Below are 873,608 nucleotides of genomic sequence, written 5' to 3' on the forward strand. Positions count from 1 at the left end.
CTCCACCTCCTCCTCCTTTTTTTTTTTCTATAGTATGTATATATATATATATTGTCGGAATTTTCGGTTTTATTTTATAGCGGTCGTTTTGGCGGAATTAAACTTCACGGTATACCGTTGGAATTTAAAACATTTTTTCGTTTTTTTTTCTTTCTTTTTTTTTTTTTTTTTCCCCCTTCCCGAGCGAATGTAACTTCGCTCTTCGGAAGTGCGTGTAAAATGATGAGAGTGGGATGGGATTTTTTTTTTTTTTTTTTAAATTATTTCTTTTTTCGGTGTATTTTTAGATAGACCGCTTTTCAGAGGAGGGATATATATTGTTTGCGCATAATTGCATTACGCGTACGCATATCGCGTGCCGCGAATTTGTACCTTTATTTCGAAACTTGGCAGGAATTCACGTGTCCCGTTGATTTCTCGAATGCAAATTGGTGGATATAATCGGGGTATATAACGAGCGACGAATAAGCGTGCAACTTTAAAACTTTATTCTGCCGTTTTAAATTCTTTTGTTAAAAAGTTTTCTAACATTCTCAATAGAATGAATTGGATTTATTGTCATCTAATGCGAGTAACGAGAGAGAGAGAGTACGAAAATGGACAAAAGTTTGTGAAAAAATTAAAATTTTCTTCTAAAAAGAGGTAACACATTGTGTTAATTATTATTATTATTATTAAATAACTGTTAAAAAGTATATTTCTCATGTATTTTAATATATCGATCGAGAGAATTGTTGCAAAAAGAAAAATTAAAGATCATTACAAAAATTTCTTTTCTCGGTAAAATTAATCAGTGATGTTATTTCTATCAAACATTGTGAAAATATACGAATACTATAACTCTTTTTCTACTTTCTCGAATATTTTACACGTCAAAAAAATCAAAATTGCGATACTCGAACCTTATAGATATTTAATCCTTATTAAAGCTATGAACGGACATGAAACTGGCAACAAGAAGAAATGTCAAAAAGAAAGGAAAGGAAAAAGAAAAAAAAAAGATGGAAATTGTTCGCGATAAAAAACGATTTTTCGAATATTTCGAAACCGTGCGCCATGTGATTTCATCACGTAGATCGCGCCTCCTCGATTCTCCTAGCCCTCCCTCCCTCTATCTGTCTTTCTCATTCAACCCTTCGACCTTTCCCTCCCCCCCTCCCTCCCTTCCTCATATACACGTCTCTTTCACTCTCTGCCACTCTATGTGCACGAGCAGCGCGAGTATTGAGTTTTCGCGGTAACTCGTTTAACTAAGCAGTACGCCGATATCGGTAATCTGCCAATGGCCATTTAAATACCCGTGGACTGGCCACCCCTTTTTTTCGCGCGCATTTTCACCGGCAAATGTCATTGTTGACTCAGCCCGGGCCCGGGTTTAAAAACCGGTTCACCATCCGGTATTAAAAGCTTCCCCTAAAAATAGAAATGAAATTATTCGATCCTCTTCCTTTCTTTTTCTTTCTCTCCTCCCCCCCCCCTCCCCCCTTTTTTCAACGCGAATTAAACAAATTATCGCCCTTACGTAATATCCTTCTTTTTCCTCCATCGAGTTGGAATTTTTCGATTTTTTCCCGAAGGAGAGACGAAAGATTTGGAGGAACGATTTTTTTATTCGCGCAAGGAGCGATTAATTGATCGTAATTTTTAGAATTTTTAGGTGGAGGGAGGAGAATACACTTTTCTTTCAACTCTTTTCCGTTTTTGTTCGGTCCTTTCCACGGAGGAGACGGGGGATGAAACACGCGCGGGGATGAAATTGGCCGGTTAAAAGGTCGTTTTATTTATGTATTCAAAAACAGCATTAACTTAATTTGTTAAACGCGACCGTCTCGCGTCGCGCACCGCCGCCGCCAATTTCCGTGCTCGTTAAAAACCAGTTAATGCGACGCGCGGCAAATTAATATTCCCCCGCTCGCGCTTGCAAACTGTGCCCGGCGCAACGCGGCCCGAACGACAATTTTTCGCGAAAAATTCTTCCACGAATACGCACGCATATAATATTCCGCGGGGAGGAACCGATGATCGAGAGATTCGCACATTTCGAAAATTGGATACGGAGACTTTTTAATAAGCGGATTTTGATGCGATGGTGATTTTATTTTTGGAAGGTTTTTAACGATTTTGATTTGCGGTGATTCGAATATTATTCGAAATTAACATCGAAAAGTCTTACGGGACTCGATACCATCCAATATATGTTGCTTAATTTGTTTTGCGTGTTTCGCGCATTATGCTTGCGCGGATTTAATAACATACCCGAGGAGCTTTTACTCGTGGAGATTTTATGGTCGAGGACTTTTTTTTTTTTTCTAAGAGAATGAAGAAGATCTTTTGCGTATAAGTATTCCGTATTTTCATTGGCTACGTAATTTCTTTCTTCCTTTTTCCCTTTCGAATGTATTTATCGAAATTAAGAAGATTGGAAACGAAAACATTTGTATCGAAATCAAGAAGGTGAATTACAAATTACATTTGATGCATCTCCATGGCAAAAAAAAAATTCTTTCCCCAAAATTTACCAATTGGTGGAAGGCGAGGAAGGGAGGTGCGCGAGAAAATTCATTCAAAAAGGAAATGAAACGTTCCTTCTTTCAAAATAAAGATAGATATATATACAGAGGGGGAGGAGGGGAAGAAGGGTGGTTTTAGTTCGAGGGCCTGGGGACCGTGGGGGATGGAGTTAGGTCGGCGGCGGAGGGTCGAGGAGGGTGGCTGTCGGCAGGATCAAAGGGCGGTGCTCGTTCGAGCTTTCGAGGCACGGGGCGGGAGGGTGGCGGCGAGGGTGGACCGGTAACGGGGCCAGAGGGGCGAACGATAGGGTGGTAGGTGGGGGAGGGGGTGGCTCGAATGGAGCCGGCAGACCGGAGGTAGGTGGGTGGCGATGCTCGTGGGTGGAGGCGACAACGAGCAAATCTGATTTTCGCTCCACTTGCTATGCCTCTGGGTCCCTGGCTCTACACCCACTCATATAAATATATATATATATATATAAATGTACAAATGTATAAATATAATTGTATCCGTATATAGAAATCCACCTTTCGCTTTTCCCCGCCGTTTTCTCGCCTCGACTTTGGCACACTTTGACCGGGCGCATCGTCCCTCGAAAACTCGTGCCAACTTTCGTTAATATCGCGACCGGATGAATGCAGTTGCATCAAGGTCGCCCGATTTCCCCGATAGGGATGACGGTTCAAGTTGGGAATCTTGAGATCTTTGGGTCGTCAAAGGGGACGAAAGTTTCGAGTTTCGGTTAATGGATTTTTATGCAGGGAATTCTGTCGAGGGAAACTCGAGAGAAACGAGTTGACATTATTGGCGAAATTTTAGTTACCGTTGCGTGCTTTTATAGGAATTGTAAAAACGGCCAATCTTACTGTTCCGTGCATTCAATAAAAAAAAAAAAGGAAATGCATTATTCGATACGATGTTTATTTGGGTAAGAAGGAAGAGTAAAAAAAAGAAAAGGAAATGCATTATTCGATACGATGTTTATTTGGGTAAGAAGGAAGAGTCTCGAATGGAAATGTAAATGGAGAATTGATCCTGGTCTCGGGAGATCGAGAATTGATATGGGAGGTTTGTTTAAAATCAAGAATAAAAAAAAAAAAAGAAATCGAGAATGGTATATATATTGGTTAACGAATTCCACTGTAGTGGAAAAGAAGTCGGTCTGAAGTTTATTTATCGCAAAACTCTCTGCACTCCGTCGCTTTTATATATGGCGGCGGTGTTTGCGTGGGAACGAATATATCGGCGGTATTGTTTTTTTCGAAAGCACGACTGGCGGTCGTTAAAAAATCGCGCTGTGGTTCGCGCAAGAGGAAACGATTTCACCGGAATCACGGTGTGCAGTTTTAATACTGGTTCGCCGTAAAAAGAAGAGGAAAAAAAAAAAAAAAAAAAAAAAAAAAGAAAAATCGATCGATTTCGATCCTCCCCTCTATTTTCCTTGGAAAAATTGAATTTTTCTCCGATCTCGCCCATCTCGTAATAAGAAAATTCACTAATTCGTAAAATTTGATTTTTTTTCAATTAAATATTTCTCTCGACGGAATGATAGATTATTAGAAGTAGTCTCAACATGCTTAAAATTTCCCTTCCTTCGTTACATTACACTATATTATATATTTGAAGGAGAGAAAATTTTAGCAACCCCCATCAACGTGATATTTTTATCAGAAAGAAAAAATATCTCCAAAAAATTTACACAAATGTAATATCGAAACACTGTCTATTAATAATGATTGTAAGTAACCATGATTAATATTAACGCAATTATAATATTAATTTCTTCGATGATTATACATCTGTTCGGAGAAACGATCAAGTTGAATAGCGCAGAAAACTAGAAGTACACACACACGCATACAAGCGCGCAAGCGCGCGCGCACACACATGCGCATACCGATTAATTATCGGAAATCGAAATTGGACCGATAGGCGTACAAATTATACGCCTCTTAATGGAAAATCAATTTTCCAGTGGGCCAGCGGCGGTGCTCGACACGCGATGCTACTTCCGGCGAACCGTCGAAAACGAAATTAAAAAGGTCCATCCAATCATGACGAAAAAACGCTTGCCCGAACGATCTAGGATATAGAGGCGTGTTAATAAAAATTGGCAACTTTTCTGCCAGGCTCGATTACGGATCGTGTGAAAAAAAATAAAAATTGATCGAAGTATTATCAGTTCAGGATTATTATTTTAATTATACGAGACGATAATCTCAAGTTGAATTGAAAATTTCTTTTGAATTTGTATAAAAGGATATATATATTTTTTTTTATTGTCTTACTTGTGAAATATTGTTTTTTTCAAAGTTATATATCAGATAATTTCAAAGGATCAAGAAATTTTTTTCTAGTGTAATTCTTTGTAAATCAATAAAAGAGAAATTTCAGTAATTTTATTGAAAAAAATTGAAATTATTATTATTTTAGACTCGTAAATTAATATCATATGAAATCTTATTATTATTTATAAATTCCATTTATTTTTTAGATTTTTCGAAAATAAAAAAGAGAAGAAAAATATCTAGTATTCTTTTATTTTAATTCTTACGATTTTACCTTTTTCGTTAATTGGCATTCATTACAATATTTATATATTTTTGTAATAATAAATATCGTAATATTATAATATTGTAATATTTTTGTAATAATAAATAAATATTTTTAGACAAATGCCCGGTGTAAATCTCAAATAGAAAAAAAAAAAAACGTATTTGATTTCCTCGAATATCCTTTGACAAATAAATAATATTATTTATGTTTTCATTTTTATATATAAATTCATATAAATCTTTTCATTTGTTTTAAAATTGTACGTATACAGAAAGCCATAGATCAAAATACAAAAATGAACAGAAAATTTTCGAGAGATGCATATGTATCATATCAGCAATGATAACAAATACCGGACAAATATCGAATAGAATTTCCTATCATTTTTCACATTCGATTTTGCGTTGGAAATTTTTCAACGTTGCATTGCAAAGGGATCGAATAAATATTGTTTTTTTATTATTCAATTATACTATTACTAAAATTTTCGTTATAGATATAAATAAAAATGCGATAGAATAATAAAAGCTTCGTTCGAGCCGCTTACAAAAAAAAAAAATAAAAATAAAATGATTACGGAACACAAGTTATCATTTTATTATATTGAATCCTACAACGTTCCTAAATTAAACTTACTTATTACTTATCGTACAAAACAATTTATCCTTTTTAAAAAATATTAAAAAAAAAGAAAAATATTAAAAATCGCTCCGACAATCCACAAAAATCGTGATTGATTTTCCAAGAACGATTCGAAGAATATTTGAACACTCGACACTGTTTCATTACTTGTTCGCGTATTTTTATCACAAATGATTCTCTACTATACACTTTACTAATAATAATGAACCCCAAAATAAAGAAAATAAATTATACAGAAAGCGATGTGTTACAAGGTTAGTATTAAACATGAAAGGAACGAAATATTAAAAAAGCATAAAAACGAAATAAATAAAGCAATATTTGATTCGTGGAAAATTTTATTGTTTATAATGTTGTTTGTTTCTTTTTTTTTTTTTTTTAGAATTGCACACGAACAATACATTTAAAAGAATGAAACTACATTTACAAGAGTGATGATTGTTCAATTAAGAAAATTCCTAAATTGCTCTCGAATGGATAACCTAATCTGCACTTACATTAATAAAAAGAAAAAACTAACTGTGAATGATAAATAATAAAGAATAAGAAATCCTGAACTGAAATTTATCATTATTATTGCTCGATTAACTTTCGAGAAAGGTAAAATAAAATTTTCCCATCCCCGCCCCGTTAAGAATAATTATCGAAAGAAATACGTGTACACTTAGGTACATTAAAGCACAGAAAGTGGAAGCCGACAACAAGTCGAACGAAATCACCGTTGCGAGGAGGAAATCGTTTGTGCATACAACGTTCGAACGCAGCTGGTCGAATAATTGATTTCCACGGAGCGTCGTCGCTCGTTAATCATAAATCCAAGCTCACGCCTATCCGAGTAAATTATACGCCGGTACGACGAGCCGGAACGGACGAGCAAGCAAGCGAGCGAGCGAGCGAGCGATGCGGTGGAGAGTGAGAGAGAGAGAGAGGGAGAGGCGGGCGGCGGCAGCCTTCGGTATCATCGATTCCTCGGACGCGGCTGAACGGCGTGGCGAACCGACGACATTGAAAAGTTTCGCGGGGGGTTATATATCCTACGAGCTGTCGGCGGCTGCCAACGGGACGAGGTACCGCCGCGGCTACCTGCTAATATACCTGTTCAACGAGTACAAGTGATTCCGTCGATGAATGGACAAGTTACTCAGCAATCTCTCCGTTCGCTATGTGTAAACGCTACCTGTTAGTTGTCGAGTGTCGTCTCGTCTTGACGGAGAAGAAAGCGAAGGAGGGGGATCGATTTGGCAGCATGAAGTTTTTCTTTCTCTTTCTTTTTTCTTTTGGGGACATTTTTGGAATTATTTTCCTGCAAACGATTCTGTCGATGATGAACGGACGAGTTATTCAGCGATCTTTATCTTTTGAATCGTTGTTAGTTGTCGATCGAAATTAAGGAATAAATCTTGCATTTAAAAGATAATTAAATTTTTGAAGATTTAGATTTGAATTGATATTTCCAGTTATTTCGAAAGGAGAATTTTCTTATAATTTTTATAACGAATTTTCTCGTATTAACGAGAAATTATTAACGATATTTCGTATATCGAAGAAATAATTATTCGCGTTGAGTATTTTATATTATAATTATATTATAAACGGATGATTGACGATGATATGATCGTGAAAAAAACAGAAGAAATCGGCACAATATTTTTCTTCTTCCTCGATTTAAAGAACGAATAAATAATGCTCGAGGAAAGATTAACGGAAAATGTACGAAGGGGTTGAAAAATACGGGCGCAGAAAGAAGTGGAGCACGGCGATCCAAAAACGGATGTCTGATGGGCGTCAAGAAGGGGGAGGGGGAGGAAGGAGGGCGGAACGGAGTAGAGAGGGAGGGGGGAAGGGGGAGGGGAGAGGCTTTCAAACACATCGACCGATAAATTAAACGGTCGGCTGGTGACGTTCACGGCTTGACATCAAAGTACTAGAGAAGAGGGTGGTATCCATCGTGGAAGACGGGGGGTGGTACGAGACGAGGAAAGAGAGAGAGAGAGAGAGAGAAAGAGGACGAGGGAAGAAGATCGAGAAACACGCGGAAAGTGTGTAACACGGAGAAAGAGAGAGAGAGAGAGAGAGAGAGATTCGCAAATTTCCTCGACGAGGAAAAACTTGATTACGAAATTTAGAAGCGAGCGTTAAAAGGATCGACCCCGGGACGTGGGGAGGAGTGACGGCAGATTGTTATACGGCACGGTTGGAAATGAGGCGCGAACGAAACGTGACATCATCAAGAGAAGTTAATTGCAAACGACGAGATAGTAGATTATAGCGCAAACTAGCTCGGCACTTTGTGCTCGGCCCCCGATACGCCGGTGCCCCCCTTTTCTTCCTCCCGCCTCCGCGGTCTTTACCGAGCAGGGGGAAAGTGAGAAAGAGAGGCCCTCTGTCCTCTCCCTTCATTTTCTTCACGAAAACGACGACGAAATGTATAACAAATAATTTTACGGTCAAAGTACAGATAGAATTTCGAATTTTTCTATTCTAAACGTAAAAGTAGAAAAGGATTCGTCCTTTTACTAGGGAGAAATTTTACAACGATTTCTGAAACTTTTGTTCTTTACCTCTTTAAAACTACGTAATACATTAATTTCATCATTTAATCTTATTTAACAGGAATGTAAATCGTTAAATTTTTAATTTCTCTTATTACCTTTTCTCTTGACTCTTAATATAAACAAAATAATACAACATTAAAATGCGTGCAATATTTCGATTCGAGGAAAGAAACAACTGAGTCACTTTCCCAAACCCCTTCCCCCCCCGCTCTCACGCCTCGAGAGAATAAATCTCGCCCGAATCTCGGACGTCGAATCAACGACAGCATCCCGGCTCACGATCGGAACGATGAATCGCCGGCGCGTAACAGCCCATGGACTTTTTTATCGCGATCTCCATCAGAGCGGCGCTGTTTCTGGGCCACCTGGCGCACCGTGCATCGGCCCGTTATTACCCGTTTAATAACATGTCATAATAATATGTAATTTCCTACGGATTACCGGAGCCGACCCAACCCCTACCGACGGCCAAAGCAACCACCTTTGCACGGCCTATATATACATATATATACGAGCGCATATCAACCGGCCTTCGTATAAACACGTATAAACGAGTATACATAGTTGGTAGTAGGTTGGCCGGGTCTGTGCAAAGCGACAGGGGAACCGAAACACGGATGAATGGACGAAGAAACGGAACGCAGAAGCAGGGGTTGCGCAGGAGGGGTTGGATCGACAGCAGGCCCGATGCTATCGCCACTCTTTGTGATGAGATCCGGCACAATGATACAGAACCGTGTCTCTCTTTCTCTCTCGGTTGTATATATATATTTATATGTATATGTATATAAATATATATATATATATGCGCAATACCCCAGAAGAGAGATCTATCCCTCTTTTTTTTCTTTTTTTCCATTCCAAGGACCCTGGATGAAGAGAGAGAGAGAGAGAGCCACCCCATTTCGCTAATAAGGCGTTTCCCGATCTACGCGCGTTATGAATCGACACGGGGTCAAGCGGAAGAATCGGTGGGATTATGATCGAAACTGTGGCAGTGATTCGCTTCCGGATCTACGGGTGATTAACAGATTGCCGCGGCTCTACCAGCTTTTGCGTTATGAGTTTTTCATTCCTTCCTCTACCCGCCCCTTCATTTACCATCGCCCCTCTTCATTTTCCTCCCGATGCGTTTTTTCGCGATTGCGATTGGTTTGACCTTTGATCGGTGAAATGGGGCGGTAGCAGTGCTTTCCATTCATTATTGGCGTAAAAAAAGGATGTTGCGTAGAAGAAAGTTCACTGACTTTCGATCATCGATTGGATTCGCATAGACGTGTTCATCTATCGGGCGAAGCAGATTCGAACTCGCGTGGAATTAAGCTTCGAGGTTTTACACTCTCGATTTTACTTACTTCCTTCGAAATATTTCTCATCGATCATTTGCCAGGAGAAGAATAAGAAATTTCTCTCCCACACTTTAACTAACTTCAATCTAATCAGAATGAAGACAACAAGAGAAGAAAATTAGATTCTTCAAGAGATTGTACATCAGCCAACATTTTCAACTTTGATCCACACCTACCCATATATCCCTTTACCCAGAGAGCAAAGAGGCAAAGTACAGACAAAAAAAAATATTATTCCACATTTTCGATCTATTTTTCGACGTAGAATCAAGTTCCACCGTTAATATTACCATCATACATATATATATACATTAGTCCAGTGGGCCAGGTTGCGCGTTTGGCCGGGCCAGGGATAGGTCTTGGGTATAGAGAGGCGACCCGGCTCTAAACCCGGCGTAGCATTCGTTCTTTAGTCAAACCTCCGCCCCTTTTCAATCGAGACTTCAAACGGTGGAGCGTGGAATCATGATTGGAAGCGGCCGGCTGCTAAGCAAGGGGCTGCCGCCGCTGGCCCCGTTAGTTCGGTGTCCGCTGGCCTCGGCTATAGTAACCCTGGGGGCGGTTCTCCGCCGACGTATCTCTCCCCCCCCCCCTCCGCGATTCCTCTCTGGTCGCCGCTTCGCCTCGCTCCGCCGACGTCGTGCCCCGCGCCGCCGTCTCCACGACTCAACTCATGATGAAATTCCTAGCATTCAATCGCAGCACCGGCCGCAACTACCCACATAAAGCAGCGCCAGAGAGAGAGAGAGAGATATGTGTATATATATGTATATATATATATATATTATGTATATATATATATATATATATATATATATATATATATATATATATATATATACAAAATATATATATATGTACAAGTAGGGGGTGCACAAGCTATCGCAGGATGCTGCCAGGTCTAACACGGCTACCGATATATTCTCTCCTCTCGGCCACCCCTAGGATGAACGCCGGTATACACAGAGGGAAAGAGAGAGAGGGAGAGAGGGAGAGAGAGAGAGGTAACCAGCTGCTTGCTTCTACTATGCTCTATGCGCGGCGCGCGTCCGAGCTACGCGCTGGAATTCAAATACAGTCGTTGGGGGGTGTGCAGCGGGGGTGTGCGCTCTGCTTGCCCCCTCCCCCCTGTTGCCAGGCTTTCCGGGCTAGATAGATTTCCGCCGAGATTGGAAAATACGATCGATCCACCATCACCGTGTTCGCCCACCCTCCTTCTCTTCACCCACCCCCAACTTCCCTTTTCTTTTCGCTCTTATACCCCTCCCCCCCTCAGTCCTCCCTCACGGTTACCTTCTATCGCGTTCCGCCGGATTGATAGAGGAGTTCTTCGTCGAAGGAGATTCTCCTTCCCCTCCTCCCTTCTTGATGCTTTACGTAACTCGGCCCAATCCTGGTGGACACGAGAGAGAGAGAGAGGGAGAGGGAGAGGGAGAAAGGGCACGGGAGAGATATCCGTGGCGTGGTGATTCTCCCGTTGATTCGGTGAACGGTGATTGGATTTTTTCCGAAGATGAATCGCGGCGGCTTGGACGATTTTATCGTTGATATCGAGGAAAAGAAGGGAAGGGAAGGGAAGTCGGGATGTATTCATAGGCCGTTTCCTTTTATACGATGTTCTTGCGAGGATGATGTTATGCTTGATCGATTGGGGAGGATATTTTTGTAGAAGAGTGTGTCTATGTTTAGTCGTTTTTTTTCTTTTTTCTTGATTAATCACCTCTCGCAACAAAGCCTTCGATTATTGGACATTTGACTGTTACGATGCCGTCATGCTGTTATTGCCCTATCATTCAAAAGATAAATAACAGAGCTACTTTATTTCTATAATCCTACGAGACTGTTTAAAATGACTGCGCCAAAACATAGTGTGCAAATAAATCAGAAGAGAGGAGGGTAAACTATTTCAGCAAGGGATATAATATATAACACGGGTTCGAAGCACATCCTTAAAATCCCACCCGAACCGTCCAGGCCGCCTTCAAGACGTGCGTGTCCCCGAGCCAAGAACACACAGATCCGGGTCGTTAGGCGACAAACCTTAAACATTTGCCATGCAGATTGTCGCGACACGTCTGCCTACCACGGCCGTGATTCGTGTGCGTAGTAGTACTACATACCAGCGGCCTGCAGGTATTAACACACTAAGCGAGTAAAGGTAACGCCAGGCCTGTATATAGTTCGAATACACACTCACACACACACACATGTGCCGGATACACAGGTGCAAAGGAGAAAAGAGGGATGGACACGCGAGATAAAATCGAATCGAAACCTCCCTCCCCCTTCCTCATCCCGCGTTCCATCAGTATTTCGCCCCGTCTCAGTTCCGCGCGCACCTCCTGATATGTACAATACCCTTCCTTCCTCTGTCCAGGATACGTGTAAATACCTTGCTATCACCGATATGACAACGCGTCAGTCTGATGTGGCCAGCGACTTCCTATATATCGCGCCACCGCCGATATATGGTTTTGTCATTGAAAAGGAATTTCCTGCTACTCTTTTTTCTTCTTTTTTTCCTTCCTCCCCCTCTGACAGCCGGCGACTCTATCTCCCTTTGCCAGGTGGATCCATTTGCGGTGATTTCAATCCGTGGCAAACAGCGTTCCGGTTTAAGGACGGGCATCCAACGAGCATCCCTTCTTCTTCTTCCCTTCTCTTCTCTTCGCGGATACTCGTTCGAGGAGTCGGTGATGTGATTACACGACGTGTACGATCTTCTGTTCGCGCGCGCGTGATGAACGTGGTGCGTGTATATCTGTAGGAAGAAGGGAGAAGGAAGGCTCGGTGTAAGAGCCTTAGGAGAGTTCCGGATTTTAACGGATGAAAGCTTTCGCGAATTACCGTTCGCACGCGAGCGGTCTCTCCTCTCCTCCCCTCGCGTGTCCCAGTAGTAATTCGACAGAGTGGAACAGGAGAAAGAGAGAGAGAGAGTGTCGCGTGATTTCGATTCGACAGAAGGACGACTCCTTCAAGAAGATTCTCGAGGAAATCGGGAAGAATTGTTTTTCTTCATGGTTTAGTTTCTTCTTGGAGAAGAAATGTACTTTGTACAGTGTTTTAAATGAAATGTCGTGTTAAAATTATATATATATAACTAAATTTTAATTTCTATTTCTTAATTACAACGTGTATACTATTGGAAATGTGTATGTATATAATTGATGCAACGAACCATGCACTTGCTATGCGATTATTTATTCAATCTTCTATGTTGGCGATCTATATGTTATCTTTAACATTTCTGTGTACCTGAGTATACATTATACACAGATGATTCGTAATTGCACGAACTTGATGCAAGAAATCATTTTGAAAAGTTTCAAAATTATAAAACTGTACAATAATAACCTATTGACTATCGTCTAAAAGTTCTATCTTCTAATATGTACAAATATACGTACGTATTATACACTACGTAATAAAATAAATTCAAAAAATTGTTCGATTCAAATAAAATAATAACAATAATAAATTAAAATAATAATTAAAATAAATATCTCATCACTAATCGCATATTATCCTATTCAAGCGCACACAAATATATATATATATATATTTGCAAAAGCTAAACCCCCTACGGTAAGAATCGGCCAATCCACGCGTGAACTCCTCCTCTGTCCTCTCCCTCTCCCTCTCCCCCTTCCACGGTTTCGGTCATCGAGGGATTCGGCCGTGTATTTCGAGGTCGCAAGGGTGGTTTACGGCTAAAATGTATTCATACAACGCGGCGAAGTTGTATTACGGCTGGCACCAGAGAGTCGACTCGAGCGTCGGTTGGAAGTTGAGAAGTCTTTGGTGTCAGCAGCAGAGCAGCAGCGCACCACCCGCCCCATACTGCCCTCTCCCCCTCGCCCCCTTTCTCCTCTCTCTCTCTCTCTCTCTCCCTCCCCCCTCTTTCGTCCCTTTCCTCGCCAATGAACTCGCTCGGTTGTTCGCGTTGTAGGATCAGGTAATTAGTTACGTAGCCGTGAGCCTTGTACCGCGGTACCGAGCCCAGGGCAGCCTGGAACCTCTCCGTCTAGCGGCCAACAACCAACAACAACAACAACAACAACAGCAGGCAGGCAGGCAGGCAACGGCAGCATCAACGGTAACTACAACCAGCGGCGTCATTCTCGGACCAGGCAGAGCGACGAACGAGCTGCCAACAGCCACCGGTTTCCATTTGTCACGTCCGCGGACTCGGCCGCCACAAAGCGTTGCCCGTCCACGAAATTTCCACTGGTCCTCCTCCTCCTCCTCCTCCTCCTCCTCCTCCCCCAACCGCCCCCTTCCACCTGCCGTGGAATGGTCCTCCAACCCCGATTTCCTCCCTCTCTCTCTCTCTTTCTCTCTTTCTCTGTCTTTGGCTGGCTCGAAGATCGCGACAATTGGCCGTGAGTTACGTATCCTTGTTCTATGGAAAGAGGATGAGGGAGAGCGATGAGATCTCTAAGGGATGATGATGGTCTTTGCTGCGATTGATTCGAAATTTCGTTGAAAACTCGAAGGGGAGGAGGAGGAGGAGAGGGAAATTTATATTCGATTAATTGAGAATTCAAGTCAATTTTTTTCATTTTTCCTGTGGAAATTTTGATCTTGCTTCTGTTCGATTCGAAATTCGATATAATAGTCTATTTTTCCAAGAAAATGTACGATGATATTTTCGTACGAAGCTAGTTCTATCTTTAATCGCATGCTATTTCCCTCGATATTAATAGAGATCACTCGACTGTCGATGCGCTTCTTATCACTTTTGGATTGCACGATGCAATAAACTCTCCGTTACGTATCTTTCGTTGCCCTCTCTTTGCGCATAACACGTTTTTAACAGTGTTAAAAATGAATATATATTTTTGCTCTTTTTATTTTGCTTTATAAAAAGCAATTGATTTTAAATTATAAAGATAATAACTATTAAGATTGATTCAATAGAATTCTGTTTATAAGAATTCATTGGGGGGAATTTCATTAAATATTTTCTCTCAAAAATTAGATAATAATCAAAGATGTACGAAATATAGAACGTCTCATATTTTCCAGTTCAATATTACAAAAAATATTTATTAAAATCATTCAACTAATTCAAACTGCGTTTAATATATATATATTTATAACAATATTTTATTTCCACTCCGATGAATTATTCCCAATTTGGTTTATGTGTTCATGAAATCGTTCATACAAAAGCAATAATGGTAATTCGAACGAAATTCGTATATAAACGATTTATATTACATTATACATACTTGATGACAAGAATCGGCGACAGATAGATCGGGGATGAGTGTTCGTGTCAAGTTTTTACAGCTAATAACCCGTCGGCGATCTCTCGTGACCCGAGCCAAGCCCCCGTTAATTATTCAATCTGATTCCCCATAAATTTAACGACTCGATTGTCAAAGTGGCACTACTCGCATCTCGATACGACGAGAATCATCGTCGGCGGCTTGGTCGGCGCTTGTCGCGCCGCTGCGACGCTCGTTAATTAATCTCCTCCTCGTGCATCATCCCCCTCCTCAGAATCAAAAACCACCCCTAGTCCCTCCTCGCGACAAACGTCCGTGAACGAAGCTGGATGTCTGGATGGCTCGAAGAAACGAAGATCATCCCATATTTTCGCCCTCCGCCTCTAAATCCCGGATTTGCGTATTTTCAGGGATGCTCGAGGGTTCCAATCGTCTCCCCCTCCCACCCTTCGAAAGTGAAACAGGAGGAAACTCGCTTCCCCCGACGGGGCAAGATGAAAACCTTACAAATATTAAGAATAACCCTCGACCGTCCACCCTTCTCTACGAGGCCTCGGAAACCCGGGCAAAGCCGATTTGTTTTGATCTCTTTTCCATGAGCTTTAAGACTGCTTCTCGCGGGAGCAGCAGTTTCTCTCTCAAAAGAGAAACGCCACCCGATCGTCGTCGAACCGGCGAGGATTCAATTAAACGTCCCGGCGAATTCATCGTTTCGGCTTGAATTCGTTTAATTTTTATTAAAAAGAGGGCTGAAATTGAGACTTCAAATTTTAAGCAAAAAAAAAAAAATGATTCATTCGTTACTCATCCTATATCGATTAATATCTTCGAATAAATCATTGCCAACCAAAATAAAACAATTCATGAAAGATTTTTTAACAAAAATATAACTGAAAATATCTACTCCACTTAAAAATTGTAGTACAAATTCATTCAAAAGAAGAATCAAGATTAGAGAGTAAAGTTGGAAGAATGAAAAATTCAAAATCAGCGCCTCCATAATGGCCGCCGCTATTTGTTATTTCGGCGCGTTGTACAAATTAATGGGCAACGTCAATGCAATAACAACAACAACAACAACAACGTGTCGCGAGTCGGTTGTGCGGCTTTAATTGCTGCTACAATGCCTGGTGTGTTTTATGCCCGCTATACTCTCCTCCCCCTCCACCCCATCCACCCTATTCACAAATCTTTTAATATAACGAGTGAACGTCGGCCTGCGACGTTTCCATTGAAATCGGTCCTCGAGCAAGCGACCGACCGCCTTTATGTTGAAAGTTACAGGCGTGCCGGTAGCCGCGTCGTTTGTGACGTTGGCACGTTTGATATGCCCTGGCAATTAAGTTGCCGCCGCTTTCTGCCTCCCACCCCCTCCAACCATCAACCATCGCCACTTTCCACCATAGCTGGAACGTGGAGGAGGGAAGAAAGGAGGAGAGACGGAAGGAAGGGGATAAGGAGAGGAGAAGATTAAGAGTTGAGTTAAGTTTTTTTTCAGCGAGGGCGGGTGAGAAACGCTCGAACACAGTGGAGAGAAGAATCGTTTTCCAACGGTTTTCCGTTCGGGACGATCGATAATCATCGGGGGGGAGGGGGGAGGGGGGCGGCCAAGGGCTCGTTCAATTAGTCCCGTAATTATCGATTCCGGCCGGTAATTGACTTACTTAATGCAGAATTCGTCCCCCCGTCAAACGGGACGACGAATCGGCCACCAGCCGCGATATATTTCGTGGCGCTTTTCGCTCCTCCTTTCCTCCCGCTCCCCTTCTTTTCCCCCCATCCGCGAAGTAGCAGCGGTTCGCGATTCTTCAAAGGAAGGCCGGCGGCGTTTGCCCCGGACGCATCATCGATGCCATATTTAAATACCGAGACCGGCCACCTTTCCTCTCATCTCCTCTCATCCCCCGACACGGTCGTTAACCCTATCCTATCCGTGCGTTTTTTTAATATTCGATCTCTCGATTTATCCTCGATGAATTCTTTGAACAGAGAGACGGAGATCTTTCGAATCTTTCGAGAGAGACTATTTATATCTTCTTATATTAATATAATCTTCTATTTATATAATCGGGGGAGGATTGGCAAATTGATTAAAAAATTGAAGAAATATTAAGGAAATATGTATATGAAGATATTATTCTAAACTTTTATCCTCTGAATCTTTCACATCCCCTTTTAAGAACGAGACTCCTCTGGAAAAGAAATTCTTGAGACTGAAATTAATTGAGATCGATTAATCCATCCCTGTATCGGCCCCAATTTTCCATTTCACCCCTTATTCGGTTCACGAATTCTGGGGAATAGGAAGAAGGAATTTCGCCATAGTTCGTAGGCAAAAGGAATATATATTCGAGATAAGCGTGGCCAGAGAATCGCTGGCAATGTTGCCGGTCGAAGGGGGGTAGGAAGGGGCGCGGTTCGCTGTGTCGCCGCTAATGAGCGAGACCTCCAGACACTCCCTCGCATTCAACCACCGCCTCCCACCCCTCTCTCCCTCTCTCTCTCTCTCTCTGATACCCCAAGCGCAACCCTTGAAATATGAAACCAGCCAGTCGACCATTTGCATCCGCCAGAAGATTCGTGTTCCGCTAATTCGGCAAACGCCTGCTTTCCGCCTCGGCTTAGACCCGGCGTTGATTGGGGATTAAGGTGGTCAGAGAGGAACAACTAGGTCTACGTTTGTTTCCTGAGAGAGAGAGAAAAGAAATCGATCGAAACGCGAGATCTCTTCCTTTTCCTTCTTCAGCTCGCAATTGCACGTAATGCGTTTTCGGGTGTAAGAGGCAAGGTTTGGCCGGTGATACGATTTGCATGAATGCATGCACGATGGATTTGGATACCGCGCCTCTCGTTAAGTCCTCGCAAATCCTCTACGCTACGCCCTTTTCCCCGCGGATTTTTCTGAATAATTCACGTGATTTCAACGGATGTTTGCATACTGCACGAGCGCCGTTTTCGAGCGGACGTTGTAATCGAGACGCGGCGCACATTTTCCGGAACATTTTCTCTCCAGCGCTTTATCAGCTTATGGAAGATCATTTGGAGCTGCGCGATTGGGTGTAAGGGAGGAAACGTTGTAACTTTGTTTTCCACCGTTCGATATTTTTCCTCGCGAATTTTTGCAAAATATAAACTCTTTCGCTTCCTTTGAAATCCGGTTGAGGGAGGGGGGAATGGATTTTGATCTGAAAATGTTACGTTTTATCGAAACGAAATATCTCGCAATCGTTGTTTAATCGTGTTTTTTAACGTATAAATTGATGAAAAGGAAAATTTGTAAACGTTGAATGGAAAATTTTCATATATTCGATCCACTTTTGTTTCCTTCGTTAAACGAGGTTGTCTGGATTAATTGTAGAAAATTAATTTCTGAGAGATTCTGAGAGGTAATCTTGACGCGAATTCGAGTCGATAGAGCAATCACGAGGAGGAGGCGTGTGTGGGTCTGCGCGAGCAAGCGTCAACCCCCGATGCGCGTTTCGGAAGAGGGTGGAAAAAGAAAAGCAAAGTATGAAAGCAGGAAAAATAAAATGGCGGCATTCCTAATTCCATTCCATCCGACTAAATCTTTTTCCTATATTTTTTTGCAATAATTAAAACGTTCTCGTCATAATATAATACATTCGTTGAAGCTAAATTCATTTTCACAAAAGCCAAATAAATGAATAGAAAAATTGTATCGTATAAAAATACCAATACAAGTAAGAAATATTTACTTCCATCATAGATTCTATCTCTTGCCTCGTTTAAAAATTAGAATCGATCCTCCAATCATATTAATTTTACAATCAATCTTCATTTCATGCTTTTAACAAAGTATTCTTCCGTTGCTTAAAGATCTGTCTCACTGTCCATCAACAATAACAATATTAATAACGATATCTCTTTGAAATCCAATCTTCGATCGAATCTTAACCTTATTTACGGTCCACTTTGAAAAATAATCAAATATATTTGTACAAGCATTGGCCGTTAATTCGTCACACGATAAATCTCTTCACTCATGTAATAAATTATATATATATATACACGAATCACAAGAGGACATGTTCAAACTCCGTGGAAGAAAACTGGTCTAGGAAACGAGGCGCTCGATTCGCCGATAACGAGTAGAAACCGCAGCCAGAAATTAGTCTATCCCGAGGATGTTCGTTACAGAAGCGGTCCGGACGAGAATCAAAGCGGTTAAGCCGTCTAACGATTTCCCTGCTAGCCTCCCCCTCCCCTCCCATTGTGCTATCCCGGCTCCTTATTTCGCTCTTCCTCATTTTCCAGCCGCGCGTGCATTAAAAAGAGGCCTTAATACGCCCGCCGCGCATCATTGTTAAACGGTGGACGATGCGATCGTCGTCGTCGTCCTCGTCGTCATCCTCGAAAGAGCGTAAGCGGCGCACACAAGCGGTGCGCACTTAAACTGTCGCGGATTTTAGATCCATAAGACGCTCTTTCCCGCGACGGTCCTCGCTTATGAAAGCCATAAACCGCTGGATTTCCGCTAAGTCGGCTGGTTTGTCCATTGGGGAGGGGAGGGTTTGACAATCCTCCCTTCGATTTTGCTCCCACCTCCTCCCCTTTCGTCGAGCATATAATCGATCTCCTTCGTGCTCCTCCTCCTTCTTCTTCTTCTTCTTTTCTCTTCCTCTCTTCAAGGGGACTTTGGACGATGGTGATTTTTAGTTGGAATAAGTGCTCTCCTCTCGAGGTGAAAACCTTGATCGAAGAGGGATGTCTTTTCGATCCGAGGTCGTATGGAAATTATTGGAACGATATGAAGTTTGCTTCTCGAGGAATCGAAAAAGAATTTTGGTTTGCAGAAAGTTTGTCTCGATCGACAACCCTATGAATTATCGAATCGTATCGTTAAACAGGAGAGGACAGGAGGGGGAGGGGAAATTTTCTAACCCATTTATCAGAGAATCCCTCCACGAAATTCCAACCATCCGTCCAATCGAACCAATCCTGAAAACGGATTAATCCATTCGATCGACACCCTGGACAACCGGCAATAACTCCAATCCGTGAACCATGCGTGCACAAACAACGCGGCCTGTACACGGTGGTACACTTTTTTGTAACCTATCCACCAGCGCCATTACACCCCGGGTACATTGAGAGGGAAGGGGGAGACGTACACGTCACAGGGTGTGCAGAAAACGGTCGTGCCACGTTACAAGCGCGTTTAAAAAAAAAAATATATACATATATCGTCCGCAGTTACGGATATTTCGCGATAACCGTTGCCGTGTCCGTCCACCGTTACCATCAACATTTCAACGTTTCCCTTGGAAAAAAAAAATTAAAAAAAAAAACGAGAGAAAGAGAGAGAGAGAGAGAGAAGCGTAGGAAGCTCCGACAGGAAAATTGCAATGCGTAAAGCAAAAGCCTTTGCCAGGGCCACTCGTTTGGGGGGATGACCGAGGAGGGGGTGGCGCTCTTTCTCCCCTCTCTCTCTCTTCCCTCTATTTCGTTTGTTTCTCTCCTTCAGGCGTGCATATATATATATATATATATATATACATACACATATATACCGAAGTGTCCTTCCTTCTCTCGTCTCGTCTCTTTTCACTCTTGCCGCTTTACTAAGTGTTCGCATTTCAAACAATACCCAGGCTACTCTTGCACCCTTGTTCGCCGCCGCCGCACACGAATACGCGAGAGAGAACATCGACCAACCGTACCCCCTCCTTTCCAAGCAACCCCCTTGGCCCCATCCCCCTCCGTTCATCCGCCTATGCCCACCTTCTCGTATCAACCGCCCATCCCTTCACGGAGGTTTTTCATTAGTGAATCTCCAGCCGTTGCCGTTTCTTCCATCCCGGCAGGGGTGGAAGAACAGTTTTCTTTTCGACACGCCGCGGAATATTGGCTCGAACGAGCGCTAACCCCTTCCTCCCCCGCTTCTTGCGTTTCCCTTCGTCCTTGGCAAGGATAGGAATCTATTCCCTATTCGTCTAGGATCACTCTTCGAATCTGTTCCGTGTAAATTTTGTTTTGGATAAATTTAAAGAATGATGAAGATTCGTGAGTCATTGTATCAACCTTGGATCAACGTGTTGAAATAGAAATTTGTGTTACGAACTCTTGGAAAGGATGAAGGGATGGAACAGAGAGGAGTATTTTATAGATGGTTTAATTTGCACGAAGGAATAGAATCGAGGAATACACTTTGTTACGTTTAACGAACGTCAAGTGGCGAGGAATAGTCGGAATACGATCGAAAATGGCGAATCGACGGATGACGGACGGGCACACGCCACTTTGCGGAGATTACTTTGGGGATTTACAGCTTGCTGCGGTTTCGTTATCGTACGCAGGACTCTTTTTTTCACGGAGGGGGTTTGTAATGCATATACCCTGGGCAGGCGCTCGTTCCTCGGCCATTTAAGTGGCTCGCAAACGGAAAGACTCCCCCTCTGGATGAAAAAGCCCTCGTGTGCCGGCTTTTGTGATATTTCACTTCACCGGTTCGTTCGTTACGTACACGTGTAATGCCTTCAATGCGTATCCCCGGCTAAATGATTCTTTTCTCCTTGCCTCTCGCGTGGATAGGAGTTTAAGGAAATTCATGAAAGCCCGAGAGAACGAATATATATATATATATCTTTAGAATCCCTGAGATGTTTAAAAAAAGAAAAAGTTCTTCTAAAGATTCTTATCTTACTTTTACTCCTCGATTCGTTTATGCAACGAGAGAAAGAGAAAGAGAGATTTGAAAATAAAATATATAATTTATTATTATAAACTATTTAATCCCAAAATTCTAAAACGAATTTCGTAATTTCGATATTTCACCGAATATCGCTTGTTATCCAAGATCTTATTTCCGATCGAATCTATTTTTACTTTACGCTTGAAACTATCGTTTCTAACCGAGTCGAGGAACTGAGTCACGAACGCACAAGTCTCGAAAACCTTTGGACACCGGTGGCCGGATGTCAAGGTCGTGCGACTTTTGGTAAACAAACGTGGCCGGGCGGGCGGGCGGCGACTCTGCGCGTACGATGACAAATAAACTGCGAGCCGTGCGCCGACGGTTTAATCCATTTATCCTCCCGTTATAAACGATTGAGCAGGAGTAATTTCATTCTGCGGTTTTGGCTTTCGCACCCGGACAGCTTCCAGCTTCTCCTCCCCCCTCCGCTATGCACCCATCCTTCTCCGACTATGGAATCCATATCGGTCCGCCGTCTCTTTCTCTCTCTCTCTTCAACGCTAGCACGTTTTTCGTTGTCGCGTTCGCGCCTACGTCCCCTCCCCTCCCCTCTCCTTTCTCGCTGAAAATTGCACGGCCAAACTTCCGAAAACCGCATATCGAATTTTACGCAGCGTTGTTTTTTTTTGTCGAACGGTCGTGGAGAAAGGTATTTGGGAAAGGAGATGGCGGGAGAGGTGTATAGTTGTTCACGCACACAGTTTCGAATTTTTTCGGTCTCAACGTTTCTTGAAATTCTAATTTAATTTCATTGAATTTACAAGAATTTGATTCTTGATCGAAATCATTGAAAACAAAGAGAGAGAGAGAGAAAAAAAGAATGTATTGAATTTAGAAATCATTATTTCTGTATACAATATCAATTTTAATTTTCTAATAACGATTCTACGTTCATCGTCCTCGAATTTTCTAAATAAATTTACCGAGATTCCGATATCGAAGACTTTACAAAATATAAATTTAATTAATCTTGATTAAATGAGAGCGAAACGAAAGTATATATACGCAAATGTGTGTACCGCAAAATATCTTGTGTCCGCCAAAGATATTCGCTTCGCCTTTTCTCGGCCGATATTTCAAAGATAACCTTTTGACAAAAAATTCCTCACGAGATCTTCCTCATCTTCGGCCGATTGGGTGAGCGGGGGTGCGTATTGGCGGATCACGGTGAAAGAAAGAGTAATTTACTTGGGCAACTTCTCGCAGACGATCTTCGGTCGCTGCAGCGCGGGGGAGGACGCCGCCGCCTATATATATATATATATAGCTCTTCTTCTCATCCACTTTGCAGGGCTTCCCATTCTATCCAATCTCGTTGCTCTATCAGTTTCCCACACCCGATTCCATCTCACGGGGCTATCCTCTAATCGATTTAAGTCCGCCTTTGCCTCTGTTATTCCGTATCGCCCCCCCCTCTCTTCCCTCTCTCCCAGAGTAGAGAAAGACTTTTGAACGTGAGGGAGGTCCGAGGAAAATTCTGCGACTCGTCGAAGAATTAAATTTAATCGCGTGCTTCTTAGGAGGATAGGTAGAAAGGTATTCGGTTCAATCTGGCTCGTTTTATGCTTTATGATAGTTGGGATATTCTTTGTATCGAGTAATAAGTCCCTCTCTCTCCCCCCTCCCCCTTCAAAGTAACAATGGTTGTTGCCTCTTATAGGAAATCTATTCGAATTACAGATATATATATAATAAAGATAAAAACTGTGAAGTATTATTTTATTAATTACATCGAGGCGAATTTTTTTTTACTCGTGGATACGATGTACGTTTATCTTTTCTTTACGTTTCTCGAAACGATCCCCTTTTAATTAATCCCCTTTGTAATTACTTGCGAAATATTGCATTTTTTTTAATAGAATAAAGTAAGATAAAGATAAACTTGTGACATTTCTGGATGGGGGAATCAAGAGGAGATTGGTTTCTTTTTTTTCGCCTCGAAATAAATCACGAGAATCGATCGGTTAAGATTTTCAACGCGGTGTCTCTAACGTGGGGTTAAGGAAGCTATCTCATCGGATTAAAAAGTTTCGGAAACGTGAATAAACTCTGGGTTCCTGGCGTGCACAATGAGCGGGCATTCTTCGTGCGAAGGAAGGAAAAACGAAAGGAAGGAAGAAAGGAAGAAAGGAAGGAAGGAAGGAAGGAAGGAAGGAAGAGAAACGGGCAAGAGAGTAGCAAGGCAGCAACAACAATGGTGGTGGAGGCAGGAACGGCGATAGGCGGCAAGCAACAGCCAGCGTTGAACAGCGTTGACTGGCTGTTGACTGTGGGTTTGTGGATACGCTCTTAGTATATTGGAACCAGCCTCTTCTCTTCTTCGCTATCCCTCTCTCTCTCTCTCTCTCTCTCTCTCTTCATAGTGTAGTAGAACCCTCTCCTCTATCCTCCTAACATCTCGATTTCCCACTTCTTGTTAATCTCGAAGGGGAGACCTCCCTTTCCCCGAATTGTGAAGGACCAAAACTCGTGCCTACGATTCGATCTCTCAGGGGGGTACGTATATCAAGTCTCCTCTTTCTAAAATCTTCTTTCGATTTTGCTTCAAATTTCTGCGTAGCGAATTTTTATTTACAAAAAATTATCGGATAAATTAATTTTGTATTATTTTTATCGATCTTTTAATGCGGAATATACAATCGTTATTCGATGAATCGAAATAAAAAAATCAATCATTGATCCCATTTAAAATTATACATAAAATGTAATTATTCAAAAAAGAATCAATTTAATTTCTTCTTTGTATCGATTAAGATATTTAAACATTCTCCACTGTAAAAAGTTCATCCATTTTTTCACAATCTTCCAAATTTTCAAATTTCTCAAATTTCAATCTCGATAACATAAGATTAAAAAAAAGCATGCAAATCTCTAATCTTTCTCTTGCAAAATTCGAATTTTTATTCCAATCCCTGTCAAATCACATACCTGTGCAATTTGCAAAAAAAAAAAAAAAAAAAAATTAAAATAATTTCAATATCTTGAAAGCAGAAAATTAAAAGTAGCGTTCCCTAAAAAACCCTTCTCCCTGATCTCAAAGGCTAATATAATGTATTGCACTGTGCGCGAGAGGAAATGATCCCCATCGCGGCGCGTCCCATAGAATTGGACGGGCATCGGGGTGATATTGTCGAGGATACCTAATCCGCCGTGATCCAAGATTCGCAAAGTTTGCCAATAGAGGTTTGCACACGTTGGCGCGGCGCGAGTTTCTCTGTCGCGCATAGAGGCGGCCAACAGAGGGGGATGGAGGAGGAGGAGGAGGAGGAGGAGGATGGTCGGGGCTATCTCGTATCTCGTATAATAAAAGCAGGAGACCCGTTGGGCTTTGTGTACGTGGTCGAGGGTCCTGGCGAGCGGGGAGGGGTGTGGAGAAAGGAGAGGAGAGGAGGAAAGAGAGAAGAAAAAGGGGCGGAGAGAGGGGAAGAGGCCGTGGAAACGGAGGTAGAGAGGAGAACAGAGAAATTAAAGTGGGCGAGGAAGGAGAGAGAGAGAGAGAGAGAGAGAGAGAAAAGGGAAAAAAAAATAATGAAAAATAGCGAAACAGGAATGGAGGGGGAGGGGGATACGATGGAGAATAGATTGGAATGGAGAGGAAGAAGGAGAGGCGGGTAGATTAAGGAGAGTAGAGAGACACTGCGTTTGATAATTTGTTTCTGGTAGTTGTTCTCTCGAGTGTTTCGTTTCACGTTTGAAATTTTTCATTTAAAACGGGGGGGAGGGAGTTTGGGATTATTGGGATGATGGGCGGGACACCGGGTTTTTTTGCGACCACGTCGGTGTTTCCACCTCGAAATATACGCACAACCACGGGGGTTTATTTTTATCCTTTGCTATTATTATTATTATTATTATTATTATTATTATTATCCGGCTACGAATTTTATTTCACGTCGTGGGATGATTCATTCATTTGTTTAAAAGCAGCGAGATATTTATTTATCGCGAATTTGTATTTATAATCCGATTTATTTCATTTTCGGTTCAATAAGCGAGCGAAAAATTTTGAGAGTAAAATTGGACGGTGAAAAATTACGGTGTTTTGATTATAATTTCTGTCACAGGGATGTTTATTTTTCTTCTTTCTCTCTCGCAAATTTTCAAATTCTCTCCTTCCAAAGGATTCAGAAGCCACTTCTTCTTGTCTCCATCCTTCTCCTTCGACGATTCGTATTTTCGCTATAATCCACTAAGAATCCAATCGTGCATTCTCTCGATGAACGAAAAATTGTACGAAAAAAGTATAAGATAATTATAACTGTCAAAAATTTTACGTATTATAAAAGATCGGATAGGCGAGTTATTCCCGAGCGAAGCGACCTTTTTATTCGTCTTATCCATCTCCTTATTCGTCTCGACCGAGGTATCTCTTATTTCCACGGTCACAGTCGAGCGATTTTATTCGCGCGTTCGTTTGTTCCCCTCACAGCACGACGATCTCGCGAAGCTCCTCCTCCTCCTCCTCCTCCGACTTTTCTCGCGCCCTTGTTCCCTTTCGTTCCGTGTTTCCACTATAAGACTGTTTTATTCGTTTGCAGTCAGCAGGCATCGCTGGAACGGCGCCAACAATCGCGAATCGATTCGATTGGCACGAAACGGCCCGGTCAGCTGTCCCTACGGACAGTCCGGTCTTTCGTCCACGTTTCAGAGGCGCCTTTTTCGATGGTCGCCTCCCCCGACAAACGATTACATACGATCGATACTATTCAAGTGTGACTTTTGATTCTTTGATGCTTGATAAATAGCCTCTATCTATATCCTCACTTTGCTCTTCCCTTTTTTTTCCCCCCCTCTTTTTATATTTAGACAGAGATAACGCAGTTGTGCGAAACGCGGTTGCGGGAAACGTGGGTTTTGCAGAAGTTGATGGACCGTTTGAGAGAGGAGGGGGAGGAGAAGGGGAGGGATTTCGCGTTTGAAACGATTCTCCATGGGATTTTTGTAATTCTGTGCTTAGCTGCGCTATTATCGCGAGGCTGGCCGGGAGGTTTGGCCTGCGTTTAGTTCGTTATCCCAGAATGCTTTGTAATTCTTTGTACACGACGGTGTGCACGAGGGGGTTGTTTTTTCGTTCGATATTTTGCGCATAAGCGGAAAATATAAATAAAGTCAAAGGGAAATGTAAACAAGCGGGAACGAAAATGTAAACGGGCGAAGCGGAATGTAAATAAATAAATGAAAAGCGTAAATAAATAAACAAGAGTGAAGATGTAAATAAATGTTGCGTAAATGTAAACAAGCAATTTGAAAATGTAAATAAACAAATTAAAAGTATATCCGCATTTATTATCGGTATATTTCGCAAAATAATTTTATCTCCAACGTGGGATAATTCTTTTTCCCCTCCCTCTCCCCCCTTGTACGTCTGTCAATAACACGTATGCACGTACGATTCGGAGCATGCATAACCGAGTAAGAACATAACCCCGATCACGATGATGTCTTAAAAATTACAAGATTAATATTTATTCGCTTTATTGATCTAAAATATTCTCCAAATTTTACGACAATTAATACTTTTAATTTATCTAAATACGATATGATACATAGTGAAACAAATAAACATTTCTCGAATACTTTCCTCGAATCGTCACATTCTTTCCATCTAAAATATTCTCCAAATTTTACGACAATTAATATTTTTAATTTATCACGATGATATCTTAAAAATTACAAGATTAATATTTATTCGCTTCATTGATCTAAAATATTCTTCAAATTTTACGACAATTAATACTTTTAATTTACCTAAATGCTCGATACTAATGATACATAGTGAAACAAATAAACATTTCTCGAAACACTTTCAATCGTAATATCTCACATTCTCTCCATCTAAAATATTCTCCAAATTTTATGACAATTAATATTTTTAATTTACATATCACGATAATATCTTAAAAATTACAAGATTATTCACTTTATTAATCTAAAATATTCTCCAAATTTTACGACAATTAATATTTTTAATTTACATTAATTTACATTTGTTCACTTTATACCTAATCATAATTTCCTAAATGCTCGACTAATGATATATAGTGGAACAAATAAACATTTCTCGAAACACTTTCATCGCAATCGTCTATCTCACTTGCTCGTGATTCTTTAAGATAAGATATCCTTTATTATCCTTTCTTTAAGAAAGATTTATCCTTTATAAATATTTCGAATTCGAACCGATGATCCTTGGATATCTCTCCTTTTTCCCCGAGGAGAGAGCCGCGTCTCGATCGATCCGCTCGCCAGTCTCGAACGCGTCGCGGATTCGAGGATGGTGAATCGTGGATGGAGAACCGTGGAGGAGGCGAAGTTGTGCAGGAGGAGGAACGTCGTAACAATGCCGGGCCAATGTCGGTCGGTCGGTATGATGTGGGAAATTCCGTGGAAGTTGCAGCGGCCCCCTTTCCCTCCTCCTCTCCTCCTCCCTCCTCTCCTCCTCCCACCCCCGAAACTCAAACTAGCGGGCGAAGTTATGAACTATTTCAATGAGTTTACCGGAGTTACTCGTTGGCGGTTAGTTGATTACCCTGGCCCTCTCCAATTTGCGAATTTACATTAAACACGAGTGGTCCCCCCCCCCCTCCCCTCTCCCCGACCAGCCGACTATCGCGTGAAAACTCCCACGAACCGTTAAAATCGCGTTCACGATGATGAAAACGCGGCGATACCTCTTTCTTACCTCTCGATCGTTTCCAACGAAATTTCACGATTTCAATCATCGCTCCCCCTTCGATTCCTCTTCGATTTTAGAGAGAAGGCAATATAAAATATTTTATGTATATATAAAAGAATAATAATTATCTCGATTGATCCTCCAATCCAATCCAACTCTCGAGAAAAACGAGAAGAATCGATCGATCGATCGATTTCTTTTACACGAGCCGATGATTCTTTTCATTTTCTTCCCCAAATCCGTCGATCGAAAAATCCCTCCAAAGGAGAGTCGAAAGGAAATCGCAACTGAGAAGTTGCAATGACAATGATCGTCATTCAACGCGACTTTTCACCTAAAAAAAATCTCGCCAAGTTTCCTTCGCTCCTCGATTCCTCGTCCACGAAGGATCGACACAATCCAACTTCCTGCTCGCGAGAAGAAAGGTATTCAGGAGAAGCAGAGATTCGTCCAACCGACGGTCGTCTCTCCTTCTTCTTCCTTCGTTGAACGAACGAGGAACGAACGAGGGAGGGGGGGAGAGATGGATGCTGGCCCCCGAAGGCTTGCTTTAATTCGCTGATTAGGCGGGAACGACAAGGAGCGGAAAATAATCGGGCTTTCAGTCGCGGCACTTTTCAATCCTCTTCCTCCGCGCGGCGAGTTGTTCCTTTCAGCATTGGGGGAAAGAGAGAGAGAGAAAGGAGGGAGGGTTGGTCGGTTCGAAGGAAGAAGGATCCTGAAGAAGTCGTCTCGTTTCGTCGCTTTTCCTTCTCCCATCGATGTCGTCGTCGGCGTAGCCCTTCGTTGTCCCTTTCTTTCTTTTCTCTTTTCTTTCTCCCGAGACCCTTGCATACGCGCTCCTCTCCCTCCCTTATATAACTCCATGTTGCTCCTTCTGTTGATACTTCTTCTCTCTCTGTCTTTTTCTCCTTCTGTCGCCCGTTCCTGACTCCTTGGGCGAGTGAGCAACCTCGTTATCGTACGCTCTGTCCCTTCGCTCTCATAATGCCATTCAGCCTGAAATATGAATGTGCTTTTCTAACTAAAGTTTCCGAGCATTCGACGTGCTAATAATGCGAGCACCCGTCCATGCCGCTCCTCCTCCTCCTCCCTTTTTCCTTCACTCTTCTCCCCTCTTCCTTTCATCCTCCTCATCTACTTTTTGTCAGTTTCCTGCAACCACATCTCCTTGCCCTCCAACTCTTCCTTCTTCGCTGCGCATTCATTCTTTCTTTCTTCCCGACGCGTTTTCTTTCGCTTCTTCTTTCCTTTTTTTTCCCTTACGACTCGCGCCACATCGTGAAGAGAAAGAAACATTCGCGTGGATGTTGGTTTAGATACGAGCGATGGGTCAACTTTCGGCGAGTTCTCTCGATGGAAAAATGGAGAGAAAATTTGGGGATTAATTAATCTTCATCTTCGATTTTTGAGATATTCAACTTTTCAACTTTTCGTAGTAGTAAATTCTTTACGAATTATTTATCGCGTACCGTTGTTTCTTTTCCACGTTATCGTACATCGACCCGACTAATTAAGCGCGCAACAACGAATAAATTTGTGTACTATGCGAAATAATTTAATAATTACCATGAGAGCCAGCATGATCTCGAGCATGTGGCGCCTTCTCACACTAGGAAAAGAATCGATGTAAAATAAAATACACGAAATTCCAAAGGATTAATCTTCTCTTAAAAGAAAAAAAAAAGTAAATAAAATAGAAAGAAACGTGGAGGCCGAAAATTGTTTTCGGCCGATTTATAAATCCATCGAGGCCAAGGAAGAAGAAGAAGAGAGACTTGTAGGGTTGTAACAAGGAAAGGCCCCGTGGTGGTGTCTGGGTAATTGGCGTCGCTGGGAGGAGGCGCGTCACGCGTGTGCTCGCGCCGCGCTTAATTCGAGCTGGTCTGGTTCCGGAGGGGGAAGAAATTATGAACGTGGTTGCACGCACGTACCCTCCCTCCTCGCGCGTTCTCTCGCGTTCGCACACTCCACACCTGCGCCTGTGTACGTGTGCACGCGTACATATAATGGCCGCGAAAGCCGTAATTTTTTCATTATAACCGGCGGCGGAACAAATACCCGCGCGCCGGTAGCGGTTTGAAGCGCTCTCTCTCTCTCTCTCTCCTCGTCCCAGCAGCGGAATTTACGCGTATAAACTCGATACGCAGATGTGTGTGCGTGCGTACACGTTTTCCTGTCCTTTCCACCTTTCTTTCTTTCTTTTTTTATCTTTCTCTCCGCGTGCAACTCTCCCCTTTCGCTTTTACCTTTCAATTGTAACCCCTTTCCTCCTTTCTCCTTCCATTCTATCTCTCTCTCTCTCCGCTTGTTTCTCCAACCGAGTTCCTCTTCCCGTGTATCCAGAACCATTTATCCCCCTATAGCCCTCCCTCCCCCCTTTTTCACTCGTCTTTCCTTGGGCGCAGAACTCGCGCAGAGCGCGCGCGAGAGGCCGAGCACAATGCAAGGGAGAGGCCAGAGGCCTCGGCACGGCCCATTAAAAACTTGCAATTAGCATTTAAAATATAAACCTTCGGGAAGAGCCGGGGAGAAAGAGACAAAGTGAGATGTCTAATGAAAGGGGGAGGCCTTTTGGATTGGCTAAATGCCTTTCAGCCGCGGCTGAGCACCCTGAGCGCAGTTTAAATGGAACTCACCCCTGATTGGCCGCCGCCATCACCACCATCCGGCTCTTCCCGAGCGGCGCAGCACAACAGCAACACAACTACAACGGGGGCCGCCGCCACACCACCACCGCCGTCGAGAAAACCAGCGTCGAAACGGCGCCTAGCCGTTCTTTCCCACCCTCCCCTCCCTTCGGCTAGTTTTCCTCCTTCGCATTCCTTCACCTTCCACTCACTTCCATTCACTTCTCTTCTTCCCCCGCGGAGGAAGAGGCGGGACGAGCGCGGGAGGGGAGGCGGTTGGAGGGAGAGAACGAAGGGGTCAGAAGGATATATTCTCTGCCCGCTTGGATTCGTGCCGCGAGAAGAGAACCACCATCCCTCGATACTCCTCTCTTTATGCTCCTACTCCTTTCTCTTTTATCATCGTGCCTATTTCGTTCTCTCTATTACCGGAACTTGGATGGATAAACAAAGAAACGCCGACCAATTCGAGTATCGAGAACTCGGCTATCCTCTTTTCGAGATTTTCGCCAAAGCTCTATCTCTTTCTCCTTCCCTCCTTCTCGTTTCTATATATATCTCTCTTTCTCTCTCCGATCCTGCCAGGTTTGACCAGGAGGCTCTCCTCTTTTCAACGTATTCGTGAACACCGGTATTCGAGATCAACCCCGATTTCCGGCGGAATTGCTGCCGATGGAAAGCAACCGAATTTTTCGTGGTCTTCCGAGTCTCTGGTATTGATAGGGTTGCCCCTCGAAAGGTCTTTCGTCTTCTGGATCATCTCGTTTTTTTCCACTCCTGTTTCGAGGGGGAGGAAATTCATCCTTTTTTTTTTAGGATCAATGAAAAGATAAATAGCGCGGCAGAGTTGAATCGAACACTTTGTTCGCATTGTAACCATTTTCGAGTAATTGCAACGAGGAATTTCGAGGAGGAGTAGAAATTAGAAAATGCATGTTTGAATGTACGAGGTTTTAAGAATCTCGACGATAAAGCGAGTGTATATATAATTGTTTTTAATTATAACGTTAAAATGGAAATTTTTGATGGAACAAACGAGAAAGGATAATAGGAGGAATTGGAATTTAATTTAGAACCGCGTCTGACCAGGGACGATCCCTATTCCACTGAAACGCGAGACGTATTCTCGTCGGAGGATGTTTCGAGAATGCTTTCTGTCTTTCTTCCTCGTAATTGCTTATCTGCAATAATTTTTAAACGAGAATAATAACGCTTCTATACACCCGATTTTCATTTTTCCTTGTATAACTTTAATCAGATTTTAATCTCTTTGGAGAAGGGAATCATCGTTAAAATTTCACAATTCTACGATTTTCTTTCTCCAGAATAGAAAAAGATTAAATTGGATTCAGATTCTTCTTCAAAAATTTCAAAACAAATTCATCCTCGAACCGTGAATCGAATCTAAAATCCCTCTTAAAAGAGGGAGAGTAGTCTTAGCTCAAATTCAATATTTCAAAAATTCCAGGAACAATTAAAAAAAAAAAAAAAAAAGAGGAGGAAGAAGAGAACCTTACCCGCTCCAAGGAAAAACCCGACCCCAGGAGACCTCCCTTTTCACCATTCAAAACCTTCGAATTCGTCTCCATTTTCCAGCGGCCGAGCAGGTGGGCCAACGAACGAGATTTTCTCCTCTCCTCGAAGCCAGCTCCCGCGCAGGAAGTGGCGGAGGAGGAAGGTCGAAGGAATCAGGGATCGTCGGTGCAAAGGCGAAACGAGAGGAGAACGAGATAGAGAGAGAGAGGGGGGGGGGCCGCGTTAATAATTTGCACTCGGACGAGTCCATTGTCCTGCGGCAGGCGCACGCGACCGTTCCAATTATGGCACTCCAGCCTGTCGACGCTCCAACAACTCTCTCTCTCTCTCTCTCAATCCCTTATGAAGACTACGAAACTCGACTTCGTCTCTCTTATATATATATATATATATATATATATATATATATAGTATATAATATATATATGTATTATATATTATATACGTATCTATATATACACATTCTCAACCCCACGATTGCTCTTCCTTGCTCATTTCAACCGCGGCTCCTTTTCACCCCGTAGAATTTTAATTACAATCGCAATTATCCCCCCAAGAAAGTTTTGCCTGAATGCCAGCGGACTAACAATCCGACGACACGTAGCCTCGCTGATCATCCTTCCAGCGGCGACAAATGGGGAGGGTAGAGAAAGAGAGAGAAAGAGAAAGAGAGAGAGATCGTGAACCCGTCTAATCCGACCGCGAGATTTGTCCCCCGCGATTTTTTCTTTTTCTTTTTTTTTAAGAAGAAGAAGAAGAAAAAAAAACCTCATTACAGGTCATCGTGGAAATCTTCGAAGAAGGACCTCGAGGAGGAGGAAGAGGGGGATATAATGGGAGAAGGAAGCTCTATGTATGTACGCAAGGACCGGATCGCTTCTATTTCGCGTCTGTCGAAGACTTCTGGCGAAGCCTGAAAAGAGTCGTCGGCTCTTGGCTCCGCCTTTACGCTCGATGGAGATCAAGTGCCGCTGGTTTCTTCTCGTTTATGAACGACGAGCATCCCTCCTTCTCTGTTTGGGTTTCTTCGGATAAAAGGGGAGAGTGTGGGGAGTTTGGACGAGTTTCTGGTTAATCGACTTTCCGGATTTTCTTTCTTCTTATCTATTGTTCGTCGAATCGTTCTGTTCTATCAATCTTGGTGTAAGGAAATTTTTTGATATGAATATATGTTATGTATTCATAAACTGAAACACTCTTCCTTATTTTATAATTAGCGGAGCATTGGGATATTACTATAAATATTGTTTCTTATCAATATAAATGATATTGATATTTAAAATTGTGACAGCCTGACCAATTACAACGAATTTATTTTTCCTTAATTTTGTCATTTAATATATTTCACGAAATTTATTTTAAAAATTGTTTTCAATCGTTAGAAAGAATTGCCTGTAATAAAAATTGAACCATTTTATGGCCAATTACGTACACATTGCACGTATATATAAAATTGTCATCATCGGAATACGGAATATTTGGAAAGTTGGGAACGGCATACTTTCTGGCGAGACGAAGACGAAAGCTCGGGCTCGGATTTTATGAATGAATCGCGTGCGTGCCAACTGGCCTATTAGCAAGGCCCCGGCGAGAACGGTAGCCAAGACGTGGTCGAACACGAGAACGTTTCTCAATTACTCCGCGAACGCTCGCGATACACGGCCACAGCCGTGATTATTACCGAACCGTGACGTGCCTGCTCGTCGAGCCTTCACGAGAAGAAGGTCTCGGCCAAGCCATCACCGCTCAACGCCTCCGGCCAGGATTCCATCCTTCCATTTCCTTCGTTCCGTTTTTCCCCTACTTGCATTATACTCCTCGATTTCGAAACGATTCGCGTGGAAATTCTTTCTTCCAAGGCACGATTTTTTTTGCGAAGGATTCTGATATTCTGGATTGCTTTTTGAAAAGAGAGACTCTAATTCCCTCGATTATCTGAAAATTTCGACGAACGAAATTTAAATTAATTCTATCAAGTATAAAAAAAAAATTATTAATATATGGAATCTTTAAATTGGTTAGAATTGAAAGATCGATGTAACGTTCATTCGAATTTACTTACTTTCAACCCGAATAGCATCCACATTTACGGAGCACAGGTTAAAGTGACGCATCGTGGACCGTTCCGCAAAGCGACGAGGTAATTGAATCCCTTACGGGACACCCGAGACATTCCATTCTATTCAAATCAGCTTTCTAAAAACGTCATTTGATCGCATTCCGTGGCGATCGAGCCGTGCCTTCGATAACCAGGAAGCTTTCTGCGATCGGGCTTGGTCAACCGGCACACTTGTGCGCCCTGTCGCGATTAGATTCGTGGAACAATCGGCGGTCAGACACGTTCGTATATATATATATATCTACGCAGGTAGAGAATGGAAGATGTGAAAATGAAGAATTGGAACAAATGAAGAAACAAAAGTAGAGTAATGATTCTTATTCTTATTCTTATTATTGAATTGATATTAACTATTATTCTGTTTTATTATTCTAATCTCTGTATTGGAACATATAATTGACGTACAAGATTTTTATCAAACAATTCTTAGTTATTAGAAACACAGTTTCCAAACACAATCTTTTTCATTTCTCCAATGAAAATATATATATATATATATATATTTGATCAAAGCTTTATATCCAATTTTAAATTTACCAAAAAAGAAAGAAAGAGATTTCTGAATCTAAACTTTCATTCGTGATCCAATTCCACATTCTCAACATTTCAGATCCACTAAAAGAAAAAAAAAAAAGGAAAAAGACAGATTTGACCTTCCCCTGAAAATTAGATCCCCTTCCTGCCCGACAATGACAAAATTCAACGCATTCAATCTCCCCCCAATCCCATATATATATATATCTACGCAGGTAGAGAATGAAAGATGTGAAAATGAAGAATTGGAGCAAATGAAGAAACAAAAGTGTAACAAGAGTAGTGATTCTTGTTCTTATTATTGAATTGATATTAAGTATTACTCTGTTCTATTATTCTAATCCCTGTGTTGGAACATATAATTGACGTACAAGTTTTTTATCAAACAATTCTTAGTTATTAGAAACAGTTTCCAAACACAATCTTTTTCATTTCTCCAATGAAAATATATACATATATTTGATCAAAGCTTTATATCCAATTTCAAATTTACCAAAAAAGAAAGAAAGAGATTTCTGAATCTAAACTTTCATTCCAATTCCACATTCTCAACATTTCAGATCCACTAAAAGAAAAAAAAAAAAAAAGGAAAAAGACAGATTTGACCTTCCCCTGAAAATTAGATCCCCTTCCTCCCCGACAATGACAAAATTCAACGCATTCAATCTCCCCCCTATCCCATGGAAAGAGTGACGTCGGCGATCTTAGTAAGTAGTACACGACCACTTTATAAGTGATGTGCTAACGAAGTGTGTAACAGGCGGTAAATAAGGAACCTATAATTACGGCGGCGTGCCGCGGACGCGAGGCCACCCACGAGAGGCGGCCGCCTCTCTCTCTCGTCACGTGAGGCCGAGAGGTGAAAACCAGCCGCAACTGGACGCTGATTCTTCCGCCCGTGGATGGGAACATCTGGGTCAGAGAGAGACGGCCGACAGGAAGACCGGTCTCTCCTCGTCGCAAAAACCACGTCGTCGTCGAGTGACGCATATGGCGAATTTGGTTTTCTTGCGGGCTTCCCTTCTCCTTGATTCGACGCATTGCATTTGGAATGTATCGGTAACGCGTTAGACTACCATTCGAAACGGCTATTACTTAGCGAGCAACGATGGGTTATACACGGGTTTGTTTGTTATTTTTCTTTTATTGAAATAGTGATTTTGAATTTAATCGAAGGTTGTAAAATTTTCTTCGATAAATTTGATAAACTTGGTTAATTGAGGAAAAATTGTCCTTCGTTACAATGCTCGACTATTCAACGAAAGAGAGTAAATAATTCAATTGTTGTTGATATACTCTTTCAAATCGATGAATTAAAATGTCTTTTTCAAAAATTGAAAACATGTAACAGTATTTTTAATTGGAAGGGACAATATATTTTTGAAAAAAATTAAAATTCTGTCGTTTGTAAATTAAAAGTAAATTTTTTTAAAATTATCGTAGAAAAGATATTAATACATCCCCACAAACGATCTTTGATCGCCATTGAAACAAATATAAAACTATATATATATACAACGTTGATTGAAGACAATTTAATTTCGCACTAGGCGAAGCAAGATGAAGCAAAATAACCACCACTTTCGTATTTCGATTCCAATACTTTGTCAAACCCGGACAATTATCTTCTAAAAATAACACGAGACGAGGAAAAAAAAGAAGGAAGGAAGAGGATGGTTGCGCGATAGGGATTAGGATCGCGTGATGACCTGTCACTAACCGTGTCCCGTTAGAGCGTTCAACGAGAAGAGAAAAGTGTCCCGGATGTTCGATACATGGGAAAAAAAAGAGAGAGAGAGAGAGGGGTATGTTAATGATGATCAGAGAAAAACGCGGATTATGTCAGGTGATAGCACAGTGCGCACCTAAAAACCGTGATGAGCTGCTTTGCCCAGATTACACGCATGCTTCCGGCAATTATATCCTCCAGGTTTTGCAAGGTCGCGGGTTACGCTTTGCGATCGTTTAACCGAGTATAAAGAATTCGTTAATTCGAGGTATCGTCGATTTCTGGAATTACCGGTAATCACTGCTTTCCGATCCTTCGAAATATTCTCTTTGGAAAGTTAAACGGTCGGAGGATTAATTGGGAAATTCTTTAAGGGGAGGAAAAGGAATATTTTTTTAACAGCGGTGAAATAAAATTTGAGATCCGATAAATAAATTACAAATTCACGTTTTTAATAAGAGATCGCGATAGATTTGCTCCTTACTTTAAATATCCTGTTTCCTCTGTTACATTTTAATCTTCCACGATATTAATTTAAATATTCAACTTGAATATATAAATAAATATTTCAAAGACACGTGCAGATAATTTTCTAATTCACTATATATATATTTCAGAATATGCATAAAAATTCTTAATAATAATAATAAAAATTTCGAACGGATATCTAACTTTATTATATCATAATATCATTGAGAGTTAATCTCAAGTTAATCCGGATATATCTTACTATTCGTACTTTTCAAATATGGTCACTCACAGTCGGAATAACTTTATTCATTCCAAGTTTCTGGAATCTAAAAAGTTCGAATCTAAAAAGTAACGCCTCGACACGCTAGTGCGTGTCTAATATCGTACAGAAGATTAATTTTGAATAACTCTATAAATTTCTAGAATCGAGGATAGAAAGAATTATATACTTATATACGACGTCTACCAGTTCCAGTTGAGCCCAGTTGAGAGCGAAATATAATGGAATAATTTTCATATACGTATCGTTACAGAAGATTAATTTTGAAAACTCCATAAATTTCACGCTTCTTGAAATTGAACGTAGAAAAAAAAAAGAAAGAAAATTTATTCCACGACACGTCCACCACGGTTCGAAATGAGAATAATTTTATAATATTGTTTATGCATAAGTACACTCTCTACAAACGAATTTTAAAGAATATTTGTTCCACGCCCAATTCTATGCAACGTAGAAATATATGAAATATCAAGCAACTTTAAATATTACTACAAATTCCATCCAAGTATCTCCGATACCTTTTCGAATCCTTTCGAAAAGAAAAGGATTTATTCTACGACTCTCCATCCATCTACGACGTCTATCGTCTCTCCAGGCATTTAATGCGTGACGTATCCTAGCAGAAGTATACTCGTTTTATCGGGTAAAAAAGCGTCGTTCAGCAGCCACGAAGGTTTCCACTCTTCGTGATCACCAGGAGGCAAGAAGCTCGCGCTCGAGTTGCGTGAGAACGAGGCAAGGCTGGCCGATGGAAAGAAATTTTATGCTTCTCTCGAGTTCTACCGATTGCGATCGCTAGAAAAACCCATCCCTTCTCCCCCCCTCCCCGATTAACTTGGCCATTCTCAGCTCTAAAACGCGAGACTAGGCTATAATAATTCAGGCTTGATTTGCGCTTCGAGATCTCACGATCTTCCCACTTGGAGTGGAAATTGGCCGAAAGTGGATTAATCCCTTCCTACTCGATGGAATGGATACTTTGATTCGCAATTTTCTTCCCGTTTCCTTATATATCGTTGATTTAAACCCTTCTCAAATCGAAAAGATTTCTTCTAATCGATTGCTAAAAAATAGGAGAAATATTTTCACGCAAAAATCTAATCCAATCTAATTTTTTAACATATTAGAAGATTAGAACAATTAATTAAAGCGTGTCGATTCGTTGCTTGAGAAAATCGAATTGAAACGACGCACAAAACGAACGCAATTAAACGGTTAACAACAGGCCTCGTTTCCCTCGTTATCGTCCCACAATCTTTTACTTCACTTTTGATCCAACCAATAAGATAGAGAGAGAGAGAGAGAGAAACGTACGCAGCTCGAAAACAAACCGAACGAAACATAATTAACCAGGCGCGAAATGGAAGGAGACGAGCGAGTATACGAATAATGATAAGAGGAAAAAAACAAAAACAAAAAAAAAAAAAAAAAGAAAGAAAAGACTTCGTGACGTTAACTTGGAAGCCGCGTCGTCCTTGCACGCTGAAAATTACGGCGCCGCGGAGCGCCAGACACCGCTCATTAGCTCATTATCGTGCTGCCAGCAGCTACTAGTCCCACATCCACTCGCATGCACTCTGTCCCTCTCCCACTCGCCTGCCTGCCTCTCTCTCTCTCTCTCTCTCTTCTTCCACGGCGTACGTCCTGCCTCCCTCCTGCTCCGCCCCCGTAGTTTCACGCAGGCGTCACATAGGTGTATCGGTTACTGCGTGCCGGCGTACGTGAACGAAATAACGCCACGTGGACTGGCCAATGTCCACCGTGGACGTGGACGTGCCGTGCGACCATGACGAAACCGTGCCATCACCGTTGCGAAATCGGGACGGTTACGTGAAGGTTGCGCGAAGGACGGCGATGGACTTTGTTTCGGGGGGATGGATGGATGGAAGATTAATCTTCTCTAAATTGTATCTGTAATTTTAACGAATCCTTCTAAAAGGAGAGGGGAAATTGGCGTTGATATTTATTCGATCGATAATAGAAGATGGAGACTGACATACTTTCTTGTTGTATGACGAGTGTTTTTTTAAAAGAGATAGAAATTGTATCCTAGATTTTTTCGTAGAATATAAAATGGAATATATAACAATTTTTTCGAAATTAAAAAATAGTTTTTATATTTTAAGTATAAGTTAAATTTAAATATTGTTTTAAAAAGAAATTTTTTTGTTGTTATTAGAACAGTTTGTTGATGCTAATAATAATGGATATTGTTTTTCGTGTTTCTTTAAGAGAATTAAAGATATATTTCTTTTTTTTGGATTATATAAGGATTAGAATTTTCGCTCCTTTACTAGAAGAGCGATAATCGTTTGTTTGAGAAATCCCAGGATTTTTTTTTTTTTCCAAGAAATAGTATACCTGCGAACTAGGAACTTGGACCCTATTCCTTCCCATTCCCACGGACATAATTCAGACTACTTTTGAATGAAATCAAGATTGTTAGGGGGCTCGAGAAAGTTGAGAAGCTGATGATTTCTAGTTTCGATGGATATAATTTTCTCTCGTTCGCTTCTTCTTTTTTTTTTTAGGGGAAACACGAAAGTTACAATCATCCTTCTGGGACCTGTTTTAGTGAAACAACTTATGAATGAAGCTTGAATTATCAGGTCCTCCGTCAGTGTGTTAGAAACTGGTATTTCTTCTTTTTCTTGCTCCTCCTCCTCTTCTTCTTCTTCTTTCTTTCGTTTAATGGGGTACAAATTACCAGAGTGCCGAAAAGGTTACGGAACCCTTCACGCGTTTACCATCATAATAATCTTTCTTCTCTGGGAAATCACTTTCAAATAACTCGACGAACGTTGTACACGTTCTCTTAATACTTTTTAAATTTCTTAAATTTCTTCCAAATTTATCAATTTATTCCCGAGTCAAAAATCATCCCCTCCTCCTTGTAATAAAAATTCCAAATATCACTCGAATAAAATTAGAAAGCGACAAACAATAATTTTTATCTTTAAAAGATAAAAAGAAACGACTCCAATGTCGCGGAATTCCAATTTATATAATTTATAATAATTTCCCAAGAAAATTCGATCGAATCAGGGCAACACCGCGGATGGAGAAAAGCCTGTGAGCGCGAAAAGTCGACGTGTTAATCCGGTTGCTTTGAGTCTCTCTCTCTGAGCCGCATAGTTTCTGGATCTAGATATGGAGAGGCCTCGTCGACGTTGATCGCGATTTCGCCATTCAACGAGGCGCAGCCCGCCACGCCGGGCGGTTTGAAAATCGCAGAGGCGGGATTTATGGGCGCCACAAGCCGCGCGGCGCGAGTCAATCCGCGGAAGAGCTGATAGAGCCGCGTTCTACCGGCTTCCTGTCCCTGGCTAATAGAACTAGTTGGCCCGACCGAGGTGAATAGCTCTTGCGCTTTCGAATAATTACTTACGGGGTACCGTATGGGCTGTACACGGCATCGGCTTCGTTAAGATAACGCGAGTTGACTCACCTGAAAGCAGACGTGAACAGATATTAAAATTCGCGGTTAATATTAATGTCGTGTATGGAGTGTATGGGCTTGTACGATAAGGTGTGCAGAACTGGTAAAACCTGGTTCGGTATGTCGTTTCTTCTCTTTTTTTTCCTTCCCCTCTCTTTTCTCTCTCCCTCTCCCCCTCTCTCTCTCTGTCGGATCGTTTCACGCTTGGGATGATGAATAATTTAATGGGAATGTAATGGATCGATTAAAAGGCGAGGAGATAATGGAGAGTATGGTCGGAGAATTTTGAAACGAATTGGTTAAAGGAAGTTGTAAGGAAGGATTTTGTTTTTCGTAAATAAGATTCTTTTTTTTAATTTTGTTCAATCGAATTCAGGCTAATAATATAAAATTTTTAGAGTGTCGTTCGAAAGGAATAGCGAAAATACAACTTCTTACTAGAAGAAATGAAAACTACTTTCCAACTTTTCTTTCTACAACCACAACTTTCCTTCCTCTATTCGAAACGTAAAAATTCAAAGAGGAAACGATTTGTCGTTAAAAAAATGTCTCTCCATTTAACCTCTTTCCCTCGTCTTACATTAACATTAACATACTCTTCTCGATTCATACTGTCAATAAAATATACGATTTCGAAGTCCAATTAATCGATTCATTGTCACGAGGATATAAAAGAGAATTCCTTCGACTTGCACACGATTCAGAATCGCGGGGACCAGCAAACAAGAGGACGAAGAGAGGGGTAACCGTCTCTTGTCCCTCTTAACCCGGATACTCAAAGGGTGGAGGCATCCTGCTACACGGTCTTACATAATGCACGCGCTCCACGCAAGGGGAGGTTCGTGAAGAGGGATGGTCGCAATTATTTGCCCGGCTGCAATACTATCTATATCCGTCCCGATCCGTGTTTGCCGTTCCCATGTTGACAAGCGTTCCACGCTCGGACTAAGCACGATGAACCGTTTATATTTGCCCATCGTGGGCCGGTTTACACTCTGCCACGGGGGCGAGGCGCAGCCCCGTGTATCCATAAAGCTGTCGCACGCCCCCGTGTTACGCGTGGAAAACGAAATCGCCGAGTAAAATTTACGTTTAATTGGCCGGCTTATTGCCCGGATCGAATCCGCCCGTTTAGGCAACATTTTTTTGTTTCGAAGAAGAGGTTGAGCAGTTTTCTTTCTTCAATTTGTATCTTTGGATATATATTTTGAAATTTATCTCGTGAAATTAAAAAGTGGACGTAATTGGGATTTTATGACACGAGTCGAAGGAGATTCTTTTCTTTCGTATTAATTCGTATCTTTGGATACGAATATTTTTGAAGTTTATTTAATATATAAAATTAAAAAGTGGATGTAATTGGGATTTTTATGACACGAGTGAAGGAAATTGATGTTAATTTTGTTGGATTAAAAAGTGGATGTAATTGGGATTTTATGACACGAGTAAAGGAAATTGATGTTAGGCAAGATTTGTCAAGAAGAAGTTAAATAGATTGAGCGGACAAGATTCTTTTCTTTTCTTAATTCGTGACGTGTCTTTGGATATATATCGAATAACTTATTTTCGATTAAAATCGGATGTGATTTTATGATACGAGTGAAGGAAATATTAGGGAGGATTTGTCGAGAGGAAGTTGAGCGGATTAATAAGTGAACAAGTTTCTTTTCTTTTCTTAATTCGTGACATATTCTTTGAACACGAATATTTTGAAATTTATTCCGTAAAATTAAAAAGTGGACGTAATTGGGATTTTATGACGCGAGCGAAGGAAATTAATGTTATTTTTGTTGGATTAAAAAGTGGATGTAATTGGGATTTTATGATACGAGTGAAGGAAATTCTTTTCTTTTCTTAATTCGTATCTTTGAATGCGTATATTTTGAAATTTATTTCGCGATATTAAAAAGTGGACGTAATTGGGATTTTATGACACGAGTGAAGGAAATTGACGTTAGGAAAGATTTGTCAAGAAGAAGTTAAACAGATTGGTGAGCGAACAAGTTTCTTTTCTTTTTTTAATTCGTGACATATCTTTGGATACGAATAACTTATCTCGAATTTCGATTAAAATTGAATGTAATTTTATGATACGAATAAAAGAAATTAATGTTACTTTTTTTTTTTTTTGGACGGTGTCTTTGTCAATGTTGTGATTATTACGTTTTCACAATGGAGTTCAAGTACTGACGGGATCATTTCAAGTGTCATGGTGCATCATATTTGGGGTTGTGTGTCTGTCAATGGCACCGCGTCTATTGTGTGTATCTACCCTACGATAGGACCACGAGGGTTTAGCAAAATAAACCGTGTAATTAAACTTCACTTTCATCCATTCAACCCGCCTTACCTATCTATAGTCGATAGTTTCGCCACCTGTCTTCACAGGACTGAACAACTCCTCCAACAGGATTAAAACCACTTTTCATATATTCTAAAGATTACTTCGCGTAATCTTGAATTGATTAACACGATCTTAATCTAAATTATCCATTTCAAATAACAATTCCATTATTAAAATTATCGTAAATAATCTGCATCTCCATTTTCGATAAAAATCACTGTGTATATATATTCTCAATTTCCATCTTCTTTAAATTGCCCAAGAATCGACTATCGTTTTAATCCGATTCGTAATCGATACGATCACAGAGCGCGAACGATAATTTTCACAATGAGCCGAAACACCTCGAAATATCGATCGGATCTCGGGCCTCGAAAGGACAAACAAGCGATGTAACGCGACGCAATATTTGCGCCGGCATAGTTAAACGGAAGCGCACGGTTCCGCATAGAGGCGCGCGCGACTAACTAATCGGAAGGCATCTCGATGGTCCAGCGGCCGATCGACCGGCGCGATCGACGTTTCCCCGCCGTGGCCCTCGATAGCCACCGCAGTCTAACGACGATATATCGGAGGCACGCACGCGTCTCGGCCCTATTACACGCCGCATTACCACTGTCAACATACGCGCGCACGCACAATAACCGTTATTAGATATGGCCGGCCCAAGTTTGCCCTGCGCATTATCGTCGCAACACGTGGAATCGGGCGTCGTCCTCCCTCGTTTTTCCGTTGTTTTCCGTCGAGTGGAGTTGAACACAGGATGTTTCAGATTTTGTTCAGATGGTTCCTTTTATAGATTTTAGACGATTTTTCTCGATTAATTTTAGACGATCGATCTTAAGATTTGGAAAAAGTCTGGATGTCTGTGACAAAGTGTGGATTATTTTAATTGTTTAGATATTGAATATAGTAGAAGAGATATAAAATGATGATTAGGAGATAGATTATAGAATAATATTTCAAGCATCAAGTTGAATGACGAATATTAAAAATATTAAATATTTTTGGATTCAGTCAAATGATGTATGATTGAAATTTCAAACTTATCACAATTGATGAGGAAATAGCTTTTTGATGGAACTTCATTTGTATTAATCGCTGATTATATTATATTATATTATATTGTCAAAAGATAAAATAAAAGATAAAATTTAAAAAAGTATTTATTATTTATAAATGTTTTAAAAATTTTAATCTATCAATCTATCGCTGGAAATATTTCTTTAATATTCACAATTATTCTTATTCTATATCTTGGTAAATGCGGATATAATCGCATTATTATTTTATCTGCTAACCAGCGAGTTCCAATTATTGATCCTCTGAATCAAATTCGATTAATTAAGTGAATGGACAATAACGAAATAATAAAAATAACGTTTATTTTCTAACATTCGATATTAATTATATTATAATATTCGCAATGCGTTAATTGACTAGTGGATATTAAAATTGATTTAACGCTTGATTGTTGAGAAGATCGCGTCAGATGAAACCCCCGTGTTCAAAGGGATTTTTAAAAGCATCATCGCGGCGGCTGCTGTGCGGGTATGGGGATTGCTCGAGTTTCGAGTGGCTTTGAGAGGAACAACGGAGAAAGTTTGGGCCACTGTGTATATGGGTCGGAGAAGCAACTGGTGATTTTCAGAAGGAATTGAAAATACATTTATGCTTTATCTAAAAAAAAAAAAAAAAAAAAAAATCGAATCACGCTCGCAAACTTTAAATCTCTCTTCCACCAAAGTTTTTAATAAGCTAAAATCGTTCTCTCTCTTTTTTTTTTTTTTTTTTGCGATAAAAAGATAAAATTTTCATATGTATCAATACTCTATATATTATAAATATCATCGTGTAAAAAAAAGAAAAAAAAGGAAAAAAAAAAAAGATACAAAGGCAAAGTTCGAAACTGTTATATCGAGCTGTTAATTTCAAGCTCGATGATAGTTGTTTCACCTTTTTGGAACACTTCCGGATACGGAACAGAGGGAAAACTCGGTAGCAAAGAGATACGGAGAAAGTTGGCGGCTGACGTTGTTATCAAACTATTCGGGCGAACTGAAATTTTATTTAGAACTTCGAACAAAGTAACTGCCTCGCCCCTCCCTCCCCCCGAATTCCTTCGCTACTCAATTATGCACACTTTTAGAGGCATCCTCCTTTCGCACGACGCCTCTGTTGTGCCTCGGCGACGCTAATCCTTTCCCTTTCGTGCATCCTATAAATAAAACGAGCCATTTCTTCATAACGATCAAATCTCGTTGCAAGGAAAATAAACGTGAACGCTTCCTTTAGAAATTCTGCTGAATAAAATAGATAAAAAATGGATAGAAAATTTCAATATTTCTTAGTTTTTATGTTTTTCAAGATACATACATATGATTGAAATATGAAAAAAATTGATGGTAATTCTTCTTCTTTAACATGTTATTGTTTTTATATATCACGGTAGAAAACAATTATTCCGTTTAATTGTCTTTCTAAATAACAAATTCTTTACCAAAACTATCAATGTATCATTCATTTAACTATCAATCAAACACGTAGAGTGCTAAAATAAAGCTAAATTTTGACTTTTAAACTCACAAACGTTCGCTTAATGATTCTTAACCCCTTAACCTACAATTACGGGCATAGCTCGTGTACGATGATCTGACCAAATGTAAATATTACGGGCATAACCTGTAATACGATGATTGGGTCAAATATAAATATTAACGGCGGCGCCCTCTTAAAATTATAAATATTTGTGGAATATTTGATATGTAATTACAGCCTGATATAATTTTGTATAGGTGCAAGTACTAGGAAAAGTATTTATTTATACAAAAATCAGTAATACTAAAATTATATAAAATTAATAATCTGCAATGGTGTGATATAATTCGAAGCATTCTGTATAGATGTAAAGGAACTTTGCACTTCTTACATTCCCACGTTGTTTCTCTACGTTTTTTATTTTCTTTGACAAACTCTACAAGGTTATGACGGTCTTAATTTTGATGCTGTTGGATCAAAATGTGCTTTGGAAAATGAGTCCAATGCTTCTCATAATATTTACAATTGACTCGAAGACTGCACGAACTTATTTCCGGTCCAAAATTCTCGAACGTAAATCGTAGGTTAAGGGGTTGATAAATTCTTGCGACAATTCGTGAGAAACAAAATAATTATCGCGATATAAGATAAAGAAATCAAGAACCACCGTCGAAGGATCATCTTCATCCAGATCGTTTCAACCCCGTCCCTCCCTCGCCCCGAGCGCCGTTTAAGCACATTTCGTCAAGCTAATGGGGGGAAGGAGGAGCGAGAGACAGAGAGAGAATCCTCGGTCACCCTATCTGCGACGCAGTATGTCGCAGTGACCGTGGCAAACAAAGCTGAGAACATCATATGCAGGTAGGATTATAGCCGGCGATCCCTTTTTTCGGTTTAGCAGGACGATGATGAGCAGCCACCCCAACCGCTTCGAAATCTCTCTCTGCCAGCCTCGTCCCCCTCTCCCTCGCGGAGATCCATCGAGCACGCGTCCGATCAAGGGGGTGTGTGCGCGCGTGTGTGGACTGCTCGGCCGTGGACAGACAAGAGGACGCGCGTTCAGGGAGGGGGAGGGTTGTATGTGGGACAGTGCACGGATGATGTTAAATGCACAAAAGTGTAACTGCATTGTCGAACGGAAAAATCCCCCCCGGGACGTCGATGGCACAATAATGGGACCGATTATAATCTTGTCTACCCCCCAGGGGTAGGCCTTTCTATCCCCGTATTCTCCGTGTCATCCTACGTGTCTCTCTGGCTCACCTTGCTTCCTCTCTCTCTCTCGCACGCACACATATCGAATTGCGCGCGCGTGTATGCACGCAATACGTACGTACGTATCTCGTACGATTTCCACCGTCTAGTTTCCTCTTTTTCTCTCGATGTCTCCGGCCCGGTTCGAGGTTGTTGTTGCCCCCACACACCCCCTGTTAATACCCGGGTACGGGTTCTGGCCTAATTAAGTGCGCATAATGGACATACGACAGTTGGGCGCGCGTCGATTGGGGACGGGTCTCCCCTGGATAAGTTTTGGAACTGTCGAGAGAGAGAGAGAGAGAGAGGGAGAGGGAGGGAGGGGGAGAAGGGGAGACTCGCTTTGGAGAGGTGACTTTGGAGAGGTGGAAGAAGGATTTAAATTTGGAAGGATTTTGAAAGCGATGGATACCAATTTTTGTTTTACGTTCGATGGAAATATCGAATGGAAGAATTTTTATATTCAAAGTTAAAGAGAGTCTCGAGAATTGTTATCTTCTTTTACTCATTTCTCATTCTCATTTTATATAGAGATTTAAATATCACTTTGCCTTCTTCCAATTACCTCTCTTCTCTCACAAAGTCAAAATTAAAATCAAAATTTTTACATCCTTTCCAACTTCAATATCCATTAATTAAGAGTATCAAGAATAAGTTTTCATTTTCCAAAATGAACAATTGTTTTGTACAGTAATTCTGAATTCCATTCGTTTCAATTCTACGTTTCTATTTTAACTTACAAAAAAAAAAAAAATAATTCATCTTTAACACTCTATTTCCATAATCTTCTCCTCTTTCGAAATCAAATCATTATCCGTCGAGATTTTGCCCAAACACAGTTCCATTTATCCAAATCTTTTCTTCTTTTCACAAAATCGAAAATTAAAATCAAACTTTCCCAATATTAAATTCCAAATAACAAATACATAACTCTGGAATGGAATTCTAAATAAATAATATATAAAATTCAATATATAAAAAAAAATAAGTAAACCAAATTTAATTTTCTTATCTCTCCATGCTCAATTGCATTAACAATAAATATTAAATCCGATGGATAGAGCATCATTATTATTATTATTTTTTTCTAATAAAATAAGCCATATTTTATTAATATTTTTAAAATCATCCTCTTCTCCACGCTGCTATCCCACGCTCTGTCTCCTTCTCCATCGAAACGTCCATATACGTCCACATTCGAGGCGTTATCGCGTGACGAGTTTTCCCGCGCGTTACTACAACTCGCTATCTCTGCAAGCAACAACTTGTCCGCTCCAAGGCGACGTCAGCCGGTTGTCAAGTTTACCTCTTCGACTTTCCTTCGAGGCGTTATCTTGCCGCGGGATCGGCGATCGATCTCTATTCGCGTCCGGTCGCGGCGGGGAATGCGACACCGATACGCTCGTTCCGGAACGGAAACCGGCAAGCGGTCGTGATGTATGCGCGATTACCCGGTCTTAAACCAGTTTAACACCGTGGCTGGCTCATTAAACGAGCCTCTCCACCTCGCGAGGATGATCGCTTCATCCTCGCGCGGCTTGTAATATCGAATATCGAATCGACGGACGTGTTGTCCCTCTTCGACATTCTGCATTGTAGATTGGTCGGACGGAAGTTGGATGTCGTAATGGTTTTGATTCGATAAGGGAAAGGAATTTTTTAGGAATTTGAAGCTTGGTTTACTTTGAAGGAATTGTTTGGAATTGGTAAAGATCTTATCTTCTTAAACGAAGCTTATTATTAAGCTCGTTTAAGAAATATAACAATGCTATAATACTCTCTTCTAATCCTTTCTAATATTTCATCTACAATAATGAACAAGATTTTCTCGAGTTTCCTCTTATATTCTTATATTTCTCTTCTATTGTAAATCTAAGAAAGAAAATCTAAGCTTGAATTTGAATCAAAGCGATCGACAACCATAGTCACAACATCCCAGACCAGGGATCCGCCAAAATTTCCAACCTGCGACAATTAAAGCCCCATCTCTCTCTCTCTCTCTCTCTTACGTGCAAAAGAAAAGCCATCGACGGTCGGGCAAAACTCGATGCGGAAAGGGGGAGGGGTGGCGGCTCGAGGGGAAGGAAGCGTGGATATAGGAGGACGGGAGGGAGGGGGAGGAGGAGGCGGAGGCGGCAGGGTTTCCAGCTCGACGGAGCCAATTCAGACCCGGAATTTATCCTATCAATTTCTGCTCGGTGGAGTGGCAAAGAGCTCGCCAGTTCGGCTCGGCGTCCGCTATATTAACGCTGTACAGAAATTCTGCCGGCCACGAAGAGGCCGCGCGCGCGTTTCCACCGCTTCTCGCGGATCCCACCGCCATCATCGTCGACCGACCACCACCACCTCCTCCCACAATCATCTCTCTCTCTCCCTCGACAGAGATTTTCGTCGTCTTCTTGTTCGAGTGTACCCGGATTACGTGGCCGAATACACTTCCGGCAGAGTTTTTGCGTCCTTCCTTTCATCGCGTCGAGTATCTTTTCGGCCGGTTAATTGCGCTTGTCCCTCCCCGCTCTCCCCCCTTGCGCGCGCGCGCGGCGTTATTAGTCCGCGAGGACGGTGCGTCGAGGAGGATCGATCGATGATGGATCGGTTGATTCGATTCGTGTTTTTCTCGAGATTTTCGAAGATTCACTGTTTCAGCTTTCGTTTTAGCGAATTCTGTTATATTCTGCGAACGATGAAATACAACATGAGATGTTATTTGTAGAATTATCCGGAAGAAAATTCTTTTAAATAACAGGATCAATAAGATTCAAACATCTTTTTAAAAAGATGTCGTTACACAAGACTTTCATATTATATAAGATTATTTCTACTAAAATAAAAAAAATATATAAAAAAAGTAGCCTTCTTTGAACTAGAATACTCGCCAATACTACAACCAATCGTCAAATTCCAAGTCGACTCTCAAAGCGATTTCATCTCTCCCTCTTCCACCTTCCCCTTATTCAAATTACCAAAATCAAACGGAAACTGAGCAACGCAAACCATCCACGAACCAAGGGATTACCTCTAATTGCCTCCCCCCCCCAAAAAAAAAAAGAAATCCTAGAACAACTCTCCTAAAAAGGAAGAGGGATATCTATTACCATTTCTCTTGGCCGGATCGTGCTAATCGGCGAGACGAGACGAGTAACGGTGGCGTGAGTAAAAAAAAAAAAAGAAAGAGAAGAAAAGAAAAAGAGAGAAGCTGCGCTCGAAACGGGCAAAGAACGCAGAGATGGAAACACGGGCCGAGAGACACGGAACGAGACAAGGAAGTAATGCTGAGAGGAGAGGAGCTGAAGACCTGGGATAGAGGATGGACCTCTTTAGGTTTAGCGAAGCAAATAATGCAGCTGGGAGAGAGGAGAGAGCCTAGCCCGGGCTTTCCATGCGGAAGACCAGCGAACCGATCACACTGATCTTTGCCAAAAACAATAGCCAGCCCGCCTTTGAATTCCGCTGGCAAAATACGGGCGCTAGCTGAGTCACTGCTCGCAACCGCGCGCATACATGCAAGTGAGGAGAGTAAAACGTGGAAAGAAGGAAGAGAGAAAGAGAAAGAGAGAGAGAGAGAGAGAAGGAGAGGGAGGGGCGTGTTCTCTCTCGAGCGACGACGAGCCCTTACACGCACCCTTGCCGTTATCTAAATACGCGACCACGCAGCTGTGGCTGCTGATCCTCGCGTTCTCTTCCGCAACCGGTTCTTTGGAGACGAAATTCTTTGAACTTGTGCCCCTTTGATTGGGAGAAATATTTGGACGTGGTGTTTGCAATTTCGAAATGGAGGATGGAATGGAATCCAGGACTTGGAAAGTATTTTAGAGTTGTTCAGATGAATTTTTTTTAGAGATGATAGATATTTTGAAATTTCAATGTTGAGAATTATCAATGTAAAACGAGGTAAAAAAAAAGGGGAGGAGGGGATAGAAAAGATCTTTCTAAATGTTATGATATCATCATTGGAAAAAAAAACCGGACATCAATTTAATGAACTAAGCCCTCCGGCTTTTTCATCTGATCTTATCAACGGGACACGTGTGAAGCGTGACGAGATTGCAATCTCGAGGGAATTCCTATTTGTCTGATGCGTTTATCCGGCCAAATTTATCGGCGAATAGTGAAAAATAGCGGGAAATCGATAGCACTCGTCGAACGATTCGAAAACTGATCTCGTTCGGTGATCAATTGCCACGTTTTGTTCAATGGTTGTTGATGGAGTTGAAAAAAAAAAGGAATCACACTTATAGAGTCAAAGTTTATACATATATATATATATACATTTAACCGTTGAACAAAAAAAAAATACATTACAATTGTAACAAAATCTTTATCGAAATTATCCAAACGAGGGTTGAAAATTTTATACTCGATGTGATATTTAATGTATCGATTGACAGTTTGAAAATTTGAAAATAAAATATTCCAATATATTATAGAAATCTTCAAATCTCCTTCGTCCTGGAAAAAAATTATAAAAATTCTTTCCAAAGAAGAAAGAAATATTCGTTCTTTATACGTCGAACAATTACTTGTAAATGTAAATTAAATAACCAAAAAAAGAGACGCTTGTTACGCATCCATCTTACGTATCCTCTAACATATAATCAACCTATAAATTATTTATAACCGTATTTAAAAAAAAAAAGAAATAAATAAACCTGTTCGATCACGAAGACGCCTCGATTAAAAATCATTGCGGCGGGGGGGGGGGAGGGGGGCGAGAAGGGGTGAGAGTCATTTTTCAATCTTCGTTCCACCGGCCATCGACGAAGTCACCTGAACCCCCTTTGACACGCACACGGAACACGCATAATAAACGGACACGTACGCGCGTATAAATCTCCGCGACACGGACGCGGCTCGCATAAAAAGCCAGTTGGCGATTTCACGGCCGGCCAGCCTCGAAGGGAAAAAAACAAGTTGTGATTCCTCGACAAAACAAATTTGACAACGGCGGCACCTCGTTCAATTTCCGCGCCCTTCTCCAATCATTATTTTATTCCATTTTTTGTATTCTCTCTTCTCTTTCTCTCTCTGTCAAAGAATCGAAAAAAGCGAGATCGCAGAGAGGCAGGGAATAAAGAGGAAGAGCGTTGGTTGCGGGGGGGAGGGGGCGAAAAAAAGATTGATAATGGATTAATAACTGGAGCCCAGGTCGATGACGTTAATTATTTTCAACCGGAAAAATGCCACGGAAGATTGACCGACAGTCGAGATGGACAAGGGACGCACGCGTATACACGCGTGTAATAGGAGGGATAGTACGGGATAGGGGGAAAAAAAAGAGGGAGAAAAAAAAAAGGAAAAAGGAAAAAAAAAAAAAGGGAAAAAAGAGCGGTCAATTTTGGAAAAACGAGTTTTCGAGCGCGTGCTTTCGCGCTGTTCTACCCGCGATCCGGACCGCGTGCTTTTTTACCCCCTGCCGAAAAGTCGAATTAATCGAGTTAACTCGTTTGCTCCGACGAGTATGCGCTTTCGGGACGGCTAACATTTTTTTGATTAATGCGGTTTGCTACGTGTATTATATAGACGTCGAAATATTATTACATATCGTAATAGCGGAACGTTTGGTTCCCTCTTTCTTACCGGATAGAAAAAGGAAAAATATATATATATATATTTCTATATAAAATTCGTCCAATTTTGTTCATCAATCTGCAATTGATTGATGAAATTTAAAATACGAATTATATCTGAGCGTACGTAAAGAACAGTTATGTTAATATCTGAAGACAATTACGGAATAAAAAATAATAATAATTCTCTTAAAAATACTTCTTTCTCCTCAATACAATTTAGCTAAACTATTCACCAGAAACGAACTACAATCAGACCCTCGATTAAAATCACTAAACACCTTTCTCTCTCTCTCTCTACAAAACAAAGCAAAAAAAAAGAGATAAGAAGCAAAAATTCCTATAATAACAATAATAATAATTCATCGCCGTGACGAAGAGAAGGAGGGAGAAGAGAGGGGTGACGAAAACACGCGAACGAAGAGACAGGAGGAGAAACGGAGGAAAAGGGGAGGGGAGTGGACGCACGAAAAACTCGGTTGCTCCGACGATGGAGCTCCCTTTCCTCTCTCTCCCTCCCTCTCTCTCTCCTTTTTTTCTTTTTTCTTTCTTTCCTTTTCCTTTTCTTTTCTTTTTTTTTTTTATGAATATTCGAACACGCGCCAATAAATTTGAATGTGCACGACGGAAGGGTCGCCAGACGTGAAGTGGTAGCCCGTTTGCCGTCGATAGGCCTCGCCGGTTGGCCTCGCCTCGCCAAAGGGTGATGTGCACGCGTTACCCCCGTGGCCGCCGGTTGCGCGTGTGCGTGTTCGAAGGTGGAGAGGGGCAGGTACGGCTGCGGCTGCCGTTCGTCGAGAAACCATCGAAAAACTGGTTGCTCAGCCCCCACGGATCCCACCACCACCACCGCCGCCACCACCCCTGTGTCGTCGACTCGGTGGGCTCCTTGCTCGGACGAGAGAGAGAGAGAGAGAGAGAGAGAAAGGAGGGAGAGGCCGATTCTTCAACCCCCTTTCATATATTGGAATTTTCGCCCTGGTCGACTGTACGGGTTGTTCGGTCTCGATGCTCGAATCGAGCCACTTGGGGGTAGGAAATACGGAGGGGTTGGGGGATTATCGAGAACGGGGATTTCGGGTTGTTTGTGAAACGAATATAGTCGGTGGTGAAGTGTTAATTAACGAACCTTGTGTACCGCGTCATTTGTGATTGATGTCGGGCGTGCGCCCTTTCTTTGGATGATGATGATGATGGCTTTTCGACTTTCGTAAGTTGCACGGTATTTAACACTTCGAGACACACTTGTTTTTAGGGAAAATCGATGAAGAATAGACTTTTGCACGAATTTCAAGATTAATTTAAAAAATTTTATCGTACAATTTATCTATTAACCTCGATCTTATAATCTTATAATTTAAAATTTTCCGTCTTATAAACTAGATTTCTATTTCAATTATTTTAAGTATGAAACAAGATGAAAACACAATCCTTATATCTTAAAATCAAAAAAATTTTCGATTCTTTCAACTTCGAAACACACGCAGAGATTAATTGCTAAAATTTACAAAGAAACACAAACTCTTTTCACTATTCACCCCCCTCGAAGATCGCACTCCGTCTAATCTAAGCGAGAGATCAAACGAAACGTTCGTCCAAAAAAAAAAAAAAAAAGGAAAAGAAGAAGAAAAAAAAAGTTAAAACGAATACAGTATCGAGAACAAAAAAACGCCTCTTTAACCACCGAGTTCCCCCATCCCCTTCAGAGTGGAAACCAACACCGTCAAGAATCCATCGTCGTTCAAGTCGGTTATTCGCGTCTTGAGCGGACCGCTCGCGCGTTGCACACGCGGGAATCCTACTACTCTCGGCAAGAATACGAGGGGGGTTTGGGCGAGGGAAAGGGGGGCGGGGGAGGAAGAGGAGAGGCAGGGTGTATGGAAAGTGAAAGAGACACACACAAGCGCCTCTCGCTGGCTAATGCAGCGCGGTGAAATATTCATCAGTCTGCCTGCCTGGCTCGGTGGCGCGGGCCAGCCCACCCTTTATATTTCGTAATTACCCTCCCAGCCCCGTTCTTCCACCTCGAGCCAGCCTCCCTTGCCGCATCCACCGCGTCCTCCATCTCTTCCAGCTTCCACCACCTTCAACCCTCTTCGTCGTCGTCGTAGTCGTAGTCGTCGTAGTCGTAGTCGTCGTCGTCATCGTCATCGTCGTCGAACTCCTCGTCTCTGGACCCCTCCCCTCTCTCTCTCTTTCTCTTCACCCCTTCACTCCTCCTCAACTCACCCTCAAATCTCCACGTTCGTTCGTTCGTTCGTTCTATGCCAGCGTGGTGGTGGAACCGGCATTTCCAATCCTCGCTGCTTTTCTCTCACCTCCCCCTCCCCGATGAACGACGCGAGAAAGTGGAGCGCCGAGCACCCAAGCTTATTTCTAGAACGAGCCGGATTTTTCGAACGTGTCTGTTCCCGTTTTATCTCGGATGTATCCAGTAATTGTACGAAATCTCTTGTAAGAAATTTTATACGCACAACGTGTAAAAATTAAACATACACGATGTATCGAATAAAATGTAATATATAATTGCAAAAAGAAAGGGAAAAAAAGGAGAATCTAATTTTGTAAATCTTTGCCTGGCTGAATTAAAATATATAAATTAAGGAAGGAAGTCGATCATCGGCGAGAGATCATAAATCAATATTTCAAACTATTTCCAAACCGCAGAAAATCAGAGCAGAGAGGCGGCGGCGGCGGCGGCCGCCGTAGAGGCGTCAAACGGGTTGAGCCGGGGCGCGAGCAGGGCTGCCGCAACCTGGAAGAAAGTCAAACGTCGGTCGGCCCTCGGAAACGGCGATCGGGCAAAAGGCGTTCGACAAAGGCGCGCGATAACGGTGCGCGCCGGTGAAAGTCGATCGAGAGACGCGGGCCTGGGCGCGGCAACGAGCAAGGAGGTCTAAATATTTATACGGTAATGCCTATGCGTCGGTTCGAACATCAAAGACGAGCCAACGTTGCCTCGTCACGATCCCTCGCTGCATACTTCGTAAAAATAAATTCCCGCGTGCTCGCTACCCCAACGACGTTATTCGACGACGTTATTTCCTTCTCTCTCTCTCTCTCTCTCTCTCTCTTTTGATTTTTTTTCTCCTTCTCTTTTTCCCGTCGTCGTTGGCAGTCAGGAGGGGTGAATTCGAAAACCGATGGGGTGCGTACGGGGCTGAAAAACTGGAGGTTCCGCAACGCGGCGGGAACACGAGTTGTGTGTCCCGGGCAAACACTAGACAATGCGTGGCGGGAGGAAGAGAGAGAGAGAGAGAGAAGTCGAGGAGGAAACGAAGGAAGCGGCGCAGACGCTTAAAGCAAACATGGAGTCACACGTTTTTCATTCCGGCGGAATCCCAAAGTTGGAGGCTTTTCGCCGTGCGTGGATCTCGTCTAACGTTGTTAGACAAGGGGGGTGACCCGTATCTCTGGAGCAAAGAAAATATTTTTTCGCGGGCGCGTGGAACGCACAAGTCGAGAAGCGATTCTTGAAATAGGTTATCTAAGAAGATATATAAATGGATATTCTATGAAAAATTGTTCACTACTTTCTCAAATTGTTTCATATCCATCACTATTTTATCTATTTTCGAGAGTGAAAGAATACTGTGCAAATAAATTATTCAATATTAATCACCTAAACTTCCAGTTTGAAATTACAATCACTTACACAAATTATAAGGATAACTGAATTTTCTCCCTGCCCTCACGTTTTTTTCCACGCAATACACCACAAAAGAGCCCAAGTCGACCGAGGAGCACAGGTGGCGCTCGTCATTTCCCCGCAAGAAAACCTGTCAAAGCATCTCCTCCTCCTCTCTGCCTCGAGATCCCACACACACGCACGCACACACACACAGCAGAAAGAAGGCACGGCTGATTAGTCCCGGGAGAGGATCGAAACGCGCCAGGACCATGGCGCCATTCAATCGGGAAATCTCTCATCCGACCACGCATCGTTGCATCCTCATGGCGGCCGCACAATACCCTCTTCGTTCGTTCTTTCCATAGAGAACGAGGGAACAGAGGTCGAGGAGAACGAGGACGACGACGACGACGACGACGACGACTCGTCTTTTTCGCACGGTTGTGCGGTTTATAAATTGCGGGAACGGTGGCGCACAATGGGAGACCTGGCTAACTCTGTTATCGCGGTCCGCTAAGCGACTGGACAATGTCGTTTATTCCTTCTTCTTCGAGCCTTTTCCTTCCTCGGGGAGACGTGGGCTCGTGGACACGTCCAAATATTTGCCCGAAATCCATATCCCGCGGTCGGGACCCCTCCACTTGTCAAAAGATCCTTACGGGTAGCCTTTATTATTCCGGAATAATCGTGGCTCGCTTCGTCAGCTATCAGGGTGGAGGGTTTGTTTTGTCATTCGAGTGGTTATCCTGTGTGTGTATCGCGTATATATTATATACACGATTTCGTGTAAATTATATATTTTTGGATAGAGAGATTTCGTGTGGGAAATTCTTCGTTGTTTGCGATTTTGACTTGGATTCGATTCGAAATTATCTGCTTGATAGAAATTTCTTAACGATTTTCTTGACAACGGTGGATAATATTAACAGTCGATGATAATTTTTATATTGAATTGAATTGGTTAATTGATAAATTCGGAAATTAACTTTCAAGTCGAAATAATTGAGGATGATTTCTTCCTTTTTTTTCCTTTTTCTTTTTTAGTAAGAATCGAATACGAGGGTTGAATGATATCCACATTTCCAGTATGACCGTTAGAATTTTAATGAGGCTTAACTCCCCCATAATTCACCAAGGGCTTGCTATACTATAAAATTTGTTGGAACATATTCTCGAGGCAATGATGTCACGCAAGTACAAGGGAGGAGAACGCTGTTATAAAGCATTACATTTTAATCGGGTTCAACCCTCGCCTAAAGGTGGTACGTGCTTCTTACGACACTTTTCAACCCTCCTTGATTATAATATTCAACTGATACCGCGAAGACTAATCACTTTGAACCCGGTTAATAATGAATTGGTAGATTAGTGTAAAAATAACTAGCATTTCGTCAAATCTCGTGTGTACACTTCCTCGGGTGTATACTTGTCACGTTACTTTATTTATTTTCCTCGCCAAATCTTTATCTAAAATAACCAAAGTTGCGAAAAATCTTCGTGTGAATAATTCGTTCAAAGAAAAATTCCAAAAATGGTCCAACTATTATATCTATTCCAAACTTCCATTCAAAATTTCAAAAGAATTATACTTTCACCTAATCAACACTTAATAAATACTTTAATTAAATCTAAATAAACTTTTAAACACTCGATGAATAATCGAATCTCTAAGAAAAGAAGAAGCCAAACCAATTTTATCATTTTATTCAATTAAATATCCCACTTTCGTATTAATAACACAAACAGAAAATAATCGAAAAATCGAAAATGCAAGCCTCTATCTTTCCTTATCGAGACGATCCAAAGTATAAGAAATATAATCGGCGATTTTAAATCAAATCAATCTCCACGCACCGCTTTTCAAAAATTGGGCGCAAAGCGCGGAAAGAAAGGGGGAGGGAGGGGGGCGCGTGCGCGCGTATCGCATCCGTCGAAACGTGCGAATACCGGTCATTCGCCCTTGATACGTGGCATTTCGCAAATTGCAGCCTCGTCACGCATGGAACGGGCGCCGTTGCCGCATAATCTTGTAGGTGGTGCGCGGCACGCTGACACGGCTTTATCAAGTATTCATCGATCGGGGAGGGGAGGAGGAGGCGGAGGGAGGGGGGAGACGGGGATTCCTCGCGGTGACACGCAACACGCGAAAGCGGCGCACGAGGGCCCGCTCGCGGGGGGGATAAGAAAACGATGGCCGATAAGGCCGGGCGCCGATTCCTAATAGGAGAGCTGGGACGGGACCCGGAATCGCTCGATCTCTCGTACCTGACCGATCCGAGCTGCGTGATGGAATTCCACGGGTTTTCTTCGCCTTTCTTCGCAACCGTGCCAGGTGATAAATGTATTTTTAAAACGGATTTTTAAAGGGATTTGGAAAATGGTATCAAGTTTTTCGAGGATACTGTCAAATTGTGCAGCGTTAAAATTTTTTTAAGTGGAATGGGTTCTAATATATAATTCTATTCCAATTTTGGATCGATAGAAAATATCTTTGTATGGAATATAAATTATATTGTACTCACGAAAGTGGATTAAGTATTCTTACAACAGTGTCGGCCACACTTACCTGAAACAAATAAGAAAGAAGCAATTAACGAAATCGATCTTTGAAAATTTAAGAATCGAAAAAAAATTTGATTTTAGCAAAGCAACTCGAAAATTCCTCGGATATCATCTTCATCCGTATTTTATCCCTTACGAGCGACGACGCATCTTCAGAAATATTGACGTCCAACAATGGGAGCCGCGTATGGGCCGTCGTTCGTCCCCTTCACCGTCGGCAGCGCGACAAACTCACCGATATTGCGAGTATTTACGAAAAAAGCGAAAGCCCTTTGTAAAGGCAGATTAATAAAGCCAGCTCATCCTCGGAGCAAAGCTCGGTGAATTCCGCCGTTTCCGCTGATCTCTGCGGAAAGAAGATCTCGTATTGCCGGTTCCCCGCCAAGGAAAGCCTCATTGTAATTCTCAATGGATCACGCCATTGATCATCGACGATTATACACTCTTCGATGCGTGCCGTTCGCCGTGCGTCCTTCGAGTGACGCGAAATTGACGAATCTCTCCTTTATTAAGGAGGAAATATTGGCGGAAATATTGTGTACGTAAACGGACGGACGAAATTCTACGTATTTTGATTGTTATTGGATATAGCGTCCTTTGTATGAATTATAAGTTGAATAATAATATGTATTTATAGTAAGATTGTTGTTATATGTATTTTGAAGAAAATGTTTCGTGAATTTCTAGGTTGAATATTTTAATCATTTATAATATTTGAATTCATATTTTATTTTTTTATTTAATGTTAAGCATTTATGGAATATTTAATATTGATGTTTTAATTATTGGGATATTTGATAAAAAATGAATAAAGTATGAAATTTTATGGAATATTAATTTAATATTGGTATTTTAATTATTGAGACATTTAAATTTAATAAAAATACGAAATGTTATGTAAGAATCCAAATATAAATAAAATAAATTTCTATTAATTACAATTTATTCCTTGCCTAAAAAATTTTTTTATAATAATAACAAACTCATTCAACATTATATCTATCCTTTGACATAGCATTATTCTTTCAAATTCTACTTCTTAAATTTATTATTCCAGGAAATTTTCCTTTTCAAATATAGATTGTACGAATAAATATACACAAAACATCCAAAAGTACATTTTTCATTATGATACTCAAAAAAGAGATCTCCATTTAAACTGCATGCCCCAATTACATTAAAATATCAATTTATACAAACATTAAACAACTAACTAACCAGACTGAATTTAATGCAACTTAAACCTTTTCATCAAAATATCTTCTACGTTACGATCTATACATATCCGTCCCTTATTTACAGAACTTTAGATATATAATAAAAAATTTTGCAAATTTCCACACTTTCCTGGATCTCATCTCAATTCGAAAGAATATTTGTTTCGTCCTCCTCCCTCCTCTTTGCAAGTGAAAGAAAACTAAATTCCAGCCGATATCTGGCTCCCCTCCTCCTCCTCCCTTCCACCTTCCTCTCCCTTGGTGGAGAACGATCGAAGGAAATTAAAAGACGTTTACCGGAAGACGCCCTCCTAATGTCTTCGGAGTAAATCGATTGGTTATTCGCTCAAGCGAAATCGCATCACGACTCGTCATTCAATAAAAACAAGACGGGGCCGGGGAGCGATAAACCACTTAAGGCCACTCGATATCCCCGGCCCCCGGGAGCGTCGCTTCGAAAGAAAGGGAAAAGAAGAAGGTTGTGGGAAAAAGAAGCGTGACGATGCACACCTATTTCGCTTGCTCTCTTTCCTTTTTCTTTCTTTTTCTTCAGAGACGAGCGAAAGAAAAGGAGAGAGAGAGAGAATTGTTTGTGAGAAGGGAGAAAATGGAGGGGAATTTGTATCTGGTTGGAAAGGATCTATAATTTTGCAGAGATCGAAGAAAAAGCTCATTTTGAAAAGAGAGTATCTCTAGGGCCATTTGGATTAGTATCCTAGAGTTTGGATCACGATATTTTTTTTATCGATAAAGTAGTGAAGAAATCCTTTAACGAATGTAATAGTTTGGGGATATTTTCGTTGAGTGAATTTTGAATTATTCTGGAATATTGGAAAAGGAAGAATATTATGAAAATTTATCGTATACACGTTTGAAATTTTAAAAAAATTTTCGAAATGATAAAAATTGTCATGAGAGCCGGAAATGTAGAGATTAGATTAAGTGTATTAGGAACGATTAAGTCGAAAGTTTCTTATATTTGTGACGGATCTCTAAAATTTTATCGGTCAGATAAAGAACCGTTCCGTTCTTCCGTGAATGATACGTGAACGTATAATCGCTGGCAATTAACAACGATATCATTTCTTATCGTCTAATCTTTCTATCTTCCAACGCTTAATGGAATAACCGTTCACAAACTCCTTCCAAAAATTACGAAACCTCGATAATAACACAAATTACTATTACTATTTCGACGAATTTCGTGAACGATACGATCGACGGAATCGAGTGAGATTAAAAAAAAAAAAAAAAGAAAATTTTACCTTTAGCATAATTAATCGATAAATCAAAGAAACTTTCCAATCTGTGCGTGTAATAAAGATAAAGAAAATATTTGAAAATTTTATTTCGCTTATCCAACCTCTGGACACTGTATTTTATTATTTATTATACCATTAACAATCGGACCCAATTTTAATGAATCCAATTAGACTTCGTTCAGATCAACGATTTATGGTAAAATTGTGCAAACGTGTGACTTTACGTGTAATTTTACGAATAATATTTAATTACGTGAACAGGAAATGAAAAATTAAAATTCATTCTCCGAAAACAGTATCGATTCAATCGATATCGACCAACAATTTTACCAAACAAACTAACATAATTTTCACGCGTGAAATAAATAAATCCTACTCTATCCTTGATGACAGGATTTCGAATGTAGCCAATTAAATAATCGTAATCAAATCAAACCACGTAAGTAATGGATACAGTGTAATAATAATCTCGACAAGATATTTCAAGATGATGGAACCGAGTATTCGCAAGATATCGAGATAAAAAGCATTCGAAAAAAATGAATAATCGACAAGACGCTCGTCAACGGATTAACATCAAACGGTCGCATCGAAAAAAAAAAAAAAAGAAAACCCAATAACCAGCAGAGAGTTTCTAACTTTAACAAAACCCACTCTCTCGGCAAGAACATTCATCCCCCTATTATTTTCCCTATTTTCAATCGAGGCGAGGTTCTACCGTTACGAGTCGAGGAGGAGGAGGAGAGCATCCGCGGGAGACGGCGTCATTGGCCGCTTTATTTCCTCTCTTTTGGATCGCGGATCCGCGTCTCTTCAGCCACGGATCGGGCTGAAGAACAATTTTCCTTTTTTTTCCTTCGCCTTCTTCGCTCTTCCTCCCCCGAGTTTCGTCAGCTCCTCTCGAACGGGCCCCTCCCCCTCCCGCACACGTTCAAGCGCCACGCGCACGAACACGTAGTAATAAGACGGTGGAGTAGGTAGGTGAGCCATTAAATATGCATCTCGCGTCATTTGGGGGACGCGGGTCATTATTCCATCCGCTGTCGCGCTTGCCAAGCTTAAGCCCATCCGCAACGCTGCTCGTCGTTCGATCGAACGCTCTTTCTCTCTTTTTCTCTCTCTTTCTCTTTGTCTTTCCTGCGAATCGAATGATGGAACGGAACGAGAACACGAACAGAGGAGATTGCGTTTCAATCGGCGGAGGAAAGTCGTTCGATTCTTTCTCAATTTCGTTGCTTCATTATTATTCTGCAAAAGGATCGATATTATTAAGCAGGGAATAATTTATCTTATTATCAATTCTATATACTACAAGATACAACAAGAACTAGCATCGAGAATAAAATGGTGATCGTATGTTAAGAGATGATTTCACGAACATTGATCAGAAACATTGATTCTTGATAAGAAGCGCGTTTATCGCACTTGACCGATCAAGCCGACTGAAAAAAAGAAAAAAGAAAGGCCAATCCTCGCCCATTACGAGCCTCGCTTCATCATCATCGATTACCCCCCCCTCAAACGGCTCCATTCTTCCTTACCTTCCATTACCTTCCGAATCCCGCTCAAACCAAAAACCCTCACGACCGCGAAAAGAAAAGGAAAAGAAAAATAGGGAACCTCTCTCGAGCGCGAGCAAGTCCCCCGAAAAATCCCAGTTTCCCCCGATAATAGCGGTGATTTATCCCCCTCCCCGGATCGGGGAAAAAACGTCGAGTCCCTCGTTCCGCTCCACTCTTCCATTCGGACGAAATGATGCGCAGGTAAGAGGGTATCCCTCCTCCTCCTCCTCTTTCCTCTCACAGGTGCTCATGCTCGATCGCGTGATCCCCGCGAGAAAAGAGGCTAGCATCCACCTCTCTTCTTATTCTTATATACGGGAAGAGAAAGGAAGGAAGGTCGGGAAGGTGAAGGAGGCGGAAGTGGAAGCGGAGTTGTCGCGGGTCGTAATAATCCCCCCCCCTCGGTCGAGGCGAAACGGGAGGAGAGCCGATCATTAAATTGTTCCGGCCCCGGTTAACACTAGGAAGAGGCGGATAGAAGAGAGAGAGGGTGGGTGTGGGTGGCGAGGTCGCCGCGATTGGTCAATTAACAAGTGCATTAGAAAATAATGAGGCTTCTCGTGTCACCTCTAACCTCGTGTATTATAGCGAGATATATATATATATATATATATATTATAGAAATATATATGTATATGTATATGTATGTGGTTGTTGGTGGGCGTGGGAGGCTGTTTCGTAGCGCTAATTGAAGAGGATTCGTCGCGAAAGTAATTCGGAGCGTTCCATGGAAGAGAGAATTTTTCCATTGTCCGTGAAAAGAGTACGATCTTTATTTGGACATTTAACGTTTCTAAAAGAGAGAGAGTGATTTTTGTTGCTTGATATAAACTCTTTGAAATATATTAACGATGAAGGATTAATTTTATTGCATCGTTTAACAGTGTAATAAATCGCACTGATGACTCTTTGAAATTGCGAATAAGGTTTTTTTTTTCTTCAAAGGAATGAGGAGTATTTTATATTTAGGTTATTTCGATATTATGCGGTGATCAGCTCGACTGAATTAATTAGTAAGCGTTAAGTATGCGTGTTTCGAATAGGTAATGTAAAGGAATGTAAACATCGTAATGTGATTCTTCTAGAAAATCATCAAATCTAGGGAAAATGGGATCGGGATTAATCGAGTTGCAAATATTGTTTTCATAGTAATTGCTAAACACATGTAAAAGCACGTTAGATAAGGAAATAACATTACGTTACGTATTTATTATAAATTTAAAAAAGATTACACAGATTTAAAATGTTCGTACACCGATTATGCGCGAGTAAAGTTTCCCTATCTTTGATCTTCGCACAGAGGAAACATTTGATGTTATATTACCCCGATTCTGTTATTTAATTCAAAACAACTGAATTTCTTTACATCCCGAATCAAGTCAACAAATATAACGCGATAAATAATAAAAAAAAAATGTGATATTAAAGCAAGTATTTTCCACCCAAAGTATTCTCCTTTATTTAATTAATTGAACTTCCTCGACTCGAGGCCTCAACAAGTTCATTGAAAAGATATAACGTGGCGTGTATAAAAAAAAAAAGAAAGAAATAATCGTAGCGTTTCAAACGTAAAAACGATTTCATCTTTAACATCTCTCGTCCATTCTCGAAATGATCGCGAAATGAAAAGAAGAGGAAACGAAGGGCGGAGAGGAGGAAGAAACATATTCGCGCGTTTCCACCTGCTTACACCGGCTTATTACTCGCCACGATGTCTACCTGCAGAACTAGTTGTCTAATTGCAAAACTGCCCGAGGCAATGGTCATCCGTTTTTCTCCTCCCTCCTGCCTCATGCTTCGCTGACGACTGCTCGAGACCTTGTGCTCAGCCCGACACGCGAGCTGATATGCTGCGAAAACGCTGGCCCCCGTTCGGCGAATTTTCTGCTCGAAAAATTGCCCGATCTTCAGATAGCAACGTTGAAGGACGGGATATGCAAAATTTTGCATATATACGATGGAAATTTTTAATTACGAATTTTATTACGTGCGACGATGGACAAATTTGAATGAAGAGAAATTTTTTTCGTATAACTATGGTAAGATTTCTAGAAAATAATTGCACTATTATCGTTTTGATCAACACTCGAGTTGATCAATACGTTACGTTACGTGCAAGCTCTCTCTAAGTTTTTGAATATATGAAATATCGATTATTTTTTTTTGTTAAACTTGGGAGAATATTTTCTCTTACATTTGATTGGAATACAGGATTCTACAGGAATCGTCGTTCGTCTTCGCAATCACAATTTATTAGGCGATTAACGGACAAGAAAATGAAATATTTCTATTCCATACTGTCATTTCATACCCTCGTAGTAAATTACAAGTTCTTTGTGTAAGCGAGAATTCTAATTAAACTTCCTCCTTTCCCGGCCGTGCTTCACGCAAAATAACTTATGCAAATTTGCCGCCGCAACGAGAATCTATCGAATTTTTGTGAAAGAGAAAATTTTTTTACGCGTAACACAGTTTTCGGAATTGAAAACTTGAACGATCGAAAGATCGATTTCATTATCCTCACTCCTCAACAATCCTGACACCAGCGATATTTTATTCCTGATCCGGACGGAAATCAAGAAACATCGGCGACGATCTCCTTTCTGCCGGCCATTAAAACCGGTACGCACGCTCCCCCGTGCAATAATACAATCACCCTCCTCGTTCCTTTCTGCCCGCGCTTCCTGCGCGCGAGTCGTGAGAATCTCAAGACTCCGGTTGCACACCTTCGGGAGAAGCTCGACTTTTTCCCGGGACTCGGGTTTCTTGGATCGCGCGCGATCCGCTCGAGAGCCGCATGCTAATGCGATCGATGATCGCGCGTCCCGGCGAGCATTCCGCGCGATGCATTAACGATGCCCGGCGATAAATAAACCGAGGATACGGGGGGAGGGGAGCCGTAATCGGCCACCGACTATTTTTAAACGTTCGCTGAGATGAGGGGATGATCCTTTTCCTTTTAAGAAAACAATAATATCGAATATTTTGTATAAAATTATCGTTCATATGAGATCACAGTGTGATCAGAGTGAAAAATTGGATCGAATAAGAAGAAATTTTTAAACGTACAGATGAGGGGATGATTCCTTTCTCCCTGATCCTTTTCCATTTAAGAAAACAATAATATCGAATATTTTGTATAAAATTATCGTTCATATGAGATCACAGTGTGATCAGAGTGAAAAATTGGATCGAATAAGAAGAAATTTTTAAACGTTCAGATGATTCCTTTCTCCCTGATCCTTTTCCTTTTAAGAAAACAATAATATCGAATATTCTGTACGAGATCACAGTGAGTAAAAAATTGGATCGAATAAGAAGAAATTTTTAAACGTTCAGATGATTCCTTTCTCCCTGATCCTTTTAAGAAAACAATAATATCGAATATTCTGTACGAGATCACGCACAGTGAGTGAAAAATTGGATCGAATAAGAAGAAAAAAAAACGAGATCCGGGATCAACGAATCATAGTATCGATATATACTCTTTCATAGAGTGAGAGTGAGAGAGGTGGAATTAAAATGAATTTATACGGACGGTGGTGCGTAATTGCATTATGGAGCGCCGTGGCGAATTATCGCCGGGATTAATCCGGCATAAAATAAATCCGATAGCAGGGCGAAAAACTCGAAAAGCCGCGGATATAAATATCGCTGGGAGCACTGACCAAGCGCAACTCGTCATCTCCCTTTCCATCCTCCCCCCCCCCTCCGTCCGTCTCTCGGAGGGGTTGCGCGAAACTTTTCGCAAACACGCGTCACCCCCTCGTTTCCGCCTCGTTTTCCACCCGGCCCCCTCTCCCCTGGTCCGCGTGAAAAAAAAAAAAAAAGGAAAAAAAGAAAGGAAAAATAGCGGCACCCGTGCGAATAATTATGCGGCAACGCATCGCGATATCCCCGGACCCGGATGGAGAACGATCCCCTACTACACGCGCGCGCTGCTACGCGCGGACACGCGGGGCCGATTCGTTATTAATATTCCAGGAACGCCGCTCCTAGCCATTCCTCCGCGTCTACCGCGGAGGGGTCTCTCTCCGCGTTTCCCTGACTCTGCTTCTTTCACGACCTTATACGAATTCCACGTAGAACGCGACGACGATCCTCCTGAAGAAAAGTTGCGCGGCGCCGCGGCCTCGACGAGAGTCCTTCTCCTCCTCCTTTCTCGCGTGTACGTTTCTCCTTCGATCGAGGTGGTTCGATCGAGGAAGTCGATAAACCGTGCCGTAAATCTTCATCGTGGATCTTTTCTTCTTTTCTTCTTTTCTCTCTCTCTCTTTTTGGTTTAGAAGAGGTAGAGGGATACGGAGGGGGATGATGTCGTTTGCATGCCGTCGGGGAAACGTCGAACGGTCTGATAATGCGTGGCGTAAAATATTGATTACGTGAGTGTCTTCAACGGTGGATTTGTGCTGCGGCTCGAGATGATGGTGTAAGGGCGGGGAGTTGGGGGTTGGAAAGTTTAGAGTGGATGGATGGATGGATGGATGGATGGATCTGGGGTGATGTTGTCGGTTTTATGGGATTTTTAATCTATTAGGTCACGGTGTATATAAATAAGAGCGGCTTTTCTGAGAGGTGTGAATAATAGAAGTTTCGTGGAAGGGAGAGGAAGATAAGGTAAACAGTGATGGAAAACGAGAGGGGATTATTTATTTCAACGATGAAAGTGTCGATAAAAGTGCCACTTCGCGTTTAATTAAACGATACTCTTAAATTATATTTTCTTTATAAAAACGAAAAAATCATAAATGCAACTGTATCTATTTAATCTGGAATTGACAGAATCCCAAACGTTGAAACAGAATATCCTTTCTTAAAAATTTCCTTATCCAAGAATATAACGAGAGGGAGAATAAATTCTAAATCTCTCCAAATCCAGAGTTACAATTTCAAAACAGAATCCCGGCCTCATCTTCTATTTAATCTGGAATTGACATTGGATATGCAATCATTGAATCATCCATCTCACACGTTAAAACAGATTAAAAGGAATATTACATATCCTTTCTTAAAAATTTTCTTATCCAAGAATATAACGAGAGAAATAATAAATTCTAAATGATTGATCTTTTGACTATCCAAATCCAAAGTTACAATTTCAAAATAGAATTCGGTCACACCTTCTATTTAATCTGGAATTGGATATGCAATCCGTCAACCATTGAACCATCCACCCCAAAGAATATTATAGAATATCCTTTCTTAAAAATTTCCTTATCCAAGAACATAACGAGAGAGTAAATTCTAAATTCTAAATCTCTCCACTCTCCAAATCCAGCGTTACAATTCAAAACAGAATCCCGGCCACACCTTCTATTTAATCTGGAATTGACATTGGATATGCAATCATTGAACCATCCCACACGTTAAAACAGATTAAAAGGAATATTACATATCCTTTCTTAAAAATTTCCTTACCCAAGAACATAACGAGAGAAATAATAAATTCTAAATGATTGATCTTTTGACTATCCAAATCCAAAGTTACAATTTCAAAACAGAATCCGGTCACATCTTCTATTTAATAGAATTGATATTGGATATGCAATCCGTCAACCATTGAACCATCCACCCCAAAGGATATTATAGAATATCCTTTCTTAAAAATTTCCTTATCCAAGAACATAACGAGAGAATAAATTCTAAATGACCGATTTCTCCATTCAAATCCAAAGTTACAATTTCAAAACAGAATCCCGGCCACACCTTCTATTTAATCTGGAATTGGATATGCAATCCGTCAACCATTGAACCATCCATCCCAAACGTTGAAACAAATTAAAAAAAAATGGAGGATATTACAGAGTATCCTTTCCTTATCCAAGAATATAACGAGAGAAATAATAAATTCTAAATGATCTTTCCACTATTCAAATCCAGAGTTACAATTTCAAAACAGAATCCCGGCCAAATCCGGCGATCGGCCGTGGATGACATCAAGTTGGGGGGGGCCATCCTCTGACAAACCTGACGCCTCGTTGTCTGCCCCTCTGACAGACTAAACTGTTGGAAAGATCGAGTTCCAACGTTGACGGAAAAGAATGAATACACACGGTATAACACGGGCGTAACGAGCCGGGCGCAAAAGGGGCACAAAGCGGGCGCGAAACATTCGAGGGCCGAATTCCTAAACGAGCCCGCTCTGTTCGATATCTCGCGCTATTATCAACCCTCCTCGGCCTCCTCCGCCCATTTCTCTCCTTCCTTCTTCCTTTTCTCTTTTTTCGTTTATCTCTCTCTCTCGATTTCGCGTTCACCGGAGGCAGCGCAGCATCGATCAACCCTCGGAGGACAGTTTGCCTCGACGGGTAAGAGAGTAACCCCGGCCGATCGTATACAATGGCCTCGGAGAGATCCGTGAATAACGGATCGTCCCCCATCAAAAATTCCGTTTGTGCTCTGACGCGCTGCCACGACGCACGCTCCTCTGCCCCGCCTTGCAGCAACCCTCCTCCACACACACACACCCCCTGGCCTCCCTTTCTTCGTTCGTTCGCTCTACGCCTCTCTCGAACGCGTGTCCCCCGCACTTCTCCTCTCCGCTATCGAATCGTGCACCCCGTTCGAGCACGTTCGAGTCGATTTTCTTCCGAGGGGAGTGCAATTTTCCTTTCGTACGGTGGAGAGCGTTTAGCGATTTTCCTCGCGGAGGTATGCCTGTTTTTCTTCTTCTTCTTTTTTTTTTCTTCCCTCTACTTTCTTTTTTCTGATATTGAAGTTCCTCGTGAAGGGAGGAGTGGAGTGGAGAAACCGGAGTGGATGAAGTTAATTTGGATTGAGCGCAGATCGAGCATGCTATCGGAGCTCTATTCGAGTTCGCCTGCAATTATTCATGCATTGTACGCATACGTACGAGTTATACGTATTAAAATTTAAAAGCGATCGTGTTCTTTTAGATATAAATTCCTTACATTTATGCCTGTAATGTCAATCTTTTCAAAATTGAATCGGAAAATCATGTCTTGAAGATATATTTTTATTAACCCAATATAAAATATTCTAATCTCGAAAATAATCTATCCTTCCTTATCTACCGTTCATCCCTCTACTAAAATCCACACAGAAAATGGATCAAAAGAACACGATAGAAAAGGAACAGAAAAAGATGATCAAGGTCATTTGATCATCCCGCGCATCAAAAATAAAAAAAAAAAGAAAAAGAGGGTGGATCCCAAGATTACACGGCACGCGAACGCGTCGAAGGTGGAAAAAAAAAAAAAAAAAAGAAAAGGAAACCGCGGAGCACGCCGTGGAAAGGGGGGGGTGGGAAGAAATTACTCGTCGCGGATGGCAGGGCCGAGCAAAAGACATAGGCCGGGCGTGGAATTAAAGGTGAACGTTGGAGGTGTGCCTATGTATGTTTAATCGCGATCGAGTATTCCGTTTGGAGGGCACACGCCAGGTCCACCATCACCCTAGCGTGGTGGACATGGAACGCGTGGCAAGGGGTGGAAAAGGCAGGTCGAGAGCGGAGAACGCAGACGGGGCCGATATGTAATTTTCCCTCTTATCTCGCCTCTCTCGCGGAGTCTTCCTCCTGCAAAACGTCCTCCACACCCGTGATATTGGGATACGCGTTTATGGGGTTGTTCAGAAATAACGACGTGGATTAACACGTTGCCATATATTTTATTGTTTCTTCTATTCTATTCTTTTTTTTTTTTTTGAATAAAAGAAACCAGAATTTTTATATATAAATAAATAATTTTAGACGGAGAATAAGTAAAAGGGAAGTGTATGTTTTCCTTTTTCTTTTTTTTCTTATAGTATATCTTTTAGTTATTTTGTTTAGAAATTTCGAGACGATTCTTCTTTCTAGTTAAAAATTCCATTTAAAATTCGAATGAACCTCGTTGGATAAATTAAATTATTTAAATCTCGACAAATGCATATGTGCATTATGAAATATATATACAATTAACATTAAAAAAACGAAACATTTTAATTAAACAAAATAACAAAGTATATGATAATAGATATTTTTTTTTTATGATGAAATTAAATCTACACACGTAGATTATATTCTCGTTTATACACGTTCAACTACCCTATCATTGCAATATCCTCTCGCTCTAATGATACCAAAGAAAGAAACACCTGTTCCTTTCCTATCGCCTAATTCATTTACAACCAACAAACATATTAAAACACTTATTCGAAATCGCAATAAATTTCGCTTGAATCCGATACGATGCTTTCTCTCCACTTTTTATGGACAATGATAAAGAAACCGTTAAAATACGAGAAAGAAACAAATTTTTTTCCACCGTGCACTTTTCTTCTTGAAATTTAAATTTAATTTCGGCTAAAATCATTACGCGTTCACGATCGCGCGTAAAATCGGCGCAGCGATGAAAAATCATCGTTTTCGACGATTAATTTCGCGGTCGAATTTCAAACAGGAGGGGGAGGGAGAGAGGGAGGAGCGAAGGGGGCGGCAGGCGTCCCGGAATAATTTTACGGCCGGTTACTTTGTAACGCGGCATTAACAAAACTCGCGGCCACAGGCTCGCGGTCGCATTCAATTTCCAAGTTACATAATTAATGTCAAACGCGCGCGCGCGCGTCATTTAATTATCAATGAGCCGCGTTAGATCGCGATTAATCCTAGAAAAGATAGAAGAGATGGGGAGGAAAAAAGAAAAAATTGCCAACAACAACGGTATTTGATAATTTTTGCTATATTTCTGTACTTTATTCTTCGTTCTTTTTTGGATTATTTTGCCAGAAATATTGAAAATATCCCTTTGAAATTTTCTCAAACTTTCTTTCATTAAAATGGACTAATGCTTATTTTTTTTCCAAGAAAAAGAGAGGAAGAAAGGAAAAAAGAGAGCGAAATGGTGATAATTGAGTCGGAGAGGATTCGATTAATTAGCGATTCTCATGAGCGGCAATTTAGTGATCTTTCATGTTAAACTGTTCAAGGCCCGCCGGCTCCGGCAAAACTGGTAATTGCTCGTCGCGTCAGAGGCGTGTAATTGAAGAAGCTGCTACCTGATCGTTGCTCGGTTGCTCTCGGTTAGGCTTGATAGAAAAAAGAAATGGAAGAGGAAAAAAGTAAAAAGTACTCTCATTTTATCGTGTGCAGTGTAATTTTCGCCTCGAAATTTTTAGGCGTGGATGTAAACTTCGTTAAGAATCGTTGTTAACGATAATGTGTTATCTTGGGATTACGATCTGCCTCTCCAACTTTCTTATTATCATTTCCTCGAGAATATAAGATTGACATTCCTTCTTGTTACCAAAAAAAAAAAAAAAAAAAAAAAAAGGAAACCAACCGATTAAAAATTCTCGACACCGTTCCATTCCTCCTCCCCTTGGAAAAGAAAGAGAAAAATCCCGAGGAACCTGTTACGCGGAACGAGAAGATGTCCGGCAGGGAGGAAATCAAAGAAATCACGCGCGCGAGGCATCGTGGACCACCGAGGGGTGGCGTGGTCAGGTTTTAGGGAGGCGCGCAGATTCGACGAGGGGAGAGATTGGGCCAAGGATAATGGCTGTTTAGCCGTCGCGTTGTCCACGGCACAAAGTCGTTCCCTGCGCTCGATGCAACATTAATGTTCCTGGCCCGGATTACACCGGCCGCATCGAGGATGTGTTGCACGTACCAACCTCGACGAAACAACACGAGTCGTCGTATACACACACATATAGATAGAGGCAAACGTGATTCCACACTCGTCGTACACACGTACGCGCGTATAAACACGCGCGTATGGAATAAAAGGCGATGGAAGCTATTCTCCACCTGCGGCGTGGAATCCCTCCGGGTAATCCACCACCCACAATCAATCACCGTTGCTTCGCCGGGATTTGAGCGCGTGTGAAGGAGGGACAGTGGGTTGAGAAATATCGAGAGTGAGTTAGCCTCGTTTTGGGATCACTCTTGGACGGATTTCTTAGGATTCGTTTTCTTTTTTTTTTTTAGATTTTTAATGAAAATACAATCGAAGGGATTTGCTTAAAATTTCTTTTCGTTGATCGTTTCATTTGTCACGATTTGTATAATGTTACAGAAAAAATGAGAATATTCGAATTATTCCTTCTGACGCTTGTTTGACGATAAAAAGGTGGATTTATTAAATCGTGGAAACACGTACTACTTTATGAAACGAATTTTCCCACGTGCTATTTATTATTACAACGCGTATTTGTTTAACACGTTTCAAAAAAATATTCCACCGTCCAATGTATACTTTTCTAAAATTACGTTAAGCGATACACGTTATTATACGACAAAGCTGCCGTTTAAAAAAAATATTTTCCCGACATTCGCCGTTTACATTTCTCTTGCGTTCCTTTCGTAATTTTGATAAACGCGCAAAAGATTTCTTTCAATCGCTGATTACACAACTCTTTAATCAATCAATTAACCATCTCCTGACTGAAAAATCAATTCGAATCGTATACGAAATATAATAATATCAACTGTGTATATCAACATTATCGCGTATCACAAACAACAATGGTAACTCGATCCCATTGCGAATTCGAACGATTGTTCGAAAATCGGAGCATATCCTCTCCCAATTATTACATTCCAGAAAAGGAAGAAACACACAAGAAACGTGGCGTGGCAAGAAAAAAAAAAATCCTTTTCAAAACATTTTCCACCAAGGACAGAAATCCTAAATAATTAAAACGTTACTCCATGACCCGTTTGCTATTTTCGCCGTACCACACTTTTGCACGACGACGAGCGGGTGAAAAAAAAAAAAAAAAAAGAAGAAAAAAGAAGACATACCCCGAATACCGAACCAACCGTTCGCCACCAACCCACTTCTCTCCCTCCCTCTCCCTTCTCTCGCCCGCCCACGTGCGCAAACAAATTTCCCCGACGCGGTCCATACACGCACGATAACCGAGCCCCGGGTTTAAACCGGCCTTCCTCTATGCGCCAATTGTCATCTTTATTTACAGCAGGCCCCCTCCCCCCGGAAGCGGCGGGGGGACCGGCGATGAAAACTCGCAAGAACCGAGAGAGGAGAGGGTGGACGGTGTCGCCACATACAGAGGGGCTTGGCTTCTCTCCTTCACCGAGCCAAATTGCCCGCTGAATAATTCACGGGGGCGAAGGTTGTGCGCCCGTGGTCCGCGAGAAATCCTAAGTCTAAAAGCGAGCGCTTCCAGCGATTTGCGAGGCCTAGAAAACCGGGGGCGGGGGGAGAGGGTGGGCGCCTCCTCTCGATTTAAAAAAAATCTCCGCGATACATCCTCGGATGTAACAATGGAGGATAAAGAGAGAGAGAGAGATAAGGAGTTCGAGGGTTGAATGTTTAAAGGAAGAGAATGCACGGTTTCGCTTCGATCGGCATCCATTATTCAGGGCGACCGATCAAGGGGAATTTTCCTCGGCGCTGAAAAGTCGTGTGCTCCTCTCCATTCCCGGGCAACGATCGTTCCATAATAAATGGGGAGAGGGAGAGGACTTGTCCTCTTTCTTTCGACCTCCCCGAACGGGCAAATTGTCCGAGCCTAGGAGGATCGTTCGAGAATCGAGGAATATTCTCTCTCTCTTTTTCTATGTCCGTCTGTCTCTTACTTACGGAAGACTCTCTCGCAGGGATGGGGACAATGGGGGGCGCGATAAGAAATTCACGAAGCACACAAGCCGCGCAACCGGCTCGAGGGCAAGGGCAGGTCAGGGAACAATGCTTTCCCTCGAAGTGTGCCGCGCAGCTACGGGACTACCTCAATGGGGGTTGGAATCAGCAGTTGGAAACCGTCATCGAGATAAATAAGATCGATCGATTTTTGTTCGTAAGAATTTGTGATTTCTGGAAAGAAATATATATATATATATATATATATATATATATATATATATATGGAGAAACATATATTAAGAGGCGCGATGTTGAACGATTATGTTATCCTAAGATTTTGTTTATCGTGGGTGGAAAAACAAAGCGGAGCATCGTCCATCGTCCGTTTATAACAGTTTATCGGAGGTCAAGATACGAAGACGACGAGGATAAAGAGAAGGCGAGAAGGGCGTGCTAAAACTGGCGGTTCAAGGCTGTCGGAACTTCGCCCGGAAGTTAAGGATCGGTGTTTAAGCGTGCAAGTTCAAGGCTAAGGGAAACTTTCGTCAAAGAAGGCCAACTTTGAACCTGGATGCTCCATCAAGCAAACAGGCTTCTGTAAAAAGCTCCGTTATACACTCTTCGAATTATTAAACTCTAAACCGAGTCCCAAGAATCCAAAACCATCGTAATCACGAAGTATTCACGTGAAATATTCCGTCTAGAAATCGTTTCATTTTTATATATACGGATATATAAATATACGTGGAATCTCGTAGAAATTCTTCTATAGGGAATTCGTAGGGAATTTTGAAGCGAGAAGATTTATCGATAGTTTCTCAAACGATCTTCTTCTCTCCTTTTCCAAATCAATTCGTCTCTCGAAATTATCTCGCGCCACGATCTCCACGATCTAATCCAGCCAATTTTGGATTTCGCAATTTGTTCCTATCATCCGCGACGCCCCCAAGCGCCATCTTTTTTTCTTTCTCTCTCTCTCTCTCTTTCTCTCCACGCCATGCGGCGGCTATCAGCGAAAACGAGGCAAGAAGACGAGGCATTAATAATACGATCTCGTCGGTCGTTTCACCGAGACGGACGGACGGACGGGTCGAGAGACGGTGTTAGGAACCACATTTTTCAAGTCATGCCTGTTAATGCGGCGAACAAGGGGTCAGGAGGAGGGGAGGAGAGCGTATATACCGGGGCCCCCATCAATGGCGTACACGTCGAGGGACCTTGACAGGCGGCCGACAGGAGGTGGAAATAAAAAAAGAAAAAAAGAAAGAGATAAAATATTAATTACGAGCATCCTTCTCAGACACTGTAATTCCTGATAATCGATGATTGGCACCTCGATGGAGAATATTTTAACCGTGTTGCTGACTCGCCCGTATCGTGGGTTGTTAACTCGTTGTATCGTAGATATCCGATGATATTGAAAATGTAAATATCGAGGCATCTTTCTTTATCGAAGATACGTAAAAAAATTTGTATATTTATTTATATCGATGATTTTTTTTAAGAAATTTATTTTTTCTCTCTCTTTCTTATTATTGGAGAATATTTATTTAATATTTATTTATAGTATCGATGATTTTTTGTCGATTGACTTGTTTTATAATTTTCTATGGTAGCTTTCATTCGTTCCGACTTCTCTGCCAAGTTTCGGGGAAAAAACAATGGATGGCGGTCTCTCCGAGTTAATACCATAGAGAAATCTATGGATTCACAAAGCGGGGAACAAAGCCGGATCGATCCATCGAGAAGCGGACGAGAAAACGAGCGTTCGGTTTCTAGCCGGTGCATGGATCCCATTACCTTACCCCCCTTGCAATCTTTTTCGAGCAACATCTGTCGCGGTTTGCGAACCATCGATACGTAAGGTGAAGCACGAGATCGGTTTAAAACTTATCCCGACGAATTTTCGAATATTACTTCTTCTAAATATTTTTCATTAAACTCCGTGTCGATCATTTTATAATATTCCCCTTGTCTTTTCCATCGCAAAGAAGTCTTTGCCCTACGAAATATCACGAATTAGATTGATCCAATTGATACCAATAGTGCATACCTCGCACTCGACGCTCTTCAACGAGCGCGCCATCGATCCTTAATAACGAAGGGTGAGGGTCAAAGCGCGCAACGAAGCGAAGAAGAGAAGACGAACGAGAAGTATTTAAGAGTGGCACGCCGCGATGATGTACGAGATCCCACGCGATCGTGGACGCGACGATGATCCTCTTGGAGAGAGAGAGAAAGAGAGAGAAAGAGAGAGAAAGGACGTGGGCCACGCTCCTTGAAAATCTTCGAAACGCGGATCAAGAGGAGGATCGTTGCTCGGTGTTATTGTCCCTGGACAAGGCCTGCCTCCTCGTGCATCCTCCTCGTAATCGATCGTGGATCACGGGGGAAACAATGCCGGCGAGATCACGAGAGACTGTTTCAAACCGCTTCCTCGTTGCCGCGCGATATGCATCGTAAATCATCGGTGTGCTGATGGCCAAGATACCGGCGGATGATGGCGGCGGTGGTGGTTCGTTTGGCGAAGAATTATGGGGAGGAGGAATCGCCGTGATGCGGCGTGGAAGGTGAAGGATGGAGAGTTCAGAGTTGCTCTTCGATCAATTTGAATTTTAATTTTTGGGGATCTGATTATATATTATTTTTATTTCGATTCCATTCTTAAAGTTGACTCGATGGAAGAGTAATTGTTATATGATGAATATTAATTCGGATTATTTTAATTTTTTCTAAAATGTAACTTCAATAACTCGTCCATATTGGATATTGGTTGTAAAGATGACAGAAATAAAGATGATCAATTTGAATTTTAATTTTTGGGGATTATTTTTATTTCGATTCCATTCTTAAAGTTCACTCGATGGAAGAGTAATTGTTATATGATGAATATTAATTCGGATTATTTTAATTTTTTCTAAAATGTAACTTCAATAACTCGTTCATATTGGATATTGGTTGCGGAGTAAAGATGACAGAAATAAAGATGATCAATTTGAATTTTAATTTTTGGGAATCTGATTATATTCGATTCCATTCTTAAATTTGACTGGATATTCGATAAAAAGTATGGAAGAGTAATTGTTATATGATGAATATTAATTTGGAATATTTTCATTTTTTCTAAAATATAACTTCAATAACTCCATATTGGATATTGATTGCGGAATAAAGATGACAGTAATTATCTACTGCTATTTATAAAAATATAACGGTATAAAAAAATAGATAAAAATAGTAGAATTTCTAGCAAAAAAGAATCACAAGTCTTCTCTATAAATAAAAGTGAGCAGAAACTTAATATAACTTAATCCATCAACTTTTAATACATCATTACGTAATAAGAATAATATGTACTTCATAATAAAACGAAATATTAGAATAATTATTATACAAACTTAAAAAAAAAAAAGATCAATTTGACACGAAATGAAACGAAACACGCTGCATATACGAGCCACGAGCTTGTCCCATCATCACGTAGAAGTTGCGGAATCGCGTCGAGGAACGAGGACCTTTACAACGATTACGATGACGCGGTTCCCCGCGGAATCTTCTCTTAACCCACGACACACGTTAATCCACGTTAATGACGTCGACGACGAAATTCATGATTACGATAGAGAAAGAAAGAAAAAAAGAAAGAAAGAAAGAAAGATGGACGAGAGAGGAGAAGAAAGAGGAAGGGTGGAAGGTATCGCGAATAAAGTGGCAAACCGCTCGAATCTCTTTTTTTCCAACGCCCCCCCTCCAACTCCACCGACGAGTTGGTTTCTTTTGCCCTCCCGCAGCGAGGCGCGCGCCCCCCTCTCGCGCCGATCCTTTGAAAACTTTGAAATATTCCCTCGTTAATTTCCTGGGATTTCGCGAGAAAAGCGTCGCGAGAGAAAAACGCGCGTAAAACACAAGGACAGAGAGGGAAGGAAGGAGGACCTGCGTGTCCTTCTGCGCCTCGTCAAACGCAGGAGGAAATCCGTTTCTGCTTTCACCCGGTAATTTTTTCACGCGCGAGCACGCCCCCAAGATTCATCTTCGTTAACGACGCGACTCCTTCAAGGGAACCGCGCACACTTTGGCGAATGGACGATCGCATAGGAATACGCAGTAGAATTAAAATTCTTTGCTATCTAATCGGTAAAAATTTATAGAACGAAATCCCTTCGTTTCGTGTTTCTTTAATAATATTAAAAGGGAGGGAAGGAGGAAAGAGTCGTTCTTAACAACCACCTATTTCGGCAGCATAGCTGAGATATAGTACACGATACACGTGTAATACACACCGATGTAATACTCTCTTCTGTATTCATTCTTCGCTGGCGTTGTAACCAAACCGTAATATCGTGTTTTACTATCGACAAATACGTGTCCGCGCATAATCCCCTCTTCTTCTTCCCTCACCGGTCAGAAAAGAATCCTGAAAAATTTCACTCTTCCGTCTTCAAGCGACTCGAACGATCGGGAATTCAACTCTCGTTGCCATCTCGTCGTCGCCGTATAACAACCCGGGGTCCGAAAAAAAGGACCTTTCACCCACGCCAGCGAGAAAAAGGGAGGAGGAGCGCAGGCGCAGGCGCGACAGATCCGTGGAGGAGGAGAAGAAGGAGAAGGAGAGACGATATAACTCTTGCACGAGGCGTCGGTCACGAAACACGATCCACGTGGCGCCGACGTATCCCCTCGGTCCCGATCGAAATTTGCATTTGAATCACGCGCGCCTCGCGCGCGCGCGCGTGTGTGTGTGTGTGTGTGCGCGTATACGTAGTATCTCCACGAAAAGCCACGGGCCCCGGCTCGTAAATCGTTCCCCCGTACGTGGCCGAGCAATTTTTCGGGTGACACACGGGTGACGGACCGAGCTGGCCTACGCCACTGCGCGCGCAGCCCCGCCACGGTGAGGTAGTAGTCCGTTCGGGTGATTACGCTGTCGCTCGAGGGGCCTATTCCTCCCCCCACCCCTCGCTCTTCCCCCACCACCACCGAGTTACCCGCTCGTACAAACGATATATGCACTATAGATAGATGGACTGGAACCGACTTGACCACCACCTTCTTCTTCTTCTCTTATGTCCTCTCCCGAGGAGGAAGAGGAAGGGAGGGGCAGGGTGCTCATCTCGAAGCAATCGCTTTGGTCACGCCAACGCTGCTACTACTACTACTACCACCATCATCCCTTCCTCTCTTCTTTCGACTTTAATCAGGTGTTAAATACGAGCATCGTTGCACCACCGGAGAGGTTCCTTCTCTTCTTTCTTCCTCTTTCGAACCGTATCGAACTACGGAATGCTTTGGGCCTTGCGCGACTCTGTTCCCCGCCGATTGGTCGAATTCACTCCGTTCTGGGGAGGAGATTTCGGGCGCCCACAGCCGAGGGGCGACAGGTGCGGATCGTTAAGGGGTTATGAATTCGAGGAAGGGCCGGGGGGGATCGGTGTTACAGGTTATTGGAGCGCGAGGAAGGAAGGACAGTGATGAATTCGATGTAAAGAAATTTATCAAAATTATCGTCCCAAGAAGATTGTACTTATAAGCTTTGAGTGCGCATAAAGCAGAGGACAATTAATCCAAAAAAAGAGAAGAGCTTCTCTTTCTTTTCCCTCTTCTTCTTTCGAGCACGCTCGTTCCGAAAGAAGTCTTCGATGAAAAGACACACACAGCTATATAATGAGAATGTGCATGCGCGTGTATGTGTGTGGCAACACCCGTAATTATCGTGCGGCCCGTTCGATCGGAAAGCCGACTGATTAGCCCTGCGAGAGTAGCTTAAGCGACACGCGAGCACGCTTGTGGAAAAGGTGGTGAGTAGCGAAGGCGAAGGCGAACACGCCTTCACGACGCTTCGAGAAACGCGTGTGTACTTACTTCTCTCTTCTCTAGCGAAGAGGGAGAAGAGGGAGAAAACGAGAAGAGGGAGAAGACGAGAAAAGAGAGGAGGCAACGGACGACGAATAAGGGAAGAGAAGCTGAGAGAAGAAGAAGAAGAAGTAGAAGAAGAAGAAGGAATCAGTCAGGCAGCCAGTCAACCAGCCAGTCCGTCAGTCAACCCGTCGCGGCTTCTCTTCGTCACTCGTTCGCTCACTTACTCGCTCGCTACTCGGTGTGTTAATTAGTTAAGGTTGTTGGTCGGGGACTAAATTACACCTCCGGAGCTACTCAAAGGAAGCAATTACTGGTGGCGCAACCCGGAGGGGGACTCGTGAGTCTCGAAAGAGCGAGAGAGAGAGGGAGAGAGAGATGCGGCTACGCATCTACCATCGAAGGGAGGAAGAGGAGGATGCATATGGAGAGGAGAAGGAAAGAAGAGAAGAGAAGAGAAGGTGAAAAGAGAGAGAGAGATACATATACACACACACAGAAGAAAGAGAGGAGTGTAGTTAACCGGCAAGCAAGTAAGCAAGCAAGCAAGCAAGCAAGCAAGAAAGCAAGCAAGGCAGTCAGTCAACCAACCAGTCAGTCAGCTTAGCCTAGACTTGGCGCATCTCCTCGTGCCGTTGGAGGTTGGCTGCCGCCACTTCTGTTGGCGCGAGCAACAGCAGCCAATTCTGTTTCTGTTATATAGCTGCCGGGCTAACACGGTTTTCCCGTCGATCCGTCTCAATGCGCTCGCTCCGCTTCTACACGTGACTCGGGTCCGTGCCCACTTTTATGTTCAACGACCTACCACCTACCCTCGCCCCCTCCCCTCCTCTCTTCTCCTTCCTTCCTTCCTTCCTTCCTTCGCCTCTCCTGACCCAGCCTCCCAACCTCCATTCTCGGCGCACGTTCTCGTTCGAGTGCCGATACGCAAGTGTAGTATACGCGTCGCGTATACCTGTATACTTGACGCGCACACACCATCACTCCGCCCCTCCCCTCCCCTCTTTCACCCTTTCTCCTTCACCCGCTCGCTCTCCACCTCCCCCTGCTGTGCCGCCTGCCACAGCACGCTTTCTTTTCCTACGCTATTCCATTCCACGGGATCGCCTCCTCCGTGTGTACGCTCGTTACACCATATCGCCGGTCTCGAGGCATTGGAGGAGGGTGGCATTGATTTTCAAACTGGGAGCGCTGTCGGCGGTAGTTTGCCAAAATACCGGGGCTGCATACCGCCTCTATTCCTGCCCCTTCTCTCTCTCTCTTTTCTCCCTTCCGTTTATTCTTTCGATATATTCTCGCGTGTATGTGTATATGTATATATATTCTTTCGATAGTCGTTCGATCTCGCTCCCGTTGAGCTTGCCGATCAAAGGTAAATGAGGTGGAAAAGCGACACGTGGGGATGGGAAACGCGAAGGAAGGATTTGAAGGTTTTTCGAAAAAGAATATATTGAATATATTCGGATGTGTTATGTTACGGGAGGATCGATGGTGTGAAAAAAAGTTGACATCCCTTACAGTTTTCTGTACACGGGGAGGGGGGGGGGAAGTTTTTAAAAAAAAGAAATAACTTTTCCCCTACTAGAATAATTGCTCTCACCTCGCGGTGGTAGGTATCATTCCATCCCTCAAAGTGTTCAACGTAATCTCTCTATCTCTCCTCCCACGTTATGGTTATTATCCCATTAAAAGAAGCCCGGGAAAAATATGCGATGCAGATTAGAAAGATTTATTTAAAATTCATCCTCATCCTCCCTGGCCTGGCAATTTTTTCTTTTTTTCGTTTCCCTTTCACGTGGCGGATAATAGCCAGCCGGTGTCACGAGAGCAGAGAGAAAGAGCCGGTCTACGGAGCAAAGAGATGAGAAATTTCCGGAGATTTATTATAGGGAGCAGAGCGGAGGGAAAGAGAGAGAGAGAAGGAGATAGCGGATTGAAGCCACGCAAGGTGATGCCCAATCAGTCTCCTCTGCTGCCGCTCCATCACGATCGAGGGTGCACGTTCACCCATACACGTATAACCGAACAATAAAAAAGTCCTCCTACACACGCGTGTAATAACGCTTCGTACAAACGCGATATTCGCCGTGACGCGAAGGAGAGGGGGAGAGAAAATAAAGAACCCCCTTGCAGGAATAGGAATCCTCCTCGAGCCCCGCCCCGGCCGCCTCCCCCACTTTTCTCTGTTTGTCGCGATTCATCCTTAATTCATAATTGCACGGTCTACCTACTCGTTGATTGAAGATTACAGCTGTCTCTCCTCCTTCGAGCCTTATGTCGGCCCTCTTATTAATCACGAGGAGCCTACCTTCCTCGCCGAGGGTGGAAAAGAACGAGGTCAGAGGAACGTGTAAGAAAGATGGTGGAAAAAAATAAATAAATAAATAACGGTCGAAGATGGATGGGATTCAAAGTATATATATATATATTTTTCCCGAATATACGAGGATCGAAGATGGCGAGCGACTTCCTTGGCGTGGTTTCTTCGAGTCTGAATGTAACCACGCAGTTCCTAGAACCTCGAACCTTCTTAGGTTTCTCTCGTTCCTCCTTGGACACACAATGCATACCGGTACCCTCCATCCCCCCTCCCCCTCGTGGCCCCCCGCCAACGAGCACGGTGGCCACTCCCCCACCGTTCGCCAAAGTCCTTCGTCCTACGCATTTTTTATGGGACAGTTAGGCAAAGTTGGCTTTCTACCAGTCGAAATATCCGACCGGTGCTGGCTGGTTTTTTTCCATTTTTCGGGCTCCCTCTCCCTCTCTCTGCTCCGTGATACGATCCATAAAATCGTTTTGGGTTTCCTTTAGCAGCCATTGAGGGAGAATTTTTTTAGGCTTTTTTAGATGGAAGGAAATGTCGACGATCTCACGATTCGTCTGCGAATGCATTTTCCGTATTATAATAAACGCAATGATCAAAATCTATCAGAAATTTCTTTATACTTGAAAAATCTCGAAAAATTATTATTTAAATAATTTCTATTCAATTTCATCAATCGTGAGATTTTTCAATGAAATACGAATTTTTAAATTTTCCACGAAACTTTCCTTTGTAGTATTCTTTACGATAGAAATCTAATTATTTCAAAGTTTAAAATAAAAAGTTATAACGTTCCACGTATCAAATATATTTGACAAAACAGAATCATCATTGCTTTCGACAAAACAACAATTTATTAAAATAATATAAAAATAAAGCGAAAAACTTATTTCACTCGAATATCTCGTAAGGAAGTGACGCAGTCAATGAACATTCTAACGCGTGCACGGGGCGTACGCGTTTGCTCAAAACCCCGAAATAGGCGTCACATGTTAGATTGCAGGCGTGGCATTATCGGAGAAATACTCGCGTTTCACCGTCCATTTGCTTGCATTAGAGGGAATGTTGTTGAACGGCGGCCTTATACGGGCCGCTCTTCCGCCACGGGAAGGGAAATCTTCAGAGAGTTGTCGTGTCGGATTCTAGACAGAATGGCAATTAGCTGCCGTGGAAAGGACAAGCATTACGAGTTCCGCTCGATTCTGTCGCTTTGCCCCGTCAACCTCGACTAGCGGGGCAACGGCGAGAGCGGACTGACAGGTCGACGATTGACGCTGACGAACAGTCCCTGATGAGCCTGATGCTTGTCCAGCCTACCAGTCCTCCAGAAACAACAACCGGAGCACACGACTTGTAAAAGGATCGGTGCCTGATAGTGTCGTATAGACGGGCGATAATTTATCCCACGATATTTTTATCAGACTACCAATTTATTTAACCCTCTAATTCGATACAATATGAAAGGAATAGAGAGAAAATGAAAGTTCTTTTTATTACTAATTCTAATAAAATAAACACAGGATTTCGAAATACGAATGGAGAGATAAACTAAAACGTAAAATTTCTCTAATCGATCCTCCAGACTCTACGAAACGTTTTCCGAGGATCGTATCATCCCATAACTTTTTATCCACTCGACAATACTAATAATAATAATAACGCAACCTGGATGACCAAACCAATTCAACCTGAACCGACCCAAGACGGGCGCGAAATTCCTCGTCTCCTCTCTCTCACGGTCGCGCCGATCGTCGTGGAACAGCGAGAACGAGGAGTGGCAAAAAAAAAAAAAAGAAAGGGAGAGCGTAAAAAAAAAAGAAAAGAAAAGAAAGAAAGGGGAGGGGGGGGGAAAAAAAGGAAAGCTAGCTCGGAGGCTGGGAACAATGAAGCGGCTTGATTTGTTCTAGCGCCTCGCCGCGCGACGCTCCGGATTATGCCCGGAAGTCTTCTCTTTATCTGCTCGGCCTGTATTCGTGTGTCCTCCGTGTGCCTGATTCTCCTCGACGCACATACATACACACACACATATATACCGGAAGAGAGGAAGATACATCGCGGATCGGTATCCGTGAAACCGGTGGAGTTGGACGAGAAACGAGAGTGAGAAAAAAGAAAGAGAGAGGAAACGCTACTCGTGTGTAAGGAGGACGACACGCGCGCGTGTTGCGCCGGTGGTTATCACGCAGCCTGGAGCGAGGAACCGGGACACACCGAGATCCTCTCACGCACATCAGCCGGCATTCGACGTCACTGGAGGGCCGGCGTCAGCATCAGCAACAACCTAACCATCGTCAGCGCCCGCCTCGTCACGGACCGATGCGCATTGTGCACCGAGGACGTGTCTCTTTCCTCGTGGCTCGCGCCTATCCCTCCCCCTTTTCCCACCTTGCCGTGTCCTCCATCTGTACACTTGCTAGCTCTCTCTCTCTCTCTCTCTTTATATATATACGCGTGTAGGTGTGCGAGATCGGTGTGGTTCCGGCGGGGGAATCCTTGTGAATGACAGCGGCGCAAACACCGCCCGGGGGAATATTAAAAACGTTCCGTGGGACAGCGTCGGCCTGGAAGAAGTATGGAGGCAGAAGAGATGCTGGCATCCGCCGCCACCGACTATGCCATGTAACACGTAAGCATGACGAATAACAAGCCCCGCGGTTCTGTGTCATCGTCATCGCGGCCGACGGTGGTGGTCCCCTCGGCCGTTCCAGAGACGAACGAGCCCCGGGACTCGGCCGCTTCTCTCCTCTTGGCCGAGGATTTCGCGTTTAGGATGATGTGCGTTTCGGCAGCCAACCAACAGTTCTTCGCTTGATTCAGGAGGGAATCGATTTCGAATTAATTATTAGGCAAATAAGTTCCTTTTCTTTTTCCATTCCATGCTTAGGTGTTGAAGCTAATCTGTTTGTATTTTAAGGAACGTACAAAGATTTAAAATCGGGAATTTTTGACAAATTGAATCAATAAAACAACTACATGACGAGACTATCAAAATTATCTTTCTTATTGCACCATCGATCCACGATCGAAATTCCAATTCCCCGAATATTTCCATTTCCGGCGGAATATAGAGGGGAGGGAGGGGGGCGATAAAACCGGTGGCACGCACCGGAGCGGAGTCCAGGATCGGGCGGAAAGCATCGGGAAAGGGATGCCATCGAGGCTCGGGGGCTTCTAATATTCAGCTTCGGTACAGAGAATTCCTCCGCGTCTCCGGTTCAAAGGGCTGCTGGCTCGCCCCCGAAAACGCTTCGATAGACGGTGCGCGGGGATCCTGTGGAATCCCGGTATGTCCTTGAGGGCCGCCGATCAGCCACCGAATCGGCCGGTGATGCGCTTATACGCGGGAGATCGGCGGCTGGAAGAAGGATCGGCTGAACCTGCGGCTGGCTGTTCTCGGGCCACGCGAGGGAAGAGGAGAGAGGGGCAGGAGCGGAGGAGGAGGAGCGAAACGTAGGCAAAGCAGCCGTAATAATGGACGAGAAAACGAGACGTGGACGAGTCGAGTCGAGTCGAGGCGAGTCGAAGCGAGTCGAGTCGAGGCAAGGCAAGAGCAACACGAGGAGAATAAGAAGAGGGAGGAAAGAAGAGAAAGAGAATCGAATCGTGGCTGGAAGGAAGTTGGACGGTGACGTCCAAGGGGAGAGGAGCGCGAAGAAGAGAGAGAGAGAGAGAGGAGCTGGTCGAGCGTAGCCGTTGCGGAGGCGACTCTCGGTCGTGTTTTATTTACTTAAGACCAGTAGCGAGCTCGGCGCAGGTAGAATTCCACAGCTGGAATCTTAATAAGGGTGGCCAGGGGTTCTCCCCCTCAACCTCTCTCTCTCTCTCTCGTGTCTCGACTACCTCGTGTGTCGACCAACCTCCCCCAAAACCCGATCCTCCTCTCCTTCCACTCCCTTTTTCCCTGTTCGAACGAACACCGTCCAAATACCAGATGAAGATTATCAAGCGGAAGTTTCGACTCGAAGTATATGATGACCAAATGTCCACAGCTGTCGCGCTTTATTTTCGGCCCGCCTCCTCTATCGCTCTATCTCCATCGCCAGCCGAATCCTTTCTCGACGAGAAAGCTACAAAAAAAAAAAAAAGAGAAGGAGGGAAGCGTGAAACGGTGTGCAATAACGACAGAGATGAGTTTTCACCGACGTTTATACTCGTCGAGATTACAGGACGCGTACAGCTAACCCCGGAATAAAAAGAGAGAGAGAGAGAGAGTATCCGGAAACGAATACGAGGAATAAAGGGATTCGCGGAGAACACCCTTGGCTCTCGCCGTGCAACGGACGAGGACAGAGAATGGAAGAGAAAGAGAGAGAGAGGGAAGATGAACAGCGGGTGCCGCGGCAAAATTATTGTGTCCGCCTAACTAATCCATACCGCAACGTATGCAACCCTCCCGACCCCTGCGTGCGTGGAGTGCGTGCTACAGTCAAGTGCGCCACCGCCGCGCGGAGCTCGGTGTACCGGGTGGCTCTAAAGGATCGTTAAAACAACGGGCGTTAGACGGGCGCGGATGGATCATCGAGATTGTTCGCTTGTGCGCGCCACTAGCCGTGCCCCGCTTCACGTTGCGCTTCGACCACGGCACACAGCGGTCGATGATGCTTCTGCTCGTGCCGCTCCACCGCCGATTTGTGACACGCACCGCGTGAAAGAGATCTAGCTTTCGCCCAGAGAGAGGAGAGGAGGGGGAGGGGTGTGCAGGTTTAATTTGCCATTGGTAAATGGAGGCTGCGTGCGTGAACCCCGCAGCACGGGCATGGAGGAACATTTTTTTTCTCTCCCCCAGCGTTGATTCGGCGATCGCCAGTGCGCTGTGTTCAATTAGCGTAGTGTCGGATTGTAGAGTTTTCGAAAGAGGGGCGGCTCTCTTTCGAAAGAGTAAGCGGTTTTCGGGTTGGAGGGGGAGGGGGGAGGGGGACAATGGAGATTTCAGAGTGGGCTTTTCGAGTGGCTTAGTATTTGCGTTTCGCGAAACGTCGAGGGCGGTTTTGGGCGGTTTGTATAATGTAATGCTAGTTTCGAAGAGAATTTCTTCTTCGGAAGGGAAATACGTACGTATGTACATTTTTCTCCACTTGGAAAGTTTTGTAGAAATTTCTGTAAAAGATTGTTTCCAACGACCGATATTATTTTATTGTTATTAAAATAACTTTCCTTATTTAATTTTAATAAAGGATTTCAATTATCGTTAAAAATCTCGTTACTGTGTGTATAAATTAAAACCTCCATATATATATACGAGAGAGTATGAGAGAAAATAAAATTAATTTCCAAAAATAAAAATATAAAAGTTCGAAAGTTCGAACAAGTGACAAGTATCGGTGTTAACAAGTGTCAATTCTTTGATACCCGTGTAACATAGTGTGGTACAAGTTGTAATATCTCGAGCCAAAGAATATGATCGAGGCATTGCAGGCTAAAGTTAACAAACACGAATCGAACTCGCCATTCCCCCGTACATTCACCGCCAATGATTGTTTGTCTTAGCGCGCGAGAAACTTTGTTGCCTACACGGTTACAAATTGCAACATTTCGCCAACGATAAATTCGTAGAAATGATTCGAATGCTACACCACGCTATGCCTAATACGTTATATCATTCGTATACGAAAATAAATTCCTACGATACAACATCGAGCAACATAAAACAGAAAAAAAAAAAAAAAACGAAATACGAAATAATCGTTGTTCCTCCTACTTGCATCGGTTTCGATCGAGCGAAATCGATGCGGGGGCAGAGATCCAAAATGGCAGCCGACGATCGCGCCAATTAAAACTGGTCGCGACTTCGCACGTGTGCGGGGCAGAGATGCACGCGCGTGCGTGCACGTGTGCGCCACGATACGCACGTGCTAAATCGTGGGGTCGACTTTTCTTCGAGGAAACCGGAAACGTGGCCTCTCGTAATAATGATCGCGTCGAGAACACGTCGCCGCTGGAAACCTTCCGGGTGGCGCCCGCCGCACAATTTACTACAATTAAGGCGGAAGCCCTTGCACTCGCCCCATGCACTTCCTACGCGTTAATCTTTGCAATCTTTTTTGAAAATTTCAATTTCAACTTTTAGAAATTTATATTTATCAAGTTCAAATTTCGTACACGCAATTATTGAAAATTTATATTTCTTTATTAATCTTTAAAATATCTTATTCCAACGAGATATAATTTTATAATTGAGGAGAAAAGATTCGATTCGTTTGAAAAGAGACTCTAAAGTTTCTTCCAAGCGGAGATTTTTGTCACGATTTGTCTCACGGTTGTCTCCGATAGTTTTTTTTTTTCTTTCTTTCCGGTTAATCCTGCTATGTTCATCAACTTGCGGTCGTGAGACTTTTACCTGACCAACTGGTAAGTTTCCATAGCCGGTCGCTTCAACCGTGGAAAATATGCGACTGATGTCCACAACTTTTCTCTCCGTCCACCCGTATTTCCAACCGTAGAATTACTCGACGAACGAGCCTGAATCGCCGATAAAATCAATTCCAATCTGTTCCAACTTATTCCCAAGTGAAATAATCTTGAAATCTTAATCGTCAATTTTATTTATCCTTAACTTGATCTATCTTTAATCTTTCGTTAAAAAAAAACAATATTGGACAATACACAGAATCTTAACGCAAATTTCCCAAATCTTCTAAACGCACGAGAGGAGCGAGCGAAAAATTGGTGTCCCGGAAGCGGGAAGCCACGTTTCTCGAGGGTTAACGATCACCCCGATATAGTTGTAAACCCTCGACGGTTCATCGATATATAAAACGGCGTGCATTAGGCCAGAGAGGGGTTCGCAGGATCGAGGCAGCAAGGGGTAGGTAGCAGGGTGTCGGTTGGCCAGGACCTGGCATAATGTGCGTGTAACACACCCTGCTCATCACGCGCCACTTGCTCCCCTCTCTCTCTCTTTCTATCTCCCCCTCGATGGCCGGGATCGACCCCAGAAAATCAGACCCCGGTTCTCGTCTCCCTATATATATATATATATATAGGGAGATATATATATATATACGGTTGTAACGGTCGCGCAACGTTGCCTCGCACATGCGAGTTATGTTTATATTATGATATTAATAGAGGATAATACGAGGCTGGCTCGGTGTCGGTAGCGGCAGGTTGTTTGTCGGCTTCGAGAGGCGGGGCAGGGACGTCGCCCCGCTCCGACTAATCGTGGAAATCGTGTGACCGCGCTTTGTTACAAATTTACGGAAATTTAGATTAATATCTCGTCAAAGAAGATTGGATTTATTTTATCGATCTCATCCGAGAGAGATCTGCATCGCATTTTCCTCCTCGCGCGATTAGAATCGTCGTGGATGGAAGGAGTCGTGGTTGGAAGGAATTAATCGCAGAGAGCTACCGGAAGCTAGCTTTCCCTGACCGGAATACCAAAAGGATCCATCGAGACTGTGCGTACACGTTCTGTTCACAGTCAGAGAGAAGAGGGGAGATACGTCGTCCATCTTCGGGGGACGGGTGACAAAATGATCGTTGGCAACGACGATCGGGATGTCTGGCGCAGGTTAAAGGGAAGGGAAAGGAAGGAGAGGAAGAAGTCTGAGGAGAGGATTCTCGTGGCGGGTCCCGAAACCGGTCGTGACAGGGAGCATTAATTGCGCGTTTTAGACACCAGAGTTAAGAGGAAGGAAAGAAGGAAGGAAGGAAAGGAAGGCTCCCTCTTCCGCTATAAATTACACGGCTCTACGAGGATCTGATTTGACCTGACCCACGTCCCCCAACCCCTTCCAACCTCGTTTGCCGCAGCCTGTGATTTCATCGGACCCAAATGGACCGAATTTTTGGCGCGGTGAAATGAAGGCCGGCAAAAAACACACCACCAAGATCGAGAGCCAAGGAGGAAGATGGCTGGTTGGTTGGTTGGCTGCCTGTCCTTCTATTTCTGGCGCGGTAAAATTGGGAGGGGAGAGGAAGGATAGCAGGAACTCTGGTTAGGGCTGGCCTTCCTTCTTCCGCCTCCCTCCGACTCCGGCTGCCATCTAATTCGAAAGGGGCAACCCCCTCGGGACCCGCATCTCGTTACGCGGAACATCGTGTAATTAGCACGTCGTTGCGATCCTCGGTCTCCAGACGAGGCGCTGTCTATACGTGATACTGCATCGAATGAACCTATAAAAGATCTCTCGTTGAACGTACGGGTATCCTAAACGAGTATTTACTCGTCAGAGAAATTTTCTTCCCTTTTCTAGAAGAATTATTGGAAATTAACGACCGTCGTGAGAAATCGTTCCGAGTATACTTTATCCTTTTAAATTCAAATAAATTAATTAAACGCCTCGATGTTTGTCGCGCAAAATGGAGGGGAAAAATTTAATAAGCAATCAGACACAATACTCTGATACGTGTAATAAAATTTAAATGAAATTGGTGGAGAAGGAGAATCTCGCGCACAATGAGGAGGGAATTACGAATCGCTTCGCGACTAATTCTCGACGCCACGCGCGCCTATCTTGCATTTCCCTTCCTCTTCCTCCCTCGCTCCAAACAACTTGGGAAAAAGGTTAGTGCGTATCGGATGAAAAAGAGGAACGAATCCATCCGTCCATCCACCGCCAGTATTCCTCCTTCCCCGAGATTTTTACTTTCCCTCCCTCCCTCCCCGCTTTTTCCATCCATTCACCGCGCGATATCCGCGCGGCCCCGTTTACAGCCCCATTCTCGTACTCATTAGTCAAGAATTATTAACGTACGACGGGATCGAACAATTGGCAGGGCTCCGCGGGTTCTTTAAATGAATACCGTTCCCGCTGAAACACGGTATTTTTTTAACGACACGCTGCTGCTGCTGCTTCTGCGAGGAACCGAAATAGAAGGGTGAGAGAGAGAGAGAGAGAGAGGAAGAGGCAAGACCGGGTCGGAGAGAGCGAGAGAACGAACGAACGAACGGTTGCACGGTCATAGATGCGTGCGAAAAAAAAACGTATAAACCTTGCAACCATCCTCCTCCCTCCTCCTCCTCCTCCTCCTCCAACTCGTTGCCGCGCGCGAGCGCCCGCTTCTCGCTCGCCTGAAAGCGAGAAAACTTTCAGCGCGGTAAAAGGGCCGATTCATGCGGCAGAATGTGTACGCCCATTCATTCCGGCGGCGGAACGCGGTGAATACATCGACTAGAATCGGGCGGGATAGGATCCAGGGGTGGGAGGGGATGAATAAATACAAACGCGTAACTATTTTATTCTCCATTTTGTAGGAAAACGTTTTCTATGCCCCGGCAAGCGAGCAACCTTCCTTCCTCTAAATCCTCGTGGATGGATATCCCTTGGTAATCATTTAGCTTTAAAATTCAGCCTCTTCAACTCTACCCTCCTCCCTCCCTGCCTCCCTGTCCGCACAGGCAACGCTTCATTTTCGCCTCCCTCCTTCGTTCCAACTGCTAGAGAATTCTGCCTATTTCGATTTTCTCGAAATTAATTAATCCACCAGCAGGCCATCGTCATCATCGTGTCGAGTAATGGATTTTATCATCGAATTCCTTTTTCTTCGCGGAAGAGGAAGGAGGCGTGTTAAAAGAGTTTTCTCGAGGAATGAGAATTGAGTCGAATGAGCGAGAGAGAAAGAGAGAGAGAAAAAAAAAGGAAAGAAAAAAAACAACGATCCACGTAGAGGTGTTTAAACTGTTTCACCATCGTCGTTGTTTAAACGATATCGAATTACCACGCGTGCAACGCGATCAAACTTTTCGCGTCTCGTGGCCGAACCACGCTCCACCCCCCACCACCCCTTCTTTCGATGGGCGCGACCAGCGCGCTAAAGCTCGGTCCTTTTCGCCGCTCGCCCTTTCCCTTTGTGTTCCATCAAATTCGATATCGAGTTGTTTTTCACCGTGATTACATTAACTAACGGCCGGCGCAGGCGCGATCGCGGGCGATGGCGGCCCGCCATCGGGTGTTTGTATTACATTTTTTTGAACATTTTAACGAGGTTATCGCCCATGTGTCTCCCACTTTTTAGCCCGACTTTTCTTCGCCGATACATCTTAAATCGTTTCGATCAACAATTTGTATTGTACAATTTTCTTCCGGTTATTGTTAATTTTCTTAAATTTTAATTTAAATGATAGAAATTACATCTGGAAGATCAATGAAAGTTTTTTTTTTCTTTCAGAACCAACAAACGTAAATTTTGAGTTGCATATATGTACGTATATAAGGAAACAGCGTCTTCTTCATCCCTTAGCGGAATAATCCACTGGAGACTGGATCCGATCGGACCATAAATCAACTCTCAAACGGCTCAAAGAAAAAAAAAAAAAAAAAACTAATTACCACCGTGTAAAAGATCGATGATCCAGATAAAAAAAAAAAACACTTCACCCCAAATGTGGATGGCATCGAAGAGGCAAACACGGCGTCAACGGGCGCGCAAAGATTAACAGACAAAAAGCGGAGCGGGCCGGCGGGCGGAGAGTGATTTAAAACGTTGATTTTCAATTTCATGGCCGGTCGAACGTTTTTGTAGTTTTTGTTTCCCCGACCGCGCACGCGGCCGGTTTAATCATTTTTGTGGCGCAGGTGTAAATGAATTTTTCTCCGGGATTGACGAATTGAATTACCGATTTGTCCGCGGAACAGGTTGAAAAAGCCTGGCCCCAGCCTCGTCCTACCTAACCCCCCCTCCCTCCTCCCTAACCCAAGAGCCGTGTTTGTGCGTTTGCATACGGTTTGCCGTGCGCGTTTCAAATGACTCGTGGAAGCATCATCGAAAAGCGACTTTTCTCCTTCACCTCCTATTGTTAACCAGGCGTTAATTTCCAACTTGGGCAACCGATGGCGCACAGCACCGTTTTCGAAAGTAGTTTCTTCCTCTCTTTTGTAGATACACTTAAAAAAAATTAAAAATCGAATAATCGAACAGTGGAAATCTTTGAGGAGAATTTATTTAATTAATAATATTAAGCGAGTAATTTAAATAAGAATCGGAAATGTAAAAGCAAGATGATAAAGATTGATTGAAAGATTCGTTTATATTATGATTATTCGTAAGGATACTTTTGCGTAGAATCTGCGTAAACAGTGGCAGTGCACGCGTTACAACCGCTATTATCCGCTAATCCAACTGCGATGCCAAGCTAATTCCCCCTGAAATTCACGCACGGTTTAATCGCATCGACGATATAATAATCGCGACAGATGCATATATATATATATATATATATATATATATATATGAAAAAGAGGGCGTGTTTGAGAGTGTTTGAACAGCGGTTTAGGCTGCGATCGATACTTGGAGACGAAGCATCATCATTGGAGTCTATATCCTGAATCGAATTTCGTAAAAATCGTCGAATCTCTTTTACCAAACTCATTGATTCTCACCTTAAGAAAAACCTTAAACAAAATCTTCGAATCCCAATAATAAATGAAACCAGTACTACTCTTATTTATTCCGAAGAAAAAAAAAGAATCCAATGAAATTTCGAAGAGAAACTGACCGACAGATCCTACCACCATTCTCTGATCCATCTCGAAGCAAGTATATAAGTATATAAGCAAGTACACGCGGGACTCGTTAGATCAATGGCATCGCCGTTCATTTACCCGCCCCTCCTCCCTCTCTCTCTCTCTCTCCAAACGACACGTAACATTTATATCGGTAACGCAGCGCCCTACCCAAGCCATCCAGCGCCTCCCCCCTCCTGAGAAGGCGGCAGAGAGCAATGCAACAGCCACCGTCGTCGTCGTCGTCGTCGTCGTGGTCGCAGCTACCACCCATCGTCATCATCCACTGCGCCCAAGCTATCTCGGTGACGATGGGCCGGTTCCCCAAGCGAAGCGGCGTTGATGCTAAGCTAAGCGAAGGTTCGCTCTTTGATCTTCTGCTTCCTATATATAAACACACGAGTGCAGCTGCGGGAGAGAGAGAGAGAGAGAGAGAGAGAGAGAGAGAGAGAGAGAGAGAGAGGTTGGATGGAGCGCGTCGGTAGCAGCGTCGAGAGAGAGAGAGAGATGTAGGGGGGTGAAGAGATGGCCTCCATTCCGTCGTATCTCCTGCGTGGGGTCTTTATACGTCCGACTGTATTCCCCCACATCCATTATCTGCATACATACCGGGGATACATCATGCGAGCGTAACGTGCTCGCGACTTTGCCCGCTTCCTCCTCGCCTCTAACAGCCTTCTCTCCTCCTCTTCTACATGTATACAGGGTGGTTCGCCAGTTATTACCGCCTCCTCCTTCCTCCTTTCACCGTTGATTATACATATTCGATGGCAAACAATATATTTAAACAGAGAGAATAATTTGAAATATTAATTTTGTTTTTTTCTTTTTATTTAGGAGAATAATTAATTATATACTTTTATACTAAATGTACGAATATTTATTATATATATTTATATCGAATTTAGAAACGAGGAAGGAAAAGAGAGAAAACGTTTGAAGCATTTTCCTTGGACGAATGAAAATTTAACCAGCCACCCTGTACACCTCTCCTCTTTGTCTCCGGCGACGACGTCCAAGTTTCTAGGGATCGAGGGGGCCGCCCGAGTGGTCATCGTAAACGTCGGGCCAAGATATGAAACGTCGGTGCTGGTTTCCCGCGCGGAAATAATAAATTACACCACGAACGGACACCGGGCCGCGATTACGCGTCGCGAGGACGCAACGTCGTCTGCCTCGCCTCCGATTCCGTCCAGAGTATCGGAATATATCGATGCACGAGGCATAGCAATACGAGTGCTGGAGAGACGAGTAATGCACGGGGGATATGGGCGTGTCGAGGAGAATGATGAGCTCGACACGCTTAGTTAACAGAAGTTGAAGGTACAGGGCCAGGCACAGGTGATTCATGACGATTTTCGAGGTTACGAGAGGTTTTTTGGAGGTTTGGAAATGGGATGGAATTTCGAGGAGATTATTCAAATTCATATCATTCATTTTTCAATGGAGAAAACAATTAATGGAACGTATTTCTCTTTTGAAAGATTCTTTTTCTTTTTTTCTTTTCAAAAATCGGAAGAATCGTTTCCATTGGTAGCCTGGTTACTTTTCAGACGGATGATCGGGTTGGGTGAAGCTGGGTGGAGCGGATAAGACGCCCCTGGGCCGCGAGTAAAAATAGCAGAACGAGGCACCGCGACGCGGATATATATTTCGTAATTGGACGGGGGCCGCGGTCGAAGATGAAAGAAGGAATAATCGGGAGGATGTAAATTGGTTCCAGTTTAGAGGCGTGCTCGTTTCAGAAGGTCGGCGCGGACCGATTCGAGGGGGCCTGGCTTCGTTTCTTCTCTCCAACGGAATGATTTAAAACAGAGTCGTGCTCGTTGGAATGATAATCGGTCGTCTAGCCATCGATAATGCATAAAAAAACTTTTGGAAATAACGTTCGTGTCGAGGAGAGAAGAAAAAAAAAGAAATTCCATCTGTGTAAACGTTTATTATTCGCTCGTAAATGACACGATCTCTCGTGAAAAATATCCGCTTTTTTTTCTTCTTCTTTCTTTCTTTTTTAAATTTTTCGAGAGAAGAGGCGATAATAAATTTCGAAAACTCGGCTCAGACGTGTACGATAATGGATTTGATTCGAAATCTCCTCGAGATATATAACACCTCGATGGATAAATAAATTCGGGAATACATGGGATCGAAAATTCCTAACTCCTCTCGATTGGATACTCGTAGCCAATTTATACACGTTTAGTTTTTCATAATTCAACAGATAGAAACGAATATTATTCGCGAATAAATAATTCCGTTCGTTAATCTTAATAATTTTACTGGCCAAGATTCGAAAATTTTGACGAATAATAATTTTTCCCAAAATTAACATTGAACATCTTATTGAATATCGAGAACCAAAATTTTGAAACGCACATTAAATGACAATCCGATTATGGAAACGATATTTTCCAAAAAAAAAAAAAAAAAGAAATTATCCTTCCCTGATTTCACAAATTCACATCCCTCGGGATATTACAAACAATCCGAGCCTGAAAAAAGGCTTTATTATATAGCCTTTACCATGATATCTCTCCTGCTACTTGATTTTTAATTCCATACGGGAGGGAGGGCGGAGGAAAAAAAAAAAAGGAAAATAAAAAACAACGGGAAAGGAAAAAAAAAAAAAAAAAAAACGAACATTTACACGATCCACGTCGAAACGTGTCATCAACGAGCACGAGTGTGTCCCGGATCGTTAGGAACGGTTGACGCGAGCTTTACTTTGTAGATTAACGTTAAATTGATTATTTATTGGACACCGTTGACAATAGCCACAATGATTACATGCTCCCAGCCCGCTCATTTGTCCGTACGCATATCTCTGTCGTTGCATCCTATTATCCTCTTTTTCCCATCGACTCCCTTCCTCTCTCTCTCTCTCATTCCCTCATTTTTCTTTCTCTCTCTCTCTCTCTATCCGGGGTACACACACACACACACGGGTTACGCCACTCTGTTTTTATTTGTTCGTTCTTTGTGCAAGAGAGGCGGGCGGTGCGACGGACGCAACGCGAGAAAAAAAGAAGGAGAAATAAAATAAAATGAAAAAGGACAGAGAGAAGGGAGAGGGGGAGGGAAAAAAAGAAAAAAGGGGAAAAAAAAATCAGTGGAAAACGAAACGCACCGGTGATTACCGGACGATAATTAACTTAATGACGTTGCTTTGGCGCAGCACGCCCGAAATTTTCTGGGCTGAATTATTCAAGTGTTTACAACATAAACGCGTCGGCGGATATACGCGTCTACCGCCCCCTTCCCCCCCCCCCCGCCACTCCTCCACGCCCGCTCCATCCCCACACGCGTGCATGCCGCCTGTATGAATTTTACAGGGATTTATCGAGCGTGAAGTATGCCGTACCAATAAGCTTTGTCTTTGCTAATGAGCTTTCCGATCGAAGGATAGCAAACGCGAGAAAATTGGCGGGGAAATTCGACTCTCTCGACTCTCTCCCTCTCCCTCTCTCATTGACTCGCGCGTTGGATATTTAAAACCAAGAGAGGGAGGGGGAAAAATGAATCCCTCGTTTAACTTTAGACGAAACGAATTTTCCTTTGAAATTATCCCAGTTTGGTCATTTCTTTCTTTTTTTTAGTGGCTTTAGTTACAATTTTCGCTCGGCTATTCGATTAAAATTTTCAAAAAGATTCCGATTTTTATCATTCCTTGTTCCGAAACTTTTTCCTCCTCTGTTTCCTCATCGTGTTGGATTGATTCAAGTTAAACTATCTCGACAATTGGATTTATATAATAGTTTATTGGCAAGGTGAACTGTTCTACTTTTTCAAAAATCGCATTTCCTATTACGATTCATTAATATCTTAATTAACTTGTAGAAGAGAATCTTTTCTATCCTATTCTAAAAAAAAGAAAAATAAATCAGCAACATAACGAGATAAAAATCATTGAATTATAATATACCTTCAAATATTTGCAAATATTTTTAACAATATCGTTATTAATATTCGAATACAATTATCGCGTGACAAAATAAAATATAATCGACACGAAAACAGGAAAACTCTTGCGTTCGCTCCTCCTCTTCAAGAACTGTCGGGGACCAAGCTTCTCGACGTGAAAAAAAAAAAGAGTAAGAAACAACAGGAGGGGTAAAAAAAAGTAGGGAGGATATTATTGCCTGGCCAGATATCTATCCGGCGGCGGGTGAAACCGAGAAAAATCTCGAGTTATGATTGTCGGCCGGCAAAAAAAGGTTCGCCACGATGGCAAGACTGAAATTGCGGTAAGTGGTCTTCTGAGGCGGAAGGAAAGAAGGAATAAACTACTAAGGAAACGAAACACGAAATAAAGAGAGAGACAGAGAGAGAGAGAGAGGAGCGGGAAAAAGGGTGCTGTGAAAAGATTCTTTAGCCGCAACGCTGATTCCTCGCGAGCAGAGAGGCGACCGCAAACTCGTGCCCGAGCGCTCCTCTGCTGACTGATCGCCGACTGCTGCGTTCCATTCGTTATCGTTTCGCCAATCTGAAAATCGTTTCTCTCGGCGAAAATCTTGATTTGACGGAGGGAATCGATGGATCGTGACAACGTGATGAGGGAAGAAGCAAGAAAAAAGCGGTCTCTCTATGGGGATTGAGAAGATGGTATTAGGTATTTGGTTCTAATTGTGTTATTTTGTCGATGGAAAGAGCGTTTCGAAGGTTGTTGCACAGTTGACCAATTGAGAAACCGTGGAGTGGCCAAGAAAAATGGAGTTTAGGTTTGATTCCATGGATTATTGGAAAAAATCGATCCGCCTGTTGTATAGTTAAGTTATGCAAAATAGTGACAAGATCCAAGAAATTGTGGATTGATTCGAGGAAATTGGCATCAGGTTAAGTTTTAACTTTAAATGTTATTTGTAAAATGGGAAAAGATTGATTTGAGCGATTTGAGATGATAGAAACTATAATTTTTTGGAAAAAAAAATATATAGTTGAGCATGGGATGAAAAAGAATAATATGATCCAAGAAATTATATAGAGTGACCAGTCGAGAAAATGATTCACTAGATTCGATTCCAACTGTGTTATTTTGAAAATGGGAAAAGTTCATGTGATGAATAGTTGAATAAGTACAGGATGAACAAGACAATTTGGTTATATTGCTTTAATAATAATCTCTATCTTCAAAGAAATTATTAACATTAAGCTCTTCTTCTTCTTACTTACATCATTCAATTTTCATTTAAAATATTCCTTTTTATCACCAAAATGATGAATTATTCAAATTATTTTGTTCACCTTATATAATAATATTTATTTTTAGTGATTTTGTTGTCATAAGAATTTGTCAAATTTTTTCACAAATTCTTTTCTTAGAAATTGAAAAATGATTAAAAATTATTATATAAATTCCATCATTTACGATAATCAACAATAAGAAGACAATAAATGTCGCGTCATTTCTCTTAAGGAAGGAAAAAAAAAAAAAAAAGGAAAATGATCGAAAAAAATATTAAAAAGAAACCAACAGAGAAAGAGAGAGAATAAAAAGGAATAAGCCGATCAAGGTTTAGCCCCTGGCGCCGATTAGGCCGCAATTAGGTCGACCATTGTTATGTTAATGGTAGACAGCCAGGGGGATAATATTAGGGTGAGCCGTGGGGGGGAATGATGTTATAATATTTCAACACCAGAGTACCCCGGGGTTGCCGGTGCTCAATTGATAAATCATTTCGTAAGTGGCGGGGTGCGATATCATATTCATATTCGGCAACAGAGAAGGGTACAGAGGGGGAGAGGGGAGAGGAGAGGCCGCGAGAGCCGGTGGATCACCCCGATCCATGCGCATCGTATTTACCAGAGACTCCCATTCACGGATCGTGGACGGATCAACGGGAATAATCGTCACGCCCGTCGAATGGGCCAGCTACGACACACAACGACGATTTCCGCCCTGATGATTTGGGTGTTCCGCTCGGATGGGGCGGAGAGCCTCGTCCTCGAGGAATGGAGGGGAAAATTATAAGTGTCTTATTTTCTGGCTTGTTTGACCTGGCTTGTTCCTCTACCGTAATTGACAGTGTCAACGAAGATGAGCTATTGTCTTTTTTTCCTTTTCCCCAATCTCTAATCAATTGAAACGTGTGATTGTTTTTCTAGAAATTTGATCTATATTCTTTTTTTGTAATTGCTCTTCGAGTAGATAAAATTATCCTCATAACAGAGATTAAAAAACGCAAAGTATATCTTCATTATTCTAAACAAATTTTGGAATTTTTCTTAAAATTGGTAAAAAGTATAAATATAAAAGAATTTTTATCAATGACAGAAAATATTCCATGATTTTGAACGAATATACAACTTGTTGCTTAGAAATCACAAATCTAACTAACTTAGTATTGACAAAATATATTACCAATTTAAAATATTCCATACCATCTTTACAACAATATTTTCTTTTATCAGAATATCAATACAATTTGAAAATTGCTTTCAAAAATTCCATGAATTACAAACAATATTCGCACAAGCATCTTCATCTTTCCCAAGATATAATTATCCACTTACTATATATCCATTTCCACGTTAAACGAAATGCGTTTAATCAAGTGATCATCCAATAAATATACATATATATATAAATCGAAGAGAAAGCATCTTCATCTTTTCCAAAACATAATTAAATATCCACTTCCACGTTAAACGAAATACGTTAGTCAAATGGCTATCCATCCCAATAAATATATATATATAAATCGAAGAGAAAGAGGGAGAGAGCTTCGTGCGGATAGTGGTTTATATTGCGGCGAGAGCATAAAGGAGGGGGGGATGATAGACAACCGCGTGCAATTGATGGGGTGCAAACGGGGTCGACCGCGCCCGTCAGCCTCTCTCCTAACTGCCATATTACGCGGGTGTTATATTTATTTAATACGCGGCCGGGCCGAGGTGGGGTCCCGGCGACTATTACACGAGTTATTATTTCTGCTGGCGGATCAGATGGGGTACCCTCTTCTTTCCCCCATCGGGGAACGATACGGCCCCATTGTGGCCGAGCGAAAGTGGGCCGTTTTCACGCCCGTTGGGGTGAACACGATACATACTTCTCACAGTTCGTTCCAGCGATCCGGAATAAAGGGGAGGGGGGACCATCCTCATCCGAGGATGATTCGTACGGATTATTAGTACAAACTGGGCGGACGACGTTCGTGGAAACGGAATCAATTGACGGAATTATTTTCCGGGACCCTCGACGGATTTCCTCGGATTCAACGAACCCTTCTCTCTTGCTTATTATATAATACAGGCGTTCTTTCTTTAGAATATTTCTTGCGCGAATTTTTTCTTTTATTTTGGAAAAACAGAAGAAGTTAATAATGTAATGGAGTGTTTTAAAGATTTTATTATTTTTATACCTTATTAAAAAAAAATACTACTTCTTTCTTCAAATTGTGATACAACAATTTCTCGATAGTTTAGATCAACAAGTGTATAAATTATTACATTAAAGAAAAATATCTTTGAAAAAAATTCCTGTCACAATCCGCAAGAAGAATTACAATCCTCGTTTCCACAAATCAACCCTTTTTTCCCCGATCACCGCGTAAAAAAAGAAACGACACTTCCTTGCCACGTATATAATCCTTTGCCCAACGGTACAAATTACAGGTTTCGAGGCAGCAAAGCAAACCACCATTCCCATTCCCTCGAAGAAGAGAGCCAAGAAGAAGATGAAGAAGAAGAACAAGAAGAAGTAGAAGAAGAGGAAGACAAGAGCAAGACAAGACGCCAAAAAGCCTGCACGCTTTCCTTAAATCCCCGTTAATGGCCGATTAACGCCGAGGCCGCGTGCCGGAAGTGAATTCCTCCCGGTTCTCCGAGGAAGGGGCATACCTCGAGTTTTTATGCAAATGCTCGAGAGATAGAGAGAGAGAGAGAGAGAAACATAACGTGTAACCACGGTTACGCTTAACGGCCGTTAACAACCACGCCACAGAAAACTACCGACCACCCACGAAGGTAGACGTTACGGATAGATGCTGATTGATTCGGTGGGGTGAATACGATACTCTTCTCACAGCCGACGAGGATCGTCGGATTAGGCTAATGCACCCTTCCCAATTCTCCCTCTCTCTTCCATTCACGCGCCGACGAGCTTATATCGACGGGACTAAGTAAGAGTCCATCGACTCTTCGACAAAATCCTCGACGGCCTACTGTTCCGGTTATAGTTTTAATATTATCCCCTTCGCGTGGGACCATTTCTCTCATTCGTTATTTGATCAGAAATAATATATATATATGTATGTAGTTTCTTATCTATCTTTTTCGTTTCACGATGATTGATAATTGATAATTGATTTTCAAGAACGATTTAAACTCGTGTAACGGCTTTTTATCTTACACTTGCGGTATATCTTTTTTTTATTGCGCGTAAGATAATGCATTGAACGTGTTAAAAGGATCAGATAAAGAGCGTTTGCTTTTACGAGTTTGTAAGCGAGATTTCATCGTATTGCTCAATTTCTATTTGTACCCAAAACCTTTGATCGTTAGATATTAGAATTAAAGGGAAAAGAAAAAAGGAACGATCGTCGAGATAAAACTCAGTTTGATTTGCCAAGTAAACGATCTACGAATTCGAAGAAATTCAACGATTTAATCGTAGCCAATATTCGTAATTCTTTTTTAAATACAAACTTTACTTTATTTCTTTATCGCGCTTTATTCATCAAATCTCCAAAGTGACAAGGTATAATAATTTCCCACTTACAAATAATAGGTTATCAACCGAATATCAACGTCCATTCCTTTCTTCTGTCCTTCATCTTCGATTACACGTCTCCCTTCGCATTCGCGAGAAACCACCGATTCATCGAATCCCGCCCCCTTCTTTCAACAAAACCTTCCCTTCTACGTCACACCTTCCTCCTTACATAACTTCCTCCTTACATACGTACCACGTCTCCCCATCATCCTCATTATCATCCAGAATCTTAAACTCGTCTCACTCGTCTCAGAGCGAGCGAATAGAAACTCGACGATAAACTCGGCAATCGTCGCGCGAAGAAAGAAGAGGGAACACTTACCTGGAACAGAAAAATAAAGAAAAAAAGCTTAGTTAAGGTTAAACAGCAGCAGCAGAAGAGGAGAGGACGAAAATTCGTGCGAAACAATGGGAACAATAGGGGGAAGGGGGGCTGAACGCGAGGAGGGGACACATGGACCCTCCTTCCCTCTTTTCGCCTCTTTCGCTACTTTGGCTCGAGGGAGCACCGCGGCTGTCAGGTGAGGCTAGGGCAGGGCAGAGAAACTGTGCGAGGCACGTCATATTTTATCGCCGTCATTACCCCGGGCCCCCTCCCCCCTCCCTCTTTTCAAGCCTGAATAGGGGCGTCCCTTTGAGATGCAGGGCACCAACGTGACGAGGCGCAGGGACTCATTACACGATATAATAAAATGCGCCAAAAAGCCAGTTAGTCGACGGGTAGCTCTCGATAAAAGCCGGTGACGTGGAGAGTGAGCGAGAGAGAAGGTGATACCGTGAATCGGAACGAGCGTGTGCGCATAGAGGCGAGGGAGGGAGATATCTCTACTCGCGCGTATAGAGGAGGAGGAGGAGGAGAAGGGAGAGGGAGAGGACAGCGGGGCACGATGCTTTTTAACCGGGGAACGAGCGTAGCGTGGAATTCGTTTATTCACGTTTGAAAAATTATGCAAACAGAATTTTAAAATAATGCAGTGTCGCGCGAGCGTGAGCCCGCGCGTGGTGCCTTTGGCCCGCGCGAACCCGGCTCCCTCTCTCCCTCCCCCCCTCCCCTCGATGGAAATGACGACGATACGAGGTTAATTAATTATCCGCGGCGCGGATTTAAATGGCGGCCGCCCCCAAAAGGGGACGGGGGACCCTTTTGAGCGCGAAAAAACTTTTTTCCTTCCAATTAATCCCAATTATCGCCTATCGAGGAGCTCGCCAAGAGAGAGAATTTCCAGAGCTTTCCCCTCGTACGGGAAAATCGGGGTGGGGGGGACGTGATTTTCCGAATTAACCGAATTATAGAAACAAAGGAGTGAGGGAAGGGGAGGTAAGGGGATTGTAAAGGGAACGTTTTCTGTTCTATTAAAAAAGATTTTTTTTTCTCCAAGCTCTTTTTTTAATAGAGACACGGATAAGGGTGTAATAATTCGTGGCAATATTGTAGCAAATCGGAAAAATTACTCCTTCAATAAAATTGATAATTTTGAATATAACAACAACAACAACAACAAACAGTGGCAAACAAATTTCTCCCTCTGCCGCTCTTATTATTATTGTTATTATTATTATTATTATTATATAATTCCTTGCTCGATCGGTGCCGATAATGTGCCCCCCCCCTCCTCCCATCATCCATCGAAGCTCTCCACGGTAACGCAATAACGACGCGCGGTAAAAGCGACTAAAGAGCGTCGAAGCGGCGTGACACGCGGATCGAAACGGCCACGCTCGGGCGGCGTACACAATACAAATGCGACAGTCGTTGTAACCGCGTCGAACTCTCTGGTGTGCGCTAATGATAAAAAGGGAGGTTAAAGGGAATTCTTTATCGATGGGGGAGGGGGTAGAGGGTTCTTTCAATCCCGGAGACTTTCAAGCACGGCTATCCTGCGTTTGCCGCAACAACAGGAGAGGAGAGCGAGAGAGAAATGGAGGGAAAAAAACCTCCAGAGAGGGAAAGCGAGCAGAGTGGAGAGAAGGTGGCAGAATCGAGGTGGGTCGACATCGGTTGTATATTGTTCATAAATTAAGTATATAAAACCGTCGCGGCGTCGGCCCCTTTGATGCCAGATAGGCGGCAAACGCGTTTCCTCTATTTACAAGTCTCTGCCTCGCCGAGCTATAGACAGACTCGAGGAGAAATAGAGAAAGAGATAGGAGGGGAGGGGGCGAGAGAGGCCGCGTTCGAAGCGATAAGGTGCACTGATTAGAGCATTAAGAATTAAGCAGGGCTGCGCCAACCATAGATTTTCCTCTTGTCGGTGGCTTGGCTTCTCTGGCGAGAGAGAGAGAGAGAGAGAGAGAGAGAGATTGCCTCGACTACCACCAAGGCGCACCATACGTCGCCTCGGTATTACCTCGTTGCAAGATTTATGCGTCTCGCATATGTAATATTCGCGACCTCCTCTCGCTCGCTCTCCCCTCCGAGTTCAGTTCGGTCGGAGACGTGTTATCGGCATCGTTGACGCTCGCTAAATGGGAAACGCAGCGACTATCGGCCGCTGAGAAACGCGGAGGAGGAGGAGGAGGTTCATCATGGCGGCCGACGCGGAGATACGCATCTTCGATTCAGGCGGGAATTTTGAATGCGGAGGGATACGTTTCCCTCCGGTTTTTCTTGGGGAGATTTATTTGAAGAAGGAGAAGCCGAGCTGGAATACTCAATGAAATGTACGGAACGACCAGCGTATGGCGGAAACAATACTTTGAAAATGTGGAGAAGAGGATTTTATTTCGAATGACGGTTGGGCGATTGGAAAATATCCACGTGGAATACTAACATTAGAATAATCGTATTTATTCCGGATGAAATTTCATCGTTGCACGATGGCGGGAAATTTGAAAGTAAATTTTAATCGAAGGAATAAGTATTCTTTGAACTCGAGATTTTCTTGTATCGTTTGATGGTAGAAATTATAGGATAAAAACGATGGAATTGGGTTTATAAGCGTTATATGATTTTGGCGGGAATTTTGAATCTGGAATTTATTTACATCCGGCTCAATGTCGTGGAGGTTTGTTTTAAAAACGATAAAATTTTTCAAGGATAAGATTAATAGATCTTGGAATTTAATCTCTCTAATAATCATTTTCCCCGTACTGATAATATTCCTTCTTAGATACACACGACGTATCTTCATTTAGTCTTTTCCATTCGACAAATAAAACGCGCATCGAACTAACTTCGAGCTATTAACTCTACGATTAAAAAAATTTCCACCTCGTTTCTTTCCTCGACTCGTTTTGGAACGAGTCCTCGAATCCTGGGAATCCTCTGGGGCCAAAAATAACAACGACACACTCGCGTTTATATCAAACTTCCATTTTAACCCTGCCCTTAATTCCAAATTACAAGACCGTGAATTACAGCGAGTACAAATTGCACGCGATATTTCAACGTCCGAGTTCGGGCAGCGCGTTAATGCGGCAAAATATATAACGCTGACGTTCCATATATCCATGGAAAATCTCATAAGGCCGGGTGGGGCGGGCGGGTATTAACACGCTTGTGTGTCCACGGCCACACTTTCGACATCCGTGAAAAAAAATCTCTCCGGCCGATTCATTCCACCGTCGTGTCATCGTCATCGCAACCTCACCTCTCGATGACGATGAGCCGCCGCTGTTGCTCTCCATCCGTCCAGCTGCGGTCACCGCCGCCTCGCCACGATACCGTCTCGTGTCGCGAGAGGCGGGTTGCGCGCTCGCGCCCATATAATATGTCGAAAAAGCGGCAATTTGCCCGGGCCCGCCGCCAATTATCGACGAGACCACGCCGGCCACGTGGAATCCTGATCGTTAGGGTAGTTAACGAGTTCGCCGGCACGTGACACCGTGGCGGCGGCCTCCTCCTCCTCCTCCTCCTCCTCTCCGTCCACGAGACGCCGATTACCGCGCATATACAGTACGTAAACGCGGTGGGCGCGCAAGGAGAGAAGAGTTGGAGGAGCGCTGATGATTGAGAACCACTGGATGGCACGTCCGGTGGGGACTCGACTCGGCGAAGCAGGGACGAAGGAGAGACGCTCGCGGAGGCGAAGAGAGAGGGATTGAACGGCGGGAAAAAGGGAGGAGGGCGCGAGGGGCGAAGGACGAGGAGGCTGAGTAGGAAGGGCAACGCGGGAGGAAGAGCGCAGGGACGTGTACGGATTCCTGCGCGCCCTCCTCTTACGAGATTAGTTACCGGGAACACACGATCGTTGGCCTTCTGATCGGGAAAGGGAACGAGGTGATTCCGTTTAATTCGTCGCGGATGACGCCATTTTCAAGGTTCCGCTTGATTAAACACGCGCGGACGAGGTGAATTATGGTCGCCGTTCGTTTTGTATTTCGTTTGATAATTATGTCGTGCCGGGGAACATTTTAACATTGAGGAGCTTAACGTCGGAGTTATGGATGGATGCTCGAAGAAGAAAATTTTGCTTAATATTTCACCCACCTGATCTCGTCGTTGAAAGATTTCCAGAAGTTTCAGATAAATTTGATGTGGAGTACAGTGAAATTTATGTATAGATTAAATTTAGAGAGAATAATTTCTGAAATTTTCTCAGCTTGTAACTACATACAAGTTTTTTTCTTTAAAAATTATAAATTTACTTTTGCAATCTCTATACCTACAGCAAATTCAATAATACCGATTCATTAGAAAAATATCTACTTTAGTAGAAATATTTTTTACACAAAGATGTGATAAAATCCTCTTTCTCATAAAAAAATCCATTCTTAAAAAAAAAAAAGCGAAAAACGCTTTGCCCTATTAACACTTCCCTCTAACACTTTTGAAGAATTTTTTCCAACGCGAAATTGAAAAGCAGAATAGAAATAAATTGAATTCCACGTTTATCATGCATCATATGGACGATGCTGCGTTCGTGAAATCGTTTCAGAGAGATGAGACAGTTTTTATTTCGGTACGCGAGCCCGCCTTTTTCGCGCTGCTCGCAATTGACCCAGTGCACTGAATCCATCGCGGCCGAGGAGGGTAACCGATACCAGGAAGGCTGATGACATTGGGTCTTAGAACCTATCCACGCGTGATACCCCTCCTCCTCCCAATCACCGACGCGAAAACGCGCACGTAACGTAACGTCGAACGTAAACGAGGAACGCTCCTCGATCCTTCCGCAACGAAACGCGTAATCAAGGCCAAGTCTCCTTAGTAACCCCGAAGAATGGCACTCGTCGAGTCCAATTACCACTTTTCAGGACGAGAGGGCCGTGGTTAGCCGGGAACCGAAAAAATCTCGAAGAGAAGGGAGCTTATCAACCTCTCTCTCTCTCTCTCTCTCTCTTTCTTTCTTTCTCTCCGTTCCCCTATTCTCGAGCCAAGAAGAGGCGTGTGTGAAGATCGTGGCAAGTGTGCACGCGTGCGTGTATGTGTAGTAGACGCGCGCGCGGTGCGGCCTCAGGAGAGTGCAGAAAAGAGGATGGCGAGAAGCAGCACGATGCCGGCACCACCGCCACCGCCGCCGCCGCTGCCGGGAGCGGCGCACGAATGCGGGAGAAAGAGGACAAAGAGCGTGCAGGAGGGAGAGGCGAGTAGTCGTAGAAAAGGCTGATAGATCATGTCGCGAGGGCTGGCGGAGGGCGTCCAGCAACTGCGTCGGTAACGAGGAACGGCAGCGACGTCGGCGGCAGCAGAGGCGACACCCGCTACATGTGTGCGCGCACATCCGTACACACTCGATTCCGTCCTCGTGTGCTCCGCTCTGCATTCTCTTTTTCGTCTCTCCCTTCTCCCCGTTCGTTCCTCCCCCCTTTCTCTCTTCTCCCCAGGGCTCCCCCTTCGATCGACTTGGCCCATCGAGAGCTCTCTCCTCCTATACCATACTAGCTCCATATTTCTTCGTACGTTACCATTTATCTCGTGCTCGTCTCTTCCGCTCGCGAAATCCTCTCTGTTTTTCGACCATCTATATACCGCGACCACGGTCCAACCTCCTCCGGAAGCCTGTCTCTTTTCTCTCTCTTCCCCCCTCCTCCCGTTTTACCGGTCTCTCCCGCACGCTCTCGCTACGCTGCTGTCGTCTCCCTATCTTTCGCGCGCGAGAGACCGGCCGATACTCTCCTCTCTGCGCGCGCTCGTTTACAATGTTGCCGCGTCTGGAGCCGCGGCACCGTCGCGGCCGGCTCAGGGGCGTACACAGCCCGTTAGAGCCACTTCACGGATTCGTCGCGTGCTTCGCGATTTGCAACGCCTGCGCTCGCGCGGCTAATTGAATCGCTCGCCTGTCCCGAGGCAGCTTCGAGTGTACGAGATTCGGGCAACGTGTAATTCATTGAATCGAAACGCGGTGGCGTATATATCCTTTGGAGAAAGTCTATTATTCATTATGCGCGTCGAATGTAGCCGCGAGAAGGGAAGACTTATCTGGGAAAGATTTTGGGAGGTCCTTGTGTAAGTATCGAGTGACAGGCTACTATCGTTCGAGCTACCAGTTTGTGATTTTAAAAATCGTTAGAGGGGGTCGAGTTACTCGAGTATCTCGATTCGATTTTCGTATCGGTCACGGCTACTTTGATAGTAAATAGGTCTAACGAGCGTGATCGTAAATCAAAGGCAACCTTCAACTTGGCATGATTCGAGCTATCGCGTATACACATTCTATTCAACTTCAAGAGGTGATAAAAAATGTGGAATAAAATAAATTTTCAATCTCGTCTCGTGTTTCAACTCCGAAGGATTAGCTGAAACTTATGGGTCGACAACCAATTCGAACCGGGTATATCTAATAGGATAATATTTTCCTCGGCGTGTAATCTGCTTTTACGAGGTGGAAATAACCTTTCAGAATTTCTCTTTCTCGTAATATTTACGTAATAAAAGGAAAAAAAAATCCATTTTTTTAAAACAATAAAATAAAACGAACGATCGAAAAGAAATACACACACACACACACACATATACATATCCGTTCTTCGTCAGAAAATTACTTCTATTATAGAATCGACGTAATAAAATCTAATGCAGCGAATACCACGAGAGGCAAGAAAACAGAGCGCCGCGTTGACCCTCGATCCTCGCGCCGTTTGATCGGTTTCCGAGGCGGAACTCGGCTGACTCGTGGGCGAGCGGATAACGGTTAAAGTTCATTTACATTTTCCAACGACAATGTGGCCGGTGTTCTTGACACACACCGCGCGCCAGCGAATAAGATTAAGCAAGAAGAAGAGGAACGGTAGTAGTAGTAGTAGGTTGCCAGTAACACCAAACAGTAAGAAACGTGGATGATCTTCTTTGTATAGGTTCCTCTCTCTCTCTCAGTGCGCAACGAGGGGGGCTGGCGAGGATGGGCTGGCTTGCTATATAACGTGTGGGCGTCGCCACTTCGTAACAGTTTATCGGAACACGAAACCACGTTACTCGGCTCGATAAATAAATCCAAGGTTTATTCGAGGGCTTGTCGATAAAGCGGCCGAAACGCGGGCGCACGTGCACCTTGCATCGTTACCGAACACGCCGATATATACCTTGGGGAAACAATGGGCCACGCCTGCCACGAATCCAGGTCCGCGCGAGCAGCAGAAACCGATATATATATATATATATACGCGAAACTCCATAATTCATCGGCGGTGAACCGATTCGATCACGAGCCTTCTTCTCGTTAAACTCCTTTTTGGAGAGGAAGAGGAGGAAAAGAGAGAGAGGAGAGGGGGCATTGTCCATTTGAATCGAACAGGGTTCCTCGAAGAAAGGGGGGACGCTTGTGACGCTTCTATTTATGGAGTTTCCTTGATTCCAATTATTTCGAATTTATATTTAACAGGAAGCAATTAATTGTACCCGTATACTTTTCAGAATTGAACAATTAGATATATTCAAAAATGACAATGTCAATTTACAATAAGAATCCGATTTAACATCACTGTACGTACATAAAATTGATCATAGGAACCGTCATGCGTCTATATATATATATATATATATAAACAAGCAACTGCACCAGTAACCCCCCTTGGTTACTAACAAGTGACTCGAGATTCGCAAAAACAAGCCGCTATCCACTCCACCGTCCTCGATTCCTCGTCGCAATCGCTAGATACGCGTACGTGGGCGCTTCGTCTCCCTCGCGGAACCTCTCTCTCTCTCTCGCTCGCTCTCTCACTCTCTCTCTCGTTCCACTCGCGCTGAATGCAACCGCGATCTCTTCGCCTCCTCGTGGCGGATATCCCTCGCGGGACTTGGCCGAGGTACACTGAAAGCGGAGCAGCGGCTAAATGAGTGCTTTCCACGCTACTGGATGATGGATGAATGCCTACACGTACGCCGCCGTCGCTAGATAAGGAGACGAATGATCGCTATACGCGGTTGGTTTGCTCTAAACGCGCGCCTGGGGAATTGCTGCCGCTCTCGTGGCAGCTCGCGGACGCGACGCTCGTTGTTGCAGCTGCGGAGCTAGCCTTAGCAACGAGCCGCATCGGCCAGATATCCAGTGGGACGGAGAAAGAGAGAGAGAGGGAGAGAGAGAGTGTATTATTCCTCGGCTGCATGCGACCGATGTCTCGCAGCGGTGGTAGCCGGTGTCGTTGTTACCACTTATCGCAAAAACTGATCCGACGCGATGCCGAGCCACGCGAGTTGGCCCGTGGAATATGTTAGCACGCCCGTTTAAGGGAGCCACGGGGATACCCCTCTTCTTTTCTGCACGCGTACTGCGTTCTCCAGGGGCGAGCGCAGCGCCTCCTGGCGTCACTTTGTCGGAAGTACAGTACCAAAGGCGGAGAAACGTTCTATATACGGGATATATAGAGCTAGTTCGATACGTTGAACGCTTATTGCTTGAATTTTTAATCAATACGGGGAAAGGTAATTGTTCGTAGTCCCAAATCTTTTCCAAAAATCATTATATTATCGATTTGAGATATTAAAAATATACTAATAATATCGAGCTCGAAAAAAATCTCTCTTAAAGGATCTCGAGAACGAGTGTATGTCTGAGCATCGAAAAAGATCTTTCAATGAAACGAAGACCAAGAAGATCTGGAACGGAAGTAGTTAAGAAGAAACCGTGGCCCGGTTTCGTACATAGATAAAAGAGGATGGCCGGGGCATCGAGAAGAGAAATACAATATTTATGTTGATGTTGCTCGCCAGTCGGGCCTCGGTATTTAAGTTGTGTAAATCCAATATAAACGCCAAACCTGTAATAAATAACCTCCCTGGCTAGTCGAGGGGGAAGGAGAGCGGGACGCCACCGAAAGGGAGGAGGGGTCGGTAAGGCCCGAGAAAGAAAGGGCAGAAAACGCGCGAGGGAACGATCGACGGAGGAGGGACAAGGATGGACGAGCATGGAAGAGGTTATATTATACCTGCGCCTTCGGGGCCTTCGAGAACGAGATGAGAAAGCATCTCTCTCTTTCTCTCTCCTCGTAGAACGAGAAAGGGAACGAGATCGAGAAGTAGGAGGAACGAAAGGTATCCAGGAAAAAAAGAGGGCGGAGGAGTTTTGACCCTTTGCTAACGGGACCCTTCCTCGCTTCTTTCTCGCTTATAACGCGAATCCCTCGACCCTCGGCCCAAATAATAGCGTTGAACCGGTGAGGCCCACATGGAAACGAGACACCTACGCCACTCTCTCTCTCTCTCTCTCCCTCGTCTCCCTTTTCGCAACCCCCGTTCGCAGCCCTCCCGCTTTTTCCCGCCTCTGCTCGTTCGTCGTGTCCACTCCAGTTTCTCCGTTACGCAATACGAAATCTGCAGGTGCTTGGACAAGGTCGAAGAGGTCTATTGGGTGGGAATGGCAAAGGGGGCCATTACGTAATTCCGGAGAAATATCCTGAGGGATATATCGGATCGATGTAATCGTTTCTCATTCTCATCGTTTGCCGTTGAAAGTTGGATATCGATAAGTGTTGGCCCACGTGTCCACACTTGTATCGAGTTGCGTATTAAAATCTGACACGAAAATGCGTATCGTAGAAACGAAATCGTTTTATTATTTTTTTCTCTAACGTATCACTTTGCTCTTTCTTTTGTAATTTCTTCTTTTAAATTCAATAAAATACGTCACTCATTCGATTCCAATTTCAAGGAATGGTCCTTAAAAGCTTTATCTAAAGCTAAATCGTGCTACTCTCGATAAAAACCTGACCAATTGGCGAACTCGTCATTAGATCGTTGTTAAATCTGACGAGATTTCGATCGCGAGCATCGATCTCTGCGGCAACCTTGACTCCTTGGAAGCCGCCTTCGTTAAGCCTTGGTTTCGGCGGGCTCCGATTTCGCAATTCACGAGCGATAGACGAGAGGCCGAGCCTTACCATTATTACCATTAGTCGAGGAGGGGCGGAGTGTGGCCGGTGAAATGTAATTACGCGAAAGCGTACCCCGTATGATGACGTCCGACGACGTGGTGCGGAGACACAAGCTCCTTTGGAGCTATCAACGATGGACGATGGAATGACAATGCTTTCGTTAAATTAATTTCGGGGGGCAAATTCGACGGGGAGGATCGTCACAAGGAGCTTCGCCGATATTTTAATAAAAAATTGTAAATAATCGATGAAAAGATCGAATCTCGCTTGATCGATTTGATAAACATCGTAGAATTATGTGTATCGTGGGATATTATTTACGAGAAATGGAAACGTGGATTTTATGGATGGAAAAGCTTGGCATTATCTATTTCTCAAATCGACGTACGGTTCCATAATATGAAAGTTGAATTCCTGTTGTCTCGCAGTAATTGCACATGTGTCACGATCTTTTGATAAATAACTAGACGGCATTGTTTTCCTTCTTTGAGTTATTGCAACCGTTTTCAATGGCCAAAGGCAAAAATGACGCTTATGAGACTTTTCTTTCTTTACAATTGTAGAAAAAATGTTTACAACGTACAATATTTTTCTACACGTTCATCGTTCCATATTCGTGCGCGTGGAAATTTCCTTTACTCGAAATAGAGGGATATTTTACGAATAATCGATAAAGAAAAAAGAAAAAGAATTAACTCGAATCCGAAAGGATTAAGATGCGACGAAAAATTCGACGAATAACGAATTACATAGTATATTATCATTTTTTCTCTTGATCATATTTATCATATATTAAAATCAAAACGATTCATGGAATAAAAAGAAAGAAAAAAATTAAATTTATCACGAAGGATATAATTTTAAATTCACTCCGTTTGGACCGATACACGATTTACAGAGAGAAAAATCGGTTAATGAAAAATTGTCTCTCTCTCAAGGAGAGGGCGTAGAAACGTAGAGAAGTAGAAATATCGGGGGAGAGAGGGGAGGGGGGGTTTAGAAGAAGTGGACCACTCGAAACATAACGATCCGCCGATTTACCAGAGAGAACCAGGAAGTTGGAACAACGCTCGAGTAGAACGCGATATAATGAATCCCGATCGTAAAGAGTGTCTCTTTGTTACCGTGGGGGATAGATCCGACCGCTTTTTCTTGCCTCCATTATCGATACGTACCCTAGGCCGGTTGCAGCTCGTTTTTATTCCATGTTTAGAGATAGCCGCGCGTGCTTTTTCATCCGGCGCGATCTGCATCGAAAGGCGGCACTCGATCAAAGATAATGAGGAAACCTAGCGAGAGAAAGGAAGGAGGAAAGAGAGAGAGAGAGAAATATAGAGTCCACTTCGTTAAAACGAGATTTATCGCAAATCGAGAATCTCCTCTCCGTTTTTTCCCCTCCTCCTCCTCCTCCTCCGCTTTCAATCGTTCGATTTAACGAAACTGAATAGAAGACTCTCCCTCTTATGCATATACACCATGATCGATTCAAACCGTGCAAACCAAACAAACGGGCGGGCAAACCGTCCATTTACAAGTAAATTACAAGTTCTTTATGACGCAGCATAACGGTTTAAGTTTAATTCCATTCCGGTAGAAGAGATGAAGGCTAGATTTTTTTCCTTTTTCTTCAACCCCCCCATATCCATAATGAATATTTGCGAATATTGCTTTGAACTATAAATAACTACGGGAGAAGTGGTTATCCGCTTCAAGATTTATTTGACGACGAGGGGTCTAATTTCTCTCATCCCTGTTAAAATCCTTCCAATTCGACAATTATCTTCTAACGCGTAAGATAATCTAACTCTCCGTATCAATCAACACGACGATTTAAACAATTTTTCGTTCTTAAACTTGTGTATATATATATATATACATATATTTCATCCTCCTCAGATATAATCGGATATCAGATATAATCAAAGCCGGTAGGCTCGCCTTATAATACCCCCTGACGACGAAATGACTGTTAGTCAAGGCTAACGACGAAGGGAGAGAGAGGGGGGAGAGAGAGTATATATCGTTTCTGCCAAACGAGCAGCGAACAGCAACAATGGCCGTTGCACGACTATCGAGGCGTCCCCCGAGCGCCTTTGCACCACTGATATACAAGCTAGGCACTGGCATAGGGACTACTGCCTGTTGGTAATTACCCATCGTAAATCGTGCCGTTCACCGAGGTCGCTCCCTCGAGTAACAAGGCGGCCAACTTTGAAGACGAGAACTCGCCGCGGCGGCAGCAGCAGCAGCCGCGTTGAAAATAAGAAGCGCGGGCACCACGAGTAGGATAACACACGGGAAGAGAATAAATTTTCGATACACTTATTACGTACAGGCTGGTTCAGAAATAAAACGTGACGATAATTCGAAGAAGAAAAAGAAACTTTCAGTTAAAAATAATAATAATTTTTCCATACGAATGAATATAAAATAAGCTACATTTTCTACCTTCGTTTAAATCGTCCCATCTTTTGAATCGATCTGTATATACACGTTCGAGTAGTTTCAGGAGGACGGTTGTTTTCAAAGGGTTTTCAAACCGGTGGAAGCGTCTTTAATCGCGATCACGGATGCTGGGATGCTGCGACAAGTTGCCGATGGGGGATAAATCACGGGCGGTAATTCGATTCGCGGGGGATAAACGGCGTTTCGACGCCGTGGAACGGCGTGAAATTGATTTTTAATTGGTCGAGTCGCAGATCGGGCTCGAGGAGACAGAGGAGACAGAGGAGAGGAAGAGGCGTCTCCCTTCCCTCTCGAAGGGAATTATTTATGGGAGAGGGAGATTAAGTGATTTGTGCGATTTTAATGTTGCCCCTCCTCCGATTTCTTCGTGAACAACGGCGGCGGCCACTTTGCGTCATTCGAGTATCGGAGGCATTGCCGTTGCCTTCATAAATTGCGTCCAATTAGAAGACTCGGAAGATCTGCATTAGGAGCAAGAAACATTGTACAGGGAGTATAAAATTCGTAATAATAAAATTCACTTTACTCGAGCAAAGATCTCCAATCGTAATCGTACGACTTAGAAAAATGATTTTATATAAAATGATTATTAGAAAAATTTCATCGAATCATTCGAATCGTTGCTTCACCACGAATCATGATCATTGGACCGAAAATTCCTTCGACAGAGGCGCCACTCTCGCCGCGGGAAAGCGCGTATCGCGACGACATCTTTGCAACAGCACAGCTGCTGCTGCTGCTGCATTTCGTTTCGATGTTTCGGCGCGATTACGCCTGTTAATGGCGCGGCGTTATGGCGTCACGCGTCCCCCTTCCGCCCACTGCCCTCGCGAGGAGAAGAGAGGAGAGGAGAGGAGAGGAGGGGGGGCTGGCGCGCAACGAAAAGTGCGAAGGCACCAAAGTTACAAGAGGATAAAAGGATGCACGCCTCGAGCTTTTATGGACGGCCGATGCTCGAGCCGCGGTGGAGAGAAGGGGGAGGGAGAAGAACGAATGGAGCGAACGAGCGAGCGAGAGAGAGAGAGAGAGAAAGAGGGGACACACGCATTATCTAAATGCGCGACACTCTGAGCGCCGCTTGGTACGCTCGCGCGCTCTTCTCTCGTGGTACCAACCCTCCCCTCCTCCTCCTCCTTCTGTCCGCGCGCCGCAGTCAGAAGCTACCAGATTTTCTCCTTTTTTTTCCCTCTCTTTTTTTTTTCTCTCCCCCCATCGCCTCTTACGCCGCCACGACTCTCTCTCTCCCTAAGTACCGGCGTGTCCCGAGTGCTGGTGTCCGACCATCGTCAAGTGGACAATCTCTTCGGGGCGGAGGGGGAGGAGGGAGGGAAGCGAGAGAGCGTTGTTCCTCTTTCGAGCGTTCCTTCGGTGAATGGAACGAGCCAATGGGGATTCTGATGTGGGTTTTGTGCGGGATAATTTTTTAATTTTCGTGTTAGGAAACGTGGGAGGGAGGAGGGAAGAGGGGAAAAAAATAAGAAGGCAGGGATGAAAGAGGATGAGGGGTTGTTAGGGGACGAGAAGCGAAATTTAACGATAAGATCGTATTTTGTTTCGTTTCAACAATGATCAGAGATTGTAAAAATCTGAGATTGAATGAAAAAAAGGATTGGATCGCAAATCTTCAAGTTCGCGAGCGTTAGTGAATAGAGATAGAAATGCCAACTAACGAGATTAATTAAGATTCTTTTGATTACATTGATTATCGGCGCTAAACAAGTGTGATCCCGACCAGCTAGGTGCAGAGAGACTTCAAAGAGGAGAAGAGGACCGATTGGTCTCGAGCTTCGTGTACGAATTAACGACCATTCCAAGTATTTTCACGATGTTTCGCAATTTTTCTTTTCATATCCTTCTCTCATCCAGATAACACTCGAGCAACGTTAAACTAACACAATCTTCCCTCTTTAACTTTAATCTTAAAATATAATTTCAAATATATCATAATTTACGTATTGTATCTGTATCAGTTACGTATATAATTTACGTATTGTTAAATACGAATGAGCGAAAGAATAGTTTTCAACGAAATATAAGTAATAATATAAATTTTTACGATGCGCTCAAGCACTTTGAAAACTCCCATTAAATATACAATTTATAACAGAAGATAGAAAATCGAGAAAGAGACGATCCCAGTCCCTCATCGCTCTAATTAACTCGTCAATTTCCTCTCACGAAACTCCTTAAGCGTTCGTGTTCGATCGATTGTCTCGAAATATCGGTGTTCCCCAGCTGTCGGAGGATCAACAGCACCTGTCTCTCCCCGTTTCTCGCCCCGAAGAAATCGGTGAATCCGACTCGGATCTATATCGGGAGCAGAGCAATCGGGACGAGATAAGGACGGAAAGAGAGCTGTCCTCCCTTCCGAGGGATTCGTAATTAGGCACGCCGGTGAACGGACAAATTAGCCCGACCGACATCTGCTCCCGCGAACGAGGTGTGCCTTAAAGCCTTAATCATCCTCGATCGGTCAGGAATTTTATGCCACGTTGTATCCCTCTCCCGTCGTAAAGTTTCGATCCGAACGACACCAACTCCCTCCTCTTCCCCCCCTATTTCTCTTATTCGAAACGATGCAACGCGTTTTCGAAAGGTGTCGAAATCGGTGAACGCGCGATATACGGCGGCGCGTTGCAGCTGCAGTTGGAGGAGCCCCGGGGCCTGAGCGGGGCAAAATATCATCCGGGAATTCGACGAACGATCGCTCGTAAATTACTGTACCCGAGCCTGCAGTACGTGCGCCGAAATACGCGAGAGAATTCTTCCACTCGCGTGGAAACGTTTTTTCCAATGATCTTTGTCGTTGTTGTTGTTAATTTGGAACGACTTGGGGGAGTTAATAAATCAGCACTTTTTATATATTTTATTTTATATTGTCTTTTTGCTTTGGAGAATGATAATTTCAAAGTCAGTTTCTTTTGGATGTTCTAATTACGTTAGAGATATATATAAATCAAAAATTATATTTTAATATTTTCGAGACTTATTGTCTTTCTTTGAAGAATGATAATTTCAAAGTCAATTTCTTTTCGACGTTCTAATTACGTCAGAGATATATACAATTATTATACAATTCAAAAATTATATTTTCGAGACTTATTGTCTTTTTGCTTTGGAGAATGAAAATTTCAAAATCAGTTTCTTTTCGATGTTCTAATTCAGAGATATATACAATTATTATACAATTATTTCAAAAATTATATTTTAATATTTTCGAGACTTATTGTCTTCTTCCTTTGGAGAATTTTAAAGTCAGTTTCTTTTGGATGTTCTAATTACGTCAGAGATATACACAATAATTGTGCAATTCAAAAATTATATTTTAATATTTTCGAGATTTATTGTCTTTCTTTGGAGAATAATAATTTCAAAATCAGTTTCTTTTAGATGTTACAATTATCATGCAATTCAAAAATTATATTTTAATATTTTCGAGACTTATTGTCTTTGGAGAATGAAAATTTCAAAGTCAGTTTCTTTTAGATGTTACAATTATCATGCAATTCAAAAATTATATTTTAATATTTTCGAGACTTATTGTCTTCCTCCTTTGGAGAATGAAAATTTCAAAGTCAGTTTCTTTTCGACGTTCTAATTACATCAGAGTTATACACAATAATTGTGCAATTCAAAAATTATATTGATTATATTTTAATATTTTCGAGACTTATTGTCTTTCTCCTTTGGAGAATGAAAATTTCAAAGTCAGTTTCTTTTAGATGTTACAATTATCATGCAATTCAAAAATTATATTTTAATATTTTCGAGACTTATTGTCTTTGGAGAATGAAAATTTCAAAGTCAGTTTCTTTTAGATGTTACAATTATCATGCAATTCAAAAATTACATTTTAATATTTTCGAGACTTTCGGATTTTCGGAAGACGTACATAGATTTTTATTTTACAAATTTGCGATATCTCGCGAGTAATACGATATAAACGTTAGAAAAAAAAGAGGGAAAAATCAGAATTAAAAAGCAAGCGACGAAACGATTCGAATATCAAAAAAATAAAATCCCTCGGAAAAGCCGCAAACGCGCGCGCGCGCGCGTTTATTATCCGTCTCCTTTTATCACAAAGTATATTCCTCTCGTAAAAACAGATCCCTCCTTTCTTATTTCGTTCCGAAAGTTAACCACAACGGTACACGGGTGGCAACAGTAATTTTTCACCGCGTTATACCGAGGATACAGCAATTTCTTCGCCGCGTTTCGCGCGAGTCCCTCATCCCCCTGAGGGGTCCCGCAGTACACTTTGTCAGCGGCCAGAAAAAAAAAGAAAGAAAGAAAGGAAGAGAGAAAGAAGGGAAGAAAGAGGGGGCTGCGAAACACCGGGCGAACAGTCGTAAATGACTACTCGACGTTTTCGCGATAATGACGTAACAACGTTTCATCGACGACTAATTGGGATGTTTCAGCGCGTTCGACGAACACAGGAAGCGCGATTGGCGCGAGGCGATACCGCCGCCCCGCGGCGCGGACAAAGACAGACAGAGCGAGGGCGGAGAGAGGGAGAAGAGAGCGAGAGAGAGAGAGAGAGAGAGAGAGAGAGAGAGAGGAGGAGGATCGATTCGCTTATCCGGCCGCGAATATCCACGCGAATATACTTAATTGAGGCAGCACTCGATTCAAGGACCCGATAACACGGGTCGAAATCAAACGGGCGAATGCAATCGAACGGAAATCAAAAACCTGGATCGGCCGCGCGCTCTCTTTGCTGGGCCGACAGGGAAAACGCGGCTGAAGATTATTGATTCACCACCTACTCCATTATACCGCCGCCCCTCCTCCCCTCCGCCCGAACCCCCTCCGCCGCCCCTCTGTCCCTATCTCTCGGTACTTTATATCGCTGATTAGACCGCGGCCCCGGGAATCAGAGACGCCACCGTGGTGCTCGTCTTCGACGTCGATACCACTCACTCGTCCGGAGATCATCTTTTAAAACGTATTCGATCTTCCCTCTCTCTCTCTCTCTCTCTCTCTTTCCTGGAACGATTCTACTGGACGTTTCCTCGTCGGCTCGTTAAAGGATATTGCCTCTATTTTGTTATATCCGATTCGAAACGATAACAGGATTCCTCTGGATGTAAACGAGGAGGCGAAATTTGTCCCGTTTCGTTCGAATAAAAGTTGAGACTACTCGATGCAATCCTTTGCCTTCCTCCTTCCATACATTCTTTATTATTGTCTCGATAGATAATCTATTAATCGAACATTTTCAAATTTCACGGAGATTCCTGGAAATTCTCTCTTTAAATATCCAATCAAATTTAATTAGACTCCTTCCAATCCCCCTTTCTCGAACCCTTCGAAAACGGAAGCCTCGTTCCAGGAAGCGCATAGCCCGTCCCGAATCGCGCGATCATCGTGCTCCAAAGACCGAGAGAAGAAGACGCTCGAAACGGGGAGGAGGACGGCTAAGGACGGAGAGAGAGAGAAAGGAGAGGCACAGAGGAGAAGAGGGAGGGAGCCGAGAGACAATGACACGCATACCGCGCGCGGTGGCCGGCTCTATAGGGGAATGCAAATAACAGGAGGCGGCGATGTTTTCGAGCCGGCTAGTAAGCCGGGTGTAGAGGGAGCAGCGTGTTTCACCGATGGTTAGCGTCAAATATTTGGTACGTGCGCGAGGTATGGCAACGCCGCGCGCACTCCCGAGGTCCTCCTCCTCCTCCTCCTCCTCCTCCTCCTCCTGGTCCCGCTGCCAGCTTCTCCGCCGCCTCCTCCGCCTCCGACATCGTCGCCGCCGCGGTACACGCCGCGCGCGATAGCGTCACGCCACGCAAACTAATTAATTAGTTGCTTTTCTAACGCCGTGGCTAACCGGACAGAGATCGGACCTCCCCGTCGGAATCCTCACCGATTCATCGATGATCAGAGGCGAATTATCGAGCTTTCCTTTTCCAGTCCAGTTTAAGAGAAACTCGAAAAAAGCTAGATGATCATTTATAATTTAGTGTAAATTGTTGTTATTGATCTTTAAACTAATCGATCTGCAAACTGATGAGAGAGAGAGAGAGAGAGGAGCAGTTTGAATAGGATGATTCGATTCAGATCGTTTCAGAATGTTACTCGTTGGGAATACACGCTTTCAAATATTACGAAAGGTATATTCTTCTTTTTGCAGGAGGACTCTCGGGAAAATTGTTTAAAAATAGAACGATAGGGGTGGATGAAGCTTTATTTTAAAAGCACTGCGAATGTAAAAAAATTCATTTTTACATCTAATACATATGTAAAACGTTTTATATATATATCAATAATAGAATTCAACGAATGAATTGTTTTTCATTACATTTTCACGGCATCACAAATTTTTCACGTAATAACGTGAAAGTGTCGTCGCCGAGCGACGGAAAATTTAATGCATTCGAATCAAATTAATTAGCATATAAATACGACGATAAATAATAATAGTCGCGCAAAAATAGCCGCTCTAAATAAAAATTCTAAAAAAAAAAAAAAAAACGAAACATAACCACCCAAAATAAAAATCCTAAAAAAAGCGCGTACACTTCAAATCCAAAATTCGACGAAAAGAATTAACCTGCGATTCCTATTCAACTCACGTCGAACAAGGATCAAGATCAAGCCTAATAAAAAAAGAGAAAAAAAATGTGAAGCGGAAACGCGGAATAAAACGCCGATATTTCTCCCAACAACCATTTGATACGATCTGACGTAATAAAAGTTTAAACGAACAACAGAGAGAGATGAAATGTTGCGCATGCATATCATCAGCGAGGAAACCAAGAGGACGAAGATTCCGTGGATAGATTTCAAGTAGATCCCCTGCTCGAGGTCCTGCATTTGTATGCGTTACGCTTGATAAAGAAGAAGAAGAAGAAAAAAAAGAACTCTGCTGGAAGTGGCGAGCTCCTTTGTAAACCGGTGGACTCTTTAAGGATTCCTGACCCCTCCTTGGACAATTTGCCGGCCGCCTCCATAAACGGACGCCGTGCCTCGAGTCCCCGTCCCTCGTGTTTCCTGTCATTAGAAACTTCACCCAATCTCTTCACCTACCCTAATTCCTATCCGATCGAGGAATCCGTCTCTATATATCCCGTGTTCGTTGCGTTTTTCGGCCGACGAAATTAATGGCCTGGATATCTCGCGATCTAACGATCGTGCGTAAGATCGAGGCGTAATGCGGTTGTAATCGGACCGCGATGTAGCTTGATCTCGTCGATACTGGGGAGAGGAAGGTTTTAGAATCGTTTCTGATTATCGAGATACGCGAATTGCAAAAGTGAAGACACGTAGCATACATTTTCTTAATTCATTACACAATTTCAAAATGTTCTAACTAATTCTAACCGATCATATATCTATTTTAGTTAACAGGAGCGTCAAAATTCTCATCGTTTGACAAAATTGACTAAATTTTAATTTAGAAGACGATCTCCCCGAGGAGATAAAAATTTCCGTTCCGATCGAAAGAAACGCACGGGGCGCGCTAATTAGCATTTAACGTCCAACTCCATCGCGTTGCGAAGCGAAAGTTTTTCTGGGCCGGCAGCTAGCCACCGTGTGACGCGGCTGTTTCGCCCGGCGCGCAACCACGTGCCGGAGGAACGGGCAAAAACGGGGCAAGGAAATGCGCGCACCGGGAGGAGGAGGTGGAAGAATACCTTTGAATCAACGACACTGAACAAATTGCGAGGAACAAACCGATTCCATTAAAGGAGCGAAAGCGGCAAAAATCCGCGGGATCTCCTTCTCCCTCCCCGCGTGGCCAACCCTCCTTTCACAATTCGTTTCCGCCCCGGCAAGAACCACCAGGAATCCACCTGGTAACGTAATCTTGCATCTTGCAGCGTAGCAGTTTAGGAGCAGAGAGGGATGAAGAAGTAGTGGTGATCGTTATCTGGATTGCGTTCACTCGCTCGTTTATCTATGTGTGTGTGTGTGAACAGGGGAGAAATGTTTTTAATTTTGGTTGGTTTTCGAACTTGGAGGGCGGTTGTACGAGAATGGAAAACGATTCGAGGAAATCTTTCATCTTCGGATACGTTTTCGAGTAGTTGCGAGCGTACCAGCCAACCAAAGATTATCATATCATTGTGCGCGTTCCCACTTTTATGGAAATCGCGCAATTTGTGTCGAAGCTTTTAAATCCATTCTAATTATGAGTGTATATATGTATCATTTCGAAATTATCCCGTTGCACTCATTATTGTCAAAAAATATTCTATACTTTATTCTAATTACGAATGATAATCCCGAAATTATCATATCGTATTATTCGTCAGAATAACGTTTGATTTATTGTTAAAAAAGTATTGGAATCTATTCTCACCATCTTTTATTCCTCTGTCTTTAAATTTCAATCCGTTGGAGTAAAGAAATATTTTATTTCCAACTTGTTCTCATTTCAAAAATAAATAAAGTGTCTTAAAAAATACATTCGAATGCTTCTGCAACGACACACGTCTCTCCAAGCAACTATTAACCATAAAAAAAAGCATAAAATCGAGTAACAAATCGACGAGAAATACAGTACAGTGGTTCACGAAAGTATTCCAACACTTTTTTTCCATATTTTGAAATTAAAATTTAATACTCTGACCACCTTGTCGAGAAAAATTTTCCATTCATTCATCCCATGAAAAACTTTCGAACTGGTTATCGAGATATATTCAGAGAAGGTTCGTCCTCCTTGAACGATTCGGCCGGTAGTTTCCACGGACGAGGGTCCGGATCACGGAAGCTTGGCGCCGACGCACGAAGGGCGGGACAAGGGCGCGGCCACCGGTCGTTCTCCCAATTTCGCGGGGTGCGCCTGAAACGAGGCGCCGTTGCAGCGCAAGGACCCCCTCAATTATCGGACGTCGGTGATTTAAGGCGAAGCGTGGGAGGGAGGAGGGTTTTTTCGCGAGGCAGCCAGCCTAACGGCGGTAATCAACGCGTCCAAGATTAACGAGATGCTAAAACGAACCGTGTGTGTGTATATGTATCTGTGCGTACAGTCGGGCGCAAAAACTCTTAATCGAGTTGTACGAAAATTTTGAAAAGTTTATTTTTCGAAACACCGATATTTCATCCTTCTTGATCATTTCTTAAAACACGTAAAATTTAACGTTTCTATTTTTCTCTTTGCGAAACATTCTTTCGACCGATTCTCCTAGAAAGATTACAAATGAATACGTCAACTCGATCGAATATTTTAATTTTCGTGAAAATTTTCAAATCTGATCGAATCGAGTTTTGCGATCGAGTGTACGAGTATGCATGTACTACGGCTTTGGTTATGAATAAATCAATATCGATAAACCGCGTAAGCCGCGTTACGTATTTGTAATAAGCTGCGAGGATTTATGTGGCGATGGTTCACGGCTGCCTTTCTTTACTCTTATTTTTCTCCTCCCCCTCCTCTGACTTCTTCGTGATCTCGTGGACCCCTCCGCTTTCCTCCACTTCCTGCTGGCAATGTGTAGACCGATCAATTTATTTCCACCACACAGTGTACGTGTATATATATATATATACATCTATTCGAGGCTGGTTTACGCACGGTGGAAATTAATGCGTCCAGGTGACCAGAGCATTTCGTAATTATAATTACTCGTGGCTACGAGTCGAGCCTAATTACGACTCGTCGTTTAACAGGCCTCTCGCGGCCGCATTAAAGTCTCGTATTTCAATTCGTTACAGATATGGTCTAGAGCTGGTGTTCTTTTTTTTTTTTTTTTTTTCTTTCTTTTTCCGGAGGAAACAGAAGGAAAACAATCTACTATCGTAGATCATCTTTTCTTTTTTTCACCAACTGGAATATATATATATATATATATAATGTATTTATAAGTAAGTAGTAATAATACGTTTAATGGAATGGGTGTATTAAAGTGCAAATAGCGATATCAATTCGCGAGATCAGGGGAAAAAAAAGAATGTGTGAATTCGAGATCGAGTCTCTGCCGGAAAATTACAGGATGCGTCGGATTAAGGGAAGGGTTTCTTGGTGAAACGGTACAGAAATTTAATAAAATGTTGTTTCAGGTGTGAGAACGCTGATTTTTGTGTTGTTTCGTTCGAAGGAATGAGTTATGAGGCACGACTTTTTATATTATTGGGGTGATAAATCCGGGGGGAAGATATTTTATTCCTGTTTACGTGTTTGATTAAATTTGTAGAGGGTATTAAGGGCGAGGATTACTTGATCGTATGATGGCTACGAATAATTACGATCTTGAACGAGTACGATCATTTTTCATTTGTGCAACAACCGATTTAATCGATTCCGCACAATTTAATCGGAAATCCATTACATAATATTTATACAATATTTAAATGCTGCAAGAAGAGGGGACAAGAGTTAAGAATATAAATAATCGATTAATTAAATTTAAAAATTCGAAAAAAACGATATTTAAAAATTCCACTTCTAAATTTGTAAGAAGAAGAGGGAGAAACTTTGCTTTCCTCCCCCATAATTCTCAATTCCTTAATTCAAATTAAGAAACAAACGATTCGAAATCATACTCATACGCCATAAAACCGCAATCACGCGTTCGTATCTGCTAACCATAACAACCAACCGACTAACCAGCTAACTAACCAACTTCCCTTATCTCTCTCGCTCAATAAAACGCGCGTGGAAAATAATTGAGGAAAAATTTACGGGACGCACACAGCCTCGAATTGATTCACCGCCCATTCCACGCAATCAATTCCGATCCGAATCTCGTCCCTTCTCGTACAACACGCTCCTCTCCTTCAACCTGGCTAACATTACAATAATAACACTTAATAACCTTGTCGAGAGAACGAGTACAACAAATATATATATATATATATATATATATACACGAGAAGGGAAAGGATCGCCGAAAGTATTTCAACTCCTTATCTTCGAACCTTCCCCCACTCTTACGCCCATTTTCTCTCTCTTTCTCGTTGGTCGGTGCAGACGCGACGCGCGTGCGCAACGTGTAAACGATTATCTCCGCGGAGGCGAGGCAAACAAGGCGTACGTACGCGCGATGCCGCGGAAATTGAACGCGGCGTCGCAGCGTCGTTCGTAACCGTGGAAAAAAAGAAGTCGTTCGAGCCGACTTTATCCAGCGGTGGCGCGCATTGGGACGTGAATGGGCAATAAATCGACGTGGTACCGTCGCGAATTCAATGACTGCAGAACTAACCGACGAGCAAACGGTTCCCGCTACAACGTTTGCTCGCCGGAGAATATTATTATTAGGCGATGGAGAGAGAGAGAAAGAGAAAAATTGCAAGCACGTGGTTCTGGCTTCTGGATTGGATTAGAATTCTCTTCGGAGAATTCTGTTGGAAGGGGATAAGATAAGACTGATCTAAAATTGAAATATTATTTTTTTACAGTATCCCAAAGAAATATGAAAGATTCGTTACACGAAATTTTATTCAATGAGATTGTAATTATAAAAAAACTTATAACGATAGAAATAAGAATCTGGATAATTACGAGTAAATAATTAAAATATTGGATGATCTACGCGAATCTTTCTCTCCAAGATTTAACTGGACCGTAAAGGATCACTGCTTATCTCCTCCCTTTCGTTCCTTTAATCGTACGCGATGCCAATCGATAATTAACAAATATCCTCCTCCCCACCTTTGATTATCTTGGTCTAATTACCGGCATTATTATTAATATCGTTTATTCCACGCAGAACCGTAAAAAATTACGCGGACGGATAATGAAGGATGGCAAAGGGCGAGACACGCGCACACACACACACACACACACACACGGCGTTCCGGCTGTTATTAAGCGAGATTAACCCGTGTTAGCAGTCACGGTAGCGTGAGGATTCTTCACGCTACCTCGGCTCGTTCCATCGTCTACCGGGTGTCCGTGAACAAACACTTTGGATCTTTGGCCCTTAACCTTCTTCCATCGAACGATACAATAAAAAGGAGAAACGACGAGGGAGGAAGAGAGAGAGAGAGAGAGAGGGGTTACGTATGTACGCACGCTTCGAAGAAGCTTTCCTGTATACAGAGAGATAAGACAGCGGCAGCAGCAGTTTCGTACCCCGAGACGATAACACGGAAGATATGCGTAAACAGTAGCGCTAGTATTCGATAACGACGAGACGTCGACGACGACCAAGGTACAGACCAAGGTCTGTATCCAGGGGATTGGAGAGGAAATTGGTGTGTAAAAAAATTCTCTCGTCTATATAATTGTGATAATTGGAATGATCTATCGTATATTTGAATAAGAAGTCTTTATCAATTTCGCAGGCGATATTTTCACTTCTCAATAATCCAAGAGTTTTTTTTCAATTCAAATTATTAGTAACGAAATTAATTTACACTTACACAATTTATATGCAGATATTTCCTTCTATAGTTTCTTCTCGCGTGTGCAAACACAGGAGGAGGACACGGGACGGACTGGCGAGCCAGACGAATCACCAGGTGTTTCGTCGACATTCAATTACGATATTGAAAGCGGTGGCTCGGTAGGCCTGGTATTATGATATCAACAGGCTGACAGTAATTCCTGTCTTTCGACGCGTTTAGCGTCGGTTAAATTAGGAACGAATTAGGCTCTTTCATTTTTCTCGCTTCCTACTTTTTTTCGCGCGTGATCTATCTTGTCACGAGAGGCGGTAATCGAATGCGATAGAAACGATAACATCTGGAGAAAGAGTTAGAGACACGTTAGACACCGTGCTTCAAGAGAGGGGAAATAGAGATAGATAATTATAAAACCAATAATGAGCATAATTGCACCTCTGTCATAGCGATCTCGTTAGATTTATCGCAACAAATTAAACTCCCCCCTCCTCTTTCTCCAACGACTCGCGGTTTTACTTCACTTACTTCGCATAGTGCAACGATATCGAATCTTAATGACGTTCGAAAAAGGCGTGTGAAATAGAGAGATGTCTCTAAAATATCTCAAATACTTGGAGATTAGGGTTAAAAAGAGGAAGGAAATCACACGTACGATATACATGCGGGGTCAAGGTATATCGAGCTTGTAAATTACAGGCGTCCGTTATATCATGTTCAATTAGCCACGGACACGTGTCTGCGAATAATTCGCGTGCAACAGGCTTTTCAATAGATTCTAAATTCCCTCCTTTCCTTTCGGAATCTCGTACGAATGAGAACAGAGAAGAGGGAAACAAATAAAATTTTTCAATTATCGCAATTATACGCGAGCAAAAAAAAAATGTTAAAAATTTCTCAGAGGGGGAGAGAGGAGAGCCCTTTCCCTTTCTCTACTGCGCTGCTTACACGCCCATATTTCTGTTTATTCCTTTGTCCCGACACCCGAAACATGATTACTTCGACTACTGACGGATTTTACGACCTCGTGGGGACCCCGTGGCACCGTGGAGTCACCGATTCGTGGCTAATAAAACAATGGGGCCCATCTTTGGGGCGGTGGATTTCGTCGAAAACCAACAAGGACCCCCCGAGCCCGCGATCCACGCACAACCTAGCCTGGGACACGTTCCTCCTTTTTCTTCTCTCTCTCCCTGCAACCCGAGAAACAATAACCGAAACCTGCCGACCGCTCCTCGGTTCACTGAATGAATAAACCAACGTGTCCACAGATCTGTGAAGAAACGGGGCAGAGAACGTGAGAGAGAGAGAGAGAGAGGGAGGAAGGCGCGTTGGGGCCTGGAGGCCATGTGGACTCGGTCGAAAGGGCGTTTCGTTCCGATGGGACGCGGTTGAGGATGGAAGGGCGACGGGCTGGCTCGGTTGCCAAGGGCTATAATAATAACTAACCTGAGAGGTTGCGTTAAACGCCACATTAGTCACATCCGATAATGATAAAGCCGTGGCGGCCAGTTCGCCGGCCGCCGATATAAACAGACCACCGCGCGCACACGCGTGCGTGCCTCCCTTGACAAATTTTCTACGGTTGTTACCTGGCCCGGGTGGCGCGTTCGAAAGTCGGGCATTTCGACGGGGATGATGGCCATCGACGAGAGATCCTTTCGTCAAATCCGCACGCTGTCCCATTCTGTCGCGTTGTTTCCTCGCGAATGGGGACAAACTCGAGAGAAAGTATTTAAGTGTATCATTGTTAAAATTCTAAAAATATATATCCTCATTTTTTAAAAAGAATTTAAATAGAAAAGTAACGAATCGAAATATTTTGTATTTGGTCGATAATTCCTCCCTTAAGCCACGAACGAACACTTAGAATCTCGTTAAAGAATCTCGTGGAAATCTCCGGCCACGTATTCAGGTATATCCATTCCGAGTGTAACGAGGCCCGACACATCCACGGAAATCACTCGCGTACACGCGTAAGAATGCCGTTAATTGCACAGCCTCACGGGCGATTTTAATCCCCCCCTGTAATTTACAAGTTAAAAAAAAGAAGAAAAAAAAAAGGGGAGAGAAAGGGAGAAGAGGAATATCCCACGAGGAGAGCCCGTTAACTTTCCGTTCCGGCATCGTGGCTCGTTATATCGCGGTATTCCAGTTTCGAGGGTCGTTTCCTCTGTCGTTTCGCTGCAATTTCCATCTAAATCCGCTGATAAACGTCCACGGTGCAGGCTTTCTCTTGGCCAAGACAACGCTATCGTTGTTATCGGGCACGTAGGACGCGTGCCCTCTGGCCGTCGCACACCGGGCAACGTTGAAAACGCCCACAGCCTCGAATCGCTTCTCGGCCACGAGAGAGAGAAGGAAAGAGGAAGAGAGAAGGTAAGAGAGGAGAGACTTTGGAGCCCTTCATGGTTAACCGTGGCTGGTGCTGCACAGTCGCTTCTTTGTCGATTATCCGTGTTGGCGAACTCTCGAATCGAGACCGGATTTTTACTCCTTTCTTTTCTCTCTCGCGAGAAAGAGTTCTTGAAATATATTTCTAAACATGAATGTCTCAAGTTTTGGACAATAATTTTTTCGAGAATCGAAGAATTGGATAAAAAAAAAAAAATCTCGTTTTCATTCTTTCCATATTAATACCTGTAAAGGGAAAAAAGAAACTGCAAATTTTTAGTTACGTCAAATAATGATACGAAAAAAAAAATATTAATACGCCCATGCCTATTTTCCACCCGGCCTTTCAATTACACGCGCGTTAACTATACGAGCCAGCAACATCCTCGATCCTCGATTCCTCTACCTTCCTCCCCTCCCCTCGACCCGAGGCGAGGAACCAAGCAAATAGAAAAAATGCGAGGAATCTCGACGAAAGTAGCGAAAGAGAGGTGCGATCGAGCGGGATGGCGCGTGTAATCCCGTTTCGGGTAGGCGATTCTTAATTAGAGCCATCAGAGTTGACCGTTCCCGGTAATCGGAAAACGGGATCGGCATCGGGAAGGTGGGAGGACGTGGAAGGCGGGCAAAAACTGCGAGCCGACTGCGCCTGTGTATCAACCGTGGCTGTTGGCCACTGAGCGACGTGGTAATTACGTAATTACGTAATTCGCCACGGTAATTACCAAAGTTTTAATTGCCGTAAGCCGTAAGCGGCTCGGCGCAATAATATCATTATTCTCGGCCGAGCGAAGAAAGAGAGAGAGAGAGAGAGAGAATATATATATATATATACACACATAAGAAACCGTCATCGTTCGAGAAACGTCAGGGCGCGAATTTTTACATTTAATTTCGTAATCGTAACTCGAGCTCCGGTTTTAAAACCGGAAAATGCGTCGATATATACGTTCCCTCGTTGTATCAAAAGGGAGGAGAGAAAGAGAGAGAGGAAAAAGAGGAAAGGAACGGCTTTTTAAACGCTCTCCCCCCAACCCCTGTTCGCGCGCCGTCCATTTATGAATATGTATCCGTGGAAGCGTGGAAAGGCAGGTGCGAAGTTTCGCGAGAGGTGCCTTCTTCCCAATTCGCCCCTTAATGGCCACTCTCTCACTATTATCTACGCCCCAAAAAGCCCCAACTCTCCTCCGGCCAACTGGTGCGCCCCCCCTCCTCCCCCGTTCGTCCTCTCCTCGTGGACTTGGCCATGGAGACGGGCCGTGTACGTGTACAGCGCTTCTGAGACTAATAGGGCGACCATATCGGTCGCCCATCGGAACACGCGCTTAGAGACAGAGAGAGATGGATAGAAAGGCAATGCAGAAAGGTCCCTCGCTTATATATATGCGCCATCTATGCGCAATATCGCTAAATTTCGCCAGACTTGTCGATCATGACTCTGGGAGGAACAAGGGTGGAGGTTCAAACAATCTTTCGAATTTTTCCGTGAAAGAAAGAGGCAGTTTGAAAACTGGCTATTTCGATTCGATTTCAATATTTCGCGAGAGAGGGAGAAAGGGAGAGGGGAGGGATATTAAGACGCCACACGCTCGTATTGTCACTCCCTTTTAATTAAGCCCCGCGAACGATGGGAATGTAATCACATGGACGGCGGCGCGTAATGACTCCACGACGTGCAAACGAATATTACCGCGGCGATAATTACAACCGTCGGGAATAATAACGATCGGGCCGGGTATTAATACCGAAAACCCGATTAAACGTGAATTTATAATGGGACCGCGTGCCACGGCTCGTCTCTCTCTCTCTCTCTCTCCCTCTTTCTATCTCTCTCGTAACTGTTTCAACCTGGATACCACACTCTTGTACGCGAATCGAGGATTAACGGATGCCCGATTCCTCGCCAGGTGATGACGAGGATAAAGAGAGAGCGTGTAATAACGGATCATTAAAGGAATGGAAAATGAAAAAGAGACGAGTCTTACGAGCGGAAGTTTCGATAAACAAAGTTCATAATACACAGCGCATTCTGGAAAGAATTGGGCGCTGGAAAGGTTGTTGAATTTCGTTGTGCGAATTCCACGAAGGGGTGGTGGGAGCAAGCGCGTCACGTGACGCGGGAGAAAAGGCAGAAGGGTAGAAGAACAGGCGCGGGGTCGAGTGTGTACGAGGCGCAAAATAGAGGTTCGAGTCACGCGAACCCACAAAACCAACCCCTTCTCTCTTGTAGTGGCCGTGTGCTTCGTCGACTTAAGGCGGTCATTAATTAAAGACGGCCGAGTTGTCATCTTCGCGTCACGTCGCGGACAACTATATATATGTATATGTATCACAGGTTTACTGTTTCGGGTTTTAGTTGCCACTCGGGCAAGTTGCTCGATGTCGGGGAGGAATTTCCTCCTCCGAAAGTTTGGAGAGGGAGGAAGGATTATTGGAGGGGAGGAGAACTTGCTACGGAGGTTGATTTATTTCTGAACTTGATCTTGGAAAAGGGGTTCAATTTGATCCCAGCGTTGGAGGAATTTAATTTAATTTAACGAGTCCACTTTGACCTTGGATGGAATAATCCTAATCTCGTTCTCGATCGCTTGGAGATTAATCTTGATAAAGAAGGTAAAAATTCGTGGAATAAAATATATTATTCGGGAGAATATGTATTATTCTTTCGCGAATATTTGAAATATCTCGACTCTTGTCATCGTGTATTGCTATTATTGGAAAATTATTGGAATGCCGGGATGCACGTTCTAATTAATTCAACAAGTCGAAAACGGTAATCCGACTTTAATGAGGACAGGATCCACTTCAAGTTTCGCTTCGAAATTCTAGATCCTGGTTCATATCCGGATCGAGCCCAACTTATCCCTAATTCTAAAACTTAATTCTAACTCCATTCCCAATTAACCATTAATTTTTCCTTCAATTTTTAAACGCACCGTCTAAGTTAACGAATAGCACGGTTTCCCAGTCGATTCGAACAACCTTTCTACCTTTCTTATTTTTCTTAATAACGAGATCTCCCTTCAATCTGCTTTTTCCTTCTTGAGGAACGTATCTTGTGATTTCTTTCAATACCTTCTCCCTTCGTGCTCTTTATCCCTCTCTTTCTCTTCTTGCAAACCGAATAATCAATTCCTCTTCATTTTCTTCTCCTCCACTCACCCCATTCTTAAATCATTTACAACCTCTCCACTCTTTCCCCACGCGCAACACCGCCACTCGCGCATAACCGTGCAAGAAAATCTCTCTCCCGCTCGTTTCATTTGTCAGCGACGCGCTATAATGGTCGATGCCACGATGCGCGGCACGAACGGCGGTAAGAAAGGCTTAAACTGGATTCGAGCATCTTCTCGAAAAGAAGTTAAAATTCCAACGTGCGCGAAGCCAGTCGAGCGACACATTGTTGGACGCATCGTTCACTGCCAGATCAATAATACAAACGTATCCCGCACATACAAATACTTTAAGATAATTGAATATCCAAATATTCAACATCGGTGTTAAAAGTGAATAGAAATGAAAGATTCGTAATATAGATCAATATACATTCTTATTTTTATTTCAATAAAATAGACTCGACAACATTCTCAGAAAATTTATACAGACAACAAATTTCACTTTCTTCTTCTTCTTCTTCTTCTTCTTGGATATCGAAATCACCGAAACAAGAAGCGACCATCGATCTATAAATATCCCCAAGGAAACGTGTTTTCAGATCGACGGGATTCTATACGCGACACAGAATTCCTTCGACCAAGAAGAAATTTTCATCGTCACAATAACGAAACGGAATTATCATCGGCCGCCGTTCCAACTTGCCGGCCGCTTTTCCACGAAGCGTAAAAATACTCCTCGTTCATCTCCTCCCCCCCTAAAGATTCACGTCGCATCGCGGCTTATTTGCTTCTTCTTTTCCACTCCACTAAAGCGCGCTCGCACATATACAAGCGCGGTTACGTGCAACACCGGCCGATCGATTTTTCGCACATTCAGTTTTAATGGATCCCGGCCGTTCCGCTGTTTCTTACCAGCGGCTGTGTGTAAAGAATCACACACACACACACACACACAGAAGAGGAGGAGGAGGAGGAGGATTTGTATTCCTGAAGCGTGGCACAGATTGTCGCGAGGTTTCTCGAAAGAAAGAAAGAAAGAAAGGAGTGGAAGAGATCGGGCGCAGAATCGCGGTGACGAGGTGCTCTATAAATATTAATTCCTCGCCTCGCCTCCTCGTCATCATTTTCTTCAACCAAGAAACCGGCTAATTTCTCCCTTCTTCCCTCTTCGGGTCCACGTTTAGCCGTTTTAGAAAGAATCACGTGGGCGAGGCGACCGTGTTGGGAATCGGGCGTAAATTAAAAGGATGGCCCAGGCGTGGTTCCCTGCCCGTCCGTTTCTCTCCTGCCGTGGAGGAGAAGAAACTTCTTCTCTTTATCCCTTTTCTTCTCCACACTCGTGGAATTTTCGAGTTTTTCTTCTTTTTAAATTATTATTACAAGTTGGAAAGATTGATCGAGCTGCATTAACGAAAGATTTCAAATGTTAAAATTGTAATATTTAAAAGCGTGTATTGCGATACAACAAGTCATTATGCCTCACAAAACGCACAAAGCTTCCGTTATAAGAAACGGAACACAATTTGTCGGGAAGAAAGTGCTCGAGTAAATCGATTTTTGTAGAGATAAAACGTGGCCTACATATACATATGCCGAAGAATGAAACTCGATTTTTATGAATTCACATCCATTTTCAATCAAGAGTCGAGCGAATTAATCTTTGACAATTGGCAAGGAAATTTTCGAGGAATCGGGCGATTAAACGTACGCGACAAGCAAGCGTGGCACGATGCTCGCGACATCGTATATATACACAGGCTGTGACGATGGTCGGCCGCCGCATGAAATTGATCGCTCGCGTGCACCGTTAAGGGATAAATATTAAAACAGCGTGGCAAAAGCTCGCGATCGCGTACGTGCAAAGCGTAGTATATAATGAAAGCGCGAGCCTGTTAAAACAATAACAAGGTTAGATCGGTTAGGTTAGGTTAGGTTAGGATTGGAGACAATCTCGAAATTGTGAACGAAATAAGAAAGAGGAAATTCTAATGCGATTCTTTTCCTCTCCTTTTTGTCTTTCTTTCTTTCTTTTTCCCCCCTTTTGGTCAACCACAGGAGTGGCCTAGCGTGACGTCACTTTTTTGCTCATAATAGCACAGCTTACCAGCTATTACCGCGGCTGGCACGCCCCTCTCATCGTTCACCACCACGCTAATACATTTCTCTCTTCTGCTCCCCCTCTCGCCGATCCTCTCTCTCTCTCTCTTTCTTTCCTTCAACTCTAACACACGCGCCTAGACCGGCTCGAGGTGACACGACCTTCGCGCACGATTATAGCTTTTCCCGCTCGCGGATTACGCGAGCGCCAAAGTCGCGCTTTCCCTTAACATATGAACAAATGCGTATATATTTATTCGGTTTGAAAAAGGTTTCTTATTTTCCAATATGATTTTTCGTATTAATGATAAAGGGAGGATTTTTAAAATTTACGTGTTATTAATTACGCAAAGTGTGTGAACAATATTCACCTTTCTCCGTGAATCGCGTAGATTATTTTTAACGCTTACTTTTAAACAAAGGGAATGGGAAAAAAAAAAAAAAGGAAAAAGTTGACATGCAATGTTGAAGAATACCCCTTGGCATCTGCATTAGTGGTAAATATAAATAATAAACTTCTAATGGATATAGTCATAGATGTCTCTTACTATCGAATATCGATAACCGTTATACCCCATTACTCTTAACCCTGTTACGTCCATCCAATTTATTTTCTGCTCTATCTACAATCTATTTCATACATATATATATCCTCGCCTAAATTTCTTTCTCTAACGCCGAGAAAAATGTATATAATAAATGTGCATCCATCCTTTCGTTTCGCAAAATTAATCGCATCGGAAATTTTTAATCAATCGTAAAAATACCTTTTTCCGATAAATATTTCAAACGTATTCCTGGATCGTACGTGATAATTAAATCGATCGCGCACCGCAGCCAGCGACACAATGTCCACGCATTGGAAATCCGCGCGTTCATCAACCGCAAGAATTAAACGCCGAATCATCGAAGCGCGATTGGTGGGCGCGCAGTCGCGGACGTCGCGCGCGTCGGAATAGTTTCGTTCGTAATTTAATTTTCCACGAGCGCATACACACACACACACATATATATATATATAAAATAGAATCGACGCGTGTCGAGGACCGTTTAAACCGATACCGGCTCGATTGGCCGAATATAATTTCGCTGCTATCGTTATATTTTTACAAATATATATATACACATCGCAATTTTCAATGGAGAGAGAAAGAAAACGGAACGCGAGCGCAATTTCACAGTTATTAACCAACCAGTTACGTGACTAATGACTTAAACTTTAAACGACCGCTGCGGATAATCCGTCCGCTAGTTAGGGAAATTTCTTTCCACCCGTGTTTTCGCTTCTTCCTCCCCTCCGATCTTGAAACACACCCCCTCGAACCAGAGAGGAGAGAAGGAGAGGGAAAACTTGGTAGTTGGAGATTCTTTTTTTTCACTTTAGTTCGCTCTCTCTCGCGGCAACAAAAAGAATCTTGCATTACGGCAAGAGGCGCAACACGCGGTGGTGATACGCGTTTTCACCGGCGCGCAACAACCCCTTCCAGAAAACTGTTTAAACCCACCAGGCAGAATATTTTAATTGGAAGATCGCCCCGATTGCGTTGCCGGCCCGCGTATCCGCGATCCCCGCGAACAAAGTGGACAACGCGCGCTCCTCTCCTTCCCCCCGTCGCCAAAAGCGGCGAGGCCATCGTCGACGACTCCTTCCCTCCCTCCCTCTGGGATAAACAGCGAAACGCTGTTATTCGCCGGCCAACAATAATCTCGTATGCAGGGAGGAAAGGGGGGAGCAGGTGTGAGAAAGTGAGTTTTTCATGCGAGGCGACGAAATTACTCGAGCGAGTATCAAACGTCGCGCCTTTATACCCGGGCTTACAAAGAGGAGGCTCGAACGAGCACGAGCGCATTTCTTTAGAAAAAAATTAATCGCCGCAAAGCGACCACCTTTCGACGAATCGGGATCGGGATTATTATTCATGGTGGGGTTGGTTTCCACGTTCGTGGAATATTTTTTTTAATAACGATGATCGAAACGATTATTATAAATTTTGAGGGTGAAATGAAGTTTTCTTTAAACGTGGAAAAATGGAGAGTAAAGTAAGATACGAAGTAAATATTTCGATCGAGTTAACGCGCAGTTAACGCGCGATGATAAGGTTAACGCGTGGAAGAAAATGTAATAGCAGGATTGGAGATATAAACGAGGCGGCGAATAGCACGGGGTATGCTATTTCTATTCGCGGAGCGAATTGCTCGCAGAAAAGGCTGTGACCCGAAGACAAAGTGCGCGATACGCGGACTTTTTCATTGTTCATATAGGTATCCTGAATACGATTCCTGTCCTGTCTCGCGTAGGATACCTTTCACAGGCAGGGAACAACTCGGGTTGAGAAACACACACCTCCCGGCGTGCAACGTTATATCGTTGTTACCAACATTACGGTTCCCGAAACGTTATACACGCTACTTAACGGCGTGATCGATAGATCATTCTCCGCCGCGCGGATTTACATCTGCAGGAGAAAATTTCCAAACGATGGAGTCATCGATATAAATGCGTTTCCTCCGAGAGGGAAAGAAATCCGAGAAATTTTTCATTTTTATCGAGATAATTTACAATTTACAAGAAAGAAGAAAAGAGGAAGAAAATGAAAGTGAGAACCGCTGGTATGAAATTTTTATTACAAATTTCATCCGGGGGTCATCGACACGATCCACGATCGTAACGCATCCGCCATCTCCGCGTTGATCTTGAATTATCCCTCTTAATCGAGGGTTATATTCCATAAGCGTGGATAGAGGAGACAGGCGAAACGACGAGTAAGTAACGTCTTGGCGGCTGCGTTACCAACCGCACAATAAATTCCTTCAAACGTAATCCGCGGTGCGCGACACACAAGGCTCTCCACCGTACTATATTCACTTCTCAAGGTGAATGATGCAAATGCCAATGCGGTCGACGGTCTCTTTCAGCGGCGTGTGCAGCTCGTTGCATCCGTTCACTTCTCTCTCCGCTCCGTCAACCCAATAAACAAACGACAAACACTATTTTTATCTAATCCACTCTCCCAAATCATCTCGTCCATCCTACAGTCCTAGCCTATATATTTTATACATATATTTACATGTACGTATAATTCGGTATAATAAATTTCTTTCCCTACTCATCCTTTCTTATTAATTTCTCTGCCAAACACTGGGCATGGAACACATCATATCCGGAACGATATCTGCCACGAAACTGTCGAGGTCGCGACAGCGGCCTTAAGTCAAGTCTTCGCTTCTGTAGTTCGCGCGCGGTCGAAAGCTGTAATAACCGAGCCTCGTCGAGCCGTTTCCATTGCAAAACGTCGGGAAAAAGAAGGAGAAAACTGGCGGCCCACCCTTGCCGCCTCCTTCTCCTTCTCCGTTCCACGCGTTCCCTCTGTACGCGTATGTACACGTAAGTAAGTGTGTGTACACGAGCAGCATTTCCACCGAGCGATCTCGTTCCCTCCGAGTCTTTTTCGTTGGAGGATGAAAGTCGTTTTTTGCGGCCGGGAAAAGGTATCGGACAATTTAAGAAGGGCAGCGTGCCAAAATCTCCATCCTTCCTCGATTGGTCGCAACGGGGGGATGGTTCTTCGATGCAGCCCATCGAGAGGCCATCGCTCGCGTTTCACCTGCCCTCCTCGTAAAAACCGCGCTTTACGATTTCTCGAAACTGGCCGATCTTTTTTTCTTCCCCGTCCTCCGTCCATTCAATGTGGAGTGGCGAGGCGAAGCCAAGGACACCGACGAGCCATGACCACGCGATCGGGGGATGCAGCCGACAATGAGACGGACAGGTAACGATCCTCGCAGGTATAGCGATCTGTGGCTAACAATTTCAAGTTGTTGCTGCTTTCACGGCTCTAGAATTCTTGTAAAAGAAGTTTGCGCGATGAAGAAAGGGTATTTTTCTCGAAACTTTTGAAGGGAGGGGGAAGATTCGTACAATTTTATAGAAAGAAAAAATATCGAAGTCGAAGGAAATTGGAGGTCGATTTCGACACGATCGAACAAGACGCGTTTTCTATTTGAAGAACTGTGTCCGTCGTCTCCTCTCGTCGTCTTTTCGAAGGGAGAGAAGTGGGAACCGCCTCTCTCCGTGCCCAAAACCGTGCGCCGCGCTATAAACTTCCTGCGGTAAGGAGCTTAAAATAACCACGTGGAGAAAATAAGTGGCGGAAAGGGCGAGCCGGATCCGTTCTTGTACTTCGATTAAAGGATTCCCTTTTTTCGCTCCCGTGGAAACGAAGAGAGAGTGAAATTCGTTGCCACGATCTTTTTCCACCTCCTTGGGAGGTTTCTCGTTTTTATTTTTCGAAAACGATTCATTTTTCTGTCCACCTTCCCTTCTTCTTTTTCCTTTCCAAACTCGTTCCACGATCGATCGTTAACAAAGACACTACACCGAGAATTCCGTGATTCAGGTTCGTTCAACTTTGCCCACGGACACCGTATCTCTCTCCCTCTCTCTCTTTCTCTTTACACACGCGTTTCTCCGTCCCTCCTCCCTCGATGGACCGTGGAGAGGAGAGACCCACGAAAGCCGAAAAAATTCCACAGAGACGCCTGCAGTTCAATTTGTTCGCGGTTCACGCTTCGTTATTGGCTTTAAATCACGAACGGCAGTTTCGATCTGCGGGTGGTACCAACTTCTGTAAACAGGTTTGCCTCCCCGATCCGCGTGCTCCGTCCCGGGCCCGGCGCGACGCGCCAAGGCAAATTGAATTTTCTGCTAAAACAAAAGTCGACGCCAAGGTGTAAATTTTCTTCCCTTCCATCTTCTGACTCTTTCTCGAAACGTTGAATCCTCTCGGTGGAGGGGAAGGGTGGTAGAGATTGCGCACCATTCGATTCCCTCTTCAAAAGGAATACTCTTCGTTTATATAATATTTCGATGCATATCTTCATTCCTCTCTTCAGTTCTAGCGAAAATATCGATCGATAATTCTCCGTTTACAATTGATTTTTACCCTCCCTTTATCGAAACCCGCGATATATTATAAATTGACCGAGCTAGGGAAACGCATTTACAACGATCCATTTGTTTCCGTACGGATAAACACGCGCATTTTTTCCCTTCACACCCCCCCAATATATTAGAATCTCCAAGAGATAGCGATTACCGAACGCTTCCATACAATACCGTTCAAAATTATTGGAAATATCAATCTAAAAAATACCTAAAATTGAACAGAAATTAATCTTTAATATATTTTCTAAACTCTTTCTTTCACATCGTGAAGTGATGACTCTGTTCCTTTTGTTCCATTTGTTTCCGTACGGATAAACACGCGCATTTTTTCCCTTCACACCCCCTCAATATATTAGAATCTCCAAGAGATAGCGTTTTCCGAACGCTTCCATACAATACCGTTCAAAAGTATTGGAAATATCAATCTAAAAAATAAAATTAAACAGAAATTAATCTTTATTATATTTTCTAAACTCTTTCTTTCACATCGTGAATTGATGACTCTGTTCCTTATACGACGATATATATTTATCTAGTTAGAAAGAGAAGGGAGATTAGAAAATTCGCGGGGAAACGAGGGATACTCTTGAGGGGCAGTGTACGCGGGCACACGTACACGACAATCTCGTACATTTACTATTGCTATTATTACGAGATATCAACGAGCGTGCACAGCTGTCAAGCACGGATTATCTCCCATCCGAGCACCCGTGTCACGTGGCCGGAGAGTCCCATACCCGGCGTGTCCCACACCACGGACGTGACCCACTTGATCCCGTCCACAGTGTCCACACATAGTAGCCGTCGATCTGTTCGTCGATCGATCGATCGATCGATTAATAAATATACACGTATATATACATTATATACAACGAGGAGTATTATCACGAGTGGCACGAAGGCACGAGAAGTGTGCATTCCCAGCGTTCGAGCTGCCGCTAGAATTACGGCCGACATTGTCCCAGATTCTCGAACGGTGGCATACGGCCACGGATTCCCTTCTCCCATACAACCGACCGGGTTCAGTAACAATACGATTTACCGTCCGTACGCGCTCAGCTGGGGTACGCGTTACACGGGGAGAGAGGGGGAGGGAGAGGGAGAGAGGTGGTTTTTCGCGTGCCACGCGGTAAGTCACCGTTAACGAGGCGTGAACGCGCCGCTGAATTACGATTGTTTTCCATTTAGAAACGCGAAACACCGCCGCCGGTGACAACGTTGCGTATAATACGCGTGGTATCGGCTCGCGAGCAATAATGGCTGCAGCTCTGAGGAGCACATATATATATATATATATATATATATAATGGGTTATAGAGCGGTGCACGATGCTTTACACCGATCGACTAATATGCATGCCGTTCCATCCGTCGATGACGAACCCGTACCAAGGAGGGGGAGAATAATGTTTCACGTATGTGAGCGTTTCACATAGATATATGGAGGAGTGTTACGTGTACGATGCTAATTTTTCATCGTACGTTGAATTATTAATCGGGATACGGGCGAAAGGGCGCGAAACCGAGCGTCCATACACACATTCCCCCCCCCCCCTCCCCTCGGCGCGAGATTAAAGAAGTCGGGAAAGATCGGGCGAAGAAGGGAAGAATCGAGAGCGCGCGAAATTGAAACCCGTATTAACCCAGGCGCCACTCCCTTATAAATATTCCGTGTAACGATGCCTCGCGCTAGATTGATTTCCCAATTAAATGTAAATGAACGAGTAGTAGCCGAGGCTGTGGGTGGAGGAAAGGGAGGAGGGAGTGGAACGAGTTTTATAATGTCCAGTTGCGGGAAGAGAAGGGAAGGGAAGGGTTGAAAATCGTAGAGCGATCGGCGCATCGTGGCCGGTCAATAAATTAATTATTCCGTCCGGGGAGGGAGGAGGAATATAGAGAGGGAAGAAACGTGTACAACAACCGTTCTCTCTTATATATATACGTTTCTATCCTCCTCGACGAGGATTTATAATGATTCTCCTTTATCCTGGCTCATTTGTCCCAACGAAAATTTGCCCCGTCATCGACTTTCGACCTTCTCTTCGAGAACATCTTCTAAACACCTCTCGAAACCAACGATCTCGTTTCTTATTCTCATTATTATTCCTTCGAACGAAATGAAATCGAGAATAAATCTTTTTTACGGAGGAGGAATTGTCCCTCTACGATTAATCACGCGTGATCTCCCTCTTCCCCCCTCCGCAATTGTCGCGAGAGGAGGGACGGGTAATCTGAGGATGGAATCTTGGAAGCGTCGAGGCGTTGGGAACGCGAAAGAATCTGTTTGCCCGAGATAGGAGGCGAGATTGTTATTTACAAAGAAGAAGTCACCGGGATGATCGTGTTTTGTGGAGGATGGCCATCGCAAACATTTCGGCTTCCGTTTTCAGGGTGGTTAGCTCTCTGGCCATTCTCCCGATATTCACCGGGGCCTCCCACCCCCTCCCGGGTATTTATTCTGGCTCATTTGTCCCTCGGGAACCACCGCGTCATTCCAGGCGGGGAGAACCTTTTTTTCCCCTTTCTTTCTTTCTTTTCTTTTCTTTCCACTCTGGTATTTCGAAGGTCTCAGGTGTTAACTAAAAATCTAGCGTGGACTCGAACGAGACGAGTTTCGAATCCGTTCAACCACGAAATTCCACAGAGGAGGAGGGGAGAATAAAAGGTTTTCCCTCCCTCGAACGGAGCCGAGTCAGTCAGGGAAAATTCCTCGAAGAAGAAGAATTGGATTATCATTCGCTCCGTCATCCTTTAACTTAGCCCATTAATACATTAGTCTCCTATTTTCAAAATATTCACATATCATTTCTAGATATTTCTTTAGAGAGAATTTATTTAAAATTTCGAATTTTTTCATTCCAATTTCAATTTAGAATATCAAAAGAACGCTTTTTATCTACTGAAAATTTCGAAAATTGTACTTTCATTTCTAAAATCATCCTTTAAATTTCCTACCTACCTACATTTCAACATCCTATATATATACACAGGTATACTTTCTCTGCTCGTGATCATAAATGGAACGTAGAAAGGATATTTCGCGTCGAGACGTCGCGTCGTTCTCCACTTCATCTTCTCCCCATTCCCCTTTTTCCCTCTCTTCCAAATCGTACATCCTCTTCGTTCTAACGGCCGACTGCCACCGGTCAAAGAACATCACACGCGCGCGCGATAAATCGCGAGCACAGAGAAACAGAGATCGAGAAACTCGTTCGAAAGTAATAGCCGGGCCGTTTCAGCTAGATGAACGAGGATCGCTCGTTTCGAGGGTATATACGCGTGCCGTAAGGGGTTGCGTAATATCATTTCGGGATTTCCTGAAAATCCAGAACGCTTCTCGCGCTCCCCATTATTGCCGGGACGCGATCCTCTCCCCGTCCCGTGGCGGGATGCGAGGCCGTCCAATGCGAGCGCGGGAATGAAATAAATTTCTGGCGGCCGGGTATTCTCGGTGACGCATGCCCGTCGAATTGCCGCCGCTCCTCCCGTAATGAACGGGAGAGGATTCGTGTCGAGAGCGGTGCGCGCGATTCGAACAACCGTCCCGCCTGGCAAAAATAACCCGTGGCTGGCCGAAAACGTCGTCGACCAGGGAGGGGAAAGGGGGGAGGAGAGAGCATTTAGAAAAATGCTTTGGAATGACTTTCTTTCTTCAATATTCCAACACGCTGTATAATTTGAAAGAATTAGTCTCTCGTTCAAGTTTGAATGAAAATTCCTTCAATACGATACAAATTGTTGAGAACGATCGTTGATCTTTGATCAAAGGAGAGAGAGAGAGAGTATTTTCAATTTTATTTGAAAAATGGGTATACGAATATATTTAAATAAAAGTGAGATGGGAAAAAATAATATTCGGATGAATAAGTTTGGACGATTCGAAAAGCCCGCGGCCAATTTTCGGCGGGAGATTCGTATCTGCGCATCTTGCAAATGTTCCCACGTTAAACCAACAGACAGGACAACAATTAGCAGGGTTGTTCTAGGGACAAGGGGCTAGAGAGAAAGAAAGAGAGAGAGAGAGGCAAGAGCGTGCGTAATGGAGTCGCGTATCGCACGGCCATCTTGGCATTAACAGCCCACGTGGTATTATCCCTTGAAAAAAGGACAATCCCCGTGGTTTCTCTTCGTGTATATACCCCTCGTATATATATATAGAGAGAGTGAGAGAGGAGAGAAGGTTTGGTCAGGTACTTAAACACAAAAGTACTTAACCAAGAACATCGAAACTAATGGCGCCTTCGCACCAGGTAAAATTTTGCGGTCGTAGGAGGAGGGCGAAGGAGGTTGCCCGTTTTCTATCTCGTGTTCCATCATCCGTGGATGGAACCACAATTCAAAAGATTACGACCTTCGGAACGGAATTCTTTCTATAATTTTTTCCCTTTTCTTTTACTCCTTCTTTTTCCTTCTTCTTCTTCTCCTTCTTCTCGCGTATAACGAGGCCCAGGGATGGGACACGAAATTCCTGGGCCCAACGAAATATATATATATATAAATGACTCCTCTCGAGAATCCAATCGAGCAGCATGACGAGATGATACGCGTGAGATCAAACACGAATGTTTCCTTCTGTTTCTCCGATCCGCGCGAGCTTCGTCATCCTCCATCCCTATTCAACCTGTCCAATCAGAATTGCCTCGTTTCTGGACTAAGACAGACACGAGGCTTCTGAAAACTGCCTTAACAATTAATAATCGAATAATTACTCCATTCTCTCCTTCTTTTTCAAATCTGACAAAGATGGAAGAAGAAGAAGAAGAAAAAATATCCGCAATGGAGGAACAAAAAAGAAAGAAAGAAAGAGGAGAGAGAAAAAAAAACTGTTCCCACGAATTGAATGCCGCTAGGAAAAAGTACCATTCCAGACAACAACCCTATTACCCATCGAATGGAGGCAGAACGGATCCAAGAACGGGGGGGGGGGAGAAGAAAAACGGGGGGAAGAAAAGCCGGACAAAGGGGAAAACGTAATTTGACAGATCAAGATATAGACCATAGTGCACCATTCGGATCTAAATCGCGGGACCGTTCTCCGGATTCGGGCAAAATCTCTCGGAGAGATTCCTGCCTCTTTGAGGAGACACATTTCTCCCGAGGAGGCCGGTTACTATCGGCTCGAGGCTTGCTTCGCCTAATACGGCCTAAGAAAAGCCCCCTTCCCATGAAAAGGAAGGGAGGACTAGACTCTGCCAGAGTGGACTGATTGGCAAACAATTAGCAGGGAGGACGACGGCGCGAGAGAAGGGCACGATGAAGCGGTGAAACGCTTCGTGTATCACACGCCGGGCATCTTTGCGTCCGTGAACGTCCTCTCTGTACGCGTGTGTGGAACCACTCTCACACCCCCTCTCCCCCCCTTTTCTGCCGCTCGTGTCTCGAAACAATGAGAACAATGCCGGTTGGTCTTCCGCCGGAGCGGACAGACAAAGCCCGGCTCCACGACAAAACCATCGTCACCATCGTCACCATCTCCCCTCCCCTCCCCGCGTCTCGATTCATCCGTAGGCCTGGAAGGTTAAGGAATGAGTCGGGGGGGCCCGGTCCAGACCGAACGTTTTCATCCACTTTTCTATTTCATTTTTATATCCTAGAATTTATATGTAAGAATAAATTTAGATTGGAATAATAATAATGATATATTGTTTATAATATCAGGATAAGAAAATTAAAGAGGAAATCGAATTTTTCAATTCGGGGGTGAAGGCTAGAAATAGTTGTTGAGGATAGGAAAGAGAAGGAAGTTGCCGCGCTCATTATATTGTTTTGAATCGAGCGCGCCGTTGGCCGTGCGTTTTAATATAAGGGTTTTGGATTTCACGTGCATCCATCCACCGACCCCAAACCCCCAGAGAAACCTGCCCCCAACGGGCGACAGCTCTCCAGGGCGCAGAACGTGGAACCCTTCCCCCTCCATCTTTCTCCCGCGAAACTGCACTCCGATACGCCCGTTTTTATTTTCAGCAACCCCGTCGAATCGAGTCCTTTTTAATTGGTGGAACGTTTCCGTGCGCAACGCACACACGCACAATTTTTCCCTCTCATCTCGGCTCCATTTCTCGACCGTTGTTTCCTCGAATTTCGAAGGCATCGTTCCTTCCTTTGTCTACGAGACTATCGTAGAGGCATTGATCGATGTCGATTCGTACGAAATCGAGGACGGTTTCGGAATGTTGGGAACCGCGTTAAATGGCGAAAAGGCGAAATCCCCGCCCTACTACGACGTATCGATCGTTTTCTCTTTTCTTTCTTTCTTTCTTTCTTTCGTTTCATCTTCGCGCGTCGAAGAACAACGATTCCTTTGTCATCGGGAATCGTAACCGAATGAATTTCTCGCGATAATTGTTAAAAATCGTTGAGAATTTTTCCTCTCTCTCTGTTCTTCGATCCGTGAGAACGGATCGAATTTTTATCTTTACCGGTATTTTTACGAGGAAGATGGAATACAATTTGGAATTCAAGGCAAGTTTTATTTGTTGAAAATCGTTGGCAAGATTGACCGCACGTTCCACCACGATCGATATACACATATCGATACTTGTAACGGGTCTCGATCTTTCGTGTATTCACAGTGTGTTGCAGCTTCGTACCTCCTTCTTTTTCTCCAATTCCAAATAAAGATACGTTGATAATAATTTATTTAGAAATCTGTTCTAGCTGTGATAAAATAGTTGTAAAAGAAAAAGGTTAAAATTTTACGAATCCTTCCTCGAGATGAACTCGACACGAAATCGGCCAAGCTATAACCGACAAGGAGAGTATATACTGTAAAAAGAGAGAGAAAAAATGCTCTCTGTTAAAGAATGCAGTCCAATTTGCACGCGACTTCCTAAGAATCTGCGAGCAGATTCCTGGCCACCTAATTGCCATTTTACGCGCGGCCTTTTATCGTGAAAGCCCCGGCCACGAAACAGCCCCGGTTGGTGCAAGCCTCTTCAAAGGCGTTGCCAGCCCACTTTGTATTCCGCGAGGAACGCCGCCACGAGGTACACGCGTTGTGTTTAGCAAATTGTCGCCACCAGCGGCCGCTTAATCAGCAGAAAATCGCACCTGCAATCCCTCTCGATAGTCAGTCTCTCTCCTCCTCCTCCTTCCCTTCTCCGCTCGAAGAACTACTAGAAGTTTGATCCCGTGGCGCACGTGGTTTCGTGTGGTGGATAGGCGCATGTTCCAACATTCCTTCGGAAACGCGCTCGAAATCGTTGGCATCGTGTCGTTAACGCGTTTCTAATCGGCTCACGGACACCTTGGGAAACCGAAAACGATTTTTACGAGACGGGAATCAGAATTCTCTCTTTTTCTCTATGTTCCTCTTGCCTCTTTCCTCGGCAGAGTTTAAAACTGTCGCATCCGAGGGGGACGAAAATAGAATGGCGGGTTGGATGGAAACACCGGAGTCCACTGTTCGGATTCTACGGATAGAGATAAAAGTGCGTGGAAAAGAGGGGAGGAGCGTGGAAACTGCAATTGCGTTTATGGAGGATTTTGCACGTTTCGGTCAAATTGTGTCACATTATTAATTTTACACTTTGTGAGGGAAAGTAGGGCTCCGTCCACGCCGTTCTTTTGTTCCGGGATTCGAGCGTTTTTCAATTTTTCTCCCTTTTTTTTTTCTTCTTCTTCTTTCATCCGTTTTTTGACGACTGTTATTCGAACGTTTTAAATTAGGAGAATTGGAATAGATAAAATGTAAAGATCTGGCTAAAAATAAATAATAAATAGATAGGGAAGCTTAATTAAATTTATCTCAGAATCAAATCTATACAAAGAGTGATTTGTTCCATTCGATTTAATTCAGAAAAAAACATCATTGATAGAATCTTGAGCATTATTATAAAACGAATATTTTTATAACTCGAGTTTTACGAATTTTATGAAAAATTTTCGACACACTTAAATGACAAAATACGCCATCGAATTTCCAATCAATTAATATCGATACAATTTTCTTCACTTCCATAGTATAAAATTTTCGAATACAAAATCGATTTACACAATCCCTCGAATCTCTTTATTCCAATCAAACTAATTTCACAAAATTTTCCAAGCTTAATTATTCAAAAAAAAAAAGAATAATCATCCATTCAACAACACGTATCATTACACACGTGTCATTATCCTCGAAAAAAAAAAAGAAAAGAAAAGAAAAGGGAGGCCGATAATCAAGACTGGGAGCGTCCATTGACGGATTGTCCACGGTCCCGTTCCTCGAAGATCGAGCGCGACAGCGGCTCATTCACGGCTGCCCGCCGTGTTTGCAGTGCGGAGGATTTCGGGGCGAAACTGCTTTCGCGCCCATTTTTGTCGGAGGCAAGCGTGCAAGCTTGGGCTTCGTCGCCGAGACACGCTCGTTGTCGGAAATAACGACATAATGACATGGTGGAAGATGAGTGCCCGAGGTAGGTAAATCCGAGGCGAGGGTGCGAGCAGGGAGGGAGGAGAGGAGCAGAGAGCAGAGGTGTGGCGTCCGTGAGGAAGGTAAGAAAGGTAAGGGAGAGAGCGTGTGTGCGTGCGTGCGTGCGTGCGTGCGGAGTCGGAAGCGTCGCTGGCCATCGCTGGGTAGGCCGGTGGTGGTTCATCAAGCAGTTGAGGAGAGCTCAATAGCCGCTCTCCAAACTTCCTCTGCACGCGAACCCTTTATTTAAGGTCTAATTTTATTTTATTTATTTCTAATTGGAATTGGAAAATAATTTTTTGATTTGTGGATTTTCCGATTTTTTTTTCCAAGTCATCTTCGACCTGTACTTTTAGAATTTTTAGAGAAAATTATTATTCGTTGAATAAGCTTTTCTTAGCGCGTCACGAAACGCTTTATCGGTCTAATTTTACTTATGGCTCATTGGCAACGTGATTTTTCCATTAGAAAATTCACGGAACGTTGGATCGGCTGATATCTGCACGTTTCACAGAATCGATGCACGAACGAGTTTCTGGGTAATTATCCGAGGCAAGTAGAATGTTCGAAATGGAGGAGAGTAATATTTAGTATCGGGTTAAATGCATCACGGGTGGTATCGTTGAGAAAATCTGAATCGAAAAGTGGAATTTAATAGAGCTGTCTCGCGATAATGATAATAATTAACCGAGTTATTAAAAGAAAAATATATATATATAATTCAAGTACTCCGAGAGTATTTCTAATTTTTCATCCATGCATTGAAATATTTGTTCCTCGACTTTCGAATTTGAGATAAGAGCCAATTTTATCCTGATCGAAATTTTCAAGAATTGATCCGATTCTTCAGTCTCTAGATGTAAAAATAAATTTTAACCCGCGAAAAGAATCTATGTACACACTCTAATCTCATTAAGCCAGTGTGCTTAATAAACCACTACGCGTATCGTATCGATCCAGAAAGCCAATGATCCGGAGAGAAGGATTTTTCGCTTTTCACGCGTCGCTGTTTAATATAATTTTATATACAATCAAAATCAGGCAGGGAAATATTATATCGCGAATATCGCGAAATTTTCGAACGAGAGCCTAGGTGCGAACGTGTTAACCGTCAATTGCATCGCCGGGTATTTTATTTTATTTTATAAAACGCGACGGGGATGAATGAAACTCGCACGCTCTTCGAGGCGCTTGCAAACTCGAGCCAACTCAACTGTTTTTAAGTGTACGCGCGATGGGCAGCCAGTTTTACTACCTGACTCGATCCGACACTTGTCGCGGTTCGCTAATTTCCACCCAGCCTTATCTTTATTTAATATATATTAAAGAAACGTTGGTAATACGGCAAGCAAGATTCATATACGTATTTAAAAAGAGAAGGAAGAGGAATATAAGAGAAAAAGTCTACTCCGTGTCTAAAGGAGGAAGAATCATTACTGCCATTACTTCGTCACCCTTTCCAGACGATCGTCGACGTTAAGCATGATCAATACGAGGCGAATCGCGGAAAATTAATGCCCGTCTCGTGGCTGCGGCAGCGGTTCATCGAGCGTGAAGAATCGACGAGGAGGAAGAACGGGTTCGCGGACCATCCATCCCTCTCTCTACCCACCACTCGCCTCTTCTCACTCGCGCGAGACAGAGACGGAGGGATTAAGGGCGAATTTCAATCATCTCATATCTTGAGAGGAGATTTACAAAAATATTCTCAACAGTGGAAACTCGGAAAGGTACGTTATCTCGTAGATTATTATTTTCATTCGAACGTGTATTTACTCATTTCTGATTTGAAAGTTTGTATTTACGCGCGAGAGATATATAAAAATATATAGAACCTCAATCACTTTTACTTCCTCCTTTGTTACATATTTATATTGAAGAAGATTTTTTTTTAAACTATCATTTAAAGATTGACGAACGAACGAGTTGCAAAAAAAGAAAAAATTTCACCATGATGATCCAAGTTTCGAGTTTTTCAAGCATAATACAAATATACGCGCGAGACAGAGACGGAGAGATTAAAGGCAAATTTCAATCATCTCATATCTTGAGAGGAGATTTACAAAAATATTCTCAACAGTGGAAACTCGGAAAGGTTATCTCGTAGATTATTATTTTCATTCGAACGTGTATTTATCGAGAGATAAAAAGTATTCGAATAGTTATCTCATTTCTGATTTTTGACAGAGATATATATATAAAAATATATAGTGCCTCTGCAAAAATATGTACAAAGAGAATTCCAATACCTCAATTATTTTATTTTACTTTCTTTATTATATATAACGAAGAAGATTTTTTTAACTATCATTCAAAAATTGACGAACGAACGAGTTGCAAAAAAAGAAAAAATTTCACGATCCAAGTTTCGATTTTTCCAAGCATCATAATACAGATATACGAAGAAGATTTTTTTAAATTATCATTCAAAAATTAACAAACGAACGAGTTGCAAAAAAAGAAAAAAATTCACGATGATCCAAGTTTCGATTTTTCCAAGCATCGTAATACAAATATACGCACGATACAGAGAGATTAAGGGCAAATTTCAATCATATCTTGACATCGAGGAGAGATTTATAAAAATATACGAAGAAGATATTTTTTAAACTATCATTCAAAATTTGATGAACGAACGAGTTGCAAAAAAAGAAAAAAATTTCGCGATGATCCAAGTTTCGATTTTTCCAAGCATCGTATGCAGTGCGTATAAAATATGCAGAGAAAGAGAGATCAACGATGGCACGCTCGACACAGCGAATCGGCCCAATTTTGCCCACTATTTAGCGACGCCATGCCTCACCGCAGTCAAATTAGCCGTCTGTAGCGAGCACGCGTGGATACACGGATACACCCCATCCGCGGCGCAGCAACAATGCCTCGCTCGTTGCGTGCGATACACGTGAATCTGCAAATTTCATTCATCTGGACGGAAGGGGAGGAGAGGTATGGCTCTCTCGATTTTAGCCGGCTTTTTTAACCCGTCGAAACAACCCGTCGACACCTATGGCGTGTGTCTCGTTCTCCCCTCCCCTCCCTCCTCCCTCCTTTCCCCGATTTCACGCCGATCCTCGTTAAACCCGCCATTGTCACGTACTTTCGATGTAAATCATTCGCGAAACAAGTTCTCTCGAGCACGGCCGATTTCCCGTGTCCGATAAACGAGCCGTGCTACGAAAAATGTTTGCACAGTGGCGCGCGCAAAAAAATTCTTCCGCTTCTTTTTTTTCTGCTTTGTTATATAGAAGAGATAGAGAGAGAGAGAGAGTAATTTTTCCGTAACTCTTCTTTATTTAATCGATTCGATAAATTTGCTTGCGTTCGTTAGTTAGATTCGTGGAATATTTGTCGTCGTTTGCGGTTTTCGATCGATCGGCGGAGATTTCGAAAACTATTTAAACTAACACGCGGTGTGAAATAGCCGCTCGTTCATTTCTCGAAAGATCTGAAAGATCACTCTCTTCGTCGAGTTTCTCGTGCTCATTAGTCAAGTATCCTCGATTGTGCGTTGCTCGAATTCGAGAAATTCGAAATGTTTTATTCATACATATATCTTTTCCAAGAATACAGAATCGTATTACTCTTATTATATATATATATCGATGTTTTATTTCACAGTAAAAAAAAAAAAAAGGAAAACACGTACACAATAATTTATGATTTATAATCGTCGTCATGGAAAAAAATTGCAAGTGAAACGGCGCGAAGCGTTACGCAACTTTTCAGCCGAGGTTCGAGGTTTATTCCCGCCGAGGAAATTCGCGCCGCGGCTCCGCCATTAATATTCGTTAAAATTCCGGCGATCCTCGTTCACGGAAGAAAAACCTTTCCGCCCGACCAGTCCCCACGCATAAAACCGACTTGTTTCACGCACACAGTTTTAAACCGCGGAACGAATTCCATTCGCGTAATCGCCAACGCGGCTAATTGCTCGCAATATTTCCAATTCGCGCCGAATGTATATATATATATATATATATATATATATATATATATATAAAGAGGGAGACAAAAGAGTCGACGAGTTTCTTCCTTCTTCGAAGGGAGGGGAAAAATTGAGAGAGAGGGAAGATGGCGGATTAATAATTTAGAGGAAAGAGAAACAATTCTAAGCGCCGTTTCCATCGCCGCCACTTTATCATCGGGGGGGCCAAACGCGCGAACGTTCGCTCGTAAATAAATCGTGAATCCAATTTGTGGCCGCCATAAATCAATACGGGAATCACGATCCTCAAAGGGCGAGGAGAGAGAGGGAGAGAGAGAGAGAGAACTCTGACAGACCGGAACCGGCGACACGATCGCGTTCCTCCTTGCACGATTCAACGTTTAATAGGGATCCGAAATAGAATCTCGGCCGATCTTTATATTCGATCGGTTTCCTTTTGCGGGGGAAAAAAGTGTTTCGTTTTGTTGGATTTTTTAAACTTGTAAGAATATCACCTCTGATGATATTATTTATACTATCAGACGTATGTTCCTTGATTTTTTAAATTTGTAAGAATATCACTTCTATTAGATAGATTGATATTATTTTGTTCCTTGATTCTTCCTTTTTTATAAAAGAAGAATTAAAGAGAAACACTATAAACTTCATTTATAAAATACTTATAGAATATGGAACACGTGAGAGACGTGTTTTTAAACTTGTAAGAATATCACCTCTGATGATATTATTTATACTATCAGACGTATGTTCCTTGATTTTTCTTTTTTTGGATTTTTTAAATTTGTAAGAATATCATAATATTCTGATAGATTGATATTATTTGTTCCCTTGATTCTTTCTTTTTTATAAAAGAAGGGTTAAAGAGAAACGAATTTCATTTATAAAGAATACTTATAGAATATGGAACACTTGGGAGACGTGTTTTTAAACTTGTAAGAATATCATCTCTGATATTATTTGTTCCCTTGATTCTTTCTTTTTTATAAAAGAAGGGTTAAAGAGAAATGAATTTCATTTATAAAGAATACTTATAGAATATGGAACACGTGGGAGACGTGTTTTTAAACTTGTAAGAATATCATAATATTCTGATAGATTGATATTATTTGTTCCCTTGATTCTTTCTTTTTTATAAAAGAAGGGTTAAAGAGAAACGAATTTCATTTATAAGAATACTTATAGAATATGGAACACGGGAGACGTGTTTTTAAACTTGTAAGAATATCATAATATTCTGATAGATTGATATTATTTGTTCCCTTGATTTTTTCTTTTTTATAAAAGAAGGGTTAAAGAGAAACGCTATAAACTTCATTTATAAAATATAGAATATGGAACACGTGGGAGACAAAAAAAAGTGAAATTGGCAAAATCGCGTCGATCTCGCGTTATAAAATAAAATAAAATTAATCTGAAAATTTTCGAGAAAGATGTTAATTCAGTTGGTTGGGTAGATAAAAATGGTGGAAACAAGGGGGAAAGTTTCGAAACGAATCTTCGTCGACACGTCCTTGAGCTGTTTTCTTCGGACAGGTAAAACGATACGGGAAACAATAAAATGATAAACACTCACCATAGACACGGGAATGGGTCCTCCGGCGCCATTGGGGTAAGGATACGGCGAGACGAGGTAGCCCATGTTGAACGATGAGGTATGTGGCGTCGGGTCCACCTTACCTGTTCGAAAAAGGGAAAAAGAAAAAGAGAACAGGTGAGCACGTCAGGCTGGTATTGGAAATTATCGAGAAAACGGATCTCGATCGTGGGCCCCGTTAGGCGGGGCCCATTCTTAACACTTAACACTCCGAGAACCTATCGTTGTCACGGTTCCTTAATAATCTATCTTTAATTAAAAGATATACGCGTTTCTTTCTTTCTTTTCGTTTGTTTTTTTAAGATCTAACCTCGTCCAGAGTAATTTTCATTTAATCGGAACTTTTAATCCCGCGCTATGGTTCCTTGAACCATTTTTTTCTTTTTCTCTCGATCCAATCTTGCTTCCTTCCCGAATTAAAAATGTTACTCACTTTTGCAGAAAAGTTAATTAAATAATGTAGCAAGGAATTAGAGATATGCAAATGTAGCACAAATTTCGCTTTGAATCACTTTCGATCCAATCTTGCTTCCTTCTTTATTTATTAAAAATGTTATTCGGCAAAAAAATTAATTATATATATATATATAATAATCGTGTATTATTTATACGATTATTCAAATCTGTAAACCATTTTTAATTATTATTTCTTTTTGAAAAAAAAGAAAGGAACAAAAATTAACATAATTTCCTCCCTTTTGTCAAACGACTCTATTCGTTCAAATTAAAAACGAAGAATCCAACCCCCATTTTCTTTTTTTTTTCGTTAAATATGACACGCATGCATTATTTTCCCATCATTTTCACGATAACGATATGTATATATCATCGTGCAGTTCCGCAGGATTAATTTGTAAAAAAGAAAAAAAAAAAAAAATATGAAGTGCAAAAAAACACGAAGGCTCTGCGCCGGCAAGCGTGAAAAATCCAACGAGCCTTTTCACCCATCGAAGTTTATCTTTTCACGCTTATCCGGCGTAAACGGTCTTCGAATAATTATATCCGACGATTTCCCTCCTGGCAATTAAACGCGGCTAACCCGTGCACGCAACGAGCGTACACGGATACACGAGCTGTAGTTTCGAGCGAGCGTCCAATCTTCCACGCTGCTACGTTTACATTAAACCAGTCTCGTTTTAATGCATTTAATTCGCGCTTAGTATAAAACCCACCACCCGGGAGAAACATCGTTCCATCGATAGAAAATCGTGGATCCCTCTTTGACTCCAATCTCGAGGATCTAGGAAAGATCCTAGAAAATTGGCAAGTTCGTTTTGTTCTTGCCAATTTATTTTTACAAGCCTGAATTCACGCGCAATGTTAATTCAAATGCGATTAATCTTCTCGACGTGTAGTCGACAATCATGTGAGAAATAAAAGACTATATATATAAGTAATTTGTCCAACATACTACTCGAATTTGAATTAAATATCCGGATAAATTTAAATTACATTAAATCAAATGCAATACTTGATCTTTCGAAGTCTGTCAAAAAGAGTGAGAAAGGGTAAATTAAATTTAACCAAAAAAGATCATTTGCCTAATTGCCCAAGAAATAACCCTCAGCTCTTAGACCGAGAAACGGTCTCGATACAGGAGAAACCTTTCGAGTTTATCCGTTCCGCGAAACTGGATCGCGTGGAACAACAAGAATCCGCCACGAAGGACTCCCGCCAAGTGATACCGATCATCTTTCTGGGCCCGAGAGCGGGGCCTCGGTCCCGATCCGCTCAAGGCGGATCCCCGAGCGAGCGAACGAGCGCGAGAGAGAGAGAGAGAGAGAGACTCGGTCCCCGTTCCGCGAAACTCGATCGTTTCGAGAGGTAGAAACCTGCTTTCAGGATTCGAACTGATAACTATCGTCTCTCTCTCGTCTCCCTTCGAGGAGTTAGGGATCGGCCCCTTCCTTCCCCCTCCTTTCAGGGGGCCTAAGATGTTATCAGGGGGAGCGACGAGTATCTTTAGGTGATCGGCAACGCCATTATTTTATGGAGAGGAAAAGAGAGAAAGAGAGAGAATGATCCGGTCAAGGTAGCGGCGGTAGCGGCCGCTATTAAGTCGGCCACGATAGATCGCGAGGCTTTTTTACCGACCGATCTATGAAAAAGGGGTGGGCTTGGACACCTGATCCAAGATGATAAATATTGGTCTGAAAGTTTGAATCGTTCGATTTAGAACGGTTTTTTCCTTTCTCGTCACTTATTATTATAAGCTCGGTTATCGTACATTATATAATATTATTACGCTTCTTTCACAGTTTTAATTTTTTTCGAAAATTGGGGACAGAAATCCATCCATCGAAACCGGTGAAAATGGATCGTAAACGATGCGATATAATATTATTACGCGTTTTATTCTTTCACAATTTTAATCGGACTTTCTTTCCACCTTTCGAAAGAAAATCGGGGAGGGGGGATGGAAAATTCATCCATCGACACCGATGAAATCGTAAACGATGCGATATAATATTAATACACGTTTTATTCTTTCACAATTTTAATCGGACTTTCTTTCCACCTTTCGAAGGAAAATCGGAGGGAGAGATAGAAAATCCATCCATCGACACCGGTGAAAATGGATATAATATTAATATATAAACGATGCGATATAATATTATTAGGCTTCTTTCACAATTTTAATCGGACTTTCTTTCCACCTTTCGAAGAAAAATCGGAGGGGAGAGATGGAAAATCCATCCATCGACACCGCTGAAAATGGATATAATATTAATATATAAACGATGCGATATAATATTATTACGCGTTTTTTTCACAATTTTAATCGGACTTTCTTTCCACCTTTCGAAGGAAAATCGGAGGGAGAGATAGAAAATCCATCCATCGACACCGGTGAAAATGGATATAATATTAATATATAAACGATGCGATATAATATTATTAGGCTTCTTTCACAATTTTAATCGGACTTTCTTTCCACCTTTCGAAGAAAAATCGGAGGGGAGAGATGGAAAATCCATCCATCGACACCGCTGAAAATGGATATAATATTAATATATAAACGATGCGATATAATATTATTACGCGTTTTTTTCACAATTTTAATCGGACTTTCTTTTCACCTTTCGAAGGAAAATCGGGGAGGATCGATACAATATTATTACGCGTTTTATTCTTTCACAATTTTAATCCGACTTTCTTTCCACTTTTCGAAGAAAAATCGGAGGGAGAGATGGAAAATCCATCCATCGACACCGGTGAAATCGTAAACGATGCGATATAATATTACGCGTTTTATTCTTTCACAGTTTTAATCGGACTTTCTTTCGAAGGAAAATCGGGGAGGGGAGAGATGGAAAATCCATCGACACCGGTGAAAATGGATCGTAAACGATGCGTCGCGACGGAGATCCGCAACGAGAGCAACGCGACGACAGCGGTGGACGGTAGTGATAAATCAGTCGAGCGGCCGAGAGCCGCGCGGTTAATTAATACTTCGGCAAAGAGCGGTCTGAACAGGCCGCGCGAACCTCGCGTCGACCATGAAAGAGTTAATTCTTCGACTCGCGGGCAAGAGATGATCTCGATCGTCCCCCGTCCGTTGCCGAGGGACCGTTGACCTTTTCTGCGGGTTCCTCGACTTTATTAAATCCGCAGCGAGGCGAGCAGTGCGTGGATCAAAATTCTCGATCGAGCGAAGGAACAGGGTTCGATAGTTTTCTCGGCGTGGAAACCGTTTCCGTTCATACATCATCTTTAATTCCATTCTGTATATATATATATATCCTTTTGCTTGATGATTTTATCGAGCATTTTTTTTTTAGCTCAAGTTTCTTTGAGTTGAGATATCCTCAATTGGGAGAATTAAACGTGTACGCGTGAAGCGATAATTCCGAGTTTAGATACAAGTTTCCAGATATACGTAAAAAAAAAAAGAATTTCATTCATGAAATTCATTGTTGAAACGCGTCGACGTTTCTTTTGAATAAATAACGCTCCCTCACGCAAGATGTATACATTGATAACTTCACGCAGAAACATCATGTGATGGATTACGTATCGTAATTGTGCTTAACTTTGAATAATATTATCTTGCACAGCGATAATATATAAATCCATCCGTAAAAGAAACGAAGAATCGTATCTGGAATATATGCAATTAAATCATCCTCCTCCAACGCTGCATACGATTTCTCCAAGAAAGAAAAAACTTCCAAAAGGAACCTCATAAACTCGTCTAAATCTCGAAAAAAAAGATTCGACTCGAGAGCCATACGGCCAGCCCTGTGCACGCTTGTTTACGGATCGATTAATTAATTTCATCCGATTACGCCCCCTATATATATATATATATTCACGTATGTATATATATATATCCACGGAGGATTAAACGGCGATCGTCCACGTCGAACGCAAAAAAAAAAAAAGGAGGAAAACGAGCGAAACGTAACTTATTAAGACGCGGACAGGCGCGAAGACCGTGCCGCATCGGCGCAATTCACACGGACTGCGGACGATTAAATTGTCAGCTACGCGCCTCTATAAATAACGCGACACGCAGCCACTCGAGTTGCTCACGCACGCGACATACCGGGCGCAGGAATCCTCGTTCCACCGCGATGAAAACCGTATTTCGCCCCGCGGTGATATCGCCACGGTGGAGCAAATAGGCTCCGCTTTTAAACGGCAAGTTTTATCCGCGCGGCCCGCGCGGATAAAATCGCCCGTTTAAATCTCCCGCGAATTTGTCCCGGTTTAAAACGTGCCTCGTAAAGCTCGCGTTTTATTGGTCGGCGGGTTACGATCGAGGCACGGGGCCGCCATTTTGACTCGTGATAAATCGGAACAGCTGAGGACAACTGTTGAACAGTTTTCGCGGATTTCGGTCGATTTCGATGCCGCTCGGATTTCTCGGAAAAATTCTTGGAATAAAAACGATTATCGCACGCCTTAAGTAATTCTTGTCTTGTTGAATCCTGAGAAAACGAGATGATAAGATTGTTAGAAGAACATGTTTTTGGCAATTCTGGATATTTTGGAGGTTAAAAATACGTTTAATTTTTTTAACGATATCCTAATTCGAATGAAAAATCATAGCTGGTGGAAAGGGTACAGGGTTCTTTTGTTTTACATATATAAATAATTGTTAATAAATTAATCATCATTAATGTAAATCACGATTAAAATTTGTATCGATAATCGTTAATTTTGTTCTTAATTATATTTAAAATAAAAATCAAAACGCGAACGGTTAATATATTCCCCAAATATTTTTCGCCTAATATTTACACAATAATAAAAAGCATTATAACAAAAGAGATTAAACAGCGGCCGGAAAAACGATATAAAAATTGTCAAACATCCAAGCATCAACACGGGGATTCCACGAATTTATGAAATATTCTATGCCAGATTTACTAGCGAAAATATATATTTATATATATATGTATACATACACACACATTTATATATATACATACAGTAGCGTGTCCGCGTATTAATATTAAATTCATTTTATTTTATGGACATTTTACAACAAAAATTAATCGGGTATCCATCGCGCGTTAACTACACGAAAATAATTGAAAATTGTAAAACACGTCAACGAGATTATTTTAAAACGAGAACGTTTTACACGTATACATATATATATTTTCTTTTTTGACAAATTTTCACGCGTAAAGCGGAGGAAAGGAACAATTTTTCTCGCCCTATCCACGGCTCGATGTGTTCCTCGCTCTTTCCAAACGCATATCCTGTGCACATGTGCGCCACACTCCTCGCGCCAAAGTTTATTGCCAACCCGTCCCCTCCTTCCCACTCCCCTCTCCCCGGTTCCCGCCATATCCTTTCCATCACGATCACCGATGCCTCCACCTCCACCACCGCTCGTCCTACACCGCGCGTTCCATCGGCCTTCCACACGATCCGTCGCACACCGCCGTCTCTCCAACACTTCGTGCCCGTGTTTCTCTCGCTCCTTTTAACCACGCCACTCCTCCTTCCTCTCCTTCCGCGGCTTTGTTTACCTCGCAGTCTTGTTGGAATAATACTTGCGCTCGGTAATTATAGATAGACCGGCGCTACGTGGCCCCTCTCTCTCTCTCTCTCTCCCGCCTAAGGAAGCCGGCCGGCCTCCGTACGGATGGATACACACGGATTGTAATCGGAGACGTGAGCATCCATTTTCGACGGATCGACTTTCTTTTTAATTCTCTTCTCAGTTCGAACGACTGCCATTTTTATCCTATCGCGCGAGAACAAAAGGACGGATCTTGTGCTTGATCGTGAACGAAGACAAATTTTTATCAATATCGACGATGGATGATAGAAGATACGATAAATATATATAATATATATATTTTAGATGAGAAAGATTCATGGATAGTGGAGAATTTTCGAACGATAATCACGAGAGAGAGAGAGAGAGTGGACGCGCGAGGATAAAAATTTTCAAAGGATGCGTTGCGATACCGGTTGAACCGGAAGTGATTGCGGCAGGCGTGCACAAGGGCGGGGTGAAACACACGGGTTCTTAAACATATATCCACGGATAACCCGCGAGTTCTGCATCAACGAACCCCGGCGAAGGGATGGGCGCGATTCGAGCGCAGAGAGTAGGCAAAAAGCGGAAGCCGCGAAGAGATTATTATGGATTCGCATGTTCTGAGTGCCCTCGATTTCGAGCCGAGTGTTCTCGCGAGCATTGTCTGCGCGCCGGGGGATCATTTTCGTTTGATGGAAAAAACGGGAAAAACGTATGGGTCGACGAGCCTCGACTCTCTCTCTATTACAAACGATAAATCTATCCGTTCCCTCGCTTTCTCCTCCTCCCTTCCCCTCTTTTTTTTTTCGCTTTTTTTCCTTTTTTTTTTTTTCCTCCCCTATGTACCTCTGCAATTTCGTGACGAGAGGGGCTGCAATGATCATCGCCGACCGGTGTTCGGTAACGAGGCGCGGTGGGTGGATGATGTAGACCTCGTTTGTATCCAACGATGACTCGAAGGGTAAAGAGGACGAATGTGCCTCGAAAAAGGGGGGGCCAAGTTTCCAAAGTTTTTTTAGAGAATAAAAATTTCGATCGATACTTAATCTTCCTTTTAAATGTAAAATTTTAATACACGTTTGTCCAAACTTCGTATCGTAAAATCTCTGATACAATTACAGTCAGTAATAAATAAATACAGAGTATTTTATTAGATCTCGAATCATTTACGTTCACAAATTCATTCGAATATTCAAAAATTGATTTTTCATCCTTCTTAGTATACTAAACACAATATTTATTTAATCGTTTCTTATTATCTCTACTTTTCCACGAAACTTATAAACTCTATTTCAAAATTTTATTCATTATTCGAATTCCTATTGAAAAAAATTGAAGATGAAGGCACAGGAAGGGATAGAAAAATTCGAGGACAGGTGGATATATATATATATATATATATATATATACATATAATATGGAGAGGGAAATATGGCTCGATGGTAAAGTGTCCGGTCGAGTTTTGGGCACCGAATCGGGGCCGGATTCCATGGTTAAAAAGGACACGGGAGCGAAAGAGCGTGCCGTTAATGCCATTATAGGGCACAAGCTTGTGTGTACAGCTTGTTGTCGGCTGGTAAATTACTATAATTGTGAAGTTCCGGCGATTTTTAGATTAGCTCTGGTCCATCAACGGTATATGCCTACCTACCGACCTGCCGACACTGTGCGCCACCATGGACCGTTCTCAAATTCACGAGCAAAGGAGACGAAATATATATATATTTTTTTTTTTAGACTCCCGCAATACCGAGAATTCCTGTACTCTACAACTCTTTGGAAGGAAAAAGAAAGAAATATTTATAAACCGTTTCTTTTTTTTTTTTGAAAATATTTTATTCACCATTCGTGAATAATTAAGATCGCAAAATGATCGATAATTTCGCAAGTTTTACGATATATTTTCCTTCCTCTATACAAACTTAACTTTAAATTATTTGCCAACAGATATATCTGTTTGAAAATTTTTTCTAGCATTTGTGAGGATAAATATTTTATTTAAAGAAAAATTAAATAAAAAGTAACTTCGAATTTAAAAGAAAATAAAGATTCAACGTTAAATTCAAAATTTCCATTCTCTCCGAGCGACAATCGATCGGGGCAGGAAGAGATTGAAAGGAAAAAGAACTTTCGCCCAAATTAATAAAAGGTTTACCAAGAAAAATATCCAACCGCGTTTATGACGCGAGCAAACAAACAAACGTGGACAATGCGATCCTCGTATTCCCGGGGAATGCGAGGAACGAAAAAGGAGGAAACTTTCCTCGGGGAGAAATTAATTCCACGAGCGAATGCGTGCCAAGAATACGATTTCCATTCGAACAGAATTCTCCTCAAGATTTATCAAGTGCTTCCGTCTTTCGGGAAACGAAATCTACACGCGATAGAGAGAGAGAGAGAGAGAGGGAAGAGGAGGAGGAAAAAAAAGAAAGAAAAAAAGAGATCCAAGGATTACAGCACCCCCTTTCTCCAGCCTCTAAACGACGCCAAAAAGGACGCCGTGCAGGATTCCTGCGGAGACCGGAGGCCAGGCCCTATTTGGCCTGTGTCAATAGAAATCCGTACTTGTGCCTCTCGTCCACGTCGACGTCTGTGACCCCTCGACACGGGGGGCCCCGTCGTGGAAATCGAACGAAGGGAAAAAGGGAGGGTTGGGGGGGGGGGGGTTAGGGGCAAGAATTTTCGTCCACCGACACCCTTTGTGCAACAAGTGCTTGGGTCCTGGCCGCAGATGCTGCTGCCTGTTTGCATCCACCAATTTTCTTCGAGGATTGTACGGTGAAAACCTATGACATCGCTTTTTAGTCACGGATGAAGGCTTCGTTTACGGGAGAGAAACGCGTGTTGAATGTTTATGCGCAAGTAGGTGCCGTTTAGTCGAGGGCCAAAAGTTTCGTTTCTATTTACGAATTTTCTTTTTCTTTTTTTTCTTTTTTTGGTCTCGAGAGATTGAATCTATTTTAAGAGACAAATAATTCTTTCTCCTTTATTTATTGAAATTTTCAGAACAGTAATTTTGTTTATCTATTTTATCGTTAAATAATTCAAATTAATTGTAAAGAAATGTTATATTCTAATCTTAGAAATGAATCGAAGATCGAATTAATAATAAATAGATATAATAATAGCAAAATTCTGATATTTGCCGAACACTTGTTAATTATTTTTACATTTCACAATTTTTTTTACCAAAAGATTAATATATCCTGCCAACACCTGTCAGTGATTTACGGCGATCAATTTTAATCATGCCTCGAATAACACGGCACTGTGCTCGAAATTTCAGAATCTGGAATAATTCTTTCCAACTTTCCAACAGAATACAACGATCGAAAAACAAAAAAAAAGAAAATTTACACGAAATTCTTCAAGTCACGAATTTCATGTAATAATTATTCAAGCTGCATATAAAATGTTTGGCAAATCCAAAAAAGACCAAAAAAAAAAAAGAAAAAACGGTAAAAGTTCCAGTGAAAGTTCCAGAAGCACAATCTCTCACGCGTACACGTACACAATTGCGTATCACGCAAAAGGCCAAGAGTTTCGTGTGTATATATATATATATATATATATATAAGAATTTTTGCCAGGATATCTGGAGGATCAGGAGATGGAAGATGGCTCCGAGAAATTTAAGAGTCAGGTTTCTAGCCGAGTCTGGAAAGGACCAAGGTTTCGGGTAAAACGCCGAAATGGCAAATGCGTGGCGGCCTGGTTGGTGTAACCTGGTGGTGACCCTCGACGCGGGAGGTCTGTGTACAAAGAATTAGACCTTTAAGAGGCGAAAAGACTCTGAAAGGAAAGGGGAGTGGAGTGGTTGAAACAGGCACCGGGGCAAATTTCGTCTCGAAACATTCCACTTCTGCGCAACAAGTGTATCACGGCCACAGGCCACACTCTTGTTCTTTCCCGAATTATGAATTTTTACCCCCCCTCCTCGACAACATTTGAACGACACTTCTCTTCTCCCTTTCTCTTTCTCTCTCACATAGCCAGAGCCAGAACACTTCTCTCTTTCTCTCTCGCATAGAGAAGATAGCCAGAGCCAGGGATGAGGCGATGGCAACCGACGATTACGAATATCGAGGAACAGCTCGTGACCGTTGTAGAATTTCCGCGGGGATAGGCCGTGATTTTCATTAGAGAAAGCTGATTATTTATCACCGAGGCGAGGACGGAATCTCATTATCGTGCACCGCGTATATTTGCATAATATAAAGGCGGGCGATAGAGAGAAACTAGTTCTTCCCGGTCGCGATGGCGTCTCGGGATGAGAGACGGCGATTTCCCCCCCCCCCCCCTTCTCTCTCTCTCTCTCTCTCTGTCCCTCTCTCGGAAAAGCGCACGTGCGCCGAGATACGTTGGATCATCCAGAGAGACAACGAAACGGGTTTTCGCCGTGTAAAAGATCAAGCAAGTAGGCGCACCCTCGTAATGGGACCCGGAGATTCCTGACAGGCCTCGAGGCAAGACCCACTGTCACGTATACGGGGCCTGCGACGTGCCAGGCTGGTTAGAATCCGAGAGCGAGCGCGAGGCCACCGAGGAAACGGACCGATCGAGCCGATCGGAAACCTGCTCTACGCCGATTATTTTGTTTAGATCGGAATTTCTTTTTTTCTTTCTTTTTCTTTTTTTCGAGGCCAAACCCTCGATACGTTTTTCACGTGGGCCGGTTTGATAGCCCGCGGAAGATAACCGCGAGAGAAATGTAGATTTTTGTGTAAAATGTTCTTCGTTTTACGTGGGTCGTTTTTGATAAGTCTTGAGAAGATATAACTGGAATCTAGGAAATTTTTTTACATCGATAATAATCCACGATGGATAAAAGATAGCTAGGATCTGCAACAAATAATTTTCCTTTCTTTTCTTCTTTTCGACGGATAATTATACGGTTAATTCGTGATTAAACCGACCGATTCTTTATTTTACACGAGCCATTAGAAGTGGAAGTAGAATTAGGGTGCAATTATTCTCGTTCCAAACGAAACGAACTACCTCCGTCGAGGTAGTAGATACCTGAAAAAGATAGTTTCGAACCTCGATCCTTCTTTTTACCATTCCTTCCTATTTTCCTCGAGACAAACAAATAATCCTGTGTACGTAAGCATCTCCACCAACTACGAGCGAAAATTTTCAAAAACCGTCCTGTCATCGGTTCCTACGAGAGGGAGCCGCGTACGAAAACTCGGCGGCCTGGCTTGACCGGAGGTCAATGTGGAGGCCCAGGCAGAAGAAGAAGAAGAAGAAGAAGAAGAAGAAAAGGAGGAGAAGGAGGGCCTTGTTGCAATCTACCAAGACGAAGAAGAGGCTACACTTTGAAGGAAAAGAAGACTTCGCAGAGTAAGAGAGAGAGAAAAAGAGAGAGAGGAGGAACGAGCAGGAACAAGAGAGACGAAAATAACGTCTCGTTGAAGAGAAGAGAAGAGGGCAGAGGCCTCGAGGCAACAGACCTACTGCCGGGGGCCTTGCCAGCCTCGCATAGGTGGTTTTGACTCGGCACGGTCCCCGGCATGGCAAGACCCGTGTGCAAAGGAAAGCAACAAAAGAAAGAGAAGACGAGCACACCGCGGGACGAACGGAGAGAAGCAGAAGGAAAAGAACGAGGAGGAAGGAGCCTGGGTCTGCCTGTTTGACCGCCGTCTGCCTGCCTTTCCCTCTCTCTCCCTCTCCCTCTCTTCTTTCTCCTGCCGTTTCTTCCTCCCTCTCGGTCCAACACACGGACACCTCTCTGTCCCTCTGACCGGCTCGTCTCGTCTCGTAACAAGAGACGGCGCGGACAATGGGTGCCGTGCCAGCGCCTTCGGCCAAGGCTGCTTTGCCCGCGCGCGCTCCTTCGAAACACCATTTACGATTGCCGAATTCTCGCCGGCCGAGAGCCTCCTATTCTGCATATACGATTTTGTTTTTTTTTCTTTTCTCTTTTTTTTTTTTTTCCACCGTCGTTTCGCGTAGACCCGGTCGATGGGGGAAGGGAGGGAGACGGCCGATTCTTCTTCCCGTGGCGGCGCGGGAAATTGGGAAGGAAAGGGGAGGGGACGTGGAGGAGGAGGAGGAGGAGGAGTCTGGTGACAGTTTTTTTTTTCTTTTACGTAGAAATTTATGTATCCCATGTTGTGCAGATATTAAAAAGAGCGTTTAGGATTTGTGTACGTACAGGTATATCTGGAAGGATATACAAAGTGATAATTTTTTTTTTTTTTGATTCGAAACGAGTGTGGTACGAATTTATTTTCGACGTAAGTTTCGGGATTCTAAAGTAATCTTTATTTATAATTGAACGAATATTGTCTGAAAGAGAATGAAAAGAAATATGCTCGAATATTCGTATAAACAATCTTCAACATATCCTCTAATGAGATACTCGCCCATAAAAATTGAGCGGCGCGAATCCAAGGTACGTTTTTTAAGCATCTTTCACACAGCATCCCAAGCGTCCATAACAACTGATACATCGATCGTACAAAGAATATTAAAACTTAGGAGAATCTTAGAAAGACAGATGGGCAACAATTTAATCATATTTTGCTACAACCAATCTTCTAATCAACTATCTTTGTATCTTGGATCAAGCCAAACGATTCCACCTAAAATTCAATCGACATCCATCATATATATATAAGACGATATTGGATCGTCGTGTGTGAAGTAGGCTTTACTACCTACTCTCGTTTCGACGAGTTTACGATTTCTCTCGCGTATACCGACGAGCAGAGATCAAGATAGAAGGAGAATACGAGAGGAGCGCGGTAATAACACGAGAAAGCGTGCTCCCTCTAGCGTCTACGGTGGAGGGTTTTACGATGGTAATGGGGCGAGATAAAGCCGAGATAACCGGGGGAGGAACGTTTCTTGAGAGGAAAGCGTGAGGGAGGAGCGTGTCTATGATAACGGTTCAAAAGAAAAAAAAAAAAAGGAAAGTTGGTCGGTTATTAACACCGAGTCGACGAGTTTTTTAATCCCGATCGATGACCACCATCTACAAGATGGATTAATTATCATTTTCTACAATATTCATTATTTTAACGGATATATATAATTTTCTTTCCTTCTCGTCTCATCGAGTGCAATCGCGATTTCCTTCGTTCGAATTCACGAATTCGGTAATTCGATTCCTCTTCTCGTGTAAGAATAAGAAGAAGGGGAGAACACAAGGGAACAGGGTCGATCGAAATAGAAAAGGTTTCGAGTGTCGATACGCCGATTAAGCGACACTCGCGACCCCATTGTTCGAGATCCGTCACCCATTGAGACCGAATGACGACGCCCGACAATCCTGAAAATCTTCGGTTCAAAACGCCTCTCTTGTCGCTCGCTCGCCCCCCTCTCCGTGCGATGGAAGGGGGAGGAAAGAGAAGGGAGGGGGTCCATTGCGATTCGTGCCACAATAAGCGCTTTCTTCACGAGCTATCGCGGCGGGTAGTCGGGTTCCCGAACGAAAATCCGAACGTGGAGTTTTGACAGGGAAGGGGAGGGAAGCGAGGAGGGGGATTTGGACGGAAAGAAACGATCGAGGCGAGCGAAGATTTGTTTCCACGAGGGGGTTTTCGATCGGCCTGTTTGTCGCCAAACCGAATCGAGCGACCTTCTCTCCGTGGGCGTACCTCCGTGGCGGAGCAAAGGAAAGAAAGAAGAAGAAGAAGAAGAGGAGGAGGAGGAAGAAAAAGAAAACAACGGCAGGAGAGAAGAAAAATAAGAGGACGAGGGAAGTGGTGGTCCGACCGACGACCACGTCTTCTGTTTAGTCGAACGATTTTTAGTCGACGCGGAGACGGAGACGGTAATTTCCAGAAAAAAAAGAAAGAAAGAAAGAAAGAAATAAGGCAACGAGAAGGAATTCAACGACGAGGAGGAGTCGCGATATTTTCGGTCCGACGACCTTCCATCCGGGAAGGAGCGCGCCGCGATCCTGCCAACATCCGCTGCTCCGCAGAATCGAATTCTCGAACGCGTGCCCGTTCCACACGAATTTACGAGCCGGCCCCCCATAACCTCGTAAGGTGACCATAAGGCGAGAAATTCAAATAAGAAAACGGGGCGCGGCAAGGTTGGCTCGTCGATTACCAAGCTTGGAACCTACGCAAACTCTTAGCTAGACTTATCTAACGTAACGAAACACGGATTTTGAAAGGATTCGGAAGTGGAACTGCTACGAAGAAGAAGAGGAGGAGCAACGCAAATACACCTGCTGGAGATCGTCGCCCTCCATAAATATCCCTAAACTAGGGAGAAACTAGGAGGAGAAGAAAGGGCGCGTCACCTTCGAAACGCAACCACCGCGGGCGGAGAGAAGCCAGAACCGCTGTAATAGCCACTGTAATCGTGTGCGCCAACGATCCTTCTCTCTCTCACTCTCTCGTACACGCACGCACACACTCCAATTTCCTCCCTCTGCCCGGCTTCTTTAAAATCAATTCTCCCGCGCTCGAAACGGGCCGTGCGCATGTGTGTATATAATACGTGACACGTCGAAAAGGCTCTCTCTGGTACCGGGCACGCAGAGCGGTAATTTATGCGAAACCGGGGCCCCCTCTCTCTCTCCTTCCCTCCCTCTTACTCTCTCTCTCTCTCTCTCTCTCGTCGAAACGAGAGTGCGAGGAGAGGAGCGCGAGCTCTCGAAGGAGAGGAGGACTCGGCAACGCCGCAAAAGCGTACGAGTAGCCGACGGTGCCGAGGTTGGGGCCTACGGCCCTGCCTGTTCTTGGCCTCGGGCTGCCTGAGAAGGAGGGGGCCCCACTGGGTCCGAGTGTCCACGGAGAGAAGGAGGAGGAGGAGGAGGAGGAGGAGGAGGAGGAGGAGGAGGAGGAGGAGGAGGAGAAGAAGGCAAGGAGACACACGAGCACCCACTCCTACTACCATCCTACGCTATATGTATATATGTATCCTTGCCCTCGTCTCTCCACTCCTTCCTTCCTTCCTTCCATCCTCTTCTCGTTCCTCTCCTCCCCCGTTTTCCGCGATTTCTTTCCCTTCCCTCCGCTCGAGTCGTGTGCGATGCCATATATCGATGCGTTCGGAAGGGAGGAGGAGGGGAGGACACGACGAGGAGACACGACCATCGACGAAAAGGTGGCGGCGGAGAACAGTGACACCGGGACACCTCGGCGGAGCATCTCGGTCGTCAGCATCGTAAGGTGCAAGGATAACAAGACGATAAAGTCCCAAATTAGGGGCCTGCTGCTGGGGCTCGCTCTCTTCTATACGGCCGCCGCGGAGCCACCTCCTCACCCTCCCCCCGCCAACTAAACGCGGGCCCACGTCGTCCCCTCCCCTGGAGAGGGAACGGGGCGTATTAGAATTTAACCAGTTTCCAGAGAGGAGCAGGATGTTCCGTTAACCGATGCACGCGAATATAAACCGATCCCTCGAGCGGAATTTTCGCTTGGAATCCCGATCACTCGCCACTATCGAGATGGTGGCGAGTTTCGTAAGCCGAGGGTGTTGGGAAGATAATTGTAATCGGGCCTCGCTCTTCTTCGCGAAGAGATTTTCGTCCCCGTCGAATTTATCGAATGTTTCGTTCGTCGTTGAAATTTCTCCCCCGATTAATTTAACTTGGATGATTAATTGGACATAAAAAAAATATTTTGCGAAAATGCGGACGGATAATGCGGGACGGTGTGGATTTATTATTGGATTTATTTATTTTCGGACGAAATATCGTAACGAATGCTACGTCGATACGAAGTTATATCGTAAATAAAATATCGCGCAGAAATGGTACCTAATTTTAAATTGGGCGCGAAGTGTGTATTTTAACAGAGTTTTGACAGCTTTTGGATTGAAAAAATTAGGGATGATAGGCAAAAAAAAAAAGAATTCTATCGATGGAACAGTACAAACGCAACAATTTTTTCAATACAAAAAAATATGTTTCTAACAAAGAAACATATCAAAGTGGGATTTTGATGAAATTTATAGTAAAAAAAGAATATTTGACACGTATTTTTTTTTTTTTACCGGCTGACATCCACTTTGAAATCAGCTCTCAAAATTGACAACATATTTTTCCGAATATTTTGGAAAACTGCTAACGATATAGAAAAAAAAATTGTTTCCTAAATTCCATCGCTCCGTTAACGAGTCGCTTAATCGAGTCGTAAAGAAATCGAGGAAAAATTTATTCATAATTTGTTACCAATTTAAAAAATTTTCTCACCATTATCATTTATCATTTGCAACGATAATTGAAATTTTCCTTTCCAAGATATTTCACGATCCAACGTATCCCTCTATCGAAAAATTTCGCGATGTATAGATTCATAGAGGAACACGTTAGAAGAAGCAAGCCAAGAAAGTCTCGATCGAGAGTCGTAGAAGAAGCTAGAAAAGAGGATGGTCACGCGTGCACGTGCCCCGTGCCACGCGTGACTTCCGCCCGCCTCATCTACTCGGAAAAGGGTTTCCATTGAATAAATTAACCGCTCGTGGAAATGCCCTCTCCCTCCCTCTCCCTCCCCCAGAAGAAAACGTTTTTTCACGTTTTCACCGCGCCGTCGTCTCGAGACACGAGATCGCCAAAAGCCACGATTTTATCGGTTATCGCGAACGGTTTATCTCGGCGGCAGATAAGATTAAGCGTGAGCTCATCGAAAAACGAGGGAAAGAGAGCGAAGGACCTTCGAGGCGGCGTGAACTCGGCGGACAAGCCGTGACTAATAATCTCCGGGAGAGGCCCCTCCTCCCTGCGCACGATAATTAATTTCCCAGATCGTTGATCAACGATCGAGACTTTTCTTTTTCCCGCGTGAACTATTTCTCCGCCAATCATCCCCTCGCCCCCTCCCCTCTGTGGGAGTTGAACGATCCGTGGAAACTTTTTAATTCCATTAAAAAACACATTGGAGAGGAATTCCGCGATAGTAAGATGGAAAATAAAACTATCCCTCTCGACATTCTATTGGAAATTCTACTGCAAGTGGATATATAAAATTTACGGGAATGGAAAATCCGATCGATCGGATTTGGTTTGAAAATTTTTTTTTGCGAATACGTGTAAAGAATGTTTGAATTTTTTTTCGTAGATAATTTCGAATATCTCGAAGAAATCGTAATTTTTTCGAAATAGAAGCTTACTTTTGTAATTTCTTATCATCGATCGTTCTAGAAATCCAGATGTGTCACAACTTATCAATAATTCGATTCTTGTTTCTTAACCAATCCTTTTTATTCAAAACTTAGGTAAAATCTCCATAACTTGAAAATTCTGATTCCGATTTCGCCACGTGGAAGGATATTTTAGATCTCTACATCATCATCCATTAATATTTACATATCTGCTATACTTTCCAGGAAAAGATAAAGTAAAAGAAAAGAAAAAAAATTAAATCCACCCAACGATATGGAACGATTAAAGAAATATCTACAATAATCGAGCACATATCAGGGAAAAAACAAACAACGGTAAAAATACGATCAAAATGAAACCCTATATCCCCCCTCCCCCGATAAAATCACGGCGAATACATAATTATTAATTTGCACGATCGAAGTTGAACTGTTTGATACAAGGGGGATAGATAGATCGCCATCCCCTTTCGAGCAAACCACCTCCACGCGCTCGAAGGAAAAGGACACGAAGAGGAGGAGGGGGCGGTGGTTGGCAAAGGAGGAGAGGAACGAGAGGGAAAGAGGGTCGGTGCGCGCCGTCGTGTATCGAAGTGGCAAGTGTCGGCCCCGTCGGCTACGCCCATATAAATCCTCGGTTACCTAGTCGCTTTACGAGATACAATTATTTACCGTGCCGGCTACCTTATTTAGCCCTAGTTAACTCGCGGCGGAGGATCCGATTGATCGCCCCCTTTATCATCGGTGATCATTTCGTCGTGCTATTTCGTTTCGAGCATTGATTTTTTGGAAAAGATTGGGAATCTCTCACCGAGGTTCTCGATAACCGTTTCGAAAGCGTTTCAAAAATGAACAAGTTTTGTCGACGGTTATCTCTCTATCTTTTTGTTTTAATGGCCGTTTTATGTAGTAGAAAATTTGCGCGCTTTATTGAAGGTGAAATTTTTACAAGTTTCAAGGAAACGGAACGATAAGTCGCGAAACTATGACAATCGTGAGTTTTTATATTTTTTTCTTTTCCGCGTGTGTCAATTATCTTCTGTTCTCGGAAATAATAAGTTTGAAAAACGGTAGGAAATTGAGAGAATTAAAAGACGATCAAAATGAGTATCCTCGACTGGGTGTATCAATCGCGTTGGAATAGTCTGGCCAATTAATCCGCGAAATTTTTTCCCTTCCCGATAAAACTATCATCTATGATAAAATCGATAGAATTCTCAAGGGGAAATGAAACGTGCGAATTTTTCCAAATTGAATTGCATCGCGAGAAAGAGGAATAAACGCGTTTCGATTTGCCTTTCAAAGTGTCGGCGGAATAAAGAAAAAAAGAAATTAACAAACTCTCGACGACAAACGTAGATCTAAATCTACGTACACCTATGTTAAACTTGAAAGGCAATAAAGAAGTTTCACGAATCACGATATCACGCTTATCTCAAACGAATATTGTTGTTACTCTTATCAGCGCGCGCGAAAAAAAAAGAAAATGATCGTCTAAAATCATCGTTAAAATCGAAATACCATATGAAAAAAAATTTTTCGAACTTCAACTTCACTTCAATTCGTTCTACAATAACTTGGCGAAATTAATCATCCTCCGGTCAAAAGGGAAATTTGCATATTCATATCTCCCCCCCGGCGTTACGTTACTTATCCACGATGAAAATTATCGGGACGCCCCTTAATCCCCTAACAGCGTAAAATACCGTCGTGGAAACGCGAATCTCGTGGAAATCGGGCGAATTAACCAACCATCGACAAATGGCCCAAGGAATCGAGCGGACTTGCCGTTTCGAGCGTAACGAATACATCCGGAAGCCGCGTGTAGGGAAGGCATAAATTATTTTAACGCGTCGAGGTGGAAGAGCGAGCGAGCGTGCGAACCGGGAGACGGACAAAGAGAGAGGGAGAGAGAGAGAGTCCACGCGACGTGTCTCGCGCGTTTAACCTATCGACGCTGCGTATCTAGCGGACGTTAATTGCGCCCGTGCAATAACGTTGTTGTAACGAGTATTATACACGGGGAGGGGGGGGGTACACGGTGGGCAGAGGGCGAGACGCTCGATGTGTGTAACGTTGCCGGTTCGCTCCGACTCGCCGCTTGTAAATCATTCTCGCCGCTTAACCTGACATTAGCGTGACAGGGTGTTATCCGGGCTCAGTCATTTTAGCATATGGTTAGCAGATGCCACTGGACGGAGCGGTTTCTTTTCCTCCTTTTTAATGGACCGCCGCGCGCGGAGTCGTCGATAATTTTCACGTGTAAACGCGCCCTCCCCCCCTCCTCCTTGGAAACCATCATCGGTTGCACAAGCATCACGAAACATTCCTCAAAACGTTGGTCGCGAAAGTTTGAAAGGTTTTCTTCTTTCCTCTCTCGAAATATTTCGCTCGTTATTAATTATATCTCGTATATATCTCGTTTCGCGTTGTATATATTTATTTTACGAGAACGATGGTTGGAGGAATAGTCGGATAGGCTGCTCGTGGAGGTAGCGTATAATAGTAGGTACGAATTCGAGGCGAAAGAATCGGTTACACGGCGGAGGCACGGCCTAAATGGCCGCGCAGCCAGAGCAGAAGGGCAGAGGAGTTTCGAGAGCCGGAGACTAGCTGCTCTAAACAAAGAGCTTTACAGCCATATTTATAGTTGTCGTAAAACACTACGCAGATTGCTAACCTTCGTTCAACGGACGGTTTGCGCTCTCTCTCTCTCTCTCCCTTCTCTCGCTCTGCGCCTCGTTCCCAATCCTCCTTTCTTTATTCCTTTCTCGTTACTCCCCGCCTCCCCTTCCCTCCCCGCTCCCCAAGACCCGACGATGTATCTTCACCTCTTCCCTTTCCTTCCTTCCTTCCTTTCAGCTTTCTCTTCCACGCCAAACTCTTCTCTCTCTCTCTCACTCTCTTTTGTTTTCGACCCCCGTTTTATTCAATCTCGTTGCTCCCCACCCCCGTTCGCCATTTTGGTACCAATCTCCTCTTACCGAGTTTAGAGGACTGTTTCTCGATTTTCTCGATCGAATTCCAAGCGGCGGTTTGGAATTACATTACGCTCGATGTCATTAAAAAAATTTCTTCTGTTTCCCGGCAGAGGCTGCCCCCTTCTCTCTCTCTCTGTGTTCGCCAGTGTCGAGACAAGAGGAGTGGACGACGATCTTCTGGCGTTAATTGACTGGAGAGCCGTGTACGGTCGAGCGACTTTGTTTGACGAAAATCGTTTCGACAGAGTCTCGGAAACAGGCAGGACAAACCTGAATCGTAACCAAGAGAGGGCCCGAGAGGGAAACCGGTATTTTTGGTGGGCATGCCTTATTATCATACGCGCCTTTTGCTTTTTCATTCTTTCGCGGTGGCGCGATTTCTTCCCTTTTTCTTCTTCTTTTTTCCTCCTTCCTCTTCTTCTTCTTCTTCCCCTTCTCTCGCTCTTTTCTTCTTTGTACTTTTTCCATCTCTCTCTCTCTCTCTCTCTCAAAAGTATAATAAAGGGATAAAAAAAATAACACGTGTCCACGCGTATTATGCGTTTATTAGGGGTGGCAATTAGAGGATCCGCGATGTTGTAAGAAAACGGTAAAAAGTGTCGTCGCCCGCTTTTGCCAAACGGACTTTTTACGACTGCGCACCGTTTATAGCCCGGGAGGGAGGGGGAGGGACGGTGGTCTCTTCCTCACGCTTATAACGATCTCGATTTATCGCTGCATCGAGGCGAATCCTAATGATATTGCGATTAAGCGGAGTTATTAATAATTCTGCCCGGTTTTATGGGACGATCCTTTCGTCTTAAGGGGAAAAGTAGAGGTAGTGGCGATAATCTGAATTAATACTCGCGAAAAATTGAATAAAAAAATTATATATATATATATACATATTCTCAAAATAAAATTGATCCAAAAATTAAATCATCGGAAATGGAATAATTGCACGAAGAATCTTTGAAGAAGCGGTGTGAATAAACTATCTATCTAAAAAGAAAAAAAAAAAAAAATCAAAATCTTTTCCAAAAATCGAGATCGAAACGAATGCACGAAGACCCAACTATCCCTAGTCGAATAGTTTTCGTTTGTAACCGGTTGTAACGCAGTTGGACACGTGGTCGGCCGGACCAGGAAACGCGGTCGCAGCCACGGTGTGTACACAATGAATGAATCTCTTCCTTTAAATAGCGTTAATGTTTACCCGTGATGCAACTAGGCAGCCACGTATTCTCGCGCTCGTAATAAGTTATTCAATTCCGACTATTATTAATCTTGTCAAGGAACACCACCGTTTCTTGTGTAAACAACGCGCGTGCTGCGCGTCGCCGCGCGATAATACTCGCGATTCTAACGTTGTTAAACAATCATCTTCGGTTTCTCTCGCCTCGCCACTCATTTCTCTTACGCGATATTTTCATTCCCCGTCATCCACTCTTCCTTCTCGATTGCGAAATTTGGAAAAATTGGAGAGATCGTTTGTACGAATCAAAAGAAATATAAAATATTCATTCGACAAGCCATTTCTATTTACCTCAATCTCAGATAGTTTCGAAATAATCAAAATCAATAATTTTTGAAAATTGCGATTTTGTAATGTTAAATCATACCGATTAAATAACACCTGTTGTCATCATTACGCTTTGACTGGCAGCGTAAAAAATTCCAAGGAATTCTTTAAATCTCTCGAGATCGGGGATTATCCTCGTACGTGACCCGTGGCGAGGAAAGATAGCGATCCGCAGAGGCGAAGATCGAGCCGCGATACCGAGAAACCGCTTATCACCGCTTATCATCGCCGTCGATTGGATCGCGATTACTCGCGCGGATCAGAGTTATCCGCGTTCGAATCTTCGCTTCGATGGATTCCACGCGTCGCGTGGACAGTGTGCGTGAACGATCAAACGGCGGAGGAAATGTTTGTCCATTGCGATATCGCGTGGCCCTTATCGCGGTACGCGAATGTTCAACATGTTTGTCGACGCACTCCGGCCCCGTAGATAAGTCTGTTGACCGACTGCCCCTCCCCCTCCTCTCTCTCTCTCCCTCCCTCGACGTAGGTGAGAACGATACGTGGATTCGTTTCTCGGCGAGATAATTATGCGAGTGAAAATTGAAAAACTCATAAAGAACGTTCCAGATGGAAGATGGAAGATGGAATTTTCTGTCGTGTTGGTTGAAATAAGTTTGGAAGGGAAGAAGGAGTTAATAAGAATCAGCGAAATGAAATGGTGAAACGAACGAGGTTATTAAGAGGATACGACAAATTGCTCGCTGGTAATTGATCAAATATACTGTTTCTTTTTCTCTTTGCGTGACACGTTGCGTGACAACGCGAATCCAAAGGATCCCCACGTGGCCAGCACGTGTCGCAGGTCAGGGACCGGATCTTTCAACCGCCGAATCGAAAAGAAGCGGAAAGGGGGAGCTTATCGATCCCAGGGAGAAGTCAACCGCGACGATTCCAGAAAATCACTTTTGTTTTTTCCAAAAGTAAAAAAAAAGAAGAAATTATGCTGCGATATTCGCGAGGGATGAGAAAACAAATTGAATTTATGCTACGAATATTTTTTAAAAAAGAATCTCACGCGAAGAATCCCACGAACACCGGGTAAAAGGTAAGAGCAAACGTTATTTTCCGTGGGCCTTGTCCCCTTGTCCCCCCTCCCTAAATACGTTTTCTCTTTTTCCCTCTCTCGCCCCTTTTTCTAGGAAATACGTTTTTGAGGGAAATTTGTTTAACCGTTTATAAAGGAAGGTGCAAGCAGCCACCACCGCGGGGTGTGCAGTTCCCGAATCCATGGGGATGGGCCGGGTCTCCGGAACAGGGGATGGGGGCCCCTCTTCTTCTTAGGCAACCTCTTCGAATGCAAGAAGTCCGGCAGGTAGGCTCGTTAGCGAGCAGGTAGGTAGGTAGAGGCGAGTCAGGGTAGGTGTATAATGCTGACTGTAGTCGGTGTGTCTGTATCCACGTACCGGGTGTCCGGCCGGTCACACAAAAGGAAATCTCGCCTCGATCTTCGAGGAGGATGAATGCGGGCCTCGAATCCACGGGGTTCTCGCTGTTTGACTTGGGAAATAGCGTGTGTTTCGTGTGTGTGTGGATAGGTTTCGTTTTCCATTATTTATTTGTTTTATTGTACTTTCTCCACCAAGTCGTTTTACTTCAGGTGCGCAACAATGTTTTCTTTATCGATGATTATTAAGTTCGAATGGACGTGTATAATAATTTTGTTAGAATGTAAAAAATTTTTCCAGTATAAAAAGAAAAGGGAAAGAAGATTTATTTGTCTGAAACAGGAATTTCTGGCAACGAGAATATCTCGAGGAATTCTCTCCGAATTCCTTCTCCGCCATCCCGATAAAAGGGGGAACCGTCAATAACTCGGCGCCTTCTCCTGTAACATTTCCACCGGAAGTTGCGCTCGTCCCGTCGCCCTGCCGGAGCTATCTATATCCTCGAATATTACCCCGACACCCGGTATACCGGTGCAGAGCGTAAGAAATGGGTGGGTTAACTTCGAAGAGGAGGCGAAGTAAGAAGAGAAAAGGAAGCGGGCTGAAAGGGCGAGCGAGATTCGAGCGGGAGAGAGAGAGAGAGGGAGAGGCGAACAGGGATAAAAGACAGGCGTGAAGAGGAGGAGAGAGAGAGAGGAGAGAGAACTCGCTTGGGTGCCATGTGCATTGGTGAGCGGATACACATCGTCGCAAGGTTCGGAGGGAAGGTATTCGGGCAAGTTCAGGGTGATGCAGCATCGCTCCTCTCTCTCTCTCTCTCTCTCTCTCTCGCCTCCTTTTTCTTTTTCTCCCGTTCGTTCACTCACTAATTCTCCTATCGTGCGCATATTCGCCTCTCACAATCCTCTTCTTTCTCCGTCCCTCTTCCCCGACTAACCGACTCTTCTGTCAATTTCTGGCTCCCTTCCTCTCTCTCTTTCTCTCTCTTTCCTCTACACTCGAGCGTGCCGTGTATAAAACACACGAGGTGTACGTGTACGTGTGTCGAATCCACTCCTCCTCCTCCTCCACGACTCCTTGCCGGCCTGCTGGCATATCAGGGCTGCTCGTTTCGTCTCGTTTCGTTTCGTTTCGTTTTTCGTCTCCGAGGATAAGCCTACGGTACGCTCGAGGCGATCTAGGCGCCCAACCGCCTACACGCGAACTCGTCAATTACTTCGCACAACGAGACACATCGTTTATGCTTCTCGATCCCTTTCTCTCTCTCTCTCTCTCTTCTTGCGCGCGGTTCACACGTTCGCGCTCCGTCTCCCTCTCGTCGTCCCTCGCGCTTTCACTCCTTCTCGCGCGCGCGCGCGGTCGGCTTGCATACGATATTTGCGGCGAGGTGCAATCCGGAGGCAGTTTCCAAGTAGCGACAAAGTGTGTATCGCGGCGGCCGAGCGCGCTTTTGCGCGTTAAAAAAATTCGGTTTGAATTTTATTTCCCCTTTCTTTCTTTTTCTTTTTTCTTCGAAACGGATCGTTATTTCGAGTCGATCGAGTTAAGAAATAATCGTGTAAATTATATAAATATAAAAAAAAAGAAAAGTGGTATCAGTTTAAAATAGAAGAATTTATTATGAGCGGGGGAATGTATATATAAAGAGATGAGGTGAATTTTTGATGCGGTGATAAAATTTTTAAACGTTTGCAGGAAACGTTTTCTTCATTCCTATACATAATATGTGTATATATATATATATATATATATATATTTCAGTGACACCCGAACGCTATTGTATCGCGTCGCGTTGTCGAAATATATACGGGTTCCTGGAAGTAAAGTACGGGTCTACGGATATAATATAGTATAGAGATCGTAAAATCAGTGAAATGTAATGTTGTATCGGATTCCAGAACTAGTGTTTCGACAGATTTATGATCAGATAAGGAGCTGAAACACTTGGGAAAATTTGGAAAAGAAGAAGAAGAAGAAGAAGAAAGCACGATGCAGTCGATCCTAAATAAATTTATAACGTTGGAATCCTGAGAATTTTGTCGTGCATGGGATATCGACCTTTGTCGAGTTTCGTGAATCGAGATGGACTATAATAAATCAACAGTATTATACACACGCATGTTACACGGATTATAGAGAAGCAAAGAATAAATCTAAATAAAAAAAATTTCTCCGCAAAGTATTTTCAATTATTTCTTTTTTTTTTTCAACGAGAAAAAAAAAAAAGAAATAGCGTAAGACTCATAAAGCCATTGTTACTTATCTCCGCAGTGTAGTATAGCGCGAGAACAATCAACTATGCTCTCTATCTGGCATCCAACAAACGGGGCGACAAAGAACGAGAGATGTTGATAATGTTTATGCACGTGTCGTTATACGCCTACGGTAAACATTATTCTCTTATTTGAAAACAATAAATTCTGTATAACTATGCAACAAGAATTTCCAATTTCGAATTCAAAAAGAAGAAATTAACTACCTGATCAAATTAACTAATTAATTAATTCTCTACTTATAAAAAAAAAAAAAGAAAAATTCGTCGAAAAATTTCAATCCCCGATGACGATGATTCTCCTTCTTTTCCACGATCACACACACTCTCTCTCTCTCTCGTAATCTCCCCGTGATGATTTTCTCCCACGATACCGCACGATTTCGACCGACGAGACAGCCCGCGCGGCGCGTCACGTCTCGCGATAATACACCGTATAAATATACGTACTTAGTCATTGTTATGTCCAACGAGGCATGGCTGATAATTAGCATTAGGCTGTTGCACCGTGCACGAGCTAAGAGAGAGAGAAAGAGAGAGAGAGAGGAGGAGGAACGAGAGATCCGGCGAATCCGCGTAATCGCGGGGCCAAGATAACGGCGGAAGGTTTGTCAAGTCAATGTCCTGCGCTTGATAAAGACTCGCGACGAGTCTGTGAAAATTGTTTCCCTATAAATAACGCGAGCGCGCGATTAAATTTTTCACGGGGAAAAATTCCAAGTATTTATCATCGGGGCGAATCGTTAAATCACATGGAAGGGATAAAAAAATAAAAAAAAAAGAAGGAAGGAAGGGGAGTAAATGTATTTAAAAATTCCGCTCTGTATTTAAAAATGCAACGTTTCGATCGCGTTTATTGTGCAAACCTGTCGCGTTTTTAATTGTGATTAAAAATTTTATGGAAATTTTTCACGACGTTTCTATATCTTTCCTCCCTCCCTTTTATTAAAATTTCCTTATATAATTAAAGGAAGCGCATCTTATTTTTGAGATAGTGATAGTAATAGTCGAAAAATCTTCTACACGCAAGTATTATATTTTTTTCACCACGATATGATTATCTTTTCGAAGGGCTGTTTAAAATGGAGGAGGATTAAACAAGTAAGATTTTTCGATGCAATTTACTACTACAACTTACCGTTTTATCTTGTAAATCCATTTTCAGAAAACTTCTCAATGGTAATTAATTCGAGAAGAGAAGAAGAAGCGGAAGAGAACAGGAAGAAAATTAATTACAAGAACTTTTAAAAGAATCTTGAATGGCTGAAAGTATTCGGCATACCGATATTGAGACGTTTGTCGTTAAAATTCCGAGTAACGCGTGTACAAACGTTCTCATCGTCGAATTTTTATTTGTGTGCAATAATTTTCAAGCCATGGTTACGGCGTACATATATACATATATATTGCCGAAAGTCGCAATTTTAAACACGTTCGTGCATTTCGAAATTACCATCGGAGGATCGGTGGCACGCACACTTGGGCAAGGTGAATAAGTTGAAAAAGAAGGAAAAAGTAAGGGGAGGAAGATTCCCCTTTACATATTCTCCCATTATATCGATACACATAGTTAGTGCATCTCGAGCACGCAACCCTGCCAAATTATAACCAAAAATTTTCGACGACCTTCCAATTGTTCTTTCGAGAAAAAAAAAAAGAATAATTCGATTCTGGTATCTCGAAAATATTCTTCTTCGATCGATATAAGAGAGAGGTTCAACGTCCTATCTTTTATAACGCCTTTAACGAGCATACGAAAATACGCTCGGATCTTACAGTCGGAGGAAGAATATTCAAGTATAAGGCATATAACGACGTTTAATGAATGGAAGAAAAATGTGTGACGCGTCACTTGCCCGAACGCCTCTTCAAAAATATTAAGTTAAGTTAACCCGAAAAATTCTTTCCCAGTTTGATGACCAATATTTGACAAGTGCCGTTTATCTCTTATCTGATAGTACATCTTTGAAACAAAGAGAAACCGGAGAAATTTACTCTTACCTATTACTTATATCCCCATTTTTAAAATTTAATTCTGCTCAAATCATTTCTCCAAACCCAATTGCTCGAATCTTTTAAATCCTTCCAATTATTAAATTCTTCCTTCGTCGTAATTAAAATAGAGCTCAAAAAAAAAAAATAGAATTAAAGTTTGCAATGACACAATGAAAAAAAAAAAGATACAACAAATATCAACGGAGAAGGAAAGAGAAACTTGCCGATAAAAACAATTTCGCGGCAAGCTTGGGAAGAAAAAAAGGAAAATGAGGAGGGAGGAGAGAGGTCCAGAGCGAAGTGTAATTGATGCCAAGATTAATCCCACCTCGGCCTCCCCTAGCCTTCCTCGAAGCACCATAATTAACCACTTAAGCGATTACGACGGATCCCGACGTAATATTTTGCACCCCACCTTCCTCCCCCTCTCCTCGTATATCGCAACGAATTTCTGATCCAAGCAAGCGTTATTTGCACGTAATTGTACGTCACAGAAAGTGATTTTCGTGTCGTGGCGCAAGGCTCGCCGCGCGCGTCGCTACCGTTCAGACAAGATAAATTACAATAATTTAACACTCCACGGATTCGTTTACACTCATGCGCGACCGACACTCTCCGTACTGGGTGGATCTTCTCTCCGACTTCGGTTTCGAGAGTGGTGGTGGAACGTGGGCGTGAAATTTTTCTCTCTCTTCCTTCTTCTCCTTTTTTTAAAAAGAAATACACGTACGAAATTTTTGAACAACGTTAAAGCTTGGAGACTTGGTGGTAAGTCGAGTTTCGAATTGAAAAAACGACCCGATTGACCAACATTTTTATCTATTATTCAGCGTGTCAGCGGAAAAAATTAATTCTGTATTTTTAAATTTCGGATTGGATACGGGATGGAAAATTGTGAAAGTAGAAAAGACGAGAAGTGGAGGAAAAAATTTTTGAGAAAATCAATCGTTATTTTCCTAAAAATTAGTTTTTAAATTAAAACAATTTTATCCTATCTTTTTCGTTTACTTTCACGCGTTAGAATCATTACTAAATAATTTTACTTGTACTTGAAAGTATTTCAAATAACCTAAATTTACTTTCATTCGTGAAAAAAGAAATTCTATTCACTCGGAATTGCTTCTATCACAATATCTGCCATAATTCTCTACTTCGTTAAACTTTATTCTTATCGTCCGAAGAACGTGACGATGATGAATCCGTTTAAGGAAGAAACGGTGTGAAATTCGTTCGCAACATTCGGAAGGATGTATTAAGCATTCGATTATTTATGTATAAAGTATTTCATCGAGCGATAAATTGGATCGCGCTTTTATTGCAACGATTTATACCAAACGTTCCAAGTAATTAGACTTTATTACTTGGTAGGGGAACCGCGGCGTGTAAATCAAGCCGCGATTAAAATATTATTATACGTATAGCGGCCGGAGGAGCGGCACACATATTTGACAGCGAATAATTCTCGGTGAAAACTATCGATACATCGAGCCATGGTTAATACATCGGCCATAATACACAATAAATTATCTACCTGTGCAAGTGCATCCAGGCCTGGCGTGGAGAAAGAAAAAACAAACGATTACCCAAGATGTGCGATAACTCGTCTTAAAGTGACAACTGGCCATCGATAAACCATTGGATCAATATAATCTCTACGGCTCGATTATCTGTTATCGTGTCAAGATTATCTGGACACGGTTGGGCAATCGCTGTAAGGCAAACTTTGAAGTTTGAAAAACCAATTTTTTCCTTTTCTTCTTTTCTTCTAATCATTTCTGCCCCTTCGAATTTGAGGTGAAATTTAATTTGCCCCAAGTGAGGCAAACTTATGAGAAGAAATTGAACGTAATATCGCACGCATAATTCGTACTGCTTGTTTTACTTTCACCTTTATATTCAAATATTTCGAATGGAAAAAAGATACTCGACACCTTTGATACGAAGGTGTTGGTAATAAAATTTTTGTACGAGGGAGAAAGAACAACTATCTGTAATCGAATATATTTTAATAAAGGAAATAAAACGTAATGTTTATTATGACGAGTTATTTTGCAATGAAATACAACAATTCCGATATTGTCGTTAATTTTATATCGTTACAAATTTTCTTATTTTTAATATATATATAAAACATTTAAACGTGAAAAATATAATTCCCGTATAATATACTTGCAACATTTTCACATTAATTCAACTCGAAAATTACGGTTAAATTAATTAATATAATTAAGAGACCAACGTATTTATATCACTCCAAAGTTATCTGCGAGATAATTAATGACCTGCAAAAGTTAAATACTTCAAAGGCAGTTAGCAAATAAATAAATTGCCGTCAACGTATACGAAACCACTTTTAATAATAATTCGAAACAGACGTTTATGACACATACGCCACGACTGATAAAATAGATATATTTTTTTCCCTTCTTCCGAAGAACTCTTCTTTCAAAAGGAAAAAGGAAAAAAGAAAAACGAAAGAACGAAAGAAAGAAGAATTCGAAAAGATTGAAAGCAACGCTTCCTCCATATAATCCTTTGATCACGAGCATCATGTCTAGCATGGAAATGTCAGGTAAAGTTGGCCGTTGGAAATCACACGCGTAACTCGTTTAAAGTGTTTTGGCAACACGGTGACAGCTCGTACGGTGTCACACGACATCGATTTGTCAGTGACAAAGTCCGGCCAAGTAGGGACGAACGAATCGGTAAAGAGGAAAAGGGAGGGAGAGAGAGAGAGAGAGAGAGCAGCGTTTCATTGTATATACCCGTTGCGCTAACGAGTTACAATTTGTTTCAAACCTGTCGCGAGAATAATAGCGTTCCGTAAACTTCGGTCAATTTCCCCCGGCAAATTGGGATTAACTTTGCCCGCGGTTTCTCGCCGAAAACCCTTTTCGCTTTTAACCAACGCCAATTCGATTTCGTTCACCCTCCAGCCCTCATCCCCCTCCCCTCTTCCTCCTCCTCCTCCGCCCCTCCTCCACCCCTCCTCCCCTCCCCTCGTTCGCCTGCCGATTACTTTCGGTTCTTGCGATTACTCTTTGCTGCACCGTGTGATGTAGCGTGAAATATGAACAACAAAGCGTGCCACGAAGGGAAAAGAATATATACACAGGTACAGCGGGAAATAAAAAGCAAACGTGAAAGTATGAAAGTAGAATAGTAGAAGAGAGAGAGAGAGAGAGAGAGGGGTAATAAGATTCTGAGAGATAAAAATGAATTTAAATCCTGGAACGGTTAAGAAAATGTTTTCGATATTGCGATATTCGAACAAGTCTGTTGAAACAAGGAATTTTTGGATATTTTGTAACGTTACAATACGAGTACGATATTATGATTCTAATAGTTTGCGTCTTTTTCTATATTATATTACATACACACTTTATATGTATATCGTATGTTAGGTGTGTGAGATTAATTGAAGAATAAACCCCATTTTTTTAATTCCATTCAATACTCGCGATGTAATTATAACATATATCAGATAGTTTCATCGAATTCTAAAATAATACTACCATTTCTTTCCTTCACTTGAATTAAAAGCGAGTATGAAATTTAAAACGATACTTTTCTTATTACCAATTTCAACGGAGAATCGAAATCGAGTCACGATTATAACGAGAGAGTTTCAATGATTATTTCTCGACGAGTGAAACGTTTGAAACAAAAAGTTCGGGACGACGACAAAGTTTCGAGGGCCAGCGCGGACGTTTTAAAAGCGCGGAGGGGAAACAAAAGAGGGCGTTGTGTTTCTTGAACGTCGATAAACGGCTTCGAAATTTTCGGCCAGCGATACGAGGCGAGAGCACCGTGTTTATTGCCGTTTCCGTGAACCCGAACGTCGCCTTACTTGGAAGCGGCGGAAAGAAAACGGTACCGTATGTCTCTGTAAAAACAGCAACCACGGAGCCCGAGCTACTTTTTCTCGGAACGATCGACATTCGGCGAAAAAACCGAAACGCTTATTGCACAAAACCCACGTTTCGATAATTCACGAGATACCGTGCCATGTACATATATGTATGGCTCTCTCCTTCTCTCTCTCCCTCTCGCGAAAAACTATGAATGAAAAGGCGATAGTAATCGAGGATGAGAATATGTCGACGGGGGAACGAAACTTGAGAAACTGAATTGTGAATGGAATCGCGTGTTTCGATGCACGTGTATTCCCCATTGACGTCGATTCTCCAAAAAATTTTCTTCGTCGTGTTTCAACAAGCAGAGTTAAGTGAACTACTTTTTCAAACGGGATAGTAAGTTTTTTTTCAAATATTATAATTTTTATTTGGGATTTAAATTCAATGTACATATTAATGGTGTTAAAATTTTTTTTAGAACGGAAAGAAGATGATTCATTGTATAACATTTTGTACGTTAAATAACGTGACACGTGTCGTTTCAGCTTAAATTTTTGAGCTTAAACTTTAATATGAAGGTTTCTTTTTTTTGAAAACTGTGGAAAGATCGGAAGATATTTCGTTAAGTAATAAGAAAAAAATACCTTCGGAGGGATCGATAAAATTATTAATTTCTAAACGAGAAAATATTTATATCAATTCCTTTGTTATTTAATAGTAAGAGAATTACGTTTGTAATTCTCTTAAAAATAACAACGATTATAAATAAAATTTCTTCGAATCCTAATTTAACCAATGAAAAGTATTAAAAACTTTTTACTTATATACGTATATTTTGATAAATTCTAAATTATAGATTTCTCACCAGATAAATTTTCTGGATTTTTAAAAAAAAACCTCGTCGAAATTTATAATTTTCATTAAAACTATTCCTATATATAGTAATAATAACGAATAAATAAACCGATACCGGCGTTTCCGGTGGAAGCGCGGCAAAACGGAAATCAGAAATGTGCGCGCGGCTTTTCGTTTTTAGCGAACGGGTGCAATAAACGATAATACGTGGTCTCGGTCGATAATCTCGTTCACCGATCACCACGGCCAGATTGTTAATCATCGGCGGGAGTAACACGCGCCACGAATGCTCCACGACGATTCAACCATCGCGGCGGCCAGACCAGAAGCGTCTAAATTATCATTAGGACATAAAAGCGATTCGCCACGAGTAGATTACGTTACCAGATCGTAAGATAACCACCTACAATGACGTTAATTTATATGAATCAGGCCCTGCCCCCGCGACACGCATAAAATATCATAACACGTTATCAGATTTCATAGGCCAGAGAGAACGGTCACGATAAACGTCCGACGGGACGAATAAACGCTGGATGATTTTCGATCATCCACGAACGCGTCCCTCCATCGATTTTACTCTATTTCGAATTCGTTTCTTTTGCTGCATTTGCAACGAGTTTTCGAATAAATTTTCCAATAAATTTTTCAGCGATTATAATTTTTTTCTCAACGAAATATAAAAGAACTATCGTGTTGTTGTTAAAATGACACAATTAGAAAATCATATTAAAAATAATATTTGATCTTATTTTATGAGGATTAGGCTTGTTGAGAAATTTGATTGATAAAACTAGATATTATTATTATATTATTATGATTAAAGACAATTTACATTTTCTAAATTATGTCATTTTCGGAGTATTATATGTGTTAAAAAATTCATTTTAAAGTATTATATGTGTATTATATATATATTGTAACCTAGTAGTTACGTTTGGCGTGAATTTCATTCGTTAAATTTTGATATGATTCTTTGTATCAAAGGGTTTTTCGCGTACTCCGAAATTAATTTGGCAAAATTATAAACGAGGAGAAACAAAATCGTCGTTTTATAGATCTATTCTCGATATTAAAAAAAAAAGAAAAAAAAAAAAAAAGTAAAGAAATAATTAACACTCACCGAAGACGGGGCTGAGATCAGATCTCGCTGATGTCTTGCCTGTCGTCGAGTAACTTCCACCAGCAAGCGAGCCCTTTTCCTGCAAACACACGCATGCACTTAATGGCGACGTCCTTAAGCTGTCACGATCGAGTGGGTGGATCAAACCAGAGACGCGTTACGTTGCACACGACGATCAAACGAGGAGAAATAAGAAAGAACACATGCACACGTTTAGTTCTATTAATAAATAATGTAGCAGAGATAAAAGATTCGTTGATAATATCTATACATATATATATATATATATATATATATATATATATATATATATATATATATTTTTTTTTTTCAATCCACGCACCTCAGATTCTGTGAGATCGATGAGGGAACTTTTCTCCTCCGTGAGGTTCTCGGAGGACCTCTTCTCGTCCTCGCCCTCATCCTTGAAGACCTTGACCTCGTCTTCACTGCCGAGATCGTCGCCGCCGCCGCTGCTGCTCACGTGCGGCATTATTGCTGGCCGAGCGACGGCCACCGTCTTTCCTGTCTTTGTCGTTCGGCGACTTAACACGAGAGGTGTGTCCGCCTCGAATCACGGAAGAAAAAGAGGTTATGCAGCCGATACGGCTGACGCGGGAATTTTGAAATTTGGTCCTCGATGCAGCATGAATTCCAGAATGACGCGGGATACGACACAAGCAAGCGACTAACCGAAAACGACAAAACACGCGTTCGAACAGAAGACGCGACACTGCTCCGTATTTCTCTTCTTCTCTTATCTTCTCTTCTCTTCTTTATAACCGAGTCGACGATGATCCGTCGGAACAGCGTTGCACGCTATCTTTCTCTCGCTTGCACAATTATGTGCTCCTTTGTCACGCGCACACGAGACTAACGCGATGAAAGAACGCCACCGACGCGACAGACAGACACACTTCTTCCCTCGGTCTTCTCTGTCACTAGTATCGCACAAGAACGTAGAATACGAAAAAATTGAAATGGATAACACAGAGCACAGAGAAACGGTTCACCGTCACCGTCACCTTCGCCTCCACCACCGTCGCCACCGTCGTCGACGGAGGAGGTTAGGCTTCTATTCGATACACACTTTTTCTTTCTTCCCTTTTCTCGTGAAGGGCACAGAATGAGAACGTTGCACCGCAAGTATACAAATAAACGCTGTGATAAGATGAAATTTCTTAGAACACGAAATAGAACGCACCACCAGTCAAAACACAAAAATGGTTATTACGCTTGAAGGACAATCACATTGATCACAAACGAGACACGCGAGAAAGATATAGACGACAAACAGGCCGGCAACGAGCCTGAAAATTTAACGGCCGACGCGTGTTTCTTTGCGTATTAACCGAAACGTAATCTCGGCGAAGATACGAGGACCGCGTGGGAAGGCCGGCACACACTAGAGAGGAGTGAAGGAGGTGCGATATACACACAACCGATGGAAAACGAGGGGATAAGGAAAAGGTAACGGTAGAACGTGTGCGATGTAGGTTGAGTTGTGTTTTAGAATGGCCCCTGGACCCCGTGGTGTGTGTCGTTATTTAACGCGCGCGCTGCCAGCAACTTTCCGTACGTCGTCGTCGTGTATGTGTGTATTGTGTGTTTTTTTCTCTTTTTCTTTCGTTTCTTATTGCGTGCATCAGGCGCATAGTCCGCGCGCCACGTATCCGCACGATGGTGGCCACGATGCCTTAGCGAGCGCGCGATCCTGCTGCAGATGTTGTTTCGATTCCGTATGCAGGTAAATATGAAGAACACGCGCGACAAATACGGCACCACGACGACGGTGACGACGTTGCTGTTGTTCTTGCTGTTGTTGTTGACGGTGCACGCGCCGGACGGCCATCGTGCCCGTGGTTACGTTCCGAGGTGCGTGTTGCGTATCTCGCCCCGACTCCGATGGCTCGATGTGCTCTGCCTGGATGCTCGGTGCCGACTGCCGGTCACGGTGAGCTCGGGCGGGCGGCTCTCCCACGCGACGACCAATCACGACGCCGGATTCACCGCCGCGGCTTCCCTCGCCGACGCGCCACCTCACCCCCACCCTCACCCCCCGCGAGGCCACGGCCGGCCAGTCATGGCAGGCAAGGCGGCGAACCGACCCCACCCGAACCTTTACGAATTCACCCGAACTCCTAGCACCGTCTTCGTCGTCGTCGCCGCCACCATCGGCCGCCGCCACCGCCACCACCGCCGCCGTCGCTGCCACCGCCACCACCGCCACTGCTGCTCCCACCGCCAGTGCCACCACCGCCACCGCCACCACTGCTACCGTGACTCCTGCATGCCGTTTTCGTCGTACGAGAGGACCAGAGAGGATCTACGATCCTCCTGTCTCAATTCCTCACTCCCTATACTCAATCACTTATATTCTAATAAACAATAAGCAAAAACGTTTATCTTCTATCAAGTTCCATTTGCCATTGTCGGATTTATCGTCCCTTTTTTTTTTTTGTTGAATTCGAATTATACCACGAAGATCTCAACACCGCACTCACTGTACACGTTACACTCAGTGCACTCAATATACTCGTTGATTTTTTATTGTCATTATTTAGTAGATTGACAATTTCAATCATATATAGATAAATATCTTATTGGCTAATTAATCTAGAAACAGAAAACACAATGAATTTATATATGTATGTGCTATATATATGTAAAGTAAAATTTTTAACCTCAAAAACCATAATTTATTATAATTGAAGACGAGAATCGGCAAGTTTGCATCAATCGATGGTAAATGATTTTATGCAAAGTGCAAATTTTTCTACGATATTCGTCTTACCTCGAAATCTTTCTCGAACGAAGGAAACTCGTTTGTGAATTTTTCTCCGATGCCGGTTGCACGTTTCAAAGTCGACCTTATAAATTATGTGTCCTGTTAAAGTAACCTTTTTATCCTGCTCGGTGACGCCTCTGTCTTTTTCTTTCGACGCAAGCGTAGAATATAACGAAATGATTCTACGTTTAATACCGCTTTTCATGAAAATAAAAGTGGCGCTGGCAATCGCAAAATAACGCTTCTCATCCAAGTCTGTTACAACCGTTAAGGCAGGTGCTCACGTGATTTCTTTATAGCCGCGGGTGAACGATAATTTATGATAATATATGCGCTGGCCACTGTCCTATCCGATTTCCGTATTTAATTAAAATCTGAACAAAAACACGAGTCCCCTTATTAGCCGGTAACAAAGCTGACTTTCGTGCCATCTTTGAAACCACACGGCAAAGAGAAACGAGTCGCGTGCATATGTGTGATCGTATGATCGTGTGATCCGGCACCTTATATCGAAGTAAACATAATGAATTTTAAATAGATCAAATAACGTGTCTACAGTCCAATCATGGACATTCGTTCGAATAGTAAAACATCATATCTCGTTGAAATATGTGCGACTGATCGTGCTCGATTATTTACACGCAAGCATAATACTCGTATTAATAACCTCAAATATCAGAATCATTGCGCGTAGTACCTTTGTTAACCTTCGCGTTAATTATTCGTGGGACAACGAACACGACTCATGCTCATGTGTTTCTGGATTAATAACGTGCTTGTAAATTTTCTACTGGCTGTATAAATCTTATCAACAAATTGCAATTATGAAGCCTGCACGAAATTATCCGGTAAGTACTTTTACTTACTTTTAGTTACTTCGCATGAATCATTTTCGTACTATTATATTCTTGAAAAGTTACAAACTAATTGTGATAAAAAGTAAAAATATAAGTGAAAAATCAATATCAAATTTCGAAACTTAGATTAACTTTTTGATGAATATCTCGAAACAACGAAGACAATTGTCCAATGCTTTCGATATCTTGATGACGTCATAAAAAAAATATTTCATATTAAATATATATTTGTAAAAACAATATATTAGAAAATTTGCTATGAATTTAATTATTATTTTTAAGAAAAAATAAATAAATAAAATATTTTTATTTCTAATAAAAATTGTGTAAAAAATTAATTATAGTTCATAAAGATATTGTTGTCGCATTTCACGTACAATGTCTATACATATTTTTTTCCCGCCTTTTTTCTATTCTTCCCGCCTTTTTTGACAGCACAGTAATTTTGTGAATACTTGACGTTGATCGTTGAAAAATTATATTTGTTATTACGATTAATTACATTTCACGATATCACTTATCAAGATCTTGACAAAAATAATGAATTATGTTAAAAAATATATCTATGTACTTCGTATACATTGGATTACTGATGAGAATAAAGGTACGTTATCAAACGAACTTTCATTAAAATTTTATTTAATTAATCGTTTTAATCGAAATATGGTATGAAATCTGCATATTATCCTAAATGTAATTAAATGTAAAATATAATTGTATAAATTGCTTTTATTGTTCGTTCATTCGTGACTGTAATCACACTAGAGAATCATTGAAGATTACACGAAAATTTCAAGCAACGAGTATCGAATAGACAAGAGATTTTAAATAAATCAATACAAAGTACAATTATTCATAATAAATTACATACTACAAAATATATTTTTAATTATAAACGTATCTATCTACAGTACACACTTCAATTTTCAACACGATCAAAATGTCGCAACACAATTGAATATTATAACGGAAAATCTAAAATGGTATCGCAGAGACATCTATGCCAAGATCGATATTTAATGAAATCTTGGTTATTTCACGTTGATAATGTAACCTCTCTACTATATCGACATTTACCAATACGTTATACAAGGTGTTTATATATTCGTAGAAAATCTTTGGAGACTCGATTTTAAAAGCTAAAACAAAAATTAAACTCGATTCTAAAAATTATACAAAAATGTTGCTTAAGATTTATTTATTAAATTACAAACGATTGAAATTTACGTTAAAACAAAGGGAAACAAATAGAATAACCTCTATTTTTTTCTCTATCTTACACGAATTATTTCAATTACTTATAATTTAATAAATAATCCTTAATCTATATTTTTTTTATATCATGTCTAGAATCATTTTTTTTAAAGAATCGACGAATATATTAATATACACATGTATAATACCTAAATAAATTTATTCACGTAAATTTTTTTATTATATAAATTCATTTATAATATCTTTATGTTATGTTCGTCAAATATGCATATTTCATACGATTAATTATATTTCATGCGTTAAACTCAATAATAATATAACAAATACTTAATACAATCAGTTATACAAATATTTCATTTTTCACAAATTATATAGCACTTTTCCTTCTGTCTATTTGACTTTTCATGCCAATGTGTTTTGGAAACTTATATCCAATACCGTACGTATGACTCATCCTTAATTGCAGCAACACTTGTTCCAACAGCGTTCTTAACTCCACTTTATCGTTGTTATTTTCACGCCCGCTGAAAAAGATCGGGTTTTCTAAGCCGCTCTAATTTTCCTATCGTTATTTAATTAAAGCGGTAAAGTGGTCGGCGGTTGACCGCTGCGCGACCAAACTTTACCCATTTGTCGCACGGCAAGTTATTATCCACCTTTCGAAGCGGCGCGAGTTCTCCGTGGCTAGCAGGAACAGCGCTTCTCTCAGCCTGGACGGGATGCCGGGGAATGATTCATGCAAATAACATTTGTGATAGCCGAACGTAATTTTTGTGGGAATGCCGCGCCTCGAGTCCAGCAGTCTGGCCAACCGAGGATGTAGCCAATTGCCGCGAAAGATTCTATGTGATGTCAGCCTTTCTAAATGGCCCACGAACTCGGCCTGCTTCAGCAACTGGCGAATGTGACCCTGGATTACATATATCTCGTACATTCAATCTTTTCTAATATAATTATATTATAACGAAAATTCGTTCTATACATATATCAACAATTCTTAAATTGTTATTTGCAGATCTTCCAAGAGGAAAGAAATGAAAGGAACTAATTATTAATCTCTCGTTATCGATTATAATAAATATATATTTCTTCGTTAATCGAGGAAAGGGAATTAAGAATGAGTGAGTGTATCGATTACGATCTGGTCGTAAGGAAACGAGAATATCGAGGAGACGTAGTAGTAAAAAGTAAAAGGATCCCTCGTACCTCCTTCTCGAGACCTTGGATGTCATTGACCGCGAGGCCGATCATCAAGTTCATCAGGACTATACTAGCGAGCATGACGAAAGCAAGGAACACGACCCTGCTCGTGGCTGTTAGGAAGGAACTCCCATTCTTCTCGTCCGAGAACAGATCCCCGTACTCGTACTCACCCATCATCATTACCACGGTCTTCACGACGGCCCTCCAGGAATTGCGAAACTGGTCGTTCCCGTGGAACAAAACGGCGAAGCTGAACGCGAATCCGACAATCAGGCAGACGAACGCTAGGAGAACCTGAAAGGAAATAAAAAGCCCCAGATGCACGTTGTTATAATCGCGGGAGAGGGTGGTAGGGCTGCGCGAGAAGTGGTAGGAGGCAAGTGGGTCCTGATGGGAGCCGTATCACCGACCAGACATTTAGAGAACCTTGCTTCTTCCCTCCCCTCCTTTAGCTTTTCATTTCTAACGATATTCGCCGAAGGGAAGAGCTCGTCGCTCTCTTACACTCTCTTTCGTTTCGGCTAAATGCGGATCTTTTTCCGTCATACAGACGGAATTAAAAAAAAAGAAAGAGAGAGGAGAAGAAGAAGAAAAAAGCCTCCCTCGACATTAAATCAGGGTTAACGTTACCTCTCCCTTTCCCTCCTCCCCTGTTGAAACTTCTCCCGGTGGAAAAAAGAAAGAAACGGTGTTCTTACGGTGTCGAATGTGGCTGCTTTTTATTCGCGCCCGTTTAACCGCGCCCGACTCGACGCGCTTTAACGAGGGAAATTGGGAGGTTCTTCCAAACTTGGGGGATTCCTCGTTACTTTTTTTTTTCCTTCGTCGTCCCTCCATTCGATCCACGGAGGAAGAGGGATTATTATTATTATTATTACTCGCATCGCGAGCGGCAAATCATCGCGGTTGATTACTCACTGACCTTCAGAATATTCTTCAGCACGGTGGAGAACATGAGCGCATAATTTCCGCACATTGGGAGGCGACCGATTAACAACATCATTTGCATCCAGGCAACAAGGATCGCCAGGCTGATGGTGTGCAAGACCCACTGCGGGGGGTGACGGGCGTTCAATCCTTCTCCCCCCGGCGAGGTCGTGATCTCGGTTCCACGATCTTCGTTCATCGAGATCGTGAACGATATGACGGAGCATGCGAACGACAACCACGTCTCTAATTGTCTCAAATAATATCTATAACGTGTATATTTCATTTCTCAAAATATTAAGGTGACCATTAAGATTCGTATCTCCTATATGCTTATATATTACTTATCTATTTTTTTTTTTTTTTTTTTTTTTTCAATTGCAAACTAACTTAGGCACCATCAACACCTGAATTGTGTAATGAAGGAGGATGATCGTCGAACAGGAAGCGAGGATCCTTCGCAACGGGGTGCAATCAGTCTGGTGGTACTGTATCGTTATGGAGTAACCAGACAGGGAAAGGACCAGCAGGGCGTGGATAAAGACGAGAGTGAAGAAGAAGATTCTCAGCTTGGACCACTTGAGCCAGAGGAACGTTTCAACCAGCGGATGTTGCAGTATCGTCAATTGTTCCACGCTCGAGGCTGCTGCAATAAGGGACGTAACTACTCCCATTTGCAGCTCCCCTTTCGGCGCCAGCACGTTGAAGTCAACGATGATCTTTGAACAGATTGCAGTGAAAGAGTGCGTTTGTTCGCACAGGTTGGATAGCTTACCTGAGAATTTCCGTTGCAATTCATTTTAACGCAAGAGTCGAGAATGTCGTTCAGGAGCAGGACAGGTGTCGGTATGTGGGCGAATATCGCGTCGATGACGGTAACTCCTGTCCCGGTTTTCGCGGCTAAATTTCCACCATGATCGATCAATATCTCAACGCATTTCGAATTTCCTTGGTAAGATGCTCTGTGCAATGGCGTTCGATCAATCTGTATGGAAATGCAAGAAGAAAAACGATTATATATATTGTTATGAGAGACTGAAAGGGAGAGAAAAATATATATATATGTATTACGTTATCTCGAATATCGATTTGATGAGAAGATATGCTTTCTAGAAGGATCGAAAGTATCTCCGGGTTGCCCGCGTTGGCAGCTAGATGAAGAGGAGTGCTTCCTGTGCTTTTGCATTGATAAAGAGGACATGCACCACCGTTCAGTAACCTTCTCGTTGCCAAGAGACTTCCTAGCAGGACTGCAGAATGTAATGCAGTGGTACCTTCAGGAAAAAAAAAAAAGGAAAAGAAAAAGAAAGTTTTCATGAATCCTGGATGGAATTAATGATCCTCGTTGAATTTGACATTACTTCAATGCTTCATATATAATGTCACCTGTGTCAGGATGAACGACGTTAATGCAAACTTTTGCCGATACAAGGATCTCGATGATGCAGTTATATTTGGAAATCTCGTTCGAATCCTCCCTCTCGACTTTGGACCCTGCTAAGAGCAACGGCGTGATCCCACGATCGTCTCTAACGTTCGCGTCGGCCCCAGCGTTTACCAACATCCTCACCACCTCGGGGTGATTGTTCTTCACCGCTTGGTGCATCGCCGTTCTTCCCCAACATTCTGGCGTAGGCAGCTAAAAAAAAAACAGCAATTCGATTGTGGAAGTGGAAATAAATTCTAAACATCGAGTTCGCGTTAACCAACGTTTCGACCAATGTTGAGCGAACTGGAGCCAGGGATTTTCTTGTAACAAGCCTCTATCCCGACCCTGTTTTCCGTGTAAGCCCCGTGCTCCAACAGCCAATTCACCACCTCGTAATTTCCACGATGGGCCGCGTGGAACAGCGCGCATCTTCCAATCTTGTCCGTGGCGTTGATATCGGCCCCGCTTCTGTAGAACAAATCCAACAGCTCGATCTCGCCCTGCCAAGCCGCCAATTGAACGGCGGTCACGTAAAGCACGCCCACCGGTTTCAACAATTTCTTATCGAATCTCTCCGTGAAGATACGTATTGCCGTTTCCACGTCCCCGTTCTCGATCGACGCGATCAACCTCGACCGATCGTCCTCGCCCGCACTCATCTTATTATTATTATTATTATTATTGTATTCCAGATGCACGCACTCTTTCCAATGCGCGGCTTAACGAGCTCCTTTTGTACCGACGCGGTTATCGACAACGGTTAGATATTGCACAATCACAGGATGTGGTCAATCACTGTATACAATTCTCCTAATGAAATATCATATATATACCTCGTTAAAAAAATCGGACGAGATAACGCGAAAGATAATTTTAATTTCTCCCACTTTCCTGTACAAGCAACGGTATAATAATAAATTGATAAATTACTTCACAAAAAAAATAAAGAATCGTCTCTCAAAATATCCTATCCATCTTCCTCCAATCTTGTCTCTCGAGTTCTCCCCTACGCGTATACAACCGGTACATCTCCAATGCCCGTTCGGTTGCATTCCAAGCGCGGCGGCCACATCCGTTAGTTCGCGTTATAGGCGCTAGTATAATCGTCCCTGCCCGCGTTGAATACTCATGAACAGCCCCGCGTCACTTGGGTATGCGCTTTCGATAACGAATCTGTCAACAATGGATAACGGGATCGTTGGTTCGATTCATTGGTCGGGCCTCCTCCGCGGGACCGTTACGGATATAATATAACCCGGCGCACACGATCATCGTGGAGACACTTTCGAATCTCTCGCCGCAAGTTCAGGTGCACACCGGCACACGTCCACGCGCGTATATGCACGGAGGACGCGCGCACACATACCAGTGTTCGAGATACCAGTTTTCGAAGCCGGGGCGACCTTAACGCGGGTTTGCTCGCGCGCGCGCGCGCACACACGCGAGGCAGGCACGTTTCACAACACACGTTCGCGCGCTCAATCAACTAGAGAGAATCGCGTTACCTTGCAGAACGCGGGCCCAGTACGCGCTTGACCACGCTGTCGAGAGGAGGCTGTTCGACGCACCAGTTCCACGGAGAAGATCTCGATATGCCCAACTGTCCGAAGTGCGACAAACCGGTCTATTTCGGTGAGTGGAGAGAGAGAAGAGTTGAACCTGTTGGAAAAGTAATATTAAAAAGAGTTTCGAATGAAGTTACTTACGTATCAAAATGCTTGCTAATAGTTTGGCACAGTTATATACGTTGATTGTACCGATTGTTTATTATTGTTATTATTGTATTATCGAAGTAACTTTATTCGTAGAGTTCAATTATTAAATTTTAAACGGTGGAGAGAGATCGTATTGCGAAGAGAATAGAAAGAATGGAAAATATAAAATTGAGATGACAATGATAAATAAGTTAGTTTAATTAGAGTGAGTATCTAGAAAAATTTTAATTTTATTATAATTATTAATTTTATTGTTGGAGTATAGGTATATATTTGGTCTTCTTACGTTCAAGTATCTTATCTAGGATGTTTTTTTATTTTTTTTCTTTATCTCTAAAGCAAAGTTACGAGGTTTCATATATATATTATTATCCGGCAAAAATGGATAAAGAAAATGATAAAACTGATTTCAGATTTTAAAAGATATTGGACGTCTGGAAATGCTAGATTATTACATTTTAATTAAGAAGATTAATGGAATCCTGTTAAAGTATCACAAAGTGAAAAATTCGTTTGTTGGAACATTTCTTCCCCCCTTCTTTTCTTTTTTTTTTTTGTTTTCATTCCGATATTGACAACAATTGCAGCAATTTTTTCCTATCGGATCTAGTAACGTTCTCTGTGTTATTAATTCAAATTTTATGATCATATACGCGACAATTGGATCTCTCGTTCTTAGATATATACATATTTACGTTACGAGTGAAATGAAAGAAGTAACGAATTAACGCGAAATTAAAAAAAAAAAAAAAAGAAGGATTTAAATGTATTATCGAGATGCTAAAAATATATAATTTACATAACGTGCTATCATTTCAAAATTACATTTTTACGTTTTCAAACGTCCACGTAAAATTATCGCTATATATGAATCATAAGTAATATGATCATAAAGTTTGAACTAATACTTTAAATAAAACTACGGAGAGCGTTATTAGTTACATAGTCGAATTGAAAAAAAAAAAAAAATTGTTACGATCGAGAGAGAAAAATTTTTATGCAATCACTTCGCTGTCACTTTGAAAAATTAGACTCGGCCATTTATTATTCCACGTTACATTATTCATTACTGAAAAAAAAAAATTTATTTCGAAAAATTATCATTTGTTTCCATTTGTTAATTTTTACCTTTGATCGCATTTAATTACCCACTCATAAATCCCAGATATTTTTCGATCGAGAATTACATTATTTATACTTTTATCACGATTCCAAGTTGGAATATCCATCGGTTGGATATAATATTCCGCTATTTTGCATACTTTTTTTTCCGTGGGATGACTACTAGGAAACGTATTATCGACTAATCGATAATAATAAACATCGGCCTGAAATCTCTCCGCTTCTTCCTCTCTCCTTCGTGAGAGTGTATCGCCTCGATATTCGCGCATCCTGCTGCGAGAAATTCGCGTCACGACTCGTTTGATGATGATTCGCGTGAAAATGACGACACCACATGATGTCATTTCGTTGCGTGGTCCACCTTGACAAACGTTACGTCAACGTCGTCCTCGTAGTACGAATACAGAGAGATCGTAACACGAGAACAGTAAGGAAGGAAATTTTATACAACGTATCGAGTTGTATATTAACATGTCGATGTATCGAGACAGTTTCGAAATTACGTTTCTTCCTGTGGATATAGAATTGATTTTTAATTTTCGCAGAAGATCGTTGGAACGTTGTTGTGTTTAGGGTTCAAGAATTATGTACAATGTCGATTTCGATATTGTATTGTACTTTTGAATAATGCGACAATGTTGACGATCATAGAGAAAAGGTATTTTATTGACGTTGGAACGAAAATTGTGGAACGTGTTCGAAAGTTACGATAATACGGTTTATTATACGGTATCTCTAAAATTAGCATGGAACGAATTATGCAGTTATTATTGTCAAGGCGATTTTGGGTCGTGAATATCGTGTTAAGCGTTTTCTTATCAACCAAACTCGCTAAACGATCCTCATTTTTACGATAGAATTATTCAACGATTTTACGACGATCCTCCTCTTTACTTTTGCCTTTTAATTTTTTTTCTCGAGTACCGATGTATCGACGTTGAAATTACAGATATACTTTTTCACGAATAGTATTTAAATTGTTCTTTGAAAAACTTCAAATCAATTTCTAAATAATCAGGATTTGATTGATTTGTAGCAAGACAGATCTATCTTATACACGTAATATATTTATAATACGATGTGCAGACTGTAGATAAAAAAGAATAATAAATTGTGTGCTTTTGCAAATCAGGGACAGCTTCAAATTTGAAAATTATTAAAATTTAACAACTAAGATACCATTCTAAACGAATGTATAAAATATTTCAATATGGAAAATGTTTGCAGGATCAGATAGAAGCCAAATCAAACACAAATGTTGATAAATATTCCGAGTCCCCTACAATCCCATATATATATATCGTCATTTCACTCTCTTCGTCTACCCAAATTTAAAATTGCAAAACATTCTTGATGAACGCTAAACTTTCCCTCAAAATAGGCAACCTCCTCTCAAGAATATTCTCCAATTCTCCTTTCCCCCAAAAAAAGAAAGAAAGAAAGGAATACAAGCAACCTCCTCTTATCGCGGCCGTTTTTTTCGCGAGGGTAAGGATCCTGGTTAGCCGTGGCGATAACCTTATCATCGGCCAATCACCGGCTCGCGCTTCCCCTCGGCCGGCCAGATAAACGTGCGCGCCGAGAACTATCCCAGCTCGTTTCCCTTCGGAGCCGGCCGATGCTCCATGCTCGCCCAGAGCCATCGCATTCAGCCAGGTTCGCTTTTAATTGCGCGCTTCCTCTTTCGAGCGGACCTTTTAGACGGCCCGTTAAAGCACTATTAGCGCTGAAAGAGGATTTTTCTGAATACGCGAGACCCGGTCGACGGCGATGCCACGTATATGACGAAAAGGGGAGGAGGCTTTTTCAGAGATCGGGCCAAGTAGGTGCGCGAGAAATGGATGCGAATTAGAGGGACGACACGTGTATCGCGAGGAAGAGCGCATTGTGAAAGGGAGGGGAGAGAGTGGGTCATTGACCTCTGACCGGGCCCCGTTTAGGAGGACCCCCTTCGAAGAATCGTGTTTTCCACGTGATTTTCGATTTTTCAGAACTTCAGGGAACTTGAATTCGTTTATTGAGATTTGTATTTCTTGTAGCTTAGAAAATGTATATTGCTCTCAACTTTTCTCAAAGTAAATGATACACGATTTATTTGTCACACGGTTTGTAGATTATTAAAAAAATGTGATGTGCACTCGTGTCATCGAGGAATAAATCGAAGATTAAATTGGCGACCTCGATCTTGCGTAACCGGACCGTGAAACGGTATTCATAGAGCATTGCATTACGTTTTTCATTTCGTTGGGAAAAAATTCCAATCTTTGAAATAGTCGATCTTTGAATCCAATTATACATAATCGTCGAGATGTAAGCCTGGCAAAGTAACTTTTGAAGAGGGCCCCCGATCTCCTCTTCTTGCTCGAGGTCCGCGTGGGTGGCTAAGGCGAATTCGTACTGCACAGCTTTTCGTACTCCTGTTTTCTTTGTTTCCGTTTGCGGGCATTCTACGCCACCGCAAAAGATAGAAAGTCTTTTTTCCAAGACTGCCCTTTGAGAGACTGAGGAGGGGAGGAGGATACGCTTTCAAATAAATTAGGTTCAAACGATCTCGTGGCGAAAATTCGATGAATTTTTTCTTTTTTTTTACGAATATTTAAAACAAAAGTTGAGAAAGGAGGGGGAGGAGAGCGGACCCTTTCCACGCGACTGATTTCGATTCAATTGAACGAGAACTGGTCGAGACAAAGACAAAGAAAGATTTCTCGAATTCCTGTCACGATCTCACGACTCGTTAGTTGGTAGAGGAAACGAGCAAAGAAGTATTCCACGAAATATCAAGATTCTACGAAATGTGATACGTAGAGCGAGTATTCTTTCTGCAATTGGGGAATGAATGCCGCTCACTGTCGCTGTTTTCGAGTTTCAAAGCCCTCTTCTGTTCCGACACGGCTACCCTACCCTGTTTAGATCTTTAACTTCTCCAATATGATATAATATAATACAATGCAAAGAAGAAGAAGAAGAGAAAAGTTCTCTCATCTAAACAAGTTCCAAAAATTCATTTCTCGATCATTTCTTTAAAAAAAATACACGAAATAACTATTTCCTCTTTCGGGTGGATAGCGAACGCCTCTCGCATAAAGATCCCTCGTTAATCCATCGCGTGCGAGAGAAGGCGGCGTAAAGAGGGTTCGTAGACAGGCCTCCTCTGTAACGAGCCGGGCAAAAAGTTTCTTGGCTGGCGTGTATACATACACACACACACACATATATCTCGGATCCGCGACGGACGAGAAGAGAGGGAGGGGAGAAGCTGAAACCGAGTCACGTCGTTGCATCGAGAGCAACAACAATAAAGTGTCCAGCGGCGAGGAGAGCGACGACAAGACAACGCGAGAGTGTAAGGGGTGGGGGGAATGTATCGGGTAATAATAAGAAGAACAGAGAGGAAACAGGTTTGGAGAAGAATAGGCAGGTCGTTGCGACGAAACGAAACGAAGGGAGAGGACGGGTTAACAGGCGGGAGGAGGGAGGAAAAGAAGGGAATAGCCATGCCCTCCCTTCAACCCCCTCCTCCCCTCGTTTACGACGTCGCACTCGATGGGGGAGGCAGAAGGAAATACGAGGAGAACTTTTTTTTTTCCTGGCCTCCGTCGAATGCGAGAGAGAGAGAGAGAGAGGGGGGGGAGGTTGGAAGGAGGGGGTGATACGTCAGATCGGCGGTTTGAAAGAGTCGGCAAGAAAAGTGAGTAGCAGGGAAGGGGGAGGAGGGCCGCGGTGGAGAATGGTCTAGCGAGGAAATAAAGAGAAAGAAGAAAGGAGGGAGGGAAAGCAGGGAAAGACAGCGGGGGGATGATGTTCCAAGCCTATGCAATCAGCAGCCGCCGATTGTTTGGCGCCCGGGCGCAACGATCCGTGCGCACCACTGTCTGCCTTTTCGCGCTGCCACTGCACACCACCAATGCTTGACGATTATGCACTCTGCTTCTCCGCCGCCAGATAATTAGGAGTTAATTAACTAATGGCCCTTTATGCGTACCCTTCTTCTCGCTCCACGGCTCCTCCTCTCTTTCCTTCATCCTTGCCTTCCAACCATTCTGCCACCGCTGCCCATCTCTCTCTCCCCTTTCTTCTCCACCTTCTTCCAGCGAGTTCCCTTCTCGCTCGCTCCTCGAGCAAGCAACCACTCCACTTCTTTCACTCTATCGCGGTCTTTTCGAACATCCCCCTTGCCTCCACCGCTTGGTTCCCGACGTCGACCCCTTTAGACTCGTCCCCGTGTCTCTCTCTCTCTCTCCTCGTCATTTTCCAATTCCCCTCGCTGGCACCAGCGTCCTTTGTGCTCCTCCTTAGACACGGAGCAACGTTTGAATGCCAACCACCGGGCCGCCACCGGTCCGTGGCTTTTTTCTTCTTTTCGTCTTCCCCGCGAGGTTTGATATGTCGTAATGGCATGACGCATCGCGACGCATCCAAGGAGGAGAAGGAGAAGAAGAAGAAGAAGAAAAGGGCCACACTCGCTCCTCTGATTTCCGCGGCCTTTTGTCGAAAACGAGATCGAAAACTCTCGAAAAAAATCCTCGTTCCCGTTTTGTATATTTGTATTTGGGATCGCGATTGAACGGGCCGAAAGCGATTGAAAGGAGAATCGCGCCGCTCGAAACCGCTTCTCCTCCCTCCCCTGGTCGAGCAACAAAAGTAACAGCTTCCCATCCACTTTCGATCCTCCTCGATTAATCAACCTTGTGCGTATCATCACCCGTGCGACGATGACAAAAGAGGACGCTTGTCTGCGCCACCTTCTTTCTCTCCCTGGAATCCCATCATGGATCATCATCGTGGTGCCTGGAAATCGCTCGCACCGGGGAATACGTCGAGCGCGACAATGCGTTCGAGCGATATTTCGTAGGAAAAAAAAAAAAGGAGAGAGAGAAAAAGGCGGGACGACGTTGGCGCGCTTTGCAAGGGGAAAAGATGGCCCACAGGGGCGCCTCGGGTTCGCGCCTTCCGTGAATGAGCCTCGCGTTCGATCGCGTCCGCCGGGAATCCGCCATTCAATTTTATAATTACGAAATTGCTAATGGAGCGGCGACACTCCCCGTCCCGCTTGGGGACGCTTCTGCATTTTCCTTCGGCGAGAGAGAACGCGGATTTTCGCGAACCTCGAGCGTGTGTTTCTTGTTATTGTTCTTCGAGGTGACAGTTGGATTTCGATTTATAATAATTTCCAACATCTTCTGTTTCTTCTTCTCTTTTTTATTAATCCTTTAATAATTACCTTTTTCTTCTATCAAGTTTACCTCGATATTTATTAAACAATAACAAGTATATATATCGTTGTAAATTAATATTCGATAGATTATATCGAATTCGTCGAACAATTTCAAGTGTTATTATTTTACGATTCGTTATCCCCTTGTTATCAAATTCCGATCTTGGAAATACTGTGAAAAGAAAAAAAAAAAATTTAATTATAAATTTAATTAAAGAAGAAACGTTGAAGTATAGAGCGACAGAATTTCTTGGTTACCTAATAAAGAATTAACCTTTGCGGTTTCGAATTGCGCAGTAAAAAGAGCAAAGTATAGGTGCATCGCGATAAGCGATAATTCCGCGACACGTATATACTCAGTGCGATAATCGTTATCCGATCGCGAAACTTATTATTATTACGTAATCCCTTCGTTTCGTTTGCCGCCACCGCCGGTTTATACCGCCAAGTCAAGAGGGTTGATTGAACTTGTTTCAGGCTTCTTTATCGGGAACGCAGCCGTATATGGCTTTAAGTGGATTGAGGCCGCTCGAATAAGCCTGATCGAACGTAATAATTTCCCCGTTTCCATTTCACCCACTCCGCTCGGGTGAATCACTCGGTTCGTAGACACGGTGACATCGAAACCGGGCAAATCGACTTGCATCGATATATACACGGAATACGTGATTGTAATGTCTCCCCAACCAATGTTCCGAATCCGTTTAATGATTTTTACCTTTGTTTACGTTTGTTCACAGCCGAGAGGAAAACATCGTTGGGCAAGGATTGGCATGGATCGTGTTTACGTTGCGAGAAATGTAACAAAACGTTGACACCGGGCAGCCATTCGGAACACGAAGGAAAACCTTATTGCAATCATCCGTGTTACGCCGCTCTGTTCGGGCCGGGAGGTGAGTCGTAAATGAATATTTCGAGAGAGTTTAAGAATCGATAACCTTATGCTCTTGTGTTTTGTTTATTTCCAAGCCTTTGAATTTCCTCGAATTCTCTCTAATGTTTTGTTTTGAACGATTCTATTTGGACTCGTGGACTCGTATCGTTACGCGTAATGAATATTTTCGTTTCGAATATTTCTTTTTGTACTTTATACTTGTCTATTCTTTAAATTATTTCGACGATGATTCGTCAGATTGCGTACGAAAATTCGTACGATATTTTAATAATTTATTATTCGATTGATATTTAAAACGTGTGAAATAAAAGTGATTAAAAATTTAAAGGTTAACGTATAATGTGATGATACGAAATGGAATTTTTTAATCATGAAAGTTTTATATTACCGTAATTAAAAATGAATTTAATGATCATTGATGAAGAATTTTTTAAATTTCTCAAATTCCTTTCTTCCTTCTCGCAATCTCGACAGAGTTGTAGGTAAAACTGAAACATTTATTTTTACGCATTGCAGGTTTCGGCAGAGGCGGTGCGGAGAGTTACGTTTACAAGAAGTGAAAAATCTAAGGAATTTTACGGCAATATAATACTTATTTCTAATCAAATCGCGTTACCTGTACCGTAGCAATTAAATTTAATTAATAACATTAGATAACTAGATTGTCTGAGCGTGAAGTACAACATATTTTTGTTAGAATTAAATGTGTTAATGGTTGCAAATATGAATATGAAATACTTAAGATAATTTTTTATAAAATCACGCATAATGTATCTCTATATTAGATATAAATTTGAATAAAAATTTAATGCCAGTTTGAAAATAAGTTGTTTTTTGCAACGACGGATAATGGAGAAATCTATATCGACTTGTGTTACCTTGTGCAACATGGATGAAATATTGAATGGATGCGACATCTTATGGAACTTTGCGCAAGTTCTGTAATAACGAGTTTGAAAAAAATCAGGCTGTTTTGTACGCCCTCTACGATTTCTTAATTTTTCATACAATTTACTTTTTGCGTAAACTTTTTATATTTTTCAATATTATTAACAATAATTTTACTCTTTTTCGATAAATGAAACGATTTGCTTGCTATTTTAATTTTTTTTAATATTTTTGTATTACTTTTTAATTGATATTATAAAGCTTCGCTTCCAATCATTATATTATGTTGATATATTTATGAAATATCTTTGGAAAACCAATTCAAACTTCAATTATTTATAATTCAATAATGAATCTTATTCAATTATTTTTATATATCAACTTTTATATTTATTCAATCTGTGGAATCGATTATATATTAACATTCTATATATATAAATATATTTAATTAATCAAATTATAATTATTTTATTTTACGAATTGTAAAATAACAAAAATAACAAATATCTTTCGCAAGGTAGTGATAGTGAAAAGATGAAACGAACGTCATATAAACCTCATATTTATTTAAAAAGGATGTACAGAGTTTTGTTTGCAAGTATCAACAGCGAGACTCGGCAAGAGCGGCGCACGAAACAAGAATCATAATATCACACGGGACGAAATGACAGCGAAATGAAGGAGGGGAGAAAAAAAAAAATAAAATAAAATAGAACGATAAAAGAAAAGAGAACTGTTCGTTAACTCGAAATATAAAAAAAATTCACGGAGGGCGCAGCATTCAAACTCGAAGTCTCGATTTTTATCTCGCACAAATTATATTTTTCCTATCAAGGATACGTATATCCACTCCGTTTGAATATTGCGCGGGAAAATGATCCCTCTCGTGATGCATCGTTTTTTTTTTCCCTTTTTTAATTTCTCCTCTAGTTTCGACGATTCGACGTTAACATATCGTGTGCTTTCCTCTCTTTAAAACTTTTTTTTTCTTCTTTTCTTTTCATTTCTTTTCTTTCTTTATTTCGTTTCCTAAAACACTTCCATTTTATGGAAGTTCGAAACGTTAACCGCGGATATTGCTCTCTTCTATTTCTCTCTCTCTCTCTCTCATTCAACGGAATTTCTTTGGCAAAACTTATTACACATAGGTCGTCGGTTATTATTTAATAAATAATAAAGGCATTAAATAAATCGTGTAATAATAATAATAATAATAATGATGATAATGGTATAATAATAATTAGAATAATAATAATAATAATAATAATATTAATAATAATAAATCATGAGAATAATGGGAGAAAAATAAGATAGCGATAATAATAGAATAGAATAAAAAAAAATAATAATAATAAAATGAAGAGTTCATAATCATCATCGTTACAATAATAATAATAATAATAATAGAAATAACAATGTGAAGTACGCAACATTAGTCAATTACAATCCCGACAAATTATAAAAATCGCAATGAAAGTCAGATCGATGTGTATGCGTGTGTGTGTGTGTACCCCTTTATAAAAAAAATAAAAAATAAAAAAAAAACAGAAAAATAAACGTGAAACAGAAGAAGATTGATTTTCATCGATTGGCAGGTATATCGCGAGTGTAAAACATTGTTAATACTCGAATTTGTTGCAGCCTCGAAATACTAAGCATGATCGCAATATCTCTCTCTCTCTCTCTCTTTCTTTCTGTGTCTTCCTTTTCCATACCGTTTTCCATGCCCCAGATTCTTTCTGCACACAATTTTATTACGACACGTAACGCTACGATACGACAATTTATAAATAGCAATTATTCAGCAATGAGAGATCGCGGCTACGGATCCTTCGTCCCTGCGGACAAACACGGCGGAAACGTAATCGCGTTGGCGGGCTGAACACGTAAAGAACGCAACTAACAGGAAGGGGTATAGTATCGGTTTTGAAATCATGGTGACATATCGTCGAACGATCGGTGGAATAGAGAGACCGAGCCGTACGAAGAGATAATTGTACGAATAAATTGTTCGTTTGACGCTCGGATCGATGAACGATCTGACAATCACGGTTGCAAGCACGCTTAGGATCGACGATGTCGACGATGTCTTTTTCGCTACGATTCCGTGAACCGTGTCTACAACGATAATACACGCGTAATGCAATTAATAAAGGTAATGATGGAAAGGTGAAAGATCGTACGAGTCGTTTGCTAAACGTTCGAATAAATATATTACGATAAAATGTATTTTTTTAAAAATATATTCTTTTCTTTTAATCTTATTGTGATATACGGATATATATTGTATTGCGTAATATAGAGATATATCACAATAAAGTTAAAAAGATAATGTTTTAAAAAATGAATAATAAATATATAACAAGATATTTCAAAATTATCGAACTGTTATCGTTCGCGCGAGACACGCTTGAGAAAATATAATTTGTTAATTATGAGATAACTGTGATGCGAGCGAAATTGTGCTTGGAAATCCATTTCATGGTAGATTTCTCAAGCGAGACGCGATGATACGTTGATATAAACGTCTCTACACGAGACTGATAACTTATAAAAATAATTAAAATTATTTTGTTATGTTCATTGCACTATTTGCATTTCTATTAAATAGAAAGGACAACGTATAATTACCTTCGTGGCGAGATAAAATTAACTCGTATAATTGAGAAATTAAAAGAAGAAAATATAGAGTAACAAATAAATACGTTCGAATTATACCGCGCATGTGCGCGCATGTACGTACGTTTCTAGACGCAACGCGCATGCCCGGCGCATATCGTATGCGCGATCGAAAGGCGCTGGACACGCGCGCGTAAATTTCCTTATTAAGGTTACAAATTAACATTTTTGCCCGTTAATCATAAAGAAATTGCAAGCAACGTAACTTCTCATTAAAGTTGCCGTGGCCAGACGTTAATTACGGTTCCGCGATAGTTTTTTCTCTTCTCTTTTCGAAACGTTACGCTCGACGCGGTGCCGGAAGCTAGTTGATTTCCGTGGTTGTGTGATGTGCGCGAGTGTAGTGAAGGCGTTGGACGGAACGCGGGAATAATCACCATCAACCGGCCATCAAGGAAGTGTCCGTTGTTTTGTTTAGAAAAAAAAAAGAAAAAAATCAAACCATGGAATGAAATTACGAATCGTTACATGCCAGCTATAATATCCACGGACGATTTGTGATCGACGAAGGATGGCAGTTTCGATCGAAGGTAACGTATCTTTTTCATTGCATACACGATGGCGTTACCTTCGGCGAAAGAATCGACCGCGATGACGTAGAGCCCGCGTTTCACGACTTCGTTTCGCCTTTCACGCTTTCCCGATTTCTCGATTTGCATTCTCCCTCATTGTTTTGTACATTTACGTCGATCCTCGTAACGTCGCTCGCAAACACGCGCATCCGTTTACATCTAAAAATCGCTTTCGAACCGCCATAAAACTCTGCCTTAGCCGTACGCCTACGCGACGCCACGCAATTCTCATTTCGGCAATCCGTCTGTGGTCTTTGGTTTCTACAAAAAATATATATAATATCCTTAACAGTAATGATCGTTACGTCGATTCCTGATTTAAAAATCTCAATAAACTTATCCATTATATCTACTATATTACTTATATCGTTTCGTGGAAAGGGAGGGGAGAAGAGGGGCGGAGGGGAGAGGGGAGGGAGGGAGGGAGAGAGGTGAAGATAGGTCGTCGTGCTTATTAGAAGAAAGAACGTGCCGTGTTGGGCAGTTTTGACTCTGTTTTACACGGATAATATTATGTATATTTATATATATATAATTTTTTTTTTTTTTCCTTCACTTTATATAATATGTACACGTTCTAACGCCGTCGGTAACAAATGTGCCCAACTACATTCGCGTTACAAAGATCGATTACAACAATGGGGTATCGAGAGGAAAATTGTCGGGAATGCACGGGCACATTTGGAGGGACGACCGATCGCGGGAATTGTGTAGAAATTATACTAACTGAGGATCGTTAAATTAAACTACCTATGATTATGCGCACTCTACGTGAGTAGGTAGCGACACTGTCGGTAACGCATACGGGCCAACCTGTAATCCCGACGCAACCACGCAATCAGACAGAATTGTGTCCTTAGTGTCGCTCGGACCAGACACTCGTTTTGCCGTCCCATTCGTAATAATATTATTCGTAAATAAGATCGTTGACGGGCATCGGTCAAGCTGCTTTTCTATTTTTCCCCGTGACACGGGTTATCTGTCGTCTTCTAACAACGACTTTTAACCACAATTATCACGGGCAATCATGCGTCAATTCGCAACAGCGTTCGATGTTCGATGTTCATGCCTCGTTCCATTGAGCGCTGCTGTCGTGTGTATCGTGTGAACGGCTATGGACGACTTCGATCATCGTCATTAACGTTGTTAAGAAAATTTCTCAAGGAAAAAAGAAAAAAAGTCTCTATCTCTCTCGCGATTCACGCGCTGATCGACACGAAATCCCCAAACGCGATTCAATCGTGAACAATGTCGCGTTGCATCGACTTGAACGTGTATCTGGTCATGATCCGCCATAATTCTTTCTCTCTCTCTCTCTCTCTCACACACACACTCTCCGTTCTTCTTCCTGTTTTCTTAACGGGAATTCGTCGTGGTTATCCGTGTTGCGATCTTTCATTCGATGATAACGGTTCGTTCGAACCGTTTAATAAAAGAGATCATTGCTTAATTTCAGCATGGTTCCTCGTGATATGGCGTCCGAACTCGTTGGTCGCTGTTCCCACTCCAGAAAGAGAACCCTCTGCCCGGAATTGGTCTCCTGTTCCATCGATTAATCAGGCCAGATAAAGGTCCGTTGGCGTGGAAGTATGATCCGGCTTGGTGCATGCACTTCCGGTTGGCGAAGCGGCACTCGCACCGCTGCTCGCTCTGGTAGCAGCCAAAGGCGAGCGACTGGCCACGTCCGTGCTGTTCTCTGGTCCTGTGTTATTACATCCGCCGCCCTGCTGCGAATTGGTGTGGGAAGACGCCAGCGTGTCCCCGTTGCAGTAGTAATACGTGGAGTCTGCAAAGTAAGCAATAGCATTTATTTTACAATATATCATATCGTATGCCACGGTGGATTTTTAATTTTCCACGCTATATTCTTTCTTCGACCAAAATTAATTCCCTCGATGCCACTTTTTATGATTAGCATAATATCTGTCAGAGATATCATATATATATAAAATATACGTAAGGATACGTATTGTTATTCAATGACCTCGAGTTAATTTATTTTGGATAAAGAATTGGGAGCCTAAAATATGGTGTAGTATCGAAGCGCGATTCTTTTTCTCGATAATTGGGATTAGTTATGACGAGGTTGCAAAATGTAACGTTTCTAAAAAAGGAGAAAAGTCGAACTGCGAAATTTCGAATTCAGAATGTCGAGTGTAAATCGAGTCGTATTACGTCACTCGTGCAAAAAGAACGAGCAAGGAATCGTATCGCATGTTCGATAAAAAATTCTATTCTTATACACCGAATATGCATAACCAATTTGCGAGCATTTCACTTTACAGATGTACCAGCGATCGTCCATTATTATGAAAGGCACTGCTTTGATTCCGCGAGCTTTTTTCCAGCCTGATGTTATCTTGGAACGTAATAAAGTAACGGGTGGGTTTCTTCAGTTTTTAGAAAGTCGGGTGCCAGAAACGTGTTCCTTCCATATATGAACGCAAAGTATGTAGGCAGGGACGGTGAGCACATAGTTACCCGAGTTTCATTTCAGATCGGATTCAGCCTATCAATGAATTAATACTTGACATTTCGTTGACCCCTAATCTAATCGGTACTCATACTCACTGTTTACTTACTGAGCAACCCGCTTGTCGCTGCTCCATAACCGTAGCCGCTGTACGGCGCGCTCGAGTATTGAGAGTATGCCGCGCTGTATGCGTAATCACCACCACCTAAACAAAATACAACGAATACGTTAGCCATTAACTTTGTGAAAAGTTGATATCGATAGGGGAACGGAAATTCATTATTCCCGGCTCTAATCGTACGATAAGTAGATCTACATTCCCGGCCAATTCCCATTTGCATTTCCTCCTTATGTAAACTTTAAAAAAACTTAACCCAAGGAGCAGCAAGTTAGCGCGCGTTGGCAACCACCTATTTATCCGCACGGTAGTCGTCGTTCCTAGCCGCGGGGTTGGTAAGTCAGGGCTCTGTAAGGGCGAGCCCTAACTTACCTTCCTTCGTTATTATTTCTTCTCTTTTTTTTCTTTTTCCTATCGTCGGTAATAACGAGATGAAGAGGGCGGGACTGAGGCTTGTCTGTGTTCGGTACTCACCGGTGGCGTAATGTCCGAAACTTGGAAGCATCGTGGAGTACGGTGGTATCGCAGATGCTACCTGGGGTTGAGAAACTGGCGGCTGCAAGACCGTCAGTCCGGGGTCCCCTCCGGGGGTGTTGGGGGCCGTGGGGGTGGCGTTTGTCTCGTTCTGCAACGAAATCGGGGGACTCTGCTCCCCCCCACCGGCCCCCACCCCCACATACGACACTGCGACGGTACTGCTCTCTGCTATGGCCATGCACAACACAACACGACATTCGAGTCAAGCACTAGCTAACGATCAGCGCCTTAACGTCTAAAGCTTAATTAAATTGTCTCTGAATGAAGTAATAGGAGGGAGAGGGGGGGGGGGGCGAGGGTATTAGGACGACGTGAGATCGTGAGTCGTAATATGGAAATTTTTTTATTCGATAAAAAAAAAAAAGAAAGAAAACACGAAACAGACTTTCTTGTAGAGAGTCCCCGCGTAATTCGTCTACACGCGATTTCTTGACAAGGGAAAATGGGTACAATTACATTCTGCAGTGGATCTTCCTTCGACTTTCTCGTCGAGGAAACATTTACGTGAAAAATATTATTTATTTATTTTGAACGACGTGTGGATAGATGGGATAATTAGGAACGAATCGATATCTTTCTTATCGTGTCGATGAATGAATTCGTCAGAAAAAAAATGAAATAAAAAAAGATATATATTTTAATCGACAAAAGTAATATTTTACGCGACGATTCGAATCGCACGTACATGTGGATGGCGAGGCACGAGGTGTGACCGTAGGGCTAGAGAACCGTAAGAGAACTAAAGAGAGGTGGCGAACTCACCGGTGGTGTGGTAAGGAGACATGTTAGCCCCGTCCAATGTTTGGCTCAATTTTAGTTCTTGCATCGTCAGTGGCGCGAGCGGCGTCAAAGTACCACCTGCTATTAAGGGATCCCCATTTTTCCGTTATTTGCGTCATTTTCGTATCGTTGGCTGGCGATCAAGGCGGAACGTCTCGAATCGTGATTTCGCTCGCCCGAGATTTTACTTACGGCCGGTGTTATGTTATTCCGGTGTGTAAACTTGAACGGAATTATCGAAACGAGACATCGGGACGATTTAAAAACGGTCGTTGTCACGCCCTCCAAACACGCTTTCGAACAGTTGGTTGGAAGGAGTGAGACAGAAATAGAGATAGAGACAGAGAGAAAGAGAGAGAGAGAGAGAATCCTTGATCTCGGCGCACCATCGATATACCACGGCACGGCTCGTACATATTAACGGGCGAGAGAGTCAGCAAGCCGTGGAATCGACTTGGCCCGGCCGCGTCGTCCTTCAAAAATTCTTCGATCTCGCCACCGAAGATCCTCGATTGAATTTCATGAGATGAACCGGCCGTTACACGGCTCGCTTCGTCCATTCCGAAAAGCACCGATCGAAAGAGTTCCGCGGCATGACCGAGTTGCTTTGCAACACGTGCTCAGAGAAAGTTCGTTTCGTCCGTGTATGTATACACATGTGTATACACTTGTCCGTGTAACTCCGTTCTACACACATACACATGTGGTTGCTTTTCAATAGCGCGTTTCGAAAGCTCCGTAACGCTCCGCCGTTGATCGACCGCCGTTAAACGGCGCAAGGAGGGCACAGAGACGAGAGAAAAAGGGATAGCAGAGAGCATGAGAGAGAAAGAGAGAGAAAGAGAGTAGACGAACGAACGAACAGAGCGTCCGAGAACGTCGACGTGTTTGCAAACCTGGACTTTGAAACTAAAACTAGCGGCGCCTAGTTCAGAAAAGATACAAAGTGAGAAAGGAGAACGAACAGGATTACCTGTCACCAGCCTACGGCGGTGTAGTGGTTGCAGGTGTCGCAAGCGAAAGTGATTCGGAAAGAGATTCGAAATAGACGAATAGAGATTAGGCGGATTAGGTGAACGTAGATACATATACATACACCCCCCTAAATCGAGAGAGAGAGAGAGAAAGTAAGCGAGAGAAAGAGACCACCGAATGGAACGTTCCGCCACCTCTTCTAGCACCGCCGTAGCCGCTGCTCAGCACAGCTCATGCATTATTAAAGCCATGTATTTAGCCGATATGGGTATGCAAAGCAAGACGTAAGCCGCAATAATAAGCGTAAAGGGAAAGAGGGACGACGACGAGGAAGGTATGGAAGAGGTTGGGCAAATGGAGAGAAGGAATATCGTGGGAGCGAGAAAGAGCACGACGAAAAGGGAGGGATACGATGGTGGTTTGCTAGCAGGTCGACTGCTAGGAAAAGGGGCTTGGTACGTTGTATCATATATATATATATATAGATACAAGGGGTTGTGGTGCACACACTGTCCAGGATTTTGTGCGAGATTGTGGGGAGAGAAGAGAAAGGAGGGTGATGAGAAACAGAGAAAGAGAGAGTGAGAGAGAGAGTGAGAGAGAGAGAGAGAGAACGAGTCGCTCACCTATGGTGCCCCCTATGGGCGGGGTGTAGAGATGGGGCGTTTGCGCTTGCGTCATCGTGCTGATGGTGCCCAGGGAGTCGTACAGCTCGGCGGAGGTGGCAATCGCGTTCCCGGGGAATCCTCCGTGTTCGTAGTAACCTCCGCCACCGCCACCTCCGCCTCCACCGCCGCTACCTCCGCCGCCACCACCGCCACCGCCACCTCCGCCTGCCCCAGCCCCGTTCGTACCACCGCCACCGCTCGCGCCTCCGCCCCCGCCGCCTCCTCCCAGCTCGCTCAGGAGCTTGTGCTCGTCCTTGATGCTCCATTTACTCGACCACAGCTGCAACAGAAGCCGGATGCTCGGAGGCAAAGTTCGAGTGTCGGGGGGAGAACGGGGGAGGAGACTTGCTCCATCTCCTCCCTCCTCTCCTCTCCTCAAGAAACGCTCGGGATCGACTTAGGTGTTAAACCACTTTCCTGATTCTTTCCTGCTTCTCCAAATAGTTTGCCAAAGTTTATATATATATAATAGTTAAATGTAAGGAATACAAAAATTTATGATGTACCAAATACTTGTATTTATATATATATATACGTACGTTCGAGTACAATTGATCGCCGTTGTAGTTGCTTCTCTGCCTCTTCAGATCGTCCTCGGGATGATCGTTCAGGTCTCGGTTGTCGTCTGCAATCAAAACCAACAGACATCTGCATTGCGGTCTCTCCGTTGTTCAACGTCACACCAGCGAAAACAGCCTCTGTACAACGAGATCATAGGCTAACCCGTGTATATAACGCGTTATAGCCTGTACAGAGGGGGGGAGGGCACGCGATGGCCTGTAATCGGGGACGCAGGCGGTCGCCGACGACCGCCCCTATCTCTCAACGTCCTCCGAGGACTATATCTATACGTCAGGGAGGTCATACGTGGTGTGTATTACCCCCTCCCCCCGAATCAAGACACAAATTAAACGTGGCCACGCGAAACTAAATTGAATCTGTCGGGCGAGGAGGGTGGTGATCCTCCCCCTCCCCTTCCCCAGCGCAAAGAGACGGTGTATGGCATTGATAGATAGAGAAACAATTTCGATTCCATTATACGTCTTTATTATCTCCCGTCCATCCCGCCGCCGGTTTAATATAGAGACAAGCACGTGGATGGATTGGCGAGGAGGGGGTTGGCGGACGCATATATATATATATATATATATATATACCCTTTTAACGAGGGTGATGGTGGTGGTGGTGGAAGGAGGAGGACGAAGCTGGCCAACGATTCCAGCCGCGGTGGTGGTGGGAGGAGGAGAACGGACGAGGTCCAGTGACGGGTGTGGTGGGGGTAGATGGTAGGTCCAGCGTTCGGGTATCTCGAATAATTAAATGACCATCCGAGGGTGGGATGGGTGGAGGTACGTAGCATAGGGCTCGTTAAACCTCCCTGTCAAGTTGTGATTGTCCGGCCGGCCGACGGTCCCGACCATTCGACCGGCGGCAGCAGGGTTTGCTCCTGGACCGCTATAAAACCCACCCGTTTCAAACACAGGCGGCACAGGCAGCGAGCGAGCTTCCATGAACTTGCTTGAATTTTACGATTCGATCGGCCGAGTTAATCGTGTGCTTTATCCCCATCCTCTGTTCCTCTCTTCTCTTCCTCCATTCCAGGCTGCTCTCGTGTAACCGTTGCCGTGCCGGATTTCATTAGAGTTTGGAAGGGGACGACCGTTTGTGTTCGGGAATCCGTTTAAAATAGATCTCGATTTCATTCGCTTGGAAACGTAAGAAGAAGAACGAAACCGGTGGAATATATATATATTATACGAATTAGAAAGATCGTAATCCAGGATATTTGCGAGGAGGATCAGGCGTTATAAATCGTTGCAATCGGGCTGTCTAATGCAAATTCTTGTAACTTGTGCGAAATTATGGTCACTGGTCCTCGACAGATTTGACAGTTTGGTTGAGTTATGGCGGAAGGAAGGTCAGCGTTTCTCTCTCTCTCTCTTTCTCCCTCGTCGAAAAGAGCAGTAAATCGAATAATTCGATTGATGGCCGTGAGGGCAAAAGCAAACGAAAGAGAGAGAGAGAGAGAGAGGGAAGGCAGTCCGCGTTATTCGAAAGCAATTGAGTCAATGTTAAGCAATACAATACACGGGTAATAATGGACTCTGGGGTGAATCTGGTCCCCTACGCCGCGTCCACGAATATAGGGTGGGACAAACGGCGGCCTTTTGGATTTCTGTATGGGGCAAAAGCGCGCAGATGTAACGCGACAACAAACAGCCCCGATAGATTGCAATGCTTCCCTCGAGAGGTTGTCCGTAAATTCGTAATAAGCCCCGGGGATTTCCACGATTCGAGTACGCGTCTTAGCGCTGCCGCTCCATCGAACGCATAAATAACGATGCCCTTACGCCGATCACCGATTCGACTTTGATTCGGGGATCGATACCCTTATATAATACAATATCTCTCCGAAATGAAACATTTTCGATCGAGTCATTGAATCGATCATTCATTCGAATTGATTGATTCAAGGTTTAAAAATATAACGAGGATCGAGTTTTGATAAAGATAATATAAAAGTCTTCCAAAGCTTCGTCTATAATCTTTAAATTATTAATTACGAGTTATATTTCCGCTATATTTAAAAAAAGGACGAAACGACAATTTATTCCACGTGTATCGCTTCTTACACGCGACACAATGCGCGCGTTGTACGCGATGTTCACCGCAGATCGAGAGCTCGAGGCGGGATTCTCTCTCTCGTTGAAATTCCAGCCGGTTAAGAGGCGCGGGCTCGCGAGAACAGCGGCGATGATCTCCCCGGAGGACAGGGAGAGACTAATGTGTCGTTGGCGAGGGATAGAAGCGGCTGCGGTCTGTGAAGTTTATAATCTAATACGCGTACCCCACGGCAGGCCGCAAAACACTGAGTGCTCTAGCCGCGGACGCGACCGACCACTTTTGCGGCCGCATATCGCCGCTCTCATAATCCGATTATATCGAATTACTCTCGCGTACCATCGGCGCGAGTACGAGACCCGCCGTGTACGAATCGATACGTTCTCTCTCTCTCTGCCAAAACCGACGCACAGAGGATTTTTTTGATCCAGGGCTTTCATCCTAGATCTCTTTTGATTCGATTCCTCGTTCCTCTTTTTTTCGCTAGAAAAACTCGTGCAGATACCTTTTCGAACGAGGAAAAAGATTTTTCGGACAGATTTCGGTTTGATTCTGAGGAAGAAATGTACGGAGAATCAAAGAAATATTTCTTTTAATTAAAATAATTTATATCCCCCTTCTAAGAAAAATCTGCACATCCCAATACTTTCCCAAAGGATTTGATAATTAACGTATGATTAGTCAAGGATTAGTCAAGGAAACGATTTTTAAGGGGATTCGAGTCGATTCGATCCGGAGGCGGGAAGAAGAAGAGGACGTGGACGTGGTTTCTGTTCACACCTCTCGAGGAACGAGATCGAAAATTCGCCTCCTGAGCCTCTCTCGTCGGGGTTGAAGGCAAAGTTCGGGCCACGTGTCGTGCGGCACGTGTCGGGAATATTTCGGGACGCGTTATTCACGCAATGACAGCGGAATGAATCGCAGCACGTGCTGGCCGACGTTTGACTGATATTCCCTGTGTGCGTGTAGCTAATCTTGGTCGCGGTACAACGTATTCGAGATCGCGTTCGATCACGGTCACACGAGATCACTGACCGGATTTAGAGATCGACTCGGGATACGTACGTGTTTGGATACACTCGTAATTGGATACATTTCGAGATTGAATCGGAACAAGGAGTTTGCAAGCAACTTTTACAAAGGTAGATAGGTATTTAAACGATTGGATAACGGATAACTTTTCCAGATACTTCTCCATCATGGATTCTTTTATATATCGTTTCGAATTCATGGGAATCGAGAGTGATAAAAGAAGAAGGAATAAAAGAAATCGATCCAAATCTGATAATTGCGAAACGATTCCCCGGCATTATATTTCCTCTCGATAAAGTATTTTTTTTCTTCTATCGTGTAATATTGTTCCATTGTTTATACTTGTTTTTATTCGGATACATAAGGAAGTGGCACATCGACAGGTTGATAACAGGTTTATAGTAGACCGAGCTATCAGTGACCAAAAGTAATGATACATGTAGCTACAAGGCAAGAGATTGCAGCATTCGAGATAGTGGCTCGTGTTTTACCTTTCCCCCGAACTTTTAAAATTTAAAATAAAGAACGAAGATGCTTTTAAAGATTACCTACAAAAGTTTTTACAATAAAATATAAATTAGAACTATCTATAATAATTCTAAAAAAACTTGTTTCTTATCTTCTTGATTCTTCGATTAGATAGATTCTTTTTTAAGTCTCTCGACGTCTGTTTAATTTGAAAACGGAATAAAACTTGAGGTCAAGAAGGAGAGAGAAGGAAATTCATTTTCTTCCCCCCCCCCCCCCGCCCCGATTATGACGATTCAACGAAACTTCAACAACAGTCTCGATACCAAATAAAGCATCGAAAATTCGAGGGGAGCTGGAAACAATGGGAGCTTACAAATTGAGTGGGACGACCGATGTAACGTCACTGCGGTATCATCGTCTCTCGCGAGGTACCACCGACTCCTCCATTGTTCCCTCTTCCCGAGGAGGAGCACGGCGGAACTCGTGCCGATTTACTCGGGTGTAACGTCGATCTAAGCGATATCTCCTTTCTTGCCCCGGCCTTATATAACCCTCCCAGCCAACAGACGCGAGTGAAATGTAGCCACGACGCCTTCTGCGATCCGATCTGACGTTTACATAAGCTCGTCCTCGTCTCGTTTCTCCTTTTTTCCTTTTCGTTACTCCGCTTTGTATAAACATTCTCTTTCTCTCTCTCTCTTTTTTTCATATACGAAAGAGAGATAGATTAATGATTTGTATCAAGTAATCAATAAGTTTTCTTATAGAGATCCCATTACGAATCCACTTTTCTTCGCTAATCTATTCAATCAATGATCTCTGTCCAATTTTGTTAATTCAAGAAAGGAAAACCTGTTTTGCCGATTTTTAAAATTTCCATTTACACGATTCAAAAAAAGAAAAAAAGAGAACAAGTTTGAGAATCCACGTTGAAGATCGTGGACACGGAAGAATTCAATGACTCACCGTCGTCGGTGCGTTTTCTCTTGATGCTGTTGCCGTTCGGGTCCTGGTGGTGGGCCGGGATTCCCAGGATGCCGCTGATGCTGTAAGCGTTGGGAGCGGTCGCCGCCGGGTGACCCGCTGCCGTTGCAGGTGCATGGGCTATCACCGACACGGAACCACCTGATCCCGGCTGACCTTGCTGCTGACCTTGCTGCTGCTGCGCCTGCTGTTGTTGATGCGCGTGCTTCGCCTTCTCCGCCGCTTTGTTCCTCACGATTCTACGGACAATGCAAGCAAGCGTGCAGCCACCTGTGTGTGTATTGAGTTACTAGCCACAGTCATTAAAGGGTTCTCTGCGGTTTCGATCGAAAGTTTATCGGGATTAAACGGCGAGGGAATTCTTGGAAGGAAAAAATGGGAGAATAATCTTGATTGAGAGAGATTGTAATAAATCTTTAAACAATCCTCGATAAATATTACTTCAGAATCCCTTTACTATCAATTTCCATTGATATGAACGTTCATAATATATAATCAAACAATTTAAAGAGATTGTGTCGAAAATTTATTTATTTATTTCTCTAAAGAAATCGATTATTTGTTACTATTGTAACATCGGTGCATGAAACAACGGTGGTAGTAACGTGTCGTACGCCATTGTTCCGGACAGGGATGCCTCCACCTTCGATACAGAACGTGACTCTGCGGAACGGTCGCGTATCATAATCGCATCAAGGAGTCGGGCGGACATCAGCAGCCAGATACAAACGAAGCGCCTCCTCCCCGTATCCTCCCGAGCCGCCCTTCCGAGTCGGCCATCCGGCATCGTGCGCCGACTGCTTATTATCCGTGATATATTGTGCGTGCGGTTTCAATGGTCAGCCAGTCCTCCAACGGCCAGCCGGTTGATCAATTATCCCGGCGAATATTCACGGCACGGCTGGCTCGAGGAAGAAACTGGCGCGAAACTGGCCACCTCTGATCTCGACTACCTCTCTCCTTTCGGGATTTGGAGATTAGATAAATATAATTTCGATGTTTATAGTATATACTCAAAGTTTATACAAGTGTCTTAATTAATTTCAAGTACGCTTTTCTTTCTCCAATGTTTTGAATACTTTATGAAAAGTGTATAAGGAATTTCATGGATGGAGAATGAAATGGTTGGGCATTTCCCATTTGGTGATGGACGAACGCGTAATGGATCGACATTAAGTCGTTTCGTTTCTGGCGTGGATGTGTTTGTGGGCTAGGTAATCGTGGGGGTGCGAGCTACGGCGATCAATCAGATGACACCTGTTGCCCGATCTCCCTGGCTCGTTCGCCACCTTCGCCAATTCGCAACAATTAGCAACGATCCTTATCAGGGTTAGACTCTGGGGTGACGCCTCGTGGTGTCCTGACGCCAATACCCTGTGTAATTCGTATCAACCGTCGCACAATTCGACGATATATAAAAACTTGAGATTCTATCCTCATTAATTCGTTAGAATTAAAATTTTCAATATTTTCCAATATTAAATCGTTTCGTTAATCATCGGCCCAACCAAAATTCTCAACTGTTCTTTCCTTTCCCCTCTCCTGCCCAGCTCCTTTCCTTCCTCCACACCGTGAAGCATCGTGAAAGGAGGAATGGCCGCCGTTGCGCCACACCCGCCACTCGCTTTAATTACCGAAACGCGGGGAGGACTTTGATCGGCCGACCAAGTCGGCAAGATCGCCGGCAACGCCGCGAAACGCGCGTTAAAACGCGTGGCGAGACGGTATTATATCGGGTACGTGTAATGAGCGCGATCGACGATCTAATAAGCATCGGCAAAACAGGTGCAGATTTTATCGCGCGTGCACAGATGGTGCGAACACACGTTGCCCACACGCCGCGTTTCGAGTAAAACGCCGGGCTGTTTTTCGCACACGCTTTCGTATGCGTCTTTCTAATTAGCATCGCGTTCAGCCACGCTTTTCCCTCGGTTTATCGATGCATTTGTAAGTATCAACGACCGTTAACGTTTCTCGCGCACGATTTACGTAACATCTCGGGGAATTTATTTCGCAAAGCGTATGGATTCGTGCTCTAGAGATAGAAGATCGAGGAGGATCTCACTCGTTCATCGATTGGACGATAATAAATCGTATCTTTGATAGTTTTCTTCTAGAATGTCATCTCTCAATTCGTTTTTCCCTGTATTTTAATTATTAAGACCCGTGAGAATCGATCTCACAGGACACAGTTTCCCCGTAAAATTTTGAATAATCTTTCCTTCCAGAGTGGCTTTTCTGCGGCCCTATTTTCCGGAGGAGAAAGAGGGTGAAACTCTCTCTCGCCGCTGGAAAATCACATGGCGGTTTCCATTCACGAGGGGGATGGAAGTGTACCAGGCCAATCGTTCGCGATGCCTGGCAAGGAGGGATCTCCCTCCCTGTCCGCGGTGTTTCTCCCCTTCCCTCTCTCACGACGACGTCTTGGAGAGAGAGAGAGAGAGCGGAGGTGGCGCCTGGAGGAGGAAGGCCGAGCAGAGTTATGAGGGTAGATCGTGTCGAGGGTGCCACGTGGGAAGAAGCTATGCCTCCCCTGGCGCCATCAGATCGTTCCCCAACGGCCACTCCTCGACTAAACTGCTCCTCGGCTATCCGCCTCTCCAAGTGCCACCGCGAGCTCAACTTTTCTCTCCTCCCCCGAACAACGTTTAAATCACGTTTCGACAAACAAATTAAATGGCTCGTTCCGTGGACGACCATCATCATCTCGCTCTCTGACGATGATGAAATATTTCTCTAATATTTATATTCCCACATAGAAAAAAATGAACAGTCGTATTAAACCAGGTCACAATTTGGAACCAACTAATTCATCGCATTGCAATTGTTCACATTGTTTACATTCGAACCCCATAAAATGGATCGTCATGGATCGTACGAAGCATATAATACTTTAAGAAGCTTCCTTCGATCGCCCACCTTCTCGGCGAGTAAAATTCGCGGAGGGTAGGGAGGAGAGAATAGTCGGGTAGGAGGAAGAAGAGGAGGAGGAGGAGGAGGTTCAGCCGTTGCCACGGCTCTGGAACCACAAACTTTAATGTTGGCATTACTTTTATGCGCGACTTTATGCCAAGTATCCCATCAAATATATGACCCAAGCTCCTGCACGCTTCCCGGGGGAGGGAGCGAGTACTACCTTCGCTGAAACCTTCGCATCCCCCTCCCTCGCCCTATATTCGCCCCCTCCCCCCGTTTCCACGCGCGGCTAAATTATTGCGAATAAAACTTTATACTCAAATTACCTCTACGCCAACTTTATCGCATTTCACCCGGTAAACCCGCCACCCCTCTGACAGTTCTCCTCCCTCTCTCGAATCACCTCGCCCTCCATGGACTTAAATTTTCCACCGAAGGTTAATTTCTACGGATTAAATATCTATCGTCCTGTCGAAACTTTTTTCTTTCCTTTCTTTTTTTTCTTTTTTTTTATGTCCTCGAGATTAACCCTCGATAAGATCGATAAGCGAAGTTGGAGTTTTCGAAGAGTTGCGAAAAAAAAGAGAAATATATTGCTATCAAATGTAATAGATTGATAAGAAAAAACGATATATTATTCGTCGAGATCAAGCGAGTAAATTCGCGTTAACACGACTGAAAACGTCCCATTATATTCGTGTATTCTCCTCGAGAGATTTCGAGGATTTACCAGTCTCTTTCGGGGGCAGATGCTTCGAGGACGGATCCTCCCCTTTCTCTTTAACCCGAAGTCAAGAAAAGAGAACGTTGGAACCTTTGGAGTGAATATATATATATATAGAGAAAGAGAGAGGGAGAGCTATTTCGTCGAGCTGTAGACACAATACGGGACTCGCTCCACGGCCATTGTACGCCCTTCAGAGGCGCACAATGGCTGGAAAAGGTGTATCCTGATATTCCACCACCTCTCTCGAGGCTGGTAATGTAGCCCGGGAGCGTGCTGTACTTGCCTCTTCCCTGGTGTGATTCTTGAACAAAAGCCACGGTGGAGGAAGCAACGGAGAGAGGAGGAGGAGGTTCTCCCTCCGCCAGTGTTATCTTTCGCGGCCGGGTTAATTATTTTTCCCTCCCTTGCCGCGATCACGACATACGTTTCACAATTTATCTCTTAATTCTCCCTTGATTTTTTTAAACATCAAAATCTCGTCCAACACCGAACGAAAGCCAAAGATCGATGTTCTAAATTCAATATAATAAAATCCAGGTAAAAATCTTCGACGACAAGAATCTAACCAACGAAGAAATAACAATCTCGTCGATACGTGTATATATACTCACACTAATCGAAGAAGGATCGTATGAATGGCGCATTCCCGACGCCCAAGGGTGTGTCGCGTCCACGCGGTAGGAAGTCAGGTATAGGTTGGATTAAAGCACTGGTGGTAGTAGTCAGTTTGATGAAGTGTTCCCTTTGCACGGGGACGAGTATATTATTATATCCGGGGACGTGGCTCGCATTGTCAAACGGCAGCTGCCCGTACACACAACTATATTAACCGTGACATCCCACGGCCGCTACACGAATACATCTATTTCTATCTCTACGCTCGCGTATCGGTTAGAAGAGTGCGGATAAAAGCGTGTTTGCGTGTTTGTTTGCGATGGCTGGCGTACGAGCAACAAAAGGTTTCGCGTCTCTCCTCCTCTCCACGACAATGATACGAGGCGAGTCAACAGTCAACCGAGAGGATCCTCCAATGGATCGCACAATGTTGCACGCGATTTATAATATATCGCCTCGGTACGACACCTCTCCCCCCCTTCTAGCGAACACACTAGCGAAGAGGGTCTATCTAGAAGCCATTATGCGATCTCGAGGGCGAGAGATTTATGCGAGAGAGAAACGATCCCGGCCGAGAGGATCTCGTTACGGAGTTGTCGATCCTTCAAATTCTTCCGGCCATTTGCATCTTGATGCAAATTTTAAGCTTCGCGTTATTCTCCACCGTATCGAAAACGTAAAAGGAACCCTTAAGATTTCTGTCTCTTTCGTCACGCTTTAACGTCTGTTTTTCCTTCTTTATTAGAATCCATTCCTTGTTACAATATATAAAATTCTATTATTCGATTGAAAATTCACTTATTGAAATACACGATGCGATATCTTTGAAATATTTAATCGATGTAATATTTCTTTCAGAATCAGAATTATTCAGATTGATTAAATGGAATAATTTCGGAGAGCATATCGCGTAGAACGATCAGATGAATCTCGTAGATTTGAGGGTGGCAGAGTGACGTCGCCATTTTGTGCCACGCTCGATTACTGGGCATATCATGGCGGGCAATAATATTCGATTAAACTTCTCCGTGATTACTTCATTGGAGATAGCCGATTAATCTTCGAATATTCGATGGTTCATTAGCTGTCAATCATCGGGCGTCATCAGTTTATTAAACGGCTGTATCCGCGAGTCATCGCACAAATTCCGTCCCTTCCCTCGTTTCGCGATCGAATCTACCCGTTTCCATTAAATCATCTTCGAAATCTGTCCGATTTCCTGAATTTCATTTCCTCGTCATTCAAATTTTCTTTCAAAGAACGGCCACAAATCATTTCCTTTCAAATGTATCTCGATGAAATTGTACGAAAGAAGACACGAGGAATTTTCATCTTTGAACAAATTCTAATCATTCAGAATAAATAAGAAATATCGGATGGGTAATGTGCTTCTCATGGACAAAGCGTTTTGACTGGTGCACCGGCCGAATAACTCCGGTATCCCAGCACTCGGCAAAGAACAAAAGCATTATGGGACGGCAGAGTAGGCGGCCATCCGGTTTCATTGCGGTTCCGTCTGTCCTCTGACGTTTCCACGGCAACCTGGATTGCGTATCTCGGCCTGGGTCCTCTCCTTGTTGTTGTGGTCGTGGCCGTCGTCATCGACGTTCAACCCCTGAATTCCTCCCTCCCTCTCTTTTCCTCCCTCCCTCCCTGCACAGCATCGTTTCGACGCCGGGGAGTATATACCGTAATTGTAACTTCATTTGAGGCTAATTTCGACCGAGGGGGTATGATGAAACGCGGTAATAATTGCGTTATCCAGACAAAGGACGGTTATGGATACGCGCCGCCGCAGCTCTCGACGTGTACCATCATCCCCTAGGTAGGATCCTCGAGGTCCAACCCCGAGGGTGCTCCCTCGCTTTACGTAGGAGGGGTCTCTCTATCTATCCGCGCTCTGCAAATATGGCTGCTTTAACGAAACTTCACCCGTTGCACCCATATTGTCTCTCCTTCCGGCCTGCATCCGCCTCTCACCTTTAATTCCATCCCTCGAAAGAAATCAAATCTTTTTCTTCTAATCTCTTCAGGAAGAGAAGAAGAAAAAATTATAATCCTTTTCCACAAAATAGACGATTTCACGAAGAAGGGGTTGTCCTTTCCGCGAAGTCGATGGAATGGTAAATAAGGGAGCCGAGGTGGGCAGGCAGTTTATTTATGGGGATGTAATTTAATAAGCGAAAGATGAACAGGGAGATACCGGTGACGCGGAGCGGAAAGTCGAAAGTGGCATGAAAGTAGCAGCCATTCCCATTGGCCGCCCCTCTCGTCTCTCTCTCTCTGTCTCTCTGATGGTATTCGGCCATATGGCTCTCCTTTTGGAGTTTTTCGGGGTGCGAAATGATATGGAAGTAATGGAGAGAAGCGTGAAAGCAGCGAGGTCCTCCACGGGAGATTGACCCGGCGCGATAGCGGAAAAAGGAGAGCGCGCCGTTTCGCGATGACAGATTGATACAATTCCATCGAGAGATTCCGGCCGACAGATTTCCTACCAACTGTTGTTGCCTTCCATGCTCATTACGTCGAATTAATGGTGCGCGGGGGGTGGGGGCGATGATGAATCGGACGCGATTTGAAAGATTCACTTTTCAACCTGTTGGGAATCCCTCCTGTTAAACAGAAAAATATATACTTTCCTTCAATTCGATCAGCAAAAAGTATTTCCTTATATATTATCGATTATAAGAAAATCGAGAAAAAGAAAATATTCTTTTCGATCGAAATATAAAGAAGAAGAAGAAGAAGAAACACGAGTTTTAAAAATTCGCTCGACGATTATAAATTCATTCGAGAAAAAAAAAAATATTATTTTTGATCGAAATATAAAGAAGAAGAAGAAGAAACACGAGTTTTAAAAATTTGCTCGATTGGCGATTATAAATTCATTCGAGAGAAAGAAAAAATTCTTTTCGATCGAAATATAAAGAAGAAGAAGAAGAAGAAGAAACACAAGTTTTAAAAATTCGCTCAAACGAGAACTGATCGATTATAAATTCATTCGAGAGAAAGAAAAAATTCTTTTCGATCGAAATATAAATATGAAGAAGAAATACGAGGATCCAGGTTTAAAAATTCGCTCGAACGAAGAGAACTGATCGATTATAATGATTATAAATTCATTTTAGAGAGAAAAAAAAAATTCTTTTCGATCGAAAGAAGCACATCCATTTAAAAATTCGCTCGAACGAAGAGAACTGATCGATTATAAATTCATTTTAGAGAGGAAGAAAAAATTCTTTTCGATCGAAATACGAAGAAGGTACATCCAGTTTTAAAAATTCGCTCGAACGAAGAGAACTGATCGATTATAAATTCATTTTAGAGAGGAAGAAAAAATTCTTTTCGATCGAAAGAAGCACATCCAGCTTTAAAAATTCGAACCGATCGGTTGGCAGTTAGCAGGTTAAGAGGAGTACAGGAGGAGAAAGAAAAGGACCCGCGGTTGGAAGAAAACAGGAAGTCGAGGGAGGCATCCTATCGACTAAGGTCGAGGAAGCCGCAGAAGAAAGGGCGAGAGCGCGAGGCACACGCGAGGCCGTGACGTCTACGGGGGTTGCGTCGGAGGAAACGGAGGAAGAAGGAGGCTGTGGAAGCCGGCGTAAAGCCCTCGGGCGAACCTCGCTCCTTATCGATCTGCCCCTGAGACTTCCTCCCTGAAAGGAGGAAGGCGTTCTTCGGGGGGGAGGAGGAAAAGTGAACGAAGGAGGGAGAGAGAGAGAGAGAGGCTATGTGTGCGCAATGATAGAGCCTCGACCGAGAGCCGGCTACTCGAGCGTGACTCCGCAGCCCGTACCCCGAAGCCTATCAATATTTCCTCCCGAAAATCCGCCGTGGTACCATCGCAGCCATTTCTCTCTTCTCCCTTCTTTCCTTCTCCTCTTCTGACCGTGCATCAAAAACAACGGAGGCCAAGTTTTCTCAAATCTTCTTCTCAAACGAAGAGAAGAATCCTTTTCGATTCTTTTTCGATTCTTCCGGATAAAAATAGGCGAATTTTTTTTAATAAAATAGAGAAGAGAGAAGAAAATGGAGAAGATTTTTAAACGGATAAAAATAGGCGAATTTTTTTTAAATAAAATAGAGAAAAGAGAATGGAGAAGATTTTTAAAGTTACGTTATAATTGGCTCGGTTAAAGAAGATGTTGAAGAGAGGAAGGAGAGAAAAATTGGCGGGATTAAAGAGCAACAAACGAGAAAAGAAAAGGAAAGAAGCGAAATATGGTCGATTCAGCAAAGTGGGGGAGAACTCGCTCGAACAGTCACTGTCCCAATCTTGGCCGCGTTTTTCGCTTGTTTTCCCTCGATACTACTCACGGGATATATATATATATATCTGTTATTTTTCGCGAAAGCCACTCCATTATTTCGCTCTCCTCGGTTTTTTACCGTCTGGCCACCAACCTTTCCCTCCTCCCTCCGTGTCTCCGGCTCGCGGCGGCCGGTCTCATTTCGAAGTGCCCCGGCAAAAGCAGGACAATACATTATATTAGCCGTATCATTATTTCTCCGTACGAAAGCTAGCTCGAAGCTAGAAAAACCGAGACACGCTCGTAATGGGAGAAATCCCGGCCCGGAGTGCCGCCTCCGTCCGAGAGAAATCTCGATTGCGTGCGTTCCTTTTTTCACCAACTGCGAATCGAATCTTTGATTTTTCGCGAGCTTTCATCGATCAACTCCTCTCGAAATAATCTAAAATATATCCATTTAGATATCTAAATATCTATTAATATCAATTTTTTCAACCGGATATCGGAATATCTCCATTACGTAGGATAAGGTAACTTTGTCTTTCCTCAAAAGTGTTATCGATTTTTTGCCTAGGATCGATTTTCACGAGGCGGCCAGCATCCATTGCTCGGCAACCGGAAATACATTTACCCACACGTAAATGGGGGCGGAAGGTTGCGGGCTCGTGGTGAGCGTACGTGAGTGGGTGGAGGGGGAGGGCAGGTCGAGATAGGATAGGACGCATGTAGGATATCGTGGCGAGGTAAAGGTATCCGCGGGCTAAGTTTTTCCACCCGATCTGCTCTCCGGATTCAGATCAATACCCACCCGCCATCTGGGCCTTGGTGGTGCGGGGACACGGAGGATAAGGAGGGAAAGAGGTTGGAGATGGAGAGAAGTTGAGGGAGAGGAAGGTGGAGGAGACGGTCGAGCAACAAGCCACCGCCGCACCCTCCTCCCCGCAATCCTGGAACACGTCGAAAACCTCGGCCAGAAAGCGATTCCTGTACCTACATACGCCCACGTTTCACGCTGCCGTGGCCAGATCGTGAAACTATCGACGTCGATCCGCAACGAGGGAAATGGGAAATATTGCGCGCGAACCAAGAAGTCACCGGCCCGCTTTCCTTTTCATCCTTTCGAATTGTTGCGAAAACTATGCGGCAGAATAACTATGTTTTAACGAAATTCATTTTCGAGACCTCTCAGAATCTATCACGTATTATGATTATTTGCGATCGAGAGTGTACGAAATAGCAATCGAAGAAAATAATGGAAAATATTCCACTGGGTATCTCGAACACAGTCTCGAATCGAATCACGATTTAAAAATACACGATTTTGTTCAGATCGACGCGTTAAAAATAGAAAAAAGTAATCCTCTTTAATCCTAGAAAATTCTTCAACGATTTAAACTCTCTCTCTTCAGGTTGCGGAGGAGCGGAGGTTAATTTGCGTGCGTTTCCATCAACGGCCGTGGCCGCCGGAAATCGCGTTAGTGGATTTCACTTGCGCCAACCAATTCGATCCGCATTACGCTCGATTACATTATCACAGCCCTCGCGGCGTGGATCGAAAGTAAAGGGGAGACAGAGAGTGAGGAAAGGGATGAAACAGGGAGCGAGATAAGGTCTTAAGTAGCGACTGATTAAATCTCGGGACATATGTGTGCCGATCAATGGTACCCCAGTGGTCTCCTTTCCCATTTTCCATTCCCTATCTCCATCCATCTCCCTTCCTCCTCCTCCTCCTCCTTCTTCTCCTCCTCCTCCAACCAGGTTTTTCGTTGCGCGAGAAAAAGGGGATCCCTCCACTCGGTTCAGTTCAGCGCGGTGCTGATACGCTGTAATACCGTCCCACGGGGGCCCGGCTCCCCCTTTTCACCCACTGGATACTCTCGTGTTTCCTGGCCACGCCACCACCCCGTTCCATCGAAAGCTCGGGCTACGTAAAAACACTTGAATTAATCGGCCCCCTCCCCCTCCATTCCCGGAGGAACCTGCGAAAGGTCAATAGGATCGGGGTGCGCTTATCTCGATTCCGAGGGAGGGGATGATTGTTGCTCGTCTCGTCGGATAACTAATCGGTCCCATTGGCGATCGGGCATATGCTGTTCGCGCCCCCTTTCTTCTTCGCGATAAAATTTCTTCGATTGCTGTGAACGGGGTGAGGGGATTGTACTTGGTTAAACGATTGATGAAACGTTTGGATATCGTATCTTTTAAAATATAATCAATTATAATATTTTATATCGTATCTATTAAAATTTATAGCATAATATATTGAAATTGTAATATGTGGAATAGGAAGTATAATTTTTAAAGATATACAAAGACGATTATTTTGATATTATAATTGAAGTGATAATTTGGAAATTATATACCTACATATATACCCCTTCTCTCTTTTTTTTTGTATAAATTTTATTTAACACTATCTTGTTACTTGTTAATTTTCAACAATCAAAGCGAGAAATCGACTACAATTTTTATTATAATACATAAAATTTGCATTGAATAACTTGTTGCTTGTTTTTATTTTTTTTTAATAGTGATTTCTTTTAGTCGTTTTAATAGGATTGATTTGAGAACGCTCTGATGCAATTGAATAATTGCCAACAGATTTAATAACATCCTTTCAAAAGAGCACATTTATATTTTTTTCATAAACAGCGTTATAAATATTAAATATTGTTCAGAATTTTTAACGAGATAAAAATACAATTTTTTATTTTATTAAAACGCGATTAATTAATATGATTAGTACTCACCGGTTGATCGAGGAGACGGATGGCACGTTGTCCTGCGAGCAAATGCCTTCCGCGAGCAATCGGTCCCTGATCTCCCACGCAAACATAGTCGGATTGTCCCTCTTGTAATTAGCGATCGCTTCCACGACCGGTGGCGTCGCTACCTTCGGCTTCGAGCCGCCTATAACCCCGGCCTTGAAGCTACCAGTTTCGTAATACCTGCGAATAAAAAAGAAAAAAAGAAACCGATAAATCGATATCAACTACACAAACTGTATCGCTTCCAGATATGATATGCCAAATAATATAATAAGGTTCGACACTTTGTTCAAAGATACATCTACGAGTTTAAAAGCATCGTTGCTTATAATAATCGATGTATATCTCTCCAGTATAAATTTCAATTAATAAAAACTTCTATAACATTGTGTATTCCTCTAAAATTTCAAACATCTTAAAAGATCTTTTACAATTTTAATTATTTGTTTTAATCATTGTCTTGGAAACGACTGGTCCACTCTTTTCCCTCTTCTCCCTCCTCCTCGAACGGGATGAAAAGGGATGAAAAGAGAGAGAGGGAGGAACACAGGGAACGATCGTTTTTCCCGCGACGTGCGGCCAACGTCGGAATAACGAATCGCCGTCCAGCGACGCGTCAACGACCGGCTGTTTTAAAACAAACGGCTTCTACCTCCACCCCCTTCCCTCTCCTTTCCCTCCCTCTCTCCACTCCCTCCCTCCCTCCCTCCCTGCGCCTCTTCCATCCCCCTCTCCCCGTCGCGTGTATGCGCGCGCGATGGCCAATCGCGATTGGCGGGCCGCCGTGAACGCGCCCTTTGTGCCTAATTAGTTAAATAATATCTTCGCTGGTGCTTAAATTCAATTACGGCAGAAAGCCCGCAATAATGGTCCGCTTGTGGGCCGCCTTGATGGATGTGGGTCCGCCGCCGGCGTCGACTCATGCCCGCTTCGACTACGCGGCCAATTTTCCCTCCCCTCTCCTCTCTATCTATCCTATCTCTTCTATCCCATATACACGTAGGTGTATATACGCGTTGATCCTTCTCTTCGGGGGGAAAAATTGTCGAGGGGGATTTTCTTTTCGGATCGTAGTTTCGCCGGGAATCTTGAACACGACGAATACACTCGGCGCCATTCGAAGAAGACGGGTTGATCGTGAGAAGCCGATTCAAACCGGTTCGAATTGTCGTTGCCAATTGTCGAAGGAAATTAAGGGAAGAAATTTGGAGAAATCGAGGAATCCGATTATTTTGGAAAGAATTTATTTATTTAGAAAGAAATTGTAAAGAAATTGCTGAGAATTTATTGAAAAATGAGTTACTATCATCTTCCTTATGACAGATTTGAGTCTGATTATGAGTCAGTCTTTCTTTCGATGCCGAGGATAATGGAGACTCGTTAAAATTGGATATCGATCAATTTATCTATAAATTGTAATTCGCTGGGTGCAATATTGGGGAAGGAAAAAAAGAAAAGAGAAAACGAGTTCACTGGTGAACCTGTTACAGTGGAAAGATCCGTGGGAGGGTTCCTTTAAACGATTCGAGGGGGGGTCGAAATTATTACGATTATATCTGGCGTAAAACCCCATTCCCTCCGCTCCACATGGCGGTGTTTCACCCGTTCGCTTCGCTTTGTTCCCCGCCCCTACGTCCCACCGTGAAATGCCCATTACGTCGTGCGATTTTTTTTCTTCCTTTCCTTTTTAAATCGACCCTTTCACCCCTCCTGTATTAATTTCGATTTTGGACCCGTGCCTCGATAGACCGTGAATTTTACGAATTTTTATGGAATGGTTAGCTTAGAAAAATTTAACGAGTTTTCGAGAAGCTTTCGAGGAAGCTATAATTGAGAAAGGGAATAATTGTTTGATCCAACGCTTCTAATTTCAATTCCTTGATAATTATTATTCGAGTTTCTACCACGCTTTTATATTAATTGTTGTATAATGTATCTGAGTAATGATATAATGAAAGAGTAATGTGTCAGAAATTGTTTCAATTCCATCGGATTGTCTGCTGTCAGCAATTGAAATGATAAATGATAAATGATATGATAAATATTTAAACGTTTCAAAATTCTTATAGATATACTCTTCGAATTATCGAAGATATAGAATTAGAAAGAATCTTCTCGTGAGATTCCAAACAAAATTCTAATAAAATAATTAATTTAATCCACCGAAACGTGTTAAAATTACGGTGATTTCTATAATTTCTATAAATGTACGTAAAAGTTGTAGAACAACTGAATCGGGATCTGAAAACGTGTTAAAATTACGGCGATTTCTATAATTTCTATAAATGAATACATAAAAGTTGCAGAACAACTGAACCGGGATCTGAAAAGGTGGTTTCGCGCATCCGCCGCGTTAGACAACGTTTCCTCGCGAAACGAGGTGTGTCGCAAACTTTTCAACGCCGTCTCCGTGAACCTTCGCCCGCCACTTCCGTTTCGTTTGTACGTGTACGCGGAAATCGTCACGATTCCTCGAAGAACAGGCGTCGCGACGTATCAGTGGCGCGTGACTGCGTAAAGCCTGGCCGTTAACAGCGTCTCAGTCGCCGTTTTCACCCCGCAGTTTTCGCTGGAAGAAGTGACTGTAAAATCTGCACCTTGTAAAATTGTGCGCAACTGTGTCTTCGAACCGGTGGGAAGTTAAACTTAAACCGTGGAACGAAACGTTCCTTGTTTAGGGACGAGTAATATTTCGACGATTTCCAACGATCCGTTGTTGTACGAAGTAATTTCGAGCGTTATTTAGACATTAATTTTATTTAGAATTTTATTTTACTGTTATTTAGAAATTAATAATACGAGAGTAAGAAAGATACGATTTCTAATGATTGATTGTACGAAGTAATTTTGAATATTATTTAGAAATTAAAAAAGAGAGTAAGAAATGTAAATTTAAAGCGTGGAATAAAACGATTATTGTTTAAGGATGAGTCAAGTAATATTTTGACGATTTCCAACGATCCTTGTACGAAGTAATTTCGAGTGTTATTTAAAAATTACTTTTATTTAGAATTTTATTTAATTATTATTTAGAATTTTATTTTAGAAATTAAGAGTATTCGAGTGTTATTTAGAAATTAAAAACAAGAGTAAGAAAGGTACGATTTCTAACGATTGATTGTAATTTTGAGTATTATTTAGAAATTAAAAAGAGAGTAAGAAAGCTAAAATTAAACCGTGGAATAAAATTCTTCTTATTCTTGTTTAGGGACGAGTCGAGTAATATTTCGACGATTTCTAACGATGAAGCGAATCGTATAGAATAATTTCGAGTATTATTTAGAAATTAAAAACGACAGTAAGAAAAGTATGATTTCTAATTATGCGTTGATTGTTATTTAAAAATTAAAAACGAGAGTAAGAAAGATACGATTTCTAACGATGCGTTGATCTTTATTTAAAAATTAAAAAAGAGAGTAAGAAGGATACGATTTCTAACGATTGATTGTACAAAGTAATTTCGAGTATTATTTAAAAAAAAAAATTACTTTTATTTAGAATTTTATTTTAGAAATTAAGAGTGTTCGAGTGTTATTTAGAAATTAAAAAGAGAGTAAGAAAGCTAAAATTAAACCGTGGAATAAAATTCTTCTTATTCTTGTTTAAGGACAAGTCGAGTAATATTTCGATGATTTTTAACGATGCAGCGAATCTATGATTTAGAAATTAAAAAGAGAGTAAGAAAAGTAAATTTAAACCGTGGAATAAAACGATTCTTGTTTAGGGACACGACGAGTCGAATATTTCGACGATTTCTAACGATAAATCGTATAAAATAATTTCGAGTGTTATTTAGAAATTAAAAACGATAGTAAGAAAGGTTTTTTTTAGAAAAGTTTCTCAGAGAGAGTGATTTAACTTGCACGCTTCGAATAATTTTTAAATTATAATGAAAAATTGCATCAAGGATTGTTATCAAGGATCATTTCAAAATTTTGTTCCTTTAAAATAATCGGCTAATAATTTCGAATAATCATAAAACGGATTTTTATCCTCGAACTTTTAATTAGAAAATTACGTAACTTCTTTTATCCATCGCGAAATAATACATTCCATCAGAAAAATGCAAATTTCGTTCGATGCTTTCTAAATTTTAAATCAAAGCAAAAAGCGAGAGGTAAAGGGAAAGGTAGGCAATAATGGTTGCTCCATCTTTCGATTTAATTTATTTCCCTACCCGATTTTGAATAAATTGATTTGGAAACCGGTTGCAAAACAATCGTTGAGCCGACATTTTCTTTTCCTGGTTTGATTAACGCGTTAACCGACTTTATTCGATCGCCCGATAAATCCACTGAAAAATAAGTCGATATACCATCGTTAATACACCTGTTAATCTATGCTCACAACACTATTAATATCGTTATACGCGATAAATCGGGCATTTGATTTGAAAATCGTCCAAAATCGGATTTACCGCGGCCAATTTTCTCCGAATGAATTTCGTTAATTAATTTTCCACGCGAGCATCTACGCTATAACGATCCGTTCGAAAAACGATCGTTTCCTCAAATCCTCTTTCCGATTCTTCCAATACGGTTCTTCCAACGTTAAAGTACCTCTCCAGAGAAAGAGGTTACATCTTTGAATTGCAAATCGAAAGCGAATCTATCTTCGAAACGAAAGATCCAACTTTTGAGCTCTCATTTTACCAAGAAATTTATCATACATTCGAGAAGAATATATATATACCTTCTTAATTACCCTCTTGAAAAATATTTACCAAAATCCAAAAGGTTAGATAACGAGATGCACCCGCTGTAATAAACTTAAATTCGATTCGCATCGCGTAAGAAGAAAAAATATAAGGGAAAATCCAAGGGACGGTAACTCGAGAAGCAGTAAAGTAGTAAATAATCCAGCCTATTGTGCGTACACATATATGATATATAACACACACACATATATTTATATACATATATATATATATATATATATATGTACACATGAAAGAGGTATATGCGAGAATGATATTCCAGCTGTGGGGACGTATGACATTCGGGCCATCAAAACGGCACGAGGCCACCCGTTATGTAACGCGGGGCGGAGGGTGGAAAAAACATGGAAACCGCATATCGTCGCACCCGCTGGCAACCCCCACCGCGGCCGGAAGAGGGGTGGTTCCTTCCTTCCGGCGTCGCAATTTCGTCCCCGGCTTCGTCCGCCTCGTGGTCCTAACACCGTCTTTAATTAAATCACTCTACTTTTTTCCTCCCCCCCCTTCACTTCTCTTTTCCTTGGCCACTTGGAACTTGGAAGCGCGGAAATTACGGCGTTATCGACGAGTTATACACTCCCTTCTCCACATATATATACTTTGATTGATAAAGGATTTTGTTTGAAAATAAAAGTGTCTCTTTCTTTTCAAATATGGATTCTTAAGTATTTACCGATTCTTCGTTACACTCTTGATTCTTTCTAAACCTGAATAATAATAATAATAATCCAAAAAAAAAAACAAATCTTCGAGCTACAGAAAGAAACTCTTAAACTCAATTAAAAGGATCGAGCGATCCTTGGACCGTTTCCAATTAAACCCAATTAATTTGCAACCGGATGAAACCGGATCACGGAGGATCGAGGAATCGTATCGCGCGCGGTAATAACAAATCGAGTCGATCGAAATCGAGGCGGAAGGGAAAGGAAAAGAGGAGGGCAAAAAGCAAAAGTGTGGTGCGGTTGTAACGGATACGGGCGGGATTGTGCCGGGCGGTACTCACCTCGACAGTATCTTGGATACACAGCCGTGAGATACCCTGAGTTGTCTGGAAATGTCGCACGGTCGGACGCCGCTGTGCGCCAGCTCGACGATCCTCTGCCTCACTACATCCGGTAGGGGCCTTCCGTTCACGAAGACGCCGCCGAGCTGGTTAACTCCGCCGTGGCCTGGAAAATGGAAATCGATAATGCATTAGCCGAGAAAGGGGGGGGACACGACGACCAACGCGGGGCCGTCTTCTTTCCACCAGAAGAACCATCGTTCCCCGATCGTTTCGATTTATAATACCTTCCTCGTCAGAGATACACCAATTCTCGATCTTGCATCGAGAGATGGAGAGAAGGAGAGGAGAGGTTTCTCGGGATGCAAGGTTTGGAAAGAGAGTAGAGATCGGAGGACGTGCAAATTTTCTTCTCTTAAGAGTTTTTTTTTTCTATATAATAAGATATTTAAAGAATTTTCGTTTCGATTCAAAAATCTCTTATCGAATGATCGATTTTTCGAATTTTAACTTGGAACGCGACGATCGAGAAGGAATGAAGTTTCGTAGAAGATTAAATTGAGATTGGCAAGGCTTCAGAAATTCGGTATAAATAAAAAATAGATGAAATATATATAAATAAGAATCTACTTTAAACTTATCTTCAATCTACTACGTACTTCTACATTCTTCGTATAGTAAACGAGATTATAAATCCCGTAAAAGAAAATGGTTACAAAAACAATTACAATCTTACAATGGATACATCATATCTTTCAGAAAATCAAGCAAATCGTGAATAACAATATAATGGAATTATTCCAAGACAAGACTCTCCCTTTTTAATTCATCTTTTATTCTCGAAAATGTATTTCTTTCCCCTCCTCTTTGGACGAGGCGCATTCGCCAATAATGAAAGCAACGTGTTCCAGATCATTCGATTTTCCATCCCGCGCCTCAACTCCACTACGACTTTATTTTCGCGCGCATTACGACCACCTAACGCGCCAACTTCCATCTAATATCGTAAATGGAGAAGAGAGGGGTCGAGTTTCCTCTGCTGGACCGCGACATATGTCCCCGTGTACGTGCCAGTGCACCGATGATTCGATCATCATTCGTTTCAACCCCTCCTCCGCCAACCAACTTGAGGAACACTCTCATCCCTTCGCTTTCCCTCCTTATTTTTACCCGGTTAATCGACTTCTTCTCCATCTTTTTTCTCCTCCTCTTCTTCTTCTTCTTTCAACTCTCAGAGAGGAGAGATTTTAACGCGCTCCAGTAACGCAGCCGGGTATAATAAGATCTGATACGAATCTTCTTGTTGCCCGTTCAGCCGGGATTATTCTACTAGAAAATTAATTCTAGATTTGTCCCACGGTCGTTCAGCTTTCGCACACGCGCAAACTATCCGAGTTTCTTTCGCCACGGAAATTGTTGTTTTGCGCCGTTGGCCGCAAAAGTATCCTAGCCATATCGAACCTTTTATATATATACATAAATATATTTATATTAAGTGATTGATGATCTTTAAAATTTAAAATTGTATTCTATCTCGATGACGTTCTAGTAGATTTTAGTAGATTTACTGTCAATGGTTGATCAAAGAAAAGTGTAATTATTCTTGGATTCTGAAAGAATGTATTTAATTGTACATTTTTTAAAACTATCTTCAATTAAAGTGATTACTTTAACTTACTTTTAAATCCTCTTTCATATTTACATTAAAATAAACAATTCTAAAATTAAATTCATCTTGTATCTTGAATATACTACATTTTCATTTGAAAATTATTATTCTCTAAAATAAAACAAATATATAAATTAAAACTCCTATTAAATTAATCCACAAGCATCTCTAATTAGACATAAAAAGCCGCCATATCATTTAATTTTAATCCTACATTTTATCTTTTTACAATATCTAATCCTAATTATCATTAAATTTCTTAACGAAAAAATTTATTAATAATTGTCATTGATCAATCAAAGACACACTTATTATAATATCCCTTGCATTCGAACAATCTACCAATTATCCACCACAATTTACACATCACCGAGGCATCATTGTTATCGAAATCGAGGCGGTCTCCACGAATCCACCGCCGACTTTTTCCCTCCCTCCCTCCCCCCGCTTTATCGCGCCGGCAATCTCCACTGTACGAAGACAATGAAGGGATCCAACGATCATTACCAGAAACGATACGCGTTTTCCGGTCGCAAATCAATTCGCTCTCGCGTTTATGGTCGCATCCCCGTGGCGCGGCCGGTAGTCACGGGGGTGGATGATAGTCATCCCCTGGATCATGCCGGTGGGGCAAAAGCAACCATGATCACGCACACACAGCCGCGCCTCGTCACGCCCGGTGACCGCAACTATACTACAGGAATACCCTGGACGAGGACACCGTGGTGGCCCATCCAACCCCCCGAATCCAGGGATAACAGTGCCACTACGAATTGTCGTGCCGTCCAAACCAACGCTTATTATCCGCGTTTCGGAGAGCAATTCTGAATTCTCTGTGGTGCCTCGTTTCGTTGACCCCTTGTCTTAACCCTTTTTCTTCAATCAAGTTTGTTTCTTTGGGATCGAACGAGATTGAATTTGTTAAAAGAAGAAATTTTCCAAGGGTTGTTTGTAAGCTTCGATCTGGAATTTAACAAATTTTGAAGTATTTATGGACGAGGTACATGAAGATACAAAAATAGGGGGAATTTGATCATTGGAGGATCTTCGAAGAGAAGTCTTTGAAATTAGAATACTTTTAAGACGAGTCAAAATCAAACTTTCTCACGCTCGACTGGCTTTCGTTAATCGAAGAAAAAGCCGGTTCCTTTCCCAATTCCAATGGATCCTCGCAAGAACAACGATGCAAAACGTGTTGACCCGGCTGCCTGTTCGAACCACTTCCGCCACGTTTCTCATTCGAAGCCTTCCGTCATTCCAAGGGAGAAGCGTGAAGTGGACGTATCGTTACTTATCTTCACGGTTCTTTCTATTCCAGCCGGGTAAGTAAGTGGCTCCATTTGAATCGGATCCGCGACGTGGACGTGGAACGCGACCATTGGCGATTGGACACTCTTGATGATCGGTTAATCACGTCGTTCGAGCGGAACGCGCGAGACGAATTAATTCGACGATAGTCGGCTATGGTCCGCGAGAAAAAGATTGGATTGGAAGAAGAAAAAAGAATTGGAAAACTAAACTGCTTCGTTATTACGAGCAATCTGGATTAGGGATAGGTTATCGACATAGATAAAATATTCGTGTGATCCAAGTGTTGATCGAAATATTATTGAAATATTCAAAGGATTAAACAGAGCTTGGTACTATTTGTAATTCAGAATAAAAGTAAATGAAGTTGAATCATCATTTGTTCTAGTCATTCAAACACGATTTATAATTTCATCGATCAATATTATTTCACAAAGTGACAATTATAATTTGGTAGAAATAGAACGATGTGCAAAATATTCGAAATACATACTGTGATGTTTGAAACGTAAGACGAGTCTCTGTTTCTTCAACCGCGTTCATATTCAAATTTCTTTTATTCAATAGTTAATACTTTGATGAGGAAGAACCAATAAAAGATTGATTTCATCGCGCGTAATATCTATCTTTGAATCATATTTTAATAACCATATCACGATTTCATCCTCACTCAATGGCGATGCAATACAAGGACGTAGGAATACAGATGTTGAGGAAAAAAAAGCAAGCAACGAATGACGAAACGTTATCCATTTCCTTCTATTATGAATCATAATAATAATAACCTAATTTTTAAAAACAATGAAACTTTATTTATTGCTACTTTGCATCGATTGTTAAATAAGATGGACGCTCGAAATGTTTTCGTATTTTTTTTAAATATGCTCTCGAGGAAGGGAAAAAAAGATGAAGCTGAAGTCGAAATCTCGTCGACATCGAATCTACCGAGCAATAAAAAAGGGGAGGGGGAAAAAATATTTTAAAACTTTCGCGAACGGGTGTGTAGATTCCACGGCATCGGTCACACGATATTTCTCCACCAGCTTTGTTCCTGTATTACATTACGATCTGGCGTTACGTATTGCCGGCGTACGCTGGAAATACGCTAGACTTTATTATTCGGTCGTTTGAAAAATAGAAATGGAAAAGTGGGGTGCCCCCTCCTCCTCTTATTTTTCTGAAATTTGCCACTGTCGCCCATCTAATTTAATAACAGTAAAAAGTTAGAGGGAATCAATTTTAAAAAAGATAAAATACAACCCTTTCGTTTTATTCCGTTATCGTTTTCGTCGTTAACCTCGAATTCCAGGGGAAACGAGCTCTTAACTCCTCATTTGGATGAATTGAAAATTGTAAAAAGAAAAAAAAGAAGATTCTGGTTATATTTTTCGAAAATTCTACTATTCCTAATTTTTCTAATTCAATCTGAATTTTCTGGATAAATAAATAAGTATTATAATAATTATAAGAAAAAATTTAATTCAGATTCCTCTCTTGGATAATTCAAAAATCGTCATCCCTTTCTAATTTTAATAAGAAATGTTCCTCGCGGAAAATTTAAAGAGAAAATTTAAAACGACAGAAAGGGTAAAATTTTCGTAAATTTAGGGATAAAAGTAACGGTGAACAGATATCGAGGATTTTTCCTCTGTTCGAAAACGTGGGGCAAATTCCCCCGCAATTACACGGATAATTTTCCCCGTTCAATGAAAGGGATTGGTCGCGGAACGATTCAGCGCTGCGATGCGCGCCCGTTGACCGCGCCGTTCTTGTTAATGTTTCATAATTATTATCATGCCATTAATTCGAACGGAACTGGCGGACAACCGCTTCGAAAACGACACTCCTATGCCCTATGCGTAATTAATACACGCGTATTTCTGAAAACTCTCTCTATCGTTCGCAATCGTCCTCCTCCTTTCTCCCTCTCTCTCTGTTTTTTTTCTTTCTACAAGAATAGAAAAAGGTTTCCTCGATCTCTCGCCAACTGTCCACTTTTTTCCCCTCCCTCCTCCCCCGTTTCGGACACACTTTTCCCTCTTCACGCGCGATTACGCCGGATTCTCGCTTTCGTTCGCTCCGCCGGAAGTTGTGCTCGACAACCCACCCTTTTTCTCCTCCACGGATTTGAATTTTTCCGATCGAGGATTTCTCTTCTCGATTCTCGCCTGATTGTGGACGAGGTAAAGTGAAGAGAGGAGAAGATTCGTTCAAACGTTTGCCTAGCAAATTTTTTTTTTCGAAAAAAGGAATTTCATTTCGAAGATTTCGCGCGAGGATTTGTTCAACGTTTCACACGCGAATTTGGAAAACGTATAAACACGAGAGGATCGAACGCGCATTCGCTTTTTTTATCGACGGAACCGAACGAGGATCGCGAGATTTCTCGAACGACGATGCAGATTTGTCGCCAACCGATGGACCGTCCATCGACTTTCCTTGCCTCTATTATTCCACGGACCGATTGATCCGCAACAGAGATATCCGAGAGAAATTGATTTTTACGCTAACGAGTTCGCTCTCACGATCGACTCGAGAAGAGAGTTGATTGTTTCTGCTTTTTTTTTCCGCCCCTAACCGCTTCTTGCTCGACTGTCCATTTCTATTCTTCATTAAAAATAGGAAGCCTCTCTTCTAACCTAGTTCGCGCGAAACCACTTGGTCGTTTTTCTTTTATAGCATTATAGCGTTTCAATTACCTATAATAATATATATACATCTACCTTAAAATTAAGCAAAATGTAGCAAACGAAACGAAAAGAGAAAAGAGGCAATATTCCATACAAGTGCACGTGTGGTCAGCTTACAGGTGTAGTATTCCATCATGTTCTGATTGTAGCGATAGGCGGTGCTGAGGTCCATCTCGGCCCCTCAGTAGCCGACGGCCGTCGGCTGTGGGAATCCAGCTGGAGCTTCCTCTCCACGATTTCGCTCGCGCCGCGTGCAAACTCTCTCAAACTCCCCCGGCGAAGAACACGGCGCTCAGTCCTTCTTCCACTATCTCCTCTCTCTTTCTTTTCTTTCTTTCTTTCCAAGTCTTGTGCCGGCTATCTGGTTTACGGAGCGGCGGTACAATGACCGTCATCAGGAGCGTCTTTGTGCCGGACGACGGGTGGCTTCGACCAGCACCCGGTCGGCCGTCGAAGGCTCATCTTCGACACCCGAATCTCGAAATATCTACGATCTATCCCGTCCGACTTGTTCCCTCACACCACTGAACCACCAGGCATCACTGAACTCCACTCGACCCGCACCGTGTCCACAATCGCGGCGAATCCTCGACGCGGTTTTCGCCTCTCTTCCGCGTCATCGTTCTTCCGTCATTCGCGTAACAACAATAATATTCTCTTCTTCTTCTCCTGTTCGAATATCTCTGGAGGATTACTTATATACTTTTATATTATACTCAAGGGGGTGGAACAAGTTAATCACTTTTCTCACTATCCTATCCAGCACTTGAGTATTCTCACTTCACCGTATCCGAGGGAGGACGATCACTTCTTCCCGTATTCCTTTCTCCATCCCCCTTTTTCTCAACAATCAACCGGGTCACAACAATCCATCCCGAAGAGACGAGAGAAAGTGATGGACAGATAGATAAAAGGAGAGATAGACCGGTTGTTTATCTCTTGGAGGAAGGAACTTTCGACCGAGAAATTGATAACAACAAAAGATACTAATCGCCGATACCGAGGAAAGGAAGGAAGGGAAGAAGAAAGGAAGGACGATCCTTTCGGGGAAGGAGGGAGGGAGGGGGGAGAGCGATCCGTTGAACGCTCGCCAACGAAGCAAGCCCGTGAAAGGGAGGCTTGGCTCGTCGTCGCGTGGTTTTCGAGAGAAGAAGAAGAAAAAAAAGTAGAAGAAGAAGGAGAAGAAGAAGAAAAAGAGGTCTCTTCTCCCGGTCACGTCCGACTCTCTCTCGTTATCGTTATCAGCCGCGGTGACACGGTGGCTGGACCCCAAAAAGCGGCACGGCCGTGCTGGCGACAACGACGTGAAAGCACGGGACGAGGGCTTCTGGCTCACGGGCACACGTGACTCGGCCAAGCTTTTCGACCCCCGCCTCTCCCGTCGAGCTTTCATCCCCACGCGCCTCGCAACCCCGCCTTTCGCATCCCTCGGCCAGCATCCAGCCGGGAGGATCCCGGCCACGGATTGGCCCGTGCCTGGATCACGTGGGGAGGGGGGCCGAGGTGGGGCGGCTACGCGGGGTTTCTACGGAAACGGCTTGAGCGTCGCGCGGGATAACGTCGTTATTGGCATCCACCGCCGCCGCCGTGGGACGGGGAGGGGTGGGGAGGGGAGGGAAGAAGGGAAGAAGAATCGCGAAAATCCGTGGGATGGTGGATGGTGGCAAAGGTTGCGAAATAAACCGTTCGCCGGCTGGTCTACCGCCAACAGTCCCACGCGAAATCACGCGGCGCGCACCCCCGGCGAGCGCCGCTTATTCATGAGCTGCTGCGTCCCTCTCCGAGGGAGAGAGGAATCTTCGAAACCTCTTTTGCTCTCCTTGGACACCGTGTCTCGCCTTATCGATTTTATTTATTTAAGAGTTTCCCTTTGTCGCTCCACTTCTTCCCAAAACACCACCTTCGTTTCTTTTTTTTCTTTCACTCTCTCTTTTCCGGAGAAAATCTCTCTTCTTTTCTTTTCTTCCTTTCGAAAACTCACTCGCACGACTATTGTTATGTTATACAAACAATAATTTCGAAACAACGTTGTAACGAACAGTTTTGGAGGAGGTGCACTCGGAGGCGGTTAATCACGGGACTGATTACGTGCAACGCTGCTGTCCACGGCTCTTCTCGTGAGGAGAGGAGAGCGGGAAGGGAGGAAAGGGCTAGGAATCCGCAAGTAAACGCGTGTCATAGTGGGGGGAGGAGAGGAGTGGGTGGGGCGGGATACTGGTTTTACAAAAGTATACGAGCTGGGGATACTTTTCCTTGGGAACACGACTCGTCTATATACATATATATATATAATCTGGTGTGGTGTAACATTTATCTATAATCCATAGATGCTTATTCGCCGGAAGAAACTTATCACTTTTATGCAGGCCATAACTCGAAAGTTGGGCAATGCGCGCGAATGCATTCCCAATTACCCTTCGAGCGATTCGCCCGAATCGCTCATCCCTTGCCCCTCCCCTCCATCACCACGATTTTTACCCATCTCATCCCCCTCCCTCCGAGTTATTTGCCCGGCCAAACTTTCGCGTATATCGCGTGTATCGAGGATTTATGGATAAAAAACGCTTTGACCGCGATCCAGAAGGGAAAAAATATCTATTACGCGTTCTTAATACACGTAGAAATAGAAGTAAAGTTTATTAAACTTGTTTGTTACTTTCCTTTTTTCACGATCACTCATCTAACAGCTTCTTCCAACCCTAAAATCCCTCCTTTCACTAGAACAAATTATTACAGTGATGAGACAATAATCGATCTCGAGAAGCGAAAGAATATCTGAGACGAGGCATAGATTCGCAACGATATCACGATTCGAAGACTCTATCGTAAATGGTGCATGAAACGGAGAGAGAGAGAGAGGCAAAAAAAAGAAAAAGGAAGAAAGGAGATCTTCTTCTGGAGGAGAAAAGGCGGCGACCCCCCACCTGTCTAAAAATGTGTATCGCTCTGGGAAGGTCTGGGACCCGGGAATCAGCCGGAAGGTGCGGTCAGCCATGGTGCGGCGTCGGTGGGACCGCCGTTGGGCCGCGAATCTCACAAGGGTCCGGTTTACATTCGAGTTCGCTCTTTCACGACTCCATTCCTCCACCTTTCCAACTTCGTAAAGGTGGTTGTTCCACCTCCGCCGCCTCTGCTGTTTCGTTCACAGGGAGCCCCCTCTTCCTTCTCCTCTTCCTCGACACTAGATACGTGAGATCGGGAAACGCGTCCATGTCATGTTTGCGTAACCGGCGTAGCCTGACACTCGAGGTAGCCGCCGGGGATCCCGTCGTAATTTCCTAGCAGCCCGATTCTGCGTTTTCGATTGTCCCTCCCCGCTCGCTTGGATCGATTACCGCATCCTGTTACATCCACGGCTACTTCTTTTTTTTTTTTTTACAACCTTTCCAAGGATGAAAGCTCCACCACGATGATTCAATCTTTCTCCAATTTTTCAAAGGATCTCAATTCTGGATTTCGAGTTGTTTGTTTATTAACCAGATTTAAGAAGAGTCTTAACAATAATAGATATTTATTTATATATTCATGTGTGTTTCTCACGTTATTGTAAAATATAGAAAATTCTTCTCCTTTTCTACAAAGATCTCTAATTTGTTATGTATATATGTAATTCGGTGTCAAATCTCTTTAAATCCTCCTCCCTCCAAATGTCAGAAGTGGAGCAAGCCGATTTCCCATGTCAGAAGAATCACCCTCGGAGGAGGAAGAATTCCTGGAGTTCACCTGCCCCAAATGGAACAAAGGGTGGTGCCGCCGTTGGCAACAGGGATCCATTCGTCATTATCGCGGTCGGCCGACCTAATCTCTCGAGGATCTCACGAGAGATTACAGTTTGGCATATCATTTTGGCTGGGACGAACGAGCGGCTTGGCCCGCGTTGACGGGCAATATGTCCTCTACATGAGTGCGCCGGCACTCGACGTGAGACGGCACATCTCGAATTTGGGGAGGCCCGCCACGGTATTCAAAGTGTGCAAGGGGCGATGGTGGTTTCGGTAGAGCGGGAGGAGGGAGGGCAGATGCAGATGAGCTAGTTGCTCCGGGTGCATCGATCATTGGGGTGGGTTGCTCTTGCTCTCTTGGATGGGCCAGATCTGTGGCTGGCTGGCTCCTTCCTAATCCGTCGGGCAAACGGATATCAAGCATGTATTAATCCGATTTATCATTGGAGATTGGGAAATTTTCGCGAGTTTGCGCTTTTTTTCGAGATATTTATTCGTCAATCGAATTGAATTAATTAAAATATTTAAAAGGCGTGTTTATTAGACGAAATTTATCGATTATATATCGTTTTATTTTAAAACTCGAATATTTCTCGAAAGAATTTTAGATATTTTAAATAAAAAGGGGTATTATGATAAAATATATTGTTTATTATATTCATTATTTAATTCTAACATTTAACGGCCCAATACTTAATCTTTTTTAAAGACGCGATAAAATTCCAAAGAATTCGAAACAGGTATATATATATATATAGACTATAAAATACTTTCTAGTAGCCAGTAAAATTTTTTTATACCTTCTTCAATTCTCTGTCCAGAGATAAATTATTAAAAAGAAAAAAGGAAAGCCAAATACAACTCGAGACAATATTTCTTTTTCCTTTTTTCAATCAAAATTCATATAAAAAATCTATCGAATCTATTTTATATATATACTCTCCACTTTGATTTAAATATACGAGAGATATTTTTCGCGAAAAGAAACACGCCACGAATCTTAAAATCGAGAAATTCACCCGGAATTTCATTAGCCCAGTCCCCAATTAGAGAAACTTCTGCGGTGATTCCGCGAGAATTATTTTTCTGTTTGCCGTCGCGCGGCCAGAGATAATGGGTCTCCGATGAGAATCTCGTCCGCGGCAAAAACGATCTGTCCGAACGACGAGAGAGAGAAGAGAGAATAAAAAAGGAAAATAGAGGAAAAAGCAACGGGCGAATTTATCCCCCTGTTGGCTCGCCGCTCTCGAAACCGCAAAAACCCCGAGTGCTCTTCGCGGAATTCGGCGACTATTCCGCAAAAGATTAACCCCTAACCGTGTCAAAGAGAGAGAAAGAGAGAAGGAGTGGAGCGATAACTTACGAGATTTGATGTAAATAGCGCGCTCGCTTATTTCGCGAGTTAAAAAAAATACGAGGGAGGGGGAATAAGGAAGGAGAGATGGAGAGTTTTTTCTTTTCCTTTTTTTCTTTCTTTTGCGTAATGAAAGCAATCAATTCAAGCTCCCTGGCTGCAACAACCGTACACTCCCCGTGGAAGGGAGGATCCAACCAGCCCCTCTCTCTCTCCTTCCTTCCTTCTCCCTCTTAGATGCTCGACAGAGAGGGAGGGAGAGAAAAAAAGGTAGGGGTAGTAACTCAGTCTCGCCTTGCCACCCTCTTTCTCGCCGCCCTAACGGTGGCCGGACCACTTTTGTAGTCATCATAAAATGCCCTGCTTTCAAGTTCCGACGATTGCTACTCTCTCTCTCTCCTCCTCCCTTCTGCCCCAACCCCGAATCGAGGTGGTAGGAAGTAACGAAGTGGTGAGTTCGGTGCGAGGGTTCAGTGAGAGGAGGGGAAGGGCGGAAGCGAGAGGTGGAACAGGTTAATCCTGAGCATTTTCCAACTGGGATGGATGGAGGGAGGGAGAGGTGGATCGGTGGATGGTATCTCTTTAAAACAGCGGTAAAGTATCGTTAATCTTGGAAGGAGGGTCTCTTACTTTCGCCGGGACAAACTAGTTGGACACATCCGCTTGATACAAAAATAAATTGCGATCCGCCGCGATACGTCTTGCCTCTCCCCTTGCCGATCCCTTTATCGCGCGATCATCTTTCTTCGAGGCGGCTCCATTTTCCTTCGTTTTTGAAGACGGTATGCGGAATTGTGGAGATCGCGATTACGATTTTCGGATCGTGTCTTTTTTTACAAATCTTAGATATTTAAAGAAACGGGGATGAAAATGAAAGTAACAATGGAATTTTTAAATTTAAGTTAAGAGAGATCGTGTCTCTTTTTGTTATATTCATAAATACTTTTCGGATCGTTTCTTTTTTTACAAATTTTAGATATTTAAAGAAACGGGGATGAAAATGAAAGTAACAATGGAATTTTTAAATTTAAGTTAAGAGAGATCGTGTCTCTTTTTGTTAGATTCATAAATACTTTTCAGATCGTTTCTTTTTTTACAAATTTTAGATATTTAAAGAAACGGGGATGAAAATGAAAGTAACGATGGAATTAAAATTTAAGTTAAGAGAGATCGCGTCTCTTTTTGTTAGATTCATAAGTACTTTAAATTCCTCAACTATATATTCGAATCTTGATTTCTTCTCGCTATAAGAGAACAATAATGGAAGGAAGAAATTAAGTCGTATCTTTTCATCGTGTTAAGGAAATTTTTACAAATCGGGGAGGGAGGAGGGGGATTTCGAGCGATGACGAAGGAAATATTTGGTAAATGTTACGAGAATGGAATGATGAAACGTAGTCCCCGCGGGAAATGCTAAATGTCAAACACGCCCCCGTCCCCAGGAGAGCTAAAGGCCACAGGAATCATAATACGATTACGCGTTGTCCGTCATCCCCTTGTTTAGAGGCGATTATTACCCTGTGCGTGTCTACTGCCAATTTTTCGACAAATTATTGTTCTCTTACAGCGAGAAGAAATTAAGATTCAAATATATGAGGAATTTTACTTTATAGAAATTAATTAAAGTATTTATGAATCTAACAAAAACATTTTCTTTCCTCTATTCTTTCAAGTTTCGAATACAATTTTATTAATTGATTTTTACAATGGTAAAATTTTGCTTTATCTCGTTTACTATTACAAAATTGAGAATTTGAGAAAAAGGAAAGAAACGTTGTGGAAATAATATCTTACCGAAATATTAATTATGATAATCATCTCCAAAATTTAAATCTTAATATCTTTTTTACAATATTCAATTTTACAATTATTAATTAATAACAACAACAATAGATCGTGAACAATTTGTGTACGACTGTCAGCGACTTGAGATGATAGAATAAAATAAAGAGAAATAACTCACTGTAGAATAAAACCGGCCATTGAAGAAGGTCCGTTTGCTTGTTGCTTTGTCCGCTTGTATCCCACACTTGTATCACGTCTATCACCACGCACATCTTCTTTATCTCCTTACTCGGCCATTTTACAATAAAAGGAATAATAATTCAACTACTACGATCCACGCGCGACGATCTAATATAAACGATACGCACGATTACAGAGCGTTCCGTCCGTCGCTCGATCAGCGATACTACTACACCGGGTTATTCAATGGATTGTCAAGTTTCTGGATTCGAATAATATTTACTATTTACGCGCGTGTCTTTCGCTCGAGCGAAATTCGTTGCACCGAATCATACGTATAATAATAATACGTGTAATCGAGTCGCGTGCCAGTTTGATCGATAAAACGATGATCCTTCCTATCCGTAAAAATATACCGATATCTCTGGTAAAAAAATTGTACGATTCGAAGAGAAATATTTCGAGGATATCTCGAAGGAACTGAAACATTTTTCTTTTTATATATAATCGATTATTTCATTTTCATTTTTCAAAACGATATAGATAGATCATCGATTATATAATTATCATTTCCAACAACGAACGAATCTATTCCTCCGAAATCAAATCGCGTATTCATCCATAAAAATATCCTCGAAGGGTTGGTTATGAGCGAGTCCCCGGATCGATAGCTTTTAAAATGTTTTGGCAAATCGAGGTGGCCACCCCTTTTCCCCCCTGGAATAGAGTATCGCGATGGAACATTAGGAGGGATATATTTGGCCGATGTAGCAATAATTTCCATGCATATATACACGTAGGTGGTGCAGTGACGGCACATAGATCACAAGGGCTCGCCGACACGCGACAGCACGTGCTTCCCTGCGACCGCTTTTCTCTCTCTCTCTCTTCCCTCCCCCGCGTGCCTGTGCACTTAGGGCGAACTTCATGAGCTTTCCACCCACCGCAAACGACAAACCACTCGAGTGGATCCCCCTTGGACGTGGCATAACCCTTCTTCCACCCATTACTGCGATGCTATTCATGCTTAATACAACGGATCTCCGGGATTTATCCTCGAAACTCCTGGAAACTCTATGGATAGATGTTCCTTTTTTTTGAAGAGAAAAGTGTATTGTTCTCTTTTTTCCCTTTTAACTCGATTGCTCCAACAAGAGCCATTGATGAAATTTAGATTCGTGTAAGATTCGAAAAGTTTCTTTAATCCCAACGTCTGAAAGATAAGGGATGTTCCTATTATTATTATTATATTTTTTTTTTGAAGAGAAAGGTGTATTCTTTTCTTTTTTCCCTTTTAATTCGATTGCTCCAACAAAAATTGATGAAATTTAGATTCGTGTAAGAAAAAGTTTCTTTAATCCCAATGTCTGAAAGATAAGGGATGTTCCTATTATTATTATTATTATTTTTTTTGCGATTCAATCAATACCTTATCTTTCAGAGGTTGGAGATTATTAAAGAAACTTTTCCTTACTAATCGAATCATCAAATTTCATCGATGGCTTTTGTTGATGAGCAATTGAAAAAAAAAAGTTAGTGTCAAGGATTGCTCGCAAATCGCAACCAAACGCATTAATTACGATCGGGACACCCTCCCCCAAGATTGATATTCGAATCGAGGGGGATCGTCGGCCCCGGATCTCTTCTTTCTGGCTGGAAAGGTGGTGATGCGGCGGCGGTGAATAAGGGTGGGTGGCGTGCCTCCAGAGGGTTTAACCGGGGGGTTGGTGCATATTTCACGGTCGGTGGTCCCATCTCGCGGAGACAATCTGAACCAGCGCGGATACATCATCGCGTGACGCCACGTAATAACCTCTTGGGCGACCGCCTTTCAAAACCCTCTTATTTATTCATCTCACCTCGTGCTCGCTCTGTCACGCTCATCCCTTCTTACTTCTTCTCTTCATCCTCACGATTATACGAACCCTCCTGGAGGAAAATTCGAAGGGATTCCATCGAATTCTGATCGACCATTCTATCTTTTTCCTTTTTCCTTTCGATATTTTCGAAAATTTATTTTATATATCTTGCATAATTTTGGAATCGATAAAATATTGTGACTGATTTTTTTGAATATCTCTTATCGAACATACAAACGAAACATTTTATGTTACGTGTGCATTATATATTTGCACGTTATATTACCAAATTTAATTGTTCCAATTAAATCCAACCACCATTAACCGCAATGATGTAACTGCAAATCCACCAACTTGTGAACGACGTAATAAAACTTTCGTTAATTTTAAAATATCCAAAATATCCCCCTTTTCTCGCTGCAAGAAACGATTTTATATACCATTCATGGAATTCTGGGTAACACGTTTCGTAAATTGCGCTCGTTACTTCGCGGGAATCCGAGCAACGACGATTCTCGAATAATTAGCAGACGAGGGAAGCCTGGCCGAACGAAGTAGCATCGATCAGCCTAGGGAGGCTGCCTAGGCATTCCTCGAATAGCGTCTAATCCATCAGCGAATTCACGTATCGCTTACCACGTGCTCGCCCTCGTCTTTTTCCTTTTCCTCCTCCCTGTTGGACATCCTAGGGCCGCCTTCGTCGCCAGATGTTGCCGCGTTAGTACGTCGACGAAGGATCCCCGCTCGCGAAAACGAAACGCGAAACAGCCTACTTTTCACCCCAACGTTTCCCAGAACGCTCCTCCTCTCGCCAATTACTTTTTATTCTCATCCGTACTCCTCGTCTCTGTATTAACCTGAGAATAAGAATTAATCGGATGGATCTCGATTGTGGATTGATTTGTTTCGGAGTATTCGATTTAAAAAATATTTTTCGACTCGTTTCTTAAACTCGATTGAAATTAAAAATCGAGTTAATCTGAATCGTATGAATCTTCGTCAAAGATCCATTTCCAGCCCCTTTCCCCCTCCTATCTTGATTTTTCGAAGAAAATTGCATGTGAGAGAGGATTGTCGATAACTTAAACGTCAAGATCACGAGTGGGTATTGAATGTGGAATCAGAGTATATTCTTTCGCAATTTTTTTTTTTTCACGATCCGATAAATGTGCGACCTGAAATTGGTCTCGACGATTCGATCGTGGAAAGTGGTGGCAGAATTAATGGGTAGGAAAGAAAGGTAGGGTATTTCTGTTCTTCGACGCGAGAAATATCGCCGCAACGGCCCTCCTCCCCGTTAAGATAATAATAATCTTATACTCGCGCGAATCCTCCTCCTCCTCCTCGCGAGACGCGTGCGCGTGCGAGACCCGTTGTGTCGACACACGTACTTGACTCTTCTCGTGTAACACGGCCGCGGCAGAAAGGCTATTTGTCGGATGACAAACGAGCGTCGGGCTACGTGGGTGGCTTCGCCTCGCGCGGCAAATGGTGAGCACCGCTCCGTGTCGCCGCTCTCTCTCTTCCTCTTTCTCTCTTCGTGAAAATCGGTCTTGGTATCCAACGATTTGGAATTTCGAGATTTATTTCCACCTAATCCGGGATGCAAGAAGGAGGAGGAGGAGGAGGATTTGGATGGAGTTTCACAAACAAGACGATCGATTCTGACGAACGGATCTTTTTCTCGGAGAGGAGAGCAGTTTAATCTGTAACGATCTTCCCCTCTCGAGGAGAGGATGAATAGATAGGTAGATTGGGATCGTCTTGGCCCAGGTATTTCTGCCCATTAAATGCAAGTAGCGAGCGAAGATTTGGAACGCTTTCGCGGCTATTTCGAGCTCTGCCGATTTTTCCTTTTTCTTCAATTAACGCAGTCAAGAGTTCGCTTTATTTATACAAGCTCTACAATGTGTATGTTCAATCCTTTCGAATTAATCGAAATTGATTGTAATCATAATTCCTTTCCCTGAAACACGATAATACTCTAAAATCCTATTCTCTCTACCAAAGAAAAAGAATTCCTTTTCTTCCTTCTATCTTCATCCTATCAAAAAATATCAAAGAATCACCACCAAACAGAAGAGGGTGGTTAAAAACGGAAAGAAGGGAAGGCAAATTATATTCGTTGGATACAGGTTTTCCTTTTTTCTCAATTAACGCAGTCAAGAGTTCGCTTTATTTATACAAACTCTACAATGTGTATGCTCAATCCTTTCGAAATTGATTGTAATCATAATTCCTTTCTCTTGAGATAATACTCTAAAATTCACATTCTCTCTACCAAAGAAAAAGAATTCCTTTTCTTCTATCCTCATCCTATGAAAAAATATTGGATTGGCAATTAAGTAATTGCAGATTTCACTCATAGATGGCTTCAGTTGAATTTTTAGGTTTGCTGGCGTAGTCCAAATGTAAAACACATTTTGTTATTTGATAGTTGGCAATTCAGCTGTCAATCAGTTTTTTCAAAAAAGTTTTTCGATCGTTTGCGTAGTTTTCGTTTGGCGTTCGTTGAAAAATGGAAAATCAAAAGGAACATTATCATCATATTTTGTTTTTTTATTTTCGCAAAGGGAAAAACGCATCGCAAGCTCACAAAAAATTATGCGCTGTTTATGGCGACGAAGCCTTAAAAGAATGGCAGTGTCAAAATTGGTTTGACAAATTTCGTTCTGATGATTTTTCACTCAAAGACTGATTCAGTTTTTTGTTAATAAAAACCAAAAGTTTTATGAACGTGGGATTATGATGCTGCCTGAAAGATGGCAAAAGGTCATTGATCAAAATGGGCAACACATTACAGAATAAAGTTATTTAGTTCCATGAAAAAATTGTCTTTGATTTTCTAAAAAAAATCCGCAATTACTTAGTTGCCAACCCAATATCAAAGAATCACCACCAAGGGGTGGTTAAAAAGAAGGGAAGGCAAATTATATTCGTTGGATACAGGTTTTCCTTTTTTCTTAATTAACGCAGTTAAGAGTTCGCTTTATTTATACAAGCTCTACAATGTATATATTCAATCCTTTCGAATTAATCGAAATCGATTGTAATCATAATTCCTTTCCTTCATTCTATCCTCATTCTGTCGAAAAATATCAAAGAACCACCACCAAACAGAAGAGGGTGGTTAAAAACAGAAAGAAGGGAAGGCAAATTATATTCGTTGGATACAGGTTTTCCTTTTTTCTCAATTAACGCAGTTAAGAATTCGCTTTATTTATACAAATTCTACAATGTATATATTCAATCCTTTCGAAATTGATTGTAATCATAATTACTTTCTCTTGAGATAATACTCTAAAATTCACAATCCCATTCTCTCTACCAAAGAAAAAGAATTCCTTTCCTTCCTTCTATCCTCATTCTGTCGAAAAATATCAAAGAACCACCACCAAACAGAAGAGGGTGGTTAAAAACGGAGAGAAGGGAAGGCAAATTATATTCGTTGGATACAGGTTTTCCTTTTTTCTCAATTAACGCAGTCAAGAGTTCAATCAAGTTCCTATCAAAGAATCACCACCAAGGGGTGGTTAAAAACGGAAAGAAGGGAAGGCAAATTATATTCGTTGGATACAGGTTTGTCCGCCGGTAGATCAGCGCCTGTATCATAGCTCAGGTAGTCGCACGTACATCGAGACTGGATGCATTTCGGTAACGCACACCCACGTTAAGCGCGTATATATGTGTGGCCGGGAGGCACATAATGTCTAATGGGGGTGATTGTGCTCGCGCTCCGTGACGGATCAATCTGCCACCCCCTTCGACCCCTCTGCTCCGAGGAGAGGAGGCTCCGAGGGAGAAGAGGGACGCGGCGGGAGCGACAGAGACAGGGGTCCAGAACCCTTAGCCCGGAACCCAGCCACGGACTCGCGTGGATAACGTGCCCTATTCGTCATATACGTGGTTGGGATTAGAGAAACGTTATTAATCGACCTGCGTCCACGCTCGAATCGCGCTTCGCGAATTCCCCTCCCCTCCTCTCTGTACGGTTAACCGACAGGGGTGTGGAGAAGACCGTGGAAATCTGTTTGAAGGGCGATCCTGCGGTGATTAACCAACCTCGTCACGCTGTTTCTTGTTAATCGACAGCCAACTTCGATTCCTTCTTGAAACGATTTTAATTAATAATATTCGCATTCACAGTCAAGGCGATCACCAATGATGGAATGCTTCGATCTTTGAAAGCTACAGGTCGACGTGTGTAAAATACGATTTAAATCCTGGCCTCCTCCAGGAAAAGGAGGCAATTTTAATTACGACGACTTTCCTGCGACCCGATATCTCTGAACACCCAACTAGTTGACCAGGAAACGCAATATTTTAGAACGCGCGTAGATATATATATATTCTCGCGTATAACCTGTTCCATACCGTGCACACGCGGTTTTACGCGGGCTCTGGAAGCGGGTTGTAACGAGGCGATCTCTCATATCGAGCCGCCCACGTGCACAGCGACGTTGACACGAACACGCGTGTTCGAAGGAAACGCGACGATCGAGGGCAAGAATATGCGAGCGATCTATGGATCGTGAGACACACTTTGGCGGGCCTTTTAGTCGCCAGCCTCTCCGTTAGACTTGTTTCATACATTATCGTTGGAATTATTAAGGAAAATGGAAGAATTGATTCCAAATTTTCACGAATTTCCCATTTTGATGTAATCATTTGAAAATTAAAAGCTTGTTTAATGGTTAATTATTCTAACGATTTGCGCGCAAGTAGGTGGGAATAATTAAGATATTGAGAAATGATTTGAGAGGGGATAATGTTAAATATTCAAATTGAAATGAAATATGGCGGTGTTCGGTGTAACAAATGGAAAGATAACCCGGTCGCAGGCTCTCGATTTTTCCTGTCCTTTGAGACACGTGTAGTAGATCGTGGACTGACGCAAACCGATTCACGCAGCTTTACAACAAGTATCTAATTATGCCATGTGTTGTGCGATTTAACACTACGATAACTTTATAACAATCCTCTATCTAGATATCTGGTCTATCTCCAGCTTGTCGTATATCAACATTAATATCGTACGATAAATAACCGAAATATGAGTAACAGACTAGTATTCTAAATCATCGACACCGCGTATCTAAATCTGCCTCACCTTTTAGCTGTGCGACCATTGCCCACAACCCAGATACTTGTTGCCTACTATCCATTCTGATTGGCAATATTTATCCAACATCCAACGCGCACCCGCGTATTGCATATCTATACATCTAATACCACATTCTTTCCCAGTTTACGCATAACTTTCTAAGCGATCAATGAAAGGACAGGATCGTTTACCATTGAAACACCATGCAACGTGGAAGGTTAAACAACGAGCGATCGCGATTCCAACATTCGTTATTTCGCCCGAAACAACGATTTCGATTTAAAATCCTTCTTAAAAATTTACTCCTAGTATTATTTTATCCTCGCTATTATTTTTCTTTTCATCTCGTGGGAATTTATTCGATGTGTTTATATTGAAAAGATATATATAATTGATTTGATCTCGAAGATAAACTTCCGGTACAATGTTCGATTTCGTTCTTACCAACCGAGGCTCACCGCGACAAAAGACACCCATGTTTCGAGACATAGATGGCAGCAGAAGGTTCTCGCTCCATTTCTGACCCGACGATTATTTTTACATTTTTTTTTATTCTTGGAAAGAAATTAATTCCACAATTTTCGAGATAAAATATTTTATATCTGAATTTCGTTTAATGCAATCTTTTAGATATTATAGAAAGAACGAATAGAATTTTTTGCTTTGGAAAAAGAGACAAGCTCGCGGGACAAAAAGTTAAACGAGCCCACTCATTTGTATTTTATCGTTATTGATACTTCAATAACAATAAGCATGGAACAAGGCTGTCCAAGATTCCCGGTAAATTTATAGCCTAAGAAAATTGCTCGAACGTTTGTCCTCGTTTCTTTTTTAACCCATCTAAAACGGCATCGAAGCCAGATGAACTAATGGCAAGGATTGGATATCGTGATCTTAATATCGTTTCAGGATGTAAGCAGTCGAATCTGGGACGTGTATTATTTATTCCTCGATTTGTAATCGCAATCTCAATAAGTCGTATAAATACGTCTAACGATTGTTTTCCATATTCCCGATCATTGATCGTGACGCGTATTTTCGACGCGTGTGATTGACAACCGTTGATTGAGCTCGAATAAGAAGCAAAGTAATTAGAAATCTTGTTATTATAGTTTTCTCTCCATTCCATCAAGGATCAAGCGCGGCGGAGGACAGAAAAATCCAGGCCGAGTTTCGACTCGGATTACCAAGGTCGGATTGCACTTTAAATATCCAATTTGTTAGAAATGATTCTTGGAAAAATGCTTTGTAATCTCGCACCGGCCAACAGATTGCCCGACTTTTTACCGCTCTTCGAACAGATAATCGAAGAACTTGTTATTATCGAGTATCACAATTAATCCACGTACCTTTTCTTTAGATGTCAATTTAAAATCGTTATTGATTTATTGATTTGAAATTCTCTAAATGAAAACTTGATCAAATTAACAGTTTCTTCATTCACCCGAATACAATCCTTCGAAACAACGCCTAACTCAATTTTCCAAAAATCATACTTTTCCACAATTTAGCTTGGCAAATTCTCGAAAGTAAAAATTCGCTTTCCGCGAATCGGACGGGTTTTCGAAAAATCGTTGGAGAAAATCGGATCGATATCCGCGATGCGATCTCTGCGGTCTCGCGTCCACGACGATAATTGACTCCGCCTGTTCGTCCACGCCGCATTACATTATAAATGCGCGCTACCTACCCGTCGCTGCTGTCCGTGTTGGTAGTTAAGAAGTGGCTGGATCCTCGACGTGACGTGTTACAGTTGCTTTAACCGCAACAACAACGCGCCTCCGACCGCAGGAACCCTTTATTTCGCTCTTTACTCCTTCTGGCCCTCGCGCCGCTCTGCTCGAGTTCAAACCTCGCCCATAATTACTCTCTCCCTCTCTCTCTCTCTCTCTCTCTCTCGGCGATGATACCAATGGTATCGATCATCATCCACCCTTTCGATTCCTCCACGAGCGGCCATAATCCCCATTAGCCGGCGTAATTACCCTCGTATTACGTTCTACGAAACGTCTCCTCTCGAGCTACTTCTTTTTCTTTCGTTTCTTCTTCTTTATCGTTTTTTATTTTCCTTCTTTCGAATCGTTGTTTCGAAAAAGAGGGGGTGGACACGCGTCTTGGAAACGTTTTTGGGAGCAAGGTTAAAATTGTAGGAAGAATTGTAAGGATAATTGTACGGTTATATTCAGAAGCGTCGATTAATCACACTATGAAAAATGTATTATTCACAAGACGAGTTAATAAAGTGTAATTATCACTTTCAATTCTTCCACAGCTATTCAATCCGCTAGTTTTTATCGGATCAACAATACAATAAATCCATCGAGAACTTCCTTATTATTACAACAATCTCTCGTATCTCCTTTGCAATCTCGTTTCAATCTCTTTAATAAAAATTGCGTCTTCATTTCATTTTCCCGAAATACGATTAAAAATTTGTGCGAAACATGATCTTCGAAGCTTCTTGTCAAAATCGCTTCTTCTAACGCCTGCCCTCGTTGTAAATCACGCGAGCACCGGAGGCGTGGATTTATTTTAGAGTCGATTTCGTGGCATCGGCTCACAGAGGATGAGTCATGGCTGTATTGTTCGGCCGGACGAGAAGATACAACACAAATCATTTCCTGCCGTATCCCTATCTGTCTGCCTTCGCGCTTACGCGCCAACCGTGCGTGCGTGCGTGCGTGCGTTGCACGCGTGTGGTTCCGCAACAACATCTCACGCTCGAGCGGGCGCGTCGCCCAGCTAGTCGAATAGATAGTCTTCTCTCGAGAGGAGGAGGAGAGCCACGTGCCTTTTGCCACCTGCGATTTACTTCGATTTCCACGGATCTGTCACGAGAAACGAACGAGATCCTCGACTTCTTTCTCCATTCGTATTAACTTGACATTCTTATAATTCTTAAAAAATAATTTCAATAATTCCTGCATTCCTCTTTAATATAAAAGTACACGTACTTTTATAAAGGGTGTCCCAAAATTAATGGAAGATTTGAATTAAATATAAAAGAGAGTTTTTAGTATGACTTGATGCAAAAATGGCGGCAAATTCAAATGTAAGAAGCAATAAATTTAACAACAACTAGAAGATTAGCCCTGTCGGTGAGTTGAGACGCGGCAACGATTCGTTTAACAGATGCCAGCCATCTCTGGAACAGGGCCCAACGGCTGGCCATAATATTTCCCCCCTTGTCGGAGGGCGAATGTTGCCGCTTCTTCATCCGCGTATCGGAAGCTTGTTCTGCCTTTACACCGGTTAATTTGTCGTCTCCGCAACGCTGAATTTCCACCTTCGTGTGTCTCGATTCTATTAATTCAATTATATGGAGGAAGTTGAGGCCGACCGATAACGAATCGTTTCCTCCTCTGATCACCCCTTGCCATTAATTATTAGTAGTGGCTCGGGGAAAAACTTGGGTTTTTCGAACGAATAAAAGCAGGCTCCAATTTATGAAGTTGTAAAATTTGTTTTCGAGGTCTTTTCGAGGTCTTTTTGGTTTCGAATGGAATTTATGAAAATTCTTTCGGCTCGTAAATAAGCGAAGCTTGTCTTAATTGGTTCGATATTCTCGAGATCCTCGAGGTGGAAATGATTACTCAATGATAAGCTAAGATTGAGAATATCTGTTGGTTCGTAAAAAATTGTTATTAATTTTTCTTTTTCGTTTCAGGGAAACGTTTCTCAGAGGAGGGACAAAAGTAATTTACGAGCATCGAGGAAAAATCCTAGCGAACATCCACGAGTTTTGTTTCGTATAAATAAATAGGAAAGGTTGTTCGCAATCCGTTCCAGAAAACAGAACCTGTTGCGACATGCAAAATGAGATAACGATCGAAACTTCTCAAAGTTCGTCATGGTCTTGCGATTTTGTAGGAGGAATCGATTAATAACGGATCGCGATGTGCTATGGTGTATCCATCCTCCTGAATAAAAAAAAAAATATCCTTATCCTAAGAGTGCGAAGTTTTCGCATTCTTCTTCACAGATTACAACAAATAAACCTGTTCCTAGATCTGGTTACTACAACAAATAAATAAATCAAACCTGTTTCCAGTTCTAGTTTCTAATCTCCAAAAAAAAAAAAAGATTTTAAAATCTACCACAGAATTTAAACTATTTCGAAAATAAAAAAGGAGGAAGAAGATACCACATATTTTAATCTGCCCTCTTTTAATCTCTTTCTCCACAATTGTGCACAATTACATCCTTCAAAACTCCTCTATCACCAATCGATAAAGATGATGAGAAAAAGAAGAGGGAACAAGCTTAATCCCAATAACCGAGATCGATCCTCGTTAAACCAGGATGCCTGCTCCCGGCGAGCATAAAGAACCAACCCTATCCAGGAGACGACATCGTCCAAGAGTCGTCGCTGTCCCATATAAATAACTAACCTACGTACGTATCTAGCACAGCAGGGAGAGTTCCTCTTCCCCTCATCAACCGGTCCCCCCGGTAATGACATGATTGCATACCATCGTTCCTTTCGTACCCCCTCCCTCCCTCTCCTCGTACGCAAGGGGAAGCCCTTTCCTTTTTAACAAGATACCGAGGAGTTCGGTTTTACAGCGCAGCGCAGCGAGTTCGAAGAGGGCGGTTAGGAAAAAGCCTATATAGGAATACCTACGGAACTTTGTATATAAACCGCGAATAAATCGTCTAATCTAATTGATACGGAGGCCGCGGTATGCGGGCTCAGCTTCAGCTACACGCTTAAAACGGTCGTTGTTAAGTAGCCTGGGCTGGGAGTCAGATAGCCGTTGCCTCGGTTGAAGGAAAAACGATGCCGAGGTGGGCAGCATTAGGAAGAAGAGGAGGAGGAAAAAGGAAGGAGAAAAAGGAAAGGTGCAGCAGCATCTCGTGCAGCCACTGGTGCTGGGATGAGAAATGTTTTCCTCGCGGCTCGAACTCGCTCGAGGGTAGGGTAAAGCTCTCCTCTGGCGGACCACTCTCTGGTTTTTGAAACGCTTCCGCAGGGAGTGGTATCTCTGATCGTTGATAGGACTGTCTTAAACGTCTTCATCTTGGAAGATTTTTCTTCTTCTTTTTTTTCCTCCATCGATTTGGGGGAAAAGGAAAGAAGGAATGGGAAATTTGTCTTTTATTATTATTACTTGCGTTACTTTCCATCCAGTGGAGGATGGTTTGTTAATTTATCGGGGAGGAGGGGGGTTATTGGAATATCGAATAGCTCGGGAAGAAACCGGTTCGTTTAACGATTTCTGATACCGATATCGAGCGTGACCACCGCCAGATATCTGCAACTGTTGCGTAACTGTTGCGTTGCGTATGCACGAATCGCAGGTTATCTTTTCTACTAGGTGAGGGGAGGGGTATTCCTCTACGCTTTTCCACGGCCAATTTAGCGTATCTTCGACGATTTTTGAATCGTGGAAAATCGAATTGATCCGTTGCGGAATAGATTTTATTGCCAGTTTGGAATTTATTATTATAAGAGGTGTAATCCAAGAGGTGAGAAACCGTAGGTGTACCAGTTGCATTAACTGGGGAAGAAGTGCTCTTGAACATTCGTTTCCCGTTTTAAAATGGATCAACACGATCGTACGATACGATTTTACGAAGAATTTGCATTCCGAAGAAGAGTTGAACTCGTGTTGCATTTTATTATCCTCCCTTTTTTTTTTACTTGGAACGGTTGATACGGTTGAAGTGGAAGTTTGCCAAGTTTGAATATTTTTTTTTGAGACGATAAACACGTCGATTTCTTCTAAATCGATTTGATAATTGTGTCTATAGAGTCGAATTAATTTACATTACTTAAGAAATTAATAATAATTATAATTGAAGAAACTGACATCAATGTTATTATATCATATTCTTTAAAGTCATTATGATAAATTCGTGTCTAAAAACAGTTTCTCTCATTACTGTCTCATTATCATACTTCGAGCTACGTTTATCTACATTAGAATACTGTTTCGAATTGCAAAATACACAGCTATCCAATAATTATATTACAATCTATCGATTCGAAAGGTAATTTAAAAAAAATTCTCGAACAATTTATTCACTTGATCGATAATAATCGCTGATAATTTTCTTTCCGATCGATCTCTTTCGCCTATTTAAGATCGAATTTCTCCAACCCTCCTCCTCCGTTCTCCTTCCAGGCGAGATTATTCACACAGGAAGTAGAAGGTTTCATTAACAACAAGCGGATTAAGGCACGAATATCTCGCAACAAATTTTCGAGGCAACGTTTATATACCCGCCACGATCGAGTAATTATCCCTACTACCATCCCCTCGATACCTTGGAGAGGAATCTGGAGTGGCCTTCTTCGTCGATTCGCCTTCTTCAATCCGTATATAAATTTATTCAAAATTACTTCAAACGACGATCTTTGTAACTTGAAACGAATTAAATCAGAGAAAGGAACGAAAGATTACTTAATTATTTTCTACTTTAGAGATATTCCAGTAAATCTTGCATTCAGATTTTACGTTTTAAATCAGACAATAATAAAATATTGTTATTTAATCCTGTTAATCACATTTTCGAATAAAAGAACACGGAGGATGCTGGGAAGAAGACGCTTTTCCTTTCCACTCGTTACCTGAGGAAATTTCCGTCCCAGGCCAAAGGAGAAGAAAGGAAGAAAAAAAGGGGGGTAAGAAAGAGAGTAGAAGTGAAGCAAGAGAGGAAAGTGGAAGGAAGGGCCCCCCACGAGCCACGAGCAGGCCCGGCTCTCCGTGTGGTCCCTGCTACGCCTCGCGGCGACCTCATCCCTTCCGCTCCCTCTCGTACCCTTCCCTCTCTCTCTCTCTCTCTCTCCAACGGTGAACATAAATCTCGGTAGGTTGCATTTATACTTAATGTTGCCAATATCCAGCTTGATCCTCCTCCCCCCTCTCACCCCTCCCAGAGTATTCCAGTATTCCGTCCTCCTCTCCCACCTTCGGGGATTGCACTTGGCATTCTTTATTAGCCGAGAGACCCACCACCCGGCCGAGTCGAGGAGAGGTACGACACGGAGAGGTGCTCCCCAGGCTCAACCCCGCCGAGGGGTTGGATTTATCGTCCCCCTGGTAATGGATAGCCACGACGCCGTACGTCATCGACGTCCCGTGTAAGATGGTCCGAGATTCCTCAAGGAATCTGCCTGCCTGCTTACGCCGACAGGTAACCATCTCCGCAATCTCGCCGTAGATATAACTCTGTGGATATCTTTCCTCTCTGGATATTTCGAGGAGGATTAACCGTAGCGTGGAATTAGAGAGATTCGAGGTCGAAGAGATCGATTTCTATCCTTTCGTGTTACAAGTATATTCGTTTCTTTTTTCGTCGTAAGAGTGAAGTTTATTAGATTTAGATTTTTTTTTTATTTAGATTTTGGAAGGGATAATGGAACATCCGAGTGCAATTAGCGACAAAAGTATCACTTTTGAGGGGGAAAAAATTCAGTAGCCAGTTGAAGTTTCTAGAAAAGAATTGCAGCCCCATCTAAAACTCGTTTTGAACGTGATAATTCCAATATTCCGAGAACCGAGAGCTCCATTAGCTCGATCGAAAATCACCGCGACGTTTCCCACGGATAACTGTCTCTAGAAAAGAAAGAAAAAAACGGAGAAAAAAAGAATCAATTATCTCGACCGCCACGTTTCCTCTCGTCCGATCAACGCGTGACGCGTTTGTTGAGTCATCAGCGACGATTTAGATTTGGCGCAAAGCGAGAAAAGGAAGAAGAACGCTTTTCGGTCTCGCGAGGAGGCGCGAGGTGCACGGTCGATAATGTCGGATATTATATCGGTATAAGGATAGGAGGACGGGATCTCGGTTAAAGGATGAGGATCGTGGACGAAAGTGGACGAGCACGAGGCACGGTGAAGGATGAAACTACATCACTGCCAGGCCTCGGCACGAATTCCCGACACGGCACGCCGGCAGTCGGCATGTTCGGATTGCCTGTGACCTTGAACGACCCTACCTCCACGAGAAGGAGGATTTACTTATCGAACTTCCTCCCGCTTTACCTGCGCACGGTTCCTGGTCTAGAAATAGCCCGAGCACCTGTTCAACGATCGCTCCACGATACTGACGGATTCTTCCCTTTTAACCATCCCCTTTCTTCAAATAATTCTTCGTTATTCAATAAAATTGTACGACGATTCAAACGCAAGGGAATTCGTTGCAACGAGTATGTATATATAAAAAAAAACAATGGCTTGAAAACGTACAAATTGCTGGATCAATCATCGCCACACCATCGCAATTAACGAAACATTTCTCACGCCATTAGCGGGAGAACAACGAGCGTTCTTCAAAGAAACACGATCTACAAGTGTCGTCCCTTGGCACCTCCTCTCGTAGCCAATTTGCTTAAGAAAATAATTCCTTGGAAAAATTTGAATAAAATTGTTGATTAAATCTCGTTGTTTTCTGAATCTTCAGAAGGGGATGATTCTTGGAAACTAGGAACCAGAGGGGAGGGTTCTGGTATCTACGAGCAGTCCAGGGCCGTTTTTCTGTCAATCTCCGCATGATCCCTGTAATTTCCTGTCTAGAAAACCGCGCCGTGGCTTTAATGCTCCATTGTCTCAGCCGGCCGTTCCCTCTCCCTCTCCTCCTCCTCCTCCTCCTCCTTACGCTCCGCGCTACTCCCAGGTTCACTCCCACTATTTTAACTATGAGCGGCCTCTCCCAGTGGCTCTCATCCTCGGCCTCGGATCTCTTCGAGAGGCGAGAACGGAAAGAAAAAACGAGCGAGCCTCTCCCTCTCCCTCTCCCTCTCCTCCCCATTTGCACTCTAATTACGCGAATATCGGGCAAATTGCACGGCGCGTTAACCGGCTGGACGATCGTTTCGAGAGCTCGGCCTGTTGATGTTGCTCGCTCGCTCGTATTATGCGCTGCGTATTTTTCTTTCTTTTCTTTCTTTTTGCACGCGTCGACCTCGTTTCTCTGATGATCCTATCTTCATTTACCACGCACTACGTTCCAGGAAACGCTTTACGACGCGGCTGCAAACGCGGCTACCTAGATAATGCCCCCGGTGTTAATTGGTTAAGAGACACAAGTTAATCCAGCTCGCGGATACTCGTCGATGGATTATTCCAATCGTGGAGAAGTTTATCTTTTGATTATTATTAAGTCGAAGTCCGGTTCTCGAGGTATCCCTGAAGTATCTTCTGGATTGTAGGACGTGAATTGAACGAAAGGAAATTTAAATTTTTATTTCATTCGACTAGTTGGAGGTTCTACGATTCGTTATCTAGTTATCGATATACTTAGATACGTAAGCCTTGTTGGATCACTTTTCACTCGAATCAATTTGAAACTAATTATACCTGTCTAATGGAATTTCGAAATAAAACTACTTTTACTTTCCTCGACTGTTGAATTGAATCTTCTCTTTTTCCAACGTGAAGAAAAATCACAATAACGAATCATTCGAATAAAATAACTCAAAGAAACAAATAATATATCCACCGTGTCGAAGAACAAAATCTACGAAAATTCTTCTCTACTTTCCTTCGTTTCGAGAAAGAAAAAAACCAATAAGATATTAAATACAGACGAAAATGCTTTTACAAACTTTTTTTCTTCAAACACACGTTGGTGGGCGACCTGGTGGAGGGTCGAGGAGGACGCTATCCGGGGAAAGGAGCAGGAGGAAGGGGAGCATTGTGATGTACAGAGATCGGTCACACGATAGACCCGGTCAAGGACGTGCTCCGCGTCAGGTTCCCAAGCGAGTATACACGCGTATGTCCCCACGCGCCCCCCCTCCCTCGCTTTTCTCCCCTATTATTCGCGGAATCCGTGGAAGGAGGGGAAAGGTTCGTAAATTAGTTCGTTAGGGTAATGGAAAGCGAGGTGGGAGCGCGTAATCAGGGGGATTAATAATAATCACGAGGTCTGGAACGCGGTCTGTAGTAGCGTAAGCACGCCTCCCTTCTTTAGGACAGTGGAACTGGAGGAAAGTTTGCTCTAAATCTAATCTGATCCGAGCACGAGCATGAGAACCGCGGTTCTCGTCAACGGAAATCGTTGTATCTTCGTAATTCGTACGAGAATAAGATTTAAGAATCTCTCTCTTCCTTTCCAATTCTAATCTAAACGATATTTTCAGCAAGATGTTTCGAATTAGACGAGGAGTGACTCATCATGGCTCCACCCTGCGTCAATCAACAAGGGTTCAGCCCATTCGTCATCCATCGAGTGCCCTCTCCTCCCTCCTCTTCTCTCTCATTGTTCTTTATTAAGCCGGCCATCGAAAATCGCGATTGGACGGACGATTCTGAGAATGGGTCTCGGATCGGAAGTCGTGCGGTTTGCGAAACCGACGAGATCCTATCGTCGTCCAAGTCTGGTAAATCGGTGTCGCTATAATGCCGTGGCTGCCATTCGCGCTTGCTAATGCAATTAGATAGCTGCTGGTGGTGGTGGTAGCACGCGCTCCACGGCGCGGTTAGGGGGAGGCCGTACACTTTCGCTACACAGATCGGCGGGCAACCTCATCTGACCTCCCACTCGCTCTTCCCCGCCACGGACGGCCGATCGTGCTCTCGATTTGCCTTTGTATCGATTCTGATCCATTGCCTCCGTCTCCCTTCGTTTGTTCAACCCGCTCCTTTTCTTCTCAATCCTTGCAATTTAAATATTCGTCAACTTTTTTATTCCTCGAAATAAGTTTTCCAAAATGAAAATATAACAAATCTGGAGACAATTTTACTTGAAAGACTCTCTTCCTTCGTTTTTGAATATATTTTCGAATGTGTGATGTATTTTATCTTTGGAACGATATTAATAAATAACGCGTTCCAATTCTCCACATTCGAAGTTTGAAAGCATTCTCGAACGGAGGTGGAAATAATCTCTCCTCGCGGGCGCGTGCACCGTTGTAGCTCGTTAAGTCGGTCGGACGATGTCGTTTGTCACAATTTCACGTCGGATCGAATAAAGGGCGCAGCAGCTCGGCCCACCACAAAAATCCTCCTCCTCGCTCACGAGCCTCTTGCTCCCGGAAGTCTCGCGCCCCTCCCCCTCTTCTGAGGTCAGCCCTCAGAGGTTGCAGGTGCACAGGTGCATACTCGCGAGACCCTGCTTCCCCACGGCGCCCGTACAACCGATCTGACCCCTCGTCGCTTCCTGCAATTTGGCTTTCTTGAAAATCAATGCGCGGACGGCTATCCGTTCCCAGAGTGAGTCCTCCCCCTCTTCTTCGAGGAGTCGCGGCATTGAACTTTCGAAATAATCTTTTCCCTTCTCTTCGGTTCCTTTTTTCTTTTTTTTTGGAATTATTAAATTTTCTGTGAATCAGCGTTCGAAGTTTAATTAAAAAATCCTCATTTACTCGAGGAATTTTTCCTTTGAGATTATTCAATCTAAGAAAGTTTCTCTCATTATTATGCAATATATTATTATTATTGGAATAATAATAAAGTGTAGAAAGAACGACAACAAATTACGTTATCCATAAAATGTTAAATTTTCCTGACACGTTTCACCCGCTTTCGATTTCATACGGCTGGAGCGTTTATTTCTCTAGGATTAAAAACTTTTGTTAACCTTTCCTCTTATTTCTCTCTCTCTCTCTCTCTCTCTCTCTCTCTCTCTCTCTCTCTCTCTCTCTGTCTTTTCCTCGAGTTTCGCCGGCCGTTGTTGAATCATCACTTCCTTTTTCGAGCGATCCAACTCGAAACAATTGCGAAAACTAGGCGCGCGATTGCGCCTCTCCTTGGGAACGGGTTGCGAAATCGATGTCGCCCGCGATATACACCTGCATATGATGATTATAACGGCGATTACTCCGTGACCGGGTTTTCGTCTCAGCCGCGGCTCAGAGAAAATCCGCCATGAGAATCCGCCACGTGAATTCGTTAAACTTGCTCGTGCTTCCACCAACACGATATGGAATCGATGGATTTGATCGTGGAGGATAGAAAAGAGTCCAGATGAATAAAGAAACAGTCAATGAGGCGTTTGCGCATTCAATTAAAAGATATTATGGAAAATTAATCTTAACACAATATAATACAATGTGTAATAGATTGACATAATGGCGATTAAAATTCTTGCTTATTGAATTGTATTATATCGATGGAATTCAATAATACGAAAATAAAAAGGAAGGATTTTCATTATTATACGAATCCGTTTATGTAAATCCGTTTATAAATTTAAAAAGCCAGTCGAATGAATTAATTTATAATTAATCATTCGATCGAGATAACGGATAGACGATATTGATACGCAGATATCAAGTTATTCCGTAGATTTTTTTAATAGGATGCGCATAACTATATCGTGACTGAACATTATTGTCTGTTTAATTATTACGTTATTTCTTGAGATATATTTATTGATATAAATGTTGATAACCTTGCCAACTTATTATTATCATCCACTTAGCGATTAAAACAGTCGCGACAAGTTTATCGATCAATGATAATTAATATTGCATTATCATAATTATTAACATTTGGAATTTGAGACAAACGAAAATCATTTTACGGCGTAAGAGAATTAATCATCGAACAATTTAACATTTGCAATAGGAAATGAAATGAAGTAAATGACGAGAGAGTGAAGGTTCTGTTCTAAAAATTTGATAAACAATAACTAGCAATTTTAACCAACTCGTTCGTCGCCAATTGTTAAAACGGACATTGATTTCCAAGGGCCATTGTCTCCGGGTTGAGCAACCCGCAGAAGATAAATCGAACTGGACGTTGCGTCTGCCCTGACCAATAAATCCATCTGGCTTACGCAACAGGTGGATATCCTCTTTGCCTCGGAGTTTCCATTTCTTTCAACAGACCTCCGGTCTCCGCGTTACACAATCCCCCAACAACTAATTAAATTCGCCCAACTATTATTCCTAGATGTTTCGTGTGCCCGCAATGTTGAATTAAAATTCAAATCCTCTTCCCAATATTTATACATATCGAATAACCGTTATTGTATATTTAAAAAAAAATTATATACAAAGTTTAAAATTAAACCTTCCTAAATTTAAATGAAATATCTCGATGATTAAACGAGAAAAAATTACACAGAGAGTAAAGTATCGTTGGAATTGAGATTACTTTGGAACAAGAAAGATTAATGATATTCCAAACGGGGGAAAATTACTCGATCGAACTCGAGATATAATAGAATCGTGGGTAATCCCCGTGCAGACATCGTGCAACGATTAAACTGTTCCGAAGGAAAAATGAGGCACTTTCGATGATCGCACGACCCACTGCGAGCAAAACGAGGCGGCGTTCAAAGGGGAACAATGGGGGGCCGCGGGAGCGAGCGCAAGGACGATCCCACGTCGTCGTCATCCAGTGTTTTCCCGACCTCACGGTACAACTAACGTGTGTTACGATCTCGTTATGCCATTTCTCCGCTCGAATCCGCTCGGCCCCCTAATCTTTCGATCGCGAAAAAAGGGATCGGAACAATTCTCTGAAAGAGGAATTTATATATCGAATACTTGTAATATCGTGGAACGGAAAGTATAGAAGAATGCCCAAATTAATAATAATAATTAAGAAAATATATAATTTCGAATTTTGAGGAAAAGTCAAAAGAACTCGAATGGAAATCGTAACTTAATAAATTTCTTTCGTGCATAAAAGAAGACTAAATGGAAGAGGAACGCGTGAAATAAAAAGACTACGTTTCTTACGCGAGGAAATAACGTTGAAAACTGGTCTTAATTGTGCAACATGCAAGATGCAAAGCAACACGTAGTAATACGATTCGATTCGACTTGAATGAACTGGGCCAATTCTCTGGGCCTGCCCTTTCTCCGCCTTTGCCCGCACTTTGATCCCATAAACTATTTATGCTAATGACAATGCTAATCGTGTGAAGCCTTTGGACACCATCTCGTTGTCTCTCGGAGCCGGTGCACGGAGGCGTAGGTAGTAGAAGAGGAGGAGGAGGAGGAGGAAAAAAGGAAAAGGGTAAAAAAAGAAAAAAAGAAACTCAACTGGTTGCCGCTATGCTAATGCGCTCGTGGCATTAAATGGCGTGAAATTCGAGTCGAAAAATGCATCGTGCATTATCGCATCGGCCTGTCTGTCTGTCTGCAGTGCAACCCGGTTTATAGCACGGGAATTGGTATTCCACCAGTTTTCGTTTACATATGTTGTTTCAATATCGACACGGTTACATTGCTCTTTCTCTCGCTGTGAACTTACTTCTCATTAGCTGGGAAATGTTGACAGGTTGTTGTGACATTTTCTGCTACGTAATATTCCAACGCTTATCTCATACGCAATAAATATATAAATACGGAAAATGTAATTATTGTTTTTCCATTATAGCATCGAGGCAACTGATTGTAATAAATTTGGAAACATATACAAGGGCAGTTTTTTATTTACTCTTGATGTATTCTCTTCTTATTTTTACTCGAAGGAGTTTTTTTCTCTGTGATTTGATTAATGTCATTAATGTAATTAGAAAGTACAGGATAATTAATTGTTGCGATGAAGCGATATTAATTATCTGTTACTGAAAGTATATTATTTCTAGAAGGAAATGTAAAAATATGAAATAGAAGAAATATCGTGAAATTAAAGAGTATTAAAATATTAAATGTAGGAAATAAGTTATAATTTAGAAAAAATGATTCGATTTATTTAAATATCTTTTTAAAGCAATGATTCTTTGCTACAAATAGCTTAGTACTTTTTTTATAGAGAATATTGAATTGCATCTATTATAGTACACTAAAAATTATATAGTTTCATTCAGAAGAGCAAACATCTTAACATCTTGAGTAAGTCTTCTATTTTAAAAAAAATTAATAACGTAGGAATATTCCTTTTATAAAACCATACAACTTTTGTTTGAAACATTTTTTAATATTACAAGAAATTAACGAGATATAACTGATTACACAATGTATGATATATTGGGTGTCCCAATAATATTATCTGATATATCAAAATATTAAAAAATGCTTCAAACAAAAATTAAATAGCTTACAAATGGATATAGTGTAATTACTTTTCTTCTGAGATGACACAGACAAACGTTACATGGGAGTGAATTTGCTGTGTTTTTACATAGAATCATAAATTCTTTAATGCATACATAAAAACAACAAATCAACGAAATTTGTCCGATTTTTCTTTATATCAGGAGAATATAATTTGAAAAGAGCTTTTACATTTTTATCATATATTTCCTATACCTACATTTTTGTTGCTGTTATCATTTTTTTCATAGATTTGAAATGTTTTTTTTCCAATTTATATAAATTTAAATTTTCACTTGTACACTGCCATATTTGGTTTGTTTTTAATGATTTTTTTAATATTTCCAAAATTGAACTCTGCATCTTTATTATTTGAAATAAGGAAGTTGCTCGAAAAATTTTTCCAATAATTTTAGCCATTCTATAGAATGATATCAAGTTTTTGAAATTTCTAAAATTCTGTCTATAGTCAATCTAGGAATAATCATAAAAAAAAAATAAAAATAAAAATAGAGAAAAATATTTAAAATAAGAAGCTCACTCTCCAAAGTATTCATATATCTTACTATAAAATTCACATATCATACTACATTCCATCTCTTGGATAATTTATATTTCAATAAAACTTACAAGAATTAACTATCAAAATTTTTCCATCTTTTCTAAACACACAAACATTTCAATATACAACTCATCTATTATCTCCCTTAATTATCCTACGTAACAAACAATTTGAACAATTAATATCTTCCCTCTACCTGCAACACTTTTGCAATCGAGATTTTGCAAGATTAAAAAACCAAGAAAACTCTACTATAAACCTTCACTCAACAAAATCTTATTCCACTCCACACTGATTCACGATTAAAATTACATTGACGCGTATTTATTATCCAGAATTGCAACCAGAATCTAGAGAAGCAACAGAACTCAATTTGCCGCTCGTAAATCTCTCTCTCTCTCTCTCTTTCTCTCTCTGAGGGGAGCTGCCAATTTCAGATAGAGACGTTTCCACGAACCGTGAGTATCTTCCTCCCTCATTGAGAAGCGTTGAATCGTACGTACGTACGTACGTGTACACGCACGAACACCTCCTCGCCTCGCCTCTTACAGCGGCGGTGATCCGAGAAACGATCTCTCGGCTCGGGAAAAGTCAGGCACTGCACGACTTTGCGCCGCTCGCCTTGCATCCCATTCCGAATAAATTATCGACACACGTACACGGTATCGGTACGTGCACAACGTCGTCCCCTGTGTGCGAGCGCGCACTCGCTCCCAAGCTCCGAGGGAACTTGTCGTCGTCGTCGCCGCCGTCGTCGTCGTCGTCGGCCAAGTGCAACAAGCCGAGCCCGCCCAACGAGACGGAAGCTTGCTTCCGTGACGAACGTGACCCGAACTCGGATGGAAAAACTTCGAATAGTTTATCCACTATTCGTCGACAAGTTTTATAACGCGAAAAACTTAATGAACGATGGAGATTGGACAGGAAAATATTCTTAATAATTTGATTATTCTTACTATATTTCTTTTTCTTCTTTCTTCTTCAAAAGAAGGCAGCAGAAAATTAAAAAATTAGACTTTTAGGATTTCTGTTCGATGAATATCGTATTTGTTCCAAAATTGTGTACGAATCCTTCACATTCGAATCACGAGTTAAAAAGGTTAAGGCGCCTACTCAAGGTAGCAAGTCGACGACCGTTATCCCACGGTGTATCCTCGAATGATTTTCGATCGACAAGGGATCCTCTTTTCTACTAGAATCAACCGTTCCCGCCGAGAGGATGGAAAGAAGAAACTTATTAGAACACCGCTTCCCGAACCGTCAACCTTCTTCTTGCGCCTTCTTTCTCCTCTCTTTTTCTTCTCCCTGTCCACGGGTCTTCTATCCGCTTCGTCTTCACTGTGTGTATTTACGGAAATTGGCGAGGCCGCGGGCTGCTACTTTCCTGTGCCGACAGTGTGGGCCGGTGTGCAACGATTACAGATCCTCCTCTCCGCTTCTTGGAAACCGTTGTCCCCGGCAAAACACAGTTCGCCCAGTTTCCTCTCCTCTCCTCTTATCGAAGAGGGGAGCGGCGGGGTACAACAATGAGGAATCGAGGGACACTCGAAAAAAGGTGGCGTCGCCCGAGGCTCGATGATGATTTTCCGTCCGAACAGATTACTTCCTCCCGCAAATTCGTAAATCTACTTTATCGATCGATTCGTGGAGGATTCAACGTGGAGGAACGAATTGTAAAATGTTACGCTCGGAAGATAAGAATACGTAACATTTTCATTTGATATGAAATTACAAATCTGGTTTCATTAAATATCGATAATAATATCTTAACTCTAAATTTGATAAATTTATAAACTTTCGATACTTGTGTGCAGGAAGGGAAGAGGAAGGGAGAGGAGGAAGAAGAGGAACGAATCGAGGAATGAATTCTAAAATGTTTATGTTCGGAAGATAAGAATACGTAACACTTTCATTTAAATTTCATTAAGTATCGACAACATCTTGACTCTAAATTTGATAAATTTATAAATTTTCGATATTTATGTGCACGAAGGAAAGAAGAAGGGAGAGGAAGAGGAAGAGGGAATCGAGAAACGAATTCTAAAATGTTCGGAAGATAAGAATACGTAACACTTTCATTTAAATTTCATTAAATATCGACAATAACATCTTGACTCTAAATTTGATAAATTTACAGACTCTCTGTTTCGATATTTATGTGGGAAGAGGAAGGGAGAGGAGGAGGAAGAGAGGATCGAGGAACGAATTCTAAAATGTTTACGTTCGGAAGATAAGAATACGTAACACTTTCATTTGATATGAAATTACAAATCTGGTTTCATTAAATATCGATAATAATATTTTGATTCTAAATTTGATAAATTTACAAACTCCTCACCGTTTCGATATTTATGTGCACGAAGAGAAGAGGAAGAGAGAAGAGATCGAGGAACGAATTCTAAAATGTTTACGTTCGGAAGATAAGAATACGTAACACTTTCATTTAAATTTCATTAAATATCGACAATAACATCTTGACTCTAAATTTGATAAATTTACAGACTCTCTGTTTCGATATTTATGTGGGAAGAGGAAGGGAGAGGAGGAGGAAGAGAGGATCGAGGAACGAATTCTAAAATGTTTACGTTCGGAAGATAAGAATACGTAACACTTTCATTTGATATGAAATTACAAATCTGGTTTCATTAAATATCGATAATAATATTTTGATTCTAAATTTGATAAATTTACAAACTCCTCACCGTTTCGATATTTATGTGCACGAAGAGAAGAGGAAGAGAGAAGAGATCGAGGAACGAATTCTAAAATGTTTACGTTCGGAAGATAAGAATACGTAACACTTTCATTTAAATTTCATTAAGTATCGACAATAACATCTTGACTCTAAATTTGATAAACTTACAGACTCTCTGTTTCGATATTTATGTGGGAAGAGGAAGGGAGAGGAGGAGGAAGAGAGGATCGAGGAACGAATTCTAAAATGTTTACGTTCGGAAGATAAGAATACGTAACACTTTCATTTGATATGAAATTACAAATTTGGTTTCATTAAATATCGATAATAATATCTTAACTCTAAATTTGATAAATTTATAAACTTTCGATACTTGTGTGCAGGAAGGGAAGAGGAAGGGAGAGGAGGAAGAAGAGGAACGAATCGAGGAATGAATTCTAAAATGTTTATGTTCGGAAGATAAGAATACGTAACACTTTCATTTAAATTTCATTAAGTATCGACAACATCTTGACTCTAAATTTGATAAATTTATAAATTTTCGATATTTATGTGCACGAAGGAAAGAAGAAGGGAGAGGAAGAGGAAGAGGGAATCGAGAAACGAATTCTAAAATGTTCGGAAGATAAGAATACGTAACACTTTCATTTAAATTTCATTAAATATCGACAATAACATCTTGACTCTAAATTTGATAAATTTACAGACTCTCTGTTTCGATATTTATGTGGGAAGAGGAAGGGAGAGGAGGAGGAAGAGAGGATCGAGGAACGAATTCTAAAATGTTTACGTTCGGAAGATAAGAATACGTAACACTTTCATTTGATATGAAATTACAAATCTGGTTTCATTAAATATCGATAATAATATTTTGATTCTAAATTTGATAAATTTACAAACTCCTCACCGTTTCGATATTTATGTGCACGAAGAGAAGAGGAAGAGAGAAGAGATCGAGGAACGAATTCTAAAATGTTTACGTTCGGAAGATAAGAATACGTAACACTTTCATTTAAATTTCATTAAGTATCGACAATAACATCTTGACTCTAAATTTGATAAACTTACAGACTCTCTGTTTCGATATTTATGTGGGAAGAGGAAGGGAGAGGAGGAGGAAGAGAGGATCGAGGAACGAATTCTAAAATGTTTACGTTCGGAAGATAAGAATACGTAACACTTTCATTTGATATGAAATTACAAATTTGGTTTCATTAAATATCGATAATAATATTTTGATTCTAAATTTGATAAATTTACAAACTCCTCTCCGTTTCGATATTTATGTGCACGAAGAGGAGAGGAGAAGGAAGAGGAGATCGAGGAACGAATAACACTTTCATTTAAATTTCATTAAGTATCGACAATAACATCTTGACTCTAAATTTGATAAATTTACAAACTTTTGTGTGCACAAAGGAAAGAAGAAGGGAGAGGAATAATATAGCTCTCGATTTCTAAAAATAATACTAAACTTTCCCACAGAAACTATGTAACATACATATATATACGTCATTAGATTGAGTTGCAAAGTTAACTACACAGGCGGACAGGTTGGTATCCAGCAAGCCCAAAAACGCGATTCAGGCGATTCCCTTAACCGCGGCAGCAGTAACGGTGGAATTAAAATGGCGCGGAACACCCCGTAAACGGGGCACAGGCCTTAAATGGCGTCCGCGTTATTGGCGGCGCGAGAAAATTGTGAATTGTGTCAGCTCGTTAGGCGAATCTTGCCCGTTCTTTCCCTCCACCATTTTCACACTGCCGGCATTTCATTACCGGATTTTTCGCGCAGCGGCCGCCGCACGGAACGCCGCTAATAACCGCCCGAACGGCTTATTTACATGATATATCGGGCCGAGCTCGAAAGCCTCTGCTTTCTTCGCAATAGTTTCTACCTTTGGATAGATTCCGTTCCAACGGATTTTCTTGCTAATTAAGAAAAACTGTATCCGACTTTACGAGATGGATTCTCTTTTAAAGGGGAGAGGCAATTATCCTTCGCTCGAGAATTCACGGCGAAAGTGAAGGATTATTTCGAGGATACAATTTACCACACTTTTGAAATTTCAACTTCTCCTAAAAGGGACTCTCTTTCTTTATTTTTCACCATTATATAGTTCGTTCGATTTTCAAAAATTTGTACAATCATGTATATATTTTCCAAGAAAAAGAATCACGTATCCATTCTTAAAATTTTCTTCTGGAGATAGAGACAATCGACAAACATGGACGAATCACAGCACTGTTTGACAAAGGTCTCATCATCGTGGAGAGAGAGTCACCGGTTAACAGAACACCCTTTTCACCGGTGATATCGCCGACAGATAGTAATTAACAGTCCCGTTATACACCTCGTCTCTTATCAGGCGTTAGGCGAGATCGCGAGATAACGAGCGTGCGTGTGGCGAAGGGCAGGATTCGATCGATTCTTCTGGCGGCTCGATCCAGGGATCAGTCGGTGGAATTTCAGGTCGGCCGAGCGATAAGGGGCAGAGATTGCATATCTGCTCGCGCGCGCACCAACACGGTGAACGGAGCAACTGGACTCATTCTCTCTCTCTCTCTTTCTTTCTCCGGCAGAGAGAAACGGGAACGAGCCGCATCCGCTACATAAAGGCGCGGCAACGGAGGCCTCAAAGCCCGGAAGAAGGTTCGTCGGGGCTGTATATACAGGGTGGTTCTGTTACCATCTTTAAAATAAAATTTAAATAAAACTTTCCAGGAATACTAAGAGGCTCTGGAAGATTTCTCTTAATTCCTCCTTAATTCATTGACAGATTCTTTAACCTGGATTTTGGAGAATTTTTAAAAATTTTCTTCTCTAAAACGCGACTGAAAGAAATCTCATGGAGGAAGAATCTCTTCTTCTTCTTCTTCTTTCACTTTAAAAATTTTAAAATTAAAATATCTCAAAAATAATAAGCAACGGCTATGGGTGGAAATCGAGCCACCCTGTAGACGATCGAGAAGAGGCGGTATTCAATAGCGTCGATAATAAAATCATGGAAGTCGGCGTGTGTTCGCGCGTGTGTTTGCACGGCCGAGCATGCGCCCCGCGATCCTGAGGAGAACAGCTGCGCGCATCATCGTCATTAGGCCGTTCGCCTCGGGCTAATGACTGTATTGGACCCACCGGACTCCGTCGTTAGATCGATGGCGAATCTTTGTCTCCCTTCTCTCCTTTCTCCACTAGATAATGCGGAATGCAAAAGAAGAAATGGAGAACGTGGTCGACGCAAGCGATTAGAGAGCAGAGATTCCACTATCAGAATTTTGACAATTTATTAGTTTAAAGGATTCTCTGACTGTTTTGTGAAAAGGTAGATGAAAGGTAAAATGAAAGAGTTTAAGATTTCTTACTCTACTTTTCTTCTTCTTCTCCTTTCTTCTCCAGAAAATTCGAAAGCTTCCTGGATCGCGGAAGGAAGCCGCTTCCGAGGACTCGATCCATCCAAGGAAGAGGAGAGGCCAACAGCCGGCTATTAACTCGCTCCTCCGCGCATTGTTATGCGCTCTCTTGGCCACGGGGCATTATTAGTCGTGCGCACGTGTAATTTCCAACAAATCCCCCGTAGCAGGGGGATCGAAATTGTATCGTCAAGCCTCCAATGCTAATTAGATTATCCGATCCTTCCAATTATCCGCTTTCTTCGTGCTCCTCTAATCTTTCAAGAGTGTTCCCTCCTTTCTTTTTAATATTTGAAAAGTCGATAGTTATTCCGAGTCTCGTAGATTGAACGAAATAATTAACGAATAAATTGAAATTGAATCGGGAGCGACGATTAAAATGGAAAAGAAAAATCCTTGCGAAGGAGCCGCATCATCGGGCGGATAAATTCCGTAGGAAATTACAGCCGGCTCGAGGAGAGGGCCAGAACCGCTAGAACGCCCAATTGTAGCTCCCGGGCCAACCATGACCTGCCCTCATCAGCAGCACTCTCCCTTTCGATCGAAGGTCGATGCACCTGCACACCCGTCCGACCCGTTCTTCTCAGGATCGATTTCCATAAACGCGATCCGTTTCGAACGTTTCAATTTTGGAAAAATATGTTCTCAAGACAGATATTTTAACTCTTAATCGAATCAACGCCATTCATCGAGGCGAGCATAAAAAAAAAAAAATAAAATCTCCTCGAAGAAGAAAAGGAGGCGGCGTCTAAGAGCTGGAGGGTCTGCGCGTCTCCGTCCCCTTAGGCAAGGACGCCCACAGTTCCCTCACCTTCTCCAGCTGAAACAACACCGGCAGCCTGTTGCTTTTGCCCAAAGAATTCGAGCTGGATGCAACGAGAGAGCGACTCGATCGAAACTAATGCTACCTACGCGATCCCCTCTGCAACTATCTGCGGCTGCAACCATTCTCGACGACGGAATTACGAGTAACGCGATACGACCCCTAGTTGCTGTACAACCGTTGCTCGAGAAAGAGAGAGAGAAAGGAAGTAGAAGCGGCCCTGCAGGGGTCAGACGCGGCTCGCGTGATGGAAAGTCGTCCCGAGACTTTGTCTTGGAGCGTGAGCTCGTATATCGGGTGAGTTGGGTGTGGATTGCCTCTTAGAAACGATTATTCCCCTCGGTGTAATCTTCGATTCGAGGCGGGGTTCGAGTTTATATTCCCTTCTTCTCGTAGAAGAAAATTTTCGATGCTAGGAGAGAATAGAATTTATTATAATAAAGTCTATTTAAGTTCTGAATAATTAGTCGAGTTGGAGGTGAGTTTCATGTAACAATTATTTTTATTACGTTCATTTCGATTCTAAGAACGATTCAATCCAATGTTAAAAGGCGAATTATGCACGAGACAATCGCAAGTATTCTCCGCACATTCGAGAAATCATAATAATTTATCGTTTAACAATAATTATTCTTTTCTTTTTTTTTAATGGAGATTATCAAGAATACCAAGTTGAACTGGTATTACTTAACCAGAGAAAATTGGCAGACAATAGGAAATACGAGAGATACACAATAGAGATGAAAGTCGCAATCCCCATTGTACCAAATTGGATCACACCACGCGGTTACGTCGAAAGCTTTTGCCACATTCAGCGTTAATCTGTTGGCTCGCGTGTAAAGTAAATCGGCAACGTTTCACCTGGGGCAACGTTAGAAGGTCACCAGAGCGGTATACGCCAAGCTTCCTCCCGCGGTAATCCTATTATACCCGACAATGGATTGCGCAATGCGAATTGAAACGTCGAGCCATTTCCATAACTCGCCTTTCTCCGCAAGGACAAGTCTCGAAAGATAACTACGTTCCTCGAAGAAATCAATTTAAAAAGTATACAGAAAAAATCTTTCACAATTAACAAATAAATTTCTGGATAGAAAACGTATGAAAGAATCGCTGTAGCATTGCGCGAACAAGTTTTATTAAATCGATCAACAAAAGAGATCAGAGCTAGAAGTTGAAGAGGAAGAATCACGTTCGAATAAATCGATCTTTGTTCAACGAGGCGCGCGTAGATCTGGGGAACGTTTTATACGATGTCGTGACACGGGAGAGATTCAACTTCAGTGAGCGACTTGACGGAGGCGTTGAACGAGGGGTGTTGATTGAGCGGTAAGATCAGTGGAGCGCGAATTCGTCTTTCTCTCTTTCGAGAGAGGGAGAAACAGCTACCTAAAATAAACCGTTTATGCTAATACACGGCGCGGCCTCGTCGAGTTGGCTGAAATTGCAGATAATTTCGACGCGGCTACCGGCTGCCATGATCGAGTGATCGAGCGCAACGATGCGTGAGCAAACCGTGAGCCGATATTCGCCCCCTCGTTTCGTTAATTGACGTTCACGGAGCCTCGGTTAGAGAGCAAGATCGGTTTCACCTTTTACGAATAAACGAGAGTCCCATTCGTTCCTTCTTATTTCCCCTTTTTGCCCCTTTTGGGTTGTACAGGTTTCGTTTATTCCGTTTAAATCGATTATATATTATTTTTTGAAACTATATTTTATCGTAACAATTTACTCTATTTTGAATACTCGTCTCGTTTTTGCAATGTGTTGTTTTTGCCAACTCTTCAGATTATTTTTTTGTGCTCCTCTTTTTACTTTCTTCTTCTCCGTTATTAATTTATTATTTCTCATTTCCAGTAGAGGAGAGATTTATTCCAAGTGCATCTAAAATACACATAGCATATTCGTTTCAAATAATATTTCATTTAAATATTCCCTCACTCGATACTCGCTGCTCCTTTTCTTTTTCCAAAAACATGTGTCAACGTGTAAAACACAATGTATAACCTAAAACTCGCGGTGGTATCGCGCCATTTCTTCCTCGAAATCGAACCTTTGATTCTCCTCCTCGTAATTAATGAATCCACGCGACACCGTTTCTCTCTCGTATCCACCTGCTCGCATCGGCCGTTTAGCATAAAAGTCTTCATTTGCCGTGTCGTGATCGCGGTGTCGAGACAACACACGACACCGAGCCGTGGCTGGCAATAAATTAACCGTGAGAAGGGGAGAGGGGGAGGAGGAGGACTCCCTCCTTTAACTGTACAGGCCAATTAATCGAGGTACCAGGAACCTGGTAATAGCATATCTCGCGCTAGTCCACACCGGCGCCCCCCTTTTTCTCGCCTCGGACAAATTCCCATGTCGGCGTGGATCGACAGGTTTCGAGGAAGTTCTTGTCAACTATCTATTATATTCTTCGTTTCTAAATTTTACCTCTCCTTCACCTCGTTCCATTTTTTTTTAACCGATTTTAAAATTCTTCAATCTATTTTGTATATTCACAGTTTATAAGAAAGTGAACGATGATTTTTTGAAAGAGTTGTGAAATAAACTTATAAGATTACATTGATACGTATATAGTATGACGGATTTTAGAAATAGGTTTTATTAGGTAAGGAAGCAGAGATAATTGGAAACCTTTTTAAGAATTCCGTGAAAGCGGCGACAACTTAAAACCCACCACTGCCGGTTACGTAAACGCTTACGACAATTCCGCAGGAATCGTTTCTCCCAACAATTAATTTGATTGATCTCTTCTCTTCTGAGATTTAAAAAAAGAAATTCGAATTCTGTTTAAATTTGTTTAGGAGAGAATCGTCACTTTTACCAAATTCGAACCGCGATTTCACGGTCGCGTTCGTTCCGATCCGAGGAGGGGGTCGGAATAAACGCGAGTTCCTCGACTCCGGGCGAATAGGATTTGTAAGCCGTAACCGTATCGTGGCGCGGTGAGCGAGGATACGGCGTTGTTAAACACGAGATCGCATTGGATCTCGCATGTAGTGCACGGTGCGCATCGCATTAAAACGGGTCCCGGGGCCTCCTGGTGGCCGCCGCCGCCGCCGCCTCCTCCGCACAATATACTCTCCTCTCCAGCGTCTCCTCTTCCGCATATCATTTTCACGCGCGCGGCTATTCGTCCCTTCTTGCCTCGCGTAAGTAGAGGAATAAACAAATACTGATATTGATATTAATTGCGTTACGTGAGAAACGTATATATATATATATACGTGTTAATTAATTTATATTATCATAAGTATTAATTGGAAAGAAACGTAATATAAATTTTAATAATATCGTTTTATAATATATATGTGGAAGAGAAAAATATTAATCATCGATAGGTCGATTAATTAGGTTTAAAATTATAGCAAGTATTTTATATGTACACTGTGGGCCTACTTTTAACAAGATAATTAAAAAAGATACTTCCTTCCTCGGATTCTTGGTAATTTAATGGTTGGAGAGATATCTAATTGGGGCAGGTTTTAGCACGAGGATTTTTTTATATTAAGGAATTGAAAATTGGTTTAGGATAAAGAGAAAGAGATTGAACTTCTCAGGTTGGGAATAGTCACGCGAAAAATATGGTAATAATAAATCCACGATATGGAAATTTCAACGCTCCTGATCTGACGTTACGATATTATGAAAATTACTTTATGAAAGTTTAGAAACTTTCTTAGAAACAAATTAGAGCTCGGTGTAAATCGTATTATTCATGGACTGGTTAATTACAATTATTATTATTAGTTTTTCGTAATTATTTCAGGAACAAACCACCTTGGATCACTTGAAACCAACTCTATCCTTGCTGGAATCAAAAAACCTCCCTCTTTCCCCGTTGGCGCGAAATTCGAAATCGGAGCAACAGATTTATCGGAAATCTTACGATCTGGGTGGATCACGAATCGTTCGAGTGGCGCGTAATCCAGGAGGGCAGCCCTCGGGGGCGCATGTCGTATTTTCGATCTGCCCCTCCACTCCCCCGGTGTTCGTTTCCGGCGCGCGGCTCGCCGTCGGTGATGGCCGATAAACACGGACAGGTCCCTTACGTGTACCTACGTGTCGGTTGCTCGAGTCGAGTCACGCGAGGAGCAGCACCGTTTCTTCTCCTTTATTTTTCCCCCCTTTTTCCCTCCTTTTTTTCCTTCTCCTCCTTCTTCTTCTTCTTCTTCTTCTTCTTGGAGCGGTCCGGTCGTTGGTCTCTTCCGCGTGCCGATTTAGACGTCTCCGCTATCCGATTCCGATCTAAACGAGATCGGCCGACAGGGAATCTCTCGGGATGGCCGATGATCGGTCGATAGGGCTACGGAGTGGACTAAATTTGATAGGTCAATCGTACGCGTTGCTGGAGGAGTATATAATTTTGTGAAGTGGATGAAGATGTTATTTTATATTTTAACCACCACGATTCCATTCGCTCTGTGAAAGATAATTCTGATGAGTTCAGATTTTACGTATTTCTTTCTCTTTAGTTAAATTTTTACGAATCGATGGAGCATACATCAAGTGTGTGTGTGTATTTCTTCTATAATATCACAGTTGATTGAATATGCAGATACTATGGTTTATAAGAAAAATGTGTAACGAGATGATAACTAATTTAGAAGAAATATATTCTAATATATGAATATTTAGCGTATTTAATATCATATGAATGTTAATGTCTTGCAACTGTATCTGCATAATTTGTAATAGACATGTATGTATATATTTTAGCATAATCGTGATGATAAATATAAATCTTAATGATCTTTCATTAAAATTCATTCTCTTTCCAATTGTCCACTGAATGATCAAATATCGTCTCAGAAAGAAAGAGAGAGAATCATCCTAGATGAGAAACGATCGATTTGTTGATAATTTGTCATTGATCCTTCCTACTTTTCCTGAGGGAGGATGAGAAAAGGAGATCAGAAACCGGCGGTGCCTAATAAACGCGGAAATGATTGGAGCGGTTCCCATGAGGAAAGAAGAAGTTACGAGCAATAACCAATAACCGTGGACTGTGACCGCAGGAAATGTCCATCTTGAGATCGAGGAGGAAGAAAAGGGCCTGTAGGGCAAAATCCTCCTCTCCTCCTTCGACCCCCTCCCTTTTTCCTGATTCCTCGATTTCCTAGGATCGATTCTCGCAGCGTGGGACCAACGCGCTGATGATAATCGCGAAGATGATTGCCGTACCCAATTTTATTCGAAATCGATCGATCGATAAGGAATATTGGTAAATTCTCATTAAACCATAATATTTTTATTTGTCCAAAATAGTGATTTGTCGACAAGAAACGAGGATTATTGATTATTCATACGATTGACAGATTCGTATTCTCGTTATACAAAGAGAGAAAGGAACTGAAATTAATATAGTATAATAAAAGGCAAATTGATTAAGGAAAGGCAAACAAGAATTGGAATTCTATTCTCTATTCACAAGAAGATAAGTAAATAGAACGTCGACGAATTCAATTTCTCCCGTGACACGCGATTATATCATTAATCTCCCGTGCACGCTATAAAAATATATATTCATTAGCTCTCTAAACCGTTTAGTGGTAGTTTCTCCGGCAAAAGTAAATATCGACAACCTCGCTCCTCCTCCTCACCTGTTGTGCAGAGCATGTGGAGGATAAGATCGGAAAATTAAGCATTTACTTCGTATTCCCAACTAAGGAAGGGTATATTTCCTTAGATGCAGATGGCCTAGCTTAGCACGCCTTGTTTATAGTTGTTATTACGCAGCGCACGAATTTATGCCAACGAAGGGGCTAATTATCCGCGGAACGAACAAGTTAAAGAACGATTCAGGGATCTTTTTCCTCCTCGATTTAAATTTTTCACACTCCGTGGAAAAGAGGAAAATTCTTTACTTTATCGTTTTATTGAATTTTGTTACGTTTATCAAGAACGATAAAAGTTTCGTATATAAAAGGATTCTGTATTAATTTTAATAACAACTTACTTGAGATACAAGATTCTCACAAGATCGATTGTATTATTATTCTTTTTCTTTTTTTTAATAAATGGATGGCTATTAACTCGACCGATAACCGATTGAAAAGAATTTCCGTTCAATCAACGTTCCGAAAGAATCCACGCATATCCCACATTCCTCGCTGCCTCTGTGTTACACCTCTCCTCTTGCACGGATGAAATATCACGCAGGAGATAGTGGAATAATCATCGAGGAACGTAGATCGGCAGCGGATCCACGGTTAAATTCAACGGTTGTCTTTATCCGCCCACGATCTAGCACACTTAGAGGAGACGATAGGAAGGAGTTTGACGCGGCGGGAATCCGTTTTCCACGATCCGATCGAAGTGATCGATGAAGTGAGACGTCGACACCCGGCTGGCACGCCTCTCAATCCGTCCAGATTTTTGTCGGGAACGGGTTTCCAATACAATTCTAATCTCTTTCGATATTAATTCAAGACATTCGATATTTTCATGAGGATTATAAAAAAAAAAAGTCGATCAAAGTTGTTGTTAACGATCGACGAGGGAAAAAGATCGTCGACGAATTTTTATTACTATAATCGAAGGAACGAATAAAGAGAATAGAAAAAAAAAAAAGAAATAAAAGAAGACGACAACTACCCTTTCCCTCCGAGAAAGAAAATTCCACGGTGGAATATAATAGGACTCGACCTTGATCCCTGATCGATTATTCGGTGAATGGAACGATGGAGCTTGTACGGCGGATTGCATAAAAACGGGGCGGAACAAAGGGAATCGATCACGACGGGGACGATCTTCTTACCTTACCTCGAGAACAGTACTACTACTACTACTACTACGAGCAGTACGAGAATCCCTCAGGGCCGTCCCGAACACGAACGTCGATAATAACGAGCGCAATAAAACCCGGCCAGTTTTTGAAACGTTCGCGGCGACGACAAAGCTTCTCCCGATCTATCCTTTTTTTTTTCAAAACAATCGAATCGAATCCCCAATTTTCGCGCGATCTCGTAAATCATCCGCTTATTACTGCATCAATCCTCTCGTTCCAATTTCTTTTTTTTTTTTTTATTATTCGATTTTCACTCGGAATCACGGGAGATGGAAAGATGGGAGATGCATCCATCGGCTGCGCCCTCTTTCCCGCGGTTATTGTCGCAGCCGCTCGGCTCGTAAACATAATTACGAGCTGGTTTTTATTCTTTTTCTTTTTCTTTCTTTTTTTTTTTTCCCGTCTTTTACGACCCTGGCCTTTTCTCTCTGCCAAGGTGTGTGACGTTATTGGATCGAGCTCGCTCTCTCTCTCTCTCTTTTTCTTCTCTTTTCATCCCCGAGGATGCGACATTTACGACATTTGCGGATGACGTAATATAACTTCGTCCTCTTCTTCTTCTCATTCTCCTATTTCTGTAAATCTTTTCGTAATTATTCATTCAATCTATTTATTTATGGCCACTAACTCTTTGCTATTCAATGTGACAAATATTATTAATGTACAATTATTATTATTTTTTTTTTAAATAGATGTGAGTATGTGAAATGTAAATTCTTTATTATATATCCAAAATAAAAATCACATAAATATACATTGCATATTAATAATATTTATTTATATATGTACATAGCTTAATCTTCATGCTCAAATCATAGAACATATTCCAAAAATAAAAAAGACATTCTTTGAGAATGAAAAGCTCGAACAAATGATATTGTTAATTCCGTAAAATCGAAAGCCTGAACTGATAATCGAGAAAGAAGAAGAGAAAGAAGAAAATCGATATATTCTATCGCGGTTTTCCACTTGGCGCCAATTCCCACCAGGCATAAAGTTATTACAGGTATAATATATGTTCACCTCGAAACGCACGCCCCATAGAATGAATCGAAGAAGAGAATCGTTTACCCTGTAATGAGCCATAAAACGTACGCGGCCGCAGCTGTTTTACGCCACGAGTTCGGCAATCACGATTTTTCCACAACACGGGGATCTTAATGAACGGTTTTTAATCTACGATCGGATATTGCAATATTTAGCGATATCCCCTTGGATTCTAGCAGTAATTTCCCCCGCTTTATTGTCGCGCACAAGCGAAATACGACGTGATAATTTATAAAATATACATTTAGGGTCCAAGCGTATTGTCAATCTTTTCTAAATATAACGCGAAATACGTTTGTTACAAAGTTTCATTTATTTGGCAAAAATCTTCGAATCTCTTCAACTTTTTAACGAACTCGAACACGATTATAATTTTCTCTTTTCGAACGATTTGAAACAGCTATACGATGCCTCCATTTTATACGGATTCCTGTCCTCGTTACTAGATACCACCCACGGGCGCAGGTGTCACCAGACGCGCCATAAAACGGCGGATAATAACGCGCGGCATAATGACGATCGGTGGACCATTGTTGGCGGCTGTTAAGGAGCCGTGAATGCGGCGTGCTCGCGTGGACTCAACGAGCCATGGCGAGAAGCGGATGCTCCGCGGCTGCTTCTGACTCTTGCCTTAACAATCGAGATTGTCGTATCCTCGAAACGCCGTTCGTCGTCCAATGACAAAATTCATCACGATCGGGATTATTAGAAGGAGATAATTGTAAATTTGTGAATCGAATCCCAACGCGATTCTCTTTTTTTAAAAATTTTACAGTCTTAAGGATAAAAGACAACATTTTTAACAAGCGATCATATTTCTGGTTCAATCTTCTTTATAGCAACAGGATTCCATGGTTTACACGTATTAATTGGATCAATTTTTTTTTATTTATTTCTTACTATCGAATATTAAATATTCATTTTTCTAATATAAATTTTGAATTAGCTATTTGATATTGACATTTCTACTCTGACTGTTCTTCTTCGTGTTTCGTTAAAAAACATAATTCGGCATCAATTTTATTCCGTGTTATTTTTGAAAAAGAAAAAAAGAAATGAATATGCAACATCGTTAATTTCTTCATTTCGAGAGGATATTTATTATTCACTCGGTGAGAAATTAAATTTCATCGTGGTTAATTGCGGATAAAGAGAGTTTTCGAAAGCGGGCGAATTTCGTTCCGCCGGTCAAATCGTCGCCACGACCGCGAATCGAGTCGTTCCGGAAGGGATCGACTATGTTTATAAACGGGGAGGGCGAACCAGAGCGCGTCGAAATTGTCGCAAATCGTTCGGGAACGCGAGAATATCCAATTCCTCGGGAATAGAAAGCATCGTGTGGAAGCATTCCCTCCTCCTCTTCGTATCGCAAGGCCGATCTGAGGAGATGGAAAAAAAAGAAGGGAAAAATCGATCGATCGATCGATCGAATTGGCGATTTTCTCGCCTAAGCAAGCAAGATTCGAAAACCGCAACGGAACAGAAGAAATGTATACCGTGAAAGTTTCATACACGGCCGGTGAACACCGCCACCGAACGGTGTATATTGTTCTTTCCTAGTGGACAGATTGCGCAAAAGAATTGCCTCGTTAGTCTCTTCTTATTTGGATTCTTATTTTTCTACAATAGAACGTGACGAAATAATGGAAGAATATTATTTATCCAGTTTTTGCCCAGAATTTTTCATTCCATCTTGTTACGCGCAATTTTGGGACTTATTACTTAATCCTCCATTTCTATGGGAGATTATTCTTGCGTAATAAAGAATTGTTTTTCCATCGTAAATTACATATCGATTTAAGATATTACAAATTCCATTTCTGGCGTGTATTTATTAATCTTCGCGTGTAGAGAATCATTTGATTGGAAATTTAAGACTTTTAAATGATCATTTGTGCAAATTTAAATTTTTACGAAGACAACTTACAAGAAAAATAAAACTATAGAAATAAAGATCCCAACCCTTTAAACGTCATAATAATAATAGTTTGCTCCAAATATTTCTTATCTTTTGCATAAATTCCTGTGTAATATGAATTGCAATGCTTTCAAACGGAAATTTTTGTTCCAAGAAAGATATTTTACACATTTTGACAACTTTTCATTCAATCAAGAAGAATTGTTACGACTATATAACATGATATATAAATTGAAAATATATAAAATAAGATATCAAATCATCCTATATATAAAGAAATAACATGCAAGATTCAGTAATGTTAGAAGAAGAGGAGAAATCAATGGATAATAAAGAATTCGAAGGACAACTTTTTATTCAATCCAGAAGAATTGTTGAAAATATATAAAATAAGATATCAAATCATCCTATATATAAAGAAATAACGTGCAAGATTCAGTAATGTTAAAAGAAGAATTATTACGACTATATAACACTATATAAATTGAAAATTTATAAAATAAGATACCAAATCATCCTACATATAAAGAAATAACATGCAAGATTCAGTAATGTTAGAAGAAGAGAAGAAATCAATGGATAATAAAGAATTCGAAGAATAACCTTTCATTCAATCCAGAATAATTGTTGAAAATATATAAAATAAGATACTAAATCATCCCATATATAAAAAAATAACGTGCAAGATTCAGTAATTAATTAGAAGAAAAATTATTATATATACGACTATATAACACTATATAAATTGAAAATTTATAAAATAAGATACCAAATCATCCTACATATAAAGAAATAACGTGCAAGATTCAATAATGTTAGAAGAAGAGGAGAAATCAATGAATAATAAAGAATTCGAAGGACAACTTTTCATTCAATCCAGAAGAATTGTTGAAAATATATAAAATATATATAAGATATCAAATCATCCTATATATAAAGAAATAATGTGCAAGATTCATTAACGTTAGAAGAAGAGGAGAAATCGATGGAAGAATTGTTAAACGACTGTATAACACTACATAAATTGAAAATATATAAAATAAGATATGAAATGATCCTAAATATAAAGAAAAAACGCGCAAGATTCATTAACGTTAGAAGAAGAGGAGAAATCGATGGAAGAATTGTTAAACGACTGTATAACACTACATAAATTGAAAATATATAAAATAAGATGTGAAATGATCCTAAATATAAAGAGAAAACGCGCAAGAATCAGTAATGTTAGAAGAAGAGGAGGAGAAATCGATGGATAATAAAGACAGGAGGCTTCGAATTCGGTGGACGAAGAGGAGGAACAGGTTCCTCGGGTTCCACCGAAAATCATTTGCAACGCGGCGTGACAGCCTATCATCCTGAAACCGCAATCCCGGTTATTGTACACCCGCGTACCAGTACGGATGGGTCGGTGGACTCGGGTCTGTGGCCACGCCAACCATTATCCACGTCCGGTCAAGTGTTTCTAAACTACGATCACTAACCCCGTGTCCAATTGGCGCGGAACACCGTGAACATTTAAATTCGACGCCTTCGTAATTGCTTCTCGATCGATCCAACCCGATTGAACATGCCGCGGTTTATATTCTTCTACTATGCTGCTTGTAAATCAAACTCCAACGTGTATATGCGTGTAAAAGAAAATTTTTTCTCCTGTATTTATATTTACAAAAGAAATACGAATCTCTATATTCTTCTATAGTCTAAATATTTTCACATTTATTTAATGGAGAGACGTATTATCGATCATTGATAAAGAATATATCGCGAAGACGTTTTATACGTTCCACTGTACTTGAAATAGAATGGACGAGTATATCTCTATCGACGAACCGTGTAATGTGAACTATGAAAAAAATTGTATAAAAGTTTGTAAGAGAGATTAACGAGCGAGATAAATCTGGGAGGAAGATACGATTGAAACGTCGACAAGTTCGTTTTCGTAACGAGATCTCAAAGGAGGAGAAAAAGGAAAGGAAAGAAAGAAGAAGAAGAGGAATCAATGATACACAGTGTTATTCCGTAATATCTATTACGCTTCATTGCGCGTTGCGTAACATTGCGTGTGCGTGAACAACGTGAAAAAAAGAGCTTCGAGAGCCTCGTTCGTTACACTTTACGCACGGATAATTGCGCTTATTATTTAACGTCGTGGAACGCGCCGAGGGAGGGAAAAATCTTCTCTGCCCCCCTCCTGGCTGTCGTCGATCGATCGATTTCCGGCACGCAGCGCTGCGATCGCCTAATTATTAATCCCCTCGCGGAGACGCGATCGAATTTATGGGGACAATCAATGCGCCTTTTAGTTTCATCGTGCAACAACGCTGGAGGTGTTTCGAAATTGCATCGAAACTGAGAGAGATTATTGGCTTGATTTTCTATTTAAAAAATGTTCGATGTGATTTTTGTGACAAATGAATTTTTTTTCATCGGATGAAGAAGTTTTGAAAGTCAGTGAATTATGTATTAAAAAAATAATGATTAAATTTTTGTAAAATAGTTAATTATAGAATTAGATTTATCATTAAATGATAATTTAATAGAGTCACAGAATAATTTTTTTTTAATGATATATAAATTTAAAAGAAAATATTAATTTTCATGTTAAAATGTTTCAATTTCAATATAAATGATTAACTTAAAATTTGAATCGATTCATAAAATGAAATTTGAAAAAGTTAACTTTTGAACTATTTTTATTGAGAAATTATTTGCATATCGTCGAATGCGGAAGAATGAAAGGAAAGGACGGGTTTCTTGAGAGAAATGAAATAATAGCGGAAGAATATTTGAATTGAAAATACTCTGCTCCCAAGTTTTTTGTCTCCCGATGAAAGGAATGCTTTTTAGTTTTTAGAATGGATTGCCCAACGATCCATGATTATTCATGTGTCGTAAGTAAAGTATGTCGAAGTTTGTTCTTTGATTCCTCGTTTATCGGTCTTGTGAATAATTGAAGCGACAAGAACTTGTTCTCGCTCGGCCTGCGATTAAAAACTCCGATTTAAAAATGGACGATTGTTTTTACCGAGTTTATACCTGTGATATATTTTCGCGCGTAAGAACGATCCGATGATTTTCTTTCGTTTCATTCGTTAAAGTAGATTTTTCTTCTCTTCGTTCGAATTCTTTGAAGGATTTTACCTTTAATGCAACTTTTATTTTGCTTTGGAATTTATTCCTACAATTTATTTTCATTTATTACTAGTAAATTATTCTATTTGAGATCAAAATTTAAAAATAGGGATCAGTTTGATCGGTCCATCTTCCAATCATTGAATCAAAAATTTATTTTTTTCTTAACATTCTTCTGTGTAAATCTTGAAATATTAATTACAAGAAAAAAAAAATTCAAAAGAAACGATGGCCAACTCGCAGTAACTCGAGGCAGTAACAATTACAATTGCTATTCGCATCGCTCACAATTTATTCCGATTAATACCAATCTATATGGAAATTCACGATGATAAATAGAATCCGTTATCTGTTTCGATACATTATATTATGATAGATCAATTCTACCTTGATTAATTAATTCATAAATCATAAGGAACGCAAAAAATTTTGATAATTTAAACCTTATAAAAATTACTATAAAAATCATATTATCTCAAGATCTACAATTATTAATTAATTGATCTTTACTAATATTCCCTTGCAATCGACAATAATTTTTCTCCCTAAAGATAAAAGAGAAAAAGAAAAACGATGAATATTATTCGATATATAGGAAATCTAACATCCGGATCGTCTTTCCGATCAAAGAGGGAACCGACTCTCCTCGAGTTTCTTCGTTCGTGTGGAATAGAGCAGGTTATCGGGAAAGGGAAGGGTTAAGAAGCTCGTGTGGTATTCCGGATCAATTAACCGAACAGCGGCGAGGTTAACACGCGTGTATGAAAAGGGATGCTGAACCAAGCCTTCGGTATGCGTGCTGTATGCGTGGCCAGATCGTTGCCAACTTGTACGAATAGGTTGTTGCGTATAAATGGAACGTGAGCGGAGGATGATCGTATCCTGGTTCGATTAATTATTTTTCTAATCTCGATCATTTGTCCCATCTTGTTGTTATTATATATTCCTTTCCAAAAATCTAACACGACACAAACGTGAAAATTCTTTCTTCGAATATAAAATGAAAAACGATTTTTAATTATTTAATAAACGTAAAAAGAAAAATATATGAAATATATGTGTAATGATAAGATGTACAAATAATAATCCAATTTCTTATGATTCTCGATATTTGTTGAAGGAAAGTGTAAGAATTTATCAATGTTTAATATCGATCCGGTGATACAAAGATCCTGGTATTGGAATCCTGGTTCAACACCTTGATCGATCGCTGCTTTTTCCCCTGACATCATCCATCAATAAGTTCCTTTTATCGGAACGATCTATCTATCTATCGCTTTCGAATAAAATCTCGAGACTTTTTAAAAATCCAAAAGAATCTCATGGAATAATCATTTTCGTTAAGTTCGATGAAAATGATTCCTCTCCTCTTTTAATTACATCGTCTGAGGATCAATCGAATTCAAAAACTTCGTTGGCGCGAGAGAGAAGGATCGAGCACAAAGAAAAAGGCGCGAAATCTCAAGCATGCGAATAACAATTGTCGGTGAACGGTCGTAAGATACGTCATATGTCCGTAACACAAGCGAGGCGGCGTTTATCATGTGAACACAAACGAGATTGTCACCTGCACCACGCGTGAGCACGCGCCCTCGTGTAGTACTCCCTACACGGTTTCGTTCTTACACCAGGTGTCCACGGTGTTCATTTTAATCCGTCGAGATTCAAACGATTCAACAGATATTTCTTTCGTGTAGAAAAATAAATTTAATATTCGTATTATCTTTCGTCAAAATTATCACGAGGAATGAAAGATTTGTTACAAAATTTTCTTGAGGTAGCATTTGATTAATCTTCCACAATTTTATTTATTTACGAATATTTAGATCATATGTAAAATCACGCTCAAAAAAAATATATATTTATTTCATTAACCTTGACACGTCCAAATTTAAATTTTTATGTAAATTTTCATTCAGTCTTTCCAAAAGAATCATCCTCGTTTCGTTACACTGAGATAAATGATCATTTCCTTATTATAGAGACGGAGTGCACGCAATTCCGCGCCACCCGGTACATATGTAACAGGCCAGGTCTCGCGGATGCATTTGCTAAGCGGATGCATTCTCGGCTGTGCGTTCTCCGTATACTTGCTGCCACTTGCCTCTTAGTCCACCTATCACCTAGCCAGGCGAAACACAGTGGTCATTGTTTACGAGATTGTTTGTTAATACGACACAGGGGAGCCGGCGTCCCCCACTTTTGAAACGCGGTGTTAGCACCAGGGCGGTGTTCGCCTTTTCAAAGGAAAATCGATAAACTTTCTTCCCGATCCGAAATTGACTTTTTTCAATTTTTTTTTACGAGTAGATTTAATGGAGATTGCGACAAAATTCTTTCAAAATGTTCAAAAGTTACGTTTCTTTTATTAATTAGTTTGTGTCTTCTTTCTTTTTACTGTTAACAAATTAAACGAGGATTAAACAGATGAAATAGAGATGTGTAACAAGTTATGTACGTAATACAATATAAAACGATATATTACGTGATTAACAACAAAATTTAAATTTGCAACGCCAAATATTAGATGATTAAAACGAACAATTTATTTCCAAACGATCTAATTAATCTGCCTATGCAATTTCATAAATATAAATCTACATAAATCTACGATATCGTCCGCACAAATCATCTACATACGCGTGGCTGGTAATTTAATTGGAAATATTCGAATGCATAAAAGTTTCGAAGAAACATATCACGATACTCCTCTTCAGCAATTTTTCGAAAAATCCGAAAACAGAGAGAGCTTTCGTAGAATCGCGAAAAGTGTAACAATTTGGAGCACGTGATTGAAGGAGTCACGATCTGAAACAATTTGAAAAGCCAATCCAAAAATGGGCGAAACCCGCTCTCTTTAAACGGTTAATCGAAATAAATCCGAGAACAGCAACAGTGGGGATTGTGATATATTCCACGTACACGGTGGAGCGAGCGCGGAAGCCTAGGATTACAAGTGGTCGTCTTTATCGGGCCAACTTATCATAGACTTTTGTGAGTCGGGGCGGTTATGCAAATAGACCTCTATCTCTCTCTCTCTCACTCTCTCGCTCCCGTGCCCTCCACGGATCTCTCTAACCGCGTTCATTCTCTTTCTCCATCTCCCACCTGTATTCTTTTTATAGAGAGAACATTCATGGCGTGGCCGGACCTTACCGTAAGGCCCTTCTGGCGAACGCCTCTGCCAACCAGTCCCAGCTTGAAACATATGGCCGTGGTGCTCGTTCTTCGACGAATTAGACGATTGCACGTATAATTCTCATCGAGAGGAAATATTAATTCTCGTTTTCGAAATAGAGAATATTTATACGAGGAAATTTGAAATGAGTCTTGCGGATCTTTCGTCAATTTAATCTTTTGTCAATTTTGTCGATTAGAAATTTGTAATAATAGATTGTAATAATAATTTTATTCGCTGTGTTTGTAGGAGTCTTACAGATAATATCTCTTGTCAATTTTGTCAATTAGAAATTTTGTAATAATAGATTGTAATAATAAGATTTGTAATAATAAATATAAATTTTATAATAATAATTTTATTCTGTGTTTGTAGGAGTCTTGCAGATAATATTTTTTGTCAATTTTGTGAATTAGAAATTTTGTAATAATAGATTGTAATAATAAGATTTGTAATAATAAATATAAATTTTGTAATAATAATTTTATTCTGTGTTTGTAATGGAATTGTGGAATTTTTGATCAAGTTCTCGAAAAAGTGATTAAAAATTTCGATCAAAGTTAATAGCTTATAAAATTATTTATTAAAATGTTTGAATAATTCACATCATTCGGCGATCAAATTTTGCTTTTTGCGAGAAATAATTGGATCAATCAATATTGATCCAATTGGATCATGGTTAACCAATTTCGAAGAAAACGATCATAAAAGAATTAGATGTGCTCTTACGCAAAGAAAGATAAAATTAGAAAAATTATTGTCGAATATCTAAAGAATCTAAGATAAAAATTAAATATAATTTCGATTGGAAAACACGTCGAAAGAAATTTTTCCGAGCTTCCCACCGGTAGGGGGCTTCGACAGAAACGAGTCAATCGATTTTTTCCAAGATGCACGCCTACAGAGCACGGGATCGGTCGATTGCTCCCGGTTTCTAGGAAAATCAGCTCGCATTATCCGCGAGCACGACGAGATTATGATAATTCGCGGTGTCCATGCGCGGGGACGAGCGATTTTTATTCTTATTTTTTATTCTAGATCCTTTTTTTTTCTAATCCACGAGTTTTATACCAACGCATCTACACTCGATGGACATCGTGAATAAGAGGATCTGCGCCAGCTTCTTAATAGACGGCTCCAAGTCTTGTTAACGCTAAAATTATCGACGTTGAAGGTAAAAATTGATGATATCTTAGTTGTTTTATTAAGTGAAATATTTAAAAATAAAAATCAAGTAGAATATCTAATGGATATCTCAGTTTATTTATTATGTAAAGAATATATCAATTTCTATATATCTCATTCATTTATATTATCGTTGCTTTTATGAAAAATTTTAATCCATGATGGTAGAAGAATATATTCTCTTTCTCGTTTCCACTCAAGTTACGTGTACTTGAAATGTAAAAACCTGCCATTAACACGCGAAGAGTGATTTTCTCGTTAAGGAGCTTGTTAAAAAGCAATTTTTTAATTAAAAAATGGATAACTTTTCAGATTAAATCGATTCGCGTTGTTAAAAGGATTCCTTACGAGCAAAGAAGTTCCTTCGACTCATTTTCCTCCAAACTTATGAAAATTTGTTGATAACGATTATTACATATGAGAATATTCTTATCACATCTGTCTATCTCCATCAACCACTTTTTTAGACAACAACAAAAAAAAAAATTTAGAAAAAGCCCTCGTTTCGAAAAATAACAGTTCTCCAAATACTTCTTCCAGGTCGAATTATATTTTTCTGGAAGCATAGCTGGTGGGGTTGAAGATTTTTAATTTGAAATACGATCGAGGAGAAACGGCACGGAACGATAAGGAATAAAACGATCGTTTTGTTTAATTGCCCCACAGTCGAGAATCTAGGAGATAAATTCCCGTTAAAGTACGACCGATTACCGCGAAATTCCACGAAACGGACAGTGTAATGCCACGGTATCCTGCTCGAATTTTATATTCAGATTATATAGTTTCTCTCTCTCCGTGTTTTCCCTTGGTCGCCGGTTACGACTGTCGGAATCGTCCTGTTTTATCGTTCTATCGATTCTATGGATAATGTTTATGGGACGAAACATAGCCAGCCATGACGAAAAATATATACATAATCCTCGACTATGAGGAATCTACGAATCGCCTTTTAAACGAATCTACAGTTATCGAGTGTCTTCAATCAATGAAACGTCGATCAATCAGATTAACCTTAACATTCGTAACATTTCTATTCTAAACTTGTAAGTTTAGATACGAAAACCTATACTCTCAATGATCCAACACACGTTTCATTATCCTCGCCACGTACAATCAGAATTCTATTGTTCCAACAAATATGATACGATCCGTCCATCGTATTATCCCGCATCTAACGCTAGATAACGGGCGCAGGAAACGAGACACCCCCAAGTGAGACGGTTAGTAAGCGAAGTAAAAGCGAGCAAAAGAACCGAGGAAGGAGGAAAGAAATCGCGATACGATCTTTAATTGTTCGCGGTGGCCGTGCAAAAGCGGGCTAAATCGAGGAGGAGGAGGAGGAGGGAGGGGTCCGGACACGCTTTTACCAGTCGACAGCCGGCCGAATGCCGTGCCGGCGAAAGGTCATCGTAAGAGAGCCGCTACCACGAGTTGCCAGAGAGCCGAATACTCTTTCGCAATCGATCGACTCGTATGCTAAAAAGTCGCGTATGCGCGTTGCGAGAGCGCATACAAGTGTGCTGGCCGCTCGATTGTGCACGCACGCGGCCTGTCGAGCGCCACGAACGATCGATCGATCGATCGATCGATCGCTTTGTCGATCGGTGGATGTCGATTGAAACGTTCTTTCTTGACGCTGGTAAAAGTGGCCTGGCCTGGTAACGCCTGTCCACTTTTGATTCGAGTACGCTCCTAGCTTCGATACATATATATGCGTGTGTTTTGATGGAATTTTGCTTGGGCGGATTTTTTGGAATAATTTTAAGAGTTGAGTTCTTGTCATCGATGATAGAAATACATTTTTTTTTTTTGGAATATATAATTAAAATATACAACGCAATGCATTCTGAATGTAGATACGAAGATTATTCTTAAGAAATTAATATTTGTATTTTTAATTTCACGAAAAGCAACAACATCTTTCGAATTTGCATTTTAAATTTAAACGAGCATTATCGGCGCCACGCGTCTTAACTCGTCCATCGATCCGTGGCATAGAACGAGGAAATGCAAATCCGCATTGTCCTTTACATACACGCACACATATATACAAAACCAGGATAAAAGACGTAAATGGCGTTCCTGCGCGCGATTAAACTCCATAAAACCGCGTGTATCAGCTGTAGTCCGCCAAAAAAGCCCGATATATCGAGCGATCTTTTTAACCATCATTAGATCCATTAGAGCGGTCGATAAAACGCTCACAACACGAGATAAGTGTGTATACAGTTAGTCGAATGGGGGGAAAGAAAGAAAAAAAAGAAAAAAAGGTCCGAGAAGAGACCCAATAAGGATTTTCATCCCGGCCATGTCACAGATTGACGTTATTACAAACCGTATCATCGCGTTAATATTCCCCGCTGACGAACCGAATCCACTCTCCTTCTCCGACCCATCGATCTCCGACCATTCCCCATCCTCGTCCCGCCAGGTCGGAAAGAACTCGCCTCGTAAACTTGTCCACGAGTTTTTCGTCCCCTTATCTCGGCTCTCGGCCGAGTGGAATCGAGTGGAAGCCGAGATCAGGTGCAAAGTATCGTAATTGGGTTTCACCGGAAATTACAAGGATCGCGGCGGCCAGAGGTGGAAGCGGCGGCCTACTTGGTGCTGCCTCTGGCGGCCAAAAAAAGAGGTAAGAAGGAAGGAGGCAGCGCCGGCTAGAAATTGCGTGGGCTAGCTGAACTGTTATCGCGTCCCTCATCGACCGAGAGCTTGGAGAGAAGGTGGAAAGAAAAGAAAGAAAGAAAGAGAGAAAAGTCCGTTCTGAACTTTCTCCTCGAGCGAGCTTAACGCCCCCACCCCCGATCGAGGAACGATCTACGCTGTAAATCTTTTTCCTTCGTCGATCGTCCTCGTCGCGACCTCGTCCCTCGTGGGCGTGTTCCGCACCTGCCGTGCGCACGATCTCCAACGCCACAGTTTCCGACATTGTGTGTCGGCGATTCGGAGGAACGGCGGCGTATCGATTCCGTAACAACGACGCGCCGCCTTCCGTGATCTCGAGCAGTTTTCTGATGTTCCCTGTACACCGTTAGAGCCGGCAGAGGATCGGAAATTTCGAGCTTGCTCGCTCGGTTTTCCGGTTTGTAGGCTGGTTGATGATAGGGGAATCGTGTACGTGATTGTAGACGGGTTGTTTTTGCGTGCGGAGATATGACCGTCTTTTCAGAAACTGACACGGTTAAAGTTATTTCGAGGAATCGAGACGTCGATTCGAATCGTCGATTTTTGATATATTCGATCGAATATTAATTAGGAGAGTTCGATGTTTTTTTGAATAAGAGAGAATTGTTGGAATTTAATAAATTTAAAATTTAATGTAAATTGTATTATTTGTAATTGGTGGAGAATTGTGTAAAGAAAAGTAGTGGAGAGAATTTTAAGACGACCGACTATGAATGACATTATTCTACTTTCACCGACCGTGCAAGAACGAGATTCATTTATCGTCAGATTATTGTGCACGGTGAAAAAGTGATTTCAAATTTCACTGGTTGGTTAATAAAAATAATGAAAAGTGGATCGTATGGATTTATTAAAATATATATATATAGCTTGTAAAAAATATTTTACAAGTTTAGTTTATTAGATTGGAAGTTTCGTTCCCTCGAGTTTTTATTGCCCCTTTCATTTTTTTATATTTATTATTAATTTTTATTTACTCGCGTCAAGAAATAGATTGAAGAACGAATCAATTTCACCTAGTTGAATGTGAAAGCGATACGATTTAGTTTTAAAACGTTTTTAAATAGAAACTATTGCCCTCGTTAAAATAAACCAACTTAATTATACCCATAATTAATATCGAAACAATTCAACAAACTCAAGATATAACTCTGAATAATTTTATTTCCCTTTATATATGACGAGTTAAATTCAAAATTACACTCTTCATAGAAACTTCTTCAATAAGATTTCCAAAAATAACCCATTAACGAATAAGAAAAATAAAAAATTAATTTATTACATAAAATTTCCAACATCTTCTTCTCAATACCTCAATCAACAAACACCCCTTCATCCCTTGATCCAGGAAGAGGGAGCACGTGCTCTTTTGCTTTGACGTTGGACGAGGGAAGCGGTGGTTTCGCGTCTCTCGACAATACTCGACTTTCGTATTCGTTGAACTATGCAACGCGGAGGAACAAAGATTAATAATTTGCAGTTCCCACCCCGCCATTATCGGGGCACGAGGCAGGCGGATTGCGAGCATGATGCGGTGTGCTCAGCAGCCGCGGCTGCAGGGTCGACCGGTCACGATGGCTCGGGTAATGATAGCCTGCCCTCGCCTCATAATCAGTCCCCCCCATCTTAATTTATGTTTCGCCCCTCCCGCGGCCAACCTCCGCCACGGACACGCCGTCTTCGATGTAGGTACCTGCCGCTTGCTCACCGCCGCCTCGCCTCTTTACTCCCGCTAATTTACCGTAATTCGACCGCGGGACAGCCGGGACGTACTTTTGATTCTGTCGCTGATTTGTTACGAGCACGTCGATCCGACGACCCTCGACGCCGCGCTCTATTCCCCCGCTTCCGGCCGGATGCCGGACGACTCCATCGGAATCGGTGTTTTCGCGTACTCGATCGTGAGAGGTGCACGATCTTGATAATTGTGGGTGACGGTGGGAAGCGTGATTTTCTTTTCTTCTCGTTCCTCTCTTCTTCTTTTTCTTTTTTTTTAGGAGAAGGTGTACGTACATTAAATTTGAAATAATATTTATATAATAAATATGTTTAAGATGAAGAAGAGAGGAATAGGAGATAAAATGGTGTGAATGGTAGCAATTTTTGAAAAGTAAGTAAGGAACTATTAATTGAAATAATTAGTGATCTTAATAAAGTAAGAGATATATTTTTGCAATGCTATCTACTCTTAGAGATTTCGTTTTTTATTTTTCAATGCCTTTTATCGCATAACAAGGAAAAAAAGAAAAGTGGAAAATCTTCTTCCTATCAAGAAGAGCCAGTTTTCCACTTTTTCCAATTTCGTTCAGAATCTTTCGATAAGGGGACGGAGTTTATCTCCTAAACCAATCAAACGAACGATAATTTTTTTCGTTCCAACGAAGAATCCGTGAAATCGATCGAAATTAATTGAATCGAATTGCGCGGTTAACGATGCTCCGAGGCTGGAATTAAGAATCCTAAGGTATCGGCCATTGCGTGCGGATGATAGCTGACAAGTACACGCAGTTTGTTGACCCGAGCCCCGGCTCGCCTCGCCGGGACTATTTGCTAGCTTAACTCGACAATTCCTCGCTCTGAACAAGTTGCAAAGGTCTCGTCGTAAAACCTTAAAGGCCACTCTCGACTCTTTTAACCTTGGGATCGCTTCTGGGATACTCCGGATGACCCCGAAGCGTTATTTCTCCGTTGCTCAACCAAACATATCCCGTTTTTCTCTTCGATCCTGCCTTGCTTTGCTCGATTCCCGTAAAGTAAATCGTTGAATAGAAATTTTTCAACTTAATCCGTTCTTTTTTCCTCTTTCTTCTTTTTCTTTTTATTTCGCGGACGGATATGACCTCGAATTTTCTCGAAAAATTTCAATAAATCCTTGCAGAATGTAATATACTTGGAGTTGTTAAAAGAGAGAAGGATATCTGATAATGATTATCCAATAAGATTTCTAAATACGTAAAACTGAATATAAATAAATAAGACGAAACGAATTTAAATTTCGAAATCGTGTTTAGAAATTTTAGAAATTAGAGCGTGCGGAAAAATAATCGAGAACATAAACATTTCATTTTATCCCAGGACAAATTTGGCGAGGAGAATTAGGGAAGAACGTCGAGATTGCGAGGGACAAATTTGAAATGGAGGGAGGGGAGACGAGAGACGGGGGTAAAAGGATCGAGAGCGATCGTTTCACGGCATGGCATCGTAAATCGAGCACGCGCCCGATCCATTCTTATTTTCGCCATGCACGAGAGCACGCTTCACGTGCCGATCCATCGATTTGCATACGATCGATCGATCGATGGTTAAGCGGCGATGGTCGCGTGGCGAATCGCAATGCGATCCGCACACCTTGCCAATTATGATGTTCCTTCCACGACTGTTATCAGATTATCCGCCCGTCATTTATCCGCATCCCCGCGCTAATGATTTCCACCGTACGTGGAAGCGTAATTTACGCCGCCGATACGTACTCGGTGTGTGCAAACGCACATCGTCTTCCGGACGATGTCGCTCGAAAATTGCAACCGCTTCTCGATCGTTAATGGCCGAGCGGCGGCTATCTAAGGTCTTTTTTTTTTATCTACCTTGGTTAAATCGTTTTTTTAAGGATATTGAATATTCATATCAAGTCGATGGTTTTCCGTATGGGAGAATCTTAATTTATACGAATTGTTTTTCAGCCTCGTGTTTTATTCATGCGAAACTTTTCTACAAAAAAAACTTATTATCCGTTAAATTTATCCGGGAGATACCAATGAATATTTCTTTTTTTTTTTAAATAGTTGTCCAATTTAAATTACTCGTTTTAAATTATTATATTTTAATTAACACAAGTTTAATCGGATGTAATGTTTCTAAGACGCGTTGTTTGTATCGCAATTTCCTTCTTATTCTTGCAAAGTCGAACGAGATGTAGGTATGCATTCGATTCAAAGTAGATCGATGTCGTTCGTGATCAGACCTAACCCGGATGCTTCGTTCTATGTATGAATATTTTTGATGAAATATATTTACACCAGTATCGAAAAAACTGTTTATTTCGACTACTTTTAGATAAATTTTAATCATGCACACTCTTCCTTTCCATTCGTCCGAGTTTAAAATCTTAGAATCCTTCATTGCACTGCAATACACCATCTTTTTTTATTCCCATTACCCTATTATTATAATCCATAACAACGAGCACTGCATTTTCATATGATTAGAAAGGGATTAATATCCTAGACAGGCTGCTAAGAGTATATACATATACATATATATAAATATACTTCTTGAAAGAAGATTGAAGACCGTATTCCACTTATCGAGGTCAGGCACTCATAGGTTATCTACGTATCGTAAATCGACTCGAAACTTCATTACACTTGGAATTTCCTTTCTTGCACTACATTACATCCCTAGTCTTCTATTTCTACAATATCCCATTCACGACGTTTAATCTTCATCATCTCTCGTAAAACATTATCTCGTAATCCCATCCCGTACCACTCTCGAATCTTTCTTTTTTTTTTTTTCCCTTCCTCTCCATCTCGTTCACTCGATACTCCACCCTTGCTCCATCGTATAACTAACCGTATTTTCCCAATTTTCAAAATCGAAAGGGAGAATACTCGAACCCGTAAATGGCAGGACGCGTGACGCGGATCGCCAACACGACCGTCCGTGTCGATCGAGTGCGTTAATCTGAGAGCGGGCGAAACAACCGAACTGCGGAAGAAACGCGGCGGCCATTAATCGAACGGTTCGATGGTCAAGAACCAGTTCGCAATCAGTTCAACCGGAAAACTGGGGCGGGGAGGGGGGGAGAGGGCCTCCGTTTCACGTGGTGCGTGCACGTGGTGCGTGCACACGAACGTAAACATGCCGCGCGGAAAAAAAATCCGTGGAGAAACGTTTCCGCCAATTTTATCGCATTCCCACCCTCCACCAATCTTTTTTCTCCGCGCGAAATATTCAAATATCTTTTTATTAATTTTATTATTCCTCTCCAATTTTTTCTCCGCGCGAATTTTCAAATATCTTTTTATACCCAGAGAGATTCAATAATTAAATTTTCTTTCTTGGAAAATTTGTCAAACTAACTGGATTAAAAATGAGATCGAACGAATCTATTCTTGTTGAAGCTTAGCTTCACAACCCCCAGCAATAAGTATCACCCTAGGCAGGCGGAAACATAAAGTTGGAAGCGTGCGGTGTGCCCTTGGAGTGGGGGGGGGGGAGGTAGAATTGCGAGATAGAATCGAGAGAGGTAGGTCTAGGTCTAGGAGTCTAGCATTCGAGGGGGGCTGATATAGCTCGAGTGCTTGCGAGGGTGCAACGTGTGGCCTCGTTACGTTAATGGCGTCATGCTCTGACGCCCAACAGTCTGGTCAGCCTCGCGAGGAATGGAATCAATGGAGACCCGTTCGAACAAAGGCGTCCCTCGAGGGATGCCTGTCTTTAAGATGGAAAACTTTGGGAGGACGCGCTCCTCTCCTCGTTTCGAATTTATATAATTAAATTGAAAAATGATGATATGAATTTATAAGGAAGAACTCATCAAAATTCCGTTTCCATTATTTCTTTCAGAACAAGACGATTGACCCCGCGCTCACTTTCACGGAGAGGAAACCGGTAAGGTTTCCATATCTAATCGAACCTCTTCTTGCGTATATCTTGTACAATCATAAAGTCAATATTTTCCATTCCCCCCCGATGAGGGGAGATCGCGATCTCTAACCAGATAATGCAACTTAGCATAGGCGAGCACTTCTTCTCATTCTACTTTCTCTGCTTGGAGAGATGGATCCGTGTTTATTAAGTTCGGTTTCCATTCCATCGATCTCTCCGTTACTTGTGTATCGTTATTGAAATTCTTCCGCGGAAGATGTATCTCGCCTCGCGACAGAATGGTCGCCGCCAGTTCCAGTTTCGCGGAGATAAACGCCGATTAATCTGCTTCGATTCCACTCCGAGCCTATAAATAACGCTCGAGGATCGGGAAAACAGGAGGAGATAAAAGGGAAGGGAGGAGGAACGCTTTTGATTGTTTTTTGCGAAACAATTAGAACCGGCTCGACGTCTTAATCTCGGCCCGGTGATCGAGCGAATTCTTCTTTTACGCGCCATCCCCGGGATTATACACGCTCTCGATTGTTATTTATGGTACTGGGAGAGGTGATACGATATTTCTTCCTTTTTTTTTTACTTCGAACCGGTTCCTCACTTTTGCTCAGCTTCGTGCAAAAATATTCCAGAGAGGGAGTTGAGAAGCTTGTTAAAATGTTTACAAGTCGAAAAGTGGAGAATATTAATGTTACGATAGTTTAAATAGTGTTATATTAATAAATACGGATAGAAAATGGATCTTGGACGCGGAATAAATCTTATACTGTTATCTCGATGTTCGTAAATATATTTAAAGTATCTTTTATAATTTTCCAGGCTTCTGTTCAACGGAAGAAAACACACGCAAGAAGAAGCGTAAGCGTTAATAACATTAAATTTTCGTCTCGATTTATCGATAATAAAACGCATCGAGGAAAGAAACGCGAATAGAGTATCGTGTAATTAGTTACGATAAGAAGAAGAAGAAGTAACGATTATACGAGTACGCCAATCTGTCTGGCCAACGCCGCGTGTCAATTATTTCCATCGAGTTTCTTGTATCACTCGCATCATTTACTCGATTCCCTTGCGTCAACGACATTGTATTTGGTTGTATTGAAGACAAAACTTCCAACAATCTTTATATTTTAACCATTGAAATTAATCCTTCAGAAAGATGTTTCATTAAATGAATATGGCTGTTCGCTTTGAATAAGATTAATCGATTTGCAAAAATATTCAGAATATAGTATAATATTTCATATTAAGAAGGAAAAAAATTAACTTCGCGTTAACCGGTCATTTTTTTTTCTTTCAAAGAACAGGACTATCTTAGGAAAAGTGGAACAAATGGAAATATGAACGTATAACTGCAGTCTAACGGATCGCGGTATAATCAAGACGAGCCAGATCCATCGGAATGATGTTTCCTTAATTAAAAATTCGCCCGCAGGTTTTCCTTAATTAAACCGTGATAACAGGTCGTGTCCAAGCTTTCTCTGATAAACCTAATCTTCTCTCGATCAGTCCTTTCCTAACAGTGATGTTAAGAAATTGATCGTTTTTTTTTTTTTTTTACCTAAGATGAAGATGAAGCGCAAGGGGAGGAAAAAAGGCGACAAGAAAGAAGACGAAAAAAGGAGAAGTTGACGAAGGAATGGAGGAGGAGAAAAGGAGAAGTTTTCATTAAATCCTACTCGAAGCTGTATCGCACGCACAATTGCAAGAGAGCATCGTGCTCTCGGCTATCTCGTTGCAGCAACTGCAACTTCCTTCGGCCGTTGCTTGCGCAAATATCCTCGAATAGTGATCGTGAATTGCTTACATCTGCGGAAAAATAAGTACCCTCTCGAATATAAAGTATCCCACAGACACGATAATTTAGCTTATCCCCACGAAAAGTTATATTAATTGTAAATTGAGGTAATGGAAGCTGTTGCTACTTTTTTTAAAGATTAGAATACTTTTTTTTCTAAGTAACTATGATTCCTATAATTATGATATCACAGTATCCAATCTTTTAACAATGAATAATGATAATATTATATAATATAGAGTATAATAAGTTTTAGAAATTAATAGACTGAATCTATTTTTTAAAATAGGATATGTGATCCTTGTGAAAGCTTGAAATGCTTTGAGTTGTTATTATCAACAAAAATATTTCAGAAAATATTGTGCAAAGTTCTAATGTATTTGAATTGCATATCAGATTATTATTAAATAATAATCTAATTATTTATTGTAAGAAGACTACAATATTTGCATCAAAAATAGATTGAATGAAAAGTATCCCATTTACATTAGAATAATCTAAATTACATCAATTATAATTGATATATTTAATACTTGAAGATATTAAATATTTGATATATAATGAAAATTTAATTTTTCATTGCATTTATATCAAAAACACGTACACATTGTTAATAATAATATACGTGTATATATAGCATTACAAGTTTCTTTATATATATATGGAGCAACAGTATAAACCAGAGTCACTATATCAAAAATTCACTACACGCATGTTGCTACACGTAGCATAGCAAGTTTCATCGTGTAACACACAGGGTAACCGTATGCTCGCTCTAAGCTTCGAATTAAATTTCTGCGTGTGGGTGGCGATCGTGTTTTTCGTGAGGATGGCCGCGGGTATTTATGCAACTTTGTCGAGGGAAATGCGGCCGATATTAATGGCACGGTAATTAGCGTGGCGGTGGTTTGTTGCCTGATTGCTTTCCTTCGCCGTTTTGTTTTGAGAAATGAGTAGCGAGTCGGGTCGAAGGAATCTTTTTGTCGTTAATTAAACGGCCTGCCTCTTGAATGGATCGTAACGGCACGATGTAACGTGATGATGTAATCGAGGAGTTGTTGAATCAAACTGACAAATCGATCTCCGTTCTCGCGAAATTTCTTCTCAAGATTCGATAAGTCATAAATCGACCGATTTAAATCTTCTTTACCGATATTATTCTCTACGTTGTCAGGGTTCGTTTGTTGCATAAATTGGAGATCGGCCAGGTTTCGTGGAAGAGAAATTCTTTGATGTAATGACAAGATTCTAGGTAGTTTCGTTGGATACAGGAAATCAGTCGTTTAATATTATTTTGCTTACTCCTTTTTTTTTTTTTTAAAGCGTAGATATACTTTTGTAGTTCAACCTCTCTCTCATTAATTTCTCCTTTCTGATCTTTACCGATTTCTTGATTGATAATGATTTTGGTAACGAACAACATTCTAAAGAATTCGAACAAGTTTCGCAATGATACCATCTTCTTTAAATTACCGCTTAATCATTTTAATTGACTAACTGTTTATGTCTTAATTAAGCAGAATTTTTAAAATTAATAACAATAAGAAAAATAAGTTTCGTAAAATTAATAAATCTATAAATAACGTATGAAAATATTCAACAGAGGAAAGGTTGCGATTCTACACGAGTTATCCTAAATCGCTTGAAAGTTCGTTTTCGATGACCGGTATGCACCAACGATGATACCGTTGCGAGGCAAAGAGCCACACCCTTGCCGTTGCACACATGCATTGGTGCACACGCGATGGATGCAGCGGCAGATACACGTGACTATGTATACACAACCGTTCCGCGGTCGTACCGATTGTATCTAGGCGTCGGGACGCGGCAGAGCCATGATGGAATTCGAAATCATCGATTTCCAACATCGATCTGCTTAGATCAGATGCACGAATTCCATTCCATCTCTTAAAGAGATCTGGCTTGGGATCGTAGATAGATCCAAAGGGAAATCGAAGCACTCTACATTACTCTATATAGGATGTACGGAAAATCGGGAATTATTCGAAGCTATTCGAAGGCGAATAGAGCTCGGCTGTTGGTAGCGAGAGATTCCGCGGAGCTCGATCGTTTCTCCGCTGTCCGCGTGGAATAATTTACAGGCTCGTGACGCCGAGAGAAAATCGAACGGCGGAACAGAAATTACGCGGTTATCCCGTCGAAATTGGCACGACTACTCGGTCTCGCGCCGTATACACGGTACCAGCGTGTCGTCGAACAGCTCCCTCCACGGCGCGTGTCATTAAACCAGTATCCTAGACAACTGGCGCTGATTATTTAGCAATACAAATCATTCCGCGTGCGAGCTCTATCTCTGGATCGGTCTGTCCTTGTCCGTACACCGTGCACGATGCTGGCTCCATCCTCGTCACGCTCGCGATCAAGCGGGTTTTCGCGTGCGCGGGCGTGGTACGTACCACTTACGCGCGAACGGGGAACGAGAGACACACGCACGAACTGGTGGTGTACACCGGTGAATGTTACGTGCACCGGTGTGTAAGTGTGCATCAGATAGCCGCGTGGAGAAACAGTTTCGTTGATTAGCGAGCTCGTTGAACCGGCCGTATTACTTTGTCGAATCGCAGAAACGCTTCGTCGAGAGACTTATGGCGGTCACCGGGCTTAAATATTGTCGCCCGTGTCCACAGAGAGCTTTATCGACCGACTCTGACCGTTGCTCCTGGACGGAAGACGGGAAACGAGATGGAGAAGTATGGTAGTTGGGAATTTGTTTGCGACTCGAAGTGATCGTGTAGCTTGATTGTTTGAATAGATGCTGGTTTCTCGGGATTTCATGATGGCCGGTAATGAGGTTTTGTATCGAGATTTCTCGTTCAATCGAGCTACGTTTGGCCGAGTATAGAATGCAGATGTAAAGGGAAATTTAACTGATATAAACATAATATAACTCTATTTTCTCGATAAATATTTGTACTGTTTATTAAATGGAATCTTTGCTGATCTACTTTAGGTACTATGTTTCTATTTGTAAGTGAATAAGATAATAATATGGATTCTAATATCTAATATATAAAGAAGAAGATATTGAGAATCTTTCAAACATTGAAATAGTCATAAATGCTCATGGAATGCAAATATATGTAATAAAAGTATTTCAATGAAAATTAACTGAAGATAATATAATTTTGCTTAATCTAACCTTAATACTATATTATTTATTGAAAAAATCTTACCTGATCTCTTTAAGTAGAATAATTTTAATCTTTATAACTAACTTAACTGCTAATAAAATGAAGTCTTTGAGAATTCCAAAAGTTTCAAACATTTCATAATTTTGCTCTTAATTATATATAATATCTTATTGATATATTACATTCTATCAATTTCTCATTCATCTTTAATTAGATTTAAATTTGCACTTGTAATTTTTATTTCTATAATTCTACAATTTCATTTATTATAACCATTCTACAAAATTTTAATCAGATTTGCACTTATAACTTTTCTACAATTTCATTTATTATAGCTATTCTATAAAATTTTAGTCAGAGAATTAATGTACTTGTATATTTTAATTTCACTAATTTTAATTTTAATTAAGAATTAAATAATAATGAGAATTAAATATTAATTTTACTAGAACTATGTAAAATGTTTTTAAAATTTTTAAATCTTAAAGAAAAATCTAATATTTACATAATTTCTTAATTATTTATGTCCATTTAATATTATATTTATCTAAAATACTGTTCATTGAACAAATATTTCTTGATTCGTTTAATAATTTCATTTATAATTTAAGTAATATAACCTATTAATAGAAACTGTAGAAAATTTTTAAAATCATTAAATTCCATATGTTTAGAAAATATCTATATTTTCAAAACATATTTAATCATTTATTTGATCTAATTCTGATCTATCTAATCTAACACTATTCATTGAACAAATCTTTCTTGATTCAAAATATAATTACTTAATTTATAATTAACTAAGCATTAATATGATTCATTCAATCATCAATCATTAATCTAATATGACATTATTATTTATCTAACTTAATTCATTGTTTAGTGAATTTTTAAAAAGAAAGTTATTTTTTTATAATTAAACATGATGCATGTAAAAAGAAAAAAGATTAAAAATTTCTAAATCCTATTAGAAAAACTATATTATCCATATTATTTCCTAAAGATGTCCAATCATCTATCTGATACATCTATCTAACCTAACATTATTTTCTGTCCAAATTTTTCATTTAATCATCAAACAATTAATCATTTAATCATTTATTTGATCTAATTCTGATCTATTTAATCTAACACTATTCATTGAACAAATCTTTCTTGATTCAAAATATAGTTACTTAATTTATAATTAACTAAGCATTAATATGATTCATTCAATCATCAATCATTAATCTAATATGACATTATTATTTATCTAACTTAATTCATTATTTAGTGAATTTTTAAAAAGAAAGTTATCTTTTTACAATTAAACATGATGCATATAAAAAGAAAAAAGATTAAAAATTTCTAAATCCTATTAGAAAAACTATATTATCCATATTATTTCCTAAAGATGTCCAATCATCTATCTGATACATCTATCTAACCTAACATTATTTTCTGTACAAATTTTTCATTTAATCATCAAACATTTAATCATTTAATCATTTATTTGATCTAATTCTGATCTATCTAATCTAATACTATTCACTGAACAAATCTTTCTTGATTCAAAATATAGTTACTTAATTTACAATTAACTAAGCATTAATATGATGTATTTAAAAAAAGTTATTCAAACTTGTAAATCTCAATGAAAAAACTAACAAACAATATTCAATCATCAATCATTAATCTAATATGACATATTATTATTTATCTAACTTAATTCATTGTTTAATGAATTTTTAAAAATAAAGTTATCTTTTTACAATTAAACATGATTCATATAAAAAGAAAAAAGATTAAAAGTTTCTAAATCCTATTAGAAAAACTATATTATCCATATTATTTCTTAAAGGTATCCAATCATCCATTTGATACATCTATCTAACCTAACATTATTTTCTGTACAAATTTTTCATTTAATCATCAAACATTTAATCATTTAATCATTTATTTGATCTAATTCTGATCTAATTCTAATCTAACACTATTCATTGAACAAATCTTTCTTGATTCAAAATATAGTTACTTAATTTACAATTAACTAAGCATTAATATGATTCATTCAATCATCAATCATTAATCTAATATGACATTATTATTTATCTAACTTAATTCATTGTTTAGTGAATTTTTAAAAAGAAAGTTATCTTTTTACAATTAAACATGATGCATGTAAAAAGAAAAAAGATTTAAAATTTCTAAATCCTATTAGAAAAACTATATTATCCATATTATTTCCTAAAGATGTTCAATCATCCATTTGATACATCTATCTAACCTAACATTATTTTCTGTACAAATTTTTCATTTAATCATCAAACATTTAATCATTTAATCATTTATTTGATCTAATTCTGATCTATCTAATCTAATACTATTCATTGAATAAATCTTTTTTGATTCAAAATATAGTTAATTTACTTAATTTACAATTAATTAAACATTAATATGATGTATTTAAAAAAAGTTATTCAAACTTGTAAATCTCAATGGAAAAACTAACAAACAAAATTCAATCATCAATCATTAATCTATATGACATATTATTACTTATCTAACTTAATTCATTGTTTAATGAATTTTTAAAAAGAAAGTTATCTTTTTACAATTAAACATGATTCATGTAAAAAGAAAAAAGATTAAAATAATTTCTAAATCCTATTAGAAAAACTATATTATCCATATTATTTCGTAAAGATGTCCAATCATCTATCTGATACATCTATCTAATCTAATATTATTTTCTGTACAAATTTTTCTTTATCAATTCAAAATACAGTTATTCTACTACTCTACTACAATTAAATATTAAAATTAAATGTAAAAACTTAAAATTTTTTAAAAACCTCTAAATCCCAGAAGAAAAGCACGCATCTACGTCGTTTCTTGAAAGTATCCAGTCGTCCATCTTGCGTACCGTTGAAGTTTAAAATTTTCACATCCACCATAACGATCGTTTCCAATAGAGACGCTCCTTCGGTATCAAGTTGCTCACGATGCTGGTTCGATGAGTCATCTCGCAGGCAGAAAGATCACAGGATAACGCGTTATCGCAAAGGTCGTCGGCCAGATCGATGTTATCATCGAACTAATCAGCGCACAAACAACCGTTCAACGAAACGAATAAACTGGCAGAAGTCATGGCGCAATAGTTGCTTCCTGAATCGTGCAAGGCGTCATCTGACGAACAGTAGGCGAGCATTCTCGATACCAGCGCCATGAAATAGTTAATCTCAAAGTGAAATCAAACATGGTGAAACAAAGTAGTGTCCAATCGAAGTAGCACCATGGCCGGTTGACCCGAAATACGCGCTCGAAATAATCGCCGCCATTAGTTTCTTCGCGCGATCATCATTTACTCGAGACCGCTATCAGTGTACGGTGGAATCGATCTTTCATACTGAACATCTTTCTTGCACCGAATGATATTTCCTTATCCTTCGGCCATTTGTATTTATTAGCTGAGACGCGTAGTTATGTATGGATGTGTGAATGTGTGTGTGTGTGTGTTCTGTAGAAAATGGAATGTTGAATATAATGAGCATCATCCTGTGACATTTCTTGGAAATTGGAAGGATTGGATGGAAGTTCATCTCGAGAATTGGAAATTGAACATAAACTTCATCAAATTATTGAAATTGAACAAGGTAAAACATAGTTATAGATTAGATTTGATTGTCATTGCTAAACCGACCATAACCTCTTCGATTTAATATCAATCCCAATCGTTATTAGCAAACCTATTCATCATTATTTTATTAAAAACTTTTATTTAAAAACTATCGAAACATTTTCTTTATGTCTTTTATCAAAGTAAATTAAAATCTTATTCCAACTTTTATAAAAAATAACATATTTAAAAAGATCAATGGAAAACAGACATGTTGTATATCTTTATCTCAATTTTAAAAAGAAGCAAATCGATTATTATCATTCGAAATATTATTTCCATACAAAATGTAATACAAAATACATATATAAATAATAAATGACAAGCGTTCAAATATCTAGCTACAAAATTCACCTCTCTAAATTGAATAACATCAAAAAGAAAACCAAAATTGATACATATTGCGCATATTGCTATTTTCCATTGGATCCTTCAACAATTCATACCTCTCGTACCTTTCTTCAACGACTCTTTCTACGAGATCGCAATGTCTATCGACAGAAACATCCACTTATCGCTCTCCCTTTATCGTTCGTTCCTCGAGAGGCCCCGACACCGCGATTCGCCTTAATCGGAAGCGGGATCTCGCGGTATCGACTCTCGGATTTTTTTCCCTCCCGGTTGAACCGAACGACTCGTCGTGGCCGATGTCATTATCCTAGGAGTAGTAGATAATGGCGGCTGGTCCGCGCGAATGCATGGATCGGCAGGCGAGGCATGCAGGGGCCTGGAGCCGCATTATCGCGGGATTACGTAAGCGCGGCATACGGTACGCTTGTGTGTTACGCTATAATTAGGACCGGGCTGGCATAACCGCGAGCCGCCGCCGCCAAGCGCAAATACGCCTGTGTAATCCGCGTCCGTATTAATGACCGACGATAAACCTTAACGGGGGATGGATCCTCGGAGGTACGAACAAAAACAACCGAGGCACGTTCGATATATAGCGATGGAAAGAGAAAAAGAGAGAGAGAGAGAGAGAAAGAGTGGCGGCGACGGTGAAAGGATATACTTCTGATGGGATACACGTCATAGTGGGTATATAAATGTAGCGATATAAGCTTTTTATTTTATTTTATTTTATTTTTTTTTTTTGTTTAATTGGCAAAAATGATAAGAAGTTTTAGTTTCGACTGGTGAGAAATATAATGTTATAAGAATGAATAACATGAAAGATATTTTGGTGGAAGGTGATGTGAAAAATGATCTCATATTAGAATTGTGGATCTTTGGAATATTTGAAAATGTGAATAAAGTGAAAGTATAAATGAATGAAGAGTGGAGAATATAAGTAAACAGAAAGTAGGAGTCTTTTGCTTCTTTTATGATTGTAGGTTTTAAGAAGATATCTTTAAGAATAATCTGATATAATAATATCCCAATTTTATTCAATCTGTATATGAACAAAGTGATAAAGAATAGAATTAGACATGATCTATTATTAATTGGATATAATCCTCAAATAGATTCTTTCTTTGTTATAACTTCTATAAATTTTTTTCACTAGCCATATATTAAACTCAGAAAAAAGATCTATATACATATAGATGATAGAGAAATGAATAATTCCAAAAATAATATCCTAAAAGCTTAAAATCTAAATCCATCTAGTAAAAAGAAAGTAGGAAAGTAAATCTATAGAAGTATACAGAACAATCTATCACATTTATTAAACTATGTAATACCTTAATTGTTCTTTCTAATCTGATATAATAACATCCCAATTTTATTGAATCTATAATATATGAACAAAGAGGTAAAGAATTAAACATGATTTACATTATTAATTGGATGTAATTCTCAAGTAGATTCTTTCATTTTGTTATAACTTCTATAAATTTCTTTCACTAGCCATATATTAAACTCAAAAAAAGATCTATATGCATATAGATGATAGAGAAATAAATCAGTCCAAAAATAATATCCTAAAAGCTTAAAATCCAAATCCATCTATGGAAAGTAAATCTATAGAAGTATATACAACAATCTATATAATACATAGCCACATTTATTAAGCCTAACTATGTAATATTTTAATTGTTCTTTCTAATCTGATATAATAATATCCCAATTTTATTCAATCTGTATATGAACAAAGAGATAAAGAATAGAATTAGACATAATCTAGATTATTAATTGGATTATAATTCTCAAACAGATTCTTTCATTTTGTTATAACTTCTATAAATTTCTTTCACTACATATTAAAAAAGCCATATATTAAACTCAAAAAAAGATCTATGTATAAGTATAACAACAATCTACATAATACATAGCCACATTTATTAAGCCCAACTATGTAATACCTCAATTGTTCTCTCATCTCCAAATTTCCAACGATTACCCGCTAATATTAATTAAATCCAACGATAACACCTTAACTGTTCAATCTCTCGCTTAAATCAAGCCGAGAAATCCGCGTGAAAAAGATTTACAAATACAAATCGACGTGTACAAGCGCCGGCGCAACACAATCGTAACGCCATAAATCAAATCGAGGCAAGGCTCTCTAACCAGGCATCTCCAATAAATTAATAACCGCGCTCGGGGTTACGGTGGTTATGGCCGCGAGTTCCTCCGCGTGGGCAAGTGGCGAAAATCAAGATCTCGCGGTTCCCGTTCACGACGTACGCTTGATTAATACCCAGATGTAATTACCGGGGCGGTTGGAAGGGTGCACGCGAGAAAAGGGGAGACGAACGAGGTCCGAAACGAGCGGGAGAAACGTTGAAGTAGGAGGAGGACGAGAGGAGGATAACCTGAGCAAAGGTGACCAAGGAGAGTAGGAAGATGATGATGATGAGGAGGAGGAGGAGGAGGAGGCTGTTAAGCTGCCGAGGGAACGAAATCCTGACAGATTTCATCGTGGGCTGACGTAAACAATTTGCGAATGTAAATACCTGTTGAATATTGAGCGCGGCTCGGGAGAGAGAGCTCGAGGGGCCTCACACCTTACGGCCCGTTTACCCTTTAAACTTGTGATTACCTCCACCTACCGCGGAGAGCACACTATAAGCGCCACACGTGTATCACGAGTATACAGGGTGATTTATAAATTTACCTTCATATTTCAAGGGGTAAAATATTGCCCTTATTCCTTTTCGACGACTATTAGCGCTCTTTTAGAAGGAAATTTTAGTATTGGTGTCTACATTATTAAATATGGCGATTATTCCGTGACTATATATATCCTTGTCCAAATCAATCCTCGTTGAAGTAATATTAAGAGATAGAAAAATATTTTTCGATCAAGGTACTTTTACCTTCGAGATATGTTATCATTTCAAGTTCCATATATCCTTTTTTTTTTTATACAAAATAACAGAAACTGATATTGTTATATTACTTAGAAGAATCTTCTAAATTTGATAAACTCGCTCGCAGAATGAGTCCATCTTCTTTCTCCCTTATTTTCACGTGTAAAATTCATCGTCTCGTCGAATTTGCGAATCACCCTGTATATGCATACACACAACGAATCGTTTCCACGTCATCGGCATAAATTATGCTCGAACATTGTGCTGCCACGCCGGATCCGCGGCCCTCGACGTGGATCGCGGATCTATCCGTCCGGATCGCGCGATTCGCAGGCGCGATCGAGAGCCTCGATAGACGCGCGAGAAAACCCTTCTTTGAAAGGACGGTGGGACCGGGGGGCGTTGGGTTCCTTTCGGTTTCCTTCGTGAAATTATAAGCTGTGCGATGACTCGCAGGGAACCGTAGCCTGATTTTTTTTTTCTCGAGGGGTTGATTTCGGTAATATAGGATTTTATTTATAAAATTCTAGTTGTAAAGGGTGATTATCCTTCTTCTTCTAAAGAATCGTCCGTCTTTATAGAGAATAGTAGTAAGTGGGATCATGTATAAAAGTAGAAGAAATTATAATTGGAAAGATTGAATTATTTATATTTGTATTGAAAAGTATAATAAAAATATCAAATCTGAATTTGCAACGTTCACAATTGCAAATAGATTGTGTTTTGAAATAGAGATGTATCTGCGACATACGATACTTGTTTCTATAGAGAGATATTTAGAAGGTATTTAGAATTAAGGTATGTTTATGTTTTGACTCACCGTCCTGGTTCATTCCATGGCCACCGTCATCTGTTCAAAACAAAGAAAACAAAGAAGTTATACATCATTAAAGTCGAAAATATACCATTGATGGAACTTTGTTCCTTTTCAATGGTTTTTAGTTAAATTAAAAAGAGACAAAATTATGAACATACCCCTTCATTTTTATTTTACATCTTACATAAGATACAAAACTATAAAAATATCATCTCAAAAGTTTCAATTTCACAGAAAAATTTCATCTCTCAAATTGATAATTCTTAAAAGACTGAATCTACTAAACCAAAATGATTCTGTTCAATATATTACAAGTATTCAATTATCATCCAAATTTCAATTACCAAGTTGATATATTTTTTTCTTTAATTAAAAGAATCTACTAGTTCTATTTAAAAATCCGCTCGAAGTTCGATGCGAATTCTTGGCAGAAAAAAAAAGAAGGATACACTTCTTAGGTTGCAAGTTGCAGATCATGAGGGCTTGCAACGATAACTGCACAGTCGAGCTGCAACCTATTTGTACTGGCGGCCGGTATCGCGGCATCGCGCTGTGTTCCTTTATTTAACCCCATAAATAACCGGCCACTATCTCACAACCCCGAACGTTTCCTCCGTTAAATACGAACACAGACGCGGCCGGCGAAATATTACGTGCTGCCAGTCACTCTGCTGCTATGGGGTTGCCACGATGGGAATCCCCGCGAGGGGATCCGACCAAGAACCAAAGAATCCTTTCTTTCTTTTATCATTTATCGCGTTTGCAATAGGATCGATCCCTTTTCAAAAATCCTTTCAATGCAAAAAAGTAGAGCTTAAATTATCATACTCTTTTCTTTTTTTTTTAATGCCTTCTGTAGATTTTTATACGTTCAAATACTTTACATCTGTTAATCTGTGGGTATATTGGTTATTATAATTTATGGCATATGATGTGCGAGAATTAACGATAGGATTATGACTCTCCTTCGAAATGGATTTTCTTTTTAACAATTCAACGTAATAACGGTATGGAATTATAATAAATTAAAGGAAAGATGGGCTTCGATTATCTCTTGCCAATGACAAAAAAGGAAAATTACAACACTCTTGTAAATGTTAGTTAAGGATTTATTATCCTATTAATATGGAAAGAGTTAAATTCATAAATCATTTATTATCAATCGTCTCTCACACATCTCAACATTTATTTTCTTTATTTCAATTACATTTTTTTGATGAAACTATAATATTTTTTTCTTTCTTTCAAATCGAACTCTGAAGCAACCAATGGAATCTCTTTTAAAAATCTTTCTAACATTTTATATTTATTATTTTATACTTCAAAGTATATAAATATTTCCACAAGTATCTTTGTCACTTGAGAGAAACAGTATCCATAAACCCTTTTTCAATCCAAAGTTTTATTATCATTTCAACGAGCTTTCATCCCTCTTTATCGTTCACTTTTCCCACGAAAAATAAATAAAAGGAAGAAATTGATTTTCCACGCTATTATTAAACTCTCCGTTATAAATGGATATCATCGATCGATCATAGATCGGTAAAAAATCGTCGTACGTCTTTCACGGCTCGTCGATGGCTTCCTAGTCGAAACAAAACAACGTCACGAGTTGTGTACGCTTCCTTAACCGCGGGTTGCGAAATGAACTTGTTAATTTCAGGGGACGGCGTGTTCGGAACCAGGGGCAGGTTTCTACAACGTTGCATTCATCGTCGTGCACCTTCAGAGAGGCGGACAGTTTCGATGCATATGAAATTAATGTTCGTACGCGAGATTTAATATATCATAGCGGTATCCCTATAACAGGCGACGCACAACATCGTATCCAGAATGCAGTCTCCAACAAATCAGACGGATAATGTAGGAGTAGAGTAGATTTTTCTCTAAGGACAAGTGTGAATTTTATCCTCGGAAAATTAACATTTCTTTTTTCAATTTCGTATCCATTAATCGAATGTGCGTATACGTATGTGTGTACGTGTACAAAGGTGAATATTGATAATAAAGTGTTAGGCAAGATATTTTAGAGAGCGGAGAGAGACTCGTTTCCAACTCGAGTCCATAAAGAACTAGTTATGGATGGAGAAAGAAATCGATTTTTTTTTCTAATTGCACGTGCAATTAAGCACACACTTATGCAAATATATACCTTTTCCAGTATATCTTCTGATCATCGCTGCTCCCTTCTCTCTTAATAACCATTTAATCATTTTCTTTCAGTGTACGATTCTTAACATTAGAAATTATTCCTAATTTTTTCCAATACAACCAAATTCTTATTTTCTCAGCCTCTTTATTTTCGAGATAAATGCAAACAATTTTTAAACAATATACGATAATTTAATTATTTCGAATGTTAAACAATGAATGATAGTGGAAACACGATGATACCATTTATAAATTTTCTTCTTAGACGCATAACCTCAGACCATTTTCCAACGTACGTCAGATCGATCGATCGAGATTACAAAGTTGCGGCGAAGATCGCGCGATAGGATAGCGCAGAACATATAATTCCAATGCGGTGGTTGCCGCGTATATACACGCCCTGGTATTAATTACAAATTAACGCAACTAGATAACGCAGCGCGCCATTAGAGATAATGGTGACCGGTTAAAAACGAAAGAGAAGAGGAAACGTGGAAAAATCTTGGAGGGGTGCCTATGTAAATTTATTCCCCCTCTTTGTTGCTAATTAAACGCCATCCCCTGATCATTGATGCAATCGAGATTATCGAATTATAATCGAAGTGTAATTATAAGTACAGTTTAAACCGATAGATTTTTTTAACCAAATCATTTTGCTGTTGTATTTTAAACCTTTCCTTTGTTTCTTTTTCCTGCAACGTTTCTTATTGATGATTCTTTTTATTCTTATTTCTGGTTATTTTCTATATTTTTCTTCGATATAGAATAAATTTCTGAATTCTGTGGTATATAGAAAATAAGGAAATCGGTGGATTCTCGATCGAGGCATTGAATTATAGCCTTTGTCCATCGGTATCGAGGGGATCTTCGATAGCGCGGCGCTCGTCATTGGCCGCAAAGTCGAAGTCGAACTCGATATCGATCTCTGGACGATCGAGATACAGGGCACAATGGCCCGAGGTGGTCCCGCGTGATCAATTTAATCCGAATAGCTGGGACGTCGCGCAGCGTGAGACGACAAATATTTAGAATCGCATCAACAATCGCTCTCGACGCTTTGATTAACGTTAACGTCGTACAATGCAATTAGCCGCGATACAATTGCCCGATATAATAATAGATGGACCCGTTGACGAGAATGGACTCTCGTTCTCGTACGATCAAGATCGACGAAACGAATATATTCAAAGCGTCGTGGAATAATTTATATTTCGATAATGCAAGAAGAAGCTTTGAACAAATTCTTCGAATCCAACAAATGAGATACATACTCCTGTTACGATATCTTCAAGAGATTATATTCGAATATAATCGCTTTAATCAGATATAACGGGTCCGAAAAGAAGACAAAGGGGAGTCCGTTGAAACATTGTTGAGGAGCGCGTGTGGTCTTCCGAACTGATCGCGACCCTCTCTGTCAAATACTTGATATCATTAGATTTAACGACCCTCCTCCTCCGGATGCCTCTGTACCCCCGGTTCCCTCCCCCGTGTACCAGGCCGTTCACCACGGGCCATGCCGCGTTAGCAGCGGCTGCTGCCACGGCGGCAGCCTTTCATCTTCCTTAACCAGCGCCACTCTCTTCAGCGTCCGGAACGACTATATATATACATACATACATATATACCACGACGACGACGACGAGAGAGAGTCCATCGTGCGACGGCTGGTTCCGGGGAACTACCGCTTCACCGGGCCCTTTGTGAGCCCGTTCGCGCGTCTATACAGGGTGGTTTCGCAGAATCGACCAGTCTTCGACGAGATATTCACGTGTCGGTATCTCGAGAGCGATTGTCCCTTCTGGAGATATTTTCGACGAGGAGGGGAAGTAAAATTGGATACGTATATATATATATATTTTTTTTAAGCTAATCGAAAGTGGAATTAATAAAATGTCGAGGAGGTGGAAGAGAGTTGATTCTTTTTTCAAATTTAAAATCTCGTAAAACTCGGGATTCTTTTTTTATATTTAAAGTGGGCGAGCTGGAACACGTTGGAGGCACACCGTGTATACGCGTGCTCGAAAAGATGGTCGCCGTGGAACTCGGGGCAAGTTGAGGTAACTCGATTGTTCCGTACGGAACAAGGAGGCCTTTCACGCGGCTCTTGTTCTGGCGGTCTTTGATGAAGGATCGGCACGTATCGCCCCGGCACGATGTCCCGCGAGGATAAGATTCAATTAAGCCGATATCGATGTGGGGATAAGCAACCCTGGATAACAGGGTTCCTATATATATACACTGGTGTGTCATTACGGTTTAATGAAGAGATTTTAAGGGAACCGGTATTTTCTTGGAAGTATCTCCTTCCCCAATTTGTTAAAGCAAAAGTAGAGAATAAAACGATTTGATCGATCGAGATTCAACGAGAGCGAGTAGAATTAAATCGAATAAATCCATAAACTCGAAGCTCGCTAATTTTGTTTCCCGGGACGGGACGTGGACAATTGCTCCGTAAATCATCTCCGGGTATCGGGCTAATTGACAAATAAATCGCGTCCGAAAGTGGAACCATTCGTCTTCCCCGAAGACTTATAAATGTCGATCGTAAAATCCTCCTCCTCCTCCTCCTCCTCTCGCTCTTTCCCTTCCCCACGATGGACGGCCGTAAACTGGAAACAAGGTCGATTTTCTGCGGAAAGAGTTATTCCACCGATCGAACGTATTCCCCCGGATTCCAAGTTGACTCAGCGGCAACACACTAAGTGTTGCACCGTCATCGCGCGCAGAGATCTGGCTGGCTGTTGCCTCTCTGTTGCGCAGAGCAGAAGGTGCAGCCTTCGGTGCAGAAGATTTATCGCGAAGGCTTTCCGCGAAGCACGTGCCCCGCGCTTTTTGCCGGGATACAACATTCCTATTGGCTCGGGATCAAGCGAAAAATATGACCGCGTTTATTAGCTGTCGCTACGTCCGCTTCCAGGGGGGAGAAAAAGTCTGATAAAAGTCTCCGTTCTCGATCGAGGACACCTTGGCAAGGTGTTGTCGTTTCCCTTGGGATAGATTTCTCTTTGCTCTCTTTAAATTAGAAGGATGAGAAGGGGATGGATATTAAGGATATTATTATTAACCGTCGAGATTTCAAAATTGATGGGAACGAAGGGATGTTTGAATTTTTCTGGAAAAAAAAAAAATAATGGAATTCTTCTGGATAAATGAGTCATCGTGAGTGAATGGAATAGAATAGGCGAAAGAAATTTACATTGCTCCGTATAATGGAAGAAAGAAGAGATGAGAATGGGGAGGGAAGAATCCGAGGAATGTCCAGAAGCGTGCTGATACACTTGGAGGAAGGCGAAGAAGCAGTATACAAGTGTCGGCATCACCCGTGCCACCCGTTTTTGTTGGGTGGACGTCGGCTCGACAACGCGGGCAAGAAGAAGACCAATTACCGCGATGAAACATTAACCTCGCCGAAACTCGTTTGTCCCGGACGAGTCGATCAATGAAATTGTCGTCAATTCTATCCTTCTTCGATCAACTGATTAGATTAAATTTCCATCTCAAAAAAGGAAAGAAGAAATATTCCAATTCTCCAAGATCAAAGTTAAAAAATTAAAGATTGATCAAAGTAGGAAAGTGTCTTCGTCTAATAATAATAATAATTTTTGAAAATTCGAAAACAAGTTGAATTAAATTTTCGACTACTTTCCTACGTTCGTTCCTTGAATCGTATAGAAAAAAAAAAAAGAAATATGAGGAAATGGATTCGTAAGAAGAAACATACGTTTTTTCTTGGAGTCCTCGTGCATACCTCCGGGTGTTGCAGCTCCGTGATTATGGTGGTGGAGGGCCAGGGCGTCCTGAGGATGCGGATGAATGGCGGTCAGGGCACTTCCGGCTGGGTCACCTGGGTTGACCCCGACCCCGACCCCCAGGTGAAGAGCACCATGCTGCGTCGTGTGCGCCGGAAGCTCCATGCTGATCATAGCACGCCACCCTTCCTCCGATCCTCGCCTTCCTCCGCCACCCTCCTCCGCCTCGGACAACACCCCGCCGATTTGGACGAGGCGTCTGCTCAACCCCTCGCCTCTCTCTGCAACATTTTTATTAATTATGAAATTACGAAGGAAAAGTGGTGATGATAATAATAATAATTAATAGCAAAATGCAAAATAAAAAATTCTTCGATTCGATAATTATTTTCAAGGATTAATGCGGTATTAATAATTGTATTTGTTATTTATGTTAACAAAGATAAAATAATAATTTATTTTTATTTGAATAATTTTTGTAATTAGAATGTTCGTATATATATTTATAAATAATTTTTTTCTTTTTTTATATTGATATATCATAATATATAATATTTAAACTGTTTAGAAATCACATTGTTTAAAATAATCATTAATTAAAATATTAAAACAATTGAATTATTAGTTATTTATTAAATAATTGAAGAATATTAAATACTTTTATTATCAATAATTGATAAAAAAGAATTTATCTCATTCCAGTAATATATGTATGTAAATATAAAAGAATTGATTTATAATAATTATTAACAATATAATAATATATTGATTTTATAAACAATTTAAACGTTGAATTACAAAATTTATTTATCGAATCAATATTTTGTTTTACAATTTTTCATCAATTCTTTAATTCGTAAAAGATATTAAAAGTTGAATATTAAATGTTATTAATATTCCATCGAACGATTCCCATTCTATTTTATATATAAACACGAGACACGAGTTATTATACGTTCAAAATGTTTATAATATATATCCCACCACACCGTCTTTGTGTATATGCCCTTCCTCGAAAATTTTCGAAGGGGAGACGAGGCAGTCGCGTTCGTGCTCGCGTGTGTGAAACTTGGTCGTGAAACTTTGTCGTGCGAATTTAATAAATTTTCGAGCGTGCATCGTTTTTCTCTTCCTTCTTAGTGATTCCATCGAAGATGATGAATGGAGATGCAACGATAGAACGGCCTTGGGAAGGAACGTTCAACGTCACGGTGATGAAGAGTTTTCTACCATCGGTGAGTGTTTTTCATTTTTAACGTATTTATTTGTATTTTTGCCATCTCTTTTTATTACACCGTGACTTGTGGCACGGCCACTTTATTCTTTCGTAACAATGTGTTTAAATGATCGATTTCGCATTCGATTCGAATTTTATTAAACATAGATACGTATATTTATTTTTCGATCCCGAGTATTTTAGTATTTTCGAATAATTTTTTTTTTCAATTCTTTCGTTGTTATATTAAATTTCAATCGACAAATCATCGATATTTTTTTTTTCTATGATTATTATTCGATACTATTTTTTATATTATATTATATTTCCATAAAGGAAATATTATTATTATAGTTATATAATAAATTAAACAATATTATATATATATATATATATTTTTATTTTAACTTCCAATAATATTTCCTTGCATTCTCCTCATGTTCCAAAATTCGAGCAGACATTAAGACATCGATTTTATAACGATATCGTTATAATATATAATAAAATAATATATATAATTTTATATATATATATTACAACGATATCATTACGTTCTCACGCGCGATCATTTCTCTTCGCATCCGTGCCATATCCTCGACGTAAACATTCCCGACGTAAATACCTTACTCATGCCTCGCAAAAAGCATCACTCTTCTTCCTCTCAAAAACTATCAACATACAGCTCTGCCGAACCCGCTTCCAAGAAAAATATCTCCACGTGCAAACAAACGACCGTGGCCCGACCATTCAAATGACGAGCAACAAGAACAACAAAACCTTGGCGAACGAAGAGGAAGAAAGAAACACCTCCCCCACGCGAAAAATCCCTCCGTTTTTTTCCTCCTCCTTCCCTCCTCCGTCCTCTCGGTGCAGGTGCGCGACGTCGAGAAAACCTTCGTCGACCCTCGTCGTCGTCGAGGGGAGGAAGATAGTGCGCGCAGTTTCGAGTTCCCTCTTCCTCCGCCGCGTTTCCCTCCGCGCAAGAATTACCGTAGACAATGGGCCTAAAGGGAGCCGTGGCCGTGTGTCGGAGGAAGAGCGTGGCGTGGTAAAAATCGAAACCTTGGAACCGCGCTCGGCTCTCGAATCGTGTTCGCCACGCTTTTTTACGCCCGCGGTCGACGATTTCCTCGCTCTTCCTCCGCGTAATGGGCCGCCTGGCCTCCGCTTTTTTGCTTATTACCGGCGAGAAGGCCGCCGCCTTCGTGGCCTGGGCCTCCCCCTCCTTACCGGATGAATGAAAGGATGAATGAAGGAAGGCGAGAAGCGTTTCGGCCGATACCCCGCGCGCGCGGATCGCCGACCTAGATGGCCGCTTAGCCCCCTCCCTCCCCGCGCCGATTTCGGTTCCACCGGTGGAATTGGTTTTCTTGCGACCTCCGTGGTGGAAGGAAGTCGAGATGATTCGATTGTTTCAGGGTGTAAATTGAATTTTTCTGTTTCGTTGGTGGTCGGTCCCTCCCTCCCGATCTCGAGAGTTTTAGAGTTAACCCTTTTCTTCTTCTCCTTTCACTTTTCCAACGCTTGAAATCCATTCTTCCATCGATAAAAGTTTAGTTAGTACGTTTCGCGAGATATGGAAAAAAGTATTTATATTTATAATATACGCAGTGTTTAGAATTATATTTATAAATATAACATCCTCGAAAGAGAGCTAAACAATGCCTCTTAGAAGATAAAATAGTGGAGGATAAATCCCGGTGTATTCGAAAAAATTGCTTTCGTTCGAGGAATTCTCGTGTACTACCCCCACGTAGCAGTATTAATACAAAACGCACGGAAGAAGAGATCTAGGAGGCTAAAGATTATCTCTCGTTCCCAAGCTCGGGAAGAGTAAAAGCGTAAAATCTTCCCTCGCCTCGGCCAATTGTCATTCGTTCGTTCGTTGGCCGGTCATCCGTGAAATTCGTAGCGGCACCCGTGTTACCTTCGGAATAAGAGATCCTCCGTGCCCCTTTACTTCGAAAACGATGTAAAATTTAAATCAACGATATTATCACTCGAAACTTTCTTGCCTACGATTATTATTATTATTATTAAGCAATTTTAATTGCTAAATAAAAATGGAGAAAAGAACGAAGAAGGGGAAGAAATACTGTGGTCGCAGACTGGGAGGTAGAGGGAGAGGATGCAAGAAACTGCATCTCCCGGGGTTTAAGCAAAAAGGGAAGGAACTTATCGGAAATGAGGACGAGCGGAGAGTGGAAGGATGATTGTTTAGCTGGTAGAGGCAATCGGGCGCGTAACCTTCCGCGGCGCGTTTCGAAACAGGGGGCAAGGGGGCTCGTGCTGGTCGCCTAATGGACGCTGGAATGTAGCTAGAACGGCGAGTAAACGTCGGGTAAAAGCCAGACGATCGTTGGATATATATATATAGAGAGAGAGGGGGGGCGAAGTTTCTCCGGTAAGAAAACGCGAGGAAACAAGGCTTAACTAAAGCAAAGTGGGTGAACGGGCAAAGTGCGCGTAAAGACCAGCCTCGTAGGGACGTTCCCCGTGCACGCGAAACCGTGGGAGTCCGAGCTGTTGTGTGTACGCACTCGCTAAAACCATTGTTTATGGCAGCAGCACGGGAACAGAGCGCTTCGCTAACTAGCCCCTCTCCTCGGACAGACGAGCCTCTCCAACTGTCTGGAGGAGAAGAACTCCTCCAAGCTTTTCGAGAAACTTTTTTTTTTGTTAAGTCGAATATAATATTCGATCGAAAAGCAAGGATTTTCATCGTGGAATTATTATAACAAGATTGAAACTAGCGCTTGGAAATAGTTGAATAGTATTACGAGGATTATTTAACGATCATCGTCCCTTCTCTCCGTCATAAACCGAAAGAATTTCCCCTTTACACGGGTTATTACAAAGATATTCTATCCTCGACTTAATAAACCCTCGAATTCCAACGAGAAGAGCGTCCATGCCGAGGGACAGAAACGGAGAGAGAGAGAGAGAATCCGATTGCATTCCCACACAATCGTAAACAATATTGAAAAAAAAAACAGATCGACCGATAGGGGTGTTCGCGGTGAGGATGGCCGCATTAACGGATACCTGATTTCCGGCTTTACGATCCGAGCCGATCCGACGTGAGAAAGAATGCCAACACGGAAGCTCGGAGATTCCTCTCCTGGAGGCCGTCATATGGATCATCGTTGGAATGCGTTCGCGCCGATTCGAATAAATTAATAAACATGACCGATACGTATAGCACAGGGGGAAAGGGTTGGCTGGAATTGGATTCCACGTCGAGATCCCACGGGACTACCCTTTCCAGGATCCCATCTTCCGATATCGAGAGAACGGGTTTATGGAGGGTTATTGCTGGTTGCATAATGTATAGGCGTCTCTCTCTCTCTGTCTCTCTTTCGGGTGTAATATTCCGTCCGAAGAGAGAAGAGTTTTTCGAGAAGGAGGAGGATCCATTGGATCCATGGAAACACGGTGCACGGGCAATTTCTCCACGCGTATTGTCACGCGTTGTTAAGCGCCGAGAGCACCGCCATTACCGAGGAGGAGAAAGATGAGCAGGGAAGAAAGGCGGCTACCGGTGGATACAACCGACTAGTTAACCTGCCAGCCTTCCACTGTTTACTGTTTACGTAAGCGGCCGATGATCGCCGTGGAAATTTCGAGGGATTGCCTCCTTCACGCTCGCTGATTCTCCTGATGCGGCCGTTCTAAGCTTTGGAAAGGAATTTCGAAGGTTTCTCGAACGTGAAGGGGAAAAATTGTGCGCTTTGAAATGGAATAAACTTTTGTTCCGTTCGCGATGGGAAGGAAAGAGATAATAGACGTCGAAACGAACATATATCGCTTTTTCTCGTATATCGAGATTTGATATATGTATAGACGCTCGATCGAGCTTTCATCCAAACGAAAAGATCGCAGTGACTGCTCATTAACCCCATTACCCATACTTGGCCACCACGCACTACTCGATCTACTCGAGCGATTCACGAACGCGCATATCGATATATATATATATATATATATATATATATATATATATATATATACGCAGCGTAAAGCGAACCGGTGCAATGCGACGTAGAAATCGAAAGTCGACGGGCTTCGACTATATTTGAATTGTATTTCGAATGAATATTATATTAATATTTAATAAATTTATATAATATAATCCATTCTAAATACATACAATACGATGGAATATATTATTAGAGAAATATTTAAAGGAATTTGATATATACGATTTCAAAAGAATATTAAAACTCGTTATATTTATTACAATTTCCGCTCGAGATGTTACTTGGATTGAAAACTCGGATCAGATCGATTAATCTTCCCACCAATAAAATCATCCTCTCTAACAAGGTATAATTAGTCTCTCGTACAAGATGTCCCAACGGAAAAACCGGAACGGTTTCTTCGAGCATCAAAATATCATAAATCATTAAATCGGTTATAAAAGCAACGCGTCGCCTGGGATGGAATCTAACAGTTTCACGGTTTATCACGGATCGGCTCGTAAATTCCCCCCCTGCGATTCGTTATCAACCTCGTCGTCTACACGGCTATCACGGCGGTCGACGATCCATAGTGGTGGCCTGTTAATGAACAAAAATCCTCGAGCCTATTGGAGCATGGCGAGAGAGGCAACCACACGGCCCACGTCGAGGTGATACAGTAAGCGCGTAAGTGCGTTCTGTCGTAAAGTGGTACAGAATCGGGGGCCCGATTCCGGTTCCCCTGTCTTCTTCCTGTCCGACCGGCTAAAAGGGAAAAGACGCGATCACCGGATGAAACACCTGTACCACGTGCCGTTCGTGGTCGAGGGGGAGAGACCCTCAAGAGTTCCATCGCTCGAGAATCTCGAGTGACTCGTGAGGAGAGAATCTCGTCGATGAGATAGAGTCGGAGATAGATATTACAGTTTAGGGACAGAAATATGGAATTTATAATATAGTTAGCTCGATAGAGTTGAACAGGTGTGTTTGAAGCGTTGCTCGTTTTAAAAATTTGGAGAAAAGTAATATAATAGTTAAATTTTATCCTTTGAAAAATTGTCTCGAAGTTAAAAATTGATTTTTCGAGATGTAGATGTAACACTTTCGATTGCACAACGAACGGGTTTAAAATAAGCTTGAAATAACAGTTTCTCGAGAATTTCTCGAGCGCCACGGTTTAAATCGGTCTTCTTCCAGAAGACGACAGCTTCCAGTTTCGCTTCGCGTGCCACAAACCAGTTGCTCGGAAACATATATACAAGGTTTTCATCGGGGTGTAATAAAAGCTACGTTTCGAATTTTATTATACCATCATCTCGTTACGAATATATCTCGGTATATTCCGAAAGTTGAAAAGCGCGCGGTGCTGCGCGCGCAGCATCGTGATTCGTCGGTCCGCAAACCCGCGATTGCATTCCTCTTAATTAGGTTTCCCGTCGATTTTTCGATTACGTAAAAGCTCACGGTTTCTCGGGGAACCTGTTTAAGCCGATTTCGCGGTGTTTTTCTAAGGATCCTAATGGCTCGAAGTCGGGAGCAATGGACTTTCTGTGGGTAAACAGTAAATTGGATCTTTTTTCTCTTTAACGCGAATCGATTTAGAAGATTTTTTAACTCGCGATTTAGCGTATCGATATCCTTCTTTTTGCGCGAACGAGCGTACGTGTATGAGTCAGCAACGAGTCGGTTGAAACGGATTGCGCTCGATCGATTTCAAAATTTAATAAATTCCGTTGTACGTCAATTGGGAAGTTTGAGGTTAGGTTTCGAATCGTGTCGGGGAAACGGGACAATTGCGATAAACATTTCAACCTTAATTATATCCCTTTCGCTAAATAAATATCCCCTTATTGATTTCTTTATTAAAATAATTTCTTCATTGGATAATGAAAATAGACGTTCGGCAAATCGAAAACAAACTTGTCCAATCTCTTTTCCTCTATCCAGTATAATTTTATTAAATTATTTAACATTTATTTAGACTCGCAAAAAAGATATATCATAATACACGTATTAATTTACGAAATTATGCACGTAGAACTTGTTCGATCGCAATTTTGATAATAAAAATACTTTCGTGTTTTCTTAATAATATTATTTATCATATAACATTTCAAAACTGGATACCAATATTAATATCTAATATAGAGAAAAAGTGAATTTTTCAAAATTCTTTTCTCCTCTTCTTTTTCCAACATCCACAATATTACCCAATATCTCGATAAACGTTGAAAAAAAAAAATTCATCAAATTGGATCAAACATCTTCGAACCGGTTCCCTCTCTCTCTCTCTTTCTCTCATTTTCCTTCCGAACGAAACTCCTCGTGAGGGACGCGTGCGAGGGAGTGACGAAGGAGGAGAAGGAGGAGGAGGAGGAGGAGGATAAGTGAGTTTTAAAGAGCCACCTGTGGAAGCCGCGTGGCACGTGGCACACTAATCCCGAGAATCTCTACCCTCGGTCCCCATCGGTGCAACTCTAGGTAGCAGGTAACAGGTAACCCAAGGTGCATCCCACCGAGGTTGAAAGGATCAAACGGACGGCATCTCGTCCTCTCGGTCGAGCAGGGAGAAGAAAGAAGAGGGAGAGACCCTCTCTCTCTCTCCTCTTTCCTCTGATTACATCTACATTCTGTACACACAAACCCCGGCTCTATCTGCTGGTTCATCTTTGCCGATTCTTCCTCTTGACCCCGAACAATTTTCTATCTTCATCGAGAAACTTTCTTCTCGTGTTGAACGAGAGGAGGAGCGAACGAAAGGGGATGGCTTCGAAATCTCTCGAGTATATAATGGATTTCTATAAGTGGCTAAGGGTGAAGAACTTGTTGAGATTTCTTCTACGAATTTTTTTTTTACGTATACGCTGATTTGAAATAGTTAATAAGTAGAGGATTTTAGAGAGAGAAGAAATTGGAAAGGAATATTGATAATGTGGATTTAATTTTTTCGTGAACGGTTTGTTATTCGTAGAAAGTATTTATGATAGAATTCAATATTTATAGGTTTTCGTGGAATCATTCAGTTTTTCAACCGAGGGAAGGATGGATTAGTAAATAAATTGCAAAAGTCGAATTAGGATGTTATTTCTAATGTATCACGATGTTAATATTTGTAAGGTTAAATTGTTCACTTGGAAACGAGTCGAATAGAACAATGACTAATAGATACATCTCGATACGCTCGATTAATCTTTCGACATCGATCCTCCTCCCCTTTTCAATTATTTTTCAAATCTCCATTTCGGACTCTCGTAACAACTTCGATAGATATTATCTTCGATAAAATATTATTCAAAATTTGCGAAATTATTAGAGAAGAAAAAATTTAGTTGCTCGAAATTTATTCTATACGGGATATACAACTTTTAACCATTCGTCTTCTTATGAATAATAATGAAAACGAAAACGTATTTTCTATAAGCAAATTACGACACGATCAAAATCGAAAATCTCTCGAGAGAATTAAAAAAATTATACGTTGATTTTCGAAACGATAATAATACAATGCATTCCATCAAAGAATTATAATTATTGGCTAAATTGCCGAGTTTTACGTAAACTGTGAAATCAGCGCGTGTTTCCAATAATCGTATCGAGAAGGAACGTGATCGATAAAGTTTTACAAAAATAATAATAACATCGTTATAACGAGATTATCGATAAATTAGCGATCAAAATTACTCCAATTACAATTATTGTCAACATATTGTTCCATATTAAAATTATTTCAAACATCGGGTTGCATAAAACGATAACAAAAGATATGAAACGATCGATCTCGTTCGATAATGGCCGGTCCAGTTACCCATTTACAGGAGAGAGACGAGGGAGGAGGAGGAGGAGGAACTATGACAAATCCATATCGAGAGCTACCGGAAATTAATATCGACTTTTTACGCAAAGAGGTCTCTCGAAACCGCGAGAAGCGTCGTGAGACGAATCTCCTCCATTTCAAGGAGGAACGTAGAAGTATAATGATCGATAAGATTGAAGAAACGAGATGATAAAATTTACACGTTCTCCCTGATATCGTTGAGATTTCATTTAGATTCTTGATAAAATGAAGCAACTATTTTTTGTTCCAAGAGAACGAATTTAACTTGGTGAACGAAACGAATGCATGTAAAGATTAATGCTGAATTGGCGTAATTTATCACAGAATGGAACATAGTTGAAACGAGTACGTTACATACCGTGCTCGCCTTGAACGACCTTTCATTGCGGCTTGTTAAAATCAATGATTTAAACAATATCATCGATGATGAAGAAAAAAAAGACACTACACCGTTCCATTAAAAAATTAATGACAGTGATCTTGAGATCTGGTGTACGCGAGCATTTATGCAAATCGATGTATTGTTCGTAATAAGTTCCTGTTATTTATATATATATATATATATACATATATATGAAACTAGCACGTTGAAAATTTTTTTTATACCACCTCGTTGAATGAGAGAGTCCTTGTTAGAAATAAGAAAGTAAAAGATATTGACAGCGAATTGTATATATATTTTGACAAGGAATAAATTTCACAGAATATTTGAAAAGGAAATAAAAAGAAGAAAAGATATTCTCAATATTCCACCAAAAATTCAAAGTCAAGTATCATTCAACGAAAGATAAAAAAGAAAATGATAAAACGAATCGAAGGGAAATTGTTTTATTACAAATCGACGGATGATGATCTATAAAAACTCGAGTCATAAGCGGTTTTAATTGAAGAATTGCGAATCGAGGTAACAACACGACTCGAGCAAAGAGAATCAAAAGCGGAACAACTCTTGTATTGTAAGCATGCGACAGGTATCGAAACGAATCGCGCCGCCCCGACTCTTTCATTTATCCACCAGATACGTGGCCACGTCAGCCGCGTAGATGCGACGATCGTGCGTGAAGATAGAAAAGTTGTAAAGCTGGTCTTGAGAGAGCCCCGTGGAACGTTGCGTGCAATAACGACAACAGTCGTCGTCTCGCGCGTATTGGAATATTTCCTCAATCTGTATCGGGCGTTAACTCATAAGTTGGACGCCGTTGGACGACGCGTGGGCTCCTCCTGGTAATTTTCATAACGGATATATATATTCTAGAAGGGGAGTAAAAGTGTGGATCTGTACAATTTGAGACGATGATCCTCCGTTACAAATATCGTTGCATTGGATTGGAAACGATGGATAAATATGGAATTTCGTGTTAATTTGAAGATAGCTTGAGAAGAGAGACAAGGATTGTTAAAGAGGGAAATATTTTTACCAGCAACCAAATGTTTAAAAATATCTTCAACGGGTATCGTGACACGGATTTTTCTTCCGCTTGGAGTTTTCTTCGAGCACGTTAACGGTAAGGTTTTACGATTTCGAAATTCATTGTAGTCAAGGGGATTTCGAAGGGAAGGAATACAATAGGCCGGATCGTTCGGGATCAGGTGGATAATCGGTAGATTATACACGTGGTTAACTGTAACACAGGTGGACTTCCTCCTATAACTGGAGTTTCTTTTTTTTTTCTCTTTCCTTTCCGAGAGAAAAAGGACCAGTCCCGTCCCCGTTTCTTACGCCTCTATTTTCCTATCCCGTCCACTTTGAATACCAGTTTCTTGCCTCCTCTCCGTTAAAAGGACCTCGATACACGCAACATCCCCGATTAGATAGGGATTTAAACGGTGTTAACGGTGTTATCCTTTGCCCAATTAAGCCAATTTGAATTTGATTCACTTTCACGTTATAATCGTGTGAATCTTTTCGATCTAATTTAATTTGTCCCTTCCCTTCCTCTTCCTCGATCAAACTTTAGAATAGCGTAAATTTAAATATCCTACTTCGAATTTCTTTTCAACGTTGCATTATGAAGGATAGAATACACGTAAATGTCGAGATCGAAGTAGGAAAAAGAATCGGTCTGCATTATCGGCCGAGGCGATGCTCGTCCGCCCAATCGGCGATTCACGCCGCGATCCAGGAAGAGCGATAAGCGATGCTCGAAACTGTTTCTCGTATGCCGCTCGCGAAAGATCGTGAAAGTGTAAGAAACTGCGCTGCAGATCCACCGCGCGCCGTTTTATCGGGCGGGATAATCGATAAAAATGCAAGGTGGCACGCGGCCTGGACCTTCACTGACTGTGCAAGCGGCGCGCGGTGGGCGGACTGGGAACGGGGGCCGAGGGGAGTGGAATAGAACAGGGTTCAACAGGCGCCACGCAACGCAAACCTATGTTCTCTCTCCGTACCCTTCCTTTTTTTAATTCTCTCACACGTGGATCACGCGTTGCATTTCTTGGAATCTTCTATAATCTTATCGATTATGAGAAAGTGTTCCTCGATTGTTTCTTATTTCTAATAATAATAAGATGTATTTTTAATAATAGAAAAGAATTCATTGAATTCTAATATATCATCCGATTTATCTTAATTGTACTTTATCCTAGGACAAAATTAACGTTGATATATATAATACTCGTGATATGTATATATCTCTGTGCAAGGTCACGTTTTGAAAGCGTTTAAAACACACCTGTGCATAAAGATCACTTTCGTTTCCTCTCGTTTCATCCACCCACGCCTAGCAATATTATTGCAAGCAAATGGAATTTATCGCTAGAAACCTTTCTCTCCTCTTTCCTCCTCCTCGAATTTCTCTTTCCAAAAATTTCCTCTTCTAGCCGAAAAGCGAGACAAAATAAATTGGATGAAGAAAGGAAGAAAAGAGGGGAAGGAATAGGAAATGGAGAGGAGACCGGCGTGTACAATTGATTGGTCCTGGCACATCCTCCCCCCCCGTCCTCCACCCTGGATTCATGGGAAAGTCGTCCACCGCAGGCCTCCTCCTCTTTTTGCGCCGCTTCTTCTTCTTCATTCGGAAACGTTTTCTCGCCATTCCATTCCTCGACCTTACTTACCTTTTTCGATCGATCGATTTAGAGTGGCGTTCCCGTTTTACGCGGAGAGATTACGCGGAGATCGAGATAGAAGTGGACGAGAGAAAGTTGACTTTGAATTTTGTTTCCTTGGAGGTGAATTAACCAAGTTTAGTGAAGAGAAAGAATAGGAATTTGTGCTCACACCTGCGTTCTTTATTTTCCCAATCATTTAAAAATAGGTCTTTATTTATTATCTGATTACTTATCCGATATAGTTTGATAAGAAATTATTATTATCTTGATAATTATCCAAGATACTTCATCAGAGAAGAAAATACTATGAAATTTCCGTTTCGAATAAATCGTGTTATACCGTATATAATAAGATAGACGATTGCAGAGATCAAGTAACAGTATCTCTGCCGTGTATTAAAATTCCTCCAACAAATTCGTTTCGATTTTTCTTAAATCCCTTATAGAAATATTTGAACAAAATTTAACATCATCATTTATTATTATAATAATTACAAAAATCTCCGTAAATAAATCGATCATTCACGATATAAAATAACCAAGATACTTGAAGAAATCAGAAACGATAACAATAGCAGATCGAGCAGATCGAACCGTGCAGAATCGGGTGCACGCATGTGAGACCAGTGTCCCTGCAAGGATGGATACGTCTGAGGATGCGTATCGGGCGTGCACGACGGAGACGAATCGATCGAATTGCCCCGCCTCGAAGTAACTGGATTCACCCGGCGATGATGACCGACTTCGTGGGCCGCGATCGTTTCCTGCGTTTCCACGGGATAGGAAGGATATCGGAGCCCCGCTCTATCGACCGTTTCTATTATTCCGGGGATTTATTGGATGTCGCCGTGTCGCTCATGGGAACGAGAACACCGCGCCTCTCCGTTACAGTTAATCGAATCGCGCTGGAATCCCACTTTTTGCCCGTGAAATAATTCGAATATCGTTTGTGCGAGATATAAATTTCGAAATTGTTTCGATTGTTCGAAAAGTAAAAGAAGAATAATTTATAGTATTCAATTATTTATTAACACTGGAAGATTTTCGCATCCAAAATTCGTCCTGTCAGACACGTCAACCCTTTATTGTCGTTGTATCGAAATAATACCAGTGATCCGGATCATTGGTGGCGGACAGTGTGCGGGGACTTGTCCGCAAACAATGTCGTCGGTGTAAACTGGTCTCTCGAAGAGGCTTTATAAAGTCAACGAGGAGGGGAGGGGATCTGACAAAGGTGTCGAGTTTCCAGCCGAGCTCGAAGCTTTGACGAGGAGCAGAGATACATGCAGTTAAGCGGCCATTGCGTCGCGTTATACGTCCCTCGTAAATTTATCACGCTGAGAAGAAAGCTGTACCTATATTTTTTCCCCTCCCTCCCTTCGATTGTTCCGCATAAGTGTTGCGTAGATCGTGGCTCTATCTGTCTCTGATCGACGTTTTTTCATTCGACACGAATTCCTTCCCTTCCTCTGGAACGAAGAAAGAAATTCTGTGAATGAAAGTTTAGGATTATTTAATCGAGAATTCAAACTTTATTCGTTCGATTAAGAATTTTAATTATTTAAAATGTATATATGTATACTCGTTCGTCGAATTCTCTGAGATAAAATAAAATATTTCGTACCCCCTCCATCCCTCTCTAATCGACTAAAACGGAGCATGCACACACACACACGCAAGACGAGTAGTGGCCGTAACTTTTCCACGCGTAATGAACACGTGCGCCTCGGCAAAAAGACGTACAGGGACGATTTTATACGACGATAATATAGCTCCTTGAGCAGGTTGCTCAAGCCGATTCCCCAATCCGGAGCCTCGATTCCCGAGCTAGATCGATATCTTAATTCGACGACACGACGACGCGGTCGTTTGTGCGCCTCGTTCGAGATTCATCGATCCCGCCCCATTACAAGAATCAATTCGTTCGTTCCTAGCCAGGTTAATAAACGAAGCTACGTATCCTGATTATTACACAAATATACAAATAATTGGACAATGTGTTTTTTTCTTTCTCTATAATTATTCTTTTCTCCAATTTTTTTTTTGTGTATCACGAATGAAGGCTTTAACATCGGTTAAACAGAGTATATCCAGTGTGTATATAAAGTACGTCGACTTGGATGATTAAGCAGAAACTGGTGTGTATATTGGTGAATATATGTTTGTGTGGGATTGTGGGGTCGGATAATGATTTATCGCATGGCAAACAAAATTTCATTTCATGGAAAACGGCGAGGAAAATAATTTAACCGTGATCGATCATAACCTGGAATCATAACCTACCACCGGAGTAGGAAAACGATAAAATTTTATTTCTTATTATTTACCCGTTTTAAATCCATCAATCGATGATGCTATTAACAACTCGATACGCTCTTTTCGCTCGTGATTACTCCTCTGTAATTATAAGAGGGTAATCGGTTCTCGAATATTGGATGCGGATGAATTATAGCGAAAAGGGAGGGATGTAATTCGAAAAGAAATTCATTACGAAATTTTTATCCTCTCTCTCTCTCGATTGTCTTAAAATTTCCCTTCTATAAAAGTAATTTTAAAAAAAAAACAAGAGCTTTAAAAATTTCCCTTAAAAACTATTACATATTACAATTCAAAAAGAAATTCATTAAAAGGAATACAAAATTTTTATTCCCTTCTCTCTTTCGATAGTCTTAATATTTCTCTTTTATAAAATTATTTTTAAAAAAGAAACAAGAGTTTTAAAAATTTTCTTTTCGTTGAATTTCCTCTTGGAAAGAAAAACTGTTACAATTCGAAAAGAAATTCATTACAAAATTTTTATCCCCCTTTCTCGATTGTCTTAAAATTTTCTTTTTGTGGTATTTCTTTCGTTGAATTTCTTCTTGGAAAGAAAAATATATTATATATTACAATTCGAAAAGAAATTCATTATAAAAGGAATACAAAATTTTTATTCTCTCTTTCGATTGTCTTAAAATTTCCTTTCTATAAAACTAGTTTTAAAAAAGAAACAAGAGCTCTAAAAATTTTCTTTTCGTGATATTTCTTTCGTTGAATTTCCCTTTGGAAAGACAAACCATTACATATTACAATTCGAAAAGAAATTCATTACAAAATTTCCCTTCTAAAACTATTTTCAAAAAAGAAAGAAGAGCTTTAAAAATTTTCTTTTTGTGATATTTCTTTCTTCTAAATTTCCCCTTGGAAAGAAAAACCATTATATATAACAATTCGAAAAGAAATTCATTACAAAAGGAATACAAAATTTTTATTCCCCTCTCTCTCGATTGTCTTAAAATTTCCTTTCTATAAAACTATTTTCAAAAAAGAAAGAAGAGCTTTAAAAATTTTCTTTTCGTGATATTTCTTTCGTTGAATTTCCCCTTGGAAAGAAAAACCATTATATATTACAATTCGAAAAGAAATTCATTACAAAATTTCCTTTCTATAAAACTAGTTTTAAAAAAGAAACAAGAGCTTTAAAAATTTCTCTTCCATAAAACTAATTTTAAAAAAGCAACAAGAGCTTCAAAAATTTCCCCTCCATAAAACTAATTTTAAAAAAGAAAATAAGAGCTTTAAAAATTTCCCTTCCGCGATATTTCCTTCATCTGAATTTCCCGTTGGAAAGAAGAAGCATTACATATTAAATTACCCAATAATCGAAAATCTTCCATTCCATTTATCAAGCCTAACGAACACCCTCCATTCTTCTCCATTTATCTTGCATACATACATACGTACATACATATACATACGTACATACATATTTGAGTACACGTGTACCGAAGAACATTCCGCTCGTACGTTAACACACACGTGTGCAGAGCGTAACGTTGATGCGCGCGTGTGAAATGGTTGCACACACACACGCGCGCACACGTGCGCGCGAATGATCGGCCACGCCGCTCGATCCGCTCCGCGTACGTACGTAAGCGTTAAACGTATCGGCTCGCCCGCGGCGGTCCCCGATACCAGGAAGAGTTGCGGCGGCCATCGATACAGGGGATCTCGTCTCGTCTCTTCCTGACAATACGGCCGGCTGTTGCTCCCCGCGATTACCGTTCGTCCCGCGGCCAATTACTATTCCATTACGCTCGCGCGGTCGCGTGCACTCGTCGCGCGTTTCCAACGGGATCCAAGATGGCCTCCCCCTCCCCCCGTCATCCTCCGCGAGATTAGACTTGGTTCCAGGGATGAAAAAAATCTTGCGAATTAAAAGGGGGAGGAGAAACTTTCGTGATCGAGTTAATCGAAGAGAAAAGAAATTCCTGTTCGTGAGAGTCGTTATCACCGCGTAACACGATTTACGATCAATTATTAGCAATGGGTAATGGGTAAGGATCGTTGTAATTAGTGGAGGCAAAGCGACTGTTAACCGTACGACTGTACGACAAGAGCAGGTTATTATGGTTATTAACGATCTTCTCTTTTTTATTTGATATTATTCGAAATTTTTTTCTTAGTTAGTTTATTATTATTAGGGAAGAGGAACGTTTCGAGGTTGGCCTTGGCGGGTCGATTAGTCGGTGAGATACGAGTATCTGACACGTAATAAGACGAGACCTTGCTCGAAGGCGGGTGGCACAGGAAGTCGACAAGGTTTTTATCGTTTTTTCGCCGCTCTTTTTCGAAGCTTCAGAACTCGGCTCGAGTCGATAAACGAATTCCCTTCCGAAATAGATTCCTTCGAGAAATTTTTCCAAAAATTATACTTTAATATTCGTCGAACATTCTTCTCTTCTTTTCTACTGAAAATTTAACAACTTTCCACGATTTTTTTTATATATTAAACACTGATTAAATTTTTCCAAGGGGAGGAGTCAAATTCAATCGTGAATCGTTCGCCTTTCCCTTTCGCTCTCGATTGCATCACGGGTCCCCCGCGCCGGATGCGCCGAACGGACGTCGAAAACCTTCCTTCTCTCCTTTCCTTTCCTTTCCTTTCCTCTTCTCTCCCACTCCGACATCCGGTCTTCGTCACGACGTAATTGGGGAGAAAATCGGTCAACGATCGTCCGGCCAATGGAACGACGATAACGGGCGAAGGTCGGGCGGATAAACGGCGAGACCTTCCCGAACGCGTTTTCACGGAAACGCGCGACGCGGATAATTCTTCCAACGTTATTACGCGAAATTGTACGAGGAAAGTAATGGCGATAATTAGGAGTATTCCTTCGACCAAAAAGAGAAAACGCACGCTCCTTTGAGAATCGCTCGTTCGAAATTACCCTTTATCCTTTATAGAAAGATACCGAAGAGAGAGAGCCCTGTTGCATTATACCTTGCTCCGAAAGTGAAAGAGGGGGTGCAAAGAAGGTTTTCTTTTCGACGTGTGTGAACACAATACGGGTCGAGTCGGGCCGCAAAGAGATTGGATCTGATCTGTCGCCGATACCCGGGTGTGCCGGTGTGTATCTCGCAAATAATGATTGTTAAACAAGCGTCGGGTTATATAGGGGGCCGTTTGAGGCAATGGTGCGTGCCACGGGCGCTAAACTCGCGGCACCTCGTTAACAGCGCTACAGAATCTCGGAGAGGAGATATACAACCCCAATGCCGGTTTTAACTTCCCTCTCACTGCGGCATACTTGGTTAGAGAAATCTAACTAGAGGGAAATATCTTCCTTTCCCCATAACTTGTCTTGCCCAGCTTCCTTCCCTTTATCTCGCCTTTTTCACTCGAACGACAATTCTGTGTATATATACAAGTCTTTAGGGAAAGAAGAATTGTTCGAGAATCCTTTTTATGAAATGTGAAAATTAGTTTTAATTGCAATAGAATAACGTTATTTTAAGAAAAGATGTAAAGTTTGCCGATCGAAAAGAAAGACGATCCAAAGACACTTGGGAAACACTTGAGGGAAGGAGGGAGGAGGGAGGTAAAAAATAAGCGCGACGAGTTGCAAAACGAGTTGCCTTCTAATGATGGTAACCGTGGCCGAGGCTCGCCAACACATAGTTTGCATGCACGGCCGTGTTGCGAGCACTAAATTTCCTCTCAACCTTGTTAAGACTCGGTGGCTCGTTACGCCCGTCTCGAGAAAATGCTGCATTCTCCGAGGTGGGGGGGGGAAAAAGGATCGCCCGTGCGCGAAACGAATCATAGAAATCTTAATAATCGTTTGATTCGCAATGATAACGATTTGCAAGGAAGATTTTTAAAGCGCGTTAATTAAGCGAGAATCCACCTCTCGGGAAATAAAGTTAATTGGAGTTTTAATTGTGATTTCGAGGAAATTGGAGAGATGATTCTCTCTCTTTTAAGGGAATCGAGTCTATCTTTACAACAGTTTATAAGAGTTCCAATCCAGATTTTAATTACAGTTTGAAGATTAAAATTCCTCTCGTCGTCGATTATAATCGAATGTAAAAGAAAATCAAACGGACAAAGGATCTTAATTAATATAACACCGTTTACTCTCCCTTGTCAAACCTCTCTCTCTCTCTCTCTCTCGAGACGATCGAGAATCGAGATCGAATAATCGAGGAGTCATTCCCTTTCATTCGAGCGCCTTTTTATCGCTCCTCCAATTAATCCGTCAACCTTTCGTCCGTGAGAATTTTTTCAACGACAGTGTTTCACACCAACCCTTACGACAAACATTTTCACAACTTATTTCCATTTACATTATATTAAATATTAATGCATCGAAAATCAACCATCTGTGTGCTTTAGTTTGTGAATATTCATGGAAAAAATTTGTGAAAAGGGGTTGAAAAAGATTGTTACCGTTTCCAATTGAATGGTAATTAAAAAAGAAAGAAAGAAGACAACAAGCTGTCGCCCCCCCTCCATTTCAGTTCCCACGCGCATATAAATATAGCAGCACGCGCAACGGAGGGATTCTTCTTCTGGGATTCGTTTAATTGCGCGGCTCTTACTTGCACTTTCGTTCGGTTGGAACGTTAGAAAACGTGTTGAAGCGGACGCGAGTTATTGCTCGAGTTATTGCCCGTTCTAGAAAATCGCGGGAAACCGAGTCAGGTTTTACAATCCTGCAGTAAATAGGTAATCCGCTTTTATCGATTGTTTGCTCTTCTTGCGTGCCGTGAAATAGTTACACGTTCCATATATATATGACATAATCGAAACGGTATTCGATATTAATACAAGCTCGAACGAGGGACGATAGAATTTCGAAAGGACGAAAGGAAAAAGTTTGAAATTTCTACTCGATCTAGGAGGGGAAGGAAGGGAACGTGGAGAAACTTTTGCCGCGCACGGTACGTGCGAGCAACAGGAGGTTATTTGCTAGATAAATCTTGACCCGCCTCCTTGCATGCCGCGCGATACCCGATCGACGTTCGACCGATCGTTGTACACGTTTCCAGAGTGCAGGCCTCATTCACGTGTGCGGAACGTTCACCTATCCTACGCCCCGCACCTGATACACGCTCGCTTTCCTTTCCTCCCGCGCCTCTTTTTTTTCCTCTTCCGAAGGAGGAGGATTGCGAGAACTCGTGAATATTATACGTGTTTATTATTTGGGGGGAGAAAATTCTCTCTCTTTCTTCGAGGAATCCGCCCTATTTCGTTTCATTTGCATAAGAAGCAGAAGAACGGTGAGAGAGAGGGAACGATGACGTGGTCACGGTCGATCCTCTAACGGCCGCGTTCAACGTACTTATTCCTCCAATGGCGCATGCATGCACCTGATACCCCGAGTCGAGTAGTTGCACTTGTCGTTGTTGCACGAGCTGTGCCATTACACACCGCACTAATTCGTGACCGTTTCCTATGGCGACGCACGTACCGACACGGAAAATATCCGGTCATTTATGGGGGTGAAACGATACACCTGCCACGCCAGCCTACAAATAGGGGTTTCGGGGCGCGCGACCAGGAATGTAAATTGTCACTTCCTCTCGCACAGTAATTACTTTGCCCTTCCTTTACTCCCTTTCTTTCTCTCTTCGTAGGTCGGTTGAAATCTGAGGGTGATTTGAACCAGCTCCCTTTCTGTTTCGTGCGAAAAAAATTTATTTCGAAGTGAGTTTGATTTTGAGAAGAGTAATATTTGGGACGAAAATTCAAAGTTTGATTTAGTTTTAAGGAGAGGATTTTCGAGGGGAATGGATTATGAGAGAAAAGAGCGAAGAAGAAAAACGTTGGCTAAGTGCGGGGCCATGTCGGAGGATACGCCTAGTCTGCATGCGCTCGTTACACCGGCTCGTCGCCACTCTCAGCCACGGAATACGCAGTTTCCCACGGAAATTTCCGGCAATTTGCGAAACGTTCCGACGCGCGTCTCCGCGCCGTGCCAAGGTCGTGCAAACCGCGCCGTAACACTTTCTCGAAACGCGCCGCCTCGCCAAGCTCCCTCCACTGTGCGAGGGAATATTTTAAATAAAAATGGTGAAAAATGGCGTTGTTTTCCAAATATAAATCTCGGAGAATTTGCTGTTTGAAGATGGATGGAAGAGATAAAATATATTATTTATTATCGTGATCGTAATTCCGTGGATTTATTCGTTTCATAGAAAAATTTATCATCGATAAAGTGCTACTTGGGACTCGTGAAATTTTATAAAAAATGAATCGAAGATACTTCTCAACTTTTAACCCGATTAAATTCACGATGGAAAGAACGTCTAATAAATGGAATGTAAAGTCGCAATGAACATGGACGCAGCCTCGTTCTCGGTGACTTGAACGCGTGGATAGGAGACGTGTTCATTATCGAGTGGCGCGCGATTCAAACGGGATAACTGGACACCCTTTTGCGATCTTTAAGGAATACGTTGTAAACTGGCCTCAAATCGAATACTCGGATATGTGCGCCTTTTTGAAAGAGGTCATACGAGAATTTTGTGATACAGAATCATTGAATTATCTCAACTGAGTCTCCAGTGTTTTATAGAGTTTGAAACTGGAGAGTAAAATGTGCTATGTATTTCTTGTAAAAGTATAAATTTGGAAAATTGTTTTCAACGTTGAAAAGGAAATATTTCGAAAAGAAGGAATTTTCAATTAATTTCTAATCGATACTTTGTATTACTTTTAAAAAGAAGAGAGGTATTTTCGTTTGATTAAACACTCGTTTCTCGATTTCTTTTTTATTAATTATGTAAATTTATTAACATAACGAGATGTACGTGAATATAAAGCGAGCTCGTTTTCTATTTTTACCGATGATTTTAATATTCAATGCTTACTTATCAACTTTGTGAAAAAAAAAACCCCTGTTGTATCGGGAAACGAGCGTGAAATATAATAATTCGAATAAAACAAATATTAAATCATATAAAAAGAAAAGGGAACAATATCCATCGATTACGTAAAAGATGGTCAAAAATCTCTGATCGCCTCTCCCCCAAAAGACAGTAGACAAAAGAGGCGCTATCGTCGAAGAGCTAGCTGGTTAGCGGCACGAGAACACCGTCTCTCTCGCCTCTCATTACCGTAACAGCGCATTAAGTCATCCTCGCTTTCATAACGTCTGCCCGAGAGTGATTTACGAGATTCAATTGGCCGTGGTGCTCGCAACGTACAACAGTGCTTGCAAATAATATCCGCCGATATTTTACCCTTTACACGCCGAAGAAACTGAAACTTTCGCGAGAGAGAACACCGCCACCTGTATCCACAACGTGTATCGACAACAAGAATCCCCCCTCAAGTAGACCACTCAATGAGCCGTGTCTAATTAAATCCGCGAGAAATTGGTGGCAGATTTATAATCGCCGTTTCGTTGCGCGATCGTATCGTTACCCTCCCCTCTCCCGATTAACTGTTGTTTCATTACCCGATCGATAAGTCAATTAAATAGATTCGAATGCAGTTTCCGGATGAAATAATAATAATACTTTTCAATTCTCTCTGCTCGAGAATTATCGAAAATTTGAAAATTATCATCGATCGTCAGAAGAATACTTTGCAGAGATCAGTTTTCCATAAATCGATACGATATATTAACTTTCCAACGAAATGGATCGTCGCCTCCTTCGATTTATTTATCGTCGCGGGGGAAGAGGAGGGAAGAAATCCGGGGTTGGTTTATTTACGAAGGCTCGTGCACGCTTATGCGTTGCCAATAATTCAATAACACAGGACGCCGGGCAATAATTATTCCACTTGTCCGATGCAATCGAGCCTGATTGGAGGTAAGTGGGATTCGAGGTGTGCGTGCGTGAAGAGCGAAAGAAAGTGTGCGTATAAGTCTCTCTCTCTGATTGATACAGATGACTACATCCGACTGATGTGTGGGCCTCCCCGAGAACAGGTTCGAGGCATCCAACGCTGGCTCACCGCGGAAGGAAAAAGGTACTCCTTGGTGGTTGTCACGAGCCAGCAAAATGGGGTGTTCAGTTGTCGAGCAGAGGGCAGATCTTGGAATTAATTTTCTATTGGGATGTAGAGGAAACGTAAGATTATTCGTCGAATATAATAAATCGCGTTACTTTTCGCGTTGAATTTTTCCCGCGATTGAAATTGAACGAGATAACAAATCATTCGTATATCGAATGAACACACGTTGGGATAAAACAACTTTCAAATCTTCCAAAGTCGTAAATCCAGGCCGCGTTATCACGGGCACTAAATCCTCGCAGTTTTTTCCAATCGGCCGATCACAACACAATTTGTTCGTTTATTCAAAAAAAATTCTCGAATCGTTCCGATTTTTCCCGCGCACGAAAGGAGGGAGAGCGCGACAGGTGGTTCGCTTGGACGATCCTTTTCGCCAATCCGCCGAAGTTATAGATCATGAATCTTTATTGCACCGGTTTCGAATAGAGCAAAGCGGGGCGTTTTTTCCGCGGCGGAAACTCGTTTCACCCTGAAAACAGTTGACCGGTCTTGCTTGGAGCGGCCACCTGCGCGGTATGCAAATGCGCGACAGCTAATTTCTAATTCGCGACCGAACGGATTGCGAGCACGTATATGTTCCCTCGTCCCTTTACAAAGTTATCCTACAACCTCTCCCCGAATAACAATTTACAAATCGGCTCTCTTTTCCATCTATTTTCTAATTCGATGAATTTGATGGTCGATTCTCGTCGAAAATTCGATGCAAACGAATGAAGTTCCCGAGCAATAACCAGGCGGCGATCCGAATGACCGGCGGGGTGCCATTAAAACCTCATGATTCGTCCATCAAGCGGCATTTATCTCGCTGTTGGGACGGCAAGAACGGTAATTCCGGTGGAAACGCGTGTTCCCCGGCCAGAAAAAGCCGTCTGGGCAAACAGCTAGAGATGCGTAAGAAACGGCCCAACGTCTAATTAGACGTTGAGCAAAACGAGCGGAACGCCGACTGTGAAAACGATCTTTCCGATCTTCGAAACGGAAGACGGAAGTTTTGGAAACTTTTAAATAGTGTACTCAAACTACCAAGCTTCTCTAAAATCTTTCCACACCTTTGACGATAAACATTGTCGCCTGGAGAACGGCGAAACATCGGGAGGGATCCGTTCGTGGAAGATATAACTCTGGAGACTATCTTGGAAGGTTAACGAGAGGAGGAGTAATTTAAAGGCGCGTAGAAGCGATTGCGGGCCGCGGTAAATCCATCTGGCGCGATGGGATTAGCTATCGGGAGTAGCTGGCTGGCTGGCGAGCAGATAGAGGAGGACTGGCGAGACTTGGGTGAATAGTCGAGGAGTAGTTGCAAGTGGAATAGATATATATATATATATATATATAGGATCGGGGGCCAGGTGTGGCTCGGCCGCCGCTTACGCCGGAGAGCAGAGATAAAGCCGGACCGTTTGCTGGAAGGAATGGTTATTCACTTTCCACCGATTTTTTCTCCCCCCCTCGATGCGATCACGATAACACCGCGAGTTGGCGTTCTATCGGCCGATTAATTAATTGGGAATCCGCCTCGAAGGAATTCTCGTGACACGATATCTGGGTGGCGTTTCTTCAATTCGTAATGAATAATATTATTATCGAAAGATAGCACGTGAGAAGACGATAGACTGGAAAATTTAGTCAAGGAAGAACCGAAGGAAGAGAGAGCTTGGGAGGAGACCGTGATCCAGAAGGAAACATTGGATCGTTGCAGCGGCGACTATAAATAGATTCGAGCTACCTGTGGGGACGCTCTCGGCCCGGTAGAGTCCGGGTGTGCGCCACATGGGGGGGAAAGCGCGCGCGGTTAACTGTATAAACCGCGCGCGCAATTAACCAGGCGGATAACTGGCCTAGCCTGGCCTGGCCTGGCCGGCTAATAAACGGAAATAAGATGAGAGAGGAGGGGCACCCGCGCAGCATCCTTGACACGGCCGCCACCATTCCTTCCTTATCGTGACTGATTGATGATTAAGAGCGATGAATATATATATATATTGTTCGTATCCTCTGCAGAAGATTTCCAAATGGATGGAAACAATTTAAACGCGGATAAAGGAAGGATCCATAAACTCGAGCGATCTCTCTGTGCAATCTTGGATCTCGGCCCTTTAGATATAAAGGGAACGAGAGGGAAATCGAGGAGAGCGATGGCGGCCGTCGCACGATATCGCGTGGTATAATATCAATCCTTGCGACCAATCAATGAGTCTTGGAGGCTCGGATTAGAGAGATCGGTCCAAGCTTTCCTTGCAACGCGGTTGGAAGGCATCGTCGCATTCCTCGTTCGGCCTGCATGACACGTAATAGCTGCGTAATACCACGTTCCAACGTAATTTCTCGTCTGCGAGCATTTCAGGAAGAGATTCTCTCTCTCTCTCTTTTCTCGCGAGGAGGGATCGTTAAGCGGGCGAGACGCGCGTAAATTTTCTAATAACGATCGAGAGACGGGGGAAACGAGAACCGTGCCATTAAAACTTTCAACGACGATATCTCGAGTGTCCATCGAACAACTAGCCATCGATTATCCCCTGATTCCAATTTTATTTGTTAAACTTCTTTTCTTTTTCTCGTTCTGGGGAAACGATTAATGGTTTCTTTGTTAATAAATTAGAAAGCACCGTTTTCCTCTCTGTTCCCATGATCAGTATTTATTACAGCAATCCTATTAATTATGTCATTATTAGCTGTTACAATACTTATTTAACTTTAACTTTAATACATCATTTCTTGGCTCAATAGAAGGAGACCCAATTTTATATCAACACTTACTGGATTTGGTTTAATCTCACATATTGTAATAAATGAAAGAGGAAAAGAAGAAATTTTTGGAATATTGGGAATTTTTAGGATTTATTGTTTCAGCTCATCATACATTTACTGTTCTAATCTATCCATTCTTATATGTATTACGACAAAGAGAATACATCAAGCACGTGTATCGCATTAATAAGAGAGCAATCTTTCGAGAGAATCTCCGTTCACAAATCGTTCCTTCTTATCAACCAACTACATTTCGAACAGATGGAAAGTTGGAGATCTCACTTTTTCTAATCCTCTTCTGTGATCTGTATTTGTGGATGGACGAGAGAAAAGAGATCATTGCGAAATCTAATTACACGATCGGGAGGGATAAACAGGTGCGACCCGTGGATCGATCGATCGATTACGAGGGCAGTTTGACGGATTGCGAGGTGTCGCGGCCGTGGAACGAGAGGAATTGTATAGTTGGATGCGAAATGACAGTACAAAAATTATACTCGGATGTCCAGCTGGGATAATGGTCTTCGAGCCGAGGCGAACGTTTGCCTGTTTGTGATTGGTTCGAGTTTCCATCGGGCATTTGCCGCGCATCGCCGTGCTGACGGCCATTATTTATTACACGTTTGAGTCCGGCCGAGGCAAACGGAATAATCCGAAAATTTCCAAGCTTCGATTTTTCACTTATTGGATGGGAAACGGATGGAAAGTGTGGCGTAAAAAGCTGTGGTGTTCTTTTTTTGAAGCTTCTCTCTCTCTTTCAGTCTCGATTCGTTATTGAAAATGTTGACGATTTGATATTCTGTGACATATCAATTTTTCCTCTCGTAAAAGGTGAAAGCAAAAAGCTGTGAGATTTTGTATATACTTGGGATCTTTTCTTCCTTAAGTTTCTAGAGTTTCCATTGAGCGAATGGTTTAATTAATGGTTGAATTTGAATTTCTCATTTTCTTTGATACATATATTTCAAAGTAAATATATCGCAAAAATAAAACAAGTATAAAATTAAATTATAATTAAGAAGAATAAAATACAGCCACGATTCTTTCACTCGAAATTCACGATACGAACAAATCTTCTTAGATTAAAAAAAAACATCACGCAAGTTTCAAAGAAAGAAAATGGACAACGAGACGAATCATTTTATAGAAACGAAAAATTCTAAAATAATGAGAAATTCGTTCGATAAGATCGTTACAACAGTTTCGAAGAGAGAAGCTGGATAGATTTCATAAAGAGCTCGTGAATAATCGAGCAATTCAATCTGCAAACTACTTTGTACATCCTCAAACATTATATCCTTGATGAAGATGTTTAAATAAAATCTTTTTGGTCGAGCTTATCTCAAGATCGTGAATCTGCTGCAAACTTTGTAAACAGAGATTCAAGAAGATGTTTCGATTATAATTAAATCATTATTGCTTGTTATATATAACTTTATTTATCGACAAATTCAATCTATAAACTTTGTACTCAGATTGAAACGTTATCCTTTGACGAAGAGATCAATGAGAGATATTCTTTTCGATATATAAAATTTTCTTCGTGCATCCTGCTGTTAATTTCATAGAAAAATTTACATAAAGAAGAAAAAAATTGTGATGTAGTCAGACAGTTTCGACGCAACAGCGAGGAAGGCAGCATCGATCATCCCCCGTAGCGAACTTTAATCACTTTAATCGTTTCCCATAATGGCTGTTATCAATTTTAACGGAAGCACCTAGGAAGGAACCCTATCGTCTGTCAACCCTTGTTCCCTCGACTTCTTTAACGACCGCCACCTGACGCAACAACTGCCTCGTCGACCCCAAGATGGCAGTTGTCTTGGAAAGCGCAAGGGTGGAAAAAGGGGCAGATGCCCCTCGCCCGCGATTAGAAACGAATTTCTTCGAGGATAATTGGGATATCGGTTGGAGGAAACCGAAAGATCGTTATCTACATATCGTTATCTATACACATGGCAGACAATTTCGATAATAATCTCAAGAGGATTGTGGAGAATATATTGAGACATTGATTCGATCTACTTTTGATCGATTTAATAATCGTTTGAATCTTATTGAATCGAGCACTAAGGATGAATTAAAGATGAAGGAACGATATTTATGATATTCTTGAACAGTTAATAGATGAGAATAATTGGAAATAATTGTTGATTTTGTATCATTGATAGACTGAATTCTATTAGAGTCGAAGAATAAATTAATAAAATGGGGAGCAATTTGAAGTATACGAAACAGTTTGAAAATTAATTTTATAACAGTGTGTTCGTCTGATGCAGAGATGTATTAATTATTGCATTATCCTTTTAGAATCACACGAATATCGATCCTGATATATCGTCAAAGGGAAAAATCATATTTACAATCCGATTACAATTTTTGTTTCATAATTAGAGAGAAAATTTTGACGCTATATCAATTAAAATTATAAAAATATCCACTAGAAATCTAAATTTTAACTCGTTGATGGATTAATTAATTAGAAATTGCAGTATAAAGTGAAGTCGATAATACGAATTGGAAGAAATTGATCAAAAAAATACGAGCGTATGTTTCACTTATTCCAACTCTTATAATAAAACTCTTTGTGTAATCTCGGAGCTTTTATTACGATCCTCGATCTCAAAATTTCTACCATAATGAAAAAAAAAAAAAAAAAAAAAGGAACGTGGCCAACGAAGCAGTTCTCGAAACTTATTTCCTCACTGAATATTCCACTGTTGAGAGATAAGCTCGCTCCGGGTGATTCAGTGGTGACGCGTGAAAATTTATACACCCATTCCACGTTTCAAGATTAAGCGAAAAAAAGGAAAAAAAGATTCTTAACCTCGAGTTTTTGAACCAAGGATTCTCGTATCCTCGAATTAATTATTGCCTCGAACGGAACAGTTGCGTAATTATTATTACGGAGGATGGTGAACGTTGGAAAATTAATTTTTATAACCACTTTCTTTCCTTCTTCTCTAACTTTCGTCATAAAATTTTCGTCGATCGCGAAACGTCCCCCCATCTTTCGAAAATCATTTCCTACTCGTCCTGTTCGTCAGTCGTTAACCGCGACGAGGAGATCTATCATTATTACGTAGGCGAACAGTTGCCTATAATTGGCGAATGTAAACACATAGCTGGCTGCGTGCGCGGATTTACGCGTGTCAATTATTGCGTGCATGCGATACTATCATTGCCCCATTCCGTCTTACGCAAATATATCTCGATCTTAGAATCTTTTTTAGCGTTATGATGATCATTTATTTCTCTCCAATTCATTGTAAACACTCGTCGAATCGAATCACGATCCCCCCTTTGTAATAGATCAACGCACTTTCTAAAGATCTTGTATATCAATTTTGTTCTCTTGTACGAGATCGAAGATTTTATTGGCAAAAAACAAATTTTTAATGATTCTTTTAACAAGCCTCTGCTGTTTCTCTCAGAAAAAGGAAGTTAAATGAATAAAGAAAGGGAGAAACTCACCCGAATTCGAATCCCTTCGTCGTCGTGATCTCGCGTTCCGCCCGTTTATCCCTCGGCCACCTTCCTCGCCGCGCGTTGATGTCTCTGGATATTTCACTGAACACAGGCGTTCAAAACACTTTTCACCGTTCGCGGGGCCCGTCGCACCGTTCACAATCGGAGTCCGTCATACCCGTCGCACAGAAATTTCTCTTTCACAGCAACAAAATCTGATCGCAAGATTTCTTACTTCTCTCCACTTCTCTTTCCCTTCTCTTCGATAAAATCGTTGGTGAAAAACCTCGCTGTTTCCTCCGAAAAATCCTCACCGAGCTCGATCCGTGCCCTCGAATCGAGCAACGAAATCGTCGAACGAGAAGATTCCACGCATCACGACGATACTCACCGATACTCACGATAATATCATTCACGAAAGGGCGAAAGAAAGAAGAGATTGGAGGCTTGGTGGCGTGGAAGAGTTGTGTTCAATCACCGTGGATCAGGTGTTCGTTAAGAGTGGCCGGCTCGTTGGCCACCGTCGTCGCGCGAAACCTTCCGGATCGCTGGTCCGGGCGGCCGGGTGGTGATCGCGTGGCTCTCGACGCGTGTGATGGCGAGGCGGGGGAGGGTGGAGGGTGGAGGGGCGGTGGCTCGAAGCGGCCGCCGTTTCTCGTCGTTGAAAATCCACGGGGATTCGATTCCCTTTATCTTTTACGATCCTCGATCGATCAGATCAAACTGGATCCGGGAAAATTCTCTTCTCTTCGTCGGGGGGAGAGAAAACGTTGGTCTCGCGACGCATTGTCGCGCCGGAACGAAATCCCCTTTCCTTCTCTGATCCTGGGATGATTTTGACCGGGTGGGGAGGGGAGTGAAATCGACCAAGGCCAAGGATCGATCCCAGGAGAGGGCGTCTCTCTCTCTCTCTCTCTCCACGGGAAGGGCGACGTCCCTGTGTTATCGGTGTATCCTCTTGGAAGGATCAGCCAGCCAGGTTGTTGTTGTTGTTGTATCGCAGGATCGTCCCGCGCTTAATACGTCCTACGTGCTCGTGTCTAAGTTCGCCGTTCTACCTCGTGGAGCGTGCAGCAGGAGGCGTGCTGTCCCGGACTGGACTAGCCTGGGCCCCTGGAGTAGAGAGGGCCGGTCGCGCTTCACCTCCGCTTCGCGTCGGCCTCCCTCCACCTGGACGCTGCCTGCTCTCCTGCCTCTCTATCTCTCCCTCTCCCTCTCCCTCTTCTTTCTAGCGCTCTCTCTCTCTCTCTCTCTCCTCGACCGGCTGGCTTCGTCCGCGTAAAGCCTCGAACGTGTAGCACCGAGGCTTTACCTGTCTCTCCTGCCTCCCCCTTCTACCCGCGACCTCACCGCGGTATCAGTGGGCCGACGGCGGAGTGAGAGCCCGCGGGGGGAAGGGAGTGGAGATCGGAGAAGAGGAAAAGAGAGAGAGATACGTGTATATATATATATATATATATATAATCGTTGGAGGAGGGTGGAGGAGAGGGAGGTAATGATGAAAACGGAGGCCCCTCTCTTGCAACTTTCTTGAAGTCCTCCTTTGGTGGACTCGCTCGTAACCACGACGCCCCCACACAACACCGTTTTGTGGAGAGACGCGTGCTCTCTCTCTCTCGACGAGTGATACGATCGAAGAATGGCTCTTGACGAGATGGGATTCGATAGGGTTGCGAGTTCGATGATTTGGAATATTTATTGGTGATGAAGGTTGTTGCGGAAGATCGATGGAAACAGAGTCGATACTGTTTGAATCTTGTTGGAAAAATCCTGATTCTTTGACTGTTTTGGTAAAACTCTTGGTAAAATTTGTATAAGAGAAGAGAAAGAGGAGTACATCCCAAAAATTTCTCCTCGCCCGGAGTTCGCACCGTTATGGGCGGAACCAAGCGGAACCACGCTCGGTGCACAGAACGAAACTTCCCTCCCTTCTCTCGGTTAAATTGGAGTTTGGGCAAAGTCGCCGTGTTCCTCGTTATTTATATATTCGCCGCTTATAAATCAACAAGCGCTCGCCCATTGCTGCTTAAGCGTGGGCGTGTGAAACGTGGATCGAACGGAAGGCCATTGAATTTTTGTATAAATTTCTACGCCATCGAGAGGATATGGTGGCCGGCAGCAGTTTCGATTGCGGAAACGCGATATCCCCACGATATCCTTCCGCCTATTCCTCCGCTCCATCGGTTGAAGTATATACGATTTTTCAATTTCTCGTCGATAAATGATGCAGCGGATGAAGGGAAAAATAATAAAATCCTGTGCTATATATATATAGTTGTATATAAAAGTAATTGGAATAATTGACGAGTCCATATGCAATTAATCTACAACGAGGATCGCAAAGTAAACGTCTATTATCGACGCGTTACCTCGGGTGCAATTAACTCGAAATTCAAGGAAACATTGGCCTCGTTTTACCCCCGAAACTCGATGGCAACCAGGCTATCGTGGAATATTAAATGCATGTACCAGATGAAATGTCGAGCTGCACGCATCCTGTCCGGCTGGTTCAACGGTCGCCCGTTGTAAAAAAAGATATATATGTATACATGTATGTGTAAGAGCGCAACACCTCGGATAGTTATGCACCCCTTTCGGCCAGGCTGCAACAGTTTCTAATAGCGGCACGGTTTCTATCACTCGGTTGCACTTGCTGAAACACAGCTGTGGCACCTGTTCCTGCTGGTGGCGGTGTAAGGTGCAACGCTCCTCTTTCCTCGAGCTCGAGCTCGAGAGGAATAAATATCCGGGACGATCGATCTGTTAATCCTCCTCGATATCCCTTTTATTCTACGATTGAGGAATAATGCGTGAGGAGTTGGAGCATTATGATTTATAATATGGGAATGATTAGTTACGGGATGAAATTGCTTTATTTTTATATAATTAATAACGCGTTATAATTAAAACCAATTTCAAAATTGCAATTCGTTCCATTAGAAAGATTTGAATACTTGCCGACTAAAAGATATAAAAATGTGTAACATCGATCCAAGAGAAACAGAATTAATTGCCCAATGCAATAAAAATCTCTATACTCTAAATGATACAATAGGATAAGTTCGAGAAAGAAAAAGAGAGGAAAGAGTGTGATTAATAACGCTTTATAATTAAAACCAATTTCACAATTCGTTCGTCGATTAGAAAGATTTGAATTCTTGTCGACTAAAAGATATAAAAATAAGTAACAATCTGTAACATCCAATAAGAGAAACAGAATTAACGGACCTGCCCAATGCAATAAAAATCTCTACACAAAATATACTGACTCTAAATGATACAAGGATGAGTTCAACACCTCGAGAAAGAAAAAGAGAGGGAAGATTGCGATTAATAACGCGTTATAATTAAAACCAATTTCAAAATTGCAATTCGTTCCATTAGAAAGATTTGAATACTTGCCGATTAAAAGATATAAAAATAACAATCTGTAACATCGATCCAAGAGAAACAGAATTAACTGTCCAATACAATAAAAATCTCTATACAAAATATACTTACTATACTCTAAATGATACAATAGGATGAGTTCAACACCTTCAGAAAGAAAAAGAAAGGGAAGATTGCGATTAATAACGCGTTATAATTAAAACCAATTTCAAAATTGCAATTCGTTCCATTAGAAAGATTTGAATACTTGCCGACTAAAAGATATAAAAATAAGTAACAATCTGCGACATCGATTCAATAAGAGAAACGGAATCAACTGATCTACCCAATGCAATAAAAATCTCTATACAAAATATACTTACTATACTCTAAATGATACAATAGGATGAGTTCAACACCTCGAGAAAGAAAAAGAGAGGGAAGATTAAGAGGCGAGTATAGTTCCGGGGGTGTATAGGAAGCGCGGGAAACACATGGGGCGAAAAATATGATGGGGGAAGGAAACACGTGGATCAGCTGGTGTGCGATATATCGAGGCAGAGTTCGACCGTTAAACGCCCTTCACCGTTCGCGAACGTGAGGCACATGGCCCGGTACGCGAAGACGAAGGGCTCCTCCGAGGACACGCACCTTCCTCCTCCTCCTCCTTCCTTCTCGTCCGCTCTTATTAACGGCATGCGTTATTACGGGGGTAGGTAACGGCCGCGTCAACGGTCCCCGACACCTGACGCCTTGTAACGAGTTGGGCCCGGCCGAGGGGCGGGGCCCTCTTCGTCCCTTTTCGTCGCGATCATCGTCTTGTTCTCAACTCCGGTAGCCACGGCCTTCCTTGTCTCCTTTTTTCTTTTTTCTTTCTTTTTTTTTTTTTCTTTGGATACGATCAGTAGTCGCACGAGGTGAGCGAGAATGATGAATATTGAGTTTAAACAGGTATTTAAAGGTGTAATTGGAGAATCTTTCGGGATTTAGAATTGTGATTTAGAAGAGTTTACATTTATAGAATTGTAATTTGGCCTTTTTTTATTTTTCACAATCTTTAATCTTTATTCATTTATACGTTATTCCAAAAATGTCTAAAATACGTTTAATTAAAGAGACACCGTTTCTTTTCTTTTTTCTAAAATATAAGATGTATGTACGCATCCAAATACATATATTTTTGGATACGATCTACGAGGTGAGGATGATGAATATTGAGTGATTAAAAGTGTAATTCGAGAATCTTTCGGGATTTAAAGTTTAGAAAATATATTCGTGGAATTCTAATCTTTCATTTTTCAAAATCTTTAATCTTTAGTTTAAAAAATAATTTGTTATTTGCGAGGAAAAAGGAAATATTTATTTCAAGAGATGGAAAGGTTTAAATTATTTAAATTATTATTCCAATTAATCTTTGCTTTGCTCCTCTCTTTTCTTTTTCCTAAAATATAAGACGTATGTACGCAAAATCCAAATTTGGATACGATCTACGTGAAGATGATGAATATTGAATTTCAACAAGTATTTAAGAGATGGAACAATTAATTCCAAGGATAAAGCGATATCTGATCGATACCATACCTGGTATCCGATTCCCGGCAAAGCGTAAATCTGGTCGAACGGCCGGTAATGGATCGAATCCACATCGTCGAGCAAATTAGGCAGTCGGACGCGGCTATTAAGCATCGGAACAACGGGGATAATTCGCGGCCGGGGGATAATTCCATCGGTCGGATGGAAGTAGCGGGGATACGGACAGGAGGATCGAAATAAACGCCCGGGGCGAGGCGCGTTGAACGCGTGAATCGCCACCTGAGGAGAGGAATGAGGGGTCCTGCGACCGAGATAAAACCTGCACGGTAGATTAGACGGGGGAGCTGATGTGTCGGTGATGCGACGTGTTGTTTCGCCCCTTGAACGTGCCAATTCACGTGCCTCTCCGCGTGAATGAAGCGCTCACGGAATAGAGATAAAAGTCGTCGATACTTGTTGCTGCCACCGCAGATAAGGGGACGTGATCCACGAAATAAGAAGTAGAGGAGGAAAGAAAAACTTCCTTTGAACCAATTGGAAACGAAGATCACGATCGTTTATCATTCGTTTATCCTCGAAAATCTCTCCAACCTTAACTTAAACTTAATCGAATCCTCCCCATTCAAGTCTTTCAAAATTATTTCTTATAAAAATTAATCGAATAAACTAATAAATTAAATTTTATCGCAGCATTTCCACGCGGATATCTTATAATCCAAGCTCACGACTTGTGGAACGGTGTTGAATGTCTCTCGATTCGCAGATTAGCAGAAAATGGATCGTGGTCAAGAGTGATCCGGTTAGATCGATATCTGGCCGGGAAAACGATTCCCCGAGCAAATGTCGATGGTAATCGTAGGTCAGCAAATGTGGCGCCGCCAGCAGGTGTGCCTTTCTTTCTTTCTTTCTTTCTTTCTTTTTCTTTTTTTCGTTCTTTCTTTCAGCCGGACGTAAGGGTAGGTAATGTCTTTCTGGCTTTATTCTATCTATCTTTTCTTCCTCCCCTTTTTTTTTCTTGCCTGTAATGAATTCGTGCTCTTTATTCATGGATCTGCGAGTCCTGTTTGTTAATTATACACATGTTTCAGGGCGACGATAGTTCAGAGTTGATAATCAGACAGATAGAGAATTTAATTGAATATTATTAGGAAATTCGATATTAATAGAGTTGTGGCTTTCGAAATGTAAGTCGTTTAGTTTGAAAGCAAAAATTCAGATAAAAGAGAATTTTTATTTAACGAAGGATAATAATTTAGAGTTATCGTAGAAAATCGACTGATCTTCTCTCCTTTCTGTTTTTCGATAATCAGAGATGCGTTTATATTACGTATTTTCGAAAGATATTTTCCAATATTGCGAATATAAAACACAAGTAGAAAGCGTCCAAAAAGAAAATATCTTGCGAGATCATTGAGCCAAGCAGATGATTAGAGCAACGAGACGAAACAATTTTCTGCGAATTAGGATTGAATCGATCGCACTCCATTATCTTCTTTTTGTGACGTGTTCGAGCCTGGAGAAAGTAGCAAAAAAAAAAGAAGAAAATGTGTCAAGTACAAGAGTAGAATCTGATTGAACTATCCAGATAACTATCACGGCGTGTCCAGAAAATCTGGTAAAGGAAATTTAATCAAATTTTTATTAAGCCTGATTCTCACCATTTACCACTTTCACTTATTTTATTCTTTTAATCATTTTTATTCTTCCTTTCAGTTAAATAGGATATTGAATTAATCTTTAAACTAAGCCGCAACAAGTTTATAATATAAGATTGTTCTTTTCAACAAGTATGTAATATCGCCACACCCGTTTTTAATACTATAAAGTATAGATACTCTAAATTCATTTTACAATAGAATATTGCATTGCATTATATTATTTGCATACCGGTATACTTTTAATTGTTTCTACTCTTGCGTTATATAAGTTGTGGTAAAGAGAACTATTTCGCCGATGAATAAAATGAATATGAGGTAACCACTGTGATTACCGACGGATCACACGGCACAATGGTGTGACACGTTGCAAAACATGCAACGCGTTAACCCTTAAACCCATTAGATACGACAAAGTTAAGGCGCATCGAAAAATCCTCGAGAAATACAAAGAAATATTGCTATAGAAAAATACAATTTTTATAATCGAAACGTCTGCTCAAAGAATTATTTTTTCGAGAAAAAATAAATAGAAAAATTGTTCGTATTGGAAAATCGAGGAGAATGAAATCCACGATCCAACTATGAACTTTCGAACTTAGGAACGAAAGAAAACTTGAAGACTTTTTTCAAATATTCAATCGACGAAAGAAGAAACGACAAGGTTTTCACAATAGGTATAAATAAGAGAAACGGGCTCGTTTCGCTCCGACGGTGCGCCGGTTAAAACGGTTTCATTTCGGCACCGGATTACGCAGCCGCCGGCAATAATATCCTATCTTATCCTCGGTGCTGTTGAGCGTAATGAGAAAATAACGCGAAATTACACACCCCGATCGAGCGTGCCCCATCAAAGCGGATTCAAAGCGCGGTTCCAAAGAGGAAGAAGGAAGTTGAGGAAGGTCCCTGATGGCTCGTTGCCAGCTGCTGTGAAATTTATTCGAAATTCCAGAATTTTTAATCGATTCGGTTACACGAGGAAATATTCTTTCTTTTTACGAGCGGTCGTTACATTGTACGAAATTACAAGTTAACGAGATTAACGAGTATTTTTAGGATTTTTGAATTGTAGAGAAAAATACGAAAAAGAGGAGGAATGAGAAATTCTAGAGATTATCAAATAGGTTAATCGTATTAAGCGATCTCGAAAAGGGTTAAAAAAAAAAGAAAAAAAAGAAGGAAACGTTTCGCTAATGGATAAATCCTGAGTAACGATCCACTTGCGCATATTTCTCCCGGTTAAAGTGTCAAACGTTAAAGACGTTGTTAGCCTCTTAACCGGCCTCTCGAGCAAGAGCCTGCCTTTCCCTCCGAATCGTCCAAACACTCGAGAGTTTCTTGCTCGAGGCTGCGTTTATACTGGACACTGATCCCAGGTGTTGCACGGGATGACAAGACGTAAACGTGCAACGCGTGTCTTCGTGCAACACCTCCAAACAAACTGTTCTACCATATCTCGGATCCTGCCGACAAGAAAACAAGAGCCACAAGATGTCTCAAGTAGAAAATCATGTCCAATATTTTTCTTCGTGTGCATAAAATAAAATAACATTGTTCAAATTAATTGTAAACGAATTCAAAGTGATACGTAGTTAAAGAATTTATTAAAGTATCCTTACACTAATAGTATCTCGTTCAAAGTCACTGTATTTCTACTATAATAATCTCTCGTGAACATTCTACAAACCTTTAAGCCACTCGCGAAAATATCCCTGGAATACAAACGAAAAGATGGAATTTCTTCGTACACTTTTGTGGTAAGAGAGAAGAGAGAAAAGAATTCCACCAGAAAATCCCCAAATTCACCACCCACCATCGTTCAAACGATCCCTCGAAATAAGAAGAAAGCGAGGGAAGAGCAAAGTTCGCGACCCAAGCCGTGTGGTGACGGTCGTGAAGGCTTCTCGTGTGGCCGTGGTGGGGTCACTCCCGTGTCGCGGGCGTGTGGAGGGAGCTGGAGGGGCCCGAGGGAGAGGGAAGAGGGCCCGGAGGGGCCAGAGAGCAACGGCGAACACGGCCCCGGGTGATTACGTCGCCTGTCGGCGCGGAACTGTCTCCTCCTACCCGCGGCGCCCACCGTGCTCCTATTGGCCAACCTCCCTGCCGAGGATACACCGCGCACCTTCTCTCTTCCTCTTTCTCTCTCTCTCTCCTCTCCTCTCCTCTCCTCTCATCCGGGCCCTGCTTCTCCCTCTCGCTTTTTCGAACCGCCGCGGTTCCCCCGTTTTTTTCCTTCTTCTTCTTCTTCCTCTTCTCTGCCCTCCTCTCCCTCCCTCGCCCCGAAGCTTTTTCTTTCTGCTTTCTTTCCCTTGTTTCGCTCGCCTTGGCTCCGTTTCGTCGCCGCAGGGCTTCCTTCGCCGCCACCGCCGCCGCTATGGCCGCTTCCGCTTTCGGAGGCGGGATGAGGAGGTTTAAGGAGAGGATGGAATATTGGTTGGATGTTGGGGACGTTTGGAAACGGGGGGAGGGGAGGATGGTTAAAGAGACGATGAAAGATGAAGCGGTCGAAATCCGCTTTTGTTGTCTGGAGATTGCGACTTATTGGGTTTCTTTTGATTCGATCTGTTGGTTGGTATATACACGAGAATGAATATCAATAATTGTTAAAAATTTATCGAGAATGTTGAATGTATTACAGGTATACAGAGATGTAGTCGTGAAAGTAGATATTTGCATTTTTTGCATTCTTGCACATGGAGCACCATCTAACGGGATGTAGATTGTACTTGGTAAGTTAAATTACAAATTTAAATTTATTAAATATTTCTTGGAGCGTGTGTTGGTATTTTATGATTTTTTTCTTTCTAGCTGGAGAAAAAATTTAGACTCTATTTTGTTCCATTCTATAATCCATGATTCAAAGTATAAGTCAAAAGAATCAATTCTTTAATTAATAGCTTCATCGAATTTTCTCTACTCTAGTGAATTTCGTATACAATATCCTTTGATCCCTGAGCCACGATACCAACATTCGAGCGAAAAAAACCCTAGCTCCAAATTTCATACGAAAGAGATGCACAACAAGGAAGATTTTCAGTTAATTTTATCGCTTGAACGCGTATTTTCTACATTATCGATACAATCTTTTTTCCAATTCAGCCAATCCTTGATCCATGAATACACCAATATTCGAGGATCAAAATTTTATCTTCTAAATCAATAATTGGATTGGCGGGATACGATTTATTCGAAAGAGATGAGGAATGGAAGACGTGAAATTACGTCCGGTCGGCACACTCGCGTGCCGTGTGCGGCGCACACGCGCGTCGTCCCAAGCGAATATTTATCGGGTCGCATCGCGACCGTTTGCACGCGATTCCGGCGCATGCAAAAAGGAATTTCACTCCCGTAACGAAGTGAAAATTGTGCGCCTCCGTTTTCTGTATATAAATGATAGCCCGCCGTTAGACTGGCATATCATCCTACTTTCGTTTCAACCGGAAACGAGCGATGAATTTTTTCTTTTTCTCCTCGTTTCTTTTTTTTTTCTCAAAGAACGAATGGATCGAGAAATATTCGAAAATTTGAGGAATTGTTTTCAAATATAAGGGAAACGTATGAAAAGTTATTCGGCGGATGATGAAATATTTGATACGTTGGAACATTGTTGAATCGAGTTTCGATGTTGAAACTTTTTTTTTACAAGTTAATGATTTTTGATACGCGAAAAAATGGATTTCGAACGGATTTCTCTTTTTTTTTCCTTCCAAGAAATATAGAAGTGGAATTATGTGAATTTTATTCGGTGTTTCAGTTTTTCTTCGTCGAAATGTTGCAATTGATTAATATTGGAACATTCTAGACTGTCTTAAAAAATATATATATACACGTAAGTGTAAATGGAAACGATATAAGCCTTCTAAAAATGCTTTCATCACAGAACGGGAACATTTTTCGATAACCTTAATAGATATCTGTATTACGATACTTGATACGATGAAGAAGAATGCTTGGAAAATAAGATTACAATTACAATTTAGATTATTATTATTATTTACAGTATATTAAATTAGTGAAATTTTTCTTTTATTCTTATTTATTTCACGCGTACAAATATAATTTTACAAATCTACCGTTGTCTTGCAATTTCTCCCAAGATACGAACAACCTTGCTCCAGTAAAGTTTCACCATTCAACAATTTTCTTTTTATCGATCTCCAAAAACCCACTCTCTGAAACTCTTTCCCAAGCAATTAATTAAAGAAGAATAGAATAGACGGATGATCGATCCTCCCCATTAAATTCCAAATAATCACGCGCAAAACTTGGTTTGGCAGCCACTTGGAGCGTTAGTGAGTAATTTCCTTTCTTTCCACCGCGGTAATAATAACGCAGATGACAGACTTCCCGGTACGGATCATGATTTCTCCGCTCGGTTTTGCATCGTTGTTTGCCCGTTTGTCGTGGTCACCGCCCGTTAGAAAAGAATCACAATTCGCCAAGTTACCGCCGTGGGAGAGTCGTTCGATCTGGATCACCACGAGAGGAATCGCTCACGGGTAAACCGATCCCGTGCCGCGCACCATCGGGATCCGGCCGAGGTGTGTCACGGTCGCTTGGCCGGGAAAACGTTTATTAACGCTCCACGAAATCGATAAAAAGAAAGAAAATGGAACGATCTTCTTCTTTTCTTAATTTTTAATAACCAATTCGAATTTTATTTCTAAACAATTCTATACATATATTTTGCATAAATATTCGATTTCATTTTTATAATATTGTATATCTTCTCAATTATGAGCAAGTTCTTAATTCTTCCTTAAATAAAAATTCTGATGATTATTATTATTCGCATTGAAATAAAATTATAATAACGATTGTAATTCGATTTCCAAGAGGATAAGAAACGATCGATCACCGATCGATGCAATCTCCACACAATGGCGGCCCGCGTGTCTAACCTCGGCTTCTTCCGGCCGAGATCCAGATCGAATTCGGCCGCTCTATATCGTCCATCTCGTTAAACAAATACAGTCGGCGTCCGGTAAAAATTGCTTTCTCCTCGCAGCATCGCCGACACGCGTCGCCGACGATCCTATCGACAGGACAGGTGCGTCCAGGTGCGTCCGCGTTTCAAGAAGCCGGCTCCGTCTCTAAACTTTGTCAGCCTCTCCTCCCTTCTCCCCCCTGATCGCTATCTGTGAATTTTGTTGCAATAACTCGCCGCCCGTATCTCGATCCATCCTCCACGTACAGTTGCAATCTCTCTTTTCGTCCCTCCATCTCGTCAATTAATCCAATTTCGTTCGTGGAAACGGAGATTCGAGGATTAGAAACGGATTAACAATATTTATTTGTTCCCTTTATTGAAGTTTTATATATTTTCAAGAAGGAAAGAGACGTTTAATTCTCGATACGAAGAATGAACGAAAGGATTATTGGAAAGGGAGTATAAGAATTATCGAAGCCGCAAACTACAAACACATTTTTGCTCTCTTTCTCTCTCCTCGGCTCGCAACAAAGCTGCGATTCAGCCGACGCGCGAGCAAAAAAGTAGCGCTTTCACGAAAGGGGAGCCTCTGTGAACAGGTTCCGCGCGGCGTTGCGCGCACAGACAGGCAGGCAAGCGTGGTGATGATCCATAGGAAATCGACGGAGAAGAAAGCTCGATTGTCCGCGGGTGGCAACGGTGTATCGTTTCCAGTGGCACGAGGAGCGGCGATAAAGTAAAGAGGGTGTTCGGATCAGCACCTGTCTTCTCGACGCGTCCACGTCTCGCGTTTCAGGCGCCGGCCGGGGGTTGCTGTGATCCGTGGACCGTGACGAAACGCTTCTAGGTAAGAATTCTACCCTGAAGATCGATCTCTAGGATCACTTTCGCTTCGAACCTAGCTGTCGATCCTCGACAGTTTGCGGTGTTATTCGAAAGATTCTTCGAGGGGAATTGATCGATGATTGGGGAAGAGAATTGTATTTTCTTATCTCTTAATTTCTTTACGATTTAAAAATCGGCAGGTTTATTCGATTTATCAGGCGACGCTTTGTTCGAGATTTCTCCTTCAGAGTTTCCTGAACCCGTTCTGTGTTAATTTTTGCTCCGCTCGATCTCTGGATGGATCCGGTCGAAAGGGAATGCTGTTAACTTTCGACGATCTTATACGCGCCGCTTCATTCTCGGTGATTACTCATTAAGGTCTCTATGTTACCGTGAAATTATCTCAAAATCCCACGGCCCATGCCTATTCAGCCAGAAAACGATTTTAAGCCTACTTGGAGGGGGAGGGATAATTAAAGAATCTTACGATTAACGCTCGATTTATTATTTTTCCACCTGTAATACGCCTTCCACCTTCCGAGAGAACGAATAAATCTTTAGAATCCGGAGTATGTATTCCTCGAAGGAGAAGAAAACCCATTGTGTGGCTTGTTATTCGCCAGGTATCACGTTTCACGCATCAATCTGTGAACCCTGATCTTTGATCTTTTTATCTTTCTATAATTTATCGAACGAGTGACACGAAGTAAACGCTTGGAAATTTTCTTAATTATCATCTATTTGATTCTAAATGATTCGTTCTAACAATGCATGGAGAAGAGACTGAAACACCATACATCACATATTCTTATTATTTCCAGTTGCTGAGTTAATTTTACAATCAATTACACTAATTACCTTCTGCTCACCTTCGAATCTTCTCGAATTCCAAACCAATTTCGCGTCCAGTGTTCGAACGGCGAGATGGAAAATAAGAGATTGAACGGATTTCTTCCTTCCAATGATCCCAGCGCCATTAGCATAGTGACGATCTACGGCGACATCTCCTTCACGTACCCCGTTATATCTTGGTTGCCTTGCCACCGGCTAAATGGTTTCCCGATGTAAATTGCGTCTTTAACAGAATCGATCGTTGGAAGAAGACAGCCTCCTTAACTCCTTCCTTTTGCAAAGTTAAAAAGGATCCCTCACTTCCGTGGAAAGAGATACGCAATCTTTCGAATCATTCTTGAAAAATATTCGATCGATGATTTATGAAAGAAACTATTTACAATCAAGTATAACATTATAGAAGCAACGAAAATAGATAATTTATACAATCCTTTATTTTTGATTCACCATTCTTCTTTAATCCGAATTCTGACGAAGGAATCTCGAATTTCACTATTCCAATTCCTTATTCTTCATTCGTTGATTAATAAAGAGAGGATGGTTCAGAAGAATGTTTTTGAAAGATTCTTATTGATTCTAGAATCATTTAGATTCGGATTAATCCTCGGAGCACGCAGTTTCGAAGAAGTGGCAAAAACCCTGGTGAAAGAAAAATGGCGGGCGGCGAGGATAATATATACGCGAGAAACGGATGCTGAAACGATGGAATGGAAGGAAGCGAAATCAGGTGCGAGATCTCGATCGATAATTCGGGCGCTATCCACACACACACACACACACACACTTTTGTATAATATCGATATTAGCATTCGCGCCTGGTGTGTTATTTACACGTGTGGACGAGGCGAGAGAGTTGCGGTCGAGAGGGTTGCCACCGGTGGTAATCGCCACCACCGGTCAGGATCCGGGATAGATTAAATTGGGACAGGTAGCAGCCGCGGTGAAGCGAAGAGTATCGGAGTCACGTGCGGCCTCGGCCACCGGAAACATGGTATAAAAGATCGTAAGAGGCCGTCCGCAACGGTAGCAGGCCTTTTCTATTATTCATCCCGTCTTTGATTTCCCCCGCGCGTTGCTTTTCGTTTACGCTCCCCGTAACCATGATGCGTCGTATATCGAAGAATAAAGAATTATACTCGAGTCATCGAGTTGCGTTAAAAATTAAAAACCGCGAAATTGTTGTATATTCTCGATGGAGGAGAATTCGATAATATTTGCACTTACTCGTTGCTTGAGTTTTATCGAGTAAGAATAACAAATTCGATATAGAATTCAGGAAATATAATTTATAAGAATAAGAATATCGAATGAAAATTTAATAATCGAATATTTTAAACTACTTTATATAAAGATAAATGGAGAAATGTTTGTAAACATAAAGAAAAAATAATACCATTCGCGAATATTTGAAATAATGAAATAACAAATTCGATATATAATAGATTTCACAGGAAATATAATTATAAGAATAAGAATAGCGGGTGAAAATTTAATAATCGAATTTGAACCATCTATAATGAAATAACATTCGATATAGAATTCGCAGAAAATATAATTTATAAAAATAAGAATACCAGGTGAAAATTTCATCTATAATGAAGTAACATTCGATATAATTTGCAGGGAATATAATTTATAAGAATAAGAATACCGGATGAAAATTTAATAATCGAATTTGAACCACCTTATACAAAGATAAATGGAGAAATATTTGTAAACAGAAATAATTTATAAGAATAAGAATACCGGGTGAAAATTTAATAATCGAATTTGAACCATCTGTAATGAAATAACATTCGATATAGAATTCGCAGGGAATATAGTTTGAATATAAAAGAATAAGAATACCGGGTGAAAATTTAATAATCGAGTAAACTATCTATAATGAAATAACATTCGATATAATTTGCAGGGAATACAATTTGTAAGAATAAGAATACCGGGTGAAAATTTAATAATCGAATTTGAACCATCTTATATAAAGATAAATGGAGAAATATTCGTAAACATAAAGAAAAAATACCATTCGCGAATATATGTAATGAAATAACATTCGATATAGAATTCACAAGAAATATAATTTGTAAGAATAAGAAAATTTGATAATCGAGTTTAAACCATCTAGAATGAAATAACATTCGATATAGAATTCGTAGAGAATATAATTTATAAAAATAAAAATACAGGTATTCGATATAAATTCAAAATTGTAAGAATAAGAATACCGGATGAAAATCGAGTTTAAATCTCGTGCAAAGATAAAATGGAGAACTGCGAGAAGAAAAATTCGTTCGAAATTGATTCACGAATGAGAATACTTCAAAACTTACGTAAATATAAACACGTATTCGTATCGTAAGTAACTCTTGTTACCATAAAAGCGTAGATAAACTCGATGGACAGGTTCTGAAAGCTCGGTTTCACCGCGTCGAGCGGAATGCGTGCAAGAAAGTGGCGGGATGAAAAGAGGCGAGGACGATGGGCGCAGGAAGAAGCACGGCCACGGGATTACGTGGACATTGGTATTGGCCACAATGTTTCTTCATCGTTGGAAAAATTAACCGGATTCCGAGGAAATTATCGGGGATAACTTCTTGCGGAAGTTTCGAGGGCGTCGCGAGCAAACAACGGGATTGAAAAAAAAAAAAGGTAGTCAGCTTTTTTTTCTCTTTAACTTCGCTTCCTTCGCGCGGACGATCGATAATTCAAACACAACTTTGGAATTTTAAACAAACATTCTTTCCCGAATAAAGTTAGATTAATTTTTCTTTTGGACTCGAGTAGTTGAAATTTTTTTAACGATCGAAGAACAAAAGAATAAATTAAGAAAAATTAGATTAAGAAACGATCTACGAAATCAAGAAACAGTTATATCGGTAGAGTTTTATACATGTGTTTCTACGTGCATCAACTAGTTTATTACTAAGTTGCTCTTCCAACGCAACTTTCCACTTGTCGTTCATAAATTCGCTTTGCCTCTTGATACAACATTTATTTCAACTTTATCGATGACACGTACGTTATTAGTAATAGTAATCATCTTATATAATCAAAGCGTAGCAAGTTATAGATATTTTCTGACCCCGTTAATAATCGACATTTGTCGCATTAATCTTCGTTATCTTCGTTAGAGCTTCCTGTTAAAAGCTTGATTTTGCAATTAAAACTTGGTATTTATGATATTATTTAGAGATTTAATATCAATGAAAATTATAGGCTTTTCGTATCCCTTATGACGTTGTAAATGTTCCATGCAACCAAGTTTAATCTTTTTGCGTCTAGACATCAATCTTCAAACTATATTGACAGGCAACAAGGGAAATAATTTAGTATCTAAACGGAATAAAATCGAGTTAATTGATTTCAGAACATTTTATTTTGCAAAAAGATTCATTCTATATGGATTTACATCGATGAAAGATGTATATTAAATTTTTTCAGAAATATTTTTAGACTATCTTGCGTAGGATATTCGTTTATTGAGGCAGCATTAATTTCAAAATTTTTCTTAAAAAAAAACACGTGATCCAATATCTTCGAATAAAGATCGATCAACGGCCGATCGACTCTTACTTTCAACAACGTTTCACGTGTCGCTGACTGGATTCTATCCCTTATCATGCACGACTTTGAATTAAGAGAAAGTATAGCAGCCTCCTGCTGGCCCACTGCACCGACGAATCAGAGCTGAACTATCAGCCTGTATCAATGCTCGAGCTGACACGGATTACTGGCCCTGGGACGAGGTTTCGTGTCACACGGTCAATTTGTACGCTTTTATAGGGTTCTTGCTCGAAAATATTCGGACAAAAGACAACGATAGAAACGGAATTATCGAATTATCGAAATCGAGGAGGAAAATATAGAAACTTTAGGAAGCAAGATTTAAATGGAGAAATAATAATTTTGAAATAAATTTGAATGGTGCATTTTAAACCAAGTCTCTTGATCCATTCGATATATATTTAAATCTGAAAATCCTACTAATTATAACGTGTTCGTGAAACAATAAATCTCGTTAAAATTCTCGAAATAACAATGTAACGAGTGAAACTATAAATTGAGAAACTATAAGGTATTACAATTGCTCAATTCTTGGTATCGTTACATAAATGCAGAGTTTAATCCACAAGAGAGCAATTTTAATTCGCGTTCAAATTTATCTCAAACAAATTATTAAACGTCGTTTTCAATATTAAACTTGCGAATTTATTTATTTGATCTTTTTAGAAATTAATCTTCCAACTTCGAGTCCAAACAGGGTACAAATTAATCAAAGGGAGATCAAAATGAAGTTGAGAGAAAAGGGGATCGAAAATAAACGATTAACACTGTGGCATTCCTTCGTGTATCCACGCCATAATGACAGGAACGTGTCCGCTGCGTAACGAGAGGGAAACGGCAGCCGTAAAGTATCAGGGACAAGCGTTAAGGTGTCGTAAAGGCGATAATTCAACGGGTTTATCAAGCACGGCCGAACACGGTCAAACCGCTGTCTTTACGACTGATCGATATTAATGCCCATTGTTAAAAACGAATAGCGGCGGTGTACCGATCGAGCAGCTTGGACGCAAATTGCCGAGGCACGCCGGACCCCTCCCCCCTCGTTTCAATTTTAATATTGGGAGGGGGAGAGGTTATTATTGGTCGATCGTTGGTTCACAATGGTTCGTTTCGATTCCCTTTTCATCTTTAGGTTTCTACTTTCTTCTTTACCTTCGCGCGTCTACGACGATCTACGAATCTGAATTATCGACCGATAAATTCATTCTGCATACGAAATTTCTAGAATATAGCGTTTCGATAAGAAGAATTTCTTTTTAATTCGAATGAAAAGAGTTTTATTGTTGTATACTTGTCCATTTATAATGCAGATTTTCAATATTATATCATTAACTTCAACTTGTTTCGTATTATTTAACATTTAGACATGATGTATAATATTCCAATAAATAAATAAATAAATAAATGAAATTATTTTTCCCTGAGTGAACATATTATTTATAAAAAAAAAACTATTTTTGTGTATACAAAAAGAATGGAACGATGAAGTTAAATACCAACTTTAAAAAAAAAACATTGATCAATAATTACGTTTAAATTACAAACTTTCACAAGTTATCAAAGTTACATACTTCTTGCGTAAAAGATGTATCTGTATATGATATATACCTGCACTTTATATTCCTGGAAACGAGAAAGAGAGAGAGAGAGCATACAGAGTATCACAGGACACAAATCCATCCCCCAGTTTTCCAGCTAGGAGGATAATAACTCGATGTCCGCCCCCTCTGATCCCCGGCGCAGTGAAAGCTAGGTGTGGAACAAGAGGCGTGACAAATCGTAGAATCGGGTCGATCAATGTACGAGCTGCGTAAGTGCGTGGTGGCTCGAAATTGCACGCTCGTGTCCTACCTACCTACCCGGTACCTTGGTCCGTGTCCACGCGTGTAAATCGCGCGTGTAGGTGCAGGGGACCGTGTCTGTGTCGCGTGCACGACGGTGTCCAGTGATTAATCCCCGCACACACGCCCATAATTCGCCCCTGAATCGGCTCGTAAACGACGTTCGCCCGCTTCGGCCCGGACCGGATTAAATAAGAGCTTTTCAATACGGCTCCCGGTCTTATCTATCCCGTGTTATTAGCCCCCTCGACGTAAATTGATGTTACACGCGTACTCGACCGGTGGACGTATTTTTCGCGTATTTTCCTCCTCTTTCTCCTTTCTTCTTCTTCCTCTTGTGGTTTCATCTCCGCTGGAAGCCAATCGATTCCTTTCAACTTAACTTTTGACGATGAGAATGAATCTTACGTTTTATTTTATATGTTAAAGTTAAATAGAAAAATTGTATATTGTAGGAAAGAAGAAAAGGAAAAGAAATTGTATCGACGGTGTAAGAGCATAATTTATAAAAAGAGGGAGAGAAGAACAAACGATGAAGTTACGTAAATTTGCTTTTAACGCGACAGTTTCATCGTCGTGCACGGCCATTCTTCATCTCGCGTACGGGCCGCTCTTCCAGAAGTCCAGTCAAACCAGTGTAACACGAAGAACGAAGGCAAAAAGTAAGAACCATTGTTACTAGTTCCTGTTACCGTGTCCCGCGCACAATACACATTGCACGCTTCCTTTGCAACCGTGAAAAATAATCCGGCTTTGTCTATGATGTGTGCGCAACAATGCGCCACTGGTGCAAGCCATCGTACGGTCGCGGTTGAAATGTCTTTTCAGGATAAACTCCGCGTTCCAGCGAACGTTGCGGCCCGACAAATGACACGTACACTATCGATGATCTTTAATAATTCGTTCTTTAATACTGCGATAATTAATTTATTATTTAAAATTGTTGTAGAGAGATTGGAAGAAAATTCTAGCCAAAAAATTTCGAAAAATTTGTCCTCGAGATATTGAGACTTTTCCAACATGCTTTTAAGTCAATTTTATAAATTCGTAAGCCGTGAATATATCCATTTATCTTTTGCTCTTCTTCGACAGCTTTTCAACGAGAATGGAGAAGATGAGATCACAGTGCTGGTTGATTTCATTAATTCGCGATGAATGAAGATACAAAACAGAGTAATCCGCCCCAACGCCATTGAACCACGCTAACGAGTCCCCTGGGCGACGTCGATGAAGTCGAGCGCTTAATTTTCTTTCATAATGGAACCCTTTAACTGAATTTAGCCTTTCAATTTTCGAAAGAACGAAATAGCAAAATTAATTTCTCTCTCTCTCTTCTCTCCAACGAATATTGAAACTCTTTCCTTTCCTCTTCGAAATCTCCTATCTCCTTTGATAGACTGATAAATTGGATTGTCAAAACTGGAAATAAATAATTAGTTAAATTAGTTGAAGAAAGAAGTTTTGCAAGTTATGTCAAAGAAACGAAAATATTCCACGAGGAGGAGGGCAATGTTTTAAACGGACGAGTTGCAATTTGCCCGCTCGAGTTGCACCGAGTAATTATAGGATGAGCATTTTGGCGGGCAATTTAATTTCGCAAATGATCCGTCCACGATTAATATTCATAATTTGCACAAGTTGGATAACCGGTTGTACAATGTGCGTTACATAACGCTGTAACCATGCAAGAAAGAGAGAGAGAGATGTCCAGAAGTGAAAGGGAGGCATATTAGAAACGGCACATGAGCTGTAGGGCTTAGCCAGAAACAGGGATTTTGCTGAGTTAATTCGAAATAGTGGTGGAAGACAGGAAGGCGAGATTCGGCATGGAGTTCTCAACGGTTCTCTGCTTAATCGACACACACACACGCACTCATAAAAAAAAAAACAACCTGATCCTAGAAAAAGAAACCGTGAAATTTATAAAATTATTTCGCCCACCTACGTCGCCTAGGGAATTTTATTATATACAGAGACTTTCGCGAAAGTCGTGGAAGATTCGATTCATCCAGTGGTGGATCTTTTTTTTTCAATTCTCTCGGTTAAACAAATTCAACAATGGAATACTTGTTATTGAAAATGTTTAATAAATAAAGTGAGTAGACGCGCGGAATAGAAATTACAAAAGTAGATGGAGAATTAAGTCCGCTCGATTTGTCGCCCGATTTCTCTTTGCACAGCTGAGTCACTGCTTTTTTTTGCTCGCTTCACGGTGAATCGAAAGCAGCCTCGAGATTACCTAGATATAGAAATCTTTGTTCTCTCACGAAAAACGAGGAATCGAGCTCCCGCCGGCTCGATCTTTGCGTATAAAATCGAAAATCGAGGCTCGTATAATTAAGAACGAATTACAGAGCTAAAATTAGAATTATCGAGATCTCCAAAGAAAATAATCCAAAAATAAAGACACGATCTTTTAGAGGAATCCACTTCCGGAATCCTCTCGAGGAGGAACTCGAATGATGTCTCGAAAAAAGAAGAAGGAAAACAACGGCGAAAAAAATGAATAATGAAGAGAGCAGAAAAGAACGAGAGAAGAAAAGAAAAATCGGGATAGACGGGGTCAAGCCGCGGAGGGAAAGAATGGCAGCGTTTAAAATGGGCTTAAAGTCATCGAGGACGTAATCGGTCCTGTCGATCTTCTGGTGGCCCGTTCTCCCATAATCCCGCAAGGATTGAGCCAACCCTTCTCCCCATTCAACGCCTCTCTTTCTCTCTCTCAACCTGGCATTGATCATTGTGCCTCACACGATCGCCTCATAATAGGCTCACGTCGTTTCCATCGTCCCCTCCTCCCCCTCCCCTGCCTCGATAATAAAGAAGTCTTGATCTCTCTGCCCTTCTCTGTCCCTCCCTCCTCTTTCTTGATTCCGGACTGTGCGACGTGTTGTCCGGACACGCATTTGGATCTTCTCCAAAGTGCCTCTTGCGCGTATTCGTACGATGAAAGATGGTATCATCGTAATCGCGAGATCGATATTCCGTTTGTTCCTGGTGACGGGTGTGAGTAATCAGGCGGATGCTTGAATTTTTCTCACGTAATTTTTTTATAGTAATAAGATAATGGAGTGCAATTTTATCATACAAATTTTCGATATTGTAAAGTAACGAAGGATGATCCAGGTAGAAATTTTAAAGACATCTTGGTATCTAATCGTTGATTAAAAACTTTATGACAAACTTTTTATTCGAAAACTTGGCTCATCTCTCGCGAAGCGTTCCTTCGAAACGAGAAAATCATACGAGCAATATTGAAACGAAAACTCATTGGAGATTTCAGAGAGAGAGAGTCGGTTTGTTTGTCCCCCGATGGCGATCCAGACCTCAAGTGGAGGAGAGTGTTGTGTGCACGCGAATGTGGGATGAATGGAAATACGGGTACTTGAGTAAGCTTAAATTACATTTCATTCATGCAGGAAAAGCAGACACGCGGGAGTCGGCCTTCCGGCTCGCCGTTGTGGAAACGGGCAGAGAGCGCTGCTTCTGCGTAATAATGGCCGGCCTATAATGTGTATTATCCCGACATCCTGCGGCGTCTCCTTTCGTGTGCGGCTTTTCCTAGGCCGGCGTTGCGACAACGACGATAATCGGGCGGTGCTCTCGCGTTTTTTCCCAGCCTCTGCGGAAGAGGCTCTCCTCTCCGAGGTTGCGAGAACCGAGGCCAAATATTCGAAAATCATCGTCTTAATTTTCATTTCAATTTACGACACAATTATTTATTCTTTTCCTGAATCATAGAAACTAGAGTCTTATTCTTGGAACGAGTGGAGAAATTTAAATATGTGGAAGTTCGTTTTACTCGAATGTTACTCGTGATAATTCAAAAGTATTTTTTTTACAACGAAATTGGCGAATTTAATCGGTGAAAATACAAGTCTTTTGCGAAACACGAATTCTGTAAACCGGTGCGCAGAGTTTTAATCGCGAGCCATCGAGCCGCCGCCGCTTCAATGGGGGAGTATATAGGGGACAGGAAGGGGGTAAAAATCGGTGAGGAGGAATCATGGCTGGATGCACTCCCTCCCTATGTTCACGCACTTTTACCGCCGGCTAGCATCGGCACTGGTTCTGCGTTTTTCGAGGGGGAATCGACGACCTGTTGAGCCCGTTGTCCTGCCGAGGAAAGTCGTCCGAATCGTTGTAGAATCCTCGACGATATTTATTCCGGGTATAAAAATAAGAAAAGATGGAAGAAATTCGAAATCTTATATATCTGAAATAAGGTTTCTTTTGAAATGAAAGAAATTTTAAATTTGAACGTATTTTAACTCCCCTTAAAAATGCTGCTTAAAGTATTAAAAATATCTTTCACTTTATTCGACGAAGAATAAGTTGTAGAAAGTTTCGGTTAACCACAAATCTTCCACCACTACTTACAACCACAGATTTTCTAATTCAAATTCTCATTTCCACGCGGGAAGAAAAGATATATATCCACGTGATAGGACGATAAATTTTATTTTCGCAAAGAATTTTACAAAAGTTTACACGGTGCTTCCCCGAACAGCAGTTCGCGCTTTCACGTGATTATAATTTTCCATCAGGCAGGCCATTCTTTTTCTCCTTCCAACTCGGTACAACGTGAAAATCAAAACAATATATACTTTTACTGCGTCACGTTGCTCCACTTTCCCTTCTGTCTTTTTCTTTTAATGACACTCATCGCAATCATTCGTAATGACCGGTCCCCGACGACGAACGAGAAATTACAATTTACATCATGGACACGTTGCAAGAGGCACGATATAAAAAGAGAAAATGGAATGTCGCGCGAATGGCAGTTTCGACCGATGGAAGAAGGATGGCAAGCCTCGTATCGATCGCGATCGTTATTGCAGTATGGAGCGTGCCACGATCCGGCGGGATCGATCCACGTGGATCGATCGAGAGGAGGGCGACAGCGGCAGGTGAACGATATACAATTCTCTCCTCGATGAGATTCTTTTGTGAGGATAGTGACAAGGGAAGTCTTGATCTGTGATCTGAACGGTTTTCCTTTGTTCTTTTTTCTTTTATCGCTGCTTGTAAAATTCATAGATGGATTAAATGTAATTGGGATGTTTCTTTTCCAGCTATTTTTGTTACGAGATTGGAATTTATTTACTTACTTTTCTTTTTTTTTTTTTTTTGTATTGAGAAAATGTAAAAGTTAAATCGTGATGGAATTTAATAAATAAATTTCGAATGGTTAAATTAAAGAGAGGAAAGAATTTTAAATTAATCACTCTTTTCAGAAGTAGAAGTGAAATTTGGAAAGTTATGGAAAATTATTATAAATTTTAATAAACGAGTTTGAATAAATGACCACGATTCCTTTTGTTAGAATTCTTCCTTCAGAATAAATTTTATATTATACATTTTCTAAGAATCATGAATGTTTTGTTCTATATTAATGATCAATAGGATTTTTTTTTCATACTTTCTTCATTTTCTCAAAAGTAAATCAAAAAAACTTATTTGAAGGAATAAAGAAAAATATCAATACATTCTAAAAATGATTGAAAAGAGAGAAGAATAAAATTGTTGGCTATTTCAAGAAACTTCTTATTGGTCTTATTTCAGGTATAGCAGACGAAGCTATCAGAAAGATCTTTCGCGTGATCTCCACGGAAAATTCGAACGAGAAAGACGACGAATTGCTGGTGAAACTTGTCAAAGAGGAAATCGTAAGAACGGCACAAAGCATCAAAACGCCATCAGGTTCGATCGCGGCTGCAGCCAGAAGAGCGCAAAGATTGGTCACCGAATTGACAGCTACATACATTACTGCTATTTACAAATCAAAATCAGTGGAAGAAGCCAAAGTGAATTTTTCTCGATTTCAGAATACGGTTCAGAAGATTGTAGATTTTATCAAAAATGGCCAATTTTGATCTTCTTCAGGAAGGAAAGATATAAAAATTTCAAAACCCTGTTATGAACAAGTTATAAAATAAAGTTGACTTAGAGTTATTAAATTAAAAGTTAATCTTAAAAATTTTCAAAATGTACAGACTTTATCCTTTAAACTATATTTAACAATCTTAAATTCATCATATATTCTTTATGCCATACCTTGGTGTTTATTTGCAGATATTTATACTAGATAAACTTAACGAGATTATTATTATTAAAAAATAATACTTAATCATCTTATTACTATGCCACGTATCATAGAAATAAATTTTTACACGAGATCTATCGATTTTATTTTAAACGTGCTATATTTACAAAAAAAAAAAAAGAATAAAATTGAATACTTATCAATCACGAAAAAGTCAAAAATTGAGACAAAAATTATATCCATGATTCCACGCAACAAAGAATCCATGGAAAATCTCTCGGCATCGATCGTCGAGGTCGTGGCTCGAGGAATCTATCGAGTACATCGAACACGTGCCAGGAACTTTTACCCTGTCAGAGATCATACGATATTTCTTTTTTTTTTTTTTTTCTTTTCCTTTCAGCCCCATCTACGAGGACGTGTATTGCTTTTACGTGTATAGATCCGTACACACGCGTATGCCAACGAAAATTATTCCCGCTGACGTATGAGTCAGGGCAGACGATCCATTGTAAAAGCGGCATGGGCTCATAATCTGGCGATGTAGGATCTCCAGGCCGAGCTGACCGGAACTGCGCCTATGCTCTCTCGCCGGAAGTGGCGCTGCCACATGTAGTAATATAAATTATAATGCCCTTACGGTTTTTCCTTTCGCGGATTTGCATTTAAAACACCGGAATGGCATTGTCGTCGGGATCGGAGCGGGCGATTTTCATGGAAATAAGAAAACCGCGGGGGCCATCGCGCTATTACTTGCGCTAGTCTTTTGCCCCACACCGTCCTCGATCGTGATTTTGCTAGATGTTTTTCGCGGTGGCGAGATAAAAACGGGGGAAAAGAGAGAACGCACACGCTCGTTCTCCGTTGATTTCCATCGAATCGTGCCAAGGCTAATCGGAGATCAAATCTGGAAACGAAACGGCTCGCTTTCACCGGCTCGGACAATGGGCGCTAAAGCTTTTCTAATTCTTTTTTTTTTCTTCTTTTCTTTTCTTTTCTTCTTTGTTTGTCTTCTTTTTCCACGTATTCTTGTCCCTGTCTCCTTTTGTTTTTCCTTCCTTCCAAGCTTGATTTTTCCTTCTTTTCTCATCGACTTTGGTCAACGGAGGCCTCGCACGATGCAGTTAGAATGCGTGAGATATAGTGGAGTTTCCTCAATTAATTAGTCAGTATGCTAACAGCGAAAACACCGCAACTAATTAGAAATTATTTATTAACTGTTTATCATTGATGATAGTTGTATTTATTATAGTATACGGATTTATGTGTTAGATTTTTTTTTTCAAGGACCACCTATGAAAGATGAAAGATGAAACTTGTGCAGAAAGGATATTGTTCCTTTGTTATTGTTAATTTGTAAATTTTTCAAGGTTTCTTAGTTTGAAAGTAATCTTTGAAATCTCTTGCGTTAAGGATTGTGAAAAGTTGTATGTAAGATTTTCTTTCAGAAGGTGAAACAAAGTTTCTCAAATACTATAAATCATCAGTTGTGGAAAATTAAATTCTCTTATATAAATTATATAAATTTAATTCTCTTATCACGAAGATAGTTTAATTGTTCACTGAAAAAAGAAAGATAAAAGAAAAATAGATAAATATCAATAATATCTATATATATAATTCAGTGTTAAAGTCAATGATATATCATTTCAACATTAGAACACATTTTTTAAATAAGTATATTTTGAATTTTGCAATCAAATCCAAATAACAATTAACATTTATCCTTAATTTTGAAATTAATTAAAATATTTATATACTTATTTATAAAAATAATTCAATTTTCAAAAAACAGACCTTTCATCCTCACAAAACTTCTTCATCCATCAATACAAATAGGATCTTCAAATAATATTTTCTTGTGGAAATGTTTAATCTCTCTAACGTGTTACTTTATTTTATATTTTCCAGTTCTGCAATGGGCCATCTATCCACAGGATTACATCCGGATTTTCCAAGGAATCCTACAAATGCTCGATGGCACCAAGGACACCCCGATGGCGCGAAACAACCTCTCCAACGTCGTGGCCGGATCGAAGTTACGATGGAGTCCGCGGCGTTTTACGTGGATTTTATATGGGAAACTGATTCGACCACGAACCAGAGGATAATATAACACCGGGGGCATTTTGTTTTGTTGCGCAAGAGGATAATAAACATCGTTCGGGACCGCTACCGTGCCGACTAGATAGCTACGACGATGAAACAATGCGGCATTGTCCCGAGTAGGCCTGAACCGCCAAAGCACAGCCGAACCCAAGCACCGTGTTAAGTCATGAACGGCGTTGCACACGGCCTTAGAAAACGTTCAACCGGAGCCTTCGATAGAACCTGACCCCGGCCAACCATACTCTCCGAGGGAAAAATCATGGCAACGGCCTCCGTGTCTTCGCCGGAAACGGAAGATCGACTTTATGCCCGCGCCCGATCTCCTGAAACATTCGAGAGAAGGAAGATATTAGAAGTGGCGATAATGATTTCAGTATACTCTTAATGGAGTAGATATTGTTAGTTTATGATGATAAATAATGGTGTTTTTTTTTTAACAAAATGAATATTTTCTTTAGAATGAAGATTGATGAGTTTGATGTCATCAAATATAGAAATTAAAAAATATAAATAAACTATTGTAAATGAAATGATATTATAAATGAAATGATTGATGAACAAGAAGAAATGAACATTTCTTTGAGAAATATTTATAGAAATATAACGTTGAATATATTGCAAATAAGAGATTAAATAATTCTTTATAAAAATTATCCAAAAAAGATTGTTTGGAATATATAGGATAATTTGATTGAGGTAATTTAGAACAAAATAAATTGGGATTGTTTTTATAAAGAATATTAATAATTTAGATGCAAATATTTATATATTCCATTATATGATAGGTCCTTATATTCTGAAATATATAGAATATAATTGAATAAAGACATCTAATTATTTCTATTTTGAATATCTTAAAATTGTAAATAAAAACCATTTTCTAAAAATTAATATAAATTATATCCTTGTAAAAAAATACATATATATATTCCAACGTTTTATAATTTCTATGTATAAATCCCAATTCTCTAATTGTTTATCGATTCATCAACAATTTACTACAAAAACAAAATGTTCTTGAATATTTCATATCATCCTATCCATAATAGTAACTTTCTATATCACTTTCATGGCATAATTTTCTTATTCATTTAATTAGTAATAAACTTTCAAAATTCGAACAAGAGAGATATATTTTACCACATTATTCATCCCGCAGTACTCTATTTTCCAAGATAGCAAGAGCGCTCTCTGCGAGCATCGTTTTACAAATAATTCGAAACGGGCATGCTCGAAGGACGATTCCTTCGGGAAGAAGATTTTTCCGGTAGAGCAAGGCGGCTCTCCTCGATTGTTCACGTTGTTCACGGTGCAATGAAAGCTCGAAGGTACGAACAAAAAGCCGTGAGGTAGACATAAATAAATAGGTGGTGGGTGTGGTTGGTAGGCCGCACACATGGCGTCGTGACCCGTCTCTTCCCTTCGTGAGCTCAGGGCTCGCTTAAGTTATGCCCTGCGGAATGCTGCTGCTCCCGCTTCTTTCGATGTCGTGGCTAAACGCAGTTTCATCGTATCCTCGGCTTAGTTTCGCCTCTTTTTTGCTTCTTGATCTCGATTCGCTTGTATCTAATGTTTATTTAGTTGAGTATTAACCTTTCTGGCCGAGTTCAATTAGCCGATTAAATGGAAAATGGATCTTCTTCTTTTCAAGTGTCTATTTAGTGAATATTCAGAAAGTATGTACATTTTTCATTAAAAATACTTATATTTTTTTATGTTGACTTTAATCCTTTTGATATTTTATAATGTAACGTGTAAAAATAAATTCTGTGAAAAAGAAACATAATTTTTAGTGCAATATACATATCAATATTAATCGAAAGATCATTACATTATTCATTGCTTTTTTTGTCTTTCTAGATTATTATTCAAAAATTTCTAAATTTTAATATACAATTAATCTTTCATTAAGGAAATTAAAAATATTAACATTGAAAAAGTAAATGATTATAAAGTCTCTTACACATTCTCGAAAGAAAATTTTGGCAATTAATATTCCTTTTTTTTTTCAATTAATCGCTATTTTGATCGTTTTTATAATGGGAACATCTTTCCGGAATCTTAAAAATGCATCGCACGCGCTGCGTCCGTCGGAATCGTGAGGACGATTCAACCAGATAAAACCTTCCTTCCATAAACAGAAACGCGGAAATCGTAAAGACACAAATATATCTCTTGATAATGCGATGGTCCAGAATATCCGTTTATCTTTATTTTCGTGAGAACTCTTTCCGCAGGATGATCTTAATTAAGAATAATATTTCAAATACATTAAATATGATTCCAAATTATCATCATTCGTACCATAACCTATCACTATCGACTGATTCAATAGAAAATTACATTATCACTTGGCATTAATCCAGAGAAAATAGTAATATTTTACTCACTTTTAAACAGCCGTTTCTTTTGACTAATATTCGATGAAGCAACGGTACAACAATCAGCCGTTATATTATAAATTAAAGTCGAATAAAAGATTCGCTTCACAAACTGTATGAATAATTTATTACGTCGACGCGAGCGCCAATATGTATTCGCGGATAAGCATGTGATTTACTCCGCGAAGATTCAATGGCATATCGAGTATCGTTGAAAATATCGATTACTCGAAATTCTCGAGAAAACTTTTCGACTTGTCAAGTATCGATATCTCGTTATACACACTCGTTTTAAATCGCAATAATTAATCGATAGAATTAAGATGGTAGATATTCTAAAAACAAATTCATTAGAAATCTTACATGGAAATTGGCACAGAATATAATTCGATTAGACTAGGTATGAATTTCAAAGATGGCCGAAGGCGATAGAGGATGTCGCAACGGATCTTAGTTATTAGTTGATAATCCAACGTGCACAGGGTGGAGGAAAACGCGGTTGACCCGACAATATATAGCTACAGTGTTTAATTATCGCCCACCCTAGAATTTGCTCGGCCGTTTTACCGTTAGAGGCGGTGCTCGATGTATACACAAATATAGCACGGTTCGTGATTCGCGGCAAACCGTTAATAACGCGCAAAGTGTCTAAAAGCTGCAACATTCGCAAAGTTGTGGCATCGTCGGACCATAAAATCAAGACCATCCAATTCGCAGAAGAGAATTTTATACATTTTGTAACAACACTAAAGATGAACTTGTTCTCGAAATTACATTGAAATTACATTGAACTTAAAATAGAAATTAATCATTTCATCCCTCTATTATTCTATTTATTTTTATGTAATTTACAAATAAGTGAAAAAGAAAAGGATCCATTTTCAAACTATTAAACTTCTGTTCTAAAATGAAATAATAGAAACGATTTATAAAGAGATATTTTCTTTTTTACTAGTGTATAATTTTTCATAAAGCATATCTAATTAATCAAATACTTTTACGACCGATTATCAATTAACTATCAAGATTATTAATAATAAGTAGAAATTTAAAAAAGGGGGACATTCATAAAGAGAGATACAAATTTAAAAAGAAAAGAGCATTTACAAAATTACGATATTCTTCTTAATAAAAACAAAGAAACTAAAATTTCGAAGAGTTTGGAAACGAGAAATAATGAAAAATTCCAAAAGATAAAAAATTAACAAATTATGTATTGTAGCACAATGGCATGATAAATACCACAATGTTGAAAAACAAATTGACGATCACGATGGAAAGATTCGTGCGATTTAACGAGTGCACTGGCTCCACGGCGAAAAGACCCCCAACCCCCGGCACAATCTCCGTCAATTTATCTACCGCGGTGCATTTAATTCCCCAATTACGGGAAACTTTCATTGCACATGATAATTGCGATCCCGCTTCCTAATTAAACCCCATTAATCTCTTATTACGGAGTTGCCGTTGATTCATCCCCGTTTTATATCGCGTAATAGAAGAAGAGGAAACGTAATGAAAGAAAGAGGAGCGGGCGGAAAAAAAAAAGAGGCACAAATTAATAAAAGAAGCACGTTTTTATCTGGTTCTCTTAAGCTGGCCGACAGCCGAGAGCCGACTGTATTCGTTTTAAAATCTCCAAACCGGAACAATGGCCTGGCTGGATGGATAATGAAAAAAACAACGGCAAAAGAGGGAGGATAGGAGGATGGACAGAAAGAAGATGGCGGAGAAAAAGAAAAAGAAAAGGTTGGAAAAAAAACTGCCTATGGTAACGTGACAGAGTTACGATTAATACAGTGAAGGCACACGACCATACTTGGTCAATTTTCTTCCTTTTCTTTTTTTCTTCATTCCCTTTCTTCCCTTTTCTTCTCTTCTTTTCTTTCTTATTATCCCCTTCTAGCCTCGATTAACTCGCGCGAACGAGTAGTCGTGTCCTTATATCGCGGCTCAATCGCCGCGGAGGAGGCGGCAGCGCTTTTTAAATAACTATAATGAGGGCAATTATCGTGTGCGCCGACAAGCAGAGTGTGACGAGTCGTTGTTACACATTACAGCATGGAGAATCGCTCGAGCTAGATGAAGGAATGGTATGAAGGGCTGAAAGGTGACAGAGGATTGTAACGCAATACGCATTAAAGTGAGAGATTTGAAGAAAAGAGAGAAAAAGAAAAGCTGAGATATCTGAGAGATTAGAAACAGTGAAAACTAGAATATTTATTTAATAAAATAGAAAGTAATTGTTGAATAGATTATTGAATAATATCGAATACGGATAAAGATGATGCAAGAACAAGAGTGTCGAAAGAAGAAAAATATTAAGTAAGATGGCGTTGCCAAGTAGTGCCAACACACGGACAGAAAGAAAAATGGAAGGCTAACATTCTATCAACGACGAAGAAGAGTATAAAAAAAAAAAAAAAGGAAAAAAGAAAAGAATTAGAAAGAATAGAATAGACGGTTGAATCGAAGAGGGAAGAGGAAGTGACAGTGGAGGAGAAGCGAAGAGGCGCATCAGAAGAGAGAGGAGAGACAGGCAGCGCGTGGCAGCAGGCCTCTCCTCCTCCTCCAGTAACTAATGCCCCGATACGTGCAACCACCTCCGCCAGTCGAGGCCTTAACTACTTTCTTATTCGCTCGTTTCAGGCCAGCCTTACGGGCCCATGCATAATGCCACACAGCGCTCCTTACGCATGCTGAACGCTGAACACGCTCCTTCCACCGCTTCTCCTCTCGCGCCATCTTCCTCCACCTCCGCCTCCTCGTGCTGTTCGTCCACCTCCGCCTCCCCGGAACATTGTACCCCGAGAGGAACTGCGGGTCAGAGACTGCGAGGCATATTCGACGCAGACTCGTGGCTCGTGCCTAGATCCATTGGCGTCTGACTCGGCTGAATTCTGCTGGTTGAAATATTCTGTTGTTGTAGGACAATGTACCTATAAAGAATCATATATCATATAAATATAATTATATTTTTATTCAATTCTTTATATTCAAAGAAGTAGATTTTTATTTGGAAAATAAAATTCTCTTACAAATATATCTGTTTACTCCTGATTGTTATTTATATTATATTCAAAACTGCACATAGTACACAAATATAATCTGTAATAATAATACTATTAGTATTGAACTATTACTATCAACATATACAAAATTAAAAGAAGTTTTTAATCTTTCCTTTTTCATCATTTTCAAAATCAAAATTTCTTCTCTAACAAAGATTTCTTCCAACAGAGAACTGGAAAGAAACATAAGAATGAAGGAGTTCATGCGAAGAAGATTCGCGTAGAAGGCAATTCTCCGGCTTTAGTCGGGCGACGCCGATGCGCTAATATAACAAGAAACGTGGCGGCTGTTGCGCCGAGCGTACGGGAGCGAAGTAGCCTCGCTTATGGTCCGGTGGTGCCCGAGGAGCATAACAGCTCGCAGAGCATAACGCCACGAGCCATCATATCCTCCTTCCAGAAACCCTCTCCGAAGGTGTTCCACCTTCACCTCCTCGCCTACCCCTCGCCCACGTTCAAATCGGTGCTCCCCCCGACGCCGCGAGAGAGCACGAGTCATCCTGGCGAGTGTACGCGTCACGCGTGTCTGTCGCTGCGTGGGGATACACGCTCTAGGAAGTGGATGAGACGCATGCAAGTCTGGCCACCTGGGACGAGGCTCTGATCAAACGAGACAGGTGATTTTTGGAACAGGTTTGACAGCTTTTCAAATCATCATTTGTGGATGATTAGAAAGAAATAAATAAAAGTTTCTTTCTTCTTAATTCTTAAAGTTGATTCTTCTTTTTTTCAGATGAAGATTGACGAACTTTTATGAAAGCTCTTGTAGACCAACAGGTAATTTTTGGAGCAGATTTTTAAAGAATCTGAAATTTGTTTTAAAAAATTAATAAAAGAGCCACTTTTTTAATAGAATTAATTTAAAAAAAAGAAAACGAACTCTGTATGGAAAAAAATCAAATTTCCCGTTCGCGAAATAAATTCGAACGAGGAAAGCGACATATCCCCGAACTGCACGCGAATCGAAGGAAACAGGAAGAAGAGGAGAGAAAGAAGTGCATGCACACACGTATGCGATGCTTATGGTCGCGTGGTTGCATGTGTACAGGGGGAATGTTCGAGCGCGTGCACGTACATACATTACGTTTATACACAGGTATTGTCGGCTTCCGCGAACTAGATCGGCCGAGCAGATATTAGAAGCGCGTCTGCCCCGTTGCCATTGCGGCAAGTGCTGGTCATTGTCCACCCGGCGGGCACAGGAAGTCGACGCCGACCAGCGATGGTGCAGAGAGAAGAGGAAGAGATTTTTCGGTAGGATAATCGCTGGAGAAACTACGACAAGGTGCAAGATTATTGCCCTCCTTTTACGAAAATACCAAGCGTCGAATAATCAGAGTGTTTTTTTTTTTTCAGTTTCAAGATTCTTGGGGATTGTTGGAACGTTAATGTGCAAAGTTTTATGGTTATTCCGAGAATTCGACTAAGATATTTAGGTAGACAAAGTTTCTCTGAGAATTGTAATGTAGGTTAATTTTAGACTGCTGGGATAAGTTTGGATTGAGCAGAAAAATAAGTGGAATAATGACTGTTTTAAATATATTTAACTTTTATAGATTATGAGATTGATGTAACAAAGAAAGATAATTATATATTTATGATAATTTTTGTTACAGATATCTGGAAAATTATGAAAAAAGTAATATTTAAAGAAATTGTACATATTTTATTTGTTATTGTGGCATAATATAAAATATATGTAAAATTCCTGAATGAGAATTACTTTAAAAAGAAATATGATAAAAAAATTACATACCAATGTAATTATTAATTTTATATTATCCAGAAAAAGATGAATTCTTCATTCATTCCTCTAAGTAAGAATCATATAAAATTCATAATTGTAATTTAAAAATTTACAAATAGTGACAATCACCAGAATAGAAAGCTATCATTCCTTGGAATAATTTTCCATTTTCTTTCCTGTATAACAGAATTTACGGTGTAGTTGCGACAAATAATCATTGTCCGTCGCAGGCAGGAAGCTGGCGAGAAGTTGGTTGGGCAGCAAGAGATTTTCGGTACGATAATCGTAGGGAAACTCCGGACGTCCATTGTGACAATGGCCTCCCGAGGCATCGTGATAATTACGACGGTAATAACCTAGCAAATAGAAAGAAACGCTCATTATATTCTTTTTAACACGAACTAACTATTACTGACCAGAGAAATTCATTTGTTTCCTATTTCTCTTTATCTTTTTCAATTCAAAAAAAATCTAAAAATCAGATAATAAAATATTATAATTTAATTCAAAAAAAGATATATATATATATTTTTCTTTGAAAGATTTTAAATAATCAAAAATATTACAATTTATCATTAAATAAACTTCGAATTGATTATTCCATTTCTTCTTTTCTTCAAATCTCATGATCTTGACTTAAAAAGGAATATAATTTTCTTCTGTGTGCATTCTATTTTCTTTTCTTTTTTTTTCTTCATCGAGTAGGATGTTGTAGAAGGAAGAAATGAAGGAGGGTAAAAGTAAGTGAATGAGTGGATCCAAGTGGAAGTTGGTAGGAGAAGGATCGTCAGGGCGGCACCTGACCGGAAAGCGTCACAGTCACCGCATTCAGCCTCGTTCTTTCCTTTCCCTTCCCCTCCTAGCTTCACCTCTTTCTTCTTTCTTCCTTCGCCACCTCCTTCGATGAAGGGTTGCTACTCGTCCCTTCTACCTTGACAATCTACAAGCCAGAGAAGTCTCGTCCTTGGCGACATTATGAATGAACGAATGAACAAACTGAAAAAGAAAAATTGTCTTCTCAATATTTTTAAAAATTTGATCAATCACTGTGCAACATATCTCCTTGCCACAATTTATCTTCCATATTTCTTTTTGCAAAAACTTCCCAAATTTTTTTTTCCATGTTTCATTTTTAAAAATCATCTCAAAATCTTTGTCAAACTAAAGTTTTTCTAATCTACGACCACGGAAATTTATATAGATAAATTTTCTATCGATTAATATCCACTAGTAATTCAGACAATCCGATGAAAAATAATTTACGTTATATATAATAAATTATATAGCTAATTTATCATTATTTTTCATCGAAGATCGCGGCTCCTGCAAGAAAGGATCAAGCGAATTTCATCAATAATGCGCATAAATTCGACCAACGAGGGAACATCAATCTATAAAAGCGTATGACGGTAGCGAAAGATGGCACGACGAAGGGAGGAGACGAGGAAGACGATAGTCGTAGTCCACGAGGAAGGCGTGGTGGAGGGGACGAGTAGGTAAGGACATATAATAGCAGGATGTTACAACGCCCGTGTCCGGTACATAAGTATCTGGTTTCATAAATGAAAGTGTCTTCATTCATAGATACATATTTCCATACAATTGCCGCTATTGGTTCGTATCTTATGATATCGCCATTATGTGTGGGCCGGTGCATTACATATGTACATAACACCATTATATACAAATTCCTAGTAATGCGCTGCTACTGCTGCATTAATGATAAAGTTGTTTAGATATCGCGATATTGCGTGCAAGTTTGCGAGAAAAAATAAAAAATTAAAAAAAATGCGTAGAAGATCGTCAAAAGTGTATTCGATCAAACACACATGATGTCGCAAAGTATTCAAGCTCTAAGATGATGAAACATTATACAAGAGTTTCATTTAAAATTTGATCAACAGAACATTAAAAAGATTTAAAAATAATAGTCACTATGCAACCAAAAAAATATTAATCAAAGTCATAGATACAATAGAGTTAACTTGTAACTCTAATAAATAACACAAAACAGAAAATTTTGTGTTAAAATATAAAAGACATTATTAATAAAGTTTATAAATACGAAATAATTATTTATAATATTATATACTGTATAATACTATAAATGAAATGAGTATTACACATTTCAAAATAAGAAGTATCTCTTTCCTTTATTAAATTATTCATGAAATTGATTCTCCAAGAAACTCACTATAGATGCAATATATTACGTACTTCATCTTATCTTTAAAGAAATAAAATCCAATCAAAGAGAACTTCAAATCCGATTGAAATAGAAAAAATAGCAAGAAACGATCGCGTGCGTTTTACAGAAGGGGCCGCGCAAGGATTCCTGTTACGCGTTCCCTCCTTATATCGAATAAATCTATCTTGATGACGCCAGCGCGCACGATGGACGCGCCCTGTGAGCTAGGTAGGAAGTCATCCTTCCTAGCATCCAGAGTCCACACAGGAAATCTCGGACGCACCCACCGAAACAGCCCGCCCCCTCCGTCGGAGTCGATTTAATGTTTCGTTTCCTCTGTGACGACAAGAAGCTACAATTTTATAGAACCAGCCGCCCTACGGGCACAAACCCTTCACGAGGGGAAGACGCTATGTATACCAACCGATTCACAATTAGATCTTTGTCAAACTTTTTACTTTTTTGCGGCTGGACGTGAAGGAGGAAACGTTTAAACGCTCACGATGAATCACGATGACGCCAAAAGTGAGTATTTGTGAATATTTGAAAAAGAATAATTGTTTTAAAGAATAATTTTATTAATAAAAATTGAATTCTTTAAAGTAGAAGTTGTAGTAACACATTTAAGTAACTTCGTTGATGAAATTAAAATGATTGTATGAATATATAATTCTTACAATTCTAAATTCTTCCAGAAATTAGCCTTTTAATAAATTGATCTTTATATCTGGCTCTTTTCAATATTAATATATGTACAAAGTATAAAAAAAATATCATTTATGTTATAAATTCATTTAATAAAAATATCAATGTAGATATATATGTTATTAATTATTATAATATAAAAATATTCATAAATTGTAAATAATGTTTGAAAATAATAATACTAAAAAAATTATATAAAATATAATCCTATTTTTTAATTAATGATATAGAAGATAGTTTACAAATCTTTATCAATCAAATTTATTTATAATCATTTTATGTCAATTTTTATATTGAAAAAGTCGTAAGAACACACCTGTCGAGCTTTGTATAGCTCATTAACGTGTACTCAGTACATACAGAATGAACGATGGAAAAATATATATCTTGCCAAGATAAATTTTATAAAATAATACCTTTTATGGGGCTGCATATTCATTTTTCCGGAGGGTCCTCCCCATGGTTCCTGATGTCCGAGTCGTCTACATATGTATGAGCTTTTGCAGTACTCTGTTGGTCATGCCTCGGCGAATCGAGCTTTCTACCCTTCATTTTTGTTGCAGTGTTATATGTACTGCCAGTGGCCCAGAGCTGAATAAACAACTGAAACTGACCTGAGAAAAAAACCGGGTAAACCGAATGATTAGAACTCTTTTTGCCTTCTTTTCTTCCTTCCATGTGTAAATTGCATAATGATACTCAATTTTTAATAGTTAATGCACATTACTTTAATATTTGTTTTGTTTTTTTTAAAGCCATCTTGTTTTCTTTATTAACTTTATAAATGACAAAAGAAACAATGAAGAAACATCATTTCAACGAACCATCAAGTTTCTAAAACAAAAGAAATCAAAATTGTAAACTTGTATCGCCACTGAAAGAAATATGGAAAATTTACGAATATTTGAAATAGAATATAGTATACAATACTTAGAAAAAAATTTAATGTTATCGAGTTATTTAACATCGTGATCACTTTAAACAGGAAAGTTTCTATTTTCTAATCTACGCACATACCCTAATTATTAAACGACTATGTGGTCTATCCAGTTCTAGATCAATATCAAAGGCACAGTTACCCGTTGCAATTAAAAAGAAGGAAGAAGCCCCAAGAGTTTTCTCAAAACTAAAACCGTATCCTAAACAAAGCGTGACGAAAAGTCCGGGGGCCGACATAAATCTCGTGTATTCTCTTTTTTACGGAGTACAGGACGACGACGGTCAGTTTCCCTCGGCATCTAAGAAAAGCAACGCGCTCGTTCGCTCGCTTGCATTAAAGAGCAATTAGCTGCGGCTCGCGAGCACGCTGATGCCCGGAAGCGATAGAAGCGGGCCGCGCGTGCCACCCTTACCTTTTCTTCGTCTATGAACGTATTACTTGTTCACGTTCACATACATCCACATGATCTCGTCCAGCCGTTTTGCCTGCAGGCTCGCTCGCCTCACCAAGCGTTCCTTTCTTACTAACTTTGCTACCAGAATTATTCATCTTACGATGTTTCAGAAACATACAAATAAAAAATAGACGAGTAATCTAAAAAGTTAAATCATTATGTTAGAAGTATATTATAAAAAATATATTTAAAAAAAGATAATGAAGTTAGAATACTTATTTTTTCTTATTTTTCAGACAAAATTTTTCTATTTTATATATTATTTTATATTATTTTATTAATTTTACAGAAATATATAAAAAAAACAATTATATATATTCTTTTATAAAGATAGAAGTTAATGTGTATATAAAAAAATGTTAAAAAATAAATTCAATAATTAAAGTTGAAGAAAACTTAGAATGTAAGGTATAAATGTTTTTTTTATCATTATAATATAATAATGTAACAAAGCAAATAAAAAATAATAGTTATTGTTTTTCCTCTATTAAATTTTTATAAATATTAATTGACCATTTTTGTTCCATTATTCTCCTAAATAATATTCTATATTTATTGTGTCAAATAAACTTGTATATTACAAAATAGATGACATTAATAAAAAAATAGAAACATCTATTTAGATGTATATTAAAAATGTATATTAAAAATTAAATATAATATAATTTCAATAAAAAAAACATTTTATAAATTATATTTCTATTATAATATTACATGTTTTAATATTTCCATATTATTTATTTATTTCATATTATTAATAATTTGAGTTCACGATAAAAACTAAATAGAAGAATAATCTATCAATTGAAATTTATATAAATTTATTCCATAGAATTTCGTTCCTAACCTAAGAATAGTATTCACTTCCCATAATACTTACCATAAATAAAATATCAAAAATTTCTTGATTCTTTTTTATTCTAGGTTCTTTGATGTCTCGATTTGCTCGACGGCGTAACAACCTATTCAATTACTATCGCAGATAATTATTATCACGGAAACTGCATTGCTGGGCCTCATTGCCCCAATCCTTAATTAACCGTCGGGCAGACGGTAATTGCTACAAGTTGATATACAACACCCAATCCATCGGTAAGAACAAAGTTGACACATGGTAAATAACGTTCACTTATATACATGGATTACAATATTAAATTCACATCCTTTTTATTCTTCTGAATAATCATAGCGAAACATAAGCTAACTTGATAAGAAATAGCAAATAAGAAATTGATAATCTTCTTTCACATGCAAATATATATTATAATAAGCTGTAACAGATTTTAAAAATGTGTTATAAATTATAAAAAATATTGATATTTTAGAGTTTTTTTTAGATTTTTTTAAATCTTTAGATTTTTTTATTTGAAAATCTATAATCAAGTTTTGTGTTCATTTTTTTTACATTTTACCTATTTATATTTTCAATTTAAAAAAATTTAAATTATCATATAATATTATTTAAAATTTTTAAAAAATATAATTTGAATTTTAAGAAATATATATATATTTTTATTATTATATACTATAAGAATATTTATTATATATAGAAATAAGAAATAATATATAAGGAATAAAAAATTATACATACTTGATAAATTTAATGTTTCGAAAATAAATTTTAAACAGTTATATAATTGTATATAATCTATATATCAATAATTCTTTTATTTAACTATGAAATATTTTTTATAGAAATAAGAACAATATGTTTTTTTATTAATTTAGCAGTAAAAAAAAATAAACAAATGGAATCCATTTGTAATCATCACATATATTCTATGAAATAATGTGAATAATTTTCAAAAACAAAAATAAAATCATTGTTCCATCGAAATCAATATCATAAATCGGCCATTTGTAAATTTTCTTTTGTAAAAATTAAATATTATCTGAAGGCTATTACATAATATGCAAATTATATTGTAATAATTGTTAGAATTTAATTATTTGCCTACAAATATTTTCGATTGGATTTGATAAAAAAAATGACACAAAGATTTGTATAATATAATCACCTGCATTCCTGTTCTAACGCATTACTCTTCACGTTTCGATAAAATACAGAAATGAATTTAATACCGTAAGTTGCACGTGCGTGCGCTCATGCGATGCGCACGCATGCTACGGTTAATTGTAATTTATGCTCAGACGATTTAAGTTCGAATGGTTATTTCATTTATATTATCGTTTTTTGTCTCTGTATTATTTGAATAATTTTATATTTAATTAATCTGAATAAATAACTAATTCATAAAATATATTTCTGAGACATTATATAATGCAAATGATTCCCTTTGCAATATTTATAAAATAGAGAATAGTTCTAGTTAAGACTTATTATGAAAAATCTATCATTGAATTAAATTAATGATTGAATAATGATTTAACAACTTTTATTATATATAAAAATAATGTTCTTGTATAAAAGTAATTTTTTACAATTAAATTATTGTAAATATAAATATTTTGAATTTACTTACTTCATAAAAATTTATTTCATAATATAAGGTTAAGTTTATTATTCCGAAATACATATAGTTGTTTCAGATTTCTGTAATATAAAAAATGATTGTAATATCTTTATTCCCGCGTTTTGTTTTCAGTAGAATAGGTTGCAAATTTTCTGCGGATTTTATTTTGTTTCGATTGATGTTTAAAGAAAAAAAAAGAACGTGCCAATCGAACATCGACAAAATAGGCTCAGTAAGGCTACAAACAAGAGCCGACGATTATTGAGCGGGCAAAGATAAAAGGTCGGTTTGACTGCCATAAAGCAAAGTGCATGCAACTCCATTTTATGCTGATCGATTTGTGGTGATTTTATAACTTCGCCTGTCCATAGTAGTCTCGTATAGATGCCGCCGTTCAAACGAGCCGCGATATTTTATATCTGTGGCATGAACACAAAATAGAGCTTTATATATTCCAGTAGAAGGAACCGAACTTCTTTTTTTTTAAATTTCTTTGTGCTACGTTCAGCGATCGAAATAAAACCTGTTACTAACTTTGAGTAAGAATTTTATTGCTTTATTTATATTTTATTTATTATATATATTTATGAAATTTTATTGAATCATTTTAATTAAAATCATAAAATATTATTTTTATTTATATACATTTATTGTCTTCTTATTTTTAAACATTTAATATATAAAAATTATTACACAATTAGTGATTATAACCATTGAAATTATAACTTTATTATATTTTTGAATATGTTTGAAATTCGAGGAAATATTTAATAAAGTTTCATATTTCTGTAACATTTCTTTTATGATTATTTCTTCTCAGAAGAAACTATGTCTTTGAAAGGCACATTTTCAAAATTAATATGCATGTATCAAAATATAAATAGTTTGCTGATACATACAAGAATTAATATATTTTATATTTGTCTTTATGATCTTTAATATTTATTTCATATAACTACTGGAGATCAGAATATAATCAAATAGTCTTATTGACTTCTTGTAATGTATAAATTTAAATATATATTTATATCAATAAGAATATGAGTGTCAAAAAAAACTTCAAATAGGACATTTCGATTCTGTTGAACCTTCTGATTCCGCGGAAAAATCTTCAGCTGCCAGAGCAAGAACTTCTTCACACACTCTTTTATAAACCCATGCATTACCCTTTAATCGTTTTCTTCGAATACCAACTAATTTGTCATTTGAGATACCCTCTAATAAACAAACTTCTAATTCAAAAGAACAAGCATTTCTAGATGAAAATGGTCGCATTGCGTCTTTATCATCCTCTGTACAATCTTCCGTCTCTCCTTGTAAGATAAATCTAGAAATATTTTTATAGTAAATATAAAAAATACTAACATTATAAAAAATGTTCGACATTACCCTTTTTGATGACACATAATTCCTTTACGACGAAGTGCACGACGTAATTGTGAAAGAACATATTTTGGATCATCACTGGACGTTGATGATACATTACAAAGACCCTTTAAAAAATTTCATTATGATAAATTCGAATTCAAATATATAATCATATATATATTATCAATCATATATAAATAAATAAATATATATATATATATATATATATATATATATATATATATATATATATATATATATACCTTCCCAGAAAGTACGTTAGGTTGATCAGGATCGATATTTTCATTTTTTACACGTCTCTTTGGCGTAAGGACGTAACGTACACGATTCAATCCACGTTCTAAACCCATTATTACTTTCCTTGCACTTCCCGGTGTACACGATTGTGATTCTCTATATTATTATTATTTTTTTCTTCAATATTTTCTTTAAATATTACTTCATTGTTATTTAAATTATTATTAAACAAATACCTCGAATCCGATATTGTAGTACTAGTTGGAGTAGAAACAAACTTATCTTTTTCTGCAGTTCTCTTTATAGGAACTGTAATCAATTTTTTATTAATTATTACATAAATTGCACTTGATATTTAAATAAAAAGCATGGACAAATAGAAATTAAAAGGAATTAAGAAAAAAAGATAAGGAATAATAAGAGATATTATATCTCTTAAAAGGGAATGGGATAAAGAATTCTTACATATATTTGTAACTCCAAATTGTGTTTGTTCACAAGTCGTTGCTCTTCTCTAATTATCTGCTTTTCACACAACTACAGCAATTTATGGCACTTCGAAACTTTCATTAAAGTTTCTAATTAGATGGCTAGCATCACCTAATTAGAAGTAAACTTTAGAAAATATATTACAAAATATATATACTATATATATATCTATATATACTATGTATGTACATATATATTACTATAAAAGCCTGAATATCAGAAAATATATTATATGGTTTAAAATTTGGTATAATGGTTTAAAATTTACCAATCAATATATAAATTAGTATAAAATAATATCAATATAAATATTATAAAATCAATATTTTATCGAAATTAATTGATATTGACATTTATTACTAAGTTACGATTTCAAATAAAGTCATGTAATTATCTATCCAAAGAGAATTTGAGCGAAAATGAGAATAAGAAGATGAAGAAAATATGCGAAAATAAAACAATTTTTAGCAATCAAAATTATAATGAATTATGATAATGGTACATCAGTCTATTATTAGTGTTTATTGTTGTTATCGTATATTATTGTAATTTCGATCGTCCGAGATTTGTTTTTTGAAATCTGCCCAAATACCTTTCTATAGGTAAAAACGATGCTGTTATTTTATTATTAAAGACAATTCTTATCAGATATTAATAGTAAATCTTATTTATATCAAATAGAATCTGTAAAAGAAATATAAATTGTTATGTTCATCAATCTAATTTTGATTTCTATCGCAAATTATTGATAAATCTTAACATTTTTCCGGAAAGACTTAACATTTTCAGTATTCAAGTTATACATACATATATACATATAAACAACTTATAAAACAACATAACACAAATTCGAAGTTCATTAAAAAAATAAGCATTATTAAATATTTATATAATTTTTTATAATAAAATATAACTAAAGATCAAAAAAGGATAATAAAAGAACAATAAAATAAAACATACATGAAATAAAATATAAAGCTATAATATATATAAATGGAAAAATAAATTTAATTTTTTAAAACATACCAGGAGAATATGCATCATCTTCTTCTTTACTTCGGAGTCGTTTTCTACCAGGTAAATGTGGTTCCATGAAATTATTAGCTGTATATAAAATAATAATATATATGTAATTTGTATTGATTTAAATATAATTAATATTGATCTAAAAATAAAAATATGAAAATTAAAATGAAACTTACTAGTTTCAGGTGTTTTTGGCAAAATCTTGAAAGTAGTATCTATTATTGGAGACCTAACAGATTTACTTCTTGGAGAATAATCAAGTTTAGTTATAATATCATTATCATTTCCTTCATACTATAAGTAATAAAATAATAAATAAATTTAAATTTAAATTTCCTAAAATATATTTAATATTTAACTTCAAATTAAATAAAATGAAATAACTTGTTACCTCAGATTTAAAATGTGATTTTGCAGAAGATGATATTCGAAGTGAAAGTCCACGTAGTTTTCTATCTAAAAGTAAAAGATATGTGGCAGTTTTATAATCTGTTCGGTCACTTTTTACAAGTTTTTTCCATATGTTTGAAGTATTTTCACCACATATTGCAGACATTGTACTTAATACATCATCATCTTTTTGAAACTATATATATATATATACATATATATTAAAAAAATGTTAATATATTTTAAATATTAAAAATTTATAAAAAGTATATATAAAATACAAAAAAATACAAAAGAAATATTTACATTTGTTTTATGAACAAATGAAACAGGATTAAGAAATCCTGCTGTAATCCATGGATGATTGCATAGTTCTTGAATCGTAATTCTTTTTTTTGGATCTATTTGTAGCATTGCTTGTATTAATTTTTTACTACTACTTGATAACCAGCTTGGTTCATCATATTTACCACTCTAAAATTGTTATTATCAATCATTGTCTTTGCAAATTCAAATAAAATTGAAAATCTTACAAGGATCTTTCTATATAAATTTTCTATATTGTTATCATCAAAGGGAAGAAAGCCACAAAGTAATGCATAAAGAAGAACTCCCATACTCCAAATATCTACTTCTGAACCTATAAAAAATATATATATCTCTATAATATATATATATATTTTTTAATATAATATTATTCATATCACATTTAATAATATAATAAATACCTAAGTATTTTTTGCCCAATATAAGCTCTGGTGCTGCATATGTTGGAGAACCACAGGATGTTTGTAAATGTGAATCTATTCCATTTTTTGGTTTTGCACATAATCCAAAATCTATAAGCTTTAAATTCTCTTCTTTATCTAACAAAACATTCTCCTGAATATAAAATAATATTAATTATTTGATATTATTTGTTTTAATCAATATTAAAATATTAATCATTAAAAAAGATTTTAACTTACAGGTTTTAAATCACGATGAGCATATCCTAAGCTATGTAAATATGCTACTGCAGAAACAATTTGACGAAAAAATTTGCGCGATTCTGTTTCAGAAAGTTTATTTTTTTCAACTACAAAACAAAGATAAATCTATAATTTTTTAAATTTTAAATGAAATAAAATAATATAGATTAAATTGACATTATAATCTATAATGTATTAATATTACCAATATGATCGAATAATTCTCCTCCTGAACAATATTCTATTACCATAAAATAATGACTTTCTGTTTCTATTACTTGATACAGTCGACAAATATGTTGATGCAATAAAGTTTTTAATGCTTGAACTTCTAATTTAACTCTAGGCAAGTCATCCTAGAATTCAGAAATTTATTGCAGCGATTATCGATTTGAATTTTAAAAATTACTTACACCCAGTGATGTTTTGTCCATTATTTTGATAGCAACTTTTTCGCCGGTTGCAATATGCGTGGCAAGTTTAACTTTAGCGAAACCTCCGCTTCCGATAGTCTTTTCCAAATCATATAAACCTTTAAGCGCACCATATCGTACCATTGTAATAAATTTATAAAAATTTCACGAATATGTATGTATTTATCATACACTGTCAATCACATTACTTTTGAACTCACAAATTTTAACGTAAACAAGTTTTGAAAACCAATCATGAAGCGAACCATCATATACAGCTAACTTCAGAGTATTAATAGTACCAATATAAAAATATAATTGGAAATTCTGATGAAAAATTTAGGAATTTCACATATAAGATTATAGGATTTTATTTTATATATAATTTTACAGTAAATTAAAAATAATTTTAAAAACATAAAATATATTACCTCTTATTTATTTTGAATAATGATCATACAACATGTTAATATAAATATCTTTTTAAATTATATGAAAATTTTTTATTCTCCATGTAATTTAAATTTGTTAAATTTCTAAGAATAATTTTACAGAAAATATAACTTAATTCCATTTGTAAATTTAAATCTTTTCAATACATTTACAATTTTTTATTCAATACAAAGAAACGTTGAAAATATATAGAATTATATCTAAAAATATCTTCAAATGTAACTTATATATTAATTTTTTTCTATATAAAAGTATTTTTAATTTACAATAATGCTATATAGATAGAATATACGTTTAGTATTAAATATTTTAGCTTGTTTTTTTCAAAATTATATATAATTAAACAATTAAACAGTTATAATTTTTAACACATTATATTCATTCTGTAGAAATACAAAAATTATCGACATATAAGAGAATTCTAATTGCTGAAAAATTGAAATTTACATTTAAAATATATTAAAACCTAATATTATTTGAAATATTATTAATTTAAGACAAAATTTCTTATATATAAATTCATATATGTTATAAAGAAACAAATTCTAATAAGATTTGAAAATATAATAAATGTAATTTACTGCATAAATTATATTTCTTCTTCATAATGCAGAAAAATAAAAATAAAAATAATTGCATTTAATCTTTGGAGTGTTGACTACTAGAACTAGTCGAACGTGAGCGACGTTTGAATTTTGGTTGATTGTTAGAGTCTGAGGTATTATCACTTTTTCTTCGATTTTTATCATAACGAGATGAATTGATATCCGTATCATGATTAGAATTAGAGTTATTTGTCTTTCTATAATCATTGCGTCTATCATAATATCTGTAATTATCTCTACCAGGTCTATTAATTCTATAAAAATCTCGTCTTCGAGGATAATAATTTCTTCTATTTCTTCTATCGCGACTATTTCTACGATCATAATCTCTATCTCGAGATCTACGTCGATCTCGCGATCTAGATCGACCAGATCCCCGCCTTTTACTTCTATCTCGAGATTCTCGTCGTGAAGACCTATTACCATACGATCGATGTAAATCACGTTTCAATAACTTCTCATTTTTATGTTTTCCATCTAATTTGTCTTTTGTCATTGTATCATTAATATCTGAACTAGTATTTAAATTATCTTGTTCTTGATCTATATTTTTACTGCCACTTTTTTTTTCATCAGATTGATCGTTTTCTTTATTTTCCAATTCCTCAGATATATGCGCTTCGACATCAAATTTATCCACTATTTGATTATCTTCATCAGGATTTTCAGTAAACTTTTTAATTCTATCAGCTTCGCGTTTTTTCAATTCTTCTTCTTTTTTTAGGCGTTCTTTTTCTAACTTCTGTAATAAAATTAAAATATATAAAAATATAATTATGAATTAATTGTATTAAATTTTCTTAAATATACCTGAAATTCATGCAATTTAATAGTACGATTTTGAGCTTGTTTCCAATGAGGTGGTGTAACACTTCTCGAACGACTACGTGATGGTGTATGATATCGCTGAAAATTTATTTATTATTTATATTATTATCTGATATCATATATAAAAAAGAAGTTAAATTTTAAAAACAAAAAATGTTTCATTATAAAATTTAATGTTTATTACATTAATGTTTCATTAAAAATTTATTTAAAAATTCATACATACCATATGTTGTATATTGCACACAAATACTTACAAAAATTCCTCTTCCTTTAAATATGCGACCAGTTTTTCTATGTGATCGTACCCGATCTCTTCCATAATGTTGTCTAAATTCTTTTTGATTTGCATTATTAGTAGGTCCTGCTCTATACAAAAATTTATTCGCTGGTACTTCTGGAATTTCATCAGGATCGATTTTTGTAACCGAAACAAGAGGATGAGGTTTTCCAAGTTCATCTTCATTAGAATCATGAATTTCACCATCCTCCGATTTTGCTCTTTTTTTACTGCAATATATATAAATAAATAATATATACTTTTGAATTAATTTATATATTATAAATCTCAAATTTATTATACTTTTTTTTGGCCTTTTTTTTCTTTTTAGGTTTTTCAGCATATGAATCAGAATCAGATTCGGACGAAGTGCTTTCCTTTGTCTCATGTTTCTTTACTGTAAAAATAATTAATTAATATAACTAATGCAATTGATCAATTAGAATAACAAAACTAACTTTAACTATTTTAATAAATTTTTTATAATAATAATAATAAATAATATATAAAATATACCTTTACTTTTGACTTTTAGTACAAGTTCTCCACAATTTACAACCTTCGCATCTTGTAACGGGCGAGACATACGATCTACTGGAAGTCCCTCAATATGTGTAACAATTTCCTGGCCAGACACTACTTCTCCAAAAACCACATGGACACTAGAAATTATATATAAATATGAAAAATAGTACTCAAAAATAGTTTAAATTAATAATAGTTTAAGTTAATAATTAAAATATTACTTATAATTACTTACTTGTCGAGGTGAGGCGCTGGTTGTGTTGTACTACAACAACAAAATATGATTAAGGGGATGAGAGATGAACAGAAAGAGCCAGCTTTCATTGGTCATTGTGTTGTAGTAGTGGTGTGCAGACCCTTCCCTCACGACTACACAGAAATATAGCTAAGTTATTCATTCCTTCAAAGATATTCTTATTTCTATACTTTTCAATATTCACTGGAAGTTTATGTGCTTCATATAAATTATTATTATGTAATATTGAACTATGATTACATCAAGAACTGATAATTAAATTTATTACTAAAATTAACAAACCCAAATACCCTTTATTTATTATACCACCTGCTATTTATTTGAAACATATTTGAAAATATATTAGCATGAAGAAATGTTAAAATGTGAAAATAAATATATATTAAATTCCTATTACCTTTACCTTTGAGGTTGTCAAAGTATACATCTGTCAGCAGAGAAAAATAATTTTGAGCCAGTAGAAATATTAAAAAATAAAATTTATACACAAAATGTTTTTAGAAGTATAAGTGTTAACCTTAGTAAGCTGATCATTTTTGTTAATAATGACATGCAAAATAAATATTTATTATAAAATAATATAATGCATTAATATTTTATAATTTTAAGATTCTACATATATCATTTTTATATATATACATATATACATATACACACACACATACATACATATATATATAGTATGTATATATGTGTATATATTTATATATATGTATTATGTATATATATATTTATATATATATATATATATATATATATATATATATATATTATTCTATTTTTTTTCTATTATGGATTTTTATTTTATTTATTTTATGCTATTTTAAAATATATTTTTATATTATTTCATTAAAGTTTATATATTTATATTTTTTATGAATACTTACATAAAAAATTGTGAACCATTTGTGTCTCTACCACGATTTGCCATTGATAATAAAAATGATTTATTATGTTTTAAAATAAAATTTTCATCTGAAAAATATTATTGCAAAAGTCACATTTATTTATGTATAATAATAGCAAATATATTTAAAATATATATTTATAATAAATATATATAAAAATACCTGCAAATGTTCCACCATAAATTGATTCTCCTCCTGTCCCATTACCTACTGAAAAATCACCACCCTGAATCATAAAATCTTTAACTACTCTATGAAAAACAATTCCTTTATAATGCAATTGTTTGCCAGTTGTTTTTCCAAGTCCTTTTTCTCCTGTGCATAGGACACGAAAATTTTCACATGTTATTGGACAAATATCTGCAAAGAGTTCAAACACTATGCGGCCCATTGGGAGACCACCAACTTCTATATCAAAAAATACTCTGGGATTAACAGAAACCATGGTGTCTTCTTTTATATTTTCCTGAAAATATTTTAAAAAAATTAAATTTATATTTTTTATAAAACAATACTTGTTTTTAAAAAAAACTAAATTATAATTTTTAATATATATATATAATTAAATATTTCATAATTAAATTCAAAAGAAGGTTAAAAATACTTTTGAAAATATTTATTAAATTTAAAAATAATATATATTAGTATGATTAAATATATTTATGAAAGAATATTGTTTTACCGTTATATTAAAAAATAAAAATATTGATGAAATTCAAAAACCGAAAATTCCACAATAAGGTTAGATTTTTTGCAAATTACTTCTTTTATGTAATATACTACCTATTTTTTAAAATGTACGTGGTATTTTAATCATCTTCATACACATTAGATTAACGTTGTTACATCAATATTATTATATCAATAAAATTTCGCTAACGTAAGTATATAATTACTCATAAGCCTAACTACCCGGTGCCATATTGTCGAATTCATACAAGTATTATTAATATTATACGTATGGCTGCCAACAAAATATATATATATTTTTTCCCTATATTAGTATATGATTGATTTATCCCCGAATATATTTATGTAATATTTTTTAACTAAATTTTATTCAATTGAAATTTATTTCTTTCTATCTTCAGATTGAATTTCTTATTGCACGTAAAGCGAAAACTAGGTCATAGTAGGTCGTATAATATTAATATTATGATTAGATAAATCAGGTAAATTATATATGATCTTGTAAATATTTCTAACCAATTCACATATTGAAATATTTAAATATTAAATTTTCCTATCATTGAACACATTGATTGAATTATATAAAAATAATATATGAATGATAAGGCAATTTTTGATACCATTTAAATCCTTTAATAGGAAGGATGAAATAATCAGCTGATTTTGTAATAAGTTAGAAAAAAGGTGAGAAAATCACAACCAACTTGTTCGTTCACACGCACAATAGTAAATGTTGGTATATGAAAAGTGATGTATGGTGAATACCATGAACAATTGTTTCACTAGGAAGATCGACAGTGCAGTATTCAATCAAATGGACCTATGATGCTAATAAGTTTGTAAATATTCAACTTTACACAAATTGTTATACTACTAATTTTTAATTAATCGTAATTGATTAAGTTATTTAAATTATTTCATAAGATAATTGGATATTTTTTAAACAGATTTATAAAATTAGATTAATTTGCAGCTTTTGAAACTTTATATGTAAATGCTTTAATATTCATTTTAATATTTTCATTTATTTTTAGCAATTATTTTAGTATTTAAAATTTATTAATATATAATTTCTAGCCTAATTTTTATAATCTATAAAATATGTAGTTTTTTTAGGTTTTTTAAGTTAAACATCTAACCATGGCTATCTGCTATAAATGTTGCAATATTGAAATATAAAGAATTAAATACAAATTAAACTTTTGTATTAAACCAATTGGAAATATATAAAGTAAATACTGAAATATTTTAAAATATAAAGTTTATATATATCATATTATCAAAAATCAAAATAATTCAAATATATATGACATAAATATAACTTGCAGGTGCATGGACCACATAAAATTAAACAAATATAATGCAGTCTCAATTAGCAGCAACACCACGAAAATTACCAGTTTTTGTATTTCCACAAAATATTACTTTCTTTTTAGACGATCAATCTACTCATAAACAAGTTTTAACTTTATATAACCCATATGATTTTCCAATAAGATTTAAAGGTATGTATTATGAAAAAATTAATAACTAAATAAAAATTTTAATATAATTTATTTGTAATTGTAGTATTATGCACTGCACCAAATAAATATAAAGTTGTTGAACCAGAAGGAACAATAAATCCAAGATGTTGTATTGATATTGTTGTAAGACATACATCTCTTATATCTAGTAATTGTAATGTTGTTGATAAATTTAGAATACAAATGCAAGAACATCCATCAAAATTGGTAATTAAACATAATTTTAGTATAAATAAAATTCATCAAAAAAATATAATTTAATACTTTTGGAAAATTAACAGGCTATAGGAAAAAGAGATGTTGAAGCTAAATTACTTCCGGGAACAACAGAAACAACTGGAAGATCTACACCAGATCCTGAAATGTTTCAACAACTTCCAATAAATGAAAATAGACAGCAACAATCTTATGCTCTTATAGCTCAAAATAAAGCAATTGATAGTAAGTTTTAAACAACATTTATAATTATTAGTAAAAAAAATATTGTATTTTATGAGATATCATAATAATATGATAGATTTATCTGAATGGCAAAATCATTATTTATAATTACAGAATACACATCAAAATCAATAAAGTTACAATATGATTTATTTCATGGAAATATTCAAAATAAGAATACAAAAATGTACCTGTCATCAGATATGAAGTATGCTATGGATAAAGGTTAATAAGTTAGTATTTAAAATTAGTTTTTGGATTTAAATACTATATAATATTTAATGTCACTTAATTTGAAATCATATAGTACTTCATATTTTTAATGCCATTCAATTTCATTTATATTTTTATATATTTTTATATCATATGATAAAAATATTTAAATATATAATAAATATATTTTTATCATATTTTAATAATTAAAATTTGCATAAGCAAAATATAAAATATCATTTTTATTAAGAAGCAAATAGTAAACAGTAACAAATCATAAAAAAAGTAAAATATTTCAAATAAATAATTATTTTATGTAAAATTTAAGATAATACATAACATAAATTTAATTTTTAGGAGGAACAAATTATGTAGCACTAATTGCTGGAATCATTTGTATAGCTGGACTACTTTTACCTACAGAAGGAGAACAGAATAATAGAGTGCCTGATTATCTTCATCTCTCCATAAACTTTAAATTAATATTTTCATTTGTATTAGGTAAGTATATTATTTATATTTTATTTAAAAAAAAAACATATGAACAGAATCTTTTCATTTATTACAGGTATGGTCACAATTATTATTTTAAGGTTGTAATTTTTTGTCTTTATACATATAAAAAAACTTTATACAATGATTAGAATCATGAAATAAAAGCACAATTAATGATAGGTTTTTTTTTGGCATTGAGCCTTTTTTTTTTACTGAATATATTCTGATTCTAGTCTTAAATAATAAGCTGTCATTATATTGTGACTAAAAATATTTATTAAATCTTTTATTCTTTTAATGATGCTAAATATTCTTGTTCAAGTTTGTGCTTCATTGCCTTATGTATGCATAAAACAAATTTGTACATATATTCAAATTTTAACGAAAAATTATAGCCTTTTTACATATTTCAAATTAAAATATAAAAATATATTAATATTTATATCAAAATCTACATTTCGATTAAAATGCTTTGTTTATAAAAGCATTATGTACAAAAATATCACTAATAATTAATAATTATGCACATATTCTTAAAAAATATGATTTCGTATAAAAATGTATAAATATCCTATGATGTATATCCTATGAATATCCCTAAAATGAGCTCCAAATCTAAAGTATTCTTAAATAAAAATATTTAACATATAAAATGATTGTTTATGGTGTTATAATATAATTATATAATCCAATTATCCAATTATATAGTAAAAAATCTAATTATGAATGTTTATCACATTTTGGAAATAAGATTATTTTTTTATTATTAACATATATTTATTATTTACATAAGTTACAATGGGATACTTGTGAATTAAATGTGTTATCCAATAAGATGACCATTTAAATTCTGTAGTTGTAAAATATTTTTCTCCTAAGTATCTTCTCACAAGTATCAATTGGCTAGATATAGAAGTACACAATATTTTTATAAATATAAATCTTTTCTTTTATAATAATTTAATATAATTTACCTGAAAATCCATAAAGAATTCAAATCTTTGAGTTGACATCACAAGATTTTAGAGCCGATGAACATTCTTTAAACTTTCATTATGAGTTTTGTATTCCATTGAGGCACTTGCTGGAAGATGTAAAACTCTCCTTAATGTATCTCTAATACGTGCTGTTGTTGCATAATCAGATGCAGTCTTATTCCATACACATATTATATCCTCCTATTAAGATAATAAATATTTAAAAACTCTCTCTCTCTCTCTCTATATATATATATATATATATATATATATATATATATATATATACACACACTTTAGAGAAATAAAAATTATCTTACTTGAAACCTTATAGATACAACAGCTCCACATATCTCTTCTCCAACCATAAATTGTTCTCCTAACATAGCTAATATAAGATTTTCCCAACATCTAGAAACTAAACCTTTTCTTAATCGTACTATCCATTTACCACCTTTTTGATTTGCCTCATCCTAAAAAAAAATAATTTACTATAGTAGAACTACTTAAAAAAAATATATTTAATCCAAAGGATATTAAAACATACTTCCCACATTGGTTTTATGCCAACTTTGAAAAGATGAAAATCTGTAGATGTTGTTAATTCTGATGGCCGGACTAAATGACTGTAAAGACTCCAAAACTGCTCCACACTTGCAAACCTACCAACCAATTTTAAATTTTGGTCGTAACTTTGTATACTTGGTTGTTTACCAGGACTGCGTCGACTATACCATAATGCATATGCATATTGTAATTTGTGCTCATTTGGATTAATTTCTATAGGAGGCTATAATAAATATGTGCTATTTAATTGAAAATATTGATAAAATAATAAGAAAGCAATACTTTCTACATACTAGTGAATCTTTCTCAGTTTTTTGATTATCTTTTGACTGTGTTTCATCATCTCCATTGTCTTCATTAGCCTTTAACCTGCAAGTACTACTACAATTTACAACAAGATGAAAGTGTAAATTATTAAATTATTTTTAATTTTTCATGTAATTTTTATTTAAAAATATTTTTATTTATTATTAATTTTTATTTAAAAATTGTTACAAATTTTATTTATTTCATATTTTTAAATAGTAACATATGAGCATTGATTTTACACAGTCACATGCAAAAGAATAAATTTGATTATTATTTAGTAATTATTTGAAATGTCAAAAATAAAAAATAAAAATAACAATCGAAAATTTAATATACAAAGATGTATATGATATGTATTTAAATTCTGACAAATGTCAAGACGTACATATCACGTGTTTTGTTATTTGGAACTAGTAAGATAATACTTTGCATAAGCTAATAATTAACATATTAAATATATATAAAAAAGAAAGCACGTGTTGAATATTAAACAAGAGAGTATATCAGTGAATTTTGATTTCTATTCAAAACAAATCTAACCTCCATCTAGCCCATTCAAAAGGCACGATGAAATAAAATAAAACGCTAGTTTCACTTACGCTTCAAATTTATTCGACATGTTTCACGCTGCAATATGAATCTATTGATTAATTACTATGAATTATATGTTTTAATAAATATAAATAAAAATAGAAAGACTTTTTAATTTCTGTTTCCTTTTCACACGTTCTCATGTGTATGTTTTTGATAAATTGTTGATCTCCTTCTCTATATTCTTTTTTACCATTTTATCAGAAATTTTATATTTTGATGTTGGTCATACTAAAGATAGATAAATAAATTAATAGCGGGATATATAAAATATTATACAAAAATGTTTCTAAAATATACAATTATATTTAATACAAAATGTTTTTTACAAAAATGATATCGTTTTAAAAAAAAAATCGTCATATATCATGAATTTAAGAATAAAAACATGAATAATAATTTTTCATTTTTTTTAAACCAAAAAAAATTTAGATTATTAATATTAATTATTAATTTTATTCTCTGAAAATCTTAATTTTAATCTTTTCATAATTTCTTCTCGTTGGTACATAATTTCTTTATAGCATAATGGTGAAAATAGAATTGGACATTCATATTGTATAGTTTCGATACACTTTGTATCTGCAATTCCATCTCGGTCGAATCTAAATTGTGAAATAGATTCCACTGAAATGAAAATCAAAATTTAAAATAAAAATCATTTAAAATTATGCATTTTATAATTTTGTAAAAAATTTGTTTTCTCCCAACAAAAATATCCACTCACAGCATCCAAATTTAGAAAAAAAACATGTTTGATGTTTCGAAGTAATCAAATAACCATTATTATCCTCACGTATAGCGTAATGTCCATATGCTGTATTTCGAATAATTGGTATATAACTTAAATGTTCAGTATATTCAACTGAATATTTCCAATGATCATAATTACCACTTTCCGCGATAATATTAAAATCTTCTCTGTAAATATTAATAAAAATAAAAAATAAAAAAAAGAACAAAATAGAAATATATATAAAAGCATTTGTAATTTTACATACATTGTTGGATTTAATTTTTTCATGTTACTAAAATCTGCTACAAATTCCCATATATGTATAGGATTTGAATTTTTTATTATTCCTTCAAACAGTATATGATGCTTTTTTTTATATACAAAAAATATATAAAAAATCAAAAATATTAAACTAATATACAATACGTTTCTGGTTTTCCATTTCATTGGATTGATACCCATTTCTAAATAAAATTTTGCTACATAATATTTATTTTATAAAATATTTTTTATATAAATAGAAATAAAAATATGATGGCATATTTATTATACGTTAATCTCAACGTGAAGTGAATAAAAAGTTTCATGCTGCATATTTTTTTAAAAACCACAAAATAAAATATTCACTTACTTGTATCAAATATTTGAATTGAAAGAAAAGTAATTTTTTTTATTCTATATTATTTATATATAATTGTAGTAGACTTGCTATAATTTCAACAAATTATATATGTATATTTAATTATATTTTTTAATATAATACGAAATAATTTATATGTGATAATATAAACTTCCGCTGATTAGATAAAAAAGTAATACTCTTCGTTTCAAATATCAAAAAAAGAATGAACTATATATATACTACTTTATATTTCGCTACGAAACGTTCCATTTCCCTCCGTTCTTTTAGCTTGAACTACGATACTATCCATCATTTAAGTTTATACATATACAATCCCCACTACATTCTGTCGTGGTTCTTTAGCTCCACTTCTTCCTAAATTATGTACATATGTAAGTATAGATTTCACAAGTAACTAACTATACAAAAATCACGTGACTAATGGCGCCAAATGAAGCATAACATTTTAAAATATACATAAAGAAAAATTATATCAATTATATTAAAAATTATATTAATATATACAATGATTTGTTTTATTTAAAACAAAATCTTTATAAATATAATAGAATTTGATATTTTTCTATATTATTTTAAAAAGCTTAATTTTTTTTAGACAAAACAGAATATAAAGTTAAAAATTTGAAAAAAGATTTAAAGATAATTAAATATTATAATATTATTTAATGTATAATAATTCAAACTATTTATTTTTATTAATTTTCATATTTTAATATTTCTATTGAAAATATATAAACATATAGAATATATGAATATATTAGAAAAATAATATAAAAAATTATTGCAAAATAAAATATATTTATTTTAATTAAATTATTTATAACTTGAAAAATAAATTTTGATAATTTTATTTACTAATTTTATAATGTACATTCTGTATACATGATATATAAAAATAAAAAATATACATATATAATATAGAAACATTACACATAGAAACAGACTACATATATGTAAGAAATATAAGACTATTATATCTAATCTGTGTTATAAATACAAATTATAAATGATCAGTGTTTGTTAATAACAAAGTCAAAACAAAAATTTTTATAAAGAAAAATTGAAATTACCTCACGAATCTATCATATATTTATAATTATATATTTTATAAAAAATAGTAAAAACTAATTGGTTGCGAATGCAATTATATTTTTTGTAAGTAAAAATTTAATCAAGATGACAAGTGACATTCTCATTTCTAAATTTATGAATTTATACATATTATAATTTACACATATATCATAAAGTACACATTTTAATTTTATATTTTTTAATAGATGATGATATAAAAAATATTCTGATTTTTTTTTAAGATTGGTTTTTTAAAGAGATTAATATTTGTTATATCAAAGTCTTATAAGATCATATTATAAAGTCAAATTAATTCTAATTCTCGTTTGTATTAAATCATAAATTAAATATAAGATAACTCTTTATTCTTAAATTTATTAAGTCTGTAATTAATTATTTTATTTTTTGTTGATAATTGAATATAAAAAATTTTAATATTTTTCAAAGAGATGGTATTACTAATCAAAAACTATTAACAAATTCATTTTGCAGTCGGTAACAATATGTGACAAGTTTCAGCACTTTTCAGAGATGACACTAGTAAATGTTAAAAAAAAAGGTAATAGTGTTTTTATATATATATATATATATATATATATATATATTTCATATATTCTTGTATTGTATTTTATATATTTTTATAATCATAGAAATAAAATTTAATTATTATTTAAAAATTAATCGAAAAAACCAGAAATTATTTTTTGAATATATTATTATTATATATTATTATAAATGATAATCACTGATCAGATAAATTTTGGGAGATAGTTATGTGCATACGTCAGAAAATCACACAATTGTGCAAAAATAGATAAAAGTGTTGAAAGTAGAAAATTATGGCATTTTTAAACAGTATCAGTTTATCAATAAGTTTATGCACTCTGTTATTTTATACAACTATAGCTTTTAATAAATATTCCATAGAGGCAAATAAACCAAAATATGAAGATCCTTTACAATTCCCAACCTCTCTTCGTGAGTTAGATAAACCATTTCGCATGGCAAAGTTGAATATATTATGGATAAAAGCAAAAAATGTAAATATTAATATATTATAAAAATATATGAAATTATATATAAAATAAAAAATATATAGAAATTAAAGATTATTATAAAAATTAATTTTTTTTTTATAGCGTTTGACAGATACAAAATTGCAATCAATATTTAGTGATCTGAAAATCCATGATAAAGAAGAAATTGCATATAAACATTTTAAGTCTGATGGCAAAGATCCAAATGGTGAAGAAGAAGCGCGATTAAGAAAAAAGCTAATTGGTAATTTGAAATATGAAAAACAATTTTAAAATATACAAAATATATATTTTTTTTAATATTTTTTTTATATTATTGAAGGAATTATGAGTACTTATGGATTATTAGAACACTTTGATGATACAGAAAATCCAGAATTATTGAAAAAACATAAAGCTTTAAATGATGGTACCAATTATATTGCCAGAAATATCTTCAAAGACAAAAGATTAGATAAATTATGGGTTAAAGCTGAAATGGCAGGTTTTACTCGTAAGTATTTTGTAAAATAACTTAATTTTTAATTTATATTTTTAATTGTTCTTAGTAAATATAATCAATAGATGAAGAGCTACAAACTTTAAAAGAAGAATTTCAACATCATCAGGATAAAGTGGATGAATACATGAATCTTTTAAAAGATGTTGAAAATGGTGATTCAGAAATACACAAAAGTTAGTTATTTTATTATTAAATTATACAATAAAATTATATAATAAATAATTTGGAATAAAATATAATAAATTTTGTTTTACAGACAGTTTATATCATAAACCAGAATCTTGGAATGAAATAGAACAGAAAGAGGAAATATCCAATAATGTTCCTGGAAAAAAGCTAGATTACTTAGAAAAAGCAACATTGCTTAGGTACATATACATTTACATAATTGAAATTGATTTGTGTTTTAAAAACTTTTACTTATATAAAATTTCAGAGAAAAACATTTGGAACTTAGAAATGGATATGATCGATTGGATAGATTAACTGCAAAAGGACCAAATCATAAAGAATTCATAGAACCTAAAGTGCAAGGTTTATGGCGTGTTGTATTAGAATCTCAATTTTCTCCAGAAGAACGAGCTTCATTAAAAGTTAATATACATATAAATACATATTATATTATATTTAATATATATAATTATATATAATTATTATTATAATTATTATATTATATATATTTAATATATATAATTATATATTAAATATATATAATATAATAATTATATTTTTGTTTAAAATATTATATATATTGTATTTTATTATTAATTAGGAAGAATTATTACATTATGAAGGAAGATTGCTCAAACTGCGTCATTTACACACAGAAGCTGCTTTAGAAGCTGCACGACAAGGAAAACAGTATGATTTAGAGAACTCTACTATGGAACAACATATCAAAAAACATGCAAGAACTATTCAAAAACTTCATACAGATCTTGAAGCAAAAATTATGCAAAGACATTCTGAACTTTAATATAATTAATACTTAATAAATTTGCACAAATGTTATTTTTATAATAATTTTAAAATTAAAAATATTTTTATTAAAAACATAATGAATATAAATATATGAGATTTATAAAGATCTAATTTAAAAATTATATTATTTTATATTACATTTATATGATATATTTTTAAGAAATATATATAATAAAAGAATAATATATAAATAATTTTAGATTCATATAATTTTACCACGTTTATAATATAATAAAAATTATATATTATCTAATTCATATTGAACTTTTTCTTAATTTTTTGTTCTATTATCTATTAATTAAATTTTAATTAATAATATGATAATATATCAATGTTCATAATGTATCAATGTTGCTATGGTAATTGTTTAGAATCAAATTTATTTTGTACTAAAAGAACAGTTCCATATGATATATCTAAGTTATAGATAAGATAACTTTTTTAAATAATATATTGATTATTATTTAATGAAGTTTGAATAAATTAAATAATACAATGGCAACACCAATAAAAGATCGTGTTATTCCTGTTATGGATACTTTGGTTAAATATGACAATCCAGTCTTACTTACCACTTATCCAGAAAAGGTTTGATCTTTATTAATAAAATAATTGTATACATAATTAAAATTTTAACTTCTTATTAGTCATTAAAATACTTTTATTAAATAGGTAATAAAAGAAGTACCAAAAATTGGAGAAATAGTTTGTAAAGTTGAAACCACTGTTCCTACACTTGATACAAGACATGAAACTTCTGAAATTTTAAATAAAATTTTGCCACCTAAGCAATGGGAAGAAGATGGTCAAATTTGGACTCAACAAGTAAGATATTTTTGCGTTTTATTAAATAATTTATTATGATTTTAATAAATGCATTATTTTATATAAGGTGTCAAGTACACCAGCAACAAGATTAGATGTTATTAATTTACAAGAACATCTAGATATGAAATTGCAACAAAGACAAGCAAGAGAAACTGGTATTTGTCCAATACGTAGAGAGCTTTATACACAATGTTTTGGTAAAAGTTTTTTCTATCAATAATTATTAATTTTAAATATCATTAAAATTAAAATTATGTAATAATATTATTTCACAGATGAAGTAATACGCCAAGTTACGATAAATTGTGCAGAACGTGGATTGCTTTTACTTAGAATTCGAGATGAACTTAAAATGACATTAGCTGCATTTCAAACTTTATACCAAAGTAGTATTGCTTTCGGTATGCGTAAAGCTCTTCAAGTATGTTATTTTTTTAGTATATAAAATAATATACATCAAAAGATATTAAAATTTCAATAAAATTTTTGCAGGCTGAACAAGGAAAGGAAGATTTAATTGCTGCTGCAGATGAATTACAGTTACAGAAAATTGAATTGGAAAAAACAGTTGTTGAATTAAAACAGAAATTTGAACAAGCAGAAAGAAGAGCAGCTGAACTACGAGAAGCTGAAGAGAAAAAACATATGGAAGAAATACAATTTTTGAGAAAAACAAATCAGCAACTGAAGGTAAATATTTATATATAATTTTCATATTCATTTCAAATAAACATAAAAACTTCATTAATCGCATTATTTTTATTTCAGACACAATTAGAGGGAATTATTGCACCAAAAAGATAAATATAAATGATAAAATATATAATAATAAAAGGTATTTATCTTTATATATATTTTAATTTATTTTAATTCAATATAATAAAATCAATATAAAAAGATTAAGATATGTTATTTTTTTTCTGTTTTATAATTATCTTTCATTTACATATATTATATATTTATAAATTTATTGAACATTATAAAAATTGTATAAATATTGTATTAATAGAAAACAATAGATATAGTTTAGATAAATAAATATTTATGTTTTGATATGTTAACTTTATATAGTCTTACAAATATTAATTACATGAAATATTTTTTATTTTATTTTTATGTTAAATACATTTTAATTTACTTACATAAATTAGATTTATTATTTAATATAATCAAATATATTATCCTTATCAAAATATAAAATATACGTAATAGAACATAATATTTTCTTTTTATAATTATTTAAAATTATTATAAGACTGAATATAAAGTTTAAAAAAATACATACACATTATTTCTATTATTTGATTTAACACCGATGTAAAGTACTTCTAAACATAAGAGTTTCCAATTGTAAATTCACTTCACATAAAAAATTATGTAACTTGATAATTTGTTGTAAGTAATATATATTAAAGAATGATAGTATACATTTTTTAAAAATTCATAAAGAATTTTATAAAATATTATAAAATAATATTATAAAATAGTTTCAATTTTTATGTTATAAATTTAAAAAATATTTATATTTAAAAATTATGTCTATAAATATATGATAAATATTGGCACTTTATAATTATATATAATTTTGAAAATGCCACATTAATTATATTACTTCATAATAAATATCAAATTTTTTTTATAATTTTTTGACAAAAATGTTACATTTTCTTTTTTAGATCAATTTTTTTAATAATTTAATAAATTGGTCCCGCACTCCTTTAATCGCACTTTACACCGCAGTTAATAGTAATGCTCAATTAATGCTTATATTACATATTTTAATTTTACATATATTTTAATATTAATATGGTCTGTTCATTAAATATTTTATATGATCTATATAAAATGATATTATTATATTTAAAATGATTTATCTTATTATTGTAAATATATCAAGAATAAAAAAAATCTTAGATCTGAAATGAAACTAATTAAATTATTGTCATTTTTTATTTTTCAAATTTATATGTTGCAATTTCAACTTAGACATTTTGAAATAAATGAGATTACAAATGACGAAATTATAATTACTTTGTATTGTATCAAATAATGTAACTATTCATTCCTTTATTTTATTATATAAATAAATTGTAAAAATTTGTAAATGCAAATTATATTGTTACAATTTCGTAATATATTAAAAAATATTATTTACTAATTATTAAAGAAATAATATATATTTCATATATTATGTTTTTTATCATATATTTTATTTATTATTTTTATCTATATTTGTTATACATTGCCTTTTTTATAAATATTTGAATATTTAATTGTCTGCTTACGAAATTATATAACTCGTATGTATTGTAAATTAAAATATATTAATAAAAAATATAATTAAAATAAATACATTAAATGAAAACAAGCTTATAAATATATATAGAAAAAAATTTTAAACAAAAAATTTAATACTTAGTATTCTTTCTCTTATTATATTAGTGGCAACTTTGATATTAAAATGAATAAAAGAACTTTAAATAAATTTCTTTCTAAAGATAAAAATTAAAAAAAAATTGATATTTAACAATTAATTTAAATATATATGTATACTTTTAGTTTAGAATGAATCTTAAAATAAAACAGTTTTACATTACATATATATTAATTTACTTCTTTCTAAAAAAAAAAAAAAAAGCTTTATGAAGCACAATAATTAATTGTAATTCATGTCATATTTTGTTTTTAAACTTAATTAATAATTTATTTTTAAATATATTATTTAAAACTAAGAATTATAATAACTAAGAATATACATATAATATGATCGAATTAAATATTTATAAATATTTTTAAATATTTATATTATTTGTTTCTATGATCAAAATACCGTTTTTGTATTTTTATTTAAATTGAAAAATTGCTTATATTATATTATATTATGTTATATTATATTATGTTATATTATATTATATTATATTATGTTATATTATATTATATTATATTATATTATATTATATTATATTATATTATATTATATTAATTAAAATGTAATATTTTTTAAATTAAAAACAAAACAAAAATTGCAAAAAAGGAATGTGTATCATTTTATATAGAACAATGTAATATCAAATCACATCAACTTTTCATGCGAATGGATTTTAATAAATATATTTTATAAGATAGTTATGACCATATATATGACCATATATTGATTGTAAAAATACTATTTTAATTTTATATCCTAATATTTTCAGCACTCAAATACCTTTTAACAATATTATAAAGAGTTAAATCTTATGAAATAACGTATAAAAAATAAAGAAATAGATTATTATTCGTTATTATGTTGCACCAGTCCAAGAAAATTATAATACACTAATGCATTAATGCATTATTTTAAAATCAGTATGTTAATATCAGAAATATAGCACGACCTATAAAAAAAAAATAATAATAATAATAAACGTAATTTTAATAATCTAATCAGTTATCATCAATTAAATGAATATAAAATTATATATATGTGCATGCTTCAAAAATGCAGAGCACAATGAAGAACTTATTTATATTATATGCACCGCTATAATAAAAATTCTGTAAATGAAATGTAAAAAGTAGAACAATATTAGAACACACTTTCACAATTATGTAACAAAAAAAATTTCACAAATTTTTTTAAATATGTCTTTTTTCTTGCACCAAAATTTTTATTTAAGATCAATGACGACCTTTCTTCGAACGTTTTCGTTTCTTTTTTTTTGAAACAAGAACAGTATTTGCACTTATTTTAGGTGCGGCACCTTCAGTGGCACTTGTAGATATAATTGTTTCATTTCTTTCTTGTAAAGTAATCATAGTAGGAGGTTGTACTGTAATTTCTTCGCTTTCGCTTTCAGCATCGCTTGCTCCTGTACCGGTAATACTTTCTATTTCATCTTCTGCATTACTTAATTCCAATGATATAATCTTTTCTCGTAGAGTTTCAACCTAATTACATAAATATATACATTTCACAAATGTTATAATAGAATAAATAAATTTTTACATTGATGTTATTTATTAATTATTAATCAAATTATGAAAAATATACAATGCATAAATAAATATGTTATATGATAGAAATGAATTAAATATTATATTTTTACATTAGTAATAATTGATATATAATAATACCACCAAAAAGGAAAGTACCTTTATACATGCCTAAATAAGTAATGGATAAGAAAAATCAATAGTAGCATTACCAATAATATGAGAAGAGTTTGTTAGTGATCAGTGGAAATAAAATCGATTGCTCAAGGTGGTGCAGGTTGTACTTCCATGGTCAGTGTTGGATTCTTGGAACAACAAACACAACCATTCAACTAGTGTTTCCACTAGATTTTGTGCATTAAAGCAAAATAATTTTAATACATGCATGCATACATAGATAGATACACGCGCATTCATATAGAATTATTTTAAATTTATAATAAATATAACAAATTATAAATATATACATATCATATAAATAAATAAAATATAATATCAACCACATAATATGTATAGCTTAAGTATTATAAAAAATAAAACTTTATTTTTTAATCTTTATTTTATTTAAACTTTAAATTAATTAATCTTTTTCTAATTGTAATTCTAATTAATTAAACTATTAAAATATTATAAAAGATTATGAGATTGTTTTAAATTCAATTAAAGAAAGAATTTTGAATTTTTCTTTAAATATAATCTTATTAGTTCTATTATACCATTGTTTGTAAATATAAATAATTTAAAAATTAAACTCCATTCAAAACACATCTTTAATTCATGATGTGAATAGATAATATATTTGGTGCTTAAATTTTGTGCAAACTCTAGAATTTATAATACCTGTCGTTCAATGAGTTTCTCGACGTATTCGACTGTTCGCACACGTCGTTCACCCGTCACCTCATCCACATATTCCTCAGTACGTCGAGTGACCTTCTCGTCCACTACTTTCTCGGATTCGCGTATCTCTTTAGGGGGACCCACTTTGCTACGTACAGCAAGTTTGGGAAAATCTGCACTAGACGGCCGTAACGTAGTGAACTATGATAGTAAGACAGACAAAGAAGGTACCACTGTAGTTAATATAACATTGTAAATATACGAACACTAAGTTAGAACTACAGGTAAGCAAAGAAGTAATTAGTATATAATAACAAAATGCTGGTTAATTTGTTTTAAACACATTGTTAGATTTTTTTATTATTTTAGTTTGCTGATAGTATGATTAGATTAAAGGAACAATACAAACTGCTTACATCAGTTGATTTTTCTGATTCAGAAACAGGAATAATAGGAATATCTGTAGAATCCTGCATTGAACTCGTTTTATTCGTGTCCATCATTTCACTCATTTTTTTAATTACTATCTGTGCTTGAAGAGCATCCTGAATATAAACGTTTAATGTTAATAAATATAAACACTATTTCGTATTTGAATTTTTAAATGTAAAAAAAGCATTAAAATAATTACTTGTTCCAGAGATTTCAAACGTGCTTGTCTCCACGCCGCACGTTTTTCTGCTCTTAACGCTCTCTGTTCGGCAGGACTTAAATGACTTTCTTCATCTTCATCCGAAATTATACCCTACGCAATAAAAAATTATATAAATATATATTATTAAAAAATATAAATATTATATTCATATTCTGATGAACCATTTTAAATCATGATGTCATTTAAAAAGATTATTAAAATTTCAAAAAAATTATTTCATCTAGAACAATGTAAAACGTATAATATATTAAAACATTTAAGTGAAAAATATTTAATAAAAATAATACCTCCTGTATTAGTCTTTCTTTCAAGCGGCGTTCTGCTTTTGCTGTCCTTACACTGCTTGGAAGATTTTGCAGAAGAGGGATCGAAGTTCGCGAACTCAGTCGGCTACTGCAAGGTAACGAGCATGCACACTGACAAATCATATACATGTGCTACAATTTTAATATTTATTCATTGAAAGAAGAAATGTACAAAAGCAACGTTCAGTACAAAGACAAAAAAAATATTATATGACTTATATACAAACGATAACAATACAAAAAAAATTACTACACCACACAACAACTGTAAACTTATGTATAATATAATTAGGATATCGGTGCTACAAGATTCCAAAAATAATTATTTTTATATCATTATTTGAGCGATAATAATAATTTCAGAAGAATACAAATAAAAACGAAAATCTTAGCATTAAATAAATACATAATAATTATTCTTTAGAATCCTTGAAATATATTTGCAATGCATGTAAAGAAAATATATTAAAGCATGAAGTTTTTGTTTGTAAAAGCTATATATATATATATATATATATATATATATATATATATATATATAATATATATGTATATATACATATAATATTATATTATATTTTTTCCGATATACATAATCTTTATAAACTTATGATTTTGTTTTATTAAAGAATAGAACATGTAATTTTATTGTGCAATAAATGCCTGTGCAAGCACAACCACAACCTCAATTGCAAAGTACAATGTGAATGTGGATTCGTAAGCCTATATACAAATTTACGTTATTTTATAAAAAAAAAAGCAATCGCTAATAAAATTATTTATACGATAATTATAGTAAGCATGCACACTTTATAATAATATCATAAAACTACGATAAAAAGCTTTTAATATAAATTATATATACATGTAAAATTTATCGCAAATGTAAAAATAATAATATTCACAATATTCATTTATTTTATATAAAATTTCCGAAACATCCGAAAATTTTTTAATCATAACATTATTTTTAACTACTATAAAAATATAACACATAAAAAATATTTTGTGTTATTTTTTAAGTTATCAATTAATACTTGTGAAAAATTTGTTAATTATATAAACAACAATTATTTTTCATTTGAAAAACAATTATCTTATATAATACGCGTATAGTAGACAAACATGTTTATTGTTTACAACTAAAAAATGATTATATATTTTTATATACAAAACATGTATGTACCACAGTGAGAAATATAATACTCATTCATTTTGCAATAGATAATCTATTAATTTAATATATTACTACAATGTTTTTTGTGGGCAGTGTTTAAAAAATTACGTTTATTGAAATGAAATTATATATTATTAATATAAAATCAAAAAAAAAAAATTAAAAGAATATTATATTACAATTATTATATTCTCATTAATGCATTTTGTATGCAATTTTTTAATAGGTAATATTTCTTTTTCATTTTTCTTATTGCAATATACAAACATGAAAAAGTGAAAACAAAGGAAAAAATAATAAAATAAAAAAGTTTGAATAATCACACGTTCAAATGCATAGAATGAGTACGAGAAGCTTACTTAGGTCGCCGATTATCCTGATCTTCTAATGTTTCTTCTAAATCTTCTAAACCTTCATTTTCATCAAGTTGTGCCCACGATTTTAATTCATCTCGCGTTAGAGTAGCAATCTTCTTTTCTAATAATATAATGATAATATATATAATGATATATAATGATAATTGGTAATTAAACAAATTAAAAATTTAATAGCATAATTGACAAGTACTATACCTTCTTCCTGTTTCATTTTTTCAACTTCATCCTGACTTAGAAAACTGAATACTTTTTCTAGAAAAATGTATAAAAGTAATATATTTCATCATTTAAAATATTATTGTTTATATAAATATTTTAAATATTATTTACCTGGTTTAGGGGAAGGTTTTAAATGTTCCTCCATGGCACTTTCAAACAATTTTTTTTTATCACTAACTGACATCTTTACCAGAGGTGGTGTTGGTGATGTTGTTGGAGAAAGCTATATTGTAAAACATTATATTAATCTTTTATAAAAATAATTTATATATATATAAATATGAATTATAATATATATTTTTTAATAATTTAATTTCTATTATATACATTTTTGAATGTATAGAATGCATATTAATTTTAAATAATACAAAATAATTTTTATTACTGTATATGTATGTTACTATGTATTATTATAATTATGAAATAAAATTTTGTGAATTAAACGCACCAACATTCTTAATAAAGAATAAGAAGGGAAAATAGTGCATTAGTACTATTTAAACATGCTTTTCAAAACCCACCTCAACCTGACTATTCCCATCAACAGAGCGTGCGTTCTGTCGTTTACCAAAAGAAACTGAAGTACCATAATCTTCTATAGATTTAGGAGCAGTTAAAGGTGTAGGAGGAAGTTTGAAACGAGAATGAGTAGCTTGGGTAGGATTTTTATAGACTTTCTTATAAGAAATAGTTTGAGGATCGAAAGTAAATTTACTATCATGCAAAGGTGATGGATCTTCTTTCGCCGAAATGGAATAATTAATTGGTTGTTCTTTAGAAATGGGAGGAAGATCAGCAAATGTAATACTACGTTTTGGTATGGAACTTTTTTTCTTTGGAGAGGGCAAGCTTTGGACAGCAGTAGTATGATCGAAATTCATCGATGGAGTTAAAGTAGAGACCGGAGACTTGGGCGATGGATTGTCCACTGATGTTCCAGTTTTCTCTTTCCTCAGTGACTGAGTAAATAACATGAAGAATTATATATTAGTAAAATTAATGCAATTTTCTATTGAAACATAGATTGGAGTAAAAATATCAATAGATATTATATAAATCTAACAAACTACAACTAACAAGCTAATTTTTTAAAAATTATTCAAATAATAAAATATATATAATTTTTATAATATCAAACGAAAAACATTCTCCTTCTTTTATTTTAAATTTATTTTTTATAAAACTTGTAATTATATTTCAAAAACAGATTTATTTTCAATACTACATCTCATACAAAATCTATATTAGAATTAAAAAGGAATCAGTTTTGAACTTATTCATTCAATATTCTTCTTTTTTTACCACCTATACATTCAATATTATATCAATTGTACTATTATTGCAACAATTAATGCAGCTTCGCGCATAATTTTATTTATATACCCTTCCAATGATTTTAAATATATTAAAGTCGATTTTATAAAGTTACTTCACATTTGTACCTTCTTCACCACCTTTTCATATATATCAATGCATCACAAGCTATTCTGAAATAATATAATTAAGTAACTTTTATCTCAAATTATAATTCAATAACAGGAACTGTAATCTTTGCATTACTAAATATTTAAACGTGAGAAATATATTTTTTCGTAGTTTGTACTACTAACGAGATAACTATAATTATTTTCAGAAGAACCTGTCGCATTGATACATTTGAATAAAGCATTGTATTTATTTCTCTTTTATGTCGGTCAACTGGAACTTTAACATTAACATAATTTTTTTTATAATTAGATAAATATTATTTTATCTTTATATTTTGTAATAATATATAAACATCTGGTCCATTAGATTTATATCAACATATAACATTCATAGAACATTCGTAGAATACAGTACATTGATTTATATTTTAATAATGATATGAGTTTACTGTAGAAGTAAACATTTAAAAGTGTTAGCATTTAAAACATATAAAAAATGCTAAATGCACAAATATCTTATCAAATAATATTTTATGTCTCAATAGACATTTCATTTTTCTTTTTTTTCTTTTATTTTATCTGTACATTATATAATAATGTAAATAAATAAAATAATATTTTTATATTTCTCTATTTAGTGATACACAGATTGATTATCTTATCTTTTTAATAATATAATTTCCTTTAAATGATATTATAATTTCCCTAATAAATGAAACATAATTATGAATTATAAGATCTAAATTGCTCATCCTTTATTCATTATAATAATTTATTTTTAAAAATAGTAAAATTTTTTTTTATATAAATTATTTCATTAATATAAAAAAAATTTGTCACATTTTCTATCAAAATATTTGTTAAATATATTAATAAAATAAATTTTTATTATTTTTTTATTATTACATAAATAAATAAATAAGGGAATAAAATTATTAAAATCTATTTGAAATTAAAATATATTTGAAAAGTATTTATATTTGAAAAATATATTTGAAAATTATTAATAGATAATAACTTATTCTTTCTTTTTTTCAGTTATCAAATTGTGTATCACAAAAAGAAGATAATAATATCTATGTTTTGAGATTAAAGTTTCAAGTATATTATTATAAAAATTTATAAACGTAATATACTTGTTACTTGCTATTCATATTAGAATAAGAATTGTTCTTGTTCTATTAGAATAAGTATTGTTATTATATCTTCTTTTATTTTCAGTACTTCTTAACCCAGCATTCAAAATTTTTCTAATTTCTTTAAGCTTAATCAATTGTAATAGTTATATAATATAATGTATATTTCCAATTTTTCAAAATATAAATTGTGAAATAAGTTTAAGAATCAATGTACAAATATCGCTAAAAAATATTCATTAAGTGGGAAGTTCTTGTCATCTATGACATCTGTCTACCTATCACAGAAGTATCTCTTCATGCTTATCTTTTAACCGATATTCATGAACGAAGGAGTGATGAATATGTACATAAGAGTCTGTAGTTAAGGATATCACATTTTCGTGATGATTAAAATTTTCATCTTATTTTTGAACCAAAACAAAAAACCAATCACAGAGAATCAACCTAGCCAGTCAGGATATTCGCAATAATTATACTTAATATTATAATGGCAGTATCAGTAACAAATGGAGTAACAATAGTTAAATTGTACAATAGTGAAACGCAATAAACACCATGATTATACGAGTTAACGACATGAATTCCTTAGAATAATTTTATTATGGCACAGTCCCGCGGATTCAGAGGTATGGACGTAGACACAGGGAAAATGAGGGTCGAACGACTCACTCCTGTTAGAGGGCAGCCAAAGTAGCGTTATCACCTTCCACTGTCTGCAAACATGTGAAACATCTCTTGTTTTGCCGCTCAGGAGAGCATGCGACGCTAATAACACTGACAAATGTACATTTCATGCGTCACATATTAAAAATAAATAATAAGACTTATGATAAATGGATAATGATAAATAGTAAAATTATTTTAATAATGGTATTAAATTGAAAACTTTTATGCAAAATGATAATTATTTCAAAAGACAAAAGAATTAAAAAATTAATATTATCTTATAAATAGTTAAGAATTAGTAATTTATCATTATGATTTTTTATATTTTTCATAATATTATGCATAAACATTTAAATATTATTATAAATTCTTTAATAATCTTGAATAAATAGAAATAAAATATATTTATATAAAAACTAACGTCCATGCTTATACTATTATATACGAATGTACACAATGGGAAGAGCAACGTTTTTTATTAATACCACATTGTACCATAATAATTTTTCTGTTTTGAAAATAAACCAATAAATTATTCTTTTTTTTTTAACTGCGTTCTATATTTATATTATTTATAATTTGATATTTTTAAACGTGTCCCTCCTTTTGTTCCAGTGCCATTAATAGAATATAAAATATTTTTGTTAAAAATTTATATGTATAAGTTTCATGAACATATGTACTTACATACACGCATACACACACATATATAAGCAAAAAGATAAGAAAAAGAAACTAAAAAATATACAATTTTCAATATGTTAAAATCATGCATTATTTGTGAAATGAAACTTAAAATCAAAAACAAGTTTTAAATAATTTATTTATAAAAAAAAAAATATAGATGAATAAGAAAAAAAAGATTATATAAAGCATCCATCTATGCAAAATTCATTATTTACAAAAATATATTACATTCAAAATGATTGAAGATGAAAAAAAAAATTAAAAATCAAATACAATAGTTATTGTTAAAGAAACATTACTACTATTTTATTATAACTGATAAAAATAAATTATTGCTTGTAAATTAGTTTAAACATGCAAATATAATAATATATTCCAATTATATATTTATAATATTATAGAAAGTACTTACATTTGTATTTTGAGGTGCTAAAGTATGTTTGCTCATCACAATAGTGGTTGTTTTGAGATCTTTCGTACCACCTGGTGACTTTGGCGGTACGACCATATCAACCGGACTATTTGATTTGCTTACTAATGATTCAGCTGCTCTTACTACATCTAATACCTGTTTGATTTAAAAATATTTAAAATATTGATAAATAACAATTAGATATATTGTTTGATATTCTATTTCTTTAATATTAATCTTACTTTTTCAGGAGTAGATTTTTCTCTATGCTCAAGCAAAGCACGTTCTCTTTCTTCTTGTTCCCATGCTACAAGTTCAGCTTTCATTTCTTGTTCTTGTCTAAGAGTTGCTGCTTCTTCATCATCGCGATCCAGACTGGATATACTTTGTGATAACGATTTAGTACCTTCTGTTGTAGCATCCTTTAATTCTTTGGATGTTCTAGATTCCTTAGAATCTCTTCCATCGGATATTGGTAATACTGGTTCAATTTCACTCTTATCATATCCTTTACAAACCACCAATGTAATTGTATTTCCTGAACACCGCAATATATTTACTGCTTCTTGGTGAGTTGCGCCTAATAATGACGTACCATTAACTTCTAATAGTCTCATTCCAACCTAAAATTAAAAAGATAATAAAATGATTGAAAAGTATAATTGTTTTTTTATAGTAAACATTAAAAATAATTACTTTCAGTCTTCCATCTCTTTTAGCTGCACCACCTGAGTTGATTTTGGATATAAAAACCCCTTCATCTGTATGATCAAGTGGATTACCTTTTTGTCCTCGAAGTCCACCTTTAATGTGCATACCCAGTTTTTCACCTGGTTCTTTTGTAATAACTAATTCCTAAAATATAAAATTATTTTTTAATAATATAATAATATAACTTTTTATAATTATTTTGTTATATAAAAAATTTTTATATTTTTTAATTATTAATATTGAATTAGTATTAAAAAAATATGAATTTTTTTTGCAATAATTTATATAAATATATGATAAATAATATAAATTATATAAATAATTTATATAAATATTTAATAGTTATATCATTAAGATCTTGTAATTTAGCATAAAGCATATAAAGCAAACAAGAATGAATTTTAAATTCTATATCTAAATAATCTCAGCCTAAGCAAAAAAGCAAATGCTCGTGATTCAGTGCTGGGCTTACAGCCTTAACAAAAGAATAAGCATAGTATTACAAAATAAAAAATAACAGGTCAAATAAATTGAGTACTTACTGTCACAGGGATGTACTCTATTTCGACCAGCTTGTAGGACAAATTATAAATAACAGCATTAAAAAATGGCATAACGAAATGATTATAATTGAAGCACTAAATGCCATGTTTTGCAGATGAGAAGCATTTCATTGATAAACAGTGCATTTAATACTAATAAATGAATTAATTCTATTCTAAAGTTTGTGGAATTATAAATAATAAATATTTTATATACATATAACTAAATATGTTTATTAATCTTGATTATTCAATGCATTAGAATGTTATAAAGTTTTGATTTTTGATCTTAAAATTTATATTTTAAAATATTACGAGTTCGAGAATTAAGCGTGATAATAAACATTTAATGTAAATTTATGAAATTAGATTTTTGTAAGCATTTTACTTTGAAAGCTATTTTGTAATTAAAAAGCAATAATTTTTTTTGCTAAATATTTGTGCAATAACTAGCAAGCGCAAACAATAATTAAATTATAAGTAATTTACCTGATAATTTTCGGGTAGTGGATCGTGTTGGACAGTAAGCACTATTTGATCTCCTGGTCGCAAAAGTTCCATCACAGCCTCTTGATGAGTAGCTTTTGTTACATCAGTACCATTTACCTTTAGTATTCTATCACCCATTCTTAATTTACCAGATTTTGCAGCTATACCTCCAGGTACGACCTAATATATACATAATATAACAAGATTTATATATTGTACAAATTTTCAATATTAAAAAAAAAATATTAAAAAACTTACATGAGATATAAATATTCCAGGCTCCTTTGCACCAAATGGAGTGCATGAATGATCCGTACCACCAATAATACTAAATCCTAGAGATCCTTCTTTTATAAGAATCACATCCTAAAAATCAATGTTTTAATTATTAAAAATACATAAAATCATTGTTTAAATTATTTTTAAAATTATTTTATTATAAAATTAAAAAAATGACATCACGGATGATTTTGAAAACAAAAAGGAATTTCGTGAAAAAATGAATTTCGAAAAAGTGAAGGATATGATTAGCATATGATTTAATTTTTAATAAAAGCATAATTTTATACTACTTACCTATTTCCATGCCAGAGAATAAGCACCCAAGGTATAAAGTAATATAACATTTCATACAAACAATTGCTAGCAAGTATTTCTCAAATAGTTTGATAATGCACATACAAAAATATTTATTGAATTATTGAATAATAATCAATGATAATTAATTTCAAATATATAGACATGCGATAAATAAGAATATAATTAATATCATTAAAATGAAAAATATAAACATAAATATTTGTAATAGTGTTTTTTTTTAAATATAATAAATATAATATAATATAATAAATGTTAACATTTATACAAATATTATTTTCTTAATTAAACATGCACAAGGAGAAAACTATTCAATCACTATGTTTCAAATTATAATTATTTTAAAGATAATTGATTGTATTGAATAAAAAGTTATAACACATTAAAACATAGATATAAAAAATTATATAAAATAACATTTAATAAGATTGTGATTATCGTTCAAGCATGGAAATAAGTTAATATATTACAAATAATAAATACTTAATTTTTATCTAAAATATTAAAAAACTATAAACTATTCTCATATCAAAGAAAAAATAAAAATATAATTTTAATATTTAAAAATAAGAAAATAAATATTATTCAATCTTCCTTTTCACTTCTTCTTCATTCTTGTTAATTAAAGATAAATAATACTTTTTCAAGAAGAATTTAAGAATTTAAGAACTTAATAACTCTTTTTAAACTGTATGTGCAAAATAATCAATCATTTCATCTAGCTACCAAGCACATACCTCAATAATTACTGGTGGTACCAATTGATTTTCAGTCACCCTAGTTACGACGGTCTCGGTGAGAGTACTCTTTGTGATGGTCTCAGTAACTTTACCAAGTGTTGTAGGAGCCGGAGGAAAATTAACATCTCCAGGTAGATTATCAGGCTGTTTTATTGTCACTGTCACGATAGGGCCTTGATGGGAATCTGGCGATGGTGAGGAAGTAGGAGGACGAAGGAAATGAGCAGGAATCATAGCCTGAAATTCTTCGTTGGTGATAGGCTTGGGTACCTGTATATCTTCCTGGGGTGAGGTTGACCTAGGTTCTGTAGAAGATGTGGGCGTTGAACTCGTAGTAGTTGTAGGTGTAATTGTTGGTTGCGAAATGCTGTGCCTAGGAGCAGGTTGTGGATGTAGTTGGCTATTTGTTGGACTTGGTGATATCGAAGAAACGTTTTTAATATTTCCTGATTCTGTAACACCGTTCATTTTCGGTAACTCAGTAGTTTCAATTTTCATAGGTGGAGGCGTTTTCGAAGTAGGGCTTGGAGATAATGTTCTATCAGCATCTATAGAACGTCTGTATCCGGTATATCCCGGTTTATTTGCTATATAACTATTGGCATTATATAGTCCTGTATATGGTTTAGGTGCACCGATCACTCGTGGTGATTTTTCTGAAGGTGTTACGACCGTGGCTGCATTTGCTTGCGAAAATGGTATTTCGCGTTCGACAACTAATCGAACAAATCTTTCTAAACCTGTTAATAAAGCAACTGCTTGCTCATGCTTAGCTCCTCTCATCTCAACTCCATTAATCTATAAAGTAATTTTAAAATATATCAAACAAAAATCATAATTATATAAGTCAAACTCTAATATTAAAATTACACTTACAGATATTACTTTGTCTCCAACTAATAATTTACCATCTTTTTGTGCTACACCGCCATCTGTTATTCTTGAAATATATATCGCCTAAACATTTAGAAAAAAGCACAATTAATGAATAAAATAATGATAAAATAATTATCATTATAAAAAATAATTTTATAAATCTTACATCACTATTGTCTTTGAATGGTGGAGAACCTTCTCCACCAGCAATACTAAATCCAAGCCCATTTTGGTCCCGTATTAATGTTGTGTGAACAAGAACTGATACCATTGGTTCATTGCCTATCTTTGTTGAAGATATAGGTTCAGGAATTTTCTTACACTTATAAAAATAAAAATATTTATTTTTAAATTTTATATTTTAATTTTATATATTATATTAGTATTATTTAATATAAAAAATATATATATACCTTAATAGCATCATGAGATAAAGCATCACCATTTTCTAAATTATGTGAAAAACCTATAGATGAAACATGAGACGTTGCACTTGGAGCTCTGCTAGTACTTAAACTAGAGCACACTGAGTTTTTTCTTGATGATACCTGCTAAATATAGTAATATTAAAAATATAAAAAATTATTTAAATTTTACAAAATAATACCTGTTCAAATGGAGGCACTATCCTTGTAACTTCTCTTTGAACTACTAATACAAGAACTCGTCCACAAGCTTTCAAAACTTCTACAGCATCATAATGACCTACATTTACTACTGATACACCATTAACAGATAATACTTTATCTTCCACTTTTAAACCTGCTAAATCTGCAGGTCCACCTAAAAAAAAAATCAAAATTATAATATAAATGAATATAAAAATAAATATAATATAAATGAATATAAAAATAAATATAATATAAATGAAATAAAATATAAATAAATATTATAACAATTATAAAATTTTTATAATTTATATATTTTTTTAATTTAAAGTTTCTTTGTAATTATAAAATTATAATATTTGTACCTTCAGTGACTCTGGAAATAAAAATGCCTTCATCATCGCCTTTAAAAGGGGTTGAACCAATACCACCAGCTATTGATAAGCCGAGACCACCTGTCGTTCTTTCGATATGAATTTCGTATTGTTCTTCTCGTACTTCTATTGTCGGCTCAGCATCTGAAATCGCATCTATATAATTAAAGATTGGTATGTTATACATGATTAGATATTTGAATTTTACCGACTTTTATTCCCCTTTTTTTTTTTCTTACAAAACATTTATATCTTTTGGACATATTTAATATTTTTTATATTTTTAATTAATTTTAATTGATTTACAATTTTATTATTTACAATTTTTTCTACGCATGTACATGTCTCGTTATATCAAGATAGATAACTGAATAAATGATAAGATAGTTAATGGAAAAAAAAATATCTTATCATGGATTGTTTGCTGTTAGTGATTACGATGATGCCAAAGAGTTTAAAACGATTCATCATACAATTTACAACGGAAAAATAATTATTAAAATATTTTATTTTATATGCAATGTATAAATGTTAAAAAAAAATGTATAAATGTTATAAAAAATATTACATATTTTAAAGAAAAGATTTAAAAGTGATATAAAAGAAGGTGATGTGATATTGAAATATAAATGTCTTACCTTGACTTTGAGCATCAAAATTTTCTGTAGTTTCTGCAGGTGCTGACGTGGATGTGGAAATTTCATCATTTTTTTTCATGAGTGCCTAACACATAATGAAAACTGTATAAAATTTGTCTTTAATTAATTATAATTGGTAATACACACATCATTTATATATATGAATATATATGAATATATTTTATGTATGAATATCAATTATATAAATATTAATATATTTCTTAAATATTTTTAGATAATAATTACTTGTGCAATAATGGATGCTACTTTTTCTTTATCCACTGCTGGATGAATTCGCTTGTTTTTCAAATGATGTGGAGTATCTCTACGATGAAGTCTATTTGGTCTATTTGAATCACCACTACCATCATAATCTGTACCTTCAGCTATAGAAAATTCTACATGTCTTTGTGTTTCTTCATTTTCAGATTCATCCTCCTCCTTATCATTTCTATCCTTTGATTCAGATATTGAACCTTCAGTTCTTACGTCCTAAAAAATAATTTTTATGATAAAAAACAAAGATAAATATAAATAAATAAAGTAATTTGTAATTAAATATAATAATCTATTATAAATACATACAGTGTTAGATTCTATTATATATTGATTAGAAACTATTTCTGGTTCATTACTAGGTTGGACATCTGTATTATCAGTTACTACTCCAGGTACAATTTCTTTTTGTTCATTTTCTACAGATTCATGTTTTAATGATTCTTGTTCTACCAAATCAGCTGTCAAATCGTTAGGTTTTGTTGAATCAGTTTCAGTTTTGTCCAAACCAAATGTTTGAGAAACATCCTTAAAAATATTATTAATTTCTCCTTAAATTAAAAGAAATCTATAGTATATAATATTTTTGAAAAATTAAATTAATTACTTGCTCATCTGTAGATGCTGAACGACTGTCATTTTTTCCTTTACTAAATAATTTATGAGCTTTTGCTTTCAATTCTTTGGGATGAGGTGTATTTTGTCGTACAAAAGGTGTCTGAAATAAGTACAATTATCTTGTATTATATATAATTACAAGAAAAAAATGGTTAGGAAAAAAAAATACACTCTTAATTCACTTTTTATTATAATTTTAATATAATGAGTCATAAGAATAATAACGTTTCCAACACATTAAATATCCTGATAATAATCTGAATTTAGATATAGTAAATCTAAGAAATTTAAGAGGTTCTGTTATATATAATTTGCTCACCTCCTTATCAGTTTCTGGAGGTTCATCTGTAAACTTGACAGAATGCGTTCTTGATGCTTCTTTTTCTTGCCATCCTTCATCATCACTACTACCAAGTTCACGTATTTCACCATCTTGAACAGCATTTCTCATTCCAGCAAGCATACCAAGTCTTCCTGAATCTAAATATATTACAATTTTATTATATATATATATATATATATACACATCATCAATTTGATAAAATTAATTTACTAACCATCTGGATGAATTTCTAATTGTGGTAGAAGGAAACAGGTTAATACTTCCTGTCCAGTTTCTTCATCAACATCTGTCTGAAAAGTAAGCATTGGTTGTGCTTGATTTTTACTTAACCATACTGCCTTCAAGTTTAAATTGATTAAGGAATATGGCAAGTATTGTAATCTGAAAAATTAATTTCTTTATTAAATGTTTTTAAATATTGAAACAAAGATATTTAAGATTTAAAATAGAAAAATTATATACCTATTGCCAGACACATCCAATACATGGAGAGCAGTACATTGTCCAACTTCGATTGGAAGATATTGTAATTTATTATCTCTTAAGGACAGTACACCCAATTGTTTTAAATTTCCTGTAAAAAAAAAGTAAATGTTTTTAACTCAAAAAAATATTTTTGATATTTAAAATAAAATATTTCTTACCCGTTTCCGTAGGAAGTGATTGCAAACTATTCCTATCTACATTCAAATTATTTAGATTAAGAAGTTTTCCTATAGATACAGGCAGTTCTAAGAGAAAATTTTCCGTAAGAATTAATTCTTGTAAATTTTCACACCTATAATGAGTGAATACATTAATTTTATTTCTTTCTAAAATATTTAAATTTTTATAGAGAAAAAAATTAATCTCACCTGCCTATATTTGGATTTAGAGTAGAAAGCCTATTTTGATCGACCTTAAGAATAGTAAGTTTCTTTAATTCTCCAAGCCCATCAGGTAATTTTTCAATAACATTTTGCGATAAATGAAGATCCGTCAAAGACTCTAAACCTCCTATTTCTTCTGGAAGATCTTCCAAGCGATTTTCAGATACATCCAGACATACTAACGTTTTCAATTCTCCTATTTCTGGTGGTAAATGTTGTAACTGATTATGATCCAGCCATAATTCTTGTAATGCTGGTAATTCCCCTATATGTGCTGGCTAAAAAATAAAAATATCAAGTTGGTATACTCATAATTTTTCAAAATGATTTAATTTAATATCTATCTTACTAAGACTTCAATATCATTGTCACCAAGATCCAGCCGCTCCAATTTATAAAGTTGGGATAGCGATTCTGGCAAGGACTTGAGCAAATTTTCCCTTAACTCCAATGATTGTAACGCCTCTAAACTAAGAACAATCGATGCACAAACTTCAGTACTAGGCATAATATAATTTACGATTCTAAGTTCGAAAGCAATTAAAGTGAGTTGTTGTTTTACCATTACCTTCCGAAATCAGGCGGTAGATTCGTAAGAGACATATCATTAAGTCCCAAAACAGTTAAATTTCTTAATTGCACAAACCCTGCTGGAAGCCTGTTAAGAATAACTTGTCTTTTTTTTAAATCTTCAATTAATATTTTTAATAAGAATAATATTTTAAAAGAAAATTTAAACATTTTTCGTAAAGAAAATAAAATAAAGAATAATTTATTGACCTTGGAATAGGATTACTACTGAAATCCGCCACCTGAAGTGCCCGTAAATTCTTGATGTTCTCAGGAATGTCTGGTATATCTAGAATGAGAAAGAGCAACAAATAATACTTATACTGTATTTTGAAATTAAATAGTTGAAAATCTGTAGACATACATTTAAAGTATATTTTCATAAAATTTTCCTTTATTAGAAAAAAAATAAAAGAGAATATCAAGATTTAACCGGTAATAAACATAAAAGGTAATAAATAAAAAAGAAATAAATAAAAAATTAATGAAATTAATTCTTAATAGATTTAATCGTTTTTCGTTTGCTCTAACTTTGAATAATTCATCCCAATCAGTCATCCCATTCATCAATCACTTATAATTGTAAGTATACTTAATTTTTCAGCTATTGTTTTCAATCACACGAATAAAATTGCAAAAAATTGAAAGGTAAATTAATCGTTAGAAATTCTTAATAAAAAAAATTCTTATTATCTTGAGAACACATGGTTAAAATTTAATTTTCTTAAATTATTTTTAATTTAATATATTTAAATTTCATAAGATATAAAATTCTAAATTATTTAATATTCTAATTTTTATAAAATGCATGTAGACAGTATTTAATAGTATTGAAAAGTTATACTTCTTCAATACTTGAACCTTTAAAAATTCGTAAAAAACTTTGAATCGTTGAGATTATTTAATAAATAAAAAGTTAATCAACATTGCAATTGTATAATTATATCATTTAATGATATCATCTAATTAATTCACAGAAAACCGATTAATAGTATAATAATAAATTCTTTTATGAAAAATAAGCACGATTCACTGATGAACTAGCTATTGCATAAGAATGCAGGATGCTGCGTTGTAGCTGAAATAATATATTGCACATGCATTCCTCCTGTTATTCTCTATAATACTTTAGAATTTCATGAATTAAAGTGAATGTAAAAATTCTTCGTTATTTATAATATCATAAATAAAATAATTCTTAATTTCAATACATATTATTTTTTTTTAAATAACATACAACTATACGCATAAATATATGATATGAAAAATAATTGTACAAAAAAAGTTATTGAACATTAAGAACAAGGTTATATATCTAGATATATTTAGATATTTTGATTGAACAAACAACTTTTCTTTTAAAATGTGTAGATTTTTATTAAAGTATATATATATATATATATATATATATATATATATATATATATACTTGATTTCATTCCTTCTTGTTATAACTGTTAATACAATAAAATTAAATTATGATTGCATGTACGTTTTTAAATGTATTATGAATCATAGCGCGATTATGCATTCTCGAGTCAAAAGATGAAACACAGAGGAAAAGGGGAAGAGGAATAGAGAATCGTGTATCGCATAGCAAACGAACCGATAGGCTTTACGAGCAAATCGAACCTTGAAAAACCGCTAGTTACTTTTAACACAGTGGTTCGCAATCTCAAATCGTTACCATAACTGTTTTATGCTATCAAACATTCAATATCCGAGTTAATTTTTTTTTGTTTTACTTTATTCCTTTTATAGTAGTATTAATAACTCGTCGAGTATCAACAAATATTACGTAACTGTATACGAAGAACTTTTTCGGTCGATAAAGTCGAAAAAGTAATACGCACGTGTTTCGTGACGGATGCATGATACGTACACTGTGTCACAAATGCATGTACGTGCGCGTGGGTGAACGTAACGACAGCGACGTGGAACAATTACAAACTAACCGTGATTCCGCCAGACGGAAGAGACCAGACCCCTTCTCGTTCATCGGATCTCTTTGTTCCCAAAAGGATGTTAATGATCGGTGAACAAAGGTATATGTCTGAGGACTTTTATAGCGAGGAATGGATGCACAAAAGAGACAAGCTCGTAATATGCTTGGCTGGAATTTGAACGGTATCGAATATGTGGTGGCCCGCCACATAGTGATCGATCGATAACTTTCTGTCTGGCTACACACTATGCAACGAAGAAACGATACGCTATCTTATGGTTTTGTGGTTAAAATATCTTTCTGATCGAGTGATACGATTACCGCTATACCATATATATATATATAGTATTATTACTTGTACACGCGTATGTTGTGCGTGAATGCTTTTTTTTTTTTTTTTTATGCATCATATACCAGTCCGTGAGAAATTTCGATTTCCACGACGACTAACGACGATTATCACGCGCAATATCGTACGTTCAATGACGAGCTATGGCAGTTTTTTAAAGTTACATTTACATGCGCGTGATAGATTGATTTGAAATATGTCGAGGTCGAGATTAGAAATTCTCGATGACAAAAATATATATATATATTACGCAAAATTAAATGAATCGAGCAATTGTAATTTTCTGTTTTCAGGAATTTCCAATGCTCTTTTTTTTTTTTTTAAACGTCGAAAAATTACGACTACGACGACGAAATGCGTTGCAACACGATTAACGATCCGATACCGACAATGAATACACCGCTTCCTCTCGTCGAAACAATGAGAATGTTTGCGGAAAAATTACGCGCATTTATTACAAAATCGTTTCCTACCGCGCCCTTGCAATAATTCCCTATCCTGGATGGTTACACCCTGTTCTTTTTTTCCATCGAATCGGTCGATTTTTAGTAGTTCACCACGATTCAGTCGATTACCACCACGCCTATGGGCGATTGCCGGTAACCTGTAATTAAGCAACCGGTAAATAACACAAAATAGCCTCCTCTCTCTTCTGAACGAGTCGGCCACTGTAAACATTATAAATAGCATGAAACATCCACCCTCGGCCTTTGCAATTTACCTTGAAAGAAGAGGAGGTGGCGTAAGGCCGTGTAAAATACACTGGAGTAGGGGGGAGGGGGGGAGGGACTAGCCGCCACCTGACATGTGAACACGCATTAAGTTTGAATAAATAGAATTCACTGTTCGCAGACGCGAGAATTTACAAATTCACGTTTCTTCGCCCAACATCGTATCAATATCGTTTCTCGCTACTCTTTTCACCGCCCTTTTTTTTTTTTTTTTTTTGATACAAAGTAATGTAACGTAATCAAGGAAAAAGAATGATGCAAAAATAAATCCCTCCTCCGTGAAAGTTAATTATAATTTATCCAATAATACATTTTTCATATTTTTAGAATCAGTTGGTTTTCATCGTTATCAAAATTTTTATCTATAATAAAAAAAAAAACGTCTATGCGTCCAACACGGCGGCAACACGCTTATTTACGCTTGTCAAGAGTCTACGAGTTCAGTCTCGGCTAAAGGAAAAAAGAAAATGCAATCGGGTAAATAGCCTTTAAAGCCGAAGCTTTCGTGACGTGTAATTTTATGCCGCATAAATCGCAAGAGATATTCACTTCTGTGGTTTCACTGCTGTGGATATGCAACAGGAGACAGGGGGTAATATCGCGGTAAGGGTAAAAGATTACACAGTGCATGTAGACTTTTTTTTTTTTGTCCTTACGTAATATCACGTAATACACGTGAAGGAATTGATCGTCGAGAGGCAAAAAAGAAAAAAAAAATCTTATTCTCCTTCCACTCTATCGATCGATCGAATATGAATCTCGTATTCAGCATTTATTAATATTAAATTTCGCGTAATGTTTATCTTGTTTTTTGTCCTCCTTTTTTTTTTTCCTATCTTCGATAAGTTTCCACTTTATATCGTTTAATAGCGAACGATCGAAAGCCTTTATAAATTGTCTCTTGAAGGGGAGAGGGGAGGGGAGAAAAGGAAAGCTGTGAAAAAAAAAGAAGAAAGAAAGAAAGGGTAACAAGGATAACAGATTGCTTTGCGTTGCATACATACGTGGTCTACATTCTTATGTAATAATATGCAACACGTGAACGCGCGATGAACTCGATGAAAAGTTCGTGAGCTAGAATTTTTCCTTTACCAAGGGGTGATTCATCTCCCATTTTTCTCTTTCGAAGGTTAAAGACATTTTCTCGTAGATGGAGAATGATAAAAGATATCCTTTTTTTTTCTTTTTAATTAAATCTCATAAATGATATAATTTTTCCGAGGAGCGAATGAAACTCATCGCGATGGATCTTTTCTTAGAAAAAGATGAAGATCTTATTTTATCGGTTAACTTATTAAAGTAATAAAAAATAAAAAAAAGAAGAGGAAGGAAAGATTGAACTCTTCTGAAAGAAAATGATAACCCCAACGTATATAATGATCCAAAGTACAGTTTTATCGTAAAATATTACATTCTAATCACGATCAATTGATCCGATAAGTTCATTATACACGTTTCGTAACACGAAGTCCACGAGTTTTGCCTCGTTGGAAAATCTACAAATATGGAAATGAAACGAACGAATGCGTTTCGTAAAGGTGCAATGCCTAAAAATATTATCGTATCAAAAGGTAATATCAATTACATATTGAAATTATCGATCGTGCATCATGAAGAACATTATTTTCTCTTGCGTTTTGCGCGTATTTCCTTTACTCGCTCGTTTACATTTCATTTTATCGTAAAAATAAAGTTGTCTCGTGGAAGGAAAAATCGCATCCGATGCTCGTGGAGAGAAAAAAAAAAAGAGAGAAAGAAAGAAAGGGAAAAATTCTTCGACTGGTTGGATTCCAATCAGTCGTATCTTCTTCGTGCGTTGCACCTACACGCGAGTGCAACGCCTTTCATTAATGGGGTGGGTTTCCTGAACCCGAACCTGTTGCTATAAACTTATATTTCTTGCACGCAACGAGTTTTCACTGTCAACCAGTACTAACTATTCCAGATCCATTATCGGAATCTGGAAACGTGTTTTAATATATATATATATATAGCGTATCCTGCCTGCAAAGATTAATACGAGGAAAATATACGGTTACGCATCGTGTTTTTTCCAATAATTTGTTAAAAAACATTTTTCTTATCTTATTACTTAGGATTCCACTATTCCGTATTATTAAAAAGATGATCACTCGGCGGAAATTTTAATATTCATCTAATCAAGATTCTTTCCTTCAGGAATTTTTGTATTCCATATCTTTGAAATATTTATTCAAAATATTTCAACAATATGTAAAGCAATTTTTATTTATCGTTTTAAAAATAAAATCTTTTAATAAAGTCTTTAAACGTTTTTAAAATTTACATTTTCATCTTTTCCTCGGAATAATACGAAATCGTTGTAAAAAAAGATTTGGAATCCAATTTTCCAATAAAAAGCATCCGTTTTATCTGAAAAATCGAAGAATTAAAATCGTGTTCGACGAAATGATTCGCCAGAGATAAAAGGAATGTAATGTTCAGAGCCTCGACTTTCTCGTTACGAAATGAATAATACAGAGAGAGTTTGCAATGGCGATTATTTCTAAGAAAACAAATAAAAATTGCGTGTAAATGAAAATCAACGGCGTAGAAAAATATACGTAATTTTGCAATAGCGTTATAACACTTTAATCGCTAATAATTAAGAATAATTAATATTGCTCATTATGCTAAAAATCAACGATATTTTACGCGAACTCTACCTTTTATCACGAATTAAAAATTTTAAATACTCGACTCTTTTTTTTATATTATTTTTTTTTCAATAATCAATATTATTTTTGATAGATCTTTCTTAATAATTTTTCTTATTTCTAGTCCCTATATATTACAATGTATAAAATATTTAATTAAATATTTTTCTTCAATACTTTATATTATAAGTGTAGACGTCTATGAGAATAATGTCCAGAAATAGATCATGAGTGCATGCACATGCGTAGAAATAACAGATAAAAGGGATTATTCTATCATATCTTACGCATGTACATATACATGTAATCCATTTAATCATATTTTCATACTTCATACTATATCCTTTAATATAGATTATTAAAGGAAATTGCTACGAACAAAAACGAAGTACATTAAAAACAAATTATATTCGTAGAAGATGTAACAATAAGCAATTAGTCGAAAGTTTCACGCAATCATATATAATATAACGATTGAAAAGTTGGACAAAATTATCCTAAAATATTTTTTTTCCATTTTTAGGTTAGCCATTGATGTTTAATTCCATAATCGGAGAGGGGATTAACTAGAGAAGAAGAAAAGGAAAATCGATCGTTCGAAGGATGGCAGGCAGAAATTAGACCATGCGACGACAACCTGTACACAAGCACTCGTGTTGTTCACACGCACGTGCGTGGGTGGCTTAATCAAGGGGCAAGTTTTCTGAATTCGAACCTGTTGCGGTCGCGGTTTATCTTTTCCATGATCACGCAATAAGTTTTCACGATATCTGGTCGGTGTTCCAAGGTACGTTTGTGTACCAAGTTGTGTCTCTTTTTATATGTCTTCCGTAGAAGAAATATAAAAGAGGATCCAATGGTTAAAAAATGAGAAAAGAAAAATGCTATAACGTCATACTCTGGAACACTGGTTGAATTTTGCACGAGTTGGGAAGAAGAGATGAATAATAAAAGGAAATGTTACGTTCAAACGAAATATAAACGGAATTTCCCCGGGGCTGAAGAACAGTTTTCATTAAAATGAAATGTTTCAATTAATGCTGAAAACTTAATGGAAGTTGTTAATAATAATAAAAAAAAAAAATGTTACTTTAGTTGTATTACATGTTGCTTTTATAATCTCTTCTTAAAAGATATTTTTAAGGACTTGATATTTTTAATTCCATGAATTAATCGCATCCTAAGGCAATATAGTGGAATAAATTTAATTATACTTTGAAATATTTGTTGAAGATTGGTTATTTTTCATTATTTTAAACGAGTTATCATTATATTTCCTTATTTATTCAAAGTAAGTATAATAACATTTTTATCATAATATATTCCAACAATGTAATTCTTCTTTTCATGATTTCATAATGGATCTTTCATTCCCTGATTTTTTATTATTTTGAAAAAGATCTGAAAAAGTTCTGCTTTTCTAAAAAGTTAAACTTTTTTGCAATAAAGATGAAAAGTCAAAGATATCAACAAAAAGTTAATCCAGTTTTTTTTTTAATTTTGAAACGAACATCAACTAACATTTACTTTTGTCACTGATATATATTTTCTACATCTCTGTGAAACAAAATTAACTTTGATAATAGTTTTTAAAATTAAAATAAAAATTAAATTATCAAAGTTGAATATTATATATCAGATGAAATATTATTTTATTTTCGTATGTAAAAACCGAATCGATTTTTTAACACTTAATTAGAATTATGAATGAAATTAATTGGAACGGGATTAATTCAATTTCTCGTATAATTTAATTATTACTTTCTCTTGCCTTTTTTTTCCCCCCGCGATGAATCGTCTTACTAGAGCGTATCGCATTAATTGAAACAAGTGAAAACCGCGAAACTCATCTCGCATTACCATTGAATAAATACGCGCGATAACATCAAAAGCACAATGATGCAATATAATTAATCAATGACAGCGCCGCTTTCACGGGAAGAGTAATTTTCACATCAATCCCGGCGCACGAAAACTAATCACTGCAACTATCAAACTTGTCCGACATTCTTGTCCAACTTTCGTTGAATTATGCGCGGATATAACGCAAAATTTATCCTCCCACGTTCAAGTTTGAGGGAAGCAGAAGAAGAATGAATAGAGCGATTCACGAGCAGCGCGGATTCGTCTTGCGGATTCGTACACAACCCGATTGAAACGCTGATGTTTGGCAAAATTCCGAATTTAAATAAAATCGTTTGTTTTTAGAAAACGGGGGGAAGAACAATCTTACGATTCATCCACGATACTCTTGGTTTTGAAACTTGGTTCAACTCTAATCCAACAATTATATAAGATATCATAACGTGCAATATCATACGAACTTTGTGTAAGCCGGTTTTATCGTATCAACCTTTCCACCATTTCTCACTATTCCACGAGCTACGTTACTACTTCCATTGCTTTTCTACCATGAGTTTCGTATAATTTTACGATAATTCCAAATATCCGTGAAGTCGCGATAAAAACTTATGTGCGTTATATCTCTATGAAATGGAAAACATGAAATTCAACGTGGGATAACTTGGGACGAACGATGGACAAACTTTTTTAATTTCGTTATTCGGAATTATTTTTATAAATTTCGAAAGAAATTTCTTCTCGTAAAGGAAATTATTAAAAAAAAAAAAAAATGTACACGTGATATAGACAGATTTCGTAACATTATTATTATCAATCAAGCGAGCAACAATTGCTTATAAATATTCAATGAGTATTCACGAGAATTAACCGTTATCTCGTTCTTGAATATTTTAAAAATCGATATTTGCTCAATGAATGGAACCGAACCCTTGAAAATTAAATTTTTTCCCTTCCCTCTTTGTCTATTTATTTCTTTCTTTCTTCTTTTTTTTTTCTTTCTTCTTTCCATCCACGAAACGTGTGAAAATTGCGCGACTACCATTTTAATTAAATCGCACGGTTTCACGAACACCTAAATTTAGAGCGATGATATTCTGCGAATACCCTCGACACGGGACACGCGTATCCAGTTGTCAGTTTCCACTCGATTGTTCCTCAAACTCGTCCTCGCGAATAACTTGTTAGCCATTAATGAGGTCGACCGCGAAGTGTACGCTAAGTGCGAGCGAGAAAGTTGCGCGTACAATTTATAACAAGTTCGTAAATGTTCTAAAACAGGCACGGAAACTTCACTTGTTCCCTTAATCGTCCGGTCGTCTCGTAAACGCGCTAACGTTAATTAATTTATTGAATTTTATATATATAACACGTGCAGGGTTTTAAATTCTAGAGAAAAGAAAGATGAATGATACAATTTCGTATATTATTTCTACGGAACGTTCAATAATAAAATTTCGCGATATATTTCTTTATATATTTAGCGAGCGTGAAATTAACTACGACTAACTTAAACTTCCATTATACGGAGAATGAATAATGAAAGAACAATAGAATCTTATCGATCTCGACAAATACGAATCGTCATTTGAAACTTTCAAAACGATTAAAAAACACATAGATTATATATCTATATTGCATTTTAAAATTCTCTGGAAAAACGTATTTACGAATTTTTATTGCCCATTTTTAACTCATTTTTTTCTGCGTAGAATTACTTCACTCTCAATTATACTACTCATTACGTGAATAACGACAATGTTAATAGTACCAATTACGTTAACTCCCCTTGTATTGCGTATAACGACTCACGATTAATCGTTATTTATGTATATATACATATATATGTATATCTTAATTCTACGCATTTTTCACATCCCTTGGATTACCACTCGGTCATCAATTAAACAGGATGGAAAATCTCAAATTTCATAATCTTGTATGGATATCCACGAGATGCAATCGCTCTTTATTTTCTCGTTTATTTTCGCTTATTTTTCCACGTTAGTGGATAGATACGTGACTCTTTGGATATCTTAAAGTTGAACAAAGCGGTTCGATCGAAAGTACGAACACTCTAGGGTGCCACGAAAAGTGGGACACTTTTGTTCCTTCTCCTCCCTCTCCTCCTCCGCCTCCTCCTCCTTCCTTCTCTCTTCCTCTCGCTCCTCGTTCCCGTACACCACCGTCTCAAAAGCGACGTAGAAATATCAATCATTGGCCCAGATATTGCGAATCGTTTTTATTCAATGCACAGAAATGCTGCCCGCGCATATGCACACGCGTGCAAATATCATTGACCATTCTTTCGCCATCCCCTTGTGCTTGTATCACGGTTGAAACAAAACGCACGAACTGGGGCGAGATTTCGATAAAATATGTGCCCCTATGCCATGAGAGAGAGGAAAAAAAAAAAAGAAAGAAAGAAAGGGAGAAAAGGTTTCGACTCTTGCATCGAAAAATTTTCACGCGCTCTGGCTTAAAAAAAAAAAAAAGAATAGCGATCCTCTCAAATGGCTTTTCGTATTCACTTCTTGATATGGATTTCAAAAAAAAAAAAAATGTATCTTTGCCACTGAATCCGAATGGAATGGTATTACTACAAGGATTGCAGGAAAAAAAAAATATCACGCGATTCCCTATTGTGCAGTGACTTTTGAAAGTTTCATTTCAAAGAAAGATATCAATTTAATCCTTTTAACGCAGATTAATTTTTACAAATGTGAAATTTGTTTACGATAAAAAAGAAGAGGTAAAAATAATCTTCAAAACCAGATTTTTAAAGAAAAAAATAAAAAAGATACTACAAAATTTTTAAACGTGTAAAATCATAAATTCGAAAATATATTATACGTTTATTATATAAAACTTACAAAGAAGTAATTAATTACTCATTATCATATCATTCTTACCAATTTCATAAATCGAGTGAGGATGATTAAATCTTAAATTTAGAACACTGATATTAAGAATAATAATAATAATAGCCAAGCATCAATCTCATTTGCAAATTGTTGATCGACGCATGCGACAGAAGACGCGATATTGCAAATTTTTTGGAAACATGTTTTTTCCAATAAAAAAAAAAAAAAAAAATGTCACATTTTTATAGTACTTAGAAAGACGAAACGGAACGAGGTTGCATGACGTAGCCGTAAGTCCCGACACGTTTCTATAACTGAAAACGTCCGGGAAGCCAATGTATGTACGCGTTTCGCGTAACCTGATTGTGGCGCCTTATTGAGTTTCCATCAACGACTTGGTATGCACACCGATAGGTGCACACTTGGCGTTGATACGTTGACCATCGTGAGACAAGCCCGCTTGCACGCTCATTTTCCAAGCCGAAAGCACCACCACGCTTCTTTCATTCTTTTCTTCTCCTCTCTTATAATATATAACTGTTTCTTGAAAACCACACGAGGGAGAGGGACGGAGAAAATGGAGGATGTATATATAGAGGTTTGAGCACAGACCACAGGTATAATCTGGTGGGGGGGTTCTCCCTTTTCTGGCGAAGAGATTTCCCGTGGGAATAATCGTATAAATTGTCCCGGATAATATGGAGGAATTTAATGGTGAAGTTTAATACTTTTACGTAAGAAAATACTTTTTATATAGAGGGCGAAGATTGCTTTTTAATCACGTAAGCACGTATACATATATATATACATATATATGTGGTGTGCACGAGGTATATCCTCTTTTTGCTCTTCTTCTTTTTTTTTTCTTTCTGCATAACGAGTGAATTTTACGATGAACGTTCAAAGGAATTTTTTTGTGGTATTAAATTTTTCCTTCGAGCATACGAAATCGTTCGTGTGTTGCAACACACGTTTATCAATGCATTTTGCGATTAATAGGAAGAACGGATAAATGTTCTTCGATAATATATATATATTTTAAAAATACGTATACGATTTTGATACGATATTATTTCACTTTTTAATTTATGGATCTGTTGATTTGTATTTAAAGGATACATTTTAGATGAAAATGTTTTAATGTTCTTTTACAAAATTCAACGTATATAAATGATTATATTCAAGAATTGAAAGGGAGTTCTCCAATTATCGATTGAATTAGACCTCAACCTGATTTAGGAAATGATTAGCAACTTGTCTGAGATTCCCTGACTCGATTCTAATAGGATCCGATGACGTTATGTAACTGGAATTTTTGAATATTTGGACTTTAAGCTTCGATTAGGAAATAAGTAATAAACGATTGAACTCACAAATTCCAATTTTTAGATTATAAAATCAGAAATACTTTAAATATGCAAGCTTCGAATAATCTTAATGGATTTAAATTATAGAAATACTTTGGATAATATCATAAAATTTCTAGATATAATTTTATTTAAAATAAAATTTTGTTGCAATCAAAATATTTGTATTCTTTCGATGCATTTTTCTTTTTTTTTTTTTTTTTGCGTGTATTCTCCAAGGTAAAAAAATTCTCAAAGTATACGTATATCTGTACAATCGAAATATACCTGTAAACAAAAATTCCAGGAACTCGAACCTGTGCCCCGGATCGAAATCGATGATAGCCCGGCGCGAAATGTAAACGTATTAACATTCCTCGTGTGACTCATTTGGCTGACTAACACTTTCCTCGTTTCTTTCTCTCTACTCTTGCGTATTTTTCCTCCGTCTTGTCACGCCGTTGATAAAATAACGCGTCTCGATGATACGTGCGTAGAATCTTCAAGTAGTCGAACCGTAATCTCGACGTAACCGAGCTGTGTAATAATTATATTGCGAGTAATATGTAATGTGTAATAATTTCTATCTGATTAATTATTCGTGCTACAATGTTATATTAATATAAATATAAATATATATATATATATATTGTAATCTCATAATTTACACATATATGAATATATAATTGGTCATAAAAATATCTTTCATTACACGTTTCAGTATGGTTTATTTTTAAACTAGCATAAGCATAAATATGAAATGGGTAAAGTGTTAAATACACGTTAAAAATAGATTTTGTTATATCTAAGCGTATTTATTAATACACTTATCATGACTGTATCGTAAAACGATAAATATTATCCTTAAAAATAGATTTCGAATCATTATCTCTTCACTGGCATACAATTTTTTATTATATAAATTGCATCGAATATATTCTTGATATTTTCATGACCAATATTTTCATTATTCAAAAATTTCTTAAATAAATCGAGAAGATGTTAATGAGCCTTATTACTTTAAGTTTCGATTATTCTTAAAAAGAGAATCATGGTAAAAAGAGAACCGATTAAATAGAAACTTACTTTATAATTGAACGAATAAAAAAAGTGTCTTTTATTCTCATTTCTATATCGAGATGCATTGGATCAATTATAAATCAGGTAAAATCTGGTGGTAGAAAGTAATCTTAAAATTAGCCACCATTTTATTAAATCTATATAAGTTTTAAAAAGATAGTTTTAAAAAAAAAATTTTATCTTAAGCTATATCATGGACAATACTCATGGAACATCAGTTATCATTGTATCGAGGGATCATTATCTTTTTAAATAAGTGTCACGTAACGGTCTTATATCGATCATATGGATCGAAACGAAAATGATTTCGGTGCAGGTGCATCGTACAAAACCGATAGAATAGGAATTAATACGGTGCCACGTGCACCGGAAGAACGCGTCTAGGGAAAGGAGAATTTATGATATCGATTATCATAGGAATGCAATTTATTACACAAATTGAATTCGAATGTATAACCATGAGAAGGAAGTCAGTGGACGAATAGAATACGGTTTACATCGTTTTGTCGTTATGTACAGTTAATTCTGAAGAGGTAAGTAGAAAATAAAATTTCTCGTAATCGTTTTTAAGGGAAAGCTTTAAATTTGAAAAATTATGATAGATTAGATATAAAATCGTTCAAAAAATATTTCACATTGTTAGAAACATGCTTTTTTTTAATTTCTTCAGAATCTTAGAAAATATCGAATAAAGTTTTGTATTAAATATTTTAATACAAGTGTACGAATACTCTAAGATATACTTCTCGAATTCATTGTGAATTGAGAAGTAGAATAAATACGCGCAGAAATTTATAATTCTAAGTATAATCCATCCAATTTTAACTCTAACAATCATTTGCAATCTTTGCCAGGTTGGCAAGTTTTATAAACGATTTATTTATTTCATCGTATACTTCTCCATCCATAAAAGAAACGATCGAAACGACTTTTTTTGGTTACCCAATTCTTTCCAAGCGAGTAAAATACACACGATGAATATTCAACATTGATGCGTTCAAAACGAAGTTTCGTCCGACGAAATATTGCATTAATTTCTCGCGATCTCATGTCTATTTTTAGCAGACACCCGATATATTTCATAAATCCTTACGAAACGCGACACACCGCCGCTCGCGCGCAAAAAGGAAATAATTCGATCGGTGATTCGCGGCCTCTGCATTAATCTTCCACCGCATCGCCGCTCCCTCTTCCCCCGTCTTCATTATCTTTCATCCCTTTACCTTGAATTTTACTTGAAAAATTGTCGTCGTGTGTACACGATGAAGAAAAAAAGAAAGATAAAGAGAAAAGGAAGAAAAGTGATCGATAAAAGAGATGGGAGGGGCAAAAAAAAAAAAAAAAAAGAATCGAATCGAAAATAATGTTGATCAAATATGAGAAATCTCAAATAATTGTAAAATAAAGTGTGATTGAAATTTCTAATTTCTTTGATGTATATTTATAATAATTTATGGAATGCGGTAATTATTTTAAAAAATTCTTGAGAGCAGAGATAAAATGATAAAATGATAGATGATAATAGTTTGTTTCTTGTTATTTCTATCTCGTCATTGTTATTTCTATTTTACTTTGATTTCTTGATAACAAATTGGAGTAAATTCTACTAGCCCTTTATTACATTATTTATCACATTATATAACAACATCGATATTATTATCGATATATAATATTTAAATTGAAATTTCTTCTTCAGATTTTATATTAAATTTTATTTTTTTTTTAATACTACAATAAAAAAAAAGTTGCAAGATTTGAGTTTTATAGAATAATTTTATAGAATTTCAAAGAAATTGAATATATATATCTTGAAGAAAGTTATTCGAATTGTTAGCTTTTTTTTGTCGAAATTATCGCATTTTTATAATCTATAAATCATATTATATACATGTCTCTAAATTGTTAATATTCTTCATTATAATACCGCACACACGATACCTATGAATAATTAAATGATAATGGCAACTGATTATCACATAGAGTGTAATTTACTACGCGAAAATAAAGAATTTAAAAAAGAAGAAGAAGAAGAAGAAGAAAACAAAAAAAAAGTCTAATTTATTTCTGTGTACACATAAAATGGATTATTACTTTTTAGAGAAAAACTAACTTTCATCGGCTAATTTTCTCACATTATTATCATACAAGTAAAATTACATCAGAAACAATATAGCCGCTAATAAAATAAACCTATTCAATTATAAATATACATTTAATTTTCTACTTAACAAAGAAAGAAAATTTCAATTCTTCAGAATCGACAACTGCTTCGAAACTATGACACACATTCGGTCAAAGAAAATATTTATAGAACTGTAAGCGATAGAATTTCTAATTATTAGTGTATGTATTGTAGATCGTGAAAAATTTGAATTTTCTTTAACGAGTGTAAACTCGTTCATACGGAACGGAAAGAATTAATCTCGAATTTTATTATATACGAGCTTGTAAAAAAAACTACACGACACTTCGAACTATATATATATATATTTTTTTTTCCCCCCCATTAATTTATCATATCCTGCGCGAGAGAGAGAGAAAACGTAGGATTACTCAACATACTTAAACCGTGACACACGCTTATACGTTATACAGAGGCGTATGTGCGCGTGCATACGTGTGAATTAACGTCGCATTTCACGTGTACGCCTGTAAAATTATTTACTACTTGCTTATAACGCTGTCACATAGTCTTAAGAAGATGTCTAGATGTGACACGAAATAGCACACTAATTGTATACGTCTTCCACGTACAATTTAGCACAATATTTTTAAAATTTTTTTTAAGATCTCCCTTTTTTTAATATTCAAATAATATCTTTCTGCCTGAAGAGATAAAAAAAAAGCTTTTTCAAATTAAAGAACATTGTTTTCTTGCCACGGAATAACTAATAAACAGTGTGATTAATACATGAAAAGTAAATAAAATAAAATATTATTGTAAATCGCGATTCACGAATTGGAAATCAATAATCTAATCCAAAACTTAAGGAACTTCTTATTGAAAATATCTTTTTGAAACTTGTCAACGTTATTATATTTTTTAACAATATCGTTGTTGATATTATTAATCGTGCGTGGACCCTTTTAACTTGGAATCTCGTGAGATGTACACATGTCGCATATATCAACGATACACGGAATCCCTCCCCCCTCATTTATAAAGTCGCCGAGTAGAAATTATTAATGTGATTCATCGCTCGCACGGTTACGTGAATGAATTTCACGATCGTTCCATCCTTGATTTTTTATTACGATTCGAAATAGATTTCGTGGAAGATAAAAATTATAGGGAGAAAATGGTGTGTACGTGTACGATTTTAGAACCCTTTCGAACCACGGAGGCGTTCGAGATAACGCCTTTTACTGAGCACTGACCTTCCGCAAAGGTGACGATAAATTTCAATAAAATCGCACCCCCGCTATTAATACCAATTGAAAGGGAATAAAAGTCTCGTTCGGGATGTTGTTGCCCGTACCTTTTCATCTTAGTTTTCTTCCATTGAACACGTTACAGGAGAGAGAGAGAGCTTTCAGTGAAAAATCTATTTAAATCTCGGTAAAGGTACGTAACCTATAATTTCGTTAATATAATAAAAGGAATATAATGCGAAGAAAAGAAAGAAAAAAATGATATTTCGTGAAAAGATCTTAATATACTTTTTTAAATGGAAAACTTAAGTAAAGGATGAAATTATAATTACTTTACTACTGAAATTAAAGGGATTAATAATGCTTGGAAGAAGTGAAAAAAATATAAGTAACTTTTAGCCTGAAAATTTATTTGAAAATATTCTATCTTGGACCGCTATGATTTTTAATCCATCATTTTTTATAATAGAATCTTTGGACGTAATTTTTTAGTGAAAAAAGTTTGAAAAATTGCAGGAGAAGATGCTCGGCTGATAACGAGCAAAATTCAGTTTCACTAGAAATTCCATTTTCCCTCAGTGTGGTGAGGTTCATCACTAGGACTGAATACAACGCAACAACGAAGGTTATTTTGCTCAAGGATGAAATTCAACGTGCCCTTTTTGATCCTGATTCTACAAACGAGTTAAACTGAATTTGAAACACGGCGTACGGAAAAATTGTAAGAATGTAAAAAAAAAAAAAAGAAAGAAAAGAAAAAACAAAAAGGAAAAAAAAAGAACAATGAAAAAAACTGTTATTAGCGCAATTATTTCGATGACTCGCTGAACACAGTATCGACTTTTCAGCTCGTCAATGCCTGAGGCGGAGTTTTTCCGCGGATAAAACGCGACAAATATTTCTGTACACTCGTGAATGCATCTCTTTATTGCACGTCTCGAGGATAATAGGCGACTGAAAAATAGTTTCATACAGCGAGCCAGACATTAACGATAAAGACACTCTATTAACGTTTCTGGAATATTTATCGTCATGACAATCGACGATATTTTCAATTTTTCTTTCTTTCTTTTTTTTTACGGTATAACACAAAGTGTTTCAAAATATTAAACAATGTAAAATTATTTCTGGAATTTATTATGAAAACTTAACATTTTTAATTTCTTTCTACGTCCAATACTACACACATACAAAATACAACAAATAAAATTCTTAATAAAAATTAATGTTTTTCAATTCTTTCACATATTACGTATCATTAATTTTAGCTTGATAGAACGATTATATATCCAATTTGTAGATTGTAACGCACCTGGCTAATAATACAAATACATATGGCCCTACACTATTATGGTTGCATTAGAGGTGTAATATAACCAATTGAACCTACGTTCTCTAAGTGAAATGCACACAATGTAGCTATAGCATATCCGGGCACAAATTACAAGCTAAAGTAATTTTAGCGCTAAGACCTTAGAAACATCTTAAGAACACTCGTTAAAAATCGGCGAGAAACATCTTTAATCAAGTTTGGCTTGATTAATTTTCAATTAATTCCCACTACTTTTTACAACCAAATAGAATAATCTCCTCGTTTCGTTTCAGAAGAATCTTTACGATGACAGTCCGATGTCTAAGGTTAACAAATCAAGTCTCAAACGATGAAAGGATGCCACATATCAAATTTTGACAGTGATCGCATCATATAAATTGCTCGTGACATAAGCTGTCGTAACGCAAGAACCCAACGTATCTCAATTTCTTCTCGAGCCGACACCGATCGATACCTCCCCTCCTCCTCCTTCTCTTCATTGATGTTAAACACGGTAGTAAAAGCGCAAACGGGGATCAAGATCGATTAAAATCCGGGGAAACATTACGATTTGACGGAGAGCACGCGACTAACCAACAACGCGTGCTTCACGAGATGTGACCTTCGTTTAATAAAGGTCAGTGGTTAATTAGCAGAGGTCAGTACCGAGCCGCGTTACGAGGGCTCCAATGAAAGAAGCTTATGCTTCTTCCTTGTTAGGAAAAAGTCAGGCGATAAGCATGACCTCTCGTGGATAAAGTAGATAATAGACTTTGCATACGGGGGATATTTCATAATACTCGAGATACTTTTACGATAATAAATATTGGGGATATTATTATTTATGATGAACGATTAATAGTCGAAACTAATTTATACTTCATATTTTACGTTACAAACGTCACGTCATTGTAAAATGAAATTATTCGTATCACGATAAAGATTCACAGAGATTGTGTTACTTTAAAAAAAATAATAAAGAAGAAATTTAATGAAAATGATGAACAAATTTGAAATTCTTCTTTTTTAAGATTCGTACAAAGTATCACAATAAAAATTATTTCACAGAAATGTTGTATCACCACAATTTATATCAATACTCCTATTTGCAATATAAATAAAAATAGAGAAGTTGAACAATTTCACACACTTCTTTATTATTATCAAAATTCCACGACAAAAGGTAAAATCTGATAGATACGAAAAATCCAACCTCCAACTATCCTCCACACAGTTTCGATGGCCCGAGAGTTTCATCAGCAACTTCCGGGGCGGCAAACTTTCCCGCGCCGTTAAATTTCCTGCGCGTTCAACGCTCCTCTTTTAAAACCGGCCGAAAAACCGGCCCGATTATGAAATCGTTCGACGTTGATCTATCTGACGGTATTGTTAGACGAGAGGTGTACGCGTGCGAGGAGTGGAAGAATGGCCGAGCTATTCCGCCTTGGCATGCGCAACATTTCAAATTGGCACGATGTTTAGGCGTATCCCGCGCGTAATTACCGGCCAACGTATACTTTCGCGATGAGATATTTGTCAGTGGGATCGCACAAAGAGTTCCGATCTTGACATTTCAATGGCGTGTATTCCGTATTTTCTTCATCTTCTTGCACGCGCGAAAAGAGGGGAAAGCGGATTGAGGATTTATTTATTTATCGAGCAGCCGGTGTAACAGTTATACTATCGAATATATACGCGTGTCGATTTCGATTCTGTGTAGAAAGAACGGTATCTCATGCTTTGAGGAAAGTAACAGAAGGATATTTGGCCGAATATTTGATCCGTGTTAGAAAAATATCCTATCCGGAGGTCTTCAACCTTCTGGATGCCAATTTGACTCGAAAAAATTATTTTCCACGAATCAAATTTTATCTCTTCGCGTTAATAGATTGCGTTTAAAAAAATAAACTTACAGATTCTTGTTTAAGATAATTTAGTTATCAATATATAAATTTAAGAAATAATAAGCCTTTATCTAGTGATAGTCTTGAAAAGAGAGTATTACTTTTCAAAGAATTTCCATAAATCAAAATGACGTCGCTCATAATTAATATATATTGAACAGGAAGACAAATGTACGTAAGTTTAAGTTACACAATGAGTAGTGTTATGAATGTGTCTCATAAAATAATAAATTTATATCAAAAAATGTTAAAATAATCCTAAACAATAAAAGTAAAATGTTCTTTCAAAATTTAGGGATCCCTAAAATTTCTCTAGTGATATCTTCCTATTTCAATGATAATTAAAAATATTTTTTTTCAATTTCAACGGAATAATAATTTAAAATAATTTGTTATTTTCCACAAACTGATTAAAATAGAAAATCTTTCTCCTCGCTTTTTGATCATATAAATATTGGCTCGACGAATGACTAAAATTCAAACGCAAAACGCTCGAATCGAACACACGTTTCACACAAGTGATGTTATTTTTACTTTGTTATAATAGGTAACATATTCGTAACAATTCGTCCGAATAACTAACAATTACGCGATTATTTGATAAAAAAATTTTCTCAATTTTCTATCCCTCTTCTTTTTTCAAAGTTCAAAACGATCGATGCTCGATATATAGACCATTACACAGTGAATCCTTGCGCAAAACGATTTTCACGTTATACGTATACGTTTAATTGTAGAAATCTGGGGCTATTTTGTTACTGTGCCAGTTTCAAACCACTCGATTACTTCCACGTTTGCGCGCTCATAAAGAAACAGAGGGAGAGAAAAATAGAGATACAAGGAGAAAGAGAGAGAGAGAAAGGGAAGCACAGATCCAGCAAGAATGCTAAGAGCATTCGAGGGTTCGTGACATTTCAATCCCCCGATTCTTTTCAAAGCTTCCAACGGAATCGTTCATCCGCTCGTCTCTTCCGGGTGCTTAATTCCACAGTATAGAACGACTATAACGGCAACCCACGCGATTTTCGCGATTAAATAACGAATGAAGATCGGGTAACAGAATTGCTGGATCACGATCCTTCGTTTAAGATGATACACCTTGGCATCAAAAATGAAGAATCAACGTTGTTAATGTAAATTAATTTTTATACAATTGATATACAATTGATATACAGAATTGATATACAATTTGAAGTTTCTGGATTACACGATTTTTGAATTGTACGATTTTTGATCAGCGTTACGTGGTAAGAGAAGATTATGATGAAAGAAAATGGCATAGATGCTGTTCGGTCGTAAGAGCGATAAAAATATATATTTTATCTCGGTACGAAAGTAAAAAAAGATATTTGATAATATAAAGTTCATTGGCAACACATTACATTTAAAAATGGCTTTTCTATAAATAGCTTTATAATCTCATATCGTATAATTTTAAACTTGGGTCGTTTACCCTAAACGAATTACCCAACTAATTTTATAATAAGTATAAGATTACTTAACCTGTTTGAACGATATTTTAAATAAGCTTATATTTTGAAACAAAAAAAAAAATATACACGAATTAAATATAAATTTCTTTTTCGATACAGCTCGATATCAAAAGATACCAATCTTGATTATCTCGAAGATTCTTTGACCGAGACAAAAATTCCTAGACTCCAGCGAACCGTTGAACGTTCCTTTAAAGAGAAACCATATCGTTGCAGCAATTAATAGAAATCGATCTTAAAGTTTGAGCCCAAGCTTCGAAAACATCCTGTATTATTATGTAAGCGCATTGAAAGGCACGAACTATCAAGAAGAAATAATCAAAGAATTCCCCTAGAAAAAGAGGGCCGGATTAGGGGAGAATATTTTCTTTAACGATGAATGAAAAAAGTTACCGATATTTACATGGTAATTAATAGTTTTATTTCCCCATATAAGCCTAAGACGTGACGGTATCCATTCATCAATGTCGCGTGCGAAGAAAATTTATTGTTCATTCGTGTCGTCACGTTGTGAACGTGCTTCTGCTTCGGCAACAAAGAATTTTTAATTGACCAGTTCTACTTAAAATTACCAGATCCGCTTCACTCGCGTAAAATTCGTGGAAATTTATTAAATTTATTGATTATTCTCAACAAATTTTCTATTCTATAAACACGTGTATTCCATGAATACATTTTCGTTCATAAATAATTTGATAATTTCTAAATTTAAACAAAATTTTTAACAAAGATTAAGATCGATAGAATTTTCGAAAGATACGAGCTATTAATAAATATCGATATTAATCTGCAATTATAATTTATTCTTAGTTTCGAAAAAAAAAAAAAAAAGAATCACTTAACCTTTTGGTAATTTATAAGCAAAAATAAATATAGATCTATAGAAATAAATTTATTCGCGCGCGTGCATGGGTTCGTTAAAGTTATATAAAAATCTGCCCTTGCTCGATTTTACGTTAATAAAAGCATCAACAATGTTGCGGTTACAAACTATTGTAAATGACTCAAACCTGAGATTCCATTTTGAGATAATTGCATTAACGAGGAACAATCGATCCGTTTAAGTATGGTTTTTAGTCAAATTTACCTAATTTTATGCTTTCGTGTAATAAATCGAATTTTTCACATTTAATGCAAAATGTAGAATTGAAATAGAAGAAGTGTTCTTAAATAACACATTATGAACGTATATACGTATTTTATTTTCTCTACGATAAATGTATTTTTTTCTTTATCTATATAAATATTCTAAAAAAACAATTTAATTTTTAACTAATTTTTAATAAAATTTTAATTACGATTTTTTGAACGATAAATTTTATATGTTGAATACATTATCGTAAGTAGAAAATTTCTTACAAAAAATAATTTTTTTTTAAACAATAAAAAAATAGTGCAAATTGTTTTAAGTCAATATATTTTACTAAAATATAGTGTATTTCTAAAGAGATTTTAATTTACTTTCTGACAAATCTCTGACTAAATAATGAGTATCGGAATTATTTAATAATGGACGACGCTTTGTTTTAAACGGATGCTTTTAATAAGCATATTGCGGTACACTGTCATCGTGAGCATTATTAGAGGCACAGTACCGGTACAATAAACTAACTGGAACCAGGAAATAGCCGATGCCATGATGAGTCGTCGCACGTCCATGATTCTCTCGTGGCTACATCCCTTCGAGAGAATCTACGGAACAGGAAATAATTTTTCGAAGAATACAGCGTGTTTTGCCATGACAAAAACTAGTCTGACCAGAGTTTCGACATGAAAATATTCGGATAAAATCGGATGATTCGCATATTATAATTGTCGCGAAAGAAAGAACGAAAGATTCGATTAAAAAATTATTATAATTTTTAATTCGTATATTCTATTAATTTCTTCCTTTCTAACTCTATCGTTATCTCTTGAAAATAAAAATAAAATAAAAGATATTCTTTAAACGTGAAAGATTCTAATTTTTTACGATTCGACTGTTTTTTTGAATGGACGGAGAGTAAAATAACTTTTACTCTCATTTTAATTACGAGAAGAACGAACAAGGAAATGTGCATACGCTATATATTCAAGAAAGAATTTCGCTTAAGTTCGACAATCGAAGCAAGCAAAGAAATTTGTTAAAGGATTAAAATATAATACACGGTCACAGAAGTATCCACCAATTTCCATACGGCGCATAGATGATGATTTAATCAATACATTCATATTTCTATGATCGATACATGTCATCCATGTGTATTTTCGTATTATTTAGTTATTTGTTGAAAATATAGAATCATATTGCTCGGCACGCGATATTGAAATAAAATAAAGGGGGCCGAACCCGAGGCTACAACAAATCGTGTACAATCGATAGCTCTATACGTAGCTCAAAATAACTGGAGGATCAGCTTCTCAAACAGCTTTATCGCTCATTCAGGTGTCCAATATTTCAGAAGCCCCTAATATCAAACTCATTGTATGAAACAGACGACATAAATCGAGACAATGACTTTCTTTAAATTTTCATATATTTTAAGAGAGCACGTGAAAAAATATTAAAGAAATAATATTAAAAAAAAAAAAAATAACTCCAACATGAGGATCATTAAGCTTTATATCAAATCTTAAGGCAGAAGATATTATCAGTTTAAAAGACAGCCGGATCTCATCATCTACCCCTATTCTTTCAGATGCTATTCAGCAGCCCCGTCTATTCAGGAAGAATGTGATCGACAAAATAGAACATGGTGAAGTGATTTTAAAAGAAGCGTACTTAAGTTCCTGTACGTTTAACATACTTAACTATTGACGTAAAATTGCTCAGAAGTTATTTGTATATTGCAAGATATTTTTAAAATTAAATTTACGATTGGATCTATTAAATACATCTTTGAAAATTTTATAAAATTCTTTTATCCAGAGGCAAGCAGAATCTTCGAGAATTAATTTTAAAATTTCTTTTTCTTCATCGGTGTTAACCTCTTCGAGGATAAATTTACCAAGATCACGAAAAGATAATTAAATTTTCCAAGTTCCTTTATAAAAATACTGAATGAGAAATAATATTGAGAACATTTTACTTCCAATTTTTCCCTAATATTTTACGTAACTAAATTTTACATGTATCTCTTATCTTATAAATAGAAATATTTTTTGAAATATTGAAATATATTACTTTTGACAATAAAGAAGAACTAATGATTGTAAAAAAACGAGCGTTATTAGAAAATGACCATCGTTTAAAATCGTCTTAAAAAAAAAAAAATAAACAATAAAATCAAATTTCTAACGATATTCACGGCGCATAAACCTTTCAACTCAACACCTGGCTCTTTCCCCGGCGTTAAAATCATGCCACGTAAAGCCTCTTTTCTTTCCCAGGAAACAGAGCCAGTGTTCGTGTTAATTCTCACGCGGTGCAATCCTGGAACCGCCTAATCCCACAAAAGATCGACCCACTTAGCACACCGAACGACGCATGAATCGTTTCTCATGGTGGAGACCCAGTTTATACACATTTCGTGAAAATTAGCGTGTGACCCGATATCGAATTAACTATACTTCATCGAAGGCACAATAACTTGGGATGGCCTATATTCGGTGAACGCCAGTTCCGGTCTCGTATGGAAAGCAATAGTACATGTCGTTGACCGACACAGATCTTTCATCTATACTCGTCATAGGCTGACGATAAAAGAGCATCCTTTAAAAGACAGGCATATAATATTCGTTCGATAAAGAACATGGATAGGAACATATAGGGGGGAATAAAGGGGATAGAAAAATGTCCTATTGGCTCTCGTATGGCTCGATTCTTTTATTGTTCCTCGAGTCGATAATTTCCTCGATCCTCCTGAACCTCCTGAAGAGGAACAACCATCGATCGACAACTAAGGAGGGACCGATCGAGAACGATGAACAAATCCTTCTAATAATGGAAAATGTCAATTCCGATCAATAGGTCTCTCAACTATTTTAACAGCGATTAAATTCTTTGTTGAATAAATTACTGGGAAAAAAGATAAAAAGTCAATCGTTGGATTTTGAAAGAATTCTCAACAACATATTGCGTTTGCAAATGCTTTGATTAAAATTAAAATATTTTAATATCATAATTAAAGGAAGTTCCAAGAATTTGTCTACTCCCTTGTTTTCGTTTAATATAATAGCAATCATTCATAAACAATCGATCGATATGATATCTATCGAAAATTTGGATAAATATCTTTTATTTAGTTGTCTATCTATGTTCCGTATATTCGAGAAATCTTTTTCTTTCTTTTTTTTCAAATGTTTTAGGAATTGAAAATACTTTGTATTGATAATAATACAATTTGATTAATTTATTATCAATAATATAAGAATTTTAAGAATTCCAAAATCGAAAAAAAAAAGACAATTATATTCTGTCCTTTTACAAAGAAACAATTTTAAGGTTCAATTGAATAATATTCAATTGGTTGTCAATCAAAAAGAAGTTAACGAAGAATTAATGGATTAATGAAGAAAGCCTAAAATAGAAAAGTGAGCAACAAAGTTGCTTTGAATTTCATTTTTGAGAATCATGAAGATCGAATATGGCGCAAAACTGGCAGAAACGTTTTATTTGGCTGAAAGTCCAACTCTCGACTTTCATTGCGAACAAAAGAATTCATTTTACAGCGTGTACAATGCCGTCGCTTATTATACACTTCAGTATTGTTCGAAAAAAATTTTTTCTGCTTTTTTCCTTTTTTTTTTTTTTCTATTCATTATTCAACCGTTTCGGTTAAAAATGCTGTTGACTTGATTTATACCGTTAAATGTTCCTATCATTTCCTATTAATACTTGTACATTATTTGAATTGATTAATGAATTAAACAAATTAATGAAATAAATCGAATATTTTGATTAATATTGAAACTATGAAGGACATACATTTGAAATTAAAAATTGAAATTAAATATATAGAATTTTATATATTCTATATATTATCTTTTATATGTTAAATGTAATAATAAATCGATTAAAAAAAATTGAAGATGAAATCAAGATGAAATAAGATTAATCAAATAATTTGAAAAAAAAAAAAAAGACAAAACGTCTAATGAATTTAATCAATTATGTAAACTATTTTAACAATAGACTTCATTAGTTTATAATAGAAATCGTTTAATGTATCTTTCAAAAGAATTCGTTCGTATTATAATCATTTTATTATAACAAATTAATCTTTCAATCATTAATTTATTCCAAAACATATATTTTCATAAAACATATATACGTGTAATTGATAATAAATGAGTAAACATTCGCAAAAATTTGAATCTAATTATTCGGATATGTATCACGCATATATACATATACAAAAAAATGTAAAAGTGACGTTTATTGATAATGAAAGCGCATCAGGAACTAATAACTAGGCAAAAAAATTATCTCTGATTTAATTTTCATTACATCTTTTGAAGTATTATCGCGAAAAAAAGAAAATACCGCCTAATTACTTATTTATTTATCTTAAATTTACAATATAACGATAAATTAACATGATACCATGGAATAAATTGCATTATATAGATATTGTTTAAAAAATTTCTAAGAATTACAAATAAATTTTATGGTATTATAAAAAAAACAAATTAATTTATTATGAATAATATAATTTGGAATGTATGACAATATGATAAGCATATTTCTATACTATGTAAAATATGATAAGAAAAGGTAAAAAGAAATGATATAAAAAATTTAATTTCAGATGTAATAAATATGAAGAAATGAATTATTGAAAATTAATGGCTTATATCAGATGATATATATATATCAAATATAATTTAAAATATAAAATATTTTGTATCAAATCAAAAATTATTTTTCATATATTCTTTCAATATTATTTTCTTACATTTGAATTCTTACAGAAAGAAGAAAATAATTGTTAAGAAGAATCATTCAGATCCGAAAAAAAAATATTCAATGAAGCACGACTAACATTAAATTACAAGTTGCCGGTATTTAATGGCAAGAAGAAAAGAAGAATAGAAGAAGAAAAGGCAAAACGAAGCATCCGCGACTTTACGGATTACATTCCTTCTACTTAGCTGTTATGTTGCGTGTAAAGTAATGAAGTTCCTTGTATATATATATATATATATATATATATATATATGCGGGTGGTGAGAGACAAGCATAAGGTAAACATAAAAATGCCGAAGTGGAACGGTAAGTAAATCTAGCGAACAGCGAGAAAGGAAAGGCTTCCCTCTTGGGAAACAACTTCGAGACAAGAGTAAAAAAAACGCATTTCAACGCGCCTTTCGAGCTACGAATCTCTGCATCGTCGTTAGAAAGTAAACGAAACGCTATTTTCTATCTTCATGAATCAATTATTGAATTCGAAAAAACATTAAATTGATAATAAAATGAAAAGGAAAAAAAATTGATTAGAATCAAAACTGATATTACATCAATTGCAGAATCCTATATCGACATTTTACTTTTTTCATTAAAATTGCATCTTGTTGTGAAGAATATATTATGTTATAAGATAATATAAATTTTTTTGTATATAATTATAATAATGATATTTGAAATTTTAAAAAGAAAAATTTATAATAATGATATAAAGCAACTATGATTATCATTATTATGATACACGTTATTATAGTTGATTATAAGTAAAAAAAAAAAGTACTATCTTAACAGTAATTTGCCTATAAGCTATATTATTATTATAATACTCGATGGCTATTTCATAATTTATTTAACTCAAATATGCAACAAACATCCAAATTGAAGTTCTGTTAATAGTTCATTTCGTTTAACTCTACTTCTCTTTATTCAATCTCTTTGTACACGCATTATTACACTTTCGATTCAACTCTCTTATTGACAATTGTCCACATATACACGTGTTTCATTCGAAGCTGTGGATAGAAACTGCTTGTTGATCAACCATATGAAAAAAAAAATAATCGAAAAAACGAAGAAAAAAAGCATCTAAAAAAATGTTCACGTCTATCGAAACAATGAAAATCAAATTTTCTATCATAATCCCCAACCACAAAACCGCAAAATGATTAAAAACAGAATAATAATAAAAAAAATCACTCACCATTCCTGGATACATCCAATTCCACGAGATTTTCGAAGTTCTGAATATCTGGAGGCAAACGGTGAATTTCATTGTCACTCAAGCCGAGCTTTCGTAACTTCTGTAGTCGAAAAAAATTCTGAAATGAAAAAAAAATGACAATAAGTATTTGTAAAAGAAAAAAGCAATAATTAGAATATTATCAGCTATGTCGTTCTTAGTTACATTATAAGTGATGGAATGATACGTCATGAACACAATAGCAATAGGAAAAGAGAGATACAGAGAAATAGAGAGAGAGAGAGGGAAGGTAGACAGAAGGTGGAGAGAGAGAGAATGAGAGAGAGAGAGAGAAATGATATAGGGGAGGGGCAGAGAAAGAAAAAGATATATGGTTATAAGACAGAAAGTTGGCATGTAGCAGTATTTGTTTACCTTCGGTAGATCACGAATATGATTCGCGTCCAGTAGGAGCTCCTCCAAACTTCTCGAGTATCGTAAAATATCATCGGGGACGCACGGCAGAGAGCAATGACGCTTGTCAATGTATTCCACCTGCCTGTTACATCCTTTAAAAATTGGAATGCAGCGGAACATGGTATTATGGCGGCTTGCGCGTGTTCGTAAATAGCGCTCTTTTCTAGTGTCTTTGTACTCTCAAAATAATATGATTAGCCGCCCATAAGCAGAGGTTAATAATATATATACACTATCACATGACAAAAAAAAGATAATAAAAATTTATTAAAAATAACGTTAATAATTATAACAATGATATTGCAACACCCGATTTCAAACGTGACTACTCTTTTCTAGGACTCTCTAAAATCTGAGCGTCTCCTCTAGCACACAGGATATATCTCTTTTCTAAGATTGGCAAACTCGTTAACGTACAGTTTCTTCTCACATGAGCGCTATCTAGCGGAAGTTACTAGCTAGTAATTTCTGTATGGAAACACTGCCAGAGTACCCCCCTCCACTCAAATATTTTAAGTTATTAAACCGCGAAATTAATTCTTTTTTTAACTACGTATATATTTATTATTGGATATTAGATATTTGTTATTGTTTTGGACAGATTCTTTATTTTATTTTAATTTTTGCGATTGCAACTGTTAGAATTCATTCTAACAGTAAATTCTGAATGTTATTTAAAGAGATATTTCATATACATATTTCATATATTTCCTTTTGATTTAATTTTTTTATAAATTTCGTTTATTTTTTCAATTATTGATCGTATAACTGCACTAAATTCTACACTCATCACTGCAATGGACCACTATACCAATTGTTTAAATATTTCATAACACATACACAGTCGCATTTCTACATGACCAGCCTAGAACAATAGACTACACAACTACTTCAATACAGTACAAACACGCTTGCAAATTGGTTTAAGTTTACACATTCATCGTATTTCAAAAAAATAATAGAACACTGATTTTTTTTTTTACATTTTACTGTCAATTTTATGTTATATTAACATTTCTAAGAAAAGAATTAAACCCGATAACTGAAATATCGTTAACTATGATTAAGAATATACTGTGGCGGCCCTTCTACACTCGCCACCAGAGGGATTTACACTGAAACACAATTCTCGCACACATGCCTAACTATCTTTTTTTACAAATATATCCCTTAATCTGGCTTCTACATCCCAAAGTTTAAGACACGGGCCTGCTAGATAGCCTTATTGATGATGAGTCCACTAGCAGGCCCAAAACGAAATGCACTTTCTCCTTTTCTTTTTCCTCCTACTATCTTTTTTTTTCCTTCCATTACACCACAATATCTTTTTCACTAAATCACATTAAAACATTATACCGAATTGATCGAATATAAATTATCGCATTGCTTTTTACGACATTACACGCTATTATTTACACATATTGATAAATGAAATAACTTAAAAAAATTTACAAGAAACAAAAATAATAATAAATGAAATACATGTCAGATACACTTTCAGATTCGACTTTAGACACTCTTACTGATCGTAGCTCGAAATCAACAGCGAATCAGTGAACGAACACACGACGCTTTGAAAAGACAATTCCCCCTCTATATTTCTCGACATAGACTTACTGCATATATAGAAGAGAAACTCTAAATGTAATAATAAACATCTGAAAAATAAATAATAAGTAATCTATGAAATGAAAAAGATATTTTTAATAAAAAAATAATTCAATAAAATATTTTATATATTAAAATTTATAAAATTCTAATATAATAAAATTTTTTATTCTATTTTTATATTATTATATATTTATTTTTATACTATTTATAAAAGTTAATTATTATAAAATTGTTTTTTATAATTTCTTAGCAAATATTTTTTAAACTCATGTAATATAATATAATATATATACTACTAATATTATATATTCTATTATTCACTATTATGTTACTAGTATTTATATTTTATTTTTTTATTGTGTTACTACCAATATAATTATTTGTTTAATATAAAATATTAAAAATTATATTTGAATATTTAGAAAAAGTGTATATTAATTTTTATTAAAATTCAATTAAAAATTTAGTTTTAATATTTTTTTTAATATAAAGTTTTATTTTTATATAAAATTAATTTCCTATGAAAATAAAGAAAAAAGAAAGAGAATCAAAATATTTTTAAAATAATTAAAATAAAAATATAATATATATATAATTCTAAATATTAATTTTTCAAAATAAAATATTTGGTAATTTTATAAAAAAAAAACGAGTTCTTCTTTATCGACTGCTTATGTTTTAATATTTACAATACAACTATAAGAAACATAAGAACATTCTTAAAGGAAAATAAAAACTCATTTTGTTTTACTTTGACATTATATCATATATAAATTTAAAAAATTAAAACATTTTTATAAGAAAAAAAAAAGATCATATCAAATGATTTAGTGAAAATTATTTTCACAATATAATTTGGTATATTCAATCGTAAGACAACTTATAATTTATTTCAATATTTTAATATTTTAATAAATTAATATATATATATGAATATATTTATATAAGAAAACTTACTTGTAGTATTTGTTAAATTTTTATTTTTTTATAATTAATATTATAACTTGAATATATTTAAAATTATATAAATAAATTATATAATCGATTTCATAAAAAATTATTATAAACTTATCTTTAAATTAATATTTATTCGATTACTTAAATTAATATAATTTAATAAACATTTGATTCAATCTATTTTTATTTTTTTTATTGTAGTTTATTGTATTTTTAAATATATTTATATAAAAATGAATATTGCATTAATATCAGAATATTTGGAAACTTATCAAGGAAGAGACAAATTTTTAAAAACATTATCTTATATGGCAAAATTTGCCACATTGGGTGTATCTTCAAATGAAACAAATAAAAAATTAAAAATATTTAGTAATCAAATGAATGAATGTAGAATGATTTTAAGATTATTAAATGATATACCAATGATTCATTATGCTATGAAATATAAATGGAAAAAAGAGGTATATATATATTAATAAAATAAATAATATATATAATTTATAATATAAGAAATCGTATTTGATAAATTCATGGTTCAATATCTATTTATATATTTATGTAATATACAGATTTCTACTATTTTTCAACAGGTATATATAAATTTTATATCATCTAATAGGAATCAGATTGGTTGATAAGATATGCAGAGCTAATACAGATTTTAGTAGACATCATATTTTGTCCAATAGAACATATTTTTTGGGCAGGTAAACATAAATTAATTAAAATCAATAACGAAATATGGAATAATGCTTCAACATGGCTTTGGATAATTTCTCTGCAATTGTCATTATTAAAGTATGGCTAAAAAAAAATATTAAATATTTTATTCTTCTTTAAACATTTTTATTGCATGTATGTTTTTTAGGTCTTTGCGAAAAATTAAATTCAATAATTATAAAATTCACCTTAGTGAAACTAACTATAATACAAGGTAAATTTAAATATAAATACAAAAACATTTATAGTTTGATTAATAACATGTTATATTTTTTTTTCTCTCTTTTAAATAGATTAACTTTAAAAGCAATAAACAAACAAAAATGGAATGAATTATTGACTTGTATAAGATTAATATTAGATATAAGTTATGCAATTAATTATTTGCCATCTGGTATATTATGGGCTGGGCAGTTAAAAACTTGGCATATTGGAATACTTGGATCCTTATCATCTTTAATTGGTTTATATCAAACTTTCAAGAAACAAGAAGAACATAAAAATTTTTAATAATAACTAAAAAATGAATAAAAAATGATAGAAATTACAAAATATTATATATTAAATAGAATATTATATTATTAAATATAACTTTAAATATATTTCTTATTTATTTATCAATTTATATAAGAAATATTATGTAACAAACATAAAATAAATTAGAATTAGAAAAAAATCTTAATTATTTAATTTTTTTCATATCACTTAAAGTATAATTTTTCATATTACAAAGTACAATAATGTTAACATAATAAAGAACTATTTATTGTTTGTAATATATCAATTTTGTGTTACAAGGTATGTTTTAACAAAGATATATGTAATACGTAAAAAGCTAAAGCAATATAAATTATTGATTTTCTTTGATTTTTCTGTAAGAAAAAGCTTATTTGATTTTAAGCTAATTAGTGTACTTATATAAGTTTACTATTGATTGAATTGTTTTTACAAATTACTCGAGTTTTAATATTCATAAATTATAGATGTACATACGTTATATTATTAATAAAAGTGAAAGAATAGGAGGCACTTTTATGAACATAAAAAAAATATTTTGCTACCTAGGATACGATGTAATCATTGCCTCGCGAGTGATTAAATCTCTTAAAAGTGATAAGAAAGCTTGACATTATGCGTACCAATAGCAGTCTTGTTTTTTTTAATAATAGATCACCCTGTATCGCGTGGTTATCAATGATTTAAAAATAATTTGTGTTTTCCACGTTAGAATAAAATCTATGGAGATTATATTAAAAGGCACGACTTATTAAAAGTTTGTAAATAAGATAATATTTCCGATAAAAGAGCATCTTTAAAATTTCTGACGGCTTATTTTTTAGCCGTTAATTCGATAGTTTTTAGTCTAAGAGTTTTTGTCGTTCATTTATTCAGAACCATTCTTAGGCATTAGCAAAAACTGATCGTTTGTTTACTAAAAACTTTATGATTATATTCGAAGCTTTTGTAGAATATAATATATATATTATATACTATCTTGTATGTTGTATTAAAGCACTTCATAGGAGTATTTTCTTATATATATAATAACCATGTTGTTTGATAATTGCATTTGATGTAACGCGATATTTTTTTTGTATTTGTTCCACTTTCTTAAACCAAGCGAAATTTTAATGACTTAGAAATATGAGAAATATGATAAATTCATTCTTGCCTTCAATATGTAAGTAATTCAAAGAGTATAGTAGTATAACTTGCAGTTGATTATATGAATTTTAAATTATAAATCTTAATTAAGTTTATATTTCTACCTTGGAACATTTACCATTAACAACGTATGATCTACAATTACTTTTAATATAATATGAAATGAATCATAATTTCTATAGACAACAAAGACTAATTGTGAAATATACAATGTATTTCAATGTCTTTTTATACTATGTTTGTTTTGAATTTTCTAAAAATTAGAAATTGCAACAGTTTATACTTTTAATATAACTTCAAATTTTTAGTTTCAAATTTCACAAATTTCAAATATTAAAATTTAATTTTATTTCTATTGATATTGATTATTATGATTTATGATTTATAATTATTTTAACTTTTTATAATTTTTTTTCTCTCAATAATGAGAATATTCATAATTATTTAGCAGAATATGAATAATCAACTATTAACCAGAACAATAATGCATAATTAGTAATATGCTATAATTTAAATTAATTTATAAATAAATAACAAAGTTAAACAAATTAAATATAAAATAATATTATAATGTAATATCATTTCTGCTATCAATTGATCTTTATCTTTATGATTTTGTTTATATTATTTATCAAATTTTCATGATATAATAACATTTAATATCTAGCAGTTTGCATAAGCACACATTCTTAAGGCCAGGAGTTTGAAAAGGGCAGAAGGGTTATTTGGAGGAATTATTTTCTCAAACGATAAAGAAAAGGAACAAAATAATGAAACAAGAAAGGAGGAACGACAATGGAAGTCTATCTGCAAAAATATGATTTTTAATTCACTCAACAAAATGATATCAAAACATCAGAAACGCGATTAGAAGTAATATTACGAAATCTTGTTGAAAGAAAATACATAACATAATATCGTAACAAAAAATAAAAACAGAATCAATTTACTACAATCCGCTCCAGAATCGTAGACCATGTACTTCTCCATTTCGTCAACAGTTAAACAGTCCCTCTAAACGAAAGCTCACAAAGGCTTATCGCTTTGACTAAGAATATAAATTATGATTATAGTGGCCATTGGCAATACCCCTTACACTGTACAATCTAACATAAAACTACAACGACGGGCAATATCATCGACAAATGTCGATATATAGCCTGGGTTCTAATTAGTACTCAAATTAAATGCGTTTTTCGCAAAAAAAATAATAATTAAATTATTAATTCCTCCTGCCGCTAGAATACCACAATAATCTAATCTCATCGAATAGTTTACGATTAAGCGTAATATTTCGCCGATAGATTACTTTAGCGGCGTATTGTATTTTTGTGGTTTTTTTTTTTTAATATTATAAGCTTAGTCCTCCTCTCTTTCTTTTCTATTTTTTTAAACAATCGAGTGGCTTCTCATTTTATCGTATAAAAATTATTGTCACTATAAAAGCCACAATTGGACCCACACGAATTCAATGTAAATGCACACTCGTAACGCATAATTATCATATAATGTGATGTGTTACTCAATGACACAATTATATTCTTCGGAATAAAACGATTAACAAGAGAACCAGTCCCTAAATAAACATACTAAATAAAAATACTGTTTGTTGAGAACGTGGTGGTGGCCGCGTTCGAAATAGGAACTTTATATGAAACACGATTTTTATCTATTAATTAGTCTCTATACCGCGGACGTACGTGATAGTAACGATAATAAACAAATCGTTGCATTTGCCGATCAGCTGGTATATCCGGTATTTCAAAGTATATCGTCAAACCAGCTGCCCGCAGCTCTGCGATAAAAACTAAGTTTGCACCCTGTCAGTAAGTCAGCTAGCACAACGTCCGTGCAAAAACAAATAGTCAAAAAAAATTGAATGTGTGACCATGAAAGAGAAGCTCAATTGTATATTAATAATAATTGTACTTAAATTGTGGGATTATTCATTCCACGGGTCCAAGAATTTATATTTGGTGATAATCCGACAACTTGATTTGTCTTGGAATTACGCATTAAAGGCTTATGGTGCCACATTGATTCCATCGAATGTTGCCATTGCCAGCAACTGCGACAGAAATACCGGAAGCACACCTAGGAACAAAATAAAAATAATAAGATATCTTTTGTTTAAAAACTATGATATATTTTTCATACCACTTCACGACAAAAATAGGGTCCTTGTTGTACGGAGCATCCGGAACACATAGAATCTTCTAAATACGGATCAACTTGCACCTATAAAAGCAATAGAGATTTTATTTTTTTTTTCTTCCAGAATTTTTTCATATATTATATTTATTTTATAAAATTGTACAAACCTTTTTTGTAAATTTGGCAGTTTTTATCTCTATAAAAGCAGCTGAAATTGCTTTCATATATGAATGTTTTGTACTAAATGTAACACGACCAGATCCAATTGGATATTTATGTTTGTCAGTATCAATACCTATAATTAATTTTAGTAGTATGTATTTAACAATTGAAATATACTATAACTCTTTACCTGCATAAATAACGCCTCGAAATAGATCATCCATAATTTTTGCTAAACCAGCAGCAGTTAGCATACCATGAAGTGCACCCACAAATACTGTTTTGTGAGGATCAAGTTTTTGTGATGATGATTTTACATAGTTACTGTCTTCAAGAATCCAAGGTATTACTTGTACCTATATAATACAAAAATATTATAATTATAATAGTGTAAATTAAATTACATTTAAATTTAATAAAGTAAATTTCATAAAGTAATTTAATTAATTAAAAAATGGCACATACCTCTTTTGCTTTCATACGTTTAGATGATATTTTGTAATACCAACTTCCACCATTGGTAAAATCATGTGTACAACATGCTAACAAAGTTCTTACCTTAAACAATATATATTCTTTTTTGTTATAAAAGAATAAATTTAAAAAAAATAAAAAATATTTAACTACCTGTTTTTCAGATTCAAATATAATATATACATATCCCTTTGGCTGTGTAGCGGATTGATCCTTTCCCGGCCATTCTACTCTTATTTGACCAAACTGCTTAAAAGTGGCAATTAAAAGAGATTCTGTAATATCCCAAGGTACACCACCAAGAAATACTTTAGATGAATAACCTGATGGTCTTTGAGTACGTTGTGGTAATATACCGCTCCAAGTACATGTTGGATCACAAAGTGCTGGAATAATAATTCTTTAAATATTGCTAGCATATTCTTTAATTCATATCATATTTTAATAAATGAATTATACCAGCAGCACTTCGATGAAAACGTGCTACACGTTCAAGTGACATTTGTGGGTCTAAAATATTTATAGGAGGTGAATTTAAAGCCATATGATTTCCAGTAGTACAACAATTTTTCTCGTGTGATAGAAAGGAATTCAGGAAATTGCCATTTTGATTCGATCCGTAGTGATGACTGCGATTATGTCCATGTGAGTGATGATGATGCGTCGACGATGAATTTTGATGGGATGAAGATAAATACTTTTTCACTGCCATTCGTTGGAACGCGGCTGCTCTATTGTTCGTACATAAATCCACTTCCGGTGACATCAACGAACCCAGAGACTGAGGGTAACATTCGTGTGATGATGAGTTTAACGATAAACAGTTCTAAAATGAAATAATTTTTTTTTTCTCTATTTTCTAATTTTGATGAACTTATATAATTAATATTTATAAATTAAAAAAAATACCATTATATCGGATAGAGACCCATCCACACTACTTATACCACTCGTGTCTGAGTCCGCTGGTGAATTTGATCTTGATCCACTGCATCCCATCACATGAGAATACTCGAAAGTTGGACTACTACAATCGCTAATATTGAAAAGAAAAAACAAATTATGCATTAGTATAATCATCTTGTTATATTATACACAATGTTTTAAAAGATACCTGTAAGGTGGTGACCCACGAATAGGTCTCCCATAATAAGGAGAATGAATGGGCGATGAAGGTGAACCCACATGCTGCAAAGATCCTCGACTTTTTAACGATGATGCTGTTTGATTACTACTATTCGTAGATGAATATGAATAAGGATTCGAATAAAGACTTCCAGGAGTGCTAGGGCTGCCGGGTGTGGTAATAGAACTTGGAGAACTTGGAACATCTAACATTGATGAATTCGAGCATATTCCGTTCCTATCATCACCCTATATTAAATAACATAAAACATTTAATTAATTATCAATTTCTCAAACATATTTAAATAATTTTTTTATAATTATAAACCAAAAGAATTTAAATATTTTAAAAGAAAAGCTATAATATTATGTTACAATATAAAAAATAGGAACAACAAAATATATGATTAAAAGTTCATAAAAAAGTTGAGACCAAAGAAAAGTAAAAATAGAAAGAATAGATTATGATAGACCCGTTTGGCTCAAGCTTGTAAATTCTTGGCTACCCTGGAATCCGGGTCGTACTAACGCGCGCGGCAATGCGTAATTTATTTTGCCCAACGCATTATATGTCGACTCTAATACGCGCATTTCGATGTCCTGCTGGTCCTTTATGTACAGATTGCATCCAGCAAATGGTGAAGGTAATAACGTTAAAGGCGTCGAGAAGAGCCTGATAAAATGTCCATTAAAGTGACTAGTCGATAAGACATGACTTTCATAGTTTCTTGTTTTTACTCCTTTTGACCACGAATGATTTAATTATTAGTAAAATAAATTATAATTATTTAATTATTAGTAAAATAAATTATAATAATATATATAATATAATTTATGTTATACTATAAAAAATATAATTTATATTATAATTTATATTATAATTATTTCGTTTCAACAAATAATAAAGTTTTTAAATATTTTTCGTACATTTGTTGTTATATAAAAAATTTTGAAAAAATGATATATTTTCAAATATTTATCTTTAGGTTTTATAATTATTATTCAAAAAAAATTATAGAAATTTCATAGTTGCAATAATTTTACAATATAATAATGAAAATGAATATATAAGATTAATAAATAACTCCAGTATATTATTGCAAAATTAATTTTAATTAAAAATTATGTTTTATTATCCTATATCCTATGTAACATATTAGCCAAATATAGTATTTTATAATTTGATTCTTTCTGATTGGATCAAAAATTTCATAAGCAAAACAAAACTTTATTTCTATCGCCACATGGCTGCCACTATCTCTATCCGTTATCGTTATTTGCATTATCCTAAATTATGTTATCTTAAATTAATGTTAGGGATTCATTGTAACAAAATTTATTGAAAATCAATATATCAGGTAACCAGAAAGTCTCTATTGTACAAAAAATTAGCAACGCGATCGACGGAAAAGGAAGTTTGAGGAGTAGTTGGAATCATTCCAATGAGGATAATCATTGTTCCGGTTATTGCATTGGCAGCAGGCAGACGTTTTAGAATACTGCCTACTTCTATTTGAAATTTTATCATATCCAACATGTGAGATTCACAAATTAAAAGAAAATATTTTAACAGTTTTTACATTTCTATAGATTGGAGTAATTAAAATATATATAATAATGGAAGCTATTAAATTAATGCTAATATAATCATTTTAAAATTTTTAAAGTCAAAGTAAATTTTAATAATAATATTCAAATCTTTCAATTATAAAATGAAAAATTAATTAGCTTTTGACAAATTTAATAAAAGTAATAATAATTTAACAATTCCTTTCTTATATACCATTAAATTTTTGTTTTAAAAAGATCAAAAATAACAAGTACACATATATTTATGAAGAATAAATTATTGAAAATAACTTTTAATATAAATAACAAAACTATCTAATCTAAATGAGATTAAAATTATTTATGTCAAGCAAAATTTATACATAATATATAAAATAAAAGAAAATATTACCTGATAATGTTGAGAGGATCCCTGATTGCGACCCTGATACTGATAATTACGACAACTAGGAGACGCAGCTGTTGATTGACTGCTTATCAAGGATCCCCGAGGTAAGCCAAGTCCAAATAAATCCGAAATTGACATGTCTCCTGATATGAAGGAAAAATATAAAATATGTTACCGTTTTAAACAAAATCACAGAAAAAATACGACACAGCGCCGCAAGGACTATCGATTGACAAACGACGAACGGGCACGCTCGTTAGTTTTGAAACGACCTAGCAGGCAATTAGAACAAATTTTTTCATTTCTCGAGTGTTATGAAAAAAAAAAAAAGAAAAAGAAAAAACAATGTAATTCGTAAAATATATATATAAATCCTATTAATAATTAAATCTATATGGAAACAAATAAAATATGCAAATATATAACAATTATAAAACAAATATAAATTAACCCTTTGATCAATAATCAATATAAAACAAATTATTAGTTATAAGAAATTATTGATTTTATATTTATATAATAAATTTAAATAAATAAAAATATTTATATGATAAATTTAAATAAATGTAAATAAATTTATGAATCAAAAAATATTAAAATATTTTTATATTTATATTAGTCTAATCATATTTAATTATCAATTTATCTTAACAAAAGATGTAATTATTCTACAAATTCATTTAAAAATTAAAAGTAAAACATTAATCAAACAAATTAGTAAAGAAAAGAATCTTTTACCATCTATATTGTTATTCTTGTTGGATTGTGTACAAGACACGTCATGTGAATATCCCTGAAGGTTGCCCGACGGCGGAGGATCCAACAGCAAGTTTCCAATATATTGCAATTGATGCAGATGCTCTCGTTCACTGTCGCGATCGCGTTGTTGTTGTAATTTGTCACGATGCAATTGTTCTCTATCACGTTGTTGCAGTTGCAAACTATGTGATTTCTCATTGTTCCAATCAGGTACTTCTGATATTTTCACTCCATCGACATCGCATGACAAATCTAACTGTAGAAGATAAAAGAATAAATCGTTAGAATATTTCAAATCAAAAACTTTAAACAGTTTGTTTCTGATTATGCGATCACATTTAGTAAATTCATATCACGTAACAAGATATAATATTACAAAGATAATAGAGGAATATTGTCACCATTTTTTCTTCACAGAAATACGTTTGAATTATTTTAGTTTATTTTTTCTTTTGAGATAAGAAAATAATTATAAGAAAATAATATAACGCGATTAATTTTTACGATAGCAATTAAGTAGCGCGTGTGTAAGTAGACATTATAAGAACGCTGTATGGATGCTACATGGAATATTTAATTTGGTCTATGTAAATTATATTATGTTTGAATATATCAAAGAATTATAAAAATTTATTTTAATTTCTCTATTTTTTATAAATCTTTTAATTTTTGTAGACTTTTTAATTTGCATAATTATGATCAACGAGTATTCATGTTCGTTGCTTCGTTTGTTATGCTAACCGATTTTCTTGCGCAATTTCCGGTAAAAGTGATGAAATTTCAGAACTTGTACAATTCCTAAGAAAATAGAATTACGAACAATTTAAATAATTTCGAACAGTAAAACATTTCTTTTAAATTGTGAAATCTAATATATCACCTACCACTGAATTCCTCGATGTCATCGCTACGAATGATATCAGCAAACTGTGTTTCGAGCTTTCGGTACAGAATAACGAAAACAGGAGCCTGAAGGACGCCACTCCCAGTTTGCGTTCGTGGAATTCGGAAAAAAAGTTTTGCAGGGTCGGGGAAGATATTGAGGCATTCTAAAGGTTCAACAAGAGAATTCCAAACTTCGTAGAATTCAATGCTATCAAGTTCAAAGTCGCACAAAACCTAAGGACGCTTATAATCCATGCAAATGATCATTATTTCGAGTTACATCAGACAAAATAATAACACCTTCAAAATTCTTAAGGTTTTATAACCCGTTGACTTATTGAATTATTCGAGGGTTGCATTGATATCGATAGTTCGGAAACATCGAAATATGCTAGAAATATAATACTATATATATATATATAGCAAAAATAAGTGAATCTAATCTTTATGAAATTTCAATCTTGAAATTATATCATGAATCAAAAGATGAAATAGAAATATTAGAAAAAATAAAATTTTTATATAAAAATAAAAAAAAATTTATGGAGTAATAAATGCCATTATTTATTCATACTATTGTACAAAAATGATGGCCTATTAATAATAATAATATTAATTTATTACATTTTTAATTCACTAATGAATTTTCTCAGACGTACATTTTGTTTTATAATCATAATAATTTGTATATTATGTTTGCAAATAGTATCATATACATTTCTATAAAATTTAGAGATGATATCAAATAAAAATATTAGACAATTTTTGTAACAAATTAAATTATAAAAAATTCTTTTTTGTTTTCATTTAATATTTTTAAATTGATTAACGAAGGGTTAAAGGCAGCGCAATATAGATAAAAGGCATGGCTATCAGCTTATGAAACGCAACGTGTTTTGCACGTGGACGGCTCAGACGCGTTGCGGCTCAACGTACGATTCGTATGTTTGTTTACAAGTGAGGACGCAGGACATTCTTTCGATTTCGATTTTACATTGTAGTTTCTACGTTATAATTATTGCTGTATACCGACATGATTTACATAGTAAATTTTCTATTTGAAGCGACATCATAGCACTAGCGAAATTGTAAAGTAGGTTACCAATCGACCAATGAAAAGTCAAAAAATAAGATTTATAGAAAAATAAAGATAATATTTATATCGAAATATTGAGAAAAAAATATTAAACAATAGGAAAGAAGAATATAGAATTTTTATGGAGGGATAACGACTTACCAATTGCATTAATGTAAGCATGTCGATCTTTGATTAAGCCTTGACGAATTTTTCAATTGTTCCGATTGCTGTTCTCCACCAATTCAACGTGATGACTCGTAATGTGATTTAATCAATTATAAACTTAATTAATATATATATATATATGTATATACATATACATATATATATATGTTCAATCAGATTTTTTCAATTTATAATAAATACGAAAAAAGTTAAATATGCGAATTTAATAAATTAGTTAATTGACAATTATCTTATTACATTAAAAAATTTAAATATTTGATCTCGCCGGGTTTTTAATTATTCGCCGGGGGATAATATTTTAATTATTTTAACTCTTAGAATTGCCTATTTTTAATTAATTTGTTAATTTTTTGAAAATAAAATTTATTTCTCCTTATGTTCAATTTAATGTCGATACAGAAACGATGGAGACGGAACGCCCATTCTTCTCCACATTGCTCCACTCTGCGAACTGAATTGAAGATCTGTTCCTCCCTTTCCCCTTTTCACTAGCAGGTTCCATCTTTGGAAACCACCGGCGCAGTTCGCGAACGCGCCCTTGTGGAATTTCATATATGCGATAAAATGCAAAATTGAATCATTAATTTTTTAAATTGGTATTTTTAAATTAAATTTATATACTGATAAAAAATAGATTAAATAAGTAAAATTTGAAATAAATTTTATTTGAAGATGCCAAATATTTTTTACAAATCAAATTTTTTTTTGGATCATTGTTACTTTTAATATAATTTTGTCTATAAATTATTACAATAAATTATGGATATAAATATTCATATTTAAATATATGTCTATTAAATTTTTATATATTGTATACAAATAGAAAATAGAAAAAATAATAAAAAAAGATTCTTTGAACAAAAAAGAAATCTTTAAGGCAAAACAATTGTTTTATTGAATAGACAAATCTATTTATCATATAAAAAAATTTGCATATTTTATTCTATATGAGCAGTTGATGAATCTAACATTTCAACTTCAGAACTAATATCACTGGAATAATTCACAATCACATCTCGGGGATTGCGTTCCACTTTATCAGCAGTATCGTCATCAGCTTTGTTAGAACTTTCTCCCCACCCAGAAAATAAATTTACTCTTAATTTATCAATATCTTGATTTGCTGATTCAGCTATATTATTTGTATTTTCTAAAGATTCTACATTGTCTGTTTCTTGATGTTTATTTGCAGGATATTTATATTTTGGAATATCAATTGGTGCATCTAAAAAATATTATTGAAAATTATTGAAAATATGTTTGATAAAATAATAAAAATAATAATAAAAAATAATAATAAATAATAATAAAAATAATAAAAATTAATTATATATATATATATATACCACGATAGGGAGGTGATTCTTCTATAAGTTGTTCCATAACATAAGTTAACATAGTTGTTGTAAAAGTATCATCTCTTCTAAGTCCAAGAGCTCGATGAAAAGCATCAACAGCTTCTTGTGTATTTCCTATTAATGCATGAATAAAACCTACTGCTGAATAAGTAGATGCATTTAATGGATTTAACATTAATGCCTACAATTATACAGTAATTATAATCAATCATAATTTAAAATAATAATTTTAATAAAAAAATCTTTATTTCAATATTTTTTAACCTGTTGATGATATTCTAAAGCCTCTCCATATTTCTTCATTTTTCTACAAGTATGACCTAAGTTATTTAGGAGTGCCTCCCATTTACTAGGTAGAATAACATCCTTTAGTCCACCTTGAATTCTTTTCATGGCTTCCTTAAATTGCCGTTCAGCAGTTTTGTAACTGTATTCGATGAAATGACAACTCTTGATAAATTAGACAGATTTCCAAAAACCGTGGAAGGGTGGAAGTACACTAATCAGGTTGCAGAGTGAATTTTGAACCTCTCTTTTGCACATTACAATAACTCAATCTCAGGGATAATATTAGAATACTTATATATCAAAATACTTACTCTAAATTATAAAAAGATATAACTCCCATCTCATGTATAACAAATGGATCATTTGGGGCTATATTCTGGGCTTGTTGGAAAAACTTATCAGCCAATTTAAGATTATTTGTTAAACCACATTCAAGTCCAATATATAAAAGAGGCAAGTGACATCCTTTCATTAATTGAGAAGCTTTAAAATAAGCAGCCATTGCTTGATCATGTTCATTTTCTACTGCAAAAGAATGACCATAAGCTAACCAAGCAGGACCAAATAATCTGTCTAATGCTGTAGCTTTTGCTAAATATCTTCGTGCTGGATCACTTTTTCCTATTATTAAAACAATACAATGTTTCAGAAAAAAAATTCTTTAAATTTTGGTTATATAATAAAATTATAATTACCTATACTATAATAATAACATCCAACTGCAAACCATGCTAAGGCCATATCTGGATATAAGTCAACTAATTTATGTGCTAAATAAAATAAAGCTGAAAAATAATTCTATAATATACAAAACTCTAATTTATTAATAATTACATGTTTTGATTTTTATAATATTTACCATTAGTTTTTTTTAATTCTACTAAGCAAGCAATGTGTACTGGTAAACACGAATTATGATATGGATCTTTTTTTAGTATCCTAAAATTAAAAAAAGATAACATAAAAAAGTATTATAAATTAAAATATATAAATATATGTAAAATATATTATATATGAAATATATATTTAATTATATATAAATTTTTTTGAATTGAAAAATTACCTTTCTGTAAGTGAGAAACACTTTTGATAATCACAATTATAATATAGTCTTTCTGCTTCTGTAACTTCCATATCCAAATTACCTAATAACTTGTCTGTGACAAGAACTCCCATTACACTACAAGTTGCTAGCACTTGTTTTTTGTATGGTTCTTGATATTTCTTCAATTTACTTTCATATAATAGCCGTAAGAATTCTGCTTCAGCTTCTGTGCATTGTTCACCAAAAGGTAGGGATTCCAAAAGTTCTTTTTCTATTAAAATTAGATCATAAGATTACTTGTGTTCATTTTTTATATATTTTTTATATAATGTTTATGAATTATACCTTCAGCAGCTGAGAGCATTTGATTTTGAACTAATGCTTCAAATGCTTGATATGAATATACATCACAATGTAGAGCTTGTTTATAACAATCAGTTGCTACTGCTCTGTTATCCATAGCTTCGTGTACTCTTCCTTTCACATATAATATTGAACTTTGTACCTATAATATATAAATTACTTTATATACTTATTATTTTATTATTTTGTATTTACAATGTAATTAGTTTATAAATTAAATTTAAATTAAATAATTTGTGATTAAAAATAATGTATAAAATAAATAATATTGTGTATACTCAATTACATTTTTAGGTGCATCTTCTAATATATCTGCTCGATCTCCAAAAGCTGATTGTGTTATATTTGTACATATTTCTGATTCATTAATAACTTGTAAAGCTTCATTATATTCTTTTGCTTCTAAAAGACTTCTTACTGTTAAATAGTGACACATTACATCTGTCTATAAAATAACAGTATTCCAATTTAGTAAACTATGATATTGTTAAAATATTTTATAATTAAATTTTACCTTTTCTAACCCACGACGTCTGATAAGATGAGCAGCTCTATGATACTGTTTCATTAGATACATACAATGTGCTAATGTACATACATCTTTAGGATCTTCATTACTTAATGAAACAACTTTATCTGCCCAAAATAAAGCGGCACTATATAGATGCTGCAAATAAAATAGTAATAAAATAGTAATCAATTTTCTTTAATAGTTTGAAATAATTAAATATGTTTTACAAAGGCTAATGAACATTGAAACTTTACCAAATCAATGTACGATTTTATTAATTTTCTACAATTATCTAAGTCAATATTTTTATTGTCTGATAAATTATGCATTTTCTCGCAATCTAAAATACCACTTTGACGCGCCATATTTAATTTAAATTTTAGAGGTTAGGTATGTCCTTCTTATGAGGAAATATTTATATGCTAAAATACTTATTAGTGATATAGTATCGCTTCTTATATATAAAATTTTTATTATGTTATTCTAATTAAATTTTATTTTAAAATTATAAAAATAATTATATAAAGCTGTCATAACTTTTTTAATGATGTTATTGGTTAAAATATAGAGAAAATACACATAGCGCTATATAAGAAAACATCATTTTGTTTCAAAAATTTACCGCATGTAGCACTGCAGCATATAGTCAAGAATTTTGAATCTTCTTTCCTTACTCCAAAAATTATATAAACAAGGTTAGTAGAGTTAGAAGATGGCAAGAAACGAATAAATCGCGTGCTAATGCAAACGAAGTTAATCAAGCATTATTCGCGACGACCGTGTAACTCTCGGTATTGTCGACGTCCTCGAGATTTCGGTGACGATATATTATTTCGCTTAATGATAATGTGAAAAAGCAGAATAAAACTTAAAAAAGGGTAAGAGTTCGGCAAACGGAACAGCCAAAAACTCTTGCAGGCGATGTCAAACATGCGGCGACGAATATTACAAGGAAGTCTACCAAATCGACGGTATATTTCGGCTAAGATTTATCAGTGAAACTAGTGCCAATGAGTGTGAATATATGGCGGCGCGAGTATTTTTACTGAGCATCTTGTTTACAGAAGTGCTAAAGCCCGTTTATGCCGCAGGTGCATCTCCCTCTTTTCTTCCTATCTAATCTGTTTATATTCTTTAAACTGATATATACTGAACCATGCGTTAACGTTTTTTCTTTTGTATTCTTATCAATGATTAGAATTTCGATATTTATTTTTTTATGAAACGTACATTATTTGTTAAAATAAGAATATTTGAATGTTTAAATATTTAGTTAAAAAACAATTGTGTATTTTGTTTATAATATTTTATTATTATAATATTCATGAAAATAATTTTTAACATACATAATTTTTTAAATGATTAAATATTAATTGGTAAAATGATAATTTAATTATGACATAAAAAATTTATTTTATCTTAACATATAAATTAATATAATTTTGTAGAAATACAGTTTGATTATGCATAATGATTATAATTATGATATGAACATAATGAATATATCTCTTAATTATATATTATTTAAAAAATTATGAAAATTTAACATATTTTCAATATATAATTTTAAATATATTTTATATTTAGGTGTTAAAGAAATTGGAATTGGTTTGCATAATAAAAACGTATCAAAATCAGAAGGCTTCAATATTAATCCAACCAAAGCTTCTGGTATAACATTGGAAGTTCAACCTAGTGGTCATGTGATATTAGGAAAAAAAGGAATTACACTCACTTGTATAACTGGATCAAATCAAAATATTTCTTGGTTACACAATGGTATATCAGCACCACCATGTGGTATTACACGTTGTACTCTTCTCAAAAATGGTTCTCTTCATTTACATAAGGTATAAAAATATTGAAAAATATTATTATATTATTATTATATTATTTAATATTACTTTAAAATTAAATCAATTATTACCTATTCTATTATTGTGATAGATGGTGCAGAAATTTAGAGAAAAAAATATTACTACAATTAATTTTAGAGATTATTATAAAGATGAATATCGTTGTGTAGCACATACTAATTTTGGACTTTTAAGATCATCACCTACATTTATTCAAATAGCAGGTAAGTTTCCTATTTAATATATTGCTATTAAATTTTAAAATAATATATAATTTAATAATATATAATAATATATAATTTATAATATTGTAGTATATAATTATATAATTTGTTTAGAATTTGCTTATATATTTAAAGAGTCTCCAGAAAATATAACTGTACAAGAAGGTGAAATTACAAGATTATCTTGTTTAATAGATAGTGTTCCTTTTCCTAATATCACATGGCAGCATAATGAAAAAATATTATTGCCCAATCAGAATAATTTAAAGTAAGTAATTCTTTGATAGAAATTAATAATTCAATATTTTGTTATAATTAAAATTTTTATATTTTAGTAATAAGTATATAATGGTACCACCAGGTGTTCTGTATATAAAAGCAACGAAGTTATCAGATGCTGGTACATATAGGTATGTACATATATTAGTAAATAATAATAATAAAATACATTTATTTATATAAGTTATAAAGTATTTCATACAATAAAATTATAAAAAAAAAAATATGATGAATCATTTATATTTTTAGATGCATAGTAAATAATGAATTCCTAAAAAAAACTAAAAAAAGTAAAGAAGCAAAATTAACTGTTATTTCACAACCTGAGGGTAATGGATCGTATATACCACCATTGTTATTCCCACAAATTTCATACAATCATTGGTTATTAAATGGATCAAATCTTAGTTTAGCATGTGCTGCATCTGGATATCCACCACCAATTATAATGTGGTCATTTATTCCTCGCTATATTGGTATTTTAAATATGTATATTAATAATATTAGTAATATTATAGTAATATTTATAATACAAATACAATAAATAGAGATTTATTTATATATTATATAAATTTAAGTTTTTTTTTTTTTTTTAATTTTAGCCAATCATAATGTTGCACAACCTCGCATTTTGCTTAATTCTAGTATTGGTATTAGTATATTATCACTAGTAAATGTGAGTGCATCTGATGCAGGAGTTTATATATGTTCTGTAAAAAACTTTATTACAAATAATGTGGAGATTCAAGTAAGTAATATTCCAAATTATTATTATATATAATCATTTTAAAAATACATTACAAAATATATAAAATGTAATATATATATATACATATACATATATATATACACACATATATACAAAATATTTCAGAATATAACAGTGAATATATTAATACCACCATCATTTGTGAAAATACCTACAAATCAAATATGTCCAAATGGAAGAACTGCAAGATTTGAATGTCAAGCACAAGGCTTACCTGTGCCTAAAATATATTGGTTAAAAGATTCATTAAATATCACAATCAATGGTATACAATCAATTATTTATTATAATATTTATTTACATTTATACATAAAACATATAGTAAATATTTTTACAGGACGTAGAACTGTATATATAAAAGAATCTAATAAAATGGAACTAGCAATATCAGCAACAGTTCCATCTGATGCTGGTATTTATCAATGTGTTGCTGTAAATTCAGCAGGAGAAATTTGGGCCGCAGGTCGGCTTCAAGTAAATACATCTCGTAATAGTCCTGCTGCACCTACCTCTTTAAAATGTCGTGCTCTATCACCAGTTAAAATTTTTATTTCCTGGGTACCACCAAAGTCTTTATCACATAGCAGTATTAAAGCTTATACCGTCCATTATAGTCCCGTAGGTAAGTTTCTTAATTGAAATACATAAAAATATTATATATATAATGAATAATTAAAAATATTATATAACATTTTTTAACATTTTATATATTATCATAAAGAAGGAGGTAAAGAAGAAGTTTCTCCGCCTGAACCGGGTAATTCTACATCAGTAGAAGTGACAAAACTTCTTGAACCATATACTAATTATTCCTTCTATATACGAGTGTGGAACAATTATGGTCCTAGTGATCAATCAGCCACCATTTTGTGTTCTACAGCCCCAAGTGGTACATTATTTTTTATTATCATAAATAATTATAAAAAAGAATTAAAAAATATAAGTTTTGTTTTCCATTCAGTTCCTAAAGGTGCACCAAAAGTAAACGTGAATATACTTAGTAGTACAAAGTTAAATATATCATGGGAGCCATTAACTAAAAAGGAGTCTCGTGGTATTGTGGTAGAATATAAATTACAGTTTAGATTGCATGAACATCCATCATCTCGGGTTTATTATTTATCCGCTAACAATAAATCCTATATACTTTCTGGTATGCATAAATATATATAAATTATTCTCTTTTATATAATTATTAAATTTTTCTTTTCTGTTTTATTTTGAAATTAATTCATATTTTTAAAGATTTAAAACCTGGAGCACAATATGATTTAAGAGTATTAGCCAGAACAAAACAAGGTTGGCCTAATGTGACTGAATCACAATTAAAGTGGACTACTGTTACTATGCCACCTGCTGAATCTAATCAATTTGTTATCAAAAATATTGTGGATGTACAAGTATTAATAGTAAATACTTCAATTGTAAAGGTTAATATAAATTTTTTTTTATCATATCTTATGTTAAAAAAGTATTTAAATTTTTATATTTCTAATGTTAAAATCATATCAGGTAAAATGGAAAATAAATGTTAATGAAAATGATAAAATCGAATCGAAATTTGATCTTTGGCAAATTTATTGTGAAAATCAAAGTGGACATAAATTAGAAAATATTTTTTTACCACAAAATGTTACCGAATATGTATTTACTAATCTTAGTAAGTACTAAACATAATACATCTTTTATTTTTAAAAAATTGTATATTTATTATATATATTGTATTGTGAAATTTTTAAAAATTTTTTGAATCTTTTTGTTTAGATGTAAATGTTTCTTTTACAATGGGTTTATGTATGATAAGTTCTGGTAAAGCAACAGGCTGTTTAACAAAACAAATAGAAACTAGTACAAGTAAGAATATTATATTAATAATTTTGCTTATCATTATAATAAATATTAATTTTATATATTATTTTTATTTATTAATTAGATAATGTACCAATGGCCTTGGAAGCAATTCCTGTTTCATCTACTTCTATAAATGTGACATGGTCTCTAAATGGTGTGCATGAAATAAATTCTTTTGAATTATGTTATCATGCAATTCATGCAGCAAATTCAGATAATCCTAAGTGTTCTATATTGTATGTAATAAGTTGATTTTTTTCTCATTATAATTTAAATTAATCTTTTAAAACTAAATTATTTTTAATATATTTTTTATAGGAATGATACAAAAGCAAATGTGGATAAACTAAAACCATTTACATTATATCAATTTAAAGTAAGGGCCATTCAAAATAATACAAACCAAAGCAATTTTTATAGTGAGTCTGTAGAATGCTATACAAATGAAGATAGTAAGTAAAATATATATCATATTTATTTATAAAATTATTAAACAAGTAACATTATTTAAGTAACAAACAAGTAACAAGTAATTTTTAACTAATAATTCATTTCAGTCCCTGGAAAAGTAGAAGAAGTACAATGGTTTTTAATAAATAATACAAAAATACGAATTGCATGGAAGGAACCAAGTAATATAAATGGTATTATACAAAATTATTTCATTATATATACCATGGACTTAATGGATTCAGTTAAATCATGGAGAAATGTGACAGTACCTGGTAATAAAACTTCGACAACTTTACCTGGACTAATTCCGGGGAAACGATATTTTGTGATGGTACAGGCTATGACAAAAGCTGGTTATGGTAAACTATCAGATCCTATAATAATTCTTACTGGTGGTTCATCAAATCCACCAAATCCACAAAAACCATCACAAAATATAAGATCTGATCAAAGTCTTGGTGAGTAAATTTATTTATTTATTTAGACAAAAAACATTTTTAAACATCAGAAAACTAACAATCTGCTAAATCGGAAGAATATGAGAGATGTGAGAAATGTTTATTCTTTTTTATTATTCTTTAATTTTTTCATCATACTGTTAATTACAAAAGTTATAAAAATTAATGTTGTAAAATTAATTAATGTAGAAAATAATTAATTTACTGGATTAATTTCTATTGAATAATAGAACATTAATCTCAAAATTGAATTTAGATATAAAAATTTTTATGCAACTTGAATTATTTGATTAAAAAATATAAATATATACAAATGAAAAAATATATAAATGTATGTTTTAAAATTTGTCATCATTATTCTATTATATATATATCAATTAGAAGTTTCAAAAAATTAACAAAATAAAAAAGAGAAGAATTTTTCTTTATCAATATTTCATTCTTATCTAATATTTCATATTTATTTATTTTTAGGTGTAATTCTTGGTGTAAGCATAAGTATTGGATTTATTAAAATTTGTCTATGCAGTATATATTGTCGAAAAAAATGTGAAAATGCTCGTATTTTAAGAGAAACAGCACAATCTACAAAAAATCGAACTTCAGTACGAAATAGATGTTGTACAGATCAAATGTCTACATCAGTAAGTCAACAAATAAATAGTAGAGTGGTACCTAATGAAATTGAACTTGCTGTTCTTTGTCCCACGTCTCCAATTACTAATCCTCATTTAGACACTAAAGTATGTAAAAATATATTTGTAATACATATAACATAATATTAAATTTAAATAAAAAATGTAAAAAAAAAATATAAATTATTATAGGGTGGAAAATCTAATGGTATTCTTGAGTCTTGTGTAAAAGAACCTTTATTACCATCATGGGAAATAAATGGTGAACAAAAAGATATTCATACAACAAAAAATTCTCAGGTATTTTAGTGAAGTATTTTAAATAATAAAATTATTATAATATATAAAATTAATATATTTTTTAAAATATAGTACAAAATAATGGACAATGTTGTCTTGAATGAACAAAAGCAGGATCAAGAACAAGATTTAGATGGCACGCAACTCACAATAGTCAATTGTACTTTAAAAAGTAGTAATAGCAGCTTAAATAATAATTCTGGTTGTCCAGATGGAGATACATCTTTATCAAAATCTATGTGTATATCTGTTCCGACGCTTGGACCAAATGGATGAAAAAAAATATTAGGCAATATAATTGCGTGTTCATGTTTTCCACCTATGCTCCAGTGCTACAGGTAGGATGTAAAAATTTTCATGCAACTTGAATTATTTGATTAAAAAATATGAATATATACAAATGAAAAAATATACATACAAATGTATGTATGAATTACAAGAACAAAATTCTTAATAAAGCAATGCAAGTTACTATATTTTACAAGTTTAATACGGCATAACTTGTAAATAAAAATACTAATGCATCTAGATTATTGTAAATAATAATAGTTTAAAAGTACATTGAATCTTTTGACTATTATCTTGTATATAATGTTTCAAAGCAAGTTAGTAATATTGACAACACAGTATTTCTATGTTAACAGTTTGACAAGAAAAAATCTAATAATTTTTAGATTTGATTTTGTATAAAATCATACCATGGCACAGATATGCTAATGATACTTAATAATATTCATTATATAACTTGCTCATATATCTATTGAGATGATATTTATTAAAAAAAAAAAAAAAAAAAGAATGTAAAATTGGAAATCAAGCAAATGGAATAATATCAAAATTCCTGATATATTAATACATGGGATATCTATTAATTATAAATATGTTCATAAAATATCATGTTTTGAATTAATGAAAGACATAAACAATACATTCCTTACACAGAAAACAAAATTATTGAATATCTAAATACGGGTATGGCCTAATCTATTTCACGATATATATTGCTTTTTAAAAAAGCAATATAGTACTGATCATTCCAAAATCTTAAATTTTCTATTAACTATATCTAAATTAACAAAAAATTCTTAGGTTTTAAGAAATTAAAAAAAATACTAATCAGATTTTATGTATAAAAAGTATAGTCTTAAGTTTTTTCTTTTATTATAAATAATATAATTACATATGTAGCATTACAAATCTTGGTAAATATTTATTCTATTAAAAAAAATAAGATATCAAACATTTTTAAAAAAAAATTAAAATGTCCATATTAATTTAATAAGATCTTTTTTATACTAAATATTGATAATTGTAGTATATGCTATTGAAAATTATAAGAACAGGAAAAAATAAATTTTTTTTTTAATAATATATATAAAAAAATATCTAAAAAATAAAATAAATAAAATAATTCAAATCATTCAAATATTAATGTAATAATTGAAAATATATAATATTATATTTTTTCCTGTTCACATAATAAAGATAAGTCTTTTATGTTGTACAAGACATTTAAAGTTAACTACATCATACAAAGCAAAAAGTAAAAATGAAAGAAAACTATAAATACATATTCCAGACTGGTGCATGTTACCATGACAGAAAAACCCACAACACAGTACCTGATAGTATAAGCTATATCTTTTAGAGTGAGACGTAGATATGTCATGTTATTATTATTGTGTACCTCCATTAATTGTTATTTATTACATTTTACATTCAGTACTATTTTAAATGATCATATTACACTGAATTTATGCAATAATATAGTCATTACAAGCACAGTATGAAATCATGTAAAAATAGAATTAATTCAAGCTGCACATGCTAGAGATTTTATATATTTATTATGCAGAGTTTTACATTTTTGTACAAAATAATTTGTTAAACATATAATTTAAAATCATTTTCAATTCTGCTTTGTGTTGAAATGATGTATAAATAGAGATTTTTTATATTATATATCTAAACTTTTTTAAATTTAATTCATGATTTATTTTTATGAAAACTCAGTACTAAAATTGTTAAAAAATTTTACAAGATCTGATTATAGTTATATGAAAGATAATTTCATTTGAACATCATTTATGAATTTTTTACATATTCTATGATCACAATTATTAGAATCTCAATTTTATTAACATAAATTATTTTAGCTATTTATTCTTGACAAATTATGTTGTTATGAAACATAGATACATTTCACTGATAGAATGCTTGTTTTGTGATTTTTATTTAAATGATTTGTTTTCCATTTGTTATCATATTTAACATAACTTGTTACATTTTATGTTATTCACATATAGTAGTATACTTTTATATTTGTTGAAGGTATTCATATGTTACTCTTCTTAGAGTTAAATAAAAAACGAGAATTGATATATAATTATAGGCAACTAGTAACTGATCGCTCATGAATTCGTTTTTTTTTTTGCATTAATTTTTAAAATATTTTTTGCACTGTATGTATATGTTAATTATTAAGCTTGTACAATTTTCTAATATTAATGAAATTTAAATTACGAATATTGTAAAGAAAATGGTATTATTTTTAAAGAAAAAAAAATAACAGATCAAAAAAATTAATAAAGAAAAAAAAATATAATAATTAATATGGCGACAAAATATTCGATGGTAAATGTTACATCTGTGTCACTTTAAAAAAAATATTTTAGTTTTATTGTACACAAATCTTAATCAATGTATTATAAAGTATTTTTATTTTTTAGCAGCATAATGTACTGTATTTGTTAAGCGCGATATTGTTTTATTTGCTATGAACATAATTTTCTTTATGCAAATTTTATTTATATTAATTCGTACCTTATAAAAAATTTCCAGTTTATAAGACAACATTCACTAAATTTAAAATGAATTGAAACATATTGGTGTTAAATTGGTATGATAATATTTATAACTAATTGTATAAAGAGAGAAAAGAAAGATGTGATAAGTTTTAAAGTTTATAAAAAAAAATAGAGTCGCCGTGCTGTTATCTAAGCATTTTATTATCAAAAGATGAATTACAGTATTGAAGTACAAAGCAATAAACATTGTTATTTTTAGACTACAGATAGTGAAAGACAAGTATTGTAAATGTTACATTTAGAGTATAACGATTTATATTTGAAAAAATATTTTGAAATTGAGGCTATTTTGACAAATTTTTAAAAACTATTTGTTTGTCTTATAAATTATTGTATACGTTGATTTAGAAATATTATAATTTATTTCTTTACTATATTATTCTAGTGGTATTTTGGTTAAGTACATAACATATTGTTATTCATATGTACTATGTTTATCATTTATACATAAAATTTCTTCATTCAAACTTGTACCTTTACTAAATGATAAGAAAAATAGTATTATTTCATTTCATTTGCAATAATTTTTTATTAAATATCAATTTGATAGTATTGGCTATACATAGATAAAGTATTAATTATATTGTACGGCGACTCTAGTCAAGTAAATATACCTCTATAACTGCCACCCTATACAGGGTAGATATTTTACATTACTTAATTTTAACTTAACCTCAGTACCTATTACACAGCACTATAATTTTAGTTTACACAATTTACCTCAAAAAATTTATTGTCTCATTCAATGAGTAGATATAGCCAAGACATTATACTTTATTTTATATAAGACATATATGAAAAGATAAACTTGGTAAAAAAATGAAATATGTATTAATATCGTTAATTATAGTAATTATTGTATATTAAGAAAACTTTAATTTATTTTTTCACAAAACCTTTATCATTTTTTTTTTATTAAAACCTATATAATTATTCTATTACTGTAATTATATTGGTTTTTTAGGGTGCAGTTACTTTGTATATATTTTTATTATGATTATGTGTATGTATATATATATATATTATCTTCAGAAAATATTAAAATTATATATTTTAATATATTATGTATAATAAATTATAAATTATAATCTATTGTTTAAAGTATTAAAACGATACACAAAATATTTAATGATATTGTTGACTTTCAATATCTTGTTGTAATTAATGATTGAAATAAAAATAAGGTAGTGTATCATTATTAATTGTATTAAAACATGTAAAAAACAATATCCTTCTGAAAAATATTCATTTGTAAACAATTGCAAAGGTATAAAAAAAAAATAAGCGAATAAATGCATAAATGAATAACTTTATTATTAAAGAATTAATAACAATACTTTAGAAGAGTATTACTATTAATTTTATTTTGGCAATTATCGCCATTTTATTATAATATTTTATGCAAAAATTAAGTTTACTTTCATATAATTTTCTTCATTTTCTTATTTTTATTAATTTTTTTGTTTGGCATTTTTGAAATATTTTCTAACTTATTAATTAATATTATTAATTAATATTATTTGTACTTGATTTAATACATTATATAATTTTTTTTTTTAATAATATTTTAAATTTATATAACCACAAAAGCAGTCAACTTATTTGGAATAAAAAGATTTCTAAGTTATTCTGAATCAATAGCTTTTGGAAGATATATGTTAAATGGAATGCAATGGATATAAAAACACAATTCGCATTTCTACAGATTTCATTAATTGTTTAACAGTTTTATTTATCCTTCCAGTCTTAAAAATTTAGTATAAAAAGCATTTTGGCGATATACATGATTCTCTAAAATATTTATCCAAATAATGTTATGTGCTATAATATATTATATTTAGGCATGTAAATATCTAGTTTTACGTTCAATCTTCATTATTCTTTAACTTCAAGTTTTATTTGTATAATGTCGAAATTTGACTAGCAACTCTAAGATGCAAAAATTTCATACCTCAAACTATAATAAAATTAAGTACATTAAATCCTAGTTTATCACATTCGCAATAGGCTTATACATGAAATCTTCATATTCCATTTTTTTTAAACATGACTAACAATATTTGTTAGCTGGTAAAATACGAGTAATGTATAACATACAATATGCAAATACAAAGTATGCAATTTGCATAGATTACTAGGCACAAGGTGAAACGCTCCAAAAATTATTTCATAAAAATTATTGTAAGCTTTCTTCAGTATTTGATCTTGGCAGTCTGTAATGTTAAAATTTATAGAACCAAAGAATGTGGAAATATTTTCATGTTTACATAATCATCAAGAACCTATAAATAATTAATAAATAATTAAAATATTTAATAAAAACATAGTAAAGAAATTATATTGTTTTAATTACATAAATAATTATTAACCTCTTTCAAAGCATCTTTTGTGAGTTTTGGATAAAGATAAGTAAATCCAATGCTCAATAATTTTCCTGTTTGCAGATATAGATGTTTATTATAAAGAAGCTCTTGATCTATATATGGAGACAAAGGACTATTTTCCACTCCATCTTTATTGCAAGCTTCTGCCCAAGGTCCCATATGTTTGTCATTTACTTCTTCAACAACAGAACTCATATCTGTCTAAAATATATATAAACAAAAATAATTTTAAATTTCATAGATCTAAAATAAAAAATTAAAAATATATAAAATATTTCCATTATTTTATATATTAAATTTCCATTATATATATATATATATATATTAAAATAATGGAAATATTTTAAGTTTTATATATATATATAATTTAATTATTATCTTATTTTAAATTAAGAAAAAAATATGCATATGTACATATATATATATGATACATATAGAATATAAATCTGCATAATAAAATATATACATAAAGAATAATACAAATAAATATATATAAAAAAAAAAGAAAAAAATAATAAAAATTTTCTTCCATACTTTAGCTAGGGTGGATAATGCAGTACCCCAATAATCATGATTGATGTTAAATAATTCTGAAACTATAGCACTGATTGATCCTTGAGTTGAATCATCTTCATCAACAACATTGTATGTTTTGCCTATAGTATTTGGACTATTTACTACATGCCAAATAGCTCTAGCTACATCTCTCACATGAACTGTATTCATATGAAGATCTGGTCCCCAAAGTAACTTCATCATTTCTCCTAAATGTTTATAAACAGCTCCTACTACTAAACGTGGTGCTATAAAAAAAGTTTTTTATCTTTATATGGAATATTTTTAAAAAATTATATTTATTTTTAATTTTTTAATAAAAAATACATTATTATTACCTAATCCATTTCTATCACCACAACCATATACAATAGCTGGTCTAAGTATTGTATAGTTTAAATTTGGTATATTTTTTAAATCATTCTCTACTTGTAATTTATATTTTGCAACAAATGTCCATGGTTCTCCAGATTCTTCTTCTTTAAGAGGATGCTAAAAAATATTAAAACTTGATATTTGTAATAAATTATTTGACACAATAATAATAAAGTTCACATACTTTTTCAGAAGTATTAAAATTACCAGAAGATATTTCTACATAATGATTAACTTGTAATTTCGCAGCTTGTTGAGCACAATTTATACTCAACTTATAAATTCCTTCTTTATATACAGGATCTGTTTGACCACTTTTTGTTTCTCCAGCACAATTGATTACAAAATCAATTGGATTATCAGATAAAAATGCATTTTGACAAGATACTATAAACAAAAAATTCAAAGATTAATTAGTTAATATTATATATAAAATATATAATTAATAATTATTACAATTGTTTCGTCGAAATTATATAAAACTTTTACCGATATTCACATTACCTGCATTGATTAAATTAGCGCTTTTAAATTCAAGCAAAGGATGCTCAAATAATTGTTGATGTTTAGCATTTAGCCAAGCGGTTTGCGGTGGTACTTTATCTACGACACGTATAAAAGACACAAGATCGTTATCAAGTAAATATTCTACAAGATTACGACCTATGAAACCACATCCTGTTTCAACGATAAAATTTCTTTTCAGTTATGTTATTTATCACTTCCGCTATATACTATCATATAAATTAAAATATTTTTACCTCCTAAAATGATTATTCTTGGCTTTTTATCAGAACCAGATGTTGCCATAATTATTTGTCATTTAAATTTACACCGTTATTTCTTTATAAGTTTTGGTATACTTATGTCAAAATGAAGAAAACGTTAAGCGTTATGATACTTCATAAAAAAAAACTTCAATTGCGATATAGTTATCAAATCACTGTGCCACCCTTCATCTAACCTTAAAAATTTACTGCAATTAAATATGCTATCACTGTATTACACCAATATTTCTTATCAAGATCATCAATATTAAATGTAATTTTTGGCTGTCTTAAGTTAGAGGAAGACAGAATCATGAGGTACCGTTCACTGACAATTCTCGAATGCAATTTAAATACATTCCAAATCGTATATCAGTCACTAATAAACAAAATATGAAGAACAACTACTAAAAAACGAGATTACGAATGATCGATATATTTGGTCAAGTTCTAAAATTGATATAAATGTAGTCGATAGAAATGTTCTTCTTCTTTATTGACAGAGATTTGATTTAACAATAATTATAAATAGTTATTATAGATTTCATTATAAATATTCTATATATTATGAGTTTAGCAATTAAAAATTAAAAAAATTATTATATATTATAATATCATCCAATCCATATGTATATATTAAAACTATTATTTTCATATAATAATAACATGTAAAAATTTTTTATTTATGTTTTAATATTTTTTCTGATGTTTTTCTTAATCTATAATAAATATAAATATATTAAATGAATATTAAAATATGCAAGTATTTTATAATTCAACCAAGTTTTGTAATTAAAAAAATAAAATGTAAAATGTAACTCAAGTTTCTATCAACGTCGATGTTCTATTGCCATCTATTAGTTTATGATCTATTTGCTGTGCGTCTGGCATGTAGGATTATAAAATCAGAAGTTCAGTTGATTTTTTTGAAATATTATATTTAAAGTGTACTTGCATCTATTAAATTTTATCATTTGTTCATTAAAATAATTGTAATAGTTCAAAAGTGATCAAAATCGCACTGGTTAATGATAAAAAAATGATATAAATTCATGGTGTCTGTGTTCCGACATAAATGTGAGAGAGGAAAGGAAGAGAGATGTGTTGGTGGATGAATTACTACAATTTGCTTAATAGCTAATAGACTCAATTCCTTTTCTTTTTTAATTTATTGCCTTCAATCTTCTTGGCAAACATGGTGCCATAGTATTTGAAAAACCGATACAAATGGATTATGAAGAAAGAACCCAGATGTGACAGCTAAGCGCGAATTCCGGACCTTGCGCATCAAAGTTCGGCGCTTTAATCACATCGTAAACCCGCATCTAGACTTTAAAAATATTTCTGGTATGCTTTTACGATCTGTTCACGATGTCCGCATATGCGACGATACTGCCATATTTCATCTTAGGATTGTTAGGTAATTGCACATTCTATTATCTTTTATTTGACAGTTGTATTCGCAAGTTAAAATATATAATAATGCGAAATCTTTCAGAAATTATATAATTTTTTTATCAAATGTATTTTGAATTTTTAATAAAATTGTATAATTATTTTATAAATCGATATTATATTATGATATTAATTAAAAGAAAGAAAGAAAAAAAAGAAAGTTTAACAAAAAAAAAATACGCGTTTTCTTCTAGATTTGCTAATAAAGAATTCGTCTGTAAGGCTATTTAATATGTTTGCTTATGTTTGAAATATTATATATTTGAAATAATGAAAGCCAAAAAAAAGATTTAAAAAAATGTATGTATTTGTAGAAAAGAATAAACTTTCAATAAATGTATTTTCGATTATTGTTCCTCTGGTGACAAGTATAAAAAGATCGCCATAATATATCACTATTTAACAATAATGTAAATATAAAATTCAATTCTTCTCTCAAATGTTAATCCATTGTCATGAAATATAGATTTAAAGATAAATATAACAGAAAAAAAAAAAAACAATGTATTATAAATATATTTTTCGAAATATCTAAGCTGGAGCCAATTTACGATAAATATAACATCGAAACAATCGACAAAGACTTCTCTATACTTGATCATATTAGAGACGATGTATGTATCTCAAAACATCGACTTAGTCGATATTAATGCAATCGATGTGAAATAAGCATTTTACTTTTATAATTATTTTAAAAAAAAAATTAATTCTGAAAATAAAATTTTGGAAATGATGAAGCTATCTAAGTCTGATGTTTATTGTCTTAATTTTTAATGATACTTTTGGTTTGTTGATTTTGTTTGTTTTTCTGTTTTTATTGCGTATTTAATCAAATGTTTTACATTTATATATGTGATTTATTATTCTATGTTTATTGAATTGAAGCACAAATATGTGATTCAAATATTTTATTTGTTTTTCTATTATGTAAAAGATATGAAAGATTAGAATTTCATTTCATGAAAATTTCTTATAAATTTCTATACATTTAATAAAACAAGAATATATCTAAAAATTGAAAGAATTAAAAAGATTATAAAAAAATTTTTATTAATAACAAAATATTATATTTAAGTCTTAAATTAAGAATTATTAAATATTATTTTATAATTAGTATTATTTTCAGTTTTTTATATTGATAAAAAAATATAAGAAAAAAAATATTAAAATTAAAGAAAAATAATTTTAGAGTAAAATAATGATAAATAAATTAGATTAGATAAATTAAATATATTAAAAAAATAAATTATATGACAATGAATTTAGAAGATTCAATATATAATTAAAAAAATATATTTTTTTTTAATTAAATATAATAAATGTATATCCACACATTTTATGAAATTTATTATATAATATTATTAAAATTACTTTCTGTAATTGTTTTCTTTCTATAAATATTTTATTATAAATTTAAAATCTACAATTTTAAATCTTTTTTTTTTAATTTTATTGAAAATATAAAAAACTTTAATTTTTAGGATTTTCATTAGGACACGATGTCAAAGGTTCTTCAGTTTGTGAATTTTATAATGAAACAATGTGTGCAGAATCCCAGCAAGAATGTTCAGGAAGAGAAGAATGTGGACCACATGATCCAGGCAAAAGAAATCATTGTTATGTATTGTGGCAAATTGATAATGTGACTAAAAAGTCTATAATTAAATTAAAGGTGCAAAAAAAAGAATTATAGATTTAATAATATTTATTTTTAAGAAGTTCTATTTTTATGATTAAATTATAAATTTCAGGGATGTTTTTTAGATAGTAATGATTGCTATGACAGACCACATTGTATTGAAAACAGTGCAGAAAGAAAAAAAGAATTATTTTTTTGTTGTTGTGATGGTAATATGTGCAATCAGAATTTCACATGGGATCCTCATCCAACTTCTTCTTCTAAACCTATTCAGCCTGATATTCATGGTAAGTATTCATTTTAAGGATTGAATATTTATTCTATTAATTGAAATGTTAAAATTATTTCAGATTTAGAACCTGTTCCAAATACAGAACAACAAATAATAACACTTGTTTTGTCAATATCAATACCCATGCTCTTGCTTGCTATTATTTTGCCATTTTTATACTGGTGTTACCGACGTCGAAAGTCGGGATATTTCAACGAGGTTTGGAAGGCATATGTACAGATCTCTTAATTATTAAATGTTATAAGTCTTTAGTTACATATTGTATCATAAATTATTCTTATTACATAAATGTCACACAAAATAATTTTTGTAGGTACCAACATTAGAACCTCTTCCATTACCTCAACCATCTCCTAATTTGGGGTTGCGTCCAATACAACTTCTTGAAATAAAAGCTCGAGGTCGTTTTGGAGCTGTTTGGAAAGCACAATTAAAAAACGAAATTGTTGCTGTTAAAGTGTTTCCAATACAGGATAAACAATCCTGGCAAACTGAACAAGAAATTTTCAAACTTGCCCATATGGATCATGAAGATATATTACGTTTTATAGGTGTTGAAAAGAGAGGAGATAACTTACAAGCAGAATTTTGGTTAATTACTTCATATCATGAAAAAGGTTCATTATGTGATTATTTGAAGGCAAATGTTGTTACATGGCCTGAGATGTGTAAAATAGCAGAATCCATGGCAAGGTAATATTTCAATAGAAGTTTAAAAAACATCTTATATACTTCTATTGTGATAAAATTTTTAATTTATTAGAGGCTTGATGCATTTGCATGAAGAAATTCCAGCCAATAAAGCAGATGGATACAAACCTGCTGTGGCTCATAGAGATTTCAAGTCAAAAAATGTTTTACTTAAAGCTGATATGAGTGCTTGTATAGCAGATTTTGGTTTAGCATTAATATTTCATCCTGGCAAACCTTGTGGAGATACCCATGGGCAGGTATATATTAATATTTTAATATATATACATATATTAAGATATATAAGATTTACTATTTATAGGTTGGAACAAGAAGATATATGGCTCCAGAAGTTTTAGAAGGAGCAATTAATTTCACAAGGGATTCGTTTTTACGAATTGATATGTATGCCTGTGGACTGGTACTTTGGGAGTTAGCTTCACGATGCACTGTGCAAGATGTAAATTCCTATTTATATATATTTTAGTCCATTAAATATTGCATTATTAATTAAATTGAATTGCATTTATTCATTTTAGGGACCAATAGGTGAATATAGATTACCATTTGAAGATGAAGTAGGTCTTCATCCTACTTTGGAAGATATGCAAGAAAGTGTTGTTCATAAAAAAGAAAGGCCAATCATTTTAGAAACATGGCGTAAACATCCTGTAAGTAAATTTCGCTTTATAAAATTATGAAACATATATATATGATTTATTTTAAAAGAAATTAATTTTCATAATTTTATGCTATTTTTAAGGGACTTCAATCAATTTGTGATACAATGGAAGAATGTTGGGATCATGATGCTGAAGCACGTCTTTCAGCTTCTTGTGTAATGGAAAGAGTTGCTACATTGAGTAGGACGCTTGTTTTAAATTCGTCGACATTAATACGAGTTGATAATACCAACGAGACTATTACTACTAAGGAATCTAGTATGTAGTTGATTTATGTGTATTATAGTTTTAGTTAAATTGCACAACCATTTTCTGTATCATAATTTTTGCGCATACATTAATGAGGAATGTTTAAATATCATATGATATTTTAATAATTATTTTTTATTTTTATTGTTTTTTTCTTTGTTATTTATGAGGATCTCTTATTATGTTTTAAAATAATTTAAACGTAATTAATCAAATTATTTCCATGATTAGCTAATAAAATTTTGAATAGAAATATTTTTATTAATTTAAAAATAATTTTTTTAAATTATTGTTATTTATTAAATATAATTATAGTCTCAATATAATATTCATCTTTGGGTTATTTATATACAGAATGTTAATATATTTATAGAACATCTTAAAAAATTTATTCTTGTTCTAGAACAAACAAAAGTATTCTTAAAATAAACAAAAGTTAATATATAAAAATATTTGAAGCTTATTTAAAAATTATAAAAAATTTAAGTTCGTATTAAATGAGATGGAGATAGAACTATCTTGTTATTTAAAGAATGAAAAAGTTGTCTCACTTCATTTAATGAATATAAATTATTTATAATTTAATAAATAAGCTTTAATTGACTATATCAACTTTTATGTTTTTAGTCTTTAGAATCAATCTTCCAAAGATATTCCACAAATATATTAATACTATGCATAAATCATTCATATCATTTAAATTATACAGTTAATATAATTGTTAACTGTATTATTAATTATATTAAATATCATTATTTTTTTTTAAATTCAAAACATTAATGAATCAATTATTCATTAAATTAATTTTTTTATTGTATGTTTAAAATTAAGGATTTATAATGAAAAATAGCTTAATTAAACGTTCCTAGATTTTTTATTCTTAAAAATATTTACATTTCATTCATAAATCTCAGTTTATTGAAAAATACAATGCAATTAGAAATATTTCTTTATATATACAGTGTTAATAATCAACATAAATATTGAGATTCTTATTTTTTATTTTTTGTTGAAATAATTATAATCTGTCAAATGATATTATGATGATATTACTATTTTCTTTTTTTAATTTTTAAAGCAATCTCATTCCTCATTGATGTTAGCAATCGTGCAATGATTGATCAGAAATAACAAAATGAATTACTAGCCAAGTGAACATTCAATGGATAATTTTTATCCATAAGTCTTATCATATGTGAATTGTTACAAAGATAACTCAACAATTTTATACAAAGTACCTGGTAGAAACAGTCAAGTTAACTAATTGGAAGCCATGAGGAATTTATTAGGACTTTTTTATACAAAATGAGCTATTTTGATTTTTTGCATTTTAAAGCATAAAATATTTAAGATGACTAATTTATTTCGCGAAATAAGATTTTTTCCATGACTTTTTTTTTTTATTTTATTCAAAAAAAATGTGAAAAATAAAAATTAATTTATTGAGAATATATTGATATCTATAGATTTTAATTGACAAATATAGACTTTCTAAATTTAATAACTTTCATATTAATTAAATTAAAAATGTATAAAATGTATATTATTAAAATGTACTTTGAATAATCAAAATTGATGTTATATATTGTTCATGGATTAAATTTTATTAAGCCAAGTAAAAGTCTTCCTTATATATTTTATTTTTAACTTTCATTATAGCACAGAATTTTATCAAGAAAAGTGATTTTTTAATTATTATACATGACCTAACTTTGAACTAAGTCTTGCATCCAGTGTGTATGCATAGATATATGAGGTCTTGAATATATAATTATTATATATTATTTATATAATTGAAAATATTGAATAAAACAACGCATCTTGTATAAATCAGTTTTCTACAATGTAATTATATTTGTACAAATTTTTAGAATTTATATTGTGTAAAAAAATTTTCACTAGATTCAATCTTTAATGTTTTAGATAAAATTGTTTTTATATTATAAATTTTGTTTTAATATCTTATAATTTGATAAATTTTAAAAAATTTATGATATTTTAATTATTCATTAATACTTTTAATAATAAATTGCAATTGGATTATTTTTAATAGAATGGTTATTCAAGGTGCACATTTTAAATATTTTATTTAAATAATATATCAATTCTAACAAATGATTTCTTTTACTTGCTCTGAATTATTTTAATTAGATAAAATAAAGATAATTGAAATAATGAGAAAGATTTATAAATCAAATTTATATTAGTATTTTTTTTATTTCATGAATAGTTAAATTCTTGATCTTAAAATTAAGTTAATTATATATGAAAATCGCATATTGCATTACACAAACTGTGATAATAAGTACCAGAGTTAAGTAAACGATAATAATATTATCGTAACGATAAATAAGGCCTAATTATATTTCAAAAATATTTATCATAATTCATAATTATAATTTCTCAGAGCAGGTAAAAGATAGAGAGGTTATTTTATTTCTTTATATTGGATTTTAGCAGTGCCAAAACGGTAATATATGCACACTTTATAGCTTTGTATATTAATTTGTAGTTAAATAAGATACTGAAATCGATAATATCTATAAATTTTTAACATACAATGTTATAAAATGAAAATTAACCTATAATTGATAATATTTCCTTTATATAATATAAAAAAATTTATATATAATATTCATTTTTGTAATACAATATAATTATAACAAGTGAGTAAATAAATTATAGATTATAAAATTTATTAGTTATACTATTTATCTAAAATCTATATTAAAATCAATTATGGGTTAATTATAATACTAGAATTTAATCAATTTTTGGACTTTTACATATCGAGAAGCAGATAACTGCATTCGTAGAGATTTCTTATTTCATATGCTGTATATGTCGCAAATTTTGTTTGTAAAAATTATCTAAAAAATTGTCATAAGAATATTTTAATCTCATCATTGCTAATTGTTACGTAATTTCGTAATTTAATACGTTTTTTGCATAAAACGTTAGAAAGCAATGCATTTGGTAGATAAATCAGTCATTAACATAAGACTGAAATATAAATAAAAAATTATGTACAATAATAAAAAAAAATGTTTGCAATTTTATGCTGTGTTGAGCACATAGTGATTTCAAGAAAGTGCAATGGTGAGGTAATATTTTGAAACATCGTGTACATTAATAATTAATAGATATAAATCATAGGTATACAATGTATGGCGTTACATTGCTTATCTTTATTAAATCATATCCTATAAATAAATACAGAAATTAGATTTTAATATTGACAGTACTGCAATGGCATTCCAGTCACATATAACATATATTGTATATTAATGTAAGCCAATATTATAATTTTTAATTTTCGAATTATAAAAATTTTTATTAGTTTCGTCCAATATAAATCGAAACATTTCATTGATACGTGATATTTATCATCATTTGTCATTTAAATTGCAGTATTTTGTTATTTAATTAATATTTTTGAATTTTACTATCTAATTTTATATAATTATTGAAAACTATTATATAATTTAAAATATACTATAATATTAGCAAAAATTTAAATTCATAATCTCATAAAATAACTGTTAAAAAATCATATTTGTAAATATAATGAATGTTTTTTGTTATTAGTATTAAAGTATCAAAATACTTCCAATATTGTAATTTGTTTCACATTATATATTATACATATGTGTGTGTGTGTGTGTATATATATATATATATATATATATATATATACACATATGTATATGTATATATATATGTATCATTTAATCATATTGTTTGCTTTTGGTACTGTTAACATAAAATTTGAAACAATTCATTATTCAAAATTTTAAAAATTCGATTGTAAAATTATTTTTATTTTAACTGTATTATATTATAAATAAATCAATCAGATATAATTCATATATTCAAAGATCTGTAAATAGAATTTAGTAAAATGTAAATTTAGAAATAAGACTGTTAAAGAAAAAAATAATTTCTTACTTATAATTTAAATACTTATAATGTGACTCATAGCAATAGAATGTTCCTATGCACATTGGATGTAACTGTTTTCAAAATCATATTATATAATAACAAATTTTTGTATCGTTGGCTTGACAATTTTTATACCATAAGAATATACGAAAATGTTGCGTTAATGAAATAACAAATGAAATGTATCAATTCTAATAGAAATCATCATTTTCATAAAATTGTATATAAGGAGTGTTAGTTGCAGAAAAAGTTCCTCCAATATGAAACGATCATGGTATCGATCGTAAACATTATAAAAGAGGGAATAAAAAAGCGGTGCTTGAAAAAATAATATAATGTAACATTTTTAGCATCTAATTATGTAGATAACTTTGCCTTTGTTTTGTAATAAAATAGCATTATTTATATATTAGGAATAAAATGAATTACCATTTGTCATACCATTATAACTGTTTTATAACAGTTTATTTTGTTAATAATGTATGATATATAACGTAAATTGCACTGCATACAAAGAAAGCATATAAAATAATAAACATTTTAATAAGCAAGATAATTAAAATTGGATCATTAAAGTTTGCAGAAAACAGGAACAAATTTAAAAAACATATTTAATAAACATGAAAATTTTATTTTTATAAAACATATCTAGTAACACCTTTTTTTATTTGCCGCTTATTAAATTATAAGTTTTTTTTTTTTTACATATATCTAATTCTATAAAAATGGTTTAATTTGCATAATATAATTTAAAATTATTTAAAAAATATTTCAGATTTTAAAAGATTAATATTTTTTCAAACTAGAATTATTTTCTTCTAATTTATACACTTTATGTTTATTATTTATATTCGTTTATTTACACTGCATTCATATTCTAAATAAATAAGATGCCTTAAGGAATATACTGTTGTACGGAAGAAATATACAGGAATACAATTACGATCTTAGATTTTATTTGATTATATTGTATGCTTCAGCATACTAAAGAATACATGAAGCAAGTAAAAAAATGTGATTGTTGCGAATCACAAGCACACGATGTAATGATTTATACATCAGATAAAACTAAATGAGATATTTATTAATCGTGCGATGTACGGAATAGATAATAATAAAATATAAGTTAGAGGGTTAAAAATGAAATTCAATGTTCGTACAATCGCATTAATAAACTTACCTATACTATGATCACAGTTACATTCATAATTATTGTAAGTTATTATACGTCATTATCGTCTTTATCATCATTATTATCATATTTTACTGTATATATGTACATTCTGATTATAAATAGATGTATGTTCAATTAATTAAATATAATCTGGTTTGAAAGCCTATGACTAGTGATATCTACTTTCTTGTCAATGACAATACAGTTATATAATACTATCGCAATTCGATATAAATGAAGCTTCAAACAATTATAGATAATAACACGTCATATTTTAAAAACAATTCTATGCCTTTTCTTTAATACACTGTACATATTTTTCTTCGTAACATTAAATTTCGTAACATTTAAGTCTTATATCTTTGTTCCACTTAAATTATTTTTTAGTTTTCTTATATTTAATCTAAGGCTAAGTCTGAATATTATGCACACACATCCGCGGAACCAGACCTTTCCGATCACCTCTCGCACATAATAACCATTTACTATCTACTTCTAAAATTACTTTCAGCTTCTCACCCTCTCCAAATGCAAGATGCCCATTATCTGATGGCATTCTATGTGTAACTGTGCGAACCTCTCTGGAACCGAGATGCGCGATCTATTATTTAACTAATCTATAAAAAGGAAACAAAAAAGATAACAAAAAATTAAATTCTAAAATTATAAATAAAAAATATATATTTAATAAATATATAATTTAATAAAAATTATAAATATAAATAAGATTAAATTTCAGAACAACTGATAAAATATAAAATAATAAAAATATAAAATTCTACTAAATTTATTAGATAATATTCAATAAACTATTAAATAAAATTATATTATATGTATTCATTTTTTCGTTACTTACTTAAGTGGCTTTTTTGCAGGAGGATTTCTTGTAGTACTAGTAGTAGTTGGTCGTGGTAAAGATGTAGACGCCGCTCGTCTTTGAGGAGATATTAAATTTTTATCTTTAGACATTACGCCATAAGATTTGTATGGTAGAGAACTAGGTCTTGTTAAATGAGTTCTTGTTGTTCCTATTATTTCTTGATCTACTCTACTAGTACGTTTTGTTGTATCTTTGCTTCTTGTTTCTAAAGATTTCTTTGGAATAATTTTTGTTGTTGATAACATAATAGGTTTTTTTAATGATGGAATTCCCGAAATAGGACATTTTGTATTTTTAGCAGGTCCTGATATTGTATTAGATTGTTTTACTGGTGAAGTAAGAAGCCTAGGTATTTTAGATTTTCCTACATTAGTAGGTGTTTTCGTAGGTGATAAAGGTGTTGATATTGATGGTTGAATTTTGGTATCTTCTTTTCCAACCATTAATTCCCATTTTTCTTGAAGTTTTCTAAATTTCTCTTCTCCAGACATATTGTCTTCGTCATCTATTTTATTATCTGGACTATGAGATTTTCTTGACATAGGTTGTTTATTCGAGGCTCTATTTAATGGTGAATGCTCTAAACTATCAGTATAATCTTCAGAATCTTCAGAAGCCAATTTATCGAGAGTACGAAATATTTTTGATCCTATAGGATTACTTAACCGTTTTTTAACTGTTTCCATATCTGACTTATGTATACCAGATTTATCATCATAGTTACTATAAGCAACGCACGATCGTGGACGTATTTTTCTGGGACTAGAAACCATTGCACATGTATCTGTTTTATTAAAATGATTTTCTTTTGCAGTAAGATCAATATTTCTAAAGTTTACAGCCTGTGAAATATTTTAATAATATAAATTTATATATAAATTTATAATATTAAATATATTAAAAATTAATTATTTAATAATACTAACATTTATGGTATGATTATTTAAACTGCCAAAACTATTATGAAGTTGACGATATTGATATAGAAGATCAAGCTGAAATGGACAAAATGCAAGAGGATTTAAAATATGTAAGAGAGCATCGACAACTTCTCGTGCATTTGCATTGGCTAAAGCTGCCACAAATAAACTGTTGCTATTATAATGTTTCCTTAAGATGGATTCTCTTGTACATAAATATGCAAACCATGCATCCAAAGCTCTTAAACTGAAAAATGATAATTTTTATAATAATAGTAATATGTATATATAAATATGCACATATAAAATAACATGATTTGTTTTAGTATTGTATTATTAACTTACTTTAATAAACCAAATACAAATGCATGAAACTTTAGCATTCCTTCTGTAATAACATCTTCACCATTAATTTTTTGTACTAATTCATTTAATGTTTTAGTAACTGGACCTTGTTGAGAAGAAGCTTCAACAACTTGCCAAACACTATTCGTTATTGGTCCAAATGTAGAATTTAAATGTGATTTTAATCCATCTGACATAATAGCATACAAAGCTGGACACAAATTGCTAACACAGATTTGAGCACATTCATTTTTATCATTATAATTTTGTCTACTATGAATTGATTCACTATTCCAATATTTCAATAATAAATCTACTGCTTTATTTGCAGATAGTATCATTTCTGAAAATTTGTATGTATATTCATAATTTATTATTTAAAAATTAAAAATAAAATTATATTAAAATCATAAATAATATATTTACTTCTTTTTTCATCTAAATCTAATTTATTATCTGGACTCATTGCTTTTTTTTCTTCAATAAAGCCAGCATCTTTATTTTGTTCATTTGCAACATTTAAATTATTAATCTGAAATATATTTTTTTCAAAAAAAGTGTATAAAAAACTTAATTAAATAACTTAAATAAATAATAATACGAAAATTAAATGTAATTACCTTATTATCTAAATATTTTTTCCTTTGGTTTATGGCAAAACTGACAGTCTTTTTCTGTGATTCTATCATATCAGTAGCTTTGGTAACATCTTTATTCATCCTGAGAGCTAAAAATTTTCTTACATACGATCTTAATTTAACATCGGGATCTTCAATATCTCCATCACTACTCTGTGATGAAAAACCGCTACGCTTCAAAAATTCTTCCAATTGTTTTATATCATCTTCGCTATTTTCAGAATTTTCAGTCTCTAAGTCTCCAATATTAACTATTTCATTTGCTCTTTCTAAAATAATATTAAAGAATTAAGTAATTATATTTTATAAAGTATAATAATAATAAAATAATTCAAAATATTTACCTATATATCTTTCTTCCGTTTCATCAACATCTTTCTCTAAATCAGCGATTCGACCGCGACATGGTAATTGTAAATCATTATTCATATAATATGGTTCTTGTAAAGACATTCTTTTATTTGTTTCAGAAGATTGATCTTCTATTTCTTCTACATCTCCCATTTCAAACATACTATATCTTTTATTTGCAGGAACCTTGCTTTTCCTTAAAATACTTCTGGGTAAAGGTGGTCTTGGTGGCACTTTTCCATGAGGAAATTCAGTTTCACGATCTCCATAAGGTAACGAAAGAGATCGTTTTGGAAGAGACGGACAGGTTTTTTTTGTTTTACTAACTTGTCTATGCACTTTTTTTTCATTACTTACTAAACTGGCCTCAGAACTAATACTATCATAACGGTAAAGATATAATGGATTGGTTGTATTATTTAACGTTTGTTGATTTGTTGAAGAATCTGTTAATATTGTAGAAGATCCTCGATATCCAGAGGATGGTTGTGTCGCGGTACTACTAGTGGAGGATGAATTATTTGGTATGATTTCACTTATGGTACGAGTTTTATGACGCATTGGAGGAGATAGGCAAAATAAAGGCTTTCTCGTTTCTTCATGAATATTAATATGCCTTGAAACTTCTGGTACATCATGCAAAATTTTCTTATACTCAGTAGGCAAAAGGAATGTCAATGACTCCCAGTCTTTAACATGTGAAAATCCTCGTTGACGCAATGCATCTATATCATTACACGAGAATGGTCTACTGGATTTACCAGTATGTTTCCAACTAACTCTGTTTTTTCCAAAGCATTGTGGTTTTAAAGCTATATTATCCAATTTTGTATCTTTAATATTGAAAAACGATAAATCAGGTAAAGCATAATTCGGATATACAACATAAACTGGCTTTTTGTTAACAATTGTTTCTCTTAAAGAAGGATTTTCTTTTTCTTTAACAGATGTTGTAAATATTAACGATGTTTGAACCGAATTATCTTCTGTCTCAGCTATTGCTTGAATGCCCATTGTTTTGCAAATTGGATATTTTTTTTCTAAAGATTTGACCCATGCTGTTTTTCGTTGATGTTCGAAAACAGGAATGACATCAAAATCATTTTGATTAATATCATTATCATGAGTTAAATCTGATTTAGACATATTTTCTGATAATTCTTCTACAGATGCAGACGACATCATTTCATCTTTTTGTTCACTTATTGTTGAAGTATATTTTGGAATGTCATTAAAACTGTCTTTCTCATTTTCTGTTTCTTGATTATTATGAAGATCACTTTTAACCCAATTAATAGAAAAATCACCTTCTGGAACTTGATGTTTAGAAATATTATTTATATTTTGCCGTTGTATTTGCGTATTTGTATTAGTACCACTGTCACTAGCACTATTATTTGTAGGCCATCCATTATCACTAGTAGAATCTGATTGATCCAAAGTAAGACTCATTCCTTCAGCACTCATACTTTTTTGTTTCATAAATAATTTTACAAGACTTAAATTTTGTAATCTTTTTTCTGTTAAATTATGTTCTCCATTATCAGAACTTTCTTCATTTATAGATCGACTCATTATGGATCCTGAACTATGTAATTGTTGTGCATGATTATTTGATTCTGCAGAATCAACCTGCTCAAATATTTTTATCACATTAATTCATAAAAATATTTTTTGAAAATATAAAAAATATATAAATTTTGAGAAAACTCACGGAAAAATTAAGAGGTATATTGAGATGTAATTGAGTAGCTTGAGTAAGATCTGGTAAACTTTGACTTCTTTTATTTGTTACAGATATAATATTTTCTATACCATGTGAAAATTCTGGTATTGTATTGTTATTGCCTGATGGATGTCGAGTTATAATTTTATTCATAGAAGAATGTTTCAAATTGCTCCATGTAGTATATATTTTAGAATCAGAACATGCCATTGATAAATCCAATACATTTTTCAAATCTGTATTTCTTTTATAATATGGTTCTACTGTTTCATAAGTTTTTTGTTTTTCTGTAAAAAAGATAATAAAATTATATTTATATAATTATTATATAAATATTATATAAATATTATATTTCTCTGTTATTTATACTGGAAAATTATTTATACCTTGATTTTCAAAATCTTGAGAACCATCTGAATACATTGTAATACTACCTTCAAAAGCAATAGTATAGTTGTCTTTATTATTTGTCTGGCATGTTAAAAGCATATCTTCACAGTCCAGAGAGTCAACACTATAACTACCTCCTGGTGGTAATATAGGTGTCTCTTTCAAAGGTGAAAAGAGTAATGATGATTTGCATATTGAAATTGTATCTGTTGTTGAACAAGCTGAATCTTCTCCCTTTAATATAAAATATGGTTTTATTATAAGTTCTAAATATTTTTAGATAATTTACCATGCAATTCACAAAATTAATATTGTTTATTTTCATGCATTTTTTAAATATCATTTTGTTATATTATTTTCATATTTTCAATTGTTACATAATCAAATCAGCAATTATTTATTTTTTATATTAATCATGCAGAGGAATTGCAAGCAAATCAAGTTTTATTTTCAGTTAAATAAAATTCATATCAATGTTTTATTTTATCTTTAGTATTGAAGGAACATCAATACAAGAAATTCAACATTTTCAGCCATTATCATACCTGGCTGCTGGTATGAGGGCTGATTGATGAACCGATGTCAAGTTTTTCCATAACAGATCCAGATATACTAGCATATCGTTCCCTTTGATAGTTAAACTGCCATATAATGAAGATATATAATGCTTTTAAAATATTATTTATAACAAAAATGGAAAAACATTAAATATTTTAAAATGTTATAACTTATGTTAAAATGTTAAAAATTATATGTAATGATTATATATGATTATAAAAAAAAGGATAATATTTACAAAAATTTGTCTCAATTCATCAATATTATATATTGATATTGATATATATTATATATTAATAAGAATATAAAGTATTACTTTTTGATTGTTCAAGAAATTTATAAAATATATTTGCTTGCAAACTATCCACAATAAAAATAATTGTTTCTGATAATCAGATTATATAACTATATTATAATATAAATAAAAGATTATATAATACATAAAAATATATAGAAATCAATATTATTACCTCTGAATGTTGAACTGGATCTGTACACATGACAGGTAATGCTGTAAGCAGAGTATGAATGTCTGCTGTACGAAAACTTTCCATATCAATTTCTGCCAAATTAGCATCCAAATTTCGGGCAAGATCATCATAATAGCCCAAATCTTCTCGAGAATATGAAGCAGAGAGTGAAGATAATACGCTTGGATGAACATGAAGTCCTCCATCTCCTCTGTAACTAACATTATGTAAATATAAATATATATATTTATAAGAAAATAATTAAAATATAAAAATTATAATTTAATAAAATTTTACCCATAATCAATGAACCATTGATATTCCACATTATCTTGCACAAACTCAGAACTAATTAAATCATGTTGGATAGAATCTGTTGCAGGATTGGAGTTGCAATCAGATCCTGGTGTTTGTGGATCTTCCATCACTGCAGCCCCTTTGCCTGCACCTAAAATATATTAAATAATATTAATAAGTAATTACCAAATCATATCATTTATTTGCTATAACATTGACATAACTCAGATTGCATTTTTTTGAGTTATTGGTATAAAATTTTAATTCTATAAATAAAAAAATCATTGTAATATTTTTTTATTTATAGAATTGTATATTTTTAAATTATATTTTTTTAATTTTAATGAGAAATTTTTATATAGTTTTATAATAATTTATAACATTTAATATTATTTTCTTTAAAGTCATAATTTTTTAATTACGTGATATAATAAATGAATAATATATAATTAAAAAAAAATTCAAGAACAAACCATATTTAGAATAGATAAAATATTTCTGATTTATTAATTATATTTTTGTTATCAATATAAAATTGCAAATCATGTATAATATAATATTTTTTGTTTATTAAAAATCATGTAAAATCAATAATTTGATCATAATTGGGCATATTTACATTGTTTATACTCTGATTACACCTCATATTAAATATTTATCATGTCATATTTCATATATAAATCACGTTAAAAATCATGAAAAATTATATATCAATTTAGATATTTTATAACATTACACATTATTAAAAAAATATATATAATGATTATTTTTTAATAATATAACACTATAATAATATATCAATAATGAACATATTTTTCTGGACTAGAAAATAATTACTGATTCACTTTCAATAAAATAATCAATAATATATTGATAACACTAATCATATTAGATGTTTCTCTTCCTTCATAAAGTGTGGAATGTTCAAGATAAAGAAATGTCAATCAATGACGTCAGACTAAGGTTATGGCGGACTTATTTGAGTAAGTGCTCGTGTCCCGTATCGGGGATGATCAAGGCTGCGCGTCATCACGACAGTTAAGAGAGCGTGTTTTAAGGTTAGTTATCATGTAATAAATAATTAATCGATTAACATATTAATCGAAAACATTAATTTCAATATAAAAAATCGATGTTGTAAAAAATATATATATAACATGATGATATAATAAATAATTTGTTCTCAAATTATTGAAGTAAAAACAAAAAAAACAATTTAATAATCTTTTAGAGAAAATATTTAGTTTAACGTAATGAAAGAAAGATTACAAAAGAATTATAAATATAAATTAATTGACAATACAATATATATAATATTATTATTATATTTAAAAACATTAAGTAAATAGGAATATGATATACGATTTAATTTATTGTACATATTAATTTTAGTTTTAAATTTATATAAATTTAATAAATATACAGAATAGATAACATATACAAGAGTAGATAACAATATACAAGTTATGAATATCATAAACTAGATATGTAGTAATATGATTTATAATTCATTGTTATTTTCGATTAATAATATATAAAAAATTGAATGAATGATTGTTATATATATTTTTGACAATCTTTGACACATTTTTTCACAAAGAATAAAATGTATTGATATATGATAATAAGAAAATTGTTTTAAATACGAATTATAAATCGTACCTCGAATAATTTTTTTCCATCGCATCGCCAGAATCGATGGGTTTTTTTGTTTTGCAGAAAATATTTACATTTAATAAATGTTATCCGAAAACACTCATGTTCACGACCATATGGCGACAACCCGTCCGTCACTCATAGGAATTCATTTTAACTGCGCCTATGGAGTACAATTGCTCATGCAGCGCATGAGCATTATCAATCCAGTGTAAAGGGTGGGCAAAAATCAGGTACAAGTCTGACTAATACAATATATTACAATATTTCTTTTATCTGTTTATTAAAAAATTTAGATTTGAATAAAACATTTTATTCTTTGTATTCCCGTAGATTTTTTATCATAGTCCACTAAAATTATCACTAAAACTATATAAATTATAGGAAGTTCATTTTCAATCTGCTTATTTTCTTAATGTTACATCTTTGATTAATTATTCTTATTTTATTTTATTTATCAGTGCAATATGTTTTAAAAAAACAATAATACTTCAAAAATCATGATGAAATGAGAAATCAGATTAATTATAAATACTTATCTCTAATAATAATCGAGATCCAATTCTTATTATTTTTACTATTTTAATAATAAGAATAGATTAATTAAGATGATAAATATTGTCTAAATTGTGAAAAAGATTATAATAAAATTATTTTAATAAATATTATAGAATAAGAATCTGATAAGAATATTATAAATAAAGAATCAGTTGAATTAAGTTGATCCTAATATATTTCTCGTACATTATATTTTATATGAAGTTATTATTTTATAGAATATTTTACATAGAAATTAATTTTATTTTAGAATGCCTTTAATATCATTAAATTCAAAAAAATTAAACGTAATTAAAATTATATAAATTTTATTTTTATTATTTAATTAATTATCGAAATAATTTTTTATGGAATAAATTTTTTTTTATATATTTGATGGTTTGAATATTAATGTTAGTCGTAGTTTTACATATCTGAGGAAAAATCTTTCACAGTACTTTGTTCAAGTCGAGAGTAAAAGATAATTTTAGCAAACTGCAGTGAGGGAAGTGCCAGAAGAAATTCAAGAGCTAAATTTTGCGACACGACGAAAATTTTATGCATGAACTGATGAAATATATTTCCATTTTATTTTTGTCAAAAAAAAATCGATTCATTTAACTTAGTTTTTTATTTACAATTTTTCAATAATTAAATAATAAGTCTATTTATAAAATATATAAAAAATTATTTTTCTATATTATATTATATTAAAATATACAGCATTATTTTAAAGTTTAGAAATCTTTCAAGCATTTTTAATTTCATTTTTTAAAGAAAATATTTATTTTGTATCTTTCTAAAAACTTTTTATTTAATAATATTATAATAATTCAAAATTAATTATTCTACAATATCATCATATAAGCATGTTTTCGTGTGCTCGAATATTTCATATTTTTAGTAAGTATATTATATACTTCTACACAGAATATTATTCGAAATAGTAAGACATACTATTCTTGTATGAGTATGTATATATATATAATTATATTTATAGTATAATTGTGAAAGAGTTTTAAATTAGTAAACATTTTAATTCTTTAAATGGACTTATAACAACAAAATTTGTTAAAATATAAAAATATAATTTTTTGAGATTTCATTATCTAAATTGATATTATATTTATTAAATACGCACAGCCTTGAGTAAAATAATATATACAATTTTTTAATAATAATTAATTTATCTAGATAACTAAATATATATTATATTTGAAAATTGATTTTATATATATATAAATTTTTTCTTTGAAAAGAATTAAATTATTAAACACATCAATAATTTCAATCCATGAATTTTTTAATTATTAAACTATTATCTTATTAAATGAACTATTTCAATTATCGATAAACATTCTATCAAATCCTAACATATTTAAATTTAAGTACTTAAATATAAATTAAAAATATATAATAAAAAGCATATATAAAGCATATTCATTTTTTTATTTTCTTACGATTATATAGTAGACAATTGCACTTTTCATGAAGTCGATGGTAATATTTTCGTTCTTGTCTCTTGCGTTTGCCATAATGAAGATGTGGCGGTTGTGCAGGCGTTTGAAATGGTGGGCTCATACGACCCACAGAAAACTCTGCTATTTTCATGATGACGCACAACAAAAGCACTATCATCATTTGTCAATATTCAGCGTTTTTATTATTCTATCACGTTACAACATAGTAGTAACGTTTTTTCACTGGATAACCAGTCAAAATATTTAATAAAAATTCTTGAAGAAAATTTCACAATCAATCAAATCACATATGTATATGTAATTTAAAATAAAAGAAATAAATAAATAGTTCAAAGTTTATTAATAGTTCAAATATGAAAATATCATAGCTCTTTTGTTCATTGTTTTAAAATATTCACTTTTCATCATACATATGTGTATATATATTTATCACATTAAAGTTACATCACAAATAGGAACAATTCACAACACTTCACAGTTTTCTAACAGTTTCTGTACGAAAGATGTATGCACTTTGACATGTGAAATACGTGTAAAACAAAGTTGATTATTCGTCTGTAGTCAAACCGATGACATCTTTCAAAGATGCCTTTGTTTAGCACATCATTTCGCTTACCGTTTACATCGCGAAAAGTGATCACACGTATTGTGCTTGAATGTTTTTGCTCTACACTATGTCTGCACAAGTTTTTAAGAATCCAAAAATGTTACACTGGTTTTACAATAAAATAAAAAGAAAGCTATTATAACTAAAAAAATTGAATTTGAATTTTGAAATGTTTTTTTTTTGAAAAGTTATTTTTTTTTTAATTTTTTCAAATAAAATATTTTTCTAGTATTCGTTAATTCTTAAATCTTTATCTAAAATATATATATATAAATTAAAATTAAGTTTTTAAATAGTATAGGTTAAATTCTTTTATGTAAAACATCACAAATCAATAATTATTATAAAATTATTGATCTAGAAATATTTGAAAATTATTATAAATATTAAAAAATTCTAAAATTTTAAAATAAAAATAAAATGTCAATGGAATATGATAATTAAAATGATTTAATGTAAACTATCGAAACATCAAAATAGAAGATATATACATATGGTTTTATCAAAAATATGAAAAACTAATTGTAATTATAATATGCATTTTGGTATTAGTTTAAAATTCTAATCAATAATAGTAATAATAGTCATTACGTCAGTATACATGTTTAACTGCTTAAATTGCAACAAGTGGTGAATCAATTGTTTTAAGTTTGAACATTAAGATAATAAGAATTCATCGAACTGATTAACATTTCGAAATTCAGAATGAAAATAAAACTTGCTAAAACGTTGAATCATATTAATCAATGAATATGTTAAAATTGTTCATACATGAAAGTAATCGATTCAGAATATATTTTATTATTATAAGTTAAAAATTGTTAAAAAAATTTAAAATATATATATGTAATATAAATTATAATAAAATTATATATATAGTTATATATATATATATATATATATATATATATATATATATATATAAACGATATTTATTAATAATTTATTAAACAATTCAAAATATTATATAATACAAGTAAAAAAAATTTTTAATGCAATTTTAATTAAAAGTACATTAAATTATTAATTTCTTATTTATATTTTGATAATTTATCACGTATTAATATCAAAAGGATTGTAATTTTATTGATTTCATAATAAATAAATGTATGTAAACATGTACTAAAAGCATATTTGATGAACTTTTAATATACTATAAGTTTCAACAATAAGTATGTAAAAAAATAATTAAATGAATTTCAAAACCGTAATGAATATTTTTTACAAGTTGTATATTCTATATAATAATAATTGAATAAAAGGAAACGGACGTGTAATGTTTTAAAAAAAAAGACAAAAGTCTTTTTTATAAATACATTACATAAGAAATATTCAAGTACAAAATTGTTATCCTTATACTGGATATTCATGTGATGAACTTAATAATTTTTAAAATCATTTACATGTAAATCACTAGATAACTGATCACACACAATTTATTCTGATATGAATGCTTGTAAAGCAACACTGAATATAACACTTGTTTTCCGAATCATGAAAATAGATAGCTTTAATCCAATAGAAATCATGCATATAATTTAATTGATATGTAACACAATTTTTCCACGTTTATTTTGGCAGAATTAGTTTCTGGACCGCTGTCTGAGTCAGACTGCTTTAACAGCATGCGTCTTGCGCGGGAGAGCGTTTGCACACGGCACGACACGACGCGGAGTTTAATCTCTATTAATAAATACCCGCTTTGCCTCGGCCAGAATAGAGAGCAGCTCTCCACTACTGGCTTATTGAATGCATACGCAGTGTTTCATATTGGAGATCGTAACAAACGCAAATCGATTTTATCTTTGATAGATTTTTATCGATGGATTTACGAGGAAAGGTTAGATCATAGTGATACAAAAATAATATATGATCGAATTAATTTGTTATGATTTAATTCAATATAATTTATAGTTTTTTCATATTATGAATTTTAATAATAGATATCAAAAATATTATTAAAAATATATATTTTTTTATTTGCAAATTGAAAAAGAATTGAATGTATACTACTTAATCATCTAATTTGTAAATTTAAATTATTATATGGAAATATTTACTATGAAAAATTAATTCTTAGTTTAAATATTAAAAATATTTAAAACTTTTATATTTGTAGAATAAAATACAAAAGTAGGAAATTAATCAAGTTCAGAGAAATAAAAATCATGACGAGATCAAATCACGTTTATGTCATTATGTCGCATTATTTACATCTTTTTGCTTAGGAAATATTTTAAATGATTCTAGTCAAAAGATTTGTTAGAAACTATAATATACCTATTATAATATAATATACCTACTATAATATAATATATCACTTTTAAATATTTATAAAGATACAATAAGATATTTAAATTTCTTTTTAATTTTCTATATTAACAAAGAATTAAAGTTTTTTTAAAAATTAAAAAAATATTCACATTACTATTTTTTATATGAATAAATATATAATGAATATGAACAATTAACATTTAATAACATGAAAGAATGAAACTTATTAAGTTATTACAAAAGATATAAAAAGAAACAATTAAATACAACATAATCAATTTTTAAAAATCGATCTACATATATATATATATAATAGTAAATAAAAAGAAGTATAAATTAAATGCATAATTAAACTTACCAACACGTTCTCCGTTGCTACAAACAATACCTGTCGCCAAGGTCTGAAAAATATGATTACAATCATATTATTATTAATTCTATTAGAGTTTTGGTAATATTTGTAATATTAAGAAAAATGAAAGAAAATGCGACTATATTTTTTTTACTATATCATGTTACTATATTGAAAACTTTTCCATATTGAAATATAATGACATTTAGGGTTCACCGAGTATTTATGAAATTCAATATTACTCTCGATATTTAACACATAGTGACGCATTAATCTCAGAAATTACGTAGTAATTTTTTTATTTTAAATAAATTTTTAAAATATTAATTTTACAATAATATATTGGAATTTTTCATTATTTCAATAGAATATTCATTTTTATTATAAATTATTAGAAATACAATTTTCTTTGATATCTACATAATTACATAATCTAATGAATTTTTCTAGAAATTTTTTGTATAATTTAAATGTATGAAATATCTGAAAAAATATATTTATTTCTTTTATAACAGTTTAGTTTAAACTGAAAGTTTAACTAATAATTGTTAACTAATAAGAATTTTTAAGTTATTTGATAAAAAAGTAATAGTAAATTATTAAATTAAGTAGTAAATTATAAAATATTATGTTATTTTTGAATCTTTACAAATATAATAAAATATGTTAAAAAATTGCATACATCCTTCTTTTTTAATTTAAAATAATAAATATTCTTTTTTTAAGAATATTTCTCGTTTTTGTGTTTTATAATAAGTATTACAATGATTATTATTTAATTAATAATTAATTACTTAATAACAATTATTAACTTAATTGTTAATAAATTACAAAAGTATGATAATATAATCAACTTATTTTATAAGATAAGATAAGAGTTATATAATTAAAGATATATGGAATTATTTTTCATATTATAATAATTATTAAAAGTTATTTTAAAAAATTATTTTTATATTGTGCAGAATGATTAAATAATTAACAAAAAGATTATTTTAATATTAGAATATTATTTATTATATGATTATGGCATTTATGATACATTGAAGATTTATGAGAAAAGATAAATTAATAATTCAGTTAATTTATTTTATATATGGATAAATTATATATTTGTATAAATCTTAACAAATAAATAAAAATATTAAAACATATTGTAATTAGTCAGAAATTAAATGATTGGCAATGATTCTTAAGTTTTTTTCAACACAAAAATTGAATGTTCCGTAAAACAAGGTCACTGGATTCTAATAAGAGTTCATGTCTAAATGAAAGAAGAACGAATCATTATTGGTATAATTGTATTGAGTTATTTGAATTTTGTAAATTGTTCATTATTGTTTTTTTTTTAATTTCGTAGTTAAAAGATATACAAAGAATTGATAAAAATGAAAGCGATTTATTTATTTGTTATATAGATTAGCAATTTAATTTTTTAGAAAAATATTATTTAATGAATAACTAAAATATCAAGACATAAGAGAATTTAATGAAACTTTTTTTGTCAATAATTCCTTATATTTTAGGGATAAAATGTATTGATCGGTATATTTGCACAAAACGCAGTACAAAACGGAAAGCTTCTCGATTAGACGTAACCTTCGCATCGATTTTATGTGTAACAGAGGTCAATGACGTATTAGGTTCAACTATAACTTGAAAATACACTAAAAAAAAAGACAAATAAAAAGGAATCTTTGATCGTATTTCCTTTATAAGACAACGACATTGCATTTTTATTTCTAATTATGTTAATATACACGAGGAATAAAGAAACATACGCCCACATTCTTTGGTGCTAGAAAACGAGTTGATATTAGAGGTGGTCGCAGTACTCACATTCATAGTGAAGGGACAGCTGACAGTCGATCCACGTAACACTTAACACTGCCACGAATTATGACATCGTGTAGAATTCCAAGAGAATATCACTGTATGATTACGAAGTGGCCGTATACGCATGTCACTTCTTAAAAATCACGAAGATGTAGTACTTTCCGGAATGCATATTCTGAGTCACTCTGTCGATGAGAGCCCCTCCCTGACTGCAACAACCCCTGTCTGATCTCAAACGCGCATGCTCCTAAATTTATGGTCTTTTACAAAGAAAGGGGATGATTCTGTTTTGTAGTCAGGTTCTTTTCGCATATATACATTTTTAACTACTACTTCAAGCATTGTTTTTCGACTTCATGCTAAGGGTACAATAATAATAAATGATCATGGTACAATCATCCCTTAATGTTTTGAGGTTATCGTGCGCATGTCTTGAATATCTTCTCCAGATGTCAATGATCGAACAATTGATCAACAAATTTTTGTTTTGGTTTATTAAATATTTTTTTTAATACTTTTATAAAGATTAATTTATGTATAATTATCGGGGAGATTAATTATTTATGTATAACTCATAGCGAATGTTAGTAACTTGAAATTATGGTATTCTTTTCTGACTGAAAATATACATGATCATATCATGATTCCGAACTGACTTCGCTTTATATTGATTTTCTGCGCTTTAATATCCTTATCTGCAAAAGTTGTTAATTTTTCGAATGACCTATGCCTTATTGAATTTAATTATATAATACGCATATAATTGAGAACAGTAATAATGAACGAGCTATTAAAAAAATTTGTTTATATGATGTATATAAAAAAAAATTTATTTAAAAATAAAATAAATATGCTCGAATATTTTATGTGAATATTAAAAAATTTCTTTAATATTCAATAATTCTTATATTATTTTTATATGCAAAATTTAATATTTATATATATTAATATTTTATTCATTAAATCATTAAATCTTGAAAAAATCTGTAAAAAAAATATATAATCATTAAAAAATAAAAAAAACGAAATACTTTACTATATTTCCAATTTAAAAAAAGAAAAAATTATTATTTTTATAAATTCTATGAATCTTTGACCTTTAAATTTATAGATAAAAAATCTTTATTATTTTATCTCTCATTTCTTTAATATTTTCGAAATTTTTTTTATTAGAGAAACAGTAACTATGATTATTATAAAAAATCATTTATATATATGCATATATTGAAAATATAAATTTGGAAAAAATTTGTTATTATAATTGTATTCAAAATTTACATTTATATTTTTAATTTATATTTTTATATTTATATATTTATTTTAACATTATATATAAAATTTTATCTTTTAAAAAAATTAGAAAAATTTGTTTATAAGTTTTTTAAATTAATTAAAAAATATAATATATAATATAATATATAATATATAAATATATAATATAATTTATAGATTCTTTGGCTTTATGTAGTCTACTTACTTAAGCAAGTGTCTTGACTCAGTCAAGTTGACTGTATATTCTTTCATCCATAAATATGTGTTACTTGACAGAACGGATAGAGTGGTTCTCAATGTTGCGGAAAACAGATAATGATTATAAACAGTGATTTAAAAATTAACATTTTAATTTTGTACCAGAACAATACTTTATTATCTTATCTTTTGTGGTACAAAATAAATACTTTTATAAAAAATATAAATCTTCAATATAGTACGTATGCGATGTATAAATTAAATATAGCTATGTATCATATATAGAATACATATTATATTAAAAAAATATTTTACATATTCTATTGATTTTATAACGAAGTTTCAGATAACATTAATTTTACTAAAAAATACATTTGTAAATCCATTCTTATATATATAATTATATACAAATTTTAATCGCTATAATGATATACATACTACAACTAATAAAAATACTATACTAGAATAGATATTTTATATTTTATTGAAAAATATCAGGAAATATTTTTTTTTATTTTTTGTATTGCGCATTTTTTAAAATTTAGTTTTTATAATTTGGTATTGCAGTAAAGGAATTATTATATTTGATATGTATATCATATGATATTCTTTTCATTTTTTTTTAAATTAAAATTTGTGCTTTCTAAAAAAAATGATAAATTTAATATATATATTTACATGATGAAAATGAAATCATTTTAAATTAGAGAATATAATTGAATATAATAAAATTTACGCATTAATACTTGTCATTTTTCAAGTTTTAATTTCTTTCTTAATACATTCTCTCTTATTTAGATTGCTCAGCATCAAGAAACTAATATTCACATTTATATTTTTGAATGTAGCCTCTATTTTTTTTTTTTTTTTTTGCAATGAGCAATAAGGAATGTATTATGTTCGGCGAAGTAATAAATGTATTCTTATATGAAATATTTTATAGCAAAACTTTATCTAGGTAGATATTACAAACTAAATGCGAGAATAAATATGTAATGTATACAATTTTTTTAAAATGGACAAATATCGTTAAACATATCGTCTATTTTTTGGTGTTTTGCGACATCTTTGTCTTCCGAAAATTGCAATTATACAAATTACTATTGTTGCTATTAACACTGCACCCACAGCCCACACTGCTTTATTAATCTTTGGTTTCTTATCTTCTTTGTTTGGGTAATCAAGAAATGACTCATTAAAAGGAACTTCAGTTGTGATTATTGATTGGAATACACTATGATTTTCTGGTGGTTTTTGTTGTGGTGAATATAAAGATGATTTAAATTGTAAATTTTTGTTGGAATCAATCATAGTATTTATATCATTTTTTTTGTCATTTTGTTTGCTCCAAGATTTTGTATTTGATATTTTTGATTTCACATTTTTAGATGTAATGTTGATGGTAGTAGATGTTGGTGGAGCATTTATTTCCGCAATTATTTTCTTCATTAGTTCTTCTAATTCTGATTCTTTGGCAGTAATTGCTGTGTATTGAAAATCTCCATCCATATCATCAATGAAATCTTCTAGTGGCGAAAAAAATGAAAGTAATGATTCTGGTGAAATTTCGTCTATTTCTAAATATTGGTTGATTACTTTCATCCAATCATCGCCACTTCCTTGTTGAATCATTTTTCTATTAAAGAAATAATATTTTTAATTTTATTGTTAAAAAATTATTACGAAATTTTTATTCATAAATAGTGTACTCACAAAAAATTAAAATTCTGTTTTCTTATGATTGAATCATATCTAACTTCCGTCGATTCCATTAGATATTCGTATAACTGAAACGCTAATATTGTACCAACTAGTTTTCTGTAGAAATATGTATAAATAAAAAATAAATATTTCTGTAGAAATATGTATAGTAACAAATATTATATTTATCAATTTACTTATTAACTACTAACTACTTATTATTTTGATATCTTTATTAGTACTTACGGTAAATATGGTTTATTATTAGTAATATATTCGTCATTTAAAAATGTAGGCATTTTATCTTCATTAGAGTTGATTCCTTCATATTCTTCTCTAAAATAAAAGTTTTAATATTTTATGTTAAAAATATAATATATAAATATAATATATAAAAAAATATAATATATAAATATTAAATATAATATTAAATATATTTAAAATTTCTAAAATATATTTAATATAAAATATTTTTAAAATCGTAATATCTTAATAATTACCTATATTCCCACCAAGATGTTATTAAATCTTTGGGATTTGTTATATTTTTTTCAATAGCATTAATTCTCCACATGTCTACAGACATGTAATAAACAATCTGTGGTAATATATTAAGTGCAGTAATCATAAGAGATATAATTAAATGTTGTTCATTATCGGTAGAGTTATCTATAAGATGAGTATAATTTAACCAAGCAGGACTTGCAGCTAAAATACCAAATAATTCCGAAACACTTTCTTCTAAAGCTATAAATAAAATTGCAATATTATTTTTAATAAGTTATATATATGTATATATATTTAATATTTTTTTTACCTGAATATCGATTAGCTATATTAAGTACTGGAGTGTCCTCAACAGATAATTGATTGAAAACAATTTTTCCAATGTTTTTATGTGCAGAAAGAAAGTTGCTTATAGTTGGTTCAAAACATGTAGATACTCTATAAGATGTATACAGATTTAAATTGAATTATATGATTATAAATAAAAATAAAAATATAAAATATTTGTTAAATATTACCGTAAAACAGCATCTTGACAAAAATTAATTAATTTTGATGGACACTGTTTATTAAAATAACTTTTATCCCAAAACTTTGCTTGTGGCATTTGGCTCAGTATTTGTGCACTCATGATGGAAGCACTTTTGTATAGTGATTTTCCAAGAAGTTTCTAAAATAGAATTTAAGTTAATATAATATTATTGATATTTAGTTATATAATTTATTAATATTTAATTATAAATTCATTCAAAGATAACAAATTCAAAGATAACAAATGAAATCATTCTTTACCTTTTTCCAAAGATTTTTTTTAATATTGTACATAAGATCTGGATATGGTGTTATATCAACTGATATAGGAATCCAATCATTTCCTTGCAAAGTTCCTTTTATAAAAATTTTAAATTTTAAATAATAAATTCAATTTATTTAATATTATATTATTCACGTGAATATAATTTAATACTATTATGTCTTACCAAGTAAGAATGATGGTAATGTATCATTGATTGTAATTTTGTTCTTTTGAGACAAATTAGCTATTGCGAATTTTAATATTTTTTTATGAAGATCAGCAATTCTATTCCATTTGTATTTAATTTCATTATAACCATTACTATATCCAGCTAAGAGTTCCCAATATTCTGTAACATCTTTGGCACCTGAAATCATAATTTTAAAAAATTTTCAAATTTTTAAAAATTAAATTATATAATTTGAAGTATACTAAATAATATAATATTTTTAATATAATATATATTTTTAAAAATTAATATATTTTTTAAAAAAATATATATATATAACCATTTGCTTTGGCAGCTTTATTAGCAAGTGGTAAGATAACTGAGAAATTTTCAACTAATGGGATTAATTCTTGATGCCATGTTGTCCAAATAGTTTTTTTCGTTGTAATATTATTACTATGAGACAATATATATTCCACATCTGAAATTCACAATATTTTTATTTAATTGTTATTTAATTTTTAATTATTTTATATTAGACTGAAATGCTTTACCTTTTCTTGTATGATTATTTAAGACTCCATTATGAATGGTAGATAATTTTAATAATTCTACTGTCCCAGAAAAGTGAACAAGCTATAAGTAGGATTCTTTTAAATTTATTCAAATAAATAGATTTTTTTAATTAAAAAAAAAAATAATTTATCTTACTATTTTAAAATCTTCACTATCTAATAAAGCATCACCTATTTTTTCAGTAATATCATATTTATATTGTAAAGATTTATCCTTAATATCAGTTTTTGAAATATTAGCTATTTGATCTTTTTGAAAATTCTTGAAAATAGCATAAGAAATTAAATTTTCTTCCTAAAAAATAAACATAATTTTTAATCATAAATTTTTATGTTTTTCTAACTTATTTTTCTAAGTTATTATCACATTTATAATATGAAAATTTATATATTATACCCATAATGATAATGTTTCATTTGAAGGTGCATTAATGAATGCCCATTCCGCCTCAGATGTACTTAAACAAATATCCTCGTATTCTAATTCAGTTATTTTTATGAAAGCTCTAATATTTTCATCTTTCATCGCCGCGATCACAGAAACTATTAGATTAAAAATTATGCAAACCCATTTTGATAGCATCCCTTTGCACTAAAAAAATATTATTTTTCATATAAATAACTTAAATATTCATTAAATATTCATTAAATAAAAGATATATGAAAATATTAGAATATAAAATTGTTAAAATTTATTTAATATTTCGACGAGAAGTTATAGAATGTTCGTATGTCACCCATACGATTTTTAAAGTATTAATACATGTCAATTAAATAGTTTATTATTCTAGTATAAAAATATATTGAAATATATTAGAAAATAATCGCTTTTAAAAAATTTGTTCATATATATATATATATATATATATATATATGTATTATGTATGTATTTATTAATTCTAACATATATTAACATTTACATTTAAATATAATAGGAGATATGTATACATATATAATATATATCGTAAACTCGTTCACGAATTATAAATTAAAGTTATCATTCAATAAAATTTTAAATTAAAAATATATAAAATATATATAAATAAAACAAAGCAAAAACATTTGTAAAACATTACGTGTATGCGATTGTTGCATTATTTTCCCAAATTATATTTATTTTCATTTCATTTCACTGATTAATATTTATATATTAGTATACTATTGTAAATATATTATTGAATAATATTACTAAACTTGGTATATTTAAAAACAGTTAGTCATTCCTAAAATGAATCATTAGTCAGTAAAATACGTCATTCTTTTGTAAAACTTCATATATTTACATTATATATTTATACATATACATATATTTAACTTTCGTATGTCAAATTTATTAATTATATTTGGTAAAATTTCGTGGAAAAATAATCAGATGATAAGTTATAAATCAATATAATTTAACGATCATGAATCGGTCAATCACTGATTGTCTATAGTCACACCACATTCGTATATTTAATTGCTTTCAATTCAATGCTTTGTCTGAATAAATGATCGTGATCATAAAGATAGTTATGATGATTTATTGGTACATTAATCCAAACGATCATCGATTATTCTTTTATATTTTGACAACATTATTTTTTCATTATTAATAGAAAAATCAAGTGAATATAATCTATCTGAGCTACTTTCAATTAATTAAAAAATGAAAATGAATCTATTTACTTATTTACTTATAATTACTTATATTTAATCATTGATTTATTTTTTTTTATTTTTTTTTCATTATTTTTATTTTTTAACATGTTATCAATGCAATAATATTCATATGAAAATTATTCATTATTATCTTATTTATTTCGAATTAATATCATTATTCCATATTTATTTTTTATTTTCTACCACAAGATTATAATAAAAATTTAAAATTAACTTTAAAGGATAAATTAATTTATTAAATTTACTTATATAAAAATATATTTTTTTTAATGTACTGTATGTTTAAATCGTGTGAAAAATATTGACCAAAAGACAATGAAAAGTATCTATCGATAAATAATACATTTTGTTCCCGTGTATAAAGGTCATCATATGTTATAAATTCATCTATTTATTATTTTTTAAATCACAATTGTAATTTTATATCGAAATTTAATTTTAAAAGTTATTTTTAAGTTTAATATTAATTTTATTTTTTGTGCACTAATGTCATAAATTAATAAATTTATTATCATTATTAATAAATAATGCATTATTTTTAATGTATTATTTAAATTAATGTATTGTTATAACTTGTGATAAAATTGCAATTCTAAATAAATTTTTAAGTATATGTTCAAAAATAATTTTAAATTTAAATTTTGCACAACAACAATAAATTTAACCATTGTTGATCACATATATATCGTGAATTTAGAGCGCGAATTTATATATTAACGTTAATATATATATATATATATATATATATATATATATATATATATATATATACGATATTATATTATAATTTCCATATGAATTTCAGTATTAATATCTAAATACAATGTTCATTTATTTCGATAAATATATATATAGATATCGTAATAATGACCGCGAAAATTCGAATTATGAAATTGTTTTTAAAATTGCCCAATAATTATATATTAGAGATTATAGTCATTAGAGATTGCTTTGAAGAGATAATACTTCTATTTTTCTAATATCGTCATTGTTGATTCAATTGCAATAATTTTTTTTTTCAATTTTTTCAAAATCAAATATGTTCAATATAATTTTTATAAATCTTTTTTTTTATAAAATTTTATTATAAATAAACATAAAAACAATTTGAAAATTAGATTACGAATTCAAATTTAAGATTTTTTTAAAATTATTCACATTGTTTTTAAATTAAGTGTCCAAAGTAAATGACTAGTTTAAGAGTATAAATATAAAGAATCAATTTACACTTGGATTAATGTCAAAAGAACATATTTAGTTTAACTTTTAATTTTGCTTACCTTTCCTAGCCGAGCGTCGTTTCGCTCGACGTACACGTTTCGATTTTGTTTCCGATAAGATTTAATACGTGCAACGAACAAAGATCAACTGCACTTTAGAATGAATCCGACAAGTAGGGAGAATAAGTGAAGACACGCACACAAACAGATGTCCTTCTCGTTTAGTACACTTCTATTTTAAAAGAAACCAAAACTTCAATTATAGGGGTTAAAGTTTATTATAAAAAAATATAGGACGAATTAAATCGAATGCAATTGTGTATGCATAATAATAAATTGACTTTTATCTCACTATAAATGATTCATAAAATATTGTTCATACACTATTATTCATACAAAGTTCACACGATCTAAATTCTTTCACACCATTCCACTTGCCTCTATTTGCGTACTATAACGTGTGACGTGACATACAGTCATCGAAAATATATATTAAAGATCGTACATCTTCTAACGATTTTGTGATCTTTGCTAAGTAGAAATAACATGTGCAGATAAAAAAGTAATGTAGAAATCTATATTTCATAATTTTATTCACTTTTCTAACATAATAATGTTTTGAATATATATATATATATGTATTATAGATATAAAATAGAAGAATTATTTCATCATAGATAATTACATAAGAAAAATTATTTAATATATTTTCTTTAATTGAAAATTTCGAAAAATTTAAAATATCTTTATCATTTTAATGTCATTTTTGATATTACCGATAGAAGATAGAATAAGATGAGAATATTGATAATGGTTGAAAATTAAATTACTGTAAAAGTATAATTAAAATATATGATATAATATCTTATAATCCAATAAATTATACAATTATGTAACAAAGTTAATCAGAAATCAACATTTTTGAACGCATGAATTTTATCATTAAAATGACATTCTATAAAGAATTTTCTATTTCTTTTCTAGAGAATTAAAATAAGGAAAATAAATCATAAAAAAAAAGATCAAAAATAAGTTAAAAATAATGGAACCAGCGCCATCTCTGGAATGCCTTAAATGAAATAAATATAAACAAGAAAAGAACAGATATAAAGAATTAATTATTAGTGCCATCTTTTAAGTACTAAAGAAATTTTTTTAAAAGAAGGTAAAGTTGGATAAGAATTGATCATAAGCGCCATCTTCTGAAAATTTTTAAAAATATATATTTATATTCAAGAGATGTCGCTAATCTTTAATTCTTGTCATATTTTATCTTTCTTTAGAGAGATATCTTTAACGAGATATCAATCAATAGATGGTGCTAATCAAATTTTTATTCTACACAATTTTTTATTCTATCCTTCTCTCTTTAACAAGAAATTCTATGGAACTTTATAACACATTTAGAAATATCAGTCTTAAAAAAGATCAAAGTTTCTTATGCCATTTAATATAATGTAATCTAATATGTAAAATATATGCACAAAATTATACCACTTAAAAATAAATTTATATATATATATATATTCCATAAATTTAGAAACTGAAATGAGAATGTCATCTTAATAAAATGTCATCAATAATAAAATTTCTACTTATAAAAAATATAATCATCCTTGCATATGATTAGTTTATATTATTTCTTATAAGATATATAATTGTACCATTAGTTTATTAAACAATGATATACAATATTGTTATATATTAAATAATAATGATTTCTATCACTTGCGGAATTAGAGATTTATTCTAATCACAACGTTCCATTCTATTATAATATATATTTGCAAAACATTCAATTTTTTTTATCGTTGTTGCATAAACAGCAAAAAAAGCTTTGTAATAAGATGAATTAACATTTATTATCACTATGCGAACATTAGACCATGCTGATCGCCAATCCATTAAAATGAATCTTTAGAATTCTTATTATCCTTATTAATAATAATTGAAAGAACTTGTATCGATGAATATCGTTTGTCTTTTTGTAAATTTTATTTATTTACTAAATACAAAACTATTTTCATTTATATCACATAATAAACTATAGTACATATACGAGAATGATGCAAGATCTTATCATAAATATTATTTAAAAACGTATATATCAGATCGTTCATGTAACGATTTTTCTCGTAAAATGTATAATCTACAGACAAAAAAAAAAAAAAAAAAAAAAAAAAAAAAAAAAAAAAAAAAAAAAAAAAAAAAAAATAAAAAAAAAAAAAATAAAACAATACGTATATAATAATGTGGTATTTTGTTATTTTTTTTCTCTTCTCCTGTTAATATGAGACTTACATCAATTTAAGAATGTCGAACACAAGATGAAATTCACGTCTCGGTCATTCAGAAATGATATATATTATATCTTATAAGCATATAATTTCTTACTTTTGAATTTCTCTCATCACGTATTCTCATTTTTTTCATCGCATTAATATCAATAGTTTGGAAATAATATACGCAAGTAGCATTTGTAATACTGATACGCTTGAACAGATATAAAACCTGTTCCACATTGTCTATTGTTACCATTTATTTATTAAGTACCGGAGACTGTTTGTACTAGGACTTGAAATAAAGGATAGCTATTTTCGAGTAAATGAATAATCGAGTAAAATTAATTTAAAAGATATTACATAATCATTACCTATTTGTTTTTATTATTATTCAAATAGAGTGAATAAAGTTATCCTTTATTTAAAGTATATTTTCCAAGCTGAGTAAGTGGGTGACGTTATTTATTATTAAGATTTCAATTTATCTCTTTCCTTCTTTGGTCTTTTCCAGACAGAGATATCTTTAAAATGTCTGTATATATTGTCCTAAAAATTGTTTTAAAAATTTTTTTTCAAAAAAAAACAAATTTCCAACTATAAAATCATCAAAATCAATTAATTATAATTTACAAAAATAATTATTTAAAAGAAAAAAAAAAATCTTTAACCTTTCAAGATTCATAATGCTTTCATAACATTTTATATCAGACATTTTTAAGACGTTTAGATTAGATCATTTTTAAGATATTTCAAATATAAAATGATTGTAAAATGGACATCTTTAAGTGTACCATGTAAACACGTATACAGTGCACGATTATATTTCTAATTATTTTTTTTCTTCATACTTATATTTTGTACGTTAAATGAAAAATTTATTAAGAAGCTAATTCCTCTCGATATAATTTACTTTTTATGAGATGCGACTCTTCCATTTCTTTGCTCATTCTTTCAATTCTTTTTTCTATATGATTATGACGCGATCGAATATTATTACGTATTTTGTAATAATAAATTATTCGTTATAAATGATCTGATTCGAAAGCCGCGTTCGCAATGCCGTTCATCGTAGGAACTTCCGGTTTTTTCTCGCTAACAACTTGCCATTTTGCAATCTTCGAATCGTTCTCTTCTTCTTTGCTCTTCGCTTTCTTCTCTTGCTCCAGTAATTGACGATCTTTTCTATGCTCGGTGTACAGCCAACTATTCATAAAAAAAAAAAAATATATAGATAATTAGTTAAACAGCATTAAATTAATAAAAAAGAAAATTATTGAAAAATTATTTATTTAATTATCTTTTATTAATTTCGTTGGTTGATAGATATTAACAGATAATTAAATCTGAGTATATAATTTAATTTATAAATTTTAATATTCTGTAGATATTTATTCATTATTATATTCTTTATTATATCCTGTATTTATTTTTCTAGATTAATATATTTTATATACTTACATATATTCTTATCACATAAAATATAGAATAAAAATTGAAATGTAAATATTCTAAAACTGTCAAATAATTTAACTCAAACTCTTGTAAATCACTTACCATCCAATATAAATTGAAGATCAAACATAAAATAGTAGCCATAGAATTTACATGCTAATTAATTGATATTGGTTCAAACATTTTGCAAATATTATACTCATTATTATTTAGTAATAGTTTTATATGAAAATTTTAATATTACGAAAATAATATTAGAATAATAATACTAAAATTGATAAAAAAAAGTTTTAATCGAAAATAAGAAATACTTTTTGTAATTTTTATATCTTTCTGTTTCAAAAAATTTTTTTTATACTCTATAAAATTACTTTAATATTAATTATTGCAATGAATAAAAAAAAAAAACTCACCAGTCAATATTCGATAGAAATAAAAAATATTGAAACGATGGCCTCGAGAGGCGCATCGCAACCGGAAAGACTTACAAGAACGCGGCGACTGCTGGCATGGTCATACAGGCGCCAACAATAAAGAACGTTCCTGGAAATGTTTTCATGGTTGCAGCATAAATGGAACTGTACATTGGCCCGTAGATGAGTGGCATCAGAGATTCGCAGACGCCAAGCAACGAATTCACTTTTCCTGTGTAAATCAATGGAAAAATAATAAAATTTCATTGTTGTTCCTAATTTATATGTTATATTATTTTCCATCATGTTGAATATCATCCTTTATGTTATGTAAAATCAAGTAATCAGAGAACATATCAAGAGAAGTATCAAGAGAAATAAAATCATGAGAAGAAAAATGAAAAAAAATGATCGTAAGAATGTTCTTAAACAAACAATAGCAAAATTTATTTTTTTTAAACAAGCAATAGGAAAATATTGCAAAGCAAAAGAGAACTCTGTGGAAAATTGGATGGGAAATAATTGTTGTCAATTTGAACAATGCAAACAATGAAAGGATTATCTTATCTGCACGTTTCTGAAAAAAAAAATATATAAAAATAAACGATTAGAGCGAAGATTGTGTATCACAGTTGACCAATTTAATTTTTAATTTCTGTTACTCAATCATAATTATATGCAAGATATATCTATCGTAGAATGTAGAATGATAACATTTTATAAGAAGCTTCGTTTTATAAAATTCTATCAAGTACACACGTACTCGCGCATGTTGTATAGGATACTTTAAAACAGTGGTTCTCAACCTATGGTTCACAAAACATTAATTTTTTTATTATGGAATCGTTGCCATCATCTTTTTCTTACCATTTATTTAGTTTACATATATATATATTTTATAAAAATATTAGGATAATCCTTTCATTATTTAATTCAAACCTAGTATCATTATTTATTTCATGGTGATAAAATCGTATTAATTTAATTATCTTTTTTTTATTTTATTTAAAAAAGAACAGAATTACTAGTTATGTAAATACTACAATTCATAGAGAATTGAAAAATGAACGTCGAATTGTGTCATTTTTAACACATATTTAGAAATTACGATTTTTATTAAAAACAAAATTATGAATGATTTACTACGTAATATCATTTATAATTTTGTTTTTTTCATTCAAATCAGTGGAATTTATTTACATCTCATTACATAATTTTATTATAATTCCTAAATTTATATAATTCTTTGCATCGTTTTGCAATTTATATCGAACATATGAAATTTATAATGTTTTTAATCGCATCTATAATAGTATCATTATTCCGTTATATGTATAATTTAATGCTAAATATACGCGCAATTACGTTATGTAAATCGAGCTTAAAAATATTTTACCAATTACAATTTATACATAGTATGTGTGTATCCTTATATTGCAATCAGGTTCACGTAACGGTATTTGTTATAATGTTCTTCGAATAAAAAAAAAAAGAAAAAAAAAAAGGATAGGATAAATTTACATTCACTTACCGAGTTCTCCAGTCGATACAAGTTTTGATGCTATCGATCGCATTGCTATAAAAGATGTACCGTTTACTATCTCGACGATAGCCGCTGAAACGAGGCAAAAAAACGAATGAATTTTTTTTTCTTTTCAAACAGTTTTTCAATTTTGCTTTTGCTTTACGTTGTCGTACATCGTATATTTATAAAAATGAAAATATTTCTAGAAATATTTTTAAGATAATCCATGCCAATAAATATCTATACAGATAGATATTTATCAATCGTTAATTCAATTTTTATGAATATTTACCTAAATAGATCATCCAGTCTGTTATGGCAAACGCGTAAACGAAGCCAGCTAAAATTTTACTCATGGAACTCATTATTCCAACAATGGCATCATCGATCTTTAAAATGTGACTAAACACACCGACGGATATCGCAGTTCCTATAAATATAAACAATTACATTTTTGAATTGTGTAATTACAATTAAATAATTAAAATATATTGAAGAGGAATCAAAGTTCAAGGATTAGAAATTATTATTTAAATATTATTTAAGTAGTATTTTGAACGTAAATTATTTTGATATCTGTTATTTTATTCCATACTTAATTTGTGTATTTATACATCTTATGTAAATTTTATTATTTGTTAATTTTCATGATGATAAAATTTTTTCTTATTATTATTAGAAATAATTAAATATTTAATAAATAAATAATAAGATTTTAGTATTTATTTATTTAAATATTCTTACATTGAATAAAAAAAATGCCCAAACTCATCTCTATTAAAATTTCTCCTGGGACGATTAGTAACAATTTTGCTTGAATAAATTCGAATACTTTCTTAACAATTTTTGTATCTTTTTTTTGTTTCTTTCAAGGTTACGATTACGAGATCGATGGCTTTGTTCAATAAACGCGGCCTTGTAATTATGGGTTTTCTCTATCATTTGCTCGAAAACGATTGCCGACAATTCCGCTTGGCAACAACAACTTCGTTATATAATTTATTCTACAATTCACTGTTGCTTTTGTGAATGAAAAAAGAAAAAAAAAAAAATGAGCAGCAAAATTTTTTGAAAAGGAAAAAAATTTATTAGAAATAACAATAGACAAACTTATTGCATGTCTATTTTAATTCTATTTTAAGATCTTCTTTACTCTCAACAGAGATGAGAAACGAAAGAATTTAATGAGAAAATTTTATTTGAAAATTGTTACTCAACAGAAAATATTTTTATATTTCTAAAAAAAAATATATCTTTTTAGAAATGAAAAAGATGGGCATTTAATTTAATTGAAATTTTTATCAGGAAAAGTTTCGTCTTCATAAAAAACAAGTTCACGGTTATGCACTTTGTACATGAGATTGCATTCAAGATGTGTAATTATAGATAACAATAAAATACAATCTCTATGTAAGATTTTATGCTCTCGTACTTCTCTATTTTTTCACGTTTTTTTTTTTTTTTTCTTCTTCTTATTCTAAAACATGTTCCTGCATCTTTCTATATAAACAATCAAGAGTTTAATTCTGATACAAAAAGGAACTGCTATATTACTAAAAATTGTTCATGGACAATAAGGATTTCTTTAATCTTCTCGACCTATTATTTATTCGTGTAAACAATGGTAATGATGATGTCAAAATAATTGCCGATCATACAAGATTTGAAGATTTATCCAAAGACTTACCGATTAAATTTGTCACCATGGCAAACGTGGTAAACATACTGAACATAACTTCGTTCCAATGATATCTGTATCTCATGTAAAGATACATCACTGCCATTTCACCTGTAACAACAATAAATATTTATCATAGATCTTTCAATCTTATTTTATCATATCATATTGAAACACCTCCTTCCCTCTCCCTTCTAAAAAAAATAAAAATAGAAAAAAAAAGACACGAACTTTAATCCTCTTCCGAATAAATGAAATAAACAATAAGTGTGCATTGACAATTTGAATTCCAAATAACAAGGACAACAATTTAATTTAATTTACTCTAAGCTACGGCCATCGCGCGTATTGTAACTTCGTGATCTACAATGTTCTAAATTCAATGTGGGTGGAACGATTCCGCTTGCACAGCATGAAAGATCATGGTCAAAACGTTTTTCAGAATTGGCAGCTCGTACCGCTACCTCTGGCAATGTTGCTTCATCCGTTCGCCGTATGTAATGGGCTTCGAAGTTGAAAATAACACGCGGAAGAACGCTTAACCCTTTCGAGAGAGGTTTCTTTCTACGATGAATATATCGAGATTCGAGGAATGTACAGGAAAATTCAGTTCAACTTCAGGAAAAAGAAGAAAAGCTCAAAAAAATTTTCGAATTTCGAAACTTTTCGCTATTTTTCAATTTTTGAAAGTTTTTTTCTTTTTTTTTACCATCGAATTGGTAATAATTCAATCGTTTGTTTAAAGTTTAGATTTCGTTTTAATTGATACGATTTCTTCTTCGAAGAGGTCTTCGAGAAGAATTGAAAGTTTTTTATTTTTATGATAAATTGTATTGGAGAAATTTTCAGCCTTTGTTTTTTTTTTTCAATGTAATTATAATATCACAATATTCTATTATTGTGGATAGTAAAATTTAATAAAAGGGAAGGAGTTGATTTAATATCTTTTTTTTTTTTTATTTCGTGAGAGTACAATAATGATTTGAAGAAATCTATAATATTACATGTGGAAAATTCAGTCACATCATGTCAACAACAATGACAAAATCTTTACTCACTTTGTCATGTTATTTCGAAAATTACTTATTTTCAGAAGAAACATTTAAAAATGCTGACTTTATCTTATCATTACAATTGACTATTCTGCAAAACGATTGGGTAGTCATTATACACATATACTCTTTTTTCCTTGTATGTATTTTTCACCTTGTGCATACTCCATTTTTCATAATTTTTTTCACAATCATTCAAGTTTAAAATTTTTAAATAATTAAATTTTGATAATTCTTCTATTTAAAAAAGAAAAAAAAAAGTCTTTCATTTCTGATATTTCATTCTATTAATTCCTCTTTCAAGAATAATTCGAATAATGTTATTTACAGATTGTTGTTGAAAAAAACATAAACATATAAGAAATTATTTCAAGATTTATTAAGCTGCATTACACTAGGAATATGTGAGCGTTACACAACAAGCATTGCCTCTACTAATTGTTTCCGTCGAGTTTAGGTTATTATCACATCATTGCCTTGCTTTTCTCACGAGCATTTTTTTTCATTAAAGACAATTCCTGGATTCCTTTTTTATCGATCGATTCATCTTTCAATTTTTTTTTTTTATATAATTGGATGAAGTTACGAACTTGGATCAAGCTTGGATTTATCGTTGGGAAATTTTCTTCACACGATATGATTAAAGTATAACTATAATAATGAATTTATATGTAAATTGATTATTATTCTTTTATTCAAAAAATTATAATGGGATAAAGAAGAAAGGAATAAAAAAATATATATGTATAAAAAAATTGTTCTTACAACTATTATTTATCTTATGTATTTCTTGTTTTTCTTAATATTTTTTTGAATTGTTTTTATTCAGATTCAGATTCACTTAATTTAAAAAATTGAAAAATTAATTTTCATTTAAATATGAAAAAAAAATCATGATGTAGTAAAAAAAGGAAGGAAAAAATTTACAAGAATGGCCAAAAAATTGTCGGATAGAATCGGTCACGTTACTTTCCGTGAAACTTGCCAATTATCTTATTGTTACCAATCTGATTTGCATAATGTCTGCAATTTTGTAACATTGTTTAGCAAGTGGATTGTATTAGAAGAATGCTGAAAATAGTCTGGAAATGTGTTCATTTTCAAGTGATGAAAAAAAATAAATAAAAATTAAAAGGCACACTCGTTGAAACAGTGAAAAAAAGAAATTATCGTATAATTATCGATTATCAGTCAAGAAATGACCGATTCGAATTTAATTTTCTTAATTTTCTTATCGCTCAATTATCCCTCTATATTGAATATAATTACGAAATTAACAATTTTAATAACCGTGAAATCATACCGTGAAGTTTTTTAATTGAGCTCTATATTTCACCATTCCGTTTGAATAATCTTCAATTTTGTTGACGTGTTGTTATATGTGATTAATTTCAAAATATAAAATTTTAAGATACAAATCAGAGATGATGATTGATGTAATATCTAAAAAAAATGCTTACATCATTCAATTTGATTCTTGAAACTTGTATTGTTATTATTAATATTTGTACATAAAAAGTTGTACAACTATTACCATTTATTTACTTCCCCATAGAATTTTCATTAACTGTACAATGATTTTGTGAAAAGAAAATCTTTTTTGAATTAATATTATACTCCAACCATGTGCAAATAATGAAATTAATACTAAATAATTTTCTTCCTTCCTTTTAATAGATCTTAGAAAAAAATTCTAATCTGATTTTTTTCCTCTCTTAAAATTGCCAATTTCTTGGATTCCAAACTTTGATGCACAGAGTATGTAAATTTTGACCGATTTTACAACCTCGTTATATCGTAAAAGTCACTATAACCGTTCAAACTGTCAGGATTATACCGATTTCCGACGGTCAAAGATCTGAAATTACATCAAGCTACTTAGGCCATCAGACCGCATTAGCATACGTGCGCACAGAATCTAGTTCTAATAGGTGTGTTGACTTCACACACCCACTACCGGTCATAAATCTTAGACCGGTATCTTTGTTGCCGCTACATTTATGATCCCATTTCAAGATTAATAGGCGTTTCGATAATTGACCCCTTGAGAACCTCGTCAATTTGAAGGAATATATATATATATATATATATATATATATATATGGATTAAAAGATAAAATTATTACGTTAAATTTAAGAATTATATTTTCTAGAAATTGCATGATTATTCTAGAAGATATTTCAATAATATCTATCTTTGAATATATTCAAATTATATTCTTTATTTGTAAAATCGTGAGTTATAAAGAAAAAGTTATTATAAAATATATATAATAATTAAGCATCTATTATTAATTTATATTACAGATAATCAAATTTATTGGATATAATTTTTTTATAGAAAATAGATGGAATTCGAAATTTGAATTTCTATTATTATTAAGAATGAAGAAATATTATATAAACATTATAAAAATTCTTCCCTCTCGAGATATTATTTTCCAATTATAATGGAATTTAGCAGGAATGTTTGAAAGCTTTTTACAGAAATTGTTGAAAATAATTTATTTCCTTCTGGAACAATGCATACTTCGCATTGATGTTTTAAACGATGATGATAATGATAATAATGATGATATTGTAAAAATTCCTAATCTAAATTTTTTTCCACATTAAACAATAATAATCCTGTTTTTCAATTGCTTTGATTTGATCGAATTTTTTCTTATCTTATATGAAACATTTAAATAATTTGCCGAAAATTTCACAAGCAAAAGGAAACATTAGACGCGACAGAGAAATATTATACAGAACGTAATGCAACTCTGGACAAGATTCTTTTTTCTTTTTTTTCTTCTTAACAGAGAGATTCGTGTTACAGTCGAATCGAGCAATGCTATCGATTGTCGTTTCAGAATACTTGAGCATATTGGTTCACGTACTTTCGATCGTTGCTCTTGTTCACTTGATAATATCTTGAGAAAAAGAAAGAAAAAAAAAAAAAATGCTTCACAATGGCTTTCATTAATAATAACACGTGTGAATCAATGTCGAAGGGGAGTAGTTGAATTCGATGGAATTAACAGTGACGATTGATTTAATTAGCGTTCGACAATTGCACGATCCAATTACACAATTTCATGGATGATTGGAAATAATATGTCCCCTGTAGCTGACGTATCGATAGATCAATTATCTCATCGATTCTAATTCTTTGATGTCACATTCTTCCTATTGTTTCTATTTTTGTGCTTCCTTTATCGAAATTTAATAATTATTTTACACGAGATTACGTCAATCGTTACTTTAAATTTAAAAAATTACAATAAAATAAAATTAAAATCACTTTTTATACATCAATTGTATCTTTAAGAACACATTCATTCCTTTCAATCATTAAAATGGCTTCCAATTACAATTTTTCCCCTCTCATTGTTAAAATATTTTACCTATTCGTATCTTTACAAAATTTCTACGAGCTTTCTTAAATAAAAGATGTGTGTGAATCACTGATATATCCCTTAGAATAAAAGATAGATCTGTTGGGAAGAATGAAATTATTATTTATATTATATCTGATATAAAAAAAATGATAATAAAATTAGCAATAAAATCTTGATATAAGATGGAAGAGAAAATTCTAAACTTTTAAACAAGATATCTTGAAAAACAAAAAGAATTAATTTCAACTTGAAGAAGAGTAGAATTTTTCGCCATATTCGGGATATACGACGTATACTTTTTCTAATATTCTCTATTAAATCCGATATAAAAAAAAAAAAAAAAAAAAAAATAAATAGAAATCGTACGAATGCGCACGGACGTATAATTGTTGGCCTTTCAAAATCAGGAAGAAGATCATTACACGAAATTGTTATAAGCAGCATGATTACCCATGCCTTTGCAAGACGGATAAAGACGCAACGAAACATTATAATGTCCGGCGCATTAGCGGTCTAATTAAATTATGACAAGGACGCTCGCCTTGAATTCCCTGTTGCAATACGAATTCGTGATGCGTTAATAATCCGTAATTGACGGATGGAAACGTATTGTCGTTCGAGATTAGCATCGTGATCATTCGAAGAAAACGGGGACACTGGGTCCATTCATTCGTTCGTTCGTTTGTTCGTTCGTTCGTACGAATGGAAACAAAATAATCGATGAAAGGGGGGAAAAAAAAAAAATAAATAAAATTTAACAAAAGGAAAAAATTATAGCATACCGAGGAGGAAACTGAGAGATAAGCTAATTTGAATACGAATGAATCGATTTTCCAACAATGATGTTATTATTTGATACGCGTAAACAAATATTATACGTGACTCGTTCGAGATATTTTTGATATCTTTGTGATGGAGGAAAATGTAAAGTTTATTATTTTTTTACAAGAAGCTTTTTTGAAAAGAATTTCTACGTCGAAAGATTTATATTGGTAAAAGAAAATTCACGTACGTTTACGAATGGTCTGAAAAAAAAATATATATGTATACAAGGAACAAAGATAATTATTGTTATATAATAAAGAAAAATTTCCTGGTTGGAAGATACATTGAAAAATTAAAATGAAATCAAAATGATCGCCTAAAGGAACACGATGATTATGACATTTACAAGGCTAAAACAACGAAGAAAAACAGAATCATTAATCATACTTTCACTTACGCCTCTGTACGAGCTATTCCATATTTCCATATTTCGTGCGTATCTTCTTTCATCGTAGAAACGTGGGCTAAACTTATTTATCTATTAATTAATTATCTACCGATTTTCTTTTTTCTTTCTTTCTTTCTTTCTTTTTGATTAAATCATCCGACTCTCTCAGCCAGAAACTCTACCGATTATTATATACTGTACAACAAGATTGGCAATAAAATTTCTCATACTTTCATTTGTCCGTCGACATAGAGGCATTACTGGTTTACTACCTATCTATCAGCTAGGCATGTCAATCGTCGATGTGGAAATTGTGAAAGTTGATAGAAATAGAGGTTTACTGTAGGAGAAGCCTTCATTCGAATGAACAAAATTTTCGTTTCATTATGAATTTAAAAGAAGAACGCAGCAACTTCATAAAACGATAACATTTTTATATAGGAAAGAATATGAAAGAAGAATCAATGGAGTAACTAAACTCAATTTATCTTAATTACATCATTCTCATGACATAGCCGAAAGATTTAACCATTTCTCGCGAGATTTTGATATAGGAATTAGATTGGATAGAAATGAAAAAGATAAACTCACCGTAAAGCGGACCGATCACAACCATAACGATAACCATGAGCACCAGCACCCTCTTCTGCCTGTTATTCCTCCCCTGTTTGAACGCGACGCGGAAGGTCTCCTCGATATGTTTGAACGCGAAAAAGTCCAAGATCGAGGCGCACACAGACATCCTCTCGTTATCCGCCTTCTCCATTTTCCTCAGATGCGGCTTAGGCGGTTCCTTGATCACCACTAAACCGTAAATGAAACTCAACACGTAGCACACGGTCGAGATGCTGAATACACCGTAGAAGCCAAGCTTCAGATACAATATCCCGGACAATGCCATCCCGATCGGGACACCGAGGGACAGGAAAACGTTAGCGGCGCCGATCCTAAGCGTCCTCGACTCGACGGACGTGATATCCGCGATGTAACTGAAAACACCCATGAACATTGTGAACCAACCCCCTGTCAACGCTGGCCAAAGTGCCTCGAGCACGCCCGTCGCTTCCATGGGCACCTCGTGGAAGAAGTAAGTGCACAGCAACATGCTGACGCTGCTGAGAAACTCGCCAACGATGGGCAACAGCATGCACGGTTTCCTCAATCCCGTGCGATCGCTCCACGAGCCCATGAACAGGATCAAGATGGTCGGCAATCCGCTGGACAGGGCTGTTTTCCACGTCTGCATACCGGCGACCAATTGTTGAACGGCGATTTCCTCCTTCTCGTAACCGGTCGTGTTCCTCCTTGCCAACGCCGTGCAAACGTCGTCGGGATAGGCCAAGTTCACCCTGCACGCTTTTTCCAAGCTGAGATTCTGCGTAGCGAGGGAGGCGAGCATGCAAGGGATCACGTAGCAGGCTATCATAGGCTCCACGGTGATGTTTCTTGTGAAGTAGGACCATTTCTGGCGCAACGTCATGGATTTCCAGACGACCGCCTTCTCGGATATCACCTGGTTACCGGTCGTCTCTCCCCGTCTCTTTTCCGTCGTCGACGAATTGGTAGTATTGTCGGCCATCTCTTCTTCGACAAAACGCCGATTTTATTCGAGAAGAAGTTGGCGTTTCAATCGATGAAATAAAAATCGTTCCCTCTATTTTTTTTCCTCTTCTTTTTCTTTCTTTTCCTCTCGCACCAGTTCTGTATCATGTACAATATACTCGAGCTTCCTCCGGATCAACTTAACTCCTTCAATCGTTGTCCTTCGATGTCAAGTGAGAAAAACTTGCAAGCGTTTATGAGAATCATGCGGATACCTGACTCCTCCTGGCTTCGATACCGGGTGTTCAATTGTTCTCGAAAGACCGAAGGACGGATCCTTTGGAAATTGATCGAATCATACGCGCGTGTGACATGAATCCCTCCTTCGTTGGCCCGCCTCCCTCTGGACCGATTTTTCCCACACCGGGTTTTCGAAATTTTTCTTCCGGAAAATGTATGTTTCTCTCCGCTCCTCGATAGACCGAATTTCGGAATCGGTCCGCGGGAGAGACCGTCTGACCGTCTACTCCTGGCTAATGCACCATTGTGCATTACGATACGCGTTTACCTCTTTCCCTTCTTCTTCCTCTCGGCCACCTCCTGGCTCTGCCTGTTCCTCCACCACCTCTGTGTTCCCTCCATCTGTCGGAGAGTACAAGTTGTTCGAGGGTACATCCACCTAGCCACGACGTGACACGACGTGAAACGTTGCCGGTGCGAATCGACGTTTCTACGACGATCGACAACCACGCGCAACGTCCGCGCTTCCGGTTCCGCTCCTCGACACTTTTTCGGGTCAAGGTTAGCCTTTTAGCGCGTTCTTAGATCCACGAAAGGATTCTTCGAGATTCTTGGAGAAAATGCATCGATGCATTTTGTTGTTGTCATTTAATTTGGGTAATTTCTTTTTCTTAATTTTTAATATCGTGTTATATTTTTTGACATTTTTCACTGATTTTAAGATTTTTCGTTCAAATCTCGATCGATCATACGAATTATTCGAGCGTTTGTTATTATTCGAGTGTGATTTTTGATTTGAAAAAAAAAGGATCGAGGAATTATGAAGTGTTCTTCATATTCATTTTATTCGTACAAATGAAAAAAAAGTATCTTGAAATTCACAATATTGGTTGAGAATTTATTTCCTTCTAATGGATATTAGGTTTTTAAATTATTGATTAGTTTTTTGTCTTTCTCAAACGTTTCACTTTACAAATTTAAAGGAATATGGGTCAAGCGCAAACACTTATTTGTCCCTGCTCGACGTTCTTTTTCCTCTATTTGGACTTTTATTAGATACATCACGAGAATGTACGTGTATGTAACCTTAACGTTCTCTAAAAAAAAAAAAAAAATATTCCATGAAAATCTGGTTTTACTTCCTTGAAGTAAAGTGACTCTTTACAAATAAAATATTGTAAAATTCGTGATAAGATATCGATCCAACTTATTACATTCAATAACGTGTCGAATGAAATAAATTTAACGGTTAACGATTTAAAGAAAAACCATTTTTAAAATTTCGATCAAATCCTCTTTCATCCCTCTTCGTCAATTTGTACATCATCAGAAAAAGAAAAAGAGCGCCCTTCTCGTTCTCCCTCGAAAATACGCGTAAACATTAGGAGCAAACGTTGAAAACTATTTGTTCTCTGGTAGGGCAGAGATGAGGTGCCGTTTAAATGTGGCAATTTGTTGATAAAATAATCACAACTGTCTTGTCTTCAACAGCTGGAGCCTATTTCAGGCAGGGCCGTGTTCCCTCCCTCGTGAGGCCACCTAGAACGATAAATTAAAGATCAACGTTAAATACATATATATATGCATATCCTCGACAACTAACGGACCTTTCCTATCCTCTGATCACGATTTTGCCACGACTGGCCGGTCAATTGGGACGAATTGGCAATTACACTTTTTTCGCCGCACTACGGCCTCAAGATTTTTTCTTTAAGGATCCTCGATTTTCCATCGAAATTTCATCAATGCCGCGAACGAACGTTTCGATATAAAGGAAATATAAATGATCAATTTTTCACTCGACGAATTCAATATAAAGCGACTTCCATGATATGGATGATGAGAGAGGGATACTTGCTTGCAAAGGGAGGGCTGAAAGAAAAAAAAAAAATCGCAAGAATCGTGGAAGGAACTCGTGACAAGATCACAGAGGTGGGTGAGTTACGGCCCTGGCTCTTAAGTTGATCGTATGACGTCGTCAAGTGAGTAATGCTCGTAATTCGAGCAATGCTATAAAATATTCGATTCAGAGCCGTAACAGACCCCGTTGTTTTCGTGTTTCCCCGGCACGTCCGCTGCCACCGCGTGCATGAACTCGGAACAGACCGGCTCGACGATGAGAGGGACTGGTAATCCATGCTTCGCTCGTCCTTCCCTTTTCATCATCGAAATCGTTCGTTTTAATTGATATAAATTGATATAAGATTACGAGGGGGAAGGAAGAAATTCGATTTCTCAAATGATTTTTCAATAAGTATGAGTATAAAAATCTGAAACTGAACACAGATCCAATGATAGAATCGTTTGGAAATATTTTATTATTATATTTATATGATGATATATTATATTAATTTAAATTATATCCATCTAATGCGTTCAATTTTTAAAAATTTTTATCCCCTACAGCTATTCGATTATTTTAGGATACAATATTTCTAGTGATTACACAATTTGTTATTTGTTTAATGAGTATTTATGAGTTTTATGAGTCATAATGGTGAGATATGATTAATAAGAAATATAAATATTCTTAATTTTATCTTATCGATTTATTCCGATTTCAAATGAATCGTGGATATTTTAACTGTTCGTTGTTGCATTTAAGAGACACATGTATCAAAATGCAAGTGTTTTATTGCAAGTCAAAACAATAAGAAATGATAAACAACGTTTTATATTCTTCTTTCTCTTTTAAAAACGAACACTACAGTTTTTTAATAAAAATCTTAGTCGAATGCGATTCTTCGTTAATTTTAATTTTACTTAATGAATTACAAGAACTTCGTAATCTTTGAAAGATAATTCCTCGCCGTCGAAAGGTATGTACAAGCATTCGTGACTGGCTTGAACCTGAAAAAAAAAAATATATATATATATATATATTCAATGATCGTTCTTCTGTTTTTTTAATCTCATTGTTAAACATTGTTAAGATAATATGTTATTTATTCAGGTGCAGTATCATTTATTCTAATTTACATAATACGTGTCAAACTCGATTAAAATCAATGTTAAATTAAGTATACAGATTTCCTGTACGACAAAAGAAATAGTAAACTCCGACCTTGCCAACTGTTTGGGATCCATTATGGAGAACACGGCCAACATACAGAGGTTCTCCACTAGAGGTCTGTCCTGCGACTACCGCATCACTTGGGACAGCTCCATTGCTGCAGAACTCCCATGCGAATTCTCCTTGACACAAAACCTACAGAAAAAATAAGATAGAGTCTCAATAACAAGAGAGAGTTTTCAGTTCAATAAAATTTCACCTTAACATCATGAAACATTCAAAAAAATACGATGATCATTTTAATATTTTGATGATATTTCATGTTTCACCATCTAAATGAAATATTAAATATTAATTTTTCAATAATTATAATTTCTTATCTCGAGTGTTTGATGAAATGTTCCAATATAAAAAATTTAACATGATTCAAAAGATATTCGTGTACTTCATAATGATGGCGGCATAATTAAAAATTAAAATTAAATCGTTTGAATGAATTAGAAATCGGGACGTATCTGAATCATCTAGCCTAGTTAGCTTGAATTTGTTTTGAAATCAAGGAAAAAACTAATTCCAAATTGTGTTGAAGAGAGCTAAAGATTGATGCAAATCGTATAAATCGTGTTTCAATTTTATAGTATGTTTGCCTTGACATGAAATCACGATTCCGTGTTTAAAAAGTGCATAAAAAGACTGTTTATAATTAGAATGAAAATTAGTCATTGTCAGAAAAATTTAATATTTACTGAAATTATTGAAATTCTCATTTCAAACTTTGCAATTTCATTTACAATTTAATTTTAACTTATAATTTGTCTTTTTCTTTCATAGGATAAAAAAGCAAGATAATGAACGATGGAGTGGAATATTTTTTATTGGTATTGAGATTAGATTGCAGAAAAAATTTAATTTGATCCAACGAGATATGATATATTAAATTTTTAATTCGATTTTTCTTAAACTAAATTTTATAATTTAATAATAAAATTATATATCCTTTGATTAATTTTCAAGTTTGAATTAGAATTGAACATTATTTCATTTATTGAAAAATTAGTTATTAAAATTGAAAAATAAGATTATAGTTATAGATTATATTAAAGATAATTAAATTTTTTAAAATCCAAGAGCTATTATTAAAATTATTGAAATTATGGACTTCAGATTTCTTGCTTTTACTGTTTTAATATATATTATTTTTATTATAAAGATAATTTTAGCAAAAGCAATATTGATTTATTGAGACAGAAACATGATTATATCGTATATATCTATTTACTTTCATCTTATTTTAATCATATAGCTTATCATATAGCTTAAGAATAAATTTCTTCAAATAAATTTGTTATCGAAACAATGTTTCATCATAAACTATAAAACTTAATTTTATAATTTCGTAATTTTGTAATTTCAAAAAAATTAATTTATTTTACATGTTTTATGAATTATCATTATTTGTTAATTTATATATTATTAATAACAATTATTATATTACTATTATATATATTATATTTGTAAGATATTAGAAGAAGTTTCAAATGTTACTGAAAATATGTACATATATATGTAACTTTTATTGTTTATTCGAGTAGTGAATAATTTTAATGAAAAAAACAATTTTTTACATTTTACTTACTTCGAAATTGTCTTTACAATGTTCTTCACCATTATAACATATGTAGGCGGCATTTTTATCAGGGATTATTTTTGCTGGAAGCATGTCACCCTCGTGAAAGGCTCTGCCAACGTAAATCGTACTACCGTCTATATCACGACCTCCGACGATCGCAGTTTTCGGCAAATCTTGCCCTGCGCTTCGGTTCAACCACCTATAAACTTTAATTAAAATAATTTTTTAATTTGCAAATTATTTACATTGTTATATAATAAATTATTTAATAAAAAAGAATATTGATGCAATGATATTTATACTATAATAAAATTATTTCAATACATAAATATTTTTTATAATAGATAAATTCAATGTAATTTAACGTGAAAAAAATTTTATTATGATATAGATAATAATATGTAAATAATAAAAATGTAAATATAACAAATTTTATGATTTAATTTTTTAGATAATTGTTTCTTGATAAGGTTTTTTTACAAATCAATTTCTCGGCTGAAAAAAGAAACAAATAGAGATGTACAATATATATTTTCTTAATTTTATTAATCTACGATAAATCTAATTTGTGATATTTTATTTTACGTTTAATTTTCTTTAAAAATTTTTTAATCAATATTTATGTTATCAATGAAATATTTTAATATATATACAAACAATAATTTTAATTAAATAATTTTATAATGTAACTTACCTGACATCTTTAGACTTGATTTAAGTGTAATTTCAAAAAAGAGTGATGCTTATCTTTCACCTACGCCTGATTAAAAGCAGTTGTAATCTTATCATACATATGTTGTAATATTTGTATTCTTTATAAACTGTGACTGATTTTTCCTTTGAAATATGAATTGATCATCAATAATGATATGATTCTTGAAAATATTTTCTTATCAAATAAAAATAATTTTTTTCATGATGAAATATTAGAAAATATTTTTAAAAATAATAATAATAATAATGCTTAATTGAAACACATTATAGATAGCTTAATATATTATAATCAATTTTTTAAATATATTTTTTTAATATTTTTCATATTGAAAAAACATACTGAAAAATGACATAATAAATTTTTTTCGCTAATTTTATTATGTACAGATATTATTTTATTTATTTAAATACAAATACAAATTTTGTTTATAAATAATATAATAGATTAAAATATATTTCTACAAATTGGACACGTGGATTTTTGACTTGTACTAAACCATTTATACTGAAAAATAAAAATAAAAAAAATAAATATTTTTGTATTAATAATACAAAATTTCAATAAAAATAAAGATGAGAAACTTACCAAGCATGCAGTATGAAATTTCTTACGACATGTGTGACAAGATAATTTTGGTATTTGATACGTATTTATGTGAAAAATACTGAAACATATGTAACATTCTTCAACGCCGGCGAATTTCTTATCTAAATTTCTTTTCCATAATGCAAGTCCATCCCAAACAGATCCATTCTATAAAAAAAATTGACAAAATAAATATTTAAATAATTGTTTCAATTAAGCTTAATTATTTAATTCTGATTCATTATTACTTGATGTGTAAGAAATATGGATAATTGCATGTGACAATTCCGCCAATTCGCAGTACCACCTGCGTGTTGTCCAGGTTCAACGCTAACTGGTCCCAAAGGATGATTAGATGGCAATGTAATATTAAGTTCTAATTTTGTATCATCCATTTGATATAAAGCTATCACTTCACGGAATGTTGGATGTACTTTTACTTGCATGTTTTCAATATTTTGTAATTTATTATTGAGAAGTTCCTCTTGACAAAGCATAGGGCTAACATAATGTGTTGTGATCTTATCCACGGCAGCGCTGACTCTACTATCAGCAGTACTCCACCATTGCCTTACCAATACTGGTAGATATCTTAAACTATTCGTATATAACCAACATACGATATGGTCTAGTCTCCATTCCGTCCAATTTTCTATAAAATATTATGAATAAACATTAAAAGAAAATTATAAACATGTAATAAAAAAGAAAATGCTTTAAATATTAGTACCACCAAAGTCTAAACATGGTTCGGTAGAAAATATTTCCATTAATTTTGTACCCTTGTTTTTATTATCTTGAAGTACTTCTACGGGCATTAGTCGAAAAATATTATTTAATAAATTGGGAAAAAAGTTATCTCTGAAATAAAGATATGTTTTTTTATTATTTAATATCATTAATATCAATAAGCTTAATATTAATAAGCTTAAATAACGCTTAATAACAATATAGATAATATAGATAAATATAGATAAGCTTAGATAATAATAATCATAATATTTATAATATATTACTTTTCTATTATAAAAAATAAGTAATTATAGATAGTTACTTAAGTATTTCAGCATATTGATACAACAAATCTCCATGAGCATTTGCACACATATCTAGAATGATAGCCCATGATAATAAATATCCAATAGTGTAAGTATAAGAATCTGTATATGGTTGAATAGTACAACTCACAGTATCGCATAATCTACAAATTATATATTAAAAATGTATTTTTTGTGTAAAAAAAAAACATTCACTTAATATGTAATATTTACTTAAAATCCATTAGAATTGTATTTACGATATTTTGCGTATTCTGAAGTACATCTTCCATTTTTTTAATATTTAAAGTATTTACATCAAAGTTTTCTAATTCAACAGTCGTTTTATCCTGTTGTACAAGCACTGGAACTGTATGTTTTAATATATGATATGCACCTAATTGGATACTGGGTACAGGAGATTGCAATAATTTTGATGTTAATTTAACAATTGATGTAAGAGACACATTTGATTCATTTTTCAAGATTACATTTCCATTCAATATTTTTATTGCTTTTCCTAAATAATCCAATAATACAACAGGTTTCAAAACTGTTGTTTTTTGATTGTATGATTCTGTAACAAAGTTTAATTATAAATTACAGAGAGAGAGAGAGAGAGAGAGAGAGAGAGAGAGAGAGAGAGAGAGAGAGAATGGATGATTTTTAAATATACCTGCATAAAACATCCAACATTGAATAATTCCACTTTGTACATCAGTGGCAAAAACATTTTTCCATTCATCTAATAATGTTGGTGACATATCTGATATTTGTTCCTGTTCATGTTTGTTAATTAAAATTTGAAGAGCATGATAAAGTTGACAAACAGCTACTGTTAATGCAGAAACCTATAAAAAAAGAATTTTTGTTAAAAAATTAACAATACATGATTTTAAACAATATAAATGGTACATACCTTAAAATCATAAACATTTTGTTTTGATTTAATAATAGAAAGTTGCCATAACACTAATGATATAAGAATAAAATTCCAATGTTCATATGTTAACTTAGAAGGTATTTTCTTTATGAGTTCTGTTAATAATCTAATAAGTTCTAGAGGTAAATTTAATTTTTCCCATGAAATTTGAGAGATTTCACTAAAAAAAACGAAAATATGTTATATATAAGTGCTATATATTCAGATTATATATATATATATATATCTTAAAAATTTACCAATCAAGAACTAATAATGAAGGATTTTCTTTTTCATAAGATATTATTTTTTCTAAAATATTAGAATAAGTTGAACTATCTTGCTTATTCATCAATAAACTCCTTGTTATTATTAATTCAAAAATATCATTATCTGTTGGTATTGAAATATTTTCAAAATCTTGAAATTTGGATAAAATCTGAAATCAAATCTTCTATTATTGTATAGAATTATAAATATATTGTATATATTGTGTAGAATTAAAAATTAATTATTTTTGAAAATAGTACAATACCTGCAAACTTTGAAACGTTATTTCTTCATTTATAGTAAATATATCATTACTTCTATAATTTTCAAATAATTGTTTAGGTTCTTTGTTAGAATATAATTCAGTACAACAGAAATATATTATATATGATAACATACTTCCATATTTTGAAAAATTACTGCAAATATAATAAATAATGATTATAAAATAATTCAATTATTAAAACTATATTTAAATTATTCTTACATCTTCATATAATCACAAATGTCATTAAATATATTTTCATTTATATATATTTGTAATTGTTTAAAGCTATCTTGTACAATGATTAAAGTTTTATTCACATTGTAATAGTATTTAGTCTGAAAATAAATATTCAATAGAATATTTCTTTATTATTGAAATTAAATATTTTTATATAAATTATAATGAGTTACTTACAGATTTATAATATTTGGAATAAATTTTGCCTAAAATAATCGAATATATAATATTAATTAATATATTTATAATTCCTGGTAAATTCAAATCATGTATTGAAAATTTTTCAATACTGCATTTTTCTGTTTTATATTCATTGATGAATCTCAAACATAAATTATTCAATAAATTTATATTGAACAATGCCCATTTCAAGCAGTTTTCAACATGATCCGTTATTGTATTACAAGTTATATCAATAGATATACATTTCTGATGAATTTGTATTTTTTGTTCAAGAGATGATACATATAATTCACCAGTTATTACTTCACCATACATAATTATTCCAGTTATTTCAGCCATCCACATTTTTATATCAGAATCTGTTAAAAATGTTAAAATAATTTCTTCTGCATAGTCTTCCTTTATATAAATTTTGTTATCAAGTATAATTTCAACAAAATCAACTGCTATGTCTATCAATATTTCTTTGTTATATTCTTCATTTCTAAATATAAATAAAACATAATGAAAATTATGAAAAATACATTGAATTGTTTTATTAAATAATGAACACACAATCTTACTGATTATATATTTTCTTCCACATAGAAGAGGCAAATTTTTTGGTTAAATCAATAAATCTTGATTGTGAAAGTTTTTGAATAGCTTCTAGAAGACTTTTTTTCCATACATCTTGCATTGTATTAACAAAAATAGAATTATTATTAAAATAATCATGTGAATGCAATTCAAAAAGTGTATTTAATATTTCTATTGCTCCAATAGATATTTCTTTGTGAGTCCACATTAATGGAACAATACAAGAAATTAATTTTGCAAAATCTAACAAATATATTTCATCTATTTCATAGAATGAATTGCAAAGTATAGATATAATTTCATTGATTCCTTCTTCTTCTACTAATAAATCTAAAAAATATATATGATTAATAATTTATTAATAGAAACTAATTAAAATAAATAATTAATTAAAATAAATAAGAACTTACTGCCATCATCTAGAGGTTCAAAAGCTAATAAAATAAGATTCTGATTTTTTTCAAGATCAGAATAATTGCCTAAAGCAATTTCTTTAGCTATATCTATCAATAAACTAGTTATTTTAGATTGTGAACACCATTTTTTTATTATAATATCATTTCTATGTTTTTTAGATAAAGCACATTGAATAATATTTCTTGTAATTATAATATCATCAAACTAAAAATAAAAATAAAAATATATAATAAAAAATATATTTTTAATATAAATCTTTAAGTATAAAAAATTCATATTTACCTCTGTCAATGATTTCAAAATTTCGTTTCTTTCAGAATGATTCATATATTTCATAAGATTAAAAATTAATTCTATTATATGTTCAGTTTCTTTTGATTGCTCCAGTAACCAATCTCGTAAAATTTCATTACAGAAATTAAGGAAATTAATATGTATTTTAAGAAATTCGGATAAATTTTTAAACAATTCATCGCTTTCGAAACATATTATAAGTTTATTTAAATATGCGATATATTTTTTTTCTCGTTTTTCAGTGATTTGGTTAAAATATTTTATACAAAGATAATTAACAAAGTTATTAAGTTCAGAAAGAAATTCAGTATCAGCATCATTTTCAATATTTTGTATTTGGGATTGACTCATTATATTTTCTTCTGCATTACAGAATTTTACTTTTAAATTTTTACGACTATGCATAGGAGCTGTCTTTAATGTAATTAAAAATTCTATTTGAGAATTATTTGTATCTGAAATATCAAATATTTCGGAATTTTCGCTAGCATCTACAAGCGAAGTAAATAATATATTAAGATTCTTCCAAAACTCTTGTATCAAATAAGAATAAGATTTATAATCATGATTATATCGATTTTTACTCCAATATCGTATTAAATGAGTAATTTCAGAAAAAAGTATTTGTTTCATTTGATTATTTTCTTTTAAACACATTTCTAATGCTGGTATGAGCTGAAATAATTAATAAAATAATTTTAAATTAATTAATATTTGTAATATTTCTTTTATAGAAATTATATAATGTAAATATAGAAAAATAAAATAAAAACCTGTTCTTTGAGCAGCATATTACTTAAATCTTGATTATTAACATTTAAAAGAATAGAATAACGTAAACATTCGATAAACGATGTTGTTACTGCCAGCATTTCCGAACGACTTATTTGTACACTTTTTACGGAAAATCTACGAAAAAATTAAAAAATTATCACATTTTTTATTATCTCTTGCAATATAATATTTATAAAATAATATATATATATATAATAAAATATTTGATTCAATTAATTGATTACCCTTGTCGCATATTGTTGAAAAAATTTATGTACAAATAATAAGAATCAACATTGAGTTTTGGAAATTGACTGATAAAAGGTAATAAATTCGGATAAACAATACTAGCACAACATTGTCCTCCACTTCGTAAAACACGCCATAATTTCGGTAGTACTAATTTTTCAATACTTACTACACAATACCAATCCTAAATATAATATATTATTTAATATCATAATTTTATTTCATTATTATATCAAATATTATATATATAAATAATAACTACTTCTATTTTATTTATAGTAACAAGCACAGATTCCCATACAGCTGACAATAATGCAGGCTCTGTTTCATCAAGATTATTCATGATTGTTGTTACAGTTTTTTTTTTTTCATTTTGTAATAATATATTAGCATTCTCAATCATTGATGTTAATACATTAAAAAAAGCAATTTTCACTGGAAAAGCATCATTTTTAACTAATTTCCAAAATTTATTGCTGCTTATAATTTTATTATGAATATCAAATATTTTTTCAATTTCTTGAATAGGAACTTTTTTTAAATAAATACTGTATCCTTGTAAACTAGATATTAGTACTCTCTGATATTTTGCTTCCATTTCCTCTGTAGTAAGATTCCTAAGAATATATACAATAATTTTTATAATATTTCTTTCTAAATTCATTTATAGAATTTAGAATATTTAAGAAAAACATACTTTTGTACAGATAAAGTCTGAGCACTATGAACAGTAATGTTATCACAGATATAAGTTACAATTTCATGTTGACAATATATAATAGCATCAGTATTTTTTTTTGATGGAAATGTATCCTATGTGTAAAAAAAAGATTTATTAAAAAAATAATTTAGTTTCCATTAATTTCTGTTTATGTTAAATGATAATCATTTACATTGAATGAATTACTAGCAGTAGATGCAGCAGGAGGATATGTGTCATACTGTGAAGTAAACCAAGCCCCTGCTAATTGTTTCAAATATAATGCTATACTCTTGCCTACACGTTTTACAACAGCTGCATGTGCTAATTGAGCAGTTTCTCTTACTCTGTGTTCTACATCTATTGCTAAGGCACAATACAATCGTGGCCAAAATGGTAACATTCCTTCCACAGCTGATATTTCTGAATCTTTACACATAATAGCAAATTCTTGTAAAGCCTGAAATATTAAATTAAAAAATACTTTTGATTTTAACATCATATTTATTTAAATAATAATAATTATTTGTTACCTTGCATTTAGTTGTTGAATCTTTCTTATTCATTTTCTTTAATACTATTTGAAAGTTACTATCAACATTGTTCATTTCAATTTCATTAGTATTGCAAAGAGTTAAACCTGGTAATACAGGTACATATCCTCCATCTTTTACAGCTGAGAAACCAACAAAATTTGGTATTGAAGTGCCTAATAGTTCTGCACTTCTACTGCTATTTGATGGCTATAAACAATAATAGTAATAAATAATAATAATGATGATAATGATAAAATATTAACAATTAAAAATTTTTGTTGATAAGTCATATATTGAATAATATACCAATTTAATTTAAATATAAAAAATTTTATTAAAGCTTTTTGTTTATTATATAATTATTAAAAAATATAATTTTATATCTTTATTATTACTTAATTTTTTAAGTAAAAATATTGTAATAATTTTAAATTAAGAAAAATTGTTATAATAAATTTTAACCTATAATTTTATAAAAATTAATTTTTTACTAATAATATAAGCTTTTTCTTACCCTTGCATTATTTTTGGTTCGTTGTGCTTGTTTGTTCTTTCCCATGATAATTATAAGAACAACAAAGAACAAAAAATGATGAAACTACACATAAATTTTGTTCATTTAAATTTGCACTCGTAAAGTAGTAAATAGATACCACGTTTATAACAGCTGATCTTTTATATACAGTTTGTATTATATGTTTTTTTATCAATGTATTTTTTCTCATTCAATTAAAAATTTTGAATAACTTGCAGTTTTAATTTTTTTTATATATCTTTATAATATTTTTCTTAAAGATTAATATGCACGAAAATCTTATTAAATGTTTCAAAAAGCGAAATTATATCAAAACACGATGATATATCGCATAAAATTAATATCGTATTGATTATTAAATTAGAAAGGATTATTTTATTTTGAGGCAAGTAAAAAATTATTAAATATAATCAAAAATAGTTTGTATTTTTTTAAAATAAAAACATTCTATTATAGGTTAAGGAAATAAAGAAGATGAGTGTTGGAAACAAATTGAGTCAAAGATTGCTATTGTCATATTGTTCATTTACTTGCATTTACTTTCCTGGAATTCTAATATTACTTAGCTTAAATAATAATTTATATAATGTGGGAAAATACAAATTCATTCCAGTATTATTAATTTTACTTTTCGCAGAAATAATTAAATTGATGTTTCCTATATTTCATTCTGAATCAATACTTATAACAAAAACTGAATCAAGAATATCTTCAAAAGCTAAAAAAATTTGGTATAAATATTTGAAAGAAATCTTTAAATTCTTATTGGCTGGTTTTCTTCTATCTATTATATACTACATTGTTATTATATTATTTGGTGCACCAGTATTTATGCATCATGAAGAAACTACTATGCTTACTGCAACATTGACTACTCTTACATTTGTTCCTGCAAGTTTACATTTAGGAGTGGATGGAGCATTAGAAATATTAACAGGAGCACAGTCACAAAAAGGCAATATTCTAATTGATGCTATAAAAATAAATATACAAGGTACTCTTTTGGGTACATGGTTAGGAGCTATTGTAATTCCATTAGATTGGGATCGACCATGGCAAGTTTGGCCAATTCCATGTGTTTTAGGTGCTCTTTTTGGCTATACAATTGCACATTTTATTACTCTTGTAAAAATATTATTTATATTAAGATTAGGTAAAAAAGTTCACAGATAAACATTAATAATTATATAAAGAAATAAAATTTAATAATATGAATGAGTTAATATTTTATTTATTTATGCAATAATTTATTTCCAAATGATTAAGATATGTTTTTAATAAATTGATTTTTCATAAAAAAATTTTAGAGCAAATATCTTTTATTGTGTTAATTTTATTAAGAATTTTTTATATGATATATTATTAAAAAATCTTATATAAATGACATGAAACTTGTTAAAACTACTTTATACAATATAATGAATATGTTAAAAAGTAATTTATAAATTTATGAAAAAGTTATGAAAAAATTTAAAAATATAAATTTTTCCATGTAAAATAAGTCTTATCTATAAAAAAAGTCATGTTAGGTCAAATTACAAAAACTTCTTATATAATGATGCAATTTGTTAATGATTAATAATAATATAACTCGATTTGTAAAGATTATTATAAACTTATTATAAATTAGAGAATGTAATCAATAAATTATACAAATGCAAACTTTAATGAATATTATCCTTAAAAAATGATGATCTTCTCTATAAACTTTATTTTTCTCTATAAAATTATGCGAAATTCTATAATATATATTTTTTATATACAAATATGTTAATACTTGATGAAATAAAATTATTATATTTTTTAAGTAATAATTTATTTAAAATATATATTAAAACTTATATATTTAATGTATTTATAAATTATTTTTAGATTATAAAATTTATTTGATAATTTTTTTATAGAATTATAGTACAATTTTTTTATAAAAATTTTAGAAGCACTGATGATGCCAGTAGTATCGAAATAGAATCGCAACTACGACTTTAGTCATCTCATTTTATCGTAAATGGATAAATTGTTATCAATATTTAGAAAAATTAATACTTTTTGAAATATTGTTTAATAAATTTCCTTATTTTTATAAAGAATTAATAAAATTCTTTATTATATTGTTCAGTAAAAGTTTTGTAATTATGTCGAATACTGCTGGAAAGGTATTTATTTTTTTAGATAAATTATTTTGAATTATTATTACGATTAAATAAAAATTAAATATTAATTTATTTCTTTTTGAAACATTATATATTGATTATATTGAATCAATTTTTGATAAGTTTTATAAAATTATTTAATAATAAAAATTATATATATGTTATTTTTATGTTATTTTATTATTATGTTATATATATTATCTTATAATTAATTTTTGATAAGTTTTATAAAATTATTTAATAATAAAAATTATATATATGTTATTTTTATGTTATTTTATTAAATTAAGAGTGATATAAATTTAATTTAAATTATTTTATTAAATTAAAAGTGATGATATAAATTTAATTATTAATAAATTATGTATTTAAATAAATTTAAAATTTTTTTATATAATAGATAATCAAATGTAAAGCTGCTGTAGCATGGAAAGAAAAAGAACCTCTTTCACTTGAAGAAATTGAAGTTGCACCTCCAAAAGCTCATGAAGTAAGAATTAAAATTATATTTGTGGCTTTATGTCATACAGATGCTTATACTTTAGATGGATTAGATCCAGAAGGAATTTTTCCTTGTATTCTTGGTCATGAAGGTAGTGGTATTGTTGAAAGTGTAGGAGAAGAAGTTACAGAATTTCAACCTGGTATTATATTTTTATATTATTTATTGTATTGGATATTATATTATTTAACCATTAAATAATTTTATATATCAAAATTATAGGTGACCATGTGATTCCATTATATGTTCCTCAATGTGGGGATTGCAAATTTTGTAAATCCCCAAAAACAAATCTATGTAGTAAGATCCGTACCACACAAGGCAAAGGTGTAATGCCTGATGGGACTTCTAGATTTACATGCAAAGGTCAAACTCTTGCTCATTTCATGGGTTGTTCTACTTTTTCTGAATATACTGTAGTTGCAGATATTTCTCTTGCTAAGGTATTTTTATTTTATAAAATAAACTATTATATTTAACTATTTCATTTATTTTATTAAATTATTCATTTATTTTATTAAATTATTATTATAATAATGAAATATAATGATTAAAATTTATATTAATTTATTAAAAAAAATTTATATAATAGATTGATCCTACTGCACCACTTGATAAAGTATCTTTGTTGGGATGTGGAGTATCTACTGGATATGGTGCTGCTTTAAATACTGCTAAAGTAGAATCTGGAAGTACATGTGCTATATGGGGATTAGGTGCAGTTGGATTGGCAGTTGCATTTGGTTGTAAAAAAGCTGGTGCCAAACGTATTATTGGAATAGATGTGAATCCAAATAAATCTGAAGTTGGTAAGATGAAAGAATTTATTAAAATTTTTTCAAAAATATAAGATATTATTAAACAATTATTATTTTTTAGCTAAAAAATTTGGATGTACCGAATTTATTAATCCTAAAGATTACAATAAACCAATTCAGGAAGTCCTAATAGAACTAACTGATGGTGGATTAGATTATACTTTTGAATGTGTTGGTAATGTGAATACTATGGTAAGTTTTAATTGTTACATCAAAATTTTCAACAAAATATTGAATCTGTTTTGTTAATATTGTTTTTATTGATTTTATTTATTAATAAAAATTAATATCGTATTTTTAGAGAGCTGCATTAGAATCTTGTCATAAAGGTTGGGGTACATCCGTTATTGTAGGTGTAGCTGCAGCGGGTCAAGAAATCAGTACTCGTCCATTTCAGTTGGTAACAGGACGTGTATGGAAAGGAACTGCATTTGGTGGTTGGAAATCTAAAGAAAGTGTTCCTAAATTGGTGAAAGAATATATGTCAAAATCATTAATACTTGATGAATTTGTTACACATACTCTACCCTTTGAAAAGATAAATGAAGGTTTTGATTTATTGCACTCAGGCAATTGGTAAGTTTCAATAATTTTTGTTTAATGAATCATTTAAAATATTATTAAAATATTATTTTTTTTTATTACAGTTTAAGAGCTGTGCTCAAATATTAAAAAGCATATAAATTCTTATAAGTTTTTATATCATTTATATTTTAACTAAAACATTTGTAAAACATTTTACATATAAATAAAGATAATATATTTCCTTATAAATATAATTTTTTATTCCTGTAATTAATTAGGTTCGAAGTGATTGTAGTCTTCAGATTTCTACAACAATCTTTATTCATAAAGAATTCTTACAGCCACATGTACAATACCAATTTGGTGAAATATTAATAGTAGCTCTGGAATGAAGTAAAAATTCTTTACGCTTTGACCAAGTGCATACCTTACAAAATCATCACGGTACGAAGATCATAGACGATGATTTTTCATTGTATATAATTATGTATATACAATATGCAAGACTTTTGGTAAAACTATTTATGTTTGTTTGAAGTTAATATATTTGTTAATCTAGGTCGACGGTAATAATTCAGGCGGAATATAAATTGCGCTCAACGTAGCAAAGAGTATACACGTTAATTAATTTATTTCGCGGACGAGGTTCCCGTACACCAAATGTTCAATGGCACGGAGAGTTTCTATGAATTCTTATTGTATGTTATTTTAAATCTCTGAAAATGATGTGGCCACCTATCATGTTAATTGTTAAAATGCAAAATTTACTCTCAAACAGTTTATGCAGAATAATAAAACGGAAAAATTTAGTTTCGGTGTAAATATGTTTTACTGATAGTTTCTATTTGATATATTAATATTATCGATCAAGTATTTGTAAAAAAGATTAGAGTAAATCTTGTTTTTTTTTTTTAATGAGAATATAAGTAAGTACTTAAATTCGGAATACATGTATCTCTAATTAATAATATATCGGAGCATAAACAAATTAAAATGAAATAAAGCATAATCTAGATTTAAAAACATAATCTCCATGTTTTTTGCTCCTTTCTAAGACAAGAGATACATATAATTTGCACTGGCTATTCCTACGTAAATTGCCGTCTAATACTAGGGCATATTCACATAGTCACACCGATCAGTTTTCTACGGATTATATGTTATACTCTAGAACCTACGGTGTACCACACACTCGTTAAGTAAAAGTTGTTAAGTAAAAATACTTATAATTACAGTAAACGCAGACAAATCACGATGTGTTCGTTGATAACATGAACAATATATACTTTATATACTTGTACTTGATTTTAATAAATTAATATATGATCAATCAATTACGATAAAATATTATACAATACTAATAATAATACAAGAAAAAAAAAATAAAAAGAAATAAATTTTCGAAGAAAGTAGAAAGTTTTATAAATATTAAAAATTGAATATTAATTAAAAAATAGAATATGTAATTTATTTTTATTCATCGTGATTAAACTGCGATTCAGTTTAGTTAGCGAGTATGAAATAGGTCATTTTTTATGCAATATATCTTACACTAAATCTCGCAACGCAAGATGGCTACGAGAGAAAAGAAAATTAAAAAAAAAAAAAAAAAAAAAAAAAAAAAAAAAAAAAAAAAAAGATAAAAATAGTGGAAGAAGAATTAGCGTGAAGAAAATAAATAAGCGTGGAGACAGAAATCTATATTTGCTGTCGGCGTATATTTTCTTGTGTTAAGAATCAGCGAATCAGTGTTTTTATAACGAGAGAGCTCAATTAAATCTATGTTCGTGATTCGGACTATGCAAATACTTTTCTGTTTAATATCCTACGTGTTCAAGCGTGTGCATCTCTCTAAGATTGTATTAGACGCGCGTTTCGCATCTGCTGACGATCTGCCAGATTTTCTCTCTCAGCCAGCTTGTTTTCGTCCGCTGTATTATCGTAAGTCATAGACAGTATTATATATATATATATATTTATATGTATATTTATATATATATATTATGCTTAGACATTATAATTCGAGATATCGTTAATCTAGCGCAATTAGAAATCATAATTACATAGAGCATTTTTCTTCTTTTCTCTTTCTTTTTTCGTATTTCTTTTTTTTTTTCTTTTTTTCTTTTTTTTAAAGATATTATAATTTCTATACGTCGTGGAGTGGACATGTGAATTTTACCCGATGAAGGATGAGCTTCTTTCCCTTTCTCCTATTGCATTGTTTTTTTTTCTCTCTCTCTTTCTCTCTCTCTTTCTCTCTCTCTTTCTCTCTCTTCTCTTTCTCTCTCTCGCGAAACTTCTAGTTTGTAAATGCATAAATAGTATATAATTATATTATTTATAGAGTTGTGCATGGAGGTACCTCGACAGGCACACAGGGTACAACGTATCTCATTAAAATTATAAGGACGATTCTGTCACTGCGTTGAACATCGATATCTCCTGCATAGGGTGTTTGATTAAAATAGAGCGTCACACGAGATTGTTATTGCACGATGTAGCCCTTTAATTATTGCACTGTACAAGCATCCTACGATTCTTCGATTCAGCAGCTTCTTAACCCGTTTGGCACTTGTGTTATGAACAAAAGAAAAAAAAAGAAAAGAGAAGAAAAAAATAGAAAATAAAAAAAAAATATTTATACAATATCCATCATTTAAATTCAATCTATAAAACTAGTTCCAATTAACAAAAATAATATGTTAAATTAATCGTTATAAAAAAATGATCATTCTCGGGTTAAGGATCATGACCAATGGACAAAGAGGACTTAATATATTCAAGTCGTGCAACCACGATGCCAGAGGTTATCCGCTGCTCGTGTCACATCTCGTTAATCCTTGTTAATACTTGTTTCGTTGCTCCTCTGACTTTTAGGTTCACGCGTGAGTCGCAGCCTACGCCGACCTGTTTCATTTGAAGACACCTCCAATCACAACGGCGATACTCGAAATCAGTGGACAACCGGGAGAACGGTTTTCAATTCTCCTTTTTTACAAGAGGAATCGTGTCGTCCGGCTGTTCGATATCACGTTAAGTTGCTGCTCCCGTTTCTGTTGTCGCTGGCTGATTCTAAGGAATCTAAAAGTCTAATGGCTGATCGGCGGACCCTTCGAGATCCTGGGCAGAATCTGTCCCACCGTCTTCGTCGTCGTCCAAATCCACGCTGTTCGTCTTTAATCCACCGTTGCTGATCTTGTTCACGATCGTGTCTGGAATGTTACGATGATAAGTATTATAATATCGCTTTGAACGTTTTACCAGTTGACACAATTAGAATTTACCGCAATCTGGCTTGCTGCCACGTGTTCTAGTCCCAGCGAATTCCACACCATGAGGATCCACACACCAACAGAGTCCCAGGCCACGATGGCACTGGGTGCTTCGATAATACCCTCGAGAATCACAAGCAGGTGCAACGTCGGGTGATGATCGTTTACGTACAGCTGCGCAGGGGCGTTCTGCCTTTGAAAAGCATCCACACCATTCTGGGCCACTTACAAAGATGTCTCTGAAAAAGGATTGTCAAATATTAATGCCTGGTATTATATATATATCTTCTAAAATATCCTATCTATAACATTTTTTAATATATATTAAGACTTTTTACAATGCAAAAGGAATATAAGAAAGATCAAGGAAAGTAAATAAAGGAATGAAAGAATGAAAGATACAAATGTTTAGTTTCAGAAAATCATTAATGCTAGTAAGCTAATGTTATTTATAATTAATTTTTGGAAAAATTTTCTTCTTGTACCAAGAATTATATCCCACCCCAGTAAAATCATTACACATCCAATTTAATCTCTCTATATATATATAACCTGACAGAACGAAAATTCCACTTCTCCAAACGCAACGACCCATCACTTCTTATTTCCCCGTTTGCATCCGAGTTAAAAGCAATTGATTCGGAATGAAAGTTTCACACACGTTCCATGTGTCTGCCTCTTAACGACCAGCCACTCTCCGCTCCGTAGGCACGTACGCTCGAGACCTATTACGCTCGAGCGTAATGTCAAGTCTCTCGAAGGTATTAAAAACTGAAAGGGTTTCTCTCTCTTTCACACTCTCTCTCTTCGTTCTCTTTTCGGGTCACGTATCACGCGGACTTTAATGATTTACAAGCAACGGACACGACGAGATTATATGTATGTATAAAAGGAAAAAAAAAAAATTCGAAATGTAACAAACGGGTTAGACAACTAGGCGGGGATGCACGTGAACGGAATAACATTCCGGAAGTCATCTTACCTGTCCGTGTCGCAACCGTCGAGGAACGGTTTCAGACACGGCTCGTTTTGATCGTGTTCCAGCCCGTACAACTCGGAAAGAGAGAGCCTGCCATCGTTGTCGCTGTCCAAATGTCCGAACATCCACCTGACCTCGCTCTGGCAGCCGATAGGGAAGTGACCTGGAAACAGTGCACAGGAATGAAATATGAATTCCGATGACCCTGTCTCTGCAGCCAGAAATATATAAATATCTCTCGCCAGAGAGGGAGAGGAGAGGAGGGACAACTTGAACAACATAACGTGTGTGTTAAATAAAAATTGGATGCACTTGCGTTCAAAATATTATCTATGTTTCCAGGAAATTGTAATGTTTAAGTGGTGGATCGATACGATTCTGTGACGAGATGAAAAGTTTAATCCAATCGAGGATGAAAATTGTACAAAGTGTTGCATTAATTATCAATATTCTTTTATTATAATATGAGACAATTGTTAGATACGTTTTTGAAAAGTGTCTAAGTATGTGTTGTTCATAGGTAAGTTCATAAATATTTCGTTGAAAAGGATAATTAAAAATATATAACCAATAATAGCAAAATGAAATATAGCCATCCTTTCCGATTTAAAAAATAAATCTTTTATTAATCACGATTAAAATTCGCACGAATTTATCTTTTAAAATTCATTACACGATCATTTTTCCAGGTTAAAATTATAACGCCGATTACTTTAACAATCGTCCATTTCACGGTGGATATATTTCGGTCGCAAGATCGGATTGAAACCGTACAAATTGGGAACAATATCGACACAGACAGAGGAGAGTAATCGGCGACAGATCTGAGGGGGAGGGGGGAGGGAAGCGATTCATTTAAATGGGACAATTCCTCGCTGGTACGAAAGTGATTGTACCGAAGTCGAATAGCGTGCAGTGACGTGAGGCAGTTCCGAACTATTTTGGATCGTGCGCGCTGTAATGTCCAGAGAGACCACCCTTTTCGTGCGGGGCAATTAGTCTCTTGTATATTCAACTCCGATCGGCCACGTTCCCTACAGAACTTGCCCGCTTTTGTGAACGGTTTATTCGGAAACGATACTTTTAACCCCCAATGTTAAACGCGTGTTATCCCCAATGTTGTACGCGGTCGGGATGATCCTTTCGAATTCTTCGAACGATCGAGAGATTTTTAAAAGTTTATCCGTTTTTCTTTTCCTCTTCGAATTTTTAATCGATGCTGCTTTCGATCGTAGAATTTTTTTAGAATGGTAACATTAAGTTAATTTTCTTGGAGAAAAATATGTTCTAATAAAAACAAAATTAATATTCTACGAAATTTAAATTACATTACATTTGGGGATAATTTTGATTTTTATATTATTTTATTAAAAATTTCACTGATTAATTTTAATTTTGTGTTCGATCAGTGTCCAATTTCATCCGTGATTTTAGCATGGTACAAGAACATTGACTCTCGGGTCATTTTGACTGGATTACTCGGTTTAATGACTCTAATCGGAATTGGTGATTCAGGAATCGTTTTAACAGGCTTTCACGAATCACCGGATAATTCCAACAGGATTTGACAACTTAGGAATTGTGTCGATTTAATAAAAATCTTAATCAAACGTAAATTTTTAAATCGATTCTAATATATTTCGAATTCTTAAATTTTATTCTGGATTTTTTTTTTAAGTTTTGAACTTTTCCAACGGAATTTTCAATCGATCTTGTTAATCGAGACGCATTTTAGAGAGAAATTCATAATTTTCAAACCAATTTGCCGTGTCGAAAAACATCGTCCACACCGATAACGCGAATGACGGTGCAAGAATTTCGATGGTTGTTACCTACGTTTCTAATTTGTTGCGCCACGTCATCGCATGTGCAATTTACTGATAATTAGAGCAACTTTTAGCACGTCACCATCGTTTCCGTTTCTACCAACTGTTAAGCAAAACATGGGATGCAATTATCGTTACATTGGTCACGCGATTTTTACGCCCGGCTATTGTTTACCCGAGTAAAATTAACTGAAATATTCCTCAAACGTTATATTTGAGGAATAAATCATGTTTGTAATTTGGATTAAAAAATTAATTTGATTTCAATGAAGTGATTAATTGTTGTTCAAATTTTCTTACAGTGAATATCTTTATCAGTTGAATGTATTAATATAAATTTCCACTTTTAACAATAACTTATTAAATTACTTGATTGATGAAAAAGAGAAACAAAATTATCAATAGATCTTTATGAGCTAATGAAATAAAATTTAAACAATGATTTTGCACATTTAATCTTTCATGATATTCTCAAATTTCAATATCTTGTGAGAGAAAATATTTTAACAATTAGATCAAAATTTACATAGATAATAAAACAAAGATGACAAATTATTTTTTTAAAAGTCTATAATGCTAATATAAATGGATACCATTTATAGTAATCTTATATTATACTCAGAGGATTGAAAATTTTCCAGAACTATATAAGGCTCAATCTAATTATCGAAACCCAATTGGAATGTCATATTCGAAACCATAAATCCAAGACTGACCTAGTTCTAAGATCTATATGCTCGTACCTTTAGGTTTAGGATGAGGGCGACGGTGTTTAGAATCAGCCATCACGACGGAGAACCAATCCAGGAGACGATTCGCCATTGCAGGCTTGGATGACGGGGGGCAATCAGAGTTTCGCGATGATTGGGAGTTGTACGTCGATTTTAAGGGGGATGGAGTCTTTTCCATTACTTCGTTGCTCATCAGATGCTTGTCGTCGTACTTGCTTCCAGCCAGTGCCTGAAATAAATAATTTGTATGAAAATTGAATTAAATATATTTAGGATATTAATATATTCGTGGAAAAATACTTTAGGAGGATTTTAAAAATGATTCTAAATAAATACAAAAATTAATATTCTCAAAAATAAGGAAATAATGGTTATTACTAACTTTATTTATGGAATTATAAATAAATTTGAGTTTGCGTTGCATGAAGTTTGACAGCAAGAAATTGCAGTATCTCTTTATCTAAAACTTTATCTAAAACTTAAATTATAAAATTATGATAATTCTAAATGGATGATATAAAAAAGAATCCAGGAATTCTTTTATTGTGAACGAAAGGATATCGAAGATTTATCGACTCTTAACTTTTTAATTCCTTTCTGCTGTTAATGCAATAATAAGATTATTCGATATCAAAGAATCAATTAAACATAAAAGGCACAAAAGAAAAAAATAAAAGATATAAAATAATGCTCTCCAGTTTCTATCTTATTATTTACTTCTTATACTCACTTGTGAGTATTCTCAGATTTTTAAAAATTATCTTTAAACATCTCTTTTATCGTTTCGAATAATTGAAAGTAATTTTATCCTCTTTCTTTGCCAAAAAAAAAAAAAATTTGAAAATTCCTCATAAACGTCATCAAAGAAAGAAAGAGATGTCCATTACACGCGGAAATAAGTTTCGTCATTAATCATGGCGAGCCTGAATTTATGGGAACCAACGGTAATAATTTTTCTATCCACGAGCACAATTCCATTGTTCCATTAATTAAGAATCTTTCCGCGCGAATTTACATACTTTTAACGGGTTATTCAATGATCCTTCGATTGCGAATTCGAGTTTGATTGTATCGTCGGGGCAATTCGTTGAAATTAATTCACTAACCTGTTCACAAATTAGTAATTCGAAACGAAATTTACTGAAAAGAGCGTTGTGCATTGATCCTTTGATTAACAACACGTTTTAACACGCATTCATTGCGTCGTAACAATATTTTGAAAAATGAGAAAAACTTTTTTCTTTCTTTTTTTGAATTTTACGAAACTTGAATTATCACACACACTTGAATCTCTGACATTAATTCCTGAAATTGAAAATAGAAAATTGTCGAAGAAATTATGCACATTCCGTAATTTTTCTTTTTCCATAATAAAAAAGATATTCTTTTATTAAAGACGATCGATTATTCCATTCTGAAAATTTTCCTCCAATTCTTCTTCTCGTAGGAGGAATCGAGGGGAGAAGGAGACGGGGAGGTTGGCCAATGCGATTATTAACCGTACGAACGTGTAATTTCGGGGTAAATACACGTCTGGTGCACAGGACGGGGTTATAAAGGGTTCGTTCTTCTGGGCTTTCGTGCACCAAACCTCTCGTTTTTCATTTCTCTTCTTAGCCAAGCTCGAGTCATGAACCAGGTTTGTACAGCGTTAATTTTCTCCCCCTCCCCCGGAGGGTTGCTAACAATGAGCAGCAGAAACGATGTATCTCACCTCCCCATTCTAAATTCCTATCTCGCAAATCTCGCCCCGCGCCACTTTATACGCAACCAACCCCCTTGCAAAAACAATCGAACTACGTCTTCATCTTCCGCATTCTCCTTTTTACGCTCTTCCTTCTTCCCTCTCCTTGCTCTTCCCTCCAACGCTGCCCTCGAGCCATTGTTTTTCGAGGCTTGGAAAATAACATTTGATGATTCTTTCTGTGCTATTTGATTTTCACGATCTGATGATTATTTTTAATAAACGATAAAAATCTTAGGATAAAGATTTCCTCGAGAAAGAAGCTTTGATTAGAGAAAATTAATTTTCTGATCCTTGATAATTATTTCAAATTACCAATATTTTTAATATAATTTTATATATTAAGAATATTGGATGATCAAGTAATCCAATATCAATCGAAATTGCTATAAAATGTTGTCCAAAAAATCAGCAAGGATTAGAAATTCTTACGGACGGATCTGGTTTACTCGTGGCATGCACGAGTCTTACGGGGTTGCAACCGTCCGTAACGATATTACGGCTCCTCGTCGTCTGGCGACGCTTTCCGTCGGATCGATGGGAAAGACGCCTCGTCTGGGCTCGAAAATACGAGCTATCGACTCGTACAGGTCTTACGGTCGACCAATGAGAGCTTCATCGCCATTGAAAAATACTCGACTTGCCCGTAAAAAAGGATCGAGGCTCGATTTTATAGGCTCGCAACTATGATTCTGGTAATTTTTATTTCAAAGGTTTTCAGCATTGAGTATTGGCTATTGAGAATTAAAAATTTAAAAAATTATGAAATTATGAATTTAAAAGAATTCGTATAACATGATATGCTTTTTATAAATCTTGCCAATAGTGATCAATTTATTTATTTCATTAAACTTGTTTGTGAAAAATTTAGAATAGGAAATTTGTATGAATTTTCTAATTTCTGGTTCTTAAAAAGAAATTTAATATAAATATATACGATACATTCTTTCTAATGGATGGATCTATGTGAAGTGTTTTCTTTTTTTTTAATTTAAAAGAATTTAAAACATTTCGTATCATTTTAAAAGATGTCTCTTTCCTCATCCTGTATTATTCTCAATCAAAAAACACGTGTGAAAAAATGTGTAAAACTATGTTCTCTTTCAATTTTTCATCTTATGCCATATTTTTAAATATAAATTTCAAATTCGTAAAAGAGTATAAATTCCAGTTGCCAAACAATACCAAAACTATTTCCTCCGATTAAACTGGAGAATATTAGGTATATAGTAGTCCTCTTAGATCTGTTATTTTAGCCTTCAGCGTGTTAATAAACTAGTCCTGCTATTGATTCAGTGTTTCCACGGTAACGTGGGGTTATCATCCCTTGGAAAGGAAATTCTAGATTCCCCCGTCTCGAGTTTACGCCACCCGTAGAACGCATTCTCCGAGAGATAAATATAAGTTTTCCTCTCGGGTAATTAAAGGATCAAACCGTTTCTTCAAATTGTTTTCTTTGAAACCATTTCCGATATCCTTGATTATTTTTATTTAATTTTTTCATTTGTACGCTTTACACATGGTCGAAATGTGTAAAATCCTTTGGAATTTAACGATTTGATGTACCGTTGAATAATATATTTTCTGCAAATAAATATAATTTGTAAAATAACTTTATAATATAATAGTAATATTTTATCAATTTTTTATAAAAAATTTTAAATTATATTTCACATCGAATTAGAATAAGAAGATTTAGAAAAAAGAAGTCGATAATATTGATGTTAAATTTTGAAAAGATTACATCGATAATACAATCTGTAATCGATATGAAAAATAAACAAAAGAATTATTAATAACAATCAATGAAATGAAATTTTATTTATAATGATTTTTTTAATTGAATTTGTCGAATTAAAATTTGATAAATATCATTTTTAATAAAGATGTCTAATATCAATAAATAATAACAAGTTGTCAGAGACTCGTAAACAAAACGAATAATATGGATTATCTACTTTTCCGATTGTCGATTATATTGAAAACTCCAATTATCATCGGAGGTAACAGTACCTTTCGAACGATATTTCAATTTCCCCAGCCGAGCTTGCGAGCTGACACGCGTGATTAAGCAAAATTATACAGGCATCCGCATTTAATAATCCGGTATCGTCCGTGTAAAATTAGCCCGATAATTGGCAACGACCTCGACGATGGACCGTGATCGTTCGATAATTTCCCTCGATCTTCCGCAGCCATGTCCAACGAATCTGGATTATCGACTGATAATTGATGCTGATTATTTTCATTTCACATTTAACGAACACGGTACAACTTTTGATAGGAAATCAAGGAAAATTTTAAAATGTATCTTTCTTGTTTCTCTCGAAACGTTTAATTAATTGTTTCGTTACCGATCGTTTGCATATGCTATATGGATGGATTATTTCTTTTTTTCTAGCACGATTCTAAAAAACAAGATTAAAATTATTAAAAATAAAACATTTCAATGATTTTTATCAAATAATATCTTACCAATTTTTTAAATTTTAATACCACCAATTTTTCGTACGCCATTCTAAATTTTAAATCTCGATTCCGATATCGAAGCATTGTTCCTTATAACAATTTACTTTTTTTCTTTCTATAACGAAACAATTAATAAAACCGATCAAATTGCATTTATAACGTTAATAAAAAATATCGTTCAACGATACGAGTTCGGTCATTAAATAAATCCCAAAATTATTTACATTACATTTATGGAATCGAATCGTTTCGAATGCACGCAAAAAACAAATTCCTGAATTTTTTCCTGGGAATTAATTACATCGCGAGAAAATTTTAAAAACAAATTTTCAACAAGAGATTAACGTTATCGATTCTTATAATCGATAATAAAAAAAAAAAGAATTAACTCTCCTCGACTTATTGAAAATTAGTTCCTTTCTTTTTAATTTTTCCAGGAAAAGTCAATAATAAATTATCCCGTTTCTTCCGTTCGTTTCTTTTTTTTTTTTCTTTTTAGTCAGAAACAAAGGGAGATACAGAAGGATCAACGTGATAGAAGAAACGGGATAAGTATTAATTACCGGCGTGGCGAGGAATAATTTAAGAAAGGATTGCAGGATTAATTTTGCTCCTGAAACAGCTTCTCGAATTAAACCTCTTCCCATCTCTTTTCACCCGCCCCGAGGAGGATCCGACTCCCTCTCTCCTTCAGATTTCCTTTATTCACCGGCATCTCTCCCTCTCAACATTTTCCTTCGGTTGTTTATCTTCAATTTTCCCGCGCGACTTATTGTTTCTCTTCGTTTCTTCCTTATCCCCTCCCCTCTTCTCTCTCTCTCTCCCTCTCTCTTCTCTCTCAGGAGAAAAGAAGAAAGAAACTCCAGGCAGACCAATAGGAGGAGAATCTTGAAGGCGGAATGGAGGTTGAATCTTTTATCATTTCTGTTTTGGGGCCACGGAAATGGGGAAAAGAGGTGTTCTTATATACATATACACGTATATAGAGGGGCTTGATTCAGGGACACGTCTGAATGGATTCGCCCGAACTGTTCGCCCGTCAGTTTTCAAGATACGGATACGCTGTATCAAAATATTGCGAGAAATGAAAGAAGAACGGAGAGTAAAAAATAGCCTTTGCTCAAAAAGAAAGAAAATAGTAGTAGTAGAGTGAGAAATAGTCTTCTGTGTAAAAAAAATAAAAGAAAAATATGTTGCATCGAAAGGAAAATGACAACAAATATAGAAGAAGATAATTTAAGAAATTTATAAAATATACTTGATATTTTTTTTGTATTTTCTTTCATTTCGATTTTTAAAAATTTTTCATTCGATTAATTATTTATTTATTTCGAGGGAAATTTATCAAGACCAGAATTCATTTTACTACGTATCTCTGAAAAATTTTACTGATCTATCGATCCTTTCGATTATTATATTTTTTTTTATCCTAATAATAACTTGCTCCTAAAAAAAAATTTGAACATCTCGAGATCAAGAAGAAGACGAAAATAAAACATCATAATATATATATTCTCTAAAATTAAAAAAAAAAAATTCTTTCTACAGAATAGATAAGATCGATAAATCTATGAAAATCACGGTTGTTTGCGCAATGTCGCCCGATTGAAATTTGTTCCCAAGTGGAAAGTTTTGACCCTTGCTCCTCTCCCGTCTCCTGGCGGAGACAGGATCGATCGGATGAAATTAAATTTCGAAGCGAAAGTATCTCTGGAGAAAGGAGAGGGAAAAAAAAAAAGAAAAGGAAAAAAGAAGAAAAAAATAAAATAGAGGAAACTTTCACGCCGCTTGGTCACGAAAATCCGGGACTTATTGTGAGGGTGAAAACAGAACTTTTAACGAGACACACCTTTTTTTTTTTCTCTCCCCACCCTTGGAGATTCTCCCTGCGAAAGGAGTGGAGAGTTCGGTTTTTAAAAGACAATACAACCATCGTTGAAACGGATAAAAAGGACGGGAGGAATCCTAAGACAAAAGCGAAACCCATTGAGAAGAAGACACGGGGAGGGGAGGGGAAGGCAAAACGCGCGATGAAATGTTCATTGAATTGACTACTAATCCATTCAAATGAGAGGAGAGGAGGAGGGTAGAGCAGAAAGGGGGAATTATTGGATAAAAGCTTGGAAAAAAAACCTTTTTAAATTGAATATCTATCGCATTGTCCCATTCTAATTCGTCTAGTTTTCATCCTCCTTAGTGACCATTCCCTTTCTCTTTCTCTACCGCGCCATTTTGTAACTTTTCTCTTCCGCGGCTACTGAATGATCGAACGTCGATATTCGTGAGGAATCTGTCGAGGATTTTTTGAATTACTTTCCTTTGATTTGATATCCAAATTGTGGCAAAATGTAGTACAAATTTTACAGACGATTCATTCCACTCATTCTTTCTAATTATACGATCTAAAATACATTGTTCAAGAAAATATTGGAAACATTTGTTATTTTCAATATTTAATTCTTAAAAAAATATATATTAATCCCTCGTGTCGTGTTATCCACTAGACTACTCTAACATTACATAATATAATAACAAATGATGAAAAATTTATTTACAAATATTAATATCGTACGAATAATTCAATTATTTAAACAAATTATCATCAAATCACACGATAAATCTCTTTCTCCTCCTCAACAAATTCCTCACGACGAATTATGATAAAAGAGGAGAGGAAAAAAAAACCAATGAAATTTTCGATCCGCGCGAGAGGGAAATATATAAAGAAGTTAACAAATGATAAAGGGGAAAGAAATAAATGGGATTTCGGTCCATTAGAAAATGGAGGCCAATATAAAGTTCGTATAGGAGGAGTGAGCCCATCCAGATTCCCTTATTATCGTTTTCATTCGAGCAAGAAGCATCGCGCGACGCGACGTTCGAACAAATGTTTCTCGTTAAAGGCCGGGTCGGAATGAAAATCATAAAAGTGAAGTATCTCCTGTGACGAAGGGCTCCTCCTCCCCTCTATCCCGTCTATCTCCGGTTTCCTCGACAATGTTTCCACGAACAAAGGAGAGAAGAAAGGGGAAGGGGTGGAAGGAATAAAAATAACCGTAGTAGATGGGAATAAAGTGTCGCGGAAGGCTCTAGGATGTTTGTCGGTTCTGTTAAAACGTTGATTTAATTAAGTCGAGCGGGACGGGAACGGCACATCTTCTTGGGATCCACGAACACTTCGCGGTTTATTCTGCCAGTGGTTGCCGCTTTGCCGCCTCCTGGATGGAAAAATTGAAGGAATAACAGTTGCCCCCTTTTTGATTCCTTATTCTTAAATCTCTTCCCCTTCTCCTCTCTGCTTGTTTAATTCAATCTTCACGGTTTTTGACAAGGTGAAATTTCTTTTTTTTATTTTAAAGGGAATATTGACGGAACAACAATTCTTTGTCTCGTTGATCTGTTCAAATTCCTCTTTTTTATAATAATTTATAATAATTTAATTTTTTAGTAAGAAGATGAGTAAGAAGAAATTCTTTTTCTTTTTGGATGGAGAGATCACTGGATGAATGATTTTGATAAAAGATTAATTATTTGTAATATTTTGGAACTCACGATTTGTAAATTTCTCTCTCAAAAACCTTGAATTCGTAATCTTTCTCTCATTGCAATAAATACACTCGAAGGAATAAATATTTTTCCAGGGGAAGTTTTTCTGGAAAAAAAATGAAACGAGCAGGGAAAATGATGGGTATAAATTCGACGTTTATCGAGCACTGTTCGCATCTGAAACGTCGGTGGTCGGCTTGGAGGCGTAAACTATTCCCAAAGAAAGTTATGATTTACCGGCACAACACGCTAATTTCCGATTCCGGCCGGTAAGTTTCCGTGCCAGGGAATTTCAGTTCAGCGGCATACGCGAGCAATACCACCCTCCCTATATTTCGCCATATATATATATATATATATATATATATATACATCACAGACGCTCCTCTCCTGGTTTCCAACTTTTATTTATTGATATCCTCCTCTCCGTTATTTATTTCGAAGCGACGTTCGCTCCCTCCACCCCTTCTTTCTGTTTCCTCGTATTATATATAGGGAGGGAGAACTGAGACTGTTGGTGAGGCCGTTTGTAGAAGGAGAAATCAAACGATTCACATGTAAATTGTGTCTTTGTGAACTAAAAAAAAATAAAAATTTAATCAAAGATTTAATTTAAGACGAAGATTAAATAAATTGTTGACTATCCTTGAATACGAATCTTTAAATTGTGTGTAGTTTTGGGTTGAACCTATATTTTGACAGTTTCTCTTTTATCCAAGAATGATAAAAAACATTTGAAACAATGATAAATTAATTAACACCCTTTCACAGTTATAAAGTTTCAAGAAATTTCAACGTTGTTTGAAAAATGTTTGAAACAGTTTGATATTGTGTTCGAAGAAGCTCGAAGGGGTATCGGATGTTTAGAGTCAGACAAGAAGATATATATATATATACACGTGTCAAGTTCTGTGAAATAAACACAAAAAAAGGGACGAGGAATATTCTTCTTTCAAGAATATTTTTCTTTCCTAGATTTTTCATGCTCACGCTTTTCTTTTAACAAAGAAAGGGGAAACTTGGGAGGATGAGGAGGAAGGAACATCGTCGTCTGCTGGAGTAATATTTCCTTTTTCTTTTTTTTTTTTCCATTATATTTTTATTTTAATTTTATTTCAAAGTTGCATCGTTAAAACTTCGTTATTTAAATGTCACGAACGAGAGGGGAAGCTTCTCTTCTAACCCTCCCGGGGTTACCATCGACCTTCCCCCCCCTTCGTAAGTGATTTTATTCATCGCGTAGCACGCGCGCAACCCGAAGAAGGCTGCGATTTATCGACGATATTCCTGCATTCAATCGCGAACGATGACATCGAGGGTGGTTTGTCAACGAGGGGGCGAGCTTCTGGCTCAGAAAAACTCACATTCTTCCACAAAAATTCGACATTCTTTTTCCGTTTCGATACATCTCTTAATAAAGTTATATTAATTAATCTAATATTAATTAATCTATTTCCTAATAATTGATAATCAATCGATTAAGAAGATTCGATAAAATAAAGGATTTCGTTCTGGATGGAAAAGGGATCTTCTGCGATTCTCAGGAAATTACGAGCTAGTGATATGCACAGATCGTCGATTTCAACGACGAGAAGAACAGCGGCCTGTTTCTCCCGTCCTGTTTGGACGGAAGGGCGGAAATGGAGTAAATACGGGATCAAATACGGAGAGGGTTGGGTTGGCTTCAGTTTGTTTTTTCCCCCGGCAACAAAAGGGTCCGGATCAGGTTCACGGGACGTGAAAAAAGGGGGAAATGCAGTTATTGTGTTGCCCTCAGGATTGAAATCGTCTTCTTTCGCGAGGAGCGTGACCGTTTCCAACGGAAGATTGAGAGGGAAGATGGGGATGTTGGAGGCGAGTCGAATAGGAATGGCTTCTGTGAAGTGTGAAAAGAGTGTGTCGAGGTAAATATCTCAAGGGAATTGATCAATATCCTCTTTCATATAATAATTGTAATAATTTTGAATAAAATACAATAATAATTTAACATATTTTTCTATTTTTTATCTCATTCTTAAATAATAAGATCATAGCGAGAAATAATAAATTTTACACGTGAAAAATTATCGTCCAACTGTTTTTTCTTTTTTCCATCGATCTATCTATCGATGTACGATAAAACGAATATAATCTATTATACAATTTATTGAAAGGATATCGATAATCTTCTCTTTATTTATCCTCAACACAATTTTTACCTTCTCTCTCTCTCTTTCGTAGTTAAAAAAATAAAAAATGCTTGCCAATTTAATTCATTCATCATCGCACAATCGCGATGCAAATTATGCAAATCCGAATTTTTACGCAACAGAAAATTAAATCGATTTATATATATCTCCCTCGAACAAAAACAAAAAAAAAGACGATAAATCCAATCACAAATCAACCGTCAAACCCACGAGACGATTAATATCCAACGATAATATCCAGGATCATAGAAAACATACCCGAAACACAGGGACAACGAACGAGAGAGAGAGAGGAATAATCCGGAAACGGACAGCTGGGATAAATGGATCCCACCTGATTCAGATCTGAGACATCCATCGAATCTGCGACAATGAAAATCGCGAGGATAATCGATACATAAATTTTCCAACGGAGGATCGCGAAGGAAAAAAAAGGAGAAGGCGAGTGGCGGTGTAAGACACAGAAGGAAGGGAGAAAGAAGGAGGCAGAAATCGACTGGGGTAGCGTAAATCAAGGTGGGCGGCCAGGTCGATTCCTCTGCGCAATTCCTACGTTCGTGAGACTTTTATCACTGGTGGTGTTTTATCGAGCGGTTCCACGGCCTACCTTCAACCTTAAATTACAAGGTCGCTCCTATACAGAGAGAGTACCAGGGCTATAAAGCACCAGGTATCCCCCTGTGTGTAAGTCGTCGTGTCAGGGACGAAAACTCGCCGCTAACGAACAAACGCTTGGCTACAAGGCTTGTGTTTCTACAGGCTGTTTCAAAATTTAAGAATTTTTCCCTCCAGAAAGAAATAGAAAGAATAATTTCTGTATTCTCTCTGCAATCGAGTCTCTTCTTTCCACGAATCCTTCGATTAGAGAATAGTTTATTGGTTTAAGGATGGTACAAGATTCTTCGAAATTGGGGTTTGAGCTTTTTAAAAAATTGAAGATTTTTTTTTTGAAGGAGATAGAGAATTAAGGAAAGAGAGATGCTGGAACAGAGTGGATTCGAAATTGAGAATTTTTGTTTCTCCATTAGACAAGTTTTAGTTTAAGAGTATCTCGTTGAAGGATTCCTATAGTTAGCTATAGGTGAGAGTTCAGATTACCAGGATTTCCAGGATTAGCAGTTAGGATGTGTCGGAGTGGTAGGATTATTAGGGATTTAGGCTTCAAGTTGCAATTCCGAGATCGAGTTTTGAAATTTTAGATCGTTAGAACGTTTTTAAGGAATATATTAAAACTCTAGAGATTAAAATTTTGTCAAATTTTTTTTCTAAAGAAAAGAGATTCCATTCCTTTCGTAATTTCGAAATAAAAAAGAATTTGATTTCTTAAAAAACTTCGAAACTTCAAAAGTAATATTTAGAATTTAGAAATCTCAAATTTAACATTATACATCTTAGCATCTTGAAATTTAGCTAAAGATTAACAGTCTGGAATTCACGAGGCTGGAATCTAAAATCCTAGGATTAAAGACTCTATAACACGAATTTAACTTCTAAGTCTAATCACTTTAATATACATTCACTATTGTTATTCAATTCTCAAGCGAGTTTAACAAATGAAGTCAAAATATTTCCATATTTTTTAATGAAAATATTCTTTATTATTAAGAACACGAATTTTACAATTCATCCAATTCTTATCCAATTCTTCGTTCAACAAATAAAATGATATTTCTATTCTTATTCAGAAAACCCTTACTAAAAATATCAAATTGAAATTTTTAGATTAATTCCACGCACAGATACAATTACCGTTCTTCGTTATGTTTTCTCGAAACAACATTCAAAGAACGAGGATCCACAACGATCCATCAATTCTACATTTTCAACTTCGTCACAGTTTCAATACGGCTTGATGCAGCTGGAACGCATGATGCACGTTAATAGGCAATGGAGGAATGTCACGAGATCTTACGCCGTTCCCACCATTCCGTTGGATGAAATACGGTAACGAGTCTGATTCATAGAACGCGATGAGGAAGAGGGAGGGGGGGTGGTTCACGGGGATGGTTAAATGGAAAGCGATTTAACCCCCAATCCTCCCCCCTCCCCTCGGTCCAGATTTATTTTGCAATTTAGCCTGACAGTATGCTGTTCATCTCGCGAATCTGTGATTCCAACTTAAATAATTCATAGCCCCTAATACGAATAGTAATGGCGGCCGTTTAAAATCCCCGCTGAAATATTCAGCTCGCGGCCACCACCACGAATTTTCCTGCACATCGACGAATAAACGAATAAACGAAACTATAACTATGTTCATGTTCATGGCGATCGAATTAATTCGATTGTCGAATCGAAACCGCGAATATTTCAAGATCTCGGCCAATCCAAGAGTGAACAGGCGTCTTGAAATATATTGTATTACGAAAGAAGGATAGCAAGTAATGGCACTTGGTTATTTATAATAATAATAATAAACTAAGTTAAAATATTCGATCTTAATTTAGACTCTAAAATGCTCTAATCGAATTACGAACTTTTCAATTCCTATAATAATGCTATATATAAAAGAGAAACGTTTCGAGAAACTTTTTCAACAGTTTCTCCTTTTCCCCTCGTTTAAATAATCTACCAATCTTTATTTTTCCTCCAAACAACTTACAAAAGCTCTCCCCTTCGAGAAAGGAAAAAAAAGGAAAAGAAGAAAGAAACTCTAACGAAACCATTTCCACCACGTTCCACCGCGTGGTAAAGAAGGAGGAGAGAAAGAAAAAAAGGATATAAACGAAAAGAAACCGTTGTGTCTCGGGGCGAAATGCAAGATCCCTGGAAAACGACCCTCGAAATCCCGAATCGTCGTCGGTGGTTTGGCGCGAAACGCTCGCACAGTTTCGCAGAGGCGGCGATTCAGCAGAATCGGCAAATTGCTGACTGCCACCACGCGCTTCTGTTTCCTGTTCTCGCGGTTTTATCCCCCCGCTTCCGTGTTTGCGCGCCACGCCTCCTCGACGATTGTCGTACGATTTCCGTTTAATTGACCAAACCATCCATCGTGACGCACGAGTACAGGATGGCTAGGAAACACTAGGGCTTTGTCTACCTGTTTATTAGTTTATTAGATTAACGCGCGAGGCATTATCGAGGCTATTACACCGGGGATGAGAATGTCCGCTCCATCTCCCTGGTGTAACCACCCCCCAGATCTTGTAATTAAAATTTGTTGCCCCTGCCACGCTTAGTTAGGAAACTTTGATCGCAAGCCACGATTATTATTATACAGTTGGCCAGATGTTAGATATTGAAGAGATAAGTGTGCAACTTCTCGGTGATCTATCGTTGTTCGATGGATAATGCATGCTCGGTTAGGGAATTATTAAAGGATATTAGCCGAGACTAGCCGAGTGTTAAGCTATTACGTAAGAGTTATTGTTCATTTCTCCTTTTAGAGAATTATTGTTGGAAATTTTAAATTTAAGAATGAGTTTCAAGAATTTTGTAATTTCAGATGTTCCTCAAAAGAGGAAGAAAGAAAGATGGAGATGGATATATTAGAGCTTACCTTGGCACGTTTCGAATATTTCAAGTATTGGTAATGATGATTGTCGTAGTTAAAGACGTGTGGTGTCAACGTTATGTCGCGATTTCGCATCTTGCCAGAAAGCGCTTTCTGTCGTTGCAGTTGCATCTTCTTGTTGTGGGCGCGAAGATCAGAGGCTGGGGGGAAAAAAAATCGAGTTTTAATCAATGCAGGACACGATAAATTAGAATTAGAGTAAATCAAATTCTCTGGATGATGGAGAGATTCGTTTTTCGAGAAAATAATAATTTTTAATGATAATAAATTTTATTATACTGCTTTCAATTCAACGTTTTTCAACGAGGGAAATATTCTTTATTTCTGGCTGCATTGCGAAAGAAATTATTCAATATTATCGAAAGTATGGAGATCGATAGGGAGAGTATGTAACGACGTGGAAATCGTTGAAAATTTAGAGGGGGATGTCGAGGAAATTCGGACGACCAAACGAAAACTCATTAATCGCGTGTAAATAAATGAGCATTTGCATTCGACAACACGCGGCGGGCAAGCTTTTCGATGATTTTTAAACAAACGCGGCGACGTTGCAAACGCGATAAAACTCGATTGTCGACGTTTACACGCCTGTTCCCGAATATTTTATGCCCACCGTTCACGGTGGCTTTATTAGTCCACCTGCGTTTGTTTGTTTCCAAGCTTAACTACAAATTGTGTTTTTCGTTTGAAAATTGGGGGAGAGGAGGGGAGGGAGGGGAGGAAGGAGGGAAAAATAAAAATTACTCGATTCGTCATTATTGCGTATAACATTTCGGAGAATATCATCGTGCAAAATATTCCGTTTGTCCGATCCTTTCAAACAACGTATCAAACTCCATTTGATCGTGAATATTTTCCAAAATACGTATCGTCACTTGTATCGTGTTCTGTTGGTAGTTGGATTGACGTTGATAGATATTTTGATTTCCGGTTTCCAAACCGAGTCATAAATTTGGATTTTCTCAATAATACTGAGATAATTTATTATTTCATCGAAATATATATATATGTATGATTTCTTTTTTTCTCTCCATCATTTTGAAACTGTATTATTATCATGAATGTAGATTGATGGATTTTTAAGAATAATCGCTTGATAATTTTATTATTAATTATATTTCTGTTGTAACGAAACTTCAATGCGTATCTTCTTCATTGCCTCGTTAATTATTCCTTCATGTTTTTTGAATTATTCTCCAAATTGTAATTCAAGAATTTCAAAATCTTTTCACTTGATTTTAAAATATACCCGTACCTTTTCTATTTAAATTAATCGCTATATTTATTGAAATAAATTGCAATTCAAACGTGAATAATATAATTTAGAAATTCGTAAAAAAAAAAAAAAAAAAAAAAAAAGTTTCTTGTCAAGTTAATTGTATTTTCTTCTAGATTCTTTCGACATTACGAATCCACGAGATAATGCAAGTACGCTTTAACACTGACATTATTGTTCTAACAAGCAATTATGAATATTCATGGTGGATGTTTGTCCCTGGTAGCAGACAGAGGGACGCAAACAGAGAGTCCCACTGTTAAACAGACTATGCGTGGCTGCCTATGAATAAACTAACGAATTAATTTCACGTGTAAAATTAGAAAACGTCCTCCAAGCGAATTCGGGATTACGAAATGATTCGTTAAATTAAATAATTAAAACCTTTCCTAATTCGTGCCTTCGTATTTTTCAAAATGTTTGAAAGAATAATATTACGATATTGTTATAGAATTAAAAGAAGAATCCTGTATAAAATTGCGTTGTAAACTCGTGAAAATCCGATTTGTGGAAAATTGATTAGAATATTTTTTTTCTTCCTCCCTTTTTTTTTTTTTGTTTCGATATCGATATCGACATCGAGTCTGAACGCTGATACGCCTCCAAGTAGAATCCTAGAACCATTAATTCGCCTCTCAAAACCTGTCTGCGATAAATCAAACCGGCTTCCCGGATAATAAATCGAGTTTGCTTGCCCTATATTCAGGGTTCTGGGTATCTTCTTCCTTTTCTTACACACTATGGACGAAAGTTCGTTTCTTGTTGATAAAAATTATATCGATCTCTTATGAGAGATAAAAATGAGAAATAACGATTCGAATAAACTAACGATAATAACTTTAACTACTTTACGTCATGAATTTCTTCGACAAATTGAAATGTTTTTCATCAAAAATATTCATCCATCAGATAGATATTGGCCCGTGAAAGTGACGAAATTTTATATTTTTGACGAAGTTCGATCCAAACTTTTTGCGTGTTCGATATTAAAAAGGGGGTTAATTTGGACGATTGGAAAAAGGAAGTAATTGAGAAGTGAATGAAATCGGGGAAAAAACTTCAAATATGTTCCTGATATCCCGAGTATTTTAAACAGCTTCTACGCGAAGTTGACCTGAATACTTGGTTTGCACGCGAAGAAAGGGTGCCGCGGATAAATTGCACGCGAGTTCCTTCTGAAGGCTGAAAGAACTGTAAAATTCTTCCACTCTACAATCCAGGCAAATTTTATTTAATCTTCTTGCATTATCTTGAAAGCTTCCTTGTGCTCGTATAATTTTTATATCTCCTCCGAATCGATTTAATATTTCTTTTTTTCTTTTTTTTATCGTAGAATACAAAGCTTTCAATTCGAATCATTCTACTGAATTTCCAAATTCGTGATGCTAAAAAATTTGGAACAATGTTACAATAGTGAACTCCAAAAAAAAATATTAAATAATTTCCTTCACCATAAAAAATCGTTATTAATTTCCCAACCAATTTCATCCAATTTTCACGTCGAATTTTATATCATATTCCGTTTGGAAAAACGATATTCCACCCGATCCTCACCTTTGCAGGGGCAGAATCCTTTGCAGGCGATGCGGACCGACGTGTGGTGGATGCAATTGTGGTATTCCAGCCGGCATGGGGAGCTGTACGTGCGATTATCGCTTCCGCAAAGGAACGTCGGCTTAACCACGGGGCACTCTTGACATCTGGAACAAAAAAAAAAGGGCGCGCGCCGTTTTAAACTGTTCCACGCGCAACAATTTAATTGCTCGAGTGTGTTTCCCTTCCCCCTGCTATTTTCTACCGTTCACCATTTTCATAACTTTCCACAGAGTCGTGGCAGTTAGTTCGGTCGTTATTAAAATACCGCGGTTTTTTCTCTCTTTCCGACGTATTTTTTTTTATTTTCGTGGAATTTTTTTACTTCCTCACGATTATCATCGATCTTCCTCTCGTCGTTTTCTTCGAGAGGGAAAAATCAGAAGGAAAAGTTTTATTTCTATCTTCTAATCTTAAACTGTGATATCTGCATGTTGATTTAAATTAATAATCTGATCGAGTTTTTTTAAATCATACTGAACGAAATAATGATGGTTAAGTATTGCTCATAAATATAAATAAGGAGAAATAATTTCTTCAAAATTTCCCCGATATTTCAACCGCGCATAAACACTTTTATATGGCGCAATACGGTGAAAACTAATTAACCGATTTTTCATTAGAACGGTGAAACTTTATTATAAAAAAAAAAAAAAAAAAAAATAGACACACACACAGGCACATACGCACAAATTGGACTATTATTTCGCGATGAATAAAAGGTAATTAAAAGATTTCATATCGCGAAGAATATTTTTCACCGCGCAACAGAGGAACTCTATTAAAATATAAATTTGACTGTTACTCCCTCCTCTATCCTGTTATTATATAACGTAATATAACGTCGATAAAGTCACGAGAAAGAGAGAAAGAGAGAGAGAAAAAGAGGAGATGGGTTGCTCTCTGTCAAAATTCTCCCACTTTACCCTCCTCCACGCGAAGAGGGGAGGGGAGGAAAAAATTCCGGAGAATTTCCGAGCTTCATAATCATTAAGCAGTGCATCGTCGTAACGCGAAATTACCAAGGCCTTTTCCTTTATCCAGCGCAAACAATGTTGCGCTGGCACCGTGAAAAGGGGTGTCTCGTAAACTGGAATACTATTATAATGCGTTTAGTGGTGCGCGGCCACTGTTAATTATAATTTTATATTATTACCTGCCTGCCCCCCCACGTATATATTATGTGGCCGTTAAATTTCCCTGCTTAGAATTCCCTTAACGAAAAATGGGAGAACGGAAGAGGCTGTTTTTGTGGATAAAGGCTGGCTCAATACACTGAGTTTTAAAGGCCGATATTCAAACCCGTTGTTGTTGTCGATGTTTGCGAAAACGTTTTCTCGTGCTCCAAATTTCCTTTATTTTAAAAGTTATATATATATCGTGTATTAAATCGAACGAGTTATTAATTATTTTTTAATGGAAATCTTTCTTCCGATTGATGATTCAAAATTGATATCGTTTTCCTTTCCTTTTTTTGCGATTATATAATACGCGGTTATTTAATTAACGCGTGCAGGCGTAATTTTCGTGCATGCGTAATTTAAAGAATTAATTTAACCGTTATTTTTTTTTTTTTTCTTTCTCTGTACGCGCGGCAAAAACGTATACCGTTTTACATTAGATATATACATATACAGTTGTGCATACGATGAAAGCTTTTGTGCAAGCTTTTCAAAATTAGCTTTCCAACTTTATATAACTTTTTTCGATGTAAATTCGGAACGTAATAAATGTCTTATAAACGTTATTGTAATTGTCTATTATAATTGTAATAATTTTTTTTTAATCGATCGATCAACGAAAATTATCACGCTTTTCCTCTCGTGCAAAATTATATACCATTTAATCATTAAATAAAAAAACATAATTAATTGGAATGTATTACTTAGCGAATTATTAATAAATAAATTCAATCATGTTTTAGAATGAAGAAGAACTAAAAAGAAAATGATAACATTCTATAGTAATGTATTAAAAAAAAAAAATGTATTGGACGACAGATCTATTCCATATCTAGTTTGTAGCACGTGAGAGAACTTATGGTATAGTTATGGAGGTATAATAAAGAAGGGTCCCTCTGCGGATTCGGTTACAATACCTATTTCAGGTTGGGCCTCGAGAATTTGTGGTTGTCGGCAAATGCATAATTAGTTTAAACCGAGTAACACCGTAATTAAGCTGGTTTAACTCCTTTATCAAGATGGAGGCCTGCGGCTTTTCGGTCTTGTCATTTCCAAGAAATTCACTCTCCAAACTTTAAGGGAAGAGTTGTAGACAGATTTTTTTTTTTTTAAAGATCGCTTAACCTTTTAGTCGACAGACAACTTCGTTCCCTCGTAACATATTTTTCCTCAAATATCGTAATAATTATACTTCTTTTTAAAAAATCTTCCATCCTTTTGAAACGAACAAAAGTAACAAGATTTTCATTTTTCAGTTGAGGAGGAGAATTGAAAATATTTTTTAGATTGTATTGATATACGAATCTTCTCTTTTTCAATAAAAAAAAATAATATTTTTCATCTTTTTCAGGTTTTCATAATTGAAGGATCTGGTGGAAAATAGATGCACAATAAAGAATTTGCTTTAGAAGAAAGATTATAATAATATATCTATATTGATTTCATTTTATTTTACGCAAAATGATACATCTTGGTACAAAAAGAGAAATTCGTATATTTACCCTTACCGAAACAAATTGCAAAAAAAAGATAACCCAGTTAAATACGATTTATTTATACCAGACAGCATTCTGAACATTTTCGTTATAAACTAGGTTACGTAAATTAACGCAAATTTATTTATTTTTGCATCGGATTAAGTTTGTTACCTTACTTTCATTTTGTTTATTTTAAAATCGTTCAACTTATCATATACGCGTGCACAACAAGCAACGTAATCGATACACTTTTTCCCGATCAGAAAAGACTAGAATACGATAAATCGTGATCGACGAATGGAAAAATTTTTTTTCATCGAATCTTGTTAATCTTACCTCCTTTCTTTTATTAACCTGACCTAATCAAAAATTTCCCTTGAAACCACGCGCTCGAGAATTATTGCCTATTCGATTATTCAATCGGCTCGATAAGCGACAGGATCGATTGGCCGCGTAATCTCGATCCCTGCTTCCGGGAACGAATTAATTCGCGCGTACGTTTCGATCGCGCTCGTGCAATTTCGTTGAAACGAAAACCGCCGATCGTAATTAATCGTCGTTCACAGATTCGTCAATCGTTAATTTCCTGGCCCCATATTTTCGTGGATTGTTCCTTCTCATTCATGTGTTACACACATCTCCACTTTCGGTCAAACAAACTTCCCTCTTCGTGTTAACGGAAATATTTCCACTGATTTTTCTCCAAGCAACATTTCTTCCGATAATTTCAGGAAGATATACCTCGATGTTTCTTTTCTATGAAAAATTTCTTCCTTTATGAGAATAGGGAAACTCGAATCGAATCTTGTTGCACGAATATTGATATTTGGAGAAACGATGATGATGATGATGATAATAATAATATACTGGGTTGGATGTATAAATCGTTTGTATAAACGAATATTTTGGAAATTTTGTTGGACAACGAAACGCCAGCTCACGAATAAAATTTTAACCGTATTATGTTTTAACACGTGAGAATAATTTTGCGTGTAAATTATAATGAAAATTAGGACGATTTATTAAAATAATAATCGTAGAAACGTGTGCACGTGAAATATTAATAAAAGATTTATTTAGTTTTTGTAATGGCTATTTCTTTTTTCAACATTTTTCGATAAAATTTTTACCAATTATTAATACACGTCACGCATTCTACGATAATAATATCTTATTATTATTTTTTATTGTATTATATGATTAAAAATGATTTAAAAAAGAATTTGATATAACATAATGAAACTTATGTCTAAAAATACTTATGCTCGTTCCATTACTCGAATATTTTTTTTTCTTCCTCCGTCAGGATATTAAAATTTTAAACAAATCTCCAAAATATTCGTTTCTTCCACGTCTACGACTCCTATAACAGACTGCATCCCTTGCTAAATACCGGTGCTTAAGAGAACGTCAAAGAACGAACGGAACGGAGAAAGAACAGAAGATAAAATTACGAGGAGGAGGCACAGCAGTCTGCATGAAAGAATAAAAAGAATAAAAAGAAGAAAAACAAGTTTCATCTTCAAGCGAAAATACTTCTTCTCGGAGAAGATGAAGATCTTAAAGAAGCGTCCCTAAAGAAGCTTCTCTCTTCGCATCCGGATGGATTTTCGTCTGTCCAACCGCCGTTTCCACGGATGCTTATTGCGACCGAGCATCGCGATGTTCGAGGCATGGATGTTTCACCGGGACGTTTCAAGTGCCCTCCTTCTCCTCCTCCTTCAGTTTTGAGGTCTCGTTTGAGGCCGACGATAGTACGCGTCGAAACGTTACGAGCTCGTACAAGCGAATTTGCACAGCGCTGTTATACATCTCGACGTTTACCAAAGTTTATTCCCGACGAAACTGCTCGCTAAAACGCGATGATGCGGTTTTAAAAGCTTGGGTTATGTACGGTTGATGACGTGGCGTCGATGGCGAGTTATGCGAAATTTTCTTCCGTGTGCAACTGCGTTTTCGAATAAAAATTAGTAATGAAATGGAAATAAATGTTATTTGAGTTTGTTAATCGAGTATTAACGATGGTTAAATTTTTAATCTTGTTTTAAATCCCTTTTTTCCTCTTCGATTGATCAACACAGAAAAGAAGAAAAGAGCGCGAAATTTTGAATTCGATAAAGGATAGAAAAAATATTCGTTTTTGTTTACGAAAAATCGAAGGATTATCCGGAGATAATAAAAGGGTTAAATAAGAGAAGAATTTGTAAAATGGAATTTTTCAAGGGTATGAAATATTTCTTCGAAGATAAAATCTTTTTCCCGCGCAATTCTTCCCTCCAATATTTGTTCTAAATTTTTCCAATCAGACAGATTGAAATTTATTTATCGCGCCCTCTCCTCCAAACATTACAAAATAAACGTGGGATCGTTTTATTAAAATTTTGTTCGGAGAAAAGAAAAAAATCCGTTCGACGATAATGTAAAACATATCCGTTTCTATAAAATACGCGAAACAATATCGATACACGATACGTGGAAAGATATAGAATTTCCAATTCTGATATCGAATCTTTCGTATCTTCCATCGAAATTGTACAAAAGAAAGAGGGGAGAAAGAGGAGCACGGTTGATAATCAACGTGCCAATCCGTCTTTAATCTTTTACATCGATCCGTGAGAAGAGGGAAGAACTTGGAATCGGATGCAGTATCATCGAAGAAACTTTCGTTCCTTGAATCCTCCCCCAATTTTTGGAAATTGGAACGTTTGTCGCTCGGATATGAGAATTTATTTCGAGAGTTTTGAAAGAAATTCTAAGAAGGAACTTCTTAGAAGCGCTTAAGTCACGCTTAACGAGGAAATTATTTTCGAAATTCCTCTTCACTCTTTCATCATGGAGTGAGCATTTCGATGATTTTACAATTAATTGTAATATTTGTTTACAATTATTGCCATCTTACGCACGCGAATATCAGAAATAAATGAAATTTAATATACTTTGTAAAACAATTGGATATTAAATTAATCCCTCTTTTCCACGTATTCAGGTAGCTTCATTTGTAATGATTTTAAAATGAAATTTTCTCACTTCTTCAGCAAAAACAATTGAAAATTTAGAATTTTATTAATTAGACGATTTAATCGAAATAACATCTTCATCAATATATATTCCAATATCTACCTGTATACGAATTATATCCTCACATATTTTATTAAAAATCTCATTAATCACTTCATTAACTGTTCCAAATCCACTCCTAAATGGCAAAGTCGGAAAAACGTCACCAATCCAAAACTTCCTCCCCGTCGTCGAACGATAACCACGTTCGAAAAAAGATCCGTCGATTTTGCACGGATTCCCTTCTCTGCGAAGATAGAAAAAAAAAAAAAGAAAAAAGAAAAAAGTTTACCAACACCCCCGTAATCCCATTCCCCGTGTCCTCGCCTCAATTTGTATTCAAATTCCCGAATTTCATTCGCCAGTTCAGTTCCGGAACTATATAACACCGATCCCTCTCCCCTTCCCCGTTTACCATATACCCGAAGGAGTTTCCGTGCCGAAACTCTTCTACAACCCGTTCCAACCCGTAGCCAAAAGAGTGGTTGTTTTTCAGAGAGAATCGACGGTAAAAAAAAGACCAATTGGAGTTTTATTCGAAACACGATCGATCCTCCCTCTCCCTCGATTTTTATCTTCCCATCCCTTATTTCTCATCACAGTTTCGCGACGTCGGGACGCCGACCGTGGAGGAGGGAGAGCGTATTAGAGGAGGAGAGGAGGAGTACTTGTTCCGTCGAGCACGCATTTTCGAACAGATCCCTCCCCCTCTCCACATCCGCGAACAACACGGAACTTTTGATTTACGCGGGCATCGTGGAATTCCATGAATGCGAAATGTAATCCCCTTCCTCGCTGTCCCATCGCGTTCCTACGTCGCTATATTTCGAAGGCAGCGCGGAAACTTCGGCCTTCGATCCGCTGCCCCCCCCTCCTCCCCTCTTTGGATAACAAACGGCCGGTCATCCCGTCTTCCCACGAAGAAGAAATGCGAATACTCTCTGAAAAAAACGTCTCTATCCGGTTGTTGACTCTCTTTTTGAAGGAAGAGAAGGAGGAGGAGGGGGTAGATATCGGTGCAAGTTGCTTGCTAATTCTAGGAAGTTGAGAGGGGTAGGCATGAAGAAGATGAGGATCAAAGAAAAATTATGACACGATCTGATACGTGACAATTTTAAGATATTATTACCAAATCGAGGCAACCGAAGAAATACTCTCTGAAAAAAACGTCGTCTCTATCCAGTTGTTGATTCTCTTTTTGAAGGAAGAGAAGGAGGAAGGGATGGATGCTCGCTAATTTTAGGAAGTTGAGAGAAGTAGGCATGAAGAAGATGAGGATGGAAAAAAAATTATGACACGATCTGATAAAACGTGACAATTTTAAGATGTTATTGCCAAATCGAGGCAACCGAAGAAATGCGAATACTCTCTGAAAAAAACGTCGTCTCTATCCGGTTGTTGACTCTCTTTTTGGAGGAAGAGAAGGAGGAAGAGAGGGTGGATGCTCGCTAATTCTAGGAAGTTGAGAGGGATAGGCACGAAGAAGATGAGGATCGAAAAAAAATTATGATACGATCTGATAAAACGTGACAATTTTAAGATGTTATTGCCAAATCGAGGCAACCGAAGAAATGCGAATACTCTCTGAAAAAAATATCGTCCCAATGATTGTTGATTCTCTTTTTGGGGGAAGATGAGAAGGAGGAAGGGATGGATGTTCGCTAATTCTAGGAAGTTGAGAAGGGTAGGCATGAAGAAGATGAAGATCGAAGAAAAATTATGACACGATCTGATAAAACGTGACAATTTTAAGATTGCCAAATCGAGGCAATAGGATTTCTTTTTCTTCTGATAAATGATACGCGAATAAAATGGACGCGAATAACAGGGGAAAAAAGAAGGATAGGAAAGAAATATCGAAACGGTTTTCAAAAAAGTTGAGCGTGAAATCGAGCGTGTAATTAAAATTCTCGAAGAAGGGAATTCGTCCTCCCCCCCTCCCTTTCTCCCGTTAATTTAATAAATCGCCGCGGGCGTTTTCTCTTTTCTCTGTCCGGTTAAGGGAAAATACGCGAATGGGGAAGAATGCCCCCGATAAATGGACAGCTTGGTATCCAGGATGCATCATCTAATTGCCCCTGTTTCTGTTTCTCTGCATTTTCCCCGTGGACTCTCAAAGCGGGATCGCAGGGAAAGGCTTTGTTTTGAGGGGAAGAAAAGTGGGGGAGGGAAAGGGAAATACGAGCTTGATTACGACGCGGAGAAGGAGAGTCTTTCTTTTTTTTTGCGATTCCTGCGAATTGCGAAACCTTGGCAAGCGGAAAGGCGGTTTGTTTGACGAGATTGATCGATTTTTACGGTTCGAAACCGCGATGGAAATCCGTAATATCATATGATGTCTTGCCGTTCCTTTTGATTACGATCGACTCGTACATGATCGACTTATACCACTACGTGCACGACGTGATCTGTATTATTTGCATGATTGCTACTATTCTATCTTATCGACTTGGTTATGAATATTATTATATACATTTGTCTAATTGTAACTCGTGTATACACGATAAATCTAATTATCAGCCTCGCCAGGCTTGATTTGTTCCACTTGGCTAACCGTAGCAAGTTTATACTACTTAAGTTAACCGAGGATCGGTATTTTATGCTTCGAAAGTTGTTCTTCTTTTTTTATTAGGTAATAAAAGAAGAAGAAATTCTTTCCAACGATATCCGCGATTCCATTAATCGGATTTTAACGAGGGAATTTTTATATTTTTACCTTTGAACGACGTTATTCGTTTCACGGAAAAACAGATTCGATAATTATATTAAACGATCAAATGCTCGACAAAATCTAGAAAAATCTTTCCATTACGCACGACGAGTGTTCTTTTCTTCTTTTAAACTTTACGATCGCGAACGTAACGCGGCAAATTGTGCAAAATAAACGTGTAACCACGACACGCGAGGTGGAAAAAAGGAAAGGAAAGGAAAGGAAAGGGGCGCCTTACGCTGTAAGTCGAGGAATACAAATGGAAGTGAAATACCTATTATTGACTTGGCCATTGAAATTTTATATCGTATTCCACGTGTATTACGAAACGAAATTACCCTCGTATAACTTGGCAAAATAATACGGATCGAATGCTCCACGTTGAAATAGTACACGCGTAACTTTCAATTTATACGATCTTTGTTTAATTTCCGTATCGAATGAAACAACTGTAATAACCGATGAATTTTATTTTATTCCCTATTTCAATTCGTTCCGTTTCGTTCTATTCCACCGATTTTTTTGAATAGGAAAAAAAAGAGAGAGGAGGGGATACGAAAATATATATAAACGCGCGTAAAAGATATAATACAAAACAATCAATCTTTAAGGAAATTATTATTATAATTTTTACTTCTTAACTTTCGACGAAAACTCACGTACGTCTATAAATTTTGTATCGTATCAATACTCAATTTGAATTAATTCTTCTCTATCGCATAAAAGATCTTAATTAAATAATAAATATTATTTTCTAACACGAAATATCTATCCTACAAATATTTTCTTTCAATCTGAATGTCTTAGATCTGTGAATATTTGTACGCAGACATGAATCAAATTTTTACAAATTGCGATTAAAAAAAATGGAGCTTTTCATTCACTCAAACATCACGATAACTACTCTTTTCAATATTTCTTCTTTCCCCTTCTTTTTATCACGTTTTTCATTTTTACAAAAAAAAAAAAAAAAAGAAAAGAAAAGAAACGTCCATTCATTCGTAAAAACGTAACAAGACAATTGGAGGAAACGCTCTCGTTCCAGGCCAAAAAACATGGAACAAGGAATAACAACCAACCAGGCTATTAAAAGAATCTTCAGAATCCTCGCGATACTCGCGAAGATTTCCACCAACGTTTCTTTCCCCGACAATCTCGTTGGAGCACTTTACGACGCAAGATTCGAGAGTTCCCCCGGAATCGGGTTGTCTTTTCTTCCGCCAATTTCTTGGAGGGGAGGAGAGAAGGGGAAGCAACGTTCTAGATAGAAAGTACAAAATGCTATTTTGTTCTTGCAACAATTACCTCGAAATGCCTCGTGCAAATGCCTCGATTCGAGTGGTTAATGACAAGGCATCGTGCAAAAGTTTAAACGGTGTTAACCTCAAATGAATTGGAAAAAGAAAAAAAAGAAGAAGAAGAAGGCATCTCTAATTCGTGGCGAAGGATTGTTATATATATATATTTGGAAAGTTTAATCGATCCTTTTAACAGCGAAGTTATTGAAGAGATAGATTTTTCTATGAAAGTAAAAGAATTTTGACACGATGCGATTTTTCAATTTTGAAGGAGGAATATTAATTCGAAAGGGGGGGAGAAGTTAGTTTCATCAGAGAACGTTATATTTTGGTCGTTCACCGTAGCGTGAATTTTCGATTTTTCGTGAAAACTTTCGCGGAGGGGGTGGAGAAAGAAGGCCATTATTTCCGGGGAAATTAAAAGTCTGGTCCAATTTGTTTCTTGCTCATCGCCTCGAATATTTTATTCCGCGGTTCCATTGATTGTGTAGGGAAAAAGCAATGTGACTTATTGCTTCAACGAACGATATCAGTTTCGGGATGAAACGAGAATCGGAGGAAAGAAACGAGGAGGAAGAGAATTAATTAAATTGAAAATATAAAAAGTTATGAAAGTTTGCTTGCCAAGTGGAATATATTTTTATCTTTTGAAAAATGTTCAAAATATTTTCGAAATAAATGATAAAACACATATACGAGGGAAAGAAAATAAAATTTAATCAAATAATTTTCCAGACTACTTCTACACAATTTTTTTTTTTTAAAAATGTTAATTATCATACATTATCATACATTATCATATATTTACCGAAAGAAAATTTGAAATAAGATCGAAGTAAATATTGGAAAAATTGGAATTTCCACAAGCAAATAATGCTTGGAAGATAATATTTTATTCAAAATCTAAAGCAAACATTATTTATATGCTTACATTCGATGTAAATAAAATATTTACTTTCCATTTAATTTAAACGCAATAAATAATCGAAGGATAAATATTTTCTATTCCTCATTATTTCTTATTCCTCTTACAAAAATAAATCGAACAGATCGAATTTTTTTCATCTTACGACACAACATCCTATCCTTCAATAATATTGAAAAATTATTTTATCCACGATTATCTATCCAAATCAGATCAAATAATAATGCAAAAACTTACATTTCCTTTTTCAATTGGATTTATTTTTCCAACCAATTGTCAAATCTTGCGACGATATTTACGATTCCTCGGCGTCGAAACAACGGAATGGAACAGAGGAAGAGAAGCCAGGAGCAATACGCTCTCGATTTATCGTCGTTCGTGGCGATCGATTAACGAATAACAACCCAGGCGACAGTGCATTAACTAGCTCCCGCAAAATACGCTCGGAGGCCACACTCTATTGCAGCCGGAATTGCATGCAGCGGCATTCATTTCGGTTAGGGACACGCGTACACCGAGCGTAATTCGCGCCATTGGCCGAGGAGACTCTGTGGACAGAGAGACAGAGGGCAAAAGGGTAGGAAGAAAATCCAATCGAATAAGTTAATTCACTGGGTTGCTTTGGAAACGAATCCGGAAAATTAATCTTGCTTGTTAATTTCTATCTCGAAATTAATCGTCTCCTTTTATTTCCACAGCTTTGATCTCCGAATCGTTAATATTTGCGAAGCGAAGGAAATTGTAACACCGATAATAATTAAATTATTACCAAGGATTGCATTCTTCGTTTAATATTCACGTGTAAATGTATAGTTAATCTCGATTTCGATTAACCATTCATTCGAGCGACTGAATAATGTACTCATTTTCGGTGAATCGATTCTTGAAATTTAATTTTTCAATCGTCCTTTCGATCCATCTTCTGAAAAATGTGTTTTAAATTTATTCAACAATATTTTTATTAACATTATTAAAAGGTGTAATTTATCGGACGAATCACACCGTTGAAAACTCGTTAAGATAACGAGCAAATTGATTTCTTCTCGCGGGAGCGTGTCCTTAAAGTGAAGGGATTCATCAATAACGACTGTTCGAGTGGAGCGGCCATATAATTAACGCGCCGTCAACCGCAGTGGTGTAGATCGATGGCACGGCGAGGCTCGCAAGTTTAATCCGTGCCCTGCTCACGGTTTTGGATCTCGCTCGAAATTTTGACAACAAAGTGGACAGCAAGTTTTAATCGTCCACTTTAATCACGAAACTATTTCTTCATTAACCTGAGTGGAACAGGAATGTATCACGCGCCACTCTCTCTCTCTCTCTCTCTCCCTCTTTTTCAAAGAAATTTCTGTTTACAGTATCTCGGCCGGACTTAAATTTTTCCGCGGTCGCCATGGGACAGGTAGGAATTAATCTTCCCGCGGTACGACAAAATTTACGACGCTTGTAATGCCATCCTCAACCACGCTCGTACAAGTGTCTCTTGCAATTTTTCACTCGGAAACATATTCCGCTCGATAAATATTTTTCAACGGAACAACATCAAAGAACTCGATTTACCTCTGTCCTAAAATAGAAACGAGCCCAAGTTGTGAAAGGGAAAATAAAAATAATCCCCCCTCTTTTTTTTTTCAACTAATAATTTCTAAATTATTCATTTCTATCGAATTAGAAAAAGAGTGGAATTTTAGAAGATGACACATTTTTGAGGAAAATATTTTAATTAGAAATTAATTAATTCTCGCTTGCGTATATGATTATGCAGTTGAGATAAAATAGTATGAAACTTTTTTATCCAACTCTTCGTTTCCCAGAAAATCAAAATTAAACACATAGAATGAAAAAGTATAATCGGATAAAACGATTCTGTATTTTTCTACTTACTTTCTACTCGAAAAATTGTTCCATCTAATTTCCTCCAAAAACCTTCAAATCACATCCCACCTATTCCTTATCTTATTTTTCCATATAAATTTATTACGCTTTTCTCCCAATCGTTTATCTTCTCCAGTTATCAAAACGGAGAAAAATTGAACGGTTCAATCTGCAGTGTGCAATTGGAGGATCACGAGCTAAAATAAAATCTTTAACCATCCTGAAATCCTGTATATACATTTCCAATTATTTTACTCTCGTGAACCGAGACGATTGATTTCCTTCTTATTTCGAAAACGTGACAAGATTTTTTCGCCTTGAGGAGAGGAGCTTTCTAAAAAAACGTGCGATTTCACATGCCGTTTGTTTCTCTCGAGCCGAAGAAACGAGTTCAGTTCTCAGCGAAGCTTGCTCACAAAATGCGCGCCATGGATGCTCGTCCATCATCGCATTACCTTATCGAAGGTACCATTTTCCCCATTTGTCTTTGCTTCCAGTTTTCAAGGATGGTTATGCGACTTTTATTTCCCTCCACGCAGCCATTATCCAATATCGGTGGTTTATAGAAATTTTTCTTCGTTAGACTCCATCTTGTATTTTTTTGGGAATAATTTTATCGAGTGACAGTAATTTATATACGAATAATGTTAATCGTGGCTTCTTCTTTTGAAAGAAGTAGATGCAACTTCGTAATTTGCAACGTGACTAATGTACTTATCTGGCCAATCTATGCTGTTATCACAGCTTGTTTTATTCTTGTTATATTCTCTTCAATTTTATTCTTATTCACTCGAATGGCCGAGTATTATACTTTCCATTTGACAGTAAATATCTTATTCCACTTGCTTGATTTTGGCAAATCAATTTAATCGAAAGATAAAGTTTCAAGGAGCGTGAACAAATAATTTTGTATTCTTTTCATAGAATTTACATATTACTCCATCCAAAGCTTATAAAATTTCTTTCTCTGAAACGGGTTATTCTTTTTTTATTAAATTTATAAGACGAATTCCGATTTGAATTCCTGAATTTCGTCATCATTACGTGACAATGACGATTCCTATATACAATTCGAAATATCTTGCACGAAATGGAATATAGATATACGCGGGGTGGCGAAGAGTTAAGATCATAAAAGGGATCATAAAAATTCCATTATCGCGCGATTTTGTTACACACGTTGATACGCATGCCCGCATGCGTTCACGCGTGTAATGAATTTCCACGGGGCTGTAATAATGGAATTTTTACGACGTTCGATCGTCGAAACAAATCGAGCAAACAGACCTATTCCTGATGGGAATAATGGAAATCGCGTCGAAAGTGGAAAAACGTTCCTCTCTCTGGGAGTACACACACACACACATTCTCTCTCTTTCTCTTTCTCTCTCTGTTGGTTTTAAATAAAATGCGAATTTTTATTCCCTCACGTTCCAAACAGGATTGGGATTGAAGCTTTCTACTCTGCTGCTACGCATTAGAGACGTGAAATAATTACGGTATTTGTAAAATATTTGGAAAATTACGTCGAATAATTATTCTACGTAGAACAATTTTACGACCGAATTCAATTATTTGAAAAGCGATAGAAAAATTGGAATCGATTCAGACTTATTATTTTTAAAATTATTAAAAAATGTGCGGATGTTTCTGACCGAATATTAATTCATTCATATTTATTCAAGTAGAAACGTAAATAAATTTATTATTATTCCTAAAAAGACCGTCTCTATAATTAAATATTATAATTCTAATATCAAAAGAAGAATAAACCTTTGTACAGATAGAAATATCCCAATTTCCAAGACTCCTTATTTTTATTTAAAATATTTTATACTTCAATAAAATAAAAAAAATAAAATAAAATATTAAAAAAAAATAATCTAAATCAAACTAAAACAAAATGAAAAAAAATCACATTCCAGTTGAAATTACAAAAACACTCGATTTCGAGCGCATTTATTGCACGATAATTTCCACTAAAGAAACACTAAAGGAAGCAAGGAAATTGAGTATTTTCCATTCTTTCATTAGAGATAGATATTTATAAAATTTCATCTTCCGTTCGAGAATTTTTCACGAAGAAAGAGGAAGAGAGTATCGATAACCGGATGCCCGTACGGGGGAATCGTAAATAGAGATTTTGTCAACTCCCCCACCTCGTGGTGGAACAATGTTAGAGGAAAGAGGAAACTATCTTTTACGGTGGAATAAGTTGGGGCATTAAAGAAACTCCGCGACGTCTTTCGGGATAGTTTTGGACTCCGTGTTTCGGAGCCGGACTCTGGCCAATGGACGCGTTATTTTTCCTGTTCACGATGCTTTTAAAAAAGTTCTTCGCCGAATTGTGTAAATTGTGAACGAGCTCCTCCCGACAAATTGAATTGAGTTGGATGGATGATACGGAGATAAACGAGTGGAATTTCTATTTTAATTGCCGCCTCGATCGAGTTTAAACGTGGAGTATCTGAAAGATAAATTATTTTCATGTGTATTATTTTTTTGTAAGCAATTCTTTACATATAAATTCAAAAATTATACATATAATTATAATTTTTGAATTTATACGTAAAGAATTTTATTAAGAATTAAAAATTACGTTATTTGAGATAACGAAATATTTAACAATCATTCGAAAATAATTTATTTTTTTATTTTTTTTAACTAATAATAATTTTTAATAATACTGTTGCATTCGTTCTTCCGTAACGCGTTTTTATTAACGACAATTAATTTATATTAACTAATTTATAACACGGAACTAATTAATTTAAATAAATAATACGAGGAGAGGAGAGAAACACGTCCGCTCCGCTCCGCGTTCGAAACACGACTGAATCGATATTTCGAATGTCAATAATAATCGATGTTATTATTATCGATGTCGTGTGCCGCTATTCAAATCGACCGTGACATTCCGCGTTGTGTCGAAGCGACGATACAGCGCGTACAGATTCTTTCTATTGTATATAAAATCCTTTCTTTTTATAACATAAAAGTAACATTAAAAACAGAAAAAATATTATATTATATAATTGTAATATTACAGAATAAAAAAAAATTTATTGCGCAAGTAAATGAAATAGCGATAATTTAATCGTTTTGGAAAGAATAATAAAACGATCACGGGCCCATTCATTGGCCGATAACTTCCTCCTCGAGTTTAAAGGTTTCTCAACAAAAGGTAAGAACCTACAATTCATTTTATTTTCTTGTTTACGCCCGAATCATTTACGATCGCCGATTTATGGACGCTGTTAAAGTTACCCACCATTTCTATTCGGAAATTAAACGATTTATATTTATTAGCTGCAATCAACTCGCTTGTAAATATCACTCTTCGTCATAACATCGAGAGGAATTTCGAATTTATTCCTCTTTTTATCGATTTTTATTTCAATCGATAGAAATATATTCAAACTTATCTCTTTACTAACATATCTTAAAACATATTTTTATCAATTTTGTTTCTATTTATCGATCGTTTATTCTATGCATTTGTTAATTTTGAAATTATATTCTTGATAAAAAAAAATGAATAAATAAATAAATAAAAGAAAATAATTTAAATATCCCACCGTCGAAATTCCAATTTTTATTATCAATCTATACGTCAAAATTTTCCACGACATTCAATTTTTCGTTTCAATAATTCAATATAAACAAATATACCGAATAACAAATGATTCAATTAAAAAAAAAAAAAAAAATTTCTCGAACGGAAGAATAATATCATGCGATATTGAGCCAAATTTTAATTTTCTAAAATACATTTCCATTATTAATTATCAATTCATTGAAAATATCGTTGATTAAAGAGGTAATAATTTTGTTAGATATATTAAAAAAAAAAAAAAAAGAAAGGAAAAAGAGAAGGAAAAAATGGAAAGCTAATTTTAAATTTTTACGAAGAAAACGCGTCACCGTGGAAGGACATTATTTCACGGCCTTACTTTCGTTTTCAAAAGCTCCGTGTTCCGCTAATTATAACAAAGAGAAGCGTAAAAGACGAGTGGCGGAGCGCAGCCCTTCTAAATGGGACAGCCAGGGTCGTTTCTCTGAACCGGAAAGCGGAGCTAAAAATCCGCTTTTAGACCGGCAAAGAATACACCTCAGCCGGTTGAAATCAAGCCTGTTTTCGTTTACACCGCATTCCTCGATCGTTTCAAAAACAATTCATATCCCATTTCCTACACTTTCCATCATCAACTACGTTTTTCCTTTTAAATTTAATATTATGATGAAATAATATATCTATAATATATTAAAATATTAAAATTGTTTTTCATTGTATATTGTATTTTTCTTTTAAATAGAATAATTTTGGAACGTATTAAATTTCAACAAAAAATATATTAATCACAAAAGTTTTTTTAAAAAGTGAATTTTTATTTTGGAATTATGTTAAATTTATTCGTCGAGATATTTCACTAGATTATTATAGTTTAAAAATGAATGATACAATAAATGGGTAAAATTTTGTTTCTCGAATTCTATTATTAATTAAATTAATACAAATTTCAAGAATTCTATATTATTTTATCAAAGAATACATATTATTTATAAATACAACATTTTAACACAATATTTTCGCCTTTATATTTATATTTCATTTATTCTGCATTATAAAGAAACGTTAAAAATAAATTTAAAAGCAATTTCATTACGATTTCTCGAATTTTAATGTAATTTTTATCTCTCTCGTATATAATAACATAGAATTTCAATATCACTTCCACACGTTCAATAAAACGAAACATAAATAATCAATTGAAAAAAAAAAAAGGAATTAAACATCATCTGTATTAAAATTATTTTTCTTACATCAATTCCCAATTATAATACTCTCTTTTCACGATTTATTTAATCGTTCAATTCCATTTCGAGATTATGATAAAAGTTTGTTTTTGTATAATAAACTTTTCGTCCAAATATTCTACTCTTAGACTTCGCCACTACACCGCTGTAATTAAAATATAATTCAACGATTCAAGGATCTCCATTACAATTTCTTCCCCGCTATTATTTTAATTCTCATATTGTCAGGAGACGTAGGGGGAATCTCGAGAATGTGGCAGAATTTACCGGAAAAATCGCGTGACGGTGGACAAAAGGCCATTAAGGGTGAAGATAAGCGGCCACTCCTCGTTAACGATCTCTGGTACACTTTTCCAGCGAAGTTAAGGCTGGTACGTGCTCACTGCCGTTCCGTGTGATCCATACTGACCACCCCTTTCATCGTGAATCATCGTTGGAAGGATTTTTCGGCAGCTTGGAATCCGTTGACAATTAATACACAATTTGTGTTACCATTGGTGGCGTTTAAAAGCTTTTCGCCTTGTTTGGATAATTCTTTAATATAAGGATATTAATAAAATTGCTGTATCGTTCCAATGGATTACAAAGAGAAATCGTTTTCGTGATCATCAAGTTTGTAATTTTATAATATTAATTATATGGTATTTATAGAAATTAATTTTTCAAATTACGGTGGATGGTTACACTTTGATTTTATTTTCGATATTAAATTAAATTTAATCGTTTATTTGTATAAAAATTAGTTATGAATTTCCGAGTGAGAGAAAAAATTATATAGAAATAATTTTTATGACTTTTTTTTTTAATACAATATTTTGATTCACAAAATCACGTTGGTTCGAGACGAAATGGAGATAAAAGATTCATAAAAATGCAACAATGTTACATTTATGAAATTACTCGGTAGATGGTGCGAACGGTACAAATTACGTTAAATGATAACTCGCTGTATATAATATTTTTAGAAATAATCATATAATTTTAAAGTTAGTTAATTAAAATTTTATTACACGTTGTTATTTATATTATTAAAATTCGCGAAACAAATTTCATTTAAATATATTAAAAATCATTGCAGCCCGTATATATCATAAACGAAATTAAATAACTTCTTCTTTTATTACATCATAAGGTAAAAGCGAGAAAGGCGAAGTGAAATTTAATATGAAGTTTAATTAACAACGTCATAAAGTATTTTATGCTTTTTTCCTACACTCTCGCCCAGTTTCCAACGTGTAATTTCCCTTTGTATATATTATAAACGTGTCTTAATCTCTCTTCCGAATAATCTTTAAATAATCTTTCTCCCTTTTAAATCTTACCACAAACATATCAAATTATGAAACATCGAATCACAATATCAATATGTGATTTTCCCCCCTAAATTTGTTAAAAAATTTCGCGTCTTTCGTTTTTCCATTTGAAAATTGGGATCTCAACAATTTAACATCGACTTTCAACTCAATTCAATTCCTCCACGATCGTCGGTAAAAACACGTCACAGCTGGAAGCGCCCTTAAACGGAACAAAAGCTCGGCACGGCATGCCGGTCGACAAGTAGAACAAACCATTAAACACCTTCGAGCACAATGGAAAATCGCGCGTTCGACTGCGCGCGACAAGTAGAACGGGTCAGCGTATCTCCGGACAAGTACAATAAAACCGTGCCCGGTCAGACATGGCGCGCCGTACAGTGGAACGACACCCGCGCAGCGGAAACTTGGACATAGTGGATTTCGTTGTATTCATGGAGAATTTTTGGCGTTTAATCGTAGCTTTTTCTCCGTGTAATTGGAATAATCTTATTCTTGATTATCAATGACGAAGAAATAAAAAGGGGTAGAGATATTTTCAAGAGAGATACTTTTTAAAAATGATGATTTTTAAATGAGATACTATACTAATGGAATACTATACTTCTGGAATAATATAAAAAACAAAAAAGAAAAAATAAATATTTTTTTATAACTACAGTTAAGAACTTTCTCTATTTTCACCACTGTATATATTTGAAGTATGAACATATTTGATGATTTTTATTTGAGAATTGATGTTTATATTTGTCATGCAATTGCGCTTCGAGTAAAAAGTAAAAATTCAGGGATAAAAAATAAAATAAAATAATAAAATTTTGCCGGGATTGTTAACGAAAAACCATCGATCAATGTTTATCCACAGAGACTTATTTAATAATTTTTGCGCGTAACGAAACAAAATACGTAAAATTTATCTCTTAATCCGGGTCAGAAAAAATCAAACGCTGAAAACTAATTTCTAAACTGCGTTGAAAAATTCTTTTTTATCATCGATCGGGAAAAAATCAAGTCCAATCGTTTAACCACCTTCCATACCCTCCAATTAGTCTTTGTTTCTCGTTCAATATTATCCTTACGGCGACATTACGACTTTATTCTCAAAGGACACGCTTGGGAATGGGACAGAAGTAGCGAAAACTACTTAACGAACGAATAAAGGGAAGGAAGAGGAACGCGAGAGACACAGGGCGAAGATATTAAAAAAGAGAGGAAACAGAGGAACGGAATGAGAGGGACGGCTCTGGATGGAAAACCCTCTTTGCTCTGCTCGCTCGTGCAAATTTAAGTAGGAAGAAATGTTTCGCTGCCTTTTTCCATCTCCCCTCCTCTTCTCCCTCCTCTTTTCGTTCGTTTCCCGACCTGTTTTCCCCGTGGAATTTTTCTTTCCTCCTCTCTCTCTCTCTTCAAAACCTCCCCTCTCGTCGCAAAATGTCCTATTTGACGTGACTCCGCGCTAAAGTAAACGCATCTCGGTTTCCACCTGTGTGCCTTTTCTCCTCCTCCTCCTCCAACGTACCCCTTTCGGTTATTCTTCTTCCGCCTCGACGGTGTCGTTCGAAATTCATTTTTTATTCCTTTCGAAGGTGCAACACCGTGAGTCGTTGGCGGTTGCCGCGGATGTATATGTGTGTATATATAGGGCTGCTTGCTAGGGATTTGAAGGGAAATCCGACTAGTTTCGAGAAAAGACAATATTGGATTCGGCCGGCGCTGCTCTGCTGCTCTCTTTTCGTCTCCTTGGCAAGAGATCGTTACGTTCCTCGTCTTGCATATTTGATTATTCGGCATATAGACGGGTCTATGAGTATTCGTGTCTCGCGAATTCAGCTTGCAAATGTTCTCGTGCTGTTTTTTCGCGTTCTATTTCTGCGCCGGGGCTATTTCTTGCGGATTCTTAGAAACTGGATTAAGGTTATTCCTCGATCCGGTTGCGGATCTATATTGAAACGGCGGTGATAATTATCAGATCATAGAATTTCTTCTATTTTCAGCTTTTAATTTCTACGTGTAATCAAGTTTTTCGAAATGTTGCTCGTAAATATCCTTAAAAGAAATAATAATGAAGAAGAGTTTGGAAAAGAAAGTATTGATTTTCGTATCGATCATTTCTGATAATTAGTTGTAAAAGAAGAGAAAGAAGAAATCTTATGTAAAATTATTCGAGCAATCGATTAAAGTAATCTCCCTCTTCGAATCCTTCCTCTCGTCGAAGAGAAAGAAAGTAGATTCTCCCCACACGTGGAAGAGGAATACCATGAAACGCGACACTCGAGGCGGAAAGTAAGGCACCGTTCTCCCTTTCTTCCACGTTCGGATGATCGCACTGGAACTTAAGGGGCGAGCATCCGTGAAAACGTGACCCATAAAGCTAACCTTTTATTCACCGTGGTGGTGGTGTGGAGGTGAATTGCGTTCGATGCGCGAGGAGAACCGTCGAAACCAATAATTCCGGCTTAATGTCTCGTGAAAAACAAAACATGCCTGCTATATACTCGTCCCCTGGGACTCGTCCGATATATTTCACTCTTTTCTCACTCCATTTTTCTTTGTTATTTTTACGCGCGTATTTTCCGTTTTTCCTCTCTCTCTCTCTCTCTCTCTCTCTCTCCCTTTCTCCTTTATTTCGTTTCGAAACGAAACAATACACGCGTGATACTTACGCGGGAACAGAGGAACCAATTAAACCGAATTATTCGTGCATTCGTCACTCACGTGCGTTCCTCCTCTTTTTTCTACGTGATATATATGTATATATTTTTATTTATCGTTTGAGACAGTTTGTGAACATTGATACGCGAGATAAAATGATCTATTTCACTTTCTTTTTTCGTCGTTCATTTAAATAATAGATAGAAGAAGAATGAAATGGATTTAATTCGAAAACGAATTTTTTAACCATCCAGGAAAGGAATTTAAATATCTAATAACTGATAGAATATTTAATATGAGATTATTATCATTCAGAATTATTGATAAATTGGTTTATTGGTTATTTCTTGTGAATCAAGTTCAAAGGATATTTCTATGTAAATATAGTTCGATATATACTTTTTCTTATAGAAAATAACAAACTATCTTGAATTAAAAAATTTTATGATTTTATCATTTACAGGAAGAAAAGACTATTATATAAATATATTTCAAACAACTTATGTAAAAGCTTTTATTCGGATAAAAAGGAAACTGTACGTAATAATTGCTATCGGTTATTTATCTTATAAATCCTTGGAATGATATATTTGAAAACCAATATTCCTACGATATCCGTTAAATTTGATAAAACGACGATATCTCCTTTCAGGAATAGAAATAAATTGACGGAGGAAATTCAAATTGTTCGAACGTAAAGCTTTCGATATCTCGATATCGAGATGTTTTATTCCGGACATTGAAAGTTTGTTGCCCCCGCGGAGGATATTTTACGTGGCCAGGAAAAAGTAAACAACGGAGGAAGCGGATCTCTCTCTTTCTCTCATCCCCTCCCCCCTCGAAATTCAAGTCTTCTCTTCTTTTAATAACGAAGTCAGACAGGAAGAAGAACTTTTCGGATTATAGTTCGGTTTGAGAGAGAAAAAAAAATTTCTTCATTTCTTTTCCCTCTATCTTCCATTTCTGAATATTTTTTTTCGTTTGAAGTTTTTGTTTATCGTCGTTGTTTTTGTGATTTTCTTTTTTGAAAAATAAAAAAAAAAAAAGTTTATCCCAATCTTTGTTTAGAATATGAGTTAATTAAATTTTCCATTTTTCTTTCTCGTTTTTTTTTTATTTTTATTTTTATTTTTATTTTTTTTTTTTGGTAATTTAGGCAAGCGTGAATGAAAAATTGTTTCCAACTTGACAGGAAAAAATAGAATTTTTAATTAATGTAGTAGAAAGAAAAAACATTTCGAATTTTACAGACGAGAGGAATAAATTGTTAAAGTGTTCGTGTTTCTATAATTAATTAACGATGAAATTTCGTTTGTTGTTATTACATAGAAGCTTAAAAATTTTGAAATATTGCAACAAAAATTTTAATGATATTATATATTATATTATAGATTTTTTTTTTTTTAAAACGTATCAATTTCGTTAAAGAATATTAAATTATCAAATTGATTTTCGAATTTAATAAAATTTAATATTATTATTTAGAAATTATTACAATTTTTATTCATGCTGTTGTTATTATTATAATAAAAACACCTATTAAAATGGAATTTGAGTAAAAATTTGTTCAATTATTACGCGTTTAAATTTCTTTCTCTGGAATATATAACAACATCCGTTGTAATAATCAACGATAAAACGATGAACACTTACTTGGACTCGTCCTGATCCTCGTCATCGTCCTCGGAATCGAAGAACGCGTCATCGTCCTCCGTGTCGACCGAGGTTTCCGTTCTCATCCGTCGATTCTGCTGAACCGCCCTGGATTTCGGGATTACTATGTCCCTGTGAAAACGAAAAAAAGAAAAGAAAAAGGAGAATCATCAAGTAGAAACGGCCCGTGTTTGATCCGGCTCCCGACCGCACCGCTTCCTCCACGAATTTGAAAGGTCAATGTGCTTTTTCCGCCAAATTGCCACCATTGAAAATCCGTGGTCCCGTAAATCACGAATTATCCGAAGCTTAAAACATCGAAATTAATGATAATTTATCACCGTGAACCGAGAAACAATAAAATTATTTTTTATTCGGTTTTATTTTTTCTTTTTTCTTTTAGAAAATCACGTTTAACCGACTGTATATCAATATACAGGATATTCCTACGATAATCATTGAATCATCTTTCTTTTAACGAGATAAAATTTCCTTTCCCAAGAAATTTTTGTAATAAAGCCAAAAAAAAAAAAAAAAGGAACTTGGAATAATAATCATAAAAATTTTATCCATCAGAAGAAAACCTTCCAATAAATTTCAATGATTATTCGTAACAATATTTGAAATATGAAATTTGTCTAACCTATCCTCAACAATTTACTCAATTCCAGGTCGAAAATATCGATTACAAAATAATAAGGGCAAACGTGAATATTTAAAAAAGAAATAAATAATTTTCGAAGAAATAAATCGAATGGAATAAGTTAAAAAGGAAAAAAAGAAAAACAGGTTTAATCTTTCAGACAGGCGTGAACATTCTCGATCCAACGTGTCCTCGGTGGAAAAGAGGGTTTGGGCGAATTTTAAAAATTTAAGCAGATCCGCCGTGTCAAGATGCTGGAGTCGCTCTCCCCGGGAATGGAATAAGTTAAAAGCGATTTCCCGGCTACGGCAAATGGAACGCTTTCGAATATAATTTCTCTCGTCGACGGAGAATGGATCACGGAGGGAGGGAGAGAGGGGGGGACACGAGAGGTCAGCGGGTGCCAGAGAAAGAGAGAGAGAGAGAGGAGAAGATTTTCCTAGGGAAAAATTCTCTATCGTCGATAACGACGTTGAGTTTGCACGGTCCAATGGAAAATTTTTACTCATAACATGTTTCGTGCTCGCGTTTACTCGCCAGAGAGAAAGGGAGAGAGAGAGAGAAAGAGAGAGCTATTTGTCTTCCTTCGTATAATATCGGCTTCGCTTTATAATATTTTACATGGGGGAGAGAAGAAAAATCAGAGACAAAACTCTGAAGATGAAATAACGATTTCCTTGTGTAAATCTACGATTTCTGGTGTCGTTTCAACGATGTTGCCGACGTGAAAATTATATCTCGAATCACATAAATGGACGAGTCTCTCTGAATTATATTTTTCCGAAGGTTAAACGTTTTTTCAACGCTGGAAAATTGTTTTCAGATTATATCGAGATGTTTCGATGAAACGCTCTGGGAACTTTTTCTTTGAAAAATAGTAAAATTAAACGAGAAGGTTGAGAGAGAATTTTATGATTTTTCTCTTTTCATGTTACGATTTAAGAATTAATATTTTCAATTTTGAAAAATTAATAGGAGATTTTAAAGATATTAATTGGCGGAACGCACGTATTTTTTATTATTAATTGCATTATCATCGAGTATTCAAATTTGCGTAACAGTTGGCAACTTGGTGTCTTTGGATCGGTTGATCCAGAGTTGGAAATTGACATATATTATTTTAGCAACAAGTAACAAGGAAGTTTAATGCAACTTGTTTGAAAGGATAGTTAAATCGGATTGAATCCGATGGAATTTGATTGAACGGAATGGTCGAATTTGTATTTCCGGGGAAAATGGAATATGGGAGCGGAGTGGAAGATAAAGTTTGATGGTGACCGATGAGATGACCCGGGTAATAAAGTCACCAAGCTGATGAATCTATGGAACTGTCTCGAGAAATTAGAAAGCGGTTGCCTCGAACATTTTCATGTTGATTAAATTTTCAACTCTAATTAAACTAAAAATTACATACTATTAATCTCTTTATAATCATCAATATCCTTCCTCCAAACATTTGAAACATTTCTTCAATATTTATTTTACTAAATAATTAAATATTCCATAATATAACTCGATTAATAATTATATCAAAATAAGAATATATAAAAATTCTATTGTATAAATATAGTAATTCAAAAAAAGATTAAAAAATTCACTCTCTGTGATGTGATCAAAAACGTTTACAATGCTAACAATACCTTACAGCTGTCGATAATGTTTCAACCTCCGTCACATCTTCCAAACATTTCCATACCATTACCAGACACGATCACTTCGGATCAATTAAACGTGTCACAACTATCGCGACTGATCCAGACACATTTCACGCCATCATTCGCACCTCGTCTAATCCCGATCAACGTGCAGCAGCGATAAACGTGCCACCCCTCCCCTCTTCAGTTATAATTCCGTTAATAATAAGCCCTCGAATTCGCGATGGATCGAGGCGGGCAGAAGAGCAACCGGGAAACAATTATGACGTTCTCTTGGCGTCGTTAATTTGCCGTTCAATGTCTCGCGCGTTCAAGATAAATTCCAGGTGAATGCCGCGTTCAATGCCACCACGTGGAAAGCTGTTCAATCACCGTTTATACTGGCAATAAGCACGCCCGGAAATCAATGATCGCCTCACCTTTGTCTCTGTCTCTTTCCCCTCCCCACAGTTTAATACATTACGCTGGATAATATCGTCGTTAATCATTGGCCGCGGACAAGCCTATGGACGGGGTTGGTGATCGAAACGATTAATTCTGACAGAACTGTTTATTTTGATCGTCTACAGAGATTGGATGTAACCGAGTTTGGGTGGAAAAATTTGAGAAGTGGAAGTTTCTATTGTTATTTAGGAGAATAAAGAGGAATAAATGAATTTCTCTTGATAATATATTGAAGAAGATTTTTCAGATGCAACGAGTTTTTGATTGAATATATTATTTTTCATTGGATGGTAAAGAAAAGTGTGTTGAAAAAATATACAGAGAAAGTTTGAATGAGATGAAGATGAGAAATGATTTTCACAAATTTGAATAATAATATATTAATTCGTTGGAGAAAGATAGAGGGGGATTCTTAGATACAAGCATCACATTGATACAAGCATCACATGATTAATTTGGAAAGCATCTTGCAATCTCATGGTCCTAGTTTGAATCTCTGGCAATCTCGGGGGTCTTATGATACGTCAATCACTGTTCAGCGTGGTGTCCAAGTTTCACGCTAGCTAATTTCTAGCTAGAATTCCAGACAGGAGAACGAGATTGGGGAAGGATCAATTCAAGACACGTGTCAACAAGGGAACGAGGAAAATTTCTCTTGTCAGAATTTATTTTTGTGTCTTACATATATATAACTCACTTACCCTGATTTTTCAAGTTCCTTCTTGGAAACGCAAACAGCAGTGAATGTATCCTTGAGGAGACACAGATCCTTCTTCTTGCAATTCAGTGGACGACAAAGTTCACCTGAAAAAAAGGAAAAAAATATGTTATCAAAATCTCCATGTGTCTAATGAATTATTAAAAATATATTATTGAATGAATTATTGTTTATGAATTATAAATAAATGAGTTACATTAATATACTAATTCAAAGGAAAAGAAAGGAACAAATTTCATTCTCATGATTTTTCCAAATTAAACTTATTTCTTTCTTCACTAATCCATCTAAATGTAAGTGTCATCCCATCCATTATTATTTTCTTCATCCCTCCAATTACAAATCAAACCTCGTTATATCAATCGATATTTTATTACGCCCGTTTAAGTACAATAAACCACTTTATTAATTCCCAAGACCTTCGATCCTCCTCCACTTAACAACATCTCTCTTTACTTCCAATCGATTTCAATTTCTTCTCGCGCGATGCGATTGCTTCGTTCCTCGGAAAATAGAGATTAAAGGAAGAGAGGGAGGGGGAAAAAAATGAAGAAGAAACGATTTAAGAAGCTTCGAGGAACGGTATTCACGGATTGTGAGCGTGGTTCGATATTAAAGAGATGAGAGAGAAGAAAAAAGAAAATGGCTTGTAAACGACGTTCGAGGACGCAGATTCACGTTCGTCAGAATTAAACTATATCGTTCGCAGTCACGATCGACGACGTGGAAAAATTCTGAGGTGCTTCCCTTCCCTTTCTTTCTTTCTTTCGTGCATCGATATTACGCCACGTCTCTCCGTAATCCGCCAAGCGTATTGACGCCTTGGAACGCGCGCAGTTTCGCCTTATTAAATTTTAAGACCCGCTTCCGGTGGAGGAATATCCGATTTCGTAGCGTTTTACGATATTGTTCACCGTCAACGTTCCCTCTCCGCGAGGAAAGAGACAGGAGATGCGAATTTTTATCATTCAGGGAAGAGGATTCTTCACTTTCGATGATTTAAATTATCGATCGATATTTTTCAAGTATTCGAATTTGAGGGATATTCATTTCGGAATATCGTTCTTTAAAATTTTCCAGATTCTTTATATCCCGGTTTTTCCGCCAATCCGATGGAATTTTTAAAAGCTTTACTCTTATTTCTCTTTTTTTTTCCTTTTACAATTTTTGTTACAGTAAATCAATCGTTCTTCTCGAGAATTTAATTTTGACACAATTTTATTTCGAAGGATGCGAGATAAGATTTTCATGGATACGAGAAAAGAAATCTGGTGATCTTAAATAGTGATTTATTATTCAAATATTATAATCCGCGTTTTAAATATGCTCTTTTGCATATTATTCCGTAGCTTTTTTTTTCCAAATTTTGCATAAATGCATAAACATTACTGATTGAAAATGCGTTTTATAATGATACGAATTTACATTCTGTTATATCGTATTGGCCTTTTGTAATTCTCCCTTCTGTAACATCCAAATAACCCGGCGATTTTTCTTTCCTCTCGTACAACGAGATAAGAAGAATTAAACAAAAATTAACACACATTTTCATTCTTACAAATCAAACCTTTAACAGATAAGCACAAAATCTATTATTTTTCAAAAAACAAACTTAACAATCCCATAGTATATAATCGCGTTCAAACGCAACGAGTTTCGAGCAACGAAAAATCAATTTCTCAAAGGCGATCTCGTGTCGAAAAGCCTCTGAAAGGTCGAAAATAGATTTCCAAGTCGCGAGAGGGTTAGAGGATCGTTAGAGAGAAAGAGATAGAGATAGAGATTGAAACTAATTCCGTCATTGAACGCAAGGAGGCAATCCGGGATTTTCGCCGAAATGATTCGTTTCTTTGATGTAGAGCGTGTGCCGCGGCGGGCACGGTTCAATGCTTGGCGCAATTGCACCCGCGTGGAAATAGTCGACAAGCGATATTGGTCGTTTCAGGGAGCATACCGCGTCGGATCGAATCCCCTCCTCCTCTTCTCCATTAACCCCGTCGACCATCGCGCACCCGCGAAATCGCGATTACCTTTTGACGTGTAAAACCGATAAGGATTTGTCCTCGCGTCTCACTCTTTCTCCCTGTCTACCAATAGTCTCCCTCAAACTGTTTCCACGTTCGATCGTTTTGGATCGACGCGTCGTCCCCGTGAAACGATGAAACGAACGAAGCAGGAGAGGAAGAGAAGGAGGAAGAGTAGAAGAAATTGTAACTTGGTTAAACTGAGAACGATACGCGTCGTTTTCCTCTCTCTCTCTCTCTTTTTTCTAAAAAAAAATAAGTCTTTGAAATGATTTTACAAGGGGGATCGAGATTTTTATTAATAATTAAGTAATACATCCGCGAGATTGATTTCATTTGAAAAGATTAATTTTTAATAATCGAAAAGTTTGCCTTATACTTCGTTTTTTTATTGCAGTTTTTTTAATAACGTGAAATCTTTTTATACGTTCGATGGTTTAAAAAACATATTTCACTCGATATTTGCAATTATTTATTTACATATCGTTTTATGCAGAGTATGCAAGTAAGTAAATAAATATTTAAAAAATGTGTATAAAAAATATTTAACAATTCTATTTATAAATCGTAACTCGCGTGTGTAATATTATTATTACGAGATATACGGCGTGGAATGACATAAATCGCGGGGCAAGAAACGATAATAATGATTGTCATTGATATCGATAATATTGGATTTAACGGAGTCGTATTCCGAGCGCGGAGCGGAGCGGACGTGTTTTCACCGCGCTTCTCGGGAGAATATTATATTATTTAATAAATTGATTTTGTTTAAATAATTATAAATTAATTATTGTAAATAAAAACGTATTACGGAAGAACGAATCCCAGTCAGATACACAATTCAATATTACGTATCATTTTTTTTATATTTTTTTAACATTACGAAATTATTAAAATTCGTTTACAATATTGATAAGATATATTGCAAATGATATAAACACGAGTAATAATAAAATTTATTCGTTTTATAGTTTAATCTTATTTGTCGCCTGTACAATTTCACCGATGCAAGTGAAGAGAAATCGTCATGCTCCACTTGCCCTACTATGCACGGTCTCGTTCCACTGCATAACATTTAGCGCGATCGTACACGCTTTTTGTCTGATTATATACAAGTCTATTTTACTTTGCTTCTCCTCGCTTTTATTGGCAGACTTTACTACTCTCGATGTAACCTCGACGAATTCACGGGTATTCAGGCATTTCAAGGGAGGATCCCCTTGATTTAAGTGCATTTTTTATTTTTATAGAAGAATTACTTTTTCCCCATATTGTCAAATAATCCATCGACCTATTTTTCAAATTTGAAGAGAAGCTTTTATTTTTTTTCGTTTAATGAATTTTCCTTGTATATATTTTTGACATTTGCGTATAGCATTTTTAGTACATAGTTTCAAAGTCAACACTTCATAATTTTTATTTTCATTGATAGAATCTTTTAAATTATTCCACGAAACAACAATCGTTTAATTTCAATTTTCACTTCGTAAAAAGATTGGAAGTAACTTTAGAGAACGAATTTATTTTTTATTAAAATAATACAAATCGTAGTTTTAATTATTAATTCTTTAAATCATCGTGGAATTCGCACGTTTTTCAAAAAAGGTATCAAAGAACTTAGATATCTCGTTTTAAAAAGAATTACGATTCGCACGCAAAAATTTGTCACGTTACTGAAACGTGAATCGAAATCGTCGAAAAAAAAACCGATATTTCAATCTCCATTTCCTGCAATTATATCGTTCCTCGAGACGCGCACCTTTCTCTTTCTTTTTCTCATTTGCGAAAAGGTTCGTCGAAAAGGAAGATTCGATCCAAAGCTCCCTTTGACCACCTTTTCCTCTCTCTCTTTTTTTCCTCATCGATGCAAACGATGTTCTCCGCCTACGCGGAGAGAAATCGAGGCCTCCTTAATTCGCGCCTGTTCGACTTTAATTCCGCCCCACCTCCCCCTCCAACGGATATTACACGGCAAAGGCTCGAACGTTGCAGGGTAAACTTTTAATTAGACGCGTAATGGATCCAAAATCGAGGTTGCACGGCCTTATCGTTTGTTTGCGATACACTTTTTCGGAGGGGGAGGATATTGTTGTGCAAGGGATGGAAAGATTGGAATCCGTAGAGCGTGTCTTAAATATGCCGCTTTATGCGTTTCGAACCTGAACGAATTAAGGGGAGGAAAATGGGATAAGAGAAATACGAATTGAAAGATAGAAGATTGTTCGAAAATTTATCCGAGGTATTTATTTGAGAAATGAAAGTGACAGATACAATGTGTCAATATTAATTTAGACTTTTGATTAGTAATTTTGTAAAGCTAATTTTTAAGAGTAACGTTTTTTCATTTTTAGATTTTTGATTAGTAATTTTGTATTAATAATAAATTATAGAAATTTAATATTTTGTTAAGCTAACGTTTTTTCATTTTTAGATTTTTGATTAGTAATTTTGTATTAATAATAAATTATAGAAATTTAGTATTTTGTTAAGCTAAGAGTAATGTTTTTTCATTTTTAGATTTTTGATTAGTAATTTTGTATCAATAATAAATTATAGAAATTTAATATTTTGTAAAGTTAAGAGTTTTTTCATTTTTCTATCAAAGACGAAAAATTATATTTTATGCAAGGATCTCCCAATCTGTTGCTTCCATTAATTTTAAATTTCTCAGATCAATCTAAGGTAAATTTCTTAATAGAGAATGAAAAACACAAGGGAAGAAGATCCTTCGATTATTCGTGATATATTTTCAGGGGAATGGACAAGAGAGCGGTAATCCAGAACTTTGCGTGTCCCCTTTCGAAGATGGTGGAAGACAATGATGCGAGCAGACAGTTTCTGCGAGGGGCTTCGAGCGAATTGGATCCGAGTCGGTTCAACGATTCTTACCGAACGTTTGCTCTCTGACAGGCGTCACGGACTATTTTGCAATAGAAGATTCACCGGATTTGATCGGCGAGGAAAAAGAAAAGAGAAAGCATCCCGCAACGTGGGAATTTGATTCGGTTTCGTTATAAATATCTTCGTGTATATTTCCCCCTTTCCCTTTTTATTTATTTATTTATTAGAATATGGAAATTTTATTCGAACATGGAGAATTTTATAAATCCTCGCGTCGCTATTTGCATTTATAGCTTTTTAAAATTCATATACGATTGATTGAAAAGGCAGATGTATTCTGTTGTTATAGCTTCTTAATTTACATTGATTTAACTAAGTTCAAGACAGGGGATAGAGAATGAATTCGATGAAACGGATTTACATATAATTAGCGTTACGTGTTATCCATTTCGAATTATTATAAAAGGGATATCGAAACGTAACTTTTTCATTAATTACACATACGTTGGTTGCAAAAGTATTAATACAAATCATCGAATTCGTTCAAATTAATAAAAAGGATACGTAACATTATATCGATGATTAGAGTTTAATTAGAGATGCGAATAATTGAAAATAAATTAACTATTTGAACAAACAAATAAATTGTTTGTATAAACGTCAAATTAATATAATTTTGTAATTATATAAATTTATGCATTTTCATATTATATTTCGTATCCATCAATATCTTTCAATAAACAAGAAAAAAATTCAGCACACAAAGGAGATAAAATGAAACGAAAAATTTCAATTGTTAACAGAAATCCAAACCGGAGAATCAACAGTTTTTTCTTCATATCGAAGAGAGTAATTACACCGGTGCTAATATGCTAATGGGGGCCTACCCGAAGTTATCGCGGATGATGTTGGAAGTTTCTCAAGTTTCGGTGGACGATGGAGAGAGGCCGAACAATTTCCGGAACAAAAATCAGGCGGATGGAATCGTTCCAAGCGAGTTAACGCGATCGCAATTATAATTCCGCTCTTCCGTTCCTTCTATCCACCATCGTGCGACACCGTGACACCGTATCGTAATATTTGCATCAAGGAGGAGATCTCTCTTACCTTTCTTTCTCTCGAGCCATCTACTATTACTTTTACGACTTTTTTGCGAAGCGGAGCTGGATAAAGCCTTTCGTTTGATCACGGCTCGCTGCCTTTTCTCCAGAGTGGAAAATGTATTATGCGTTTGAGTATGACTTTTTTTTTTTTTTTTATAGATATGGTATCTCACGTTTTTACGAGTTGTTCGGTATCTTGTTTGCTCCCTCTGAAATATCATAACTGTCTCTTATCCGGGGGAAATATATTGTGCGGCTGCAGGAATTTTTGATATTTGCGTTCGACGGATGGAATAAATAAATTCGAAATTTGAAATTTAAATTTTACGCCTTCCAGAACATTGATACATAATATACGTGTAAATATTTTCGAATCGAGTATTTCTTTCTTTTATTACAAGCGTTTTAAAAACAGTTCGAGAATAATATTATTTTTGTTCTTATTCTTCGTATTTATCTCGATAAAACGCGTACAACAAACCGTATAAAATGAAATTTTTCTATTTTATTCGTCTTGTTCTTTTTATTATTAACATCTCGTATCATATCTGTTCCAGTAAACTCGTATTAAATCTAATATTCCAATGGATAACGCAATGGATCCATCATCAAAATTCACGCGGGAATTCCCGTGAAAACAATTTAACCCTCTGACGATTGGCGGAAGCCTCGTTAACGTCACAAGGTCAGTCGCGTTAAAAAATTAACGACCAGGCCACGTTCACGACCGAACCTCGACGGCGTAATAGCTTCAAGAACCTATTAACCCCATAAATTATCCGTCTATCTTAACGTGCATGGTCACCCACCACCGACACCTCTCTTCCCTCTCTCTCTCTCTTTCCCTCTATTACGAAACCGTATTACGATATCGATTACAGCGTATATTACAGCGAATGACAATTACGGGGGGCACAATGCGGCCAAAATGGGGGCAGACTTCTGCGTGAATTAGAAACGGGGGATACACGAGGCGATCGATCATGCATTTCGTCGATTGATCGACGACGCTTAATGGATGCAAGATGGAGGAAGGGATAAGCCATGGGCGATAACAGAGCCGTGGTCTTCGTTCAAGAAATCATTGGACGAGGGGGATCGATCTGCCACGGAGGAGGGGAGATGATTGCAGTCGAGGATGACGCGAAAGATTTCGAGGAAATGTCCCTCGGATGAGTTGGAGAAATTCTGTTGGAAATTGGGTTTAATGGGGGAAGGGATTGGAATAAAGGATTTTAAACGTGTAACGCGTTTGTATCGTTTAAAAGGGATTTATTTGTAGCGATGACGAGTAGAAATTCTGTGATGTAAGGATGTAGACATGGATTTGTTAGAGATTTTTGTTTGTGCAAGAAGAAGATATATTTGTTAATTGTATTGTTGATATAAATGTAGTTGAGTTTCTTTGTATTTAGAAAATTTTAGTAGATATTCTTCTTCTTTTTACAAAATGAAATCTTGGGAATTGTAAAAGTTGGAATAAGGAAAGTGGCCTTGAGACTCAATCTGAAAATCCAAATGAAATCTGAATCTTATTTTGTTCCTTGCATTCTAATTAAAAAAAGAAATTTTCCTTTCGTTTAATAATTTATCAAACAAGAATAATTATTTGAGGATAAAAATTTCCCCTAACAGTTAATATTGAGAAGAAACTTTCGGATATTAAAATCACATTATACAAATCATTGGATACGATATCTAATTTCCTCGTGCATGTTGCTGTAATAACGATATTAAAATCACGTTAAGATCAAGCAAGACGTAATTTTTATATTATTTATAACTGTTTTCTGAGAATTATTTCTTTTCTCGATTTCACTTTTAGATCTTATTTCGCTTTACAACGTCGAATCTTATATTGCTACATCAACTGTTTGCAAACAGTATCATCATATCTACACGTCAAAATGTAAACACAACGTTAAAACGTATACAAATACGCTCTGAACTTGCGCGAACAAATGTCCCTTTGATGTCCCCCACTCTGGCGAATATTTGGCAAATGAATTCTCTATAATCCGCTCAAAGTTTGTCGAATGAAATGTCCACACTGGCGGCGATCATTCGTCGTTTGTAACATTGTGAACGCGGTCATATTAAGTTTACACCAAAATGACACAAAAATTTTCTCTAAGTTTCAGCTCCCCTTACCCCAATTAATGGAATATTAATATAACAACAAATTGAGGCAAGGAGAAAAAAAGAAGAAAGTAGAGAGCGTTGAATCACATTTACGACATAGCAATATATCTTATTCCCTGATAGCGAAAGGATTAATCGATTATGTATACTTCATCCACGACTCCAATGCTGTAAAAATTGATATTTCGTGGAGGGAGAAAAGACAGGTAATCGCCCATTTCATCCCATACTTGCTTATTACCGCGTAATAATCAACTGTTGGCAAGATCTACGTCGCAAGATCCGACAATAAGACCACGTGATTATCTCCTAGCCACGTTCAATTACATCTGTAATACAAGAGATCCGTTATATTCCACGTGGTCGTCGTTAGAGTGTTGCAACCGTGTTGGATCTTACGTACAGTCAGTTATAGAAATCTTTAGACGTTACTTTAAAAGAGAATTCGTCTAATCTCTTTTTTTTTCAGATGATCTATCTTTCACGGATAATGAAGCATCTCATGGATTTTTAAAGTTTTGCTCCAAAATTATATATACGAAAAACTTTAAGCGATGATTTCAATATCTGGAAGCAATATTTCGCTGATAAAAAATAAAAAATTGATTCATAGGACGGTGTGAAGAATTGGTATGTAAAATGGCGCAAGCGGCAGATAACAATTTTAGATACGAAAATGAATTTAAAAAAAAAAAAAAGGAAATAAAATTGTTCATTTAGGATTTCGTTTTCGAATAAATGAAAAATACAAGCGAAATTGATTAATTCCGATGATTGGATACGAGTGAATGATCGACAATACATCATTCTACATGTTGAAACGAATTGAAAAATATAGTATAAAATTCATTGAAAAACTAATTTTCAAGAAGATCGAGTTTAAGAATTCATCGATTATACATAATTTCTTAAAAACAAGAAATTTTCATTCAATAATTCATTCCTATCCAAGAATTATCCAATTTCACTCTTAACAAATTTTCAAATTCGATTCAACTTTACGTATCTTAAACTTAAACTTAAGAAAAACGTTATTCCTTTCGAGATAATATATTCATAAAAATTTAATAGGGAACGGAATTCTTACGAAAAAAAGTGTCCCCATCCCTCGAGGATTTTTCCTACCGACTGTAAGCGATCGGTCAATAATTGAGACATAAATAATTGCCGCATCGTGTTGCACGATAAAGTTAATCACGGTTCAAGATGGAACAATGTGACTATGGTAATGGTAATTTATAACGGTTGGTCCGCCACGACTCCTTGGTAATTCTAGGAATGCGTAATGATTTAGGGAGGGGACGATTTATAGCCGGTTGTGTGCCCCCGGTGCACGAATATTGCGAGGGATACCGTTTTAATCCGAAGAACAGGAGAATTCGAAGAAAGGGATGGAAAGTCACGGGGAATATTACGACTTTTTATGGATCTTTTACGCGATAAATGTGATGAAGTATCGAAATATTTGTATCGAAAAGAGGGAAGAGAAAGAAAATTGGCTGTGTTGAATGTTTATTATGGGAAAAATTTCCCCCCCTCCTCCCATTTTAAAATGAGAAATGGAAATATAAGGAAGTATATAAGAGAGATAATTTCCTTTGTCGTTATTCGAAGAATTTGTGGAAAATTTTTGAAGATGGAAAGAAATTGTTAATAAATGTTTACGAATTAAATCGCGATATCTTTGCGATTTGTGGAATTTTTATTTATTTTTTTAAAGAATGAAAAAAGTATTTTACTACGGATATTTAAAGAATTTCGAAGAAATTTAAGGGAATGGAGTTGGAAAAAAAAAGGAGAGGTCGCGATAATTGATATTGCATTACTCTTCGCAATTCGAGAATGAAAATCTCGTATACGCGCTTTTATTGTAAAAATATTTTAATTTGCATTCGGAGGGGATATATTTAAAGAATTTATATAGTAATGTAAATACATGGTTGGGCAAGTGGGACAGGAAATTGTAATATTCTGCAATTTATGAAATTTTCATGCGGAACGATGAATGTGATAAAACGAAACGAGAGATACTGTCTTAAATTACATCCAAAGAATTTCTGGGAGAAGCTTATAGGTTGTTCAAAGGAGGGAAGAAATCGTTGGCCAGGTGAGTGAGTCGTAGAGAAAATTGCTACATTTTTAAAATTTATGGAAGTTTTATGTTAGGAACCGAGGAACATAATAAAGAATACTTTATTTTTGGACAGGTTATTTAGAATATTTAAAAGAAAAAATAAAAAAAATCGATAATCGAGGAAAACTTTTTGAGAAAACTATATTATCCCTGTGATTTATAAAAGTATATATTACTGTAATATTAATAACAACTTTTAAAAAATTTCAATCTTAAAAATACTAAAAGGGGGAGAATTAATGAATAATTCTCGAAAAATTTCTGTATCATTATTTCCTTTATCCGTTCCATAAAAAACAAATGCAATTGCATCCTCTTCAAACTTAAGAATATAGCATACGCCTGTTCTTTTTATCAAGATCTCTCAATTCTCAAAACTAAGATACACATTGTATTATTGTATCTTATTTTTCAACTCTTCTAAGCCTGTTCCATTCAGATATCTTTCTTCATGAAAAAAGATCAAATTCAACTGTTGCAAAAACTTATTACATCAAATCTTCTTCGAATTCTCATAACAATTTTTTCCAAAGACTCTTTCTCCAAATAAGAAGAAAATTCATCATATCGATATCCTCTCCAAGAAACGAAATCTGTCATCGTCGAAAAAAAAAAAAAAGAAAAATATATATCGAAAAATCGTTTGTCCAAACACCCGTAACACGCATACTTTAATACACATGTGCACACAGGTGCAGAAAGATTGGATTGGCTCGAGGCACGAAAGATAAGCGAAGAAGATAAGGAAGCGGAATCGTGCGCACGAGGGAAGGATCACGCTGTTATTCCGGTTTCGATACACGATTAAATTATGCAGATATCGTGGTAATTGCTCGTATCGTTACGCCGACAGGATTTACGAGCGGCCAACACGGTTATTGGAATCAAAGTAACAAGTTGTACGCATGCCGATGGGTGGCGCGCATTTTCGAATCGGCGATTTATGCCGTCGTTAAAACGCGCCAGCAACGAGATAAACAACTGTGTGGTGAAAGTGGTTCAAAAATTTCAAATTGTTTCTTCACTTGTATAAATTCCGTATACATTTTGTAATCGTGATTACATTATTATTACGATTCGATTCGATAATTCTTCGTTAGTGAGCGTATTTATATTCGAAGGAATTAGGATTAGTACAAGATATTTAATTCTAAATGGAGACAAAGCTAGGTTTTAAATTACGAAATAAGATGAGTTTCAACAACATTCAAGTTTTCGTCGTTCCTTGGATTATATTTACAATTAGTTAGCGTGTTTCTTTGTTATTTGGAATAAGAAGACAAGAGAATTTCAGCGAGAATGCTTCCTTCTGCGTTTCCTTTTGTGTCTCGATTGAAGAGACTTATGTCAAAAGTAACCCTTTTCCTTGCGAAATATCCATTGTGCATTATTGTACGTAAATAATACATTGTTGATTGTAAGAAAAATCGTATCACGGATTTTTACGACTAAAATTGGATAAAAATTTATTTAAAACAAGTGACAAGCTTGTGTCACACGTTTATGTTAAAAAATACGAGGGGTGAAGGAATTAGGAAGGAACAGAAATCGTGATGTTGGATTACACGTATTTTTTGGTATGATTATATATACACAATTAAAAAAGAGCGCGTTAAAATAAATTCTGTAATTACGGAGATGAAATATATATTTTTTATGATAAAACGTATTTTATAAAAATATATTATAATAATAACGAAAAAATTTATATTTAAAATATGTTACGTTAAAATATTTCACGTTTAAAATTTTAGATTGTAATTGAATATTATGTTCATCATTTCGAACATAATATGTAACATAATTTTAAGTAGAACGAGCTCTTTTTTTTCTTTTATTAAATAAGCTATAATTTATTATTTAAAACATCTAGATATCAATTTATTAAATATTCTCATAAATAAAATTTAATATTGAAATTATTATAATCGATAAATTATATTTCTATATAATTCTATTAGATTATACTTTTAATTCCAATATTTCTTTTTCCATCATTCTCTCTTTTTCGAAACTTTAATTTTCCTCTAATCTGTTCTTTCAATCCACTTTATAAAGTTTGCAAATAATTCACGAAGCTTTACAGGCAAATAAAAAAGTAATTTATTTTTCAGCAAATGGACATATATTAATAAATATGATCCAAAGTTTATAGATTTCGAAAAAGTTTTACAAGTAAGTGACTTTCAAAATTCAAAGAAAAAAAAGATCCAAGAAATAAAATTCTTTCCTTTATTATCATAAAATAAACTAATTATAAATTGTGTAAACTATATTCACGTAGCTTTAAATAAATCACTTAAAATATCTATCTAATATTTTAAAAAAATATTTGAATAATCACACGAAAATCAATTTTATTTCATTAGAAACAGACCAATTAAAAATATAAAAATGCGTAAAAATAACAAGATACATCCCTCCCCTCGCACCACTCTGGAAAATTAAATCCGTACAACTTAAGAATTAAAAACCACGCACGCCATTCACCAAATCCTTTCCCCCTTTTCCGCCCAATCGACCGCAATTGCAAAAAAAAAAAATTCAATCCCAACCCCTTTCGAAAACCATCGCGAAAAGCGGCCAACTCCCGACTATTAACCGCCCTCGAAAGAATAATAAAAAAAATCCGCACAAATCGAACCCCTCCCTCAACTCCCTCTTCCCAACAACTCCATCGATTATTCTCTCCGTGCTCGCGATAATCGTCGCCGAGTCGTTCAACTCCCCTCGATGATGGACGCGTGACATTCGTTCCAACCCCTTCGTCCCAACACTCAACCCCTCGGCCGCAGAACGCAAGAAGAACGCAACAAAGAGGCAACCGATGGGGCTATTATTATGACCAGCCTCGAATCAGCGGATCCGTGGTTATTTCCGGTGAACGCGGAGGAAGGGGTTGAGGGGAGGGCAGAGTAATTGCGGCGAGCATAGCCGCGATTCCTCGCTCTCTCGCCTCGCGAGAGGATTCAATTTAACGGACGAACTTTAACGGGAAAAACCCCCTTGTGGAAGGAGGGATTCTGATTTATCGATTCGTAGTGGAGAAATTTTTGATTCGAATGAGGGGTGTGTCCTCATTGGAATATGCAGTGCAAAAAATATATATGCAACAGCGTGAAAGTTTTGAAGTTTCTTCTCGATCGATATGCAACGGTGTTGTTAGAGATGAAGAGAGATGAAGTTTTTTGAATATCTCACTCGTTTTTTTTTATTGTTCGTCAATAAATAACAATTGAGTATTAAAAAATATATTAAAATTTTTGCAAATTTTTCCATTGTGATTTAAAAATTGTTACACGATGATAATCAATAAAGATCTGATCTGAAATGTTTTGAACGTGTATCATTGGACAACATTGATCCAAAGTGTAAATAATTAATCTTCAACCCCCTTATCGTGTACGTAGATTTATCGTGACCTCTTAATTAACTTACATGATTCACGTTTCTTTTTAAAGGGGGAGAATAATTTACTTATCGAATGACTCACGATGCATGCACGATGGATACGTTTTCTTATCGCGATGATGATAATACGTGAAAACGTGGATGGAAAGGACGAGAAATTTATTTTACAACAATTGTCTCGAGCAAAATAGATTAAAAAATATATTTAATTTCCGAATCAGAAAAGCTAATTTAATCCGAAACTCGATCAACGAATTGAAATTGATCGATTTCGACGAGGCAGGTATGAGAGTAACAAAGTAACAATAACGTTCCTCTATTGCGAAATAGAATATATGAGAGAAACGAGAAGGAAAAGGAAGAAGTGAAAAAACACGTAGAAGCAAAGCGATGAAAGGGCGCAGTGTGACGGACACTACGGTAAAAGATAAAACGGCAGAATTGTAATCGTAGCAATAACGGAACGAGTGCGCACGATTACATTCGTTCTTTGTGTGTGTATGTGTGTGTGTATGACTCGCCAGACTGATCTAACCACGCGATTTACAAAAGAATCGTATTTGTTTCTCCTCGTGTACAATCGCGCGCCTAACGATTCAAAATGGAATCCCTTTCTTTCTTTTTCAGAGAGCAATACCGATTCCGCCTCGTGTCGTTTCAAAAGACGCGCGCTTCACGGCGAAACAAATTCGTTGAAAAAGAAGGAAAAAGGAAAAAAAAGAATGGGACGATATCGAAATATATATACATTCCGCCCCGTAAAAAGTTGAAACGAAGCGAAAAATACGCGGGAGAGATGGATAGATCGGTTGATCAAAGTCGATTGATCCTATTATCGGCACGGCGAAAAATTAGTTTCACGTTCTTTGAATATATAGTTTCGAGTGGAAATGATTTTTTTTTTTTTTTGTTTTAAGAAAATTATATTCAGGGACAGGAATGTAGTACAGAAATTTGTAATGAAGGAGAAACAAAAATAAAAAAATAGAAGAACGTGTAGAGATAAGGGTAATAAAAATATGGAAGAAAGATGGATGGGTTCACTGGTCAAAGTGATTGATTCTATTATTGGCACGGCGAAGAATTAGTTTAGTTTTGATGTTTTTTTATAGATGCAGTTTCGAGGGAAAAATTTGTGGAAGATACGAGGAAATAAGTTTCTATCTTGAAAAAATTTTATTCGGAAAGGATGTTAATAAGGAAATTTGTGAATAAAAGAAAAATGAATCTATGAATAAGAAGAATATAAAATAAAAAAAAATGCATAGAGGTAAAGGAAGTAAAAATACGCGAGAGATGGATGGGTTGGCTGATCAAAGTGATTGATTCTATTATTGGCACGGCGAAAAATTAGTTTAGTTTGATGTTTTTTAAAAAACATAACGTCGAGGCAAAAATTGAGAAAGGATACGAGAATATAATTTTTTTGTTTCAAGGGGATTATTTTTAAAAAATTTTGTAACAAAGAATCTATGAATCAATACAAAAAAAAAAACACGGAGATAAAAATAATAGAATAATTCAGAAAGTATGTAAAGAGAAGAGTAAAATAAATAATGGAATTTAAAAATTGAAAAAGAAAACAAAAAACAAAAGAAAAGATAGAATATTTTGAAAAATCTACAAAATTTATTTTGATTCAATATAAATCTAAAAAAAAAAATCTCTCAACAACAATTTTACAATCTAGAAAACATTTATGTAATCACCACATAAGTCATAAAAAATCAATAATTTTAATTACAAAACTTCTCATTTTTTTATTCAAAGAGGATAAACATTAAAAAATCAGAGAAACTATAAATAATAAAATATTTCATTGATATTTATTATTCATTATTCATAAAAAAAAAAAATAATCAAGATAACGAAGATCGATGAAAAGATTAATCAGAGATTGAGAAAACTGTAGGAAATTGCAGATTTATTTACAGATTATATTTTTGTCTACAGGATATTGAATATTTATGGAATCATTTATGCAATAACGTTGTTATACGTTAAACAATCACCATACTGGAAATATTCCCAAGTCTCGGGATGAGGAAACACAATAAATATACATATTTTTCTGCACAAATGGCAGAACGGATTGATATTATGCTTTCAAAAGGATTTATGCTTTTTTTGAGGATAAATCCACTACCGAAGAAATAAAAACAAGAAAACTTGGACTTTTTAAAAACGAGTTCTTTACTGTAAGTGGTTTAACACATTATTATATTAAAAAAATATACGATTCCATTTAAAAAGATAAAAATGATTTTCGTATTGTCTCTATATATTCACTTTTCGCGTGAAATATTTCATTATTTTATTATCTTTAATGTTTTTAATAGATAGATTCAAATAGGATATTGTTATAATTAGAGTTTTTATTAATTTAGAATAAAAAATAAAACGGTACAAAAAATAAAAAAAAAAATATTGTCGAGAATTTTCTACATTTACATGTAAATAATAAACTCATAAGATTCATTTTTATTCATGTCATTTTAGTACACGTATTCTTGTGTACTAAAAGCTTACAGAAATATCAAGTTTTACATAAATTTTAGTAGATAACTCGAGCAAAAAATTAATTTTATGCGTATGGAAAAGTTAATCAGAGGCAAATTTCGTTACAGTATTGCCAACCGTGGCCGTAAGTAGTTCCAAGAAAAAGGGAAAAATTACGTATCCCGCGGACCGATTAACATAATTTGCCTACCAAAGGTTCCCCGAACTTCTTAGAAAACTTTAATACGCTTCTTTTCTTACTTTTTTCTTTTCTTCTTCTTTTTTTTTTCTCTCTCTTGATGAGAGAATTTGCACTTCAAGAAGTGGGTTACCCCGAAAGTTCGAAGTAATTGGCTATTTTAGCTTGTGAATATAAAAAGGAACACAATGACAAGGAAAATGAATAACTTTCCAATCAGGGCAACACAGATGATTCTTATTATTTTTCAATATTCAATAGATAAATTTCTAGTTGCGTGAATCGCCAATCAATGCATTTTGTTTATTAAATTAAAATATATTGACTTTTACAATTGGAAAAAAAGAAGAAGAAAATGGAAAAATTTGATAACATAAGCTTCTGCAACAATTTGTGTAATTCGACTATTTTTTGATATTTTATTATTAATTTTTTTATCAATATTAAATTATAGTAGAAATAATATTTATATTATACAATCATTATACGTGAAATATTCGTTTCATTTTAAATATAATATTCAATACTTACTATTTGGGTCGTGTATCCATTTCTTCTTATCTCCCACTTTCATTATGCGCGTGTCATCCTGTAACAAAAGAATATATTAATTAATCATACATCTTTAATTTAACTTTTATTTCCGCATTTCAATTATTTCTTAAAAAAAAAGAAGGTTTTGAATTTATTCATTATTTTTCAATAATTCTTTACAAACATGCCTTACATAATTTTACATAAAATCTTATAATGAAATTCTCTTCATCGTTACATAACAACGAGTAATCCGTGCTATGGTAATCAGTAAACAAAGAAACGATAACAAAGCTGTTGTTTAAACCAGGAATAAAGTAAAACAGAACAGAAGCAAAGAAACAATCGCTTTTTTTCGAGGCAATTAAGGCAAACTCATTTCCCTCTGCTCTTTAGGTTTTTTAATGAATTCTAGCCATTTTCTTCGATGCGAAATATGCAAAGGAACGCAAGCTGCATTTTTTAATGCCGCTTGGCATCGAAGGTCATGACCCGTGTCACGAAATTCATGCTTTGTTCGAGCTCCGTTCTGCGCTAGAAATTTTCGCTTAATATATATACAACCTTCGTTGCGATCGTGCTAAAGCGAAACGATGAAGAAATATTCGCTCATCACGTGCATAAAATTCAGGGTTGCTCGGTTAAAAACGAAACGTTTCGAAGTTTAGGCCGAGGTCGTCTTTGTGGTACATATGCCACTAAGGTTAGAAGTAAAGGAATATTGATGAAAGCTTGCGTGATAGTTCATGTGCCAGTTTGCAACAATTCGAGGATAATATCTAACATAACTAAAGAGGAAATTTGATCTAGAGGAGCTAAATACTACTGTTGATTTCTTTAGAGAGAAATTGATGAATGGAGGAATTGTTGAAGAACAGGGAGAGATTTTATCGTTTAATTATGAATATTTTTTTTGATCAGATCCAGAAATTAAGAATATTGAAACAACATTTTGATTTTAAAAGATTCATTTTCAAACTTATAATTATAATTTACAATTGTTCATAAATTTATAAACAAATAATTAGTAGTCTATTTTTATAATAGAAATTTTAAATTGAATAAAATGCTAATTATTCTTCTTTCCCTTATAGGAAAATTTCAAACCAAGAAATATTATTTTACAGAAGAAATTATTTAAAATACTTTTATATAATATAAATTCAAATATAATAGAAGAAGATTTATATAAAACGACATCCCCTTTATCAAGAAACAACAGAAAATTAATATGAAGAAAACGAAAAACCATTTTTCGACAATCAAGAATCGAACTCTGGCCCACCGAGTGACAACTTGGTGACGTTATTCATTACACCACCAACCCATGCAGTGTCTTAATTTTATTTTTAAGTATTTAAACATTTTCGTATCATTATTCTTATACATTCAATCGTTCAAATCTCGTAATATCATTCCAGAAATAATGTTCATCAATTTTTCTCAAACAATTATCCCGACATTATTTCGACATTTTTTTTTTTTAAATCACCTTTTACCTTTCAAAAATATAAAACCGATATCAATATCGACCACAGTGATATTTTAATTTCTATGCAAATTGGGCGACGTTTTGGACTTACAGGCATTGCTACTGTAAAAAAAAAAAGAAAAAGAAATTCAGGACACAAGAGTATTACGAGTTTTCGTGGTCGAATCGCCTATTTACCTCGTTTTCCATTTTGCTAAAAGCGCAATTTTTGTTGCAGTGTTAAACATTCCCTTTGCAAGTGGTGCAAGTCTTAACAAGCGTTAAACAACAACCACCATCTCCTCGTCGTCGCGTTTGGCACGAGTATACAATTAGGGCGGAATGATATTTTGTAATTAGCAGTATAACGGGTCTTTCTCGGCCCGAAATACGAAGACGCACAAGGGGGGAAAGAGGGACACTTGAACCGTTTCACCGCGTTTCGGACTTTCAAATTGGCTTGGGGAATCGGTGCAACTGGGGAGAGAGAAGCCTGTAATTATCATCGAGCGGAATAAGGAATGGACTAGGTCGAAAACGTGGCGCAACGTCGAATTTACTGCAGCCAAACTATCGTCTTCCCCAGAAACGAATTCCTTGTCTCTGCGAATAATTACAGTGATCGGGAAGGTTGCTAATGCTAGCCCTCTTGAAATTTATTAGACACTTCAGTCTTAGATGTACAACGGGGGCGTTGATGAAGAACGGAGACGTTTTAACCTTTTATGATTTTCATACTTTTGGCCAAAATAAATTTTTGAATCGAAATGATTGATACATAGTTGACTACAAAATTTGATATATTTTATGTATAATAAATATATATTATAATAAAATATAAAAAAAAAATAAATTATGTATAACATTGATATTTATATAATAATTGGATATTTTTAAAATTAATTATAGTTATACAATATAATGATATAATATTATATTTTGTTAAAGAAATTTTAAAATTGAACAATAATTAATAGCTATAATAGCTATAATATAATATATTAATTTTGTTAAAAATTGTATCTTTATTTTAAAAAAATAATTGAAGGAATCAATTTTGCAAAAAAAAATGCATTAACATTCTTCCCAAAAATCTTAAATCTTAAATCAATAAAAGTTTCGAACAATTTTAGCATCGAATCTGTGCCACTTAGCCAATATCAAATTAGACCCGCAGTAATAAAGATTCATTTGTTATTGAAATATTCATCGAGATAAATATTAGAATAGAGATACGAAATTTCCAGTGACCTAAATGTTACATTTAATTTAAGAAATTGAATTTGATTCCCGATACAAAATTCATTCTTTTAAATTCTAAACGGAATTTTTGAAATTTGCAAATTGAAATCTCGCTGTTCGATTAAAAAAAAAAAAAAAAAAAAAGAAAGGAAGAATGAAAGAAAAAAAGAATAATTAAAACGACATTCCAGGGTTAACAGTCCTCGAGATTTGGCGCATTTCGATTGCACCCTTCCACTTCGCCTCGAGTGGCTCGTTAATCGTCCTATTTCGCGGATACTGCGAATTGAAGGCGATCTCGGATTCAATTTTCTTGGCCACGACACGTTTGGAACACGGCTGGTTCGGCATTTAAAACGAGCTCAAAACGAGGCTTTCTTCCAAACCTCTGATCGAGCACGAACTGCCTTGTCGATTTTCCTCAAGATCTATCTCGATAAATATGGAGAGGAGACTTTCTCTATTGGAAACCTGCGATTCCCGATTATGGTAATGTCCGTTTTAATCAATAATTAATCAGTGTCGTAATCAGCTTTCGTGGAGTCTCCTCTGCAATGCATGGAATTATGTCGCTTCGAAAATATGCGCCGGAATAATTCGACCGTCAGCATCGTCCGCTGATTGAGAATTAATCATTTTATATGGGGACACCATAGTATTGATTCAACGATTAGTTTCGAGCATTCGTGATATTAATTTCTCAAGAAATAACATCAGCGATGCGTGTTGTATACAAAATGAATTATTTAAATTGGAATTGAAATAATATTGAATCAATTCGAATGTTTGCGTTATTGTTTTGGAAATTTGGGCAAGGAAATTTTTCGTGTAAATATTACAGTTTGTAAGAAGTACGATAATTTAAAAAGATTGCAATATTTTCGAGGCAATATACATAATAATATTTTTTGCATGGATTTTTGATTAATGATAATTTGATTAATGTATATTGTAACAATATATTGTATTATTTAAATTGCTTAACGATACATTTTAATTAAACAATGCCTCAAAAGGAAGTTACAATTGCGTTAGCTTAATAGCAACAACAACTTGTACCACAGACTTCCTCTAAGGCCTCTAAAAGCTAATTATCTTGCAAATAATGGCTCGGTCTTGTACAAACCAACCTAAGTTCCCGAGATCAAAGACATTAAAATTACCACTTAAGAAATTAAATACATATTTCAAGATGGAAAATTTTTTTTAACCTACAAATTCCATCATTATTATTTCTTAAATTGAAATTATCCCTTGATAAACTGAGATCAAACATTTTAATGATAAAAATTTTTAAACAAAAGATTCCTCCAGACACTATTCTAATTTCAATCCTATTTCACTCAATCTTTAAGAATTGATATTATTCTTATCGAAATTTAAAATACTTTTCAATCAAAAAATTTTGTAAAGCTAGCAAAATCCTGGTTTTCTTCAAATCATTAATAAATTATTAATCCTATACCTTATAACCAAATTATTTGCAATTTGTGTGAAAGCAAAATTCTAACTCTCCTCAGAAATGAACTTGCTCAGACCCGCGTGCAATGCATCGACGACTGGAAATTATTTATAATTAATACACGACCGAACTTTGAAATTTTCGCGGTACTTGAATTTTCGTGGGCCACGAGAGATCGCGTATCGATCTCCTCGCAGAAATTTAACAAGATTCGTTCGCCGGATGCACGAAGATCCCTCGCGTGGCGGGGGAGGGTTGGATGTGCAACCGTCTCGTTTCGCAGACTCGTTGCATACACCTCCCCCGCATCGTTATTCCGTTACACCCTAGGAGATAACCTACCACTTTTCGCCTCGCGAGTCGGCTGAATTATTCGTCGAGCCGAAAATGGCCTTTCAAAGTCTGTGAAGGACTGCTTTCAGAAGCGAACAACCCTCTATTTCGACGTGGTGTGTGTGTGTGTGTGTGTGTATGTGCATTCCGGCGAACGTGGGAACACGTTAAACAGTTCCGGATAATATTTCTAGAGAGATGCGCGAGGATTCTTCCGCTTTGGTTAACCCTGTTACGCTTCCGGTTTTATAATCTCCCGAGTTTAATAGAAATTGCTCATGATTTTTGGAAAGATGACACTTTTTATAGGATATATGAGGCTAACGAATTTGTACTAATGATGATATTTTTTTTTTGTGTAAAAAAAGAAATTGGAGCTCGGTTATTCTCATTTTCTTTGAGTGAAATATTAAATTTTGATAAAATTTCAGGAACGAGAAATATGAACAAATAAATTCATTATTTTTTTATTGTGTATTAATTCGATTAATAATATGAAAAAATTTCTTATTGATTAATTTAATTATAGCTAACTTTATGAAAATGGAAATAAAACACATTCTAGTGAAAAATAGAACGACGAGCACGGAATAAATTCCACGTTTCCAAATAAATCAAATCAATCTATGTCGATCAATCCTATATATACATCGAATTCATTAGCTAATTCTAGAAACTTCACTTTGCTTTGCTAGTTCCATTTCTCGCCCATCGCGCTCGATTACGCTCGCCACTCACTTCATTATCATCCTGAAGGGCAGGATATTGGTCTGGCGCCAAGTAGGTCAACGATCGTCATCAATTAACATCTCTATCTTCCATCCATCTTCGTCGATTTCGATCCTCAACCAACGGAATCGTCCCCTCGAAACGAAATATTATACGAGAAGAAGACGCGGGAAGAAAACGAAGAAAAGGTGGAAACTGGGCCACAGAAGTTTGGCAATTAAACGTCTTTTCGTGTGGCCATATCTACTTGTTTCGAACTTGTACCGAACCGCGTGTCTTGTTTCCTTCTTCTTGTGCAAACAATTCGCCAATGGAAGAAAACGTCCACAGGATGTTATATTATTTGTTTCAAGGAACCAAGCAAACTCTACTTCGAAATCGAAACGACAGGATTTTTGCAATAGCAAGTGCAAATATCTGAATGCTTTTAACGAAACACACTTTTGAAGGGAGAAATTAAGAGTGAAATTATAATCGTTATTACAATACTAATTCAAAACGTATAAATTAATGTTATAAAGATTTTTATTACGTATTAATAATATTTTTTAATAATGCCAAAATGACGTAATATTTCTCATTTTAGGTTCGAAAGGTTCAAGTACTAAACACGATCCAGCAAAATTGCGAAACATCCTTTCTGATCTAGGAATTTTCCTTTATGGCGGCCGGGAAATATCTCTTTTCGTCGTTTGGACGTCTAGAGAAATGATACGTGCAAGGAAGAGGGTTAAGAGGGGTTGGAGAGGCGCCAACTGGAAACGTGCTGTAAAAATGGCTTCGCTCGCAAAGGACGACATCGACATTTTTATAAGTCGATTCCGCGTATGTCAGAGCGTGTCTACGATTCTTCGGAATGGTGGAAATATTTTGGACGAGATTTAAAAATTGTGCTAATTGAGTTAACGAATGTTTCCAATTTAGAATCTTTTGAAAATCTGAATCGTAAATTTTAATTTATAGTAAAAAAACTAATTGTCACAATCATATTTATCAAAATATTCGCCTTTAAACAAAAAATATCCGATATAACAGACTTTTCCAGGCAGTTCCTCTTTAAAACATTCAATTTGCAAAGCGGCCCACCGGAACGATCAACTTTTTCCTGCTATTAATATCTGCCCTTTGTCCGCTACTATATTAAAAGTGAGTGGAACAGCGTTCAGATCGAACCAGTCACCGTGAACGCAAAACTTTACCAATTAACGGGGGCTTGTGCCGGCCATCCGTTCCACCACGTTATTCTAGCCTTGTACAAACGTGATTATCCGTGATGATCGGTCATCGTTTCGTCCAACTTCGACAAGGAATCATCTCCGCCCAACCTTTCGATATTCACGCTATTTACGAATTTTGATATCGATACTACGAGGGGTGGAAAGTTAGGGATTGCAACGAAGTGACGTATCGAAAAATCAAGTTACAATGACAAGTGAGTGATTGATCTGTTTGTAAGTTTCGATCATTTTTCTGATGTTATTTCACGTTGTGCAATTTGCTTGTAGCTTATTTAACTAATAATTGCTTTTTCTTTTTTTTTTAAATAGGATACAGTGATTGTTAAGAGAATTTCTTAGATCAATAGATTTTGCAATAAAAGAAAAGTATTGTTTCGAGAATAATAATGCGTAAATGTTAAAGATCTTTCAATTCTTTTATTCAGATTTCCCGTATTTTTTTATTTCATAACTATTAAAAACTCAAATGTAAAAAATTCTTTAAAAACAAATATTTTTATTAAATTTCGTAAGAATTTTTAATAGATTCATAATATTCGGGATATGCAAATTAAAACTATTAAATCTCGCGGAGGACAAATAATTTATCACTTTTATTCAGATGAGACCAGAAAAGAAGAGAACTTTTCCTAGTTTTTAATCCGATTTTTGGAAAAGAATTCGGGCGAAAACGTATCATTTTTCAGGTGGTGGCGTGAAATAAGAGTTTTCCAACTGGATTTGCGCAAAATACCGAGAAGACGTTAAGCCGGAATCATGATAATCGGATGGAACTGTTCGGTGGGCCACGTCCACCAGGGCATCCACTCGATTCGAGGTGACTTAAGGCCTTGGCCACGTTTCAAAACCATTTCGTGGCCCCCACGAGATGGTGGATAGGGGGTTGGAACCCCTCTCGTTGGATCCCCAACCGATTAACCGAAATCCTCCGTTCCCCTCATAGAATTCATGACGGTGCCACGGGGATCCACGATCCAATTCGGGCATAGATCGATGATAGGGATCTCTAGTATATGCACTATCGTTGCAAAATATCTGGACGGTCAGTTATTTCTGGGATGAGATGCAATTTAATCGTGAAATTATGGGAAAATCTTGACAGACTTATTCCGTGCTTGTGTCATGATAAAATCTTGATAATTGATCGCGAGAATTGATCGACAATATTGAGAAAAATGGATTTTCAAAATAGATAATCACGAAACATTAAAAATTTCACTTCTTTATCTAATAAAGAATATTATAAATAAATTTTTTTTTTAAAATCCTAATCGTATTCAAATATATATTTTAATACTAATATATCTCATACGATTTTTAAATAAATATTTCGTTAAAATATTTATACGAAGATAACTTTTTAAAAAATATAAATTCTTCCCTTTCAATAAATCGATCTTGTCTAACCAACAATCTAAGGAAACAATGTTGAAATTAAAAATTCACTTAAATTTTCCCCATCGTTTTCCATCAGTTAATCCTTTCGTTCCGTGAATTCATTGATTCACGCCCCAATTACGCCTCGATACCGAAATTTCATTTGTCCCTCGATTTAATCGATCGATACGCGGGGGTGTAAAAGGCTATTTCCAGACACAGCGTACAAAGTAATCGAAGATCTCTAAAACGATGAAAGCAAGTCGCGTATTCAGCCCCCTGATCGATGAAACCGATGCAACCATCGTGCCGATGGTTTGATGAATTCGCCACCCCTTTCTCTCTCTCTCTCTCTCGATCCATTTCCCAGTATATTTGCTCCTACCATCCGAAGAATATTTTTGTTTCATGACCCTTTCCAATCCTCCTCGTTTGTCATGATCGATGCACGATTTTCGAAAATTACTTTGGATTTTCCACGATGCGAGATTTAAATGGATTATAACTTTATGATTTGTTTTCGTTTTGTACATTTTCGAATTACGAGATATTGATTTTGGATGGAGAAAGAATTAGAAGGGAGAGCACAAGTGGAATTAATTTCGACGATATGAAAGGAAATAAAGAAGAATTTTGCATAAAATTTTGTACGAGATGCTATAAACGAGAAAGAAAAGAAATTTTTTTGAAATTTCAATGAAAACAATGAAAAGATTCCGATTTCCGTCAAAATTTTATCACTCGAAAGAAGAAAATTATCTACAAGAAAGCAAATCGAAAGAAAATAAAAAATTCTACGATATACTATCCAATACCTATGATCTAACTGAAAAACGAATCTAACCAATCTAATTTCATTCATTCCAATTAAGACAAAGGACGAGTGATGTAGAATAATGGCGTCAATAAGTTCATTTGTCAAGGACGAGCTTTTACGTGGCACGGGGAGATCCGGTTTCGTGGAATACATACAGCTGGACACGGGAAGGTCCCGGAGGTAATGCATTTTGTAGCGGAACCACGCGACATTCCTCCACAATTCGGTCCACGGAGATCGACCACGGAGATGACCTCTGTCCCCATGCTCGGTCAACCGAGGTTACCGGGCTCTTTGCCCGGTGATCGTCTTTCGAAACGGATCGATCCGCCTCCTGGGTCACTCAAACGCGTAGAAACTTCGATTTCCTGATTCGATCTGCCCGGATTCGAAGACTTAAAACGATCCCGAAACTGGGTTAAGCGGTGTTATGCAATCACGATTGAAAGAGTAACGAAATGATTTATTGAGATTTATTTGAGAAATCAGATTTGCCGAGGGTGGATCTAGGTTCTCGGTTTGGGGTAGGTACGTGCTTCAATCAAGAGGGTTAGTTTGATTATTGATGGTCAGTTCGAATTCTCGGTTGAAAGTTTTGTTTATTGGAGAGGAATCACGGTTTTATTTTGTCGTTAATAAAGATTCGGGAAATTTGTCGATAGTTCGATTTCGCGAATTTATTAATCAATTTTTTATGAAAAATGTATATTGAAAGTTGTGGAATTTTTACTATTATATTTTTTTGAAAATTGAAAAATATTAAAATTGAGTAATCAGTAATAACGATTAATTTCATACTTTATGTATTTAAAAATAATATCATATTAATGTAACACAATTTTATTATAATTGTGTTACATATAACAGTATTTAATATTTATTAATATTTATAAATAATAATAAGTCGATCAATATCACAATTTGGTTATGGAATATTGTTTGATAATGATATTAGCCAGATCGAAATTTTGATCGTTTGTTAATAATCTTATATTTAATGATTTTAAAAAATATATTTTTTAAATACATAATGAATAAATAATTATCAAAATATGTTATTATTTCAAATAAATATAAATATTCATCGTAAGAATTATGCATTGAATAATTGAAAATACTACTGGAAATGTGGTTAACCTCAAAATATTATGAAACATTATTTTATATTAAAAAGTATAATAGAATTAAAAAGATACTAACGAAATAAGAATATATCGTAAATTAAAATAAAATAAATTATAATTTTGTATTATTTTTTTCTTAAATTAAAAATAAATTCTCTTTGTCTTAAATATAGGTTAAATTACATACGTGAAGTGTGAATATCTTTCGAACGATAGCTCGTTTCAATTTAGAAACATTTACTGGTAATTTCGTGATAATTATACGTGTCACTTTCTATACAAAAATGTAACTCAATATTTTTAAATACGAAAGTACATATTCCATTGAAAATAAAAATTTCACGAAATATGAATCTGACAAGAAATATTTGAATAATAATCTAATTACGAATAATATTTACTTACTTATTGCTCTGTATACGAAGGATGAAGAAATTATATTCAACACTTCACTTTGTAAAATTTAATGGATGGAATTGGCTTGTCTGATTTCATACGCACTAACTTGGTATTATGCAAAAACGTGAATCTATTCGTAAATTTCAAATGTATTGAACTACGTAATACATTTTTTGAATGTAAATTTTGCAACGATAGAATGCAAATTAATATTCGAAATGAATATTGAACTAATGATGTTATAATTCGTATTTTTAATTAAATTAAAATAAGAAAACTTGATATTCACACAATAATTAAATTTCTTTATTAATCTCACTGAACCACTGAATAAAGAGTATGTCTAGAATGACGAACACTACTGAATCGAATGAGCAACGATACATCGAATGAGCAATGATACATCGAATGGTTAGAGATATCGAATTGCTATTGAACTGATGATTATAATTCGTATTTTTAATTAAATTAAAATAAGAAAATTTGATATTCACACAATAATTATATTTCTTTATTAATCTCACTGAACCATTGAATAAACAGTAAGTCTAGAATGACCAACTGACTGAATCGAATGAGCAATGGTACATTGAATTGCTATTGAACTAATGATGTGTTATAATTCGAATTTTTAATTAAATTAAAATAAGAAAACTTGATATCCACACAATAATTATATTTTTTTATTAATCTCACTGAACTATTGAATAAACAGTATGTCTAGAATGACGAACGCTAAATAGAATGAACAATGATACATCGAATGATTAGAAATATCGAATTGCTATTGAACTGATGATTATAATTCGTATTTTTAATTAAATTAAAATAAGAAAACTTGATATCCACACAATAATTATATTTCTTTATTAATCTCACTGAACCATTGAATAAACAGTATGTCTAGAATGACCAATACTAAATCGAATGAGCAATGGTATATCGAATTGCTATTGAACTAATGATGTGTTATAATTCGAATTTTTAATTACATTAAAATAAGAAAACTTGATATCCACACAATAATTATATTTCTTTATTAATCTCACTGAACCATTGAATAAACAGTATGTCTAGAATGACGAACCCTAAATAGAATGAACAATGATACATCGAATGGTTAGAAATATCGAATTGCTATTGAACTGATGATTATAATTCGTATTTTTAATTACATTAAAATAAGAAAACTTGATATCCACACAATAATTATATTTCTTTATTAATCTCACTGAACCATTGAATAAACAGTATGTCTAGAATGACGAACCCTAAATAGAATGAACAATGATACATCGAATGATTAGAAATATCGAATTGCTATTGAACTGATGATTATAATTCGTATTTTTAATTAAATTAAAATAAGAAAACTTGATATCCACACAATAATTACATTTCTTTATTAATCTCACTGAACCATTGAATAAACAGTATATCTAGAATGACGAACCTTAAATAGAATGAATAATGATACATCGAATGATTAGAAATATCGAATTGCTATTGAACTGATGATTATGATTCGTATTTATAATTAAATTAAAATAAGAAAACTTGATATCTACACAATAATTATATTTCTTTATTAATCTCACTGAACCACTGAATAAACAGTATGTCTAGAATGACGAACACTAAATAGAATGAACAATGATACTTCGAATGATTAGAGATATTGAATTGCTATTGAAGTGATGATTATAATTCGTATTTTTAATTAAATTAAAATAAGAAAACTTGATATCCACACAATAATTATATTTCTTTATTAATCTCACTGAACCATTGAATAAACAGTATATCTAGAATGACGAACACTAAATCGAATGAGCAATGGTACATCGAATTGCTATTGAACTAATGATGTGTTATTATTCTAATTTTTAATTTATTTAAAATAAGAAAACTTGATATCCGCACAATAATTATATTTTTTTATTCTCACCGAATCATTGAATAAACAGTATGTTTAGAATGACGAATACTAAATCAAATGAGCAATGATATATCAAATGGTTAGAGATATCGAATTGCTCAGTCATTAGAAAGATCGAAGCTACATGAAAATTGAAGCAGATGAATAATGTAAACTCATCAAAATAATGGACGGTTTAAAAAGTAATAATCAATTCAATTTTATGATTATCATCCACCGTATTATTATAAATGCTGAATGATTTTCTCAAAAGTAATATCATAGCCTAAATATCTGATAATTTCATATCTATGTAAGTTTGCAACGTGTGAACGTTACACATACATATACAGTCGACTCTACTATAGTAATCAATACAATGTCGATAACAGAATGACAAATTTAACCGACAATTTCAAATTTCATCGACAAATTATTGCGTACAAAAATGAAGTTAATTCTACTATATTAAATACATTGATTTTGAATTTACTGATAAGAAAATCATTCCATATGTATTAAATTATCAAATTATATATATATATATGATATAAAATTATAAAGAAATCGTACAATATTTATATGCGTAGTACCTTAATCTAACTGCGTCACAAGAACGTTACTCGTCGTTTAGGATACCGATGTTATACTACAGTTAATTAGAGGAATTACCTCTCGCTAGCCTGATGTACGTTTGTACAAGTTAAGCTTTATTTATAAACAGAAACAAGATGACTCACTTAAAATATTGGCTTCCTAGCTGGAATCAGAAAGAGAACGATGTTTTGGATAGTCGCCATTAGAGATTTCTCGAGATCAAGGCTAATACTTCGTTGAGATTTTCGTGATTGGATTCGTGAGTGAATTTTTTAAAACTTTTAAGTGAATTATTAAGTAACTGTGATTATGAGTGTGTACCAAATAGTATTATCTTATTGTAAAAGTGTTGTGAATTATTATTCAATAAAAACTCGGGAGACAACAGGAGACAAGAAAAGAAGACAAGGTATTTTAAAAAAATTACTTATTAAAGATTTTAAATATAAAAGAAATAAGATTTTGCACTTTTTTTAAATAAAATAGATATTTTTATTATAAATTAAGATATAATATACATATTAAAATAAATAGTAAATCGTAGAATTAGAAACGAATAACTTAACCTATATTCCAATGTTCTTGATGCGTAGAATATTCAAGTATACTTTACGCATTGCGATTCTGATTTAAAGTAAAGTAAAGAGAAACGAGGTTAAGAGTGTTTCCTCGTAAAATCGTGTTTGGACGAAGTCGGAGAAAATTCAATCTTGGTTCTCTTTTTCTCGTGGCGAAAACGTGGTCGTTACGTTTCTTCCTCTGCATGTCAGAAAATTGTGTTTCTTATATCTTTAAACATCCATGCATTCTTCTTTTATGATTTTACCTTTCTTTTTCGTACGTGAAGAATTTTTTTTTAAGAATGCAGATACATTTGAGCGTAAAACTTTCGAGAATTATTTATCATTAATCGATATTGCTTTGAAAGTGAAAGTTACCATGACATAGTGTTCATTTGTGTTCATTGTGAATAGTTTGCGAGAACAAATTTCGGAAGTTTTATTTTCAAATGAGTGATATATATATCTATGCAAATGATGGATTTAAATTAATGGCTCACATGATATTAAAAAATTACTGTACCAATTTTGATGTTGTATAAATAATTAATTTAAATCCATCACTTATACATCGTTAATATATTTGAATATTTGTAGGTTATTTAAGATAATTTTCGATTCGCATTATTTTATCTTTTGTTTTAAAACCTTTCTTATTTCACGCTTTTTTTTCTTTTAATTTATTCGTGAGAATAAATCCTATAATTTGAAAGTGATACAATGGGAATTGATGTTAATGAAATGAGAAATTGAACGAAACAAAACGTTTAATACGACCATAATGGTTCCCATTGATTTTTCTCTCGATTCTTTTTTTCTAAATTCGAGAAATCGATTAACGATCGTTTTTATCGTAGATTGATTAATAATTTCACGCATGTATGTTGAAAATTAATTCGAACGAGATAATTGGTTATTTCAATACGTTTAAATTCTTTTATTCTTTTATTATTTAATCCTTCGTGATAATATATCGATTAATTAAATCGATATAATATATAATTAATTTAATCGATGTAATAGTTGAGTCATTAAATTTCTCGCTTCGATAAATTATGTTTATAATTTCATTAGATGAATGAAATATTTTAATTGTTAATTTATTAGATATAGAAATAATATTTCGTTGATTTATGATTAAAATAGAGATTGAATTGCAAAATTTTTTATTTCTTGCAAATAATTTTTGAATAATTTTGACTTTCTCTGACTCAATTATTCCATAATTTTTTTGTCTCTTAGATATAGATATTAATTTTTAATTTTTTTAAATTTTTTTTAATAATAAATTTAATATTTATTCTTTTCACGTAAAGAAAAAACCTTTTCATTTAAAATAAATATAATCAAATTCATCATTCATCACCAAATATATTAGATTAGATCAAAAATAATTTAAAAAACATAGGCAGAGTTAAATACAATTAAATCTAATCATTAATATTTATAATTTTTCGATTGATAAGGAATCATTAGGATCGCCATCTTTATCGAGCAAACAAAATCCACCCATGGATTCGGAATTCCATAAACGCGACAGGGGTTCTCATATACATATAAAGTTCAAGTACCATGGGGTTAATGCTTTTACATTTAATCCAGATTTATTTAAGTTGGATACGCTTGTAATCCGGAAACGCGGTCACCGGTCATCCGTCTTTCTAATCTCGGTTATCAGGGAACTGCATTTCGTTGCCGTTAATCCGCAATATACATCGCGTACCCTTTTATTTTTCATTCGCGTACCCTTTTATTTTTCATTCGCAACCCCTGCATCGTTGTTAAAACACCGTCTTTTCTATACCACGTTTCTTGTGCTGGAACGAATTCCTTATATATGTTACGGTATCTTTTAATTCGAATCAATGGTACGTGATCTTTCGTAGTGATATACCGAATAATACTTCGATAAGATTTTTTTTTTAATCTTTGGAATTAACTTTTTAATTATAGATATGTCAGATTCTACATTGATTTTATCATTAATTAAAAATTGACGCTATAGATATTAATAAAAATTTTACTTAAAAATAGATAAATTTTACGTAAGATCTTTTGAGGTTACAAAGTTCTAACCTAACTTTTGGTTAAGTTTCTAAATTCAATTAGTTATAGATATGAAACAGACTGAAACAGAATGCGTGTGAACAGGACATAATACTTTGAAACACAGTATTAAGAAACTTGTAATATGCTAATGTATTTGCAAATAATTATTTACAAAAATTAAATTATTTGGAGTAGTAATATATAATATATTCGAGTAGTAAATGGTTTTTTATAAATAAATTTTTCGTAATTTTTTCAAAAAATCCCAAATGTACGAATATTTTTTTGGCTCTAAATTTTTTTGTATTATTCCTTTGTTGTATATTATTGAAAATTTTTAATTTGCACATAACAGACTGTTAGTAGATGGAAATATTTTTTATTCGCATATTATTCATCTCTATAAAAAGAAAACTAGATGAATAAACTTTTCTTATCTTTTATAATTCTTTGATTTAATAAATCTCGAACCAGTTTAAAGATTTTTTTTTAAATAAATGGCAAATTCGTTTAATAGAATTATCAAGATATTAAGTTTGCTTTAATTTCTCTCATTCTTTATCTAAAGATATCCTTTCTCTTTCTCTCTCTCTCTCTCTCTCTCTCTCTCTCTCTCTCTCTCTCTCTCGCATTTATTTAACAAAATTAATAATATTACTATAATATTAAATTTGCCATTTCTTTCTTTTTCATCTTAAAACATCTTCTATCTCTCTCTGTCTTTTCCTTTCTTATTCATTCATTTAATCACTTATCTACACACACACACACACACACACACACACACACACACACACACACACACACACACACACTCCATTCGAAACTCTGAAACTCCACAGACATCTCTAGAAGACATTTAATCATCCAAAAACTTGTGTTTATCCAGCTTTTCATGAGAGATTGCAAAGTAATTATATCAACATTCGATTGAATACGCGAATCTTAACAATAGTTGATAATATAATCCTAGAATTTTATAGAATATTCTGACTCATGATCTCATTGCGATTGATTATTGTAAATTCAAGGGTAATGTCGAAGTCCTGCTGAACTTTCATCTTCTAACTTCTTTTACGTAAGATTATCCGAGCATAAATCGATGAATCTTTTACTTGTCTCCACTACATTTCTTTGATCATCGACCGTGATTAAAAGATTAACGAGTTAGGTTAGTTAATGAGGGGTGTGGGTCGTCCATAAGAGTCAGCCATAAAAGGATATAATCTTATGATTACCGTTGTGCGTGTTCCCATTTTACGATCTTTATTCGTAGTAATATTTCGATCCATAGAATGATAAATTTATGATTGCAATATAAGCTTAAGAAGATTTTCTTGGAGGAAGTTATAGGCGCGTCGCGTGTTTGAAAGGATAGTTTCACAGTGTCAAATTTCTCTGAAAATTATACGTAGGATGGAATATTAGACGAATAATAATAACATGTTTAAATGTTTAAATGTTGATAAAACATTCAATAATTAGAAATTAATCGAAACAAGGAGTTAATAATTTTTCTGAATAACAATTGGAATAGATGTAACAAATAATTCCTGTATTCTCTTTAATTAATTTTTAGCAGACTTTCTATAATTATTACATAAAAGAATAATATTATTATTTATGTAACTCAATAAATAAGTTTCAATCAACATTTTTACATTTCCTCTTTGATTTGTTTTTTAGAATCGTCTCTCTATAAGTGTTGCACGAATATATTAATATCCTACATATATATATATATATATGTTTCATTGTTTTTCAAACATTTACGTAAGAATTTCTTTTCTATTCAAAGAATCGAGCACGCATACAATTCGACGTCGAATTTAAATCGGAAAAATGTAGACCGAGACGAGCGCGATACCGTTCACGATTTTCAATTCTCGACAGGGAAGGGAAATAACAAAAGTCATAAATAAGAGTGATGTTTCGAGGCGTGGCGAGGCGAAAATTATAACCGAGCATTTTGCATCAGTTAAGTTCGCGGAGGCAGAAAGTAGACGTGAATTATGGATAATGTACATCCACTGCATTAGCTCTCTCCGACGCAATTAACTCGTCGAGTTGCCCGCATTTCGCCATTTACCGTTCTCTTACGTTCACGGTTACACCCAATTTCTTTGTGTTCCCGCTCCTTTCATCTCGTGTTTCCGATTGGCATACTTCCCCCCCGCTTCCGCCGCGGAAACACCTTGACTTTTCTTTAACTAATTTTCTCAAATTTTCCTCCAATATGTAATTATATATACAAGTTCATGAGATAGCATTTTTCTAAAAAAGGAAAAAAAAATGATAAATATTAAATTGAAAAAAAAGAGAGAAAAGTTTTGTCGTTCTTTATATTGTTTTTCAATAATTTTCAAGAAAAGAAGGTATTTTTTAATTTCTCATGAACTTCAAGAAATAGAAGAATAACTTAGAACAATTTAGAATCTCATTTTCAAAGTAAGATTATACTTTGGATATGATTTCAATCAAAAACAATTTTCAGCTATGTAGAATTTTTAATAATATTATTTAAGTTTGTTTCTTTTTTTAACGTTCCATACATTATTGAGTGGTAGGTGAGTTAAATTCATTTGTATTAATTAAATTCTTTTCCCTGTCTTAACGTCACGTTTCATTTTACAGAAATCGAATCGCAGTGAAAAAATCTTGAAGTGAAATTCTACCATGAAAATGCATGGAGATCATGGACGTTCTATTGGTCGATTACCAATCAAGATCGAAAAGGATCGTTAATTTGAAAATCTGGGGATACTACCCGCATTTCGACCTAACGATCATCTATGATAATCATTTCCTTTCTCGAATTTCTTTTCTCGAATTTTCGAATCGAGGATAGATCCTCGATCGGATCGATAAACCTCGTTCACGATCGGTCACAAAGCCTCGAAAACTTTCCGGGACCATCCATCACGGACCGATTACAGGATGAAACGACGAATTTCTCCTCGATTTCGAATCCCATCCGCCTAGACAAATCGCGGCCCATCTGCTCCTTCCATTCCCTCCATCCTCCGACAGAGGCGAAAACCTTTTGCTAGTTTTTCAATTTTCGCATTTTTAAATTTGAAATTATATTTCATTCTTTCTTTGGGATTTGAAGCAATTTTCCTTTTGAGATTTGAAACCGTATTCTAGGTCTCATTTTTTGATATTTGAAATAACTCTCGATCATTTCCCTTCGAAATTCAGAGCGCAGCATTTTTCCATTTTTTCTTTTCTTTCTTTAGATTTAGAAAAATCGTCGATTTTTTTCAATTTTTCTTTTTCACATACAGAATTATTTTTTTTTTAGTTCGAAGAAATTTTCAATTTTTCTCCTTTTTAAACGATTTTCAATCTTCTCGAGATACAAATTAATCTTCGATTTTCGTTTTTATCGATCGAAAGCAATTTTTGCGGGTCATTCCAATATTCCTCGAAGACGTGTTAAGGAAAGCGCAGTTCGAAACGAGATTTATCGATAAGCGGAGGATATAGTTTTAGATCGTAAAACGCGATCCCAGTGATTGTTGGCTTCGATACGAAAGAATCTCAAAAAAAAAAAAACTTGATAAGAGAAATATCACGGTTGCGGAAGTTCTGATGGAAAGAAAAATAGGTCGAAGAATTCGATAGCAGCACGGAGTATATACCCCGATACGGTATCGAAGTTGCAAGGCTCTGTATAGGAGAGACATTAGGATAGTAAAATCCAATATCGCAGAAATTCGAGGAGCAATAGGGAAAATCGTTGTAATCAGATGCAACCCAATGGACAATAAGATGATAAGAGTAAACCGAGATTATAGACCTTAATATCTTCCGATACGGTTATTCCTATCTTCAATTTTTTTTCGCTATCGATTCGAAAATTTAATTCCAGCCTGTAACAATTGCATTTATAAGAATCTCGTTGCAAAGAAAAATCTCTGTTGCTCCAATTAATTTACAGCACGTTGATACATGATATATATGTTCGAAGGATCGATTCTATAAAGTTTACATACAAATATGTGAGTTGAGGCTTATTTATTGAGTTATAAGTTATTTAAATGTTTGCTTGTTGGATGCTTGTCCAGTCTAGTTTACATAAATGAAGTTCTCTCGTATATTGCTTGTATAAGGATAATAGAATTTGTAATGAACAAGTCGAAATTGTTCGATTCTGATGTTAAACATCAAAGAAGAATACCTGAATGTTCTCGAAACGATTATATTGAGAAAATTAGAGGAAAATTACAGGAGAATAATTATAAATTGTTGGGCATAATGTTTACTAGTTGACAGTCAGAATTAGGAGTTGGAGGATCAGTTGTTTAAAGAGTTCAAAGTGACTGTCAGAGTTACGTAGAACGTGTTTATAAAAGTTTGGAGCATATAGAATTTAATAATTATACTCACATTAAATATACTTGTTATTTTACTCGACGAGATTAAATTAGTTAATATAGAAATATATTATCGATATTAAGAAAGTTCCATCATCCTGTACTCTAGATTTCACATTTCCATTGACATCCGTCACTTATTACATTAATCCACGATTTTCCAAATTCTCGCCTCTTTTGTTCTTCAACAATCTTTCGATATTTTTCTCTCTATCCCAAATCCTCCGGCTTTAAATAACTTTCTTTAAGGACAATCCTTAAAGATTCGACGCAACGATTCCCCGATTCCCACTTTCATAATCCCCAAGATCTCGACCAGGTCTATTCCACCTCGGCTTTCCAGTCCTCGGCATCCAACTTTCTCCAACTCCAGCAACGCCATTCCTCCAATTTGTGGCACCGCGTATCAAACCGCGTTACCGTAGAAATACTCACTTTCGAGTACCGAAATGTCACCCTATCGTTAACTATGCTCGGGTGCACAGCTGAACAGGACAGCGCCAAGTTGTCAGAAAACCGTAAACTAAAGGAAATTTGAAATTCCTCCCCTCCTCTTCCCCCCCCAAAAAAGGGGGGATATATATATCGTATTAATAAATCAGCTAGAATCCTCGTTCGTGATCATCGTTTCTAATAAATCAGGCAGGAAATCCTAAATACCACTTTTGTAATAAATCATCGAAGATCCTGAATAATCACTCTTCTAATAAATCAGCCAGAACTTTAAACCATTCTAATAAATCATTCTATTTTCTCCTCACCTTCCTTTTTGCAACATCTCTTCTGTACCCTGCTTTCTCTTTCCTTTGCGCATAAAAATTAGCCATTCGTGATTTCTTATTTCGAATTTGTTTCTTGAAAGATTTTTAAGAAAAGAAATTATTGTTACTTCAATTTGTATTAATGGTAGAATCTTTCGATTCCAAAATTCGATAAAAGAAATTATTATACAATCTTTTCCAACGACTAACGTAGAATTTTTCTTTTAATTTTTTAGTTACGTCACTGCTGCACGGCTAAAAGAGTCCAAGTGGAAAAAAAACGCAGCAGTGTTTGAACTCGCCCGTAGAAATGTGACTCGCGTATTCTCGACGCGAGAAACGTCGGCTATATTTTACGGTTCGCCACTGAGCGTGGGGCACCGAGGATTTGAAATATAGCGACGATCCTCACCGCAGCCCCACGAGAACATCCGCCAATTTCTGGCTCATTTGTCCTGTCTTCGTTTCCTGCAAGACCCTGCTTCGTTTTTAAGGTGGTTAAATTTTAATCTCGTATTTTTCACCTCGACGATTAACTAACGTTTTAATCAAATTAATTATTAAGATTTATTTTTATGAATTTGTTTATCGATCTTAGATTTTTTTTTTATTAATTCTCAATTTAGTTATATTTAGTTTGACGTGTGCATTGAATAAAATAGCGAATTTAAGAATTTTAATAATGCTACGTAACTGTTCGAGGGATTAAAAGGTATTGTATATTATTATTCGTATAAATTTGACAGAAAAGGATATAATTCATCTGATAACTGCATAGATTATAAAATCATCAATTGTTTCCCATTATTTCAAAATTTTTGTTCTTTTTTCTTTTAAGATAAGTAGATTCGATACAGCTTATTTTTCGCGATTCACGAAAGTGGTATCAACTTATCGCGTTACGTTCTATTTTCCAATCCGTTACAAACGTTCGTATAATTGAAATGATGCCCGTTGCAAGTTCAAATAATAGGAGGACAGGTTCGTTTAATCGGTATTGATGAAAATTTCATTCCGATAAATTGAGTTCGGATAAATGAAGTTCCATTATCATCGTTATTATTACGCGATGTCCACGTTATACGTTGTCAGATAAAGTTCTATTGAAGTCGTGTTTCAACTGACTTTTCGACAGTTTTAAACATTCAAGATTCCCTTGGACCTCTATAATTATTACAAGTCTACAATTTTTCTCGAACGTGACGATATTTTCTCACGATATTTTCGAACGTTGGGGGATATCTCGGGAACGAAGCGCATGAATTTTGAACAGACGATCATAGCCACCAGTTAAATTCGTCGAAACGAACGTTTCGCGCCGGCTGTAAAGACGTGGTTGGCCATAAAATGTTGCAATTGGTGTGCCGAACGTGAGCATTACCATATAAAATACAACATCCACTTTCTTATTCCAACGTACAATTCCAAGCTAGGAAAGAAAAGTAGTGTCTTCAAGAAAAAAAGAAAAAGAATAAACTAAAACTATTTTTCTTAATCACGTGATAAAAATTGATCGATGCAACGTATAAAAAAATCGATCAAGCTTTTTTTATCATTTTATAATATTAAAATAATTATCATCGAAAGAATTTGATAAGAGAAGGAGATAAAAAAAAAAGAACGACATTTCAAAAGTTGGGAAACTTAATTCGATAGGAAGCAAGGGAGATCACAGCTTCTCTCATCAACATTACACGATTCATACCTAGAGCGAACCCCTAACGATGCCCGCAAACACACATCCCTATCCCACTTTCCAAAGACTCCGTTATCCAAGCCGCAAACGAGCAAACTTCATCATCCTCTCGATATTTAGCTTCCCTCGCGAATCTTCGTAAAACATTCACCAAGACCTGAAAACTATATTATACTTGCTCCAATTCCCCCGAAAATTGTCCTACTAAAATCTCGCGTGTAAAAGGGACGAAAAAGGATGAAAAAGGAAGAGAGAGAGATAAAAAAAAAAGGAAAAATTATCGATCACTCTGTATCAAAGCACATGTGCACACATGTGAAATCGTAACGAGTAAACTCGGATCTGTCATCGCAGATTTTCCATATCGCGCACCTCTGACGGACGTAAGCGAATATTTTTGCGCCTGTGCGCGAGCAACCCGGCCGGATATGCATTTCGACGAAACGTACGTTACATATCCCGGAAAATGCATCGAAGATCCGTCGAGCTTGGAGGATTCAGAGGCGAGGGAAACATTTTTTTTTTTAAATGTTGAAATAAAAGGATAAGAGTTTATCTCGACGGGTAATTTATTATTCGAAGTTATCGCTCGAGTTAAGATTAATTATAATCCGAGATTATACGAAGATGCTGTATCGAGCGTTTCAAATAAAGTAATTTTATTATACGATAATCTTAATCTTTCAGTTACACTTTCGTGGTGTATGTAATAATTCTCGTGTTTTAAAAAAGGAGGGATGGATGATTGATAAGGGAAATTTTGTTTCGTTCTATCGAAAGGTTTGCTCGTTGAAGAAGCTTCGTGTAGGTTTTTCCCTCCTCTTGCTGATTCCTTTTGATGGATCGAAGGTTTCAGGATTGACGGAGCTGCTGATTATTTTTCCTACGCGAGAGAGAAATTTTAGATCTTTAAAGGAATGGTATTTGGAAACGTGTATCATCCAGATTATTCAAATTTCCAATTCAATAGACTCTCCTTATCTTCGAGAAATTAATTTTTGAACAAGAGTTTATTAAAAAAAATAATCTAATATTCTATATTCTTAGTCGAAAGATTTTCATTTTAATCCCCTCTATATGTGTTTATATACGAAGAATATGTGATTGAAAATACAACGACGACGCATTAAGGCAGCTAGAACGAACAGCGCGAGAGATTTATTATATACATATATAGATACACGAAATACCTGTAATATTATGTAACTCTCCGCGCGGTGGAAATCAGTGATCGTGCTCAACCATTCCATCTGGCAACGCTTCGGTGATCTGGGTCAACAATAAAGCTGACGGTTTCGAGTACCTCGAGATACTCTAAGATTAAAAATCTCGAAAAATTGAGATACTAACATTTATTAAACATTCGAAATGAATATAAAAATATATACACGCACATCTTGACGGAACTGAAAAGGGGAAAAGAAAAAATTGATCACTAACAAAACATCGTGGAGAGAAAATAAAGACAGAGAAATGACACTCGATGGATGCGCATCGAGTAAAGGAAATAATAGGCTGGAATGAAATCCGATTCGGTTGCTCGACGATGAATCGACGCCTCTTTCTTCCTCTCCTGCATTATGCATACAGGATGCAGACGTATGCAAACCGTGTACCGGCTCGCCCGTTTCTCTGTCTCTCCTCGGATTAATCGGATTAGAGGGATAGTTGGGACGTATAACGAGGCGAGTTCTCGCCTCCTGTCAAACTTTTGCATTACGTCGCCGCGTGGAAAAGGGAGTTTCCGGCATCGCTTCTTCGCCGCTTCCGCCTCCCCCTCCCCCCCCTTTCAACGCGAAACACGTACTATTTGCACCGCGGTAACACGCGGTGTGCGCATATTTTTGTTTTGCGCGAGTTTATTCGCGAGAAACGTTTGCCTTGTTGGAAGCTTGCATTTTCTGATTTTAGGTCCGTTTAATCCGCGTCTTTATTAACCCCCTCGGAAAGCTAGTGGATCAGTGGACGATGCTCTGATGAAAAGAAACGTGGAGTAATAATTCGAAATAGTAGTATCTCTGGAACGATTGGATGGAGTAATAAAACGAGACGCGTAAGGAAAATTTGAATTTTTCTTCGTAGTAAAAAGTAACGCGAAATATTTTACGAATATAATTTATTCGTTTGCAGATTAGTTCTCACAAGGATCAAATTGGGGAAAGAACTGATCAAATATCGATATAATAAAAATAGAAATCGAAGAATAATTCGATTTATTTATCGAGCGAGTGAACAACAATGAATGAAAAACGAGAATTTATTCGATTCCTTTCACGTCCCCTTAAATTTCACGTTAATCGCAATGGAACAATGGAACGGGGAAGGGAGAGAGAGAGAGAAAGAAGAAAGAAACTCTTAAAAATCGGTAGTTGGAAACGGGACAAACGGCTGCTTGTTCCCGTTGCAAAATAATTCAACGGGAATTCAATTCCTTTCTCCGTGTTTGCATCTTTCTCTCTTCCTTGTCGTTTTCAAATTACACCGCATTGACGCGGAATTACACAACACGTGTAAAAAAAGAAAGAAAAGAAAGGAAAAAGCATCGAGGATGGAAGGAAAAGGCTGACAAACAATCTAGTCGCGTTTCTCTTTTTTCCCAGGATTTTCCAAACGTGAAACGTTTATCTTCGACGCGGTTAACGATCCGCGTTTTTCTCCATATTAATCCATCGTAAACACTATTCGTCTCCCTCTGTTTCTCTACCGATCCCATTTTATCTCTCTCTTTCTCTCTCGTTCGATTAACTTTCAGATCGGAGATTTGAAATCCATTTTAAAAAGGAATCGATCAAGTATCAATTGGTGAACGTGAGTTTTGCAGGGATATTATATATTATACACGAAATTTAATAATATCGAAAGTATGAAAGGAAAGTGTTCTTCATGTCAGATTCGAAACGGAACGATCGAATTCTTAAATAAGGAATAAATGACGTTTATAACGTTAATCAAAGTTCGATTAGAGATTAATTCAAAGGATATCGTTCATTGATTGATTGATTAATCGAATGAAAGATTTTTGAATTTTAGAAATCAAATTATTTTTGGATTTTAAAAAAGTGGATGAATATCGATTAAGAAATTGGAAGAAACTGAAAGGGAATTTCGACGTGAAATTTTACAATTAAAACTTTTATTCTCTTCCTTATTATATTTATTTATCCTATCAATTTGCAATCTCATTAATCAACATGTAAATTGAAAAAAATTCGTTTTATATTCAAAAAAAAAGAAGACGTGCAAATTGTATAATAAAAGAAATAATCAGATATATGAAAAGCACTTTTCTTTTCGAAAATTCACGAAACCGTGCATCATCAAATACATTAAAATCAACTTTTCGAACGAAATCGCGATTGAGACCTCCGTCAAATGTTCAAATCAACGATAAACGAATGAATGAGACGAAGAGAGGGAAGAAGGCGAGAATAAATCCTGGACGAAAATTCAATTGATATAGGGAACATTTGCTCGTGTTTATTATTTCCTTTTTTTCCCCTTCTTCTTCTTCCTCTAAATAACTCGTTTGTCCTCCCTGTTGAAAGGTTTTTGTTATCGAGGCTGGAAACGCTGTAGCCGAAACGCTCTATAAATAAATATTTATCGCGAGATACGTTAACGAATACGTCCGGATATAAATTCGACGGGAAATTCACGGTCCGGCGGAAAACTTCGATAAGCTTATCGTCATATTTACCGGCGTTGCAATAACTCTGGAAAATATGCCCGGCCGTGGAAAGGAGAAACAAAGAGGGGCGACGATCAACGATCGGGGGTGGATGAATTTAACCCCTCCCTCCCTCGATTCATTTTTAAACGGCCACGTTTATAACGATGCCGATAAACTCCTTCTCAACTCATGGATTTTTAGAAGGCTGAAATTTCACCGATAAGGATTAACTCCCTTCGTCCAAGATCAAGTTTATTAATATATCTTCAAAAATTTGAACAAAATTATTTATTCTATTATATATACACATCTCGAAGATGTATTTTTACAGGAAAAAAGAAAATCTTCCATCCCAGGAGGAAAATGGAAGGCCACGTGTCGATCTCGATTCGATGAATCGCGACGGTGTGGTCGCCAACAATCTCTGTGTTTTTCCCCTGGACAAATCAATTCTCGATGGCCGCCGCCTCCGCCTCCACCCCCGCTCCGTGTCGGACTAAACTCATCCGGAAATGGGGAAGCCTCGGCGAGCCGCTTTTCCGTGTCGATTGCACTCCGCCAAATGGAAATGGCCTCCTTCCACCACCATTTTCGAATCTCTGTATCTGCTCTTTCTCTTTTCCGTGGGCCACACACGGTATTTCGTGGGAGGACCACGAAATTGCGCGCCGCGGAATCGATTTATTCCATTGAAAACACCACGCTTCCCTTCCCATCGATCCAACCCTTCCTCGATCGAACGCTTTTCTCCTCGATCGAAGAAAGTCTTGTCGACCGATTTCTTGTCGGATCGAGAGAGATAAACTCGGGAGAAGGGGGATCAAGTGTGAAGGGAAGGTTTTTTGGAAATTGGTTTTCGAGTGTGGGATTAGGGGATTGTTTTGGATTTGGGAGGAAGTTTCGCGGGGAGAGAGAGAAATTTCTTTGTTGGTTCCGTTTTAGGGAATGTTTTTTAAGTCAAACTGATAGAAAAATATGATTTCAGGATTTCGTGTTCGAGTATGGGATTAGATCGAATATTTTGTTTAAATCGAATGGAGGATAATTGTATGGAAAATTCAAGTTCAAGTAGAAAATTTCGAAGAGAATAAAGATCCATGTTCAATATTTTTAAAAAAGGAACCGGATCAACTTTCACGGATTAATAAAATTTTCTTTTCGAAACGAAACGCGTTTATATACGACGATCTCTCGGAACGAATACGCGTCCGATTTATATATATATATTTTTTTCTTTCTTTTTCAAAGCGCAGAGGAACACTAAAAATCGGTGACACAATTTTTTCCACAGAGCCCATCCGTATTGAATATCAATCGGAACCGATGAAAAGGGCGGAATTTTCGACGGGAAAAAGGAAAGAGAGAGAGACTCGGTGTATAGATGGATATGAGAGGGGCGATAAATCGAGCATAAAGAATTCAAGGTGGCGTAATAAACCCGATAGGAAAAGAAGCGCAGAAAGGGGCGCAGTTTTGCTGCCCTGGTGAGAATTTGAAAGGCGATTTTCAGATCTGTAAGAGCAGAAAAGAGAGAGATACGCGGTTTATTGGATCCCGTGACTCGTCTTGCCTATGAAACGAGAAAGTGGTGCAATGACGTAAAATTGATTGGATGAAAATTAAAGACGAATCTGTTCCTGATTCATTGTCAAGCTATAATATGTATAGTACGATTTCTTGAAAGTTTGTTAAACGTTTATAAAAATTGGAATATATTGCGATGCAAGGAATCGATTCAAGTGATGGGTTTGAGACAATTCAGGACGAAAGAAAATAGAAATAACGAAAGGATGTTTTAATCGTTGAATTGAACGTTTTGTAATGGACTGAGATTACGAGAAGATTGATGTAGTTTACGTGAGGAGGCATGGATGAAATATTTTACACATTGCAGAATATTTTTGTTCACGATTGTTCGCGAAGCGCTTAAACCCATTACTTGAACCGATGCCTGCATCACAATATATTTAAAGCCAGTCATTCTACAGAATAAGAGTATAATTGAAAATTGTATTCTTATGATTAATGATAATTCTTCACCGAAAATTTTCAAGATTTTTAATAAAATATACGATTACATCAAAAGCATCCTGATTGAAATCGAATTTTACCATATAAAATTACATAGAGAGACAAGTAAAACATCAATAATCGCATTTTCTAAACTTTCTAAAATCTTTCCCCAAATTGGATCGCATTTATCGAAAAGAAAAGAGGAAACACGGATCTAACAACAATATTCTCAAGATATTCAACATCCGATCTACAATAATCTTCCGTAAATAAACTTGGCGAACAAGTTTTCGAGAAAAAACAACGTTTCATGAAATTCCGATTAAATTCCTGGTGCATCGAAGCCCTAGGAATTTACTAATAGCGAGATACGGAACGAAATTCCCTAGCGGAGAACGTTCGACATCGTCGAGACAACAACCCTCAGGATTATAATGTCGTGGTGAACGAGGCAAGGGTCGATTGTCGAGAACGTAGCAATTTGTAATTTACATTCGAAAAGCGGATTTACCCTTTATTAAGAGGCACGTCGCGAAATGGCTGCCATTTTGCGTTTTCTTTTTCTCGTGAATTATTTAAAACTCGAAATAAGGTAAAGTTTCGAATCTTAATATAAAATTCATCCGTGTCTATTAATTTTTGTAATGTAAATGATAATAGTGAATTTCTAGGGAAATTTTAAAGGATTCACCGAGGAATTTTCCCCTATTATTATTTTAACCAATTTGGATAATTTTTCTTTACAAAAATAATTGCAAGTCGATCACAAGGAGGCAGGATCAAAATTCTATCTCCCCCATCCTAAAATCCCCAACCATCTCATCGTCCAAGTCTCCCCTTCCAAGATTTCCAACTCGTTTACAGGCCTCGTTTGATCATCGTGCGAGACCCTTTTTCCTCTTTGAACCGAAACAGATGATTCGGCAATAAACCAGTGTCGTAGGCAAACGTAAATCCAACATCTGCATCCACCCCCACCCTTCCCTTCGCTTTGCTCAGGCACACAGGTGTTGCTGCAAAGCCATTTACGCTTACGTCCATCCATGTTCCAGCCGTGGGTTCGTGTCGTAGTTGCTGATCCTGAAGGGTGAATTCTGACGCGGTTAACGCTTGGAAAGGGTTTCCAGGGGGGAGGCGGGCGGGCGGGTCCTCTGTCCTCGCCTTATTGGGATACTCGATACTCAAACTACGGAGTGAATAGACCTTTGAACCTTGCCATCCATTGTCAATCGAAACATCCAATTCGCGACAGTTACTGTCCCCGTAATAGGATTGTCCCCGATCTCGATTTTGTCCACTCGACTTTGGGCAACACGAGATGACACGAGGGAAAATTGCCGCGTACCGTTTCGTCATCTGTTGGCCAACATTTAACCACGTTGCTTCCTGCAAGCTCTTTTTACAAATATGGTTCGTTTCGACGAGTAAATTTTAATTTCTCGACTTCTTTTAGATATTCGTGCGGGGGATGAATGATCGATTTTGAGAACGAATCAATGGATTAATTTTGGTTAATAGAAGGATTAAGAGAAGAGGATGGTTTAAGCTTAAACGTTCAAGTGGTAGTCTTGGTTAACGTTGACTTGGAGCATTTCAATATTTCTCGGGGAATTTCCTCCGAGAAATATGCAAAGGAAAACGGAGTTAATAGGCGACACCCTCGCGTAATCCGACTGCGGGGGTTCAACAGCTAACATTTTTTTCACACAAGTTTTTCACCAAGTTGCTTTCATTTTCGACGTAATTTCTGACGAAAAGAACATTTTCACGAAACAACGAAACATTTCGAAGAAACGTAAGATAGATGAAACGAATCTATCAGTTTTAATTTACAATATTAAATTATATGATTTCGTCACGATATATATATGGATGGAAATTTTTCCGTGGAAAATCGATGGAGTAACTACTACTGAAGCATTTTCAACTGCACACTGCTTTCATATTCCGAGTCCCTTCTTTTCTTCGCAAAACTTTTCAACATTTTTCAATCTCGAACAGTGTTTCCATCCACACAAAGATTTCTCTTCCATCCTCGCAACATTTTTAATAACTAGAAACTGAAGAGAAAGTTAGAAATAAAAAAAGAAAGGAAAAACTAATTTTGCATGAAACAAAAAATTGCTATTTTAAATATCATTCATAAAATAAGAGATGTAGATTGGAATGTAGATTGCAAACGTGAAAATTTTTGATTCTCATTACGGGGGAAATTCATCTAAAATTCTGATTTGAATGAAAGTTTACATATACGTGGAACATAATGGGTTATATATACATAAAGCAATTTTTTTGTTGATGGGAATTGAAGGGGTGGTGGGATCGACCTTTAAAAGTTTCAGCGTTATTTCATATTTTAAATTTTATTTATTTTTTATTTTTTACAACAGAGCGATAAATTCTGAATTATTATTTAATATAAAATTTTACTTTACGTTCTATTGTCGCGTTTAAAATAATATTCCCCTGGAAAAAATAAAATTTATAATACGTGTTATAATTCATTATACATAAAACTTTCACTAAAAAAATCGTTTATTAATATTTCGTTAAAAAATAAAAAACTGTCAAATACAACTATATACATACATATCAACTGTTATTGCAATATTAATCTTTTTAAATTTTTCAATCCGCTGTAGTTCCTCGTTCTCGAAAATCCTCGAACAAAAATTTGCATAGAACACTACATCTCCAAGATCAACCCTGTAATCTCGAGCAAAAAAAAAAAAAAAAACAAAGCTTTATCTCCATCGCGGAATTATTATCGACTTCTTGGAACCACTTTTGAACCACTTGCACAGTCTTTTCTACACCGCTTTGTTAATTTATTCGTTCGCGTGGAAAAGCGATATATGCGCGGCTACGATAGATATCGTTGGAATTCCCCCCCCCCCCCTTCTCCGAGTTTTCCTTGCTTCGAAACAAGCTTCGACCAAATCTTGGCGAGTTATTCGTGCGCGAGACACAATATGAAATATGAATGAAATACGTAGGGCGCACAACCAACCCTTGACGATAAGACCGCTTATAAGTACAAGACTGAGATTTAAAGTGTAGCAATTCTGCGGGAGCCGCGATATAACGGGAGGATAAAGCGGCGTCCGATAAGCGGGGGAGGAAGTGCGCGGTGCGACAGCAACAATGGAGGGCCAGCTCGAAGATGCGATAAAACGAAAGGAATAATCGCGCGTTGGTTGCGCGCCATTTTTCTTCTTTCTCTTTCTCTTTCTCTTTTTTTTTGATATACTCCATTGTCGAGACTCTTGCTCCTTTTTCGTTCGACGCTTGCGCTGGGCTTGGCAAAAGAAAAAAGTTAAGATAAATGGAGGATAAACTATCCCTCCTCTCCCATGGAAGAAGAAGTTGATTCGGTTTGATTCACGCAGATTATTCCTTTTTTTTATCACATTTGTAAGTACTCTTTTTCGAAATTCTTCGATATATTTTTGTTCTCTTTCTCGATTGTTTAAGCATCTTTTCTCAATAGAATAATACATAATCAATCCCAAGACGGTATTTCAAATTTCAAATCATTTCACAAATATTTTTCAATACATTCTCGATGACAATTTAATTATTTATCCCTTTCAAAAGAGCTAATTGTCACGTATAAAAAAAAAAAGAAGAAGAAGAAAGAAGGAACGAAGGGAAAAAAATGGAAGAAGCGTATCGTTATTTTCGCTTTGACACGCTGGTCCCAATTTCCTTACAAATGGAATCCCGTGACTCGCGTAACGTCAGAACGTACCGCATATAATGAATTAAAAATAGAAGAAAGAGAGAGAGAAATCGGAAATCCACGGAATTCCCAGGAGTAATCAAAGGGACTCGATCTTGTCTTGCGACCAACGAACAACGTGAATGAAATTTAAACGCTCCTCGCAGATTGCAGATTCCTTGCTTCTCAACAACAAAAACTCTCAACAAAGTGCTACTCGCACCTCTAACATCCCTCCTCGTTTTTCTCTATGAAGAAATTATAAAAAATAAATAAATAAAAAGTATAGCAACGAATCGGTTTAACCATCGATCGAGGAGAAGACGATGAACGACGAAACCTTTTGATTCGCAGAGAATATATATATATCGTTTCGAGAAATAGCTGTGTGGATATCGGGGGATGGGAACGGAAGAGAATTAAATTTTAAGCTTCTTCCGAGCGAGCAAGGACGAATGGTTTAAATGGATTTGTAATTGGGGAGGTACGGAATTGCGGTTGAATGGGGGGAAAGATTTTGCGACGATATCCTTAGCGAAGTGCCGGTGAAAACTGTGCAGCTGAGAGATTTCTTATGCCAAGTCGAATATTTTCGCGCCATTTGCCGTGCTATCTACTTCTAATGGTTTAATAAGTGGAGGAATTTCTGGAAATTTGTAAATAAAATGGTAAAATAATTATTTTTACCATAAACGTTTTAAAAGTTTCAGAAGTAAAAAAAAAATGTGAAGTGTATCTTGTTATTGAATTGAAATTTAAATGTACAAACAAATTTTGAGAATTACTTATTCAAGAAGATATAAAATATTGTATGAAAATATTTGCAGAGAGGAAAATTTGTAAAATCCTTTCTGAAAAATTGGAACGCATATTCGTTCCAACTCCTTCGTTTTGTAAGCAGCGAAACTTTTTTTTAAATAATAGAAAAAAAAAATTACAGAATACTAATATTTATTCCAACACAATATTACCCAATCCTCGAGTCTTGAAAGTTTCTTCATTATCGAGAGCCGCCATCCTTGAAACTCAATTTCTTCTCCAACTTCTCTGAATTCTCGCTAAAATTTAATAAGTCTGTAGAGCGACCTTGAATCGACCAACAACCGCCAGATTTCGCCTTCTCGAGGAAGGAATGTTCGAATGTTTGCCCGCCGACATTTTACGACCTCGTTCTGCGTGTAGATCGTTGGAGATCCACGAGGTGGAAACGCGAAATTAACAATAAACCGACTAGTTGAAACGTGGGAAAGGGCATCGATGGTTGAGATCGCCGGGGCAACGCGACGCCTCTGGTAACAAATGATGGCGTCGCGACATTTTATTGCGCGGATTTACGGCCATGGAACAAGCCACGAGAAGAAATATGAATGATTAATAAACACTGTTATCGAACGAACGGTGATTTCGAAAAGAATTAAACCCATTTTCCGTTTAACAACAATTTGTTAATCATCGACAATGCGTCCTCGCGCGTAATTTCCAAAAATTCTACCGTTGTGTCAACAACAGAGTTGCTAAAGTTTGCCTGGCAAACTTTCTATTCCCATCATCCTCTGGCCAATATTTGATAAGAGGGGATTGGAACTGGAAGACGTCCAGGAATTGTAGAATTTTATCTTGCAACTCTAAGAATTGAATATAAAGCGTTGAATTGAAACGAGTTAAACAAAGAGGAATAGAGAGAATAAAAATAATTAGCGGAAAATTAAACTGTTTCCCTCGACAACCCTGTCCTTATTACGCCCATTGAATTCGCGTGGAGCAAAGTTTCCTTGTGCAATTTATACAATTTGTCCCTTGATTGCTATAACAATGTGGTATCGAGCACAAAGTCTCGTTAATTAATATCGTGTCTAGGAGGAAGGAACGTTCGAGCGAAGGATTTTCACCGATCTCTCCTCCTCAGCTTCTCGATGCTAAATTAATCCCCACCCGTCGATCATCCCCCCTGAGACGCTTCCCTAAATCGCCAAAACAGTTAACGCTTCTCTCCGAGAACACTTTACACGCCCAGAAGCAATTTCACTAATCGAGCACCAACGAAGAACCAACAATCCTTGTTTAATTGGCTCGATCTCGGAAAACTCGAAATCGACGAATTTTTCTGTCTCTATTTTTAGCAGGATGAAGACAGGAAGTCCCTCGATTCTCGAGGTTTTCGAAAAATACGTAAATGAGAAGAACAAGTAAGATGATTAATAATTATCTGAGGAGAAGACAAATATCCAAATATTAAATTCACAAGTTTTCCATCCCCTCGTATTAAAAATTATTTATGAATATCAAGATTCAAAGAGAAAATATTTTCAATTCCAAAAAAAAGTAATACTATTTTAAAAACCACATATATTACCATATACTAAGATAAAACAAATTCAATAAGTACAAAATCAACTTTATCCACCATTAAACTAATTAACAACGTTATATATGTATAGCAAGATACGAGGCACGTGCAAACAATTTCCAAGCGCAAATTTGAGCTGAGAAGTAGGAGCATGAAGGATGCAAACAATTAACTTATTCTTTGCAACCGGAAATTCGTCGAAACGACATCTCCGATTGGCGTGCTTTAAACGCGCGAGAGAAAAACCGGGGACTCCAGCCACGGAATTACGTTTTGCTCCGTGAAAAACAGGGGAGAGCAAGTGGGACACGGCCAAGTAGCATTCGTGGGGGGGCCAGCTATTACCGGAACAAACGGGGAAAGAGGTTCGAAACGGGAGGGCCAACCAGATAAGAAGCATTCCCGACGACGGGAATGAGGATGATAACGAGTTCCATCCGAAGACTTGCATCCTCCTCCCTCTTCGTTCCTCCAGGAACGTATGGTGGAAAAGGATACCGCTATTAGACGAACAATTCGGCTGTGAAACGGATCCGGACTCGAATTCTCCTTCCTTCTTTTTGACGACGATTCGTACTTGTTAAGGAATACGATTATTGCGGATCCGGAGGATCTTTGTATGCACTTTTCACGTTCCAAGATTGTACGAAGTTTCTTACAATTTTTGGTTGGTTTTCAGTGATTCCTTTCGATTATTCTTCTGGTTATTGAGATTTCTCGATGGATTAAGTAATACAATTCTTTCGTATCGTTTTTCTCGATATTTGAAAATAATAATTGATTCTTTCGTTCGAATAGCTAGATTCGTTGAATTTAAGATCGTTGGAAGATGGAAATTTTAAGCTTAAGAGAAACGCTTTGAGCAATATTCGAGCTGGAATAGAAACTGCTTGGACAAAGTTCCCTGTGACAAGTAAAATATTGGTGAAATATGTCCAAAAAAAGAAAGGAAAAAGAAAACGTCCATCAGAAAATTCAATCATCCTGGCCAAACAACATCGAGGCAACCTGTTTTTTCGTCAAACGTCACTCTGTTCCACTCTATCGAGAGACAACAAACTGGGCCCTATCATTTTTCATTTCGTTCGAGAGACGACAGAGTGTTGGAGATGTGGGACACGCCATTAGGCGAGCAAACGAAGGCATCGGGTTTCCCACGGGTGGAAAATAGAAAGCAACGAAAGGGAGGTCGGCCGGATATATTCATAATCTTCCACGACCCGGAAACGAGTGTGCGCGCGTCTCGAGTGTTTTTTCGCGACGAAAATCCCCCGTGGCATCCACTCGAGTTACCGGCAGTCGGTAATTAGACAGAATGGGGCGCGAAACGAATCGCGATTCGAAGGGGAAAAAAAGAAAGAAAGAAAGAAAAAATATCGTCGATTCCCGATTTTTCGAACCGATTCGAACCGAATCTTGGGAGAAAACACGAAACCAGACGTTCGAAGGGATGGAAAGTTAAACAAAGGGGGAGAGGAGGGAAAGGAGAGAGGAAGGAGATAAATGTTTCTACTTGGAAATCGGCCATGGATGGGATGGAACGATTACTTTAGAAATGGAAATTCGATCCGAATATTTTATGAAAATATTTCCTGATATACTTTCGTGGACAATAATAAAAGAGAGATTGAACGAGGAATATAGAAGAGTTGGAAAGTCGATGGTACAGAAGGATAATTTAATTAGAAAAATTCTGCATGATTCAAGTTACAAGACACCTCTCCCGGGATCGGGTGGAAATCTTTCAATGTCCACATCGAATAAAGATTCATCTAATGGAATAACTCTATGGGGATTCTATCAATTTTAATAGAATCACGGAATCCTAATAATATCTATTTTTAATAATATTCTGAAATATCCTCCTCTGCTCTATCAAACTCTATCCAAGAATCTTCGACTCTCTTTCAAAAGACAATCTCTCTCAAACGAAATATCAACGTACAAATTAAAAAAAAACCTATTCGATAATCAATTTAAGAATCTCCACCAAGACAGTTTTTTTGAACTCGTCAAAGGAAAGAGTGGGAGGAACGAAAATGGTAGAGAGACGAAGCTCAATTATGAAGGAGCAGGTTAGAGAGAGGATATAGACGTCCCTGAGGGGTCCACAATTTAGACGAAGAGAATTTCGTGAAGGATGGGATGGTGGAGGGGAGGCCTCGCCGAGTAATCGTCCCTTGGCTCTATCTCCTCTTACCTGGCCTCTTACCTTCGAGGCAGAGACGAGGCAAAGATATATGTCTGAGGGAGAAGGGGGAGGGAGTGGAAAAGAGGAGAACGGAGAACACGGAGTTAAATCCGATTCGACGTTGTTCTCGTCCTTGTCTTGAGCCGAGTCGACTTCCCTTTCTCCCTCTTCCTCTCTCGTCTCTTATCACGCCCGTGTTTTGGTAAATAATGAGACACGCCAGGTCGAAAAGCTATTTGCTCACGTCTCCTTAAAACACTTTGGCCGCTCCATTGAACGAGACCGCAATTTGTGTCGTGGTTACGCGAGGAATCGTTGATCAGTTCTCCAGAACCGGTCCCTTGGATTATCTATTCTGGGATTGGTAATTGGAATCAGAATGGATTTCGAACCAAACGCTCTCTGAAATGTTTTTTCAGAGAGGCTTGACGAATGCTTTTAATCGATTCTTTTAATTATGAAAATTTTTTTGGTCAAAATTTATCAAGCTCGAGATTTAAGAAATCTCGATTTGTAAGATTTATTTAATATTGGCAGATTATTGAGAAGAGAAAGAATCGTGTTATAAATTGCTACCAATTAAAGAGGTCTCTTAAAGAAGTATACAACAAAGTATAAAAAGGTTAAATTTTATAAAAGATAAAAATTATTGGTAGGTCATTATATTTTCATTGAATATAATAACACGTAATTTCAATCGAACCTTAAAGGGAAATTGAAATCGTGCTTTCCAATTGTTATATATTGCATTTAGATTGAAATTTCATTACACTGTAATTGTTAATAGGATTGTCGTGTTGATTGAGTAATTCGATATAATGGAAAGGATCGTAAATAAACTTTTTCTCGATTAAAAAAGGAAAAAAAAAAGTTGATAACTTATTAATAGTCAAATGAATCGATTGATGAAGCGATGATGCAATTCACTCTGTTCGCTAATAATTTCCAAATGAGAGGATTGATTTTGAAGTACAGACTCTCTCTCTAATTTTTCGTCGTTTCAAAATTGAAATGATCAATAATGATTATTTATGAATAATTATAAATATGATCAATAATTAAATATTTATAAATACAATTTTTAGATTATACCATAATTATAAATTCTTTTCTCATCTCGTAATTCTGATTCATCGATTAAAGATATTCTGTTTTAAAATATCCTTCTTATAAATTCCAAAAGAAATAAATATTTCGTAGATAGAAACGTCTCGAGAAATACTCTGGAATAAAACCTGCGAAAATAACGGCACGATTGATCGAAAAACGAGAGCAGGGGCGCCGAAAACTGGTCCTTGAGCCGCTCGATCGATTTTCTCCACCACCATTTCCGCTTTATGTTAATTATTTCTTTCGCGTCGGATAAATTGGAAAACGCTTCGCGGCTCGATTAATATTTTATTTATCGGGGAGCGCATTAACGAAACCGTTAATTTTTCTCTCTCTCTCTCTCTCTAGGAGGAGGAGGATAAATTGGGAATCGCGAAAGAAAAATGCCAGGATCGATTGATGCTTGATTGATCAACGAGATGGTGGGTTGGCGGAAATTTCCTAATACCTTGTACGACGTATTACGCTTTCACGAGATAGAATTATGAAAATCGATATCTCGATGATAACGAAATATATACCGAGGATGATAACGGGCCCGCTTATCGTGGTGGATGGATCAGCGCGGATTTACCGTTCGAATTAGCAGAATAGATAAACGTTTTATCCTCTGTATCGGCCTGTATCGTACAACGAAAACCGTGAAATTATCTAAAATCGATACTCTTTATCGATAACTCGGTGTATGTTGTGTACGCGCTTCGTGTCAAAGAAATATTTGACTTTGGTGATTAACTCTTTATCGCGAGGGGCGGGGAAGCGTGGGATTTTTAAGAGGAGCGAAACGAGTCGAATCGCATCAGGATTTTTATTATATCAGTTTAAGGATAAAAGACAAAAATTTTTAAATTGATAATAATCCAGTATCAGGTTTGAAAATTAATTTAATTCTTTAATAAATACCTTTACGATTATTATCGTAGTAAGTTTAAAATTTGTTGTTAATATTTGTTGTTACGAAGTTTATCAGCAAGTTTTTTTTTCTTTTAACTGATACATAAAAAATATGGAGTATAGTAAATGAAATACGAGCGAAATGGAATTGCAATAAACGCTTCGTTACAAATTAATCTCTAAATTCAAATACATAATAACACGTTTCACGGTCATTAATTACATAATCCTCGTCAAAATGAATTCATTATGAACAGCGATGAATTTATCATGTAACAATAAAGATTTCGAGATTTTTAAATACTTAACTTTTTCCAGGAAAAAATTCGGAAAAATCCCCTCCTTAAACATTTCCTTACATCGACCCTTAAATTATTCGAAATTGCAAATCCACCTGCCTCGTGTGTACAAATACAAATTAATCACGCTCGGTGTAAACAACTTTACCTTCCCGTCCTCCCACCAGTTTTATCATTTCGTCGAAGCACGCACGTTCGACGAGGATGGAACCCCCGCCCAATATGAAATTGAACGTGCTGCATGCACCCCGAGCAAAACACATTGTATATGCATCGGGCATAACGAGGGCTCGCTCGATGGACCGATTGAAATGGCCAGGAATTAACGAAACGACCGCCGAACCGCGCGGACCTGCATTAACGAGATTAAAGCCGCAAGTACTGTGCTGCGCGTTTCGAGTGATGGTGCAAGGAACACAACGACCGGGAACCAGTCTCTGAGAAAGAGAGAGGATTGGAGAGAAAGAAAATTGTGAGAAAGATGTGGAAGGAGAAGGATGGAACGATAATTTACCTTGGCTGAATGGATGAAGGATGCTCAAAAATTCCAACGGCAACCTAAAAGAGCTTTCGAATTTTTCTTTTCTTTTTTCACCAATCCCTGCCTCGATAGAGAAGATTTCTGACGGGGAGATTCGCGAATACCCGACGTTTCCTTCCTTTGTCCGGCAACGCCCTGTCTATCCGTCACCGCCCTGCCCCTTCATTTAATATTCCGATATCAACTGAATCGTTCATGGGACGGTCTAATAATGATTGGCGGGTGTTTATACAGGGACGACACACCGTCTGGATCGTTAAAAGGGAAACGATGTAAATCATCTCTCGATCTCTAATTCGCTTTTAAATAGAAAATTCGCCGGGTCGATTCGACGTCAGGTTGAGAGGAGGAGGAGGAGGTGCAGGTCGATCGTTGACTAGTTTTCCCCTGGCTCTCCCCCTCCCCCTTTTTTTTCTTTTACCTGTGCGTTCTTTTTTTGATGTAACGTGGAAATTGTACCGCTGATTGAAAACTACCGGCTCGTTCGATCTCGATATTTGGAATTGGATGTGATTGGAATTTAAAGTTTCTTTTGTTTTCCTTTCTTTCTTCTTCTTCTTCTTTTTTTTTCTCGAAATTTAATAGGATATTATTCGATCGATAGAGATATTTTGAATAGATAATGCGTTGCAATTAACGAACGTAAACGTTTCCTTTTCTGTTTCGATCATTTTAATCTCGATAACGTTCAATGTGAAATTCATTGATAAATAAATAATCAGAGTCTGGAATGTTCTATGAACGTAAACGTTGTTCACATAATAATTCTTCTTCCGCGTGAACAAACGACTTAAGAAATTACATCGATTGGAAACGATATTGGAACACAATATCTCTCAAATATTATTTTTCCATCCTTCCTTTCTACAATAAGTTGAGTGTAAACTTAGTCACTTCCTTTTGCAAAGAATGTTGAAAGTAATCAAATGACGATTTCTGATGTTCTCGTCTCTGCGTGTTATTCTACAATTATCTTGGCGAAAACGCCTCGAGGATTGAATAAACCTGAAAGCAACCCAGAATAATAAAAAATTCTTTCGGGAAGGATTGAATTTTAAGGATGGAGAAGTTTGATCCCCCGTTTATTTCTCTGGAAGATAATAATAAATGGCGAGGGAGCACATTCCAGGTACTTGGAGTGCATGCGCGCTTAAGATGTTCATTAAGCCGAGTTTCCATCGCGCGTAAGAATTTTACGACACCGCCAATTGTGTTTCCCCACGATCGTTTCCTGGAAATTTTCTGCAACAATTATTGGAAACGGACTTTAAACCTTATTTACATGAAACACCGTGTGCCTATATACTGCTACGTAAGAAAATTGCATCAGCAATATTTGTGAATGGATCTATCGATCGATACATCAAAGATATTTCAAGGCAACTGTTTGAAGAGAATCTTTATAGATTCTGATTTCGATTTTAATATTAGACAAGATAAAAATAATAAAAAAGAAAGGAAGAAATCCTTAACGAAAAATAGAAGGAATTATTTATAATTCGAGATATAAAGCTGCGTTCGCATGAATGATTATATTATTTTCAATTTAGTTGAACTCGGGTCAATGCGCAATGCGATGAAAATTAACGGTATCGTGGAAATTCGTAGAATTATTGAATTGTCGGTTTACAAGAACTTAAAGCACGTTCTAATTCGGCCAAATTTGCAAGTCCATTTGATGAACGGATAGATTAACGTTATCCTAGAATTATCGAATTATCGCTTTGAAGGATCCGCATTCACAATGAATCAATCGCTCGAGATATTAACCGTATCATCGAGATATATACGTATTTATTTATACCTTAGAATAATACAATCAGGATTAAATTTTAATTTAAATCTACTTATAACTGTTCCTCCACCAAACTGTTTAAAAACTTTTCGTTAAAACACGTATATATCGACATGGATAAATCATTCTGTGATTATACACGTGCAAAATTCATCAAACTCAAATAATTTCAAGTTAACGCGTTTCTCGGAATCTTTGAATTCTCTCGAACAACGTTTGTTCCATTCCTCGAGGAAACGCTTCGAGATGAAATGAAACAAAATGTGCGTGATCCTTGTTAATCTCGTTAAAAAATATCTCGTCTCAAAAATATGCCGAATCCCAGCAGTTCCAATTTTTGTGAACCTACGCGCCATCTCGCTCTATCATTCGAAATGGTCCTGTAATCACGCTGAAACGCGTTGATGCAGGGAGGCTGTACGATATTTTGAGAGGGAAGAAACCGGCTTTTTGTTTCTTGCTTACACTTGGAAATAATTTTCTTCGTTCTTTGGAACGTAGATAGAGCTGTTTCGTATTATACTTAATTGGATGATGACAGATCTTTCGAATAAAGGATATAAAGAAAATTACATATAATGAAAAATTTTTATGCATCGAGGAAAGGATTTATTTACGTCGTATTTTTAAAATAATTTTTTCCATCTACTCTCTAGTTGAAAATTTTCCAAGAAAGAGGTAAATAATTTTTCATTGTGTATAAAAAAAAATAATTCGAAAAGCCAAAATCGAGGAGATGCGTGTGAGACAGTTTAGAGAAGATACATTTGAAGAATAAACAGGGGAGGAAAGTAAATGTAAATATGAAAATCGCGTTACTACATCTTCTTTTTTTTTTTTTTCTTTCCGTAGACCATCATTTCCAGGGAAATTTCGTTTACCTTAACGCGGCGAATTTTACGAGCGAATTGCAACAAGGACACTCGTATATACGAGTTTTAAAAATATCGTGGACCGCAAATCTAAAGGCTAATAATATTTCTTCTGCGTCACGGGTTGCAGGTCAACCGTCCTGCCGTGGCCGTGGCAATAAATTGCTAATCGACCTGACGTTCTTTCAGCAATTTCCGGCCGATCGCCATTTTCTCGTCTCGTGGCCGCGTGCACCAACGTTTTACTCCGCCACGATGGACATTTTTATATAAACGCTTTTCCGATACTGTCGATGAACGCTTCGCTATGACCACTACACACCTCCGCCTCTATGGTGGATGAATCTGTTCCGTGATTTTTTTATTTTTATTTTTATCCTCTCTCTTTATTCCCCGTTATAATAATGAATGGAGGTATCTCTGTTCCTTTTTTCTTTTCTGTGTAAAAAAAGAAACGAAAGAGCGACACTTTAACCGAGAGAATGAAATTATACACGAATTATATACGTTGTTAGGAATCACGTGTTAAAGAAATGAAAACTGATCGTTTCTAATTGTACAGGATGTTAAATTCGTGGAACAACTTTTAATAAAATGTTGAAACATCATTAACAAACGTTAAACGAGAAAGATTAACAAGAGATATCAAGTTGTGTCGTGTACAATCACAATTTCCATTTTCCCTTTCACCAAATCCCTATCACTATCCACCAATTCTCAAACCGAGAAAGAATCCGCATTAACTCGTACAATGACCCACCACACACACACACATCCCCTTGACAATACTTTCAAACTCGAATTCACTCAAATCCCCGCACCAATCAAACAACCCTTCCCTCAAAAAAAAAAGAAAGAAAGAAAAAAAGGACGAAATAAACTGGATCCTACTATCCGTCGATCACCAAGGCCAATAGAAACCACTCAACTCCCTATCCGGCCGCCGATCCCATCCCCCTCCTCCCTGGATTCATCCTTCTAGAGAAAGAGAGAAAGAGAAGCGGTCAGAAGGGGTTGTTGAAAGCCGGCGGGTAATATCTGTTCGAAAAATACGAAGACACCGTTCGACTTTTAGCCCCGGGGCCGCACAAAGGTGGTGGCCACCCGCTTTCTCGCTGGCTATAAAGCTGATTCCAACCACCCCCTCCCCAAATCGAATCCCGACGTTGGAAATGGTCGTTGGTCAGCGAGGGAAAAAGAGAGAGAGAGGAGGAAAGCCGAGGTGGAATTCGTCGGGCCAGTTCCGTCGCCAAAGCTCCAGCAACCCTTATATCCCCTCCCCTCGCGTGGAAAAAGCGGGGTTTTATCGCGCGCGCCGAAAGAGAAGAGGAGAGGAGAGGAGAGGAGAGTTTCCCGATAATGGATCGGCAATGCCACTGCATCGAAACTTATTCAGACGAGGGCTGCTGGAGTAGAGGGCAACTTGTTCGAGAATCGGGGTAGGGGAGGAGGAGGAGGAGGAATAATCTACGATCGGGGGTTTGTCGATCGCGGTTATCGAAACGAATTTTTGAGACGAGGCTCCTTTGAAATTTCCTTTTCTGGGGGAGAGTTTTCGGCTTTCAGATTCTTCGGGGGTGGAGGTTGTTGCGTGGAGGTGTTTGCGGAGGAGAGAGGGAATGAAAGGGAATAGAAGAAGATATTTTCGTTGCTTTTGGATGAAAGGGGATGTAAGAATCAATGGCGGAGGATTTCGTGGATGTTGGAGGTGGATCGATAATTGCGGAGGAGGTTTTGTAAAAAAAAAAAAAGAAAAGAAGACAATTCGAGAAATAATGTTATTCAACTGAAAGTTGCTTTTTTCAATCCGTGTAATACATCTTGGTTGACGATTTATTATTACACGGAGGAGACATTCTCCTTGGAATTGGAAAAAAAGGAAGGAAAGGAGATTCCGAGAAGAGAAATAGAAATAGTTTGGAATCTCTCGCGGGGGAGAAATGGAAAACCAATTAAACAAAGTATCGGAGGAAACGGCATCAACTTCGCCGCGACCTCGTTTTATCGGCAAGATTGGAAAGTTAAACGAAAGACAGAGGAGCGTCGCCGAGTAATAAGGAAACCTTTCGATAAAAAAGAGATATTTGTAAAAAGAAAAGCGAGAGAAAGAAGTAGAGCAATGAAAAATATATATATATATATATATATATATATATATAAAGGATAGTGAAAAACATGAAAATCCCTGACACGAAGATTTCTATCCTGCCAATACGACGGAAATCAGGATCCTGATGGATTGCCAGGTCCAACTTCCTCACGTTCTCGCCCAACCGATGGAAGAAGAAGTAGTAGAGAAGTAGTCTGTTAAAAAGAGTGAGAGACCACCATCTTCTTCTATATTTTTTCGAAAACTTTCACTGTTATTCGAAATCACTCAACTTTTCACGATAAAAAATATCATCTTTTAGATATTAATATAAGAAATTATTTTATTTTGACATCTATCTTGTGCTAGAAATTTTTTGAAACGTTCTAATCTACCTTTCAATAGTATAACACAGTGTATTTGGCTAAAGGCTGTATTTCAATGAAGCAGTTCGATCAATTAATTTCGTTTCATCACTTTATAATTGTTCCGATTATACAATATCTAATTTATAATTATACGTATTTTATGAATAATTAAATTATTCAATGCACAAATTTAATATAATCACACCTCGTTATATCAATTGTACATATAATCTCTCGATTTAATCGTCTCGATTAATAAACAAAATTTACATTCCTCGAACTTCGTTCATTCGAAAATGAAAAAACTATTCTCCTAAAAATAAATAAATAAATTTCGAGCCACCCTCCGCGCGAGCGCACCCTTAAATCCTCTCCACCCTTCGTCCATTCTTCGCCCACCGCTCCGTGATCGCGGCAAACTCGCGTTTTTATACCCGTGCACCGACCGTTACGGACCCCACCCTCCCCTATCGTTTCCCCTCCCTCCCTTCTCTGTATTTACGCGGCCGCATTAGCCGCGGAACAAGCAAGGAATCTCGGCAACGTTCGCGCAATTACGCTTTGTCGCGGCCCCAGCCAAGGGAGGGTGCGGATTTAATGACGCTTTGTCAGTTTTACCGAGTCACCTCGCGGAAACGAGGAAGGATTTAATGGTTGGCGAGCTCGTGGACTCGTTAACCGAGGAGGGGGAGGGGGAGGAAGGGCTCGTCATCTTCGAAGCCACGTTTTCGAAGACGTCGGAAGAATTGGATACAGAGAGGAGATCCTGGATATATAGTTGTTGTAATAGTCATTATTCTAATTAGGTTTGGGGATCACTAAGTGTAATTGGATTATGAGAATGAGTGAATTGGAGAAAATTTCGAGATATGTTAATTATTTTTAATATTTTTTCTTTTCGTAAAGGTATTAAATTTTTTATTCCATGATTCTTTTGTTATAGAGATTCTTTATTGATTTTACAGGACGTTAAAATTAATTATAATGATGGAGGGAATGATAAGAATGACAATTATTAACAATTTTTCAATCGTCACAACGCGCAAGCGCGAATCGAAACATTATCCAACGTTCAACCGCTAATTTGGGGCCGAAAGACAGGAGGGTTGGTTTCAATCGTAAAAGTAAATCGTCACGGTCAATATTTGAACGAATTCAATTAATATCAGAGAGAAAGAGGGCAGAGAGAAAAGGGAGAGGGAGGTTGTTGCAAGTTTTTCACTTACATACTCCCAAATCAGGCAAATATTTGAGGGTTGTTCAATGTTTTTCGCGCGTTTATCCCCCGTGGACCCACACGCGTACTTCGTGTATCGCGGGTGGTAATTAACGCCTTTTAATTTTCCACGGAACGGTCTTCAACGGAAATATTGCCGCGGCTTGATGGACAGTATTGACTCCCGGCAACTCGGGGGAGGCTTGGGCTAATCAATCAACGTTATCGACATGTTGGAATTAACGATGGATTTTCGGGGATCGACGAAGTGCTTCGAAACCTTCCGAACGATATTTTCGAGTAAAGGGAAAGGGAGATTAATAATAATATCTTCGCCTGTGCTTCAATTTTATGCTACGATTCTTTCGAAACACTTCTTACATTCGAGTAAAGGGAAAAGGAGATTAATAATAATATCTTCGCCTGTACTTCAATTTTATATACAATTCTTTCAAAATACTTTTTACATTCCGTTTTTTAAATATTCTTTTTTTAATGAATATTATTACGATATTGAGGACAAGGAAGAGTATATAGATTCTCGTCTCTTTAATTTGGAAATGGAATTGTTGCGAAAATTCAATTTGGAAATTCGACCAAAATTTTCCAAAAGCTTTATCCCAAAGCTTTATTCCTCGCCGAGCTTCATAAATTTTCCCATCCCCTTAAGACTAAGGAACGATGTGGTGGATCACGATTTATGTTGGTTCTCGAAAAGGTGTAAAAAAAAAAAACCTATATTTTTTTAAAAAAATAAAGAAAAGTGTCTCAAATATATTATATATTTCGATTTATCTCTCGATGAAAAACTTGTTCGAGACAATCCGCGTGAAAAGAGAAAGAGAGAGAGATAAAAATTAGGGCAGAATGGTGGAAAAGTTTTCGAGGAATTACCAAGTTTTAAAAATCCTCGAAACAGATGGCCAAGTTTTCCTTTCGAACCCGCCAGGATTATCCGCCGGGACAGGAAAGAATAATTGCCCTGCTCGAGATACATTTCACCTGGAATGATAATAAATCGCAAGTTCCGAATAACGAGTTCGAGAAGCACGGAGAGTGAAATACAGAATAAAAGACATAGCTTCGATAATAAACGAATAATCGAAGACGAGATTCGAAAATTTCATCGATCTTTCCAGGACATTTATATTTGTTTCCAGACATAAAATCTATCGTAAAGATATAATATTTGATCGGATAAATTTTTTTAAAATTCGATAACTTTATCAAATAATCTAATCCTTGTCGCGATATTTCGTTTCCTTCCTTCCATTTTCTTAAAAATTTGCCATCTCTGTCGTTCCTTCCTTCCTTTTTTTATAATCACTTGCTCGTTGAAAAAGATTGGAAGAAATTCATCTCTCCCACGCGTCGATCGAATTTTTCCATCGTTCCTGACTCGTTCCCTTTCTGAAAATTAGCCCGTGTTTCCTGCCATCTCGAAACTGTGTGTTGTCGACTCGCTGTAAAGTCGCACGTGTTGCTCCAAGGACTGCTCTTTCCGCGTACAATTGCCATTTCAAATGAACGACATGCTGCCACTTTTAATCGAAACGCTTGCTCGCTCGATCCGGTAAACAAAGTTAAACCCGTTTGGCCGGCGCGCCCACGACGAGAATTGCGTCACGATGGAACGATAATCGTTGGAAAAGGTTGCTCGAAAAAGAGCATCCAACCGGTGTCATTTTGATCGATAACTTCCGTGTCGTTCGTTTTATCAAGCACGTACAATTATAATTTTTACGAATTTATATATATATATATATATATACATTATTACAAAACATGAACAGAGAGTTACTTGGAAATATTGATCGAAACGAATTCTTATCTTTATTTTATTTTATGAATCGTGAGAATTTTTTTTCATATTCATTCTTTTATTTATGAATTAATTTTACATAACGTTAATGTATAACATTTATATATATATAAATTGTATCGAATTATTCTAATCACGAATAAGATTATATGTCCAAAGTATGGGATTTACCCAAGGAATGTAATGCTTGAACGTCTGTATATCTAACGTTCAACGCGTGCACCGTATGTTAAAGAACAAACTCCGTATATTACTCCTATATATATATATATATTTCATCTTACAACGAGAGTCACGGATGTACATCGACTCAAATCTCGAAATAAAAATATTTATATCTCTCTTCAACATTCCCCAATATTCCTCTTCTCGTATTATTCTCACAACACGTACGATGATCCATTTAAGGTGTATTTAATGGGAGGCCAATTTTCTCGCGAAGCAACGATAACAATACGATAAAAAAAAATCCAGGAAGGATACGCCAGTCTCGTTATCGCGGCCAATTGTTCCTCGAATTACCGCCGTATTTCTCTCATAATCGGTGGTACAAATTAAAATGAAGGGAACGACAGAGATCTCTAACCATTCTCCACGAGTTAATCGCGGCCGATTTCAATGGGGAATTAAACGCTCGCTGATTCCCCTCCCCGACAATTTGTCGGCCAATTTCGCCTTTCGATCGAAGTGCGGAGGAACGTGAGAGTGATTGTTGTTGCGTGGATATGATTAACTCGCGAGGGCGAGATACGTGTGCCAGGGTGTGGCGAGTTGGCGTGACGCGAGATTATCCTTTCGAGATAAGAAACGAATGATTCGAAATTTTTAGGAATTTTCGAAGGAAGGGAACGAGAAGAGAGAGAAAGAGTAAAAATTTTTCGAAGAAAGATATTAAATTGGGAAAATAAATACAGGAAGAAAGGGGAAAAGAGTAGAATGAAATTCGACGAGTTCTGGGGAAGGGGAAATCTAATTTAAAAATTGGTAGAATACACGCGACCGAACATGTTTGAAACTCAATTTTCTTGAAAACGGGTATTTTTTATTCATTCATCATCACAATGCAAAATAAACCCCCCCCTCTCCTATTGTCCATCCGGTATCCAGTTGGGAATTAGCGCAAATGTCCATGGCGAACATTTGAAACTCTATTCCCCGCGAAACGAGGCCTCTTTTATTCTAAATTATCAAATTATTTTCGCGCGTGGAAATAACTCGTGCATTTTTACACATCTCATCATCTCGTCGAAAGTTTCGATATCCATTTCGTTCGAATAATATAACCAAAAATATAGAGAGAAGAAAGAACGGAATGAAAATTTTACCACGTTTTATCAATAATAAATTGAGGAACGAGAATGCGAAATAAAATATGTAAAATAAAATAAACTCTTTATTGCAGCCTTTGTTAAAAGAAAGATAATCCGTACAAGGAAGCACGGAATTATTCTCACCTATTTATACACCGTCTCACGTTTCCTCTCCACGGCTAGTTCGAACTATATCCATTTCCATCTGTCCCAACCTCGGCTTGAATCATATCATATTCGTTCGAAACCGAATCCACGCCCAGAATTCCAAATGGAATCGTTAAATAATCGGCTGATTATTCGCGACGCGTGTTTGGGGTTCTTGCCTCGATTATTCGAGAGACGAGAAGTGGATGACGGGGAAAGCGATGCTTTGAAAATGAACGCGGCTCGAATACCTCGACCGGCCCCGTTCGCATTGGCCTGGCTAAATTATAATCTTCGGCCACGTTGAATTTCTACCAACAATTTGCCGCGCCTGTGATTATCCCACGCGTTAATATGCTGATTAACCCTTCCCTGTTATTGGACCGGACAGAAACATCGCGACAAAACGTTACAAGTGGCTTATATACATACACCACAGTGCATGGCAAGCATTGCGGTGGGTGGCGACACTTGCACGCGCCAGTTGGCCCTGGCAAAATTGTCCTAGATAGATTGTATTTGTGGATCAATTATTAAAGGATTAATAATTGAGTAGAATAGAGGGAGAGTGTCTTACGTATGTCCTTGAATTTTTTCTTTTTCTTTTCGATTCCACGAAGCTACTGAAAAGCGACTGAGGGATTAATTGAGGGGATTAATTTCAGGTGAGGAGCATTGTCCATGAGATGGTAGAAGAGGTTTGAAGGAAATGATCTGCGCTCCGAGATAATTCCATGATCAACGTATTTAAACGATTTTAATCAGTTAATGACTGGACAGTGGACGATATATCCATCTGTAAGATAGCTAATCAAGGAGGCTTCTGATCAGGTAGGTCAGAAACAGATATTGAATCGATGAATAACGTGTTCCAGTGGTTCAATGAAACGAAGACGACTCGGCCTTTCATTGGACGATATCCTCACTCGTCATCTCACTTCGCTTGTCGTACTAATGAAAGAGCAGAATCTGAATGGAATAATAGATATCTATGATTATTCACAATAATGATAAAAGTGATTCCAATATTATTCAAATTTGTATTGGAAAGTTTTCGAGCAACAGAATCTTTCTTCTTTGGAAAATTATGATAAAGTTGAAAGAAAATACTGGCTGAAATATATATATATATATATAAGAAAAGATTGATTCTCTCTGGATTAGAATAAAGTTATTCAAATAAGTCGATCGGCACGAAGTTTATATGTTGGACTGTCGACAAGGAAATCGACACGAAATAACACGAGTTGGTTGTAACCTCAATCGCTTCGAGCATTCTTTAATCCCCCGCTGGAAAAAAGGAGGATTAAAAAAATATAGAAGTAAGTCGGTGAAGAAAAATAAAATCACTACTTGATACTTTAATCTCGGGATCTCGTTACGCCACGCCTCGTGAAACCTTTCGTCGAAGAGAAAGAGGAAGTATTTTTAATTAATCGTGCGTCTTTGAAAAAAATTACTTTGAAAAGATCGAAGATCGAACAACGATTTTCGTTCGATCGATGCACGATGCGAAATATAATAAAACCTGTCCGCGTGCCTATGGTGGGTAAAAAATTAACAATAGCAAGGGGGACGAGAGGGGGAGGGGATAGAAGTTGCCGTGCCAACGACACGTAGCTGACCCACTTTCCGGAAGCTTGTTGCTCAAATGTTTCCTGCTTAATCCAATTTTAATACGCAATTACAAAGGTATAATTGGCACGAATTTGATAATGCATAATAACGAAGGGTGAAATTAATGAATATATACGATCGTTCCACCGTTTTAGTCACGTGTTATTTCGTTGTTATAACGGGTTGTAAATATTTCCATCATGATTGCTCGGTAATTATATATATATATACATACATATATGTGTTATTATTAAATGGCGATGCGATAATTGACTAACGCTATATAATCGTACGTTTCGATTGTGCGCGCGGCGAGGATGAAATTTTTTGCGAAAAAAAAAGAGAGAGGGAAAAATTCACAGCGCTCCCTCCCCCCTCGTCGATTATTCGATTTCGAAATATTATTTCAAGGAACGGACACCGGTGATAACGATCGTACAGTTAATACCGTAAATATCGATTTACACGTCATCGGCGTTAAAAATATTCCATCTTTTCCACTTTCAGTCGAGCAATTGCCCGTTGCGCTTATCGACGAACTGTCGCGGAATAAAAAAAAAAAAAGAAAAAGGAAAAAAAACGGCCGAAAAATGGACGGTTAAACAGCGAGAAAATTCGTGAAATTTCGATAAGTGGCGCCATTTTCGATCGTGCTCGCCACTTTTTTTGAACCACTTCTCCCTTTTTTTAAAAAAAAAAGGAATGTCGATGGAGATATTGAAATTTTTCAAAACTCTTTCCAAACCTTCCTCTTCCAACAATCGAAATAACAACAAATCGATCGATCATCGAGAAGAAGGGAAGAGGAGATCGAGACTTTGGCTCCTCGATCGTTATAACGGGCTTGGTCGAGGAAACGGGGCTATTCTCGGGGGACGACAGCTCGGTGGTTTTTCATTAACAGGTGAATATTCAAAAGGAAAGAGATGAAGACGTGGTGGACGTGGCTCTCTTTCAGAGTAGTTGACCGCGGCCTTTCGTAACGCGGGACAAAAGGCTCGGTGAAGAGTTTGATCGTCCCGCCGTGCACCGCCTGGATAAGAGAAAACGTCGAAAAAGATCTTACGGTGAAAAAAAAAAATGGTCTCTCAAAACCGCTTTCTCGAGGAAAAACGATCTCCCTTCCTTTCTTTCCCTGTTATTCCATCGGATATAATGGAACGCGTGCTCCGTCAAACAAATCTATATAATTTTTAATCAATGACGAAGAATTGAAATTAATATTTTTTCCTCTCAACAGTATTCTTCATTTTTCAAAATAAAAATTATCAATCAAGAGTTTGAAATAATTTTTAAAACGACAAAAGAAGAACGTGTGCGGAATTAAATGCGTTTCGAAAAATAGAAGGAAAAGGAGGAGGAAAGAGAGTGAAACTGATAACAATTTTTGAATTCCAATTCTCGAAAAAAACCTTAAATTTCGTTTCACGAAGCGTATGATTCGTTTATCCGGTTGAAAGGAAGAGAAGGAAGGAAGGGAGGGAGGGAGGGAGGGAGATAGAAAGGGAAATTGGTAGAATCCATTCATCTCTTTCGGGATATTTACATTCTCGTGTAGAGAAACGTGTCGAAATGAACGAAATCCGAAACGCGAAACACCTTATTTTCATCGCTCGAATTTACGAGATTTTTCCCGTGTTCCGTATCCTCCTCTCTCTCTCTCTCTCTCTCAATTTCTCTCTCCCTTTCTCTCCGTGTTTGCCGAAGAATGTTATGTCGGTATTCAAAGCCTAGAGCGCTACAACCGCTCGAGCATCCTCCTCGCGTTCGAAAAAAATACACGATTTTAATAAAACGCGACACGATCTCGCGCGAGATCTTTTTTTTTTTTCTTTTTTTTTTTTACATCGCGAAAATATCGTGGAAAAAATCGTTGGCCCCCGCGAAATTTCTGCTGAATTAATAAAACTAATAATGGAATTTCGACGGGCAGGGGCTCTCTCGAAGAGTGATTAAATTTGCGATAAATATTGCACGACGATAGCTCTCTTTCTCCTGTTGTTACGATCGAAGAGATTGTGAAGAGAGAAATCTCGTTTCGAACGAGAGAAATTGGAATTTTTTTGCCGATTCGAGGGTGTACCGATTGCTGAATCGGATATTGGAACTGGCAAGGGTGAATTTTCATAAAAAAAATTTTATGAAAAAAATATCCATGATTAAATTTTTCGGCACGGTTCGATTAATTTAGTTCGTTAAATTTGACGATCGAGATTGGATTATTATTATTACAAGCGCGTTGAGAGAATTTTGTAAAATTTTCTGAGATCTTCTCTGGGATGAATGATGATGAAAATCGATATCAATTTGAACGAGCGCAATGAAAGAATAGAATATTTAAAGGATCGAGCGAAGAGAATAGGTTTCCTTCTATTTAATTATTTCTGCAACAGGATCAGATAATCCCGCAGCCTCGGATGAAATTCTTCTTCCTAGTAAACAAAGAAGAACGATTCATCACGTAATTTTCTACTTCTATCTGCAACTTAAATCAAACTCCATAGTATAGATCAAATATTTCAACGTGTAATTTCCTCTCTAAGGGAACCGGGTAATGTTGCATTGTGATGCAATTTGAGCAGTCCGCGTTATCGTAACGATCTAGAAACCCGCTGTAAAATCGGCTAAACATCGCGTGTTACTTACCTCGCCTACCACGCAAACAATGATTAAATACCAAAAAAAAAGTACACGTTGCCTGTTTAAATATCGAATGAATTTTAATACGAAAGATAATCACAATTGTATATCCAATTTATACTAACAGATCATGTTTTATACAATTAAAACATATAGAAATATTCGATCAATGTACAAAAAAAAATGGAGAAAACCGTGCCATTGAAATCTGTTTTTGTTTTACCCCGATATCTCGATCGATTGCCGAGATATAAAGATTCGAAGCGAAGAGGGATATTATGAATGGGCCCGTGACCTACATTTTTTCCTGGAAACTACTACGTACGCGTACTCTTCCAAGAATCGCGTCTGTCACTTGTCTGCAGTTTGGGATAGGTCAGCGAGCCGCGAGCGAGAGGTCCGAGTAAGCGACGAGGACGGAGATAATAACCGATCAAAAATTACCGTTTTCTTTAAACGACGATATCTCGGGAACCGGAAGTCGTATCGGTACAGGTGAGACAGCGTTTCAAAGTGTAAGATTCTACGCTTCCAACGATCTCTCGCTGGTTTGTCTGAACCAATTATCCCCGGAATTATAATGGTTCAAATTTCTTCCGATTTTAATACGCTTTCAATTGTCGTTCCAAGATACTCGTACCTCTGCTTTAACGTGGAAAATTTCTTACTTTGAATCGAATGATCGTAAAGTTCTTTTTCAAACGTGATGATTTACGTGATGATGATTGATTGATCATTGATAAAATTCACGTGGAATATTCGATTATCAATTTTATATAAAACATATATTTCTAACAAAATGAAATGAAGGTGAAGAGCGTCTCAAAACGACGAGGGTCTTCGTAAATTAAGCGCGCCACCGAAATGGATCGCGTCACGATGCAATCAAGAAGCACGTTACAACGACGTAATATCCGTGTCGAGAGGGAGGGGGGGGAAAAAGGAAGAGAGAGAAAGAGGAGAGGACCGCGAAATGAATTTTCCTCTCTGCGGCGCTCGCTTGTAAGCGATGCACGTCGCCGCAAACCTGCGCTTGTCGTTACCTTGCTACGTGTCGGAAAAGTGGCCGCGGGATCAACGATCCGTGCCTCTCCACGAAATTGATGCCGCCACCCTTCTGATCTTGCACGAGAAACGGCATAACCTTGAGTTGAGGGCCCTTGGAGGAAAGACGTCAAAGTGCAAAGCCTCGCAATATCGTGCCATCCTGTTTGATGACTCGGTAATATTATTTTTTTAAAAATTATCGCGCGATCCTCTGATCCTTGTATTTCGCATTTCGTTATTTTATTTTGGAACAATTAAGAGAAAAATTTTCCTTGCTTTGTGCCAAGCAAAGTTGATGACTCGATGATATTTTTCAGGATTCCTTGGTAAGAAATATCTCCATTTTTTTTTTCTATATCAAGTTTTATAATTCCAGCTATATATATAATGTTTATAAAAATTATGTAATACTTTCATTAATCTTTGAATCAGATTTGGATTATATTTCTTTGTTAAGTATAGTTGGAAAAATTACTATTTTTTTTGCTGATGATTTAAATTAATTAACAAGTAGTCTCTTAGACTATGTTAATTAAACATTTTTATTTTAATAAATCAATATGAAGATCACGAAAGAAGAAAGAGATGAAAATTTTAAATTAACAAAATATTTACTTCGATAAAATGTTTTGTTCGTACAATTAGAAATCTACGAGATAAATATACACAAACCCAGTCGCACAGTTTGGCACAACACGTATTTTTATTTCGTTTTTTATTTTTGTTTCCATTCATTGAATCGTGTATCATATTTTTATTTGACATGCCGATCAAATTTGCATAGAATTTTTTAAAACTTGGAATCCAACGAACTGTAAATGCAAATTTCGTTTCAAATTTCATATTTTCTTTTATTCTTACAATACATTATCCTGTCTTGCAACTTTCCAAATTCCTGAATTCCAGCACAACTCATCAAAACTTTTACTTCTTACGTCTTCGAAAACATATCCATCGACCTGATTTTAAATAAACTACTTCAACAATCAAAATTCGTCGTCATGAACCGTTGAAGAGATTCGAAACATTTTCGAACTGACGAATTGAAACTCGATCGAGATCGAGTACAGACCTCAGATTAGCATTCCAGCTACGGAACGAAAGAAAGGCAGCGCAAAAGATTCTCCATCCGATATTTCACGTAACGAAGGATCTCCGCCAAGTATAAGGAATTTCTCTAGACAGATTTTTGCCGGTTCGTTGCACAAGAGAGACACGTAAGATGAAAAGGAGGGGGGCTGGCGGAGGAGATGACGGAGAAGGTTTTCCACGAATCGATAACGAGGGCCTCTGCCTACCTCTGGAACCTCTCTGAGGAGGAGGAGGAGGAGGAGGAGAGTCGAGGGAAGCCAAAGCCGGGAAGGCTCTCTCCCGAGGAAGGTTGCGAGACCAGGACAGCCTGGCCAATGCGCGAAAGAAGGACAGGGAGAATATAAGAAGAAGAGGAGGAAGAGGAGCAAAAGGAAGGAGGAGAAGAGAGTGTGGAAGAAAGATAGGGGAAGGAAAGAATGCAAAAAGTCGAGAGAAGTAGAGGCTAGCCGTGTGAATCGGTATGTAGATGTGTGTGCATTGTGCACGGTTGTAGGGTTGCTTTTCAAGGAGGTCGGTGGGATAGAAACAGGTATACAGAAGACAGAAAACCCGGGGAGGAAGGGAGGGAGGAGAGGAGGCCGGCTTGCTTCAAGGTCGAAGCATCAAAGATGCTCGCGTTAAAAGGGTTCCTTTCAATTTTTAGAAAGCCCTCGCGCCTTGTTGTGCCCCCAACATGATGCATACGTAACACGTTTCCGCGTAGTTTGCCTTTCCGCCGTTTCTTCTGTTTTCTCTTCTTCTTCTTCTTCTTTCTTTTATCATCTTTTCGAGCGTACATCATAAAACGGGTGCTCCTCGTGAAATATAACACCGTCGATTTTTATCTTCTTGAAACGAATTATATAATAGAATCGCAATCATTTCACGAATAAAATTTTTCGAATTTCTAAATGCACGACGGGGCGACGAATAATTCGATTAAACGGAATTACGAAGAAGCTGGGTCGTGCTTCTCTCTTCAAACGAATCCAGTTAAGAGTGAACGTTATTGGTTACATCAGCGAGTATAAGTAAAATACCTGGCGGGGCTTCTCCTTGCTCCACTCACGCCAGGGATTACCACATCCACACAGAACGTTGTACATTGGGGGAGAGGAAGGGGAGGAGAGATCGCGTATGGCTGCCATTATCGTCCGGTTTTAATTGAATTCGACATCAGGGCATTTCCGTGTCAAACGATATCGTCGATGTCTGCGCCTCTCCCGGCCGAGAATTGGCCAACCTTAATAACGATATATCCGTCGTGTTTCACCCTCGATCGTGGTCCACCATGACGTTTCATTGGCCGACCGACTCGAGGCTGACAGCCGCGATTAAAACTTGATCTTCCATGTGTGTCTATGGTCACTCTCTATGGATGAATGGCGAGGAGAGAGAGAGATAAATACTGGGAGAACTTGATTAACTGGATCGAGAATTTAATCGAATTATAGTTTTCGTGGTTATTTCGTGGAGAGAGAGGGACACTTTTGTGAAAAGTTCTCGATGAATCGGGAATTATTCGATGGAGACTTTACTTTCAACGAGTATTAAAAGAGAAGTTTGAACGATGTTCTATTTAAATCGATTCAATATCTTGAAAATTATGATATTGTGAACAGGAATTTGATGCTCAATTCGTATGAAAAATTAAGACTCTTCTTTTAACCAAAAAAAAAAAAAAAAATCATTAATTAAAGATATTTTTTATAAAGGAATTCAAGTTAATTTCCAAGCATAAGTGGAAACTTCAGATATGTATTGGATTTATAGAACCGTACGAAATATTTTAAAAAATATATTATACAACGATCTATCCTGGATGAAACGTTGAAAATCCCCCGACACGGTTTTCGAGAATAATTTACCTTAACAACGTTGCATCAATTTGATGAAATGGTAACAGGGGGTGAATTTAATAAATTCAAGCGGGAAATACGGAAGGGGTTCATAATTTAATGCGTGCGCAGCAAAGATCCAAAGGGAGGAGTTTCTGCAACGATTCAGAAGAGACGAGAACGAGTCATCATCCGAGAGAGTTTTGTCGATTTTTCTGGAGAATCGAAACTCGCGCTTCATCCATTCAGATGGATAGAGCGAGCTTCGAGAATCTTTCTTTACAGACCTCTTCTTGAAACTGTTGAAAGAAGATGGAGGGGAAACGAGATGATTCGAATAAAAAGCAATGAATATATCGAGAGATTTTTCCTGAAGATTAATCAACGATTTTATTATTAATAATTTGTATTGATATGATATTTAAATCACGCGTGAAAAATGATCCGAATTGATTGGGATTACCTTGGATTACCTCGGTAAATTAAATTTTCGAATTAAAAAAAAATTTCCTCGTGGAAGGAATATAAGGATGATTTTTCGAATTTTGTTGAACTAAATTTTTTTTCCATCGAATAGAAAGATATAAGAAAGATTATTGCTCTGTGCATATATTTGTCATACATTTGTAATGTGTTAAAGCGGTCGTTTATTTAATTTTATTTATTTATAATGTAATTTCGTTGCAAAATATACGATTAAATTGATTAACGGGAAAAATATTTAACATGACAAATATATATTCGCTGTAACAATAAACCATTTGCATTTATCTTATCGCCAGCACATGCGATTGGTTATAAACAGTAAGCATAAAATAGTTTACTGGTTGATAATAAGTCAACACGTTATTTTATCGCCGATGGTTATTAAACATAAATACAAAATTTATAATTTGTTGTAAAATATAATTTGTTCGCCAATCATTTTTCTTCTGTCGTGTTTAACTTTCCCTACTGTTCATTTTATTGTCCGGGCAAATTTATGCATTAAACGAATAAAAATTTATGCTTCGATTAATTGCATCGTACTTCGAATATTTTATTAATATATACGACAATTTGTAAATGTATTATAAATTATTTTCTCTAAAACCGATGGACATATATGATCTTCTCTCTCTTTTTTTTTTAAATTAAATAGCAAAATAAAAATTGAATTCGTTAAAATCATTGAATAAGAAAATTTTTCGAGCCAGTTTGATAGATTGTCTCCATCCTTTTTTAATATTAACTTTTATTATTCAACAATAACATATTTAAATTACTTGTATTTAGAACTTGATGATATTTATTTGAAAAAAGTTATAGCGAAGAATATTTCTAGAAACTCATCCCCAAATTTTTCTATTTTTTCTAATTTATAAGAAAAGAGAAGAAAATATACAAAGCAATAATCTTTCGTTCGCATTAATTTTCAAATATATTTATTAATTTGTTGCAATCACAATGATTGCGCGGACAGAATTCTTCTGATGTAACTGTAGGTGTAAAAGGTCAAAAATTCGCGTCGGGAATTCCATCATTTAATTGATCGAGGCCCGTTGAATTGTTGCGGTCGAAAGACGTCATCCTCGTCAAATTGCATAATCTCGAGGCGAATTCTGGAGACATCTCCTCGCCTGTTATACCTGGCTGTTGTATTACGCGCGGATGCTCATTAGCGTTTCCACGATAATTCTGATATCGGTCGATCCGCCTCCGAGGCTGCGGATCTAACACCGTATTACAACAAGGATCCGCGACACTAAACGCGGCCCCTTTCTACTACGAGTCTCTCCAGTCGGCTACGTCAGCTGAATTTGGAATAATTATTATCATCCTATCCGATTTTTCTTGCAATTTCGAACCGCTTGCTTTCTGGATCCATGATAACTTAGTAGAAGATAAGAAGAAATTTGAGAGTTTCATAAAATAAAAACAGAAATTGAAAAATGTAATTCAAATTGAGATAACGTTTAATTATTGGAAGGAGGTTGGAAGGAAAAATGTAGAATTTATAGACAGACAATTGGATAATTGTTTCTCGATCCAACGAAGTTGCAGTTACAATAAAGTATAAAGATGAATGTTACGTAAAATATTGTCAATTATTATTAATTGTGGAAAGAAGACGTTTGTTAAAATAATTCACATTTCTATCGAACGAATTAAGAGAAAGATTGATAAAAGTTTTGCAAATTTAAAAAAAGAACAAGAAATAGAAACGTATCCATTCTGAATCGCGCTTGCATATTTACGTAGGAAAGAAATACACGGCTCTTCCGTATATATAAGCCTATCGAGGATGATCGATAACGTTACATAAGCATGCAACAACAAAGCCTTCCTTCATTCATCATCCCCTTCACCGATGAAGACAGTAGTCGAGAGAAAAACGAGGAAAAGGAAAACTTGGATGGGAGAACCAGGCAGCAATGCCGTCGATGGCGAAAGTTAATAATCGCGTAATAAATTATCGCGATTTTTCCTTTTCCCTTCGCAATAATTTCATCAACGAATATCTCGTTTTATTACTTTCGTTTTGAAGAGAAATTTTGTCACGCAATAACGATTCCTGGACGAGAGATCGAAGTTTGACCCGAATTACCCTTTCACAAATGGGGAAGAAGGCGGGAAATTCGAACGTGGATCCCGCCACGTGACCCAATAAAATGGAAAAGGGAAAACAATGGGGGGTTAACGAGCGATCTTTATCTCCAGAATAACGCCGTTTCTTTTTTTTTTCTTTTTTTTTTTCGTTTCGTTGTTCTTTCTTTCCGTCAACGAGGGGACAAAGGCCTCGATGTTCGATTTTTTTTTTGATCCCAGCAAGCTGATGTCTATCTTTCACCCGTTGCCCTCCTCGTCGCGCTTCCTTTGACGAGCGTTCATCTTTTGTGCCACGAGGAATAATCGTGAAATGGGTTTGCAAAGATTTCAATCACCATGTATATACTTGTTTGATTGCTGTTTTCTTTTTTTCTTGTATACGTAGAATTCTCTCAAGTAATTTCCCCTAGATTTTGCGATCTGATAAATTCACGTAACACGTAAGTTTTTATTCTTTTTAAGAGTAGAGAGTGTAATTGGTTTTCAAGATGATTAATTTTTTTTTTTCGCGAATAAAAATGGCATTTTTAGAGAAAGCAGATTAAACAAAGGATTATTAGCGTTATTACGTAATATTCGATTCTTTTTTAAGGAAATTCTTGCTTCTTGTTCGAAATTATTACTACATCTTTTTTCTTTTTCGTGTCAAAGAGATTAATGTATCGATACATCCTCGTGTGTTATAATGTTTTAATCTTGCTAAATATTCACGAAGACTTACTGCAATTAATGAGATTATAAATGTGTATAATAATTCGAGGTAAAGTCTCCTTCTTTTTTCTTTTCTTAAATATTCAAACAATACTCAACTTTTCCCCTCCCCCTCACGTAGAGATCGAGTGTTTTCTTAACTTTGGAGATAGATATTCCTCCCTTGATCTACTTGCGCGGATGGTATAATCTGTATTTGGAAGCTTCTCGAGGAGAAGGGGAGAGGGGGAGGTCTTGTTTGCCGAAGAAAATCCAGAAAATCAACAAGAGATTAATTAATTAGCTGTGGAGCACGAACTGACCGGTCTGCGCCTACGTCTGCGACAGAAGTGGAGCACGAATGAATTCGTTATTCTTGTCCTGCATACGAAAAATTATTTTTTCAACGAATACACCTGTGATAATATTATCTAGTTCGTTGGCAAAAGTTCTGGACATGGATAATTGAAATTCGAGGGAAAAAACCTTGAATTTTATATTATATCTGCCATATTCTTTTAATAGATTTGTGATTAGAATCATGAAAATGGTCTACGATGATTTATCTAAGAAGATAAATTATTTTAATCGTTACATCGTTATGAAGTGTGAGTAAAAAAAAAGATTTTTTAATTTTTAATTATTTTAGAATTGTTTTAAAAGATAGAAAAATAGGATGGATATAATATAATAAAACTTTTATATTTTATCTGTTAAGAAGGAATTAATTAATTTTAATTATCGTTGAAATAGGTGAGCAACGGAGGGACTATTTATTGAATATTATTAAAATGCTATTTTAATCGTTTCGAGTAAAAAAAAAAAGATTAAACGGAAAGATTTTTAATTTTTAATTATTTTAGATTATTGTTTTAAAAGATAGAAGAATAATGGATATAATAAAACTTTCATAACTTTATCTATTGAGAAATCAATTAATTTTAATTATCGTTGAAATAGAATTGAATAATGGAGACTATTATTGAATATTGTTAAAATATTTTTAATCATTTTAAGGGAAGGGAGCCATCCTAAGCTATGAAAGAGAATGTGTATCGAATTCCTGGAAAAAAATCTAACACGAACCTCAACTATGAAACGTCAAAGAACTAATTATCTCTTATATTTACACCAAAATTTTAATAATCGTAATTCCTGATTAATAAAATTCTACATTAATATAAAATAGGCTCGTCGAAAAGGGAAAAGATTCTGTGTCTGTATAATTTTTTTTTTTTATAAGCAAAATGGAATAAGATTTAACGAAATTTAATAAAAATTTTATTACATGGAGAAACAAGGCCATACCTATGAATATTATCTACATTTTTATATCAAAATCATTCGAAAGGAAAATTTCCATCATCGTTTTTCTACTTTTTTCCTTCTTTCAGAATTAAACATTTAGAAGGAGTGAACGAGAATGGTGTGATCCGGGATAAAATTTTTATCAAAATAAATATAATTGTAAATGTCGTCGAAACAGGGCGATTGCATGCGAATTATATAAATTCCATCGATGCTGTGACACGAATGCGCAAAACGAGTTTGGTGTAATTGAAAAGTTCAGATTACATGGAACGATTAACGCGGCTGTTAGCAAAATCGAGTCCCTCTGACATATTATGTTAATTAATATTCTGATAAGTACGGTGAATTTGCATCATTTGCAATATTCCATAATGAACTTGGAAAATATAATTCGTAGAACACGTGCACGTGAAATTATGATACATATACATATATATATATATATATATATATATGTATATGTGACAGTGGTAATATTATATATTTTGATGAAATATTTCGTGTTATAAACGTCGGAAAATTTTAATATTGTTATCGATAATGTTCTATCAACTTTGTTGATCGTTCTTCCCATTCTAATATATATTTTCGAAATTTTATCATGGGATTCATAATTTTTCACGTGGAAATACAAATGCAAACGATCGCATTACTGCTTGTATTTCGATATTTGGCCAATTTTTTCAAGCGTTGATAAATTTAATTTCAACTTAACTCTGGAAATGATTGGCTTTCCAAAAAAAAAATAGTAATAAATTAATCGATTAATTCAGTAGAATTCTGCGAATTTTTTCAGACTATTATTTTATTATTGTAATTTACAATAATAAAGAAAATCAATGTTGTTTCGTGCAATAACAATCCAGATAATAAATAAATTCTGGATACTTTTGTCCAAAATTTAAATTATATTTTATTTTAACGAACATAAATATTCCATCACATAATTTCCCTATCTTTGCCTATGTTATGGAAATATCTCGCGTGTCTTGTTTTATTTTTATTTTCTCCAAAAATTTATGGTAAAATCCATTTTATCGTCGAGCGAGAATAAAGAATATCGCAATTTTTGCGAATTAATTCCTTTATTTTATTTTTATTTTCATTAGAATTATTTCCATAATACACGAAAACAATAAAATCTCTCCTACCAACAAAAAAATTTCCATAACAAAACATTTCCATAACGAATAGAATGGGATTATATTCTTTGATGATCGATAATCTCTTCAAAAAGATTGAATCGCAAAAAGAAGAAGTCCCCTTTTTCCTCTTCTTCTTCTTCAAAAAAATCAAGACTCTTTTGGCGCGACACACGATCACCAAAAAAAGAAAAAAAAGACACCCTCGAGGGGATTTCCATTTCTCCGGGCAAGAATCACGAGGGGCGATACACGTTTCAAATATTTTTCGAGCGAAGAATAAGCAAGCCGCGAGTATATCGCGTTCACAGCCCCGCGGCTCTTCCGTGAAATTCCGCGCCGCAAAATTCCGATCTTTCCATTGACATTTACGCCGTGTACACACACGGCGCGTACATACATATATATCTGTTGAGCATCGCGAGCCTACTGTTGTTCTCTTTCGCTCTTTGCGCGACAGTCGTCATCCGCTCGATGCAAATTCCCTTACAGAACCGAGGGAAGAGGAAGAGGAGGGGGATTACGCGTCGCGAGAAACAATTCGCGTGACACGCGGATATCGGCGCGTTATTTTTTCCGATCTGTGGAATCCCGTGACGGGTTAACGTTGAAGGGAGAAGTCGATTGAAAAGTCGAGGAGGGGGATTGACGAAAGAATTTTGGAGAGAAGAATTTTGAATTCCTCGACGGAGAGAAGGGATTTCTTTCCTCTTTCTCTTTTTATTTATTCGATCGAACGAAGCTCTCTCGAATAATAATCGATCTCGAGACAAGATTCTTTCGAAAAAGGACGTATTCTGGACCTGAAATAATTGAGTGTTTCTTTTTCAAAGAAAAGCTCGCAAATAACAACGCTGGGGAAAAATACGTAGCACGTATTTTCACTCCTCCGCGACCGAGTTTCTTACAACGCCACCAGGGTTACGGTCCACCCGTGTTTCCGTGCACAGGCTTCGCCTCGTTAAAATATTGCCGGTGTTTTGGGCGTAGAAGAAGAAAAAAAAAAAAGAGGGGAAAAAACTACCGAGGCCAACTCCTGTCCGCGTTAGAATATAAAAACCGTGACTGTGTGAAAACTGTGCGCGCATAGGAGGATGGAACCGCATCGGATACGATAGACCGTGGAAAACTGCTATTTTCTCGGTCGTGAATCAAACAAGGGGGGAGGGGATATATCCGGCGGTGGTGGACGTTGCAACGGGGGCGCGAAGTGAATTTATCCGTATATATATATATACACGGGGGTGAACTTTTAAGATGGCGTGAAAAAGAGGGAGGAGAGATCGTTACGCGACGTGATTTTCACGCCGTTGGAGTAACGGCGTTCTGTTGGGAAAATTGAAGGGAGGATAAAAAAAAAACGCGTTCCTTTGATGCGCTTGTAATAGAATATATTTTACTCGTGAAAATGTTCAACGTGGTTATTATTGATTTTGTTAATTTTTATCTGTTCAACGGATATATTATCGGTAGTGTGTGTGTGTGTGAAGAAAGGAAGCTGTGAATGAAGTTGTATAAGGGAAATATTAAAAATAAATTGTAAGGTTTTACAGGCGTGATAAATTAATTTGATATTTTTCTTTAGGACTGGAATAATGAAATAATTTTTTACCGTAGTTTAAATAAGCATCTTCAAGAATCACTGACCCGTACCTTAAATCCGTTTAACAAGGGGAGTACTGATTTACCTGGAGGATTTCTCAGGGATATTGCAACCCCTTCCATTGTCTTGTGGATGGAGCGTCTCTTGGTGGTGTAACTAGTTTTTGTCACAGGTAGACGAAAATGGAGGAAACACGAAAAGAAACGTGAGATCTTCTTTTTATCAGTTTTTACTCTTAACTTAAATAAACTCGAAAGAAGCGAGTAGCCTTTCGCGTTACGTTACAAAAATGTTTATTTCACGTATCTTTACAAAAAATGAAGAGTTGATGTATAACAGTTCTTGAATCCGACAGGGAGGCAATTCTCAAATGCTGCAAGCAATAATTTTAATAAGTAATCGAGTTAAAGATTCACGTGTAGAAAGTGAAAATGAGAAGAATTATCTATCGAGAAACAAATACAAGGATATCGTTGGTCCAGGCTTATTTATTTAGTTGCGTGCAATTTAATTTCGCGCTAGATGAAGCGAGACGAAGATAAAGTAGCTCCATCTCCGTTACTACAATCTCTCTCCATCCCGCTTCATCTGCCGCGAATTAAATTAAATTACTTACAACCAAGTAAATTCGGCCGATATTTATCCAAGTATCAACTTTCACGTTTATTTCCGCGTGCAAATAATCTGTTTTAAATTAATTTTAATTCAATCTATCTAATTTAAAAATATCTGAAATATTTAAATCTTCCTAAAATTCCTATATTTCATCATTCTCGTGTATCGTCGCCATTTCAACGAGGAGGAGGGAGATCTCGGAAGGGAGAATTGATCTCGAGGAAAAATTTAATGGATCTTCTTGCACGCGTAACTTGGAAAATTATACGATCGAAATAGAGAAATGGATAGATCCGTTGCAATGGATGAGAGTCACGATTCTCCCCCTCGAAATATTTTTCCACGTGTTTGGCCGCCAACTTCACCCCCTCCTCGATAAAACTTTTAATAAGTTGCCGACAGGATGCACACCTCGGCCCATCCCTCGCCGAGTGATAACATCGACGCTTCCCTTCCACTGCCACCGCGCTATTTATACACTCCGTCCCTTATTTTCGTTCAAATTCACACCGTGAGTTTCCCTCTTCTCTCGGGAGAAGGGGAGAGAAGGACGGCGAGACCAGACATCTTTTTTTCCTCCTCCTCCTCCTTCTTCTCCCTCTTCCAGAGTCCAGAATGTCCAACTTTTCCAAGGTAAATATGGAACTGGGGGAGGGATGGGGAGGGGCAAAAGCCATTATAAAGGAACGCGACGAAAGATAAACTCGTTACGAGAACGCGATTCAAATAACTCACGGTATGCGGATAATAGCCGGCTTGGAATGGCCACCTTTGGAGGAGGGAACTCGGAGAAGATACTCACCTGAAACAGAGAATTAAAGAAAGTCATTGTGAATCCAGAATCCTCCTCCCTCCCTCCAACTTACACTCCCTTTGGAAACTTGGAAAGAAAAGTTAACCGTGGAATATTATCCCGACGTGCTAATTATCGTACACAGAATCCTTCTAATAATAGACAGTCTCGCCAACTAATTAACGTTTGGAAGAAGGCAATGAGTTCCCAAAACGTGGGAAAAGTTTCGCGGATAAATTTCATTTGAACGGGCTCTCTCGATCGTTTACCTCCCTCGCAATTTTCTATTCCATAATTTTTTATTGTTTTTTTACTTCTAGAAAAATTTCCTTTCCTTTCTTCTTCATAAGGAATTATAATTATATTTCTTCCTTCCTTTTTCCAAATAAATAATAACCCATCTACGTCCACATCTGATCTTACATCAAATTCTACAAAGCTCCACTCCTTCTCTTTCATTCACACCAACAACAACCCCATCCAACATTCGATGGCGACGACATTCAACGATAATTCGGATAGTCATCGAGCCAAGTCGACGAAAGGGAAGAGGAAAAGAGAATGGAGAGGGGTGTAGCCGCTCTCGAGATAATTCCGCCCCGTCCAATGCGGGGAGAGGAGGGGGGGGGGATGATCCGTATTGCGCCATTTCGGACGTGCACGCGTGGCGGACGTGCCGTGAATCGCGAATTCGAACACACGACTGCAAACAGGGATAGCCAGGAATTCGTTGTGTTAAGACGCGGAGTCGGTGGCTCTAATGTGTTTACAGATCCGCCAATTGTAAACTAAACCGCAACCAAGAGGGGAGGGAGGGTAGAGGAGGGTAGAGGTTGTGCAGCTGCACCTGCAGGTAACTAACAACGTAACAACAATGGAGGGAGACCGAAGCGAAATTCCCCTGTTGCGCGTTAGTGGAACGATAACGTTGCGCCTGGGCCCAGGCTTCGAATTCTTCGTCGCGGGCAAAGTGGATTTGCAAAACGGATCGAACCAAGTTAGTTGCTCTCCTCTCTCTCTCTCTCTCTCTCTCTCTCGGCTCTGATTCGCACGGGCCATCGTAAATCTCGCTTTAACTGCGTAACTTAACGAATGGGAGAGAATGGGGACCGAGCGATTGATGGACGAGAGGGGTGGCTTCTTTGGAACGCGTTGCATGGAATTTTGCCATACGTGGGAATTTTGATCGATTCTTTTTCCAATGGCGAGGATGTTTTATTTATGGTTAGTTGTGGATAGATTTTGAGATAGTTTTTTTTTTGGAAATAAAGATATATACCGAAGATGTCGAGGATAAAAATTGTGAGAATTTTTTAATTATGTAAAATTCATCGATGAAAATATCTGGATGATGGGAATTTTTAAATAATTAATAATGGACGACAACATAAAAGCTGATCGGAATGTTTTAATATATATGCAGGATTTTCGAGTTTGAATTTAAAATTTAACCCTCTTTGATCTTATTAGATTGAGAATTAATCTTTCACAAGCTATACAATTTTCACTCTTGCTCAAGTTCTGTATTTTTCTGTGATTTGAGACTTGAGAAAATTAGAACCAGTCTTTATTATTATTTTTCTTAACGGATGATATTCCTACTTATTTTTAAAAGAAACTTTATACGCGTTATCCAAGCAAAAATGATAGTTGCACGATTCTTCACCATATCTCCTAAAAATGTCGATATCGAAATGGATCGTTCGAACATGGAGTTAATTCAACAAATTCTTATATACCAACGCAAGAAGTTAATTAATGATCTTATTAATTCGCAATGGAGATAACGCAAAGAGTTCGAGGCTACGATATCGCGCCAAGTGTTCGCACGACTTGAACATCTATCGGCACAGCTGCGCCAAACGCTTGTCGCGAAGCAAAAGAGCGATTAAGTCCATGCTCTAAGCTCTAAAGATTAGAAAGTTACGGATTCTGTTACCTTCTGTGGCAGAGCGAGCGTCTCGTCTGTCATCGTCCACGAATAATAGAATCCATTTTGTGTTTAAAAAAATAATTAAAATGGATCGAATCGAGAAGTTGCGTCAGGAAAAAATTGATTCACGAGCAATCAATTGAAATAGTTTCGAAATCTCCTCTCTGAGAATTCTTGAATCATTGATTCGATATAGAACCAGAAGATCGGAAAATTTCTACGAATTCAACGAGGTGGAATCAAAGTCTTGTAAATATGGAAAAATAGAATGTATCTGTCAACTATATCTGCTCCTTTTTCTGCTAGTGAATCTCGTGTGCAACAATGAAGATGCGACCAAAAGTGCATCACACCTGTAATGCGTACCCTTTCTTCCATTTCTGACAGAAGAAGATCTTCTTTGCAAGGTGGATAAGTGGCAGTGGAGAAATGAACATCTCAAATGCCTTGATCGTGATGGACACGAAACGAAGAAATGGGATGAGCTGGTGAATGGGTGCAATTAGAATAGCAATCAGAATTGGATTTATTTAAACGACTGGAGGACACTTTGAAAAGGAAGCTTGAAGCTTCAGAATAATACAAATAGTTTACATTAGTATTTGGGAAAAGGAAAGAGAAGAAGGATAATTGCATCCAATTGTGGAAGAAACGAAAAATAAGAGATTAATCGTAAATCAAATTATTGAGAGGAAAAGGAAACAAGAATCAAATTTTTTTTCTGGAAAAAAAAAGAATTTTACCCGCATATTAAAAATCCCAATAATGCTTTTCGAAAAGAGCAACAAGAAGAGAAGCTGTGTTACTTAATATTTAAATTAAATTAATCAAAACGTTTTCCAATAACGTTTAATTTAATAGCCTGTACTATTTTTTTCTTCTCTTCGTTCATTTTTATTTTTTTTAGCAAAAAGTTTTAATTTAAAATTCGAAAAATTTTAAAAAACATATACATTTCATTTTTATTTTTATTTTTATTTTTATCGTACGTAGAGAAATAAAGAAGCGTAATTCGAAATGCGAGTCACGAAATTCCATAGCGGTGGAAACAATTGAAATTACAAGGTGCGACTGTAGATTGTTAGTTGGAAACAGGCTGTAAGTTGTTCGCATATCGCTTTAGATGCGGCGCATGCTGCGTTTCGGTTTTCGGAGGATTTTACGCGCGGACGTTGTTCTACGTAACTCCAATGCCATTTTCTCCGTTCCCTTCCTTTTTTCTTACCCTATACTATACATTGCAATTTCACGCGCGTTTCTGTAACCCAAAATGCCGGTAACAAACGTATTCGTATTCCAGCGCACCCCCGATAAAAAACACTCCCTTAAAAAATAAATAATACCGTTTCTGCTTCCAAGAGGCAGAAACGCGTAAAAAAAAGAAAATTCTCTTCCCTTCTCAACTATTACACTCCCGTTTTAATTAAATAAGTTTCGTTTGTTATTTCGATCCTCGAAAAGTATAATAATTTTTAGATCGTGAAAAATGGCACTTCTTTAAATAAAATTTTCGTTTTTTTAAAGAGACTGAAAGGATAAATTTCATTCATCTTGATATTATCATCCTCGTTTTAAAATTTTTGAAAGCATTAAAATGTTAAATATACATAACCCGGGGGAGTAAATTACAATTACCTTTCTCGTCTGTCTTTCCTCTCTTTTTTTTATAAAAGCTCAAGTAAAATCCAGCGATTAATTCGAAGAAGCAAGGAAGGAATGTTTATCTATCTTTTTATTTTTTTATTTCCCAAAAGGATATTACACCGGCCGCACAGATTGCGTTTTTTAATTTATGTCACTGCAATTATTCTAGCGATTACGGTCGCCCATTATTTCTCGCGTTTCTGAACAAGAAGTTCCGATCCAACGTATGCCGGACGAGTTTTAACCGACGTAAAAAATAGGAAGCCGGTAAAAAAAAAAAAAAAAAAAGACTAATTCGGCCGTTCCGCCCGCGAAATAAGCTCCTTCCGGGTGTGTATCTTTTTTCAAGCGCGCGTTTGAAACAACGCCGAGGTGTTTTTTTTTAGATTGTAAAAACGCTTTACGCTTGCCGCCATTGGCAGAAAACTTTTTGAACAAACGATATTCATTAAAAAAATTCGTTGTATTTTTTGAGACGTGGAAACGCTACGATAGGGAATATAAAATGGGAATTGAAAAATGGTTTAAATCGGTTTTAGGTTAGAAATAATTCTAGCTCGAAGAGAAAATAATATATCAATGGTAAGGCAATTGTTATATGGCTCGTGAAAATTTTAGAAATTTATTTCTCGGTGAATTCATCACACGTATTTTGTCGAATCGAATATTTTCTTCAATTTCTTTTTCTTCTATGCTCTCTTTTATTGTATCAATTTTTAATATTTTAATATTTAATATCGTGTATTTTATATTATTCGTAGGAACGAGCTCGTCTTTTACATTTTATAAAAAATAAAAATATTTCTATTAATAAATATTGTCGTTCGATGGAAAACTTTTTACCAGAAACAATACCTATAAAATGTTCATATCCTTGCGGATGTGATTCCTCATCCGGCCTGCTCGGTGAACGGAAACGACAAAACGGTCTGATCGTCCGCAAAACTTGGAAATTATTGGTCGAAGTCAAAATCGATAACTGATATTCGCTACCGGGTTGGCTGCCGATACGAAACTGAATTTTCAATTAAAACAACAATGTTTCTCGTATAAATAGCTTTTGTCAATGTTGTAATTCGCGTAACGTTCACAAAATTTCTGTCAAAATGTTCTCGTTTCGAGAATTCATTCACGTGTAAACGATGTTTCCTAAATACAGTTATTTCCTAAATATTCTCGATTTTTATGATATTCTTTGTGGCGAGTTGAGAATTTTAACGTGACAGAATTCTCTCTCCTTCTCATGATGAATAACGAGAGAAACGAAATATTGTTTACGAGAAATTAATGAAAATAATAATGGTGGTGTTATAAATAAAATTTACATTTGTTATATCGCGAAATAAATCCCTCGTGCGAAAGGAAAAAAAAAAAACGAAATGCAAATGTAAAATTATTGGGATAATTATGAAAAAAAGTAAATAATGGTAATGTTAAGAGAAATTCATATTCATTATCTACAATGTTTTTTATAAAAGGGGAGGGAAAAAAAACGGAATGCACAGTTGATCTTTAAATGAGGAATAATTTTTCATCCCCTAATGTTTTAAATGTACAATAATCAATCCTTGGATTTTATTTCGTGCATGCATGTATCACGTATACATTTTTATAATTAATTTGTAATTTTAAAATAAGTTTAAATAAATATATTTTTTTTTCAGGATATATCGTGAACGAATATATTTTTATTTCCAAAAATTTCGATCCTGAAAGTGTTAAATACTATTGTTACGGGACAGCCACGTGAAATTAATAAATCAATTTGTATAAATGATTACAAATTGTTGTAACTATTATAAAGATTGTAAAAATATATTACGAAAGAACGAGTATCAAATGCAACAATATGAAGAATTATAACAAAAGTAATACACTAAGTAAGTATAATAAAATATGATTTATATAAATAATTACATTATAAAAATAAAAAAAATTAATCAGAATAAATTCGAACATTCAAGAAGAGAATACTTTAATCGTGTTTGTGAAAAATTACACCTTTCTTCTGCCGTGCAAATAATAAAACCCACCCCTTATCCGATCGATTGCATAAATTTTTCATCGAGCATCGTGAAAGATCCACGAAAAATCCGTGAAAAGAAATGCACGGCCTCGAGAAAAAAATATATATATATATTCTTCTCGTTCGTTGTTCATTGTCCGGCCTCGTATCTGGTTAACGTCACCGAGAATACGTACTGCCGGGGTTTATTGTGCGAAACATCCAACGCGAAAAAGTTGGCGATAATTCGTGGATAGCCGCGTGGATATCGAGAGCGGATGTTCTTCCACGAGCGCGAAATGAAATTTCAGTGAAAAGTTGTTCCCGCGCGATTCTTTCTCTCCCTTGTCCACGACGAGTTCTCTGGCATTAAATCGTCGAAACATGCCCTGCATATTTGCCCACATTGCTTTTTCTTTTTTTCTTTTCTCTTTCTTTTTTTTTTTTCCCCACGAGAGAAACGAATGCGTTGTTCCTGTATGACTGTAACGAATGTTTAAATCTCGCGAATTTGTGGATTCTGTTCGAAGAAATTGGATATTTTGTTATTTTCTCTTCAGATGTATATACGTGTGCCTCGATTATTGAAGAACGTTTATGTACTTTGAATTTGAGATTAATTTGATCACTGATAAAATTTAATATTTATTATGAAGTATAGCACAGTCTTATTTACGTGAAAAATTAAAGAGATTTTCTATCAATGAAAACTAAAAATAAAATCCATATCCTTGTGATATAGATCGTAGGATCAATATATAAATCACAATAAATATTGATTATTATATTATTATATTTCGAGCAATGTTATACATTCTGGCCGTCAAAAATTCTCGACGCCACTTTACCCGGCAAATCTTCTTTTCAAAATCACTCCTCTTCTCCACTCTCCCTCCCAAAGTCCAAACTTCTCCTCGAAATACTCGAATCTTCACGCCAGAAAGAGAAATCAAAGAATCACGCCAGTCAATTTCTTTCCTCAAAGAGTTTCGATCAGAGAGCGTTCGTTTCGAAAGCCTTATAAAATCCCTTCCGGCCAATTAAGGTCACCGAGCGAAATTCGCAACGACTCTCCGAGCAAAAATCCGCCACATTTTATCACCTCTCGTCGTCCACCTCTCTCTCCCCTCCAACCTTCTCTTCAGGGAGAAGAAGGAGGAGGGGGTTAGAGATTTTTCACCGTCCCCCTCCCATTATAACATCGTCAACCGAGGGGAGGCGAGTTTCCTTTAACAGTGGCCGAGTGAAAAACCGAGAGCTGCAAAAGTTTCCGCGTACATTTCCACTCGGCGACGCGTGCACTCGAAGGGTTTACCCAATTTTTACCCAATTACCCGGCCGGGCAGGCCACGGGCGCATAATTGTCCTCTAGGGCTCATTAATTCTTCGCATCCACCTGGTTTGAGCCTCCCTCCCTCTCCCTCTCCTTCTGCTTTCACCTCCCCCTCGTCAATTCCATTCCACCGATCGATCGAGCTTTAACAATCGGCGACGAGTGGGCGGGGAAAAGCGAGAGCGGATTCCGCACATTGACGGTGGTCAGATTATTAATCGTAGAGGTAAGAAAATAAAGGACGTTCTTGTTGGCGATTATTAATCATCGTCTAAACCGTGTTTGTCTTCAGGTCAGGCTGTTTGGATTATTCTCCCAAGGAGGGAGTGACACTTCGTCGATATGATGAACGGAAGTGTAGAGATGGTCTCCTGCTCGAAGTATTTTCGTTATGAAACGAGAAACTGTCTCTAAATTTTTGGAATTAAAAATTGAAGATCGCAGAAGGATGGAGAAAAGAAGATGCGTAATGAGTAAGATTGATTGAATTACAAGTAGAATCTGCGTTACAAAATAAAAAGGAAAGAAATGTGTTAATTGAATAATTGATCGATGAACCGATTCAATTTGGCGAGGAGGGATGTTAAACGGTGTTGGAAGAATTCCGGGATGAAAGAAAGCATCGAAACGCCGTCAGTTTCCGGGGCGAGGAAATTGAAATCCATATAAAGTTCTTAATTAGAGTCCCGGATGGGGATGTACACGGACCAACTTGTAACGCCGCGCACTCGAACAGGTCGAAGTTTCAATTTCAGCTGGGGGAGAAGTCGACGTCGTCGCCTCGTTAAGGGCAACAGTTTCCAACTCATCCTGGTGCACGGTGTGTACCGAGCGCGATTGGCAAACGTTTTCGCTTCAAAAGTCGGGGCCAGGACGATACGGATTGCCATTGGAGAACAAATACGTGCCTGGGCGCTTCGAGGGACAACTGGGATTGGATCGAATATCTTGGATGATAATGATTTATAATGCGTGTGACGTAATTTTTGTTTGTATTAAAAGTTTTTTTTTTTAAAGCATTGTGAAAATAGGGATTTGTGTATTTATGATGCGAAAGGAAAGAATGTTTAACCAAGGAACAATGTTGAACAATGTTGCATTGAGTGGAAGAATAAAAAATAAAGTTATTAAAATCGTGTGTGGATACGAAATTTGTATCGTCGAATTATCGTGTTTAAGCATTTAATTGGAAAAAATGAAATGATATCAAAGAAGAATGATATCAAAATCAAGAAACAATTCGAGTCACTTTTGAAAAATCGGCAGAGAGTAATTCGAGTAATTGGCAGGAAACTACGAAGTATAGTTTTAATCAACTGTTCTATTAATTCGTAATATCAATTTTGGAGTCGCATCGAAAAATCTAATTCCGTTAAAACTCGTTGCAAACAACTCGTCCTACGTTTCGCATGGTGCAATCTGTTTGGTTACGTCTGGCCAATTTAAATGCGCTTCAAAAACACAGGTCGAGCCTGAAATTCACTTGAAAAATAAGAGAAACCGTTAAAGGGAATTTCCAATTTTAATCTTTAGTCGGTGATTCACGAATAAAACGGATTATTAAAAGCTTAAGATTAAATGCGTTATACAATAATTTTAAGTAACGAACGAAAATTAATACATTAATTATACATTTCTTTAAAATTGGATCGTTTCCATTTATCGTACAAGTACGATACTTTCAATTTCAATAAAAAAAAAAGAAAAAAACTTTGAAAATCTCTTCTTTGCATCCATCCGCAAAAAAAATAAAACCAAAAAAAAAAAAAAAAGCAAAAAGCGTGCGGATACACGTGCGACACACGTGGAAATTCGACGGAACCGCACAGGAAACCAGAATGCGCCCCTGCCAAGATATAAGCTTTAATTCCCCCGCTATATCCAGTGGTGTTTTCCGTTTTACGGTGTTGGCGAGGCGCGCGCGGAAAATCGATACGCGCACGCCACTCCCTGGCAAAATAACCGAGTTGGAATTTCTATCCGCGAACGACATCGTGTTTATGCAGATGCGGCCACCCGGAAGCGTGGCACACGGGGCAATAACGTGTAATCGACCACTTGCCGTGCCTCTCCACTTTCTTACCGACCGAGCTTCGACGTATCGACCCCTCTTCCACCATCCTCCCCCCCCTCCATTTACCCAACTTTCTCCTGGCTCGATAGCCGACGCTGAATCGCGGATTATTTACGGTGCAATGGAACGTCGAAGAGGATCTATGACGCGTGGATCTATACACATATGATTAAAATTGACGAGAGAGAGAGAGAGAGAGAGAGAGAGAATAATTGAAATGATGTGAACAGTTGTTACATTGTAATTTTTATAATTTCAGATTCGAGCGTGTGGCAAGATTCTCTTCTCGAGAAAGCAGAGGAAGAAATCTTATCATTATATATATATATATATATATGAAGGAAAAATGGTTACGAATTCCATTTGTATCTAAACGATTAATAAAATGGGAATTTATATATAAACTTTTCTTTCGTTTAGAATTCGATGTTAAAATATATTTTATCCGATAAATGGTTCACGTTTTCGCGTTTCGAGAATCAAACAGAGAATATTTTATCGTATCAAAATAGTACTAAAAAAAAAAAAAAGAAGAAAAAAATTTTTTACATCGAATACAACGAAAAATTTTTCGAAATAAAAGTTTTCCCACGGAAATTTATATACTCTTCGATCGAAACAATATAGAGGGTAAAGATATCCGACCGATATTTTTCAAGGGAAAATAAAAACCCCTGATTGATTCGCCAGATTTTTTTCTTTTATACTCTTTCGATTCAAGGGATTGCATATGCTTGAGGGAAAGATCCTTTGCATGCGAGATCTCTCTCTAATTTCCAGAGTATCCAAATAGGAAAACGCGTGAAACGGAATAGAAAATTCCCCGTATTCGAGTTCATTCGAATATGGTTCGACGGCACGGCGCGCCATAATAGCGCCAATTACGAGTAATTTCGAGAATTTGGAGGCGCGTAACCGGGAACTGATTAATGGAAACTGGCAGGGCTGCGGTGTATCGATAACTTTACGCTGGATTTGTCGATGCGACGAGTATCGATGTAAAAGCTTCAACCCCGGAGGGAGGGGAGGGGTTGAAAACACGGTTTCGAATTACGGGCGGGCTCGTTCCCATCAACGAACCGTAAAAATTACATGCGTAGAATGAAAAGCGCTCTAATAAACGCGATTTTCACGACAGAGGAACAAAAACAAACAAGGAAAACTCGCCTCCAAATAAAAAATCATGAGGGTCGTGTAGCAAATTTTTTTTCTCTCTTTTGTAATATATTTTTCTCTCTTTTTCAGGGAAAGAATGAAACGGGCAGCGAAGAAAAATTTGCAGGGATTACGTGGCGATAAAAATCGAAATATCTGTCCGATATTAAATTTTATTTGCAATTATCAATCAGTGTTTAATTAACGATCCATACATTTACAACTTGATGTATATATATATATAGATCGAATGCTCGTGTTAAGAGAGAATTTACAGTAGACAAGCAAATTCACTCGATGATTCGAAAATCATGATTTTAATTGAAAATGTCTGTATGTAACGTAAAGCATAATGCAATAACAATTTTTTTTTATTTTTCGAAATGGGAGATCTCTTTGCATGAAATCAAGTTTTTCGTGATTTATTTATTTTTTTTTTTTCCGTTTTCTGAGCTAATATTTTTGTGCGGAAACCTGAACATTTTATCATTTAAATTTCTCTACCATCGTAATGTTATATTTAAAAAAAAAAAACGAGAAAAATTTTACAGATTCATTTTATCTTTCCAAAATTGCTCCGTGCGTATTTATTTACATATAATTATTCATTATGCTTTACACGCAATTTTTTTTGACGACAGAAACTTTTCCAGACGAATGACTACGTACGTACGAAAAAATAAATAAAAGAATAAAATTCAGTTGAGCAATTTTTCAAAGTAACATTAAAGTTTAGGTTAGAAAGTTAGAAAATGTTCAAGTGTAAAGTAAGTTTTCAAATATTTATATAATATCGAGTTGGCACCCTTTTTACAGGAATTGAATTCGTACGCATCGATCGAGGAAATCTTAAGAAATTCCTCAATTTCTCCTCAGTGTAAATATTCGTAAATTTAATTTCCATACTTAAAAAATTAAGACAATAAAAAAATAATATCGATATTTAAAAAAGTATCAAGAATTCATGCTCGCGCGGCGTTGCAAAAATATAATTTAATAAAACAAAAGAGGGTTTAGAACAAAAAGAGAGATATGTTGAATTCAATTCCATTGAATTCTATATTCAACGAAATATCCATAACGTAATACTTTATGCATATGCGTAATCGGGAAAGCGATCCATCATCCATTTTCCATCGTGACAAAGAACAGAAAGAACCACTCGACGAGAGGTATCAAGTTTGCCGAAGTTGTTTCTAGGCCAATCTAAGCCAAGTGATATGTCTCTCCGCCCAAGAATTGTCGAGAGAGTTAAAAAAAGAATTGACAGGAATTTCGAACGAAAGGAAAACGAACGAAGAAGTAGAATCGATAAATAAAAAGTAGAATAAAACAATTCTCTCGAAGCAAGAAAGTTATAAAAAGAATAAGTGAAAAATATTTCTTATAATCTTAACTTGATTTGTTTTGCAGTTTCCAATATTCGCACGAATCGAAGAATCTTGCTAAATTCTTTCATTTTATTCTATTTTTGAAAATACGAATAAAGAAGAATTCGAATGAATTTCGAATCAAGGATCGGTTACATCATATTGCAATGATCGAAAATCTTGGCGCGATAAGTTATGACGGTGTATCCTATAAATGTATATTACACGTTTCGCTGTTATGACAGGCATAAATTATGCAAACGACGCTATCTTGTACACGGAGGCGAAGGTGTATATAGGAGGCGAGAGCATCACCGAAGGACGCGGGTTATTTTATTCATTAATCTAATGGGACAAAGCTGCTCTAAGAGTGTGACTCACGTGTAACACAAAGCTAACTTCAATTTAACTCATTAGCTCGTGACTGGGAGCGTGTACGGTTACACGGAAAGGCGGGTGGGTGGATGAATAGAGCGCGTATAGCTGTGTCTCTATATCGGTGGAACAATTTTCGTTTCGAAAATGTCAGCTTCGTGTTTGCTTCTTGTTGGGATTCTTCGAGGAGAGAGGAAATTAAGGTCGGTGTCCCAGAAACTGTCGAAGATTCCGATAATTCCTTATTTTATTTATTTTACTTTACGTCGTACGTGAGAGAATATTTGCGTGAAAAACACCAAGTGGAATTCCTTGAGAGATATTTGCCTTATTCTTCAAATATCGTATACCTTTTTTCTCTCTCTTTTAAATTTTCCATAATAAATAATGATGACGAGCATGATAATGATCTTTGAAACGATTAATAAAAATTACTAGAATTATTTTTGAGTTTAAATTAACACTATTATTTTTCTCAAAAATTTTAAGAATAAAAAATAGTACAAATACTTTTCTGTAGAAAAAGAAACAATAATTAAGCAATATTCTCAAAATAAAGACGATCTAATCTAAATGATTAAACGCAGTTGAATCGCGCTTAATTAAATTTTAATTAATTAAGACGTCTATTCACTCCTTCTATTCATGGATATATACACATCTGTAAAAAAAAATCGTAATAGTAAAAAAAAAAAGAAGGCAATTAATCCGAGATAAATTCACGGATTGCCGTGATCCTCGAGCTCGAGGGACTTTTATTGGCCATAAATGGCGGCGACGAACAACCGAGTTCTTTATAATTTTCTCGCTCTCTCTCTCTCTCTCCCCCAGGATCGAGTAATAATAATCGAGATTTAAAAGGTAAATGAACACGGCACGGCACAATACGATCATTTACGTTGGCATGACGCGAAAGAGACCAAGTTAATGGGGTTCCGTGGACCACGAATTGGCCGAGGAAGCGGAAAAACCTGCCATTAATTATATACGGAACACTGGTATGAAATATCGCCTACCTCCATACTTGGAAACTCCTGTGTGCAACGAGTCTACGTTGCACTTCGAGTTCGCGGATTTTGCAAAAATTCTTGTAAAAATCTTGTATTATTGTCGATAAAAAAAAAATCCACGTTCCAGTATAAAAAAAGAATTGAAATTGAGTTAAGAAAAATATGAAAATAACTGTCGAGATAATCTTATTAAATTTAAAGAAGATGCGAGGAATAATAGAAAAAAAGAAATTGAAATTAAATAAAATATCACGAAGAGCTAATTCTTTGATTCTTCTAAAAAATGAAAAGTTAAACAACTATTAAAAATTCTAACTATAACAAATGTAACTCTGTAACAAATTCAATTTTCAAAATATTTTTAATATACATTCATCCTGATCCTGCAACAGTCGCACGAGCATTTGTTAATTTTTTCCCGCGAAGAAAGATCGGTCCCAACCACGACAAGAACACACGTCCCGACCCTTGATCGGCTTTGATCGAATATCCTTTTCGCCCCTCCCTCCCCTGCGAATAATAATCCCCTTAACGGGATCACTTTTACGGTCTCTCCAGAGCGGCATAATGGCGACCGAGTCTCGCCTTTCCAACCACTTCTTTTCCTCCCCGCCAAATGACATTTAACCCGTCAAGACGAGTCATCTACTCGCTGATGTACTCAACTGTTATCGATCGCATCCTTCTTCATTTTTAATTTTAACATAGCTCGATATCAATTTATCGATCTTCTTTATTTCCGACGAGAGGAGAGAATTCTCGAAAATTGTGAACATTAAATTTTTCGTATCTCGAATAATTATATTCCACGTTGAATACTTCCAAGAATCGAATGGAATTCCCGTGATAAAAAGTGAAAGGAGTGATTCGATATAGGCGCAAGATGATGAAAAGAAACGCAAAAATAAAGACTCCTGTAACATAAGAACGTTCCTCTTCCAGCGTGTATAAATTAATCGTATCGAATAGAATCGAGATATTAATACAACAAGTAAAACACGCATATTACGTAACACGTAGAAGCGTTTTATAAAATAATAATAATCCTTCGAACTTCATTATACAACGCGACACATCTCTTTTCACAACGTGTCTCTATTCTCAGCTCCATCCCCTCTAAACCCTTTCTTGGCCGCAAACAACACCAACTCTATTGGACGAAACGCCGCGGGATTGGTGCATTAGCATTAGGGGAATTCGCAATTCGGAATTGTCACGGCCATTACAAGGTCGTGGGGGAGGGGAGGGGAGGGGAATTCCGCGGGACGGCCAGGCTGGTCGCATCAGAGGGCCGTAAAAGGGCCGCGGTTCCACGTAAACGTTCGCGCGTATTATTACGAGTTTCGCAATAATGGCACGCGCGCGTGGAAATTGCGCTCAGCGTGTTATTCTTTCTCTCTCTTTCTCTCCGTCTCTCTTCCGCGCATGGAGAAATTAAACAAGCCTCGTTTGCCACGAAACGACCAGTCCGGAGGGAAGAAGGAACTGGGACTGGGACTTTTTTGCCGTGCCGCGGATATTCTTTACCTGGACGCCTATTCGACGAAAGGTAAAAATCGCTCGTTGTTTGCTCGCTCTTTGCGAAGACTAATTTCCTCCCGGAGGGGGGAAGATTTATGGAGGAGACGCTTGCCTTGGATTCGTTTTGTGATCCAAAGTTACCAGAGAGAGATATATATAATGAAATAGTTTAATTTATTTTTAGAAGAAGTGATGGTTTCTTTATAATTGTTCCTTTTCGAGGAAAACGTATAAATCAGCAATCAAGATAATTTGCCAAAGTGCAATTAGTGATATCACTATGTATTTTTAGATTCTTCGATATAAATTTTGAATATATTATTTATTTTATTTTTAATTAGAGGAAGAGATCTAATTGGGCGAGAGCAACGTGTCACGTACGAGTCGTATTTTCCCGTTTTTATTTCTTAAATTGGGCACAAAGATTCGAAAGGAATTCGAAGCACGTGGCTGGTTTCCACCGATATTAATATTCCCGCAATCCCTGACGAAAAAAAGATCCGGAAAGGGATAATTAAGATTTGGAGAGAGAGGAATTTGGAGAGGAAAGTCATCTCGGGTAACGAGTTTTTGAAACGTAAGAAGCATCTATCTTTGGCGGTGGTTGTGCTACAGTGTGTACACAGGGGATAAAGATCGAAAGAACGATCCTCTGTATCCGGAGAAAATGGGGCGCGGAGATTGCACAATTCAAATCGGTTGTCTACGTAAACAACCCCCTACGTGAAAACCGTCCCAAAGTAGATGGAAGCAGATGGGAGTAACAATGGAGGATGCGCTTTAAATGCGCAACTGTCGCGACTGTTTCATCTTAGTTTTGGCCCTCGAGATTCAATGCGAAAGAGATCGAATGAGGCGCTTTGTGGAACGTTGGAATAATGAAGCGGAACTTCTTTCCCCCGGAAAAGACTTTTTCCCGCTGTTTTCTCTCTCTTCCTTCTTCTACGGAGAAAGAACATTTGGATGGAAATGTAGTAATGGGATTAAATTAAAAAATTAGTATCAAATATGTCCAAATTTCTTTTAAAAATGATATCTATATTTTTACATAGATTTATTGTTGATTTGAAAAAATAATAATTAGATTAAAGATATATTAAAAATTTCTCATCGTGATAAAACTAATATTCAAATTGATTATTTTTGTTAAAGAAACGATGATGAAAGAATTCATCGAAACAAAATTACTTCTACCGAAAAGATATCGTCACATGATTTTATTTTATTTCTTTATGAATTTTGGAAAACTTGAAATCGTACTATTTTTTTTTCATATTCATATTAGGGGGACAAATAAGTATTGCTACAGGGGGGGAGAAAAAAGGAATAGAAACAGAATTTGTCGCGTGATAAATTACGATCCGCGTGAATAGAACATTTGACGAGGCTGAGATGGAGGTAAAATTCATCGGGATACACCGAAAACTGAAACGCGTTGAATGAAATTTTCACTTGGCTGCAGTGGCGAATGCAATTTCTCCCCGGGCCGCCTCAAAGGCTTTTGAAAAATATTAAAATTTATACGGCGATAAGTTTAAAATTTACATACTATTTTGCAACTTCTGCCACGGCCGCAAGCACCTCTTATAACTTCGTTTAGTGGCGGGGATGAAACAAGTAATAGACTTGGCGTGGGTAATAAAAGTGTGGGGAATAAAAATTTCAAAATTTTTATCTATGCCTCATTTGTCGAAGAAGAAGAAATCACAGGAACCAACTTTTAACCACGAACGAAACGAATATACATATATATTTTAATAAATTCCTCTTCTTCCGTAATTAAATTAATACAAAACATCGCAAAAATCTGTAAAATTTTACAAACCTGATAAAACATGCGAAATCGAGGAAAACTGAAATTTATTCGAAATCGGACTTTGGGTCATCGACCTAAAGATCGCCCTATAATCCGAGTAACCCTCCGCATTTGTATTTTCTCCCCCTGCAACGGGACATTCGATCGCGGAAGAACGTAATACAGGAAAGGAGGAAGCGGGGGAGAAAACAAAGATGAGAGCACGAGTCCCACGAATATAAAGCGCCTAACAACCGACGAGGAGGAGGAGGAGGAAGAGAGTAAGAAAGCCACTGGTAGTCTGCCTCCGATAGAGAGAGAGGGAGCTCGAATCGAGGGGGATGAAAAGCGGAAAAGGGGTGAACGTGCGGATGGAGGGGTCAGTGGCTGGAAAAAGAGGGCGAGAACCGAACATTCCCGTCGTCGTCGCCGTCGTCGTCGTCGTCGTCCGATGAAAAAGTCGCTGGTGGCGCCCGCCGGTCTGGCTAATATTTTACTATCCAACACCAGAGCCATCACACACCCCCCTCCCCATTCGGTTCACCCCTCGCGCGAGCATTATCCGTGCCGTTTCTTTCTCGTGGCGTGGCCAATGGCGGCGGAAAAGAGGAAACGAGAGGGTGGAAAAGCGTGGCCCCCGTGGAGGAGGGGAGAGGGAACGTGGCCGAGGGGTGGCCTGATGCTCGATGAAAACGCCCCCAGGGATCTTTTCGCCGCGATGATGCAGGATGCATCACCGGCTTCCAAAGAACTTTCGCTCGCTACTTCCGTGACAGACGTGGTAAGCGATGTTTCCTTTTTTTTTTTAAATAAGCTTAAGCTCGATCGATTTCTTTGTGTAATTTTGGAATTATATATTGAAATATGTATATATATAGGGTGATATTTTAATCTATGAATGCAATTATTGTCGTTATTCGAGGAATTCCTTAAAAAGATTTTAGTTAATGTTATAGTTATTTAGTTTAATACTTAAAGTTTAATAGTTTAACTATATTTAGTTTAATAGTTAAAGTTAATGATTAAATTCATTTTTTGAACGTAATTATGTATTTTTCGATGTGTGGATCGTTGCAGCTGATTGCTTCTTTAAAAAATATATAATAGTTAAGAGCAAACTTATGGTTTATAAATAGGAAATATTTTAACTATAATTTTGTAAAATTTTAAGTTATGAAAGACAATGTGATTGTGTTTTTCTTGTTTCTCAGAATTGAAGTTGAAATAGTTTCTAGATTAATATAATTGTTTGCAATAAATGGCCTAATAGTTTTTTATAAGAAATTAATCGATATTAAAAAATATATCATTCCAAAATGAACTTTTTTAACTTTTTTATTATCAATTAACTTTTTCCAATTAATCAGAATAATTTCTCATTCTACATATATTATATTGCCCTAAAAATAATTTTATGAAATAGAATTTTACTTTCATCCATCGCGTTATGAAAGATTCTTTTAATCTTAAATCAACGATTGCCAACAACTCAAACAACTCGAATTCAAACAAAAAAATAACTAATCCAAACAAGGATGTTTCGCTGCAAAAGAGAGCAACACAAGGATGGTAAATTTGATTTAGAGAAAATGATGGAAGTTGTCTCGTTTCTCAAAAGCACCTTTTGATTAACCCTTCGATTAAGCTAAGGCAACCCTTAATTTCCCTCATAGATGGCTCCATTCCATCCAGATGATGACGAAGTTCCTCAGTTCGAATCGTATCTCTCGATCATTCGATATAAAACCTTGTCATTCGCACCTAATCACTCGATCCATCTTCCTTACAACATCTGGAATAATTCCTCGGTTGATATTCGACCGAAACCTGTATTATCCACCGAATATGACTGATGCAATTTTCACCGTCGAGATGAATACACCCCATAAAGCTTTGGCTTGCGGAAACAATAGCAGAAAGCGTTTGCTTTCAATTAACACGCGTACATTTCGAATGTTTCCTTCCCAGTTCGAATGGGCATGCATATAAATTAATACACCAATTGTCGGAGCACAGTTGTATACCTCGCTAAATTTCATAAATCGATGATTTATTTCGTATAAATAAAAAACAAAACACGAAACCAAAGCAAAAGTATTTCAACTCTCGTTCTCTCCTTTGTTCGTCTACGATGAGAAGAATAATTGTATCGTTTTCATTAGTGGCTGAAAATCACTTTTCCAATTGAAAAACCTGATGATAGATTCTTCCAATAATTTTAATTATATTGATTCAAAAATATGTATAATAATTATTAATAATTTGAATCGTTTTTATCACAACAAAATTCAATTATACTAAAATTTCATTCAATTTACAATTAACGATCGATTCGAGATCAAAATGTTCGCGAAAGAAAATGTTCGATTGTTGATAAGGCACCGATTCCGTATTCGTGACACGAATATCAAAAAATCAACGGGAAAAATTCGCCTTCGCGGAAAACCTGTGCTCGCTTGAACTTTCGGGGTCAATTTATAGAGGGATGGACGATTTAAAATTTCACGTATCATCTCCTGTTCCCTATTTTCCGCGAAAAAAATTCGACGTGACTTTCACGACCAACCTTTGGTCTTCCCCGGTTTTCCAAAATTAATCAATCGCGCGATCGATCCCGACGAATTTCCGATACCGGTCGGTGAACGTGACCCAAATTCCTGATAATTCAATCTACCAGCATACACCTATACGATACATGTCCACATGTACGTACGCTCCTCCTCCTCCCCTCCCCCCGCTTATCGATTCTCTGTTTCGTGAATTTGCCCAATTACGCACAAAGATTATTGGCCAAAGTTTTCATTATTGGCGAAAGGAAACTTGGGACGAAAGAAAGTTTGGAATAACCAATGAAAGTCAACTTGATCAGAAAAGTCGGATTTGAAGTTTTGGAAAGATTCTTTTGTGATCCGGATTTTAATCAATAACAAGATTCAGATCGTCTAGCAATCTTATTATAAATTTTTACACGCTGATGATACTTTGATGTATGAATTTTTTTTTGTTTTTATGAAGTGTAGCGATTTTCAATAGGATGTTAAGTAGATCGATATTTTAAATTTTGAATTTTATTAACAAAGGATTTATTAAGTAAGAGTGATATTTATGAAAATAAATTGGCAATAACACGATAGATATAAGTAAATTTTCATTCTGATCGTTAATTTAATTAATTATGCACGCTGCTTATGTATCGTAAAGAATGATTGTACGTTAAAAGTAATTTTAACGTGATAAAAGAAATAAAATCATAAAAAAGAAAATGATTGGAGAAATATTAAATTGTTCATTGGAACGAACACAAGTATTTTCGATTCAAAACATTTTTTTCTTAAACATTCTCTAGAAGACTAACATTCTTAAAGCGAACGCTCGTAGTTAGCCGATACTTTCTCTGATTATCGATTCTTCAGCCAGAGGAATCCGCCAGGCTGCAAGCTAATTAGGCTATTAATCAAATCTTTTTTTCTTGCAAACTTTCTCAAATCATCTTTTATCCGTTTCCCCTTTCTATTAATTTATCACACCACCAATAAGTCTCAACTTATTAATCAACTAATTCAACTGTTTCTAATTCATAATGATTTCAGAGTCAGACTTTCTCGAATTTCTAGTTTCTTCAAAATATCAAACTTTTTTTATTCTTTGAATCTTATAATTATTAGGTAATCAAGGATATTTTGTTAATTTTAATATGTATATATATATATATATATATATATATATATATATATATATATATTTAAGAGGGAAAAAATTATAAATATTTCGATTTTATAAACCTCACGATCTCGAGAGGAATGAAAAATTCTTCTGTTAATATATTCAGGGAACACCTTAAAGTGAAATCATTCTGTCTCCATCTCTCTTCACCTAATGCAAATTTAAATCGCATTAGGCGTAACTTAATAAATAAGCTTCAATACTGACATTTTTATACACCAACTCTGCTAATTTTTACTTTTAAAATCAATCCAATTTTAATTTCAAAGGAATCACACTTATATATAATATTTTCTGCAATAATCTGGAGAGAATTTTTTTTTTTAAATTTATTAAATCAGACAGATATCTGTAGAAAAATCATTAGCATATCTTTTATAAATAATCCTTTCTTTTATTACACAATATATCTATCAAACAAAAAAAAAAAAAAAAAAGAAACTATTCTTCTATATTATAAAATACGCGTTAGATCAATCATATTTTTCAGAATCAAAGATAGAAGTGATTATCTAACTCGTTTCTTACGTACAAAGTTGAAGGACGTGAATCAACAATGTTCAAGGAGATTCTTTGATGCCTACGTGGGCGTTGAAAACATTTGCAAATGCGTGTCCACCTGCGTGGTCGTTAAAGCAGTCACGCCATCTTGAAAACATAACCTCGCAAGAAGCAAGACGCACTTATCACCGTTCTGGATTAGTTTGAGGCCAATCATCGCCCACGTAACAATTTTTATCATACTCTCTGTTAAACAAGACGGCCCTTCTTTTTCTATATCCCTTTTGTCTTACGCCGTTTTGTCACGCGACAACCCCCTCGAAAGAGGGGGGAGAGGGGCGCGTTTTTTTAAAAAAAAGAAAAAGTAAAAACTACGACTCGTTATTTTCTCATAGCTCGATATTACAAACAATGTTCTTGAGTTCTTGCACAAATGTCTCGTTGAAATTCCTTTTTATCAATGTGATTTACCTTGGTGGTACCTTTTTCCTCCCCTCTTCTTACATACTGAATTATTACATTTTATATAAAGTTCGTGTTAAGAGAGCGTGGAACGTTTTAGGGAAGATTTATATCATTTTAAATTTGCGTATTCACCAGATGCAATTTCCCCGTCTTACGTCTTATTGTGCGTAATATTTATGGACGTCTATGCACGTGTTGCCGAACTACGAGAACGGAATTTCCGCTATTTTGCTTAATCAATTGTATACGATTGTACAGAGTTAGAAATTCCGTCCTCTGCATGTATTATTTATTAGAGGGGTGAGAATCATTAGGTTATAACAAAAATTATTAAAAAAGCTATTCCTAATATTTTAAATATTAATTTTTGCGTGATGAGATTCTCGAAATAATAATCTCTATGTGATTTTTCTACACTTTATATGGAAAAAGATACATTGTATTTATTTTTCTTAAAATATCATATAATCGAAAAATAATCCAAGCTAAAGAAATCCAAGGATTAAGTTAGATTAGATGATTATTATATTCAGTTTTTTTTCCTATGATAATTACAAAATGCAAGATGCAAGAATTTATCTAAACTCAACATCTACAAACATTACAACAACTCCATGAACTTTTCGTCTTAACAAATTTCAAACTTGAAGTTTCGTTAAAACTTTCCTTTACTCTTCAACAACTGCAAAGAACTTTACGAAGTCTAGTCATGTAACGTTATATTTTTCAAATTTCTTTTTTTTCCCTAAATCTACTACATTTATTTATATATTTGAGTTAGAAAACTCTATTCAAAAACTCTTTTACTTTTTCTTACTTAATTAAAAATGTATCAATCTATCTATATTCCTCCAAAATTTTAAAAATAGATATATAAAAAATATACGTATACTATTTAAAGAAACAATTTCCAATTGAGAATCAATAATTACGAAATTAAAATAATAATTTCTTTTCATGATCTTCGAATGAAAACTATCGACAACAGGTGAATTTAAAATATAATTGAAAATATAAAAGATGATAATTTTAAGCTACGAGAAAAGAAAAAAGAAAGGAAGAAAGAACAAAGTAATACTCTTAAATGAGACATGAAACCTTAATCGCGTGAAGCATGCTGCATTTCCCTTATCGAAATTAAAGCGAAGTTTCGAAGTTTCAATCCTCCTAATCGCAAACACAATTAACGGGATCGCCCTCCCGTGAATCATCCCCCTTCGAGGATACACATACGGCTATAAATCGTCCCATTTTGCACGCTGTTTTCCCCGATATCGTCGCGACGAGGCGTAGCAACAAGATTCCAAGGAAAGTTCTCTCTATCGGTGGATTGAACAAAGGGGAGGGGGGAGGGGGGGAAAAAACTGTTCTCCAGTAGAAAGATTTCTTGGAAACGATCCCCGTTTCCAGAGTGCTCGAGCTGCGTATGTATTCCATGTTTTTCATGAGTTCCTTTCATCCCCTTTCCTCCAGGAAACGCCTCCTTAAGCAAACACGGAGACGTATATATCTCCCCCTATAATGTATCTTTGATACGAAAAATTCAATCAAGTCTCCTTTGATCCTTTATTTAATCTTCGTGATAAGAAGGAAGGAAAAGAAAAGGAAGAAGAAGGAAAAAGAGAGAAGGAAGAGAAAAAAATAAAATCTTTGAAAAGATAACGGACGCCAAATTTTTGTAACGTAAAATCGTTGGATTTTACATTAAAAATATGATATATAAAATAAGTATTAACAATAAATAATTAGTTCTCTAGAATAATATAATCGTAATAATAAATACTTGGAAAAAAATTTATTTTTATTGAAATACCCTTTTATTATTACGATCTCTTGACGAATATGGAAATATTTCCCCATAAAAATATAATATAAAAGAGAGACGAATATAGATCTCGTAAAGTATAGACTAGCAAGTAAATATTTGTTCACTGAAATATAGAATACCAGCCAACCCTAATTTACTTCTCTAATCTGATCAGAAATTAACCTAATTTCACTTCCTATTTCCAAACCTTGGATTTATTCGAAATCTCGAAACGGGGAAGGAAATTATACCCTCCTCTTTCGATTTATTCTAAAACATATCGGGAATCAAGATAAGAGAAGGGAGAGAATATTAGTTTACTCTCTTCCATAAATCTAGAAGAAACTATTAAACCGATTTAACGTTTAACAATTGGTCGATAGGTACTTTTCATTTTTCCTTGATCCAGGCTATTCTCTTCGCCAGGGTTTTATTGGTTTCCCCTTGGCGAACAAAATACTCGGCCTTATTGCGAAATAAAGGCGGCCAAGATCCTATCGAGCACCTGATTTCGCGGCATTCGAGATTACAATGAATGGAACGTAAGACCGTTCTTGCACTTTCACGATATTGGAAAGCTGATCCCGCAAGACGATATCACCAAACGTTTAAAATTCACAATCAAACTCTTGGCTATCTTGTTGTTGTCAAGCTGGCTGGAATCGGGTTTTCAACCCCTTGGCAGGCGAGAGAATCGATAACTCGAGATATTATTTAAAAACGAGGATAAAACGCGGGTGAATCTTAAAAAATTGGACGTTCATGATGGAATTTTGTTGTAATGTATATCTTTGATTGAATGATTTAATTGGACGATCTTTCTTATTCCATTTCAAATCAGACAAAAAATTATGAAATACTATAATGTTATATTATAGTTCTTCTTAAGGATTTCTTGCAAGATTTATTATAATTTTAAGAAATTATATATTTTAAAAGAAGAAAGTAATTTCGAAGGAATAAAAATTTAAAAGGTGAGTGTTGAGGATGAGAAAAACTTAAAATTAAATGCTTAAAATTATGAAGAATACCTGATCGTCTGAGAAAGCTGTGTTTGAGCGTCTTCTAGATAAATGTCGGCAAGTCAAAGAGATAAAGGAACGTGGAAGGCAGAGAAAAATGTAGATAATTAAGAATGAAGATATCCATTTCCTCCATTTATATAATAATCGCCATTTAACTTAATTTATTTGAAATATTCCAAAATAGTAGACAGCATCTAAATCTCTAAAATTTATCCCTTCGAGTATCTAAAGAGATACTTGGAAAAAGTCTGTCTGTCTCATTTAACTCTACGTGCTCAAAGAATTCGTACGAAAAAGTTTCTAAAAGCTTCCTTCGAGAACAAGTTATTAATATTTTAAACAACTTTCATCAATAAATATTCTTTCAAGAAGAAACTAAAAAAAAAACTAAAACTTGCCTTAAAAAAATCTGTCTCCCCAAAGATCCAAAGTTTCTTTATTGGAAATTAAAAGGAGCATCGAAACGTCCATCTTGAAAATTTCTCTCTTCGAATCTCTTTGATCGCTTCGATTTGAGATTAAAAAAAAGAAAGGTCTTCTAAAAATCTGTTCTTACCCCAAACCAACCAACCAGCCAACCAACCAACCCAAGGGATTAGAAGGAATACTATTTCAGGGTCAACTCCATTTCCACGAAGCAATAAGCAAAATCCCTGATGGGATTGGATGCATCCCTTGTGCGTTCTTGTGCCTTGTTCCTCGTTCACAATCAAGAGTCTTTCCCTTCGTGACAAATCTTTTTTTCGGATGGATAAAATTGGGGAAAATCATCCCTCTCTCGCGAGGAACAACAGGGTTGGAACCGCCACGAGCAATTTAAGGGTTGTCGGTCCGCTGAAGGGCCGAATAAAAGCAACCACGTGCACCTGACACCTTCGAGATCCTCCCCCTCCCCCCTCGACTTACAATGCCGCCACCCTCCCTCCTCCACTCGAAGTTTCAAGAATTTACCTACCTCGGGGATGGTTTAAGGATTCCGCGAAGGTAGCTGAGGAGGGGAGGGGAGGGAGACGATAATCTCCGGGGAATCTCGAGTGGGTGGGAATTTAACGAGCCGTTGGATGGGCGCTTGATTTTTCTATACAGTTTAGATATTGTGTTATTGCATTGTAGGCATAGTTGTGTGGGTTTTTCGTGAGTAAGAGTTAAAGAATGCACGATCTATCCGCAATTATTCTTATTCTTTTTATTTTATTTCAGGATCAGGATCAAATCTTTGAGATTTATCCAAGTCTTATCTTTTTTTTTTCAACTGGATATCTTTTTGTAAAAGTGATTTAAAGAATGAATCAAAGAGATGATAGTTTCTTTAGAGTGGTTTTAGTTTTTTTTTCCAATTTCTATTTTTCTTTTTTTTTTTTAATTAAAATTATTGCGCTTCGATCGTTCAAACTTGGCAAAATCTATCCGCGAAAAACAAATTTGCAATATCACAAGGGGCAAGGAATGGCCAATGGATAAGTCTATTTGACCCGTTCGGAATTACATACCGAGCCATAAAATAGGCGGTGAATGCGGCGTCGAATAAAAATTCTGGTTATAAAACGACTAAAAAGCGGCTTCACTGACTAAAACACTCGTACAAACATAAAGAATCTCATGTGCATAAATTTCATGCACGTGAAACGAGGAAATTTCATGCGTTTTCCATAGATAGAGGTACTAAATGCGCGTTTTGTTTAAAACGAACATAAAATATAGATATAAAAGTTTGTCCGGAAATTAATCGCGGATTTTAACAACATGGTGTTTAAATTTGTATAACTTTAATGAAATGGAATTTATTTGATCGGGATAAAAATCATTACAGCAAACAAAATAATAATAATAATAATAACTTTGATTCGAGTCGATCTCACATATTTTCCAAGATTTTACTTTCTTATGTGAAAGAGATTTCTTCTTTCCTTTTCTACAAAGTTGATTAAAAACATGAAATGTTGAAAGATATAATACGAGAAAAGGAAAAAAAATACCAGATCGTTAAGAATTTATTCATTAAAATTAATCATTTTCAATCACAGATTTCTCTAATCTATTATTTTTTGTAATTTACTTTGCTGCAGCATTGTAGGCAAATAATGCCAATATATTCGTTTTTTCCATTTTTTCTTTTTTTTTAATTTCGATCGGGAAGAAAACGAAGAATAGTTTTCGAAAAATGGTTACGAGAATACCTATTATCGAGTTCCACATTTTTGCTTCCTCATGGCTTCGTCCACAGATAAAGAAACGTTCTACAACTCCTAATCCTCTTTCTACCTCCGTGTAATCTCCCGATCGAAAGGAATCCCCTTCGAATGGAAACATTATCAGGAAACAGGCCACCCCTCCCCTCCCCCAACCTTCCCTATTTCCCTCAGGAAACTCTACGAACTCTGGAACACCGGAAGGGAAGGGAAAAAAAATGGAAAAAAAATGGAAAGTAAATACAGTGGAAATTTTTGCGCATATACGGATAATCCTCCGACTATAATAAAATATCGTTTCCCTCCCCTCCCTTCGAGACATCTCATCCCCTATTGCAAAACAAAAATCTTCAGAAAACACTGTTCAAGATACGAGGTTGCATAAAAAGATGCTGGAATGACTTTTCGTTAAAAAAAAATACCCAAGTTTATCCGGGAAAAAAGAGCAACAAGAGGGAGAAACTTCTCTGAGAAAAAGTCGAAAATTAAAGGCAAGCTATCTGAGAGCAAACTGAGAAGATCCTTTTTCCCTTTACGAAGAAGAAAATTTTTTTCCACTCCGAGAACTTTTCAAAAGCGAAAGGAAGCGAACAATCGACAAAAGGATCCTCTCCTCCTCGGGGAATTATTCACAACATGCTAATAAGGAGTCGAACGGACTCCGGAGGTTAAAGTCTCTCTCTCTTTCTCTTTCTCTCTGTCTTCGAGTATGCAGGGCGTGGACCACGGTTGTGCCAGATGTGTAAACCGTGCTAGCAAACAAAAGCATGATAATTGAAAACGCGTGGACGAAGGGGATAATTAAAGAATGACGGACGGTGTGAGTCATTTGATGATGCCCACGCGGGATGTGGAGGAACGTGAGAACGAATCACGGATTACGAAAGATTTAACGGTTATTAAAAGCGAATTTCGAGGAAGAAGATTACGAATTAAATTGTTAAAAATTTGTGTATAGGATATGCTGGATGGACTGTTTGTCGTGTACGTGATATTTTTGAGAAATCGAAAGGAGTAAGCTTGCCTTTCGATGATGGATTAGTTGTTATGTTGTTGAAGTAATAGAATTCTTAAATATAGTTTTGATGTAAGATTAATTCGATATATCTTGTTTCAAGAATAAAGATTAACGTTATTATTATTATAATTTATCGATTATTAGTTATTAATAATCTCTTCCTTTTTTTTTTACAGTTATATTTATCAATCCATTAAATTTTCTAATGGAAAATTCCATTAATTTTCAATGGAAAAAAAATATAAATTTATACAGAGACCTTCGAAGATCTCAAAAAGGCAAGTTGCAATTTAAACGTGTCTGATTCCAATATCCTCGTCTTTCTAAATGGATTCTACATTAATAAACAATATTTTCTATCTTACGAGTCAAGAGAGCCCAAGTCTCTCTACTCTTGTTTCTTTTTCTTTTTTTTCCACTTTAAAAATAATCTGAAGAAAAGAGACTGCATAAAAGAAAAAAAAGAAAAATTGTCGAAACACAATTAGAAATGATGATAAATCTTAAAATGTTCCAAGGATTCGAGATATCTATCTCGTAAAAAAAGAAAGACTCTGACATTTTGAAACAAAATTCCTTCCTAATATTATTCATCGCAGACCGTATATAAAAAGAAAAAAGAAAGAACGATCGAAACAAGGTCGCAACGATTTAGATTTCACGAATGGTAAACGTGGACACGGATAATCTGATCAACACCTTGTTCGGGGATAAGACTTTTGCATTCTCATCGTCAGAAAATTTAAAATGTAGTAGAAGAGAACCTTATCTGCGGTAAAAAACAGCAGCAGACGCGTTGATTAATTTAATAAATAAAAAAAAAAATCACACGAAAAGTTCACGATAAATATATACAGCGATAAACAAATTTAAATCGTCTAGAAACGTGATAGTCGATTCAGATTGCTCGAAATATATTCCTCGTTAAATCTGGTTTCGTTTTTTTTTTATGCTTTTTATATTTTTCCCCCCTATTTCGTTCTTTTTCGAATTTTTTTTGTGTGTACGTTTTTTTTTCCCCTCTCTCTCTCTTCCCCCTCCCCGTACCCAAAAGCCACTTTTTTCCTGCCGCACGAACGCTCCGAGACGAAATAAATCCGACGACCTACATAAAACAAAATCTCATTCAGGTTGATCGTGACTCATTGCAGCTTCGCGTTAAAATGGAATGAAAAAAACAAAAAAAAAAAAGAAAACAAGAAAAAAAAAGGAATAAAATAAATAAATAAATAAATAAAGTTAATGAAACGAACGTGCGCGTCGATACGATGGTCGTTTCGTGACTAACGAGCGACAATTTGACAAAGAAAATCGATAGTTCGATATGTGGCGGTCGTTCTTTTTATAAATTTGGGAGGGAAGAGAAGTTGGAGATAAAGAATTTTTAATCCTCTTCCACGATGATTAATTCCCCTTTCGATATCCAATGCGCAATAATATTACGTAACAATATTGTGTAAAATTTGTTATTAGATAATTTTATTATAATTATTACAAAAAGCGTATGTTATGTTACGTACGTGAGCGCGTACGTAAGCGCGTACAATGGAAAATTTACGATTAAAATTTACGATTTCCAACCTCATCGCTATTCAACTCGGCGAAACAACTGGCGAATTGAAATGAAATATGAAAGTATGAAAGTGCGCGAAGCCTTAAACGCAACACAATATCTCCCCAAGCTTCTAAAAACTGTTCAAAACCTCATCCAAGCTGTTTCGCGCGTAACCACCACGTAACCCCACTCATATGCAAATCAATAATCCTGTCAGCTCTGAGGCGCAAAAAGTAACTGCAAACCCTATCAATCCACCTTTCAACCACTCCATACAATCTCCTCCTGTCATATCCCCCATCCACTCCAACCTGTTCCAAGTCGATGACATAGACGACGCATCCATATATATATACATATATATCTAATGCAACCGATGACGCAATCTTATGCTTAGAAAATTGATATTGAGGAGATGAAAAGAAAAAAAAAATTAAAAATAACGATTGGAAAGATACGACAATAATTTAGTATCCTCTTCGAGAAAAGATCCTATTCGTAACGAAAACAAAATTGCTTTATTACGTAACCAGATGTATCGATAGAAACGATATATAGTTTAATTTACTTATTTCACTCGTAGAGTGAAGTGTCGAAGTTTCCATCTATCCTAAATTCTTCGAATTCTATTCTACAGTTAATCGCTAATCGATAACAATAAAGCAACATGTCGTACGACGAGGTAATCTTCGTCCACGGTTATCACGGGCGGAATTAAGGAACGGGCAAACAAGGCTTCGCAAACGAGACGTGGAGGAGCGTGTTAGAGGCAAGAAGGATCGTGTTCGCCACACCTTCTAAAGCAGTTTCGCGCGGTCATAAACAATAAGCTCGCGGAGCCGATCGGCCAAGCCTGATTGCAAGGTGAATGGATGTGACACAGGAGGAGGAGAGGAGTGTTGGCAAATGTGTCGGTCGGCATTCCCCGCGTTCCTGCCACCTACAACGTTCAAGGCGATTCGCTTCACCTGTCTTTGCTGCATTGCACCAGAGCGCAACATCCGCCGTTCCTGGAACGACGATCGTCCACCGGCTTTACGACTTCTTGCCTCGCACTACGGATTCGCTTCCCACCCGGGGAAAAGCGAAAATTTTAAGTATGGGACGATCCTGCAGGCCCACGATTCCCGGTAAAGGGGGCGACGTTGAAATGGATCGTTTGACGAAGAGAGATTGCTTTGGAAAATTTTTCTTCTCAAAGGGATTTAACATGGATCGGTGAGATTTTTGTGGATATTTTGTTATATAATTTTTGGATATACTTAATTTAGAAATATTACTTTTCTTTTTTTTTTTTAATATTCAAACGAATGAAAGAAATAAAGGGAACTGTCAAATTCCATTTTGAGAGTGAAGAAGTGGAACGAGAAAATTTTTTTTATCATTATTTTTTATTATATCTTTTATACGTATAACTTTGCTCATCTCTCCATCGTCGATTAATTTCAATCGAAACGAAAATGGAGTTTTATTTTTCAGAAGACATAAAAATATCGTGTCCCAATATACGATTCTAAAATGAAACGCACAAAAATGTATTCGATTATCCTGTCGCGAATAATCATTTCTAAAAAAAAAAAAAAATGTACAACCGGTTCGTATTTGTTTGAATCGATTTTTAATCGAATAATTTTTCAAAATTCAAAGAAATATTCTTCTATCGACTTCTATATTCCTAACATTCTTACGATTACAAATCATACTCATGATGCAACGTTCCTTTATCATCGATATAAAGCCCCATTTACATCGCGTGATTCTCCTCTCTCTTTTAAATCGTTCAAAATTAATATAAATTACCCTTCAATCGGATAAAATAGAAATCAATTGGTTCGATCAAACGACTAATGTAAATGCAGCTTAATATTGTGATCAAAATACAATAGAAATGCACACGATGCCAATCGATGAATAATATCTCGGTATCACAAGATTTTAATCCTTGCGCGAAACCGCGTAACAAAACAAATCATGAGAATTAAAAACCTTAAAAATCAATGGAATTAGAATGGATATCTCTTACATGCATATTTTATACAACAGGACTGGTTCTGGTTCATTTGTACCATTGTGTATTAACATATCAATATTAGATACCGAGTAGATTTATAATTCTAACCTACTTACATTGGTATATTTCCACGATAATTTCTTGTAACTCGCGGAAGTAGGAAAAAAAAAAAATAAAATAAATAAAATAAAAGAACAAAAGATTCACATTCGTGGAAATACAAATTATTTTTATCCTTTAAAATGCATCTATCGTTTTCATAATTTATTCTTTACACAAATGAGATAAATAATTACATCACATATTAAATAAAGGTATTGTTAAGCGTAAGTAATAAAAAAAACTATAAAAATAATTATACAAGATACGATCCTTCTACGAACCAATTTTTGTTCTGATCCCTCGCATTCGCGGTATAAATATAAAATTCAATCTCTTTCGATCCCTCATCAACGAATAAAATCGTACACAATTAACAATTCAAGGAAATAGAGCCGCGTAAATCTCCAGATACACGCGTATATCCCCCCCTTGCCCCCTTACAGAGGAGACAAACGAGAGATAAGGAAAGGAAAGAGCGGGAGAGCTTCGTTACCCACGATTTCCGGCGAATTCCATCCGGTCCCGACCAATTACCAGTGCAGCAAGACAAGAAAATTCCACGCAAGGAAGAAAATTCTCCGCGAGATCTCGCAGCCGCCACTTTATTCCACCCTGAGAGGTTTATAAAAGCTTCGAACCAGAGGAGACAAGGCAGGGCACCCACCTCCTCTGCCCGCGGTTTCCTCCGCCGCGAGTAAATTCGAGTTTACTCGAACACGCTTCGTGCACGCTTAACTGCACGACCTATAAAGGGCCGTTTTCGAACGGCGTGCGCGCCCGTCATAAATATCTGGTCGAACCGGTATTCGGATTACACGGGGCCGAGATGTCCGTGCTCGCGATGCCTCGAAATTTATGAAAAGCGTATTGAGTTTTTAAAGGGCTCTTAATGGCCGTTTTTATCCCCCCCTCTTCCCCCTCTCTCCTGTAAAAACTGTGCTGTTGGATCATCGTTCCAGTTTTTCCTCCTCTTATTTTTTTTTTTTTTTTTACCCCTCTCGTTATCTTTTTTTTTCTTTTTACTTGTTATCTTCATTTCCGACGGAGTTGGTAGTGAAGTGCATAAATATAATAAACGAGGAAGTATTACGAACGAAATTCTACGAAACAAGCTACGAAATTAGTGGCCAGTCATTGTTGAAAGACGGTCTAATGACTTTCTAATTGAGAGAGAGAGAGAGAGAGAGAGAGAGAGAGAGAGAGAGAGAGAGAGAGAGGGAAGAGGATAAAAAATTGTGACTCGACTTTGAGTGAAAGTGGAGGCTTGGTCTTGCACATGTTAATTTAATCCATCTTCCGTTTTATATTATATTATACGATGAATTCAACGATTAGGATATTTAGGCATGGCATTATGTGAAAAATATCTCAAATAATTAAAGCACACGTTTCGTATTCCAAATTTAAAAATATGTTCAATCCAATTGCATAAGTGGACAAAAAGATTCGATCTTTGAAATTCATTTTGATTAATGTAGAAGCTCGATTTATTCGTGGCCCCGATTCATCAACTGTGTTTCAATTATCTGAGAATAAGATACGAAAAATCGCATGATCGAACATTTATGCGTGTGCAAAATTCCGTTGGTATTTCGTATAATGAGATCCACTTTCACACAATGGAGATCATTTATCCACTGATAGAAGTCTAATTTTTTTATCTGATTAATAAGAATTTATCGTACGAAAATATTTAACATAATCTCTTAATCACGATAATCATTCCTTTGTATTGTTTGTAACAAATTAAAGATACGAAAGATATATTTCCAATTAAATTACATCATAAAGATATCCACGTAAGTAGAAAAGAATTTACATACATATGTATATGTAACTATTTTTTATTCAAATTTCAATTATCTAGATCTATCCTATCCCCTATCTAATTCACTTTGTGAACCTCTACACTCCTGGCACAACCTCTAATAATATGAAACTTTAATGGTGATATTCAATTAGAGAAATAAGTTTGTAATTATAACTCGCGTATCTCTGAACGAGTACGTTAAACACGTGAACTGTATTACAAGGGCGTTGATCCTTGAACTGCGTGATGATATCCCAACTTTACATACAGATTTCGAATAGCAGGAGATCGAGAGAGGGATTGTGTAAAAGGAAAAAGGGGGTTGGTGCACACGAAACACACTCGGTCGGAGTAGCTTCCAGGACAAAGGAGATAATCCGGTGATCTCGAGTGTCCCGTATGTGTCTGCACGGACTGGACGAGAAGACGGGGGGGAGAGGAGGGTGAAAAGCGTGGAAAACACGCGAGAAATGTACAGGTTGCAACGAAAACTCGCGTGACAAAGGCGAGGATTGGAGCGGACGAGGATGAAAATATCACGCAGGAACACGTTCCAATCTCCCGTTGAAAAGTTCAAGGTTCGGAAGATGGTGGTAATGGTTTGATGCAAATAACAGTAATTATGCAAATCATTATCGAGGGGAATCGCTCTTTGATCTCTCTGATGGTCTTATAAGGGTTATCAATCTTTGTTTAATCGTTGAAATGTTGAACCTTTCGTTCAAGGTATTTCGGTCGTAAAGGAAATTATTAATAGGAAGAAAGATGGGATATGTATGTTTCAGAAAGGAAGGAAGGAAGGAAGGATTATAAGTGCATTCGTTTGAGGCTCGATCTTAATATTATATCGAATCGAAAAATGAAGATAAATTGAAGCTTGGCGTAAAATTCTCTAAAGTTTCTAAAATTCTCTTTTCTTCTAATATATATTAGGTTTTATCTCTTTATACTTTTTTAAAACTCTCATATTTTTTTTTTTTTCAGAATAATGAAGTTAATCTTAGCTTTAATAATTCTTTATCATTTGTTATATACACGTTGTGCATTTGTAGAATAGTCTAGTGTAAAGAATATTAACCTTCGTAACTATCCCCTGTCATTTAATTTAAAGTATTTTTACAAAAGATTATCAAGTGATTTGATTATTTAATACGTAATCTAACCTAATCAATTTTATCAATTCCTCGATCTTTATTAATTCGTAAATTTTGAAATTATGAAAAATTTAATCTAAATGTTCTTAAAGATTAAAAAAAAAAAAATTGAAAAAGAAAACCGAACGAAGAATATTTTTAAAATATTTAATATTTTCGGCCCGATGATACCCGGACAGGAAGAGAAGGGGGAGGAAATGATCGCAAAAGATATCCTGGGAGAGGAATAAAAGAAGAAAGGATAACGCGGCTCGACACGGAACTGCACCCACCTCGATAAAATATGCACCACTCGATATCTATTATTACTATTACGTTCTCGTGACGGTGGGTGCTGTTCGTGTCATAAAGTATGAACGAACGCAACAAGAGAAATTACTATCGCGACCCGAGGTAAGTAGTAATTTATGAGGAACAATAGGTCGTGAAAAAGAGCGGGTGCAACCGGTACGCTCGTTTACCTTCGCGCCACTAGGTCACACGGTATTCTCCTCTCTCTCCCGTGTCAGATCGATACCAGGAATTCTTTTCCATTACGCCACGAGATAATCGATTTTCTCTCCGATGGAAAGCGCCCGCCGGCGTTGTATACCTATAAACCGCATCCCGCCAAGAAACAGAGAGAAAGCAGACAGACAGACAGAGAGACGGATTGCGGTTCGCGACACAAGGCTGCGGCTCGATTATTGAAATTACAAAACGGGAATAGCACGGGATCCGCAATAACGTGGCTTTAATGAACGTCGTTTCGTGGCATGCCTCGTGAAGGCAAACTTCTGCTACCAGTCTTTGGATATAATGGAACACCTGTACACATGGATTCTAGTCGGGATTTAAATTATCCGTCCGTTTCGTTTATCTGTCTCTGCGCTTTGATTTCATTTCAATTATTTAGGAAATACGCGAAATTGTGAACAATTCGAACGGAGGATAATTCGAGGTAAAATTTTTATATCGATCGATGAACATTAAATGGAAGGAAAGTGTATGATGTATCGTGAACAGGATCTTGATAATCTACGATAATAAATCTTTGGTCTCTACAGTTTCGTAATATCAATGTAATACCTTCGCAGGTAGGTGGAAAAAAAATTATTGATTTCTGATCCTTTGCTGAATTTTTCAAAATTTCCAGGGAGAATTTGGAATCCAATTTATTCCAACACGATTTTCATCGCTATTTCTAAATTTTATTTCTCGAAGAGAACAAATTTAGCTGTAATGCTAATTAATAAATAATCCTAAATATAACTTTGTAATGTTCTGTAAATACAGATCGTAAGATTAGAAGAAAGAGAATCTTGAAATTTTTATCCCGTTTTTTGATCCCTTCTTTCCAAGTGTTAAACTTCAAAACCCATTGTTCATTGTACATGATGAAAACATAAGCAGTACGAAAAGAGCCGAATAAAAATTGAATGGCAATTCCGTACGAACGTGCAATTTTATTTCCATTTTCAATCGAACTCGACAAGTCACGAAGGTTATAAGAGGAAGAAAAAGAAAGGAAAGTTTCCACTCGAGAAATATAGAAACAATTGTTATCGAATCAAGTCTGATCGATTGGCTTCGGTTACGGTAAATAAATGATAAGCTTAATTCGTATCGGAGAGTTTCTTCGAGCACCTCCGAACTGAAGGCGGAACAAAAGCTATATTTCTGATTTACGATCGATTCCATCACTGTGTATCATCTCGTGATTGCGATAGTCACGTTAATCCTTTATACTCGAAAGACAACTATCACTTGTCGATCGAATTCGTACGGAATAAATAAATTGAAAAGCAAAATTGAAAGAATTGTATTTGTAAGAAATACAATACTTTTTTTTAACAAATTTTTTAAAAATCTTTATAAAGATATTTTCCAGAAATAAAACTATTAATAATGTAGAAATTATATAACAATAATCTATCATCGATTTAACATTTTATTTTACATGTACATTAAATTATTAAATTATACACAGTTATATACATATATACATATGTATATCTGTAAATTTTTCGAAGATAAAGGATTAAAATTGACACATACAGAACAAACGATCGAAATTACGATTGATCATGTAAAAATATCGACGAAAATGAAGGTTAATTTATGTAAATTAGCCATCCAAAAAGATAAAAAATTGCCCAAATAAACAACTGATAAATCAAATACGAATATTTGACTAAATATGATGATATACATAACTTCTTCTAATTAGAGACCTTTTACGAGGTTTAACCAATTACGTTTCCAGTTGATGTATTGTACGAATAAACAGAAGCAAAATTTGGATCAGCATAATTAACGGATCGTAGATATTTATATCCTTCAATATAAATATAATCGTTATAGAATCATTATTTATAATTGAAAGATACAGATAATTCAGCAAAAAATATATTGCATTAATAATGAAAATTTCGAATTTTGTATATTTCTTTTTAGTATTCTAACAGTGAATAGAATGATAATAAATTTTAATAATGATCTATCATGAATGTCATAAAATCAAATTTTTTTTTTTATATATCAAAATAAATTATTAATATTCTCCTTACATTACAAAAATTTTCATAAGTTTATTTATTTTCTGGATTTAATGGAATCATAGCTAATGAAAATTTGTCAAATAAAAATTGTCTTGACATTTCAAAATCTTTAAAATTTTGATATTAATCTTGATATCCAGTACTGTAATTTAAACATAATTTCATGTCATAATTGGAATACTGATAAAACTTTAAAATTATTAATTAATAATTTATTTTACGTATCTAATAATAAGATAGCGAATAAATAATATATAATAGTAATATCCTACACAACGTTTTGCCGTATTCTCATGTTGTTCATGAAAAACACCATGTTTACGAGGTAACGAAGGGGAACAACGACGAAAAAATGCAATTATCGCGAAAGCGAAGTGTTATTGGTAAGTGGTTCAACAGTTTCTCACGCAGGGAAGCTGACGCAACGCGTGTTCTCTACTTATGTGCATTGGCGAGTCAAAAAATGGCAATGCGGATTATAAAAGAGAAAAGATAAGAGGGTCAAGTGTCGGTGGTGGCATACAACAGCGAGGCAGTGACGTATAGAGTTATAACGTTATAGCAATGGCAAAATTGGGGCAGCGTCGCTGAAAACGCCGCTTCATAAATTTAAAGTGCGCGCGATATTAAGCTCTCGCGCGCATTAATATGAACCCTTCGACCGAGGCTCAAGAACAACGCTAACTGGCCGGCCATAGAAAGATAAACGCACACATGCACTCTGTTCCTGACCTTGTTTTCAAATTCCTCGCAGTTCCGGATATTAAACGATAGTTGTAGAACACGAAATGATTTTGCGAATCGAATTTACTTTGGAGTGTTTGCAAGATGAAAACAAGGTCAAAAGTATACAATATTTATACAAATATAGAATACGGAATGGAAAAATAAAACTTTATTCGAATAATATAAAAAAAAAATATATAAATTCTAAATTCTAAATTTACCCCTAAGGCGGATTTTAATGATAAAGATATCCTGCTTCGTGTTTGCTTCGTGCAAACATAAGAATGCATATAAAATAAAAAAAATATAAGTTACTAATTTATATTAAATTTTTTTGTTGTCTTTTATTATCCGACACTCTGCATTGCAGTCAAAAACATATTACGAACTATTGTAACTTGTATTTTAATTATATTTTAAAATTTGTATATACTAAAAAGTGGTGTAGCCACTATATATAATGTAAAATGTTCATGTAGATATATGCGTGTTTATATCTATGTCGTAATTATTTTCAATCACGATGTTTATTTAGGCGAGATCGAATGCATAGAAAGTGAACACGCCATCGTCCTAAAGAAAATAAACAATTACATCGATAACTTGCATTAAGGAACCGATCCGATGATTACATGAAAGTAAAAGTGCCTATATTGCGTGCTCTCCAGCTATTTATGAACTATAGTTATAAATATATATATATATATATTGTAAAGTGAATTTTATGAATTATTAAAGAAAATTGTCATTAATTATATTTCGTTAACAAGAAAGAAACAATTTTTATTCACGGATTCTTCGATATTATATATTTATTAAAAAATAAAGCGAATTTATGCATATTAATTAAATAATGATTCAGAAAAAAAAGCTTTAAAAAACCCCTTGATCGATAAAAATGTAGAGAAAAATAAGATATTATTTCATTTTAACAATTTTACGATATATTCAATCTTCCATTTTATTTGAATCATATCACTTGGTAACACAAATTAAATATATATTTATGATCGAATGTTTCAAACTCGTTACAACTTATAACTAACTTCATAACCAATCAAAAACGATATTCGATCTTTATTTTCGATATATCGCTGTCAGCCAATTAAGATTCGTTTCATTAAAGTTCATTTTACCGCGTTTTGAATTCCATTAATTTGAATAAAGTATTTCGCATAAATAAGCTATTGTAGCATTGCACAGATTACAAAAATCAATTTGAAATCATGCTCATCTCTTCCAAATCACGAAAATAAGAGTGAACCAGACATATTAATACTTTTATCGAAATTTCATTGGCTTCAAAACGCGACGTGACATATCAGCTAGCCGGTAATGATCATACACGACAAAAGACGAACTAGGAACGTCATATAGTCATAAATGAAATATAATAGACTTACCTCTTCAGCAAACTCGAAATCCCCATCAAATTTTCGCTTACACCTCGCCTCGGTGACTAGAACTAGCAGCACCGTGGCTACGAACATCCAGGAAAATCGCATGGTTCTTGTTTCCGCGGGAGAACACCGTCCACCGTGAACTGACGAAATGAGATGTCGCGCAAATTCCTGCAAACACGTGCACCGTCTCAATTCAAAAACTACGAACAAAAGATCTCCGCGAATAATGACAGCAAAACGATGAAAAGGCGCGCACGTCAACTTCGACACGTTCGTATTCCCGTTTTCCACAAAGCGGAAGCGTTCAGTTCGACGGTCGAACGAGTTGTGACTGCGCGAACAGAATCGAGGCGACGCCGCACTACCACAAACGCGTAGCCGCCTATTGGTCGGATTCCGGAGGATGAAGGGGAGGGATGGTGGGGGCTGCAGGAGGATAGATATATAAACCGGACTACCCTTCTCTTTCTGTTCCTTTCCCATGGACTACGTGTACCTCGACGACTCTCCGGTAGCAAGATTCGCGCGAGCGCGTAGTACACTGCGCCAGTCAATACCTCCACCTGCTCTCGGTTCACCTAGCTGGTGTTGCCAGTGTGACGAGAAAAAAGGGCGCGGGGAATTCGGCAGGAGGGCACTAAGAAGGAATCCAGTCTCGCATCAAATACTCGCTCAGAAAGCGAACTAACCTGGCAAGATTTTTTTTTTTCGTACCTTTTTTATGTACTCTTTTCGAATTCGCATCAGATGTTGTAGTTTTTTGACAGATGATTTTAAGCTCGTCACAAATCGACGCTTCATCTCGTTTTATTACAATCAATGATGTTGCAATGTGTTTCTACGGAAAGAAAAAAAACTTGTTAAATTTATTAAATATAATCATAATTAAGAAATATCATAATAAAAAACTAAGGAATTTTATTGTTATTTAAAAATATAGACATAATAAGAAGAATCTAAAGTATTATATAAAATATTATATAAAATATTATATAAAATAACGTGAAGTTGGTACATGTTTTTTTTTAGAATTAAGTTCCATGATTTGAAAATGAATTTCACTATTTCTTTATTTTTTAGACTAATGATATTAAAGTAGTTATTATAAATAATTTTAAAAAAAATTTTGCATTAACAATTATTAACAATTATATAAAAGGATATTTATTAAATATAAATTATTACGTACATGTAATTTTTATGCAAAATTATGAAAAAAATAGTGGGAATAAATAGAAATACAAAATCGAATAATCAATTAGATTATCAAATAAAAAACGATCATTAGAATATTTATAAACATCTTCAAGCATTTAAAAAAAGATTACAATAAATTTCCTTAAAAAACAATAAGTTCAACCATAAAATTAAATCGTTATTGCTATCAAATTTTTAAGAAAAATTAACTATGGTGTGATTCTCAAGTAATGACACAATAGTATGTATCTATGTATAGTATACTTTTAGAACTTACGTTCAAGATTTTAGTAGCATGGGATATAAGTGGCAGGTATTTTCTACCATTCCTTTAAGTTTCATCCTTTCTTTGAAGGTACTTAAAGACATAAAAGCAGACCTGTATTTCGAGTGGAAAGTTGTCGTGGCAATTTGTCTTACTATTTTCTTACTGCACAACCTGCACTATATCTTAACCCCCACCTTTTCCTCAGCTATTCCATCGAGCTATTTTCCTCAAGTAGAGACATTTCCCATGGGAGTAGAAACTAGAAAGACAACGTCACGTAGATATCTTCTTTACAAAATAGATCACATCACCGAGAAAGACAAAAGGGAAAATATTATTAAATCAACGCAATCACTATCTTCATATTTATTAAATATTGTCTCTTTTGCTTTGTAACTTTCTTACAATATTAATTTAAATAAAATTTATTAATTGCAACTTAATAATAAAGCAAAATCGCAAAATTAGAATGATACATGTATATATATATATATATATTGATCATTTGTTTTATGAGATATTAATGAGATTCACTGTTTTTCTATCAAAATTTTAAATAATCATAATTTTTTGATTACAAAAATGTTAATTAAATTTATATTATTAATAATATATATTTAATATATATTATATTATAGTATAATAAATTTATATTATTAATATAAATTTAATTATTAGTTAATTAGTTATTTTTAAAATTTTTTTAAATATTTTAAAATAATGTAAATTTTCACCATATAATTTTCTTTACATATTTATTTTTATAATTATTTAATTTTATAATTATATTTTTAATAATATTATATTATTTTTTTAAATATAAAATTATCAAAAATGAATAATAAAAATACAGGATTTAAAATTTTTAATGAAATTACAAACTAATTTATTGTATTACATTATATCTATAATGTAAGGAAAATAAAAATAAATCTATTAGTCTAGAATATTCTATTCTTGGATACTGATGGAAAGCTGCATCACAACCTTATAAGAGTATATGTAATTTCTATTATATACTATTATTTATGTTCATGTACATACAGTACAGTAACAAGATAATTTGATACATAGTTAAAAAATACTTAAAAAACTTTGTACATACTTTCCAATTCGATAGTTATAAATATATTAAAATAAATAATAATAAGATATATAAAGTTTAGCTTTAATAATTGAATAAGTATTGCTTGTTTCGGTACTGCAAGCACATGTTATATCATTTAAATACAATCTACAATTATTGAATGTATTAAAACTTATTCCATTATAGCAGCAGTATTCCATTATGTGTCCTAAAAACAAGCAAGTGTGTGCAAACATCAAAGGATGCATTGATATGAGAATATCCCTTTATTCTCATTTAAGATGCACGTAATGCCATTTATTGACTGAAATCAAATATAAAAGTTTAAATAATAATTAATATTAAAATTTTTAAATAATTATTTAATAATTATTATATAAAAATATATACAAAAAATATATACAACAAATAACAATATAGATAGAATTAATTAATAATATTTTTGGTATCTTGAATTATATATTTATAATTTATGTTGCAATAGTTGAATGAAGTGAAATTTATTAACTGCAAGTAAGTATTATTAATGCTATATATTTAAATTTGATTAATGTAAATATAAATAAATGAATATTTCTAACTTACCAATAGGATCTACTGATTGAGGTTCTGATAATTCTGCAGCTTTTTCCAATACTTCTTCAGCAGTTTCTATAGTAGTTTTAAATGGACTACCTGATACAGTTGTGTTAGTACTGTAAATAAAATTTGTATTTGTAATTTAATTTTAAATACATTTTTTGAATGAAATATTTGAAGAATTTACACACCATGCAATTCCTCCTGCAGGAGCTTCTCGTTTAATAAGATTTTGCCAATGTTGATGTACTTCTTCCACAATATGTAAAGCAAAATCTCTCGATTTTGCTTCACCATTGAATGCAAATTGATTCTCAGGTTTACCATCTGGTATTTTGTAAATCTTGAACCATTCAATAGTAGCTTTCATTAATCCTGGATAATGTTTTTCAATGTCAGATACATCTGTAAAATATATTATAAATTTTGAGATTACATATAATTGACAATAAGTATCATTATCAGAAATAATGATACTTACCATTCATTTGTTCTGCCAAGGGATCATTGACATCAATAACAATAATCTTCCAATCAGTTTCACCTAAAATCAATAAAGATAAGATAATACAATTGAATGAGTAATTCTTAATTATTCATTCAATATTGCATACCTTCATCAATGAGTGCAACACAACCTAAAACTTTTACTTTTAAAATTTCTCCTCTTTTTGCAACCTAATAATAAATATTTTATTATTATATTTTATTATCAATTTAATAATATTTTATCAAATAACTAAATAACTAAATAATTTTTTAAAATTTTCTTACTTTGTATCCTATTTCAAGGACATCAATGGGATCATTATCTCCTTTGCATCCAGTGGCTTCATCTAAAACTTCAGGATTTTCCCATGTCTATTTATAACAAAAATGTGGCATATGTGAATATTTCATCTTGCAAATATATTTAATAAAATATTTAAATATAGAAAAAAAATATTAATTAAAGAAATATAAGATAAAATAGAGAAAAAAATTAATCACTTTACAATAAATAAAATAGTACAGATAATAATAGCCTTGAACTGAGAGCTTACATAAGCTTTGATAAGATTGTGTTCATACACTTCAGCAAAATATATATATATATATATATAGAAAAATGTATATGCATGTTTGATCCATGCAATCATTCATTTTCTTCAATGAATTAGTACTAATGAAATTGATGACATCATTCTATAAATGTAGATATCACAAAATAGGAAATATATCATTTTTTTCATTTTTTTATATTTTATCATTTAGTCACATTATAAATATAAATCTTTTTATGTTTTAATTCTTTGCATTGATGAATCTATTAATAATAATTTTATTAAAATACCTGTGGCAATGCACCATAATTCCATATATATCCATGATGAGGAAAACAATTAGCAACATATCTTAATTTGCCTTTTTTAACATCTTGTTTAATAGGATTTAAAGTTTCTTTAAGATTAATCTCCATCTTTGCATTTGTCCATCTTGGTATCTCAACAACCATATTTAATATTTTATTACTTTCATCAGCATAAAGTGGAATGTCATGCATGGGTGAAATTGGGCCAACATCATTTCCTATAACAATTAGGTTGTTTAAAGAATTATATAAATAATTCTTCTATAAATTAATATTTTTATAAAATATATAAAAATACAAACAGAATGTTTAAAAAATATTTGAAAATATTTTTAAAACAAAATAATTAACAATGTAAATAAAATTAACAATGTAATTAAAAAGATATTAAAATAATCTGAATTGATATTAAAATATAATTAATTTAATGGGATTTTAATAAAGAAATTAATTAGTAACAGCAATAAAAGATAAAGCAATAAAGATTAAAAATAAAAAACAATCGATTACGAACTATTTGAAAAAAAGATGAAGAGAAAGAAAGCACATATCTATCGAAAATAATTTTCAAATAAATTATTAATAATAATTAGAACATTGATTTAAAATTAAAAATTAAATTAATATTCGTAAAAGTAGATATAAATTACGAATATATATAGAAATAGAAAATTTTTTAGAACGTTAAAAGAATTCAAATCCTTTCACCAAAACTATGTCACGTTAAAACTATTATTAAAATAAAAAAATTTAAATTATAAACATATGAATATATTTTAGATATATTAATAAATATATTTATTATTAAATATAATGTTTTTATATATTAAAATATATAAAATATTTGCAGAAAAAGCAAAACTTACAAAAAAAATTTGTCTCTAATTTAGCATATAAAAAAATTTGATTCTAATTTTTAAACTGAAAACGATATAAAATGAAAAAATGATGTTAAAAAACATAAGGTCACATAATAATATATTCAAAAATTTTAATGAAGTCTTTGATGACGACATGCTTCGTTAAAAAAATCATGACATGGGAACATTGATCAATTTTAAGGTTATGTTATTAGATACTTACTAAAATAAATTCTATAATCAGTGCTATTTAGTGCACCTCTTTCGATAGTTGTGTATGACATTTTTTTTGCGTATTTTTTAAACACAGAACACGATCGTGATTTAATAAGACTACCGGTTATTGTTAATCTCAGCGGATTGGCCAATTTATTTAAACCACGGCAACGTAACACGTGCAGCGTTAACAACGTCATCCTGACATCTAACGATGAAATTATATAGTAAAATTTTGTTACAACGAGACAAGAAATAAAGTTTTGATAACATATCGCCTATAATAATTACTCATTGATATACATCCAAAAAATTAATCAAACAAGATAAATGTATTAATAAAGTAAGTACATATATTTATTGAATTGATGTTTTTGTTGTAATGTATATGCAGAAAATTAATAAAAAGTAAGCAAACAATTTTGTACAGAAAAAATACTGTATCGTTTTATTCAACATTAACGATAATAATGTTGGATAACATTATAGTTAAATATTTTTTCTGCAAAATTTGCGTTTTAATTTTTGAATCACCAAAAATTCTTATAATTATTTATGTAAAAACTATTTTCAAAATTTTAGTCAAATTAAACATTACAAATTTTCAGAAATTTCAGTATAATTAATGATTTTATTAATAATATAATTAATAAATTATTATTTATAAAATAATAATAAAATAATTAAAAATTTTTAATAATAAAATTAATAATAAAATTAAATAATAAAAAAGTTTTTTGATAAAAAATAAAAATAAATAAACGAATTTAATAAATTAGTGCATTAATAAATTGTAAAATTAATAATAGAATATTAATGATAGAAAATTATAAATAGTTCATATTAAAATATTTTTTTGGTATTATATATTTTGAAATATTGATCATGAATTATTGATAAAAAAAATCAAATTAAAGTCTCTAGCATGCTATAATTTAAATTATATACAATATTCTTTTGAATCAAATGATTTTTATCATAGATAAGAAACAGACTAGACGTGACATCTTACGGAATTTTTATTAACATGTTATTGATATGTTCTAACATATCAATCGATAAATATATATAAATATATTAAATTATAAATAATATGCATAATAATATTTTTATAATAAATGATAATAATAATAAAAATATTTCGTTAAAATTTATTTTTAATCCTCATTTAATAAAAATAGTTTTTTTTCAATATACATAATATTATGGAACTATTATTTTAATTATTTGTTTCATAATAATTTATCATATATAAATATAATTATGTATATGTATAAATATATAATTATATACTACAAGATTCTAATGGAATTAAATATTTTTTTATTTGTAATTTTATATTAAAATTTAATTTCAATTTTATTTATTACAAATGTTGCAATGTTGTTTTGAGACGAATCGATAATATTAAAAATAATACTAAAATGATAAAGATATTCAATATTACCTCTTTGTTTCGTTCGTGTTGTTAAATAAAAAAATATATTAAATATTAGATCTATTCTATATGATAATATTCTTTATATCTCTATTTAATTTTGATACATTGATACGATTTATATTCAATCATTGCAAGATACAAAATATGATTTATCTTACAATTATTGATTTTATTTATTGTATTTTAATCAAATAACACACTTTTGATATATTTAAAAAATTAATATTCTTCCTCATCGTCCGTATTAGTTGCATCTTCTTGAACTTCACGATAATCTAATTCCAAAGCAGCTAAATCTTCTCGTGCTTCTGCAAATTCACCTTCCTCCATGCCTTCACCAACAAACCTATAGTTTAGAATAATTTGTTTCATTTATATATATATTTTTGTTTTAATTATATATTTATAAATTTAAATTTATATGAAAAAAATTATAAATATTAATTTACCAATGAACAAATGCTCGTTTAGCATACATCAAATCAAATTTATTATCGATTCTAGCCCATGCTTCAATTATTGCAGTAGTATTACAAAGGCAACACACAGCTCTTTCTACTTTTGCAAGATCACCTCCTGGTACCACAGTAGGTGGTTGATAATTTATTCCTACCTATATAAGAAATTAAATTTTTTTATTCGACTAAAATTTGATTAAAAATCAATGTTCATAGAAATTAATGTCTTTTAATAATTTAAGATATTTCTTATTTTATTTTTTTTTTTGTAATTATATTTTATATTATTTATATTCTAATTTATATATTTTAAATTATTATCATATTATTATCATATTATTATATTCTATTAATTAATTAGCTATTATTATATTTTAAATTATAAATTTATATTCTATTTTTATCTTATCAGACAAACCTTAAAACCAGTCGGACACCATTCAACAAATTGAACATGTTTTTGCCTTTTAATTGTTGCAATTGCTGCATTTACATCTTTAGGAACAACATCTCCTCTATAAAGCATGCATACAGCCATATATTTACCTCTACGCGGATCACAATTCACCATTTGATGATTTGGTTCAAAACAGGAATTCGTTATTTCTGCTACTGTAATTCTTTCATGACCAGCTTTTTCAGCTGATATAACAGGAGCATAAGTTGCCTATAGAACAATTTTAGCATATCTTATTAAAACATTTATAAATATAAAATTTGAATATTTATATAACATTGTTACATAAGTATGATATTTCAAATCGAATTATTGACTTACAAGAGGAAAATGTATACGTGGATATGGTACTAAATTTGTTTGAAATTCGGTAAGATCAACGTTAAGAGCTCCATCAAATCGTAAACTTGCCGTTATGGATGAGACAATTTGTCCAATTAAACGATTCAAATTAGTGTATGTTGGTCTATCAATGCTTAAGTTTCTTCTACATAATTCATAAATAGCCTGGAAAATGTTACGAATCATTATAATAAGTTGTTGCAAAAAATGAAATTATTATAAATTTCTTCTATATATATATATATATATATACATACAATAAATGAAATTTTATTTTTAAAACATATTTTGTATTTTTGTATTTTTTTAGAGAATTAAAAAAATATAACTTGAGAAGAAATGCGCAAAATTTTTCAATTAAATATTATTTATGAAATGTAGTATTACGAAATATATTAAGAATATTACATTCTTGTATTGTATTTTACTGTATGAAATTGTAACTTCTAGAAATTATAATAATATTTTAAAATTAAGCTATATCTGTAATTATAAATCTATTACTATAAAGATATTGAATAATATTACATACTTGATTGTCAACTATGAAGGCCACTTCGCAATGTTCTAATGTTGGATGTGTATAAAGAATCGCGTTATATGGTTCCACAACAGCAGTTGATACCTGACAAATGTTTTGTCATGTAGTATATAATTATTAATTACATTTATTTATATATTATATGCTCTTTACCTGAGGTGCAGGATAAATGCTAAAAGTCAATTTACTTTTTTTAGGATAATCGACGGATAATCTTTCCATAAGTAAACTCGAAAAACCTGAACCTGTGCCTCCACCGAACGAGTGAAAAATTAAGAAACCTTGCAAACCTCTGCATCGTTCAGTAAGTCTACGAATTCGATCTAAAGTGAGATCTATAATTTCTTTTCCTGAAAATATATATTTATCAATTATCAGAAAAATAATGAAATAAAATTTAATTTTCTGTTGATAAAATTTTCAAATATTGCTTGTAATATACCTATTGTATAATGACCACGAGCATAATTATTTGCGGCATCTTCTTTTCCTGTGATTAATTGTTCCGGATGAAATAGTTGTCTATATGTACCGGTACGAACTTCATCTGAAGTGTTATGAAAAATTTATATAATTTTAATTTTACAATAATATTATTTGTTAATCAAGTAAAAACCGAATTTTTTAGTCTTTAACAAAACTGAAAATTAAAACTTTTCGATTAATAACTTGCCTACTACTGTTGGTTCAAGATCGACAAAAACAGCTCTTGGAACATGTTTTCCTGAATCTGTTTCAGAAAAAAATGTATTGAAAGAATCATCCCCATAACCAACAGTGGTGTCACTGGGCATTTGCCCATTAGGGTGAATTCCATGTTCCAAGCAATATAATTCCCAGCATGCATTACCCATTTGGACACCAGCCTGTCCAATATGAATAGATATGCATTCCCGCTAATAACATAATAGATAATTATATTTAATATTATTATCAATTGACAATTGTTTTCAATCGAAAAGAAATAAAAAATATACTAATTTAAATTTTTAAAGAAATCAAAGGTATTTTTTAGATATTATTATTTTTAGATATCAATAATCAAGAAAAATTAATTATAAACTATTAACTTTGTCTAAAATTTGAATATCATACCTTTTTTGCCATTTTTTTCATAGAATATTCTTTACAATTAATAATTAGTAATTTTACTTAAATAATTACGTTTAATAAAAAATAAAAAAGATGAAAAAATTTTTAAAAATAACATTTAAATGTTTTATTTTAGAATTTTTATTTTAGAATTATTTATGCCATATATATCCCCTTTATTTTTTTTTTATTTTATTATAGATTAATTTATTTATGTTATTATAAATTATTTATTTGTGTATAAATGTTTTTTTCTTATTAAACATTTCGAATATAAATTGTACAAGTTCTTCTTCTTCAAAAACATAAGGAAATACCTTTTATTATTAAAAATATATGAAATAATATTAAATCGAATTTTTCAAATCGAATCATTTAAATAATTTGATTCATTTAAACATTGAATTATTTATTATTAAATTTAACATTTTTAAACTACTTCAGTTAATGCACTCCACACAATGTGATTACGAACTGATATGTTGAAATTCTATCAACATAAAGTAATTTTATACCTGTCAGTAAATTGCAAAGCTTTTTTACCTTGACCTATTGTATCATCATTTATTAATCATGATCTAAAAAAGAAAGTCACATCATTATAAAGATAGATTCATCGCTGCTTTACACATAAAACATAGAAGATCATACATACTTCCGGAATGCATATATTTTACATTCTCTATATTATGCTAAAAATCGATTTTTATAGGTTGACATACTGTAACCATAGCAGCTTAATCGAATATCGTTTTATAAGTGACACAATTTTACAATTCTATACAAATAAATGATTTTTGCACGAAAGAAAAAACGACTGATAATTCGATTTCCTCTTTACATATATGTATAACATATATATGTAACAAATTGTGTATAATTATAAATATATTTATTAAATACAAATTAAAAAAGATTAATTTAAAAAAAAAATTACTTATTTCAATTATATAAATATTTAAAAAGATTAAATATTTGTACATAATAACATTAAATAATTTATGTTAAAATATCATGTCAAATAAGTAATTGCGTTTCTTTAATCATTTTGCAATAAATATAAATATTTTATAAAATTTTTTTTAAACATATAATAAATAAATGATTTTATATAAAATTATTTTAAAATTGTGAAATATTAATTATAATAAAGTATTAATTATAGTTCAATTATTAATATTTTAAGTACATATTTTTTGAAAACAATAATAAATATTATTTATTGTTGTTAATATCATTATTTTTATAATGCATAAATATTTGAATTTATATTCAAGTATTGGAGATTTAAATATATAAATTGAAATATTATTTATTATTACTTATTATATTTTGTATTATGGTAAAAATTTGTATTAACTAAAAATTTTTCAATTTTTTGAAATATTTTCCAGTTATAATATTGGTTGTTATTTATGTTTCTATCTTAATTTGGGAAACTGTTTTATTTAGGATTTTCTATTGACAGTTCTCTAATCGGTCGATTAAACTAGAAAAAAGTATAATACATTATAATTATACAATACCTTGGCTATAGACAATATTAATATTGTATAGTTTTACATTATAATTTGCTAACTGTCGTAGAAATTTATAATTGTAATTTGGAAATCTAATTTTTATTAATAATACTATATTTTTCAGTTTAATCCATTCTGTTCATATTATAAAAATTTTTTATAAATATTTATAAAACAAATAATAAATAATAATAATAATAAATAACTTTTTAAGTATAACTTTTCATAAATAAAATAATTTTTATTATAATTAATATTATAATTATAATTTTCAATTATAATTTATACTTATTTGTAATATGAAATAATAATGCAATATATAATAAATGAAATATTTACCATTATTGATAATATAAATTGTTAAAGATGAAAGATCGTGTCAGGACAAACTACAATCCGACTACTGTCTGACTCAATGAATAGTCAGATCACTGTGATACGCTATATTATTATTTCTAGGTATATAATATCTGTTTTAAGTATCATAGGTGATAAAGTTAATACTATAGTACTCGGTTGAAACATAAATACCATTAAAATCGTTCTTAACTTAAATGAATTTTATTTTATTTGCTAGATAATAAATAAATAAAAAAGATGGAAAATTGATTAAAATTTATTTATAAATTTATTTGTTTTATATACATATTTAAAAATGTTATATATTAGTAATATATAACAATTAATCAATCTTACATCATAAACAAATGAATATATTTCTATAAATAAAGGAAATGAATAATAAATTTGATTAAATTTATTATTAAAATATTTATTGTAATAATAAAAATTATAAAATGAAATATTATAAAAATATATATATGTAAATATTTAAACTATGTAAATATATTTTATAATTATTAGTCATATTTCGAAGTTAAGATTGTTCCTTTTTAAGTCCCTTTGGACTAGAAAGTGTAATTAATTGTACTCTTCGAGGTGTTTTACTAGGAATTATTAATGGTACCTCTGATTTTTGAGATATATCTTTTTGAGATATATTTACTTTGATAACTTCATTAGTACTTTCTTCATTATAAACTAATTTAATATCTTCAGTCTCTTCAATTTCCATTTTATTATCTAAGTCTTTTTTTTGTTTAATTGTATGATTTAATAATTTATTATTTTCATTTATGATATTTTGTGAATTTTCATTGAGAATTTTTTTTATTTCATGTTTTATGTCAATATCTATAGCACTATTATCTATATCAGCAGTGGTTGCAGACTTTTCAGATACATTTTTAATATTAAAACTTGATGTTGTAAATTGTTTAAAATTATTATTAATACTATCAGATTTTATTGGAATATCACTTTGTTTTTTATACTCTTGACCTAATTCACCTTTTTGAAAATGTATTATAGAACAATAACCATCTGTTGAAGATGCAATTAAAATTCTACCATCATCTGACCTAAAAATAATAAATAAATTAATTTTTTTTCTTTCATTTAACAATATTTAACAATATTAAATAATCATTTCTTACCATGCAACATCAGTTAATCTAGTATAATGAATATTTGATATTACAGCAATTGGTGAAATTTGTTGAGTATCATATATCATTATTGAATGCTGTGTTGCAACAGCAAATACCATTCGATAAGGCAAAGCTATCACTGGTGTTGGACCATCATTTTGTAATTCAAAATAAAGTGGACAACATCGAACTGCAATAGTGCATTCATCTAAAGAAGGTAGAAGTATAAGAGGTCTGAAAATAAAATTATTATAAATTATTATAAAATATATTGTATTATATATTATATTGTATATCAATAAACTTACTCTTTTAAATTATGTCTTGAAAAAATTAAAGTTGTATTAGATACCCTTTCTGATGTTTCTATAGGCTCAATTATACCAGAAGGTACAATAAGTAATGATCCATCTATAGAAAATGTTAATCTTCTAAAGAATGACTTAAAAGTATCATCATAAAATAAACGTACTATTTTATCTTTTATTGGATGATCTGCTCGAGTTGGAATTTTTGCCTTATAAATCCGTTGTACTGTTTTTTTAGTATTTATATCAATTAAACGGCATATTCTATAAATGTATAATTTAGTTATATATAAATATGCTAAAGATAACAAAGATATTATTAAAATTGAATACCTGTCTGTACTTATCGTACATATATATTGATTACAAGGATCCCATGAAACACCTTGTACAAAACCTTTATGATCAGATAATATTGCTACAGAACGTCCTTTATGAATATCCCATAAAATGGCTGTATTATCTACAGATCCAGAAACTAACATATTAGAATTTGGAGACCAACTGATGTCATAGACATCCTCAAGATGTCCTCTTAATACTTTCCAAGAAATCCATTGTTCTTTATCTTTAGTTTCTTCAGAAGTAATAAAAAATTCGCAATCCTCCTTTTGTTTCCATAAAACTATGGTTGATTCTATAAAATATATTTTAATTTACTTTTCTTAATTAATCCTTTATAATATAATTTTTGCTAACCATCGTCTCCTGAAGCTAAAATATTTTTCGATGGTGAAAATCGCACTACATTTACTGCCCTTTGATGCCGTTCTAAATCAGCAACGCACTTCACAATAGCACCTCCATTTTCATTCATTGTTAAATGCCATATCTGATTTAAAAAAGTAATTCAAAGTCATATTCACCTATTATATTTAATTGACAAATTATTTGTATATTATATTACCAAAATATGTGAATCAGCACCTCCGGTTACAATTCGCCAAAAAATTTCATCTTTTGATGTTTTATAAATTCCATTTTGTATATCAATACTCAAAACTGGATCACGATTATGCCATGAAATTTCAGGCGTTGTACACCACATAGTTTTAATTTAGAAAAATAATACAATAATATAAAAAATTATATTAAGATAATAAAAAAAGATAATAAATAATAAGTTGCATCTAACCCGTTACAAGATATCACATTGTTCCCGCCGGAACATGTGATTTTTTAAAATCCAATCTTAATTAGCTGTTCACTTTCCTAGTTAAATATCATTAGTGGTAATACAATAAGAAAAAATAGAAATATTTATTAAAAAGAATTTATATAAAAAATTGAAAATAAATAAATTTATTTTATATTTTTAAAAATAATATCTTAAATGATTATAAATTATTTATAATGTTACAAAAAATTAATTTATATATTATATATGCAAGAAAGATTGATTTTTTTAATAATTATAAAAGATTATAAATATATTTCATTGTATATACTTTAAATTATTTGAATAGATATGAAAAATTTAACTTAAACTATTATAAAATATATTATACATTGTACATTGTACATCCGGTAGTATTAATTTATATGTGTCTCCCTCTGAAGACTCAAAGAGAATATATGGAAAACATGAACACAAAAATGGTGGGTACTGAAAATGATAATCACGATCGTGAGGAAATAGAAATCAAAGAAAATATGGATAACAATCGACAAAATGGAGAAGTAATTTCTACAGAAAACAACGAGGAGAGAGATGTGTGTTAATTATGTTATCTTATATTATCTTATTTTATAATTTATTTAAAAATACTTATCATATTTTATTAAAATTAATAGGTTTAATTTCATGTATATTTCACGTGATCAAATTGAAAATTTTTTAAAAATTATATTCTAATGTAATATATAATTTATCAAATTTATAAATTTACAATATAAAATGATTGTTTAGTGATATGTTAAGTGAAATATAAATAGTTGTTGCTACCTGTTTCATTTGAAAATAATATCGTAAATATTAATTAAGATTTAATCTTTCCGAAATATTTTATTATAAAAATTGTTTTTTTAATTCATATATAGGTAAATGCAGATACTGATGAACAAAGGAAAAAATATCAACGAACGCATCTAGAATCATTTTTTGCTATAACAAAATCATTAATTATACGTGCTCTTATTATTTATTGTATAAGTCATCTATTTAGACGACTTCATACTGATAATTCTCAGTTTTCTGGCATTGTTAATCCAGCACAATCTTTACAAACTGTAAATATATTTGAAAATGGAACTCTATTTGATTTACATGTTTATTTATCCGAATCAGAAAATTTTAAGGAATTTGATGATCCAAGAACATTAATATGGTTAGAACAAGGATTAATATATGGAGATTGGTATAGTGGACCATTTAAAGATGGTTCAAAAATTAAGAATTATAAATTTATTCCATCTAATCAATTAAAAAATAATGGATCTATATATCTTCATGTGTATATTACAAAAAGTGGAAAATCTCCAAATCCTAAAAGTGGAAAAAATATTTATGCAGGAAATTATATGTCAAATTCTACAAAAATGTTAAATAAATTTAAAAAAATTAGATATCAAAAAAAGCACAATTTGTTAACTGGTGAAACTACTGCAAGTAAAGAAGAAATTGAGGTATGATTATATTCTATCATTAAATAGATATATTAAATTAAAAATATTAAATATTCATTTTAGAAAGCTGAATTAATGAATCAGGAATATGTATCACACTGGCATCCAAATTTAACTATTAATTTAGTAACAGATCATACTAATTGGGTATATGGTCAAGTGTCACCACCTTTAGATACATGTAAGTTTTTTTTTTTTTAATATTTAAAATTTTTATTTATGTTTAAGATAAATATTATTTTTTAATAGATATCCATTTTTTACCTGGTGAGAAATTTTATAAGCCTGTAATATATATGAATGATTTTTGGAATATGCAAAGAGACTATCAACCTTTAAATGATACTGTAAAAGAGCTTGAACTTAAATTAACTTATCAACCACTTTCATTATTTAAATGGCAAATTTATGCAGCTCAAACAATGAGGAATAAGTGGACATCCTCACTTATGGGTATTATTTCAATAAAATTAATTATAATTAAAAATAGAATTTTATATATTATTTAATATTTTTATATAGGAGATTCATCAGATGAAGATGAAAATGATCAAGATACTTTGAAGGAAACATTATTAGAAACAAATCCTTATTTATTGGGTTTAACTATAATTGTATCAGTATTACATAGTGTATTTGAATTTTTGGCATTTAAAAATGGTAAGATTAAAAATAAATAATTTAATTTTTGTAAATAGATACCAATTATTTGAATTAGTAATTAAATAATAAATTCACTAACAAACAAAATCAACTAAAAAATTTACATATAAAATTTATATATAACTTAAAAAATTACGAAATTATATTCTTATATATTATAAAATTATAAAATTTTTTGAATTTTTATCATATAATTTAATATATATTAATTTATATAATTTAATATATAATTTTAAATCCACATTTAAGACAATTAATATTCATAACATATATTTATATATAATTAGAAATATTGTAAATAATTTTTAATATGATTTTTATATGTTTTTGCAGATATACAGTTTTGGAATAATCGTAATTCATTGGAAGGTCTATCAGTTCGATCTGTATTTTTCAATGTTTTTCAATCTTTGATTGTTTTATTGTATGTTCTTGATAATGAAACAAATACAGTCGTTCGGATTAGTTGCGCAATAGGTTTATGCATTGAAGTATGGAAAATTAATAAAGTTGTAAATATTACTGTTGATAAAAATTCAAAAATATTTGGTATTTTTCCAAAAATAAGTTTTCATGATAAAGGATCATATGTAGAATCTTCCACAAAAGAATATGATAGACTTGCTTTTAAATATTTGTCATGGACTCTTTATCCTCTTTTAGGAGGATATGCTATTTATTCGTTAATGTATTTAGAACATAAAGGATGGTATTCTTGGGTTCTTAGTATGCTTTATGGATTTTTACTGACATTTGGATTTATTATGATGACACCACAATTATTTATTAATTATAAATTAAAAAGTGTAGCACATCTTCCATGGCGCATGATGTCTTACAAGTTTCTAAATACGTTTATTGATGACATCTTTGCATTTGTGATAAAAATGCCAACATTATATAGAATTGGTTGCTTCCGAGATGATATTGTTTTCTTTATATTTTTATACCAAAGATGGATATATAAAACAGATCATACTAGAGTAAATGAATTTGGTTTTTCTGGTGAAATGGAAACTAAAATAACTAAGGATAAAAAACAAGAATTTATTAAAGATCGTGCAAAAAATGAAGCAAATAAAAAAAATGAATAATGTTTGGTACATAATGTTTTAGCATTAATAATTATTCAAACTTTATCTTAAATTAATAAATTTATTAGTACCAAAGGATATATATCTATACGCATTAATAAGTACCTTTATCAGTTTGATATAACTACACGTGTATGTATATATATTCTTCTGGTTTTCATCTAGCCAATTAAAAAGCCTCGCAAAGACATTGATATGCTTGAATAAGAATTTTGATGTCCATTGCATTTGGCAGAATATCAGAATAAGATTTAGTATGATTGTAAAGAATGATATAAGTACATATATACTATCTTTAAGAAACAATTGTTATTATTATGCTTTGATTTAGATTTATATTTACGTTTCATTTATATTTCAATGCTTTGTAGTAATTGTTATTATTTGATATCATGTCAAGATATATAAAGTTTATTTGAATGTTTAAAAAGTAAGTTGAATTGCGAATTGTATGTTTATACATATGTGTATGAAATAATCTGGATTACATATATATGCACACAAATATTTTAATGAATAATTTAAGTAAGAAATAATATTATATATTTTGCATATATATATCATATTCATATATAATGAATTATAATATGAATAATATAATTCTTGTATCAATATTTTAAGTTTATTGTTTCTTATGTATGAATAAAATTTTGCAAAAGAATTCCAAACAAATTTATGTTATAAATATATTTTAAGTTGTACTCGATCTTAGATAAAATTATAATCATTGTTTTTAATAAATCAGTGTCTTCAATGAATGTTTAATTTTGTCATAATTACCAGCAGTTAAATAATATAATTAATATATAGAAAACTAATAAAAAAAAAAAAAAAAAAATTATTCCATTATAATATACTTTATTAATTTTGAAATATGATATAATATTGTAATGTAATTATATTTTCAAAAAAATAGTATTAGTAATTTATAAATTAATTTCTATAAATTATGAATTAAACTTATTCATAATCAAAAAGTGAAATAGAAATACTGATAATTTTGATAATTAATCTTTTTTGCAAATATAGTATAAAGTGATAATGTAATATAGACTAATAATTTAAAATATAAATTGCAATATACAATATTTTTATAATATATTTATACAATATTATTTTGAAATATTCATAAAAAAAGTTAATTATTATTCATGAATTTTTTTATATTTTTTATATTTTATTTTTGATGTTTTAACTTTAATTCTATGAACTTAATAATAAATATTTATTCAATAATTTTATTAATAATTATTAACAATAGTAAATAATTATAATATTGAAAATATATATTATTTTATTTAAAATGATACTTAAATTTATAAATAAAAAATTAAATTTTTACTATATTCTCTTTATAAATTATATACAATAAAAATACATAGCATAAATCTTTTATTTTGTTCAATTAATATATAACATATAACATAAATATAATATTGAAAAAAATAAAATATTAAATAATAATAAAACTTTTATATTATATAAAATTGTAATTTTTTTATTTTTTTTACGTTTATAAATATTAGAGAATACTATTTACATAACTTGGAAATTTATCATATTTGTCAAACAGTACAGAGCGAAATAATTTTAACAAAGAAAAATTAACAGCAAAAAATAAATCACATTATATATTTATACATAATTATTCTTGAAAAATAAAAATAAGACAGTATGAATCTTAATAAAATTTAATGGAAATAAAAGAAACTAAACAATACTGCTGTATTTTGTACATTGCTTACATTTCTTATATTGTTTGCCCAAGATTATAGGCTTGTTAAAGTAAAATTACTAAAACAATATATATGTACATTTAAAAACATTTTCTATTAAGCACAAGATGTGCTGCTAAAATGGCAGTACTTTAAGTAACGGATATCCGTACTACTTTACAAATAGGCTGTGCTTGGCATTATTTAAAAATTATGTATGATTTGACTGAAAAATGTTGCTCTACAAAATTTTTCATTCTTCCAAATTTAAGCATACTTTATATTTGTCTATATAATGATTTACTATATTTCTTTTTTATTATATCATAGATTTAAAATTATTATTTCATTGCTTGTACAGTATTTACGATATGGATTTTATTTATGTAGCAAGGCCTGCGTCTTTAGCTATACTACTGAATAAACTAGATGAATTACGTAGTAATGATTCTGGAGAATCATATTCCACAATACGTCCATTATCCAAGACAATGATCCTAAATATTATTTATTTAATATCAATTAATAACTTGAAAATAGTATATTACAATTTTATAAAACATACCTGTCTGAATCAAGAATTGTATTAAGCCTATGAGCTATTGTGAGAATTGTGCAATCTTTAAACTCTTGTCTAATTGTTTGTTGGATTAAATCGTCCGTTTCTAAATCAACTGAAGCTGTAGCTTCATCGAGAATTAATACTTTTGTTTTTCGAAGCAATGCTCTTGCTAAACATATTAATTGCCGTTGACCTATACTTAAATTTTCTCCACCCTCTGATACTTCATATAAAAGACCATTTGGTAAAGCTAAAATATAACATTATATTACAATTATATTATATAATATATTATATTAACATATTATATTTTTTATATATTATATATATTTTTCAACATTATTTATTAATAAGATAGTATTTACTTTTTATAAAAGATTTAAGATGAGCATGTTCTAAAGCTCTCCAAACTTCATCATCAGTGTAACAATTAAAAGGATCTAAATTTATTCTTAAACTTCCTGAGAATAATACAGGATCTTGAGGAATAATAGTTAATCTAGATCTTAAATCATGGAGTCCTAACTTAGCAATATCAATATCATCAATAAAAATTTGTCCATCAGCTGCTTCTATTATTCTGAATAAAGCCAATGTTAAAGATGATTTTCCAGCACCAGTTCTACCAACAATACCAACTTTTTCTCCTCCCTTAATAGAAAACGATAATCCACGAAGTACAAGTTCTAAGTCTTCCCTATAACGAACTTTATAATCTTTAAATTCTACTCGTCCTTGTACAGGCCATTCTTTAGGTGGTATATAATCTGGATTTTTCCATGATGCTTCTTGAGGGGTTTCTCCATATTCTTTTATTCTTTCTACAGCTACAATGTTAGTTTCAACATCAGAAGTCATTCGTACTAACCAATTCAATGTTTGAGTAACCTAAAAAATTTTTATCAAAAATTATTTAAAAATTAAATTAATTAAATTAAATAATTTTTGTTTATTATTAAATATTTATATTTTATTTATATTTATTATATATATTATATTTATATTTATATTTATTATATTTATTATATTTATTATATATTTATTATATATTATAATTTAATATCTGTCTCAAAACAGATGCAAATATAAATTGAAAAAAGAAATAAAATTTTATTATTTTATCTTTTTTCTTTATCTTATTTACATATATAACTTACTTGTAATGCATAACTAACAGATAATCCAACTAAACCAGAGCTTACAGTGTCTTTATTTAATACAGCAAACAATGCAGCAAAAAAAATAATTAAATTTCCAACCATTTCTAAACGTACAGCTAACCATCTAAAAAAAAAACAATACATAAATAACATTATTACAATTTATATAATTATCTATAATTATCTATAAAATATTATTAAATATATTTTAATTTAATATTGAAATTTTTAGAAAAAATTTATACCTGTTTGCAATTATACTAGGATAATAACATACTTGATTAAAATCTACTTTACTTTCGGATTCATTAATAAATCGTTCTTGTACTCCAAATGCTCTAATCATTTGTGCTCCTAATAATCAAATATTAATATTACATCTACATAATTATATTAATATTTTTGAATGTATGTATATATATAAATTATAAATCAATAATAAAACATACCAGAAACTGTTTCACTGAAATGCGAATATATAGGAGATCTTGAAACAGATTCTAAACGTTTTAGCTGTCTTGAAGATGCAACATATAACCGTTGAACGAAATAATATATTACACTTATTGGTATTATGACTGAAATAAATATTGGTGTACTAAAACTTATAACCACTAAAGTGGCTATAACCTGCAATATAAAAATAATATTTAGTAAAAAAAAAAATAATTTAATAAATTTATTTCTACTTAAAAAATAAGATGAAAAACAAATTATTTTAATATGATTTAAACACGAAAAATAAAAGAAAATCATATATACATAAATAAATACACACAAATAGATATATACAATCATAAAATAATCAAGAATCAGTTTTCAAATAAAGAATTCAAGAATTAATGACCATGCAAAATTTTAAAACACCCACATTTTTTCCAGACATTAATATACTTCATTCAATATAAAAGCCCTTTTTTAATAATGAATATTTGCATTCTTATTTTCTACTACTTATTACAAGCATTTTTTTTTAATATTTTTTAATTTTAGTATATAATTATAATTTATTAGAATGGACACAATTATACTTTGTTTATTATTTGTTTTTTAAAATTATGTATCTTTATCAATTATTTTGAGTTTATTAAGAGTTAATTGAAATAATGCAAATAATATACAAAATATAAAATATTAATAAAATCTTATAAAATAAATTAATTTCATGATATACTTATAGACTCATAGGAAAAAAAGATACAGTAAATATATATTTATTATTTATATAAATATACGATTATATAGATGATATTATATAAATATCTAATGAATTATGATTTGAGGAATTATAGAAAGGAAATAACAATATTTAAAAAAAAAATCATCATTAATTTAATTCACATTTTCAAAAATTACCTCAAACAAACAATAGATGCTATCAGAAATTTGTTGAGGAAGAGATGTGTCCAGTACGTCGACATCTTTAGCAAATCTGGAGATAATACGACCAGTAGGAGTTGTATCAAAGAAGGTCAATGGAGCACGCATCACAACACGCAGCATCATTATATGCATCTGGCGTGCAGCCAGCCAGCAGCCCAGCTGGGGTGCCAAATCGCAGAGAAAACTCGTCATCGCTACAACATCAGACATAATTTGCTTTCATTGTAATCATTTTAACAAAAACTTCTAAATGGTATTTATAATGATATTTATAAATTATAATTAAGATTTAAAAAATCTAAAGCATTCTGTAAATTTTTTTCATTCAATACAAATTTTTTATTACTATTATGAATTTTTTTCAAAATAAAGTTCACAATATGTGAACATTTGAAAGCACTATTCAATTCTAGTATGCATAAACTAATTCATTTTATTTATATTTTTCAACAATAAATTTATAATATGAATTGCTATTCTGTCTCATGTTATGCGAGGGAGTGTAGTTTGCTGTGGAGAGGCATGCCAGGCACAAATAATAGAACAATACGTAAACAAATTAAGCATTCAAATGTTTAATTCATAGCTTATATTTAGTAAGATACACATTCAAAGCATAAGCAATATTACTTTTTTAACAAAACACTAATGTATAATTGTGTCCATTACTCATTATGATGTTATTATTGTTTTTGTAATTTTTTATAACAAACTATTGAGTTGATGACTATATAAAATAAATAAAATTTATTACTAATTACAATTTTTATAAACAATATATGAAATAATTTTCATATCAATTAAAAAAAATTTTTTTAAATAAACAAATATTAACAAAATACAGTCACAACACAATATATTTTATTATATAAATATATATGAATTATAATAAAATCTTGTCTATTTTTAAATAAAAATAAATTATTTAATCTTATATTAAAAACTATGTGATTAATGTAATTATATATATATATATATATTATATATACAAAATTTTTTATTTATTAACATTATATATATTATATAATATATAATAATATAATATATAATATATAATATATAATAATAAAATATATATACATATATATATATATATATATATATATACATTATAAAATATATTAATATACATATTAATATATATATATATTATAAAATATATATTTTTTAATTAATTATTCCATTAAACTCTATTTCATTTAAGCATGCAAATATTTTTAATTCATTTTTATAACTTTTTTAAAAATTTTTTAAAATTTATAATTTTTTTTTAATAGCAAGTTTATAGAACAGTATATGTAAAATGAATAATTATATGTGAATGAGATTAGAATTTTTGTTTTTAAATATAGCCACTGCGTAAGTGGATATAAACTTAATTTATAATTTTTGATCAAAATTTGTTAAGCACAATATTTACAACGTGAAAATATCATACCCCAAAGAGGCAAGTAATCCAAGAACGCAGTATGGATGGCAGCGTATTATCAATGACATCAGTATCTTTAGAGAGTCGATTAAGAATTCGACCAGTTGGAGTTTGGTCAAAGAATGACATTGGATTCCGGAGAACACGTTGCAACGTACTCTCGAAGAGATGCACGGAAGCGCGTATTGTTCCTTTTGCCAAGAATAATGCCCCTCCAAGCACTGTCATGCCTACAATGATTGGTGATAACTTTGGTATATCATTAAACCTGATAATTATATATCAGGGACTGTATCAGTTTTTGTAATATTTGTATTTTATATATATTATAAATCAAAAAATGAAAAATTATTTTTCTTAGCAATGACTTTTATTACATTATCTACCTAATATCATGTGCAAGTTCCTTTCTGCAGTTACACATGTATTGAGGTGCATAATTGGAAAATACTGATTATATTACAACATATATTATTAAAAAAATATAAATAAATTCTTGTATTAAATTTATTTATACTAATCTATGCAACATAAATTAATAAACATGCATAGTGTGATTTTTATTATTATTGATATTATTATTATTGCTATTGTTTTTTTTATTATTATATTTTATATAGAATATTGATAAATTTTCTTACTTTGCTAATTAATTATATTTTTTTATTTAATATTTATAATCATAATATTTGATGATAAAAATATTATCTAATATATATTTTTAAAATTATAATTTCAAATAAAATTTGACAAGTATTTATAATATGAAAAATAACATTGAATAATTTAATATACAATATTTTTTATCAATTCAATTAGAAGATATAAAAATTAACATAATTTTTTTTTATTCAATTAAACATATATTTTTACATGATTATTTATTTTTCTATTAATATAATAGAATGATATATATATATAAATATATATTTATTTGTTAATAAAAAACATTTAAAATTCTTATAATTTAATTGTGATGAGTATGAACACTTAATATATAAAAGATATAAAATCTATGTATTTTAGTAATAGATAAATGATAAAAAGCTTTGTTATTTTGCTACTTCATGCTGAAATATTATACATAAATATTGCATGAGCTTATACATACATAAGAAATAAAATAAATAAGTACATGCGAAACAAAAATTAAATAATATTTTAAATAATAATTAAGGTAATTGCATTTAAACAATATTTCTACAAAGCTTTTATTTAATTTATAAATATTCTATTGACACAGCAAACTGCACTCGCACTAATATTTTAACACTAGTTAGATTTTGTTAATGTTTTAATGTTAATTGCATACTTAAAATTTCAAAACAAATTTTTAAGGAAATAATGATTTTATGATGTTAATACATAAACAGTTAGAATCATATAAATATATATTTTGTTTAAAATTTAATTTCCCCAAAACTGTGTAATCTGTGAAGGAACATGCCTTTCAAACAAAATTTAATAATAAATAAAATAGTCATTATATATTGAATCATAACATAATTTAAAATTAAACTTACCTTACCATAATGATTTTTTTAAAAATTCTAATTCTAAGAATTATTAATAAACGAGAAATAAATAATTATAAATTTTTAAGCACATACCTTGGCCAAGACCAAGTCCACCATATACTCCAAGATACATGTTTTGCTTAATGTGATCAACCGTATTATTAACATCTGTTAAATTATCATCTGACCACATACTAAGCCAAGTATTTGAACCAATACTAAATCCTTGAAAAATAGCGTTCATTATAATAGTTGATATTGATAAAAACCAACCAATGGATTTAAAATAGTGAGAATAGACTCGCCACTTAACCTAATAAAAATAATATATGATTAAAATTTATTCAATAAATTATTTTATAAAATAAAAAAAAAACTTACACTTCCAGTTTCAGTTTTTTCTACTTCTATTAATTTTCCTCCTGATTTTGGAGATAATAATTTTGCTTCTTTTATATTACTATTTTCATAAGTACCAGATTGTTGACTACTTGTAGAATATTGTCTAAAAAATATAAAATACATATATTCTTTTAAATAGAAATATTATTATGCATAAGATCAAACATATAATTGAAGTAATTTTACCTTTTTAATGAACCATTTAAAGATTTTCTATCAGCTATGGAACCAGATTCACTTTGACTTTCTGACATTCTTGATTTACCTCTTGTTAATTTCTGTTGTAATTCATTTGATCCAATTGTAGATTCCAAATGTTGTTTAATTTCATGTAGATCTGCTTCTGATTCACCATCAGCATGTACTATTTTAAATTTATTATAAAAAATACACAACATATTCAAAAATAAATTACACAAAATTAAAAAATAATAACATGATAGGATTCACTTTGATGTTAAAATAAAATTTCAAATGCATTCGGCAAATCATGATTATTAATTTCAATAAATTAAAAATAAATCATAAAAAGAATTATATATGTATAATACTAATTATATATTTCATTTCAATAAGTTTCTGATTTAAATTTAACATGCATTATAATCTTTTATACATATTTTTTTTTTAAATAAAAAAAGATTACGTATAAAAAGATTATATAAAAGAGAATACTAAAAAATAAAATTGTAGTATAGGTTACTTTATGCTACAAGCCAGCTGATAAGTTTTAAGAGTAGCAAATTGCAAAAAATACTAACATCATTGATACTCTAACATCACAAGCCAAATGCAATATAAACCATTTTGTGGACAATCACACAAATTGAAGTAGGAAAAGGAATCGTAATTACTTTTTTCACTGACTTACGATTTCCAACTTAGATTCATGAAAAATATAAGTAAAAATTAATATAAAACCTAAATAGAAAAAAATAAGAAAAATTAAAAAAGTAATACATACCTTCCTGAAGATGTTGCACTAAAAACTCAGAAAAGGCTCCCCTTTTCTCTAAAAGTTGTTTGTAAGTTCCAACTTCTGTTATTTCACCATCTTTAAGAACAATAATGTTATCTACTTCTGGCAAATAAGTGATACCATGTGTGACGAGTATTCTTGTTTTCTTCTTAAGCAAACCACTAGAGCCAATTACATTTTCAAATATATGTTTTCCAACATGTGAATCTACTGCACTTAATGGATCATCCAAAAAATAAATATCGGAATCATTGTATACTGCTCTGGCCAATGATACTCTTTGTTTTTGTCCACCAGATAAATTTATTCCTTTTTCTCCAATTTCAGTTTGATCACCTGCAGGCAACACTTTTAAATCTGGAGTTAATGCACATGCTTCAATTACACGATTGTATAAATTTTTGTGCAATGATTTTCCAAATAAAACATTATCTTGTAATGATGCATTTTGAATCCATGCTTGTTGAGATACATATGCAATAGAACCCTATTATATGTAAAATAAACAAATAATAATAAAATTATTTATCATATTAAAAAATGTTTTCATTTAAGTAATAAAATTTTTTACTTTTGTATTAACTCTGCCATTTATTTTCTCCATTTCTCCAAGAAGAGCTGATAAAAGAGAGCTTTTTCCAGATCCTACAGTGCCAACAACAGCTACTAGTTGACCCTGTTCCACTTGGAGATTGATATTTCTTAATGTTGGTCTATCAATATTTTCCATATCCCATATGAAGGTGCCATTTTCAATTAGTAATGTATATGCTACATTATATTAATATATATGATATATTTAATATATAATATTTATAAATATATAAAAATGATTAGAAACTTACATTCAGATGAATCATGTTGAACATTATTTGGATCTAACTCTTCTGTATTCATGAATTTATTAATACGTTTCACAGAAACATAAGCCTAAATTACATTATATTAAAAAATGAAAATTATATTTATTGTATTGAATTGTATGTATTGTATTGAATATAAAAAATTTTTATTTACTTGAACCATGTTACCAATCATCATAGGTAATATAGAAAGAGGAAACCTTAAGATATTAAAAAGACTGAGTGAAACAAAAGCTTTTGTACTGTCTAAACGATTATTTTCATCTATAAGTACATATGTTGCAAAGGATACCAATGAAACCTATAAAATAAAAGTTATACATAAATAAATAAATAATGAACAAAAATAAGTAAAAAATAATTTTCTCTCTTAATGATATAAAATTTACTTAAAAACTTACTAAAAAGGGTGCAAAGGACCAAATAAAACTTGTTCCAGAATTAAGATATGCCGTTTCCTTAAGTACTTTAATTTCTTTTGTTCGTATTTTTAGTATTTGTTCCTCAAATGAAGGTTCCCATGCATATAGTTTTAATACTTTTATACCATTAAGTACTTCATTCATTAATTTAACTCTTTCATCTTTATGTTTCATTTGTCTAATTTGCAATGTTTTAACTCTATTAGTAATTAAGACATTTATTGGGATAAGAATAAGTAAAACAGCTAATCCAGCAAGTACAGCTGGTCCCAAAATATCCCATAAAAAATATAATGCTAAGACTATTTGCAATGGAGCAGACCAAATCATATTTATATATGCTGTTAAATCCATAAATCTTTGTGCATCCACGGACATTAGGTTTACTATTTCACCAACTGTTGACTCTTTTCTTGCAGCATTAGACATTCTCAATGCTTTCCGATAAATTGCTGCAATTAAAGCAGTACGTATTCGTAATCCAACTAAAAACATACGATGAAAATACTGAGATAAGACTAATGTTTGAAATATGGCTGTAATTAACAATAAAACTGCATAAAAATAGCCTTTCCATAGTGGTTCATGTCCTTTAATAAAATCGATAAGTAACCTATATTAAAAACATTTTAATTTGTAACTGTAATTCTAAAAACTAATTAATTTAAAATAAAAAGTATTAAAATATCTATTTACTTACTGTAATATTTGTGGACTAACAAAAGTTATAATATCTTGTACAAATTTAAGTACTGCACCAAATAAAAATGTGGCACCAAAAGCTTTGCAAAGAGGAGGCAAAACTGATGATGTTTTCTTTTTATATTCATTATTGAAATTTACTTGGCCAGATCCTTTTCTGAATGATGCTTTAGTATTTTGTACACTAAAAATAAATAAAAATAAAACATATTTAAATGTTTAATTACATATACAATTTAATTAACTTACCTAAAGTAAGTCCAAAATACTCTTGTTAGCAAAAGTGAATTTATATCTTATTACTAATATAATATATAATAAAATTCTTTTGGTTATTAACTGATTTCTATTTAAATTATTTTACTTTATTAACTAATTTTTATTTAATTTTTATCTTCTAATATTAAATATTTAAAATATCACACTCACTTGTTTCTTTTTTGTGAATTTTTCTTCCAATATTTCTCAAATTTTGGAACAATTTCTTTAGCTGTATCTTCTGGATTTATGGACCACAGATCTGTAATTTCTAAAGGTTTTTTAAAACCTTTCCATGCCATTGAATCAAACCAACTAAAAAAGATTTTTCCTGGAAAGGAAGATTTTTGTTCTGGACATGGTTTTTCAGCCTATAAATACAATATATAAAATTAATATTCTAATATTTTTCATTTTAGCTATAATATGATTTATTAAAAATATTATTACCCTGGGATATTTAGAATATTTAGGTTCAGCATCAACCAAGAAGTTCAATAAGAATAAAAATATCACTATTGGATAATATATCATATATGATATAAATGAATAAGAGATCTCATTCTAAAAAAATATATATATATATATATATATATAAAAGAAATTAATATATATAAAAAAAAATTCTTTCAATATTAATATTAAGAATTGGAATATAATCTTATATATAATCTATATATAAAATAATCTATAAAATAATATATAAAATAATCTAATATATAAAAAATAAATAAATAAATAAACCTTATATAATATTAATCATTAATAGTCATTAATATTATATAAAATAATTTCAATTAATTATTGATTATTTCATAACAATAACTAATATATAACATACCTTATTTATATACAATTTTAATAAACTTCTATATTCAATAATTCCACATAAAGCAAGTAAAAACCAAAATAAAAATAATAATCCAGAAGTTCTCATTCCATATTTCCTATTATATGTTACTAAAATACTTGTTTTAAGCTATAAAAAAATTAATAGAAAAATATTACAACATATTAATTTTCTATAATTTTTTAAAAATTTATAAATAATACTTACAAAAGTAACAATTCTTATAATTGGTGTACAATAATCAACATTATAAACTTTTTCATAAGTACTTTTATGTATAGCTATTCCTAAATCAACAATATTAAGTAAAATCAGAGTTATTATGAGTATTTGTTTAGAAATAAATAACCATGTATATGGAATATTTTTATTTTTGCTGTTTAAAAAATAATAAATTTCTATTCCAGAGAATAACCATAAAAATGCACATGGTACCCATACTAACACAGTTTTCTGAAAACATTCTGTAATCTCTGGGTCATCTGTATTCCATATTAAATTATAGTTCTATAATGTAAAAAATAAATTATCTGTATATATTTTTTAAATCAAAAAAATAAAATAATAAAAATAATAAAAATAATAAAATCAGACAAAATAAATTTTATTTTAAAATTTTATTTTAAATGTAAAAGTATATTATATCTTTATATTTTTATATTTTTATATATTTACTAAATAACATTATTAATCAACTATTTAATTAAAAAAATATTTCAAATGAATTTTTGAGTGATATAAATAAAACAAAAACATAACAAAAGAACAAATAGAATATGCATTCTTACCCAAAATTCAGTACCACAAAATTGATCCATACTTTAGCCTTCCATAAAAATACATTTACTACTTTATAGGTTTTTGCTTTACTTACTCAGATAACACTCTTGAGTTCTTTTATAGGTTTCTTAAGCAAGATAAAGTGTTCCACACTATAATAGATATCGTTAATTTCAATAAATGATTGTAGTCAAGTAAAAGATGTCCAATTGAAGAAATATACAATTACATTATATACCTATTACCTTATATATCTATTTAAAACTAACTGATATAACTATATCCACTCACTTTCTCAAACAAATGTAAACTGTGCTGAATAGAAACCGTTCACATTATAACGTTGGTCCAATCAAGATATATTACGTCATCTTGCGCACAATTTTGAAATAACGGTTTAACTTCTAAACAGAAAAGATTGTTTATATAACCAAAAATAGAAAATCTAATAAAATGAGAATAATAAAAATTTTTAAAATAATATAATTATAAAAAATATATATCTCATTAACAAAATATTATTTTTTAAACATTATATAATTTATTCTTATTTTATTTTGAAATTTTTACATTGTCATTTTGTATTATTTTTATATATTTTTTAATTTAAAAATATATGTATATTTTTCTTTATTTTTATTATTTATATTTTTAAAATTTTTCTATTTTATATTGAAATATTATTTATTTATTTTTTAATTTATAATAATATAATGAACCAATTATTTTTTATTACTATTATTTACTATTTTAAATAATAAATATATATTTATATATATTATATATAATACTAAATACATATATATATATATATATAAGATAGAATAATATTTAATATAGAATGTGTTTTTAATTTTCATATTTCATTTTATAAAATTTTAATAAAATTTTATTTAATAAACATAAGTTTAAATTATATAATTATTTTATTAAATTTGATAAGTTTGAGTACTCTTAAATAAAAGTGTTAATATTCTACTTCAGTTAAATCTTTCTTATATTTTTATTTAATTACATATTTTATTTAATAAAAAAATATATTAAGAAATATTTTACGTTATTATTATAAGAAAAAAATAAAACAAAAATATATTATGATAAAATACATATAAAAAATTAATAATTTAAATAAAAAATCATAATTTTTTTTTATATATAAAATGTATATTAAATTTATATTATATGACAATGTTTTTGCAAAGATATAGTATTTGATATCTATGTTATATACTATAAATTAATGAAATGGTAAGACATTAAATCAATATTTAACAATGTATATTAGAATAATTGATTAGATACCTAGTCGTGAATTTTTTTATACAAGTTTTATGCAACAAAGATATATTAGTATATTCTTTCGTAACATTATATCATACGTGCAATGTCATCGAATGACATAGCTAAATTTTTAATATCGATGTAATGATTCATACATATAAAAATTTTATTGATTATTAAATTTATTTTTAAAATTATTATTATTTATTTCTTTTTATTGAAATTTAATATTATGTTAAAATAATTTTGTAAAAATACATGTAATTGTTAAGATATAATCGATTAATTGCAATTTCTTATAATCGATTCAATTATTTTTTATTTTTATTTTAAATATCAAAGAACGTTATATATAAGTCAATATAAAAAAAAGCAAAAAAAAAAAGAAAATAATAATGTTATTATATAATTAAATTATACCAAAATTTTTTATAACTATTTTTTTACAATTGATTCATACTTTAGCCTTCCATAAATAATAATTTTAATAAATAATTTTCTTATAAATATCGAATCGACATTGTTTTTAAAAAAATTTAAATACTTTCTCATAATATATCAATGATTTTATTGTTAAATATTTAATAAGTATTTAATTTATGATTAGATAAACATATGTAATAAATATTAATTTTAAATATATTTTGACAAGATGATTTTATTACATATGAATCCATATGTATTATAAACATTATATTATAATGATTCAATATGATATATGAATAATATATACATATAATAAATATTATTATATTTCAAATTATAAAATATAGGGAATTAAATATCTATGCTGATTATATTTATTATTACTTAGAAATATTTATTATTTAGAAATATATCCTTATTATAATTTAATATAAATTTCATTTATTTATATTAATTTTATTAAATTTGATAAGTTTGAGTACTATTAAATAAAAGTGTTAATAATTCTGGTTCAGTTAAATCTTTCTTATATTTTTGTACCATTTCTTGAATTTTCAAACGTCTACGTACATGTGGTGGATGGTAACTGCAAAATATTATAAATATTAAATATATTAATATTATTAAAACATAATTATAATTTTACAGACCTATCATTGTCAAGCCTCTTTCTACGTCCCATATTTAATGCAGTTTGCCTAACAAGAGTTCCTAGTACCCTTCTAGATACAACCATTCCATCAATTAAAGGAGTAGCTAAATTAATTCTAGAAACTGGACCTTGTAATCTGACTCTCATTAATCCACTACTAAGAGCTTGAAGAAAAATTACTTGTACATCTGATACTTGAATTATTTTTGATTGCTCAAGACCACTGTAAGTACAAGGAAGAAGATCACCTGCATATAAAATATTATTATGAAAATTTTTTTATTTAATTGAAAGAAATATAGATTTTTGCATAAGTAATTATACCAATTGGAAAATGAGCAAAATCTTCTAAACTTTCTAACCAAACAACTATAATTTTAATATCAATTTGTACAGGTAAAACTTGTTTAGTTGTTTTTCTTGATTTATTTAAATCTGCATTGGAAGAATTGGATCCTGTTAAACTAGAAGGTTGTTTTTCTAAATCAAGTGACATTGTCCGTGAGTTTTGCATTGTGTTTTGTCCTGTACCACTATTTCGCGGAGAAGTACTTTCATTAATATTTCTTTCGAACCAAACTGCAATTATTAATTATTGGATAATTCATCATATAAATATAATAAAAAATTCTTTGATATATTATCATTTATCATATTTTTGAATTGTACCTTGATTAACACTGACATCACTACAATAACTTGTTTCTTCCAATGAATCTGAATTTACCATATTATTCAACTGAGTGGGTACAATGAAAGCAATTTCTGAGCTAACATCTGCCCAATAAAGTACATGAGTATCACCATTATATAGAGCTCCACCATGATCACTATGAGCTGGTTGTGGTACATTTAGTTGTGGTGTTACTCTCCATGAAGTAGAAATATGGCCAGTCCAACCTGCATGTGTTGATACCGAAACTGGCCAACCAAGAGAATTTAAAAATTCTAAGAAATTTGACGATACATTCGATTCATGTAACTATAAATATAAAATTTACTTTACATAAATGTAAATAAATAATAACAAAGCACTTTAAGATTAAAAATAATTACCACATTAGATAATATTTCTGTTGAAGTTTTCTGACCAGCTTTAACATAAAAAATATACACAGTATCACATGTTCTTGGACTAATGTTATCTAAAGTCTCTAAATCTAAACAAAATCCTGGAATGGTTGGATCTAAAGCAGTAAGACCATTGTTTCTAGATTCATTAGTTTCTCTAGGTTCCATATTTAAGAAACCAAAATGGCTTAAAAATAAACGCGCAGTTTGAAATTCGTGACAAATTTGAGGTGGTACACATTCTTCTATTTTTTCCTCTGAAATTTTATCATTTCCATCACTATATTTTGTTTCGATAGTCATTTGACATTCTAATAATTGTGATAAAATTTGATGTTCATTTCTCACAATATCATTGTCATTCATAACTGCTTCTAAACTTGGAATAGATTCATCCCTAAATAAAATTTGAATATTATAAAATTTAATTTTTTTAGACATTTTAAATTATATAATAATATATTAATAAAATTTAACATACACTTTACAATGCGGTATTCGATCTACATTATCAGGAAAAAATTTAGGCTTATAATCTGTTCGTGGAGCAGCTTCTGCTAATGGTAATGGTCGACCTGGATTTGTATTTACACTTCTGATACTAGATCTATGCCTCGGTAAATGTCGAAGTTGCATGGTCCATGCATGTCTTCCAAATGGACCACGTATTAATACAGTTACTGTAGGTTGTGGATCTTGATCATTTCCAAGAGGTTCTTCTAATAAAGCTAATATAGTAGCATTTTCGGCAACAAAATATCGAAATCTTTCAACTGCTGCTTGACGTGGAACTCGACCACCAGTCCAACTATTGCAATGTCGTAAAAGAGATACTTCATCTAATAAAGATGATAATGATTGTGCTCCACATGCACTAGGGAAATAACCAACCTACAAATATAAATTTATTTAAAATAATTTTTATAAATTCACTATTTTTTTAAATTTTAATAATTTTAATATACTTGTTCCAAAATAACTGTAAGAAGCGCATCAGCAGCATCTCTAACACGCATAGATGCTGGTTTTAATTCTTTTTCATCTTTCATTTTAATAGGTTCACCAGGTTTTCCTATACTTTTTGTTCCTGATACACCAAGTTCAACTACTTCTAAAACTGTTGTTAAACAATCCTTATCCTAAAATTTATTTTACATAAATTTATTTTGATATTAATTATTTATTGTAATTAAATATCAATAAAATAGTAACTTGTAATAATTGTGAATGAGCAGTTAACCAAGTTCTTAAGCAACTAAATGCAGCAACAATAGAAGAATGAAGATCTTTTGAATGAGCTGGTGGTGGACGCCAACACTGATATGCAATATAATCACAAAGCCATTTCACAGCTCGTTTACATTCTAAAGCATCTGTAATTTATATTAAAAATTAATATTTTGTAATATAATTTTACAAATTATATAAAAATATAATTTAACCTGTTAATTTTCTTGCTGCATGTAAAGTATTTAAAATTGTATGAATAAAATTTAATTTATATTTTATAAATTAAAAAATACTATTATAATTTAATAATAAATAATAATAAATAATAATAATAATAAATAATAAATAAATAATAATAATAAATAATAAATAAATAAATTAGAATTTACCTGTTTCGCGAATACGTGTTCTGGCTAAGCCTGATAATATTTCAAGAGCTGCTAAGGAAATATTTAAGTCTGTTTTCCATGATGATATTAATCTATGACAAACTAAATATGTTGCTCTTACAAAAAGAGCATGAGCTGAATCTGTAACAATAATCCATATTTTTAATTATTAAAAACATGCGAAATGAAATAATTTTTAAAACATATAATACTATATGACTATTACAAATCTTTTGAAATGCAAGCTTTTGCACGATTACCCAAAGGAAGCTTAAATATATAACAAAAATATTGAAATAAAAATAGATGATATTCCAAAACATTTTTTATATGCATAATATATAATTAAAAGCAAAACTAATATAAAAAATACTTGTATTTACCAAATGCAATACATTCCTCTTGAAGAGTTGTAATATCAGAGGTATCACCGAGCGAGCGTTGATCACTGGATATGCTTATTTGACTGGCAGAATCACTGGTGACTATTAAGCAATGATGAAACAGTACAATGATGAATGCATAACAAAACACAATTATAATAATAAAAATGAATGATACATTAGAAGCACGCATAAAGCAAATAAAATAGAAAGTAATATTAAGCATTATGATTTTACACTGCATGTGAAGCAAAATTATTGAATTCTATTTTACAAGCAATTGATGTTAATAAATTGCCATTTTAAATAGAATTAAATAATGAAATATTAATTCCAACTTAATGAAATGATTATTTGCAATTATTTTTAAAATTTTAAATTTTAAAGATAATTCTCTAAAAAATATAAAATAATGCATTCAATTCATTCAGTTTATTAGTAGAATGATTATTTGCAATTATTTTTTAAATTTCAATGTAAAGATAATTCTTTAAAAAATATAAAACATTGCATTCAATGTTTATAGATGTAATTTAATAGTTAAATAACAAACCTGATGATAATAAATTTACAGTAGGATCATGTGCTATAGTATCAGGTTGTGTAACTTGTTCAACTTCTTCTGCTGCTGCAGAATCTTGTACACTTAACAAAAGAGCACCTTAAAAAAAAAAAATAATTTGTATATATGTTAAAAAAAATAATAGTATTATATTAAATATAACTTACCTAACAACATATGTGTATTCTGAGAATCAGTTTCAACTTGTAATGCATTTATAAGCAAATTCATAAGTTTTGATTTTAATTGCGCAAATGTTACATGATTTTTTTCACTAATCATTGAATTTATAAATGTTGGAAGTTCTTTAATAGTAAGATTCTATAAAATAAAAATTATTATAAAAAGAAATTATTTAATATTATTATAATGAAAAAAATATTTATGTGTTAATTACTTGGAAGTGTAAAGGTAATACTAGTATTGATATTAGTAGATGTATTGAGGCCCTTCGTAAATCTGATTTTGATACAACATTAGATTTAAGTTTTAAATCTTTTTCTGGAAGTACAGTTTCTAATGCTGATATTACTGCAGGTACTAATACTTGTACGCCATTTAAATCTAGACGAAATAAATCAGCAGAATTCAAAAGAATACTTGCTAATGTTTCTCCACATTCTCGAGACTGTAATTAAAATTTATATATATATATATCATATATACTCTTACAAATACATTATATTCTTTCATAATGTCAAGTTCATCAACTTTACTTCATCAACTTTAAGACCATGATTCATTGCTTGATAAAATCTGGACAGATAAATGGGTAAAATTTCTTCTCCAGTTTTTTTAGCACAAAATATTCGGCATAATGCACCTAAAGCTTCAGCTCTTCCAGATTCATAACGATCTATACAAAGAGCTGGTGGAACATCATTAATAGCTTCTTGTAAAGAACTAGGGCCCTCAACAAGTACAGAAGATGGACGTTTTGATGCACCTGATGGTTCTGTTTATTAAGAAAATTAATTTTTACATTATTTAATCAAATTTAATAATATATGTAATGTTACATATTTAATATATAATGCTTACGTGGTAAATTTTGTGTCCATCCATCTGTACCTATAAATGCAGCTTCAAATAACCATTCACCAAAAAGATGTAATATACTATTACATTTTGGACGTCCTGGAGCTAAAGGAGGTCTTATATCTTGAACTAATGAAGTCATAGCTATAAATGTAATTATAAAATAATTAAAAAGCTTATAACATAAATAATATAGCATAAATTAAATAACTATAAAGCTTTAAATATAATACATTGAATAAAATTATATTATTGAAATAATTATTGAAATTTATAAATTCTTACATGTTGTACTTGAAGCTGAAGATGGTCCAGAATTAGACATTAATATAGGTGGTGTACTTGAAACTCGACTCGTTGTTAAACCGATCAAGGAAGCTTTTGGAATTCCTATAATAAAAATAGTTATATAAAATATAATTACTAATTAATATATAATTTTAATATTTTTAATTTATTAAAATATTTTTTTAAATAAAAAGAAAAAAGATATTTATAAAAAGCATTATTTAATAAAAATATATACAATTTTATAGATAAAATATAATTGCAAAATACCAAAAGATAAAGTGCTCAATACCCTTAGTCACTGCAGAAGGTGTTACACTGAAACTTTTGGCAAGTCTGCGTTGTGTTGGAGGTGTAGGAGAAGGTTGTGTCATATCCTTACTACTTGATTTATCCCACCCTACACCTCCACTTCCAGCACTAGCAGATCCACATGTGATGGTAGATACACAACATTCTTCCCAGCAACATGCCTGTGAAACTCCTAAAACATTTGTGACTGCGTGCAACCATCACCAACAAAGCAAGTTGGAAACTCCATATCCTATTATAGGTATTTCAAAGTAAATAGGAAAAGTATTGAAGGAGATCATTTTAATTTTTTTAGTATTTTTGTAGTATTTATAATTTGCATATATATGATCCCAAGAATGTGATATCAATTATATTTGAAAATTTTATACAATTTAATTGTATAAATAAAAAGTATAAAAAAAAAAACTTACCAAGAAAAGCATCAACTTGTCCAGCTATACCTTTAATGGCTTTCAAAAATATTTGTGGTAAACTCTGTAAACATGGATGTTGACATGGATCTATTACATTTGGACTAGCAATAGCATATTGTAAAAATGCTTGTGTTTGTGAAATAACAGCAGGTCTGCATAAATCAACAGGATCTCCTATAGTTCGCAAAAGTCTATACCAGGCTTGGGCTACTGCTTCATCTGACATTGTAGGTGGTACAAGTTGTGAATCTTCTTCACCTAAATATATTATATAATATAATAATGTAAATTATTTTTATGAAAAACAATATAATTATATAATATGCATTGATAAGAATAAATTTTGAAAGAAGATGCAAGTTTAATTTTTCAATAATCTCATTTTTTTCTAATACAATCATAAGAATCGATCAAGTTTTCAAATGTCATCTAAATAAAATCATACAATATTTTATATCAATGATTTAGATAAAGCAAGTGCTTTTCAAAAGATATCTTATACATACATAATATGTATTAATGATTATAATAAATGAAAATAACTAACTTATTTTTAATTCTGGAAACATTGGACCATACATAATTTGTAAGAGTCTTGCTGTAAGAGCAAGACAAACACGATTCCATTGTTCTACCAATGCTAATCTATGCCGCCAACGAAGACATGATTCTCTTAATGTACGCCATAATGGTGGTGATGGAAAATTTCGTTCACATGCTACTAACCATACCTAAAAATATTTTTACATTTACTAATTACTAATTCTTATTATATTAATATTTATTTTATGAAAATATAATACCTCTAATAATACACCTAAAACTCTTTCACATAATTGCTCTCCAACATCTTCTCTTGTTGCTGGAGGAGCTAAAAGTGCATCATTAATACCAATAAGAAATAATAATAAGCTTTCCCAAGTTTCCCTCTCTAAAGTAGCAGGTCCTCTTGCAATTTGTTGTAATGTTCTAAGTACTCTATGACATAAAACAGCTTGCCGATTAATTGTATCTGTTCCTGTAAACAATATTTAATGTTTCATAAAAATTATATATTTATAGTTGTTAAAATATAAACTTGTTTTGTACCGAATAATATAATTATTTTAGTTATAAATTACCTAAATCCTGATATAAAAATGGCCAGACTACAAAGAAAAAGACAACAAAAAAATTGTTAGATAAAAATATATCCAACATTTAAATTCCAATTTCTCGATAAAATTTTCTTGAAATTATAATTATAATTATAATATATTATATGTGATATGGAATGAAAATAAAATAAGGTAAAAAATATAATTTAAAATAATTTATTTTACCTTCTCCTTTTCGTGGAACAAACAAATTATGAAAATGACTGATTATTTTTCTGGCATAGAAATTAGGATCATCTATAATTGGTCTAGGTACACAAATCTTTGGTGTAGAATATAATGCAGATAACCATTCACAATATACATTAACACAGTCTCGAACAGTATCATGTTCAGCTAGAGGTAATGATAGTCCAAAGCATATTACTTCCATACACCATTGAACTTCTTTATCTGTACATAATGGACTAGGTTCAGCTGCTTGTGTAATACCAAGATTTGCAGCCAATTGACGTACAATAGATAAAGCAACTTCCTTTCCAGCTCCAGGAGAAAATTTCTCTAGAACACTTTGACTTTCTTCTGAGCCTTGTTGAATTAAAACACTTAGAGAAGCCCATTCGGAATACATTCCGCCTTGGGTATCCTAAATGGATATATTATAATTAAGTATCATAATAAATAAATAATTAAAATAATAAATAATTATATAATAATATAAAAAAAAAGTTATTATTACCTTAAGATTAACTCTGTTAAACACGCCTAAATTCATAGATTATTTTATGCTTTGATGTCTTTTAAGAATTAGAAAAAAGAAAGTAAAATTTTATATATATTCTTGCAATCTTTTAATTTTAAAAAATTTGTAAATTTATGTCGTACATATAAAACTAATACGATCATATGAAGAATTATATATAATTTTTAAATTAACAAACATTATAAAATATATATAAATATGTGTAAAACTTGACAGTTGCAAATGCTACTTGACAGGTTGATACGGTTATCACTACTATGTAATAGATTCTAAATGCAATTTTTATTGGCTGTTCTATAATTCTATTATATATAGCGTTTTCTTCGTCTGAGAAAGACGAAGAATGTCCCCATATAATTTGATTATTAAAAGATTTATAAAATAAAAAATATTTCTAATTAAAAAATAAATAAATTCATAATTATGAATTACAAATAAATTATATATTTATTTTATAAAAATAATTTTTATTATACATTAATTCTTCATATATATATATATATATATATATAATTATATAAATATATAGATATAATATATACATATACATATAATGAAGATATATAATATATACATATATAATTTTTATATAAAATTTTTTCAAATAAAACAAATTAAATAAAATATGAAAAAGAATTATATCAATAAATATATAAATATATAAAATATATTTATACGTGTATTTATACACTGAATATATGTTGTATAAATATATATATGATTATATTTTTTTAAATTTTTAGATAATTAAAGATTCCTAGTAAGTTTTTTTTTAAAAAAATTGAGTGAAAAATAATTTAATTCATTACATATTTTGATTGGATGATTTTCTATCGATAAAGTAGATGAAAAGTAGAAGACAACTCTTTAGCTCTACCTACTGGATAGGACGACAAGTATTACGATCTTGTGTATTGTATTACTCATTTTTTTGTGTATGGTATGTATCTAAATCTTGAAACGAAAAACATCGACAGATGGCTCAAGATCATGTTATGACTAATATTTCCAGTTGAATTTATAGAGACATATAAAAATTATATTAATTAAAGCTAAGTGCAAATATAGAATTGAAAATAACTAATTTAAAAATAATGTTTCTGAATATAAATCGAATTTAAAGTTACAGTTTCGTATATTTGTGCATCGAGGTAAATAGCGAATGAAACATGGCGTTTGTTTCTTTCATATGTTTCGAAGATATTGCTTCTTGATTTTTTCTTTTAAGTTCTTAATTATCAACGCGGATAATACGCGACCAATGAACTGAGGTTTTTTCCTCATAACACTTCTTCGTAAGTGTACAAACAATCAATGCTTATTTCCTATATTTAAGTTTAAAAAATGAAGAAAAATATCACTTGTGTCTTTTGAGATGTGGAACATTTTTGAAATATTGAAGAATACAGTATGACGTCCCGTAGTTACACAAAATCTTACAGTCGTAAGGTCAATAGTGTGACACCTGGGAGTATTCAATTTGATAAGCTTTTTAGGGAAAATAGCAATCGACCTTCTGCTGCTAAATCAGCAGGTACTGTTGGAAAATGGGGTATAACATCTTTTACATCTATCAGAAGTACGAATATCAATGGTATGTATTTTTTTTGTCTTATCTTATGTCTTGTCTTATTCTATATTATTATCACAAATATTTATTTAATTAATAAATTTTTAGCATGTTTAGCATTTAATATCTAATAATAAAATTATTAAAAAAATTTTATCTTATATTCTATATATTTAAAATATTTTGTTTTAATTGAAATTAATTTAAAAGATATATTAATATATATTTTGCTTGTTTATTATTATAACATTTATATAAATAATAACTTTGTTAATAATTAAGATTTTTAAAAAAATTATACCAATATTATTTTATTTACAGGAAGGAGAGATGATATCCATAATACATTTGGTGCAAAAAGAGTAAAACTTGATTATGGAAATCAGAATGCTCGTGTAAATTCTGGGAAAGATCCATTTTCTTTTGAAACTGATCCTGACAATAAATCAGATGTTGCACCACCAATTGTTAAACCTAAAAAGTTTTTTAAGAGTAGAAATGTTCCATCTTCAATAGAAGAATCTCGCCAGGATGTGGCGATATACAGACAAGTACCTGATTCACATTATGGTCGAGCTCGTACTCAAAAAACTTCTCCACAACCACCACCACAACTAAAACAATCTTTAACAAAAATATCAAATGCTCCAACTAAAAAAGTAACAGATACTTTAGAAGGAACCAATATTGATCCTCCTATTAGAGAAGAAGGAAAACCTCCTATTGTATTGAGAATATGCAAAGGTACAGCACAACTAGTCTGTGGAAATGTACAAAACACTCAACAACCAGAACCTGAAACTTATAGAATTTCTACACCTCTCATTAGCCCTACAAAAGTAGATATGGAACGCAAAAATTTTAATGTAGATACATTAAAATCTGATCATAAGACAGTTCGTTCTCAAGAACCTATTATCTCCACTGTATCAATACCATTAGAAAATTCAGAAATGCGTAGAACTACCCGTAGTCGGGCAAAAAATTTACAATTAGATTTAACTACAACATCTTCTATTGTATCTACAGCAACATCTAATTCACATAGTTCTGGTCTTTCTTTAACTCTTAGGAAATCTGTTACCGATTCCAATAATACATTAATATCTCATTATGATATTGTTAAGACTGATTGTGGTTCTACATATTCTTGTAAACCAGCAATTGAACCATTAATTGGGCGTGATCAGCCACTGCCAACTACAACTCAAGAATTAATTGATATATTATCAAGTGATTCTGATCCTATGCAAACAAGACCAATGATAATAAATACTTCAGAGACTGAAGAAAATACAGAAACTGTTCCAGATGATGTTCAACATTGTTCTATAGATATTCCAACAAATGAAGTAATTTCTGAATCCTCTTCACAACATGAATCGAAACCAGAATTAGAATCAGTATCAGAATTAAAATCAGAATCAGAATCAACACTGGAGTTAGGAATAGAACCAGAACCAGAACCAGAAACCGAACCAGATCCAGAACCAGAACCTGACACTGAAGTAGAAACAGAACAAAGTACTCGTATCACTGATAATGACACAGCTACAGCTAAAACTTTAGTTGACCAAGATTGGTTTTCTGGAAGTGATGATAGTGAAGGTGTGAGTGGTAATGCAGAAAATGATATAGCATTACATGTAACAAGTACAGTTACAGAATCACAGCCATTAAGTACTCCATGTACAACTATTCAGAAACCTGCTACTAAAAAGGGAAGTATTTTTAAAAGTCGCTCAACTGGTGCAACAAATGGAAATAAAAGAAGAGCATTGTATAAACATAAATGGTGTGATAGTGATAAAGAATCTAGTACTACAGATACTTCTAATGTTGGAAATAGTACACCTATTATTGCTTCAGGATCTCATAGTGGAACAGGTCCTGTAGCATATGAAGAAGAATTTGATCCTTCACAGTTAACAAGAGTTGTAACATATCCTGAAACTGATACAGGTTTTGAAGATGAATCTGATGCTATAACAAGTGTTCGTTGTGGTAGGAAGATAAAGGGGGTATGTATATTATATAATTTATATATTATTAAATATTTAATATTAAATAATATTTATTTTTTTAGTTTTACACAGTAGTAAAAAATGTGAAAAAAGCTCATCAAATTCAAGAAAGTGGAGAATTTCAAGAGTTTAATGATGATGTTGAATATATATTAGATACTTTAAGAGAAAACAATCCAAATGCTACTCGTTGCCTTTCAGCTATAAGATTGGCAAGCAAATGTATGGCACCTGCATTTCGTATGCATGTACGCGCTCATGGAACTGTTGCTAAGTTCTTTAAAGCTCTTCATGATGCTACAAAAGATCAGGTATACAATTTTATTTTTACATAGTATAATTAAAAAATATATATATTATGTATATTTATCAATTTTATTAATGAAAATTATTATTTAAATAAAATTATGTATTTTGTAGAGTCTTGCTTTATGTACAGCAACAGTAATGTTTGTATTAAGTCAAGATCGTTTAGCTATGGATTTAGATCGTGATTGTTTAGAACTAATGTTAAGTTTGTTAGAATCTGATGCCAGTCACAAGGATGCACTTGATGATTGTGGCCTTAGTCGAGCAGAATTGTTAAAAAATAAAGAAAAAGTACGCCAGTTATGCGCTGATATTCAAGCTCAAGGACATGCAAAACATTTAAATCTCGATAATATAACTGTACGTATTATTTTTATTCATAATCAGAAAATAAAAAATAAAATATAAAAAATTAAATGAATACATACAAATTTTTTTTGAATTAGGTTGGTCAACTTGCTATGGAGACACTTCTTAGTCTTACATCAAAACGTGCTGGTGAATGGTTTAAGGAAGAACTTAGAGAATTGGGTGGTTTAGAACATATTGTAAAAACAATCAGAGATTGTCATCGCCATATTAATACACAAAATATTACAAAATCTGATTGGACAGATCCATTATTAGATAAATTACGTAAAGTTGATAGATGTTTACGTGTATTAGAAAATGTAAGATATGTTTTCAAATAAAAAAAAATATAATATTTTCATATATTTTTAAATCAAATATATCACAATAATAATTTTCTTTTATCAATAAAAAATGTTTCAGGTTACTCATATGAATGAAGAAAATCAAGTATATTTATTAAAATATGAAAATGGAATTTTAGTCAGCACTTTAGCAAATTTATATCATCTTTGTGGACAAGAAATTCCTATTTATCCTACTATAGATCCAAGTGATAAAACTTCCACTGGTGCTGTTATTAGAGAATGTTTGTTTGCTATTATTAAAGTTCTTATTAATCTTACACATCGATTTAACAGACAATGTAGGATTTTATTATGTTTTGCCTTTTAAAAAATATTAACAATTTATTTTTAAAAGATATAATTCGATATTTTACAATTATTTCAGCTTTTGGAAGTAAATCATTAGGTTCACAACCAGGTGTTTTAGATTGCAGTCTATATCTTTTATTGCGCGTACCCGAATCACTTCCTGAAGAAAAACGTTTTGATATGATGATGTTAGCTTTGATTTTATTGATAAATTTAGTGGAACAATGTGATGATAATAAACAACTTCTTATCGAATCAAAAGCTCCTTCATCAATAGAAAATATTTTTGATGGTAAATACTTTACAAACTATTTTATTTCATGAATTTACTATATCTTATTATTACTTAATATGTTATATCTTTAATATGTTAATATTACTTCTATATAAAAAAAGCAGAGGAAAGTGGAGTAGAATGTTTAATCGATCTATTTTATAAACAAGAAGAATTAGCTCGTGCTGAAGAACAAAAAACTGATGCTATTTTAGATGGTAAAAAAGATTCTGAGCAAACTGAAACTGTATCAACAACAACTAAATCTCAAGAAGAATTTATTGAAGAAACTGTTACAAAATGTTTGTATAATTTCTGGTTTATTTAACTTTTAAAATAATAAATTTTATAAAATATTATATAATTTAAAAAATTGTTTTATAGTATTACAAAAAGCTGGACGTCATATGGAGCACACTTTAATAGGAGCATATGTAGTGCTCTTACTTGGTTACTTAATAATGGATAACAAAGTAATAAATTTAAAAATTTGATATTACAAAAATAGTATTATAAAAGAAAATAACATAATTTTAATTATAGGATTATGAATTGCTGGTACGCAGCAGACTTCCCGATAATAATTTTACAACTATGGTATCTGTACTTCAAAAATTTTTCAATTTCATGAATTTAACGGCGTCGGTAATTATTTTTAATTTTTATTCATACAAAAGATCATCAGAAACTTTGAAAGAATAAATAATTTATTTTAGAATGAAGTAAGCAGTTGTGGAATTGCTGCTACAGAAAAGGTGATTAAGTTCCTAAAAATCTCAGATGCCCGTATTGAAGAAGAGAAAAGTGAATTACCATTATCAGCGTTAGAAGATCCAAATATAATGCTCCACTTATCTTCGTCTTGATTGATATCACATTTACATATTTGATATTTTTTATTACCCTGGCAAGCAAAAAGAGCCAAAGTTATATGTGTCCAACGAAGGAAATTCTATCTATTGCAGTATGAATGGACCTGTTTCATATTGACTATATATTTTGATATATATTTATTCACTTAAGTAATTTATTGCTGTACCTTTCATTAAATTGACTTATTTTCCCAATCACAATAACAAGTTAGATATTAAGCATAAATTAATTAATTATCTAGAAATTAATATGATAAAAAACTCGCCTTGTAATTACGCATATGGCTCACTTAAATTTTTTAATAGCATGTATGTAATGTTAATTTACTCGCTTTATCTATCAATTATTTTTTTTAATTTTTTAACTGTCAAGAAGAATGATTATTTGTGAAATTCTTGGCAGATAATTCATTTGCTGTATAATGCTATATAAATTTTTAATTTTATTTTGAAATTTCATTTTATTTTACATTTTAAGTTTTGTTATATGATTGGCGGTGTTGGGGTTTATTGCAACCCATTTAAAATTTGAAATAGCATTATTTTGTAAGTTTATTTTAATATTAAAATTATAGTATAAGCCTTGTAAATGTAAATTTATAAATTATAATTGTATCTTAAACTCATAGTTTCAAGTTATTGGATCCCATTAAGAGATATAGGATTTCATGAATCTTTAATAAAATATTTTGTCTTACAATTTCAGAGAAAAAATAAATAATATATTACATTGTTATGTGTATACAATAAACTATCTCCATAAATTACAAATTTGTAAAATAAATTAATTTCTTTTCATAAATGTTAAATATATTGTATATCAAATAAATAGAACATAATTTTATTAAATTTTAATTTAAAATTTATATTTTTATTTTTAATTTATAATTAGATGTCATTTTTAAGAAAAATTAATTTTTTATTTCAAATGAATTTTTAAAAATAATTTCTAATATATTTAATTAGTATCTAATAAAATTTTTGAATTGCAAGAGATTATAAATTAAAATTAGATTTAAAATTAGACTTTAAAAATTTTGAATTCATTTCTATGAATTAATGCAATATGTATATATCTTATATGTAAAATAAATGAATAATTAATGTTGATTATTTTTAATGAAATTTCAAGAAAAAATATTTTTTACATTAATTTATTTACAAATATATATATTAAATTTTTTAATTTATATTTATAAAAGAAGGTTAAGAGAAGAATCAATCATATAAGAATCATTCGTGACAACTTGTAACATAATATTTAATATTTAATTAATTTATATTATAAATTTAATTATAAAATAAAGTAATGTAAAAAAATATATATATGTATAATTATTTATCTTAATAACAATATAACAAAATGATAACTTCATATCTTTTTTTAAAGTAAGTACTTATTTTACTAACCTTAGCAACTATTAATCTATCAATTTTTTATAAAATTTTTAATAATTAAAATAAATTATATTAAATAATTATATTTATTTACAATTATTAATTTTTAGGGGTATTAGAACTCGAATTATATTACCATTTCAATCAAATATTACATTAACTGTAATAAAATTTAATTCATCATCATCTGATTCTTCTTCTAATTCATCTTCTGATTCAGATTCAAATTCAGATTCTGAAATTTCTAATAAAGATAGTAAAAATAATGTAAATATTTTATGATTTTTAATTGAAAAAATATTTTATATGTAATTATATGTATGCAAATTTTAATGTATTTTTTTTTAGAAGGTATTTAAAACTATAGAATATTTAAAAAATGCAAAAGTTAAACAAAAAAAAAGACAAATAGGTAAGATATTAATTTATTTTAAGTTAAATATGTAATAAGATAAAAAAAAATTTATTATTATAGAAAAAGAAATAACCAAAGCAGCTCAAATCTTAACTACCACATCAACAGAAAATAAAGAAAAAGTTCTTTTACCTTTGTTAAATAAAATTGGTAATATACAAAATGCAGATAATACATTTACTAAAAGGTTAATTTTTTAAATTAAATTATGTTTATTGTAAGATATTATATATTATATAAATAATATATTATATTATTACTTATATTATTATTATTATATAAATATATAAATTAATATAATATTAATATAATATATAAGAAATAATATAATGTTATTATTATTTTTATGTTATAATATAATATAAAAATATTATTTATAGCAATATATATAAAGATGCAATTAAAAAAGAAAATAAAATAAATTGGGGAAAAGAAAATAATATCAAATATTCAATTGAAAAGATGAAATATCAATCACAAGAAAAATCTTTCTCATTCCAAAATGAACAAAATATGAAAAAAAATATTAATAAATTTAAAACAAAATATGATGCAACAGAATCAAATACACCCATTAAAATGTATTTGAAAGAAAACAGAAACAAAACAAAAATGACAGATAATAAATTTAATACTAAATTTGAAACAAAAATTGATGATATAAAAGATTTAAAAACTTCCAATACAACATCTATTATAAAATTGTTGCGACAAAAGAAAAAAAGAAATATTGATAAATTGAATATCTCGAAAACGAAAATGAATAAAAATTTCAAAGATAAAATTCTTGAATCAAACTTTAAATATTTACAAGAAGAAGATCAAAATATTAATAAAAGGTATTTTATTAAGTAAAATTAAAATATATATAATATAAATAATTTATAAAAAATTTTTCAGTGATTCAAAAGTTAAGCTTAAAAAATTTTTCGATAATTTACCTGAAAACTCAGATGTTCCTGAATTTAAAATGTGGAATACATGGGAAAAAATGGAATTAGAATTTTCAATAGTAAAATACCCTAAAAATGCATTTCAAGAAATGATTAAATGGACTAAAGAAGGAAAATTATGGAAATTTCCTATAGATAATGAACAAGGTATTTATAAACTATAGGATTTAATATTATTTTATACATAATTTATGTTATATATAATGTAAATTTTTTTTCATAATATAGGAATGGAAGATGAATATAATGTGCATTTCTCAAAGCATGTATTTTTGGAAAATCATTTGGTACCATGGTGTCCCTCTAAAGGTCCAATACGACATTTTATGGAATTAGTATGTGTTGGACTTTCAAAAAATCCATATATGACAATTGAAGAAAAATATGATCATATAATGTGGTATAAAAATTATTTTAAAGATAAGCAAGATTTATTACAAAAATTAGATATCGTAGAATAAAAAAGAATTTGTAAAAAATATATAAAATGAAATATTGTTTTTAAAAAATAAAAATTTAATAAAATATATGAATTTTATTTCTTTAAATTATATTTTATAAATAAACATAAACATTGAATAAAATGATAATTATTCTTTATAAAGGAAGTAAATAAGTTATTCAATATTTATAAAATCATAAATATTGAAAAATAAAACAAAAATATTAATATTTAAAATTTACAAGTAAATAATTTATTTATTAATAAATAAATAAATTAAATTGAAATATTTAATTTATAAAAAAAACGATATAGTTAGAATTGAAAGTTATTAGATCAAGTGACCAATGAGATTATCCAATTGAGATTTGAGATTTTAAGATTGGTTTAATGTATATGTATGTATAGGTTAGTTTTAAAAGTAGTTATTAAAATTTCTGAAAAAAAGATGATTGAAGTTGAAAATATTGAGGACCAAAATGGATTACGCTTAGATGGTAGACGAGCGTTAGAATTAAGACAAATTCGTATAAAAATGGGAGTTTTTGGACAAGCTGATGGAAGTGCTTACATCGAACATGGGAACACTAAAATTTTGGTTACAGTATATGGACCTCATCAGGTTAACAATTTTTCATATATTATAATTTTAATATCAATATTAAATTATATATAATTGATGTATTTATTTAGCCAAGAAATTCTACAGGCAGAAGTACAAGTAAAATTACTAAAGGTATTGTAAATTGTCAATATAGTATGGCAGTATTTAGTTTATCTTCCGGAGAACGTAAACGTAAACCAAGAGGTGATAGAAAATCGCAAGAAAGATCTCTTCAATTAAAACATGCAATGGAAGCAATAATACATCTAGAATTATATCCACGTTCACAGATAGATATTTATGTAGAAGCATTACAAGTTGATGGAAGTGAATATTGTGCATCTGTAAATGCAGCTACACTTGCTTTAATTGATGCTGGAATTCCTATTAAGGTAACATATAATAAAATAAAAAATAAATATTTTATGATTTTCATGAAAAAAGTTTTTTTTTTTTAAACAAAATTTTATTTTATTTTTATAGAATTATGCCATAGGTTGTACTGTAACATTAATTAATTGCCCATCTTTAGAAGATGAAGATAATACATTAGAGAAAGGAGTATTAGATGCAAATTATGTAGAAGAATGTGCTCCTGGTGTTACTTTATCTGTTGTTGCATTACCAAATAGTGATGGTATATCAAAAGATGGATTAATAGTAGTAGCACAAGGTGCAGGACAAAGATTACATTTGTCTCAATTTGAATCGTTGAAAGCTCGTGTATTATGTGGATGTCAAGATATAAAAACCATTTTAGATCATGCAGTTAGACAATATTTAACAGAACAATCACTTCCTTCTCTTTTTTAGATATATGAATAAAAAAATTATTCTTAAAAAAATATTAAATAATATACCAACAATTTTTTTTATAAAAATTATATAATATATAAATTATATTCATTACAATTTTTTAAATGTATTTTTTAAAAATTTATATTTTTTACATTATATATATATCATTGTATATGATTATATTATAAACAATTGTTTTTTCTTTTAAATCAACATATAAATTTCTTTAAAAATTGTTTATTTTTTTTGTTTTTTTTTTTCTCTTAAACTTTAGCACCAGGATATCTTTCCATAATCATACCTACACCCTGTGATTAAGAATAAGATAAATTTATTTAATATAAATTTATCAATAAAATAAAATATATCATAAAGATATCAATAATATTTAATTATTTTTACAATTTTTTTTACCTGTCCTCCAGCTGCACAAGCTGCAATTAATCCAAATTGTTGATCTTCTTTAATAAGTCGATTAGCTGTATGACTAGCTAATCGAATTCCAGTTGCTGCAAATGGATGACCAATTGACAAAGATCCACCCCATGCATTCCACTTATTGAGATCTGGTATTCCTACTTTTAAAGATCTTCCTAAATACTTTTGTGCAAACAAATCAGAATCTAAAGCTTTCAAATTAGCTAAAATTTGTCCAGCAAAAGCTTCATGTATTTCCCACACTCCAATATCTTTAACATTTAATTTTGCTTTTTGTAATACCTAAAATTTATTTTAAAAATATTATGTATTAAAATTCTAACATGTAAAATAATAAAATATTACAACCTGTGGTATAGCATAAGATGGTCCCAAGAGTAATTGATCAATAGGATCTTGGGAAACATAAATAAAATTTCTTAAATATGCTTTTGGAGTAAGACCAAGTTGAAGAGCTTTTTCTTCTGTCATTATTAAAGCTGCTGATGCACCATCAGTTAAAAAAGAAGAATTAGCAGCAGTAACTGTTCCATATGGTTTAACAAATGCTGGTTTCAATTTTGCTAATTTTTCTTTTGTTGAAACTTGAATACCATTGTCTTTGTTTATTACCTCATTTACATTTGGAACTAGAAAAAATAATCAAATTAATTAATTTATTTCATTTACTCCATTTTATTTATTACTTTTATAGGGAACTATATCTGTCAGGTATCCTTGTTGTTGTGCTTTAGCAGCTAAAGTATGTGAACGTAAAGCATATTCATCTTGTTCTTTTCTTGATATTCCAAATGCAGCTGCTAATCTATCACTACTATGTCCCATTGTTTCATTACTAGAAAATTCTGCTACTGCAGGTAACTGTAATTATTTATATAAATAAATCAAATATAATATATAAATATTATAATATTCAGAATTAAAATATAATTTTATTCAATTTTAAAGATATAAGAAAAGAGAAATATACATCTGGTACAAAATGTGCTGCTCTGATACTAGTAAAAAGTGTTAGCTTTTCTCCAATTGTTTTTGCTTTATTAGCTTGTAACATCAATGTTCTCATATGTCTGCTATGTCTAATTGGTATATCTGATAAAAATTCCACTCCTCCTGCTATGATTACATCGTATACACCACATGCTATCAAACCCATACCAGTTGTAAGAGCTTGATTACTACTGATGCATGCCATAGTTACTGTATGTGCAGGAATACGATCACTATATCCTGCTGTTAAAGCTGCTTCTCTAGCAATATTTGAAGTTTTTACTTCTTGAATTACTGTACCATAAACAATATATTCAACAATTTCTTTAGGAAATTTAATTTTCTTTTGTAAAGCCCTGATAATAAAATATAAATATATTTAAATTATAAAATAAATTATTATAATATAATATTAATATATTATAATTATTATTAATTATTATAATAAATAAAATTATAATTGTAAATAATTATAGATAATAATAATAATAATAATTACTATAAAATATATTTAAAAAAAACTTATTCTAATTAAATATGATAATATGAAGTTTTAATTAAAAGTTTTAATTAAATAATATGATTAAATATATTTAAAAAATAAAAATTTACACTAATGAATGTCTGGCAAGGTCATATGCCATCAAGTTTTTGTAACTTGTTCCAGAATGTAAAAATGGTGTTCTTACACCATCAATAAATACAATATTTTTAGTAACATTACTTTTAGTTGCATATAATTTATTATTTGTTTTTAAATATTTTATTATAGAACCTAAAATAAATAATATATAGTATTATAATTTATATTTTTATAATTTTATAATTTTTATTATAATTTTTATTTTTATAATTTAAAAAAATATAATAAAAAAATATGATTATGATTATCATAATGATTATGTTATAATTATAAATAATTATTGATTATTTTATAATTATAAATAGTAATAATAATGATAATAATTAATAGAAGATAGTAATAATATGATATATATATATATATATATATATATATATATATATATATATATGAAACTAATATTTAATATTTCTGTTCTTTATTATGCTTTATAATTATATATATATATATATATATATATATATATATATATATATATATATATGATAATAAATATTAATTATAAAAAAAACATTAAAAATTTTAAATTAATTTTTTAATTATCAATAATAATTAACATTTAACTAACAATCAATATTTAATATTTATAAATAAAAAATTATGATATTAGCGACAATAAAAAATTATAAAATATTTTTACTTTAAAGATTTTGATTTTCTATTTTATCTAAAAAATTAAAAACGACTTATAGGAATTATTCTTAAATTTTTTTTATAATATTTATAATACAATATAATTCAACATACCATATTTAGGAAATCCTCCTTTCATTAAAAATTTATTTTTGACAAGAAAAAACATGTTTAAAATCAATTTAAATCTATCTATTTTTTAAAATCTTATTTATTTCTTTATATGTTATTATTTAATATATACCAACAAGTATCGAAGACTAAGTATATAAGTACTTTGATCTATGTTTAAGTCTTATTCTCAAAATATTTTTATACATAATTACTTATATTAACGTATAAAAATATTAACGTATAAAAATTAAATATTAAATAGATGAACAATAATAAATAACAAAATGGAAATATTTAAAAATATAGATTTTATTAATTATTTCTTTTTTCTATTATTCGTACAATTAAAAAATAGGATATAATAAAATTACAATTATAAAAATCAAAATTTCATATCTAAATAAAATTATATAATATTATAAATAGAAATAAGCAAATTTATATCTATGTCATCTCATTCATTATTTCCGATTTTATTTAGTATTTATATATTCTTTAAATAGAATTAAATATCGTTACATAGAAATTACATAGAAATCTTAATTTAGAAGTGCGGGAAACTGACATTTTCCCGCTTACAATCTCATGTACGAATGATTTGCTATGTAATAAATATTGATTTCATGTAGTTTCAGAATGAATTTAGTGCATTCTATTGTAGAACGCGAAAAAGGAGTTGGTAATGTGCTTTTTTATGATTGTATATAGTAAAAATTTTAAATATATTATAAATATAAAATAGGTTATATATGAAAATACCATTACGTTGAATATGATATTTGTATGTTTCATGTATAGTATTTATTTTTATAAATATATAAATGTAAATTTTGAAAAATTATAAAATTTTTTTCAGCTTCGATACGTGATTATGATATTGCTTTATATCGTTTAAAATGTTATGAACATGATGTATATCGAGGTATAACGCCAAGTACAAATGCACTCGATTTCAATCCTGAACCACCAGTTTTTGCATGTCGATTTTGTACCACAAAAGGATACGAACAAATAATTGCTTTAGCAAATGAAGATGGAAAGATTGCTTTACAAGATACAAATATTACAAATATTAAATCAAATCAACCATTGGAAGGAACACAGGTATATTGTTGATATATGTTAAATTATTAAAAATTAAAAATTGTAATGGAATAAAATATTAGATATAATTTATTTATAAAATCATAACTAATATAAAATATATTATTAAGAACATATAAAAAATAAATTTAATATTTTTTAGGCACATTGCAATGCAATATTTGATATAGCTTGGATGCCAGGAGAATTAAAATTAGTCACAGCATCTGGAGATCATACTGCTAGATTATGGGATATATCTGGTACTGATATTCGATTAATTAATCATTTTCATGCTCATACAAGAAGTGTTAAGACAGCAGTATTTCGTTTTCAGGATCAAGGTATTTTTAATATTCTATATATTTTTATTTTATTATTTTAAAAAATTAATCTAAGAGAATATATATTTTAGCTGTATTTGCAACTGGAGCTAGAGATGGTTCTATAATGATATGGGATATTCGAGCTAATCATTATGAACGTCCTAAGCCAGATAATTGTATTGCTAATGCACATAATGTTGGAACTTTAAGCAATGTACGACAACGTAGAGTAATTAGTCATGCATCTAGAGCACAAAGCATTACTGGTTTAGCATTTCAAGATGATTTTACTTTACTTTCGTGTGCTGCTGGAGATGGGTAAGTTTATTGATATATTATAAAATATATAAATATATATATATATAATATATAAATATATTATAAAGAAAGAAAATAATATTAATTTTAATTATAAATTTAATGTAGTTTAATAAAAGTTTGGGATTTGCGTAAAAATTATACTGTTCACAAAAAAGATCCCATAGCTAAACATACAATGAATTATACTGGACATAGTACAAGAAATGGATTTTCATCATTATTAATATGTCCAGCCAGAATTACACTATATGCTAGTTGTATGGATAATATTATATATGCCTATAACATATCATCTTATAATCCTAAACCAAGTAAGAATAATAAAAAAATATATTATTGATACTAAATATGAAATTTAAAAATAAAATTTCTCTTTGCATATTAGTTGCAGAATTTTATGGACATCAAAATCGTACATATTATGTTAAAACGTGTTTAAGTCCTGATGGACGTTATATTGCAAGTGGTTCCAGTGATGAACTTGCATATATTTGGCATACAAGCAAACCAGGAGCACCAGTTGTGCAACTTTCTGGACATACTGAAGAGGTTACTTGTATTGCTTGGTGTACTATTGGAGAAACAAAAGTATTAAAAATGTTATGCTTTTTTTCATTATATTTTTTTATATATAATATTAATGTTTTTAAAAATTATGTATGTATAGATAGTCACATGTTCTGATGATTCATGCCATCGAATTTGGAGAATTGGTTATGAACATAAATTAGATAATGAAGAAATATTAATACGTGGTAATGCAGAAGTTATTTCTAATAAGAATCCATTAGAAAATTTGAAACTTGAAACTACACCAACTGTTACGCGACATTGCATCATATCTGAAGAATATACTCCAGGATCTGATACTATATCTAGTATGTAATCATAATATAATAAAATTATAAAATTTTATTATTATTATAATTATATATTATTGTTAATTTTATTTAATTTATTATTATTATTTTATATATTTTATTATTTTTTTTTTCATCAGATATTACACCTGGACCGAGTTCATCAGATGTTTACAATCAAACAGAAGACAATCAAAATCTATTTAATATTACTGGTTCAATGAAAAGAAGTTATTTCCAAATGATCAATGGATCTTGGTCTGATGGAAAATTTAAGTCAATTTTATCTCCTATAGAAGAAAATCTCACATCCATTACAAAACGTATTCATTTAGAAAATCGTGGAGCACGAAGATTATTTAGTCCATATAATGATAATAATTCGTTATTAAACAGAGGTTATGAATCTGACGAACCAACTACAAGTTTATCAAATATAGAAAGTAGAAACAGCGAAATTAATTTTTCACCTACGCTGAATCTTCCGAATTTCGTTATTGATGGTACAGCACCACATTTACTTCAATTATCTCCAGAAAAATATAAAGAAAATGTTGATTGGTTAACAAGAATACGAAGAGAAAAATATGAACAAAAAATGAGGAAAACAATGTCAGAAAAATTGCCTAGTCCTGTTTCTTGTACAACGCTTACTAGGAGAAATACTAGATCACGATCAACAGAACCACAAAAAATATCTAAAATACCGAGAAGTCCAGCACTTTCTTTATTGAATTTTTTTAAAGTTACTGGTAAAGACTGTGAAACGAATATATTATGATGATGCTAATATAATACATTTTACAAAATTTTGGAGATTATCATGAATTCTTCTTATTAGATTATGTTTTATCTATGTTAAAATTCGTATAGAACTTTTATTAAAAATATTTGTTAGGAATATCTGTTTTATAAACAATACAAAATTATATCCAAAATATCAATTAATGAATGTGATATGAATTTCAGCGCGCTTTTTCATATTTATGATGTGGTACCTTATAAAATAAATAGGACTTACAATGATAAATATCATAATGTAAGATAAATATAACATAAAAGTATTACAAATATGTAAAAATAGTTTATATACTCAATGTCATGTTCAAATGATAGTATATCTTTTATATATGCAATGATAAATTATTTTTATAAAATATTGTATTAAAATAAAAAGTTTTGCTAATTTTTTTAATTAATATCTCTTTTCTAATTTTTATAAGAAAGAAAAATTCAAAACAAATAAGTAATTCTTAAATTTTATTTATCTTATATACATCTTATCAACTTTTGAATTGAGGACAAAATACTTTTACTGCCTGTGAAAACAATTTAATTTCAACTGCTTTTAGTTCGTATTCTTCATTGTCAATATATAACGTATAATGTTTATTAACCTGTAATGTATATCAAAAATGTTTACCAAAATTGAATTAACAATTTAAAATTAAAAGTAAATTGAAATTACAAAAATTCTATCTTTTTTTTTAAAGTAAAATATCTTAAATATTTATAAAGTATCTTACTGTTTGTGGAGTTAATTCAATTTTTTTTGCTTCTATCACTTGTTCACACAATGATTTATTATTTTGTTCTTTTTTCCAACCTTCAGATACAAAAGAAAAATAATCTATATCCTTTGGACCTATAATAAAAACAATTTTTCATGATCATATTAATTTTTTTTAAAAATAAAATATTTATTTAAATACCCATTTTCACTTTCAAAGATGATGGAGACTCATTTTGTGATTTGTCTATATTAGAAGTCTCTATATGTAATTCACAAGTTGATATAGGTAATTCATGGAGAATATCACATTTTTCATTTATTATCTTACTAAAATCAATACTATCTAAAAAATAATAATAATAATTTAATAACAGATTTTGAGATATTACTTATTTCGAATATATAAATAAAAATATACCTCTAATGATAGTATTCCTTGGTGCAAATACATGCCACCATCTTGTGTTTAGATTAGAAAATCCATTTGTTGAATTTTTTTGATTACAACGAGAACAACCTTCACAAGGAAGTGTATATTTCAATATTACATCACAATATTTATTTAAATTTTCTTTATAACCATTAAATATATAAGTTGCATATCTATATAATATTAGATAATGTATAAGTATAATGCAGATATAAATTTTAAAATATTAAAAACAGATATTTATACTTTTTTAAAGGTCCCCAATACCAATATTTTGTAGCTAAAGCATTTGCATCTTTCCATGCACCCCATTCTACTGCTCCCATAGCATAAATTGGCTTTACTGGTTCTTCAGGATTATCCTTTAATTTTAAAATCAAATTTAAATTTAATGACAAATTTAAAAATAAATTATGTTTATATAAAAGAAATATACTTCAATAGGTTTAATTTCAATCATATCCATCATTTTAGATTTTTCATTTATAATTGCCATTGTTGCCTCTATCATTTGCTTTATATCAGAAAGATCATCATATTTATGATACAAAGATTTTGCAATTTTGTTTGTTTGTCCCAATGGCAAAATACCAATAGGGCATTGTTTAACTGATTTAAGATTCAAATCATATTTCCTTACTAATCCAGTTAAAACATCAGATAATGTACCATCTCCTCCTGCAACTATGATAGCATCAGTAGGTGTATCTAAATTCATTATAATTTTTCGAGCATCATTTTGTGATTCTGTCTGTATGATAGTTACAGCAATTCCAGCTAAATGCAAAAGTGGTTCACAATAATTTTGAAATAATTTTTTAGCTTTCCTATAAATAATAATAATATTTAATATCAATTAATCAATAAACAGAATTTTATTTTATAATATTAATTTAATTTATATCAAACAATCAAACCCTTTTTTAGCAGCTGGATTTAAAATAATAGTTACATGGCGAGGTTTTATATTTGTTGGAAGTGGAAGATCACCATATTGTGAAATACTTTCACAATATTGTCTCATTAATTGATCAGTGCTAAAAATTATATTAATTTTAATATCAATTTATTAATAGTTAACTTATTATATCATAAAATTATCATAAAATTAATATATTAAGATAATATATTAATTATATATATAACAAATATTTTAATTAAAAATAATCCAATTTTTTAAAGTTATATCTTACTCATATATTTCTTTACTATATGAAATTCCATATGTTAAAGCTGCACCTCCTATAAGAGATTTTTTCCAGTTATTTCGTATAGTTCGGAAAAAATTTAATATTTTAGCCATTTTTTAATTTTCTAAACACAAGATTTTTAATAACATAACCTTTCTAAATCTTTAGCTGATATATTTTACATATTCATTTAATTATAAATTTTTTAAAAACATATATCTATTATAAGAAGTTAATGTAGATGAAATTTTTATTCTTTGCATTATGTTTTTATCTGAAAGGTAAATATTTATTTATTTAATAATTTCAATAAAAATTTATCAAAAAACTAATAAAAGTATTTTATATTATTCATATTTTAAGAAATTGTTAATTTTATGGAAATTTAATCTTTTTTTAATTATTTTTTGTTCAATTCCTCTTCTTTACCGAATAAATACGAAACAAATTGACTGAAGAATTATTTTCATACTCACATGTTTTAAATGTTTATAAGATTCCATTTAAATTACAATACATAAATATTAGAAAATATTTTTTGTTTAATTAGAATATTTAATTTTAAATAATAAATCCATTTGTGATATTGATAAATATTCTTTTATATAATAATTACATTTTATTTTTTATTATAAATATGAAAAAAAGATATAAAAAATGTTATGTAATAGTTGCTCCATCTAGATTCTTCAATATATAAATACGATTTTATTTCTAAATTTGTCAAATATTATCACATTAATCACTTTTTCATGATTAAAAACTAATTGTTTGTAAAACAGTTTTTTATGTGTATAATTATGTTTCTCTATGCATCATCATTATAAAACAAGAAGATTTCAAAAAAAGATCGATAAAACAATTATGAATTCTTTTTTTTTGTCAATTACTTCTTAAACAAAAGACAGTAGAAAAGAAGTTACGCCAATTGCGTATTTGTAGTATAACATAAATCAGAATAGTAAAAACTTTTAAACTTATTTTCTAGTTTCACTATATTGTCACCCATGCTACATACAGTCCTGAACAAAGTTCGATTTTCATTTGTCGTTTTACAAATGGGCAATAGTTTTCCAACAGCAGCCATTTTGTGTCTTAAGACATCATCCGAACTGAAAGTGTTAAGGTGGACAGCATTGCTGTGAGCTAACAATAAGACACTTTCATAAGTATCAGCCATTTTATCAGTTAATTTCATTTACACAGGAATTAACGGACAATAAATTTATGTAACACGTAAATGTGCGAATTTTTTATTCGTATATTTAAGTATACGTAAAAATAATATGTTTTTACGGATGACAGGTCAGTGTAATAATTATTTTGATTCTGTCACTTGTCGATGGTTATGTATAGTTACTGTATTTTGTAAAACGTATTAAATTCATAAGATTACATATTCATTATTTCATAAATGTTGCGTATTTTCTGTATTTTTAAATTGTATTAAAAAAATAATATTTTATAAAATTTATGTAATAATAAATAATTAATTAAGTATTTCAAAATGAAAATTACAGCAATTGAATTATATTTTTAGTTTTATATTTTCTAATTTTATGTTCATATTTTGTAACATTGCATTTATATATAATATTAAAAATTAATAGAATAATTTATAAAATATAGAATATATGTATATATTTAAATAATTTAATAATTTATTTATATTTAAATCATCGTTCTCTTCTTAATATCACTTTTTTTATTTAGAAATTGATTTTTTAAAAATTTAAGTGTCATATAGAATATAACTATATAATGCAAATAATTAAAAATATAGAATGAAGTTCTTCTATATTTATTGTAGATTTTTTTTAAATCAATATTAAAATAATCTCTAAGTATACATGCATTTTTTTCTTTCTTAAATATTTTTAACCTTAATTTTCAAAATGACAATGTATTTTGAAGATATTGAAAATCTTAATATAATAAAATTTATTAAATATTTTGAAAAGATAAAAAAATCATCAATAAATGTTAATAATCATTCAATAATTATAATTATATATTTAATAATTACATTTAATTTAATTAATTATATATATATAATTATATATATAATTTAATTAATAATTAATTTATATAATTTTGTTTAATTAACTTTATATTATATTAAGTAAGTATTTATAAATTTATTTTGTATATGTTATTGTTAAATATTTTGAAATTTTATAAAGATTATTGTCAATTTAGAAATAAAATAGTTTTTATATAAATATATATATATAATAATTTTTTAAAATCATATTATATATACAAAATACAGAATAACTTTATTTTAACTTATTTTTAATTTATTATATTTTTATATTTTTAATTATTTATTATATATATGACAGATTATAATCATTATATATATAATCATAATATTCATATAAATTTACATTACAGATAAAGTCAAATTGTAATATAAATATTGATAGATGAAAAGTACAAGTGAAATATTTATTATATAGAAAATTGTAGATTGATGATATTAAAAAATGGATTCTAAAAGTTATCATAAGGTGTATAAAGAAGTTGATGATATTGAATTGTCTACATCCAACAACAAAGCAGATGAATTAATACAAGAACTTGTTGAACCATTGATTGATAATGAATGTGATATTGTTAATAAAAAAAATATATTTGAAGAAAATGAGAATAAAAATTCTCAGTTAGATACATCATTTTCTATTTTTAATTCTACAATATCATCAGAGGCAACTACCTCTCAAGACAATATTCCAAGTTCATCAAATGATACTGAATCAAGTTCTCCATCTAATAATCAAAATAAGTGTAAAAGAAGTATTTCAAAAGGTAATTTAATAATATTTTAGTACTTAAATATTTTATTTATATGAATTTATTATATTTAATTTATAGCTCAAGTGAATGATGATAGTTTTAATGATAGTAATAGTTCTAATGAAGAATCAAGTAAACATCAAAAATTAAATGAAAATATGTGTAATAAATCAAAATTTGAAAATAAAAGTGTAGATAATGCACAATTAATAAGGGAATCTAAGGATAGTTGTAGTGAAAGAACTACTGAAGATGTTGAAATGAGACCAGGTAATTGGTAAAAAAGAGATATGTAAAATTTTTAAAAGATTTTCGTACTACATTGTATTTAAATGTAGAAACTGAGGCAACTGCAGTTCCTAGAGAAATAAAGAATGATGAAGAGGGGCTAGAAATTGATAGTGATGCTACACGTTCTGAAGAAGATGAAGGTTTGTATTGTTAAGTTTATTAATTTCATAGTTTGAAAAAGTATGTTATTTTTATTGCTGAATATTAATAGAAATAATAATAGAACAGAGATTGAGACAATTAGAGGAGTTTCTTTCATCAAATTATTCAAATTTTGGTATGGAACAAACATCTAGTGAAGAAGAATCAGATACTCCTGCTTGTTTGAAAAAGAAAAAGCCAAAACCAAATTGGTTTGTGGTGCCAGAACTCCTTCATCGTGAAATAGGCATCAATCCATCATTTCAACGTAGATATTATGGCTCCTTACATGTTGTAGAACATTTTGAACTTATGTATAAACTTAAAGAACATGAGGTATATATTTATATTTTAAATTTTATATTTAAAAGATTAAAAATTTTTATTATTATTAAAATATATAATTGTATCATTTTTATAGGGTTGTGTTAATTCTTTAAATTTTAATAAAAAAGGAAATTTATTGGCTAGTGGTTCTGATGATTTAGCTGTAGTTATATGGGACTGGGCAATAGGAAAAAAACATCATTCTTTTGCTAGTGGTCATAGGAGTAACATGTTTCAAGTATTTAATGTTTAAAATACATTAATATATTTTAAATAAATAAAATTTCTTTATTTTGCAATATTATAAATTTATATTATTATTAATTTTCAGACCAAATGGTTACCATTTGATGTAGAAAATTTAATGGCCACATGTGCTCGTGATGGACAAGTACGTTTATTAGATATTAGACGTGGTGTTTCACGAAAACTAGCTACGCACAACGCGCCAACTCATAAACTTGCACTTCATCCGGATACACCACATGTAATTGTGTCTGTTGGTGAAGATGCAAAAGTTCTATCCATAGATATTAGAGAAGAAAAACCAACGAAGTACGCCTTTCAAATAGTTTTCACGAAACATATTTTTTTATAATGTACAAAAATAATTTGATTGTATAGGTTGCTAGTGGTAAAAGATGGTTCCTCCCATGTACAATTATACAGTGTTCATTGTAATCCTCTTAAAAGCAACGAATTTTGTGTCGGTGGTCGTTCTCAATCGGTTAGAATATACGATAGACGAAATGTGTCTGCACCTGTACATGAATTATGTCCTGAACATTTGGTATGTTTTTTGAATTTTATAAAATGATGATTAATAGCAAAATTATATTCGTTTATAATTTACTTTTCATAAATTACAGCGTTCGAATAAATACGTACATGTAACTTGTGCTTTATATAATTATGATGGAACTGAAGTTCTTGCATCTTATAATGATGAAGATATATACTTATTTGATGCAATATTACCACAAACTGGAGATTTTGTTCATAAATATGAAGGTCATAGGAATAATGCTACTGGTATGTCTAATTGTATGGCTATTATTTTGTAGATAAAATTTAAATAAGAATTAAATAAAGATTAGCATTTAATATTATATTTATTTATATACCTTACAGTAAAGGGAGTTAATTTTTTTGGACCAAAGAGTGAATTCGTTATGTCTGGATCAGATTGTGGAAATATATTCATTTGGGAGAAGAATTCTGAAGCAATTGTAAATTGGATGCCTGGCGATGAGCAAGGAGTGGTATGTAATCTATTAAAAATATAACAATAAAATTTAATAACACTCTGTCGTATAGGTAAATTGTTTAGAACCTCATCCACATATTCCTATTATTGCCACAAGTGGACTTGATTGTGATGTAAAAATATGGGCTCCATCTTGCGAAAACCCACCTTCACTTTCAAGATTAGAAAGTGTATGTATAAACAAAATATATATAATTTATAAAATGTAAATTATTATAAATATGTAATATTATTTTATTTACGATTTTTTCTAGTGTGTCACAGCTAATGCAGTGAATAGAGCACAAGAAACTACTACTGAATCCGATGCATTTGATAGGCGAATGCTTTGGATGTTATTAAGACATATTCGTCATACAGAAAGAGTAAGAGTACGTATTTACAAATATAAGTTGAATAAGAATAAGAATATAATATAAAAATTTATTTAATTATTTTATATTGTGATGCAGAATTTAAACGCACGTCGAGGTTCTAGTGATCAAAATCAAGATGACGACGACGACGACGATGATGATATCCTTGAAGATTCTTCTGATCATAGTGATAGTCAATCAGAGGGAGATGAAATTATAAGATTGCAATGTCCTCCATCTTAGAGGTATTAAGACAGACTATTTTATGTTTTGTACATTAATTATACAATAATTTATACAATGTCCTTGAATGATGTTATTAAAAATGGATAATTATGATAAAGAAATGAATCTGTTTTTGTTCTACCAGTTTAATAGTTTGATAAGACAAATAATAATTTATTAAAATTAATTAATTTATTAAAAAAGTTATAGTTGAATATGTATAAAGATTAGCTAAAGATATGTAAAATATTAAAAAAAAAAAAAGAAATAATATGATCCTATTTTTAGCATTCAAAATTTATTCTTTGACAAAATTAAAAAATTGCTAAAAAAAAATTAAATATTTATTATCATATTTGAGAAATATTTACATTCTTGTTTTTATTATTTATAAGTTTAATAATGTTTTAAATTAATATTTTCATGATTTTTGAATAAATATAAACTGTGTTTTGAAAATTGTTGTTAAAAAATACAAAATTTAAATCTCAAGATGTGTAATATATTAGCAAATAAAGGATTGTTTCTATGCATATTATCATTAGTATAATTGAATTCCTTTGTTATAAAAATATGTAAAATAAAATAAATTTATATAAAATATAAAAAATTAAAAAGATAATAATATAATTTATTATTATTATAGAACAAGATTTATTTTAATTGTGTATAGTAAGAAATAAATATATATATGTAATTATAGTATGTAATATTAATATTTGAAAATACAATATTTTTCAAAAAATACCTATAGAATGAGCAAGACCTGCATACATGTATAATGTTGTAACACCCATGATAAATGTAGTTGTAGCTTTAACAATAAGGGTTGACCAAGGACCAGTTAAAAAAAATACTATAAGAAAATCTAAGATAAGTGGCCTATAAACTGTAAGTATAAGCATACCAACTACTATTGGAACAAAACTTCTTTTTAAATCATGTCTTGACCATAACCATACAAGTGTTGCTGTAGTTATATGTTGTACCTATATTAAAAGTTAAAAGTTTTTAATAAAATATTTTTGCAAAATATATAATAAATATTACTTACTAAATTAATATTAGATTCAAGACTTTTTTGAATATATTTCCAATCAAATTCTGCACCCCTTGCTCCAACCCATAACAAAAGAAACCTAGTGAGTAATACTTCAGCTCCAGCCCATCCAACTCCAGCAGTTAAAACTTTTGCATGTCCTTTACCAGGAATATTGTTCAAAACTAATAGTATTCCTACCAAATCAGCTAAATCTATTGAGGATTTTAAAAATTCCTATAAAATTTATTTTATGTCAATTCAAATATATCAAATACATTTATATTAATTAAAATTAAATTAAATTAAAATATATATATATATATATATTAAATTAAAAAATATATATATAAATACATACACCAATTAAATCAAAACCTTCACCTCCTACATTGTCTGCTGTAGGAAAAAATGTAGCAAGTGCAAGCATTTTTATTAATTGTGTAAATATATAAATGCCTCCAGCTTGAATACATTTCCAAAATGCACCATATTCTGATCTGAAAATTTTTAAATATATTATTTGTATTTAGATATATTAAAATTTAAGTTGCAATTAATTATGTTATTATTAGAATATATATACATTAATAGAATCATCGTAATAAAAATAAATTCGAAAATTATTATAATATTATTTTAATCTATTTATGTAATAATATTATTTTAGATATATTATTACATTCCAATAATATATAGATTAGGATTATAAATAGGTTAGGAATAGTTTCAATGTACTTACAAGCCTGAATATTTATAAGTAAGGTAATATGGAACATAAACTAAAGCTAAACAGTTTCCAAAATGATATAATGTCATTTTTAAAATAATATTATGTCAATTTAATTTAGATATTGTTCATCATTAAATATCAAACAATTTATACACAGAGAATGATAAACGAAAATACATATATGACTATTATAAATTTTGTCGATAAAGAAAACTTCTGTATTTTTTAATTTCATGAATAAAATGTCAATTTTTGTTATTTTATTAATAGTTTTTAATTCATTTTAAAATTGATTGTGATTATATATCTTTAGTCTTAAAAATTTATTATTATTAAATTAAAAAGAAAAGAAATTAAGAAAAGAAATAATTTTTTTCAGGTATACAAATTATATATATATATTTTTATTATTCATTATTACATATAGTATATTCATTATAATATTTATTCATAAAGAGATTATTTGATTCTGTTTATTTTTTCTATCAAATTTTTAATTTTAGGTTATGTTTTACTTTACCTTGGATTAAAATTATTGTTTTATATTTAGATTATTTATTTTATTATTTAGATTTTATTTTTAAGAAAGAAAGATTTAAAAAGATAACAATTTTTTATTCTGTTTGTTAATTAATTTTGAATTAAATTATAAATTAGTAATTTTATTTATTCTATAAGAAATATACAAAAATTACATTTGTATAATATAATTTAAAAATTTTGAAATATAATTTAGTTGATTATGTGTAAACATTTAATATGTCTAAAATTGTGTACTGTATTGTATAGTTTCCCTTAGCACAAACGTTTTTTCTGTAATGTTATATCATCCTTTGTATTTTAACCCCTTTGAAGGGGTTACTAAGGGACACCCCTTTCAATCTCAAAAAAGGGGTAACTGCTAAAAAAGGGTGTTTTAACTGGAAAGATATTGACTATAATGTTTTTAATGTTTTTGATTTCTTTTGATGTTTTTTTCTATAACTAATTTTATTTTATCATTATTTAGTAAATAAAAATATACAAAACTATTTTTATGAAGAAATTAGAAATTTTATAAAATCAAAAATAAAATTCAATTCAAAATATATTATAAATTGGACAATTTTTTTCCTTATATTATTAGAATTTAGAGGAAACACCCCTTTAGTTATTGGACTATTATAATCGAGCATGGTCTATCTTTTTAACATTTCAGTTTGCTTTTTAAAACGCATCTACCCTTTCTAGTGTTGTTGATGGTAGATATATCCCTTCCCTTCTTTCTGTTTGGAATCGGTAGGGCACACCCCTTTTAGTGAGGGATTTAGAATATTCCAATGGAGCATGCTCCGTCTGCTAGCCGTCACAGGCTATGTTGTAAAAGTTCTCCCTTTCTAACATTTGTGATGGAGATTCTACTTCGAGGGATTGGTTGGGAATATTCTATGATTGGTCAGAGATGTTCGGGGATATATTGAGGGTACCCTGGTATAGCTCTTCTCCGTAGCAAGTATAGAAGGAAAGATCAGTTCAGCTGAGACTACCGTTGAGTTTACTTCAGAACATGTGTTACTTAGTATAATACAAGTTAAAAAATTGTCTGTGGTTATATGATATATTTATAAATATAATAATAATATGTCAGTGTGTAAATATATTAAAAAATTAATATTTCAATTATGTTTTATTTTAATATTTATTCATATATAATCTTTTGATTATATAAAAGAAATAAATATTAAATGCAAATTTTTAATTATAAATTTTATTTCTTATATTTCTATTTTAATCCTTGTATAATATAATATTGTATTTTATCTCAATTTTCTATATTAATAGTGTAACATTATAACATGTCATAAGTGAAATTTATTTTTTTCATACAAATACATTTATTTGTATAAAAAAATAAAAGATTTTTTTTGTGATAATTATTTTCATTTATTTTTATTTATTTTATATATTTTTTTTTGGATAAAAATATTATTTTTAATATCAATATAAATATGTAATTATTTATATTCATGTAATAAATTTGTATATTTGTACGCTAATTAAACATATGATTTATTTAATCAAATATATTTAAAAATTCTTATAAATTTTTATGAATTGTCAGTTATAATGTGTCAGTGATGTGCAAAATTTTTAATATATACAACTAAAAATGGGTAAGTTCATATATCTGTAAATTAAAGGATATTCTTATATATGTAACTATTTTAGTTTTATTTTTGTTTCAATATTGTACATTGATAATTTTTACAATAATTGTATAACTTTTAATAATCATATATAATAATTGTTATAGATTACATTTTTATTATAATTCTTTAAGAATTCGTAAGAGAGCGCCACATTATAGATTTAAATTTTTTTTTAAAATAAAGCTATTTTTTTTATTTATTCAAATATTAATTTAAATGGTTCTAGATAATTGTATTTGAAATAAAAACTATTTTAACAATTTTTTATTACCAATCATTTTATTAAATATAAAAAATTATATACAGTCTTATATGTATTTTTTAATATATATTTCATAATTATTTATAACATAATATATAAAATTCAATAATAAATTGAAAAAAAGCAAATATTATAAAAAAATTATTAGAAATTCAATGAAAAAATGAAAAAAAGCAAAAATTATAAGGAAATTATTACAAAAATAACTTTTTCATTATAATTATGTTTAATAATGTTTATATTTTTTGCAAATTTTTTTCTTTCAAAAATTTATTATAATTACAAATGTGAAAATCTGATTAAAAATCAAATCTGATATTGAAAAAGAATTAGTTTTTTTATATAGTTTACTTATATAAGTATAATAAAATATTTTAATATTGTTTTTTTAAAAATAAATATATAAAAATTAACTCTCGTAGTATGTTATATATATAAAAATTTTGATTTGCATAAAATTAAAAACATGAAAGTATTAAAATAATAACGAATTCATACATATATATATATATATAATAATAATTCGGAAATTTAAATATTTTTTTATAATTTTTTAATTTTATTTATTTATTTATTTATTTATTATTATATAATTATTATATAATTTATAAATTTTTTAAAATTTTATTATTTTTCAAATGAGATGATTATATTTCCTAATATATCATGAATTAAATTTTCTCTTTTTATTTATTTATTTTTTTCAACTGTTTCATTATTATAAAAATATATATATATATACAAAATCATTACAATTATAAAAAAACTATCAATGTAAATAATGTTTTTAAGTTTAATTATATTTTCACTGTTACAAATAAATTAAATTATTATCCGAATATAAATATTTTTTTAATATATACATTGTTTGAATATACTCATTTATTATTCAATAAAATGGAAAATTCGAAACCAAAAATATCAAATAATTTGCAAATGATTAAAAAAATTGTCCAGATTTAAAAAAGAAAGATCTAAATAGTTTTGCACATTCATTGTCAATTTAAGATACGAGAATCTAAACCATCTCTAGGATTGTAAAAGAATACATTTTTCTCTTTTCGTGCATCTTTATAAATCCATGCGATATCATTCTCATTTTTTTCTTCGTTTTTAGATCGATTGCATGCCCAGCAAAGCCGTGTTTGCATTTCTCTCTCCGGGGAGAAACCGGGCAATGGGGGTGGCGCGCAATTTCGAAAAGCCGATTTCAATTCCGTTTCCTTTTATACAGAAAAAGAAATCTCGAGTGCGGCTCTTTTCGAGGGGAGAACGGCCACCTGGGATTACGAGAATCGCGTGGACGAGGCTGAAAACACGTGCGAAAATCCCAAATCCTGACATCTCTGCCCTTTGCATCGATCGTTCCTCTTTTTCCTCTTTTGATATTTTTTTTTTCCTCTTCCGCTTTCGTTATCAATAAAAATTTTTAGTCTCTTTATCTTCGAACCAATGAAATGAGTTATTTATTCTACGTTACGTTATGTTTTTATCAAGATTTGATATACAAAAGTTATAAAATTTATTATTGAATTATATTTAAATGCAATCGTTTAATTGAGTTGAATAAATTTTTTTTATCGTTACATACTTTTTCATTTCATTTATCAACAAGTCAATTTCCATAAGATGAATTTTTTTTAACAAAATTTCTTTTACGTATTCACAACGATGTATATATAACCAAACCATTTCGATCTTTACAACTTTCGTCCTATCCAATTCTTTTTCATTTCTCTTCTTGAAAAAGTCTTTTTCCTCTCTAAAAACGGAGATTACGAATAGCTCGGATTCATACGTTTCTTTTTATTTTTTGAAGTTTGAGAAGAAAGAAAGAAAGAAAAAAAAGAATGCACAGAAAAGGATAATTCTTCGATGGTGTCCGATATATTTTTGATCGTCGGTTCACCATTTTTTTTTTTCATTCTTGCTACGTTACGCATAAACACATTTTTATATGACACAAGAGTCGATGTATCTTTCCAGAAGTCGGTACCGGAAGGAACAAAGCTCTTTGTCATGTACGATAGCGTTCTCATTGATATTCGATCAACGTTTTTATTCTTCCCCTTGCAACCCCCATTTCTCATGCTTTTCTCTGTTTCCATTCTTATATATATTGTCGGCGAAAGGTGTCGGAAGATACTTGACTCGCGAATGCTTTAAACACGTCACAGGAAACATTTGTTCCTTCCAGTTTTGTGAAAAGATTTTTTAGAAAAATCCACGTGTACACGAGGATTTTGAATCATTTGCATAAAAATGAAAAATGACAAAGGTCGAAATTAATTCAATTCGATTTTTTTTATCACGAGCAGCACGGAATTAATTTCCATCAATGAAAAAATTCGACGAAAAAACCATCATCCGATGATTCCGTTGTTAAATATTAAAGAATGCTTTTAGCGGAGATTTTGATAGATATTCCCGTTCAACGATAAAACGTTTTCGGTTTATCGATACGATTCGTGTTCATTGGAGGATTGTCCTTAAATGCGTGTCGTAAACGGAGGAAGAAAGAGGGGGAGGGGAGGGGAGGGAGGGAAGGAGGAACGAGGAGAGGAGGCGGTGGTCCGTCCTCGCTACTTCTACTTTGTAAGGGTGCCTCGTGTTTCGCGGGGCCAGGTTCCGGGCCAATAAAAACTTTACAGCCCCGTAATGAATGCAAGAAATAATTATCTCATGAATACATTAGTTTTACTATCCTCCGACATGGACACGGACCGTAAACCCCGGCATTTGATGTATCTCGACCCAACGCCGATTTTCAGTGCGTGTCCGTTTGCTCACGATCCTTAATCGTTCGTCTTTCTTCCACTCTTTCCTTTTTATGCCGCCCCACTCTCCCCCCTCCTCCCCTCCTTCACCGTCTTGCCCATTAGCAGCACTAAGTCGATAGAAACGCGAGCCACTGGATTGTCTCTCTTATGCGTGACCGTTTTCTTCCCATGATCATTTGTCACGCGTTTATTAATTTATTAATTTCGAACATTCTTCCTGCTTCAATTCAAGCATGTACTTAATTCCATCCCTCCTCCTCCTCATTTTCGTAACATTGATTTTGAAATTTATTCTATCCTATTCATCCGATTTTTACTCGTTCTCTATTACGCGCGCTTATTTACATCTTTTGATCGTATTATGGATCGTGTTAGAAAGAAATCAGAATCTTTTCGAAAGAGATCAATCTTCCAGCGTATTGTGCCGGACGATTCGATGTTTGAAGAAAAAAAAAAAGAGAAACAATAAAAAATAAAAAATAAAAAAGAGAAAAAGAAAAGAACTTATCGAAGCAACGTATTAAACAACCGGTGATCCAACGATGTGGATAGATCAGGATGGATATTGGGGAAGGGAGGAAGGGATGTATTTGTGAACGAGGTGGGATGTTGGTGGAGGAACCCTTTATGTGAATAGTGGTATCGGAGAGGGAGATTGGGAGAGGGAGGGAGGGGAGGGACGAGGGGTAATGTTAGTCGACGTTGGGAAAGGGGTGCATCGGTGGACGGTGGCGCGGAGTGATTGATCGTTGCCTCGCGACACCCCGTGTTCTCGCAGAGTGGATAAAGGGGTGGAAAAAGGGGTGGAAACCCTTTCACGCTTTCACGGATCAGTCACGGGATCACGTTCTCGCCTCCTCTCATCCTTCGTCCGCCATTCCTGCTACACGGGACATGCATCACCCTGCCATCTATCCCCTCCCCCCTCATCCCCCGTTCGTTTGCTCGACGTCGGCGATCGCAAGATCGAATCTGCAAAGTTGGCGCGGCCTTAAAACGATGACGAATTCTCTTCGATATGAGGATAATAGGAGGAAGGAGGGGATGGAGGGGGTAATATAATATTCGCAGGGAGGAAAACGAGAGTGTTTTAAGAGACTTACGATCCCTGGTTCTCTGGTTTAGTAGTTTTTGAGAATTTTAAGGGAGAGTATTAATTAGGTTAATAAATTAAATTGTTTGATTAGATGTATTTACAATATCGAGAATTCGGTCTTTTGTCCATTAATCAAGGTTTCGTTTTTCCGGAACATTTCCTTTACGCGGAATTAGATTGTCGTCGAAAAGTGGAGGGAGGGGAAGTCGATAAAAGAAAAACTGGAGAATTTCCAACTGACCGGTGCGGTAATTACGGAAAAATTCAGCTTTACTTACCGGTGGCAAGGCTGCCCGTGGCAAGATTAATCGTGTTTTCGAAACCGATTTTCCGCGGGGGAAATGTCTCTTTCATTTTACGGGGTTGCCGGAAGAGCCGAGGCCGGATGACGGCGTCTCATACATCAGACACCTAATTCTTCCTTTCGCTGCTGTGTTAACTCTTACATCTTATCCATTTAGAAGTTCCATTTAGCCTGTTTCAGGTTCTTGGAGCCGGCTGTAGGCTTGTCACTCGTAAACTGACGAGCCATAATACGTCTCGTCATTGATATCCTCATCTTTTCGTGAACTTACATCAATCTAACTGTGGCGGAAAGAGAGAAGAGAGAGAAAGAGAGATAGAGAGATGAGGGGAAATAATGAAGTCGCGGAACAAAGAAGTTAGAAAAGTTTCGAGTCTCGATTAATTTCGTTTGGGAGAAAGTTTGGAAAAAATCATGATAATAAATAAGTAATTCGTAACTTGTTACAAACTTGGTGGAATGTTCCATTTGGTGGGGAGGAGGTTTTAACGTATTTTGTTTCCGCCAGTCTTTTATTTAATTGTGAATAAAAAGTCGAAGTAACTTTTAATGCACTCGTTCTTTTTTTTTTCCCAAGTTTCTTCTTTCTTTTCCTTTTTTTTGTTAAAGATGCTTTTTATATTCTCAGTAAAAGTTGTAATTGTTCACGGGCGAACAGCTTTCAATCGAGCAACGAGATCGACGAATCGGTGCCGAGGAGACGGGGGCGGGGTGTGCGAGGTGAAATTGGATATTGCTGCTAAATATTTGAAAGAAGCCCGATCCGTAGAATTTCGTTGATATCCCGCGGGAATACCTCCGCGTCTCGCAACTTTCCCGGACTTTTCTTTTCCTTTCGATTTTGAGCTTGGCCAATTAACAAGAGAGCTTTCCCTTCTTAAATCGACGCAATCTTTTAAATACGAAGAATTTCCTATACTTTTTTTACAATTACAATTTTCCTAAATCTCAATTGAAATTTTAAAAGATTTTTTTTTCAGAAATTCAAGAAATAATCTAATAGTTAACGTTGTGAACATTTGAAACGATTAAAAATCACAATTTGTAAAAAAATATATTTTATATCACGGAACGAGGAAGGGGAGGAAAAAAAAATAAATTGTGACAAGATCGGACGTCTTTCCGGAAAAACACGATTGTTAATTCATCAAAATTCTCAACGGAGATCGAGGAATCGAGATGGAAAGGCGAAGGAATATATGCCCCTCCCCTTCCTTTCCTCCCAACCGAAGGGGGATTTTAAAATTGAAGGCTTCGCAGGATGGAAGGACATACATACGATTCCTTGGATCGGGAGAATGTGTTTTTTCCGCGCCCTCAAACACGTCACATGAATAAAAAATATCCTTCAAAGTTGCCAACCCCAGCGTCTGGACGGGGCGGGCTGAAACCCCTTGGTCCGATCAACTTGAAGAATACGTGAAACCCTGAATACCAGGAATGCTGGAAATCGAAGGGGAAAAAGGGAGGGAAAAAGAAAAAAAAACGATCGTACCTTATCCCATACCTAATTTCTTTATCACGAATCGTTTCTCGCGCAATTTTGCCTGAAAATCTTTGCCTTCTTTCACGAAATTTGTAATTACACTCGTCTCCTGGTTAAATTCGATGGAAAAGTGTTTCTTTTTCTTGCGTGAACTCTTCTGGAAAAATATACTTTTTTAATTTATTTAATTTCATTTTTAAAAATGTTCGAGAACAAATCTTGGTATAAGAATAATACACTATCGTATAAGAAGGTTTTTTTTTCTAGAATTTTTAATTATGAAGATAACCAGCAGAGTCATCTCTGTTAGATTACCATGATCCTTCGAAAGTTCGTGTCCCTAGGATGAAGGCGTCGATAGTTTCTTCCCGCGAAACCTATCCCTAATATATTGGATCGAGTTTAGAGGGGGATGGAGTCACGTTACTCCGTGCAAGGGTGTTTCTTCAAGTTAAGAGAAGGGAGAGGAGGGGTTGGACAGGAAGGTTACGGCTCATAAACCATCCTCCGGTCACTGAAATCGTCCCAAACGTGAGAGCTCGTGTCTACGTGTGGGTGTCCTCTCGCCGTGCACGCATGATCCTAGCGATTCACCACCCTCCTCGAAGGGTGTTGTTTGCACCATCAGTGCACTTTTACAGTAATAGAATCTCGGTCTCGCGAATCCTCCTCTCTTCATAGATCAGATCCATCAAGAGTAGAAAGGAGAGGAAGAAAATTTGCTCTTGGAAAGGATCAGGATAAAGTTTTGCATCTGAAAAATTTTCCTGGGGAACTGATTTTAATTTTTAATCCAACTCGACGCGATTAGGAAGGATATTTATTAAATGCGTATATATGAGATAAAGATGTAGACACTCAAAGTTGAGAACCGTCAAGCGTGTGTAATATGAAGATAAGATGTCCCCCATGTTCCCATGTGTCACGGCCCTCTATCGAGGATTATGTTGCCATCCACGATGGCGCATCCCCCCTTGAACGAAAAACATTGCGACGAACTTTACTGGCAGGAATCTCTTAACCTTTTGCACTTTCGTACTCGTTGCTGGTGGATCTTCGACGGTTTCTTTTTTTTTTTTTTCCGATCAATATATATTTCCAAATTTTAAAGTTGATCGTAATTTAATTTCTAGATTAGGAATTTTGTTGACCGAATTGAACTTCCATTGGAATATGATTGTGATGGAGAAAAATAGAGATCGAGTCGGAGATGATTCAAAATCGAAGGGAAAACCACGAGCGAGGAAAACGACACCCTCATGATTTTTTAACGCCAAACGCTTTCACAACCGTATGGCGCGTCCCGGTTTCCTGTTATTTTTCAGGGGTGACTCGAGCACTTTTTTTCCTTTTTTTTTACGAATCCACTAGGAATATTCCTCTCTCTCTCCACTCGATCATCACCGGTTATTATTTTTTTTCGATAGTATTTTGTATCTCTTTCAAAATTTTTAAATCAATTTCTAAAAATCAGAAGGAAACTAAATTATTATATTTTCAAGATGGAATTAAAATTTTTTTTTCAAAATATATGGAAAATATTTGCTAGGAAATATAAATTGTCGAAAAAAGAAATGATAAATATAGTTTTCACAAAAATCTTAGATAGAAAAAAGTATCTATTTTTAAATTATTCAAAAACTTTCAGATGATGAAAATTTTATATGATTCATTGAAAAAAAAGGAGAGAGCGTGAAGCATCATCTTTTATAATTCCATAACATTATATTTATCTAATAATAATACTAGAATTTGCAATATTCGAGTGGTACTCGTCTCACGTCCACCAACCACCAAGAGAAGACGTTTCTTTTGATTTATTTATTTTTTTTTTCTTTTCCACCAAGTATCCTTATTTTTCCTTTTCTCCGGGAATAGTCAGCATTCCGAATGGCCCGTGCCAAGCGTGTCAGCCTAATGTATGTCGTGCATCGCGAGGGTGCGTTTGATTCATTTCGCCGAGGGGGTTGCTCGTCGGGCCGCATTCGCCACGCGTTTCAAGAGCCTTTTTTTTTCCTTTCCAGCTCCCCGCGAAAATCCACCCCGAAAGACTTTACACGGGCGTCATAAGCCGGTGCACTTAATTTAAAGATCATCGACCGACGAAAAGTCATCGAGCTCCCCTCTTCTCCTCCTCCTTTCTCTCCTCCCTAATTTTACTTCCCTCTCCCTCGAATCTCACGGATTTCCGCGGCTACGAGCTTTACAGTCTGTGCATTCCGCTTTACAGTTCATTTCACTCTTGCTGCCGCCGGCCAACCCCGTTTTTCCACCCCTGATTCCTCCCCCCGGTAACTCCTTTAATTTTTATTGTTCACCCCGATTCCCTTCCCGTGACCGCACACATACGCTTGTAATCTTTTCCTACAAATCTCTACTTTTTTGATCGATCGATTCATCAATTTATTCTCTACAATTGTATAAATTGGTTAAAATATCTTATTTATTAATTTATTAAATATTAATAAATTTAGAAACTTTTATTTAATCGTACAAATCTAAACTCTTCCCTTCAGTTTCAAAATAGAGTCATAGAAATATAAATAACCAACGAAGATGGATAAAAATCTTCGAACGAGGTATAAAATAATTTTCCAATCGCTTCGTTCGACTATGGAAAAGAAAAAAATATATTCATTGAGCTTTGACGAGCTTTGCAAGCCGAGTTTAATTTATTCCGTTCTACTTCATCCCCTCTGATTAATGCCTGGACGTCACCGGTCATCGAGATCGCGTCCGATCCGCCCCGATAGGCCGGCGAGTATCGCGGCGGATTCGGCTGCTGTCGTTGACGCAGACTCCTCTCCAACCGAGAGGAGAGAAAGGAGAGGCAGGCAGCTACGTAGGCATGTGGCAAATTGCCGGCGCTGGCAGCTTTCGAATGGGGGCCTTTCTCTTTCTCTTCTCTGCCGGAGGTTTCGGAGGTGGAGAGGCGCCTCGGAAGAGAGGTGGAGCAAGAAAAGGAAGGACGAGCCGTGGGGAGGGGAAGGGGGCGAGTTTGGGGACGGCGGAAGGAGGTGGGCCGCAGGAGCCGAGGTGGAAGGAAGGCGGCGGGTAATCTGTGATTCAAAGAGAGCGATCCATCTTGCGACATGCCAGCATTCAATCGTCGGCATTTGTTTGTGAAATCAGTCCCGAAGGACTCATCCCTTGTTGGACCTTGTCCCGCCTCCGCCGCCCACCTCCTCCGTGAAAATTGGCCAAATGTTTCGTGGAAAAGCGTGAAAACGATTACGAGAACGATCAAAGGTTTCGATTCGAATTCGAATCTTGAAATTAATTCAATGATTCTATGTCTCTTATTCACCGTTGATTATAATATTGAAATTATATAAAATCGAAGATAATTATAATTTTATATTATATTATATAAAATAATACAGTGACAATTTAGCTTGGAAGACGATGACAATTAATTTTACCTTTGAACGATATTGAAATAGAATAGATTAGATTAGTTGAAATAGAAGGAGCGATTAGATTATTTCGTAAAGATCGAAAGATTTCTTGGAGACGGACGCGATTCGTGACGTCATCTCCGAATGCAAAGGGGAAGGAACGCATGATCGAAAGGCAAGCAGGGCTAATCAGCCTATATATATTTATTCAGGGAAGCGAGGGAAGGACCTGACGTGTCCCTTTCGCGTCCCAGGCCAACGAATGCAAGGAGCAGAAACGGAACGGAGGAGCAGCGTTCCGGCTTAGGCATTTAGGAAAAACCGGAATAGATTCTCGTGCCTCTGATCCGTGCCAGATCCCATAAAATCACCCCAACCTCGATCGAATCGGCTTGTTTGAGACAGCCGACCCCCCCAGGAAATTATTCCTCTCCTTATACATTCGTTCATCGAATTGGAGCCACCACGAATAAACTGTAGTGTCCTTTATATATTTTTTCAGGGAGGGGGAAAACGTGAAGTATATCGGTTGATTTCACGCAGCATTCTCTTGACATCTTCATGAAATTAATTAATTTTGTTGATTGTTCTCGATCCAGATTTAGAAACAGTTTCAATTACAATGAATTTATATGTATATATTTTTTTTGAAAAAGGCTATAAAAGTGTTTGTAAGATTTTTCTAGAACCTAGAATCAAAAATGAACTTTTCAATAAAATTTTCTCTATATTTTTTGCATACTTACATATGCAAATTTGATATCGAATAAATATTGATCATCGGATTTTATTAAAAAGCTTTTATTAAAAAATTCTATTTAAATGCCTCTACAATTATATTATAATATTAAATAATATTAAATAAAGTTTCTATAATTATAAGTTAAAAATATACGAAGTTATTTTTTGTTTTGATCTTCATAAGACTCTTGCGAGATATAATTGTATTGGATAAACCTATAACCTTGTACAAGTTGCGCACAGGTATTGACGAAGTGGACGGCGAACATCATCATATTTCTCGGTTTCACTTTCAAAGCGAATCTCATGAATACCGTGGAATAAAGAGCCAGCGCTAAAAAATAAGAGCAAACTAGGGAGGAGGGAGAGAAAAAGGAAAAGAGATTAATAAAAGAAAGAAAAGAGAGAGAAACAAGTCGAGAAAGAACCACGATATTTCCATGGAAGCTTTAATAAACGGTAATTATTTTATGAAGCCATTCCTCTCCTCAATTCTCTTGGTCCATCGTGATTATCGGCTAAAAATCCTTCGAAAGATTCAACGAAGAAACTTGGCGTGGCCAGTTTCAACTTACCGAAAGTCATCCTTCCACTAATGATTTTTGGATGCTTTCGCGTGTCGGATATGGTTGCTAAGGGTATCGTCCAGTTGAGCACCGGTCCCCAGAAGTGCGTGCTAAAAGTAGGAGAAAAAAGGAGAAAAATCAAGTGGCTCCTTTTTCATAAATTATTCACGCACGCTATGTATATATATATATTAATGAGGGGGGTGGTATTTGTGCACGATCGAAACGACGATATTTCGAGAAGAAGGAGGGGAAGGGAGGATGAAACGAAAAACGGGATACGTAGAAGGAAATTCTGAGATTACATAAGCGCGATGGGAACAATTTTTTCCGTGGGATATCTGTCGGTAATAAAGATTTTACGACGCGACTAGACCCCTCTCTATCGTTCTCCTCCTTCGTTCCCTCCACTTTTGCCTTCTCCTGTTTAAGTCTTCCTTTTTGGGACAATGCAAACGCCGCCGTGTTCGAATCGCGAGATTAATCAAGCTCGTTAAAACCGATTACCTCTTTAAATATTTCTTCATATCGTCGGTGAGCCATTTTCGAGTTCCCATTTTATATTCGTGATATCTCGAACGACGAATGAAAGCTCGACCGAGAAATGGTTCTGTAACCTTTCCGTCGTGCAAATATATATCTTGACATAAACATGCCAGGGAATCGATTTGTTGCGTTGATAATGTAACTTTGCATTGCATACTTCGCGTTGCAAAAAAAAATTGGCGCGTTGATTCTCCTCTCCGGAAGAGGATCGAATCGATCAACCCTCCCCTTTAATCACAATCTCGACCGAGTGCGACAAGAGACAATTAATTCCGCGTCAAACACCGCTTTCCCACCTAAGAATAATTCTCTCTCTAGAAGATCTATCCATCATTTCCCTCCATCTCTCATCCTCGACCAATCGATTTGCATAACAGTTTACACGCATAATTTATCATTCTTCGTCCAATGTCTCTCCCTCCCTCTCCCTCTCTCTTTTTCTCTTCTTTTTTTCTTTTACGAAACTCTCGAGCCGCAACATCCTCCCCTTATAATAAATGCACAGGTTATTATTTCGCGCGTATAATATTGATGGCGCTATGAATGTTGCATGGAGGGGTGCAAGGCGTTCGGAGCGTAGTTCATCTGGGGGGTGGAAACCAGTTCGCTTATGGGGAGATATTCGAGCGCACATGCGCCGAGGACGGGAATGGTATTATTGATCTGGGAAGGGGGCGGACTGTACGGTCCTCGAATCTCAGTGGCGTATCGCGAACGTTCCGGCGCCCTTCTCCATCGAGAATTAAAGAAAAAGAAAGAAATCTCGTCGAGCTTCGATATGGAGAACGCGACGAATAAAAAGGTTCTCGAGGAATTATTCAAAAATGTATATCTTAGTATAAGAGATTTCGACGTCGTGAATTCAAGAATTTTACGTCACTCGTTTATGGCGAATTTATTATCCTTAATGCTTCGATTTGATTTACTTTCGATTATTTTTTTAAGTAAGAAGGTTATTTTCAAAGGGACGTTTCGTAAAGATTTTTCTTAAGAGATTTAAGATTTTCCACCTGGAGAACCCTTGGAAGCGCCAATAAACGGACGTACCTGCGGCTCGCTGTTCCCTGCATATGCATTCCCGCATGTGCCACTCGCACGAGTATTTCCCCTTGGAGCAAATCCTTATCCCCGTAGGTCCCCCAGGCCACCATTCCAGCCACTCAAGAGTATTGCCGCTATTTTCTGTCTCGCGTATTATGGCCGGTGTATTTCGCGATTCCACGCTCGCGTCGTTTACATGCACTTCTTCTCCTTCGGTATTTATTTTATCAACGCTTCTATCGATCGTTTCCTTTTAATTCTAAAGCGCCTCACTCTTTTCTTTTTTTACAAAGAAATTGTATTATTATACAAATTAATATCATTTGTTGATTATTATAAGATGAAAGATTCTTTGGTATAATTATAAAATTGGACTTTAAAAAATATCATTCGATTATTTACGAATGATCGGGTATTAATGATATTATTTTTCTTCAAAATTTCCCATAATTTATGATTAAATTCAAGATAAAAAAAGAAATCGTACAATTAATATTGATGATATTTCATTCTCAGATTTTCTTCAATTATATATTATAATTTCTTTCTTCATATTAAGTTAAAATAGAAAAGAAGCAATCACACGCTTAATATTTTACAAGCCCCCCTTCTGAAATTCAATTTTTGCAATGTACAATTCAGGGAACACAACAGTCTTTCCTTTTTCCTTTTCTCTCCTTTTTTTTTTTTTTCCTTTTTATCGAACAAGAGTATCTCTCGTGCAAATTGGTATGTATCGACAAGAAAACGATACAATCGCCAGTACGTAGAACGTTTCATTTGTATTCGGGCGGAGGAAATGGCACGGACTTTGATATTTCTTGCTGACGCGCCCCGAAAACCTTTTCTATACCTCCCCTCGTTCTCCTTCCGAGGAGACTGATCTGAATGCGTCCTTCGTATTTGCCAACCTCCCGGCCCTCCTTTCTTCCAAATACCCGCCGACAGTCACAGGCCACCCCTTGACACACGTTTCCTCCCCCTTTTCCGCGGATAAAAAGTCGCGGCGGTGAATAAACTCAGCCAACCCTTAACTGTACTTTCCATCGTGGGGACACTACATGGCGGAATATAAAGGAATAAACTTCCATACAGTTTCCATTTATGTCGGAGTTATTCTTCTCTTCTCTGTATCATTATTTTTATTTTTATTTTTTATCATTATCGAGTTCTTTAATTCTTTTAATCGAACAAATTTAAACGAATGCCAAGAATCTTTTAATCATATATTATTATCCTCATACGTTATCCTAGAAGAAAATTCATAAAAATCTTTTACAATTAATTTACAATTAAAAATCTATTTAATTGGTGAAAATTTGGATAACAAAAGAATTGAGGATAATCTTTTCAGTTCTTCCAAGAACGAAAGAGCGTAGAGAAGAGAGAGTTGGCGCATCTCATCGATGCAAATCAGTCAGAGGAGGCATTGTAGCCTCCGCAAGTTTGGCCGTTACTCTTCCTCCTTATTTATGCACTCGGTCACGGAGTAATTGTTTCCCTCAAGAAGAAGAGGAGGAGGAGGAGGAGGAGGATAGCCTTGATGCGCCGCCGGGACGAGGACAGGCAGGCATCCATGGATCCGCGCGTGTCACCTCTCCTGTTTCCCTTCGTTTCTCAACTTCTTCACCCCTTCTGTCTTTTTCAGCAGAGCGGAATCCAGAACGGATTCCTACGGCGCTGTTTTAATTGCCCGTTTCGGTCGAATTCAATCGACGCTATCGGCGCCATCCCCGGATCAATCGGGTTCCTGGAATCCGAAAAGGGATTGCCTTGATTGCCGGGATATAACACAATGTATTAAAACGAAGAATATTGATTTAAAATAATCCTCTCCAATTTTTTAATATCAATTTTAAACTGGTATCAACGTTGAAGTAAACTCAGAAGACAGAATCTCTTTTTTAATAGAAATTTATAATTTTCTTCTCTTTCTTAAAGGGAGATAAAAAATATAATTAAAACGAATAATAGAAAAATTCTTTCTTGCTATAATGTATCATCATCGATCTTCTTATTGTTTTTCCCTTTAGTTTATAATTATTGGACGATTGTATCGAATAACACGCAATCTTCTCTGTTCTTTTTTCGTATTACATATATTGTCGACACAGTGTCCAACCGTGTGTAATCAAGATTGATTTAGATCGCACTTTGTAATTACGAATCGGTCCGCCCGGCCACGGAAGCCTGAGCGTCCATCGTGTCTCCTCTTGCGTTTCTTCCTCCCGTCTTCCTCTTTTCGCCCCCCCGTCCGCCGATTGTAACCCTTCCTCCGTGCTTTTGTACCCTGACAATGCTTTTAATTACCCGTTTCTGCCGGTCGGAGACGAGCCGATCCAACCAGATCGTCCAGATCGTCTCGCTGATTGTCCTTCTCCTTGGCTTGGATGAGACTTTTATTACACGAGGCGTAATTATCCTGATAAAATATTCGAATTGATGGGTAATTGTTACTAATTGGGCCGGACAGCGATTAGCCTTGGCGCGTCTTGATTAATGAATCAATGATGTGCAAGTAAGATGGCGATTAACAATTGACGAGATTTAAATGTTTCTTCGAAATGTGGAAGGAATATTTCGTTCGTTGAAAGAATTAAACTGGAGTGGAAGTATATAAAAAGATTTGAGATTTATTACAAATATCTTAACAAGATTTTATCTTATGATCTTTCTTGGATATTTCTCGTGTTTTATGAAATAATGGGATAATGTTCGTTTATGCGATGCTTTAAATGTTTTCTACGAATATTAGAATGTAATTATGCAAATCAGAGAAAGATATCCGTCTTTTCTTATTATTTAAATTTTTAGAGAGATATCATTTAATATTCTTCTTACACAAATTAATTTAATTATGCAATCCACATTTTCCCTCCAAAAATATTCCTCCTCGTTGAATAATGAAATTTCACACCATTTTCTCATTTTCATTTCACAATTCGTTTTCTTTTTCCTTCCCCCTCTCTCACTCGCGAAAAAGAAAAAAATTACACGAAAACATAATTTTCGCGATGAAAGAAAATTCAACGATGCAAAACGGGGAAGGTTTCGATCGTTTGTTGAATCGACGCCACGTGTAATCTCCGAAAAGTGCAATGGAAAGAAGGAGAGTTATGAGAGGGCCGGCCGTGAATACAGGGCCATTATTCCGAGCGATAAAGCAATTCCCCTGCACTCACGAAATTATGTTTCTGCTATTTAGCATCGTCGCGACGGGGGCAAAACGGGGGGGGGGGGGAAACCCGCACGCGGCGGATCGAGGAAATGGGAACGATAAGATCGTTCCTTGAGGAATGATTCGTTGATCGATCACCGATCGTTCTATGATTTGATAATCCGTTCACCCAAACTTTCTCCATTCCTTCTCCTTTCTTAATACGATATTGTTTAATTAAATTTGCGAATATGAAATATAAGAGAAATCTGGTTTTCGAAATATCTCTTGGCTTGACTTTGAATGTTTGTAAAAATTCGATATTTATTAAGGATTTCTACCTCCCTCGATCCTTCTTTAGAAGTAATCACAATATGTATGAGGGAAGAGAAGACAGAAATCCGTCGAGATGCGAGCAAGCCTCACCTAGCACTCAGTTTTCTCATCGGAATTGCAAGCAGCCCCGCAAGCCACCACCGTGTGAACGTGCTACATTATTCCACTGTGTGAGAAACGCAAAAGCTCAGAGGGGGGGAGAGACTTTGGCCGTGAAACTTGCTTAAATTCGAGGATGGACAACTTCCAGAAATTCAGATAACCGATTCTCGCTCGTAATTCTGATTATTTTTGCATTTATTTAAGCTCGATTTTCGAACGAGCATGGACGGGGAACGAATAATATCAGGGATTGTTCTCTCCCTCAGGCCCGTTGAATTATTATATATATACGATTCATGTTTCGGATTGACTCACAAAATACAAAAGCAAGGGTGGAGAGAAAATGTTGTTGTTCGCGGGGATGGGAGAGCTGATCCACCTTCGAGGTAAAAACCTTGTATTTTTACAAGGATTACATCCGACTTTTACCGTCCGCGCGGATGAATATTGGACGAATCGCGAATCGACTCGCGTTGTTTTCGTACACAGTGTATATAAAAAACGTTTCCAAACTTAACCATCCTCGATAAATTTCAATGATTCACTTTATCTCTCTGTATAAGAAGAGATATAGATAACTATCGTTTGAAATAAATTATCGATAATGGTGAGAGGATTTTGATAAACCGGTAAGAATATATGGTTGGGACGAGTTTAGCCAATGTAAATTATTATATCTTTGATCGAAACTGATATAAAGATTACGATAAAAGATTAACAACGAGCGTTTACTTTAGTTTTAAAGGTATATCGTAAAAAGAAGTTTCATATTTTTATATATTTAATTTAATATTCAATTTAAATATCCTTAATTAAAATTATTTTTATTAAATTATTTTCTATTTATATTCTTCTCACACAATTGTGTTTTAAAATTTTCAAAAGCCTATTAAAGAAAGAGAAAAAAGAAAAGGAATATATAATACGAAAAAATTCAAAACTGCGATCTCTGCACTGGACGATCGATAAAGATCGAGATCCAAATATAATTAAGAGATGACCAATTTGGCACGGTTGTAAGAAACTTTGGAACGGTGAGTTTCATGGCGCGTTCTCCTCGGCCACTTTTGTCCAAAATGTCAACGTTTAAGAATCCAATAAAGCCGAGGCGAAGGGGCCAGCATCGAGTGGAAGAGTGGGGTAATTTGACTCCAGAATTTCTCCAGTTCACCGTGGAATATCGCCACCCCTTCCTCTCTTTCTCTCTCTTCTTCCGTTTCTTCTTTGTGTCTCTATGCTATAAGGATAATGAGGATCCTTGGATCCTGGTAAAACGAGACCGAACGATCCTATTTCGACGATTACGGTGAAACGTTGATTATATTTCTCCGCGATAAAATCGATTCCTTTCCGTCGAAACAAGAAACCGTCTCTTTTTGTACGATCCTTTTGTACAACAGGATGGTTGAATTTTCTTCGTGAAATTCAAATTCGGAAAAAGCGTTCACGATCCCGTTTTAAACTCTTTCTCGTTCCTTACAACTTTTTTCCATCATTAAGAATTTATTAATTACAATTTCTTTTCGTAAAATTTGATTCTCAAAGTTTTAATCAATTCATTCGTTGTACACGATGAAGCTTTGAGAAAGATATATTATTTTTTTACGGAGATAAGATTTTTGAAAATTTTCGAGGCAGGTTAAAACTTGATATAAATGAATTATATATCAGATCTTGGGAAATTTTTCCCAATGTTACGTAGACAGAACTCATCATTTCCCAAAATCCAAGATGTTTCCTTTCTCCGCCGCAAAAAAGGGAACTAAACGGAAACACCATCGTTATAATTCTTTAAGGAAAGAAACTAACATGTTTGACTTTCGTCGTCCGTTGACAAATTCGGACAATTTTCTTTTACGTTCCGTGACGAAGTCGAAAAAGGGAGCGGAGAGAAATCTCTCCCTCCCCCTTTTCACCCCCTCTTTCCCTTCGAGATTTCTCAAACCCCTCGCAATTACAGAAATTAAAGAATCCGAGACGGAGACCTGTCACAGGCCGATCCGCGATTTGATACAAAAGATCTCGAAACGAAATCTTCTCCCTCTCTCCCTCCCTCCCTCTTTTCTTCTTCTTTTTTTTTTTTTGCAGAGGTGCGTGCTTTAAAGCGAAGGACATCCCCTCCTTTTTGGAGGGTCGACGAGGACCTCGGCAAATATTTGGTTAGTCTTTGATGGGCTTCGAGAAAGTACAAGCGGAGGATACCGTCGTCGTTACTTTTCAGGACAGCTTGGCCTGGAACACGCCACTCTTGCTCAGGGGAGGGAGGGGGGTGGAAAAACGTTGGAGAAGCGTTGGGGAAAGTCCTGGGGAATGTCGGGCATTTTTATTGGTTCCAGCTCGTTCCTCGAAATTCGGCAACCCGATCTTCCTCTCTGATGGCAAACGAATCTGATCGCGCCGTCTCCTCTTCGATTCGTGTTATTCAAACCAAATTTTCTCATCATCGAATTACTCGTCATCTCGAAACAAACAGACCAATAATCTAATTTTAATTTCTTTCCTCGCGAGAGAATTCAAAGAGCAATCGAAAGTTGCAATCGCATTTTCATTTTTTCGTTTAAAAGAAAAAGAAATCTCCTCCTCGTTGCACGATTCTGGTGGATCCATCCACTCTCCTCTCCCTCGTTGGCTTTTCTTCGGAATTCCACGAAGACCGCCATTGATTGATTCCCCGTTAATTAAAAGGCCCCGTAGGAACGTAGCTGTCGCTCGAGGGGGCGGTGGGGAATACGGGGAATCTATGTAGGAGGGGAGGAGGAGGGAACAAGAAACTGCCGCGATCGGGGAAATAAGACGACAACCGTCCACCTCTTGCCACTTCGCGGCCCGGCTTCGTTGGGGGACGAGGATGTTCTGCATAAGTCGCGGCGCGGGCATGAATATTCATGGGCGATCGATCGGGCACGGGCAGAAAAAAGGGGACGATCGATCGATCGATCGAACCGTGGAATCCGTGGGGAAGAAATCGGATCGCCAACTTTCGGTTTCTTCTTCTTCTTCTTCTTCTTCTTCTCCTCGGCTGTCCTCGACGGTCGCACGACGATCGGCCGGCTCCCGCACGATCGAGGCCGATTTTAATAGCTGTCGAGAATTTCACGTGCGTACCTCGCGCTCAATAATCGTGACGCAAATGCGATCAGAGCGGAATCCGGGCCCCTTAATGAGCACGGTTAGGATTCTTGGCACGCCCCGGACTGATTCGCCTCTATTCGTCTTATTGCGCTGCTTTTGATTGCGATTATTCGCTTCTTGCCGTTGGCCCAGTTGAATCCAGTTGGCCGCATTGTTCGGGATTGGGCTGTAAATTATATATCCTTTTTCACGCTTCGTGCTTTTGAAATAGTGAACGATCAGTCCGGTTTTAATATTGAAACGATCGAGGAATCGGGACGAATTTATTTATCGATACGAGTATTAAACAAGTGATATAATAGATAATTGTATCACATGTATATATATTTTTTTTTATGTCAGATATAATGACGAATAATGATGAGCTTGGAACGTGAATTCCAAGAATCGATCGTTCCGGGTTGGTCGACGACGAATTATTGTTAGGAGTTTTTTAACAGGGGTTATAAGGAGAACGGGCGAGAGAAGGAAATAAGGAATTCTCATCATTAAATTCACCGTATTTTACGTAACGTGGGAATCGACGGAACAGGGGAACAATGCCGTGGTACCAAGTGTTGCACTGGTACAGAATCGATCGGTGAATTATTCATCCGCGTGAACGGTTCGTCACCGTGCTCTCCATTAATTACCGATGCTCGAACGAGCGAAAGAACTCCGTTTATGTAAGGCTGGAAGGAAAAATGCCTTGCTATAATAATGGAGTTATGTGTCGTGCGATATACGCGATATATATATAAAATATCCGATTCTTCTCCGCCAGAAGAATTCTTCGGTTTTACAATCGTCATCATTTCTCTTTTCTATTTACTTTACAAATGAGATGATGTATCATCTCGTAACATCGTAAATTAAGTAAGAATTATTGACGATTTATCAAACTTACTAATCGTATTAAGTTAAGATGTAATAATATTTTAATTATTATTTTTATTAAACGTACATACATAATTGTCCAGAGAAAGGAAATCGCTCCCTACTTCCAACAGCCATTCCTTATTTCAATTCCAAAGAAAACTGTCCATCTCGGTTCATCGACCTAAAAGAAAACCCTTCGAAAGAAGACGTAAAAATTGATTTCGAAGAGGATCGAATATCCAACCTGTTGTCATTCATATCGAACAGCTAGGAATACGAAAAAGTACGTATCCGCGCGTGTCGGTAAAAAGTGCGAAAATTTGCCCGATCCTGATTCTTGGAACGTATTAGCGTGACCGGTTCACGGTGAAACGTCTACGATTAAATACGAGTCGAGGCAGCCCCAGCTTCTTCGTAACGGGTAGCGAAGAAAATCGCTCTGGTTTCATCCTTTTTTTTTTCTCTCCTTCCTTTTTTTTTCCCCCCTCCTCCCCTCTCTCCCCTCACACGACGACGCGCGCCATTTCAAAACGTAGTCACGACGCGCGTTAGCCAACGATTAATATACAAGTCGTGATTTCAAGTCGGGATACTTAGAGGGTACATTAGATTTCATATCCACGCGCGACGATTAAATCTCGTTTGCAACGTTGGGAACGCGAGCCTCGGTCTCTTGTTTGTCCCCCTTCGTGGAATTATTATCACCGTCGGTAATATGGGTTTTTAGCCAATTCGCGGCCGGATCGGATCGCTCGTTAGGAGGAACGGATCGCTCGGGATCGACGAGCGTTCGCATTTCTCCTCGTACGATCGATGGAATCCCGATGTGTTATATGCCTCGATTGTTTCGTTGATGGATGGATGGATGGATGGATGGATGGATGACCGATATTAACATTCAAATTTCGCGGTCGTGAGACGACGAGAAGAGTCGGCAATTGTTTCGATCGATAAAGAAGATCGGGCGATGAAAAGATTTTGGTACGTTAGATTTCGATCTGCTGCGCGAAAAATTGGAAATTTTTCTCTAATTCGATTTCGATCGAGTAGCAGTTGTAGATCCCAAGTCATTTCTCCATTTCGATAATGATTTTATAAATGGATAATTTATTCTGTTCGAGATTTTATTTTTAATTATCCATTTCGAATGAGATTATAAATTACTTCGTTATCAATTGTTAATCGTTATCAATTTTTTAATTGTACTTAATCCCTTCTTTTAAAAAAGAAAAAAATTACTGCATTTTAAATAATGATATTAAATAAATGATTAAATAAATGATTTTTCGATACAGATTTATCAGAAAGATTGAGAACCATTAAGATAAGTGATTCGAAAAATATTTTCTTTAATGTAGTATCTCATTTTAAATATAGTAAATGATATTGAATTTTTAAATTTTCGATAATACATATTTATCAGAAAGGTTGAAAACCACCGAGATAAATGATTCGAAAAATATTTTCTTTAATGTAATATCTCTTAAATAAACCTCTAAATAAAAGATAATAAAAATATTATTTAATTTTTATAAAAGAGTTGTGATTTTTATCGTTATTTCAAAAAAGATAAGATACGAATGGTAACCGATTAAAACATATCTATGACATAAATAGCATGTTATTTCCAATAATATAATTATAAAATTGATAATAAGAACCGCGATAAAATTTTTTATTCCCAAAAAAAAAAATCTATCCATCCATCATTTCCATTTCCTCGAACATTAGAAAAAACATTAAAAAATCTTGATCTTTTAAGATAAAAAGAAATTTTTCAATTTCCAAACATATACATATATACATATATCATCGATTACTTTTCTTTATCTTCTCCCTCGAAAAAGAAAAGGATCGTTCAACAACGATTTCTTCAATTTTAAATACAAATTGTATTTGAAAAATTTCCTCTCGAAAAAGAATCCGTTTATCAAAGGAAAACGACGTGCGCTGTAAAGGACTACAGCAGATTTTTCTTCGAGAAGTGCATTTTTCTTAGCTCTCTCGCCTTCAAAAGCGTAAGTTGCGTCTCGACGCAGTGTATCGCTTTTCCTCTCGCAAAGCTCCTAATGAGGCCTCCCTCCCCACATCCTTTCTTCCTGCCTCCCTCATCCCTCGATCTCTCCCTCGGCCTCCCTATTCCCTTTGTGCGAGGACCTCCTCCTCCTCCTCCTCCCTCGTTCCTCCTCCGTCGTCGTCGTCGTCGTCGTCGTCGTCTTCTTCGAGAGTTTGTGCAAGTGCTCCGGGATTCGCGACAGAGGGGTTCGTTAATGAGCAAATATAGGGTGTCCATTAAGTCGGCGACAACCAATCGCCGTTCCTTCCTACAGTTTTTCGAACACTGGTGGAAATGCATCATCCATGTATCGCAAACACGTTCTTCCATTTCTTAGACAAATTTCTCTCTCTTCTCTTCTCCACAAGATTTCACCCCTCTCGAACGTCTTTGTAAATCGATTCAAGGGAAACCCGAACGTTCGCCTTTCTTTCTTCAAGTTGAAACTACGACGCTGCAAAAGCTTGCCGATCTTCTTCGTTTCTCGAAGGATAAAAAACATCCTCTTTGACTTTCCATGCGGCGCTAGATTCGATACACACGATTCGAGGCGCATTCAATTCGCTAACGAGCCGTGATTAGCCGGCCACTGTCCAAGAATACCCACCCCTTCGTCACCACCCTCTCATTACTCGAGTAATTTCACGGAACAGTCGGTCTAAATTAGCCGACCACGTTTATACGTTTTCAGACGAGGAGAAACTGTGAAAAACGTCAACCTCGTGGTAACCTGCCTTCAAATTTCGATCTTCGATCCGTGAATCGGCCATAGAGAAACGATTCCCTCGATCTTTTCCCTGTTTCCTCCGCTCGGACGAGATCGACGGACAATCGGCTTTCAAGATGTTCAATTAGAAGGATATTTAACGATGAATCTGTTTGTTAACCTGTTAATTCGAAGAAGAGAAGTTTTCTTTTATATCTTCCATCTTTGTCATCAACCATTTTCTCAAACAACACCGATTATTCCCCCATCATTTCGAAGAAAGTGATGATAAAGAAATATTTTTTCACGCTGTTCCCTAAAAATCAAGTTCCAATAATTAGACACAGTGATATCGTAACGTCGCGAGGAGGAGGAGAGAATGAAAGAACGGAATGGAAGGAGGAGGGAAGTGTCCGGCAGATTGCCTCTGATAGATAATAAAGAGGGCATTTCTCCAAGGGATTGTGAGCGCGGGTGTAACACCGCTACCGGGTCGTGTCTGTCCGTTGACAGATATTATAAGTAATTTTGCCGAGAAGGACGAGGAAAGAGGAGGAGGAGAGTGGGCCAGCTTCTCACGGGCCAAGTTACGATCGTCCAACGTGTGACACAACGGGAATCAACGTATAACTCCTCCTCTATGCCTACGCTTCGACGTGCTCGCCTTCTTTATTTCCTCACCTGGCCCACTCCTATAAAAAGTGAACAGCTCGCGGAATTGTCGGCCACACGTGTGTCAGCCACGGCGGAACGTGCGAACGACACGGTGATAAACAACCGATACTGATATTTTCATCATCTTCCAAACCCCTTTTGCTAATGGAATAGCTTCGCATCCATTTCTTTCACCGTTTTAATTTTCATTGTTGGAACAATTTGACTCGAGAAGGAATTAATCTGAAACGAAACTTGGTTAATTGCTATAAAACGTGTAATTGTTAAAATTTTCATCATCTTCTAAACCCCTTTTGCTAATGGAATAGCTTCGCATTCCATTTCTTTCACCGTTTTAATTTTGATTGTTGGAACAATTTGACTCGAGAAGGGATTAATCTCAAATGAAACTTGGTTAATTGCTATAAAACGTGTAATTGTTAAAATAAATATATTTTGATATGGAAATTATTTAGAAATCATTTACAATTAAATTTCGATATTCCTTTTATAAATATCTAATACATAAAATTCTGAATGTTAAAAAACAAAGAGAATTTTATGATAAAACTTTCCCATTAGCATCGTAACACGTCAAGTTTGATCAAAAGCCAGGAATGGATCAACGAGTAGTTGGGCAGGAGAAGTAGCTAACTGACGTGGGGATTGGACTGCTGGCGAACGCTGATAACGCGTGGCTGTCGGCTGTTATGTCCTGGAAGTCCCGTTTTCGGTGGAAACCGGGAAAGAAAGAGGAACGGGGGTGTCCGTGTGGGGTGGGGGCAGTTTAATTAAAAGAAATCTCCTCGTTCGACGGCGCGAGATCGTTCGAACTTGAGCCACTTCTGGGGTTGTCGGCGGTCTTTATGACCACCCTTCTCCTTTTCCTCTGTACATCTGCGCTCGTGCGATAGGCCTAATAGCTTGTTACGGATTATTAAGCAATACGAAAATCGCGTGATCCTTCTTTGAAGAGAGGAAAAAAAAGGAAAAAGAAAAATGTAATTAATCGTTCGACTTCGAGGTCGGTTATTTTTTTTTTTAAATAGCAAGAAATGGCGCGCACATCCTCGTTCGTGAAGGCAGGTTTATAATCAGATGTAACAGAGGTATATTTAATTTAATTTTTTGTTATAATTTTTCATCCGAGTTTATAATAAGAATTCAAGTGTTCTTGAGAGGATTTTCAGGAAACATTTAAATTTGAGAATAGCATTGCAGGTGTAATAATTACACCTAGTGTTAAATTAATTAACTTTTTACTTATTTTCATGTCGTAATAATACTAATTAAACATAATAATAGCAACTTTGTACATCATGGGCGAAAAAATATTTGCAAGCGTAATAATTGCATTATGTTTAATGAGATGATTTTTCTTTCTCTTTTTTGTTTATTTTCTTTCTACGAAAGGTATAATTTACATCTCCAATTATATTATATTATAAATACGCTCGTAAAATGGTAGTTAAGATAACAGAAGCTTAATTAGAGAGTTCAAATAATCAGACTATTAAAATTTTATTCGTATACATTGAGCTCATTAAAATTATACTGTTATTTTTCGTTTTAATAAAAGAATCGTTTATTTTTAAAACCTACTTTGTAAAAAAAAAAAGAAGAAAAGAAAGCTTTTTCCTTTAAAAACGACGTTTTTAATTTCGATTTTATCCGAACGAATTGCCGGATGAAGATGTCAAACAGTTCAGAGATATATATTTTCCCCGAAAACTTTTCTTCAAGAAAATTTCATTGGACTTTGTTGGTTTTATCGCCCCTTCAATGGGGCAATAACGATCCATCTCGTTATGGATCTTCGATCGATGCAAAATTTTCGAGGACGATTCCTCCGAAAGACACAAGATTCTCGTGGAACGAGGGGAGGTATAGGTAGCAAGGATCTCCCGTATATCATTCCTAAATCGGGAAAGTTGGTGCATGTGGACCGGTCGTAGTCCTCCGTATAACCACGTTACGATGTAAAACTCATCACGCGCGGTGAATAAACGAGCTATGGCGGGGAAAAATTGCGAAACTTACGACCAACTCTCGTGAAAATAATTTTTGTATTGTTCCTGGCGAGCTATTAGAGATTCTGGAGATGTACGATCGACTGCCACTGTAATGATCGAGACGAAAGCCTCTTCTCACGAACAGGATCCTTGAAAATCGAATTCCTCCCTCTCTTCTTTTTTTTTCTTTTTAAAAAACGAATCCTCGTAATAAAATCATCATCGATTTTTCTTACTCTTATTCGATCAGTCTCGTTTTTAATTTTCAAATTAAAACCTATTCATACATTTCTTCACAAAGTTTCAAAAGAAAATTGTTACTTTTCATACAATAAAACGTACGATTATTCGTTTTATCAATAAAAATTATGCACATCTTCAACTTTTAAAATTTCGTTTAATTTGAGCTTGCAAAAGATCTCGCTGTTCTTCTTCCATCCCGAGATGGAGATAGATTCGTTTCGACGATGAATTACAATTAAAAAAATATTCCCGCGATAAGGGAGGATTTTTTAAATTCGAAGGGCGACGCAATTGAAAAAAAATACGTTAAATTCGGGATTTGCATAATGCCGCCACGGAACAGGTGAAAATAACTCGAGTAACCGAGTTAATTCGTTGATAACCTGTTCACGCTGAGGGGGAACTGGACGCCACGCTTCACGTGCCCCGCTCTCTTTTATAAAACGGGCCTTGTATCGCGCCTCATTAAGCAAATGGGCTTTAAAGTGGCCGAGATAAAAATCACCACTCCACCCCTCTCCCCCATATTCGCATATTAGCATAAAGGGTTAGGGGATCGCGCCTCCCTTCTTCCCCCCTCTCGCTATATTCCATTATGAATATTATTACGGACAATGCGGTTTTCACGGCCGATGCGTCGAGTAACAGGTAGATCGGTGGTTCCCTAGCCGTGACGTGATAATACGTCAGCTGCGGGCTTTACACCAAGGGTTGAACACCGTTCTGGGAAATTACGGTATCTTTTTCTTCTTTTTAATGGGAATCGTTTCGAACACGTCAAAGCTTTTTAATTGAGCTTCACCAGCTCATTTTCTGATGAACTTTGAAAATTTTAATTTTGGAGAGAAAAAAAAAGAAATATTACAAGGAAGGGAAAGAAATTGTATTGTATCCAAGTATATATTCATTAGAAAGTACACGAATCTTGTAAAAATCTAGGAATAAAATATTTAATTTCAAAGTGTTGAGATATCGATTATTAAGGAAGAATAATTATTACTGTTATGTGTCTAGCTTATAGATGTAAGTAGAAAAATAATTTTAAATTTATTATATTTTGTTATATTTAACTTTTGACTATTTTCTTTTTCTATTAATTTGTGTGTGTGTGTGTGTATGCGCGCGCTCATTTCTCTGTTTGATTTTTGACAATTGGTGATTGAATTACCAATTGCCAACAACTGGGTTCAATCGTTCGGAAATAATGATGACCAGATTGCAGGGAAAAAAGGGTCAGCACACACGGGAATGATTCGTCACGACGATGCCGAGGAAAATAATTCATTTCCTGTCTTTTTCATGGTACGCAGTTCCCGCAGCTCGAAACGTTGATATTAATCGCAAGATAATTTATTTAATCACGGTATACGTGATAATCGCAAATTCATTTTTCCTCCTTTAATAGTTGGACAATGAACGATAATCACTTTCAATTCTTTCAAATTCAAATTCATTCTTCTAAATATACAGCAAGTTTTTGAATATAAATTACACGAAATCGATCCCTTTCAGTATTTTTCTTTTCTTTTTTTTTTACACCAATATCTCTATCTACAAAATTTATATTTACAAAGAAACGAAGCTTAAAAATTAAAATTTCTTCTTAAAGGCAAAAATCCTTTCCTCCCTTACATTCTTCTCAATCAAAACAGGCGCCAGTGATAAAGATAAAGAAGCGCGAGGATCGAGCGTTATTTCGTCGAGGGTTAAGCATCGGCCCGGCCGATTTCATTCTCGTAATCCGTTCTTAAGCAGCATCCCTCCCTTTTTCTTTTCTCCTTTTTCTTTTTTTTTTTTTTTTACGAGGCCCCCGGCCTTCGTTCACGCTACCCAGCAGAGATAACGCGGGCTTTATTATAGATTGACCCCCGCACTCGACCCCTCGTTTCTTCGCCCCGCCGCCAGCCTTCTCTCGCCCCCTTTTGTCTCTGCCTCCAATCCTGACCATTCTACCGCTCGTCTCGGAGAGTCCACACCCTTTGGACCATTTATCTCGATCGTTTGCATCGAGCGGACGAATCTCGACCTTGCCTCGAACCGTGGAACTATCGTGATCGGGAAATACGGAAGAGTGACGATCATATTTCTGAAGAGAAATAAAAATACTCTTGAAGAATGAAGAATAATAATAAATCGATGAAAGGAGTATTTGATATTAAATGATAATAATTATTCGAGATTTTTGCTTCCAAGTTTCACTTGCAATAAATAAAGTGATTTTCATTCGAAATTCCTTATCGTTTTCAAATTTTTGAATGATGAATCGATCAATAAAGCAAATCCTTTATTGCCAATAATAAAAACTTATATTGCAAAGATATTAATATTAAAAAAAAAGAAAGAAACTTCTTAATAATATCTGTTTCTTTATCCAACTTGGTTCATTTCGTTGCATTTTATCGCATCATTATTCCATATTTAATCTCGTCGTAATAAAAATCGCTAAAAACCAAAATAATCAATATTAATAATAATCCAATTGTAAAAATCATGTTGCAATAATAATGGAGAGGATCAAAGTACAAATCGAAACGTTCTCGATTTTTATTAATCGAGCCATTTCGATTTCCCTTCCATTCCTCCCCCTCCCCCGTCCACGCTCGTTTATCGACCGTTTAATTTTACTGGACTTTCACGAACACGTTAGCCGGAGCGTTACACTCGAGAAATAATCATTCCGTGGCGAGTTTCGAAGGCGTATAAGAGTTGAGCGTGGAGGGAAACGAGCGTTGGAGGAGGGCGAGTGGGAGAAGAAAGGAGAAGAGGGAGGAGGGAAAGAGAGGGAAGGAGGGTGGAGGAAAAGCCGTCGGATTCTTAAGAGGGGAGGGATGACGCGAAGGGAGGGTCCGGCGTTGGTGGGGGGAGTTTCGTGTGGCAATCAATGCCGTTGAATTAACGCCTGGCTGGCCGTTTGCGGGAAAAGTAAGATTAAAAGAAGGAAGAAATGGACGCCAACTACCCCCGCAGCGAGCCGTGGCCGTGCGGGAGGGGGTTAGGTTGGGTGGGCACGATAGTAACCCCCTCTCCCTCCCCCTCGGAATGTCTATAACACAACCGCTCGAGAACCGCTCCCGTTTCATTGCTTGCTTAATCTTCCGCCCGGCACGTAGTTACGTCAGCTTCTGTCACATACAAAGTGACCCCGATATCGACGATACTATCGAGTCGTTTGTTCATCGATCCCTCGAATGAGTAATAAACGGTGCCACCGTTGTGACCCGAATCGATTTTCAATCCTTTTCTTTCCTTTTTTTTTTTTTCCTCCTTCCTTTCGATTCGCCGATTCGCGTTTTAGGATTGGAGTATAAATATGGTTACATAGTTTTGAACAAGTAACAAGCGAATTTGAATGAAAAATATACGTGTATGTTCATTCATTACGATTGCATTTCTTTCGAAAACTTTGAGTTTCTGATGCATATAAATTTAGATATTTATCAATATTCAGATATATATAGACTCTCTTTTGAAGAAAATCTTTTATATCGGTAGAAGGAATTAATTTTTTTAATATTTCCAACGAAATAAGGAAGATATTCCTTAAGTGTAATGTTTATATCTTTTCATCTCTTTCTTTATGGATCGAAGGATGAGCACTTGATACATTGGTAAAAATTTCCAGGAGGGATTTTTCCGGTAATTCCAGTATCGATCAACGATATTTTGCCTCCTGATACATAGACGTGTTTTATAGCTTTTCCCACCACGCGGGTATATCGTTTTCCAGACGCTTACCGGGCTCGTCTCAATCAGAGAGGGACCCGCCACCACCCGCGGTGTGATTGGTGGCAGCGATACATCATTTTTTAAGTCCCGCTGCCTGCTCCCTCTCGATAAGGGCGCGACGGCACTTTCTCATTCTACTTGTTCCACGGTTGGTCCGGGGGATGTTCCGCGCGTATGCTTTAAATCCACGTCATTGGTCGGGGATCACCCCTTGATTTTGCATACCGGTCGCGCATGTGCTGGTCAAACCCTTTTCAGAGGATACCCTTCTCCTTCCGGTTTAAAAAGCAGGGCCGCCGTTTTATTGGCCGGTGGACACCCTCGAAGGGCTCGTTCGTGTCCCATTGGCTCGCCATAGAGGGCCTCCTCTTGTTCTTCTTTATTTATTAAATTTCTTCTGCTGCTAATTTTTATCCCAATTTCGTAAATCTTCTCGTATCGTTTGAGAAAAGAGTGATATACATTTTATATAAATATAAATATTTTCGAAGATAGTCTTAAATAAATAATTGGATTGGACGGGATTGAGAAGGAGGGTTGAATGAAGGGTGCTTCAAAGACTCGCCATTGGCTGCAATAAACCCTATCACTTTGCATATGGACCTGCGCATGAGCGCAGAGAACCCCTCTTTTTAAGGGAGTGTCTTACCCTTCTTTAAAAGGATAGGGTTCAAAAGTGAGGACCACCCTTCTGAAAATGGCGACACTTGAAACTATTGTACCCACAATATACAAATTATTTTAATAAATGTTAAACGACTTTTCTTTACAAAAAATGATTTTAATTATTATTTGTGAAATGTTTTGCCTTAAATAGAGCCCGTTTTCTCCAACAACAAGAATGTATATCCAACGTCTGAGCGGCGTTAATTCCATGCGGCGGTTGATTGCCTTTGCCATTGTTGCCATAGTTACCATGCGAGAGAAAGGTACACGATTGTGTTGGGGTGAATGGGGAGGAGGGTAGCTGCGGGGGTGAGTCTGCGGGTGGTTAATGAAGCCAAATCCGTTTACGATGAATGCCACAGGAGAAAGAAAGGGACGTCGAGTTCGTTAGACGGTCTGCATCGAGACGACAACGTTGATCTTGGTCGGAGAAAATGTTTGGTTAAAGATTTTCCCTTCGATCCTAACCCTCTTACGATAGCGACATTTACGAGCCTCTCTATTCGCTTATCAAATATCTCAAATCTTCTATCTTATATCGTTTATTTAATACTTTTAATGCTATATCACGTTTGGATATCAAGGAAAGGAATTTATTAACTCGATTATAATGATATATCAAATTTACAAATTTTATCGAAATCAAAGAATTACTCGAATAGGATCTATTGGAATATCTACTTTTTATAATCGTATAGAAAAGCTTTTCTCTTTTCAATCATATTGCGAAATAATAAATTTAAACGATATACATATTTTTATAAGAATAAAACTTCTCGTGAATTGAAAAATAAATATTTTCAACGGGACGAAAAATTTCACGAATTTCCCAACTGCCAACTACAGGTAAAAACATCCAGATTCGAGCATTTGCCGAGCCACTCCAGAAACCTGACAATCAGCGGACTCGCGTGCCACGATTCAGCCTGGTGTTTGCTCGATTTCCACGAGTAGGTGCTTTGAGGGTGCTTTCCGTAACCGGAAGATTGCGTGCCACTGAATCATTTTTTGCGGGGATCTATGGGGGGATGGATATATCACGCGCTCGTCGCCTTTCCTAATCGTGATAAATTATCGTTATCTCCTTCACATCATTAACACGTTTAATGCGAACCACGTGAACGCGTACGCGTGGTGGAAATATTAGAATTAAATCCCCTCGAAAAATAATTTTCCTTTCGTGTTTTAGTTCACGTATGATTTTCGAAAATTATTCGTCAGGACCTCCTCCAATTTTTGATATCCCATCGAACGTATCAAACGTTCTTTATTATTGGAATTAAAATTATCATGGATAATTTCGAAACTTATTTTTCAGAATCGTATTTTTTTTTTATAACACAATTTGTTCAATAATGCTTAGAATCCGATAAAGTTTATCCGTTATTCCATGAATAAACATAGGATGATCGGCCATTCTCGTGATATTTTCCATTTTAGGTAGTAATTTTCGATAATTGAAGCTTGAAAACATCCAGTCTTTTTTTTCAAAACGAGTCTTTTTTTTTTTGGATCTTTGTTTGATCATGGCAATGCTTCTCGTTTCTTTTTCGAATCTGTTTATTCATAATTCATCGATGCACTGGTCAAGATAGCAAATCAATTTTGCAGTCCAATTGCTGTGTTAGGAAAAAACGGTAAATTCAAGTTTCGCCTTGAATTCATCATATTTCCTCAAATGATGAAATTTTTCAAGTAAGAATTATAAATGATTTGAAAGTAAAAGTATCTAATTATATTCTTGTACTTAATACACGTCGATGATTACTGGGGAAAAAGGGGATATAACAGGAAGGGGAGTGACTTTGAAGAGACGTACATTTCCATTTATAAGTCACTAGCTTAATGTACTCTTTTTTTCTCCCCTTATAAACCGTTAAGTTCATTTTATAATTACAAAATATATATATATATTTTACATTTTTATCTGTAATTATTTATATTAATGTATACACACTTATTTATATTAATGTATATATACTGTTGCGTGCATACAAATAGGATATAATAGTAATCATTGCTTTAATTATTATATTAATATTTCTTAAAACGTAAACATTTGTACACATTTTATATATGTAAGTCAAGGATCTTTTTCTCATATTCTCCATACATATTATATTTTTTAATTGGAGGAAATAATCGAACGAATTATTTTCTTTTATATTTAATTAAACGAGAATTCTTAGTTTATCGAACTTCGATAACTTCGTCGATCGCGATAAATGATAATAGCTTTTTTTCTCCGTTTCCGTTTCAGAACACATCTGAACATTATCGAATATACTAGCGCAAAGAAATATATGGCATTAATTATTCTCGTCCATCCTCGTTTCGATTCGACGAAGTAGTCGAATTTTAAATCGTCGATCTTAAAGGGGAGTAATTAAGGCTCGAAATATAGAAATTTTTTTTCTCTCTCTCTCTCTCCATCTTCCTTAATTTTTCCGTAAATGCACGAGTCTTTGCCCAGAGTTAATGCGCCGATCGACGATAAGCCCACACTGGCAATTCGATCGAGTTTCCCCGCTGTTCGCTTCCTTCGACTCTGCCTTCTTCCTGTGCGAATGTCTGTTTACGCAGGCATTATGTACGTACTGTGGCATAAGCGTAATAAATACATTTCTTTTTTTTTTCTTTTTTCTTTCTTTCTTTCTTTTTCTTTTTTTATTCTTAATGATTTCTTATGTAATTCCTGGGAAACGAGGAACTTCAATTAGTATTTTTTTTTCTTTTTTTTTTTTTTTTTGAATTTAGAATTGCCGATTTGTGCGTACGATATTATATTTAGTTTAATAATGGTTAATAATATATTTATATACAGATGATTAGGAGAAAAGTGGCGTAAAGTTATAAGAATATATTTGCTATACATATATATACACGTATGTATGTATAGGCGCATAACTATCTTTGACAGGATATTTTATTTAATTATAGAATTATGTATGAAAGGATTTGCAATGATTTTATTTCGTGTGATTAATTACAATGATTAATTACAAACATCCTGTGTTTAAAAATTCTAATATTACGTGATTAAATAATAATTTATAGCGCATTCTTATAATTTCTAATCTAAACGGATTAAATTAGTAATTGTACAGCAATGAGCATACAAATATTGCTTCTTTTATTAAAGTTTATTAATAGAGAAGCTTAAAAGCTTTACGAAATTCCAAAAATATTTATTATTTCGTATCAAATTATAAATTACAATCGGATGCAAAATTCGTGTCGAAAAATCAAAAGAGGTCAGTTTTGAGAAATTCTTCTTTAACGGTACTCAACACAACAAACAGTTTAACTTTGCGCCAAGCCAAATAATTAATCTTAATTCTTATTCCCTAAGTCACTCCATTTCAACGTAATTAATATTTTCCTTTCATCTCTCGCAAGCCGAGATTAACGCGATAGAGTCATCAACAAGATTCCATTAAAAAACGTGTGTCCAGGGGAGGGGAGAATTTTTTTTTTTTTCTTTTCGAAATCTGTCCGAATCTCTTTATTAATAAAAAATTCATGCGTACGGTGGACGTCTATTAGGCCGATAATAAAACTCAAACTGCTTTATACGGAACGTGAGGCAACGGGGCCCTCCTTCGGTATACTAATTAAAGCAACCGCCTTGCCGGGTGCTAATGAGTAGGCGCAGCCATAACTTTACGTTAGTAATTACCGCTGCTTTATTACACTTAACGTTAACATTATCGCCGCGCACGGATCTGTTCGTTTCAGCCTTAGAAAATCATCCTAATTGCCTCTCCTCGTGTGTCCTTTCGCGACAGTTGCGTGCTCATGCACTTCTTCCTCCGGCCACGAGGTTCTTCCTCCTCTTACGACTTGTTTATTCTTCATACTTCAGTTATTAGTCGAACAAACATTTACAAGTTAACATTCGAGGGAAATTAAATTACGATATCAATACGTACGAAGCTTTCAGTATTTTGAGAAACAAATAACATTTTCGTAACAGGAATCCTGTTATTAATTAATTCCTTCATCCTGATTCCATTGATTCCAGAGGGTCATTGCTCGTTAGATTATTGGATATCTTTCGTTTAGTAAAGAGATAATAGAGGAAGAAGTAATGAATTATGGTGCAAAGAAAACTTTTTAAATAGAAACATTTTTCTAATATTCAATTTACGGCAAAATATTCATCGATTCGTGAATGCTACGATACGTGACACGAGGCAAAGATACGAGGGAAGCAAATCCACGGCGAGACACGGCGAGAAAGTCCAGGGTGGAGGCGCGACTAGATGGGAGCTCGCACGTGCACGCATTAATAGAACACGCCTCGTCCTTCGTCGTATGACGACGTTGCCAGCTGCTCCCAGCTCTCCCTTGCTTGCACCGTGTCTTTTTTTTCTTCCGGTTTTGAAAAGAAAAAGGAAAAAGAAGAAGAAGAAAAAAAAAGAAAGTTTTTACCAGAGAGTAAAAGCACGAACATCGTCGCCTCCTCTGGCAATTCTCTCAAGTAACTTCGCTGCCAGTCGCGTCTCCTGGAAACGTATCTATCCTCCTAAACTCGGCCGAAACACACGTGGACACACGTCGTGGATGTACTCTGGCAACGATTCCTTCCACCAGTTGTCGAGATTCGAAGAAGGAGGAGGGGGAAAGAAGAGTCGCGGCCGACTTTTCGCAACGAAACGAATTCTCTCTTTGAAACATTTCCTTTTCCTTCAGAACCTTATGTGAACATTGTATACCGATATTTTGTATGATTCATCCTAAGAAGAAAGAGGATTAATCACTAACTTATTCTAGTTAAATTTTAAAGAAGAAGAAAAATTACTTCTTATTAGAATAATTCCCTAAATTTTGATCCCCTTCCTCCCTCATCTCATTAAGAAGGAATTAAAATTCACAAGAAGGAAGAAGGAAAAGAAATTTTCTTCCATGTGTCTTTACAAAAGCAAATTATTCCGGAATAATCTCGAGCGAGTCGAGATTTGACGCGTGGGCACAATGGCCATGGTTGTGCATCGGCAACCTCCTCGTAAGACGGACGAGGAGAAGGAAGGGCGGAAAGGAGAGGAGGAAGGGAAAGGGGAGGTTGAAAATTGCGGGGGAAGAAGGGGGCTTGGTAGCGGGAAGAAGGGACGCTTGCGAGGGGAAGAAGGGTGGCTTGCGCGCAAGCGCCCCCCCACGAAAGTGGCGGCATAAGCGGCCGCACGGGAGAGAGGCACCCTCTCTGGATGCTGGAGATGGGCCTGGAGATGGGGGAGGGGGAGGAAGGGAAGATCGGGGGAAAAACGGCCTGCGAGAGGGAAAGGGGCGAGGGGTGGCTACACGGCGGGGATGTAAATGCCCCCGTGATGTATCGGATCGATGCGGCAGCACCCACCCCCCCTGTTCTTCCCAGACACCCTCCCCTTGCCCGCTTACTACGCGACCTAAAAACGTTCTCCGGATGGAGAGCGGATGAGTTACGACCGTCCTTTTCCTTTCATCCTAAATTTCCTTCCCGGATTTGCGCGTGAAAAAGAATTTTTTTTTTCACCCCTCTCTTTCCACTCCGCGTGAAAATTTCGTGAAAAAAGAGAAGAGAAGAGAAGGAAAGGATTTAGATGAGATTTGTTGACGATGAAGAGAACTCGTCAAGTTTTTAAAAACGATTATTAAGAGGATGATATGCGAGTATCGTAGATTGTTTATGGAGAGGATGAAATTGAGTTTTCGATATTTTCTTTTTCTCTTGTTAAGGGAGAGAGAGAGAGAAAGAGAGAGATAAAAAGGTTCAAAACATCAGATAAAGTTTTATTAATCGTTTCATTAATTTGTTGTAAACAGAATTTATATCCCAAGCGAAATTGCACATGGAAATAAAAAAAGAAAAAAGAGAGAGAGAGAGAAAATAAGATCGACACTTGATTATGCGCTCACAAACAACAACGCACGCGAACATTCATTAATTTTCAATTTAAATGAATTTCCTTAACAAGATAACGATACGGAGGAGTTTTGTGACTGATCGCATACCCTCCTGTTATTGATTCTTATTAATTTTAATTACGATTTGATGCGAAATAAGTGGAAATAAGGAAGAGTTGGCGGTAAATTTATGAGGACGTGATTTAATGCAACTATGCGCCTCAACTATTCTTTTTTAATTACAACGTTTTTGCGCTTCCTCCGTGATTTACAGATCTCACAGATTGACCGCATCGGATGATGCGAGCGAGTAATACCCATCCCGTGGAATTTGAACGGACGGACGGGCAATAATTCGATTAATAATAATTTTGTCATTATTCATCATGGAATGGAATAAGCTCTCCAGTGAATGAATACATTTCTCACTGGACCGGGACCGACCGACGCGATCTATGTATGGGACGGCGAAAAATTAATTTCTACCCCTGATTTGTAATTCACTCGGGCCAGTTAGTCGAATAGAGGATCCCGCCGCAGTCATATAATAAATAAATAAATATATAAGTAAATAAATAAATATGCAACGGAGGCGGCACGCACCATATACCTCACGCGAGCCACCTCCCCCCCCCCCCTCCCCTCCCTTCTTTCTTTTCTTTTTTTCTTTTCGCGTGTGCGTGCGCGTGCACACTATGGTTGGGCTCATCAAGCGGCCATGCGTGTGGAAGAAGATCAAACAGACCGAGAGTTTTTCATTCTAATTACTCCGCGCCGAGCAATTACCAGATAGCATCGGACGGCGTTGCTTCAAAAACGAGATCGTGGATGGATTCCTTCCATCTCTTTTCCCACCCCTTTTCGTCTCCATTCAACCCTGTCTTCGTAAACTTCGTAAAAATCGAATGTATACATTTTCTCTTTTTTGCAACAAATGTATCCTTTTATACTTCTCTTTTATTATTTTTCCTATTAAAAAAACTTTGTCAAATTTTCTTCCCCTCCATCGATTATAGCTCACACGTTATCCGTTTAAAATTTATACAACTCATCCCTGATATATTGCGCGTTATGTTATGTCTTACTCTTGATCTTGATCTTGAACTTTTCCTTCTCTCTCTCAAAAAAAAAAAAAGATTCGATTTCGAGAGAAGGAGGGAGGAAGAGTTCGATGAACCAGGGACAAATTATCGAGGACCTTGAGCGAAAGACCACGCCCAAGGTGATTCCTTAACAAAGCCGAGCAGCACCAGGAAGCGAAGAGAAGTTGCAGGAAGGGGCGAGGATGCCGAGGAAGATGACGAAGGGTATGAACGGGTGTGGAAGGGGAGGGGAGGGTGGTTCTTTGTCTCGAGGGTTCGGATTCTGGGAGATAGAGGCTAATTCCCAGCTTCCACCCTTCGTGGAATGCCGTGCGGGGGGGAAGGGGGCGAGGCCGCTCTCCGTCCACCTTTCCGTCCTCTTGTCCTCTTCCCTTCGCTTTGCTGGCTACTTTGATGTCCCTAATTTGATTGAAGGAATCCGCCGTACGGATCTTCTAACTTCGTCTTTATTGATTGCTGTTTTGTTCGACGTCGCAGCGGCCGACCAACAATGTACAACCCCTTGTACACTCTCTTTGTCGCGGACTCTCTTCTCGTTTTGAAATCGAGCCGATCCATTGTCCCCATCGCCGATCTCCGACTTCCGTATTCGGAGAATCGATTTTTTAAGGAGGAATTATGCAGTCCAAAAGCATATTTTGGAGGGAAGAAGAGTGAATCTTGATAGATTTAAAAGAAAAACACTTCTTATAGGATAGAATCAAGTTGAATCAAGAAATTCAGAAGTAGATACGTTTATTTCATTCGATCTATGCTGTATATAATTATCCACGAAAATAATTAATTATAATTGCAACACATTTTGATTCAGATATCGCTTTAACCCAAGTCAAAAAAGTTCAATTAACGAATCGAATTTAATTAGCCGATTTCGCGTGTTTCCAGTCATCCGAGGGCCGTCGACTAGACGCGGAAGGAAGGGGACGAGAGAGGAAGAGGAGGGAAAAAAAAGAAACGAAGAAGAGAAGAAGTTTATCAGGAAATTCGATAAAAGGGAGTCCGCAAATTTTCTGCGAAACCGGAGAGATTCTGCGGTCGTATCTTATCGCGAGGCAGACGTCCACGCCAGAATCCTGGCTTCCATATAACCGTGGCTACGTACCTGTATTATATCTGCGTCGTTCACGTATCTATGGATAAACCCCTTCCCCCTCTGTCTCTTCCTCTCCACATACGTACACACACACATACGTACATCCGTGTGTATCAATATTATATCTCGCGAAATATCGGATGGACGTCGCGTTTCTTATCCTGTCCCTCTTATTTCGCCACGAACACGAAACATTTCGGTACAAGAACCGACTCCTTTCTTCTTTGTTCTCGATGGACCCGCGGATCGATTTTCATATATATATATATATTCTTTATTAACCTACGGTTTCCTACGGTGTACAGTTCGTTAGTTTTACAATGTGTTTGCCTTAAAACGTTTAAACACGTTCCTTAAATAATTTGTTGGAGGAAGAAAGAAAAAACAACGCGAGATATCGATGCTCGTATCCATCAAGGAACAGAGGCCCCGTTCAGATCGGCAACGTGCCTATTACCACCGTTCGACCGGTTATTAATTCCGAGCTAATTGCATGTCGATTACAGCGATCGTAACGAGGGACGATAAATATAGGAATCGGAAGGGAAAAGTTCTTTTTTTTTTTTTTACGTCTCCATAACTTCGAGGCTTTAAATTTTTTTCTGCCCCTGTCGAAAACTCTCGGTCGGCACAAAGTGTCAATCGCTTCGATGAAATAAAAATTTAATAATAATAAACGCCGCTTAATCGGGGATTTAACAAGAATTTAAGAAGCCCCTTCTTGCTGCGTATTTAACGTGTTAACAAGAGAGGTGATGATTCGTTGATCGAATTGTTTTTTTTCCTCTCCTTTCTTTCCTTTTCTTTTCTTTTTCGGTTTTGATTTCAGGGAAACATTTAAGGTGTATCTTTTTTTTTTTTTTCCCTCTATGATACGAAAGATGATGGGGATATCACGATGGAATTAAATCACCAGACGGTGTATTAACACGCGAGCATACCTACGATAATCGGATGTTGAAACTAATTGTAAGTAGAAATGAATTTTACGCTTCGGGGACTATATAATGACCGTCTCCGCGCAACGATAAAAGAGAAATTATTTTATTTTTACATAACAACCATAAATATCTTTACGTATATCGTCAAATAATTCCGCTCTCTTCACTTAATTTTAACAGGCAGGGGTTTATAAATGGATCCTTATAAATTGCACAATTGCAAAATAATGGCGGGGATGATATAAAATATGGATGAATTTTTATTCGGAATTTTTTTATATTAATTTAATATAATAACAAAATTGGAAAGTTGAATAATTTAAAAACTGCCATTGTTCAAATACCAATCATAAATTCCTATAATAAAAAATTCTCTCATATTTAATCTCAAACTGCAAAGATATTAAAGTTTCGATTCGTAACACACTCTTAAAATATTTTACTATTCCAGAATTTTTATACACATCTCCAAAAATGCAATTGTCCTGAAAACAAAAAAGTTCCACTGAAAAATAGGGAAATTTACATATCGTAACGAGAATACTTTTCCGAGATCATCCCCCTCGAATTTTGCAAAGACCCGCATATAAGACACAGTTGGAAACACAGTTTGTTCAAGGGGAGGGGAAATGGTGGCCGGAGGGCGGCACAATCGCATTACTAATGATTTTACTTCGACCGACCCTCAGGGCCGTCATATCGATACGATATAAGAGGCCGATATACGCCGCCGGAAACGCCAGTCGGATAAACCTTCGTGCCTTCGTTTCCTCCTCTCGTTCTCGGAGCGGAGAACGAGGATGGGGCGAGATTAGGGAGAGGTTACGTTGATCGAGAGATCCCCTCCCCCCTCGTTCGATGATTTCGTTTACCCCAGCCGGGGATAAGAAAAAAGCGAATCGCGCGACGCATCAGTTCCCTCGGGTGACGTTTACTTAAAATTACCTAGAAATAATACCCTCGTTTCCAACGGTTTAATGCACTCTTGTTTTTTTCGAATCTCTTCTCGAAATTCGATTCGATATTCAACTCACTGTTTGATCCTTGTAATCTGATAACGATATCAAAGAACGATATAAAATGAAATAGTAGCACTTTTTACTTGGAATAGAATTTCTTTGTTACAACTTCTTCAGATATATATATATATATATATTTGAGACACTTCATCCAGGTTGCGAAGCAAAGATTTATGCTCGCGCCGATTTGTAATAAAAATAAAATAAAAGTAGAAAGATATATATATATATAAACGACGACGAGAAAATTATACAATCCTTCTCTCTCCTCCCCAACGCGTTTCCTAACATTAAGACCAGCAGGATGCAAGAAACGTATCATTAATCAGGCCAAGCGGACAGTAAATATTTAACCGGGAATCGGGTTGGGATCGGAATCGCGTTACGCGAGGGAAAAATCGGGGAATGGTGGCAAGATTTGCGGACGCGAGTCTCGGCAAAACAGCGATTAGGGAATGGGGGGAGGGGGGAGGAAGAGTGACAGGACAGGAGGAGCAGGAAGGGGTGAGCGTTTCTTGGCCCGTCGTGGACCAAGCTTGGTCGCTTTTCTTGCCACGGGTTACTCTTGTGCCGCGTACGACACAAATAGCGTATGATTGAGTGAGCGCCGCGAGGGATTTCCACGAGGAAGGGGAGGGAGAAACGTGGAATAGGAGAAGGATGGGGGAGGGGGAAGAAAAGAAAGGAAAGGAAAAGAAATAATGGCGGGGAGAAAACGTCGACGTTTAGTCGCTGCGAGGGAAAAGGCGCCCTGTCGCGCCTCGCGGGAGCGTAACCACCCCTTCCAGACAATCGACCATGTTCGAATTTCTTCACCCTCCTTCAGATTTTTTCCTCTCTCCCCTCTTTCCTTGTCTCGCAGAGTTGTTTCGCTCGTACGATTAATTCGGTTAGAATTCCGAGCTCTCTTTTTTTTCTCTGCTAAAAAAAATATATCCATCTTCGCCTCACTTTAAGTAAAGTAAATAATATGTTTCTTATTTCTTTTTTGACCAATTTGAGATTGAGTCTGTTGGCAAAGGTTAAAAAGTATGTATAATGAGAGAGAGATTGGAAAATTTTGAAAAGAAATATTATATTGTTTTTCGAAGAATGTTACGCGTGTATGCAGGGTGCAATGACTCTTGGAACTCTTATTGTCAGCCTCACCCTCATCCACGAGCAACATCTTCCGGTAATTCCCCGCCTCTATGACGAGTCTCTCTTTCTCCCTCTCTCTCTCTCGCTCTCTTGTTTTTCCGCGTTCGTCCATTCGAGCGGATTTTTATTTGCCGCGGCGGTAGTATGCGCCTCCGGAGTGGTAATCCGCCTCGGATTTCTCGAATTTCTTTTTCTGTCTGCGCGTCTTCTTGCGGCTTTCTCTTTTTTCGGGATAGGAGAGGGGCTCCCCCCCTTCTTTGTGAGTCCATCGGCGCGGACTGACAGGTGGAAATGGACGATTAAGCGGCCGACAATTCCGCAAGGAATTGTCTGTCCCGAAAAAACAAGCGCGGCTTGTCGCGGTTCGATGATAAATTCGTTGGTTCGATGATATATCACGCGAGATCCTTCCTTTCTTTCTCTCTTCTTTTCTCTTTTTTTTCGAACAATCTTTACCCGATTCAGTAAAGATCGTTAACTGTTTCCTCCCATTGCACAGGTGATTAAACAAATTTTTCACGGCTTCGTCCCGTCTATCTGATAATCTTACACTTGTTAATTACGGAATAACATTTATATCTCTTGTCTAACCTAACCTATTAAAATATTTGAATTACTCGATCTCTCAATCGATTAAAAATTAGAGGAAATTAAGAGATCTCTATTTTCCAAAGACCTTTACCTTAGAATTACGTGTTCTTGTGATGGGGCACGTATGGAAAGAGAGACAGAGATGTTCGAAAGCTCGCGAGAGGGAACGAAACGGAGAAGAGGAGGGAGGAGGGAAGAGATATTATTTATGGGGCGGTTGGATGGGTGGGTGCCGGCGTGCCATGCATAGACAGCACCTCGTTCTGGCCGGCGGACGAATGGCTCGTTCTCTGCCCGCAAATGTACGGAAATGCCGGTCGAGAGCTATTTCTTAATATTCGCCGATATCGCTAGATCCTCCCCTCCTACCCCGGGGTTGAACGTGCCTTTTGTACGTTTCCATAGAAACCCGATGTCGCCGCGGATTCTGCCTCTCTCTCTCTCTCCTTTAACGTGCACCTCGATTATGATTGTGTATCGATAAGAGAAGAAAGGAGAAACAGGCTTGGAAGGATCGGAAAATTGCGACGCACGTTAATTTTTATATATAAGATGAGACGAGAAATAAAAGTAAATTTCAAAAGTCAACGAAGGAATCGTTGATCCTTATTTATTTATTTAATTATCATCCCACTTGAATAAGTTATTACTCGAGAATAACTATGAAATATTTCGAATTATATCGTTTCAAAGGTGGATGATTCGGATTGAGAGAATACAAAAAAAAAGGAAGGAGAATTTCTTCAGATTCTCTCGACATAGAAACATATCGTTGTCGCGATATCCCGGTACCATCGTTGAAATGTAAGGGAGGCCGAAGTTCCAGGGAGGATGCAGCTTTTCAGAAGAGCTTTTACGAGTCGCATATGTGGCCGCCGTCTCTTTCATCCCTCGCTTTATATTCCTGGCACCGTGTTCACCATCCCCCTCCTCCTCTTCCAGCTTCCTCTTCCACTGCGAAACGGCCGACCAACCCTCGGCGACCTTCCACTGTCAGGAGAGGAACCAAGCAGCCACCCCCCTCGAACCGAAGAAGAAATCTTTCTTCATATTCGCTGGGGAGTGATCGTTCGACATACAACGTAACAAATTTCCAGCTCCTTCGAGGCCTCCTTCGAACGCGCATTTAAATCGTCCCCCTTTCCCTCTCCCCGAACGATCTTCCCTCCTTTCGTATCCTCAAGGATCAACCCTCGCGATGGGCAGGGATGATGGGATGTCGGGGAGGGGGTTCCAGCTTTTTCTCCACGAAGCATGGTCGACCGCCACGACCGTCCAGGGACCGATTTTTCCCACGCACAATTTACAGTTTCACATTTTATTCCCATCGCGCGTTCGACAACTCGTGGATGGCGGAGGATAAACTCGTTTCAACCCTCGCCGATCATCTTTCCCCTCCTTTCCGCTCCGGTTGCGGGGGTGTAGTTGGATGGAGAATGTTTTTGGAGAAACGGTTGGTCGTGTTACGAGCTCTCTCTCTAGGATTTTTACGGGTGTTTCGATTTGCTGTTTCTTGGTAAATTTCTTCTTCTTTTTTCTTTTTGGAATATTGAATTATTTTTTGAATATTATTTCCGAAGAGAGTGTCGATTGGATTCTTGTTCTTTTCTTCGTTTAATTACTTTTTCTCGAAAACAATATTTATAAAGGAGAAAAAAGAAAAAAAGATTGAAAAATTAATCGAGCGTCGATTGTTATAGATGTTTTTCGCAGACGAGGAGGATCGAGATTCCAATGATCTCAGCCAAGTTATCGGAAGATGGTCGAAAAGCAAAGATGGTTTCGCGCAAGAAAGCGAGGAGGGAAGCATGGTCACCTCGATTAATTCTTTATCGATTGGTCGCGGCGCGAGAAGAAGAGATACGGGCAAAAAGGGTGTTCTCCCCGTGCGGATGCAAACGATCGGATGGTGGAAGAAATCGGTGCTTTTTTGCAACGAAGAAATCGTATCCTTTCGTATCCTACCTCGTCATGCCGAGGTAAATCAAAAGTAGGTGTTAAACATATTTATCACGCCTCTGTAACAATGTTTAAAATCAACCTCAACCTCGCCCCCCATCCGGCCAATTTATATCCCTCGATATAATACAACTTGAAAAAACTATCCTCGCTTTAACATCCTCGATAGAAAATAACTTTGGTCTATCGAGCACAGTATTCAAGTATTAATTCTACAAGCTTTCGCCGATTATTCTCTTCCCTTTTTTCGAACGAAAATAGAAAGATACATATATATGTATATTTTTTTTCAATATCTCTATTAAATCAACATCCTCGTTACAGGTCTCCCTCGTTGGTAACGAGAGGAGACCTTGAGAACCACTGGTGGTTCCGGTTTATTAATTTCGTAAAAACTGTAGGACGCACGTTCACCGCCTTTTTCATGATTTAATTAGTTGGCATCGGTGGGGGCCGGCCACCTGGTCGAGGGGGACCACCATGGGTCTGTACGGGGCCCAGGACGTAACCTCGGCGTCTAACGACGTGGAACACTCCTGTTCCACGGCGAGAGAGCACCGGTCGCGGTTCCGTAACGCGTTAAATTTATCGGAGGGGGAGGAGTGGCTTCTCTCCCCGTCTCATTATTCACGTAAATCGATCACTCTATCTCGATCCTATCTCTCGAGCTCTCGGAATTCGGCTCTTGAGAATCGACAAGTTAAAACACGCTATCGAATTAAAGTCTGAATTGATTTTTTTTTTTTTGAGAAATTAATATCAATTTTTCTGTATCAGATTAGAGAAAAGTGATTTTTAAATCTTTTATTTTTTTCTTCATCGAAATCAAGTGTTATCAGATCAACTATCTGTGAAATATCCTTTTGAGAAGGTTGAGATACTTGATTAAAGGTGTTAAAAATTTTTTGGTTTAATACCAATTTAATTATTCGAAAGAATTCTTCCATTTTCGAAATACGTGGAGAATTATGGAATAATCGGCGAACAATATTGTTGCTCGATCGAAGGAGAGCTTGTTCGTGGATGGGTCGGGTTCTCCGTGTCTTTCACACATTCTCGCTTGTCAGGTGGGCGGGACGGATCGGTAATTAGTGTGAAGAAATTGTGGCTTCGAGGGTGACGAAGCAAGCACGAGTTCCCTCCACGTGAACAAGTCTGCCGGGACGGTCCCAGACTTCTTGCCGTTCTCCCGACTTTGTTGTTTTAATCGAACGGAATTGGTTAATATTCCGCCCCGATCCTCCTCCTCCTCCGCTACCTACCTCGTTTTCCTACCCATTTCCCCTCCCCTCTCCTCGATTTTACCAACTATCACGTTTCATTCTATTAAAAAAAAAAAAAAATCATCAGGGAAACGAAACCTTCGCTTTTCTAAATTGATTATTTTTAAGAAAAGGGATTCTAGAATCGATATAAATAATAGAAAATATTTTAAAGGACAGGGGTTGGTTTAAAATTTTACTCTCTTTGAAGGGAATTTTCAAATCTTTCCAATATTAAATATTTCTAATTCCTAAAAATTAGATATTAATACAAATATAGTTTATACTTATTCTTTTGCGAATCCTCATCGAATTCTCTTCAATGAAAAAAATAGCGAAAGTGAAGCAAGTGAAAATTTTTCGCCGATTTCTCATCAAAGTGAAACAAGCACGAGTAAATTGGCCATCGTTCCATTCCTTCGGGGGGAGTGGAGGGGGAGTCCGCGTCGAAAACGTGTCGTTATTAATAAAGCCACGAGAGGCAACAACTGGCCCGTGCTCGGTTTTAATTTTCCCCGGCAATTATTCAGATGGCTGTGTGAATAATTACTTGCTATTCGGCCCCGTTTGCCGCGCTAAGTGGGCCGGCCGATCGTTATCTTAATCGAGCCGACCGTTTTGATTAACCGTTGATTATTCAATTAAGGGAAAATATTTCGTCACGGTCAATTGAGCAGGCGTGCAGGTAGTATAATAAAGCAGAATGTGGAGCGACTTGTAAATCAATTAGCCGTCCTCGTTCATTGTTGTTATCGAGCTCGAGGGACATCGAGATCTGCACGAGATTCCTTTCACCTCGCGTTTAATTACCATACCTCCCAAAATTTCTTCGTCCAACAAACGAATTTTGAACTCGTGTTCCAAAATTCGAAACTACTTTTTCCATACAACAACGTGAATAATAATAATTTACACGAGAGTAAAATAGAATTTAATTGAATTACTTTCCACGATCCATGATATACTAAAGAAATCTTCCTAAGTTAGATAATTAATAATTCAATACAAACGATGTATCCTTTTTTTTTCTCTACAACATACGTGTCTCTGATGTTACAGGAAAAGCTAAGCAACGATCCTCTGCATCCATCTGCATTTATTCATTGGAACATCCAACATTGGTTCCACGGATCGGATCGTACGCGATGGATCGAATCGAAGAATGTCGTCTGGTAAGAAGATCGACGAGAGAAGGAAGAAGAGGAGGAGGAGGAACGCGGAAAATAAGTGGGAGCGAGGAAACAAATCGTAATGACCGAGGGTAAGAAGTTCGATGAATATTGATCTTGGAATACCAGTTTCTGACCCGTGTAACATCGTTTTTTTTTCCAAGAAGGGTTACACAGTTGTACAGTTACAAGGAGGAAATCTTCCCACGACTCGTGAAAGAGGAAAGATCTAATTTTCGATCAGTATGGATTCAAAGATTCGACGGCCATTTTGGGAAGACGTGATAGAGAAGAACACGTCATTGTGACATTCGATTCAGGATTGGGATCTCAGGTGAGGATAGAACGAGCTTGAGGTTGGAATTATTAATTTCTTAAAATATTTTTCAAGATGCATTTACAGATAGGTGCTTTTTTACTTGTATATCGATCACGATGCTAATAAACGTCTTTTCTTTCAGGTAATTTCATAGAGGAAGAAGGAAGATCTGAAGGCACCAGGCAAACTTTATATTTATCGTTTATCTTCGTTCAAAAGGAAGAGGCTAATATGAAAACAATTTAGTTTCAGAATTGTCACTATGGATAACGGTGGATCGTAAAATTGTTAAGAAACATCATCATCTTTCGGCTCCCAGTCAAAATTACAGAGAACAATGTCTAAATCTTAACTTACTCGCGTAAAATCTTTCGACGATCACGCAAATTGCCATCGATTGTCCCGGATTATGACATCATGAAAATTTAACTGCAACCGGAAGTCAATGACGAGCGGAATAAACGGATGGAAGAAACGAGAATTCGAGGAAGCATCATTACGAGTAAAAAATTTCATAACGAAACGGATAGAAGAGGAAGAGTTATTAACCAAGGGAAAGAGAGAGGGAGAGAGAAAAATATTACGCACATACATCATTTTCGACAATCAGTATATCGAATATTCATCCCAAATTTATTAAAGAAAGGTTTCATGCATTTCAAGAAATTTTAAATATTCGTTTCTCGTGGCTTTTGTTTATATTATTTAATTCTAGAACAATTTATTTCCGTCAGGTTATCGAAATAAATTCTTACTTTATTTTTCCATTCGATTCTCATTCTCCAAATTACTTATATTTTCTTATATCTAGATTCAAATATGTTCCTTTTCTTTATTTCCTTACTTGAAAAGTATAATATAATATATAATATAATATAACAATTATAAACTCTTTATTTATTCTCGAAACGAAAGACTCGAATCAAATCCTCGAATATCTTTTCATTTCAAGTAAGAAAATGTCTGAATTTTGACATGGTCAATGTAATCCTCCTCGAAGAGGATATTCTATGGATATTTCGTAATATTATTCTGAAAAACGCGGCGCGATATTTAACTGAAGAGAACTGGTTTTCGTTTCGCTCGCTTAAACTATAAGCAAGTTGCATCCCCCGTTGAAATCGGTGAAATATACGCTCGCGGCCGGGCTTACACGGCTAATAGGAAACCGATTTATGCCCTCGCGCCTTCCCCGTATTTATTATCAACCCGATCCACCTTTGTATCGGCTCTTATCCCGCTTGATATTCCTCCCAGCGTGTATTGCACCGCGGGTGTATTGCATCTGCTAGATGCCTGATAAGTCAATTAGCGCCCCCGTTGATTAATAGGAAACTTATTCGTTCGTAAATTGGACGATCTCCTGGTTTAATGCTCCAAGGATCATCATTTAACTCTGTCGAATCGAAAGTAAAAATTTCTCACGAATTTGGAGTATTGAAGAGGGATGTTTAGAAGGAATGATCGAATTGTTTTACTTATCTTTCGAATATTATAAAAAAAAAGAAAAGAATCTAATGCTTCGAGATGGAATATGTGGATAAATATCGAGGAGTTCCATTTAATTTATAAATTAAATAAAATTCTTATATAACTAAATTTTAGAATTTTAAAAATTTAAATTTATTTTATAATTTAGAGACAGTTAAGACAATTTATTATGCTACCTTTGTACAATCAACGTTCTGCAACATATTTAAATTTTACTTCATGGAACAAATCGACCTAAAATTATAATCATGTTTTTGTTAAATAGGTGAATAATATATTTGCCGAGTTTTACTTACGAGAGATGCATCTAATTTTGAAAAAAGAATCTATTCTTTCAAAAATTTGCAACGTCGAATCTTTCGAGGAATTATTTTGCAATAATAAGATGTTTTCTTGACTCGATGATGAACGTATATTTTCTCTTGTATTATTTAGGAAAAGATATTCGTAGGAATTGTTAATCGAGTAAGAAAGAGTTGCAACTATCCTCCCCTGGATGATCGTTTAAGTATTCCTCCGGAATTTCCTTTTGTCAGCAACATTCGATACTCGATGGATAAACGATATTACATTAGCTAACTGTGCAAACATCTCTGCCAACATTTCGGCCACGGTGACGCGTGTTCCGCTTCCGTTTGTTTGCTCGAGGTCGGTTCGACGCACAGCTCACGTCCCCGTGACGTGCTTTTTGATTAGTTAAACACCCTCGATGGCAATATGTAAGTATTGGACGACCAAAGCTCTTTGTAATTTAAAACTCTTTCCACTTTTGCAAGAACGATTATCGAGCTCGTCGTGAACGAATTCGAACGAAGATTCGGAGGTAAAGTTAAAATTAAAAATAAAATTTAATTAATTGTATACGAAACTTTCATCTCTGAAGCGTAACAATTCGTTTCAGGTCTTTGCCACGAAGGAAACATGAACTTTGGAAGTAAGAAAAGAAAGGAAACTTAGAGAATTATCGTGTGGGAGATGTCCACCATCTTGGTTGAGAAGGTAAATAGCGATAAATATTTGTCACGCGAATGCACCTGCTAATTCCTTGCATTATTCATTGTTTGATTCATCGTTTCATAATTGTAATGAGTACTGAAAGGCGCAATCTCATTCTTGAATCTCATTCTTGATGGAACGGTATCTCGTTTGTCCTTTTCTCCTCAACTTATTTAGGCCTCGAACTTTTTATGCAAGTATAATAAAATATAATAAATTACGAATACGTTATATATCTTTCTTCCAATATTAATTTTATTTGCGATTATATATAGTTAAATGAGTATATAAATATTGCTCCATCCACGTTATTTGGTAGAAAGATTAGAAAATCGTGAAGATAAAGTCAAGACAGTGGTGGTAAATATTTTCCAAATCTTTAAAAGAAACTTCTCTTAATTACGCGTACATTTCAATCCACTCCAACAATTCTAAATTCCAACGATCTCTCACTCGATTTTTTTCCATTGCTCGCAATTTCACGAATCAGAAAATCAATAAACGACAATTTCCTTTTCAGGTGTCACGGGGAGCGTAACCAACAACGTTTGGAATCGATCTCGAAACGACAAAAGGACTCCAATTTAGAGCGATTCCACCTTGGCTGCTCTCACGGCTGAAACAAGAAGGCGGAAAGCCGTCACTGATCTCCTCAGAGTTTAGAATCGGGATCGCGAGATAAATAGTCAGCATCGATGAATCCAGCTCAATCACGCTGATCTATCAAACAGTTGAGAGTTTGCAAAAGCAAGATTTTACTATTATCTCGGAATCGAGATTCCTTCTCGCCCCTCGTTTCGAGAGGATGACAGGGATTCAGAGGAACAATAACGAAAGATCGACTCGACGAATCTCCATTCCTATCCTTACGTAACTCTTACTAAAGCAAGGCGAAGCCGAAGAACTCCGAGCCCCCTGGGTCCCCCCCACCCCCGCCGCTTCCGTTCCAACGGAATATTCCAAGTTTTCGATCGAAGCACGAGCTGATCGGCTTTTTGCAGCGACTGCTTTTTGCGCGATCATCGCCACCTTCGTCACGGCCACGCCCGGGCACGTGAGGCCATGAACAACACGGTGTTACAGGTGTTTGCCCATCCCCTCTCCCTCCCGCCTCGAACCTTCTTTCATACCCTTTTCGGCCCTCGGCCTCTATTAACCGGTAAGCAAGCCCACCGCAAAACTTTTCCCAACGCCGACTCATGTTTTATTTAATTCCTCCCTTCCCCCTCCTCTCTCCTCCTTCCCGATTTCGATTCCTCTTCTTTCCCAGAGAGCCTCGTCTCGCCTGGAAAGCCGATAATTCTATATATCCTCGATAATACTTCTTCCTTCTTCCATTTCCATTGTTTTTTTTCCTCTCCTCCCTTCCTCTCCGTCCCTTTTTTTTTTCGGAGCTCGTTTTGGTCCACGGCGCGCGTCGTCCACTTGCAAGTTTTTAGCCGAGATCCCTCTCCTGTCACGATTTTAAACGCAACAATGGACGAGGAGGGAGGGAGGAACTCTGGTACGGTTATTGTTTCGCGAGGCAGAAATCTTGGGAGGAGGAGGAGATCGTTTTTTGTACAAGTAAGATCGTAGGAATTTGTAGGAATTGTAGAGAGAGTGATTAAGATTATTATATTTTAATTCGTGTTTCCTCGATCGAAAATAAATAAATAAGTTTTCGAGTAAAATGGAATAATCTTCGTTTGACGCGAGAGAGGCAATTTTTAAGGCATTGATCATCTTTTTCTAAGAAGGAGGGATCAATTCCGTGAGATAAACCGTATTCAAGAGAACGATAAAGGCACAGATGTCCGAGTTCTAGTTAGTCAATGGTTTTTCAGCAGGTAAAAAGTGGGTAGTAAAACAAGCCAAGTGTGATCGGTTATGTGTGCAAAGGGGTGTGTGGGTGGCGATCGAAGGGGCGGCGGTCTCGTCTGCTCGGTGAACCGTGGATTAAGATAAACCCTTCATCGGGGTTTTCTTATCCAGCGATTCTTTCTTTACGTACGTTCTCGCGAGGGTGGAAGAATATTCTGGCTCAAAGTGATCGTCACTCTCATTAAAATTATTATATTTAATGCCTTTGTTGGAAACGAGTTGGAAAAAAGTGGCAAAAGTATAAATTCGATAGAGTTAATATATCCAGTGATTATTATCCACTTTCTACCTTTGAAAATTTTAACCAATTTCTCGTCACGGCTCGTTACACTTTAATTTCATTCCCATTTGCCGGAAAGACCTCTTGCGAGATATTTTCTCGAATCTCGCTTCTCCTTTCTGCTAATCTTCTGGATAATCTTCAGAATGTAAACACGTATACAAAGTGTCAAGAATTAGTTTCCAAGTTCGTTTTACAAAAGTATTTTATCGTTTCTTCTTCTATAAACAGAGAAATCTCCTTTTTCTCAAAATATTCTCACTCGATTAAATTTATGATTCAATTTATTTTATAATCCAATCATATTCTCTCTATCCCATCCTCTTCTTATTCCATGTAAATACAAACATGTCATAGTGTTAAGAGAATCGTTCAGGATGAAAGAAAGAGTTATATTCAGAAATTTCGTACATTCATATTTCCTTAGAAAGCTTATTGATTACGAATATTAATTCCATTTGTTGAAAACGAATATGCACATTCATTTAAACCCTTTACATACCAATCACGTAGAAAATCCTTCCTCTTTTAAAAAACACAATCTCTTCTTGTCTCTCGTGTTTCCGGTAAGAAATCCGTACACGTTCCACGGTCGAAAACTGACTGGTTCGCAACAAGAAACCCGTATCCCGTTCACCTAATTTTTCCAAGGCGAAAACGCCTTGTATACCATAACCACGATAACTCATAATTCCCCGGAACAACCAAAAAGTAAAAAATCGCGTTTCATACAGGAAACAGTGGTACGTAGCCCGATTTAATCGAGCCCTCCTTCTCTTCCCCTCTTCTTTCTGGCAGAGCTTCAACCCCTTTGGAAGAAGGAAGGGAGGTTACGGATGGGTTTGCCGGCTCTTGGTTTTCTGCTCGCTTAAGAAACGACGTGTTTGCCGGACGTCGAAGGGAGCCCCATAACCTGTCCGACTGGCTGCCACCACTGGCTCGACAGATATACTACACGAAGCCACCACCGCACAACCACCACTGTTGGACGTCCATGTAGCGTCGTTGAGGAATCGTCGAATGACGTTGGTGACACCGACGCCATCCTGGCCGAGGGAAAAACTTCTTGGCCGGATGGATCGATGGATCCGTCAAACGGATTTCGAGGCCGGGATTATTTATGGGATACTTTTTTCCTTGGATTATGCGCAATGGATTATGCTTTTCTTACGTTCCTCGATCGGAAAAATTGGGGAAATTCTCGGTGGTTTTAATTAATCTCGCGTTGCAAGTGAAGTATCTGGCTTTTCCTTCGTCAGAAATCCACTTTTCCTCCGAATCTGTGATTATTAATCATCATTACTCGATCCTTCAACTTTATATATAAGACAGAACTTCAGAATATAATTCTTTGACTCGCTAAATCTCAAGAAATTCGAAGAAGAATACTTTTATTAAAACGAGCGAATATTAAAAGTATCGATAAATGAAATAAAGAAAAGGAATGACGATTCCATCGATCCACTTGGAAATCGATAAATTCCACCTTTCGAGCAACAATTAAACCGGGAGAGGTTGTCAGGTAAGAAACAGGCGCAGGAAGAGGCGAATCGAATGACGGGGGCAGAAGAAACTAGAGACGGTTTCCACGTAGCTCGATCATGAATCGATCGATCGATACCGATCGATATTCAACGCGCATGCTAATGCGCGGAATTAATAGTCGCGCTGCACGCCACCACCACCCGTGGCACAGTCGCATATCAGCTTCTTCCCTCCTCCCCTCCCCTCCCTCTTTTTTCTTCTTTTCTTCTTTTTCTCGAAGCTAGACCAGGTTTTGCAATCGTACGGCACGGTGAAGAACGACGCGGTCGTTCTCATTCGTATGCGGCATACGTGGCCGCGAACGAGCTTATAAGTAACGCAGTAATGACACAGGCTGTCATGGCGGTCGTGGAACAGTTTTCTCGGCTCCCATTGTCGTTAGTTGCTGATTTATCGGCGCCGCCAGGGAAATTCTGTATCAATCTGCATCGACATGCGTCGTTTTTCTTTTCGTAGAAACCGAGAGGGTTCACGCTGAAGGGGGCTCTTTTTGTTGGAGAATTTTTTTAACATTATTCGATAGTTTCTTTTATCTTTCTTCTTCTTCTTTTTCTTTGAGCGTGAAACTTGATTATTAATCATATCGTTGTAAATATTTTCATGTGTTTAAATATGGATTTATTAATCATTTTAAGTTAATATAATCGGTCATAATTTATATTAAATTTTATAAAGAATCGTGAAAATCGATTATTTTGTTTTAATATGTAGTAATAGATGGAGGATTCAACGAATCGTACTTTAATAATTAACTTTTGATTTTTAGAAAGTACTTAGATATGGATGTGATTAAATTACGAAAGTTGTATTTTATATATAAAAGATAAATAAATTTTATATATATATATATATATATATATATATATATATATATATATACATGCAACATGATTAATCTAATAAAATAATAAATAAAAAATAAAAGATAAGGAAAACACTTCAATAAAAAGAAACGCAATATCCGATATAATATAATCATTGAACTTTATATATTAGTACGAAATTAATTCCAATTAAAAGAGTTCCTTTTTCTAGAAACTTGTGAAGTTAATGAATATTTACGATTTGCAAAAAAAAAAAAGAAAAGAAAAATAAATAAATAAATAAACTGTTCGTGATCGAGAATGAAATAAATTCAACGATAACAACTTCAAGGCGTTGCTTGATAATCCGTTTCAATCGTAAAAATTGATCTATCTTTGCGTATAATCGTACATATTGCGCAGATATGAATATGATATTCAAACTGTGTATGCTCACTTGAAAAATTGATAACGTGAATTTTTTTCCTTTTGTAAAACATTTCTATCTTTGTGTATAAGATATGAATATGATATTCAAACTCTGTGTCCTCTACTCATATAATTCTCATCCTCCTCCACTTGAAAACTTGATAACGTGAATTTTTTTCTCTTTCTCTTTATCTCTCTCTCTCTTTCAAACCGTAGTTTCTCTCTCTTCTGATATTCCAATTCTCGATTTAAGAATTTTTTTTTTTTATTTTCCACGCAGAGGGAGTCGATTTATTGCCTCTTATCTAATTCGAGGAATCGTTTCGAATTGAATCGTTCGAGGAATAAACATTGTGCGCGTATTATATACTTATCGTTGAATAAGGGAATTGAAAAATGTGCACGTGTTCCGTGGAATCGAAGAAAAAAAAGAAAAAAGAAGAAGAAGAAAGAAAAATTAGAATTCCATTATCATAGAAAATTTTCTTCGAGGCCAAGAAAAATATCCGAGTGAGTGAAAAGAAGAAGAAGAAAAAGAAGAAGGAAACGTTTTTTCTATCCGCCAATGATTTTTCCTTTGAATCTTGTTTTTAAATTCTTTTCTTTTTTTTCAAGATTCAAGATCGACAGATTTTTTTTTTAGAATCACTGAAAACTGACTCTAGGAGAGCCTTCCATTTTCCACACGAGTATATTAAGATATTATCATAAATTGTAGATCGCACTTATTAAATTTAAACGAAGATTTACAAAATGCAAGACGAATAAGACGCGCCTTTATTCAAATAATCCATTTATTTAATCGTATTTATAAATGTTTTAGCAATAAAACCGAAATACCCGAGTGATTTTTTTACATATCTTTTTTTTAATTAACGCCTAATATCACGTATAATATAACGATATTGTAAGATTATACGTGCAAATGTAACATTAATACACTAATCTACATCGATAGAATTGTCAATGTTTCGCTCATTGCGTGACGCGATATTCGAGGAAGAAGAAAAAAAATATATATATAACATTTCACATGAGGAAACAGGAATTGCAATATCCCCCTTTTCAATTTTAATCGTTAAACAGCCCTGAAGATTTGTAGCCATAAGTGATTTCAACGTAGGAAGCGAGATTAAGAGGAAAGAATTCTCCTTTTTTCTTTTTTTTTTCCCTTCTTTTTCCTTTCCTCCTAATATGCATATGAATGTGCATGAATAAAAAGGTAAAAAATTCCGCGTATTAACTCGTTACATAAATCCGTATATACATATATATATGCCGCATTTCTCGGCATAGAAGAGTTTTTTCCATTGAGAACAATCAGACAGGCAGGAAGGGATAAATATTCCCGACAAATTATCGTTCCAGATATTAACAGCAAGATAATCGAGGTTAGATAAAGACGCGTGCCTACAAAACTGTCCGAAGTGTAAAACCGAGAAACTATATTGCGATCCGTCCAATTAAAACGCAACTCCCAACAACGCAACAACACCCCGGTTTTCAATCCCCCCCCTATCTCTCCTCCTCCTGCGATCCCTCTCCCTCCCCCCTCCTTAACCGTCCCTCTCCCCCCTCCCTCCCCCCTCCGCCGAATGTTCCACCAATCTGAAACCGAGCGCGGCGCGCATCTGGCATCGTTAATTAATCAAGGAATATTTATTGCGTACTCACATGCTCATCCGCCTCGGTCTATCTCGGTAGGCAATTAGCGAAATTATTGCATGAAAAAGGAGGGAAAAAATATGTGCGATTCCTCGTGAGCGCGATTCACTGGCCCGTGTTCCACGGCCGTCGTCTCGCTGAAAGAACACCTCCAGACCATCGACCGATCGTATCCTCGCAATAATTAGTTCATTAATCCATCAGATATCCATCCTATATATATATAATATATATATATATATATATATATATATATATATATATATATATATATATATATATATATATATCCAATTTCCCCGATTACGTTTCGTGGGCCGGTTATAACGGATATAAACTTTTCCCTCAGAACAGATGCTTAGTCTTGGAGAAGATGAGATATGTATTTAAAACAATTCTCATTCTCTTATAATTATTATTATTCCATTTTCTTCAGCAGATTATTTCTATCTTCCTCATCTTCCTATATTCTTTTCCTAAATTCCGGTTACGAATATTGGATTTTATTATATTCAACAAGTATATATACAATTTTCCTCGAGACGAGAATTTGCATGCTTGTGACGAAACGAGTTAGGGAAGGAGAGAGAGGAAGAACAGAGTGGCTCGATCTTCCCCGGGGGAGGAGTTTCGATCGAGGAATTTTCCCGGAGGGGAAAAGGATCTCTTCGTCGGGGGGAGGGGCGAGGGGCAAGGTGGTACAACGGTAGTACCAGCAAGCAACGACAAACTGGGCCGAGAAAAACATCGGGCGAGCGATAAATCAGGCCTATTGCATTCCTAAGATAGCGCGGTGGCTGAAAGTCATTACGCTGGCAAAAGTAATTCCCCAACTAAGTAAGTTAAAGCAATAAATACATAATGCATCCGCCGAGTTTCCCACACAAAACGCGCGCGCGCGCGCGCGCGACCCGGGAACCCGGCTCGGCCCGGCTCGGCTCCGCCCGTCGCCTCGATTCCATGAAATCGAATGCATCACGCTGCGATCCTCGCGGATTTATTCGCCACGATGGATCCCGATCGATTCCTTTTTTCTCGAGCGATCGAGATGGGGAGAGAAAGAAAGGAAGAAAGAAAGGAAGAGGGATGATGGTGGATCGAAGAGAGGAGAGGGTGAGAGATTGGAACGATTGGAGATTTGTCTTCGTTTCTTTTTTTTTAAATAAGTATTCAATGTTTCTTGTTTCTTTTAGGACGATCGATGGTTAATTGATCGGGTGGTTGATTAATTAATATTGAATTTATCGATAATTTTTCTAAGACGGGATTTTATTACTTCGATTCGCTTCGAGAATGGGAGGTTTCGATTTGCATCTTTATTATTTTATTCAAAGCGGATTATTTAACAAAGTCTTTGCCAGGTAAATTGCTTTTTATCGAGGATTTTCACCTTTCAGCTTTCACCACGTGATGTAAAAGAATTTCTTTTTAATTATATTACACGTAATAACTCAAAAAAAAAAAAAAAACTGTTGAAGATCCCACCTCTCACACCGCAAAATCTTCAATCTTTTTTAACGATAAGATATTCGAGAAATATCTTCTTCGCGGAAAGAGAAAGAGGGAAATTATAAATTTTTTTTCGAAATTATCGATGATAGGATAGAATTCTGTTTCTTTCTTTCTTTCTTTCTTTCCTTCTTCTTCTTTTTTTTTTTCTCTCTTTTAGGTGAAATCAAAGTACGTATCCTATCACCATGAAAAGAGGAAGCAACATATCAGATTTTGCAAATAGATAATAATAATCTGGAAGGAACGAAAAGCTGGGAATCTGAATTTCCCTAATTAAGAAGCTCACGGGAGTCTCAATTAACCGATTCCTTTTTAATATTGCATGAGCGTTTCGCGAGGAAAACATGACATTTGCATATATACACGAATTTCAGACATGTTTCTCACAAACCTCGTGCCTTCCTTCTTTTCCCTCCTTTCTCTATCTTTCTTTTATCAGTTATTTAATTGGCTTTAATTTATTATTTAAAGAATCAACGCACTCTTACATATATATATATATATCTCTACTTGGATCGAATCCATCGTTTCAAATTTATATATCTCTCACTTGATACCTTTATTATTACATTCCATTTTCTTTTTTAATATCGTTGAAATATCGCCCTTTCTTTCGATCCAACTTTTTCGACGGAATTTTCGGTATCTCGAGAATTTCAATTTGGACATTCCGAAAATTCCAATCCTCCGAAAAAGAATCGAATCGCGGTTGAAAGAAAGAACGCACGCGTGCTTCTCTTGACGTTTCGAGCAAATGTTGAAATTTTTCTTGGAAAATTTATATCACGTTAATTAATTATTTGCATACGTAGCCTCGTTTCCTCTCACTTTCTTTAATAACGAGTTCGCGGTATTTGGAAATTCGAAACGAAATCGTGTCTGACCGCTGCTAAGGAGTTTCCACTGAAATTCTCGTCCCCTTGGCCTCGATGGTGGAATAATGTTGGGAAAGGGAAGAGAGAATCGCGATTTCTTCCACAAAATTCGAATTTTTCACCACCACCATTTGTTTTGTGCGCAGAAATTTCAATTTCTCTACTTACTTGGAAAGAATTCTCGAAGAGTTGAGGAATTCCTGAAGGGTATCGATCGTCGTCTCATTATCCCAAGACGAGGAAAATGAATTAAACAAATACCTGTAATTAAAATTAAATTTCATCAAAATCAATTTGCAAAGTTTATACACCAAGTTTATTAAAATTCAAAAGAACCAAGTCATTAGATCCAATTATAATTTAATTCCTTTATCGTTATTATCGACTTTGGAAAGACTTTAGATAAGCTTTTAAACTCGCTCGAGGAGATTGCATCATTGATAAAATCACCATCATTGGAGAAATGCATTATAATATATATATACACCAATACTTTTTTTCTTATCTTTTATTATCAACAACTTTGTAAAGTTTTAAAAACTTTGTTTCGATAAATCCGTCCAATAATTCATATATACAATCTCTGCTTCTTTTCTTTTGATTTTTTTTTCAACAAGGTGTGTGTACATTTTTAATAAATATCGAGAAGGAGGCATCGGGAGAACCTTCTTTCTCGAGAGCTCGCTAACTCGCGAACCCCACTTCCACTTCGTTTCATATTCTAATTAATTAGCAACCGCTCGTCTTACAATAGTCTAGATCGTTTCACGAATATCGAGATAATTATTTATGAATTTACAGACGAGCGAGCAGTTGCACACTTTTGGCTGGAACCAACACGTACGCACAATCGTACGATTTAATAATTTTCTTCTGTGTCTACGAATCCTCCTTAGCGCTCTGATTAATACACCACGAGAATTACCACGATTGCACTTTAATTACTTGTACCAGCTTAAACTTCCTCGGTTTTGCGTTACGTCTCATTTTATTCTGCCTTTCTGGAGATTCCGCCATAAAGCGCCATCATCGATCTCGTAATTGAAGGATATCGGAAATATTTTAGAATCTACGACGATTAATTAAGAAAAAACAAAATTAATTAAAAAAAACAAAACATTGATTATAGAATTTGCACGTAACATGAATTTAAAGATTTTGAATCGAGTCGAGGAGAAATTGTAAGATACAATCGATTTAAATTACAAAATTCGAGATCTTTCCTTATATAGGAAATTTAATTCCCCCCTTCTCCCTTCTAAAAATTATTTAGAGATCTAAATCTAAATGCACGCGTGAAATCAATGATATTATTATTATTGTTCACCGAACCGTGTATTTGAAACGAGTGATGCATATGCATTACGCGTTAATAAATAATTTCCCTAGCTCTAATCAAATTACTCAATTGCATTCGATGTGAAATCACAGAACGGGATCGTATTATTCATTTAACTCTACTAATCCAATGGAGACGCAGAGTTACCTTGAAAGATAGCCACGCCTGTGTTTGCATAAGCGATCAAAGATAAACCGTACACGATGATTTTTCATTCCTTGTTTATTTCCCCTTTATTTATTTCTTTCTTTCTTTATATTATTTAGAAATAAAAAAATATCATGCAACGCAATAAACTATATCTCTCTCTATTCTAACGATAAGTTTTCAAATGATTATTTTTATCACAAACGTTGAATAATTTTTATTCTCGATCTTCGCAATCTCTATCTTGATCTTGAGGAGATATAAATATCGTCGAGATTCTCCTGGATCTGAAACGAGAAGTTCGACAATAATTGTTTTCGAACACATTTCGAAAAATTTTCGAAATTAATTTTTCCAGAGTTTCTATTCTCAAATAGCACTCGATAATCGGTAGAAAGTCATTTAACATTTCGTTGCTCCCTTGTTTCTCGATGCCCTCCTTCTCTTGCTCCTCCTTTCTCGCATTCTCTGTTTCCATTTACTTCGATCGTGGACACGGAATGTCAGAAAACAACGAGGAGGATAGAACGGGGGGAGGCAATGATCGTAATAACGACAATGATATCAAGGAAACTCGGGTGGACGAAGAGGTGAAGATAATAGGGACGGAGAAACGTTGCGTGCGATGCAAAGAAGTAGGTTACTATCGGCGTGAAACGAGCCTCTGATAAGGTTATGATATATCGTTTAAATCACTTACGTAGGGTGAGGCTATGATGCTTGTGCAATCTTGTATAAAAAGAAAAAATATTTGTACATCGTTAGAAATTATAGTTTCATTATAATTATTTTTCTTTCGCAGTAGGGAGAAAGTTTTTTTTTTTTCTCCCCCCACTTTTATGAATCGATTTACGATTTTTGATTGTCTCTATAAAAATATAAATGTATAAAATTACGTCTTTGAAAATAATATTATTATATATCGATCTGTTCGTTGTTACAAATTTAATTAATATATTTTGTTTATGATCATAATCTTTTTTGGAGATGCATCAATGAATCGAATTCCACGTTGAAGTATAATTCGTTATAATTCGCAATTTTTTACAGTAAAATAATCGATAAATTATTATTCAAATTATCAGCCAACTTCAATTATATAACGATATTCATTCGTTATTAATATTTTTATTATTTTAATTTATTAAATAATTCTAATTTCATATATCTTAACGAAACATTTTAAATAACACAATTGCAATATTGCACAAAACAATATTCACGGTAAGATAATTTTTCTCAAAAAAAAAAAAGAGAAAAAAAATAATTCCAGGCTTTCACGTACAAGTTGAAATAACTTGTTAGCCCGTAAACTCGATTCTTCGATCCTCCAGTTATACATATACATATCGTAAAATCTGCGAATTGCATAATCGATTATATAAAACTTGTACATTTCCAACATTTCCAAACAACAAGTATACGACGCAACGTTTTTCCCCTTTTACCCTCCCTCCTCAATTTTTCTCTCTCTTTTCTTCCCTTTCTTTCTTTCGTTTCGTTTCGTTTTACGTAATTTTAAGACCGAGCCGCCAGTACATCAGACTGACGCTCATTTCATCGCGGAAGAAGGCCGCGAAATTATCCAATGTCCCGCGATATATGTCGAGAGAGACGAGACAGGCCACGCCCTTCGCGAAATCTCGCGTCCAGGGAGGAATCATAATCCGAAAATCATAACCGATTCATTCTTCTCTTTTCCCTCTCTCTCCCTTCACCTCATCTCGTGGTTCATCAAGGTGAAAATCAAGACCGAGGTGCTGGACGAGATCGAGAATTTCTCGGCTAACGACGAGCTCGACATTGACGATGCTTACGAGAACGAGGCGAGGAGGAAGAGGCACAAGAGGGGGCAGAAGGGGAGGGGTTGCCCCCCGATCAAGAAGGAGGTGAATCTGGACGAATATGTGGATTTCGAGGAGTACATAGAGGCGTTGACTACCGGGAAACGATTGATCTGCAGCGTGTGCAGGATCGAGTTCCCCGACGAGGCGGAGTTCAAGACGCACATGGTGGGGCACAGCCATGGAAAATTGTTCCAGTGCGGTATCTGCAGGAAGCAATTTTCACGGTATTTTTTTTTTTACAGAAAAAACTTTTCCTCTCTTCCTTTTTCTTTTTTTTATTAATTAATCTCTAAGCATTATTCATAAGTATTATTATTATTATTTTCCAAGATTATCCGAATATTAATAATCTGTCATTGTTTCGATCAATGTTAATTCGATATCTCCAATTTTTTGCAAAATTGCACAATAATCGAGCCAATTATGATATTTTGTCCCAAGGTCGTCTGCGCTCAAGGACCACCTTCGTCTTCACGAGACGTTCAAAGCGTTCATATGCAGGCACTGCAGCCTTCGATTTCAGGTATTTCATTCTTTCCTTATATCTTTCGCGCGACCGATAACGATCGAAAAGAAAAGAGGAAAAGAAAAAAAAATTATGGAAGAAACGGAAACAAGATCAAGACACCGGTTCTCTCTATTCCGTAATCAATTACCGGCCGGCTCGAATTCCAGCAGAGGGACCAGTTGAGGATGCACCAGGCCGAGGTGCACTCGAGCCGAAGGCCGTTCGAGTGCGGTGTCTGCAAGAAGAAGCTGCTCCACCGGCAGTCGTTGCGCGATCACAAGCTGATGCACACGAACGTGAAGCCGTTCGAGTGCTCGATCTGCAAGAAGAGATTCCTCAGGCCGAGCAGCCTCAGGGCGCACATGATCGTTCACACAGCCGACTCGCCGTTCGAGTGCGACCTCTGCCCAGCCAAGTTCAAGAGATCTTCCGTGTTGAAGACCCACAAGTTGACGCACACAGGGGTGAGAAGGTTCGAGTGCGATATATGCAAGCACCGGTTCCATTTGAAGGGCGCTCTCAAACATCACATTCTGTCCCATTACGGTGAGATTTTCTTCCCGTTTTTCATATTTCGAAACATCATCTTCTTTCTTTAAGTGATATTTTTTTATAATGAGAAAATTTCCAGCTACTCCATTTATAATATTTTGCTCGACGTATGTAGCTGATATATTTAAGAAGAGATTACGATTGATGGGACAGCGAAAAAAATATTTGCAGATTCATTTAGGAAAGGGATGAGCAATGGATCTTTTTGGATTATCGTAGAGAGAGGCTCGCGTGTCAAAGGAGAAACTAGAGATTGTTTGAAATTTGATTTTGGAGATGGAGATTCGAAAAAAAAAAAAGAAACTTATAAATTTTCATTTCGATACTTTTACTTAAAAGTTTTATCTCCGAACGAAAATACCGATGATTGATTTTTCGACTGGCGAACGTTGATTCTTTCTTTCATAAAATTTCAAGATTTCAATCATAACCTCTTGAAGTTTTTGATAAATACCCGTGAAATAAATAAGTATATATATACGTGAAACGTAATAGATATGACTTACGTGAAAAGTCAGTACCTGAACGAAATTAGTTATAACACACCACGTTTTACACCCGGAAACCTGCAGTAAAATTTTCTTAATTCACCACCGTTTCACGTGTCCATGCTTGTAAACGTGAAATAAAAAAAAAAAAAAAAGAAAGAAAAAGGGGAAAAAAGGAAAGGAAAAAAGGAAAGAAAGGCAAAGGAAAAAGGAGGAAAGAAAAGAAAAGAAAAAAAAGGGGGAAAAAAGGCGGAATGGAATAATTAAATAAAACAACCAACACGTTCGTTCCTTTAAACGACCTTAGCTTCCCTTCAGACCCATAATATCCGAGCGTTTACAACCGAAACGTTATCGCCGTTTAAACACACGTCTATCGTGGATCGCGGAACACCATGAAACCCCCGCCGTGACGAGAAGGGGTTAATTGGCAGGCGTGTAAGACCCATAGTCTGCGCGTATAATCCTTGATTTTCTAATTAATACCGGCCCTCCCTCGGTTAACGGGTGTAACAGAGTCGCGTGAACGGCTGACACGCTTATCTCGCCATTTTTATGTCTCAATACCGGCCTCGAATTTTATATGAGGAGGTAAAAACCGCCTCGGAGGAAGTCGCTTCGTGCGGAGCAAACAGTTTTACCCAACGCCTCCAGACGTTTCCCGTTTCCCTTCCTTTCGCCTAATAATCTGTGAGAATATTCACCATTATCTTCCCGTCCGTCTCTCTTCATTTCCCTTTCAGCCATCTTTTTCAGATTCGCAGATTCTTCCTTTTCTTATTCTTAAGAGTGGAAAATTGAAAAGATGAATAACGACGCGTTTTTTGAAATCTTCTTCTTAAAAAGATCTTCTTAACAAGAATAATAAATAGGAGAGGATGGATGTAAAAATTTTACCCGTTTTTTTTAAATTGAAAAATCAAAAATAAGAAGAGCCGTGTTTCTTCTTTGTTCTTCTTTCTTTCTGTTACAGGAGTGAGGCCGTATAAATGCGAGGACTGCGGTAAATGTTACAGGAGGTCGTGGGGCCTGAAGGTGCACAGATATCGTCACACAGGTGTGAAACGATTCGAGTGTGACCTGTGCAAGTCACGATTCAGCGTGAAAACGAAGCTGGCCAAGCACATTTACGGCCACATCGGGGAAAAACCGTACAAGTGCGATTTCTGCGGTCGCCAATATGGCGAACGTTACCAATTGAAGGCGCACAAATGCGGGAACCCATCCAAGACGAGGATCGACAGATCGTTCGCCGACTCCATCACCCAGATCGTCTTCTTCCATCCAAAATCGACCAACATCTCGTTCGATTCAAGTACAAAGAGTCGGTGATACAGTTTCTGTACAACAACATTACTCGGCGTATAATCGGTATTCTTCGTTTTCACATTCGCGAATAAATAACGCAAGAAACATGTTACAGGTTTTATCCAACTGTGAGGGAATCGACGTCGAATCTCGCCCGTGATAAAGAGAAGAAGAAGAGAAAAAGGAAATCGATCGATGGCGGATGGATCAGTTCGTTACTTTCGACACGTTGAAAGAGGAAACGGAAAGCGTGCGCCTGTGTATATAGATTGTTCGTTTTGTAACGTTCGATTTGTACAATATAAAATACAAAAAGCTCGAGATTTGATTGATTTATAAATAAGGAGAGGATTGAGAAAAGAATTCGATGATATATAAGTAAATATGTAAAATGAAAATCATCGGTTTAATTAAATCTCATGCGTGTTCAATGAACGATTCAACGATACTTTAAACGATATACGCAATTTGATATCACGATTTGAAACCGATCCTTGCGATTTCAATGTTTTCTTTTTCTTCTCGTTTTTTAAAATGCGAGCGAGTTCGAGGCAAATTTCAAATACACAGAATATAAAGATTCGAACGAAATTTTAATCATCCAATTGGGATTGGATCAATTAAATTTTGCAAAAAGAAAACGTAACTTTTTTTATATTTGCAACGCGAATTAAATTAGTATTTTCGAGTCGAATGGAATTTTTCTTCTCGTAAGAAAATATTCCTAAATCGAATGATCCAATTCTATCTTTAATCGTATGGATCATCGTATTTTGGATCTTTGGATCGTGTTTGCATGCCCAATGTACAGATTTAATAAAGAATCAAGCTTAATAACCACGCTGCCGCGGAATGAATGGCCGAATTAATTCGAATCGGATCGCCTTTGAACGCGGCATACCTCGAAGCTTGCAAGAAGCTTGCCTTGATTCGTCATCAAGCTGTAATCATAGTGCATCGCTTGTGTATAAAACGTGATCGAATTCGATCGAGATGAGAGAGGGTTTGATTGTTTGATCGAACCTATATAATGGATAATATAGTTTCGTTGCTTATTTTCGAAAGGATTCTTTGATGATTTCGACATTTTCTTGCGATTCTAACGATGGATTCGATCATTGAGCAACGATTACAAGAGAACAAAGATATTCAAGATTATTTTTAAATAAGATTTTAAACGAGTTATTTCCAGTAATGATTTATCAATTCTTCTTACACGAAAGAAAGTTATATAAAGATCGTATTCTAATTTATTTCCTTTCTTTTTTAGACAAGTATATCGAAATAATTTATCCTCGAAAAATAATCGTTGATCAATGATCATCAGTGCAAAATGAAACGAAAAAATTTCAATAGAATAAGAATTCAAGATACAATGATGCAACAAATAAATTCTTATTCTAATGAAACTTTTATCAGACTGAGCGTCTTATCTAAATTTCTCTTAGATAGGAATATCTTATCTAAAAAAGAAAAGAAGAAAGAAGAACGGCATCACGTACAAAAATAAATTATTTATTTATACTCGATCCATCGGAGTAATATTCTCGAAACGAAAAATTCTATTTGGAACTTTAAAAACTGTACTTCAAGGGAACAAACACTAAAAAGAATCCAAATTAAAATTTAAAGCAATATGAATAATGAATAAATAAATCAACGCGAAGGAGATTGATCTCGATTGATCGAGAGACGAATCCTCGGGCGCATTATATCATATAATTTGTTCCCGATGGAAATCCGCTTAGTCGTCGGTCGGCTCTCAACTGTATCTCGAGCACGTGGGCCCCGCTTGTGTCGCCGCACGTGAGAATGGTAGTTTAAGGTGCGTGGACACAGCGGGGGCTCGCATACGGTAATCCGAGAAGAACCGCCCTTTATCTGATTGCATCTGTGATTCGCGAGCCTCCTGGAGGCAACCCTTTGACAATGCCGCCGAGCACGTCTGCCTGCCCCCTCCTCCCCCCCTCTCTATTCGCCAATTCACCGTGTGTGTTCCGGGATCTCTCGAAAAGCCTGGAAAAACGTCTAATTCCCCTCTAATTTGAAACGCGCGTTCATCCTCCTGGATATTACGAAAATTTCTTAAAATAATTAACCGAAACTTTTACGTAAGAGAATTGGAAAGGATGATAATTAATCCTCGAAATGTCGAGGAAAAAAGAAGATTTCAATATCACTAAATTTAACCCAGGAGCAACGAAAATTATTCTCAGATCGTCTATGATAATGTATCGCAAAAAGGAAGAAGAAAAGGGAAAACTACAAATTAATATTACCTTTTCTCACAACGCACTTCCTTCTAACCGATTTTTCGTGCAAAAAAAGATAATCCATAAGCTCACTAAATGTCAATGACAGAAAAGGGAAAAAGAAATATTACGATTTTGGCACATCGCTTCCCATATTTTAAATATATATTGTATATATATATACGCCGTATATTTCGCGTTCATATTTCTCGCCTAATTATGCTCGGCTCGGGTGAATCTCCACGATCTGACAGTTGAGTCGGCGCGTACACACGCCGGCCTTATGCAGAGTCACGCCAACTTCTAATTATTTAGATAGCGATCGAGCGAGCTTTAATTATTTCTCTCTCCCCTCCTGTACTCCGCGCCGACCAGTTGCTCCATTCGCCGGTGTATGCTAATTAGGTATCTAGCCAGAGAGTTAAGATACCAAGAGCCGATTAATATTTCGCCGTAGACGGTTCCTAATTGCGCACCCGGCGCGCGTTTTTTATTCCATACCGCGGCTAATCCTCCTCCACCGTTGTCTCTTTTGTAAATCGCGCCGAGGACAACAGAGTCGAGGTTAATATACCTGGTTGTTGGATGTTGCCGAAAGGATTTACGAAAGGATAACAAGTGCCTAGGATTCGAATTGGAGAGGCCGTGAGAATTGAACGAATTAACGATTGAATTGAAGTGTTCTTTTTTTCTTTTTAAACGGACACGTTGTTTGTTTTGGAGGAAGATCGATCGGTTTTAATTATCGGGTGCGAGGGATTTTATAATTAAAGAGGGGGTGTTGATCGCGTTAAGATTAAAAATTAAAAAGGAAATTTTGATTAATGAACAATGTTATTGACGAAAATCGGATGTATATTATTATCACAGAAATTAGAAAATTGGGGGATTGAATGAATCGATCCGATAATTTACATGCAATAGAATTATTGCATTATTGAAATACATATTTTTCTTTTTAAACGAAGCAATTGCGGAGTAAAAGGGGGAGGGGAGGAATATTAAATAACGACGATGTCGATTAGTATTGACAACGGCGATTAAAGAGGTCGAATTGGCAGTCGGTAATGATCGAGCACAGCGTTCGCTGTGAGCAGTGAGCACTGTAATTTCACTGATAATATTTAAATACGGGCTTTTGATAGCTGTCTTCCGTTGGCCGGCATTAACGCGGGCCCCGAAGGGCCCCGTCGAATCCCTTCCACCTGCTTCACTCCGCCCCTGAAGAGCACGGGGGAGAGAGAAGAGGCGTACTATTTATCGACCTGGTCCCATCATTATTTCATCGAACTCTTTCATCGCCTCTTCTGGTTAATCGACGACCCGTGAAGCCACGAAATCGAGCCACGAAAACTCTTTCTCCTTTCTTCTTCTTCTTCTTCTTTCCTTCTTTTTTTTTTTTTCTTTACTTTCTTTCACTCGTTCGGACGATGATTCTATTATTACATTAGAGAAATTATTCCATTATGTATAAATTTCCTCCCTTCGGCTTCGTGGTGTTCCTTTAAGGCAATTTTGAAGTTACCGGGTATTATATGTCGGATCACACGCGGCCACTTATAAACCCTCTCCCCACCCCATCTTTTAGAAAGTTTCGAGACTTATTATTATTGCGTTGGTCGAAAGAATCGGGGAGGGGTGAGAAATTAGATGATCGTTAATCGTTATTAATTCGATGGTTCGTGCATGGTTTTAAAAGAAAAATTGGGTAATGAAATTTTTAATAGCCGTATGGGATATCGTGTTATTCGAAACGGAAACAAATCTGAGAAAAAAATGATTTTTATGTAACAAAAGGTAAAAAGGAAAGATTATTGTGATTTCTTGAAAGATAAGGGAATATTTCATTTTCAAAAATTAAAGCAAATTTAAGAATAAATTTCCTAGACAGACCGTATGTGAAAATATTTAATGTAATAATAATAATAATAATATTTTATAAATTAGCGAAAATTAAATAATACATGTTGTACAGTATTTGCGCGTACAATCTAAGAGAATGATCAACCTCTTCGAATGTTTTAAAATATTTTATCATAGAAAATATTAGACGCGTCTTAAATTTCTTTATTTATTTAAAGCATTAAAGAATTATACTTATAAACGAGAAACGATTGCGCTTTTAATTAGCGCGACCCTTGATTTTAATCGTTAAAATCGTCTAACGTTAATGAGCATTTAATTCGTAACGGAGGATGGGGAAGAGAGAAGATTAGACGTATAGGCAAACATATGAATTAGAGATTAATTGCAATTAAAATCGGATAAAAAACCTCGACGGTGTTGTTATATCAAGTCTCGAAAAGTAAGAATTGAGGAGAAAAAAAAAATTCTCGATAAACTTCGACTTAAGAGAATTAATAAGAATAAAAGGATACTTTCATTACTGTCATTTTTACGTACCAATTATCTATTTCTCGTTATAATTTATTCTTCAAAAGAGAATAAATTATTACACCTCTCAGAATTTCCTTATAATCTTTCCGTTCACAGAATTTATAATAATAGCGGCCTAAAAATGGATGAATAAATTTAAGAAGGGAAAAATCATTTTTGAAGATTCAAAAATTTCACGATGTAACGAGGCACCGTGATAAAGATTTCTTCTCCTCGGCCAATGGCATCGACCCGGACGCGACGTCGAAGCAGGACGCGGTTTATGCAGCGGTGCAATTATGCGCTCTCCTGGCCGGCAGAAAAAGATGACGGATGCGACGCATCCTTTCGCGCAGCCGGAAGATATGAATTTCAAATCCCGCCGATGCGATTTTTGCCACAGGATTTCGTCCATTCCGTATCCAATTAGATCGCGAAAAACCTGCTTCCCTCCCTCACTTTTCATAGCGTACATTAGTAGGTCATGGTGATTTGTCTAAAATTAATTGCAAGTTAAAGAAAGCTCCAAGATATTTCTTCCGATTCTTTAATAATTCTAGATAGATCTAATTTAATATTAACGAGAACGACTTATTTTTAATGGAAATTAAAATTAAAAAATTATCTATAATTCGAAAGATTCTTCGATTGATCAACTATCTCTATATATATTTACCACGATTAAAATTATTGCACATTACGAAGTTCCTTGAATATAATTTTATTCCATTATGATTAATTAATTATCCGAATTATGGAAGAATTAGGAGAAAGAATAAACATAAGTCGTAATATTAAAGATCTAATCGTGGACTTGGTGTAACCCATTCCCTCCCTCTCCCCCCGACAATTTCCCTCGATCGAGCGGAATTAAGATCATTTCCATGAAGAGATCGGAACACGGAGCGAGTCTCACCGACTCGTCCAAAGCTTTTTTCGTGCTCTCTCACGTCGGCCCTCATTGAATTGAATCAAACCGGCATTAAGTCCGGATTATATAGCTAAACTGTTCGACGATGAAACGCGTCGCGAACAGATATATTAAGGCTGTCAGTCGAGACGGAAGGCTACATGATCGGACTTGCGAACGAAGGCGGACGCGAAACGAGACCACGAAAACCTTCATTCATTCGACGTCGACGGCTGCGACGGAGCACGCGACAGTCTTCCTGTCTCTCGTGACCGTGAACCGTTAACGTTCCACGACGGCCATCCGCATCCTGTCTAGGATCTCGTCGATCGATAGTAGTTGGAAAGAGAGAAAAAAAATTGCATTCGTTATCCGCGGACGCTGTTATCACAGATTCTTCGTCTTATCTGTCTCCCGATATTCGATCTTTGGAGTGGATTCGTTCGAAATGGAAAATTATTACTCATATTTGTATATCGATCATCTAATTTTCTTTGAAATAATAGTTAATAGAATCGAGAGGAAACTTACGTACGTATTCCCTTGCGAAAAATTTTTTTCCAGAAAGGGATTTGCCTCACGCTTCCTCGTTTGCATATCGCCGAAACACCTAACGCGATCTAAAAAGCGGTCGACCGACGATTTCGTCGATCGATCGTCCCTTCCTTTCTCCTTCCTCCTTCTTGGACAACCACGTAGAGGAATCGTCCGTTTCGGTAGCTGGGACAGAGAGAGACAAAGAGAGGGGGCTTGTCGGCCCTGCTCGATGTAGGTAATCATGCGCCCGCATTCCCCAGGTGCCAGGAGAAGATTTTCGGTTTCATTGTGCGCGAGGGTGGGTTGGAGAAAGGACGGAAGGCTCGCCCCCTTTCTTTCCACGACGAGGAAGGGGGATAGAGAGAGAGGATGAGGTGGAGTGGGGAGAGGAGAAAGAAAGGCAGCGCGAGATGTTGCCGGGAAAAGAAAGAGGCGGCGTGGAGGAGGAGGAGTGTAAAGGAAAGAACGGGAGGAAGAAGAGGGAGGAAGAAAACGAGAGATGGTAGTCGAACAGTCCGGCCAGATCCATCGTCCGGATCTTGGTGGAAGCAAACGACGCAAAAACTGGCGTGCATTGTCCCCGGCCGTGGCTGGAGCCGGAGAGCGGCAGAGAGAGAGAGAGAGAGGGGAGAGGGAGACGCAACCGCGAGAGAACCGGAGGAAGCTATGCTCCACCGGTGGATCCATGCATACCAACCTTCTTCCACTGCACCGATCCTACCGAGAAGAAGAGGAGAAGGAGGAGGAGGAGGAGAGAGAGAGAGGAGAGGAGAGCCTCGCTTCGTGCGCGTACACGCGGGTTACGAGAGAATGGAGGAATATAGAAGGAGGGGGGGAAGAAGAGGAGCGAAAAGGCAGCGAGGCGGCCTCCGATTTGATTTTTAAATGCAAACAAATCTACATCGTGGCAAAAGCGCCGCCGGGAGTGAGCGCTCGCCAGTCACAGGGAAACCGACGGGTTATTCCGCTACAGGACCCGATTCCTCCGAGCGAAACCTCGTCACAGCCAGTCCACTCCACGGATATTTTTTTCAATCATCCGCCGCGGAGATCCCCTCTCGATCGCGAGAGATCTCTTCTCCCGAAGAAGAAGAAGAAGAAGAATAAGAAGAGTCCGCTCTCCTCCCACGGACGCGCACGCCAGGGCCGCAAAGCCTGGATGATCGCGATTCTTAAGTGGACCGATCGATTTGTCGCTTCGATGGTGGACGCTGCGGGAAGACGAGTCTCTCTCTCTCTCTCTTTCTCTCTCTCTTTTTAATTTCGAATTTGAAATAATGGAAATACGGAGAGAATACCTCATGTATACCTCAAAAAAGAAAAGAAGAAGAAAAACACTGTTGCATCACTGGGAGCATGAAGTCGAAATGAGCGAAAGTACAAGGCGTGGGCATCTAAGGGGAATCTTTCCAATGTTGGCGAGGGAAGAGGGGAGGGGCTTCCGAAAAAAGGAAGACGGAGAGGAGTTCGGCGGATGCCGCGTGTCCGTTGGCTTGGGCCCCAAGCGGGTTCCAAGTAGGGTGTAATTGCCGGCGGTGAGGAGCCGCGGTTGTCCCAACATTGCAGCATGCCCTTGTCAACGTTCGTAAGTTATGAAACGGCGGATAAGGTCCTGTCCAGCTCTTCCTCCGCGGGAGGGAGCGCACGAAAAGGGACAAAGAGAGGGGAGGAGAGAGAGGAAGGGTAGGCACGAGAAGAACAGCGAGAGAGAGAGAGAGAGAAGGGGAGGACATAATTGCCGGTGGATTAATGAGACGGCATAATTGCACGATAATCGACGATCGTTTTATTAGACGACCGTGGACTGCAAGTCTGTGCTCCACACACAGAAAGGCACCGCACCGCCATGGCCGCATATTATTATAAGGAGAAGACTGTTCCGCACGGGGTAGGTATGCCTGGATGGTCAGAAATGACAATTACCGAGGGGATCCTTGCTAAATGCGCTCCCCCTCTTTATCCCCTGTTCCCGAGCGACCGTGGTACACGGGAGCTGAGTCGTTGGAATGCGATGCCGTTCCTCCGTCAACAACGTTTTATCGCGTAAAATTTTGCGGCGGGAAAGCTTTGAGAGAGAAGGGAAGGAGAAGAAAAGAACAAGCTTGCAAGCAAGCTTCGTTCGATCGCTTCGTTAAATAGAAAAATTGTGGAATATTTTTCTACGAGTTACTTTAAATCCAATTATCCAATAAGAGAAGAAAAATTTTCCTTTCCTTCAAATAAATCGAATCGCGCGTTTGCTTCAATTCGACCCGATGTGATACGAGTTCCGCGACGACCATCGAACCCGATCACCTCCCTCCCCACCTCCCGAAAGATTCCCGAAAGATCAAGGAAAACGTAAGCTGCTTAGTATGCCGGTATTCGGCCGCATACCAGCTGAGCAGCATCCTCTCTAGCATCCTCCTCTCGTATTCCCGTCGTGGCGCGAGTGGCCTCTTGCCTCTTGCCGCAGAGATGAGGGACTAAAAACCCGCGGACGGTCCGCAAAGGGACATTTAAATGATGTCGCCGCGGCAAAGAGGGAAAGAGAGCTGCCGCGGCGGGAATAACTCAGCGGAAGGCCAAGGATCCACCGCGATCCTCCTCCTCCTCCCCTCCCCCGCCCCCGTTAGAGACGAGAAGCTTAGAGATGGACGGGAAACGAGACGCGGCTCAGTCAACAACGATCCACCATCCGCTCTGACGTCCTCGACTTCTACGTCTCCCTCTCTTTCTCTCTCTGCCTCTCTCGTTTCTCGTCCCTCTTCCGCGTTGAAGGTTCGTTCGAAGGAGGAGGAGGAGGAGGAGGAAGGAGAGGAAGAATGGTGGGGGCGGTGGAGAGGAGGATGCTAATCAGATGCCGACCGAGGCGGCGACATCAAAAGGGACTAGCGTCAGGCCTTGTCACCAGCTACGAGTCTCGCGTCTCGCCGCCGACCTCGCCTTTATTTGAATGCGCTATCGTCCCGGGGTATAGACGCGACGATGACGAGCGAAACCTTTCTTTCTTTCTTTCTTTCCTTCTTCTTCTTTTTCCTTTTTTCGCTCCACCTGGAACGGGAGAGAGAGAGAGAGAAAGGGTGGGGTGGATGAAACAACAGGGGTTCGGAGCGGAATTCGACGACGTCGATCGACGTCGCCGAGTCGTTGGAACGTTGGAATGTCGAACGATTTCAACGAGGTCGTGGCCGTGATTGCGGATTTTGGTCTTGGAAGAAGGAAGTCGAAAGGGAAAGGGAGGGAGAGAAAGAGTAGAAGAGGTTGGTAAAAATTCTATTTCGATGATGCGTTTAAGACGGATGAAGAAAAGAATTGTGAAATTGTGAATCTCTTGATAATAATTTGTGTAGTGATATTATGGTTATATAATTGTTAAGAATGTTGTTAGAAAAGAGAAAAAATAAGAAATGGATTTAGTAGAATCGCTCCTCTTAATCAGACAGTTTTCGAAGAATATACGTTCAACAGCTTTTCTTTTTCCAAAAAGTATCTGCTGAGACTCGTTTCAATTAACAATCATGAATCCTATATACATTCTTTGAATCGTGAAATGACAGAAAGTAATAAAAAATTTGTTTTACCTCTTTCGAAACTTAAACCAATCTCTCAAACAAAAAATTAATCGTAACTGAAAGTATATCCTTCTGAAATTATATCTCGAAACGTATTCAAAACGAACCAAGCTTCCCCATAGCTACTAAACTCACGACCTCGATCCACAGTTTGAGGAAGAGGAGCGAGTCTCGCTGTTGCTAGTAACACGTCAAACGTGTGTCACACGCACACGTACGTACGTACGTACACGGGGAAATATATTAAGGCTCGCGCATACGAGGCTGGTTAAAGGGTTAAGAGCAGGGTATAAAGATGTTGTTTGAGGCGTCGGACACCTGTGCCCCTCTGTTATATCCTTCTGCATATGGACCTCGTCGCCTCTACGCCGGTCCCTCGTGAAACATCATAACGTGCGCACACGGCCCTCCCCCCCCCCTCCTATACCCTGCGCGCGCGCACGTAGTCGTGTACAAGGCATAGCAGCGCGCTACGTAGCCTAACGTATGTAGCCTGCATTAAGATGCAGACGATGATAAGGATGACTTTACGATCTCACGCTCGGACGATTCATAGCCAGCCAATGTATGAACGACCGCCGTTTACTCCGCTCGCACTCCGCCTTCCACCCTCTTTGTCCCGATACTGCTTCTGCAGAGAGATCCCTGCTCTCTCTCGCAAACTGGGTGCACGCCCATCCCAGATTCATCGTTGTTTCATGCTCCGTTTCGCGCCTGTACGATAATTGATGAAACGTAAAACTGCAAAATGAAGATTTTTCCTCCTCTTTAGATTCTCTTTAGGTTGGAAATGAATTTCGAAATGAACCATATTGTTATTTCTGAAAGAAGATCAAGTTCCATACAAGTTGGAGGAAAGCTAATTTAAAAAAGGAAGAAGAAGAAGAAGAAGAAGAAATGATTGGAGGAAGAAGAAGAAGAGCGCAGGTGCTAGTCCAGAGGTGGACGATTCCGGTGGATGCAGTCGAAGGCGCATCCTGTTGCATATTTCACCCGGCAGAACCCTTTTAGCCGTTTCACCGGGGCTACAGGCGCACGGGCGTGTAAATCAAACGCGCGCTGCCCGCTTGTAAATCTCCGGATAAATACACACCGTGTGGAGATAATTTACGCAGCCGGCGCATCCACTTCTCCGTTCCCATTCTCTGTCCCTCCTCGTCTCCTTTCTTCTGCGTTTCCTTTCCTTTTTCTTTCCTCCCCCCCCCTCTCCTCTTTCTTCTCGCTTCACCCTTTACTTTCACGAAGCCAGTCGATTTTCGGAGCGCGCCTCCGTCCCGGAAGGCTTTGCGAGAGAGGATCTCTCTCGTCAAGAGAGATCCTCGTTATATCCGCTCGCTTGTCGATCGTTACGTCTCATGGACGTTGATACGCCGATAATCTCTCGCAGCGCAGGAAATATTACCAATATATTATTCCACGATGATGTGTATATATATATATATATATATATATATATATATATATATATATATATGGAGAATGTTGGCTCTTATTTGCTCGAGCATAATGAGAGGAATGTTTACCGACACCTTGGGCATAATTACCGGGTGGGCAAAGGGTCAAGATTTAGGGTTGGATAGAATTCGAAACTGCATGTCGAACGAGCAGGTTAATTTATCGCTTTGGACGACTTCATCCGCCCTCGATTCCTCCTCGCATTACCGAGTCCGATTTTTTTAATGATAGCGTTGCTGCCAAACAGAGATATTCTCCCAACACGAACGAATAATCCTTGTTCTCTTTTCATTGCATTCAATCCTTCCTAGAAATAATTTTCAATAAACGATAGAAGAAGAAAGAGAGAAAAGGAGGAGATAAAAACGGGAGTACACGTGTTTATCCGGCGCGTTGGTGGACAGGCATAAATAAAGCGCGCGTCTTCGATGCACTTTTAATACCTGCGATCCGTTCACCCGGGACATATTTGATGCATCGGCGGATAAGTAGCTGCGAGTTCTCACTTCATTTATCAAGGGACTGGCCCACCTGTCGCCGCCCGCCTTCCATTCACCCGTAAGGATCGTTCCAGGCGCGACGAGCACGTGTGCATTAGACGTGTGCCGAGATACAATAAACCGTATGGGCGATCGAATCTAATGGATGATCTTTGAAGGAACGTGTCGGACGGGATAAGGCGCCCGATAAGATTTTCCCTCCCCCTCCGTTTTTCATCGATCGCTGCGAGGGGATTAGACGTCCACGTCCTCTCTCGTTCCTCTCTCGAGAAGGTAAGGATTTCCGAATCTGTTTCCTCGTGATCTGAAATTACGTGAAAACTCCTTCTAATCGAATTTTTTTTAACTCCAAGTGCTCTAAAACAAGATTCAGAATCCTTCGAATATATTCATTTCCAGAATGAGAGAAAAAAAAAGAAACTTTCTTAAAGAAAGGCGTTTAATTAACGCTTCTCTTATTCTCTTCTCCAAGTACTTTAAGACAAGATTCAGAATCCCTCAAATATATTCATTTCCAGAATGAGAGAAAAAGAAAAGAAACTTTCTTAAAGAAAAGCGTTTAGAGATTCAAAAGATTCAGAATCCCTCCCTCTCAAATTCATTTCCACGAGAAAAGAAAAAAAGAAACTTTCTTAAAGAAAGGCGTTTAATTAATGCTTCTCTTATTCTCTTCTCCAAGTACTTTAAGACAAGATTCAGAATCCTTCAAATATATTCATTTCCAGAATGAGAGAGAAAAAAAAAGAAACTTTCTTAAAGATAGGAGTTTAATTAATGCTTCGTTTCTCTTATTCTCTTTTCCAAGTGCTCTAAAACAGGATTCAGAATCCCTCAAATATATTCATTTCCAGAATGAGAGAAAAAAAAAAGAAAAGCGTTTAGAGATTCAGAAGATTCAGAATCCTCCCTCTCAAATGTATTCATTTCCACGAGAAAAGAAAAAAAGAAACTTTTTAAAAGATAGGCGTTTAATCAACGCTTCGTTTCTCTTATTCTCTTCTTTACATTTCATACTTGCGAATATTACATAGATGCAAAGTCTCTCTTTTCACCCCATCTGTTACGAGGCAGAGATGCTAGATCTCGAGAGGGGGAGGAGGAGGGCAGCGCACTTTACAGTCAAGGAAACACACCGATCCTATCCTACGGAATCGATCGGGGGAGGCGAGCACTCGCATTTCTTCATCGTATCGACACCTCGAAGCACATACGCACTGCGTGACCGGATGCGACCATTCGTTTTCCTCCCGGTGTGTAAGAGGAGTATCGAGGCATAGGGTGGCGGATGGAACGCATTGTTCCATCGAATCGAGAGAGAGAGAGAGGAAGGAGGAAGGGAGAGAAATACAATCGATAGGGGCACGAAGAGGGGGTGTGAAGC

General features: G+C 35.3%; 42 protein-coding genes and 10 long non-coding RNA genes across 116 annotated transcripts; 25 read left to right on the top strand and 27 right to left on the bottom strand.

Annotated features, from left to right (window-relative positions):
• Window positions 1-39,890: 39,890 nt before the first annotated feature.
• LOC102654533 (protein pangolin, isoforms A/H/I/S) lies at window positions 39,891-189,328 on the bottom strand. Its single transcript, XM_006558737.3, has 4 exons — window positions 187,727-189,328; window positions 187,384-187,462; window positions 154,260-154,363; window positions 39,891-40,985 (listed from the first exon to the last, which is right to left on the bottom strand). The coding sequence occupies exons 1-4, from the start codon at window positions 187,874-187,876 to the stop codon at window positions 40,962-40,964; spliced, it is 357 nt and encodes a 118-aa protein (XP_006558800.1). The 5' UTR covers window positions 187,877-189,328; the 3' UTR covers window positions 39,891-40,961.
• Window positions 189,329-192,464: 3,136 nt separating this feature from the next.
• On the bottom strand, window positions 192,465-196,727 carry LOC726724 (transient receptor potential channel pyrexia). Its single transcript, XM_001122445.5, has 9 exons — window positions 196,084-196,727; window positions 195,760-196,012; window positions 195,445-195,647; window positions 195,149-195,358; window positions 194,764-195,092; window positions 194,369-194,639; window positions 193,450-193,740; window positions 192,900-193,153; window positions 192,465-192,767 (listed from the first exon to the last, which is right to left on the bottom strand). Exons 1-9 carry the CDS (start codon window positions 196,459-196,461, stop codon window positions 192,611-192,613), a joined length of 2,346 nt encoding a protein of 781 aa, XP_001122445.1. The 5' UTR covers window positions 196,462-196,727; the 3' UTR covers window positions 192,465-192,610.
• A 113-nt stretch (window positions 196,728-196,840) lies between these two features.
• On the top strand, window positions 196,841-205,542 carry LOC726733 (cysteine-rich protein 1). Its single transcript, XM_001122454.4, has 3 exons — window positions 196,841-197,434; window positions 204,595-204,747; window positions 205,266-205,542. The coding sequence occupies exons 1-3, from the start codon at window positions 197,395-197,397 to the stop codon at window positions 205,307-205,309; spliced, it is 237 nt and encodes a 78-aa protein (XP_001122454.1). The 5' UTR covers window positions 196,841-197,394; the 3' UTR covers window positions 205,310-205,542.
• A 1,406-nt stretch (window positions 205,543-206,948) lies between these two features.
• On the top strand, window positions 206,949-260,259 carry LOC113218725. The gene is made up of 3 exons (XR_003304529.1): window positions 206,949-208,846; window positions 210,345-210,681; window positions 259,883-260,259. It is a non-coding gene; the product is annotated as an uncharacterized LOC113218725 (long non-coding RNA).
• Window positions 210,177-352,465, bottom strand: LOC726761 (paired box protein Pax-5). Of its 9 annotated transcripts, none has more exons than XM_026440168.1 (12): window positions 351,355-352,463; window positions 322,777-323,058; window positions 316,878-316,907; window positions 236,545-236,710; window positions 230,807-231,004; window positions 219,531-219,787; window positions 214,979-215,064; window positions 214,398-214,719; window positions 212,779-212,877; window positions 211,954-212,184; window positions 211,471-211,566; window positions 210,177-210,674 (listed from the first exon to the last, which is right to left on the bottom strand). In XM_026440168.1, exons 2-12 carry the CDS (start codon window positions 322,949-322,951, stop codon window positions 210,445-210,447), a joined length of 1,890 nt encoding a protein of 629 aa, XP_026295953.1. In that variant the 5' UTR covers window positions 322,952-323,058; window positions 351,355-352,463; the 3' UTR covers window positions 210,177-210,444. The 9 variants fall into 9 exon arrangements, with proteins under 9 accessions (XP_026295953.1, XP_026295952.1, XP_026295951.1 ...); XM_026440167.1 differs by having other exon boundaries at window positions 212,779-212,874; window positions 322,750-323,058; XM_026440166.1 differs by having other exon boundaries at window positions 211,954-212,181; window positions 322,750-323,058.
• Window positions 323,762-376,094, top strand: LOC100578989. Its single transcript, XM_016911979.2, has 3 exons — window positions 323,762-324,012; window positions 370,373-370,579; window positions 375,480-376,094. Exons 2-3 carry the CDS (start codon window positions 370,450-370,452, stop codon window positions 375,788-375,790), a joined length of 441 nt encoding a protein of 146 aa, XP_016767468.1. The 5' UTR covers window positions 323,762-324,012; window positions 370,373-370,449; the 3' UTR covers window positions 375,791-376,094.
• Window positions 376,095-377,031: 937 nt separating this feature from the next.
• LOC102654259 lies at window positions 377,032-380,613 on the bottom strand. 2 transcript variants are annotated; one of them, XR_408014.3, is made up of 5 exons: window positions 380,460-380,610; window positions 380,033-380,312; window positions 379,210-379,836; window positions 377,758-378,392; window positions 377,032-377,522 (listed from the first exon to the last, which is right to left on the bottom strand). It is a non-coding gene; the product is annotated as an uncharacterized LOC102654259 (long non-coding RNA). The 2 variants fall into 2 exon arrangements; XR_003304528.1 differs by lacking the exon at window positions 377,032-377,522 and having other exon boundaries at window positions 377,595-378,392; window positions 380,460-380,613.
• Window positions 380,614-381,626: 1,013 nt separating this feature from the next.
• LOC107964264 lies at window positions 381,627-385,172 on the top strand. The gene is made up of 3 exons (XR_003304571.1): window positions 381,627-384,138; window positions 384,255-384,806; window positions 384,878-385,172. It is a non-coding gene; the product is annotated as an uncharacterized LOC107964264 (long non-coding RNA).
• Window positions 385,173-385,864: 692 nt separating this feature from the next.
• LOC102653946 lies at window positions 385,865-391,746 on the bottom strand. 5 transcript variants are annotated; one of them, XR_003304563.1, is made up of 6 exons: window positions 391,574-391,746; window positions 390,436-390,826; window positions 389,514-389,695; window positions 388,889-388,995; window positions 388,578-388,775; window positions 385,865-386,264 (listed from the first exon to the last, which is right to left on the bottom strand). It is a non-coding gene; the product is annotated as an uncharacterized LOC102653946 (long non-coding RNA). The 5 variants fall into 5 exon arrangements; XR_003304564.1 differs by lacking the exon at window positions 388,889-388,995 and adding an exon at window positions 389,241-389,399 and having other exon boundaries at window positions 391,574-391,745; XR_003304566.1 differs by having other exon boundaries at window positions 385,866-386,264; window positions 388,986-388,995; window positions 391,574-391,742.
• A 1,060-nt stretch (window positions 391,747-392,806) lies between these two features.
• Window positions 392,807-397,266, bottom strand: LOC411529 (maternal embryonic leucine zipper kinase). Its single transcript, XM_006558728.3, has 13 exons — window positions 396,945-397,266; window positions 396,737-396,887; window positions 396,529-396,638; window positions 396,289-396,442; window positions 396,094-396,200; window positions 395,867-396,034; window positions 395,562-395,756; window positions 395,347-395,464; window positions 395,171-395,248; window positions 393,892-393,964; window positions 393,661-393,811; window positions 393,419-393,522; window positions 392,807-393,356 (listed from the first exon to the last, which is right to left on the bottom strand). The coding sequence occupies exons 1-13, from the start codon at window positions 397,086-397,088 to the stop codon at window positions 393,089-393,091; spliced, it is 1,821 nt and encodes a 606-aa protein (XP_006558791.2). The 5' UTR covers window positions 397,089-397,266; the 3' UTR covers window positions 392,807-393,088.
• A 489-nt stretch (window positions 397,267-397,755) lies between these two features.
• On the bottom strand, window positions 397,756-405,803 carry LOC726826 (peptidyl-prolyl cis-trans isomerase cyp11). Of its 4 annotated transcripts, XM_026440087.1 has the most exons (11): window positions 405,689-405,803; window positions 405,462-405,614; window positions 405,139-405,342; window positions 400,962-401,265; window positions 400,779-400,866; window positions 399,871-399,900; window positions 399,627-399,772; window positions 399,414-399,507; window positions 399,088-399,340; window positions 398,813-398,908; window positions 397,756-398,744 (listed from the first exon to the last, which is right to left on the bottom strand). In XM_026440087.1, exons 3-11 carry the CDS (start codon window positions 405,175-405,177, stop codon window positions 398,037-398,039), a joined length of 1,758 nt encoding a protein of 585 aa, XP_026295872.1. In that variant the 5' UTR covers window positions 405,178-405,342; window positions 405,462-405,614; window positions 405,689-405,803; the 3' UTR covers window positions 397,756-398,036. The 4 variants fall into 4 exon arrangements, with proteins under 4 accessions (XP_026295872.1, XP_026295873.1, XP_026295874.1 ...); XM_026440088.1 differs by lacking the exons at window positions 405,139-405,342; window positions 405,462-405,614; window positions 405,689-405,803 and adding an exon at window positions 402,110-402,247; XM_026440089.1 differs by lacking the exons at window positions 405,139-405,342; window positions 405,462-405,614; window positions 405,689-405,803 and adding an exon at window positions 401,583-401,742.
• On the top strand, window positions 402,192-404,343 carry LOC411531 (motile sperm domain-containing protein 1). Of its 4 annotated transcripts, none has more exons than XM_016911926.2 (8): window positions 402,192-402,328; window positions 402,606-402,720; window positions 402,818-402,994; window positions 403,059-403,222; window positions 403,297-403,456; window positions 403,571-403,681; window positions 404,027-404,170; window positions 404,238-404,343. In XM_016911926.2, the coding sequence occupies exons 3-8, from the start codon at window positions 402,850-402,852 to the stop codon at window positions 404,267-404,269; spliced, it is 756 nt and encodes a 251-aa protein (XP_016767415.1). In that variant the 5' UTR covers window positions 402,192-402,328; window positions 402,606-402,720; window positions 402,818-402,849; the 3' UTR covers window positions 404,270-404,343. The 4 variants fall into 4 exon arrangements, with proteins under 4 accessions (XP_016767415.1, XP_016767418.1, XP_016767417.1 ...); XM_016911927.2 differs by having other exon boundaries at window positions 402,203-402,328; window positions 402,597-402,720; XM_016911929.2 differs by lacking the exon at window positions 403,571-403,681.
• LOC551173 (eukaryotic translation initiation factor 4E type 2) lies at window positions 405,187-406,608 on the bottom strand. Its single transcript, XM_026440022.1, has 5 exons — window positions 406,403-406,608; window positions 406,002-406,086; window positions 405,685-405,931; window positions 405,462-405,595; window positions 405,187-405,315 (listed from the first exon to the last, which is right to left on the bottom strand). Exons 1-5 carry the CDS (start codon window positions 406,447-406,449, stop codon window positions 405,187-405,189), a joined length of 642 nt encoding a protein of 213 aa, XP_026295807.1. The 5' UTR covers window positions 406,450-406,608.
• A 434-nt stretch (window positions 406,609-407,042) lies between these two features.
• Window positions 407,043-408,352, bottom strand: LOC100576765. Its single transcript, XM_026440091.1, has 4 exons — window positions 407,976-408,352; window positions 407,610-407,808; window positions 407,336-407,529; window positions 407,043-407,235 (listed from the first exon to the last, which is right to left on the bottom strand). Exons 2-4 carry the CDS (start codon window positions 407,804-407,806, stop codon window positions 407,051-407,053), a joined length of 576 nt encoding a protein of 191 aa, XP_026295876.1. The 5' UTR covers window positions 407,807-407,808; window positions 407,976-408,352; the 3' UTR covers window positions 407,043-407,050.
• A 1,418-nt stretch (window positions 408,353-409,770) lies between these two features.
• LOC411533 (alpha-2-macroglobulin receptor-associated protein) lies at window positions 409,771-411,617 on the top strand. The gene is made up of 7 exons (XM_395004.7): window positions 409,771-410,098; window positions 410,198-410,339; window positions 410,418-410,588; window positions 410,660-410,770; window positions 410,854-410,965; window positions 411,034-411,190; window positions 411,370-411,617. The coding sequence occupies exons 1-7, from the start codon at window positions 409,898-409,900 to the stop codon at window positions 411,571-411,573; spliced, it is 1,098 nt and encodes a 365-aa protein (XP_395004.3). The 5' UTR covers window positions 409,771-409,897; the 3' UTR covers window positions 411,574-411,617.
• Window positions 411,618-411,928: 311 nt separating this feature from the next.
• On the top strand, window positions 411,929-413,268 carry LOC551085 (33 kDa inner dynein arm light chain, axonemal). Its single transcript, XM_623483.5, has 6 exons — window positions 411,929-412,166; window positions 412,251-412,403; window positions 412,471-412,603; window positions 412,682-412,827; window positions 412,899-413,096; window positions 413,175-413,268. The coding sequence occupies exons 1-6, from the start codon at window positions 412,074-412,076 to the stop codon at window positions 413,208-413,210; spliced, it is 759 nt and encodes a 252-aa protein (XP_623486.1). The 5' UTR covers window positions 411,929-412,073; the 3' UTR covers window positions 413,211-413,268.
• A 2,545-nt stretch (window positions 413,269-415,813) lies between these two features.
• On the bottom strand, window positions 415,814-462,584 carry LOC413669 (protein lap4). Of its 13 annotated transcripts, XR_003304494.1 has the most exons (36): window positions 460,967-462,584; window positions 460,553-460,670; window positions 432,747-432,825; window positions 432,535-432,624; window positions 432,316-432,436; window positions 431,952-432,244; window positions 431,742-431,875; window positions 431,560-431,671; window positions 431,312-431,478; window positions 431,074-431,234; window positions 430,744-430,854; window positions 430,446-430,664; window positions 430,107-430,352; window positions 429,861-429,945; window positions 429,214-429,378; window positions 428,848-429,023; window positions 428,654-428,791; window positions 428,407-428,562; window positions 428,241-428,321; window positions 427,362-428,162; window positions 426,286-426,393; window positions 426,028-426,207; window positions 425,539-425,568; window positions 424,982-425,140; window positions 424,528-424,908; window positions 424,286-424,441; window positions 420,476-420,913; window positions 420,066-420,177; window positions 419,931-419,987; window positions 419,718-419,835; window positions 418,164-418,269; window positions 417,853-417,966; window positions 417,638-417,766; window positions 417,222-417,422; window positions 416,594-416,686; window positions 416,190-416,336 (listed from the first exon to the last, which is right to left on the bottom strand). XR_003304494.1 is itself a non-coding variant. In XM_026439998.1 (35 exons), exons 1-35 carry the CDS (start codon window positions 461,126-461,128, stop codon window positions 416,067-416,069), a joined length of 6,162 nt encoding a protein of 2,053 aa, XP_026295783.1. In that variant the 5' UTR covers window positions 461,129-462,584; the 3' UTR covers window positions 415,814-416,066. The 13 variants fall into 13 exon arrangements, 12 of the variants coding, with proteins under 12 accessions (XP_026295783.1, XP_026295788.1, XP_026295782.1 ...); XM_026439998.1 differs by lacking the exon at window positions 416,594-416,686 and having other exon boundaries at window positions 415,814-416,336; window positions 429,214-429,366; XM_026440003.1 differs by lacking the exon at window positions 416,594-416,686 and having other exon boundaries at window positions 415,814-416,336; window positions 427,635-428,162.
• Window positions 429,886-430,267, top strand: LOC113218710. Its single transcript, XR_003304496.1, has 2 exons — window positions 429,886-429,996; window positions 430,096-430,267. It is a non-coding gene; the product is annotated as an uncharacterized LOC113218710 (long non-coding RNA).
• An 802-nt stretch (window positions 462,585-463,386) lies between the features above and the next one.
• LOC100576735 (peroxisomal membrane protein 11C) lies at window positions 463,387-464,824 on the top strand. The gene is made up of 5 exons (XM_006558713.3): window positions 463,387-463,489; window positions 463,778-464,040; window positions 464,199-464,377; window positions 464,448-464,513; window positions 464,593-464,824. Exons 2-5 carry the CDS (start codon window positions 463,810-463,812, stop codon window positions 464,807-464,809), a joined length of 693 nt encoding a protein of 230 aa, XP_006558776.1. The 5' UTR covers window positions 463,387-463,489; window positions 463,778-463,809; the 3' UTR covers window positions 464,810-464,824.
• A 226-nt stretch (window positions 464,825-465,050) lies between these two features.
• Window positions 465,051-467,358, top strand: LOC107964357. The gene is made up of 2 exons (XR_001702840.2): window positions 465,051-465,980; window positions 466,632-467,358. It is a non-coding gene; the product is annotated as an uncharacterized LOC107964357 (long non-coding RNA).
• Window positions 466,773-474,957, bottom strand: LOC411907 (cytoplasmic polyadenylation element-binding protein 1). Of its 2 annotated transcripts, none has more exons than XM_395376.6 (12): window positions 474,718-474,957; window positions 472,575-472,851; window positions 471,840-471,979; window positions 469,869-470,128; window positions 469,664-469,790; window positions 469,214-469,580; window positions 468,908-469,140; window positions 468,746-468,838; window positions 468,471-468,636; window positions 468,286-468,413; window positions 468,122-468,202; window positions 466,773-468,058 (listed from the first exon to the last, which is right to left on the bottom strand). In XM_395376.6, exons 1-12 carry the CDS (start codon window positions 474,736-474,738, stop codon window positions 467,894-467,896), a joined length of 2,058 nt encoding a protein of 685 aa, XP_395376.3. In that variant the 5' UTR covers window positions 474,739-474,957; the 3' UTR covers window positions 466,773-467,893. The 2 variants fall into 2 exon arrangements, with proteins under 2 accessions (XP_395376.3, XP_016767503.1); XM_016912014.2 differs by lacking the exon at window positions 474,718-474,957 and adding an exon at window positions 473,480-473,809.
• A 698-nt stretch (window positions 474,958-475,655) lies between these two features.
• LOC550920 (cell division cycle protein 16 homolog) lies at window positions 475,656-479,021 on the bottom strand. Of its 3 annotated transcripts, none has more exons than XM_016911964.2 (11): window positions 478,932-479,021; window positions 478,313-478,465; window positions 478,085-478,243; window positions 477,781-477,940; window positions 477,454-477,706; window positions 477,250-477,329; window positions 477,086-477,175; window positions 476,702-477,011; window positions 476,367-476,529; window positions 476,091-476,283; window positions 475,656-475,969 (listed from the first exon to the last, which is right to left on the bottom strand). In XM_016911964.2, the coding sequence occupies exons 2-11, from the start codon at window positions 478,373-478,375 to the stop codon at window positions 475,683-475,685; spliced, it is 1,758 nt and encodes a 585-aa protein (XP_016767453.1). In that variant the 5' UTR covers window positions 478,376-478,465; window positions 478,932-479,021; the 3' UTR covers window positions 475,656-475,682. The 3 variants fall into 3 exon arrangements, with proteins under 3 accessions (XP_016767453.1, XP_006558775.1, XP_623316.3); XM_006558712.3 differs by lacking the exon at window positions 478,932-479,021 and adding an exon at window positions 478,564-478,770 and having other exon boundaries at window positions 477,086-477,160; XM_623313.5 differs by lacking the exon at window positions 478,932-479,021 and adding an exon at window positions 478,564-478,769.
• A 4-nt stretch (window positions 479,022-479,025) lies between these two features.
• On the top strand, window positions 479,026-486,085 carry LOC550865 (protogenin-like). Of its 3 annotated transcripts, none has more exons than XM_026440132.1 (20): window positions 479,026-479,400; window positions 479,897-480,159; window positions 480,257-480,389; window positions 480,504-480,657; window positions 480,725-480,799; window positions 480,918-481,144; window positions 481,271-481,416; window positions 481,543-481,702; window positions 481,775-482,059; window positions 482,159-482,326; window positions 482,399-482,590; window positions 482,683-482,867; window positions 482,950-483,097; window positions 483,202-483,291; window positions 483,371-483,524; window positions 483,607-483,740; window positions 483,846-484,199; window positions 484,674-484,942; window positions 485,027-485,134; window positions 485,207-486,085. In XM_026440132.1, the coding sequence occupies exons 1-20, from the start codon at window positions 479,334-479,336 to the stop codon at window positions 485,408-485,410; spliced, it is 3,516 nt and encodes a 1,171-aa protein (XP_026295917.1). In that variant the 5' UTR covers window positions 479,026-479,333; the 3' UTR covers window positions 485,411-486,085. The 3 variants fall into 3 exon arrangements, with proteins under 3 accessions (XP_026295917.1, XP_026295918.1, XP_026295920.1); XM_026440133.1 differs by having other exon boundaries at window positions 482,162-482,326; XM_026440135.1 differs by having other exon boundaries at window positions 480,525-480,657.
• A 3,606-nt stretch (window positions 486,086-489,691) lies between these two features.
• On the bottom strand, window positions 489,692-492,495 carry LOC412149. 2 transcript variants are annotated; one of them, XM_395613.7, is made up of 7 exons: window positions 492,077-492,495; window positions 491,820-491,993; window positions 491,500-491,702; window positions 491,279-491,432; window positions 490,920-491,188; window positions 490,371-490,586; window positions 489,692-490,283 (listed from the first exon to the last, which is right to left on the bottom strand). In XM_395613.7, the coding sequence occupies exons 1-7, from the start codon at window positions 492,123-492,125 to the stop codon at window positions 490,230-490,232; spliced, it is 1,119 nt and encodes a 372-aa protein (XP_395613.3). In that variant the 5' UTR covers window positions 492,126-492,495; the 3' UTR covers window positions 489,692-490,229. The 2 variants fall into 2 exon arrangements, with proteins under 2 accessions (XP_395613.3, XP_006558774.1); XM_006558711.3 differs by having other exon boundaries at window positions 491,820-491,918; window positions 492,077-492,477.
• A 448-nt stretch (window positions 492,496-492,943) lies between these two features.
• LOC412471 (activin receptor type-2A) lies at window positions 492,944-497,277 on the top strand. 3 transcript variants are annotated; one of them, XM_006558710.3, is made up of 9 exons: window positions 492,944-493,502; window positions 495,019-495,209; window positions 495,289-495,463; window positions 495,527-495,681; window positions 495,782-496,161; window positions 496,232-496,418; window positions 496,481-496,618; window positions 496,698-496,829; window positions 496,922-497,277. In XM_006558710.3, exons 1-9 carry the CDS (start codon window positions 493,454-493,456, stop codon window positions 497,105-497,107), a joined length of 1,593 nt encoding a protein of 530 aa, XP_006558773.1. In that variant the 5' UTR covers window positions 492,944-493,453; the 3' UTR covers window positions 497,108-497,277. The 3 variants fall into 3 exon arrangements, with proteins under 3 accessions (XP_006558773.1, XP_395928.4, XP_016767505.1); XM_395928.7 differs by having other exon boundaries at window positions 495,527-495,666; XM_016912016.2 differs by lacking the exon at window positions 492,944-493,502 and having other exon boundaries at window positions 495,079-495,209; window positions 495,302-495,463.
• A 4,689-nt stretch (window positions 497,278-501,966) lies between these two features.
• On the bottom strand, window positions 501,967-517,994 carry LOC726949. 8 transcript variants are annotated; one of them, XM_006558705.3, is made up of 14 exons: window positions 517,528-517,994; window positions 515,695-515,737; window positions 508,782-508,932; window positions 508,485-508,701; window positions 508,002-508,097; window positions 507,453-507,690; window positions 507,055-507,353; window positions 505,334-506,972; window positions 504,972-505,258; window positions 504,778-504,883; window positions 504,352-504,694; window positions 504,013-504,253; window positions 503,063-503,928; window positions 501,967-502,787 (listed from the first exon to the last, which is right to left on the bottom strand). In XM_006558705.3, the coding sequence occupies exons 1-14, from the start codon at window positions 517,531-517,533 to the stop codon at window positions 502,616-502,618; spliced, it is 4,704 nt and encodes a 1,567-aa protein (XP_006558768.1). In that variant the 5' UTR covers window positions 517,534-517,994; the 3' UTR covers window positions 501,967-502,615. The 8 variants fall into 8 exon arrangements, with proteins under 8 accessions (XP_006558768.1, XP_006558765.1, XP_006558764.1 ...); XM_006558702.3 differs by lacking the exons at window positions 515,695-515,737; window positions 517,528-517,994 and adding an exon at window positions 512,435-512,748 and having other exon boundaries at window positions 508,485-508,695; XM_006558701.3 differs by lacking the exons at window positions 515,695-515,737; window positions 517,528-517,994 and adding an exon at window positions 512,435-512,748.
• Window positions 517,995-519,797: 1,803 nt separating this feature from the next.
• Window positions 519,798-526,176, bottom strand: LOC726966 (angiotensin-converting enzyme). The gene is made up of 14 exons (XM_006558700.3): window positions 526,007-526,176; window positions 525,685-525,856; window positions 523,140-523,334; window positions 522,879-523,037; window positions 522,722-522,803; window positions 522,508-522,648; window positions 522,183-522,365; window positions 521,995-522,089; window positions 521,721-521,872; window positions 521,513-521,640; window positions 521,196-521,442; window positions 520,942-521,031; window positions 520,708-520,812; window positions 519,798-520,630 (listed from the first exon to the last, which is right to left on the bottom strand). Exons 3-14 carry the CDS (start codon window positions 523,323-523,325, stop codon window positions 520,024-520,026), a joined length of 2,175 nt encoding a protein of 724 aa, XP_006558763.1. The 5' UTR covers window positions 523,326-523,334; window positions 525,685-525,856; window positions 526,007-526,176; the 3' UTR covers window positions 519,798-520,023.
• Window positions 526,177-527,352: 1,176 nt separating this feature from the next.
• LOC100578557 (solute carrier family 46 member 3) lies at window positions 527,353-540,803 on the bottom strand. Of its 2 annotated transcripts, XM_003249317.4 has the most exons (6): window positions 539,214-540,201; window positions 532,984-533,085; window positions 531,589-531,726; window positions 531,303-531,386; window positions 529,847-530,003; window positions 527,353-529,109 (listed from the first exon to the last, which is right to left on the bottom strand). In XM_003249317.4, the coding sequence occupies exons 1-6, from the start codon at window positions 540,199-540,201 to the stop codon at window positions 528,929-528,931; spliced, it is 1,650 nt and encodes a 549-aa protein (XP_003249365.1). In that variant the 3' UTR covers window positions 527,353-528,928. The 2 variants fall into 2 exon arrangements, with proteins under 2 accessions (XP_003249365.1, XP_016767384.1); XM_016911895.2 differs by lacking the exon at window positions 531,303-531,386 and having other exon boundaries at window positions 539,214-540,803.
• Window positions 540,804-542,934: 2,131 nt separating this feature from the next.
• On the bottom strand, window positions 542,935-545,893 carry LOC726980. The gene is made up of 4 exons (XM_026440041.1): window positions 545,742-545,893; window positions 545,054-545,253; window positions 543,469-543,612; window positions 542,935-543,254 (listed from the first exon to the last, which is right to left on the bottom strand). Exons 1-4 carry the CDS (start codon window positions 545,746-545,748, stop codon window positions 543,168-543,170), a joined length of 438 nt encoding a protein of 145 aa, XP_026295826.1. The 5' UTR covers window positions 545,749-545,893; the 3' UTR covers window positions 542,935-543,167.
• Window positions 545,894-546,120: 227 nt separating this feature from the next.
• On the bottom strand, window positions 546,121-553,521 carry LOC726989 (E3 ubiquitin-protein ligase listerin). Its single transcript, XM_026440042.1, has 22 exons — window positions 553,328-553,521; window positions 552,811-553,020; window positions 552,471-552,737; window positions 552,275-552,390; window positions 551,840-552,194; window positions 551,574-551,761; window positions 551,328-551,463; window positions 550,543-551,229; window positions 550,254-550,464; window positions 549,828-550,173; window positions 549,259-549,748; window positions 549,064-549,179; window positions 548,842-548,995; window positions 548,567-548,745; window positions 548,304-548,487; window positions 548,061-548,235; window positions 547,619-547,961; window positions 547,402-547,548; window positions 547,078-547,208; window positions 546,596-546,999; window positions 546,348-546,515; window positions 546,121-546,266 (listed from the first exon to the last, which is right to left on the bottom strand). The coding sequence occupies exons 1-22, from the start codon at window positions 553,370-553,372 to the stop codon at window positions 546,207-546,209; spliced, it is 5,112 nt and encodes a 1,703-aa protein (XP_026295827.1). The 5' UTR covers window positions 553,373-553,521; the 3' UTR covers window positions 546,121-546,206.
• Window positions 553,522-553,595: 74 nt separating this feature from the next.
• LOC100578188 (phosphatidylinositol-glycan biosynthesis class F protein) lies at window positions 553,596-554,563 on the top strand. Its single transcript, XM_003249335.4, has 2 exons — window positions 553,596-553,733; window positions 553,805-554,563. The coding sequence occupies exon 2, from the start codon at window positions 553,823-553,825 to the stop codon at window positions 554,519-554,521; it is 699 nt and encodes a 232-aa protein (XP_003249383.1). The 5' UTR covers window positions 553,596-553,733; window positions 553,805-553,822; the 3' UTR covers window positions 554,522-554,563.
• Window positions 554,564-555,285: 722 nt separating this feature from the next.
• Window positions 555,286-558,230, top strand: LOC409773 (alcohol dehydrogenase class-3). The gene is made up of 7 exons (XM_393266.6): window positions 555,286-555,504; window positions 555,902-556,145; window positions 556,226-556,446; window positions 556,596-556,812; window positions 556,883-557,013; window positions 557,123-557,397; window positions 557,469-558,230. Exons 1-7 carry the CDS (start codon window positions 555,484-555,486, stop codon window positions 557,491-557,493), a joined length of 1,134 nt encoding a protein of 377 aa, XP_393266.1. The 5' UTR covers window positions 555,286-555,483; the 3' UTR covers window positions 557,494-558,230.
• Window positions 558,231-559,045: 815 nt separating this feature from the next.
• On the bottom strand, window positions 559,046-727,906 carry LOC409774 (proteoglycan Cow). Its single transcript, XM_393267.7, has 10 exons — window positions 727,556-727,906; window positions 623,796-623,853; window positions 606,892-606,994; window positions 603,449-603,580; window positions 580,450-580,595; window positions 577,605-577,759; window positions 564,170-564,386; window positions 561,604-561,763; window positions 560,634-560,860; window positions 559,046-560,561 (listed from the first exon to the last, which is right to left on the bottom strand). Exons 1-10 carry the CDS (start codon window positions 727,655-727,657, stop codon window positions 560,431-560,433), a joined length of 1,431 nt encoding a protein of 476 aa, XP_393267.5. The 5' UTR covers window positions 727,658-727,906; the 3' UTR covers window positions 559,046-560,430.
• Window positions 636,491-698,776, top strand: LOC102655821. 3 transcript variants are annotated; one of them, XR_001702760.2, is made up of 7 exons: window positions 636,491-636,914; window positions 644,491-644,748; window positions 673,021-673,153; window positions 673,231-673,677; window positions 687,918-688,108; window positions 694,553-694,768; window positions 696,519-698,775. It is a non-coding gene; the product is annotated as an uncharacterized LOC102655821 (long non-coding RNA). The 3 variants fall into 3 exon arrangements; XR_001702762.2 differs by lacking the exon at window positions 687,918-688,108 and having other exon boundaries at window positions 696,519-698,774; XR_003304576.1 differs by lacking the exons at window positions 673,231-673,677; window positions 687,918-688,108 and having other exon boundaries at window positions 673,021-673,186; window positions 696,519-698,776.
• A 1,852-nt stretch (window positions 727,907-729,758) lies between the features above and the next one.
• On the bottom strand, window positions 729,759-733,337 carry LOC100578006 (inorganic pyrophosphatase). The gene is made up of 8 exons (XM_003249334.4): window positions 733,121-733,337; window positions 732,020-732,255; window positions 731,461-731,547; window positions 731,301-731,364; window positions 731,168-731,230; window positions 730,878-731,091; window positions 730,693-730,802; window positions 729,759-730,411 (listed from the first exon to the last, which is right to left on the bottom strand). The coding sequence occupies exons 1-8, from the start codon at window positions 733,311-733,313 to the stop codon at window positions 730,380-730,382; spliced, it is 999 nt and encodes a 332-aa protein (XP_003249382.1). The 5' UTR covers window positions 733,314-733,337; the 3' UTR covers window positions 729,759-730,379.
• Window positions 733,338-733,356: 19 nt separating this feature from the next.
• LOC107964313 lies at window positions 733,357-736,656 on the top strand. The gene is made up of 2 exons (XR_001702759.2): window positions 733,357-733,456; window positions 736,550-736,656. It is a non-coding gene; the product is annotated as an uncharacterized LOC107964313 (long non-coding RNA).
• On the bottom strand, window positions 734,771-739,482 carry LOC411519 (tubulin alpha-1C chain). 2 transcript variants are annotated; one of them, XM_006558697.3, is made up of 9 exons: window positions 739,304-739,482; window positions 737,026-737,248; window positions 736,795-736,899; window positions 736,506-736,702; window positions 736,344-736,436; window positions 735,791-735,976; window positions 735,431-735,679; window positions 735,004-735,167; window positions 734,771-734,900 (listed from the first exon to the last, which is right to left on the bottom strand). In XM_006558697.3, exons 1-9 carry the CDS (start codon window positions 739,304-739,306, stop codon window positions 734,774-734,776), a joined length of 1,347 nt encoding a protein of 448 aa, XP_006558760.1. In that variant the 5' UTR covers window positions 739,307-739,482; the 3' UTR covers window positions 734,771-734,773. The 2 variants fall into 2 exon arrangements, with proteins under 2 accessions (XP_006558760.1, XP_006558759.1); XM_006558696.3 differs by lacking the exon at window positions 739,304-739,482 and adding an exon at window positions 737,448-737,489.
• Window positions 739,483-739,726: 244 nt separating this feature from the next.
• LOC551918 (chromatin assembly factor 1 subunit B) lies at window positions 739,727-741,970 on the bottom strand. The gene is made up of 6 exons (XM_624304.5): window positions 741,670-741,970; window positions 741,462-741,594; window positions 741,096-741,399; window positions 740,763-741,026; window positions 740,461-740,688; window positions 739,727-740,385 (listed from the first exon to the last, which is right to left on the bottom strand). The coding sequence occupies exons 1-6, from the start codon at window positions 741,808-741,810 to the stop codon at window positions 739,842-739,844; spliced, it is 1,614 nt and encodes a 537-aa protein (XP_624307.2). The 5' UTR covers window positions 741,811-741,970; the 3' UTR covers window positions 739,727-739,841.
• Window positions 741,971-742,301: 331 nt separating this feature from the next.
• On the top strand, window positions 742,302-745,805 carry LOC727027 (cleft lip and palate transmembrane protein 1 homolog). The gene is made up of 6 exons (XM_001122740.5): window positions 742,302-742,475; window positions 742,803-743,387; window positions 743,451-743,568; window positions 743,637-743,840; window positions 743,910-744,047; window positions 744,384-745,805. Exons 1-6 carry the CDS (start codon window positions 742,305-742,307, stop codon window positions 745,142-745,144), a joined length of 1,977 nt encoding a protein of 658 aa, XP_001122740.5. The 5' UTR covers window positions 742,302-742,304; the 3' UTR covers window positions 745,145-745,805.
• An 840-nt stretch (window positions 745,806-746,645) lies between these two features.
• On the bottom strand, window positions 746,646-758,570 carry LOC412217 (multidrug resistance-associated protein 1). Of its 4 annotated transcripts, none has more exons than XM_026440066.1 (24): window positions 758,458-758,570; window positions 758,175-758,318; window positions 757,594-757,893; window positions 757,378-757,515; window positions 756,987-757,100; window positions 756,708-756,907; window positions 756,528-756,548; window positions 756,277-756,462; window positions 755,556-756,189; window positions 755,309-755,455; window positions 755,137-755,221; window positions 754,863-755,062; window positions 754,277-754,778; window positions 754,184-754,192; window positions 753,499-753,676; window positions 753,292-753,415; window positions 753,004-753,223; window positions 751,403-751,623; window positions 749,031-749,211; window positions 748,827-748,935; window positions 748,579-748,705; window positions 747,787-748,309; window positions 747,425-747,671; window positions 746,646-747,356 (listed from the first exon to the last, which is right to left on the bottom strand). In XM_026440066.1, the coding sequence occupies exons 2-24, from the start codon at window positions 758,202-758,204 to the stop codon at window positions 747,242-747,244; spliced, it is 4,611 nt and encodes a 1,536-aa protein (XP_026295851.1). In that variant the 5' UTR covers window positions 758,205-758,318; window positions 758,458-758,570; the 3' UTR covers window positions 746,646-747,241. The 4 variants fall into 4 exon arrangements, with proteins under 4 accessions (XP_026295851.1, XP_006558751.1, XP_026295849.1 ...); XM_006558688.3 differs by having other exon boundaries at window positions 758,412-758,560; XM_026440064.1 differs by having other exon boundaries at window positions 758,396-758,526.
• A 1,718-nt stretch (window positions 758,571-760,288) lies between these two features.
• On the bottom strand, window positions 760,289-768,365 carry LOC412130 (ral GTPase-activating protein subunit beta). 8 transcript variants are annotated; one of them, XM_006558685.3, is made up of 25 exons: window positions 768,051-768,365; window positions 767,829-767,957; window positions 767,537-767,764; window positions 767,336-767,362; window positions 767,018-767,232; window positions 766,762-766,945; window positions 766,212-766,472; window positions 765,779-765,970; window positions 765,484-765,588; window positions 765,202-765,342; window positions 764,877-765,115; window positions 764,558-764,788; window positions 764,328-764,481; window positions 764,152-764,259; window positions 763,599-763,700; window positions 763,216-763,356; window positions 763,039-763,053; window positions 762,809-762,969; window positions 762,562-762,735; window positions 762,078-762,487; window positions 761,582-761,993; window positions 761,195-761,507; window positions 760,850-761,104; window positions 760,524-760,773; window positions 760,300-760,459 (listed from the first exon to the last, which is right to left on the bottom strand). In XM_006558685.3, exons 2-25 carry the CDS (start codon window positions 767,929-767,931, stop codon window positions 760,333-760,335), a joined length of 4,548 nt encoding a protein of 1,515 aa, XP_006558748.1. In that variant the 5' UTR covers window positions 767,932-767,957; window positions 768,051-768,365; the 3' UTR covers window positions 760,300-760,332. The 8 variants fall into 8 exon arrangements, with proteins under 8 accessions (XP_006558750.1, XP_006558748.1, XP_006558743.1 ...); XM_006558680.3 differs by having other exon boundaries at window positions 767,537-767,957; XM_006558686.3 differs by lacking the exon at window positions 767,336-767,362 and having other exon boundaries at window positions 768,051-768,364.
• A 636-nt stretch (window positions 768,366-769,001) lies between these two features.
• LOC412129 (protein wings apart-like) lies at window positions 769,002-774,720 on the top strand. Of its 2 annotated transcripts, none has more exons than XM_395593.7 (11): window positions 769,002-769,668; window positions 769,966-771,665; window positions 771,731-771,979; window positions 772,089-772,337; window positions 772,424-772,648; window positions 772,752-772,974; window positions 773,061-773,276; window positions 773,381-773,560; window positions 773,643-773,731; window positions 773,802-773,903; window positions 773,975-774,720. In XM_395593.7, the coding sequence occupies exons 1-11, from the start codon at window positions 769,485-769,487 to the stop codon at window positions 774,122-774,124; spliced, it is 3,567 nt and encodes a 1,188-aa protein (XP_395593.4). In that variant the 5' UTR covers window positions 769,002-769,484; the 3' UTR covers window positions 774,125-774,720. The 2 variants fall into 2 exon arrangements, with proteins under 2 accessions (XP_395593.4, XP_006558742.1); XM_006558679.3 differs by having other exon boundaries at window positions 773,384-773,560.
• Window positions 774,721-776,666: 1,946 nt separating this feature from the next.
• On the top strand, window positions 776,667-777,502 carry LOC727055 (28S ribosomal protein S31, mitochondrial). Its single transcript, XM_016912034.2, has 3 exons — window positions 776,667-776,782; window positions 776,844-777,043; window positions 777,125-777,502. Exons 1-3 carry the CDS (start codon window positions 776,703-776,705, stop codon window positions 777,355-777,357), a joined length of 513 nt encoding a protein of 170 aa, XP_016767523.1. The 5' UTR covers window positions 776,667-776,702; the 3' UTR covers window positions 777,358-777,502.
• A 186-nt stretch (window positions 777,503-777,688) lies between these two features.
• On the top strand, window positions 777,689-778,974 carry LOC412345 (exosome complex component RRP41). Its single transcript, XM_003249333.3, has 3 exons — window positions 777,689-777,960; window positions 778,032-778,334; window positions 778,426-778,974. Exons 1-3 carry the CDS (start codon window positions 777,739-777,741, stop codon window positions 778,753-778,755), a joined length of 855 nt encoding a protein of 284 aa, XP_003249381.1. The 5' UTR covers window positions 777,689-777,738; the 3' UTR covers window positions 778,756-778,974.
• A 15-nt stretch (window positions 778,975-778,989) lies between these two features.
• On the bottom strand, window positions 778,990-781,729 carry LOC551775 (trifunctional enzyme subunit beta, mitochondrial). Its single transcript, XM_624161.5, has 7 exons — window positions 781,559-781,729; window positions 780,781-780,943; window positions 780,149-780,524; window positions 779,865-780,039; window positions 779,527-779,807; window positions 779,155-779,460; window positions 778,990-779,048 (listed from the first exon to the last, which is right to left on the bottom strand). Exons 1-7 carry the CDS (start codon window positions 781,611-781,613, stop codon window positions 779,004-779,006), a joined length of 1,401 nt encoding a protein of 466 aa, XP_624164.1. The 5' UTR covers window positions 781,614-781,729; the 3' UTR covers window positions 778,990-779,003.
• A 351-nt stretch (window positions 781,730-782,080) lies between these two features.
• On the top strand, window positions 782,081-785,319 carry LOC412472 (protein lethal(2)denticleless). Of its 2 annotated transcripts, none has more exons than XM_395929.6 (8): window positions 782,081-782,237; window positions 782,415-782,662; window positions 782,805-782,985; window positions 783,057-783,285; window positions 783,394-783,599; window positions 783,674-783,876; window positions 783,956-784,166; window positions 784,289-785,319. In XM_395929.6, exons 1-8 carry the CDS (start codon window positions 782,195-782,197, stop codon window positions 784,927-784,929), a joined length of 1,962 nt encoding a protein of 653 aa, XP_395929.2. In that variant the 5' UTR covers window positions 782,081-782,194; the 3' UTR covers window positions 784,930-785,319. The 2 variants fall into 2 exon arrangements, with proteins under 2 accessions (XP_395929.2, XP_006558740.1); XM_006558677.3 differs by having other exon boundaries at window positions 782,202-782,339.
• A 72-nt stretch (window positions 785,320-785,391) lies between these two features.
• On the bottom strand, window positions 785,392-788,323 carry LOC727071 (acylglycerol kinase, mitochondrial). Its single transcript, XM_003249332.3, has 9 exons — window positions 787,758-788,323; window positions 787,285-787,555; window positions 787,009-787,128; window positions 786,528-786,918; window positions 786,338-786,453; window positions 786,080-786,264; window positions 785,861-786,004; window positions 785,675-785,793; window positions 785,392-785,545 (listed from the first exon to the last, which is right to left on the bottom strand). The coding sequence occupies exons 2-9, from the start codon at window positions 787,392-787,394 to the stop codon at window positions 785,432-785,434; spliced, it is 1,299 nt and encodes a 432-aa protein (XP_003249380.1). The 5' UTR covers window positions 787,395-787,555; window positions 787,758-788,323; the 3' UTR covers window positions 785,392-785,431.
• A 148-nt stretch (window positions 788,324-788,471) lies between these two features.
• LOC408820 (DDB1- and CUL4-associated factor 8) lies at window positions 788,472-792,809 on the top strand. 2 transcript variants are annotated; one of them, XM_016911897.2, is made up of 13 exons: window positions 788,472-788,586; window positions 789,679-790,092; window positions 790,159-790,350; window positions 790,419-790,511; window positions 790,583-790,848; window positions 790,934-791,077; window positions 791,171-791,394; window positions 791,464-791,629; window positions 791,709-791,871; window positions 791,971-792,101; window positions 792,157-792,276; window positions 792,361-792,477; window positions 792,559-792,809. In XM_016911897.2, the coding sequence occupies exons 2-13, from the start codon at window positions 789,771-789,773 to the stop codon at window positions 792,703-792,705; spliced, it is 2,085 nt and encodes a 694-aa protein (XP_016767386.1). In that variant the 5' UTR covers window positions 788,472-788,586; window positions 789,679-789,770; the 3' UTR covers window positions 792,706-792,809. The 2 variants fall into 2 exon arrangements, with proteins under 2 accessions (XP_016767386.1, XP_016767387.1); XM_016911898.2 differs by having other exon boundaries at window positions 790,595-790,848.
• Window positions 792,810-793,375: 566 nt separating this feature from the next.
• On the bottom strand, window positions 793,376-794,654 carry LOC408819 (transmembrane protein 147). The gene is made up of 4 exons (XM_006558676.3): window positions 794,469-794,654; window positions 794,088-794,226; window positions 793,742-793,963; window positions 793,376-793,676 (listed from the first exon to the last, which is right to left on the bottom strand). The coding sequence occupies exons 1-4, from the start codon at window positions 794,543-794,545 to the stop codon at window positions 793,425-793,427; spliced, it is 690 nt and encodes a 229-aa protein (XP_006558739.1). The 5' UTR covers window positions 794,546-794,654; the 3' UTR covers window positions 793,376-793,424.
• A 42,059-nt stretch (window positions 794,655-836,713) lies between these two features.
• On the top strand, window positions 836,714-843,807 carry LOC102654688. Of its 2 annotated transcripts, none has more exons than XR_003304506.1 (4): window positions 836,714-840,276; window positions 842,567-842,768; window positions 842,844-843,010; window positions 843,242-843,807. It is a non-coding gene; the product is annotated as an uncharacterized LOC102654688 (long non-coding RNA). The 2 variants fall into 2 exon arrangements; XR_003304507.1 differs by having other exon boundaries at window positions 836,714-840,265.
• A 17-nt stretch (window positions 843,808-843,824) lies between these two features.
• Window positions 843,825-849,740, top strand: LOC102654720. Its single transcript, XR_408001.3, has 3 exons — window positions 843,825-845,309; window positions 845,388-845,485; window positions 846,003-849,740. It is a non-coding gene; the product is annotated as an uncharacterized LOC102654720 (long non-coding RNA).
• A 7,597-nt stretch (window positions 849,741-857,337) lies between these two features.
• Window positions 857,338-860,955, top strand: LOC727085 (zinc finger protein 558; the record flags this gene model as incomplete). The annotated part of the gene is made up of 5 exons (XM_016911588.2): window positions 857,338-858,011; window positions 858,229-858,310; window positions 858,463-858,841; window positions 860,309-860,659; window positions 860,759-860,955. Coding segments are annotated over 5 exons (1,503 nt in total), but the record flags the coding sequence as incomplete, so codon positions are not given.
• Between the last annotated feature and the right edge of the window lie 12,653 nt (window positions 860,956-873,608).

This window comes from Apis mellifera, linkage group LG4, assembly GCF_003254395.2.
Source record: "Apis mellifera strain DH4 linkage group LG4, Amel_HAv3.1, whole genome shotgun sequence".
NCBI classification, from domain to species: Eukaryota; Metazoa; Arthropoda; class Insecta; order Hymenoptera; family Apidae; genus Apis; species Apis mellifera.

Excerpts from the sequence above, each read along its gene's own strand:
- LOC102654533 (XM_006558737.3), bottom strand. The coding sequence starts at position 187,876 with ATGCCGCACGTGAGCAGCAGCGGCGGCGGCGACGATCTCGGCAGTGAA. Across the intron at positions 154,364-187,383 it reads TGATCTCAGCCCCGTCTTCG|GTAAGGTGGACCCGACGCCA; the intron begins GTGAGTGTTAAT and ends TTTTTCGAACAG. Across the intron at positions 40,986-154,259 it reads GACCCATTCCCGTGTCTATG|GTGAGTCAACTCGCGTTATC; the intron begins GTGAGTGTTTAT and ends GTCTGCTTTCAG.
- LOC726724 (XM_001122445.5), bottom strand. The coding sequence starts at position 196,461 with ATGAGTGCGGGCGAGGACGATCGGTCGAGGTTGATCGCGTCGATCGAG. Across the intron at positions 194,640-194,763 it reads CAGGTGTTGATGGTGCCTAA|ATATTATTTGAGACAATTAG; the intron begins GTTAGTTTGCAA and ends TACACGTTATAG. Across the intron at positions 193,154-193,449 it reads TCCAAGGTCTCGAGAAGGAG|GGTCACATTCGCCAGTTGCT; the intron begins GTACGAGGGATC and ends TATGTAATCCAG.
- LOC726733 (XM_001122454.4), top strand. The coding sequence starts at position 197,395 with ATGCCCAACTGTCCGAAGTGCGACAAACCGGTCTATTTCG. Across the intron at positions 197,435-204,594 it reads CGACAAACCGGTCTATTTCG|CCGAGAGGAAAACATCGTTG; the intron begins GTGAGTGGAGAG and ends GTTTGTTCACAG. Across the intron at positions 204,748-205,265 it reads CGCTCTGTTCGGGCCGGGAG|GTTTCGGCAGAGGCGGTGCG; the intron begins GTGAGTCGTAAA and ends TACGCATTGCAG.
- LOC726761 (XM_026440165.1), bottom strand. The coding sequence starts at position 322,951 with ATGATCAGCATGGAGCTTCCGGCGCACACGACGCAGCATGGTGCTCTT. Across the intron at positions 236,711-316,877 it reads CCATGGAATGAACCAGGACG|GCCACGGCGGAGTTAACCAG; the intron begins GTGAGTCAAAAC and ends TCCATTTTCCAG. Across the intron at positions 215,065-219,530 it reads GAGAAAACGCACCGACGACG|ACGACAACCGAGACCTGAAC; the intron begins GTGAGTCATTGA and ends TTTTGATTGCAG.
- LOC100578989 (XM_016911979.2), top strand. The coding sequence starts at position 370,450 with ATGAAGTTACGTAAATTTGCTTTTAACGCGACAGTTTCATCGTCGTGC. Across the intron at positions 370,580-375,479 it reads ACGAAGAACGAAGGCAAAAA|GTATAGCAGACGAAGCTATC; the intron begins GTAAGAACCATT and ends GTCTTATTTCAG.
- LOC411529 (XM_006558728.3), bottom strand. The coding sequence starts at position 397,088 with ATGGTACGATATGGTGCGCTTAAAGGTTTATATGATTTGGAAAAGACT. Across the intron at positions 396,888-396,944 it reads TGGACAAAACATCACTGGGT|GATGACTTGCCTAGAGTTAA; the intron begins GTAAGTAATTTT and ends TCTGAATTCTAG. Across the intron at positions 393,523-393,660 it reads CTAACGTACTTTCTGGGAAG|GGTCTTTGTAATGTATCATC; the intron begins GTATATATATAT and ends AATTTTTTAAAG.
- LOC411531 (XM_016911926.2), top strand. The coding sequence starts at position 402,850 with ATGCAGTCTCAATTAGCAGCAACACCACGAAAATTACCAGTTTTTGTA. Across the intron at positions 403,457-403,570 it reads TCAAAATAAAGCAATTGATA|AATACACATCAAAATCAATA; the intron begins GTAAGTTTTAAA and ends TTATAATTACAG. Across the intron at positions 403,682-404,026 it reads GAAGTATGCTATGGATAAAG|GAGGAACAAATTATGTAGCA; the intron begins GTTAATAAGTTA and ends TTTAATTTTTAG.
- LOC726826 (XM_026440087.1), bottom strand. The coding sequence starts at position 405,177 with ATGTCAACTCAAAGATTTGAATTCTTTATGGATTTTCAG. Across the intron at positions 399,341-399,413 it reads AAAAAAAAGGCCAAAAAAAA|TAAAAAAAGAGCAAAATCGG; the intron begins GTATAATAAATT and ends TATATATTGCAG. Across the intron at positions 398,909-399,087 it reads TTAAAGGAAGAGGAATTTTT|CGATATCATACACCATCACG; the intron begins GTAAGTATTTGT and ends ATAAATTTTCAG.
- LOC551173 (XM_026440022.1), bottom strand. The coding sequence starts at position 406,449 with ATGCAAAGTATTATCTTACTAGTTCCAAATAACAAAACACGTGATAT. Across the intron at positions 406,087-406,402 it reads AATAACAAAACACGTGATAT|TACTTGCAGGTTAAAGGCTA; the intron begins GTACGTCTTGAC and ends AAATTGTAGTAG. Across the intron at positions 405,316-405,461 it reads TTGTATCTATAAGGTTTCAA|ACTGCATCTGATTATGCAAC; the intron begins GTAAGATAATTT and ends GTATGGAATAAG.
- LOC100576765 (XM_026440091.1), bottom strand. The coding sequence starts at position 407,806 with ATGGGTATCAATCCAATGAAATGGAAAACCAGAAACGTATTGTATATT. Across the intron at positions 407,530-407,609 it reads AAAAAATTAAATCCAACAAT|AGAAGATTTTAATATTATCG; the intron begins GTATGTAAAATT and ends TAATATTTACAG. Across the intron at positions 407,236-407,335 it reads TTTTTCTAAATTTGGATGCT|TGGAATCTATTTCACAATTT; the intron begins GTGAGTGGATAT and ends TTTTCATTTCAG.
- LOC411533 (XM_395004.7), top strand. The coding sequence starts at position 409,898 with ATGGCATTTTTAAACAGTATCAGTTTATCAATAAGTTTATGCACTCTG. Across the intron at positions 410,099-410,197 it reads TATGGATAAAAGCAAAAAAT|CGTTTGACAGATACAAAATT; the intron begins GTAAATATTAAT and ends TTTTTTTTATAG. Across the intron at positions 410,771-410,853 it reads TGATTCAGAAATACACAAAA|ACAGTTTATATCATAAACCA; the intron begins GTTAGTTATTTT and ends TTTGTTTTACAG.
- LOC551085 (XM_623483.5), top strand. The coding sequence starts at position 412,074 with ATGGCAACACCAATAAAAGATCGTGTTATTCCTGTTATGGATACTTTG. Across the intron at positions 412,167-412,250 it reads TTACCACTTATCCAGAAAAG|GTAATAAAAGAAGTACCAAA; the intron begins GTTTGATCTTTA and ends TTTATTAAATAG. Across the intron at positions 413,097-413,174 it reads AAACAAATCAGCAACTGAAG|ACACAATTAGAGGGAATTAT; the intron begins GTAAATATTTAT and ends TTTTTATTTCAG.
- LOC413669 (XM_026439997.1), bottom strand. The coding sequence starts at position 461,128 with ATGTTCCGCTGCATTCCAATTTTTAAAGGATGTAACAGGCAGGTGGAA. Across the intron at positions 432,625-432,746 it reads AGTAGTAATCCTATTCCAAG|GCTTCCAGCAGGGTTTGTGC; the intron begins GTCAATAAATTA and ends TATTCTTAACAG. Across the intron at positions 428,322-428,406 it reads CATTCAAAGACAATAGTGAT|GCGATATATATTTCAAGAAT; the intron begins GTAAGATTTATA and ends CTAAATGTTTAG.
- LOC100576735 (XM_006558713.3), top strand. The coding sequence starts at position 463,810 with ATGAATATTGCATTAATATCAGAATATTTGGAAACTTATCAAGGAAGA. Across the intron at positions 464,041-464,198 it reads AATATAAATGGAAAAAAGAG|GAATCAGATTGGTTGATAAG; the intron begins GTATATATATAT and ends ATCATCTAATAG. Across the intron at positions 464,378-464,447 it reads CTGCAATTGTCATTATTAAA|GTCTTTGCGAAAAATTAAAT; the intron begins GTATGGCTAAAA and ends TATGTTTTTTAG.
- LOC411907 (XM_395376.6), bottom strand. The coding sequence starts at position 474,738 with ATGCTTACATTAATGCAATTG. Across the intron at positions 472,852-474,717 it reads TGCTTACATTAATGCAATTG|TTAGATTTGTCATGCGATGT; the intron begins GTAAGTCGTTAT and ends TATCTTCTACAG. Across the intron at positions 468,203-468,285 it reads CTGCCAAATTTACAAAAAAG|GTGCAAGTTGATCCGTATTT; the intron begins GTTTGTACAATT and ends TTGCTTTTATAG.
- LOC550920 (XM_623313.5), bottom strand. The coding sequence starts at position 478,674 with ATGGCGCGTCAAAGTGGTATTTTAGATTGCGAGAAAATGCATAATTTA. Across the intron at positions 477,176-477,249 it reads AGAATTAAAAAAAACTAATG|CTTTATTTTATTTAGCACAT; the intron begins GTAAATATTATA and ends ATTATTTTTCAG. Across the intron at positions 476,530-476,701 it reads ATATCTTTTTATAATTTAGA|TTACAAAACTGCTGAACGGC; the intron begins GTAAGTATTTTG and ends CATCGAATACAG.
- LOC550865 (XM_026440132.1), top strand. The coding sequence starts at position 479,334 with ATGGCGGCGCGAGTATTTTTACTGAGCATCTTGTTTACAGAAGTGCTA. Across the intron at positions 479,401-479,896 it reads AAAGCCCGTTTATGCCGCAG|GTGTTAAAGAAATTGGAATT; the intron begins GTGCATCTCCCT and ends TTTTATATTTAG. Across the intron at positions 483,292-483,370 it reads ACAAATAGAAACTAGTACAA|ATAATGTACCAATGGCCTTG; the intron begins GTAAGAATATTA and ends TTTATTAATTAG.
- LOC412149 (XM_395613.7), bottom strand. The coding sequence starts at position 492,125 with ATGGCAACATCTGGTTCTGATAAAAAGCCAAGAATAATCATTTTAGGA. Across the intron at positions 491,189-491,278 it reads TGGTGATAGAAATGGATTAG|CACCACGTTTAGTAGTAGGA; the intron begins GTAATAATAATG and ends CTTTTTTTATAG. Across the intron at positions 490,284-490,370 it reads CAAAAGATGCTTTGAAAGAG|GTTCTTGATGATTATGTAAA; the intron begins GTTAATAATTAT and ends AATTATTTATAG.
- LOC412471 (XM_006558710.3), top strand. The coding sequence starts at position 493,454 with ATGTCCGCATATGCGACGATACTGCCATATTTCATCTTAGGATTGTTA. Across the intron at positions 495,464-495,526 it reads TATTCAGCCTGATATTCATG|ATTTAGAACCTGTTCCAAAT; the intron begins GTAAGTATTCAT and ends AAATTATTTCAG. Across the intron at positions 496,419-496,480 it reads GTGGAGATACCCATGGGCAG|GTTGGAACAAGAAGATATAT; the intron begins GTATATATTAAT and ends TACTATTTATAG.
- LOC726949 (XM_006558701.3), bottom strand. The coding sequence starts at position 512,615 with ATGATGATAGTGCTTTTGTTGTGCGTCATCATGAAAATAGCAGAGTTT. Across the intron at positions 508,098-508,484 it reads ATCCAGTTCAACATTCAGAG|TTTAACTATCAAAGGGAACG; the intron begins GTAATAATATTG and ends ATTATATGGCAG. Across the intron at positions 502,788-503,062 it reads CCTGCAAAAAAGCCACTTAA|AGAGGTTCGCACAGTTACAC; the intron begins GTAAGTAACGAA and ends TCTCGGTTCCAG.
- LOC726966 (XM_006558700.3), bottom strand. The coding sequence starts at position 523,325 with ATGCTATCAAAATGGGTTTGCATAATTTTTAATCTAATAGTTTCTGTG. Across the intron at positions 523,038-523,139 it reads ATGAAACATTATCATTATGG|GAAGAAAATTTAATTTCTTA; the intron begins GTATAATATATA and ends TTTATTTTTTAG. Across the intron at positions 521,641-521,720 it reads TGTCAAGATGCTGTTTTACG|AGTATCTACATGTTTTGAAC; the intron begins GTAATATTTAAC and ends TACATCTTATAG.
- LOC100578557 (XM_003249317.4), bottom strand. The coding sequence starts at position 540,201 with ATGGCCGACAATACTACCAATTCGTCGACGACGGAAAAGAGACGGGGA. Across the intron at positions 531,387-531,588 it reads AGACTGGATGATCTATTTAG|CGGCTATCGTCGAGATAGTA; the intron begins GTAAATATTCAT and ends GCCTCGTTTCAG. Across the intron at positions 529,110-529,846 it reads CCAGCAGTCGCCGCGTTCTT|TTGGCTGTACACCGAGCATA; the intron begins GTAAGTCTTTCC and ends TTTTATGAATAG.
- LOC726980 (XM_026440041.1), bottom strand. Across the intron at positions 543,613-545,053 it reads ATTGTAAAGACAATTTCGAA|GTTTTGTGTCAAGGAGAATT; the intron begins GTAAGTAAAATG and ends TTTTTTCTGTAG. Across the intron at positions 543,255-543,468 it reads GATCCCAAACAGTTGGCAAG|GTTCAAGCCAGTCACGAATG; the intron begins GTCGGAGTTTAC and ends TTTTTTTTTCAG.
- LOC726989 (XM_026440042.1), bottom strand. The coding sequence starts at position 553,372 with ATGGGAAAGAACAAACAAGCACAACGAACCAAAAATAATGCAAGG. Across the intron at positions 550,465-550,542 it reads TTTTGAAATCATTGACAGAG|TTTGATGATATTATAATTAC; the intron begins GTAAATATGAAT and ends TTTTATTTTTAG. Across the intron at positions 546,267-546,347 it reads AATTTCATACTGCATGCTTG|TATAAATGGTTTAGTACAAG; the intron begins GTAAGTTTCTCA and ends TTTATTTTTCAG.
- LOC100578188 (XM_003249335.4), top strand. The coding sequence starts at position 553,823 with ATGAGTGTTGGAAACAAATTGAGTCAAAGATTGCTATTGTCATATTGT.
- LOC409773 (XM_393266.6), top strand. The coding sequence starts at position 555,484 with ATGTCGAATACTGCTGGAAAG. Across the intron at positions 557,014-557,122 it reads TTGGTAATGTGAATACTATG|AGAGCTGCATTAGAATCTTG; the intron begins GTAAGTTTTAAT and ends TCGTATTTTTAG. Across the intron at positions 557,398-557,468 it reads TTATTGCACTCAGGCAATTG|TTTAAGAGCTGTGCTCAAAT; the intron begins GTAAGTTTCAAT and ends TTTTTATTACAG.
- LOC409774 (XM_393267.7), bottom strand. The coding sequence starts at position 727,657 with ATGCGATTTTCCTGGATGTTCGTAGCCACGGTGCTGCTAGTTCTAGTC. Across the intron at positions 606,995-623,795 it reads ATGGATACACGACCCAAATA|GTGAACTTTGTCGTCCACTG; the intron begins GTAAGTATTGAA and ends CCTTTTTTTCAG. Across the intron at positions 577,760-580,449 it reads AGGATTCTGCCCCTGCAAAG|CCTCTGATCTTCGCGCCCAC; the intron begins GTGAGGATCGGG and ends TTTTCCCCCCAG.
- LOC100578006 (XM_003249334.4), bottom strand. The coding sequence starts at position 733,313 with ATGACGTTGTTAACGCTGCACGTGTTACGTTGCCGTGGTTTAAATAAA. Across the intron at positions 731,231-731,300 it reads TGTTGCACTCATTGATGAAG|GTGAAACTGATTGGAAGATT; the intron begins GTATGCAATATT and ends TATTGATTTTAG. Across the intron at positions 730,412-730,692 it reads TCAATCAGTAGATCCTATTG|TCAATAAATGGCATTACGTG; the intron begins GTAAGTTAGAAA and ends ATTTGATTTCAG.
- LOC411519 (XM_006558696.3), bottom strand. The coding sequence starts at position 737,468 with ATGAAAAAAATGGCAAAAAAG. Across the intron at positions 736,703-736,794 it reads TCGTGGTCATTATACAATAG|GAAAAGAAATTATAGATCTC; the intron begins GTATATTACAAG and ends ATATATTTTCAG. Across the intron at positions 735,168-735,430 it reads GGTGTCCGACTGGTTTTAAG|GTAGGAATAAATTATCAACC; the intron begins GTTTGTCTGATA and ends TTTCTTATATAG.
- LOC551918 (XM_624304.5), bottom strand. The coding sequence starts at position 741,810 with ATGTGGTGTACAACGCCTGAAATTTCATGGCATAATCGTGATCCAGTT. Across the intron at positions 741,595-741,669 it reads GTGCTGATTCACATATTTTG|ATATGGCATTTAACAATGAA; the intron begins GTAATATAATAT and ends TTTTTAAATCAG. Across the intron at positions 740,689-740,762 it reads TCAAGACATAATTTAAAAGA|ACCTCTTATACTTCTACCTT; the intron begins GTAAGTTTATTG and ends TTTTATTTTCAG.
- LOC727027 (XM_001122740.5), top strand. The coding sequence starts at position 742,305 with ATGTGTCTCCCTCTGAAGACTCAAAGAGAATATATGGAAAACATGAAC. Across the intron at positions 742,476-742,802 it reads AAAACAACGAGGAGAGAGAT|GTAAATGCAGATACTGATGA; the intron begins GTGTGTTAATTA and ends ATTCATATATAG. Across the intron at positions 743,388-743,450 it reads CAAGTAAAGAAGAAATTGAG|AAAGCTGAATTAATGAATCA; the intron begins GTATGATTATAT and ends TATTCATTTTAG.
- LOC412217 (XM_026440066.1), bottom strand. The coding sequence starts at position 758,204 with ATGGATCAATTTTGTGGTACTGAATTTTGG. Across the intron at positions 756,463-756,527 it reads GTATTTTGGACTTACTTTAG|TGTACAAAATACTAAAGCAT; the intron begins GTAAGTTAATTA and ends ATTTATTTTTAG. Across the intron at positions 748,310-748,578 it reads CTGTTAGTTATGCATTACAA|GTTACTCAAACATTGAATTG; the intron begins GTAAGTTATATA and ends AAAATTTTTTAG.
- LOC412130 (XM_006558680.3), bottom strand. The coding sequence starts at position 768,086 with ATGAATTTAGGCGTGTTTAACAGAGTTAATCTTAAG. Across the intron at positions 762,488-762,561 it reads TTACAGTTATTTTGGAACAA|GTTGGTTATTTCCCTAGTGC; the intron begins GTATATTAAAAT and ends TTATATTTGTAG. Across the intron at positions 761,994-762,077 it reads CGAATACCGCATTGTAAAGT|GGATGAATCTATTCCAAGTT; the intron begins GTATGTTAAATT and ends AATTTTATTTAG.
- LOC412129 (XM_395593.7), top strand. The coding sequence starts at position 769,485 with ATGACGTCCCGTAGTTACACAAAATCTTACAGTCGTAAGGTCAATAGT. Across the intron at positions 771,980-772,088 it reads ATGATGCTACAAAAGATCAG|AGTCTTGCTTTATGTACAGC; the intron begins GTATACAATTTT and ends TGTATTTTGTAG. Across the intron at positions 772,975-773,060 it reads ACATCGATTTAACAGACAAT|CTTTTGGAAGTAAATCATTA; the intron begins GTAGGATTTTAT and ends CAATTATTTCAG.
- LOC727055 (XM_016912034.2), top strand. The coding sequence starts at position 776,703 with ATGAATAAAAATTTCAAAGATAAAATTCTTGAATCAAACTTTAAATAT. Across the intron at positions 776,783-776,843 it reads GATCAAAATATTAATAAAAG|TGATTCAAAAGTTAAGCTTA; the intron begins GTATTTTATTAA and ends AAAATTTTTCAG. Across the intron at positions 777,044-777,124 it reads TCCTATAGATAATGAACAAG|GAATGGAAGATGAATATAAT; the intron begins GTATTTATAAAC and ends TTCATAATATAG.
- LOC412345 (XM_003249333.3), top strand. The coding sequence starts at position 777,739 with ATGTATAGGTTAGTTTTAAAAGTAGTTATTAAAATTTCTGAAAAAAAG. Across the intron at positions 777,961-778,031 it reads CAGTATATGGACCTCATCAG|CCAAGAAATTCTACAGGCAG; the intron begins GTTAACAATTTT and ends GTATTTATTTAG. Across the intron at positions 778,335-778,425 it reads ATGCTGGAATTCCTATTAAG|AATTATGCCATAGGTTGTAC; the intron begins GTAACATATAAT and ends TTATTTTTATAG.
- LOC551775 (XM_624161.5), bottom strand. The coding sequence starts at position 781,613 with ATGTTTTTTCTTGTCAAAAATAAATTTTTAATGAAAGGAGGATTTCCT. Across the intron at positions 780,040-780,148 it reads CAGCACATTTTGTACCAGAT|TTACCTGCAGTAGCAGAATT; the intron begins GTATATTTCTCT and ends AAATAATTACAG. Across the intron at positions 779,808-779,864 it reads AGATATAGTTCCCTATAAAA|TTCCAAATGTAAATGAGGTA; the intron begins GTAATAAATAAA and ends TATTTTTTCTAG.
- LOC412472 (XM_395929.6), top strand. The coding sequence starts at position 782,195 with ATGAATTTAGTGCATTCTATTGTAGAACGCGAAAAAGGAGTTG. Across the intron at positions 782,663-782,804 it reads AACCATTGGAAGGAACACAG|GCACATTGCAATGCAATATT; the intron begins GTATATTGTTGA and ends AATATTTTTTAG. Across the intron at positions 783,877-783,955 it reads GTACTATTGGAGAAACAAAA|ATAGTCACATGTTCTGATGA; the intron begins GTATTAAAAATG and ends ATGTATGTATAG.
- LOC727071 (XM_003249332.3), bottom strand. The coding sequence starts at position 787,394 with ATGGCTAAAATATTAAATTTTTTCCGAACTATACGAAATAACTGGAAA. Across the intron at positions 786,919-787,008 it reads AATCCAGCTGCTAAAAAAGG|GAAAGCTAAAAAATTATTTC; the intron begins GTTTGATTGTTT and ends TATTATTTATAG. Across the intron at positions 785,546-785,674 it reads TTGAATTAACTCCACAAACA|GTTAATAAACATTATACGTT; the intron begins GTAAGATACTTT and ends TATACATTACAG.
- LOC408820 (XM_016911897.2), top strand. The coding sequence starts at position 789,771 with ATGGATTCTAAAAGTTATCATAAGGTGTATAAAGAAGTTGATGATATT. Across the intron at positions 791,630-791,708 it reads AATTATGTCCTGAACATTTG|CGTTCGAATAAATACGTACA; the intron begins GTATGTTTTTTG and ends CATAAATTACAG. Across the intron at positions 792,277-792,360 it reads CACTTTCAAGATTAGAAAGT|TGTGTCACAGCTAATGCAGT; the intron begins GTATGTATAAAC and ends GATTTTTTCTAG.
- LOC408819 (XM_006558676.3), bottom strand. The coding sequence starts at position 794,545 with ATGACATTATATCATTTTGGAAACTGTTTAGCTTTAGTTTATGTTCCA. Across the intron at positions 794,227-794,468 it reads ACTTATAAATATTCAGGCTT|ATCAGAATATGGTGCATTTT; the intron begins GTAAGTACATTG and ends AAAAATTTTCAG. Across the intron at positions 793,964-794,087 it reads AAGGTTTTGATTTAATTGGT|GAATTTTTAAAATCCTCAAT; the intron begins GTATGTATTTAT and ends TAAATTTTATAG.